Source organism: Schistocerca nitens, chromosome 5, assembly GCF_023898315.1.
Source record: "Schistocerca nitens isolate TAMUIC-IGC-003100 chromosome 5, iqSchNite1.1, whole genome shotgun sequence".
Classification (NCBI taxonomy): Eukaryota; Metazoa; Arthropoda; class Insecta; order Orthoptera; family Acrididae; genus Schistocerca; species Schistocerca nitens.
This window is the reverse complement of record NC_064618.1, coordinates 460,443,883-461,597,315: the sequence shown is the minus strand read 5'-3', so window position 1 is coordinate 461,597,315 and position 1,153,433 is coordinate 460,443,883. Positions and strand designations below refer to the sequence as shown.

Sequence of the window (1,153,433 nt, the reverse complement as noted above, 5' to 3'; positions counted from 1 at the left end):
AGAAAATGGAAGACTTCAACGACGCCTATCAACATTTCCTGGCGGATGCCCACTGTCAAGCGACAGTAAATCATAGTTCGATGATCTCTGGTAGCTAAGAGTGGCACAAAGAAGAGCCATTAAGTGTCATCCTTGCCCAGGAATATCAACCTGGTGTGTCAAATGAGGATACCACACGAATTTGATAACACAAACATGGAACCAAATCGAGATGTACGTGACACGGGCCACCAAGAGAAACTTCATGAGAGGGCAGAGACGGCGGGATTGTGCGCAACAGATGGACAAAAATCCCCACTGACAGCTGCGGCGACGAACCCCTCCCCACTCCCCCTTTATTGTGCCTCGGAACAGTGGAACTACTGAGTGTGCCAGTGAACAGTGATTATACGGTTCTTAGTCCAATGCATATACGTGTGTTCTTTCAGAGAAACTATGATTGTGTATTTTGCAGGATTTGGTGTTTTTTTATTAGACTGACTCCTGTATTTTGCAGGTGTTTTATTTATCGGTGTTTTTTTTAGATGTTGACTATTGTACTTTCAGAGCTGTTTTATTGATCAATGTTTGTTCTTGTGTGATGTATTAGATTTGTGGTATTTTGTTTCGTAAATTCATTCCTGTGGCATTGCTTCGTGTATCAGTCAGATAGCTATTCATTCTACTTGGACTGTGATCGATTAACCTTTGCATGGTGCATATTTATGGTGAGGAACCCCATAAGGGTAACAATCACATAATTAATTGTAGTTTCAGTATAATGACACAGTGATCATTGTTTGCTAACTAACTGAAATATAGTAGAGTGATTAAATTAGTGCCACAAAGTTATTTTAATTCTACAAATTATTAGTTTGATAAGATATAGAATTTTTTTGCGATAACCACTTTGTAAAACATGTTTCTTTTTTCTCTTATCATTTTTTTGCTTTTGCGGATTGTGCATTGTAATGTTCTGCTTTATAATACTGATGTTCTGTCATGTTTTTTTTTTTTTTTAATTGCTGTAGCACCTTTGCTATTTCCATAAATTTTACTTGTTAATCAACAGTCATAAATTTTCCTGTGATCAGTTGGCTCTTGCAATGAGCAAATACTGGTGAACTCCATAAGGGAAACAACCAGAAATTGTTTTCATATTAATGACACAGGAACCATTGTTTTTACTTGCTGACCGAATTAGGTCTACACTATCTTTTAAATAGGTGTCACAGAGTGTGTTGTTTTTCTCTTTGAAATTGGTAGATTCTGAAGACGAGTTGAAATTATTGTGTTTTAGCAAGTAGCTGGTGACCTTTTGCCTTTTCTTTACATTTTTGGTTTAAGTTCGGTGTGAGAAGCCAGCTTGGGAATGTCCTACCATGGCCAGAAAATTCCCTGCACAGTCTTTTCCCGGAGCGTTGGGGTTATGAAAGGTCTCTGTTGGATTCCTTTCATGTTAATCTCTTAAATCTGTTGTCATTAACGGCATAAATTCCTCCTCTAAATTTACTGTGGTGTTTCTGACTACCTGGCAAGAGACTGAGCAGTGAAACGTGTTACTTTTACACATAAACAAGAACGATCTGTCACACTACTACACTTTAAAACACAGTTTATATGTAATTCATGTCACACAGGCTCATACAGAACCTACATCCGCTTTCTTTTATATACTGTATATGATAATATACTGTCATCCCCCTTCCCTTCTGTGTGAGACGATGAATGAGCAAATGTATTTCTAGTTGCATGCTTGATGGTACCAGACAAGCCTGTCTGCTAGAGAACAGTAGGACCAACGTCGGAAAAGGTACCTACGCTCTCTAGAAGCAAAGAGGTTTCTATTCTTAGTATGGTCCTGTCCGTCCCTTGTCATGTTGGTATAGGGAGCTGCCTCTCTGGTCACTTCCGTTTGTATTTGTGAGGCACCCTCAGGAAGGGACCACGTCAGTCTGTCCGCGGCGAGCGTCTGAAGTGGTAAGTTCTCCGGCTAAGCGCGTGTTTGCTAAGTCCGTGGGACAATGGATTTCTTAAGTTCAGCCTAACTGAAAATTTAATCACCTTTATTTCAGGTTTAGCTCTAAAATATCTAATGTTGTCTTAAATTGCAACGCAGTGTGATTCGAGTGTACAGTTCAGAATATCTCCCAGTAGTTGCTTTGTTACTACTTTGTGAGTAAAGTGGAACCACGTGTTGATCAGTAACTCTAACTAAGATCATCAATTTTAAATGCGAATGTGCGTGAGATTACAACGTCTCGTCTTGACAATATTTTTCAATATAGCAACTTTTCTTTATGTTCAACCCACGTGGGGTGTACTTTGTGAGACCAGTACCACGTGCTTATACAATTGTTTGACCCATCAGGTTAATAGTAAGACGTTAGTAACCAGTTCGAGGTTTTTCTTTTGTAAATTGCTTTTCGATCTAATTTATTTTAATTATCAAAATTATTGTGGAGTTTGTAACATTATGTGATTGCCTTATCATTTTAAATCATTAATTAATCGAGCAGTCGCTCGGCAACAGCTACAGTTAGCAAATAATGTTGCGAGAATGTAAAAGGTGAACGACCTGTGACGTAACTTGTTTATTGTCGAAGCGCCGTCAGAGATGCGGTGAGTTATTGACTTTGAAAACCGCGGCGCGAAAAACGGACAGAAGAAGAACACTTTCACACATTTTTTTTTTTTTTTTTTTTTGAGGTACGAGATATTCTCGATGAACAGTTACTCATTCTTCTGTTGTCTCCTGTAACTTGTGTCGGACGCGCATGTCTTGCCGCCGTATTATTATTGTTAAAAATAATATTGTTCTAGTGTAAAGTAAATGTGTAATACTAAAAGTGCCTAGCAGTAGATTTATTGTGCGACGTGTATGTGAAAACGTCAAAGGAATTGTTTTCATTACGAGAAGTGCCAGTCAAAACGGCATCCATGTTAAATCCTTCACTGCAGTGTAAGTTCGTCTATTAATTGCCATAAATTCAGAGTTAAATGGAACTGGTGTATGGACTATTCATTTACTATAGAATCTATGTCTCACTTCTTCATGAAATTATTTAATTTTCTATATGTTTCTGCCAAATAGAGAGTTCACAGTCACGAATTCTTTCGTCGAGTTTGGACGGAAGTTGCATGCGGCGAAATATTTTCCCCGCTCCATATTCTACTGGTAAATGCATGATAAACTACGGTCCCTTAGGAAATTCATGTTGAGCTATCCAAAATAATTATATTTTGAATAGGCATTTACTCTCCTCTGCAATGCAACTTCCGACTGATCAGACGATCCAACAAGAAACAGCCGCACACGGTCGGCGTTCGCAAATATGTTTCCACCGCTGATTATAGCTATATGTTACAGCACAAAAGTAAACATATTGTTATAATTAGCGACTACGAACGGGGACATTTATAACTGTATGTTACACATTACGTAAACATATCGTTATAAGTTACACTCTTTGTGTAAACCAAGTTGACCACGTGAAGCATGTGGTGTAATCATCAAAGTAGCCCTCAGCTATTCTTTTCGGGAAGATTTCACAGAGAGTTAGTATGAATTTAGTATACCAGTGTGTGGTAATTACATGACGGACAGGATTGCGCTACGAACGTAACTTCTTTGAGTGAAAATTGAATCGGTTGGTAGTGGTTAATTTCCTCTTGCATATGTTTCAACGTTCTTCGTGTGTTATTTTATGAATGCAGTGTTGTATGCAGTCTCCCAATCTTGGCTCCATATTTGATGTGTTCTGTAAGATTACAAACTCACATTTTCACAATCCTAAATGATGCACCACTTTAGTTATGAATCAAGTTTAATATGGTGAAATTTCAATGATCAATGTTAAAATAAATTTCCAAATATAAACTGATTTATTTCTTTTTATTTAAATTATCTTATATATATATATATATATATATATATATATATATATATATATATATATATATCACTGGTTGTCGTATGACTTTTAAAAGATTATAATTGTTAGTCTGGTTGGCAATTTGGTAAGGTAGACTGGATACCTGGTGAAACAGTTACTCAGTAATGCAAGGTTAACTTCCTCAGACAGCTCACAGCTTTTAACCCGCTTTTATTGTGTATCAGCACCGCTTTCAGAAGAAATTAAAGCAACAACATTACAATATCATCAATCTTTTTCTTTTGTTTTGCCTTCTTCTGCTAGATTCTTTGCTTTTGTCGTTTTTATATTAATAATAATAATAATTATTATTATTATTATTATTATTATTAGGAGGCCATCCTTCTACCAACTTTTTTTACTTTATGTTTGTGATGCCAAATCCTCATTTTTCTTACTTTTTGTGAGTGCTCGGCTACTTTTTCTTTTTTGTATCTTTTTATTTTTTTTCCGGTTTCTTAATTTTTTTTCTGTAAGCTGGATGCCTAAATTACCTTAGCTAACATAAATGAGAATAAATATTTCTTCTTAATATTAATTAAAGGTAATGAATCTTCCTCTTGCTAATGGAAAGACAAGTATATTAAAATAAACTGAAACGTGAAGTCTCTCATCTTCATAAGGAAAACATAAAACCTTGCATCCCCTTGAAAAACTTTTTTTAGAACTTAAAACTTCTCCGCATATGGCATAAGATGGTTAAAAAAAATAAAATACATAAAATTTGATGTCTAATTTCTTCATGAGGATGTAGTCCGGTGCGTCTTGCCACGGACTTGATTTCTTTTCTGTAGTGTCTCGTGAAAGGATCGAAGACATTCCGGTTCCAGTTATCTGTAGTCGTGCAAGGCTGACATCTCTGAATTCCGTACCAATCTTAATCTGTTATTGTTCTCTGTACAATTTTATTCCATGATTCTATTTAGGAAGCATGCGTAATTTTTTTGTAGTCTTTTGTCCGCATGAGATGATGGTGCTGAGTCGTTAGATACACCCAGTAATCTTCTTTGCTTTTATTTTCTGCCTTCAAGATACAGTGCACTGTGTGCCCTTTTAGCCAGCTAACAGCATTTCTTTTTGTATCAGGGTATGGCACTGCGTCTGGAGTCAGGAAATTTGCGGCGGTGAAAGCGGTTGGAGATGTTCTGTTAACGGTCGCTAATTTCTGCTTAACTATATGCCATATGTCTCTTACTCTTTCACACACGAATCGGTGTTCTTCAGTGTCAAGAAGGTTGCATGACGCGCACAAGGGCGAATTTGTGAGATGTATAGCATGCAATTTGGAATTAGTTGATATTTTCCTGTTGACTGCATTATACCAAATTGCTTTCACCTTAGAGGGTAAGTTCCGATCGTGGATATTTTTCCAAATTGCAGACCAATCGTTGTTGGGGTATTTTCTTTCAATAATATTTCCTTCCTTAGCTTCCATCAAATATGTATAGATGTCCTTTACTCTCTTCAACTACTGTTCTGAGAGCCTCGAGGAGATATAACTGTACTCAACGAGAAAAGTTTTCAGGTGACAAAGACCAGCTGTTATATGCTTCACATCTATTGGCGGCTGCATGCTTGCTGGAGCAATTTCATTCAGCAAGTGGGCCGTTAAGCTGTCGGGCATCTGTTTCCATTGCTTGCACATTCGACACACATATAACGCTCGTGACCTGTAACTGACATCAACAAGGTTTAAACCTCAGTTCCTTGTTGGGAGTGTTAGTGTATTGAACTTCACTTTGAAAAAGTTGCCTTGGCATACAAAGCTTCCTATCGCGGATACAATTCTTCTGGCTGTTTCTAATGGCATCGGAAAAGCTTGGACAACATAGTTAAGTTTGGATGTTATATACACATTTACTAGTTTGATTTTCTGTATCTCGTCCAGTAGCCTCATACTGTTTCCTTGTACAGATGCTCGTATGCTTGCAAGTAGTTTTTTATAATTGACGGCAATAGTGTGTTGGATGTTGCTCCTAAATTCAATACTCAAACATTTCAATGTGGATACTTCCGTCAATTGTCCCCGATTGTGCATGGATATTCCTCTGCCCAGGTTCATCATGCCTAACTTCCTTTTATTTAGTTTGGCGCCAGAAGCAAGTTCATATTTGTGTACAATATGAAGAGCTTTCGCCGCTTCATCTTCATTTATAACCAGGACGACCACATCATCTGCGTAGGCGTTGCACACTGTTTTCTTGCCGTTTATACACAATCCTTGCAGGTGATGCGTGAGTGTCGCGAGGAGAGGTTCTATTGCTATTGCGAAAAGGGCCATTGACATTGGGCGACCTCGACGTACGGATCCGGTCAATTCAATCTCTCTACATTATTCGTGCTACACTGTTTTTCAGAATTTGTTAAATAATCCTCACGAATCGTGGTGGGAATCCCATTACTTCCATGATACCAAGGAGATACTTATGATCTACTCCGTCAAACGCCTTCTCGAAGTCTAATGACACTAAAGCACATTTTATTCGGCATTCATTTGCGGTTGATATTATATCCCTATATTCGCATATATTCTGATAGATGTTTCTGTCTTTGCCTACACATGTTTGGTACGTGCCAGTTACAGAGTTAATAACCATTTTTATTCTTCTTGCTAATACGCGGGCCATAATTTTGTAATCACTGTTGAGTAATGTTACTGGGCGAAGGTTTTCAATTGCTTTGCTAAGTGAGTTTTTAGGAATTAGAACTACGATCCCTTCAGGAAATTCTTTGGGAGCGGCAACAGTGCCACTCATGATTTCGTTGTACATACATAGCAACTTGCTTTTCATTTGTGGCCAGAACACTTGGTAGAATTCCACGGGGATACCATCAGGTCCTGGAGACTTATTTTTAGGACTCTGTGCTATTGCGTCTTTCAATTCGTCCTCTTCTATCTCGGCCATGCGATTTTCTACTTGCTCTGTACTAATTCGTCCTCATACGTTTCTAACAGGATCACGCCGCGCCTCGTCGACGGTAGGTTTGGTGGACATCATATCTGAGATATATTTATGAACAGCGTTTCGAATTTCATGCTGTTTTGTGTGCCTGGTCCCATCAGGTAACTTAACTTCTGTCAGTATTTTTCTGTTTCCTCTCTTATTCTCACGCATTACATGGTACATAGCCGTTTCTTCCCCTTCTACAATGTTGTGTAGTCTCGCTCTGACTTTAAAACCTTCTGACTGTCGCCGCTTCAGAGCTAAAAGTTTTGCTTTAACTTTATGAATCCGGTGAAAGTTCTCCATTAATCGTGTGTCCAAGGTGTACAGGTCTCTAAGGCAGCTAAAATAAAATTGTCGTCTTTTTAATCCAGAAACTTTTCTGTCGTGAGTAATCAAATCAAATGGCTCTGAGCACTATGGGACTCAACTGCTGTGGTCATAAGTCCCGTAGAACTTAGAAATACGTAAACGTAACTAACCTAAGGACAGCACACAACACCCAGCCATCACGAGGCAGAGAAAATCCCTGACCCCGCCGGGAATCGAACCCGGGAACCCGGGCGTGGGAAGCGAGAACGCTACCGCACGACCACGAGATGCGGGCGACGTCGTGAGTAATCGATCAGCATTCTTCTTATTTTAGGCTTCGCACATTGTAACCACCAAGCTATGGCAGAACTGTATAGCGGGAATCGTTTCTCGCATTCTTGCCACACATTAGTAAATGCTACGCGACATTCCTCATCTTGGAGATGTGTAATGTTGAGTTTCCATATGCCCCTCGCTCGGTAAGTCTCTTGTTTTTCCAAATTTACTGTGGTGATGTACGCGGCATGGTCAGAAAACATAGTGGGCCAGACCTCAGACTGGAGTACATGGTTCTTAAGGTTGGACGAGACGTAAATTCTGTATAGCCTGCTTGCTGAGTGACTGGTAAAATATGTGAAACCGGCATGTGCGCTATGGGTATGTTCCCAGGTATCGGTTAACTGCATTTGGTGGACTATTCTTTCCAGTTCTATGGACTTGTTGAAATTCGGTGTCTGGTCTTTCGGGCTAAGTACAGAATTAAAATCGCCGGCTAGGATTATATAATCTTGATGTGTACCGAAGAGATGAACGATTTCACTTTTTAAAAAATCCGCTCTAGCACGCCTGTTATTGTTGCCTGACGGTGCATATACGTTGATGATGTGGGCATTGTTAAGTCACTGCAACCCCTCTGCTGTTTTCAAGTTTTGCTACTTGTGTGACACGGATGCCTTCTTTCGTGAGAATTGCGGTTCCCAGCTCTGCACCGATACCGGGGTTTATTATGGCGTTGTATCCACGTATCTTTTCTAATTTAATATCTGTTACTTCCTGCAGCTGCGTATAGAAAGTCTTGCAGATGTTGTAAATGCAGGGAGGAGCGTATCTTATTAATGTTCAACGTAGCGATTTTGTAGGCTTGTGCTGCGTTCATATTGTCCTACTCATTACCGAAGTCAATATTCGTCATACGAAGTGCTGTCAGAGGAAAATCCTTTTTCGCATGTATGTTCCGGCAATGATGTATCCATCGTGTTCTCTTGGGGCAGGAGTCTGTTCCGTTCCTCCAGTTTCATTCAGTTCTTCATCTTGATTCATTTCATCCGATTCATCAGCCCAGGTTTTGTGTTGATTAGCTTTCGATGTCTCTTTTTCTGCATTTCTAGTATCAGGGAAAACCTTGTCTGCATCGAACCTCTCGTGTGACGAATGGTCCGTTTACATCGGGCATGGTGTATTTGATTTGGCTCGCAAGGGGTCAGGTGCCTGCATACTCAGAACCGGATCACTATGTTGTTCTTCGTGCAGTTTGTTGCTAATCTGCTTTGTTTTTTCTCGCAAAGGCGGTGCCAGTTGTTCAGCGCCCTTATGAGCTAGTCTCCTCTTTTTATGTTTCCTTGGAGGACTGACTCTTGGGGAGGTTTCATCGTTTTCCATTACCTCTTGGGTTTCTTGCGCCCGGTCCTGTTCGCTGGCAAGTGATTGGTTGGTTTCCTTGTGGTTTTCTGGAGACTGCTCATTCTGAAGGACTATAACCGGTTCAGGAGTTTGTTCTATTTGAACAGAGATATTTGGTTCTTTTTCTTGACTCTTTGGCAGTGTTGTCACCATCGAGTCGCTAACTTCCATTATCACTTCATTGTCGCCAGCTGCATCATTCTGAGTAGCGTCCCGAGTAGCGTCAGGAGCGTCACGCGTGTGGAGCTGTCCAGCGGCTGCCGCTACATGAGTTAAAGGCAATGTTGACATGGCTGGGGCTCTCACTGCTTCGCCCGCAGGTAGCTGGGCCACTCGGCGTTGTATACACTGCGAGCGGACATGGCCTGTACCGCCGCAAGACGCGCAGGTTCTTGGCTGAACATCAAATATAACTATAGCCCGATAACCACAAACATTTATATACGAGGGTATGTGCTTGTGTAAATCAACTCGCAGTTGCCTGATACCATTCAAGACGGGGAACTTGTGAGCAGGAGACTACTTTTCTGCAAAATTGCTAATTAATCTCCCATAAGGAGCTATCACGCAATTGATCTGCTCAGCGGTGATTTCAAATGGAAGCTCAAAGATACGGACAGTCCTTAATCCAAAGCCAGCATGCGTAACACGAACTTGACTAACATTGCCATCGTGATGTTAGAACTCAAATGTTCCGCCACTAGATTCAACAATTTTGTCACACAATTCCGTGTTTTTAAGCTTGACATACGCGATGCTACTCACAATTGAAAGGTGAATACCTATAATATCCTCAAACGAAATTTTCACAACTTCCTCTAACTAGGTCTCAATTTCGAACGAATTCGGTCTCTGCCCTTTCTGGTCAAAAACAAATTTCAATGTGTCTCTTCTATTAGGCTGATCCATCTCTCCTTCTAATATGAATCCATCAAGAGTCTCAAATAACGCAGCTAACCACTGCAACAGGCGCTTGACTTACCTAGCGGAGCGCAGCAGACCGCAGCGCACAGCACACGCCGGAGGTCAGCACACCACGGCCGCCAAAAGCCGACTAATCCAACAGACCACCAAATGATCTTCTCTCAGCCTCATTTTTCTATCATAATACCGTTGCGGCACACTCGATGAGAATTCTGACACACAGGCTCCCTGTGGTGGTTTGCAGCAAGCCGGCCGAAGTGGCCGCGCGGTTCTGGCGCTGGAGTCTGGAACCGCGAGACCGCTACGGTCGCAGGTTCGAATCCTGCCTCGGGCATGGATGTGTGTGATGTCCTTAGGTTAGTTAGTTTTAACTAGTTCTAAGTTCTAGGGGACTAATGACCTCAGCAGTTGAGTCCCATAGTGCTCAGAGCCATTTGAACCATTTTTTGCAGCATGTTCAGTACATTCATTTACTTGGTTGACCGAATCGCCATGAACTAGCTGCCTCGGCGACCCAGTGCATACATTCGACTCTATTTTGTCATCACCGAAATAAAATCACGTAACTGCCACCTACACAGAACTGCCAACAGTGTAGGATGCAGAAATTTAAGTAGGAAGAGTTCCTTTCCATTTGTTGAAAAACTTCGTGCAGTGCAATAGAAAAGCTGTAACTGTCTGTCTCTCAGAAGTCTAGATCCGGCCATATGCATTATCTCACAGCACTGTGGAATGCAGAATTCTGGAGGAACTGTTCTTGACTTCTGGAGACGCTGTAGCTGCCTGACAGCTACTGGCGTAACGGGAAGCGTCGCGCACTGTAGATAAGATGTCCCGAGTTCAATTACATTCGCTGCTACATTTTTAAAACGCAATTCTGCTGTCTTCTGAAGTTATGAATTTAATGGAACTTTGAACATAATTCCCTTCACTTCTCAACCCAAAATATCCGCATGTGGAAAAAGGGCTAACTTCTGCAACATTTTGTTCTTTTCAGGCTTAATAGTCGGCCAGGCAGCAGATGCATCTCGAACCTTTTGTATTATATATGGGGCGAGCGCATAGTGCCAAAATGGTCAGAAAAGTATTTTCTACATTATCTGTCGTCTGGTAGTGGCATTTTATTCTTCTTCAAACCTTGTTTGACTGCTTTCACTCAGAGCAAGTTTTCTACATGCATGTAATCAATAAATTGATGTCCGTTGTCAGACTGTTATATATAACATCAGAGAATTCACATATATTGTTGATAATTAATTTATCTCTCATGTTTAGTTCTGTTTTAACAACACTAAAAGAAGCCTTACGAAAATTGTGCACTTTATTATAAGAAATGAAATAAAACTACCCACGATAACCTTACGACGAAAGTCTTTTTTAATAAAACTGAGTATCTGTACACAAGCGTGCTTCTATCGGCACGAATTAGTAAAATACCACTCACTTAGATTTCGATTGGGTCTGTTTTTATTTGGTATGCTGTGTCATACTCAACAGGTATGCAAATGTGGCATTTCGTAAATAAAGTTATGTATTCCTAGAAATCCAAAATTTGCTTGTCAGCAGCGGAAAAAAGCGTTACCTGTTGTGCAGCATTGTAAGTTTTTAACCATTGCACTATGAGCTGAAAGTATTTTCTTGCGATTTCCTTATCGATGTTTGATCTGACTTCATATAGCTCTTTCACAGAAGGGATAAAAAAAGTCACAGTCAATTAGACTGGAACTGCGAACCATAACAGACGCTATTTCACAGGTCAGCACGTCCCCACAGACCTAGCGAAGAGGTATGTCTCGTGCCTTCCTCTTACAAGGCCAATAGTGACTAGAACTCGTAAAAGCGCTATTTAAAGGACGATATTAGTTGCGATTTCCACGTGCAACGGCTTTCCTGGGCTGAAAACCGTAAATTTACAATCTTTCGTTACACCTCAAGCGATATTAACTCAGATTATTCAATGGAAATGACAGGAAAAATCAAGTGAACTTTGAGGCTTAATTCCGTGCACACCAGGAAGTAACTCGTCGATCACAGGGTTGCCAAACATACCTTGCCTTGTTGCCAAATCTCAGTTACAGTACCAGCAGGAAGAAGACGAACTGATGTGATCCTACAGCGGACTGGGAAGTGACCATAGCTGGCGTCTCAAAGAGACGGGCGCTACGGCCTGGAATACGCAATGCATCTGATTCGCATTTCTGTAACTAGGTTTAGGGACTGGAGCGTAGTTACTAATAATACTCAGAACTGACTGCAAACTATGCATCATAAATCAGTAACTCTGTTGTTTTTATATTTCTTTCGTAACTGTACTCAAAACTAAGAAACTCATTCTCGGACGTTTTCGTGCCTCGCTGATATTCGAGCACATCAAACAAATAAAAATAAAAAAAGAAAGTGTGTGTGCGTGTGTGTGTGTGTGTGTGTGTGAGAGAGAGAGAGAGAGAGAGAGAGAGAGAGAGAGAGAGATTCAAGTGGCAACATATACAACGCGGTTCTAGTTACTCAAGCTTCATCATTGTAGTGGCTCCACACAACCTTCACTTTTCTGAACTGCGGGACATGTGCGGTTATTCCTTTTACATACCCCGCTTATTTTTCAGCAACTAAATCTGTAAAATATTTAAAGTAACCGACACAGTAATAACCAATATGCAGCATGTTCAAGGATTTCCATAGACAGAGGATAGTCTGTCCCAAGAAAATTTCGTAATATACCCAGAAACTAATTTTATTTTCTAATTAAACACCTCGGAGTTAGCAAATAAAGCCATTCACATTATTTGCAACGAAAATATCTTTGATCAGAGTAACCAGTTAACACGTATTCGCTAAAAGGAGGACGTTCATGAAAAACATATACTATTTAAAAGATGCAGTAAATTCGCAATTTTGAAGATACGGGAATGAAATTTAATTCCAAGCTTTACATGAAATTAACGCATTTACTGTTACGTTCCTTGGATTGTATTCAGGGTGTTACAAAAAAGTACGGCCAAACATTCAGGAAACATTCCTCACACACAAAGAAAGAAAATATGTTATGTGGGCATGTGTCCGGAAACGCTCACTTTCCATGTAGGAGCTCATTTTATTACTTCTCTTCAAATCACATTAATCATGGAATGGAAACACACAGCAACAGAACGTACCAGCGTGACTTCAAACACTTTGTTACAGGAAATGTTCAAAATGTCCTCCGTTAGCGAAGATACATGCATCCACCCTCCGTCGCATGGAATCCCTGATGCGCTGTTGCTGCCCTGGAGAATGGCGTATTGTATCACAACCGTCCACAATACGAGCACGAAGGGTTTCTACATTTGGTACCGGGGTTGCGTAGACAAGAGCTTTCAAATACCCCCATAAATGAAAGTCAAGAGGGTTGAGGTCAGGAAAGCGTGGAGGCCATGGAATTGGTCCGCCTCTACCAATCCATCGGTCACCGAATCTGTTGTTGAGAAGCGTACGAACACTTCGACTGAAATTTGCAGGAGCTCCATCGTGCATGAACCACATGTTGTGTCGTACTTGTAAAGGCACATGTTCTAGCAGCACAGGTAGAGTATCCCGTATGAAATCATGATAACGTGCTCCATTGAGCGTAGGTGGAAGAACATGGGGCCCAATCAAGACATCACCAACAATGCCTGCCCAAAGGTTCACAGGCCGGCCGCGGTGGTCTCGCGGTTCTAGGCGCGCAGTCCGGAACCGTTCGACTGCTACGGTCGCAGGTTCGAATCCTGCCTCGGGCATGGATGTGTGTGATGTCCTTAGGTTAGTTAGGTTTAAGTAGTTCTAAGTTCTAGGGGACTGATGACCACAGCAGTTGAGTCCCATAGTGCTCAGAACCATTTGAAAGGTTCACAGAAAATCTGTGTTGATGACGTAATTGTACAATTGCGTGCGGATTCTCGTCAGCCCACACATGTTATTTGTGAAAATTTACAATTTGATCACGTTGCAATGAAGCCTCATCCGTAAAGAGAACATTTGCACTGAAATGAGGATTGACACATTGTTGGATGAACCATTCGTAGAAGTGTACCCGTGGAGGCCAATCAGCTGCTGATAGTGCCTGCACACGCTGTACATCGTACGGAAACATCTGGTTCTCCCGTAGCACTCTCCATACAGTGACGTGGTCAACGTTACCTTGTACAGCAGCAACTTCACTGACGCTGACATTAGGGTTATCGTCAACTGCACGAAGAATTGCCTCGTCCATTGCAGGTGTCCTCGTCGTTCTAGGTCTTCCCCAGTCGCGAGTCATAAGTTGGAATGCTCCGTGCTCCCTAAGACGCCGATCAATTGCTTCGAACGTCTTCCTGTCGGGACACCTTCGTTCTGGAACTCTGTCTCGATACAAACGTACCGCGCCACGGCTATTGCCCCGTGCTAATCCATACGTCAAATGGGCATCTGCCAACTCCGCATTTGTAGACATTGCACTGATTGCAAAACCACGTTCGTGATGATCACTAACCTGTTGATGCTACGTACTGATATGCATGATGCTAGTACTGTAGAGCAATGAGCCGCATGTCAACACAAGCACCGAAGTCAACATTACCTTCCTTCAATTGGGCCAACTGACGGTGAATCGAGGAAGTACAGTACATACTGACGAAACTAAAATGAGCTCTAACATGGAAATTAAGCGTTTCCGGACACATGTCCACATAATATCTTTTCTTTATTTGTGTGTGAGGAATGTTTCCTGAAAGTTTGGCAGTACCTTTTTGTAACACCCTGTATATTTAACTTTTTATGAAACTAAAAAATTTTGTTTTCAAAAAATAATATCTGTACTTTTTCCTTAGAAACTTTTTAAGAGATTTCTACAAACTTTTGTCTGTTTAATTTCTTTGCATTTAATAAACTTCTCTCTTCACGTTTTTTGAAAATATCGACAAGGAAAATTTTAGTATTCTGAAGTATAGTTCTGTAATTATAACATAAACTTTGTCTAAAATTCCAAGCTCTTTGCCCAAATCTCAGCTTACCTCAGAATTTCCACATTTACCCTTGAGACAACGTTTATTGGGTTTATAGAAATGAGTGCATTAAATTTCATAATTCTAGCCTTCCTAGATACTAAGAAAAAGATAAATAAACTTTTAAAAGCATCATTCTCAGAAAATACAATTTAAATTCAACCTGACATAAAATTTCCTTTTGTCACCTTCTCAGAAGGCCCGGGTCCTCTTTCTCTACAAAGCTTCTCTCCGGTTTCTTGTTTGCTGCCTTCTTTCCTTTACCAGATATTCAACTGACGTTTCAGGTGCAGAGAGACGCTGTAAATCTATTTTTCTCGAGGTGTCTTGAATGGAATTTCCTATAATAAAGCCCATTCTCTCTAAAACCTTCATCCTTCCTATGTTTCCACTATTAAATACAAGGACTACATCATAAGTTGCCAATCTGCCAACAGTAGCAAATGAAAATGTGATTTTATGGCATAGTTTCCATATGAGTGAAGTTAGTGGCTCATTTGGATTCTGGTTTTCGCCTGGAACATTTTTTTTTTTTTTTTAGTTCAAAATCGGCCAGAAACCTGTAGTGGTCTAGACAACATCCAGGATACAATTTAGAAGCCTCTCCTTGTGAGTGTAGGGTTTGTTATCGCCCTGAGCCTGCCAGCTAATGTGTGGCACTGATGGTGAATGGAATGTTAATCTGATGACACCATGAGGAGATATAGAGCCATACTGCACTTTTCATGTCACTTACGCAGGATGGTTTCTATATTATAGCCTTGCCATAATACACATGAAGAGTGTCTATCATCTTCTTTGTGAGTCAGTTGTGTCCACCAGTGCCCTTTTCACCTTCCACTTTTTTGCCCTTCATATCACTGACAAGTATTCTCAGTCTAGAGCCCATTCTCTTCTGGATGCGTCCAGTGCAGCCTTCTAGACGTATCCCGTGCAAGTTCGCTTGAAGTAATCCACGGAATCGTTGTTCACATAGCTAGTGTTGAAGTGTTGCTTGAAAAAGTGGGTATGGCAGGAAAGTTTCGGCACACATTTGATTATTTTTCATGCATTTCTGATGCGATTTCATCATTGAAACTTTGGGAACAAATTGTCCATGAGTTGTACTAATAAATCAAAAATAAACTGAAAGCTGACATTTTCGCTCAATTTCATATACATCCCTCTTAAAACAGTTCTGTTAATACGTTTTCCCGTCGCTTGGTAGATTAATATCATATTGATAAATGATGAAACACAAACCGACAATATCTATAGCATTTGTTTTTCCCACAACGTAATTTTGTGTTCATATGGCCTCCATCGGAAACTCATAATATTCGATCTCAAAGAAGACAACATGTGATGAAATACTTTGGAAAACAGATTATAAATGCCTATGGAGTGACTACTCACTCACATGCGCGTAACAGAAGTTTGGTCGCCAACATATATCGACTTCAAAATCACGTAACACTGTTGCAGCATAATGTTTTTTTTTGCCTCATACATCCTTTGTTTCAATAAATTATTCTGCGACCGATTTGCGAAACCGCATCCTAGTACGCCAAAGTGAACATGTCTTGAAAACCATTTGGAATTTGACAAGCAACAAATTGTCGACTTACCACATGTTTTAGGGATGAAATACTTCCGTTTTTACTGTATGGAACCATATGTTGAATCTTAGTTCACCCTTAAGGAAACAAAAATATTAATTGCACGTAACCATTCATCACGTTGTAGAAACTTTACGACCGTTTATCTTTTGCATATTTGTTTATTAGAAAAAATATATCAACAATGGTGCTGAATTGTTGCTGCTACAGATTCAAATATAAATTCGTCAAAGGAGGAAAATTACTTTCTGTGGGTAAGTACCACTAAGGTCTAATTGTAGTTAGTATATTAGTAACAGGCGCATATGTGTTGATTTATGTCGATACACACGTCTAAAGAAGGATAAAATTGGTGGTAGGGTTAGTTTATGGCTCAAAATGTAAACAACAGTGAACAGAAACATCTCGTCACCATTCCGGTTTGTTGTTGTCTACATGTGCAGTACGCTGCGTTCACTCCGTAGATATAGCTACGAAGATATTACAATCGAAACATCTATCGGAAAAGTCGCAGAATAAAAGATGCTTTTCACAATGCATCCATAAGAACAGCAGCAAATGTTATGACTAGTTACTGCATTCAGTATTTTCTTCTACATACAACACACAAATAAGATTCTAGATTACATAACTGCAATAAATATAGTGAAGTGCATAACTGCGAAATTACCTAAATTAGAAACATCATATCTCGTTTATGTATATGAAGAATACACTTGACCAGAGAAGAGACACATATGTATTTCAACAACAAACTAATTATAAGCTTAGTTTACTGCGAAACGCAAAACTGAAGCAAACGAGAATAGAGAAGAATAAGTAGCATGGGATGGTCAGTACAGGAATTTTGAGACAGTGATTGAAGAAATCCAATGAAATTTGTATGAGGGGAGGTTTATGTTTGATCATACCTTTACTTTGCAAATTTTACTACCCAATAATACCTTCCCCAAAGATACTGATTAGAATTCTATTGTTTTTAACGTCATGCTTTGCTGATAATGGCATTAAACGTCGAAACTGGTTAACATAAAGACTGTTGAAGACGACGATGATGATGATGATGATGATGATGATATGGTGCCGAGGGCGCATGACAGTGAAGTCTTTAGCGCTTGTACTAAAATGTAATGAAACGAGTTTGGCTAAAGGTCGCAAAAGTATTACGACTGAACACAAAAGATGGTTGTATCTCCCGCAACTTTTTCCTGATCAAGAAATGTACGATGCATATGTATCATTGCCTTACAGTAGATATTATCACTGCATATAACCATATCTCTGTATAAGGTTCTCTCACTATCTTTACTTTGGGAAAGCTTTCTGTATCCTTGGTAGGTACAATGTCAGTTGGTAACACTAAACAATTCAGCAGATTTCTCGATATTGCTGTGGACCACAATACGAGACGTCAGCAGACTTCTACCCTGGTTCCAGATTTGAATAGAACACGTAGGGCGTGACATTCTGGTGTGGATTTCCGTTGGAATCGGTAACAGATAACAGTGTGCCGTCAGCATCATATGATCGCAAGATTGGTAATCACCATTAATCAGATTAAACCATGTAATTTTTTAAGAGAGTTCGAATAATTTTACACTTAAGTCGAAATAAATTCGGGCAGTTCCTGTTTTGATTATCTGATCGCAAGTGAAACATAGAACTATCGAATTTGATTGTAATTTACGATTTTCAAAGTCACACAACTTCATGGAGTTTACAATTTCATTCTGTTGGTGTCTGAAACACGCTGTTTTTGGCCATGTGTTGTTTCAAAGTAATAATTTTTTATTTAAAGTCTTCGCCCATAGTCAGTTGCGACTTTCGTAACTCTTCATATTCATCGTATTTCCTGTGATCCTGCTCTAATGAGATGTGTAAACATCATGAGGTACCCGCAGTGTTGGACCTGCAGCAATCTTCCATGGAGGCCGATGTAATGCAAAGAGCGTTGTCTGCTCCGATAACCATTTCACTTGTATGTTTGATATCTTGTGTAGTTGCGGTCTTCAGTCCGAAGCCTGGTTTGATGCTCCTCTCCACGATGGTCTATCCTGTACAAGCCCCTCCATCTCTGCATAACTACTGCAACCTAGATCCATTTGAACCTGCTTTCTGTATTTACCTCTCGGTCTCTCTCTACAAATCCCCCCCCCCCCCCAACACATCTTCCTTCTGTCACCAAACTGGTGATTCCTTCTTCCCTCAGGATGTGTCGTATCAACTGATTTCTTCTAGTCATCTTGTACTATAAATTATTTTCCTTCCTCTGTTCGATTCGGTACCTCGGCATTAGTTACATAATCTTCCCATCTAATTTTCAGCACTCTTAGGTAGCGTCACATTCCAAAAGTTCTGTTCCCTTCTTCTCACTTCCGTACGAGGCTACACTCCAAACAAATACCTTCAGAAAAGACATGCTAACACTCGAATTTATATTAGATGTTAACAAATTCTCCTTTTTTAGAAATTCATTTCTTGCTGATTTCAGTCCCTTTCACGTGCCTCAATTTGTATAACTGCAGTATTATTTTTGCAAAAGTTGTAATTAGGCCTTCGCCCCCGCATTTTATTCCAGCTGCCTTCTGAATTTCAGTGACTGAATTCCAACCAACATTGTCAAAAACTTTCTCGAAATCTACGAAGTCTATAAACATTTTCGAGGCCGAATCTCAGCAGAGATTTTATAATATACATAAATATGCGATGAAAATTAATGAAACAGTTCGGAGATGAGAGTTGAATAGGTAAAAATCAGTACAATAACAGGCAGTAATAACTGAACACAGCAAGCCGTCGTACAGTTAGAGCAGCTTGAGATCAGTGTAGACTGAATCCAAAACATTCCAATTTGCAGCCAGTACAGAAACGACAGTACGGGCCAGTTACGAAGGTTACTAACACGTCTCATGTCACAGAAATACGAATGTTTTTAACACATACAAACTATAAACTGTCTACCTGAGTTGCTGAGGTTACCAGAAGAAAAAAAAGAAAACGTGTATAACGAAAAGAATAAAAAGTGTGTCTAGTAGTAAGTGAAGTGTGCGAACTGTTCATGATCATAGCAAAAAAATTGTAAGAGAAAAAGAAAAACATATTTTTAGGGTGACCACTCAAGATGCATTAGAATCAAGCGAAACGCGTCTGGTCTTAGTAGTACTTTTATTACAGTTGCAAAAGACGACAATTAACCAATACTACTTGTACATGTGCAACTGCGGAAAAGATAGGCCAAAAAACAAAGACGGCAACATGTATAATAAATAAATAAGCGTCGGAAGCAAGGGCGCCCATTCAGCAGTTTGTTTGGGTCGGGGGAGGGAGAGGGAGGGTAGATCTGGGCTTATTCAGCATTTTTAATATTTTGGAAGATGAATGGCACCTTGTAAGTAGCCATAAGGAAGTTCCAGTTCCGATTCTGTTAAAATCCTACGTAACATCGACTTTTAAATCATTTTATTGAAAGAAAAGCACCTAACTGACTTTCCATGAGCGCTGGCGGGGCCGCCCGTCCCCCCCCCCCCTCCTCGACCCCTTCCTTCCTTGCCCTTGGAATGGACGCCCTTCATCGGAAAGTAGCTCGGAGAGCATAGGCTAAAACGAATTTCGATTGATATCAACTTCATCTCTGTGGAAGCCCGAGAAATGTTATCCTTGGACTATCGCTTGCTTCTGGCACGACGTCTTACTTCGGGCATCGGATTTATGCTAGGCTAAGCGGACATTAGCCGGTCAACAGCTGACTGCGGAAACGAGCCAGGCAGGAACGGCGCACGACAGCGGCGGTATCGAGCAGCTAGTGGCCGGACAGTCGCCTGTTCGTTCCGGGAACTTGCCCGTTTCTTTGCGGGGAGGCCGAGAGCTGTAAACCGGAGAAAAGGCTTAACTTACACAATTACATGGAGGCGTTTACGGGGCGTTATTTAGACGCCGGTCCTCGGGGAGACCCGTGCAGGGTGGACGCGGCCGGAATGCTAGCCGGCGCATTATTAAGGCGATGCCGTTAAATATCCGGGTACCTTCCGCGGCGCGCGGACTTTACGAGTATCACAAATTACGCCTTGTGTGAAACGGGATATAAACTTGTTCCGAGATCTTAACAAGCCCTGTACCGCCTGTTCGTGGAATATTAACTAGGGAACGGCCGCGGGCACCGAAGCTACAATCGAAATTAACGAACGTCGTTTATCTATCCGGCACCAGTCGAGCTTTGACAGTTCGATTGGGACGCCGGAGAATCGTACGTACGCCGTTCGCCGGTTTATTGAAAATAACGATCGTTATGAGGCGCGCCAGGCTATTGGAGGACAAAGCCGCCAGAGCGGGCGGCTGAAAGCGAAACGGCTAACAAACTGGTTCAGCGAAGCGTCTGCTTATTTAGTGGGCCGTATTTTATTTGTGGGAGGTGCCGCAATCGAGCCGCGGAGGCAACTACGCGGATGACTTTGTCCAAAAATTTCCGCCCACTACGCCAAGGTGGATTGGTTGCGAGTCGCCGCCGTGGACCACGCCTCGCCACGGGTAGACTACACGGCCACTGACGTAGCGAGGGGCTCAAATCACTCCTTCATAAGCAGGAGGCAAAGAGGCCGTTCCTGAGCAAGAGATGTCTACCAGTAGCAAGTGCAGCCCCTAATTTGATCAAGCATTGGAGCAAGAACTGGGTTCAAAATGGTTCAAATGACTCTGAGCACTATGGGACTTAACTGCGGAGGTCATCAGTCCCCTAGGACTACTTAAACCTAACTAACCTAAGGACATCACACACATTCATGCCCGAGGCGGGATTCGAACCTGCGACCGTAGCGGTCGCGCGGTTCGAGAATGAAGCGCCTAGAACCGCTCGGCCACACTGGCCGGCAGAAATGTATCAAGTAGCACGGAATTCACTTGCTGTTGATCGTTCTCAGCCATCGTGATGCAATTATTTGGCGAGATTCTGGCTTGCGTGACGTAGCTTGGCATAATCGACCCATCGACGACAATGCACAGTGCTAAAAAAGCCGCGCACGAAAATGCGATTTTTGATGGACTTATATCTTGGGTGCTAGACATGACGGAGATAAGGGGTCAAGTGTTTTGGATAGCCCTTGGCCTAATAACCACCAGTATACATATCGGAAGATTGGACATGTTGTAGTTATCCTATAGTATAGGGTCAAAATTTAAACATTACACACTTCATTTAGTTCAAGCAAATTGATCACACACGTTGGTTCTTTTGAATTAGGTGTGGTCTAGGGCGAACCTTAGGCAGATTGCATAATCACCACTTTTTCATTGGCTGTTCCTGAGAAAACCCCGAAAAACCTTGAGTTTTGGATACGAAATGTACCAATTGTCGGGATGGCCATTTCTATAATTTATATTCGTAGCAGATCATAGAAATTTTTACCACACATTCTTAAGATGATATCCGCAGGAAAACTCGAAAATTTGTTTTTCACCATTATCCGTTACCGAGATCCAGAAATTCAAAATTACAGTACCTATGCAGAAAACAGCCAAAATCGGTTTGCACTGTGTGCCGCAATTATGTAGATAACCAACCATAGAAAATGACTCAAATTTTAACTGTACATTCTTTAGACATTCATCTAGAAAATCTATCTTCCCGTCTTCGAAAATCTTGATCCATTATCAAGAGACACCCGAAAAACCATGATTTTGGGATACCAAAAGTAAAAGTAGTGGGGATGGTCATATCTATAATTTCTGTTCAAGGCAAATCGTCGAAATTTTTATCATACGCTCCTAAGACAATTTCCTCGGGGAATCTAGAAACTTTTTTTGATATCATTATCCATTGGCGAAATCCAGCGGTTTAAATTTATCGTACTTACGCACGTAAAATATGAATGTAATATCTGGTCTGGGGCGTAAATGTAGTTTTAACTGGCGAGCTGAAAACATGGCAAGGGTTCTGAGGTTACCAAAGTGTATTTTCAGTCATCATTTTTCACCAATTAAACTTTATGACGCGCTGTCTCTACATAACGAGAACTCCACACCTAAGTAAACATACCCTAAGAGGAACTGCAGTGATACAAAAGGGGCTAAACAGGGTCTTAACATGCCTGAAAAGATCAAAAATTTTGTAAAACTGGAAAGACTGCAAATTCAGTAAAATATCTCTTCTAAGAATTTTACTCTTTTAAGATGAATTGTGATCGATGAGCGATGTATTCAGAAAATATTTGAAGCACACGATCTTGTGTTAACCTTATATTATGCGTACTAATTTGTTATTTATATGTGTCAAAGCATATAAATGTTCGAAGTACAGGGTGACACAAGGGAGACGGACGGTTTTGAACTCCGCAGTACTGAGGGCGCGGTGGTGGGAGGTGGTCGTGGTGGGGATAGTTCTGATCCACACAAGACGCCATTTCATTTGCTCAGTCACTATGGAGCAGTGGGACTTGCAACGTCGAATGTTTGTCTATGACAGTTTCGTGAAAAGTGGTGAGTCTATTATTGCTACACAGCAATTGCTTCGTATGCGGTTTAATGTCGGTCGACATGGAGCTGTTCCGAGCCGTAAAACAATCCTCAGGTGGGTGGAAAACTTCAGATCAACTGGAAACATACTGGTTAAGAAGCATCCTGGCCCGAGACGCAGAGGAACGACACCAGAAAATGTTGAAAGGGTAAGGCAAGCGGCAGTCAGAAGCCCAGGACAGTGAGCTAGATGTCATGTTGGTGAGTTACGAATCAATCTTGAATCGGTTAGACGAATTTTGCATGTTGTTGTTGTTGTGGTCTTCAGTCCTGAGACTGGTTTGATGCAGCTCTCCATGCTACTCTATCCTGTGCAAGCTTCTTCATCTCCCAGTACCTACTGCAACCTACATCCTTCTGAATCTGCTTAGTGTATTCATCTCTTGGTCTCCCTCTACGATTTTTACCCTCCACGCTGCCCTTCAATACTAAATTGGTGATCCCCTGATGCCTCAGAACATGTCCTACCAACCGGTCCCGTCTTCTGGTCAAGTTGTGCCACAAACTTCTCTTCTCCCCAATCCTATTCAGTACTTCCTCATTAGTTATGTGATCTACCCATCTAATCTTCAGCATTCTTCTGTAGCACCACATTTCGAAAGCTTCTATTCTCTTCTTGTCCAAACTATTTATCGTCCATGTTTCACTTCCATACATGGCTACACTCCATACAAATACTTTCAGAAATGACTTCCTGTCACTTAAATCTATACTCGATGTTAACAAATTTCTCTTCTTCAGAAACGCTTTCCTTGCCATTGCCAGTCTACATTTTATATCCTCTCTACTTCGACCATCATCAGTTATTTTGCTCCCCAAATAGCAAAACTCCTTTACTACTTTAAGCGCCTCATTTCCTAATCTAATTCCCTCAGCATCACCCGACTTAATTCGACTACATTCCATTATCCTCGTTTTGCTTTTGTTGATGTTCATCTTATATCCTCCTTTCAAGACACTGTCCATTCCATTCAACTGCTCTTCCAAGTCCTTTGCTGTCTCTGACAGAATTACAATGTCATCGGCGAACCTCAAAGTTTTTATTTGTTCTCCATGGATTTTAATACCTACTCCAAATGTTTCTTTTGTTTCCTTTACTGCTTGCTCAATATACAGATTGAATAACATCGGGGAGAGGCTACAACCCTGTCTTACTCCCTTCCCAACCACTGCTTCCCTTTCATGTCCCTCGACTCTTATAACTGCCATCTGGTTTCTGTACAAATTGTAAATAGCCTTTCGCTCCCTGTATTTTACCCCTACCGCCTTTAGAATTTGAAAGAGAGTATTCCAGTCAACATTGTCAAAAGCTTTCTCTAAGTCTACAAATGCTAGAAACGTAGGTTTGCCTTTCCTTAATCTTTCTTCTACGATAAGTCGTAAGGTCAGTATTGCCTCACGTGTTCCAGTGTTTCTACGGAATCCATACTGATCTTCCCGGAGGTTGGCTTCTATTAGTTTTTCCATTCGTCTGTAAAGAATTGTGTTAGTATTTTGCAGCTGTGACTTATTAAACTGATAGTTCGGTAATTTTCACATCTGTCAACACCTGCTTTCTTTGGGATTGGAATTATTATATTCTTCTTGAAGTCTGAGGGTATTTCGCCTGTTTCATACATCTTGCTCACCAGATGGTAGAGTTTTGTCAGGACTGGCTCTCCCAAGGCCGTCAGTAGTTCCAATGGAATGTTGTCTATTCCCGGGGCCTTGTTTCGACTCAGGTCTCTCAGTGCTCTGTCAAACTTCACACAGTATCTTATCTCCCATTTAATCTTCATCTACATCCTCTTCCATTTCCACAATATTGTCCTCAAGTACATCGCCCTTGTATAGACCCTCTGTATACTCCTTCCACCTTTCTGGTTTCCCTTCCTTGTTTAGAACTGGGTTTCCATCTGAGCTCTTGAGATTCATACAAGTCGTTCTCTTATCTCCAAAGGTCTCTTTAATTTTCCTGTAGGCAGTATCTATCTTACCCCTAGTGAGATAAGCCTCTACATCCTTACATTTGTCCTCTAGCCATCCCTGCTTAGCCATTTTGCACTTCCTGTCGATCTCATTTTTGAGACGTTTGTATTCCTTTTTGCCTGCTTCATTTACTGCATTTTTATATTTTCTCCTTTCATCAATTAAATTCAATATTTCTTCTGTTACCCAAGGATTTCTATTAGCCCTCGTCTTTTTACCTACTTGATCGTCTGGTGCTTTCACTACTTCATCCCTCAGAGCTACCCACTCTTCTTCTACTGTATTTCTTTCCCCCATTCCTGTCAATTGTTCCCTTATGCTCTCTCTGAAACTCTCTACAACCTCTCGTTCTTTCAGTTTATCCAGGTCCCACCTCATTAAATTCCCACCTTTTTGCAGTTTCTTCAGTTTTAATCTACAGGTCATAACCAATAGATTGTGGTCAGAGTCCACATCTGCCCCTGGAAATGTCTTACAATTTAAAACCTGGTTCCTAAATCTCTGTCTTACCATTATATAATCTATCTGATACCTTTTAGTATCTCCAGGGTTCTTCCATGTATACAACCTTCTTTCATGATTCTTAAACCAAGTGTTAGCTATGATTAAGTTATGCTCGGTGCAAAATTCTACCAGGCGGCTTCCTCTTTCATTTCTTAGCCCCAATCCATATTCACCTACTATGTTTCCTTCTCTCCCTTTTCCTACACTCGAATTCCAGTCACCCATGACTATTAAATTTTCGTCTCCCTTCACTATCTGAATAATTTCTTTTATTTCATCATACATTTCTTCAATTTCTTCATCTGCAGAGCTAGTTGGCATATAAACTTGTACTACTGTAGTAGGTGTGGGCATAAAGAATTAAAATTCCATCCCTACAAAATGCTCTTTTCCCAACAACTTAAGGAAACTGATTTTGCTGTACGAGAAGACTTCACTTACGGAATGCAAGTGATTTTGGGATTGAATAAAAATGAAATTTTATTGATGAGTGATGAAGCTCATTTTCATTTAAACGGGACCGTGAATAAGCAAAACCTACGTTACTGGGCTCCAGAGCATCCACACCTTATCCACCAGCGTCCTCTACACTCAGAAAAAGTAGCAGTCTGGTGCGCTTTTGGCTCTGTTGAAATTATCGGACCTTACTTTTTTGACGAGAACAGGGTCACAGTTACTGTTAATTCGATTCGTTACATTCGTATGCTTCAAACATTCTTGAAACCAGAACTAAGAAGACGACGAATCCCTTTAAAACGCGTTTGGTTCCAACATTATGGGGCAACATCGCACACCGCAAACACTTCAATGACAGTTCTTAGACGCATGTTTCCTGGCCGGATTATCTCACGTTTGCAATGTTCCTTGGCCTCCCAGGTCTCCCGACTTTTCAGTATGTGACTTTTTCTGTGGGGGTACCTTAAGAACTGTGCGTATAACCACAAACCACGAAATTTGGACGAGTTGAAGAATGCAATCATTCAAGAAATTGCTGCCATCCCTGCAGAGATTTTAGTCCGTGTGATGGAGGATTTTGAGAAGAGACTTGAATCCTGCATTCGAAATGATGGACATCACCTTGACGGCTAAAATGTCAAATAATGAGCTTTGATTTTGTGTAAATAAACATGCACTAATTTTAAAGTTGGCTGAGTATTATTTCATTAAAAACCGTCCGTGTCTCGTGTGTCACCCTGATAAACTGCCAAAAGTTTACTGACCTACAGAGTTCGTTTTATATAAGCAGCACAACCGGCTGTGGCAAGTAAAAGAAGGGAACCAGTGAAAAAATACTCCTGTCGGAGCACGAAAAAGGTGGGTATGTTCCTCTTTAAAAGCTCTGACAGAAAAGTGAGAAACCAGTTGTCTCAACCCTCATTCCGTCTTCCTCCCAAAAATTTTGGTATGCAAACGTATTCGCGCTTTTTTGTGCTGAAAGAGAGTAGCAGAGAGACAGTGACGATGGAGAAAAGAGGAAACAATGTCAATGGGACAGAAAGAGAAAGGAGACAGGGATGATGGGAGAGAGAAAGAGGCAGGGAACGAGAAAGAGAGGTGAAATGATAATGAAATCAAGACCCTAAGCTGTCGACAGGCGTTGATATACATCAACGGGGACAGTTGAAAATGTGTGCCCCGACCAGGACTCGAACCTGGGATCTCCTGCTTACATGGCAGGCGCTTTATCCATCTGAGCCACAGAAGGCACATAGTGCGACTGCAGGGATTTATCCCTTGCACGCTCCCTTTGAGACCCACATTCCCAACTTAATGTCCACAGACTACATTCGTAGTGCCCCTGCCCATTACACTCATTACACACGGCAGACAATCTTACTGAGTCCTGTAAGAGTTCGGGCAATGCGTGTGCATCCACACAGGAGAAGAAGGTCAATGGCCGGTTAGCATTAACTATATGAAGATGGTATCTGTTCTTTTGGACATGCTCAAAAACAGACATTATGTCTGCAGGGATACCGCAATCACTTTTTATGCAGTGTTACTTATAATCCATCTTGATTGCAAAATATTTATTCATATGACCGGTTTCGGTTCCTCTAGAACCATCTTCAGATCTCCATTTTCGGTTACAGGAGTAACCCGTCCACCCTCAGCAACCCTCACATGCTGTGTCACATTCATATAGATGCTACCTACCACCTTCATATAGAAAGAGAGGTGGATGACGAAAATAGCTGTGGGAGATAAAGAGAGTGAAGATACTGATGGTCAGTGAAAGAGTGGCAATAAAAGAGAAAGGAAGGTGGATGGAGATAGAAGCAATGGGACCAAACGAGAGAGGAAACAGTTGAAATGAAAAAAGGAGAGCAGGGAAACAGTTGAAATGAAAAAAGGAGAGCAGCGGAGGCCATACATGGGCTTGGGTGATCTGGACTCTCCCAGAGCGGCGAACTTTAACACGTAGTTCAAAGGAGTGCGCATTTTGGACCGAAATCCTAAGGATGTAAGTTTAGGGTAAAACATAATTTGCAGAGGTGTGATGGAGACAATGGCAACAACAAAGAAAGACTTAAGGAGACAGTGTGAGACTGGAGACAGTGGTACTGGGATATACAGGGTGATTCAAAAAGAATACCACAACTTTAAAAATGTGTATTTAATGAAAGAAACATAATATAACCTTCTGTTATACATCATTACAAAGAGTATTTAAAAAGGTTTTTTTTTACTCAAAAACAAGTTCAGAGATGTTCAATATGGCCCCCTCCAGACACACAAGCAATATCAACCTGATACTCCAACTCGTTCCACACTCTCTGTAGCATATCAGGCGTAACAGTTTGGATAGCTGCTGTTATTTCTCGTTTCAAATCACCAATGGTGGCTGGGAGAGGTGGCCGAAACACCATATCCTTAACATACCCCCATAAGAAAAAATCGCAGGGGGTAAGATCAGGGCTTCTTGGAGGCCAGTGATGAAGTGCTCTGTCACGGGCTGCCTGGCGGCCGATCCATCGCCTCGGGTAGTTGACGTTCAGGTTTCATAACCAACCTTCTTCGTAGTACTCTCCATACAGTTGATTGTGGAATTTGCAGCTCTCTGCTAGCTCTGCGAGTCGATTTTCCTGGGCTGCGAACAAATGCTTGCTGGATGCGTGCTACATTTTCATCACTCGTTCTCGGCTGTCCAGAACTTTTCCCTTTGCACAAACACCCATTCTCTGTAAACTGTTTATACCAACGTTTAATACACCACCTATCAGGAGGTTTAACACCATATTTCGTTCGAAATGCACGCTGAACAACTGTCGCCGATTCACTTCTTCCGTACTCAATAACACAAAAAGCTTTCTGTTGAGCGGTCGCCATCTTAGCATCAACTGACGCTGACGCCTAGTCAGCAGCGCCTCAAGCGAACAAATGTACAACTAAATGAAACTTTATAGCTCCCTTAATTCGCCGACAGATAGTGCTTAGTTCTGCCTTTTGTCATTGCAGAGTTTTAAATTCCTAAAGTTGTATTCTTTTTTAATCACCCTGTATTGCAAATCAATAGGAGAAAAAGGAGACAGTGGGAGAGAAAAATATATACACAGTGACAGTGAGAAGGAGATACTGAGCATGAAGGCTTAATTAACTACAAAAAGATACTGTTTTTCGGTGAGATGATCAATTTTCGGGACTTGGTATAGAATCCATCCGAATACGAGGACCGATGAATTCCTCACACCCTTGTCTTGTAATCAGTATTAACATTTTCTAACGCAAATTAAATTCTTGTTGACGGTGTTAGGACAGCAACGAGCCACAAATTTACTTTCAGTTCCTTTATTCAAAGGATACCGTTACCGGTTTCGAATTGTTGTGATTCATCCTCAGACGGTTTACACGCTTTCTTTATGACATATGGTGTGTTTTTACAGATCATTTGTCCTAAAATATAAATAATACATAATTATAAACACGCCAAACACATGTTTTGATAAATACAAAGAGCTTACAAACATGTGAGTATCACAGATGCAACGGTATATCGTAACATTTGACGATGATGTCCTATGTTTGGAAAGGATCATATATTCATTTACACAACTGTAATGCCTTTTACATTAGTACAGAGACATTGAATTTTTTACTTGATATAGCTAAATTAATTATAAAGTTTTTTATATATATTTAGAACTGTATAGGTAAAATAGTACATTATTTAATTACATTTAGCATCATGAGAATTATAGTGACATATAAATTTGCTACTTGATCTGCAGATAGGTGTACTAATATTATTTGCTTTGGAGGCTGGAAAGAAATTTTTGGAAATTTTTCAGGAAAGGGGTGTTAGCTAACTCTGTTTGTTCGTTAAGGATATAGTCTGCGGTGCTGTTTTTGTGTGTGTGTGTTTCTAATTCTTCTAATATATTCATAGTGGCTCCTTTTTCTGCTAGATGCAAAATTTTTAAGCTGTCCTCAATGTTTCCCACTGAATGGTTTTCTTCAGCAATATGGACTGCAAATGCTGATTTGTTCAAGTTACCAAGTCTTAGAGCATCAATATGTTCTTTGTATCTAATTTCAAAACTTCTGCCTGTCTGTCCAATGTAGAATTTTGGGCATGTATCACATTTGAGTTTGTATATTCCTGATTTACGGTAGGGACTCTTGGAGGTATTTACATCATGGATTACTTTTTGTTGTAATTTATTATTTGTGGAAAAGCTGATTGTGATACTTTTCTTCTTTTTAAATAAGTTTGCTATTTGGTATGAAAGTGGGCCTATGTATGGGAGAGTAGCATATTTAGGTTTGGCTTCAGTGGCACACTGATTTGGCTTGAAGTGACTGCTGTGAAGTGGATCTGTGGTTTTTGTCTGCATTTTTTTGTGGAGTTTTCCTATTATTGTGGGTTTATATCCATTATTATGAGCAACTGTTTTAATTATATTGATTTCATTTTGTTGGCCTGTGTCACTCATTGGTACTTTTATAATTCGGTGTAGCATCATTCTGAAATAAGCCAATTTTTGTTGGCGGGGGTGGCAAGATGAGTTGCTAATACTGACATCTGTGGTGGTAGGTTTTCTGTGAATACTAAATTGATGTTTATTGTTACTATTGCAAATTTTCAGGTCAAGAAAGTTAATGCTTTCATTAGTTTCATATTCAACTGTGAATTTAATATTTTTGTGCATTTTGCTTAGATCTGCTGCTAATGTATCTATTTCATTGCTTGTACCTTCAAAAAGCAGGATTGTATCATCAACATATCTTCTGTAGTATATTATTTTGTTTGAGATGTGCTGGTTGGCAGAGAAAAATTTTTGTCCTATGTGGTTGATGTAAATGTCAGACAATATCCCAGCTAAGCTACTTCCCATTGCCAAACCATAGTGTTGTTGGTACAGTTTGTTGATGAAGCTTTAGATTACATTATATTCTCTAGAATCAAGTGAGATAGCGTTGTGGAATCATTTCATGGGTCGAACTCTTTGTACAGAAGAGGAAAATTACGAAGGTCATATTTCAGGATATACATCTGCAAGTAAACTGAGGGGATACATATCTGCATGTAAACTGAAGTTTACAACGGTTGGCTGGAAAATTGTAGAGGAAGCCTGAGATTGGACTACAACGAACAAATAACTCAAGACATTGGGTGTGAGTGCTACTCTGAGGTGAACAGGTCGGCACAGGAGGGGAATTCGTGGTGGGTCGCCTCGAAATTGTCAGAAGACTGTTGATCTAAGAAATGAAGTAGAATGTCAAACACTAAGGAACACACCAGCCACATTACATCATGGTGACCCAGAGGATCCCAAAACAGGAATTGTGGTTGTAAGATATGTCGAGGAACTATTACAGAAAATGTTCAGATGTGTGTGAATTATTAAGGGACCAAACTGTTGAGGTCATCGGTCCATAGACTTACAGCTAGCTTATGCTAAGAAGAACACACTCACAAGTGCCCGAGGGACGACTCGAACCTCCGGTGGGAGGGGCTGCGCAATTCGTGACAGGGTGCCTCTAACCGCGAGGCCACTCCACGTGGACGAACTGATACAGGATTTGATCACAATTTAGTAATGATTAAGAGTAAACTAAATAATACGAAATAAGAAACATTTCCCTTGGAAACATTTTGCTCTCCTCATCAAACTAATACTGCATTCAGTAGAAAGGCTTTTAGTAGCTTTGGCTTTTTGTGTACAGCTTCATACACCATGGTGAGAAGAGGTGTACTACAGACTAGTGGGGTAGTTGTCGTCATAAGAAAGCAGGACAGGAGCAGAAAAGATTAGTGAACGAGTTCACACAGTAAACAGAAGATTTACTTAACTTGTATTTCTCCAAGTGCACAAAGGCCCATTACAGATTTGTCAGCAACAAAAAGTCGAGATCATACAATAGCAGCAGGGATGAGGATGTCTGAAGAAAGAAGCCGTGAAAGAGGCGTTGGATCCGTGATTAGGTGGCGTCTGCTTAGCATCACATAGCGAAGAGGCTCCAAGTGCAAGTGGGCTGTGGGGCTGCCGCCGGCTGTCCTGTATTGTGGTAGCAGAGAGCGGTGGTAGTCTAGAACCATTGGATGCAAGGCTCAGTGGGCTTGCTCCATTGGGTCCAACGGATCATGCACGATTGCTGTTGGCGTCCAATGGAAACTTGCATTACCACTGCCAACTCTGAGACTCGTGGAGTGGTGTCGATATGTGATACCATAGGTTTGAATTTCATTTACTGTGCACTGTCCAAAGTTTAAGGACGCCCTGCATAAAAAGGATAACTCGGATTTGACCGTCTCGTCAGTCTTCCGACTGTTTTGAAGCGCTCCGTCACTATTTCCTCACCTGCGCCAATCTCATGATCTCAGAAAGTAGTATTTACAACCAATGTCGTCGAGTATTTGATGTATGTACATTCTTGTCTATGTCTTTCTCTGCTTTTTCTACCCATGGAGGCTACCTGTAGTACCATGGAAGCTATTCCCTGATAGTGTAGTGCTATGTGAGACAGTTTGTTGACAATCGACAGCCATATTCAATTAAAAATGAAATCATAACCTGCGATTATGGTTAGGCATCAGCCGTATAGAATATCTCCAAACAAATGAAAACTTGTGCTGGATCAGGACTCAAACCCAGATTTCTTGTTTGTCGCGAGCAGTGCCTTGATCACTTCATTTACTTGAGTGCAAGTACAAGAGGGTGAAGACACCAGGACAAATGGAGATTTGGGTCGCTCCTGGAGGCGTGCTCAGGTAGCCAAAGTGGTTAACGGGACCACTCATGACAAGTGGGAAATCTAGGTTCGTGTCCCAGTCCAACAAAAATTTTCATTCATGAACTGTATTCGTATTTGTGAATATGGATACCCATTAACTGTGTGATGTGACGACGACAGTGAAAATTTGTGTCGGATGGGGACGTGAGCCCAGATTTCCTGCTTATTCCGAGCGGTCGTCTTACCATTAAGCTTTCTGAGCAATACACCCAGTCAGACACAAGCTTTCATATGTTGTCAACCACGTCTCCCCCATACGGCAGTACACATAACAAATGAACGAGGTTGAGGATATATGGAAGTTTAAGCCGATCTTTGAGTCATGCTCGGATAGCCTAATGGTATCGTGACTGCTCGCGGGAAGAGAGAAGTCAAGGTTCGAAGCCTAGTCGGACACAAATTTTGGTTGCTGTAATTCCATTAAATAGGTGATAGTTGCCCCTATTAGCAAATGTGAATACATTTCATATATTTCGTAACGACGGTAGCCGCCACAAGACATTGTACTTCTGAACAACGCCGGCACAACAGTATCGTACAAATTTTCATTTAACAAGTTCGTTTGCGTCGCCAGCCTCTGCAGCAAGCACAGAAATACTTGTCGTGTATATAAAACGGCCTTTTCTTACTGCAACTTAATTTCTTTTTCCCAGACGCATGTCGCCTTTTTCTTGCTCTACGGCGTCTTCAGTGGGATCTATAATGATACAGTTTTGTTATTTTTGGATTATCAAAATGTTCACGTCACGATTTTTTATGTAAATAACTAATTACTTAAAGTTTGCAGTAATTTGCGTTTCCTTTCATCTGGTCTGGAGGTCGCACTACCACACAAGTGTCGGCTGTGCACCTTCAAGGAGGGAAGAAGTGAGGTCCAGTGCGCGGGGCCTTGTCGTCAGCTCCGAGTATCGCAGGTGCTGAGACGCAAATACGCATGAAATTACGCCGACGGCTTTGCTGTAGTAGCAGCTCATCGGCGATTGAGACTTTGCGTCGGCCGCAATAAGTAATCCGTAGTTGAGACACGTTAGGGTCCTATTTAAGCGAGGCGATGACAGAAAGTACGGGTCATTAGCCCCGTGTAAGATTTCGTAATCCTTGCATGAATCTTCTGCAAGTTAATGTAGTTGTTAAAAACAGTTGCTACATTCCATTAGGAACAGATGATGGCCACTTAACCACCTACCTAGTTCTACATGAATTTTATCCGTAGAGTGGTTTTCGTTGAATCTACTTCTTTTCTTTCCTGGCCTTATTCAGTATCTTCATGGTTGGCATCTTATTCCCGATTTGGCAATGTTAGTGGTACAGAGTGGCGGGGTGCCCTTCCTGTCACATGCTCACCTCCACCCCTCCCTCCTCCCCCTCACACATCACATATAAAAAATGTTCTACATCAAAAAGTTCTGCACTACCTTGGTTCCGAGAGTTCCGGAATCTATGTATAATATTGGAATACAGATCAACATAAACATCATTTCCGCCCTTTTTATTGTTAATGAAAACCACACATTGCTTGTTGTACGGCCATACAGCGAGACCTTCAGAAGTGGTGGTCCAGATTGTTGTACACACCAGCACCTCTAATACCGAGTAGCACGTCCTCTTGCACTGATGCATGCCCATATTCGTCATCCCATATTATACGCAAGTTCATCACGGCACTGTTGGTCCAGATTGTCCCACTCCTCAACGGAGATTCGGCATGGATCTCTCAGAGTGGTTGGTGGGTCGCGTCGTCCATAAACAGCCCTTTCCAATCTTTCCCAGGTATGCTCGACAGGGTTCATGTCTGGAGAACATGCTGGCCACTCTAGTCGAGCGATGTCATTATGCTGAAGGTGTGCCTGATGGGGGCGCGTATTGTCGTCTCTGAAGACGAATGTTCCCGGCGGGGTCAGGGATTTTCTCTGCCTCGTGATGACTGGGTGTTGTGTGATGTCCTTAGGTTAGTTAGGTTTAAGTAGTTCTAAGTTCTAGGGGACTGATGACCATAGATGTTAAGTCCCATAGTGCTCAGAGCCATTTGAACCATTTTTGAAGACGAATGCCTCGCCAATATGCTGCCGATATGGTTGCACTATCTGTCGGAGGATGGCATTCATGTATCGTACAGCCATTACGGCGCTTTCAATTACCACCAGCAGCGTACGTCGGCCACACATAATCCCAATGCCACCCAAAACAGCAGGGAACCTCCACCTTGGGGCACTCGCTGGACAATGTATCTAAGGCAGGCTGTTCCAACCGAGCTCCAGGGAGCCGGAGCGCTCCGGAGCGCTCACTGCGGTAGCTCGGAGCCCGCGTGGAAGGGGAAAGCGAACTCACTGCCCCCTGGCCGCATGTAGCCGCAGCTGACGCAATAATCCGTGTTCAATGACAGCTATGACTAGCCGCGGGAGCCCTGTGCCTCTATTGAGAGGGATGGTCGTCCGCAGTGTCTTGTATGTCATAATGTATTTAATTATGCGAAGAGGTACAATATACAACGGCATTATGCACGTCTTCACGCAGCGCACTACGATCAGGTAGAAGGCGTTGCACGCAGAGAACTGGTAGCCAGGTTGAAGAACGACATACTAGGAGACGTAAGTTTAAAAACGGTTTCGTAAGACGGAGGGTATCAAAACATGCAACATAGTTCGTGTTCTGTAATGCGTTTATAATTTTCAGGTGCATGAGAGCGGAGAAAACACTACTGAATTAGCAATTAGAGCAAGCTACAGGGTCGCTCACATCATTGCGACGAGTGGCAAGCCTTTTTCGGTGGGACCACTCGTAAAATCGTGCATGGTAGCGGTTGCAGAATGTTTATTTCCAAGGGAGGTGCAGGCAATTGAAGGGGTTTGCCTGTCGAAGCAAACATGTTTCTTCCAATCCTGGACATGGCAGCGGATTTAGAGACACAGCTTAGGAAAAAGGCGGAGTGCTTTGTTGCATTTTCGCTAGCGCTTGACGAAAGCACCGTCATATCGGACTGTGCTCAGTTTGCAGTCTTTGTGCGTGGTGTCGACATGGAGCTGCAAGTAACTGAAGAACTCTTGGATGTGGTATCACTCGATTACACCGCAACAGGACGTGACATTTTTGAAGCTGTTTGTGAATCAGTGGACAATATGAATTTTCCGTGGGATATGCTCCATTCTGTAGCGACAGACGGTGCACCACAAAAGATCGGACGTCACCAAGGTTTTGCTTCTCGTTTGAAAAATAAACTCAGGGACGAATTCGGGAAAGACATTTTGACTCTTCATTGTTTTATTCACCAAGAGGCACTGTGTGCTGAAACAGTAGAGCTAGGTGGCGTAATGAAAGATGTCGTGAAGTGTGTGAATTTTGTGCGGCGTCATGTTATGAATCATCGCCAATTCAAAGGATTCCTGAAAGATATGGAAGCGGAGTATGGGGATATACCTTACCACAGTACAGTTCGTTGGCTGAGTCGGAGAAAGTTCTTAATGTTTTCTTCGCCATTCGTGAGGAAATATCCCTTTTTCTCGAAATGAAAGGGGAAGAAATGCGTTGTCTGAAAGATATAAAATGGATATCAGACCTGGCGTTCCTAGCAGACATAACTATGCATCTGAATAATTTAAATCTGTCATTGCACGGCAAAGGGCACCTAATAGTTGACATTCACGACCAGATCAAAGCGTTCATCGAAAAGTTACGTTAATTTGAGAGGCAGATGAGTAATGGACATTTAACGTTCTTCAATCGCCTTGCTTCTTTAACACTACCTGAACGTACTACTTTCGGCGATTACCAAGCTCATCACGTCGTTTGTAACACGATTTCGAGACCTCACTAGTTTGGAAATGGAACTTAAGGTGTTCAGCGCTGCTTTTTCAGTTTCCCCGATGGCTTGTCATCGTCACTTCAATTGGAATGGTTCAAATGGCTCTGAGCACTATGGGACTCAACTGCTGAGGTCATTAGTCCCCTAGAACTTAGAACTAGTTAAACCTAACTAACCTAAGGACAACACAAACATCCATGCCCGAGGCAGGATTCGAACCTGCGACCGTAGCGGTCTTGCGGTTCCAGACTGCAGCGCCTTTAACCGCACGGCCACTTCGGCCGGCACTTCAATTGGAGATTATTGATTTGCAAAATTCTACTTTGTTGAAAGAGAGGTACTACAACACGTTGGATTTGTCACAATGGTACCGTTCATTAGAGCAAGAAACATTTTCCAAGCTTCACAACAATGCCACTCAGATCATGTACATGCTTGGATCTACGTACTGTTGTGAGAAGCTTTACTCAGCAATGAAAAGAGTAAAAAGCAAGGAACGATCGTTTCTTCAGGGTGCAAGAATGAAGGTCATCCTCCGCATTAACGCTGCGAACACTTTGACACCTGATATTACCGATCTTGTAATGAAAAGAAAATGTCAAGCTACAGAGGCCCAATAAATTTAGTATGCAATTTCTTGTAAAACAGTCGTTTCTTATTTATTTCCTGAACATCTTATTTCCTGGTGAAGCATGTCACCACGTCATAGCAGCTAAGAGTATGAGGTTGTCGATCTTGTACGACACAGCTGGCACCTCTAAACGCTTGCCTTGCCGCCTGCCTCAGCCAGCCGTGCCACGTGCGACGCGGCTCCCTGGAGCAGGGAACGCTCCGCGGCTCACAACGGAGCCGACGAGCTGGAACAGCCTGATCTAAGGCGTTCAACCTGACAGGGTTGCCTCCAAACACGACTCCGACGATTGCCTGGTTGAAGGCATATGCGACACTCATCGATGAAGAGAACGTGATACCAATCCTGAGCGGTCCATTCGCCATGTTGTTGGGCTCATCTGTGCCGCTCTGCATAGTGTGGTGCTTGCAAAGATGGATCACGCCATGGACGTCGGGAGTGAAGTTGCGCATCATGCAACCTATTGCGCACAGTTTTAGTCGTAACACGATGTCCTGTGGCTGCACGAAAAGCATTATTCAACATGATGGCGTTGCTGTCAAGGTTCCTCCTAGCTATAATTCGTAGGTAGCAGTCATCCACTGCAGTAGTAACCCTTGGGCGACCTCAGCGAGACATGTCATCGTCGGTTTCTGTGTCTCTGTATCTCCTCCATGTCCGAACAATATCGCTTGGTTCACTCGGAGATGCCTGGATACTTCCCTTGTTGAGAGTCCTTCCTGGCACAAAGTAACAATCAGGACGCGATCGAACCGCGGTATTGACCGTCTAGGCATGGTCGAACTACAGACAACACGAGCGTGGACCTCCTTCCTGGTGGAATGACTGGACCCCCTCCATCTAATAGGCGCTTTTCATGCATGATTGTTTAGATCTTTGGTCGGATTTAGCGACATCTCTGAACAGTCAAAGGAACTGTGTCTCTGATACAATATCCACAGTCAACGTCTATCTTCAGGAGTTTTGGAAAACTGCTTGATGCAAAACTTTTTTTTATGTGTGTATAATGCAACCTCATACAGTAAAGTCGAAGATATTATTTGGAGGTGAAGTCAGCATAAAGCCTACCATCTATTTAATTAAACTAATTTATCTTAGAAATTGCTGAAGAATCCATCTACCTAGAAACAAAATTTACATAAAACTGAGGCGTCATAAGAAAATTATAAATGTGTGTGAAGATTAATGAGATTGACAACAGTCCGAGAGATCTGGCAATGCTGTGTTGTTCCACTTGTGTAAACGGGTGTGTTCTTCCCTTCCAGATGCTCAGTCCGAGGTTCAGCTCTATACAGCCATCACGTGATTTTTGAGAGTGCCATCAACGAAGTTCTGTTTTTCTTGTGTGTTACGAAAATGGAACAACGGAATTTAGAGCAACATTATACCATCACGTTTTGTGTTAAGCTTGGGGAATCCGCGAGCGTGATCTTTGGAAAGTTGAAACAGGCTTATGAGGAACGTTCCTGTTTAAGAGCCGGCCGGGGTGGCCGAGCGGTTCTAGGCGCTATAGTCTGGAGCCGCGCGACCGCTACGGTCGCAGGTTCGAAACCTGCCGCGGGCATGGATGTGTGTGATGTCCTTAGGTTAGTTAGGTTTAAGTAGTTCTAAGTTCTAGGGGACTGATGACCTCAGAAGTTAAGACCCATAGTGCTCAGAGCCATTTGAACCATTTTTTGAACCTCAGAAGTTAAGTCCCATAATGCTCAGAGCCATTTGAACCATTTAAGAGCAGAAGTTCTTGGCTGACATAAATAATTTTCGCAAGGTTGAGAACATGTTGAAGATCAACAACTCTCAGGGAGACCTTTAACTTCAAAAACAGATGCAAACGTCGAACGTGTACGTGCCCTTGTGAGATGAGACCGACCTTTAACAGTAAGGAAGACTGCTGACCCTTTGAACTTAAATACTTTTACCATAAATCAAATTTTGACCGCATATTTGCAAATGCGAAAAGTTTGTGTGAAAATGGTGCCGAAAAACCTCACTACTGAACAGAAGAACAATCGAAGAAACGGGTGTGTTGCTCTTCTTGAGGGGACTGCCAACGACCACGAATGATTCAGTCGTTTGGCAACAGGTGATGAACCCTGGAGGTTTTAGTACGATGCTGAGACAAATCGGGAAAGTGAAAAGTGACGTACTGAGTCACCTCCTCGAGCGAAAAAAGCTCGAATGAGCGAATCAAAGATCAAAACAATGACGATTTTCTTTTCTGACAATAGGAGTATACAATGAGGTCCTTGAAAGGCTGAGGAAAAGAGTGAATCGAGTGAAACCGGACACTCCAGTCAAGTGCATGCTGCATCATGACAACGCCCCATGTCACACAGTCACTTTCATCACGGAATTTTTTACTTCAAAAGATATTTCTGTTGTTCTACAGTCACAATATTCACCTGATTTGAGTTCTTGTGACTGTTCAGTTCCTGAAATTCAAAATGTGTTAAAATAATGTCATTTTTGGACTCTGGAGAACGTTCAAAAGAATGTGTTAAAGGCCGTAACAGCTGAAGCCTCCCATGCAATGAAGACTGGAAGGACTCCGCCTTTGTATAGCTGCCAAAAGGGACAACTTTGAAACAGGCTATATTGTTGTTTGAAAAAAATTAAAATTTTGGTAGATAAAAAATCACTCTCATTACTTTTCTCACACACCTGGTATACACATAAAGGTCTCATTTCCAACAACATACATTGGCACGAAGAAAGACGATAGTTAATCTTTTTCTTGAGAGAGTGGTAATGCACGTGTGAGAGGGAAAAGAACATAACCGTATGAGATTTGGTGCCATAGAAGAACGATCGTAGGTCAAGTGGTCCAACGGTCCAACCGAAACTGAAAGAGACACTTGAACTGTGGAACTCCGTGACGTGAGACCTCAGTTACCATCAACTTGAGACGTGGTTCCTATTACAAACTATTCAGGGAAAAGTGAATTAGAACTTTGGAATAAACCTGCCTCGTAAAGGAAAAGTTATCCTGGAGGTAGAGGCACGGGATGCGAGAGTCAATTCTCGTAAAAGTTTGAAGATCGCACTAATAAAGTGCTTACCTTATTTGAACACTGTTCTCCCCCAAAACTAACCAAGATTGGAGCAAAGTCTACAAAGAATCCATGGAATACTCAAGGAATAGAGGTAGCTTGTAAAACAAAAAGAAAACTGTATCTGTCAATCCGAAACAGTTCTGATGTTGATGCTACAGCACATTACAAGAAATATTGAATAGTATTAAAGGCTGTAATACAGACATCAAAGCAAATATATTACAAGGAACAGATAGTCATATCAGATAACAAAATAAAGACAATATGGGATATAGTGAAGGAGGAGACCGGTAGAACCAGACATGAAGAGGGGCAAATAGCATTAAGAGTAAATGATACATTGGTGACAGATGTGTATAGTGTTGCAGAACTTCTTAACAAACATTTTATACCTGGTACTAAAAAGATGGGGTTGTCAGGTTCTGTAGATTCTGTCATGGGAGACCTCAGACCAGACATTTCAAGTAACTTCCATAATATGAAGTTGACCCTCACTATCCCAGCAGAAGTAATGTCCATCATAAAATCTTTAAAATCGAAAACGTCTAGTGGTTATGATGAGATATCAACAAAGTTAATTAAGGAAAGTGATTCTGAGTTAAGTAACATATTAAGCTATCTGTGTAACCAGTCCTTTATCAGTGGAATACTTCCTGAATGGTAGAAATATGCTGAAGTTAAGCCACTGTTTAAGAAGTAGATAAAGAAATAGCGTCAAATTGCCACCAGTTTCACTTTTGCCAGCATTCTCAAAAAGTTTAGAAAAGGTAATGTAAAATCGGTTTTATAACCATCTTATCACAAATAACATACTGTCAAAGTCACAGTTCGGATTTCTAAAGGGTTCTGATAATGAGAAGGCTATCTACATTTACAGTGAAAATGTACTTAATTCATTAGACAAAAAATTGCAGGCAGCTGGTATATTTTGTGATCTGTCAAAGGAATTTGACTGTATCAATCACAATATCCTTTTCAATAAATCACAATATTATGATGTAACAGAAAATGGTGCATAATGGTTTAAATCTTAAATCTTATATCTTATATCAGGCATCATACAACTGGGAACTAATTACATGTGGAGTCCCACAAGGTCCCATCTTATGGCCTTTACTTTTTCTTGTATATATCAATGACCTTTCACCAGTAACATTACCAGACGCCAAGTTTGTTTTGTTTGCCGATGATACAAACATTGCAATAAATAGCAAATCAGGTGTAGTCTTAGAAAGGTCGGCTAGTAAAATATTTGTGGACATTAATCACTGGTTCCTAGCCAATTCTTGGTCACAAAACTTTGAAAAAACACACTTCATACAGTTAAGAACTTGTAAGGGGTGTCCAACGAGTATATGCATAACATATGATGACATGCAGGTAGAAGTGGACAGTGTTAAATTCTTGGGATTACAGCTTGATAATAAATTCAACTGGGAGGAACACACCACAGAACTACTGAAGCGTCTAAACAAATTTCTGTTTGTAATGCGATTTCTGTCAGTCATAGGGGATATAAAAATGAAAAAGCTGGCACATTATACTTACCTTCACTCCATAACGTCACATTGGATTATTTTTTGAGGTAATTCATCAAGCCAAGGTAAAGTCTTCTGGGCACAAAAAAAGCGATAAGAGTTACATGTGGTGTGAATTCAAGAACATACTGCAGAGGCCTGTTTAGGGAACTAGGGATAGTGGGATACTAACTACTGCTTCCCAACATATTTATTCCTTCATGAAATTCGTCGTTAAAAATATATCACTTTTCCAAACCAACAGTTCAGTTCATGGATTTAATACTAGAAATAAGAATAATCTTCACAAGGATTTAAAGTCACTTACTTCTGTAAAAAAAACCTGTGCATTATTCAGGAACACACATTTTCAGTAACTTGCCAGCAGCCATAAAAAGCCAGCAATGAAATTCAGTTTAAGAGAAGCCTAAAGGATTTATAGGTAGCCACCTTCTTCTACTCCATTGATGAATTTCTCAATAGAACCTACTGATTTCGTGTGTGTGTGTGTGTGTGTGTGTGTGTGTGTGTGTAAATATAAAATATATATAGTGTGTGTGTGTGTGTGTGTGTGTGTGTCTGTGTGTAAAGTACACTCTAACTTCTGCACCATTTCAGTGCAGTAATGTGTTCATTGTAAAGAAGTATTGTGGTAGCTTATAAATATGAAAACTTTTTTTAAATTTTAAATTCAGTGCATTAATGTGATCTTAGTAAATGAGTGTTGTAAAATGATCATTTCATATAGTGCTCATAAAAACAAAATGGCGATCATTCCACTTGGGACCTGTGAAAGGTACATTAGCTTATTTGTTTTAGTTGAAAATATTTGCCTTGTATTATTGTTTTTCTGGCATGTTCTACATGCTGGAGAACGTTCTCATTAAGGATCAATTGGATCAATGTAAGTAAATCTAATCTAATCTAATCATGGATGGTTCCTTACGAGATAATCTTTGGTCTGTGGGCTGCATGAAGAAGTCGTTTGCAATTAACGCCTACGTAGTTCACTTACAGTTGCATTAATAGTCCACAATTTTACCATTCAATCTTTTCTTAACAGTTATGTTACTGTCACTCACTGCATATTTTAACAACTTAGATTCTGACTCAAAGCTTTCGTCCCTCAGCAACAGTCACAATTTCTAACCACAGAGTCTGCAGAAGAACAGCATTTCTACCATTGTAAATCTGCATTTATTCGACTGCATCTCTAGCGTCTGGTTTATTTGTGCTAGATGTCTGTTATTACAGTTTTGTTGCTGTTTGCATTTCTCTCAACATACAGAAGAAAAAAGGAATTAATAGAAAATACATACATTTTTGTGACCTGTTTGCAAATCACCTATAGTCCGATGGACGTAGAAAAATACGTGTTTACCTTATATTCAGCTTGTAAAATACGCTCCTTGGATTCCTGCCGCGTTAGGATCGTAAAAATATCGGGCAGAGCTGTAAATAGCCTCAGCAGTAAAACGATCGTAAACCAGAACTTAAATACAAAGAAAAATAGGAAGCTTAGCTTTTAACTTCCTACCGATGTCGAGATGATTACAGCCGAAATGCAAACTATATATGGAATAGCACGAAGTAGGAAATCGACCACGACATTGTTTAGAGGATCACCGTCTTAGGGTGTTACTACACACGTTCGAGGATGTGACTCGATGACTGTCATTTGAAATGCTTAACTATTCACCAGTGCATGCGCACTGCTGTAGTTTCCTCAAGTTAGTATTGTAAACACGTAAACTGGCGGAATCGGTCGTAAAAGTTTGAATTCATTAATCACAGCAAATCGATTTCAGTCGCTGTGCAACCATCTTCAGCGCAAATATTAAAGTCTTGAAGAGTCATATATTTGATTGGTGCGTAAGTTCGTACCTTTTTTTCCCATAAGTTTAATAAACACAAGAGCTACATATAACAAAGATTTTAGTCATCGGTAATACACTCCTGGAAATTGAAATAAGAACACCGTGAATTCATTGTCCCAGGAAGGGGAAACTTTATTGACACATTCCTGGGGTCAGATACATCACATGATCACACTGACAGAACCACAGGCACATAGACACAGGCAACAGAGCATGCACAATGTCGGCACTAGTACAGTGTATATCCACCTTTCGCAGCAATGCAGGCTGCTATTCTCCCATGGAGACGATCGTAGAGATGCTGGATGTAGTCCTGTGGAACGGCTTGCCATGCCATTTCCACCTGGCGCCTCAGTTGGACCAGCGTTCGTGCTGGACGTGCAGACCGCGTGAGACGACGCTTCATCCAGTCCCAAACATACTCAATGGGGGACAGATCCGGAGATCTTGCTGGCCAGGGTAGTTGACTTACACCTTCTAGAGCACGTTGGGTGGCACGGGATACATGCGGACGTGCATTGTCCTGTTGGAACAGCAAGTTCCCTTGCCGGTCTAGGAATGGTAGAACGATGGGTTCGATGACGGTTTGGATGTACCGTGCACTATTCAGTGTCCCCTCGACGATCACCAGTGGTGTACGGCCAGTGTAGGAGATCGCTCCCCACACCATGATGCCGGGTGTTGGCCCTGTGTGCCTCGGTCGTATGCAGTCCTGATTGTGGCGCTCACCTGCACGACGCCAAACACGCATACGACCATCATTGGCACCAAGGCAGAAGCGACTCTCATCGCTGAAGACGACACGTCTCCATTCGTCCCTCCATTCACGCATGTCGCGACACCACTGGAGGCGGGCTGCACGATGTTGGGACGTGAGCGGAAGACGGCCTAACGGTGTGCGGGACCGTAGCCCAGCTTCATGGAGACGGTTGCGAATGGTCCTCGCCGATACCCCAGGAGCAACAGTGTCCCTAATTTGCTGGGAAGTGGCGGTGCGGTCCCCTACGGCACTGCGTAGGATCCTACGGTCTTGGCGTGCATCCGTGCGTCGCTGCGGTCCGGTCCCAGGTCGACGGGCACGTGCACCTTCCGCCGACAACTGGCGACAACATCGATGTACTGTGGAGACCTCACGCCCCACGTGTTGAGCAATTCGGCGGTACGTCCACCCGGCCTCCCGCATGCCCACTATACGCCCTCGCTCAAAGTCCGTCAACTGCACATACGGTTCACGTCCACGCTGTCGCGGCATGCTACCAGTGTTAAAGACTGCGATGGAGCTCCGTATGCCACGGCAAACTGGCTGACACTGACGGCGGCGGTGCACAAATGCTGCGCAGCTAGCGCCATTCGACGGCCAACACCGCGGTTCCTGGTGTGTCCGCTGTGCCGTGCGTGTGATCATTGCTTGTACAGCCCTCTCGCAGTATCCGGAGCAAGTATGGTGGGTCTGACACACCGGTGTCAATGTGTTCTTTTTTCCATTTCCAGGAGTGTATATTCTCCTTCACTATTTAAAAAAATGTGCCAGCGCTGGGGTAACTTTTCGATCCCGTGACTGTAAAAACAAGTGGTTTTGAGACGAAGAACTCGTCGAGCCATGCTCGGAGATCTTTTTCATCCGGAAAGGATGTTCCCTGAAAGTTGTTCTACAGAGAGCGGAAAAGGTGTAAATCTGAGGGCGCAAGATCAGGTGAATAAGGTGGGTGCAGATTGACTTCCCAACCCAGCTCCTGTACAGTGCATTTTGTCAGTCTAGCAGAATGCGGACCGGCGTTATGGTGCAGTAGCATCACTTCACGTAGTCTTCCTGGTCGTTGTTCATGGATTGCGACTGTAAGACGTCTCAGTAGTTGACAATAAATGTTAGCAGTGATGGTTGCACCTCGGGGAAGCAACTCCTAGTTGCTTTTCCACAAGACGTATAAGATCATCTTTTGTGGATGGACGCACGCTTTTGTGCGGGCAGTTGCTGCTTTTTTTGGGCTCAAACATTCCTCCCTTTTCCTTATATTAGCATAAAGACACAATTTCTCGTCACTAGTAAGGATACAGGATTGCTACTGTCGGTGTTCATGAGCCAACTGATGACGAGCAAGCAGAGATTCACATATTGCCACCCAGTGAGTTGTGTGGTTTTGGCTTAGAGCATGCGATATCCATACATCCGATGTTTTTATCTTCCCCACTGCATGCAAATGTCGCACGATGGTAAAATAATTACAGTTCATCACATATGCCAGTTCTCGAGTACGATGATGTGGATCATTGTGGATTAATGCGTTTAAACGATCTTCCTCAAACCACCAAAGTCTTCCTGAACGTGAAGAGTCACGGACGTCAAAATGATCCCCTTTAAAACGAGAAAACGATTTTCTTGGCTTGCTCTGTCCAATGGCGTTATACCCATGTTGTTGTTGTTGTGGTCTTCAGTCCTGAGACTGGTTTGATGCAGTTCTCCACGCTACCCTATCCTGTGCAAGCTTCTTCATCTCCCAGTATTTACTGCAACCTACATCCTTATGAATCTGCTTAGTGTATTCATCTCTTGATCTCCCTCTACGATTTTTACCCTCCACGCTGCCCTCCAATGCTAAATTTGTGATCCCTTGATACCTCACAATATGTCCTACCAACTGGTCCCCTCTTCTTGTCAAGTTGTGCCACAGACTCCTCCTCAATTCTATTCAATACTTCCTCATTAGTTATGTGATCTACCCATCTAATCTTCAGCATTCTTCTGTAGCACCACATTTCGAAAGCTTATATTCTCTTCTTGTCCAAACTATTTATCGTCCATGTTTCACTTTCACACGTGGCTACACTCCATACAAATGCTTTCAGAAATGACTTCGTGACACTTAAATCTATACTCGACGTTAACAAATTTCTCTTCCTCAGAAACTCTATCCTTGCCATCGCCAGTCTACATTTTATATCTTCTCTACTTCGACCATCATCAGTTATTTTGCTCCCCAAATAGCAAAACTCCTTTACTACTTTAAGTGCCTCATTTCCTAATCTAATTCCCTCAGCATCACCCGACTTAATTCGGCTACATTCCATTATCCTCATTTTGCTTTTGTTGGTGTTCATCTTATATCCTCCTTTCAAGACACTGTCCATTCCGTTCAACTGCGCTTTCAAGTCGTTTTCTGTCTCTGACAGAATTACAATGTCATCGGCGAACCTCAAAGTTTTTATTTGTTCTCCATGGATTTTAATACCTACTCCGAATTTTTCTTTTGTTTCCTTTACTGCTAGCTCAATATACAGATTGAATAACATTGGGGAGAGGCTACAACCTGTCTCACTCCCTTCCCAACCACTGCTTCCCTTTCATGTCCCTCGACTCCTATAACTGCCATTTGGTTTCTATACAAATTGTAAATAGCCTTTCACTCCCTGTATTTTACCCCTGCCACCTTCAGAATTTGAAAGAGAGTATTCCAGTCAACATTGTCAAAAGCTTTCTCTAAGTCTACTAATGCTAGAAACGTAGGTTTGCTTTTCCTTAATCTAGCTTCTAAGATAAGTCGTAGGGTCAGTATTGCCTCACGTGTTCCGATATTTCTACGGGATTCAAACTGATCTTCCCCGAGGTCGGCTTCTACTAGTTTTTCCATTCGTCTGTAAAAAATTCGCGTTAGTATTTTGCAGCCGTGACTTATTAAACTGGTAGTTCGGTAATTTTCACACCTGTCAACACCTGCTTTCTTTGGGATTGGAATTATTATATTCTTCTTGAAGTCTGAGGATATTTCGCCTGTCTCATACGTCTTGCTCACCAGATGGTAGAGTTTTGTCAGGACTGGCTCTCCCAAGGCCGTCAGTAGTTCTAATGGAATATTGTCTACTCCCGGGGCCTTGTTTCGACTCAGGTCTTTCAGTGCTCTGTCAAACTCTTCACGCAGTGTCATATCTCCCATTTCATCTTCATCTACATCCTCTTCCATTTCCATAATATTGTCCTCAAGTACATCGCCCTTGTATAGACCCTCTATATACTCCTTCCACCTTTCTGGTTTCCCTTCTTTGCTTAGAACTGGGTTTCCACCTGAGCTCTTGATATTCATACAAGTGGTTCTTTTTTCTCCAAAGGTCTCTTTAATTTTCCTGTAGGCAGTATCTATCTTACCCCTAGTGAGATAAGCCTCTACATCCTTACATTTGTCCTCTAGCCATCCCTGCTTAGCCGTTTTCCACTTCCTGTCGATCTCATTTCTGATACGTTTGCATTCCTTTTTGCCTGCTTCATTTACTGCATTTTTATATTTTCTTCTTTCATCAATTAAATTCAATATTTCTTCTGTTACCCAAGGATTTCTACTAACCCTCGCCTTTTTACCTACTTGATCCTCTGCGGCCTTCACTACTTCATCCCTCAGAGCTACCCATTCTTCTTCTACTGTATTTCTTTCCCCCATTCCTGTCAATTGTTCCCTTATGCTCTCCCTGAAACTCTGTACAATCTCCGGTTTAGTCAGTTTATCCAGGTCCCATCTCCTTAAATTCCCACCTTTTTGCAGTTTCTTCAGTTTTAATCTACAGTTCATAACCAATAGATTGTCGTCAGAGTCCACATCTGCACCTGGAAACGTCTTACTATTTAAAACCTGGTTCCTAAATCTCTGTCTTACCATTATATAATCTATCTGATACCTTCTAGTATCTCCAGGATTCTTCCATGTATACAACCTTCTTTTATGATTCTTGAACCAAGTGTTAGGTATGATTAAGTTATGCTCTGTGCAAAATTCTACCTAACGGCTTCCTCTTTCATTTCTTACCCCCAATCCATCCACGGCGCAAATGTTTGTGGTTGCCTCCGCCGCTGTCTGCCCTCTACTGAACTCAAACAGAAGAATATGTCGGAAATGTTCCGATTTCACCACTTGTCACTCCATTTTCTAGCTTCCACAGGGCCATTCACTATCTCCAAATGACAAAACGACAATATGTAAACTCAAACAGCAACAGTGAACTACAGCTAAAATATGACAATCGATAAATAAACCTATAGCAACCAGCATACCAACATGCAGAACAAAAACTCTACGAAACTATGCACCAACCTAACAATAAAAGAACATGTTACAACTTCGGTATGGCATCAATACAGAAGAACATAGCAGCGAACGAACAAAATTTGTTCGTTAGCTGTAATGTTCTTCTTCAATGAAACCATGCTGAAGCTGTAATATGTGCTTTTATTACATGAGTCTTCAAGACTTTAACATTTACACAGTCACACAGTGACTGAAATCGATTTGCTACAATAAATGATTTCAAACCTCTTGCGACCGATGCCTCCAGTTTTCTTGTTTGCAGTATTAATATTGCGATCGTTGAGCACATGGTTCCCAATGGAAGCCATCCTCAAGAATTTCTCAAGTTATTTAACAAAGGCAAGGAAAACAGAGATCAGAAATAGGCGAATGGTGACTGGAACCCAGATCCTCTTGAATACTAGCTGAGAGTCTCCACCACTGTGCCACCTAATCAGTGGAATTTATAGGTGCTATGACAGCAAGAACACCTGAGGATTGCATGATTGAATCACGAAAGCGTATTGCAATGTATGTCACCGAAAACGATTTGTACTTATGACTTAAAAAATACAAGAACTAACAAATTATTCTAGCGTTTCTATTTGCTATGCTACCGACAGGCAAGTAGGGAATTTTATTGTTTTAGCAGCTTGGAATGAGACTCATACTCTAAGAAAACCAACCAGACACCATTGAAATTATTCTTTTCTGTTAGCGAAATGAAAAGCATTGCCAAAATTATTCATTATTGCTGCAACACGTTCCATAGATTGTCCGAGTGATAACATCTTACCACACTGACTGTGACACACTGATGAACCAAAAGCTATGGAGAGCAATACAGCAGTGACTGAGCGCGGTATGGATTCAGCAACTGTGTTATATGTATCTGAAGGTATGTGGCACTAGATGTCTAGTCTCAGGTCACGCAATTGCGACCGCTGTTTGGGCCCGACAGGGCTCCAGATGCCATCCGTCGCTTCAGACAGGCCGAATTTGTGGCAAAGATATCAACACGAGTTCACTATTATCCCTCTAGAACCACTGCAGCTTGATTCTGGTCTTGTGACACGGACATTTATCCTGACGGAAGACGCCATCATCGTCGGGGAGGACTTAAGCATTGAGGGATGCCAGGGTCCTCGGTAACGTTCGCGTAATCAACAGCTGTCAGAGTACCTACTGTTATGAACAGAAGAAACAGGAATCGTCCAGCCACAACTGTTGGTTCTTTGATTGCTGTGGGAGATGGTTCATTATTAACTACAACAGATGATATGTTACTCAACTTTATTATACGAGGTTTGGAACTTTAATAGTGGTAACTATTTATTTACAGCTCGTGCAAAACAGATACGTGTTTCAAAGTTCTACTGATCTTCAGAGTAGTCACCAGCATTGTATATAACCAACTGCCAGTGATGTGGAAGTCGTAGGATACTCTCAGCAGTGCCAGTTGTGTTGACAGTTCGAGCGACGCGGTCTATTGCCCGACGAATTTGTAGCAGTTCTGAAGCGAATGTCGCGAAGTGTTTCCTTCTGTTTAGAAATCGAGTTGAACTTACGAGGGCTTAAGTCACGGGAGTGCAGTAGGTGGTATAGCACTTAGCAACCGCATCATTCAAACAAATCAGTAACAGCTTGCACTGTACGAGCTTGAGCACTGTCCTGCAAAATGATGGTCAGGTCCTGCAGAAAGCGTCATCACTTCTGCCTCTAAGCTGGTCGTAGGCTGTGTTCCAAAAATGAACAAATTAGAGACAGAAGTGATTACACATTCTGCAGGACCTGACCATCATTTTGCAGGACAATGCTCAAGCACGTACAGTGCAAGCTGTTACTGATTTGTTTCACTGCTAAGTGCTATACCACCTACTGCACTCCCGTGACTTAAGCTCTCTTAAGTTCAACTCGATTTCTAAACTGAAGGAAACACTTCACGGCATTCGCTTCAGAACTGCTCCAAATTCGTCGGGCAATAGACTGCGCCGCTCGAACTGTCAACACAACTGGCACTGCTAAGAGTATCCTACGACTTCCACATCACTGGCAGCTGGTTATATACAATGCTCTTGACTACTTTGAAGATCAGTAAAACTTTGAAACACGTATCTGTTTTGTACGAGCTGTAAATAAATAGTTGCCACAATTAAGCTCAGCCTCATTGGATGACCACAACATCCGGGTTTCCATCCACAGTTTATTCCTTAAGTCACCCTCTATAACGTCTCTATTGTATTTTCGACATACATCTCTGTTGTACGTTATGTAGCTTGAAAAACACGTTTTCTTTTACATGTGGCCATTACGTATGATGAGTTGAATAGTTCTGACATGTTGAAGAAAGGAAGTTTACATTATTCGGAGACTAAACAGTAGTGAGATTTTTGTAATTTTTGTATCTTTTTTACACATATAGTACGTGAATTTCAGATTGTAAATGAAAGAAATCGGTAATCTGGGAAGGAAACGTTTCCCAGACGGAATTCACTCCGTGGATGTTCCTCTTAATTGGACCGCGTACACACATAGTAGTTTCATCATTCATTTGACCGGCAGTTTCATTTCCTTTTAGGAGGGCTCTGTTTTCTTCAATGTCTGATCGGCCACAAAATAAAAACCAAAGTGAAAATCCGAAGAAGTTTGCTTGGATGTATGCCCGTCGATCGCATTTCTCGGTTCTGAGAGCACAGTGAGCACGTAAACATTCGTAGAACAATAGAGTCTCACGCCGAGTGTGAACCGTCTTTCGGTTTCTTCATGCTGAGGATTTCCGCCTGATGTCCATGCACCACACATAACATAACTGTCACGAGTGATAGTAAAGTGTGGTAGTGTGCAGAAACATTGAAGCAAGACGTACAGACGTTCATGATGCAGGTGATCACGGAAAGAAGCGAGTGGATCAGTGATTCGAAAAAATTGTCTACGGAAGGCAATTCAGAACAGTCGGAGAGGTGTGTTGTCGGCAGGCGTGGTCCTTCATGATAGTGCTCGGCAGCACGCTGCGGCTGCAACCTTGGCGCGCCAGAAGCGTTTCCGATGGAAAGTATTTGATCACCAACCACACAGCCCAGACTTGGTTCCCTCTGGCTTTCATGCATTTGCTCACATGAAACACAATGAGGACAGCAGCATGGAACGGTCAACGAACAGAATGACGAGGGTGTGGGCAAGTAGGTACCACACTATGATAAATGTCATAGTTGCTGCGGCGATTATGTAGAGCAGTAGCTGGAAGTTATAGCTAAATGTTGCAGTTAAAACATTCTCGATTTTCATTGCCGTTTCCATTTTTCTACCGATCGGACCTTGAGGGAAAAAAGGCCCTTGTAATTAAAGTGTTATAATGTACAAGATCTAAATACCTCGGTACAGATGTTTTTCCAAGCGATGTGGCGCAGTGGTTAGCACACTAGACTCGCATTCGGGAGGACGACGATTTAAACATAAGTCCAGCCATCCTGATTTAGGTTTTCTGTGATTTCCCTAATTCGCTCCAGGCAAATGCCGGGATGGTCCCTCGGAAAGGACACGGCCTACTTATTTCTCCATCCATGCAAAATCCGATGGGACCGATGATCTCGCTGTTTGGTCCCTTGCCCCAAATCAACCAACCAATCATTTTGTTTTACTTTGAATTTGACATTCTTGTAATGATTATCGTTTTTTGTACATTTTAGTCTTTCTGTTTCCACGGTAACACAGTTCAAAGAACATATTATATACAGGATTTACAAGCAAATAGTCCTCGATTTGTGAGGGTCCCCGCGACCAATTTTGATCCACTGAATCATACTAAAAATTGGCGTTCAGTGTCGTTCAAAATTGTACGAGCGATTAATTCTTTCTTAAACAATTCTGAAATAGCGTTTAGTTGCTTCCATAAGAATGATGTGAAAAGCCACCATAATAACAGACGTTTTCTCAGCTGGAAGTGGCAGTTCTGGAGAATACTCAGTGAGGTAAGGCCAGTTGTTACCAGAATGACGGGAGCAACAGTTTCATGTGATTCCATTCAGATAAATACTATGGTGGCAAAACTGCTATGTCATGATCAACTGAAGCAACTGTATTTGTTTTGTGCTGAATAATAATAAACAAACGTTACAGAAAGGTATTTTTTTTTTTCAAACACTACACCCCGTTAGTTGAAAGGTTTCGAGACTGGATCAACAACAAAGGCGAGACAGAAAAATTAAGATGGCAATTTTATTGCTTCAAGTGTTCTACATAGTCTCCTCTGCACAGAACTTTCATACAAGCATGTGAACCTATCAGAAAAATCCTTCTTTGGGATCTGAACGTCACATTAGTTTGAATATCGGTTATGTCGTCACGGTGGTGTCCCTTCAGTTGAATTTCCGCACTTCGTTATTTTGTGGTAGGTTCGTATTGATATCACCAAGTCTCGTTATCCTTGATGACTTTTTCCAGAATATAACTGTCCACGTTTTGCATTTCTGGCAACTTGCGCGGGCGTCCATATGTCGTTGTTTTTGTTCGGAAGTCAAGGTTTCGGGACAAACGGTGCGCGCACTTTCCTCCAAAACATTCTCGAGGAAGTCTTGAACGATTGATTTAGAGATGTTTCTCCATTGCGATTTGTGGCACAACAGCGATGAGACTGCTCCTACACACAACCACTACTTAACACTGCCAGCTCATAACTGACTGAACGAAGACGCGTTCGTTCTTTACAGGTGTCAGTTCAAACAGACACCGTAGTTATGCGCTGACGTCGCCTATATACGAGACATAAAGTCTTTTCGGGTGGACAGTTTATGAAGCCATGAGCCTGCAGCCTTCGAAAATCGAAGACCACCACAGAAGTATATCCATGCATTTTGGCTTTGAGAATCTAAAGGGAGTTAACCTTTTTCAACGAAACTAAAAAGTAGAGGCAGAACTATATCTGCATTAACATTCATTGTCTGTGAACCATAGTAATGTGCTTGGCACGGGATACTTCCCTTAGTGCCACGTATTACAACTTGTTCCTGTTCCCTTCGCATAGGGAGTAAGGGAAGAACGACTGCTTAAATTATTCTAAACTTGTCTTTGTAGTCCCTACGACGTAACACAAACGCCACCGGTTCCTGAAACTTTGCAAGTAGGCGTCCGAGTAGTAGTTGACTTTCAAACTCAAAGCGAATGCCACGGTTTTCAGCTATCCGTGACTAAAAAATATCTGTGACCATTCGTGTATTCCCCTGTTAGTACCGTTTGGTATGGATCACATATGCTTGACTATCATTCTAGGAAACAGTTGTGGCGTTCGTTGTGTTATTCAGTGGTTTGGTATTTAACTAATTTGTAAATGAAAATGATAATCTTATTTCATTACATTGAGTAATTACTAAATAATTTTTTTCCTCCCGGCTAAAGACTTGGTGAAGTTGCTAAAGAAATACAAGTTAACGTTGTGTTAAAGTATTGTCTGTAAGCTGTGTAAATGTCACTAAATCACAATTCATACAACAGATTCTATACAACTATTGATCATGATGGAAACAGTTATCTTCAGCAAAATGATCATTAAAACCACCGAATATCAGCCTGGCACAACACTGACGTATGTTACCTGAAATAATATTCTTCGCAACTCGTGCGTAATTAGCAAAGCAAAGCTTGTTATATAGATCGTGCTATGAGCACTGTTTTTAATGAACCAATCTGATTCGAATTATTTTCATTAAAATGAGTTCGGGACCACCGGTGCACATTTATTTTTACACAGTTTTATTACTTTCGGCATATATATCTGCAGAGTTGCGTAATTTGAATTTGCCTCTGAGATAATTGTTAACATGGCGGTAGACAATTGATAGAGACTTTCTATTGTTAGAGTAAATTTTCTTTTTAATAGGATAAGTATTTGAAATGGTTATTAAACTTTAATTTCATATTGTGCGCTATTTAGACTAATTTTCATCAAGCAAACCTTTGATTTTTTCCTAAGGAAAACACAGATAAAAGCGCGACACAAATCGCTATCATCAATGGCTGCGCTCCTTGTAGCGGAAAGAAATAATTAACACAGATAATGCTCATTGAGAGAGGAATTAAAGTTACAAATAATTATTCACTCATATTTATAATAATAATGAACTCTATTCTCAAGTAATAATTAACAAATAATTACAATTTCTTAACAGACCTCAGTTTGATATGCGTCTTGCGTCCGCACCCTACAAAAGCCAACCAACAAAAGGTAAAAACAAAGGAAGATAAACGCAGATCATAAAAGGAATTTACAATTAACATTGTCTTTGTATGATACACATCGATATGTTCAATTACATCATAAAATATTATATAAATAATTAACATTTATCATCGTTTTATATCACTGTTTTTTTTCATATGTTGAATAGATAATGTTTGTAACTGTTAGAGGCATAATTTCCTCTCGTCGCACTGTAGCTAAAATTTATCTCGTGGATGTTACATTGCCCCTTGGGCTGAGAAAAAAAACTAGTTTATCTATTGTATATTCTCGTTATCAGTCCACGTAGATTTGCTACTCTCAAGATACAAATGTTTAGTTTCAATGTTGGTTTAGACATGATAAAATTATAGTTGAATCGAGTACTTTAAATGACTTCGGTGACTGTATTATCTCGGAAGTTGCTGCGCATAATTCCCGGATTAACGTCGCCACCCCCCCCCCCCCCCATTTGGGTTCACTGGACTCGGAAACCCGGGAATAAAACCGTCCAGGGGGCTTCAAGAAAATACAGCCACCTATTTTTAACAGTCAGGCTTGACATGAATGTAATAAAATAAGCTGGAAAATGCAAATTTATGACTCTGTTGTAAGCATCTGAGATAATGAATGTTTTTTCATGTTGGTATATCATAACAATTTGCCGCTGACGTCGTGAGACCGCCCCCGTGTCGAGCCGTTGGAACGCATACAGGTAGTGGCTGCTGCTGGACCGCCCCCGGCCGAGTCGGTGGGGCGTCGGCTGGCGTCGGCTACATCGTGGTTTGGATCTGTTGCTGGCTAGAAGTGGCACTGCAGCAGGTCTTGCTTCTCCCTTCCCACGTCCTTCAGTTTAAGACTGGTACATGAATTGTCAAAATATAAGCATCAGTGACAAGGTAATTACTATCCTCATCCTGTGGAAAAGTTTATTAGTGTCCCTTTCACTCACATTCACATGGATGGAATTAGACTGTTTTTGGAGTATGTTCTGTATTTTGACACTGTTCAACACAATGTAGTGATTCACATGTAAGTTTAGCACAATATGCACATTTTGAACACTGCACCGTTAATCATACAAGTGTCCGTAGTCTGCTTAGTTTACTTAAGCGGAATGTAAATATTTTCGCGACGCGCTGCGTAGCCAACGTTGCATTATTGTTTTGCCACGCGGCTGGCTGTACAGTCTGTCACATTAAATTTGGCACGCGAAGACACTTCGTATCAAACTACTAAACGTCACCAGTTCAAGTTAATTATTAATACAGTCAACAGTACTCAACGTTCATAGCGTTGGTGCTAACTTTGACACTCCAAGAGCGTGATCACAGTTTTCATCACTGTTGATCATTATTCACAATATAAATCACAGTTCTTCACGCGTCCACTAGTTCCTGCGAAACACGTTTCACTGTTCTGATTGCTGTCAGTAGATTTCCACAGTACTTAACAGACAATCTATATGCAACTTTTCAAGTAATGAGGTCTGGTACACTTGCATGTAAGTTCATATTACCATGACAAAATTTAAAATTTTACACTGTCACATAAACATGAGACAATATAAAACTTTCAGAATCTGCTACATTATCTTGACAATGAGATCATTACTGAATCGTCCCTATAACAGTACATTTCCATCTTTATTACAGACACATATATTTATATATTTATATTTTTTTATTCGGATTGTTTCTTACCATGTTTTTGGGACAGATGTCCATGTTCGGTTTATCTAACCGAAATGTTGCTCATAAGAGCATTTGAAATGACTTTGTAATGAAACGCCCCACGTTGGGCATCAGTGTGGCGTTGTCTGTGTTATTCAGTGGTTTGGTATTTAACTAATTCGTAAACGAAAATGATAATCTTCTTTCATTACATTTAGTAATTGCTAAATAATTTTTTTTCTCCCAGCTAAAGATTTGGTCAAGTTGCTAAAGAAATCCAAGTTAACGTTGTGTTAAAGTGTTGTCTGTAAGCTGTGTGTCACTAAATCACAGTTCATACAACAGATTCTATACAACTATTGATTATAATGGAAACAGTAATCTTCAGCAAAATGATCATTACAACCACCGAATATCAGCTTGGCACAACACTGACATATGTTACCTGAGACAATATTCTTCGCAACTCGTGCGTAATTAATTTCGGCTCCATATATCAGAAAGAAAAGCTTGTTATATGGATCGTGCTATGAGCACTGTTTTTAATGAACCAATCTGATTCGAATTATTTTCATTAAAATGAGTTCGGGACCACCGGTGCACATTTATTTTTACACAATTTTATTACCTTCGGCATATATGTCTGCATAGTTGCGTAATTTGAATTTGCCAATGAGATAATTGTTAAGATGGCGGTAGACAATTGATAGATACTTTCTGTTTTTAGAGTAAATTTTCTTTTTAATAGGATAAGTATTTGAAATGCTTACTATACTTTACTTTCATATTGTGCGCTATTTAGACTAATTTTCATCAAGCAAACCTTTGATTTTTTCCTAAGGAAAACACAGATAAAAACGCGACACAAATCGCTATCATCAATGGCTGCGTTCCTTGCAGCGGCAAGAAATAATTAACAAAAATGGTTCAAATGGCTCTGAGCACTATGGGACTCAACTGCTGTGGTCATAAGTCCCCTAGAACTTAGAACTACTTAAACCTAACTAACCTAAGGACATCACACACATCCATGCCCGAGGCAGGATTCGAACCCGCGACCGTAGCGGTCGCGCGGTTCCGGACTGTAGCGCCAGAACCGCTTGGCCACTCCGGCCGGCAATAATTAACACAGATAATGCTTATTGTGAGAGGAATTTAAGTTACAAATAATTATTCACTCATATTTATAATAATAATGAACTCTATTCTCAAGTAATAACTAACAAATAATTACAATTTCTTAACACAGCTCAGTTTGATATGCGTCTTGCGTCCGCAACCTACAAAAGCCATTAAACAAAAGGTAAAAACAAAGGAAGATAAACGCAGATCATAAAAGGAATTTACAATTAACATTGTCTTTGTATGATACACGTCGATATGTCAATTACATCAATAAATATTATATAAATAATTAACATTTATCATCGTTTTATATCACTGTTTTTTTTCATATGTCGAATCGATAATGCTTATAACTGTTAGAGGCATAATATCCTGTCGTCGAACTGTAGCTAAAATTTATCTATTGGATGTTACATCGTGCTGAGAACAACTACAGTTGCGCACTGCTGAAACAAATAAAGAAAAAAAATTCTACTTTCCATTCTAAATTCTTATTGGTGGCTGTGCATTATTGGTTCGCAAAAAGAAAAAATAATGACAAGTTTGTCCGGGTCTTCCCAACACTGGCTGGCAAACTAACTAACTGCACATTCCAAATAGACTAAGATACAACAACAATGACCATTTTCAATCGCCTTCGGCCACCTTCATTTAGTGTGATAGTGCAATATTTGGTGGCAATAGTGTTGATGTCAATATTGTTACAACGTTTTTAAATATGGCACTTTTGCGGTATGACCGGATAATATTGTTGATGTTGCAGGCTGTTGCGTGTAGTTGCCGACATATTGCGGAAAGGTTTCCGTTATTGTCCACCGAGGGTGGAGAATATTTCATATAGAAGGGCAATATCTATCTCTGTCCTTGTCTGTAAATGATACCCTCTTGCCCACACCTTTTTTTCCTCCTTATCTCGCCGACAGTACTGCAGTCATGTATCAGAGCGAAAATAATATTGTTTCGCTTTTGCAAGAAAGTTTATAGTTGTTCGTTGTTGTGAGTTTGCGGCGTGCAGCAGTGGAGAAGTGGACAAACGAGAGAGCTATGAATTTTATGAAGGCGATTCAAGTACGATTAGAGCAATGGGACGACAAAATTAATATACACAAAGATCGCAGTCTGAAAAAACAAGTGAAAAGTTTCTGTCAATGATCTGGGAATCACGCTTGATGAACCATACAAAAAAACTGTGAAGTCTTCGAACTTCTGCCAAATGCGAGACAAAAATGTTGCATACGAAGAGTGGTATCACAGATGGCTCTTCATCCCCATCGTTTGTATTTGATGTCATGAATTTCATACTTTCTCGAGAAGAACCAGGAGTAGGAATTAATGGTGTAAATAGTGGTGTGTTGTGGTGAACAAATATAAAATAAAAATGAAAATGGAAACTTATTTCAGACTTTCCTTAATGAAATCTTTAAGTCTGTCTACCAAAGAATTACTTCTGGTGCCATGAAGATTACTGATGAATAATGAACTTTGAAGAGATACAACAGCTAAGAACCTCGGAGAGATAGCTAATCGTGTTGTAATATGTATACACTGTCTCATATTTGTATCGGTTTTAGCAGTTTTCCCACAAATGGCTTTTACGGAAGATTCGAGATTGTGTTTGTATCTGGCACCAGATCATCACTTTAATTTGTTGAAGAGTTCCGCTTCTTTTAAAGACGAACGCTTCCACAAAGCCCGATCTCTCCTGTTTTTCCTGACTTGTTTCTGTTGTGCCTGTTGGTGTAACGTGGTGAATGAACACTCTAGAACACATCAAACACTATAGAACGCTTAAAACATAAATGTATTTACTTACAATATATTCGATATGGTGCACACATAACTTTGCATCCTGTGGTCTCTCTACAGGCTCTCTCTTCCTTTAGTCCTAGGTTTCCAATACTCGCTAGCAGTCGCAGCAGCACTGGCGTCGAGCTTGGTTCATAAAGTTCATTCAGGTTTTGTGCTACGTTCGTAAAATCTCACTGCACTATCGTCCGTACATTCGGCGTGATCGGAGAGTAGTCCGATAATAATCTGTAGACAATCTGAGATAATCTGAGTGGACGAGGATTTTTGTACATGATATCATTATACAGGGCGGGGAAAATAAAAGTGGCCCAGAGAACAGACAACAGTGTACAAAGAAACACAGCAGGGGAAAGACAGTAGTAACCTTACTATAGAAGATGTTGAAAGTGACCACCATTCATCTTTTGGCGCTTTTGGGCCCTGGGCAGCAAGCAGCTGAAGGCAGATCGAAGTTGGACTGCAGAAATTGCTGCACTCTCATCCGAAATGTTCCTCTGCAGTTCTTGAAGAGTATGAGGGTTGTTGCTACAAACCTTAGACTTGAGGGCTCCACACACAAGGTAATCGCACAGTGACAGATCTGGTGACCTTGCTTGCCAGCTAGGACCGCGAACAGACTGACCTCTGCTGGCAGCTGTGTCAGTCGTGACGGTTGTGTAAATGTTGTCCATGGAAGCAGTGTGGATCACGCGGCGAGCGTGCACGTGGTGTGCATGTCACGGGGTGTGGTATACTTTCACGTCCAATCGTATCCACTCGTCCGGTCCACTTTTATTTGTCCCATCCTGTAGTAACTATGGTTACATAAGGTAATAAATTAGTTAAGAGGGCTAGGAGAGTGTTTCCCTCAGAAAGAGCAAATAAGCAGTTGTTAGCACCTCACTACGAGCGTGAACTTGAAAAGGGGCTGTCCTGCTTGTCATGATGATTTTCGGGAATTTCTGGCCATGGACGTGAATGACGTCGTGACGTTGATAAATGTAATCAATCTCTGTGACATGGATATGCTCTTCGCAAAACTATGTTTAAGACCAGTAGCAGTCTGTGTTGTAGCAGTGTGTGTTGGACAGCCTGACTGTGCACTTCGTTTGAGCAGGACGGCGGCTGGCGTGCCGTGTAGCGGCGGCAGCATTATTTTTAAAAGAATTTTGTTATAATATGTTTTGAGGAGAGAAGCTGATGAATTATATTAATTTAAGAATGATAAAAACCAACTTTTAAGGTAATCCAGTATTTTTATATTCGTAACTATATTTTCTTATTGTTATAATATTGCGTATGGTTGAAGTTTGCTGTAGAAATATTATAATGCAACATATGGTCTTGTCTTATAGTTGAAACAAGTGTCAAAGAAGGTAATTGTGCACAGGAAGATTATTAAGAAATATTTTGCTAATTTGACTAGGTGTGAGCACTTTATGAAAAGATGTTTCGCTGTCATGGCGTAATGAAGCATAGTTAAACCTACAGTCCTTGTTCCCGTTTGTCAGTCGTTGAGATTACTTCTCGATATTCACTTTTGCTTTCATGATTCTGTTTGCACACTCGCATTGCTCATGGCGAGTTGTGTAGTGAGAAGCATTTTTGAAAGTTGTTAAGATACTTTATGAAAATTAGTAAGATACCGTCTTGCATTGCACATTGGAAGTACGGCAAATGGAGTTTGATTTACTGTTACAATTTGCAAAGCATACGAGCGTTCCGTGTACACAGGTATGCCAATAAATTTAATTACCATCAAAGTTCATGTCCATTGTAAGGCACGGTGATTGTCAGTGTGTAATTAAGAAAATAATATCATTCCAGTTCAGAGGCGTAATACCCGCAGAAGATTTCAGTAAAGAGCTATCTTCTGAATTTTCAGGTAGTTTTACCAGAAAGTCAGATGCGTTATTTTTTATGTTCTTTTGCTGTGTAATTACAGTAACAATTCTCATACAGTGATTGTTTGCAAGACATAAGATAAAGATAAGAAGTCTTCAGAGAAAACATTTTAATCTGAATCATTTTGTTTTGCAGTCAAATGGCGTACGTAAATTTCATTAAAAACGCATTACTTTCTCGCGAGCGAATTGTTTGAAGCACCGGTTTGTCGGAATTTCGCATCGTGTGGGGTGAGCTCAATATATTTTCATTCAATATTAAATTCTCACAGAGTTCACTTAAATATGTTAAGAACTACCAACCTAGAAAAATGTGCCCCTCGATACACCAGTTACCACAAATCGAGTAAAAAACATAACAGTAATAAGAACTCATGCAAGTTAGTGCTGAAAAATGATAAAACCTAACAAAATCTCATAATGAATGGCTCTACTTGTATAAACAGTGAAAACGCCATCCAAGACAAAGCACTTAACTTCAGTCTAAGAACATGTTTGGTACAGCACAAGAAAAACAGAAGACATTACTGTCAACATCAACACATCACGTACAGTGACGCGCTACGCTTCCGAAAAAAATAGCTAAACTTTCCCCAGATCACCTATGGCCTACCAATCACAGACGCCTGGCAAGTTTACACTCCTTCGAATGCCACTAGTTTGCAACGTTTCTCTGAAACATTTAAGGCCTAAAGTTCTGGGTACGTCAGGATTTAAAATCTATTTACGTCGCTGAATACGTCAACTGTAAAAACCTTGTATACTGCGAACATTCACATGTGGGCAAACTTAAGACAACTGATAAACTAGAACCGACAAAAATCGGCACAGTTTGCAGCTACATTTCTTACATGATAATGAAGATGTAAAGAGTTACCCTAACATGGTGTGCTGTATACTGCAGTGTATGAGGTGGCAGGTCGATGCTGCGTAAGGAAGAAAAACAAAGAATTAAACGCCCTCTGACGATGACGAAGGCCGGCCGCGGTGGCCGTGAGGTTCTAGTCGCTTCAGTCCGGAACCGCGGGACTGCTACGGTCGCAGGTTCTAATCCGGCCTCGGATTAGATGTCCTTAGGTTCGTTAGGTTTAAGTAGTTCTAAGCTCTAGGGGACTGATGACCTAAGATGTTAAGTCCCATAGTGCTCAGAGCCATTTGAGCCATTTTTGAACGATGACGAAATATTACGCAAATTAGATTGGATTTTACGAATTAAAGTACTTTAACTCAAAATGTACTCACAAATTTCATACTCATTTCAGTAGACACTTACCAGTTAGGAGACGAACAAAGGCATAAAGATAGTAGGCAACGAAAACCCCGTAGCTCCATTTTGTTAAATTTTACAGGAGAAGCAAAACCGATTTCTTAAAAAAATATATAAAGTGATACAAATAATGTTGCTACACGTGTCACTAATTAGTAGAAATATTGTTATTGACAGATTAGAGAAATCCATGCACTTTCAAATATTTCTCTGATAATGAAGTTACTGGTTACTGGACTCGCTAAATTTTCACAGACAGATGGAATTACGAGGATTTTATGGCCTACCATCGACAATACTATTACTTTTTAATTGATGGTATGACAATTTCCAAAGGAAGAGAACCCAAAAATTTACGCGAAGTTCCTCTCAGAGTAACAAATTTCTAGGGGGGGAGACTGCTAGCAACCGATAAAAACGGAACCCTTATAGAATCATTTTGTTGTCCGTTTGGCAAGAAGCAAGGTTTCACAGTACAAGCAAAGGAAAAAATCCAAAAAATTCTTAATTTGTAGTTATATCGCATAAAATATAATTCCTGGGATCAGTGTCTTGCCAGTATCGATATAGATAACAGGCAAGAATCGTAGAGAGTGTTGATTTCCGGATGGAAAAATTATCTGTGAACAGGGTGACAATTATTGAATTATATGAAATAAAATCGTCATAACCTCTGAACGATTTGCGTTAGGACGGTGGGACTGCACGGTCGGCCGTAGGGCGTGATTGGAATTAGTATGCGCATGTATGGTTTGGTTTAGCGACGAAGCTCACCTTCATTTGGATGAGTTCGTCAATAAGCAAAATTGGCGCATCTGGGCGACTGAGAATCCACATTTGGCTGTCGAGAAATCTCTTCACCCTCAAAGGGTGACTGTGCGTTGGGCAACGTCCAGATGCGGAATAATCGGTGCGATATTCCTTGATGGGACGATGACTACCGAACGGAACTTGAAGATTTTGGAAGATGCTCTGATCCCCATTATCCAAAGTGATCCTGGTTTCGACAAGATGTGGTTCATGCAAGAGGGAGCTTGACCCCATAGAAGCAGGAGAGTGTTTGATGTCCTGGAGGAGCACTTTGGGGACCGCGTTCTAACTGTGGGGTACCCAGAGGCTACTGATATGGGCCTCAATTGACTGCCATATTCTCTGTATCTGAACAAATATGACTCCTTTTTGTGGGACTATATAAAAGACCCCCCCCCCCCCCCATGAACCATGGACCTTGCCGTTGGTGGGGAGGCTTGCGTGCCTCAGCGATACAGATAGCCGTACCGCAGGTACAACCACAACGGAGGGGTATCTGTTGAGAGGCCAGACAAACGTGTGGTTCCTGAAGAGGGGCAGCAGCCTTTTCAGTAGTTGCAAGGGCAACAGTCTGGATGATTGACTGATCTGGCCTTGTAACAATAACCAAAAGGGCCTTGCAGTGCTGGTACTGCGAACGGCTGAAAGCAAGGGGAAACTACGGCCGTAAGTTTTCCCGAGGGCATGCAACTTTACTGTATGATTAAATGATGATGGCGTCCTCTTGGGTAAAATATTCCGGAGGTAAAATAGTCCCCCATTCGGATCGCCGGGCGGGGACTACTCAAGAGGATGTCGTTATCAGGAGAAAGAAAACTGGCGTTCTACGGATCGGAGCGTGGAATGTCAGCTCCCTTAATCGGGCAGGTAGGTTAGAAAATTTGAAAAGGGAAATGGATAGGTTAAAGTTAGATATAGTGGGAATTAGTGAAGTTCGGTGGCAGGAGGAACAAGACTTCTGGTCAGCTGACTACAGGGTTATAAACACAAAGTCAAATAGGGGTAATCCAGGAGTAGGTTTAATAATGAATAGGAAAATAGGAATGAGGGTGAGCTACTACAAACAGCACAGTGAACGCATTATTGTGGCCAAGATAGATACGAAGCCCACACCTACTACAGTAGTACAAGTTTATATGCCAACTAGCTCTGCAGATGACGAAGAAATTACTCAAGAGGATGTCGTTATCAGGAGAAAGAAAACTGGCGTTCTACGGATCGGAGCGTGGAATGTCAGCTCCCTTAATCGGGCAGGTAGGTTAGAAAATTTGAAAAGGGAAATGGATAGGTTAAAGTTAAATATAGTGGGAATTAGTGAAGTTCGGTGGCAGGAGGAACAAGACTTCTGGTCAGCTGACTACAGGGTTTATAAACACAAAGTCAAATAGGGGTAATCCAGGAGTAGGTTTAATAATGAATAGGAAAATAGGAATGAGGGTGAGCTACTACAAACAGCACAGTGAACGCATTATTGTGGCCAAGATAGATACGAAGCCCACACCTACTACAGTAGTACAAGTTTATATGCCAACTAGCTCTGCAGATGACGAAGAAATTGAAGAAATGTATGATGAAATAAAAGAAATTATTGAGATAGTGAAGGGAGACGAAAATTTAATAGTCATGGGTGACTGGAATTCGAGTGTAGGAAAAGGGAGAGAAGGAAACGTAGTAGGTGAGTATGGATTCGGGCTAAGAAATGAAAGAGGAAGCCGCCTGGTAGAATTTTGCACAGAGCACAACTTAATCATAGCTAACACTTGGTTTAAGAATCATAAAAGAAGGTTGTATACATAGAAGAACCCTGGAGATACTAAAAGGTATCAGATAGATTATATAATGGTAAGACAGAGATTTAGGAACCAGGTTTTAAATTGTAAGACATTTCCAGGGGCAGATGTGGACTCTGACCACAATCTATTGGTTATGACCTGTAGATTAAAACTGAAGAAACTGCAAAAAGGTGGGAATTTAAGGAGATGGGACCTGGATAAACTGAAAGAACCAGAGGTTGTACAGAGTTTCAGGGAGAGCATAAGGGAACAATTGACAGGAATGGGGGAAAGAAATACAGTAGAAGATGAATGGGTAGCTTTGAGGGATGAAGTAGTGAAGGCAGCAGAGGATCAAATAGGTAAAAAGACGAGGGCTAGTAGAAATCCTTGGGTAACAGAAGAAATATTGAATTTAATTGATGAAAGGAGAAAATATAAAAATGCAGTAAATGAAGCAGGCAAAAAGGAATACAAACGTCTCAAAAATGAGATCGACAGGAAGTGCAAAATGGCTAAGCAGGGATGGCTAGAGGACAAATGTAAGGATGTAGAGGCTTATCTTACTAGGGGTAAGATAGATACTGCCTACAGGAAAATTAAAGAGACCTTTGGAGATAAGAGAACCACTTGTATGAACATCAAGAGCTCAGATGGAAACCCAGTTCTAAGCAAAGAAGGGAAAGCAGAAAGGTGGAAGGAGTATATAGGGGGTCTATACAAGGGCGATGTACATGAGGACAATATTATGGAAATGGAAGAGGATGTAGATGAAGATGAAATGGGAGATACGATACTGCGTGAAGAGTTTGACAGAGCACTGAAAGACCTGAATCGAAACAAGGCCCCCGGAGTAGACAACATTCCATTGGAACTACTGGCGGCCTTGGGAGAGCCAGTCCTGACAAAACTCTACCATCTGGTGAGCAAGATGTATGAAACAGGCGAAATACCCTCAGACTTCAAGAAGAATATAATAATTCCAATCCAAAAGAAAGCAGGTGTTGACAGATATGAAAATTACCGAACTATCAGTTTAATAAGCCACGGCTGCAAAATACTAACGCGAATTCTTTACAGACGAAAGGAAAAACTAGTAGAAGCCGACCTCGGGGAAGATCAGTTTGGATTCCGTAGAAATACTGGAACACGTGAGGCAATACTGACCTTACGACTTATCTTAGAAGAAAGATTAAGGAAAGGCAAACCTACGTTTCTAGCATTTGTAGACTTAGAGAAAGCTTTTGACAATGTTAACTGGAATACTCTCTTTCAAATTCTAAAGGTGGCAGGGGTAAAATACAGGGAGCGAAAGGCTATTTATAATTTGTACAGAAACCAGATGGCAGTTATAAGAGTCGAGGGACATGAAAGGGAAGCAGTGGTTGGGAAGGGAGTAAGACAGGATTGTAGCTTCTCCCCGATGTTATTCAATCTGTATATTGAGCAAGCAGTAAAGGAAACAAAAGAAAAATTCGGAGTAGGTATTAAAATCCATGGAGAAGAAATAAAAACTTTGAGGTTTGCCGTTGACGTAATTCTGTCAGAGACAGCAAAGGACTTGGAAGAGCAGTTGAACGGAATGGATGGTGTCTTGAAGGGAGGATATAAGATGAACATCAACAAAACCAAAACGAGGATAATGGAATGTAGTCCAATTAAGTCGGGTGATGTTGAGGGTATTAGATTAGGAAATGAGACACTTAAAGTAGTAAAGGAGTTTTGCTATTTGGGGAGCAAAATAACTGATGATGGTCGAAGTAGAGAGGATATAAAATGTAGACTAGCAATGGCAAGGAAAGCGTTTCTGAAGAAGAGAAATTTGTTAACATCGAGTATAGATTTAAGTGTCAGGAAGTCATTTCTGAAAGTATTTGTATGGAGTGTAGCGATGTATGGAAGTGAAACATGGACGGTAAATAGTTTGGACAAGAAGAGAATAGAAGCTTTCGAAATGTGGTGTTTCAGAAGAATGCTGAAGATTAGATGGGTAGATCACATAACTAATGAGGAGGTACTGAATAGGATTGGGGAGAAGAGGAGTTTGTGGCACAACTTGACCAGAAGAAGGGATCGGTTGGTAGGACATGTTCTGAGGCATCAAGGGATCACCAATTTAGTATTGTAGGGCAGCATGGAGGGTAAAAACCATAGGGGGAGACCAAGAGATGAATACACTAAGCAGATTCAGAAGGATGTAGGTTGCAGTAGGTACTGGGAGATGAAGAAGCTTGCACAGGATAGAGTAGCATGGAGAGCTGCATCAAACCAGTCTCAGGACTGAAGACCACAACAACAACAACAACATATAAAAGACAAAGTGTACAGCAATAACCCCAAAACCATTGCTGGGCTGAAGACAGCCACTGAGGAGGTCATCGACAGCATCAATATTCCGACACTTCAGTGGGTCATGCAGAATTTCACTATTCGTCTGCGGTACCTCATCGCCAATGATTGCAAGCATATTGAATATGTCATAACCTAAGTACGAATATCTGTAGTGACGTTTACAATGTTGAATAATGTGTGTGCACGCCATAGTTTGTAACTAATTTTCGTTTCTTTTTTTCATTCAGTTCTATAATTGTCACCCTGTATATAATGAAGTTTGAACGGAACACTCGGTGCGGAAGTGCTACTCGCGATTATCGGGATTATTATTTTATTTTATTTTTCAAGTCTCTACTCTTCTTGTTGGATGCACTCTATCACGATTTCCTCTCTCGTGCTATTCTCCTCTTCTCAGTCTAGCACTTGCACGCAACGTCCTCGACCTTTCGTTGGCTGTATTCCAGTGTTCGTTTTCCTCTACATTTGCCCTCTACAGACCTGTATAATACCAGGGAAGCTGTTCCGTGTCGTCTTAATACACATTCTACCACTCAGTCCCTTCATATAACCAGTGTTTGCTATATACTCCTTTACTCGATGCCTTCCTGCGAAGAGTCCGTTCATTTCATATCTCATCAGTTATTTATTTTTCAGTATCCTTCCGAAATATGACATTTCATTTGCCCACATGGTAATGTAGGATCCATTGCTCAATAGTTGGAACATAGTTCTTATAGGATCACTTCGTTGCCAACTGTGTGTACGTCTGTTAAAAATTATTTTTCTCAGGCACATGTAGATTGAAATTTATGTTGAATATTTAAGACTACGGTCTCTTGGCTGTGTAATATCTTTAAGCTTTTATGTCAACGCAGTCAAAAGAAACGGCCATTTAGCTCACCTATTTTGATACTAGCAGACTTATTCATCAAAACCTATAGATCAACTATCTATATTATACGTAATTAAGTTTGTACGGAACTATCAAAGCGCGGGGTCTCACTCGCAGTTGTCCTATTTTTTATCCGTAGTCAGTCAATAGGTCCCATACAGTGCTGCATTGCAGATGTATAGTGTTAAATATTTCTTCTTCTAATTAAGGCCTCTTTGATATTAGTAGGTCTCTTTCGGCTAGGAATGGCATCTTCGTCTGTCCTAGTGTTCTTTTTATATCCTCCTTACTTTGTCCATTATGCGCTATTTTTCTTCCAAGATAGGAGAATCTCTTGACTTATATGCACAATCCCCAATATCGATAATATTTTTGTGGCTAATCGCATTCCAGCTGTTCTTTAGTATTTCCGTCTTTCTTTGGTTTACTACCAACCCGTATTCTGTGCACAGTAAATTTGTAACGGACCATTTTGATAAATTAATTTTAAAAAATATTTGGTCGAGACAGAAGTGTTACACACATAGTAGTTAAGTACAAGGTAATGTCTCAGCAGTAATAATATTAGTGTATATACCGTTAGTCCAAAAAGTTCCGAGACTGATTTTATTCCTGGCGTACAAGCGACGTCAGCTCAGCAACTACGGTGGCAGATTGAACTAACAACTGTAAACAACATATGTGTATTCGATTAGTCATTTGCGAGGAGGCAATGTATTCGATTAGTCATTTGCGAGGAGGCAATGTTGAATAATGGATATGTGACCGTGGTGTGTCAATGTTGTTGTGTCACAAATCGCAGTGGAGCAACGAATTGATCATCTTTAAATCAAATGTTCAAGACGTTCTCCAGAATGTTTTAAAGAAGGAAAAAGTATGTGCCAAGTTTGTCCCGCAGACCTTGACATCCGAACAAAAACCAACGAAGCGTGGACGCCTGCCGCGAGTTCGCTGAAATGAAAAACAAGGACAGTTCTTTTCCGGAAAAACTCATCACGGCTGACGAAACTTGTTATCGGCACAAACCACCACAAAATGACAAGGTGCAGGATGGGTTTCCAGTGAATCGCCAAAGCCTAAGACGATGCGAATGTGATGCACAAATTGAACAACACTCGAAAGAAAGATTTTTCTGACAGTTTCACATGATGCTATGAACGTTCTGTGCATTGTAAGCAAGAAGCGGGAGACCATGTAGAAAAGCCAAAGCATTAATGTCATCATCTCAACATAATTCTACTTTTTTATTAAACACCCTCGTAACTTTTTGGACTTTTTTGAGGTATATATTATTGTCTGTTAATGGATTTTCGTGTTAAAATAGAGCACGCCGGGAATGCGCGGCACATCGGCCGATCACTAAAGCATCACTAAAGCTTGGTTCATAAAGTTCATTCAGGTTTTGTGCTACGTTCGTAAAATCTCACTGCACTATCGTCCGTACATTCGGCGTGATCGGAGAGTAGTCCGATAATAATCTGTAGACAATCTGAGATAATCTGAGTGGACGCATAGTTCTATAGAATAATGAAGAGTGCTCAGAATACTCCACCGTAGGTCACGCTGAAACTACCCACCGGCGACGGCTGTACAGCGAGTTCCACGAGGAATGGCCAATATTCAGTGACATGACAGGGACGGTCATTCGAAGTAAAGAAGCCTAGCAGTATGCGCATTAAAAGTCCATGTTTACTGAGTATTTTTTCTTGTTTTGGTACATTCTAGACATCTAAAAACATGGAAAGCAAAAAGCTTGCACTAAAAGAGATGTGTTTCGCAGTATCGAAGATGAACAAGTGCTCGTAGTTCGTAGGGTATGCGCAGTTGAGTGCATTGCTTCGAATGATCTTTCTTGTCATATCCCGGAACATTGACCTTTCTTCCTGGGACGCCCTGTGCATTGTAATTATAACGTCAGCGAAACGTGCTTCCAGTTTATCCCAGTTTTAAATTATAATTGGGTAGCGTGCTACATCCTTTTAAAAATTTCTGATCGTGGAGATCAGAAAGCACTTCTCTACCGTCTAAGACTAACCAGATTTTTGCTGAGCTGAGATTTTATTACAGTCATAGGGGTCACTCTGTTCCATTTTTCCCATTTTTGTAAATAGTGAACACAAAATATATTGCACATCACAACAGACGTTGTAACGTTTTACACTGATAGTGCCTGACTGCATCAGATACTGAAAATGTACCCCAATTATGCCCTTTTAGAGTAAAATTTCAATTTCAGTACTGGTAAAAGCCAGGTTAACTTTAGAGTAGTCTTAAGAAACGTAGTATTTGTCCTATATCTAATGCTCTCGTAAGTTAAGACCATGTCAAAAGCAAATCAGTTGTTAATATGAAGCAAAAACAAAAAGTGTTAATTCAGTATTGCAGATTTATTTTGAAATATAAATTTATTTGTTTGTTACAACCTGGAATTGTTCAACTTAAATCACTGTTATCAGAAGCCACCGCAATTAAAGGCTAATCACAAGCCTAAGAGCTTCTAGGAAAGTGGAAAGGCTATTGAAATACGAACTATAAATCACAGAGGTAATGAAACTGTTACTTTCAGTACAAAATAATGCAAGTAGGTGGAACACCTGCCATTTCAAACGAAAGCAGTTAGTGGTAAAAAGATACCCTGCTGATAGAAAGTTACACTGATACACTACAATGTTTGTATATTAGTGGTAACATAGATAGGAATCCTAGACGTTAGAGTTATTTATTTACTTCTAATAGGAGATTTAATTGAGAACAATAGGCGGATGCTGGAACTGGAAATATCCTCCAGCACATTCGCACCTAGGATTCTCTCTGCTCCACGCCCAGTCTACTGAGATATTTGGCTGGTAAGAACAAAGTTCGATAACGGCCCGCTCTGTTCTCGTGAGTTGAAAATAAGTGGAAACATAGTTGACGAAAGTCTTATTTTATTTTTGTTAAACGACGCGAGTGTTTAGTAATTTTCAACTTGGAAGACAAATGCTCTGTGGAAAATCTTGGTGCAAAAAAATGGTTCAAATGGCTCTGAGCACTATGGGACTCAACTGCTGAGGTTATTAGTCCCCTAGAACTTAGAACTAGTTAAACCTAACTAACCTAAGGACATCACAAACATCCATGCCCGAGGCAGGATTCGAACCTGCGACCGTAGCGGTCTTGCGGTTCCAGACTGCAGCGCCTTTAACCGCACGGCCACTTCGGCCGGCATCTTGGTGCACCATGATTGGAAGTAATAAATGATTGTTCATTTTTTCGAAGAGAAACATAACTGCTTTATGCAGCCAGTGGCTTATTCTCAAGTTATAGAGTGAAAATAGCACAGTTTATGATTTTATGTATCAGTATGTGTTTTAATAAGCCAGTTTCTCGCAGTCTTTAAACAGTATTAAATACAGGAAGAATGTCACATAGATTGCGAGGTGATTCTACATGTTAAAAAAAAAATTGAAGAAATTCTAAGGCCATGTGTTCGATTTTCGATCGTTACGGAACTGGAACGGGTTGAAGATTACACACAGCCATGAATGAATATGAACACAAGTGTGAATATTACTTATCGGAATGCTGTGTAGTCGCTGTGGTGGACAGAATAATGGTGGGGCAGATAAGTGATGCATCCTACGAAAGATGTTCAAAAAGCCTCCACCTATCTCAGTGCTCTTGTCAACGGGTTTGAGGGTGTGTTGTGTTGTACATCGAACATCATCTCGGCGGGCTTCAATGCGGGCAACAGTGTAGATGATGCGAGTGACAAATTCTTCACGTGCATCCACTTTCGTAGCGTACTCATCCCCCTTTAACCAGCCCCATAAACAGAAGTCTAATGGAGTTAGGTCGAGTATCTTGCAGGCCAGTTAATGGGTCCGCACGGCCAACCCACAGTTGAGCAAATACGTTATTTAGATACTGAGATACAGTAAATGTGCGTATGCTGCAGCTGCCATGCGATCTGGCAGGAACACAGCCCCTATCACCAGGTCACCAATTGCACCACACCAGACTTTCACGGAGAACTTAATTTGGAATCTTGTTTCCATAGTTTCATGTGGGCTCTCCGTCATACATGTATAATAATTGTAGGTGTCATTGTGACGTCACAGTACTGGCATCTGTTGGAGATATCCCACATCCCTTTTAGGATGAATCAGTCATCTTCTCAACCATTATTCTCTCCACCACAGCGGCTACACAGCATTTCGGCCAGTAATATTCACACTTGTTTTCATGCTCATCCATGGATGTGTGTGGTCTTCAACCCACTCCAATTCCATAGAAACCGAAAATCGGATGCGTGTTCATAGAAATTTTTTGCTTCCTTGTCACATGTACACTCACCTCACAAATTATCTGACGTTCCTCTTGAATCACCCTATATTAAGCAGAAGATATGACTTCTGTATCGCTTGATACTGTGAATTTATGCACGAGTATTGCCTTAGAACAAACAGTGGATATTGTTTCTGAAAATCTTAGAGGACAGGACACTACGTCTGAAACTGAAATCATAGAATTCATAGATTTGTTTTTATCTTGTTTGAAGTACAAATCTCCACACTCGATAAAACAATATATGTACAAAACTGTGATCTAAGCACGGGAAGCGCTATGTCAAGGCTTTCAGCAGGTATTTTAATTAATCATTTAGAAATGAAGTCCACTAATACCCCAGTTTAGCTAAGAGGATAATATATTATTAAAGATATGTACACTACTGGGCATTAAACTTGCTACACTGTGAAGATGACGTGCTACAGGCGCGAAATTTAACCGACAGGAAGAAGATGCTGTGATATGCAAAAGATTAGCTTTTCAGTGCATTCACACAAGGTTGGCGCCGGTGGCGACACCTACAACATGCTGACATGAGGAAAGTTTCCAACCGATTTCTCATACACAAACAGCAGTTGACCGGCGTTGCCTGGTGAAACGTTGTTGTGATGCCTCGTGTAAGGAGGAGAAATGTGTACCATCACGTTTCCGACTTTGATAAAGGTCGGATTGTAGCCTATCGCGATTGCGGTTTATCGTATCGCGACATTGCTACTCGCGTTGATCGATCCAATGACTGTTAGCACAATATGGAATCGGTGGGTTCAGGAGGGTAATACGGAACGCCGTGCTGGATCCCAATGGCCTCGTATCACTAGCAGTAGAGATGACAAGCATCTTATCCGCATGGCTGTAACGGATCGTGCAGCCACGCCTCGGTCCCTGAGTCAACAGATGGGGACGTTTGCAGGACAACAACCATCTGCACGAACAGTTCGACAAAGTTTGCAGCAGCATGGACTATCAGCTCGAAGACCATGGCTGCGGTTACCCTTGACGCTGCATCACAAACAGGAGCGCCTGCGATGGTGTACTCAACGACGAACCTGGGTGCACGAATGGCAAAACGTCATTTTTTCGGATGAATCCAAGTTATGTTTACAGCATCATGATGGTCGCATTCGTGTTTGGCGACATCGCGGTGAACGCACTTTGGAAGCGTGTATTCGTCATCGCCATACTGGCGTATCACCCGGCATGATGGTATGGGGAGCCATTGGTTACACGTCTCGGTCACCTCTTGTTCGCATTGACGACACATTGAACAGTGGACGTTACATTTGAAATGTGTTACGACCCGTGGCTCTACCCTTCATTCGATCCCTGCGAAACACTACATTTCAGCAGGATAATGCACGAGTGCATGTTGCAGGTTCTGTACGGGCCTTTCTGGATACAGAAAATGTTCGACTGCTGCCCTGGCCAGCACATTCTCTAGATCTCTCACCAATTGAAAACGTCTGGTCAATGGTGGCTGAGCAACTGGCTCGTCACAATACGCCAGTCACTACTCTCGATGAACTGTGGTATCGTGGTGAAGCAGCATTGACAGCTGTACCTGTACACGCCATCCAGGCTCTGTTTGACTCAATGCTCAGGCGTATCAAGGCCGTTATTACGGCCAGAGGTGGCTGTTTTGGGTACTGATTTCTCAGGATCTATGCACACAAATTGGGTGAAAATGTAATCACATGTCAGTTCTAGTGAAATATATTTGTCCGATGAATACCCGTTTATCCTCTGCATTTCTTCTTGGTGTAGCAATTTTAATGGCCAGTAGTGTAGATAATACACTATAGCTTCTCAAGGACAATAGGTCCGATTTCGATGAAACTGTGAAGAAATTTAACTGTTTCATAAAAAAATTGTCTTCGCATCAGAAATTGGCACAATGGGCCCTATCAATTTTCTCGATTAAACTGCAAAGTACAATAGTGGGAGTCATGCAATTGGAAACTTCAGGAAAGCAACATAAATTGGTGTTATTCCGGACTTCAATTCTAATCACCGTAAGTCATGTAAAAAAGTCTTCTTCCCTTTCGTCTTTAACAGAAATTTTAAACTACCTTTGTCGAACTTTGACTATAGTTCGGAACTTAAAATAATACAGTGTATTGCTGGAAAAAAAAATGACTATCACAATCAATATGTTATGAACAACTACAATACAAAAGCTAAGAAATACGAATAAAAAAATAGGAATCCCGAAATAAATGGAGGGCAGTCTAAGAAATAGGCTACATGCTACGTTGCAGTATTATCGGATTACTGAATCGAGAATAGATTCAGTTTTTAAGGAACAGAATATAGAGGTTCCCCTCGCAAGAGAAAGTAGCTGGCCCGTCTTTTAGTCAATAACGTCCACAAAATAGACTATCTGCGGGAATCAGGAGTTTATAAGTTGTCGTGTAATGAATGTAATGCTGTAAGACAAACGGGAAGGAAGCTAGAGGTGAGGTATCGTGAGGACATGGCATTAGATAGAAAAGATGTACTGGATACATGTAATTTATCGATACGTCTGATTGCCACAGGGCACGTTCCCTCTGTTTCAAATTTGTGGCTTAAGCTGTTGCATAGAGATGCAAAGGGCAGATATCTCTGTGTCCTCGAAGAGATGGAGATACTCTGCAGTAAAAAATCGGCCAACAGTGTTCTGCTCAGTGAGCATACCATGGCGAAGAGTGCCCATTTTTTGGGAGTTCTTAGTGGGTTGGTTGGCTCCACATGTTTAAAAATGAGACTTCATCAGGCTCCTAGGAAGACGTTAACACACCTTTGAATGACCCCTTACATGGTTTCACTACAGCTGCTCAACTTATGAGACTGTTTTATACACAGTTTTTTCCAAAAATTCCTTTTGGTAACTTGCTCCTCATTGTATTCATTATGATTCTTAACATCAAACTATCTTGCCATATTTTTCATAATGTACATCTGTTAATTTAAAAAGTTGCTATCATCAAAAACACACCGTGTCAATACGTCTAGTGGTCATCATCTGTAAGTGAATATTTTTAAAACAGTTTGTCAGTCATATAAATATTTGTGTATTGAAAGAATAAAAAGTCTTGCATCCTTCATTTTCTGCGCTATAGTATAAATAGTTTATAAAATGACATTGTGGACATTTATTTGGGTTTGACATGCTAGGGGACAAAGGTGTATGACTTTGTTCTGGCTTTCATTTCCAGGTGGATAAGACATTTTAATAAGAAATATATGTATTTTAAATGCCTGTTAGAGTTTTATTTATGATATCATGGTTTCATTAACATGCATTTCTAGGAAAGTCAGTTTTATTGGTACATAAGCAATTCTAAATTGCTTTAATTCCATTCAACAACCTCGTTGGCGCTAGTAGCGTGCATATTTTCTTGCACTATGTCATTGTAGCAATATATAGGATTTTTCGAAAAGAATGGGCTGAGTTTGGACGGTAATAATTACAAAACATGGAACGTGCCGGCAAGGAAAAATGTGTTGTTTGAATGGGCATGGCCTACAGTTTTAGAAAATCGCCGTTATATGTCTGTCACTGATTCTTCTCAGTTTGCAGTCAGTGAAAAGTAAGATGGCGTTCCCGCAACAGAAGGCGTTTCGTGTGCTGCAGTGTGTGAAGAAGCAACATTTCATGTTAGCGGCAAAGTAAACCGGCATAACGTGCCCACATCGTGACTCCAGAACTCTCATGACATTACTGAGCACAAAAGGGACTCACCTAAAGCGAACGGCTTTTGTGCCATTTCTCGTAGAAAAGTGTACTGTCTCTCCTTTTTTGAGGAAAACACAATTAATGGAATCGGCTGTCTTCAAATGCTGCTGAACTGGCTTTTTCACAACTTCAGGAGCACTCCGGTGACTTCATTTTTCAGCAGGATGGAGCTCCACCACACGGGCACAACCGCGAGCGTCATTTTCTCAGTGACATTCTGCCTCGACGCTGGATCGGGAACACGGGTCCCCGAGGTACTGCTTCTCATCCTCGGTCTCCAAGATCGTCCGACATGAGCCCATTTGAGTTTTTCTTGTGGGTATATGTAAAGGAAAGGGTGTTCATTTACCCCGTCAAATAGACGTGAAGATAAGAATGACAGCCGCCATAACTTCTATAATGGCAGATACACTGCGTACAGTTTATGACGAATTTAGCTATCGTCTAGATGTTGTCCATGCTGCTGCTGGTAGACATTTAGAGTATTTGTAATAATATAGATAAAACTTTAAGATTTTGTTACTATTTTGCAAATTTAACCCACGTTTGAAGTATGTTTTGAAATCGGGTCATTCTTTTTGAAACATTCTGTATTTCTAACTCTATAATTCTGTATTCTATTTTATATAGAACTCTGTACAACAGGACTTGGTATGTATTATACCTTGTAAAGCTCAATGTATCTATTTTAAAATGACACATATGTTTCTGCATTGATTATTTACGTTTGACTTCGTGTGTTTTTATTTTAACGCTGAAGATGATCTCTCTGTGACTGAAGTCGATACGCAATAACAAAAAAAGGTTTCAAATTTATACGACCAATGATGTCGTCTCCCTTGTTTACAATTAAATATTTATAATCAGGCAGTGCATCTTTCTCTTTGGTTTGTTACCATATCTTAAAAAATTTTTTGAAGATTGCACATGGCTCACATTATTGTTTCATGTAAAGTCTATTATATATAAATGTGTTACTGGCTTCAGCCGGCCGGGGTGGCGATCTTCGAGGATGAAGCTGAAACAGTCGATCAATGTTGTCTTCTCAATAGTGATATCTTGTGTTCACCCACCAGCGGATCAGACTGATTCATCTTCAATGTATCTTCACCGATATCGGTGGGTTACACGAGGTGGAAGATGTGTGTCATTGAAGATCATACTCGTCGCGAATCAGTAGCAGTCTTCTTTCTATACGATCTAAGTAGATCATGGTATATTCCAGCGAAGCATCGCGTTAAAATGCACACAGGAACGTTGCATCTCCTTTGGAACCATAGAAATAAAAGCTGACACTGTCGGAGAGTGAGTCTAATTCCATCTTGGTTTATTTGGACCGCGACGTCTTCTGTTGCATCACAATGGATGGTCTTCCGCACTATTCGCAGAAGACGTTCCCACACGTAACAGTATCACGTGGAATTCAAGAGTTTCCACCATAACTATTCATTATCATACAATTAGTGTGCTCGCCACACATTTCCACCGCAGAGACAAGCGAATAAATAATTATCTTCATCATTTCAGAAATACTTCTCACAGTCCTCTTTGTCCCGGTAGCTAATAGTTATTCCTCCATCAAAATCGTGTAAATTTCTTTGCTCTTCTGTATCAGCAGTTATCGAAAATTGCATATACATCCTGCCCGTCCGCTTATTTACTTACATGGCCAGAGAAAACCGCGTAACATAAACGTCGAGGCATGTGATGAGACGTGATCACAATAACGTGATTGAACGACTATTGCACATTTTGCATAGCACGAAGGGAGTTTCAACTTTCAACGCCAACAGGAAACTGACTCATACTACAATTGTTTGTAATTCCCATACTTTTAAGAAAAGATGAGGCACTGTGATATGTTTGTAAGAACTACAACATCATGAAGGATGCTTGCGACTAAAGTGACTTTTATACTACAATACTATGTATGACAATAAACGATTAGCACAATCGAACTGCGCCAGTAAACACCGGATGCTTTAAAGAATGGAGCTCTCATGTATAAAAAAAGCTTCAAACGTCTGATTACAAATGAATTAATGTGTTAAATTTTGTTTTAAGCAAAGTTTGTCAGAAGTCCCTAGGTGCTCTCGTTAAGAAACACTGTGTGAATATAAACTGGATAATTTGCCCTCCATTTTAATCAAAAGCTAGTTTATCACACGTCACAATGTTTATGACTTCGTATCTCCTGAACTGAGTTGTAGAATCATGTAATTTTGTAGATATACTTATTGGTATATATGGGTCCTATCTGCAAACTGTGGTGCGAATAGAGTTAGTAGTAAAGAATGAATAAACTACAGCGTCATGCCTGATGATACCGGTCTACTGCATGAACAGCGGAGATTTAGTAAGCGATAATTGTTTTCCTCGCGTTATTTTGTGTGTGAAATCAAGGAGAAAAAACTTCTAAAAGCTGTGACCTTATGTGTAAAGATTGTCGGAAGTTGCCAAGTGCTTTCATTCTCAAATACAGGACGACTAAATTGAGGGTATTTGCGCGTTGTTAGTTATACTGCCTCGAGATGATCACACAATTTCAAACTGTAATACTTGTCTTCTTGTGTAAGACATTTCACCTATGATCATACCTCGTAATGAGCAGATAGTGACAGCATTTTAAATTTTTGAATTCGCTCAATAATTATGCGAAATATCGAAAATTTAATTTTTGTTTTCCCTGGAAGCCATTGGACAGGCAACCTGCAAATGGTGTTGGGTACAGTGCCGTGGGTTATGGGATAGTCGTTCACGAATATAACTAGACGTAATCTCTGACTGAGATTTCTGTATTATGTGCAGCCACACGTGCTGCAATTCTAGACTCCCGACATCATGAAATGAAATCAAAGAGGACCTGCGTATCCTCTTTGAGCATCTCACTTTACATAGTTTATTTTGGAAGTCTAAGCGCGACAGCAACGAAAAAAATTTCCAACGAGTCATATCATGGACAGATTCAAAAGATAACATGTCAGGCGAATATGCTGGGCGAGGAAGCGGTGGTGCCCAACCATCTTTGAAGAGGGCTTATACGATACTTGCATACTGTGTACCTACGTAAATTTGGAATGTGGAATTGCCTAAAGAAGAGGCAGTACCTCGGGCTCTAAGGCCACTCAGACTTAGTACCTGTTGCCAGAAGATCCTCCACGTGGAGCATCCAACCATGTTTGTTGTGTGAAATGGAATCTCAAGCCATCACATTTGGCATGTGTCCACAATGCAGGCTCCCATACTGCGGTCCCTGCGGTAGTGCCTACACCTGCAGCATGTGATCTTTGTTGTGTACAACTTCGTACAGAATGGTTAGGACAGCTGGTCTACAGAGAGGTCCAGCAGCTGTCGTTGTAAGGCAGCTGGACAGGAGCAGAAATGATTAGCAAACACCTAAATACAGCAAACAGGAGTTTTATTTAACCTTTAGCTTTCTCCAGGTGTTATGAAGAAACTTTACAAAAGAACAAAGAGCTACAAAGTTCACTTATTACAAGAAACAACTGAAAAGCGTCGTGCAGTGTGAGGCTTCCGCTACTAATGCGTGAGTGAACTGTCAGAGGCTGACAATGACCGAAGAATGTCGAAGATTGCGACTGAGACTGGGCTGCATAGCTGTCGCCAGCCATCCTATATCGCGGCGGCAGAGGGCGTTCATCGTCGGAGCTCTCGAATACGTGGCTCAGCGGGCGCGCATTATTGGATCCGCCAGCTCCCCGCGCGACCACTGTCGGCGTCTGTCGAAAACGCACATTTTCATTCCCAACTGTGAGACGTTGGCGATGGTGGTATCGATCTATGAGACCACGACCATCAATGTTATAGACGATAATGGCTTGGTTTTGCTACTTTGTTACTAGAACAGTGTTCTGTGAATACTACAGTTTTCAGTTTGTTGGAAAAATGGGCCACTCTACCACCCCAAGAAATAGGGGGAGGGGGAGAGGAGCTGTCTGGAACCAGGAGTCAGAGACAGGGAAAGTCGACAGAGGAGGTTCTCCAGACACCACTGCCGGACCAGATGGGGTGCACATGTAAATGTATGTTGGGCCAGCTACAGACACACAGATATTTGCAGAATGAAAGCCCTTACCAAAGACGGGTGATACAAGTATACATCAACAGGACACATAGTCTACAAATACCACAAAGACTGAAAATAAATCTCTATAAGAAGGGATGTTTTAAGAGAGAAACAGTCTTGGCGAGACTGTGCATCTTACAGTCTAAGAACAGAGAGTGTGATACAACGGCTACGAAAGTTACTGTTCAATAATTTTGTGGGAAAATGAAGAACCAGAGCTGGATAATAAGATGTATGGATATGACTACGGAAAACTTCGTAGAACAGTAGCGGAGAGATATTCCTATTGTGAGACTTTGACTCTGCCCTTCTTGAGAGGTAGTTCACTGTTAGATCTAACGTAACGCACTTGAACTGTGGCTCATAGTCTGATTAAGACTCTGATTAGATCACAGTGACAGTGAGTGGGAGTCACTGCGGCTAACTCCATAGGCCCACTACAGCCCACCCTGTAAGCTCGCAGCATCTGCCACCTTCAGGCAGCGCGGCCACACGAATATTCCTTCTCGCAATTCCTACACCCACGCATCCGACGTCAGTAATAGATTGCCTGATTATGACGAACCACTCCCGTCATAGTCTGGCTGCCAATTTTCTGTTTGTCACATCATCACAATAACTAAACTCCGTCCGAACAGACCTCCGAAGATCCAACGCTACCGACCGATCCATATAGCATTTAAAAGGAAATTAAAAGAATTTCTTAATGGCAACTCCTTCTATTCATTAGATGAATTTTTGAATGTAGTAGCCGGCCGTGGTGGCCAAGCGGTTCTAGGCGCTTCAGACTGGAACCGCGCGACCGCTGCGGTCGCAGGTTCGAATCCTGCCTCGGGCATGGATGTGTGTGATGTCCTTAGGTTAGTTAGGATTAAGTAGTCTAAGTTCTAGGGGACTGATGACCTCAGCAGTTAAGTCCCATAATGTTCAGAGCCATTTGAACCAATTTGAATGTAGTAAGTGGGTAATTTCCCCAACCCCCACAACAAAAATTAAAAATATTAAGTGTCATGTAATATTTTGTGTAATGTAATATCTTGCATAGACACCTTTTATTAACCTCACACGTTCCACATCACTACGAAGTGTCGCATTCATGATCTATGCAACAAGTACTAATCTAATCTCATCTGATCACCGTGTCATCTTCAGCTGATAGGCGTCACTCGATGTGAATGTGGAGGAAGTGGTCAGCACACGGGTGTCCCCGCCGCTGCTACTTCTCAATCAAGTAACTCTCCTATTGGCATCACAAGGGCTTAGAGCACCCCTCACGCTCGGCACACCCGAACGGTTACCCACCCAAGTGCTAGGCAAGCCCCACAGCGCTTAACTTCGGTGACGTGACGGGAATTGGGGTTATAACAACGGCACAGCCATTAGTTCACAGTAACTAAAACCTGTCAAATGTGGCTGTGAAGTACTTTCATTAATGAAATATACGAATGATTGTTTCATTATTTTAACCACAGTGATGTTTTATCATCCTGTTTGCTAAAGGCTACCTGAAAAATCTAGCAGATGTGAATTTTAAAATTTTCCCGGCGAATTGACTGTTCAAACAAATTCCGGGCTTGCAGCCGGTCGTCGTTCAATACTTCGCACGATTTTTCAACTAGGCACCCGCCAGTCATTTTCAGGTGAGACGTCGCAAACTGACGAAAACGTCCTCCGTTCCGCAATATATAGCGTACTGTAAGTATTCTGCGCATGCGTCGAAAACTTGATAGTTGAACCACACTGCCCGCCGGCAGCGCCATCGCTGATGGAATAGCGGAACCCAGTCGCCCTCTGCGTTGCTGTTTGCCACGGCCGTCAACGCACTCTGTCGTCTTCGATTTTAGCAAATCGTGGAGATCATGGGATTCCATGCACTGTCCAACTGGTAGCCGCTGTCACGGCTTAACAGATTTTCCGCCAGTCGTATTTCTACGGATTCTTTAATAATGGAGTCCCAGAAAGACGTTGCTGTGGACAAAATCATTCTTTTCTCATACTCCATTGAATGTCCAGTAGAAATACAATGTTCAGCAATAGCTGACTCGCTTGGCTGTAAAAGGCGGGTGTAACGTTGATGTTCAGTGCAGCGTTCTTTCACAGTGCGTGTGGTTTGACCTATGTAAGCCGTACCACATCGGCACGGTATCTTGTAAATTCCGGCCTTTCGTAGTAACAGATTGTCCTTAACTGATCCCACATGGTCCGCAACCTTCGATGCTGGGCGGAAAACCACTTTTACCTGAAATTTTCGGAGGATTCTTGCTATTTTAAACGAAGTGTTGCCAACGAAAGGAAGAAAAGCTAAAGATTGTACCGGCATGTTCTCCTCTTTATTCACTTCCTGCTTCTTAGTTTTAACTGTTAGTGCCCTGTTAATCTGCCGAATGGAATACTCATTTTCGCTGAATACTGTCTTTAGATGGGCGAGTTCTTGAGGTAAGCTATCTAGATCTGAGACTGTATGAGCTCTATGAACAAGTGTTTTAAGCAAACTCATGGTTTGCGATGGGTGATGGCAACTCGATGCTTGCAGGTACAAATCAGTATGAGTGAGTTTCCGGTTAACGGAATGCCCTAGAGAACCATCATTCTTCCTTCGAACCAGGACATCCAAGAAAGGCAAACAACCATCTTTCTCTATTTCCATTGTGAACAGGATGTTGCTATGAATGGAGTTGAGGTGATGTAGAAACTCCATTAATTTATCTTCTCCATGAGGCCACACTATGAAAGTGTCATCCACATACCGCCAAAAAACTGTTGGCTTCAGGTCAGCTGATTCAAGCGCTCTCTCTTCAAAATCCTCCATAAAAAGGTTGGCCACCAAAGGAGACAGGGGGCTACCCATGAGTTTTCGACGCATGCGCAGAATAGTTACAGTACGCTATATATTGCGGAACGGAGGACGTTTTCGCCAGTCTGCGACGTCTCACCTGAAGATGACTGGCAGGTGCTCAGATGAAATATCGTGCGAAGTATTGAACGACGACCGGCTGCAAGCCCGAAATTTGTTTGAACAAATCTAGCAGATCTCCAAAACAGAACATACACTGCCGGGAAAAGAAAATCGCAGCACCAAGAAGGAGTTTTCCGACATAAATGAAAGTGCTAGGCGTGTTTCTACATCTAAAAGATGATGTATATTCGAATTACGTGCCACTCGACTAAGATTGGTGGTAATAGCGCCACTATGAGGATGCAAATCTGGTTGACTTTAAATACACGCTGCAACGGTCGTGAGCGCTAGTTACCTCTGAGATTTGACACAGTGAGTTGATGTTAGTCAAAAATGCCCCCTTTAAGATGAAAAAGGCGTCATTATCAACAACTCATTGAGGTTGAACGAGGTCGTGTAATAGGGCTACCAGAAGCTGGATGTTCCTTCCGCCAATGCACAAAGACTTAGCAGGAATGGAGGCAGTCTACACGACTGCGACAGTGGTGGTCATGAGAATGGACAGTAGCAAGAAGACCGAGCTCCGAACGGCCACGTGGCTCTATCGAAAGGGGAGGCTATCGTGTATGGCTCTGGCAAAAACACTGCATCTGCAGCAGCAATTTCACCGGTAATTAGCACCACAGTGACACAATGAACTGTTACAAATCGGTTACTTCAAGGACAGCTCCGAGCCACACGCAATTCAACGTGCGTTCCATTGACCCCAAACCGCAACAGCTTGCGACTTTAGTAGAGGCAAGCCGGAGCTCAGGGTGTTTTGTGACAAAAGTTGGTTCTGTCTCGGTGCCTATGATGGTCGTGTGTTGGCTTTCAAGGAGACCACTTGAGTGGGTTTAACCAACCTGTCTGCTTGCTAGACAAGCTGGACATACACTTGTAGTTACGGTCTGGGATGCGATTTCGTATGACAGCAGGAACGCTGTCGCAGTCATCCCACGTACCCTGACTGCAAATTCGTTTGTCAAACTGGTGATACGATCTGTTTTGCTGCCACTGATGAACAGCATTCCAGGAGGTATTTTCTAGCAGAATAATTCTCGCCCACATATCGCTATTGTAAATCAAAATGTTCTACAGGATGTCGACATACTGCTCTGGCCTGCTCAATCCCAGGTCTGTGTCCAACCGGTCACATATGGGACATCATCGGACGTCATTCACATACAGCCTCATCTGCCCCAGTATTGACCGACCAAGGGCACAAGCATGCGGCACCATACCATAAACTGACACCCGGCACCTGTACAACACAATCAATGCACGTTTTCATGCTTGCGTTCTACATTATGTCGGTTACACAGGTTATTAACGTACCACCATTTCACGTTGGCCGTGACTTATCTCGCGCTCACACTAACTTGTGATCTTAATCAGTTAAATGTGACACCTTGACAAACGTATTCCCGACATTTCATTACTCTACATTAATTATTTCTTTTTTGCAAATAAAATAATTGTAAGACGCTCTATTTACATTCCTGCGTCACTACGCTTAATCCATTTGTTTATTAAATTACCTACTAATGCCACACTGAAGTCCATTATCTTATAATTTATAAATTTAACCAACATTACTTAAACTTCACGAATGTGAACCCAATTAAATCCTTCAGTATGAGGACGTAATCATTTCTGGGCACCGGTATACGACACTCATTCATGTGTACTAACCGTCCGACTCCGTGTGTCGACGCAGTAAGGTCAACTATTGCTCTAGCACTCTCTCTAGCCTGCAGCCAAAACTGTGGAGAAAGATGTACGATCCTATAAAGCCGTGTGGACGAGATGGCGGCATTCCGGTGGTATCGTCACATTCCTTTTCACTGCAGCTCTTACGAGCCGGATGTTTTGCTGTGACAACCCATTTCCCATAGTTTCACAGTAGGATATCGCTTACTCGTGAGCTTATACTCCGACGTTGAACGTCAGCAACGCATACTGACACTTGGTTTTCATGGCTCTTCAATGAATGTATGTGAAGCAGAACTGACCTTTCACTTACGATCGGAGAGGGAGCTTCTGGACTTAGTTACATTTCATTTCTATGGGATATTAATCAATCATTGCTTATTCACTGTCCTTGTTTGCGCTATTCTTTGTGTGTGGTACATTTCTCACTAACGTTACAGTGTGACCGAGAAAGTTAACGAACAATATGACCAGGATCCGTAAACCACTGTCCCTTCTATGGTTACTTCATCGTTTCCAGCATGTCACCAGTCAAAAGACGCCCCCGATTGATCTGATACGACGACAGAACCAACAGAGCTTGCTCGTTGCCAAAAGCACATTTTAGGCACCGAAATTTTTCTCTAAACGCTTACTAAAGTTAATGAAGAGCTTTCAGAGCAGCTGCATCCGGAAACAATTTTCGAAACCGGATGGTATGACACCTCATATGGGTATAGACGCAGTCGAAAGTCAGGAATCATTCATATGAGTACTGATAGTAGATGGCATCTATTCGATAACTTAATCCTCATACAATGAAACAGATCTAATGAAGCGTTTTTATAAAACGATATCAGAGAATGGGACAGAGCAATGATTGTTTACTACACACACTCCCTCAATCATTCTCTCCCTTTTTCGTAGCGATTACTTCGTTTATTCAAAACTACTGCAATCAGCCTCTTTGTTGCACATAAAATGTATTTTACTACTGTATGAAACTACAAATTTCACTCTCAGCGCTTCCTTCAGTGTCATATTAAATCATTATTGATGCGTCAGCAAGAATCCCAAAAATCTGTTAAGTATATAAACAATTTCAGAACGCGCCTTTCCTTACCTATTTACTCTATTCCATCTACTTTACCCATCCATTCAATTTCCAGTACCTTTCTGTACGGCATATTTCATTTATTTTTGGACACTCCTTTTTTGACTAGCGCAGTATGCCCTTTACAGTTCACCACGTATCTGACCTCCAGTCCTACGACTATAAAATTTATTTCATCAGTTTTAGTCTAATAAAACGTAGATTTTTTTCTTGAATAAACATTTCTGCCCAAGATCGATCTGCTCCTAGAGCATTCTTTTCTTCGGATATTTCCAGTAGCCTCACTTCCCAAACGACGTAGTTTACTCACTTTCTCACCTCATCTTCACCAGTTTCGATGTTTAGCAAACTTTTGTTCCCTTTTTCGTTACTCTTAATCAGCTTTGTCCATGATTTGTCCATCTTTAATTCAGATTCTTTGCTCTGTAGCCTGTTCGTTCCAGGAACCAGTTTCCTGCGACTGGTCCCCTTACAAAGTAGTCTATGAACCTTAACATTGTCTCTACTTACCTTTTTCCGACTCTCAATTTTCTTTCACGATTTCTAGTCCTCCTCAGCAATAGAAGTTAAATACGTGGGCATGCTGAAAAGTAATGCCTCGGAAGTTTTTGCGTGAAAACTGTTATAACTTTTTAAATAAAACAAACGTTATTAACATTCTACATCTTTATTCTTCATGTTTTTATATTTACTTATCAACATAGGCACACTGGCAACGGACATTTTTCTCCCAACGAGAGACAACTGTGTTGATAACATCACTGTACAATACTTGGCTCTGTTGATGGAGCAGTATCCTCATCTCTGCTTGTACCTCTTCATCACAGTCAAACTGAAATCCGTGCAGATGTTCTTTCAAGTCCGAGAACAGATGAAACCCGCATGAACTTAATACGTCAATTAATGATGAGAACAGAATAAAAAATTCGGAAGCGTTACTTTTCGGCACGCACTCGTAAAAGAGCGACGGTTTACAAAAACACCATTTTTACGACGAATTATCTTCTATGAATTTAATTTTTATTATTCCCTTCTCTTTTTTGTCAGGAGTGATAGTCAGCCCCATACTTCTTGATGAGGTTAATGGTAACGTCAAAATTATCGCATTCGTGTGATAGGAAAAGTTCTATTGTATATGGTTTACCATTGCCCTCTCTCTAAACACATTCACCAGTGATTTTGTATTGTGTGAATGACTTTGTTGAATGAGTTAACAGTACAGAATGCTGTTTCTGTTGGTACGAATGAACACAGAATGACAGAAAGGTAGTAGATGTAACGATGCTGCTGACTGTTAAAACTGCAGCACCAGAAGGAATAGAAAATAAAGTAATTTTACTTATTGTGTGCATACATATTTGTTTCTGTGATTGGGGAACAACAAATAAAAGTAGGCGTGAGCAGACAACAGGTTTATTCCACAAAATCCGAAAACAGAATAATACGAGGTGTGTGAGAAAAGTAATGAGACTGACAAGATTGTGCGCGAACTGGCAACGCTGTGTTCTATTCGTGTAGACCGGTGTGTTCGTCCCTTCCAGATGCTCAGTCCGAGTTTCAGCTCCGAAGAGTGCCATGAGTGACGTTGTGTTTTTGTTGTGTGTTACGAAAATGCAACACTGGAATTTCGAGCTACATTATGCCATCATTTTTTGTGTTAAACTTGGGGAAACCGCGAGTGTGGCCTCCGTAGAGTTGAAACAGACCTATGGGGAACATTCGTTATCAAGAACACAAGTTTTCCACTGGCACAAATGATTTTTGAGAGGCTGAGAACAGGTTGAAAATGAACCTCGTTTAGGGAGACATTCAAATTCAAAAAACGACATAAACGCCGAATGTGTGCGTGCTCTTGTGACATAAGATCGTCTTTTAGCAACAAGGCTGATGGCTGACCTGTTAAACTTAAATACTTTCACCGAACATCAAATTTGGACCGAAGATTTGCACATGAGAAATGTTTGTGCCAAAATGGTGACAAGAAAAAGAAAATCACAACCGAACAGAACAATGGAAGTAACGTTTGCGTTGATCTTCTTGAGAGGACTGCCATTGGGCATTAATGGTTAAGTTGTGTGAATCCTGCATTTTTTTTAGTATGATCCTGAGACAAAAAATGGTTCAAATGGCTCTGAGCACTATGGGACTTAACATCTATGGTCATCAGTCCCCTAGAACTTAGAACTACTTAAACCTAACTAACCTAAGGACATCACACAACACCCAGCCATCACGAGGCAGAGAAAATCCCTGACCCCGCCGGGAATCGAACCCGGGAACCCGGGCGTGGGAAGCGAGAACGCTACCACACGACCACGAGATGCGGGCTATCCTGAGACAAATCAGCAAAGTGTAGACTAGCACCCTCGACCAAAAAAAGCTTGAATGAGCAAATCGATGATCAAAACAATGCTCATTTGCTTTTTTGACAGTAGGGGTATCATACATAAAGAATTTGTTCCTCTGGGACAAACTGTAAATCAAGTGCTTTATAAAGGTATCCTTGACAGGCCGACGAAAAGGCTGAATCGTATGAGACTGGACATTGCAAACAAGTGGATACTTCATCAAGACAACGCCCCATGTCACACGGTCACTTCCATCACGGACTTTTTGACTCAAAAGGCGTTTCTATTGTTCCATACCCTCCCTATTCACATTACCTGAGTCCTTGTGACATTTTTCTTTTCCCCAAATTGAAAAATGCAAAATGACATCATTCTGAGACTCTGGAGAACATACGAAAGAATACAACCGACATGTTAAAGGCCCTGTCAGTTGAGGCCTTTCAGCACTGCCAACAATACTGGGAACAACGACTCCGCCAGTGCACACTTGCCAAAGGGAACTATCCTGAAGGGGACAATGTCGTTGTTTGACAAAAATAAAAACATTTGTAGACAAAAAAATCATTCTAATTTACGTTCCTCGCACACCTCATACTGGGCTAGAGGAGCCACTGAAATGCCCATCTGCAGATTCCTTGAATGAAACCAAGGTTGCAATTTCAAGAAGCAGAATTCGTGAATAGTCCAGTTCCGGAGCGGGGGTGAAATCATGATGATGGTGAACCGCTTGGTGTGCTGTCGTGATATCGCGGCAGTGAAATGCGCTTTTAAAGCCCTGGGCGGCGTAGGAATATGCCCGTCGCCGATGAGTTTGTCGCGGCGTGGCACAGAGTGATATGTGTAATATCATTGTGCAGCTATGTAAAGTTCGTACGCCAGTTGGGGGTTACAGCTTTACCGTGGAAGCAGCTATGTGCACGGACCGAGCAGCATTATCCAACTTATTGGCGCTGTTCATGTGCTGAGAACGGATGGCCGTGGGCCGTATGCCATATGACCTGCAGCTGCATGGCGGCAGGCACCATGGTATATCCACTGATGACACCACATACTGTATAATAAGAAGAATTGCACGATTGAAGTCGAAGGTAGTTTGTGGAAGCACAGGGTGCGTAACAGTACACATGGTGGCCGTTGATGGTAGCAACAACTGCACTAACCTCAATGGGCATCGAGGTGAATCGAACTTCGGTGACAGAACTTGGGTAGGTCACTCCATGCCACTTTCACTCTATGCTCGAGTTAATCAATAGTACGCCTAGTGAGTAACTGCGTGACATACTCTCGCCAATCCATGACCAGATGTTTTCTATGGCTGAGGATGTACTGGCCAGTGCAACTGTCGAACACCCTCCTTATTGAGATGTCTAACCAGAAACGACGCAGGCAACATGCAGTCTGCCCGCATCTCGTGGTCGTGCGGTAGCGTTCTCGCTTCCCACGCCCGGGTTCCCGGGTTCGATTCCCGGCGGGGTCAGGGATTTTCTCTGCCTCGTGATGGCTGGGTGTTGTGTGCTGTCCTTAGGTTAGTTAGATTTAAGTAGTTCTAAGTTCTAGGGGACTGATGACCATAGATGTTAAGTCCCATAGTGCTCAGAGCCATTTTTTTTTTGAACATGCAGTCTTTCATTGTCTTATTGAAAGACGATGCCACACCCACCAGACTGAACGTGCCAGAAGTGTAATGCCTGTTTATGAAATTACATGCTTTGCGAGCTGGAGGTGATCGTGTTGTGTACCCAACAGCAAGAGGTTCCGCAGTCGTAACTATCTGATTAAAGGTATCCGAACACCTAATAATACTGGTCACTGATATGGGTGTCCCCAACTTTGCCTTTAAGATGGCACCAAGTCTGTTGAGGACAGTTTCAATGAGGCGTCTGAATGTCTGGGGAGGAAGGGCAGCCCATGCTTTCTCAAGAGCCAAAACCAGAGGAGATAGTGATATTAGACGCTGGGGTCTGAAGCGAAAACTCATTCCTAACCATCCTAGGGTTCAGGTCAGGACTCTGGGTAGGCCAGTCCGCTTCAGGAATGTTATCGTCCACAAACCACTGCCTCACAGATGGTGCTTTACGTAGGGTGTACTGTGATCCTGATAGAAACAGTCATCATCTCCGAATTGTTCCTCCACTTATAAAGCACACAATGCTGTAAAATTAGTTCATATGTGTTCATATGTGTCCACATTTAGCATGTTCTTAAGCACAACAAGGGGAACACACCCTACCCACGAAAAACAGCCCTAACCGTAACATCACCTCCTCCTTACTTCACATGATGGCGGGTAATAGTCTCCAGCTATTCGCTGAACTTAAACCCAAAACTTTACTTCGGATTGCCACTGGGTGTAATGTGATTCATTATCCCACATCACTCATTTCCATCCATCCACATACCAGTAGCGTCGCTCTTTATAACATGTGATGCGTCGACTAGCACTGATCACAGAAATGTGTTTCTTATGAGGAGTTGCTCGACCATTGTACTTCATTCTTTTTTAACTCTCAACGCACAACCATAGTACTAGCTGGACTGCTGGTAGTACTTTGGAACTTATCGGTGGTTCCTTCCGCCACAGACCAGGAACTCTTCTGAAAAAACGACGTGTTGCCAACTCCATGTCCAGCGTTGTCGTTAAGCACACTATTATCGTTTGCCTCCTATTGCTGCTGCGTCAAAGAAACCTGCAACAATAACCCCTCCACAGTCAGTCTCTGGTGCTCCACATGACATCACTATATTCTTTTGAATACTTACCTTACTACGAACGACCACATATCCTGACTCAAGCTACATCACGTGGCTGTACGATTTCCACAGCCGAGCGAACAATTTGTTTCGTCTCTCAGGCGCTAGCCTCAGGGAGCCGTCATGAACCTGCGTGGTGTAGAATATAGCCCTCCTGAATTTATCGAATCCATATTTGCATGACTGTTGTGGAACCCTAACAGTTCAAGGATAAATACTAAGGAATGATAAACTGTAGTCTTGGTAGGCCACGACCCTTCCGCTGTTAAATTCCTAGATTTCTCATAATTTTGCACATAATACAATTCATGCCAGTTTGACATCCCTTGTACATCGCCTTCATGGTGTTGCAGTTTTAATGGCCGGCATGGCACATCTCTTTCCTGGTGTTGCAACTTTAATGGTCAGCATGGCATATCACCTGTTCTTCTTGACCTGCATGCAAGTGCCACTGTTGTCATCTGATGTCATCAGCTGTGGGTTGGATCACCATCAACATGCTGACATGTCCACACCCTATGAGGCATTACTAGGTGGTATGTGATTGACCTAAAACCTTGGCAACATGCATGGTGATAAGGAACTGTACGCAACAACCACTCTTCCTATTGTTAGCCACTACTAAGGTGCAGTCTCAGCTGCAGGCTGTCTTACTGCTTGCAGATACTACACACACCAAAAAAAGTTTTGCATCACCCCATTTCCCAGAACTCCTGAAGATAGACGTTGACTCTGTATATTATATAACAGACACAGTCCCTTTCACTATTCAGAGATGTCACTAAACCCGCCCAAAGATGTAAACAATCATGCATGGAGCAGCGCCTATTAGACGGAGGGGGTCCGGCAGCCGATTATTTCCAGTCATTCCACCAGGAAGGAGATACACGGCTCGTGTTGCCTCCAGTTCAACCATGCCTAGACGGTCAATACCGCTGTTCGATCGCGTCCGCATTGTTACTTTGTGCCAGGAAGGGCTCTCAACAAGGGAAGTTTCCAGGCGTCTCGGAGTGGAAAACAGCGACGTTGTTCGGACATGGAGGAGATACAAAGAGACAGAAACTGTCGACATGCCTCGCTCAGGCCGCCCAAAAGCTACTACTGCAGTGGATGACCGCTACCTACGGATTATGGCTCGGAGGAACCCTGACAGTAACGCCACCATGTTTGCAGGCAACTCGGCCAGGCTGAACGCCTTAGACACCCTGTCCAGCGAGTGCAGCAAGGTGGAGGTTCCCTGCTATTTGGGGTGGTATTATGTGGGGCCGACGTACATCGCTGGTGGGCATGGAAGGCGCCGTAAAGGCCTTACGATACGTGAATGCCACCCTCCCACCGATAGTGCAACCGTATCGGCAGCATATTGGCGAGGTATTCGTCTTCATGGACGATAATTCCCGCCCCCGCCGTGAAGATCTTGCGAATGACGTCCTTCAGGATAACGGCATCGCTCGACTAGAGTGGCCAGCATTTTCTCCATATATGAACCCTATCAAACATGCCTAGGACAGATTGAAAAGGGCTGTTTATGGACGACGCGACCTACCAGCCACTCTGAGGGATCTACGCGGAATCGCCGTTGAGGAGTGGGACAATCTGGATCAACAGTGCCTTGATGAACTTGTGGATAGTATGCCACGACGAATACAGGCATGCATCAATGCAACAGGACGTTCTACTGGGTATTAGAGGTACTGCTGTGTACAGCAATCTGGACCACCACCTCTGAAGGTCTCGCTCTATGGTGGTACAACATGTAATGTGTGGTTTTCATGAGCAACAAATAGGGCGAAAATGGTGTTTATGTTGATCTCTATTCCAATTTTCTGAACTGGTTCCGGAACTCTCGGAACCGAGGTGATGAAAACCTTTTTTCTATGTGTGTATAATTTACCATCTTGCTAATTCTCATTGTAATATCTGTCAGTCTGTGCTATGTCGACGTCTTTTTAGTGGGGATCCTTGGCACCTGCTTTTCTGTGAGGCAAAGCTCTCTGGCTGTTTCTACAGACGTTCGGGTTGGTCCATACTAAACACCTTTCACAAGTGAAAGCGCTTCTGAACCTTCCAACCCTCCTGGCCTCTATCTCCATTAACCTCCTGTTCCCTCACACCTACCAAACAGTTTCCCCTGCCTCTGTCCTATCACACCCTCCCAATTCACACCTCCACATCAACTTCATCGTGCACTGCTCCTGAATGGGTTTGGCACCCTTGTCACTGCCTTGCCTGTACACATGCTGCCTCTCTCTGCCACCTGTCTCACCCACATGCCTAACCAGCAAACCAACTGCCTTCCTCTGAGGCACTTGGTATGGACCCCTCCCCCTACTGCTTACTGCCTACTGCTTCTCTCTATACACCTGCCACCTGACATAATCCTTTCCCCTCCCATTTCAACTGCACAACTTCATTCTCCTGGCAATATTTTGGGACCATATGTCTGTGTGTGTGTGTGTGTGTGTGTGTGTGTGTGTCTGTGTGTGTGCGTGCGTGCGTGCACGTGCATGTGTATGTGTTTTGTGTGTATATTCATTTTCTTATTTGTATTTGCCAGTCGACGGCTCAATGCTTTACTCCTAAAAATTAACATAAGACAATAAAGGCTACTATTCTGTCATGGTTTTTTGACTTGTGAGGACGGGATTGACCATATACGCCGTATAAGGTGGATCAGCGATTAATGGAACATGTCTGGCTAAGGTAAACAGATGAGCTGCTGTGCATTTTATTGTCTATTGTGATTTTTATAACGTAACAACCATCTGTGAGCGTTACAAGTACGGACATTTCCACAATGCTTTTTGATTCTAAATGTTTTATGGCAGGCAAAGCTTTGTATAAGTTGCTACATTTTATTCACTAACATGACCATCTGGCGTGAGGTTCCAGTCTACAATGAACACGTTTTTATTAACAATGTTGAACGCCTGGTGGTGATTGCAAAGTCTGTCAAAACGTGTTGCTGAAAATTAAAAAAAAAATACTTGTGCGATCTTGGCTTTAGACAGTTTTTTGCCAAAAAGTGCTGAGTAATGCTTTATACTTAAGCTTCCTCCGTTGATGTTTTAGTCTTGCAGGATGAACAGGACATTCAACCCCGCAGCTTGGCAAACTTCGCTCTCCGCCACTTTAGAAAGTGTGTATAAATTGCGTGCAACGTACAGCGGCCGAAAGCGTGCCAGAAAAAGCTGACAGGAAAACTAGTTTGAACCAGATGCATCAAAACCCAAAACGTTGGCGACATATTTTATCTGTCCGCGTTTGGTGCTATTTCTCAGGATATAGATCCCCACGTCTAGCCTTGAACCACGCATTAGAATTCAGAGCTGTTCAACTTGTGAATTTAATTTCCGTCCAACCTTTGTTGCTGTCTCTTACTTCTGTGATATGGCATTACTCCATACGGCAGCTTAGAATATTTTTTCAGAATATGGCGTAAGAGTTTAGATACTTTAGTTTTATGATATTGGAGTATCGGTATCTCGGTCCATCTTAAACATATAGGAACAGTTTAGATAATAGAGACTGAGGACTCTTGTCGAAGTCATCACTGCGGATTCCTGTTGACAGAAAAGAGCAGGAGAGGAGAGCGAAAAAGTAAATCAGACTTGCCGTTCCAATATGTCAACGTGCCTTTTTCCAAATACACACCTATAATTTTATGGCTGTGTCAGCTAACGTAGTGTGGATGCGACGATATTAACGCCTTTGCCTTTGTGACTTCAACGGCAACTGCCGTGTCTAGTATGTAAAATAGTGTAGGCTGAAACGGCTTTTTTTGTACGTAGCTTGTCACTTTCTTTGTCCTCGGTGACGCGGGTAACTGTGGCAAGCTTTGCTCCCACAACACGAGTGTTCTGATTCGGTAAACGCCTGTCAATAAGAGATGTATAGCACTGTTGAAGACACGACTCCAATTCCTGGGGAGCGGATTTCAGATTCCCGTCCGGTCATCCGAATTACAGTTCTTCGTCATTTTTCTGCATTAGGCGAATGTCAGGATGATTCTGTTCAACATGCCCTGACCGACATCCTTCCCCATCAAGATTCAACTAATCCTGTGCACCGTTTCTAATGATGTCGATGTCGACGGAACAATACTGGCCCTTTCTTTCATACTTCGGCTACGCGTTTATTTGCCCATTTAAATTTCACAAATTACTGCCACGTTGCCTACTGCGAACTTTCCCTTGAGGTAGTTTGTCATACTCACTTAGGTAAAATATATTTCACCTAAATACTTGATTTACAGGTACACAATGATCATATCCAATACCCTGGTTAAAACTCTGTTGAATATGTGACCACGTCTTGATGTAATAAAAAATCTTGCAGTTTGACCAGTACAGAAGATAGCCATTATATCCATTACAGTGATGCTGCAAAGGCAGGGCAATAAGATGTTTTATTATTGAACATTCTCCGACGCTCGGTGAATGCTCATTGTTTACAACAACAACTTTATACCAAATATATTGCTTGACCGTGACCCTTCTCACTGACAACATTTCAAAATCTTCTGTTCTTTTCTTGTGTGAAATTAATTGGTAAGAGATGGAACTGATCCCCTGTGGTACACAAAACAGGTCCGAACTCTGTTGCAGAGGCAACGGAAAAAGCACGCGAAGTTCAGAAGAACGCGAAATCCCGAAGATTGGCTAAAATTTACAGACGCGCGAAATTTGGCACGGACTTCAATGCGAGATGCCTTTAATAGGTTCCACAACGAAACATTGTCTCGAAATTTGGTAGAAAATCCGAAGAAATTCTGGTCGTATGTAAAGTACACAAGCGGCAAGACGCAGTCAATACCTTCGCTGCGCAGTGCCGATGGTACTGTTACCGACGATTGTGCCGCTAAAGCGGAGTTATTGAACGCAGTTTTCCGAAATTCCTTCACCAGGGAAGACGAATGGAATATTCCAGAATTTGAAACACGAACAGCTGCTAGCATGAGTTTCTTAGAAGTAGATACCTTAGGGGTTGCGAAGCAACTCAAATCGCTTGATACGGGCAAGTCTTCAGGTCCAGATTGTATACCGATTAGGTTCCTTTCAGATTACGCTGATACAATAGCTCCCTACTTAGCACTCATATACAACCGCTCGCTCACCGATAGATCTGTACGTACAGATTGGAAAATTGCGCAGGTCGCAGCAGTGTTTAAGAAGGGTAGTATGAGTGATCCATCTAACTACAGACCTATATCATTGACGTCGTTTTGCAGTAGGGTTTTGGAGCATATACTGTATTCAAACATTATGAATCACCTCTAGGGGAACGATCTATTGATACGTAATCAGCATGTTTTCAGAAAACATCGTTCTTGTGCAACGCAGCTAGCTCTTTATTCGCACGAAGTAATGGCCGCAATCGACAGGGGATCTCAAGTTGATTCCGTATTTCTAGATTTCCGGAAAGCTTTTGACACCGTTCCTCACAAGCGACTTCTAATCAAGCTGCGGGCCTATGGCGTATCGTCTCAGTTGTGCGACTGGATTCGTGATATCCTGTCAGGAAGGTCGCAGTTCGTAGTAATAGACGGAAAATCATCGAGTAAAACTGATCAGGTGTTCCCCAGGGAAGCGTCCTGGGACCTCTGCTGTTCCTGATCTATATAAATGACCTGGGTGACAATCTGAGCAGTTCTCTTAGGTTGTTCGCAGATGATGCTGTAATTTACCGTCTAGTAAGGTCATCCGAAGACAAGTATCAGTTGCAAAGCGATTTAGAAAAGATTGCTGTACGGTGTGGCAGGTGGCAGTTGACGCTAAATAACGAAAAGTGTGAGGTGATCCACAGGAGTTCCAAAAGAAATCCGGCCGGCCGCGGTGGTCTCGCGGTTCTAGGCGCGCAGTCCGGAACCGTGCGACTGCTACGGTCGCAGGTTCGAATCACACACAGCTCTTTTTGTATTATCACGTAGTAGGGGAGAGAGTTTGGCAGATACGATACGCGAATTGGGATGGAAGTCATTACAGCAAAGACGTTCTTCGTCGCGGCGAGATCTATTTACGAAATTTCAGTCACCAACTTTCTCTTCCGAATGCGAAAATATTTTGTTGAGCCCAACCTACATAGGTAGGAATGATCATCAAAATAAAATAAGAGAAATCAGAGCTCGAACAGAAAGGTTTAGGTGTTCGTTTTTCCCGCGCGCTGTTCGGGAGTGGAATGGTAGAGAGATAGTATGATTGTGGTTCGACGAACCCTCTGCCAAGCACTTAAATGTGAATTGCAGAGTAGTCATGTAGATGTAGATGTAGACGTAGACTATCGTCCACGTTTCACTTACATACTCGTACAAGGCTACAATCCAGACAAATACCTTCAGAAAAGAATTCCGAACATTTACGTTTATATAACATTATAAAAAATTCATCTTACTCAGGTGTGTTTCCTCGCTATTGACAGTCTGCATTTATGTCATCCCTGCTTCGGCCGTCATAAATTACACAGATCATAAAAAGTTTTTTCGTCACCCCGGTTCCCAGAACTCCTGAAGACAGACGTTGACTCTGGATATTGTATCACAGACACAGTAACTCTGACTGTTCAGGGATGTCAACGCCCAAAGATGTAAATATCGATGCGTGAGCAGAGCCTATTAGACGGAGGGGGTCCGACAGCCGATCAGTTTCAGTCATTCCATCAGGAAGGAGGTACACGGCACGTGTTGCCTGTAGTTCAACCATACCCAGACGTTCAATACCGCAGTTATGTCACGTCCTCATTGTTACTTGTTACTTGTTACTCAACAACGGAAGTGTCCAGGGGTCTGGGAGTGAACCAAAGCGAAGTTGTTCGGGCATGGAGGAGATACAGAGAGAGAGGAACTGTCGATGACATGCCTCGCTCAGGCCGCCCAAGGGCTACTGCTGCAGTGGATGGCCGCTACCTACGGATTATGGCTCGGAGGAACTCTGACAGCAACGCCACCATGTTGAGTAATGCTTTTCGTACAGTTGCAGGACGTCATGTTACGACTCAAACTGTGCGCAATAGGCCACATGATGCGCAACTTCACTCCCGACGTCAATGGCGAAGTCCATCTTTACAACCACGTCACCATGCAGCGCGATACAGATGGGCCCAACAACATGCTGAATGGACCGCTCAGAGTTGGCATCACGTTCTCTTCACTGATGAGTGTCGCATATGCCTTCAACCAGACAATCGTCGAAGACGTGTTTGTACGCAACGCGGTCAAGCTGCACGCCTTAGACACACTGTCCAGCGAGTGCAGCAAGGTGGAGCTTCCCTGCTGCTTTGGGGTGGCATTATGTGGGGCCGACGTACGTCGCTGGTGGGCATGGAAGGCGCCGTAACGGCCTTACGATACGTGAACGCCATCCTCCGACCGATAGTGCAACGATATCGGCAGCATATTGGCGAGGTATTCGTCTTCATGGATGACAATTCACGGCCCAACCGTGAAGATCTTGTGAATGACTTCCTTCAGGATAACGACATTGCTCGACTAGAGTGGCCAGCAATTTCTCCAGACATGAACCCTATCTAACATGAATGGGACAGATTGAAAAGGGCTGTTTATGGACGATGCGACCTACCAGCCACTCTGAGGGATCTAAGGGGAATCGCCGTTGAGGAGTGGGACAATCTCGACCAACAGTGCCTTGATGAACTTGTGGATAGTATGCCAAGACGAATACAGGCATGCATCAATGCAAGAGGGCGTGCTACGGGGTATTAGAGGTACCGCTGTTTACAGCAATCTGGACCACCACCACTGAAAGTCTCGCTGTGTGGTGGTACAACATGCAATGTGTGATTTTCATGAGCAATAAAAAGAGCGGAAATGATGTTTATGTTGATCTCTATTCACATTTTCTGTACAGGTTCCGGAACTCTCGGAACCGAGGTGATGCAAAACTTTTTTGATTTGTGGATTTTGCTGCCCAAATAGTAAGACTCATCTACTACTTTTAGCGTCTCATTTGCTAATGAAGTTACACTGCTGAATGATGACATCGCCTGCGGTGAAGACACTGAGCGTCAAAGGTTGCAGATGGTTCACAGCTGTCAGCGTATCTTCGATTACTACGACAGGTCCCATGCAAGAGCAGGAGAATGTCTCCCATAGCGTAATACTGCCCCCACCAGCCTGCGTTCGTGGCGCGCCGCACATTTCGAGCCACTGTTCATCTCGATGACAGTGGTTGTGAAGACGACCATCGACCTAGTGCAGCAAAAATGTGATTGACCCGTAAAGCCGACACGTTTCCATCGCCTACGATCGAATCCCGATGGTCCTGTGCCCATTGGCCCATTGAAATAGTAACTGGCGATGTGGTTGGGTCAACATGTGAACACACAGGGGTGGTCTGCAGCGGAGCTCCATGTTCAACAATGTACTATGAACGGTGTGCTCTGAAAACGTGCGAGTGCACCAGCATTGTGCTCTTTCAGCAGAGATGCCACAGAGCCTACTCTACAGAGCAGACCAGTCTAGAATCCCGTGTTCTGTGAATAACCGTGGACGTCCGACCATTAAGCGCCTAACAGTAGTTTCACTGTCGTCTTACCTCTTTCCGTACATGCTCACGACAGTAGCAAGTGAACATTCGACCAGCTTCACCGTTTTCGTAATACTCGTTAGCAGGCTCTGCGTAATAATAATCTGCCCTTTGTCAAAGTCGCTTATCTCAGTGGATTTCCATATTTGCAGCCCGTATCTGCGCTAAGGTGGTCCCCCACCTGTGTCTTCTTGTTTCCGCGTCACGTGCCCGCAACGCCACCAGGTGGCATCCAATCTCGCCGTGGTAGTGGTCATAATGTTTTGGCTTATCTGTGCATAACACGTGAAACAAATATCAAATTCATTGGAGCAGTGTGTCTACGGGTCAACATTCGGAGTGGAAAACAACCGAGGAGAACGTCCTCGCAACTGAAGTGGTAAGGGCGTACGTGATGTTACGAAGCCGAAGAGAGAGATGTAGTTTTCAAGCATACGTTGAGCGAATTAAACTTTGTTTGGTTCAGGATGAATAACTGCAGTAGCATCTGCATTCAGAGCCTTGTCGCTGGCGCTCTTCTGTCTTGTACAGGGCTCTCATATCTAAAAGTGGATCGGCCATTTAACGGGGACTAAAATAGATTGTATACAGTTTTCTAGCCAAGGGACGCGGTTCCGGCGAAATTCCCTCTCACTGAGTGTGCATTTGACAACACGAATCATCATCTCGAGCTTAGCTGTTCACCAAACCAGTGCTACCTATTGCCAACCTGATCAAAGTTCTAATCTAGGTACAACACAGTCTACAGAGAGAAGCTCCAAGTGAAATAGATTTAATATTCAAGGAAACGCAAAAAAAAAAATAATGCTTGTAAATGTTTTCTAGTATGTATATTGTAACTGTGTTGTAAATTTCATAAAGTCGAGATGAAGTACGCGCATGTGTGAGAGTTGTTGCGCTGCGCTACAGCCTCTCACCCCGCAGTCCAGAGAGGTTACAGCCTACCGTCGGAGGTGCGTGCTGAGGATGCTGCCGGCGGTCTTCACCAACAATATTTAATTTGTTCAAAGGAATAGTGGCGCTGTACAGTTGTCAAAATTAATGGTTCTAATCTGTTTTAACGCGATCATGACAGGCAGCATCGTTTCAACAAAACGAGAAGTTGGTTCAAGTCGTGAAGGGATAGTCTTGGTAAGGAGCTTCTGGATGCGTTACGTCATAATTGGAAGAGACTGCCGATGATCTATGTTGCTTCACTTATCCTTCTAAGGGTAATTTTGGAGACCATGGTTTCTCGTTTATGGCTAATAAAGTTAGGATTCACCTAACAATTCATATGGTGTAGGGAGATCTTTAGTAGCGAGTTAATGTTTGACGGACTTGTGTAATTATTTATTGGTACAGAAGTATGATTCTGGGCTGTATGCAACAAACGTTAATGATTTTGACTGTGAGCTGTTGATTAATGATAACGGACTGGAACCCTTATTCTTCCATGGAGTATTGCAAGTGGTATCTGGCAGTACACTCAGAGGTAATTGAATTATGGCTATTTTGTGGCAGTCTCTATGGATTGAGCTGTTGCTATTTAGAGGTTGTGTCTAGACGAATGTTTAGGCCTTCAGGAAAGTAATGACTCAAGTGCACTATATTTAAGGTGACAGACGATAGCATTTGATAGCGGAAAATTATTTTGTTACTACAGTTACAATTTGCCCGTGAGTTCGTGAAAACTTGTCCTGATATAGTTACGGAGGGGCCACGTCTCTTAAGGAACCATTATTGAAGGCATTTGTATAGCTTCTGATATAACAGTGCCGTGTGACCATTTCACTTAGGGATCTTCAGTGGGTCACGAATCGCCAACATCTGATGTGTTATGATTTTGTTCAGATTGATTAACTGTACGGACCAAGCAGCCGCTGGCACCTAGGTTTTTTGTTTGCTCTTTTTGTTGATGATTACTGACCATTAGTGTGAACTTAGAATTTTGCTAGCACTCGTAATCGTACGACGAACTGACTGTAATGGATACTGAAATTACAGGAAATATAATAAAGCAATGGTATTTAAAATAAAATTGGGTTCCCGAATCAGAATTGATAATAAAATGTCCCTCAATGACATTTTATTAAGCCAAGACTAAGGTCAATTAACAAAAAATAGTTTCAAAGGACACACAATACTGGTACACTCTAGGCAGTCGTAGCTGCGAAAAATTTAACGCAAAGAGTTTCTTTTTAAAGAGAATTAGAATCAAAAATACACATATTCTGATTGGATTATAAATATCTCAAACCTAATTGCATTTGCCAAAGATAAAAAGCAAAGGAAATCAGATTTATTTTCATAAAAGAAAAATAAAGGAAAGCCAGTGTCGATAGTCAAATATTTCGCTAACTTTGCTGATAGCTTAATCAGAGGAAGCCTGTGATATATTTTACAGAACAGAAGAGCTTAATTTTCTCTCGACGGAAATTTCATAAATAAAAGATTCACGTACGTAGATTTTGCTACTGGTATCGACTTGATATCGACCAGGAAAGTGTTTCACTTTTAATATCCATCTTATGTTAATTTTTAATGAATTAGTCTGAACAGAATTTCGATAATAATGCGGAACCAGTCCGCGATAAGCAGATGGCACTGAGCGCTAAGTTTTAAAAGCATTTAAAGAACTTATTACAGATAAAGAAACTCCATTAGGCCTGTGGAAGCATTGTTGGGCACATAATTTCTGTATTTAAAAAGATAGATAACTGTGATTTCTCCCGAATACTATTATCACTTTTTTTAAAAAGATTCACGAATATGTATAAGCGATCCATTAAGAACTAAGAAATCTTTGTAGGAGAATAATAAGTTAGACGCAATATTCACTCCACTCCATTGTTGGCAGTTTATGCAGCAACCGCTTTTCAGGGTTATATTGAAAATAAGAGTCACGGTTGGAACTAGGACTTATGTTTATTTTCAGTATAAGTCAGAAGCGCTAAAACTAAAATTTCTTTATTTTCCGCTGGGGAACCTATATTCAGGTGCGGTAGCAAACAAAGACCAGTTAAAGTACGGTAACGCTCACAGTTACGTCAAGTATCGACCACACAATGACAATCAAACTTACTGTATATGTTTACACAGTTTTACGGAAAACAAAATGTCAATAATACCTCTTTATAAAGTGGCACAATAGAAGAGCCTAATGTCTCAAATCTATCTCGGGAGTCAAGGATGCGGAGGGGAATCAGCTGTATTCTTTCCCAACTAACCTCCTTAAAATTCTCTTGAAGTGAGTGCTGGAAACCACAGCAAAACCTGAATCGAGATGAGCGGATAGAATCTGAAGCGTGTGCCTGCAGAATAAAGCACCTTTAAATATCTGCGTTGGCATTTGACGGCATAAACCTTCTGAAGGGGAAATTGTGTATATATGTTGCTGCACAACGTTTGTTGCAGCAAAAATTAGGCCACTACACACTTGCAGGTCTCACTCAAATTTTAGACCAGATCATGAGGATTTCTGTGCAGAAGTAATGGGGACTAGAGGTAAAACAGAAACGTAAGGCCTTTCACTTCCTGAATGGTAGCCTCATACTTTTTGTGTAAAGGTCGAAGGAATCTGTTGGAGAGTCAAGAAACACTTGTAATTAAATGTGCCAGTAGTGATACGTATTCTACGGAAGGGATTGCAGACTTCGTAAGACTGAAACTGATACAGGAACTACGGCCCGCTGATCCTACAAAGAGGAAGACTCATCGACAAAATTTCATACCCATTTTTGGACAGATAAGTGTTAGCCAGGCTGAATCATTAGATGTGATAGGCGCACTCCATTTATTATGAATAGTCAGTAGACACAATGATATGAGCGGTTTGAGGTTTCTCTTGATGTTTTTCTGTGTTTGCGATAGAAATAAAAATTTGACCCAGAGAAGCTGACACACAGGTGTCGAAATATGCCTAGGTAAACATAAAAATAAATTGTGTTTGCATAAGGCTGATTTTCAAAACAACCAATTACTTACTGCGCTAGTGGAACTAAGAATCTTGCAATTTTTATGTTTTTTAATTACATATTTCATTCTCAGGTCACACAAATGATACCATTACCGTTTTTAACTTCTTAACATGAGATGACACGTTTTAAAAAAAGAAAATTTAGTTATCTAGTATTTTACTCTCCCATTTTTATTTATTTCTAAACGAATCCTCTGGTGATGACATGCTAAGAAGTCGAAACCGGCAACGGTATCATTTGTGTGACTTCCGGACGAAATATATAATAGTAACAAAAACATGTCGTCGCAAAGTCCTTACAATTTTTCTTTTATACTCTACCCCTTATGAAACTTCAGTGTTTAACTTATTTGCCCTGTTCCTACACATTTATTTATTAGACAGAGCAGTGCTACAACCTAAGTACATTCCAAAACATCTAAAGAGGAAAAGTTACTTTTCATGGCTAAGTGACATAAAGGTCTAATTCTAGTTATCATACCACAAACAATCGCTTTGTGTGTTCAACATATGAGATGTAGTGTACTGTTTAATATCGCAGCACTAATTTACGTGGCAATATGGCCATATCTAATTACACTACAAGTTCGAGATAACTTCGATAGCTAGGAAATGTGCTTCCACTCAATCCGTTGAATATACACATTTTTTGAGCAATTTTCACCTGGTGATAAGATTTGTTTACGAGAGTCTGAGTCACTACCTCCGGATTATACAGATCTCGAAACCACTGTGCTTATTTTAATGTAATCACAGTTGCAAACTGTAGTACTAGTACTTAGGTCATGAAGCATGAGTATATCCGATGAATAGGCTGGTTGCCGAAAAATTAACGAGGATTGAATAATTACTACCAGAAAGGTAAAACACAAGAATTTCATCCCTAAAAATATTTCAGTGTGTGATAAAACGTTAATTTGCTGCATATTACAGCTCCGAATTCGAGGTTTTTTTCGGGACACTTTCGCTTTGACGTATTAGGAAGTTCTTACATAGCACTGATCCCAAAGTGCCATTCGAGCTGACAAGGGGAGGGTCTGACATATCGGTCCCCGGTTTTGATCAAGTTCTGCAAGGACGTTTTGTATCGAAAATAAAGACTTTGCTAGAAACTCCATAGCTTTTGAAAACAATCGAGGTCAAAGTCGAAGTCGGAAAATTGTATTTTCAGCACTATGCATCGAAAGATGTCTAAAGACAAACATTTTTTATTACTATAACATGGGGTCCACACTTAATAGCGTTCGAGTTATTAACGTTTTTTTTGTGTTGTCATGCTATAGCTTGGGTAACCATCATTCAAGGTCTCTGTCAGAGCGAGACGCTCGAGCTGTGAAGCCATTAGACTACCGAAGGCATTAGACTACCAAGCCGTGGTCCGTGTTCGATTCCTGGTGATGGCATTCTTTCATTCCATTTTTTTAGGGGTATCTGATAATCAGAATGATTTTCTTTGGCTTTTTTAAAAGTGAAACAATGCGGGACGGCAGCCAGCCACGTTCTACTGGAGTCAACACCTCATCCCTTAGTCGATGAGTTCTTCATAAGTCGCCCCTGCTGCCTAGACAACAACACGGTGGGGTATCTCGGCTCACGCCCCCTCGTCTCTCTAACTGCTGACTTTCCAACACCTCAGCTCACACATGCAAAAATCTACCATTACATGCACAGGAATCCAATTAGAATATAGAGAAGAAGATTAAAAGATGGCCTGACCTTTATACACATTGTTATTAACCTCATAACTCGAATTAAAAATAAGGTGGCCGGTCTAAACCTGACTTTAATCGAAGATTAATTGGACTTGCTTGTTAAAAATGAGAAGTGTCAGGTCGCAAACGGCTTGATGCTCCTCACGATGTAGCATAATGTAGTGAAACAGGAACTCGGCAATACAATCAAGTGCACTGCACACCATAAAACATAGCGCTGGCCACCCCTTCTTTTCCCATAGCAACACAGTTAGCCACGTCTGAGCTGTTACACTTATCGTACAGAACTGAAATGCTCTTGCAATTATCTCTTAAAAGCTTTAAGCCAAGTTCATCTCACATACCGAATGCAAGTTATTAAGGGGGAATGTAACGAAAAATGTAAACATTTATTTAAAAAATCATTACAGTCCTATTTATTAATGTGTAGCTCTAAAATTTAGTGTAAAGCAAAAGAGAGAAGGTTATAAGACCACTGAACTACAGTTATTAATTTATGGTACAAATTGTATCGTTAACAGAGTTTTTAATTTTGCACCTCCGAAATTAACTTTTTCTTCTATACACAATCATCTAAAAATCAGAATGTGGCTGCAGGATCTCGCATCTTTTAGTTCCAGGGACAGCAACACCTTGCAAACAGTTCCTGACAATTTCATAGCATTAGCGCATATACTTTTTGAGAAAACGCTTCTAATAACGTAAAAAATGTAAAACAGAGGTTCCAAGATTTTCTTCCCATACTTCTACACGTAATAAGCTTACCGCAATTTTAAAATCCTCCATACTGATACTCCTCATGGTCCAAGTTACTCTTCTCTCCTCTTCGAATCTGCCTGGCCTGTATTTGCAGGTAAGACACGGATCTGTTAGCTTTCTCGACCCTGCTCTAGTAGATGGTGTAAATTGCTTTTGTTGTAAACACACCAGGATCTAAACCAACTCTCTTCAGCACTTCAATTCTGCCGTTATTTCAGTTATCGTAACATAAAACTGCGTCATAGACACCTATTTTGAGTACTTCAACCCCACAGAATGTTCTTTTTGAGCATCTAATCCAAATTAAATTATTGAGGCTTTCATTTGCATTTTGTGTTTTTCCGTGAAGACACTTCCTCAACAAATCAGTGTTTGCAAGAAACCTAAATGTGAAATTAATTGCAGTAATAACAGGTTCTGGTAATGAGTGTTTATGTGAATACGTCTCATTTCTGTTGTTGAACTTACACCAATGGTCTTTCGGACATAGATTGAGCATTGGTGTTTGGTCAGTGGATAGTTTGTGAAAAAAAAAAAACTGTCCATACAGCACGCCTCATTACCTCTAAACTATGTGTGTTTTTCCTGATAGCTCTCCCATAAAATAACTGAAGAGAATCAATTTCTTTCAGGGCAAGCCTGGTTTTTCCTCCTAGTGGTTTTCCATCCACAAGTACTTCACCTTCCTTCTCTTTCAGCAAGCGACGAAGCCTATCATCAAACTCCTTTTGGTTGTGGCGAACAGATTCTAGCTTTCCTATAGTTGCATTGTACGGCTTTCTATCTGTTACAGCTCTGTACGAAGAGGAGTCCCCATCACCAAGGTATTTAGTATATCTAATACTATACTGGTCCTCAGATCCGGAGAACATCCTCACAACTGCAGCAGCCTCCATGCCCCAGTGGAGCCACTATAATTTTTACAGCATGCTACTGCATGTTTTCTTGCCACAATTTCTCACTGTCTTCATTGTTAGACATTTTCTTTATTACACACTCATGGCAGTATTTAGACATAATTTCTATATCTAAAACTTTACCTAAGCCAATACCAGTAACAGATGCAACTCCATACAGAGATGAGTGACCTCTTTTCATCCAGGTCCCATCTACAGACACGTACAAGTCAGTAACATTTGTAGGAGATTCACTGTCATTAAATCTATCCCAGGATCTATTTATTTCTGGTTTATTTCCACCAATTCCTCCACTGCATTCTTCATAGAAACTTTGGTAGTATTGCATACAGCATCAGACATTTCTTTATTTATTTTTTCAAACTTTGCACAATGTGGAGGCACGTTCAGAAAACCACACAATAAATTACTTCCTTCCCTGCCCTGCCCAAGGAATCTCAGAGTATATGCTACCTAAAATGGCTTTCATAGGTACCAGTGCCATTTTTGGAGGAAGAAAATCAAAATTCATAGCCACGCGAATTACAAATTAATTTAGATTCACAAGCTATTCCCACTCTTCTTTCTTCAACAACAATCATGCATTCCGTATTTTTTCAGCTAAGACATGAATATGAAAACTTGGTAACCTGGCAGAGAAGCTCTAAATCAATAAGTCTGAATTCAGTGGAATCCATATCAACATCATTCACGCTCCTGTATAATTCTCCTGTCTCACGTTTTGATGCTGATGCTGATAACTTCTGTTCTTCATTTCGAGCTACTTCCTCTATTTTGTTGGTAAGCCGATTTCCATGAAACCTCCGTTTCCTAAACACAGTTTTTCTACTACCCATTATGGATGAATCTTGACTTCCACGTAAAGGTTTCCGAATTAAACCTTACACCTACTAATATGTGTTAGTGTTGTCGAAACGTAAATAAACCACATGCAAGAAAGTTTTCAGGCAAAGACGTAGATGTTCAAATGGTTCAAATGGCTCTGAGCACTATGGGACTCAACTGCTGTGGTCATAAGTCCCCTAGAACTTTGAACTACTTAAACCTAACTAACCTAAGGACATCACACACATCCATGCCCGAGGCAGGATTCGAACCTGCGACCGTAGCGGTCGTGCGGTTCCAGACTGTAGCGCCTTTAACCGCTCGGCCACTTCGGCCGGCCCAAAGACGTAGATGTCAGCCAGGGATATAGATGTCAGTCAAAGATATTAAAAGAAAATAGCCTTTACACCAGTGATCTCTATACTAACTGGATGGCGAACTTCGGCTGTCACAGCGTACCGTCGTCTGTTAGCGCCGCCATATTGCAGTTAGGCAAGAAGCTGTATGTGATATTTTAGTTAGAAAGACGGCACTCGTTTTCGTTCGAAAGTATCTACATTCTTGACGACAATAAAACTAACTAGATTAACATTAAAGCAACGAACTACCAATTTCGTTTTACGCTCATGAACACTGAAGTCTACTGTAATATTGTAAATATAAAGTACCTAAAAGCGAAACAATATTTTTCCCAGGCCTAAGGAACAGTTTTATTCACATATGTAATGCACTTATCAGTGGCGACATCATCTTTGGCGTCGGCAAAAAACGTAATGAAGTTTATTTAAACGTGAATTTGGATATCCACAACAACATGCTACTTATTGTCAGGCACCATATGAAACAACCAAAATTACATGTGACACTGACACGAAAATTGTTCTCTTCTTTTACTGAACTAATTCACATGTACCAACGTGGAAACTGCGATGAAATCAGTTAGTTTAAAGTGCATATTTAACTGAGAACTAACGTATATAAACAGTTCAGGCAATCTGGGTAACATTGCACCACTTTTTTCCGTCTTTTTGAAAGTACTGCACACACAATCTACATCACTACAGACACAAAATTTCACCCGTATTGCTAAGGTGTGCTTGGCAATGAGGAAATGTGTACTAGAGACGCTCTCTTGGAGTAAAATTTCAGTTTTAATACTGGTACAAAATTACTCAGTCATTCTGGGTAACTTCAGTCTTAAAAACATAGTATTTTTCCCATATCTAATGTTCTGAATAAATTTACATCCCAACAAAAGGAAATCAGGTGTTAATAAGAAGTAAAAACAGTGTTGATTCAGTTTCCAGATTTACTTTGGAATATCAAGATATTTGTATCAACCTGGCAGTGTTCAACTTAAATCACTGTCAGAAGCTCACTTCACAGTCAAAGCAATTAAAGAAAAATCACAAGCCTAAGAGCTTTTAGGGAGGTGGAAAGACATTTGAATGAATCACAGAGGTAATAAAAATGTTAAATTTGATACATAATAATACAAGCAGGTGGAACACCAGCCATTTGAAACAAGAATAGCAATTGGTACAAAGATACTATGATTAGTTAAAAGTTACCTTGATTGAAATGTCCCTAGGAACACCTTCATATGTCTATTTACTTTTTTATCATTTTTAAACTGATGAATACTGTAAACATTAAGCATGAGCAAGGGTATTGAAATGAGAACACAAAAATACATTGAAACACGAAATTTATTTTTGTCATTTCCATACATTTTTAACCACTGCTGCAATGTTACAGGCACAACACTACACATTACTGAATAAAATAACCTTACTGAGTTTTTGACTTACACTAGTTGTATTGTGGCCTATTTTCTCAAGTGAAAACCTATTCCCCATATGTTTTCAGCCGCACCTGAATGTACCTGGATGCAATCTTACGTACAAGCTGTGTCTCATGCAAATCTTCAATTCTGCATTCATTATGGAAGTCATGGTCAAGTTTAGGGAATGAAGAGTTCACAAATATTTTAAGAACACACATGACAAACTTACTAATTAAGTGCTTTTGCCTCATGTCTCCATTGACAACAAAAATTTGAAACAATTTTTCTGAGTGCTCCACCACAGAGTATACAGCATTACTTGTTTCAATACCCTGCAACATACCCTGCAATGCAGTACAAAATATTCAGCTTATATGTGGAAAACAGAGTACCCTCTTCAATAAGTGAGCACCATTTTTCTACTTCATCTACAAACATACAAGAATCATCTACAAGAGGACACTTTTGTGATCGGAAATCATGCAGTCCTACAGGTACCACTGAACACATGTTAAAATTTGTACAGTTTCCCCCAACAGTGCTAACATTAGTGCCTAAAAGCAACTTGCGCATAGCACACTTCAACTGATATGAATTTGGGTTGTTATTCCAACACCCTCTAGATCTCACACATGAGAAGAAGAGTTCAATATGATCTTGGGAAAACTTATATGTCAATAAATATTGCACAGGAGAATTTTCCCTAGTCATTATTTCCAGTGCAATGGCTTTAATCGAATGCATGTTCAAAATTATGCCAAAGGCAAAAGTATTTCTAGGGTGCTGCAGGAGGGAAACACCATTTACTTTTAAGCTTCTTATATAAGATTTTGTCTGATGAAAAATATCAAGCCAATATGCCTGATTACTGAGTTTCAGGCTGGCTTTATATCCTGAAGCTAGAGGAGTTCTGGAGTTAAAGACATCAAAAATTCTATCTATTAACCTCAAAAATTCCACTGTTGCCTCACTACCATGAAATCTGCGATTTCCAGCTCTTCTCAAAAAAGCTATAGTATCTGCAACACTAGAACTGAGTGTTTGAACTGCTAAGCTGACATTCATCTTTTTATTAACATAATTAATATGTTGTCCTGACAACTTGTTAGCAAATGTCATGCCTTCCTCAATTTGCAACTCATTTAGTTCTTTTAAGTACTGCCACTTAATGTGGCCATTTGTAGACTCTATAACACCTACTTCTGCTAATGCATTTCGAGCAGGTTACACTAAATGACACATATCCAAAACGCAGTAAACATTGTGGTTTGAAACTGGGTGAAGGAACTGAGAAGAAAAAACTTTTTGATGAAAATTAATACTGCATCCCAATGAACGAAGAGTACTTATATTTGTCCTTGTGCCATTACAAGTGACTGCCCAAATTCTGATGCCTGAATTGCTTAGCCTCTCCAGAGCAGAGATTATAAACTTTGCCTGCACACTACCATCAAAGCCATTCACTAAAAAATACGCTACAGAACACTTAAATTTACCTTTTATGGACACAAGCATAAAAACTAATGCCTCTGAAGCTTCTTTCACTTCTCTTGATTGTTCAACTTCTCCTCCAAAATCTACAAAACCTTTTAGTTTCCTGGTCCCACACTACCTGTTTTCTAATTGCCATACTGTCTATTATGAGGCTAGAATCTTTAAATTCAGTCCTCCCTTGATGGTTAAATTCAAAGTACCTGAACACATCACTTAAAAAGCCAGGATCACAATTCACAGTCCCTGCTCAACGAGAAATCAGTCATTTGTGAGGCAGAGGCATTAATGTCTGTAAATATTCGTACGCCTTAGGAGAGTAAAAATACACTGTCATTGCAAACATTTTAATGTCTGTTTTGTACCTGTTTCCCTTGGATGACACACTATTATTCAACAAATTGCACACTAATTCCACCTGAGTCCCTGTTTGTTGATTCAGGAATTCGTGCAGCTTCTCTGTTAGATGACCCTTCTCTTTCAGAGCACTTATGATGTCTTTCATTGAATAGTTTTTTTTCTCTCTTCTCCTAATTTTTTCCTGCAGGCTCTTGATTTTTCTTCTCAGTGTCTCCACAACATCTGGTAAAAAACTGCAAGTGTCAGTGGTTTTGTCAATCATTTCTATTTGTGTTTGAGATCCGCATACCTTAGATGTTTCACAACTCTGAGAAAACTGAAACAAGAATAGAATACAAGTAGTACAATCATGAAACAAAGTTTGGCAAGTACTTATGAGAAAACATGTTTGTTTGAAAACAGAAACAATGTTTATGTGAAGTGACTAACCTGTTCAATAAAATCATGAGTTTCTACAGTAGGCTGTTCAGTTGTTATTCTAATCTGTCGCCTTGGTTGCTTTTCCTTGGGAATTAAATGCGTCGGAAACGCAAACTGTGATGGCACTGCATCAGGCTTGAGATGCCTTCTCGAAGTACCAGGCCTTACTAAATAATCTTCTTCCAAGAAGTGATCTCCACACACGAAACTAGCCCTTGTAGGCGTGATACCTTTGCGCTTAGTGGCAATGACCCACTGTTTCAGCAAATCGCCTTTTTGCAGAGGAAACCTGTCCAAAACAGAAGACATTGTATCATGCAAGGCAACGACCAAGATATTTACGAGATTGTTGTCATTTCTTGACATTTATTTATTACCTGTGGAAAGTTAAATTACTTTCCTTGTTCCACCGGTTCGTGCAGTTGTATGCAGAGCACGAAATAACCATTTTACACTGACAACATACACTTCGTTAACACCAAGAGAAACTTTTTGTCTAATTAAAAGATGGCGGACGATATAAACAAACACTCCTGAGACAGCACGGATAAGCGTTATGGTCAAAGACAGAAGATGTACATCCAGTTAGTATGGAGATCACTGCTTTACACTGACAAAAATTCCGCTAAAGCAAGCAGTTTCCCAAACGTCGGAAAATGTGGGATTGACCGCCAGTGCAGAGTTAATCCGTTTAACAATTTAAAGGCATTTCTAAAGTTGGTATCACCATAAAATTCTCACACAACATAGATTAAACTGAGTAGATCAAGAAAATAATATTTTTGAAAAATCGAGTCTTTGTACCAAACTCCATTACATCCCCCCATAAGACTCCTAAGAAAAGCGTACTCAAGATACGTACTCAAAATACTCGATATTTTTGACAGGGAACCGTCCATACTATTGGTGTAATTACATTCAAAATCCACAGGGCACTTAAGCGCCGACTTCATGCCACGCAATAATTATGTGTCTTTTTCAGTCGATGTAAGATGGCGACAAGAATTCCGTTCTGCACATCTGAATGCTCACTCCGTAGACATTCCTACTCTATGGTGACACATGACGTCTCTTGTAGAATCTATTGCTTGAGTTCGGTGAAGATCTCCGCGATGTTCTGGTGCTTATTAAGCGAGCCCCTGACGAAATGTGCTGCTCATCTTTTGATCGTCTTCACATTCTTTATTAATTATTCAGATTAGCGCCCTATACTGACGAGCAGCACTCAAGGACAGATCGAATGGGGGCTTTGTAAGTTATATACTTCGTCTGAGATGCTTCCAACGAATCTCTTCTGTTAATGACACTAGTAAGTGTCCAACGCTGACGATCAGTGTTGAATGATACGCCAAATCACGGTTTTGTAAGATACTTCTTTTGTGTGTAAACTACATATCCTTAGTATTCTTCCAATGGATTACAGTATGGAATCTGCTTTTCCTGGAAAAACTTTTGTGTGGTGGTTGCACATGAAATCGCCCCAGATGCTATTTCAGAATCGCTCGACGAAAGGACTGGCAACACGAATAAATCACACCAATACACGAGAAAGGACACAGGATTAATCTGCTGGATTGCAGTTCCACATCATTGATACCAATTTACAGTAGGGTTTAGGAATATCCGTAACTGTGTGCGAACATTATGAAATACCTCGTAGAAAACGACCTATTGTCAGCACGGATACATACAATACAGAAAATATTGTTCTTGTGAAATCCAACTGACTCTTTATTCATACGAGGTAATGCGGCTGTCGACAGGGGATCTCAAATTGATTCCATATTTCTAGATTTCTAGAAGGCTTTTGAAACTGTTCCTTACAAGAGACCTCTAATCGAATTGCGTGCCTATGGAGTATCATCTCTGCTGCGAGACTGAATTCCTGATTTCCTATCAGAAAGGTCACAGATCGTAGTAACAGACGAAAAGCCATCGAGTGAAACAGAAGTGAAATTGACATCCCAAACGAAGTGTTACAGACCCTATGCTATTCCTAACCCATATTAACGATTTAGATTGTTTGCAGATGGTGCTGTCACTTATTCTCTAGTAAAGACTTCAAATGATAAAAGTCAACAGCAAAATTACTAAGACAAGCTATCTGTGTGGGGAGCGAAGTGAAAATTGACTCTACACAATAAAAAGCGTGAAGTCCTCCACCTGAGTGTTAAAATTACTCCGTTAAATTTTGATTACGTGACGTATAGCATAAATTTAAATGTTGTCGATTCAATTAGACACCTAGGAATTACAAATACAAACAACTTAAACTGAAACCATCACTTAGAAAATGTTCTGGGGAACGCAATTCAAAGAAAACGTTTTATTGACAGAACACTTAGAAGACGCAATAGATTTACTAGAGAGATTGCCTAACAATGCTTGTCCCTCACTTTCTGGAGTTTTGATGCGTGGTATGGGATCCATAACAGATAGAACTTACGGAGGGCATCGAAAGATTTCAGACAAGAGCAGTTCTTTTTATGTTATCACATAACAGAGAGAGAATGTCACAGATACGAAATTTTAGTCACCACCTTTCTCCTCCAAACGCGAAAACAGTTTGTTAAGTCTCATCTACGTAGGAGGAAATGGCCATTGTCGTAAAATAAGAAAAATCAGTTCTCGCACGGAAAGTGCTGTTCAAGTGTGGAACGATCGAGAAACTGTCTGAAAGTGATTCGATGCACCCTCTGCTAAGCAAGTAAGTATGAATCGCAAAGTAATCATGTAGATATAGATGTAGATGTGATGTTACTGTATCCTGTAACTGACCGAAAATCATAGAATAGATCAATAGTCTCTCCACACTCCTGTTTACTCGTAGAGTTTTAAATTTATTTATACTGAGGTCCAACAGCGTGTCCCTACAGTGAGCTTCGATTCTCAACAGGTCCTTCTGCATTTCGCAATAGGCTTCTTGTGTTGTGACTTACCTGTACAACAGCATCATGCACTAACAGAATAGACTTCACCACCAGCACGGTGTCGGTGCCCTGATATTCCAGTGGGGTTACCTCAGACGGTTGCGCACCGACAAGAACGAATTCCTGAATTCTTTTGTTAGAGAGATTTTACTGATTCTCTGTTACTTTCGCCGAAGAGTGTCTCTAGTGCCCGTAGTGTAGATGAACCGTTTGCTATTCAGCAAGAACGGGAGTGGAAATTTTATAGAGGTAAAAGAAAAACCTAGTTTCGATATCAACAGAAGAAAAATCAGTAAACTTAGCACTAATTATCTCAGACCTTTCTTTGGGATAACAGATAACCCTGAATATTTGTACAGGACTGGCGTCTGAAATCTCCTTAAAAATATTTAATGACAAGCAGAAAAAAATTCCAACTACTTTCCATTCTGATTCACTTCTTAAATTTCAAATGATTGCCCTCTAAATAGTGAAACTTTCAACACGAGTTGCAGGACACCACACATGAAGAAAGGAGAAAATACACACGTTTTCGTCTACGTAATTTGATGGGCAAAGGGAAAAACGGCAGCTTTGCAGGTAGGAAAGTCTCGTGTTCTAACACCCTCTCTTTCTCATACTCATTAAGAGAAATTAATTAGCCTCGTTAGCACCATGTCGCAACCATGTACTACAGGTTACTGCAGGAGCTTGTGGAAGCACTTGTCAACTCACATGTTTTCTTTGGAAAACTCCACGCATCGCCACCTCCATTCTTACTATATATAGTAAACATACAGCAACTCGTTTACGCTGACGCACGCGAGGACAGCAGCTACCTGCTGAAATGTACGATCGTAAATTTGAATACTGTCTGCGTACTTCATTGCTATGATATATATGCTCTGCACAGAAGTAATTGCAGTACACTTTTCCACCGGGTGTCCATGACATTTCAAGGACGTTTCTTCTCCAGATGTCTTGCTGTGCATCCTCTCGTTATCAACACACGAAAATTATATTCCGAAATACGCACAGTGGCGTCAAATTTTTAAGATCGTCCTCTAGCTGTGAAGCCTACCAATCCCTAACTCATAACATACGTCACTTTATATGCATTAGGAAACTATATATATAAAAGACGGCCGACTGTTTGTCTGTAACTTTATAGCACCACTTTTGAAACGGAGCAATTTTTGAACTGCCCACGTGCGTCGTTGATAAAGCTAAATCCTACCTTGAACGGATAGTTTAGAAGCCCACTAGTGACACAAAGTAAACTGGCCTCCTTACGGACGTTCGTTCAAAAGCGGTGTAACAACGAACTGGTTCTGTCAACAGTAATTATCAAAGCACAAAGGACAAAAAACGCAAATAGAGAGACTGCCGGTTTAGTAAAGTAGATCAGGAGACGGTGATGTCATCTCTCAAGGAAGAACAGGAGCATATAGAAAAACTATTGTTCAAGCTTAGGCAAATAGTTGACCAAGCATTGAATAGGTGTATAATTCGTATAACAATTTATGATGAAAGACCCTTCCATGGTATTCTGTAAATTTAAAGAAACTGTTAAAGAAACAGTGACTAATTCACAATAGGTGAAAACAGTGCATAGAGCTACAGATAGAGGCAATGCGAGGAACCTTTAACGACTACCGGAGCTAAATCTTATCAGAAGGCCTCTCACAAAAACCAAAGAAATCTGGTCCTATGTACATACTGTCCATGGCAGCTACGTTAGTATTCTAACGGGCAAGAGAGAAACAGAATTTGAAATCGAGTGTAGGAAAGCATAAAGAGAAGTGCTGATGTTAATTTTCAAATGTTCCCTTATCCAGAGTACTACACCGCAGTAAAGATGAGTTTCGCATATGTATACATTAGCATCACTGTTGCTGAGAAACAGGTGAAATCGCTATCATATTGTATACACATGCCTCGAACAAAAAAATTTTGCAGAGAAGTTGCAATAAAGTACAGGTCATATCCGTATACAACAAGGGCAACAGAGATGATTCACCCAACTATCGTGAAATATTATGACACCCATCTTTTGTAGAGGCTTAGAACGTATTGAGGTATCTCAAGCAGAATGACTCTCTGTGCAAACCAGTCAGCATGGATTTGCAAAAGAACGTTTATACAAGGATGATGCCAATCAGATGCGTTATTTGTTGGCTTCTGAATAGCACTTGACACAGCAAGACATTACTGATTTTCGCGCCGGCCGGAGTGGCCGAGCGGTTCTAGGCGCTACAGAATGGAACTGCGCGACCGCTACGGTCGCAGGTTCGAACCCTGCCTCGGGCATGGATGTGTGTGGTGTCCTTAGGTTAGTTAGCTTTAAGTAGTTCTAAGTTCTGGTGGACTGATGACCTCAGAAGTTAAGTCCCATAGTGCTTAGTGCCATTTGAACCATTTTTACTGCTTTTTAACGAAAGCATGATCGTTTGGGGTATGAAATTTAATTTGTTATTGAACTTTATAGTGCTTAATTAGGTAAGGTACTATCGAAGGTGAAACATCAACGTCTTACTTCCACCTAGCTGACATCTATAATCCGGTGTCTACCTCACGATGTGTGGTAGAGGGTGGTACGGGCCACACTGTCATTTCCTCCCTTTCCTGTTTCATTCGTGATTAGTACGTGGGAACAACGATTGTATGAACCTGAATTTTTCTCTAGGATGTCCATAATAAAAGTTCCAGTTTCAAAACGCTGTAGAGAGAGAAGCACTGCTCGGAATGACGTCAAATTTGAACAGAGCAGTATTGATGCAGGAGGAAACTTCTTGTAAAGAAATAAGTACATAAATAAAAAATTTAACGAAAAATTTTCCATTATCGTAATATGTGTCCACCGTTTTCTGCCAGACATTGAATTCGAGAAACATCATATTCCAGAACAGATTAGAGTGTTTCGTGGGTCACGTTCAGAATGCGTTGCCTGATTTGTGCCTTCAATTTAGCTACTTTCGTAACTGGAGGACTGAACAAAATATCTTTCAAATAGCTCCACAGCCTGAAGTCACACTGATTAAATCAGGTGATCTGAATGTCCTGGCTGTAGGGAAATGACGGATGATAATTCGAGCATTTTCGAAATTCCTCTGCAACAGCAGCATCGCTGGCTGTGCGATGTGCGGAGGAGCACCATCTTGCATAAAGATGATCCTACTCACACCACCAAGCCATTGAAGGTTTGGAACGATGTTGGTGCTGAAAAGACTCCCATAGCGTTTATCAGTGACGGTACAGGAACCAGGACCCGTAGGAGTCATCTCGTCGAAAAAATACGGCCTTACGATAAACCATACCATCAAGCCGCACCACACAGTCATCTTTGAAGAATGAAGAGCTACCAGCTGCAGTCCCGCGTATTGACATGTCATGGCCATTCATTGTAAACTTCCAAGATAGCAAGAAATTCCATAGCGAACGTTTGTCTTGTGAGCAGGTCAGCAGGGACCAGCTCATGAAGATCGGTGATTTTGTATGGAGAGCAACGCACAATGTTTCGTAGGATTTTACGCACTAAGCTTGCAGGCATGTCAATGTTCCAGCAATTCCCAATGCACTGTTTGTTTGCACAACACCGCTCGACCGCTCCTGCAATCCTGTGGCCACATCTTTGACAAATGTCAGATCAACTACTTTGCTCTCTCTGCCACACTACACAGCAAGACAAAATTTCGAATTTTGTAATCATTTTCTCCAGACCCTCAGCAGACAGCGAACCGGTGCCTCTTTTCACACCCTTCAGTATCCAGAACTTCTGCAGACCTACTGGCGCACAGTATTGTAAAACAGTTTACAAGGTGGCAGTATTTTTCACCTTACAATGATTCAGTTTCCACCCTTTGCCACGTGATTAATCTGAAATAAGGAAATATTTGATAGGTTCTGTATCTGTATGAGGACGTGTGAATGTGACTGGCATCTTCAGCTAAAGTTTTCCACTAATTCTTAATGTTTATTGCATGATGGATGACTGGTTTTTGTTGCCAAATACTGCAAGCTCAGTGGAATAAGGGACATAAACGGGACATAGGTCTCATGATGTTTGTGTTTGTTTGTGTGTGTGTGTGTGTGTGTGTGTGTGTGTGTGGTCGCGCGGATAGCCCTCGTCAGCGCCGTGTGGCGAGTAGTGTGAGGACGAGGAAGCACAACATTCAAAGGCGTTTTCTCAGCCCTGCTTACCACGGGAAGTCCCACAGCGACACGCGGACACCTCAGCGTCCTTTCATGTCAGAGCGGTCGGCGTCCTCACAGATTGGATCGCGAGAGTGTGCATACGATGTGAACCTGAGCTAGGTCGGCGCCTTGCAGTCGTATCTGGAAATCTTGTTGAACCATACAGAGGAAGTTTGGAATCTCCTAAGCAACACAGCAGCCGTTAACTCTGTGTTCACGTATGCCAAGTTGCTTCCCGCGAATTTTTCACTGAGTGATTTCCGACTGGTAGATTTTTGTTTAGATACCAAAGTTGTAATAAATTCTAGAAGTTTCGACGCCAGAAACCAAACTAAAGTCTGTCGTTGGTCGGTGGGCGGAAGAATGAGCAGAAAGGGAGAATGTACAGGTAATTATATGATTATGATTCCCTCTCCCCCCTACTTAGCAGGGAGGAAATCAGAGGTTTGTTGGAGAGCCAGCAGTTTCAGAAAGGGTCAATCGTCTGGACGCCCATGAGGAATGGACGTCTTTTGTGTCAGCTCTTCTTGACGATTGACGGACTCGTTGTGCTTTGTTCTCAGGCGAACTTGTATTTTAGCGAACAGTTAGGCCACTGTACTTCAATCGTCTGGACGCCCATGAGGAATGGACGTCTTTTGTGTCAGCTCTTCTTGACGATTGACGGACTCGTTGTGCTTTGTTCTCAGGCGAACTTGTATTTTAGCGAACAGTTAGGCCACTGTACTTGTAAATTAGACCATTCTGAAGTTCGCCTCTCTGGCTGCGAGATTTCGTTTATTACGCAGCATACAGTGATATTGAGAGTACTTCTCTTACACTCTCACGGTGAGACGTTTTTCAGATGTTTACTTATTTACACGTTTAGTTCCGTGGGATCAAATTCAGGAAAAAAATCTCCAACGTCATGGAACGTGTCTGTACATGAAATTTGAACTAAGAACTAATAAAATAAAATATTTATGAACCCAAAAAAGTCAATCCATAAGTTTAAGTAAACGAAATTATCAATATAGCAACCGAATAGAAGGAATGACCCATGAGGAAACTCTTCAGTTTCGAATTGAAAGCGCGTGGATTACTGATAAGATTTTTGAAGTGGTAGCTTATTGAAAATGGATGCAGAAATATACTGCACACCTTCGTGCATATGAGTTATGGAAGCGCGATACAAATGCAGATTGGATTTCTGCCGAGTAGTAACTCAGTGAAAGCTGCTAATTCTTGGGGATAAGCTGATATTGTTAATAAGAAACGACAGTGAAGAATATATGTATTGAGAGGGAAATTTCAAAATACCCGGACTAATGAACAGGGGCCGACAAGCGGTTTGCGAACTTACACCACTTATTGCCCGAACTGCCCGTTTCTGAGCCAAAATTTCCGTTTAGAATGGGAAGAGCTACCCCAAAATACAATACTATAAGACATAAGCGAATGAAAATAAGTAAAGTAAACTAATTTTCGTGTCGAACGATCACATACTTCAGATATCGTTCGAATAGTAAAAATGTCAGCATTAAGTCTTTGAACAAGATCCTGAACATGGCTTTCCACGACAGTGGAACACCTAGAAATTTGAACTGTTCAGTTTCACTAATCGTATGCCAATTCGGTGAAATTAAAACGTCGGGTTTTGTTGAATTGTGTGTTAGAAACTTTAAAAACCGGGTCTTACTGTGATTTAGCGTTACTTTAATTTCTACAAGTCATGAACTTATGACATGAACTGCACTATTTGAAACAGATCCAGTGTTGCACACAACATCCTTTAGTGCCAAGCTAGTGTCATCAGCAAGCAGAAGTATTTTAGAATTGCCCGTAATACTAGAGGGCATATCATTTATATAAATAAAGAACAGGAGTGGCCCCAACATTGATCCCTGGGGCATCCCATCCCCCCCCCCCCCCCCCGTTTGACCGCACCCCACTCAGACCCCACATCATGCCATTCTCAACGTTGTGAATAATGACCTTTAGCTGCCTGTTGTTAATGTAAGAGGTGAACCAATTGTGAGCTATCCTGTAATGGTCCAACTTCTGGGGCAATATTTTATGATCAACACAATTAAACGCCTTAGTTAAATCAAAAAATATGCCTAGAGTTCGATACCTTTTGTTTAATCCGTCCAGTACCTCACAGGGAAAAGAGAATATATCATTTTGCATTTTCAGTTGTTAAACGACTTCTAAAGCCGAACTGTACATTTGATAGCAAATTATGTGGCATAAAATGATCAATTATCCTTGCATACGCAGCCTTTTCAGTAACTTTAGCAAGCACAGATGGCACAGAAATAGGTCTAAAATTGTCTACATTATCCCCTTCTCCTTTTTTATAAAGCAACTTTACTACTGAGTACTTTAATCGTTCAGGAAATTGACCATTCTTAAAGGAAAAATTACAAATATGGCTAAGTACAGGGCTAACATGTGCAGCACATGTTTACATTCTACTAGGCACTCCATCATATCCATGAGAGTCCTGTCTTCAGTGATTTAATTATTGACTCAACCTCCCCTCAGTACCACGGAGGAGTATTTCAGACATCAGTCTCGGAAAGGCATTTTCCAAGAGAGTTATTTGATTCCTTGTAGAAACTAAGTTTTTATTTAATTCACCAGCAATACTCAGTAAACGATTGTAAAATACTGTACATGTATGTGACTTATCAGTAACAGATGTATCTTACTACGAACCGACTTCATATTGTCGACCTTGTGCTGCTGACCAGACACTTCCTTTACAACTGACCATATGGTTTTAATTTTATCCTGTGAATTAACAATTCTGTTTGCGTACCACATACTCTTTGCCTTCTTAATAATATTTTAAGCACCTTACGATAATGAAACTTCCTGGCAGATTAAAACTGTGTGCCCGACCGAGACTCGAACTCGGGACCTTTGCCTTTCGCGGGCAAGTGCTCTAGCAACTGAGCTACCGAAGCACGACTCACGCCCGGTACTCACAGCTTTACTTCTGCCAGTACCTCGTCTCCTACCTTCCAAACTTTACAGAAGCTCTCCTGCGAACCTTGCAGAACTAGCACTCCTGAAAGAAAGGATATTGCGGAGACATGGCTTAGCCACAGCCTTGCCCGCGAAAGGCAAAGGTCCCGAGTTCGAGTCTCGGTCGGACACACAGTTTTAATCTGCCAGGAAGTTTCATATCAGCGCACACTCCGCTGCAGAGTGAAAATCTCATTCTGGAAACCTTACGATAATGCTTGTAATAGGCTACTGCAGCTTGACTGTGACTACTTCTAACGTTTAGATATAATTCCCACTTCGTCTTATATGATACCCTTATCCCACTAGTCAGCCACCCAGGCTGCCTTTTACTGTTATTACTCCGTTTAGAACATTCTAATGGAAAGTATTTCTCAAAGAGTATGAGAAATGTGTTAAGGAAAGCATTATATTTGTCATCTATGTTATCGGCACTATAAACATCCTGCCACTCTTGTTCCTTAACGAGGTTTAAAAAACTCTCCATTGCCGTTGGATTAGCTTTCCTACACAGTTTGTAAATATATGTGATATTTGTTTGAATACAAAAGGCTTTTAGTGTTAAAACTTGTGCATCGTGGTCTGAAAGGCCATTCACCGTTTTACTAACAGAACGCTCGTCTAGTAATGAAGAACGAATAAAAATATTGTCTATGGCTGTGTTACTATTTTCCTACACCCTAGTTGGATAAAACAGTCTGCATCAGATCATAAGAGTTTAAGAGGTTTTCCAGCATCTTTTTTCTTGCACAATCATATACAAAATTAATATTGAAGTCGCCACATATGACTAATTTCTGGTACTTCCTATAAAGTGAACCAAGAAACCTCTCTGCCTCGAGAAAAAATGCTCCGAAGTTAGAGTTACGGGACCTATAAACAACAACAATTAGAAGTTTAGTTTCAGTAAATTCAACTGCCCCTGTACAACATTCAAATATCTGTTCAGGGCAGTACCGTGATACGCCTTTGGACTAAAATGGAACACTGTTTTTTTACGTACATAGCCACTCTCCTACATCGCAAGGAGCTCCCTGAAAAACAGCCAGCTAATCTGTCTCCTGGTAAAAGAAGCCTCTGAATTGTCAAATTATTTAAGTGGTGCTCCTATATACCAATAATGTCAGGGTCAACATCTATAAGCAGTTCACTAACTTTATTTGGAATACCTCTGATATTTTGATGAAATATGCCACTTCCTTCTCTACTTGGATACCTGACCTCCTCTGAAAGTGACTCCTTAGTTAGAGGGACTTCCTTTAACCAGGTTTACCTATCAGCTGACTTCAATCTAAAAAAGTGCAGCTCTAACACCAACTACTACGGGAATTTCTCCATGAGGGCTCCTACCACCATCCACTAAACTGTCACTTATAAGCTTTGCCAGCCTCCAGTTCCCATACCTATTGAGATGCAGACCATGCCTGGTGAAGCCCGATCTATTGATAGACTGAACTGGCATCACTGCAATGTGACCCATGCCCTCTGCCATCAGCGCCTTCTCCAGCTCCAAGTTAACACGACTAACAGCCGCATTGAGATGAGGCCGATCATGACGCTGGAACAGTCGCACGAAAACGCATTAGTGCCACCAGTTTTAGTATCTATCTTTACCATGTCACCACCTACATCATATTCCCCACCCCTATCAAGACTATTCCCTGCTCCACCCACAATCACTACCTGATCCTCTTTCGTAAATTTCCTACGTAACTCCCCTACGCTGTCAGTCACCTGATCCGAACTCTGCACTAGGCTTCACAATGCTGGTGACCTGGTACTCACTCCCCAACACTTCCTGCAGCTGTTGACCCACACCTCTACCGTGCGAACTACCTAGCACCAGCACCTTCTTCTCTCTGTTAGGCTTTGCAACTGGCTTAGGCCTCATAACTGTTCAGGACTGTTGCATGTTTCCTACACCTACAGCTACAAGAGGCTCCTCTCCACTCAACTCTGACAGTTGGTTCTGGCTGGGAGTTCACGTCTCTCGTCTACTGTGTGCAGAGAAGCTACGAGATACTATTTCGATTTAGTACTTTGAGTGCCACAGTCTGCTACCCAACGTCTCTTATTTTAGCATTCATAATATCCGTGTCGACGGCGCAGATTTCTTCGAGAATCGTCACTCCGTTTCGCAACCATGCTGTATTCACCGTGATGTTACGATTCGCTCCGGCATTGTAGGGCTGTAAAAGTAAACTGAGTGACCACTACTACCATATTTTTTATCTCAATTGACGTTTCACGCCAATTGTTTGCGAGTAGCCTCTTATAGAGTCTCGTATTGAGGCGATGTTGTCATTTCACGCTTTGTTTCACAGATCCCGTATCAAAAACAGGGCAAAACTAGTAATAGTTTAGGATGACTGTTATTTTGTTTTATATGTCCGTTGGACGATGATGAAACAATGTCATCTTCCTGTAAATAGGTTCTGAATTAAAATAAATTTGTATAATGCCAAATCGCACTTAGTCTTTCAGTAGAGATTAGTTTCTTGTGATCATTGCTTTTTATTGTTTTGTGTTGTTATTTTTACTACTAATATTCAGATGCAATAGTTAATTTGGACGGTTTTGGGGACGAGAACGTAGCCTGAATACCCTAGAAAATAACTGAACAATCCATGGGCTATGCTCTAGTTGTAGGATATTCATTGTGATGTAACTGTTTGTTGTTACCAGTTACGTACTGTTACTAATCACTACCTCCAGGGGATATCTGTAAGTGACAGGGCCACTCACTACGTTGTATAAATTAAATCCATTGTGTAATTTTACACACTTGTAGGTACCCTCGGTTTTTTTGCCTCCACACTCAGAGAGTTAAGAGGTGTAAAACCACAAACACACACACACTCAAACGCACACACAACCCACAAACCAGGAGGGATGTTAGAAACTTTACCAGCAGCGCCCGATCCTCGATGGAGACAGTCGTACTGAGCGTCTCGGTCGCAAGCTAAGGAACAGCATCCTGTCACGTGTCTGTTGGTGTAAATGTTATGACGACTACAGTTCCGTCTATTGGTCAAATTGTCGTTAATTGTTTTTGTTCAATAACATTGTCCCTTGCATCAATTGTAAGACGTCAGGCAAATCCAACACCTTCCATGAAAACCCTGACATGATAGCAAATCTGGCAATATGTCACATAGCTCCGAATAAGTCCTCACATTAAATTAACCAAAGTAATACGATCAACGAGTGAGCAAATGGAATACCACAGACTAACACAAGAACGCCTAAATGCATGTCATACCTTCCCACCGTGAAACAGATGCAGTTCCGAGGGGAGAAACGAGAACAGATGCCGAGAGCAGAGCCGTGTTGGCTAGAAGGCCCTACGATGAGAGCGGGACAGTGGGACACCCACATCGCTGGCCGACCGCTAGGAGGTCCACCCTCCAGCCCATGTTAAAAGATAGAGCCCTCCAGAAGAACAGTATAGATCTTACGATAATACTAAAAGGCCCACACCAGGTGCAAGTTTTAGCGTGAGACTATACGCATCTCTGTTACGTAGCAAACATTAAAAACATTGCCCCACCACGAAAAGTATGACGTTTCTCATTGGATAGACAGAATTTTTATAGGCGGAGCTTAAGGTTAACATTGAGACGCTGACTGGTCAGTTGAAAACAGAGCCAGATACCTTTCTCTTAAACCAACTTCGGTAAACAGTAGTAAGGATAAGTTCGAGAGAGTTACTACCGAGACGGCGAGGTGGGTGGAGCTGTGCCGCCCGCCGCCCCTGACGCTGCCTAACCACCGACAAGGTAATGAACGCACGCGATGCTGCATAAGAGCGCATAAGGCTTCACTCAGAACTTCAGAAGTCTCATCTGTTACATCCCCTTTTTACGTAACACTAGTGTCGATCGTCAATTAAACTTCATGGTATTCACATTTGCTACTTGAAGTTAAAATCTGAAACACAATGATTTTTCTGTTATATAATTATTGAGAAGCCACATCAGCCACTGTAATTTACAACATGTTAAATAAGTAATTAAAGATAATTGAGGGTGACTGTAGACCATTTTTGATGGTTTTCTCCTTTATGAAACTTAATTTAAACCTAGTTTATAGATGTGATATGACATAGGTCATTCTTTGATCCATTAGAGAACTTGGAAACCCATTCAGGGAATATTCGTTCACATTTTTCTTGAACGCAGTTGGTTTTTATCATCCTGTATTAAAATATTTCCTTTTGTCAACAGTACAATTTATAAACAATGTTTTGTGAGTAGAATAAAAATTCCAATGGTAAACTTAACTGCTTTTTCGAAGGTATTTTACCAGCTAACTAAAAATAGGAAAGCCTTGAACCCCTTCCACTAAATTTAGTTAGTATTAAGATACTTTTACAGGGAGTGCAGTGGAGCTGACGCTGAAATCATTAAGTATTTGATTATATCATCGCTAGTCTCACTGAACTCTTCTGAACTCTAAATGTCATGTGTAGTCTGGCGTCTCCTTACCAGCAACAGGTCCCAGGTTCAAACTAGTCAATTCCCTAAAAAACACGCTCAGAGCGACGTTGCGCGAAAGTGGTAGGGAGACACGACTTAGAACAAACAGACACCACGCAGAATGTTAGACAAAACATTCTGTTTAATTTGACGTCCTTCTGAGCACTGGTTCTCTTTATACAGCGTTTTGAAGCTGGAACATTAATTATTAACATCTTGTATTTCTTGTAATCATTGTTAGTATTTCGCGAGTTATACGACATGTGATAAGACATAATACACTTACGAGGCAAAATGTTAAGGGCCATCACACTGAGTGAAGCGTTCAGCTGCAAGATTTGTATGCAGCGCATATCACAATTTTGAGGGCAGCGTTTTTTTAAGCTCCGATCGGTCACAAAATTAAAATCACAGTGAAAATAGGGTGGAGCTTTGCGCAGATGTGTTGCGCAGTGTCTCTAGTATGCCGGTCTATCGCGCCACGACACACTTTTCACTTCTGAGTGTACACTGAGCACTTAAAGATGCCTACAACAATAGTGCCTCCCGTGAAGTGTAAAGTGTCTTTTGAGGTGTTTCGCCCGATTTCATAAATCCCAAATAACGTCAATGTCAGGCGTTTCCTCCTTCATGACAATTGTCAGCCGCACAATGCAGGTGCAAGAAGGCCCTTCTGCAGCGTTTGCGAGGGGAAGTGTTTGATCATTAACAATATAGCTCAGACTTGTTTCGCTCTGATTTTCAGCTGCTGGCTATGAGGACAGTATTTTGCCATACACAACGAACTGCAGACCAGCGTACAGAAGTGTCGGAACTCATCGGTGGCTGCCTTCCATGACCAGGGAAACGGAAAGTCGGTAACACGCTACGAATAGCAAGTCGCTTGGGTGGGAAAATATTCTCGAGCCGGCTGTGATCACTGCGAACCGCGAGAAGGAGTCCTACCTAGTGACATTGCGGGAATGTGAAGAGGTAAGGAAAGTATTTGAAGGTGCTGAGACGACTGGGGAAAGATTCTAGCGACTAAACTGCCCACGAATAGGCAAACCGCTCACAAAAGTCATCTGAAAGGAGAGGTTGTCCAGGCAAGGCTTCTGAGAAAGAGCGTCTCGGAAACGGTGAATATGGTCGTCTCTTCGCGTGCTACACTCGTGAACCAATGGAGAAGTGTCGTCTGATCGCATGGATCACATTCTTTGTTGAGCCAGATCGATGTTCGTCTCCGGATACGCCCTCATCCATAGGAACAGCTGCACGAAACATAAAGCCTGCCAGAGACGCAAGCCACAGGGTGCAGTATTATGCTATGGAGGACATTCACATGGAATTCCACGGGATCTGTGCTAATAAACGGCATTGAAATAAAAGGTGAAATATTATATTACGCTTTGTTAATGTACCGCGCATTAGAATTAAAGGATCACTTTTTCGAAACTCCGTAATTCCCTCACATTGTGAAGCGTAAGTTTAAAATTAGGCTAAAAGATGCGTACAACATTCCTCTCTAAAGGTGCAAAAGCGTGGCGCATTGCGACGTCGCGCTCGCGCTCGATGGCGTTTCTAACAGCAAGGTGTCAACACATACGTATAAAAGGCCACAGCCCAACTATTCGCGTTACCTATAAATTCGGTTAGTGATGTTACATTGGCACCAAATTTCACCACAATTCTGCCCGTCGGAACCCTGGAGGAGTCACGTGATGGAAAGGTCGTCTCAGCCCCTCCCCCCCCCCCCCCCGCCATTTCATTCCTTTTTTTGACACCTCTGCGATGGAGGTCAGAACCGCGACTCCCAGCGTTGAAATCACGCTGTTTTCTTATGAGTGGACGAGGAAAACATTGAAGACTCTCAGATTCGGCTTGAAAAGGCTTGAGTGAGTGGCACAAAAGGCGCCGATCTAACGACCCCTTTCTCTAGGGCGTAGATTCCCACATACTTCGCGGTCGAAAACGACAGTTCTCAGTACGGTGAGCAGCAGGAACACGTTGTTGATATAATTTGACACTGCTAACACCCTCGGACTTTCCTACTTAAACGTGAAGTGATCCCTTTTTGCTGTCGTGTGCACGCTGGAACCACTAGGGACCGTTTAAAACCATTCGAAGAAATTTGAACGTGATCCGTGTCAGTAAAGAGTAATATTTTGAGGAATCAGCCTCAGTTGCACAAATTTTCTAGTCTTTACCAGGTTTCGGCTAAATTAATCTATCCTTCTTCAGAAGCTTAAAATTACTATAACATGACAGAATAAGGCAAAGTCAACATTAAAATTAAAACCTATAGTACCGTGGAACCATGCCGAATAAAATTACTTCGCTGAAGTCCAGCCCCGGCATCTGTTCACCACGCGGTCGGTTGGCAGCGGCAACTAACGTTGGCACTGACCGTTGCAAGCAGAAAATTTGCCCAACTGAGGCTGATTCCTCAAAATATTAGTCAATCACAGTTGCTGACGGGGCTGCAGTGTGCTAAAATTCCTGCAGTAAAGGGTTTTTATGCATTTTCGTCCCTCCTATTTCACGTCCTCTTGCGGCGCGATCATATGTTGCGGGCAGGGCTACGTGAGGGAGGGGGGAGGGGGGGGGGGGGGGTGAGGGCGATGCGACATTGACACATGATTGAATATAACGGCAAATGATCCCTGTGAGACCCCCCCCCCCTCCCTCCAGTTCGGCAAAACCCTCGGTGGCACCTGCCCACGTATATTGACAATTTTAAAAATGATCGTGTACAGAAACAACCTGCAAAGTAGTCCGAGGCGTCTGTACCTAGGCAACACGTTGTCACTCCTGAAAATCTAGTTGCTTGCCTGCAGGTACCTCGAAACATGTTGTTTCTGCACGTGATCATTTTAACATTCTCAATAAGTATGAGCAGGTGTCACCGAGAGTTTTGCTGAACTGGGGAAGGGGGGAGGACTTAGAGGCGCCTTTTTTCCTTCTATTGACGCGTGTGTGTCAATGTCACATGAATCCCCCACCCGTGATCATGCCACAGGAGGACGCGAATTAGGAGGCATGAAAAACATAAGTAGCCTTTCCTGCCAACGATCACTTTCAAATTTCGTCGCATGGTTTTGAACGGTCCCTAGTGGTTCCAGTCTGTACACGACAGCAAAAATTACGATCACACTGCGCTCTAAAGGGGTCAGATGACTGTTAATGGGGATGTAGCCTCAGAATGTCCTTAGGGAAGGGTTGAAACGTCCGTGGGTGTCAGCACTGCGAATCAGTTCCCAAGAGAAAGTGGTCGTTATATCGATGCCCTTTATGCCACCCCCTGAACGATTCTGTCGATTCTGAGCGGCGGCGTGTCTGGAATGTTTTCCTCGGCCACTCATAAAGAAACCGCATGATTTCAGCGCTGGGCGTCGCAGTTCTAAGCTTCATTGCAGAGACGTGAAAATAAAGGGTGAAATGGTGTGGGGTAAGGGGGGAGGGTGGGATAGGAGGGGCTGAAACGACCACCCCATAGCGTGTCACGTCCACGGCGGCTTTGGACAGAATTATGGTGACGTTCGAAGCCAATGTGGCATCATTAACCCACCTTACACGTCATACGATCTTCTGAGCTGCAGCCTTTTCGCATTTGTCGACACCTTGCTGTCCGAAGCATTGTCGAGCCCGAGCGTGACGTCGCAGTGCGCCACGCTTTTGCAGTACTACAGAGAAAGATTGTAGGTGCATCTGAGCCGAAATTCAAACTTAGGCGTCGTCATTGGAGACAGTTACGGGGTTTGGAACTTTAATCCCTTAATTCTTTTATTTCCATTAAATCCTAATTTTTTGCCACAAAACTATCCTGAAGTAACAACTGATACCAGAAAAGGATTAATTTGCTGCATGGCCTTAGAAAGAATAGGCTCTACAGCTCCGGTTTCACTTTAGTACTAAAGAATACATTCATTTAGTGTTTCCATAATGAACTATAAAAATGGCTTTAAGGCATAACAAATAGACGCAAAAGATGTTTAAGTTACATATATCAGTCTGTGTAGCCACAGTCAAAACTAAGAAGCTGCATTAATGCAATTACTTTTTAGATGTAACATTTATTATGACTTTTTTTTCATATGTGTTTTTGAATATTATCTGAGAAATAAGCTATGATTTCTGTAAGATGTTGGCCTCACGGATAACTAGGCGATCTCTGCTTCACCCTCTGCTTAGCACAACGACTCGACGGCAGTGATGGAGAGGCGTATGACCAGCGCACTACGCCCCAGCCGTTAATTTTGATTTTGGAAACTAGAGCTGCCACTTTTCTTCAAAATGCTCTGTAGTTATCCTGACCAGATTGAAGTTCGCATAGCAATATCATTTCAAGTCATGTACACCGAAATGGATACACTATATCTCATACTAGAAAGCGGCAAGTATCTCATACTTCTTACAAATGTAAGAAGCAGCACAATATTATTGCCATCTCTGTGGCAAGTAATGGCCAATACTATACTGCGTTCATCATAAGAATAAACCGGCTGTAAACATTTCTCTATGTATTCTTCTGTGTTTGCTGGAATCTCATTGCATTTCGTTTCTCGTGGAGCGAAAAAAAAAAGCTGTCTCGAGTTTTGTCGTGTACGATAATAAGGAAACGTTTCATGCTGTGCGTTACGCGCACGTCGGCTCACAGATAATACGGGACAACAGCTTTACCGGCGCATTCACTTCGACAGCACTGGCCAGCCAGCTGGTCCAAGCAACTTGCGTTGATGTGAACAGCTGGATTTAAGACGCACAAAGAGACGAGCAGAGAAAGGTTATAACTTCGATTGTCATTTACTTTTTAAGCAGAAAGAAATACACCGAAGCCCAAAAGAAACTGGTATAGGCAAGCGTATTCAAATACAGATATATGTAAACAGGTAGAATACGGCGCTGCGGTCGGCAACGCTTATATAAGACAACAAGTGGGTGGCTCATTTGTTAGATCGGTTACTGCTGCTACAATAGCAGGTTATCAAGATTTAAGTGAGTTTGAACGTGGTGATACAGTCGGCGCACGAGCGATGGGACACAGCATCTTCGAGGTAGCGATGAAGTTGGGATTTTCCCATACGACCATTTCACGAGTGTACTGTGAGTATACGGAATCTGGTAAAACATCAGATCTCCGACATCGCTGTGGCTGGCAAAAGGACCTGCAAGAACGGAACCAACGATGACTGAAGAGAATCGTTCAAATGGTTCAAATGGCTCTGAGCACTATGGGACTTAACTGCTGTGGTCATCAATCCCCTAGAACTTAGAACTACTTAAACCTAACTAACCTAAGGACATCACACACATCCGTGCCCGAGGCAGGATTCGAACCTGCTGCCGTAGCGGTCACGCGGTTCCAGACTGTAGCGCCTAGAACCGCACGGCCACTCCGGCCGGATAAAGAGAAACGTTCGACGTGACAGAAGTGCAACCCTTCCGTAAATTTCCGCAGATTTCAGTGCTGGGCCGTCAACAAGTGTCAGCGCGCGAACCATTCAACGAAACATCATCGATATGGGCTTTCGAAGCCGAAGACCCACTCGTGTATCCTTGATGACTACACAACACAAATCTTTACGACTCATCAGGGCGCCTCAGCACGACATTGGACTCATGATCACTGAAAACAAGTTGCCTGATCTGACGAGTCTCGTTTCACATTGTATCGAGCGGATGGACGTTTACTGGTATAGAGCAAACGTAATGAATCCACCGGCCCTGCATGTCGCATGGAACTGCTGAAGCTGATGGCGGCTCTGTAATGATGTGGGGCATGTGCACTTGCAGTGATATGAGACCCCTGATACTTCTTGGTACGACTCTGTTAGTTGACACGAGCGTAAGCATCCTGTCTGATCACGTGTATATATTCATGTCCATTGTGCATTCCGATGGACGTGGACAATTCCAGCAGGACAATGTGACACCCCACAAATCCAGAATGGCTACATAGAGGCTACAGGAACACTCCTCTGTGTCTGTGCATTGTGTGTGTATTAAACCGGGGACCTAGAAACGACGGAGAGACTTCGTCCCGCTACAGCCCTCGTACATGGAGACCGTGTTTGCTCAGCAATCGCCGACATTGTGTAACCGAGGAGCAATAAGGGGAACCAGCCCGCATTCCGCGAGGCAGAACACTGTTCTGAGTTTAAACACTTCCGCTGCCCACCAAGCTCCTCTGTCACGAATATTATTGAGCGTGTTTGTGATGCCTTGCAGCGTGCTGTTCAGAAGAGATCTCCATATATGGACAGTCTTGCAGGATTCATGGTGTCAGGTCCCTCCAGCACTAGTTCAGGCATTAGTCGAGTCGATGCCACGTCGTATTGCGGCACTTCTGAGTGCTCGCGGGGTCCCTACACGACATTAGACAGGCGTACCAGTTACTTTGCCTTTTCAGTGTAATGTATGGAAAACTCCGGCAATACTCTTCTTAAGGGACCAGACACAAGACATAATACGCTCTCGTTCTTAGCTAACATATTGGTTCAAATGGCTCTGAGCACTATGGGACTCAACATCTGTGGTCATAACTCCCCTAGAACTTAGAACTACTTAAACCTATCTAACCTAAGGACATCACACACATCCATGTGCGAGGCAGGATTCGAACCTGCGACCGTAGCAGTCGCGCGATTCCTGACTGAGCTAACATATTACTGCCATTAAAAGCAACCTACGAGTGCTATGTGTGACGCAAAAGTATATTGCAGGAATTTCGCTGAATAGTTAAATACTGGAGTCACTGAAGGTATTACTTGTAGTCACTCGTCTGGTGACCTCTTAAAACTGCCATATCCGAATCCGAGCAGTACATTTCAATACTGGAACTGTCATAGCCAACAACATAATGCACGACGTCATCCAAGCGCCACATTTTCTCCTCTCCTTTTGAAACTTACTGTTCTGTGTCCCGCCAGCGTTCGGTAGTGACGTATGACAAAGATTCGTGCATTAGTTGCAGTACATCCGGCAGCTTAAATATCATGTTATTTCTCGCTGTGAATCCGTTTACTTCGCTCCAGATCAGTTCTGTTGGGTTCAGACACTATTGGTACGGTCGTAACCTAACGACAATGTCGCCAGAGACTTCATCGAAAATGCAATGGTCGACAATATACACTGAGGTGATATACGTCATGGTATAGCTTCTAATATCGCATCGGACCTACTTTTTCGCGACATTGGGAGCAACTCGACGTGGCTTTTACTCAACAAGTTGTTGGAAGTTGCTCCAGAAATAATGAGCCATGCTACCTCTATAGTCGTCCGTAATTGCGAAAGTACTGCCGATACAGGATTTTGTGCACGAACTGGCCTGTCGTTTAAGTCCCATAAATATTCGATGGAATTCATGTCGGGAGATCTGGGTGGCCAAATCACTGGCTCAAATTGTCCAGGATGTTCTTCAAACCAGTCGTGATCAACTGTGGTCCGGTGACATGGTGCATTGTCATCCGTAAAATTCCCATCGTTGTTTGGAAACATAATGTCCTTGAATGGCTACAAATAATCACGAAGTAGTTCAGCTCAACAAGAGGACCCAGTCAATTCCATGTAAACACAGCCCAATTCATTCAGGAGCCACCACCAGAATTCACAGAGCCTCGTCGACAACTTGGATCGATGCCTTCGTAGGGTCCTATGCCACACTGGAACCCTACCATCAGTTCCTACCGACTGAAATCGGGACTGATCTGACTAAGCCACGGTTTTCCAGTCGTCTAGCGTCCAACCGATACGGTCACGAGCCCAGGAAAGACGCTGCAGACGAAGCCCTGCTGTTAGCAATGGCACTGCCGTCGGTCGTCTTCTGCCATAACCCATTAATGCCAAATTTCACCACATTTTCCTATCTGATACGCTTTTCGTGCGTCCCATATTGATTTCTGCGGTTATTTCACGCAGTACTGCTTGTCTTTTAGCACTGACAACTCTACGCAAACACTGCTGCTCTCGGCCGTTAAGTGAAGGCCATCGGACTCTGCGTTGTCCTTGGTGAGAGGTAACACCTGAAATTTGGTATTATCGGCAGACTCTTCACACTGTGGATCTCGGAATACTGAATTCCCGACGTTTTCTGAGATGGAATGTCCCATGCGTCTAGTTCCAGCTACCATTCCACGTTCGAAGTCTCTTACCCCGTTCCCGTCGTGCGGCCATAATCACGTTATAAACCTGCTTACATGAGTCACCAGAGTACAAATAACAGCTCCGCCAATGCACAGCCCTTTTATACCTTGTGTACGCGATACTACCGCCATCTGTACATGTGCAGGTCGCTATCCCACGACTTTCGTCACCTCAGTGTAAGTTTCAGCCTGTTGCAGCAATTCAGAGTTAACTGCGGTACGATAGGCACTGGCTCCCCTTTCTACCAGCTAGTTTCCCATGTCTTACTGTTTCCAAGGCTTGCGCCCTACATACAACTTTGAGGCTATGATACGATACTTTGCCCACTACAGTAATGCTGCAGGCCTCCAATAAGGGCAGAAAATCTCTAAACCATTTTAAAAAATGAACACTTTACTATTCTCTTCTTCCTGATAATCTAATTTTCTTAGTTTGAAAAATTAAATCACCACCTTCTACAAAACCACAGTTTCTACCTGTTGTAAAGTAACTGACTGTTTACCTGTCCCTTTCAGTTTTTCTACCCACTGTGACAGACCTGTAACAAAAGCAGTAACTGTTGAGTCAGTCATAGTTTTTGTGTGACATATCCCGCATTAACCCAGGTGTGATTAAGGTAATAAATACTACGTTTCCCGTGCTTACATTTGCGAATCAGACGAAGATAACGCCACTTCCATAGAGAAGTTACATCTCTGTCTTTTATTTTACTATTTCGTTTCCTATTTTCAAACTGGAAACAAATGTCTGTCATTAGTTAGTAATATGTTGTCCTTTTAAAGGTGCGAAAGTCATCATCGTCATTTACACCTACATCAACATTATTACTCTGCTATTCACAACTTAGTGCCGGTCAGAAGGTTCAGCAAACCGCCTTCAAGCTGTTTCTCTATCGTTCCACACTCGAACAGCGCGCAGAAAAAGACGAATACTTAAATATTTCCATGCTAGCCATTTACCATTTTAAGTAGCTTATTTACTGTTGGTGCCTCGTTTCTGCAGAAAAATGTGTGTACCTTTGACCGCACAGCATTTTTCACAAAATGTGCCGGTATTCTGTTTTTCTTTCCACACATTCAACACGGTCGACACAGAAATATTAGTAAATTCAGATGTCATTTAAGCGATCTGCCGTAACGCTAGCAATGGATATTGTTGTATAAACTTGTGAAAAACATTAAGAACAACCAGTTTCTCGCCACTTCATAAAAGTGTTCCACTCGCTTGCACGTGTTTCACTACTGATCAGGAAGGGGAGTCAGCCATTTTCACTGTACGTATTAACAGCAGGACGATCTGTTCACAGCTGGCGATACAAACTGCCACTTACACGATTTTTGAAATAAAAACTACGTAGCTGAAGTACGATTAAGAAAAATGTTGGTGGCCGTTAATGCATTATAACATTGAGAAATGCGTTCGCAAATTGCGAATACGATTGTACAACAGCTATACAACTGACTACTAACACATGGAAATTTGTTTCGGGCCTGGACTCGAAACCATTTTTCCCGTTTTAAGCGAGCGGTCGCCGTAATTGCCTCGCCCACTTTTTATTTTTTGTATATATATATATATATATATATATATATATATATATATATATATATATTAGGGTCCACTGTTTCACGCCTTCAGGACCAACCCAAACTTCATACGTCCTAGTGTCTACGTCCCATAGCGCTCGCATACAAATCCTACGATTCCCGCACAGGGGGAGACATTTAATAGCTCGTCAGATTTCCCTGCTTGGGCATGTAGTAGGGCAGTGTCTGTATTTTAAAGTGTCTATATTGTTCGTGTTGCAATGTTCGCTATGTTGTTGTTGTTGTGGTCTTCAGTCCTGAGACTGGTTTGATGCAGCTCTCCATGCTACTCTATCCTGTGCAAGCTTCTTCATCTCCCAGTACCTACTGCTACCTACATCCTTCTGAATCTGCTTAGTGTATTGATCTCTTGGTCTCCCTCTACGATTTTTAACCTCCACGCTGCCCTCCAATGCTAAATTTGTGATCCCTTGATGCCTCAAACCATGTCCTACCAACCGATCCCTTCTTCTAGTCAAGTTGTGCCACAAACTTCTCTTCTCCGCAATCCTATTCAATACCTCCTCATTAGTTACGTGATCTACCCACCTTATCTTCAGCATTCTTCTGTAGCACCACATTTCGAAAGCTTCCATTCTCTTCTTGTCCAAACTGGTTATCGTCCATGTTTCACATCCATACATGGCTACACTCCATACAAATACTTTCAGAAACGACTTCCTGACACTTAAATCTATACTCGATGTTAACAAATTTCTCTTCGTCAGAAACGATTTCCTTGCCATTGCCAGTCTACATTTTATATCCTCTCTACTTCAACCATCATCAGTTATTTTGCTCCCTAAATAGCAAAACTCCTTTACTACTTTAAGTGTCTCATTTCCTAATCTAATCCCCTCAGCATCACCCGATTTAATTTGACTACATTCCATTATCCTCGTTTTGATTTTGTTCAAAAATGGCTCTGAGCACTATGGGACTCAACATCTTAGGTCATAAGTCACCTAGAACTTAGAACTACTTAAACCTAACCAACCTAAGGACATCACACACATCCATGCCCGAGGCAGGATTCGAACCTGCGACCGTAGCAGTCCCGCAGTTCCGGACTGCAGCGCCAGAACCGCTAGACCACCGCGGCCGGCTGCTTTTGTTGATGTTCATCTTATATCCTCCTTTCAAGACACTGTCCATTCCGTTCAACTGCTCTTCCAAGTCTTTTGCTGTCTCTGACAGAATTACAATGTCATCGGTGAACCTAAAAGTTTTTACTTTTTCTCCATGAATTTTAATACCTACTCCGAATTTTTCTTTTGTTTCCTTTACTGCTTGCTCAATATACAGATTGAATAACATCGGAGAGAGGCTACAACCCTGTCTCACTCCTTTCCAAACCACTGCTTCCCTTTCATGCCCCTCGACTCTTATAACTGCCATCTGGTTTCTGTACAAATTGTAAATAGCCTTTCGCTCCCTGTATTTTACCCCTGCCACCTTCAGAATTTGAAAGATAGTATTCCAGTTAACGTTGTCAAAAGCTTTGTCTAAGTCTAAAAATGCTAGAAACGTAGGTTTGCCTTTTCTTAATCTTTCTTCTAAGATAAGTCGTAAGGTTAGTATTGCCTCACGTGTTCCAACATTTCTACGGAATCCAAACTGATCTTCCCCGAGGTCCGCCTCTACCAGTCCCACCATTCGTCTGTAAAGAATTAGCGTTAGTATTTCGCAGCTGTGACTTACCAAACTGATAGTTCGGTAATTCTCACATCTGTCAACACCTGCCCTCCCCGGGATTGGAATTATTATATTCTTCTTGAAGTCTGTGGGTATTTCGCCTGTCTCATACATCTTGCTCACCAGATGGTAGAGTTTTGTCATGACTGGCTCTCCCAAGGCCATCAGTAGTTCTAATGGAATGTTGTCTACTCCCGGGGCCTTGTTTCGACTCAGGTCTTTCAGTGCTCTGTCAAACTCTTCACGCAGTATCTTATCTCCCATTTCTTCTTCATTTACATCCCCTTCCATTTCCATAATATGTTCGCTATAGACACTGTAAAATACAGGCACTGGTACTACATTATAATATCTGTACTACGACTAATGACCTATCAGCGCGTTTGTGTTTGTTTATATCAGATTTATTCTTATGATCAACGACGTATCTGCATTAAGAACACTCATATGAACAGAAGCTTCGAACTGGTGGTGGTATAACGTCGAACAGCGAAGTAGATAAGTAAAAATGTCTTGCGACTGGAGCAGATATACTAAAATTTCATCTGCTAGTAAGTAAAAAAATCCGAGGCGGGACCAGGGACCTAATCTGGGCCGTCATTGTGGTAGTCAAAGACGATAGTAGCCCAGCCAGGGAGAGGCACTTTCGCGCTTGTGCTAGTTAAGGAAATCATAATCTGTGTAATGTGTTTTTGGAAAGACCAGGATACCAGTTTTGGTATCAACGCAGATTTAACACCTGGGCTTAGATGTGGAAAGAAGTCGATGGATTGCAGCACTCACCAGAGTCAGTTACTGGACAAGATCAACTGAACTACATGCAGGCTCCACCTGCATAAGCCAAACGAGAAGGTGCAAAGCTTAATCATAATAAACTCGCACTCGGACGGAATGGTCTTCGAAATCCCATTAACTTATTCAGGTAGGGAAAAACTACGGTTTCAACACTTGAGGTGCTGATGAAAATAAGGAAGTGAGGTATGTACACTCCTGGAAATTGAAATAAAAACACCGTGAATTCATTGTCCCAGGAAGGGGAAACTTTATTGACACATTCCTGGGGTCAGATACATCACATGATCACACTGACAGAACCACAGGCACATAGACACAGGCAACAGAGCATGCACAATGTCGGCACTAGTACAGTGTATATCCACCTTTCGCAGCAATGCAGGCTGCTATACTCCCATGGAGACGATCGTAGAGATGCTGGATGTAGTCCTGTGGAACGGCTTGCCATGCCATTTCCACCTGGCGCCTCAGTTGGACCAGCGTTCGTGCTGGACGTGCAGACCGCGTGAGACGACGCTTCATCCAGTCCCAAACATGCTCAATGGGGGACAGATCCGGAGATCTTGCTGGCCAGGGTAGTTGACTTACACCTTCTAGAGCACGTTGGGTGGCACGGGATACATGCGGACGTGCATTGTCCTGTTGGAACAGCAAGTTCCCTTGCCGGTCTAGGAATGGTAGAACGATGGGTTCGATGACGGTTTGGATGTACCGTGCACTATTCAGTGTCCCCTCGACGATCACCAGTGGTGTACGGCCAGTGTAGGAGATCGCTCCCCACACCATGATGCCGGGTGTTGGCCCTGTGTGCCTCGGTCGTATGCAGTCCTGATTGTGGCGCTCACCTGCACGGCGCCAAACACGCATACGACCATCATTGGCACCAAGGCAGAAGCGACTCTCATCGCTGAAGACGACACGTCTCCATTCGTCCCTCCATTCACGCCTGTCGCGACACCACTGGAGGCGGGCTGCACGATGTTGGGGCGTGAGCGGAAGACGGCCTAACGGTGTGCGGGACCGTAGCCCAGCTTCATAGAGACGGTTGCGAATGGTCCTCGCCGATACCCCAGGAGCAACAGTGTCCCTAATTTGCTGGGAAGTGGCGGTGCGGTCCCCTACGGCACTGCGTAGGATCCTACGGTCTTGGCGTGCATCCGTGCGTCGCTGCGGTCCGGTCCCAGGTCGACGGGCACGTGCACCTTCCGCCGACCACTGGCGACAACATCGATGTACTGTGGAGACCTCACGCCCCACGTGTTGAGCAATTCGGCGGTACGTCCACCCGGCCTCCCGCATGCCCACTATACGCCCTCGCTCAAAGTCCGCCAACTGCACATACAGTTCACGTCCACGCTGTCGCGGCATGCTACCAGTGTTAAAGACTGCGATGGAGCTCCGTATGCCACGGCAAACTGGCTGACACTGACGGCGGCGGTGCACAAATGCTGCGCAGCTAGCGCCATTCGACGGCCAACACAGCGGTTCCTGGTGTGTCCGCTGTGCCGTGCGTGTGATCATTGCTTGTACAGCCCTCTCGCAGTGTCCGGAGCAAGTATGGTGGGTCTGACACACCGGGGTCAATGTGTTCTTTTTTCCATTTCCAGGAGTGTATGTTCTGCTTTGCAGCTGGATAGAAGCGCCAGTCTGATCTTAATACACTACTGGCCATTAAAATTGCTACACCGCGAAGATGACGTGCTACAGACGCGAAATTTAACCAACAGGAAGAAGGTGCTGTGATATGCAAATGATTAACTTCACACAAGGTTGGCGCCGGTGGCGACTCCTACAACGTGCTGACATGAGGAAAGTTTCCAACCGATTTCTTATACACAAACAGCAGTTGACCGGTGTTGCCTGGTGTAACGTTGTTGTGATGCCTCGTGTAAGGAGGAGAAATGCGTACCATCACGTTTCCGACTTTGATAAAGGTCGGATTGTAGCCTATCGCGATTGCGGTTTATCGTATCGCGACATTGCTGCACGCTTTGGTCGAGACCCAATGACTGTTAGCAGAATATGGAATCGGTGGGTTCAGGAGGGTAATATGAAATGCCGTGCTGAATCCCAACGGCCTCGTATCACTAGCAGTCGAGATGACAGGCATCTTATCCGCATGTCTGTAACGGATCGTGCAGCCACGTCTAAATCCCTGAGTCAACAGATGGCGACGTTTGCAAGACAACAATCATCTGCACGAACAGTTTGACGACATTTGCAGCAGCATGGACTATCAGCTCGGAGTCCATGGCTGCGGTTACCCTTGACGCTGCATCACAGACATGAGCGCTTGCGTGGTATACTCAAAGACGAACCTGGGTTCACGAATGGCAAAACGTCATTTTTTCGGATGAATCCAGGTTCTGTTTACACCATCATGATGGTCGCATCCGTGTTTGGCGACATCGCGGTTAACACACATTGGAAGCGTGTATTCGTCATCGCCATACTGGTGTATCACCCTGCGTGATGGTATGATGTGCCATTTGTTACACGTCTCGGTCACCTCTTGTTCGCATAGGCGGCACTTTGAACAGTGGACGGTACATTTCAAATGTGTTACGACCCGTGGCTCTACCCTTCATTCGATCCCTGCGAAACCCTACATTTCAGCAGGATAATGCACGACCGCTTGTTGCAGATCCTGTACGGGCCTTTCTGGATACAGAAAATGTTCGACTGCTGCCCTGGCCAACACATTCTCCAGATCTCTCACCAACTGAAAACGTCTGGTCAATGGTGGCCGATCAACTGGCTCGTTACAATACGCCAGTCACTACTCTTGATGAACTGTGGTACCGTGTTGAAGCTGCATGGGCAGCTGTACCTGTACACGCTATCCAAGCTCTGTTTGACCCATTGCCCAGGCGTATCAAGGCCGTTATTACAGCCAGAGGTGGTTGTTCTGGGTACTGATTTCTCAGGATCTATGCACCCAAATTGCGTGAAAATGTAATCACATGTCAGTTCTAGTATAATATATTTGTCCAATGAATATCCGTTTATCGTATGCATTTCTTCTTGGTGTACCAATTTTAATCGCCAGTAGTGTATATTGTCCAACAGTATTACTGAAGGTGCCGTGCGGGTAATATGGGCTAATCTTCCACGGACTCACGACAACGTTTTGTTTTCATCGGCGTACTCGAAACGTGTTCTAGAGTGTCCTTTAGAGCACACTTACACCCCTTGTGTCCGAGGGCGCTGAAGGCCAATGATGTTTAAGGCATTCAACACCCCATATATTGTCTTCCAAACAACCACAATATTGACTGCTAATGGCAGCAAATGGCGGAACTGGAGGTATCCAGTTGTAAGCACAGCATGAAGCTAAGTAGCGTAGTTGAACTGCTTAGTCGACGAGTAACTCACAATAGTGCTACACTACTGGTGGTGTTGATACAAAGCAGAGCAATGGAAACAGTAAATAAAGCAAACAATTCCCGAAATTGACATTTCGTCAGAAAGGAACCCAGGAATTTCGCACAGTGAGAACAAGTGGTGGATGAAATATTAGAGTTTCTGGAAGATGAATCAGTGGAATGTGCGGTGTCGTATGCTCGACTGTGCGGATAATGTATATGAGGAGTACAATGATGACGATGTGTGCTTAATGAGTGAAAGTGATAATGAAAGAGGTGTCGAGCCATGTAATTCATCATACTTGTCGCACAGGGAGACGCAAATCCCGTCTCCAGTGAAACGTAGTAAACGACATTCGTTGTCCAAGGAGCGCCAGCTGGAGTGGCCGAGCGGTTCTAGGCGCTTCAGTCTGGAACCGCGTGACCGCTACGGTCGCAGTTTCGAATCCTGCCTCGGGCATGGATGTGTGTGATGTCCTTAGGTTAGTTAGGTTCAAGTAGTTAAAAGTTCTAGGGGACTGATGACCTCATATGTTAAGTCCCATAGTGCTCAGAGCCTTTTGTCCAAGGAGCGGGTACCCAGCATAATTACGTACATGGAAAGCCATCTGCAGCGTACTAAAAACGCAATAATGAATACATTTCCAATAAGTCCGCAGCCATATGACCGAGTAGCGTATAAGAAAAGTAAAGGATATTCAAGGGAGGAAAAGCACTTTTTGAAAAAACTGTTCTTTGCGCTTGTCAAGGATACTCGATACAATTTATGGGATGTGCATGACAGTGAATTACTACATTATGCACACCAAATTGTGAGAAATACAGATTATAGTGATTTCAAGAGAAGCAATAGTTGTTTGCATAACTTCAAACAGTGCTACAGAAGTGGAAGACGTAGTACAACGAAATTTCAAAGTGTCGCCTTGACGACGCACAGCAAACTGCGGAATCGGTCCGAAAATTTATAGATGAGACAAACTTATCCCATCGTTCAGTAAGAAATTTGTTTTCAACTCCTGCCACTGGGATTTGAAAAGGAAATGCATTTCTAAGGAACTCTGGAAATTACAGGTACCAAGAGAGCTGTATCAAGGTCAGCTAACATCAATGTCTTAACGCTTTCGTATATAATTATGCCGAGCATTAATCTGGTTGATAAATTGGCTGGAAAATTACTTATTGTGCTGCGAGAAGTTGGAGGTGCTCTGCCCCCTACTATTCTTTGTCGTGTGCGTGAACTTGCGAGGTCATTAGGGAATATTTACGTCACAGTAAGCAAGAGTGGGGAAATCGGAGTAAGAGAACTACAAGTGTGGTATGAGCACCGCTTCTGACCAACAGCTGGTCAAGATATGTTCCTTTTGCTTGATTCCTGGTCTGTGTATAAAAAAGCATACTTCCTTAGAACAAACAATCCCTCCTGAAAAGTGTGTGACTCTGCAGTTTATACCGCCTAGAAGCACTGGACAAATGCACTCTGTGGATGTTTTTTTTTCCGTGCTTATAAAACATATTATCGCACGATCTGCACCCACGCCTTAAACGATAGCCAGTGTCACGATAAGAACAACGACAGAATGTTTCGCATTCGGTTGCATGCAACACATTCCATCAGTTATCATCACCGCGTCTCACCAATATGATCTTACGTGAAAAGTGTATACCTAGCTGAGCGCCCTGCAGGAGTTCGCCTACGATCTTGATGGTGCGAACTTTTGTGATAACTTGGGCGCTTCATTATTCATTCGGCGTTCATGGTTCAAGTTAATAGTTTATTTTTAACATTTCTTGACTGTCAACGGTGTCCATTTTGCGAAATGTAGTACATACATCCTATAGAAGGCTGATCTCCACGCCTCCCAGCCAATTTCAGTCGCGCTCTTGATGCACATGGTGTGTCATTAGTAGCTAAAATTTACTCCTGTCACAACTGTTAACTAAACACTTTCAAATGAATCTTACTAGAGATTGACTTGCGACTTCGCACTCAACGGGTTCCTTCTTAGTGCGATATGGGTCCGGTGCGTTTCCGACTAGAAATAGTTTCTCTCGAGCTATAGAGGCGGCCTGTGAACGCCGGTACGAGTCTATTAAAATAGCCTGGCTGTTTTTCTGCTTCATCTTTCTCCAGTCAGTTCTTGTGCTCTGTCTCTAAAGACCTCGTCGTTGACTGACCACTAAACCATCAACCTTTTTTTTTTTTTCGTTCGTTCCATTCTCGTAAAATGCAAGTCTTGCTTTATCTATCACACTGCAGACTGCGAGAGTAATGCACTTAAATTTTCCCGCTTTTGTTTTCCTGGTACTGTATGGGACGTCTGTAAGCGATGCCGCCACGGCGTTTGACTGGAGGAAGTGACCCGTGGCCCGCTGACCGGGCGGCCATTCTCCAGTGTTGTCCCCAATTGAGAACAAGTGCCCGCTGCAGCCTGCCCTGGCATTCCGTCACGTATCTCCATCCTGTGTCAGGCAGACGAAATAAACACTTGACTCACGTTGTTAATCAATACGTAACAGCATTCTAGAACCAATATTTCATTTATACAGGGTGGTCCATTGATAGTGACCGGGCCAAATATCTCACGAAATAAGCATCAAACGAAAAAACTACAGAAACTCGTCTAGCTTGAAGGGGGAAACCAGATGACGCTATGGTTGGCCCGCTAGATGGCACTGCCATAGGTCAAACGGATATCAACTGCGTTTTTTATAATAGGAACCCCCAGTTTTTGTTACATATTCGTGTAGTACGTAAAGAAATATGAATGTTTTAGTTGGACCACTTTTTTCACTTTGTGATAGATGGAGCTGTAATAGTCACAAACGTATAAGTACGTCGTATCACGTAACATTCCACCAGTGCGGACGGTATTTGCTTCATGATACATTACCCGTGTTAAAATGGAACGTTTACCAATTGCGGAAAAGGTCGATATCGTGTTGATGTATCGCCATTGTGATCAAAATGCCCAACGGGCGTGTGCTATGTATGCTGCTCGGTATCCTGGACTACATCATGCAAGTGTCCGGACCGTTCGCCGGATAGTTACGTTATTTAAGTAAACAGGAAGTTTTCCGGCACATGTGAAACGTCGACCACGACCTGCAACAAATGATGATGCCCAATTAGGTGTTTTAGCTGCCGTCGCGGCTAATCCGCACATCAGTAGCAGACAAATTGCGCGAGAATCGGGAATCTCAAAAACGTCGGTGTTGAGAATGCTACATCAACATCGATTGCACCCGTACCATATTTCTGTGCACCAGGAATTGCATGGTGACGACTCTGAACGTCTTGTACACTTCTGCTACTGGGCACAAGAAAAATTACGGGACGATGACAGATTTTTTGCACGCGTTATATTTAGCGACGAAGCGTCATTCACCAATAGCGGTAACGTAAACCGGCATAATATGCGCTATTGGGCAACGAAATATCCACGATGGCTGCGACAAGTGGAACATCAGCGACCTTGGCGGGTTAATGTATGGTGCGGCATTATGGGAGAAAGGATAATTTGCCCCCATTTTATCGATGGCAATGTAAATGGTGGAATGTATGCTGATATCCTACGTAATGTTCTACCGATGTTACTACAAGATGTTTCACTGCATGACAGAATGGCGACGTACTTTCAACATGATGGATGTCCGGCACGTAGCTCGCATGCGGTTGAAGCGGTATTAAATAGCATATTTCATGACAGGTGGATTGGTCGTCGAAGCACCATACCATGGCCCGCACGTTCACCGGATCTGACGTCCCCGGATTTCTTTCTGTGGGGAAAGTTGCAGGATATTTGCTATCATGATCCACCGACAACGCCTGACCATACGTCAGCGCATTGTCAATGCATGTGCGAACTTTACGGAAGGCGAACTACCCGCTGTCAAGAGGAATCTCGTTACACGTATTGCCAAATGCATTGAGGTTGACGGACATCATTTTGAGGATTTATTGCATTTATGTGGTATTTACAGGTAATCACGCTGTAAAAGCATGTGTTCTCAGAAATGATAAGTTCACAAAGGTACATGTATCACATTGTAACGACCGAAATAAAATGTTCAAACGTACGTACGTCCGGTATTTTAATTTAAAAAACCTACCTGTTACCAACTGTTCGTCTAAAATTGTGAGCCATATCTTTGTGACTATTACAGCGCAATCTATCACAAAGCGAAAAAAGTGGTGCAACTAAAACATTCATATTTCTTTACGTACTACTCGAATATGTAATAAAAAATGGGGGTTCCTATTTAAAAAAACGCAGTTGATATCCGTTTGACCTATGGCAGCGCCATCTAGCGGGCCAACCATAGCGCCATGTGGTTTCCGCCTTCAAGATGGACGAGTTTCGTTCTTTGTAGTTTTCTCATTTGACGCTTATTTTGTGAGTTATTTGGCCCGGTCGCGATCAATGGACCACCCTGTATGGATGCTACCTACGTGAAATTCCCTACATGTCTTTGCACCAGTAAGCAGTGATTATTTTCTGGAACGATACTAACGATGGAGTATGCGACAGTAGGCTAGCGTGTGCCGATGCTGATTACGTGTAGTGTACAGAGGAGGCTGGCGAAGTACAGGAGGAGCATAGACAGCTGTGCGCAGGGCGCAGTGTTTGGCGCCGAGGCACGCAGACGCGGAGCCAGCCAGCCAGCTGTGCGGTGAACGACCGCGAAAGCAACGGAAATCCATGCCGCGCTTCCTCACAGGCGAGCTGTCTGGCCACCACCCACACACGCGTATCCATGGACCAGGGTGTGAGGCTCGATTTTGGAACCGATATTCATGATTTTTTTTCAATAAAGTAACAAACAAATTGCAAAATTAACTTTAGATCTTCATTGGACACCTTTGACCCTTTCGCTGCTGTAGACGTGTATATACGTCCTGCTTCGCCGTTCCCCTGCTGGTGTGGACGAGTATATTCTGTAAGTAGGCTGTTTAGGTTTTTTTATTGATAACGCCACCTCAGTATGAAAATCACCGGCTGTGCCGTGTGCAGTCTGTGGCTGCTTTGCATTGTTGTAATACTCAACCATTGTAGTGTTAGGCAGCTGGCTGTGAACAGCGCGTAGCGCTGGGCAGTTGGAGGTGAGCCGCCAGCAGTGGTGGATGTGGGGAGAGAGATGGCGGAGTTTTGTAATTTGTCATGATATCAAGGTAAATACATTGTTTGTTCTCTATTAATATCTTTCATTTGCTAACTATCCCTATCAGTAGTTAGTGCCTTCCATAGTTTGAATCTTTTATTTAGCTGGCAGTAGTGGCGCTTGCTGTATTGCAGTAGTGGGAGTAACCAAGATTTTTGTGAGGTAAGTGATTTCTGAAAAGTACAGGTTAATGTTAGTCAGGGCCATTCTCTTGTAGAGAATTTTGAAAGTCAGATTGCGTTGCGTTAACAAAATATTGTGTGTGGAAAGTCAGATTGCGTTGCGCTATAAATATTGTGTGTCAGGTTAAGCACAGTCGTGTAAAATTTTCAAAAGGGGACGTTTCAATTCTCGCCGCTTATATTTTCCAGTACTGCTACGGACGTCTGAATACGTTCTGAGCTGCCGACGTCTTAACCGTTGCGGACGAATTACGACCCTATTTCTGTGAATAAAAGAGTTTCGAGCATTTGTCATACAACATACGTGTCTAATTACGGGCTATCATTTGCAGAAAACCTCGTTTCTCTATGACCACACTATTCGCGGTGTCCAAGGACGAGAATGGGAGCGCCACGCGTGACTGTCCTTCGGGTATAAACCCCAATACCGCGAGAACGAAATGTGATATCCTTCTGCTCTCAATTTCAAATTAAATTTCGGTACTTCTCCACATTTCATTCACTTCAATGTATGAGCGAAAATGAATCATAAGCAAATTATACGCAATGCCTTTTTACCTCTGCAAACTCTTTAAAATTTCGAGCACTGTTTTACTTAATTTGATGCGGCACAGTAGCTATAGCACATAACGAAAAGAAAATCAAGCGTAGACTCTAAGAAGTGTGAAAATCAAATCTTTTCACCTGATAGTTTTCTTAAAAACGGATGATAAGTATTTCAGCTTATCCAGATGTTAGTTTTAAGTTTTTGATGTAACGAGTGGACCTGAACTCTCCATTACATAAAAAAATATATCGAGCTTACGTCGGTGATGTCAAATCATACCACACTCAAGGCCTGATTTCATTTATATAGCCAGGAGAGGTATAGATGGCTTAACTACGCTTGAAGATGGAATTCAAGCTAAAATTTTGAAAGCATAGCGCAAATGCAATTGCAGGGTTAGGCTCGTGATTGTTAGTCCGAGTTTGCAATAATCTCATGTTTATTTGTTAGTTAAAGAAGCCTCCTTATTCTCCAAATGGTTCAAATGGTTCAAATGGCTCTGAGCACTATGGGACTCAACTGCTGAGGTCATTAGTCCCCTAGAACTTAGAACTAGTTAAACCTAACTAACCTAAGGACATCACAAACATCCATGCCCGAGGCAGGATTCGAACCTGCGACCGTAGCGGTCCTGCGGTTCCAGACTGCAGCGCCTTTAACCGCACGGCCACTTCGGCCGGCTATTCTCCAAATAATAATTATTGTTCTCCACATCTAAATATTATTCTGTGGTTACTAAATGTTAGTGTAACTTTGAAATTGAAACAATTTGTTAAACTTGCACTCAGCCATTGTTGACACATATGTCATTCTCATTGTGATTATTAATAATTGTTCATGATGATTTTGAAGTTTTAAATAGATTTAATTTATGAAACCCCTTCTCAAAAGTTATTTAGTAGTTAATAGGACCCAAGCTAACCCCTTTTAATTAAATTCATTCTTATTAACAATAAGTGCCGGCCGAAGTGGCCGATCTGTTCTAGGCACTTCAGTCGGGAACCGCGCAACCGCTACGGTCGCAGGTTCGAATCCTGCCTCGGGAATGGATGTGTCTGATGTCCTTAGGTTAGTTAGGTTTAAGTAGTTCTAAGTACTAGGGGACTGATGACCTCAGATGTTAAGTCCCATAGTGCTCAGAGCCATTTGAACCATTTTTTTTAATAATAAGCTTTAGCCGCTGCTGGTGCATGCTGTTGCGAATTGCTTTAAGCCACATGGGAAAAGGCATTCGTCTAAAGAAGTGAGTGCGAAACTTTCTGTATCACTTGTATATTCTTGTTCAGACACGCAGTCAGATAGCTTATACAGATGTTAAAGTTTTTCATGTAACGATCTGTTGAGGGCTTAAATGACAATGAAACTGACACTCATACAACACGCACACAGTGTTATGCACGTTGGATTCCATTTACTGATAGCTCAGGTTGATTATCGAGTACAGTTTCGCTGACGAACAGAGGCAATATTCTATGTAGCTACGTTACAGATATTTGTTGCATAAGCGTTACAATATATTTCATAAATTATAGCATGCGCCAACTTGAAACTTGTTGCTTTGAGGAAACAAGCATTTAAACTATCAACTTGTGTTTTTTAATACTGAATCTGAACGGAGCTTTAATCGTCAATGCAAGCATCGTACAGTGGACCTTCTTTTCGCCTGTGTCGAAACTCTTTCGTTTTGACGAAATTATAAAGAGTAAATGCCTCCCGCTTACCAATCGAAGCGTTTTTTGCACAACTTGGGTTATGTTTCGAATCTCTTCTATTCGTGTAAATACGGTTGTTATTTTCAAGCATTCACGTTTTATTTTCAATAAAAAACAAGCGAAATCACAAGTTAAGCAGCCGCGAGATGAGCATGTGCTTCCGGACTGTTTACCATAAACGAATCATGTTACGAAAAGAAATCTTGCTGAGAATAGTATTTTAGTTGGCACTAATGCCCTATGTGACACCACTGGAAACTAACGGGATCACTATTCTATCGGTTACCATTATAGTATTACATCGGTTGCATTCGAGCGCCCGGGTGCGAGAGACTCCCATGTTATAGATCACTGTTTAACGTATTTTAACATTTATGGTACGCTTTATATGAATGAATCTAACTAAACTAACAGGATCACTATTCTCTCGGTTGCCATTGTACGAGGGTTGTCCAGAAAGTAAGTTCTGATCGGTCGCAAAATGGAAACCACAGTAAAAACCAGAAACGTTTTATTTGCAACAGTTAAGTACACCTTCCACCTACTTCTCTACATAGTTGCCGCTCCAACTTCGAGTTTTGTCGTAGTGTTGTATCAACTTTCCAATATCCTCGTCATAGAAAGCAGCCGCCTGTGCTTTCGGCCAGTTACCTGCACTGGTCTTTAGCTCGTTGGCTGTGGAAAATTTTTGTCTTCATGGCCAGCGGTTCTTGTGAGCAGAGATGAGAATCAGGGGGAGCCAATGACAGACTGTATTGTGGGTGATCGAACACTTCTAATCGGAAACGCTGCAGGAGCGTCTTCATTGCCCCTGCAGTGTGCGGCCGAGAATTGGCATGAAGAAGGAACTGCTCGACAGTTGTGTTATGTGGGCTGCATGACACAGGCGAAACCTCTAAACAGGCCCTAATACTTGGGGGAAGACGCTATTCCCTGCGCATCTTTACATGCTCACTGTTCACTCAAAACTGAAATGAGCGACGCGACACGGTCGAGGGGCGTACTAGAGACACGGCTCAACACATCTGTGCAAAGCTTTACCGGATTTTCCCAGTGGTTTCCATTTCACGACCGATCGGAAGTTACTTTCTGGAAAACACTCGTTATATTACTCCCGTGTCATAGAGCGCTGTTTAACGTATTTTGATATTTATGACACGCTATATACGAATGAATCTTCAAAATAGACTGAGTAACATTTTAACTCAATAAAAATTAGGCTAAAAATTTTTGAAAATTGCGTCATAACTGATTATATGGTCTGTTCCCTGAAGAACTGTCACAGGTGACAAACTGTATGAATCCAAAGCACCTTACTTTAGATTGGGAATGGCGTTTGTATTGTTAACAACATCGACTGGTACGAGGGGTACATGTCAAACCCTGTGGCTAATACAATGAGACTGCTCCAGAAAGAATGTTCACATGCAACGGTAGAGACTTGATAAATAAACTGAGAGCCAGTGTGCGATTTGCAGGGGGGGATGGGGGGGATTTCCCCCCCTCTGCATCAGACCTTCCCCTCCTCTGGTTTTCGTTTATGCGTCCCAACCTGGGATGTTTATTTCCCACACAGTGGAGTAAAACTTTACATATAATTTAAATTTGTGGAGCCGAACACTGAAAGTTTTTAATAAGTCTCACTATTAATATGTTTCAGTTTTCTATCATCAGAAAAAGTACAGCATTTCACAAATGTGCCTCCACTTTTTGAATTCCCCTCGTATACCTGTATGTAGATGATTTTGTAAATAAGCTTTACCTAAAAATGGTTCAAATGGCTCTGAGCACTATGGGACTCAACTGCTGTGGTCATAAGTCCCCCAGAACTTAGAACTACTTAAACCTAACTAACCTAAGGACAGCACACAACACCCAGCCATCACGAGGCAGAGAAAATCCCTGACCCCGCCGGGAATCGAACCCGGAAACCCGGGCGTGGGAAGCGAGAACGCTACCGCACGACCACGAGATGCGGGCGAAGCTTTACCTAAAATGTACTTTTAAAAATATAACAAGGAATGGCTTTTCTGATAATGCATACGCGTGAATAGTGAGTTTCGGCATTAACATCTATTTATAAATAGCTGTTTAACCATGCGTAACGCCACGGTCCAAGCTAGTAACATACATAATTCTAATAACCCCCTAAGACACCCCCCCCCCCCCCCCCCACTGGTAAAAGCACAAATCGCACCCTGCTAAGAGCCACATTAACGACACATTTTGGCGCAGATTTGAATATCTTCCAAAAGGTGCAGACAGTTACGGTATCTGTAGAGAGCAAGCTACACTACGTCATCTAAATTATCTGGACTCCAATACGTAATGCGGAACTGACCACTGGATATCACGAGAGATATATCCCCCAGAATAAAAGGAGGTGGGGAGTGTTGTGTTGCTAGCGGAAAAACAGAAACTGCAGAATGGAGCGGCCAGTGAAGGTCAGTGATTTCGAAAGTGAACTAGTCACTGCATGTCACCTGAGTAACAAGTACACCAGGGACATTTAAAACATTCTAAATGTGCCTAAGCTGACTGTTGGTGAAGTGCATGTCAAGTGGAAACGAGAAGGTACAACCACAGCTATCAGGACCATGCAGTCCTCATATACTGATGGACCACCGAACGTGGTGGACAGTGGTTCTAAAAAATAGCATGAAATCAGCGGGAGGAATGACTAGTCAGTTCAGAAATGCTACCGGCAGACCAGCTAGCACAAAGACTGCACAGCAAGTTAAAAAGGTACATAGGTCGAGCTGCCCCTCGTAAGTCACACATTTCTACAGGCAGTGCTAAGTGACGCCTGAGGTGGTGTAAAGAGCGGTGGTACTGGACGGTGGATGACTGCGAACGAGTGACTGGGAATGATGGATCACGGTATTCTTTGTGGAAATCCGATGTAAGGGTCTGGGTACGGCAAATGCACGGACAATATGACCTGTCACCGTGTGTACTGCCAACAGTGCATTACAGAAGAGGTAGTGCTACGGTAAGAGGGGGTTTTCCGTGGTTGGGATATGATCCCTTTGTTAAGCTTAAGAAAAAACTAAATTGGGAAGGATATGAACATATTTTACAACATCATGTACTTCGTACAACTGAGGATCAGTTCTGAGGTGGTGAGTGTTTGTACGAGCATGATAATGCACTCGACATAAAGCTCCATCTTTGAGACAGTGGTTTGTGGAAAATAACGTTCCTGAAATGGGCTGGCCTGCCAAGGGTGCCGACCTGAACCCAGTGGAACATATTTGGGATAATTTAGCACATCGATTCCGCTCCAGACCTTAGAGTCCACAATCACTATTTTCTCTGCTTTCCGCTCATGAGGAAGAACGGGCTGCCATTACTCAATTGAAATTCAGACATCTCGCTGAAAGCGTCCCCAGCAGAGTTCAAGCCGTCATAAAGGTGAACGGTGGACATATTCCTTATTAACGTCCACGAACTGCTGTCCTGATACTTTTGATCGGGGAGTACCCTTAACGTATCTGTAGAGAGAAAGCTACAGGGGATAAGCAAAATAATGTGAACAGTGATAGTAATGGAATGGTTGTGTTTGACGATCAACAACGAAGGTGAGGCACATGTCGCGCTGGACTGTGCGTGTTCAGTATGGACTATGCATCAGTGCAGGTTCTTTACAAGTAGTGCACACTTCGTATTTGCATTCAGAGGCCGAGGTCGACGTGCAGTGAAAGACCAACAGAGTTCCAAAGAGGACAGATTGTGAGGGCCCAATTAGCTGGAGCAATAGTAACCAAGACAGCCAACTTATTGAATGTAAGAACAGTCATGACAGCCTACACAAAACATGGAAAGACATCACCGTGTAAAGGTAACAGTGGGCACAAATCAAAACTAAATGAAAGAGGTCGTTGTACGCTAGCACGAATTTTGTCAAAATAACACAAGACTACGGCGGCTAAAGTGACTGCAGAGTTCAACAGCCATCTTCAAGACCGCGTATCTATCGGCACTGTCCGCCGAGAACTCCATAAAGCGAATATTCATGGGCGAGCTGCTACACCGAAACCATTATTGACGACAACCAGCGCAAAGAAGAGTAAAACATGGTGTCAGAAGCATAAATCATGGACGGCTGATCAGTGGAAACACGTCATATGGTCCGACAAGTCAACGTTTTCGTTATTTCCAACATCGGGCTGGGGTTACGTCTGGAAGACGCCTACAATCCAGACTGCTTGATTCCAGTGGTTAAGCAAAGAAGTGGGAGTGTGATGATGTGGGCAGCCATATCATGGTATTCTGCTGGTCCCATCATTATTCTCAAAGGCCATGTTATAGTCATCGATTATGTGAACATTTTAGGTAATCATGTGCACCCCATGATTCAAATGTTGTTTCCCAACAATGACGCCATATTTCAGGACGATAATGCACCCAATCACACAGCCAGGAAGTACAATCGTGATATGAGGGGAAAGCAACTGAACTGCACCATCTTTTGTGGCCAACACAGTCCCCGGACTTCAGCATTATCGACGCATTGTGGGCCGTATTGGAGTGCAGACTCCGGAGCTGATTTCAGCCTCCCTCGTCACTACGGGAGTTAGAAATGGTTCTGATCGAAGAGTGGCATAATATCCCCAAGGATATACAATCATTATATACGAGTATTCCAAGGAGAATAGCAGCTGTTTTACGGGCAAATGGGGGTCCCATGTAAGAACAGGTGTTCACATTATTTTGCCTATCCCCTGTATGCTAGCTCGCGCAGATTCTCTCAGTCTCGGACCATCTCACAGAAAGTATCCAGCGAACTCTACACTGGTTTCTGATGAGAGACAACATATTCAAAGTAAAGTTTGGCATTCTTACGGTGCCAAAAGGCGGTTTCAATCTCACAAACGCGTTCCAGCGTTAGAAAACTCTTCCGCTTAGCCCATAACTCCAGCTTTGTCGCAGACGTAACGGCTGGACGAAGCCCAGACGATATGGTGCCCTCTGGAAATCTAATTTCAATTTACCACCAAAGCAGGTTGTGCTACTTCGAGTACAACTCAGCATACACAAAGTCAACATCTCCCTGAAACCGTTAACCAGCTCTAAACTATACGAATTTTTGACTGAATCCAATAAGAGAAATCGTTTGGAAGAGAAGAAGAATATAACTGTGATAGACGTCCACAATCTAGATCTATCATAATTTGTAAAAGCAGAGTGCTACCTTATCGTAAATGACAAAATTTCGACAGCCAAGAAACTGAACAAAATTCATCTGTGCCCGACCACAGCACGCAAGAGCTATGAGTACGTGGGTGCCCTGATTCACAGAATCTCCTGCGAAAATGCTGTCATAATATCTGCATTTCTACGTCGCAAACTAGTAATTATAGGCCTAATAAATCTAAATAATAAGGCTTTAAAGGAACCTGTTCATCCCGAGAAGCCCCGATATCTATGCGCTGAAATCAGTGCGGCAACATGGATTTTAGGATACACACGGAGCTACATTACATGGAACCGCTACGCCAACTTCGACAGGTGTTATTACGTCACTGAAAAAAGTATCATAAAATTAGAACATGGGAACAACAAACATACAGTAACATATTACAAATTATGAGTAGACTGTATCGTATAACGTTGAAACTATATTGAACAAAGGAACTAAGAACACAATAACAACCGCATAGACGTGGACAGCGCATTAACACCGTTCACATTATAGCCGACACGCTCCGTAAACATCTGATGGTAATGGTTTCACAGTCTCGAGTCACACAAGATGAAACGTCCCCTTAGAAAATTATACAAGACTATGCTTATACTGACACACAATATTTTGTTAGCGCAACGCAATCTGACTTTCAATAATCCCTACAAAAGAATGGCCCTGACTAACATTAAACTATACCTTTCACAAATCACTTACCTCACAAAAATCTTCGCTACTCAAGCTACTGCAATACAGCGAGCGCCACTACTGCCAGCTAAATAAAAGATTCAAACTACTGAAGGCACTAACTACTGATAGGCATAGTTAGCAAATGAAAGATTTTGATAGAGAACAAACAATGTATTTACCTTAATAGTGTTGAAAAATCATAATATACATAGCAGTTCATGATATCCAGTATTACAAATTTCAAAACTCCGCCATCTCTCTCCCCACATCCACCACTGCTGGCGGCTCACCTCCAACTGCGCAACGCTACGCGCTGTTCACATCCAGCTGCCGCTGCCCAACACTAAAATGGCAGACAACAATGCAAACTAGCCACAGACTGCACACAGCACAGCCAGTGATTTTCATACAGAGCGCTACGTAACGTTGCCAACAAGAAAACATAAACAGCCTACTTACAAAGATGTCGCGAACTTAATATGCGACGGATTCGTTCACAACGTCTACTGCCTGTCTCCACTTGCAAACTCTGATGTAGTGGCTCAGCTGTGCCAAATCAATTATCACGAAGGAGTTGGTCCAGTGTGAGAAAGAATCGACTATGTGGCACCATGACGCCATGACGCCATGAATTATTACTACAACTTGCTACAGGAACTCGACAATCAACCTCCATCATCTGAAATGCACAGGCAACGACAAGGCATTAAAGCCAAGCTCCTTTCGTTGACACGCAGTAAGCCACAGGGTATGGCGGCGACGTCAAACAAACAGGATATCGCGCCCAACTAACCACCATCTATGCACCACACCACATACGAGCATCGTCGTCACCGTCAACAGCTTATCGCCGCCCTTCTCAGCAATATGATAGCCGTGTCAGTACACGGGCGATTATTGTCTCCGCTGTTGCTGGCTACTGTCGACAATTTACGTCAGAACCGTGGACGATGCGACGTCTGAGGATGCTTTCCGACACGTCACACGTACTCTCAACACAACAGAGGCAACATCCTCGGAGGCGGCAATTACTACGGAGGAGGTGGCAGTCGCTATCGCCAAAGGCACGACGAATAAAGCACCAGGCCCTGACGGCCGTCTGGTCGAATTCCCCCTGGCGTTTAGTGACTTGATGATTCAGTAGTGGATCGAAATGTTCCTGGACCTGCTCACACCCAACATGCCCGTGCCAACGGCCTTTGGGGCCGGCCGACATTTTAATTAACAGTCCCGAGATCTGGAGATCACGAACTTTCGCCTGCTTTCTCTTCTCATTGGGGACTATGAGATCCATGCGCACCTGTTGGTGGCACGCATGGACACGGTATTGCTCTGAAACCTTTCACCGAAGCAGACTTCATATGGTCGTGGTGCCAACCTACAAACTGGCACAGGCGAATGTCTGTATCTTGTCGCGCTCGCCACGTCCTGCCGCCTTCGTGTGGCTCTGGTATCAATCGACTTCGACAATGCCTTTGACAAGGTCCGACATCACATCCTTCCATTAGTTGTAATGCATATGGATTTCCCTCCACCATTTGTCGACCTCTGAGGTGTCTGCTTACCAGTGCCAAGTATTCAAGGCAGTGGACGTTATGCGGGAACGATTCAAATTTGGAGTTCTGTCATACAGGGCTGTCCCTTGTCCACTGTGCTGTTGTCGATCTCCCTTGAACCTCTTCTCAGAGGCCTCCTACCTCGCCTTACGGGACTCATCCCACATGGCCATATCTCCTGTTCTTCCGTTTCCAGGCCTATGCGGACGACCTCCTGCTCAGATTTTACAGCATTGTGTAATGCGTACAGAAGGGGAACAGGCCGGAAACGATGATTGTTTGTATTAGCATGACAGTGCACCCTGTCATAGAGTAGCATCAGTGCGGCAGCGGTCTGTGGACAGTAGCATTCATGGAACACCTTTTGTTTGAGTTGTAACATCGATTTCGCTCAAGACCCAGTGTCGAACATTACTGCCTTCTCTGGTTTCCGCTTTTGTGAAAGAATAGGCTGTCATTCCACCAAAGACACTCAGACACCACATTGAAAGTGTTCTGAGTGGAGTTCATGCCGTCACAAAGCGGATGGGAGTGGGGGGGGGGGGGGGGCTGGACACTTCCCACATTAATGTCCTCTACTGCGTGTCCGGATACTTTTGATTTGATAGTGTTTGTATCACATTTTGTGATGTTGTTTTTTGTATATTTTTCAGTCTGTTACGCACCTAAGACACACGGAAATCTCTTAGAAAGCCTGATCGAAAGATCATTTCAACAAAAATACGATAACTAGCGTTCTGTCAGAAGTGAGAGATTTTTTGGACTACTGCTGTTTTCTCTAAATTGATATGGTGAGACCGTCTCTGTGTGAAAATGCAGGTTAACTGTTACAAAATAGTGAAAAATGGAGCCAGCGACTGTGAGTAAAGCTGTTTACTAAAACCAAGCAAAGAGCTTATCGGATTTCAATCGACGTGTTCATTGTCAAACGGATATTCACGTTTACGTTTACATTTAGCATAGGCCAACTTCGTTTTTGTTACAAGAGCTACCTCTAAACTAAAACGTGAACAGCTCTCTGAGGATGAGCCTGTCGATTCGAACCCGGTAACGACGCTGTTTGCTCTTTAATAAACAGCATTACTCATAGCATCTGGTTACAGTTTTCATTTTTTTAAGATGGATGAACAAGTATTGATCAGTCTTTTGGAAGAATTAATCCGTGTTATGCAGATTCATGAACACCGGTAAAAATGCGCTCATTTGAAGTGCAAAATAAAGAAAATTGCATTTGAATCACCTATCGTTACATTTTGAATCGTTGTACACAGCTCCGTCTCTCTAGACGCTGCCTTATCCATAGTTAGTTTACAGTCAAAAGTTTTCAGTTAACCAAATTGATTAACTTTATCTTGCTGCGACTTTCTTGGGAAACTTGGAAATGAAAGCTCTCTATCACACAGTGTATTTTGCAGGGTAGTATCTTTGCTGTTAATGTCTACATCTACATCTACATGGTTACTCCGCAATTTACACTTAAGTGCCTGGCAGAGGGTTCATCGAACCATTTTCATACTACTTCTCTACCATTCCACTCTCGAATGGCGCGTGGGATGAAGGAACACCTCAGTCTTTCAGTTCGAGCTCCGATTTCTCGTATTTTATTATGATGGTCATTTATCCCTAGGTAGTTGGGTGTCAACAAAATATTTTTGCATTCGGAAGAGAAAGTTGGTAATTGAAATTTCGTAAATAGATCTCGCCGTAAAGAAAACCGCCTTTGTTTCAGTGACTGCCACCTCAACTCGCGTATCATATCAATGACACTCTCACCCCTATTGCGCGATAACACGAAACGAGCTACCCTCCTTTACACTTTTTCGATGTGCAGGATGTTTTACACGCTCTCGATTTCGCGTTTTCTTATTTACAATAAACGTAGTATTTCCAGGAGTGCAAAGAGATGGGTGCCCAAGGTATTACGAGAAACATGACTAAAAGTGTCGATGGAACAGCGCAGACGCGAGCACCCGCGTGGTTTGCGTCAATTTGTTGTCTTCCGTCTTTGGTTGGGCTCAGTATAACTAGTTCAATTCTTTGGCTGCTTTTTAGATCCAACAGTCTTCTCAAGCGGTTGTTAGCTTCATTAAACGCTTACTCTAAGTCGTCTGTTACTTCTCCCCATATTACATGGTCTAATGGCCTATTCAGTCAAAGCCTCTGGATTCAGATTCGGTGTCCTTCACCAGAGTGTGGAGGTCAAAGACAGCGACGGCGGCCCAGCAGGCGCTACGCCCATCCTCCTGATCTCGTGTTCCCCTTGAAGTTGGCAAGCCCGAGCTGCCAGCTGGCGGACATTCATCTGAATTGTGTGCTGCCTACTGTAATGCACTCCCCACAGCTCCCCGCCTCCAAAAATACTGCTGCTAGCGCCGCAGCACAACGACCCCCTCGAAGCACTTTCTCTCGATGCTGTAGTGGCATGCACATCAGAAGGCGGGCGATAGAGCCACGTGCGCATTGTACGGCCCGATGCACATGACCAAGTAACGGCCACACGTACTTGCAGCGAGATCGCGGCGTCCGAAATCGTTTCAGTGCACACCCGGCGGCATCTCAGCGATGATCGCGTTGCGGAACAAGGTTAGAAGGAAACCAATATTTACACCACTGGCCATTAAAATTGCTATACCACGCAGATGACGTGCTACAGACGCGAAATTTAACCGACAGGAAGAAGATGCTGTGATATGCAAATGAATAGCTTTTTCAGAGCATTCACACAAGGTTGGCGCCGGTGGCAACATCTACAAAGTGCTGACATGAGGAAAGTTCCCAACCGATTTCTCATACACAAACAGCAGTTGACCGGCGTTGCTTGGTGAAACGTTGCTGTGATGCCTCGTGTAAGGAGAAGAAGTGCGTACCATCACGTTTCCGACTCTGGTAAAGGTCGGATTGTAGCCTATCGCGATTCCGGTTTATCGTATCGCAACATTGCTGCTCGCGTTGGTCGAGATCCAGTGACTGTTAGCAGAATATGGAATCTGTGGGTTCAGGAGGGTAATACGGAACGCCGTGCCGGATCCCAACGGCCTCGTATCACTAGCAGTTGAGATGACAGTCATCTTATCCGCATGGCTGTAACGGATCGTGCAGCCACGTCTCGATCCGTGAGTCAACAGATGGGGACGTTTGCAAGACAACAACCATCTGCAGGAACAGTTCGACGACGTTTGCAGCAGCATGGACTATCAGCTCGGAGACCATGGCTGCGGTTACCCTTGAAGCTGCATCACAGACGGGAGTGCCTACGATGGTGTACTCAGCGGCGAACCTGGGTTCACGAATGACAAAACGTCATTTTTTCGGATGAATCCAGGTTCTGTTTACAGCAGCATAATGGTCGCATCCGTGTTTGGCGACATCGCGGTTAACACACATTGGAAGCGTGTATTCGTCATCGCCATACTGGCGTATCACCCTGCGTGTTGGTATGGGGTGCCATTGGTTACACGTCTCGGTCACCTCTTGTTTGCATTGATGGCACTTTCAACAGTGGACGTTACATTTCAGATGTGTTACGACCCGTGGCTCCACCCTTCATTCGATCCCTGCGAAACCCTACATTTCAGCAGGATAATGCACGACCGCATGTTGCAGGTCCTGCACGGGCCTTTCTGGATACAGAAAATGTTCGACTGCTGCCCTGGCCAGCACATTCTCTCACCAACTGCATACGTCTGGTCAGTGGTGGCCGAGCAACTGGCTCGTCACAATACGCCAGTCACTACTCCTGATGAACTGTGGCACCGTGTTGAAGCTGCATGGGCAGCTGTACCTGTACTCGCCATCCAAGCTCTGTTTGACTCAATGCCCAGGCGTATCTAGGCCGTTATTATGGCCAGAGGTGGTTGTTCTGGGTACTGATTTCTCTGGATCTATGCATCCAAATTGCGTCAAAATGTAATCACATTTCAGTTCTAGTATAGTATATTTGTCCAATGAGTACCCGTTTATCATCTGCATTTCTTCTTGGTGTAGCAATTTTAATGGCCAGTAGTGTACGTAGGTTGAAGAAAGCACGCACTGTTTGCTCATTTCGTTTATGAATACATTAAGAAACGCAACAGATGTTAAATTCACGGCTGCCAAAAGAAGCGTTTATAGATTTAAGACAAGATGAAAGTAAGTTCTGTATTTTCAAATGAATGTAAAATAGTTTCATGAATTAAGAGTAATAACAGCTGTCACGTCAACACCTACTCGAGACATCTGGTTGGTGGCTGCACCGTAACTGAAAATTGATCTGAATTATCAATGCAGAACCGAGCTCATGACACTCTGTAAAATATTAAGGAAAGCTTGCAGAGCTGTGTGGAAAATCTTGCACAAATAGTGCATACTGAAATTCACAGAAGAAAGGTGACTGAAATATGCCAGGGGCTTTGAAAAGCATGCTATGTGATCTGGACAATGGAATTCCACCAACCCAAGGAGTTACTTTCAGTTGCAATCAAGACATTAATAAAAGTGGGAAAGATAACGTTAATCAGAACACTGGGAGGAGTTGTGATCTAAATATCAATAGATTTATTCATTCTTAACATCACAAGACAACAAAAAATGCTAAAGAAAATCACACAAACATATTTATTCGAAAAACATATTTATTTCACTAATACGCGGTCTATGGTGGACAAAGTGATCAGCTGGGGATCGACACACGACACTAATCAGAACACTAATCGCTTTATCTGACTTCATACATGTGAATCTGTGGTATGGTCCAAAAACTACGCTACTGTCAAGCGTCTATACTCTACTATTCCATAAAGAAAAATATGGTTCCAAAGAACAGGGTGCTGAGAAGCATATATTGGAGCCCTGAGCCGTAGCAGCGAATACTTTACCCTCCTGCTGGTCAGGGCGGCTCACCACGACGCGTTCGGCGACAGCAGTCATTGATCGCAGCAATCTACTATTATGGGTACGCGCCCAAAAAAATGCAAGTACGCAGTGTCGTTTTCGGCTAATTCGGAATGCAAGTACTTCCCTATGAGCCTCTGAAAGCCAGGTGGATTCCACTGTGCAGGTGGACCCGTTTGCGGTCTGCCAAATCAATTTGACTCTGTGCCACGGCTATGCGTGACGGAATATGTCAAATTTTAGACAGCCGGCTCAAAACAAATAAGTACACCCACTCATCACTCGTTGTGTGCATGATGCTAGAAGCAGTACCTCTCATGGTTTAGATGGTGACTGGCACAGGCTCTAAGTGGCACACTAGCAAAGGACACAAGTCTCACCATTTAGGTGTAGACCTGCAGTTCTTTACCAGCAAAGCGCCAGTACAAGAGTGCTCTTCTCTTTCTCTCAGCTTTCCTCGTCAGCTCGGTAGCATAGCACATTTACATCTTAGACCACTCCCACATTAGCACAAGCCAATCACGAGCTGGAGCATGGCATTCGAAGCTGAGAGAGCGCCCCTTGCTCTGCATACACAGATTTCACCAACCAGAGACTTTAAAGTTAATTGGGAGAAAAGGAAAAAATATTCAGCTATGCAGCCTCTTTCCCACGCATTCACTCCGTGTCTTTTGCTGAAAACATGACCTGGATGAAACCACAGCCCTCCATATAAAGATCGTTATCTCCCCTGTTGCGTCCATTTCGAACTGTCCAAAGAACGACCATAAACTCACTAAAAGCCTCGTGCCTTCACAAATACACTCCTGGAAATTGAAATAAGAACACCGTGAATTCATTGTCCCAGGAAGGGGAAACTTTATTGACACATTCCTGGGGTCAGATACATCACATGATCACACTGACAGAACCACAGGCACATAGACACAGGCAACAGAGCATGCACAACGTCGGCACTAGTACAGTGTATATCCACCTTTCGCAGCAATGCAGGCTGCTATTCTCCCATGGAGACGATCGTAGAGATGCTGGATGTAGTCCTGTGGAACGGCTTGCCATGCCATTTCCACCTGGCGCCTCAGTTGGACCAGCGTTCGTCCTGGACGTGCAGACCGCGTGAGACGACGCTTCATCCAGTCCCAAACATGCTCAATGGGGGACAGATCCGGAGATCTTGCTGGCCAGGGTAGTTGACTTACACCTTCTAGAGCACGTTGGGTGGCACGGGATACATGCGGACGTGCATTGTCCTGTTGGAACAGCAAGTTCCCTTGCCGGTCTAGGAATGGTAGAACGATGGGTTCGATGACGGTTTGGATGTACCGTGCACTATTCAGTGTCCCCTCGACGATCACCAGTGGTGTACGGCCAGTGTAGGAGATCGCTCCCCACACCATGATGCCGGGTGTTGGCCCTGTGTGCCTCGGTCGTATGCAGTCCTGATTGTGGCGCTCACCTGCACGGCGCCAAACACGCATACGACCATCATTGGCACCAAGGCAGAAGCGACTCTCATCGCTGAAGACGACACGTCTCCATTCGTCCCTCCATTCACGCCTGTCGCGACACCACTGGAGGCGGGCTGCACGATGTTGGGGCGTGAGCGGAAGACGGCCTAACGGTGTGCGGGACCGTAGCCCAGCTTCATGGAGACGGTTGCGAATGGTCCTCGCCGATACCCCAGGAGCAACAGTGTCCCTAATTTGCTGGGAAGTGGCGGTGCGGTCCCCTATGGCACTGCGTAGGATCCTACGGTCTTGGCGTGCATCCGTGCGTCGCTGCGGTCCGGTCCCAGGTCGACGGGCACGTGCACCTTCCGCCGACCACTGGCGACAACATCGATGTACTGTGGAGACCTCACGCCCCACGTGTTGAGCAATTCGGCGGTACGTCCACCCGGCCTCCCGCATGCCCACTATACGCCCTCGCTCAAAGTCCGTCAACTGCACATACGGTTCACGTCCACGCTGTCGCGGCATGCTACCAGTGTTAAAGACTGCGATGGAGCTCCGTATACCACGGCAAACTGGCTGACGCTGACGGCGGCGGTGCACAAATGCTGCGCAGCTAGCGCCATTCGACGGCCAACACCGCGGTTCCTGGTGTGTCCGCTGTGCCGTGCGTGTGATCATTGCTTGTACAGCCCTCTCGCAGTGTCCGGAGCAAGTATGGTGGGTCTGACACACCGGTGTCAATGTGTTCTTTTTTCCATTTCCAGGAGTGTATGTTTTGTAACAGAGTCTGGACGTCTGGGCACCACTGACCCATCCCACGGAAATTCGCAGAAACACACAGTCGTGTCATAGGCTTCCTGCATAACAAGACCCCATCCTCTGCTTTATTGCCAGTCTTCAATGCTCTGACCATTGCAGCAGCGACTCCTCGGCACTAGTCAGCCTGCAGGGGCGCGGCCGCCGACCGAACGGCGCCACCCAACATATCTGCACAATGAGACGACAGAACTCGGCAGTCCGCAAATGTTTTCACCCAGGTTCCACAGAAAAAACGGTCCCCTCTACCGTCAGCCGCCATACGCTTTTAGTGCAGTCGTTTGAATTGGTACCCTCTTCCTGTGAACGCAGGTAAAGCTTACCGCTATTCCTTCACTAGAGCACACAAGCAAGAGCGTTAACTACAACCAACAACTTCATCATGTGAATGAAGTTAGATCGTATCCAGTTATAGCAACCAAGTAATAAAGATCAGCTTCCCAAATAACGTTACACAGAAACACCGTATGAGAAGTGAGAGTGCCCTGCAATCTCTCAAGTTTGTTTACCAGTAGAGGAACTGTTCTCGCAGTTATTTTATAAACAGAGCCGGAAAAGTACCATGTCAATACAAATGTATCTAAATGTAGTCAGTAACAATCGTAGTGAACACTGAATCTATTTATTCCCGAACATGAAAGATTATTCAATTCGTATCACTATCAAAATGTTTGAAACTATGTATTTTGTGGCTGCAATGCAATAAAGCACTGATCACATTGAACCGACTGAGGTAATAGAATTTCTTTAAACTCTCAATGTCAACTGAAGATTTCTTCTTTCAGATGAAAGGGCTCTCATCAGGGAACAGAGTATTTTATGCTTAGCGATATTTCAGGTTTTAAATTGCCACATTAGAGCAAAAACTCCGCCACTAGAACGCAACCACAGAATAGTTTAACAGTGATGTTGACATATATCACTTCTCTCTCTCTATTTGCTTTTCCTGCAAAACTTGACACACACTTGAAACCATGCGACTCTCTTCTTAATCCTATTATGGTACTCCTTACGAGATGTGACCCATATTTCAGGGTATTTTTGACCCCTTCAACGGACAATTCCACTTCCAAAACGGCTGCATTGATGACAGGTCAATGGCAGCTGTTTCTGCGAAAGTGTTTGTGCTGCCGTATTCACCTACAACGTCAGCTGCTTTGCGGCGATCACGGCTCCGTTGTTTCACATGCACTGTTGGAACGAACGAGAAAATGACGCTGTGAACTTGCTGTAATACACGGACCGGCGAGAAAAACGGAACCCTCAATAAATGATGTGTAATTATTGTGTAATTATCTATTTAATCAAAGTGAAGCACTTCAACCAATTATTTTAAATGGAGTACATTATTGGCGCTGCTTTGCCAACAAACAACGAAGTGTTGATTGCTTATTGTACTAGGCTCAATTGTTGTTTCCCGCGCAACGTGGAAAACACATCACTGAATGTGAATCAATAATATTTTTCCCTTCTTGTAGCCTTATTATTGTATCCTGAATTGTTCTCCTTTCAATTATACGTCTTTGTAGCATCTTCCTGTGATTGTCGTAATCAGGTTTCTGGAGTAAACATGCAGTTAAGCCCTGAGCAACCTGCAAATGCTGCTTTGGTGGAAGATGGCCATCCTTACGTTGCAAAAGTGTTGAGGACTACACTGTCAACGATTTCTGGAGCTGTAGAAAGACACAGAGACTCTGGAGGCTTTGCGAGGAGATCAGGTAAAGGCCCGAGAAGAGCAACATCAGAGAGAGATGACAACTTCTTACAACTTCAAGTTCTCCGCAACCATCATACCAGCCCTACTGAAGCACGAAATCGATTCGGCCAGGTTAGAGGTGTTAATGTTAGTGAGAGAACTGTTTGAAGAAGATAGGAAGAAGCCAAACTTCAGTTCAGAAGACCTGCTACATGTCCGGAACTCACGAGAGAGCATTGCACACAGCTCGACAACGTTTCGCAAGGGAACATCTTGGCTGGACAGTATAACAATGGAATCAAGTGTTGTCCACCAATGATTTGGCCTCCGATCACCTGACAGACTTCCGCCCCAATAGCTAAGTGGCCAGCTTGACGGATTGTCGTCCTATGGGCCCGGATTCGATTCCCGGCTGGGTCGAGGATTTTCTCCGCTCAGGGACTGAGTGTTGTTGTCTTCATCATTTCATCCCCACCCGGCGCGCAGGTCGCCCAATGTGGCGCCGAATGTAATAAGACCCGCACCAAGGCGGACTTGCCCTGTAAGGGGCCTCCCGGCCAATGAAGCCAAACGCTCATTTCCATTTTAAATGACGGACGAGAGAGGGTCTGAAGAAGGCCAGGAGAAAGATATTCCCCTTGCACACTCTCATCCAGGTCGCCTTTTCAGGGTGGTTCTGTGATGGTGCGGACAGGAATCAATACAGCTGCAAGGACGGATCTGCTCTTCGTGGAGTATGGTAGCCTTACCGCACATTGGTATGTGGAGGAAAACCTTCTGGAGCATGTTGTTCCATTTATTGGTGATGATTTTACATTAATGCACGACAATGCACGTCCACATGTTGCGAGAGTTGTGCAAGAGTTCTTCGACAAGCAGGGATTCATGCTATAGGTTGACCTGCTCGAAGCCCTGATTTGAATCCTATTGAGCACGTTTGGAACTGTCTGGGGAGAAGAGCCTGTCAGCACTAATGAGAGACCCTACAGGAACTACGGAACGCCCTCCTGGAAGAATGGGATATGAGTCATCAACAGGACATTACCACATTGATCAGAAATATGCCTGAAAGTTTGAATGCAGTCATTGGTGCGAGAAGTGGCAATACACTCTTTTGAAGATTTGAACAGAGGTTTCCTCAATCGTCTCCGAGGTCTGTGAAGTAAATCTTGAAGTGTATAATATCAAAACAGACATGCATTACCTTTATGAGCTTACTCAAAATTTCCTTGAAGTGTGCGTGTCTGGCTTAATTTGTTAACTTTGTTCATAATCGTCTTTCTTTTTTCATTGTTGGTCTCTGAGATGGGACCGTACCACAATATGGCATCATAAGATAGTGGAATAGTGTCATAAAAATGTAACAAAGTTAAAGCAAATTTCAGTTTTTGTAAGAAATTGAAGTGTTGCATTTTTCTGCCGGTCAATGTAAATTGTTCGTGTGCATCGATCATAACACTTGCAGCGGCAAACAGCGTCATTCTGCCGTGTCTGTCTGTAGATTGCGCTTCCGATGAACATATAATATTTCAAGTTGATTCTCGAGTTAGAATATGGTGAAATACACTCCTGGAAATGGAAAAAAGAACACATTGACACCGGTGTGTCAGACCCACCATACTTGCTCCGGACACTGCGAGAGGGCTGTACAAGCAATGATCACACGCACGGCACAGCGGACACACCAGGAACCGCGGTGTTGGCCGGCGAATGGCGCTAGCTGCGCAGCATTTGTGCACCGCCGCCGTCAGTGTCAGCCAGTTTGCCGTGGCATACGGAGCTCCATCGCAGTCTTTAACACTGGTAGCATGCCGCGACAGCGTGGACGTGAACCGTATGTGCAGTTGACGGACTTTGAGCGAGGGCGTATAGTGGGCATGCGGGAGGCCGGGTGGACGTACCGCCGAATTGCTCAACACGTGGGGCGTGAGGTCTCCACAGTACATCGATGTTGTCGCCAGTGGTCGGCGGAAGGTGCACGTGCCCGTCGACCTGGGACCGGACCGCAGCGACGCACGGATGCACGCCAAGACCGTAGGATCCTACGCAGTGCCGTAGGGGACCGCACCGCCACTTCCCAGCAAATTAGGGACACTGTTGCTCCTGGGGTATCGGCGAGGACCATTCGCAACCGTCTCCATGAAGCTGGGCTACGGTCCCGCACACCGTTAGGCCGTCTTCCGCTCACGCCCCAACATCGTGCAGCCCGCCTCCAGTGGTGTCGCGACAGGCGTGAATGGAGGGACGAATGGAGACGTGTCGTCTTCAGCGATGAGAGTCGCTTCTGCCTTGGTGCCAATGATGGTCGTATGCGTGTTTGGCGCCGTGCAGGTGAGCGCCACAATCAGGACTGCATACGACCGAGGCACACAGGGCCAACACCCGGCATCATGGTGTGGGGAGCGATCTCCTACACTGGCCGTACACCACTGGTGATCGTCGAGGGGACACTGAATAGTGCACGGTACATCCAAACCGTCATCGAACCCATCGTTCTACCATTCCTAGACCGGCAAGGGAACTTGCTGTTCCAACAGGACAATGCACGTCCGCATGTACCCCCGTGCCACCCAACGTGCTCTAGAAGGTGTAAGTCAACTACCCTGGCCAGCAAGATCTCCGGATCTGTCCCCCATTGAGCATGTTTGGGACTGGATGAAGCGTCGTCTCACGTGGTCTGCACGTCCAGCACGAACGCTGGTCCAACTGAGGCGCCAGGTGGAAATGGCATGGCAAGCCGTTCCACAGGACTACATCCAGCATCTCTACGATCGTCTCCATGGGAGAATAGCAGCCTGCATTGCTGCGAAAGGTGGATATACACTGTACTAGTGCCGACATTGTGCATGCTCTGTTGCCTGTGTCTATGTGCCTGTGGTTCTGTCAGTGTGATCATGTGATGTATCTGACCCCAGGAATGTGTCAATAAAGTTTCCCCTTCCTGGGACAATGAATTCACGGTGTTCTTATTTCAATTTTCAGGAGTGTATTTAGCACCTGCAGCGTCTATTATGGATGACGTAAAGTATATACATAAAATATTACGTTGACAACCGACAGCCATGTTCGTCCGAGCATAAAGAACTTTTCGTACAAATGAGACGCAGAAACAAGGCCCTATATGACGCTTATCCCGGTGTTAGCAGTTACCGTTGTACACATCCGCTGGAGCGTGTGGCCTGGGACACGGGCAGGTGCAGGGAGCTGCACACTGGCGACGCCCCAAAGTATTCCCCCTCTCTTTCTGTGTAGAACGCATCGCACAGCCATCTGTGTAGGCGTGCATCACTACATCTGTTGTGCGCCTCGAATGACTGGGTACACAGACGGACACAGGAAACGCTGAAGCACTGTGCGTCATGCGCTACACAGGCCAAGAAGAATCTCGAGCAGTTTATCGGAAGAGGAAGCCGGACGATCTTTTGGTGATCACTTCTTAGGCCCAACGTTGGCAACTGGTTACGTAATGCACTTTGTTACTCGCTCTCTGTTAATTTAGTTACGTGGTGGTGGATTTATTACATTATCCAGCATAAGACAGTAATTTGTGTTAATTAAAGTTACCAATTACAGACAGTGAATCATTTGCAAAGAAGAAAAATAAATGGATTAGGCATACCAGCTTAATGAATCAAATTAATGAAATCATAATTGCATAAAACCATGTATTTTTTGGACCATTGTTCGTAGTTATCCTTTAGAAAGTTACCTTACATATACATGGTGTTTCCGCTAAGCTGCTAATCTCAAATATTTCCTGAATCGTTTAAGATATAGCAATTCTGTTTTCACCCAAATGAATTTTGAAAGAGTCCTCAAACGATGACACATTCTCTCTTTTCATAGCTATATTAATTACAGAGATACTGTTATCAAAATTTCTTTTTCAGAGGGAATTACGGTAATTTCTGTCGCCATTACAGTAGTTCTAAAAAAGACGAATTCAATGGCACGTCAGTCTTTAAAATCTGATTAGTAGTTTCTAATCTTCCAACAGAAAAATACGTAGTATAATATTCACGTTTAGTGTAACCTCCCAACATAAAAATCTCGTTTAAGTTCCCAATAGAGAAATTTCTTTCCAATAATAAAATTTCAAGTTTTAATGTGACCTTCCATTAAAGACTGACTGCATATCGAGATTAATAAGTTTTGACGTCAGCGGCGGTGCGTCGTGGCCCTCTGAAATCATCCTGAATAAACTGAAAAATTCTTACGTCACAATGATGTCACCAGATAACGCTATCTAAATATCTGCTCCTATAAGAAATTTTTCGCACAGCCCAGAGCAATGCTGACCACTAGATTTTCATTTGTAGGGAAACAACTCATTTTCTTTTGCTTAATCAACATGAGTATGCACAGGAAAAATTCGTAAAATCTTTAAACTCAGATAAATGAGTGGTAAAAGTTTTCTTCAGAACAAAAGTTATTATTGAAACATTTCTGCAAGGAATAACATGGGACCTTAACATTACAATTGTGGTTAAATCAGTTGTGGCAATTAACATATGTGCACGGCAACAAAGAACAATAAGTCAACCGCTGGACTGCCCTGTCCGAACTCCATAACCCAAGTGCTCTGTGCGAACTACAAAACACGACTGCTCTCTGCGAGCTACTAAACTCGACTTACTGCCAACATCGGTCTGACCTGCGATTCTATTGTAGCATAGATATTCCATGTCGCAGGCAGCGCTTGAGCAATCCTGCGAAATTACATCTGCTCAAGTGCACTAGCTAAGTAATGAAGCCCTAATGAACCCCTTATAAATTTCGAAGTAATTACAAAATTTAGAACTTGAGATTTATTCGTTTTCAACAAGAAACTAATTGATGTCTTATGAGGAAGTTCGTGTTGTTATACAGAACTGTCGTGTCCGGTTTATCTGGCTCTCCAGCTTGACACAGCCAAGAGAGAGTACTTAGAAAAAGCGGAATACTGAAGGAAACCTTAATGTAAAACATGCTAATTACACTTGGCTGCATAGAGTTATGATTCACTGGTTAACGCAGTAACAGTTCTGCTCTTCTTTCTTCCAGGGCCTTGAAAGAAAAGTGCACGTGAAAGATTGTATGAATTTGTAAAACAGGGAATTAAGGTATAAAGCTCGTTGAATAATAACTCCGAGTCATGAGTTTAACATTAAAATACACACTTTCACCGCTAAATTACAACAACAGTAGCAACAAAAAAGAAATCACAAAAGAATATTGTCATAAACACTCGCTTAAAATTCCATTTACGTCGTTAATTGTTCTAAATGTCCGTCGTCTACTGAAAGTCACGTTTGCAGTCGCTGGTGCATGACTTTCGGACAAATTGAAGAGTTTCCTTCGATATCACTGCACATACTTGGACAGTACAATGTTGTTTTTATATTGTAGTGTTTTTGTCAGACAGGCGTTTAGTCGCTACGAGATAACTGAGTACATTATAGTGCGTTTCATAAATTCATGATTGTGTCGGTTTGATATTGTTGTTAAAAAAAAACTTCGTGCACGTTAGTTTTCATTCACATCGTGTCTTCTGCTACCTAAAACTGACGTTTAGCTAATGCCTGTGTCGCGTTTACATTCTCGTGTTTTACGTCCTCATGTCGCCTAGAAGATAGCTGCGTAACTCATCGAAAAGTAAATTTTCACAAAATGTTACTTTATTGCCGTTAAAGTGAGACTTAGTGTTTTTTAGTTTATGGCGAAAGTGTCACCACGTGTGACAGTTGTGCTTGTTGCCGTACATTGGTATGGGAGAAAATTGTGAGGACTGTGGGGATGGTATTTCACTGGGCTGACTGCAGCGGGTAAGCGAGTGGAGTATCAGCTAAGGCTCTCCCATGGAGTTGTAAATTATGTGATTGAGAAAAGAGAATCATGGAACAGGGAAAAAAGATTTGTCCCATTCAGGCAGAATTAGACAGGCAGTGGGAGAAGAGGAAAAAGTGATAAATAATAATCTAAAGGAGGAAACGTCAGAAATTGCATTTCTGATTCCGGTTAACAATCAGTTGGCTTGTTACCTGAAGTAGGAGAACACCCTCAACCAGTTATTTAGCAAAGCAGTGCGCAGCAGACCCGTAGGAACAACTGCAAGGCTAATTCGGTAAAAAAGCCAAGTAGAACGTAAAGAGGCCTGCAGATGGGTAACAGTCACAGGAGAGGTATAGGCCAGGTCTACAGGAGAAGCTAGGTATACAGTCCCAGATCACAAGCATCGTGGAACCAATTGCCAAGCTTAGACAGGTTACAGAGGACATGGGGGCTTTGCGTAGAGATTATGATGGAGAAGCTCAGCACTTTTAGTAGGAGGTGCAGAAAACAGCCTGGCTAGCAAATTAGGGTATAGTATTAAAGACGACCAAAAGGAAATAAGTGCAGCAACAGAACACACTCGTGTGGCGGTTGTGGAGGTTTTGCAGCGACAGTGGCCGAGCGGTTCTAGGCGCTTCAGTCTGGAACAGCGGGACCGCTACGGTCGCAGGTTCGAATCCTGTTTCGGGCATGGATGTGTGTGATGTCCTTAGGATAGTTAGGTTTAAGTAGTTCTAAGTTCTAGGGGACTGATGACCTCATATGTTAAGTCTCATAGTGCTCAGAGCCATTTGATTTTTTTTGCAGCGACATGGCCAGCGTTGGGTTAACGTAGCTGTCAGCCGTGTAAGCGGAGAGCTGCTGGGCTGCTTTCGATTGAAGCAAAGTCTCATATCTGTGCTGTTTGTTGCTGCAATGGGGAGATGGGGATGCACAAATCACAGCCTGCAGCTGAATAGGAGGGGTAAGGGCAGATTAGCTGAGCATCCTGCAGAAAACCCCTCTGATCTGCGTGATTACTGCAACCAGAGGGAAACATTTCTTGGGCTAGAGTCAGGTTACAGACAGGCTGTCTTGAAAGAAATTAGAACAGAAAGGGGCCATAACGCTGCATATGCAATAGTTTCCGTCGGGACATTATGGTGTTGACTGATGAACTTCTAGTGTGTCTAGAAGAGTGAAAAATTATGAAGTGCTCAGTGCCTCTGTGAACATCATGTAACCATAGGGATGGGGAAGTCAATTATCAGGGATTATAGATTAGCATCATATTCATAGGGAGTTAACACGGAGAAAGGAGGAGTTGTAACATACCTAAGAGTTGGACACAATTTCAGAAAAATAGAAACAAACAGTTTCTTTATAACTCAGAACCTAGAGGTACGTGCTTGTGAGGTGTTGCTGCAGATACTTCTCTGGTTATTGTAACAGTCAGGAAACTGTCAGCTACTCATGAGAAATCTAAATGCTTGATTCAGCAACCTTTCGAACAAGAAGAAACAGCGGGTAGTTTGTGGAGATTTCAGTGTAGATTTCTTATGAGATACAGGCGGGAAAAATGAACTGGAATCGTTATTTTGCTATTTAAGTCTAATTCCAGTAGTTCATATTCCAAATTATATAGAGCGAGATAGCAGAACGCGGAGTGATAACATATTTATATATCGTGATCAGCGTGAAACAATTAATGTGTACCCAGTTGTTAATGGACTTCTGATCATGATGTACAATTAAAGGAAATAAATCAAGTTTGTACAAGACAAGGGGGCGTCTAATGAGAACAGGATACATTGTCTTAAGAGTAGGTTAAAAGAGGTGATATGGGATAAGACATATACAGAAAGAAATGCTAATGAAATTTCTTGGATAGTAGAGCACTGGCCAGCGAAAGGCAAAGGTCTCGAGTTCGAGTCTCGGTCCGGCACATAGTTTTAATCTGTCAGGAAGTTATATATCAGCTCACACTCCGCTGCAGATTGAAAATCTCATTCAAGATATGCTAATGTCAAGTTCAATTTACTCCACAGTAGTTTGTGTCAATATTTGAAAATATCTTAGTATCTTAGTATACATGTCTCTCTTCCTCTTACATGTGATTTTAATTTCATTGTTATCCGTGGCTTATTTGTTTTTTTAATTGTTTTTTCGCATAATTTTTTAAATTATGCGAAAAACCAATTAAAAAAAAACAAATAAGCCACGGATAACAATGAAATTAAAATCACATGTAAGAGGAAGAGAGATATGTATATAAAGGCCAGAGTAAGCCTAGATCCAACATTACTTGCAGTAAGTCAATAAAATACCCAGAAGAATGCACATCCTAACATAAATAAATAATGCAAATAATGATATAATAACTATATAGATGTAGTTAAGCGGGACACAATACAGTCAGTCAGAGTATGCAACATCATTACAAATTAAAAGAATATGTTTTTATTGGTAATTCAAAAATTGCAAGTACATCTATCAATCACTGTTCAGTTGAAGAGGGAAGAGGACATATCAAGAGCGTCATCAACAAAAATTTAAGCAGCTAGAAGCAGGATCAACATATATCACTGAAATTAACAGAAATATAAGAATTTAAGAAAAAGAAGCTTATATGGTGTTGATGGAATTTCAATCTTAGGAAGCAATGTAATACATCACTGGCAAAGGGAATTCTTTCAGACAGATTAAAAAAGCACTTTATAAGAAATGTGACAAGAAAGAGTTAAATAATTATTGTCCAATTCCTTAGTGACACATTTTGACAAAAGAACGAAACCATAAATTAGACAAGAGCAGTAGCAGATTTAAGTAAAAACAATTTACGTAGCGTATCACAATTTGGATTCCAGGAGGGTTGCTTGACTACAGAGGCTATTTATACGTTCAACCACCAAATATTACAAGTGCTAAATAATAAAATATCGCCAGTTTGTATCTTTTTTGTTATCTTTCAAAGGTGTTTTATTGTATAGATCATGTTACAGAAAAACTTTAGTTTTATTGAATTAATGACTTTACACACAACTTATTTGAAACATACTTGATGAACATAGTGCAAAAATTTAAGCTGAATTATTCAAACAAAATTGGAAAAGTAGGATATTTTAGTGACTGGGGAGAAATCACAAAGGGAGTACCACAGGGTTGAATTTTGGGTCCACTACTGTTCCTTACATATGTGAATGACCTTCCACTTGCATTCAACAAGCAGAATTGATACTTTTTGCAGACGATACTAGGTTATAATAAACCCTATTAGAGACAAAGCAACAGAAGAGATTGTTAATGATATTTTTCAAAGAATTATTGTTTCTCAGGAAATGGACCCTTTCTTCATTTTGAGAATACATACTACATTCAGTCCCGTACAACAAATAAACTTGTACCAACAACTGATGTAGTACATAAACTGAAGTCAGTAACTAGGGCAGAAGGCTCCAGATTTTTGGGTGTAAATATTGATGACAATTTGAAGTGGAAGAAGCTTGCTACTGAACTTCTCAACAATGAAGTTCAGCTACTTTTGTTCCTCATATCATTGCTAGTCTCGAAGAAATTGAATTGATCCGCTGACACGTTTTACAAATTCCCACTCAATGGTGTCTTGTGAAATAATTTTCTGGGGTAACTCATCACTTGCGAAAAACCGTGCAGTAAGAATTTATGTGGTGATCATCTGCAGTCGTCATGTAGGTGTCTCTCAAAGGTGTTCGGTATTTTAACTGCATCACCACAAACATCCACGATAATTCAGTTGCCCCTACCAATTTCGTTTGATGAAACCCGCATTATTACAACTGGTCTACAAAGACCACACACGATAGTTTCTCTCTCGCTGGTTGCAGTCTACTGGTCCTACAGAAAAAATAGTCAGGACCTTTTTTGTAGGAAATTTAACGTAGTTAAATTTTGTACTGGGACACGTTTACGCTAAAGAGCATGGTTTTCATTATATTCAAGAAAACCATACAAAACTGAACTTCAAAAGTACCCCCACTCCCAGACTCAGCCACCACCCGTCAGGATTTCTAGCACGATGTTCCCGGCACTCCCTCCTTCCACTGTACAAAAATATGCGACTGCTCGAATTTATTTCCCACTTTTGACGTTTTTTTTGGTCTTCACTGAGTAGTCTTACGCCACCGGCTTAGTCGAAGACACAAATTGTAAAATCGACGTTTGTGTAAATTTCACCTAATAATTTCGTAAATTTTAACATTGTAAAAATAAACAATTACATCGTTGTATTAGTCAGACTTTCCGACTATGAAACTACTGCGTTGTAAGGATCAAGTCTGGATCGAATTGTCAGCGTAACTAGTTTTATTGCAACGTTTACAAAAGTCGAGTTTCTTGCATTACTCACACGGGCACGTTTAAATTAATAACGTTAACGAAATAGCTTACCATGCTGGTTCCGTAGCAGTCCAAACAATGGAGAATAATAAAGATCGAATATTGGGAATAGTTCGTCCAGTCGGAAATTTTTATATAGTGGAAGGAGGGAGTGCCGCGAGCAACATACTAAAAATCCTGACTGGTGAGGAATGGTGTGTGGAGGAGGTGCGTTTGAAGGTCACTTTATGTACACTTTTCATGAATATCTCGAAAACCGTCGCCTTCAGCGTAAACGTATCCCAGCACTAAATTTAACTACATTAAATTTCCTATGAAGAGGAGCTGTTCATTTTTCTGCAGGACAAATACTTGGCATGTAGCAAGCGTGATATTGTGAAAATCTTACATTTGGTTTTTGAAGGCAGACATAGAATTGCTGGGTGCATAAACGACATTGGTAGGAACAGATGAGTCACCCAGAATATGCGATTTGTTTACGGCTAATTCCATTTCCTCGCTTCTCGACTTCTTTGGTTTATTGTCTTTCCAGTCCCTCTCTCGCAGATTTCTAGTTTAGTAATCCCGCCTATAGCAGGTAATTATAGCAGAAGCGGCTCAGAATTGTTGGAAGTCAGTAACAGGAGATCCTCCACGTGCAGCCGCAAGAGGGGTGAGCAGAGGGTCACGTGGGCGGTGCTGCTAACCTGTACCTAGTCCCGGCCAGCAGGCAGACTCCGCACTTGCACCGCGCTGCACGGCTGACTGTGTATGGGCGCTCCGAAAGACCCGTTACTTAAGCAGCATAGCTCGCGCCTATACCGCCGTGGTTTTACATTGAGAAGCCAAAGAAACTAGTACACCTGCCTAATGTCGTGTAGGGACTCCGCGAGCACGCAGAAGTCCCGCAAAACGACGCGGAATGGACTCGAATAATGTCTGAAGTAGTGTTGGAGAGAACTAACACCATGAATCCTGCAGGGCTGTCCATACATCCGTAAGAGAACGAAGGGGTGGAGATCTCTTCTGAACAGCACGTTGCAAGGTATCCCAGATATGCTCAATAATGTAAATGTCTGGGGAGTTTGGTGGCCAGCGGAAGTGTTCAAACTCAGAAGAGTGTTTCTGGAGTCACTCTGTAGCAATTCTGGGCGTGTGGGGTGTCGCATTGTCCAGCTGGAATTGCCCGAGTCTGTCGGAATGCACAATGGTTATGAATGGATGCAGGTAATCAGACAGGATGCTTACGGACGTGTCACCTGTGACAGTCGTATCTACACATACAAGAGGTCCGATATCACTCCAATTGCACACGCCCCACATCATTACAGAGCCTCCACCAGCTTGAAGAATCCTCTGCTAACATGAAGTGTCCATGGACTCATGAGGTTGTCTCCATACACGGACACGTCCATCCGCTCGATACGATTTGAAACGAGACTCGTCGGATCATGCAACATGTTTTCAGTCATCAACAGTCCAATGACGGTGTTGACGGGCCCACGCGAGACGTAAAGCTTTGCGTCGTGCAGTCACGAAGGATACACGAGTGCGCCTTCAGCTCCGAAATCCAATATCGATGATGTTTCGTTGAATGGTTCGCACACTGACACTTGTTAAGCATTGAAATCCGAAGCAATTTGCGGAAGGGTTGCACTTCTGTCATGTTGAACGATTCTTTTCAGTCGTCGTTGTTCCCGTTCTTGTAGGATCTTTTCTCGGCAATGCCGGAGATTTCTTGTTTTACCAGTTTCCTGATATTGACGGTACATTCTTCACATGGTCGTACGGAAAAATCCGCACTTCATCGCAACCTTGGTGATGCTGTGTCCCATCGCTCGTGCACCTACTAAACACCACGTTCAAACTCACTTAAATCTTGACAGCCTGCCACTGTAGCAGCAGTAACCTATCTAACAACTGCGCCAGACACTTGTTGTATTATACAGGCGTTGCCGACCGTAGCGCCGTATTCTGCCTGTTTACATATCTCTGTATTTGAATACGCATGATAATCCCAGTTTCTTTGGCGCTTCAGTGTAAGTTGATGAGTGAATGTACCCTGGTTTATTGGACTCGCCAGCGTTTCTTACCTCATCGTTGTGGCTCAATAACTGTTCTGGGCTCTCTAACTCGGTTCTTCCAGCAACGTTGGACTATCACAGTGGCGCTCTGGTGCTTGAGTGTCACGGAGCGTTACCTCATTCTGCTCTGTTGCGGCGTACTGCAGTGTTTGCTCTTTTAGCTCCCTCGTTCGGAGGATGTGTGACAACGCTAGGCGAATGCCTTGTCATGTGCTACGTTGGCGGTCTATCGTGTTGACATAGCGATTGACGCACCGGTTCTGAATTCAACTGCTTGGCTCTGAGCTCGCCGAGTAAAAACTAGCCGGCCGCTGTGGTCGAGCGTTTCTGGGCGCTTCAGTCCAGAACTGCGCGGCTGTTACGATCCCAGGTTCGAATCCTGCCTCGCATATGGATGTGTGTGTTGTCCTTAGGTTAGTTATGTTTAAGTAGTTCTAAGTCTAGGGGACTGATAACCTGAGATGTTAAGTCCCATTAGTGCTTAGAGCCATTTTGAGCAAAAACTTCAAAAAATTTAGGCGTGCACAGCGAATTCATTCCGGGGTGCAATAGCATTTGCTGGCTACGTTAGTGCTCTAGGTTCTCCATTGACCCTTTTACTTTGAATTGTCAATTAGGCGGTGAAATATCTGTCAAGAGAAGAAGTCTTCTGTCTTTACGGCCCAGAGATACAAGATTATCAGGTGAGTGCCGCTGGCTGTGTGATTGGGAAATGGTGATAGGCGGTGATTTCCCAGTTTTACCCATATCATTCATCAATTGCAGACCTGTTGCTACAATATCTCTCCAAATATTCTGTTCCGGGGTATCACACAATCATCATATGTTCTTAATAAAATTCATAGTTACCGCAGAAAATTTTAATGTACAAAGTGTTTCGCTACAGTCACTCTCCACAAAATTCAGATGTTTCCTACACACACGGGTGACGAATTTATTATGTTTTTCCAGGATTAGTCGATAAAATCATCCAGAGAGTGACTTAAAATCTTTAAAAGTTCCCACTCATTCCAAGGAAGCATCCATTCTCTATTGACATTACATGCTCTGAGGATCTTTACACATAATCGTATGAGACAGAAATTCGTGAGAGTGCTCATCAATGCCCACGTGATACTCAAGATTCCGAATTACAAAAACAATATACATCTCGAAACGGCAGAAATGCATATAATATTTGAGCTGCATGACTATGTGACTACATAATTCATGGTAATAATACAGCCTCAATATCGGCCATGTACTCTTGCAAACGAACAATTTAAGAAATTACTGTCATTCACATGATACAACTATCCATAAATCACATTTATAGTTAAGGTTATGAATGTCTCTGTTCGTCACATCGCAGACAAGTACAGAGATTTCGATACGATCTGTCTTCTCTTCTGGTTTATCAGTGAATACTTTCCCTCAAATCGCATCTCGATCTTATCGCTCTTGTCTGATGAGCATGGCAGAACAACGCGCTTCCGTCAGAACAAAATCCTTTCTGTCTCACACCATCGTTCAGCCACTTTCTCGAAGTCCTTCTCAGTAGCAGGAACCCGACTGTGGAATAATATTATATTAAAGAATTGAATAACATCTCCAGCTCCAGAAAACAGTGAATGACGTATCTACTAAAGCAACAATAAGCATAACCATTGTTCCTGTACGCACATGTTACTCTTGTACATCCCTGTTTTCAACCTCATCTTCCTCACTTATCAGTATTCTTAGCCGATGCAGTCTCCTTAACTTTCCCTTTCGCCAGAACTCGCTGTATCAGAAAACATCTGATTTGTACACCTATAAATTATTGTTATGTCTGCCACCATGATTATTCTTGGTTTTTATTATTGCTGTTATAGTTAGTGGCATTAGCGGCGATAGCACAGGTACTGCCAGTACTAACTTTATTAGTTCATAGTCAGTGTAATTTACTCATCACTGTCTCTTCAGACAGTCAAATCACTTTAAAACGTAATGTTAAAATTATTATTGCATGGGTAACTGAGATGTAAAAATGTGCACTGTATGTGCGAAACCTTAGTACGATGTAAGAGATGACCAGACCTGGTTAAATAAATAAAGATAAATATCATTTTCTGAATTCATTTTTAAAATAATTATGCACTGCGAAGATAACATGTTGCCGGCCGTTGAGGCCGAGCGGTTCTAGGCGCTTGAGTCTGGAACCGCGCGATCGCTACGGTCGTAGGTTCGAATCCTGTGTCGGGCATGGATGTGTGTGATGTCCTTAGGTTAGTTAGGTTTAAGTAGTTCTAAGTCTATGAGACTGATGGCCTGACATGTTAAGTCCCATAGTGCTCAGAGCCACTTGAACCATTTGATAACCATGTTCAGGGCCACGTGGGCTCAGAAGAAGCGCCACCAAGAAACTAAACTCTAATCATTAGTCGGTTGGTTGGTATGTGGGGTTGAAGGGTCCAGACTGCAAAGGTCATCGGTCCGACTCTAATCAATATTTATGAATCAGTTAGTAAGAATTAGTAAAATTATTGAACTAGGAGGAGGATGCTAACCGAAAACAGAGAACAAGGATTCAATTCTACTCCATCACGCAAGCGCTGTAAGTGAAGTCCCGATATCGCCAAAATCACCGCTGCGAGGAGACGCCGTCGACACGCTACCACAAGGCGCAGGCCCCAATAGAAGGCGCTGGCCTTTATTCAACTTCCGCTCGTTGCCAGCCTAAGCTTTCTCAAGTCACTCCACTGTATTCATCGTGGTCACATACGAGGAGCGTTCAAAAAGTAATGCATCACCTTTCTTTTCTCGGACAATATCGGTTGACAAAAATGCGTAATTTGTTGTTGGTCATTGAGGAACAATTCCGCTTTGGCCTCTCTAGTTTCTTAAGTTCTGATAGATGGCAGCGCTATATGTAACTTTCAAAATGGCGTTTGTAACGGAGATGCGTTCCAGGCAGACAGCCGTCATTGTTTTTATTTTGGTGGAAAATCAGAGAATCGCAGAGATTCATAGGCGCTTGAAGAACGTCTACGGAGATCTGGCAGTGATCAAAAGCATGGTGAGTCGTTGGGCGAGGTGTCCGTCATTGTTGAAAGAAAGTCGCCCAGGCCTGTCTAATTCCCCGCGTACCGGCCGGTCGCGCATGTCTGTGTCTTCTGCAATGTTAAAATGTGCGGACAGTCTCATTCGAGAAGATCTACATCTACATACATGCTCCGCAATCCACCATACGGCGCGTGGCGGGGAGTACCTCGTACCACAACTAGCATCTTCTCTCCCTGTTCCACTCCCAAACAGAACGAGGGAAAAATGACTGCCTATATGCCTCTGTACGAGCCCTAATCTATCTTATCTTATCTTTGTGGTCTTTCCGCGAAATTTAAGTTGGCAGCAGTAAAATTGTACTGCAGTCAGCCTCAAATGCTGGTTCTCTAAATTTCCTCAGTAGCGATTCACGAAAAGAACGCCTCCTTTCCTCAGAGAATGCTTGAAGCATTTCCGTAACACTCGCGTGATGATCAAACCTACTAGTAACAAATCTAGCAGCCCGCCTCTGAATTGCTTCTATGTCCTCCCTCAATCCGACCTGAGGGGATCGCAAACGCTCGAGCAGAACTCAAGAATAGCTCGTATTAGTGTTATATAAGCGGTCTCCTTTACAGATGAACCACATCTTCCCAAGATTCTACCAATGAACCGAAGACGACTATCCGGCTTCCCCACAACTGCCATTACATGCTTGTCCCACTTCATATCGCTCTGCAATGTTACGCCAAAGTATTTAATCGGCGTGACTGAGTCAAGCGCTACACTACTAATGGAGTATTCAAACATTGCAGGATTCTTTTTCCTATTCGTCTGCATTAATTTACATTTATCTATATTTAGAGTTAGCTGCCATTCTTTACACAAATTACAAATCTTGTCCAAGTCATCTTGTATCCTCCTACAGTCACTCAACGACGACACCTTCCCGTGCACCACATCATCATCAGCAAAGAGCCGCACATTGCTATCCACCCTATCCAAAAGATCATTTATGTAGATAGAAAACAACAGCGGACCTACCACACTTCCCTGGGGCACTCCAGATGATACCCTCACCTCCGATGAACACTCACCATCGAGGAAAACGTACCGGGTTCTATTACTTAAGAAGTCTTCGAGCCACTCACATACTTGGGAACCAATCCCATATGCTCGTACCTTAGTTACGAGTCTGCAGTGGGGCACCGAGTCAAACACTTCCCGGAAGTCAAGGAATATGGCATCCGTCTGATACTCTTCATCCATGGTTTGCAAGATATCACGTGAAAAAAGAGCGAGTTGCGTTTCGCAGGAGCGATGCTTTCTAAAGCCGTGCTGATGCATGGACAGCAACTTCTCTCTCTCAAGGAAATTCATTATATTCGAACTGAGAATATGTTGGAGAATCCTGCAACAACCCGATGTTAAGGATATTGGTCTGTAATCGACGGATCACAATCAACCACCTCGATGCACAGCTGGACGTCTCTGTTGGTAGTGCTCACACACTCGTCCACCATTTGAGGTGTTCAAAGGAGCGTACCCGCTGGGTTACTCGCTCCTTAACAGAAGATCATAAAGAATGAGGGATCCACTCTGCGGGAAGCAGTACATGGAGATGAGGAGGTTATTGATGGGGCGAGATATCCATTCCGACGTCACCAGTAGAGTGGTACAATGAGGGCATAAAGGCCTTCCCAGTAAGGTGGGGCAAGGCTGTCGTATTGATTAGGTTGAAAAATGGCGTTTTGTAACCAAAGGAGTGGGAGATAATATGGTGTATTTGAATCCTGAATAAAACGAATCTGCTTTCAGAAAAAAATGTGTTGTTACTGAACGTCCCTCGTAGAATCCTAACTCGACCTTCCCTTGTTTAGGAATGTCCTCGCACACGATAGAATCACATTATCTCTCATAAAGTCCGGCCCCGGTAGCTGAGTGGTCAGCGTGACGGAATGTCAATCCTAAGGTCCCGGGTTCGATTCCCGGCTGGGTCGGAGATTTTCTCCGCTCAGGGACTGGGTGTTGTGTTGTCCTACTCATTATCATTTCATCCCCATCGACGCGCGGGTCGCCTAAGTGGCGTCAACTCGAAAGACCTGCACCAGGTGAACGGTCTACCCGACGGGAGGCCCTAGCCACACGACATTTCATTTCATCTCTCATAAAGACGACTGACAGTATGTGCGAGAGAAGTTAAAGCTCTTTACATGAAATGGAACCTCTTTCTGTTTATGACACCAATTTAGCACTGAAGTTGGTTCGAAAATTATGAAATACACGAGAATGATAACGCCAACTACGAAAATAACTTGATATTACGGTGCAGTTAAGTCAGTCTTTCACTACAGGTGCCTTTCAACAAATCGCCTTAACATTAAAAACGTGATGGATAATTTTTCTTACTTACACAAGAATTATGAAAATCAGGTTCTTGTAATTACGTATCTATCAATCATGTTCTTCACGCTCCATTTACGAATGGCAGGAGGAAATGAGAAAAATTACAATTTAGAGTCCCTTTGATGGTTACATTAATAGAGACATTACCGTGAAATGAATGAGAAGAAAATTTAGTAACGCGATAGGCTGAAAAGTACCCTGTACCATGTCCCTGATGATAGTTTTGTGATAGTTAATGCGGGGCTGCAGAAGCTACATGAAACCTAATATCCGCAACGGGAAAGTTGCAATGCAGATGATCTATCGATGAAAGAAATTTTTATTTGTACATATAATGACAAGACTGTATCTCTTTCATCGGTTGTATGAAGGCTCCAAGACACTTTGAATACAAAGCAGATGATCAGCAATTCGTGGACATTTTAATGGTTATTGTTTCTAGGAAACCAGTTACTGCCCGTCCCAACTCTTTTAACGAATTGAAGTCCCATGCTAGAAACAGTGAGAGAAAGCTTATAAAAGTTTGTAAATTATGTTTAAGGTATTTTTGGAAGTCGCTAAGTGCTGGATGATTATAATGTGGGTAAAGTTGCACTCTCTTTTGAGAAAAGCTAGTGTCTCACGCATGTCAATATTTATGAAGTCATATCTGCTGAATTACGTGTCGTATTATGACATAATTTTTCAAGTACATTCAATGGTATATGTGAGTACTGTCTGCAAAATATGCTGCGAATACCGTAATACTTTTCGACTTTTCCGTTTGGAGAATGTAGCCCGCAGAAGGCAGAGATCCGGCTTCTAACATTAATCAGCCGTGAATTTCGTCTGGCGTTGTTGGAACTCGCCCTGAAATCGAGTGCAGAGAATTGAAAAGATGAACCGCTCAATAACGCTAAGGATCTGAGCGCCAACAACTCGTAATTTTCTGTTTCTTCCCTTCCTTTTTGCGTGGATTTGAAGTATCGCCCTGTGCAGTCAGGTCGATTACAAGCAAGATCATGCGAAAAACGACAGATGCCTAATTAAGACACAGCCCCTTCTGGCTGCCTTTGTAACGACGTGAGACGGGCAGAATAAATGACTCAGTGTGATCTATATTCACATCTGATCTAACTGCTAATATCAGATATCCGTAACACGCCGCAAGCAATAGGGAGAAGAAAAAACGTGAAATAGGCGTTCGTCATCATGCAAAGCATGAATATATCTCGGTGAAATCTCCACAGGTAATAGGGTGGCAGAAGTAATCTGTAGCTACACCGCAGAGCGAGGCATGCGGTTAGCGTGTTTATGCGATGACGAAGCAGCTTGGGTTTCGTTTTGCGCTAGGGACATATATTACCCAGTAGCTTTAGCGCTTATAACGAGTCGACGCAGATTGACTTTACACACGTATTAAGTCGATCGTAAAAATTGTGACGTATTACGATAAATGAACAGATATGGTGAATTTGCTACCAGTAAAAGAGAAAAGATGTAGGTAACACTGTTGTACTGATGTTGCGGTTCGTGGTAGGAAAACTGTAAAGAAAATCTACATCTACATCTATACTCTGGAAACCATTCTGAAGTGCAGAGAGTACTTCGCATTGACCAGTTATTAGGGCTCCTTTTCGTCACATTCGAGTTTGGAACGCGGGAAGAATTATTGTTCAAACGCCCCTATGTGCGCCGTAATTAGTCTAATCTTGTGTTCGCGATCCCTGTGTGAGCAATATGTGACGATAATGATATCGTTATGCACGACAGCAGAGTCTCTGACATCGGTACGAATATACAGTTCACAGAATTACCAAACTTCAACTACAATAAAAAATAATAAAACGCAGCAAAACATGTGTTGTCATACAAACAAACAAACAAACACACACACACACACACACACACACACACACACACACACACAGAGAGAGAGAGAGAGAGAGAGAGAGAGAGAGAGAGAGAGAGAGATGCGAAAATTATGTATTGTCTCAGGTCTAAATGTAGAGTAAAAAAGAAAAAAGTGGTGGAAATAATTGAAATAGCGTAGCAGAATGCTGTGGCTAGCGGATCACCAGAATAAAAAGGAGACGGCCGGTGCGGCCGAGCGGTTCTAGGCGCTTCAGTCTAGCACGGCGCGACCGCTACGGTCGCAGGTTCGAAACCTGCCTTGGGCATGGATGTTTGTGATGCCCTTAGGTTAGCTAGGTTAAAGTAGTTCTAAGTTCTAGGGGACTGATGACCTCACATGTTAAGTTCCATAGTGCTCAGAACCATTTGAACCATATTTTAATAAAAAGGATGAGCCAGTCACTCTGCAACTAACTAAAATTTCCAGGCTAAAAGCTTAGGATGAACGTTAGACACTTCACAAGTCTTTAAAACCTTCACCATGTTCATCTCATCATCAGCTAGAACAGCGGGCAGATCCCAACCGAAATCTGCTTCTGCCCGGTTACCGCAACGTAAAATGCACTCAGTTAAAATGTGGCGTAAAATGATCCTCATGCTTCAAGCATCATATACAACTTGGTCCTCTCGCTGGAGTAGGAAGCCGTGCATGAGGGGACAGCCGCCCATTTCGGAAGCGGGTCAGAGCGAATGTATCTCGCCAGAGTGACCAACAGAAGGAACGCCACAGGCAGATGGTCACTGCCAGCCACTCCTCCTCTCATAAATTCGTGGGTCATTGACTCACCAGGGAAACGACAATGTACAGGGGAATGGCACAGCGTGTCATTTAATGATCCCTGTAGACCTCTTTGGCAGATTGGTGTGCCCGTTGATTTCCTCAGTGTCCTGGTACAAGGAGAATGACAGCTGCTTCCACTTCTGTTGAAGGAAGTACAGTTTTTCATGTGTGAACTGGACCATTTGCTGGGTACATTTGCTGCAACGATTGTAGTTCACTGAGGGAATCGGAACAGATGAGAAACTGTTAGCCCTGAAGACGCATTATCTTCTCCAGTGCCTTCAGGATCGCATGGAGCTCTGCTGAAAATACAATACAGTTATGGGGAAGACGAACCATGAAGACACGTTCGGGGAATACTACTAAACAGCCAAGGGAGTCCCTTTGTTTGGAACCATCATTGTACACAACTCCAAAACCGTGATATCTATCTAAAATATTGAGAAACAGAAACTGAAAGCTAAAATCTGGAGTGCACTATTTCTTATAATGCTTCAAGTCTAAAATAATTCTGGACTCCTATAGGAGCCAAAGTGGGAATCTGATCCAACCTTGATGTAAAATGTTATAATCAGCCATACTCATCTCTAAAAGAGGATCCTCTGCACGAAGCCCTTAGGGTTTCGTCGCTCAGTGTTGATTATGAAAAAGCCTTTCCATAGGTGGCTGAGCAACAGCACGCAATGCGGATGTGTATGGCGTCGGCAGTGTTTTATGGGCCTGTCGCGTCATGAGGAGTTGTCGTTGATGTGCAGCAGCGGCTCACTAGCCTCAGTGCAAACGCTTAATCTGAGACTGGCTTGAAGGGCTTCAGTATCCTGCCGAATTCCTTCATGGCATGTTCACAGTTTTAAATAAGAAGGTCTGCACTCATAAAAGGTACACCAAAATCAAGCCGAGATCGTACGAAGGCCCTGGAAAACTAAAGCAGACACGTTCGGCCTGCCCCCTCGAATTATGACTAAGGCATTTTAATATATTACATTCTTGGAGTGGCCGTCTTTTCAGGTACATCAGGTGTGGCAACCATGTAAGTTCAGAGACAAATGTGAGACCTATAAACTTAGCGTACCTTTAAAATGAAGAACAGTGTCCCTCATCTCCAAATCAGGAAACATTAAAACAATGTGGACAGTTAAAAAGAATGCACACAGACTTCATGGTTGAAAATTTTAACTCCTCCTCTCCGCCCATTCATCCAACTATCCAAGAGTCAGTTGCAATTGATGAGTCGTTTTTGGAAGACTTGAGGATGAACGAAAGACAGAGATGTCGTCAACAAACAAAAAACGCTGCACATGACATTTAACTATGTAAGTAGGCTGATTAGGTTCTTATATTGGTAACGCCACCGCCACGTAGCGCTCTGTATGAAAATCACTGGCTGTGCTGTGTGCAGTCTGTGGCTGGGTGGCATTGTTGGCATTTGCTATTGTAGTTTTGGGCAGCTGGCTGTTAACAGCGCATAGCTTTGCGCAGTTGGAGGTGAGCCGCCAGCAGAGGTGAATGTGGGGAGAGAGGTGACGTAGATTTGAGAGCAGACGATCTGGACGTGCATCCATCAGAAAGAGTAAATTTGTAATATTGGATATCATGGACTGATATACACTCCTGGAAATGGAAAAAGGAACACATTGACACCGGTGTGTCAGACCCAACATACTTGCTCCGGACACTGCGAGAGGGCTGTACAAGCAATGATCAAACGCACGGCACAGCGGACACACCAGGAACCGCGGTGTTGGCCGTCGAATGGCGCTAGCTGCGCAGCATTTGTGCACCGCCGCCGTCAGTGTCAGCCAGTTTGTCGTGGCATACGGACTCCATCGCAGTCTTTAACACTGGTAGCATGCCGCGACAGCGTGGACGTGAACCGTATGTGCAGTTGACGGACTTTGAGCGAGGGCGTATAGTGGGCTTGCGGGAGGCCGGGTGGACGTACCGCCGAATTGCTCAACACGTGGGGCGTGAGGTCTCCACAGTACATCGATGTTGTCGCCAGTGGTCGGCGGAAGGTGCACATGCCCGTCGACCTGGGACCGGACCGCAGCGACGCACGGATGCACGCCAAGACCGTAGGATCCTACGCAGTGCCGTAGGGGACCGCACCGCCACTTCCCAGCAAATTAGGGACACTGTTGCTCCTGGGGTATCGGCGAGGACCATTCGCAACCGTCTCCATGAAGCTGGGCTACGGTCCCGCACACCGTTAGGCCGTCTTCCGCTCACGCCCCAACATCGTGCAGCCCGCCTCCAGTGGTGTCGCGACAGGCGTGAATGGAGGGACGAATGGAGACGTGTCGTCTTCAGCGATGATAGTCGCTTCTGCCTTGGTGCCAATGATGGTCGTATGCGTGTTTGGCGCCGTGCAGGTGAGCACCACAATCAGGACTGCATACGACCGAGGCACACAGGGCCAACACCCGGCATCATGGTGTGGGGAGCGATCTCCTACACTGGCCGTACACCACTGGTGATCGTCGAGGGGACACTGAATAGTGCACGGTACATCCAAACCGTCATCGAACCCATCGTTCTACCATTCCTAGACCGGCAAGGGAACTTGCTGTTCCAACAGGACAATGCACGTCCGCATGTATCCCGTGCCACCCAACGTGCTCTAGAAGGTGTAAGTCAACTACCCTGGCCAGCAAGATCTCCGGATCTGTCCCCCATTGAGCATGTTTGGGACTGGATGAAGCGTCGTCTCACGCGGTCTGCACGTCCAGCACGAACGCCGGTCCAACTGAGGCGCCAGGTGGAAATGGCATGGCAAGCCGTTCCACAGGACTACATCCAGCATCTCTACGATCGTCTCCATGGGAGAATAGCTGCCTGCATTGCTGCGAAAGGTGGATATACACTGTACTAGTGCCGACATTGTGCATGCTCTGTTGCCTGTGTCTATGTGCCTGTGGTTCTGTCAGTGTGATCATGTGATGTATCTGACCCCAGGAATGTGTCAATAAAGTTTCCCCTTCCTGGGACAATGAATTCACGGTGTTCTTATTTCAATTTCCAGGAGTGTATATATTATGACTTTTGAACACTATTAAGGTAAGTACATTGTTTGTTCTCTATCAAAATCTTTCTTTTGCTAACTATGCCTATCAGTAGTTAGTGACTTCAATAGTTTGAATCTTTTACTTAGCTGGCAGTAGTGGCGCTCGCTGTATTGCAGTAGTTCGAGTAACGAAGATTTTTGTGAGGTAAGTGATTTGTGAAACGTATAGGTTAATTTGGTCAGGGCCATTCTCTTGTAGGGATTATTGAAAGTCAGATTGCGTTGTGCTAAAAAATATTGTGTGTCAGTTTAAGCACAGTCATGTATAATTTTTCTAAGGGGACGTACATTTATTTTTAAAGATTTTTGAATTACAATGATACAAAGGTTTTCCATGATACATTTCATTCCATTGCTGTAATCTGTAACACCTGAGGTTATAATTACATTAATCCTCAGGGTGGTATACCATTACTTTGTGTACCATGTGTTTGGCAAGCACAAGGAGCCCTAGCTAATATGGTATTTGCTTATACAACTTTACACATAAGTACCATATTTCTCTAACACTGAATTACACAGCTATCTGATTATTTAACAGAGAAACAATCATTTTTTTTACTATGTCAGTGACACATGTTTACACAATTACACAGTTGGATAATTTCACACTTATGAAATGGTATTTTGTCTGTACTTTGTGAACTCTTCATATTTTTCGGAAACATTGTGATACTATGAGAGCTTTGAATGATGTATTTGGTATGGGATTATTATTTTTAAAGTACGTTTGACGTAGATGACACTACTGAAATGAGCAGAGAATTTTTCTTAGGTTCTGAAATTATTGGAAGAAGCTACGACGAATTTGAGATTTGACTGAGGTGTTATGATATTATTATTACGACGACAATGTGTATTATGCTGTTGAGGTATGTTTATGATCAATAAGCTGATGCTATATGAGGAATTTGATTATGCTACGTATTTATTATGATGAAATATTGAAGAAGTGTCGACGAATATGTATATGTGTAATAAAGTAAGGAATAAGGAATAGTGGTTAGGGACTCTGATTAATGAAAAGGATGTTGGAAACCGAGAATCGCACTTCAAGAGTTATGAAATGTGTATAAATGCGTGAATGTATCACAATGCCGCCGAAAATTTTTTGGACACTGTCATATTTATAGAGTTTTGTTTCTACAGATTTGTAACGCAAATATTTCGACTTGTGAAATTTTATTTGTATCAAGATGTCACTGTAGCGGAAACTGATGTTGTAAATATTTCGGTAAGGAAGGTAGGTCACCTTGACGTAATGCACTGTAAGCACCCAGCTGCGTGACAGTCGCCTGGAAAAAAAGCCATTAGTGTGTGCCTTTCAGAGGCACAGGTGGAGAAAAAAAGAGGCAATTATCCTCGCTATTGACATTTCTTTGTAGAAAGCATCGCAAACAGGACACACTCAAACTTGAAAACATATGATTACACTGTGGAGCTCTTAATTTATGATATTTACTAAAATGTCCAATGAAATAATGAGAAACATTTTACATCTATTGTCTTTCTAGTTGAGAGATTGCTCATTTTGTTTAATACCTAGTTTCTAGCTGCACTGCAGCATTGGTTAAAATAAAATTTAATAGATGTACTAATATAGTTATTTTATGCCTACAGATCAAGTAAATAATAATTTTATGATCTACTTCCAAAAAAAAAAAAAAAAAACGAGGGAGCACAAAGAGAAATTTCCCTTCACAGGAATTGCATAAATAATTTTTTTTACGATTTGGTAACTTGTCTGCTAGGGTAAGTTCTCGTGATGCATCACTCTAGTATTAAGATGTGACATAGGTATTAAACATGGCCATTTTTACTGTAATATTTTTTCTGCTTGAGCTTTGTCATGTTTAGGTATAAGTTATTGCTTTTGCTGCAGCTGCTTGCCAGGCATAGTGCTATTAAATTTCAGTTTGTATTACTCTGTTAAGCCAGTTTTACTACTGATTTATTTTTCTTTTTGCTGCACATTGGCTCATATTAGTGATAATGTTGCATTTGCTTTGCTAATTTATATATATTGCTGCTTGCTTTGCCAATTTGCATTTTTTTGTCATTGCTGTTTGCATTAATTATTTTGTACTGCTGCATTGCCTCATCCCTTAGTTTAGCATCTGAGCTCAGTAGATTTAAGCTAGCTTAAGAGGGGGTAGACTATATAAGAGAGTGAGTTGTGAAGAATTGCAAGAAATGCATCGACAAATTATTAAAAAAGGTAAAATTAGAGGAAACATCTATGAAATGACGTTTTGGGTTGGACTGCAGTACCAAATGTCACACTGAAAAAAAAACCCTGACCTGTCCTTTCTGTCATTCCACTATGTGTCTGTGTATTTGTGTTCTTCCTGTCTTTATGTGTTTATCTGATAAGACTTATGTTGTAGAATTTTTCCAATACTCAGCTACATTCACTATGATGAGGAATACTGTTATCCTCAAATATAACTTGCATTTATAATATGTTATTTACATTGTAAAGATGTTTAGACATTATGTATTCTCTTTTGTTTTAATGCTCATGTGTGAAGTTGATGTTTCAAAAGTTATTCTGATCTTTTATGTATGTACTTATGTCATAATTCCTATAACACTGATGTATATGTTTATTTCTATTCTTTTGTAAAGCCTGTGTTACTACAAATATTATCCGTACTGTTATGTTCTTTAATGATGTGTTTTGTACCTTTGTAATTGTATTCTCATGTCGTTAATTTAAAACTGTAATTGACACCAGTTCATCAAATTAAGTAACTTGTAAGCATTCATTTCAGTGCACACATTTCTGTTGGCCATAATATATGCACAGTATGTGAGAAGTTGGGACTGTTAGTGCTTACACGTGTGTTAATAATTCAGCAAGGGACTGGTTAACAGCATTGCTGGTTCTAAGGACAATTCCAAAAACTTTGTGAGTGCACAAGTGGTGGTTATGGACTTGCTATATTGTCTGCAAGACTCTTCGATGGTGATTGGACACCTGCACAGTCGCAACAGATGGCTGCTGGTCGTCTCTACAAGGACTGAAGTGGGTCTGCACCTTTGATGATCCACCAATACCATTATGTCTAGAAGGACTGCAGTGGATCTGCACCTCTGGTGGCCCACCAATAGCGTAATCTCTAACAAGACTACAGTGGTCTGCTCTGTGATGACCTACCTACCAATATTCTTCAAAACTTCGACTGACTCTGCTGTGGGTTTGCTCTGTTGTGGCCCATAACCTGTCAGCATGTCAAGAGTCAGCACAGTCTTTCCATTGGAAGGACAACACTACTACTTCAAGACTGTATGGAATCCACTACTTCCGTAAGCATTTTCTTTTGCTGCTCAGACTTTGAGAAAAAAAAAACACTGCAATTTTACTGTGATGAATGATCAGGACTGTCTTTATCGACTGTGAGAAAATTTTAGCTTTTGACCAACATTGTATCAATAAGTGTGTGCATTTGATATCTTTGTTATTCTAATTATGAAAAATTTTATCAAATCATTATTGGCCACTGCCCAAAACGATTTGTAAAATTTTTTGTGGGGAGCATGGGGGCTGTGTATGTAGGCTTATATTGGTAATACCACCGCCACGTAGCGCTCTGTATGAAAATCACTGGCTGCACTGTGTGCAGTCTGTGGCTAGGTGGTATTGTTGGAATTCGCTATTGTAGTGTTGGGCAGCTGGCTGTTAACAGCGGGTAGCGTTGCGCAGTTGGAGGTGAGCCGCCAGCAGTGGTGGATGTGGGGAGAGAGATGGCGGAATTTTGAGAGCGGACGATCTGGACGTGTGTCCATCAGAAAGAGTAAATTTGTAATATTGGATATTATGCACTGATATATATATATATATATATATATATATATATATATATATATAATGACTTTTGAACACTATATATATATATATATATATATATATATATATATATAATGACTTTTGAACACTATTAAGGTAAGTACATTGTTTGTTCTCTATCAAAATCTTTCTTTTGCTAACTATGCCTATCAGTAGTTAGTGACTTCAATAGTTTGAATCTTTTATTTAGCTGGCAGTAGTGACACTCGCTGTATTGCAGTAGTTCGAGTAACGAAGATTTTTGTGAGGTAAGTGATTTGTGAAACGTATAGGTTAATTTAGTCGGGGCCATTCTCTTGCAGGGATTATTGAAAGTCAGATTGCGTTGCGCTAAAAAATATTGTGTGTCAGTTTAAGCACAGTCATGTATAATTTTTCTAAGGGGACGTTTCAACTACTAAAGTGATGCTATCAATAGAGCAAAAACCACAATTAAAACGCTACCTTCAGAGACGCCGTTCTCCGGCTAACAGCGATCAGAGAGGAATCACGGACACGAATTTAAAATAGCGTGGTGAGACAAAGGATCATATAAAGATGGGGCGACATCCTTGAAAACCCTATTCATGAAGCTGCCAGAGGATGATGTGTCTCCTGGTAGTAACATAGGCCTTCCACATGTCAAAAAAATTAAGATTATGCCAATGCAGGGACGTCTGTTGTAAAACCACTTCCAGGAGGGCCAGGTTCTTCCCACGCCGTTAATGAGGGAATACTACGATAACTGCTTGGGTATGTGCGATCCTTCCTGGGTGGATTTAAAATTGCCTCCCGAATCGGGAAAGTGACCTGATCCACAAATGACGTTAAAAATGGCTCCTTTGCTCCGACCTGTGAAGTGCTGTAACATGCTACAATGGATACTAACGTGACCAGGTCACGTGTCACGAGCTGTGGACAGAACAGAATCCAGTTCCCACATGGAAGTGGCGCACTTATTCCTACTGCCCCTCTCAGAAACCACTCTGTAACGTCGAAAAACTGAATCCCGACTGTCAGTGGCGGTAACTGTAACAAAAAAAAAAAAAAAGAACAGCCATAGTCTGGGCAATATCTCACGGTTTGATTTGCAGACTTTCCACCTGTTACCATAATTGTTTCGTCTACGTTGCAGAAGTTTCGCTGGAAAGTCCTTCACATCCTCCATACAGTCCCAATCACTCCCCACGCAATTTCTATATTTTTGAATCCCTGAAGAAAGATATCTGTGGAAATCGATTTTCTGCGGACAAAGAGATGCACAACTGGGTACAATCATAGTTCTGTAGACAACCGCAAACATTTTTCCATGAAGCCAATGACTGTCTTGCCTCCCAGTGGGATAAATGTACTAACAGTTATGGCGATTACTTGTCGAATAGTAACCAGTTTATGTACCTTTATTCCATCCGCTTTATTTTCATTTGGCTACTCCTCTTGTTCATGCTTCTTCAAAAAAACCGAGCTGTAATAATAATAAATCGTCATAGATATCCCACAGGTATGCTAGATATCACCACCCTATTAAATAGTGCTACGTACATATCTACAACAAGTTTCCTAAACCTTTTAATGGATAGACCTTTTCATTAAATGTCTCAACATTTTACACTGGATTATGTCCACTGTAACATGAGAGAGGTTTGTGAAAAATCCTTTAGGGTGAGCCAATATGACACTTCACATATCCTTCAATATGGAGACCTTCAGGCTTCCATTATATTGGACCACCACATTTCATTGTGATGTCATCTTGGACGGTATATTCGGCAATAAATTATAGCGCTAAGTATCGCAGGATAACCTAACTAGGTCATAAATTATAGCGATAGGGATTCTAAATAAACACCCTTATCTGTCCGTCAACCAATAGGATAACAGCTTCCCCTAACTGGGAAATAAATTTATCCTAATTGGGTAATAAAATGTTCAAATGTGTGTAAATATTATGGGACTTAACTGCTAAGGTCATCAGTCCCTAAGCTTACACACTACTTAACCTAAATTATTCTAAAGACAAACACGCACACCCATGCCCGAGGGAGGACTCGAACCTCCACCGGGACCAGCCGCACAGTCCACGACTGCAGCACCTCTGACCGCTCGGCTAATCCCGCACGGCAATTGGGTAATAAATTACAGTGATAAGTCAGTCAGAACCCATTATGGACAAAGTAAGAGTACAGTGACAATGATAATACAGTGGGTAATAAATTATAGCCACAGGGATCCTAAATGAGTGTAGGTTCGACTTATTTGACAATGAGAGTTCTTCAGATGTGTGAGTACATGAAACACACTTGGTGGTTTGTGCCGTAACTGACATTTACTCTGTTAGTATTCTGTTAGATTTCTTACTTTTCCCATGTAATAGCTAAAATAAACTGCATATGTATATTTTTTTGTTTAATTTCACTGACTTTATAATGACCAGTAAGATCGAAACCTGGCGTATGAAATAAAAGAGTTTTGTGTATACAGCCTACAGCGATAGTGCAGAATTTCTTTCCTTAAAAACATGTGATGCTCATGCTAGACTTTTTATCACCTGAAATATTCATTCTGCATAACTGGTCCCCTATCTCAGTACAGCCAGCTTATGATCCACTCCCGTTTACATACTTTTGACCCTTAACATTTTGGACACCTAGTGCATTTCTGTGGATAATTGTGGAATTGAGGAAAGGGAAAGGTGAAAGTAGTTTCTTAATTGTTGTCTACATTTATCGATTATCAGCAGGAGGGCTTCTGTGCTTCATGTTTACATTGCACGTGACAATATCGGGTCCCCTTATGCCGTGGAGCATTGTGAGACTATCTGGAAATTAATCCAAGCCACTGTCAGCCAGTTTGATGATCAGCATCTGTATGTCACCACGCGTCCTTTTCGTGAAGAGAAATACTGCAAGTCTTCCAGCATCACGGTTCAGACTGGCTACCTTCGGTTCTCACTTGTCCGGCAACCGTCTAAACGGCGCCGTGTAAAAGGCGTGCCGCCCCGGCGGTTTCACTTTTATCCAACTGTTGTGAACGGAACGACATGCTGGCTCCATCCATTTTCTTCCTTCAAAGTCTCTCAGCACAGTCGCGGTGGAATGTAACGTGAAGAAATGTTACCGTAGATTTTACACTACTGGCCAGATGATAAATGGGCATTCATTGGACAAATATACTATACTAGAACTGACATGTGGTTACGTTTTCATGCAATTTGGGTGCATAGATCCTGAGAAATCAGTACCCAGAACAACCACCTCTGGCCGTAATAATGGCCTTCATACCCCTGGGCATTGACTCAAAAAGAGCTTGGATGGCGTGTACAGGTACAGCTGCCCATGCAGATACCACAGTTCATCAAGAGTAGTGACTGGTGTATTGTGACGAGCCGGTTGCTCTGCCACCATTGATCAGACGTTTTCATTGGTGAGGGATCTGAAGAATGTGCTGGCCAGGGCAGCAATCGAACATTTTCTGTATCCAGAAAGGCCCGTACAGGACCTGCAACATGCGGTCATGCATTATCCTGCTGAAATGTAGGATTTCGCAGGGATCGAATGAAGGGTAGAGCCACGGGTCGTAACACATCTGAAATGTAGCGTCCACTGTTCAAAGTGCCATCAATGCGAACAAGAGGTGACCGAGATGTGTAAACAATGGCACCCCATACCATCAGGTGATATGCCAGTGTGACGATGACGAATACACGCTTCCAATGTGCGTTCACCGCGAAGTCGGCAAACACGGATGCGACCATCATGATGCTGTAAACAGAACCTGGATTCATCGGAAAAAATGACGTTTTGCCATTCGTGCACCGAGGTTCATTGTTGAGAACACCATCGCAGGTGCTCCTGTCTGTGATGCAGCGTCAAGGGTAACCACAGCCATTGTCTCCGAGCTGATAGTCCAAGCTGCTACAAACGTCGTCGAACTGTTCGTGCAGATGGTTGTTGTCTTGCAAACGTCCAACGCGAGCAGCAATGTCGCGATACGATAAACCGCAATCGCGATAGGCTACAATCCGACGTTTATCAAAGTCGGAAACGTGATGGTACGCATTTCTCCTCCTTACACGAGGCATCACAACAACGTTTCACCAGGCAACGCCGGTCAACTGCTGTTTGTGTATGAGAAATCGGTTGGAAACTTTCCTCATGTCAGCACGTTGTAGGTGTCGCCACCGGTGCCAACCTTATGTTAATGCTCTGAAAAACTAATCATTTGCATATCACAGCATCTTCATCCTGTCGGTTAAATTTCGCATCTGTAGCACGTCATCTTCGTGGTGTAGCAATTTTAATGGCCAGTATTGTAGTTTTCGTCGTTTAAAAAAACGAAGGAGAAAGAGATGCTGTAGATTCATCTAATTAATTTCAGAAGGGACTAACGTGGGCGTTTCAGGTCCTATTTCAAGAGCTCCGTATAGTATCTTTGCAGTTCGTCCAAGACGTCGAATGAGTGTATCAACATTCGATGAATTACATGGTTGACTGAAGGATTCGTTACAGAGCAAGAATACGATCTTCAGGAAATTAATTCATACTGTACAAATGTTGACTGTCGCCATCAGGTAATCAAATAAAAATGCTATTTCACCATACTGCATGTCTCAGTAATTTGTTCTGGGCACATCATAAGCCATTGGGTAACTAACTAAGGCAGGAACAGAGAAATAAAGAAACAAATTACTCGAAAGTTTCAAAAGCAGTTTGTTCATTTATTTACATTTAATATTGAGCAACATTTTTTAACTTGGAACCTGGTTTTTTGCATGTATTGTAAAAGGCTGTGTCGTTTTGTTTAACCCTACGCGGTGCAGCGGCGGCTGTTAAACGGAAAATCCACTATCAGTAACTGGACTTTAACGAGTGCAAGTAGCTGGAGAGGTATGTGGAATTGCAGAAAATACTGTGGCAAAATAATGATAGACTGCTTTTTCACTCCAGCTGGGTATGTAAGACGGCAGTTCTCTAAAATATAATTTTTCGTAATATGATTATTACTTTATTTAACTTAAACATATTTTGAACATGATTCAATAAGTCCTCTTGAGAAACTTACTGCCAATACTGCTTCTTTTCCTTGTCGTTCATGTTTTGAACTGTTCCACTCAATTTCTTGAATACTTTGATCCACGAATTTCTATATGAGTCCTGTCTTAACAACTTTCCAGAGTTATGTCCCACAAAACTGACCGTTGCTTCACTAAAGTAATTAATCGATTAATGTCTCCTTCCCAAGCCACGTGTAGACTTACAAGGAGAAGTTACGAAAACAAAAAGGAAGGTAAATAAGAACAGAACGAAATCTTTCCATACCATGGCTGTGTACATGGTTCCATATAGACGCCAGCGTGATCTGAAGCAGAAAGGGTGTCTATGTTCAGTCCTCCTGTGGGGGAGGATTGACATTGTCATATAGCAAAGCATCCCTGTAAGCCCCCATTGAGATCGGAAACACTCCAAGTTCAGAATGAATTTTCACTCTGCAGCGGAGAGTGCGCTGATATGAAACTTCCAATCAGATTAAAACTGTGTGCTGAACCTCGACTTCGGTGAAGTTTGGAAGGTAAGAGATGAGATATTGGCGGAAGTATAGCCTTGAAGACGGGCCATAAGTCGTGCTCAGGTAGCTCAGTTGATTTGGCACACAGGTTTTAATCTGCCAGTGAGTTTCAACCCCATTGTTAACCTTTGTTGAGTACATTTAAAAACGTCCCTGTACAAAGACAACCCTTGACCATTTCCTAGGCACTTGCAGGCAGGCGACCCCTTCAACACCCTTCAAATGAACGCTACATGGCTGCTGTAGTACCTCTGTGCAGACTTGCAGGCATGCGGAATCTGAGGAGAGTCTCTCGGTTGCCCCTGTCTGCAGACCCCTAGGAATTGGCCAAGAGTTGTCTCTGTAGAGGTGCAATTTTAAGTTCTCAATAAAGGTGGACAAATGGCATTGAGGGTGTTGACGAACTGGGTGGGACTGATTCCAGTTATTTTCATGGATGTGTCCATGTTGCACGCCTCCCTCCCCTGCATGCCCCCCCCCCCCCCCCCCCACTCCTGTGATCGTGCCAGAGGAGGGCTGAATAAGCATAAACACCGTGTAGTGGCAACTTCTGCCACCGAATGTAACAGCATGACCTAATGTAGTGGGAAGAGGTAGAAGGCACCGTATTAAGACTCTTCCGAGCTTTCCAAGTGATTTTTTCCAACTACAGTGCCCCTGCTCCTCTCGATCTGCAATGCTGACGACACCACTTCGCTGTCTGCGAAACGGCTTGGCGCAGAATGGCTGCCTCAGCGACCCGTGCACGCGCTGCTGTGTGGCGACCTTGTACGGCAGCGGAGTTGCGTCGTCGTCAGGACCCCGGCAGTTGACTCGGCGGTCTGCATCCCTGCCGACTCAGCGCCACTCCGTGTGAGCCACACACAGGCAGTCAGCTGTGTTTCTCGCCAACATAGCTAAGATCGCAGCGACAACAAGCACTCGCGATCCGGAGTCTGAATCTGCGGCCCTCGCCTCGGGATGCCTCCAGCGTGTGTTGGAAGCTAGGACGACTGCCTGTGGTAGTGAGTCATAGAGTGGCCTGCCACTGGCTCGCTAAGGACCCCACGTTGGCCTCAGAGGGTCGAACCAGTGACCTGCCATGGACAGGAACGCTGGCGCCCCATCTGCTGCTGCGCATAGCTGGTGGTGTGACACACACCGCCATCCAGGAGAGCTGCCACACTTCAATCAATCTCGTTAGAAACCCACAGCTACACTCCTGGAAATTGAAATAAGAACACCGTGAATTCATTGTCCCAGGAAGGGGAAACTTTATTGACACATTCCTGGGGTCAGATACATCACATGATCACACTGACAGAACCACAGGCACATAGACACAGGCAACAGAGCATGCACAATGTCGGCACTAGTACAGTGTATATCCACCTTTCGCAGCAATGCAGGCAGCTATTCTCCCATGGAGACGATCGTAGAGATGCTGGATGTAGTCCTGTGGAACGGCTTGCCATGCCATTTCCACCTGGCGCCTCAGTTGGACCAGCGTTCGTGCTGGACGTGCAGACCGCGTGAGACGACGCTTCATCCAGTCCCAAACATGCTCAATGGGGGACAGATCCGGAGATCTTGCTGGCCAGGGTAGTTGACTTACACCTTCTAGAGCACGTTGGGTGGCACGGGATACATGCGGACGTGCATTGTCCTGTTGGAACAGCAAGTTCCCTTGCCGGTCTAGGAATGGTAGAACGATGGGTTCGATGACGGTTTGGATGTACCGTGCACTATTCAGTGTCCCCTCGACGATCACCAGTGGTGTACGGCCAGTGTAGGAGATCGCTCCCCACACCATGATGCCGGGTGTTGGCCCTGTGTGCCTCGGTCGTATGCAGTCCTGATTGTGGTGCTCACCTGCACGGCGCCAAACACGCATACGACCATCATTGGCACCAAGGCAGAAGCGACTATCATCGCTGAAGACGACACGTCTCCATTCGTCCCTCCATTCACGCCTGTCGCGACACCACTGGAGGCGGGCTGCACGATGTTGGGGCGTGAGCGGAAGACGGCCTAACGGTGTGCGGGACCGTAGCCCAGCTTCATGGAGACGGTTGCGAATGGTCCTCGCCGATACCCCAGGAGCAACAGTGTCCCTAATTTGCTGGGAAGTGGCGGTGCGGTCCCCTACGGCACTGCGTAGGATCCTACGGTCTTGGCGTGCATCCGTGCGTCGCTGCGGTCCGGTCCCAGGTCGACGGGCACGTGCACCTTCCGCCGATCACTGGCGACAACATCGATGTACTGTGGAGACCTCACGCCCCACGTGTTGAGCAATTCGGCGGTACGTCCACCCGGCCTCCCGCAAGCCCACTATACGCCCTCGCTCAAAGTCCGTCAACTGCACATACGGTTCACGTCCACGCTGTCGCGGCATGCTACCAGTGTTAAAGACTGCGATGGAGCTCCGTATGCCACGGCAAACTGGCTGACACTGACGGCGGCGGTGCGCAAATGCTGCGCAGCTAGCGCCATTCGACGGCCAACACCGCGGTTCCTGGTGTGTCCGCTGTGCCGTGCGTGTGATCACTGCTTGTACAGCCCTCTCGCAGTGTCCGGAGCAAGTATGGTGGGTCTGACACACCGGTGTCAATGTGTTCTTTTTTCCATTTCCAGGAGTGTATTTATACACAGCTGCGCACCTCTGTTTTGCCATACGCGCCGCTTCACATCACGTACTCAAAACATGGTAGGTTGGCCAGTGGGCCCCTTCTGCCTGTGATTTGCGACATGCAAAACCGCTATGTATACTCGTTCAGCAATCCGACGGTCCTGTGGCCTTTATTCTACTTCGCAACTGTTGGTAAGCATAACTCGTTGCAATCCGACCCGCACCTGGCTGTAACTTGTGCTCAGAATATTGCACAAACCTAACTTTCCCTATCCTAGATGGTGGTGCTGCTTCACACCCGTTGCTGCTTCAGATCACATTCAAATTTCGTCGAATGGTTTTGGATGTTCCGCCCTATACACTGGAGCAAAAACTGTGGCAGTACTATAATCCAAAGGAGTTCTCATGGATACAGCCCCGTAATGCTCATAGAGAAGGGATTAATGTCCTGGGGCGTTGACAGTGACAAAGCATGTCAAGAACATGGTTCTATCACACATCGCACTGCAAACTGGTCGTTTCCGAAATGTGTGTGAACGAACGCCCGAAGGGAAACAGTGGTTTCAAATGGTTCAAATGGCTCTGAGCACTATGGGACATAACATCTGAGGTCATCAGTCCCCTAGAGCTTAGAACTACTTAAACCTAACTAACCTAAGGACATCACACACACCCATGCCCGAGGCAGGATTCGAACCTGCGACCGTAGTTGACGCGCGGTTCCAGACTGTAGCGTTTAGAACCGCTCGGCCACATCGGCCGGCAAAACAGTGGTTTCATTGACGCCCTTTAAGCTACGTCCTGAGGTCTTTTCATGTCATTTCTGAGGAGCGGTGTGTCTGAAATGTTTTCCTCAGCCACCCGTAAAAACACCGCGTGATATTAACATTGGGTGTCGCAGTTCTGACCTCTATGCAGAGACGTCGGGAGAAGGGGTGGGATATGATTTGTAATGGAGGTGTGATAACCTTCTTATCGAGTGACACGTCCGCGCTGGCATTGAGTAGATTAGTGGCGAAAATTTGGTGCCAATGTGATCTCATTAACGCACCTTATAACTCACACAATTTCTGAGTTCTGGCTCTTTTCTTCGCACGCGTCGACACCTCTGTGTTTGAAGCGCCACCAATCCCGATGGCGACATCGCAGAGTGTCTCCCTGCGCACCAATACAGAGCAACGTTGTAGGCACCTTTGAACCAAATTTCAAAGTTCTGCGTCGTAATGGGGGAGAATGACGGCGTATCAAAAAAAGTGACCCTTTAATTGTATTGTGCAGCGTCGATGCAGACGATACACCGCCTCTTTCAGAGGTAAACAAGCTAATTCGTTGAGTGGCTGTAGCAGATGGCACTGGAGACAAGGGAGCAACGGTCCAGTGGAGGGGGAGGTGGGGAAATGCGTGACGCACTCTGTCAACGGAGGGCGGACGCTGGAAATTAGCGCCACGGCCGACAGTGGCACCAAGTGGCGACGGCCGGAATCCGCAGCAGGCTCACCTCACCTCGCATCTTCTGCCGCCCGCTGCACCGTAGTAGGTAAGCACTGAGCCTCGTTTACTACACAGCGAATGGAATCGGACGTAAGCGGACTAGCATAATTCGTCATTTTACACTGCCGTACGCTTGTACCCGTGAACAACGGATTCCACTCGGTACAACACCTGCCATAGCCCTAGCGCAAGACTTTCAATGGGAGTTATTTACGTGGTCATCGCGCTGCTTTTGATGAAGCATGCAAAGTGTCTTTGAAAAAGAAGAATATGTTCGTGGGCGTGAATCGCCTGGAGACAGTGCACTTAATACTGAAATGCAGCCTCCGTCTTCCTTAGCATTAACTGTGCTCCAAAACTTAGCGCATATGTCAGTTGATACATTTCATTCGCTTCATATTATAACTGAGGACGATATTTAAAAACAAAACACTAACTGCTGACGAGCAACATTACACTCTCACAAGGGAACCTCCCCATCGCACCCCCCTCCCGATTTAGTTGTAAGTTGGCACAGTGGATAGGCCTTGAAAAACTGGACACAGATCAATTGAGAAAACAGGAAGAAGTTGTGTGGAACTAAGAAAAAATAAGCAAAATATACAAACTGAGTAGTCCATGAGCAACATAGGCAACATCAAGGAGAGTATGAGCTCAGGAGCGCCGTGGTCCCGTGGTCAGCGTGAGCAGCTGCGGAACGAGAGGTCTTTGGTTCAAGTCTTCCCTCGAGTGAAATGTTTACTTTCTTTATTTTTGCAAAGTTATGATCTGTCCGTTCGTTCATTGACGTCTCTGTTCACTGTAATAAGTTTAGTGTCTGTGTTTTGCGACCGCACCGCAAAATCGTGCGATTAGTAGATGAAAGGACGTGCCTCTCCAATGGGAACCGAAAACATTTGAATAAATCTCACGTATTTAATGCACTCTCGTCCAAAGTAGCGAACAGTCAACTGCCAGCCAGGGAACCTCTTTAACAGGAATACTCTCTCTTCCGTGCGCTGTAGTCGACTGACGTCGTGTGTTTCGATGTTTGTTTAGGTGTAGCGTCCCCATACTACGGCGCAGTTATCTCGCATCGGACGGACGGACGGACAGATAATAATTGTCTGAAAATAAAAAATTAAACTTTTCAGTCGAGGGAAGACTCGAACCAAGAACCTCTCGTTCCGCAACTGCTCACGCTAACCACGGGACCACGGCGCTCCTGAGCTCACAATATCCTTGATGTTGCGCATGGACTAACAGTTTGTATATTTTGCTTATTTTTTTCTTAGCTCCACACAACTTCTTCCTGTTTTCTCAATTGATCTGTGTTCAGTTTTTCAAGGCCTATCCACTGTGCCAACTCATAACTAAATCGGAGGGGGGTGCGATGGGGAGGTTCCCTTGTCAGTATTAGCAACTGGAGACACTTTAAGTCTCCTTTAATTTACGTCTATGGTCGCAAACATTTTGTTAACGGATTACCGGTTTCCGCCTATAATGACCATCATCAGATCTGTTTTTATAAAAACAAAGTCCTAATGTACTGCAGCCATAGTGGCATCGTCAAATTTTAAATGCAAAATCAGCACCAGCATCGTCAAATATATATAAATAACATCATATTCACGAGTCATGTTGTCAGTAGCACTACGCCATTATGGCTGCAGTACATTAGGACTTTGTTTTTATAAAACAGGTCTGATGATGGTCATTATAGACCGAAACCGGTAATCTGCTAACAAAAAGTTTGTGACCATTGACGTAAATTAAAGGAAACTTATTGTATATACGGGTCACTGTTTCATTCGCGACAGTGTCGCAGCTTGGGAGACACTTGTTTTAATAACTGTACCTCTGCTGTATCTCAGATAATACCTGATGTCTGGAGAAACGTATCTCTAGAACTACGATGATTTATTAAAGTGTATATAAAGAGGATAATTTCAATAAAATATTACTAATGAAACGTGGCATATGCACACAGCGGATCACAAAGACCACTTGATAAAATGTGATTAATACTTTGTTACAGGGCAGGTAGAGTGATAGCACGAAGACAGGTTTTGTTTCTTCACTTATTACATCAAAAACCTCTAGAATAACAATGATATACCAGTCATGTAATTACACGTACCATAAATGTAAACAACGAAAATGAGCAAGAGTTTTGCATATTTTTAATTTTAATCAGAGTAATGGATTCATATTCCAACTTACTTACTTTCAAGGAAATTTACTGCGCTGTTCACTTTTAATAAATAGAAACACAAAGCTTGTGCTAATTCACACCGTTCTCGCCTGATGGAAGCATCTAACGAATTTACCATCTTTCTCTCGCCCTCGTTTAAACTTTTCAGTGCTTCAGCAATTTTTATCCAAATATATTCCGTTTTATTTGGCATTTGTGTTGTCGATTTATTGGACCACACAGGCATCTATGATACTTACAGTCTTCTATCGCCAACATCACATTCTCTCCAGATCTCTCTACTGGTCATCCACATAATGTCAACAACAAAAGTAGTTCCCACGCAGAAGAGCAGACGAATTCTTTCTCTGCTGCCAGCGTAGAAGCGGAGAGGACGGGAACATCCTTTGATCTCAGACTGAAAGACCAGCAAGTAGCGGAACACCAGCCAATGCGAACAGAACACGATCGAATGCTTTTCGCTGGCCTGCTATTTACACCAGAGACTTTTCGTTCGCTGACGCGTGCTCGCTCGCGTTCACTCCGGTGCAAACCGGGCTTTACAACATCAGGCACTGCTGTCGTATTGTCCTCTTGCTGCTATCGCCGGAATTTCACCCAACACGTCACCCAACTGACACTGTACACTCCCGTTTGTCTACAACACGAATCCGAAGCCCGGCGACAAAATTATCGTGGTTGCTCGGGGATCTTTTCTGAGTATTTCTGATTATATGCCTGTCGTCTCCAATGGTTCGTTACAGAGTAATTTCATTTCGTTTGAATTCTCACCCCGTTTACATTCGTGTCTGTGTTGCTCTGAGAATTACTGCGCGAGAGTGCAAATGTCGACGATATGCGCTGGACACTTTGTTTGGAAACAAACTTGTTGCATTCGCTCACGGTACTTGTTGTTGACAGCAATTTCGCCCTCAAGCTTACATTCAGTGTTGCCTGATTCTGTCGGGTTTGTTTCTCCGACAGTGTTTCCTGTACGTCAACAGTGATACACAGCAGTCAGTATAGGTTGGCTCTGAGCACTATGGGACTTAACATCTATGGTCATCAGTCCCCTAGAACTTAGAACTACTTAAACCTAAGTAACCTAAGGACATCACACAACACCCAGTCATCACGAGGCAGAGAAAATCCCTGACCCCGCCGGGAATCAGTATAGGTTAACTGATGAAAGAGTCGATATGCACATTTGTTTGTTCACTGAATGCCATGGAAGACCAGTACAATTTGACGTTATGTTGAGCTGTTCCCGCAACGATGGCAACCACGCCACAGTACCTTTGTATCTGTCTGAGGATTGTCGCAATACTCTGTCTTGTGTGCTGTACGTTTTGGTCATTGCTTACTACAGGCTTTTTTAATGCTGCAAAGTTCTTCTCATAGATGCCAAGGTAATTGCGGTAACAAACCAAATAAATCACAATTCCATTATTACTCTGTACTGAGCCACATGAAAAAATATTAAGAAAATATCCCAGGTCTACCTCCGAAATCTTATAGTCTAAGTTCTAGTCCATCCCGGATGACAGTAATATCTGCTATCGCTGTCACTGGGATGATCTGCAGGAATCTGTCATATCCAGCGATATATGTTTGTGAAAACGACGAGCAACTATAATTTGAAACATTCGTAGTGAGAAAATCTCAATCTCCTTCTACAGTAGTGACAAATGTGTAAGAACATGGAGTCTGGAGTCTGAAGTTGGTCGCGGGTTTAGTTTCCGTCTTGCTATGCCTGTGCCGGCCTGTGTGGCCGTGCGGTTCTAGGCGCTTCAGTCTGGAACCGCGCGACCGCTACGGTCGCAGGTTCGAATCCTGCCTCGGGCATGGATGTGTGTGATGTCCTTAGGTTAGTTAGGTTTATTTATTTATTTATTTATTTATTTATTTATTTAACCTGGCAAGATTAGGGCCATCAGGCCCTCTCTTACATCTAACCAGGCATTCTACTTATTTTACATTCATATGTTTCAGTAGGCATGTTAAACTACATCTAGTACAAAAAGTGAAATAAACAATTTGAAAGGTACACCTGGAAAAATACATACATATAGAGTTTATATTCTTAGATCACAAGTACTGTTATAATTAGACATTATTGAACAGACAGATTTGAGATAGGAGTGCTGGCAGCAGGGAGTATGAGGGAGACTCATGGTGAAGGGAGGAGAAGAATAGAGAGACATGATGAAACATAATTAAGGAAATATAAAGGAAAAGAATATTGCGTGGCTAATAGAGATAGATGAAGAGGAAGGCATCTCAGGAGCAACATAGGAGACGCTAGCTTTGCTATTTGACAGATGAGGGGATTGTCCTTGTACATTAATTTTGTGGAGAACTTTATGAGGATGATAGTAGGAAATGCTTCAACTTCTTCTTAAAAGCAGCAGGAGATTGAATTTTGCGCAAGGTAAGGGGCAGTTTGTTCCAGAGGCGGACAGCGGCAACTGAGAAGGAGTTTGTAAAAGTTTTTGTTTTGTGAGTGGGCACAGTTAGGATACCAAATAAGAGTGACCTCGTGTTTCGATTATGATGACATGACAGGTTTTTAATCTCTGAAGCAAGGTACTGGGGTGTTTGCGCCTCGAGGAGTCGGTGGAGTAGACATAGGTTTACGTAGTTCTAAGTTCTAAGGGACTTATGACCTCAGCAGTTGAGTCCCATAGTGCTCAGAGCCATTTGAACCATTTTTGAACGTGCACGATTTTCTTTCCGTTCTTGCTCTAAGGGTGATAGGCGGGCTGCTAGCTTGTTGATTTACAGAATATCGGTACTTAAATATGCAGTTCTTAAACGGGTGGTATGTTTACGATGTGCATACGAAATTTTTATTGGCACGTGTGTCGATACATTTCCAGTGTCTTACCCATATATCTGTATATATTACCGATATATCGACCGACGTCGGTATATATTCTTAAATATCGATACATCTGATTTCATATATTTTTAAAAATAACAGTAGTCTTAGTGGGAATGCGAATCATCAGGGGAGTGTGCTGAGATAGTCCGTGCATTTGCGATACAATCTGTGTCCAAGAAGTCGGCGTTCGGCCGTGGTCGCGTGTGGACCGGCTCCGCGCGCCGGACAGCGCCCCGCAGTTGTTTACTTCCGCGTCGCGGTATTTCGTGTTTTGTGGCGTCCATTAGCACTGCACCTCATGGCGGACTGTTACGGCCGAGCTACACTTAAAGTAACATTCCAAGCCGAACGTGCACGACCACGCGCTTATGAAACTGAACAATTCATTCGCGAAGAGCTACGTCTGGACCCCCAAGAAGTGATAGGTTTTCATTTCTCTTATCACTGGCAGTATCGTTTATATTAAGATGACGACGGGCGAAGCATGTGCTGAGGTAGTTCTACAACACGCACACGGACTCAAGTTCAAGCATTCTGACGGGCATTTTGGGGAGGTAACGGTAGATCTCGCTGTTTTCGGTCTTAGAACAATTCGGGTCTTTGAGCTCCCCTTCGAAGTGCCGCAAGACGTAGTCGTCGAATCTTTCCGACCCTACGGCAATGTTGTGGGGCACATTGCAGAAAAATGGCAGACGTTCACGGCATACCACGTGTTGAATGGTGTCCGCCCAATCAAAATCGAACTCTGCAAACATGTACCATCCTATCTGCTGATAGGTGGCGTGCGAGCCATTGTTATGTGTGATGGTCAGCCGCGGACGTGTGCCGGTTGTGTTCAAGGGGGCCATGTTCGGTCAGATTGTCTCCGCCGACGTTTGCTCCAGGTCTCGACTGGTGACACAGCGCCCAAAGCGACGGTCACTTCTTTACCAGATAGCTACGCCACAGCCGTACGCAGCCCCGATGCGTCACTTCAGGAAGCGCCTGTTCTCCCCCCGGCACTCCGCACTGGAAATGACGGTGCTGCCACGGCCTTACAGGCACCGTCCCCTCCGACGGCTACTACACCACCAACTCTCCAAAGTTCGATGACCAGCCCGTCTCCTGCCATGGACATCGATACGAGTGCGGTGCCTACCTCTGCTTTTCTTCAGACGGGCGCGACCACGGACATTGAACGTCCACATTCTGATACAGAACAGCACCTCAGAAAGCAACGGTCCCCCGAAAACGGAAGAAGAGAAGTCAAACGCCATACGACGACACACTTCTTCAGATGGCATCACAGGCAGTGGTGCGGATACAAGACACTGGTCTCCCTTGAAGCGCCCTGCCAATGGGAGTGGCCACTCCTGTTATCCCATCTGAGGAACGATCCCACGCGACAACGATGGATTCCATGGAGGGAGAGTCCCTGGACCCCGCTACTGCAGCGTCACCACAACTCGCCCTAGGTGGGTATGACAGTAGCTTGCCACCTGTTCCAGTCTCCTGGGCTGATGATGTCGACGATGGAGCAGATCGTAATAGTGGCCCTCCCACCAGGCATTGCGCCTTTGAGGTGCCTGACCCACCTTCCACCAAGTGATTGCAGTTACAGTGACTGCATCGGATTTTACACGCTGGCCGGACATCTCTGCCGGAACATCTGTGCCAATAGTGGAAGCCTGCCCACAACACTACCACATCGCGACGATGAATCTGGCAACAATTCGGGCTTCCCACAAACTGGCAATGTTCTCAGAGGCAATTTATGCTGCTGATGTCGACATTGCCCTCCTCCAAGAAGTGATCGTCGCTGTTTTCTACACCTGTAGACATCTCCCATGCTTCTGACAGCAGTAGTGGAATCGTCATTCTGCCCCGTTCTGGACTCCCTGCTGAAGATACAGTGTACCTTCCTAATGCCAGAGGCAAGGCTCTCACGCTGTTCGGCGTCCGCATCCTCAATGTATATGTGCCGTCTGGCTCCAGTCGACGTCGTGAACGACACACCTTCTTTGCTGACGAGGTAACGCCGCTTTTTGACGGTCCCCTGGATTAAATGGTCCTCGGTGGCGATTTCAGCTCCACACAAGGGCCTGCTGACCAACTTCCACATCATTCCCCGTGTGCGGCCCTCTCTGCCATCATCGAAAGATGCTGACTCATGGACAAAGGTTCATGGCATCCATACAGGTTTCACATACTATATGGCGCATTCGTCCAGTCGCCTCGACTGTATATACCTCACACGTTCCCTTGCTGCCAACAGTCGACATGCCGAAGTACGGCCTCTGGCTTTCTCTGACCAAGACGCCTACATCTGCGATGTCGTCCTCGCCCGCCAACAGGTGTAGCACAGCCGCGACGAGTGGAAATTAAACGTTTCCCACCTAACTGTCGTTGACAGCCGACGGATCGTTGAGGATGTGTGGGCCCTCTGTCGTCACGTCGCCCTACATACACATCCACTTTATCATGGTGGCTATCCTGCGCGAAACCAGCTCTACGCAAGGTATTGATGGGATATGGCAAAGACCTCAAAGCTTGGCAAGCGAGCACCATGGACTTTTATTATGCAGTGTTTCATGACTGAACTTCGATGGCATTCTCTCCTGTCTGTCAGAAGATAGTGCATCTGCTAAAGCACAGATCACTTCACTTATGTGACGACACTTGGAAGGGGCCCTTGTCAGATCCTAAACCCGTGACCATATGCCTCACGAAACGCCATCGATGTACCACCTCCTCACAGAACGCCGACGTCGTCGACGAGCTCTCATCCACGACCTCACAGATGCGGAAGGACGACGATACACTATGCAATGCGCCATTGGTCACGCTTTCTATTCTCATTTCCGCCGGCTGCACGCTGCCGTCCCACATCCCCTGACCTTAATTGAGGAGCTAGCAGCAATGACTGTCAACACCGTGCCAGAGGACATGGCTCAAGAACTTCAGGAACCAGTGACCTCCGATGAAGTCCTAGATGCTATCAAGGTGGGAGCTGCCAACAAGTCCCCTGGATCTGACGGCCTCCCTTTCGAATTTTACAAGTGTTTCAGTTATATTTTGGTACCTACTTCGACGTCCATCTGTCGTGAACTGATGTCACCCACGACAACGATCCCAGCCACCTTCCTTAATGGGGTCATCATCCTGGTTCCTAAGCCACATGGGCGATCACGGATCTGTGATTGCCGGCCCATCAGTCTACTCAACAGTGACTTGAAAATTTTAGCTGTTTATTGGCCTCATGACTCAAGAAGGCAGCAAGATACGTCACGTCCCTTGATCAGACTTCGATGGGCAGTGACAACAACATCCATACGGCCCTTTGCCGTTACAGGGACATGAACGCGCTCGCACAGTCGTAACATCTACTTGGTGCATTAGCATCGCTTGACTTCAGTCAGGCTTTCGACCGTGTCGAGCATACATTTCTGAAATCGGTCCTCCAACACGTGGGTTTTCCGGCTCGTATAGTAACAGTGGTAGTGCGGCTCTTGAGCGGGGCAACTTTAAGGATACTCTGTAATGGTCGCCTCACTGCGCCTCTAGCGATCGAGCGCTCTGTCCGACAGGGTTGCCCACTTTCCATGATACTGTATGCTTTGGCATTAGATCCCCTACTCCAGGGGCTTCGCCAACGCCTGGTGGGCCTGACATTGCATGGGCACCGCTTCTGTTGAACAGCCTATGCTGACGATCTAGTTCTCTACCTCCACAATGAAGACGATGTTCGTGCGGCTCTGACCTAAGTGGTGAGATATGAGGAGGCATCGGGCAGTTCTCTTAACATTTCCAAATCGAACGTTCCGCTCATTGGTGAGGGTCTACCTGAGCGATATGTCGCTCCTCTAAGTGTGGCCACCAGCGTCCCCTGTTTGGGCATTGATTTTATGAATGACCTCCGTCGTTCAGCAGCAACCAACAGTAGATATCTCCTCCAAACGATCAGGGCTGGCCTTGTGGACCACCGGCATATATCCCTCGACATTGTACAGCAGGCACAGCACGTAAATGTTTACCACGCCTCATGCATCCCCCATGTGGCACAAATGTTCCTGGTTCTGATTACCGTCGCGCGTAGTATGTTGATGGCGATGGGATCCTTGTCTGTTATTTAAAGTTCAGTATTCCTCCCTTGACCGTCCGCGGGAGCGTGGATGAGTTGGCTTATACCATGTGCCAGACAGAATCACGGCACTTTTCGTTAGGTCCCAACTGAAAGTCTGACGTCGCTGCCCGACAAGCCTGACCGGGCTGCTTTTGCATGAATACGCGGTAGTCTCCATGGCAGCCCCAGTCATGTTATCAGACATTCCACACCCCCCCCCCCCTTTTATCACTTTCGGCACTTCTTTCTTGAATTAAGTTACATCTGCACTCCTTACCCCTTTCACGTATACTCCAGACAACGGCTGTACATGACACATTACAGATATGTCGAACCCCCAACCCCATCGAACACAAGTTTCCCCAGATCATATGGCGTCGTCTGTGGACAGCGTGGCCGTGCGGTTCTAGGCACTACAGTCTGGAGCCGAGCGACCGCTACGGTCGCAGGTTCGAATCCTGCCTCGGGCATGGATGTGTGTGATGTCCTTAGGTTAGTTAGGTTTAATTAGTTCTAAGTTCTAGGCGACTGATGACCTCAGAAGTTAAATCGCATAGTGCTCAGAGCCATTTTGTGGACAGCGGTGCATGCTGGTTATCTCGACACCAGCGTTCAGCCCACCTGGTATATCACCGACAGTGGCTAACAGGTCAACCAGTCTCGTTTGCACCGCATCCGCCTCGCTGACACACCCTTGTGTGTTCACTGTGGTGTGGAGGACACATACGTTCATCGATTCTCATGTGGTGCGTCGTCTGACGTCTGGAGGCTCGCGCAGAGTATCTTGGCTTTCCTCATCCGACAGACACCTGCTCAGATCACTTTCCTGACGCTTTTATTACCGGACGTGATTAATTAGCCCGCAACAAAAACTAACGCCGTGAATTGGATACGCGGTCATTCAGTCCGCTACCATTTTGGCCCCGATGAGAAATCGGGACTAGGTTACTGGACGTACCTTAACGATCGACACTGTGCACTTGTTCGCAACCCCAGATACAAGCAGTTCTTTTCCAATTTTCTACGGAGCGCCTTTCATGACCCGCCTTCCAGCTGGAACATCGAAGCCATGAGATGTTGATGCTTTTTTTGCTGACTTGATGTTCTGAACGTACTACGAACGGAATCTCCATTAAAATTTCGAGAAGACACGTTTGGATGTTCCGCCAGTCGGAAGGCGGTAGCGACTCCAGGAATTCTGGTACATAGACTAAAATAATGAAAAAATTGATAAATAAAAAGAGTACAGAAAGATAAAAATATAATAAAACTCAAACATAAATAAAAGAAAATAAAAATATATGTAAAAAACAAAAAAGAAAAATGCAATAAAAAAACTAAAAAACAAAAGCCCGTACACACCTACTTTCATTTTCATTGCTACTCTCTATGTTCTTGCCCTTTCTTTACACCTTTGTAGTGATACGTTTGTTGTTTTGGGATAGGCGTAGATAGGTGCCAACGCCTGAAGAGGCTCATTTTATTTTTTGTTAGGGCGCAATTGGCGGTGGCAAGTAGAGATGTTTTTTAGTTTTCCTTTCCTGTTCAGGGCCTAAAAAAAATAAAAAAAATAAAAGAAGAAGAAACAAAAAAAGTTGGCACAGTGGTTAACGTACCTGCCTACTAAGCTCGGGACCCCAGGTTCGAATCCCGGTCCCGCAGATAAAAAAAGAAAGAAAAGCGGCGCAGTGGATAACGCTGCTGCCTAGCATGTAGGGGATCCAGGGTTCGAGACCCGGTGCAGCACACGTTTTCACTCGTCGCTGCCGATTCTGCATTAAGTGGCGATGCAGCTGATATCGTCAGTACCTTCCCTTTCTCCTCCCTCCACCTTTAAAATACACTATATGTATAAATGATTAGGCCGGCCGCGGTGGTCTCGCGGTTCTAGGCGCGCAGTCCGGAACCGTGCGACTGCTACGGTCGCAGGTTCGAATCCTGCCTCGGGCATGGATGTGTGTGATGTCCTTAGGTTAGTTAGGTTTAAGTAGTTCTAAGTTCTAGGGGACTAATGACCACAGCAGTTGAGTCCCATAGTGCTCAGAGACATTTGAACCATTTTTTTATAAATGATTAGTGGCATCATTAGTGAAAGCATTTTTTAGCCTTGCTCTTAAAAGCTACTTTTTTTTTTAAAACAGGCTGTGAGTTTTTAAGGGGACCTCTCTTTCAGTGCACATTACCCTTGATCTACAGTGCGGAGGAAGTTGTGGTTTTTTACCAACAATGAATGAATTAACTCAAGCTGTAAAAGGAAATTTATTGAAATATCTGTTATAGTTTAAGAATTACAGTATTTTGCCTAATAGATGTTTTTATAATACACGTTTCCATTCTGGTAACATTTTCTACTCCTTCGTCAATCTAATAGCATTCAAATTGTGACAGTCTGCTGTCAACATTCATAGGAACACATTATGCCTCTCGTTTTGTAGTTTGGAGGATATCTGAGGAAATAGAAAAACCCTTATTATACCACATTACTATTTTGTCTGAAAATACCGCTAAAATTATATACAGAATGACAAACATAGATAATTTCAGCGATGTATTAGGCATAATACAAAGATACTATCTCATTCTTCACTTGAAAGAACTTTGGTGAACATGGATTAAACCATTGTGAATTTATATGCACCTAATTTTCTGAAAATGCAGTTTCGAGAAAATGAGAAAAGAATGTTCACAGTGTTTTTGACCCACCGTATGCCTCTTTCACGACATTCCAGCAGCATAATATTGCTGGCCAGCTGCTTCTTTATCCTCTGTAAACTTCTTCAGGACCCTTTCCCTTACTCTGGACTCTTTATTGGTGGATTCCACAGCCCTTTCAGCTTCAACTAGTCGCTGACGATCAATATCAGTCAGAGCAGCTATCATATTATTTCCTGGCTGGATGCCTAATTTGTCCATTACTTTTGTCCTGCTGATTACACCACCATAGAAACGGATGGCAGCATCCATCACACCCATTTCGAGTACTGTCCATCCAACAAACACTGCTTTTGGTACTCGTTGCCACACGCAGCTGTTGAAACTCTCATTAGGGTTTTGTGTACGGCCATGTAGACATTTGCCAAGTAATTTTGTATCTGCAAGGTCCCTGTATATTGGCTTTATTGTTTCCATGACTGTGGCAGGCAAGAAATGATTATTGTGATTTTCCTTGCCTGTCGCCTGAGCGTGGCTGGTTTGCAGACATGTGTTCAAGAGCGATTAAGACCAAATCAACAACTGAAAAGTAGACAAAAAATACATTTTTTGAAACGGGATAAAATTGTCTTTCAGATGGTGACAAAAAGGTTTTTCGAAAATTTCAATCATTTCATGCCCAGGTCCCCTAAAATAGAAATTTATCCATGGAATAGAAGGAGTTGTCCAGGAAAAATGATTTTAGGTTAGACTTAAAGCTTGCTTTGCCACCTGTCAGCCATTTGCTACATATGGTACTCTTTCCAGAACCACCGACAGCTATAATAATGGGTAATAAAGATCATTTTTTCCTGTAATGGTGGAGGTATAAACATCACTATTCTTCTGAAACTGTTATGTATTATTTATGACGAATTTCACTAGCGCATATGCGTTTTGTGATGGTGCAGTTAAAATGCCTACTCCTTGATGAGATACCTACACGACGACCAGGAATCAACAACACATATTATTCTTACAGTTCTCTTTTCTGCAATCAGTACTTTGCAGTATCCAATTATAAACCCAGCTCTACAGTTCAGAAAAGTACACTTTGACGTGAAGTCTCTTCAATTTCTGTCATTAAGCCGCAGTCCCGAGTGAAAATTGCGCATGACCGAAAATATTAGAAAAAGGGAAATTTACTTCTTTTCAGAACTGAAGTTCGACACATTCGCTAAGGAAATGACAGTTGTTTTTTGGACTTTATTCTCAAAATGTTGAAATGTTACAGTGGTAAGCATACAAAATGCGACAGCAAGCGCAGTTGGTCACAGAGTGCGTTTATTAACTAAACTGGTAAGTCTAAAACAACATGTGTAAGGCTTGCTAGGCGGCACAGTACCCACAGCCGCTGCAGCAAGAACATGGACCCGATTAGCGCCCCCACATGGTCACTACGTCCTACGTTCTACAAGATTATGACTGCGTTAATAAGACCGCAGTAATATGTGTTTAACACTGCAAATAACACCCGCGTCAGCAGCCGTGGTCGCCAACGCAAGCCTGTGCCGAGGCCTTCGACTCGGAGGTAAGCCGGTTCGAATCCTGGTGGTGGATGAAACTTTCTCTGTCAGGATTTGGCCGTTAAGCACGGCGGCCCCTTTTGTTGTTATATGCCGGCAGCGGGTTTCACCCTCTCCCTTTTTTCATCATCATTCTAATACGAACATGCCACTACACTAAACACACACATACCACATTAGAGTCGCCAACATTTAATACACACACTTACGTACACAGCTCTCATACTTCGCGACGGAAAGGTGGCTGCGGGCGTGGAGTATAGGTAAAACCTTTCCTATTAGGCAGCTGAACCTGCCCTTCGGTGTCTCCCAGCCGTTAATGCCGTACGACTTTACTGTAAACGACTCAGTGCACCTACTCACAGCAGTATGAGCCAGCACTGCAAACAGAACATTCATTAGCAATGGGAATGAAGACAGGTAACAGTTCATTAACGTCCAGGTCATTAACGACGGAGCTCTGGCTCAAATGGAAAAGGATGCAAAAGGAAATCAACAGCGGCCTATTGAAAGAAAATACCCTTCATTAACCCGCAACGTGTTACGGAACACACAGGAAACCTAAACCAGTAGAAATGTAGTCCCTGGTATTGTATATCAGATACGGCGAGGACCCTGTCACGAAATACATACAACTTTCATAGGAACATCATTAGTCACTTACATCTGTTGCATTTTTGTGTCTTCCTTTTGGTGTGCTATACTTTTAACGCGTTCTGTTTCAATTTTACTGGCGCACCATGTTGGCCGTACGATAAAGATCGGATTCAGCATGTCGGCGTAGTGTGATGAGAATCTCTTGCGTTACTTTATCTGCAGAGGATCCCTTTCGTAACAAGGCTGAAAGTGGCATTCGACTCCCAGGCTGCCAGTTCCAAACTGGTCTTGCACTGTCCTCTATTCTCAGACAGTGATAGTTGTGTTAACCTTTCGCCTACATTTAGTTGTGCATTCTGCAAACCAGTGTTAAGCGCGTGACAGATGGTGCTTCACATTGTACCTCTAACTCGGTCTTTTTCCAGTTCCTTTCGCGTAAAGAGCGCGAGAAGAATTGCTGCATAACTCGCGCGGTAAGCAATTAAAACTCAATTCATTCATCAATATGACCACCGCCATCGACAGAGACTGCTTTTACAAAGTCTGCCTGTCGCAGTTTCGTACCCTATACACAGCCAACAAGGCTCCGGATTTTTCATACTCTGTAAGGCCACACTACTTGTTACCTTGTTGGTTCACCTGCAGCCCACCCGTTGCTTCTTATTAATATTGCCGGTCGGAGTGGCCGAGCGGTTCTAGGCGCTACAGTCTGGAACCGTGCGACCGCTACGGTCGCAGGTTCGAATCCTGCCTCGGGTATGGATGTGTGTGATGTCCTTAGGTTGGTCAGGTTTAAGTAGTTCTAAGTTCTAGGGGACTGATGACCTCAGCAGTTAAGTCCCATAGTGCTCAGAGCCATTTGAACCATTTATTAATATTTCTGTTTGTTAAACTAGAGCCTTCAGCAAAACGTGTACTCAAAAAGAATGAAGAGGAGATTTCAGTATTCTTATAAGTAGTTGATACTGACTATAAAGGTTCAGTTTACTTTAACACATAAATCGACATAACAAGTAGTCTCGAAACCAATATTACACCTAAAATACAAGTTTGTTCTTAAATTTCGCTAATTATGGTAGGCGAAGGTCCTTGTTTCTACAGATTTTGTATTCTTCACATTTTATTTTTAAAGTATCTCTGTTATTCAAAAAATATGGTATTTTTCATTACTCAGGAAAGTCGTTTTCTCAACGACATAAAACACATATGTAGGCCTATCATCTTTTCCTTTCTTTCCCGTTTTAATTTTTTATACTTCTTAGCGTTGTTCGTTCCGCCGTATAGTTCTTTTAAGGGAGTCCGCTCTTATTATCTCCAGCTATTGGCCTGCCCTCTGTTGGTTAATGTTGCGTTCACAGAGCACTCCTTCTTCGTCTAGTAATATCTTCCCAGACAGACTTTGTAACGGTATGCTAAAAATGCAAAACATCTTGAGTTGTGGTCTTCGTACACACATTCTTCACCATTCTTCGTTCATTCCCAGATAAAAATAAGAAGAATGGTAAATTTCACGTAGTACACATTTAAAACAAAAAAAGACGTTACCATGAATGAATTACCCGCACCTTCGTCGTCTAGTGATATCTTCTCAGATAGACTCTGTAACGATATACTAAAAACACAAAAAATCTTCAGTTGTTGTTTTCGTACACACATTCTTCACTCATTCCCAGATAAAAATAAAAATGATGATAAATTTCACGTAATACGTTCTAAGAGAAAAAAAAATACGCTACCACGAAGGAATTATCCGAGTGTGATGGAAATCGGTAGAAGTGATGTACACGTGCAGAGAAACAAATGATTAAAATTTCAGAAAAAATTGACGATTCATTGAAGAGAAAGAGCTTCACAAATTGAGCAAGTGAATAACACGTTGGCCTGCCTCTGGCCCTCATGAAAGCAGTCATTCGACTTGGCGATGATTGACAGAGTTGTTGGATGTCCTCCTGAGTGATATCGCGCCACATTCTCTCCAATTCTTGTGCTGGATAGTCAAAGTCCCGAGAGGGTTGTAGGGCCCTTCCCATAATGCTTGAAACGTCCTCAATTGGGGAGGGATCCGCCGACCTTACAGGGCAAGGTACGGTTTGGCAAGCAGGAAGACAAGCAGCAGGAACTCTCGCCGTGTGCGGGCGAGCGATATCTTGCTGAAATGTAAGCCCAGGGTGGGTGGCTTGCCATGAAGGGCAGCAAAGCCGGACGTAGACCTCCGCCGACGTACCGCTGTGCTGTAAGAATGCCGCGGATGACAACCAAAGGCGTACTGCTGTAAAACGAAATGGCACCCAAGACCATCACTCCTGGTTGCTGAGCTTCATGGCGGGCAGCAGTCAGGTACCTGGTGGTATCCCACCCCCAGTTCGCGGAGTCTCCAGACACGTCTTCGGCCTGGAATCTCATCGACTGGAACAGATGAGTCGCGCTTCTAAGTGAGCCTCGATGACCAGCAAAGACCTGCTCGGAGACTCCCCAGACTGTGTCGAGATAGCAACCTCACTGTCGCCTGCCATACTGCGCGACAAGTGGGGTGCCATTTCATTTTACAGCAGTATTCTTTTGGTTGTCGTCCGCGGTAGTCTTAAAGCACAGCGGTATGTCGGCGATATTCTCTGGCTCGTTTTCAGGTTAGCCGGAATAGCTTCCTGGACTCGGGTAGGAGCGCCGGCCCCGGATCGGATCCGCCTGGCGGATTAACGACGAGGGCCGGTGTGTCGGCCAGCCTGGATGTGGTTTTTAGGCGGTTTTCCACATCCCCCTAGGTGAATACCGTGCTGGTCCCCACGTCCCGCCTCACTTACACTGCTCAGAGACATCTGAACACTATCACACTATTCCATGGATTACACTAGTCGCAGACAGTTGGGGTACACTTATTCCTTCCCAGGGGGTATCGGGTGGCGGCAGGAAGGGCATCTGGCCACCCCTTCAACTAACATTGCCACGTCTGATTAACCATGCTGACCCTGCGTATCCGCGGGAAAAACGGGACAAGCGAAAGAAGAAAGAAAAAGAATTCTCTGGCTCGTTTTGTTGTCCTTGATGGCAAGCCATCCTGGGCTTACATTTCAGCAAGATAATGTCCGCTCACAGACGGCAAGAGTTTCTGCTGCTTGTCTTCGTGCTTACCAAACCCTACCTTGCCCTGTAAGGTCGGCGGATCTCTCATCATTCAGAACGTTTGGAGCATTATGGGAAGGGCCCTCCATTCTTCTCGGGATTTTCACGATCTAACGTGCGAAATGCACAGAATTTGGCAAGATATCCCTCAGGAGGACACTGAATTACTCTGACAATCAATACCAAGCCGAATAACTGTTTGCATAAGAGCCGGAGATGGACCAATGCTCTACTGACTTCCTCAATTTGTGAAGCTCTTTCTCTTCAATAAATCATCCAATTTTTCTGAGATAGTGAAACTTCAACTTTGAAAATTAAGAATGACAGTCTTGTAAAAACTCTTACGTTATCTGATTTTCAAGCAGCTGAGCAAAACTGAACGTACTCAGACTTTACTTATTCTGATCATCACTAAACTGACACACAATATTTCTAGCGCAACGCAATTTGACTTTCAATAAGTCCTACAAAAGAATGGCCCTGGCTAACAATAACCTATACCTTTCATGAATCATTTAATTCTCAAAAATCTTCGTTACTCGAACTACTGCAATACAGCGAGCGCCAATACTGCCAGCTAGATAAAAGATTTTAACTACTGAAGGCACCAACTACTGATAGGCATAGTTAGCAAATGAAAGATTTTGATAGAGAACAAACAATTTATTTACGTTAATAGTGTTCAAAAGTTATATATATATATATATATATATATATATATATATATATATATATATATATATATTCGTGACATCCAGTCTTACAAATTTCCTTTTTCTGACGGACACACGTCCAGATCGTCCGCTCATAGTAACCTCTCAAAACTCTTGCATCTCTCTTCCCACATCCACCAGTGCTGGCGGCTCACCTCCAACTGCCCAACGCTGCGGGCTGTTCACATTCAACTGCCCAACACTACACTAGCGAATAATCCAACATTGAGTCCAACCAGCCACAGACTGCACACAGCGCAGTCAGCGATCTTCATACAGAGCGCTACGTGGCGTTACCAACATAAAAACCTAAACAGCCTACTTACAATAGTAATCATTTGTTTCTCTGTACATGTGTATCTCACTCACCTATTTCCGTCCCATTTGGGTAATTCCTTCGTTGTACGTCGTCGTCTCCTCTCTCTCTCTCTCTCTCTCTCTCTCTCTCTCTCTTTTTTTTTTTTTTTTTTTTTTTTGTCTTAGGTTGTATTTACTGATGTCAGGGGAAAGTATGATCTGACAGACTGTCTAATTTTGTATTCGCGATCCCTATGGGAGCGATATGTAGGGGAATGTAGCACATTCCTAGTTTCCTCAATTGAAGTTAGTTTTTTAAACATTCTAAGTAAGTACCCTCTGGATAGTTGGTCTGTATTCTCTAGGATCTGGAAGTTCAGTTTCTTCAGCATCTCCTTCACGCTCTCCCATGGGTCGAACAAACCTGTCACCAACGATTTGTCCATCTTCGTATATATTCATTATCTCATGTTAGTCCTGTTTGGTATGGATCCAACACACTTGAGCCGTGTTCTAGGATGGGACGCACCAGTGTTTTGCTAGCAATATCCTTTGTAGTTTGACTGCGTTTTCTTAGTATCCTACCAATGAGCTCAAGTTTACCGCCCGCTTCAGTTAAAGCAGAGCGTATAAAAATCGTTCCATTTAATATCCCTATAAATAGTTTCACAAAGCTATTGGTATGAGTTGAATGAACCCAGTTCTGACTCACTGATATTGTAGTTATGGAATATGACATTTTTCTCATTTTGTGTGTTTAGTGCACAATTTTGTATTTCTGAACATTTAACGGAAAATTTATACGTTACACGTTTAAAATGAGTCCGTGCTGTCTTTTGTCTTTTTCAGATAAATTGCATTTGACGTAAGTTAGGGTCATCCGTGGTCATAGCTCGAATAATGTCTTGTTATATAAAATATGCTATCGACGTGGTTATCTTTTGCGTTAATAGTGACCAAATAAACATATTAGTAGATAAAATGACGCAAAGTCATAAAGTTGCTAAACTGTAACACTAGTCAACAAAACAGAAACTTTCTTTCAGTTACAAGAACAATATACAGATACACTGTTTTCGCATGATAATTCGCCCCTGAATCCAAATCTAAATTGACAGTTTCTCTATCGTTCTCAGTTCGCATATAATAATGATTATTGTAAATGCTTAATTCAGTCTTTATCACACGGTGTGATTTCGCTAAATCGAGGCAAAGTGCAGGAATCTGTTCCTGAGAGGATAAGGCGTAAAAATGTCATATGGACACAGGGCCTGAGATACACACACTTGAAGGTAGAGGTAAAACGTATTTGACAGTGTAGGGTTCATTGATTGGAAGCACACACGAGAACATACCAGGCAAGTGTTTGGCCTCCACATTCAAGAGGGCATTATTGTCGTCCTATGACGCGGCGTCCTTACACATCAGTACTAGGGGGCCCGACGTCTTTTTGCAGTCATTATGCCGCTTAGCCTTCTCCTAGCTAACAGAGCGACATTCGTCCTCAAGCATATTTGGAATGGTATTTCTCGAAAATTAATGCGTTGCAGTTCCCCTTTATCGAGAATATTCTAACGACTCTAGCAGGCCCAAAGCGAACACTGAAGCATGACCTTTGGCTTATATTTTGCCGTAAACATAAGCGTGTCAGATAACGATCAGTTTGGCTTTAGGAAAGATAAAGGCATAAGAGAGGCAGTTCTAACGTTGCGGTTGATTAATCGCTCCATTTTCGCATTACGACAACGACTACACTGCTTTCCGCACCCCCCTCCCAAAAAAAAAAAAAAAAAAAGATATTGCTAGTGCTGCTACTTGCCGTCTGTGAGTGCTTACTGCACGTTGGCGTCGAACATAGGTGGTGGTCACAATAATGTGACTGGACTGTGTAAAATCTATCTACGTTCGTGGAAATGAAACAAACTATATTATTTGGCAATTTATGTTACGATTCTCAGCATCACAGTATTAATATTTTCACACGTTTCATTGCTGCTAAATTTAAAACCAAAGGAAGAACTAATGTAAACCATATGTAATACAGACTGTTTTGCTGGGATGAAATTTTCTTTGTGTTCAAGCGTATCCACTTCTCACATAACACCCTCGCGCTTGTATTTCATGGACGATATATGTACAAAATATGCATCAAACCACTCGTCAAAATCTTGACCATAATTTAATATTAGTCTCCTGAAATTAGTTGTATTTTTGTTTTTTGATGTAAAATGTATTAATTGTATACAGCGTGTAAATATTGCGCAAACGTAAACATTAGGCTACGACGCAGGTCAATCTGTTCCCGCAAACTTTATTTGGCATTCACATTCGTTGACAGCGTCAACTCACAATCAGATTATCACCTTTCAACCTAATCTAGATCTCGGGCTGCACAACACATCGGTCTGTCACTGGAACGTTGATTTCATGGTTATCACTCTCTACCCTCTTAGGTAACAACTGACGAATAACACACACATCAAAAAAAAGTTCTGCATCTCTTTGGTTCCGAGAGTTCCGGACCCTGTACAGAAAATTGGAATATAGATCAACATAAACATTATTTCCGCCCTCCGCTTTTTTTATTTATTTTTTTTTTTTGTTTTTCTCGTGAAAACCATGCATTGAATGTTGTACCCCTTCAGAGGTGGTGGTCCAGATTGCTGTACACACCGGTACCTCTATTACCGAGTAGCACGTCCTCTTGCATTGATGCATGCCTGTTTTCGTCGTGACATATTATCCACAAGTTCATCAAGGCACTGTTGGTCCAGATTGTCCCGCTGCTCAACAGCGATTCGGTACAGATCCCTCAGAGTGGCTGGTGGGTCACGTCGTCCATAAACAGCCTTTTTTAATCTATCTCAGGCATGTTCGATTGATTCATGTCTGGAGAACATGCTGGCCACTCTAGTCGAGCAATGTCGTTATACTGAAGAAAGTCATTCACAAGATGTGCACGATGCGGGCGCGAATTGTCGTCCATGAAGACGAATGCCTCGCCAGTATCCTGCCGATGTGGTTGCACTGTCGATCACAGGATGGCATTCACGTATCTTACAGCCGTTACGGCGGCTTCCATGATCACCAGCGGCGTACGTCGGCCCCACATAATGCCACCCCAAAACAGCAGGGAACCTCCACCTTGCTGCACTCGCTGGACAGTGTGTCTAAGGCGTTCAGCCTGACCGGGTTGCCTCCAAACACGTCTCCGATTGTGTGGTTGAAGGCATATGCGACACTCATCGGTGAAGAGAACGTCATGCCAATCCTGAGCGGTCCATTCGGCATGTTGTTGGGCCCATCTGTACCGCGCTGCATGGTGTCGTGGTTGCAAAGATGGACCTCGCCATGGACGTCGGGAGTGAAGTTGCACATCATGTGTAGCCTACTGTGCACAGTTTGAGTCGTAACACGACGTCATGTGGCTGCACGAAAAGCATTATTCAACATGGTGGCGTTGCTGTCAGGGTTCCTCCGACGCATAATCCATAGGTAGCGGTCATCCACTGCAGTACTAACCCTTGGGCGGCCTGAGCGAGGCATGTCATCGACAGTTCCTGTTTCTGTGTATCTCTCCCATGTCCGAACAACATCGCTTTGGCTCACTCCGAGATGCCTGGACACTTCCCTTGTTGAGAGCCCTTCCTGGCACGAAGTAACAATGCGGACGCGCTCGAACAGCGGTATTGACCGTCTAGGGATGGCTGAACTACAGGCAACACGAGCCGTGTACCTCGTTCCTCGTGGAATGACTGGAACTGATATGCTGTCGGACCCCCTCCGTCTAATAGGCGCTGCTCATGCATGGTTGTTTACATCTTTGGGCGGGTTTAGTGACGCCTCTGAATAGTCAAAGGGACTGTGTCTGTTATACAATGTCCACAGTCAACGTCTATCTTCAGGAGTTCTAGGAACCGGGTTGATGCAAAACTTCTTTTTGATGTGCGTATTTGCAAATATTAACACTATGATATTAAGTAACTTTCTGTCAGTTGGGCTGCTGAAAACGCTAACCTTCAGGTCTTGACAAGTACATGCCCTAACAGGCAAGAATATACCACCTCCGTTTCCTGATACAGTTCACCTGGCCAGATATGCCATTTAGCAGCTATACCAGGTGGTTATAATTAAAGTACAGTTACTCACAGAGATTCACTGGGGGCTGTAATTATCGTAGGATAGGGAGACTTGGTAGATATGTTAATGCGGTAGTGTGGAAAAAAAAATTACTACCAATTTTCATCACCAGGTAAAAATAATGTTATGTACACTGTTTCTATCACAGTATGACAGCCACACTGTCATTTGAGAAGCCACAACATGAGTGAACAGCAGGGTTATCAAGAAGAGAGAGCTTGCACTGTTAGTGAAACCGTTTTATGTTAACGGCAGCTATTACAGTGCTGTATTGAGAGAGTATCGCCGACTGAAAAGTCTGAGGAGTCACAAAATGTCATTAAATGGATTAAAGAAGAGGATAATGAAATTCGAAAACGCGGGTGAGCTTGGTGTGGCACCTGGAAGAAGAAGGCGCCCTATGCCGGTGGAAGCTATCGACGAGGTGGCTGTTGCTGTAACTGACCCTGTAGCACACGTCCAGGTAGTACTAGTGCTCCCGCGGCGTCACGAGATTTGTCCGTTCTTTGGCCAGCAGTACAGAAAGTCTTGCGGTCAGTTTTACACTAGTACTCGTACAAGATCCAGGTGGTGCAACAACAGAAAACTCATGATCTGCAGCAATATTCTGAATTTGCTCTTCGGTCTCTGTTACAGATCAAAGTCGATGACATGTGGCCTGACAAAATTCTATGGAGTGACATGGCCACATTTTAACGCTGCAGGACGCAATGAATACACAGAACTACCGAATTTGGGGTACTGTTAAACCATGTGTTGTGTACTCGCCATTTGTGATTGTGTGGTGTGTATTCACAAGCACTTTTACTCTCGGTCCGTTCTTCTTTAAAGAGAGTAAACCCAGAAGGGCTGCCATGCATGTTGTGAGGTCTACGAGGTGCGACAATAAAGTAATGAGACTGATTTTCTTTGCAAGATGTGGCAACCCTGCAGGGTTGCGTAGGCACAATAATTTGACCTTGGTCTATAAGCTGCTTCTAGTCCATGCGGCACATCGATGCAACTGCTCAGTCGTGAGTTGTGCTGTAATAAGTTAACACATGTTTGCGTCTCTCGTCACGGAAGTGGAACCGCATAATATTGCACAACGATATGCCATTTCTTTTTGCGTTAAATTGGGTGAAAACGCGACAACTTACGGTAAGCTTCAGAGGCTTTTGGTTCAAATGGCTCTGAGCACTATGGGACTTAACTTCTGAGGTCATCAGTCCACTAGAACCTAGAATTACTTAAACCTAACTAACCTTAGGACAGCACACACACCCATGCCTGAGGCAGTATTCGAACCTGCGACCGTAGCGGTCGCGCGGTTCCAGACTGTAGCGCCTAGAACCGCTCGGCCACACCGGCCGGCTAAGGCTTTTGGAGAAGAGGTTATGTCCAGAGCTCAAGTTTTTCGTTGGCATAAAATGTTTAGTGAATGCAGAATGAATGTTGAAGATGAAGACCGCAGTGGACGACCATCAACCCTACGGATGGATGTCAGCTCGGCCAGGGTGCGTGAACTCGTGCAATCTGCCTCCTGGACGAACAGTTAACCAATATTACGACAAAGAAATTTTAGAAAGACTTCGTAAAAAAGTTCTTCATGTCCGTGCCAACATTGCTCATAACTGGATTTTGCGCCACGATAATGCGCCATCCCATACTGCTCTATCAGTACAGCAATTTTTAACCTCAAAACAAATTTCAGTACTACCACAGCCACCTTATTCACCAGATGTCGCTCCGTGCGACTTTTTTCTATTTCCAAGAGTCAAAACGGCCGTCAAGGGACACCATTTTCAAACAACACAAGATGTCCAAAAAGTTGTGACGAGGGTCTTGGGGGATATTTCAGAAGATGAGATCCAGAAGTGTTACCATCAATGGCAGAAGCGCTGGAAAAAGTGTGTGCAATCAGAAGGGAACTACTTTGAAGGAGACAACACAAAACTTGACTAAAACAATAAGTACTATTTTTTTCGCATCAGTCTCATTACTTTACTGTCGCACCTCCTACACGTTATCGAGATATTCTTGTACAGCATGTGATTCCTGCTTTGGCAGAGCGCAACTGAGTAGAAATCACCGTTTTCATGTCGCTCGCCCAGTGAAAGATCTGCTTAATGCAACCTTTCACGAACGTGTTTTCTCCAGAGGTTTTCCAATTGGATGGCCTGGAAGATCACCTGACGTGATTCCACGTGACTTTTGACTCTGGATATATCTACAAGAACGCGTTTACCAGGCACTCGTTCAGTGCCTGCCTCATCTTGAAGGCCAGTATACAGGAACACGTTGCTCAGAGTCCACTGGAACTGCTGCGAGCAGCAGCAGCTGACCACGTCGTTTAATGCATGTAACCAGTACTCATATTGAAGAAATTCTGTTAGCGGCAGTTAATAATAAAATCAACGTTATGCCTTGCTTATTTGTTTGACCTTTTCTGCCCATGTCCCGTTTCTAAACCACTGCATATGGCAACATACCTATACGCCTTTCCTGCAAATGTGCACCTGGTGGCCATAATTGGAAATATTTTCTCCAGCGTAAATCGGTTCCGCATTAGCATATTAGAATACCTACCAAGTTTCGTTGCCATGCGATGATTACAGCCCACACCGCATGAGCACGAGTGGCAGCAATTTATTTATTAGGTTGGTTCGTAAGTTCTTAGCGTTTAATTTTTATTTTTTAATTTTTTTACATGTTGGTATTATGGTTGCTATGGTTTTATATATCGATTGTCGTTTTTTATTTGTATTTCATTGTTACTAGTTGAATTTACATATTTTCATTATATCATTTGGAGATAGCGAGTGGAGCTGTGAACGCTAGATAATGGAGTGGCAAGTGAAGAAATCGTAGCATTTACGACATATTCTTCTGTTCGAACTCAACAGAGGGGTGGTAGCAGCAGAGGCAGCCGAGAACATTTGCACTGTGCATGGGGATAATGACATTGGACAGCTCAACAGATCACGGCAAGAAAATGGTTTTCTCGCTTTAAGAAGGATCAATTTGACATTAAGGACCCTCCACATTCAGGAAGACGGTCGGCGTTTGATGAAGATCTCTGTACTCGAGAGCTGCCAAGTGTGATCATTGCACGATACCATTTGCTTGCAATGGGGAAGGTTCAAAAATCAAGGTGTGGGTACCGCACGCTCCAAGCCAAAATCGTAAAAGTCAGCGGGTGGCCATATGCGTTTCTTTGTTTCCTCGTCGTCAATTGGCTCGTGAATAACACCAACCATTCCTATCGTCTGTCATTACTGGTGACGAGAAATGGTGTCTTTACGCTAGCAAAAGGACAATGAAGAAGCAGGAACTCCACGTACAAAGACTTGCACGCATCCACAAAAGGTAATGTTATGCATCTGGTGGGACAGCGACGGTGTGGTGTACTATGAATTTCTTCCCCAGGGTGTAACCATCACTGCCAACAGTTATTGTCAACAATCGACGAGTCTTACAGACACACTCCAAGATGAACGACCAGGAAGGCTACGTGAAGTGATGCTACTGCACCATAACGCCAGTCCGCATTCTGCTAGACTGACAAATTACACTGTACAGGAGTTGGGTTGGGAAATCATTCCGCACCCAACTTATCCACCTGATCTCGCGCCCTAAGGTTTTCACCTTTTCCATTCTCCATCAAACAAGCTAAAAGGAACCTCTTTCCGGATGAAAATGCGTTCCGAACGTGGCTCGACGAGTTCTTCGCCTCAAAACTACGCATTTTTACAGTCGCGGAATCGAGAAGTTACCTCAGTGTCGCCAGACTGTTGTAAATAGTGAAGGAGAATAAATTATTGATGACTAAAGTCTCTGTTATGTGTATCTGTTGTGTTTATTAAACTTATGGGAGAACGCTACGAACTTATGCAAATGGTTCAAATGGCTCTGAGCACAATGGGATTTAACTTCTAAGGTCATCAGTCCCCTAGAACTTAGAACTAATTAAACCTAACTAACCTAAGGACATCACACACATCTATGCCCGAGGCAGGATTCGAACCTGCGACCGTAGCGGTCGCGCGGTTCCAGACTGAAGCGCCTATAACCGCTCGGCCACCCCGGCCGGCGAACTTATGCACCAACGCAATACAAGCACATGGTACTTGCCAGTGTCCGTTAGTTGTTACTTGCGACTAATCACAGTGTAACGGCTACGGTGGTAAATTACACCAGGAACATTTTAACGTTGCTAGAGTGCGGAGGGATACAAGATGCGAATTCGTAAAACATGTTTCAAATCTGTGACAAATCACACGTAAAAATCCCAGTTACTGAAAGAAACATTAATAGAGTTCACTACTATGGGAAAGTACATTGTAGCCCAACTCTAGCTCTGTCTCTCGCCAGTTTTCAGCAGACCACGGGCAGGCTACGGTCAGCTCGGAAGCCGAGCCTGGCGGCGGCGGTTGGTCGGGTCAGCGCCTCGCCGCGCCCCGGCTCGCCGCGGTGTCAGGTGTCGGCCAAATAGCAGCCGGCCGGCCCTGACACGCGCTGGGAGATAGCCATCTAGCGACAGCTGCGTGCCGGCGCCGTGATCGCGCGGCACCGATTGAGCGATAAAGGCCCCGCTCGGCGGCGCTCAGTAGTAGTTTGCCGGCCGCCGGGCTACCATCAGCGATCGCCGGCGTCAGCACCGCCGGTAACGTTCTCCGGCTGAAAGGCGGGAACCCGGCATTAGGCGAGGCTGCCGACAGCCCGAGCAGCTGGGCCGCAGAGACTCCTCCAGCAGCGCAGCGAACGCTTCTTTCCCGCAGTCGTAGGATGTCAACGCGTAACAGCAAACGCATTAAATTTTGAATCTGCGACTGCATGAGAAGTAGTCTATGGGGCCCAAAGCAGAGCCTTGCGGGACACAAGCTTCGATGGCATCGCTGACAAGAACTAAACGATATTATTTACTTATACAGGGTGAAAAGTATTTAAAGCGACAAACTCTGGGAGATTGTAGGGGACATCAAAACAAACATTTTTCCCTAATACCATTTTTTCCTATGAGGAGTATTTAAACCGGTAGTGGAAGATTTCTCTCTTAGCAAACTAATTAAACCAACAAACACTTTTCCATTTTTTTATGACCAAGAGGCAACACATTAACACAACGCAATTTCAATACAGTAGATTTTCAAAAATGCCTCCATTGACACGTAAACAAAGGTTACACCGTCGGATCATGTTCTGTCTGACACGGGCAAAAACCCCAGGAGTATCCTGAAATGTTCCTGCTGCTGCTACTATCCGGGCAAGCAGATCCTCTTCTGATGCAACAGGAGTTGCCAATCCTCGTTTCTGGGAACCGTCGGTCCAGGAATCGACGACTGAAATGTGCCGGCGTCCCGTTATGTTGGAACCACATCCGTTGTCTTATAGGGAGCGGGACGTTTTCCAGCAATTCTAGAAATGCTCTGGCGAGAAAATTGTAATAGTGTCTGCCATTTAATGGTCTAGGTAGCAGATATGGCCCAGTTAAACAGTCCCCAAGAACACCGACCCACACGTTAACGAAGAACCGCACTTGATGAGCACTAGTAACTGTGCCATTTGGGTTATCCTCACTCCAAACATGCGAATTGTGCATGTGGAAGACTCCATCACGCCCGAACTTTGCTTCATCGGTAAACAACACAGAGGATGGAAATGTAGGATGCATTTGCCACTGTTCCAGGTACCACTGGGAAAACTGTGCTCTGGGTAGATAACCAACTGGTTCCAGGTTGTGGACACACTGTAAGTGAAATGGACGTAACAACTGCTGTCGAAGGACTGTTCTTACATTCGTCTGATTCGTCCCCGTGTTACGTGCAATCACACGAGTGCTGATTGAAGGACCCCGCTCCACATGCTGTAAGACAGCTTCCTCAAATCGCAGCGTTCTTACCGTGCGACGGCGTCGCTGTCCAGGTAATCTGCTTAATGACCCGGTCTCACGCAGACGTTGGTACACAGCAGCAAAGGTTGTATGATCCATTAGGATATTGCTGTTGATAAACCCGCTGTGCAGCTCGACCGTTGTGGTGCGCTACGTAGTACGCACCAACCACATCAGTGTACTCACTCCAGGTGTATCGCTCCATTAGTAAACAGAGACAATGCACTATGTCACTGGTGGACAGCAGTTGCCTACTACTGAAGAGCGCAATACGGCCTCCACAGGTTTAAATAATCGTCATAGGAAAAAATGACATTAGGGAAAAATATTTGTTTTGATGTCCCCTACAACCTCCCAGAGCTTGTCGTTTTAAATACTTTTCACCCTGTATATTTGGTGTCTGGTTCAAATGGCTCTGAGCACTGTAGAACTTAACATCTGAGGTCATCAGTCCGCTAGACTTAGAACTACTTAAACCTAACTAACCTAAGGACATCACACACATCCAAGCCCGAGGCAGGATTCGAACCTGCGACCGTAGCAGCAGCGCGGTTACGGACTGAAGCGCCTGGAACCGCTCGGCCACCACGGCCGGCTATTTCGTGTCTAATGATCCCTTCAGCACACGCACATTAAGCACGAACAATTACGGGTATCGACGAAATGCCTTGAGTAATGAGGCTAATGAACAGGAGCACTACATCAGAAATGTGTGGTACAAGGCGAAAATTTGGGTCTGACGGGAGGCGTGGTAGGGTAGTCTGTGCGTTTACGGCGACTACGGTGTCCGGATGGCGTAGTAGTCAGCGCATCTAGCAGCAGGAGACCAAAGTTCGAAGCCTGATCCGGCACAAATTTTCAACTCGCCCCACTGATCTAATTCACTGCCCACTGGCAGCTAGTGTCTTTAATTCCTTTGTATCTGAAATATTATTTAGAAAAAAAGCACTCCGTCGTCAGGCCGCGAGTGGCCTACCGGGACCATCCGACCGCCGTGTCATCCTTAGCGGAGGATGCGGAGAGGAGGGGCGTGGGGTCAGCACACCGCTCTCCCGGTCGTTATGATGGTATTCTTGACCGAAGCCGCTACTATTCGGTCGAGTAGCTCCTCAATTGGCATCACGAGGCTGAGTGCACCCCGAAAAATGGCAACAGCGCATGGCGGTCTGGACGGTCACCCATCCAAGTGCCGACCACGCCCGACAGCGCTTAACTTCGGTGATCCCACGGGAACCGGTGTATCCACTGCGGCAAGGCCGTTGCTTCTTAAATATTATTTACTTAAAATAATCCTCAGAGATCATCATATCAGAATCAATGACACAGTCCTTTCCTGGAAAAACAGCATGCAGACATTGGCATGAAATTCGCCAAGAGCCTGACATTTAAAAATTGCGTCATTGACGTTTTCAATAAAGGATCCGGCGTCGTTTTTAGACTTCATCGCGTGGAAGAAGGAAAATGGGCAAACTTCTAATCAAAAATGAGAATTTTCAAAATGATCCTCCCCAGAAATTACATATGGTTGTGAGATGTGGTCCGTGGCCTGTGGCACTAACATCACTAACGCTCAGCGAATCCAGAACTTCCCTGGATGCTAGCCAGTACCAACCAAACAGAGAGCTATCCACAAACTTAACGTTGACAAAATCCCTCAGGTCATTCAGACAGCGCCGGCCGTTGTGACCGAGCGGTTCTAGGCACTTCAGTCCGGAACCGCGCTGCTGCTACGGTCGCAGGTCCGAATCCTGCCTCGGACATGGATGTGTGTGATGTCCTTAGGTTAGTTAGGTTTAAGTAGTTCTAAGTCTAGGGGACTGATGACCTCAGATGTTAAGTCCCATAGTGCTTAGAGCCATATGAACCATTATTCAGACAAAGCCAAAGAACTTTTCAACATAATACTGTTATCGCCCTGTACCCTCATCCGAAACATAGAAATCAATCCACCTGACCCCAGAACAAACCCTCCCAAAATGAAGACAACTAGAATCTTTCATAGTCCATAAATCACGCATGCAACTACTGATCAAGTAGCACTCATGATCCTATCAACGTCATTTTCGTAACCCTAGTTATTAGATAGAAAGTATGGAGCTATGTACATGTGATCCTTCGAGACAAACCGGTCTCCCAGGCCCATCAAACAAGCGGTACGGTACGGTTCTGTGACTCTCAACGCCAGCAGCTACATTTTAAATTTCAAGCAAGTCATCGACTTTACTCGGTGTACACGTGTGCAAACAGACATTCAAGTACACTAGCTTTTCTTGACTAGGACCTACCGTCCTGAAATTAAATTTAAAAAAGACTTCAGTCCCTCGCTTCTGGCCAAGGTTTTAGTGAGATTTCCCTCGGTTGCAAGGCAGATGTTGAAAGTGGAATCCCCTCTCAGGTATTTCCAATATTCGGATTCCTTCGGCCCCACTACCAACTCACCTCATATTTTTCTGAAAAGTTCCTGGTACTCCTATGGGTCGTTACTTGAGCAGCTACTCTACCTTTTGGAGTATGCAATGAAAAGTGCTAAACACTAGAAACAAAACCTTCTTCAGAATCACACATTGAGACAGACACACACACACACACACACACACACACACACACAGAGAGAGAGAGAGAGAGAGAGATACATATATACAGCAAACACACAATACACGTATGTACATACTGTGGCGATAAAAATCACGAAAATCCGCAGTAGAATGTGACATCAGTCCGTATCCAGTGCAAATGCGAATTGCGGCATTCTTCTCCTCTGTGTTACCACAGATTGCATGTAACTAAATGTCTTCATGTGTACTGGAGTAGCAGGTCGTGTGAGGGACGTATTTGGGTTTTGTCACACAGAGCAAAACAAAGAATTTCTTAAAATGTTTTCACGCCTTGTGTTTTCAAATGATGTTATCAGAAGCAGCACACAATCGCAGCCATTGATTCGAGACCGGGATGCGCCTGCTGCCGTCAGCACTTTGTTAGTCACAGGACTTGGTGCCACAGCCTTACCAATCGGAACGAAGTCTTTCGCGACGGCACTTACATATGAAACTTTCTCGATTTTCTTGTCACGTCAATTCTGGATAAAATCTCAAGCTTTCGACGATATCCTCCATCGTCATCGTCAGGAGCAACTGACTGTCTTCACTGCTGCTGTGGTAGCCTTTTACAGCCCGTGGACGGCTTCTGATTGGTCGGCTTGTGATTGGGCGGCGATTACGTACTGCTGTCGCAGACGGTGTCAATGTGTGCACCGGTGGCGCCACCGCTTCCGTTTGAACGTAAACCTTGGAAGGAACGTCTCTGCTGCTTCTCTGCATCAAGCGTCCGTTTGCATGCACAGCTCAGATGGTATCCGCTATCGCGGTTAAAATTCTTTTGGCTCATTGTTATTTCAACAGCCTCCTTAATAACAGAATCCCAGTACGTGGAGGCATGGGGCAGAATTTTTGTTTCATCGAGCAATATTTTATGTTTGCTCATGAGGCTGTGCTCCGCAATTGCCGATTTCTACAGTTCTCTATTTTTAATATGGCGTTGGTGTTCTGCACAGCGGTCGGAAACGGTACGAATTATCTGACCTATATAATTGCCTCCACACTCACAGGGGATATTATAAACTCCAGGGACCCTGAGGCCGAGATTGTCCTTAATCGGGCGCATCATCTCCTTAATTTTTTTAGGAGGACGAAAAGTCGGTCTTATACCCCGTCTACGCAGGACTCTTCCTATTTTGCTGGAAACAGCGTCACAAAAAGGAAGAACTGCAATCGGTGTTTCATCCTGTGAGTGTGCAGCATTTTCACGTTTCCCTTTTTGGAGAACGTTGTACCATAGCCATTCTTTCGGAACACGTACTTCAGATGGTTAAACTCGGACCTTAAGTGGTCCTCGTCAGAAACAGTTTTTGCTCTATATATCAGCGTGTTCAAAACGGTTCTCTTCTGAGACTCTGAGACAGTCAGTTGCTCCTGACGATGACGAAGGAGGATATCGTCGAAAGCTTGAGATTTTATCCCGAATTGATGCGGCAAGAAAACCGAGAAAGTTTCATATAGCATTACCAATCTGCCGTCCGCGCCTGAGTTCCCTTACTGGGACTTAGTAACAGAGTGCTATCAGCCGTCCTAATCCTGTCAGGGAGCATCGGATCAACCTGGTCTAATCCCACTCACAGCTGTCTTCACACGCAGCCGCGGTGGTCATATGCGGAGGCAAGAGGCCATCGCAGGCGCTGCTGCCGACGGAGCAATAGCGCGCCACCGACGTCGTGACCACGACCTGCAGAGGCCACCGACTGTCCACGGGCATGGTGTCAGCATTGCTGGGGTACCTACACATAATCCAATCACCAGGGTGGAAGCCACCGCCAGCAGTCAGCGCCGGCTCAGAGCAGCTGAGTGAGGCGTGTTTTGGTTAACCGTGCCATGACAAAACGTGTACCGAGACTGAACAAAAGCATTCTTTATTGTCAGCACTGTTTCCATTGGGCCGTCCAGCCCATCACCACTACCAATCACCCACCTGGATGCAACTGCACTCTTCAGAGTGGTGTCAGAGGATCCGCCCTCGGCACAGCCAACACTGGAGAGCGTGGCATCCCCACACCAATGTATCTGAGCCACACCCTGTGACATCGTCATCTGGGGTGAGTGAGACTATTTTGTTCATCTGTGGTGACAATCCTGCCGTCGAGGATCAAGGGGCGTGATAACAGTATGGTTACTTTTGTAAAACCAGGGTCACCAGTTGTCTTATCACCTTTTAAGGAGACTTCTAGAGATGAGTCGTACGTACTTGTGTGTTGTACACAGTCCAAGCTGCTTGGGCATTCTGCCTCTTTTATCAAGTCTGAAGCAGTTTTTTTTACTTTATTAGTAATCGTTTGAAGCTCATAGCTAGACAGGTGGTTCATGATTCGGGAAAAGAAGAAGGTAGTTGATGGATTATTAGTTCTGTGTTGTATTGGATTATTAATTCGTGAAAATGAGTAACGGTGTTACAGTGGTAAAATAAGACACAAGGTGGCACCAGTGAAGAGGAGGTACAGTTATTGGTGAAGAAGGTAGCTCAACTACGGGCACACAAAGTGGTTTCAGATAATATACTATCGGAGAAAAGTGAGTAACTAGAGGTAGTAAAGTCACAGGATCTAGGGGTGGATCTGGCTGTGACTAACGTTGTTCCCCTTTTCTGGTAGGTTGTCTGGGGATTTGTTAGCGTTTGTGGATGATCTCAGGTAATCGGCAGACACCCAGAGTTGGTCACATAAGCGATTATTACAGACAGAAGGGATACGTTTAATGGAAGAAGCCAAATCGTTTGCGCAGTGCACAGAGCTGCTGCACAATGCAGAGATTATTTGATGAACTCAGGCAAGGATTATAACAAAGGTACTGCACAGTTTTCCGTTAATAGTCGAGTATGGTTTCCAAAAGGAATAACGAAGCAGCTGAAGATTTCACCGATAGGATTAGGAAACTGACTGTACATAATTATGAGGTAGTGCTACAAGATGCTGAGCAGTGTATACATGATCCTTTGCTGAGATGTTTAGCACCAGAGATGTCTAAGAGGGTGTGCACTGGGTTGTCTAAAGATCTCCGAGCAGCGGTTAGATTAGCATTAGAGTATGAAGAAACTGAAGTGTCGACAGATATGAGGGATCAGAGAAGTGTGTTCACGTCGAATATGAAATATTTTAATTGTGAACGCGCAGGGCGTGTGCAGAGGCAATGCTACCTGCCACAGAGGGGTAATAAGGATGACTTACACGTCCGATGATTTAATTAAAATAGTATCAACGGCAGTGATATAGAGGTAATAGGAGAGGTCTCAGCGTAAGAAGTACCCATTAAACTTAAGAGCCGTCGAAATGACTTCCCAATAAAGATAAATGCAGTAAAAACGAATACGAAGCCGATTGTGCCTTAGTGAGTGTTGCAGATGATAGGGAATATAATAAAACACAGGAGTGCATGTGTCAGTGCCCTCAAGAGAGTTAGTAGGTAGGAGGGGAGTTGGAACCCATACGTTACAAGTAGTGGACAGTGACGTTCGACCATTGGTATTTGCAAATATTGCACGACCATTTACGCAATTGCTGAAGAAGAGTGTCAAGTTTTTGTATGGTCAGAAGAATGTCAGGGACTGTCTGTCGAATTAAATAAGGTGTTAACAGTGAATTCAGTGTTGGTCTTTCCAGACTTTCAGAAGTAGTTAATATTGTCTTGTGATGCACAGAACCACGCCTTGTGTGTGTTTTGAACCAAGAGATCGGCAGCCAAAAAAATTCTGTTGCCTTTGCATCAAGACATTTGAATAGGGTGGCGTAGAATTATTCTATAAGAGAGAGAAATCCTTTTTTTTTCGTGTACAGAGTAACATACATCTAGCATTACCTACGCAGAAGGAAGTTCAAGGTAGTGATGGACCATGTTGCTTCCAAGTAGTTACAAGGTCTGAGGGAACCATCTAGTAGAATGATGAGATGGACATTAAAACTCAGTGAATCTGAGTAGGAAATAATCCACAAACCAGGGAAGGAGCTTGGCAATATGGACGAGTTAAGAAATAAAATAGAAGTAGCACAACCACTGGATCAGGATCTTGTGGAATGGCAAACAACACAAAACGTTGACAAGGAGTGTAAAAAGTATAGCAGACAACAGCAGTTTAGCATGTATGAGGAATTGTTGTGTTGAGAAACGAAATTAGGACCATTGGTGGTTGTGCCAGCAGAGTTGAAGCAAGAAGTACCTCGTGAAATGCATGATCACATCTTATCAGGCTATGGAGGATGCAGGGTGACGACTTGGAGAGTCGAGGAGAAGTATTGGTAGAAGGGAAGAGCGACAGAAGGCTGTCAGTATGTCAGAAATTACGTGGAATATGCACAGTGAGTAGATTTGAATCAGGAACAGATACTATTGCAGACATTGCGAGAAGCTATGGAACTGTTTATTTTGATTGTGTTGGTAGACTGGACGTGTTACGATCATTCAAACGAAGACCAGCACGTAATCGTTTTGCGCTGACCGTAATAGACCATTTTCCTCGTTTCTCGAGATGGTGCAGATGCTGGACCAGCTGGCAGTCACAGTCGCCCAAGCGTTAGTTAACAGGGGAACTGAACTTTGAGGTGCCGAAGACAGTAATTATGCATCAGTGCATAGACTTCATACAGATCTGATGAAAGAGCTGTATTTTTTATTAAAAGTGAAAAAGTTAAGAACAACTCCACTTCATCTGGAAGCTAACGAAGGACACAAAGAGTTCATCAGATAATTTGGAAGATGCTTAGTTAATATGTGAATGCACACCATTCAAATTGAAACACGCATTTATCCTTCACAGTACGTGCGTACAACTCCAAACTGCGCACTAGCACAGGGTCACCACTTATGATGTATGCGTAGAAGATGCCATTACCATTCGACATGATTAGGACAGAAACGAATCAGGAATGGAGAGTTCGTCACATAATTTGCAAGAACGGTAAGTCAAGTGTGGAGAAAGGTCCAGCAGGCAAATACTAAGGCATTGGATAAGCAAGAAGGAGCAGTAAAGAGAGTGGAAATGTTATCCCTTTATAACTTATGCCAATAGGTCCATGCATGCCAAAGGGAAAAAATAAGAAGTTGGCAACGGAATATCAGGGCCTGCACTAAGTAGTGAAACTACAACACCAGTAAATGTAAAGATGCAGCTGCTGGCAAGGTCAACAACTGCGTGTGCTAGCCGTCTCTGACCATTAAAGGATGCATCTAAAGCAATTCCATGGGGGGAGGGATGGGAATGAAAGTGAGGGAAGAGGCAAAGAAGAAGAAGCAGAAGCATGAGCAACAAATCGAAGGTAACTTCACACTCAGTACTCATAGAGGGTGAAGTGGCAGGTGATATGTATAGTGTTTTGTGGTTTTTGGATATTTTTTCTTTTGTGTATAGCGTAGGTCATTAACGTTCTTTTACATAAGTTTGTATGTCTGTGTTAGGGTAGGATTTATTATTAATATGTTAGGACGTGCTGCTTGGAGACAGCAGGCGTCTGAGGAGGGGGGCGGGGGGGGGGGATAGATGATAATAGTCCCTGGCTTCATCAGATTGCCGTATGATGAAGGGATGACCGGAAACGATCAGGATGTGGGGAATATGTTGGTTATGCAGATGATGGAAAGAAAAGACAGAGAGAATGGTGTGTAGATGGCGTCAAAATGCAGGTTCCATGGAATTTAAGCAAGGCACATAAATCAAGTAGAATTGTGGAGTCTGAGCTAAACAAATGAGTTCGGACTGAGACGCGAAAGCGTACAGTCGGTCTTTAGGCAGCTAGGAAGTGAAACGACTTAGGAAATTTCGCGTTGTGTGGTATAGCGGGACTAGTCTATGAGCGGTGAACTCTAACTTTTCGCGTACATAACTTGTACTTCGCGAGATCGAACCTTGTCAAATGAATATGCGCTCGATTGTAACAGTAACTCTAAATACGACCACTCTCGCTCTTAGTTTGCTCACTGAATAAACATTATTCTAACCAAATCGCCACTGTGTGGCCTACATCATTTATGGGTCGTTAATCTAGTTCTCGATATTATTATTACTGTTATTATATGTTATGTTAACTTTGTATTTCTCAAACTTGCCATCAGCCAGACAATTTAACCAAAGGGTCACAAGTGTCTAATTTAGGATGTGTATTGCTACACGTGCGGTTCAACCCCTAGACGAGTTTGAGCCAAGACATTTCTACGAAGAGAAACCGCATGTTAGCCCGAATATCTTTGGGACGTTAGCTCGCACACTCAGCAGTCTACACACACCGCCGTGGTGACCATGTGCAGATGCGAGGAGCCATCCCAGATTCCGACGCCGATGGAGCGCTTACGCACCTCTGACGTCATTACTGTGGCCTACAATGCCCACCGACTGTCCACGGGCCTGTTGTCAGCATTGCTGGGTGCCTACACAGCAATCTCTCACCAGGGTGGAAACCGCCGCTCCTGTCAGTGCCAGCGACGGTCGAAAAATGGTTCAAATGGTTCTGAGCACTATGGGACTTAACTTCTGAGGTCATCAGTCCCCTAGAACATAGAACTACTTAATCCTAACTAACCTAAGGACATCACACACATCCATGCCCGAGGCAGGATTCGAACCTGCGACCGTAGCGGTCGCGCGGTTCCAGACTGTAGCGCCTAGAACCGCTTGGCCACTCCGGCCAGCCAGCGACGGTCGACTGAGGTCTGTTTGCTTCACAGAGCCACGACGAAGCAGGTACCAAGACTGAATGAAAGTCTTCCTTACTGTCAGCAGTGTTTCCGCTGGTCCCTCTGGCTCATTACCACCACCATCCCCCCCTCCTCACCCCAGCCCCCCTACCCCCACCCCCCACCCCCAGTGCAACTACACTCTTCATTGACCCAGTCAATGCAAGCCGGAAATATTTAGCTCCAATATTGGCGACTTACAGCTTACTGAAAACTTCCTAAGTTGCACGAAATGAGCAGTTGTTCTTTCAAAGACAGCTTGGACAGAAAGTCTGTCCTCTCCTAATACCGAATATAGTCAGGATGACCTAGGACAATGAAAACTGCCGAGTTCGAAGTCTGCTGTCAAAATGACCCAGTATAAATGAAACCTACTGAGTTCAGAATTTCACAACCGAATGATCAAGTTTCCGCTTTCTGTGGCTCCTCACTTGAGCTTGGAGCAGTGTGTCCGAGCCTCCCCCATGACCAATTGGTGGGCAGAACAATAATATTTACGCTCCCACCGGCGTGTATAGCAAAGAAGAGCGAACCAAACTCATCCCCCCACCTCGGACAAAAAGTGTACCTTCAAACCATCCCTCCGGCTCGACTTACCGGTACCAGATTTACTCTCTCACAAGAACTTAGCCAAATACCAAACATGTATTACTGAGTGCTTATCTGAACTGACTAGTCTGGAGATGCTATTAGCCCTGAAATCTCTGCTGCCTGCTTTCCTCCCTTTCCGGCTTGACCCATAAAGAGCATTATTTGGCATCCACTTATCCAGCCTCCATAACTGAAAGCTAAAGTCAATGTCCTACCGCTGGCCCTCTGCGTTGTCTGTGCGTTATGTCTAAGGAGAAGACGGCATGTCAGTCTAGCAGAGGACACAGCAAAGCTACACGTCCTGTTATCTACGACATACTCTTGGCTGCACATGCCGTTTCTGTTGTCTAGCAAAACACAGGCGAGTGAACAGAACTTTGGCCAGAAGGCTACTTCGCAGAACAGCAACTGCAACATTGTAATCCTAAGTGAAACATAAAGTTGTGGAATGAAATTAACTGGAGACCCATTACACCTGAACATTGTAGCCACTCATTTTGACAGACAGAGCAAAGCTGACATTAAATCAGAAATGAAAAACCGTGAACTCTAATTTAGTTTATAGAAATCTGGAATTAAAATGTGAGGAAGGGGCCCAAACCGGGCCAACGCCTCACACTTTGAAAGATTCATGGATAAAATAGGATTTGATAGGAAATTCATGAAAATTATCTTTGTATGTGTATAAAGATCGTGCATCCCAATCAAGATTAATGATAATCTTTCAGAACAGGTGCAGTTGCAGAGGGCTCTGCACCAGGGCTATCCTTTATCTGCTTATCCCTATGCAAATGCAATGTAAACACACCTCTCAGAATTATGGACTGCTTTGACCGAATACTGCATGTAATGGGCGAATATTTCAGTATGCCCAAATAGAGATGTCATCTTTCTACCTTTAAATGATGAGCAAAATTAAATTAGTGCCACTGACATAGTAAACGAATATTAAAGATGCAACTTGTCGACCATTAATCTGGATGATGAATTGGCTGGAAAGTTACTTATTGTGCTGCGAGAAGTTGGAGGTGGTTCAAATGGTTCAAATGGCTCTGAGCACTTTGGGACTTAACATCTGAGGTCATCAGTCCCCTAGAACTTAGAACTACTTAAACCTAACTATCCTAAAGACATCACACACATCCATGCCCGAGGCAGGATTCGAACCTGCGACCGTAGCGGTCGCGCGGTTCCAGACTGAAGCGCCTAGAACCGCTCGGCCACAGCGGCCGGCCAACTTCCCCAGAAATGTTTTCTGTGCACTGCCAGACCCAGCGCCTGCGCCTCATATGTCAAATTCCCTGTACACAGAATGACAGAGTGTCCACATGAAACGTCTCTGATTTTCAAATGCAAATAGGCTATACGACATAGATACTTCATACATACATCATGTAAAGTGCCTCAAAAAGTTTTGTACCACAAATTAATTTACTTTTACGTGGCCTCCTTCCATAATCTGTAAAATGTCTAGATAATACTGTATCTCAGTCCATATGCACACAAGCAAGTCTGGGGCGATGGGGGCTATTGCTTTTCTATAGATCGCCAAGCTGACTCACAGGCGAGGTATACACAATGTCTTTCATATAACCCACAGGAACAAATCCAGAGGGGTTATATCCTGACGTGCTGGCCACTTGGCTGATCCATGCTAGCTATTGTTGTGCAATCTTTCAGTCCAGAAAGTCACGAATAAGGACCAGTGCAGTGGTGCACCATCCTGTTGGAAGGCCGCATTTGATTCTGTAGTTTAAAACAATGGAAAGAATAGTGTAACTTCAGTCTGTCGATTCACTTTGTAGGAGGAGGAAAGGTGTCCAGACGAAATATTATAAAAAGAAAAAAAAAACAGAATTTATGTGACTACATTCCTGAAAGTTGATGAATCAATTAATATGCCTCTAAAACATAAAGATGCACTTCAGGTTCCTATTACTGTTTGTCTGATAAAGCAAAATGGTCCAACTATGCTGTCTTTGTTCAGCACCCACCACATATTCACCTTCTCGCTGTGCCTGGGGGTTTTCTGAACCCTAATGCGAATGTTGTCCCGATTAACCTTCCAACCTGTGTGGAAGGGTGCTTCGTCAGAGAAAGTGAGATTTTCTAGATAGTTTTGGTTTGGCCACATCTGGTCTAGCATCTCAGTAGCAAATTCGTGGCGAAACTGTAACTCGTTTCGCTTCTTTCACAATTTGAACTTTGTAGGAGTGCAGGCGAAGTAGTTTATGCAGCAACTTGCCAGCTGTTGAGTGGGGGATATTTATCCCTCGTCATGCTGGAGAACTGCCTTTGACACGATTCTTTGGAATGTCTCTCTAATCTTCTGTGCCATTACATCAGATGTAAATGTTCTGGTTGAACTTCACTATGTACGTTTCCAGTGATTAGGAACTTAAGATACCAAAGTTAATCGTCTTAACGTCTGGTGGCTGTTTTTTTAACTCTCGTTGACTATTTCTTTGGACTGCAATGGGGTGATTTCGCTCCCATATATCACACCACACACTGGGTTCTGTCTTGAGGTGTAGTCATTTCTGGTAATTATGTATCACCTGAAACAAAAGAAAAAGAACCGTTTAATGCAATCTCCACAAAAATTTTTGAGGTGTTTTATGCGGTGCCGCAAACCGCAAGTAACTTTATGTTTTAACTTTTCTTAAGCTGCATTTGGAAAACTACGAGGTTTCGTCTGAGCACATTGTATTTTCCTTAGCTCTGAATGAGAGTTTTTAATGCATAATCATACCACATCCGTCTATTGCAATGACTTGCTAGACCCAATAATGTGAACAATGTCTTACCTATACATAAAATTTTTGCTGATATAAATACGTCATAAAAACCACAGCTAAACACATTGAAGTTTCTCAACAAGTGCCAAAGAGTGTAGCACTCGTACGTCGCACGAGGCTAAGAGGATGAAATTTAGCAGGAGAATGGTTGCAGACAAAGAAATATTTTCTATACAGTAACGTATTTGGTACTTCTGTGAGACGTGCTTGGACTGCACCAGCAGTCGTGCACTGCCTGCGAAAAGACACGTAGTTGGGTTCGAGCTATTGTCTCGCATAGTTTGAAAAGAGCATAACAATGCCATTGCAGTAATAACACTGATAACGTAGCAGGAGGCAACCGCAGAGCCGTCTCCGCAAACAGAAGATACACTTAATTTAGAGACAGGATACAATAGGTCGTTTACGTTGTCACAGTCGTTTTACGTACTGAAACATATCTGGCAACGTCGCTAACATAACTTGACGGTAGAGAGAATCGTTCTGTACCGGAGACGAAAGAAAAAGAGATATAGAACACGGAAACACTGCAAATGGAAGCCGTTAATGACGCATTTACAAGATGCACATTTCGCGCGGCCTCTATTCAGTCCTCAACGCTCCAGTAATAATCTTACTCTCTGTAACGGACTCATGCATTCGCGGTAACGCGCAAGCAAATCAGCGTGATATTGAAGGCACTGCAAACCGGGTCTCAGGACATCTGTAGTTTCTGCTCCCGTAAAGGAAATGCGATTCTCGTTCAATCTCTCCACGCAGATGACCTCCTGTAGCTGCAGAGTCGGAGGTGTAGTTACACCGCACATTAATTTTTTTGCGCAACGTTTCTAAGTTTCATATAGTCACTCATACTGCGTTAGGAGAGATGGACATGTAATATAATGCCTTTAATAGTTATTATTATAACACAAAAGACCTCTTCGAAGAGGTAATAAACGGTGATAAATCAGAGCAACAGACACTAAGAGGCGACGATGCCGTTTTGATGCGAAACTGGGACTCAAATCAAATAACAGATATAGAATGGTATAATTTGAATATGACGTCGGAAATGACAGAGGTCACACTAAGTTGCTAGGAACACAATTATGATAGAAATGAAAAGCTGACGGAGATGGGTTGGGCATGTAGCCAGGTGAATTGTTGGTATATGGGTCAAGGAAGCTATTTACTGGACTCTAGGAGCCAACAAAACACTGAAGTAATGACTTAATGGCAGGTCGGTGGATCAGAAAATTTGCACTAGCAACGGAGGTGCCTTTAGGAGAAGGCTGTAATGGATGGAAAAATCTAGATGATGATGTTTGGATTGTGGGGCGCTCAACTGCGAGGTTATCAGCGCCCGTACAAATTCTCAACCTTTTCTCACTCCAATCTTGCCACGTCCATGAATGATGATGACATGATGAGAACAACACAAACACCCAGTCATCTTGATGCAGGTGAAAATCCCAGACCCCGCCGGGAATCGAACCGGGGACCCCATGCTCAGGAAGCGTGAAAGCTACCGCGAGACCCCGAGCTGCGGACGAAAAATCTAGAGTAAGCTTTATCCAGCTGCATATGTCAAATAGCTGATGAGGATGGTGAAGATGGATAGAAGAGGTACAAATTAGGAATTTAATTTATGTTTAAGTCGTAGTTAACAAAGGAAAAAAGTTAAAGTGATAAAATTTCAAATTTCTACATACTGGCCAACATGTTTCACCAGTAGGTGGCAGATCAAGTGCAACACTTACGTGGGCAACGTAAAAAGTTTTCAGCTTGAAACTGAGATCTAAATCTACGTCTACATATACTGGATTTCCTTCTTAAGAGTCATGAGGCCCAGTGTTCACGGAAAGCGTCGGTTTGTTTCCCGATGCATACAAAGTGATTTTTAAAGAGAAATTTTACGTGTCCATTTTGTAGAGTGGTGATAAATTAGTCTAGCTCGATATTCGTTTCATCGATATCCATTAACAGGTACAGTAAAACACGAAGGATAACCAATAATCCAGCAGCGATAGCACCGCCCTGGCCCGCGCTCTCTGCTACCACCATACAGCAGTGATGCTCAGTCGCTGTTGGAGTACTCGATTTTTCTTCGCATTTCACTGTCCCTGTTAATATAGATCGATAAAACAAATATTGCACTAGACTAATTTGGCACCGCTCCATCGCATGACTTTAAAAGTCATTATGTTTGTAATGGGAAACAAATTGACACTTTCTGTAGACAATCGGTGTTGCATGATAGATGTGATGAGCAGTATTATTTTGGGCTAAGTCCAGCTACACAATGCTAAAAATGCAATTGCAAACATCCCTAAGCTGTCTTATGGTGTGTGATGGAGCATGGCACCACTATCTCCTCCCTCCTTCCCAGGTCCATTCCAATGTGGTGTGAAACATCCATATGAGTTCTAGAATGAAATTTTCACTCTACAGCGGAGTGTGCGCTGATATGAAACTTCCTGGCAGATTAAAACTGTGTGCCGGACCGAGACTCGAACTCGGGACCTTTGCCTTTCGCGGGCAAGTGATCTACCAACTGAGTCGTGCTTGGGTAGCTCTGTTGGTAGAGCACATCCCCCAGGCTGCGGCTAAGCCATGTCTCCGCAATATCCTTTCTTTCAGGAGTGCTAGTTCTGCAAGGTTCGCAGGAGAGCTTCTGTAAAGTTTGGAAGGTAGAAGACGAGGTACTGGCAGAAGTAAAGCTGTGAGGACGGGGCGTGAGTCGTGCTTCGGTAGCTCAGTTGGTAGAGCACTTGCCCGTGAAAGGCAAATGTCCGGAGTTCGAGTATCGGTCCGGCACACAGTTTTAATCTGCCAGGAAGTTTCATATGAGTTCTAGTTTATCTGATTTTCACTGATCTTCGACTGGGCATGTAAAATTCTTCTTTAAATATCACTTTGCTCGTAACGGGAAACAGACTGATGCTTTCTGTCGACAATGGGCATATGAGTACTGATTACTCATATTTTTACCCCGTTCTCATGTCTCGCAGCATGTAAGGGAGGAAGTAATATGTTCCTCCACTCTTCTGGCAACGTTCGCTGTCACAATTTCAACAGTAAATCTCTTCGTTATGCACAACTCCTGCATGGACCCAGCTAGCATTGAAGTTTGTTGAACACTTACTTAACACTCACGTGCTAACTAAATGATTCTGTGACAATGTGCTCAGCTTTTCGTTGGATCTTCCTAATCTCTTCTACAGGGCAGGCAAAATAAAACTGGCTCAGAAAACATTACCAGTAATACTGACGCAGACTTGACCCTTGTTCATGAGTATCCCATAAGGTGCTGGCAATGATTGCCACTGACATCAACGCTGCGCTTTGCTCGATTTATCGAACTGCAACACACACGTAGCAGGTCTAAGAGGGATAGTAGCAGCAGCGTTTTCAGTGTTCTGTTGTAGCTCTTGTAGTATGTGGAAATTATTTGAGTATACGTGACCCTTCAATTTGCCCTGTAGATAGAAACCACAGGGAAGAGATCAGGCGATCGAGATGTCCAGAAGATTCCACTGCCCCTGCTGGTGGTCGTTTCAACGAAAACTTCATACACCCGTGACAAGGTTGTCAAGGCGGTGTGAGCAGTTGCTCTGTATTGCTGAAAATATCCATACAGTCGTTCATTTTCTGCCAGCTGATCCACAAACGAATTAAAAAGTTTTTGAACATACCAATTAGCATCAAAAGCTCTATACAATTTGAAACCATATTCGTCCCACCCGGCAACATGTTTCCAGGCATCAACAGTCCAATGTCGGTGTTGACTGGCCCATGCGAGGCGTAACGCTTTGTGTCGTGCAGTCGTCAAGGGTACACGAGTGTGCCTTTCGCTCCGAAATCCAATGTCAATGACGTTTCGTTGAATGGTTCGCACGCTGACAATTGTCGATGGCCTAGCATTGAAATCTGCAGCAATTTGTGGAAAGGCTGCAATTCTGTTACGTTGAATGATTCTCTTCAGTCGTCCTTGGTTCCGTTCTTCCAGGATCTTTTTGCGGCCGCAGCGATGTCGGAGGTTTGATGTTTTATCGGATTCCTGATATTCATGGTACACTCGTGAAATGGTCGCACTGGAAAATCCGCACATCACTGCTACCTCGGAGATATTATGTCCCATCGCTCGTGCGCCGACTATAACACCACGTTCAAACTCACTTAAATTTTGATAACCTGCCATTGTAGCATTAGTAGCCGATCTAACAACCGCGCCAGACGCTTGTTGTCTTGCATAGGCGTTGCCGTCCGCAACGTCGTATTCTGTCTGTTTACACATCACTGTATTTGAATACGCTTGCCTATACCAGTTTCTTTGGCGCTTCATTGCATATAACATTTGTATATACTGAGAGGTGTTTTGTTACAATTTGAGATGCGATATGGAGCAATATGTAACAACTTTACTGTGACATAAGGTATTTTTCCACTAACTTCACCGAGCGAGGTGGCGCAGTGGTTAGACACTGGACTCGCATTTGGGAGGACGACGGTTCAATCCCGCGTACGACCATCCTGATTTAGGTTTTCCGTGATTTCGCTAAATCGCTCCAGGCAAATGCCGGGATGAAAGGGCACGGCCGACTTCCTTCCCCATCCTTCCCTACTCCGACGAGACCGATGACCTCGCTGTCTGGTCTCCTTCCCCAAATAACCCAACCCAACCCACAAACTTTTAAGTCTGTCTCTCATTATCAGACATTGCTACATGTTAATTATTAAGTTTCATTTCATATAAAGATGTGCTAAGTCTCTTAAGCAAAGCAACAATTGGACTGTAAAATATTTCTGACACTTTAAATGTATGAACTTTTAAGATTCTATCTCGAACAGCTGAACTATTAAGTCTCCTGACATATATGTATGATGGACTAAAAATATATCTCAACTTGCAAAAATATTATTTATTACATATTCTGATACAACTTTTATTCATTGTTTATAGACATGTTGTACTTTATGAGCTGTGCAAAATAAATCATTACACAGATAGTTAAAACACTGTCATTCTTTTTCCTGCATCGATCATATTCACCACTTACAATATTTTCAAAATATTTTGAACGTGGCTGCGCTTCAGCAACGGTTAGAGATAATTAAATGAATCTGAAGCAACCAGCCACACCACCTTTAGTTGCAACTCGCTGGCTGCTTTTGATTCATTTACTTTCCGAAATAACTGTTTTTCTATGCTTTAAGTTCAGAACGTATTTCACAGAAACCAGCTGGAGCACTAATAGACATAGGAATGCTATCGGTATGTTTCACTGACACGGAATTTCTGTTTACAGAATTAATACTTACAGACTTGGACGTAGCAGACGTACACACGCCCTTACACATATCTGACTCCTCATCCTCAATGATAACTTTATGTTCTAATATATACTTAACAATAACATTGAAGAGCGGCTTAACATACCTTCGCCATTGACTGAGTCTCTCCCTGCACCATACAACCGACGCAGATTTGTTGGGTTCTGAGATATTAAATTCGTCCTAACACCCACAGATGTGTCGGTGATGGATACTGTCGCTGCCGAATATATCGATATCTCGATAAAGTGGAATGCACTCAGTTATCATGCAATCTTCGAAGTATTTCACCTTGCTGCATAGATGTTCCCACTCCATATCACTGAACTGCACATATCACTTATGCACTCAACATAAGTGACTAGTGATGGACTAACGAACATGAGTGTCAACAGACTATGTTGTTTTATGACATATGGATCTGTGTGCTCGCAATATGTAACAGCGTCAGGAATGTATTTAATGGTAATGACAACGACTTCTAAATCCCCCACCTCCTCCTGTTCCTCCAACATCTCCGCATCCTTTACATTGTTTGCAGGCTTGATCCCCCCCAACCCTCTGGTTTCCTTCTTCCTCTCCACCCCCCGCCCGTTACCGCGCCTCTATCGCTGTATCCCTCCCTCTCTCCACCTCCACACCCTCCATCTCCTTCATCAGGGCAATTTCCAACGCCTCCCCCTCCCGGATGACGAACTTCGCCATGACATCTACCTTTCCTTCCAACTATAACCTGGCCTTGTCCCCCCCCCCCCTCCCCAGGGCCCTCTTTTCCTCTTTCCTCCTTCTCCCAGAGCGGATTTTCCTCCGTCCCCCCCTCCCCTGAGACCCTGCACCCCACACTTGCCTCTCTCCTTCCCACATCCCTCCCTACCTGGCCCTCTTCCACGCGCCCCCCCGCTCACCTCCCACATCTCTTCCCCTCCCTCCCTTCGTCAGGTCTCTCTCATCTCCTTGCGCCTGGCAGATCCTCTGTATTGATCATCATCAGTGTGCCACATCAGTGTTGTGTTTAGTGCTGTTTCTCGTGTGCGTCAAGAGGTGTGATTTTAATTGTGTCCTGCCTTGAGGTTCGCCATCAGTGTTACGTTATGTGCTATGCCATCCGTCGCTACCTTTATGTTCCAGTCATACTGTGCCTTGTGCTCTTTTAACCGTCGCAGTGTGTGGCTTTTTGTGTGTGCTACTTTTAAACAGTTTTTTTATCTCCGTTTTACAGTCACCCCGTTTTTGTCTATTGCCTTCCATGATGTTCCCCCTTTTTTATATCTATGTTCACCTTATTCTCTCCTCTGCTGTTTTTAAATGTCTTCTATTGTTTTGTTCTATGTCTTTCGGCTGAAGAGCAGCGCCTATGCTGCTGCCAGCCTGCCCCGATGGGGAATTGAAATACAATAAAGGAAAAAAAAAACTTATAAATGTGTCAGCTCATTTTAAGTTGACATGGCTCAAAGCCACAAAAATCTGCTCTTGATAATGGCCTGAGGCCGAAATTGCAATCGTGAAATAAAGCAAGAGCTACAGTCACTGGCGTAAATATGATGTCTTTTATAAAGTTCTACATGACTGTGACTCACAGGTATAAAAAGTTAATAGCGATCGTATCATACTTCCCTAGGGCACTGCTGACAATACCCTTGACTCTAATGAACACTCGCCGTCGTGAATAACACAATGAGTTCTACTGCTTAAGAAGGCTTCGAGCCACTCACTTACCTGGGAACCTACTCCATATACTCGTACCTTTGTTAACAGTCTGCAGTGGGGCACTGTGTCAAATGCTTTCCGGAAATCTAGAAATACAGAATATGCCTGTTACCCTTCACCCATAGATTGCAGTACATCATGTGAGAAAAGGACAAGCTGAGTTTCACACTTGCGATGCTTTCTAAAGCTGTGCTGCTTCGTGAGCATAAGCTTCTCGGATCTCAAAATGGCATGCACTTAGACATTAAGTCATTAACTGTGTGACATTTTGGTGGTACATTTTGCAGCTTCATATGACCACATGAACGTCGGTCGTGAAGATGCAACCAGAGTTAGATGTCATAGACAAACTCAGGTTTTTTTTTCAACCGGATGTGTAATTTCGTTGTGTCGGACGCTTCATAACGCTTTGCTGTTTCTCAATCCTGGGCATATATATTTCAACAAGAAACGTATGAGGCGTTCCAAGTCATTGGAGATTTGTTTCAAAGAGATGTTGAACAGTTACGCACGACTATAGATAACTGATTTCAGTAAGTCGTAGGATTTTGAAGCAGATTTTATGTTGACGTGTTATGACTTAGAACTGGGGAATCTGCTCTGGAAGAGTGACCATAGATTCCGCAAAGAATGATCGTGTAAACCCGGGTCCTTCTGTTCGTCCACGCAATCCAGAGGTAGTAGATACCGGCTTTTTCTTTCGTGTGGTATTCTGTAGTTTCCGGAAGACGTTTTATGAGATTCCTCTCTGTCACCTTATAAAATATAATTGTACTGAATGTGACAGAATTTAAAAGTTCCTAGCAAGCAGAACACACCATGTCGTTCTTAACGGAGAAATCTTCAGACGTAAAAGTGGCTCCAGGTCTACAAACATTACTACCCATAGTATTTATAAATAATCTAATGTGTAACGTCTGATGGATCATGAGGCTGTTCGTATATGATAACGACTATATAGGAAACTGTAGTGAAATGCAAGGAGACCATTACGTACAGGGGATCGACGCTTGGTGTAGAAATTGGCAGTTGAGCCTCAACTACATCAGATGTAACGCACTGTGCGTAAATAAGCGGAGAGACCCATTATTGTTTGATTACACGATTGCCGAATAATCACTAGAAATAGTCACGTCCGTTAAATATCTGGAAAACTGCCAAATATTACGGCCCTAGGTCAACTGAATGACACTTAAGACGGTCAATAAGTGAGTTTTTGGCAACCAAAACATGAGACTAATTTGGCGTACTTGTCGATTTCATTAACTTAGAAGCTTCTATTTTACATAACGACAAGTCCGGATACCTTACTACGTGACACACATTTTCACTCGTTACCAATAACCATTCCCGAGAGAAATCCGAGCAATGTGATGTTCTGGCGTTACGACAGTACGAAAACAAATGACAAAAATGGAAAGTTTTCTTAAGATTTTATTACATATTAATACTTTCCGCGTTTTTTCGTATAACTTTGCTGCTAGTCGTTGTCTAGTGCCAAATATTACGGTCCTAGGTCAACTTCATGGCACTTAAAACGGTCAATAATTGAGTTTTCGCTAGCCAAAACATGATTCGTAATATAGCGTAGTTGCCGATTTAATTAACTTAGAAGCTTCAATTTTGTACAGAAAGTAGAGTCCGGAACCCTTAGTACATGCCATGAATTTCCATCAGATAAATGAAACCGTTTCCGAGAGAAAGGCGAGCAATATCATATTCTGGCATTACGCCAGTACGATAACAAATGAGAAAGACGGTAGGTTTTCTTCACATTTTATTACAAATTATTTCTTTAGCGTTTTCTTGTATAACGTTGCTGCTACACCTCGTCTCGTGCCAAATATTAAGGTGTAGTACATCCACGAAATAGCTTACAAAACCCCTTTTCGACCGACAACTGTGTATCGCTCCTCTGATCCCTACGAAGTGGGGCTGATATAATACATACAGAAGATCACCGAGCGAAGTGGCGCAGTATTTGGCACACTGGACTCGCATTCGGGAGGACGACGGTTCAAACCCGCGTCCGGTCTTCCATCCCTAGGTTTCCCGTGCTTTCTCTAAATCGCTTAAGGCAAATTGTGGATGATTCTTTCGAAAGGACACGGCCGTTTTCCTTCTCCACACACCCCCCATCCGAGCTTGTGCTCCGTCTCTAATTACCTCGTTGGCGACGGGGCGTTAAACACTAATCTGCTCCCTCCTCCCTATAGAAAAGACTGCTAGAAGCACAGTGCGTTTCGTCACACGTTTGTTTAGGAAGAGCGAAAGCGTCACGAAAATGCTCATCCAGCTGCAATGGTAGGCACTGCAAGAGATGCTTTCTGAATCACGGCGGGGTTTACTGTTAAAATTCAGAGGACTTGTGTTTCTTCCTCCTACATACAGTATACCTCCTGGGAAAGCCATGAAGGTAAAATTAGGTAAACTCGAGCGTAGCATACGTGACTTGTACCCGTAATGGGAAGTCAGAGTATAAAACGTGATAGACGCCTCCACATATGGTAAGGTGTCATGCAAAACGTACGAGGGGCGTTCAGCACGTAATGCAACACTTTTTCTGGCAGCAGGCTGGTTTTATTCAGGACTTCAATACACCATATTATTCCCCAGGCATTTGGCTACAAAACTCTTCTTTTGAACATAATCTCCGTTCAGTGCGGTGTCCTTAGACCACCTTATTGGGAGGGCCTGTATGCCTGTCTGGTACCACTCTACTGGTCGACGTCAGAGCCAACATCTTGTTGCATCAATAACCTCCCCATAATCCACGAACTGCTTCCTGCGGAGTGCATCCTTGATTGGGCCAGACAGATGGAAGTCGGGATGTGCGAGATCCGGGCTGAGGGGACGACGAGGAAGAACAGTCCAATGAAGTTTTGTAAGCTCCTCTGGGGTGCGCAGTCTTGCTTGAGGCCCTGCGTTGTCGTGATCCTTCCATCACCTCAAATGAGAGTGTCTGCACGTTCCGACATAGCAGGAGAGACAGCTGTGTGCGGCGGTTCGGCATGCAGGAGATCGGAAAAGTTTACGTGACGTTGTTGCAATGAAGACTGAAGGCCCGCCCAACGATTCGCCATTTACTGCCAGATATCCGTAGACATTCTGCAAGTGCCAATAAATATCTGCAATGCTCTATTTTTCCATCAAAAGCAACTCAGTGACAGCTCTCTGCCCCTAACGCACCTCCATTAAAGATTCCGTTTTGAAGGTTACATATATCTACATCTACATCTACATTTATACTCCACAAGCCACCCAACGGTGTGTGGCGGAGGGCACTTTACGTGCCACTGTCATTACCTCCCTTTTATGTTCCAGTCGCGTATGGTTCGCGGGAAGAACGACTGTCTGAAAGCCTCCGTGCGCGCTCGAATCTCTAATTTTACATTCGTGATCTCCTCGGGAGGTATAAGTAGGGGAAGCAATATATCCGATACCTCATCCAGAAACGTACCCTCTTGAAACCTGGCGAGCAAGCTACACCGCGATGCAGAGCGCCTCTCTTGCAGAGTCTGTCACTTGAGTTTGCTAAACATCTCCGTAACGCTATCACGGTTACCAAATAACCCTGTGACGAAACGCGCCGCTCTTCTTTGGATCTTCTCTATCTCCTCCGTCAACCCGATCTGGTACGGATCCCACACTGATGAGCAATACTCAAGTATAGGTCGAACGAGCGCCGCCACTCATCAGAACTTCATGAAACTATAGGGGGCTCAAGCTGGAGTATTCCATGATGTTCCACAAACAAAATTCACAGTTTTTCAACTGAAACTGGCAGTGAAAAAAAAGTGTGGCATTACTTATTGAACGTCTCTCGAATATGAGAGACCATTTTCAATTCAGGCTATATTTCGGACTTGGTTTTGTAATTAATCTGCCTCCCAAAACTTAGCACGGAACTTACGATAGTGGTACCGGAAAGACCTTTCACCGTACACACATGTGGCTTATGGAGTAGAGCTGGAAATGTACGTGAACAAAATCTCTCGATGCACAACAATCAAATGATTTATACGGGGCCGAGAAATAGTAACGAACCATTAGCGTTGTCAATCTGGACACCGCCGTACACCTGTGCATGATGTATGGCAATAGGCGAAGGAAACAAGTAGTCTCTTTCCGCGCTATTATATGTAGCTCTGTCTTCAACAGCTGCGCCCGATAACTTATGTAGAGACTGGCAGCGAGCACGGCGCGTCTAGCGCGGTCCTCTTTCTTATCCTGCAGCAGCTGATCGCCATAGAGAGCGGCCTACGAAACAGAAAAATGTTCCCAAATATTTCAGATCCAAACAGGAAGAGTTATAGAGCACTTTAGAATAAACTAACGCATTTGTATGTGTGCGTTTGTGCGTGTGTGTGTGTGTGTGTGTGTGTGTGTGTGTGTGTGTGTGTGTGTGTGTGTGTGTGTATTTTTGATTGCTTGAAGTTTTGTGCATGAAAGCAGCTGAACTACCTGCCTGATTAATCATCACAGCCCACGACGATTACATTTTCCAGTTCCAGATTCCACATCTACGAGGGGCTTTCGATAAGCAATGCAATACATTTTTCTCTCGGCCAATTTCATTTGAGAATGCGAAATTCATTGTGGACCATCGCGGAATATATTTGTTCCGATAGGTGGCGGCACTATACGTAGCCTTCAAAATAAAGTCTGCAACGGAGGTGCGTCCCAAGCAAAGAGCTCTCATTGAGTTTCTCTATGCGGAAAACTAGTGCATGGCAGATATTCATAGGCGCTTGTAGTATGTTAGGAGAGTTGTAGGAAACAACATGCGGTAACACAATAACGTGCTCTTTTCAAGCGCCGACAAGACAGAGCCAAAATAAATTCCAGCTATAGGCCGCGGCTCTGTCCTCTCCCATCTCCTCTACCTCCTGTACACGGCAGATATGCCCCATCGCCCCCCCCCCCCACCCCCTCCTGTAAACCTCCTGCAGTATGCCGATGACACCGCCTTTCTTACCCTCGATCCTACCCTTCAACAGTCCCAACGCCTTCTCCAGAATCACCTTGAACTTTTTGCCGCATGTTGTAACCAGTGGCTCCTGAAAATCAACCCTTCCAAGACCCAGGCAATTATCATAGGTCGTACCACTCGCTCCTTCTGGCTCCTTGATTTCTCCCTTACCATCTGCGCCCGTCCTGTCCGCCTCTCCCCCACCCTCACCTACCTTGGCCTCACCATTGACCGTCACCTCACCTGGATCCCTCATCTCCACTCTATCCAATCCAAAGCCCACAACTGCCTCCGACTCTTCAAACTCCTCTCTGGCCAGTCATGGGGGTTGAACCCCTCTACCATCTTCCAAACCTACAAATCCTTAATCCATCCCATCCTCTGCTATGCCAGTCCCGTCTCGATATCCACATCCCCCCCCCCCCCTAAGTCCTTCCAGATCCTCAAGCACCATGCATTCTGCCTCACCTTCTGTATACACCTCGTGTCCCCCATGTGGATCCTCTATGACCTGATTCCTTTCCCTCATCTGCTCCTATTCCTCGAACATATCCACGTCCTCTACACCTCCCGCCGCCTTGATCCCTCTCATCCCCTGGTTGCTCCACTCCTCTCCAACCCCTGCCCGATGCTGTGCCTTCACCGTTGTGTTCCCCCTACCCTCCATCTCTACACCCTTCACCTCCTTTCCCAAGGTGGCTTCCGTAGACTCCCCCTCCCAGATGATGCCCTCTCTCCCTCAATTTATCCCTCCTATCATCTCTGCTCCTCATCTGCCCCTCCCTTCCTCTGTCCTTTTGCCAGGCTCCCTCTCTACCCCCTTCCATTCTGTTTTTTCCCGCCTACCCTATCTCTGCCTCCCTTCTCTCCCCCAAAGTCCTTTTGCTCTCCCCTTCCCTGCCTTTCCCACTCCTTCTCGCATCTGCCCAGTCCCCCTTTTTTCTATGCCCCCTCCCTCCATCGGCTCCCCCTTTTTTTCCTTTCCTCTCCTCCCTCCCTTTTTCCCCTTCATCGGTCCAGCCGCCCCCCCCCCCCCCCTGCTATCTGCCACCATGCCGCCTCTATAGTGCTGGTATAAGTGAGTGTTCAGTGTTGTGCATCCCCTGTCAGTGTTGCGAACAGCCACCATACTGTCACTAGTTGTGTTTTTATCTCATGCAAACAGAAACCAGAATGTCGCCGTGTTTTTTAATTGTGCATTTCTCCTTCCTATGAGTCTTCATCCGCATCGTCAACGCCGTGTTTTTGTAGTTTACGTTCCACCACTTTCCGCCATTTTACTGTTTTTAACGAAGTCATAGTTATATCGCCTTTTTATATATTGTTTGTTCTCTCACCATTGTTTGTTTAGCTTTTCTCTCGGCTGTAGAGCAGCATATTAAGCTGCTGTCAGCCCGCCCCTCCCCGGTGGGGGGAATCGAAAATCAATAAAGGAAAAAAAATCAGCTATAAGCTTCTGCGCATGAAATTGCGGGAATTTCATTGGTCAGACTGGTCTGACGTAGTAGTTTCGGAAAATTATTGAGAATGGGCAATGGACACTTTTCATTGCATATCTCCACGTGAGAGGCTAGGATCGGCTCTTGAAGAAGGGGCGAATGTTACAAAGGAAGAAAGGAGGGTGTAAGGTGGCTCTTTGTCTGCTGCTAGTGAGGGAATCATTTCGAATTCCGCTCGTAGAATTCGGTGTAACAAGTAGTGATTTCACTTTACAACTCCAAGTGGAGCACCGAGCAAGGTGGCGCAGTGGTTAGCACACTGGACTCGCATTAGGGAAGACGACTGTTCAATCCCACGTAAGGCCATCCTGATTTACGTTTTCCGTGATTTCCCTAAATCGCTTCAGGCAAATGACGGGATGGTTCCTTTGAAAGGGCACGGCCGACTCTCTTCCCTAATCCGATGAGTTGGATGACCTCGCAGTTTGGTCTCCTCCCCCTCCCCGTCCCCCTCCCCAAATCAACCCGAACCCAACTGGAACATGCTGTAAGGTTTGAGTCAGCTAGCTTTCCAGGATCCACAGGCACCGTCCAACCCAGGGGCTACCGACAGCAGCACTGGCGCACTACACGACGACGCTGTTAAAAGAAACATTGCAAGATTCTTCAATCAGCTCCGGCATGTACAGGTCGCAACGTACTCAGTAAACGTTAGGGTGTTAATGAGTAGGAAGAAGACGTCCTTTTGGCACGCATAATTTTACGAAATCAAATTCTGGCAGTCACTGTCGTCAGATCACGGAGACGGATCAATGGGTTAATAAAGCAGTAACCTATCTATTGGTTTCTTGTTTTGAATCTCCGTCAACCTTAGTTAATTGTAAATGTTTCATATTTTTGTGATAATTTGTCAGTGAATATGACGTTATTGAACATACTCGTTTTATACTTCAGCGCAACTACTGCACTCGTTCTGTATGAGGGTTTGTGATAAACAGTAGAGCTTATTATAATTTTGACTTTCATTACAAAGGTATCTCACTGGTCACAAAATTAAATTACAGTGTCACTGTTCCACCACCCTTTTGAGGCCTGTAGAACCAGAATTTAGCATTGATAAAATATCCTTGCGTAACAAGGAATGATAGTTTAGAGTCTTCATTGGGCATCTATATACTGACACAGGTTAATTATCTGAGGGTGTGGGAGGTGGGATCGAACATTTTTGGTGTACCCGTGCCGGGATCATGACGGTGATTCCATGCTTCGCGATGTAGTCAGGAATAAAAACCTGCACTTTTAATTCTCAGGAATATTTTTAAAACATTTTGCCTAACGCTATGCTCATACAGCAAAGGGAGAAGTAAAACTTTTGACTAATAAAATTATATTCGTTTATAATCGCATTTCTAGAGACATACATCCGTGGGCGAATTAAATAATCCATGTATGTGACAGCTTAGGTTTCTCTGGTTTGTATGGATTTTGCTCCACATTCCATCGATCTATCAGCGTTGGTACAGCGTCGAAATTATTTTGCATGAATTTAATAATATTTAATGCACCTGTAGGTGAAATGTTTTGAATACGTGTTTGAATGAGGATTAGGAGTCAGACGAGAGCAGCTAAGGAGTTGGTTAAATGAACGGAAGCTTCGAATATGGAGCGTGATCAAGATAGCAAATTATCAGATACGGGGAAGGAGCTGATAATGTTTCCCGATGAACGGACAATTCAGAGTCCATCTGTGCTTGAAACTGAATAGACAGAGACTTTCGAGTCAGTGGGGCTGATCGGAAATGACAGGGACAAGGAGAAAGAGAACGCCAAGATCGCTTCACGTCACGAGGGCGCGGTTAAAAGGATCAGAGATTACTGGGTGGAAGGGAACAGCAGGGCAGTTTCAGCACTACCGACGCATTCTCATTTGAGTTCAGGAGCGTCAACTCCCAGCAGAAGAGACGAACAAAGTAACTCAGAACTTGCTTTGTTGCAATTTTTGCAAAAAAATGGAACAAAAGAATGAGGCAGCGAGGAAGGAAACGTTACTTTAAATAATGGTAATTTGTGAAGAGATAAAGGAAAAATGGGATATTTTCAGCGAAAATTTGAAAGATGTAAAAGTATTAGCGACGGAAGCAAAGGGTGATTCTACAGAAGCCAAGAAGGTAGCGCAATAAGCTAACCAATTGGCAGAACACGTACAGAAAGCACAGGATGGAATAAATACGCAATTACAACAACTTCCAGCCGTGGGAACGAAATTGGACAGAGGAAGCAGGAGGCCGACACTCATGGTAGAAATCGGAAGAAGGCTAGACAGTATTGATGCTGATTTTGTCACGAAATTAGATGAAGCCACGCCCTTGTTACAATCGAGCAAGGAGAAATTATTCTCACACAATATACGGGACAGACGAAAGGTTCTTAGAAAATCGAATATAGCTTCAACCAGGGAAATTGAGGAAAATCAGTCATTGGTCCAGTCGAGCACAGCAGAGGAAAGAATAATTAGTAACGAGAATGGTTTTAGTGAGCTGATCACACCACGTTCACGTCTGGAGACGGGTGACAACTCACGAAATAATTGTACACCACTCACGAGGACGCAAGCAGTGATCGTGAACGAGTTTGTCGCAAGGGCAAGTATAAATAATGGGCCATCAACATTCGGGGGACCTGTAGCAGCATACATGGAAATACATACAGCTGACAGGAAGTACGCTTGGGAGGAAGAAGCATTTGATTTTAAGCACTTTATTTCTGTACGGAAATTCCATACTTGTATGGACAACGCCAAATCTGTTCATCCCACAGTGTGGATATATCAGTTCAGTTTATCATTACCATCGTTATGGCCATTGCAACAAAGGCTTGACTTCTTGTGTGCACATTTAGGAATAGATCCAGCAGTCGGAATGAGAGAGATCGCACAAACATGCAGGTCATATCAGGAGTTTAATGATGCTTTCCTTGCGGTATATTGGTCGAAGGGAACTTAAGAAGCGCATCAAGCAAGAAATTGCGATACACACAGACTCAGAATCATCAGAAGAGAGGAATCCGTAGAAGTTCTTTGGCAATCTTTTACGCAATAATCAGTACTTGGACACGCCATATAGCGCTAGCTAAATCATATGATTTTTCTATGTGAAATTATCTATCAGATACCAGAAAGTATTGGCCGGTAGGTGTGACGGAGACATAAAACCATTTAAAAACGTATTATGGGCGCTGGAGTTTATTTTCAACGTGGATCAGATATAGGAAAGAAGGAAAGAAGAAGGGAAGCAGAGAACAACGCGAAATAATCTAAAAATTTTCGTGGACTGCCGCTATGGGAGAACAACAGAAGAAACAACAGGAACAGACCGCCAGACATACCTGTAGGTGGGCAGTTCCAGACTTTCCCATTAATCAGAGGCGCAGAAAACTATTTCCAACCGAACAATCGCCCACAATTTATAGCAGCTTGGCCACAACCTAACGAAAGAGTGCAGCAAGCAGAAACCGTGGAGATTAGGCCACTACATGCTCTCGACAGAGGCCACGCAGGAAATCAAAATCAACAATGACAAATGTCAGAAGCTGTATCGCTCATTAGAACACCTGCAGAACAACTCAGAGTAGGCCAAGCCGACATTGTAGATTTTGTAAGTATGTCAAAGGGGGGAGGGGGGAGAGGGGCAGCAGCAAAGGGGAGATGAAAATTATGGGGGGGATGCCCAATATGGGTCGACGGCAGTAATGAAAAGGAAAGAGTTGTGGATAATGATGGGGATCAGAAACAAACGTTTATACGTTAAGCCACGCGTTAGAGAGAGACGAAAATGAGGGAGAAGAGGACGGTGAAGACCGGGAGTCGGTTCCTGACGATGAACAAGACATAGACGAAGAATCGTATTTAGGATTTTGGAAAGAAAATTTTGAGTACGATGAAAGGAGTTTGGAAACACAGGCTGGACCAAAGGTATTGGAAAACCTATGTCAGAGTAGAAAAGATGGGAACAAAGTGAACTACCATGAAAGAGATGAACCCACAAAAATATCAAGCGAGCATTGGGTGAGAAAGGAAGTGTTAAACAGTGTAAACTTACTCAGGAACGAAGACATGCCGGAGGACTTGTTGGAAGAAAATGGAGTGTGGTGCGGTCAGGAGCTACACTCAATGGTAAAAGTAAGAGTGGGTGAAGGTAGAACTGAAGCGAGTTTTTGATAGAGGCAGTGTAATATCTGCGATTTCTGATATTTCCTTTGAAAGATGTGAGAAGTGCCGCAGGCCGGAGCTGTCTTTAAAAAGGATATGCATAAAGGGGGCGATTGTAGGCAAACACACGGAAGTAAATAGGCAGGCTAGAATAGAATTTACATATCGGGGACATGAACTACAGTGTAACTTCATCATTGTGCATAAGCTTGCCACAAAATTGATATTCGGCATAGATTTCATGAGGGAAAATAAGGCAAATTAGATAGGGGACGAGGCGTAATTAAGCTTCAAAGAAAGAAAGAAGTGCTAATACGTTTTGACGAAAAAGCTATTAGGGCACAGGTCCCACCGAGTTGTCCAAGATTGCTCCTTGAACCAGAAACGAAGGTACACTATTGGCCATTAAAATTGCTACACATCGAAGATGACGTGCTACAGACGCGAAATTTAACCGACAAGAAGAAGATGCTGTGATATGCAAATGATTAGCTTTTCAGAGCATTCACACAAGATTGGCGCCGGTGGCGACACCTACAACTTGCTGAAATGAGGAAAGTTTCCAACCGATTTCTCGTACACAAACAGCAGTTGACCGGCGCTGCCTGGTGAAATGTTGTGATGCCTCGTGTAAGGAGGAGAAATGCGTACCATCACGTTTCCGACTTTGATAAAGGTCGGATTGTAGCCTATCGCGGTTTATCGTATCGCAACATTGCTGCTCGCGTTGGTCGAGATCCAGTGACTGTTAGCACAATATGGAATCGGTGGGTTCAGGAGGGTAATACGGAACGCAGTGCTGGATCCCAACGGCCTCGTATCACTAGCAGTCGAGATGACAGGCATCTTATCCGCATGGCTGTAACGGATCATACAGCCACGTCTCGATCCCTGAGTGAACAGATGGGGACTTTTGTAAGACAACAACCATCTGCACGAACAGTTCGACGACGTTTGCAGCAGCATGGACTATCAGCTAGGAGACCATGGCTGCGGTTACCCTTGACGCTGCATCACAGACAGGAGCGCCTGCGATGGTGTACTCAACGACGAACCTGGGTTCACGAATGGCAAAACGTCATTTTTTCCGATGAATCCAGGTTCTGTTTACAGCATCATGAAGGTCGCACCCGCGTTTGGCGACATCGCGGTGAACGCACATTGGAAGCGTGTATTCGTCATCGCCATACTGGGGTATAACCCGGCGTGATGGTATGGGTTGCCAGTGGTTACACGTCTCGGTCACCTCTTGTTCACATTGACGGCCCTTTGAACAGTGGACATTACATTTCAGATGTGTTACGACCCGTGGTTCTACTCTTCATTCGATCCCTGCGAAACCCAACATTTCAGCAGGATAATGCACGACCGCATGTTGCAGGTCCTGTACGGGCCTTTCTGGATACAGAAAATGTTCGACTGCTGCCCTGGCCATCACATTCTCCAGATCTCTCACCAATTGAAAACGTCTGGTCAATGGTGGCCGAGCAACTGGCTCGCCACAATACGGCAGTCACTACTCTTGATGAACTGTGGTATCGTGTTGAAGCAGCATGGGCAGCTGTACCTGTACACGCCATCCAAGCTCTGTTTGAGTGAATGGCCTGGGGTATCAAGGCCGTTATTACGGCCAGAGGTGGTTGTTCTGGGTACTGATTTCTCAGAATCTATGCACCCAAATTGCGTGAAAATATAATCACATGTCAGTTCTAGTATAATATATTTGTCCAATGAATATCCGTTTATCATCTGCATTTCTTCTTGGTGTAGCAATTTTAATGGCCAGTAGTGTAGACTCGAACGAAGAATTTTGTCGGAACCAGCTGCGGCGATTCCGACAAGAGGAGACACAGATGACAGTGAGATATACCAGAAGATTAAGGAAATAGTGTAGGCAGAGCATGATGACGAGGATCTGCAAAAGTAAGAATTATATGGTATTTTACAGGGTAATCCGGAGATATTCGTGCCACGACAGGTGCTATAAGAAATCTCCAACACAAATTCTCAGTCAGCGACCGTCAGACGTTTTGCGCAACACCATATGCAATACCGCTTGTACACTGAGATGCGAATACGATGTGGACATTTTCCGACATAAGTGCTAAGCATATCCCTCAGGTATTTTGCAATTGAGCACTAATGTTGCTGACAATCGGGCGTAGCGGCACTGCATTGGATTTTGTCGGGCGTGTTATCAACTTCAGACTTCGTGATTCGGACATCCTTGTGAGTTTCGATGTTGTCTCTCTCTTCGTGAGGGTAACTTTGGAGGAATCCTTGGAACTTATTGGTCAGAAATTTGGCACAGAGATGATCATCCTTTTTAGGCATGTCCATACTTTCTCCTAAACGGTGGATACTACGAGCTAATGGAAGGAATGGCCATGGGGAGTCACTTTCACCAGTCGTCACCAACTTGTTCATGGAGCATTTCGATGAGGAAGCCCTGGGTTCGGCGCAGGGGAAACCTTCCTGTTTCTTCCGCTATGTTGACGACACCTTTGTCATATGGCCACATGGCAGAGACAAGCTGAATGGTTTCCTCATACATCCCAATTTATAACCCTACCACTACTATTGTAATTTAGTATGCTTCTAGCTAAATAACAGAAAACCCTATCTTTATGTTGCCACGTATTACTAAATTTAGTTTAGTTTTCAAATAAAATACACTTCCTGTTAATAGGAAGAGCTTATCAACAGAGTTACCCTTTTTACAAGATTTGAACGAGTGTTGTGTCTGATGGATAAGTAAATCAGACTATTCAATACTTTTCCTAAGATCTTACCCAGTGGTTAGATAGAAACGCAGTATGAATAATATTACATTGAAGCTAGGAAACTCAGTTCCAAGTTCATTTATTGGTTTCAAACATGTACTAATGGTCGCCAACCTATCCAGGCAATGAAATAGGGAAGTATTGGAAAAGCAGAAGTATGAATTTTGCGACTTTTTTGCTACTGTTTAATTTGGTTCTTCAAATAAATATTACTCCACTTAAACAATGTTGCACTACACCCTTACATATTACGTTTTTAAAAGAGAAAATCCAAGTAGATAACTTCAAGGAAGCTAAAAAAGTTTGGCCATGAAAGGCTTTAGAAAAGCACTTGCCATAATCAACAAACTTAAATTCTAAAATACTTAGATACTAAAGCACACACTTTTTATACTGAACATTTCACTTCGAGAAAACCTCTTCCTTACTGGAATCTATGTGCAGAAGCCATTACTCTTTGAACTAACTCTGTATTTTCATTTAATAGATTTTAGTAACTTTGCTTCACTCTGACTGAATTTTACGTAAGCAAACTTTTACTGTAACACTGTGCAATAATTAAGAAAACTTTCTCATTATTTATAGAAAAATAATTTAAATGGTGTCTCTTTATATTAACTTGGCACTTCATAAGTCTGTAAAACAGGATACTCGGATTAATCAAACACCAGGAAGGAATCCCATATAGGTGTATGATTAGGATGAAATAACAGGGCCAACCAGTTGATTATTAAAACACAGGTTAAATTAATGGTTCACGCTGTACAAAAGTAAAATACAAATAAATCTTATCTGGTGTCTGTAGGAATGAGAGTGGCGAACAATTATAGTGGCTACACTTCCACAGTACGGCCTGAAGTATTTTGCTGTTTGGGCTCAATTTCTCTTCTTGGCGTCGTTAAATTTTACATATAGTATCCCAACAACTCGCAACTATGCCGTAAGCCGTTTGTAGTCTTTATCCGAGGCATTTTTGTGCAAATTTGCAGGCAAAGCTTCTCCTGTTCCACAAGCGTGTTGGCTCAATCACTGCTCCCTACAGACTGTGTGACTACTTTCCGCGCTTGCCATAGGTAGCGCGCCAGTTCGCCATTGCCACCTTTTCCACTCCCCAGAGACACTTTCGTTTCAAACAAAAGCACACTGGCTTTTACACAACACCTATTTCTTACATTGTTCCCAAGCGTGACCATTTCTTACAACTGTCAAATTTACATCAACATGAACAGTTTATACACACAAATATTTTTAAATACAAAATGTCATCATAAGATTATTTAACGCAATAAACAATTTAGATAGTGTTTTACATACATTACTCACATACAAGACAAAGAATTTCAACTTCCAGTATAGTACGCTTTACTTTACATATACAGAAAATATAGTACCAATGTGCGAATATTTTAAAGCAAATTATTACAAAAATTTAGATGAACCATAAACAAATAGTGTTATATATGCTCCTGTTTCAATTATGTGTCCCTTCAGGTAAGCATGATTGAAATACCCAAAAATAATAGGTTACATTGGTTCATTTACATTAATACAACATTACTTACATGCAAACAGCGCAGAGGAACGGCGTTCTCAAAACATTGGTTCACAGGGCCCGTACTTTCTCTGTCAGTGAGAGCGTTAACTAAGAATTTGAAATCTGAGGTCGGTTTTCCGGAAAAGCAGCTACACAGAGAAGCAAATTCGGAGAGCTCAGCATCCCACACAGACTGCACAATCGAAGGAAATAGAAGAGGAACGTCAGCAGGATGGCAACATAGCATATATTCCGTTTTGTGGCGCTTTATCGGAAAAGATAGGTCGAATTCTTCAAAAACATCAAGTGAAGACTGTCTTCCGCCCACCAATTACGGCACAGGCACAGCTTGGTAACGTCAAGGACGATCTAGGACTACGGAAATCCGGTCTCTACCTGATCCCCCGTGTACGTGGCATGGCTCACATAGGTCAAACGGTGCGTACTATTGAAGATTGTTGCCAACAACATCAGTGGCATACCAGACTGCAGCAGCCCAACAAGTCGGCTGTTGCTGAACATTGCCTCTCGGAATTACACAGAATGAATAACGACCACACCAAGATTCTGTCACAAACGTTCAAATACTGGGACTGTGTCATTAAAGAATCTATCGAGATTCGATTACGGGAACCGCTGATCAAGCGAGATAGCGATTATATCCTTAATGAGGCCTCAGGACCCACTTTGAATCTGATTGAAAGGAAAAATAAGACATCCCATCACGAACTGACTTCGAGAACAGGCGAAGACACTAAGAAGACGCCGCCGGCACGCGCCATTTGGCGCGGACCGCTAACAGCACGGATGCTGGACATTCCGCGCTTGGGGCCACGTGGGGTAGCCGCGCAGTCTAAGGCGTCTGGCCAGGGTTCGCGAGGCTCCCCCCATCGGGGCTTCGAGTCCTCCCTCAGTCATTGTCAATGCATGTGTGAACATTACGGAAGGCGAACTACTCGTTGTTGAGAGGAATGTCGTTACACGTATTGCCAAATGCATTGAGCATTTTGAGCATTTATTGCATTAATGTGGTATTTACAGCTATCACGTTGTAACAGCATGCCTTCTCAGAAATGATAAGTTCACAAAGGTACATGTATCACATTGGAACAACCGAAATAAAATGTTCAAACGTACCTACGTTCTGTATTTTAATTTAAAAAATCTACCTGTTACCAACTGTTCGTCTAAAATTTTGAGCCATATGTTTGTGACTATTACAGCACCATCTATCACAAAGCGAAAAAAGTGGTCCAACTAAAACATTCATGTTTCTTTACGTACTACACGAATATGTAATAAAAAATGGGGGTTCCTGTTTAAAAAAATGCAGTTGATATCCGTTTGACCTACGGCAGCGCCATCTAGCGGGCCAACCATAGCGCCATCTGGTTTCCCCCCTCAAGGTAGACGAGTTTCGTTCTATGTAGTTTTTTTTTTCTTTTCATGCTTATCTCTTGAGATATTTGTCCCGGTCACTATCAATGGACCACCCTGTACACTGCATCAGTGATCAACATAACTGGTTTACGCAGACTACCTGTCACTGTGACGTCAGCTCTCCAGCCATCAACTGAGTTACAGGTAGTCTGTGTAAACCAGTTATGTTGGCGATTGATGTAGCGTATATATGGATCGTGATAACCTCTTCAGCATCCCCATCCGGCCTGGATCTCCGCCCCCCCCCTACCTTTTATAAATCCCTCCAAATCCTTGAACGCCATGCTCTCCGCCTCGCCTATCGCATCCGTTTTCCCTCCCCCACGCGGATCCTGCATGATCTCATCCCCTTCCCCCACCTCCTCCTTTTCCTTGAAAGGATACGGATCCTGTACACCTCCCACAAACTGGATCCTCATCCGCTTGTCTCACCCATCCTCTCCCACCCCCGCCCACTGCCGCGCCTGTATTCCCACGTCCCACCCGGTCTCCATCTCTCCACCCTCCTTACACTCTCCCAAGGTGGCTTCTGCCAGCTCCCCCTCCCCGATGATGTTCTCCTCCCCTCCATCTACCCCTCCTATCAACTTTGATCCTCCCCCCCCCACTTCCTGTGTCCTTTCCTTTAGACACCCTCCCTCCCTTCTCTCTCCTTTTCCCCTCATCCCTCTTCCTCCATCCCTCTTCCCCGGGGCTTCCCCTCCCCTTTCCTCCTTTCCTCCTATCTCCTCTGCCCATGGCATCTCTGCTCTCCCCTCTCCCTCTCCCACCCCCCCTCCTCCTTTCTTGGCAGGTCCCCGGACTCGCACACGCTACGTGTACTTTCGCGCGCCGGAGATCATCGCCATCAGTGTCGCGTGTGTGCCGTCGTGTTTAGTGTTCAGTGTTCACCCTCGCACTTCATCGTTCACCTGTGCTATCGCCATCTTCAGTGTTTGTGCGTCGTATCAACAGTTTGCCGTGTGGTTTATCGTCGAGTGCGAACGGCTCCGTGTTTGTCCTTATGTGTCTACTGTTTTATTGCCCGCCGTTCTGTAACTTATGTGTATTCTTCCTGTTTTTTCTCATTGTGTATTCTATGGCTGAAGAGCAGCGTAGAATGCTGCTGACAGCCTGCCTGTTGTACAGGTTTTAAAATAACAATAAAGTAAAAAAAAAAACTCTTCAGCATCATCTGACGCCTGAAGATGGCGCACTGAAGCGCCGAAACTGGTAGCTACACGATAAATATGATCATAAGGACGGCTATAGGCGTTTCATTCTCTTACAATAGTGAACGGCCGTGGTCCTCAAAACCTCCAGTCAAAAGGTGGATATACAAAAAGTTTTAGTACTCACCAAACGGTAAGAGTTAATGAGTAGGGGGAAGACGCACTTCTAGCATGCATAATTTACCGACATCAAATTTCGGCGACCTCTGTCGACAGAATGTACTAACCTACCTATCGGTTTCTTGTCTTGAATCTCCGCCAACCTTAGTTACTAGTACCTGCTTCGTGTCCTGATAATCTGTCAGTGAGTAGGATGTTGTTACACATCTTCGTCTTATACTTCAGTGTAACTTCTGCACTCGTTTTGTGTGAAGCTTTATAATAAACAATAGAAGTTACCATAACTTTGACTTTCATTAAATAGCTATCTCATCTGGTCACAAAATTACAGCGTCCCTATTCCACCATCCTTTTGAAGTCTGTAGGGCCATAATTTAGCGTGAATAAAACATCCTTTCGTAAATAAATAATAGTTTAGAGACTTCATTGGGCATCTACATACCGATGCAGGTTAATTACCTAAAGATGTGGCCGGTAAGATAGTATGAATCTCACAATGCGAACCAAGAAGGTAAATAATTGTTAACTTCACGATCTCTGTGAACCATTCACAAACCCACATGTAAATGTGCTACTCCAGCACACAGCCAAACTGCTCCTTACCATATCGTCGTGACACAAACACCGGATGTGCCGTCAGTCTCACCAGACAAGACTTCAGGCTAAACTCAACAATAAACCATACTATTGTGTTTCTCCAAAGCCGGCCGAAGTGGCCGTGCGGTTAAAGGCGCTGCAGTCTGGAACCGCAAGACCGCTACGGTCGCAGGTTCGAATCCTGCCTCGGGCATGGATGTTTGTGATGTCCTTAGGTTAGTTAGGTTTAACTAGTTCTAAGTTCTAGGGGACTAATGACCTCAGCAGTTGAGTCCCATAGTGCTCAGAGCCATTTGAACCATTTTTTGTTTCTCCAAACACTCCACCCATCGTTCGTTGCGAGGCGCTCCGGGACTTGATTGGCTCGCTAAAACGGGTGTAATAGATTTCTTCCTAAACAACTTCCGCACTTTTCCGAAACAAACATTATTGGTAGCATTCGATAATCAGGTACAGAAATGTAATAAAGGAGGATTAATCTAGTAGTGAAAGTTGGAAATGTGACACAGAACTTTCAGATTTCTCCTTTTTGCTGTTCCATTCATAACTATCATTATGCATCCGTATGACTCGATTTTTTTCTGTTTTTAGGGTTCCGTTCCTCAATCGATAAAAACGAAACTCTCATATGATCACTTTGTTGACCGTCTGTCTATCCAAGTGTTAGAAATCCCTATTCTCAGGAATGGGTAGACGTATGAAGTTAAAATTCATGTCATACATTAACTTCTATGTTCTCTTGACGGTGTAAATAATTGAAGCATGTCACTCACTGAAATAAAAAGATACCGCCATCCATGTCACATATTTTGATACTCGCAAACCCACTCATCCAAACCTATAGGGTACTTCCCGCTGCCCTAGAATCATGAAATTTGCTATGAACCAAGGTTTCACAGCGCAACTAAAGGAAAAATCTGAAATTTGTTAATCTGTAAATATATCACGCGAAAAAAGTATATTTTTTTGTATTTTGTTGTCCGACTCTCTATCTGTCCGTCTCATGAATGGTTGGACTTATATCTTGCCTGTATCGATATCGACAACAGGCAAATCTTGTCTAGATGCTCGATTCCTAGGACGGATAAACCATCTATGTACACATGATTAAGTTTGTACGGAACCCTCGGTGCGAGAGTTCTACTCGCACTTATCCGGATTTTTTATTTTTTTTTTTCTGTCGCTGTCTTTGCATGAGATGTGTCTGAGGAGAAGTTTCATATTATCTGGCTCTGCTTGGAAATACGTTTTTGTAATTTTAACTTAAAACTCTTCCTAATAAACAACACATCTTTTGTAACGTCTGCCAGTAGAGTCTGAGACATCCATATTTTTGAATATCCGTGTTTTTCGATTATCCGTTACGTGTTGGGTCCGCATTAACGCAGATAATAGTGAGCTTGCTGTATTTTCTAGGGATGACTCTGGCTATTGAGGTTGTACTGTTCTGCCGTAACTAGGGTAAAGATGTCCAGTATTTGGTGGACGATGAAGTACCATCACACCCAAAAACCGACAATTACTCATGGGCAAATCTGTACAACACCAGAAAGATAAATCGCTTGGAACTGTTACACCTGTGTAAAATAACACGCACTGTCACAGAGTCATACGTAATAGTTACTTTTACAAAGAAAGATACATTTGAGGTCCATCAATGTTGTCTCGTCACGTTTATTGTGCTTAAATAGTGTATTAGTTTTCAAATGTAGAGAGAGTATGATTACTGAGCAGCTGATCTCTGTGGGAAGTCAGAAGGAGGAGCTGACACGGCAACGAGCAATGTACCGTGTACCGCGTGGCGTCATACTGTGTGCTTTTGTCATGGAACCGGCAAACACATTACAGTAATGGCGTCAAGGCTGATTACGCTGTCTCTACGCCCCGCATCAGTTACGAGCCATTGCTCACAACGGCCACACCCATCGTATTTCTGACGAATAGGTCAGAGCCACACAGTCAGAAATAAATCCAGAATACACGCCAAGGCAACGTGGAAATTTTCCAAGTGCAAGATAGTGAATTTTTACGTCAAAATCACACTTATTTTCGGTGCTGTCTCATTTTAAATCAATATAACTTCTCTAATATATTTCCACTGACAATGGGAGGCCACGACACTCGGATCACGGATTCAAACTTCTTACACTTTTAGTAGCCCATCAGAACAACATAATTAGGCTTACTACTTAAGTGATTTCGAAAAAAATCGCAAGAGAAGTTTTATGCGTTAGTGATGTACAGGTGCGTTGCGTGCCTGAGTACAAGGTGCCGTCGGTAATGTGGTAAACGTTCTTGCTCCGTAGTCGATGGATCTTTGGCTCAAATCCCGCGCATCTTTTTCTTTTAACTGATATTTTTTCAACACTAATAGTATTATTTCGTACATACTACATTTGAAACGTAATATGATGAAGAGACACATGTGTTTGCACGAACTTTTACTGAATTTCCAATGGTATTTCGCTGTTCACTAATTTTTATTATTATAACGAACATTATGCTAATTTTTTCTATAGGCAAGTTAAAAAGTTTATCAAGTGCCTTCACAACTTCATCACATTTTACTGACGACCAACGACAAATTGCTTATGTTGAAGATGATATTAAAATACATTTGCCAGCCGCTGTGGCCGAGCGGTTCTATACACTTCAGTCTGGAACCACGCGACCGCTACTGTCGCAGGTTCGAATCCTGCCTCGGGCATGGATGTGTGTGATGTCCTTAGGTTAGTTCGGTTTAAGTAGTTCTAAGTTCTAGTGGACTGATGACCTCAGATGTTAAATCCCATAGTGCTCAGAGCCATTTGAACCATTAAAATACATTCAATGGTACATCGCTAATTTTCGGCGCCGATATTTACAAAAATATTGCGTTACGTATGGTCTGCACCAAAAATTGTCGGAAGAAAGGGAAATTTTGTCAACGAGCTTTATTTTTCCTTAATAACTCTGAACATCCTTGTGCATACGGTATAACTGTATTTATTCGGTGTAGTAGATGCCGCTTTGATTTATGTTTTCCGTGTCTGTATGAAAAATATTATCCTGCAGTTTATAATGTCTAAACCACTTCCGACGATTGATTGTAAATTGCTCTCATATTCTGGCATATTGTAACTCATTGTATTATTGAATTAAGTTTTTTACGTGTTTATTTGTCGATGTTCGATTTGGGCTTTCCAAGCCTGTCGCTCGTCCTGGAAACCTGTGTCTGCAGATCGAAGCGTCCAGATGCAGAGTTCGCGTTAACTTCTTGATTGCAGGTGTAAGGAATTTCGGAAATCACGATAGGTATACATTTGCAAGAAAGCATTATGCGTTTAGTCGTTTACTTATCAATGGTTAAAAATATAATATTTGTTGTCATAGTAAGAATTTGCAAACAGCCAAATAACATGGGTACTTCAACAAAAGTTCGTGCAAATACACGTGTCTTTCCGTTACGATACCTTTCAAATGTATAATATGACTATCGCCGAAAAAAATTTCAATTAAAAAAATTGATACCCAAGATGACCACTCTTAACTGTGTGGTTGCATTAACTACAACATTGTTTCATTAGAGCACTGTGATCGACTTTATATATAAGATCTTTGTAACAACTATTTGTACTCCCATAATTATAGAACAAATACAAGCTATTTTAAGGAAATTACATAAAGTCATATTCACTCCAATGATGAACGACAATTAAGTATAATTTAGAACAAAGACAATCATAGTTTAATCAACAAATTCCTCTAAAATAATTAGTCTTCCTAGCGTAAGTACGTTAAGATCATCGACCTCATAAATAAGAGATTCGCAACAAGTGCTCAAAAGTAACATGCTTCTAAAATAGGGACAAAATATTTCTAATTTACTTTGTGACAACTACCTGCAGCCACAGGACATCTTGGGATATGACTTGTTCCTATATTATATTCATTAGTGATACTAATGGATCCAATGAACAATGCTTCCGTTTTAGATACATGAAAACGGCCTAAGGCCGAAATTGTACAATCGTACATCAAATCAAGAGAACAGCGGCTGAAAGCATCACGAAATCATTCAAAAAGTTCATCGCACAGTCCCTATCGCAACGAAGATTATATAAATCAGTACTATAGGTCCGCTGCTGGTAGCTGAGTGGTCAGCGCGACGGAATGTCATGCCCAACGGCCCGGGTTCGATTCCCGGCTGGTTCGGAGATTTTCTCCGCTAAGGGACTGGGTATTGTGTTGTCCTTATGATCATCATTTCATCCCCATCGACACGTAAGTTGCCGAAGTGGCGTCAACTCGAAAGATTTGCACCAGGCGAACTGTCTATCCGACGGGAGGCCTTAGTCACATGGCATTTCCATTTTGGTACCATAAGCAAATTATATCTCTTCATCTTCAATGTTGTTGATATGTCAGTCTTCAGTCGCTAGTAGACTACTAATAATTTTTCTTATTGGTGACACAATATTTAAGTACTTCCTTCTATGCCTTATCTGTGGATGCAAATGTAATATTGTAAAGAGAAAATTATATTTCCTACGCCAGGAAAGTGGGAAATGCGAGTTTCGCTGTGTTGCCTCTCAGATTGACATCAGAAAAGCAGCAACTTCTTGAGACGACATATTTTCCACCTTCACGTTTTCTTTTTTTCTTCTCTTCTAAAGAAAGCGGCCTGGGAACTGGCGACCGACTCTGTTCCATGATGCTGGACAGGTCGCTAAGGGCTGTACCAGGAAGCGGCACAGAAAACGTGACTACCCTGTTTCGACACTGTTCTGTTAAGATTCGCAACAGCTTTGACAGCGTGACAGCGCCAAAATCGCCAGCGCGCCAAGGCAATGGCATCGTTTCCCGTCAACAGCACGACGAACCTAAGTTGTGCGGGAATCGCTGAAGCCACAGCATTTCTCATGCGCTTGGCAGTGCTAAATGTTCAGTTCAGTACAATCTCATACAATAATGTCTATAAATGCATTACAATTATGTAATAAATAAAAAATCTGTAGCCTCAAATTCTAGGAGGATGTAAGTTTTCCCTTCTCCGTCATACCTTTCAGACGCCTATGTGTCGCATGTTTACCGAGAAGAATGAAACAAAACAACGTGCTCCCTTTTCGTAGGCAATTGCAAGGTCTGTGTCGTCTCAGACAACACGCAACCGTCTCCAAGCAGTAATTTTGGCCTCCAGCATCCCATTACTATCAAGAATTCAAACCCTCCAGCAATGTGTTGCGCTATGAAAATGGGCAAGAGAACAATTGGAATGTAACCATGAACGATATTGTCGGTATTTCTTTATCAACAATATCTGCGTACGCATCTACACTCCTCAGCCCACTTGACGGTGTGTGGCGCAGGGTATTTCTCGTACCGCTATCTGATCCCCCTTCCCTGTTACATACACGAATGGCGCGTGGGATGAATGAATTTCGGTAGACGTCCGTATTAGCTCTTATTTCTCGAATTTTCTCGTTGTTGCCATTTCGCCCGAAGTATGTGGGAGGAAGCAAACATCCTGTTAGACTCTTTCGGGAACGTGAACTCTCGGAATTTCGATAACAAATCTTTCCGTGACGCATAACGCTTGTGTTGTAGCACTTCCCATTGGAGTTCGCTGAGCATTTCAGTTACGCTCTCGCGGCAGCTAAACTATCCCATGACGAAACCCACCGCTCTTCATTGGTTCCCCTTTAAGTCTCCTATTAATCCAACGTGGTAAGGGTTACAGACTTATGAGAAATAGTAATCGGCTGAACAAGCGTTTTTCAAGACTAATTCGTGGATGAATTACATTTCCTTAAGATTCTTCCAATGAAACTCAGCTTGGCATCTGCTTTTCTACAACTTGTCTTATGTGGTCATTCCACTTAAGGTCGATGCGGCCGGTCACGAATTCCTCTCCTGTGACACGAATTCCACTCCTGTGGTTCAAATGGCTCTGAGCACTATGGGACTTAACATCTGAGGTCATCAGTCCCCTAGAACTTAGAACTACTTAAACCTAACCAACCTAAGGACATCACATACATCCATGCCCGAGGTAGGATTCAACCTGCGACCGTAGCAGTCGCTCGGTTCCAGATTGAAGCGCCTAGAACCGCTCGGGCACAGCGGCCGGCTCCTCTCCTGTGCCAGCCTTTTCATCGCAGAGTAACAACTGCAACCTACGTCCTCAATTATTTGCTGGATATATTCCAATCTCTGTCTTCCTCTACTGCTTTTACACTCTACTGTTCCCTCTGTTATCATGGAAGTTCTTGTCTGGTGTCTTAATAAATGTCCTGCCATCCTATCCCTTCTTTTTCTTTGTTTTCCACATATTCCTTCCGTCGCCGACTCTGCGGAGAACCTCCTCGTTCCTTACGTTATCGATCCACCTAATTTTCAACATTCTTCCGTAGCACATCTACATCTACATGATTACTCTGCAATTCACATTTAAGTGCTTGGCAGAGGGTTCATCGAACCACAATCATACTATCTCCCTACCATTCCACTCCCGAACAGCGCGCGGGAAAAACGAACACCTAAACCTTTCTGTTCGAGCTCCGATTTCTCTTATTTTATTTTGATGATCATTCCTACCTATGTAGGTTGGGCTCAACAAAATATTTTCGCATTCGGAAGAGAAAGTTGGTGACTGAAATTTCGTAAATAGATCTTGCCGCAACATCCCAACTCGCGTATCATATCTACCACACTCTCTCCCCTATTACGTGATAATACAAAACGACCTGCCCTTTTTTGCACCCTTTCGATGTCCTCCGTCAATCCAACCTGGTAAGGATCCCACACCGCGCAGCAATATTCTAACAGAGGACGAACGAGTGTAGCGTAAGCTGTATCTTTAGTGGACTTGTTGCATCTTCTAAGTGTCCTGCCAATGAAACGCAACCTTTGGCTCGCCTTCCCCACAATATTATCTATGTGGTCTTTCCAACTGAAGTTGTTCGTAATTTTTACACCCAGGTACTTAGTTGAATTGACAGCCTTGAGAATTGTACTATTTATCGAGTAATCGAATTCCATCGGATTTCTTTTGGAACTCATGTGGATCACCTCACACTTTTCGTTATTTAGCGTCAACTGCCACCTGCCACACTATACAGCAATCTTCTCTAAATCGCTTTGCAACTGATACTGGTCTTCGGATGACCTTACTAGACGGTAAATTACAGCATCATCTGCGAACAACCTAAGAGAACTGCTCAGATTGTCACCCAGGTCATTTATATAGATCAGGAACAGCAGAGGTCCCAGGACGCTTCCCTGGGGAGCACCTGTTATCACTTCAGTTTTACTCGATGATTTGCCGTCTATTTCTACGAACTGCGGCCTTCCTGACAGGATGTATTGATTCCCTTGTGTTACGGTTTTCTCACCGTCTATGTTTCACTGGCATAAAATGCTGTGTTCCAAACGTACATACTCAGAAATTTCTTCCTCAAATTACGGCCTATGTTTGATACTAGCAAACTTGCCTTGGCCAGAAATGGTCATTTTGCCAGTGCTAGTTTGCCTTTTATGTCCTCCTTACTCCGTCTATGGTGGTTATTTTGCTGCCTAAGTAACAGAACTCCTTAACTTCGTTTACTCCGTGATCACCAGTACCGATGTCAAGTTTCTCACCATTGTCATTCCTGATACTTCTCATTACTTTGGTCTTTCGTCTATTTGCTCTCAGTCCATATTCTGCTCTCATTAGACTGTTCATTCCATTCAACACATGCTGTAATTCTTGTTTACTTTCAGTAAGAATAGCAATGTCATCAGCTAATCTTATCATTGGCTTCCTTTCACCCTGAATTTTAATTCCACTTTTGAACCTTTTTTTTATTTCCATCATTGCTTTTTCGATGTACAGATTGAACAGTAGGGGTGAGATACTACACCCTTGCCTTACACCGATCGAGGTGGCGCAGTGGTTAGCACACTGGACTCGCATTCGGGAGGACGACGGTTCAATCCCGTCTCCGGCCATCCTGATTTAGGTTTTCCGTGATTTCACTAAATCGCTTCAGGCAAATGCCGGAATGGTTCCTTTGAAAGGGCACGGCCGATTTCCTTCCCCATCCTTCCCTCACCCGAGCTTGCGCTCCGTCTCTAATGACCTCGTTGTCGACGGGATGTTAAACACTAACCACCACCTTGCCTTACACCTGTCTTAAACCGAGCACTTCGTTCCTAATCTTCCAGTCTTAGTGTTCCCTGTTGGTTCTTGTACATATTGTATATTACACGTCTTTTCCTATGGCTTAACCCCATTTTTCTCAGAATCTCGAACATCTTGCATCATTTTACGTTATCGAACGCGTTTTCCAATTCGACAAATCCAATGAGCATGTCTTATTTGTTCAGTCTTGTTGCAGTTATCAACTGCAACGTCAGAATTGCCTCTCTGGGCCGTTACCTTTCCTAAAGCCAAACTGATTGTCATCTAACACTCTAAGTTCTCTTTTCCATTCTCCTGCATCTTATTCTTGTCAGCAACTTGGATCCATGAGCTTTTACGACGATTGTGCGATAGTTCTTTCTCCTGTCGGCTCTTGCTGTCTTAGGAATCGTCTGAATGGATGTTCTTCCGAAGGCCTGATGGTATGTTTCCCGTCTCATATATTGTACACACCAAAGTGAGTAGTGGTTTTGTTGCCGCATCCCTCAACCTTTCTAGAAATTCCGTTGGAATGTTATCTATCCCCTCTGCCTTACATGACGTTAAGCCGTCCAAAGCTCTTTTAAATCCTGATTCCCAATATTGGATCTCCTTGTCGACTCTTGCTTCTTCTTCTATCACGTCAGCAGACAAGTCTTCCCCCTTGCAGAGTCCTTTAACGTACTCTTTCCACTTATCCGCTCTCTCCTATGAACTTAACAGTTGAATTTCCATTGCACTCTTAATGTTAATGCATTTGCTTTAAATTTCACGGAAGGTTGTTTTGACTTTTCTATATGCCTTGTCAGTCCTTCCGACAATAATTTCTTTTGCGATTTCTTCACATTTTTCACGCAGACATTTTATCTTACCTTTCCTGTATTTCCTGTTTGTTTCGTTCCTAACTGACTTTTATTTCTGTTTTCCAGAATTTCCCTGAACGTTTTTGTACTTCCTTCTTTCATCGATCAACTGAAGTATTTCTTCCGTTATCCATGGTTTCTACGCAGTTACCTTCGTTGCACGTAGGGTTTTCTTTCCAATTTCTGTGACTACCCTTTTTAGAGACGTCCAGTCCTCTTCAGCTGAACTGCCTACTCAGCTATTTATTATCGAAGCATCTATAGCCCCAGAGAACTTCAAGCGCGTTTCTTCATTTCTTAATGGTTCCGTATCCCACTTCGTTCCATATCGATTTTTCTTGACCAGTCTCTTAAACTTCAGCCTACTCTTCATCATGACTAAATTGTGTTCTGAGTCTATGCCTTACAATCCTATATCTGATTTTGGAATCTCTGCCTGACCGTCATGCAATCTAACAGGATAGTCACTCCTAGATATTGTAAGGTAGTAGCTGTTTCCAGCAATATTTTACGAATAGTATAACTGTACATTAGTAGTCTATCTCTTCTCATATGAATGCGCAATATGTTATATTTATCTATGTTCAGGATCAACTGCCATCATTCATCAATCTTCTACAGGTCTTCCTGCAATTCTCTACAGTCTTCTGACGTCACTACCTTCTTACAGACAACCGCATCTCTGCGAATAAAATCATAGATTTCCGACGTCATCCACAAGATCATTTATATACATTGTAGCCTGTAAGGATCCTATCGCACTTCCTTGGGGTAAATCTGAAATTATCTTTACATCTGTCGATTTTGTGCTGTTTAGGGGTGACCTGTTGAATTTTGTCTGCAACGAAGTCTTGAGCACAGTGCCAAATCTGGTACAATTCTCTGTACGCCAATATTTTTTTCAGTAAACGACAGTTGGGAATGTATCAAATACCTTCATGAAGTCAAAGAACGCGACATCAACCTGAGCGACGATGTCTACGGCGCTGAGCAAGATCGGAATATACAGTCGGTTGTCTGACCTTTTGTGCGTTGAATTCTCGACTGATGCAGATAGTTTGCACTAACGACTGCTGAACTCCGCTAGACTCACACATATACTTTCAACAGCGCAGATAGCCGCAACTTATCAAAGTCCTAAATTATTGCAAAATGACGCATATTGGTCTCTGGGCCTTATTGTTACGGACGGTTACTTTGTTTAAAATAGAGCGCCGGCCGTGGTGGCCAAGCGGTTAAAGGCGCTACAGTCTGGAACCGCGCGACCGCTACGGTCGCAGGTTCGAATCCTGCCTCGGGCATGGATGTGTGTGATGTCCTTAGGTTAGTTAGGTTTAAGTAGTTCTAAGTTCTAGGGGACTGATGACCTTAGAAGTTAAGTCCCATAGTGCTCAGAGCCACTTTAAAATAGAGCAACAGTAATATACCAAATTTTGCATCGTTTACATAAATGAACTGAGAGTTGAGCGTATTTGGTAACGACTTCCACTCCTATTTGTTTTCCGTCTCTCTAGCGAGAGAGCCGGGTCCAATATAAACAGAGCGTCGTCTTGCATTTCACTGTCAACAAGAATAGCCACCGTGAAACCAAAAACTCAGGGGAAACTGCGTGACAGCAGTATCAGGCGCCACGTGATATCCTTCAGAGCGAAAAGCCTGCTGTGACGTATGCCACTTGTGATTTTTCTTGGAACTGTCTCATGCGACCAGTTGGCTGCTGCTTTAAAGTTCGGAACTCTGCTGAAATACATTATTCTAGTTTTTCAGATAGCATCGACTGTTTTTGATCACTACTTCTTACCGTTCTCCTTGGCCTTTATTCAAAGACTCAAACTGCAACGCCAGTCTGACTTTTCCTTCATAAACCACTTAAGTTAATATGGAGTCATCTTCGCAACAGTTATGTAGCCTCGGCAAACGGGTAGTTCCAGCAGGGAAGAAAACGGGGGGTAGCTGTGGATCCCTTCTGATTAACTAGTTTAATTTGGATGTGAAGTAGAGACAAAAGCGCAACAAAAGAAACAGGAACCCATCACACAGCGCTGGGTGATGAATGTCCAACAAAAACGAGAAAAAATTTGCACTGTTTCGGAGGAAGCGTAATGTGGCCGCTAATGTTCTTGTACGCAAACGGTTTCTCCTACACAGGATGTACCACCGAACGAGGTGGTACAGTGATTAGCACACTGGACTTGTATTCTGGAGGACGACGGTTCAAACCCGCGTCCGGCCATCCTGATTTAGGTCTTCCGTGATTTCCCTAAATAGCTTCAGGTAAATGCCGGCATGGTTCCTTTGAAAGGCCATCCTTTCCTAATCCGATGGGACCGATGACCTCACTGTTTGGTCCCCTCTCCCACATTAACCAACCAACCAGGGCGCCCCAGGAGAAATGGTCAATACTCAGGGATGTGACCGGAACGATCATTCGCAGCATAAAAGTCTAATAAACATGTGCTGTAAAATGCATACCTTTAGAGCTATGAGCACTCGGTCATACAATGTAGGCTTTCACGGCCGGGATTGTTTTCACTTACAACTTCCGGGCAGATAGGCCGTGGTCGAAGAATAAAACTCTCCCCTGACGTTTCGTCTCCGACTGCGGGAGACATCCTCGGAGGTACAGCGGCGAACTGCGAAGAGAACTCGAGGAAGCGCTGATTATATAGGCAGTACAGAGGGCGCCACTGTCGGAATAAAATTAAGCGATACGAGCGTCATATCAAAAACCTCGCATTATTATGCACGCATGTATAGAGAGGCTATCGAGATTGATAAACACCGCAATAATTTTAACAGGTAAGACAAAGGTGTTAAACTGGATAAAATTTAGGTGTCAGCGCTGCACCGCAACCGTGACGATCGATTACTTTCAATCGTGAATGTTGGCATTAGCAGAGACAATCTCATATCCTACGCCACGTGATCGACAGTGGCGCCATCTGTACTGCCTATAAAATCAGCGCTTCCTCGAGTTCTCGTCGCAGTTCGCCGCTGTACCTCCGAGGAGGTCTCCCGCAGTCGGAGACGAAACGTCAGGGGAGAGTTTTATACTTCGACCACGGCCTGTCAGCCCGGAAGTTTTAAATATGAGCACTTGTTCAGTAGAAGAGATGTGTTTTCCAGCAGCGAAGGTGAACAAGTGCTAATACGTCTTAAGGCACGCATCTGAGAGCCCATGTTTACTGGGCACTTGTTTTCTTGTTTAGGTCGATACTTCCTGCTCCCAAAATAAGGATAGCAAAGAGCTTGCAGTAGGAGAGATTTGTTTCACAGTATCGAAGATGAGCAAGTGCTCATAGATGTTAAGGCATGCATTTCAGAGCCCATGTTTACTAGATGTTTGTACTTCGAATGATCGTTTCTGTCATATCCCTGAATACTGACCACTCCTCTTGGGATACCCTGTATAGTCTAATGCTTTCTGTGATTACTTGCTAAGGTGCTGCGGTCCACGGGGAACTGTTGTTGCTATCGTAGGTCTCAGCTACGTCACCCCTGTTGGAAAAAAGTGCCGCACTGAATAGTGACTGTAAGTACTGACACACAAATTCCGTCGTCGCATCTTGATAATTTTTTTCCGGGAAGATAGAGCTTTACGGCTACCCCTCGTAACATCAAATAAGAGCACTTGAAGGAATGAGCGGGCCGCGGTGGTCTAGCGGTTCTAGGCGCTCAGTCCGGAACCGCGCGACTGCTACGGTCGCAGGTTCGAATCCTGCCTCGGGCATGCATGTGTGTGATGTCCTTAGGTTAGTTAGGTTTAAGTAGTTCTAAGTTCTAGGGGACTGATGACCACAGATGTTAAGTCCCCTAGTGCTCAGAGCCATTTTTGAAGGAATGAGGATAGCAAAGTACCTGCGGCCTCTGAGACGGGATCTTGCGCCCGCTGCCGAAACACTTTGCTAAGCTCCGAGCAGAAACAGGGTACGGTCCAGGGCGGATCTATTGATTATTACCATTACGATATCTCGCGCTGCCCGTTGCCGACGCGGCTTGTTTTGTACTTTTCCGCCCCTGGGCCGTAAATTAACATTTTACGGGCCACCATCTGCTTGCGATGGCTGGTAATGAGCACCGTCCGGACGCGTAATTCCCCGCGGGCCGTCCGCGTACGCGCCTCTGTTGGCAGCCAGCTACTTAGGTTTCGGAAAATCCTCCCCGCCGCCTGCCAGTAATAAATGTTATTGAAGATACTTAAAACGGGCCATTCGTCAATCACGTCGCTTTTTCCGCTCCTAACTCTGGCGAGTAACTCCGAGGCGTCAAGTGGGACGGTGATAGCGCGCGGGACGGGGTGTGCAATTACGCGCCATTACCAGAGATGCGCCGTGACATTAGGCGCCCGGCGCCGCCCGCCGCAACACGTGACACCCGCGCGTAAATCGCGCCGCGCTATGCCCGTTTAGGCGTCGCTTCTCTGCTACCGCGCGCACGCCTCGCGAGCGCATCATCCCGTGAAACCGTTTTCGTGCGAGGTGGGTGCTTAAACTGGCACGGCTCCACTCTGCATCTGCGGCGGACCCTCCATAATTCGTTAAATGCTGTGGCAAATGAACGAAATTCTTCAGTCTTGAAGTTTTTATCAGCTGTGGCTGACGCAGGGCGCATCCCTGTGAATGCTTCGGCTGTCCTGTTGTAGCAAATAAGCCAAGAGATCGCCAAACGCAATGATTATTCGCGTAGTTTATCTGACAGACCACGCCAGAAGTATTGCAGTTTACACTGTACTGTAGCTGCTCTATTTAGTAACTCCACTACTGAAGCGACCGGACAAAAAATTGGGCACCCGAGTCCGCTCGTACAGATGAATCGTTAAGCCTTTACCAATGGCGCAGCAATCAGTCATGTGCTCAACCGCACACGCTCTGCCTCTGCGTGAGCACGAGGCAAAAGTGATTAGTGAGACAGTTATGTTTCAAGCGACCATTGTACGGAAACATGGGTAAATGTGCGGATGTGACAGAGTGCCAAAAAGGGCCAACCATGTCAGACTACCCACTGCGGGTTCGGTGGTTAAACAGGCCCGAGGTATTCCTATCGTTAAGAGGCGACTAAAAGGCATCTCCAACCTTTTGTCTTACTGAGTTATGGTCCCCTTTCTGAGTTTAACCCCTATCCTCCCAAATTTTTCCGAAGACGGGCCATTTGGGGAAGGACGACTTACGCGTTGCACTATATATTCCTCAAGCATTACAATCTTCACCACCTACATCATGGCCCTACAACTCCACCTGTATTCCAGCGATTTGGGTGTGGACACCTTAAGGGGCATAATCTCCATCGGTTGTCTGCTGTTCTCTTTTGCTCCATGACAGTAGCCACATCGTGGTAGGGCCATCATGTACTCTCTTGGTCATAGCCCCCTGACAATATAGGAATAGCATTGCTGATGCCTAAGCTGCAAACTCCCCATGTATGCCAAGGAGCAGATGTCCATTTTCTTGGAGCATCAGAACTCCTGACAGCGGCATCGGCGAGATGGCCTTTGCTGTGTCTGGGTGGAGCCAGTGGGAGAGCTCCTGATCAGAGTGGGCGGCATCAGGGCAGGTGACCCACAATGAAGCGGGCAAAGTCATCTCTTGCTGGGGATCGAATGGTCACAGCAGTCTCTAAGAAAAGGAAGATTGACTAAAATGCTGCAATGTATGACCCCAAGTCATTCCCTTTCCTAACTACACCATGGGAGGAACATAGGGCTACAGACAGAAGAGAGCCATATTCACCTCCTTGTAGTGTGCAGCAGAACCATGTGGACTCCTTTCTGGATACCAAGCCACTTTGTTTCGTCGAACACCTTTTGGGGAAGTGTCTGTGCTGTCCAAAATGCACAATGGTTCAGTCCTGATTCAGGTGGCGTCCCCAGCCAGTCCCAGGCGTTACTTGCATGTGACAAGCTGGCTGACATTCTCGTTACAGCCATGCTCCGTAAAAGCCTCAAAATGTCCAGGGCATTATGTTTCATTGCGACCTCCTGTTGCAGTCCAACAACAAGCTACGCGCCAATTTACAAAATATGGGCATTCACTTCATCCGGCGCGTCTATAGGAGACCTAAAGACAACAGGGTTGCTACTGGTGACTTCATCTTGGTCTCTGAAGGTGATTCGTTACCTGAGAAGGCAAAGGTGATGGTCTACCAATGTGATGTCAAATTCTACATCCTTCCCTTAGTACAGTACTTTAAATCCTGGAAATTGCAGCACATATTTTCCCAGTGCCATTCCAGTGCCACATGTCGACACTGCAGACGTCCACTGCAACCGAATGCTCCATGTGCACCTCCTCCCACCTGTGTCAGCTGTGGAGAACACCACTCCCCCTGCTTGACAGACTACACAGTACTCCAAATGGAGACGAAAATTATGTAATATAAGACCCTGCTCGATAGGAGGACTTATAGACAGGCTAAAACGAAATATGGAAGGTTGTACCCCATTCGACTGCTATCATCATACGCTGCCGCCACGACGACGTCACCCTCCTTAGTGACGACAGTCTCCTCATCTAAACCTTCTAAGTGGTCCCCTGGGGCTGTCCATCTCCATGCCCCCTCCTGGTGGTTGGGAGCACATCTTCTGTTGTTCCCATAGCTTACCCTTTGGGAGCACCAACCTCCCAAATGCTGGGGATGCAGGTTCCCTCCCCCAGCCAGAGAAGCAACAACCTCCTCTGGCTCCTCTTCCATGGAAAGGATCCCTTGGGACTCTGCCTTCCAAGTTCTCCACAAGTGTAAAAGTGGATACCAGCCAGTGGCTGAAGGAGCCACCAACTGCTGGTCTAAAGGCTTCACGGTCTTCATCTGTACCTCAAGCTGCTTCCAAGAACGAATCCCAGCAAGCTCCTAAAGAGCAGTGAGATGGCAAACAGTCCAAGAAGAAGACTGTTAAGAAACAGGTGACTCTGGTGGCCACCACACCACCTCTCCCTAACAGTTCCGCATCTGAGGACGAGGTGGAGATTCTAGTGTTCCCCAAGGACCTGGATCTCGCTGACGCTTCAGACGCAACATTCCTGGCTACCAACACTCAAGCGATGGTGGGAGGTGACCCCGAAGTGTAAAATGCCTCCTTAGTCCCTTCATGCCTTCCCAGACGACTGACAGCATCATCTTCCTTTGGAACTTCGGCGGTTTTTTCTCCCACCTCGTGGAGTTATGACTACTTTTAAGCGTTACGCCTGCTTTTCGCGTTGCCCTTCAGGAAGGTTTCCCACGATGCAGACCCCTGCCCTTTGTGGCTATCAGGGGTACTACAAAAACTGAACTGACTGTGACAGACTGTCAGGTGGAGACTGTATCTATGTCCTTACCTCTGTCTGCAGCGATTCTGTGCTTCTTCAAACACCTGTAGAAGCTGTGGCTGTCAGGGTGAGGACAATGCAGGAAATTACCATCTGTAACATCGACCTCCCTCCACATGGTGAAGTGCCGCACTGTGTACTGGCTGCACTAATTTCCTAACTCCCTCCAGCTTTTCTATTTCTGGGTGATTTTAATACCCATAATTCTTTGTGGGGTGTAACCAAGATTACTGCCCATGGTAAAGATTTGAGGACCTGATAATTCAAATCGACCTTTGACTCCTAAATACAGGTGCTTCCACCCATTTCAGTGCGACACGTGGCACATACTCAGCCATTGATCTCTCAGTTTGCAGTTCTGGCCTTCTCCTGTCTATTCACTGGAGTGCTCAAGACGACTTGTGTGGTAGTGACCACTTTCCACTCTTCTTGTGCCTACCCCAGCATCAAAAAAAAAAAAAAAAATGGCTCTGAGCACTATGGGACTCAACTGCTGAGGTTATTAGTCCCCTAGAACTTAGAACTAGTTAAACCTAACTAACCTAAGGACATCACACACATCCACGCCCGAGGCAGGATTCGAACCTGCGACCGGAGCGGTCTCGCGGTTCCAGACTGCAGCGCCAGAACCGCGCGGCCACTTCAGCCAGCCTACCCCAGCATCACTCACCTGGTCACTTGCCCGGATGGGCACTTACCGATGCTGACTGGGACACTTTCATCTCCGCTATCACAGTTGCATCTCCATTGCATGGCAACATCGATGAGGTGATCCTCATCCTCACTACTACCATTGTTGCCACAGCTGAATCGGTAGTCCCTTGTTCCTCAGGTTGTCCCCAGTGGAAGACAGTGCCATGGTCATCATTATAAATCGCTGTGGCCATTAGAGGCCATAGTCCTCCAACGTCATAAGTGCCACCCATCCCTGGAGAACCTCATTGCCTTCAAATGGCTCTCTGCCCAGGTCCACCTACTCATCTAACTAAGGAAGCAGGAGTGTTGGGAATGGTACGTCTCCACCATTGGAACATGAACCTCCCTTTCCCGGTTTTGGACCCAGCTCTGACACCTTTACAGCTATCAGAACCCTGCAGGTGTACCTGGAATTTACACGCATGGAGCTGTATCTGCCGATCCAGACACTATCACTGAGCATTTTGCCAAGCACTATGCTCGCACCTCAGTATCTGAAAATTACCCCCCCCCCTTTTGTCTCCTCAAACAGCAGGTGGAACGACAACATCTATCTTTTGCTCCACACCACCCTGAGTCATATAATGCTCCCTTCAGTAAGTGGGAATTTCTCAATGCCTTTGCTGGCTGTCTTGACAAATCCCCTGCCCCAGACTGCATCCATTCCGAAATGATTAAACATCTGTCAGCGGATTACCAGCGCCATCTCCCTGCCGTCTTCAACCGCATCTATAGCGATGGCAAAATCCAATCGCAATAGTGGGAAAGTTTAATCGTTCCAGTGCTAATGCCTGGTAAGAACCTGCTGGGTGCAGATAGCTATCGTCCTATCAGCCGCATCAACTCTCTGTGCAAGCTACTCGAATGTATGGTGAGCTGGCAGTTGTCTTGGCTCCTTGTGTCTTGGGGCCTTCTGACTCCATCCCAGGGCAATTTTCACCAAGGGCGCTCCACCACCGAAAGCTTAGTCTATCTGGAGTCTGCCATTTGATTGGCCTTTTCCCGGCGACAACACATTATTGCCGTCTTTTTTGACCTGACAAAGGCCTACAATGCCAGTTGGCGACACCACATCCTCACTACTCCACATGAGTGTGATCTTCAGGGCCCTCTCCCGATTTATATACAGAACTTCTTGTCGCTCCGTGGTTTCAGGGTTTGAGTTAGTGCTTCCCACAGTTCACCCCATATGCAAAAGAATAGGATTCTGCAGGGCTCTGTACTCAGTGGCCCACTCTTTTTAATTGCCATTAATGGTCTCACACTAGTAATGGATTCCTCAGTATCTCCCCTCCTATATGCTGACGATTTTCGTATTTCCAACTGTTCCTCTTCTATTGGTGTGGATGAACATCGACTGCATGGAGCCATACGAAAGGCACAGTCGTGGGACGTCACTCACAGCTTTCAGTTTTCGACCACCAAGACTTGTGTCATGCACTTCTGTCGTCGTCATCCCATCCAGAACTTTACCTCGATGGCTAACTACTTAATGCAGTGGAGACTTACCGCTTTTTGGCACTGATCGTCGATGCTCATTTAACTTTGCTTCCCCATCTTCGTCAGCTTAAAGAAAAGTGCTGATGGCATCTTAATATTATTCGATGCCTGAGCCACACCGACTGTGGTGCTGATCGCCCTACACTGCTGCAGCTGTATAAAGCCTTCATGCAGTCCTTTCTGGACTATGGGAGCCTGGTGTATGGCTCAGCATCAGCCTACGCATTGCCACTGCTTGACCCTATCCACCACTGTGGAATTCGACTTGTGATGGGAGCTTTCCAAATGAGCCCAGTGAACAGCCTCCTTACGGAAGCTGACGTTCCGCCACTGTGGCCCATGCAGCAACTACTGCTTACGAATTATACCCCCCCCCCCCCCGCCACATTTATAGCTCGCCTCATCATCCAAATTACCATCTCCTTTTCCTTAACACAGCGATCCACCTTCCGCAACAGCGGCCCAGAAAGGGGATTCCAATTGCTGCCCATGTCCGGTTGCTTCTTACTGAACTCGACACATACCCTCTACCACCTTTCCTGTGGGTTTACTTAAGTACACCTCTATGGTCCACGCTTTGGCCACAGCTTCGTCTGGACCTATTGCAAAGCCCAAAAACCTCAGTTCCACCTAATGTCCCCCCACCACTGTTCTCGGCGAGAATAGTCTACACCAATGGATCAATGGTCGACAGTCTTGTTGGCTTCACTTAGCTCACGTTGGACATCCTGAACAGTGCTCCTTGCCAGATGGCTGCAGTGATTTCACTGCAGATTTGGTAGCCATCTATCGCACTCTTGAGCATATCCACTCCTGTTCTGGTGAGTCCTTCCTCATCTGCAGTGACTCCTTAAGCAGTCTTCAAGCTTTCGACCAGTGCTTCCCTCGCCATCCTTTCTTTGGTAGTGACTATCCAGGAGTCTCTTCATGCCCTCGGAAATAGTGGACATTCAGTGACCTTAATTTGGACCCCAGGACATGTCAGGATCTCAGGTAATGAACTTTCTGACCGCCTGGCCAAACAGGCTACTGATAAACGAATTCTGGAGATCGGCGTGCTGGAGACTGGTCTCAGATCTGTCCTCTGGCATAAAGTATTCGCGACCTGGGATACTGAATGGCCCACCCCAGTATATCAAATAAACTATGTGTTATCAAGGAGACAACAAATGTGTGGTGGTCATCAATGTGAGCCACTTGCAAGGGACTCTGTTGTCCTTCGCCAGCTCCACATCAGCCATACTTGGCTGACACATGGTCACCTCCTCTAGCATGAGGACCTGCTTCGGTGTTACTTTGGCTCCCACATGACTGTCGTCCAGATCTTGTTGGACTGCCAGATTTTAGCCGCTCTGCGTCGGACTTTTAATCTTTTCACCATACTGATATGGTGTTGGGAGACAATCCCTCAATGGCTGATGTTGTTTTACGTTTTATTCGTGAGGGAGGTTTTTATCACACAATCGAAGGGTGGGTGTCTGGCCTTCTCTCCCAGGCCCCCACCCTCCCTCCATTTTAACTCTTCCTCACTCCTTCTTTGTGTTTGTTTGCCTTGGTGTTCTTCTTGTTCCTACGTGTGTTCATTTCGCCTTGTCTCTTAGGTTGGAGATTTTAGCGAGTTGCAGAGTGGTTGGCTCATCCTTTCTTATTCTTGTAATCAGTTAGCCCAGGCCATGTACTCTTTTATTTTAATATCTTCCACTACTTTTTCCTTTTAGTGTCCATAGGCTTTTACTTTCACCAACTCCTTTTGGGACTGTTTTTAGTTCGTGACCTGTTTGAATCAGGAAAAAGGGACTAATGACCCCGTAGTTTGGTCCGTTTACTCCCCAAAACAATCAACCAACCAACGTTTTTGACTGTGACCGTGGCAACATGTGTGAAATTGCTAGATATTTTGGTGTTTCTTGGCGGACTGTTCAGCGTACGTGCAACAAGTGGTGTAACACACAAGGCCACAAAATAGGACGTCAGACCTATGGCTGTTGGTGTAATATCGATACATCGATATTTCTTCCAAAAAATGTCTATGGGTGTATGCGACTCATTTTCACCCATATATCGATATACCGATAGCGAAATAGCAATGTCGAGTGACGATATTTTTGTTTATGTTATATTTTTTTCGCTATTTTCGGTGAATATTTAAACTGTTCTTTTGAAATTGTGGTAGAACATAATTTTACTTGGTGTGAAGAAACCTAACTACTTTTACGCTTTCATCAAGACCATTCTTGCTCTTTCTTGTGAAGCAAGTGTAGGTGGTACAAAGAAGAAGTCCGATTGCACTGGGGAATGGCGGTGTGAATGGAATATAGCAACGTCCTATATCAAGTATGCTTCTAACAAAATGTTGAAGTCAGTACACTAGTTCGTGTGTCCATGTATCGTGCAGTTAACATTGAAAAATTAAAATGTCCTGAGCGCTGATGCTCAATGCAAATCAGTCCTCGACAAACGAAGATTAAATATTAATCCTAATTGTTTGCTGCATTATGAAGTAAAGGTAAGTCCCAACTGTGGCTAACACGAACAATTGCAAGTCGCTACTGAACTACCAGGGGCAAATAAATTCAAGTCCCGACAGTCTGATACGCCACAGATACACTCGAGTGTAGTTAGCTTGTCAAAAACTTGACCAGCATCCACAGCTGTAAATATGACAAGTTCTCAGAAACACACTCGAGATATCAACCAAGCCCACGAAACCACAGCATAACGGGAATTAAGGGAACATTCCGTCAACAAACTCTGGATGTTCAAATAGTACGGTAACTCCTAGTAAGGTGGTGCTGATGGAGAGAGGTGAGTCGTGGTATTCATCATTTATAAAAATGGAGGCCCCTTAACACGGATATGTACGACAGTCTGCAGTCGCCCTGTAGCAGACACAGGCGTAAGGGTCTTGCTTCTCAGTCCCTCCACATACCTTTTCAACCCACTGATATGCTACAGTAGCAGCGGAGGTGATGTTTTCCTCGATCTCTACTATTTTCTTTGCGGCGAAGGGGGAAGTTGCGGCAGCAGCAGAGTTCACACGAAGTATTTTGCTGGTTCTCTCAGGCAGACATCGACAGCCATATCTAGTGTGGTGTAGTCGTCATACAGAAGCGACGAGTCATGGCCTGACACTTTCGTGCCTTTTATCTTCGGTTTGACACTTTTCGCAACATATTTGGTTTTACTAGAATATGACGGACTAATATAAGTTTCAGAAACGGTTCTACGGTTCTTTTATGTGTCTGTCTGACGTATCGAACTAATTCGCCTTTATTGTTATTCTGTAAGGTTAGGTTGTACGTACTACTGAGTAAGTTTATTGACTGTCGTTGCTAAATAATGGCAATGGATGGTGGTTATAAAGCCTTGTTGGCTTCTCACCCCTAGGAACTTGCTGGATTTTTCTCTCCACCGAATAGGTACATTACTACTCCATGCAGGCCATTTACCAGTGCAGTTAACACAGTATGCAGGAGGTGAACACGGCATTCCTACTTTACGGTCAGCCCGTTCACACTTAGTCCTGTTTGCTTACTGCTTCCGTACTACCTCGGTATGAGCCAACGCTTAAAACACCTCGACGGATCTCGTTTCTCCGACCGCATCTTCAGGCGTATCAAATCTGCTGCTATACCGGGTGTCTCTCCTAAGAGTCAGCAGGTACATTTTCTCTGGTATTTCCGTAGGTATCTGCAGTTTCGTTTTTGCATTGTGTAGCTTTCATGGTGGGCCCAGTATCAACAGAAAGTGTTGGTTTGTTTCCCATTACAAACTAAATGATTTTTAAATTGGAATTTTACGTGCCTAGTCGATTGAGCACTCCCAATTTCGTGTAGTTCGATATTTGTTTTATCTGTATGTATTAACAGAGACAGAAAAAAAGAGGATGAACAGAAATCCAGCAGCGACTGACTAGCGCTGCTTGCTTGGCGGTAGCAGACAGTGCGGGCCAGGGCGGTGCTGTCGCTGCCAGAGCGCTGGTTATTCCTCCAGTTTTCTGGATTTCCGGAAGGCTTTTGACACTGTACCACACAAGCGGCCTGTAATGAAATTGAGTGCTTATGGAATATCGTCTCAGTTATGTGACTGGATTTGTGATTTCCTGTCAGAGAGGTCACAATTCGTAGTAACTGACGGAAAGTCATCGAGTAAAACACAAGTGATTTCAGGCGTTCCCCAAGGTTGTGTTATAGGACCTTTGCTGTTCCTTACCTGTATAAACGATTTGGGAAACAATCTGAGTAGCCGTCTTAGATTGTTTGCAGATGACGCTGCCGTTTATCGACTAATAAAGTCATCTGAAGATCAAAACAAATTGCAAATCGATTTGTAAAAGATACCTGAATGGTGCGAAAATTGGCAGTTGACCCTAAATAACAAAAAGCGTGAGGTCATCCACATGAGTGCTAAAAGGAATCCGTTAAACTTCGGTTACACAATAAATCAGTCAAATCCAAAGCCCGTAAGTTCAACCAAATACCTAGGAATTATAACTACGAACAACATAAATTGGAAGGAAACACATAGAAAATGTGAGGAAGGCTAACCAAAGACTGCGTTTTATTGGCAGGACACTTAGAAAATGTAACAGATGTACTAAGGATACTGCCTATACTACTCTTGTCCGTCCTCTTTTAGAATACTGCTGCGCGGTGTGGGGTCCTTACCAGACAGGACTGGCGGAGTACATCGAAAAAGTTCAAAGAAAGGCAGCACATTATCGCGAAATATGGGAGAGAGTGTCACAGATATGATATAGGATTTGGGCTGGACATCATTAAATAAAGGCGTTTTTCGTTGCGACGGAACCTTCTCACGAAATTCCAATCACCAACTTTCTCCTCCGAATGCGAAAATATTTGTTGACACCGACCTACTTAGGGAGAAACGATCACGACGATAAAATAGGGGAAATCAGAGCTCGTACGCAAAGATATAGGTGTTCATTCTTCCCGCGTGCTATACGAGATTGGAATAATAGAGGATTGTGAAGGTGGTTCGATGAACCGTCTGCCAGGCACATAAATGTGGCTTGCAGAGTATCCATGTAGATGTAGATGCAGATGTTGTTTTACTATCACATTTAACACATATAGCTAAAGCAAGTATTGCAAGAAACCAGTGGTATCCACAAGGGGGTAATTACCCCATTAAGGGTGAAATGCAATTTTCTGGGGGGGGGGGGTAAAAACTAAATGTCCATTATTTTTCAGTCAGTTATTTTCAAAAGATCACTATTATTATCACAATTTTGTTAGAATCTAATACTGCTTATATTAGTCATCAATAATTACTTTTTCTCAATTAGTAGCATTAATGTGGTGGATGTCTCAGGTTCCTACTATAGTCCACCCACTACTCTGATATCTTGTGCTTTGTCCCGTACATCGCTGAAGATGAAAGTGAGACATGAACGTAACAAATGTTAAATATCTCAAGAAAATATCTTTCCCAAGTTTTAGATAGTACCTATAGTAGAGCCGGCCGAAGTGGCCGTGCGGTTAAAGGCGCTGCAGTCTGGAACCGCAAGACCGCTACGGTCGCAGGTTCGAATCCTGCCTCGGGCATGGATGTTTGTGATGTCCTTAGGTTAGTTAGGTTTAACTAGTTCTAAGTTCTAGGGGACTAATGACCTCAGCAGTTGAGTCCCATAGTGCTCAGAGCCATTTGAACCATTTGAACCTATAGTAGTCCAGAAATTACTTCAATACTGGCTTCGAAACAGATAAATGAATCAATTGTCTGCACGACAGAGCAGTAACTACGTAAGGGTTACTTTAGTGCTGTACACATTATTATTATTATTATTATTATTATTATTATTATTAGAGTGGATAGACACAAAACATTAACAGCTTGAAGTCGTCCAGTTTCTACCAGTTCAGAAGTAATCAAGTGATTTACAAATAGTCATTATAGTGCACACATTTGAACTTGTTTCATTTAAAATGGGATTGCAGTGTGAAGGTCAAGCAAGAGCCGCAATGGAGAGGAGTAACGCAGGGGAATACGTTTTGTGACAAGTGTCTACTCTCACTGTGGAGGTAGCACTTGCGATGCACCACGAGTTCCTTCATGGTTCATTTTAAAACACACATACACAAACAAACTAACTAATAAATATCATTCATCTTTCGTAATTTTAAAAATAGAAGTGTTCCAATGAAAGCCTTTCACTCTACAGTTTAGTCAGGTGCTAAAGTTGGTGATAACATGGGGGGACGTTGGAGGGGGGATACTAGTTAATGTCTGATTGTACTCAGTGGTAATAGTCTAAGCAAGGTTGGAAACCACTGCACTAGACTAATCTACTGCCACTATATTGAATGGGCACGTAAAATTCCGCTTTAAAAATCATTTTTTGGTAACGGGGAACAAACCGAAGCCTTCCGCCGACACTAGGCGTCGCATGAGAGATTTAATGAGCACTTCATGTTTCGGCTAACTCCAGCTACACGATGCAAAAAAGAAATTGCAAATATCTTCCGAAACACCGGAGAAAATGCACCTGACGACTGTTAGGAGAGACGCCTTGTATATTCACGAGTGCTGGTGTTTTGAAGCTTAACAGAAACGCTGTTGCCTTCTTAAGATCGCCGTTTACTTTCTTAATATGAAACACTTACTCTCAATCTTACATCAGATCATTTGTATTAAGATGCATGATATTGTTGTGCGTTACAATGCGTATTTGAGCGAGTTCTGCAAACTGAAGCCGAATCGAATAATCTCCAAGACTACAATAAGTACAGTGGTATGGCGTTGTTGGTTGGGAGCAAACGAGTGGTAGGTTCAACCTCCTAGTCGAAAAGGGTTTTCTTCCGCTAAGCACAATGGCCCCTTTCGTTGCCTACATGTGAAAGCTGTATGTGTCGAGTGTAGGTGAGCGTAATGGATACATGTACAGTGAGGTGTTATGTTTTTCTTTGTGATTACGAGGGAAGGGAGAATGTGAAACTCAATTCCGGCACATAGCCTACTCCTTTCAGATAGCACCAAGGAGGCCGTCGACCCTAAGGTACCCGTCCACTGGACGTATCTCTATTAACAGTGTCACGTGCCTTCACTTCATGAGAGATAGCGGAGAGATTTGGAATTTAATCCAGGATATTGACTCAAAGACTGGTGATTAGGAACTTTACGCCATTACAGCTCCTCCCGTTGCTGCTCAAATACTGCCATTGGCAGTGTCATCCATCACCAGGATTCGAACCGGCTCACCCCTGTATGGAAGGCTACCGCGCAAGTGACTGTTAGCGACCTCGACTACGCAGCGGGTAGAAATTAAAAGTGTTGGTGCCCCACAGGAGGTAGCAGTTTCTGTCGGTAGTTTCTCAGTCGCGTGCCTTTTCATGGATTTCAGCGTCACTGTAATGCCACCCACAGTTTTCTGTGTATAGAAATATCGTAAACTTTCAAAAGTATTTTCTTCTCATTTCCTAACAGAAAATGTTCTTTCTGATAAGCGACTTATAAGGGGCGATCGAAATGTTGCAGTTTGAGGTCGTCGCTACAACGTATATGCAACCTGCCGTGACTCCGGTGGTAGTGTATAAACACCAACAACGGGGTTGGTGTAGCACTCGTGTCCTACAGTCGCGCGCCCAACAAAAGCGGAAACGTGAACTATGGCGATTGCGAGCTAACAGCCCAAAGATGTTCTGGCTCACATTCTTCGTCGAAACGTCTTGGCCCAAACTCGTCTAGGGGCTGAACCGCACATGTCGCATTACAGACCCTAAACTAGACACTTGTGACCCTTTGGTTAAATTGTGTGCCTGATCGCAAGTTTGCGAAATACTAAGTTAACATAATATATAATAACAGTAATAATAATATCGGGAACTAAATTAACGACCCATAAATGACGTAGGCCACACAGTTGCGATTTGGTTAGAATAATGTTTATTCAGAAAGCAAACTAATAGCGAAAGTGGTCGTATTTAGAGTTACTGTCACACTGGATCGCATATCCATTTGACACAGTTCCATCATTCACAATCTCATCGCGAAATACAAGTTATGTACGCGAAAATTGAGAGTTCACACCAGGCGCGCAGCTGCTCACCGCTCAGAGACTAAGTTCCGCGAAAATTTTCTAAGTCGTTTCACATCCTAGCTGCCTAAAGAGCGACTGTCCGCTTTTCGCGTCTCAATCCGAACTGTACCCTTCGGTGTCTCCAGCTGAATTGTCCCTTTGCCCGTCCCAGGCCGCGTTTCCCGCACGCCGAATATCCTCGCTCAACTGACTAGGGCAGTTCCCTTTCCTGAAGCCGGCCACCTGATTGGCTACAGCTTATTCTACAATATTTTACATTTTAACGTATTTAAATAATCAAAGCTTGACCACTTTCACGTTCTAAATAAAGTAACAATAATACCCTTTGTTAAATTCTTTTACATAAAACCAATACAATTTCCTCCTTAACTTTGAATCTAACGACCAGTAGCCTTGCACCAATATGATTTCTGATAAATAAATAAAGAACAAAAGTAACTATTACACACTAAACTTTACAACAAATATTCTATTACGTAATGATTCAATAAGGTGTCATGCTGTCATCGTTCAGTGTGTTTTGTGTGGAGGAAATGATGATCTAATGCTTAACTGAAAATACTGATAGTTTAAATGTACTATATCTTTAAACAAACAAAGTTACAGAGTTGATATTTACAACGTTTGTCATTTTAATAATGCGCTGCTATATGAAATGTCGATCGTTCAGATCTTTGCATCCAGGTCTTTGTTACTAAACTTGTTAATTTCACTTTAACAGTAAATCCTAAACTATTATACATATGATCAGTATTCAAGTTTTATTGGGATCACCATGAAAATTTATGGAGGATGGTAGATTAAAATTACTGTGGATTCATTCCCCACATCAATACAAATGGTTCAAATGGCTCTGAGCACTATGGGACTCAACTGCTGTGGTCATAAGTCCCCTAGAACTTAGAACTACTTAAACCTAACTAACCTAAGGACATCACACACATCCATGCCCGAGGCAGGATTCGAACCTGCGACCGTAGCAGTCGTGCGGTTCCAGACTGTAGCGCCTTTAACCGCTCGGCCACCCACATCAATACAGAATTAAAATAGTTTCCATAAATGTTTCCTTTTATGGCCGGTCTTAGGTCCGCCATATTTTACACTGCTACGTCTCCTTGGCCACAAATGGCTTCTACTGGGTTTTCTATGACGTAGGTTCTCGTCTGTCTCACTCGCACACTGCAGTGCTTACGCCTCAATAGACAATAGACGGCTGTTAGTTTCCCCATTTCGTGGTAAATCTGTGCCCTTTGTGGCAGGTCCTGGACGAGAGTGTGTGTTTCACAATTCCTGAAGGCTGAGTCTTTCGGCCATATATTTAAATGAGAGCACAATGCTCGTTAACTCACACTACGTTATAATCACATACGTCCCAACAGGACCAACGTGCTGTTATTCTTTTCTTAGCTTCCGATAGACAGACAGCGGTAAACATCGATTGGATGTGTATAGGGCAGCATGTCTGTCGAAAATTACCGTTTGCATAATGGAGCGCGAAGTGGTGCTGCTGCTCCATGACAGCGACGCCCCCATATCGCAAATTTCGGGACACAGGTGTTACGCCGTTTTAAGTGGGAGACGCTCGAGCACCCGACCTATACTCCTGATCTCTCCCCATGCATTTATCACACCTTCTGTCCCTCAAAAAACGCCTTGAAGGGTCGACGATTCCTGTCGGACGAGCATGTGCAGCAGGCAGTTAACGGACTTCTCCAATCAGCAGGACACGGTGTTTCACTAAACGAGTATTTTCAGTCTAGTGCGTCAGTGGGATGATTGCCTCAGTGCTCCCGGCGATTTTGCCTGATTGGCATAACGATATTGGACTGTACGGATATCGAGCGGAAACATTTTGATCACCCCTTTATATTACTATTGTTCTCTGCCTCCTACTGCTATTGCCTAACGACGCTCCTAAACCGTCGGAAGCGTTTTTATGGGCAGTAATGTTCACCATTTCGTTCCCACGAGGACTCAGCCAGACCCGCTTACGTGAGCAAGCCTTGCACAACCACGTGCTGCGGGTGAGCCAGAGGTGGCCGCTAACAGCTGTTTCACCTCCACACTGCTCCACCCCATCGGCATGTAATACACCTTGAGAGTGAGGCTTCGTTTTTATTTTTTAATAGAACTTTCAACCTTCGTAGTAGTCAGGAGGATTAATCCAAGATCCCGCACTCCGTGACTCACAACGTTCCATAGTCACGCCTCACGGCTAAAGCCATCCTCACAAAGGACTTAAAATCGAATATGGACGTGTAACTGGACGAAATCTGCGCCGTCACAACATGGAATTTCACGATGGGGAGCTTTCCCAAGAGTAAATGGCGTCAGGCCTTTTCAATGTAAAGATGACCGCGACCGGTGAGATCCAAGATCGTTTTCTACGTCACAAACAGAACTTTGGAGACGAGATACTGGATTACGTCGTTTACCGTTGACGCCATATTGTGTGGTTACGGTATTATAACTTGTGCTACACTGTTTAAAAAACCAGCGCACTCGGAGTCTCTCGTAAACGCATCAGTTTTGGTACGAATTGTTATACTAAAACGACGATAAACGACATGTCATTGGTTAAAGGTATTTATTATTTGCTGTTTCTCGTATTATAACTTACATACATCTACATCCACATGATTACTCCGCAATTCACAATTAAGTGCCTGGCAGATGGTCCATCGAACCACCTAAGATTAGATTAGATTAATTATTCATTCCATAGACCCACAAAAGAGGGAATCCTCCTGGGTGTGGAATATGTCAGATAAACACATTACAAAAATGTAATAAGAAAAGCTTGAGTTTCATTAATTTTAATGATCCTCAATCAATAAACAGTAAAATTATGCACATGAATTAAAATTAAACTTCCAATATTTACAGGTTTAATACTTACATCTGCTTTCATTAAATCCATCATTCACACAGTAGCTAGTTACTTGGCTATTACAACCAAGTATTGTCAAAAATGGAAGTAAATTAATCATTTCAATGATCCTCAGTTAAGAACAGTCAAATTATGTACAAGATTTAAATTTAAACTTCCACTATTTACAGATTTAAGACTTACATCTGCTTTCCATACAACTATCATGCACACATTAGGTAGTTACTTGGCTGTTACAACGAAGTATTGTCAAAAATTAAAGTATAATAAATTTTCGTTAAAATGTTGTACTGCACTTGAGAAAGTCGTGGATGGAATTGAAGGAGTTGGCCACCAAAAATTCTTTTAAATTATGTTTAAATTGTGCCTTGTCTGAAACTAAACTCTTAATGGTTCCTGGTAACTTACTGAAAATATGCGTTGCTGAATACTGGACTCCATACTGGGCAAGAGTAAGTGATTTTAAATCTTTATGTATATTGTTCTTATTACTAGTATTGATACTCTGTACTAAGCAGTTAGTTGGAAAAAGAGATTTATTATTTACAACAAACTTCATTAAGGAATAAATATACTGAGATGCTGTTTCTCTACCATTCCACCCTCGAAGTGCACGTTGGAGAAACGAACATTTTCCGTGCGAGCTCTGTTTTCTCTTATTTTATTTTGATGATCATTTCTCCCTATGTAGGTGGACGCAAACAAAATATTTTCACCCTCTGAGGAGAAAGTTGTTAATTAAAATTTCATGAGAAGGTCCGCAGCGAAAAACGCGTCTCCTTTAATGACTACCCCACCAACTCGTGTATTATATCCGTGGCACACTCTCCCATATTTCGCGAAAATGAAAAACGAGGTGCCCTTCTTTGAACTTTTTCGATGTCCTTCGTCAATCCTATCCGATGCGAACCCCACCCGCACAGCAATACTCGAGATGATGGCGGACAAGTGTAGTGTAAGCAGTCTCTTTAGTAGAACTGTTACATTTTCTAAGTGTTCTGCCAAGAAATCGCAATCTTTGTTTTGCTTTCCCGGCAACGTTATATGTGTGATCGTTCCAGTATAAGTTATTCTTAACTGTAATCCCTAAGTATTTGGTTAAGTTTATAGCCTTTAGATTTGTGTGTTTTACTGTGTAACTGAAATTTAGCGAATTCTTTTTAGTGCTCATGTGGATGACTTCACTATTTTCATGATTCAGAGTCAATTTCCTCTTTATACGCCATACAGATACCTTATCTAAATCATTTTGCATTTCTTTTTGATCATCTGCTGACTTTACAATCTAAGAGGGCGGCTCAGATCGTCTCACAAATCGTTTATGTACATCAGGACTAACAGGGGCTGTAGCACTTCCTTGGGGAACGCCGGATATTACTTCTGTTTTACTCGATGTTTTCCCATCAGTTATTACTAACTGTGAGCTTTCTGACAGCAAAGCACTAATCCAGTCACACAACTGAGACAATACTCCATAGGCACGCAATTTAATTAAAAGTCGCTTGTGAGGAACGATTTAAAAAGCCTTCTGGAAATGTAAAAATATGGAATTAATCTAACGTCCCTTGTCAATAGCACTCATTACTTCGTGAGAATTAAGAGCTACTTGTGTTTTTCAGGAACGATGTTTTCTGAATCCGTGTTTGCTTCGTGTCAATAAATCGTTTTTTTTCCAGAATGAGATTTTCACTCTGCAGCGGAGTGTGCGCTGGTATGAAACTTCCTGGCAGATTAAAACTGTGTGCCCGACCGAGACTCGAACTCGGGACCTTTGCCTTTCGCGGGCAAGTGCTCTACCAACTGAGCTACCGAAGCACGACTCACGCCCGCGGCTCACAGCTTTACTTCTGCCAGTATCTCGTCTCCTACCTTCCAAACTTTACAGAAGCTCTTCTGCGAACCTTGCAGAACTAGCACTCCTGAAAGAAAGGATATTGCGGAGACATGGCTTAGCCACAACCTGGGGGATGTTTCCAGAATGAGATTTTCACTCTGCAGCGGAGTGTGTTTCATATCAGCGCACACTCCGCTGCAGAGTGAAAATCTCATTCTGGAAACATCCCCCAGGCTGTGGCTAAGCCGTATCCTTTCTTTCAGGAGTGCTAGTCCTGCAAGGTTCGCAGAAGAGCTTCTGTAAAGTTTGGAAGGTAGGAGACGAGATACTGGCAGAAGTAAAGCTGTGAGCCCCGGGCGTGAGTCGTGCTTCGGTAGCTCATAGTCTGCTTTCGGCTGCGGTGGGGCGAGGACGTCCGCTGCGCCCCGCCGTGCGCGACCGTGAGCGCTTGCTTGTGTTTGGTTACCTTCTCGCGGCGCGAGTTGTATTTGTTCCAAGTTCAGTGCGATTATGGCACACACATGGCGCCACGATACGATCAAAGTTACTTTCCAACCAGATCACGCGCGTCCTCGAGCCTATGAAATAGAACAGTTCATTCGCGACGATCTACGTTTAGATCCGGCGACTGTCGTCGGAATACATTTTTCTATAACGGCGAGCGTGGTTTATGTTAAAATGACCAGTGCAGAGGTCTGCGCGACAGTGGTTTCTAAATACTCGAACTCTCTCCGATTCAAACATTCTGACGGGCATATCGGTGCAGTGACGGTGGATCATGCAGGCATGGGCCTAAGGACTGTAAGAGTTTTTGAGCTCCCTTTCGAGGTCCCAGAGGAAGTTGTCAAGGACGCCTTCCGACCATATGGCAATGTTATCAGCCACGTTGCAGAAAAGTGGCAAACTTTCTCGACGTATAAGGTCTACAACGGTGTGCGCCAAATTAAACTTGAGCTCAAGAAACATGTGCCGTCCTATTTGAACATCGGTGGCTGTCGTGCAATCATCATGTACGACGGTCAACCGCGTACCTGTTCCGGATGTGGGCAGGAAGGCAATGTTCGATCGAGCTGCTTACAACGTAGAATTACGCAGATACCAGTGGGAGACTCCGTTTCCCCGACGGGGACGACAATCCTGCCCCTCACGTACGCTCAGACGACGATGCGCACCATAGTTGAGGACGAAACGGGCGATCAGACACATCCATCGACGCCAGAAGTACCAAGGGAGGAAGAGGAAGGACCCTCGGTGCCAACCCATCTGTCGCCCCCTCCACAGCAACAACAGCAGCAACAGTCCCACGGACTCCAGACGCAACATAATATTCAGAACGCGATGGACGTGGACGCGAACATTGTCCCGACCGCGGCTTTCCTAGCGGAAGGTGATACGACGCTGGATTGCCTCCCACATTCGGATACGGATGTCCACGTTCGAAAGCAACGTTCGCCCCGACGACGCAAGCGACGTCGGCGGACCCCTTCTGACGATTGCCTCCTACACACGGCCGGTCAAGAAGGTGACATCTCATCAGACAGCATGGATGCTGCGCCTGCTGAGGATCTAAGTGGTGTAGACGGTTCACTTGCCCATACTACGAGTGCCCAGTTACTTCTTGCACCACAAACGCGGCAGGTCGCGTCGATGGATGGCGCTCCGTCTACCTCTACCAAAGACGACGTACGTGAGAGAGATTTAGGTGCCGATCAGCTACACAGCATCGTGTTGCACCCACTGTGGTCGGACGATGTTGAGGAACTTCCTGAAGAGGGCACAGGTGACAGGGGAGGGGGCGGCATTGGGGATGCCACTCCTAGCGTGAAAGACTCATAATTTGTAACGGGTTTGGTGGGTCCGGCATTTCTTGTGGTTAGCTTTTATTGCCATGGCGTCTACCCTAGGTGAAGAGGCTAGGCAGCACACCTTTCGCCTTGCCACAATCAATATCAACGCGATAAGGGCACCACACAAACTGACAATGCTCCAACGCATGCTTGATGCGGCGGACATCGACGTGGCCCTCTTACAGGAAGTATGTGTCGCTAGTTTCCCTGACTTCTACGGATATACCGCCCACATCTCCCACGCCTCTTCTACCGATTGTGGTGTGGCTGTTCTGCTACGGCACGGTTTGGCGGCTACGGACGTACTGTTCTTACCGAGTGCAAGAGCCATGGCAGTAACTGTCAACGGTGTACGACTCATCAATGTATATGCCCCTTCAGGATCAGGGAGACGGAGAGATCGGGCCCGCTTTTTTTCGGAAGATATTACGCGTCTATTTATGGGCCACATAGACGATATGGTGATCGGAGGAGATTTTAACTGTACATTATCTCCATCTGATCAGCAGCCACATCACGTCCCGTGTGCGGAATTGGAAATGCTAGTGCGTGACCTCCACCTGATTGACACGTGGCGCGACATCCTTGGCCCAGCTCCTGGTTACACCCATTATACAAGCCATTCATCAAGTCGGTTGGACAGGATTTACGTCACAAGCACCCTTTCGACGGCGACGAGAGGAGCAGAGCTCTGGCCCACTGCATTCACCGACCACACAGCCTATATTTGCACCATTGCCCTCCAACCTGCACGTGTGTGGCGCAGTAGGCCCCCCTGGAAACTGAACGTCGCCCATCTGGACGAGCCAGCATGTAAAGGTACTGTCGAAGAGTCGTGGAGCGCGTCCTTACGGCGTCGTGGTCGTTACCGATCGGCCCTCAGTTGGTGGATTGAATGTGCGAAGCCTGCTCTTAGACGCACCTTCATGGCTTACGGCCGGGAAGCAGCGGCATGGAGGAGAAGCACGGAAAACTTTTATTACACCGTCCTACGGGAATGTCATGCTATGGAGCCCTCACCTGACAGGCAGATCACAGTCAATCGCGCGAAAGCGCAGCTCGTCTCCTTAGCACGCCATCACTTACAAGGCGCTGTTATACGGTCGCGTGCTCCAGACATGATACAATCAGAAAGGCCATCTATGCACCACGTGCTCATAGAACGCAGGAGGCGCCGTAGGGCACTGGTAACCGACATGATAACCGACGACGGTCGACATGTGGTAGAACAAGCAGATATAGCAGAAGCCTTCTATGGGCATTACGCTCAACTTTATTCAGCAGTGCTCCCTGATATGGCGACGGTAGACACCGTTTCAGCACATGTCCACGGTACAGTTCCACCATACATGGTACAGACTTTACTGGGAGAAGTGACAGAAGAGGAAGTGCTCGACGCCATTGGTAAAGGTGCTCCCCATAAATCACCAGGAATCGATGGGTTACCATTAGAGTTCTATCGAGCCTTTAAACAACTGTTGCTACCGTGTTTGATTGAAATTTGCCAGGAATTGATGTCCCCGGGTATAACATTGCCTGCACCATTCTTAGAAGGTATGATTGTCCCCATCCATAAGCCGAAGGGACGGAATCATGTCCGCGACTTTCGTCCCTTAACGTTATTGAACAGCGACTTCAAGATCTTTTCGAGGCTGCTATCGGAACGTATTCGCGGCACACTATTGCACGTCTTGTCCGGCGATCAGACGTCATTGGGGGGACCCAACAACATCAGAACTGCGTTATGTCGTTACAGAGATCTCATCTCCCTTGCACGGGTGAGACGTTTGCCGGCAGCCCTCGCGTCTATCGACTTTAGCCAGGCTTTTGACCGTGTGGGCCACACTTTCCTCACGGCCGTTCTACGGCGCATGGACTACCCCGACCCCTTTATCACAGTGTTGACACGCCTACTACATGGTGCAACTTCTCGAGTTCTTGTCAATGGAAGACTGACGGCACCCATGCCGATCCGCCGATCAGTACGACAGGGATGTCCATTATCAACATTGTTATTTGCATTGGCCTTAGAACCCTTGTTGTGTGGTCTCCGAGACAGGCTCACTGGGATACAGTTCGGCGGCTCCATCTATCGCTGCACCGCATATGCGGATGATTTGGTGATCGTCATACGAGGAGCTGACGATATGGCCGCGGCTTTGGACTGGATTGAAACCTACGGTACAGCTTCTGGTAGCCAAATCAACGTTGACAAGTCCGTCGCCTTGAGCATCGGGATTGGGCTACCGCAGGAACACATTGCCCCCTTACGATTCAGTGATACTGTACGCTGCTTGGGCTTAGATTTCATGAACGACATGCGATGCGCGACGACGCTCAATTATCGACGCCTTCTTAACCAAATTAGGGCCGGAATTGCAACTCAGCGCTTGCGATCCCTCAACATCGTTCAGCGGGCGTATTATGCCAATGTATACCTTGCGTCCCGCATACCGCATGTCGCCCAAACGCTACCCATTCCGAAGCCCTTGGCTCGTAGCATTATGGCAGCGCTGGGATACTTCGTCACCGCTGGTATGTTACTGAAGATCAGATACGTATCTCTTACCCTCCCCAAGGAAAAAGGTGGTCTCGGCCTAGTTAACGTCCATGATAGGGCCATTGCCCTCTATGTTAGCTCACATTTATGTCTGCTGCGCCGTTGTCCTACGAGCCTCACGAGTCTGCTTCTGACGGCGCTACGCCCTGCTTCACTAAGAGCGCCGGTGCCACTACAGGACATCCCAGCGCCCCTCTTTTATATAGGACGTTTCTATTTAGAACAAAGTTATTGCAGTGTCGCGCTCACGACACCACAAATGGCCACAACTCGACGCCTATATCATGACATGCTGCAACGCCGCCCCCTAAATGTGGTCGAACTAAAATATCCTGACGTACGGTGGTGCGTGGTGTGGAAGACTGTACACGATGCCATGCTTGATTCCGATGTTGTTTCTCAATGGTACGTCGTCGTTAATGGGAAGCTCGTGACGCAAGAACGTCTCTACAATATTCACATGGCAGAATCTCCCAATTGTGTGGGTTGTAATACAGTAGATTCTGACGAGCACCGCCTCAGCTGTGGAGAGGCACCTAGTGCGGCAGATGCTGGCTTATCTCTTGCGAGTTAGGCCGGAGCATATATCTGCACGCACGTTATTGTTTCCGAATGAGACATTTTACCCCAAGACTCGAACCAACTCTGTCACCTGGATACGTGGACATGCAGTCCATTACCTCTGTCGTGACGGACACAAGGATTTCCTTGACTTCTGGCTCTATTTGCAAGAAAGCCATCATGCTATTTCCGGGCATACCAGATATCGACAGTGCTTCGCAAACTACCTATGGAGTGCCTTTCACAGGCCGCCGTGTAGCTGGAATGTTCCAGGCAGTGGCAGATGAGGTCAGAACGAACTGCAAACGACCATATATTGAACAATTTTATCAGTGGGCGCAGTCGCTGGGAAGCCTCACTACGACGTGGTAGCTTTCTTTTCATGCTATTTATGTTTCATATCTTCGATGGCGTCTTCATTCTGTTTTAGTTTTCCAGGCTTAGTTAACTGTGACTGTTCGCACATTGATATAAAAAAAAAAAAAATATTAAGACGTGGGCAGGAGACCTGCGTTCGAATCCAAATAAATACACAAGAACAAAAAAAGAACAAAATGAACAACAAATAAAATTTAATAAAGTATTATACCCTTTCCTTTCTCCTTTTATTTTATTTTTTTATACAAAGTTCAGAGGCATATTTAATTTTTGTTCGTTGGCGAAACCTGAAGTGGCGGCGACCGGCCGTCCTAGTTAGCTTTAGGATGAAAGTGGCGGTGGCACTAGCTTTGTTTTTGTTTAAAAAAAAAAACAAAAAAATAAAAAAAGAAAAAATAAATAAAAAAAACAAAAAAAAGTTGGTAGAGCACTTGCCCGCGAAAGGCAAAGGTCCCGAGTTCGAGTCTCGGTCGGGCACACAGTTTTAATCTGCCAGAAGTTTCAAATCGTTTTTTTTTTTTCGAGGTGATTCGTAATGTTCGAGTACAGTATATGCTGCAAAATCCTACTGCAAATCAACGTTACTGATATGACTCTGTAATTCAACGAATTACTCCTACTTCCTTTCTTGGGTATGGTGTGATTTGTGCAACTTTCCAGTCTTTGGGTACGGATCTTTCTACGAGCGAGCAGCTGTATATGATTGCTAAACATGGAGCTATTGTAACAGCATACTCTGTGAGTAACCTGTCTGGTACACAATCTGGACCAGGAGCCTTACCTTTATTAAGTGTTTTAAGCTGCTTCGCTACGTGGAGGATATCAACTTCTAAGATACTCATGATGGCAGTTGTTGTTGACTCGAATTCAGTAATATTTGCTTCGTCTTCTTTCGTGAAGGAATTTCGGATAATCGTGTATAGTAACTTTGCTTTAGCGGCACTGTGATCAATAACAACACCATTGTTATTGTGCAGTGAATATACTGATAGCGTCTTGCCACTGATGTATTTTTACATATGAACAGAATCTCTCTGAGTTTTCTGCCAGATTTCGAAACAGTGTTTCTTTGTGGAAACTATTAAAAGAATCTCTCTCTGAAATACGCGCTAAATTTCGAGCTTCTATAAAACTTCGCCAATCTTGGTGATTTTGCGTTCTTTAATTTGGCATGCTTTTTTGTTGCTTCTGCAATAGTGTCCTGTCCTGTTTTGTGTACAATGGGGGATCAGTACCATCTGATACTAACTTATTAGGTCTATATCTCTCCACTTCTGGAGATACTATTTCTTTGAATGCGAACCACTCTGATATACACTTACATAGTCAGATTGGAAGGAGTGGAGTTGCCTCTTAGGAAGATGTCAAGCGAATTTTTGTCTCTTCCTTTGCGTTTATTTTTGGTGGGTCTGGATGTTGTGATGCTCCCTATCCGATCAGGATTATTTTCCATAAGAGGTAAAATATGTTTTCGCAATCATTTACACTTCGAGTAGGTTTCGAAACTAGTTGTTCAAAATAATTTTCTGAGAAGGCATTCAGAACTATTTCGGACGACGTTTTATGCCCACCACCGACTTTAAACAGATATTTTCGCCAGAATATCGAGGGTAGATTGAGGTCACCGCCAGCTACAATTGAATGAATGAGATACCTATTTGAAATGACACTCGAGTTTTCTTTGAACTGTGCAGCAAATGTATCATCTGAATTTGGGTGGTCGGTAAAAGGAACCAGTTGTTAATCTACTCCGTGTGTCAAGTATATACTCTACCCAAACTAACCCACAGGATATCGGTTGACTCTTACACAGAAGATTACAGCAACCAGCCACTTTTTACAATGTTATTTACTTATTCATCTTCAAACGGCTAGTTCACGTTCATAATGGCGCGGTTTCTTCATCTGTACCACCACCCCTAGAAAATTTCGTCAAGTGAGAAAAAGAAAGGCGAAATCTAATGTAAAACTGAACTAGCCGTCTGAAGATGAACCTGACAGTTCTAAACAACGGCGCTGTTTAAATAAATAAGTAGCATTGTAAAAAGTGGATGCTTGCTGTAATCTTCTGTGTGAGAGTCAACCTCTTTTTTTTACACAGCCACGGGCTCAAAATATCAGTTTTTGACAAAATAGCATTAACTCACAGGAACTGTCTGCTTCAATTTCACAAGAAGGTGAACTTCTTGTGACAGGAATGTACACTCCACCACGAGCGGTATTTAATCTACCATTTCTCAACACAGTTAGACCCATTGTAAGAATTTCGGCTAAACTTATTTCCGGCTTTAGCCAGCTTTGTTTATCTATAACGATTTGAAATTCAACGCTTTCTGTTAGCGCTTAAAGCTCTGGTTCTTTTTCAGCACATTTACGACAGTTTACAGCTACAATATCTATTGTTCCTATGTCTATTGTCTTCCTGTGTTTGCCGGCCGCGGTGGCCGAGCGGTTCTAGGCGCTCAGTCCGGAACCGCGCGACTGCTACGGTCGCAGGTTCGAATCCTGCCTCGGGCATGGATGTGTGTGATGTCCTTGGGTTAGTTAGGTTTAAGTAGTTCTAAGTTCTAGGGGACTGATGACCATAGAAGTTAAGTCCCATTGTGCTCAGAGCCATTTGAACCATCTTCCTGTGTTTGTCCTGCATCCTTTGAAACTGAAGCCTTTCCTGGACTTTTCTGGGACTGTCTAAACTGAAAAACCTCCCAGTACCTCCCCACCAGCCTCCAGTACCACGTGGCTACTTCCTGTATGTAGTGGACCACTGCCCTATTTAGCAGAACCTGCAAATCCGCCACTCTATGGCGGTAGTCAAGGAATCTGCAACGTACACGCTCGCAGAACCAAAGGACCGCAGTCGGTTTTGCCGACGATGCTACAGACATTGAGCTCCGCCTTCATCTCACAAGCAAGACCAGCAGTCTTTACTACTTCAGCTAGCCACCCAAAACCAGAAAGAATCTCTTCTGACCCAAAGCGACACACATCTTTACTATCAACATGTGCCACAACCCGTAGCTGGCTGCACCCTATACTCTTCAACGAATCCAGAAATACCTGTTCCACATCTGGAGGTATACAAACAGACTCCACACCGGATTCCTTGGAAAATATGGCGTTTTAGTGCACAGGTGCACTGAAGATTTAAAATAAGCATCGTATCGCTCCCATCCTCCTCCCCTCCCCCTCCACTCCTGTGATGTAATCCAAGATGGGGGTGTGGGGAAAAATAGTGGGAAATTCACTCAGTCTGCGCCGAGCTGCTGGCGTGGGAGGACCTCGCAATGGTAGGCTAATACAGTATGCATAAGGAATTGTTAAACAATTTGTTCAAGAGTATTGTTTATTCATTTCTGAAATCATAGTACACCTCAAAATTTACAGTGGCGTTTAAACAATTTAGCCAATATCAAACAATTGTGGTACTTTTTTTTACTAGGATAGTGAAAGGCATCACATAATTACACTCTCACAGATTGCACTGAATCTTATCTGGTGATTGCATCTCACCATCCACCAGAGTCACACCTGCAGGACGGAGCTATGCGCCAGGGTAGCAGTACTGGCCAGGGTCAGACGTGTGGCAGAAGCAGGATGATGACAAGCACTCGCTGTCACATGGGAAATAACTTAGTCTTCTTCCTCCTCTTTGTGGCACATGGATACCCATTGTCGTTGAATATGAACTGCTTCAGGAGATATTAAATCTGATTCCAATCAATGTGTGGAATATTGTCACAAACATATCTTGAAGATGTCACAAAACTCTGCAAATGCTGCTGCTTCAGAAGGTATGGCACAGGAAATGACAATTAAACAATTCGTTTCACAAAATGAATATGTACAACAAAACTATTACTCGAAACACACTTGCATGGACAGCACTGTGAGAGCTGTAGTTGGAGGTGCTACCAATTCCAGACTCTAGAATTACATGAACATTTACTATCTAAGCTATACCAATGAGAAATGATTCGTCAATCGCGAATTAATTTACCAGTCAGCTGCAATATCAGATTTTACACGCCAAAACGACGATAATAGGAAATCAAATTAAATATCTCTGTAACTCTAAATAGGACGCCCCCAGTATTAGAGGTTTCACTGCTTGTTTGAAATCAATGCCAGTGAGACAAAAATTTCTGAGTACTACAGTTGCTATGGTGTTCATCACTTTTTTGAAACACTGAGTGGGCGTAGTTTATATTTGCTGCTGGAGTCCGTGATTTTAAGACTTATTTTTTATTTTCCTAGCTTCTCGATGCACATTGGTATCTAAGCACAGATGGTAAAATCAGAACAAATTCATATCTAAAAGTTCATGACATATTTTGAAACCCACAGGACATTGTGAAAAAAAAAGACAAACCCGTTTCGAAGCACTGTCCTACAGTTGAACAAAATGGATGGAATTTTTGGTGAATTTTCGACGTCCTTCAACTGCTGGTCTGGAGATGCTCTAAAGCCACAGTGGTAGGAAAGGAACAGCACCCCACCTCTCCGAACCAGAGGAGGCTGGTCTATTTGGACTTGTCTCTGAACACTTAAACAAATAAGACATCATGTAACACTCAGACATCACGGGACTCTCCATACATACCTTGGCCCTGTCTTGTTCAAACCAGTCTGCAGAGGCTCCTGTGTCCCACACATAGGATATTCTCTCATTTTTAGACATCATGGAACTTCCCATGAATGGAGCATTCTGACTGGATCTTAATGAATTTATCCACCAAATTGCTGCTGCCGGTATGGGAGCACTCTCCACCATTTTCCACAGACGGGCAATTTACTAGAATTTCAGCCGCAAACTATTTTCTACAGACCGAAAAACATAGAGTCATATTGACCTGACAGTTAAACCCTGTAAAAGTGATCTACAGATCATGAAATATAGGCACTGTCGCCAAAGACACTTCAATTACACTGCTCTTCTGTTGTCGTGGAAAGCTTGAATTTTTCGAAGTGAGTCGATCTCGAACCAAGCTATGTCATCACAAACGATTGTACCATCATACCAAATCGATGTAGTAAACACAGTTCGTATCCCACACCATACAAAATCATCACTTCTGCATCCCACATACAGCTGTCGACCATCAGACACTCGTGCATATACTGTGAAGATGGACAGATTCCAAAAAACGTAAGGACATGCAACGCATGTAGTCGCAGCACTAGGTATTTCCTGTGAGGTCGGTCGGTCCTCCACCATAACCAATAGTCAGGAGGCAACTGCCCCCACACACATGCTGGCCTGATGCGCGATCAGAGCGCCCTCTGTGGACAGCAGTTACTCTCCAGTCTGGTGTACAAGGGCTGGTGAGATTCTCCCTGCACAAAGGAGTCCACTAATGATAATGTTTCCTATCTGGCCTGCTTGCTGCCATCGTTTCTGCAACGAGTTGTGATCATCTCCAGACTCTGTGGTTACAAGACATTTCACTTTCTGAGAACTGTCGATCAGAAATGCAACTGATCTCAAAATGAATGTCACCTGCAATATCAGATTTTACACGCCAAGAAATGAGGTATTTATGATACTTTTATGCTGAAATCATCGAGCAGAATATGAAAATTTTGCAATATCATGTATTTTCACATGGTTTGCCAGAATAACATACCATTTACGCGATAGTTCTCGATACCAAACACATAGCAGTATGCTACCTACCACTGGCATAGTATAATTCCGAAGATAAAGAGTGGAAATTACACATCTAGAAACCAAAAAACTTAAGCAAGGTCACTATTTGGAACGCACAGCAAAACCACTACATGTCAAAAGTATCAGGTTTGTGGAAATCTTTACGTGAAAATTCGAAAATAGAGGAAACTGGTAGTTTCACTCTTTATTTTTTAGCAGCTACCGTTGTCAATGACACAACAGGTTCTAAATCATCCTTGCACTGTACAAAGTCAACTAAGGCTTTCATACTTATAGTCCTACATGTTTGACATGTCTAGAGAACCAGCAAACGTCTCTTCCACCTGTTTTTCACCATCTAGATGCACAGAACACACATCACTATCGATGTTCTCTCAGTCAAATAAAGACAAGGAAAATGTAAAACGGCAGTAAAAGTAGTCAACTGGTCAATTTACATGGGCGAGGCTTATTGTCCAATGCAAACACTCACCCATATTGAATCTTCTCAAATTTCTACGGAGAATACTTGCAACACACGCGATCACGCAATGCATCATTAGATTGAAGTCATATGAAATGTACAAAATCCTATGACCAATGTGCTGGTTTTTCAGATCAGTAGTGTTACACTTTCTGGTAAATATGCTGTCCTCGATTTGAAACCAAGTCACTCCATTCAACCATGTACTTGCGTTTGATCCCATGGACATGTCTTTTAATGATTACAGCCACTAGTGAATCATATTTGTAGCAGTCACATATCTAAATGAGTCACCTTTATCAAACCTATCTACTAAGAACCCCATACAGCAAAACTACATTGTGGGTTTCAATAGTCTTTCTCCACATTGTAAGTGTTCCTCAGTCCCTGCTCTGACCTCACTGCAGCGTTGTCCATGTGATCATCCCAATTTAAGTCAGAACTGAAGTCAGAGAGTTCTGTATCTACCACTTTCTGCAACTGTGGAGAAACTTCGTGAGCTGAGTTCATGCGATAGGACCATGTTTTGACCAGTCAGTGGAAATGGGAAAATGTCATAGCTCCGCCAACTGAGTACACTGTGTAAGGGCAGTGCCAAACGAAGCTTTCTCCCAGAACACAAGGTAGTAGAAAAGACAGTAAGAGTAGTTACATGGGTGTTTGTTGTCGGGAAAATTAGGAACACTCCACATCATACAGAAACTGGAAGAAACATGAAGTGTTTGGTACTGCAGTGTTGTGCATTTCCAAACTACACACAGATACTGCAGTCCAAATGGAATCTGCATCCCGCAAGGTGCATTCATGTCTGTCACCCAGACATTCTTTTTATCATCGTTACTATGTACCATCTTAAAGAGAAAAACGATGCACCATTATAAAGCCACTAATGTCACTCGGTAAAGAAGTCAATAAGATTTTACATCTCTCTCTTCCGATGTATCGGGAAACTAATACCGTCTACATGTTGACACTGACCAGATGTGGTGATCCCATTAAATAAACATCTATTGCTCCATGAGAACAGGTGGCCAGTGTTCTGAGACCTTGTATTGACCAGTGTAAAGTTGTTAGCCCTACATATTACACTGACTGTCAGTCACAAGAGAAAGTCCCTGTGTTGTTGTTTGATACATTGATTTTCTACTGTAACACGCCCCAACAGTATATGGCTACAGCTGTGTCCACAGCCATAAATTTCGTTTCTCCATCACAACTTCTAGGCGTGTGTCAGGTGCTAAACTGACGTTAAGTGTAAGCTCTGCTGCTGCTCCCACAAGACACAGGATGACTGGAATAAAAGACAGAGGCAGTGTTTCTTATTGACAAAAATGTGAAGACATTACATCATATTGAAACTGGAAGAGTTAGTGCCATTGTGGAGCGTTTCCAAACAGCTTTCCGAAAATGATGATCTGTACATTTAATCTCATCTTTCTCAGTGACACGTTAGCAGATGTCTCAGTGTTGTGTTTCAATCGATTCCTCATATTGCAGTTGTGTACATGATTACTGTATTGATGCTGGCCAACTTTGGAAGGTGTTGCTCCCACCAAGACTCTCCATCTCAACGCATAGCAGCAGTGTTTGACATGTGAAATACACGCCATGCTGCTCTAACTCTGGGAACAAAACACAGTCTCTTCCACAAACATCATCTGTCAAGCTAATGTATACACAGGCATTGCCATACCTCATAATCACCTGCCACTAACTTAGAATTGCCATAGCTATGAAACTGAAGACTTATGTCCAAGATGTGGCAGGGGAATGGAGTACAACACATAAATCATAGTTCATCTAGGGGAGGGTGCTGAAACAGGTTTTCCATCAATGAACATGTTTCATCACACATGAGTTGGAGACCCTCTGCTGACTGTGGTGTGGAGAGGTTTGCTGTTAAAGATGACAGATAGACAGTGCAGTAAGTCACACACAGAACACGCAACTGTATATGAGTCGAACGCAGGCTATACCACACAACTGATGCAACCTGAGAGAACAACGGAAAGAAAGGGTTAAATGCGCCATAACTGACCTGCAGCAACATCTCCCTCTCTCTAGAACACATCGTCAGTCTACCATTAAATCATACCTCGTTACAACGCCATCTCAATTGATCACTCCATGCCCTTTCTATCGTCCTTTAATGCAGATCCAAGCCAACTTAGAGGCAGATGGTTCTCTTTTCCAGGAGAGCATCAAAGAGAGCAGTCAACTTGCATGTATCACTATTACCTCAATAGACATACAGTAGCTTGTTGTTACGCTTGTAAATAAAACATTTTTGATTTTCACTGTGGTTTCCATTTGGCGACCGATCAGACCTTCAAAAAAGTAATCCCGTATCTGAAACCTATAGTCTGGTTAAAGTTGCCTGATGGTTGACACTTCACGAGCTGGAGCTGGTTTTTTCTAGTCAGAGCGCCAGCGTCACGCCCGAACAGTTCGCCGTTGCTGAAGTTGCCACAGCGACTGGTCAGTTCACTTCCTGTCCCTTGTCTGGCATTGATGTGTTTGAATCTCGAATTGTGTGTCTGGCACTTTTATTTCGTATTTCATCACAAATGATAACCACACCAGAAACGACACAAACACACACACACAACGATGCTAACGAAATTCAATCATTTCATACACAGCACTAATTAAACGCTACTCGACACTTCCCGCACAAGACGCGATTCAGCGTTACATATGCAGTTAGCATCATTACCGAGATCAGCTAACATTAGATAAGCTTCACATTAAATTGCGTTAAGCCGAATATTTGAAGACTGCAATTCATCGTTGTGACTTGGTGACCACAGGCATAAATATATCAACTTAGTTGTTGTGGCGTGGCGCAATGGATAGCGTATGAACCTGCTGAGTTAAGGGTCGAGGGTTCGAGATTCGTTAAAAGCTACTATTTCCTTTATTTCTAAATCTAATTAAAAGAATTTGATTATGGTTTTTATTCAATAAAATGGTTTAAATGGTTTTTTTATTCCTAACTCTTTGCCACACCATTTTCATCATCGTAGTGACTTTTTTATTTGCTCTTCTTTTTCCTCCTATCATTGTGTTTTCGTTTACAATGTGCCTGTGCCGCCTATAATCCGTAACCAAATGCGAACGAGGGCTCATACTCTCACATGTGGTTAATTAGTTCAAGGTGAATGGTCTCTCATCAAATTCCAGTAAGACCAGCTTTATTAAGTTCTGTACAAAAACAGAAAAAGAGAGAGAGATAAGTGTGACATGTGGTAATCAGTCAATAAAAAGAATGGAAACAACAAAATTGCTTGGAGTACAGATTGACAGGAAAATCAACTGGTCTTCGCAAGATCTCTGTAACAGGCTTAGCTCTGCTACGTATGCTTTACGAGTTGTCACTACATGTGTTGAACCTAACACTGCAAAAGTGGCATACTGTGGCAATTTTCACTCGCTCATTGAATACGGCATTATTTTTTGGGGCAACCAGCCACTAACAAGGAAAGCGTTCATTGCTCAGAAGCGAGCTTTAAGAGTTATATGTGGATTGCCCCCAAGAATCTCATGTAGACATAGCTTTCTGAAATTTAAAATATACACAGCTACATGCCAATATATTTTTTCTCTCATGTGGTTTGTCTGTAAAAATATAGATATATTTTAACCAAACAATAATTATCATGCGCACAACACACATAGGAAAAACGACATACATAGCGAGCCCAGAAATTTGAGCTTGGCGCAAAATTTTGTCCATTAGACTGTAACAAAACTCTTCAATGCTCTTCCTCCTGAAATAAAGACAGAGATTCATAACAAGAGTAAATTTAAGAAAGAACTAAAAACATATTTGCTAGAAAAAGCTTTTTATAGTGTAGATGAATTTTTAAGTAAATAAATTGTAAAATTTTAATAATGCCAGTAAGAATGTTATTTAACTTGAGTTCTGTATCAGTCTGTGCTCTGTGTCTGTTTTTTCCGTAGTTATTTAATGATTCTAAGAAAATATGTAGCCTTTTCTGTATTGCTGCTCAAAGAATTTAATGTATAAATTTTTATATAATCATGTACTCAAATGTCTGTATATGCTATAAGATTATCATATTGAATTTGTAAAAAACTGACACGTTCCACGTCCTTGTAAACCTAACACAGTTGGACCTGTGGAACACGAAATAAAATCAATCAATCAATCAAACAAACAAACAAACTTCTCGTCGGTTGATAACTGAGCAGCTCGTGTAGCCAGTGTGATGATACTTTCAGGTAACCGGTGATAACGAGAAATTACCGTTTGCTTTTAGCGTTGAAACTCAAATTTCTCTCTTTTGAGTTTAATCGCCGTGAACAAAGCGATTGTGCTTTTAGTTCTGCCGCAGGTTGTTGTCGGCCCTGTTCTCGGATACATAGCGTATCACGAGGCTGTGGGTAGCTTAGGACATGAGTCTAAACTCAGGACTATGGAACGTGTCTCCTGCCGTAGTTCAGTCATTGGTCACTTAGATCAGTTGCCGACAGAGCAAATCGCATTTTCGACGTACCTCGCGGTGGCCACTTCCAACAACGCTCCATCTTAATTCATTAACAGCATTTGTGAAGTGAGCCGCTGTATTAGTGTGAGCGTTCGGCAGTCGATGTTGCAACAAGTAATTTTAGTAGGACTATAGTACGAAATGGATCTGCATCTTGAGAGTGCCTAATACTCTGATATCATTCTCAAGAATATACTATGCTGTATACAGAGAATACAGTATTACAAGGCCATCTTGCAGTTACATCGCCGCGCGGGATTAACCGAGCGGTCTAGGGCGCTGCAGTCATAGACTGTGCGGCTGGTCCCGACGGAGGTTCGAGTCCTCCCTCGGGCATGGGTGTGTGTGTGTTTGTCCTTAGGATAACTTAGGTTAAGTAGTGTGTAAGCTTAGGGACCGATGACCTTAGCAGTTAAGTTGTTGGTTGTTTTTTGGGGAAGGAGACCAGACAGCGTGGTCATCGGTCTCATCGGATTAGGGAAGGATGGGGAAGGAAGTCGGCCGTGCCCTTTCGGAGGAACCATCCCGGCATTTGCCTGGAGTGATTTAGGGAAATCACGGAAAACCTAAATCAGGATGGCCGGACGCGGGATTGAACCGTCGTCCTCCCTAATGCGAGTCCAGTGTCTAACCACTGCGCTACCTCGCTCGGTAGCAGTTAAGTCCCATAAGATTTCACACACATTTGAATTTTTTTTTCAGTTACATCCTTACGTGCCTGAAGCTGTACTGACGTACTGAGAACTTCTGCAACTGAAAACTCAGAACTATCACACTTCAGAATACAAATAACCCTTCCGGCAAAGATCTGAGCTGTATTTGAATGATACAACACTGCTGATGTCACGCTTTTCCCCTATCTCCCATCACTAACTTTTTTTATCTGATTTATTTTAAGTTAAGAGACAGTTTTCAGAATGCGACGGACTGTATTGTATTTTGACACTTTCTGGCAGATTAAAAGTCCGTGCTGGACCGAGGCTGTTTTCGCTCAATGCCCTTGACTACTCAGCTCTGCAGGCACGACTTACGACTCACAGGTTCAATACTAAAAGTGCTTCCAAATTTGACAAAATATCTCCTGTGCACATTGCAGGCCTATCACTTTGGAAGAAAGCTGTTTGGCTGAGTCGTAAGAGTCGTGCTAGAATGGCTCAGTCATCATGAACATTTCTCCGAAAGGGAACGTTACGATTCAGAGTGCTGAGTCGCTACGCAACATTAATCTGCCATAAAGTTTCAAGGCTGTAGATAATCGTTTTATTTTAATTATCAGTTAAAAATTCTAATCGTTACGGTTTTTTTTGTGTATTAATGTGCGAGGAATGAGGTAGAAATGACAGACGCGGGTAAGGATGACAACGATATAGTTGTCACTATATTCATTACTCAATTTCGGAAGACATGAAGGTCTGTGTACAAATATGTCAGTTTCAAGTAAGGATGACGAATCATGTGTAGAAATTACTATTTTCTACATTTCTGTCACCGTCGCTCATGTGACTTTTCTACCGCACTATTGATTACAACCTTTGTGGAGCTTTAGGTAAATCGTGTCAAATAACAGTGCTTTCAGTTTCATTAAAATTTTACTTTGGCACATTAACCATGTTAAAACTGCAAAATATGAAATAGAAGGCTGTGATATGTGAAGCTGCGACCAAAAAGATGACACGAATGATGATTACCGTCCGAGGCTTTTGAGGACGGAGTGGTCGAAGCTGTTCGCTCTTTTCTCGATGACTCCCTTGAACTGATACTCCGCACTCTAGCTAAGTAATTTAAGTAAATGGACTGACTCTTCTACTGATAAGTGGGTCTGAAACGCAGTAATGCAATTACAGCACCTGTTTTCAAACTATACGAGGGATTTCAGCAGTTCTTAGGCCGCTATTACAATATCGTACTTCTTTGTCAAAGTTGATATTTCGAATATTTATGTCAAAGAAATTTGACAGTGTAATAGAGAACTTTCTCAAATCTCGTCTTTTGTCAAAGAAATATGATCAAATTTAGAACCTAGCCGTAGATTTGATCATAAAAGTCGTTCATCTTCTGTTCAATGAAATGTGAAATGTAACCGCTTGGCGCGCTGGCATCGCTACAGCTATTTGACGTATCTGCAGTGTGTTTGTAAATATGGCTTCAAAGTTGGTGTGTCTCTCTGATTCCTTTTTTAACAACCTTGCTTCGACTGCGGGGGGGGGGGGGGGGGGAGAGCAAGGGGCTCATTGTATGCTATTAATCGTGTGCTGATGGGCAGGGGAATATGCTGTAGGCGACTGTATATCCACAATCACAGGTACAGCCATCCACCTCTACATGTGCAAACGTACAGGCACCTTTTCAGCAAGCCGGAATAGAGGAGGTGGTCACACTCTAAAGTAAAATAAAATTTTCTTCGCTCTCCATTCACCTTTGTCTATTTTTGAACTCTGGATGCCCCAAGTTAAAAAGGTTTTCATCTGTTTCGTGCTTTTAAATTAATTTTGTAGTTGTTGAAGCACTAATTCTATTAATCAAATTATCCAAAAATAAAAGTAGTTTTTGTTGCCCATATAGTGTACTAAATATATATTTACGTTCAGATAGTCCCCCTTTAGTGCTTTATAAATGGCTTCACACGTTTCTGGAATTATTTTGGTTATGTGCACTACGGTATTCGAGTGCTGTATTATAAACTATAGTAGCTCTCTCCCGTATCAAGAAATCGAATTGTCACAGTAAGCCTGTTTTCTGCACATATAGCGTTTCTCAAGTGAGTATTCTGTTCTGTAAAATGAGAAGCCACTTTCCTGAGCAAATACTGAAATGCCCTCTCATCCACGCTTTTATTATCTCGACGCGTCAAAGACATATGATAGTGTAATACCGGCCTTAAATCGAACGTCTGACGAAAATGGTACTGTTTCAGTTTGAAAGAGCATTGTTTCTTGACATTATAGCGTGCGCGTGGCGGTTCCCCCATCACTGGATTTCAAACTATGCTGCGAACGGTGAGTTAAGAGCATTGTTGCCAATTTAGTGCTTTTCCCAATAAATCCGCTGGTTTTGAGTACCTCTCTGGAATGTAAATTTTGCATCTGGTGGCTAGTGGCAATTATCGTGGACTTTAAAAATATTTGGGTGGTTTTACGGTAAAATTATTTTTAGAAATTACTTAGTCCTGTCAACATGCAGCTACTGAATCTGCTAACGTCTAGTAGCCCTTAAATTTATATCACCTAAACATTCATAATACACGGTATTCTGTCTTCGTTCCTATATTCTTACGCTCCCGTATTATTAAGCTCTCTAGTATCATAAATCTGCAACTGCATAAATACTGCATACATGTAGTGCCGGTGCTAATGTGTTGTTTGTTACGTCCATGGATTTGTTTTAGCGCAAAAAATGGTTCAAATTGCTCTGAGCACTATGGGACTTAACATCGTAAGTCATCAGCCCCCTAGAACTTAGAACTACCTAAACCTAACTAACCTAAGGACATCACACACATCCATGCCCGAGGCAGGATTCGAACCTGCGACCGTAGCGGTCGCGCAGTTCTACACTGTAGCGCCTAGAACCGCTCCGCCACCCCGGCCGGCTGATGTGAACAGACCTGTATAATAAGTCTTAGCCATTGAATATTACATTATATCAGATAGTCTTATGGTTTTAACCAGTCGATAAGGACATTTCCATAAAAACTGCCGATTTCCATATTTATAATATAAACCAATAATGCAGCTTTAATGTTTTGTACTTGACACTATTGACACACAATCTGACTGTTATAATAGTTCTGTACATTAGCTTATAACATTTCAAAAACTACTCTCTGAAGTAGAAAAAGCACACACCAAAAATTGATAGTAAAATTTTAAATAATATCCTTAAAGTAACTACAATACATCACTCTCAACACAGTCTTCTTTATTCATATTAACCAATGCCCATTCTTTCAAATATGATGTTTAACATATTACCGAACTTTTTCTTGTGATCCGAATACCTTCTAATTTTGTGGAATTCACACAGCATGTGTATCTTGAACTCTATGGTACTGTCGGATCATAATTTGTTAAGGACGTAATTAACAAAATTTCCCAGCAACTAGTACACTGCGTTATTTTTTGCCACTGGAAAATAGCGTGCTACAGGCCTGTGTATCAATGACAGTGATATACGTATACTCAGGGGATGTCCTTGTAATCAGAGCTATTTTCTCTCGGATCCACTTCCAACTATTCATGTGACCGCTGCAAGTATATCTACGAATTATTGTGTTAACTAGATGGCATTGTTGACATAAATTTGTGTCACAGAGTCCGACTGCTTACAGTCTTTCATTGGTGCTAACTATGTTTTTAACTGTCTTGTACCATGACGTTATTATATTAGACGTAAGCACATTAGAACTAATGTTTCTCTAAATCTCTGTCCGCTCAATGTTTGGAAACTGTCATTCTATTTTGTTCCTTCCTTCGCTTCTCTTTCTTTCCCGCATTATGGCCTGCCTGAATTCTACACTTACATAACTGAACCCAACATAGAAAACCCTCACATGCTGTAAACGACTGTTGATATTCTGCACGTCAATCGGGGGAAGCAGGCTTCGAGGTTTAATGATCTCTAAAAGTTGGCTGGTTATGCTTTCTCGCGAGTCTCTTATTAAATTAACTTGCCTTTTGATAAAAAGTGCAGGGGCTTTATCCGTTATATCAGTTAATCCTAGTCCACCATTTTTAGGATCTAAAGTGGCGACTTTAGCAGGTACTCTGAACACTTCTCCACAAAAAGTTTGTGATTTTGAACATTATTCTCCTCGCTATCGTTCTTGGTACTGGAAACAGCTGGGCAGTATCATAAGCTTTAGCGAGGATGCCTGAGTTGATATACTTTGTTCTTTGAACTTGGTTCATATATGACTGAAATTCTCTATAATGGCTCCTTGCACTTTATCTACTGCAACTTTCCAAGTTAAAGCCGTCATTTTCATGGGGCATGCTGTCAGGGTGATCCCAAGCGTTTTATGTTGTTGAACTAATTTTGCCCACTCGACGTTGATATTATCAAAACCTCTGAGATTTAACATCTTACTTTTTTTCGTTTGCATTCGCTCCAGATGCTGTACAGTACGAATCAGTCACTGTTGTTAGCGTGGTTACCTCGTCATTATTCCTTATAATGACCCCTATATCGTCGGCATAGGCTCATAACTGTTTTATTTCCTGATAATGCTAAGCCTTTAAATCTAGCATGGACATGTCGGAGGAAAGGTTCCAGTGAAATGGCGTAGAGCGACATGAACAGAGGACTTCCTTGAGCAACACCTCGTTGTATTTGTATCGGCCTGGATTGTTGACAATTCACCGCTCTTTTAGCATTTATTCCAGTTGCTATGTTCTTTATCAAATTTATGACCCTATCGTTGAAACCTATTTTCTTCAACGTCTGTAGATGATATTCATGATTTACTGCATCGAACGCTTTGTAAAAATCTAAAAAAAAAAAAAAAATCACATTTTACGTTTGTTACAGAAGCTATTGCAATTATATCCCGGAATTCTGCTGGATTTTGAAAAATGGTTCTGCCTTGCGTGCAGTTCTGATGTTGACTAATAATTTTATCTGTAAGGCATGAAATTTTCTTGTTTACTATTCCAGCTATTAATTTATAATCAGAATTCAGCAGTGAAATTGGACGAAAAGCATTTAAATATTTGTTTCCATTATTTTTTGGCACCAGAACAATTTTACTCTCCTTAAATTCAGCCGGAATCATTTTACCCTGAATAATCTCATTTACAATGTCCGTGATTTTTGCATCAACTGTTGGCCAGTAACGGATGTAAAGCTCTGCTGGCGGACCATCCGGTCCTGGGGATTTTTTTGGTGGTGAGGCACACGGAGTCTCATACACGTCCTCTTCACTGACAACCTCGAGAAAATTTTCATTGTCATCTTCTGTAAGCTGTGGTGCTAGGAATTCGTCCAAGGAAGCATCACTACTTTGATTTACAGAATATAGCTCGCAATATTAGCGATAAATCTCGTCCATTATATCCTGCTGGGTTCTGAGAATCGTACCGTGATTTGTTCGAATTTCATCAATAAAAGTCCTTCTCCCGTTTTTCGTATGCTTCACTAAACGATACAGGGAAGCAGTTTCATCTTCTGACACCGAATTTGCCTTCAGTTTTATCTTCAACCCTTCCATTTGACTTCTCTTGATATTAAGTAACTTGGATTTGACTTTTTTGATGTCTGTTATCCGAAGTGAAGAACCTGCTGAGACCTGATCATACAGATCTTTCAAAATGGAATAGTAATAGTCTATAGTGCAATTCATTTCTCTTGCGCTCTGAGCACTGTATTGAAGAAGAACCTTCCTCAGCTTTGGCTTCGCCATTTTAACCCATCAGTCGATAGCAGTGGCATATCTACTACGAGCAGGCAGGCATATTGCCCATGCTTCTTTAATCAGGTCTTCTAAATCATAATTTACTGACAAGGAAGTGTTCAAATTCCACTGATTCTTGAATCGGCGAACTGGCTGTGTTGTTAGATTTATGCAAAATAAGATACTTGAATGGTCGGAAAAGTACGTAGGAATGGTTTCAGTTTTTGCCACGTTAAGTTTCAAGATTTTTAGAAATATATAATCTATAAATCCTGCTTCGAGATGTTGCCGTGACATAAGTGAACTCAACAACGGAGGGGTATTTGATTTCCCATATATCCTTTAATTCTAAACCAGTAACTAGTTGTTTTAGTTCACTTGAGAAATTAAAATCAGATAACTGATATTTTCGATTTAAAACACAATTAAAATCACCTCCAAGTAATATCTGTCTTGTAGTTTTCCGTAACAAGTATATCAGGTCATGTTTGAAGAAACGTGCTCTGTCAGCTCGTTGAGAACTTCCTGAAGGGACATACAAATTGATGATAGTCGCTTCATAGATATTTAGTCCTATTTCCCTTCCGGATTCCAGTCGCTTCACCTCGCTTACTTTAGTCCCTTCCCTCACCAAAACAGCTATTCCAACACTTGTTTTGGGAGACACATTTATGTAACTGACATAACCGGGAATTACTAAATCTGACATTAAAACTTCTTGTAACAGGGCAATAACAGTCGCGGATTCGTACAAAAAATCCTAAAGTGCCGATAATTTCAAACCGGACGTAATTTTATTTATGTTTATAGTGGTGACAGAATAAGATTGCGTCATTACGCAGTCACTATGTAGTTGTTTGATCAACTAATTTAGTTTTCTGTGGTTCAGGGTTCAGTAAAGCTATAACAGTTTTCTCGGAAGGCTGAACTTGGAATAACACTTTAATCAGTTTATTACTTACTGTCCCGTTTTTTCTTTTTTTCTACTTACGTTTTCTCTTATACCCCAAGCAGACAGATTTCCTTGAAAACTTTCGTATTTTTCCTCCAGTGATTCGTGTAGGACCGTTTCGTACCGAACATTCTTTGGGCTTGGGTCGCCCTTTCCGGATTTTCCCTTCCCTTGGTTACGAGCTACATTCACAAGTGGTTGCGTTTGTGTTTTACTTTGCGGCTCATCTGGAGCAGCAGCAGACGCTTTCGCAATTTTTGTTGCCGGCGCCTGCCCTGAGGAGTTGACCGTGATTTCATTTTGGCCACCACTTCCTCGTTCTTTATTAATATCACTTACTTCCTGATCGAGGGAAACAAATGGAGTCGGCAGTTGTGCAACCTCTCCCAGAATTTTTGTACTAACAGATAGCTGTTGATCTTTGCAATCAGCTACTGCACCTGTTGTTTCTTGCAAATTAATTCTGACTACACCCCCTTCATTTTCTGGTACCGTATGTGTATTATCTTTCTGTTCATCAGTTTCCATTCGCCTTTTGCCTTCCGGTTCCTCTGCCTCCTCAACGCACTGTTTTCTTGCAAACTGAGGGAGCTGAACAGAACAGTTCGTCCTCTAAACAACTATCAGTTGTCTCCAGAGGTTGCATTTTCGGTTGCATTTCAGTTTCACGTGTAGTGGTAACAGGGTTTCCCTTTGTTGTTAACGGGGGAAATTGACTGTTATCGTGAAGAGACATCAGCTTGGCCCGCTGCGTTGACATCCTCAACCAACTGACCCGGGCTATTCTTTCGTAACAGATCATTTAAGGTGAGCCTCTGACGCTGTAACAAATTACTTTTAAGAACAACCGTTCGCCGCGGTATTCCTGTCTGAAGTGGCCGGTTTCGTTACATATATGACATGTAGCTTCCTGACCTGTATAAACAATTTGTGCCTTATACCCACAAACAGTTATCTGGGACGGAATATTTGTCTTAACGTTCATCTCTGCACAGCGGACTCCGTTGAAACACTGCAGTCTAAAGAGAGGCGACCATATTTCATTTGCAATTGATTTAACGTCCCCGTAGTTTGAAAGAGTTTCCTTAATCTTATCATTTTCAATTTCAATGGGAAGATTCAAGACACGAACAGTTTTATAATGTATGTCAGCTCTATAGATGGAAACATTACTTCTATGTCCATTTCTATGTACAAAATCTACTTCATAATCCCACTTCCGTAACGCTTTATCAACAGTCGCAACACTGAATAACCTGACAAAAACACGGTATCTTTCCTCATCCAGTTTCCAGCTATGGACGGTTTCAGAATTGAGACGACCAATTACCTGTGTAATCCAGTCATCTGTTTCCAGGGATGTAGGCTGAACAGGACGGGATTCCTTGTCAAAAGCAAATACCACGGTACTCTTCCTGAGGTTTGTAGCCATGGTTAATTCAGTGACAACCGAAATTCCAATTAGCAGCAGCACGACCAGAAGGAGCGATCAGATCACAAAGGATATGAACGAGCCGGCTGCTGTGGCCGAGCGGTTCTAGGCGCTTCAGTCTGCAACCGCGCGGCCGCTATGGTCGCAGGTTCGAATCCTGCCTCGGGTATGGGTGTGTGTGATGTCCTTAGGTTAGTTAGGTTTAAGTAGTTCTAAGTTCTAGGGGACTGATGACCTCAGCTGTTATGTCTCATAGTGCTCAGAGCCATTTGAACCAATATGAACGGAGATTAACGGACGGACAGCACTCGGCGAAACACAAGTACAACGATGTAAACACGGAAATGCAGCACAGCGTCCACTCGCTAGCGCGGTTGAAACGGAACTGCGGTACCTCTATCATTGAATCTAGCCCAAAAAAATATTTTTCTATTCCTTTCTTCGGGCCCTTTTTCTATTCCTTTCTTCGGGCCCATCTTACATCAGATCCAACGCCTTCATCGTAATAAATACAATTGTAACCTTGCCTTTTCTACCAATAATAATTTGAAAAAACTTCATTCATAATTTAAAATCGACTCGTTCCCCTTTAGAAAGTTATGGCGTCTATAAAATTTTCTGCGACTCCTGCTCTTCTTACTACATAGGACAAACAGGATGTGCCTTTACAACCAGATATGAAGAACATCTTTTAAGAAAAAATGGCACTAGCATCCAAAATTCGTCCTTTGCTCCCACCTGGTTACAGGTCACGCGCCTAAAGCTATTAACGATATCAACATTTTGCACACCGAGAAGAAAAGGCGTAGATTAGATACTCTTGAAGAATTAGAAATTTTTAAACATCTTTCTCGAAATGATAGTCTCATTCTCAATAAGCAGCTGCAGTTACGTAATAAATATTTCTTCAAACCTCTACTTGATACTTAATTTCGTTTTTCCTCGTCCAGTTACCGAAATGTTTTTTCCATCTAAGTCAACTCATAATTTTTGTTTATTAAACGGTTTATTGGCTGTATTTCATGTTATATCGTTTTCTACAAGCTTTGTCAATCCACCCTTTTTGTATTTGCTATAATGATGTTTTCATTTTTTTTAAACTGTTCTGATGTAAACAAAAATGTTACTTTATCTGCCGCTGTTAAACAAAATGTTGCCATTCAACATCGTGTACTGAATACCGTTCATCATAATATTCTCCTGTCTTTATCTGAATGTTAAGTAGTCAGGTTGTTCTTGCGGCTACCAGATGGCACTTTCGGTGCAATGTTCACTTGCCCGCAGCTGTTAACGCGGGCGCCTCAGTCTGATCCTACCTGTAGCTCGACATATGCGCGCAGCCGGTAGTGGCTTATTTTCCACGCATTCTGCATTAAAATTGTAACTAAAGTTTTTTCATTTAATATTTGTTTTATACGTGACGTGTAAGTACTGCCTCTTTTTGCATTGTTAATCAGTTATCAGTCTTCAAACTGTATTTCTATGCTTTTACATAAGCAAAAAGTTACGACGTCTGCTGTTGTCAAATAATACTTTGCCTGTTAGTTTATGTACTAAGTACTTTTCATTTTAACATTCAGCTGTCTATATTTTAAATGTTAAGTAGTCTATTTATATTTACGGCTACTAGATGACATTCTTGGTCTAATATTCACCTGCCCTCACTTGCTAACGCGGGCGCCTCAGTCTGTTGCTACCTGTGACTTTATAGGTATGAGCAGCCCACAGTGGTTCGCCTTTCATGTATTCTCTTTAAAATTTTTGGGACTAAAGCCTTTTTGGCTTGATATTTATTTTATACGTGACATGTAAATACCCTCTCTTTCTTGTACTGTTAATCGGTACTTACTTTTACATAAATTTTGTTTTGCTATAATTTTGTACTTATGTTATAGGCCACTTTAAATTTTTAATTTCTGATGAAGGCACTCATAGGAGTGTTGAAACCTGGTCAAAAAGACTAAAAATTGTGACCGAGGGCTTCTTTAAGTCAACTTTGCCGTAGTACTTTGTTAGCGCGTTATGGCGATGTATTAAGCTGCAATGACACAAAAAACACAAGACAGTCGCAACGCCACTTTCTAGCTTAAGACAAACAAAAATACCTTTCAAAACCGTAAAAGGATCTTTAGAAGCGAATCAAGCTGAGGATTTCCTTGCCTTATTTGTTTCCAACCACTTGCTATCATGTCATGTGCTCACTTAAATTCAAATCAAATCTTCAAATCTGTGCGAATTTCTAAGGGACCAAACTAATGAGGTCACCGGTCCCTAGACTGACACACTACTTAAACTGACTTAAACTAACTTATGCTAAGAACAACAAGTACACTACTGGCCATTACAATTGCTACACATCGAAGATGACGTGCTACAGCCGCGAAATTTAACCGACAGGAACAAGATGCTGTCATATGCAAATGATTAGCTTTTCAGACCATTCGCACAAGGTTGGCGCCGGCGGCGACACCTGCAACGTGCTGACATGAGGAAAGTTTCCAACCGATTTCTCATACACAAACAGTAGTTGACCGGCGTTGCCTGGTTAAACGTTGTTGTGATGCCTCGTGTAAGGAGGAGAAATGTGTACCATCACGTTTCCGACTTTGATAAAGGTCGGACTGTAGCCTATCGCGGTTGCGGTTTATCGTATCGCGACATTGCTTCTCGCGTTGGTCAGATCCAATGACTGTTAGCAGAATATGGAATCGGTGGATTCAGGAGGGTAATACGGAACGCCGTGCTGGATCCCAACGGCCTCGCATCATTAGCAGTCGACATGACAAGCATCTTATCCGCATGGCTGTAACGGATCGTGCAGTCACGTCTCGATCCCTGAGTCAACAGATGGGGACGTTTGCAAGACAACAACCATCTGCACGAACAATTCGACGACGTTTGCAGCAGCATGGACTATCAGCTCGGAGAACATGGCTGCGGTTACCCTTGACGCTGCATCACAGACAGGAGCTCCTGTGATGGTGTACTCAACGGCGAACCTGGGTGCACGAATGGCAAAACGTCATTTTTTCGGATTAATCCAGGTTCTGTTTACAGCATCATGATGGTCGCATTCGTGTCTGGCGACATCGCTGTGAACGCACATTAGAAGCGTGTATTCGTCATCGCCATACTGGCGTATCAGCCGGCGTGATAGTATGGGGTGCCACTGGTAGCACGTGTCGGTCACCTCTTGTTCGCATTGACGGTACTTTGAACAGTGGACGTTGCATTTCAGATGTGTTACGACCCGTGGCTCCACCCTTCATTCGATCCCTGCGAAACCCTACATTTCAGCAGGATGATGCACGACCGCATGTTGCAGGTCCTGCACGGGCCTTTCTGGATACAGAAAATGTTCGACTGCTGCGCTGGCCAGCACATTCTCCAGATCTGTCATCAATTGAAAACGTCTGGTCAATGGTGGCCGAGCAACTGGCTCATCAAAATACGCCAGTCACTACTCTTGATGAACTGTGGTATCGTGTTGAAGCTGCATGGGCAGCTGTACCTGTACACGCCATCCAAGCTTGTTTGACTCAATGCCCAGGCGTATCAACGCCGTTATTACGGCCAGACGTGGTTGTTCTGGGTACTGATTTCTCAGGATCTATGCACCCAAATTACGTGAAAATGTAATCACATGTCAGTTCTAGTATCATACCTTTGTCCAATGAATACCCGTTTATCATCTGCATTTCTTCTTGGTGTAGCAGTTTTAATGGCCAGTAGTGTACACGCATGCCCGACGGAGGATTGGAATCTCCGGCGGGAGGGGCCGCACAATCCGTGACATGGCGCCTCAAACCGCAGGGCCACTCCGCGCGGCGTCACTGAAGTAATTCGTGCAAGAGTAAATTCACAGACAGCCACGTTGCCAGAAAACTTCACACATAGAACAAAGTGTAATGCAGTTATCAAACATGTGGCAAGGCCCTATTTTATTGGAAATTTGCGGCATGACATCGGTGACGGCATGTATAGCATTCTAGTTGATGGGTCAACAGACATCGCATCCAGATACATACTACGTAAGCCAACGTACGGTGCGTAGCGGAGGGTACCATCTGCCTCTACTTGTCATTTCCGCTCCTGTTCCACTCGCAAACAGAGCGAGGGAAAAATGACTAACTATAAGCCTCCGTATGAGTCCTAATTTCTCGTATCTTATCTTCGTGGTCCTTCGCGCAATGTATGTTGGCGGCAGTAGAATCGTTCTGCAGTCAGCTTCAAATGCCACTTCTCTAAATTTCCTCAACAGCGTTTCGCTAAAAGGACGTCGTCTTCCCTCCTAGGATCCGTATTTGAGTTCACGAAGTATCTCCGTAATATCAGCGCGCTAATCAAATCTACCGGTAACCAATCTAGCAGCCCGATTCGATGTCTTCCTTTAATCCCATCTAGTACGGGTCCGAAAAACACGAGCAGTAATCGAGAATAGGTCGCATTAGCGTCCTACATGGCGTCTCCTTTACAGATGAAGCACACTTTCTCAGATTTCTCTCACTAAAATGAAGGCAATCATTCGACTTCCTTACCACAATCCTCACAAGCTCGTTCCATTTCATATCGCTTTGTGACGTGACAGGTCAAGCAGGACACTGGTAATGCTGTATCCGAACATTACGTGTCTGTTTTTCCTACTCATTCGCATTAACTGACATTTTTGTACATTTAGAGCCAACTGCCATTCATACACCTATTACAAATTTTGTCTAAGTCGTCTTGTATCCTCCTACAGTCACTCAACTACGGCACATTCCGTTGCACAACAGCATTGTTAACAAGGAACCGCAGATTGCTGCCCACCCTGTCCGCTAGGTCATTTATGTATGGAGAATAAATAGTGGTCCTATCACAGTTCGCTAGTACACTTATCTTGTCTCTGATGAACGCTCACCGTCGAGTACAACATACTGGGTTCTGTCACTTAATAAGCCTTCGAGCCGTTCACATAGCTGGGAACCTATACAATTACGCTCGTACCTTCATTAACAATCTGCAGTAGGCCACTGTTCCAAATGCTTTCCAGTAACCTAGAAAGATGGACTCTGCTTGTTTCCGTGCATCCATAGTTCGCAGTATATCATTTGGGAAAAGAGCAAGCTGAGTTTCGCACGAACGATGCTTCCTTAAACCATGCTGATTCGTGGACATAAACTTCCCAGTCTCAAGAAAACTTATCAAATCCCAACTGCGAATATTTTTAGGAATAACTAATATATTACAGTGCTGCCACAAATACGATAATTTCAACATTTCCGAAACTAGCCGATCTCGAGCTCTGCAATGCACTGTCTACTGCGGCACCAACTAAAGAGACGCTTCAAGAATTCAAATTAGATCCAAGCAAGTTGCAGGGAGTAGGCACAGACAGTGCGATTATAACGATAGGTGTTAACAATTGTGTCCACCAAATCTTGAAAGAAGACATTCCGCATTTGGTACATGTGCATTCCATTAAGTTCAAATTGTTGTTTCTGCAGCGAATGAAACGCTGCCAAGAAATGCTGACTTCTTACCGGGGAAACATATAAATGGTTTTTTCATTCTTAACTCGTAACAGTTGTATCGTGATGTTTATCGGACAATCAATGAAGAAGCAGAACCCTTCAAAATTCGACGGGCATGTGACGCGATGGTTCTCCATAGAGCCTGTGGTAACAAGAATTACAGATCGGTGATTATAGCTTAGGACGCACTTTGAAATAACGCGGATCAAATGCTTTATGCAATGTTTCCTCATGAATGCAGTTTGTCGTATTTATTATTTTTAAAGCCTATTCTTTCAGATATGCATATGGTTAATAAACATTTTGAATCCAACACAGGGGATTTGTGCAAGCTCTTAAATGACCTCGTTGCGCTAATAGAGTCATAACGAAAAAAGTTGTTGTCACCACACATCCTGTGCAAAAAGTTAAATTTAGATTTTGAAAAGCACTTAGATCTCAAACCATATCTAGGGTATGAAGTCGAAAAAATATTGATGAACTGAGAAAATCTGAACTACACCCAGAACAAAAACAAATATTACGTCAGAAATGCACCCAGTTTGTCTGGCAATTAATAATTCAGTTGTTGCAAAGACCTCCTGAAAACATTGAAGTTTTGAGGAAAATTTCACTTCTTTCAGTGTCCGAAGCTCTTCGGATCGTTAAAGAGCCACTGATTCCTTTCCGCGAATCATGTAATATTGATCTTGGCATACTTTTTAGGTTAGAAGGCCTCGGGAAAGTACGGGGTGGGCTGCAATCTCAAAGGGTGCATGGCAAATGCAGGACGTGCTTGGATCAAGGAACAATCGGAATTGTTGTTGTAAATTGTTGTAGTTGTGCTGGGAAAGTCCCTGAGCTTCAAGCGCTAATAGAAAGCACAGAAACTGAAATCGTTATGGGTACAGAAAGCAGGCTAAAGCCTGAAATAAGGTCTGCAGAAATTTTTACGAAGTCTCAGACGGTGTTCAGGAGAGACAGATTAGGCAGAATTGGTGGTGGAGTGTTTGTGTCTGTCAGTAGTAGTTTATCTTGTAGTGAAGTCGAAGTAGATACTCCGTGCGAATTGGTATGGGTGGAGGTTATACTTAACAGCCGAACTAAGTTAATTATTGGCTCTTTCTACCGACCCCCAGACTCCGATGATATAGTTGCTGAATAGTTCAGAGAAAATTTGAGTCTCGTAACAAATAAATACCCCACTCATACGGTTATAGTTGGTAGGGACTTCAACCTTCCCTCGATATGTTGGCAAAAATACTTGTTCAAAACCGGTGGTAGGCAGAAAACATCTTCCGAGATTGTCCTAAATGCTTTCTCCGAAAATTATTTCGAGCAGTTAGTCTACGAACCCACGCGAATTGTGAATGGTTGCGGGAGCGCACTTGACCTCTTAGCCACAAACAATCCAGGGCTGATAGAGAGCATCATGACTGATACAGGGATTAGTGATCACAAGGTCGTTGTAGCTAGGCTCAATACCGTTTCTTCCAAATCCACCAGAAACAAACGCAAAATAATTTTATTTAAAAAAGCGGATAAAGTGTTACTAGAAGCCTTCCTAAGAGACAATCTCCATTCCTTCCGAACTGACTATGCAAATGTAGACGAGATGTGGTTCAAATTCAAAGATATAGTAGCAACAGCAATTGAGAGATTCATACCTCATAAACTGGTAATATATGGAACTGATCCCCCGTGGTACACAAAACAGGTCCTAACGCTGTTGCAGAGGCAACGGAGAAAGCATGCGAAGTTCAGAAGAACGCGAAATCCCGAAGATGAGCTAAAATTTACAGACGCGCGAAATTTGGCACGGACTTCAATGCGAGATCCCTTTAATAGGTTCCACAACGAAACATTGTCTCGAAATTTTGTAGAAAATCCGAAGAAATTCTGGTCGTATGTAAAGTACACAAGTGGCAAGACGCAGTCAATACCTTCGCTGCGCAGTGCCGATGGTACTGTTACCGACGACTGTGCCGCTAAAGCGGAGTTATTGAACGCAGTTTTCCGAAATTCCTTCACCAGGGAAGACGAATGGAATATTCCAGAATTTGAAACACGAACAGCTGCTAGCATGAGTTTCTTAGAAGTAGATACCTTAGGGGTTGCGAAGCAACTCAAATCGCTTGATACGGGCAAGTCTTCAGGTCCAGATTGTATACCGATTAGGTTCCTTTCAGATTACGCTGATACAATAGCTCCCTACTTAGCAATCATACACAACCGCTCGCTCACCGATAGATCTGTACCTACAAATTGGAAAATTGCGCAGGTTGCACCAGTGTTTAAGAAGGGTAGTAGGAGTAATCCATCGAACTACAGACCTATATCATTGACATCGGTTTGCAGTAGGGTTTTGGAGCATATACTGTATTCAAACATTATGAATCACCTCGAAGGGAACGATCTATTGATACGTAATCAGCATGGTTTCAGAAAACATCGTTCTTGTGCAACGCAGCTAGCTCTTTATTCGCACGAAGTAATGGCCGCTATCGACAGGGGATCTCAAGTTGATTCCGTATTTCTAGGTTTTTGAAAAGCTTTTGACACCGTTCCTCACAAGCGACTTCTAATCAAGCAGCGGACCTATGGGGTATCGTCTCAGTTGTGTGACTGGATTCGTGATTTCCTGTCGGGAAGGTCGCAGTTCGTAGTAATAGACGGCAAATCATCGAGTAAAACTGAAGTGATATCAGGTGTTCCCCAGGGAAGCGTCCTGGGACCTCTGCTGTTCCCGATCTATATAAATGACCTGGGTGACAATCTGAGCAGTTCTCTTAGGTTGTTCGCAGATGACGCTGTAATTTACCGTCTAGTAAGGTCATCCGAAGGCCAGTATCAGTTGCAAAGCGATTTAGAAAAGATTGCTGTATGGAGTGGCAAGTGGCAGTTGACGCTAAATAACGAAAAGTGTGAGGTGATCCACATGAGTTCCAAAAGAAATCCGTTGGAATTCGATTACTCGATAAATAGTACAATTTTCAAGGCTGTCAATTCAACTAAGTACCTGTGTGTAAAAATTACGAACAACTTCAGTTGGAAAGACCACATAGATAATATTGTGGGGAAGGCGAGCCAAAGGTTGCGTTTCATTGGCAGGACACTTAGAAGATGCAACAAGTCCACTAAAGAGACAGCTTACACTACACTCGTTCGTCCTCTGTTAGAATATTGCTGCGCGGTGTGGGATCCTTACCAGGTGGGATTGACGGAGGACATCAAAAGGGTGCAAAACAGGACAGCTCGTTTTGTATTATCACGTAATAGGGGAGAGAGTGTGGCAGATATGATACGCGAATTGGGATGGAAGTCATTAAAGCAAAGACGTTTTTCGTCGCGGCGAGATCTATTTACGAAATTTCAGTCACCAACTTTCTCTTCCGAATGCGAAAATATTTTGTTGAGCCCAACCTACATGGGTAGGAATGATCATCAAAATAAAATAAGAGAAATCAGAGCTCGAACAGAAAGGTTCAGGTGTTCGTTTTTCCCGCGCGCTGTTCGGGAGTGGAATGGTAGAGAGATAGTATGATTGTGGTTCGATGAACCCTCTGCCAAGCACTTAAATGTGAATTGCAGAGTAGTCATGTAGATGTAGATGTAGACTAACAAAAACTGTTTTCAGTGGGAAACTGTACCTCTTGTGAGACGGTTCGAAACCATAGGCACTACTGATTTCCGATGTGAAGCGCTTAAATATAGTTATGACACGCATTTCACCAAACGCTTGCTTTTCTCGACTAATGTTACCATGCTCGACTGAGGAACTGGAAACACTTAAAAAACTAGATGAACATTATTCAAACTAAAGCGAGAAGTAGGATGAAATTCGAAACGATAAATTCGCTTTTGTCTATTCGAGCAGAAATGAGGGAAGAAGCAATGTTGGCACAATATTACGTACCAACAGGCCACAATATTATCAACTGCCAACAGAAGTGTTGGAGCAGATGGGAACAGTTACGGCATATAAAGCATCAGAATGTACTTCATCGACTACTACGTCTGCCTCTGGTGCTGAACCTTCCGTCGGGGAATACGTTGACGGTGCCGAGGCGTTCATTTTCTCTTAGGTAAGTTCGCCGCGACACATTTCATAATACTGTTCTAGCTACACATACATTGTATAGCAAGGTAGATCTGTCGCACCGCGATTTTCGTGCAATGGTTTACTGCGACTACAAAAAGAAGATAACTGCAGAAGAATGCCTCTCTTCTCTGGTACGTGTTTTTGATGAGTCTGCCGCTTCAAAGGCCACCATTGGGGATCGGTTACGCGAATTTTCAGAGGATCGAGAGTCCCCTCAATATGATCCCCGTGCCGGTCGCCCAATAACGGCAGTTTCCCAAGAAAACATTTATGCTATGAGGAAAATGATCGAAGATTATCCTCATCTCACATACTGTGACACTGAAGGGACCTTAAATATTGGGTTGACAGTAGCGCAGACTGTCGTTCACGATCATTTAGGTCTAACTAAAAGATGTGACCGTTGCGTGTCAGTTTTCCTGACAGTAGCCCAAAACACAAAGGAATGGATTGGTGTCGCTTTATGCTTGAAAAACTTGACCAAGGGTGGCCCAAAGGCACAGTGGCTGTACCATCACGACCCTGGGACTAACAGGCAATCTTGAGTACAGTGCTTTCCAGGTAAGTAAACAGCCACGAAAGTTCCAAGATGTACGAACTCTGGATAGAAGATGGTGGCCACATTCTTCATTAGGATAGATCATTTCAACTTTGTGACCCTTGAAGCACGTCGAACAATCAATGCTGAGTGGTAGGTGACCGAATGCCGAAAGCCGTCGCCATGTGGAGATTACAATGTCCAAAATCGACGAGTGGACACCTTCTTCCGCATGTCAACAATTCCTCAGCATACAGCGGCTGCCAGAACAATGGCCTTCTTGGAGAAGGAGAAAATGCAAGTGTTACCGCACCGGCGCACCCACACTATTAAGCCGGCCTAGCTCCGTGTAACTTCTCCCTGTTCCCAAAGACAAAGGAAAATAATGCGTAGGTAGTGTTTTTCGTCCGATGATGAGGCTATCGCAGCATAAAACAGCACTCTTAAGTGACTTCCCTAAAAATACTTGGATGAGACATTTCTAAAGTGGTTTCAAAGGATGGAAGAATGTATAAGTGCTCATGGAGAGTATTTTGAAAAATTATAACAGTTGTATATGAAAATTTTTTCTGAATTTCTGCTGAAAACTTAACTCTTGTAAAGTATCCAAGGTTAATGAGGGATACAACAAAACTCAGGTGGGAAACAGAATCTTTCGGTTCGTTACCATTGGTTCGTCGCAACTGGTGGACGGTGTAAATCATTAAATGGACATGATGCGTACTGTATTAATAACTTGAAAAACTAGCACGCCTCTAAGAAGATTCTGGAAGCTCTGGGCAACTCGCTCTAACTTCACAATACAGGTCGAATCCACATGTACAAATTAACTCTCTCAGGCTCCAGTCGAGCCGCATGCCCGATCTGTTTACGACTAGTTGACCAACCGGGATTGCCTGGGTATTTATTTTCCGAATTTTCTATTAGAAACGGAAACGAAAAATGAACTGTGTTTGTAGTATAGCATTGAACAAAATTCATTTCTGTGAGTTCCTGAAAAAAACCTTTAAATTATGGAACGGTCGTACAAAGAAACATGCATGATTTATCAATGTATAGGTAGATCTGCTTCGCGTATCTACAACGCAATTTTGTAGAAGTCGCTATAGCAACGCCTATACAAAGCTCTACGGACGGCTGTTCTTTCCGCCTACAGCCGTTTACCGCTTCGCAGTTCAAAGCTGTCAAAAGCAGTGCCAGGTGTCAGGGATTTCCTTACGTTGACTCAACTATAGGAGTGTCTTACAAGGGAAACACCCATCCGATTTAGTCGTGAGACGGCCCAGTGGATAGCTCGTCAAAAACTGAGCACAGATCAAGCATGAAAACAGGAAGAAGGTGTACTGAACTGTGAAAAAAGAAAGAAGGAACAGAAACAGTGAACGATCCAAGAACAAGAGGTTCATCATCGAGCATGGTTGCGTAGCCACGGCGTCATGGTTATGCGTTCACGGTCTTTTCTCCCTCTGTAGTTTTGGCAGTTGTCATAATATACATTGGTTGTAGAATATGTCAGTTGGGAACAATATATTACCGTCGCAAGTAAATGTGACGAATAGTGAGAGCAGGCGAAATGCCGCATCGACCTTTCACAGAAATGAAAGCAACAGATAGGCGGTTATGAACCATGTTACAACAAAGTAAAGAAGTCAAATCATCCAAAACGGAAAAAAAGAGTCATAACATGTGGCATTCATGTAGAACAAAAAAGAGATACGTACATCTGGAGGTCCCTTTCTTACAACTCGCTGTTGCAGATGGACGTTACACCGCGACACAGACACTAATCTGAATACAGCGAACAGGCACGTCAATAACCGGGCGGAGAATTCACAACTTTCTATAAATAAAATAAAATAAAATAAAATAAACCTAGTAACATGAATGACATTTGAACATGGGTCTTCCCCTTCGCAGACACACACCGTATCCACAGGACCACGACACCGCGGGAACAGACGTCTGCTTGATGCTGCATATGGTAAGCTTGAACCGTACTCGGTTTCTATTTTACTTCTTTTTCACAGTTCAGTACACATTCTTCCCATCTTCATACTTGATCTGTGTACAGTTTTTGGCAGTCTATGCACTGGGCCAACTTACGACTAGATCTGAGGGGGGTGCGCTGGGAAATTTCCCTTGTTAGTAGTGAAGAATGGATGTCTGCTTGATGCTGCATATGGTAAGCTTGAACCGTACTCGGTTTCTATTTTACTTCTTTTTCACAGTTCAGTACACATTCTTCCCATCTTCATACTTGATCTGTGTACAGTTTTTGGCAGTCTATGCACTGGGCCAACTTACGACTAGATCTGAGGGGGGTGCGCTGGGGAATTTCCCTTGTTAGTAGTGAAGAATGGATGTCTTAAGGGGGATAGGACGTCAAACGGACCGACTTGGAGCAGGAGAGGCACCACAGGACATTTTAATTTCCACTGTCTATACTTTTACAAAAAAATTCATAAAACTTTGTCAGCATGACCAGGAAGGATTCAGAATTCACACTCATAGCAGTGGAAGCTCGAAAACATAACGAAATAATTTTTTTTACATGTGAAATTTCATCATTTTTTTCACTTACTAATGGCAGTATTTGTTGCTATGCGTACGCTTTTCTTCATAAGTAAGAGAGATTCTTCGATGAATTGCGCACAGCATACAAACCATACTTAAAGGTGTATGAAACTCTAGAATTTTCGAAATCTATTAAAAACTGTGGTAAAAATTGAGGTAATTAACTATAAAATTTGTGTTTTTCCTAAACATGAAGTTTAAAATATAACAGTTCATTCGTTTTTTCATTAATTAAATAAATTCTAGAGTTTCATACACCTGTGAGTATGGTATGTATGATGTGCAAAATTCATCGAAGAATCTCTCTAACTTATGAAGAAAAGTGTACCTATAGCAACAAATGCAGCCATTAGTAAGTGAAAACGTGATGAAATTTCACATGTAAAAAAAAATTATTTTGTTACGTTTTCGTACTTCCACTGCAATGAGTGTGAATCCTGAATCCTTCCTGGTGATGCTGAAAAAGTTTTATGAATTTATTTGTAAAAGTATAGACACTGGAATTTAAAATGTCCTGTGATGCCTCTCCTGCTCCAAGTCGGCCCGTTTGACGTCCTACCCCCCTTAAAACATCACGTAGGCAAGAAGTCATATCTCTTGAACTATATGTGGTACCATGATATAATTTTTAGGCACATTTAGCGGAATATGTAAGTACTGTCTGAGTAATTTATTGCGAAAAGAGTGCGTAGCATAGAAGTAATAATTTTAAATGTCATGCATGATTCGACAGGTTTGATTCATCTCGCTGTTTATGACATATTTTCTGATCAATGAACAGAAACGCGCGCGCGCGCGCACACACACACACACACACACACACACGAACGCGCCCGCATGTACACTGTTATGACAAAAGTCATGGGATACCTCCTAATATCGTGTTGGACCTCCTCTTGGCTGGCGTAGTTCAGCAATTCGACGTGGCACGGACTCAACAAGTCTTTGGAAGTTCCTTGCAGAAAGACTGAGTCGTGCCGCCCTGTAACCGTCTTTAATTGCGAAATTGTTCTCGGGGCAGGATTTTGTGCACGAACTGATCTCTCGAGTGTGTCCGATAGACGTTCTATGAGATTCACGTCGGACGATTTAGGCAGCCAAACCATTCGCTCGAACTCTCCAGAATGTTCTTCAAACCAATCGCGAACAACTGTGCCCCGGTGACTTGGCGCATTGTCATCTGTAAAAATACTATCTTTTGGGGTCACGAAGTCCATGAACGGCAGAAAAAGGTCTCCAAATAGCAGAACATAAGCATTTCTAGTCAACGATTGTTTCACTTGGACCAGAGGACCCACTGCATTTCATATAAACACAGCCCACACCATTACAGAGCCACCAATGGTGCGTTGTTGACAATCTGGGTCCATGGCTTCGTGGGGGTCTGCGCCACACTCGAACCCTACCATCTGCCCTTACCATCTGAAATGGGACTCATCCGACCACGCAACGGTTTTCCAGTTGTCTAGAGTCCAACTGTCAACCTCACGAGCCCAGGAGAGGCGCTGCAGGCGATGTGCTGCTAGCAAAGGCACTCGCGTCGGTCGTCTCCTGCCGTAGCCCACTAGCGCCAAATTTCTCCGCACTGTCCTAACGGATACATTCGTCGTACGTCCCACACTGATTTCTGCGGTTATTTCGGGCAGTGGTGCTTGTCTGTTCGTATTGTAAACCCTCGTCGTCAGTTTTGTAAAGGCCTCGTCTCTACTGCTGTGGAGGTCGAGTTACCACTTTTTGTTACGTTAGGCCGAGTCTGACAGTTCGTGAAACGACTTCTGGCGCAATAAATTGCTAAGACGACTTTTCCCTGCCACTATTACACAGTATGCGCCAGGGTCAGGTAACAGGATAGAAGAACGAAGGTTCTACAACACTTAAAAAAAATTAGTAACGAAGTCCCACAAACGAGTTAAAAAGTGTTTACTTATCTTTGTGACTTTTTGACTAACGAAGTCTGCAGTACTGCATGTAATGTAACACAAAGAGGCCGTCAAGGGCTAAGTGCAAACAATCGTTGGTAAGCTTCACAGTACATAGCAAATGCAATTTACAACAACTGTCTATTCGCTTCTAAACGACGTTCCCTGTCTAAGTCAGTCCTGGACGATGATCTGTAACCAAGTAGGAGAGTGCTGCTCTTCTATCTTCCGAGTAGGTTTCTGTCCGTTGTCTTCCGGTCATTGGCGGATTGTACACGGCCGGCGATCGGCCGGGGTGAAACCGATAGCTTCATCCTCAGCGCCGCCCGTGGCGCTGGTGAACTCGCGCAAGTGGCTAGTCTCTATGGCTCTGGCACCAGCTCGCTTCTTTGCACCTGTAGTGCTGTTGCCCTGACTATGTTAAAAAATGGTTCAGATGGCTCTGAGCACTATGGGACTTAACATCTGAAGTCATCAGTCCCCTAGACCGCAGTTCTAGACTGAAGCGCCGAGAACCGCTCTGTCGCACCGGCCGGCCCTGGCTGTGTCTTGTTCGGACGACACAGCAGATAGCACTGACACCTCCACGTAAACGGTGCTGCTCTCGGTCGTTAAGTGAAGACAATCGGCACTGCGTTGTCCGCGATGAGAAGCAATTCCTGAAATTTGGTATTCTTGTCGCAGTTTGACACTATGGATCTCGGAGTACTGAATTCCCTAACGACTTCCGAAATTGAATGTACAAGCGTCTAGCTCCAACTACCATTCCGCTTTCAAAGCCTGTTAAATCCCGTCATGTGGCCATGACCACGTCGGAAATCTCCCCATATAAATTACCTTCACGTCGGAAATCTCCTCACATAAATTACCTGAGTACAAGTGACAGCTTCACCAATGCACTGCCCTTTTATACCTTGTGTACGCGCTACTATCGCAATATGCTTTATGTGTGCATATCGCCACCCCATAACTCTTGTCACCTCAATCTATACATGCTTACATACATTTTTATAATATGTATGGATTTCACATATTCGTCAGATTACAACTGATTGTTAATGCTTAGTTACAGATAAAAACAGTTTATTTATTCTACCAAGAAGGGATATTTGCCCACGTTTCTTGTTGCGTGACTCTCTCTTCTCAGTGTAGGTTTTTGCGAGAGGCTGGCTAAAATTCCGTTGCTTCTTAAATCACTGGACCGGTGTGCTTGCCGCCGTCTAGTCGGTCTTCCCCGGGCTAGGACGTGCTTCGCCTCGAGCAAGCAGCAGTGTAATGAACTGCCACGCAGCCTTTTATCGGGCGGCAATCTTATCGAGATGTTAGCAGTAATGAACACATAATTTGGCCACAGTCGTCGTCAACCAGTCGTGAGTTTTTTACCGTTAAATATCTTTTTATACAAGCCGGCAGCATAAAACGCTGCCGCTTGTCTCTTTCCCTGTCTGTCCGCTTGTCTCTTCCCCTGTCTATACCGGTGCATTATATCGTTCGTCAATCTGTTCTTCACAGCACTCTGTCTCGCTGTGATAGGGTCGGAGGAATATGGAATATCTTATACAAACGACGGCAAATCGGATCACCAACTGTTAGTTTGTCTGAGAAGATAAGAAGATATTGTAAGAAAAATCCTAAGAAATTTTATATCGCAAACAGTCAGAAAACAGACGATTCATAAGCCTCGCGAAATATTGCTCAAGAAATTCCAAGCAACAAAGTAGAGGGCGGCAACTATCAACATCATCTACATACCGCTCACGTAGAGAGTACATTGCAGAAGTGCATATGAAGAGGTTGGCGGAGGAAAATGCTAATCCTCCATTTAGTAAAGATTAGTGTGGTCACTTTCTCAGTTTTGTATTCGAATACACTGCTTGTTGGTAACAAACAATTCTACATGCACCGCTAGAATGTACGGTCTTCTACATACGTTGCATTGTCTTACTGTGTTTATGTTCTTGTCTGTGAATCTAACGACATGTACACTGAAGAGACAAAGAAACTGCTACACCTGCCTAATATCGTTTAGGGCCCCCGCGAGCACTCAGAAATGCCGCAATACAACGTGGCATGCATTCGACTAATGTCTGAAGTAGTGCTGGAGGGAACTGACACCATGAATCTTGCAATCCGTAAGAATACGAGAGAGTGAAGGTCTCTTCTGAACAGCATGCTGCAAGACAGCCCATATACACTCACTAATGTTCATGTCTGGGGAGTTTGGTGGCCGGCGGCAGTGTTTAAACTCAGAAGAGTGTTCCTGGGGCCACTCTGTAACAATTCTGGACGTGTGAGGTGTCGCACTGTTGTGCTGGAATTGCCGTCGGGATGCGCAATGGACATGAATGGGTGCAGACAGGATGCTCACGTATGCGTCACTTGTCAGAGTCGTATGTAGACGTATTAGGGGTACCAATCACTGCAACTGCACACGCCCCGCAGAATTACAGAGCCTCCGCCAGCTTTAAAAGTCCCCTGCTGACATGCAGTGTCCATGGATTCATGAGGTTGTCTCCATACCTGTACTCGTCCATCCGCACGATACAAATGAAGCGAGACTCGTCCGACCCGGCAATATGTTTCCAGTCATCAGCATGCTCACTAATGTTCATGTCTGGAGAGTTTGGTGACCAGCGGCAGTGTTGACGGGCCAAGGTGAGGTGTAAAGCTTTGCGTCGTGCAGTCATCAAGGGAACATGAGGGTGTCTTCGGCTCCGAAAGCCCATATCGATGATGTTTCGTTGAATGGTTCGGTCGCTGACACTTGTTGATGGCCCAGCACTGAAATCTGCAGCAGTTTGCGGAAGGGTTGCATTTCTGTCATGTTGAACGATTGTCTTCAGTCGTCGTTAGTCCCGTTCTTGCAGGATCTTTTTCCGGCCGTAACGATGTCGGAGATTTGTTGTTTTACCGGATTCCTCACATTCACAGTACACTTGCGAAATGGGCGTACGGGAAAATGCCTGCCCATTTCATCGCTACCATGGAGACGCTTTGTCTCATCGCTCGTATGCCGACTATAACACCACCTTCAAACATAAAATCTTGATAAACTGCCATTGTAGCAGAGTAAACGATATAACATGTGCGCGAGACACTTGTGTTATAAAGGAATTACCGACCGCGGCGTCTTATTCTGCCTGTTTACATATCTCCGTATTTCAATACGCAAGGCTGTACCAGTTCCTTTGGTGCTTCAGTGTATAACATGCTATATCGTAAAACACTCTCTTGTGGATTAGCACTTTCTTCCTCCAACCCCTCGACTAAGTTCCATTTCTAAGTGAAATGAGAAGAATCCGTAAAATATTGCTACACGTTAAAAACAGCAACCACCTCTGCTTCGATATAACGACACAAAACATACGAAAAAGAAATTATCTAGACCACAGTCTCTTCGAGCTGTTAAAGGATGTTCTACGCAAGTTAAGATATACGTGATTAAATAGGCGAGCACTGAAAGCAATAGAGCGATCACCTTACCAGTAGGTCACAGAGCAAAACCGCTCTGAAAGCTTACCTTGTCAGGCCAGAAAGTAGAGTGGATTAATAAAGAAAAAGTTCAGATGGTGTTTTTAATTATTCAAGCTTTCCGATCCAGTCCCCCTCACCCACACGCACATACACACACAGACACGCACGCACGCACGCTTCAACACAACGCACAGAAGGTTAATATAACCATCTGAAGCTGCCAGAAAAGCCCTTTTTTTGAGACTTTGTGCGACTCACATGTCACATCTACAGCTATACCGCGCAAGCCACCTTACGGTGTGTGGTGGAGGGTACCTTGTGTGCCAGTGCCAACTCCCCTTAACGTGTTACATCGCGTATGGTTCACGGGAAGAATGATTGCTGGTAAGCGTCCGTGTGGGTTCGAATCACTGTAATTTTATCTTCATGGTCCTTTCGCGAGATATACACTACTGGCCATTAAAATTAATACACCACGAAGATGACGTCCTACAGACGCGAAATTTAACCGACAGGAAGAAGATGCTGTCATATGGAAATGATTCGCTTTTCAGACCATTCACAGAAGGTTGGCACCGGTGGCGACTCCTACAACGTGCTGACATGAGGAGGAAAGTTTCCAACCGATTGCTCATACACAAACAGCAGTTGACCGGCGTTGCCTGGTGAAACGTTGTTGTGATGCCTCGTGTAAGGAGGAGAAATGCTTACCATCACGTTTCCGACTTTGATAAAAGTCGGATTGTAGCCTATCGTGATTGCGGTTTATCGTATCGCGACATTGCTGCTCGTGTTGGTCGAGATCCAGTAACTGTTAGCAGAATATGGAATCGGTGGGTTCAGGAGGGTAATACGGAACGCCGTGCTGGATCCCAACGGCCTCGTATCATTAGCAGTCGAGATGACAGGCATCTTATCCGCATGGCTGTAACGGATCGTGCAGCCACGTCTCGATCCCTGAGTCAACAGATGGGGACGTTTGCAAGACAACAACCATCTGCACGAACAGTTCGACAACGTTTGCAGCAGCATGGACTATCAGCTCGGAAACCATGGCTGCGGTTACCCTTGACGCTGCATCACAGACAAGAGCGCCTGCGATGGTGTACTCAGCAACGTACCTGGGTGCACGAATGGCAAAACGTCATTTTTTCGAATTAATCCAGGTTCTGTTTACAGCATCATGATGGTCGCATCCGTGGTTGCCGACTTCGCGGTGAACGTGCATTGGAAGCGTGTATTCGTCATCGCCATACTGGCGTATCACCCGGCGTGATGGTATGGGGTGCCATTGGTTACACGTCTCAGTCACCTCTTGTTCGCATTGACGGCCCTTTGAACAGTGGACATTACATTTCAGATGTGTTACGACTCGTGGCTCTACCCTTCATTCGATCCCTGCTGAACCCTACATTTCAGCAGGATAATGCACGACCGCATGTTGCAGGTGCTGTACGGGCCTTTCTGGATACAGAAAATGTTCGACTGCTGTCCTGTCCAGCATATTCTCCAGATCTCTCACCAAGTGAAAACGTCTGGTCAATGGTGGCCGAGCAACTGGCTCGTCACATTACGCTAGTCACTACTCTTGATGAAATGTGGTATCGTGTTGAAGCTGCATGGGCAGCTGTACCTGTACACACCATCCAAGCTCTGTTTGACTCAATGCCCAGGCGTATCAAGGCCGTTATTACGCCCAGAGGTGGTTGTTCTGGGTATTGATTTCTCAGGATCTATGCACCCAAATTGCGTGAAAATGTAATCACATGTCAGTTCTAGTATAATATATTTGTCCAATGAATACCCGTTTATCATCTGCATTTCTTCTTGGTGTAGCAATTTTAATGGCCAGTAGTTTACGTAGAAGGAAACAATACATTGTGTGACCCTTCCAGCAATGTACTCTGTCGGTTCTTTAACAGTAGACTAAAACATGACGCAGAAAGCCTCTCTTGCAGCGTCTGCCACTTGAGTTGATCATCTCCGTGGCGCTTTCGCACTTTCTAAATTAACCTCAAAGGAAACGTGCTGCTCTTCTTTGGATCTTTCTGTTTCCTCTATCAGTCCTATTTCTTACGGACCCCATACTGATCGCACTTTCTAAATTAACCACAAAAGAAACGTGCTGCTGTTCTTTGGATCTTTTCTGTTTCCCCTAGCCGGCCGGTGTGGCCGGGCCGTTTTAGGCGCTACATTCTGGAACCGCACGACCGCTACGGTCGCAGGTTCGAATCCTGCCTGGAGCATGGATGTGTGTGATGTCCTTAGGTTAGTTAGGTTTAAGTAGTTCTAAGTTCTAGGGGACTGATGACCTCTGCACTTAAAGTCCCATAGTGCTCAGAGCCATTTGAACCATTTGTTTCCCCTATCAGTCCTACCTGTTACTGATCCCATACTGACAAGTAATATTCAGGTCTTTGTCGAATTAGTGTTTTGTAAGCCACTGCCTTTGTTAGGAGACTACATTCCCCAAGGATATTCCAACGAATCTCAATAATCTCAATCTGGCATCTGCCTTACTCGCGATTTATTTTACGTTGTCGTCTCACCTTCTTATCGGCTCTGTACATATAGTGCTAGATATTTTGTGGAAGGAACTGTTTCCAGCGATTGTTCTGCAACTCTGATGTATACAATAAATGACGTTTCTGTCCATGTATTCGCAATAAGTTACTCGTTCATTTGTCTTCGTTGAGAGTCAGCTGCCGCCACTCCCTGCACCAGGCGTCAATCCTCCACAGGTCTTGTGCATTTCGTTACAGTTTTCTGGCGTCGTGCATTCCCTGTATACAACAGCAACACCCGCGAGAAACCTCATGGAACTACCGACGTTATCTGCTAATTCACTAATACATGTTGTGAAACTTAAAGGTCGTATAGCACTCCCCTGGGGCACGCCCGAAGTTATTTTTAAGTCTGAAGATTTCTCTCCTTTCAGAATGACGTGCTGTGTTCTGTTTGCTAGAAACTCTTCAGTCCAGTCACACAGTTGGTCTGATATTCCATACTCTCGTAATTTTGTTCATTAGGCGGCCGTGCGGAATGGTATCGAATGACTTTCGGAAGTCAAGGAGCACAGTATCTACATGTGCGCCTGTGTCTAATGCTTTCTGTGTCTCGTGGAGGAATCGAGCGACCGTTATTTATGGAGTCGATGTTGGTTCCTACATATGAGATTTTCGGCTTGCTGGAATGTAATAATACGCGAGCATAAAACGTGACCCAAAAGTCTACGATAGACCGACGTCAGAGGTATAGGTCTATAGTTTTGTGCGTCTGTTCGACGTCCATTCTTGAAAACGAGAATGACATGTGCTTTTTTCCTATCATCAGGAAGAGACCTCCTGTACACTGCTGCCAGAAAGGGGCAGGTTCTTTTGCATAGGTTATATCGCCAGGATGTTGACTTTTTATACGTGTTTCTGCACGTGACGTTTTGTCTTTGGTTCGTTTTAAAAGCACCAATCACGTCAGCAGTGATAGCTTTTTTCCAGAAAAGAATTGTCCATGTTTTGCGTTTCAACCAAGTCGCCGCAGGCGTCCACGCGTCGTTGTTCTTGTTCGTGACTCAGGGTCTGCGTATCAAATTTTTCCACAAACTTTTTTCTTCTTCAAAACATTCTGCAGAATGTCTTGAACAGCTGACTTAGAGATACTGCTCCATTGCGATTTGCGTCACAACAACGTTGACACACTACGGCTGCACGTCCAGTACTTGACGCTGCCTGCTCGCAACTGACTGGTCGAATACACATCTTTTGTTTACAGCTGTTAGTTCAAGCTGCCACCGTAGTTTACCCGCAGACGTCGCTTGTACGTCCGGAATAAAAACAGTCGCGAAATGTTTTGCACTTAGAGTGCAAAGATCTTGACCTATAGACTGGAGAGGCCCAGGAAGACCAAAGTAATTATGGCCAACGACACAGGCTGTGCCCTCTGATCTTTGAATGAAGAAATGAAATATGATGGAGATGGAGTAGCTGCCACGCATTTTATAGTGCTTCACGGGCTACACACATGGGTGTATCTGGAGCACACTACAGTTTGTAGTTGGATTGGATTATTGCACGTGATGAATTGTTGCCATTCTGGTAAAACTTTACAGTATTACGAAGATAGTGTCCTATTACTTGTGACATTCGAAGACCTCTGTTGTGAAACATATTGGGCTGCGCGATCTCGAGCCTGATTGTGCTGATGAAGCCTTCTTGAGTGAGTCTCATTAAATTATTTAATTTACATGGGAACACCCGCAGCCCAATAATTCGTCTTCTGACAGTAGTGTACCACTGCTGAGCCGGACAAAATTCGCTACAAAGTACAACTGTGGGCATCTTCCATGTTTCTACACTAACACTGTTATCGCAAACCGCACTGTAGGTGTCTATCGGTAGAATTACTCCACTCCCCCTCTACGACATCACAGACCCAGATTGTACTACAAAGCTTCAGCTTGGAGGTAAATGAAATGTAGCGACCTCAGTCACGGAAGAGCTTCCAGGGAATTTAATTCCTATCCCAAATGTCTAATTACACAAAGCGGCACAAAGAAACTGGTATAGGCATGGGTATTCAAATACAGAGAAACGTGAACGAGCAGAATACGGCGCTGCTGTCGGCAATACCTATATAACACAACAAGTGTCTGGAGCAGTTGTTACATCGGTTAATGCCGCTACAATGGCAGGTTATCAAGATTTAAGTGAGTTTGAACGTGGTGTTATAGTCGGCGCGCGAGCGATTGGACACAGCATCTCCGAGATAGCGATAAAGTGGGGATTCTCCTGTACGACCATTTCACGAGTGTACCGTGAATATCAAGAATGCGGTAAAACATCAGATCTCCGACATCGCAGTGACCGGAAAATAATCCTGCAAGAGCGGGTCCAGCGACGACCGAAGAGAATCGTGCAACGTGACAGAAGTGCAATCCTTTTGCAAATTGCTGCAGATTTCAATGCCAGCCATCAACAAGTGTCAGCGTGCGAACTATTGAACGAAACATCATCAATATGGGCTTTCGGAGCCTAGTGGTACGGAAAGTACCATCCGCCACACACCATTAGGTGGCTTGCGGAGTATGATGTAAATGTAGATGTAGATGATGACTGCATGACACAAAGATTTACATCTCGCCTGGGCTCGTCAACACCGACATTCGACTGTTGATGATTGGAAACATATTACCTGGTCGGACGAGTCTCGTTACCAATTGTATCGAGCGGATGGACGCGTAGGGGTATGGAGACAACATCATGAATCCAGGGACCCTGAATGTCAGCAAACGACTGTTAAAGCTGGTGGAGACCCTGTAATGGTGTGTGACGTGTGCAGTTGGAGTGCTATGGGAATCCTGATACGTCAAGAGACGACTCTGACAGGTCACTTGTACGTAAGCATCCTGTCCGATCACTTGGATCCATTCTAGTCCATTGTACATTCCGACGAATTTGGACAGTTCCAACAGGACAATGCAACACCCCATACGTCTAGAATTACTACAGAGTGGCTCCGGGAACACTCTTCTGTGTTTAAACACTTCCGCTGGCTACCAAACGACCCAGACATGAACATTATTGAGCATATGTGGGATGCCTTGCATCGTGCTATTCAGAAGAGATCTCCATTCCGCCGCACTCTTACGGATTTATGGGCTGCCCTGCAGGATTCATGGTGTCAATTCCCTACAGAACTACTTCAGATATTAGTCGACCCCATGCCACGTCTTGTTGCGGCACTTCAGCGTGCTCGCGAGGGCCCTACACGATATTAGGCAGGTGTACCAGTTTCTTTGACTCTTCAATATATTTATTAAAATATGCTGTCTGATCAGAAGCAAGCGGTGATCCCCACGTAATATGCATTTTACCACTAGATGACACCAGGGACGGACCCGCCAGACTATAAGGAGCCGAGAAGTACTGTGTTGTCAGTAGAGAAGCAGCAACACAGAATGGGCCGGACGGAAGACTTCAGTCAACCCTAACATGGACTAGTCATGAGATGCCACCTGCGTAACAGATACATCAGGGACACTTCAACACTTCTAAAGCTGCCAAGTCGACTGTTGGTAATGTGGTTGTGAACTGGAAACACGAAGGATGACCGCAGCTAAACCATAACCAGGCATGCTCCACGTACTGATGGACAGGGGCCATCGAGCAGAGCGGAGGTGGTTGTAAAAATCGCAACAAATCAGCGTACGGAATCATTCGTGAGTTTCGAAGCGCTACCCGCAGTTCAGCTAGCACAATGACTGTTCGCAGGCAGTTATAAAGGATAGGGTACAACGGTCGTGCAGCTCCTTCGAAACGAAGCTTGAAGTGGTCTAAAGAGCAACGGCACTGGACAAAGGATGACTGGAAACGAGTAATCTGGAGTGATCAATCATACTGTACCCTATGGCAATCCGATGGAAAGGTTCCGGTTTGGCGGATGGCTGTATAACGTTATCTGCCATCACGTATAATGCCAACAGTGAAGTAGGTAGTGCTGTTACGGTGCGAGGGTATTTTTTGTGGTCATAGTGTGGTCACCCTAGTTTTCTTAATGACAGCTAAATGCAAAAGAATATGAACACATTTTCCAGCATCGTGTACTCCGTACAGCAGAGCATCAGTTTGGTGACTATGACTGATTGTATCGACATGCCAGAGCACCCTGTCATAATGCTACATCTGTGAGGCAATGTTTTGTGGAGAACAATATCCCCGAAACGCACTAGCCTGCTCAGAGGGCCGACCTGAAACTAATGGAATACCTTTGGGATGAGTCATAACGGGCTCAGATTCCTCCATATACATCCAGACTCCTTACGATCAGATGGTGTACAATTAAAAGCAACATATTTTTGCCAGCAAGTTACAATTGCATTTCATATGTTGGACAAAGAGCTGTTGTTGTTGTGGTCTTCAGTCCAGAGACTGGTTTGATGCAGCTCTCTATGCTACTCTATCCTGTGCAAGCTTCTTCATCTCCCAGTACCTATTGCAACCTACATCCTTCTGAATCTGTTTAGTGTATTCATCTCTTGGTCTCCCTCTACTATTTTTACCCCCCACGCTGTCCTCCAATACTAAGTTGGTGATCCCTTGATGCCTCAGAGCATCTCCTACCAACTGATCCCTTCTTCTAGTCAAGCTCTGCCACAAATTTCTCTTCTCTCCAATTCTATTCAATACCTCCTCATTAGTTATGTGATCTACCCATCTAATCTTCAGCATTCTTCTGTTGCACCACGTTTCGAAAGCTTCTATTCTCTTCTTGTCCAAACTATTTATCGTCCACGTTTCACTTTCATACATGGCTACACTCCATACAAATACTTTCAGAAACGACTTCCTGACACTTAAATCTATACTCGATGTTAACAAATTTCTCTTCTTCAGAAACGCTTTCCTTGCCATTGCCAGTCTACATTTTATATCCTCTCTACTTCGATCATCATCAGTTATTTTGCTCCCCAAATAGCAAAACTCCTTTACTACTTTCAGTGTCTCATTTCTTAATCTAATTCCCGCAGCATCACCCGATTTGATTCGACTACATTCCATTATCCTCGTTTTGCTTTTGTTGATGTTCATCTTATATCCTTCTTTCAAGACACTGTCCATTCCGTTCACCTGCTCTTCCATGTCCTTTGCTGTCTCTGACAGAATTACAATGTCATCGGCGAACCACAAAGTTTTTATTTCTTCTCCATGGATTTTAATTCCTATTCCGAATTTTTCTTTTGTTTCCTTTACTGATTGCTCAATATACAGATTGAAAACATCGGGGATAGGCTATAAGCCTGTCTCACTCTCTTCCCAACCACTGTTTCCCTTTCATGCCCCTCGACTCTTATAACTGCCATCTGGTTTCTGTACAAATTGTAAATAGCCTTTCGCTCCCTGTATTTTACCCCTTGCACCTTCAGAATTTGAAAGAGAGTATTCCAATCAACATTGTCAAAAGCTTTGTCTAAGTCTACAAATGCCAGAAACGTAAGTTTGCCTTTCCTTAATCTATTTTCTGAGATAAGTCGTAGGGTCAGTATTGCCTAACATGTTCCAACATTTCTACGGAATCCAAACTGATCTTCCCCGAGCTCGGCTTCTATCAGTTTTTCCATTCGTCTGTAAAGAATTCGTGTTAGTATTTTGCAGCCGTGGCTTATTAAACTGATAGTTCGGTAATTTTCACATCTGTCAACACCTGCTTTCTTTGGGATTTGAATTATTATATTCTTCTTGAAGTCTGAGAGTATTTCGCCTGTCTCATACATCTTGTTCACTAGGTGGTAGAGTTTTGTTAGGCCTGGCTCTCCCAAGGCTGTCAGTAGTTCTAATGGAATGTTGTCTTGCTTCTCATATGTTGGACAAGGAGCTATAAAGAGTTTAAAATTGATTTTTTCCATGACCTTCCCACCTCTTCTGTAGAACCTTATCAGAAAGAACAGGCCACAATAAGTCAGTGAAATACCTTCAACGGAGGAAGCTACAAGGGGCGCCATTGAATGAAGATTTCTAGGAGTAATTGATTTGGTTCTGGGAGGGAATATGGGACCAAAAATTTGTAGGTAAATCGCTCAAATTACCGACAGCGTCACATGAGTCATTATCCCCATGTGACGAGAATGACACAAGAGAAGATGACATTGCGGAAACTGATGACTATGATCAAAAATTACTAGAACGCAGTTTTTAAATGATTCGAAAATACCTCCATAGTCACTGTTGAAGCAAGGCATGCATCTAAATCCTCTGTTTGTTATTGCCTCAAGTGCCTTCAGCATCTCTAGCATACAAAGCAACGTAATTTATCCAACATAAATTCACTAGCGAAAAACAATTAATTTGACTGCGAAATATTCGTGTAAATAAAGTTGTCTTCACAAAACAAATTTCAGTCAGTTAAGTTCATACTGGACACGACTACTCTTAACATGAGAGATCACAATACCGCCGCCACTGGAAAACATAATGAAGTGTTTCAGATGACAAACGAGAGTATTTCTTCATAGATAAGTGTACTCAGAAATGTGAATAATTACCCGCAAATTCGAGATTCTCGACCCATTACTTGCTATATACAATTAGCAGAACATGTCATATGTCAATGAAAAAGCTTTTGATTGATCAGCTAGCTCCACAAATCTGGTACATGACAATATTATTACTTCTAAAGTGGCATACATGTGTAAACGTAAGCCCCACTGCTTTACAAAAATATCTTACACACACACACACACACACACACACAATGATATAGGTGATATGATACGAAGACCTATAAAAAAAAGCATTATGTCTGTATGGAAGCGACCCATTACCATAACTGCACTACGTGAAGTACCAGACAGGAAGAAGCCTGAGTTTAACACTGCAGCTTTTCGTGCGTACTGATCAGCTAAGAGTTTCCAGAGTTACGAGAGAGGAACCTGAAGTGCATACAAGCGCTTTCTGCTGGACGATCCGTGAACTTCCAGCACGCACCTGCTCGTTCCGTCCGCTGACCGCAGCTGAGGCAAAAGGAGAAGGGATTTCGTCCGTACTTCGCTGGGTTCACACACGTAACAAAAATGTCGCCTCAGCTAGTGGCATACTGCAGTTGCAGTGTAGCTGCATGAATAAACGCCCACTTTTTAATGGTGTAAACTGAGAGACGCAACTTTTGTCGGGCCACAAAAAGCTCAACTTGCTTGTACTTTGTTGCGCCACATTCCTCCCATCACTGCTCACTGGTGGCATTATTTCAAAACACGAGACTTCTGTCACATTTATCGTGGAGTAATTGCTGCTGTTATCTATTCGATTTAAGTGTGTTTTCATTTTATTACTGAAAAAAGTGAAAACTGTGCTTGGCAGGTACACTTTCGCAGCTTTTGGAACGACAAGTACAGCAATTTACGTTTTATTTTCTGTAGTAATGAGTATGTGTGTGGTGGGAGAGACAGCATTTGGAAACCAGTGGCGTATACCACAATCTTAAAAGATTTTTGGATAAATAAATAAGTAAACATAATATACATAATCAAAAAAGCGAGTCGTATAAACTTTGTGGTCTGTGAGACTAGGCATTGTATAAATTACGGATTATATGCAGGAAAGAGCTCCCAAGTGTGATGTGACAGCTGTCATATTAAAAATTAGCTATTGAAATTTCTATATAACGAATAAACAGGATTCTAAAATCTTGGAAGAGTTCCGTGTCTGCAGATGATATTTACATGGCAGCTGTTGGTTAGTTTGCCATTGTAGACAGCATTTTCGTCTCCGAGTGTCATTTCTTTTTATAAATGTGTTTGTGCCCCCTGATTTATCCCTGTGCGAAATCTATTTTCGGATCCAACACTTGGGTTCCGCCTTCCTTGTATTTAACTCCTGTCATTGCTCTAACGCCATGATCTACACAATAACATTCATACACATAAGATTTCAATTGACGCCATACTGAAAGCTGTGTATCTACGTATAACTGGTGGCGTCCTGAATGATCAGTAACTAACGATGCCACTACAGAAAGCCACAAGCTTTGGCGCCACATAGTTCCGTGTGCGAACCCGGCTTTATGCTGTACGCACTTCTGGCACTGCTCCGTTTTTTTTTTCTCGATTTCTTTAAACTGCTCAGTGCAAGGTAAAGAGGATACTAGACGCAATTTTATAGAAGCTATAAATTTTTCATTATGGTTACACTGCCTTTATAGACTGTTAAATACACAGTTTTTAAGGAAGTGTGTCAGTCGAAAGCATAGATGATATCACGTATAACATCATGCAATCATTAGCTGAAAGGTGAAGGGAACGTATCTAACACGAACGTTCTATTTCAGTGTTTCCAGTACGAACCTCAATCTTAAGATCTCCATCATCATTTGTATCGATTAATATTTTTTATTATACGATAAGTTCTGTCCTGTTAATGATTTTGGGGGCCACGCAGTGGGGTTATCTTTTAGAGGGCGCCTGTTGCTTATGTGAAAACCTCCCCCAGTTTTATGTGCCACCATTACAAAGATTGTGATCATGCTAAGTCGTATGCACAGATATAGGTATAAAAAATACTGTGACGACGTGTGACAGAAAACATTAGTCAGCGACATAGCTCAGTGAGTTGCCAAGTTCATATAAACAATTTGTACGACTGCAATGTTGTAAAACCTGGAGCGTCTGATGCTCATCCATAGCAAACTACCGTTACCTTTTTTTCATAGGTTTGCAGTTCAGCTCTTGTGGACAAGAAGCTCCTTTTTTTATATTGAATCATCTCACGGCGACTATTGCAGTATAAACAGACACGTTGTTATTACAGATTCGTGGAGAGTAGTGTGGAGATACCACAGCGTTTGTGGAGAGAAACTGGTCTCACTGAAATGCCGGTAGTTGGTCAGTTAACTCCATGTTCCGTTGATTATTTGGTCGTTTTGTATCGAAAATATGTGGAAAGAGTCGGTTTCCAAGTGAAGCTGAGTTCGTTCGATGTATTTTGTTATGCTTACTTACGCACACTCCAAACACAGCAAAGAAACTCTAGAATTGGTCGCTCTAGTTACTTGTATACGGTTCCTTTTCAGATCCACCGCTTTCTCCCGGAACCATTCCAACAAATCTGTCTTCCATTCGCCTCCCCCAATAATGATTTTACGTGATCGTCCCACTTCATATCAAATGGCTCTGAGCACTATGGGACTTAACATCTGTGGTCATCAGTCCCCTAGAACTTAGAACTACTTAAATCTAACTAACCTAAGGACATCACACACATCCATGCCCGAGGCAGGACTCGAACCTGCGACCGTAGCGCTACGGTCGCAGGTTCGAATCCTGCCTCGGGCATGGATGTTTGTGATGTCTTTAGGTTAGTTAGGTTTAACTAATTCTAAGTTCTAGGGGACTAATGACCTCAGCAGTTGAGTCCCATAGTGCTCAGAGCCATTTGAACCATTTTGCGACCGTAGCGGTCTCGCGGTTCCAGACTGTAGCGCCTAGAACCGCTTGGCCATCCCGGCCGGCACTTCATATCATATCTTAGTATTATCTATAAATATTTATATGATGTGTGTCGTGTCTTTCACCTGTCGACATGTAAAGAGTACGGTGCGTGGCAGGAGTACCTTGTACCACTACCAGTCATTTCCCTTCCTGTTACACTTGCAAATAGAGCGAGGGAAAAACGATTGACAATAGGCCTCCGAATGAGCCCTAATTTCTCTTATATTATCGTTGGGGCCCTTCCTCAAAACCTAAGTTGGCGGCAGTAGAACCGTTCTGCATTCAGCTTCAAATGCTGATTCTCTAAAATTTTCTCTATAGTATTCCTCGAAAAGAATGTCGTCTCCTCATTTTAGTTCGCCTGTGAATTGCTTTGACGTCTTCCTTTAATTCTACTTGGTGGGGATACCAAACACTCGAGCAGTACTCATGAATAAGTCGAATTAGTGTTCTATACGCCGTCCCCTTTACAGATGAGCTACCTTTTTTCTAAAACTCTCTCAACAAACTGAAGTCGACCATTCTCTTCCCCTGCTGCCGTCCTTACATGCTCGTTCCATATCATAAAGCTTTGCAACGTTACGAACAGATATTTAAACATCGTCACTGTATCAATTAGGACACTACTAACTCTGAATCCGAACCTTACGGGTTTGTTTTTCCTACTCATCCACATTAAGATACATTCTTCTACATTTAGAACCAGCTGCCATTCGTCAACCAACTATACATTTTGTCCGTCATCTTGTATAGTCCTATAGTCACTCAGTGACGGCGCTTTCCATTCCCATACACCACAGCACCATCAGAAAATAGGCGCAGTTTGCTTTCTGCAATTCCTTACGATCGTCCAAGGCAGATTCTTTGCCACAGGCAACAGCATTATTAGTGAACAGTCTAATGACATACATATTGAGACCATTAGAGCTTTTTATGAAAGAATCTTGGAGCACACCTGATTGTACTTTCGTCCCTCTAGAACATTCCCCCTCCATAACGACGTATGGGGTTGTACTAGTGAAACATTCTTGGTTCTTGGCTCTGAGTGCTATGGGACTTAACTTCTATGGTCATCAGTCCCCTAGAACTTAGAACTACTTAAACCTAACCAACCTAAGGACATCACACACATCCATACCCGAGTCAGGATTCAAACCTGCGACCATAGCGGTTGCGCGGTTCCAGACTGTAGCGCCTAGAACCGCTCGGCAACCCCGGCCGGCAGTGAAACATTCATCGAGCCAAATCACACAGTGGCGAAAATAATCCAAACGATCCTATATTTTTTAGTACACGACGATGTGGCGTCCCACGAAACACTTGATAAGCGGTATTTGTTTGCGCTCAATTTATCCGCACACCGTCAAAAAGAAATAGCTCACAGCTACCCAAACAACGGATAAAACGTGTCATATCACTTTTAGACGGACACCCGGTATACAATGTATTTAAAAAATACTGTCACATACTCCTACATAAGCTAGTATTTATCAAAAGTAGATGAAAAGTTCCTGTAACGATGTCCAGATGAATACGGCTCGCGCTCGTATAACGTCTGTACATTGTCGATGTTTCGGGAATACACCAATGCTTTAAATGTTCCCTTAGACGGAAATCCAACGAATTCAAGTACAGTAAACGGGGAGCACATGTTCCTCGACCAGTCCGTCGCTCATGAAACGTTGCGGTGAGTTATTGTCACGCAGTCCGTAGAAAATGGGATGATGCCTAGTCGTGCATAAACCACAGTAGATGTCTGTCAGGAAGGCTAACGTACTACAGCAGCGCTCTTAACTTGTGCAGTCCCGGCGAAGGTTCGAGTCCTCCCTCGGGCATGGGTGTGTGTGCTTGTCCTTAGGATAATTTAGGTTAAGTAGTGTGTAAGCTTAGGGACTGATGACCTTAGCAGTTAAATCCCATAAGATTTCACACACATTTGAACATAACTTGTGCAGAAATGGGTTAACCACAGCACCTGTCCATTGACCATGTGGAGAGGTTACAGGAGCATATGACCAAAACACGTGACGCAGTCCGAACAGGGCCGAAAGGGAGTGTGATTCACTGCGAACAAAGGCTGAAGAAAGTGTCAGGAAGAGTGGTAACAACATGCCACACTTCCTTTAGTGTGTACTTCTACGTAACAGACAGATAGGAATGAGTGGGCAAATTGACCATCTCAATGGGTACTCGTTTGCAGACATATCGTTAGCAGGACTTTTCTTCTAGTTTTGATACATAACATCTCCGGTAGGAACATGTAACACTTCCTTTTAAAACACGCTCTTTATTGTGGAGATGAAGTTAGAATGCCTGATGCCTTGAATAGACGGCTAGAAGATGAGGATAAACACAGTTGTGGAAAAGGAAACGTTCCTGAACTTAGCTCCTCGAGCATCTGAATGTATCTTTACTTCTGTTCGCGTACGGCACACGTTTAGCAAACAAAGAATTTGACTGGCGTCATTTCAAACGGACAGTTTTAATCTGCCAGGAAGTTTCACAACAGCGCACACTCCGCTGCAGAGTGAAAATCTCATTCTGGAATGCGCAGACCGTTTAGAAAATTCGTAATTATTTTATTTATGGGCAATTTCCTTAGTTGCAGGCAACTCAACACTAAAACATTAAGCACATTTATACTATTATTATTATTATTATTATTATTATCAGTATTATTATTGTGGTTGCAGCAGACAACTGCAGAGGGCTATACAGCGATTGTTAGAAGGTATAGCCTCTACAAAAGGAAGCAGATCAACGAACAGTTTCAAATCAAATGGCTCTGAGCACTATGGGACTTAACATCTGATGTCATCAATCGCCTAGAAATAGAACTTCTTAAACCTAACTAACCTAAGGACATCACACATATCCATGCCCGAGGCAGGATTCGAACCTGCGACCGTAGCAGTCGCGCGGTTCCGGACTGACGCACCTAGAACCGCTCGGCCACCACGGTCGGCAACGAACAGTTTATCAAGCGTCATCATAGAAAAAAGAAATACACACCCGGACAGCCGAGCACGTTAGCCGGCACGGTACCTCAGCGTGTTCGGTCAGAGGGTTGGCTGCCATCGTAATAATATAAAAAATAAAAAAAAATAAAAAAAACTGTGTGAATGGATCAACGATGAACTTGAACGGATGTCACATGGACGTCCGCTCTGAACAAAGGCAACGAACATAAACGGACAAAATGAAATCAATAAAAAAAGTGCGTTGAATAGCACGACTCCCGGATCGAACCCACCCTGTAGATTAACTACAAGGGCCGGATGTGCCAGCCAGTCGGATGTGGTTTGTAGGCGGTTTCCCACATCCGACTAGGTGAGTAGTGGGTTGCTATGCACGTTCCGCTATAGATAGACGCAACGCAAAACTTTAGAAAACGTGTTCACGTGGGGTACACAGATTTCTTCCCGGGTGGTGGCGTCAGGCAGGTCACCCGGCCACCCTCTTTATTATCATTACCACATCCGAATCAACACGGCGACGACTGGGAGATACAGGAATAAGCCAGGAAGAAGATGAAGATCAAAGAAAACAGAAATAAAGAGTCGTATGACATTGTAGATCCTTGTTCAGCCGCCTGATCTGAAATGGTTTCGTTCCTCTAAGTGTAATGTCAACTTTCACAGGCACTACAGTTATGAGAGTTGTGTGTCTAGTGTAGGTGACTGTAATGCATGTGCATATGGCGTAGTAGGGATGGGCAAAATTCATCGATATATCAAAATATCGATGTTGTCCATAATGAAATCGATATATTTCACAGATACCTAAGTTATCGTCATACAGCTTAGTCGAAATTAAATACTGAGTGTCGGAAGTGACTGTTTCAGCTAGTACCAATCTAATTCCACCAGTAAATTTCTTACAATGGGGTTAATTTAATTTCATATTCAGTACTACAAACGAGCACCAGATTTGAACGTGAATGAATCTGTACTGCTTATTCACGAAACTTTTTGACTTCCGTGTGTCATTTCTACCATTGTAAATCATTGGAGTGACGTGCAAAATGAACAAGTCTGGTGATAACATTGTATGACAATGGTGAAAACTGCTACTTCTTGCTTCCAACTATGAGGCAGAAGTACGCTTCCTTACCCCCTGAGTGCCTGGATCAAGAAAAGATAGACGCACTGTAAAAGTAATGTAGACTCCACACAACTGTTACACACGTTACTGCACTATTGTTTAATAGAAAATGGACTCGTATCCCCTGAAATGCTTATGTTAAGTAGAATATTTCACTCCCGAAGTGTTTCACTCCCGAAACTTCCGCCGAATAGGGTTGGACCAAAAACATGGACATGTGAAAATATCGATACCAATAACTGTGTCTTAATAATGTCGATATCTTTTCTATAAATATCGATCCAATAATATCGATATCTTCAGTAAGTTGCACGTTCCTATAGTGGTGCGTCATGTCTTTGTTGTACGATGATGAGATGATGTTTGCTTTATGGGACGCTCAACTGCACGGTCATCAGTGCCCGTACAAAGTCCCAATTTTTTCACAGTCCAGTTTCTTTCACAGTCGAATCTCGCCACTGTCACGAATGATGAGGATGATGATGATATGATGAGGACAACACAAACAACCAGTCCCCGGGCAGAGCAAAATCCCAAACTCGGCCGGGAATCGAACCCAGCACCCTGTGATTCAGAGGGAGCAACGCTATCAACTAGACCACGAGCTGTGACAGTCGTATTATATTATGACAGAAGGAAGAGTGTAAAACCTGGCGCCAGTATCTCAAATAATAACAAAGGGTGATGAGAAACCTCATGCCGAACCTCTCTCCCTTCCTCCCCCCCCCCCCCCCCCCTTGCTCGCCAAATACTCGAGGTGACAACATGTCCACCACCAGTATTCGAGCCGGCTACCTCAAATCAGAGCACCACCGCACAGCCGTGCGTCAGCGACCTTGGCAAATTAGAATTTCTTTTTACTACTATCGTACGATCGGCGTATTTCGTTGCTATACAAATTACGCTGTCTTTGAATGACTCTGGACTTGCGTACATGAATCCGGTGGTCAGTATAAATACAATGAAGTGACAGAAGTCATGAGATACCTGCTAACATCACGTCGGACCTCTTTTTATCTGGCTTTGTGCTGCAACTCGACGTGGCATGGAATCAACAAGTCCTTGGAAGTCGCCTGGGTAAATATTGAGTCATGCTGCCTCTGCAGCCGTCCATAATTGCGAAAGTGTTGAAAGTGTAGGATTTTGTGCACGAACAAACCCCTCGATTATGTCCCACAAATGTTCGATGAAATTCATGTCAGGCGATCTGGGTGGTCAAATCACTCACTCGAATTGTGCAGAAGGTTCTTCAAACCAATCGCGGACAGTTGTGGCCCGGTGACATGTCGCATTGTCATCCGTGAAAATTCCATCGTTGTTTGGGAGCATGAAGTCCGTGAATGACTGTAAATGGCCTCCAAGTAGCCGAACATAACCATTTCCAGTCAATGATCGGTTCAGTTGCATCAGAGGACCCAGTCCACTCCACATAAATTCATTCCATGTAAATACAGCCCACATCTTTATGGGGCCATCACCAGCTTGCACAGTTCCTGTTGACACCTTGGGTCCACTGCTTCGTGGGTCTGCACCGCAATGAAATCGAAACTCATCTGATCAGGCCTCGGGGAAGAACGTCGGTCGTCTGCTACCATAACCCACTAACGCAAATTCCGCCGAACTGTCCTAACGGATTCGTTCCTCCTACATCCCGCACTGATTTCTGCGGTTATTTCACGTAGTGTTGCTTGTCTGTTAGCACTGACACTTCTACGCAAACACCACTGCTCTCGGTCATTAAGTGTGTTGTCCCTAGTGACAGGTAATGCCGGAAATTTGGTATTCTTGGCATACTCTTGACACTATGGATCTCGGAAGACTGAATTCACTAATGATTTCTGAAGTGAAATGTCCCATGCGTCTAGCTCCATCTACCATTCCGCGTTCAGAGCTTGTTAATTCCCGCCGTGCGGCCATAATTACGGCTCTGAGCACTATACGACTTAGCTTCTGAGGTCAACAGTCGCCTAGAACTTAGAACTAATTAAACCTAACTAACCTGAGGACACCACACACATCCATGCCCGAGGCAGGATTCGAACCTGCGACCGCAGAGATCGCTCGGTTCCAGACTGTAGCGCCAAGAACCGCACGGCCACTCCGGCCGGCGCCATAATTACGTCCGAAGGTTTTCACATGAGTCACCTGAGTACAAATGATAGCTCAGCCAATGCACTACACTTTTATACATTGTGTACGCGGTACTACCGCCATCTGTACATGTGCAGATCGCTATCCCATGAACTTTATCACCACAGTGTATTCCATCATTAATCAAGTGTACGATTGCCAGTTACTCTTGTCTGTTCTAAATCTCAGACAAAATGTTTCTACCTGCTATAAACGCTTCACCTGCCGATACACAATTAAGAAATTCACTAATTTATGTTTCAATTTCAACTACGTCACACATCATAATACGAGAGTTATTCTGAAAGTAAGGTACGATCAGTGGCGAAATGGGAACCACAGTGAAAATCCGATGAAGTTTTGCACAGGTATGTTGGGTAGTGTCTCTAGCATGCACATCGAACGCTTTACGTCGTTCTTTTTAGTTCTGAGAACACAGGAAGCACATAAAGATACCTGGAACAATAGTGTCTCCCGCCAAGTACGAGGGCCTGGTGAGAAATTTCGCCTGAAGCTATGCAGCCAACATTACATAACTGCCATGCGTTTTCTTCTTCAAGACAACAGCCGCATTCTGCAGGGGCAATGAAGATGCTTCAATTGGAAATGCTTGATTACCCACAATGCAGCCCATAAATGTCTCCCTTTGAGTTTCATCTCTGCTCACATGAACCGCTGGCTATGAAGACAACATTTTGGCACAGACAACGAGTTGTAGGCCAGCGTAGAGAATTGGCGGATAGCACTGGCAGCTGCCTTCTATAACGAGGGTATTGGAAAGTTGGTACAACGCTACGACAAACTTCTAAGTCGGATCGGCGATTATGGAGGTAAGTAGCTGGAAGTTGTAGCTAACTGTTGCAAATAAAACAGTTTTGATTTTCACTGTGGTTTCCATTTCGCGACCTGTTGTTTCTTACTTTCCGAATAGCCCTCGTATTATGTGAGGGTGACAACTTTTGACGGAGTGAGGTGGCGCACTCATTAAGAGAGCGAGAAAACAGCGGTTCAAATCTCCTCCTGCTATCGACTTAGGTTTCCGATGGTTTCCCTAAATCGGTTAAGGCAAGGATCAGTTTCTTTAAAACGAACACGGCCGATTTCTCTTTCCCATCCTTCCCCAATCCAGGCTTCTGTTTCATTTCTAATAACCTCGACGTCCGCGGGACGTTAAACCCTAATTTTCCTTTCTTTGCTTTGCTGGAGAGAGATCACTTCTAGGATTTTGCTGCGAACACTTCAGCAGTCACTGAACGAGGTGGCGCAGTGTTTAGCACTCTGGACTCGCATTCGGGAGGCCGACGGTTCGAATACCCTTCCGGCCACCCGGAATTAGGTTTCCCGCATTTTCCCTAAGCCACATAAAAGAAAATGCCATTTTGCTTCCTTCGAAAAGTTTGCGCTTCGTCTCTAATGACCTCGTTGTCAAGTGGTCGGAAACTCATATCTTCCTTCCTTATTTGAAATTAATTATAAGAGTCTGGATCGCGAGACACGTTTATTAAAAGGCGACTGTTTGCGATCAGCATACGGTCATCTTCAGACCTGCGATCATACTGCTGGACAATGGCTGTGCATGGAACAGAAACGGCTGAGTGACGATAGTGAGCAGTTGACTGTCATCATTCAGCGGTTCCTGCTCCCTGCACAACCATTGTCCATCAGAATGGTTGTAGGTCTGAAAATGATCATGTGATGATCGAAACCGATCGCCTTTTAATAAACATCCCTTGCGATCTAGACTGTTACAATTGGTTTTAGATATTATATTGTGCTCACTGATTTCTCCGGTAATGTTTTCAAAAATAATTCCTTTCTTCTTGTTGCCTTTGGCATTCAAAATACGATATTTAAAAAAATTTATTTTTGCACATTTAATATTCGAACGGTGTTAATTATTGGGTCCTGAAATTGTAGGTTTTCTCTGTGTATATGAGAATTTCGCTTAATTAAGACTTTTTCATACGAGTGAGCAGTGTAACTCTGAAAGATTGCCTACTGCAGCACAGTTAGAGCACTGTACATCCAATCTCGTCACAAAACCCACGAAGCCTCTGGTTTAGACCATCGACTCAGCCCCAGATCACAAGACCGCACTCAGTTCTTAGCAAGAGGCTACAGACTGCCAGCTGTGCTAGACCCCACGAGTGTCGGTGCACTCTGTATTCACCACTTCCACCAGTCACGGGAAAGAACAGAAATTGGTCTCTAAACCCAGACGCTGGCCCCGACAACGACGAGCTGTAGGTGACTGCAACCCGTGCTTTCAGTTGTTCTCCGGAGGCCACCTGCCACTTGATCGATGACTCCTCCGCGACATACGTGGAATGCACGTCAGACTATTTCCCTCTCTGCTCGATATTTCGGTAAGCGCGGCCATCTACTTAAGTCTACAAGTGTACTCCACAAGCCACATTATTGAGTGTAGCAGAGGGTACTTTGTGTCTTCACGTCACTTTTCTGTTCCAGTGGCAAATTTTTCGCGGGAAGAATGATTGTTGATGAGCCTTCGCGTGAGCTCGAATCTCTCTAATTTTAGGTTTATGGTCTTTTCTCGAAATATACGTCGGAGGAAGCAATGTATAGCTTGGCTTTTCTAGGTATGTATGCTCACAGAATTGTAAGACCGTCTGCAGGTGTGAGTGAAATGGAACGCAACGGTCAGGTGATCTAAATTGGGAAGTGGTTGCCGTCTAGTTGGCAACGTAGTTCCACACACTCCGCAAATCTACACTACTGGCCATTAAAATTGCTACACCACGAAGATGACGTGCTACAGACGCGAAATTTAACCGACACGAAGAAGATGCTGTGATATGCAAATGATTATCTTTTCAGAGCATTCACACAAGGTTGGCACCGGTGGCGACACCTACAACGTGCTGACATGAGGAAAGTTTCCAACCGATTTCTCATACACAAACACCAGTTGACCGGCGTTGCCTGGTGAAACGTTGTTGTGATGCCTCCTGTAAGAAGGAGAAATACTTACCATCACGTTTCCGACTTTGATAAAGGTCGGATTGTAGCCTATTGCGATTGCGGTTTATCGTATCGCGACATTGCCGCCCGCGTTGGTCGAGATCCAATGAATGTTAGCAGAATATGGAATCGGTGGGTTCAGGAGGGTAATACGGAACGCCGTGCTGGATACCAACGGCCTCGTATCACTATCAGTCGAGATGACAGGCATCTTATTCGCATGGCTGTAACGAATCGTGCAGCCACGTCTCGATCCTTGAGTCAACAGATGGGGACGTTTGCAAGACAACAACCATCTGCACGAACAGTTCGACGACGTTTGCAGCAGAATGGACTATCAGCTCGCAGACCATGGCTGCGGTTACCCTTGACGCTGCATCACAGACAGGAGCGCCTGCGATGGTGTACTCAACGACGAACCTGGGAGCACGAATGGCAAAACGTCATTTTTTCGGATGAATCCCAGTTCTGTTCACAGTATCATGATGGTCGCATCCGTGTTTGGTGACATCGCTGTGAACGCACATTGGAAGTGTGTATTCGCCATCGCCATACTGGCGTATCACCCGGCGTGATGGTATGGGGTGCCATTGGTTACACGTCTCGGTCACCTCTTGTTCCCACTGACGGCACTTTGAACAGTAGACGTTACATTTCAGATGTGTTACGACCCGTGGCTCTACCCTTCATTCGATCCCTGCGAAATCCTACATTGCAGCAGGATAATGCACGACTGCATGTTACAGGTCCTGTACGGGCCTTTCTGGATACAGAAAATGTTCGACTGTTGCCCTGGCCAGCACATACTCCAGATCTCTCACCAACTGAAAACGTCTTGTCAATGGTGGCCGAGCAACTGGCTCGTCACAATACGCCAATCACTACTCTTGATGACCTGTGCTATTGTGTTGAAGCTGCATGGCAGCTGTACCTGTACACGCCATCCAAGCTCTGTTTGCTCAATGTCCAGGTGTATCAAGGCCGTTATTACGGCCAGAGGTGGTTGTTCTGGGTACTGATTTCTCTGGATCTATGCACCCAAATTGCGTAAAATGTAATCACATGTCAGTTCTAGTATAATATATTTGTCCAATGAATACCCGTTTATCATCTGCATTTCTTCTTGGTGTAGCAATTGTAATGGCCAGTAGTGTGAAAGTGGGGAACGCCAGTAATCGCCAGCGAGCGTGGAATATCTTGTCGTGATATTCACCATATAGTTTATAGACTCGAGCTTAGACGAAGATATGGCTCTTCCCTATTATCATTACACATGAAAGAAAAAATAAGAAAATCCTGGATTCATTCGTACAAGAAAAGAAAAACTAACTGAAGGCTGTATATTGCATCCAAGTAGGTACGACAAAGGGAATTCGAAATTCATAGCTTGCTACAGAACGATTAACAGTGATACAGTGTCTTAGTGCAACTGATTTGTTTTACCAAAACACAGCGCTATTCTTATTTTCATATCCTGAGATATATATACATGTAAATGTGGTGATGGTGGTTTGAGCTCGTTAAATTATTATTATGTGAACACCACTGTGTTTACACGTCCCGGGGATTTGTGGCTATTCTGTTGTTTTTCCGTCGTTTTCACTATTTGTGTCAATTTGACTATGTACCGGGTGCTTGTAATTTAACTTTTCCTATTTAACACGCTATAACATGGAAACTAATTACCGTACGAGCACCAAACTTGGTAGTATTAATGCCAAGGACATGGGGAAGAGAAATAGTACAGAATCAGTTCAATTTAAACACTTTTAATGTGAAACTACGGTACATCATACCATTACATACCGGTGCCATTACTGCTACAAAAGGGGATCAATATGGTGCCCATCAGTGTCCAGAAGAGCCTGGAAGCGCAGGATTGCATTCTGCACAGCAGAACGAAGCATGTCCGTAGGTATGCTGGCTACCTCTCTTGATATGCTGCGCTTCGGATAAGCACATGTGTGAATGTTCTCCTGGTAAAGCCTGTCCTTCAGGTAGCCCCGCAATCAGTAATCACTGGGAGTGAAATCAGGTGATCGTGCTGGCTAAGCATTTGGAAACGATCAGCCGATAATTCGATTGCCGGCCGGAGAGGCTGAGCGGTTCTAGGCGCTTCAGTCAGGAACCGCGCGACCGCTACGGTCGCAGGCTCGAATCCTGCCTCGGGCATGGATATGTGTGATGTCCTTAGGTTAGTTAGGTTTAAGTAGTTCTAAGTTCTAGGGGACTGATGACCAAAGAAGTTAAGTCCCATAGTGCTCAGAGCCATTTTAACCATTTTGATTTAATTCGATCGTTTCTAATTGTTTTTCGGAGAAGCAGGTGCACTTCACGAGCGATGTGCCCCATCTTGCATGCAAATTGTAAAGTTCAACACGTCTCTCTCCTGTAGGGCGGATATGACACGCTAGCATGACATGTCGTAGTAACGCTGGCCAGTCACATTGCATGTCTTTGGTCCTTGAGCGCCAGCCTGTTCACAAAAGAATGGGACAATGGTGAACGTAGCCGTGAAGCCACACAATACGGTGACATGTTCACCATACAGAGGAACTTCATGCACAGTGACTGGAGGTGAAGATCCCCACACTCGACAATTCTGTATGTCCACCTCACCAGTCACAGAGAAAAAAGCTTCGTCTGTCCATAGGATGGTCCCTCGTCAATTTCAATCCTTGCGAAAAAGTGGAGAGCGAAGTCAACACGTCACTGTGCGTCCTGTTGTACAAGCTGCTGTACGATGTGGATCTTGTACGAATACAATTTGAGAATGGTTCAAAGCACCTTCCGTATAGTGGACCATGGGATGTTCAATTTTCGTGACACTGCACGCGCACTGCCTGACGATCGGGAATTGCGCATAGCGTTGTCTGCCACAGCAACAGCGATTTCATCATTCACCTATGGTGCAATTGGTCGTCGGCCTCTTTCCCGAGCGACGCCCAGCTCTCCAGTCGATTCGAACTACTTCATCATGCTCCGCCCAGCAGGTGGAGAAAGAGGACCCTTCAGTAATCCTTTCAACCGGCGATATTCCCGAAGTGCAGCTGCAGCATTACTGTTGTTTTGATAACAGAGCTTCACCAATAATGCCCTGCCCCTTTTGTCCAAGCTCATGCTGGCACATCAACAAGTGCACTGCGACTGGTTAGGTATGTGAGACTATGAATCACGATGACTGATCAGGAGCACTTGGTGGCCATGTTTGGAAGTGGACGGTGGCGGTGGCGTTGTGACACATGGAAATCATGCACCCAAGTTTGGTACTCGTAAGGTAATTAGTTTCCGCATTACCACATGTTAAATAAGGAAAATTTAATTATCGTAGTTCTACAGAACGACGCAACCTGCTAGTCGCATAAAAGAACATTCCCATTCCGATACACATTTCTTTTTTGTACATTCGTTTCCATTTATGTTTTTGTAATTTTCATTTAAACTATATGTGTACAGTATGCAACGTACATGTCATATGAAGTGATCTCTCAGGTTTTCTCGGCGGAACATCCGTAATCACACCATTAATGTCATAAGAAACTCTTTTCCCACTTCGCACCACGCTTTCTGTGTCAAATTCGTCCTGCAGTAGCCTGGGAACTTGTAATTGTATAACACGGAATGTCTTTCCACTTCCCGTACAGTGGTTAGCACACTGGACTCGCATTCGGGAGGACGACGGTTCAATCCCGTCTCCGGCCATCCTGATTTAGGTTTTCCGTGATTTCCCTAAATCGTTTCAGGCAAATGCCGGGATGGTTCCTTTGAAAGAGCACGGCCGATTTCCTTCCCAATCCTTCCCTAACCCAAGCCCGCGCTCCGTCTCTAATGACCTCGTTGTCGACGGGACGTTAAACACTAACCACCACCACCACCACCACCACCACTTCCCGTACAAAACTGATGTTCATACCCTGTTCGTTCATCTTCAAACAAAACGAACACAGAGCTGTGTAGGATATGACGCAACACAGATCGCTTGGCAATGCGGACGCCGAGTCCCTGGTAACTGGCTGGTAACGCGTTGCAAGCAATTTACTAGCGAGTTACTCGGCAGTGCGCCAGTTGCGGTGTCCTGTTTAACTGCGCAGGAAGTGATTGGCAAGCGACCGGTTACGAACTCGCGTCAGAAACGGGTTTCATTTGAGTCGCCCCGTGTTCGGACGGCGTAACAGTAAACCACACCGCCACGCAGAGCGCCTCTGTTTCACCGTCTGCCGCTGCTTTTGACTGAGCATCTCCGTGACGCTTTCGCGCTTCCTAAAGCCGTCCCCACAAAGAGCGACTTAAATGAATCCATTTGGTGACGTGAGTTGGTAATCATACGCTGTGTAGTGAATTGGCTCAGCAGACTACGCGACGGCACATTGATTCACCAGTTAATCGTTCGCAACGCATTACAAACCAGTTACCAGCGGGGAGAGAATAAACATACCATTCTGTACAACCACAAGCTCCGAAGCTACTACAGGAGAGAACTGCCAAAGAAAGAGTGGTCTGAAATGGGAAAAGTAGTCCATATAATCGGTACGTAGTGTTCTGTACATCTATTGTTTAAAATGCAATCACCGGTTGTGTCTATGGGAGCAAATGTTCACAAAAATGGAAATCACACCAGAAGTGTTACACTCAAGCGCCAAAGAAACCGGTATAGGCATGCATATTCAAATACGGAGATATGTAAACAGCCAGAATACGGCGCTGCGGTCGTGAACGGCTATATAACACAACAAGTGTCTGGCGCAATTGTTACATCGGTTACTGTTGCTACAGTAGTGGGTTATCAAGATTTAAGTGGGTTTGAATGTGGTGTTATAGTCGGCGCACGAGCGATGGGACACAGCATGTTCGAGGTAGCGATGAAGGGGGGATTTTCCCGCACGACCATTTCACGAGTGTGCCGTGGATATCAGGAATACGGTAAAACATCAAATCTCCGACATCGCTGTGGCCGGAAAAAGACGCTTCAAGAACGGGACAACGCCAACTGAAGAGAATCGTTGAACATGACAAAATGGTTCAAATGGCTCTGAGCACTATGGGACTTAACATCTGTGGTCATCAGTCCCCTAGAACTTAGAACTACTTAAACCTGACTAACCTAAGGACATCACACACATCCATGCCCGAGGCAGGATTCGAACCTGCGACCGTAGCGGTCACGCGGTTCCAGACTGAAGCGCCTAGAACCGCACGGCCACACCGGCCGGCTGAACATGACAGAAGTGCAATCCTTTGACAAATTCCTGCAGATTTCAATGCTGGGCCATCAGTAAGTGTCAGTGTGCGAACTATTCAACGAAAGATCATCGATATGGGCTTTCGGAGCCGAAGGCCCACTCGTGTACCCATGATGACTGCACGACGCAAAGCTTCACGCCTCGCCTGGCCCCGTCATCAACGACATTGGACTGTTGATGACTGGATCCTTGTTGCCTAGTCGGACGAGTCTCATTTCAAACTGTATCGAGCGGATGGACGTGTACGGGTCCATGAATCCATGGACCCTGCATGTCATCAGGGGACTGTTCAAGCTGGTGGAGGCTCTGTAATTGTTAGCGGCGTGTGCAGTTGGAGTGGTATGGGAACCCTGATACGTCTACAGATGACACTTGCATAAGCATCCTGTCTGATCACCTCCATTCATTCATGTCCATCGTGCATTCCGACGGACTTGGCCAATTCCAGCAGGACAATGCGATACCCCAAACGTCCACAACTGCTACAGAGAGGCTCCAGGAACACTCTTCTGAGTTTAAACACTTCCGCTGGCTACCAAATTTCCCAGACATTAACATTACTGAGCATATCTGGGATGCCTTGCAATGTGCTGTTCAGAAGAGATCTCCATGCCCTCGTTCTCTTACGGATTTATGGACGGCCTTGCAGGATTCGTGGTGTCAGTGCCCTCCAGCACTACTTCAGACAGTAGTCGAGTGGATGCCACGTCGTGTTGCGGCACTTCTGCGTGCTTGCGGGGGCCCTACACGACATTAGGCAGGCGTACCAGTTTCTTTGGCTCTTCAGTGCATTCTGTGTAAACAGCACAGCTTCTGTTGTTCTGTAATATTATTGTATTGTCGTGTGCAAAAGGCAATGAGAATGATGGGAAAACAACAGAAGAGCCACTGATACGTGAAAACACAATGGTGTTCGCATGTAAATGTTTTAAGGAAAACAAACTACCATCACTACATTTCCACGTGTATAAATCTAATGACGACCGAGTTAGAATTGACAGCGTATTAAACTGAAGCATTTATTTGCTTTTCATTCACATAGTTCAACTGTAGTGAACATGAAATGAATATTCAAATGCAGTAGCTCCATTGCCACGAGTAAGACGCACATGGGGTTACAAAGTAATTCGCTAAATAATTTTTTAGTACATTTGCTGGCGAATTATGATAAATTCTAATTTTGAGACTTTTGTAATACTGCAGCATCATTAGCGGTCTCATCGTGTTGTCAATTTTGTGCAATAACAATTGAGCACCACATATTCCTGTGAACGAATATCTGTACTCGACAAGCCGAGCGTAACAAAAGGCTGCTCGGTAGTCACAACCAACACTGCCTCTGCACCGCGGTCACACACGGCAGCTGCACTTTCTCGTTTCAGTGTTACGCCGTGGGCGCAACTTCGTTGCCAGCCAGTCGGAAATCAGTTGCTGCTTTGGATCGCTTTCCAGTTGCGTTTCTCTGCAGCCGCTTCGTGTGCGGACGGCCTAAATGGACCTTTAAACAAACGCACTGCTCTTTATTGGATCTTGTCTACTTTATCTAATAATCCTATCCGGTACGGATCCCAGACTGACAGGGCAGTATTCAAACACTGATCGAAGGAGCGAAAGGTACCTCCTTTGTGCTTAGAATCCTGATCTCTCCCCGGTCACACAACAGAGAGACAGATCTCATACTACTTACTCACTCACTGGTAATTAATATTCACTGTTGAGAACCTCTCACGTGGGCCATCTTCGGCTATGTGACGGCGCAAGTGTTTACGGTCTGTTGTCTTTCGTCTTTCCGCATATTCCCCGCACATTGGGGTTTTAAATTTCCTGGCACAGGTCTCTCATGTTGCATCTGTGCCTTGAAAATGACGGAATGTGCACCTGTCGAAACAGCAGTGGCTGTCGAAGACAATTGAACATTTTATACGCCAGGAGAAACTCAAGTTTCTCAAGATCTCCAATGTTAGCTCTGGCGGCAGGAGTTGTTTCTCGATAACCTTTAAATGGTAGAATGGATAAGTTCCCCTGCTAACAACCATTCTTCCCCATAAAGTGACGGTATAAGCTTGTCGTAAACCTTTGAGAAATGAAAAGTGTACACTAGCCGCGTAGCCCCATTCGCGATTGGACAGACGGTGCGTTCGAATGAACTGCACTGAAATTTTAATTACTTTCACAGCAGTTCCCAGTGCCTCAAGCAAGTGCCGTAAATGTAGTGTTTTCCTGTCTTCAAAAGAGTGCTGACAAAGAAGTTTCAGATAAAATAACACAAACTATCTAGGTTTGTGCAAAAAAAATCGGAGCGGTTTAAGTATCGTGCCAGGCTTCCCCCACCCCAACTTCAGTTCCACAACTCAGTTAAAAACAGTACACACACAAGAATTCGAAACATCGTTCAGACTATACAGATATACACTTGATCGAATCAAAAATATCAGTACACTCATATGTAATGCAATACTGATAACTAGATGCCACCAAAGACGGACCTGCCAGTATAAAACGAACCCTGGAATGCTTTGTTGTCAGTAGAGAAGCAACAACAGTAGAACGGATTGGAAAGGGAAGCCGAGCGGCCTGAGGCGCTACAGTCATGGACTGTGCGGCTGGTCCCGGCGGAGGTTCGAGTCCTCCCTCGGGCATGGGTGTGTGTGTGTGTTTGTGCTTAGGATAATTTAGGTTAAGTAGTGTGTAAGCTTAGGGACTGATGACCTTAGCAGTTAAGTCCCATAAGATTTCACATACATTTTTTTGGAAAGGGGAACTCAGAGATTTCGAACGTGGAGTGATCATTCGTTAGGTGGAACCTGAATAACAGACCCAACAGGGACATTTCAACCGTTGTAAAGCAGCCCAAATAGTGTGTTGTTGTTTGACTGTGATGCGGAAATACAAAGGAACAACCACAGATAAACCAAGATCAGGAAGACTTGAGGCATTGAGGAGGCTGGTTGTAAAAATTCACATGAAATCAGTGGAAGAAGTCATTCGTGAGTTTCATAGTGCTATCAGCAGTCCAGCTTGTAAAATATTTTTGCTTAGCGAGCTAAAAAGAATGGTTAGCAATGGCCGAAAAGCTCCTCATAAGGCACACATTTCTGTAGTCAGTACTAAAAGACGCTTCATGTGATGTAAAGAGCAACGTACTGGGCAGTAAATGATTGGAAACAAGTGATTTGGAGAGATGGATCACACTATACCCAACTGAAATTTCATGGAAGTGTTAGGTTTGTCAAATATTTGGAGACCATTATGTACCGTCATGTATAGTGTCAACAGTGAAGTGCGGAGAAGGTGATGTAACGGTATGGAGATGTTTTCTTCGTTACAGTGCGGTCCCCTTATTGTGCTTAAGCAACTAATAAATGTGGAAGGATATGAACACTTAGCAGCACTGTGTACTGCATACAGCATGATTGTTCGCATCAGCGTGCCAATGTACCCGGCCATAAAGCAACATCTATGGGACAATGGTTTGTTCAAAAATGGTTCAAATGGCTCTGAGCACTATGGGACTTAACATCTATGGTCATCAGTCCCCTAGAACTTAGAACTACTTAAACCTAACTAACCTAAGGAAGGCACACAACACCCAGCCATCACGAGGCAGAGAAAATCCCTGACCCCGCCGGGAATCGAACCCGGGCGTGGGAAGCGAGAACGCTAGCGCACGACCACAACGGTTTGTGGACAATAACATTCCTGAAATGGACTGGCCCGCCAAGTTTCCCTAACTGAACCCAGTGGAATGTCTTTGGGATGACTTCGCTCTAGACCGCAGCGACGAACACCACTACCTTCTCTGGTTTCTGCTTTCTGGGAAGAACGGGCTGCCATTCCTGTCATTCAGACACCTCATTAAATGAGTCATGTTCTCCATGAATTAGCCGCACCCAAACCCTTACATCGGATTTCCACAGAGAATAGCGTGATTCATCCCTCCCAGTCACTCGTTCCCAGTCATCCACCGTCCAGTGGCACCGCTCTTGTAAGTAGGTTTTTATGTTGGTAATGCCACGTAGTGCTCTGTGTGAAAATTGCTGTCTGTGCTGTGTGCAGTTTGTGGCAGGTTTGCTTTGTTGGAATATTTGCTATTGTAGTGTTGGGCAGTTGGATGTGAACAGCGTGTAGCGTTGTGCAGTTGGAGGTGAGCCGCCAGCAGTGGTGGATGTGGGAAGAGAGATGGCAGAATTTCGAGAGAGGACGATCTGGACGTGTGTCCATCAGAAAGAGTAAATTAGTAATATTGTATATCATGAACTGATATATATATATATATATATATATATATATATATATATATATGATGACTTTTGAATATTATTAAGGTAAATATATTGTTTGTTCTCTATCAAAATCTTTCATTTGCTAACTGTGCCTATCAGTAGTTAGTGCCTTCAGTAGTTTGAATCTTTTATTTAGCTGGCAGTATTGGCGCTCGCTGTATTGCAGTAGTTCGAGTAACGAAGATTTCTGTGAGGTAAGTGATCTGTGAAAGGTATAGGTTATTATTAGTCAGGGCCATTCTTTTGTAGGGATTATTGAAAGTCAGATTGTGTTGCGCTAAAAATATTGTGTGTCAGTTTAGTGTTGATCAGAATAAGTAAAGAGAGAAATGTCTGAGTACGTTCAGTTCTGCTCAGCTGTTTGAAAATCAATTAATTTTTCTAAGGGGACGTTACAAGTTCAATCCACCATAAAGGCGAATGGTTGACACACCCCATATTTATGTCCACTAATATGTGTCCCGATACATTTGATCGGATTGTGTACTTCGATTAGAGACGTGGATGGAGCATACCGCAGTAGCTCTGAGTGTTGCAGGAGTGTTCCTGAAAATGTTCTCAATGAGCTAGCCGCCAGGATGGTCTCAAATTATTTTACACTGACGGGAAACAAACCGCAGCACCAAGAGGGAGCTGTGCGACATAACCGAAATATGGTAGGTTTATTTCTACATGTGAAAGATGACGTCTATTTAAATATCGCGCCAGTTCCATATGAGCGGCGCTAGTAGAGCCACTTTCCTCTAAACACACGCTGTACCGGTCGTGAGCGTTAGTTAGACTGGGCATGGTGAGCTGGTGTTAGTCAAGAGTGCCTTTAAGGCACAAAGAGGCCATTATCAAGACCACACTGAGTTTGAACGAGGTCGTGTAATAGGGTTACGTTAAGCTGGATGTTGCTTCTGCGATATTGCAGAAAGACGTGGCAGTAATGTAGCCACTGTGCATGATTGCTGGTGAAGGTGGTGACGAGAATGTACGGTTGCAAGAATCCGGCATCCGGACGGTCATGTGGCACTATCGAAAGACCATCGTGTTCGGCTTAGTCGGCCGCGGTGGTCGAGTGGTTCTAGGCGCTTCAGCCCGGAACCACGCGGCTGCTACGGTCGCAGGTTCGAATCCTGCCTCGGGCATGGATGTGTGTGATGTCCTTAGGTTAGTTCGGTTTAAGTAGTTCTAAGTTCTAGGGCACTGATGACCTCAGATGTTGAGTCGCATAGTGCTCAGAGCCATTCGTTCGGCTTATGGCTCTGGCGCATCGTACTTCAGCTGGAGCAGCAGTTTGAGCGACAGTTGGCATCACAGAAACACAACATATTGTTACGAATCGGTTATTTCAAGGACAGCTTCGAGCCAGAAGCCCTGCAGTATGCACTCTACTGATCCCATTCGTGACTTCAGTGGTGCCAAGTGGGAGCTCACTGGAGGGCAGGGTGGAGATCTGTTGTGTTTTCTGATGAAAGCTGGTTCTACCTCGGTGCCTGTGATGGCCGTGTGCTGGTTAGGAGGAGGCCGCTAGCGGGCCTGCAGCCAACTAGTATGCGTTCTAGACACACTGAACCTACACCTGAACTTATGATCTGCGGTTTAATTTCGTACAACAGCAGGAGCACTCTCGTGCTTATTCCACGCGCCCTGACAAATTTGTACGTCTGTCTAGTGATTCGACCTGTTATGCTATACCCGGGAGTAGACAACATTCCATTAGAACTACTGATAGCCTTGGGAGAGCCAGCCCTGACAAAACTCTACCATCTGGTGAGCAAGATGTATGAGACAGGCGAAATACGCTTAGACTTCAAGAAGAATATAATAATTCCAATCCCAAAGAAAGCAGTTGTTGACAGATGTGAAAATTACCGAACTATCAGTTTAATGAGCCACGGTTGCAAAATACTAACACGAATTCCTTACAGACGAATGGAAAAACTAGTAGAAGCCGACATCGGGGAAGATCAGTTTGGATTCCGTAGAAATATTGGGACACCTGAGGCAATACTGACCCTACGACTTATCTTAGAGAACAGATTAAGGAAAGGCAAGCCTACGTTTCTAGCATTTGTAGACTTAGAGAAAGCTTTTGACAATGTTGACTGGAATACTCTCTTTCAAATTCTGAAGGGGTAAAATACAGGGAGCGAAAGGCTATTTACAATTTGTACAGAAACCAGATGACAGTTATAACAGTCGAGGGGCATGAAAGGGAAGCAGTGGTTGCGAAGAGAGTGAGACAGGGTTGTAGCCTATCCCCGACGTTATTCAATCTGCATATTGAGCAAGCAGTAAAGGAAACAAAAGAAAAATTCGGAGTAGGAATTAAAATCCATGGAGAAGAAATAAAAACTTTGGGGTTCGCCGATGATATTGTAATTCTGTCACAGACAGCGATGGACCTGGAAGAGCAGCTGAACGGAATGGACAGTGTCCTGAAAGGAGGATATAAGATGAACATCAACAAAAGCAAAACGAGGATAATGGAATGTAGTCGAATTAAGTCGGGTGATGTTGAGGGTATTAGATTAGGAAATGAGACACTTAAAGTAGTAAATCAGTTTTGCTATTTGGGGAGTAAAATATCTGATGATTGTCGAAGTAGAGAGGATATAAAATGTGGACTGACAATGGCAAGGAATGTGTTTCTGAAGAAGAGAAATTTGTTAACATCGAGTACAGATTTAAGTGTCAGGAAGTCGTTTCTGAAAGTATTTGTATGGAGTGTAGCCATGTATGGAAGTGAAACGTGGACGATAAATAGTTTAGACAAGAAGAGAATAGAAGCTTTAGAAATGTGGCGCTACAGAAGAATGCTGAAGATTAGATGGGTAATCACATAACTAGTGAGGAGGTATTGAATAGAATTGGGGAGAATAGAAATTTGAGGCACAACTTGACTAGGAGAAGGAATCTGATGGTAGAACATGTTCTGAGGCACCAAGGGACCACCAATTTAGTACCGGAGGGCAGCGTGGAGGGTAAAAATCGTGGAGGGAGACCAAGAGATTAATACACTAAACAGATTCAGAAGGATGTAGGTTGCAGTAGGTACTGGGAGATGAAGAAGCTTGCACAGGATAGAGTAGCATGGAGAGCTGCATCAAACTAGTCTCAGGACTGAAGACCACAACAACAACAACAACATGCTGTCACTCATGAACAGCATTCCAGGGAGTGTTGTAACCCTCCGTGCTCTACGCAGTGTTGACACGTTCCCTTGGCCTGCTCGATCACCAGATCTGTCTCCAACCGAGCACATATGGGACATCATAGGACGATAACCTCAGCGTACTCCACTACCAGCATTAACCGCCCCTATACTGACCGACCGAGAGCAACAGGCTTATGACTCCATTGCACACAAGTGACATCTGGCTCTTGTATAACACAATGCACTCATGTCTACATACTTGCACTCAACATTCAGGCAGTTGCACTGGTTATTAATGTACCAGCTATTCACATGCAATGGCGTATCTCGTGCTTACATTCAGCTGTGATTTTGCAATGTTTATCACTTAAATATGTTAACTAGACAATTACTCTACATTAATTCTTATTTGGTGTTGTGATTTTTTTTCTATCAGTGCAATTATGTCCTATAACATATAACGTAACAACAAGTATTTTCTTTACCATATGATATCTTGCAAGCACGTTATCTTGCTATTGATAGCACAGGGAGATACTGTCATTCATAGACGGCTCCTTACTTTTCCCTGCGCGTCGCATACTGTGGGTTGCGTCACACGCGTTCCTGACACTGCAGTCTGGGAACGCCGCGAACGCCAGATCACTGGCCGTGTGTTGCCGCGTCATGGCCTCAGTGCCATCGTACGCGTCGAGCTGCGGGGAATTCTGGGACGATGGAGTGCAGCCGCGGCAGATCAACGGCTGTCTAAATCTGTTCGCGACGTGGCTTAAATTTAGTTTTACCGCTTCCCCACTCTCAACACAGAAAGACGCCGCTGAAGTCGAGAATCACAGCCTCGCAACGTAGTGCCGAGGCCAGCACGTATTCTGCTCCGAGCATTTCATCATCTCCTTCGATTGAAAATCCTGACTAGCAGGTTTCACTAGCTCATAGAATGAACCTTGACCTTTTGTTCCCCCACAGAAGGAAGAGCAGAAAAACATAACACGGAGCGCTGTACGGAACTGTATTGGTCCAGTATAGCACAGATAGCGCTTTGGTATGTCAAATAAATTGGTCAGACTGATAGAGGTATGCCTAAATGACACAAAGCTTAATGTTAAGATAGGCAATAAAATGACAGAAAACTTCCAAGCTGTAACAGGATTACGCCAAGGAGATGAGCTATCACCTGTCCATTTCAACCTGGCACTTGAGAAGGTAACGCGGGATTTCAACAAAGAAAACTTTCATGGCATTCAAACTGGCAATTAACACATTACATATCTGACCTATGCAGTCGACATTGCACTATTAGCATGCACACAAGAAGATCTGAAAAGAAGTCTCCAGATCTTGGAGTTATTGGCAGCTAGGGTCGGTCTACTAATTAGCTCTGAAAAGACTGAATATATGACCATAGGAAGAAAGATCCAAAACTCTCAAGATTTAATTGTGAACCACACCAGGTATAAACATGTTAAAGAGCTCAAACATCTTGGATCAATTTTTAAAGAAGTAACATCAACTGAAGCAGAGATAAAAGCACGACTGCAGGCGGGAAACAGATGCTATCACTCTCTACACCCTATATTAAAATGTAGAAGTGTCTCTCAACAACTAAAGCTACGGTTGTATAAGACATTAATAATGCCACTAGTACTTTATGGTTCTCAAACCTGGAGCACTCAAAAACAAGGCCTTAACCGACTGCTTACATTTGAAAGGGAGGTCCTCAGGAAAATATTTGGACCAGTCCGAGATCAGACTGCTGGAGAATGCAAAAGACGTCATAACACAGAATTAGAAGAGCTGTACAAGGAGCCTAACATCTTGGGAGTGATGAGAAGCAAAAGACTACGATGGGCTGGACATGTAGTTAGAATGGAGGCAACAATGTGGCCCTAAATTGCAATGGACTGGATCTCGCCGGTCAGCAGATCAGTGGGAAGACCTAGAAAGAGGTGGATCGATTGAGTGAGAGAAGTCTTGCTGCAGCTGGGAGTCACGGAAAACTGGAGGCAGATAGCACAAGACAGAGACAGATGGACAGCTCTAACTGCGGTGGCGCGCGGTCCGCTGGATCTGATCGCGTGAATGAATGAATGAATGAATCAATGCTTCAAATGGCTCTGAGCACTATGGGACTTAACATCTGAGGTCATCAGTCCCATAGACTTAGAACTACTTAAACCTAACTAACCTAAGGACATCACACACATCCACATGCCCGATGCAGGATTCGAACCTGCGACCGTAGCAGCAGCGCGGTTCCGGACTGAAGCGTCCAGAACCGCTCGGCCACAGTGGCCGGCATGAATCGATGAATAGCGCAGCATGCTGTTATGATTTTCTGCACGTACTGGTGGATATACTTGTTCCAGGGGCCGGCGAAGTGAATCATTGTGATTGTCATGTTAAATTAGGTTGGTACATACGTTCGTAGCGTTGTTACATAAGTTTAATAAACACAACAGATACACATAACAGAGACTTTAGTTACCAATAATATGTTCTCCTAACGGTGGGGTAAGTTTTCGATTCCGTGACTGTAGAATTCACGTAGTTTTGAGGCGAAGGACTGATCGAGCCATTTTCGGGGCGCATTCTCCTCCGGGAAGGAGGTCTCTTGAAGATTGTTCGAAGAAAAGCGGAAAGGTTGAAAATCTGAGGGTGCAAGGTCAGGTGAATAAGGTGGGTACGGAATGACTTCTCAACACACCTCCTGTATAGTGTTTTTTGGTCAGTGTAGCAGAATGCAGGCTTTATCGTGGAATAGCATCACTTCACATAGTCTTTCTGGAAGTTGTTCTTGGACTGCGTCTGCTAGATCTCACAATTCTTGACATAAAATGTCAGCGGTGACGATTACGCCTCAAGGAAGCAGTTCGTAGCACATCACACCGTCGCTGTTCCACCAGATGCGTAACATTATCTTTTGTGGATGCTCGCAGGTCTTTGTACGGGGAGTTGCTGCTTTGCTTGGGCTCATTCATTCCTTTCTTTTCATTACTCAGCGTAAAGACACCGTTTCTCTTCAGCAGTACCGATGCAGGATGGGAATGGTCGGTGTTGTTCACGAGTCAATTGATGACGAACAAGCAGAGATGCACAAATGGCCACTCGCTCATTTTTTCTGATTTTGGATTAGAGCATTCGGTAGTCATACACCCGATTTTCCCATTGCATTCAAATGTCGCACGATGGTGGGATGATCGAGTTCATCTCATCTGCCAGTTCTCGAGTAGGCTGGCGTGGATCGTTGTGGATTGGTGTGTCTAGACGATCTTCATCAAAACCCGAAGATCTTCCTGAACTTGGAGAGACACTAATGTCAAAACGATCCTTCTTCAAACGAGAAAATCATTTTCTTGCCGTGACATTATGCCCATATACTTTGCTGGTGTCACCCCTCTATTGAACTCATGAAGAAGAATATGTCGGAAATCTTCCGATTTCTCCACTTGACACTCCGTTTTCTAGCGTCCATAGTTCCACTCACAATTTTCAAATGACAAAATGAAAACATGTAAACACAAACAGCAACAATGAACTACAAATAAAATGTGGCAATCGTTAAATAAAACCGTAGCAACCGGAATACCAACATACAAAACAAAAACGCTACGAACTTACACACCAACCGAATAGAATGTGTCTTTTAGCTTTTTTTTCTGTGTTTAAGCATTTTCGAGTCGTGAAACCGGCAGATTTTGTCACTCGAAGATGTTTATTTGGAACGAAACCGACAGTGGCGTAATAGGCGTTCATGTACTGACAGCTGTGGTAGCCTACAATTAATGCTGTGAGAGTGTGTCATTTTAAGCAGTGCTTCACTGTGCGTGTTTCTGCTGGTAAGTAAGTTTTCCTACCTCATATTTATGCGTCCAGTACAAATCTACATTATTATCATGTGTTCATACTTTCCTTCGAAGTGAAACTCAGCTGAAAAGTAGGTCGTGTAGAAAAATATTTATGTTATTTAACCGCTAACTAGATTGGTGGTGCACAGGCCTAGTTGCTGGTTGCCTACCTAACAGCCACCAGGTGCAACCAAAATTTGATTTTCAATATTTCATATAGTAACTGCCCGAATTTGAAAATTTAAAATGCTATCATAATCTACTCATTGAGAGGTATAATCTTATGTCAACCAGTTCTTGCCTGAACTATCAAAAACACATAAATTTTCCAGCTTTTGATGGATCACGACTGAAAATTATAACAAAACAAGTCAACTTTTTTTAGACTTGATTTTTTTTCACGAGTTTATGTGGGTGGTACTTTTGAGTAACGTCTGGCCCTCTCAGTACAGACCGAGCGAGGTGGCGCAGTGGTTAGCACACTGCACTCGCATCCGGGAGGACGACGGTTCAATCCCGCGTCCGGCCATCCTGATTTAGGTTTTCCGTGATTTCCCTAAATCGCTCCAGGCAAATGCCGGGATGGTTCCTTTGAAAGGGCACGGCCGACTTCCTTCCCCTTCCTTCTCTAATCCGATGAGACCGATGACCTCGCTGTCTGGTCTCCTCCCCGAAAAACAACCAACCAACATCTCAGTACAGCACTTTTTCTAAGAAATGAATCAAAACGTTTTAGACTGATCTTATAGCCCAGATCAACGAACGTTAGCAAGTTAGCTACAGAGTTACCAAATAGAAGCCAGCAAAAGTTTTTTTTATTTTCATTGTTGCAATAAAGATTTTGAGTTTGGTCTATACTGAACCTTTCTTTTGCTGCACTCCTCACATCTTTCCCTGTTTGCTGCAGAAGTGACAAACTTAACAACTTTATTCGCTAATCTTACATCCTTTGGGACTTATGTCTTTCTTTTGTTGAATATATTAGTTTCTGTTAGAGGTTGCCTTGCAGTTCTGGAACTAATACACTACCGAGGGAGGTGGCGCAGTGGTTAGCACACTGGATACGGATTCAGAAGGACGACAATTGAAACCCGCGTTCGACCATCCTGATTTATGCTTTCCGTGATTTTCGTAAATCGCTTCAGGAAAATGCCGCGACGGCTCCTTTGCAAGAGCACGGCCGATTTCCTTCTCCATCCTACGCTAATCCGCGCTTGTGTTCCGTCTCTAATGACGTCATTGTCGACGGGGTGTAGAACAATAATCTCCTCCACTGATACGCTTTGCACTAGCCTGACCCATCAGTCCCCGAACAACATTTCTTCTTAACTCCAAAAGTGGAATATTTCCACACAGCCCACAGTGTTCACAGGCATATACAATTCCTTTTCTTGCTTCCAGCTCATTAGTAGATCTAAATCTGTCGTCATGGTTCACACCTCTCTTAGGCCTATAATAATTGTAGTCCTTTACTACAGAAGGGAACCGAAAGTTGATTTTTCTGACATCCTTCTGCTTTCATGGTAATTGGAAGTCAAACACAAAATTTCACGTCTTTCCACTAAAATACCCCCTTTTCAGAGGATGAAATGAGATGAAATGGTCGTACGGTGTTACTGGCCGGGAGACCCCCCTCTGTAGTTCTTTGGCTGCCTAGTGCAATCCACGAGCTGATAAAATCTCAGACTCGGCCGGGAATCGAACCCAGCCCCCCTGTCGCGCCGACCACTGTTTTCCTTTTTTGCACCGTTTTTTTATTTATCAGGAATCGAACCTGTGTCCTCCACACTGCAGTCATCCGAGCTATCCACTTTCTTTCGGACGCCTTACCATTTTTGTTTTTAATTTTTTCCATAAAAATCTCTAATTGTTTAAAAGAAAGATGAAGTTCTTCATGAAATAAAAAACAATTCTTGAAAACGTAAATAAGTATATTTTTTTCAGTATCATTTCTTTTTAAGTATTACACTACTGGCCATTAAAACTGCTACACCACGAAGATGACGTGCTACAGACGCGAAATTTAACCGACAGGAAGAAGATGCTGTGATATGCAAACAATTACCTTTTCGGAGCATTCACACAAGGTTCGCGCCGGTGGCGGCACCAACAACGTGCTGTCATGAGGAAAGTTTCCAACCGATTTCTCATACACAAACAGCAGTTGACCGGCGTTGCCTGGTAAAACGTTGTTGTGATGCCTCATGTAAGGAGGAGTTCAAATGGCTCTGAGCACTATGGGACTCAACTGCTGTGGTCATAAGTCCCCTAGAACTTAGAACTACTTAAACCTAACTAACCTAAAGACAGCACACAACAACCAGCCATCACGAAGCAGAGAAAATCCCTGACCCCGCCGGGAATCGAACCCGGGAACCCGGGCGTGGGAAGCGAGAACGCTACCGCACGACCACGAGATGCGGGCCTGTGTAAGGAGGAGAAATGCGTACCATCACGTTTCCGACTTTGGTAAAGGTAGAATTGTAGCCTATCGCGATCGCGGTTTATCGTATCATGACATTGCTGCTCGCGTTGGTCGAGATCCAATGACTATTAGCAGAATATGGAATCGGTTGGTTCAGGACGGTAATACGGAACGCCGTGCTGGATCCCAACGGCCTCGTATCACTAGCAGTCGAGATGACAGGCATCTTTTCCGCATGGCTGTAACGGATCGTGCAGCCACGTCTCGATCCCTGAGTTAACAGATGGGGACGTTTGCCAGGCAACAACCATCTGCACGAACAGTTCGACGACGTTTGCAGCAGCATGGACTATCAGCTCGGAGACCATGGCTGCGGTTACCCTTGACGCTGCATCACAGACAGGAGCGCCTGCGATGGTGTACTCAAAGACGAACCTGGGTGCGCGAATGGCAAAACGTCATTTTTTCGGAGGAATCCAGATTCTGCTTACAGCATCATGATGGTAGCATCCGTGTTTGGCGACATCGCGGTGAACGCACATTGGAAGCGTGTATTCGTCATCGCCATAATGGTGTATCACCCGGCGTGATGGTATGGGGTGCCATTGGTTACACGTCTCGCTCGCCTCTTGTTAGCATTGACGGCACTCTGAACAGTGGACGTTACATTTCAGATGTGTTAGAACCCGTGGCTCTACCCTTCATTCGATCCCTGCGAAACACTACATTTCAGCAGATTAATGCACGACCGCTTGTTGCAGGCCCTGTACTGGACTTTCTAGATACAGAAAATGTTCGACTCTTGCCCTGGCCAGCACATTCTCCAGATCTCTCACCAACTGAAAACGTCTGGTCAATGAGGGCCGAGCAACTGGCTCGTCACAATACGCCAGTCACTACTCTTGATGAACTGTGGTATCGTGTTGAAGCTGCAAGGGCAGCTGTAGCTGTACACGCCATACAAGCTCTGTTTGACTCAATGCCCAGGCGTATCAAGACCGTTATTACGGCCAGAGGTGGTTGTTCTGGGTACTGATTTCTCAGGATCTATGCACCCAAATTGCGTGAAAATGTAATCACATGTCAGTTCTACTATAATATATCTGTCCAATGAATACCCGTTTATCATGTGCCTTTCTTCTTGGCGTAGCAATTTTAATGGCCAGTAGTGTACAACTTACAAATCCAGTCTGTTACAAGGAGGGATTGGTTACAGAATACATACTCCTTAATAATATATACCCTGTAATCTAACTGAAACTGAAACGTTACTGTAAATGTTGCTTGGCATATTGGTATGAAGAAATCCCATAACTTTTTCTCAGGAGGTTTCAGTTGCGAGTATTCTAGTCGCATGCATACGTTAGACGTACCCAAATAACAACCAAGGGGTGTCCCACGAAACGCGCCCGGGAGATGTTCGCGGGTCACGCGACGCGTATGCCGCCTGTTGCCGCTGCGTCTGCCAGTTATTGTTTGCGTACTTCTCGGACACCAATACTTTACACGTGCCCCCTATATTACGCGACTGAGTTAACTGGTGTTTTATTTTGAGTTTTTTGTCAAGTTTAATCACTTCAAATGTTGTTGCTAGACGTCAGCACTGCAACTGCCTCAAGTCCGGGTCTTTCCCTGCCCATATGTCGCTGGCCCCGCTCCTCGGACAGAAACGCCGTGTGCGTGTCTTCTATACAGTGCGACTGAATATTCGGGTGTTTTGTTTCGAGTTTCCTGTCGAATTTCCACTCGGTATGATATACACGAAGGATCAACGAGTGTTCCTTATGCTGAACTATGCAAAAACAGAATCGTAGGTCGACTTGAATTCATACGAAAATTTCCCGGTGTGCATGTTCCCAATGATTCCACGATACGCAGATTAGTGACGAAATTTCAAGAGACTGGATCTGTGTTACACAAACGAAGGCCTAGAGAACCTAGTGTTTTAACCGAAAATAAGTAGGACGAGATAGGGAAGGCCTTTGAAAGAAGTCCGACGAAGTCCCTGCGCCGTTTGGCACTTCAGACTGGTGTGTCGAGAGCATCTGGTCACAAAGCTGAGCACAAACTGAAATTGACACTATACAAAATAACGGTACTGCATCAGCTGAGGAACTCAGATACTGTTGTTGTAAATGGCTGTTACAGTCTGTGTACGATGGGGAAGTTGATCCTGAACGCTTTTTTTTTCTGATGAAGCATGGCTGCATTTGTCCAGGTACGTAAATTCCCAGAACAATAGACGTTGGAGCTCCTAAAATCCCCATGAATTACATCAAAAACCTCTGCATGATGTGAAAACAAAAGCATGGTGTGCAAGTAGTGTAAGAAGTATTATTGGACCATTTTTTTCCACGAAACAATACGATCTGACAGCCATGTGAACAATATACCGCATCCAAGAACTAACACCTAACGAAAAGATGTACGGTTATTTCATACAGGACAATGCAAGACCTCACGTCGCCAATGCTTCTACACTGAAGCGCCAAAGAAACTGGTATATGCGTGCGTGTTCATATACAGAGGCAGAACACAGCGCTGGGGTCGGTAACCCCTATATAAGACAAGTGTCTGACGCAGTTGTTCGATCGGTTACTGTTGCTCCAGTGGTAGGTTATCAACATTTAAGTGAATCTGAAAGTGGTGTTATAATCGGCGCATTAGTGGGGATTTTCCCGTGAGACCATTTTACGAGTGTACAGTGAATCCGCTGAAACATCAAATCTCCGACATCGCTGGGGCTGTAAAAAGATCGCCGCGCGGGATTAGCCGAGCGGTCTTGGGCGCTGCAGTCATGCATGAACTGTGCGGCTGATCCCGGCGGAGGTTCCAGTCCTCCCTCGGGCATGGGTGTGTGTATTTGTCCTTAGGATAATTTAGGTTAAGTAGTGTGTAAGCTTAGGAACTGATGACCTTAGCAGTCAAGTCCCGTAAGATTTCACACACATTTGAACTTTTTTTTGCAAAAAGATCCTGCAAGAATGGGACCTAAGACGAATGAAGAGAACTGTTCAACGTGACAGGCGTGCAACCCTTCCGCAAACTGCTGGCGATTTCAATGCTGAGCCAACAAGTGTCAGCGTGCGAACCATTCAACGAAATATCATCAAAATGGGCTTTCGTAGTCGAAGGCCCACTCTTGTACTCTTGATGACTGCACGACACAAAACTTTACACCTCGCCTGGGCCCGTCAACACCGACATTCCACTGTTGATGACTGGAAACATGTTGCCGGGGCGGACGAGTCTTGTTTCAAATCGTACGGAGCGGATGTGCGTGCACTGGTATGGAGACAACATCATGAATCCTTGGACCTTGCATGTCAGCAGGGGACTTTTCAAGCTGGTGGAGGCTCTGTAATGTAGTGAGTCGTGTGCAGTTGGTGTGATTTGAGACCCCTGATAGGTCTAGATACGACTCTGACAGGTGACACGTACGTAAGCATCGACGAACTTGAGCAATTCCAGCAGGACAATGCGACACCTCACACGTCCAGAATTGCTACAGAGTGCTCCAGGAATACTCTTCTGCGTTTAAACACTTCCGCTGGCCACCAAACTCCCTAGACATGAACATTATTGTGTATAGCTGGGATGCCTTGCAACGCGCTGTTCAGAAGAAATCTCCACCGCCTCGTACTCGTACGGATTGATGGACAGCCCTGCAGGATTCGTGGCGTCAGTTCAAATGGTTCAAATGGCTCTGAGGACTGTGGGACTTAACATCTACAGGCTGTTACAAAAAGGTACGGCCAAACTTTCAGGAAACATTCCTCACACACAAATAAAGAAAAGATGTTATGTGGACATGTGTCCGGAAACGCTTAATTTCCATGTTAGAGCTTATTTTAGTTTCGTCCACCTACGCTCAATGGAGCGCGTTATCATGATTTCATACGAGATACTCTACCTGTGCTGCTAGAACATGTGCCTTTACAAGTACGACACAACATGTGGTTCATGCACGATGGAGTTCCTGCACATTTCAGTGGAAGTGTTCGTACGCTTCTCAACAACAGATTCGGTGACCGATGCATTGGTAGAGGCGGACCAATTCCATGGCCTCCACGCTCTCCTGACGTCAACCCTCTTGACTTTCATTTATGGGGGCATTTGAAAGCTCTTGTCTGCGCAACCCCGGTACCAAATGTAGAGACTCTTCGTGCTCGTATTGTGGACGGCTGTGATACAATACGCCATTCTCCAGGGCTGCATCAGCGCATCAGGGATTCCATGCGACGGAGGGTGGATGCATGTATCCTCGCTAACGGAGGACATTTCGAACATTTCCTGTAACAAAGTATTTGAAGTCACGCTGGTACGTTCTGTTGCTGTGTGTTTCCATTCCATGATTAATGTGATTTGAAGAGAAGTAATAAAATGAGCTCTAACATGGAAAATAAGCGTTTCCGGACACATGTCCACATAACATATTTTCTTTCTTTGTGTGTGAGGAATGTTTCCTGAAAGTTTGGCCGTACCTTTTTGTAACACCCTGTATAGTCATCAGTCCCCTAGAACTTAGAACTACTTAAACCTAACTACCCTAAGGACATCACACAACATCCAGTCATCACGAGGCAGAGAAAATCCCTGACCCCGCCGGGAATCGAACCCGGGAACCCGGGCGTGGGAAGCGAGAACGCTACCGCACGACCACGAGCTGCGGACTTCGTGAGACACCCTGTACATCGACTATCATTTAAATTTTTCGTTTTTGTGTATTCCCAATTGCTGTAATCGATAGCATTTTGCTTCACCATGAGATTGCAATGAAACAAGACATGATTTTACATCAAATGGAATTCTGCGTGTTTGCCCGCGGCAATAAAGAAGTTGGAAGCATCAGGTAACTGGTGGAATCTCCTACTGTTATTGAAGACCTTGAAAAATCTTTGCAGTCACCGTATGGGGAAGTGGATGAGGCAGCAAAAGATAAGATGAACGAAGTTATCGGATCAAATACTGATTTTTGAGTTTATGAAAAAATTTGGAGGAATCGGGGCTGTGTACTGTTTTAGATGAAAATATAAATAAATGTATTATTGAATTCTGATACCGTATATTTGTATTGTTTTCCTGCCATATTATGCATGTTTAATGATATCATACTGCATGAAGGCATGCATGTTTTACTATTTGACAGCACTTGAAAATCCGTGCTCTAGTTATAAGTAATTGAATTTGAAATGGTTTGCATTTAGTGATGCGTTCAATGAAGATACTCTTTGCACACAATAATGAAAGCTAAGAATGGTAGCAATCGGAAACAAAGCGAATATCAGTCCAGAGTCATGAACAGTCTTCTGACTTCTGTGGAAACAGCTACTCCCGTCAGGCACTGGTTCGAGAGTGAACTATTAATACTTGTTATGTCACAGTAGGAGGTACACAATGGCCTAAGAGGTCATGTGCAAGTGATACTGTTGCAAATTACTTATAATTAAAATGAAACACAACATTACAAGGCGCTGCAGTCTGGAACCGCAAGACCGCTACGGTCGCAGGTTCGAATCCTGCCTCGGGCATGGATGTTTGTGATGTCCTTAGGTTAGTTAGGTTTAACTAGTTCTAAGTTCTAGGGGACTAATGACCTCAGCAGTTGAGTCCCATAGTGCTCAGAGCCATTTGAGCCACAACATTACACAACGACGAATATAGTGTCAGGCCCATGGCGAACTGTATCATTTGATCCCCAAAGTTGCTAGCTAGCAAAATCAACATGTTCTAGCGAACTGCCCCGATTCAGTTCTAGACAGACGAGAAGGCAAAGGAATGTGGGTGCACTCTACTGGGACGGAGGATACGAACTGCACTGGCACAGAGACGGTAAGGCTTATTCCTTTAATTTAATTATACGTAAGCAAAAACAAAAATTTCAAATCGCAATACATTCCGCTTCAGTGAGACTCTGATTTAAAAGGCAAATTAGTTTCCACACAAAAATACATCTTAATTATTGAAATTCATCTATAACCGTTAGAAATTCTTATAAAATGTATTATTTATTATGATATTTGGATGGAAAACTTGTGTTCAAGACATCACAGCCACACACTCGACTTGTCGAATAATATCTATATAGCGAATACAGAGATCACTTGGCAGACAAACTTCGTACGAGGATGTATAAATGGCGCAATTCCGCTTTCCCTGTAATTACAACATTTATAAAAGTCATGCTTTTTCAACGCAAATTGTCTCAGACAAGCTCTGATAAAAAAATCTGTTTGACATATGCAAAGTCAAATTACTCTGAATATAATTGCTTTGGTGCCACCGATCATCGGAAATCAGTTGGCTTACCTTCTGACTGCCTTCGTTGCTCCGCGCTCTTACTGCATTTCACGGTTTTCTTCAGATTTTGCTGACTGGGGACGGATACGTTCATCATGCTCGCCAGTTGTTTCGTCTCAAACTGTTGCTCAGCAACGGCGTAGGCCGCTGCAGAGAACTCTGTATTGTTGACAACTGCGTCACGTCACGGTACTGCTATTTACTCTAAGAGGATATAGGGGATATACGGAAAATAATAACCACACAGTCAAAGAAACTACTCAGTGATAACAGCAGGGGCGTAACTAATTTTGGACGACCGAGGCAATGCCATTGAGGATGAGGTGCCTTTGGAAATAAGCGAGACAAAATTGAAACGGAAAAGAAACGTGAAAAAATTTGCAAAATCAATCAGTCAGAGAAATCCTTCGCCATGTTAAAACAATGAAAGATTAAAATCATTCCGCCGGACTTTGTGTCCGAGCGGTTCTAGGCGCTTCAGTCTGGAACTGCGCAACCGCTACGGTCGCAGGTTCGAATCCTGCCTCGGGCATGGATGTGTGTGATGTCCTTAGGTTAGTTGGTTTAAGTAGTTCTAAGTTCTAGAGGACTGATGACCTCAGATGTTAAGTCCGACAGTGGTTCAATTGGCTCTGAGCACTATGGGACTCAACATCTTAGGTCATAAGTCCCCTAGAACTTAGAACTACTTAAACCTAACTAATCTAAGGACATCACACACACCCATGCCCGAGGCAGGATTCGAACCTGCGACCGTAGCAGTCCCGCGGTTCCGGACTGCAGCGCCAGAACCGCTAGACCACCGCGGCCGGCAGTCCGATAGTGCTCAGAGTCATTTGAACCATTAAAATCATTCCGATGTCAAGATACGCTAATCATTTATCTCCTTTATCCAGGTCAAAGATCGAGCTGGATTAGGATACGTACCTCTGTCAGCTGAATATATAGAACTAAGGGTACTAGATGAGTGCAACTATTTCGGACAAACCTATGACGGAGCATCTGTCATGGGTGGTGTAGACAATGGAGTCCAAAAAAGGATAACGTCACAGTTTAAGTTTACTCCTGGCCGCTGTAGAGACTAAGCAGTTAATCAAGAAACAGCGCCGTAATCGAAGTAAATAAGAAATTATACAATTTTTTTTGCTCACAGCGAGGTTTTAAAATTTTGTTCCGCGACTATTTCCAAGATAACACAAAGATGCTAAATTCAACGCATTGCGCTGGCAGGTAATAAATCATCTATACGCTTAAAGAGAGATTCATTGTCATTGTTCTGGCTCTGACTAACACGATTCGTAATCTTAAGAAATGTAATCAAAGAAGTGTAGCAATAGCTGTTACAAAAACATAATCTTATCCTTTTCAGATTCAATATAACGCATCTGACAAAGTTAATACACCACCCATGGCATTGTAGTGTGAGAGTATGAACGTTGTAGCTGTACATGACTTCTTTGAAACGGCACTGTCAGAGATGAAGACGGAAGATTAGAACTTAACTCTCCGTCGACAACGGGGTCATCGGGGAGACAGAGTGCAAACTCGGATAGGGGAAGGATTGGTACGGAAATCGACCGTATGCTTTTAAAAGAAACCATCCCGGCATTTGCCTCAAGCAGTCTGGGGGAAATCACAAAAATCCTTAATCAGGATGGACGCACATGTATGTGAATCGCTGTCTTCCCGGATGCGAGTCCCGTGTCTGACCAATGCGACGTATTGCTCGGTTGCTCTCAGAAAGTAGTTACTAGCATCAAAGGGTCATACGAAAAACTACTTGGCGAAATTTTCAACGTTTGTGAAAGATGGGCCAATGTGGGTTGTAACTTGCCTAAGAAACAAATTAAATCAATGGAGAAGCATTTCGACGAGCTTTGCGAGGAGAGAGGTTGACAGATCCCCTAACTGGACTTACAATATTACTTTTTTTATCCAACGTTTGTAAATACCAGGTTTTAAGGAAAGGTGTATGTTGTAGACGTTTATGTAGCAATACAACCGTCTTTGATATCTACTCTCTGTGACGACGATCTTAAAAAAAAAAAAAAAGCACGTAAGTTTGCCAGGGGCAATTTCTCAATTTGTGAACAAAACTGTCAAGATTGTTTAATATATTATTTTATTCATTGCGTCGACTGCCTCCGTATCCGAACGGTTCCTGGTAAACGACACCAGTGAAATAGAAAACGCACGAACTAGCATCACGCACGAACCGTAACAGAAATAATGAATATTTGTCGTGGATTAGAAGCTCTCACCCAAAGGCAAATAAAGGAGATTATCAAAATGAAAAACTTGGGATAGAATTCATGCGTAATATACGGCACACATTTGCTGTAAATCACAGAAAAATACTCGCCAGTATACGAGCCAATATACGTCAACACAGTCTAAGGTTTCTTGACGGAATATGAGGTGTGCTTTTGATCAACATTTGCATATCGTTAGAAATAAATTATGTGGCACAAGTCCTGCCAGTGCCGAAAGACGAGGCCAAAAGAATTTTATCTGCTCTCGGTCACTTCGTCAACCGCGAACGGATCTTGAAAGTGAAATATGAAGCGCTGACATTAATTACAGACTGTGGGGGTTAAAACCTAGCACATATGTACAATAAAGTGCAAGCGCTGTACAGCTGTAAAACGTACAAACAGTAGAAGAAATCACTTAGTAACAAGACGGCATCAATATTAAATCAAAGAGCGCAATGCACCATCGACACCCCGAGCAGACGTCCACCGCATACCGAATTAATTATACCATCTGAAACATTTCCTCAAGGAATATAGTCATATTAAAATGATAAATCCTAAAAAAATATAACCAAAGTGAAAGAGGTGTACAAGAATTTGATGCAAAGTTAAAATGGGAATGCCATAGAAAAAAAGTATAACAAAGACTTTAACTGGCACAAAATCTGAAAGAATATTCACGACCCGCTATTACCTACTAATGTAAGGGCAAAGTAGTACTACGCTATCAACAGAAAATACCCAACAAACTCAAGATTACTCTGTATTCATCCCAGATTCTCCACAGTGTGCCAGCTGCAATTTCACTGACACCGAAGAATATCAGTTCGTTTATGACTGCACACAACATATAGTTGTCCACGAACAAAACATTAGCAAGTATCCAACGGACATTGTCCAACACGATAACACGGATGAGCCTTCTACATCCAAGTACCTTAACCGAAAATGAAGAAAAATGCCGTCAACTGGTAAATGGGTCATATGATATTTTACGTATTTTCAAAAAGGGACGGGTGTGAAGAAGATTTCTGGTTGTACACGACAGCGCGACGGCAGAAACTACAACAAATTAACAATTATTATGAGAAATATACACTCTTCCTCAAGTGAACTGTAATGTGAGTTCCACAAAAGCTCTAATAAGAAATTACTCAGTACACAATTTGCTGCAGATACCCGTACTGAAGACTGAAATGTCAATGTGTTGTAGAGTATACAGTTATTTGTAACTTGAGTTTGTTTTTTGTTATGTGATGTGATTATGTGAAACTGTTAAATGTAAAATAAAACTTTGAAAAAAAGAAAATCGTTAGAGTCGCTGCAAGTACGGAAGAACCCGGTTGCGATTCCCAGCACGTCCTCGGATTTTTTCTCCGGTATGGAGGTCTTGAACGAATCCACTCAGCCCTGGTGAGGCCAAATGAGGAACTGCTTGAATAAAGAAGCAGCGGCATCATCAGTATTCCTCTACTGGCAATAACGGCTGGAGGCATTGGCGACATGCTGATCATATCACAGATCGCTCCTCGTACTGCCTTGCAGACAGCACTCCGGCCAGCTGGTGTTTGGTGTTTCATTTATTAAGTCGTTTCGGCTACTACCAGCATGAGATCAAAACGTAGAATTTCTTAAACACCTTTCAGTGTCAGTCGATAAATCCTGTGCCTAAGCGGGGCGCCAAGTGTCGACTTTTCTCATGACATTTCTCTTCCGTTGTCAGCATAGCTAATATCGATTATACCGATAACGATTACTTACAGTAGAAATGTAAAAAAAAAGTTTGATGTACAAGACTTAGCAGGGCTGATGCCCAGCTACCCTGACGTAATTCACAGTCGTTCTAATGTATCTCCCAAAAGCTACGGCTGATGCAGTAACTCAGCCCTCTTTTTCCAACTTAAAAACATTTTTATAAAGTAATTAGATTCTACAGTGGATGAGGAGTGGCTATCCGTTTTGCTAGTACTATCAACAACGAAGGATGACGCAAATGATTACAGGCTTGTTTAACTGGTGAGAGAGTGTAACAGAAATGTTGAAAAAAGGTAACTCGCAAAACCCGAAACAAGACGCTGTACGTCCCTCTATAACGTGCTGGGAAAACACTAAGACCCATGTTTCAGTGCAGAAACCAAGAATGTTCAGCCCCCTACGTATCGGTCCCGTACAAACTGTACATACGAAATTAGGCTCGCACGGGGGCGTAGAAGCAGCCATTCTTCACACACTCCATCCACGAATGGAACACGGTTAGACTCCGGTTTATGGTTCAATAAAACGAATGCTGTGCCACGGAGTTTAGAGTGATACAAACTGAGATGAACCTGCAGATGTATTACTTTACTAGCTAAGTACAAGGCACTACCCGGGTATGTATTTATTCCAGTCCTCTATTAGTCCATCTCCTGCTTTCTGCTCTCCCTGTCTATCTCCTCCATTCCACCACTCCCTGTCCACCTCCTCCTGCCACTCTTTCCGTCCATCTCCTACCTCCTCTTACCCTTCTCGCTATATACTCTTCCCCCTTCTCTCTATCCATCTATTCGACCCCCCACTATCCATCTGCTCCTTCCCCCTCCGTCCAACTCCTCCTCTTTCCTTCTCTATCCATGTCCTCCTCTCTGCTCTCTCTGTCCATCCCCTCTCCCCGTCTCTCTGTCCATTTCCTCCTTTCCCCCCCTCCCTCCTCCCCATCCTTCTGTGACCATCTGCGCCTACTCTCTACATTTACATGGATACTCTGCAAATCACATTTAAGTGCCTGGCAGAGAGTTCATCGAACCACCTTTACAATTCTCTATTATTCCAATCTCGTACAGCGCGGCCGGTCGTTGTGACCGAGCGGTTTTAGGCGCTTCAATCCGGAACCACGCTGCTGCTACGATCGCAGATTCGAATCCTACCTCGGACATGGATGTGTGTGATGCCCTTAGGTTAGTTAGGTTCAAAATGGTTCAAATGGCTCTGAGCACTATGGGACTTAACATCTTAGGTCATCAGTCCCCTAGAACTTAGAACTAGTTAAACCTAACTAACCTAAGGACATCACACACATCCATGGCCGAGGCAGGATTTGAACCTGCGCGCCTAGAACCGCGAGACCACCGCGGACGGCGGTTAGTTAGGTTTAAGTAGTTCTAAGTCTAGGGGACTGATGACAGATGTAGTGCTTAGAGCCATTTGCACCATTCGCACAGCGCGGAAAGAACGAACACCTATGTCATTCCGTATGAGCTCTAATTTCCTTTATTTTATCGTGGTGATCGTTTCTCCCTATATAGGTCGGTGTCAATAAAATATTTTCGCATTTGGAGGAGAAAGTTGGTGATTGGAATTTCGCAAGAAGATTCCGTCGCAGGTTCGTATCCTGCCTCGGGCGTGGATGTGTGTGATGTCCTTAGGTTAGTTAGGTTTAAGTAGTTCTAAGTTCTAGGGGACTGATGACCACAGATGTTAAGTCCCATAGTGCTCAGAGCCATTTGACCCATTTTGAACCAAGATTCCGTCGCAACGAAAAACGCCTCTGCTTTAATAATGTCTAGCCCAAGTCTTGTATCATTTCAATGACACTCTCTCCCATATTTCGCGATTATACAAAACGTGCTGCCCTTCTTTGAACTTTTTCAGTGTACTCCGTCAGTCCTATCTGATAAGGATCCCACAGCGCGCAGCAGTATCCTAAAAGAGGACGGACAAGAGTAGTATAGGCAGTCTCCTCAGTAGATCTGTTACATTTTCTAAGTGTCCCGCCAATAAAACGCAGTCTTTGGATAGCCTTCCCCGCAACATTCTCTATGTGTTCCTTCCAATTTAAGTTGTTTGTAATTGTAATTCCTAAGTATTTAGTTGAATTCACGGCCTTTAGATTTGACTGATTTAACGTGTAACCATAGTTTTACGAATTCCGTCTGTCCATCGTTTCTTGTTCCCTCTTCTGTGTCCCTCCCCCCCCCCCTCCCCCCCTGCATTAGGAGACTGGTGGTTCTTACTTCCATAGTATTTATTCCCAGATCGTAACTAGTACGTGTACCAAATTTGGTTGTAATCATTCCAGGGGTTCAGGAAGAGGTTTCTAACCGTGGCTCTGCTAGCGTACACACATGTCAAATGTATTTCACGTATATTTAATGCAGCCAGCGGCCCTGCCGCAGTGGTAAGACCGGTTCCCGTCAGACCACGGAAGTCAAGCGCTGTCGGGCTAGGCCAACACTTGGATGGGTGAACATCCGGTCTGCCGAGCGGTGTTGGCAAGCGGGGTGTACTCAGCCCGTTGAGGCAAACTGAGGAGCTACTTGATTGAGAAGTAGCGACTCCGGTCACACAAGCAAGTTAAAATACGACCAGGAGAGCAGTGTGCTGACCACATGTACCTCCGTATCCGCATCCAGTTTACGCCAATGGGCTCAGGATGACACGGCCGCCGATCTGTATCGTTGGGCCTTCATAGCCTCTTCGGCAGGAGCTTAGTATTTATATTTAATATATTTCAGACATACTAGTACACACATTTACCTGAATCTCTAACGAATTCCTGCAGTTTAACTTTCATGCAGCTCAATGTTTAGACGTCTTTTCTTGTATCGTTCAATGATATGTATTTTTGTAGGTACATTCAGCGGCATATGTAGATACTGTCTGAGAAATGTATTGCGAATAGAGTTAGTAACAAATAAGTAATCAATTTAAACGTAATACATGATGCGACAATTTTTGACACATCTCAGCGTTTATGAAGTCATCTCTCCTAAACAATTCGTAGTACTGTGATGTAATTTAGCTGGTACATTCAGTGATATACGTGAATACTGTCCGCAAAATGGGTCGCGAATAAAGTTAGTAGTAAACAAGTATAAATTAAAACGTCATGCTTTATGCGGCAGTTTAATTGCAGGAGCACTGAAATTGTAGTAAGCGACAAACTTTTTTCCTTCCCTTATTTCGAGGACTTGTCAGGGAGAAAAAGTTTCGAAAAGGTTTGAAATTATGTGTCAAGTTTGTTGCAAGTCTTTAAGTGCTCTCATTCTCAAATATGGATGAATACAGTGTGGATATTCGAGCGTCGTGACCTACACTGTTTTTCATCCCCATCCCTTTGGTAGGTAGATGGTCATCACTCTCTCTGCGATTTTCTCCAGACCGTAAGTGATATGTGTGCTAAGTTTGCCTGACATCGGTCCAGTGGTTTAAGAGGAAATGTGCAACAGACATACATACGTACATACATACATACATACATACATATTGTATGCTGGTACATCCATTTTTGTAATATAAAAAAGTACAAAATAATCATTTTCTAATATAAGAGACTAGGCCTAATTTCCACATATAAGAACGAGAAAAAGCTCATTTAAGTAATTTTTGTTTTATGAGCGTTGGGCCGTGGTTTCAGGCATTTTTTTGTGTCTGTTTCGTCCCGTAATGCTGGAAACGACATCAGAGGCTATAAAGAATTCATACTTAGATAAGCTCAGCAAGCCGAACTATTTCGGAGCTTGTAGTGAGGGCTAGTTGGCGCCGTCTGCTTTATTCAGCACTAAGGTCCATAAATTGTCTAATTTCAATGCTTCAAAAGCACAAAAACGATTTTAACAGAAAATAATCTTTTAAAAGTACAAAAAAATGACTCTTACACAAAAGAAGAAGTTGTGTGTCATAGTGCTACGTAAAGGAAACATTGCCAACTCTTCCTCGCCATAAGAAAGAATATAAGCTCCATAACATAGGTCGGCACGATTCTGCGATATTCGGCAGCGATCTGATGACGTCAGCATCAGCCCACTGCACGGATACGTATAAACATTCCGGCTTATTGAGCTTATTTAAGTTTGAAACACTATAAAGACTTAGGTCTGTATTGCTTCTGGTGATGTCTTCAGCACTAGGGGCGAAACGTTAGGCACAGAAATGAACCTTGGACCCCGGCCTCACGCTCATCAAACAATACTCACCAAGGACGCAAAAACCGGCCGTGAAAGCCTGCATTGCAATATCATTTCAGTAAGACAAGAATTTTACACTACTGAACACATACACTTCATCAGCAGTTTAAGTTTTTGCAAGGATATTCAAACTTATGTTCCACTCTGAAATTATATTTATTTTTGTTTTGGCTCCCAGTACACTATTACATATTATTCCACTTTTTGTGACGTTATTCATGCTTGTAATTAATTAATTTTCGATATTTTGTTATTCTAAACGTAAAAAGAGTGCCTTACTGTTCCAGTACTGATTCTCATAAGAAACAGTTTGGCTTTGTATTTAATTAAAACGTACCTTTGGTAGAGTGGTGGTAGAGTGCAGCATTTGTTATGTGCAATTGTGAAGGGACGAATAGCTGTTTCATGAACGGGTAGATCAGGAAAAAAATGTTAAGGTTGGTTGGTTGGTTTTGGGGAAGGAGACCAGACAGCGTGGTCATCGGTCTCATCGGATTAGGGAAGGATGGGGAAGGAAGTCGGCCGTGCCCTTTCAGAGGAACCATCCCGGCATTTGCCTGGAGTGATTTAGGGAAATCACGGAAAACCTAAATCAGGATGGCCGGACGCGGGATTGAACCGTCGTCCTCCCGAATGCGAGTCCAGTGTCTAACCACTGCAAAGATTGTTAAGATTGTATTTCGGTTCATCGACCTATTTTAAATAAAGTAGTCTGTTTTACGAAGTTTTATTTCTCTTTTTGACTGAAGTGGGAGGAGTGAGGCCGGGAAATAATATAATGTATTGGGCGTGACTTTTCTGCACAAACTAAGTTGAGACTCGATGGGGTGGATATTGGAAGCTACCGCAAATGCAAAATGCATTTAGGGCCGATTCCCTTAGCCACTGCACCGAGAATCAACTTTGTTTGCGTGGACGGTACGTGAAGAGGCAGAGAGAGGGGAGTGGGGGAGGGGGTGTGGATGACGCCATGACTTCACTTATGGCCATGGCTGCATACTTCATATTATATCAACGACGTTTCGTATACATGGGTGTATACGGTAAAACTGCGGAATACCTCGTATGTGCAGCTACTCAGTTTTTCTTTTCCAGACTGTAGAGAGCGCGCGCATCAGCCCACAAGTACGGACGTCGCTTGGCTTATTGATCTGTATAAACAGTTGATGCGCGTTGCCGGCCATGGCGCATGGTCAACAGGACGCGTCGCTACGTACCACGTGTTATTCCCCGTGTGTTGTGTTACATCGGGACACAGATCGCGTCTCGCAGAGGCCGAGGACCTCTGTCACCGACATGGCTTGAATAGGAAGAGTGAGAATGGATGTGTAGTGACGAAGACTGCAGGATAGAAAGCAGAAAAGGCAGAAAGTTTTCGGTAAGAAGAAATTCTGACTAATATGGTGCAGTATTCTATGGTAAACAATTCAGAGGGGAGCTGGTCGCTTGCTGCAGACCCGTCGGTCAGATCCAAATCTGACTTAAAGTGTTCCTCAGGCGGCAACTTGCAAAGTTGGCGATGTGAACTGTATTTCGCGGCTGCTTTCAATGTGAACATGGCTGTTCCTCGACCAGCACGTAGTGCTTGGTCTGTATGTGAAGTCACCAATGCTGGCGTTCACAGTTAACCAAGGCTTCAGGCGTCTGCTATGGGAATGCCTGTCGTGCAAACGCAGACGGGTGCCTCTTAAATGAAACGTCCGCACAAACTTTTTACCACACCCTTCAAATTATTTTTCTTTATTACTATTTTTTTATCACGTCTCTATTTTCCAGAAAGTGTGAGCAATGTTTGAGAAACCTACAGGGCCAATGTTGCACAAGAACCACTTTATTTTTACTCACGTTCTGTCCATAGCCACTGATTTGTTTTATAAAGAAATGGGGTGATTTATCAAATAACTGAATGGTCTTCTGCTATAGTGCATTTTTCGCAGTAATTAAAAGTAGAAACTGTTCACATGTTTTCGAATTCGAACGCTCGTTTTATACGCGATATTTGAGTTACTTTGTACGTATTACTACGGCTTCGCTACTGAATTTTCTTTGTCACCATTCGTAAAACGTTGAGAATTAAAATAAATATTGTTTTGTTTATAAAATAATTATTATTTGGCGTCCATAAGCACATGTTGATAAATTCAGGGAGACTGGAAAAACTTGTTTCGTAACGAATAGAAACAGACTATTTCGTACTGCTGTTTAAAATCTGTGTAATTTTTTTAGCAAAAAGGTACGTGTTTCGCTTTGTAGTGTGATTGACAAAACACTTTGCGATATCCAGTCCCGTTAAACAGGACACACAGATACTAGCCTCACTGTGCGAGAAAATGGAAAAATTAGGTACACACGTTGATGCACGACAACGCTTAAAATGCTGTATACTTCTCTATAGGCATACTGTTACGCATTTATAAACAGAGTACAACAGCATTCGACGCTTTCAAAAATCTGACAGGAAATCGACGGGCGTAGTCATCCAGTAGCATTAGCAAGCACATACAGAGCGTCATGTAAGTGACGGGTTCGCGGTTACTTAAACCTTTCTCATTAACTGAACCATTTGTTGCGTTCGCTAACAATGCACAGTGGAAGTATTAACTCGGGAAATATTCCTGTTAAAAATTTAAATTTGGAATAAGAAACTGAGTAACGCCTCAAGGCAGCAGGATCGCTACTTTGGTTACGCGGTGTACTTCTTATATATCACATGAATATTTTACCCGACAATAACGTGGTTGTAGACAGAATTACGTGTAGTTGCACGTGACAGCCCAAGCCTTATTAGGGTTACAGACAGAGATATAGGAGCGGAAGTGTGTGTGTGTGTGTGTGTGTGTGTGTGTGTGTGTGTGTGTGTGTGTGTGTGTGTTTTTTTTCCAACCTTTTTAGAATAAAAAAGTTCCAGACTGGATCCTCAGGAAAGGCTACTGTCACACCTATGACTGACTGAAGAAATTTGTAAGTTCGAGGCATGGTATGAGAGCATGGTACTTTTACTTAAGAAACCTGTGTGACTTTTAGGTTCGTGTCGACGCCTGGGTCACTCTCATGGACAGTGTGCGAGAAAAGTGGTTGTTTCTGTAAATTGAAAGATAAAGGTAGATGTCACAGCTGTCATAGACGCTTCATTCATTCATTCTTTGCGTTCTGTAGAGTACATCATGAGAACATTGAGTGGTGTGTAATGAGTATCGTTAGACGTTAAGAGTAGTTGTCAGGTACTAAATCTGGGTGTTGTGCCAGCAGCTATGAAATACAGTTGTTCAGCAGACGAACTAAATCTCATCCTTCCAGAGCACTAAAGTTTCTTAACCACTTCCCCGTGTTAACAAAGCTACGGACAATAATAAAGTATCAGCTGCAACAGCGTGTTTGCTGTTTTCCACTTACGTCCTAACAAGGAAAAGATACAGAGAAGGACGAACAAATCGTACATATGGCCGAGTAATGTATAAAACGTTTTTAACCTATATTGCTAAACCACTCATAAAATTTGCGATTGGTGCTGGTACCAATTCGCGGTTACTGCCAATCTGGTGTTGTCAGTATAGCGTGTAAAACAGGATATTGTGTACTTATTTTATATGTGATATACCACTGGAGAACTTGTAATTAACTATTGCATAAACTATAAATTGACTTTCTTTGAACAAAATATGGAGTAATAAAATTTATGATGGTTTAGTAACAATGCAACGGTTCCCTCCCTCCCCCCCCCCCAAATCTCTCTCTCTCTCTCTCTCTCTCTCTCTCTCTCTCTCTCTCTCTCTCTCTCTCTCTCTCTCTCTCTCTCTCTCTTGTGTTCTAGAGAGAAAATATTTTGGCACAGAATTATGCATAATGTGGTTTGCTTTCGTATTAAAACGGGGCTTTGTCACTCAATTACACATACAATCATATCGATTCATATACCGTAAAAACAGTAACGTGGAGCACTATTCAGAAGCCGTGAGGTCTAAGGCACTGCAGTCATGAACTGTGCGGCTGATCCCGACGGAGGTTAGAGTCCTCCCTCGGGCATCGGTGTGTGTATTTGTCGTTAGGATAATTTAGGTTAAGTAGTGTGTATGCTCAGGGACTGATGACCCTAGCAGTTAAGTCCCATAAGATTTCACACACATTTTTGAACTATTCAGAAAGTTGGCATAGAAACAAGGGACATCGCATGAATGGTATGACAGAATCAAATAGATTTGCAGTAATAGTTGTTGCCTTTGACCCAAGGTGGATGATGGACTACCTGTAGCAATAAAAATTGCAAATAAGAGTACAAATAACAAGATGGCAGCGTATGGTGTGAGACAGAGGATACAATTGCAAGCAAATTCAAGATACAGAGGATGCACTCATACACAAATTCAAAGTGTGTGGCAGCGTTAGTCATTGTGCCTCTCCTATCTCGATGTAAGCATTTCATTTTGGCGCCATTTCAACGGCTTACCCGTGAAATGCGTAGATAATTGCTCGATCAGCTTCTCATTTGACACATCGAGTGTACGCTGTTCCACACTTTCCCATCGCAGAAAAGTCAGAGGTGGTCACCTAGGATAGTAGAGAAGCCTATGTGCAAATGCGTAGAAACATGCAAAAATGTTTAATCAGTTCAGAACAAAGAAAAAACGAAGTAAAGCAGCACTATAGGTTGATCCACGAACGATAGCGGTTCGCGCATGTCGAGGCACGGGCGACGATTGCATTGTTGACGATTCCAAGCAACAGTTGCGGTAGGCGCATACGTGTGCTTTCCACTTGAAGAAAGCGTACATCCTGCAAATTATGATTTTTCCCTTGCTAATGCGGAATGTAACACGTTTGACCACCATCAGCGATGACAACTCGTAACGAACGGAATAAAAATTCATTAAACAACTCGCCGCAATCACGTTTAATGCTCTCGTTAGCTACGGCATTCAGAGCAGAGCGCTCAGAACGCTACTGAATGCTCATTGGCTGTCGGAAGATGCGTGACGTAGGTGCTCAGAACAAGCCTAAACTCGACCGCCATCGTTCGTGAGTCAAACTATAGTGGTATGTCCTTATAGGAACAAAACGAATATTGTGTGCTGCAGTAAGACTTATTACTCCAGATGCGTTTAGAGTTTTACATAAAAAGCATCTTCAGTGGATGGAATTTCACTCTGCAACGGAGTGTGCGCTGATACGAAACTTCCCGGCAGATTAAAACGGCGTGCAGGACCGAGACTAAAACTCGGAACCTTTCTTTCGCGGGCCTCTAGTTTGGAAGTTAGGAGATGAGGTACTGGCGGAAGTTGTGAGGATGGGTCGTGAATCATGCTTAGGTAGCCCGGTAGAGCACTTGTCCGCGACAGACAAACGTCGCAACTTTGTCTCGGTCCAGTACACAGTTTTAATCTGCCATGTAGTTTCACCCTCAGTGGATGTTTATTTTCGATATTCTGACAACCTTAGAGTTTCCCCTTAAAGTGGACAGATACTGCAGTTACACTTATTGTGTGAGCATTTCCGGCACGTTTGTGATGAAGACTGTCTGTACAGCATAACTTGGAAAATCTTAACTAATGACCTATCGACCAGTTCACACATTTGCCACGGGAACAGTTAATATTTTAAATTCAGGCCTAGAAACACCTAGTGCGTCAACAGACCCAAAAGTACTACAGAGCTGGTCTTCAATTGTTGTAAAATTTAGCTATCTCTTGAGACGGAAATACTATTGACTACACCGTAAAACTCTAATTGACGTCCGCACCTCTGGTGACTTGCGTTGCTACCTCTGGATCACGGGGTCCCTGGTTCAATTCCCGGCCGGGTTGGGGATTTTCTCTGCCCGGCGACTGGGTGTTTGTGTTGTCTGAAGAATTTCATCACCATCTTCAACATTCGTGATAGTGGCTAGATTGGAATGTGAACAAAAAATTGGACTGTGGAAACTTGGGACTTTGTATGGGCGCTGATGACCGCGCAGTTGAGGGCCCCACAAACCAATCACCGCCACCACCACTCTTATTGACGTCTAAGTACGATATATTGTGCGGATTCATTTAAATTCGAGCTAGAACCATTATTTTCCCTTAAGAGGGTTAAGAAAGCCTAAAGCCGATTCGAATGTTTGAGAGATGTAGAGTGCCACTGCTATACTGAGACCTGGTACTATCATCTGCTAGCCGTCTACTGATACTTAAAAGAGAAAAGTGGGTAGCCCTTCAAAAACCGAACACAGATAAAGCATGAAAACAGGAAGGAGGTGCACTGAAATGTGAAAAAAGCAGCAAAATAGGACCAGTGAACAGCTCAAGATGTGCAACATAAAGCGAATGGTAAGAATCACGGCGTTGTAGATGTGTGGCCACGATGTTGGAATCCAAAGGGTGGTCAGAGTTCAAATTTCCATCGTGCCCCATCTATTTTTTTCCCCACAAAATTATGAACTTTCCATCCAGTCATTGACGTGTCTGTTTTCTTTCTGTGGTCTCGGTAATTGTCATTTTATACGTTGGGTATGGAATATCAGCCATGTGGTAAAAATAGATTACCGCGGCATGTAAATGTGATGAATAGTGAGAGCTGGCGAGATGCCGCATAAACCTCACAGAAATGAAAACAACAAGTAAATGGGTGTGGACTGTGTTACAACAAAGGAATTAGTGTGTCAAAACTTCCAATACGGAACGCGAAAGTCGTAACATGTGGTACTTCGGTAGAATAAATATGAGGTACGTACTACGTACGCCTGGAGGTCCCTTAAACCTCAGCTCCAAACGGACATTACACCACGACACAGGCACAAATTTGAATACAGCGAACAGGCAGGCCAATGACCGGAGGACAGTTCGTAATTTTGTGAAAGAAAAAAAATGAGGCGCCATTCCGTCTTCACAGTTAAACACCATGACCACATAACTACGACGCCACGGATGCTCAAATCCGCTCCATGTTGCACGTCTTGGGTTTGCACCGTTCATTGTTTTGATTTCGCTTCTTTTTTCACAGTTCAGTAAACCTTCTTGTTTCACGTTTGATTTGCCTTCAGTTTTAGACTGGCTGTCCGCTGGTCCATGTTGCCACTAAATCGGAGGGGGATGCAATGGTGAGTTTCTATTGTTAGTGGTGAGCAAGTAGGTGCCGAATGCGTGGTGTCAGCCTGGAAGCTACGCAATACTGGACGATTAGCCACTATCATCGCGAACCAAAATAACTTAAGAGGAAACCCAGTGCACAGTGCGCTCTTCCACGCAAACCGACGAACTGAAGGAAGTTCCTGTTTCAGCCACACCATAGTTTTGCTGTGCGACTGAGAGTTGGAGTAACTTACGGAAGTAAGTGAAGTGAAGGGAGTAGATAGTTTATAGAGTAAGTTTTGGTGTTACTGTACTAAAAATGCTGCGCTGTCACGCGCTAAACGTCTGGCGACAATAAATTGAACAGTCGGTGAATGCCCACTTAGCCACAAATACTTTCGAAATGTTGTATTTTAGTGCCGTAACCGTTTTCAGGCTACCATGCCTATCCTCAGATGGCTAATATTTTTCGTTACACAGGTGTTTTGATCAGCAGAATGCCGTCTGGTCCATACTGTACAAGAATATTTGAGTATTTAGTACTACCTTATAAGTTGTTTCAATAACAAAAATAAGCTAAAGTGCTTGCATTTTTATATATGATACGAAATAGTTGTTCACTTACATACCTTCCAGTAGATGGCGATTTATTTTATTGTGGTCCATCTGCTACTCTATCTCGATGTGTATGTTCTTGAATTCCACATAGCACACACATTGTAAATAAATTACTGTGGAACACTTCACTTCATAATATTCTTAAAATGAATGTTAAGCATCACAGATGTGCTACACACTTAATGTTTTTGTTTACAGTGCAAAGATTATCATTAAGCAAAGACTGAGCGATATAATTTATTATATACTGATAAAAAATGTAAACAGAGCAAAGGTGATGTAAGGGATGTGCAAAATGCAACATGTTAATGACAGAAATGTTTGCACTCTGAGAGTAATCTTATTATAAAGCCAGTAGGATAAATTGTTTTAGGAGGATTTTTTCTTCTTTACTGTTGGTGCAAATTATAGACGAAATACTTCAAAGCAAGCAGATTGCATATTATAAAGTAGACATAAATGTACACATATTTATGTATATAGATATTTGATTAACATTACAATTCAAACTTAGTAGCAGGAAATACAAAAATTAAAAAGTCGGAGGGTAGGTTGAGAGCACCACATTTGTTCACTATGGAAGTTTAGTGTTTGTATAATTGTATACTGTTATCTTGAACCGCAGTGATATGACTATTATGGGTGCAGTTTGTCTTTGATGTCTGTGAACAGACCAAGGAAATTTAGGAAATGTTTATTGGCTAGCTCCAGCTGCTCATTTAGAATGTACTGAGGGCATATATATGACTGTTCCTTGGACTAACAATCGGATGTCATGGGCACTGAGATTTATGTATCTTTGGCTTATATCTTAGTTTAGGAGGCACAGGACTCATGAATATGCTATGTTAACATCAGCATCTGATAAAATGTAGTTGGAAGTTTTAATTAAATTTCCTAAGCTGAGTTTGATATTAAAGTGTAGGGTCAGTCTTCAGTTTTATGTTATTTGGAAGAAAGAATTGTAATGTTTTGTTGATGTAATATTCTTCACACATAACTATGGCAGTATTAATTTTATCTGCTTAACAAGAATGACTGTATCTGCAAGCTTTTTTATTAATGTTAGTGAGTATTTTTAACTGGTTTTTTTTTCAGAACTGTGTGTTGGTTGTAGATTTCTTGCAGTAATTTGTTTGGATTTTGAAATTGTAGTATTTTGTTCACTTAGGCTTAGTTTGGCAATTTCAGATGCAATTTTTGTGCTAACAACTAGTTCTTTGATGCTTTTGTCATTAAGTTTCGGTACAGTGTCATGTGTAAGCCCTTCATTTAGTAAACAGTTGAGCTTCTTCAAATCAAATGCTGGTGGAGTTTATTAATCTAACAAAAAATTCAAATTGTAAGGTGTTAGGGGTGTCAGTAGTATGTGGTAATTTTGAAATAAGTAACTGAATTTTCTTTTTATGTCTCATGGAGGTAATCAACTGTTTTTGGTTACTGTCTACTTATGTTATCTAAGATGTGCATGAAGTCTGTAGAATGCATCTGAGTAGGGTGAATTCAGGATATATTTGCTTGTTTTAGTACCTCTCTTTCATTATGGAGGGATTTGATTTCAGTTTTAACACTTAAATTTGGCAATCTCTACAGATTGACTTTGGTTCTTAATGTTTACCTTAATACAGTTAGATAAAAGCTAGACAAATATCTTTAAACTTTATAGTTTCTCCTATTTTTATAATCTTCTCTTTGCCGTTTTTAAATGTATAAACAGTTCAGAATGTCAGGCTTGGCAGTTTGAATGTTTTATCCATGTAGGCTCTTGTGAACTCCGTGGCTATTAATGATAGTTGGTGAATGACCCAACCAGCCACAGATACTTTCTAAATGTTTTATTTCAGTGTTGTAACCGGTTTCAGGCTACCATCTTCAGATGATTAATATTTTTCGTTACACAGATGTTTTGATCAGCATCATGTCATCGGCACTAGAATATTTGATTATTTAGTGCCACTTTATAAGTTGTTTCAGTAATAAAAATACCCTAAAGTGCTTGCATATTATTTTATATACGATGCAAATAGTTGTTCAATTACATACGTTCCAGTAGATGGCGATTTGTTTTGTTGTGGTCCATGCAGTGCATAACACATGTGTGACGCTCAACCCACAATTTAGGAATATTATGAAGTGTGCCACAGTAATTTATTTACAATGTGTGTGCTGTGTGGAATTCAAGAACATGCACATCGCGCTAGAAAACCACATGGATCACAACAAAGCAAATTCCCATCTGCTGGGACGTATGTAAGTGAACACAACTATTTTGCATCATATTGCATCAATATAAAAAATGCAAGCACTTTAGCGTATTTTTGTTACTGAAACAACTTATGAAGTGGCACTAAATACTCAAATATTCTTGTGCAGCGTGAAGTACGAGATGCTGTTGATCAAAACATCTGTGTCACGAAAAATATTATCCATATGAAGACTGGCGTAGTAGCCCGGAATCGATTATGGCACCAAAATAAAACAGTTAAAGTGTTTTTGGCTAGTTGGATCATTCGCCATCCATCATTAACAGTCGCAGAAATCACAAGATCCAACAAGGATAAAATAACAGTAAATTAAACGATGATTCGTACTTGTATTCGCCAACAGTATACGCACACCGTAAGGTTGAAAGCATGTATTCGTAGATTGAGTATGAATCCGTTTATCGTCTAAATAAAGAATGATCTTTTGAATTTAGGTGTTTCTTTTTCATAGAAACTCAAACGAGTATGCCTTCTTTGCAACTTTGTTTTGTCGTTCATAAATGATCACTCGTTTACAGCGGCACCCCTCAAAACCGTATCCGCTCAATAAATATTTTTTCAAGTTTCCTTACTAATCTCGAAGCCCTGTCATGCTGCATAAATACGGTTTAAATTTTTGCAGAGTCAGTATGTCCCTGCATTCCTCACAGTATTGCAGAATCTGCTGAAAATCGTTAACGGAGTACTTACTGTTGGTTCTTTGCTTCTTTCTTGGAGGAGGTAAACTTTTTCCGACTTCGCGTCCCATCTTGCGTAATGTCCACACGACTGACAGCCATCTTACACATCCTGGAGCTCCGTTGCGTCACCTTCTCCGTCGGTTCTTTCGCTCTTTTCTGCATGCCAGTAAACTGTGAGGAAAGTCTTCTGAACTGAACGCGACTTAGTCACACTATCCTATTAGTTCCCTCTACAGAAATATTACAGCTTACTTTGTCCATTAATACCGCCTAGTCTGGTGATAGTGAAGAGTGATGATACGCCTGTTTCCAATCTTTATTTGAGTTAAGCACTGATACTGGGACAAGAATACATTGCAAAAAGGATCAACGAGGAGCTAGGATGTAGTGCTCGTGAATTTTTCAAAAGCTAGCATTGCACCTCCAGGTAATGTACCTGATATCTGCGAGTGGATGTATACGACGCGTCACACAAAAGAAACCAAGTAATTTTTTGGTGGGAAGAACTTTTGTAGTACCACGTTTTGCTGCAAGGAGCGCATAGAGCGAGCATTCCAGAGTCAGTAACTCGAGTGCCGTCGCTGAATAAGGTCTAGATTAGTTTCTACAGAGTTTATAGCGAAAATTATTTCGTATGATTATCATTTTTGCAATGGCTGATTTTCGTGAACAGCGTGTGGCGGTGAAATTGTGCTTTTTGCTCGGAGAACGTGGAACAAACTTTTGAAATGTTGTAAATGGTGTACAAGGAGGTCCGTGCTATTGGGAAAACTCAAGTGTTTTGAGTGGTTTTACTGTTTCAAAAATGATGAAAGGTCTATAGATGACAAACCCCGTTCTGCTCGTCCTTCCACGACCCGAACGCTTGAAAATGTTGAAAACGTTCTTGCAATCAACGAAGCTCGACGACGGACGATTGAAGAAATTGTGGAGCTGTCGGGAGTGACTTGAAATTCAGTGCAGCGAACTGTGACGGACGATTTGGGAATGAACAGGGTGGCTGCCAGATTCGTGACCTGACTGCTGAACAGAAACAAGGCCACGTGGAAGCATGCTACGCTCTAAAAGAAGAGTCCCGAAACGGTCGAAACGCTTACAAAAAAAATCAAAGATGACGAGACTTGATGCTGTGCTTATGATCCTGAATCAAAGCAACGATCAAGGCAGTGGAAGACTTAAAAGTTCGCCTCGCCCCAAGAGTGCGTGTCAGGTGAAGTCATATATAAAGACAATGCTTAATTGTTTTTTTTTCTGATGTGAGAAGAGTCATCCATTCAGCGTTTGTTCCGCAGGGTCAGCCAGTTCACGAGGCTTTCCGTTTGGAAGTTTTGAAAAGAGTGAGCGACAGAGTGCGGCGGAATCACTGTTTTCTAGAATGAGAACACACACGAAAAAAAAGCGTTTTCTGTTGCTGAGGTGAAGAAAAAAACGGAGGTGTTGCCAAGTATAACAAAAGATGAATTTAAATAATGTTTTGAAAAACCGAATGAAAGATTAGACAAGTGAATTAGTGCAAGTGGAGAGTACTTTGAAAGGTATTGAAGGTTTATGCTTAAAATGGGAATAAATAAATTTAAAAAAATTAGTTCGGTTTCTTTTGGGTACTCTCCTTGCATGTTTGGTCAGCAAATGGATTGTGTTACTCCTCTATATCCTTAGAGGTTTGATGGGTTCGGTCAGCTCTGAGCTCTGGTACTTACTAGTAGTAGTAGAGCAGCAGCAGCATCTAAACTTATTTTAACACAATTCATTTTTAGCATCTGTCAATATGGGCGATATCCGGGCGGAAAACTTAAAAGAAATAACTCTATAGCAGGTGGATCGCTTAGAAATTCGCTAGTGTATTTGATGCAGCAACATGAACTTAATGTTTTAATGCAAATCATTCATCTTAAAAGTTGAACAGAAATGGGTTCCGTATCATAACAAATCACTACACTGATTTCGTCGACGCTGCGATCATGCCTACGCACGCAACTCTCTCTCTCTCTCTCTCTCTCTCTCTCTCTCTCTCTCTCTCTCTCTCTCCTACGACCATATTCAGATTTGGATTTTCCGTGGTTTTCCTAAGCTATTTAAAGCAAAATGTCGGTATGGTTCTTTATGCCCCCCCCCCCCCCTCTGATCGATTCGTCATCGACGCGAATTTAAACACTAATCTTCCTTACTAAACACAAGCAAACAAAGTAGCGTCTCTCACTTTTCACCGCTTCTTAATTAGTGACATCAAAGAAGGAAACAACGGAAAGCAGAAATTTTCTCGTATGTGTTGCCTGAAAGATAATTAGAAATGTTACTACACCATCAGTTGACAGATGCACTTCGAAATTAGTTATGCGGCAAGCAGCTCTCACTATCTTGAACTGCGAGTAATGTTCTAGAGAAAGAAACTTGTAAGGTACCCCGTATTTGCAGACAAGAGCGCATTTTACTTTATTTCCAGTTTTTGTCTTTCACATACTTCAATTGACATGTATCAACGCTGCAGTATGTAGTAAGGAGCGAGTGGTAGGTTCCCACGGAGCCATTGGGGGAGGGACCGATGCAGAAATAGCTCCTGACGTCAGCAAAGAGATAAGCAGGGAAATAACTTTTATTCTGGCGCAAATCAAATGACTGTCATTAATAAAAATTTGCTACCAAAAGTTACCTTTTGCCACTCAGATTAGGAGTAGTCTACAGGTCGTAAATACTATATGTCAGCCCGCATCTCGTGGTCGTGCGGTAGCGTTCTCGCTTCCCACTCCCGGGTTCCCGGGTTCGATTCCCGGCGGGGTCAGGGATTTTCTCTGCCTCGTGATGGCTGGGTGTTGTGTGATGTCCTTAGGTTAGTTAGGTTTAAGTAGTTCTAAGTTCTAGGGGGCTGATGACCATAGATTTAAAGTCCCATAGCGCTCAGAGCCATACTATATGTCAGTAATTTTACAATACCAGGAGATGTTGAAATGAATGAATAATTTGGTGTAACCGAAGATGTTCGCTCTTATACGAACTATACCGATTGTAAATCCAATACAGATTGTGCACCATAATCGGCAGTTGTCGGTAGGATGTCTTTCGATCTCGTCATTTGGTAGACCATGCTCTCGACCGTTAATAGTTTACGTACAATCAGTGTGAACAAGTTCATTTTACGATGTTTCTTAAATAAACGCATCATAATGGCATCCCGTGTAAAAATTATTTGGACCAAAAAAAACTTCTTCCCGCTTCGTTACGTAAAACATAAACAGTAGTATTGCACTTTCAGAATCCGAAGGCGCTGCTACGACCCAGCAAGCACACATAAAACTACGAGAGCATCTCCACACAGCGCGTAAAAACAATTCCCGCGGCGGCCCACTAAGTCAGTTCAAGGACGGACTAGCTTAATTATTGCAAAACTGGGGTGGGAAAGAGTGGCCAGTTATATTGTACGCCCCTTATACTGTACCACCGTCTACAGACTCACCCGCTAAACTGAGACATTCCTGGAGGTTTAGTACGAGTGGAGGGTTCTTGCAAACTGCAGTCCCTGATGGAAAGCATGTTAAGTTTCACACGGAGTGAGGTGTATACCTGTATCCATTTCACTGTTTTTATTTATCATTTGTCTCCTGCAGCAGTCCCTTATGACTGGTAAGTAACCTACGTTCGCTTCGTTTATGCTGAGAATAAAAAGATTATGTATGTAAAATTATTTGCCAGGATAAAGTGGCATTCTCCAAAATGATTTAGCGTGAAAAGGGACAGCTTCTGTGCACAAATAAAGTGCTTTGGGAGGCATAGAGTACGAAACACGGCGACTTCAGCTCTCATTCTACACAATAACAATATTGCAATTAGTACTGCAACAACGGGAGTTGATTTGGTTGGTTGGTTGATTGGTTGGTTTGGTCTTCCAGGACTTATGGAAAGCGTTACACCGAACCACACTTTTGACTCAAAACAATGTAAAAGTGTCGTTTTATGTAAATGTGTAGTTTGACAAATTCTCCACGTATAGAATGCCGTATACTGTCATCGGCTACGTGGGTACGTGCATGAAGGCGGAAGTGATGATCAATAACTGTACGGAAATCCAAAATGACTTAACCGAAATTTAGGCACATCTTAGACGCCGTAATGAGTGGCATTGCGCCCCCACTGTCTGAAAAATATATTGCTCTAAAAATAAAATCGAATTTTTCGACTACAGCATTAGAAGCAAAACACTATCCCGGCCATTACAAGTCTGGGGATAACATTTCGAAAGGACATGAAATGGAACGAACACCTAAATTCAGTTTTAGGGCTGGCCGGTGTGGCCGAGCGGTTCTATTCTCTTCAGTCCGGAACCGCGCTGTTGCTACGGTCCAAGGTTCGAATCCTGCCTCGGGCATGGATGTGTGTGATGTCCTTAGGTTAGTTAGGTTTAAGTAGTTCTAAGTCTAGGCGACTGATGACCTCAGATGTTAAGTCCCATAGTGCTCAGAGCCATTTGAACCATTTGACAAGCTAGCAGCCTGCCTTTCCCCTTAGAGCAAGAATTGAAATAAAAACACATAATCTGAAAATTTGTAAGTTAATTGTGGCACTTTGTGCAGATGGAAAGCTTGTATTACAATACTTTTTCGGTTGACTGCTGTGTTGTTAATTAACAACTGTGTACATAGTGTATTGTTATGGTATATTTCATTCCAGTTAACGACTAAGATTTATCTTTTTTAGTTCGTCATCTGATACATGTCGAAATAGACCTTTTTTCATGCTGATGCATGAAAATTGCGAGGTGAAGCTAAGCGTTGCAGTTTCTGTTAGTAGCGCCTATTATGTCGTCATTGCCTCTCAAACGTCTCCACCCGCGGCAAAGACTAATCTCGTCATTTAGATTTTCAGCGACTGATTTTGAAGAATGCCAATATCAAGAAATAGCGAACTAGCTACTTTAAAATTATTTCAACGTATTCGGTGTGCTATTTCTTGACATCGGGAGTCTTGTTACATCATTCACACCGCTACCCGCGCTGCACATATACTTGCTTCACAGAGTCAGGGAGAGACTGGACGTGATGAAAGCCCAAAAGGTAGTAAGACACCTTAACACAACGAAAGTAAAATTGTTCTTCTACAATATCTAAAGAAAAATTTCAAACATTTACCTAAAATTGCGAAAAAACTATAATATAAAAGAAAAATATCACTCGATACTGACATTTTGATATCGACATACCGATATATCGGGGAAGAAAATCTAACCGATATACAGCTATATCGATATTATCTGGGTGTATAGATATATCGATAATTTATCAGAAGCCCTGCTTGCTATCAGTTGAGTATCGAGGGTCCGAGGACATTGCCCGGGGTTGGGCAAGAGGTCCCCCCCCCTCCACCCCCGCCTCACCCCCACCTAGTGGCAAGGCGAATAGAAAAGCCGATACTTCCGTCACGAGCTTACTCTATAGCAGAGGTTCCCAAACTTTTGTTTGTCGCGCCCCCCTTCTGCCGAAAAGAAAACTTCCGTGCCCCCCCCCCCTCTAAAAAAAATAGAGATTTTTATTAATTATCAAGAAACTATTGAAAAATTTGTGATGGTGACGTCATGTAGCATAGTGCTGTTAATTTATCGAGTCGTAGTTATTACGTCATCAATCTAGTCTAGTGATTATAAACCACTCCTAAAGCAAAGAAAGTCCTTGGTAAACAAGGAAAAATAGTTGTGACCTTTGCAGATTAGTGGATGCGGGCCATTATCTTAAGTTGAGTATAGCTTATTACTTTCACTCATTATCAAAAATAGTCACTCAGTCACTGTGTCAACGAACATCACTGATTTGTACGCCTATAGCGCTCCCCATTGTCATTGCGCATAGGTTGGCATTTATGTCAACGACGACAGCTACCGAACGGCGACAAAGGCCCAGAACCATACAAAAAATAAATTAGTTTTACGAAATAATTTTGCAGACTACACAGGACTTCAAAAAATATGAATAAAACAACTTCCTTACCTTGATTACATTCCCTTGCTGCACACCATTTCTTCACCAGTATACGATTTTAGGACTACTCTTCGCTTGCCATATCTAGGATAAACTTTCGCTGTGTCTTCATCCAGAAGAAATACTATTATTAGTTGAAATAACATACCACACGTAACATTAGAATCCACAAGGATCACATGTAGTATTTATATTTAAATCAGATTCACTATGTTTATTTTATATTGTTTCTTCAAAATAGTTTTTTGCAATTTTACAGTATTACCTACATGTAATGATAGTTAGGAGGAAAATAACAAGTTCTCTTATAATGTGACGTATTTATTATAAAAATATTATTTCCACACACATATGGCAAGAAACAAACAAACAAATAAATTTGTGTGAAGGATGAGCTTGCATATTTCTTACAAGATTTTGAATTCTTGGCTGAATAGTAGAAACTGCGCAACGTAAATCATTGGCAATACTGAGTTTGCTTCTAAGCTTATTTTTTATCGCCACTACCGCTGAAAATGCTCTTTCGCACAAATAAATAAATACAGTTTCAGTGTTTGTTCTGCTGTGCTGGGATACACCGTGAGATATTTCACCCAAAATAAAGGCTTATCCATCTTCTCAAAGTCATACTTCACTACAGAATCATTTTTAATTTCTAAGACTTCCTCTTGTAGTCTGTCTGGCAACACATACAAGTCAACGTGAAATGGATCCTTCGCTAACCTATAATAAATTTTATCATCACAACTGTTACGGAAGTATCGTTCGAATTCATCGATGAGGTGCTGCAAATGGTTCGATATTTTACTCTTAGTATCAGTATCCTTAAAATCGTTTTGAAATCGGGCTTCTTCCAGGATTCCAAACAACCTGGGAAAGCAGGAATAATTGCAGGCTAAAATCTTAAGTTTCCATAGTTGCAACTTATCAGTAAATGCTTTGATGGCATCCCGATGAAAAATTATGTTTGAGTCTCCACCTTGTAATTTCAAATTCAATTTGTTTAATGATTCGAAAATATCTGACAGATAAGCCAATGCAACATGAACACCGGGCTTTCTAAATTCCATATAAATTCAGTTTGTTTGTTATTTTCCAAAAACTGCATCACTTGTCTCGAAGTTCAAATAATCTTCCTAGCATATTTCCTTTTGAGAGCCAGCGTACTTCTGTATGAAATAAGTGTTTTATATTCTGCTCTCAAGTCTTCACAAAGAGCCGTAAATAACCTGGAATTTAACGCACTCTTTTTAATATGATTCACGATTTTGATGCACAGTTTCAAGACATCATTAAGTTCGTTTGGAAGTGTCGTAGCTGCCAATGCTTGACGGTGTATTACACAGTGGACCGCAGTAACACTAGGGTTTTTTTCTCTGACCATCTGCACGAATCCTGAGCGACATCGAAGCATTGATGGGGCGCCGTCTGTGCATACGCCTATCAGTTTCTGCCATAATAACTCATTTTTACAAAAGAATTCAGAGACGGCTGCCATTATGTGAATTGCTTTTGAAGTTGACTTTAACTCTGGAGAAAACAGCAACTCTTCTTTAATTGCTTCATTTTCTATATAGCGAACGAAAGCTAGCAGTTGGCAACAATTCGCAACATCGGTACTCTCGTCTAATTGTATTGCGAAAAACTGCGATTGTTTGACGGCCGTAACTAATTGATTTTGTATGTCTTCGGCCATATCATCAATCCGACGTTTCACAGTATTGTCAGAAAGCGGTATTTGTGAAAGTTTTTGTTTACTTTCTGACCCAAGAACAATATCAGCAGCTTTCAACAAACAGGGTTTGACTAGTGTCTCTCCGATCATGACTTTCCTTGGTCCTTGAAATAAGTAGCAATAACTCATACGCGGCTTCCAGTACCTTTTCTGATGTCTGAGCGAAGGATCCAACAGTGTACAACTTCATTCGTTTCAAATTATCACATTTTGCAGCAAAAATTTCTTCAGTTTCTCTTTGAATGCACCATGCTTTGCCCACAAATGGCGTTCCAGACGAGGTGGTCTCATGGAATCGTTGCTCAATACCTCACAGCAAATAACACATTGCGACTGGTCAACACCATTTTTTTGTATAGAAGCAAAAACCGTATTTGATATAATCATCATTATATTTACGTTTTTTCACGACACTCATGGTGAAGTAAAAAGAAAACAAGAAGTTAACAGTATAATTTCGCACCAACACTGATTTTACTGAGGCACAGCTGTGAAAGATTCAATGCAATTTCAGCAAAATCCAATACATCAGATGTGTCAACAACTGCAAGCACCCAACTGAAATAAAGGAAAGCTACTGTCGTCTGTCGACACCTCAGATGACTGCCTGTGAGGAGTGGGGCGAAGAACGGGAAAGCCCAGCCGTAGCGCAGGTAGTCAGTGCATTGTCTGTCTGCGACCTGTTGGCTCTTGCTGGTTAGAAACTGGATTTTCCCAGATTAGGGCGGAAACAGACCACAGGCACCCTAAGAATTTGCTACCTGTTCTGTGGTGCTGTTCTGAGCAGTGCAGCCTGGGGTTTTATGCGAAAATCGTTTCCGTGCCCCCTATCTTTCGTTACTTATAAATGTAAGTTTTGAGATAACATCAATGAATTGGTTGTCAAATTTCACAGTAGTTAAGTAAGGTCATGGATACACCTCATACATCGCTGGAAACTGTGCACAGTGCCAAGCAGTTATCTCTGTACTGGTGCTAAAAGAAGCCATTGTCGCAGTAAAGAACGTACACTAATTTCAAACAAAATTATGCCGTATTTCAAAAAGGCAGAAGAAAAATAACTGTTTTGTCAGATAAGTAATCCGAATGAAAGAGCTGTAGTAAATAAAAAAAAATAGCCCCACTAATGGACTTCATTGTCTACCTAGCTGGGTTATGTTTCATTGTTGGCAGTCACGACAATGTTTCCAGAACGGCATGAAGTACCCTGCTCAGAGCGAACACCTGTACTACGTAGTTTCGCATTCACGTCGTGCACATTTTTCTGGTGACAAAGGGCGTAACCCTGGCGTCCAAATTACGAACCCTCCAGTTCATTTGAAACGTATACAGTCTATTAAAGTCACTGTAACCGCATCAAATGGGGATCCGCAGGTTGACAGGGTAATAAAACGGCATTTTTGCAGTTACGCAGTATAAGTGATTATTACACTGATGAACATAGCCTACTACGTCTCAAAGTTATAACATGATTACGTTCAGTTCATGTGTACAAATGTACGGAATAGTTAATACCTGACTTTTCTGTTTTCCAATTGTCAGAAGTAAGTTGTTTACAAACCTGATATATTAGAATTAACGCATATCGCCTTCGTAATTTTGAGAATTTCTGTGTGTGACACCCCCCTGCAGGTTCGGGGGTTAGAATAGGCCCGCGGTATTCCTGCCTGTCGTAAGAGGCGACTAAAAGGAGTCTCAAATGTTTCGGCCTTATGTGATGGTCCCCTCTCGGGTTTGACCTCCATCTTTCTAAATTGTTCCGAAGAGCGAGCCAATTGGGGTAGGGCGCCTTACATGGTGCGCTTTATCTGTCGTGCATTGAGACCTTTAGCCGGCTTTCTCGTCGTTGCAATGGTGTCCAGCTCATTTTCTATCTCTTGGGCGAGGATACGTCCATGGGTGCGATTTCCACGCTGCACTGTGCAGTGTTGCTTTTCGCTGCGACGATGACCTCATACATTTTTGCATCTAAGATCCAGCACGGTAGCCAATCCGTTGTGGTGGGGCCGCCATGTACCCTGTTGGTTGTAGCCCCCTGACAACAGAGGGATCGCTCTACTGATGCCTGCGCCGTTTACTCCCCATGTATGCCAAGGAGTAGATGCCCATCTTCCTGGGGCATCGGGACTCCCGGCAATGGCCATCCTGCAAGGTGGCCCTTGATGTGGCTGGGTGCCGCCCATGGGGAGGGCCCTTGGTCGGAGTAGGTGGCATCAGGGTGGATGACACGCAATGAAGCGTGGCACATCATCTCTTGCTGGTGGCCAGCCACCAGCAGTCGCTAAGCGTTCGAGGGCTCATTTTAAATGTAACGTTTATGACCCCAAATTGTTCCCATCCCTGGCCACACAATGTGAGGAACGAAAGGCAATGAATGACAGTGACACGTATTCGCCCCGGTATCTCGTCTGTACCAGAGCTGATGGGGAATCCTTTGTCTCCGTGAAGCCTCAGTTCTTTGTAGGGCATTTAGAGGACAAGTTTGGGGAGGTGGAGGGCTTGTCCAAAATGCACTCTGGGTCAGTTTTGATAAAAACGGCATCCTCCGCCCAGTCACGCAGGTTACTTGCTTGTGACAAGTTGGGGGATGTTAACGTTACCATCACACCACATAAGAGTTTAAATATGGTCCAGGGTATTATTTTCAATAGGGACCTACTTTTGCAGTCTGATGACTAGCTGCGCGCCAACTTAGAGCATAGAGGTGTTCATTTTGTCTGGCACGTTCATCGGGGTCCAAGGGACAGTCAGGTTGCTACCGGTGCCTTCATCTTGGCCTTCGAGGGTGATACATTACTGGAGAAGGTCAAGGTGATGGTCTACCGTTGTGACGTCAAGCCCTATATCCCTCCCCCGATGCGGTGCTTTAAGTGCTGGAAGTTCAGCCATATGTCTTCCCGCTGCACTTCCAGCCTCACATGTCGAGATTGCAGACGCCCATCTCATCCCGATACTCCGTGTGCTCCGCCTCCCATCTGTGTCAACTGTGGAGAGCCTCATTCATCTTGCTCGCCAGACTGCAGGATCTTACAGAAAGAACGCAAAATCATGGAATATAAGACCCTGGACCAACTGACTTACACTGAGGCTAAGCAGAAATTTGAACGGCTACATCCCGTGTGCATGATGGCATCTTATGCCTCAACTGTCACTCCTGCTCCAGCTCCTTTAGCTGCACCACAAACAGTCAGCTCTCAGAGTCAGAGGACCTCACCTGCCCCCTTGACGATGGGGGGCCCCTTCTCTCGCTGTTGCTCCCACACCATCTACCTCGGGAGCAGCACCCACTAAACCACCAGGGACACCAGTCCCCACTTCTAAGCTGGAGAAGCATAAGTCTTCTTCAGCTTCTCTCGCTCGGAAGGGATCCCTTGGGTCACTCCCTTCCCAGGTTCCTACCAGCGGCACAGGAGACACCAACCAGTGGCTGAAGAAGCCACAGGTCGCTGGTCGTCGAGCTTCGCGATCATCTTCGGTCCCGGAGACTGACTCCAATAAGCCCTCTCAACAACAACCAAAGGAACAGCAAGAGAAAAAGACATTGAAGACCCGTAAGACCAAGGCACCTGCGGTGGCACCTACTCCACCGCTACCTACAAGCTCTGTGTCTGAGGATGCGGTGGAGATTCTTGCGTCCGCTGAGGACCTCGAGCTCGCCGGTCCCTCAGACGCAATGGATAGCACTTGCACAGGTGCTCCATCGGAGGCAACAGGTGACCCAGAGGCGTAATCTGCCTTCCCAGTCCCGTCACGCCTTTCTCAGCCATGGACAATTCCATCCTCCAGTGGAACTGCAGCGGTTTCTTCCACCATCTAGCTGAGCTCCGACAACTTATCAGCCTTCACCCTTTCTTCTGCATTGCTCTTCAGGAAACTTGGTTTCTATCAATGCGAACCCCCACCCTCCGTGGCTATCGGGGTTGTTATAAGAACCGGGCAGCTTATGAAAGGGCAACTCTCTTCACAGCGAGTTTATCCCTCTACAAACAGCTTTAGAGGCTGTCGCTGTTCGGGTGTGGACGCCACAGGCTGTTACCGTCTGCAGTCTTTACCTTCCACCGGATGGTGATGTCTCGCAGCATGTCCTGGCAGCATGTCCTGGCTGCGCTGATAGCCCAATTGCCGCCACCTTTCTTGCTATTGGGCGACTTCAACGCCCATAACCCTCTGTGGAGTGGGTCAGTGGCAACAGGTCGAGGCGCCACCGTTGAGCATTTATTGTCGCAGCTCGATCTCTCGATTTTAAATGATGGTGCCTTCACACATTTCAGTGTGGCGCATGGCACCTACTCCGCCATTGACCTTTCAATCTGTATCCCTAGCCTCTTACCGTCTGTCCAATGGAGTGTGCATGACGACCTGTGTGGTAGTGACCACTTTCCGATCTTTCTGTCACTACCACAGCGACACTCTTCTGGGCGCCCTAGCAGATGGGCTATGAATAAGGCTGACTGGGACTTGTTCTCCTCCACTGCCGCTATTGAGCCTCTCTCTAATGATGACATTGATGCGGTGGTTCAATCGGTCACACCGGCATCGTTACTGCCGCCGAATCTGCCATTCCCCGTTCCTCTGGGTCCCCTCGGCGGCGGACTGTGCCTTGGTGGTCGCCTGAGATCGCTGCAGCGATTACAGATCGCCGGCGGGCGCTACAGCGTCACAAGCGACATCCCTGCATTGAACACCTCATCACCTTCAAACGGCTGCGTGCGCGGGCCCGCCACCTTATCCGCCAAAGCAAGCAGGAGTGCTGGTAGCGGTATGTGTCCACCATTGGCCTCCATGTCTCTCCATCGCAGGTCTGGGCCAAGATCCGACGCCTCTATGGTTATCGGACCCCTGTCAGCGTCCCTGCGCTCTCACTGAGTGGAGCAATTTGTACAGAATCAGACGAAATTGCCAACACCTTGGCAGAGCATTTTGCTCTTAGTTCCGCTTCTTCCAATTACCCACTGGCCTTCCGCTCCGTTAAAGAGCGGATGGAACGTCGGAGCCTTTCGTTTCGCACCCACCACCCAGAATCTTACAATGCTCCATTCAGTGAGTGGGAATTTCGCAGTGCCCTAGCCGCTTGCCCTGATACCGCTCCTGGGCCAGATGCCATCCACTGTCAGATGCTGAAACACCTTTCAGTGGACTGCCAGCGGCGCCTCCTCGATCTTTACAACCGTCTTTGGGTCGAGGGGGAGTTTCCGTCGCAATGGCTGGAAAGCATTGTCATCCCCGTTTTGAAACCTGGAAAGAGCCCTCTGGAGGTGGACAGCTACCGTACCATTAGCCTCACTAACGTTCTTTGCAATTTGCTTGAACGGATGGTGAGCCGGCGCTTGAATTGGGTACTGGAGTCTCGGGGCCTTCTGGCTCCGTCTCAGGGTGGGTTCCGTAAAGGCCGTTCCGCCACCGACAATCTGGTGTGCCTGGAGTCGGCCATCCGTACTGCCTTTGCCCGCCGTCAGCACCTGGTCGCTGTCTTTTTCGACATGCGGAAGGCGTACGATACGACATGGCGTCATCACATCCTTTCTATGCTTCATGGATGGGGTCTTCGGGGTCCTCTGCCGCTTTTTATCCGCAATTTTCTGTCGTATCGTACCTTCCGCATGCAAGTCGCGGCCTCATATAGTTCCTCCCACGTCCAGGAGAACGGTGTGCCACAGGGTTCTGTTTTGTCTGCCTGTTTTTAATAGCCATTAACGGGCTCGCTGCGGCCGTGGGCAATTCTGTCTCCGCTTCCCTGTATGCTGACGACTTCTGCCTTTACTATAGCTCTATTGGCATTGCAGCTGCTGAACGTCAGCTACAGGGCGCAATCCGCAAGGCGCAGTCTTGGGCTGTAGCGCGTGGTTTTCAGTTTTCGGCTGCCAAGACCCGCGTTATGCATTTCTGCCGGCGCCGAACGGTCCATCCTGCAGCGCGGCTTTATCTTGACGGCGAACTTCTTGCTGTGGTGGAGACCCACAGGCTTTTGGGTGTACTTTTTGATGCCCGGTTGACTTGGCTGCCTCATATTCGGCAGCTTAAACAGGCGTGTTGGCGGCATCTCAATGCTCTGCGATGCTTGAGCCACACCAGCTGGGGCGCCGACCGATCTACCTTGTTACGGCTCTACCAGGCGTTAATCCAGTCCCGTCTGGATTATGGGAGCCTGGCTTATGGCTCCGCTTCCCCATCTGCGTTGCGGGTACTGGACCCAATACTACACAGCGGGATACGACTTGCCACTGGTGCCTTCCGCACCAGCCCTGTGGACAGCGTACTAGTGGAGGCAGGTGTCCCTCCCCTGCGGTTACGGCGCCAACGTTTGCTGGCCGCTTATGCTGCCCATGTTTTTAGCTTGCCCGGGCATCCAAACTATCGTCTCCTGTTCCCGCAATCGGTCGTCCATCTGCCGGAACGTCGGCCCCGGTCTGGTTGTACGATCGCGGTCTGCGTCAAAGAGCTTCTCTCCGGGCTTAGGGTTTTCACTGTTCCACCTCCTTTCCGGGCTACTTTGCGTACTCCCCCGTGGTGTGTTCCTCGCCCTTGCCTTCGGCTCGACTTGGCACTGGCCCCGAAGGACTCCGTCCCTCCAGAGGCCTTCCGCCGCCGCTTTTATTCCATCCTGGCCACGTATCAGGGCTCTGGCATTGTTTACACTGACGGTTCGATGGTTACTGGTCGTGTCGGGTATGCGCTAACTCTAGGGGACCATTCCGAACAACGTTCCTTGCAGGATGGCTGCAGCGTTTACACTGCTGAGCTGGTTGCCATCTTTCGTGCCCTCAGGTGAGTCCTTCGTTATCTTTAGCGATTCCCTGAGCTGTTTACGAGCTTTCGACCAGTGTTTCCCTCGTTCTCGTCTGGTGATGGCTATCCATGAGTCCCTGCATACTCTTGCCCGTTGCGGCCGCTCTGTGGTCTTTGTGTGGACCCCCGGTCATGTCTGTATCCCGGGCAATGAACATGTTGACCGCCTGGCGAAAGAGGCCACCAGGCAACCATCTCTGGATGCTGGCCTCCCAGAGACTGATTTGCGAGCGGTCCCTCCGCCGAAGAGTTTTTGCGCTTTGGGACGCTGAATGGCGCGATCGGATCGCGCCCAATAAACTCCGTGCCATTAAGGAGACGACGACTGTATGGCGGTCATCCATGCGAGCCAACTGCAGGGACTCAGTCGTCCTTTGTCGGCTCCGCATTGGCCACTCCCGGCTGACACACAGTTACTTACTGCGTCGGGAGGACCCTCCTCTGTGTCGCTGCGGGACGGCTTTGACAGTGGCCCACATTTTGTTGGCCTGCCCCCTTTTAGCTGTGGTCAGGCGGACATTTGCGCTGCCTGATACGCTCCCTGCCCTTTTAACTGATGACCCTGCTATGACTGGCTTAGTTTTACGTTTTATACGGGCAGGGGTTTTTTATCATTTAATATGAGTGTTTATGTTTTATTTTATTGTTTTGTGTTGATTCTAGCCTTTGGCCTACGGTTTTAAACTGAGTTTTTAATGTGTTCTCGGTGGTTGGCTTTCCCTTTTTTTATTCTATGGTCGGCCGACCACTGCCACACTCCGTGTGATTTTAATTTGTTATGTCTGTTCTTTGAGTTTTTCTTGTCCTGTGTTTGTTGTCTCTATTATCCGTTTTTTACTCTGTGTAGTAGTTTTTAAGTTTTGGAACAAGGGACCGATGACCGTTGCAGTCTGGTCCCTTTAATCCCACAAACCAACCAATCTGTGTGTGACATTCTAAACGTGACATTCTAAACGTGATCTTCAAAAGCTGTATGTTCTAGGATAGGCTATTGAGATTGGATTGTGGGAAGTGGGACGCCAAACGATTGCATTTAGCACCATAATCTATCATTAATACCTGCACATTCATTTTTATTATCGATATAAAAAAGAAATACTAGGTTTATACCGCTAACTCCACCCGCGCCCCCCTTGCAGCATCATCACGTCCCCTCCCCCGCCACCCCCCCCCCACCCCCAGTTTGGGAACCCATGCTCTATAGGCTTTGTCTTTACCTCTCAAAATAATTTGAATACACGATGCTTTTCACAGAAACAATTAATAAGATTTTCCTAAGGTTTGTGATTGCTTGGGTGCCAATTTCTATCGTGCACCTTCAGAAAAATAATTTACCGCGAGACAGTGGAGGATACGTTTTTTGGCAGTTTATACTATGATTCTTCTGTTTCCACGCCGTGACTGGTTCGAAGACATTTTGGCTGATAAACTGTAGCGCACACTAGCGGCCTCTATGTTTTCTCAAACTATTATTCTTTCCCATTGTCGATCACTTGCAGTAGTTTTCTGCTAAAAGTTGCAGTTATTTTTGTAATTATATTTTTTCTCCCCTTTTTTAAAATTACAGTAAAAGTCTTCACTGTGTTTGTGTTTATTAAAATGAAGGCAAATTCTTAAAATAGTATTTTGACAGATGGATTCCAGATGTGCAAAATAGACACGTCTGATAAGTTTACAATGTCATTAAAATGTGTAAAAAAGAACTAAAATGTGCACTGCGTGTTCTACTGTGAAGTTCTTTATTAAATGTGTTTCTTTTTTTTCTGTAACCCATCATACACTACTGGCCATTAAAATTGCTACGCCACGATGATGACGTGCTACGGACGGGAAATTTAACCGACTGGAAGATGATGCTGTGATAAGCAACTCATTAGCTTTTCAGAGCATTGACATATGAGGAAAGTTACCAAACGTATTCTCATACACAAACAGCAGTTGACCGGCATTGCCTGGTGAAACGTTGTTGTGATGCCTCGTGTGAGGAGGAGAAATGCGTACCATCACGTTTCCGACTTTGATAAAAGTCGGATTGTAGATTATCGCGATTGCGGTTTATCGTAACGTGACATTGCTGCTCGCGTTGGTCAAGCTCCAATGACTGTTAGCAGAATATGGAATCGGTGGGTTCAGGACGGTAATACAACGCCGTGCTGGATCCCAACGGCCTCGTACCACTAGCAGTCGAGACGACAGGCATTTTACCCGCATTGCTGTAACGGATCGTGCAGCCACCTCTCGATTCCTGAGTCAACACATGTGGACGTTTGCAAGACAACAACCATCTGCACGAACGGTTCGACGACGTTTGCAGCAGCATGGACTATCAGCTCGGAGACCATGGCTGCGGTTACCCTTGACGCTGTATCACAGACAGGAGCGCTTGCTATGGTGTACTCATCGACGAACCTGGGTGCGCGAATGGCAAAACGTCATTTTTTCGGATGAATCCAGGTTCTGTTTACAGCATCATGATGGTCGCATTCGTGTTTGGCGACGTAGAGGTGAACGCACATTGGAAGCGTGTATTCGTCATCGCCATACTGGCGTATCACCCGGCGTGATGGTATGGGGTGCCATTGGTTACACGTCTCGGTCACCTTTTGTTCGCATTGACGGCACTTTCAACAGTGGACATTGCAGACATTTTCAGAGTGAAAATCTCATTCTGGAAACATCCCCCAGGCTGTGGCTAAGCCATGTCTCCGCAGTATCCTTTCTTTCAGGAGTGCTAGTTCTGCAAGGTTCGCAGGAGAGCTTCTGTACGTTTGGAAGGTGGGAGACGAGATACTGGCAGAAGTAAAGCTGTGAGGACCGGGCGTGAGTCGTGCTTCGGTAGCTCAGATGGTAGAGCACTTGCCCGCGAAAGGCAAAGGTCCCGAGTTCGAGTCTCGTTCGGGCACACAGTTTTAATCTGCCAGGAAGTTTCATATCAGCGCACACTCCACTGCAGAGTGAAAATCTCATTCTGGAAAATAATTGACAGTTCAGTGGTGAACTTCTGCAGACTCACATAATTAGTATGGAGGGCGAATAAAATACTTCGATTTAGCAGGAGAGGTCTGGGGAAGTGCACCTTAAGGGAATCTCACTAAAGCAGCGAGTGCGACTGGTTTTAGAATACTACTTCTGCCATTGGAGTCGGTAGGAAAGAAGCATAACAGCAGCCATTAAAATAATCAGAGATGCACTATTGCGTGTCAGTACACTCATCAAAAAAGGTTAAGAGCGTATCAGAGCACTCAACTGGGAATATTTGGATGAGGTAAGACTTCCTTCTGACTTTGTCATGTGATTTAAAGTATCAGTGTACGAGGTAGCGTACGCAACACTCCTGCTTCTGTCGTATATGTCGAACAGCACACGTGAGAATCCTCAGCACAAGAACACGAAAATTCATGTGTTTATACGGGGTGTTCAAAAAGTCTCTCCGCAGTGCCGTATGATTGTTCGCCTGCCTGGGTTACTTCACTTCAAGTGGACTCTCACGACATTCGACTGTTTCGTTTCTCAGCCAGCATCAGTAGTATCGTTGGTGCGTGTCGTTACGTATTGACGTGAACGTTTTAGTTCCTTTGTTTCGTTTTTGTCGCTGTTAAAATGCTAACCATTGAAGAACGTGTTTTTAGTCGAACAAGTGTTCAAAGCTGGCAGTAATTACACAGTTTCAGTTCGTCAAACATTTAATTCAGTTTTCCCGGAGACAACACTCCCACATCGCGGTACTGTGCGAGATTTGATTAACAAATTTCGAAGTACGGGTTCAGTGACAGATGCACCGAGAAGTGGTCGTCCTAGCGTTTTGTCTGGGGATAAACTACTCGATATTTCCGATAAAATGTCCACGAGTCCGAACAAGTTAGTAAGAAAACTCGCCCAAGAAATCGATGTTAGTGTCGGAACGGTCCACACAGCTCTAAGGAAAAATTAGAATTTTTCCCATACAAAGTGACAGTCGTGCAAGAACTGAAAAATACTGATCATGGCAAGAGACTGCATTATTGTCAATGGTTAAAAATTTCGTTCAACAAAATGGAAGGAATATTCTTAATGACGAGGAGTGGTTTCATTTATCCGTGTACGTGAACTCTCAAAATTCTCGTATGTGGAGTACTGCAAATCCATTGTGTATTCATGAAGAACCACTTCATTCTGTGAAAATAGTGAAAATAGGAGTTTGGATTGCAGTTTCTAGACGTCGGATTGTGGGTCCAATATTTGTCAACGAAACAATAAACGCACAACGATACTGCAGTGATATTCTGTACCCATTCATAGGAGAACTTGTGCTAAGTGAAATACTGAACTGTTATTTTCAACAAGATGGTGCAACCGCCCATGCAGCTCGCCCTACAGTGTCACTGCTTGCTGATGTTTTTGGTGATCGCATAATTTCACAGGGACTTTGGCCTCCACGATCGCCTGAATTAACACCACCTGACGTTTTCTTCTGGGGTGCAGCGAAAGCAACTGTCTATAAAAACTGTCCACAATCCATCGATGAATTGAAAACTGCAATATCCACTTTCACTGCTTCTGTTACAGAAGAAATGTTACAGCTTGTGTTTGGAAACATGATTAGACGAATTGAATTGTATATTCAACAACAGGGGGGACTCTTTCAACATTTAATGTGAAAATTTGTAAATAAAAATGAATATTGAATAAATTAATAACTTGTATTTCACTGAGTTTCATTTCGGTATCTTCACCGCGGCATACGGCACTGCGGAGAGACTTTTTGAACACCCCGAATTATTTGTTAGTTGACTCTTTTTGAGTGGTAAGCGGCAATCCGTAATAATTACTTGAGATACGTGCACTTCTTAGGCCAGATCGCTTGTTCACAACCTTCATTGTCGACTACCAGTTTCGATAAGCATGGTTACCATCTTCAGATCTCTATAAAAGGCTGGTACATGTCTCCTATAGCAGCTGTACAAGTACTCTTCCTGTAACATTGCTCGGTGTATGAGAGACGAGATGAACGATGTTTCGGCTAGTAAGGTTAAAATCGCAACGTACAGAGTAACTCGCCAAATGTTCGTGTCTCGTAGCAAACACCAGTTTGTGCTTCACTGCAGTCTAGCGGTACCCTGGCTGTAATATACACAGTAGCGTGTGCTAGGGAACACGAGGATTTGGCAAATTACTCTGTATCTTGCGAATTTTAATCTTGACTTGCAGATACATCGTTCGTGTCTCTCACATACCTTGCAATGTTTAAGAAGAGTAATTTTGCAGCTAAGCTGGTATAGGAGACATGAAATAACCTTTTACCGAGATGTGAAAATGGTAACCATGCTTCGAAGCCGGTAATCGACAATTAAGGTTGTTTACAAACGATCTTGGCTAAGAAGCTCGACTTCTCTAAGTATATGTTACTTGTACTGATACGTAACTAAATACAGAGGATTTTCGATAAGTCTCACTTTTTTACGTAACTGACATATATTTATAACAATGTAATTAGCTAATAGCTTCGTAACTAGAGTTGAAATGGAACGGAAATCTGAGAATAGTGCGCGTACAGAGGCCCAGTCAGTTATTTTCTCTCTCGCTCCAACGACAATCCACAAGATAGCTCATGTTGGTGCGAAGTACCCTCCTCCATACGGTGTGCAGAGGTTCGCGGAGCGTAAATGCAGATGTACGTATGAAAAGGCAGCAACTAAAAATGTCATGAAGCGCATTGTACCGTTTACTATGGTGTCGAGCGAGTAACTAACTACGTACACGTATCCGAGCATTTACCAGTAGATCACACGAAGAATGTAATGGGAACTCGGTATCGTCGTGCGGAAGTTGCACAAGCGCGTGCAGTTTTGCGGTATGCGATCCGACGTCGCGTCATGCCGCTTCCTGGAGTTCCACTTTTTACCGGCGCGTGGCGCACGTGACGAGAGACCAGCGCAGCGCCCAGCGCGCATGCAGGGTGGGCAGGGAAGGGTGGCTTACGTGCACGTGGTCACAGCGGCACCTCGGCGCCGGCTGACGCAACGAGGGCGCAACGGCCGGAGGCGTGGCCCCGCCGCGTCTATTTTCCCCGAACTGTCAGCGCGCGAGTCGGCGTCGCGTGTCGCCGCTCAGCTGTTTCAGCTCTGCGCGCACCGCGCTAGTCAGCTGCGCTACCCACCGCCGCTTCGCGCGTGCCGGCGTCCCGTTGTAGAGGAGCAGCAGAGGCGCGAGCTGCTGGCTTGACTCACGCCGTACGCTCAAGGGCACCTTGGAAACTCGCGCCCGCGCCTATTCGCGACGGGATAAAGGCGGCTCGGGAGGAAGTTTGGCGAGTTTTCTTTCCGACACTGAGGTACGTGAGTCTCGGGGACCATGAGTGGTACGTAAGCTACCAAACGACACTTTAACCCCTTCACTGACGGCTATATGTAGCTGCTAACTCAGCAGTTTAAATTTAATACTGGCAAGTGGCACGCCCATTTATGTGTCAACGCACTTCAATTTATCGCGTTTAAAATACCTAACAACTTCCTTCATAAATATATATCGTACTGTTTCTACCTTTCTTAAGCAATTCGTCTATCTACTCTAGCGTGTTCTTTTTTTATTTTTTGTATTTGTAATGGCTATTCTGTTTTTCTTATTAAAAGTCGGTGACTATTTTTGGGCTTGTTGAAATTTATGGCGCCACACTGCGCACAGGCTATTGTTAAAATTTAAATACATGCAGGTCGTCCCTGTCCGTAAATTGCCCTCTAATTGGAGATTGGATTGATCTGTCCAGCGAAGTAAAAATGTGAAGGTGAGAGCTTACTTCGGCCTGCTCTTTATACATTTTAATTTGATTTTTAAATTTTTGCTAGAGTTCGCGTTCCTGCAACTCATTTTTGGAAGGGGGGGGGGGCGGCGGGCGGGGGAAAAAGTATCGCCCTTCGTCATGTCGAAAAAAGGGGAGAAAGCTACGTTAGCATTATCCCCCGGCGGTTATTGAAACTGAAATGGATGTGATAACCGTAGGCAGATTTGAACCCTAACTTTTCTTCTTGAGTCTCAAGCGTTCGGTTGTTAAACCCACAGATCGATCCGTCTCGCCTTCCAGGTCAGAAAGTCAGTCACGATTCAAGTGAGGTTATGAGCCAAAGGATCGACTGGTGGGAAAAGCTCGTCACTATTTCGGAAGCGATATTAAAGCAGCAGTATTAAGAACTGACTGCTTAATATAGTTTCTCCATTCTTAGTGTATTGACTGACGCTTTTTCCCTGCGAATGCCGTCTTCGCTGTCAATATCGTTATTATACTGCAGCTGTTGGCTACGCAGGGGTTGTTATTCTCTAAATAATTCTCGAGGAATTTAAGAAAAAAATATAATTTTGTTGCTAGCGTGGTGTATTAAGTTAAATAAAAGAAGATCGAGACGATATAAAATGTTTGCATCTGTTGTGCGCCAGTGGCTTCTTACCGCAAAATGCATGCATACCGCTGCGTTTGGACGTTCTTGTCGAGTTCAGATTGGTGTGCTGCGTCTATATAAAGTGTAATGTTGTATTTCCTTTCATTTTTCCTCTCAGCGAAAAGCTTTTCGCTAGAATACTGTCATCGTTATTAGTTTTTCACTGTGCGTATGGTTATTTATCCGGCCGGCCGGGGTGACCGAGCGGTTCTAGGCGCTTCAGTCTGGAACCGCGCGACCGCTACGGTTGCAGGTTCGAATCCTGCCTCGGGAATGGATGTGTGTGATGTCCTTAGGTTAGTTAGGTTTAATTAGTTCGAAGTCTAGGGGACTGACGACCTCAGATGTTAACTCCCATTGTGCTCAGAGCCGTTTGAACCATTTTTTGTTATTTATTCGCTCTGCCTGAAATGGAATTATGTTTTTACGATTCGAGTGTAATTATCCATGTCGAAACTAAATATAGCGAGTGTCTGTGTGCAGATGTTAGACGCATAACATACTGGTGTATAAGGGAACAAAAGGGTCCCACTACAACTAAATTCAATAGCTTATCTTACTTTTTTAAAACTAAAATTAGAGGCTTCATAGAGACGTCGTAGCAAGCAGATATATGTAGTATCTCCTTCGGCAAAGATTTCATGTTCTCATAACTCCAGTTACCGATGGCTTATTAAGGTCTGATTTCTTGATACCTCGTTCTGTACTGTTGATGAGACATGGAATAGCAGTCAATTACAAATATATAAACCACGATGATGAGTGTAACAGTTGAATAAATCTCACGTTTCATATTTACCCAGCGAGGTTACGCTCCGGTTATAGGGCACTCGACTCGCTTCCGGGAGGCATACGTACAAATTCCTTCCCATTCATCAAGATTGTTTCATCGATTTCCCTGTATAGTTTAGAACGCATACTGGGGTGGTTCCTTCGAGGAGGACGCGGTCGTATTAATTCCACAACCTTGTTCAAATAGAGCTAGTGTTCGTCTTTAATGACCTCGTGCTTGCAGGATGTTGAATCCTTAAGTTCCTTTACATTAATGACCGTAAAATTTGTCGCGAATATGATCTGTGAAACGCATAAATTCTCTTTCGGCACTGCAATGGTATCTTAATGTAGAACGTGGATATTAGATACTGTGCGCTGGATATGTCTTCAGTAATACAAGCATTTGGCATGTACTACTGACCTCAGTTCCTTCAAAAAATGGTTCAAATGGCTCTAACCACTATGGGACCTAACATATGAGGTCATCAGTCACCTAGACTTAGAACTACTTAAACCTAACTAACCTAAGGACATCACACACATCCATGCCAAAGGCAGGATTCGAACCTGCTACCGTAGCAGCAGTGCGGTTCCGGAATGAAGCGCCTAGAACCGCTTGGCCACAACGGCCGGCTCAGTTCCTTCCTTCGATCGGAATCGTAAGCAAGTGACCAGTGGTTAACATGACCATATCTGTTACGATCTGGCACTCTCCAAAACCCGAGAGAGTATTATTCTGTTGTTTAGAGCGAGGTGTTTCGTAGACCACGATACAAGGCGGGCTGCGTATTGTTCCGCGTTATCACGCACATCCGCCGCCGGGCGATAATTGCACAGAGCTACTAGTAGGCGGATGAAATTAAAATAAAACTCCGGGGCACACGGACGCTGCGGTACTAGAAAGTTCGGCTACTGAGTTGGCCCAGCACAAGAGTAGCTAACAATTTTAACTTCTGCTGTATTTTCTGGAAATCTTCTGCGCTCTGATAGGACGAGTAATATCGATAAGAAAACTGTATTCACTTGTCACATTACACCTGCTATCATATCTGAGGACTGTCGCTAAGATTTACGAGGTACGATTTATCTGGATATACCGTTCCCTTCCTGTGAAGAGGCCACTCACCGTGTTTAGAACGAAGGCACGTTCCCGCTACAGAGGGGACACGCCGCTTGCGCGAACCGGCTGGTGCGTGACGTCACTCCAGCGGCCGGATCTTCGCGCTGCGATTCGCTGAGCCGTGCCAGCCCCGCCGGTGCCCTGGCTGTCGTGCCAGTTTCCCGCCTATCAGCTGTTACCTCGACAGTCGGCTCAGTAGCCGTGCGCGACCGTTCCTGGCAGGTTGTGGGTTGTCCTGTCTTCTGCTCTGAATCCTCTGCTCTCGGTAAGTGTCGCACCGGCGGACTTCGCTTACTAATTCTGCCCTGTGCTGGGTGCTGCGATTGCGTCCGCTATACGGGACCGGCGTCCTCTAGAGCTGTCGTGAACAGCTGAAAGTGACGGCCTTCCACTGCGGCCGATCCGCCTTAACCTACCCCACGTTCACTAGTAGAGAACGCTGATCGTTGTAGGTGCGTACTTCCATAGTGCATTTGTAACCATTAGCTCGAGGAGGTTGTGTGACCCCTTGGACATGAACATTGGCCTTCTATATGGGGCAACAAACTCCTGGAAATTAGACCTGCCAATGGCTTAGAGACTTCCTTTCGCCCCTCTCGTCGCCAGGAGATACTCAGCAGCTCGGCTACGTACTGGCACTGTCGTTTCAGGAACAGTCATTTATGTGGAGACTCCACACCACTCTATGCCTACTGCAACCAAACACTAACAGTGCGCGATTTTCTGACCCAATGCTGATTTTGTAACCGTTTACGTTTTATTGTATGTTTTCCATCTGAATTGTCAGCTAGTTTAGCAGACATAGCACGAGCTGTAGATCACGTTTTACTTTTTATTCGTCTTAATAGTATGGCGCCGGCCGTTATGACCGACTGGTTCTAGGCGCTTCAGTCCGGAACTGTGCGACCGCTACGGTCGCACGTTCGAATCCTACCTCGGGCATGGATGCGTGTGATGTCCTTAGGTTAGTTAGGTTTAAGTAGTTGTAAGTCCTAGGGGACTGATGACCTCAGATGTTAAGTCCCACAGTGCTCAGAGCCATTTGAACCAATAATATGGCGAAGGAAATTTAATTTTCAGCCATTTGAGCATCATCCTCAAAGGGGAAGTGATAGTTTTTCGCCATCCTTCTACTCCCGTCGGTTAGGCTCTTGAGTATTATCGACTCAAACTTCGTCCGGTAATTGACTCTAAAGTTATGATAAGGCGCTCATGGCCATTAGCTGTTTAGTGACCCAAAGCAGCTACAACCACCTCGAGAAGGTTGTCGCAACTAGTTTAGTCTTAAACCCGAGTCAGTGCGAACACTCCAGATTATGCAACAGACCTCTGTGACCGCATAATAACTAGAGGGCGACATCAGCATTATTAAGCACGTAATATTGCCTACTGTATACGGGTACACAACGATCTTCACTCTTGTAAATAGGGAAAACGAACAATAGCAAGAAACGTGGCTGCTTTTACTGTTCCCTTGTGTCGTTTGTGGTATTCAAAAAATACGTAGTCCACTGGACAGCCGAGCCTGTTGTACAAAAAGACAAAAGCGGTGCATTTTGCTGGGCGTCATGAGTCATTAACCTAGTGGCAAGTGTGCGTAGGAGCTCGTTTCGGGCTGCGCTAGCTGTAAGCGACGTAGTGCGTCCGCGCACTGCGACGATTATCTGACCCACTTTCACGCAGGATACGCACCGGAGGGTGAAGCAAGCCGGCGGTAGGCAGGTGGCTGAAAGTGGATCGATGGCTGCGTGCACACAGAGGGCGATTCGAGGTCATTCCAAGGACGTGCAAAAAGGAGCCAGCTGCTTGCCGTGTGTGGTCTCCGGATCTGAAAATACCTCAGCTGTGCGCTGGCGGCTCTTGATATCGCACAGAATAGATACCGGAGCGACGGAGAGAGACGCAAGTGAAGCTCGCGCTGTAGAGGCCACGAAGTGTGATGGTTCTTTGTGTCACAGGATGAAATGCTGCGCGTAGGGGCGTAGGTGGTGTGTAGGGGTAGATAGAGGCGAAAGTGAAACTGTGGTTCTTGAGGCTATTGAAATTATGCGGTTTCTTGTAGAGCGTCCTCAAAACTGTAAACTCCTTAAAACCACGATTATTTTTCTGTTACCTGTGTAGTACGCTGGAGAAACTACTACTATTCAGAAAATCGAAGAAGTGTGTGGTAAATATGTTACTAGATCAGTATGTAACAGCATATTGCGCCATTTTGATAGAAGTAAGTTAATTTATATATTTTGAACCAAGAAAATTGAAAAAACTGTGGATCATTGAAGTTTCTTCTTGTATGGTAACAAAAAATAAAAACTTCACTACTGTTGAGAGTCTGGGAGTAGACTATGAAGCTACAAAATTTTAATTAATTTTTTACTGCTTAAATGAACGTTATATTCTTGTTAGGGCACAGTTTGGTGGGTATTCTGTTCATTTTTTTCTTACTTAGTTATTTACTAAATTGCCTCGCGGGATTAGCCGAGCGGTCTTAGGCGCTGCAGTCATAGACTGTGCGGCTGGTCCCGGCGGAGGTTCGCGTCATCCCTGGGGCATGGGTGTGTGTGTTTGTCCTTAGGCTAATTTAGGTTTAGTGTGTAAGCTTAGGGACTGATGACCTTAGCAGTTAAGTCCCATAAGATTTCAAACACACTTTACTAAATTCTTGTCTTGAATAGACAAACCTTCTGAAAAGCTTCACTCATGTAAATTATACATGACAATATTAAAGTAAATTTTTTCAAGTCTTTTAGAAGATACTTAGCTACTGTTACCGATGAATGCCACTAATAAATGAAAAATTCAGTTTAATCCTCTCACTTGCCCTATCGAGATACTCCCTACAAACGCTATAACCGACGCATTTCTGCAGGGTGTCAAAGATTTCCTATTCCAAGACCTGCGTCGGAACGAAACTCCTTACAGATAGTAAGAAGTATTCAGTGTTCGAGCACGGGATGTTTCGTTGTTAGGCTGCTTCTTCGACGCAGACAGCTTAATTTCAACAGTTACCACTTCATGAATTGTAGGTTTTGATAGCATACTTCCATTACGAATCGTACAAACATTTTGTCGTCAATCGTTTGCTAAACAAGCAGCTGCCTCTTACCAATTAATCGAAGAGTGGACCATGTCTTACATTCCACCTGCCGTAAAGGGTTCACTTCGTTGTGTAAGCCCTCCTATTATTACTCAGGGTGCTTCTAGGATATGCCCAATTCTGTGGCCCATTAATGAAATAATCAAGGCTAGCTTATTCATATTTCATGAAGTCCATAACTTTATATCAGTGCACAGTGCTGAATGCGTGTCATTGGTCAGTCCGTGCATTCTTTTTTCTTATCTTACCTAACAATTTTTGCGATAACCGTAAGTCTTGCCACTCTTCGCTGAGATTTCGTCAAACTATTCTTAAAGGTTTCGTACAGTTGTCGTAAAATTGCTGTCGTTGAATATTTCTCAATAATTTTGTTACAATACATTAAAATAGGGGAAATAATTCTGCTTGCCACGAATGCGGAGAAGATGCGGCCAACCAAACTGTGACGTTTTTCAAAGTTTTCGAGCGTCGGAGATATATTTCTTCTGACACCAGTGAGGGTAAGCTCCCAAGATATGACATATAGAATACAACACCCGAAGGAAAAATGGAAATATCGCATGGAAATGCACGCGTAAATGGGTGTTAGTGCAACAGGTGGCGGTTAGCGGTGCACATGGCTCACCTGGCTGAAGGAAGGCTAATAGCAGTGAGTCACTCAGTGTTCACGTGAAAACTTGCTGCTTCGCACCTGAACGTGGGTGACAGTGCATCGCGCGTCATATAATCTACACATAATTCCCAGTATTATCAAGGGAGTACCCAGAGACGGGACAGGGGAGGGCAACTACTACCCTCCGCTGTCCCCCCCCCCCCCGCCCCCTCCTCCCAAGCATAATCACAAACCGAACTCTCACCATGTCAGCTTCAATACGGATCTTGAATAGTAGCACATGTAGCTGGAGTCATTTGACGTGAAACATAGACCAGTTATTCCCAGCATAACTAATAAAGTTGCACTGCTTCCCACCTCCATCCCCCCCGCAACTTAAATCCTGGGTATTGTATTTTAGTCGGGCAATGAAAGTCTGGTTTCGCTCAGAAATGCACTTTACGGCGCCGATCACGTGCTGGACAAATCCCATTGTCTAACGTCTTTGCCTTAGGGAGTTGCACTTCTGATATGCTATTTCAGGATTTTGCGGTAACGTACTGATTGCCCTCAAAACTTTTCCAGCTACAAATTTCTTTAGATGTGGGAATAAATGGAAGTTAGTTGCTTCCAAATCTTGTGAACAGCGTGGATAATTATTTATAATGAAAATTCTCCAGATTTCCTACTGGCAAAGCTCCGTCGTGGGACGGTGCATTGCACTGATGTTCTGTTGCTTTCCTCCTTTTCCAGCTGTCCTCAAGTATTTTCATCATATTGTCCCGTAAAACTTGCGTAATAGCCGTTGATTTTTTTATTCTTTGGAAGCTGATCAGGGGCATTCCTTTCGCAGTCCAGGAAACACTGCCCTTTACCTCGAAGCCAGGTGAAATACTTCGCCTTTTTGCGCAAGACCACCAACTTATTCCACCCACTGCTTGGGTCGTGGCTTTGTTTCTGCCCTGAAGTGCCCATATACACCGTATCTACATAACAATAAGGGCTACATCAAATGCAGCACCTGTCTTGCACAAGCTCTTCTCATAATTATTTCTTCGTGCAGAAAGTTCAATGCCTTTTATTCCCCTCAAGTGCCGATGGCGTCAGTATTTTGTATGCTTTTTAATAACCGATTGTCCAATACAATGCTGCGCATTTCTGTGACTACGGTTTTGAGACATCCACCACTGACATGTTAAAGAGACGCAACACTGCTTTTGAATTCAGTATCCTATTTATTAATGGTAGAAAATGAGGGACTACGCACCTTACAAAACATCAGCTTTTGATGAACTGCCATTGACGATAAGTCGTCCAAAACAAGAATTTTTCAGTGTGGTAGTCAAGTTACTTCACTTCAACAAATCACAAACAACACTATTACTTGGATAAGCCGAGTAAAAAATTATTTCGCAGGTCTTGTTTATAGTTAAATGTACAGATACAAAAGTAAATATATGTATATAATCAGTGTCATCACGGGCTGGGTTTTCTGGCTTGTCTGCTTATTAATAGTTTGCTGGATGGTGTTTAATGCAGATAATGTTAGTGTTTTGGAAAAATAGAACACTGCAGTACTTCCCGGGACTTCAGGGAGTATCTGTTAACGGTCAAGGGGCTAGGGAGAGGAGGGTGGTGGGTGCCTTGAACTAAGGTCATGAATCTCCATGATCTACTGTTAGGAACCACAGGTACAAGGACACGTAAGTGCGTCGTAGTGGGGTACCCTCCCATTGTAACGAAAACGAGGTTTTCACTGTCCCAACTGTTGGCACATGTAGTCGGAAGAAGAATATTTCTTGTGTCCACCCTCAAACCCGTTCGTGGAATTTTCTAAGCAGGTTTCCGCGAGATATTAGCCGCCGTTCTCGACCGGCAGTTCGTATCAATCTACATCTCGGTTTCTCAATCACTCAGATCTATCAATATTCGCACTGCCCTTCATCCACATTTTTACTTACTTACTCCACAAGCCAGTGAAGTATGAAGTATGGAAGTACTTTGTACTAATATAGGTTTTCCGTCCCATTCTGTTCGCGTGGCGAGCGAGGCAACATGACTGTATATGCGTCTCCGTACGCGCCCTAATCTCTCTTATCTTCTCACAATTCACACGCGAGATAAAAGATGAAGACCTGTCACACACGCTTCCTCAAACACTGGTTCTCTGTTTTGACCCAACAGGTTTTCACAAGAGCAGCGTCAACTTCCTTCCTCTTTTTCATATGATCTCCGCAAGCATTTTTGTTTGACTTATGGTGTGGACCATACTCACCTGTAAAAAACCTAGTAAGGTGTCTCAGAATTCATTAAATGTCTGTCATGGGTTTTACAATGACTACAAACGCTTGGCCAGTACCCTGCAGTTGGCCAGACAACCGTCTTGGTTATTTCTTTTTTTCAAAAGCACTGCTTCGTCCCAGAATCCTACCAATAAATGTGCCTTCCATTCGCCTTCCCTACTGTAGGTTTTACCAGTTCGTCATACTTCTCATCGCTTTAGCACTGCCCTGAATATTTAAACGATGAGGCGGTTCTAGAACTACACCACTAATATTGGAATAACGTTTGGTGTGTGTGTGTGTGTGTGTGTGTGTGTGTGTGTGTGTGTGTGTGTGTTTTTGTTTGTTTCTTTGCGCGTGTGTCTGCCATGTGTGTTTGCCAAGTGTGTTTCACCCGAGTGGTTTTCCCTTCACCCGTGCGATTCTTTAAGAGAAGCTTGAATCCTGCAGAATCATCATCGCTATGCATAAATTGGTCTGTAATTCTGTGCAACTATTCGTTTTACCCTTTTCGTAGACAGGGGTGACCGTCAACTCTTGCCCAGCCATGCGGGACTGTTCAGCGTGCGAGATAAAGAAGAGTTCAGAAAGGGGCCGATTCCATGGCGCATTCAGTGTATACACGCTAAGAAAAAGACAAAGACGCACCTCGAAATAACTATCCGAATGGGACGGAAATTGGTAGATGTGATGTACATGTACAGACAGAAAAAAAGATTACAGTTTCAGAAAAGCTGGAAAACTGAGCAATTCATTAACGTCTTGGTCCACGTGGCCGTCATGCAATCAGTTATTCTGCTTGGCATTGATTGAGTTGTTGGATGCCCTCCTGCTGGGTATCGTGCCAAATTCTGTCCAATTGGCGCGTTAGATCGTCAGTATCCCGAGATGGTTGGAAGACCCCTCCCATAATGCTCCACACTTCCTCAGTTGGGAAGAGATCCGGTGACCTTGCTGGCTAAGGTAGTATTTGGCAAGCATCAAGACAACGGACTAACTTACACGAGGTAGGAGCAGCACTGGAAGTCCGAGAATGTAGCTGAGCCATTTAGTAGTTCGGACTGGTGTCTGTAGTGTCTCTTCAGAACAATATATGAGCTCAAACTGAAGCTATACCTAGTGACAGTAGTACGTTGACTGATTCACTTCAGACATTGTCTCTCGATGTCACTCCTGCAAAGGCTATGGCAGTAAGCGCTTGACTGGAAACGTTGATTCTGAAACGATCTTTTCTTTCTCATGGAAAAAATGGAAATGAGCGTTTGGCGTCATTGGCCGGGAGGCCCCTTGCGGGGCAGGTCCGGCCGCGCAGGTGCAGGTCTTATTACATTCGACGCCACATTGGGCGACCTGCCCGCCGGATGGGGATGAAATGATGATGAAGACAACACAGCATCCACTCCCTGAGGGGAGAAAATCTTCGACCCAGCCGGGAATCGAACCCAGGCCCGTAGGAGGGCAATCAGTCACGCTGACCACTTTTTTTTTCTTCATTGTTGATCGTTGTGGTTGGTCGTTGCGGACGTCATATGACATCCGTTCAAGTTCGTTTGTTGATCCTTCTACTCTTTTTTTAATTACAGAGAGCAACCGGCTCTCTGACCGAACACGCTGAGCTACCGTGCCGGCAGAACAATCAGTGTTGCAGTTCTGAAATTCCTCTGAAGTTATATCAAGAGCTTGTGCATGGCTTGAAACAAGTGTATGGTGTGCAGTTAATGGAACATGTTTGGGTTTCTTCGCGTAAAAGGAGAACCTGATGTCGAATAAGTTTGTCTGCAAACGCGGATACTGCAGGAGCTGCAAAACTAATTGATGAGAAAATATATTATCTTTCATCAGAGAACTAACAACGAAGGAAAGCATCTACGATTACTTCATTCAGGACAATGCAATGGAAAAGCACACATCGTCGGTGCGTCTGTAAAAGTATTACGATGTGTTTTTGAAGATAGTTAAAATTTTCTCGGACTTACTTGCAAACCCTTTGCTAACTCGTCTTAATGATTCCAAAGGTTCTCTACACTGCGCAGCTGACCGGAGCGTCGTGCGGTGAACGCACCCTGCATATCGGCCCGTGTCTCCCTTTATTTTCAACGCCGGAGACAGTGCTTACGTCATCAGTGAAATAACCTGTTACTGCAGATGATGTATGGGCATATGGTGACCATACCGTAATTTGTGGCACTGTTTACCACTATGTGCAGAGGTACAGAAATTCAGGTACTGCACCCACATGTGAAAGGGGTGAAGTTTACCAAAATATCTTCTTTATTTGTGATAAGGTTCGCCCATGTAAAAGGCGGGAAAGCTGAAAAGTGGAAGGGATACTTAGATGGGCTTTGGAAACGAACTTGAAAACAGTACCATAGAAAGGAGTAGATGAAGAAATGGGAGATTCGATAGTGCAAGAAAATGTTGACATCGCACTGAAAGATCTAAATCGAAGAGACATTCGCTCAGTTATTGAAATCCTAGGGAGAGCTGGCATTGCTATATCGCTGTAGCGCAACCCAATACCAATTGCAGGTTGCTTATCTGACAGCTTCCAGAGGCAACAAAAACTTGATTTTCAATATTTCCCGTAATTGTTGACCGTATTTAAAAGCTTAAATGCGGTCATAATCTACTCATTAAGAGGTATAATCTTGTGTTAAATGTTTAACTCAATAAGACTGGTATTATAGTTAGAAACTGTTTATCTTGAGACAGTATAACTGACGGCCCGCAAACATCCGGAATAGGGACATTTAAAAATGAGAGAACTTTCCAACTTCCGAAAATTTTAAAAATTTACGAAAGATTTTTTCGCTGACATCACCCCCTCCCAAATAAAATAAGTGGCGAAAGGGAAAAGTTCATCGCTTACTACATTTTTGCTGTTTGTGCAAAAAGACTTCATCATCAGTCATTAAGTTTTAATTTATTACTTCTTTACTATTAACTCTTTTCGCAACAGACTTTGCAGGCAGTATGTACATACATCATTCAATGTTGCTGCACAATTATATCGTTGTACGAGACACAGTTTAGGAGGTACGGCAAGGTAAACATTTAAACGGGTGAAAAACGAACTTTTGCTTAAAATCGAACCCAAATTATCGAACTGTATTCACCAGTGCTTCATTATGAGAGCATTTAGACACTTACAGCAAACTTTAACCATGATTTCAAACCATTCCTAAACTTTTTTCTCACTTGCATGTTGAAAAAGAAATACTTAACACATTAGCTCATTTGTAAAATAGACGTTTGAAGCTGTTTCACACATGCAGGCTAGATTCCTTAAGAATCAGGGGTTTTACCGGTGACAAAACTGTTCCGCGTCGTGTGGAAGATATGAGATCGGAGTAATACCCTCAGACATCAGGAAGTATGTGATAATTCAAATTCAAAATATAATAAGTGCTGATAGGTTCTACAAGTCATGAATGCAAAATATTTACTCAGATTATTTAGAGAAGAATGGAAAAACTGGTAGAAACCAACCTCGGGGAAAATCAGTTTGGGTTCCGGAGTAACGTTGCAACGCGTAAGGTAATACTGACCCTACGGATTATCTTAAAAGATGGGTTGTTGTTTTTGTTGCTGCTGCTGCTGTTGCTTTTGTTGTTGTTGTTGTTGTGGCGGCCTTTAGTCCGAAGACTGGTTTGATGCCGCTTTTGGTGCTACTCTCTTCTGTGCAAGCCTCTTTATCTCCGAATACTGAGTGCAATTTCCACCCTTCTGAATCTGGTTACTGTATTCATCTCTTTGTCTTCCTCTATGAGTTTTACCCCCCATACTTCCCTCTATTACTAAATTGGTGACCCCTTGATGTCTCAGAAAGTGTCCTACCAAGCTGTCCCTTCTTCTACTCAGGTTGTCCCATAGATTTTTTTCCCCAGTTCTATTCAGTACCTCCTCCTTAGTTTCGTAATCTACGCATTTAATCTTCAGCATTTTTCTGTAGCACCTCATTTCAATATCTTCTATTCTCTTCTTGTCTAAAATGCTTATCGTTCACTTCAATACATGGCTACACTCCATACAAGTACTTTCAGAAAAGTTTTCCTAACACTCAAATCTATATTCGATGTTAAGAAATACTCTTCTTCAGAAACTCTTTTCTTGCCATTGCCAGTGTCATTTTGTATCCTCTCTACTTAGACCATGATCAGTTATTTTACTGCCCAAATAGCAAAACTCATCTACTGCTTTAAGTGCGTCGTTTCCTGATCTAATTCCCTCAGCATCATCTGATTTCATTGGACTACATTCCAATATCCTTGTTTCGCTTTTGTTGATGTTCATTTTACATTCTCCTTTCAAGACATTGTCCATTCGTTAAACTGCTCTTCCAAGTCCTTTGCTGTCTCTGAGAGCATTAAATTGTAATCGGCATACCTCAGAGTTTTTATTTCTTCTCCCTGTACTTTCAAGATTTCCTTTACGGCTTGCTCAAGGTACAGATTGAATAACATCGGGGATAGGCTACAACCCTGTCTCACTCCCTTCTCATCCACTGTTTCCCTTTCATGTATCTCGACTCTTGTAACTGCCGTTTGGTTTCTGTAAAAGTTGTAAACAGCCCTTCACTCTCTGTATTTCACCCCGATTTCAAAGAGAGTACATTAGTCAACATTCTTAAAAGCTTGCTCTAAGTCTACAAATGCTAGAAACGTAGGCTTGCCTTTGCTTAACCTATCGTCTAAGATACGTCATAGGCTCAGTAGTGCCTCGCGTCTTCCTACATTTCTTCGAAAGCCAAAATGAGCTCCCCCGGAGGTTCGAGTCCTCCCTCGGGCGTGTGTGTGTGTGGGCGTGTGTGTGTGTGTGTGTGTGTGTGTGTGTGTGTGTGTGTGTGTGTGTGTGTGTGTGTGTGGTGTGTGTTTGTCCTTAGGATAATTTAGGTTAAGTAGCGTGTAAGCTTAGGGACTGATGACCTTAGCAGTTAAGTCCCATAAGATTTCACACACATTTTTGAACTTCCGCGAGGTCAGCTTCTATTAAACTAATAGTTTAATAATTTTCACACCTGTCAGAAGATGGATTAAACAAAGAAAAATCTACGTTTACAGAATTCATCGTCTTAGAAAAAGCATTTGATATTGTTGACTGGAATGCACTCTTTGAAATTCCGAACTTACTAGGGATAAAGTACAAGGAGCGTAATATTGTGTACTGCTTGAACTTGTACACAAACCAGGTTGTGTCGCAGAACATGAAAGGGAAGCAGTAGTTCAGAAGCCAACAAGACTGGGTAGTAATCTATCCCCGATACAGGACCGGTTAAAGCCCAAGCGACACAAGCCACTGCTCGAGGCGTCAAACTGGGAGGAGCGCCCTAGTGCAAGATCTGTATACAGTGCGTATCACAATTAGCAGCGAAAACTGTATAAAGGGGAAAAAGGAGAGGGGGAGTCAAATAAATAGCTTTACTTGGAAAATGTTCTCGAATCAGACCTGCACCGATGTTATTCAATCTGCACACTGAGCGAGCAGTTATACACGAACGGAATATCTGCACAAAAGATTAAACTTCAAGAAGAAGAAATAAAACTCTGAGTGCGCTGATGATATTGTAATTATTTCAGACAATATAGGACTCTGAAGAGCAATCGAACGAAAGGAATAGTGTCTTGAAAAGAGGTTATAAAATGAGCGTCAACAATGGTAATGGAATGTAGTCAGATTAAATCAGACAATGCTGAGGGAATTCCATTAGGAAATGATACACTAAAAGTAGTAGATAAATTTTTCAATTTGGGCAGCAAAATAACTGATGGTGGCCAAAATAGAGATGAAACAAGGACTGGCTACACCAAGGAAGGTATTTATGAAAAAAGAGGAATTTGTTAACATAGAATTATAATTTAAGAGTTATGAAGTCTTTTCTGTAACTATTTGTCTGGAGTGTAGCCTTGTACAGAAGTGATATGTGGGCATATGCTGGTCAGACAAGAACAGAATAGAAATTTTCGAAATGTGGTGCTATAGAAGAATGCCAAAGATTGGAAGGGTAGATCCGGTAATGAATGAAGAGGTACTGAACCAAATCTGGGAGAAGAGAAATTTAAGGCACAACTTGACTAAAGGAGAGAATTAATTCATGTGACACATTCTGAGGCGTCAAGAAATACTCAATTTGGAATTTGAGGGATGTGTGGGCGGAGGGAAGGAGGGAGGGGGGGGGGGTAATAATGTAGAGGGAACCCAAGAAATGTAGACAGTAAGCAGGTTGGATGAAGATTGCAATATGAGGATGGTCTGAGAAGACTGGTAAATTTCCATGAAAGAATAGAACATTTTTGTTACCCCTTCATGGTTGGTAAGCTTGATTTTTCCAAAGATCTTATAAAGAATTTTAACAATGTACACCCTACAGTCCATTGTTGACGGCCGTCTGAATTGGGAAGTGCCTCGGCTGCGATTGAAAATGGAGGAAAACAGAGTTTTGTTCTGTTATTAAAACGTTTTCATTTGGCGGGCTGAACTGCCGCACAGATCGAAACATAATTGGATGAAGTTCACACGGACTCTGCACCATCATTGAAGAACATTTACTTTTGGATTAATGAATATAAACGTGGTCAGACAAGAAACGAAGACGAAGCGAGCTGCCGGAACCGCGCGACTGCTACGGTCGCAGGTTCGAATCCTGCCTCGGGCATGGATGTATGTGATGTCCTTAGGTTAGTTAGGTTTACCTAGTTCTAAGTTCTAGGGGACTAATGACCTCAGAAGTTGAGTCCCATAGTGCTCAGAGCCATTTGAAGCGAGCTGCGGCCGTCCAATTGGGATCACCACAAAGGAAACCATTGACAAAATCAGTGATATGGTAATACAAGACCGGCGAGTAAAAATTCGTAGAACTTCTAACACTGTAGGCATCTCAAGTGAGCGAGTGCATAATATCACACATGCGGAATTGGCTATAAAGAACCTGTGTGCAAGGTGGATGCCACAGTTGCACAGTCTCCCAAAAGCACACCGAGCAGATCATTCCTACACAATGTCTGGCGATATTTAATCGCAATCCGCAAGACTTTTTGAGCCGATTTGTGACTGTTGATGAAACATAGGTTGATCGTTACACACCAGAGTCAGAACAGTGGACAAAGGCTGGTGAAAGTGTACAGAAGAATGCAAAGTCCATTTTGTCAGCTGATAAAGTGACGGCCACTGTCTTCTTGGGTTTCCCAAGGAGTAATCCTCGTATATTACGTGGAAAAAGGTAGAACCATAACAGGACCCTATTATGCTTCATTGTTGGATCGTTTGAAACTTGCGTTGGCTGAAAAAAGATAAATATTTGTACGCAAAAAGGCGCTCTTCCCACAGGATAATGCACCGTCGTACTCATCGGCGATAACGATGGCGAAGGCGCATGAACTGGGCTGTGAATTGGTTCCCCATTCACCTCATTCACCAGAATTAGCCCCAAGTGCGTTCTTCCCGTTTCCTAACTTGAAACTTTTTCTTGCTCTGAAGGAATTTTCATCCAGTGAGGAAGTGACAGCTGCAGCCACCAAATATTTTGCAGAAACTGACAGAACTTTTTACCGATGGGATGAAAAAGCTGGAGAATTCCTCAAAGGAGGCTGTCGAGAAGTAAGGGGAGTTTTTTACGATACAAACATTTATCTTTTTACCAGACTTTCGTAGCTACAGAGATGAAGAGGTTTGCACAGGATAGACTAGGGTGGAGACCTGCCTCAAACCAGTCTTCGGATTGATTTGAAGACCACACCACCACTTATCCTGGAGACTGCTGTACGTCACATGAATCGCGACAAAGCTACCTTGTTAAAGATTGTATTGAAAATTAATAACTAATACTCTGAAAAAGGAACAGTATATGAATCTAGGTAGCGCACAATACATGCAGTTCTGTACTGCCCACACTATTATAAATAACGCATGAGGAAAAAATCTGAAAATGAACCATAATATTTTAAATTCATAACTGATTGTATTTATAATATCCTAACCTGAAGGTAACTTGCTATAGATCATATAACCCTCTGAAGTCTGAAACTTTTTGCATTCTTATCGTAGCAGCCTTTGGAGATGAAAATGTGAAAAATTTGACTTATCGTTTCTTTTAGTATTCGCTAATACAGGGCATCGTATTCTGAAGCAACTCTCGATGGGGAATTTTGCAGAGGCGCGTATTAAGGATAATTATAATAAGTGGTACCCACTTGCTATGGGTTTATTTACCGATTGTCATTTTTTTATTTGTAATTCAATGTTGATAACATACGAAGATAGCGAGTGGAGCTGTAGACCCTGGAAAATGGAGTGCCAAGTGGAGAAATCGGAAAATTTCCGATATATTCTTCTGTTTTGACTTAGAGGGATGACAGCAGCGAAAGCAGCCAGAAACATTTGCGTCGTGTACGGGGATAATGCTATTGGACAGAGCACGACAAGAAAATGGATTTCTCGTTTTAAGCGTTCTTATATTAGTGACTCAACGTTCAGGACGACCTTCGAGGTTTGATGAAAATCGTGTAAACGCATTAATCACAATGATGCACGTCAGTGTACTCGAGAACTGGCAAATGTGATGAACTGTGATCATTCCATCATCGTACGGCATTTTCTGCAATGAGGAAGGTTCAAAAATCGGGTGTATGGATACCGCATGCTCTAAGCCAAAATCATGTGCTCATCATCAATTGGCTCGTGAACAACACCGACCATTCCTATACCGTATCGTTGCTGGTGACAAGAAAAGGCGTCTTTATGCTAGCATAAGGAAAAGGAAAGAAATGAATGGTCTCGGGCCAAACAAAGCAGCAACGTCCGGTATAAAGACCTGTAACACTCCGTCTTCAGGCCACAAGCGGCCCACCGGGAGAATCCGACCGCCGTGTCATCATCAGTTGAGGTGCCTGTGCGCAAGCACAAAAGATAATGTTATGCATCTGGTGGAACATCAGTGGTGTGGTGCACTACGAATTGCTTCCCCAAGGTGTAACCATGACTGCTGACATCTATTGCCAACAACTGAGACCTCTTGCAGACGCACTCTAAGAACGGCCAGGAATACTGCGTGTAGTGATGGTTCTCCACGATATCGCATGCCCCCTTTCTGCCACACTGACAGAAAACCCTATACAGGAATTGGGTGGGGAAATCACTCCATCACCACCTTATTCAAATTATCTTGCGCTCTCAGATTTTCACTTCTTCTGCTCTCTATCGAAGAACCTTGAAGGAGCTTTCCTTCCCGTATGAAAATGCCCTCCGAACATGGCTCGACGAGTTGTTACCTCAAAACAAAGTGCTTTCGCGGAATCGAAAACGTGCACCAGTGTTGGCAGACTTATAAATAGTGAGTTAGAATATATTATTGATGACTAACGTCTGTTGAGTGTATCTGTTGTGTTTATTAAACTTATGGAAAAACGCTACGAACTTATACACCAACCTAATGTATTTTCAAAATATTAAAGTAAGCAGTGTCGTTAGAGAATCCTCCGATGACCATTCTAAACTGACACGTACAATGATTACCTTCGCATGGGTCTACTAAAATTCTGTTTCGACAACTTGAAAAATTGAATCTGAGGTACGGTGTGCAGAAAAGCGAATTGAAAACATAAACAGTGCCCACAAATGCCGTGTGTCAGGTTCATAAAGTGTTGTCAACATCTGAATGGAGAATATTGTCAAACCGTCAATACTTGATCTCTCACGTTCATTATGCATTGACAATACAAAGAGTATTTGGGGGTCATCAGTACTATTCGTCAATATTTCTAGTACTGATAATACGTCAATACGCGCCATCAGACGGTCAGTATATTGACGTTTTGAGAATACTAACGAACGTGTGAGCGCCCCTTGATAATAATGCTCTTTCGTCTTGTTTTGACCTCATTTTCCGCACAACTACTGTCCTAACAAAATACCTTCTTGGGCTGTGCAATATGCGAGAGACTGTCACGGATATTGTCACTACTGCCCCTGTCCGCAGGCAGGACAATATGTTTCCGAAGTTTTTAGTGTTTTCAATATTATTACGCAACATGTCAATCTCAGTGTCATTGCACATCCGGGAAATTTGTCAGTGATGTTGACGGTCAAGGGGCCGCTTTTCTACGCCTCTTTGTGCGCCTGATCTTGATTTTTCTCTTCGCGGTCATTACTGAAGTGACTAGTTGGGTGCTACATATGTACCTACATCTCTTACTTAACGCTGTTTCTTGAAAGCTTTGTAAACAGGGTTTCGCAGGATAATTGAGATTATTATAAAGTGGTTGACAGTTCAGATTTACGTCACTTCCGCGATACTCTCTCGTGGGTCAGATTCACGTTTATGCAATAAAGAAGGTGCGTTGTACACACGTGTGTGAGTGATTTATTGCAGACCAGTCGTCGCATATTTACTTTGTTAGTTTATATACCTATACAAATAACGACAGTATAAAGCCACCATCTGAGATCTGGTCCTGGCTGGTCTGTGTACTTCCCCTACTCACAAAAGCGTGGTGGTGTTCCTTGCTGGCATTGTCCCGTTGGCGGCTGTTGTCCACGGTCAGGGCTGCCCAAAATAGTCCGCGGTCAGGGATATCCAAAATAGTTTGCGGTCAAAGATGTCCAAAATACTCGTGCGTCCCAGTTCTGTTAGCACCGCAGCTGTCAAAAATAAAGGCCATTGATTATGTCAACAAAATCACTGTAGTTATTCGTAATAGTCTCCCCCTGAATCAAAACACAACTGAAGTCATTTTAAAAGTGTTTTGAAACAGTCACTGTAGTCCTTTTTTGGAATTTCATTAAAACCTGCAGTACATTTTTCTTGGATGTCATTAACTGTGGCATAACGGTGTCCTCTCATTGCCAACTTCAATTTGGGGAACAACCAGAAGTCGGTTGGGGCCAAATTTGGCGAATACGGTGAGTGATCCAGAACTGTGATATATTTGCTGGTCACATACTCGTGCACAGTCTTCACCTTGTGGGCTGGAGTGCCGTCATGTAGAAGATACGAGGAACCAGCCTCTCGGTATCGGGGTCGAATTCGACGAATTCTAGGGCACAGACGCTGGAGGGCGCAAAAAAAGTTGATGGTATCTCTCTGCCTGGCTAGTTTGCGTACTTAGCTGAGAGGCAACGCGTTTGCCTGCCATGCATCGGGCGCGGGTTCGAATTCGGACCAGGTTAGAGATTTTCCCCGCTCATGGACTGGGTGTTGTGTTGTCATCATTTGTCATCGCCACGGAAGCGCAAGTCGCCTAATGTGGCGTCACCTGAAATAAGACATGCAGCCAGCCGCAGAACTTCCCCGGTTGGGGCCTCCCGGCCATTACTGCCACACTGTCATTTCATTTTACTGCTCCACTGCCATTTCCGACGAGTGTCGGACACCTACTTGCATTCACGTTCAGGACACCTGGCGCAGCTTTGACTTACTACACAGCTATTTTTGAAACTTCAAGGGTCGTAACGCAGCAACTCGCCATGAGATAGAACTGCAGTTTGTAATTTCACACAAGCAGTCCTAATGGACCTGAGAGACACTATGTACATTTTCGCTCGCACTCTCACACTTATACATTCGGTGATGTTTCAGCAACACTTTTACTTGTATGATGCATTAAAATGCTGGGTCTTCTTCGGATGTAGTTAGAAGCAGCCTGTGTTGAAACTCTTAGTGAGAAGAAAGGTGACAAGAAGTCTCTTGTCATGAATATAACATTGACAGCGGAAACAAATTTGTCAGTAAAAAAAAAAAGAAAAAAATGTAGAAAAGAGGCGTTAATTTTACTTTTATTTCATGCATTCTCCTTAGAAGGAAAGGATTGGTTTAAGTTTACGACTTACCACCAACTCTGGATGTTAATGATAGTCCAAATGCCCGACAGCCCGAAATGTAAAAAAAGTTGAGTTTGCAGAAAAATACGCCAAAATGAAACATCCGAGACTGCTTGTTGAAGACCAAATACCATTTTCAGACACATTTTCCAGTGAGAGATCTCAAAAATTCAGATCGTATTTTATTATTATTATTATTGTCATCGTCAGTCACTGTTATTATAACAGTAAAAATGGTAAATACGTTCACTATGGTAGATTTCGTATTTTATCACTAGTCAGACGATTCCTGATCTTCTAGAACTGCCCAATGTATCAGTTAATGATTTTTGCAAATGCCAGTGAAGCAGCATTTTGTAACTGGCAGATGGATATTTTATCAATACCAGTGGTTTTCAAATGTCCACTAATACACTGACGAGCCAAAACGTTGACCATAGCCCACCGCAACGTTGGATGCCACCTAGTTGCATTGCAGGCACGTGGCACGGTAAAAAATGTAAGCAGAGCAGACACGGGCGGGGGATCACCCTAGCGAAGACATGGGCTGCAAATGGGGAAATTCATTGAGGTAAGAGACTTTGACGAAGGGCAGATTATTATTATGCAGCGCCTGTGAACGAGTATCTCGAAAATGGTGAAGCTAGTCGAATGTTAACGTGCTACTGTCGTGAACATCTACCAAAAGGAGGACAGAGAAGCAACTATTAGGCACTCAATAGTTGGACGTCCAAAGCTCTTCACAGCACGTGGGGTTCAGAGGCTTGTCTGATCTGCATTGTAGGTGACCCATGACATCTCTGCCGAAAGAGCACAATGCTGGTGCACTCAAGTGTTTCGGGGCACACCGTTCATCGCACATTGTTGAACATGGAGTTCTACAGCAGACCACCTCTGTGTGTTCACATCTTGACCCAACAACATAGTCAGTTACAAATGTGGTGGTCGTAGAATCATTAGGATTCAACTTTTGGTAAGTGGAAACTTGTCAGCTCCTCAGGTGAATTACAGTTTTGCCGCACTACATCATTTGTCACCTCCACAAGTGCCATCATCGAGGTGAATGGTGGCTCGAAATGTGCTGTGCGGCATGGACGCAGACTGATGGGAGCAGTATTGTGCTGTGGGAGACAGTCTCCTGTGCTTGCATGAGCCTGTGGTAGTAACCGAGTACATGTTGACAGCTGCTAACCACCTGCATACCTCCATGTTTGGTGTCTACACTGACGGCAATGTCCTCTTTAAGTAGTATAATTGTCTGTGTCTTGGAGCCAGAACTGAGCTACAGTGATTTGAGGAGCATTATAACGAACTTGTGTTGATGTCTCAGTGTCCATCACAGTGTATGCAAATCAGTGGCCTGTTATTTACGTGAATTACATGACCTGTGTGTAGACATCTAATGCCACATACCTCCACAAAAATAAGATCCATGACATGCAGAACTAGAGATGTATTTCATCCCAAAGATGGATAAACAATCTGTTACGCAGGTGGTCATAATGTTTTGCCTCATCAGTGTATCTTTTGACACTGCTCCTAGTGTGACAAGATCCCAAGGGACGACAACTTTCATTGGTTTGCGCCAGTGCCGCTGTAGTTTGATTTTCAAACCCTCGTATCTGACAAGTTCTTCATGTAGTTTTTTGTGAGTTTTGCTATCTCATGGGATGACAGTCTGTGATGCATATTCCCCCCCCCCCCCCACAATTGAGATGTGTAGTGTATCATGGTCCAGCATTGAGCGGTCTGAAATCCCACAGTAATTTGACATGTTTACTTTTTTTTGACGACTTTTTCTGGTTCTTAATCCCACCAGTTCCTTGCCACCAGCAGACGGTAATTTTGGAATAAGTTTCGGTGGTTCATTTGTACATCATTATCTCAGTTGTTCTTCAGCTAAGCAGAGTCTTACTAACCTATCCATCTGTGACAGAACTATTGTTGCTGTGACTTATAATACTCTTCTGTTTGTAGGAAATTCGTCCTAAACAGTATCACTAAATGGTGTAAGTTAGGGGACCTGACAATTTTTCACATGTCTCCCTATTCTGTTCACCATCATTTAAGAATATTTGCATGGGAACTCCACATACCTGTTGTTCTTTCTGGGATACTCTTGGATGGAACAGACAAAACACTATTTTTGGTCATGTCCTTGCATTTTCAGCAGTATTTAGTTTTCCAGTAAGAAGTATATAATTTTTGTAATCTTCCCATTTAGTCAATTGAGTATCACATTTAGCCCTCACAAGTGGACAGACTTGCGGTAAAAAGTCTTCAAAGTTTTCAACTGATCTTTTGGAAGTCCTTGGTTAATGAAGTAATCACTCTCCTCTCTCAATCCTCCTGCCTAAAAAGAAGAGGAAAAAATTGTGCACATTCCCCCCTCCCCCCCCCCACACACATGTAGTAGTGAGTTGTTTGGTAGTAGAGAAAATTCTGGGAGTTATTCTTCTTATTTTACTGTCACAATCCAAGTATGTAATGTTTCATTTGTTCCTTCTCTAAGGATAATAATACACAGAGACAAACACATTTGATATAATGTACAGTCATTTCAGTCAGTTTATTTATAAACTAATTTTTTCACAGGAATGGCTGAAATTGCAAGTGCTCTGTTGAGCGAAGTGGCGGAGCCACAGGGAACATCCGGCAACAAGGTCACAGTTGTGGGGGTTGGTCAGGTTGGAATGGCCTGTGCCTTCAGTATACTGACTCAGGTAATCCAAACATTAGCAGAAATGACTTGAGACTTCATAATTGAATTCTGCGAAGTTTTGGTGTTTCATTTGGCGTAATTTTGTCTTCATTTTCAGCATGTTGCAAGTGAAATAGCACTGGTTGATGTTGTTGCTGACAAACTGAAAGGTGAAATGATGGATTTGCAGCACGGTCTTACTTTCATGAAGACAGGAAAGATTGTGGCTGGCACAGGTATTTTTTAATATTTTAAAGTGTAGTTTGATAGTTCTGTAGCTTTCAGTTTCTGACATTGTGTGCTGTGTATGGCATAAGGAAATTACTTAAATGAAGTTTACCACTTTAATTGAATCAACTGTGGGTTGTCGATGAAACAGTGTTACTCAACTAACCAAACACTGTTCTTTGCCTCGTTTAACAAATTTTATTATGGTTGCTGCACAACCCAGGTTACAAGCCCATTTTCAAGTACGTTACTGATTCCAAATATGATAAGGCAAAGATAAAGATCTCAATTTCTTAATTTATTGATCCTTGGCTTAATATGAAATTTCTTCAATGACCATTTTTTAAAAAAAATTATGTATGGAATTAGGCAATTCAGCAATTACACTAATACGACTAAACATACCTAGAGATAAAGTTATGCATCACCCTAGAAGTTTCCTTATACACATGGATTGAGCCCAAAGTTTTACTTTTAACTAGAAGTTGTGATGTCCTGTAAAAGAGGTGAATAATTGAATTGGGTTTGCTCATTTAATAATAGGTGTGGGGATATACACATGTTTTTTTAATTTTTAGACTGTCTCTTTGCCAAGTTTTGCCACCTTTTCTTCTAAGTGTGAGACTTCTACATCTATTACATATTTGTGGTTTTTGTTAAGGCAATGTTCTGTAAAGGTTGAATCAAGCTTCTTCAGTCATCAGCTTCTATGACGTTCTTTAAACCTGATGCATGTTGACCTCCATCTGTCCCATGTAGCAAGAATGACACTCCCAGCATATGATCTTATAAACATCACTTTTGTGAGGTCAGTTTGTTTGTCTTTTGCATTGAACAAGAAACTACCTATTGTCTGAGGGACGTAAATGAGCACAGAGAGAATCTTTGCCTTGAAAATATTACTTATGCTTTTTGACATTTTCCCTATGAAAGATAATCTGCACCATTTCTTTATTTGTCTGTGTTTTTCATTGGGGACAGTAGGGACCTGGTTTGCTTTTTCCTCTTATTAATTAGAATTTTGTCAATGACGTTGGGGCCAAATTCATTATTTGTGGCTATTGTTTTTATTGTATAAAGTTGCTGATCAGTCTTCTTGGGACATGGGAATAGAAAGGAGACTGAGGATCATGTGGTGGAATGCTGCATGTTCATATGCTGTTGGATGTTGGGAGGAAACAGGGATGAATGTGTCAGTGAATGAATCTTTTTGACAAATTTTAAATTTATGTTGCTGTACTCTATGTGTAAACTAATGTCCACGAAATTTATGCTGGGTCTCTCTAACTCAATGCTGACCTTTATATTAGTGACTCACTGTTTCATATTTTCCACAAATCTTTGGAGCTGTCTATTGGAATCTTTCCACATACAAAAAATATCATAATCATATCTGTACCATTACACCAAATTTTTTGCCAATGGTTCCCTGTTAAGAAAATCAGTCTCCCACTTGAATGAGATTTTCACTCTGCAGTAGTGTGTGCACTGATATGAAACTTCCTGACAGATTAAAACTGTGTGCCGGACTGGTACTGGCAGAATTGAAGCTGTGAGGGCGGATCGTGAGTCGTGCTTGGGTAGCTCAGTTGGTAGAGCACTTGCCCGCGAAAGGCAAAGGTCCTGAGTTCGAGTCTCGGTCCGGCACACAGTTTTAATCTGTCAGAAGTTACAGTCTCCCACTTGTCCATAAACATTTCAGCTAGAAGGTGGATAAAGGTGACCCCATTGCCAGACCATCCACTTGCTTATAATAGCTCTGTTGAAAACAGAAATAAATTTCATTTAAACAACATTCCACTGTACTAAGAATGCTCAGCTGTTCTTCTGGATTAATGTTGTGTGAATACAATGATTATGACACAATATCTACACAGCTTTCACAGGAATACTTGTTAACCAGCTTTGGACATCAAAAGAGACTAATTTTGCATCTGTTGGGACCTTGACATCTGTTAACTTGGTAATTAAATTGAAACTGTTCTTATTGATTTATTTCCCTTTGAAGTTCAGTTTCTTCTTCAAGAAGGTGTTGATCCTCTGGCAATCTTGTGTACTAGAACTTGTATTGCAGATACAAGGTCCAGTACAGAAGATTGACATGGGAGATCAACACCTTCTTGAAGAACAAATTGAGCTTCAAAGGGAAATAAATCATTAAGAACAGTTCAGGTTTAGCCAACAGGTCAACAGATGTTAAGGTTCCAACAAATGCAAAATTAGTCTCTTTTGATATGCATAGCTTGTTCACAAGTATTCCAGTGAAAGACTGTGTAGATATTGTATCACAATCATTGTATTCACCAACATTATTCCAGAAGAAGAGCTGAGCATTCTTAGTACAGTGGAATGTTGTTTCAATCAAAATTATTTCTGTTTTCAACAGAGCTATTATAAGCAAGCAGATGGTCTGGCAAAGGGCTCACCTCTATCCTCTTCACTAGCAGGAATGTCCATGGACAAGTGGGAGACTGATTTTTGTAATAGAGCCATTGGCAAAACATGTGATATATATTGGTACAGGTATGGTGATGATATTCCTTGTTTGTGGAAAGGTTCCGATAGACAATTCCACATATTTGTGGATAATATGAAACAGTGGCACACTAATATAAAGGTCAGCATGGAGTTAGGGTGACACAGTGCAAATTTCCTGGACATTAGCTTACAGATAGAAGACAGAAACCATAAATTTAAAATTTATCAAAAGATTCATTCACTGGCACATTCATTCCGACTTTGTCCCAACATCCTGCAGTGTATAAGCATGCAGTATTCCACCCCATGTTCCAATGTTTCCTTTCTGTCCCCATGTCCCAGAAAGACTCACTAGGTACATTATACGAAAGAAAAAAAAAAATAGCCATAAATAATGAATTTGACCCGAACACCATTGACAAAATTCCAGGTAAAGAGAGGAAGAAGCAAAGCAAGTCTCTATTGTCCCCAAGAACAACCCAGACAAATGGTGCAGATTACTTCAGATAGGAAAAATGTCAAAAAGAATAAGTAACATTTTCAAGGCACAGTGCTTCTCCATTCTTGTCTATGTCCCTCAGACAATAGGTAGTTTCTTGTTCAATACATAAGATAAACAACCAGCCATTACAACAAATGAGGTTCATAAGATCACATGCCAGGAAGATCAACATAGAAGCTGGAGACTGAGAAAGCCTGATTCAGCCTTTTCAGAACATTGCCTTAACAAAAACAACAAATACATAATAGATGTAGAAGTCTTACATATAGAGGCAAAGGCGGCAAACTGTAGCCAGTTAGAAATTGTAGAAATTAAAAAAATCAGATGTTTGTCTCCACACCTATTATTAAATGCACAAACCCAATTCAATTATTCACCTCTTTTAGATGATATCACAACTCCAGATACAAGTAAAACTTTGGACCTCAATCTCTGAGCCGACAAAAAGTTCAAAGCTGATGCATAACTTTATTATTAGGTATGTTTAATCATGTTAGTGTAATTGCTGAGTTGTGTAATACCATATGTAATTGGTCAAAAAAAATGGTCATTGAGTATTTTTACATTAAGCCAAGGATCAATACATTAAGAAGTTGAGGTGTTTATCTTTACCTTATCATTATCTTTATCTTTGCTTTACCATCTTTGGAATCAATACCATGCTTGAAATTGGGCTTGTAACATGAAATCTAAGTTGTGCAATAACCATAATAAAAAATTGGTTAAACAAGGCAAAACTACGTTTGTTTAGTAAAAAATGATCATCTTAATAAGCATACAATGCCATTCTCTCACTTCTCAATCAATATATCTTTAAAAACAAAGATGATGTGACTTACCATATGAAAGTGCTGGCAGGTCGGTAGAAACACAAACAGACACATACATACACACAAAATTCTAGCTTTCGCAACGTTTCCCCCTAAGGTAAGTCTTTCCGCTCATGGGATTGGAATGACTCCTTACCCTCTCCCTTAAAACCCACATCCTTTCATCTTTCCCTCTCCTTCCCTCTTTCCTGACGAAGCAACCACTGGTTGCGAAAGCTAGAATTTTGTGTGTATGTATGTGTCTGTTTGTTTTTCTATCGACCTGCCAGCGCTTTCGTATGGTAAGTCACATCATCTTTGTTTTTATATACACACTCACTCTTCTTGAAAATACAATTTAGTTTCTTACTATGTAGATATAATGTAAGTGGTAGGATGATCAAATTAGCCATTTCCTGATTATTGTTATGTTTACACTTTTGTGTCTTTGTAGATTATGCTGTAACAGCAGGGTCAAGATTGTGCATTGTTACTGCTGGGGCTCGACAGAAGGAAGGAGAATCACGGTTGGACTTGGTTCAACGTAACACAGATATTTTCAAAGGAATCATTCCAAACTTGGTGAAGCACAGTCCAAATACCATTTTGCTTGTTGTTAGTAATCCAGGTTAGTTACCATGGACAAATTAATACTTGAGTGTCCTGTTTTTATCCTAGGTGATTTTCATTTTGTAGTTGACCCATTTTCTACAGTTATCATATACTACTTAACACTGGTAATGTGTTATGATGTAGAAGTGCCAGAAGATAAAGTTCATAGCCAGCATGGATTGAGTGTCACATATTAATTTTGTTTCCCAAACTGAGCTGTTGAACCTCATTTCACAGCACTATCTGCCAGACTCTGGCATATTTTGTTGGTTCTTTTGCCTGGAAAGTGACTGTGTCAGTAATCTTCTCTAGCATTTCACATTAGTATTTATTGAACAAGAAATGTGTTTCCTTCACAAAGACTTCAGACCTATAAATATAGCTAAAAGTAGCATTTCATTGTGTAATTCAATTTAAATTATTTTGCAGTTGATATCCTAACATATGTTGCTTGGAAACTGAGTGGCCTTCCAAAGAATCGTGTGATTGGATCTGGCACCAATTTGGATTCATCTCGTTTCCGATTCTTGATGTCACAGAGATTAAATGTTGCTCCTGCCAGCTGTCATGGGTGGATAATTGGAGAGCATGGTGACACCAGTGGTACGTGCACTTGTCTGCATTATATACATTTGTACATATCAAACAGTTAAAATTTATTCTGGTATTAATAATGTTTGTATGTAATTAACTGTTCAAACAATTTTGGCACAGAGCAGTTTATAAAATCAAATTTTAATATACAGCTACTAACGAGTAGGTTTATTTTAAGCTCAGTTATGGAAATTACAAGTCACAGTATATGAAGGGCTTTATTGATAAACATAATATTGTCTCAGAATATAAATGTTAGGCTCCCCAGATTGAAAGGTCTGATATTAGGTTACAGGTAGAATTAGTGATTACCTGTTCACCATTATTCCATTGTTCACTTGTCTTTCACTTGCTGCTGTATGACACAACATTGGTACTTTAATTTTTCTTCATTCTAGAGATGTCTCCCACTATATCTCTTTTAAGGCACCTGCATGTTAACAGTCAAATGTTAAATATCACTTAATTGAAAAGTGTAGTTGGAGGAACAGGGAGAATTTCGCCAAAATAAAGTATGGAAAAGACTGATGACCATGGAAGAAGTTAAGTCGGACAAAAGGATTGTAGACTTAAGAAGTAAATTCCTAAAATTTCATCATTATTTACAAAGAATATAGTAGTAGTTTAGTCAGATAAAATTATCATGAAGTGTAGTGTTCATAAGGTGGGTTACCTTCATCTAAACAAACTGAAGAATGAGTGAAAGGACATTCTTTGCCTTCACAGGGAAGTAGTAGTATTGGGTCAAAGACAGTATAGTAAATAATGGAAAAAGCAGAAATTAAAGCAATTTAAAATTGAAATGTAGAAATATAATCACAAACCACACCTTAAAGTAATCTTTATGAAGTGAATTGTTATGAGAATATGTAAAGGTACCTTTTCACAAAAGAATTGCATTAATATTGAAATACAATTCCATCTTATTAATGATAGCTTTATATCAGTGAGGTTATATTAATCATATTTTGATGTGTCTCCTGTACACCAGTCAAATGATTAGCATATGTGTGTTATTAGATAAATAAATCGCAGATAACACGTGTGTTTTGGGCATGACAAGAAATTCCTGAGGGGGATATTCAGAAGCTATTTATTTCTGTGCTAAAACAAATACAACAATGTATTCATGTCCTGAGTGTTACATCTTGTACTTATTTAGATAATGGACATCAGTCCTGAATGGAAAGAAAGTTTTCTCATTTAATACCTGTTACATGTATATTATTTCAAGGAATGGATGTTGTAGTCACAGACTGATGTTCAGTGTATCCTGAATCTAGCTCGGAAGATGACAGTTTGGTTGTGAATTGATCAAGTTAGTGAATGTTATGTCTACATCTGCATCTATTCCTTGCCAACCACTGTGAATGGATGGCAGAGGGTAATTCTCATTGTACCATTTATTAGATCATCTTTTCATTCTATTCAAGAGTAGAGTGCATGAAGAATGATTGCTTGGATGTATCTGTATGCAGTGTAATTAGTGTGGTCTTGTCACTGTGGTATCTACAGCAGTGAAGCATAGAAGGTTTTAATATATGCCTTGATTCTTCTTTTCATACACTGGTTCCTGAAACTTTGTATGTAGGCATTCACGTGATTGTTGGTGTCAAGAATCTGCAAATTCAGGTTTTTCAGTGTCTCCTTGACACCATCCCATGGCTCAAATGAAACTGTGGCCATTCATGCTGTTCTTCTATGTATACATTAAACATTTCCTGTTTGCTTATTTGGTATGTACCCCATGCACTTCATCACAACTCTAAGATGTCTCACACAAATGTAAACTGGCTGTCTCTTCCCAGTATCCTCCCAATAACTGGAAATCTGCCACCTTATTTACTTCCATTGCCTTAGAGAGTAGATGAGACATAACACTTATTCATTGATGTGTTCATTGATGTGCAGATACTATCATGAAGGAAAAACTTTGATATGTTTAATCAATAAAAGTGGGCTTTAAGAGGGCGTTTTAACTGTCAGAAATTCTCTCTGTAAGTTATATTGGCAGTTAACTACCACAGATCTGCTGCATTCCAATTGTGCTTACATAGGCTGCACAAAACATAATACAAGCAGGTACTACATCTGAAATTGTTGCTGCGAAGTATGTTATACTGGGTAACACCTTCAGTAACACTAGTATGACTTTGTTAATGACTGCTGTTAGAACAAAGTCTTGTTCACAGTAAAATTATTAGTAGTAGGCCTACTGCTGTTTAGTCATTGCCAGTTTTGGAATACATACAATTTTTATTTGCAACTGTTCATAGCTTCTAAGAGACCTTTGTATCAGGAGACAGAACCTCATTGTCAACTGTACACAAGGAAATGTCTTCTTGTCTTGAGAATCAGTGGACCAGTTTTGTGAAACTCTACATTATTGACAACAAACACCCTTAATGAGTAAACATTCTAGGGACTGAGTGTAAGCATTAAGAGCTTTCAAGATACATCTGAAAGTTGCATATGTAACTGTGGTATATAGTACTCTCTTTGCTTCTACCATATAAATACTTCATATATGTTTAGTGTGTTGCCTTGCAAGCTCATTCCATGAGATAACTTATTGGGAAAGTATCCATGATTAGCTCTAGCACCCTTCTCTTTAAGTCACCGCAAGACACCTGCTTCTCTGAAATAAAGGGGGAGGTAGCAAAATGTGTTTTTCAGTTAGTTTTCTCTGCATGACTGCTTCTAGATTGTTATCCAGAAATAGAGTAAGGAATTTTACATGAAAATGTTTCAGTTAGTGTGTGACCATTCGTATCAGCAGGTCATATTTATTCATCTGAATTTACAGAATGTGAGCCTCTTTGCTATTAGGGTGTTGAGAGGGGACAGGGAGAGGAAAGAGGATTTGTAAATCACTGCTTTTTATTAGTTTTGGATAAGGCCACTGTCCAAAAGTGTAGCAAAGTAACTTAATGACTTCCATTATTTCTATTACTGCTGAAAATTGTCAATCATTGTATTATTTTAATAACAACTTGTAAATGGTGGTTGTACTTTTCAATTAATATAAGCTATTGTAATTTTGCTGGAGGGAGGAAATGATCCATAGATGATGCCAGGTGTAGTGTCTACACTGCCTGACAAAAGAAAAAAGGCCACCATAGTGCATTAGTGTTTTTTGTGTTTAGGGTTGCCACCAGGCCTGGAAGGGATGTGAACCGCATCACATGTTGAGTGATAACTGTAAAGGACACAGAAATGCCACACACTCGTATGAGATGGTGTTATCACTGCATGACAGATTTTGCTAGGAGCCTCATTATGGTTCTCTATTTGGGCTGCTAGTTTAATCCTGCAGTAGCCAGATTTGTGGGTCATTCAAATATGACAGTGGTCTGACATTGGACTGCATGGGAACATGAGGTCAGATATACTTGATGTCGAGGTTCCTTGTTGACCATGTCTGCCCACCGTGAGGGCGTTTGGAATATTGTGCACCAAGAACATAGTAATCCCCTTCATATCTGTGTCTGAAATTTAACAACCGTAATTGACTTGCTGCAGCATCGTTTCATTCTGTACTAAGAGCAGTCGTACTGGGAATTATCGTCCCATGTGTAGGCCATTGTTAACACCACAACACAAACAGCTGTGTTTTGAGTGGTTCTGAGACTGAGAAGCATGAACTGCTGATAAACAGCATAACATTGTCTTCAGCTATTAACTGTGCTTCTGCACTGCCCTGGATGACTGTTGTTGATGATAGTAACCTGGAAAGAGGTACCATTCTTAAATTGTTTTGGAGAGCCACATAGTGTTATTCCTGGCATCACAATGTGAAGAGCCACTGCGTGTGACTTCAGGTCTTTGCTGGTAGAGATTGAGGGAATTCTGCCTCACACGCAACAGTACCATGGTGCTATTATCCAATAGGACAATGTTCTTCCACAACTGGCATGTTTGTCTGTAAATGCCTGCATGATGTTGCACAACTCCTAAGGCCAGAGGGATCACAAGTTCTGTCCCTGAAAGAATTTATGTGGGACTAGCTTGAATGTCAACCCTTTCCCAGTTCCAATAACCAGGACCAGTTCCAACTGTTGTAGAACAGCTCGCCTCAGGAGATTTGTCATGTACTGTATGATAGTGTCAACAGTAAGACTTCCACAGATTCTCAGATTGATTTGCATGATCCTGTTAAACTGTCTGATGAAATATAAAGTTGTCAATATTGAATGAAATTCATTGAGGATTGAGACCATATTACATAACTTACAGAATAACAATTTCTCAGCTTTAGTCACTTTTTTTGGTTCAATTTTTATTGTCACAAAGGATATCAGCAGCATGCTGCCATCATTTCATGTTTGTTGTCAGTTAGAAATATATGTATAAGTAACATTTAGGCTCCTCATAAAGGCAGCATACTGCTGAAACACATGCAGCAGTAAATGTGGGACAGAAAGCGAATGGAGATGAGAAATTACTATTTTATAAATTCTGGATTAAATCCAAGACTACCGGCCAGAGTGGCCAAGTGGTTCTAGGTGCTACAGGCTGGAACTGCGCGACCACTATGGTTGCAGGTTCGAATCCTGTCTCGGGCATGGATGTATGTGATGTCCTTAGGTTAGTTCGATTTAAGTAGTTCTAAGTTCTAGGGGACTGATGACCTCAGCAGTTAAGTCCCATAGTGCTCAGAGCCATTCTTGAAACCCAGGACCACACAATAATCTTATATTATGTGTGATAAAACTGAAAATATTTACAGCTGCTTATTAGCTAAGTGACATGAGATTCAGAGCTGTCATAATACCATGTTCTCTCTCTCTCTCTCTCTCTCTCTCTCTCTCTCTCTCTCTCTCTCTCTCTCTCCCCCTCCCTTACTTGCAATACTTGGGAAATTACTGTAGATGTGCTTAACACTAACTAAACTCCTTATCATTTTTTAGTGCCTGTCTGGTCCGGTGTAAATGTGGCAGGTGTAAGGTTGCGAGATTTAAATCCAAATGTGGGGACTGTAGCTGATAAAGAAAACTGGGAACAACTTCACCAACAAGTAGTTCAGAGGTAAGTCTGCTGTGAAATCTGGTCCTGTGCAGTACCTATAACTTATTGACAGTTTCACTGCAGAGAACTTGTATTATTACAAAACACTGTAGTTAAAAGCTCTGTGTTGCTGCCTTTTGCAAAAAACATAAATAATGAAGCTGTAGTGATTATTGGGATTACTAGCTTACAAAATTGTGCATTCAATGGTCATTAATGTTTGTAATATGTTCTTTAACTGTTTTTACTGCAATTTAGCAGAGAGAGGTTTATTGGGATTACATTGGCGGAGTTGCAAAAAGACATGCTGCCTAAGTGTTGGTAAATAGGTTTTCTGTATATACCTGAGACTGGCTGTTTTGAGTTTCATATGAAGTTCTCTTTCCAATACTCAGAAATATTTTGTGTGCTCATTAACAACTGTTAACAATGTGTTTCTGCACTGAAATTGATAGCATTAGTGTTGTTGACGCAGTCTATCGAAGCATATTTTACAGTAAGAAAACACACACAATGTTAGATTTTAATGAACAGAGGGCAGGTGAAAAAAACTATATTTTGGAGGGACATTGTTAATACTTCCTACATCTACATCTACAGCTATGCTGCAAGTCACTGTGAAGTGCATGGCAGAGGGTGTGTCCCACTGTACCACTTATTAATGCTTTTTCCTGTTTCATTCACATATTGAGCATGGTAAGAATGATGTTTTAAATGCCTCTGTGCATTCTGTTGTTAATCTAATTTTGTCCTCACAATCCATATGAGTGATAAATAGGGATTGTAGCACATTCCAAGAGTCATCATATAAAACCAGTTCTTGAAATTTCATAACTAGGCTTTCTCAGGATAGTTGAAGGCTTTCTTAAAAAGTCTAAAATTTCAGTTTCTTGAGCATCTTTGTGACTCTTTCCCATGGATCAAACAAACCTGCGACCATTTGTGCTGCCATTATCTATTACTTTCAATAACCCCCGTCAGTCCTATTTGGTAACTGTCCCAAAACTAAAGTAACATTCTGGGATGGGTTGCATGAGTGATTTGTAGGCAGTCTCCTTTGCAGACTGATTGCATTTTCCCAGTATTCTACCAATAAACTGAAGTCTACCACCTGTTTTACTCATGACTGAGTCTACATGCTCATTCCTTTTCACTCCCTACGATGCTTTACATCCAGGTAAGTAAGAGGGCGCTGATTCCAGCTGTGCCTTACTAATACTACAGTCATATGATACTATGTTTCTGTTCTGATTTTTGAAGTGCTCAGTTTTACGTTTCTGAATATTTACAGCAAGTTACCAATCTTTGCACCCCCTTTGATGTCTTGTCAAGATTTGTCTGAATGTTTACACAGCTTCTTTCAGACAGTACTTCATTGCAAATGACTAAATCATCTACAAAAAGTCTGAGATTACTATTGATATCATCTGCATGACATTAATATAAAACATGAACAGCAATGGCCCCAACACACCTGAAGTTACTTCTACATCTGCTGATTGATCTCCTTCCATGATAAGTGGCTGCATCTTCCTGATCAAAAAAATCTCAAACCAATCACAAATTTATCTTGATACTCCGTATGACAGTAATTTTGATAATAAGTGTAAATGTAGCACTAACTCAAATGCTTTTTGGAAATCAGGAAATATTGCATCTATCCAACTGCCTTGATCCATAGCTTTCACTATGCCATGTGAGAAAATAGTAGAATTGGGTTTCACGTGATGGATGTTTTCAGAATCCATACTTGTTGGCATTGAGGAGGTCATTCTGTTAGAGATTCCTTGTTATATTTGAGCTCAGGATATGTTCTAAGCATCTACAATAAATTGATATCAAGGATATTGGATGTAGTTTTGTGGATCATGTATACCACCCTTCTTGTTAAACGGGTGTGACCTGTGCTTTCTTCCAACTACTGGACATGATTTTTTGTTCAACAGATCTGTGTCAGATAATAGTTAAAAGAAGGGCTAACTTGGCTGCAAATTCAACATAGGGGCTGCTGAGGATTCCTTTAGGTCTAGAGCTTTGTTCAGTTTTAACAATTTTGTCTGTTTCTCAATGCACTGACACTAATAACTATTTCACTCATCTTTTCAGTGGTATGAGAATTAAATTGTGGCAGTCTCCTGGGCTTTCCTTTCTAAAGGAACTTTTGAAAATGGAGTTAAGCATTTCTGCTTCTGCTTTGCAACCCTCAGTTTCAGGTCCTGTCTCATCTGCAAGTGACTGGACACCAACTTTGCTGCCACAAACAACATTTACAAATGACCAGAATTTCTTTCAGTTTTTCACACCTATAACACAGTTGTCTCTGTGTCTTTAGAAGTTTTTTACAGTTACTGTTCACCATGAGGGTCCCTCTCATTGTGAACTGTTCTTCAGGGTACATACATAACCAGTGCAAGGGAATCTGTTCACCTAAATTTGAGCCAAAGCTAGACTACATGCTCCTGCCCTGTGTTGAAAGTTTTAAGTTTGTCATTGAGATATGACACTAATGCTTTTTTTATATGGTTTACTGATCATATGTACCATTCTGTTTTCAAGGGCATATTATACTTATGTAACCAGTTACACTGCTGTGAATATTTTATTTGTTTGAACTATAAGCCTATTGGAGCTATACAGCCATCACCAGATTATTTTTTCAAGTCCTGACTACCATGCAGTATCATTGTTTCCGTTGCTGTCTATTTTTTACTGATTATATTTTATGTTAATGTAGCAATAATAATTAGTTTTCTAGTATGTTCTGACTTTTCTTTTAGTAGTGGTCAGAAATTGCCCAGAAATAAATCTTAGTCTGTAGTTGACATTTAATGACAGATTATAAGCGATTTTATTATCTCTGTTGCTGTCTTAGTGTACTGGTCATATTTTTTACCATTATTCTAGTATTAACCAGTTGTTACATTGTTACAGTTCATTAGAAAAGGTCAGAAATAAACTTAATTTCCAGTAGAAATTGCATGACAGCAACTATGTCAGATTAGATGTACACACAATATTGCTGATCATCTGATGTAATTGCTGTCACAAACTTTCTGCTGGAAAGTATGTTTATTTCTGATCATTACTAATAATTATCAGAACACAACACTCAACTGATTACTAACAGAACAACAATGAAAAATATAATCAGTAAACAAATAGACAGCAACAGGCAACAGAACAACGATATTGCCTGGAAGTCAGGACTTGAAAACATCACATAATGATGGCTGTATAGCTGAAATAGGTCTATAGTTCAAGTAAAACTAATATTCTTAACTGTCTATACAAATATTATGTCCTTGAAAGGTATTTATTACACAGTAGGCCCAGAAAATTACAAATCTGTGTATTTCTTTCAGTTGCCCTTTGTATTTCATTTATCACTGGTGCCACAACTATCTCATGGTCATTGATACCAGTTTCAATGTTGACACTCTCAAAGACATCATGTCTATTTGTTGCCATTATATCTCAAATATTTCCATCATGAGCAGGGTTTTGAACAATCTGTTTTAGGTAGTTTTCAGAGAAGACATTTAGTACTGTTGCACAGGATGTTTTTCAAGTTCACCACTCACAAAACTCTAATTTTTCCAATTAATTGATGGGTGATTAAAGCCTCCTCCAATGATTACAATATGATAGGTGAACATAAGTACAAGCAAACTCAGATTTTCTCTAAAGTTTTCAGTTACATCAGGTTGTCAATCTGGTAGTCAAAAGAAGGATTCGATTAAGTTATTATACCCACCTCTGATATTGAGTCTTGGCCAAAAATCTTGCATGCCGCTTCAGTTTCTCTCTCTCTCTCTCTCTCTCTCTCTCTCTCTCTCTCTCTCTCTCTCTCTGTGGATCTGAGTAACATGTCATTATATATATATATATATATATATATATATATATATATATATATATATATATATATATATATATATACCTCACACAAAATTCAAGCTTTCGCAACAAACAGTTGCTTCATCAGGAAAGAGGGAAGGAGAGGGAAAGATGAAAGGATGCGAGTTTTAAGGGAGAGGGTAAGGAGTCATTCCAATCCCGGGAGCGGAAAGACTTACCTTAGGGGGAAAAAAGGACAGGTATACACTCGCGCGCGCGCCCCCCCCCCCCCCCCCCACACACACACACACACACACACACACACACATATCTGTACATACACACTGCTTGTGTCTGTGTATGTACGGATGGATATGTGTGTGCGTGCGCGAGTGTATACCTGTCCTTTTTTCCCCCTAAGGTAAGTCTTTCCGCTCCCGGGATTGGAATGACTCCTTACCCTCTCCCTTAAAACTCACATCCTTTCGTCTTTCCCTCTCCTTCCCTCTTTCCTGATGAAGCAACCGTTTGTTGCAAAAGCTTGAATTTTGTGTGAGGTTTGTGTTTGTTTGTGTGTCTATCGATCTGCCAGCGCATTTGTTTGGTAAGTCTCATCACCTTTATTCTTTCCACGTGGAATGTTTCCCTCTCTTATATTCATATATATATATCACCTCTACAGAGTTTGTCTTACTGTTCAAACTGTGTGTGATCACTAATGTACTGAAGGACACACTCCGACAAAAAAAGTACCATGAAGGAAGTATCTGAATGAGACAGAAATTGGTAGATGTGATGTAGTTGTACAGATAAACAGATATTACTGTTTCAGAAACATTTGATAATTTTTACAAGAGAATGAGCAAGTCAGTAATGTGTTGGACTACTTCTGACACTTATGAGCAGCTTGGTAGTAGTGATTGATGGAGTTCTTGGTTGTCTTCCTGAGGGATATCATCCACATTCTGTCCAATTGGCATGTAGGATCATCAAAATCCTGAGATGGTTGGAGGGCCCTGCCTATAATGCTCCAAACATTCTCTATGGGAGAGAGATTCAGTTACCTCACTGGCTAGGATAGGGTTTGATGAGCACAAAGACAAGCAGCAGAAACTCTTGTCATGTGCAGTTGGGCTTTATCTTGCTGAAATGTAAGCCCAGATGATTTGCCATGAACAACAACAAAATGCAGGGTGCAATACTGTCAGCATATGTCTGTGTTGCATGGGTGGCATAGGTGACAAACAAAGTGGTCCTGCTGTGAAATGAAATGAAGTGGCACTCCAGACCATCACTCTTGGATGTCAGAATATACAGCAGGTGACAGTCAGGCTGGTATCTCACTGCAGTCCAGGGAATATCTGGACATGTCTTCACTGGTTATGGGGGCTCAGTTTGAAACAGGACTTGTAAGTGAAGACAATTCTACTTCAGTCAACAAGATTACAAGCCATAGGCACCTCTGGAGATGACCCAGATAGCTGTGGGGTACCAATCTGACCGCTGCCTGCCATGCATGCATACTGAGAGCCGGGAATGGTGGTCTGAGGCGCCATTTCTTTTATAGCAGGATGTGTTTGGTTGTCAACAATGGCACTTCTACAGCACAGCAGTACACCAGTAATATTCTACACCCCATTTTGTTGCCCTTCATGGTAAGCCATCCTGGGGTTACATATTGGCAAGAAAATTCCTGCCTGTACATGGCTAGAGTTTTTATTGGTTGTATTATTGCTTGCCATACCCTACCTTGGCCAGTAAGGTCACCAGATCTCTCTTAAATCAACAATGTTCAGAGCATTATGGACAGAACCTTCCAACCAATGCAGGATTTTGAAGATATAATGTGCCAATTAGACAGAATCTGGCACAATACCCTCAGGAGGACATCCAACAACTCTTATCAGTCAATGCCAAACCAAATAACCATTTGCATAAGAACCAGAGGTGGAGCAACTTGTTATTGACTTACTCAATTTGTGAAGCTTACTCTCTTGAATAACTCACCAATTTTTTTAAATTTTAAACATTCATTTATACATGTACATCACATCTACTGATTTCCATTCCATTTGGATCATTCCTTCATGCTTTTTCCATGAATGTGTATGAGTATATGGATTGGAATCTTAGTTGCAAATGATTAACATGTGTAATCAGTCGTTAACTATGATAGTTATAATTCTAAAAAATGCAGTGGTATTCTTGTTAATGTTAAAACTGTTGTTTCTAATTATTATATTCCGTTGATAGGATTTTGGTTTCTTTCTCTTTAAATGCAATTGCTTAATCTTATATAGCAATAATGCCCAGGGCTGCTACATGTGATTAATAATAGTTTTTCTCCTTTCCAGTGCATATGAGGTCATAAAACTAAAGGGTTATACATCATGGGCTATTGGGCTGAGTGTTGCAGCTTTAGCACAAAGCATTTTGCGCAATGCCCATGTTGTTCATGCTGTGTCAACACTGGTTAATGTGAGTAAAATCTGATTAACTGTTTGTTTATACCACCATTTTTGCTTTAAAATTATATTCTCATGTTATAATGTATTTTCATGACTATGCACACAAAACACATCACTTATAAAATGTTATTAATTTATTTTACAGTTCTAACTTTTTTAGGGTAATTTGGTTCAGGGCTTTTTTTTTTTTTTTTATAGGTACCATATCCATTTCTCATTTTCCCAGGGTATACTCTTTTTGCCCTAACTACTGGTTTTGTGGACCAAACAAAATAAAGTTGACTATGCATCATGTATGCAGATGGTATTCGTATCACTTGCAAATACGTAAAGCGTAACATTGGCTTTCTTTTTACGATCTGTGAAATGTTTGTCATAAACGATACACTCAAGAACAAGAAATACATAAAAGTGTCTTACTAGAATTTCATCATCTGTCCTCTGCAAACCTTGTGACATGTATGGTAGAGGGTACTTCCCCCACAGTACCATGTATTTAGTTTCTTCTTGTTTCATTTGCATATGGTGCTTAGAAAGAATGAGTGTTTAAATGCCTTTCACACACTGTAATTAGTCTTTGTCTTTGTGACCCCTACTGTGACACTAAATAGGGAGCTATAGTAGAGTCCTAGATTCTTCGTTGAAGACTTGTTCTTCAAACTTTGTGAAGTACATTTTCACAGGATAGCAGACCACTTGGAGTCATTGCTGGTTTAGATTTTTCGGCATTTCTGTGATGCTATCCCATTAGTGAAACAAACCTGTGACCATTTAAGCAGCTGTTCTACACATATGTTTAATATCCCCAGTTGTTTGCATTTTCTATCGGTCTCATACATTTGTCCAGTGTTATTGGATGAAAAAGTGTTCTGTAAACAGTTTCTATAACTGGCATTTACCCGGTATCCTATCAATTCCCACTGCTTATACTCACAATTTGTTACACTCAGGTATTAATATGAACTGAATGATTCCAATTGTGACTCATTGATATTGTATGTATAGGATGCCACGCTTTGCATTTTCGAAGTGCCAAATTTTACATTTCTGATCATTTAAAGTAAGCTACCAGTCTCTGCGCCACTTCAAAATCTAATCAAGATTTTGCTAAATTTTTGTATAACCTTTTATCAAATAGTAATTCATTAGAGATATGGACAGGAAAATCTCATAAAAATGATGCAAAATTAGCACTTCTTAGTGAAACAATGCAAAATGGATGATGTCTTATGAGCTATTACAAAATTTGTAATTTTGCCATATAAGAATTGAAACTTCTTTATTTAAACGTCTGCATCTGTACTTAGATTGCTGAATGACTGAGAAGATGAAACTTCTACATTATTTGATTCTGAAACAGCTGAGTAAAACTGAATGTACTGAGCCTACTTTCTCTCTACTTTTTCTTATCATGTTAACACTGACCCACAATATACTAGCACAACAGAATCTGACTGCTCAAAAAAATAACAACCTGACTTCAAATAATTAAGGGGCTCTGGAACGCCCTATACTTGCAATTTTAAAATAACGCTTATAAATTACATCTTTCCTCACAAAGTATTTGAGGTAGGAAGTTGAACTTTTTACAGATTATTTATTGGAATATGGGCTACAACTTAACACAGGGATTTTACAAAATTTTAGTTCAGTTATTAAAGATGATTTTTTTCAATTGTAATGAAAATTCACAACATTTTTTTGCAATTTTTTATTTATATATTCAAAAATATACAGTTTTTTGGAAAAAGGCTGTGTTAAATTATGCAGAAGGTACTGTGTAACATTTGCTAGAAGTTTGAAACAAATATGTTTGGAAGATCCTTAGAAAACATGTAATTAGTATGAGAAAATAAAAGTTTTGGGAATCGAGCGACAAAGATTGGATTAACTTTTTAGTGCATTCCAGGTCCATAGGATGGATTATCTTCATCCTCTGCAAACTGCTCCTCCAGCTTCCTCTTGTTCCTCCTCCTGTTTACTCTTGCTTGTATTTCTAGACTCTTTACAGCCCTGTCTGCAGCCCGAAGGCGTTTCTTGTCTAAAGCAAGCATCGCTCGTACCATGTTAGAACCTATCTTCATTCCCATATTTCTAAATACCTTGCACCTTACAATGTTGCCATCATTGAAAGTCGCAACAGCATCATACACACCAAAGTGAAGTGTTTCTATTCCAACAAATACAGTCTTGGGGATTCTCGACCATATAACACTATTTACACTTTCATTGGGGTTTTGAGTTTTTCCGTGAATACACTTTTTCAACAGTTCAGGTGCTGCTAAGTCTCTGAAAATAGGTTTTATCACCTCCGTTATTGCATGAGGCAGACTATGCTTATGAGTGTACACTTCACCAGTTAGCAAGTATTTTCTTTCCCACTTTGACTGCTATGGGCAGGTGTACTTGAGAGGTTAGGTTCACTCACTTGGTTATAGTCTTTATTGTTTACAGTAATAACACATACCTTTGGCTTTCCAACATTTCTCCTTTTCTTAAAAGCCTTCAGAGGATTTCTAATAACTTTACTTTTACTCATTATTATACTTCAACAAAACAGAGACTCAAGAAACAGAATTAATTACGAATATTTTAGAGATAACGACAGAGTAAATAAACATGAAACAATCGACAGTCACACCAGCGATATATATTGAACCATCACAGGTTAGCCACAACACATACTTTATCTCACATCACTAAAATGTACCTGATGAACACGGACGTTAATAATAACACCATTTGACAGCAGTTTAACAGCGCCACAGTGGGTCACGCCCATATAGAACACATTTCAAAAAAAAATTAAAAATAGTTGTAGTCTTCAGAATTGAATAAATTATATATCTATTAAAAGGTAATAGTCTGCAGATTCAGGAAACGCAAAAAAGTAAAAATTGAACTTTTCATGATTTTGAGCCTTTCTGGAGCCCCTTAATACAAAAGAATGGCCCTGAATAAGAAGCAATCCTGATGATAACCTACACACTTCATTAAGCACTTGCCTCACAAAGATCTTCATTGTGCGAACTACTGCAATACAATGAGTGTTACTGCCATCTAAATAAAAGATACTAACTACTAAAGCCACTAACTACTAATAGGCATGTGGTTAACAAAGGAAAGATTTTGTTGCAAACAAAATAATGTATTTTTTACTTTAATAATGTGACATCCAGTTCAAACACAAGTATAAATCGTCATTGACATCCAGTGCAAAGATATATATAATCATGAATAATTTTCAATCTCCGGGTTGGATACTTCCAGATCATTAGCCTATGCTAACACTTCAGACCTCTACCTTCTATCAATGCTAACTTCTCACATTTAACATCCATCACTGCTGGCTGTTCACCTCCACTGCCCAACAGTACTTCCATCACTGCTGGTGACTAACTTCCAACTGCCCAACACTACTGGTAATCTTCCAACAATGAGTCCAACCAGCCACAGAGTCTCTTACAAAGAAAGCGCAGTCAGAGATCCAATGCAAAGCACTACACAGCGCTGCCAACACAGAAGCAGCCCACTTACATAATGTTATAAATGAGGACACCAGGTTACTAATACTCATAACTGACATTTTTTGAATGTTAAAACTGGAGTTTGACTTTTTATATCCGCAAAGCTGAGGTTCATGTATAATCTTAAAGTGACAGTCCCATGCAACTTCGACATGACAAAGAAAATAGGACCAAAATAAAAAAAAAATACATAACTGGGGAAAATACACCAGATTTGGCAAAAGAATAAGACTGAATTTGGCAAAAAATGCCAAAGATGGCAAAAAATACACACCAAATTTTACAAGATGATACCAGTTAATTTGACAAGAAAACACTGAACCAGGCAAAACTAACACCAGTTTGGACAAAAAATAACATCAAATTTGGTCACAAAATAAAGTGACTTTTTCATGTCCCTAATTGTAGATATCATCGTCATTGTCATCATCATCATCTCCAGAAAGTCCAAGATTAATATTATATGCTAGGTCATTCATATATAACAAGCAGTTCAATGGAAACTGAACACATTCACAACAGGTCCATGGAATTGTTCCATTCAAAAGTAATCTTCAAGTGTGAAGATATTTATCCCACTGGGAGATGAGATGATTAATTCCCATTCCATAGAATGCGATTGGCCACTGATGAATCCACAACTGCGTCCACTCTTGTACTTTCTCAGCTGACTGAAACTAACATCCATGCCTTTGTTCAGATCACCAAGATCTGAAAATCACACAGTGAAAGATGTGGGCTTATGGATGTTTTAGTATTTCCCAACCAAATCGCTAAAGCATAGCCTTCCTCTGTTTGGCAGTGTGGGGACAGGCATTATCATGCAACAGTATGCCTAGTTCACAGAGCGCGGAACCACAATCAACACACAGCACTATGAAGGTACTTTGCAAAAACCACGACATATCAAAAAGTCAAAACGCCCAGGAATGCTGTCTGACAGAATTATCGTGTTGCATGATAACATCCTCCCCCACACTCACACTGCCAATTGGATGAAGGCTACATTTAAGTTATTTGGTTGGAAAACACTGCAATGTCCTCCTTAGAGCCCACATCTTTTACTGTGTGGTTTTCACACCCTTGCAACCTGAAGACAGTCACAGGGATGTTGGTTCCAGACGGACAAGGAAGTGCAAGTGTGGGTGCAGCTGAGGACACATCAGTGGCCAGCTGTGTCCTACGAAACAGGAACTGACTGCTTTATCTCTCACTGGGATAAATATCTTAACATATGTGGTGATTGCTTTGAATGGAACCATTGCATGGTCCAATTGTGGAAGTTGTTCAGTTTTCATTTGACTGCTCCTTATTTATTAATGGTCTGTCATGTAATATAGACCTCCAACTTTTTAGAGATAATGTAGTTATCTATAATTAGGGACATGAAAAAGTGGTAAGTTGTTTTATTTTATAGCCAAATTGTGTTATTTTCCTCAAAACAGATGTTATTTTTGCCCGTTTAAAAAGAATTCATTGGCTCTCTCTCTCTCTCTCTCTCTCTCTCTCTCTCTCTCTCTCTCTCTCTCTCTCTCCACACACACACACACACACACACACACACACACACACTGTATTGATTTGCTTCTCTTTTAACACAGATTTTATTAATATAAGAAAACTTTTACAGGGTTATCATGGTATTTCCAAGGATGTATTTCTCTCTCTGCCATGTGTGTTGGGAGAGAATGGAGTTACACACATAGTGAAACAGCCACTCACTGCAGAAGAAACTGCCATGCTAAATAAATCTGCTGATTTAATGTTTGAAGTACAAACTGGTCTAAAATGGTAATTTTTGTGTTATACTTTTTTTAATTTATGCAACAGGATATAAGCTGATTCAATATTACAAGTGATTGAAGTATTATCATCAGACTGTCAAGATAATGATCTGAAAATCATATATAAACAGATTGATAAAAATACTCATAAATATTTATGCCAAAGTTGATAACTGCTGAGATGTAATGATAAAATACCAAAGTATTTATTGCGTGATCTGTCAGTGTCAACAGTTTGAGTTACATAATTTACATTGAGAAGATGGTAACTACCTGAACAAAAATTACTAAAGCTTCTTTCCTTGCCATGTCATTTGAAAAAAAAAAAATTATTTCTAAATTTTTATTTTTCTAATTGTATGTCATGTATAGTTTTATACAGAGACTTTTGAAATTGTCATGTTGAATAGTAACTGTCATGTGCACCTGTTTCATCATTCAACCCTTAAACAGTGTTGAATTTTAAATTTATGTAAATACATGTAAGAATAGTCCATTTATGCCATGTATGTTTGTTTGTGTACTTTAGTTTGTTTTTAATAATGTGCTACTAATGTGTGTGCAAGTGGAAATCTGCTCATGCAGACAAGTTCCTAACACAGTATTGTGAAATTTACTGTATTTTTGTTCTGCTGTGAAGCTGTCACTTAGGCTTTTGTCTTAGCCACTCACATTTAGTTTTCATGTAACTAGACACAAATCCTATCAGAACAACAATTATTTGTGTACTTCTTTTTAATTTAAAATAATGTTTCATAATTTTGTACCATGACATTTAATTAAGCCATATCTGAGAGAGCATTGCGGCAAATTTGTCTGCTGTTGTCTCAAGTTTACAGTATTTATTAAAAAGAATGTTACAAAGAGTATTTATTGTAAAAAAAAAAATGTCCGAGCATGTTGCCCACACTGTAAGTAAATGGAGAATTATAATTTAAGATTAAATAAAGAATACTGGAAAATACCTTGTCCAGCAAATGTAATTGTCTTCAATAATTTATTGGACTGATGTTCTTCACTACAAATAAAACAATTTCTTTAACCTTTAAAATATGTGAATGGAATTTTGAAGTGAAGATATGATGTTAATGTCATTAAAAAAGTAACATCACTGGAAGTAGAAAACACTGACTGAAATCTTACTTCTGGGCACTGCATCACTAAACACACATTTTGGTGCTTGTGTGGAATTGAGTTACTAAGTCTATGTTCTTCACTACACTCATGGTTAATACCTAGGCCCAATCCGCATCAGCCAGCAGTTCAACACACTAGTGAAAATGGTTGGGGTTGTTCCTTCTCATCTGAGGGAAATGTTGGACTAATTTATCTTCAAAATCTTACACAGTGTGAAACACTCATATTTTGTGAAAAACAATTAATGTTTATATGCAGAAGATGCAAGATACGTAAATGTGTACTGGGATTTGTGCTAGTTACTAATTTATTTGTGCTGGTTACTAATTTATTTGTGCTGGTTAGTGGTATTTTCTGCTGGTTAGTTGTACATACCTGCTGGTTAGTTGTACATACCTGCTGGCTAGTGGTATGTTTGTGCTGGTTAGTGGTGTGTTTGTGCTGGTTAGTGGTGTGTTTGTGCTGGTTAGTGGTGTGTTTGTGCTGGTTAGTGGTGTGTTTGTGCTGGTTAGTGGTGTGTTTGTGCTGGTTAGCGGTGTGTTTGTGCTGGTTAGCGGTGTGTTTGTGCTGGTTAGCAGTGTGTTTGTGCTGGTTAGCGGTGTGTTTGTGCTGGTTAGCGGTGTGTTTGTGCTGGTTAGCGGTGTGTTTGTGCTGGTTAGAAGGTTATGTTTGTGCTGGTTAGAAGGTTATGTTTGTGCTGGTTAGAAGGTTATGTTTGTGCTTGTTAGAAGGTTATGTTTGTGCTGGTTAGCGGTTAGTTTGTGCTGGTTAGCAGTTAGTTTGTGCTGGTTAGCGGTTAGTTTGTGCTGGTTAGCGGTTAGTTTGTGCTGGTTAGAAGGTTATGTTTGCTAATTAACAAAATGAATACTTAACATTAAAATTTTGTTACACCAGGAGCTGAATTAGACATCTCTGATAAAGGTTACCAGTTATCTCCCCCCCCCCCCCCTGTCCACCCCTCTCCACAGTTCCCCCCTCCTCCCCTCTCCACAGCTCTGCCCCCCCCCCTCCCCACACACAGTGATAATCTTTAATTAATGTTGCCATTTACTTAGTCTGCAGTGGATCAGGTAACAGGACTTCTACTCTGATTCAATGTAGAGTCCCTGTGTGTCACGTTTTTAATGTTAGTAGGATTTGTGTTAGTAGTCTTTTTTGTGTGGTGGCAACTGTCACTGCCTCTAGAATAGCAAAGTGTCATCAATTTTATCAGTGTAATTAATTGTTTATTATCATAGTTGACAAATGAAGCAAAAATAGTAGATAAAACATAACCACTTCTAGCATGGGATGGTGAGTATTTAGGTTTGCTGACTGTTAGACATTATCTTGTGTGTACCTACAGTTAACTGATAGGAGCCCATAACATTTAGACTCCAAACAAACAGCGTTCTTCTTTCACTCATTCCATAACAAATTAGAATGTATTAAAGGATTGAAAATGGTGGGTATTCGTAATATGATCTCTTAATTTTGCTTACATATTTGTTGGTCCATTGTCTATAATTCAATGCGCACACATCATATAAAGCACTGAAAAAGCAATCTACATATATTCAGTTGGTGGTCTAGAACACGTTACACAATGCTCTGTATTGAGAGAAGTTTTTGCACTGAATACATCTTACACAAGGGATATTAGTTCAGTATTACAGTCTGAGTTGCAGTGAGTGGGATTGGAGAGTCTTAAACATTTCAGTTGGTTACAAGTAGTTGCTTTTCTCCATACCAAAAGCAGCATATTCGAAATGTTTCTAGTATTTGTCAGTTCTATAAACATTATGTTCTATGAGATGTATACAGATGCCTACTGTGAACAAATTTATGGAAATTAGCGAGCATTAACTGGATTTGAGTGTTAGCCTTACTCACTTCAAGAGCTTTTGCAATTCAAGGCAGCACTGAATAAGCAATTGTAAAGACAAATCCTTGTTAGTCACTACTTCAAAGGTTCTGCATCATTCTTTGGCATAATGTTACAATATTGGAATCACATTCTGGAAGAACTGGATTGGAATACTTGTCTAGTCTAGGTTCATCTCAGTTTTGTTTGGAGGAAAGGCAGCCATGGTTGATTCCTTCCCAAACCTCTCCAAATCCAAGTATATGACCCACTTCTAACTCCTAAATAATGAAGTATTATCAAAGAGTAACTTTGTATTTTGTCTTTGGTTTGGATGTTGGTGAATGGTGGAGTTTCAAATGTCTCACTACCTAATTTTTGAAGTCTGAGAAAGAATGCTTGATGTATGTAAATTTACTGTTATTCTTCTGTAGATGCAAATATTTGGTTGACCTCTCATTTGATGTGTGGTGTTTCCAGACAGCATACTGAAGGTAGGTGAAGCAGAGATGCTGCCATTAAGGTGTTGATGCCATGTCAATATAAATGACGAGTCTTTAAAACTATTCATTCTTCTTAATAACATAAAAATGTAAAATAAGCCTGTATATGTAAATGAGACACCAGAAGGTTTCAGGTAGATTATGCAGGGTGTACCTGGGGAATAGTCAATATTTGGAGATACAGCAGGAACATTCCTATTATGAATGGTTTCTAAGACACAGGAGTGAAGGTCAGTGTCATTAATTTAGATACATACAGGCTGCAGGATGCCTGGAGTTGAAACGGCTGCTACGTAATGTTGTGTCTTACTGTAAACAGTACATTACTTTGTGGGGCCAATTCTCCTCCATGCACGTTATCAGAAAGTCAAGTGACAAATGTCATTGTTAGTGATCAATTCACTGTTGACACAGAATATCTTTTAGCGAGATGCCTTTCCTGTTTTTGGCTTCGTTATGGTTAATGAAGTGCATTTAGTGTCTCTGTTCCTTTCCACAGTTTGGACTCCTTGCTGCAGTCATACAGCCCACTGTTTGAGTACTTTGGGGCAGGCAGAATATTTCCAGGCACATGTTTCCCTTAAGCCATTGGCACTTCCTAAATATTATCACCTGCACCCCCCCCCCCCTCTCATGCTATTCCCTTCATCATGCACAACAAGGTAAAGGCCTAATTGCAGCACTGGCAGAATCAAGGGTCATTTCTCTTACCTATTCAATCAAGTCAGTGGGCCACTCCTTTGGTGGTGGTTCAAACACCCAATGGTGCCATACACCTTCAAACCGATTTTTAAACAGACAGCCAATACAAAATGTGTCATGGATTCATATCCTATTATTTGGATGGCAGAGTTGTTGGTGAAGTCATCAGGGAACCAGTATTAATCACACATAAACCTACAAAATGCCCACCAGCAGTTACAGTTGGATACAGTCTCTTGGACTGTCTTGGTTCTTCACACTCACTTAAGTTTTACCAGTTTTATCATTCCCCTTTTGGAATCTTGTCAGCACTGGGAATTCAACAACAGTATTGGTGCAGTTGGTTCTGAAATTCTCTGTTGCATCAACTACCTTGAAGACCTCTGTGTAACGGGCCCTACAAGAGAGGAACATTTACAAAATGTTGAGCTGGTTTTCCAATGCCTTCTGGTGAGTTGCCTTCACTGCAGGCTGGAAAAGTCCAGTTTCTTCTGCCCAAAGGTGCATTTATGGGACACGGGCTTAGCAAAGATAGCCTCATCCTGACAGATGACCACATCAAAGCTGTAATCAGCCTGCCAGCATCTAAGAAACTTAAGGAGCTCCAGGCTTGCTTTTTTTGGTATTTCATATTATGCTTAATCCTTGAGCCACATACATCTGATCCTCTTAACTGACTTCACCAGAAGGGTGTTACATTTGTTTGCCAATGGGCTTTTAAGTCTCTTGAGCAGTGTTTGTGCTCTGTTCTCTGTCTGCCTTTTACGCTGGGTAAACCTTTCACCCTGTCCTGTTCCCAGTATAGCATTGATGGAATTCTGTCCCACCAGAACGTGGATGGTACAAAACAGCTTGCTGCTTGTGCATTGAGGATGCATTTTGCTGTGTGAGTGAAAAAGGAGGAGCAAGCTATTAATTTCATGGTTAAAAAGTTTCATGTTTTCTTGTACTGGTGAAATTCCTCCAAATAACTGATCACAAGCCGCTGGTTTCCTTAATTGTACCTTGTTCCAAGCTGCCCAATAGGACTGCTCAAAGATTTCAGGGGTAGGCTCTCCTTCTCAATAACTATTGCTATGACCTTCGTTACCACTCCACCATTCAGCATGCCAATGCTGATGGGCTATTGTAGCTACCAGAGGCCCAAGTTGGAGTTTGATTGGCAGCAGACTCTCGCTTCTGCTTTAGATAATGGCTTGCAACAAGCCTTGTTGGCTTTTCCATTGCCAGCGTGAACAGTCATGACTGCCACAGCTGCTGACCCACTCTTCTGGAAAATCATTTCAGCAGTTCAGATGTGTTAGCTGGAGTGCAGCTCTTAGGTTGTGAATCCAGTATGGTGTAAGTTTTTTTTCTCCTATGAAATTGACTCAACCTTGTTCTGGTGGTACTTGGGCTTGTCATGGAGGAGCAATGCTACTGAATGGTTGCCCCCTAGCATTGTGCCCTTCCACACTTCAGTTGCTGCATGCATCGCACTAGGGTATAGCTTGGTGCTATTTAACGTCTGCTGGCCGTTAGTCAATTGTGACATCAAATGTTGGCATGGGCTTGCAAGGCCTGTGCACAGAACCAGGCTGCACCACCTGCAAGATTTCTCCATGGCTACTTCCAGAGCACTCGTGGGACAGCATGTACATAGATTTCATGGGTCTGTTCCTTGGCAGCATGTGTTAGTGATCAACACATTGTTCCAAATCTCCATTTGTAGCCAAGCTGTCCTCTGTGTCATTAACAGCCACTGTTCATCCATTGTTTTTGACATTGAGGGTCCTCCAGGATCCTTGTTTCCGATAACAGTAGGCAGTTGCGTGTTACTGGAGTCTGCATTCACAATGGTTTTCAGTATTGGACTACTGTCCCATTTCACCTGACTTCTAACTTGGAGATGGAGAGGTTTTTACATATGTTCAAGAATCAAATAAAGGAGTCAGTGTCTGTCTCTTCCTGCATTCCTGCAACAATACATTGTCAAGCTTTCTAGCTACAATCCTGGGTTGGGTGACTCCAGTCAACAGATGCAGTCTGGCAGAACGTTTGCATGGGCACCAGCTGTGGGGTGTCCGGGATTTGTGGTGCCCTGAGTCGCATGCTGTGGACCACCATGGCCTGCCTCTATTTCCTCCCAGAGCTGGTCCTTTGGTGGTCAGTATGCTTCTGGGTCCTCTGGTAGCCTCTCCAGTTCTGCACTGGAGGCTATGGCCCAAGCCTGGCTATTTTCAGACCTATATGGCCTTTCCAGAGGGGAGGGATTTCATATCCCTGCCAGCAGATATCACGATGGAGGCACATGAGCTAGCATGGATAGTGCAGCAGAACAGTGCAGAAACCTGTTGCAGAGGGTGCACAAACATGTAGTATGGGCATATCTGCTGACAGAGTTGTTGTCTCTGAGGTTTCAGATTTCATGCTTCCTGTAGATTGACATACATGGTGAGTTTTCATTTCCTCTCATAGGATTCTGTTTCCCAGTTGTTATTGAGACACTGTCAGACTATGAAGTACCCAAACCAACAGTGCAATGTAGTGCAGTGGGCCTGTGCTGAAACTAAAGGGGGACAGGGCAGCCAGTCACTGCACAAGATGCAATAATGGTTAAACTAAATGATGATGTTGTGACTCATAATTCACAAGTTACTAGTACTTTTAACAATGACTTTCTAAACGTAGCGGGAGAAACAGGATTAAGTGGTTCAGCTGAAGAAGCAAGAAAATATATTGAAAATGTCATTCCACACAACTTTAAGCAGCTAAAAGTAGCACCTTCACTGGAGTTAATAGAAATCTAAAAATTCTGAGAAACAGTGCTGCAGATGGAATTCCAAGAGTTCTTCAAACTTAATATGCAGGGTTTTGAGTGATTTATGTAATGTATCACTGACACAGAGGAATTTTTCTGGATAGATTAAAATATGCCATTGTTAAAGCTCGTCATAGGAAAGATGACAAGAAAGACTTAATTATTTATCATTCATCCAATTTTCCTTACTGACTTCTTTTTCCAAAATATTGGGGGAAGTAATGTGATAGAGTATTTGAGGTGTTCAATAATTAATGCAACACATTTTTTTCTAAAAGCAGGTTGATTTTTATTCAGGATTCCATTACAATGAATTATTCACCACTCTTTTGGCTAATCTCTGATAAAAGCAGTGGCCTTATGCCACCTTTCAGAGGCCCTGTGTGCCCATAAGGTACCACTCTTCTGGTCTGTATTGGAGCCAATGCCTTGCTGCATCAATAACACCTCCAAAATCCACATACTGCTGCCTGTGGAGTGCGTGGTTCATTGGGCCAAACAGATAGATGTAAGTTGGAAGGTGCAAGATCCGGGCAGTAGGTTGGATGAGGAAGAACAATCCAATGAAGTTCTGTGAGCTCCTGTCATGTGGACAGACTGGATTGAGGCCTTGTCTTGTCGTGGAGAGGGCTAAGTTTGTTTGCATTTTTGTGGTGATGAACACACTAAACTATGGAATTGATGGTTGCACCATGACACAGTGTATCAGCCAGAATAACCCTTCCACAGTCCCAGAAAACTATTGCCATGACTTCACCAGCTGAGAGTGTGGCTTTGATCTTTTTCTTCAGAGGAGAGGTGGTGTGGCACCACTCAATGGATCGCTGCCTTGTTTCCAGTTGGAAGAGATGAACCCATGTTTCGTTGCCTGTAGTGATGCTCTCAGGTGTCATGACCAACCTTATTCAAGTTCTTCAGTCAGGAGAGTTAATCTGGAGTTGGAATGGCTGCTTATGATGAGTGCAGGATCACATATTGGAGTGATTCCTGTAGATTCTCTCAGTAGGTGGTATTATGCTAGACCAGGCCTTCACCACAACAGGAAAATGGAGGATAAACTGGCTGAGCTAATAATAGAAAATTTTAGGAGGGTGGCACTATCCTGAGTCATGAAATACCATTGGCTACATGGTTCAGAAAAGCACCTTTTGTAGTAGGGTAGGGAAGACAGAAAGAAGGTAATTGCAAGAGAGGTTAAGATCAAACAAAACCTTGAGGCTGAGAAAGAAACTAAACATGATTCTGGCATATTGCATCAGCACAAACAGCTGTTGGTTAAAAATTTTCAGCAATTGGCAGAAATCTTATTTCACTCCAGTTTTAGTTCACTCATTTGGGAATGTCAGCTGTCTTTAGTGCATCAAAATATCTAAGGACTAAAAAGCAAAATTAATGAATGAATTATCTGCATTGATGAATTGATCAAACCCAGCTGACATAACCTACCTACCTGAACATCATGTGGCCACTGATGTAGATGTATTGTTACAGGATTTAGGTTAGCATCTCACTTCTATAGAGCAGAAATAGAGAAAGGGAGAGTTGCCACATTCATCAGGAATTGACATAAATTTAAGAACATAAACATTTATAAATTTTAAGTAGAGCAGCATATGGAAGCATGTACAATAAAAGCAGAAATTGATAACTAATGCTTTTTAATAAACATTTACACAAAAATAAATTAACAAATGATGGAGCTGATCCCCTATGATACACACAACAGATCAGAACACTGTTGCAGAAAAAAAAGCATGCCAAATTTAAACAAATGCAAAACCCTGAAGATTGGTGACCTTTTACAGAAGCTCTAAATTTAATGCAGACTTCGATGCAAGATGATTGAAGCCTGGCAGAAAATCCATAGAGATTCTGGTTGTATGTAAAGTATGCTAGTAGCAACACACAATCAATTACTTCTCTGAGCAATAGCAATGGAAACAACTGTCAATGACAGTGCTGCTAAAACGGAATTACTGAACACAACCTTCCAAAATTTCTTCACCAAAGAAGGTGTAGTAAATACTCCAGAATTCAAATCAAGAACAGCTGTAAATGTGAATAACTTAGAAGTTGATATCGGAGTAGTGAAACAACTTGCATCACTTAATAAAAACAGTCTTCCAATCCAGACTGAATACCAATAAGGCTCCTTTAAAAGTATGCTGATGCAATAGTGCCATACTTAACAATCATATACAACCATTCGCTCAATGAAAAATCTGTACCCAAAGACTGGAAAGTTGCACAGATCACATCAATATTCAAGGATGGCAATATGAGTAATGCACTAAACTGCAGGCCCCTATCATTAACACTAACACGCAGCAGACTTTTGGAACATATATTGTATTTCAACAATATGAATTAACTCAAACAGAATGGTCTGTTGACACAGAGTCAACATGGATTTACAAAACATCATTCTTGTGAAACACAACTAACTCTTTACTCACACGAAGTGTTGAACATTGATCCTGTATTTTTGAATTTCCAGAAGGCTTTTGACACCATACTTCACAAGTGGCTTGTAATCAGATTGCGTGCTTATGGAATATCATCTCATATGTGTGACTAGATTCATGATTTCCTGTCAGAGGCCACAATTCATAGTAACTTATGGAAAGTCATAGAGTGAAACAGAAGTGATTTCTGGTGCCTGCCAAGGTAGTGTTACAGGCCCTCTGTTGTTCCTTATCCATACAAATGTTTAGGCAACAATCTGAGCAGCCATCCTAGGTTGTTTGCAGGTGAAGCTGTCATTTATCATCTAATAAAACCATCAGAAGGTCAAAAACAATAGCAAAATGATTTAGATAAGATACCTGTATGGTGCAAAAATTGGCAATTGGCCCTAAATAATGAAAAGTGTGAGGTCATCCGCACGAGTGCTAAAAGGAATCCATTAAACTTCAATTACACAACACATCAATTTAAAGGCCATAAATTCAACTGAACACCTAGGAATTGCAGTTAAAAACAACTTAAAGTGTAAATAACAAGTAGAAAATCTTGTGAGGAAGGTGAACCAAAGACTGTTTTTTATTGGCAGAACACTTAGAAAATGCAGCAGATCTGTTAAAGAGACTGCCTACACTACTCTTGTCCATCCTCTTTTTGAGTACTGCCGCATAGTGTGGGATCCTTAGCAGATATGACTAACAGAGTACATTGAGAAAGTTCAAAGAAGGGCAGCCATTTTGTATTATTGAGAAATGGGAGAGAGAGTCAAGGACATGCTACAGGATTTGAGGTGGACATTGTTAAAACAAAGGTATTTTCTGTTGTGGCAGGATCTTCTCACGAAACTCCAATCACCAACTTTCTCCTCCAACTGTGAAAATATCTTGTTGACGCCACCCTACTTAGGGAGAAGCGAACATCATAATAAAATAAGGGAAATCAGAGCTTGCATGGAAAGATTTAGGTTTTCGTTTTTTCCATGTGCTCTTCGAGAGTGGAATATCAGAATTATTCTGAAAGTGGTTCAACGAACACTCTGCTAGGCACTTCAGTGTAATTTGCAGAGCAGCCACATAGATACAGAAATAGATAGTATGTGAATATCTATCACCTGTAGGTAATTTTAATCTGGTTGTATATCACCATGAAAAAATATAAATAAAAAGAAATAGTGGTTGTTGGTGATTTTCATAAACACTCTCACAGGCAGTAATCTGTTAGCAACACTATCATTTGGCTTAATTCCTAACTTAAACTTTGAAACTAAGGTAGCTGATGCTCAACAACAACCACTGATAACATCTTTACAGAAAAGCATAATGGAAAAAAATTATATCATAAAGTCAATGGTAAATGGCTTCTCCGACCACGACATGTAGTTTCTTTTTTAAAAGACTGGGTGTAATGTCTATTAACTCTGAATTAGAGGCTGGTCAGTAAGCCAAAAATGGATTATTTTAGCACACTCTTCAAATACATGAACTGGGATGATAGATACAAAACTAATGGCATGAATTAAAACTACAACACTTTTGTTAACAAAGTATTTATCTTATTTGAACACTGTTTTCCCTGAAAATTAACATTGACTTGACCAAAGTCTACAAAGAAACCACGGATTACTCAAGGAATAAACATACCATGTGAAACAAAAAGAAAACTTGTTTATCAGTCAGAAACACTCTGATGTTGAAGCTATAGTGTATTACAAGACATAATGCAAAATATTAAAGATAGTAATGTGGGCATCAAAGAAAACACATTACAAGAAAAAGACAGTCACATAAGATAACAAAATAAAGACAATGTGGCATATAGTGAAGGGGGAGACTGGTAGAAACAGACATGAAGAGGGACAAATAGCATCAAGAGTAAATTATGCATTGGTATCAGATGTCTGCAGTGTTGCAAAACTTTTTAACAAAAATTTCTTAACTGTTCGTGAAAAGATGGGGTTGTCAGGTTCAACAGGTGCGGCTGTGGAGTACCTCAGACATCCAGTACATACAGCTTATACAGCTTCACTAACATGAATATGACCCTCCCTAAACAAGCAGAAGTAATGTCCATCATAAAATCTTTAAAATCAAATACCTCTATTGGTTATGTTAAAATATCATTGAAGTTAAAGAGTGTCCTTCCAAGTTTTAGTAAAATATTAAGCTATCTGGGTAACCTGTCATTTATCAGTGGAACATTTTCTGAATGGCTGAAATATGCTGAAGTTAAGCCTTTGTCTATGAAATGAGATAAAGAAATACCATCAAATTTACATCCAGTATCAATTTTTCCAGCATTCTCAAAAATTTTAGAAAAGGTAGTATACAGTCAGCTTCTTAACCATCTGACAACAAATAAAATACATTTTCCAAATATCACTTGGGATTTCTAAAGTGTTATGGTACTGAGAAGGTGAAAATGTACTTTATTCGCCAGGAAATAAATTACAGGCTACTGGTATATTTTGTGACCTGTCAAATGCATTTGACTGTGTAAATCACAATATCCTTTTAAGTAAATTACAATATTGTGGTATAACAGGGAATGCTGCAAAAATGATTCAATTCCTATGTCTCTGACAGGAAACAAAGGGTGTCATAAGGAAAGCTATCAGCCTTTATCCAACTAGGAACCAATAACATGTGGTGTCCCCCAAGGCTCCATCTTAGGCACAAGAATTGGTACCTAGGATATCCACAACTGGGAGGCATGATAATTACTTTAGAGTCATCCACTTCAGTTGTGCTAATATTTATTGATACCATGACCAGTTTTGAGATTTTAAAGTCCCACCTTCAGGTGTATGAAATTATAGAAATCTGTAATACATAACATGTGGTTGGGCCAGTCAGTGAAAGAGTTCCAGTCATTGCATGTGGGTGGAAAATGTCCACTGTTGGGCAGCCGTGTGGTAGGAACATCAATCACTACTGTATGGAGAGCCATGCCGGAGGTCTGGAAGCACTTCCAGACCTCCAGTGTGGCCCTCTACACAGTAGTGCTTAATGTTTCCATTTTCCACCTACATGCGATGGTTGGAACTCCTGCACTGACTGGCCTCACCGCAAGTTATGTTTTACCAAAACTGAAATTTCATACACCTGAAGATGGGATTTTAAAATCTCAAAACCAGTCATAGTATAAATAAATATTAGTACAACTGAAGTGTATCTCTCTAAATTAATTATAATACCACCTTAACACTCTTTCTTGTGTTTATCAGTGACCTTTTATAAGTAACATTACCAGATGCCAAGTTTGTTTTGTTTTTGCAGATGATACAAACAGCGCCATAAATAGAAAGTCAACTGTAGCCTTAGAAAGGTCAGCCAGTGAAATTTTCATGAGCATTAATGAATGGTTCCTGGCCAATTCTCTGTCACTAAACCTTGAAAAAATATAGTATATGCAATTCAGAACTTGTAAGGTGTTTCCTACCAGTATATGCCTAAAATATGATGATAGACAGACAGAAACCATGGACAGTTTTAAATTCTACAGAGTGCAGCTTGATAATAAATTCAACTGGGAGGAGCGTACCACAGATCTGCTGAAGCACCTAAACAAATCTCTATTTGCAATGTGAATGTTGTCAGACATAGGGGATGTAAAAGTGAAAAAGTTGATATACCATGTGTACATTCAATACTGTTGAATGGGATCATTTTCTGAGATAACACATCAAGCCAAGCTAAAGTTTTCTGGGTGCAAAAAGTTTAATAATAATTATTGTGGTGTGAACTTGAGAATGTAGAATTTAGTTTATTCATCTCATAACGTACAGTTACAAATCAAAGGTTTTTGTACTGGAGACATGTCAAATTACTTTAAAAAATATTATAATAATTAACATATTTCAGCAGGCATTTCTGCAGTTTTACACATGAAAAATTTAACAAGAACATACAAATATATAACACTTATGGTCATTTTGCAGCTTGCAATAAAATTTATACAATATATTAACAATTTATTAGGTGTTTGAGCATAAAGTTTTAAATTATGAGAGGGAAGTTTGAAATTGTCTGTGTGACAAGTACTGTAATTGTGATTGAAATGAAAATTGTCAAGTGAGTTTTGATTTTTGTAGATGAAAATAAAATTTTTGTAGGTGTACAGAGAAGGAATGGTTAGTATTTTTAATTCTTTAAATAATGCATGACATGATGTTCTTTTTTGGACTAAACACATGTTTCTTATGACTCTCTTTTGAAGTGTAAGTAATCTTGGGCTGTTCGTAGTGTTCCCCAGAAAATTATTCCGTATTGAATTAAAGTCTCAAAGTAGCTGTGGTAGACTATCTTCCTGGTGTCCATAAGGGTGGAACCAGATAAGACATTCATCACATAAGCTAGGCTGTTTAGTTTGTTTGCTAAGAAGTATACATGTGCCTTCCAATTGAAATTTGTGTCAAGATTTAGACCTAGAAATTTTATATAACTTGCTTCAGTCATTTCCTGATCGCCGTGCACTATTTTTATGGGCAATGCTGATGATGTTTTAGCACTGAACTGCACTAATAGCGTTTTTGTGACATTCTGCAGAGGCCCGTTTAGGGAAGTAGGGATATTCACTACTGCTTCACGATGTATTTATTCCCTAATGGAATTTGTTGTTAAAAGTACATCTGTTTCTCTAACCAGTAGCTCAATTCATAGAATCAATACTAGAAGTAAGAAGAGACTTCAGATACTTTGGTTCAAAAAGGTGTCCATTATTCAGAAACACACATTTTCAGTAACTTGCAGGTAGCCACAAAAAGTTTAAATGCCAGTATGTGTGCACTTGTGTGAAATTCATTGCAGTAATTCAATCACTGTAAAAAAAGTTTTTATTTACATCCATGATGATAATTCCACTTGGGATATGTGGGGTATGTACATTATGTGGGGTATGTACATTAATATATTTGTTTTTCATTGTAAGTCGTATTGTTCTTCTGACATTTTCTACATCCTGGAGGATCTCCTCACTATGGATCAATTGGTACAAAAAGTACATCTAATCTAATATAATGATGTTCAACAAAAAAGTGTCACAATTGGCCTTGTAACAGGCAAGCAATTCTGCATGGTTGGTCCTTCATTTCTCTTTGTGGTGAGTAACCCAGGGGGCACGCACCTTAGAGTACCCCAACTGGTGGACGAGTGTGTCAGTACTACCAACAGAGACATCCAGGTGTGCAGCAAGGTGTTTAATTGTGATCCGCTCAACACCTTGACTGAGTGTGTCTGCACATTCAAACATTGCAGGACCCAGGCATATGGGAGATTGGACAGGTTTGTGTGACCTTGTTTATCATAGACACCTCTCCCAACAACTCACCATGCTTTTGTTCACTGCCAGCTCTCCATAGACTTCTGCAAGCACCTACAAATATCTGTAATGCTCTGGTTTTGCACCAAAAGAAACTCAATGACAGCTCTCTGATTGGAATGCACCTCCATTACAGATGCTATTTTGAAGGCTACATATAGTGCACCAACTATCAGAACTTCAAGAACCTATAGGGGGTGACGTGGGAATATTCTCTGATGCCCCACAACAAATTCCACATTTTTTCAACCAAAACTGGCTAAGAAAAAAATTGTTTGCAATATTCACTGAAAACCCCTCATCAAACCTAAGTAGAAAAAATTAACTTAATATATCACAGTTTGGGTTCAAGAAGGATTGAGAACGCTATTTATAAATTCACTCATCAAATAGTACATGCCTTAAACAATAAAATATAACCAGTTCATATTTTTTGTGGTCTTTCCAAGGCACTTGAGTAGATCATGTTACATTCTTATAAACACTAGAGTTTTGTGGAACTGATGGCTTTACAAATAGCTGCTTTGAATTATACTTAACAAACAGAATGCAAATAGTTGTGCTGAATAACTCAAACAGTGTTGGAAGGGTAGAAGATTTTAGTGATTAGTTAGGAAATGCATAGGAAGTCACACAGGGTTCAACTTTGCATCCACTCTGATTCCTTACATATGTGAATGATCTTCCACTCAACATTCAACAATCTGAATTGGTACTTTTTGCAGACAATACTAGTGGTGATATAATAAATCCCATTAGAGAGAAAACAACAGAAAAGATTGTAAATGATGTTTTCCAAAGAATTAATAAGTGGTTCTCACGAAATGGACTCTCCTTAGATTTTGGAGAAACACATGCTGTTCAGTTCTGTACAACTAATAGTCTTATCAACAATTGATGTATCACATGAGGAGGAGTCAGTAAATAGGGTAGAATACACCAGATTTTGGGGCAAACATGTTGATGAAACCCTGAATTTGAAGAAGCCTGTTACTGAGCTTCTCAAACAGTTAAGTTCAGTTTCTTTTGCTGTTCATGTAACTGCTAATCTTGGAAACAAACAAATTAACCTCCAGACATATTTCGCATGTTTCCACTCATAATGCCTTATGGAATAATTTTCTAGAGTAACTCTCCACTGAGAAAGAAAATATTGATTGCACAAAAGCAACCAGTAAGAATACGATACCTCTCCAAGGAGCCAGGCATATTAACTGCTCCATCACAGTACATATATTTGCTGATGAAATTCACCATAAACAATCCATCACAATTTGAGAAAATGGTGAGGTCCATACTTAAAACACTAGGGGGAAAATTGACCTTTATTAGTCATTATTAAAGTTGTCATTCATTCAGAAAGTTCAATGTGCAGCAGTAAAAATCTTTGATCATATGCCCAATAACATAAAATTTCTGACAGGTAGGAAAACGAATTTTAAATCTAACCTAAAATCATTTCCCCTGGACAACTTCTTCTCTTCCATGGATGCATTTTTGTTTAAAAAAGGGTAGCCAGTTAAAAAAGAGTTCTATAGTAGTATGAGTCAGATTTAAAAAAGTGTTCATTTATGTTAACCTAACCATGTATATGATACGTATCCGTAAACATATCATTTCGATAAAAGAATAGCTCAAATAACCTGTAGAACAATTAACTAACTAACACCAGGACTAGATACAGATTTTGATCATAAGATATTGATTATTACAAGAAGGTAGCAAATTAAGGAGATGGGACCTGGATAAGATGTAAGAAGCAAAGGTGGTTGAGAATTTTGAAGGAACCATGAGGCAACTATTAACTGACAGAGACAAAAGGAACAAAATAGTGGATGAATGAGTATGCCTTAGAGATGGAATAGTTGTCATTACCGAAACAAATATGCGAAAAGACGAGTACCAGTAGAAACCATTGGGTGAGATATTGGAATTAACTGAGGACAGGAAAAAAAAATATAAATACACCACCTGTGAAGCAAATAAAAAAACGTGAAATTGGTAGACGGTACAAAATAGCAAGTCTGAAGTTTGTGAAGAGTTGCAGTACATATATTTTGATGACTGGTTTCAAACCACCTTTTTCATATTCAAGCCAGATGCCCTGAAAGTACCTGATATTAACGACAACCTTCTAAAATTGGCAATACATACATCACACAGTGATGTTAGATAAAGGTCATAGTATACATATGCTCACTACACAAGTGACATTTATTTACTGTCATTATGCAATGTACATACTGCCAATTTTAGATGGTTGCCATTAAGATCAGGCCTCAGTAGGCCTGGCTTGAGAATGAACCAGTTGGTTCAAAACTATGAGGGTTGAATGAAAATAAATGCCTCCACCTACGTTAATTGGGTTTGGATGGGAAAATTTTAAGAAACCAAATGCAGAAATAATCCTTAGAATGTGATCTTTAATTACCAATATTCACTTTTCCACATAATTACCAGCCAATTAGATACATTTCTGCCAACTATGAACAAGTTTTCTGAAGCTGTCACAGAAGAAGTCCACACTGTGTTTCCACAACTATTTTCACAGTTCTCTCAACATCTTCATCAGAAGCATAATGATGTCCCCGCAGATTGTCCTTCATTATCGGGAACAGATGGAAGTCAGACAGTGCTAAATCTGGACTGAATGGAGCATGCCATACGGTTGTGAGATTCAGGCTCTGAAGTTCACTGTGGTAGCACGTGAAACATTGTCATGCTGCAGGAAAACAAACCCACACATTCTTGTGAAACGTCAATTGTGCTTGCAGTTTCTCTCTGAGTGACACAATGATCATCCTGAATCAATCTGTCAACATTTTGCTTCTGAAACTCAGTGATTGCTGTCATAGGATGTCCAATTCTTTGTTTGTCAAGTAGGTCAAATGTCCCCGCCTCAACATCTTTAAACTTACTCACCCAACGATGCATAGTACCCGCATCAACACCATAAACTGCTTTCATTACTTGATGAATCTCTTTTAAGGTGACGACACCTTCTGCTGTCAAGAACTCAATGACTGAACATTGCTTAAATCGCATTGACTGATCGTCTGTGCAGGGTTCCATACTTTACACTGTAACAACACAACCATTCAATGATAAGGTTTCCCGCCAACTGGAACTGTCGAGGAGAGGCTACAGAACAAGCCAGTACCTGCCACATACAAATGCTGCCAGCTGTTGAAGAGCTACAAAGGAGGAGGCATTACTTTTCAGTCAATCCTTGTAGTTGCCAAGACATCTGTACCGCAACTGTGGCAGATTTGTAATAAACTCATCATGAAGTAATAGGGTTAGTGGTTCTACATCAGCAAAATGTTGAAACTGCATAAAGTATAAATTTCTAGAGGAGAAGGGCAAAGCTGTAAAAATATGCAAGAGTCAGAAAAATAGATGTTGCCTGTAGGAAAATTAAAGAAATCTTTGAGGAAAAAAAGAGAAAAATCTGTATGAATATTAAGAGCTCAGATGGCAAGCCAATAGGCCCAAAGGTGGAAGGAATATATACTGATATATACTGAGGTGACAAAAGTCATGGGATACCTCCTACTATAGTGTTGGACCTCCTTTTGCCCAGCATAGTGCAGCAACTCGACGTGGCAAGAACTCAACAAGTAACTGGAAGTCCCCTGCAGAAATGTTGAGCCATTCTGCTTCTACAGCCGTCCATAACTGTGAAACTGTAGCCAGTGCAGGATTCTGTGCACAAAATGATCTCTCAGTTACATCCCATAAATATATGGTGGAACTTATGCAAATCATTTGTTTGAATTGTCCAGAATGTTCTTCAAACCAATCATGAACAGTTGCGACCCAATGACATGGTGCATAATCATCCATAAAAATCCATTGTTATTTGGGAACATGGAATCTAGAAATGGCTGAACATCAACACTTCCAGTCAATGATACATGTGAACAAAGAGCACACCATTATGGAGCCACCACCAGCTTGCACAGTGCCTTGTTGACAATTTGGATCTGTGGCTTCGTTGGGTCTATGACACACTTGAACCCTACCATTAGCTCTTACCAGCTGAAATCAGGTCTCATCTGACCAGGCTATTGTTTTCCATTCATCAAGGATCTAACCAATATGGTCACAAGCCCAGGAGAGCAGCTGCAGGTGATGTAGAGCTGTTATCAAAGCCACTCTCATCTGTTGCCTGCTGCAATAGCCCATTAACACCAGATTTCATTGCACTGTGCTAACAGATATGTTCTTCATATGTTCCACATTGATTTCAGCAGTTATTTCACAGTGTTGCTTGTCTGTTAGCACCGACTACTCTATGCAAACATCGCTGCCCTCGGTCATTAATTGAAGACCATCAGCCACTGTGTTGTCTGTGGTGAGAGGTAATGGCTGAAATTTGTTATTCTTGCTACACTGTTGATACTGTGGATCTCTCAAATATTGAATTTCTAGCAATTTCTGAAAGTTAATGTCCCATGTGTCTAGCTCCAACTACCATTTCACATTTAAAGTCTGTTAATTCTCATCTTGTAGCCATAATCAAGTCAGAAACCTTTTTACACGAATCATCTGAGTAAAAATGACAGCTTTACCAATGCACTGCCCTTTTATACCTTATGTACATGAGACTACTGTCAGCTGTATATGTACATATTGCTAACCCATGAATTTTGTCACTTCAGTATGTAAGAGGTCTTTACAAGAAAAATGGACTTGACAATAAATTATGGAAAGGGAAGAGGCAATAGATGTAGATAAGACGGGAGATAAGATACTGCAGGAATAATTTGCCTGAGCATCAAAAGATGTAAGTCAAAACAAGATACCTGGTGTGTACAACATTCCTTATTATTATTATGGGGCTTTTTTGGAGTAAATATTATGACAAAACAATTAAAACATGTAAAAGAGATAAGAAATACTCTTAGACTTTGAGAACAGTATAATAATCCCGGTTTCAAAGAGAACAGTATAATAATCCCAGTTTCAAAGAGAACAGTATACTAATAATCCCAAGTCCAAAGATAATGATGTATAAAATACTGACACACACACAGAAGTATGGAAAGAGTGGTAGAAGCTACAAGGCAGTGCTGACCATATGAGGGTTTTCCGTACAGTATGATCTCCAACAATCTCCGCTCAGAAATGAGTGAGCTAGCTTAGACCTGACAATAGCACCATGTTCCTTGCTTCCCATACCACTATTCTTGTGAATCCCCACCTCTCTCTGATGCTCATTCTTGGCACAGCAGCTATTAATCATAGAAAGGAAAATCAATGTTCCCACCAATTGTGAATTGCATTCTGTGATTAGATTTCTATGGTTTAAGGGGTCAGTCCCTATCAAAATCCATCACCAGTTCACAAATGCGAATGTAGAAAAGTGTATGGACATAAAAAAATGTGTGTAAGTGGTGTAGGGAGTTCGCAGATGGCTGTGCAAATGTGCACGATGAGGCCGGCTGTGGGCATCCATCAGTTTCGGACAAGACGATGATGAATCGAAGTAGTTTTCCTTCCAGATCAGCATGTGATTGTGCGAGAGATTGCTGAACTGACAGGGCTCTAAGACTACCATGAACAAGATTCTGATGGACATTTTGACGCATCACAAGGTTTATGCCAGGTGGGAGTTGCAGATGCCTGTACCTGTTCCATTATTCTCATGGTATGGATGCATTTAGGTCCTTTATCAATATACCTGGATCATCGGCAAACATTATAGTTCATGACGAGTCCTCTAGTGTCTCAAATTAATCTTTTATGTGGATGAAGAACAGATTTGGGCTAAGCAATGAACTTTGTTGACAACTTATTTAATGTTTTCTACTCTAAATTTAATTTCTTTTCCTGTCATATCATTTGCTAATGATGTCCTTAGTTTTCTGTTGTCGAGCTTAAGCTGGATTACTGCAAGGGAGAGGCCCTTTATGTATTTTAGTTCCCCTTGTAGAATTTTATGGTCTTCACAATCAAAGGCATTAGTAAGATCACAGAAAATGCCAACAGGGTAATCAACACGGTAAGGTATTGCAAGACACTAAAAAAGCTATACTATGCTATACAGAAAAAAAGGAGGGATCAGTCGACAAAGGGAGTTCATTTGCACCTTGACAACACCCACTCTCACATTGCCAGCACCATGAAAGATATCATTGCCAAATTCAGGTGGGCAATCATCGACCATCCTCCATACAGCCCAGATTTTTTGTTCCCCACTTGAAACAACATTTGGGGGAGAATGAAATTCTCAAGCAACAAAAAGCTAAAGGCAGCTGTCCATCCCCTCCTGCACAAGTTGATGGGAGAGTGGATGACATAGATATGAAAATCTTCCGGAGAATTTCCAAAAATGTTTCAATTGTGATGAGGACTGACTTGAAAAATAGCTAAAAGTCCAAGGTTTCAGCATCTGTAATTGGCTTTGCAGTAAAATCATGTTTACTATGAAAAAGCATTGGAGACCTTAATTTACGGACAACCCTGAAATGACTTACCTTAGAAGGTTGGCTGAAGAATGGCAAACCTACTTCTATAGCCTTTTTAGATTTAGCCAAAGCTTTTGATAATGTTGACTAGAGTACAGTCTTTGAAATTCTGATGGTAATGGGGATAAAATGAGGGAGAGAGAGGTTATGTACAACTTTCACTGAAACTGGGCTGCAGTTGCAATTATCGAAGGAAAAGCAAACAGAATTTTGTATATCAATGACAATGTTATTGTGTTAGAGCTGGCAAGGCTTACTGGTTATTAATTTTTTAATGGTGCATTAACGCATGACATAACAAAGTTTTGTCTCAGTCATTACATCACATTCTGTGTGCAGTGCTGTTTTTTCAAATTTATGGCAAAACATTAAATGAAGTGATAGTCTACCAGTAGCATTGGTTCTGAAGTGGAAATGAAGTAATGTACTCTAGCTTAAATGCCATCTTTTGGCTTAAAAAAAGTGACAATGTGGGGAGAGTCTGTTAGTAGCTCTGTAACTGAAATGGCTCAGAATCTGACCACTCATTGTTAGAGGTGGGGAATGTCATGGGAGAGAATCAACCATTGTCTTCTTTTCATGAGATGAAACTGACACAAACCCAGACTACACAAGGATTCCAATCCAGTCCTTTCAGAATATGATTCTAGTATTTTAACACTATGCCAAAGGATAATTCAGAATCTGTGAAATTGTGACTAACAAGGATTTTTTTTTACACTTGCTCATTCACCACTCACTTGAGTTACAAAAGCTCTTGAAGTGACTAAGGCTAACATTCAAATCCAGTTAATGTTCTATAATTTCTATAAATTTGTACACAGTAAGCATCTGTATATATTTCTTAGAACATAATATTATTAAAGTGACAATTTCTGGAAATGTTACCACTATGGTGCTTTTGTGGTGTGGAGAAAACAAGCTACTCGTTACCGACTGAAATGCGTAACACTATCCCATCCTCCTCAATACAACTGACACAATGTAATACTAAATTAATATCCCTTGCACATGATATATTTGATGCAAAACAATAAACAATTGTGAATCTCAAAATGTGAACGGGAGTTAAATGCACTGCAGCCACATCAGCCCATGGCTGCTGTAGCAGTCAAGCACACTCAGCCCACTGCAGTCGCAGTGTTAACCTCTCACAACAGCACATTTCACTACATAAAACTCTCATTGCTGTAAATCCATATTATCTGCTGCAGGTGAAACACTAAATTAATATTTTATTTATTATCCACTAATATTGTTGTTCATTCTGTTATGGAAAGAGAAGTAATGGCAAAAAGAAATTTTCACCGTAGGATCCAGTTTAGATTTGGCCATGGAGACTGAACAAAGATTCCAAAATCTGAGAAAGAATTGGCTTCAAACTATTAGAAAATGTTTTCATTGACAAAAAATTTAGAATGTGGTTAAAAATAGTCCACAAGACCAATTCCTCTCTTTTGCTTTCCTGAATTTTGTTTGTTTCTTTGAAGTTTCAGTTGGTAACTTTTAGTTGGGAAAATGTTTTCTAATTGAATAATTGCTCCTATCTTGATCGTGCTAGATCAAATGTAAGATTCTAAACTAAGGTAGCACTTCATTGTGTTCTTCCATGATTCATAAATGGTATTTATCTTGCCTCTGTTGATGTGCAGTTCTATATAGATTTTCAAGTAATGTTTAACCCTTTGACTTCTGCTGACAAATTTAAGAGCAGCCTTTGAGGTTTTCTTCATTGCTACTGATGAGTCAATTTGGGCCTACTTGCTGACACTTGGGTACTAATGATGAAAATAAATGCACAACCACTCAACTACCTGAATGCAATTATGAGTTTAAGTGTACAGCAGAATTTCTGACTCATATCTCAGTAGCTTTTCATAGTTTTCCCCAAGAAGTTGTGTTCAGGTATTTTGTTCATTGAAATGTCTTTGGTTTGAGTTCTATTGTTCATCAGGATTGTCAAAGAAGAAAATAACAGCGTGTTGTGATTACACTCAGGAAGAGATTATAGAAAGACTCTCTCAAGGAGTGACAGTGAGAATGAATTGTTTGCTGTCAATGTATATGACAACTCCTCTACAGGTTCTAAAAACAACAGCCCTAAGCCATCTATGTTAGTACATGTAACATTACAGTGTTATATTTCAACAAGAAATGTAATTGATAGCTCTTGTGAATCTGATACTGACTTTTGGAATGGGTTATCAAAATCAGATCAGAAACTGCTGAAGGAAAAACCATCTTCACATTTTTTGCAGATTTGCAACAACCATAAATTTGCAGAGAAGCTTCTAAGTTAAAACCTAATTTTTACACCTACAACAATGTTCATCTCTGCTGCGACAGATAGTGACGGGAGGGGCCATCACTGGAAGCACTCCAGAAATATTTAAGACATTGCAATGCAAGCAATTTGGGTAATCCCATCCTAGGCAAATGTTGGATACTAAGTGTCATTAAATGCATAGGTGATAATGATGCAGTGCTCAGCTGGGCACATACTAAGCACATCTCCAGCAACCAAAAGGTTAATAATAAGCTATAATAACTTCAAGTCTGTTAATCAATTTTTGTATTTTCCTGGAAGGTCAGGGGGATGGCCATGTCTTTATTTACCTTCAGTAACTACCTTCATATTCGCTATAGGTGGTTTATGAGAAACTCATATCAGGAGGTTTGTGCTGGCGTATGGAAACTGGTCTCTTGAAATGTGAAACCACTGCTTCAGCTTCCTCAATATTTAAGGAAATACATGTTTATGAACAACACAAAAGGAACTGTAAGCCATTTGTCATCAACAGTGAAAATCCATCCACACAGTAAATGATATTTTACAAGCTATTGTGATGCAAATGGAACTGGAGAACAGTAGCACTATTCTGAGAAAAGGTTGTTAAGTCATCTTGAAATAATTTTTAATAATCTTGGTAGTTAGAACTTCCAGTAAAATCTTAATGAATATGCTTTACCACAGTTCTTGGTAAATATTCATCCGAGCACTGTAAAATGGTGGGACATTAAGTAATAATGGAAAAAAAACTAAGTATTTTTTCAGGGGGAAATGAAGGCCAACAACAATTCTTAAATGTCTCACTATTTGCTTTTCAAAAACCTAACACTTCCCCCTCCCTGCTGGCCATTAAAATTGAAGCATATGAAAATGGCATGCAACAAACATCAAACTGGCATGAAATGTACTTACATGCTTTGATAAGCAAGTGATAAGCATTTCAGTGTAACTATAGAAAGCAGATAGGAGTAATGCTACCTACACTGTGTAATTAAGGAATGAGTATGCACCAGATTTCTCGTTCAGCAGTTGGATTTGAATGTTTGTTATCATGAGAAGATCATGTTATACCTTGAATAAGAAGGAAATGTGTCTACCAGCACATGTTGGAATTTGACAGGGGCAGAATAGTGGCCTCTAGAGACTGCATTTTATTAGTCTGCTACTGTTCCTGTCAGTCAGGATCCCATGACAGTCGTGTAAAGATGGAGTTAATGGTTTCAAGAGGGCCATACTCAATGTCAACCAGGACCACAGAGCCATGCCACATAGGTTTCATCAGGAAATTGGCTTGTTTGCAGCATGATATGTATCCACATGGGCAGTGCTGACAGCTAGAGAGACCAGCAACCATTGTTGCAGCTTCCTTTGACATGGCATCAGAGAGAGGCATGACAGCTGTGGGTACACCCAACAGCAGCAATGGACACATCTTTTTGGATAAGTCCTGATTCTGTATATAGCACACAATGGAAATACCTGTGTGTGGAAGTCCTGAGGAGAAAATGACAATAGACTGCATTTGACATTGCCAAATGGGACCAGCACGTAATGTGATGGTATAGCATGTCATTAGGTGCACAACACAATTATCTCTACTGGCCGGAGTGGCCGAGCGGTTTCTTGATGCTACAGTCTGGAACCGCGCGACCGCCACACTCGCAGGTTCGAATCCTGCCTCTGGCATGGATGTGTGTGATGTCCTTAGATTAGTTAGGTTTAAGTAGTTCTAAGTTCTAGGGGACTGATGACCTCAGAAGTTAAGTCCTATAGTGCTCAGAGCAATTTTTGAACCACAATTAACTCTGGTTTGCATAGTGAGTAAATTGGGCAGCAGACTTTATATTAAGTGGCTTTAAGCCATTGGCTGAGATCTCTCTTTCAGATCCCTATGGGATAATATTTACATGAGAAAATTCAAGATCATATGAAAGCTACCTCAATACAGAGGATGTTCATTTGTGCCTTACTCAACATGTTCTTCAGGTCACACATCTATTGAAAATATTTAGGCATGGGTTGCAGAGAGAAAGGTATGCTACCAATCACCATTACTGTGACTGGTCATCTCTGGCATCAATCTGAAGTTGCATCGAGTAAGGTATCTACATCTGTTATACAAGGTTAATTCTACTTGATATCCAGTTGGATTACAGAAATTGTTGCTGCCAGATGTGGCATATCTATGTAGGGGGCCAATTTTCTTTGCACTTGTATATTTCAAAGCACATACAGATGTTATTACATACTTTTATTAATATACTGTATGTCCACAATAATTTAGTTAAATACTATCCTTCATGGTGTTGTAGTTTTCAATGGTCAGCAGAGTACTTATTTGTACCAGATCACTGAAGAAATTATAACAACACAAAGAAAACTGAATACAAAGCAGGTTTCTTTGTCAATTTGATATAAAAAATAAATTATTTGTAAACCACAAGCAAAAGTAAACTAACTGTAGTTAGTTGTCTCTGTTTCTGAATGTCCATTTATAAATACATAAAAGCACCCTTTGAAAGAAGTGTACTAACATAAGATCTGGTTGTATGGTACAGGAAACATGTGGAGGACTGCATTTCTCATCTGCCTGTTGATCCTAACTCATGTTTCTGGAAGAAATAGTTTCTTGAAATTAATGAGTTGCCTTTATATTGTTTTTCAAAAATAGTTTTTTCGGAATTTACAGAATGATTAGTATACCTGCAAGTATATCTCATAGTTTTTTGAGAAAAGCATCACACATTTATATATTTTCGTTGTTTTAGGAGGTTGACACCTGAAATAATTAGGACAAAGTATTTCAAATATAGGTGCCCATAAGAAATATCTCAAAAAATTTTATGTTATTCTTTTTATCAAATATATATTTTATTTACTGTTTCAGCACATAATGAAGAGCATTTGTTAGTTTGAATTTTGTAGTTTTTATTCACTTTTTGAATTAAAGGAATCTACAGTTCCAATAAGTGCTATGGCTACATACTATTGCTTGATATATTTCATTTTCATTATGTATAAGAAGTTTAAATCATATGTAGGTCATAGAATATGTCTAACACTGGAGACACTTACAAAACTATAGGAACATAAGGAAAAAGTTATTTGATGTCTTTGGATGATGCTTTACAAAAGACACACGACACACTTTGATATATTAACTCTATTCATAAAAAAATAAATTACACACAACATATTGTGTACAAAAAATGCACAATATTTATCTATGAACTTGCTCATGTTATCACACACAATAGAAAGTGACAGTCTCTGCACACATTACTTCAGTGAACAGAAAATATTTCTGACATTTGCAGTTCAGGCCACTGCATATAGTGTTTCAGACAGTAATAGGTGTTTTCAATTGTGTTGCTGTCTGTTTGTACCAGAATTTATCTCTGCTTTCAATTCTCTTGCAGCTGATGAATTTTATGGTGAATTTGTCCTGTATCAGCTGTCTGGACAGTGGTATACCTGTTCAAAGGTGATGAAGAATCCATTGAAGTTGTTCTCATCATCAGAATGAAAATGGAACCTTTGGCTTGTTGCACCTGGCTGATACACAGCTAACCCTGAAACAACACAATTATTTCAGTTTTCTAAGTTTCTTTTGCTTTGCATTAGACCCCTTAGAGGAACTGCAAATGTAAATTTGAAGGGTTGCATTATAAGCCCCATGGTATCTGAAATAATTTCAGTATTGTAAGACATGTAGTGGACTATATTTGTGTTTGCTCATGATTATGTAGGTTTTTTATTTATTTTTTCAAATTGTGATGTAGTGTAGTTTAAGGTAAAAGTTGATTTAGTAACAGTGATAAACATAAAAAATATCAGTATAACTTTTGAAATTAAATTAATTTAAAGAATCCACAGTCAATGTAGACCATAATGCTCTAAAATCTTCTTGCTATAAATGCTATTAAGAAACCTGAAGAGAAAAAAATATCTTCTTGTAGAGTATTTAAAACTTTTCTCACTTCAATAAAATACTGTAGAACATAAATAGCTTTGTTTGTTTGTTTCTATCTTATATTTGACTATGTGTTTGACTTTACCACTTGTGAAATTCTATACAAAGGGTACTGTCAACAAACAATACCAAAATGTTCCTTTAGACAGTGAGCAGAGTCTTCAGATCTCAGAAAACTGAACCAGGATGCAGGAGGGAGTTGGAGCAGTATATGCAGAACAGTAAGAAATGTAAATGTAATACAGAACCAAAAAATTTCACTGTTTAGGAACTATCAACAGCTAAACTTGGCTGCAGACAGAGAAATTAAAATAACACTTAATCAGATGAAAAATACAAATACTATTAGTATAAAAGATTAATTTCACAAATATTATCACTTTTCATTAGGAACTTACAAAATATGCAAATAAAACCTGGGCAAAATTCTGAAAAAATATGCAGCAGTCTGGCACTGCATTATTTTGGAAACAAGCTTTTTGAAAGACTGTTTCTTCCTTTTCCAAGTCTCTGATAGGGCTATAAAAAAAAAAAAAAAAAAAAAAAAAAAAAAAAAAAAAAAAACTGAATATCCGAAAGGATCTATGGACAGGGTAATTGGGACATGTCATAATGGAGTGTGAGCTTATGTATCAACTCTGAAAAAACGCTACTGACTGACTGTCAACCAAGTCACCGCAGTACAGTACAGTTTCCTTCTTATTTAAGGTTAAATGTCATCCCAAACACTTTTTCATCTCTTTTAAAAATCACTTGGTACCAAGTCCAGAAAATAAATAGTGTGGTCCATCATATCCCATTTGAACTGCTGAAATGGTAGTTGGGTTGACATTGCAGCATACAGTTGGCATTGTTGTGTAGATAGCAGAGTTACACCTAGTGACAGCATGGCTCTTCATTTTGAATGGTTCTTGGAACCTTTACAGTGTTTTCCCTTCTTTTTTTTTCTAGAGCTTTTGTTCTGCATTACCACAGGGTAGGCATTGTTAGTTATGGATTTGACATGGTTAATTTAAGCGGTGACCTGATGCCCTTCCTGTCATCACCTCAGTAGTCCCAGGGCGAAATGTGAGTAGCCCAACTGTCTGCATGAACTGCCATACATGTGAAAGTGAGTGAAAGTTTTCTGAATGTTTGAAAATCATGTAAGATGCAGGAATTGGGTGTCAGCTCAGTATTCATGTCGCAGGATGTAGGAAACCACCTAAAAGTCACATCCATGCTGGCTGGCACTCTGGCACTTGTTGTTAATCTACCAGGCAGATTCAATCTGCAATTAGCACAAAACCACATCCTGGAAGCAACACTTAAATGCATACAGCTAAGCAGGTGGGTAATTTCTGGCAGTACTGAGCTTCAGTGATAGTTCTCTCCAGCACTACAAAGTTCCATGGCCGCCTCATGAAGAACTACAAAGAACCTTTCTGGCATGGGGCGGAAAACTGCTGTCAATCATTTTTGCAGAGGGGATAGGAAAACAGACAGACTAAAAACTAAACTGAACTCCTCCAGAACAGGATCCTTATAGGGCTTCATTTGAAGGATGTGGGCCGTATCTCTGATCTTTCGTCGTCTTGTATCCGGGTCAAAATCTTCAACTTCATAAGTAACATCAGACAACTGTCTTACAAGCTTATAAGGTCCAAAGTAGCGCCTGAGGAGCTTCTCAGAGAGACCAATCTTCCGAACAGGAGTGAATAACCAGACGATGTCACCAGGCTGGTAGACAACAGGGCGGTGGCTCGCGTCATACCTTCAGTGATCGTTTCCTTGAGCCTGCAGTGTGCAGATTCTTGCTAACTGCCGAGCTTCCTCAGCTCTGGTTAACACCTGGTCACTGTTGTCGTCATCCACATCATCAGGATGTAATGGAAACACAGTGTTCATCATCATCGTCATCGCCTCATGCCCATGCACCAGGAAAAATGGTGTAAATACTGCAGTGTCTTGTTTGGTCATCACCAAACAAGACACCGCAGGATTTACACCATTTTTCCTGGTGCATGGGCATGAGGCGATGATGATGATGATGAACACTGTGTTTCCATTACATCCTGATGATGTGGATGATGACCACATTGACCAGGTGTTAACCAGAGCTGAGGAAGCTCGGCAGTTAGCAAACGTCACAAAAGGTAGCACCTCATCCCAGATGCTCCGCTCAACATTGATGAACATTGATAGCATGTTGGCCAAGATCTTATTAAGGCATTCAGTAAGCCCGTTAGTTTGCGGATGGTAGGCACTCATCATGTGATGAGTAATGTTGCACTGACGGTTTATCTCTGTCACAAGATTTGACTGTAAATTTTCCCTTGATCCGTAATTAATGACCTTGGGGCACTGTGTTTTAATACAATGTCTTCTATGATGAATTAGGCTACCTTGAATGCTTCAGCTGCTTTCACAGCTTTTGTAATGGCATAGCATGTCAGATAATCAGTGCAAATAATAATCCATCTATTGCTACTCGCAGACGTTGGAAAACATCCGAGGAGGTCACTCCCAACATGCTGGAAAGGTATTTTGGCTGGTGGAGTTGGTATGAGTCGGCCAGGTGGTTTCTGAGGAACTTCCTTTCTCCTCTGGCACTCTCGGCAGTGTGACACATAGTGACGGACACTCCTAAATAAACCTGGCCAGAAAAATCTCTTGCGGATCCTCTTGTATGTCTTAATAAATCCTAAATGCCTGGCCTCAGGTGTGTCATGGAATTTCTGTAGAACATGCATGTGTTTAGTAATCACTGGTAGCCATCTCTTTCCAAACAGATCAAAAATTTTCTTGCAAAGTAATCCATTAACCACCTTATATTGTCCTTTCACATCCTCTGGCCGATTTAAGGCAAGCATAATTTGAGATATCTTGGCGTCCTCCTTTTGCTCAGCGGAGAGATCCTGGAGTGTAGTGAGACAGTCACTATCTTCATCAAAGTCTTGATGGTCTAGTACGGGGTGTCTTGAGACACAGTCAGCATTTGGTGTTTTCTTCCGCTTTTGTACACTATGGTAATGTCATACTCTTGGAGACATAGTCGTTCTGTTGGATCCTTAAGACCTGTCAACCAACAAAGTGAATGATGGTCTGTAACAGCTGTGAATGGCCTTCCATAGAGATACTGTCAAAATTTGCACATGGCCCAGATCACAGCAAGACATTCTCTTTCTGTAGTTGAGTAGTTTCTCTTGGCTTTTCTAAGTGTCTTAGGAGCGTAGGCTATAACCTTCTCTTATCCATCCGAAATCTGCACCACAACAGAACCAATTCCATACCCACTAGTATCTGTTTGTAGTTCTATAGGTGATCTCTCATCATACAGACCAAGTACAGGGTCAGTCATCAGACCTTCTCGCAGCACATTGAAAAAATATTGTTGAGCACCACCCTAGATAAATTTCGCATCAGCTTTTAACAAATCTTGGAGTGGCCTGACTTTGATACAAAAGTCTTTGATAAATTGATGGTAATAAGAACACAATCTGAGGAAGCTTCTCACATCTCTAATACTTTTAGGAATGGGAAATTCTGTTTCTTTCTTGGATTAAGTTTCAGTCCAGCTTGTTGGAGACACTTAAGAACCGCCCTCAGTCATTTTATGTGTTCATCAAATGTCTCTGAGAACACTTTAATGTCATCTAATTAACAAAGACACATCGTCCACTTCAGGTGACTTAGAAGATTATCCATCATCCATTCAAAAGTTGCTGGTGCATTACACAAACCAAACGGCATTACCTTAAACTCATACAGGTCCTCAGGGGTGATGAATGCAGTTTTCTCATGATCAGCCTCATCTACTTCGATTTGCCAGTATCCTGAGTACATGTCTATGGCTGAGAAAAACTAGTGTATCGCCAATTCGTGGAAGAGGGTAAACATCCTTTTTAATTATCTTATTAAGGGGACACAGTCGCTAACAGGCTCAAAAAAATCGAATTTTTTTTTTTTAGTCTTAATCTATGCTCCAATTATTTGGCTACAAAATGCCGTTTGTTTCATACAAATCTGATTATTAAATTCGGAGTTATTAATTTGTTCGTGAAGCATGGTAACTAGTGCCATGTCCATTTTTGCTGTGTCTTGCGCAGTAGTCAGCATTGACTATAGTACAACAATCATTTATGTTCCACGGATATAAATACTCTTTATTTGGGTTGCAAGAGAGAATTGTTATTCTGATGTTTGCCAGCCTGTCTGCATTGTCGACTATCGTTTCTTCATCCTAGTTGTTTATGTTTTGGTGATACAAATGTAATGATTTTGTGAAACATTATAACACAATGGGTAGAATAAGGAAGTTTGGATATAAGCCTAAGTTTTGTGGAAATAAATATGTAAAAATAAACCACGAAACTGCTAGTTTTGAACAGAGGGCAGAAAATAATATTGAAAGTGAAGTCAGTGCGAGCGTCAGTGCTTCAAACAAGAAGCTTCTAGGTGCTGCTGGTTTTCCAAGTGCCTCTCAAATGCGTGACAATGCAATATGTGGTGTGAACAGTGTTTCTGTTGTTACTGACACAAACATTCAGATCTTCATGAGGTTATTACGTGAACTTATCGAAAAACACACAAATTGTAAAAACTGTGGTGGAAACGTTACTTTGCATGAAGATGTGGCGAAAACCAAGTGAATTGTTTGTAATTTAGTTTTGACATGTTTGGAATGTAGCTGTACTGCCAATACAATGTCATCCCATGTAACAAGAAGCAGATTGTATGAAAACAATATAAGATTAGTGTATGCACTTATATCTATTGGAAAAGGGCGAAGTGCAGGTGCTGTTCTTTGTGCAGTGATGAACATTCCTCCACCTCCAAGAAAGTTTGATGTTTACAACAAGACTATTGGTGCAGTTGTAGCTGAGGTAAGTGAATCTACAATGTTGAAAGCAGCCAAAGAAGCAGTTCAGTTGAATGATACAAAATCTGACTCAAGGCAAATTTCTGCTGGTTTTGATGGCAGTTGGCAGAAACGTGGGCATACATCCCTAAATGGCACTGTGTCAGCAACCTCTTTTGATACTGGGAAGGTTCTGGGTATTGAAATTATTACTAAGTTCTGTGACATCTGTAGCAAAAGTCCCACAACACAACATATGTGCAAAAAGGACTATGATGGTTCAAGTGGAGGCATGGAAGTGGCTGGTGTTGCTAACATTTTCAAAAGGTCTGTGCAGTCAAGAGGTATCCTCTATACAGACTATCTTGGGGACGGGGACAGTAAGGCTTATCAGAAGTGGTAATGACAAACCTTATGGGCATAGAGTCAAAATTAATAAACTGGAATGTATAGGACATGTACAGAAAAGAATGGGATCACGACTTCTAAAGATATGTAAGGAAAAAAAGTTAGGTGGTAAAGGGGACCTGACAAAGGCTGAAATAGACAGGATCCAGACTTATTATGGTATGGCCATTAGAAATAACTGCAACAATGTAGAAGCAATGAGGAGAGCCATCTGGGTTATATTCTTTCATAAAATTTCAACAGATGAGGAACCACAACATAACCTTTGCCCACAGGGACCTGACAGCTGATGCAAATTCAACAACCCAGTTACATCTTCCAGCTATAAGCACAAACATTCAATTCCAGAAAAAATCCTGCTAGCTGTGAAACCCATTTTCAAAGACCTTAGCGAACAAGAGCTCTTGAAAATGTGTCTCCATGGAAAAACTCAAAACCCAAAGGAAAGTTTGAATTCTGTCATTTGGACAAGGCTACCAAAAACTGTTTTCGTTACAAAAGAAACACTAAAATTTGGTGTTCATGATGCAGTGATGTGCTTCAATGCTGGTGTGTCAAAGAAGACTGATGTATTAAGACTCTTGGGAACAAAGGATGGTATCAATACTGAAAGGGGACTGAAAAAGATTGACATGGACCGTATCCGTTATGCTGATATTTCTGCAGGAAATGCTACTAAGGAGGCCAGGATAGCCAGAAGATCAAAGAAAAGAAGATAAAGATCAAGAAGCTGAGCCACAGTATAGCCCTGGAATATTTTAAAAGTGTGTCTGTATGACATTGTACATTACTTTCTTGCATGTAAAACTTTAATACCATTTTTCTCAAAACTACATTTTTTGACCTTCCGGTACACTTTTCTCAAAAACTATGAGTGCTACAGACATCAGACTTACAGTATCTCTTGTTAATACAACAATGATTAATTAGATAAAAAAAAGACCAGTAGTGATAAAAAGAACAGATTTACAAGCTCCAAGGTGTTTAGAAAAGTTTTAATTTTTTGTCTTATAGAACAAAAAAATGATTACTCATGAAATATATAAAATACATTAACCATTTTTTATGTGATTTGAGAATGATGTTTCAGCTGTACACTGTAAAAGTTTCAGGTCTTTATCTCCATTAGTTACTTCAGAAAGTGTACCTGACGTGTGCTCGGTTTAGCATTGATTCCTTATGGGAGTTCCCTAGCGACTGTGTCCCCTTAAGCTTCCTGTAATCAACACAAAAGCACCAACTGCCATCCTTCTCCCTGACGAGAACCACTGGTGATGACCATGGGCTCTGCAAAGGCTGAGTGATGTCATTCATCATCATTTTCTCTACCTTAACGCGAATTATTCGACATTCTGTTGCTGACACATGGTATACTCTCTGGCTTATTGACTGATGGTCTCCAGTGCTAATCCAGTGCTTCACTGTGAATTTGTCTATTTTGCTCTTCACCTGTGGATTGAAGCATTCGGAGAACTCTCGAAGAATGGCAAGTAGCTTCTTCTGTTGTTCCTTAGTGATATCTGGTGATAGTCGAGCTATAAGATCTTGTCTCATAGTGGTAGTGCCAATTTTGTACACAGACTCGGCATGGGAGGTTTCAATGATGCTCAGCTGTTCTGCAATTAACGTCTCAGCATTTGCTATGCACATGCGTCTTGGAAGATCTGCAGTTCTCGGCAATGGTTAACTATCCACAATTCACCAAATCCGTTCTTAAACAAGATGACATTGGCTGGAATGACCAAGTTATTCTTCAGCGGTATGCTTCTCTTACATTCCACTACAAGATCCATGGGTTGATGCCTGGCATGACAGGTGACAGTTACCTTTCTAGTGCTGACTGCAGGAATGATCACTTCATCCAGCACACATAGTCTCCACACACTCGGATGCGCATCTTCCTGTCCGCAGTATCTCATCTCGTCTAGCATAACCTCCGAGCGACCACAATCTATAATTGCCTGAGAAACTATCAAAACGTCCCATCCGAGAGTGACGTCATGACTACACTCTTGTAAGATGATGAATTCTAAAGGCTTTGAATGGCCACTTATACCCACACAAATGACACATCTTCCTGTAGGTTTCACATATTTCCTATTAGCCACCTTCAGCAGAGATGTTTTGTTGTCGATGAATATGGTTTTCTGCATCTGGCAATGGTACTTCTCTGAAATGACTGAATATGATGCTCCAGAGTCCACAAGAGCTTGAGGATATTGACGTAATTTCCTACCATTATCGTAGTGATCGACGGCAGAGGATTTTTCTCTTCAGCGGCCTCACCTCCAAGGAAGGTCACACCCTTTAGTTTTCCAGGTTTCGGTGGCTAGGTGATCGGCTGGAGCTTCTAAACGGCAGTGGAGACCTTCAGCGGTGTGTTGGGGAGCATCCTCTCCAGCGGCTAGCTTGCGGTGATGGTGACCTACGTCATCATGCACCCTCATCTTCTTGTTTATCTTCATTGTTCTGGAGTTGGCATCGGCTAAGATCGATCTGCTGTCTTGTGGTACAGGTGTCTTCAAATATACACCACCTTTCTCGAAAATAGTGCACCACATGTCCCAGTCGTCCACAGTGAAAACATACTGGTTGGTTATCCTGGGTCCTCTAGATGTCAGTCTTCCTTGTATCCAAACAGGTTCCTCATGTGGCATTGTAGGAACGTAACTTCATGTAGGTCTTGACTTTTTCACCGTTTTAAAGGAAAATGAAGGACGAGAGATTGGGTTCAGTGTCTGTTCCACTTCCTCCCTTATGACCTCTTGAAGCATATCGGTTTTTTGGTCACCATGCAATCCAAGTGCCATCTGAACTTCCTCTCTCACTATCTGATGAAGAGCACTTGTGAAATCAGTTTCTTCCTCCATCACAGACATCGATGCAATGTTTCGAAGCTGTTCAAACTTGTTGCGTGTAATTCTGTTTTGATGCATTGTCTCGATATAATGTGTAGTATCACAAGTGCCAATACCCAGCACCTCCACCAGAATAACGTCACATAGAAGAAGGTGTAAGTAGATGAATGACAAACACTAACTTCACTTAACAAAGGTTTATTCAGCACTTGCACATACAAGAGCATGGAGCAAACTGCCTCCGGTCAGAACACATATGGTATATATACAGCTACAGAATATTCCAGTACAATGAGTCTTGCCACTTGTGGATACTTTTAGAATGTACTTGAACCAAATATAGAAATTAAAGTTTTTCAGATCAGGTGAGTTTTGACTTCACGACCCTCCATGCAACCGTCTAGTCTCATAACTACTACACTACAGCGACTGTGCTAGTAGCACAGTCGCTGTAGTGTAGTAGTTATGAGACTAGACGGTTGCATGGAGGGTCGTGAAGTCAAAACTCACATCAGCTTCTTCTGCGACAATATTTGTTAATTTCAACCTTTAAACAAATAAGTAGGCCTAACACTTGTAGTAGAAGAAACTGTTAAAAAGAAGGAATTTTTCTATATATTCAATTAATTGAACGAGTTATGTTTTAATTATAATTTCTGTAAATTAAACATCGAACAATGTGTAGTTTCAGTATCTGTTATTGTGAGGATATATAAAGAGCAGATTTTTGGTCCCAAGACACTCAGACCATGGCCGATTTTCAGGCGAGAAACCTGTATTGGTTAGAGCAACAGCAATGCATTAACTTAACTGTGACATAAGTGTAACACAAATAGGCCATGTGTTATAATGACAGTGTCTGTTCAATAGTGTGACACGTACCATATTATTCTGTAAGAACTGTGTGGTTAGGTTTTACTGCTCACAGATGTTCAACAGTAAATTATTATAGCAGTATGCTGACATTTTCCTGCAAACTATTAATGAGGCTTTTCAAAAGTTAACCAATAGTGAACTGGCGATATTAACTGTCTAATATTAGGTAAAGAACTGTGAAACACAGCTGTGCAACTGTTGGCTACATTATTTACAGTAGTCAGTTTTGAACTTCTACCCTCCCCCCCCCCCCCTTACAGTAGTCAGTTTTGAACTACTTCTCCCCCCCCCCCCCCCCCCCATTTTTCAGCCAGCATAACAACACATTACATTGACACCAAGACTATCAATAAAGAAATAAAGCAGGTGAACGTCACAAATAGAAGAGCAAAACAGTCCAGCAATGAGTCCTTGGGCAGTAGTTAGTTTCAGATGTGCTATGACAGGCAAGCTGAAGATGGAAGTGCAAACTCTGAAGTTCCTGCTGGAAAAACCAGAACTTTGGGTCACAATACTTGAAAAGGCATTCACGCAAAACAAAATAACTGATGAATAGATGAGGTTTGCGGCGGCTGTAAATGTATTAGATCCCATAGCTAACCCTACAGCCATAGACAGAATGCTTCAGCACACATCAGAATGGCAATATACATTTTGAAATAAGTAATTGATCGACAGAATGTCTAAACCACTTGAACAATGCATACAACAGGTGGGCCACAGGACCCCATCTGAATATTGGCGACACCTACAGGGCATTGTCGGAGAAGGAGACTTACCTGGCATGACACTGTGGTACATTTGGATGGCACAGATGCCCAGTGCAATCAAGGTGGCAGTAGTTACCTGCACAAAAGACAATGTCCACACATTGATAATGACAGCAAAGTTCACGTGACAATGGACAGTATAAAGCATGTATGACACTGGCTGTGGAATGTTGTGTGCAACAAGAGACCACAACTGTATGGAAGAGCCGTCATGGGAATTTGGCCAGATGGCTGCATGAACTTACAGATGATGCATTACAGCAGCACAAAAGAAAGATAACAATGGGAATAACAGTGGCAGCCAGTGGAGAAGATGTGTTAGTACAACTGGTGGTTTGGCAAAAAGGCAAGAAGATGTACAAGACCATGTAAATATCCAAATGGTTATGATGGTGGGCAGTAGGTGTGGCAGGCCATGAGAACCAACAGAAATGCCTGCAGCAGGGAGGTGAACACAACGAGGGACCTAGGATGATGAGTAATTTATGAAAGTGATCCGCTCATTCATAGAGGTTACATGTTAAAAGATGTGGGATCGTGTCATTACTGTTTGACTGACTCAGAGTCAGACGTCAGTGCACTCCATTAAGGATTATCAAACTACCACCACAACCTCACAGGTGCACCTGATGGTGGCAAATGCAACACCAATAATGACTTATGACACCTACAAAATGGAGGTGGATTTAGGATTTAGACAGAGTTGCCACTGGAACTTTGTGCTAGCAGAGGTGTAAAAGGCCAATAAGGTGCCAACTTCCTGTGTAATATGAGAATTGAGACAAATACCAGTGCTGCACAGATTACAAGAGATAATGAAGTCGTCATAGGTATAATTGGAAGAGACATACATCACACCACAGGCTGCATGCACAAAGAGATGGCAAGGGGCAAAAATGGCGCTTCAGCCAGCAGTGTCACTTAACACAGTGCACAACATTAGAACACCTGATCAGCCAGTATCAAAATGACCAAGAAGGTTAGCCCCAGATCGCTTTATAGCTGCAAAAGCTGAATTCAAGGGTTTGTTAAAAGCAGGTGTGCTACATAGTTATGATAACCCATTGGCGTCGCTGTTATGTTTAGTAAAAAAGGAGGATGGCACATGGAGACCTTGTGGTAACTATTGGAAGTTAAAAATGCACACATGTCCAGACAATTACCTGGTACCCAACCTCAGGGATGTTACTAATGTCCTTGCAGGATCTTTAGCATGATTGGTTGTCAGAAGGCATACCATAAAATATGAGTTTCGGAGGCAGATATGCCAAAGGTGGCAGTCTCAACACCTTTCCGGTTGTCTGAGTATGTCAAAATGCCTTTCGGCCTTAAAAACACAGCACAGATGTCACAGAGGTTTGTGGAAGAGGTACTGTGACATTCAAAGTGTTGTTTTGTGTACCTAGATGATATATTGATGTACTCAGAGACAAAATAGTTGCATGAAGAACACCGCCGGTCCATTTTCAAAAGAATTAAGCAATATGGAATAGTTATCAACAGGGAGAAATGCACCTTTCAACAGCAGGAGGTGACATTTTTGGGTCACACGGTGTTAGCAAATGGAATATGCCAGCTGACCGATAAAATAGCCATGATCAAAGAAATACCTGGACCACTCGATTACCAAGAACTTAGAAGATTTTTGGGGGCAGTAAATTTCTACTGTCGACACCTGCCATGGGCAGCTGAGATTCAGGCATCATTGACAGTGGCACTGGTGGGAGAAAACGTGGCTGGCAAGCGGCTCCTGAAGTAGACTCCAGACATACAAAACACATTTCACCAAGTGAAAGTAGATCTGAAGAAAGCAGTTATCGTGGCACACCCAGTACTGCATGCACCGTTGGCTATAGAAGGCGATGCAAGTCAACAGGCAATAGAAGCAGCCCCCCATCAATTGCAGAAAACCACTGGCAGCCTCTGATTTTCTTTTCACACAAACTCACAGCAGTGAAGGTCAAAGGAAGTGTTTATGGCAGAGAACTCATAGTAAGATATGAATCTGTAAGATATTTTCATCCCTACATTGACACCAGAGCATTCAATGTTAATGCAGACTACAAACCTATTACATAAGCATTCATCAAATCTAATAACAACTGCTCTCCATGACAAGCCTGACAACTAGAGTTCATTGGCCAGTTCATGACAGATTTGCATCATACTAAGGGAGCGGAAAACATTGTGGCAGATTTCTGGTCAAGGGTCAATACCATCTCCCAGATAACCGATTATGAACATTCGGAATGAAGGTTAGCATTTGGTGTGACAAGTCATGAGACAAACCTCAACCCCTTGTTCCTGAAGAGCTGCGGAAGACAACCTTCAGTAGCATTCATGGGCTGGCGCACCCCATTATGAACAGCACAGTGAAACTGCCAACAGACTATTTTATGTGGCCAAGCATTAAGAAAGATTGCTGTAGGTGGACAAAAACGTGCATGGTATGCCAAAAATGCAACATCGGATGACATGTGAACACACCCATAGAAGAGTTTCTACCATATACGGGGCAGTTCACACATGTTCACCTAGACATCGTAGGTCTGCTGCCCCCCTCATAGGGATACTATTATTTGTTTACTGCTGTAGACTGGTTCATGTGATGGGTGAAAGCAGTGCCATTGGCTGAAATAATGGTGAGAGTTTAATGGCGAGAGTTTTTGGCGACTTGGATTGCTCGTTTCAGTTGCACTCTACATGTGACCACAATCAAGGCCACAAATTTCAATTGGCCTTATTTTTAGAGCTGGAAAAGTCATGTGGATTCCAGCACCACCACATGACAGCCTACCTCCCTCAAAGTAATGGCATTATCAAGTGTTGGCACAGGACCTTGAAGGCTGCGTTGTTGCGCCACGCTGAAAGATGGACCTCAGCCTTATCAGTGGTTTTGTTCAGACTACAGACAACTTGCGAACCAGATTTAGGAGTTTCCACCCACAACAGAGTTGGTTATATGGGAAAGCCCTATCCCTGCCAGCAGAAGTTTTTGCTGCACCATTGGAAACAATGGTGAGAGACATGCCCTATGTTCTGCAGGAAGTGCGAGAACACATTTCCAACTACATCCGGCATTGGGTTCCTGGCACAGAGAGGGCACCCAGTTTGTACACACAGACCTGGGGTACTGCTCCCATGTGTGGTTATGGGCTGATGCAATATGACCACCCTTACAACCATCTTACTCTGTGCCATACAGTTATTAGCAAGAAGGTAGAGTTTTATGGAAAGTAGGAAACTGTCTCCATATATTGAGTAAGCCTGTCCACAAGCTGTTGCCTGAAGGAGAGCCAGGACAACAATGACAGAGATGGCCCCTGTACCACAGGAGGAAGAGACAATGCGGGTAGAGAGCCCACTACCCTCAACAACTCTGGCAGCCTTGGAGAAGGAGCCGCAGATGCTTCTGAGACATTCTAAAACTGGCAGACACATAGGGGGAGGGGGCTGTGTGGGAATCACAAGACATCATAAGATTGAGCGCACAGTGTACATTGTTGTTTAACTTTGCTCCTTGTATGGAATTGGTCCAGTCTTTTTTGAATAATGTTATAGCCTTCCTGAAACAGTATTTGTCAATATTAATTACAAGGATACTGTGAAGCAGTACTGAAAGATGTTGTTAAAATGGTGGACGAAATTTCAAACAATTTAGATCAAAAGATTGATGACTGTGTCACACAGGCGGTAGCTTGCTTAGAGCGGGCCAGAGCAGTCATCGACCCCCGCACCATTCAACAATACATGAATGAGATTAATTTTGCTACTGAAATATTACTTAAAGAAATTATTAAGTAATTTTCCAGAACCAAGCCATGACAGCGACAGAATTAATCAGTTGAAAGGTACTTGACAGTTTAGTCCATAGTTTACGATTATAGTGGTCTAGGTAAGCAGAAAGCTCACTTACTTGCAGTATGTACACAGCAAGGCTGTGAACATACTGCTAGATGATACTAGACAACACACTACCTGCTATTATATCATTCCCCCTCTAAATTTTTTCAGGAGGAAGTCTTTGATGGTCAGAGTCAGTAATTTCAGTGATTTATGGAGATAAAATAATGACTGGTTCAAATATCTCGTATGACTAATAATATTGAATCTCATTCAATACAATAACTTAAACAAAGTCAGGCAGCTGAAAAAGTGTTGTGATCTGAAGCAAAGTGCAGTTTTTGTGACAACTAGCCTTTAGTGCTTAAAAGGTTGTGATTTAAATATCCCAGGGAAACATTACAACTGGCACTGGTTATCTTAGCAAGATGTTGTAATGTGCAAAACAAGCTGAAAACTAAAACCTTAACTCTGGTTAAGATTCTAAGGTAGAGTTTGTGTCTAATTCTCTGCTGTTCTGTTCTGGGATGACGTTAATGATGTAACTGTGGGATTTAGACACATTTAAACAGCAGTTTCATGATATCATGTCCAGAGGAGCAAACAGAACTGTCAATTGATGGATATAGAGGGTAGAGAGCATAAGAACTATTGCAAACACCTCATGCAATTAGGAAAAACATATTTGCTTAAGAAACAAAGAAATATACTGTTGCAAAGAATAAAATAGGATTTCTGTTGTTGAAAAAGAGAAGGCTAGTGTTCATTTTCATGTAATTCAGCTGGTACTACTACAGGTCATTTTATTACATAGGTTTGAGATTAGCTCACTGTAATAGATGACACATATAACATACCTAAGTTTGAATGATTTTTCAAAGGATATGAACATTGTTAATATTATTTTTCGTGGTAACTTACATGTAAAGTTGAGTGATCCACAGAGGAAGCCGCATCCTGGAGTCTGCAAGAAGTCTGAACACGCACCTCCAAATGGTGTTGACACAGATGGTTCCAACTCAAAAGACGTTGATCTCATTCTCACACCACATATAAAAGGGTTAGGTCTGTAAACAAAATAAATACAAAAAATATGTCTAAACATAAAAAGCATCAGCTGCAGCACACATACAGCACGTGCGCATGTACAACCACACACAAAAACACTGTTCTTCCTAAAAATTATCAAAAACTTTATACATTATCTTAAAGTGACTATCTAATGAGACAAATTACTTCATCTGTAAATGTCATAACACACAACACTTTCCGCTGCATTTCAGAGAGCACAGATTCTTTGTCACTTGAAACTTATGTTCTCCCTACTGACACTGAATGTTTTCTCCCTTCTCAAATATTATCCACACATGTAGAATTATGTAATGAATGACTAAGCTCCCAGTCTATTTGCGGCCAGCCTCAAATGCACCATTGGGCTAGCCATGTATAATGTCATCCAAACATGTTCACTTTTCCATCTTACTTCTGTTTAGTGTGCCATCCTGCTTCATTGTGAATCACGTATGCATAACATGTAGTCAGAAGCAGGATGCCAGAGGCTTTTGGCCACATGGACCATGCAAGTCACATGTTTCCATGCTGTACACCACAGTTTAGCCCACACAGTTTTACCTTGATGTCATAGTTTTTGGGAATCTTTAAGGATACTGTACTTTATAGATATATATTCACTAGTGTTACTCCATAAGCCTACTGTCTGAGTCATACACGCTACTCTCTAATACCTGTTTTTGTTCCATAAGTAACAGAACAAGTACCAACAACTGACAGAAAATGAAGGAAGAAGTTAGATACGAGTTTAAGAGCCACAGCCGTTAGAGGAGCACAATGCAAGAGTGAGGAAGGATGGGAGAGGAAATTGGGAGTGCCATTTCAAAAGTAACAACCTGGCATTTGCCTTGAGCAATTTAAGGAAATCATGGAAAACCTTGATCTAGATGGCCTGAAAGAGTTTTGAATTGCCATCCTCCCAAAAATGATTTCAGTGTCTTACCACTATGCCACCTTACTCAGTGGCAACAATTGCATTAAGTCAGTGACAGCAAGCCGTTTCACAATTAATTATTATTGATACAATTCTACATGCTTTCTGTCTCAACTGAAGAATGCATTTTAGCACGTTTTACAGCTGTATTTGTAGATGGCAACACACTGATCTACCTGTAAAAAGTGGCTGCTGCAACTATAATTTTATTTTTGTGTTTTCTTATCTTCATTTTTTTCTTTGGTATTTATGTGGATTTTATCTGTTTACACTACTGATATTGGTTATCATAACTGGATGATGCAATGCAGAAAGTAAACTGACAGTTAAAATCAAACAATGAGTAGGAGTTTAAGGTATGGCTTATGTGCCCAGTACACTGTTGTGTGCTGAAATATCATCAGTAAGCAGACAGCGGTATTTACAGCTTCGCAGAAGGATTAGCATGCAGCACCCAGTTCCAATCATGAACCATAGAAATAAAGAAAAACATCACTTAAGTTAGTGGCATTTCCTACCTTCAGCAGCTATCCTGGGTTCAGATTCATGGCTGTATGTTCTCCAGGACATGTGAGCAGCACACAGAAGACTCAGGTTTGAATTCAAACCCTACTAGAGGTTTTTTTTCTTTTTCTTTTAAAAAAGGTTGAGAATGGCTTGTGGATATATCTGACAAGCTACATGAAGAGAAGCAGCAAGTACAGTCTTGAAAACTGACATTAATAGGAGAGCAGTGCACTGACCACAATCATGTTTAATGTAGGCCTGACACTATTTTTGGTTATCCATCCAAAATCTGGCAGTAAAACAGCATTATAAAGTTCAGTTTTTAGTATATTGGATATTGAACCTTGAGCTGTATGATTGGTCTACATTCTAATGAGTTAATATTAAAAGAGCAATCCTAATACCCCTGAGGTTGCTTCTGCACTCTCACTTATTCTTCCTGAAAGTGCAACAAGCTACAATGAAGAACTGGACTTAGGAGCAACTGAAATAAGGATGGTAGATACAAAAATTTAAAAATGCATTTGAGTCTTGAGCTATATGAATTACTGAGAAATCTTTTATGTGAATAAAGACAAGGAAAACTGAATGGTATATATAAAGGTGGCAAAGGAAAGAAAGGTCACTCCAAATCTTATCTCATAAGGGGTCCTGGGTACATGGAATGCATGGAAGGTAATAATGGATTAATAGTCCTGATTTGACTATCAACTTATTTCCAATGTGGCTGACAATTAAAAGAGCTTAACTAGAAATAATGAAATAGGAAAGAGGTAGACAAAGATGAGGACTTAATTCAAAGGAAATAAAGAGGAAATGATATTAGATGATATGCCCAAATTACAGCTTTATTGGTGATGAGGCCATTAAGTGCAGACTGAACAAGGACAGAGAAATAACTTGGGCATGATCTTGTTTAAGAACCCCTTCCAGTTTGTGCCTGATGATTTGGTGCTATCACAGGAAACCATCATTTGATGGTTGAGTGGAAATTTAGGTCCCATCCCTCTTGAATATGAGTCCAGTGTCTTAATTTCTGTGCTCCCTTAGTTACTATGAGTAGGAAAGAGGTACAATCTGCAAATGCATACAAAAAGAAAGGCCATCTTCTGAAGAAGATAGTTTTATAACTATTGAAACCTAGGTAAAGATTACTTTATCTTTCGCAACTGGTTGGCTGTTTTTTATTCTTATGACAAAAAGAAAGAGAATATGAAAAGGATGAATGGAAGAAATTATGAAGGGATGATGAGGGATGAGTGGTGAAAAAGCTGTAAGATGTGGGCTAAAGCAAAATAATTAAGGAAACAATGATAAAAAGACAGAAAAAGTAAGGTGGTGCAGAATTCAAGGACGAACGGCATAAAAGAGTGGTTGTAGAACTGAAGACTAAGAGTTTGGTTTAATTTAAGACTATATGGATGACAAGAGCGCATTATGAGCAGTCAAAGTAGGTTCACATCTGCAGTGTTTGGAATATTACCTTTGAGATCCAGTTGAGCTACATGGTAAAACAAGTGCTTAAATATTTGTTGTTGTTTTGGTCTTCAGTCTGATGACTGGTTTGATATACTTCTTCATCATCTTTGGAAATAATTGGCATATAAACTTGTACTACTGTGGTGGGTGTTGACTTTTTGTGTATCTTGGCTGTGATAATGAGTTCCTTGTGCTGTCCATTATAGTTAACTGACATTTCTACTTTCTTAATAGTTATTAGGCCTCCTCCTGCATCAGCCAGATTTGTTTTTGTGTTCATAATGCTGTACTTCACTAGCCAGAAATCCTGTTCTTCCTGCCACTGCTCTCACTAATTCTCGCTGTATCTAACTACAAACTATCCATTTCCATTTTTAAGTTCACTAACCTACCTACCAAATTATGAGCTCTACAATATCACACTACAACCAGCAGAATGACTGTTTTGTTGTTCCCCATGACAACATCCTTCTGAGTAGTTCTCAGCCACATATCTGAATGGTGAACTATTTTCCCTTCAAAGTATTTTATCCAAGACAATTTCATCATCATTAGACAATACGGTAGGGCTACACACCCTTGGAAGAAGTAACAGCTGTAGTTTCCCCTTGCTTTTAATTGTTCACAGAACTGTTATATCAAGGCCCTGATGGCTAATTTTATAAGGCCATATGAGTCAGTCACCCAGACTGTTGCCTCTGCAGCTACTAAAAAGGCTGCTGTATATCTTCCAGAGCCACAGGTCAGTCTGGCCTGTGCACAGATAATCCTGCATTGTTGTATGCCAACTTCATATTCACCCTGGAGAGTAGGAAAGAAGAATGGGGTGAAGAGAAGTATGGTGGGTCAAATCTACTGATACTGGACATTGGCTTTGATGTGTACCATAATGAATATGCGAAGTGTGACTTCAAACTTGTGCAACAATGATAGAAAAGAACATCCCCAATATTTATTTTACTCTTACTCTGAAATGGAAACTGTTACACTGTGAACATCTTGATGTGATGCAAGGAAACAGATACTCCAGTATTTCCATGAGAGCTTATTTTTAGTTCAGAAGAGAGGCATTCCTACAGTTGAAGAATGGTGTGAGTATGTGATGGCTGTTGGTTGTGTCTCACATAACTGGAAGTTTTCAGGTACAGACTGCAACAAAGCATGCCCAGAGGAAATGCATATGCAGCTAATTGCCATCTTCTGGACTTTGAGTAAGGTAGGACCATTGGCATGAGGACGTGGGAGCATGACAGACTGTTGCCTGTAGTCCGACGATTGCAGAAAGAATGGCATTAAATGGACTCCAGCCATAAGTGTGGCAGGAAAAGTAGAAATGGGTCCTTCCAGAAGTCATACAAACTCCATCCAGACAGGCCTTGAAGACCCAATGAAACTGACTAAGCATCATGTCGTGCCCAGTCCATAGGCATGACTGGATGTGGATATGGAGGGGCATGTGATCAGTACACTGTTGTCCCATCCATTGACAGTTTTTGTGAGCACAACTGCTATTTCTCTATCGTGTAGGTCCTTAGTCAGAATCCACATTGGCTGTGTACACCCTACTTCCCAACAATGCTCAGCAGATGCAGACCATCACCCATCCAAGTGTTAGCCATACCTGACAGCACTTAACTTTGGTGAGCTGATGGGAACCGACCAAAAGACTTATTCCATAAGAATGTTGAGGGATTGTGTAACTGGTTTGATGACTAGATAGATGACAACACCTGAAATCCATGCAGAAGTTACAGATATAGTGTCACCACAAACCAATGGGAACAGATTACTGGTAGCTGAGTGGAAATTTCAAGTTAGCAGGCATAATTTACTGCTGACACTACACCACAGACAGCAGAGACCTGCATGTTGTAGAGTCGTAATCATCTGTGATACTGAGAGGCATTCAGTGGTGTTCATCAATGGGTTGTTTTTGTTGGTCAGCTCAATGCCAAAGTGTCTGAAAATGATGTGGTGAAAGATGACATAAAACAGTGAGTGTTGAGCTTGTTCTGGGGGGGGGGGGATTTTGAGTATGACGGTAGGACTGATTTGACACCTATGTAAGGGAGGCTGCATCTTTGCCAGTATTTGGCCAGAGTGTTAAACTGTGATATCATATTCTTCGTGACCAGGATACCAAGTGGCATATCTCAGCAGGATAATGTAAAACCTCTGCTTCCTCCCCAGTGTGGTTCACACAACAAACACATAGAGGGAACTGTCACCAAGGCAGTAATTATAGGTGGAGACTGCAGATTCTAAAAAAACCCCAAAAAATTTTGGTTTTACGTAAAATGTATGAACACTACAAATAATTCAGTACCTTCTCTTGCTGACAGTATGGGTAATGTTACTGACAATGATAAACAGGAGGCTGAAATTCTAAATCTAGCCTTCCAAAACTCGTTTATGATAGAGGACTGCAGCACCATATCCCCTTTCAATTACTGAACAAACGAAAGGATGGCTGACATAGTGTTTAGTGTATCTGGGATTGTAAAACAGTTAAGATCCTTAGACACCAGGAAGGCATCTGGCCCAGACGGTATCCCCATAACATTTTATGTTGACTATGCTACAAATATAGCACCATTCTTATCCATCATCTATCAGAGATCATTGGAACAGCGGAAAGTTCCACAGCACTGGAAGAAGGCCCAGGTCATAGAAATCTACAAAAAGGGGAGAAAATTAGATGCACATACTTACTGGCCAATTTCACTGACATCGATTTGTTGCAGAATCATGGAACATATTTTGTATTCGGACATAATGACCTTTCTAGACTCTGAGAAGCTCATCTACAGAAACCAGCACTGTTTTAGGAAACAGCACTCATGCGAAACACAGCTGGCCCTCTTTGTGCATGATATACAACAGGCTCTAGATACCGGTTCCCAGGTTGATGCCATATTTCTCGACTTTTCAAAGGCATTCGACTCAGTTCCACACCATCACTTGCTACAAAAAGTGTGTGCTTACGGTATATCTGATGACATATGCGGTTGGATAGAAAGTTTTCTAACAGACAGGAAGCAGTACGTCGTCCTGAATGGGGTGTCTTCAACAGAAACAAGTGTAACTTCAGGTGTGCCCCAGGGCAGTGTAATAGGTCCTTTGCTCTTTACAATTTACATAAACAATCTGGTTGATGGTATTGACAGTGGCCTTAGACTGTTTGCCAATGATGCTGTAGTCTACAGGAAAGTAGTATCACATGAAAGTTGTGAACAAATCAATGAGGATTTGCAGAAAATAAACGCGTGGTGTAATGACTGACAGTTATCTCTCAATATTAGTAAGTGTAACCTACTGTGTATAACAAGACAAAAATCCCCATTAACGTACGAGTACAAAATAAATGCCCAGTCTTTGAAAGTGGTAACGTCCGTCAAGTATCTGGGTGTGACTATTCAAAGTGATCTCAAATGGAATGATCAGATTACACAAGTAACGGGTGAGGCAAACTCTAGATTGTGGTTTATTGGTAGAATTCTGAAGCGATGCAGTCCTTCAACAAAGGAAATAGTTTACAATATGTTAATTCGTCCAATCTTGGAGTATTGTTTGTCTGTGTAGGACCCTTACCAGTTGGTTATGATTCAAGAGATTGAGAAGGTCCAAAGAAGAGCAGTAAGATTCATGACTGGTACATTTAGCCATCGTGAGAGCATTAAAAATCTCATAGAAAGTTTGAAGAGGGACACTCTTGCTGACAGACGGCGTGCTAAACAGAAGGGGCTGCTCACCAAATTCCGAAATCCGATCTTCACCGAGGATGTAGAGTATATATTATTACCACCAACTTTCAAATCATGCAATGATCACCATCCAAAGATAAGGGAAATAAGAACTTGTACTGAGGCGTTCAGACAGTCGTTTTTCCCTCGCGCGATCCGTGAGTGGAACAGTGGGGGAAATATGACTCTGCCACACACCGCCCAGTGGCTAGCAGAGTATATATGTAGATGTAGAATAAATTCAAAAAATAATGACAGTGCCTGCTCTTTACATCATCATCATCTTGGGCAGTTTCCAGCCTCTGGCTGGGTCTGTTTGGAACATAAGCCTCTCCATCTTCTTCTGCCTTGAAACCATCTCTTTGTCTTCACCTTGGTCCAGTCTTCTCCTTTCTTCTGGACACATTCCTTTCAGCCATCTGTCATCTGTCTCTTGGTCTTTCTCTTGGTCTCTTTCCTTCCACTTTGATCTCGTGTATCCTCCTGGGTATCCTCTTCTCATCCATTCACTTAACATGCCCATACCATCTCAGCCTTGATTTCTTTATCTCCTCCTGTAATGGTTCCACCTTCATTAACTCTCTGATCCTCTCACTCCTTAACCTGTCTATCTTTGTCACTCCAATACTGTTCCTCAAGAATTTCATCTCACTAGCTTGTAGTTTGCTTTTCTCTCTTCCTTTCATAACCCAGGATGCATATGTCAGGTTTGGGACATAGTGTGACCAGTATATAAAATTTTTACTGATTTGGGGTACATCCTTGCTCCATATCAGGCTTCTGACACTCTTCTGAAATGCCTCTGCTTTGCTCCCCCACTTGTTTATTTCTCTGTCATTTTTCCCATCTTCCTGTATCAGGATACCTAGGTTCTTGAAACTCTCCATTCTCCTCAATCGTTCCTCACCAATTGTTATTCCAGTTGTTTCTCTCTTCTTCGTTCTTGTTGTGATAATCATCTCACTCTTACTTAAACTAAATTTCATCCCATATTTTTGTACTGTTCATTCCATATGTCCAACTGCTTTTGTATTTCCTCCTCCTTATTCCCCGAAATCATCAGATCATCTGCAAACACCATAGCTATCATCTTTCCTTCACCAATTACTTGTGCTATTGTACTCATTATGTCATCCATCACTACAATGAAGAGTAATGGTGCACTTCCCTGCCTCAAGCCATTCTTCTATTCAATTCAAGCTGAATCTCTCTTCTCCCACTTTCACACAGCTCACACTTCCATGGTACATTTCTCTTATCCCCCAAATAATTTGTTTCGCTACTCCTCTGTTCTGCAGGGCTTTCCACCCTTTGCTTCTACGTACACTATTATATGCTTTTTTAATGTCCAGGAAGTTCATTAGTAGATCTATTCCATATTCATAATGCTGTCCTGCAGTTGTCTTACAGCAACAATTAGATCCACTGTGGACCTTCCTGTTCTGAAGCCATGGTGCTCTTCTCTCATCCCTCCTAATTTTTCCCAAATTCGTGCTTCCAAAATTTTCTAAAAAATCTTTGCTCAATGACTCATCAGTGTTATCCCCTGATAGTTCTTGCACTTTTCCTATTTCCCTTCTTAAGGATTGGGGCAATTATTTCCTTCTTCCAGTCCTCTGGGATCATCTTCTGTGTAGACACAGTTTTCATTACTCGATATAGCCATTGTATCCCCACCTCTCCTGCTGCTCTCACCATCTCTACACCTCTTGCAACAAAGCTTTGGTTCACCGGGATGTGTGTTGGTCAGGCATAAATGGGGGCATTATAAGGCTTCACTCATGATGCCCAAAATTTCAGAGATCGCTTGTCCATGTACTTCACAGGCCTGCTTATAGAGACCACCTGGGTCTGACCCTGGCATACTCTGGTGAGCTGCCAAAGAAACAGTATTATTTAAGTGATTGCAAAAGAGTGCTCGGCCTATTCTATAAGCTGTAGTACTGTTGTCCATTCAGTGTGTTCAGTGCAATCATTTACTTCATTATATTTTACATTGGCTCTATAAACTACTATGTCCCATAAATCATGTTTGCTCTTGCTATAACATACTGCTTACTGCCATTTTTATGACTCTAATTTTAACACTAACAAATTTTATGCACTCTGATTCTTGAACCATTATTTGACCAATATATTAAACAAAAAAAATAAAAGAAGGACCCTACCAATCTGAGTTGACTTCTATTAGCTCCAGCCATATAACAATGAAAACTGCTCTATGCCTCAATTTAATCCAACTGAGTGAAGCAGCACACTGGACTTGCATTTGGCAGGATGATAGTTCAAATCCAAGTTTTGGTTTTGTGTGATTTTGTCAATTTTCTTCTCAATTCTTTTTTAATCAAAGCGTGTGCTCCTTCTTTAATGACTGCACTGTCAATGGGATGTTAAACTCGAAATTTCCATTTTTTTTCTATTTAGTAAAGTAAACAGTTAAATTTCACCCCGCATTGCTTTCTTCCTCTATAAGAAAATTGTTAATCCACTGAGGTAGCTATGCATTAATGTGTGAAGACCATCAGCTCTTGGAAGCAAGGGCTATCTTGATGCTACTGTAGGTGGTCCAAGTCGGTTTTACTGGTCAGTGTCACTGTGATTTCCAGGCAGTTAGCCACACTTCTCTAGGCTGCTGACCTGGATAAGTGTTTCAACCTCAGTTATCCCATACATAAATACAAAGAACACAGAATAAAGTCTGCTATAGAACAGTAGTGTGAAGATTGATTTCAAAAGTCAAACTCACTTGTGGATATAGTCATTCTGTTTATGTGTAAGATGCACAGAATATAAACAGCACTGGACTGCAGTGGTCCTGCACCCCTGGCAGAACTGCAAAGCTACACCCTTCTCCCAGAAAAATTACCTTTCTACAATTTTTTCGAACAGTTTCATCAAATTTTATACTCTCGTAAGAAGGTTTATTAAAAGTTAATCATTATTGAAAAACTGTACTTGAATAAACTATATTGATGAAAAACGTGACAAACAACAAATTGTAAGAATGTCCCAGGAAGAACAGCCAGTATTCTGTGATATAACAGAAACAATCATTCTAAGCAAAAAAGTCCAGTAAACAAGAGCTCTAAAATGCATACCTTAAGAGCTACGATCACTTCTTTATCTTCAATACTGTGAAACAAATCTCTTCTACTGCAAGCTCTTTGCTTTACATATTTTGGGAGCAGATAGTATAGATAAAACAAGAAAAAATGCCTAGTAAACATGGAGTATAAAATGCATACCTTAAGAGCTATAACCACTTGTTCAGTAGAAGAGATGTGTTTCACAGTACTAAAGATGAACAAATGCTCATACCTCTTAAGGTATGCATCATGGTGGTATGCATCTTAGAGCTCATGTTTAAGACTTTTTTTGCTTTGAATGTTCGATTCTGTCATATAACTGAATCCTGGCCATTCCTCCTGGGACATCCTGTATGTATTATTGTAATAAGTAAATTACAGATTGCATACACTTTTAAAAAACTGAAACTAAAGGAAATTAGGAATCTTATTGCAGCTGCTTTTAGTGTGATGTACAATAGGAATAGATTTCATTTGTTTATCATAAATCATTAATGAGAAATAAAAGAAAATGAGCTATAATTAATTTGGAACAAAGAAAACTTGTTTAACAGGTCGATTGTTTGCTGTAGATAACATTGCAAAATTCGAGCCTGATTCCACTCATAATGGACCTTAAGTATTTTCTATCATCTTTAATTTGCTGAAACTTCTTTCCCAAGATGAAAAAAAAGGTATAGTTGTCTGTAGGAAGAATGATTAAAATATATTATTAATCAGCTTACAGCCTGTTCTTAAATCCTGTTTTATTTACACAGCAGGTAGTACCAACCTGAACTTGAAAAGCAAATGTGCTTGATAGAGGGGCAAGATGAGAGGGGAACCAGAGGCACCCCTCCTCGACATGCAAACATCTGGAGAGATCTTGTGCACTTAGATGGATGCCATGAGTAAGAGTGGTGTGGAACAGTTCTCGATGAACACCTGGTAGAGACTAAGGTCACTATGTTCCTTCACAAAACGCAGAAAGTAGTGGGTATAGTACCCTTTACCCTCCTTCTGTTGGTCAGTTGCAAATTAATTTGATGGCAGTGGTGCAGGGAGAGTTGATCAGAGGCAATGCAAGAAGATCTTTCAATTTCCAACTTTATACTATGAATGCGAGTATACTCTGTGATCCCATCCACATAGGGAAAGTTGGCCAATCATAATAGTAAATTATGCACTATGATCGAAGTGCTAGAACTATGTAGATAACCTAACCGCATCGGTATAGGATGCTGTCTGGTATACTTTGGTATATATGTCTGAGAATTAATCCTGAATGGATGTACTGCACAGTCATCTATCTACAGTCGCAAACTAGTATGTGGTACTCGCAAAGTAGTGGAGGGGTGGTTTAGCGATGATACAGAAACTGTGAAGCATGCTGCTGTGTCACTGACAGGTGTTGAAATTACGGAAAAACTGGTAAAATTGCTAAAACTGATCGCTCTGTCAACTGTGATGCTTATTACAGTACATTGCTCCATATCGATTGTGTCTTTTCCCTCCTATCTCTCCACTGGTATGCTGTTGACTACTTCATAATGAGTGACTGACACCACCTGTTTGAGATGGAGAGAGTCTTGGTGGGAGCAACACCTTCTAGGTATGGCCAGCACCGAAACAGTGATCATGTACATGGCTGCAATATGAGGAATCAATACTCTTGGCCTCTTTGAAATAGAACCCTGAGACATCTGCTGCCATGTCACTGTGGACGACGAGATTGAATGTAGAATCATCATCTTTGGACAGCTGTCTGGAAAAGCTCCACAATACCTCAAACTCTTCCAGTTTCCATACGTTACAATTTCTTCCACTTTTTTGTCAATAAGAAACACCGTGTGTGTTTTGTGAGCAGCGTAGTTTACATCATGAAATGGCCTATCAATGGATTGAAACGTATTAATGCCGGTTTAACTTGGTGTATGTGTGTGTGGGGAGGGGGGGGGGGGCAATCTCTTACTCATCGAAATTAGGTTGATTCAAATGCTGTATATCGAAGACTGGAAGATTCGCGATAATATGGCGGCTAAGCGATATTCTGACGAAAGGGGAGTTGAGAGGTAGGTTCTGTGCCGCTTGTTTTGTGGGCAAACATATTAGAGCCTCTCACATAGGTCTCGCGAGATGACTATACTGTTAAAATTAGGGGCTAATACAAAAGTTTTCTATAGAGAGACAATCAGCAGCAGAAGTTCCATCTCTTGTTTTCTCGATAAATAAAAGACAATATTCTTCCATGAGTGTTGTGTGCCTATAGATGTATGGGCTGGGATCTTAATAGGCCTCACACATCAAAAAAAGTTTTGCATCAACCCGGTTCCCAGAACTCCTGAAGACAGACGTTGACTGTGGATACTGTATTACAGACACAGTCCCTTCGACTGTTCAGAGATGTCACTAAACCTGCCCAAAGATGTAAACAACCATGCACGAGCAGCGCCTATTAGACGGAGGGGTCCGACAGCCAATCAGTTCCAGTCATTCCACCAGGAAGGATGTACACGGCTCGTGTTGTCTGTAGTTCAACCATGCCTGGACGGTCAATACCACCGTTCGATTGCGTCTGCACTGTTACTTTGAGCCAGGAAGGGCTCTCAACAAGGGAAGTGTCCAGGCGTCTCGGAGTGAACCAAAGCGATGTTGTTCGGACATGGAGGAGATACAAAGAGACAGGAACTGTCGATGACATGCCTCGCTCAGGCTGCCTGAGGGCTACGACTGCAGTGGATGACCGCTACCTACGGATTATGGCTTGGAGGAAACCTGATAGCAACGCCACCAAGTTGAATAATGCTTTTCGTGCAGCCACAGGACGTCGTGTTACAACTCAAACTGTGCGCAATAGGCTGCATGATGCGCAACTTCACTCCTGACGTCCATGGCGAGGTCCATCTTTGCAACCATAACACCATGCAGCGTGGTACAGATGGGCCCAACAACATGCCAAATGGACCGCTCAGGATTGGCATCACGTCGGCCGGAGTGGCCGTGCGGTTCTAGGCGCTACAGTCTGGAACCGCGGGACCGCTACGGTCGCAGGTTCGAATCCTGCCTCGGGCATGGATGTGTGTGATGTCCTTAGGTTAGTTAGGTTTAAGTAGTTCTAAGTTCTAGGGGACTGATGACCTCAGAAGTTGAGTCCCATAATGCTCAGAGCCATTTGAACCATTTTTGATTGGCATCACGTTCTCTTCACCGGTGGATGTCACATATGCCTTCAACCAGACGATCGTCGGAGACGTGTTTGGAGGCAACCTAGTCAGGCTGAAAGCCTCATACACACTGTCCAGCGAGAGCAGCACGGTGGAGGCTCCCTGCTGTTTTGGGGTGGCATTATGTGAGGTCAACGTACGCCGCTGGTGGTCGTGGAAGGCGCCTAATGGCTGTACGACGCGTTAATGCCATCCTCCGACCGATAGTGCAACCGTATCGTCAGCATAATGGCGAGGCATTAATCTTCATGGGCGTCAATTCGCGCCCCCATCGTGCACATCTTCTGAATGACTTCCTTCAGGATAACGACATCGCTCGACTAGAGTGGCCAGCATGTTCTCCAGACATGAATCCTATCGGCATGCCTGGGATAGATTGAAAAGGGCCATTAATGGACGATATGACCCACCAACCACTCTGAGGGATCTACACCGAATCGCTGTTGAGGAGTGGGACAATCTCGACCACCACCTCTGAAGGTCTCGCTGTATGGTGGTACAACGTGCAATGTGCGGTTTTCACGAGCAATAAAAGGGGCGGAAATAATGTTTATGTTGACCTCTATCACAATTTTCTGTACAGATTCCGGAACTCTCGGAATGGAGGTGATGTAAATTTTTTTTTTATGTGTGTAGGTAGACTACGTTTACATTTATTTCTATAGGCTTGCTTCGCAAACCATCGTGATATGTGTGGCGGAGGGTACCCGTACCGATACCAGTCATTGCCTTTCCTATTCCACTCGCAAACAGAGCGAGGGAAAACGACTACCTATATACCTCCTATGAGTGCTAATTTCTCATATCTTATCTTTGTGGTATTTATGCGGAATGCTCGTTGGTGGCAGTAGAATCATTCTGGGGTCAGCTTCAAATGTCAGTTTCCAATTGTGTTCCTAAAAAAGAACGTCGTCTTCCCTCCAAGGATTCCCATTTGAGTTCTCGAATCATCTGCACCCTAATTTGGCGGGAGCCTACAGGAACGCTTCTATAGAGCTGTATTCTGAGGGAAGCCTAGGTCTGCAGACTCGTACACGTTTGGGATGTGGCGGTCAGTAGACAGGTATTTTGTTATTTCTCACTGTGTCAGCCTTTCCGCGATATTTCGAAAACACGTCTCAGAACGTTTTGGTTTGCAGGAGAGATGAGGCGAAGCAAATTGTTCAACATCCTGGTATTTACCACAGTGATACTTACGCACCCAGTCCTTCTGAGAAAGATAGGACAACTTTTGCGAGTCTGGAATCATTAACAGCGGTCCGACACAGCAACCGGTGGGTTGTCGGCTGGGAGCAGTGCAGCCTTGGCGTGTGAGCAACCCGTTGGCGGCAGTGGCAGCTGTTCATATGCAGAGGCATCGCGGGGGTGGAGAAGAGAGTGAAACATCCTACTGCTCCCACAGCAGGATGACACAGTATGACAAGACAACCGAGAGACCGAACGCAATTACCATGGGATGTCTTCTGCTGTTTGACGACGGTTACCACTCATTTTGGTATCGGAAGAAGTGACTACCTAGTCTGTGGGAAACCTCCGAAGACGTCACGGAAGAGTCTGAGATAATTACCTGGTGAGTGTAATCCGACTGCAGGAAAAAAATTACTCATCATGCAAAGGGACTCTAATTATCAATTTAATTACCTAGGCTATCAATTTGATATGAATGACAAGCCATCGGGTGGGTAGAAGAGATGCAGAGAGTATCATGGGTATAATTTGAGAATTGGAAGGGTAATCAGGCGTTTTTTCATTGCAGAAAGATCTTTTAACGAAATTTCAATCTCCCATCTACACAGGGAGAGATAGCCGTCGTAATAAAACCAGCTATATTACCGGATTTATACACTGATACGTAGTATAAACCTGATATTTGCCACTTGTCTGTGGTGCTACCTTGAGAGGTTTCGTATATGACGAGACATTTGTTTACTTTAAGAGATATTGAAAGTGAGGAGCCACTCCGTGACGGAGGTAGGGCATGATCTTAGCACTCTGTCATGAGACAAAAATGTGTTTAATATTCTAGTCCTGTGATGCAGGATGTGGCAGATAAGAACAGATTTTTCTACCTGATGAGAGAATACTTAGTGGAAACATAGCCTACACCATAGATTGTACAAATTTTTCGATAAGTAACGATAATTTATCGATGTGAAGATGCGTGTATGGTCCAATTTCTTCTGTGTTCGAAAATAACTCGTATAAAAGGGAGGAATATACACTGAAGAGCCAAATAAATTGGTACATCTGCCCAATATCGTGTAGTGTCCCCGCGAGCAAGCAGAAGTGCCGCAACACGACGTGGCATGGACTCGACTAACGTCTAAAGTTGTGCTGGAGGGAACTGACACCATAAATCCTACAGGGTAGTCCATAAATTCGTAAGAGTACGAGGGGGTGGAGATCTCTTTTGAACACCACGTTGCAAGGCATCCCAGATATGCCTGGGAAGTTTGGAGACCAGCGGAAGTGTTTTAATTCAGAAGTGTGTTCCTGCAGCCAATCTGTATCAATTCTTGACGTATGGGGTGTCGCATTGTCCTGCTGTAATTGTCCAAGTCGGTTGGAATGCACAATGGACATGACTGGATGCAGGTGATCAGACAGGATGCTTACGTACGTGTCACCTGTCAGAGTCGTATCTAGATTGATCACGAGTCCCTTATCACTCCAATTGCACACGCCCCACACCGTTACAGAGCCTCCCCGAGCTTGAATAGTCTCCTGCTGACATGCAGGGTTCATGGATTCATGAGGTTGTCTCCATACCCGTACACGTCCATCCACTAGATACAATTTGAAACGAGACTCGTCCAGGCAACATGTTTCCAACGCCGCTGTTGACGGGCCCAGGCGGGGTGTAAGGCTTTGTGTCGTACATCATCAAGTGTACACGAATGGGCCTTCGGCTCCGAAAGGCCATATCGATGATGTTTCATTGAATAGTTCGCACGGTGACACTTGTTGATGGTCCAACATTGACAGCTGCAGCAGTTGCGGGATAGTTGCACTTCTGTCATGTTGTACGATTCTCTTCAATCGTCGTTGGTCCCGTTCTTGCAGGAGTCTTTTCCGGTCGCAGCAGTGTCCAAGATTTGATGTTTTACCGGATTCCTGATATTCACGATGCACCCGTGAAATTGTCTTACGGGAAAACCCCCACTTCATCGCTACCTCGGCGATGCTGTATCCCATCGCTCGTGAGCCGACTATAACACCACGTTGAAACTCACTTCAATCTTGATAACATGCCATTGTAGCAGACACTTGTCTTATTTAGGCTTTGTCGATCGTAGCGCCCTATTCTGCTTGTCTACGTATATCTGTATTTGAATACGCTTGTGTACACCAGTTTCTTTGGCGCTTCAGTGTAGATTTCGCGTGAGAAATTCGAGGTATATTGGCAAAACGACAACACCCCTGTTTCTGACTTCTTAAAAGTGTCGTTAACGATGGAACTGCAATTAGTCCGCACTGTGTCGCGGCCAGGGGCGGGAGTGGTCACAAGGGTGTTGGGCGCGACAGAAGTCAAGGCTTACGGCCGTCGCGGCTCAAGGCTGTACCGGCAGGCTGGCTTTTCAGGTATACATACGATACACTCGGTAGATGGGGCTGGACTATACTGTAGGTGACTGATCATTTTTCTTTTTCGTCTTGATACGCTGTGCTCATGTCAGATAATGAGTACTATATTCATAAACAATATCATACGAAATGTTTCCCATGTTTCTGTTGGCTAGGAAGTGACTTGTGACTCGTAAATAGGTATATGTGTGTTTCATTCCCAAATGATGTAGCTATATGAGTCCTGTGTATAGGGGTAGGGTGTTACAGGCGCAGTTGTTCAGTAAGGTCTTCGAGTCTATCCTTTCCTGGCGTATTCATCACCACCTTAATCAGCACCAACTCCTTCCTCCCCTTACCCAGTGTGGCTTCCGGCCCTCCTCCTCAGCCGACGACCAGCTCCTTAACCTTCCCAATCTTTTTTCCTTACAACTTAACTCCCTTTGCTCCACAATCTTTGTTTCTCTCAAATTCCAGAACACCTATGACCGTGTCTGGCATCCCAGGCTCCTCTTTAAACTCAAGACCTACGCTCTTCCCGTCAATTTCGTCTGTCTCGGTGCTTCCTTCCTCTCCTGTCGTCCCTCCTATGTCACTATCTACAATACCAACTCCCATACTTTTTATCCCACCACTGGTGTTCCTCAAGGTTCTGTCCTTTCCCCTCTCCTCTATCTCCTGTATACTGCAGACATGACCAAACCTCCACCACCTGTTCATCTCCTCCAATTTGCTGATGACAGCACCTTCCTGACCCTTTACTTTACCCTTCAATGGTCCCAACTTACCCTTCAAACCCACTTTGACCAGTTCACCACCTGGTGCAACCATAGGCTCCTTCGCATCAACCCTTCCAAGACACAGGCAATCATCATAAGTTGTATCACCCATTCCTTCCAGCTCCACGATTTTTACCTCACCATTTATGTCGCCCTATTTACCTCACTTCTATTCTGTCTTCACCCTCAACCGTCACCTCACCTGGAGTCCCCACCTCCTTACAATTCAACACAAAGCCCACAATAGGCTCCGCCACCTGAAATTCCTGTCTGGCCAGACATGGGGACTGCACCCTACCACCATCCTTCACACCTACAGGTCCTTGATCCATCCCATCCTTTGTTAAGCCAGCATTGCCTGGATTTCTGTCCTGACGAGACTCTATGAATCCCCCCAAATCCTTGAACACCACACACTCTACCTCACCTTCCGTATCCCCCACATGGATCCTCTCCAACCTCTTCCCTTCCTACATCTTATCCTTACCCTTAAACACATCCGCACCCTGTACATCACCTGCAGAGTCGATCCCCCCCCATCCCCTGGTGCCTTCTGTCTTCTCTACTGCCAGCCTGTTGCCGTGTCTTTACTATGGTGTCCCGCCCTCCACCTCCTCTCCCAATGCAACTTCCAGCTCCTATCTTTCCAGGAAGATGAGCTTCACCCTGATATCTACTTCTCTCACCAACTCTAACCCCACCTTCCCCCCTCCTCTGGGCCCCCTCCCCCTCTTCTTCTGTTTCCCTAAGTGTTTTTCCCCCTCCTCCACCCCCTTCCTTTCCAGTGCACCCCTTCTGCGTCTCTGCGCTCCCTCCAGACTTGCCTTCCCATATCCTGCCCCTTGGTGCTCCCCCTGATCCCCCTTGCTTTTCCTCCCACGCTCTCCAGCCCCCCTCCTCCTCTGCCACCTGCTGTCCCCTCTTTAACCTCCTCTCAGGCCTCCCCTCGCTTGGAATGTCCCACCCACCAGGTTTTACTCTCTGTCTCGGGCAGTGGCTTGTAAGTGTCGTCATTCTGAGTGTTTTAATTCTGCAGTTAACTTTTAACTTGTGTGTGTGACTTTTGTGTTTTTTACATGCTATGCACATCGCCCACTGTGTTTTTTAACTTAATGTGTACTTTTTTTAACTGTCCATGTACGTGTGTATTTTAACCCCCAATGTCTCCCCTTACAATGATTTTATGTCCGCCTTGATCGTCTTTTATGTGTCTTGTTTTTCTATTTTTATTAAATGTATCGCTCGGCTGAAGAGCGACGGATTGTACTGCTGCCAGCTCTCCCCTTCCCATATGGGGCAGAGGAATGAAATAACAATAAAGCGGAAAAAACCAGGCGCAGTGGGACTGTGGGTCGCTGTCCTAATAATTTCACTCGTAGATCGGCAGGAGGCTACTCCCCTGTACTTCAGTGATAGCTTGCTGTCCCATTATTATTATTTCCCACATAGGGCTACAGGCTAGACTTCCTAGAACAACTATCTAGCGATAGACTAATAGCGAAAATATCCACTTCACATCCAGCAGTTACTGACGAAACTGGCGGAGCTTCTGTCTAGCGCTCAATCAATGGAAACTCAAACTGTTTAAATAAACAATATTCCAGACTGGATACAAAACGAAGACTTATGTCTGTCCTATCCATCAGCCAGCAAAGACTGAGTCTTTTCCCGTCAATTTCCAGATGGGGGAGGGGAGGGCTGTGAGACGGAGGGAAGTGGGGGAGAGCCAACAGCGCCCTCTGGTGTTGTTGTTGTTGTTGTTGTGAACTAGGTCACTTGGTCTCCGAACCTCAAAGCGAACACACAAAATCTGATATTCCCGCCAAATGATGATGATGATGATGATGGAGAGGGTTTTAAGGGCGCACGACGGCAAGGTCTTCAGCGCCCGCTCTGTAACAGATTGAGACGGGTGTCAAGAAAAGACTCAGAACAATAAGATTAAACAGAAAGTAAGACGCAGGAAACAAGCTTGGAAAACTATGTGCCTACCCACACCGAAGCGTGGGACGAAGCATGCCGCCAGCAGTATAACATGGACAACTCAGGAAGAAAGTGGTAGAGGGAGCTAAAGCAATATAGCAGATGGTAGTGGCTGGCTGACCGCAAGGAGAAGGGGAGGAGCCAGCCACTCTGCAATACACTAAAACCTCCAGCCTAAAAGTTTAGGCCAGAGTCCAGACACATCACAAAACTTTAAAACCCTAGACACACACGTCTCATCGTTAGCTAAAACACAGGGCAGATACCCATCAACTTGTGCTTCTGCCCTTGCATCACGGTATAAAATGCAGTCTGTTAAAATGTGCCGGACAGAGATGTGCACACCACAAGCATCACAAATCGGGGGATCCTCCCAAAATTACAATTGTCTGGCATTTCCAGGGTGGGGTGGGGAGGGGAGGGATCCATGTGCTGATGTCATCATCAGGGGGTGTGGGTAATTAATTGATTAATTAATCTTCATAATTAATGTGATATCAATTTGATATCGAAAGTGTCCCACTACTACTTTCGTGCGATACAAATGTACAGTGGATCAGAACATGAGAGATAGGAGAACTTACGTAATATCTCGGTTGATTCTTGTAGTATCTGCATCCTTACTCTGAAAATCTCGGTGATGTGCAGAGGGTACTTTTTATTGTACCAGTTATTCTGGTTTTTTACCCTTCAATTCCCATATTGAGCGCAGGAAGACATAATTGTTTAAAAGTCTGTATATGTACTGTAATTAGTCTGGTATTGTCTTTGTGATCCCGCAGGAGCAATACATAGTGGATAGTAGTACAGTCGTAGACTGACCACTTAACTTTGTAAGTAGGTTTTCACGACATAGTTTGCGTCTATGTTCAAGCATTTCGCAGTTCAGTTCTTTCAGCATTGCTGCAACATTCTTCCATCGATGAAACAAACTTGTGGCCATTCATATTGCTCTTCTTTGGACACGCTCAGTATCCCCTAAGAGTGCTAAATACATTAAAATACGGGACGATTGGCACCGCAGCTTCAAGCGTTGACTTGCACAGACTGTCTCAGAAATGGGGTCCCTGACAACACATGGCCCGTAGCATGTCCTATACAGGTTGATTTTGCAACATAGGATCAATCTGCTGGATACGATCGCTCAGAGGGTAAGGAGCGAAAAAGTCACGTGAATATACGATCGGAAATGCATTCCAAAAGGAGGTGCACCCACTTGAAGGTGGAGATAAAAGATCTTTGACAGAGGAGATTACAACCACTGAAAGCACAAAGCACGCAAGTGGGAATGTTCTGTCTGTCCACTACTAGCTTTTTAGCCCACACGGAAGAGGGCAGTGGGCTGGAGTATCATCACGTAGTGGCCAAATTATCCTTAGTACCACTAAAGGCACGTCTTCCATCAGGGGAGGCGGGGTCACCAACAGGAATGTCAGATGTCTCGCCTGTGAGGCGTTGTAGAAGGATGTCTGATCCCACGAGGCGATCACCAATAATCGCCGCCCACACATCGAGGCTGAACCTGCGCTGATGGTTCACTGCCACCATACCATGGGGACTCTCGGTAGCCCACAGGTGGATGTTGTGAAGGTTGACGATACACTCAGGTAGCCTTATCTGTGATTAGGATGGATAATCGGAATTCCAGCATCGTGATGGCCTGTGCGACGAGACAGCGACAAAACCGTAGCTGCTGAGGCAGCTCCATCAGAAAGAAGGAGGGAAGTTATTTATTAATCTTTGAAATATTGGGAAAATAATTATGGGGGACGCAGAAGTTCCCTCCTCTGAGAGAGCATCACCCTCCCCCATCCCTTCATTCAATTTTTTTTTTTTGCGTTTTTTTCAATTTTTACGAAAAACGATTCATTTTTCGAAGACACGTATTATAACATCTAGCGGAATACTGCTCAAAGCAAGTCATATGCGTGTTTTAAAAAGATAACCTGTTTTCAAGAGATTATATCTAGAAGATTAAAGATCCATTAACCTGAGAGTTTGGAATAATGCACATTTTAACTAGTTATGAGTACTTGAAGAAGTAGTAAATCACGGACCACAGATGTCTCTGACCATTGCTGCATTTATGCGCATGAAAAGTGCTGCAGTTTCGTGTGCAACGACCTGATTGGCTAACTTTAATGCAAAATAATTCGCAAACGCCGCAACGTATCGAATTTTTTTCTTACAAGCAAGCTTTCCAGACTGTTTCTAACTACCTTTTAAATATAGCACATAAATGTTGATACTAAAATACGAAGGTAGGTAGAGAGAGAGAGAGAGAGAGAGAGAGAGAGAGAGAGAGAGAGAGAGAGAGATTCCTTTTAAAACTGACATTTATTGAATCAGAACAATTCTGTCACGTAACTTTTTACTCAGTATTATCCACCTTAATACTTATATTGGAATGTAAATAATTTGCCATGAGAAATAAGAATTATTGAAAAATTAATCAACAATTACTGTCTTTGTAATACACATACAATCATCATATGTGCATTACTTACACATCTAAAATACTACAATATCTGTTGAACATTCAAGCTGTTGTACATAATTATTTGCAGAAAATCATCCTCCAGATCTTCTGTCAAATCACAGCGATTCAAGTTAGTGCAGCTTTGTCCTCGACAGCTTTTATACATTGTTGTGCAGAGGAAGTCAGACTTCACACACTTACATTTTCTTCCTCAAATTTGAGCGCAGACGCACGAAATCAGTAGTAATATCTTATCTGGAGTTCGTGATCGTTTCATGTGAACTGAAGGGAAGGATGAGTTTGATTACCTTCAACCTGAGTTTCTAGGCTCTATGCTGTTTTCCAATCATAGTTGGACCTGAAGATATATTCGGTGGGAGTGGAATCATGCTGCGTCAATAGTGAGAGGGAAAAGAGAGAGTATGACAGCATTGTTTGCCTGGCCACAAGTACCTTAAAACATTGAAATCTGATATCAGTGAAGGTGTCATCGCCAGGACACTTTACTATTTTTGTGTGGAGAGAGAGGATAAATTTTTCTCCTGCTTTTGCAAATTGCCTCAGGAGACGAAGTTGGATCACTGAATATTTGTGGAATATTTGAAATGTTGTTAAGATGCAGGGATCAGTTGAATAGCTGGGAAGTCTGCAACTGCCCTTTACCAAACACGGCTGAAGTGCCGTCGGAGCCACTTACTGCATGAAGAAACACAATTGATTCCTTGCAGTCGTGGATGAGTGAGGAGCTAGGCGGATCTTCAGAACTGTAACACCTCTTTCTGATACTGTCTTTATCTTTCTTCATTATAATTGTTTCTTTGTCGTCTCGAGGAAAAGCTGTAAGTAGCAGGTTCTAGAATTATTCTTCTCTCAGTGCGCAGAAAAGAAAAGTGAATGGAAAAAACACTTGATAACACAACAAACTGAACTGCCTCGCACGGCTTAAATATGTTCACGACACAAACTATATTAAACTGGACACCTGTACGGGAAAACGGCAGCAACAGTGGTAGAGGAACGGTGAGTGAATAGGAAGTGGAACTACTGCTTTAATTGTTGGGCACCTAAACCTGCTTTCACGACCGAAAGCAGTAGCGTTTGACTAGAGGTATCAGTGATAACAGAAATGCAACATTGCATAGAATAATCGCTTAAAACAATGTGGGACTACGAAGGATGAATCCGTTATACAGTGCGACGCAGTTGGGCTGCAACAGCAGACGACCGGCGCGAGTGCCTTTGCTAACAGCATCGTCTGCAGTAGCTTGCTTACCTGGGCTGGGCTGGGTAAGAGCTGATGGTGGGGTTCGAATGTGGCGCAGAACCCCACGAAACCATGGACCTAAGTTGTCAACGAGGCACTGTGCAAACTGGTGGCGGCACCAAAATGGTGTTTGCATGGAATGGATTGGGTCCTCTGCTCCAACTGAAGGGATCATTGACTGCGAGTGGTTATGTTTGGCTACTTGGAGACCATTTGCAACTATTCGTGCACTTAATATTCCAAAAAAACGATGGAATTTTTGTGGATGACAATGCGCCATGTCACCAGGCCACGATTGTTCGCGACTGGTTTGAAGAACATTCTGGAGAATTAGGGCGAGTCATTTGGCCATCCATCGAACATTTATGGGACATAATCGAGAAGTCAGTTCCTGCACAAAATCGGCACTGGCCACACTTTTTCAATTATGGACGCCTATAGAGGCAGCAGTGCTCAGTATTTCTGCACGGGTCTTCCCAGTGACTTGTTGAGTCCATGTCACGTCGAGTTATTGCACTACGCAGGCCAAAAGGATGTCCGACACGATATTAGGAGGTATCCCACGACTTTTGTCACTTCAATGTATACGCTGTTTAAAATGGATAATTTGTCAGTTAGCGGGGCAGATATAGGTGTCATGAAAGAGTTTTTAGAGAGGAATTTTCTGTTTGTTACATTACTATTGTTTATTGTGAATATTTAAACTACAAACATACGATAATGAAGTTTACTTCAGTATCATTCGTTTATTTTACATTACCTTGATATACTTCCTCATGCAGCTACATATAATTTTGGACAATAGTTGTGGAGATAGAAGAGCACTGAATTTTAGATCCTCGTAACTTTTCCAGTGGCTGGACACTACAATGTAGCAAACATCTTCTCTTCGCGGCGTACAGCTTCTCACATGACTATATTCCCTTTCGTTATCAGTGGTTTCATGATGTTCAGCAGCTCCAAAAATCATGTCTCATCCATTAATAGATAATTACGAAAAACATCGACTTCCAGCTCCTTAAGTAATAGAGCATGGGTGAATTTTTTTGTTCACATGAACCGCTTCTTCGCCACGGTTTTTTGTCGGCGTTTCTGGGCCTTGTTACGTTTAAAACAGCCAAGGCGAATCTCAATTCTTGTTTATGCGTAAAAAAGCAGCACTTCGACGAACATAACCGCAATTAATTTACTATAAATTATTCGTAACCAGCGATTGGAACAGTGCGGCGCTCAATCGCCGAATGCAGGTGATCGGGATGTGTGTAGGGTGCCATGGAATTGGTTGACTGGTCGGATGATAAACAGTAAAGTTCGTAGGTCCCTTAAGCGATATAGATGGTGGGAACTGTAGTGGAGAACTTTTCACACGGCGTCTGGCTTACCCACGTTGGTGGGCCAGCTTCCTCGTCCAGGGCCACTGTTCAACGATCTTTTTTTCCGTCTTTATTTGGGTGGACATCCCTTGGAATAAATTTTCACTCAATGTCTATACGACCATTTTTGCTCTCCTTTTATCCTCTTACGGGTCGTTTCCTGCAGCTTGCCCCCATTTAGGAGAATCGACCAGTACAGATAAACCGTGTGCGGGTGGTTGTTGATAAATGAAAGGGGAGAATGGATTTAAATTAATATATAATGTAATTTATTCCTTAATTCCATAAAATCTTACATCAAAGAATTCAAACGTGCCTGGAATAAGGATGGAGGCACCTGATACGCAATCTTACCTTAAATTAGAATTAATGGTTCCCGATATGTGGCATAACCGTGAAAGATTAAAGATTCTTGAAGTGCAATCTGACTTTAAAGTGAATCAAACACCCAAAAACGCTACCTGGGTGTAAAGTTATGGGCACCTGTGATTGATAGTGAAAACAGTGTGAAGCAACTCACTGAATAAAATGCGCAACTCAGAGATAAATCTGATTAACAAACTGTAGTTGAAAGCAAGTCATTAGGAAATGCAAGTTTGAATCTGTATTCTAAACCGGAATAAGTGAACCTTACGGGGCATTGGTCGTTCAGTAAAATCCGCTACACCATAACTCCTGATGGTTTGGTCTCACCATATTACCTGTTGAGATGACGAAGCATGAATGGATGTAAGTTGTGAAGTTTTACACTGCCTGGTGTGAACTTATAATCTCGCGAAGGCTGCACTGGATCACGGCGGTAGACAGCTACGGCAGGTGTCGTGGAGCAGCGCTTCTCGGACGAGCAACAACAGTTTTATCCGACATCAGGAACAAGAGTGTCCTTTCTGAAGTTACGAGATTTTCCTTTTCCGTTCGGTTTGTGGGAGCGAGCTGTCTCTCAAGTTAGATGGGGTGGACTTAAGCGTATCAGAATGGTTGTTACCTTCATAAACATCCCCTTCCTATACTTTTGTCTATTGTGGTTAAACAGGAGGCGGAAATGTCTTATTGACACGTACTTTGCTGCCTTCAGCCAGTGGTGGGTCTCTGTTCTAAAGGTAGTTTATTGTTATTAATGAATGGGAAGTTTGCATCTCTTAAGTGGAAAAAATTTCGGTTTCCTCTCCACGTCGTTTAAAGTGAAAAATCCTTTGTTTTGGGAGCAACCTGCTTTCTCGAGAGGCGTCAGAAGTGTACGTCGGACAGTCTTCTGGCTTGGGCATTTCCTTACAGTAAACTGGGGAAGCGAGCTTTACTTCGCATCAGAGTGGATCCGCTAATCTTTACGAGCGCGCATTGTATCCGAAGGCGCTGGGGTGATCCAGTCTGCCTCACGCTTCTGACTTGGCCAAGAGAATGTAAGCGTCCACGGCCGTACAGCCGAGCCGGGGTTCCCGAAATGAATGCACGGGCTACTACTAACTAGAACTTCAAGTGAAATAAAGGAACCATAATACTCTGTGCTGTAACTGGCTTCCTGTCAAATGTGATTGCAATATCATTTATCTCAATTTCGTATACTGTAAACTGAAGGTGGAGGGGGCAGGAAGGAAAGGAAAGAGAAGGCACCCATGATGTCAGCTCCATCAGGACTGGATGCAGAGTCAGTGGCACCAAGTGAAAATGTATACCGTACTGGGATTTGAACGTCGGATCTTCTGTTTACTAAGTAGTTGCATTAACCACTGTGCCACCCAGACACAGTGTTTATCGCAATTTTGAGGACTATCTAGGTACCCCCCCCCCCTCAACTGATCCACATTCCCACCTATCCACAGACCACATCTATGTCCTCCGTGTTCGATTACTGCAGGAGATCGAACGTGACCGTGCATTCACACTGCTGGTGGTGGATTCATAGCCTACTGAGGTGACTCAATTATATAGAGTGAATCGAAGAAGATTTTACAACTTTAGAACGATACAGAAATTTATTGATATAAATTACAGAATCGGCAGATGTGATATTTTGTAGCACACAACCACAAGTTTCACATAAAAGTGTCAAGTGTCATTTTGGTTCGATGTGACCATTTTTGATGTGGTTAATATCCCACCAGTAATCAATTTCTTTCCATACTTACTGCAGCAAATCAGGCGTAACTTGTGCAACGGCAGCCTAGATTCGATTTTTCAGGTCGGCTAAACTGTTTGGTAGGGGAGGAACATACATACACTCTTTAATTAAATCTCAGTGAAAGAAATCCAGTTGTGTCAGTTCTGGGCAGCGAGGTGGCCATGTGATTGGCCCTTCACCTGGAAAGCGATTATCGAGGAAACCTCGAACTTCCACGAAGTAAAGATATGGTGTACCGTCCTGCTGGTAGTAAACCATGCCATTCAGTTATTTCGTTGTTCTGGAATTAAAAATTTTTGAAGCATATCCAGATAGACAATGCCAGTGACAAGTTTTCTCCATGCAGGAAAAAGGGCCATACACGTTCAGTTTGCCATGGGTACAAAGCACATTAACTTTGGGGTTGTGACAAATATGTTCCAGGGCTGCATGTGGATTTTCGCTGCTCCATATTCTGCAGTTGTGGGATATCACCATGCCACGGATATGAAATGTTGACTCATCCTTAGAGATTACTGTGGTCAGGAATGTCTTGCCACCCTCCATTTGATGGGACATTTCCCCAAAGAATTACTCACGAACAACCTTATCTGTATCAACGATGTGCTGTGATATTGTGAACTGTCTGGTTCCAAGTGTAGCCGTCTTCGCAGTACTCGGCAAACAGTCTTTTGTGAAATTCCGGTCTAGCGAGACGCACCTCGCGTTCATTTTTGTGGACTAAAATGCGGAGAAAGCTGTCCCTAACCTGTTCAGACATAATCATCAACACGCAGGCGACCTGGTGACTTATCATGTGGCAGTGAACAACCTGTCTCAACAAAGTTCTTGTGCCAATAAATTGTAGAAACGCTTGGAGGTTATTTAGTGTGTTTGTTGCTAAATTTACTCCGAATACTTGTTGCAGAGTAGGTATCATGAAACCAAAACACACAGCGAGCACACTTCGCACAAGTGAAAGTAGGCATTTTAATTGCGCACTACGCTGGCGCTCCTCGTGGCGGTGTGGGGTTACTGATGCACTACGTGAATCAAACCTGATATTGTTTGCTACAAAAGGACACTTCTACCGATTCTGTAAGTTACCTCAATAAATGTCTATATCATTCTTAAGTCATAAAATCCTTTTTCACTCGTCCTGTGAGTATAATTTCGTATAAGTTCATAGTGCTGGGGCAGAATAACACTCTGTCTTTGATGTAATCTGAGGGGTGTAGGAAAATTTCCGCTAACAGTCACAGTAAAAGGTTATTTATTTCTCACACGACCGGTTTCGGGCTTGCGCCAATCCTCAGGTGCTTATATATTCATGTACATGTTTATATTGCTGGAGATCACTCTATAAATACAAAAAATTATTTGCTGGTGACCAAACAGATACAAGTGAGACAATTGTAAGTGACAAGGCAGTATTTGTCGAAAATATATCTGTACTTACATAAAGATGAAGCATCATTATTATAGTTACGTTGTGGTGACAGTTTTTCCACTTAGGTGCACACTTATTATCATTTTCACGTCCATCTTTCAGTTTTATAAAGTTTAGTTGCATATTTCACTATTATGATGTGCACTAGTGAAATACACTGTGTTTATGTACAAACATGTGGTCTGTGGTCAAAGATCTTAGATGTAGCAGGTGTAAAGATGTTGCTCATACAGAAACATGTAGGTAATGGTCAAAGAACTTAGCCACAGGAAGTGCAAGGGTGTTGCACATATAGAAACTTATAAAAAGCTATAATAGACTGCAAAGTTTTTTGATACACATCATGCAATTTTGAATATTCAAAAACAAAAACTAATTATCCTCTGATATGATAACAAAGTAATATTCCATGGAAATTCGATGTAGTTCAAGTGTCATTATCGTAATTTGTAATAGTCATATTGTAAACACAAGCTGTAATTGTCATTGTATAATTTGTAATAGCTTTCAAAATACTAAAATGTAGACTTTCACGGCCGGAAATGTCATGCCCATTGTAATTATCCAGGCTGCTATGCCGTGGTCGGTTCGTGAATTCTTTGTCAAATCCCAACGTTTCGTCCCCGTGTGCGGGAGATATCTTCAAGGGCGTCTGTAGCTCGATGGAAGGTCCAACACACCCACCTTCCATCGAGCTACAGGATTTTATTTAAATGGTCATTTTAGAATATAAAGTTGCCACCCTTCCACCGTAAGAGTTCTTTTAAAAACAAGTTGCACTTTCGGTGGCAAATAATTTTTAATGTGAGTGTTTTGTACCATCTCCATCCGTCTTATGGGGTTCATAGTTTATGTGTTTGTGTGAGTTGTTAAAATTTTTAGTTTAAAGTAATCTGGTGTGTTGCAGATTTGCACCAGCGTAGTCTTTCAGCGGTTGTTGTGAGCGGTCGTGGCTACGGCCGTGTTGAAAGGGAGCGGCAAGGTTCTCAGCCCGAAAGCTCATACTAAATAATAAAAAAAAATATTTCTGCCTCTGAATATATTGTAACTTGATATTTACAGGGTGCTTTCTGATTGTAATTTTAAATCTGTTTAGAAAAAGGGGCTTTTAGGAATAAAATTTCCATTTATTGAAAAAAAAAACTTTTTTAATTTGTTTCATCAGATAACCACTGGCAACTAGTTCCATGCTCACATAGTGTGACTAAATGTGTTAATGTTCTTGATGAATCGCTAGTAAATAAAGTAAATTCTTAAGAAAAGGTTTTGAAAATAAAATTTAACGGTTCATCCAGCAATATAAACATGTACATAAATGTATAAACACCTGAGGATGGGCACAATCCCGAAACCGGTCGTGTAAGTAATAAATAACCTTTTATTGTGACTGTTAGCGGAAATTTTTCTAAACCCTATAAAGGAACAGTCATGGCGTTCAACAGCATCCACTATGGATAAAATTCATCTAATCTGATGGATTTTTAGGTGGAATAATCAAATAGTTCAAATGGCTCTGAGCACTATGGGACTTAACTTCTGAGGTCATCAGTCCCCTAGAACTTAGAACTACTTAAACCTAACTAACCTAAGGACATCAGACACATCCACGCCAAGGGCAGGATTCGAACCTGCGACCATAGCAGACGCGCGGTTACAGACTGAAGCGCCTACAACCGCTCGGCCACCACGGCCGGCTGGAATAATCGCGACTGCATAGTTGCCACAAGTGAGGGATGAAAGCAGACGAGTGACGTGGCTCACCTGACGAACTCGTAGACGCAGTCCTGCCCCGGCGGGTAGGGCTGCGGGTAGCCGGGCGTGTGGATGGCGCCGCGGCGGTTCCTCACTCTGGCGTAGCACGGCCGGTTGGGGCCGGGCCCCGGCAGCGCGCCCACCGCCGGCTCCTGGAAGAGCCCTCGGCAGCTGCGCAGCAGGCGGTAGCGCAGCCGGAAGCGCAGCACCGCCCCTGCCACGGGCCGCGGCCGCCGCGAGCCGCCGCTGCTGTGGAACTGGAAGCGCAGCGCGCGAGACCCCGGCTGGAACAGGAACTGGTCTGCCCGCGCGCGCGCCAGCAAACCGGACACCGCCACTGTAGCTGCCAGCGAGAACGGGTTAACTCTACACGGCGGCTAAAGAAGAGAACCTGAGGATTAGGAGCTAATCATCACAAAAGAATATTTAGTTTCTATTCGTCCACAAATTTGTTGTTGTTGTGATCTTCAGTCCCTTGTTTGATCAGCTCCCTCCCTATCTTACACATCCACCGAGATGAGAGACGACCAGGAAACACGTCAATGCGCGTAACCACAGCGCTGCCGTCGAGGTACGAGCAAGGCAAGGGGCGCTCACTCTGTGTGACCGCTTCCGTTGTCCGCCCCGATAGCTGAATGGATCTGCCGGCACGGTAGCTCAGCGTGTTCGGTCAGAGGGTTAGCAGACCTCTGTAATAAAAAAACTGAGATAATCGATCAACAACGAACTTAAACGGATGTCTTACGACGTCCGCCCCGAGCAGATGCAACAAACAAAAGCGAACAAAATGAGATTAAAAAAAAAAATGGTCAGCGTGACGGACTGCCGTCCAAACGGGCGCGGGTTCGATTCCCGGCTGGGTCGGGGATTTTCTCCGCTCAGGGACTAGGTCTTGTGTTGTCTTCATCATCATTTCATCCCCATCCGGCGCGCAGGTCGCCCAATGTGGCGTCGAATGTAATAACACATGCACCAACGCAGACAGATCTGCCTCGTAATGGGCCTCCCGGCCAATGACGCCAAACGCTCATTTCCATTTCCATTACCGCTTCCGTCGCGAGTATAAGTCGTTAGCGCGTGATCTTCACTGAAGAGCCAAACAAACTGGTACACCTGCCTTTAATATCGAGAAAGGCCCCCGCGAGTGCTCAGAAGTGTCGCAACACGACGTGGCATGGACTCGACTAATGTCTGAAGTAGTGCTGGAGGGAACTGACACCATAAATCCTGCAAGGCTCTCCATAAATCCGTAAGAGTACGAGGGGGTGGAGATCTCTTCTGAACAGCACTTTGCAAGGCATCCCAGATATGCTCAATAATGTTCATGCCTGGGGAGTTTGGTAGCCAGTGGAAGTGTTTTTAACTCAGAAGAGTGTTCCTAGAACCACTCTGTAGCAGTTCTGGGCGTGTGGGATGTCCCACTGCCCTCTGGAATTGTCCAAGTCTGTCAGAATGCACAATGGACATGAATGGATGCAGACAGTCACCTGTCTGAGTCGTATCTAGACGTACCAGTGGTCCCACGTCCGCCCCTCTAAGCTGAGGATGGAGATTTCCTCCGCTCAGGGACTGGGTGTTGTGTTGTTCTCATCATCATTTCATCCCCATCTCCGACGCGCAAGTCGCCCAATGTGGCGTCGAATGCAGTAAGTACTTGCCCTCGGCGGCCGAACTTTCCCGAATGGGGGACTCCCGGCCCACAGTGCTGTACGCTCATATATATAGATCCCACATCACTCCAACTGCATACGCCCCACACCGTTACAGAGACTCCACCAGCTCGGTCTCCTGCTGATATGCAGGGTCTACGGATTCATGAGGTTGTCTCCACACCCCTACACGTCCCTCTGCTCGATACAATTTGAAACGAGAGTTGTCCGACTAGGAAGATGTCTCCAGTCAACAGTCCAATGTCGGTGTTGACGGGCCCAGGCGATGCGTAAAGCTTCGTGTCGTACAGTTATCAAGGGTACACGAGTGGGCCTTCTGCTCCGAAAGCCCATATCGGTGATGTTTCGTTGAATGGTTCACACGCTGACACTTGTTGATGTCCCAGCACTGAAATGTGCAACAATTTGCGAAAGGGTTGCAGTTCTATCAAGCTGAACGATTCTCTACAGTCGTCATTGGTCCCATTCTTGCAGGATCTTTTTCCGCCCGCAGCAGTGTCGTAGATCTGATGATTTAACAGAGTGCTCATATTCACGGTACACTCGTGAAATGGCCGTACGGGAAAATTCCCTCTTCCTCGCTACCTCGGATATGCTGTGTCCCATCGCTCGTGCGCCGACTGTAACACCACGTTCAAACTCACTTAAATATTGATAACCTGCCATAGTAGCAGCACTAACCGATCTAACGACTGCGCCAGGCGTTGCCTACTGCAGCGCCTCGTTCTGCCTGTTTACATATCTCTGTATTTGAATACGCATGCATATACAAGTTTCTTTGGCGCTTCAGTTGAGAATCTGACTGTAAAGTTCAGTTCGTTTGAAAGACCAGTTTTTTGATTATTTGTGTAAGCATCAGTATTTGTAATCATATTCAGCATTCGTTATTTCTTTGTCCATCCACAACAGCTATTCTTTTTGGCCCATTAGAATCAGGTACGAGTAAACTCATTATGCCTTGCTCCACTGATACAGTGAGCGAGGTCCTAATTTCATTAAGTTCTGCAGAGAAACACATAGTTCTTCAAGTGTATAAAACAGTGCTATTGTATCCAGAACAATCAGCGGCTGATATTGTTTTGAAAACTACGGCACCTACAGGTGTTGGTCGTTCTTCGAAGTAACGTATACTAAGTGAATGCAACACCACGTATGTTTGTCCTTAGGATAATTTAGGTTAAGTAGTGTGTAAGCTTAGGGACTGATGACCTTAGCAGTTAAGTCCCATAAGATTTCACACGCTTTTTTTGCAACGCCACACAGTCTTTGAAGCTTCCTCAGAGAGAAAAATCACGTCAGAAGCTTTCAGAAGGTGTTGACGACTTCGATAGAAACGCGATACCAAGGAAAGTACATGATCTTATGTTTTCGTAACGAACTGTCAACAATTGACAAAGTGCTTACCTCTGTGAACAAAAGATAATTTTATAAATTATTAAAATAAATGAATTTTAAATACGTTCGGTTTGGACGCGACAGCATACTAATAGACAAGGACTTTATGGAAGCGGCGTTATCTACGAAGCATTAAATTGTTGAGAGATGAAGGAAGACCAATTTACTATTTGCACGAGACATGACTGAACGCAGGACATACCCGAAGTAATTCCTGGGTAGATAACGCCATAAAATCCTTTAAACAAGCGTACGTATCTGTCCGGATTATCCGCCGGAAACAAGGACCAACCGAGTAAAGAAAAACGCCTGATTATCATGGACATTGGCAGGAAAGCAAGTTTCGAAAAAGGCTGTTTATGGATTTTCTAATCCAAGAAGAGTGCAGATTATAACGGGCAAATGTGCGCCGATAAGTTCGAGAAACGGTTTCAAGACGTTCTTCCTCGCCTTCAAGGAAACGCAGTTATTTATCTTGATAATGCGCCGTACCATTCTCGTTGAAAAGAAGTCCCTAATACGACTTTCAATAAGCAAGATATAACAGATTGTCTAAAATCTAAAAGTATCGCATTTGAAGATGGTATGTTGAAAAAGGAAATACTACAAATCGGTAAGAGAAAAAAAGAGTAGCACACAAAGAATACGAAGTAGATGATGTGCAGGGAAACCTGTTCTTTCAATCCTCCGTACCACTATGAATTAAATGCAAGAATTAAGAGCTATTTTGCAGCAAGAAACAGAACATGCAAAATGTCGCAAGTTAAAGAACTATTAGCACAAGCATCAAGAACAGTGACTGCAGAGGAATGGAACAAATGTGTCCCCCACGTGGTGGACAAAGCTGAAACTCAAATGAGGAAATTAGAGTGCATTACAGAGGAGAGAGAAAGGTGTTTTGTTATAAACCAGAATGAAAATAAGTTCGGCAGAACGTACATAATTTTATCGTTCCTTTAATATTACTGTAAATGGTATTATTTATAAAATCGCCTATGTTTGAATCTGCTATGGTCGGTTTACTAAGCTTTGTAGCGCAACTTCATAACACAGAAACATACTTGAGTGAAGTCTTGGGTATTACGTCGAGATAATAAAATTATGCAGAAAAATTTGTTATGACGGCTGCAAGTGGAGGACGTGAAGTCTTATATAAATTACGAATGGATGAAGGTGCATTTGAATATTTGCTCAGTAAAGTGGATTCTCATATTACAAAACAGAATACACACTTGAGAAATGTTCAGGCTCACCGTGGCACTGCAGTTTCTTGATACGGAGAGAGCTATGCTAGTTTACAATATAACACTCGAGTACCGTAGTGCACATTAAGCAAAATAATTCCAGAGCGTGTGAAGCGATTTATTAACTTCGGATTGTTGCAGATGTCACTGCGCTCGTGTGTGGTCTGACATTATCATCCGCATGTGGGCGAAATATTCGAATGCGAAACTCGATTCCAATACGTTGTTTCTCATGCAGCAACATAATTACATTGCACACCGGCATGTTACACGCTACAATTCGAAGCCCTCTAGCTCCAGGCTGCAAATATGTAGGCATGAGTAATAAAGATGTAGAATGCTTATAAAGTTTGTTTTATATAAAAAGCTATGAGAGTTTTCACCTGAGAAATTCGAAGGAATTACTTTTCAGCATTGTTTGTTGTTGTGGTCTTCAGTCCTGAGACTGGTTTGCTGCAGCTCTCCATGCTACTCTATCCTGTGCAACCTTCTTCATCTCCCAGTACCTACTGCAACCTACATCCTTCTGAATCTGCTTAGTGTATTCATCTCTTGGTCTCCCTCTACGATTTTTACCCTCCACGCTGCCCTCCAATGCTAAATTTGTGATCCTTTGATGCCTCAAAACATGTCCTACCAACCGATCCCTTCTTCTAGTTAAGTTGTGCCACAAACTTCTCTTCTCCCCAATCCTATTCAATACCTCCTCATTAGTTACGTGATCTACCCACCTTATCTTCAGCATTCTTCTGTAGCACCACATTTCGAAAGCTTCTATTCTCTTCTTGTCCAAACTGGTTATCGTCCATGTTTCACTTCCATACTTTCACTTTTCAGCATACCCTCGCACAAACTGAATAGCTTTGGGGATAGGTTACAAAATTGTTTCACTCCGTTTTCAACTAGTGCTTCAATTTCATTTCCTTCTACTCTTAAAACTGTAATGTAGTTTCTGTACAAGCTGTATACAATCTTTCACTCCCTGTGTTTTATCCCTGATACCTTCAGAATTCGAAAGAGTGTACTCCAGTCAGCATTGTCAAAAGCTTTCTCTAAGTTTACAAATGCTTTAAGCGTAGGTTTCCCTTTCGTTAACCTGTCTTCTATAATAAGTTATATGGTCAATATTGCCTCACGGGGCCGGCCGGAGTGGCCGAGCGGTTCTAGGCGCTACAGTTTGGAACCGCGTGACCGCTACGGTCGCAGGTTCGAATCCTGCCTCGGGCATGGACGTGTATGATGTCCTTAGGTTAGTTAGGTTTAAGTAGTTCTAAGTTCTAGGGGACTGATGACCTCAGAAGTTAAGTCCCATAGTGCTCCGAGCCATTTGAACCATTTGCCTCATGGGTTCATACATTTCTCCGGAACCCAAATTGAGTTTCCCCCTGGTTGGCTTCTACCAGTTCTTCCGTTATTTTGTACATAATTCGATCAGTGTTTTGCAATCATGACTTATTAAACAGATCGTTCAGTAATATTCAAACCTGACAGCACTTGCCTTCTATGGAATTGTAATTATTACATTTTTCTTGATATCTGAGGGTATTTCCCCTGTTTCATATATCTTGCATACCAAGTGGAATAGCTTTGTCGTGGCTAGCTTTCCCTAGGACTTCAATAATTTTGAGTGAATATCTTCTCCCGAGGCTTCGTTTCCACTTAGATTTTTCAGCACTCAGTCAAATTCTTCTAGTACTCTCATGTCTCTGATGTCATCTTCCTTATCCCTTTCTACAATATTGTCTTCATGTTCATTTCTTTTGTGTATATTCCATCCACCTTTCAGCTACGTCCTCACATCTCCGTAGCGCCTGAAGAAGTTTCTACCAAAGTTGGCACACGAATCACTTACTGCCTAGAAAAGTTATTGACAGTAGGACACCCTTATTGGTTATGGTGGGAGTGAAAAATGCTGACATAAAAGCATATCTCAGAAACGTGTGGAGCCATTTTAGCCAAATTTGGTATATAAAAGACATGTTCAGAAAGTAATTTTATAATTTTTTTAGAAAAAGTGAATATGAAAAAAAATGATTCACAGGGTATTGTTGACACACTTGTTGATTATTTTTCCCCATATGCGCCATCTCGTTCAGTGCATGCGGTAAGCAGTGTCACAAGCTTATTCTGCGCTCTTCGATAAACTCCCCAGCTGGCTCCTTCTCCCACTTCAGAACCTCTCTCTGCACCTCGGGTGAAAATTTAATTCCTCTAATGCGTGCCTTCAGGGAGGTGAAAAGATGATAAACTAAAGGCGCCAAGTCTGGGGCATAAGGAGGAAGGGAGGAGGTTCAAAACATCTCAGCCAAGTTAAGTTCAGGAGCGCCTTGGTGGCCAATGCTGCGTGTGTGTGTGTGTGTGTGTGTGTGTGATGACAAGCAAAAGGCATACTCCTCTCGTCAGCATTCCCCCTACTTTTGTTTTGAAAGCTCCTTTGTTTATTAGGAGTCTCATTATATCGCTGGCACTGATGGTCTCCCACAGAGGCAGAAATTCAACCAGAATGATGCCTTGGTTCCAAACCATTGAGACCATGATTTTTTTGCTCGAAATTGAGAGTTAGAATTTTTTGGCAGATGGGGAATTGACGTGGGGCTACTGTGACGAATGTCCTTTTGTCTTAGGCGTGTAATGAGCCGCCCACGTTTCATCTTCAGTTACAATGGAGCTCTGAAAATCCTCATTTCGAATTCAAGTCTCTTAAGGAACCCGCGGGCGCTACTGACAAGACCTTTCTTGTGCTGCTCTGTCATCTTGCGCGGAATTTTCGGTATCACTGTGTTTCTGTAAGTGTGTCATATAAGAGAGTTCTGGCGAATAGTGAAAACATCGCAGAAATTTAATCTAAAGTCAGTCGGCGATCTTTACGAACAGCTTTCTCGATTTTTTCACCAACTCATCCGTCGGAACGGAACGTCTTCCATTCCTCGGTTCGTGATGGATGTTTGTGCTGCCTACACCACATACGCACACTCGATCTGTTCATAACATCTTCGTCGTAAAGTTTTCATTCGTGAACAAATTTCGGTAGGTGTTACTCCTTCCGCGAGTGTAAATCAGATAAGAGAACGTGGCTCGCACTTCGCGGGATTTCTTACGGCCATTTTTCGCGCAACTTGACACTACAACGAGAGTTCACGTACTACGGTGTTACTGCAATGCTTGCTCTGGTAAAGGGATTCTCCTCTATTACTTTACGTTACCAACCCTCAAAAAAACAACAAAAAAAAAAACTACAGCCCGTGATGGTCATAGAACAATTAATTTCTGAATTTACCTCGTACATGACTCATTACTTGTATAAAGCTGCTGTGGGAGTAAGATAACTCTATTACCTCTTAGGGTTGGGGTAGGAATGAGGAGGTGTGACACGTAGATGTGTCTAAAAACGATTTTCTGGTAATTTTTTCCTGTACTTGGTTGACTTTTAGTACTTGAAAAGTATGTAGCGCAATCTGTCTCCTATTTCTGGTTAAAGGCGTCAGCCAGGTAACGAAAACGAGGTGTGCAGCTAGCCAGTCTCACTAGCGCTTGCGACACACCCAGAATTGCAGTACTCGTTTCGAAACAAACAGTAAACCTTGAAACGTCCCCTTAGAAAAATTAACGAATTACTGTGCTGATAAACCTCTTACATTATTTGATTTTCAAACAGCTGAGCAGAACTGAACGTACTCAGACATTTCGCTCTTCACCTATTCTGATCAACACTAAACTGACACACAATGTTTTTAGCGCAACGCAATCTGACTTTCAAAAATCCCTACAAAAGAATGGCCCTGACTAACAATAACCCCTACCTTTCATGAATCACTTACCTCACAAAAATCTTCGTTACTTAAACTACTGCAATACAGCGAGCGCCACTACTGTCAGCTAAATAAAAGATTCTAACTACTGAAGGCACTAACTACTGATAGGCATAGTTAGCAAATGAAAGATTTTGATAGAGAAGAAACAATGTATTTACCTTAATAGCGTTCAAAGGTCATAATATATATAGCAGTTCATGACATCCAGTCTTACAAATTTACTGTCTCTGTCCAGATCATCCGCTCTCAAAACTCCGCCATCTCTCTCCCCACATCCACCACTGCTGGCGGCTCACCTCCAACTGCGCAACGCTACGCGCTGTTAACAGCCAACTGTCCAACACTACAATAACAAATTCCAACAATGCCACCCAGCCACAGACTGCACACAGCACAGCCAGTGATTTTCATACAGAGCGCTACGTGGCGATGGCGTTACCAATATAAGAACCTAAACAGACTACTTACAACCTCCATTCCTGATTCTTTAAAGAATCGAACTACCACGTATAACAACAGCTTCAAACATGTGATTACTTTACGAATGAGGTAAAATATCTGAGGTTACGTATGTAACGGAGAAAAAGTTTAGAGGGCGTTAAAGCTGTGTGTACAGTTTGTTAGAAATCACTAACTGTTCTCATTCTCAAACACTCGATGAATATATTCAGGATAATTTGCAAACCGTTAGTTATGATGCCTCAATACATATACATAGCTTATAACTGCAATACTTGTCTTGCTGTGTTAAACTTTTAGCCTAAGTTTATGCATCTTATTGACTAGATTACGACGCCATTTTAAATTGGAAATTTGGTCGATGATTACATTAAATATTGGAAGACAAATTTTTGTTGCCCCTGGAAGCAGTTAGATATGTCCTGCAAATGGGACAGTGCACCGAGCTATATATTTAGTAACACAAATGCTCAAGACAAAATGGCTGCTACAATCATGCAACGCTGCACATGGTATTATTATTGCTACATCCAGTGGCGGATCTGCATACAGGCCCACGAGGCACGGGCCTAGGGGCGGCACCTTAAGGGGGCGGCATATTTGCTCTGTACTCATTTTAACCTTTTACGTTTTAAAATAACTGCGCTTACAAACGGCATAAATTTTTAATATCGTTAAACAGCTTGCTAGTTTAAATAAGCCTTAAGAACGAAATTCGACAATACAAGCTTGTAAATATACACTACTGGCCATTAAAATTGCTACACCACGAAGATGACGTGCTACAGACGCGAAATTTAACCGACAGGAAGAAGATGCTGTGATATGAAAATGATTAGCTTTTCAGAGCATTCACACAAGGTTGGCCCGGTGGCGACACCTACAACGAGCTGACATGAAGCAAGTTTCCAACCGATTTCTCATACACAAACAGCAGTTGACCGGCGTTGCCTGGTGAAACGTTGTTGTGATGCCTCGTGTAAGAAGGAGTAATGCGTACCATCACGTTTCCGATTCTGATAAAGGTCGGATTGTAGCCTACCACGATTGCGGTTTATCGTATCGCGACATTGCTGCTCGCGTTGGCTCTGAGCACTATGGGACTCAACTGCTGAGGTCATTAGTCCCCTAGAACTTAGAACTAGTTAAACCTAACTAACCTAAGGACATCACAAACATCCATGCCCGAGGCAGGATTCGAACCTGCGACCGTAGCGGTCTTGCGGTTCCAGACTGCAGCGCCTTTAACCGCACGGCCACTTCGGCCGGCTGCTCGCGTTGGTCGAGATCCAATGACTGTTAGCAGAATATGGAATCGGTGGGTTCAGGAGGGTAATACGGAACGCCGCGCTGGATCCCAACGGCCTCGTATCACTAGAAGTCGAGATGACAGGCATCTTACCCGCATGGCTGTAACGGATCGTGCAGCCACGTCTCGATCCCTTAGTCAACAGATGGGGACGTTTGCAAGACAATAACCATCTGCACGAACAGTTCGACGACGTTTGCAGCAGCATGGACTATCAGCTCGGAGACCATGGCTGCGGTTACGCTTGACGCTGCATCACAGACAGGAGCGCCTGTGATGTTGTACTCTACGACGAACCTGGGTGCACGAATGGCAAAACGTCATTTTTTCGGATGAATCCAGGTTCTTTTTACAGCATCATGATGGTCGCATCCGTGTTTGGCGACATCGCGGTGAACGCACATTGGAAGCGTGTATTCGTCATGGCCATACTGACGTATCAACCGGCCTGATGGTATGGGGTGCCATTGGTTACACGTCCCGGTCACCTCTTGTTCGCATTGACGGCACTTTGAACAGTGGACGTTACATTTCAGATGTGTGACGACCCGTGGCTTTACCCTTCATTTGATCCCTGCGAAACCCTACGTTTCAGCAGGCTAATGCACGACCGCATGTTGCACGTCCTGTACGGGTCTTTCTGGATACAGAAAATGTTCGACTGCTGCCCTGGCCATTACATTCTCCAGATCTATCGCCAACTGAAAACGTCTGGTCAATGGTGGCCGAGCAACTGGCTCGCCACAATACGCCAGTCACTACTCTTGATGGACTGTGGTATCGTGTTGAAGCTGCATGGGCAGCTGCACCTGTACACGCCATCCAAGCTCTGTTTGCCTCAATGCGCAGGGGTATCAAGGCCGTTATTACGGCCAGAGGTGGTTGTTCTGGGTACTGATTTCTCAGGATCTATGCACCCAAATTGCGTGAAAATGTAATCACATGTCAGTTCTAGTATAATATATTTGTCCAATGAATACCCGTTTATCATCTGCATTTCTTCTTGGTGTAGCAATTTTAATGGCCAGTAGTGTACATAGTTTACTTGGTGACTGAATGGAAATTTAGCATTTCGTTTCTGCCTGGTATCATTTTCACGATTGTTCAAAATATTTTGAAGTAAGCTGTCAGGACGGCAATCTACAATACAATGTTTGAAACATTATTCCGAGAATGTTGTCGGCTTCTACTTAACCCTACCATATTTTCCCCGTGAAAATACCGGGATCCGTGAAAAGATGTGATAAACTAATCAGCAGTTTCTTAAATACTGTAACATGTGTGGCCCTCAGTATGTAAAACCTGACTCCACTTTCATTTCTTGTAGAAATTATGGGGAAGTATCATGTCAGCCTTCCATTACTGTAATTAACGTGAAAGCTCTTTGATCTTCAACATCTCAGCTTTGATTTAATGACATCCTTTAACAAAACATGTTTATACTGGGAATGTTTTACTTTTTTAAACACATGTTTATACGAAAAGAACATAAGCAGGATTTCTAATAATGTGTGAAATACACTTCACAACAGGTTAAAAACTATTTATTTACTTACTTACTTTTTTGGCGAGAAAAGAAAACAGCTTTCCTTTGTCTCATTTATTGTGCTACAGCCTGCACGATATCAAAGTCCCCACTCTGTTCAATCGAATAGTGCGTGGCACTGCAAACTTTATATTAAGCTTCTTAACTAAGCTTTTTTTTCTTCGAGGAACGGTTATTTTTATTTTATATTGGATTGGTTCAAATGGCTCTGAGCACTATGGGACTTAACCTCTGAGGTCATCAGTCGCCTAGAACTTAGAACTAATTAAACCTAACTAACCTAAGGACATCACACACATCCATGCCCGAAGCAGGAATCGAACCTGCGACTGTAGCGGTCGCTCGGCTCCAGACTGTAGCGCCTAGAACCGCACGGCCACTCCGTCCGGCTTTTATATGGGAACAAAGATGCATATGCATGTAGACATAACAGCAGTGTTCACACAAATGACAACACACCGCATCATCTGTCAACAAGACTACTTAAACTTCGTAGTCTGTCTTCTCTGCCAGCAGAAACCTCTAAAATGTTATGAGTGGGATGAGTCGATCCAACATACCTCACTGCAAGGAATTGCAAATATTATTTGCTTTTTAAATTAGAAAGGCAGTGTAAAGAATATTCAGAACATATTTGCGTCCCAGCTAAAATTCCGGTGACACTGGAAACAGAAGCCAAAAAGGGGACTGTTCCGTTTTCTTTACGAGACGAATTCCAGCCGGCAGGTGCGCTTCTGTTCGCTGACAACAGAGAAACAGGCGACAATGAAATTAAATTATTCTGTATTGTCGTTCTTTCGTTACGTCGAGTAATCCGAGTTGGTCAGTTCATCGCTCCGTGTTTAATGGAAAAATCTTTGTGCTCGTGTGCCGTGTTTAAAGTGAAAAGCTTTGTGCTCACGTGCGGTGTAGTACGATTGGATCTGGATACAGTCTTTCTTTCTTTCCTTTTAAAATTTTTTTTCTTTTGTTTTGACTGATGGTTGACAATTTTGTAAGTGCCTTAACAAGAATAACAGTGAAAAAAAGCAAACGTGTAAAATTTAAGTTTTGCGGCATTTCGTAAATAATCGAAGGAAAGGCGAGAACGACACGCCAATATTCTAAAAACGCTTAGCAGAGCAGAAAAATTTTTCGTAAAAAATGTTGCTGGTTCGAATTCGAGTTAAAGTAGTATAGATGATATTTCTGGCACTGCAGCTGTTGTAAAAGAAGTAAATACAGACGAAACAAAAGTTATAAATGAAGAAAGGCAAATTGTTCCTGACTTCGAATTTAACGAAAAACTAAGTGTCGAGTCAGACATTACAAAAAGAAATAACCTCGTTAGTGATGATCTTGCAGAATGGTGTGTCAATGAATCAACAATTGACATTCTCTTACAACGTGGCATTAATCTAAATTGTAATGGTGATTTTTCTAATTCAAGAAGATCAACAGGCGATAAAACCAGATATTTGAACAAAAACGTATTTTACCGTAAACCCTTAAATGGTGAATAAACTTTGCGTGATTTTCTAGTATACTCCTGTAGTAACGGAGCTGTTTTTTGTGCACCATGTTAATTGTTCGGAGGTAAGGCTGCGATTGCAACTAATGGTATTGCAGATTGGAAAAATATTTCTAATATTTTATCTCATCTTGAGAATTCACTTGAACACAAAAATTCTGAGTTATCACTCTTAAAAACGTAAAAGTCACTTGGAATAATAGATAACTATTTCGAGTCATATGCTGAGACAGAAAAAATGTACTGGCGCAGTGTGTTGAAAACGGTGTTTGAGGTAGTGAAGAAGCTAACAAGTCGTGGACTTCCCCTAAGTGGACACGTTGAAAGGTTCCATTCATTATATAATGGTCAATCTGTGATGTCCTTGAACTTATATCCGAGTTTAATTCTTTTCTCGCAAAGCACATTGAACGATATGGAAATACAGGGCATGGACATACAAGTTATCTTAGTTCAACAATCTGTGATGAAATAATAGAGCTTCTTTCTGAACGAACAAAAAGCATTATAAATAAAATAAAACAGGCAAAATATTTCTCTATAACAGGAGATTCTACTGCAGACATTTCACATATTGATCAGTTATCTTTCATGTTAAGATATGTGAACGAGAATGGTGAACCTGTTGAACGTTTCCTTCTGTTTATAACAAACCCGGGAGCCAAGTCCGAAAACTCAGCTGAGGCTGCACTAAAAGTCCTGCCTACAAATTCCATTGATATTACAGACTGTAGAGGCCAGTCAGTTGACCTGACGATATTGCTGAACGTGCCATAAAGTTCCAAGAGTCATATGACACAGAGTTAGAGCATTCCTTCCCTAGTTAACTGTACAGTTCGCGGAACTTTTGAGATTAGTGATATACCAGTCGAAATGAGTAAATTTTTACGAAAAGAGAGGCTACAGTCCGTGTTTCCGAATGTTGACATTGCTCTTAGAATATTTCTATGTAAGGAACTTACAAATTGTTCAGCAGAACATTCGTTTCCGGATCTTAAAAGACTGACCGCACCTACGTTCTACGTTGTCTGTGGAGAGATTGAACGCCTTGTCCATTCTTCACATCGAAGCCAACCTCCTAACTGATAACCGTCTGAACTATGAAGATATGATCAACGAGCTTTCTGCCATCAAAGCCAGACGCAAACTATGCTAACTGAGTTTGTATATTTATTCATATTAGTTTTAAAAATTTAAGATTATAATGTGATTTTTATTATAACTCAGAGCACATTCATTGGATTTACAAACTACGTATTACCTGTTTATTTTACAATTGCCGATGGCAGAAGGCGGAACTAAACCTCGTTTACGTACAGACGTAACCGAAGGAGCCCGACAATACTAAACAATACCCGAATGACGCAGGCCGCTCAGCTCTGTGTATCAGTCATACTGATACTGTACTATATTACAACTGATTCATATTCTTGGCGTCTGCTGAAATGTATAGTTATCGCGGAAATATATTTTATCGGAGAGTACGCTCAGTTCAAAAAGTGTTAATAAATAACGTAGTTCAGTTATGTCGATAAACACGTAAAGGCTTTGCTAAAACCGTTAGGAAGAGCTATGGTGAGAGCAGTAGCTGCAGTACAAAACTGTTCAGCCCTTACATGGATTAAAGGTATTGTGTACACTTATTATGCAGCGGATAGCTACACAGACCCTAATGCTTTACTTGTTAACTATTAGATTATAGAACAAATTTAATTTTTCCACATTAGTCTGTAGAATTATGTGATGGGAAATCCAGTTCTGTGTTTGTTCGTCTGTATTTAGTTATTAGTTCGTGCACCGAAATCTCTACTTCATTTTCATTTCTTACGCATACCTATAGCACGTGTTAATACCGCAGAGTTTTTTTTTTTTTTTATCTGCTACACATTCGAATTAATAGATCGTAAAACGACAGTTTAATTTTAATTTTGAAGACATCTCTGTAAAAGTACGTATTAATTTCTAATGTAAGACACGTTCGCTTTAATTTTTAGATCGTAACACAACTTTTTTATTTTCATTTTTAACGGTTTCGTGTAGAGGAACATATTAAAAGTGAATGTATAACAAAAATCCGTTGTCTCCTACACGCTCTGCTGAATTTGTAGACCATAAAAGAAAAGTTATTTTCCTTTAGTTCGTTTCTGTTGTCTTTCGACAGAAGAATATGTTAACACAACGCAGTTTTAAGTTCGTTTTATCCGCTGCCGAACACCAGGTACAGTTCAGGAACCAGATTACATTTTGATTGACCGCGACTAGACCGCTGACGCGTCCTTCAGAACAACGAATAGCAGAGTACGGGAACAGATCACAGCGCTCCCATCCAAAACGGCAATTGTGAAGTTATTGAGTAAAAGTTATTATTCAAACCATGTTTTTTTGGCTGGGGGGCGCATATAAAATGGTGTGCCTAGGGGGGCAAAATTTTTAAATCCGCCACTGGCAACATCCGTAAGGCTGCTGATAGGCGCACACAAAACACTTGCGACCGTGAGTCTTTCAACATGTTCCTTTCTGAACTACGTAGCCAAGCTATCAAGAAAATTTATACAAACGGTAAGAGCAACAGGCGTCTTTAAACGACAAACTGTTTTTGGATGAATCCATTTTGTCGTCAGACGATGGACACGTTTGTCTATTGCAGTTTTAGCAAAATCGTGCTTGCTTATCTCCATGTGAAACACACTCTCTCATTAAATGCGGTCATATTAATGTAACTTGTAAGAGTTACAGCAGAGAGAACTGATGTCGACATCTACATCGACGACAGGCAGACCAGGGTAGAACATTCTCGTATTTGATTTGGTAGGTTTGGAGACGTGTCATGGTACAAGAGCTAAATTTTATATGAGATACAGAAAACTTATTATTCTTATTTGTATAATTAAAATATTTACGGAAGTGACTCACTTTGAAGCTGATGACCTAAAATTGTATCCTTATACGATTAATATATATATTTATATCCATATCGATAACGTTGGGTTGAAACTGTAAATCGAAACATACAAATAGGATAACATCAGAACAGTTCAGCAGATTTTGTTGCATTTCAACAATAAGAACTAGTCAAAAAGCGACTCTGGGCAATATTTATCAAAAACGATACGGCAGAAAACAAATATTAAAAATAATACTCGCTCACTTTCATTGTCTACTTTATTACTGATTACAAAAGATGACGTCAATTCATGTTAATACATTTTTCTGCTTAATTTTCATATCTACGTTCTTCTCTTGACATTAACAAGCATATATGAAGTTTAACAAGCATGTGTTGGAAGCTGATTTTATGTTGGTTTCTTAACGCGTAACCCAGGCGCAGTATACGCCAGGGTGAATGTAAGGAACTTCCGAATACCACACTCAGTATTACTAACAGACCAGTGTGCCACAAAGCAGTGCGTAAATTGTGACGGAGTATATTTTGTAACAAGATAGACTACATCTTCCCTGTTTAATGCATTATAGTGCAGCCGTATGAGTGGGGTGCAGAATTAATAATTCTATACATTCACATTGAATGGTTTTGCCACGTTGTTCAGTTTGAGAAATGGGAAGTACTAGAGGTGACTCCGTTTACAGCTTGAATAAAGTTTTGTGCTGTTTTTTCTGGAGTAGTAATAACTGCATAATGCTCTACTTTAGGCTTAAGAAAGCTAGGGACACGTTCTTTCGGCATCATTGCGAGAAAAAGATTGTTAGGCCTGTAGTTGATTGGGTATGTCCTTTCAGAATTAGTAGGGCTACGATGATAATGAATGGCATATATTTTTGGGTACGACGGACTTGGTCTTTAAATACATATAAATGCATATTATGAAAAAACTGTTTGAATTATTGTAATCTTTTAAGCATATTTATTCTCATATGGCCATTTCTCTTTGATAGAGCATATTTCACTAAGTAAATGTTCATAGTAGTTATATTTTCCCTCTTTCGAGAAGTGAGTACTTTACTCATGGAGTTTCTTTCTTACATACTACATTTCTCAGAAATTCGCATCTCATTTTGTTTCCTAGAAAATGACAAACATCTACCTTCCTCCACTATTTAGTCTGAATTCGCAATATGGACTTCATCCTTGCGCAACAGTTAGTTTGCGTAGCCAATTGTTACTCTATGATCAGGTAGTTGCTTAAGCCTTTCTGGACCCAGCACTGCAGGCAAGTGTCTCACTGTATTACTCAGTCTTGCTGAAGCCGGAAATGTGTTCAGTGCAGTTAAGAAAAAAATCCCTAAACTGAAGCTAAGTATTTAAGTAAAATTGCAGCAGTTCATGTCTCAATACGGTGAGAAAGTATTTTCGACTGAAGGTAAATTACTATACTGTAAGTGAGAGTAGTTACGGAGAAATCATTCAACGTTCGGCAGCATGTGGCAAGAGAAGCACATAAACGTAGAGTATAGCAGTTTCGAAATGGAAAAAAAAACTACAGAAAATTCTCCTAGTGGAATCCCGCCAATCTTATTCACCATCCTGTGATGAAATTTATACAGCTTTTCTTTGTTCTGACATTCCCCAAGTCTGGGGTGCTCAACCATTTTAGATTTGAGGTATATTGACTTAAAAGTTCATATAGATTTAAGCACAAAACAACACTACAACCAAAATTAACCATTCTAATTAAGCAAAATATGTAAAAGCTAATTTTCTCTCCAGTAAAAGTTGTAGGCCCACTATTTTCAAGACATTACACATGTGGAAATAATTAAAATATACACCACCATAAATGTTGAAAAATATTTAGTGAGATACTTGGCTTTGCATGTCATTGGCAAGTTTATGATAATCTGGTGAATAATTTGTTAGACCTTACATTACACAGTCTGAAAGATGAGAATTAGTCAAGTTAATTTCTGCACTTAGATTTCACTATGTTCATGGTTGAAAACGCTGCCTTACATAGATAAGAGGATCCAAAAAAACGATAAAACATACGATGCCAGTTCTACATTGTTAGGGTATGTTTTTACTCTCACTAATTTCCAAAATTTATCTCCTTGCATTCTGAGTTTGACGAAATTTTGTTTTGAAATCAAATTATTTCCTCTTCAACTTCAGTCGTACTACAAGAGAAAAGAGTACTCCTTTTACCCGAAATATATTCCACATCTGGTTTTTGGAAAGGTTGAGTTATGGAAGTTGGAACAGATTCCATTCCCCTGAAACTGAAAAATCAGTTTTCAAACTCTCTCTTCAGTGCTGTCATGTTGGCCACATCCTTCTTTGTAGATACTTAATCCAATGATGTTTTTTGGTCCGACAGTTCTGAATGCGTTTCAGGAAAATATTGTACATTTAATTTCTGTAACTGTCGTAACCAATAGTCAAGTTTTTGCACGAAATATTTTATAGAAAACTTAACACTTGTGACTGTTCAGTTTTTCCCTTGAAGTTCTTTGCTTAACTCGTTTAGTTTAATTGTCATATCATTTACTAACGCCAGATCCAATAACCACCTCAAACCATACAGTCATCTTCCTCCCTTCCAGACACAAAAAGTTTTATCGCTGGTAGAAATTATCTGAAACTGTTTACAATCATAACCCAGCCATCGAACTTCAGTGTGCACTAGCAAGTCTCCTTACCGGTTATCCAATTATTATAGCACCCTAAACTTCCTTTTGTGCTGTGATTATGAGCGAATCAAATTCATAATCTTTGTGACAATACTCGTAACATGTACCAGTTTCAAAATATGTCCACAGAGCACTTGCTGATGCCCGATACAATGATACTTAAAGAAAGGCGGGAAAGCTTCGTCGTTTGCATACAAGGTAACAAATCTATTGTGTGTGCTTACAATGCACGGTGCTCCATCAGTAGGGGCCAAGTAATAGATGCAAGTTTCTGAACTGGCAAATCATATTCAGAAATGAAGCGTTGAATGCATTGTGAAAATATTATCCTCGTTTCGTGTCTTTCAAGCAAGTCTTCTTTTACACTGAAATCCGCGATTGGCAATATTACAAAATCATAATTAAGTGTGAATCGACGCCATCTACTGATTGGTGTAACTGCAATGAGAAACACAATCAGAACTGCAAATCTGTTATCAGTTGACCTTTTATATTTTCTGTCATTAATTCAACTTTCTTGTGTTTTTTTTCCTTGATAGAGACATGTATCTGATGGGATATTGTCTCTGACTTGTTTTTTAATGTGGAAAACAAGTGCTCATTAGCTACCTTATAGCGCTCCCTAACAACTGTGCCACTGTCAAATGTTTCTGCATGATTCATCTGTACTTCTGATACATAAGATGATGTTATGTTTGATGAAAGAATTTTTTGTACAGGCTTTACAAAAAGCGACTGCTGTGATTGTTATTCAATTTTAAGATTAGAAAGATTCTTCCTCGTCAGCTCACTGCCAACAGCTGCTTCCGATTCGGAGTCTTAGTGAACTGGAGTTCAATATTTCCCTTTTTAGATATGGCTAAAAGTAGCATTGCATATCAAACATGTAAACCTATCTTTATGCGTTGTAACAAAAAACTGTTCTTGCGACTGACCATGGAAGTGTTCCTTTGTTTAGCTGCTTTCAGTGTTCACAAACGTATTACTAATTGAGAACTATAACTTGACACGTGGACTCCCTCGTTCCGATTGAGGGCACTCGGCAGCGGTCGGGAGACTTCGCGCCGTAGTGGTTTTGCGATGTGGTTTGCCAGTTGTGCAGCATAATATTCGTCGGTGTTGATTGCATTGTCTGTGGGCCGAGGTGTCGCTGTGGTGTGTGTGTTGTTGCGTTATTTTTATCGCAATTATTTCGAAAACGAGTGATGAGGCGGTTATTTGACATGTCAAATACAAAGATCGATCTCAGTTTCAGTAATGCAAAGTATTTCACTGCTCATCACATTGTTGTTTCATGGAAGTTTGAAAACAAAGGTATGTGTTACCTTCTGGAGGTGGCCGGCCAGTGTGGCCGTGCGGTTCTAGGCGCTTCAGTCTGGAACCGCTTGACCGCTACGGTCGCAGGTTCGAATCCTGCCTCGGGCATGGATGTGTGTGATGTCCTTAGGTTAGTTAGGTTTAAGTAGTTCTAAGTTCTAGGGGACTGATGACCGCAGATGTTAAGTCCCATAGTGCTCAGAGCCATTTGAACCTTCTGAAGGTGGAGCTTGTAATCCGCACCTCATCTCGCAGCAAACCCTGAACTTGCTGCCCGCTTACCGTATCCCCCGCAAACAATGTGCCCTGTACAGTTCGCGAGTAACCCCATCACGCAGGAGGTAAGACTGCTGTTTGGCGCGAGCGTTGAAGGCGGTGAAATACAGATGGAGAAGGGAGGGGCGGAGACAGTGTTTTCAGCTTTACTGCCTACGAATAACGTGCGAGACAATGGTTATCGACAAACAGATTTCGGACAAGAGTGTTGCAAGATCGACTTGTCAAGCTGTGACGATCGACCTGTCGACCGTGATCGACGGGCTGAGCACCCCAGAACCAACGAAAAGTTCGAGAACTCTTAGAAAAATACACAGGCGAATCTCTTCCTGACTATTCTACATTAAGAAAGGGTGCCGTGGGCCGAAGCTACGAAAAAAACTATGCAACAAATCAGGCAAAGGATTACAAATTAAAAAGATATGGGTATAAATTTTATATTTATATCTACTGCCATAACTGGTTTGGAGGAATCTGATTTGCCATTAGTGAAGCAGAGAGAAGAACTTAAATAAATTGTGAACAAAATAGAAGCTGTTTGTGGTAAAGTAGGAAAAGAAGTGTCGAAGAAAATGCAAAAGGTTTTAGGGGAAAAAAAAGACTCATAAGTGCGAGTAGCACCCCTGCTCTGAGGGTTCCGCACAAACTTAGGTACTGGTAGTTCAATTAAAGGTTTCGATGAATGAGTTTTTGGGTATCAAAATATGTGACGTAAATGGTGATATCTATTAACGGCATTGAATTAACGCTTAAATTTTTTACACCACCAAGGGACCGTAGACCTTAGTATGTAACATAAATTTCGACGTGATACCTGTACTCGTTCCTGAAAAAGAGGGATCTTAACAATCGGACAGACAGACGGACAACAAACTGATCCTATAAGGCTTCCGTTTTTGCCGATTGAGATACCCTAAAAAACGATGGATGTTATACACCATCTCCCATTTAAATGATTTTGTTGGCCGTAAAAGTTCTCTCTCAATCATTTAGATTTCTATTCAAATGATATGGTCCAATTTATGCTCCTCTTGGGTCAGCTGAAGTAGAAAGAAGTTTTTCGACATACAAGGCATTGTTAGCTGACCACAGAAAATCTTTTTTATTTGAAAATTTTCTCAAGGTATTCGTTGCATAATGCAACTCTGAGCTCATTCATTGAAGTAAAACTGAAAAAGAAAACATGCCCCCATCACAGGTTAATTACATTCTGATAATGTTAATAAAACGTATACTACAACATCCAATTCCATAGTTTAGCTTGCTTCTCATTTGCATTTTATTCTTAAATAAATTACTACTAATTTATTTTACAACAGAAAATTTACCTCACTTTAATATTGTTACGTCATATTTTTTAAGATACTTTGGGTATTTTAACATTTTTCTGATTATAACAGAATGGTTTTTGGTACCTATTCTGGTACCGCGCGCCGCGTGTTTTGAATCCGCGCCAGACGGCATGGACCTCGATTACCAATAGAGGTCTCTGCACCGTCACGCCGTAAGCTGTGGCGGCGCGCGCCTCCTGGCCCACGTATAATGTGAGGGCGCCACGGTGGAACACGTGGTCCCAGCGGCCAATAGCGGCGTCTCCGATCATGTATTTAAGCGCCTGCCTCTCGTTCAGCTAGCCCCCAAATTCCATAAGTCCCTCCAGATCCTTGAGCGTCATTCACTCCGCCTCGCCTTCCGTATACGCCTCCCATCCCCCACGCGGATCCTCTATGATCTCATTCCTTTCCCCCATCTGCTCCTATTCCTTGAACATATCCGCATGCTCTACACCTCCTGCCGCCTTGAACCTCCTCACCCCCTGGTTGCTCCTCTCCTCTCTGCCCCCTGCAACGTCTTCACTGTTGTGTCCCCCCTACCCTCCATCTCTACACCCTACATCTCCTTTCCCAAGGTGGCTTCCATCAACTCCCCCTCCCGGATGATGCCCTCTCTCCCTCCATTTATCCCTCCTATCAACTCTGATCCTCATTCCCCCTCCTTTCCTCTGTCCTTTTCCTGGGCTCCCTCTCCCCCCCCCTTCCATCCTCTTTCTTCCCCACCTCCCCTCTCTTTGCCACCTTCTCTCCCCCGAGTCCTTTTGAATTTCCCTCCTCTGTCTCCTCTCATTCCCTCTCGCGTCTGCCCTTCTCCCCCTTTATTAGTCCTCTCCCTCCTTGGTTCCCCCTCCCCTTTTTCGTTTTTTTCCTTCCTCCCTCCTTGTTCTTCCCCCTCCTCCAGGTCCCCCCACCCCATCTGTCTTTGGCTCGGGAGTGTCATCTTTGTGCCGCCACTTTCGTGCAGTGTTTTACAGTGAGTGTTCCGTGTTGTGTTTTTTGGGAAGTGTTGCGAACGGCCATCATACTGTCGCTGGGTGTGCTTTTTATCTCCTGCGAACAGAAACAAGACTGTCGCCGTGTTTTTTAATTGTGTGTGTACTATGTTACTTGTCTGATTCCTGTGTCTTTTATTAATATTGCCAATCCCTTTTGCTTTCTGTTTTAACTTTCCGCATTTTTCCGCCATTTTACACTTTACGTCACCGTTTTATCGCTTGTTTTTCTTATTTCTTTTCTTCTTCCGTTTTTAAAATAAAAGTCTGTAGGCTGTAGAGCAGTGTACTAAGCTGCTGCCAGCCCGCCCCCTTCGGGGGGAATTGAAAATCAATAAAGGAAAAAAAAAGTTCAGCTAGTTGAGCTAGTCAGTCTGATCTTTGCGTGCGTCTATCGACATTTCGCCTACAGACAGCGTGTTTACGTTACTTTGTTCCGTGTACGAGGGGACGTGGTTGATTCGTGAGGTTTTCTTGTGACTCCGTTGCTTCTTGCGTGTTGTTGTTCGTAAGGTCTCGCTCGGTTGTCCTTCGTTGTTCGTGTCCATCCTTTCTCGTTTGTGTTGTTGTTCGCGGGCCGCTCCGTGGGTCCCGCCGCGCTTCTTTCACGGCAACCCCACGACCGGAACGGTGGCGGTTACAACACCTATGACGGTGATTTTTAAGTTATAAAAATCCTAGCCCTAATAATTAGCCTACCTACTTTCATGCAATAAATATGAAACTGACATTTTTCTGTATTAATCAAAGTGAAGCAGTGTTGATAGCCGAGGTCGCTCGTCCCGGAGGTAAGCCTTTGTGATGGAATATGTTCACTGCCAGTATTTGCCCGACAGGGGGTGGAAAGGTGCTAGCGCGAAGTTCCTAATCAGCAGTCCCGGCGCCAGTGCCCTGGATTAAATTCGAAAGTTTTGCGCAGTGTCTCGTGACGTGCGAGCATGTCACAGTACTGATGTTGATCCGTCTTTCAGATGGGGACGTTAAGCTCGGCGGCCCTTCTGATGCTATTTGAGAACAGTAGGCTATGTGCCGGCATCGGGACTCACCTCCTCTCTTCCCATTATATATTGAGGTGACAAAAGTCGTGGGTCAGCGATATGCACACATACAGATGTTGGCAGTATCGCGTACACAAGGTATAAGAGGGTGGTGCACTTGCGGAGCTGTCGTTTGCACTTACGTGATTCGTGTGAATAGGTTACCGACGTAATGGTGGGCGCACGACGGTACTTAACGCACTTTGAACGCGGAATGGTAGTTGGAGCTAGGCGCATTGGACATTCCATTTCGGAAATTGTTAGGGAATTCAGTACTCCGAGATTCACAGTGTCAATAGTGAGCCGAGAATACAAAATCTGAGGCATTACCCCTCATCACTGACAACGTAGTGGCTGACGGTCTTCACTAAACGGCCGAGAGCAGCGGCGTTTGCGTGGGGTTGTTAGTGCTAACAAACAATCAACGGCGTGAAATAATCGCAGATATCAATGGGGGACGTACGATTAACGTGTCCGTTAGGGCGGTGCGGCGAAATTTAGCTTCAATGGGCTGTAGCAGCAGACGACCGAGGAGAGTGCGTTTGCTAACAGCACGACACATCTACAATGCCTCTCCTGGGCTCGTGACCATATCGATAGGAGCCTAGACGACTGGAGAACCGTGGCCTGGACAGATGAGTCCAGATTGCAATTGGTAAGCGCTGGTGGTAGGGTTCGAGTGTGGTGCAGAAACCACAAAGCCATGGACACAGGTTGGCAAGAAGGCACTGTGCAAGCTGGTGGTGGCTCCATAACTGTGTGGGCTTTGTTTGTGTGGAATGGGCTGCATCCTCTGTTCCAACTGAACTGATCACTGAAACAATATTATGGAAAGGAATGTTGCTACTCACAATATAGTGGAGTTTCTGAGTTGCAGATAGGCATGACAAAAAGACTGTCACAATATAAGCTTTTAGCCAACAAGGTCTTTGTCGAAAATAGACGATAGACACACACACACACACACACACACACACACACACACAAATGCAACTCATACATACATGACTGAAGCCATACTGAGAGCAGCAGCAGTGCATGATAGGAGTGGCACCTGGGTGGGGGAAGAAGTAGGCTAGGGCGAGGAGGGGGAGGGATAGCAGGGTAGGAGGGTAGGAGTGGGGGGCAATGGAGTGCTGCTGGGGTGCACAGACGGATGGGGTGAAGAGGGGTGAAGAGGGGGTAGGGCAGGTAGGTGCAGTCGGGAGGTTAGACGGTGGGCAGTGGAAAGGGGGAGGTGGGTAGCACAAAAGGAGATAAGTAAAAAGACTGGGTGCATTGGTGGAATGAGGGCTATGTAGTGCTGGAATGGGAACAGACAAGGGGCTGGATAGGTGAGAAGAATGACTAACAAAGGTTGAGGCCAGGGGGGTTACAGGAACATAGGATATATTGCAGGGAGAGTTCCCACATGTGCAATTCAGAAAAGCTGGTGTTGGTGCGGAGGATCCATATGGCAGAGGTTATGAAGCAGTCTTTGAAATGAAGGATGTCGTGATGGGCAGTGTGCTCAGCAACAGAGAGGACCACTTGTTTCTTGGCCACAGTTTGTTGGTGGCCATTCATGCAGACAGGTAGCTTGTTGGTTGTCATACCCACATTGAATGCAGCGTAGTGGTTGCAGCTTAGCTTGAGATTACATGACTGGTTGCACAGGTAGCTCCGCCTTTGATGGGACAGTTGATGTTTATGACCAGACTGGAGTAGGCATTTGTGGGAGGATGTGTGGGACAGGTCTTGCATCTAGGCCTATTACAAGGATATGAGCAATGAGGTAAGGGGTTGGGAGCAGGGGTTGTATGGGGATGGACGAGTATATTGTGCAGGTTTGGGGTATGGCGGAATACTGCTGTGGGAGGAGTGGGAAAGATAGTGGGCAGGACATTCCTCATTTCAGGGTACAATGGTAAGTAGCCGAAACCCTGGCAGAGAATGTAATTCACTTGCTCCACTCCTGGGAGGTACTGACTTACGAGGGGAATGCTCCTCTGTCGCCAGACAGTGAGACTTTGGGGAGTTGTGGGAGACTGGAAAGATAAGGCATGAGAGACTTGTTTTTGCACAAGGTTGGGAGGATAGTTATGGTCTGTGAAGGCCTCAGGAAGACTCTCACTTTATTTCGAGAAGGATTGCCTGTCACTGCAGATGTGATGACCACAGATGGCTAGACTGTATGGAAGGGACTTCTTGGTATGGAATGGGTAATAGCTGTCCAAGTGGAGTCTTTGCATGTGGTTAGTAGGTTTGATGTGGACATAGGTACTGATGTAACCGTCTTGAAGGTGGTGGCCAACATCTAGGATGGTGGTTTGTTGGGTTGAGTTGGACCAGGTGAAGCAAATGGAGGAGAAGCTGTTGAGGTTGTGGAGGAATGTGGATAGGGTTTCCTCACTGTTGATCCAGACTGCAAAGATATTATCAATGAATCTGAACCATGGGGGAGTTTAGAACTCTGGGTGTTTAGGAAGGATTCCTCTAGATGACCCATGAATAGGTTATCATAGGGTGGTGCCATGCCATCCTATTCCATGCCCTTCCCTGTTCCCATTTCAACACTACACAACCGTCATTCCATCAACACACACAGTCTTTTTACTTCTCTCCTTTTCCACTACCCTGTCCCCCCACCTCTCCCCTGCCCTCTGTCTAACCTTCCGACTAGAGATGGGCAAACTCGTTCATCCTTGGGAACTAGTTCACTGCTGATCGTTCTTTTTTGGGAACCGTTCATTTTTCCTCGTTCACCGTTCATTTGTGCTTGGTATATGGTTCTTATGAAAAACTGAAAACTAGTAGTGTAGGTGACTGAAGGTTGGGGGTACGAGGGGGCACTTGCCTCCCCCCTGGAGCATAGTTTTTATTCAGTACAGAATTCTTATACACTTTTAGAAGTAGTTTCTGTGATTCTGCAGAACCTCTCGTTTAGCCAACCGCAGCCTTGTGTGGCTGATCGCAGGGAAATAATGTAGGGTGGCGCACGGAAAATCGGCCCCGCGTACAGACTGCTCGCCAATTACGGACAATGTGTTGCCCGTTACGAGCAGATACAACAAACAGACAAACATGTAATAATTAGGCAGTGAAGAAATAACAAGCTAATGCAAGCAACAATTGCGAAACAATCGATGACGATGTGTAGAGAGCTGGAGAAGAGAACATGAAAATCTCATGCGACGCCCATGGGCTATAGCTCATGTAGTCTTGTAAACCTGTTGGTGGCTGTTTCCCAACTTAATAGACCACAAGTGTCTTGTATAAAATTCTTCGTTTCGACTTCCACTACATAGCTATGCTACGTTGTAAACAATAATCGTTTACACACTATATATGCTTCACATTGTCTCTGAGTTCGTAGGCGGAGACTTTATGGAAGCATAAAATAAAAATGTGGTTTTCTCATGCTTGCGTCACACGGTTAGTAAAATTTAGGTTTTTATGTTGCATTATTAAAGTTAATGCGGCAATAATAATAATAATAATAATAATAAAGTTCGCAGTAATAAAGTTTTTGGTCTGAAAGCTCCTGAACAAATGTTTTTGAGATAATAAGTAAATACGATTTTATGGCAATCTATGTCTTTTCAAATGGAGAGGCACTACTTTTCCTACTGAGCCAAAATGACCCACAACCCATTTTTTTTTTTTCAAAGAAACCACACTAGCAGGTAGTGCAAATTGGAAACAACCAAACTTAAAAATAATTAGAGCCTTCCTAAATGTAATGCTTTGTATATGAAAGATACACGAAAATCGTTTTTTATGAATTTTCTTACACTAAAAATTAAGCAAATTATTGAAAGTTAGCTGCTAAATCAAGTCGATGAAACAAAAAAAAAAAATATGAATAAAAAAAATTGCCTTGTTATAAGTATGTCTTCTGCTGTTCATCGATATAATGAAGTGAGCTGATATGCCCTTTTGTTACCTGAAAAGACGTACCTATCACATACAACGTAATTTTTATGTAATTTACGTAACTATAAAATACTTTTTGGTTACCGGTCGTGGACGCTGAATAGCCAGAACCAAGTGCAAGAACAGTTTGGAACACATGTAAAATAGGCGAGCGCAGTGAACGAAACGGACAACTGCATACTGAACTAACTAGGAGCAGTCGGCAGTGGAACCTGAGGCAGGTGGTCAATCGAAGAACGACGAGTGCGGCCGAGGGAGACCGAGACTGAGACGAGCACGCGACCGAGGCTGGAACGAGAACTGCCGAAGTGACCGCCGCGACCGAAGAGAACTAGTGAACTATGAGCCGATCGTTCCTCGTTCCCGGGAACTATAAGTAGACCACCGCGACCGAAGGGAACTATGAACCGACCGTTCCTCGTTCCCGGGAACTATAAGTAGACCGCCGCGACCGAAGTGAACTATGAACCGATCGTTCATTGGAATTCGTTCCTCGGTCCTTTCGTTCATCTTGGTGAACCGTTCCTTTGCACCCGTTCGTTCACGAACTACCCATCTCTACTTCTGACTGAACCAAGCTGCCCTACCCTCATTCTACCTCATTCGTGTGCACTCCCCAGCAGCACTTCACTGTCTCTCATCCCTACTCTGCTATCCCTCCCTCTCCCCGCCCTAGCCTCCTCCTTACCTCCCCCTCCCTCCCCCCCCCCCCCCCCAGTTACCACTCCCATTATGCACTGCCACTGTTGCTCGCAATGTGGCTTCAAATGCCAGAGGCTGCAGTCTTGCGTGTGTGTGAGTTGCATTTGTGTGTGTGTGTGTCGTCTATTTTCGACAAAGACCTTGTTGGCCGAAAGCTTATATTGTGACAGTCTTTATGTTGAGTCTATCTGCAACCCAGCATCTCCACTATATGGTGAGTAGCAACATTCCTTTTCATAATATTGTTACACTCCATCCTTGATTTTCCATTTTTTGAATTGATCATTGACTGGAGATAGTTATATTCAGGTAATTGGAGATCATTTGCAGCCATTTATGGACTTCATGTTTCGAAACAACATTGGAAGTTTTGTGGATGACAATGTGCAGCGTCAATGGGCCACAATTGCTTGTGATTGGCTTGAAGCACATTCTGGACAATTTGAATGAATGATTTGGCCGACCTGATCGCCTGACGTAATTCCTATCGAACGTTTTGGGACATTATCTCTTGCCAAAACACTTTCTCAATTATGGACGGCTATAGAGCCAGCATGGCACAGTATTTCTGCAGTGGACTTCCAACGACGTGTTGAGTCCATGCCACATCGAGTTGATGCACTACGCCATTTAGAAGGAGGTCAACACGATATTGTGAGGTATTCCATGACTTTCGCCACCTCAGCGTACATAACACCACAAACCTAAGACTACAGAGTACAAGCACTCATCGCTGTCATGCACACGAGACAGATACACAGTTGACACTTCGTAACAGGTCGGAGGAAGGCAACGAACGCTAAACCACTTACACTAGAGCATTGGCGAGAAAGATGGCGCAGGATTCCTGAATCTACTTCCCAACCCTCATTTCTTGAGTATGCGACTGCTTTGACTTGACTCAAAGTAACAAACCTTATCTTGCATTTACACATTGAGGAAAGAAAAACAGGAATACAAAGAAGTATTGCACCAGTGGCATTCTAAGTAGTGTGAGGTATTTCTATTATATGGTGATGCTTGCCGTTCTGAGGAGTAATCTGACTACTAGAAGAGCGTGTAGCCTGAAAACGCAGCTGTCCCTGCGCAATAAAGAAAACTACAGCGTGCAACGAACCACCGCACAAGACAGCGAGCTGCCTGATGCTGAATGGACTGAGTGAGGCTGGCTGAATACCTGGCGTGGTTCCTAGCGGTTAACCCTACAGTAATTTAGAACATAATTTAAACTTGCACAACGTAACACATGAGATGATGTGCCACACAGCAAAGCGTAAATTTTGGAGTATATGTCATAATCTACTGTACTAAGGCAGAAACTCGAAATAAGTAGTTAAACAACAAACAATCGAATTAAATTGAAACTGCAGTATACTACCGCACCCAAGTTCGCATGCATCTGCGTCGTTCGTCTGTAAAGGTTGTCTAACCTACTGAGACTTCACATATGTTGTTGTGGTCTTCAGTCTGAAGACTGGTTTGCCCTTCTATCGTCAAGTTGTGCTGCAAATTTCTTGTCTCCCAACTACATTCAGTACCTCCTCATTAGTTACTTGATCTACCCATGTAATCTTAAACATTCTTCCATAGCGTCACATTTCGAAAGCTTCTATTCTCTTTTTGTCTAAAATGTTTATCGTCCATGTTTCATTGACATACACGGCTATGAATTCTTCTGAAAGACCTCCTAACGCTTAAATATGTATTCGATGTTACAAATTTATCTTGTTCAGAAACGCTTTTCTTGCCATTGCCAGTCTACATTTTATATCCTCCCTGCTTCGACCATGATCAGTTATTTTGCTGCATAATAGTAAAACTCATGTACGATTTTATGTCTCGTTTCCTAATCTAATTTCCTTATCATTACCTAATTTAATTCGACTACATTTCATTGTCATTGTTTTGCTTTTGTTGATGTTCATCTTATATCCTCCTTTCAAGACACACATAGTACTGTATGTTTTCTAGTACCACCGAGTGTGTACACTTGATGTGGCAAAACATAGAAGCACTGCCCACCGCGATAATGAGTGCTGCCTAGCTACCTTACGGGAACATAATCTGAAAAAAAAGTATAAAAGCGGAGCACAGACGAACGGAAACATTCTAGCGACGTACGGACCGCGAAAGGTGAAATCATCTGACGTAATCGACTTTGACAAAGGGCAGATTGATGCGCCTGGGAACGAGAGACTAAGAAACAACTAACCTGGTCCGCTGTTCGCGTGCCCCTGCCATGAGCATCTATGGAATGTGATTGAAAGATGGTGGAACCTCGAGCAGATGACAAGGTCTTGGGCGTCCACGCCTCATCACGAAACGATTAGGACAGATGCTCGCCCGCTCTGTAAAACAGGATAATCAGTGATCTGTGACAGATCTGACGATGCAATTTTCGTTTCGGAGTGCACAGTCCAGCGCACCTTGTTAATCCAACGACAACGTTAATTACGATTGTAGTGGGTGGGCGGGATCACCGAACTGGATCGTAGACCAATTCAAACGTGTCGTCTGCTGAGGTGTATCACGTTTCTTGTTACATCAGGTTGTTCGTCATCTCCATCAGCCAGGTGAATGCTTGCTCGAAACATGCACAGCGCCACAGACGCAGGCCGGGGGGCTCATTCTCCTGGGCCTTCTTGGCAGCTGTGGTAATATTGCGGACGCATTCATCCATTCATGCTTGATGTTTTCTCCCTGCAATGGGATATTCCAGCAGGATAACTGTCCGTGTCACTAGTCCAGAATAGTATGACAGTAGTTTGTGTAGCATGATAGGGATGGAAAAGTCGATCTATTAAAACCGATGCCGGTATTTTAGTTCTGAACAACCGATATTTTTCGGTATTTATTTGGTCTCGGTTACAACGTGTGTTTATTTTTACTAATAACTGAGTAAAAAAACTAAATATCTATTAGCGATAGCAGCAGTGCCAAAATTTTTCGTTTTTGAATAAATCTTTTTTAAAAAGGAGAAATTTTTTCGTAAAATTTGCAGTGGTTTGGAATATTGCGTTGTCATAGCAAATGGGAAAGGCGAGCTGTGCTATTTTAATAATGCCGACACAAACGAGCAACAGACACGTGGCATAAGAAGTAATTTAGCATTCTGAGATTATAATGTCCCTCTTGCCGTGTATCGTGTTTTAAATACGCACGTATGTGCAGTGTGAAGGGTGCCCCCACCTGGTTACTACGGTAGTTTCTCGTCGGCAGACATCCATTTTATTACGGAATGGCACCAACCCTATTCGGGAAGTATTTGTAGGAAGTGACGTAGGAATGAGTACAATACTTCGTTTGCCTTAAAAGATTAAAGATTTGTCTGCTATTTCTGCGGAATAATACAAGAGGAATGAAATTATGGCAACAGTAACGTATTAAAAAGTTAACAAATCATTAACAGTATACAATAAAAATAGGTAGTAGCTGTTCTGCTGCCCGTGTCTACATAATATTCCTTTATCTTCTTGTATCCCTTGAAAACGGACAAATTAAAATGAAAAACAGGAGTTCCTCAACTTTACATTCGTAATATCCATATAGTAGTACGATCCACGATTACAACATGATTTCTGAGCAGGGTTTCAAATAATTAAAATCAGTAGGAGAATTCTGGTGATCGTTCGTAGTATTCAAACGTTTACCACTTTTCGAGGAAAGCAGCGAATGGTGGGCGGACTAAGTTTTCTTTTATTTGCCTAGTTATTTTAATATTTTGAGTCCATGTATTTTAAAACTGAGAAAGTCAGAATTTTTCAGTTTTTGCTAGTTTTCTATATTTATCGCCGGAAATAATGGGAACAAAAACCGAAAATCGGTTATTTCTGAAACCATTTATATTGAGCAGTGTTAACAGGTAGGTTAAACTGACGTGAAACAACCGGCCGGAGTGCCCGAGCGGTTCTAGGCGCTACAGTCTGGAACCGCGCGACCGCTGCGGTCGCAGGTTCCAATCCTGCCTCGGGCATGGATGTGTGTGATGCCCTTAGGTTAGTTAGGTTTAAATAATTCTAAGTTCTATGGGACTGATGACCACAGCAGTTTAGTCTCATAGTGCTCAGAGCCATTTGAACCATTTTTTTGACGTGAAAAAAACCGATATAACCGAAAACCGGTTGCTTCAGCGATAACTGCAATTTCTAGAGTATGACAGTGAACTTACGTAGATGTCGTAGCCTGAAATTTCCTTGATTCTAATCTGGTGGATGTACCTGGGATGCTGTCTGACGCCAGTTCCGCGTCCGCAAACTCCCAGCCCGTAATTTATGGAAACTGCATGATCTGTACATAGACACATGGTGCCACATACCTCCTGAACCCTAGCAAGGACTTGCAGCTGTAATCCATGCCACGCAGAATCACTGCTGTGTTAGGTTCAAAAGGTGGACCATCTCAAGCCGGCCGTTGTGGCCGCGTGGTTCTAGGCGCTTCAGTCCGGAACCACGCGGCTGCTACGGTCGCAGGTTCGAATCCTGCCTCGCTCATGGATGTGTGTGATGTCCTTACGTTAGTCACGTTTATGTAGTTCTAAGTCTAGGGGATTGATGACCTCAGCTGTTAAGTCCCATAGTGCTTAGAGCTATTTGAACCATTTGGACCATCTCACTAATAAGCAGGTGGACAGTTCTGGCTTGTCAGTGTGCTTTGGCTGGTTGCGGCCATTAGTCTGTAGGCTGGACTTTCGCTGCTCAGCTGCCTGCTGATCGACGAGGATTCTCAGGAGGCCACTGCATTCGTTGGCAGCGCAGCAGGCGGCGCAACCTTTAGCAGAGCGACCAGTGAGGCAAGGTTACGGCAGCCAAGTATTTGGAACCACAAGGACTCGGAATTCCATTGCGCTCAGGGAAGCAATCGCACAAGCGGCTGTGGTCGATGCAGGAGTGCAAAATCTGTTCAGCTAAGTCCTCCCTCAAGTGTTACAGGCCCACAAGTTACGCCATTATTTCCGTCGCGAAAGTGGCAATCCTTTTCCTTTTTCATTTCTTTCCCTCCACCTGTCTGAGTGATCAAATGTCGTTCTAGAATCGAGTCTCGGTCCTGTGATTTGGTCCTTCGTGGGTGACGTTCTGGCATTATGGCGATCCAAGTACATGCAGCAGACGGATTCTCAAACCAGTCAGTCGTAGGATATAAGTTTAGGTTCGAGTCTCAACCCACTGAACAGTTTCGGTCTGTTAGATGAATCCAAATTCGAAAACAATCTGTGGATGTGCGGGAGCTTTAATCAGTTGCTTCATTTTTTCTCCGATGTACTATCTGTCCACCACTATGGTTTGATTGTTCCGAGTCTATAGCATTTTGTTTTGTCTCCACAAACCATTAATACGCAAAATTTCCCATGACAGGTACTACAGATTACATGAACAAGCCAATATGTTTATGTGTTTACCACTTTTACTCCTTACTGTTCGGTTATTTGCAAGTCATTTGATGAAAAAGCAGACACCTGAATGGTTAGTTGTAATGTTAAATGGGCGGGCTAATATGAAAGATTATAACAGACTGAATGTTAACTTATAGTGGAGAACCACTCAGCCGAATTTATAAAAACAGTGGGGTAATTACAAATACAGTAGGGGTAATTACAAATACAGTACAGGTATTTTTCTGGGTGTGGGGTGTCGGGCAAGAGGCAAATGTCACAGTTGCAGGTCCCATTTAGATGAGTATGTGTGGAAGAAAAGCTTGCCAGTAAAAAAAAAAAAAATGGTTCAAATGGCTCTGAGCACTATGGGACTTAACTTCTGAGGTCATCAGTCCCCTAGAACTTACAACTAGTTAAACCTAACTAACCTAAGGACATCACACACATCCATGCCAGAGGCAGGATTCGAACCTGCGACCGTAACGGTCGCGCGGTTCCAGACTGCAGCGCCTAGAACCGCTCGGCCACTCCGGCCGGCGCTTGCCAGAAAATTGTAGGGAAAAATATGCATTAAAAAAAAAGGAAATCTAAGGGTATTTATTTATTGTGAAAATCGCGATAGTGTTGTGGCTAATATTGCGGTTTTCATTTCAGGTGTCATTTTTGGAGCTAATTGATGAAGTATGGTAAATGAAAAAAATGGTTCAAATGGCTCTGAGCACTATGGGACTCAACTGCTGAGGTCATTAGTCCCCTAGAACTTAGAACTAGTTAAACCTAACTAACCTAAGGACATCACAAACATCCATGCCCGAGGCAGGATTCGAACCTGCGACCGTAGCGGTCTTGCGGTTCCAGACTGCAGCGCCTTTAACCGCACGGCCACTTCGGCCGGCTCATGGTAAATGAGATTCATGGGATAGTGTCATGACAGAATTAATGGTTTCGTTGCTTTATTTATTTCTTTATTTATTTACTTTAAAGAAGGGGACCCCGAGAAGGAAAATATTGGTTCTTATTGTATGGGTATATTATTACAATGTTTATATTGTTTATTGATTTTATTAACTCATGTTTTTATGTTGCACTGTTTATTTTCAGATTTATGTATCGTTTGGTAGTGTTGGGGATTTCTTGTCCAAATATTTTCATGGTTAGTCTTGACTTGAACTCATAGCATGTGCCTTTATTTGGAAATGTTTAGCTGCTATTGGTCAGTACCATCAAATATTCTATAACAATAACTCTAATTTACACAGCAATGTTTGTCTGCGATAATTTTAAGCTCTCCTGCTTTTGGAAAGTGAACTAACTCTGATCGTTTACCTTGACTCCTCTTTTCCACCTTAATGAACTTAATGATGTGATTTATGTGAAACATTGTAACATTCACATTCCTGCTAAACTTTGATACCACAGTTTCCACTTGTGCTTGTTGCTAAAATTTAATTTGCGATAGTAGCTTTGGTTTCTTCAGATAAAAGTGTATTTCGAAAACTGCTGACGTCATTAGTCCCATAGAACTTAGAACTAGTTAAACCTAACTAACCTAAGGACACCACAAACATCCACGCCCGAGGCAGGATTCGAACCTGCGACCGTAGTGGTCTTGCGGTTCCAGACTGCAGCGCCTTTAACCGCACGGCCACTTCGGCCGGCGAAGCTATTTCAATTACACTTCTAAACGCGATAACTCACCTAGACGGGTAGTTTCCTCCCTCCGTGATTTCCCTTTATCGCTCCGGGCATATGCCGGGATGGGTCCTTTCCAAAGGCCACAGTCGATTTTCTTCCCCATCCTTGAGAACATTCCGGGTTTGTGTTCCGTCTCTAACGCCCTCGATGTCGACGGGACTTTAAACTCCAATCCTCCATCCTCCCTCTGTGTGATACGCTTTTAGGATTGACGACACCGTCTTTGAAGTCATTTTTACGGTTCCGTGCTCCAGTCTGTAAAAACGGAACCCCTATAGGAGCGTTCTGTTGACCCCTGTGTCTACCTGTTCGACTGTTATGAATACTTTCTCCCAGGAACGAGTAGACATGTGAAGTTCAAATGTATGTCACATGCCGAGGTCTATGCTCCCTGGGGTCATCAAGCCAATCAACGCAAGTCAGTGGTCTTCCTCATTAGTCATCCTTTACAGACCTTCAGGACGTATTCGACAGCGTGCGCGGCGTAAAAATTTTAAGCTTCTAAGCCAATGCAACGAAAAGATATGGCCATTAATGTCTCGTGTTTTGATACTCGAAAACTCGCTCATCAAAACCAGTAGGATGCTTCCCGTTGACCTAGAACCTGGCAAGAAGCAAGTTTTCATAGTGAAAGTAAAGGAAAAAATCCGATAATTGTTAATAGGTAAGTATATAACAAGAAAAAATATTTTTTGTCATTTTTTATCCGTTTTCTGTATGTCTGTCCGTCGGTAAGACTATTTCTCTCTGGCTCAGGGTGACGCATCACGTTCAAATTTGTATCACGTACTGAGTTTAAAAATGGTTCAAATGGCTCTGAGCACTATGGGACTTAACATCTATGGTCATCAGTCCCCTAGAACTTAGAACTACTTAAACCTAACTAACCTAAGGACAGCACACAACACCCAGTCATCACGAGGCAAAGAAAATCCCTGACCCCGCCGGGAATCGAACCCGGGAACCCGGGCGTGGGAAGCGAGAACGCTACCGCACGACCACGAGATGCGGACAACGTACTGAGTTCTATGGTCCCTAGGCGATATAAGAACTTTAAGCTTCTAACCCAATGCAGTTAAAAGATACTACCCTTAATATCACATATTTTGATACTAGAAAAATCACTTCCCGTTGACCTAGACTCGTGACATTTAGCATGAAAGCAACGTTTCACAGTACAAGTAAAGGGAAATAAGCGAAATCGTTAATTTCTAATTATGTCACTCGAAAAGAAATATTTCTTTTGTCATTTGTTACCTGACTTCAGATTTGATATTAACGCACTCTCGAAAGTCTTGGAATCTCTGGGGGCTGATATCTTACCATTGTCAATGTCGATAACAGACAAAAATCGTTAAAATCTTCGATTTCAGGAATGGATAAACTGTCCCGTGATTAAGTTTGTACGGAATCCTCAGTGCACGGGTTCTGCTCGCACCTGGCCAGCTTTCTTAAAACTGATTTATGTACTCCAGTACGCTGTGCGTTGTCGAGTAAACAAGGCAGCGAGACAAAGAGTTGAATTACGAAACAATTATCGATGCAGTTCGAGTCACCGATTGTTAGATCGCCGCTTATTTCGAATGACAGAGTGTTTTCGGGCAATCTGTCGTGACAAACGGTTCGATTTATCGATTGTACCAAAACACAGTGAATTCTTAGATTTTTCGAAGTTTCTACAAGGGACCGGTTGACTGGGTGCAACATATCGATAAATTCGATTTTTCTAGAACCGTGCTGGCAAGAGTCGATTGCACTGTACCGGGTGGTTAAAAAGTCAGTATAAATTTGAAAACTGAATAAATCACGGAATAATGTAGATAGAGAGGTACAAATTGACACACATGCTTGGAAGGACATGGGGTTTTATTAGAACCAAAAAAATACAAAAGTTCAAAAAATGTCCGACAGATGGCGCTTCATCTGATCAGAACAACAATAATTAGCATAACAAAGTAAGACAAAGCAAAGATGATGTTCTTTACAGGAAGTGCTCAGTACGTCCACCATCATTCCTCAACAATAGCTGTTGTCGAGGAATAATGTTGTGAACAGCACTGCAAAGCACGTCCGGAGTTAAGGTGAGGCATTGGCGTCGGATGTTGTCTTTCAGCATCCCTAGAGATGTTGGTCGATCACGATACACTTGCGACTTCAGGTAACCCCAAAGCTAATAATCGCACGGACTGAGGTCTGGGGGACCTGGGAGGCCAAGCATGACGAAAGTGGCGGCTGAGCACACGATCATCACCAAACGTCGCGCGCAAGAGATCTTTCACGCGTCTAGTAATATGGGGTGGGGCGCCATCCTGCATAAACATCGTACGTTCCAGCAGGTGTTTATCAGCAAGGCTGGGGATGATGCGATTCTGCAACATATCGGCGCACCTCTCACCCGTCACGGTAGCAGTTACAAAACCAGAATCACGCATTTCCTCGAAGAAAAGAGGCCCGATAACGGTAGATGTGGTAAATCCAACCCATACCGTGACTTTCTCGTCGTGCAATGGAGTTTCCACGACAGTTGTAGGATTTTCGGTAGCCCAAATTCTGCAGTTGAGGGCGTTGACAGACCCTCGGAGCGTGAAATGAGCTTCGTCGGTCCACAACACGTTACTCAACCAATCGTCATCTTTCGCCATCTTTTGAAACGACCACACCGCAAATGTCCTCCGCTTCACTAAATCGCCAGGTAACAGCTCATGATGCCGATGGATTTTGTACGGATAGCATCGGAGGGTACGGCAAGTGCCAACCAAACAGTAGTGTATGGAATGCCGGTGCGACGTGCGACTTCCCCGTGCATAGACGAACCCGCTACAGTCTCCATTTCTTCCTGAACTGTCTCACCAGCATTACGCCTTGTGCTCGGTCGGCCAGTACGGGGTCTATCGTCTAAACAACCCGTGGCTTCGAACTTCGAAATCATTCTCGCCACAGTTGCATTTGTCAATGGACCTTTACCCGTTCGAATCCCCTTCCTATGGCGATAGGATCGTAACGCTGAACTAGCACATTCCCCATTCTGATAATACAGCTTCACTAAAAGCGCCTTTTCAGGTAACGTCAACATGCTGCGACTGCTGGCGCATCTGATTCTCTCTCTCATTACAGCTCCTTTTATACACGATTATCATGTGCAGTCACTGACGTTTTTCTGTCCATCGCCATCTGTCGGACATTTTGTGAACTTTTTTTTTTTTTGTTCTAATAAAACCCCATGTCATTCCAAGTATGTGCATCAATTTTTACCTCTCTATCTACATTATTCCGTGGTTTATTAAGTTTTCAAATTTATACTGACTTTTTGATCACCCGGTATATTGCTTGTGTAGGGCGTCATCACTGTTAGATCCGGTCCTGGCGGGATTACCCGGCATACCGGGAATACACGCCCTTGGTTAAATGTGGCGGCTGTGAATGGGACTCCTTTAAGATTCCGGAGTGCGGATTCCAGTCCGGTACCAGTCCCGCTGACAAATGGTTCAAATGGCTCTGAGTACTATGGGACTCAACTGCTGAGGTCATAAGTCCCCTAGAACTTAGAACTACTTAAACCTAACTAACCTAAGGACAACACAAACATCCATGCCCAAGGCAGGATTCGAACCTGCGACCGTAGCGGTCGCGCGGTTCCAGACTGTAGCGCCAGAACCGCTCGGCCACCAGCGGCCGGCTTCCCGCTGACATTCGCAACAGCAACGCAGAGCAGAGTCGGACGTAGATGCCCCCCGGGATAGTGATGCCGCCGCTCCCAGGAAACCCGGCATTGTCTCGGTCATGCATCTGCGCGCGCGCAGCCGCCGGGCGACGTTTTGTTTTTGTTCCGCGTCCTCCTTCTCGTTTTCTCATCTCGTGTCTGTGTTTCAGTCGCGCACACGAGCCGCTAATAAGGCCGCGCGGGGCACGTAAATTCCCGTAATCAGTCGCTACCTGCGTAATGCGAGGCAGAAATTGGCTTTGCGTCTCGTTCTCGACGGGGTCATCAATTAACAGAAGCTATCTGACTAAACGGTGCTCGAGGGGTATACTAGCACGCCAATTGCACCATATTAAACCTCTTCATGCAATTCCAGGAAAAAATACTCACTGCTGTAGATCCAAGCGACAGTAGGCCGATCAGCATATTACGTGCAGCGTCTAAAGGCTTTCCCTACATCATTCATGAACAGCTGACGGATTGCCTTAAGGGAAAGTTCCTCCTTGAAAATTAAAAAAAATATATATATTTTTCGCTTAAAATGTTCTCTGTTTTGTTTGTTTTACTGTAGCTTTCTTCGCAAGATCGCTAGAAACTACGTTATCCAGTTACAGGGCGATTTATGAAAAAGTGTCTCCTAAAATCATCCACAGCGAGGAAAAAAATAGTCGACATAGATGCCAGTATGGCAGCATGTAATTTCAAAGGGATATTATGACAGTGCTCGAACGTGAGATCGGACCATCCTGTTATACAGCTTCTGCACTAAAGCGGACGAAAAGTGTATCGAGCGAGCAGAGCAGCTAATGACAGATACTGCCAAAAAGGCCCACAGGACCTCGATGTCCACGACGAAAACGGAGGAATACGCCCTTTTCAATTGAGAGGTATTGCTGTATGCTCTAGGCATCGCTGACTAGTGACATGTTTAAGTGAACTACAAAAAATTTAACCCAAATCTTCGCGTTTTTCTCGAAACAGCATGTTTCGAACAGGCGGGGAGCATAACATTGGAACTTTAAAATACGATTTTGATCGGAATTTGATACCAGCATTCTAAACTGAATTCTTTGTCAGCATACATAGCCGTTTTACGATAGCTTCAAAAGTCTATATTTGGTGCGCTCTTTTGTCTCGATTTTTTAGGCGAAAAAAATGCCATTTCTTTCAAAGGTCACCATTTGATAAAATTTGATACTTTTCAATTATTCTTTGTATACTGATAGCAAATATGTTGAAAATAATGTATACAAAATTATTTTATTACAGGTCCAATAGGAGAGATTTGGGAACTCCCACCGATGACCAGAATTCCGGCTGCAAGGTGTCCTTCCAGCTTGTGCAGCGGTTATAGCGAGCGTCCTATGTGGACACAAAACTCTTATAGACAAACGTGTAATGAATAGAACCATATCATCAGATTTAGGATTACTGTTTACTTAACTTGAAAAAAATCATGAGACATCACCTATTTTTCACGCGTTCAAAGATGGATACCCCCTTAAGACTTGTGACATTCACGATAAACAACAATCACACTTCCGAAAACACTACACCACATATGAAATACTATTACAGTCTGATATAGATTTCTTGTTTTTACATTTCTTTGCCTTTGTTTCTTTAAATTCGTTTCACGCTGGAGGCAGCTGCTGTAGTACAGGTTTCGGGTTAGTCTTGTACATGTTATGCAGTTGACAATTTGTGGAGCTGCTATTTGTTTTTCTCTACTGTTACGCATTTAAAATGTTTCTATACAGGTTATCACGGTTATAAGTGCAGATAATTTTACTTGTGGTACTTTCATATGTACACACATCAGTGTATTGCTTGTTTTCTTTCTTTTTTTTCCCTCTGCGTCGAACATTCTTCCCACAAATACGTCAAATTATTTACTACGTGGTGTTTTCTGTAGATTCGTAACTGCACCAATAACAAGGCCACCTCTGTCAGTATAGATTAACCATTTTGCGTCCACGCATCCATACTTCAGCACCTGACCTACTGCCCAGGAGAAAACGAATATTCATGGCCCGCTCTTGCTACATGTACTTGGAGATTCTAGCCAACCTAAAAACATATGACTTGTAGTTGGTATAATTTGTAGTCTGCATATGACGTAAATGCTGATGTAATGTTGTTCAGTACACCGTCCTCGCATACCAATATAAATATTTGCAATTATATTCGTCACATCTTGCATCTATAAAGCTGTATATAAATGTGGAACTGTGGTTTCACGTAAACGTGTAAAACATTGCAATTTGTGAGATGTTCTGCAAGAGAAGTCGAGTTTTAACACTGTATTGAAATGTCGAATGACGAAACAGTTAACAAAGAAGCCTGGAGTGCAAGTAAGAGACTGATTATTGTATCGTGTGCTAGTCCAGGAGTTCTGCGTTCGAGGCCTCAATTTTCAAACTTTTTGTTTTTGTGTAACACGTACGATTTCGATACACACCGTGAACGATGAAATTAAAAACTAAAAATATTACATAATTTATATCGAGGTCCAATACGTAGAAAATTAAACTTGAGAATACAATGTGCAGTTTGCGAAGATACATGGTCGCGGAGTGAACGGTATTCGATGTGTACGACGGACTACAAATTTGAACTACAGATATAATGTAGTATTTTCACATTGTGGATTGTCGTCTCGGAAAGTAAACTGCGAAAGTTCGATGTCTGGAAAATGCAATAGTTTGCCGAGTGGACGGTTTCCACCGTCTAGGGGAAGCACCCATGGTCTAGGGGTAGCGTCCTTCATTCATAATCAAAACGTCTTCGGTCCCGGGTTCCAATCCTACTGCTGCTTAAATTTAGATTAATAATCAGCACTGACGGCCGAAGACTTCCGGCATAAGAAGTCAGCCTCATTCTGCCAACGGCCTTGTCAAAGAGGGCGGAGGAGCGGACAGAGGTTCAGGGCACTCTCTTTTCCTAGGGGTGGGAAATTGCCCCTCAAGGCGGAAGAATCAGCACTGATCAACGGCATGAGGATGCAGAAGGCAATGGAACCACTGCATTAAAGACACGTAACGTGTATCCACAGGATATGTAGCCTGTAATTGAAGAAGTGTCATGATGATCTCTCCATTGGCAAAAGATTCCGCAATAGTCCCCCATTCGGATCTCCGGGAGGGGACTGCCAACGGGGAGGTTACCATGAGAAAAAGATTGAATAATCGACGGAAGGATAACGTTCTACGAGTTGGGCCGTGGAATGTCAGAAGTTTGAACGTGGTAGGGGAACTAGAAAATCTGAAAAGGGAAATGCAAAGGATCAATCTAGATATAGTAGGGGTCAGTGAAGTGAAAAGAAAACAAGGATTTCTGGTCAGATGAGTATATCAATAGCAGCAGAAAATGGTGTAACAGGAGTAGGATTCGTTATGAATAGGCAGGTAGGGCAGAGGGTGTGTTACTGTGAACAGTTCAGTGATAGGGTTGTTCTTATCAGAATCGACAGCAGACCAACACCGACAACGATAGCTCAGGAATACATGCCGACATCGCAAGCTGAAGATGAACAGATAGAGAAAGTGTACGACGATACTGAAAGGGTAATACAGTATGTAACGGGATATTCAAATCTAAAAGTCATGGGAGACTGGAGTGCAGTTGTAGGGGAAGGGGTAGAAGAAAAGGTTACAGGAGAATATGGGCTTGGGACAAGGAATGAGAGAGGAGAGAGACTAATTGAGCTCTGTAACAAGTTTTAGCTCGTAATAGCGAATACTCTGTTCAAGAATCACAAGAGGAGGAGGTATACTTGGAAAATATCGGGGGCCGGCCGAAGTGGCCGTGCGGTTAAAGGCGCTGCAGTCTGGAACCGCAAGACCGCTACGGTCGCAGGTTCGAATCCTGCCTCGGGCATGGATGTTTGTGATGTCCTTAGGTTAGTTAGGTTTAACTAGTTCTAAGTTCTAGGGGACTAATGACCTCAGCAGTTGAGTCCCATAGTGCTCAGAGCCATTTGAACCATTTTTGAAAATATCGGGTGATACGGGAAGATTTCCGTTAGATTGCATCATGGTCGGTCAGAGATTCCGAAATCAGATGCTGGATAGTAAGGCGTACCCAGGAGCAGACATAGATTCAGATCACAATATAGTAGTGATGAAGAGTAGGCTGACGTTTAAGATATTAGTCATGAAGAATCAATACGCAGAGACGTGGGATACGGAAGTACTAAAGAATGACGACGTAGGGTTGAAGTTATCTAAGGCTATAGATACAGCAATAAGGAATAGCTCAATAGGCAGTACAGTTGAAGAGGAATGTACATCTCTAAAAAGGGCCATCACAGAAGTTGGGAAGGAAAACGTAGGTACAAAGAAGGTAACTGCGAAGAAACCATTGTTAACAGAAGAAATACTTCAATTGAGCGATGAAAGGAGGAAGTACGAAAATGTTCCTGGAGACTCAGGAATACAGAAATACAAGTCGCTGAGGAATGAAACAAATAGGGAGTTCAGGGAAGCTAAGACGAAATGGCCACAGGAAAAATGTGAAGACATCGAAAAAGAAATGATTGTCGGAAGGACAGGCTCAGCATACAGGAAAGTCAAAACAACCTTCGGTGACTTGAAAAGCAAGAGTGATAACATTAAGAGTTCAACGGGACTTCCACTGTTAAATGCAGAGGAGAGAGTGGATAGGTAGAAAGAATACATTGAAAGCCTCTATGAGGGGGAAGATTTGTCTGATGTGATAAAAGAAGAAACAAAAGTCGATTTAGAAGAGATAAGGGATCCAGTATTAGAATTAGAATTTAAAAGAGCTTTGGAGGACTTAAGACCTAATAAGGCAGAAGGGATAGATAACATTCCATCAGAATTTCTAAAATCTTTGGGGAAAGCGGCAATAAAAAGACCATTCACGTTGGTGTGTAGAATGTATGAGTATGGTGGCAACATACCATCGGACTTTCGGAATAGCGTCATCCACACATTCCGAAGACGGAAAGAGCCGACATGTGCGAGAATTACCGCATAGTCAGCTTAACAGCTCATGCGTCCAAGTTGCTTACGAGAATAATATACAGAAGAATGCGCTAGATGACGATCAGTTTGTCTTTAGGATAGGTAAAGGCACTAGAGAGGCAATTCTAATGTTGCTGTTAATAATGGAAGCAAGACTAAAGAAAAATCAAGACATGTTCATAGGATTTGTCGACCTGGAAAAAGCGCTCTACAATGTAAAATGGTGCAAGATGTTCGAAATTCTGAGAAAAGCAGGGGTAAGCTATAGGGAGAGACGGGTCATATACAATATGTACAACAGGCAAGAAGGAATAATAAGAGTGGACGACCAAGAACGAAGTGCTCGTATTAAAAAGAGTGTGAGACAAGGATGTAGCCTTTCACCTCTACTGTTCAATCTGTGCATCAAGGAAGCGATGATGGAAATAAAAGAAAGGCTCAGGGGTTAAATTAAAATTCAAGGTGAAAAGATATCAATGATACGATTCGCTGATGACATTGCTATCCTGAGTGAAAGTGAAGAAGAATTACTTGATCTGCTGAACAGAATGAACAGTCTAATGAGTACACAGTATGGAATGAGAGTAAATCGAAGAAATAGGAAGGTAATGAGACGTAGTAGAAATGAGAACAGCGAGAAACTTGACATCAGGATTGTTGGTCACGAAGTACAGTAGATGAAGTTAAGGAATTCTGCTACCTAGGCAGTATAATAACCAATGACGGACGCAGCAAGAAGGACATCAAAAGCAGACTAACAATGACAAGAGAAGTCTACTAGTATCAAATATCGGACTTAATTTGAGGAAGAAATTTGTGAGAATGTCCGTCTGGAGTACATCATTGTATGGTAGTGAAACATGGACTGTGGGAAAACAGGAACAGAAGAGAATCGAAGCATTCGACATGTGGTGCTACAGACGAATGTTGAAAATTAGGTGGTCTGATAATATAAGGAATGAGGAGGTTCTGAGCAGAATCGGAGAGGAAAGAAATATGTGGAAAACACTGATAAGTAGAAGAGACAGGATGATAGGAGATCTGTTAAGACAAGACGAAATGACTTCAATGGTACTAGAGGGAGCTGTAGAGGGCAAAACCTGTACAGGAAGACAGAGATTGGAATACATCCAGCAAATAATTGAGGATGTAGGTTGCAAGTGCTACTCTGAGATGAAGAGGTTAGCACAGGAGAGGAATTCGTGGCGGGCCGCATCAAACCAGTCAGAAAACTGATGACCAAAGAAGGAAAAAAAAGGGGGGGCAAGCTGTGAACGTACAGACCAGGATGGTTGTACTATAAATTATTGTGTTGTAAACTAATAAGGTGGTGGTTATCCGTCGGGACAGAGAAGAAAGACAGTTATACCACGTTGAATGCTTTGTATGTACAGTGCTAGCTGTGATATGGTGGTAAAACATCAATTTCTTGCCACCACTTACATATTCACGGAATAATAATCGAAACACTCTAATGTCGGGACTGTGAAGCAATGTGTTAGACTTGGTGAGGCATGTTGTGGGCTGTAATATAGCGTGATTCCGTGACGATGTTCGAAACATTCGGGGATGATGAAGAATAGTAAATGCATCAATTTTAGGTAAGGGACTCTGTGAAAGTTACAAGCAAAAACCATTCTGTTACCTCTGACAGTGGAGCACAGGCACCTGTGTTGTTGTTGAGATTGCAGTGTAGGCAGTCCCAAAGAGCACTTAGGTGTAGAGATTGCGATAGCAAGTTTTCCAATGCGTGTGGCGTACTGTGTACTGACAGAGCAGTTCCGGTGTACAGTATCTGTACTGTAGCAGACCACAGCCTGTGCTTACTAGTTGAAGTACTAACATCGATCAGCGCTAACCAAACTGATTTGTACCAGGTGACAGAACTTTTAGACGTGATTTTCGTGTGTGGGCAAGCAAATGGAAGCAGCAGAGAAGGGGAAAGGTTGTACAGGACCAAATATCACCATACAAGACACCGAATTCAAACTATCTTTCCCAGACTGTTCCAACGATTAAGTGAAATAGGACAGTTGGTATCTCAGTGCAACGACCGAGGGTGACGACGAACTACACGGACTTCCGACTTACAGGGCCTACATCCTCAATTATTTGCTGGATGTATTCCAATCTCTGTCTTCCTGTACAGGTTTTGCCCTCTACAGCTCCCTCTAGTACCATTGAAGTCATTTCGTCTTGTCTTAACAGATCTCCAATAATCCTGTCTCTTCTCCTTATCAGTGTTTTCCACATATTTCTTTCCTCTCCGATTCTGCGCAGAACCTTCTCGGCTTTTGGCAAGATCAATGTGTAGTATCTTTGGCCCTTAAAAGGGCCGTTTATTGAGACCTGCTTTCAATGATTATACAATGTACAATCACCCACAATGCGACAATCTTCCAAAGAAGAAGGACCACTAGCCTTCACCCATAAGTGAACGCTAGAATCAGAATTTATCTTCATACGTCTACGACAAGACAAAGACAAACTCCCGTGAGGTAAAAGGTAGGAACCCTCACTAGCAATAATAATCTCAGAAACAGGAATAGTACGATAAGCTAGGATTTCCCTAGTTTCAAAGGATTCCAAACCTCCTCTTCCTGCATTGTTACAAGCAACGAAAGCTACAGTTATCCATCCGTTTCCCAAACTGGAAGAAGAAGAAACTTTCATTAAGGAAAAATTCAACCTCGCACCACAAAATAAAGCAGGTCCATTAATAAGAACAAATTGAGTAGTTTTACCTACTCCTATGGGTGGTGGCTGTCCATTGTTGGGGCTGGTGGGCGGGTCTTTTGCATTGTTGTACTTTTTTCCATTGTTGTGGACTTAGAAATTTTCTCCGTCTATTATTTTACTTGTCTGTTTGTTGCTGGAAAACTCACTTCCGGTTGCGCAATTGCGCTGATAAGCACTTCCTGCACAGCGTTAGCAGTCATTTCTTAAAATAGATATTATGTAATCCTCGCGTGGATGAGGAGCCCGCAATCAGCACTCGATCAGCTGCACGATAAATAAATGTTTCACATAGTACTGCGTGGCAAGTAATCGGAAAATGCATCCAAACCCATACGATCCACAGAAGATGCGTTCTTTGACTCCTGCTGACTTAGGACCTCATGTTGACCTCAGCCAATGGTTTTCGCGGCGCTTTGCAGTCGATCCCCACTTTTCCGCGTATGTAATTTCACAGGTGAAGCCTATCTAACCAGAGACGGAATGATAAATTATCTTAACAGTCATGTTTGGGCCGATGAAAATCCCTACGCTTCATTGTGAAGAGCCATAAACAAAGATTGCGTCAGCGTGTTGGGCAGGCGTAATCAATGATTACGCTACGTACTAAGCCTGTTTCTTCAACCGAGAGAGGTGGTGCAGTGGTTAGACACTGGACTCGCATTCGGAAGGACGACGGTTCAATCCCGCGTCCGGCCATCCTAATTTAGGTTTTCCGTGATTTCCCTAAAATCGCTCCAGGCAAATGCCGGGATTGTTCCTTTCAAAGGGCACGGCCGACTTCCTTCCCCGTCCTTCCCTAATCCGATGAGACCGATGACCTCGCTGTCTGGTCTCCTTCCCCAAAACAACCAACCAACCAACCAAGCCTGTTTCTTCCTCTCCGTTTATCGGGGAATTTCGGTCTCCTTGGCATCAAGTTACTTGGTCCGTTAATAGTCCATCAACAGGGAAAATTATCTGAGAATACTGGGGACAATTCAGCGATAATTCTGTACGTCAAGAACAGCTTTCGAAAGTTGACGCCCTTAGTTGGAGCGCTGCACGAGGCTAAGGTGGAGCAGGAATAGATTTTCGATTACGTCTTCCAACTCGTTCGTTCTCCGGACGAGTGTCCCTTCCCTCAAAGTGATGATGTTCTCTTCTCCATCATGCCTGAGGGTTTGTAACAGTATCACGGTATCATCCTCTAACTAAGTGCTTCTCGTCACTGATAAGAAACTACAGCATTTTGGACTGTGTCGAAAAATGATTGACAAGCCTTGTGACATCATGTGTTTGCTTTCAGCGGAAGGTTCGATCTACATCGCTGACTCCAGATACTTCAGCTAACGAAGAGGCTGTAAATACCGCACTTTCCTTCTGCATCTACAAACGAGTGGACAGCGGTAGGTCTTTTAAGTGATTACACATCGGTCTTTACATAACAGATAGACAAATGTCAGAAACATAATTTGCACTGAAACTATTTTACAACTTCTCTCTGTTACTACTCTTTCACGTAACTGAAACCCCGATCATTTTTAAACAACGCTTACAATGATTTCAAAAATTTAAAATTAAATTAATTTCTTTTGTTAAATGACTTTCCATAGAATGTATTATATTTTACGAATACTTTATCTTTCGACATTTCTTTCATTCTTCTAGCAATTACGTGCGCCACGTATTTATTTGCCGTGAGAAATTTTTTTCAGCTCTTGTTTCTTCGATCTTTTGCTTCATATACATGTGTAATTGCAGTGCTTGTGAGGGTTACCTTCTCTTTTGCATGTTTATCCAAACAGTACGTCGTATTTTGCACTATTTAGTGCAATTTGCTAGTAAAATACACACATCGTATCGCGATCACCGCTAAGGCAGTTGGCCACAGCCAGCCAGAAAAGAGTACATGTGGTTCAATTGGTGAAGTATTTAAGACTGCGGGGAAACTTTGAATCAGATAGCTGTATGTTGCATGGCATTTGTTCACGTATCAGCATTTGTCATTCTACAATTTACCAGTGTAGGGCCCCGCTTTCTCGTTTGGTGAATATTAGTAAGCGGTTCAGTATGGGTGAATGTAAAATTTAGTTAATTCTGAGAACAATTACAATTTTACACATTTCACTAGAAATTTTTCAAGTTTCTTCCACTTTTAATGTGTTGTTTGGACGCCTTCTGCTACAGTTTAAGACATCAGTTTTTTATTACAATTTTTTTTGTATGAGCACAGTAGTTCCTGTAAGAAGTAATATTAGGGAGATTCCGTTAAACACAGCAGCTGCATTGATCGAAGTGGCTGACGACAACAAGCATGCCATCGACAGACCCGAAGAGACTATTCTAACGCTACCTTCAACTACAATAAAAAAGTAATAATGGTGCAGTTCTTAATCAAGGATTCCGTATCGTTTAAAAGTACTATAATACTGTACTGCTTGGGGTGTTCAATAAGTAATGCAAGAAATTTTTTTCTCAGCCAGTTTCGGTTGAAAATATGGGAAACTTATTGTGGGCCATCGTGGAATATTCCCGCTTCAGCTCCTGTCGTTTCATGAAGATCGATATTTGGTGGCGCTATAAACAGCCTTCAAACTGGCGTTTGTAACGGAGGTGCGATCCAAACAGAGAGTTTCTTTTGGCGGAAAACCAGAGCATTGCAGACATTCTTAGGCGCTTTCAATATGTCTACGGACAACAGGCAGTGAACACAAGCACGGTGAGTCGTTGGTCGAGGCGTCTGTCATCATAGAACAAGGTCGCGCAGACCTGCCCGGTCTCTCGCGTGCCAGCAGGCTGCACACACCTGTGACTCTGCAATGTTGGAAACTGCGGACACTCTCATTGGAGATGATCAACGAATCATGCTCTAACACTCCGCTATACAACTGGCCGTCTCTATTGGCAGTGCAGACACACTCGTCCACCATCTGGGGTCCTCAGAGGTGTGTGCCCGCTGGGTTCAAAAAATGGTTCAAATGGCTCTGAGCACTATGGGACTTAACATCTGATGTCATCAGTCCTATAGACTTGGAATTACTTAAACCTAACTAACCTAAGGACATCACATACATCAATGCCAGAGGCAGGAGTCGAGACTTCGACCGTAGCAGTAGCGCGGTTCCGGACTTAAGCGCCTAGAGCCGCTGGGTTCCTAGCTGCCTAACAAAAAGACCATAAACAGCAACGAAGGAACATCTGCACAAAGTTGCTTGCGCACTATGAAACTGATCGTGACAACTTGTTGTAGAAAGTTGTGACAGGCGACGAAACATGGGTTCATCACTTCGAACTAGAAACAAGTCCGCGCCGATAGCTGAGAGGTCAGCATGACGGATTGCCGTCCTACGGGCCCGGGTTCGATTCCCGGCTGGGTCGGGGATTTTCTCCGCTCAGAGACTGGGTGTTGTGTTGTCTTCATCATCATTTCATCCCCATCCGGCGCGCAGATCGCCCAGTGTGACGTCGAATGTAATAAGACCTGCACCAAGGCGGTCGGACCTGCCCCGTAAGTGGCCTCCCGGCCAATGACGCCAAACGCTCATTTCCATTTACCAGAAACAAAACGGCAATCATGGAGTGGTGCCACACTCCGAAGAAAAAGTTCAGAGCCGCACTCTCAGCCGTTATAGTCATGGTTACGTGATTCTTAAGGGGTTATTTTGTTCGATGTCCTCCCTCACGCTGCAACGATCAACTCTGAAGTGCATTGTGTACGCTCAGGAAATTGAAGAAATGACCTCAACGTGGTCGTCGCCACAAAAATGCCAACGAACTTCTCCTTGTCCATGATAACGCAAGGCTTCACACAAGCCTGCCCACCCGAGAGGAGCTCGCAAAACTTCATTAGACTGTTCTTCTTCATCCATTCAACAGCCCTGATCTCGCACCTTCCGACTTCCATCTGTTTGCTAGAAAGGATGCGCTCCGCGAGAAGCTGTACGTGGATAACGGGGAGGTTACTGATGCAGCAGGACGCTGGCTCCGGCGTCGACCAGTGGAGCGCTGCCCTGCGGGCACACAGTCTCTCCTAGTAAGGTGGCGCAAGGACGTCAAATTGAACGGAGATTATGTTGAAAAATACGGTTTTGTAGCCAAAAAAGTGGGGGACAATATAATGTACGAGGGTAATCCCAAAAGTAAGGTCTCCTATTTTTTGTAAGTACATAGACCTGTTTATTTCTAGAATGGTTTACAGCTTGAACATTTAGCTATTTTTCGACATAATCACCATTTCTGTCGATGCATTTCTGTAGTCGCTGTGGCAGTTTTTGTATGCCCATGTCATACCAGCTCGCCGCCATGCTGTTCAGAAAGTTATGAACCTCTTCTTTCACCTCGTCGTCGGAGCTGAATCGCTGGGACCACAATTAACGTTGAAAGGTACTGTGAGACTGAAAAAAAACTCAAACGGACAATTCAGAACCGGAGAAGAGGAATGCTGAGCAAGGGCGTACACATTTCCATGACAACGCTCGCCCACACATCGCTCGGTAAACCGTTGCTCTCCTGCAACAGTTTCAGTGGAACATAATCACCCACCCACTCTATAGTGCTGACTCGGTACACTGTTCCCTAGGTTAAAGGAACATTTGGCCGGAAGCGAATCAGCTCCGACGACGAGGTGAAAGAAGAGGTTCATAACTTTCTGAACAGCATGGCGGCGAGCTGGTATGACATGGGCATACAAAACTGCCACAGCGTCTTCAAAAATGCATCGACAGAAATGGTGATTATGTCGAAAAATAGCTAAATGCTCAAGCTGTAAACTGATGTAAACCATGGTAGAAATAAACAGGTATATGTACCTACAAAAAAACAGGAGACCTTACTTTTGGGATTACCCTCGTATTGGAATCCTCAAGAAAGGCAACTTGGTTCCAGAAAAATCGCCTCTCGTACATGGAACCGTGCTGTAAGTAAGAAAACAATATTACGGTTGTTGTTCTGCTAACTTACATTCTCCATAGACCAGTAGCATTTTTACCTTCTCTTCGTTGGTGTTCATTCCACTCACACAAACTTTCAACTAAAGACGTTGTCTGAATGTCTGGTGTGCACTTTCCTTCAATTTCACTGGTTTACTTTACTGTCAACTCCAGCATAGGGACGAGTTACTAAAAAATAATGCATTGGTTACGTGATAGGTTTCTGAACAGATCTTGAGATGAAATGGATAACCAAATAAAAGGTATACAAAGTGTTGTTTAAAAAACACGTACTGCTGCCCGTATCCTCGTAAGGCACGAAGTTAGAAGAATGGCAACCATGTTGTTTAATATCCCCCTGGTAGCTAAACAACATTTACATTTGCTTGACAATTTTTTAAATTTGTTTCTGGTCCAAAAGTTTGGGATGGCTAAGCTAAATGGGATTGTGAGAAGTACTGACATGAAGTGTATGTTAGAGCTGTTTTCAGTTTAGCTACTTCATGTTTGTAGTGGATTTCATGGCGTATTCTAGATTGTATCAGTTGGACAACGGTTTTATTCAAATAATTGGGGTGCAGATTACTTAATTTAATTTCTATCAATTCGTGTCCGTTACAAAAGTCTCCGGGATTCGCAGTTTAGCAACTTCAAGTAAAAGAGTTTTTCAGCCGAAGTCCGGAACATTACCTTCATAATACGCGTTCGAAATTTTGCGTGAAAGAAATCCAAGTGTTACTGGGGCGGTGCACGTCGACTTGGTGCTAAACATAGACACTGGTTTGAATAGCTTGCTATCCCAGTATGCCTTTTTTTTTGTTTTTTGTTTTGTCATCAGTCTACTGACTGGTTTGATGCGGCCCGCCACGAATTCCTTTCCTGTGCTAACCTCTTCATCTCAGAGTAGCACTTGCAACCTACGTCCTCAATTATTAGCTTGACGTATTCCAATCTCTGTCTTCCTCTACAGTTTTTGCCCTCTACAGCTCCCTATAGTACCATGGAAGTCATTTCCTCATGTCTTAGAAGATGTCCTATCATCCTGTCCCTTCTCCTTATCAGTGTTTTCCACATATTCATTTCCTCTCCGATTCTGCGTAGAACCTCCTCATTCCTTACCTTATCAGTCCACCTAATTTTCAACATTCGTCTATAGCACCACATCTCAAATGCTTCGATTCTCTTCTGTTCCTGTTTTCCCACAGTCCATGTTTCACTACCATAAAATGCTGTACTCCAGACGTACATCCTCAGAAATTTCTTCCTCAAATTAAGGCCGGTATTTGATATTAGTAGACTTCTCTTGGCCAGAAATGACTTTTTTGCCATAGCGAGTCTGCTTTTGATATCCTCCTTGCTCCGTCCGTCATTGGTTATTTTACAGCCGAGGTAGCAGAATTCCTTAACTTCATTGACTTCGTGACCATCAATCCTGATGTTAAGTTTCTCGCTGTTCTCATTTCTACTACTTCTCATTACCTTCGTCTTTCTCCGATTTACTCTCAAACCATACTGTGTACTCATTAGACTGTTCATTCCCTTCAGCAGATCATTAAATTCTTCTTCACTTTCACTCAGGATAGCAAATGTCATCAGCGAATCGTATCATTGATATCCTTTCAACTTGTATTTTAATTCCACTCCTGAACCTTTCTTTTATTTCCATCATTGCTTCCTCGATGTACAGATTGAAGAGTATGGGCAAAAGGCTACAGCCTTGTCTTACACCCTTCTTAATACGAGCACTTCGTTCTTGATTTTCCACTCTTATTATTCCCTCTTGGTTGTTGTACATATTGTATATGACCCGTCTCTCCCTATAGCTTACCCCTACTTTTTTCAGAATCTCGAACAGCTTGCACCATTTTAGATTGTCGAACGCTTTCTCCAAGTCGACAAATCCTATGAAAGTGTCTTGATTTTTCTTTAGCCTTGCTTCCATTATTAGCCGTAACGTCAGAATTGCCTCTCTCGTCCCTTTACTTTTCCTAAAGCCAAACTGATCATCACCTAGCGCATTCTCAATTTTCTTTTCCATTCTTCTGTATATTATTCTTGTAAGCAGCTTCGATGCATGAGCTGTTAAGCTGATTGTGCGATAATTCTCGCACTTGTCAGCTCTTGCCGTCTTCGGAATTGTGTGGATGATGCTTTTCCGAAAGTCAGATGGTATGTCGCCAGACTCATGTATTCTACAACCAACGTGAATAGTCGTTTTGTTGCCACTTCCCCCAATGATTTTAGAAATTCTGATGGAATGTTATCTATCCCTTCTGCCTTATTTGGCCGTAAGTCCTCCAAAGCTCTTTTAAATTCCGATTCTAATACTGGATCGCCTATCTCTTCTAAATCGTCTCCTGTTTCTTCTTCTATCACATCAGACAAATCTTCACCCTCATAGAGGCTTTCAATGTATTCTTTCCACCTATCTGCTCTCTCCTCTGCATTTAACAGTGGAATTCCCGTTGCACTCTTAATGTTACCACCGTCGCTTTTAATGTCACCAAAGGTTGTTTTGACTTTCCTGTATGCTGAGTCTGTCCTTCCGACAATCATTTCTTTTTCGATGTCTTCACATTTTTCCTGCAGCCATTTCGTCTTAGCTTCCCTGCACTTCCTATCTATTTCATTCCTCAGCGACTTGTATTTCTGTATTCCTGATTTTCCTGGAACATGTTTGTACTTCTTCCTTTCATCAATCAACTGAAGTATTTCTTCTGTTACCCATGGTTCCGTTTCTTCGCAGCTACCTTCTTTGTACCTATGTTTTCCTTCCCAACTTCTGTGATGGCCCTTTTTAGAGATGTCCATTCCTCTTCAACTGTACTGCCTACTGCGCTATTCCTTATTGCTGTATCTATAGCGTTAGAGAACTTCAAACGTATCTCTTCATTCCTTAGTACTTCCGTATCCCACTCCTTTGCGTATTGATTCTTCCTGACTAATGTCTTGAACTTCAGCCTACCCTTCATCACCACTATATTGTATCTGAATCTATGTCTGCTCCTGGGTATGCCTTGCAATTCAGTATTTGATTTCGGAATCTCTGTCTGACCATGATGTAATCTAATTGAAATCTTCCCGTATCTCCCGGCCTTCTCCAAGTATTTCTCCTCCTCTTGTGATTCTTGAACAGGGTATTCGCTATTACTAGCTGAAACTTGTTACAGAACTCAATTAGTCTTTCTCCTCTTTCATTCCTCGTCCCAAGCCCATATTCTCCTGTAACCTTTTCTTCTACTGCTTCCCCTACAACTGCATTCCAGTCGCCCATGACTATTACATTTTCGTCCCCCTTTACATACTGCATTACCCTTTCAATATCCTCATACACTTTCTCTATCTGTTCATCTTCAGTTTGCGTCGTCGGCATGTATACCTGAACTATCGTTGTCGGTATTGGTCTGCTGTCGATTCTGATTAGAACAACCCGGTCACTGAACTGTTCACAGTAACACACCCTCTGCCCTACCTTCCTATTCATAACGAATCCTACACCTGTTATACCACTTTCTGCTGCTGTTGATATTACCCGATACTCATTTGACCAGAAATCCTTGTCTTCCTTCCAATTCACTTCACTGACCCCTACTGTATCTAGATTGAGCCTTTGCATTTCCCTTTTCAGATTTTCTAGTTTCCCTACCACGTTCAAGCTTCTGACATTCCACGCCCCGACTCGTAGAACGTTATCCTTTCGTTGATTATTCAATCTTTTTCTCATGGTAACCTCCCCCTTGGCAGTCCCCTCCCGTAGATCCGAATGGGGGACTATTCCGGAATCTTATGCCAATGGAGAGATCATCATGACACTTCTTCAATTACAGGCCACATGTCCTGTGGATACACGTTTCGTGTCTTTAATGCAGTGGTTTCCATTGCCTTCTGCATCCTCATGTCGTTGGTCATTGCTGATTCTTCCGCCTTTAGGGGCAATTTCCCACCCCTAGGACAAGAGAGTGCCCTGAACCTCTATCCGCTCCTCCACCCTCTTTGACAAGGCCGTTGGCAGAATGAGGCTGACTTCTTATGCCGGAAGTCTTCGGCCGCCAATGCTGATTATTTATCAAAATTTAGGCAGTGGCGGGGATCGAACGCGGGACCGAAGACGTTTTGATTATGAATCAAAGACGCTACCCCTGGACCACGGGTCTACCGGTTCCCAGGATGCCTACACCTTCCTAAGAGATGTAAATCACTGTACGGAGCTTTTTATTATGAAGACTCGAGTTTAAACTTTAATTAGTAAAATAAGTCATACCAATGTTTTTTGTTTTATTCAGCTTTAGGCTATATTGAGCAATTTGGTTTTAAAGTTCAATACATATTTTTTATTATAGATTGTGGTAAGGATTGTCCTGTTTACGCTCTCTTCGCTGCGAACTGCTCACTTCGGAACTATATAGCTTGAAATGTATTTGTCCTATGTTAATGAAATTTTGGTTGGTTGTAGGCAGATATATACTGACAGTGGAAATTTCAAGTTAGAGTGTTTTTCAACCAGCCCAAAAAATTCTTACGATTTTTCGAAAATAATTTTTCCTCAGCGCAGGATAAACATATGACAGTGATCGTGGGTTTGTTTTGAAGGTCTCTTTCGTAATTGTAAGAAGCTACAACCACAGTGTCCGTACACTGTGATATGGATTTTATAAAGAGTGATATTTAAGACTGGTTCTGTGCGTGATGTACCGTGGGAACAACAGCGGGTGCTACGTTGCCAGTCACAGGCAAACCATTTTACGACGGCGAGGTTCGCGGCGATGACGCGTCCATTTTCACGGTCGTCCACGCTGTTAATCGCGACGTCCAGCACGCAAAGAAGCAGTCGTAAATACACTACTGGCCATTAAACTTGCTACACCCCAGAAGAAATGCAGATGATAAACGGGCATTCATTGGACAAATATATTATACTAGAACTCACATGTGATTACATTTTCACGCAATTTGGGTGCACAGATCCTGAGAAATCAGTACCCAGAACAACCGCCTCTGGCCGTAATAACCGCCTTGATACACTTGGACATTGAGTCAAACAAAGCTTGGAGTGTACAGGTACAGCTGCCCATACAGCTTCAACACGATACCACAGTTCAAGAGTAGTGACTGGCGTATTGTGACGAGCCAGTTGCTCGGCCACCATTGACTAGACGTTTTCAGTTGATGAGAGATCTGGAGAATGTGCTGGCCAGGGCAGCAGTCGAACATTTTCTGTATCCAGAAAGGCCCGTATAGTACCTGCAACATGCGATCGTGCATTATCCTGCTGAAATGTAGGGTTTCTCAGGGATAGAATGAAGAGTAGGGCCAGGGTCGTAACACATGTAATGGTAAACAGTGGACATATGTAATGTCCACTGTTCAAAGTGCCGTCAATGCGAACAAGGGGTGACCGAGAGGTGTAACCAATGGTACCCCATACCATCACGCCGGGTGATACGCCAGTATGGCGATGACGAATACACGCTTCCATTGTGCGTTCACCGCGATATCGCCAAACACGGATGCGACCATCATGATGCTGTAAACAGAATCTGGATTCATCCGAAAAAATGACGTTTTGCGCACCCAGGTTCGTATTTGAGTACACCATCGCAGGCGCTCCTGTCTGTGATGCAGCGTCAAGGGTATCCGCAGCCATGGTCTCCGAGCTGATAGTCCATGCTGCTGCAAACGTCGTCGAACTGTTCGTGCAGATGGTTGTTCTCTTGCAAACGTCCCCATCTGTTGACTCAGGGATCGAGACGTGGCTGCACGATCCGTTACAGCCGCGCGCATAACATGCCTGTCATCTCGACTGCTAGTAATACGAGGCCGTTGGGATCCAGCACGGCGTTCCGTATTACCCTCCTGAACCCACCTATTCCATATTCTGCTAACAGTCATTGGATCTCGACCAACGCGAGCAGCAATGTCGCGATACGATAAACCGCAATCGCGATAGACTACAATCCGACCTTTATCAAAGTCGGAAACGAGATGGTACGCATTTCTTCTCCTTACACGAGGCATCACAACAACGTTTCACCAGGCAACACCGGTTAACTGCTGTTTGTGTATGAGAAATCGGTTGGAAACTTTCCTCATGTCAGCACGTTGTAGGTGTCGACACCGGCACCATCCTTGTGTGAATGCTCTGAAAAGCTAATCATTTGCATATCACAGCATCTTCTTCCTGTCGGTTAAATTTCGCGTCTGTAGCACGTCATCTTCGTGATGTAGCAATTTTAATGGCCAGTAGTGTATATAAATATAACTCTTTCTAAAATCCGAAGCACACTGTACCGTCACCGTGGTTGTAGCGTCTTACAATCACAAAAGAAGAAACCCACTCTCTCTGTTACGTGTTTATACTGGACTGAGAAAAATTTACTGTAGGGGACTCATAAGGACTTTTTTATGGGCGATTGGAAAATTCTGTAACTTTAGATTTTCACTAGTAACACACAGGGTGAACATTAATAATACCGACAAACTGCAGGGACAAATTCCTGACTGGAAATGGAGGAAAGGAGGTCCTATGAACAATGTGTCCGAAAATGTATCACTGCTACTGTAGATGGCGCTGACGAATGAAAGTTCCTTTCACCAAGTGCAGTGTGTTGAGTGCTGCAGGTTGTGTGATTGATGCAGCGTACTTTAAGCAGCAGAATGGTCCGGTATTTATGCCGGGAACATGCCGACACGTTGTTAGAGTACAGCCAAGCAGACGGAAACGGTCGAGAGTCAGCATGGCTGTACCAAAACAAGTACCCCCGCAGACACCAACCACATCACACATCATTTCAAGCCATCTTTGGACTTTTCGTGATAATAGGTCCTTTCAGACAAACGAACGTACAGGGAGGCGGCGGACTGTGTACACTGGGTTTGGAGGACGGGATTCTACAGCATATTGAGAAAAACGCTAGTAAAAGCTCTAGGAAAGTGGCCCGCCAAAATGGTGTAAGCCAAAGTACGATTATGTGTATCCAGCACGATAGCCTCTACTAGCTGTGTCACCTGCAACGAGTGCAACGATTATCAGCGGCGGATTTACCTCGACAGGAAGGATTTTGTCGATGGTTTTTGCAACAGACCATCACAGTCGTGGGATATCTGTCATCAGTCCTCTTTACCGACGAAGCAAACTTTACCTTAACTGGAATCATCAGTCTGCATAATCGTCATCTGTGGGCTACAGATACGTTACGTGGTCTGAGGAACTTCATTCGTTAGCGTCATCTACCCCGGCAACGATGCACATGTTCATAGGATCTTTTTTCCTCCATTTCCTACCAGGAATCCGTCCCTGCAGTTTGTTGGTTTTATTAACGTTTAGTTGCCTATAAACCATTAAAATTCCGTTGATATCGGACGAATACATTTCAAACTATATAGTGAGCAGTTCATGCCAAAGGCCTTGCCGCAGTGGTAACACCGGTTCCTGTCAGATCACCGAAGTTAAGAGCTGTCGGGCTGAGCTAGCACTTGGATGGGTGACCAACCGGTCTGCCGAGCGCTGTTGGCAAACGGGGTGCACTCAGTCCTTGTGATGCAAATTGAGGTGCTACTTGATTGAGAAGCAGCGGTTCCGATCTCGTTAACTGACGTACGGCCGGGAGAGCGGTGTGCTGACCACATGCCCCTCCATGTCCGCAGCAAGTGACGCCAATGGACTAAGGATGACATGGCGGCCTGTCGGTACCGGTTCCGGTCTCGTTAACTGACATACGGCCGGGAGAGCGGTGTGCTGACCACATGCCCCTTCATGTCCGCAGCAAGTGACGCCAGTGGACTAAGGATGACATGGCGGCCTGTCGGTACCGGTTCCGGTCTCGTTAACTGACATACGGCCGGGAGAGCGGTGTGCTGACCACATGCCCCTCCATGTCCGCAGCAAGTGACGCCAATGGACTAAGGATGACATGGCAGCCTGTCGGTACCGTTGAGCCTTCACAGTCTGTTCAGGAGGTTTTTTTTAGTTTTTTAGTGAGCAGTTCATAGCTAACACGCCGAAAACCGGACAACCCTAATTACAATCTACACTAAATAATATATATTGAACTTTATAACCAAATTGCTCCTTGTATCTTAAGGCGAAATAAAACAGGAAAAATACTGGTACATCTCTTTTTGCGTTAGGACTATTGGTTTGCTTGTAATTAAAACTTGCACTCGGCTTTCCATGATAAAAGATCCAATACTAAGTCCTTTTGGTTCACTGTCTGGTGACTGACAATATTGATACAGACGACAGTGCGCCATCCTGCAGCTGCTAGAAGAGTTTGCAAATTATACGTAAAATCGTTAGCTGATTTTGACCTCTTCGTGGGGAAGAGATGCCATTGTGGTGAGTGTGTTGGAGAGGTGAAGTGGTCTACTTACAGGTGGAGCCAGTGAGGTTCCCGCAGTAGCGCGAGCCGCCCTCGGGCACGCAGGACTCCATGGCCAGCCAGTCGGTCTGGCAGAAGGCGCCATCCGAAGGCTGCTTGCCCACCACCAGCTGCTCCGCTGCAACAAGGCGCACCGCAGATTCTATTAGATTATATGTACTTCTCGTTCCAATTGATCCATAGTGAGGAGATCCTCTTGGACGTGGGATATGTTAGAAAACAAAAATACGCAATAAATATGTACAAAATAAGAACAGATATGCTAATATATCTTCTAAAGATACCAAATAAAACTGCTGTTGTGGATGTGGAATCGGTCAAAAAAATCTTAAGCATATTTATATTTAAAAGGATATAAAACTTGTCATCAAATACTAAATGTTCAAAACTCTGAGGTGCATATGCTAATTATTAAGGTACTGTAGCCACGCATCATCAAATAAAAAAAATATACAAAACATTTTACAGCACTTATTTACAATGATCGCATTACTGCACAAAATTTGTGCATAAGTCAGATTGTACACGATATTCACATTATGTGATATTATTAATAACATACACGCATCACTCGGTTCTGCTAAGAAATTCATTGATGGAGTTGAAGTAACTGGCCATCAACAAATCCTTTAGACTATTCTCAAACTGAGCTTTATTATTAGTTAAACTTTTTATGGTTGCTGGCACGTTGTTTAAAACGTCTATTGCCGAATAGTGGACAAATTTCTGAACCAAAGTAAGTGACTGTAAATCTTTGTCAAAGGTATTCTTATTTCTCGTGTTGATTCAATGAACTCAGCTGTTGGCTGGAAAAAAAAGATATATTTTTAATGGTAAATTTCATTAAGCAATAAATATATTAGGAAGCAGTAGTCAATCTCTTCATTTCATTAAACAGCCCTCTTCAGGACGTTCCTATGTTCACGCCACATATAATTCGTATTGGACCTTTTTGGAATAACTTTGGCTTGCTTGATAAATTACCCCAGGAAATAATCCCGTATGACACTGTGGAATGAAAGTAAGCATACTACGCTAGCTTTTTTATCTTCATACCACCAATGTCTGACAACACTGGCATAGCAAATAGAGATTTGTTTACGCGCTTCATCAGTTCTGTAGTATGCTTCTCCCTGTTAAATTCATTATAAAGCTGTAATCCCAAGAATGTAACACTGTCAACTTCTTATATCTGCTGGTCGTCATTTTTCAGGCATATACTGGCAGGAAAGCTTTCATAAGTTATGAACTGCATATAATATATTTTTTAGAGGTTTAGTGGCAGAGAACTGGTTATGGACCATTTATTAATGTCAATGAAAATTTTATTAGCCTATCTTTCTAAGGCTATACTTGATTTACTATTTATTACATTGTTGTATCATCTGCAAACAAAACAAGCTTGGCATCTGATAATGTTACTGTTGAAAGGTCATTGATGTAGACAAGAAAAACTAAGGGCCCTAAAATACACTCCTGGAAATTGAAATAAGAACACCGTGAATTCATTGTCCCAGGAAGGGGAAACTTTATTGACACATTCCTGGGGTCAGATACATCACATGATCACACTGACAGAACCACAGGCACATAGACACAGGCAACAGAGCATGCACAATGTCGGCACTAGTACAGTGTATATCCACCTTTCGCAGCAATGCAGGCTGCTATTCTCCCATGGAGACGATCGTAGAGATGCTGGATGTAGTCCTGTGGAACGGCTTGCCATGCCATTTCCACCTGGCGCCTCAGTTGGACCAGCGTTCGTGCTGGACGTGCAGACCGCGTGAGACGACGCTTCATCCAGTCCCAAACATGCTCAATGGCGGACAGATCCGGAGATCTTGCTGGCCAGGGTAGTTGACTTACACCATCTAGAGCACGTTGGGTGGCACGGGATACATGCGGACGTGCATTGTCCTGTTGGAACAGCAAGTTCCCTTGCCGGTGTAGGAATGGTAGAACGATGGGTTCGATGACGGTTTGGATGTACCGTGCACTATTCAGTGTCCCCTCGACGATCACCAGTGGTGTACGGCCAGTGTAGGAGATCGCTCCCCACACCATGATGCCGGGTGTTGGCCCTGTGTGCCTCGGTCGTATGCAGTCCTGATTGTGGCGCTCACCTGCACGGCGCCAAACACGCATACGACCATCATTGGCACCAAGGCAGAAGCGACTCTCATCGCTGAAGACGACACGTCTCCATTCGTCCCTCCATTCACGCCTGTCGCGACACCACTGGAGGCGGGCTGCACGATGTTGGGGCGTGAGCGGAAGACGGCCTAACGGTGTGCGGGACCGTAGCCCAGCTTCATGGAGACGGTTGCGAATGGTCCTCGCCGATACCCCAGGAGCAACAGTGTCCCTAATTTGCTGGGAAGTGGCGGTGCGGTCCCCTACGGCACTGCGTAGGATCCTACGGTCTTGGCGTGCATCCGTGCGTCGCTGCGGTCCGGTCCCAGGTCGACGGGCGCGTGCACCTTCCGCCGACCACTGGCGACAACATCGATGTACTGTGGAGACCTCACGCCCCACGTGTTGAGCAATTCGGCGGTACGTCCACCCGGCCTCCCCCATGCCCACTATACGCCCTCGCTCAAAGTCCGTCAACTGCACATACGGTTCACGTCCATGCTGTCGCGGCATGCTACCAGTGTTAAAGACTGCGATGGAGCTCCGTATGCCACGGCAAACTGGCTGACACTGACGGCGGTGGTGCACAAATGCTGCGCAGCTAGCGCCATTCGACGGCCAACACCGCGGTTCCTGGTGTGTCCGCTGTGCCGTGCGTGTGATCATTGCTTGTACAGCCCTCTCGCAGTGTCCGGAGCAAGTATGGTAGGTCTGAAACACCGGTGTCAATGTGTTCTTTTTTCCATTTCCAGGAGTGTAGAACCTTGGGGGACACCAGATATTATTGGCTCCCAGTTGGATGATACCTGATAGCTTAATACACGTCTGTTTACTACTGGCACTCTGTTTTCTGTCAGAGATATAGGACTCGAACAATTTTGCAGCATTTTCTGTTACACCATAATATTCTAATTTACTTGAAAGGCTATTGTGATTTACACAGTCAAATGCCTTTGACAGATCACAAACTATATCATTAACCTGTAATTTATTGTAAACATACATCTAAGTACACGTGCAGATTAGCACCTCTGACACCTACTGAGTAACAACTCACATTGTGATGACTCTGCAGAAAATACACAAATGAGTAGTGTAAAGTTTTGTGTCGGATATTGCTTTCTGATTATGTTCTTGGTCTCCCTCCGAGTCAGAGAAATCGAGATGGCAGCTGTAATCACTATCGAGTGCACTAACACAGCGAGACTTGAGATTCCGACATAAACACCACTCTCATCGCGTCTCATATAGCTAGACTACTGATCAGAAGTATCCGGATACCCCTATGGATAGTGGAATTCACCGCTAGATGTCACGAGAGGCAGGGAACGTTGTATTGTCAGTAGAGAAGCAGTAACAGCAGAATGGAGCAGTCAGGATAAATCGGTGAGTTTGTGTGCGGACAAGTCGCTGGATGTCACCTGAGTAACAAATCATCAGGGACATTTCAATCCCTCAAAAGCTGTTGTCCGAGCCAACTCTTGGTCATGCGACTGTGAATTGGAAATGCGAAGGAATAGCCACAGCTAAACCAAGACCAGGCTGACCTCATGTGTTGATAGACTGGCGCCGTCCAGCACTGCAAAGGGTGATTGCAAAAAAATAGCATGAAATTAGCGGAAGGAATAACTCGTTAGTCCCAAAGTGCTACCAGTAGTCCAACGAGCACGTAGGGAGTTGAAAAAAATGGCATGCAATGGTCGAGGAGCTCATCACAAGTTACACATTTTTCTAGTCGACGCTACGCAACACTTGAGGTTATGTAAGGAGCGACGCCACTGGACAGTGGATGACTGGAAACGAATGTTTTGGAGTGATGAATCACACGGTACCCTGTGTATGACTTCGGTGAATGCCTAGAGAACTTTACCTGCCATCATATATGTAGTGCCAACAGTGAAGTACAGACGAGGTGACGTTACGGTATGGGAAATTTTCTCGCGCTTGGAGTATGGTCCCCTTATTGTGCTTAAGAAAATGCTGAATGTTGAAGGATGTGAAGACATTTTACAGTACTATGTACTGCTTACAGTAGAGGAACAGTTTGGAGACGATGTTTAGTTGTATCATCATGATAATTCGCCCTAGCCTAACGCACCGCCTGTGAGGTTATGGTTTGTAGACCATAAAGTTTCTTAAATGGACTAGCCTGTCAAGAACCCGACCTGAACGTAATGGAATAACTGTGGGACGAGTTAGAAGTCGACTTCACTCCAAAGCCCAGCGTACAACGTCACCACATTTTCTGGTTTCGGCTGTTAGGGAGAAATGGGCTGCCATTCACCCACAGACATTGAGCACCTCTCTGACAGTGTTAGCAGCAGAAGTCAGAATGTAGTAAACATAAAAAACATATTAAACCTCCGGCAGGCGCACCCACTGTTGTCACACGAGCACCTGCGCGTTGTAAAATTTACAAATGGTCATTTGTCAGCAAAAACAAACTTGTCCTAAACAAACTATTATATTTATTGGAGAAAGCAGTTCTTATTCACTTTCTTCAACACTTATAACAAAAGGTTTGGCTCTTTTAGCTCTTTAAATAACAACTTAGCCAGTTTTTCTGCCATGTGTTCACTTTCACAACACCTTTCACAGACAATATGTTTTTGAGAATTAATTCCGGCAGTGTTGAGAAAAACGAAAAAGTAGGCAATGGTCATCTCGTTGTAATTCTTGAAATGGAGTATCAGGCATACATTTCAGCTGCAACGTCAACTCCACGTTTTGTCATGTTGTACTCAATTATGATTTCAGGTTTGTGTGTTTCTTCATCCACTGTCGCCATGTCATGCACAGCAGACAAAAGTATGATAGCACAGTTTTTACAGGGAACATATGAAACTAAGGTCTTATCCTACTGAAATCCAAACATCGCACTTCCAATTTCTTTTGTTTTGTTTGGGAGAATTTCTGGAAGAATTTCACGTCTGTTCTTCATCATTGTACCAATATTCTACTGCAAATATTCAGACAGGAGGTACCTTGTGTACCCGTTGTCAGCTGTAAGATTCCTGTTAGAATTTTCTATAGGCGCCACATATCTTTTCGCCATGTCCTCAGGAGCATTAGATACCCGATATCGTCCTTTGATTGCATGCCACAATAAACCTCCAGATTAGTGCAAAAAATGTTTTTGCCTCACATAGAACAAACATTGTTCTCCCAAATTTATCTGGTTTGCTCGGTATGTACTGAATCCATCAGCCCGCATCTCGTGGTCGTGCGGTAGCGTTCTCGCTTCCCACGCCCGGGTTCCCGGGTTCGATTCCCGGCGGGGTCAGGGATTTTCTCTGCCTCGTGATGGCTGGGTGTTGTGTGTTTGTCCTTAGGTTAGTTAGGTTTAAGTAGTTCTAAGTTCTAGGGGACTGATGACCATAGATGTTAAGTCCCATAGTGCTCAGAGCCATTTGAACCATTTTGAATCCATCTGCAGGGGTGAAGCATGTCATCTATCTTGGTGAATTCACGAGGCTCTAAGAACATTGACAGTTAGCAGCAAAAGGATTCAATACTGTACAAATGCAACGAACTTATCAGTTTTCCTCCTATCATTCGTCGTTTCCATATCAACAAACCGCTTACAGCTTAGGAAAAATGAAAACCTATTGTAACTCATTGCAGACATAAGCAGTAGCATTCCTGTTCCATCTGCTGCCCAGAGTTCCAGTACATTAGCATCATGGCGTTTTATTCTTCATCTTCAAAAAAAAAAAATAGTTCACGATTTCATCAATAAAGCCAAGTTCAATTACTTTCATAAAACCACTAACTTCATCAGTTATACTCATCACCTTTCTCTTCGAATCTGGTGGAATTTGCACAATGTTTTTTTCTCTTGGCTTTGATGTTTTAGCACACTTGCTTTTACACTAACGTGAAACTTTGTCTTTTCAATAAAGAGCCCTCGTACTTGTGCTGTCTCTTCGGGATCATCACCATCCTCACCTTCAAGTTCAGATTCACTGCCATGGTTCTATTCTGTGTTTTCATCTGTACTTTACTTTCTTGCAAGTCTGAAAAGTCTGGATAGACTTTATCATCACCTTCTTCAAAAAAAGGTTCAAATGGCTCTGAGCACTGTGGGACTCAACTGCTGTGGTCATAAGTCCCCTAGAACTTAGAACTACTTAAACCTAACTAACCTAAGGACAGCATACAACACCCAGCCATCACGAGGCAGAGAAAATCCCTGACTCCGCCGGGAATCGAACCCGGGAACCCGGGCGTGGGAAGCGAGAACGCTACCGCACGACCACGAGATGCGGGCATCACCTTCTTCGAGCAGTTTGCGAATTTCTTCGTCTCATACATCCTTGGATTGGAACAAAACATCAAAGAAATGAGATGAATAAATACGTTCAGATGTCGGTGTAACCAAAGTAACTTTTAATGTGCATCTATAAAAACTAAAAAGAAAAACAACGAGCAAGTATAGCTAACTTTTTAGTACACTTTCCTCTGGACATTGACTGCTGGAACTAGGCTGGCAACTGTCATACCAGCAGGTGCGCGTTTTAATTTTTGCAACATTCGATACGTTGTTGCTTACAATTCAGAAAGTAAACTGAGAAAGCTAACAGAATGAACTGCAGCCACTTTAACATTGTCGAGAAAATATCAGCAATGGAATATATGGCAGCAATGGCTCAAGGTTAAGGCATCGATTAGGCATAAAAACTGCTGCAGTTGTACTTTTTACAACAGTGCGCCCGCTCGAGGGTTAATGTCCACAAATAGGTTTCCAGATACTTTTGATCAGATAGAGTATAAGTTTTCATACAGACAATACCTTAAATGAGCAATTAAAATGAGAATACACAAACGTAACAAGAAACTGAAATAGCAACTCAGGAAAATACGAACACCAATTTACAAAACAGGCGTATGAGCCATCCACTCTGATAACAATCTGAAATTTTCTATCTAACAATTTAACTAGAACATTTGTTCTACACAGAATATTAAAACACTCCTCACATTCGTCTCATCAACACATACAGTAGAGGGCCGAACGATCGATATATTGACTGCTGTCCTCCATGACAATATATAGGAAACTAAACTCTAACGGAAACTTTCTGATCGCCCCTTGTATACGAAGGTTGCCCAGAAAGTAATTCACCGCATTTTTTCTTCAACAGTTCTTTACTGAAAATAATGAGCATTACACACACGAAAGAATGGTGTTTTATCTACACAGGCTACCTTTCCACGTAATCTCCATCCCGTTCTATGGCCTTCTTCCAGCCGAAACAAGGACGTGTATGCCCTGTCGGTACCAATCCTTGTCCTGGTGGCGGAGCCAGTGCTTCACTGTGTGAATCACTTCCTCATCGTCCTCAAAATGTCTTCCACGAATGGCATCCTGCCTGCGTCTGTCCTGGTGAATGACAACATTAGCTCGCTGCAACATGTCAGATGCGACAGCCGTGGATGGTCTCCCCGACCGCTGCAAATCGTGGAGCTCCGCCTAACCGCCTTCTGATCATATCACCCTCCGTGCCCAGCGACTATCTGTACTTCTGTCGACAGCAGGTGCTCCATAGGCCTTGCACAAGCGTTTGTGAATATTTCACACAATTTCTTTCTCTGCCGTGAGAAATTCAATGACGGCACGTTTCTTGTAACGTACATCACCTACAGACGCCATTTTGAAACTGTACTGCAGCTACGCTATCTGTCGGAAGTGATGGAAACTTGGCGCGTGCACTCAGTAGGCTTCAAATAATACATACGTACGTTTTGCATTCGTAGCATTGTTTTCGGCTGAGAAAAAAATGCGATGGGCAATCGTCATATGCTAACTCGCTATAAGTAAATTTCTTGTAACAAATAAGTAGGAAGAAACGTGCGCATCATAGGATCTGAAGTGATTTGTTATAGAGCTAATTGCCCAGAAAGGTGCTGGTTGGAAACGTGTTACTTAACGACAAACTATAAACAGATTGCGACGAATCATAATTGGCATCCTGGATTTGTAATCCTGGGCTTGAAGCAAATGTACATATCTTAAGAAGAAACATGAAAAGGCCATAAAAAAATTTTGCCTTCATGTTAAGCATCTGTCGCCAGGATATCAGTTCCCATGACATACATTACATTAGAGTGTGCTGCCTAGCTCCCAGGAAACCATCTATTTGTCAGCTCTCTAAAAACGTGGCATCTGCGTTAAAGGTGAGGAGCAGCGCTCACTATGAAAGCGACAGTATTTTATTGCTTTTTGCGTGCTGCTTTGTAAGCTTGCTTTGAGTCCAGGTTTACAAATTTCTGTACAGTTTCAAGTTATGAATGTAATGCATGGAGTTTAGTAAACTCAGTAACACTGTGTTGCATTGTAATGAGGCTGTGAACGTTTGCTTGTATGCCAATATCGTTATTTCGTCGCGGACGGCGGACGGTTTCCAGGTAATCGTTGAGTAGCACAGTTCGAATCATCATCTTTAGGGGCATCTAGCGCTCTTAAAAATCACTTTGGACTCCTAGGTTCTGCACATGTTTTCCTATGTATGTGTCACAAGGAATCTGCTCATGGTGAGTTAGCACATAATAATGAAATATCTTGCATATTGACTAGAGTACAGCAATCAGTTTGTCAGTTGATCGGCCCTCTTAATGTATATGACGATGAGACGAATGTGGTCTGTGGTTTAATATTCTGTGTAGAGTATAATTGTCTAACTAAACTGTCTGTCTTCCAGAAAGTTTCAGCATTTTCTCACTGTGATTGCCTCTTCCATAAGTGCTATAATTGACCACTTACTGTTTCAACTCTTTGTTCCATTTGTGTATTTGTATTTTAGATGTACATTTTAAGGTAATGCATATACGAGCACCTGAATGTTTTGCAGGCTTGATAACGCTTTCCTGTACAGGTTTGAATGAGGCTAGGAGGGAGGAAGTGGGATTTTACTCACAGTTAATGCATCGATTTAAAATATTTCGACGATTTTTTTTTTCTCAAAATATTTGTCAGGACAATAATAATCACGCTGCTGTACGCGTTAAACTAAGAATCTACTGTATATTTCGCCAGATAAGACGATAGTTAAAGCATAAAAAAAGACCCCCAAAATCGGGATCGTCTTAAACGACAGATATAAAACATAGATTGAAAATGATATAAATTAAAACCATTGTGAAATAAAATAAATCACTCACCAATGCATTTAAAACGCTGCAAAATCCACACATTCACATCTAAGGAAAGCAGCTCCTCAAGTACATCGACACTTTCATTGTTGAGATGTTCGTCATCTGGGTCCCATTCTGCAACTTGTGAATCGATTTCCGCTTCGTCATCAGTATGTCATAATAAATCATTCTCAGTGTCAGCCATTGCATCTGAAATCCCAAAATTCTTGGACGATTTGATCACTATTTCCACTTTCACTTTTCCCCAGGATTTGATCACGAAATCACACAAAACATCAAGCGATGCAGCCCGCATAGCGCCACTTTTCGTATCCGACTTTTCACCACTCATCATCCAATTGTTCCATTGTTCACGCATGAGGTCTTTGAATGGTTGACTCATAGGAACGTCTAAATGTTGTAGCATAGAAGTCAAACCACCCGTGTAACAGCCATCGTAATATCGCTTCGTGCTATGTGATTTTTTGGAACTTTCAGTTACGTGACAGAAACATATACAATATCAACTAACTTGGTTGATTTCGTAGAGCAGCTGGTCGCCTCTGCCACACATTTTCCATCCACAGGTTCGCACCATTCTCGTCCATTCGTTCTTTTCGTGAAAATGTACAAAAATACCTAGTGGAAGTTTTATTTTAGGAATGGTTTTCCCCTTGAAAATGACCATGAGTTCTAACTTTCTTCTGTCTACCATGCTTTAATGTTCAAATGGCTCTGAGCACTATGGGACTTAACATCTGTAGTTGTCAGTACCCTAGAACTTAGAACTACTTAAACCTAACTAACCTAAGGACATCACACACATCCATGCCCGAGGCAGGATTCGAACCTGCGACCGTAGCGGTCACGCGGTTCCAGACTGAAGCACCTAGAACCGCATGGCCACACCGGCCGGTATGCTTTAATACTTCTGTAAACCTGGTCTTTTCATGGCCTACAATTCTGACTTAAACAGCTATTACGCCTTTTGTTTCCACAGTTCTGTTATTTATCATATCGAAATTCTTCGGTGTTTCATCTATATTTCCAGTATCAGAGAGTGGAAAGTTGTATTTTTGCCTCATACGAATAACATGCTTATGAAAATTCGTAATTTTGTGATCAAGATCCTTCGGTAATTTCACCGCAATTTTTATATTCTGCCGTATTACCAGATTTTTTTCTGTTCACACAGCGAATGCACCAACCTGCCGTTGCTTTAAATTCTTTGCCGTGCTCTGAATTGACTCGTGCCCACTTCAGTGCGTAAGCCCCTAATCTTATTTCTTCTAAAAACATAGCAATTCTGCCATTCTGCAACGCTATTTTCTAAATATGGCCAGCAAGCTAGTTCTCTCCTCATAGAGCACTTTTTCATTGGAATTTTTAAATAACTTTAACTTGAAGTTAAAATCTTATGGGTTATTAGGCCGCGTCCTATTTCTACTAAAATGATCGACGTTTCGACTCCTCTGCTGGGATCTTCCTCAGGATCTTCTGGTGCCACTACTGCTAGTGTTCTAGCAGTAGTGGACACCAGAAGATCCTGAGGAAGATCACATCAGAGGAGTCGAAACGTCGATCATTTTAGCAGAAATATGACGCGGCCTAATAACCCAGAAGATTTTAACTGCTGTGACAACGGCCACGAAAACCTGCAGACTTATATAAAGCATCTTGATTCTTTCACTAATCTCTTACCATCTCTGTTTGTCGAAAGCCTGCAGACTTACACAAAGCATCTTCAATCTTTCACTAATCTCTTATCATCTTCTCTGTTTGTCGAAAGCCCTTGCTACAGCACAGTTCTTCCATACTTCAGGCTATTTTATGATCTTCAACTTGAATCTTGCTTCGTATTTCCTTTTTGCTGTCTGCATCATTAGGCTCACTCTTTACAAGTTTTACGCCCATTACACTTACAATACAAACTATCTGAACACACAACACAATCTACTACAAAAATACTTATTAGCTGTACATAAGAGTTCGTTATTCGGCACACGTCCTTCTACAGACAAAACCGTAACAGTGCTAAAGGAGAATTTTGCCTTATGTCGTTTGCAATCAATCCAGTTGTCTAATAGTTAGTACAGAGCGGGTTTGTCCGCAAAACTGAACAGCCAATACGACGCTCATATAATGCTCAATATCATTACTCGAATCAGTGCGTGTATTATTATCCAGATGATCACTGTCCTAAACTAAAAACTTACAGGTTGTTGGCAGCTGGGGATCGTTTTTAGGACGTGCTGAAAGTTATTTCCTTTGACTCGATCGTTTGCAAGTTCATATGCACTAAAATGTTTACCTGTGTTTTTTTTTACTCAAAACTGAATGTACTATCTTCTGTTCTAAAAAGGTTGAACTGAAATTTCTATTGCGAAAAGCGTGACTCAGTGCACACACTTACATAAAGAGAAAAATAACTGGTGTTCACTGTGTAGGAAATTAAATCAAAACTGTTGCTCAAAAACCACTACCAAAATCAAACTGTGCGCTACTCAAAAAATTGAAACACCGAAATTACATAGCAACAGTATAAAACACACACTGTTCGCTGGCCCATTAAAAATCTGAATTACAAAGAAAATGCTTAGAATTAGCGCACTGGAAAAGTGAGATTAGAAACGAAAGAACCAACAAAATATGAAAAGAATTTCACCTGAAAAATTGCGGCATAATCAGCTGCAACAGCACAACATGACGAAATCGCGCCAGCTAAAATATACTAAAGTAAAACTAAACTACTGGGAGAAAGATTGGAACGATTTTCTCATATAAAACAACTTCTTATTTGAAATAAAATACTAATCCGTTTAGTATAATGACAATGCTGTTTTTGTAAACTATTACTTCACAAGATCGTAAAACTCCCAGAAAATCAAAAACTTTACTTTCTTTACAAAAATCTTTTACGATTATGCAGATTGAAATGAGTCAAACTGAAGTGACCTAAACTGAAGATGGAACGTGGACTGTTCTGTTGCAAGAATCGCTAACATTATCAGTACGCGCCAGCAAAAATTATTGACTTAAAACATATCCATAATGCAAACCCGTGCTCTCTGTTCCAGAAACGCTGCGTCTGTAAGTCCTTTTATCAGATTAATAACCCCTAACAATTTTCTTCAACAGAATTCTCCTCCAATATGCACTACGCTAAAAAGTTCCTCTAGCTTACTTACTCCATGTCCTACAGTCGACTATTCTCCGCTTTAGAACTGAGCCACCAAAGATGCACAAGTTCAGAGATAGTACTGTTACTGCAGTAAGTCGACTATTCCAGAGATGTCACACGCAACTGCTTCGCTCTTGTAGCATGAAGTTTCCACTCATTCTGAACCTATCCGCAAATAAATGTCCAATCCTACCATATATGTCCACCTCTCAGAGCATACAGAGAACTATATATCTTCGACGAAAATTTTTCCACGCCTTATCTGGAGGTCATCTTATCCATCGAAATGTACGGGCCGGAGTGGCCGTGCGGTTCTAGGCGCTTCAGTTTGGTACCGCGTGACCGCTACGGTCGCAGGTTCGAATCCTGCCTCGGGCATGGATGTGTGTGATGTCCTTAGGTTAGTTAGGTTTAAGTAGTTCTAAGTTCTAGGGGACTGATGACCCCAGATGTTAAGTCCCATAGTGCTCAGAGCCATTTGAACCATTTGAAATGTACGGTAATCAGTCAACGAGTCAACTTGTTGATCGCGACAAGGATGAAGGTCTTCATGTTCATCGGCGTGTCAGTACTCATTGCACACGCTGGTGGGGAAGTGACAAATATAACAGTTACCATATGCAAGTCTGCTGGTTTTATGCTTCACACTTTTTCTGTATTTGGCCATCTTTCAGACTTAATCCCATGTTTTCGATTATTTGTGATTAATGTGAATGGAGGAGGACAAAGACTTGAATGAAGCAAGGTGGTTCGAATGGTTATAGGTTGCAGTCGTTTTTCAGAGATAAAGAGGCTTGTACGGAATAGACTAGCATGGAGAGCTACGTCAAACATGTCGGACTGAAGACAACAAACAAAAAGAACAACAACATTATGAATGAAATTAACTGCACTGAAATGGCCTAATGGGTCGACAGGGATAAAATCAATGAAGATACAGTGACGTGAAATTTTATCAGCAGAAGCTGTTCACAAATACTGAACCTGCAGTTTAATGAATTTATTGACAGCTGAAAATCTGTAACAGGTAGGGATTCGAAACCGTATTTCCTGCTCAGGGTATGCGGGAATAGCATCACTGGGGGAACGAGATATCAGTGACAGTGAAGGCTTGAGACAAGCCTGGGGGCGCGGTGCCCAGATAGCCTAATTGTGTTCATACGGCTGCTTGAGATAAGCAGGAAAAACCTGTCAGAGCCCGGATCCGGTACGCATTTTCGATATCAGAACATACTCATTTGTAATTAACTACAAATCGTAAAATGGAGGACGTTTCTTCAAGGATTGCAGGATATTTTCACCCTTTTCTGTTATTTTCTTGTGAGTCAACAGGCAAATATCACATTGCAAATCTCAAGGTTCCTGATTCGATCACTGGCTACTCCCATGTCACTGCTGCTGCTCATTATGGGTTTAAGGAGGCTAAATACCTAAGGTTACAGCCTCGTTCATCCTCCAGGTCGGAATTTTTTTTAACATATATAAACTTTTTTTACAAATCTAACAATTAAATTGTTGTTGTGCAAAGGAATTAGTGATATTTTAAAAGAAAAATTCTTTTTTACCTTTTTATGCTCGTTTGAGACAGTTTTTATTTTTCGTTTCGCTTTCCAGACAGTTTTTGGCGACTGTCTTTGTTTGTTAGGCCTGAAATTAGTTCTTCGCATGAGCTTATAATGTTTATGGCATTGAAAGAAATATCTTGCTGAAAACATATGTAAGTAGGCTGTTAATGTTTTTATGTTGGTGACGCCACGTAGCGCTGTGTATGAAAATCACTGGCTGTGCTGTGTGAAGTCTGTGGCTGGTTTGCGTTGTTGGAGCTTGTTATTGTAGTGTTGGGCAGTTGGCCGTTAACAGCGCGTAGCGTTGCGCAGTTGGAGGTGAGCCGCCAGCCGTGGAGGATGTGGGGAGAGAGATGGCGGAGTTTTGAGAGCGGATGATGTGGACATGTGTCCATCAGAGACAGTAAATTTGTAAGACTGGATGTCATGAACTGCAATACAGCGAGCGCCAATACTGCCTGCTAAATAAAAGATTCTAACTACTGAAGGCACTAACAACTGATAGGCATAGTTAGCAAATGAAAGATTTCGATAGAGAACAAACAATGTATATATATATATATATATATATATATATATATATATATATATATATAGGCCTATATTATGACTTTTGAACACTATTAAGGTAAATACATTGTTTGTTCTCTATCGAAATCTTTCATTTGCTAACTATGCCTATCAGTTGTTAGTGCCTTCAGTAGTTAGAATCTTTTATTTAGCAGGCAGTATTGGCGCTCGCTGTATTGCAGTAGTTCGAGTAACGAAGATTTTTGTGAGATAAGTGATTCATGAAAGGTATAGGTTATTGTTAGTCAGGGCCATTCTTTTGTAGAGATTATTGAAAGTCAGATTGCGTTGCGCTAAAAATATTGTGTGTCAATTTAGTGTTGATCCGAATAAGTAAAGAGAGAAATGTCTGAGTACGTTCAGTTCTGGTCAGCTGTTTGAAGATCAAATAATGTAAGAGGTTTATCAACACAGTAATTCATAAATTTTTCAAAGGGGACGTTTCACATACTGTTAGCAAACAAAAGTCGTAAAGATACTGATTTCTAGTCACATACGAGTGTTATGGGCAGAGCGAGAATTATTGTGGCACGCATTGTGGATCAGACATGTCTACAGAAAATATTTGTTCAGATGAAAACTGATTTTTTAAACATCCTTTTTTATGTTGTTTTCAGCATTATTTATTTGAGACATGCTATACGGTTTTAGTTGATTTTAAAAGGTCGCATATCCGTCACCCATGAACAGCAAAGCAATACGCATACTGAGTTATATTTCGGAGGTGCGAAATCCGACTTTGTATGTGATTAAGATAAGGTGAAGGCAAAATATCCCTAGTTGGAAAGCATTTCATAAATCTAGTGTACGATGCAGAGGTGACAATGATATTATATCTATTGGCACATTACATTTAGACAGAAATAGGAGAAGAATGGTGGTTTTCACTTAGATAAACGAGTAATCGTATAGTACATTTGTACATAGGAACACTGTTTATATATAAAGTTATAAGAAGAAAACACAAATTAAATATACTGATAACCTGTAATGATAAGCACTGTTGTTGTCACACATTTGTTAGGCCGAAATTATTTCTTGACATGTGCTTATAATCAGTGTACCCCACCTGTCTGTGTCTAGAGTAAATTCGATCTCCAAGTGTAAGAGGGTTTTCTAAATGTTTGTGTAGCATGGGTACAATCCCAGTAATCAGCTAGTGGAATGTGTAAAACCGCCTAAAAACCACATCCAGACTCGTCGGCACGCTGCTCAGCATAATTGATCCGCCAGTGGACTTGAACCGGAGCCGACGTCTTTCTGTGTGCAAGCAGCGGGCATTTTAACGCGTACGCCCATCCGGACGTGTACTTGTCAGTTTGTCTTTCACCGAGCTAGGTAGGGCAATGGTAAGGCTTTGGACTTGCGCTCTAGAGGAAGGTAGTTTCAGTCTCTGTTTCGCCATTCCGATTTTCATTTCCCTTGATTGCTGCGATGGCTCGTTTCAAACTCCACTTCCGAGATCATTTCTTCCAGTGTCAAACAACTTGTTACACCGTTATTTGGATCACACGTTAAACTAGAGGTACACTTCTAACTGGCCTTCTAAGCCCATACCCAGATCAAATGAATATCATCTCCAATAGAAGAATGGATAAAGTTTAAAGAAACGCTGTGCTGATTAAATCATCGTTTGGCTTGATGACTACTGTGGTTTCCTAACACAGCATTTGAAGTTGAAAGGAGTGGGGGTTTAGATGCACACCAGCCACCCGTTTAAGGATTTCATGATTTCCCGAAAACCATTTCGGGGAAATTCTGGGTTGGTTACTTTGATAATGGCAGAACGATACCTTCCTAAGTTATTTTCCAAAGGAACTTCATGACACTGGGGGCGACCAGATTTTTAACTAAACTCCTCCTCTTCCTTCTCCAGCAGGACAATGGCTAATGGTTAAAAAACCATCGTTTGGACTGTTGGCTGTTGCTGTTTACTCACACAGGATTTGAAGTTGGAAGGAATGGGGTTCAGAATAGGGCAACTGATGAAATGTCGATATATCGATAATACTTTTCAATAAATATCGATATTAATGGGCGAAATATTTTTCACTGGTATATCGATACCAAAATGGCAATACCGAGTGCCGATATTTTTATTTTATATTATATTTTTTTTCGCAGTTCTCAAAATATTTGAAGTTGTGCTTTTGAAACTGTAGTAGAACATAATTAAATTAAAAAACAATTTTTAACGGAACTAGAGTGCTGTTTCTTCACACTGGCAATCTTCAAAAACAGTAGCTGAAACTGATTAACAGAAATCTAAATGACAAGATTGGTCTTTACGGTGGGCTGAGACTTGTGACGGAAAATGCTGATGTAGTCGGCGCTTTGCGCTACCAACGCAAACTGCAACGTTTAGCTTCACCACGCAATTTCGACACTACACCTGTTAACGTCGCTGACGTTTGCAAAAATGAAAAAACAGGGAAACCGATATGTGGTGTTCCTGACAAATCCGATATGTGAGGAAACCGAAAGACGGACCCGTTGGACACGTTTTATTGTGCCACTTATCTGCAATTACCATTGTTAGCAAAGTGGTTATCGCCAAGCGTGAACGTGCGTTGTTTCCTTTCAATTCATGTTCTAAGGGGACACGCAGGCTGCTAGCTTGTTGATGTACAGAATATCTAATAATAAATCAATACTTAAATATACAGCTCTAAAACCAGCAATATTTTACCATGTGCAAGCGATACTTTTCTGAGCCAGTATGTCGATATTTCTTCCACGTGTCGAGAGCAGATAGTGACATTTTTGCAAATATCGATGTACCAGTTTCCCGATATTTTTAAAGATACACTACTGGCGATTAAAATTGCTACACCACGAAGATGACGTCCTACCGACGCAAATTTTAACCGACACTAAGAAGATGCTGTGATATGCAAATGGTTAGATTTTCAGAGCATTCACACAAGGTCGGCGCTGGTGGCGACACCTACAACGTGCTGACATGGGGAAAGTTTCCAATCGATTTCTCATACCAAACAGCAGTTAACCGGCGTTGCCTGGTTGCCTGGTGAAACGTTGTTGTAATGCCTCGTGCAAGGAGGAGAAATGCGTACCATCACGTTTTAGACTTTGATAAAGGTCGTATTGTAGCCCATCGCGGTTGCGGTTTATCGTATCGCGACATTGCTGCTCGCGTTGGTCGAGATCCAATGACTGTTAGCAGAATATGGAATCGGTGGGTTCAGGAGGGTAATACGGAACGCCGTGCTGGATCCCAACGGCCTCGTATCACTAGCAGTCGAGATGACAGGCATCTTATCCGCATGGCTGTAACGGATCGTGCAGCCACGTCTCGATCCCTGAGTCAACAGATGGGACGTTTGCAAGACAACAACCACCTGCACGAACAGTTCGACGACGTTTGCAGCAGCATGGACTATCAGCTCGGAGACCATGGCTGCGGTTACCCTTGACGCTGCATAACAGGAGCGCCTGCGATGGTGTACTCAACGACGAACCTGGGTGCACGAATGGCGAAATGTTTTTTTTTTCGGATGAATCCAGGTTCTGTTGGCGACATCGCGGTGAACGCACATTGGAAGCGTGATTTCGTCATCGCCATACTGACGTTTCACCCGGTGTGATGGTATGGGGTGCCATTGGTAACACGTCTCGGTCACCTCTTGTTCGCATTGACGGCACTTTGAACAGTGGACGTTACATTTCAGATGTCTTACGACCCGTGGCTCTACCCTTCATTCGATCCCTGCGAAACCCTACATTTCAGCAGGATAATCTGGATACAAGAACTTTTCGACTGCTGCCCTGGCCAGCATATTCTACAGATCTCTCACCAATTGAAAAGTCTGGTCAATGGTGGCCGAGCAATTGGCTCCTCACAATACGCCAGTCACTACTCTTGTTGAAATGTGGTATCGTGTTGAAGCTGCATGGGCAGCTGCACCTGTACACGCCATCCAAGCTCTGTTTGAGTCAATGCCCAGGCGTATCAAGGTCGTTATTACGGGCAGAGGTGGTTCTTCTGGGTACTGATTTCTCAGGATCTATGCACCCAAATTGCGTGAAAATGTAATCACATGTCAGTTCTAGCATAATATATTTGTCCAATAAATACCCGTTTATCATCTGCATTTCTTCTTGGTGTAGCAGTTTTAATGGCCAGTAGTGTAGTAACAGTCCTAGTTCAGACGCGCTTCAGCCATCCTGTTAAAGGATCTCGTGGTCTCCCGAAAATCATTTCACTGAAATTCAGGGATGGCTGCTTTGCTAATGGCAGAACAATCCCAGTTCTTTTCGAAACGAACTTAATGATCTCTGACACGACCAAAAAATAAGCTCTAACCTTCTCATCTTCCTATTTACTCATGAAATAAAGGGTAGGTAATTGACATTATTTCTAGGAAACATTTGTTAACTGAAGTGGTTCCCAGCACGGCTACGCTTTTGAGTTTCACGGTTGTTCGAGACACTTGTATAGCTTTGCTCGTCTTTACCATACTTCACTTTAGTAATGTAGATAAACGTTTCGGCGTCACTGGGACATTTCATACCATGATTTAATGTGCAAGAATTGTGATGCCGTGATTGACATTTGGGTACATTAGAGCCGAATTTTTTATCTAGTAAACGGTATCTGTTTAGTTCGACTTACCAACAACACAGTGGGTAAACAAATCTTTCTTTGTAACCGTTAGACGAATTCCCAGTGTTGACTGGGTATGGATACATCACTGTCCACTGTCTAGTATAAGATACAGATGAAAGAATATGCTGAAGAAAACTCTGAAAATTATAAGAATGTTGCTAAGTGTGCTTCGTCGCGGTGATATGAATTGTTTTAAGGTTATATGCCCCGTCGACATCAATGCTTCGTCATATGGATAGGGATCGAAAAATGTATTGTCCGTAATACTGTTGAACTGACTATAGTAGAATACGCAGCAGCAGAAACTTCCGGAGTAGAAAGGCAGCAAAAGCTTCTTTATCTTGTTCCTTCAGAATGCGCATTCTGCTTCATTCTCTTTCTCAAGGGTAATTAACATACGGTGTGAAGCTGAAGTAATTTGAGATACGATTAGTTACGTAATTATTTTCAAGTTAAGTGAATCATTCGCACGATGTGTGCTATAAGTGCGTGGTACATGTCAGCCTACAAACTAGCTATACATAACTGGTTAGCAGAGATAGTATGTCTACATGCATGCTAATTATAGGTTTGTAAATCATACAACTTATTGCACTTTAGTTACCAAGGAAAATCAACGTATTACTTTTCTAAATTATGTATTCTTCTCTCACTTAAATTAACAATGAGAAAAATATTGAACTGCTCAACAATAGATTCACTTAATACTGTTAGGTCTTAACAGCGCTAAGTGTTTTGTACTTATTCTGCAAACGTGCGCAGCCTGTTGCGGTACGGCTTGATGTTTTGAGCAAGTCGTGCAAAACAGTCATTCAAAGCTAAAGATTAGTTTATAAGTGAAATCTCGTTTGTGATCTGGATAAGATAGAGCATGAATAGTTTCCATTCTGTTCACAGCTTTTTACGACATTTTAGGTCCCTGGGTCACTGCATGGTACACTGCTTTCTAAGTCAGTCCAAGTTCCTTGAAAAATATGTTTTTAGACACAACTGTTGCTTTCAAATCGTATTTAGTCCTTCATTAAAAAGTCATTAGAAAAAGTGTGGGTCGTGACATTGTTACTGAAATGTTTCAGTCCTCAAAGAGGTATCTACAGATAAATGTCGATGAACTTTGCATCGTTCTCACTGATAACGTCTGAGAAATAAACACTATCTTTCCTAGGATAATTTACCCATGACTTATGTCTTCAGGTATCAAGCATAAAAAAACATGAAAAGTATATTGACATTCTGCTTTTGTTTGTTTGCAATAAAATGCGATAGTTATTTGAACAGGTCAGCAACGCGTTCTTTTTTTTTTTTTTTCAGGAGAGAACAACTTCATAATTCTACGAAAGAAAAATCTTATTTCAAGTAAAACGCAGTGTTTCATAATATCTTATGAAATTCAAATACCTCCATTCAGACTTAATCCAACAGGATTGTTAAAAACCATGCAGTAACAGTTCTAAGCAACGCGTATAGGAATGGAGTCGCGTAGGTCATATGTCACGGAGACCGGTTGTCTCAGGATGCAGTTTATGCACATAATATTGTCATATGTGTCAGCTAGTACTGTCGTATCCAAAGACGTGACATGTGAGACCTTTGTGTTTGTGGGTCTGAAAGAAGCCCAAGCGAAAGCGGTCTAGCTCGTTGTCTTCTGGGTTGCTTGCCTTTGCACTTTCGACATTGTGTTTTACGTCGTAAACTGCAGCTAACTGTTTTCTTTCACGACTCCTGTCTCAGTCTTGCTGTCCCAGATATGTGACGTAGTGGTTTAGGAGTTTGAAACGCATTCGGTAGGAAAAACGTTTAAATTTCTGTCTGAACCTTCTGGTCTTAGCTTTTCATCCCGTGATATAATTCTGTTGAATTATCCGCGCCTTTCCTCAGTCTTAAGGCCTAATGCAATATTTCCACTTACATCTAATAGATGCCTTCAGATGTGCAGAACAACGACAGTCTAACATATAGTGGCAACCACTGGCGGCTCCTGAGTATGCACCCTGGGTGTTCACAGATTTTTAGATTCAGATAAGTATGAGAGCGTGAAATTAATAACATCTGCTGCATAACAGTTACGCTATATTTATACAACTACAGACATTGCCAACAACAATAATAATAATAACAATCATAATAATAATAGTAATCATAATAAAAATATGTAAAAATTGTGTGAAAATGATACAAAGAGCAGGAGAAAGATACTTTCTCGACAATCCTTAGGGGGACTATAGAAAGAATCCTAAGAAGAAAGGAGCTGATTATCATGGGCGATATGAGTGGAGGCGTAGGAATTAGAGAATTATATACGATAGTGGAGAAACATGGAGAGACAAAATTAATAATAAATAAATAATGACAATGGAGAACGATTGATTGAAATTTGTGAACACCAACACATTTTTTAAACACAAGGATATTCATAAACATATTTCGCAACAGAGTATAATAGATTTTATTATCATCAGACAGATAAGTAGTTTCAACGCAGCAGATGTTAGATCTTATAAAGGAGCTCAGTGTGGATCAGACCAATATCTAGTAAAAATGAATAGTTTGTGGCCATGGAAGAAGGAAAGAATGATACAAAACTGAAAGCTCAAAATCTACACTTTAATAATGACAAGTTACAAAATGAAAGTATACGAGCATTCTTTGCTGCCAGACTGGAAAGGACATTGGCATAATCATTTGAAGGAAGTACAGAGATAATATATGACTACATAAAAACCAGTGTTGTAAATATGGACGGGCTGGGCTTAAGGGGAACGGCCACAGCCGTACAGCAGATGGTGATCGGAGGAAGTAGAGGTGGCAATCAAAGAAAAGAGCAACGCATTCAACCAGTAGCTGAATGATAAATCGGCAACAACAAGAAAAATCTGAAGTGAGAAAAAGGTAAGGATTACAAAGAATGAGATATGGGAAAGGAAATGCGCCAGTGTCAAAAGCAAACTAGGAATTGGGGGAGCGAAAGGTATGTGGTCAGTATTAAAAGGGCTTCGACAAGCGACGAAAGCCAAAACCAATCTTCAACTTATGACACCAAAGGAATCGGAAGAATGTTTCCGGAAATTATTAACTGAGGATGGAGAAGAATATCTGAAGGAAGGGACAGTGGAGGGAAAGGAACAGGAAGGGAATGAGATCCAAATTTTAGAAAGCGAGGTGAGTAAGGTGTTAAGAACAGGGAAGAATGGCAAATCACCTCGACGAGGCAGTATCAGTACGGAGCTCCTGAAATATGATGGTGAGAACATTGTGAAACCAATAACACGGTTATTCCGTAAAACTCGAATTATTGAGGAATTTTTGTTATAAAACATTAAGAGTATTTTTGGGAAAAATAATTAAAAATAAGTTGGAAATAAATTTTAAAATGCAGGAAGAACAAATGTGGTTTCATAGCTGGTAGATCATGCGTAGACCATATTTTCACTTTACGACAGATCTTAGAGAAACTTAGGAAAAAATCAAAAATATTGAAATAGTTTTCATAGATTTAGAAAAAGCATACGATACTGTTCCGAGAAAACTACTTTGGAAAGCATTACATATGGAGAACACAAAGGATACATTAATCAAAACAATACAAGAAACATATAAAGATAACATACTTGTATGTCAAGTGAAAATTGCTAATACACTTCCACAGAAATTTAGAACAAGCAAGAGCCTGTTACAACAACACAATGTCACCAGCATTATTTAAAATCAACATAGGCATAAGTCTTAAGTAAATGCAATGGGATGGGGCTAGAAATTAAAGATGGAGTTTCTTTACATCACTACTATTTGCTGATGATCAAGCAGTTATAGCACAAGGCGGGCAGGATGCAACTTATATATGTAATCAGTTAGCAATGGAATACAGAAACTAGAGATTAAAGATTAATTATCAGAATATCACACTAATGATCCGGATGACTTATACATGAGAAGAAAGAGAATTAAGAAGGTCAGTACCTTCTGTTATTTGAGATCCATATTATAGATGGGGGTAAAATCAGAGGTAGAAATAAATAAAAGAATTAGCAATGGAAGGGAGGTCTTTGGGACGCTCAGCTTAATCTTAAGTGGCAGAAATGTAATAACCGAACCAAAAGTATCATATATAAATCGATACTGGAGAGCATGTTTATGTATAGAGTGGAGACATGGGCTACTACTATGAAAAACGGAAAAAACAGCAAGCAGAAGAAATGGACTTACGGAGAAGGTCAGCAAGACTTTCTAGAAAAGAGACGATAAGAAACGATGAAACAATAAAGAGAATTGAAGTAAGAGAAAGACTACATGACGTGATCAAAAGAAGGAAGCTACAATGGTACGGGCATGTAAGAAGACTAGAGGAAGCCAGAATACCGAAAATGATCCTGGAATGGGAACCGGAAGGAAAGAAGAGAAGAGGACTCCCCATGACCACCTGGTTCCAAAATGAACCATTAACGACGAGAAGAACTGGCGCAGAGTAAGAAGATATACAAGATCGCAACTCCTGTAGAGACATCCTGAGGAGATCAATTAAGATCTTATGTAACAGATGTAATAATTTCCGGTCATTTGTTATGTTGGACGAAAACCTCTGTATAGAGGAAAATCAAAGGTAATATTCAGCATCAAAGTGCATTTTTGCACATGGTATTGTGCGATGTAGTGTGAACGTACTTCTACTGTACTGAATGCTACTGCATTTGGTAAATGCTAGTAGATCCTATGATGGAAGCATAAGAGTGTGTTCTATTTGATTTTAAATTTTTGTTGCAGTGGGAGGATGATTGTTGTGCATTGATTTTTGCTAAAATGTATTGTTTGTAGTAGGTGCTAATGACGTGTGAGCACATTTGTGTAACTACTGTTGCATTTTTATCATTTCCAAGGGAGGATGCTTTAGAGTTTAGACGCTAAGCCTACAAACCATAATCAGTTGCAAGAAGCATCACCACTCACAGCACAGAGACAAACTCATTTCCTGACAATATGTAATAAAGTAGTACCAATTCTGTAAAAAGCTGCTGACATGGAGTTCTCCATTAAATGCGAGAAACTATGAAAAAATTTGGCAGTCTAAAATAAAGTACAAGAAGGACAATGGACTGGTACTTATAACACATTTATTGAGATGTTCACACACTGTGACAAAACCAGCCTCTGGTTTATATGAAGCAAAAACAAATATGGAATTATTAAATTCTTTACTTCACCTGGTATTACGAAAGCATGCAAAAATAAAGTAGCTTAAAGCAACATAGTCACAATCAAATTCAAGGAGTGCATTACACACAAGAGGTCGTAATGAGGAACACAATGGACCTGACGGGATAGCAATTCGATTCTACACAGAGTACGCGAAAGAACTTGTCCCCCTTCTAACAGCCGTGTACCGCAAGTATCTAGAGGAACGGAAGGTTCCAAATGATTGGAAAAGAGCACAGGTAATTTCAGTTTTCAAGAAGGGTCGTCAAGCAGATGCGCAAAACTATAGGCCTATATCTCTGACATCGATCTGTTGTAGAATTTTAGAACATGTATTTTGCTCGCGTATCATGTCATTTCTGGAAACCCAGAATCTACTCTGTAGGAATCAACATGGATTCCGGAAACAGCGATCGTGTGAAAATATTAGATACAGGCTCCCAGGTAGATGCCATTTTCCTTGACGTCCGGAAGGCGTTCGATACAGTTCCGCATTGTCGTCTGATAAACAAAAGAACACAGCATGTTGTTCTCAATGGAGAGACGTCTACAGACGTTAAAGTAACCTCTGGCGTGCCACAGGGGAGTGTTATGGGACCATTGCTTTTCACAAATGACCTAGAAGATAGTGTCGGAAGTACCATGCGGCTTTTCGCGGATGATGCTGTAGTATACAGAGAAGTTGCAGCATTAGAAAATTGCAGCGAAATGCAGGAAGATCTGCAGCGGATAGGCACTTGGAACAGGGAGTGGCAATTGACCCTTAACATAGACAAATGTAATGTATTGCGGATACATAGAAAGAAGGATCCTTTATTGTATAATTATATGATAGCGGAACAAATACGGTAGCAGTTACTTCTGTAAAATATCTGGGAGTATGCGTACGGAACGATTTGAATTGGAATGATCATATAAAATTAATTGTTGGTAAGGCGAGTGCCAGGTTAAGATTCTTTGGGAGAGTCCTTTGAAAATGTAATCCGCCAACAATGGAGGTGGCTTCCAAAACAGTCGTTCGACCTATACTTGAGTATTGCTCATCAGTGTGGGACCCGTACCAGGTCGGGTTGACGGAGGAGATAGAGAAGATCCAAAGAAGAGCGACGCGTTTCGTCACAGGGTTATTTGGTAAGCGTGATAGCGTTACGGGGATGTTTAGCAAACTCAAGTGGCAGACTCTGCAAGAGAGGCGTTCTGCATCGCGGTGTAGCTTGCTGTCCAGGTTTGGAGAGAGTGCGTTTCTGGATGAGGTATCGAATATATTGCTTCCCCCTACTTATACCTCCCGAGGAGATCACGAATATAAAATTAGAGAGATTCGAGCGCATACGGAGGCTTTCTGGCAGTCGTTCTTCCCGCGAACCATACGCGACTGGAACGGGAAACGGAGGTATGACAGTAGCACGTAAAGTGCCCTGCGACACACACCTTTGGGTGGCTTGCGGAGTATAAATGTAGATGTAGATGTAGAAAGTAGTTTCTGAGTCATGCAAGGTCAGATGATACTGAGGTTTCAACAAATGCAAAGGCTCAACTGTTTACACTTGCTAATGATCATACAGTCAAAAACTGCAATACTGGGTTAGATAAATAAATAATTTTACAGTCAAAAGGCGACTACGACAACATTTAAAAAATTTCGCATGGATGTCCCAGCTACGAGAAGTTAATCTCAGTTTTTGAGCGAGATTTCACCAATACATTACTTTGCAAAGTCACAGAAAATTCTTCGATCTTGAGGCGCACGCTTCATACTTCATGGGCAGGACTTTTAATCTAGAAGTAAATGGAAAATATTTCCATTTAAATTGCGTATTTGGAATTGAGAGTACGGATTTTCGCACTTACGTAACGTGGGAACAATTATTCAGTTCCTATGTTATAAATTTCAACCACCAAAGATTTGAGCAAGCATAGCACTCTTTGTTTGAGGTCTTCATCGTTGGTGAACTATTTTCCACCCAAAAATTCCTTTACTTTTGGGAATAATAGAAACCATTTGGTGCACAGCAGGACTGTAAGGAATATCTCCAAAAATTTCCCAATTAAGTTGTTGAATTTCCTACTGTGTTTGTGCAGACGAATGAGGCCGTATATTGTCATGAATTAAAATTACCGTTACTGACAACATTCCACGTCTTTGTTTCGAATGGCACACCAGAGCTGTTGAGTTTCACAATAGGCGTCTGAACTGATAGTTTCTCTTCTTGGCATGAACTCCACGTGGATCAAGCCTTTTCGGTCCCAAAAAACTGTTGCTGTACTTTCTCGTATTCAAAGGTCATTGCCTGGCTACATCGAGCGCTGCTGTCGTTCTGTTTCCGTATTGTAACATGGGCCTTGCACTTCTGATACCTTGGTATTCTGTGGCAATGGGGGAGACCCGGAAGAGCCAACAAGAAGCAAGAAGGCGGTGCGGGAACGCGAACAGTTATCGTATGCCGGTCATACAGTACTGGCTCAACACCCCCGCCCCCTTCCCCCGCCTCTCTCTCTCTCTCTCTCTCTACTGCTGATTGTTTACCAAGCACGGCGCACTGCTGCGAGCTACGTCGGTGACTTCCGATAATGTTCCACAATCCGCATGGAAGTAACGGCTACAGTTAGGTGGAGCGGCAAATGGTTCACGAAGACATAGCCGCTAGCAGAGGCCGACGTGAACCTTGTTGCAAAAAATTTTGGGTTACACCACAGTGTAACACATACAGACACGACACTAATGCTCATTTTTACACTGCGACAGCAGCGCTCCAGCGGCCATTAAGCTACACTTTTGTATACGATATCGGAAGAGCGCGAGTAGTATAGTTTATATTCATTTGTAACATAGTTTTTACAGTGAGGAGCGTAAGGCGTACCATAAAAATTGGCAGTAACTAAACAATGAGAAAACATTTGTCTATTTGTCTTAGTTTAGTTTCCCAAGGACCGACGCAGGTACAAACAACACTTTACAGGACTGTTTATTCACAATTCTCTTGTTACCTAGGGATATTTAGTGAAGAATTTAATTTTATTTTGAGAACAAAGAAATGGCTACTAAACAGCAGAAGAATGGATCTTTTGCAGAAACAAGTCGTATATTTAAAATGTGAAGCTTTCTTCACTACACTTCCAATTAAATCAGCGAATATGGAACGTAGGAAACTCGTATGAAATGCAATGCCTGTTTCATTTAACGTACCACGTAAGCCATCACAGCTGTAGTGCAAGGGAAAACCAACGAAGATATTAGAATAATTTTGTGTCTGTGGACGGCAAATCTCTGTAAAAGCGAATGAAGATGGTTTCGTAATAATAAGTTGGTGCTGATGTAAGACAATAGAGTCTTTCGGCCATTAAATAAAGTGACTGAAGTTATTTGTCTCTTTCCATATCGATGTTTTTACTTGCGTTTATTTTATAGGCTTTATGGTATAAATTTTTTATTTGGTTGTTTCTCTTTTAGAAATAGAAAGAGAATATTTTTCTTGTTTACAAATAGAAAAAATCGTAAGCGAGAATTATGTCGTATGCGCAGTGACAGAACAGCTTTTGTGGGGAATAGCTTACATGAATTAGTACCACTTTTTTTTTAGGACAGCCTATATAAGCAAATAAGTTAGTTCATTCGAAGTAAGAGGTCAAAATACGTCGATCTTCATAACTAGTTTTACTTGAAAGACTTTTTCCACTACTATTAATTAATTAAAACACCTATAAGGATATATCAACAACTATCATAAAACTTGGCCTAGACAGTGATCTAATTTCGGTTTAGTAATCCTCTGAGCAAACGTAATCGTTCGATGACATCACAATAACATTGTGTCTCATATTTTTTGGTATTTTTATATCGATTTTTTATTTGTATTTTAGCCCTTTCTTAGATTGGATCAGTTAATGTATTATAAACACTATTTACATTTAAACAGACAGCAATTTTTGAAGGACTCCGAATGTTATTAGGATGCACAGAATCATCCATGTAATTGGACATTAGCAGTACTTAAAATTATGTGAAACTTAATTTGATACGTAAGACACCTCGTATTTCTGACGTAGGTCTTATCTGACGGCAAGGGAATGACGTCACAGTCCACCAGAATAAGAGAAACAACCTCAACTGAAATGATCACTGGTTGTGGTCACGGTCTTGGAACAACATCGACATGTCTAGTAAGTAGGCGCTGTGATAACCATGTGTATATTTTCAAGATGATGTTGGTGTGAAGGTGGCAGCTAGACAGTTCAGTGCATCTCTCTTGTTTATCCATGGAAGCCGAATAATCAAACATAGCGCAAAGTTTCTGTCTGCTATTTATAAGGTTAAAAAACTTCCTAAACAAAAAACTGTAAGCATGGATCTGCAGCCCTGGATAACCAACGACCACAAGATAATTATATCTACAGGGGTTGTAGATTTTGGTTTCTACATTATTAGGGAGGCTCGAATCAATTCCATTTCAAATGAACCCAAGTAGATCTTGATAGCTTCCTTAAAACAGGGTCATGGTCGATTTTCTCCTTCATTCTTATTTAAATTAACTCTGACCATATGTGACTCGAAAAACTTCATGTAATTCGCTTCAAGATTGCTGAACGTTACGGTATTATCAGTGTTTCATGCGGGTGAACAAGTTTCAACAATTTTTCAGAGATGAGTGTACGTCATTTTTTCCAGACATAATGTGTTGTAGCCTGGATAAGCGTTGTCTGTCTAATTAACTTCAACATGTTTAGTGTTTTCCTGAATGTATGGAGCCACTCTGATTTAGGTTTTCCGTGATTTCCCGAAATCGCTCCAGGCAAATGCCCGGATGGTTCCTTTGAAAAGGCACGGTCGATTTCCTTCGAAGTCCTTCCCTAACCTGATGGGACCGATGATCTCACTGTTTGGTCCCCTCCCCCAGAATAAACTAACCAACCAATCTGAATACATGAAACATGGACGCTCCCGAGCTTCAGTTGCCGTAAAGGGCAGTTAAATGAAAACGAAAAAAGTAAGTAAACTGTTTATTATTTTAAAAGTAATCGCCACAGCTGTTAATACGTTTGTATACCACTGTGAGACAAGACAGTCAATGCCTTCATGTAAAAATGTTTGCGGCTGCCTACGAACCGAACATTGTACCCACGCGTGCATCTCTTTGCCCGAAGCAAATCGACAACCACGAATGTCTTTCTTCTGGACTCCATAAATATGAAAGCCACACGGGAAGAGATCGGGAATCTATGGAGGATGTGTAAGGGCTTCCCAGAGAAACTTGTGCAACGTAGTAGAAACAATCTTGCAAATATGTTGCCAAGGTTCTTTCGAGTACGCTGCAGAAGGTTCTCTAGGAACTCTTTACACACCTCCGACACGTTGCCAAGGTTGGTTCGAATATGTTGCAGAAGTTTCGCTGGGAAGCCCTTAAGCATCCTCCATACAGGCTCGATCGCTCCCCATATGATTTCCTTAATTTTTGAGCCCTTAAGAAAGACATTCGTGACCGTCGATTTGCTTCAGACGAATAGCTGCACACCTGGGTACAATGTTGGGTTCGTAGGCAGCCGCAAACGTTTTTCCATGAAGGCACTGACTGTCTTGTCTCACAGTGGTATAAATGTATTAATAGTTACGGAGATTACTTCTGGAATAATAAACGGTTTATTTACTGTTTTGCACTTGTCACATTTTAATTGACTTCCTCTTACACAGTGTAAGTAGTATGTACCACTGTGCAATACAATAATTATTTGTAACAAGGTTCATACGTTTCCTTGCTGAATGCGCCACCTCTCATCGTTTAGTGGAGCACTGTCGAGGCCTACGAAGTACATGTTCTGGTAGTCTGAGCTCTTTTTATATAGATAGCTCTTTACATAGATTTTTGCTTAAACAAAAACACGGTGATAGCTATGGAGTCACTGGTTCTCGTTTTGCAACTCAGCATATACCTACGCCAGCTTCAGTGTAATAGTATTTGGCTTTTTTTTATCACGAGCTGTAGAGGGGAACTGATTATAATGCACGTGAAGTAACGTCTGTTAATATATTGTCACCTAAATCTTTCACCTTCTTGGTACTTTCAGACAGCTGTATCTCAGAGTCACTAATAAAAGAGTATATGTTGATGTAAGACTTATCAAGAAAGCTTTCAATTAAAGAAATTTTTCAATTAAAGAAAATTCTTGTTTTGTTACCATTAAAAGTTTTTCTTATCGGAAGGGCATACTTCTACTCATTGTGAAGAAGGGGAGTGATGGTTGCAGGCGTGAAAAACCGATACATTTTATACGTGACTGTAAAAGAAAAGTACTAAAAAGTTTGTTTTATTGTTTGAACAACTTGTTAACCGTTGTTTATCGGAACAATGAAGGTTACAGACACAATGGCGCACACGACGAAAACATCGTGCATTTACAAGCTGCTGTTTATAAACACAATGGATCACCATTTTTTTGTTTTTCTATCTTTCTTAATAGCATTGTGAGGAATAAGACTCAGTCGTGTATTAACTTGTAGCTATCAATGTAAGGCCGTTTTACTGCAGCGCACTAGCATCACAACCATATACTTACTGGATTAATGAAAGTACTAGTCACCAAGGTCATAAGTAATTTTTACAACAAATAAAGCTACGGCTTGAATGTCCTGGGGTGTTGTTAATACAACTATCTGATAACGTTTTAGGCGACCGATCACGTGATGTTGCTGGAGGAAGTTTTTGAATGCAATGAATAATAATCATAATAAATAATAACAGTGTGGTTATGAAGTGTTAATTATAGAATATACTCCTCAGCAGGACGTTCCAGGAAGGTATAACGAAACTACGCAAATAGGACGTGAACTGTTCCTTACCAGTTCTCTACTCGTAATTCCCTTTTGTCAGGCAGTTTACTTCAGTGCATTGTTTCTTTCTACACAGTTTTTTTGGAGATACTTGATATTCTTTTAATTTTTCATTACAAATTCTGTATGTTTTTCTTCTAATACACAGTAGAAGAGGGTCGGAGATAAGCTATCACCTTGTCTTATACATGTATTTAGTTTTAGGTGCTTAAAAATTTCGCCCAAGAGCTTTGCATTTATTTGTATTATAACAAGAGAAGGTAGATGATGACAGGTTTGGATATTACTGATCTATCCGTTTAATAAGTCATGCTTGCAAAATATTGACACGAATTATTTACAGACGAATAGAAAGACTCGAAAAAGTAGACTTGAGGAAAACCCGTTTTGATGCCGGAGAAATGTAGAAACACGCAATATAATACTGAACGTAGGTTGAAGAAAGGCAAACTTACTTTTTTAGCATTTATAGATTTGGACAAGTTTTCGACAAGGTTGAGTGGAGTACACTGTACAAAATTCTGTAGGTAACACAATAAAATAAAAGGCGCGACAGATTTCTACAACTTGTTCAGAAGCCAGATTACAGTTATGAAAGTCGAAGGACGTGAAAGGGAAGCAGTGGCTGGTAAGGGAGTGAGACAGGTTTGTGGCCTATCACCGATGTTATTTTCTCTGTATATTAAGCAAGAAGTAAAGATAAGCATGGAGAAATTCGGAGAGGGAATTAAAATTCGCCGGTCACTGTGGCCGAGCGGTTCTAGGCGCTTCAGTCCGGAACCGCACTGCTGCTACGATCGCAGGTTCGAATCCTGCCTCGGGCATGGATGTGTGTGATGATGTCCTTATGTTAGTTAGGTTTAAGTAGTTCTAAGTCTAGGGGACTGATCACCTCAGGTGTTAAGTCCCATAGTGCTTAGAGCCATTTGAACCATTTATGAATTAAAATTCAGGGAGAAAAATTAAAAAGCTTTGAGGTTTGTCGATGACAATTTAATTCTCTCAGAGACAGAAAAGGACTTGGAAGAGCAGCAGAATGGAACGGATTCTGTCTTGAAAAGAGGTCATAAGATGAATATCTATAAAGGCAAAACAAAATAATGGAATGCAGTCGAATTAAATGCGTCGATTCTGAGGAAATTAGATCAGAAACTAGGCGCTAAAAGTAGTATATGGGGTTTGCTATTTCTGCAGCAAAATAACAGATGATCGCCGTAGTAGAAAGAATATAAAATGCGTGCTGTCTATAGCAAGGAAAGCATTTCTGAATAAGAGAAATTTGTTAACATCGAATATAAATTAAAGTGTAGGGAAGCCTTTTCAGACGATGTTCACCTGGAACTTAGCCTTGTGCGGAGGTGAAAAGTGGACAGTAAGCTGTTCAGAGAAGTCGGGAATAGAAGAAATGGTTCAAATGGCTCTGAGCACTATGGGACTCAACTGCTGTGGTCATCAGTCCCCTAGAACTTAGAACTACTTAAATCTAACTAATCTAAGGACATCACACACATCCATGCCCGAGGCAGGATTCGAACCTGCGACCGTAGCAGTCGCACGGTTCCTGACTGCGCGCCTACAACCGCGAGACCACCGCGGCCGGCGGGGAATAGAAGATTTTGAAATACGGTGATACAGAAGAATGGGAAAGATCAGATGGGTATATGGACTACTAACGAGAAGGCACTGAATCCAGTCGTGGAAGAAAGAAATTTATGCCACAACTTGATTAAAAGAAGGGTTCACTTATGAGCCATATATGGAAGCATCAAGGAATAGTAAGTTTGATAGAGGAGGAACATGTTGGGAGTAAAAATTGTAGAGGGATATCACGACATGAATACAGTAAGAAAGTTAAAACGGATGTAGGTTGCAGAGGTTATTGGGAGGTGGAAGGGTCCGTGCACGATAGAAGAGCATGGAGAGTTGCATCAAAATAATGTTCAGACTGAAGACCACAAATAGACCTGAGATTAATTTTCGGTTATTTTAGTCATTCTTCACAATTACAGCCTTTTAGGTGGGAAGCTAATGTAGGCCTTACAACTCATATTTATGTGGATAATAATAACTGAATATATTAAGTATTTATTCCTGGTAATTACAAGGGGAACTCCCCATCGCACCCTCCTTATATTTGGTGGTAAGAGGGTCCAGTGGACAGCCCGTCAAAAATTGAACACAAATCAAGCAAGAAAATAGGAAGAACTCTGGAAAAAGAAGCAAAGTAGAAACAGTGAACGGTCCAAGGACAAGAAGTGCAATAGCAACGGCGTTGTGGGTAAGTGGTTGTTGCACTGCCAAGCGGGCGAGCCGTGTTCAAAACAAATCGTGCCAATTTTTTTTTTTCTTTTTTCGCTGTTCGCTGTACAAATTTGTGTCGTAGTGTAATGGAAATTCGTGTTAAAGTCTTACGGGACCAAACTGCTGAGGTCATCGGTCCCTAAGCTTGCACACTGCTTAATCTAACTTCAACTAACTTACGCTAAGGACAACACACACACACCCATGCCCGAGGGAGGACTCGAACCTCCGACGGGGGAGCCGCGCGAACCGTGACAAGGCGCCCTGGACCGCTCGGCTACCCCGCGCGGCGTGGTGTAATGTCCTTTTCTAACAGTGAGGTGTAAGGTAGGGACCTATAATGACAGTTGATTCTGCAGAACTACTCTGTTAGCAGACGAAAGGAAGTGGCTATCGAATAGGAACCTCAAACGTTTGATTACAAGGGGACAAGTCAACTGAACCCTCCCTCCACCGGCAAACACGTCTGGTGCGTCATACACGGTATTAGTGACAGTATGTCGGTCAGACGACAGAAATCTCTTACAGACGCACCTAATTTGTACGCCTGGTGAGCGAGTGAGATATGCCTCCTTGACCGACTTAGGTTTTTTACGAATGTGATCACTCCCAAGAAAATGATTAAAACATAATAGTTTGTCGCATAATGTGTAACAAATGAACGGAACAGTTTCACAATCATACAGTTTCTCTGTGCCCTGTCAAAAGATATGTTTTTAACGTTTTTGAAGCTGCATTCCGTTTTGGAAGTTTTGACCCCTGAATTCCTTTGTTGTAACGTAGTTAACACTCGTTTATTTGTTCTCATTTCTGTGAGACGTCTATGTGGTATCTCGCCTGCTCTTACTATTCATCACATTTACTTGTGACGGTAACGTATTCTTACCACGTGATTATTACCACGTGCCTCATATTCTATAATGTATAGAATGACAACTGCCGAGACTACAGAAAGAGCACAAACATTTCAGTGACCGGACGGACAGTTCATAATGTTACGAAAATGATAAAATAAAATATAATAAGAATAAATGGCACCAGGGAGATTTGAACATGGATCTCCACCTGCGCAGTCCATCACGTGACCAGGTAACTACGACGCGGCTGTTCAAATCCTCTCGTTATTGCTCTTGCTAAGGCTGGACCGTTCGGTGTTTGTATTTTGATTTTTTTCACAGTTCAGTACACCTCCTTCCTGTTTTCAATCTTGATCTGCGTTCAGATCTTACGGGCTGTCCACTGGGGCATCTTACCACTAAATCTGAGTGGGGGGCGATGGGGACTTTCCATTAAAATTAGGATAAAGCTCCTTAATCAGTTACTCAATATTAATACTACTGTTGGTATTAAGATTCTGCTCTGTTTATGTTCATTCGTTGTGGTGCATCTAAACCGGAGATGGTTGTTTACGCTACTGGATCTGGATCTGCTCTTATACCACGCCGGTCAGTAGCCATTTTATGGTGAGTTCCTTGGGCGTAGAGCATTGCGTCAGAAGGTTTCCACTGAACAAGCGATTTCACGACTCACTGTAACGTCTTAGAATCCACATTTCCGTGATGATTTACAACAACACAATGAAAGTCGTAAAGACTGACGTTTTCAGGGAAGAGGAAAGTGATCTTACGTAAAGAGCGATCTTACATAACGTATTAAAGTATTTTATGCAATGATGTGGAATAGTATCCAAAAGGCTTCTAATATTCATGACACTGACAGTGGAAACCTACATAGTTATGTCGATCTTACTGTTACGTAGCCATTTTGCTCTTAAACCGTCCACTAACATGTTTCAGTGGATGGTAGCAAATTCCCTGACCAAGTAGTCATTCAGTTACACCGCTCAGTAATTGCAGACATGGATCAGCATCGCCAGTGGCTGTTTTCTGCCAGTGGCTGTCTCATTGTTTGCCTTCCCTTGCCTTTGTGAAACAGTGGAGGGTTCTGAAAGTTTAGACTGAGGCCTGATAGCGAAAGATAAGGACTTACGAGAACAAGGCAGAGTTGTAAACCTGTTCCGTCCCGCCCCCCATCCTCCCGCGTGGCAGGTAGTACCTGATTCTTTGTATCTGAAAGACACAGCATTCTGGAAGGAGGGTCCTTATAGCCAGATAAAAATCTTCTGCATAGGTGTTCTTTCATTTGGCCCGCTGTGGGAAGTAAGATTGAGTCCGCAGCCGTGCCAGCTACGGCTTGTTAAAAATTTTCAGAATACAGAGTTCCTACTGGCTTTAGCTTCTCCTTCTCCAGTTTCAGCGCGCTTTTGACTTGATAGCTATGAGCCGAGATTGCTATTCGTCACTTTAAGAATCCTGTCATGGAGTGGGACAGGTCTCCTGGCTCCGCTTTCCTGCTTCTGATCGATTGTTTTAAGGATAATGAGGCGAAAAGAGTAGAAGATGGTATGAATCATTGTCAGTTGCGCGTTTTTCATTCGTCGGAACTCACAATCTCTGTATTCAATGTGCAGTGAGCTCCCGCTGTGGCCGAAAGACAGCAAAGTTATAGATCGCTCACATAGAAACACTTCATCATAGGACAATGAAGAGTACATTTCACTTTATGTTTCTTCAAAATAAAGACTCCATGCTAGGATTTTGTAGAATGTAGGAGAGAGACATGGTAAGAGATGATTGATGAGACAAGCCTTGCTGCCAACTAGAAGGCATTAAGTACAAACAGAGGGTTGAAATCGTATTCTCCAGTCGCTGCTGATGCCATTCCTTTACTCACGCTCCGCGCCATGGTCGCCGTCGCATCGGGCTGTGGTGTTCGGATGCGAAGTTAATTTGCTCCCTGCAGGAGACGAATACGTTTATTTCATTGATTGGCGACTCCATGGAGTGTCCTGTGCACCACGACCAGATAATGGATATACTTAGAAGGAGAGACAGCACTGGTCGTATTTTTTTTTTTTTTGTTTTATTAACCGCAAAATCGATTTTCGGTCATTTAGTGACCATCGTGGTCGTGCGGTAGCGTTCTCGCTTCCCACGCCCGGGTCCCCGGGTTCGATTCCCGGCGGGGTCAGGGATTTTCTCTGCCTCGTGATGGCTGGGTGTTGTGTACTGTCCTTAGGTTAGTTAGGTTTAAGTAGTTCTAAGTTCTAGGGGACTTATGACCACAGCAGTTGAGTCCCATAGTGCTCAGAGCCATTTGAACCATTTTTTGAGTGACCATCCTCAGTGCTAGAAGTTAAAAATTTTCACATAACGATCAGAGAGTATAAAACAGAAAATCACAACTACATCTGAACATGAACATAACAGTTGGTAGGAACATACCTGTAATATATAATTTAATTGGTAGGCACTGGTGTCAACAAGCTTAGAGCGATCACATAAACTGAGAACTGAGGCCGCTGTTTACATGCACCTGTTCAGCAGACCTCGGTGTGACAGGGCTTGGAACGCCCTCTATGTGACATGTGTCACGTGAAGACTTAATATTACTGGTTTTGCGAGATATTAACACTAAATAACTCTTGTGCATTTGTGAATCATGTAGTCATTCAAATTTAAAATGTACGTAAAACACATAGCAGACGAAGGGGGAAGGAAACATCTAAAATACATTGGCGTATTGTTTTTAAAGAACAGACTTATAAAACATAAAACAGATCGATAATAAGTTGTCAGAGTGCAGGACAGGCAAAAGAGAAAAATACAATAAAAAAGAATAATATATGAATAACATGAAATGTGGTATAACACAGGTTTTTTAAAAAACATAATACCCACCATCTGGCGTGGGAAGTTAGAAGTACAACGTTCGTGATATACGTAAGACGTTACGTTAAGACTAAGGAGTCAAATATATAAAAAACAGGAATAGTACGAAACTGCCATTACGTAATAATTAAAATGCCGTGAAACAAAAAAAATACGACCAATGCTGTCTCTCCTTCTACGTTTATTTCAAGTCACACACCCAGCATGTTGCTTTCAATGTGAATTTTGGCGATCATGTGGTGTTCACTTGTTTCTTTCCTTATACTTTCTCCACTTAATAACAACTTATGCTGTCAACAGTCATGCTTGCAGATTATTAATAACGTATTTGTGTTTCATCCTCCCTACCCACCGGTGCCACGGTTATGTTTTACAGTTATAATCCATTATCTGTTCGTCAATGGTTCTTTTTAGTGTAGCAGTGGGTAATTATAATTTTTATAGACAATGTTTCATGGTTAACTGCACTACAACTATAAATATTCATTTAAATAAGACGTTTCCATTGCGTAACAATATATTTGTTTTGAAAGAAAATAAAACCTATCAGATGTAGTGTTCTGGTGGTGGAAAGATTTGCCGCTGGAATATCTTCCAACGTTGCCCAGGGCACGCCCGATCGTTTGGTTTTTCATGACATTAACTGAACAATCTGCAGGGAGACTCTTTCCGTGTAACAGTTGGGGCGCACAACCAGATGTTCCTCGCACATCTGCACTGTCCTCCGCTGCCGAATATGCAGCACCCGTGTGGAAGAACAACCATGCCAAACAAGTGGACATTGTCTTAATGAAAGAGGACGCATTGGCACTGGCTGCTTGCAGGCAACTCCTGTTAGTAAAATATATCATTTCATGGGCTTAGTACTTCCACATATCAGATGAAGAACAGCAGCAGAAAAGGAGACAGATCCAAGACACCCCTTGTTCGGATGTGAATACCACCACCCAAGATTAAGATCAAGAAAGAGTTTCTTCTGTTCAACAGAACCACTGTTAACGTCACCTGCAAATCGTCGAATACAGCCTTGGCGTAACTCACCATCAGAGAGATACTGGAACAACGCTAAAGAGGAGCTTGCTAAATAACGTCACCTCCCATATAAAACATGGAAGGTCCTCAACAGGCTGAGAACTGGTGTATCTCGATTCATGGTCAATTTGCAGAAATGGGGTTTCTCTCCAGGAGATGAACTGTGCGAATGTGGCGAACAGCAAAATCATCAACACCTGTTCAACTGTAGATACGTCCCAGCCCCATGCCCGATGGCCGATCTGGTTATCGCCAATGATACAGCAGTTCAAACGGCGGAATTTTGCATGTCATATGGAATTTAAACATGTACTTCTATTGTTTGTAAAATGATGTGATATGGAATTTAATCATGTATTTGTATTGTTTGTAAATTGCTGTCTGTCGGCTGTATATGTATGTTATGTTCTGGACACGAGTAAATAAATAAATCCTTGTTTTAAACTAATATGCATGATCATTTGAGCTGGTCTGATGGTCATCAGAGTTTGGTGTTTTCATCATAGGAGTGCACTCTAAACACAACTGACACCCTACATTACGTAATTTGTATATAAAAATTAAGATGTAAGATTGTAACCTTTATATATGTACGCAGCCTAGGCAGTTATAAGAGTTTTAAAGGAAAGATTTTTTATCCATTTTAACTTGATTTAAAGTCCTGAAAAACCATTTCATTCGGTGGTCACCGACCTCAATTGCCATCTCTCCATTTGCAGAGTATACTGCTAGTCAAGTTGCTGACGCGTGGTTGAACACCTTATGAAATCTTCTTTGGTTTTCCTTGGCTTTGGGATCGAGCATCCTTAAAACGTGAGGATCATTACCCACTGCATCTTTGTATAGCGCACAGTCCCACAACATGTGCTGTGGAGTATCCACACTGTCGCAGCCAGAGCTATCATTCATCTGTCTTTTGATTTTTTACAGATACGTAGAAAACGGGCCATGACCAGTCAGGTAATGTGTCAATCCGTTCGACGGGTGAAGAAATCTCGTTTTAGTCTCCCCTTGATATTATGGAGAAAGTAGTATGTTCTCCTGCGTGTCCATGTAGTGTCCCATTCATTTTGCCACAGCTATAATATGCGATCTTGCATTAACTTTTGTAGCATATCGTAATATTATAATCTGATTCGCCATGTTTGCAGTCTTTGTCAGCGTCTGTAGAATATTTCAGAGGCAGTATTACCCGGATAATTCAGATTGCGGTCGTCTTGTAGCTCTACTCAGTGGTTCATTTAAATTATAAGAAGCAATTATAGAAAATCATTTTAACCCGTTAGGGTAGCCGAAAGCGCTAACGCGCTGCTTCCTGGACTCGGGTAGGAGCGCCGGCCCCGGATCGAAACCACCCGGCGGATTAACAACGAGGGCCGGTGTGCCGGCCAGCCTGGATGTGGTTTTTAGGCGGTTGTCCACATCCCGCTAGGTGAATACTGGACTGGTCCCCATGTTCCAGCCGGCCGAAGTGGCCGTGCGGTTAAAGGCGCTGCAGTCTGGAACCGCAAGACCGCTACGGTCGCAGGTTCGAATCCTGCCTCGGGCATGGATGTTTGTGATGTCCTTAGGTTAGTTAGGTTTAACTAGTTCTAAGTTCTAGGGGACTAATGACCTCGGCAGTTGAGTCCCATAGTGCTCAGAGCCAGCCCCATGTTCCGCCTCAGTTACACGGCTCGCAGACATCTGAACACTTTCGCACTATTCCATGGATTACACTCGCCGCAGACAGTTGGGGTACACCAATTCCGTCCTGGTGGGTACGGGGTGGCTGCAGGAAGGGCATCTGGCCGTCCCTTAAACATTAACATACCAAATCCGATTAACGATGGCTGACCCTGCGGGACAAGGCTCAAGCGATAGATAGAATTATAGAAAATCATTTTGTTCTTGTTCCTTAATCGATACAGTCAAAAGATGAGGTACTGGTATTGTTCTATGATAGTGAAAGTGCCGGTTATTTGAACTCAGAATACTTTGCTATTAATTATCGGAGATAGTTTCACTAAACAGTTATAGCTGAGATTTTAAGTGTAACTCGAGAGTTCGAAGTATGTATGTAAAAGGTAAATGTTAATATTTGTAATGTATAATATATTCGTATTTCTCTCTGGAGAGGCTATTGAGACACCATTCTGCAATTTCATGACCTTTTGCAAAGAATGGAGTGTATAATAGACTCCAGTCAAAATTATTTTCTATCCCTTTATTTACATTTCTGTGACATTTGCGCGTAATTTATATTGGCGACAAGTTTGGAACTTCACTTTCAAACCAGATATGCTCTAACCGTGTTTATCAAAGCTAAATTTCACTGACATACATGGGTAACGTCTAAACAACACACAGTCATACATCTGGAGTGATTTACTCCATATCTGTTGTACGACTATATATTGTGTGGGTGTTGCCGAAGTATCTCAGAGGAATTTTGCTCTAATAAGCACTTTTACCAGGCGTGGTTTGAAAATGAACGGCAATGTTCGAAACTAGTTACCAGTATAGATTGCACGCCAACTGTGACAGATATCTAATTAAAGAATTGTCAAATCTAACTTGCTGTTTCTCGTCCCGCAAAATATTGGAACTGTACAAAATTATTTGTAATCGCACGAAGCTGCCAGGTAGACAAGCAGACGTAGCATTGTTTATTTGTGCTTGCAAATACATGCCGCACTTTTCGTACTTGCTTCAGTTCCAAGTATCCTTCGTACTTTCATTTGATTGCTTTTCTTTAAAAAAATAAACGGATCCCTTTTTCTGATTTTCGAGTCCAGTGGGCACATTCCGAGTGTTACTAAAAATGCCGGTTGGCCCACTTAGCCAAAAGTAATTATATGTATGTGAACCAGGGACCTAGAAACGACGGAGAGGCTCCGTCCCCGCCACAGCCGCAGTGGTCCACAACCCCACGACCACTACCGCAGTCCATTTCACCCCTCCGTCGCCCCACACCGAACCCAGGGTTATTGTGCGGTTCGGCCCCCGGTGGACCGCCCCCAGAGAACGTCTGACACCAGACTATTGTAGCCCCTATGTTTGCGTGGTAGATATAAATATCTATAAAATATATATAAATGACCTAGTAGATAGTGTCGGAAGTTCCATGCGGCTTTTCGCGGATGATGCTGTAGTATACAGAGAAGTTGCAGCACTAGAAAATTGTAGCGAAATGCAGGAAGATCTGCAGCGGATAGGCACTTGGTGCAGGGAGTGGCAACTGACCCTTAACATAGACAAATGTAATGTATTGCGAATGCATAGAAAGAAGGATCCTTTATTGTATGATTATATGATAGCGGACCAGACACTGGTAGCAGTTACTTCTGTAAAATATCTGGGAGTATGCGTGTGGAACAATTTGAAGTGGAATGATCATATAAAATTAATTGTTGGTAAGGCGGGTACCAGGTTGACATTCGTTGGGAGAGTCCTTAGAAAATGTAGTCCATCAACAAAGGAGGTGGCTTACAAAACAGTCGTTCGACCTATACTTGAGTATTGCTCATCAGTGTGGGATCCGTACCAGATCGGGTTGACGGAGGAGATAGAGAAGATCCAAAGAAGAGCGGCGCGTTTCGTCACAGGGTTATTTGGTAACCGTGATGGCGTTACGGAGATGTTTAGCAAACTCAAGTGGCAGACTCTGCAAGAGAGGCGCTCTGCATCGCGGTGTAGCTTGCTGTCCAGGTTTGGAGAGGGTGCGTTTCTGGATGAGGTATCGAATACATTGCTTCCCCCTACTTATACCTCCCGAGGAGATCACGAATGTAAAATTAGAGAGATTCGAGCGAGCACGGAGGCTTTCCGGCAGTCGTTCTTCCCGCGAACCATACGCTACTGGAACAGGAAAGGGAGGTAATTACAGTGGCACGTAAATTGCCCTCCGCCACACACCGTTGGGTGGCTTGCGGAGTATAAATGTAGATGTAGATGTAGAGTAATGGTGGTGTACGGTACTTGGAGAACTTGTTTGCGCACATAGTGTAACTGAGGCGGAATAAGGGGAACCAGCCCGCATTCGCCGAGGCAGATGGAAAACCGCCTAAAAACCATCCACAGACTGGCCGGTTCACCGGACCTCGACACAAATCCACCGGGCGGATTGGTGTCGGGGACCAGCAACACCGACTTAAACGAAGGCATCGGCGCTTGTTCGTGACGTCACGTCAGCTAGGCACGGCGAACGCCAGGTCTGTTGCAGGCACACTCATAATGGTGGTGTCTCCCTCTCTGACACAGGAAAATGTGAAACTATTGACGGTAGTTGACCAACACACATTGTTCTGAGAGATTTTTGCAATCAATTAATTGTGCATTTCATTACACTTCTTCCCGGCGGGGTCAGGGATTTTCTCTGCCTCGTGATGACTGGGTGTTGTGTGATGTCCTTAGGTTAGTTAGGTTTAAGTAGTTCTAAGTTCTAGGGGACTGATGACCATAGCTGTTAAGTCCCATAGTGCTCAGAGCCATTTACACTTCTTAACAAATAGTGTACTCCTGAACTTAAATTTCCACCTGTTTTAAGGATTGACATACAAAAGAACTTCATGGTCCAGCAGCAACAGAATTCGTGCTTCTTTACCTTATTTGTAAATCTGAGGAAGTTACGTTTGTTCAAAAATGGCTCTGAGCACTATGGGACTCAACATCTTAGGTCATAAGTCCCCTAGAACTTAGAACTACTTAAACCTAACTAACCTAAGGACATCACACACACCCATGCCCGAGGCAGGATTCGAACCTGCGACCGTAGCAGCCTCGCGGTTCCGGACTGCAGCGCCAGAACCGCACGGCCACCGCGGCCGGCTAGTTACGTTTGTACTGGGTTGCTTTTACAAGAAACTGTGAACATATTGGTGCTCTTCTTTAGGTATCTTGGTTGACTATGGGGTGAGGAGCACTGAATGTTAATGAAATATCTTGCGATTGTACACGTTGGGGGATGGGGTGGGGGACAGAAGAAGAGGCAAAAGAGAGATACTTGTTTTATCAAATAAAATTTTTTTATCTTATGAAGTTTCTCCTATCAGTTGCAGGAGGGGAATATTTATATTTCCTAATGTGCATGTTTAAAAAAGTGTAAGCTCAACAGCATTTTCGATGTATGATGCTATTTTGTTTCCTGCTTAGAATTCCTTTCGTTGAAAACGACTGTAATCTAATGACTGGCAACAGTTGGATATTTACACATGTAAATTAGTTCACATTTCCAGTGACGATGTCAAACGAAAATAAATAAATAGAAGAAACGAGTTGATTGTAAGGGGGTTGGAGTAAGTTTCGATAGCAAAATGGATCAAGTAAATATAGTTACTTGAATGTAAAATTTGCGAAGGTTGCAATGGGGCAAAGCATCTTCTCATATTGATCTACGTTTGTTTCGACAGTGTTCAGTAACACAGAACTATGATCTTCAATTGTAACTTTACGATAGTAAGAAAATCTTTCATCAAAATAAAACTGCAGAATCCAAAACAATACCAAACATGTTGTCCAAAACGAAGAGATTTATAGTGATAAGCACGCCCAGGCGTTTCTGCCTGCAACAGACGTGGCGTTCGCCGTGCCTAGCTGACGTGACGTCACCAACAAACGCCGAGGCCTTCCTTTGAGTCTGTGTTGGGACCAGGCGCTCCTTCCCGCCCGGAAAGCGGTGCGTTAGACCGCACGGCCAACCGGGCGGGCTAGTCAAAAGTAATACGTAAATAACTGTACGGCTGTGGTGGCCGCAGTGTGCTGAGCACATGGCACGCGCTGGCGTGGTCGGTAAACAAGTAGATTTCTCCCGGTGAGTTGTTGACGGCCGCTAGTGGCGCCGTGCGGGGCTGTGGCTCTCTGCCGCGCCGCGCCGTGTTGTGTTGTGTTGTGACGTGATGTGTCGCAAGGCGCAGCCCCCGGCAGGAATCGGCCGCGTGGCCGCCACAGCCGCGGCCTGAGTCACGGCGGCCGCCTGTGAGCGCCGCGCGCTGAACTGGTTCGCTCCGCGCAGGCAGTGAAAGTGCTCGCGCCGCGCCGCCGCTGACGCAGGTCACGATTCCCGGCGGGCCGCCCTCGGAGCGCCGGGCCGCGCCGCCTCGACGCACGGACAGCCCGCCCGCCAGCCGGCGCCGACGCCCGCGACCTTTTAGACGCGACGCAGTCTTTGTGCGACAGTCGCTCCGTGTCTCCGTCTCTCGTCGTTGTTGTTATGGTCTTCAGTCCTGAGACTGGTTTGATGCAGCTCTCCATGCTACTCTATCCTGTGCAAGCCTCTTCATCTCCCAGTACCTACTACAACCTACATCCTTCTGAATCTGCTTAGTGTACTCATCTCTTGGTCTCCCTCTACGATTTTTACCCTCCACGCTACCCTCCAATACTAAATTCTTCTAGTCAAATTGTGCCACAAACTCCTCTTCTCACCAATTCTATCCAATACCTCCTCATTAGTTATGTGATCTACCCATCTAATCTTCAGCATTCTTGTGTAGCACCACATTTCGAAAGCTTCTATTCTCTTTTTGTCCAAACTATTTATCGTCCACGTTTCACTTCCATACATGGCTACACTCCATACAAATACTTTCAGAAACGACTTCCTGACACTTAAATCTATACTCGATGTTAACAAATTTCTCTTCTTCAGAAACGCTTTTTCTTGCCATTGCCAGTCTACGTTTTATATCCTCTCTACTTCGACCATCATCAGTTATTTTGCTCCCCAAATAGCAAGACTCCTTTACTACTTTAAGTGTCTCATTCCCTAATCTATTTCCCTCAGCATCACCCGAGTTAACTCGACTACATTCCATTATCCTCGTTTTGCTTTTGTTTATATTAGAAGGCCTTAATTTTATGAGATAACCTGGCACCTGCGAGAAACGAAGGTACGATTTTCCGCAGGTGCGAGTCTCAGGTGGGTGGGGGTTGGTTTGGCGGTCATGACCCTCTCCCGAGAGAACATTTAATTAAATGCTTTCATAAATGCTGTCTCAAAAACATTCCGCAACCCAAGGTTTGAATCTGCATTTACAGGAATACTCCGCAAACGGTGGGTGGCGGAGGGTACTTTTTGTACCAGTGTCACTCCCCTCTTTCTCTGTTCCAGTCGTCCAGTCGCTTATGGTTTGCCTGGACTCGAATCTCTCTAATTTTATCTTGATTGTCTTTTCACGAGATATACGGTGGAGGAATTACTATATTGGCTGATACTTCTAGGAAAGTATGCTCTAGGAACTTTTAACAGTAAACCTCACCTCGATGAAGAACGCCTGTTATGCAGTTTCTGTCACTAGAATTGGCTGAGCATCTCCGTGACGCTTTCGCGTTTATTAAGTGAACCTGTAACGAAATGCGCCCCTCTTCTTTGGATCCTCTCTATTTCCTCTATCAGCCCTATCTGATACCGATCCCAAGCTCACGAGCAGTATTGAAGTTTTCGTCTAACGACACTTCTGCAAGCTACTTCCTTTGTTGATGGACAGAAATCATGGAGTAGCGATATGCATATATAGGTATGGCGAAAGTATCCCGTACACAAGATATAAACGGAGAGTGCACTGCGGTGCTGTCATTTATATTCAGGCGATCCGTATGGGAAGGTTTCGGACGTGATTATAGCCGCACGCCGGCCGGGGTGGCCGAGCGGTTCTAGGCGCTACAGTTTGGAACCGCGCGACCGCTACGGTCGCAGGTTCGAATCCTGCCTCGGGCATGGATGTGTGTGCTGTCCTTAGGTTGGTTAGGTTTAAGTAGTTCTAAGTTCGAGGAGCCTGGCCACTCTAAGTAGGTTTGTATTTTACTGGCACACCTGTGACGCTGCAGTTAGTAGTCATGTCTAGGTTAGAAGTAGGTAAAACAAAACTGCCCATTGTTGTTGTAGGAATCTAACCATACTTTAGTAACTTAAACTGTAGTTCACTAACATAATTGTAATATTAAGCTGCAATAACTTAGTTTTATGTAACAACTAATGGCCCACTAATCATGTTAGGAGGTGGGCCAAATATGTATGATTAGTATTGTTGTGTCAATAAAGAATTTTTTTTTCAAAAAAAAGGATAGTTCTAGGGGACTGATGACCTCAGCAGTTAAGTTCCATAGTGCTCAGAGCCATTTTTTATAGCCGCACGGCGGGAATGAAAAGACTTTGAACACGCAATGGTAGTTGCAGCTAGACGAATGGGGTAGTCCATGTCGGAAAACGTTAGCGAATTCAATATTGCCACACCCACAACGTCAAGAGTGTGCCGAGAATAACAAATTTCAGGCATTACCTCTCACCACGGACAACGCAGTGGCCGGCGACAATCGCTTACGACAGGGAGCAGCGGCGTTTCCCTAGAGTTGTCAGTGCTAATAGACAGGAAACTGTGCTTGAAATAACCGCGGAAATCAATGTGGGGCGTACGACGAACGTCTCCGTTAGGACAGAGCGCCGAAATACGGTGTTAATGGGCTATGGCAGCAGACGAGCGACGCGAGAGCCTTTGCTAACAGCACGACGTCGGCTGCAAGGGCTCTCCTGTGTTCGTGACCATACCGGTTGCACCCTAGACCACTGGAAGACCGTGGCCTGGTCAGATGAGCGACGAATTCTGCTGGTAAGAGCTGATGGTAGTGTTCGAGTATGGAGTAGACCCTCCGAAGCCAAGGCTATGCCCTACACTCTAATATCTTATCTGGAAATCTCTGTCTGACCATCATGTAATAGAGCTGGAATCTTTCTTCTTAGGTACTTGAAAAGTTGAAATTTTTTTTATTTTAAATAGTGTTACGTGTGAAAAACAGTATCGGACAAATGTCTTCCAAACCTCTCATAGCGAACTCTTGCTCTATTTATGAAACTTTTAATTACATTTCACACATTTTAGGATCGATTTCCTCAATGACGAGCTGCTTTTGTTACAGCAACACGTTGGTGTGACAAGTGCTGGGTTCACTGTGGAGAAACTACGCCAGCCGCGATGGCCGAGCGGTTCTAGGCACTTCCGTCCGGAACCGATCGACTGCTACGGTCGCAGGTTCCAATCCTGCCTCGGGCATGGATGTGTGTCATGTCCGTAGGTTAGCTAGGTTTAAGTAGTTCTAAGTTCTAGGGGACTGATGACCTCAGATGTTAAGTCCCATAGTGCTCAGAGCCATTTGAACCATTATTGTGGAGAAACTACTATTCAGGTAGAAACTGAACAAGTGTTTTATTACTAATAACGTAAATTCATTTTTCTCCACAAAAATATTTTGTCAACTGAAGTCTCTGTCGTACTTCACACTTCCGATAGGTTATGTCAGAGTTCAACTCTTCTCCTAGAAAGGCTAACTCACTATTATATGATACAGTCAAAGTATTAAAGACTATACAGTGAGACGGCTGGCTACACACAATCACAGGAAGGAACCCAGATACTAAAGTCCAAAAAAAAAAAAAAAATTTTAAATGTGTGTGAAATCTTATGGAACTTAGCTGCTAAGGTCATCAGTCCCTAAGCTTACACACTACTTAACCTAAATTATCCTAAAGACAAACACACACACCCATGCCCGAGGGAGGACTCGAACCTCCGCCGGGACCAGCCGCACAGTCCATGACTGCAGCGCCCCAGACCGCTCGGCTAATCGCGCGCGGTTACCAAAGTCCGGGAGGCCCGAGAGTCGAGAGGCCAAGTCTCCACTAGCCAGGATGAACACTGGTAGCGGCTCCATGTAGCTCCAGAGGGCGGCAATCCTGAATTGGCTAGCTGGCTGCTTGCCAGATAAGAGTCAGGAGACAGTTTAAGTACAGGCGGGCGGATGAATTGTTCGTGAACTGTTTGTAGCCACGTGATGTGCTGGAGGCAAACAGGTCTGCGCTCACTTAACCTCCTAGGATCAATGCTACTTCCGGCTGTCGGCGAGGCGGGCGGACCGTGGCACAGCACTGGCGCCCGGAGTTGTTTCCCATAATTCTTCTCCGACCGATCAGGCCTCGGAAGATCTACATCTACATCTACATGGATACTCTGCAAATCACATTTAAGTGCCTGGCAGAGCGTTCATCGAACCACCTTCTCAATTCTCTATTATTCCAATCTCGCATAGCTCGCGGAAAGAATGAACACCTATATCTTTCCGTACGAGCTCTGATTTCCCTTATTTTATCGTGGTGATCGTTCCTGCCTATGTAGTTCGGTGTCAACAAAATATTTTCGCATTCGGAGGAGAAAGTTGGTGATTGGAATTTCGTGAGAAGATTCCGTCGCAACGAAAAACGCCTTCCTTTTAATGATGTCCATCCCAAATCCTGTATCATTTCTGTGACACTCTCTCCCATATTTCGCGATAATACAAAACGTGCTGCCTTTTTTTGAACTTTCTCGATGTACTCCGTCAGTCCTATCTGGTAAGGATCCCACACCGCGCAGCAGTATTCTAAAAGAGGACGGACAAGCGTAGTGTAGGCAGTATCCTTAGTAGGTCTGTTACATTTTCTAAGTGTCCTGCCAATAAAACGCAGTCCTTGGTTAGCCTTCCCCACAACATTTTCTATGTGTTCCTTCCAATTTAAGTTGTTCGTAATTGTAATACCTAGGTATTTAGTTGAATTTACGGCTTTTAGATTACACTGATTTATCGTGTAACCGAAGTTTAACGAGTTCCTTTTAGCACTCATCTGGATGACCTCACACTTTTCGTTATTTAGGGTCAACTGCCACTTTTCGCACCATTCAGATATTTTTTCTAAATCGTTTTGCAGTTTGTTTTTATCTTCTGATGACTTCATTAGTCTATAAACGACAGCGTCATCTGCTGCTCAGATTGTCTCCCAAATGGTTTATATAGATAAGGAACAGCAAAGGGGCTATAAGACTTCCTTGGGGAACGCCAGAAATCACTTATGTTTTACTCGATGACTTTCCGTCAATTACTACGAACTGTGACCTCTCTGACAGGAAATCACAAATCCACTCACATAACTGAGACGATATTCCGTAAGCACGCAATTTCATTACGAGCCGCTTGTGTGGTACAGTGTCAAAAGCCTTCCGGAAATCCAGAAATACGGAATCGTCCGACGCTATCGATCGGCGTGTCATCCTCAGCCTATAGGCGTCAATGGGTGCGGATGTGGAAAGGCATGTGGTCAGCACACCGCACTGCCAGCCGTTGTCAGTTTACGTGACCGGAGCCGCTACTTTCGTCAAGTAGATCCTCAGTCTGTCTCACGAGGACTGACTGCACCCCGCCTGCCGACAGCGCTCGGCAGACCAGGACGGTCACCCATCCAGGTGCTAGCCATGCCCGACAGCTCTTAACTTCGATGATCTGACGGACACTGTGTTGCCACTGCGGAGGGGGCGTTGGCCAAATGCTTATCCAGTCATCAACAATAGTGCTCGTGGAATTTACAGCAGAATTTACTGTTGCGTTGTCTTGTTAAAAATATTCACAGGTATTTACCTTCTCCGTTACATCACTAACAAAGGAATGAGTTTTATTTGTTATTTTGGTATGTGGTGTCGTCAGTCTGGAACCGCGCGACTGCTACGGTCGCAGGTTCGAATCCTGCCTCGGGCATGGATATGTGTGATGTCCTTAGGTTAGTTAGGTTTAAGTAGTTCTAAGTTCTAGGGGACTGATGACCACAGATGTTAAGTCCCATAGTGCTCACAGTCATTTGAACCATTTTGGTGCAGTCAGTGTGACGACATCATTGCCTCTGCTCTCTTAAGAAGACTGGCCAAACCGAGGCGAATGACAGACTGGAGCAGTCGAAGAGAGCTGTCTTGAAATCAAAAGCTAACAGAGACTCGAGGAAAGATTTATGCAGCTGTAAATTTGGAAGACTTCACGGTTTGGGCAAATCGTTTCAGGCGATCACTGTTGCTGGTTCCTAATTATAGGCGATGACAGTCACTTTCCTGCTCGTAATTTGAAAGTAATGTCTTATGAAATCATATTTGTTGCCAACATTATTATTTAAAAACATACTGACCAACAATGAGCGCATTCCAGCTTGAATTACTCTTCCTTATATGTCGTTTACTACATTTTAAGTATTGTCAAATTTTCTAGCCATCCCTTTTTTTTCTTAGATTGGTACTGTTTCAGATTCCATACAACTCCTAATTCTACAGGGTGATTTTTTCCACTGTGAACAAACTCTAGGCATCGATCGATGAGAAGATATGGAACATAAAAGGTCTAATGAATTTATGTCCGGAAATGCACAATTTCCACGCTAGAGACCACATGTGTGTACGCGCCGTATTATGTTCTGTCTCACAAGCTTACATCGGCCACGCTGCATCCGAATAGCTTCAAAAAAATAGCTCTGAGCACTATGGGACTTAACATCTTAGGTCATCAGTCTTCTAGAACTTAAAACTACTTAAACCTAACTAACCTAAGCACACCACACACATCCATGCCCGAGGCAGGATTCGAACCTGCGACCGTATCAGTCACGCGGTTCCGGACTGAAGCGCCTAGAACCGCAGGCCACCACGGCCGGCAATAGCTTCAAAGGCAGCATGGATACGCTGCTCCAGTGTCTCCATATCTGGAACGGGCTCTGCATACATGATACCTTTGAGATGGCCCCATAACCGGAAATTGCACGTGTTGAGATGCGGTGAACGAGCAGGCCATGCAAGTGGATCACTTTGTCCAATCCATCGACCAGGGAAGACACGATTTAGATGCGTCCGGACGTTAACGGCGCGGTCCGCTGTAGCACCATCATGTAGCAGCCACATAACCTTTCGAATAATCAATGGCACTTCTTCCAGCAGGGAGGCAAAGTCACCCGCAAGAAACTCCGATAGTTCCGGCCTGTTAGGCGATGTGTAAGTAAGGCAGGTCCCAAAATACGGTCGCCAATTATCGTGGCCCACACATTCCGGCGTCACCGATGATGATTCGCTGTCACATACCATGAGGGCTCTGCATACTATCCCAAAGATGAGTATAATGAATGCTGAAGATATCACTCCATGTACAGGTGGCCTTATCTGTGAATAGAATCGATGACACAAACCCCGGAATCGTGGTTGCCTGGTGAAGAAACCAGTGACAAAACAGCTCCCGATGTGGAAAGTGTGTCGCTAGTAAGCCCTGCACACACTGTGAGTGATAAGGGTAGTAAAATTGCCATAGAGAATGTTTCACACGGTCGTCTGGCTTACCCTGTACTGGCGGTCCAACTGCCTGATACTGACTCGGCGGACGCCTTCCACAGTGTGAATCTCATTTTTCTCCAAAAGTCTGGTGTCCGAAAATTTCGGGCACGACCTTCATGATTTCCTGCTTTTTGAAACGACACTGCTTCTGTTAAACGGTGAAACACTGTTGCAAACATTGAATGCTGTGATTGTTGTCGTCAGGGATAGGTTTCCTGATACAACCTTGCTGCCCGCCGCCTCTTGCCATTTGCCTTTCCATAAGTAAACACTCTGTCGGCAAATTCTCGGTTCGAATACGGAACCATTGCGTACGGCTCTGTATCACATCCACTGCAAGATGAGTCAGCAAGAGAAGTAAATCGGACACAACATTACCAATTCCTATGGCAGGAGAGGACGCTAGGGCGTGAAGTATGAGGAACAGTACCACCCCTAGGAGCCACCCCTAGGTGGCTGCATGGTACAGCGCGTATCAGACCGCGGTCTCCGTAATAAAGTATGATTGGATAAATAGTCAGCCGGTCGGGGTGGCCAAGCGGTTCTAGGCGCTACAGTCTGGAACCGCGCGACCGCTGCGGTCGCAGGTTCGAATCCTGCCTCGGGCATGGATGTGTGTGATGTCCTTAGGTTAGTTAGGTTTAAGTAGTTCTAAGTTCTAGGGGACTGATGACCTTAGAAGTTAAGTCCCATAGTGCTCAGAGCCATTTGAACCATTTGATAAATAGTGTCTAGCGTGGATACCATGCATTTCCGGACATAAGATCATTAGACTTTTTTTCTTCCGTATCCTCTCATCGATCAATCCCTAGAGTTTGTACACGGTGGAAAAAATCACTCTGTACTATTGATATAATGACTTCCAGACTTTTTTTATGCCCGTCTTCGGAGGTACTATTGATTTCACTTCAGCGAAGTACTGGAATATTTATTTGGCTGACTTATCCTAAGTCTGCAAAGGTATTTCGAAATTTTCCTCATTATTTTTCAGCTCCATCGTATTTTCTTCTTTTTTGAAAAACGATCCTTCCTTCTGGTGCCTGTTAAATCTCCAGCTTATAATTCAATGTTACATAACCACATCCATATAAACGTTCTGATCTAACTACGGTAGTGCAGTAGATAAGTTTTGCATTTATTCAAATGGTTCAAATAGCTCTAAACATTATGGGACTTAACGTCTGAGGTCAACAGTCCCCTAGACTTAGAACTACTTAAACCTAACTAACTTAAGGACATCACACACATCCATGCCCGAGGCAGGATTCGAACCTGCGACCGTAGCAGCAGCGCGGTTCCGGAATGAAGCGCCTAGAACCGCTCGGCCACAGTGGTCGGTTTGCATTTATTAGTAGAGGCTGTCCCAGGAGGAGTGGTCAATATTCAGGGATATTTCAGAGACGCTCATTTGAAGCAAAGAACTTCAAATGAACATATGGGCCATTTCGAATTCTTTATGAGATATAACACATTTAATGTACATGTTGATGGCTGTAATCACTTTAGAAGAGCGACTGACGGGACAGAATTACTTGCATTTCTTGGAACATTCTTTTGTTGAACACCATGAAGATATTTCTTTGACAGTGCGGACTGCAATGTACTTTCATCATGGCGGAGCCTCTCAACATTTTACCAGACATGTGATGGCACATCTCAGCCGCAGTTACCCTAATGACCGGGTTGGTCGAAGTAGTAGAATTAACTGGGCACCAAGATCGACAGACCTTACGATATTAGATTTTTGTTTATGGGGATGGATGATGTCTGAGGCGTAAAAGCGGAAGGTGAAGACGCGAGATAAATTGCTTGGTCTCGTCGTTGACGCTGCCGTGAACAAGCACTCCGGCAGACAACACACGTTCTCCCAAGAATGTACAGCTGCGTTGAAGTTGACGGTAGTATTGTGTATCAGATCATTTATTGTGAACTATAGAACACTTGTAATGTGACGTGTACGTTAATGCTTAAGGGTGAATGCGTTAAAAATACATAGTTTTTTCAATTGATACTTTGTGGAAGGCATGTTGTAATGTTTATTAGCTGTTGTACATGTGTAAACTTCTCAATGTACTGAATAGTACAGAAGATAAATAACAATGTACATTAAATGTGTTCTGTTTCGGAAACCATTCAGAATAGGGCATATGTCCATATAAGGTTTTTTGCTTCAAAAAAAAAAATGATCGTTCCTGTCATATCATTGAATACTGACCATTCCTCCTGGGACACACGGTATAAATTTTTGGTTACAGATATTTTTAATCAAACATATGCTCCATCCATTTCACTGATTCATTCTATTGCAGCTAAACTCTCCAATTTCTTGTCCTTCTTAATTAAGTCAAGACATTTTAAACTACCTTCTTTTCTATTTTTCCTGTTTCATGAAATATGTACTTTGGTGTATGTTTATATTTCTTGTGAATTTGATTTAGATTTCTCAGGTGAACTTCTGTGTAGAACCGTTTACTATTCGCGAGGCGCTTTAGTTTTGCGTGTTAGCATTTCCGGCTGCTATGGGTTTCTCAATCGATTGTCATTTTTTATTTCTAGTTCACTGCTGCTTTTTGAGTTTATATATTGTTACTTTGTCATTTTCAGCTAAAGAGTGAAGTTGTGGAGCCTAGAAAAGGGAGTACGAAGTGGAGAAATTGCAACATTTCCGACATATTCTTCTGTTTTGAGTTCAATAGAGGGCTGATAGCAGCGGAGGCAACAACAAACACTTGCGCCGTGTGCGGAGATAATAATAGGTCTACCCTTCGACAGAGCACGACAAGAAAATGGTTTTGTCTCTTTAAGGAAGATAATTTTGACATCGGTGACTCTCCACATCCAGGAAGACCTTCGGGGTTTGATGAACATCGTGTAAACGCATTAATCCACAACGATCCATGTCAGCGTAGTCGAGAACTGCAGTCATTCCACCTTCATGTGGTATTTGCATGCAGTGGGGAAGGTTAAAAAATCTGATATCTGAGTACTGTATGCTCTAAGCCAAAATCACAAAAATCAGCGGGTGACCATATGTGAATCTCTGCTTCGTCCTCATCAATTGACTCACTATAACACCGACCTTTCCTTTACTATATTATTACTGGTGACAGGAAATGGTACCTATATGCAAACGTAAGGAAAAGGAAGGAATGGTTGGACCCAAACAAAGCAACAGCTCCTCGTACAAAGACACCTACGCGCATCCACAATGTTATGCATCTGGTGGAACAGCGGCCATGTCGTGTACTAGGAATTGCTTCCCCGAGGTGTAACCACCACTACTGACATTTATTGTCAACAACTGAGGCGTTCAAATGACTCTGAGCACTATGGGACTTAACAAGAATGGTTCAAATGGCTCTGAGCACTATGGAACTCAGCTTCTGAGGTCATCAGTCCCCTAGAACTGACAATTATTTAAGCCTAACTAACCTAAGGACATCACACACATCCATGCCCTAGGCAGGAGTCGAACCTGCGACCGTAGTGGTCGCGCGGTTCCAAACTGTGGCGCCTAGAACCTCTCGGCCACTAACTTAACATCTGAGGTCATCAGTCCCCTAGACTTAGAACTACTTAAACCTAACTAACCTAAGGACATCACGCACATACATGCCCGACGCAGGATTCGAACCTGCGACCGTAGCAGCAGCGCGGTTCCGGACTGAAGCGCCTAGAACCGCTCGGCCACAGCGGCCGGCTATCAACTGAGGCGTAGTCTAGCAACAACGACCAGAAAGACAGTATGAAGTGATGGTAATCCACGAAACGCCGGCTCGCCCGCATTTGCTACACTGACGAAAAACAGTATGCAGGATTTGAGTTCGTAAGTCATTCCGCGCCCATCTCATTCACCTGATCTTGCGCCTTCAGAGTTTCACATTTTCCGCTCCCGACCGAGCAACCTTCCAGGAAGCTCCTTTTCGGATGAAAATGCGCTCCCAACACGGATCGACAAGTTCTTCGCCTCAGAACCACGTGATTTCTACAGTCGTGGCTTCGCATAGTTACCCGAGCGTTGGCAAATTGTTGTAAATAGTGGAAGAGAATATGTGACTGACTCTCTCTTCTGTGTATCTGTCGTCTTTATTAAACTTATAGACAAACGCTATGAACTTATGCGCCAACGCAATATCGCGAACCCTTTTGTTCCAAGCTACGCCTGTAACATGTAAGAGGTGTCACCAATGCCGCCCGCCTCGTACAGCTGCAGACTTGGCCGCGGTGACGCGTTTTACTTGGGTAGCGCGGTTGCAGCCGAGGCGGCGAGGGTGACGACCGCTGGAATGCGCCGTGACGAACTCGTCAGCTCCGGGGCCGCTCTCGACAGGCGCCCCATATACTGTGTGTAGTCGCGCCAGCATCTCGCCAGTCTGCGGTCGGTTGTGGACACTAGCACGTCTCTTACGCGTAGGTGTCTAGTATACAAACAGTAAACCCCGACTCTTTAAAGAATCGAACTCCGGTGTGTGAAACGGCTACAAACATCCATTACTTTACAAATGAGTTAAGCATGTACATCTACATCCACGTGATTACTCTGCTGTTCACAATAAAGTGCCTGGCAGATGGTTCGTTCCACTATCGAACGGCACGCGGGAAAAACGAGCACTTAATTTTTTCCGTGCGAGCCCTGATTTCTCTTATTTTATCGTGATGATCATTTCTCCCTATGTAGGTGGGTGCCAGCAGAATGTTTTCCGCACTCGGAAGAAGAAATTGGTGATTGAAATTTCATGAGAAGATCCCGTCGTAACGAAAAACGCTTTTGTTTTAATGACTGCCACTCCAATTCACGTATCATGTCTGTGACACTATCTCCGCTATTTCGCGAAAATACAAAATGAGTTGCCCTTCTTTGTACTTTTTCGACGTCATCCGTCGTCCCACCTGATGCGGATCCCACACCGCACAGCAATACTCCAGAACAGGGCGCACAAGTGTGGTGTAAGCAGTCTCTTTAGTAGGGACGCACCTTCCAAGTGTTCTGCCAATGAATCTCAGTGTTTGGTTTGCTCTACCCACAATATTATCTATATGATCGTTTTAGTTTAGGTTATTTGTAATTGTAATCCCTAAATTTACGAAATTTTTGAAATTATGCTTTAAGTTTGTTGGAAGTCTCTAAGAGCTCTCTTTATGGATTACCGCACGAATATTATCTGGTTGATCTGGACTCCATTTTAAACAAAAGTTTTTCACGCATTTTAAAGTTTATGACATCATATGTCCTGAACTGTGTGTCGTACAATGATATAATTTCACAGTTACATTCAGTGCTTGTCTGGGTAATGTCTGCACACTGTGTTGCGAATAGAGTTAGCAGCAAAGAAGTCATAAATTAAAACGACATGCCTGATAATGAAGTTTCACTGCGCGCCATGTTAAGCAAAAACTAGTTTTTGATGCATCTAAACGTATAAGATCTCACTTTCCTGAAATATGTGCCGTGCAATGATATAATTTTGCAGTTACATTCAGTGGTATACGTGGATACTGTCTGCAAAATATGTTGCGAATAGAGTTAGTACTAAAGAAGTAATGAAGAAGAACGTAAAGCCTGATGCTGAAGTTGAGTGCATTAACAGGAAGTAATACATCAAATGTATGCGCAACTGCGAATGTGGACCACAATCAGCTGTAGAATGGAATGACGATAATGAAAATTTGTGCCGGATGTGGTCTCGAATCCAGATTCCCCGCTTATCGTGAGCCGTTGCCTTACCATTTTTTTTTCCTTGCGTTTCGTTCGTTGTTGATCGTTGTGTTTCGTCGTTGCGGACGTCACAAGTCATCCGTTAAAGTTCGTTTGTTGATCCTTCCACTCAGTTTTTTGTATTACAGAGGCCAGCCATCTCTCTGACTGAACACGCTGAGCTACCGTGCCGACTACCATTTGGCTATCCGTGGACGACTCACAGCCACACCCAAACCTCCATATGTCGTCAACCATACGTCTACAACCTCTCGTCGTACATCGATTATGTATATTCCCGCACTTTCACTTGAAAGTTACTTGCCCGGTGTCGGCGGATAAATACGATATTGCAGTGCCTGTGTTATTCTGAATTACGATGCAAAGTTCCTTTCGACATGCATGCACGTCCAAACGAACAGGTACTGCGTCGACTACAACTGTTATTAAATACATTAAATGTCTTCGCAGCTGCAAATATGAACAACCTTCACCTGTAGAATGGAATGACGACAATGAAAATTGGTGCTAAACAAGCAAGAAATCCGGTTTCGAGTACCAGTCCTGCACAAGTGTTCATTCTCGTCATTACAGCTGATGGTTGTCCGTATTTGCAATTGCGAACAACGTTAATGTATTTCATAGCGACAGCGAGAAAAAAATTGGCAATAGTTTGAAATTATGTGCAAACTTTGCTGGAAGTTGCTAATTGCTCATATTTTCGATTACTGGCTGAATAAATTGCATGAATTTGCGAGCTGTCAGTTGCTCTGTCTCAAGACTAACACATAGTTTCTAACTGTAGTACTTGTGTTGTTGTGTTAAACTTTTAGCATTGCATGATGCCACTCACTAAGTAGGTTAAAACATTTTAAATTTTTAAATTCGGCCAGTAAATACGCGAAATATTGAAAATCGAATTTTTGTTGCCTCTATGCTGTCTGGTACCGTCTTCCGGGTTAGCTTTCAAGTGATGTAGATGAATCTGGTCCCTAGTGAGCCCCACGTGGTACTAGAATCCGTCATGTCCTTCGAGATCTCCACTCTGGGAGGTTATAGCGACGCGTACGGCAAAGGGTAGTTGGTGCGTCAGAACATCTCATCAACTTCTATTCCACTCGTAGGTGGAAGCAGGCAGTATGACTGCCAGTACCCCTCAGTATAAGTACGAATTTCTTTAATTACCATGACAGTCACTACGAGAGAAGTTTGTTGGGGGAAATAAACTACTGGCCATTAAAATTGCTACACCAAGAAGAAATGCAGATGATATACGGGTATTCATTGGACAAATATATTTTACTAGAACTGACATATGATTACATTTTCACGCAATTTGGGTACATAGTTCCTGAGAAATCAGTACCCAGAACAACCACCTCCGGCCGTAATAACGCCCTTGATACGCCTGGGCATTGAGTCAAACAGAGCTTGGATGTCGTGTACAGGTACAGCTGCCCATGCAGCTTCAACACGATACAACAGTTCATCAAGAGTAGTGACTGGCCTATTGTGACGAGCCAGTTGCTCAGACACCATTGACCAGACGTTTTCAGTTGGTGAGAGATCTGGAGAATGTGCTGTCCAGGGCAGCAGTCGAACATTTTCTGTATCTAGAAAGGCCCGTACAGGACCTGCAACATGCGGTCGTGCATTATCCTGCTGAAATGTAGGGTTTCGCTGGGATCGAATAAAGGGTGGAGCCACGGGTCGTAACACATCTGAAATGTAAGGTCCACCGTTCAAAGAACCGTCAATGCGAACAAGAGGTGACCGAGACGTGTAACCAATGGCTCCCCATACCATCACGCCGGGTTATACGCTAGCATGGCGATGACGAATACACGCTTCCAATGTGCGTTCACCACGATGTCGCCAAACACGGATGCGACCATCATGATGCTGTAAAAAGAACCTGGATTCATCCGAAAAAATGACGTTTTGCCACTCTTGCACCAAAGTTCGTCATTGAGTACACCATCGCAGGCGCTCCTCTCTGTGATGCAGCGTCAAGGGTAACTGCAGCCATGGTCTCCGAGCTGATAGTCCATGCTGCTGCAAACGTCGTCGAACTGTTCGTCCAGATGGTTGTTGTCTTGCAAACGTCCCCCTCTGTTGACTCAGGGATCGAGACATGGCTGCACAATCCGTTACAGCCACGCGGATAAGATGCCTGTCATCTCGACTGCTAGTGATACGAGGCCGTTGGGATCCAGCACGGCGTTCCGTATTACCCTCCTGAACCCACCGATTCCGTACTCTGCTAACAGTCATTGGATCTCGACCAAGGCGAGCAGCAATGTCGCGATACGATAAACCGCAATCGCGGTAGGCTACAATACGACCTTTATCAAAGTCTTAAACGTGATGGTACGCATTTCTCCTCCTTACACGAGGCATCGCAACAAAGTTTCACCAGGCAACGGCGATCAACTGCTTTTTGTGTATGAGAAATCGGTTGGAAACTTTCCTCGTGTCAGCACGTTGTAGGTGTCGCCACTGGCGCCAACCTTGCGTGAATGTTGTTAAAATCTAATCATTTGCATATCACAGCATCTTCTTCCTGTCGGTTTAATATCGCGTCTGTAGCACGTCATCTTCGTGGTGTATCAATTTTAATGGCCAGTAGTATAGTATGCTTTTTGACACGCTGTGTAATGTGGGCTCTTGGACTTCTGAGAGTGAATCTCTGCGTGTTGCACACGATTTTCTTGTATTATGTTCCACTAGTTTTTCTAAACCATTTCTGTGATGCTCCTGTTCTAAGAAAACTTGTAACGAATCAATCCAGATATTCTGTAACCTGTACGTGTTCCGTTAATCATACGTGCCGCAGACTTGCGAACATTAGGCTTACTAAAGACTCAATCAGCACCCATCGTCGTGGACGACACTCTCTTTCTTAGCGTCCTTCTACCGAATCTGATTAAGGCGGTCGCTCAATCACATTTTTGTAGGTGTTCCTGCTCCTATCGCTCCGAAGGGGTACCCTTTGATATCTGACGGTGACAATTCTTTGATAATGGTCTGGTCTAATAATATCGGACGTTTTCATCTATTTGTACGAATTAAATTACTTTTCGTTCAGATTTTTTACTGCCGTTAACCACATCTGGTGGAGCAATTGTAATTTGTGCCGGATCGGGACTCCAACCCAAATTTCCCGCTTTACGCGAGCGTTCCCCTTAACTGCCTCGGCCATCCCAGCAGGCTTCCCTTCCGACACCAATTCCCAGGCTGTTGCTCACTGCTGACGTAGTGACACGTACCCATTAACTCCTTACTCGCAATTCCTGATTCCCATAATAGATCGGGCAAGGTGTACAATACTGGAAGAAAGGATCGTTGGTCGGGTCGTCATCTTATCGATATGTATAGCGGAAGCGTGCTCGCATGGCGGAGGTGGTTAAGGCGACCGCTCGCGTAAAGCGGGAAATCCTGGTTCGATTCCTGGTCTGGCACAAATTTTCGCCTGTTACCATTGATACATTTCAATGACCAAATGCAGCTAACGTCATAAAAAGTTTGAACGATGCTTAAACCAAAACATTATGACCACTGCCCTTTGCGACGTTGGATGTGGCGGGCACACGACGTGATAACAAAAGTATGGAAGCGGAGCAGACATGATGATATGGGACGCAAATGGGTAAATCCATTGACATAAGCCACCTTGACAAAGGGCAGATTATTATTACGCAGATCCTGAGAACGAGTATCTTGTGAACGACGAAGCTGGTCTGATGTACACGTGCTACTGTCGTGAGCACATATGGAAAGAGTTGGAAGGTCGGAAACTACCATTACACACTTAATGAATGGACGTCCACGACTGTTCACAGAATGGATCAGAGGTATGATAGATGGTGATCTGTCGCATATCTACCAAAAGAGCACAATGCTGGCGCACGCACAAGTGCTTTGGAGCACACTGTTCATCGAACGTTGTTGAACATGGAGCTCCATAGCAGACTACACCTACGTGTTCACATGTTGACCCAACGACATTTTCAATTATGACTGTAGTCGGAACGGGACCACTGGGATTCGACCGTCGATGAATTCCGAACAACATTTTTGCTACACTAGGTCGTCGGTCGTCTCCACGAACGCCGTCATCGAGGTGAACGTCGTCTAGAAACGTGCAGCGCGCCACGAACGCAGGCTGTTGCCAGCAACATTATGCTGTGGGAGACATTCTCTTGCTCCTGCATGGAATCTGTAATAGTAATCGAAGACACGCTGACAGCTGTGAATCACCTGCATCCCTTCAAGTTTGATGTCTTCCCGGACGGCCATGTCATCTTTCAGCAGCATAATTGTCCGTGTCTAGGAGCCAGAACCTTGCTACAGTGGTTTGATGAGCGTCATAGAGAACGCACGTTGATGTCTCGGCGACCAAATTCCCCTGATGTAAATCCTATGGGACCCATCTTGGTCGCAATCAGGCGCTCGAGCGCCGTCACCACGTACGCAAACCAACGGCCCCTTATTTACACGAATTACATGATCTGTCCATAGACATCTAATCCCACATGCCTCCACAAACCTACCAGCATACCGTCAGATCCATGATACGCAGAATCAGTAATGTATTTCGTTCAGAAGACGGACAAACAAGCTATTAAGTTATATATTATTTTTATATGAAGATAGTACCTGTTCTTTCGGACATGTCCGAAAGAACAAAAAAATGGTTCAAATGGCTCTGAGCACTATGGGACTCAACTGCTGAGGTCATAAGTCCCCTAGAACTTAGAACTACTTAAACCTAACTAACCTAAGGACAACACACACATCCATGCCCGAGGCAGGATTCGAACCTGCGACCGTAGCGGTCGCGCGGTTCCGGACTGTAGCGCCAGAACCGCTCGGCCACCATCCGAAAGAACAGATACCATATATATCTTGTTAAAGGTCACCACAACCAACTTCAACTTGAAGTAATCATGATGGAACAAATGGAAAGAAATCCGCTACCCCAGGCCCCAGTCAACGGACTGGACTTTCCTGGTCATCGGATTCTGGGGGACCAGGAACATCATGAGGAGAAGAGTCGGAGCTTCTCAAAACCTCTTCGCAAGCACTACCTTGGCACTCTCAATGCAAACACTCTGTTCAAACTTGGAAAACTAAAACAACTGACAGACATGCTAGATAAATTTCACATCAAAATTCTTGCCATTCAAGAGACGCGCTTCGTAGATGAAAACCATTTCGACACAGAACATTACAGGATTTACAAAGGTAAACCTGCGGTCAGAAGAGGAACACCATTATTGTTTGGTACAGGGTTTGCAGTACACAAATCAGTCATGGATAACATCATAGACTTCAATTCAATATCAGAACGTATCTCGACACTGTCCTTCAAATCAGGTAATAAAGCATACACAATTATCAACGCACATGCACCTACAAATGACCATAACAGAAAGAAGCCACAAGAAATTGAAGACTTCTGGGAAGACATGGAGGAAGTAACTAACAACGTACCAGAAAGACATGTGAAAATTTTAATGGGTGATTTCAATGCGCAGCTTGGTAAGGAGAGAAAATTCAGAGAAATAACAGGCCCATACTCAGCACATATTCGCACGAACAGAAATGGGGAACACCTCATAAAATATTGTCAAAACTTTAACCTCAAAATCATGTCAACACAATTTCAAAAACCAAGACGAAAACTTACAACATGGAAAGCACCCAACACAGTGTGGGGAGAATTTCAGATTGATCATGTGGCCATATCCAAGAAAAATTCGCGGGAAATTCTAAATGTCAGAACACGTAAAGGAGTCTTCGAGTCTGATCATTATTTGCTACAAGTTAAGATTAGGCCAATCCCAAGACTGAAACAGACAGCGCAAAACAAAATAGTCAAACCTGATCTGGAATACTTGAAGATAAACAGGGATAAAATCGTTGAAGAAATTAATAGGCATTCAATAGACACATGGACAGATCTGGCGAAGGCAGTTCAGAAGACTATGTGCTGGGGACAACCACCTAGAAAACGCAAACATAGGTGGTGAAACGCAAATTGTGATGAAGCCATTGAGAGAAGAAAGCAAGCATGGGACAAGTTCAGTAGCTACAGAAATTCGGAAACATGGAAAGAATTTCACGAAGTTCAGAAACTAGCATCGAAGGAAATCAGAAGGGAAAAACGAGCATATGACAATAACAGACTAAAAGAAATTGAGGAAGATTTCAAAAGAAATAACACAAGAAATTTTTACAGAACTTTCAAAGAAAATATTAAGGGCTATCAACCCCCTAGCCTCTGCTTCCGAAGAACAGATGGATCCCTGGAAACAAACACAAAAGAAAACTGTAAAATTCTCAAACATTACTTTGATAAACTTCTTAATTGCAAAAAACCTACAGGAAAATTAACATTCCAAAAGACCACATCTAATGCCGATTCTGATCCACCCACAATAGAAGAGATAGAGGAAATCATAAAACAAATGAAAAATAACAGAGCTGCCGGAGAAGATGGTATTATCGCCGAGATCTGGAAACTCCAAGATGAAAACATCACCAAAACAATCCATAAGATTATCTCCGAAATTTGGATCACAGAGAAAGTGCCAGAGGAATGGAAATGTGCATTGATCCATCCATTACATAAAAAGGGTGATAAGTCAGATCCAAACAATTACAGAGGCATTTCGCTAGTACCAGTTACATACAAAATTTTCTCTAAGGTGCTATTAAACAGACTAGAACCACAAGCAGATCTGCAAATTGGGGAATACCAGGCGGGCTTCAGAAAAGGGAGATCATGCATCGAACAGATCTGGAACTTGAGAACACTTTTGAAAGTCAGACAGGCAAGAAACACTGTAGTTACCTTTGTGGACTTTAAAAAAGCATATGATTCCATAGACAGACAGACACTCTTTGACGTACTTGAAGAATATGGTATCGACAGAAAAACCAGGACACTTATACAACAGACGCTTACAGACACTACCTCCAAGATTAAGTTCATGGGAGAAATTTCGGAACCCTTCCACATACACACAGGTGTCCGACAAGGAGGCGGGCTCTCACCAATCCTGTTCAACATGGTGTTAGACAAAATTATCAAGCAGTGGGAGGAACAAGTTAAAGGAATACAGCTGGGAAGAACACGTGAAACCAAAACAATCATAAAATGTCTGGCATTTGCAGATGATATAGCCATACTCAGCAATAATACACAGGAGGCAAAGGAAGCACTGGAATGCTTGCATGAAATAGCTGCCAAAACAGGTCTGCAGGTATCTTACGAGAAGACACAATATATGGAACGACAGACCAACAATGTACACACCATGCATACTGTATATGGATCCGTAGAAAGAGTCGAAAAATTTAAGTATTTAGGGGAGTACATACAAATGGGAGGATCAAACAAGGCGGCTAACATGGAACGAACGAAGAAACTCCAGGAGGCATACAAACTCACATGGTCACATTATAATAAGAAAAGCATATCGAGGCAGGCCAAACTTAGGCACTACAAAACAGTTGTATTACCAGAAGCATTGTACGCGTCAGAAACAACCACAATTGGAGCATCAGGCATCATAGACACAGAAAAAATAGAACGCAAAATTCTCAGAAAAATATTTGGACCAATTCACAGAGATGGCATATGGATGAAGCGACCTACCAAAGAGCTGTACCAGCACACTGACAGACTAACAGACGCGACCAGAAAACGCAGATTAACTTTCTATGGGCACATACAGAGAATGGACAACAACCGACTTACAAAGAAAATTTTTGATGTAGTAAACAGCTCAAGCAAGAAAACAAATTGGTATCATGAAATAGACGAAGACTTAAGGCAGATAGGGATCAACAGGCAAATGATAGGAGACAGGAAATACTTCAGAAACAAAGTTAGGAGTGCAAAATTTATTGTAAAGGAGAGAAAGAAGACAGGAACATTATGGACAGAGCAAAGGAAACAGGAGCACAGCCAAAGGATGAAGAGATTTTGGGAAGAGAAGAGGAAGAGAGGAAAGAAGTGAAAATTGTGTCATCATGTGATTTTCGAGTTCAAACACTGTCCATAAGGGCAACAATGAAATGAATGAATGAATGAAATATAGGCTCACCGGCCATTTGACCATTTTCTTCTGTGCGGATGCACAAACAGTGCCCGAACGGGAATCGGCAAAACGCCGCGAGTAAAGAGTATAATGGGCAGGGGCACTGTGAATATAGTGCGGGATAATAAGTTGGGAATGTCGGTCTCACGGGAGGCGTGCCAGAGATAAGTCCCTGCAGTCGCGCTATCCTCTGTGTCCTCGGTGGCTCAGATGGATAGAGCGTCTGCCATGTAAGCAGGAGATCCCGGGCTCGAGTCCCGGTCGGGGCACACATTTCCAACTGTCCCCGTTGACTTATGTCAACGCCTGTGTGCAGCTAGAGGTATTGCAGTATATTATTTTTGCTGGTGGGGGACTCGGCAAGCCATCCTCGCTCAAAGTGCTGATATGAAGGTCTTTCTGCATTATCTGACTAGCGTTTTCTATTAATGTGACCTCCATGTATCAAACTTTGATGTACGCGAACGGAGCTTTCGACGTTATCTAGGTCATTTACATATTTCGTGAACAGAAATGCCTCTGTGTCACTTGCCCGAAACTGAGCCAGCTCTCTTTCTGGGCTTGCCGGTGGTTCCTTAAGGCGAATTACTTTTTCGCTTTCACAGACTTAACGTAGTCCCTAAGGGGAACGAAATTCTGTAATTATGTTATACAGCCTCGAGTGAGTGTATCTCTTGGGCGAATCAGTTGGCTAGTTAGTTCGTACCGGATTAGAAACATCCGATGATGACTGACTAGGAGGTAAATAGTGGTCATTACACCATTTGTGAGACCAGAGACTGAGAAATACAATAAAAATATCGTTTTCACTTTCGTTTGATACGAAATCGTCACTTCAACGGCGTGCCTAGTTTTCCGTAACTATTTTTACGACGTGGCAGTGTGTGAGTGTATCAAGACTTCCCGAAAGTGAGGTCACATAGTGCGAACTTATGTACCGCCTTCTACCCCCTTCTGGGTCTCGCTAGTGATAAAAGCGATCTGCGTTTCACGTAATCGGTGTTCATGAACTGCATTTGTTTCTTTGATTCTTACAGAGAAATTATTTGACCTTCAAGAAAGTCACTGTTCCTAAGGATACAACAGTTATTTAATCTTACTGATATTTTGCAGTAAGAGGCAATTTGCATCCCATTGAACACACGCAGCATAAGTAGCAATGTATTTGTGGGTGAAGGGACAGTTCGAGCTTGCTTCCGATAATGTGGGACAACAGCACTTGTCATTATCAGTAATGCTCGGACTTCATTTGTTAACGCACCTTAAGCAAATCAGTTACATCACGCAGATACACTAGATTTGAAATGAATGCTATCCGTCGAAATCAGTCATTCTGAACGTTAGATCTACTATTATGCAGCTCTATCACAGCTATTTTCTACATAATTCGTAACAAAAGTCGTGAATATATCTCTCAAACATAGGATAAATGACAGAAATTATAACTCCCTACAGATTTTTTCATTTATTGAGATGCTATTAGTCTATCTCAGTTCTAGGTTATGAAATCAGGTCCCTACGACGCCTGCTAGAACCACAAAATATCTGACGTACCTGGTTCCGTACAATTCCCTGCACATCTGATTTTTGAAGAACGTAGACAAGCGGTAATTGGAATGTGCCAGAGCTGGAGTGAAGGGAAAACGCACGAGGAGTTCCAAGTCATCGGAAAGAAAATCTGCCGAGTTCATTTCAGTGGTGCAGTCCCACTATTTGTCTTAATTTTATTTGGGAAGAATACAGAAAACTTCAAGCTGGATGGCCGGATAGGAATACGGTTCCCCTTCTCCCAAACGCGAATTCGCTGCCTCATATGCTGCGCCACCACACAATTTGGTTCCCAGTCAGCGATTCAGAAACACAAAGAACGCTTTGCTACATTTCAACCAAGCCAAAGTCCATTGAATAACTATAAGCTCTCTATGACTGGAAATTGTAAAATTGTTATCATCTCTAAACCCTACACGGACAAAACTAATCGTTGATTACAGAATTGTAGATAAATCTACTGTAAGGAGACCTCCCCATAACACGAATCCAATCACTGGACACCGTTGTCGCAACGGTCCGTTTTTGCGAACCATTTCTTGATGACGTCTGTTGCTCAATTTGGTAACAAATTATTCACTGTCCATCGTCAGAAGTCACAGAAGGTAGGTATTACATTCTTCAGTTTTTATCATGCTAGTCAAGTGTGTTTCAGTCCAAATCCATGGTTCAGACTAGTCCAGGTTATGAAGTACTGTTAAGTGCGAGTAAAACGAGCGTTTGTTTGCATAATTTCAAACATAACTGCCCATGAGAACACACACAAATTTTTCGATAATTCTGCCGGACGAAAAGTAACAATGCTGATAAAAGTAAACCGTTCTGAGTAAAAGGTATGAATCATTTCCAATATACTCGTATCTTTAGGACCTGCACCCTATACTGTCGATGAGTGATATGACATGAAGTCTGCAATACTGACCAATAGTACTCACAAAATCTCGGTTGTTACAAATGAGAAAATCCTGATAGGAACGGGATCACAATATGAAGTGTTTTCAGTTCATTACCAGGTGATGAATATTATTCTCTGAAACGCGTTGTGACTAATAGAAGCACCAAAAGGAATGATAACTTCAGCATTTTACTATTGGGTACAAAACAGCTTAACACAAAGTCACGAAATTTTTAAACACATCGTAAGTTATTGTACAGATAAAATGCATCTGATACAGATGGTCTTCCACAAGATTTTGTTACAGTAACCTAAATTTGAAAAAAAGTCGGGCATAAATTTTGAAAATATCAAAAATAAGTACAAATAAATACATACGCATATCCTGTATATAAATATAAGTACACAAGATATTTGTAACTAAAGCTGAAAAGCAGCATTTGGCAAACTGAAACACTGAATATGTGGTGCTGATTGCTGCAATGGTGTTTCGAGTCCTAGAAACGAATGTAGCTTTTAATTTCTTCTTCCTTTTCCCCAAGTGATTCACTCTCACTCACAAAGGAACCATCACATCCATTAATCACAGATTTTGATAAGTCTTAGGTATGTCGTAGAGGTATCTGTTCTGAGTACGGTACCTGGCTAGTGGCTTTTCTAGCAAGGGCCCTGCGCACATGCTTTATATTTAACGTTGGCACGTTTCGAACGAGCGGTCACAGTGCTGTTGCTTCCGGGCTACCACGCTGCCGGTAATGGTTCAGACTCTAACCATAATTCTTTTTTTTAATTTAATCGTATATAATATGATTAAATAGTATATGTCATGCAAAATTATTCAAAAACATCCATTTTCGTCGTGGTGATTTCATTAATAAATCAATCTTACAACACACGTTCTTTAAATGTGTGGCTCGTAGTTAAATTTCTATATATTTATATTTGGACAGCGAAAGAATTCTCAACGATGGACGAAGTATTAGCAGCTGCGGAAGGACTCCAAATACAGACGACAGTACCCATCCCTAATTTCCACCCAGCTGCCAGTGCCAACCGATATACAATAGCTATATCCGTCTATTAAAATGGAGCGAAAATCGCTTTAAACAAGATTATTCATTCCTTCACAGTCACAGTATACTGTAACTGTCTCAGAAAAGATATTCCATTATGTTTTTTGTGTTTGCAAAAAATGGTTCAGATGGCTCTGAGCACTATGGGACTTAGAACTACTTAAACCTAACTAACCTAAGGACATCACACATCCATGCCCGAGGCAGGACTCGAACCTGCGACCGTAGCAGTCGCGCGGTTCCGGACTGAAGCGCCTAGAGCTGCTCGGCCACCACGGCCGGCAATGTCCCATGTTTGTAATTCCAACCATCATTCCGCGTTTAAAGTCTGCTAATTGCAGTCGAGTGGCCATAATTACGTCTGATAGCTTTTCACACGAATCAGTTGAGCTCAAATGACAGCTCCACCAATGCACTGCGCTTTTATACCTTGTGTACGCGATACTACTGCCATCACCGAATGTCCATGTCTCTATCCCGTGACTTTTGTCACCTCATTGTACGTATCTACATCTACATCTACATACATACTCCGCAATCCACCTAACGGTGCGTGGCGGAGGGTGACTCGTACCACAACTAGCACCTTCTCTCCCTGTTCCACTCCCAAACAGAACGAGGGAAAAATGACTGCCTATATGCCTCTGTACGAGCCCTAATCGCTCTTATTTTATCTTTGTGGTCTTTCCGCGAACTATAAGTTGGCGGCAGTAAAATTGTACTGCAGTCAGCCTCAAATGCTGGTTCTCTAAATTTCCTCAGTAGCGATTCACGAAAAGAACGCCTCCTTTCGTCCAGAGACTCCCACCCGAGTTTCTGAAACATTTCCGTAACACTCGCGTGATGATCAAACCTACCAGTAACAAATCTAGCAGCCCGCCTCTGAATTGCTTCTATGTCCTCCCTCAATCCGACCTGATAGGGATCCCAAACGCTCGAGCAGTACTCAAGAATAGGTCGTATTAGTGTTTTATAAGCGGTATCCTTTACAGATTTACCACATCTTCCCAAAATTCTACCAATGAACCGAAGACGACTATCCGCCTTCCCCACAACTGCCATTACATGCTTGTCCCACTTCATATCGCTCTGCAATGTTACGTCCAAATATTTAATCGACGTGACTGTGTCAAGCACTACACTACTGATGTAGTATTAAAACATTACGGGATTCTTTTTTCTATTCATCTGCATTAATTTACATTTATATATATTTAGAGTTAGCTGCCATTCTTTACACCAATCACAAATCCCGTCCAAGTCATCTTGTATCCTCATACAGTCACTCAACGACGACACCTTCCCGTACACCACAGCATCAGCAGCAAACAGCCGCACATTGCTATCCACTCTATCCAAAAGATCATTTATGTAGATAGAAAACAACAGCGGACCTACCACACTTCCCTGGGGCACACCAGATGATACCCTCACCTCCGATGAATCCGATGAACACTCACCATCGAGGAAAACGTACTGGGTTCTATTACTTAAGAAATCTTTGAGCCACCCACATATTTGGGAACCAATCCCATATGCTTGTACCTTAGTCAAGTAATATGGCATCCGTCTGATACCCTTCATCCATGGTTCGCAAAATATCATGTGAAAAAAGGGCGAGTTGCGTTTCGCAGGAACGATGCTTTCTAAAGCCGTGCTGATGCATGGACAGCAACTTCTCTGTCTCAAGGAAATTAATTATATTCGAACTGAGAATATGTTCGAGAATCCTGCAAAACCGATGTTAAGGATATTGGTCTGTAATTTTGAGGATCCGTCCTTCTACCCTTCTTATATACAGGCGTCACCTGCGCTTTTTTCCACTCGCTCGGGACTTTACGTTGGGCAAGAGATTCGCGAAAAATGCAAGCTAAGTAAGGAGTCAATGCAGTAGAGTACTATCTGTAAAACCGAATTGGAATCCCACCAGGACCTGGGGATTTATTTATTTTCAACCCATTCAGCTGCTTCACAACCCCAGGGATGTCTATCACTATGTCCTCCATACGGGAATCTGTACGAGACTCAAACGGCAGTATGTTTGTACGATCCTCCTGCGTGAAACATTTCTGAAATGCTAAATTTAAAATTTCAGCTTTCGTTTTGCTGTCTTCCGTTGCCAGGCCAGACTGATCAGTGAGTGACTGGATGGAAGCCTTCGACCCGCTTACCGATTTTTCGTAAGACCATAATTTGCTTGGGTTTTCAGCAAGCTCTTTTGCTAAGGTATGACGGTGGTAGTGGTTGTATTCTTCGCGCATCGCTCTTTTTACAGCAGCACGAATCTCTACTAACGTAGATGTAGATTTACAAACAGTGACACTCCACTGGCGAGTATTTAACATACTTTTGTGACTGAAGATGTTAGACAGCATTAACAAGCAAGATGAAGATGGCAACCAGCTGTGGGACTTACCATACAGCTTGACCCCGCAGTAGGAGGTGGAGGGCCTGGCGATGTCGTAGCAACAATCGAGGCCCGGAGGGTAGTCTGCCGGGTAGTTGGGCGAGTCCAGGAAGCCTTCTGGAGTCTCCAGCCGCGCGTAACAGCCCGTCCGCGTCTGCGTCACGCTGGCTGCCGACACTGTGCACACCAAACACGCGCATCGTTAATGCAACGAGCCGCAGAAACAATACTCTGTTAGATTAAGCGACTCTACGAGTACATCCAGTCGAGACGGAGGTGACTACTGAGGGCTTTCTTAAAAGAAAAAGAAAAAACAGTGCCAAAGTACAGCTCTTAACGGTGGTACGGTCTCATAGGGTGACTATGATATACCAGACCAGTCATATTCCTCGTAAATGGTTAGCACAGCACCTTGAAGACAAAACCAAGTGAGTCCATAACCGGAGCATGTGTGGAATAGTTCATCAGCATTAAGAGCCTAAGACGCCAGAGAAGTGCCACACAGGTGTATTCAGCAATATCTTCTCTTTGTGTGCCCTCGAGGTGTGTTGTAGGACTGTCACTATTCATAATAAACATTTACGGAAAAAAATCGCAACATCGAAAAGTGGAAGTGCGTCATAAACGAAATTTGGTACGCATGTTGCTACATCTGAAAGATTTCGTGCCACTCGCTCAAGGCCAGCGCTAGTAGCGCCGCTATCACAATGCAAATCCTGTTTGCTTTAAATACACGCTGTAGCGGTTAGCGTTAGTTACCTTTTAGATTGGACGTGGTGAGCTGATGTTAGTCAAGGATGCCTTCTAGACGACAAAGACAAAGACGCCATTATCAGCACTTCACTGAGTTTGAACAAAGTCTTGTAATAGGGCTACGAAAAGACGGATGTTCCTTCTGCGAGATTACAGAAAGACTTGTCAAGAATATAACCACTGTACATGACTAGTGGCGACGGTGGTCGCCAAGGACGTACGGCAGGAAGAAGACGGTGGTCCAGACGGCCACGTGGCACTACCGAGAGGGAAGACCATCGTGTTCGGCTTGTGGTTCCGGTACATCGAACTGCATGTGCAGCAGCAATCTGAGCTGCAGTTGGCATCACTGTTACACAACGATCTGTTACTAATCTGTTTCTTCAAGGACAGCACCGATACAGACGCCCTGCAGCGTGCGTTCCACTGACACCAAACCACCGCCATTTGCAACTTCTGTGCTGTCACGCGAGAGCTAATTGGATGGCCGAGTGGACGTCTGTTGTATTTTCTGGTGAAAGCCGTTTGTGTCTCCGTGCCTGTGACGGCCGTGTGTACGTCAGGAGAAGGCCAGTTGAGGACCTGCAACCAACCTATCTTCGTGCTAGACACACTGGACGTACACCTTTAGTTTTGGTTTGGGATGTCATTTCGTACGACAGCTGGAGCACTCTCATGGTTATTCGCCACCCTGATTGCAAATTTGTTCGTCAATCTGGTGATTCGACCTGTTGTGCTGCCATTCATTAACAGCGTACCACGGAGTGTTTCCCAAGGGGGCCAAGGCTCGCCAAATACCGCTGTTGTAACCGAACATGCTCTACAGCGTGTAGACATATTGCCTTAGTCTGCTTGGTTACCAAATCTGTCTCTAGTCCAATATATACGGAATACCATCGGACAACACAAACGTCATCCAAAACTAGCATTAACCAACCTTGTATTGAAATTCTTCCAATCCGTATGTGGCATACAGCAAACCAGTGCTTAACAGTATTGGTTAAAAACAGTCTTGGTTGCAATTTTAGTTTTTTATTTTTCAACGACGCGTTTCGCCTTATTTAGGCATCTTCAGGTTATCTCTTCTCGATGGACGCGAGAGGCACCAAGATCTGCATAACGCGTTCCCGTTCGCTCCTGTGAACGGGAACGCGTTATGCAGATCTTGGTGCCTCTCGCGTCCATCGAGAAGAGATAACCTGAAGATGCCTAAATAAGGCGAAACGCGTCGTTGAAAAATAAAAAACTAAAATTGCAACCAAGACTGTTTTTAACCAATACATCCTTGTATTGACTAACCAAGTGCAACAGGCATGGATTTTCGTTCCACAAACTGATATCCGGCACTTGTACAGCACAAAGCATGCACATTTGTATGCTTGCATTCAGCATTATGGTGTTTATACCGGTTATTAATGTACCAGAATTTCACGTTTGCAATGGCTTATCTCCCGCTTATCTTAACCTGCGATGGTGCGATCTTAAACACTTAAGTATGTTGTCTAGACAAATGTATTCCAGAAATTTCACTACTCTACACTAAATATTTTTTGGTGTTGCTACTTTTTCCCGTCGGTGTGTATGCAAATTACCTAGTGAATAAATTCGAAATATTCATGCAAGTTTTCGCGAATGATGTTTTTGCACGGCTAGAAAACTGTAGCAAATTGAAATATCTACAGAGCTGTGATATTTGATTGCAGGGGTTCGCATTTCACCCTCATGTTAATCGAAGGTACGATGCCGGCTGTGGACTACGTCAAGTTTACTGCGGACGACTCGTGTCGCTTCGTGCTTCACGTCTTCCGCGACGGATGTGGCACCTTCCAGCTGGACAACCGACCGTGTCACGTCAAACTCGAACTGCAGTGCTTTTAGGAGCATGCTAACGAACTCACACTAAACGTGTTTGCCAACAAATTCGGCTAATCTGCACCCAATGGGATACATCACGGACGTTATCGGGCACCAGATCCACGTCACAGTCTACCGGCCCTTAACTGACGGGAACTGTGTGGCGTGGGCGTAGACAGCTGGTACCACATACTTCCAAAAACCTATTAAAAACTTACAGAATGCTTGCCATGCGCAATCTCCACTGCGTTGCGTTTCTAATATGAACCAATACGCTATTAAGTAGGCGGTCGTAGTGTTCTGGCTCATCATTGAAGAACTCTACTAGTCATGGTTACCTCAATTTCTGAGAGTCTGAAATCCGATACTGAATGTCCCAAAACCTCTTAGAGGTTGGTCATAGTCTAGCGTCGCACCAGTCTATAAAAACAGAAATCGATACAGAAAGAACTTGGATAATTACAGAGGAATTACCTTACCGAACACTGCCAGCAAAATGTTCACAACCATAATCAAAGTTAAACTTCAGTGCTTTTATGAAAACATTTTGAGGGAAGAAGAAAATGGTTTGAGAAAGAAGTTTTCATGCTGTGATTGTTAATTTATAATTAAACTCTCGCTGGAGAAATACAGAGAATTTGACTTGGAAACATATGTTGCCTTTCAGGACTATGAGAAGTGATCTTGGGAAGTAACCTGACACGAGCAGCAGAAATAAACTAGTACAAGATCGTATCCAAAAAATAACTTCATAAATATTTACATATTTGCAATATACACATGAAAACACTAACGATAGTAAGAAATGAAGACAAATTATGAATGTGGAAACAGTAACATCATAGGGGGTAGACGAGAATGAGGACTGTCTTCCCCTAGCATGTACAGGGCGCTCAGAAACTGTCTGAAAAGCTTGTAAGGGTGGTGCTGAGTCGGTTGTGCTGAGAAAGAACTTTTAAGAAAAAAACATACGTCTCGCCGTTTCTGAGTTACTTAGCACTGAGGTTAGCCAATCAGGCCGTTGCTCGCTGCCAGAGACGATGTCAGCAAAGGTGTGCTTCGTTTGGTTTCGTAAAACCGAGCAAGAGAGCGAACAAAAGTTGGACATGGGACTGTAGTAGGGATCGGACCCGAGCCTAAAGCTGAGCAGTTTCGTGCGCCAGCGTCTACGCCGTGTGAAGAACTGACGCTAATTGTCTCTGGCGGGCAGCTCGAATCTGGGCGCGCAAGGCCCTGAATGGCCAACTGCAATACTTATTAACTCGGAAACGGCGCAACGTATCGAATTTTTTTCCTTAACAATTATTTCTCAGCACAGCCTACACTGCAACACCCGCACAAGGTTTTCAGACTCTTTCTGACCACCCTGTACATGAATGCAATAATGCTACAATAAGGTGAACGCAACATACACTATGTGATCAAAAGTATCAGAACACATCCCCAAAACATACGTTTTTCGTATTAGATACATTGTGCTGCGACCTACTGCCAGTTACTCCATATCAGTGACCTCAGTAGTCATTAGACATCGTGTGAGAGTAGAATGGAGCGCTCCGCGGAACTCACGGACTTCGAAAGTGGTCAGGTGATTGGCCGTCACTTGTGTCATACATCTGTACGCGAGATTTCCACATTCCTAAACATCCCTAGGTCCACTGTTTCCGATGTGATAGTGAAGTGGAAACGTGAAGGGTCACGTACAGCACAAAAGCGTACAGACCGATCTCGTCTGTTGACTGACAGAGACCGCCGACAGTTGAAGAGAGTCGTAATGCGTAATAGGCAGACACCTATTCAGACCATCACACAGGAATTCCAAACTACATCAGGATCCACTGCAAGCAGTATGACAGTTGAATGCCTGATGAACATCATCTGCCAGCTTGTGTAGTGGCAACAGTAAAATTCGGAGGCGGTGGTGTTACGGTGTGGTCGCGTTTTTCATTGAGGGGGCTACCACCCCTTCTTGTTTTGCGTGGCACTATCACAGCACATGCCTACACTGATGTTTTAAGCACCTTCTTGCTTCCCACTGTTTAAGAGCAATTCGGGGATAGCGACTGCATCTTTCAACACGATCGAGCACCTGTTCATAATGCACGGCATGTGGCGGAGTGGTTACACAACAATAACATCCCTGTAATGAACTGGCCTTCACAGAATCCTGATCTGAATCCTGTAGAAAACCTTTAGGATGTTTTGGAACGCCGACTTCGTGCCAGGCGTCACCGACCGACATTGATACCTCTCCTCAGTGCAGCACTCCGCGAAGAATGGGCTGCCATTCCTCAAGAAACTTTCCAGCTCCTGACTGAACGTATGTTTGCGAGAGTGGAAGCTATCACCAAGGCTAATGGTGGGCCAACACCATACTGAATTCCAGCATTTTCAGCCTGGTGTCCGCATACTTTTGATCACATAGTGTGGCTACAGTCCTGTCAATCGAAATTTACATCTAGCAGCAGTGAATTTTGCAGGCGAGTTATCCATTAAGGAAAGTGCAAAAGAAGTTTCACAGAGCTCTATCCGTAACACTCATAATATTTGAGATAAATGCTCCCTGAAAATATCACCTGGCAAAACAGAAACAATCGTCTTCTGTGCCGAAAAACTCCACGCCGAACAAAATCGCTAAAGGGTGTTGCAGAATGACGGTTTTAAAAATTTGGGAGATGGTAAAGGATGAAACTCAGAGCATTTTGCAACAGGAACCTATAGCCGGAAACGTGAAATACTGTTTCTACAGCACTATGCACTTTCTACTCATTCGGTAGTCCACATAAAGCACTAGAAAATTTGGAAAACGTATATTGACGGTAGTATACAATAAAATAGCGCAAATAGAATCTATGGCTTCACTGCTGCAGAGTAAATGTTCATTATGACAACCATCAACTTCGTTACGTAACGGGCAACGACGAATCATAATTAGTCTGTTTCTTTCCAAGATCATGCGCTCCTCCTCTGATCGTATCAAACGCTGTAAATATACGCTTAGTAAGCTCAGGTTTTGTTCCTAGCAGTACACAACTTACTTTCTTTCTGAAAGATACAACCACCATTTAACGGTACAAAAGATTTTATTTCAAGATCTAGACTTCGGCCTTAGGCGATTATCAAGTGTTACAACATCAATAAAAAAAGCTGGACAGATTACTTAAGGAATTCCGTAATTGACAAGAGGTAGCAAACGAAATGAAAGACCTCATAATTCCAGACAACGGTGACCTTGTTTCATTCGATATATCAAATATGTGCACTAATATTCCCACAACAGAAACTACTGACCTAATACGGCAAAACTTGATCAAGCATAAAAAATTGACACTAGCTAAAATCACTGAAATAATAGAACTTCTAGAGTTAATAACAACTAACAACTACTATGCCTTTCAAGGTGAAATCTATATCCGAGAAGATGGACTAGCTATAGGCTGTTGATTAGTAGGAACTCTTGCGGTCATTTTTATAAGTAGCTTCGAACAAAAACCTTTTAAAGAATACAAACACATAACAAGCAGAATTTGGTATTATAAAAGATATGTAAATGACTTAGTTCTCATATTTGATGACACTGTAAATGAAGAAAACACACTTCAAACCATCTAAACAGCCTCCACCCTAAAATTCAGTTTACAAAAGAGACTGAAGAACAAAAACCAATAAACTTCCTTGAGTTGAAAATTACTGATAACTACAATAACAAATGTACCTTCAGCATCTACAGGAAATATACATTCACAGATTGCATAATTGATAATTATTCCAGTCATCCAGTGACTCACAAGAAAGTTTATTTTAGTTCTTTGGTACATCGGCTAGTGAACCTCCCTTTGCAGAACGATGAAGTTGAGAAAGATCTGCAGATGCTACAACACATTGAAGTCAGTTACCAAAATATTTGATAGGAAAGTTAGGACTATTAATGATCATAATATGACGGAAATCGCTTTACACAAAGAAGAAGACTAATAAAGAAGAGGTTCATTTCTGTCCCTTACACTGGTGCTGTCTCAGATAAAATTGCTAGAATATTTGACAAAGTTACTGTACAGATAAGTTGTCACACAAACAAGAACTTGGGTAACATCCTTAAACATGCCACACACAAAACTAATCCTATGAGTAGATCAAGCACACATAAAATTGTGTGTGACACTTGTGATAGTTGATACATTGGCCAGATGCGATGTGCCTTTAAAGATAGGTATAAGGAACATTTTAGGAGAACAGAAAGCAACACTTCAACATTTAGCAAGATCTCAGAGACACTAATCACCAAGTAAGAGAAATCAATCAGGATTTAAAAATTCTACACACAGTACCAAAAAGTAAGGAAATGGATACACTGGAAGAAATTGAAATATACAGTGAGGTAATAAGAGCCCCCTCAACTTACTGAAGGAGCAACTAGAACTAAACAATAAAAAAAATTAGGTAACTTCAGATAAATGTTGGTAGAAACTTAATTCATCATATTTATTCTAGATCATGCTTAATGCATTTGCTACATTTACTATAATTGTTAATGTCATACTATAAGAGGCTTATTGTCCCTCTGTATACTTGTGTAAATGGTGTAGCAGTATAAGTGTACATGTGGCTAACATTGTGAAAATTGTGTGCATTGACTTTCTCCTTTACACCTCTCTCCACCCCCACACATTTGTCTTCACCTACCTAATCAGATTACCGCTCCTTATGTCCCCTCCCACATCGTCAATACCCCACCACCCATTCACTTAAAAAATGTCAATCCTTCATTATACTTTATTATTTTTTTAATAACGGAGCAACTGGTATTATATTGTACATTACTGTACATTTTATGTATTTAATTGTCAGTACAGTTGCTACACTTGTTAACCCTCGTACAATTCAGGTTACTATTCCTTCTAAACAGTTGTGTAAACAATATTGCATTATATGTGTATGCATGGTGAACATTGTGAAGATGATGGCCGGCCGAAGTGGCCGTGCGGTTAAAGGCGCTGCAGTCTGGAACCGCAAGACCGCTACGGTCGCAGGTTCGAATCCTGCCTCGGGCATGGATGTTTGTGATGTCCTTAGGTTAGTTAGGTTTAACTAGTTCTAAGGTCTAGGGGACTAATGACCTCAGCAGTTGAGTCCCATAGTGCTCAGAGCCATTTTGAACCATTGTGAAGATGGTAAACATTAGTTTTCCTCCTTCCACTTCCCCACTTTTTAATCTTCACCTACTTATTCAGACTCTCTCTCCCACACCAGCCCACAAATTTCTTTTGGATGTTGTTCCCCTTCCACAATTAAATCTGGTCTGTTGTTCACAGTCCTTTTAATAATAGAATAACTAAAAAGTGAAGACTGTTCTTTATACTTTAATACAATTTAAAATAATGAAACAATTAGTGTTATGTACTACATTTTTATAATTACGATGAAGAACTGTGCTGTAGAGTTTAAGTTTTTAATATTTAGTACACTTACTACAGCTGTTAACCTTCATGCAGTGAGACTCTTAGTGCTCCTTTTAGACAACTGCGTAAATAAAATTGCAGTACAGGTGTGTGTATATATAGGCAACACTGTAAATATTGTGAACATTGGCTTTCACCCCTTCTCAACGCCTCTCCTCCAACTTCATCTACTTAATTTGACTACCCCATCTTTCCTCCCTCCACATCCCACATCCTTATCTATTTAATATCTTGATTCATTCCTGTTACCCCTAACGTGCACCATTTCCTGATTCATTATGCACTGGCCCCCCTCCCCACCAGTACCACCACTTTTTCCCCATTTTGTTTCATTGTACATTTGGCCTTCTATAGCAATTATGTAAAGGGTTTCATATTCCAACGATGTATGACCATTTAACCAATTATTTAAACATAGTTGTATTTCATAACAATGTATAACTCCTTATTTGATAATTCACCAAATATAAAATATTTCACTCTTGCAAGATTGTGCTTTTATGTACCTTTAATTACGATGTTGTAAGTCGCGTTTTTACATGCACGCTGGGAAGGTGGCTCTAACCGCTACATTATGTAAATAATGGCATCCTCTGCCCAGTTCAAAGATAATGTAATCAGTTTGTATAATAAAGAGTGCCACTAACTGTACCCATGACATACCACAGATCGCATGGTGCAAACTGGGATGCCTTTATGATGATCTTTGACTACCGTTTCACTTCTACTTATGCCAATGGCTGCTTAAGCACAGTGTAGCAAACAAAGTCTAAAACCTTTGATTTGGTCATCTATTTCATTCCACAACCATATCAAGTGAGTCATGTAATTACCAGTAAATTAGAATATTACAAAAATGTATTCACATTTACTTTTGGCAAAACTGGTTTCTATAACCAAAGATACATATTTTGACGATTACTTCGGTCCTACTCAAGTGTAATGATTTATAATACGTAAGTAAGAGAACAAATGATGTAGCCCAAGCATTGATTTGACTGTTTGCCCTGCTATTGTTCTCCTACTTTGTCTTGTACTTTTATTGTGCTTCAATATGTTGCAGTTGTAACAGCTGATAATGGCCTAAGGCCGAAATCTACATTATCAAATAAAACCTGTTGTACAGTCAAACGGCGGTTATATCTTTCAGAAAGTTTTATATGACTGTGGCTCCATACAAAAGTAAAATCATTAACATTTACTCTCTGGCTGTTGTTGTCTGTGAGGCATGCCTTGGCCCGACGATCAAAGTGAGCTGGAACACCATCGTTCAGAAACTACAAACTAGCGCACTGTTGCAAGGGAACGTCCTCCAGAACTTCCGGCAAGGCAACCAGAAACTTCAAATACCATGCATCATTCAAACGATCTGGTATGACGTGTGGTCCATTAGGTGATCTCCCACAATTCCGGCCTACATGTTCATTGAGAATCTCGCCAGGTAACTTCTCGAACAGGTATTGCGTGGATTTTCAACAGCCCAATGGTGGCTGTCGAAACTTCATTTCACGCTTCTGCCTGTAGCTTCCTCATATCAAAACGTTCCGAATTTCGTCCTCTACAATCTACCAAATTTTTAAAATGTCATCCTATAACATTCTGTGTAAAAGACAAGATTTTATATAGGGTGAAATAATTTAAATATTTTGGTTTTTAACTATTACTTGGGGCAGATTTAAATATCTCAGAGGAAACTGTGAGGTTAAGAAAACCGCGTGAATAACAGAAAAAAAAGCAGTGAAAGTAAATCAAGCACAAAAACGCGCTCGCATGCACCTGTTCAAAACCTTGGCAGTGTCTGTGCTTTGGTATAGTGACAAGTCACTGACCTACATGGAAATGATGAGAGCTGAGTGGCAGCTAATAAGTAAAGACAATGTTCCGAACAGGAGGCTACACAAAACGGGACAGAAAGGGAAATGAAGAGTATCTACAATATCTTGAACTCCAACGAATATTTATTTATTTGTTTAACCTGATCAGATTAGAGTTTTGAGGCCCTCTCTTACATCAGGCCGGTGTTAAACGCACAGAATATTTTTTTTACATCTTGAATCATACACTATTTACATCGTAGCTGGCTGATAACAATTTTAGTATGACAAATAGAAATAAAACAGTATTAAAAGAATTAAAAACGATTTGAATTTATGTAAAAGAAGGGAGGAAAGTTAGGATTTAACGTCTCGTCGACATCGAAGACATTAGAGACGGGAGCATACGCTCGAGATGTATTAAGGATGGGGAAGGAAGTCGCTCGTGTCCTTTCAAAGGAACCATTTCGGCATTTTCCTTAAGCCATGTAGGGGAATGACAGAAAACCTATATCCGGACTTCCGGGCGGGGATTTGAATTGTCGTCCTCCAATCAAGTACAGTGAGCTAACCATTGCGCTACCTCGCTCGGTGAATGTACGTAGAGATAATGTGAATAAATAGTGCTGATAAAGACTTAATACAGTTAATACTACCAGTACTATTGCTACAGCTTCTACTGTTGTCGCTGCAATAATAGCAATAATAATAATGATAATAATAACAACAGTGATAGTGGCAAATACAGAATGTACTTATGACTGTACAAAAGTTATTTCCGACAATAGCGAGTTCTGAGCGAAAAAATTTAGGTAGACTGCACCAGCTAAGAGCATTGGAAATTGAGGAACATCTGGTTGGGATGACGGATGTAATTGTGTAACACGTGTGTAAACGAGAAAAGGTATACATCGTCCTTGTTTCAGTAGTTATGCCGTGCGGGATAGCCGCGTGGTCTCAGGCGTCCTGTCACGGTGCGCGCGGCTCCCCCATTCAGAGGTTCGAGTCCTCCCTCGGGCATGGATGTGTGTGTCGTCCATAGCGTAAGTTAGTTGAAGTTAGATTAAATACTGTGTAAGATTAAGGACCGATGACCTCAGCAGTTTGATCCCATCCGACCTTGTATATATGTATGTATGTATTGAACTGGAGACCTAGAAACGACGGAGAGGCTCTGTCCCCGTCGTAGCCCTGAGTGGTACACAACCCCACAACAGCCTACAGCAGTCCACTCAGCCCACCGCCGCCCCACACCGAACCCAGGGTTATTGTGCGGTTCGGCCCCCAGTGGACCCCTTCGGGAACGTCTCATTCCATACGAGTGGAATCCCGATGTTTGCGTGGTAGAGTAATCGTGGTGTACGCGTACGTGGAGACAGTATTTGTGCAGCAATCGCCGACGTAGTGTAACTGAGGCGGAATGAGGGGAACCAGCCCGCATTCGCCGAGGCAGATGGGAAACCTCTTTAAAAACCATCCACAGACTGGCTGGCTCACCGGACCTCGACACTAATCCGCCGGGCGTATCCTGCCGGGGACCGGCACGCCTTCCCACTCGGGAGGCAGTGCGTTAGACTGTACGGCTAGACGGGCGGGCCCCAAAAGACCTTACCATAACTCTCCAATTTTTTTTCAGTAGTTGTGTCATTAACTATCTTATCAAGTTACCTTCCGTTAGCAATATGGGTGCGCTCAACGACAGTGATATGACTTTCAAATTATAGAGCTCAGCAATCAGTCGTCCTTTTATTTGAGGTTTTATTAGGCAAATCTACATTTCGGCTAGTGCCCAGCCATTATCAGTGCATTGATAATGGCTGAGCACTAGCTGAAATCTATATATGCCTAATAACACCTGAAAGAAAAGCACGACTGACAGTTGTGCTCTATCATTTGAAAGACATTAACTATTTCTTGAAGCTGAAGATGGTAGTCCAGTTCTGATATGATGAGGTAGGTCACTTCTGTGTCGGGCTCCTGCTACCGAAAAGGACTTAGAGAAAGCGGCTGAGCGATGGCATAAGAGAGAAATAATTTTGCTCTGCTGGAAACGAGTATTTCTGCCGTGTTGCTCAGGCAAGTGCGTTAAGGTTGAAGAGAGGTAGACGGACAGTGTACGGTGATAAGACTGTAGAGGAAACAGAGTGTGCAGAAATATCTACGCGAAATATCTGCAGTTATCTATACGTAGCCAGGATAGTTGTGCATAAGACGGTGAAATATGATCAAAGAGTTGAATGCCACAGATGTATCGAAAACAGGCGTTCATCACCTGTCCCAGGCGCCACGAGCTACCTTGGAAAAGCTTTTGCAGGATAACATCGCCGTAATTAACAGCCGGAAATACAAGTTTATTTTCAGATCAAAAGGGAAGGGTTTTGTATATTTTTGGAGGGCATGGAGAGGTGCTGATGCCTTCTTGGTCATTGCAGCTTTGTGCTCTGCTGAGTTTAGCTTTTCATCTGTTGTCACTCCTACACTCGCTTCTGAGGGTGAGAAGTTGAATTTGCCTCCCAGTGAAGAATTAAAGATGTTAGGGGTTTCCGATATTTCGGGTTTATAAGCACAGAATGACCAACGAGGACCGCTCCGTGTCCATTTTGATAATGCACACCGGTCAGTACTGAAATTCTCCAGAGTCGTATTCATGTTTGTTGATACTGCACTTGCATACAACTGGAGATCATTAATATACGCGTACTATTTACAGTAGGACAAAACTAATGACACATAAGTGACGAACAGTGAAAAGGTTATAGGACATAATGCAGAACCCTGGGGCAAGCCTTGTACTACGTGCCTTTTTGGGGCCAGGCGTGAAGCATTGCTGGTGAGACGTCTGATACGAACAAAACCGCTGCACTGCACTTGGAATACGAATGTTAGTGGTAAGAAAAATGATTACAACCTGTGAGCCTGACGCCCAACATAGCAATCCTAAAAGCAGTCTTAAACTACAGATCCACGATAATTAACAGTATCCTGTTTTCTTAGACCGACAGACAGTTGAACAAAGCGCTGTATTTGAGTTCGTAGTATAGGAAGTGCTGTGCGCTGCGGCGTACGTCTTGCACAGTGTCTCAGCGGAGAAGTAAACGATTGCCGAAGTCACGAAGCTTTCTGAAGTTAAACCGAGAAAGTTCCCTCAAACGGCGGTACGACAAGGCCGGCCTTGGGCGCTGCTCGCCCCGAGCTAAGAGTACGTGCCGAGGCGAAGCGGACGCTGTCGTAGATGGAGGCTTCGGCTATTGGGGTGAAGAGCAGGCGGGGTCACACGTAGGATGGTGGAGTGCTGTGTCAGTGGATGATCTTTAACCCTGGGAACTCCATCTGACAAAAGATTCCAGTACTACAATGTTTGCTGTTCTTTTGTAGTTACTGTAACAGCCATAATATTTGAGATGTGTTCTTGAAAGAGGTATCTGAAGCTGAAGAAGCCACATGCGCCACATCATTCATTTGCTTAATAAGAGAAAAATTAATTTTTTTTCTCTCTTCAGAAACGTACAAATCTACAGCCGATATACATTGAAGAGAGAGAGAGAGAGAGAGAGAGAGAGAAAAGAAAAACTGGAACACCTGCCTAATATCGTGTACGACCCTCGCGAGCTTGCAGAAGTGTCGCAAGACGATGTGGCGTGACTAATGTCTGAAATAGTGCTGGAGAGAACTGACACCATGAATCACTGACACCATGAATCCTGCAGGGCTGTCCATAAATCCGTAAGAATACGAGAGGGTGGAGATCTCTTCTGAACAGCACGTTGCAAGGCATCCCAGATATTGTCAATAATGTTCATGTTTGGGGAGTTTGGTGGCCAGCGGAAGTATTTAAACTCAGACGAGTGTTCCTGGAGCCACTCTCTAGCAATTCTGGACGTGAGGCGTGTCGCTGGAATTGCCCAAGTTCGTCGGAATGTACAATGGATATGAATGGATGCAGGTGATCAGACAAGATGTTTACGTACGTGTCACCTGTCAGAGTCGTATCTAGACGTATCAAGGGTCCCATATTCTGCAACTGCACACGCTCCACACCATTACAGAGCCTTCACCAACTTGAACAGTTCCCTGCTGACAAGCAGGGTTCATGGATTCATGAGGTTGTCTACATACCCGTATACTTCCATCCGGTCGATACAATCTGAAACTAGACTCGTCCAACAAGGTAACATTTTTCCAGTCATCAACAGTCCACTGTTGGTGCTGACTGGCCCAGGCGAGGCGTAAAGCTTTGAGTCGTGCAGTCGTCAAGGGTACAGCAGTGGGCCTTGGGCTCCGAAAGCCCATATCGATGATGTTTCGTTGAATGGTTCGCACGCTGACACTTGTTGATGGCCCAGCATTGAAATCTGCAGCCATTTGCGGCATAGTTGCACTTCTGTCACGTTGAACGATTCTCTTCAGTCGTCGTTGGTCTCGTTCTAAAATCTCCACTTCATCGCTACATTGGAGATACTGTCTCCCATCGCTCGTGCACCGACTATAACACCACGTTCAAACTCACTTAAATCTTGATAACCTGCCGTTGTTGCAGCAGTACCCGATCTAAGAACTGGGCCAGACACTTGTTATCTTACATAGGCGTTGCCGGCCGCAGCTCCGTATTCTGCCGGTTTACATATATCTGTATATGAATACGCATGGCTATACCAGTTTCTTTGGCGCTTCAGTGTATAAGAGATAGTCAAACGGAAACGAGTCAAATGGAAGATAGTAAGTAAACTGCTTGTTTTTTTTTAAACTAATCGCCAAAACTATTAATACATTTAATAGTTAGACAAGACAGTCAGTGTCTGCATGGAAAAATGTTTGTTGTTGCCTTTGGAACTATGATTGTACCCAGGAGTGCACCCCGTCGTCCGAAGTAAATCGACGGCCACGAATGTCTTCCTTCAGAGCTGCGTCAGATCTGCTGGAAAATAAATACTAAAGCCGATGCTGATCTACAAGAGTGCTCGTGATAAAGGTAAGCTGGAGGGTCGAACTCTTCGCGCGACAGTCTTCGGTTTCAATCCAGGTAGCGAGTACGTAAACAAAAAATTATTATTGGGCAGAGATCATGATTATATGGAGGATGTATAGGGGCTTCCCAGTGAAATTTCTGCAGCATAGTCGAAACAACAGGCACGCCAGATCTGTAAAAGTCATGATTCTTTCTTTCAGCGCAAGGGCCCGTTCCTCAGTGACTTCCTGGAACTCGGCGCAACAACTAACGCACAGCAGCATGTGGACACTATGTAAAAACTGAAGCGCGCCATCAAGTCCGAACGCCCAGGGATGTTGACGGGAGGCGCTACTCTGTTGCAGGATGATGGCCACCCACATACTGCCAAGGTTGTTTCGACTATACTGCAGAAATTTTGCTGGGAAGCCCTTGCACATCCTCCACACAGTTCCGAACTGCCTCCTCCCCCCCTCCCCCTTCCCCCCTCTCATTTCCATGTTTTGGACTTCTGAAGAAATACGAGTACATATGAGGTCGTCGATTTGCTCCGGGTTGGTACAATCACGATTCTGCAGGCAACCGCAAACATTTTTCGATGAAGGCATTGACCGTTTTGCCCACAGTGGGATAAATATGTTAAGAGTTAGGGTAACGTTGCCATCAGTGGTCCGGTTCCATGGATGCACCATCGCTATATTTTTGTTTGGTCGATAGCTGCTGCCTTCTAGCTTTGCTGAACCTACTTACCAATTGAGAAAGAAGCCACCATCTTAGTTTGGAAGTTACTGGTTACAGTGAAGACCGATGTAAATGCATGAAGAAAACTGCGTTATTTGATGTAACGACGCGGTGAAATTGGATTGTGTATGGTGATAACAACGATCACGCCATATCTACGTGGAGTATAACATTGGTAAGCGAGTCTTATCTACTTTTCGTGGGTAGATTTATATCTGTATTATTTACCGCAACTTCCTATCTAATGGCGAGCATACGGACGTTATGGTATTGACATCATTGAATCACTGTTAACACACATGAATGGGATACTTGCCCATTCATGGCAACAGCGTAAAGTAACTTAAGGAAATCATCTGTACAAACAGTATCAGGATTTATTTATATTAATGGCAAGAAATACGTGTACGAGGCCATTTCAGTTCCTCTGACTGGTATATAAATATAATTTAAAGTACAAATATTGCATTCGCAAAAAATTACAGCAGTTAAATATTTAACAAATGATTTTAAATTCTTGTAGTACGTTAAAATTATCCTAGCAAGTTTAAGTTACAAACAGTAGTAAGTTATATTTATTACTACAATATTGCTAGGACATGGACTTTTTAAATATACTGGAACGAAAACAAATTTTATTTCATACTTAACGGTCGCATACTTACGTTCAAATGCTGTTAAAGTTTGTCATATGTTTTTCAAGGTTTCTGAAACTCATTTTGTAAGTAACCATTGTTTTATGATTATTTAAACTGTATTTAAACTATTCTTTTGCAGTTTTCAAAATGCCGTGAGATGTTAAGTACGGAAAATGAAAGGAAGAGAATATGACGATACTGGGCGAAATGGTGTTCCCGGTTTGAATGCTGCTGCAAAGCAGTATAGTGTTCCCAAAGCAACTCTCAAACATCATCTGGATGGAAAAAATTGGTTTGCTGTGGAGGACAAAAAAATAATCGGCAGCGTGACTTGCCTTCTGAAGCGGAGCAAGAGATATATTAACATGTGATGTAATTAGAAGAGTTTATGTTTGGCATCGGGCCTAAGGAGTTACGAACGATAGCGTTCGAATGTGCCGAAAGATTCAACCGCGAGAAAAGATGACCTGTCAGAAATGGTACTAAAATTTTATGAAGAACTCTCTTTCAGACACCCAGAGGCATAAATACGTGGCTTATGCCATTGGTTTCGACAAAGAGAAATTGCAACTTTTTTGACATTCTCACGAAGAGAGTCGGCGAGAATATTTTGGAAGCATATACAGTTTTTAATGTCTATGAAACTGGGCTTTTCACCGTACAGAAAAAGACAAGGAAACTAACTGCTAAGAGGAGGACAGAACAAGCTGGATCCACTCAAGTGGAGAGCGTTGTGTTACAACGGCTGTTGTTTGCTGCGTCAGAGCTGCTGGAAAATAAACACTAAAGCCGATGCTGATCTACAACAGTGCTTGTGAAAGACAAGCTGAAGGATGGAACACTTCGTGTGACAGTCTTCGGTTTTAATCCCGATAGAGGGTACGTAAACAAAGAATTATTTATGAAATATCTGGAACATTTTTAAGGGTCTTCTTCTCCTTGATGGTCATACAGCTCAGGCAAAATATCCGGAAGGACTCCATGTAGCTCGGGAGAATGGTGATATTGCTTTCTCTTCCGGGCACACCATGCGAAGACTGCAGCCTTTAGATGTGTCTTTCTACAAACCTTTAAGCAGTTACTATGTAGACGAAATGGGAAAATGGCTACGAACACAACCTGGACTTGGAGTGGCCCAGTTCCAAGTTTCAGCACTTGATGGATCTTATGGGAGGGCAGCAACTATAGCTACAGCAGTTAATGGATTTGCTCGTTCTAGAGTCTCACCAGTCGAGAGAGATATCTTTAAGTACCATCACTTTTCTGTCTGTAATGCAGTTCACTCCGATCCATCCAATGAAGAGTTACCAGTAGTGAGAGAGACAACACCACTGCCCCCAACAGTGATGGAAGGTGCGTTAGGTTCAACATAGTGCTTAGAAACCTCAGCAAGACCACCAACAACCGCAAAGGGCGTCGGAAAAAATACCGCTGGGCCCAGTCGCTTGGCTGTTACTTTAGCAGACATTGCACCTAATCCCACAGCTACCACGTTACTGAAAGCCAGGGCAAGAAATGGAACACTAAATGTTTAATACTGACAAATTCTCCGTACAAGGACCAATTAGGACGTAGCGCTAAACCTCCCACTATCCTAAAGAGAAATCTGTCTGTAGCGAGTCACACGACACAACAGGTCGCACCAACACAAATGATCGACTTCGTGAACTATATCAGAATCGATCAGCGGAAAACATGATTCAGGGTATGGCATGTAGGAAGTGGGTGCATGAAAACTGCACTGGATTTATGAGGAATACTAAAATATACTTCTGTTTTAATTGCAGACAGACAGTCTTGCTGTGCTACGGAAGAGGATTTGAACTGTCTCATGGTTTCTCCATTGTTATAAGCAATGGCAATTATTTTATAAAGCAGTCTAAATTTCGCTGAATTTCTTGATGATGCCAGTATAGAATTGCACTGCACTTCAGCATTGGTCTAATTTAGTTTTTTTTAATGTTCAGAACCAACTTTCTTCATTCATATTAAAAATAATTTCCACTTACTCGTCCTTTCATTTTCTTAATTATACTGTGTGGCCATATTCAAATCCACCCAGCCGTTGTATACACGAAGTATTAAATCACGAAACTGCGAATATACATCTAATGGTCTATTCACGGAATTCACTTAATCCATTGTTGGAAAAGTGGTATCCATGAATGAATCTTTATGGAAAATAATTCTGCACTTTTTTCTGACGGTGTTAAAGGTATTTCAGGAGAAACGTTATACACTGCAAAGAATTACGTAAAGAATTCTGATAATCAGTTTCGCAATATTTGAAGCACTGGATTTTCTTCAATTCGAGAGAAAAATTAACTGGTCCATTAACTGGTGTTTACTTTTGGAATAATAAAAAGTTTACTTGTTGTTTTCCCATCTGTCTCGTTTTCGTTTGACTGCTCCTTATGGAAGTCAGTGAATTCGCATTTACAGTGGAAAATGTGTTTCCATACTACGCGTACCAGTTCCCCACCACCCCTCTCCTTCATGATAGCCAGCTCTTTGGCTACAGGAGATCTCCCTATACCGGCAAGAAAATACAGCTTATCTGTTGGAGTAGGGTTCGAGCAACTAGTAAACATGCCACAGGTTTCGTTTCAGCATGTATCTACATGTCTAGTTAAGATGGTCTCTACCAGTTTGAGGAAATACAGCGCCGAGTCATATTAATGTGATCACCAGACAAAAGCCTGAATAACCGTATTTTGCAGCGCGAGACGTACAGGAAAAGAGTCAATGAGGTTCTGAAAACTACCTACAGGGATGTGGAGTCCAACTGAAACCCGGACCGCGGCAGTATGGGTTGTGTTTCTCAGCTGAGACTCCATGCCGCGAACAGCCCGATCGAAGTAGTTCCACAGGTTCTCGATTGAATCTAAATCTTGGAGTTTGGTAGCCAGAGAAGTACGATTATCTCATCTTCCAACCACGCACATACACTGTGGCTGTGTGATACCTTATTGTCCTGGTGCCGACAACAAACTACATGTAGGGGTGGACATTCCCCACAAGGGTAGATACAGACTTATGTTGGTCCATTGTGACTCCAAGAATGACGAGATCACCCAGTGAAAGCGACGAAAACTTTCCCCAGACCACAACACTCCCTCCTGACTGCAGGGTGTCTGCTTTCAGACGATTCACACCGTACACGCCAACTACCCATCTGTCCGATGGGTCCGCAGCTCGTGGTCGTGTGGTAGCGTTCTCGCTTCCAGCGCTCGGGTTCCCGGGTTCGATTCCCGTCGGGGTCAGGGATTTTCTCTGCCTTGTGATGACTGGGTGTTGTGTGATGTCCTTAGGTTAGTTAGGTTTAAGAAGTTCTAAGTTCTAGGGGACTGATGACCATAGATGTTAAGTCCCATAGTGCTCAGAGCATAAAAAGTGGGGCATAAAAAGTGATTTATCTGAAAACGCCACCTGTCGCTACTCAGTGGACGGTCCAGTTGCGGTACAGGCGTGCAAATTCCAGCTTTCGCCGACGATGGACAGCAGTCAGCACTGGTGCATCACCGGGCGCTTGCTGCGGAGGGCCGAACGCAGAAACGTTCGTTGAACAACCGTTGAGAAGACAATGTTGCTAACTCCTTAGTTTACCTGGGCGCTCAGTTGCTCAACAGTTGCACGTCTATTCGCCCGTACACATTTCCGTAGTCTTTGTTCACCTCTGTCATCTATAGCCCGTGGTGGACCGTATTCGTCTCGGCGCTGGTTTTCGATAGCGCCATTTTGTCTTGTACGGTATACTTCAACCACGGTGGCACGCGAACAACTTACAGTCTTTGGCTTTTCGAAATGTTTCTACCACTGGCCTGAAAACCAATGATCATGCCCTTTTGGACGTCAGACAAATAGCTACGTTTCATCTTTACGACAGTGGCTGCACTACTGTCCGCGCCCGCGGCCCCTCCCTCCGGACACGCTCTATATTACACCACTGGCCATTAAAATTACTACACCAAGAATAATTGCAGATGATAAACAGGTATTCATTGGAAAAATATATTATACTGGAACTGACATGTGATTACATTTTCACGCAATTTGGGTGCATGGATCCTGAGAAATCAGTACCCAGAACAACCACCTCTGGCCGTAATAACGGCCTTGATACACCTGGGAATTGAGTCAAACAGAGCTTGGATGGCGTGTACAGGTACAGCTGGTCGTGCAGCTTCAACACGATGCCACAGTTCCTCAAGAGTAGTGACTGGCGTGTTGTGACGAGCCAGTTGCTCGGCCACCGTTGACCAGACGTTTTCAATTGATGAGAGATCTGGAGAACGTGCTGGCCAGGGCAGCAGTCGAACATTTTCTGTATCCAGAAAGGCCTGTACAGGACCGGCTACATGCGGCCGTGCATTATCCTGCTGAAATGTAGGGTTTAGCAGGGATCGAATGAAGGGTAGCGCCACGGGTCGTAACACATCTGAAATGTAACGTCCACTGTTCAAAGTGCCGTCAATGCGAACAAGAGGTGACCGAGACGTGCAACCAACGCACCCCATACCATCACGCCGGGTGATACGCCAGTATGGCGATGACGAATACACGCTTCCAATGTGCGTTCACCGCGATGTCGCCAAACACGGATGCGACCATCATGATGCTGTAAACAGAACCTGGATTCATCCGAAAAAATGACGTTTTGTCATTCGTGCACCCAGGTTCGTCGTTGAGTACACCATCACATCCGCTCCTGTCTGTGATGCAGCGTCAAGGGTAACCGCAGCCACGGTCTTGGAGATGTAGTCCATGCTGCTGCAAAAGTCGTCGAACTGTTCGTGCAGATGGCTGTTGTCTTGCAAACATCCTCATCTGTTGACTCAGGGATCGAGACGTGGCTGCACGATCCGTTACAGCCATGCGGATAAGGTGCCTGCCATCTCGACTGCTAGTGACACGAGGCCGTTGGGATCTAGCACGGCGTTCCGTATTACCCTCCTGAACACACCGATTCCATATTGTGCTAACAATCATTGGATCTCGACCAGCGCGAGCAGCAATTTCGCGGTGCGATAAATCGCAATCGCGATACGCTACAATCCGACCTTTATCAAAGTCGGAAACGTGATGGTACGCATTTCTCCTCCTTACACGAGGCATCACAACAACGTTTAACCAGGCAACGCCGATCAACTGTTGTTTGTGTATGAGAAATCGGTTGGAAACTTTCCTCATGTTAGCACGTTGTAGGAGTCGCCACCGGCGCCAACCTTGTGTGAATGTTCTGAAAAGCTAATCATTTGCATATCACAGCATCTTCTTCCGGTCGGTTAAATTTCGCATCTGCAGCTCGTCATCTTGGTGGTGTAGCAATTTTAAGGGCCAGTAGTGTATTTATATTACCCTCCACTGCTATTGCTGCCACCTGCCGCCTGTGAATGGTCGTTGCACGTTCACGTCGAACGTAAGCGCATGTGAGTCGACCTTACACATTCAACACGAGGAATAAGACAATCACATTGTGAGTGCGCGATTTTTCCGGGGAAGTGAGCCTTATAACGACCCTGTGGTTCTTGAAAGGACTCTCAAATGGTTCAAATGGCACTGAGCCCTATGGGACTTACCATCTGAGGTCATCAGCCCCCTAGAACTTAGAACTACTTAAACCTAACTAACCTAAGGACATCACACACATCCATGCCCGAGGCAGGATTCGAACCTGCAACCGTAGCGGTCTCGCGGTTCGAGACTGAAGCGCCTAGAACTGCTCGGCCACTTCGGCCGGCGAAAGGACTCTCTGTGGTAAACATTTCTCCCGAGTATTTTCCGATGTTACTGTGTAGTTGTCAACGAATGAAAATATTTGAGTTTGGAAGATTGCATCGTAATTGAGAATATACATCGACGAAGCAATTTGTTGTTCCCCCGGCGTTTTCAGAAATGCTAACACACACAAAACATGATCTGATTATTTTCTTATAACACACTTGACTTTTATATTAGTAAACAGCAGAATGAAGGCTCGCAAGATTCGTTTTATCATCGATGCAGTTGTATACAAGCTGAAGGCAAATGCGCATCATCAGACAATTATTCCGAAGACCAGAGAGGCCAGCGTTTGCTACAAAGGCTGGTAACAGACCTACAATATAAACATATTTGCGAAATAATACCGAGTCAGCCATTATCCCTGCGCACGACGCGTGAATACAGCAGGCAAAGGAAGAGGCTGGTGGGAGAAGGGGGAGAGGGTGGAACATGTGAAATTGGGAGTCGGTGCATTTTGTGTCACGCGTCGTACAGTTAATTGCAGAGTGCAGACGTAGATAGAGAGCGCCTTAAAAGTAGCTACAGGTTTCAAGGGATTTTGATTTGACTGAAGGGTACTTACTTCAGTTGTAAGAAGATTTGCGTTTCCTCAGCGAATGAGGAGTCGCTAGTGGCGGTAACATGGCAGCCGCAGCAAGATGAACGAAAATTGCTTGCAAGAATCGAAAGCCCTGACTGCCAGGGGATTGTCTTACTGATAGGCATTATGTCTGTTACGAAGAATGCTCCAAGTCTTTGAAGTTATAAGATGGACCATCATAAAAGTTTAGCACAGAAAGTAATCGCAAATAGGTACAGTGTTTTTCGCGAGTGGGTGAATGTCATCTCCCGCGAATGATGTAATAATAATCACATGCAAGTAAATGGAGAGTTACCAAACTGGAGTGAGTAAATACTGCGACGATGAAGGAAGATGGTAGAGTCTACCTTCATAGAGTTGTGGAGCGTGTCCTAACACTGGTGGGTCCGCTTCTTGCCTAACCGTGCTGCGTCATACCTCTTCTCGTGGTCCTACGAGCCTACATAGCTTCTGCATTAGCTCGTGGTTTCGTTAAATATCAAGCAACCGGCAGGCGGATAATTGCTGAAAGGCCTTCAGACAGCATAACAAATCTCACAAGTAACGGTGCACGGGAATGTACCTTCACATGCTAGCCGAAAACAGAAAGTAATCGTTTACGAATCGCAGTTACGGAACTAAGGTAGGCTACTGAGCCTGCAGCTTTTCAGCAGTTAAAAATATTCATCTTTTTTAGAGAAAAAGCTATCATACTTGCTAAGAGAGTGAAAACTATGATGTCCAGTTTCGTCTTATTTTCTTAACATATAATCGCCACGATACACGTCTTGAAAAGTATCACTTGACCGTCAGTTAACGCCATGTACACAAGTTTGGCAGATCGTTATTTATAATATGAGATATACTGATACCGTGTCCAAGTTTCGTAGATTTCTTTGTTAAAACTGTATACCATCTATATTCGAAAAATACTGAACAAAATACCTGCTACTGTCTTTTCAGTAAATGTTAGTTACTGAGTCACTAGAGATCAGTTTTCTACGTCTTTTACATTCAGAGACACCAGGGAACCAGAGAATAAGCCTTATCAAAGTAAAAAAGAAAGATACTGTTTTACTTTTGTTTCGCCGGAACTAACATACTGGCAGTCTGTTCAAAAGTGCACATAAATGTCCACCTGTTTGATCACAATCTGGTGCCGGGTGGTGCCGGGTAAAATACGTCGGTTGGAACTTAAATAGTGGCAATACTGCTGTGGAGATGCTATGCAATGCGATCTACTATTGTTGCTGATAGCTAGCACACACTGTTGACATACCTACTTCACCTCCAAGCAAAAGGACTCGCCCGTCCCACGTCACCCACGTCACCGGCGTGCGCACAATCGAGGGAAACACAATCACCTGTGAGCGAGCGGTCTAACGTAACGGTGTCACTATGTTTTCGAAACAGGAACAACGAAGTTTGATCAAGATTGAATGTGCCAGAGGTCGTACAGCACGACAGTGTCATCAAGGTCTTCAAGAGGCATGCGGGGAATCGGCATTGCCGTACAGAACAGGCACGTTGAATAAAAGCCTTCAACGAAGGTCGGCAAACTGTGGCAGACATGCATCGGCCAAGTCGTCCTAGCGTCTCGAAAGAAGAAGTGCATGCTGTTGCCGCGTTAATGGACAGTGATCGACGCTATACGATTCGTGAGCTCGCCCACGAAACCGGATTAGCGCATATGAATGTGCTTCGCGTCCTGAAGGAACGCCTGAGCATGCCAAAAATTGCATCGCGATGAGCTCCGCATGACTTGACGGAAATGCAGAAATGGATGCGTTACGACGCTGCTCAGACGCACTTGGAGCGCTATGAGCGTGAAGGAGGGGCTTTCTTACGCCGAATTGTAACACTGGATAAGACATGGGCCACATCGTACGAGCCAAAACTAAAACGCCAATCCAACGAATGGCGTCATTATGGGTCGCGGCGAAAGTCGAAAGTGCGTCAGAGCCCCAGTATGGTGAAAGTTATGGTGATTCTCGTGTAAGACTGTGATGGTGTTATCCTAACGCATTACGTTCCTCCACGGCAGACTGTCAATGCACAGTATTACTGTTCGTTTTTGGAGCATCACCTGCGGCCAGCTTCGCGAAAGAAGCGGTGACTCTTTCTGTGCGACCCACACATCAGTTTGCACGACAATGTGCGGGCGCATACAACGCAAGCTGTGGCTGCTCTGTACGGTCGATGGGACTGGTAAGCACTGTACCATCCACCATACTCTCCGGACTTAAGTCCTTGTGATTTTGATTTGATTCCGACGATGAAGGAACCACTTTGTGGCATTCGCTTTAGAACTGTTCCAGAGATTCGACAGGCATTATACCGCTCCATTCGCACCATCAACAGAACAGGCTCTGCTAACGGTACACTACGCCTTCCACATCGCTGGCAACGGGTTCTACACAACGCTGGTGACTGCTTTGAAGGATAGTAACAGGTGCAACTCTTTTGTATCGGTTGTGAATAAATAGTTGCCACTATTTAAGTTCCAGCGCTCGTACAATAACATGCCTCCCCATCCAGTGCATTGCAACTTGCTGGGATTGAATCATTGCCGCCATAGAGCGAGGTGGCGCAGTGGTTAGCACACTGGACTCGCATTCGAGAAGATGACGATTCAAACCCGCGTCCGACCATTTTGATTTAGATTTTCCGCGATTTCCCAAATTCGCTCCAGGCAAATACCGGAATGGTTCCTTTGAAACGGCACGGCCGATATCATTCCCTAATCCGATGTCACCGATGACGCCGCTGTTTGGTCCCTTCCCCCAAATCAACCATCTCGGAATTGCAATAATAGGCGCATTGTGCTTGGGACAGTCTGTCACAGGATACTACTCGCACCTTTGTGTGTTTGCTTGTGAGAATACACGCCTCCGTTGCCAGCAGAGAGTAGTATACTATGTACTGACGCGACTGCTTGTCCACCATTTACTGTGATATGTGTGTTTCATTTGGTCTCAGTTTGTTGTCATACACTCATTCAGTGATCAGCTTCCTGTCACACTTGCCAATAAAATGACCTTTTGCTTGAAGGTGTTGCATTTCTTTTCAGCAGTGTATTTCATGTACATATGTTTTTACAGAATTATCTTCACCGAGACGATCTTTAGAATTTTGATGACGAACATGTCAGAAATTGGGATAGGTATAAAGGTACGGTTTGGGACGCGTGCTCACACACACATTAACTTTTAGTAGGCGTTCAACAACGTTCAACGTGCGTGCCATGACCTAGCATGTCCTCATTAACGTGTGCAATTTCTGTCTGATGGTCGGACGTGATGGTGGTGTGCTTTTGTAACGTGACCGGAAGTTCCCCTGTACCTGGGTGTCAAATTTGATCTATCAATGATTCTACACACTGTTCTATATGTTGGGGGTATGGTTGTTTTCGTCACTAACTAACACGCAAAAAGAAAAGAAGCTTTAGGTGAGTGTGTGTGTGTGTGTGTGTGTGTGTGTGAACATTATGCCGAAATCTGCACCTTTCTACATATCCTCATTTCTGAAATATGTAGTAGTAGTAGCAGCCTTATTCATCAGTAGATCTTTTTTTACAAGAATATAGGACATGTCAAAGTATTTGTAAGTTAAGACCAATTTAAAATAAATGTATGCACATACATTTACAGGCTTCTAGTTAAAGACAATCATTAGATTTACTCCTGGTATACAATACTTTTTTTAAAAAAAACTTATTAAATAATGTACTGCCACACTGTTCACTCATATCTCACTATCGGTCGCTGCACACACTATACGCACATTGTTTCATAACACTTCACTCACTACACACACACACACACACACACACACACACACACACACACACACACTTGTGATCTCTGGGCCATTTTCTGTGCCGCAACTTCCCATTGGCAATCCTGAAAAACTGTGTCAGCATCCCTCTATAATGAGTGAGATGTTGAGCTCAGAAAGAGGAAGAGGTTTTAGTACTGTGCTATGCACAGCTTGGCGGTAAGTATTTATAGAAAACGAAAAAAGAAGGAAAAAGATGTAGTGTGAAGATGTTATGTCGCATGTTGGACGTTTTATAATCATTATTGTTATTTATTTGTACAGCTTTTTCTATTAAACCCCTTTTTATCTAAGTAACCCTTCAATGTATAAAATGTATTGCATAACAGGTACTTTTTAGCTGCCTTTTTAAATAAGTGTATTTTTGCAATTTCTTTAATCTCCTTTGGTAATTTGTTGTGCAGTTTTCTTAATTAGCAGAAAATGCAGTTTTGAGTTTTATGTTTATTTTTTCCTGGTAAATGCAAGTTGAGTTTAGCTCTTGTTCCATGGTCATGGACAAAGCTGTAATTACCAATGTTATTTTTGATGTGTACAACTGACTGGTAAATGTAATCACATGGAGCAGTTAAAATCCCCAGTGTTTTGAACAGATCTTTACATCTACATCTACATTCATACTCCGCAAGCCACCCAACGGTGTGTGGCGACTACTATTTTTGGTTATTATTCTTATGGCTATTTTCTGGAGTTTGAAAATTGTGTTCATATTTTGTGCATTTGTTCCCCAAAGGTAAGAATTGAGTGTACATATGAATAGTACGTAACTAAAAGACACTGCACGTTACACACTGATTATAGGATTCCAAGGGCATAACATACTGATACATTGTTTTGCAAGTACCTTTGTGTGCTTCCATCACTTCTACTGAAAATCAGTATTCATTCCTAGCAATTTTGCATTTGTTACACAGTCTATAGAGGTGTCATCTACATTTAATTTAACATTGCCATTTTTCCTCTTCAAACCGAAATTCATGGCATTAGTTTTCTTTATGTTCAGTGTCACTTCATTGCTTATTGACAAATCATAAACTTCCTTGAGAGTTTCGTTTGCTTTCTCTGCAAGGAATCCTCTTGTTTTCTCAGTGACTGTAATATCGCTGTCATCAGCGAAGAGAATTTTTTCACGATGAGTAACACTACTGTTAATGTCATTGATATACATGACGAATAGTATTGGTCCTAATATGCTACCTTGCAGAACCCCTATATTGATGTATTTTGGTTCTGGTAAGTGTTTAACTAAATGTTTAGATCTAGTTTAAGTATGTGGTATCTCTACCCTTTGTACCCTATCAGCTAGGTATGATCGAAACCACTCATTAGCTACCCCTCTTATTCCTTAGGCTTCTAATTTATTTAATAGAATCTTGTGGTAGACTGTATCAAAGGGCTTAGAAAGATCCAAAAATGTGCCTGTGACGTACTCATCTTTATCAAGAGCATCAAGTACAACTTTTGTGAATTCTACTATGGCTGACTGTATTTTTGCCACTTTGGAAACCAAACTGTGACTCGCTTAAAAGATTGTATTTATTTATGTAATTCATTAATCTGTCTTTCATAATAGCTTCTACTATTTTTGAGAATGGTGACGGCAGGGAAATGGACCAGTAATTTTCTGTCTCCTGCATTACCTTTCTTAAGCAAAGGTAAAACTCTTGCCTGTTTTAACTGCTCTGGAAATATCCCTGACGTGAAGGATTCATTTATTACATTTGTGAAGGGGCCTTGTAAAACAGCTATGCATTGTTTCAGTACATACATTGACATACTGACTTTTTTTTAGTTTTTGAACAGTTTTATTGACTTCATTCTCTGTGGTTGGAAGTAACATCATTGTATTTAGTGCAACATTATTTACAGGAGTTATATTTGTTTTGGGGAATTTTTGCTGTAACTTCTCTGCAATACTTGAAAAATGCTCATTTACATAGTTTTCTAAGCGTTGTGGATCATTTATTACCTTATCCCCCTCCCTTAGCAGTATGTTATTCTGCATCTGTTGCTTCTCCCCATTTCCTTTTTTATAACATCCCAGACTGCTTTACTTTTATTCTTTGCATTATATAATATTTTGTCATTAAATGACTTTTTTGCAGCAGTGAGCACCTTCCTATAGATCTTTTTGTATCTGTGACACAAAATTAGGAATTCTGGATCATTGCGACTCTTTTTCGTGGAACTGAGGAGGACTTCTTAATACCTGCTGTTATTCATGTGTTTTGTAAGATGTGATACAGACATGCATACTTTTGGAAATGCCTTTTCAAAGTTGAATTTAAATAATGTGGAGAATTTAGAGAAGTTCATGTTCACGTTCGTTACCTTATGCACTTCATCCCAGCTTTGTTTTGCAAGTTCTTTTGAAAAATCTTTTATTTTGATTTCTGATAGTGTCGTTTGTAGGCTTGTAGTTTAGGGAATGATTCGATGCCTGATTTTACTGTTGCTATTTGACAGAGATGGTCTGATAGTCGAGATCTTTTACAGCTACATCACATTTTTCCTTGTCCATATTTGCGGCCACATGGTAAGCCTTGTAGCACTCTTGACCAATAGCGACAGGCCAAAACTCTAAATGATATTTATGAGGGTGCTGCTGGAATCATTTCTGATATTAGTGTTGATGTTAATGTCCCCACACAGAATTATGTTGACCTTTGTACTTGAGACTTGATCTAGAAATTCTGTTAATTTATTGAAAAAAGTGTCAACAATACCACTGGGAGATCTTTACACACACGAAATGATTAATTTATTGGTGAAACCAAGCCCTGTTAATTCAATAGCTGATATGTCAGAGTGTTTGTCTTCAGTTACTGTACTGAGGTCATGTCTTGATTTCAATTGTGTTCCTTTTTTGATATAAATGCATCATCCTACACCCCTTAAAGCAGTTCTGCAGTAAGAGTTTGCCCTTTCATACAGTGATAATACTACATGTTAGATTTCTGTGTCTCTACACCATTGCTCAGTAACACAAACTACTGTGCAGTTCAATGATTGGAGCTCAACTTCTAATAGTTGTATTTTATTTTTTATTGATTGCATGTTTTGATGGAGGATTGTTAAGTCTGTGAAATGCCCAATGTTACCCTTTCCAATGGTTTGTTTTCCTTTGTGAAAACATCTAGTATGTGTGATATTTGATGTGTTAAAATCTGTCTTGTGAGTGATTGTTTCAGTATTTCTTAAACTGCTAGAGATAGTCTTTAGGCAGGGGAACCTGTTGTTTGGATTTATCCTAAAAACGGCCTACTTTTCCTAACTATGACAACAGGTATTTGACCATGTTGGCCCGAGACCCACCCCCTATACTTTCATGAATTAGCTGTACCAATCTTCCCTTCCCAGCCCTACTTAGGTGTTGGTCATGCCTAGTGAAACCTCATCTGTTGATAGTCCCGACGGGCACCAGAGAAACGTGAGCAAAGTTGCCTGTCCTCAGAGCCATCCCTAACTCTGCATTGATTCACTTCACAGCTCCATCAAGGTGCGGTCGATCATGACTCCGGAACGACTCAGCAAAGTGTACGTTGGTGCCATGAGTCAGGGAAGCTATCTTGTCCAGGTCACCACCTATGTCATATGCCCCAACCCGGTCCAAACTGTTTCCCGCCTCACACACTATCCTCTTTTGTAAAGTCGTTACAGAAAGACCCTAGGGCCTATATCACATGACTTAGCCCTGCATTTGGCTTGAAGATACTGGTGGCCTGGTATGCTGCCCCTAAACTTTCCTGTAACGGGGGGCCTACACCTCGCCCATGGCTACTGCCTAGCAGTAGTACTTTCTTCTTCCTAAGACTGTACATTCCTAGGCTTCTTTACCTCGGTTGAAGTGTGCTACATCTTTCCTACTCCTCGTTCTACCTGAGGCTCTTCTCCACTTAACTCTGGCAGTGGTAGATACCTGTTTTTGGTGTTGATGATAAAACTGGCAGATCGCGTTCTCTTTCTTCCTATCCTCCTATGGGCTGCCAGTTACCAACCACCCTCCTCCCTCCTATCTTCCTTGATCCTTATCAGTTCCTTCCTTGCTTCCTCCAACTGTGCCTGAAGGGCACGGATTTTCCTTTCCTGTCCCCCAATCAAAATGTTCCTACTGCATACTCCGCAGTTCCAGGAGAGAGCCTCTTCTGCTCTCACAAATTCTCCCCACTGCGTTTCCTCCAGTGAAAATATTTCCTACAACAAATCCCTCTACTCACTACCCTATATCACTCTCACATATCTCACTCATGGTCAGTTTCGAAAGAATAATTAAGTTTCAAGAATGTTTTAAATTTGTCAAGGACGCGAGATTTGCTGTGTGTAAACAAAAAACGACACAGAGGTCTTATGTGCGATTTTTTGGTACTGATTTAGAGATACAATGATTGAAAAATGAATTAGTAATTACTTTACATTTAGAGAATTTACGTTATGAAGCGTGTTTGGTCAGGTTTTTAAACGTTTAACGAGCCGAGCACTGAAAAACAAACGGCCACAATACGGCGATAGACATGAAAAGTTGATTTTGCTCGATTACATGGTTAAAGTCTAATATTTAATACATTATCTCATTTATTAAATAATCAGACGTTTGTAGTTGTTCTATATAAGGGAGTTTGATTCCTTGAAGATGCATGGCACGGCATTACACCCTCCGCCGGTCATCTTAAAGTAGTTTCAGGGTGTGTGCGCCTGGGACAACGGGTAAATCCGGGAAAACACGGGTATTTTTTCTTCCTGTCGAAGACGGATAATGCCCCGCAACAGACATAGGCCGATAAGAAAATATTTTAATCCGTAATGCGATGACAGTTCGTGACTTTAACATAGACTGGACAGTCACCATTGCTGATGGTTTTTATCAATTGAGGAGGGCTGAGAACTTTGCCTATCCACGCCAACTGTTACTCTGCGGCATTCCGTAACAACTCCATATACTATTATGACATAACGTTTACATAAACCAGAAGATGCAACTTAAAAGTTGCGAAACCGGTTGTGCGGGTCTCTAATCGACTTAAATACAGCTACAGTGGGCTATTGCACTTTTCATTTAGTTTTATAATTTATTAATTTTAACATCTGTATTTAAATACTTGTGGTACAGTGAACCGTCAGTTTATTACGTATAACTATTTTGGCTGTGGCTGCCACGGTTTTTAAAATTATCTTTCCACCCACGTGGAAAAAATTCTGGCCCCGAAGACGAGACATATATCTCATCTTTAGAATTTTACTGGCACATTTGTGTTTGATATACCTTAAAGGGTAACACACACAAAAGAGATATTTACACTGAAGCGCCAAAGAAACTGGTATAGGCATGCATATTCAAATACAGAGACACGTAAACAGCCGGAATACGGTGCTGCGGTCAGCAACGCCTACATAAGACAAGTGTCTGCCACAGTTGTTAGATTGGTTACTACTGCTGCTACAACAGCAGATTGTCAAGATTTAAGTGAGTTTGAACGTGGTGTTATAGTCGGCACACGATCAATGGGACACAGCATCTCCGAGGTTCCGATGAAGTGGGGATTTTCCGGTATGACCAGTTCACGAGTGTACCATGAACATCAGGAATCCGGCGAAGCATCAAATTTCCGACGTAGTTGCGGCGGGAAAAAAATCCTGCCAGAACGGGACCAATGACGACTGAAGAGAATCGTTCAACGTGACAGAAGTGCAACCCTTCCGCAAGTTGCAGCACATTTCAGTGCTGGGCCATCAAAAGATGTCAGCGTGTGAACCATTCAACGAAACACCGTCGATATGGGATTTCGGAGCCGAAGACCCACAGGTGTGTACCCTTTACGACTGCATGAAAAAAAGACTCACGCCTTGCGTGGGCCCGACAACACCGACACTGGACTGTTCATAACTGGAAACATATTGCCTGGTCGGACGAGTGTCGTTTCAAATTGTATCGAGCAGAGGGACGTGTACGGGTATGGAGACAACCTCATGAATCCATGGATTCTGCTTGTCAGCAGGAGACTGTTGAAGCTGGTGGAGGCTCTGTAATGGTGTGGGGCGTATTCAGTTGGAATGATGTTGGACCCCTGATACGTCTAGATACGACTCTGACAGGTGATCGTCTGCATTCATTCATGTCCATTGCGCATTCTGAGAGACGTGGACAATTCCAGCAGAACAATGCGATAACCCACACGTCTAGAATTGATACAGAGTGGCTCCAGGAACACTCTTCTGAGTTTAAACATTTCCGCTTACTACCAAAGTCGCCAGACATTAACATTATTTAGCATATCTTCGATGTCTCCACCCTCTCGTACTCTCACGGATTTATGGACAGCCCTACAGGATTCATGGCGTCAATCCTCCAGCACAACTTCAGACATTAGTAGAATCCATGCCACGTCGTGTTGCGGCACTTCTGCGTGCTCGCTGGAGCGGTACACGATACTAAGCAGGTGTACCCGTTTCTTTGCCTCTTCAGTGTAGAATTAGCTGACAAAAGCGAATCGCACTCTCGATTTTAGTGATTCGGAAAATAACTGTGTTTGGTGGAATTCGTATTTATACTTTCGTAATACTAAAATATGCAGCGTACATGTTTCTGCGCCAGCCGGTGTGGCCAAGCGGTTCTCGGCGCTTCAGTCTGGAACTACGCGACCGCTACGGACGCAGGTTCGAATCCTGCCTCGGGCATGGATGTGTGTGATGTCCTTAGGTTAGTTAGGTTTAAGTAGTTCTAAGTTCTTGGGGACTGATGACCTCAGCAGTTAAGTCCCATAGTGCTCAGAGCCAATTGAACCATTTGAACTATGTTTCTGCGTAACAAATATCTTTCCAAAACGAGACTTTTTTTGGGGGGAGTGGGGGGGGGGTTTCGCTTCATGAAGTGCCGAGAAGTTCTACACCGGTGTATAACACGTTTACCATTCAGAGGATACATTTTACAGTTTCGAGGGAAACATGGAGAAAGTGTATTTTCACCCGGGAAAATGTGTAACTTCTAACCGTGCAATCCGGGAAACATACGGGAATTTTTTTCTTTGTCCGCGTATACACCCTGTAGTTTGCGGGTTAGAGATGTAGATACAGATGTTCATTGGATAAGAGTAGCGAGGATTATATTGCTCGTTGTCGACGACACAGAGATAACGTCTGGTACGTTTGCTTTAATGCTCCCTGAGCTGGGCACACCTGGCTGTTTTACATGTGCTTGGTACACAAAAGCTGGGAGTATTCTTCGCAACATGGTCCTCATGTCGCCGAGTTCTCAGGACCTCTGCTTCCCACGTTCTACGAGATGACTGCTGGTCACGTTGGTTGGGCGCGTCGAATGCAAAGGGCGCTGCCGCACCAGAGCCTTCTTCCCATGTTGCTGGCTGTGTCAGAACGTGCCGTACGTGACAGTAATATTCTGGGAGCGCCTCTTTCGCCACGCTGGGGTGGTAGTTTCAGTGCTGGCGGTGAGAGTTACCGTCTCTGACAACTGCGTCTTTCGGCGTACTCGGCCAGCGTTAAGTGTCATATTGCGAGGCGTGGCGCTGCACAGCTTCTTGTGCTTTATGAAGCAATCAGACTGCAGAATGGTCTGCAGCAATTACCCTCTCCATCTTATAGGTTCCTTTCCAGCTTACCGCAACCTTCACAGTCAACGTCTCCTCACAAGAAAATTGCGCTATATACGATCCTTGAGATATCCGGTACATTCTCCTTTTTTGTCCCTGTATAACTGAGCTAATGATCCCTCTCTAATGACCGCTTCGTCGATGGGACCTTAAATGCCAATCTTCCTTCCTTTGTGTTAGTCAACATTCATTTATCCTTGTGAGCGTACGGAGATAGGAACCTCGTTATATACTTTGTACCTACACAAATTGACATTGAGGTGAATGTTATCTACATAACACACCTCCTATAATGAAGCGCCAAAGAAACTGCTATAGTCATGTGTATTCAAATACAGAGATATGTAAACAGCCAGAATACGGCGTTGCGGTCGGCAACGCCTGTATAAGACAAGTGCCTGCCACAGTTGTTAGATCGGGTACTGCTGCTACAATAGCAGATTATCAGTATTTAAGTGAGTCTCAACGTGGTGTTATAGTCGGCGCACGACCGATGGAAAACAGCATCTCCGAGGTAACGATGAAGGGGGGATTTTCCCGTACGACCCTTTCCCAAGTGCACCGTGAATATCAGGAATCCGGTAAAACAACAAATCTGCGACATCGCTGCGGCCGGAAAAAGATCCTGCAAGAACGGGACCCACGACGACTGAAGAGAATCGTTCAACGTGACAAAAGTGCAACCCTTCCACAAATTGCTGCAGATTTCAATGCTGGGCCATCAAAAAGTGTCAGCTTGCGAACCATTCACCGAAACGTCATCGATATGGGCTTTCAGAGTCGAAGGCCCACTCCTGTACACTTGATGACTGCACGACACTGAGCTCGTCGTGCAGTCATCCAACTGCACCAAGCGTGTGCAGTTGGAGTGATATGGGAACCCTGATACCTCTAGATACGACATTGACAGGTGACACGTACGTAAGCATTGTGTCTGATCACTTGTGTCCATTCATGTCCATTGTGAATTCCGACGGACTTGGGCAATTCCAAAAAGACAATGTGACACTCCACACGTCCAGAATTGCTACAGAGTGGCTCCAGGAACACTCTTCTGAGTTTAAACACTTCCGCTGCCCACCAAACTACACAGACCTGAACATTATTGGCTATATCTGGGATGCCTGACAACGGGCTGTTCAGAAGATCTCTCCTCCCCTCGTACACTTACGGATTTATGGACAGCCCTGCAGGATTCATGGTGCCAGTTCCCTTCAACACTACTTCAGACATTATTCGAATCCATGCCACGTTGTGTTGCAGCACTTCTGCTAGTTGACGTGTGTCCTATACGATATTAGGCAGATATCCCAGTTTCTTTGACTCTTCTGTGTAATTTGTACCACTATAAAATTCGTTCCTCTTGTACTATCGGACATACAGTAAATTCGACGTGGATAGCATGCTTCTTGGAGGCGTACTGTCAGCTATGAGTCCTGTGTATTAAGTAACAGTTTGAAGACAGCATTGATTTTGTTGTAGGTTTTACGTAGCCTTGCTTTTCAAACAGTCACTACTCTGTTTTCTTTGTGATTCGTTTGTAGAAATTTTACAAAGAGAAAATGGTGACGTTGCCTATAATGTACCGCTATAAGTTTCCGATATTTTACTGCTCCAATTTTAGAAACTTCTTCGTAAAGCGAGCGTTAAAACTGCGGATGGCATAATTATTTCAACTTGTTGTTTAGGACGGACATAATGCTTAGAAGAGATCAAACAGCTTTTCTAACGCGTTCTTTATCCCAAGTAATTAATTAAATAATTATTTTGTGTTACAGTACGGCCTCAGGAAGGCGTTATGGAAAGTGGAGTACAGATGAATAGCATTTAGATGCAACACTGTATCTGAATGGCGAGCATGGATTAAATGTATGTGTATGCACATAAAATGTGCCTAAGCCAACAGCTAAGAGGCATGTTGGAAGTAAAAACAAAATACAAACGGGGACGCAAAAAATTGTGGCCGCAGTTAAGTGTTTTCCAACGAATATGAAACGAACTGGAAGAGTATCTCGTTCCATTTGAAGAAAAAATGTTCAGGTTATGCATGTCGGACATAAGACAACTTGCTTTCCACATTACAGAACAAAACGGACTGCCCCATAGCTTCAGTCCAGAAGAAGCCATAGTAGGCAACAAGTCGGCTAACGGTGTCCATCCAGGAAATATCATCAAATCGTATGGTAATGAAAGCTGCAAACAAAATTTAAAGACCTATCCAAGGAGCATACGAGCTGACGAGTCGCCTATGCAGAAAAAAGTTAACAGTAGCGAAGGATGAGAAATCTAGAACTACAACTTCACTTGTGAAAATGAATTGTTTTGGAGTCTCTGTGGGTATCACGGGAGTACTGCGAGTTGTGTGAGGAAGATCGAATGGACAAAATGGCCAACGTATGAAATGCAACATGTGGATTCGAGGGGAATGTACAGGGGTGGGGAAGGGAGTCAAAAAGTTGTATTCTAATGCCTGAAAATAGTGATGTAAGATCTGAAATGTGGAACAGTTCCTTAAATTAGACTAGGACATTTCTTCAAGCTCGGGAGATAGTTTATAATGGTGGTACAATGTATACACCTGCAGGTACAGGTTAGGGAATTAGATTCCTAATATGTACCATTTGCAGATGCTTTGCAAATTAAGTGTAGTATCATACAGTGTAGGCTTTCACGGCTGGCATCTTGTTCATGTAAGACTTCCGGCCTGAAAGACCGTGGTCAATGCATAATACTGCTTCCTCACGTTTCGTCTCCAAATGCGGGAGACATTTTCCGAGGTAAAGCGGCTACTGCTAAGAAGGTTTGAGGGTCTCTCGCGTTTATGGCGCGCGTAGAACGCACCACCATACGTCACGCGATGCCGACTATGTGACTATATCTGGACGTCGTCATCATTCTCGATTAAAAATAGTCGATTGTCATTCTCTTGGCGCAAAGTCGATGTCTATATTTTATCTAACTTAAACCCTTATTCTCTTCTATTACAGATATTCCGGTATTTTTAAACATCTATTGTTCCTCTATACATGCGTGCTTGATAATGCGATAACCTTGCTAAAACGCTCATCTCACTTTCGTGGTTCCTGTCTCGAAGAATGTATTTTAATACGGATGATTTTTCGGTGTGTCCCAGACGACAGTTTCAGCTCGGCTATGCGGATGTTGACACTTCTTTTCGTGGTTCCAGTATACACTTGTCCTCAACTGCCCTAAATTTTATATACCGCAAGTGTTAGGGGCGCCATGCATCTTTTACTGTTCTTAAATTTTCATGAATCTTCTTGGTGGGTCTGAAGTTCGTTTCGTCCTCATACTTCGTCAAAACTAAAACTCTCCCTATGCGATCTATAAGTTTATTAATGAACGGGAGAAAAACTTAGCCAGAAGGCAGCTGTTGTTGGGCAGTACTTCTGGCTGTTTCTCCTCTTTGATGGAGTGTTCGATGAATTTCGTTACTAGCATATCCATTTTTCTTGAAGGTCGGCCTTAATTCATCCTGCAAATAAACCGGCCCAGAGATTTTGTTGGCTCTGTCCACCAATGTTTTAATGACTCCTCTTTTTTGTTTAGGATGGTGGTTTGATTTCTTGTGGAGGTATCGATCAACGTGTGTGTCCTTTCTGTATACCTAATGGCCCATTTACAAAGTGACCGAGAGAGGATTGATGAATGCTGCAGCTGAACCTGAACGGAAATAAATATACACTACTGGCCATTAAAATTGCTACACCAAGAAGAAATATAGATGATAAACGGGTATTCATTGGACCAATATATTATACTAGAACTGACATGTGATTACATTTTCACGCAATTTGGGTGCATGGATCCTGAGAAATCAATACCGAGAACAACCACCACTGGCCGTAATAACGGCCTTGATACACCTGGGCAGTGAATAAGACAGAGCTTGGATGGAGTGTACAGGTACAGCTGCCCATGCAGCTTCAACACGATACCGAAGTTCATCAAGAGTAGTGACTGGCGTATTGTGACGAACCAGTTGCTCGGCCACCATTGACCAGACATTTACAATTGGCGAGAGATCTGGAGAATGTGATGGCCAGATCAGCAGTCGAACATTTTCTGTATCCAGAAAGGCCCGTACAGGACCTGCAACATGCGGTCGTGCATTATCCTGCTGAAATGTAGGTTTTGAAAGGGATCGAATGAAGGGTAGAGCTACGGGTCGTAACACATCTGAAATGTCCACTATTCAAAGTGCCGTCAATGCGAACAAGAGGTGACCGAGACGTGTAACCAATGGCACCCCATACGATCACGCCGGGTGATACGCCAGTATGGCGATGACGAATACACTCTTCCAATGTGCGTTCACCGCGATGTCCCCAAACACGAATGCGACCATCATGATGCTGTAAACAGAACCTGGATTCATCCGAAAAAATGACGTTTTGCCATTCGTGCACCCAGGTTCGTCGTTGAGTACACCGTCGCAGGCGCTCCTGTCTGTAATGCAGCGTCAAGGGTAACCGCAGCGATGGCCTCCGAGCTTATAGTCCATGCTGCTGCAAACGTCGTCGAACTGTTCGTGCAGAAGGTTGTTGTCTTGGAAACGTCCCCATCTGTTGACTCAGGAATCCACGATCCGTTACAGCCATGCGGATAAGATGCCTGTCATCTCGACTGCTAGTGATACGGGGCCGTTGGGATCCAGCACGGCGTTCCGTATTACCCTCCTGATTCCATATTCTGCTAACAGTCATTGGACCTCGACCAACGCGAGCAGCAATGTTGCGATACGATAAACCGCAATCGCGATATTTCTTCTCCTTACACGAGGCATCACAACAACGTTTCACCAGGCAACGTCGGTCAACTGCTGTTTGTGTATGAGAAATCGGTTGGAAACTTTCCTCACGTCAGCACGTTGTAGGTGTCGCCACAGGCGCCAACCTTGTGTGAATGCTCTGAAAAGCTAATCATTTGCATATCACAGCATCTTCTTCCTGCCGGTTAAATTTCGCGTCTGTATCACGTCATCTTCGCGGTGTAGCAATTTTAATGGCCAGTAGTGTAAAATATTGCTCATACATAGGAAGAGAAAGTCGCTGCTGTACAACTGTACCATTGATGAGAAACTGCTGTAAACAATATTTCCGTAAAACACCTAGGAGCAGCTATGCGGAGCGACCCTAACTGGAATGACCACATAAAACAAATAGTAGGAAAAGTAGACGCCAGGCTGAGGCTTACATGAATAATCTTAAGGAAATGTAACTCATCCAAAAATGGCTCTGAGCACTATGGAACTTAACATCTGAGGCCATCAGTCCTCTAGAACGTAGAACTACTGAATCCTAACTAACCTAAGGACATCACATACAGCCATGCCCGAGGCAGGATTCGAACCTGCGACCGTAGCAGTCGCGCGGTTCCAGACTGAAGCTCCTAGAGCCGCTCGGCCACACCGGCCGGCAAACTCATCCACAGGGCGCTTGTTCCACTGATTCTTGTGTATAGTTCATCAATCTGGGACCCTTACCAGATAGGACCGATTGAACAGGTAGAAAAGATCCAACGAAGAGCGGTCCGCTCCTTCACGGGGTCGTTTAGTCGGCTCAGCAAAGTCCAAGGGTAGGCGTTACAAGAGACACTGTGAATTACGGAGACGTTAATTTCGAGAGATTACTTTTCGGGAAGAGTCGAACAACGTATTCCTTCCTTCCTATATACATCTGGTGAGAGGACCATAGTCAGAAAATTCGTGAAATTAGAGCTAATACAGAGGCTTAAGCCCCATTCGCTAGTCTAACAGGGAAGGTGGGATCAGTTAGTGGTACCATTAGTACCCTCCGCTTGCCTTAGGGCCAGAGGTGCCTCACTTTGTGAAGCTCATTGTCTTGAATAAATCATCCAATTTTCCTAAAATTGTAACCATTTGTTTGTCTGTACATGTACATCACGTCTACCGATTTCCGTCCCATTCGGATAATTTCTTTCTGGTGGGTCTCCTTTTTTTGTCTTAGGGTACATTACAGATTCTTGAAATCTACAATTATGGACAAAGGGATATAAGGCGAAAGGTTAGGGCCCATGTACCATCATGTGTCGTGTCCTGTTACTAAATTATTGATGTAAGTACGTCTGAAACAGTTAATTACAACACAGATTGAGTAAGATATCAGATCTCAATGATAGGGCCATAAAAAACAAGTAGGCCTTGGTTAATGAGAGTTTCAGCTAACCCAAATTATGAAATAACTCTTAAATTAATTAAAAGAGAACAGGTAGGCCTTCTTTAACAACAGCTTCAGTTAAGTAAGAGTACCAAATAGAAAAGTCAGGCCTCCGTTTATAATAGCACTCCGTCTTCAGGCCACAAGTGGCCCATCGGGACCATCCGACTGGCTTGTCATCCTGAGTTCAGGATGCAGATAGGAGGGGCATGTGGTCATCACACCGCTCTCCCGGTCGTTATAGTGGTTTCTGTTGACCGGAGCCGCTACTATTCGGTCGAGTAGCTCCTCAATTGGCATTACGAGGCTGAGTGCACCCAGAAAAATGGCATCAGCGCATGGCGGCTGGATGTTCACCCATCCAAGTGCCGGCCACGCCCTACAGTGCTTAACTTCGGTGATCTCACGGGAACCGGTGTATCCAATGCGGCAAGGCCGTTGCCTCGTTAATAATAGCTTCAATTAAATAAAATTACCAAATAGAAAACAGGCTGGCCTTCGATAATAACTACTTCAGTTAAATGAAATCACCAGACGGAAAACAGGCAGGCTTTCTTTAATAACAGCTTCAGTTAAATAAAATTACTAAATGCAAACAGGCAGGCCTTCAATAATAACAGTTAGGATCTCAATGTCCAAGTCTTGACTGAAGTTCACGAATAGAAGCTGAAGCTTGTTGGTTCCAAAGGAGAACCAGAATTCAGCACAGCGAAACGCTTCAACTCTCTACTGGCGTGCCACGTCCCAGAGATGGCTTGCCAACTACGCACGAAGACGGCACTCGAAGTCAGCCACGAATTCCAGTTGTCCCACAAATATGTCCAGCAAGCACTCGCTAGACCCTGTGCCTAAGACGCTTGCGCAAGTGGTCGTCTTACTCATTGGGCGGACCCCTCACACCGTCCTCCTTGCTCCGTTACCACTCCCCATCTCGCCACGCCACAACACGCCCCGTCTCCGTTAACATCCTCGAGCAAAGATCTCAGTAGACTCAAACCAGAGGGACATCACACGACAGATCGAACTACTGGCGCCAGAAATTCGAAAGGCGACGCCAGCAACCCCGCCACGGCTCACCTTTGACTACTCGAGTGAAGGCATATCTGTAAGCTTATATTTTGGAGACTGTGTGTACGCCCATCCACAGGCCTGCGTGGGTCGTGTGGTCAGTTTAAGCCCCATTTTACGGCGGAGAGAACATTCTGTTCTTGTCTTTTGGCTCATCTCATCTTCAGGCTCCACGTGCTGTATTCTGTACGAGGGTTGTCGCAGACTGCTCGTGACCGCTGGTTATATGAACTGAGGCTACTCTCTGATAGACGTTCTCAGGCTACGAACTACGAGAATTACGATGAGCTTGTGCTTTGCGTTTTGCAGTTTGGCATAGTACTCTGTCTGCAGTGTTTCAGGTCTTTAAATGTGCAGTCTCTTAGTGTTCAGAGTTAACTTCCGTTGTTCGAAGAGGTAGATTGCCCTCCATGTCCGTGGTGCTGTATCAGACTCACTCGTTCATCCCTGTGGTTGGGGTACAGGCTATGTCACGTTCTCGCTAGTTGAGATGTGCTCAGTATTTGCTCATTATCTACACTTTTTCTTTGCTAAATTTTTCGTACATTTTGACCCTGCGTACCACGTGGTCCATCAATGCACAAATGTAATCTTTTATCTGTTACTGCTTTTGAATTGAGTCTTATTCATCAGCAATATAACTTGTACATTAGAGGCCATCACCAATAGTCCGGCGCCGACACACTTCTCAAATCATAACACGGCGCCGCGAGCAGCCAACGCTCCACGTAGTGGTCACTGCGGGTCTACGATTTATTTCCCTCTCCAGTCACTTATGCAATCCATACTTAACTTCGAATGAACATATACTTTTGTACTGATTTTCAAGTTCGTATATATATATATATATATATATATATATATATATATATTCCTGGAAATTGAAATAAGAACACCGTGAATTCATTGTCCCAGGAAGGGGAAACTTTATTGACACATTCCTGGGGTCAGATACATCACATGATCACACTGACAGAACCACAGGCACATAGACACAGGCAACAGAGCATGCACAATGTCGGCACTAGTACAGTGTATATCCACCTTTCGCAGCAATGCAGGCTGCTATTCTCCCATGGAGACGATCGTAGAGATGCTGGATGTAGTCCTGTGGAACGGCTTGCCATGCCATTTCCACCTGGCGCCTCAGTTTGACCAGCGTTCGTGCTGGACGTGCAGACTGCGTGAGACGACGCTTCATCCAGTCCCAAACATGCTCAATGGGGGACAGATCCGGAGACCTTGCTGGCCAGGGTAGTTGACTTACACCTTCTAGAGCACGTTGGGTGGCACGGGATACATGCGGACGTGCATTGTCCTGTTGGAACAGCAAGTTCCCTTGCCGGTCTAGGAATGGTAGAACGATGGGTTCGATGACGGTTTGGATGTACCGTGCACTATTCAGTGTCCCGTCGACGATCACCAGTGGTGTACGGCCAGTGTAGGAGATCGCTCCCCACACCATGATGCCGGGTGTTGGCCCTGTGTGCCTCGGTCGTATGCAGTCCTGATTGTGGCGCTCACCTGCACGGCGCCAAACACGCATACGACCATCATTGGCACCAAGGCAGAAGCGACTCTCATCGCTGAAGACGACACGTCTCCATTCGTCCCTCCATTCACGCCTGTCGCGACACCACTGGAGGCGAGCTGCACGATGTTGGGGCGTGAGCGGAAGACGGCCTAACGGTGTGCGGGACCGTAGCCCAGCTTCATGGAGACGGTTGCGAATGGTCCTCGCCGATACCCCAGGAGCAACAGTGTCCCTAATTTGCTGGGAAGTGGCGGTGCGGTCCCCTACGGCACTGCGTAGGATCCTACGGTCTTGGCGTGCATCCGTGCGTCGCTGCGGTCCGGTCCCAGGTCGACGGGCACGTGCACCTTCCGCCGACCACTGGCGACAACATCGATGTACTGTGGAGACCTCACGCCCCACGTGTTGAGCAATTCGGCGGTACGTCCACCCGGCCTCCCGCATGCCCACTATACGCCCTCGCTCAAAGTCCGTCAACTGCACATACGGTTCACGTCCACGCTGTCGCGGCATGCCACCAGTGTTAAAGACTGCGATGGAGCTCCGTATGCCACGGCAAACTGGCTGACACTGACGGCGGCGGTGCACAAATGCTGCGCAGCTAGCGCCATTCGACGGCCAACACCGCGGTTCCTGGTGTGTCCGCTGTGCCGTGCATGTGATCATTGCTTGTACAGCCCTCTCGCAGTGTCCGGAGCAAGTATGGTGGGTCTGACACACCGGTGTCAATGTGTTCGTTTTTCCATTTCCAGGAATATATATATATATATATATATATATATATATATATATATATATATATATATATATATATATGGTGAGTCACCTAACGTTACCGCTGGATATATTTCGTAAAACACATCAAATACTGACGAACCGATTCCACAGACCGAACGTGAGGAGAGGGGCTAGTGTAATTGTTTAATACAAACCATACAAAAATTCACGGAAGTATGTTTTTTAACGCAAACCTACGTTTTTTTAAATGGAACCACGTTAGTTTTGTTAGCACATCTGAACATATAAACAAATACGTAATCAGTTCCGTTTGTTGCATTGTAAAATGTTAATTACATCCGGAGATATTGTAACCTAAAGTTGACGCTTGAAACCTCCGACGTTCAGTTGCGTGTTGTAACAAACACGGGCCACGGTCGGCGAGCAGCATCTGTAGGGACATGTTTAAGATGACGACCGTGTTTACGAGTGTGGCTGTTTCCGAAACGCATCGTGAGTTGCTGATCTAATTGTAGTTTGTATTTTGTTTATTTAACCTTGCACCCGTGAGCTGCACAGGTAAAAATATCTTGATGTTGCAGTCTCCACGCAATTTTTCTTTCATCTGCTGCCTCCCACAGAGTTAGCATCACTTTTGTTAACTTAATTTCGTAACTCAGTTATTCTTGCTCACTGATAATTTTTGATTAACCTATGTGAAATATGATAATAAATGAACTGCTGTCAAAGGCAAACCTGACCTATATTTCAGGATCCCAACGTGTCCTACAAGCTTCCTGGTTAGCCGACCCATTAAACAGTAAATATAAACTGGTATACTACCAAGTTGTGCTTTGCTCTATCAGCGTTGTCCTTTGAGTGCAGTGGCCGTATTAGATGATAGTTTATTGATTATTTCTTTTTGTAATAGCATCCAGCATGGCACTCCACTCGCCATCTCGAGGAATTTTAAAATTCTGTGATTTTAGACCCTAGTTTCTTAATCGTTATACGGAAATTACACCATATCTTATACAACTACACGCAATTACCTGATACTAATACATAAATGAGAGTATAATCGTTTTCTTGTTCCACTTTTAAAGACGAATTTTGCTTTTAACTGTTCACTCTGGTCTCTTCAACGTACTATACCACTCCATGTATTCTGCAGCTACGTCTGTACTCTGCGAACCACTGTGAAGTGCATGTTAGAGGGTACAGCCCACTAGTTATTAAAGCATTTTCTTGTTCCACTCCGGTATGGAGCGTGGGAAGAATGATAGTTTAAGCGCCTCAGTGCATGCTGGAATTAATCTAATCTCGTGCTCAAGATCACTATGGGAACGATACGTAGGAATTTCTGTCCATTGTCAGCATCGCTTCCTTTTTTTTTGTTATAACTGGTAATTAAAAGTCATGTTGGCACTGTAGATGACGATGCCTATCTCGAATAGCATCATCTGACTACCAGACGTAACTTTACAGTCAGACGAACCGATCACCATCAACAGTGTAACATGTCCTTATTCCATTAGACATACGACGTCCAAATAGTGACGATGAAATTTGTTACACCACCAAGTTTCGACCCGGCTGTCCCTGTGTCGAGCGCCACAGCACAAGTGTGTGCTAGCGATCTCGGCTGCAGATGTTGGTGCCAAAATGAAAGAACAACATGGATTAAAGAAATGTCGAGGCAGATCACAAGAAAACGGTCGGAATAGTGCAGCAGGCGAACGAACATTCCTTGCAAGGTGAACCACAGACCCTGTCATTTCTGCGCGATTCTTGTACAAGCGTGAAACAATACCCAACTCACCTTCACGGTCTTCGAAATGAATCCCGTTCCTGTAGATTGAGACATCGGAGGTTTACGGTATCATGATATACTGAGACAATCTGCAATAACCTCTAGGTTGCGCGCTTAACATTTCATTAGACTGGAGGTCGCCACAGGCGGGGCATTTCCGCTCGCCAAAGATAAACTCTGCCAGGGCAGAGGCCGTGATCTGTGCAGCGGGGTTTAGCATCGCGCTATAATATCTGTAATGCCCTACGATTTCTTTGGAGTGATTGCAATGGCGTCAAAGCCAAAATTAAATTGAGAGCACAAGTAAACATGTGAATCGGAGCTGGAGACATCTTTGGACAGCACAACTGGTAGTACACTGCCAATGTAAGGCAGTAGTCTAGCTTCGAGTCCCGGCGAAACACAGAGCTATAGAACTCCAACCGAACAGGCCTCGAAAGGTCGAATGGCACCGACCGACCGCCGTGTCATTCTGAGCCGAAAGGCGTCACTGGATGTGGATGTGGAGGGGCAAGGGGTCAGCACACTGCTCTCCCGACTGTTGTCAGTTTTTGTGACCGGAGCCGTTAATTTTCAATTGGCCTCACAAGGGCTGAGTGCACCCCACTTGCAAACGGCACTCGGCAGACGTCGACGGTGATCGATTCGAGTGGTATCCGAGACCGATAGCGCCTATTTTCGGTGATCTGACAGGAACCGATGTTACCTCTATGGCAAGGCCGTTGGCACAAAGTCAGAACTTTTCATAAAGTATCTAACAAAAAACATTTCACTTTATTTCAGTTCACTGTTGTCTTTGTGTGCCGCTGTGTGACTGCTGTGTACGGACGCAGGAGGAGCTGGCCACTGTTCGCGAACAGCTGAACGTGTTGATGGCCGCGGTCAGCCGTCTTCAGGCTGCTGCCTCGGAGTGTAGTGGCAGTGGGGAGTCTGGTGCGTCGCAAGGTACACCCCAGGTGTTACATGCTTCACCCACTGTCCCTGCTGTCGAGACATCTTCGCGGGTACCCCAAGAGGAGTGGCGGGTTCAGCGGCGTTCGCGGCGCACGAGGCAGAGGGTCAATGTGGAGGCTGGCCATGTGGCATCGCCCGCTCTGCCTGTGAGTGGACATGTGGCTGCTCCTTCAGCAAGGTCCAAGCAGGCACACGGGGGGAGGGGTTTATTAGTCATTGGGAGCTCCAACGTTAGGCGAGTGATGGAGCCCCTTAGGGAAATAGCGGAAAGGTCGGGGAAGAAGGCCAGTGTTCACTCTGTCTGCTTGCCGGGGGGTCTCATTTGAGATGTGGAGGAGGCCCTGCCGGCGGCGATAGAGAGCACTGGGTGCACCCGACTGCAAATTGTTGCTCATGTCGGCACCAATGACTCCTGCCGTCTGGGTTCAGAGGTCATCCTCAGTTCGTACAGGCGGTTGGCGGAATTGGTGAAGGCGGAAAGCCTCGCTCGCGGGGTGGAATCGGAGCTAACTATTTGTAGTATCGTTCCCAGAACTGATCGCGGTCCTCTGGTTTGGAGCCGAGTGGAAGGCTTAAACCAGAGGCTCAGACGATTCTGCGGAGATCTGGGGTGCAAATTTCTCGACCTCCGCTATCGGGTGGAGAAATGTAGGGTCCCCCTGGATAGATCAGGCGTGCACTACATGCCGGAAGCGGCTACAAGGGTAGCGGAGTACGTGTGGAGTGCCCATGGGGGTTTTTTGGGCTAGAGAATTCCCTCCCTAGGCCCGACAAGATGCCTCCTGAGACGCGGCAAGGTAGGAGTAGGCAAAATGCAACAGGGAATAACAATATTAATGTGCTAATAGTAAACTGCAGGAGCGTCTATAGAAAGGTCCCAGAACTGTTCTCATTAATAAACGGTCACAACGCCTATATAGTACTAGGGACAGAAAGTTGGCTGAAACCAGAAGTAAACAGTAATGAAATCCTAAACTCAGATTGGAATGTATACCGCAGAGACAGGCTGGACAGTGAAGGGGGAGGCGTGTTTATAGCGATAAGAAGTGCAATAGTATCGAAGGAAATTGACGGAGATCCGAAATGAGAAATGATTTGGGTGAAGGTCATGGTTAAAGCAGGCTCAGAAATGGTAATTGGATGTCTCTATAGGCCCCCTGGCTCAGCAGCTGTTGTGGCTGAGCACCTGAAGGATAATTTGGAAAATATTTCGAGTAGATTTCCCCACCATGTTATAGTTCTGGGTGGAGATTTTAATTTGCCGGACATACACTGGGAGGCTCAAACGTTCATAACGGGTGGCAGGGACAAAGAATCCAGTGAAATTTTTTTAAGTGCTTTATCTGAAAACTACCTTGAGCAGTTAAACAGAGAACCGATTCGTGGCGATAACATATTAGACCTTCTGGTGACAAACAGACCCGAACTATTTGAAACAGTTAACGCAGAACAGGGAATCAGCGATCATAAAGCGGTTACGGCATCGATGATTTCAGCCGTAAATAGAAATATTAAAAAGGTAGGAGGATTTTTCTGTTTAGCAAAAGTGACAAAAAGCAGATTACAGAGTACCTGACGGCTCAACACAAAAGTTTTGTCTCAAGTATAGATAGTGTTGAGGATCAGTGGACAAAGTTCAAAACCATCGCACAATATGCGTTAGATGAGTATGTGCCAAGCAAGATCGTAAGAGATGGAAAAGAGCCACCGTGGTACAACAACCGAGTTAGGAAACTGCTGCGGAAGCAAAGGGAACTTCACAGCAAACATAAACATAGCCTAAGCCTTGCAGACAAACAAAAATTACGCGAAGCGAAATGTAGTGTGAGGAGGGCTATGCGAGAGGCGTTCAATGACTTCGAAAGTAAAGTTCTATGTACTGACTTGGCAGAAAATCCTAAGAAATTTTGGTCTTATGTCAAAGCGGTAGGTGGATCAAAACAAAATGTCCAGACACTCTGTGACCAAAATGGTACTGAAACAGAGGATGCCAGACTAAAGGCCGAAATACTAAATGTCATTTTCCAAAGCTGTTTCACAGAGGAAGAGTGCACTGTAGTTCCTTCTCTAGATTGTCGCACAGATGACAAAATGGTAGATATCGAAATAGACGACAGAGGGATAGAGAAACAATTAAAATCACTCAAAAGAGGAAAGGCCGCTGGACCTGATGGGATACCAGTTCTATTTTACACAGAGTACGCGAAGGAACTTGCCCCCCTTCTTGCAGCGGTGTACCGTAGGTCTCTAGAAGAGCGTAGCGTTCCAAAGGATTGGAAAAGGGCACAGGTCATCCCAGTTTTCAAGAAGGGACGTCGAACAGATGTGCAGAACTATAGACCTACATCTCTAACGTCGATCAGTTGTAGAATTTTGGAACACGTATTATGTTCGAGTATAATGACTTTTCTGGAGACTAGAAATCTACTCTGTAGGAATCAGACGGTCGTGCGAAACCCAGCTCGCGCTATTCGTCCACGAGACTCAGAGGGCCATTGACACGGGTTCACAGGTAGATGCTGTGTTTCTTGACTTCCGCAAGGCGTTCGATACAGTTCCCCACAGTCGTTTAATGAACAAAGTAAGAGCATATGGACTATCAGACCAATTGTGTGATTGGATTGAGGAGTTCCTAGATAACAGAACGCAGCATGTCATTCTCAATGGAGAGAAGTCTTCCGAAGTAAGAGTGATTTCAGGTGTGCCGCAGGGTAGTGTCATAGGACCGTTGCTATTCACAATATACATAAATGACCTTGTGGATGACATCGGAAGTTCACTGAGGCTTTTTGCAGATTATGCTGTGGTGTATCGAGAGGTTGTAACAATGGAAAATTGTACTGAAATGCAGGAGGATCTGCAGCGAATTGACGCATGGTGCAGGGAATGGCAATTGAATCTCAATGTAGACAAGTGTAATGTGCTGCGAATACATAGAAAGATAGATCCCTTATCATTTAGCTACAAAATAACAGGTCAGCAACTGGAAGCAGTTAATTCCATAAATTATCTGGGAGTACGCATTAGGAGTGATTTAAAATGGAATGATCATATAAAGTTGATCGTCGGTAAAGCAGATGCCAGACTGAGATTCATTGGAAGAATCCTAAGGAAATGCAATCCGAAAACAAAGGAAGTAGGTTACAGTACGCTTGTTCGCCCACTGCTTGAATACTGCTCAGCAGTGTGGGATCCGTACCAGATAGGGTTGATAGAAGAGATAGAGAAGATCAAACGGAGAGCAGCGCGCTTCGTTACAGGATCATTTAGTAATCGCGAAAGCGTTACGGAGATGATAGATAAACTCCAGTGGAAGACTCTGCGGGAGAGACGCTCAGTAGGTCGGTACGGGCTTTTGTTAAAGTTTCGAGAACATACCTCCAGCGAAGAGTCAAGCAGTATATTGCTCCCTCCTGCGTATATCTCGCGAAGAGACCATGAGGATAAAATCAGGGAGATTAGAGCCCACACAGAAGCATACCGACAATCCTTCTTTCCACGAACGATACGAGACTGGAATAGAAGGGAGAACCGATAGAGGTACTCAGGGTACCCTCCGCCACACACCGTCAGGTGGCTTGCGGAGTATGGATGTAGATGTAGATGTAGAAATATTATACAGTATCAACACCTGCTCCCATAACCGACGTTTCTAACGCACATTTCTGGGGTGGCGTGTGTCCCAGATGCGGCTGGTTTGAACCCTTGTGGCGGAAGAAGGTTTCGCTATATAATAGGCAGATTTCCTCTTAGATGCATCAAATTTTATGCTTCTTCTGCACATGTGCGAAGTTTCGAACGATTCCGAGAGACAGCAGAGCTGTAGTCTACCAAGAAAATGGAGTCTACGCAAGACACTAGTAACAACAAACTTGATTTCTTAGTTGGAACCGTGGTGAACATACATGAACATTAGTGTGGAATTTATGGTAACGATGCAGTAGATAGGGGTTCTGTTGGGCCATGAGTAAAGAGACTTAATGTGTCAGGAGGTGCAGAAACTGATTTCCACCGTCGGCCCCATTTGGGACGTCCTGTCACAAAGTTGTGTAGACAGTTGCACCACAACTGGACAGTTGACTCTGCAGCTGTCGGTGAGCATTGGAAGTGCATGTGCAGTGACTGAGGCTCTTGGATATTCAAAGGTGTGCTCAAAATTGGTTCCACGACTTTTCACAACAGACTACAGGATTCAGAGAAAAGCCATTTAACCTGTTGGAGCAGCCTTAGACCAATGGAGAGGCCTTTCTGATCACTGATCGTTACGGGTGACGAAACGTAAAATTCGTTACTTTTATTCGGAAACGAAAAGTTAGTCTTTGGAATGATAGCCCTACAACCTGCATTCACCTCAAAGAAGAGATTGTAGGTGGTTACATCTCCTGGCCAAGTCATGATGACAGTTTTTTGGATAGTGATGGCGTCATCGTCATAAATGTGTTGCCAAAAGGATCAACTATTAATTAAAAGGCGTATGTGGTGACTCTGGACAAACTAAAGAACTGTTTTTTCAGAATCCCAAAGAAATCTTGCTGCAACACGACAATGCACGTTCACATACAAGTATCAGAGCCTGGGAACACGTTGGGTTGAACATCGTTACCTCATCCAACCTATAGCCCAGACCTAGACTTCCATCTGTTAAGGCTCCTTAAGGATTCTCTACGTGGGACATACTTTGAATATGAGAGCGTAATTCAGTTAGTGAAAATAAGGCTACAAACACAGGACAAGAGCTTTTTCCAAAAGGGAATACATACCCTTGCACAACGCTGGTGTAAGGCCATAGAATGTGATGGAGACTGTGGAAATAAACAGTACGGATAATACTGGTTGTGGATAACGCTGGAGTTGTCATGCTATGATGTACCATATGTGCTTGTCTGGAGAGAGATCTGGTGATCGACCAGGCCAAAGCAACGTGTCGATACTCTGTAGAGCGTGTTACGTTACAACAGCGGTATGTGGGCGAGCATTATCCTGTTGGAAAACACCCCTTTGAATGCTGTTCATGAATGGCAGCACGGAAGGTCGAATCACCACACTGCCGTACAATTTTGCACTCAGGATACGTGGGATAAATTGCTGTCATACGAAATCGCACCCCAGACCATTACTCAGGGTATAGTTCCAGTCTGTCTATTACACAGATGGGTTGGTTGCAGGACCTAACTGGACCATCACTGGCACCGAGACAGAACCAGATTTGATCAGAAAAGACAACAGACGTCCACTATGATCTCCAATGAGCTCTCGCATGACACGACTGAAGTCGCTCTGGCGGTGTTTTGGGGTCAGAGCAATGCGCGCTACAGGGCGTCTGGCTTGGAGTAACCGATTTGTAGCAGCTCGTTGTGTCACTGTGGTGCCAACTGCTGCACAAACTGCTGCTGCAGATGCAGTACGATCTGTCAGAGCCATATGCCGAAGATGATAGTCTTCCCTCTCCGTGGCTGGCCGATGTGGCCGAGCGGCACTAGGCGTTTCAGTCTGGAACCACGCGATCGCTACGGTCGCAGGTTCGAATCCTGCCTCGGGCATGGATGTGTGTGATGTCCTTAGGTTAGTTAGGTTTAAGTAGTTCTAAGTTCTAGGGGACTGATGACCTCAGATGTTAAGTCCCAGAGCCATTTGAACCATTTTTTTCCCTCTCCGTAGTGCCACATGGCAGGCCGGTCTTCTTGCGACCGTACATTTCTCGTGACCACCGCTGCCCACCCTTTCTGCAGAAGGAGCTTCCAGCTTCTGGTAGCTCTGTTACACGACCTTACTGAAACTCAGTGAGATGCTAATGAGGGCTTCTTTGTCGCCTTAAAGGCATTCTTTTTTTTAATATAAACTCATCACGTCCAATCTCAAATGTAACTAACTCTCAATGCCATTACTGCGTGTACATAATGAAAATCTGATTTGCATCATCATAGTGTCGCTACTAGCACCACTTTTATGCGACTGGTGCGAAATTGTAATATACTTCATCTTTCAGGTGTAGAAACATGTCTATCAACTTTCGTTTATGTCGCACAAGTCATTCTTGGTGTTGCAATTTTTTTCCATCAGTGTGTCTGAATCACAAGTTTCTCACTTCGCGAAAGGAATATTCCATTACGCACTAAGAACGACAAACATTTACAATAGGGCAGCTGAAGTACCCCATGGGCTTCTAGTCAACAGTGCCGTATGACTTATTTTATTGCATATTAATAAACTAGGTTTATAATAAATCTTGCCTGGTGCAGTGTTCTGATTCCATTTGCTGGAAAAGCATGTTTCTTAATGTTTTTTCTTTCCACATTATACCAGAAAATGGAAGCATGTTATCAACATTCTTATATATCGAAATTTAAGCAAATAAATTTAGAGATGTATTTCGTAAATCTAGTGAAATTATAAAACGTTGGCGGCGGCTGCGAACAAAAGTACTGCCCCATCACAAACGAACAGGATGTCGACGTGCTGTGTCAAATCTAACTTTATTTCCTTCCACCCATCCGAAAAACAGATGGCTTAAAGAGAACTTGAATGAATCGCGCGACCGTCCTTCTCTTATGTGCCTCAAAGTGACATGATGTTATACAGGTGACTAAAATCAACTGCCAAGTTTTGGGCCTCAAAATTAATTGGACACGTACAGAGTCTTTCTTCGTTTGGGTCATCTAAGGACCACGCACCAGTTTCAATGCTTCCTTCTTTGTTGTCCTTTCTTTTTCCTCCAGTATTCTTTCATCTTTTCACTAAGTATCCTTTTTCTCTCCTCGGACCATTTTGACCCTGTCTTTTTCTCCCTCTTGCCTTGGAATCCTTCCATTTTTAACACTTTCCTCTTGAAACTCTCTCTTTCTGTTGTATCTTTTTCACTTATGTTGTTTCTTTGCAAATCTTTCCTAACTTCTTGTATCCAGGCTATTGTTGACTTCTTGTCCCCAACATATTTAAAAATCCGTTTGATTAACCTGTTGCTGTTCATTCTGTATAAGTGTCCAAAGAATAGCAGTAGCCTCTTTCGTAGTGTTTCACTTATGTTTTCTATGTTGCGATAAACTTCTTCATTGATTCTTGATTTCCATACCTCTGTTTTGGTGGTCTAAGTATTTTTCGAATAATTTTTCTCTCTAGGACTTCAAATTTGTATAATTTGTAGTTCGGTACTAAACATTCCCTTGCATAAAGACCTTCTGGTTTTACTACTGTATCTTCAAATTTTTAGACAGACACCTTTTGTTGTAGACATTCTTCATTATTCCGTAAGCTCTCTCCATTTTATGTACTCTTTCTCCTATAGCGAATTTTTCTAAGCCATTTTCTTGGATAATTTCTCCCAAATATTTAAATTTATTTACCCTATTTATCTGGCCAATATCCCGGAACATTTTTATATTTATCACAATTTTTTTTTCTACAGATATTCTTAAACCTGCTTTGTTGGCTATTTCTTCTAAGAGATTGATTTGTATTCCAACACTGGTTAGGTGTTCAGAAAGAATGGCAAAATCATCCGCATATGCTAAACCGTGAATTTCAATACCTTTGTTTTTAGTTACCAGTCTGATTGGTGACAGCTTCTCTTATTTTAGTTTTTGTTTCCATTCTCTTACTATTTTCTCAAGTACGCAGTTAAAGTGGAGTGGGGACAGGCCATCACCTTGCTTTACACCTGGTTTTATGTTGAATGCCTTCGTTATTTCACCCTGAAATTTTACTTTTGATTTGGTGTCTGTGAGCGTTTCACGAATAAGGGTTGCTAATTTAGATTTAATGCCAAATTCTCCGACCACTTTATCTAGTGTTTCCCTATCAACTGAGTCAAATGACTTTTTAAAATCTATAAATGACACAACTATATCTTTGGAGTCTGTAAGTCTGCAACAGAGTCTTTATTGTAGATATGTTTTGGATTTGTGAGTAACTGCATTGTACTGACCTGGAAACGAAAATAATAGTAATAATAACTGTTCCAGAAAATGAATGTAAGGCTATTACCCTGCTTAAGGAACATAAGGACTGTTCTTCACAGAAGGTGCTGAAAACGACTACCGTTGGCGACCACGCAGTGCTGTCGAGGTTTGTCAAACTGTGAGACACATATTAGCACCTCTGTCTCAGGGATGGCAACAACAGCGCTTTTCAGTCTAGCATTGCGTCCACGGTGTGCTTTTGCTCCTTGTGGCTCAAGATATCAATACAGTCGTTCGTCTTCTGTCGGTTGATCCACAAATGAATTAAACAGGTTAGAGAAATACGGCTCAACTCTCCTTGCGTCTAAACCTATACAGGCTCCCAATATGAAGATCACCAAAACTTTTTTTTTAACAATTTATGTGAGAAATTGAAACTACAACAGCGGAACAAGCAGTTAAAATTCAAAAGGGACTTTCCCACGATGCCAAGGCATTAGCACCTTCGGGTTATAGCAAGTCAGAGCCCCACCCACTGTGGAACACATCTTTAACTTATTGCACATAATTAACGTAGCGTATACGAGAGTACAAGAATTCAATCGGGTAACTATGCTTTCTCGAGGTAGATCTATACTACTTAGCGACCATTAGTTCTGTTGAAGCGTAATTTATGGAGAGGCCGTGTATATCAATAATTAGCCACTATACACTGAGGTAACGAAAGTCATGGGACAGCGACGGCGGTACTGTCACGTAAACAAGGTATATGAAAGGGCGGTACATTGGTGGAGCTATCGTTTCTACTCAGTTGATTTATGCGAAAAGGTGTCCGACGTGAATATGGCCGCACGGCTAGAGAATGTGTTCAAATGTGTGTAAATTCCTAAGGGACCAAACTGCTGAGGTCATTGGTCCCTAGACTTACACACTACTTACACTAACGATGGACAACACACACACCCATGACCGAGGGAGGACTCGAACCTCCGGCGGGAGGGGCGCAAGATTAGTGACATGGCGCCTCTAACCACGCGGCCACTCCGCGCGGCACGGCGAGAATGAAGAGACTTTGAACGCGGAGTGGTAGTTGGAGCTAGACACAGGGGATATTCCATTCCGGAAGTCGATAGGGAATTACATATTCCGAGATCCAAAGTGTAAGAGTGTTCCGAGAATACTAAATTGCTAAATTCTCACCATGGACAACGCAATAGCCGACGGCCTTCGCTTAGCGACCGAGAGCAGCGGCGTTTGCGTAGAGTTTTCAGTGCTAACAGCCAAGCAACACGGCGTGAAATAGCCGCAAAGAGCAATGTGAGACTTAGGACGAACGTATCCGTTAGGTCAGTGTAGCGAAATCTGTCGTTAATGGGCTATGGCAGCAGACGACCGACCCGAGTTCCTTTGCTAATAGCACGACATCGCCTGCAGCACCTTTCCTGAGCTCGCGACCCTTAGACGAGCGGAATACCGTGGCCTGGTCAGCTGAATCCCGATTCGTGTTGGTAAGAGCTGATGGTAGGGTTCGAGTGTAGCGCAACCTCCACGAAGCCATGGACGCAACTTGTCAACAGTGTGCTGTGCAAGGTGGTAGTGGCTCTATGATAGTGCGGGTATGTTTACATAGAATGGACTAGGTCCTCTGGTCCAACTGAACCGAACATTGACTGCAAGTGGTTATGTCCGGCTCCTTGGAGATCCTTTGCAGTCATTCATGGACTTCATGTTCTCAAACAACGATGGAGTTTTTATGGATGACAGTGCGCCCTGTCACCGGGCCACAAGTGTTCACGATTGGTTTGAAGAACATTCTGGACAGAATGAGATTTTCACTCTGCAGCGGAGTGTGCGCTCACATGAAACTTCCTGGCAGATTAAAACTGTGTGCCAGACCGAGACTCGAACTCGGGACCTTTGCCTTTCGCGGGCAAGTGCTCTACCAACTGAGCTACCCAAGCACGACTCACGACCTGTCCTCACAGCTTTAATGCAGGAGAGCTTCTGTGAAGTTTGGAAGGTAGGAGACGAGGCACTGGCTGGAGGGCTTCTGTGAAGTTTGGAAGGTAGGAGACGAGGTACTGGCTGTGAGGACGGGTCGTGAGTCGTGCCTGGGTAGCTCAGTTGGTAGAGCACTTGCCCGCGAAAGGTAAAGGTCCCGAGTTCGAGTCTCGGTCCGGCACACACTGCCAGGAAGTTTCACATTCTGGACAGTTTGAGTGAATGATTTGACCGCCAAGATCTCAGAGAAGAATCCCATCGAACATTTATGGGACATAATCGAAAGGTCAGTTCCTGCACAATATCCTCCACAGGCAACACTTCCGCGTTTATGGACAGTTATAGAGGCAACGTGACTCGACAGTTCTACAGTGAACGTCCAACGATTAGTTGAGTTCATGCCACGTCGAGCTGCTGCATTATGCCGGACAAAAGATAGTTAGACACGATATTAGGACTCACCTAATGGCTTTTAGTCACCTCAGCGTATATTATAGATAGTTCAAAAAATTTTCTCTTTGCGACTGACGCACGTGTTTTGAAAGACGTGGCATGTAATGTAAATGATCTAGCTAACACGCAGTCGATAACATCTGAACGTGGCTTTCAGAGAACAGATTAGCATTTACTTGCAACAAAACGCAACGCATAGTTTCAACTTGGAACTGTCTTGAAAGCGAATTTCTGTGTTCCAAGTTGGTCAAGCAGTTTGTTTAGCTGACCACTTTAAATCCTCAAGACTGAGGGAAGATGAACAACTTTCTTGGATGCGCCATGTTCGAGATAGTGTGCAGAAACTGAATTCTGGCTTTCTTACTATAAAAATATTCTCCACTCTCTTTGCTAATGAAACGCAAAAGCTTGTTTACTTTCTCGTGCTTCCATCCGTCTCAAGTAATTTAAAATCCAGGAGCTTTCGGCCGAGTAGTCCTCGGCCATTGTCAAGTGTTCACCACTTGACATTATCAGATGGTGACACCTGAAAATAGGCGAGAAGTACTCGGCCGAAAGCTCGTGGTTTTTAAACAACTTGACGCGGCTGGAAGCTCGGGAGAATTTTATCAGCACGTATTGCGCGAAACCATGCATTGGCTTGTTTACTTTGCTTACTTTCAGTACAGTACTTACTGTGATACCATGTTCTGTGGCAACTCTGTGCACTTACTGACAATATTCTTAGCTCAGAAAATGGTGGTCGGACAAATTTGCAGCGTAATTTTTGAACTACTCGGAGATCGTTGTACAGGTGTCTCGAAAAACTAACTCAGCCGTCCTTGTACAATTACTCCATCGTGAGATTTGTTGCTGACAATATTTACTCAGTAAACATTCGTTCCTTGTGAACGTGGTCGTTCGCGCCGTCATACTGGAGCGGCATCAGGTGAGCCTACAGCGGAGCGTGTGTTTCAGATTCGGGTGAGAGTGAACTGGGTGAATCATAGACTCTACAGTGGACTATGGAACGTGGCGTCAACATGGGAGGACGTGCCTCATCCATACGGGGGTGACACACTGTACAGCTTCCTCTCAAGTGTTAACACATAGATGCTTCCATAATTTACTGAAATCTGTTGCGCCGTGAAAGTCCTAGCATGATCATCTGGCACAAGACCGTGCCTGCGTCGAGATACGGATATTTTCAGCATCGACTGATACCTTACACATGTGCATTCCGGAACGGTACCCCATCTTCTGCCCAGTGATGTAGCTGTACTCTTAACAGTAAATGCTCTGCCAAGCAGGCCGGGGGGCCGAGCGGTTCTAGGCGCTACAGTCTGGAACCGCGCGACCGCTACGGTCGCAGGTTCGAATCCTGCCTCGGGCATGGATGTGTGTGATGTCTTAAGGTTAGTTATGTTTACGTAGTTCTAAGTTCTAGGGGACTGATGACCTGCTATGTTAAGTCCCATAGTGCTCAGAGCCATTTGAACCATTTTTAGAATGCATTCAGACTAGACAACACGATACGATAAGCAGTTCCTGTGTTATTCTGAATTACGATGCAATGTACCTTTGTACACGCATGCATGACCAAAGGCGCATTGCATCGTAGTTCAGAATAACACAGGAACTGCGATACCGTATTTATTCGCCGGCAATGGGAAAACAATTTTCAAGTAAAATGTCTCAGCTGTACGAGAATTTATAAACGGATGTACGAGCGGAGGTTGTAGACACATGGTTGACTACATATAGCGGTTTGGGTCTGACCGTGAGTCGTACACGGATAGCCAAATAGCAGTCTGCCTCCCTGTCTCGTTAGAGCGCGCGGTGTTGTTGTGATTTATAGTCGTCTAAGTGCAGCTTACTTGCTTCGATGCACCATGACATTTTCACGACGAAAGTCGACATTGAAGTTCAATTTTACGACCGAGTTTGTGCGACCGAAAACACTGGCAATTAAACAGTTTTTACGAGATGACTGTCACATAGATTATCACAAACAACAGGGGCTCACCTCTCCATCGTAAGCAGTCGGATGACGGAGCTACTCCAAACCACGACCGTTCTTTAATGGATACATTCGGATGGACACATTGGGGCTGTGATATTAGAACATGCAGGTCAAGGTCAGAGAACGGTCTCTGTCTTCGAGTTGCTGTTTGACGTGCTTGCATACATAGTGATCGCAGCGTTGAGGCCCGATGGCACTGTGATAAGCGGTATGGCGGAAAAACAGGCGCACTTTACCATGTACCCAGTTCTTAATGGGATTCGGCAGTTGCTCATAGACCTTACTAAACACGTGACATCCTATGTGAACTAAGACGGGAGGCGTGGCATCGTAATTTATGACGTCCAGCCAAATACTTCTTCGGTATGTGGGCAAGAAGGACAGCTCAGATCAAGCTGTAGCAATGGGGCATCACACGACTGCCGACGGAGGGGGAGAGGACGTCGCCCAATCTAAGGCTAGGCGCAAATTGAGACGCGTATAGCGCGTGTGGTGCGACGCAGCGCAGCGCGCGTTTTTGTAACATCACAGGTTCAATTGGGACCGCGCAAATTGCGACGCGACTGGGACGCGACACGCGCCTGCGCCAGGTCGCGCGGCGTTGTGGTTGAGGCACAGTTTCTCGCGCCGCGCGTCGCGCTTGCCTCGCTAGCACCGTGGGAAATTTGAGGCGGGGAGCGCAAAAGTAGCCCGGCCATATGCTCACATCGGAACGGCGCATATCAGCATTGGTAGTATTGCCAATACGATAAATTTTGCCTTACTGTGTACTGAATTGTATTGCCTTTGTGTAGTGTTTCGTTTTTCGCCATTTAAACGCTCCAGCTTTCTTCGTTAGCATGATATACTTTTCTGTTATTTATATCTGCATAGTTTTGTTTTGTTTTTCTTCTGTCAAGAAAAATGTATACTTCAGTAACTGATGAGCCATTGGCCGCTGGAATTGCACCACATGCCTTCGTGATATTTTCATATCGCAAAAAGGGACAGAGGGTAGTGAATAAGGAAGCAAGGAATATTATAAAATCATGTGATTAAGAATCAAGGCAGGAAAGTAAAGCAAGGTTATATTCTCGCTGCCTAGTAAGCCAGCGTATGTGTACGATCTGTTACAAAAATTTAGAAAGGGATAATCTCTACAGGAGTGATTCCTTTGTGCTTGTGGTAAAAAGAGTCCAAGATCTGAAGTATAGAAGTTTCACTGTGATTACTCTGATATGGATGTAATAATGTAATACAACACACTGTACTACATGCATGTGAACAACATATTTCCACTGCAAGCTAGAAACAGTCGAAAAGCAGTCACAAATAACAATGTTTTGATTGGTTCGCCGTGATGAGAAAAAGCATTTTAATTGTTGCATGGACATTATCAGCATTAATAAACTAATTATACAGCAACAGGCTACACAAATGAAGAAAATGGTCGGTATTATTACGAAAGTAGGAATATCCTGAAAGAGTGTTATGATTAGATATATTTAATTTGTTGAAATGTGCTGCTGACAAAGGCAGATCTACTTTCATGACAATGTTTTTCGAATTCCATCTCACATGGCACACATGGCTAGCTTGTGAATTCCTGTCGCGCGCATTATCCTTCGCTGCTGACGATACACTGACCATTGTGTTGGGCGACAGATCAATTGTTTATTTTTCTCAATAACAACTATTTTATTCGCGATCACGCATTGTCAGTTTGGCAAGCCCTAGGTGAGTAAACAGTATCTGGCATGTACCTATCATTTCGCCTGAAGGAACGCTCGTCATTATTTTAATACTGCTCAGATCAAGAGAAGGAATAAAATCCTTTGGTAAGTTTCCATTCCAGTTGCTCAGTGATAAAAATACGATGGGTTACGGAGATTCCACCAAAATTCCAACAGAATTGCCAATCTGTTTTTGTGTGAGTTGTTAACCTTTTCTCATCCGAAGAAGCATCACCATTTATGAGTAAAGGCCACATTTCTCTTGGTGACTGGTTTAATTGTACTTCCTTTGTCACAATGTAATTTGCCAAACTCATCTCACAGCAGCTATTGAGACAGAATTCCGAAACGGAGGGCGTCATTAAACAAGTAATTGGCGGTCACAGAGCTCAATAGCTTACGAAAAACCTCATAGTGTCGGTTTGCAGTAACATAAAAGAAGAAATTTCATGTTTATTTTCATACTAGGAAGCTCTTGTTTCGCTAGCTGTCGATAACTTAAAAAATTACAGTTACTGGAGTGAAATAAATGAAAAAAGTATAAGTAGTGATATATCGCCATAGATAAGAAAGTTCCGTGTGTTTAATAATTGGCAAAACACTCTCCTCCTTGTGTGCAATCATTTGCCAAACTTTCGTTTCGATGTCTCGAGCGGTTTAGGAGATACGAGAGGTGTTGCGAGTATTTCATTCTCGCGGGCGTGAGATCGGAAGTGAGCGCGCTACATGGGATTCATTTTCTCGAGATCGGAGGCAGATAGAGATCTCCTCCCAAGTCTAAACAAAAATTCAGCATGTTAGCTAAATTTCATACGCAGCAACATATGGTGTAATACGCACCAAACGCAAAATCATAGCGACCCCTAATTTTCGTTGCAAACTTTTTGAGTTTTGCGTAGTGTCTTACTAAAATCTGTACATCACAATAAGAATGGTCATTAGCGAGGTGATGGGCACTTCGTCACGAAGCTGACATATAACGCTACAAGTAAGGCAAAAATCATATATTTTCAGAGAATAGTTTCTGTAAAATCGTTTGAGAAAGATAAGAGGTTGCGCGCGCTTCGGTTCAGTCAGCGCAGAGCGTCGCCAGTCAGCGCGTGCGAAGTATGGTGTGTGATGTCTTAAGGTTAGTTAGGTTTAAGTAGTTCTAAGTTCAAGGGGACTGATGACATCACCAGTTACGTCCCATAGTGCTCATAGCCATTTGAACCATTTGCTCTTCCAAGAGTTGTCTCTTTGGTAAATACCACTCTTCCTCCGGCGACCAATTAAGTTTAATATCGGAATTTGATGTAAGATGACTGAAATATCATTACCGTTTGCACGAAGTGTAGGGACTGAAGATTAACGTGGCCATCGTATTCAAACTTCGTTTGTATTCTTATCTGCACTTATGTTTATACATGTACTCTATGAACCAGTTCATTTTATTTAGTGGTGGTAACGTGGTGTGGTAGTTTCATTTTACTCTCTTCTTCTTCCATTCTTTTATGGTGCATGACAAGAATGCCTCTGAGTGCGTTGTAAATGGCCCAATCTCGCCTTTGCGGTGCCTCCGGCGGCGATATATATGAGATTATAGTATATTCATAGATTCCACACGTAATGCTGTTCCGTGAAACTTTCTAAGTAGGCTTTCGCGTGATAGATGGCGTCTGTTTTCAGGCGTCTGCCTTTCCAGGTATTGCAGCATCTCCGTGACGCTCTCCCATGGCTCAAAGAAATAGGTGACGTTTCGTGTTGCCCTTCTTTGTACTTGTTTCCCCACGCTCAAGCAATATCCTAGGATGGGTCCCACGAATGTATTATAATTATTCTCCTTTTGTCATGTCTAAAATTAAAAGACATAGGACTTCGCCAAATTGAAAACCATACGACACAGTCTAGTCACATTAATGTTACCACGGTCTATGTTCGGCATGAACGTGCAACAACCACTCATAGATGGCAGACAGCAACAATCGCAGTGACAGGTATATACCACACGTAGGTGGGAAGCGGATGATACTGCTGTCCTTGTCATAATGCGAAAACAGAGTGATTTATCTGACGTCCAAAGGGACGTGATCATTGGCTTTCGAGTCATCGTGAAAACATCTTCGAAATGACAAATTTTTAAACTATTCTCGTGCGCCGTGTATAGTAAAATGGTGCTATATGGCGCTGTCTAACACCTGTCCAGAGGCAACTGAGGTGCATCACAGGCAATAGATAAGAGGGATGAACGGCAGCTGCGGAGAGCAACTGACCACCCAGGTGACTCTCCAACAATCGTTCAGCGAACATTGCTGCGTATGGGTATTGGCATTAAGGGCCTGGTTCGTGCACCCATGCTGACAGCTGCTGATTGGTGACGCAGGCTGGAATTTACACGCCATTACAGCAACTGGACGTTCACTGAGTGACCACAGATGGCTTTTTCAGATGATCACGTTGATCTGTGGCCAGCTTTTATTAAACCTCGGTGGCTATTCTGTGTTTAGTCTCCCACAGTGATTGTGGCGATGCTGTTATCCTCTCTTTCTGTGGGTGCCAGCAGTGGTGTGTATCGATATCCACACCTCGGACTATCCTTGGCCTGGTGCTTATAGTTTCCAGCTGGGCTGTGTGCGGGCAGTTGGTCGGTTGGCGTGGAGCAGCAAGGAAATCTCCGCTGCGCGTAGTTTGGCCGGGCCTCCTGGCGGACTCTATGCAGTGTCAGAGTGTGTGGTGCTGTTCCCATTGCTACTAGGTTCGTGGCTCCCCGATCCTGGACATGAAAGTTGAGTTTTGACTTAATCTATCAGCAAGTCACGACTGTTCACATTGTGTCGTTTGGAGTTCGTTGTCGGCTGTTGGGATATTCCCGCAAGCAACAACGTGTGTTTTCAAGTTGGCGAATTTTAGCCACCCTCCGGTCGAGTTTAGCTGTACTTGGTTATTTGAATTGTAGTGCACCAGCGGTATCTTTTGCCTTGTGGCCATTAACGTTCCGGTTACCTGCCCTGGCTGTTGACGTAAATTAAGGCAGTGTATTTTTTTCATTGTGTTGTCGCTGTCCATCATGGTGTGTAGTTTGACAGCTCAATGTATAACTGGTTGTGGGCGCCAATACCTTCTACGTTGTTCCATTGAACTCCCTGTTGTGTGCCGGTGGGTCCGCTGACTGTCTGGCGGTTGGGTTGTCGTCGGGTCGATAATGGTTGGGCCGCCTGCCTGCTCACCTAAGCGAGCGTTTGTGTTTGATTTCCAGGCCGACCCTCGGAACTTCTGAGCGCCCTTGGGTGTACTGCCTTTTCTTGTTTCTTCCTGTTGTTTGTACTTGTATGGCATCTAGCCGATTTTTAGGTTAAGGCTGTTTTGCCCTTAAGGCGTCAGATGGTTTGGGCCTTCAGCCTAATTTAAGAAATGTTTTACGCAGAACCTTCGGCATTTTTAAAATTGGGCCTTCAGCTGATTTTGAATTTAAGTTGTTTGCTCTTAAAGTTCAGATTCTTTGGCCTTCAGCCTAATTAAGGAACTGTTTTAAGATAAGGGTTCGCCTTTTAAATTTCCGATTTTGGTTGAGCTTTAAGTTATTGGCTTTCAGCCGTTTTTAAATTAGTGGTCTTGCCCTTAATGCATTAGATTGTACGGCGAATTCAGCCACTACTTACGTTCCAAAACTAAAGCTGTGTTGTTTTTTTAAATTTTTCTTGGCTCTTCTAATGTTTGGTCAAATAAAAGGTTGTATGCTCGAGTGCAACTGACAGCCGCTTATTTTGGCCCCTTTCCACAACTTACACTACCTGTCCTGTCCTGCGGGTTTAGTAGGGCGACTCACACGTTTTATGCTCCATCGGAGACATGGCATGTATGGTGCGAAACTTCTGAAAGCAAACTCCCTCCAACAGACATCGGAAGGGTCCAGGCCAGAGGGCATTCCTTGAGTGATCTCGACGTTGTGGAAGGCATAGTGTATCAACACAAGTATGCAGCTATCTTGGGAACCATGTCCACCCCTACACTTAGTTTGTTTTTCCTCGGCACAATGGCATCTACCAACAGGAGAACGCAACGTGTCACACAGCTCGCAGTGTAGATGCGTGGTTCGAAGAGCACCAGGCTGAGTTTACCTTTCTCCCCTGGCCACCAAACTCCCCAGATTAAAAAGCTATCGACAATCTGTGGGGCCACCTCCATCGGGCTGTACGCACCAATGATCCTCGCCCGAGAAACCTAGCGCAGATGGCCACGGCACTGCGGTTGGTATGGCTCCACATTCCTGCCGGTATCATTGATTTTCTTCCTGCAGGTCTCTTGGCGGTCCGCACTGCAGGACTTGGTTATTCAGGCATTTGACAGGTGGTCACATTAATGTGACTGGACAGCGGCCGGCCGGAGTGGCCGTGCGGTTAAAGGCGCTGCAGTCTGGAACCGCAAGACCGCTACGGTCGCAGGTTCGAATCCTGCCTCGGGCATGGATGTTTGTGATGTCCTTAGGTTAGTTAGGTTTAACTAGTTCTAAGTTCTAGGGGACTAATGACCTTAGAAGTTGAGTCCCATAGTGCTCAGAGCCATTTGAACCATTTTTGAACTGGACAGCGTATATTGTTATTATAGAAATCTAACATATCTACATATCCACAAACAAGAAGGATCGTCGAGCAGATGCGCAAAACAATAGACCTATATCTATGGCATCGATCTGTTGTAGAATTTTAGAACATGTTTTTTGCTCGAGTATCATGTAGTTTTTGGAAACCCAGAATATACTCTGTAGGAATCAACATGGATTCCGGAAACAGCGATCGTGTGAGACCCAACTCGCTTTATTTCTTCATGAGACCCAGAAAATATTAGATACAGGCTCCCAGGTAGATGCTATTTTCCTTGACTTCCGGAAGACGTTCGATACAGTTCCGCACTGTCACCTGATAAACAAAGTAAGAGCCTACGGAATATCAGACCAGCTGTGTGGCTCGATTGAAGACTTTTTAGCAAACAGAACACAGCATGTTGTTCTCAACGGAGAGACGTCTGCAGACGTTAAAGTAACCTCTGGCGTGCCACAGGGGACTGTTATGGGACCATTGATTTTCACAATATATATATAAATGACCTAGTAGATGTGTCGGAAGTTCCATGCGGCTTTTCGCGGATGATGCTGTAGTATACAGAGAAGTTGCAGCATTAGAAAATTGTAGCGAAATACAGGAAGATCTGCAGCGGGTAGGCACTTGGTGCAGGGAGTAGCAACTGACCCTTAACATAGACAAATGTAATGTATTCCAAATACATAGAAAGAAGGATCCTTTATTGTATGGTTACATGATAGCGGAACAAACACTGGTAGCAGTTACTTCTGTAAAATATCTGGGAGTATGCGTGCGGAACGATTTGAAGTGGAATGATCATATAAAATTAATTGTTGGTAAGGCGGGTACCAGGTTGAGATTAATTGGGAGAGTTCTTAGAAAATGTAGTCCATCAACAAAGGAGGTGGCTTACAAAACACTCGTTCGACCTATACTTGAGTATTGCTCATCAGTGTGGAATCCGTACCAGATCGGGTTGACGGAAGAGATAGAGAAGATCCAAAGAAGAGCGGCGCGTTTCGTCACAGGGTTATTTGGTAACCGTGATAGCGTTACGGAGATGTTTAGCAAACTCAAGTGGCAGACTCTGCAAGAGAGGCGCTCTGCATCGCGGTGTAGCTTGCTCGCTAGGTTTCGAGAGGGTGCGTTTCTGGATGAGGTATCGAATATATTGCTTCCCCCTACTTATACCTCCCAAGGAGATCACGAATGTAAAATTAGAGAGATTCGAGCGCGCACGGAGGCTTTCAGACAGTCGTTCTTCCCGCGAACCATACGCGACTGGAACAGAAAAGGGAGGTAACGACAGTGGCACATAAAGTGCCCTCCGCCACACACCGTTGGGTGGCTTGCGGAGTATAAATGTAGATGTAGATGTAGATCTCATATAGTATGAAGGCAGGCTTCAGACAATAATATTTTAAAGTAACTCGATACAGATACGATGAAGGCTCGACCACTCTTATTACTCGACAATAAAACTGCCGTGCGCAGCGGTCGGTAGGGAGAGGTAACTTGATCGCGTATCTTGGTACAGCCACACTCTAGCTGAAGCCAGTGCTGGGTTGTTACTTCGTAGTGCGAGCAGGAAATCATAAAAAAAAAACAGTTTTATCCGATGAGCGCAATGGCATACTGATATTGAATGATTAATTTTAAAGACTAGAGAATAGTGACAGCGCCGATGAAGAGGGCGAAGGAAACCCAAATCTTACACGTAATTTTCAATTACGGTGCCTTTTCTCAGCGTCGGCATGTGTATTAACAGATATGGCATGGTTAATTTAAGGGGAGGCCGGATGCCCTTCCCGTTGCCACCTAGTTACAGTCCCCATCAGAATGCACAATGGACATGAATGAATGCTGGTGATCAGACAGGATGCTTACGTACGTGTCACAAGTCAGAGTCGTATATAGACGTATCAGGGATTCCATATCAATCCAACTCCACACGCTCCACTCTATTACAGAGCCTCCACCAGCTTGAACAGTCCCATACTGACATGCAGGGTCCATGGATTCATGAGATTGTCTCCATTAACGTACACGTCCATCCGCTCGATGTAATTTGAAACCAGACTCGTCAGACCAGACAACATTTTTCCAGTCATCAACCGTCCAATGTCGCTGTTGACGGGCCTAGGCGAGGCGTAAAGCTTCGTGTCGTGCAGTCATCAAGTGTACACGAATTGGCCTTTGGCTCCGAAAGCCCTTATCGATGAGGTTTCGTTGAATGGTTCGCACGCTGACACTTGTTGATGGTTCAGCATTGAAATATGCACCAATTTGAGGAAGAGTTGCACTTCGATCACGTTGAACGTATTCTCTTCAGTCCTCGTTGGTCCCGTTCTTGCAGGATCGTTTTCCGACCGCAGCGATGTCGGAGATTTGATGTTTTACCGGATTCCTGATATTCAAGGTAAACTTGTGAAATGGTCGAACGGGAAATCCCTGCTTCAACGGAACCTCGGAGATCCTGTGTCCCATCGCTTGTGCGCCGACTATAACACCACCAATTATTCAAAAACAGTATTAATCGCATTTATTATTATTATACCTCCAACCGGTTTCAACCCGACGTAGGAATCATCTTCTGGGCGTTTACACCATTGGCCGTCTGTCTACATAACGGCATGTAGACAGGAGTGACACCGCCAGCAGTCGACTAATGGTGTAAACGCCCAGAAGATGACCATTACGTCGGGTTGAAACCGGTTGGCGGTAGAATAATAATAAATGCGGTTAATCATACTAATCGCTGCTTCATCCCCACAACCATGTTGTCCAAAAATCTATAACACCACGTTCAAACTCACTTAAATTTTGATAACCTGCCGTAGTGGCAGCAGAAACCGATCTAACAACTGCGCCAGACACTTGTCTTATATAGGCGTTACCGACCGCAGCGCCGCATTATGATGTTTACATATCTCTGTATTTGAATAATACGCATGCCTATAGCAGTTTCTTCGGCGCTTCAGTGTAATAATCAACTCATTCTCCCACAAATATTGGTGCTTTTTATATTAAAAGTGTTTGTGTGTTAAGGTATTGGTTATTATACAGTTTGCGTGGAAGAAAATGTTAAAATGAAGTAAGTCGATGATGTAAATTTGCCATATGACTGACATAATACTGAGGGAAGTCAAATTTTCAAGTGTCGACCTCAGAGAAAAAAAAGGAAATGTACTAAAAATTACTACTCGATTGACAGTATCAGGCTACGTACGATTAAGCAAAAAAAAATCTGCGATTCCTTGAATAGCGTAAGAAGATTCCAGCTCTATGGAAACTTCACAGTTTTCATGATAAAGAACTTGCGTTCAACATTAACAAAGAAGATTTCGTAAAAATCATTGAACCTCGAGAACTCGGCTTTAGAGATAAACAAAGCTGCGACGACGGCATACTGCTTTAGATTTTAAGAAAAAAATAAAATATAGGAAGGGAAACGGCTGGAGTTTCTTAACAAAACTTCAGAGCTTGAAGCAAACAATAGTTGCGCATGAGGGAATTAGCCAAATTAAACAAAACTATGCGACAATACCTTCAAGGGAAGTCATAACGTCCAATGCAATTTTTTTAAGAAAAGTAATTCAAAACAACAGTAACTTTAGTAAAGTAAAACAAACTTTTACTAGCCGGACACCAAATTTCATAGGTTAAGATTGAACTGCAATTAACAACCGACATAAAATAATGCAAGCATTAGAAAATGTGTTTAGCTTCTTGTTGCTGAAGATTAGAATTAATAACACAGTTAACGAAGGAAATAATGTTTGCAGGATGTGTAAGGTCACCCACATATACAGCACGATTATTTATAGAATGAAAGTTCGACACAAGAAAGAGGACGGACAAGAAATAATAACCTGTAGACTTATCAGCCTGTTCTCGTAATGTACAAGTTATTCATCATCTGTATAGATGAAACATTAGATTTTGAACAGGGAAAGGAGCAAACTGGCTTTATAAACGAATATTGTATACAGAACTATTTGCAAGTCGTGGGCGAAACTATACAATGAAGCAACATATATGAATTACCATTTTACATGTAATCCAAAGATTTGGGAAATATTTTGACTCATTTTCAATAAAATCTGTGTTAAAACCGTATAGAAGCAACACATGAATACAAACTATGTTATTATTCGAAGAATACACACATCATTGCAACAGCTTCTTCAAGATAGTGGGGAGTCAACTAAAAGTGGAGACACTAAGAGATGCTGTTATCTTCAAAACTGTTATCAACAAATAGAGAAAGCCTGCATATCCATAAACTGGGAAAAAGAAAAACAAGTACCATCCTCGTTTAGCTAGTGCCGTTGTACTGTTTGATGTAACGCAGAGGTATTTCAACACCCAGTGGAAGAGCGTAATACAGCAAGTTTGAAGGAAGGTTTGAAAACTAATAACAATAATGAATTACCAACCCTTTGAAAAGAGAATTGTACGAATTAATAATGAATTAATAGAATCAGTTGATGTGTATTTGTATTTAGAAGGAAATGAAGACGACGTGTGCTTGGACAGGAAAAGTAAATTTGAGGCGCAAGTTTTTTTTTTTTAACACGCGCCACTAAATATTTTCAAAAATAAACTTAAATGCGTCTGAGACAGAAAGTCTGCAATCAGTTTATTTTACCACATCGGAGTAATAGCAGTGGAACAAGGACTTTTAATTAAAAAATCATTAAATAAATGCATTTTGGAAATTAGTAGGAGAAGCAAGAAATCAAACAAAAGGATTGCCTAACAGAGTAACGCAGAAGACCTAGTTGTGACTATAATGAAAATGAAATGACAGTGGGTGGGATTTGTAGCCAGATGAATGAATAGATGTGTTAACAACATTATTTGATTGATGCTAAGGCACTGGAAAAAGGGTATAAGTGATCTTGCTGAAGGTGGACAGATAAAACTGTAAAACCTACGAAAGCAGTACAGGGAGATGCGTACAGCCGAGAAAATCGGGAGACGTCTGTCCAGCAGTAGATGATGAGAGTGACGGTAGATTCATACACGATGAGCTCTTAATAAATGCTCTATATGTGGACCCAGAATGATAAGACACTGGACTCACATTCTGGACGACAGGTGTTCAAGTCTCCACCCGGCTATCAACATCTAGAACTACTTACGACAAAAGTACAGAACCATTCCCCAAATCTGACTTTCCTGACAAACTGACAATGTCAGACGAGAATTGTCGGAAATAGTTAGTTCCCGATGCTACGGTGTCTGCTGTGCTGGATATCGCCGGCTTTTCGATACGCTGCTGCAGTGCGTGGAGGTATTCATACGCTACGGCAAGTGGCCGAAATACAGCAGTCGCCGTTGGTGACCGCGGGTCACCGTGCCTTGCATTTGGAAGACCGATCGCCGTACACAGAACTATTGTGTCTGTCCATAGTGGTCCACGTGAGGCAGTAGGAGACTTCACTGTGGCGGAAGGAGAAAGCTGTGCAATTGTCGAGCAACACACTACGGTACTACTGCGATGTAGCTGTGAAGTCCTGTCTTAATGTAGAGATGGATATCCTGAATTGCTCTAACATTAGATTCATGTGAATTATTCGATTTACAGTTCGTGTTTACGGATTTTGGTATTCTTACGTACTTGACAATTTTGGGCACTATTATATGATTTTGTGTGTTGTTTGTAATTATATTTAATATTTGGCAAAGTTAATAATGTCTGTGAAAATACAAAAGTGTCGGGCACTTTATTGTTCTAAGCAGAGAAAAACAACGCTCGTATAAAAATAGTGGATATGGTAATCCGTAGATGATTACTGAATGTATATGGATGTTTGACAAAGCACAATATAAGAAAGACATTTTATAAAATAAATATAGTGTGTAACTCATATGAGAAAGACTGCAGTGCTTAAACTATAAAAAAATACAGTGTTAATAATTTTAGAGAAAATTTTTGGTAATTTACCGTAAGAAGACTTTTATAATACTTTTTTTACTATAAAATTAATTGTACAAATTTCCAAAGACGTAAAAAAGGTAAATAAAACGTGTGACTTGGGGGCCTCCCATCGGGTAGACCGTTCACCGGGTGCAAGTCTTTCGATTTGATGCGACTTCGGCCACTTGGGCGTCGATGGGGATGAAATGATGATGATTAGGACAACACAACACCCAGTCCCTGAGCGAAGAAAATCTCCGACCCAGTCGGGAATCGAACCCGGGACCTTAGGATTGACATTCTGTCGCGCTGACCACTTCTTTTATCTCAGTTTTTTCTTTATAGTTTGTTCCATTTGTTCGGGGCAGACGTCCTGTGACATTCGTTTAAGTTCCTCATTGTTCCATTCACTCAGTTTTTTTATTGCAGAAGGCAGCTAACCCTCTGACCGAAGACGCTGAGCTCCCGTGCCGGCTTTGCACTCAGCTATCGGGGACGGACAGGAAAAAAGCTATTGAATCTTGATAGAATGCCGCAGTGATCCCAAGGCTTACTATTATTTCAGTCCTTGGTTGAGTCTTAGTGTGTCTCAATTCAGCCAAACTGTTGTTTTTGGCGCTGTAACGTTTGGCTGGATGTTGTCGAACATAAAAGTGTCTGATTCACACTCTAAGAAACATATGGACCATTTATAATGATTTTTGCTTAAAAAATAATTCTATTTTTACAATAATGAGATGTTCATTTCCTACTATACATGGGGTATAAGTGACTTCTCGCAATTTCAACGAAACAAAACCATGAAGCAAAATTAGATGAAAATTGCATGATCTGACGATAGCAAGTATTAGGGACGAACATTTCACTACTTGCTTTCTTTAGTGGGTGAAACATGCTTTTTGGGGAAAATGGATGCTGAAATCGACGCAGAGGAAATAATTAATTTTGCACATATTCAACATAACGTTTGTGAGTCAAGGGCTTGTTCTTGACTAATGGAGAGATTTCATAATAAGCACGAAAAACAATGACAATGTAAAGTATTCGATAAAGAAGCTAAAGTGTTACCGCGTCACATAAAAAAACATAGCTTCTTAACGAATACTTAATTCAAATCCGAGCGACAGCAGCTGCGACCTGAGTAATCATGAGAAATGAAAAGAAAATTTCGTGAAAAATGCTCAAATTTCGTTAACACAAAAATATTTTTACAGCAGTGGAAGAGGACAACTGCATTTCTAGCTGCCGTTCAGCGGTAGCCATGACACGGAATACGGTACGGTGGAAATTACAGCGTGTCAAAGAAGCGCAAAGATGTCGAACAACATTTGATTGATGTCAGACGTGCCTTTGTTTCTTAACATGTCAATACACCGTACAGCTATCCCTGCAATCACTCGAGTGAAATTAGATCACGGCAGCTTCCCTTGTTATTTGTTTCGCTTTACAGCTCAGAAATCCGGGCCCTTGTGATTGCAATAATTTAGATGTTGGGGATATTAATCACCTGCAAAGTGGAAATGGAAAATGTTTTAAGCGCCATTTTTTTAAAGCGTTTTCAGTTGTGTCCACGGAACCCTACTGAATGCGCATAGACTTGTCGCAAGTGACAGATCACGAAGAAAATGTTTCAAACTTTGATTAAGAGAGGGCGCGTGATCTTTGTGCCAAGCAGTACTTCCCTCAGAAGTTCCAAATATCATTCCAATGCGTACAACTGACTTGTAATAAAAGAGCTTGCTGAATTATTGTTGTTAGTGCAGGAGTGTAAAATCTCCAACTGCAATATGATCATAGTGTCTCACATTAATCCTTCTGAAATAGCTATAAAAATTTCTTATTCCAAAACAGAAGAATGGAAAAAGTCAGTGTATCCAGAAAAGGAAAGACCATGGAAATCGTATGCCATGCTGTACTTCATCTGAAATGCCAGCCATGTTTATCAGCAGCAAAACAGGAAGAGCTACCGAGCTGATTATTTGCCATTTATGCCTCAACGGCAGTGGGAGCTGTACAGTAAACTTTGCAGGAGCTGATGTTAAGAATAGAGTTTTGTAAGAAACAGAAATTATACTGACAGATTTATTTATAAATTTAACTTTGTTATTCTCTTGTAAAAAAAGGTAAGAGAAACGGGAAAGTTTTTTTGTTGATTACAATTCTACTAGTTAAAATATTTCTGCTGTGTTTCTGTCCTTGTACAGTTGTACAAGGACAATAAAATACAAATACAAATAAAACGCAGTGCCTCTGTATTAATGGCAGTTGAAACAAAAACTTTCTTGTTGACGCTAAGAACCAGTCAGCTTTCTGTATGGCTAGAACGTTCTTGATAAATTATTTATTTTCTAGTTTATCTCATTATTTTTTACAGTGATGAAATGGAAAGCGCAATTCTGTGGTATCAGAATGCCTTCTCAATTTTTTGGATGCAAATAAGTTATGTACAAAAAGAGATACATTGCTTTCCGATTCTGTTGGCAAATGTGAGATCTGGCACTTGGAACGTTTTCCGCTTCCACTCTTCATTTAATATTCACTTGTGCCAAGTTCCAGCAACACGGAGGACTGAGAAACGTAAGCGTATCGTGACGGGTCTTTTGCTACAGAATGAAATTCCTGCTTTTTCCAGCGGTTGGCGAGCATCTCTGCCCGATTTTAGGTGATCCTGTATCTCCCCGTAGGGTTTATGGAATTCGTAGGGTTCCGTGTACTTGTGGGTAGGTGTAAGTGGATACCACAAAAAGAAAAGCAAAAAAAAAAAAAAAAAAAGACTAGAGGGCAATTGCAGAAGAGGGGATTGTGGACAGATCAGTTGTTGCGGAACATGCTTTGCAGCCAAGAGACCAATGCATTCATTTTTATAGGGCTCAAGTACTGGCAGCCGCAAGCGGGTACCATGAAAGGCTGTACAGAGAGGCCATAGGGATTGTAAAAACACACCAGGAATTTCATTAGGAACGAGGTGGGCGTGAAATTGAATGACATTTGGATTCCGGTGCTGGGGAAGATGTGTACCAGTCTTCCCCCATGGGGTGACTGCCGGCCGTAGTGGGCGAGCGGTTCTAGGCGCTTCAGTCTGGAACCGCGCGACCGCTACGGTCGCAGGTTCGAATCCTGCCTCGGGCATGGATGTGTGTGATGTCCTTAGGTTAGTTAGGTTTAAGTAGTTCTAAGTTCTAGGGGACTGATGACCTCAGATGTTAAGTCCCATAGTGATCAGAGGCATGGGGTGATTACAACAGCAGATGACGGCAGTGGACAACGGCCAATAGCGCCCGGATATTCAAAACATGTACAGCACGATACTTCGCGAAACCAAGCGGAAGCGGAATTCTGCTGCAGTCACTAGCGAGCCAGGTTGTGAGTCGGTCATTCAAAGAAGCTACGATCCTCTTTGAAAATGTTACCCGCAGATAGGGACGAAACGCTGGGTTTTAATGTGAAATCCATTCGACCACGGCATAGTAGCCCGGAGCATTTTATTAATTGTAAGTAACATAATTGTTTGAACTAACGTAATTATTCGAAACACAAAGAGTTGTAACTAGGAATTTGTTTGTAAAAATCTGTACGTATTTTTGGTTAAATTCTTCTGCCACAGTCTCTGTCTGTATCTTCAGGCTAATCTCATGACCTGCATTAGGGATTTTGATACCAATAGATAGAGTGATTCGCGAGGAAGATTTGTGTGTATAATTTATTATCACTACGTCAGAGAAGTTGTCGGGCCGTAGGTTCTTAGCGCTGGCAAGTGTGAAGGCGGGGAGGGACGTACTATACATACAGGGACCGAGCTGGTACAGTAAGAATGGAAGAGCAGGAGAGAAGTGCTCCGGTTGCAAGGATGCAGTATTTCTCCCAAGCCTTTCAACATGAGTAGGTAAGCCATGAAGCTTTCAACAGCAACGGTCAGATCTGGGATTAGTATTCAGGGTGAAAGGGCATCAACGATAAGATTCGCTGATGTCATTGGCGTTCTCTATGAACAAGGAAGACTTGACGGGCATGCTGAATGGAATAAACACACTACTGAACACTGAATATGTACTGAGAGCAAACCTAAGAAATACGAGTAATGAGGAGTAGCAAAAATGGGATAAAGGGATTGACGATGAACTAGACAGCGAAACTGAGGACATGTGGTACATGAACAGGAGGAATTCTGCTAACTTGGAAGCGCTGTTAACAAATGACGGACAAAGCAAGAAGGACACAAGAAAGATAGTAGCACAGACAAAGAGGGCATTACTCGCTGACGGATGCTTGCAAATATGAAACACAAGTCTGAGTTTGACAAAGGAAGTTTTGAGAAAGTACGTCTGGAGCACAGCATTGTATGAAACAGTATTATGGACTGGAGCAAAGACAGAAAAGAAGAGCACCAAAGCGTTTCAGATGATGTGCTCTAGAATGTGTCGACAATTAGGTAGACAGATAAGAAATGAGGACGAACTCCGCAGATCGGTAATGAAAGGAATATGCGTTAAACACTAATTGAAAGAAGGGATATGATTGTATGGCGTATCTCAAGAAGTCAAGCAATAATGTCTGTGGTACTAGGGGCGACACTAGAGGGAAAAACCAGTAGAGCAGGAACGAGATTGGAATTCCCCACAAATAATGTAAGACATAAGGAGTAGGTGATCTTCAACGATGAAGAGGTGTGTTAGGTTTCGCTTGTTTTTTTCTAAAGAAAAATTTAACTTACGTTACAGCACAGAACAGCTGTAACAAATATGTCTGAATAGGCCGCGTTCTGAATCGCAGTTTGAGGAGGTCTTGTTCCTCGGTTCCTACTTGAGCTAGGAACATTGGATAAAAACTTTTTGGTTTTGCCCGGTTTGGTAATTTGTACAGTCATTCCAACATCTGTCTTTCTGTCGCTATGTTATAGTACATAAAGCAAAGTTTTTTTTAAAGACGAACCGGAGCTGGCGCTCAAGAAAATTGTGCGAATCCAATGATTCCAATGATTCCTTTTGCAAAAAATTTTAATTGAGCTGAAATAATGCTCAGCTAATGGCACCATCTGTATGTGCACTGTTTGGATTTTACGTGCAAAAACGGTCACCCTTCAATAACTCCGGACTGGAGCACGACTGATGGTTCCAATTTGATCCACCGGTGTTTCGGTCTTAGGTGTAAGTCAAAACGATTTGAAAAAATCTTGCTTCGTTTGGATTTTACGTGCAAAAAACAATTTTTTCTGGGAGGTTTCTGAAGCGCGACATTTCTATACTTTAAACTTGTAAGAATCGGTTGAAACATTGGAAAAAGGTACACAAATGAATGTAGTCAGAGCGTGTCAAATAACCTTCACCCGTTGTCGAGATACGACGGTTTAAAGTCGAGCTAAATATAACACGTGAAATTCTTTCTTACGTTAATTGGATGTGCGGAAACGGTTGAAAGTAAGTCAAACAAATAAAAAATTAATTCTTAGGATAAAATTGAAACTCGCTCGATAAATCTAGCTTCATTCGGATTCTACGTGCAAAAAGCACGTTTTTTTGTGAATTTTCTTTTTTTTTTTTTTACATCTGCCACTTCTATGTTTCAAATTTGGGCGAATTGGTTCAAAGTTTGTAATAAGGTAGACAAATACATTAATAATCGTCCAGTTGTTTTGCGAAAGCGTTATCCGTTGCCACGATATAAGCAACATAGTTCGAAAGACAATAAAAAACCCATACCAGATCAGTATTTGCCCCAATCAACAAAAATCTACATCGATTTCCAAATTACGTCACTCTAATGTCAAAATTATGGCATCGTAAAAGATGAGAACCAGAACGATAAATGCTTCTGACATAGCACAAGAAAAAGGTCATTATGTCCAAGGTAGAGTTATGGATGTAAAAGAACGGAAATAGCTTTTTAACCTATCTGGCAGCTTCAAGGAATTGAAATCAAAAGATCTTGAATATTCGCGCTTTTTTACGCTTTAATGCTATTTCCCCAGCCAAGTGTGCTCTTTTATCTGCAGGGTACTGGCATGTTATACTGCTGCATCTTGTAATTTATAGGCTGAAGTCCCTGATCCTGTGCCCAAAAACCAGAAGATTCGCCAGCCTTAGTAAATAACATGCAATATCATATGGCTGAAGGGCGTACATGTAACAACTAAAACTCTTTTTCTGGGGCGTAAACTTTATGGAGTTGGGTTTGTTCCTCGGGGGACGCTAAAACAATTTTGATTTGTGAGTGGCGGGGGAGTGGGCTGATTTTTTCGCCTAGAGGTTTACTTCTCCCACAAATCTAACCCTGTTGCACGTATGGTGCTTCTGGAGAGTGGGATGCGTCTACAATAGGAAGAATTCGAGAGTGGGGGTGCATACATAATAGCAAGTATTCCCAAGTGTGGATGAACTTCGGCCGCTGTGGCCGAGCTGCTTTAGGCGCTTCCATCCGGAACCGCGCTGCTGCTACGGTCGCAGCTTCGAATCCTGCCTCGGTAATGGATGTTTGTGATGTCCTTAGGTAAGTTAGGTTTAAGTAGTTCTAAGTCTAGGGGACTGATGACCTCAGATGTTAAGTCCCATGGTGGTTAGAGCCACTTGAACCATTTTTTTTTGCGGATGTACGCATCCTAAACTTTAATGACACGTTGTGTGATGTTGCACGACATGAGGAATGTCATGTTGGATGACATGTGTCATGTTATACAACGTGACTTCATGTATCATGTTACGAGGCCTGTTCAGAAAGTAAGCTCCGATTGATTGCCAAATTGAAACCACAGTGAACATCAGAAATGTTTTACTTGTAACAATTAGCTACACCTTTCAGCTACTTCTCTACGTAGTCGCCGTTCTGACTTAGACTTTTGTCATAGCGTTGTACCAACTTTTCAATAGCCTCATCATAGAAGGCAGCCGCAGTGCTTTCCGCCAATTCTCCACGCTGGCCTACACCTCGTTGTCTGTGTCAAAATGTTGTCTTCAAAGACAGCGGTTCATGTGACCAGAGATGAAACTCAGGGGGAGACAGTTGCGGACTGTATTGTGGGTAATCTCACATTTCCATTTGAAAACGATGCAGGAGCATCTTCATTGCCCCTGCAGAATGCGGCTGAGAATTGTCTTGAAGAAGAAACAGCACGACAGTTATGTAATGTTAGCTGCATAGCTTCAGGCGTAATTTCTCACCAGGCCCTCGTACTTGGCGGCAGACACTATTTTCTAGACATCTTTACGCACTCACTGCGAGCTCAGAAATGAGAAGAGCGACGTGATGCTAACTGGGGTTATACTAGAGACACTACCCAACACATCTGTGCAAAGCTTTATCGGATTTTCATAGTCGTTTCCATTTCGCGACCGATCGGAGCTTACTTTCTGAACGCCCCTCGTATTTTATCTGACATAACGCATTACATTACATTAGATGGATACTAATCACTCCGTCGTCAGGCCACGAGTGGCCTACCGGGACCATCCGACCGCCGTGTCATCCTCAGCGGAGGATGCAGATAAGAGGGGCGTGGGGTCAGCACACCACTCTCCTGGTCGTTATGATGGTATTCTTGACCGAAGCCGCTACTATTCGGTCGAGTAGCTCCTCAATTGGCATCACGAGGCTCAGAGCACCCCGAAAAATGGCAACAGCGCATGGAGGCCCGAATGGTCACCCATACAAGTGCCGACCACGCCCGACAGCGCTTAACTTCGGTGATCTCACGGGAACCGGTGTACCCACTGCGGCAAGGCCGTTGCCACATTAGGTGGGTACTAACAAGTAAAAAAGGGCGAATAAAAAGGTGTTTTGATTTATATGATTTTGAAGCTGCCTAATAAGTCGAAAAGCTAGTTCTCTTTTTTTACAATAGTAACTCTGCCCAGAACATATTGGCCTTTTTGTGTTGTGATAAGAGCATGTTTTTATTCTTGTTATTTTTATGTTCAGAAATTAAGAATTTTTTTTAATTTAAATAATTTGCACATATATTTGTTTTTTTGAAAATATGTTTGTTTTTGCAATTGTTGATGGCTGAACAATGTAACTGTTGAAGGCTAAACAGTGTAATGTCAGTGGCCAAAATGTGTATCCACGCCTTCGACCATAAATATAATAGACTGGCCCTGACGTCATTTTCGTGGCTGTAACATCTCTGGGCTGAAGTCACGTGAATGTTGGCAAAACATGGTTGTTTCGTGTTGCGCTTATGGCTGTACTCAGCGTTTTTTCGAGGGAAATGGCATTACATTTCACGTGTGTTAGTGCAGATGCGTTTATTGAAATCTGCTGAAGTGACATTTATATGTTTTTTACACTTGAAATAGAGTATCACGTAAATTAAAGTGTTGAAGGTGATGCCTGTAAAGTCAGACTCATATTACATTTTGCAAAGTATCTGTGATAATTCGGTTACAGAAGTAAGTATAATTGTTTCTCGTTCCTACTCGTAGGTTCCCTAAGGATGAAAACGGAAGGCAGCTTTGTATACAGGCCCTGAAACGGAAAAACTTTAAGCCATCTGCACACATACGCGCCTTTACTCGAATCACTTAGCGGAGAAGTGCTTTTATAGGTTAGTTATTATTTACAATGTATATTTATAATTTTTATTTACAGCGTCTGTCATTTTTAAACCTAGGCTCCAAAATTATTTTCTGAAACTTCAAAGTCTCACCTTTGATCTAAAATATCATTTTTTTAAACTGATAGTTTAAACTTTTGTAAAAATAGTGGGAACTGAGTCTTAATGAAGTGCACCTAAAATTGATACTGTAAAATGGACCTGCTCCTAAATTCGACAATTTTGGCACCTATAGTTGACATAATTCCCATATCCCATTTTCTTTTATAAGTGACTAGAGCTCAAAACGCGCCGAATCCAATGTTTGCAGTTTTGACACGAGCCCACTCTTACTGTTTAAAAGAATTTTAACGACATTTTATTTTAATTGATAGTTTATAGTAATAACGTCTCGCTGCCCACCAGAGTGGCGTTCGATGTATTTGTTATAAATGGTACTGTGAACAAATCCAGGTCAAATGTAGTTCTGGCATAATTTTTCGCAAATAGAAAAGTAATTTTTGTTGGAAGTGTTTGGCAGTCAATTGTGAAATGTGGGGAAAATACGGTAGAAACATAGGATGGCAGACCGGTGATTTGAAATCCCGCCACGTTTTGGCAACAGTTACGTGGTCTATGTTGGAGCCACACCAGCCCTATAGCTTCTGCACAGCAAGGCCAGTCTACTAGTATCTATGGTCGAAGGTCCACGCAGAATACCACATAGAAAGGTAGTGCTAGACGTTAAGCGCCAGTTCGCCGCTGGAGCCTCCACCTCTGGGGAGTAAACACGGCGCCGCTGACAGTGTTTCCGGGAGACGAGTCTGTGGTGAGTCAGTGTGGTGCGGGGGAGGCGGGAGGCGACGGCGCCGCCGTGACTCACCGTTGAGGCGGTGCGGCAGCGGCAGGTCGAGCGCCGCCAAGTCGATCTGGAAGGCGGCGGCGGCCCCCGACGCGAGCGCAAGCGCCAGCAGCGCCGGCAGCAGCAGCGGCGGTAGACGCGGCCGGAGCGCGCGCGGCGGTCCCGTGGCGTCCATGAGCGCATCTGGCGGCGCACTAGCCGCTCCCCGCGAGCAGTACCAGCCAGCCGGCCGGCCGCGCCGCGGCACGCCGCAGCAACTGGGTCGGCCGCCCCGCCCGCGGCCGGCGCAGCCTTGGCCGCCACTCGCCGCCGCCGCCGCCGCCACAGCTTACGCAATTGCACGCACTCCTTCCTCGCTCGCTCCTTCCTTCCCATCTGCGCGGCCTCGGGATTCACTGGTGATGCGTACCGCCCCCCGTCTCCTTCCGCGCCGCTGTCGGCGTGTGAGCTCCAGTCACGCCGCGCGCTTCGCTGGTCGTAGCAGTGGTCATTCTACATCGTGGGTGGTAGTAGTCGCTACTCTACATTCAGCTAGGTTCGAACTGCAATGTGTTTATACTCCAAAGAGCAGCTTTAACCCAAATTTGGTACATTCAAGATGTCTCAAACCTTTTGGTCAAATCGAAAGAGGCGATATGGGTATAAATACGAGGGCTATCCACAAAGTACATTACGTTTTGGAATTAAAAATAAATAAAGTATTGGAAATTTTTTTTATATACAGATGAAAGCCACACTTAAATCCTAGTTTTCTAGATAGTTGCCGTTTTAATTAAGGCACTTGTTGTAGCGATGGACGAGCTTGGAAATTCCTTCGTCGTAAAATTCGGCCGCCTGCGCCTTCAACCACGTGGTTAATCAGTAACCCGGTAGAAATACGATTTTTGTGGATTTCCTGGAAAGAGGCACTACAATAAACTCTCAAAAGTATTGCCAAACTCTGCACAACCTCAGAAGAGCAATACAAAACAAGCGCAGGGGAAAGTTCGGCTCAAAGATCTTGCTGATTCACGACAACGCCCGGGTCCACACGGCAAATGCCACTCGTGAAGTTCTCGAATCTTTTAAGTGGGAGTTGTTTCCTCATCCGCCGTACAGTCCCGACCTGGTACCGAGCGACTTCCACTTATTCCCAGCAATGAAGAAGTGGTTGGCTATGCAGCGTTTTGATGACGACGCACAGCTTCAAGAAGAGGTAACCACGTGGTTGAAGGCGCAGGCGGCCGAATTTTACGACGAAGGAATTTCCAAGCTCGTCCATCGCAACGATAAGTGCCTTAATTTAAATGGCAACTATGTAGAAAAGTAGTATTTAAGTGTGGCTTTCATCTGTATATAATAAAAGAAATTTCCAAATCTTTATTTATTTTTAATTCCAAAACGTAATGTACTTTGTGGATAGCACTCGTAAATAAATGTCGTGTGACTAGGGCACCCCGTCGGGTAGACCGTTCGCAGGGTGCAATTGTTTCGATTTGACGCCACTTCGGCGACTTGTGCGTCAATGTGGATGAAATGATGATGATTAGGACAACACAACACCCAGTCCGTGAGCGGAGAAAATCTCCGACCCAGCTGGGAATCGAACCCGGGCTCTTAGGACTGATATTTTGTCGCGCTGACCACTCAGCTTCTAGGGGGTGGACGGCGATATAGGTCCATAAACGATTATACTGAGACAGGGAGCCAATGATCGGAAATGCATATTTATTATGAACATACAAAGCGCACACCGCATAACAACAAAATGAAACTTCCTGGCAGATTAAAACTGTGTGCCCGACCGAGACTCGAAATCGGGACTTTTGCCTTTCGCGGGCAAGTGCTCTACCATCTGAGCTACCGAAGCACGACTCACGCCCGGTCTCACAGCTTTACTTCTGCTAGTACCTCGTCTCCTACCTTCCAAACTTTACAGAAGCTCTCCTGCGAACCTTGCAGAACTTGGAAGGTAGGAGACGAGATACTGGCAGAAGAAAAGCTGTGAGACCGGGCGTGAGTCGTGCTTCGGTAGATCAGATGGTAGAGCACTTGCCCGCGAAAGGCAAAGGTCCCGAGTTCGAGTCTCGATCGGGTACACAGTTTTAATCTGCCAGGAAGTTTCATATCAGCGCACACTCCGCTGCAGAGTGAAAATCTCATTCTGGAAACATCCCCCAGGCTGTGGCTAAGCCATGTCTCCGCAGTATCCTTTCTTTCAGGAGTGCTAGTTCTGCAAGGTTCGCAGGAGAGCTTCTGTAAAGTTTGGAAGGTAGGAGACGAGATACTGGCAGAAGTAAAGCTGTGAGACCGGGCGTGAGTCGTGCTTCGGTAGCTCAGATGGTAGAGCACTTGCCCGCGAAAGGCAAAGGTCCCGAGTTCGAGTCTCGGTCGGGCATACAGTTTTAATCTGCCAGGAAGTTTCATATCAGCGCACACTCCATTGCAGAGTGAAAATCTCATTCTGGGAACAACAAAATGGTTCAAATCGCTCTGAGCAGTATGGGACTTAACATCTGAGGTCATCAGTCCCCTAGACTTAGAACTACTTAAACTTAATGAACCCAAGGACATTACACACATCCATGCCCGAGGCTGGATTCGAATCTGCGACCGTAGCGGTCGCGTTGTTCCAGACTGAAACGCCTATAACCGCTCGGCCACCAGCGGCCGCACCGCATAACAACAACGTAGTCCAAAGTAACTGTTCAAAGCGATGACGCCAGTCTCAATGCATGCATGGCAACGGTCCATGTACTTTCGCCACACTCTCTCAAAGACCCCTGGTGTATGTTGTACCAGAAGACAAGCAGCTTGCACCGTAGCAAGCGGGTCTTCATCATTTTCTATGGGGATTTCATACACCAACGTCTGCATGTAACTCCAGAGGGAAACGTCCAGAGATGTGAGCCGGCCGGTGTGGCCGAGCGGTTCTAAGCGATTCAGTCTGGAACCGCGCGACCGCTACGGTCGCAGGTTCGAATACTGCCTCAGGCATGGATGTGTGTGATGTCCTTAGGTTAGTTACCTTTAAGTAGTTCTATAGAACTGATGACCTCAGAAGTTAAGTTCCATAGTGCTCAGAGCCGTTTGAACCATTTTGAACCAGAGATGTGAGACCCAGCGATCACGCTCACCGTGGGACAAGACAATCCCTTCCAATCCAGTGATGTACGTACATGTTGTTCAGGTGCTCGCAGATATTAACATCATAGTGGGATGGTGCACTGTCGTATTGAAACCACATCCTTTCGCCAACATCAAGGTGTACAGTCTCCAAGAACTGTGGCAGCACATCTCACAGGAACACCAGGTAATTTGGACCAGTCATACAGGGAAAGAAGGAAGGTAGGAAGGAAGATTTGGATTAAAGTCCAGTCGACATTGAGGTCATTAGAGACGGAGCACAAGTTCGGATTCTGTCAAGGAGAGGGAACGAAATCGGCCGTGCCCTTCTGTATGAACCATCCCGGCAATTGCATGGAGGTATTTATGGAAATCAGGGAAAACCTAAATCTGGATGGTCGGACATGGGCTTGAACCTTCATCCTGCTGAATGTGAGTCCAGTTTGCTAACCACTGCGCCACCTCACTTGTTCAAACGTGGGGATAGCAAACAACGTCCTGTTAGATGATCGCAGACAATGCTCGCCTATACGTTGGTGCCCATCGATGTGGGCCGTATCGGGTTCAAATGGTTCAAATGGCTCTGAGCACTATGGGACTTAACATCTGTGGTCATCAGTCCCCTAGAACTTAGAACTACTTAAACCTAACTAACCTAAGGACATCACACACATCCATGCCCGAGGCAGGATTCGAACCTGCGACCGTAGCGGTCACGCGGTTCCAGACTGAAGCGCCTAAACCGCACGGCCACACCGGCCGGCCGCCGTGTCGGAATTGACCTCACTCCAGATATGGCTGTTGTGGCTGCTGAAAATACCATCACAGGTGAGTGACATCTCATCAGTGAACAACATAATCTGTAGGATGTTCCACACTCCAGCACTCCAGTAGATAATCCACTGACAGAAGTGAACGGAGGGTTCGAAATTCCTTGGTCTCAGTACTTGCACACATTCCTTGTGATAGGGGTCTACAATAGGAAGAATTCGAGGGTGTGATAGGGGTGTAATACCTGTTCCATTAGTACTCTCCACATTGTATTTTTCGAATTGTGCATTTCACAGGCAAGTTGACAGGTGCTTGTTACTGATGATGATGATGATGATGTTTGGTTTGTGGGGCACTCAGCTGTGCGGTCATCAGTGCCCATACAAAGTCCCAATTTTTTCACAGTCCAATTTTTTGCACAGTCGAATCTAGCCACTGTCACGAATGATGGTGATGAAACTATGAGGACAACATGAACACACAGTCCCTGGGCAGAGGAAATACCCAACTCGGCCGGGAATCGAACCCGGGACCCTGTGATCCAGAGGAAACAATGCTAGCCACTAGACCACGAGCTGCACACTCTACCTTGTTACTGGGTGGTTGGCCACACGATCCAACACCATCTCCACAAAATTTGGTGTTGGGACATGTCTTTGGCAAGAACCTTGGCTGTCTCTCTGTAGGTAGGTGTCCACAGAGATAAACTTCTTCCAATTAGCATGAGACCTGTTGAGACATACAGTTGTGCTGGTTTATGCGCATTGGATCCTGCAGCATTGTATATTAAATGCATGTCTCATAACTCTCGTGATGAGTAATGTTCCCTCTTTGACTTCATGTCATGCACTGTACACTGTAAAACACCTCAACATGGACACATCACATAGTGTCTGATGCAAAGGACAACAAACACCAGGGATAGTGGTGTGTCTGTGGCACAGGTTAATGCACTGATGCAATGCATGCTGCTGTGACATGACACACATGCTATTAGCTAAGTTGTGTACACTATGTCTGTTTTGTGGTAAGGGGGTACGCTGTGTATCACCCAGTGCCTGTTCCAGTTTACAACAGACACCCAGCACCTTTGTGAGAATGCAGCGTAACTCCATGCACTGCTGCGATGCGTGCATAGAGAGTGGCGGTCGTCGCTTTGAACAATAACTAGAAGGTAAGTTGTTGTTATGTGGTGTTGGCTGGCTCTGAGCACTATGGGACTTAACATCTATGGTCAACAGTCCCCTAGAACTTAGAACTACTTAAACCTAACTAACCTAAGGACAGCACACAACACCCAGTCATCACGAGGCAGAGAAAATCCCCGACCCCGCCGGGAATCGAACCCGGGAACCCGGGCGCGGGAAGCCAGAACGCTACGCACGACCACGAGCTGCGGACTGTTATGTGGTGTTCAAATGGCTCTGAGCACTATGGGACTTAAGATCTACGGTCATCAGTCCCCTAGAACTTAGAACTACTTAAACCTAACTAACCTAAGGACATCACACACATCCATGCCCGAGGCAGGATTCGAACCTGCGACCGCAGCAGTCGCACGGCTCCGGACTGAGCGCATAGAACCGCTAGACCACCGCGGCCGGCTATGTGGTGTATGCTGTGTATGTCCATAACACAATAAATATGCATTTCTGACCATTTGTTTCCTATCTCAATATAATCAGTTTTTGTGTATCGGAACCGAGTGGGCTGGTTTTAAGAATGAGTAATTTCCCCATGAAAGCCAGTGTTTTCCATCATCAGTGACAATGAAACTAGTAAAAGTCTACAAATACATCTAAATCCACACTCCGAAATGTACCTTATGGAATGTACCAGGTACTTATAATTAAAGTACAGCTACGTATGGAGGTCTAGTGTCGCCTGTAATTATGATATGACAGCGAAATTAGGTAGATATGCTAATGCACTAACCCAACATATAAGTTTAGCTGCTGATGGTTCAAATGGTTCAAATGGCTCTGAGCACTATGGGACTTAACATATATGGTCATCAGTCCCCTAGAACTTAGAACTACTTAAACCTAACTAACCTAAGGACATCACACAACACCCAGTCATCACGAGACAGAGAAAATCCCTGACCCCGCCGGGAATCGAACTCGGGAACCCGGGCGTGTCTGATGGTTCAACACGTGAGTTTCAAAGAGGTTCTGTCCGGTTTTACCAGGCAGAAGGCACTGGCGATCATCAATTGAAAAATAAAAATCAAATTTTATACTATTAAATCCATTCCGAAACGGCCCCCACTATACAGTACCAAGGCATCTTTCATAACGCGCATTACGAAGGGGATGTTGCTTTATGGCCATCCAAAAAAAGAAATCGTTAACTGTTTCTGAATTATGTTGGCAACATACTTTTTAAAGAGGTACTGACGTGTATGTAGGGTCCGGAACCTGAAAATACCTTTTAGCTCACCGGTATCAATATCAATGTACTTTCACTGTGATGTTCTAACGACTTCTTGTCCACCACAAAAAAATTAAAAAATGCCAGTTGACTTCATTCTTAAAGAGGTATTAATATGTAAGTAAAGCCCTGAACCTCGAAATATTGAATACGACAGTCATTGAGGAAAGTGAGATCTGCTATGGAGACATAAATTTTTGAATCAAGTTTAACTAAAATTTTTAAAACATATGTGGAATCTGGTAGAAGAATGCATTAAATATAATAAACATTATTTCAAAATTTTAAAATTTAACGTAGCTGACTAGGTTTCAATATTTTCATATTTTCAAGAGATGGGCATAGAGTAACTCGCCCCCTAGTATTGCGAGGCTAATCGTGAACCAATATTTATGCTGGAAGAACATTTGTTCCATTTTTTGCCACCAGGTGCAAACCTGCCACTGTACAGCGTCTCGTCGACTTCTCCGGTATTCATATTCAACAAATCGTGTAAGCGGCAGTTAATAATAAAATTGGCAACATGCCTTTCTCAGTTGTCTCACTTTTTCTATCAACGTCCCTTTCCTAGTACATTACACGTAACTGTACGTCTAGGTCTTGCATTCACAGCGCCAGATTACCACATCGTGGCCAAAACTGGAACTATTTTTTCTTCACTGTAAATCAGTTCAACATTAATGCATTAGAATACTTTCGAATCTTATTTAATAGTTCTCACTGTGATATCACTACCCCCACCGAGGAAGTGTTTGCACACTTGTCTTACGCCCATAACGTGGGACTCCCCCCTCTCATGTGGTACTTACCAGAGCAACCGATGGTACTACCGTCGCCTGACAATTGGCCATCTCTCCCCAATCACTCATATTCCCAACTGGTCCAATCTTTCAAAAATGGTTCAAATGGCTCTGAGCACTATGCGACTTAACTTCTGAGGTCATCAGTCGCCTAGAACTTAGAACTAATTAAACCTAACTAACCTAAGGACATCACACACATCCATGCCCGAGGCAGGATTCGAACCTGCGACCGTAGCGGTCACGCAGTTCCAGACTTGAGCGCCTAGAACCGCTCGGCCACCCCGGCCGGCGGTCCAATCTTTAACTGACCTGTTAAACAAAGAGTCAGGGCAGATTACGCTAGACCATGCCACGGCGCATAATACGGATTGGCACCACCAACAGTATCTCAGTCATATAGTTATTCCTAGTTCTGTATGTACCCCTTTAGTAATTATCCTAATTGATTTATCCCTATGGGTAGCCTTTAGAAAAGGACTTTTTGCACGACTTCGGTCGCCCTTACCTGCTGTCCCTGAACAGCAACCTTCTGGGGAATATCACGCTTAAGTCTTGTACTGAGAACAGGAATGTTTCTTGTTGCCCCATACTGTAGAAAAAAGCCATGGTCTGAGTGCCATGTGGATAAAGAATTACAATACCTCCAAAAAAAAGGGGGGAGGCGTGGCCCTCCTCTAGATGTAAGTGATACAGTGCCCTCCGTGTGCATGTGAAGTGATGCAGAATGTTAATCCCCTTCCCCTCCCCCCTTGTGATCTGTGCAGCGCTCCCACTTACACGCTCCGGCGGAAGTTGCAGTGCGTCACAGCGCACCACTGCTCACTGCGGCCAGAGACCTTCGCCGCTGCCAGCACCAACAGCTGATCGCCACGGCTTGCACCGCTATTCGCAGCACCTCACACCACCGCCGCACCATCTGCCGTCGTCCAAATTTTGTCACCCAAGATTTCATTACCATATTATTACATTTTTTCAATGCAAATTTAAAAGAAAAATCCAAAATGTATTGTTAAAATTATGTAAGGCCATCCTTCGCATGAGCCCCATAGTAACTGTCAGTTTGTCCCCCCCCCCCACCCCCCCAAACGCTTCACTGCTGCAGAGGGGAGAAGAGTGAACAGTGGGGGCCGTTCCTGAATGGATTAAATAGTATAAAATTTGATTTTTATTTTTCACTTGATGTTCGCCAGTGCCTTCTGCCTGGCGGCTACTTACAGCATATCAGTCACGTTGCGCAAAACCAGACAGAACCACTTTGAAACTCACGTGTGGAACCATTAGCAGCTAAAGTCACCTGTTGCTGAATAGGTAATGCTACCCAACTGCGCATCTACAACTTGGCTGTCCAATAGGGAGGGTTGGAGGCGGTCATGTGGGGGGGGCGGGGGGGGGGGGGGGAACCGCGGCCAGCTGCTGGCAGTGGACACGCTGACCGCTCTTTTCTGCTGGCAGCTTCCGACTCGACCACACGCTCTCCTCTCCTGCTCTCTTGGGCAGCAGCTCAGTCAGTTTCGGCGGCTTCTTTAGGCCTGTATGGCATTAAACAACCATGCACTTAAAATACGTTTGATTTTTCACCTCAACGGGTGCCCAACACTTTCCCATCCTCGCCAATCCTGACACATTAACATCTGGTATCGAAAGTGGGATCGCTCACCATTAGACCCGTCTTATTGACCTAACTGAAGATTAACATGCTGTACCCGATGAAGCTGCCACTAGTATTTCGCGCTTGACACACCAGATGCGGTGCGCAATAACAAGCGAACACGCATTCGTGTTTCGCCACGCAGCCTTCCGCTGTTTCGGCGTTCCTAACAGCTGCCGCAGCAACGCCAGTCCACTTGCGTGACCAAGCGCTTCGCTGTGCCACACAGCCAGCCGCCGCCGCTGCCGTTGCCAGGCAGTTCGATGGTACGCCACGCCATGGCTGGCCGTCTTCCACGCCACTCAGATGTAGCGCGGTGTCATGTTCTAGCCGAGCGCCGCCATCCAGGAAATGCGCGTGTTCCGGCCGACAAGCTGAGGCTTTGCTCACAGCCATCGACACTGCTGACATTATCTTTGCCGCTGTTTCCTGCCGCCGTCGTCCAACCAGATGCAGCCTCGACCACTCACCACCGCCGAAACTGCAGCTTTTGTAAGTCCATCATTCAAATTTCTCCTCGCCCATGCTTCCTAGCTGCCAGCTACGCCGTCATCTTTTCTTCCGTGCTCAAATTGTAAAGTTGTTGGAGAGAACTAGGAGTCCTAACATTGTAACGATGCCTCAAACCCATAGTATCAACACTGGCGAAAGGAACTCCCCACCTACGGAAAAACCAGACCTAGTAGCCACCGTTCAAGCAGAAATAGATAAGTTATTATTACGAAAAATAGAATTGACAGAAGAATGCCAAAAATTGGCTGAAACCCAGTTTGCCAATCCGCAGAAGTACACCCTGCTGCGCCGCTAAGGACGGCTGCAAGCACCTTAAGTAGCACAGCAGCCCAACCACCCACTGCAACTTTGGCTTACAGTTTCCCTGCAGTCAACTTCATCCCGACGTTTTCTGGGAAACGTAATGACCAAATACACTACTGGCCATTAAAATTGCTACACCAAGAAGTAATGCAGATGATAAACGGGTATCATTGGACAAATATATTATACTAGAACTGAATGTGATTATATTTTCACGCAATTTGGATGCATAGATCCTGAGAAATCAGTACCCAGAACAACCACCTCTGGCTGTAATAACGGCCTTGATACGCCTAGGCATTGAGTCAAACAGAGCTTGGATGGCGTGTACAGGTACAGCTGCCCATGCAGCTTCAACACGATACAAATAATTCCCGTCCTTTCTCGTTACTCTGTAATGACCTAGTCCTTGTCCATCTTTATTGTAGTGGACTGTTAAGGCAGCCAGTCCACAGTGAAGTAGCCGAAAGGGCACGCGTCAACTCAAGCCGTCTTGCGTTAAGTCTGGAACAGGATTCGTAATGAATGTGATAAAGAAAAGAACGTAGCTACTAGAACACTTAACTTTTATATCGTCCTTTGGTATACAGCATTCTTGATGATACAAGTGAGACTATCTTGAAATACATGCAATGGTACAAATGGCGCCTTGCTAGGTCGTAGCCATTAACTTAGCTGAAGGCTATTCTATCTGCTCGGCAAATGAGCGAAAGGCTTCGTCAGTGTAGTCGCTAGTAAAGTCGTCGTACAACTGGGGCGACTGCTAGTACGTCTCTCGAGACCTGCCTTGTGGTGGCGCTCGGTCTGCGATCCTGACAGTGGCGACACGCGGGTCCGACATGTACTAATGGACCGCGGCCGATTTAAGCTACCACCTAGCAAGTGTGGTGTCTGGCGGTGACACCACATTTATTTTTTTGTTACTGGAAATAACGTCAGAAAATGCGGTACGCATCTGTATTTCCTATACTTCGATCACATTAATCTCATGGAATGAGGGCGTGTGACACTCATGAACGTTATCCACACGTAGCATGGGAACATTGAGGTAGGTAGCTGTCTGTCTCCTGATACCTAGCTGCGACCTGTCTCCCACCCTTTAACTTCCCTACTCCTCGTCTACAGCTAGCGTTGCTACCTCTAGATCACGGCGTCCCGGGTTCGATTCCCGGCCGGTTTGGGGATTTTCTCTGCCGGGGGAGTGTTTGTGTTGTCCTCATCATTTCATCATCATCATCTTCTTCATTCGTGACAGTGGACTGTGAAAAAAAATGGGCTGTGAAAAAATTGGGACTTTGTACGTGCGCAGACGACCGTGCAGTTGAGCGCCCCACAAACCAGACGTCATCATCATCCCTACTTCTCCATAAGAACACAAAGACAATATTAGAATTAGAAGGCTCTCAGAGGCATCCATGTGACAGACACACTGAGACACGTAAAATGGGTTAAATGTTTTAGATCGAACTAACAGTAGATACGTTTGCTGAACAGAAGAAAAATTGAAGAGATGCAGGACTGACTTCAGAGCAATTGACTTGTAATCCTAGAGAAACTTGTTCGATAATGTAAATAAAATGAGATGTCTTGAACAAGGACACGTTACATTTATTTTTAAAAAAGTAAGTGCTAAAACTTTGTTATCTTCTCTGGACGCTGTGGCCGAGCAGTTCTAGGCGCTTCAGTCCGGAACCGCGCTGCTGCTACGGTCGCAGGTTCGAATCCAGCCTTGGGCATGGATGTGTGTGATGTCCTTAGGTTAGTTAGGTTTAAGTAGTTCTAACTCTAGGGGACTGATGACCTCAGACGTTAAGTCCCATAGTGCTTAGAGCCGTCTGAACCATTTTGTTATATCTTCCTTGTATCATAGTGCATTGAACTGTTCTTGTGAATCCCGAAACATTCGCATCCTTGAATATATACTCAGTAAACGTGTATATATTGTTCGCGAGAAGGTGATATGGGACCTTAATAGTCATTTAGAAATAAAGATATAGATCTTTCTTCTGACCACCTTTAGCCACAACTTTCTTGGGCTAGAGAGTGAATAGGGCAGGATAGATTTTATTTGCTCACTGCCTCCAAAATCCACATTGGTTAATATGCACTGATTTCTTAACTGAAAGGTAAGTGGAAGTACTAGAATGTATTGTTTCCCGCCAGTTTCTTCCAGAACTGTCCTGTAGCTAATATAAAATTAGAATATAAACAACCATTAGGTTGGAATAATTAATCAACACTCAGAAATGAAATGCATGTTACTATCAGTGATTTTTGGTCGTTAATTATCTTAATTTACACTTTTATTTGCATTTGCATCGTGTGTGTAAGTATTAAGCCATTTGGAAGCACACTGGGACGAGCTGACAGTACTCAGGTGAGCAGCGAAGCCCCGTAGCCAGAGAGGGGGATCACGTCTTTGTGAGTTCTCACAAGGGAACCTCCCCATCGCACCCCCCTCAGATTTAGTTATAAGTTGGCGCAGTGGATAGGCCTTGATAAACTGAACACAGATCAACTGAGAAAACAGGAAGAAGTTGTGTGGAACTGTGAAAAAATAAGCAAAATATACAAACTGAGTAGTCCATGGACCACATAGGCAACATCATGACAGTGTGAGCTCAGGAGCGGCGTGGTCCAGTGGTTAGCGTGAGCAGCTGCAGTACGAGAGGTCCTTGGTTCAAGTCTTCCCTCGAGTGAAAATTTTACTTTCTTTATTTTTGCATTGTTATTTTCTGTCTGTTCGTTCACTGACGTCTCTGTTCACTGTAATAAGTTTAGTGTCTTTGTTTTGCGACCGCATCGCAAAACCGTGCGATTAGTAGACGAAAGGACGTGCCTCTCCAATGGGAACCGAAAACATTTGATCGCAAGGTCATAGGTCAACCGATTCCTCCACAGGAAAACATGTCTGATATATTCTATACGACACTGGTGACGGCATGTGCGTCACATGACAGGAATATGTTGTCGACCCACCTAACTAGTACACTTGGCGAGTGGGTAAAAAGATTCTTGTGGATGTGATAATCACTCCCAAAAAAGTGATGAAAACATAAGAGTTTGTCACATAAACTGAAAATAAAAAATTAAAATTTTCACTCGATGGAAGATTTGAACCAAGGACCTTTCATTCCGCAGCTGCTCACGTTACCTCGAGACCCCAGCGCTCCTGCGTTCGTAATGTCCTAGATATTGCATATCTTCCCATGAACTACTCAGTTTGTATATTTTGCTTATTTTTTCACAGTTCCACAAAACTTCTTCCTGTTTTCTCAATTGATCTGTGTTCAGTTTTTCGAGGCCTATCCACTGTGCCAACTTATAACTAAATCTGAGGGGGGTGCGATGGGGAGGTTCCCTTGTCAGAAGGACGCACTGGACGGGCTGTAGGCTACTGCCACTCACGTGACCAGACATTCCTTTTGAATTACCACAAGACGCTGGACACCCCGCAGGCAACATAGGTACCATATCCCATGGCATAAGGCCTTCAGCAGCAATTGCTTTTACGAGTCCTAGGTTGAAAGAGGATAAATGTTGTCTTTAGTAAGGTCCAGGAAACGCATTACTGTGAATGATTTCTTAAAAGCTGTGATTCTTTTGGATACACAAGATGAGTGAGAGCCTGCTATTCGGGACCTCGTTGTAAGTGTTGGACATCGTCGAACATTGGATACGCCACAGAAGGAGATAGATGGAGAGCTGTGTTTCTTTTGGATGTACAAGATGAGTCAGAGCCTGTTGTTCCGGACCTATTTGTAAGTATAGGACGCCGCCGAACATTGGGTACGCCACAGAAGGAGACAGAGAGAGAGTGAGATGCAGTTTATCAAGACTAAATGGTACGAAGCGTGTTACTGGTTAACCACTAGGAGAAAAACTCAGGGAAGGGGACCAGCATCTTTTGAGAAATCTTTTTATTGATCAGTTCTCGGGAAATCTGTGGCCCAGACAATATGAGCAAATTAATGGATGCAAAATGCTGAAATACGAGTTTTCCTTTTTAAGAATCAGTCAGTACAAAGGTGTAAGGTTGAATTCGAAACCTTTACGTGGAAGTCAAGATTTATGCATAATGGGTGGTGGAAAAACTGATTTTAGGAAACAGAGGTTTCATGGAAATCGGTTTACCAACTAAAAAGAGGAAGCAGCCCGAAATGAAGAACACAAGCTGGAGTTGTGAGGATGTTCTCCAGATCTAAGGACCAGTATGATGTCAGATTTACTAAATACCTTGGTGATGGTGATTCCTCTTCGTTCAAAGCTGTAATAAATAAAAATCCGTGCAATACAACAATATAAAAGTTGGAATGTGTTGGCCACATCCAAAAGACGTTTGGTGGTAGGCTTCGTCGCTTGCTGAAAAAGAAGAAAGGGGAAGTACTTGAGGATGGAAAACCACTAGGAGGAAAAGGCAGGCTCACTCAGGTAAAACAAACGTAATTTAGAGGCAGTGAGGCATGCTCTGTGGGCAGTTTTTTTCCACAAACTATCCACTGACCGAACACCTATGCACAGTCTGTGTCCGAAAGATGATTGGTGTAAGTTCAACAACAGAAATGAGACGTATTGACATAAACACTCATTACCAGAACCTGCTATGAATGCAATTAAGCCCACATTCAGGTTTCTTTCAAACCCTGATTTATTGAGGAAGTGTCTTCATTGAAAGACACAAAATGCAAATGAAAGACTCAATAATTTAATTTGAATTATATGCTCAAAAAGGACATTCTGTAGACTTGAAGTACTCAGAATAGGTGTCTAGGATGCAGTTTTATGTTACAATAATGGAAATAATGGCAGAAGTGAAGTGCTGAAGAGAGTTGGTACAGATCCTGGTGTGTTTACAACAAAAGCATTTTACATCGTCGACGAGAGCAGGGTCGAGAAATCTAACAGATCGGTGTCTTACCTGCAAATACAGGCCAGGCAGATTCGAACAGGAGAGAAGAGTAACCTGGAGGATGAGGAGTATCAGTATGGAAGAAAGTTTATTACATGTAGAAGTATGAGAAGAAAATATTTGAATCTCATTTTCTCTGTTTTACATTTTTTACGTTATTAGAAGCCTTTTCTCAAAAGGATATGCGCTAGTGCTATGAAATTTTCAGAAACTGTTCGCAACGTGTTCCTGTCTCCCTGGAACTAAAAAATTGCATTCTGATTTGTAGATGATTATTTGCAGAAAAAATTAATATTGGATGTGCAAAATTAAAAATTTTGTTAATGATACCATTTGTACCATAAATTAATAACTCTAGTTCACGTGTCTTATAACCTTCTCAGGACACTACAATAAAATTTTCAAATTAATTGCATGATTAGAATTTGATTTAGGCTTTTTATAAAAAGGACAATAAAAAAATTAAAATTTCAAATTTCTGATAAAATATTAATCCTGCACATTTTATTATATTTTTCCGTTAGAACACAGCTCTTTTGCGTTACACATGTAAAATTTCACATTTGCACGTTAATTACTATGACTGTAATGATTTTTTAAATAAATGTTTACATTTTCCGTTATATCCCCCCTTAAAATGCGACGCATTCCCTTCTCTAGTTGTACCATATGTCTTTTATGCTAACATCACGACAATCAAAGTACAACTAAGCAGCTGCAATCGTTTTATTTTTATACACAATTTTCAGAATCTTATCCTAGACCTAGAGGAGGTATTGAATAGAATTGGGGAAAAGAGTTTGTGGCACAACTTGACTAGAAGAACGGATAGGTTGGTAGGACATGTTCTGAGGCATCAAGGGATCACCAATTTAGTATTAGAGGGCAGCGTGGAGGGTAAAAATCGTAGAGGGAGACAAAGAGATGAATACACTAAGCAGATTCAGAAGGATGTAGGTTGCAGTAGGTACTGGGAGACGAAGAAGCTTGCACAGGATAGAGTAACATGGAGAGCTGCAGCAAACCAGTCTCAGGACTGAAGACCAAAACAACAACATCCTAGACCTTTCAGTCAGATGTTCCAATGTTTTACTATAGAATCACCACTTTAACACATTAAACTGAATTAATTATGATTCTTGTTTCATTTCGCAGTCATTGAATTCCTAATTCATTATTTTGGAAGGTGTCTAATAAATTCATATCACACAACAACAGGACCAGTTAGAATACATTGCCAGCCGTGGTGGCCGAGCGGCTCTAGGCGCTACAGTCTGGAACCGCGCGACCGCTACAGTCGCAAGTTCGAATCCTGCTTCGGGCATGGATGTGTGTGATGTCCTTAGGTTAGTTAGGTTTACGTAGTTCTAAGTTCTAGGGGACTGATGACCTCAGACGTTAAGTCCCATAGTGCTCAGAGCCATTTGAACCATTTTTAGAATGCATTCAGACTAGACAACACGATACGATAAGCAGTTCCTGTGTTATTCTGAATTACGATGCAATGTACCTTTGTACACGCATGCATGACCAAAGGCGCATTGCATCGTAGTTCAGAATAATACAGGAACTGCGATACCGTATTTATTCGCCGGCAATGGGAAAACAATTTTCAAGTAAAATGTCTCAGCTGTACGAGAATTTATAAACGGATGTACGAGCGGAGGTTGTAGACACACGGTTGACTACATATAGCGGTTTGGGTCTGACCATGAGTCGTACACGGATAGCCAAATAGCAGTCTGCCTCCCTGTCTCGTTAGAGCGCGCGGTGTTGTTGTGATTTATAGTCGTCTAAGTGCAGCTTACTTGCTTCGATGCACCATGACATTTTCACGACGAAAGTCGACATTGAAGTTCAATTTTACGACCGAGTTTGTGCGACCGAAAACACTGGCAATTAAACAGTTTTTACGAGATGACTGTCACATCGATTATCACAAACAACAGGGGCTCACCTCTCCATCGTAAGCAGTCGGATGACGGAGCTACTCCAAACCACGACCGTTCTTCAATGGATACATTCGGATGGACACATTGGGGCTGTGATATTAGAACATGCAGGTCAAGGTCAGAGAACGGTCTCTGTCTTCGAGTTGCTGTTTGACGTGCTTGCATACATAGTGATCGCAGCGTTGAGGCCCGATGGCACTGTGATAAGCGGTATGGCGGAAAAACAGGCGCACTTTACCATGTACCCAGTTCTTAATGGGATTCGGCAGTTGCTCATAGACCTTACTAAACACGTGACATCCTATGTGAACTAAGACGGGAGGCGTAGCATTGTAATTATGACGTCCAGCCAAATACTTCTTCGGTATGTGGGCAAGAAGGACAGCTCAGATCAAGCTGTAGCAATGGGGCATCACACGACTGCCGACGGAGGAGGAGAGAACGTCGCCCAATCTAACGGTGCTCCAGTTGACGGAGGGGGGGGGGGGGGGGGGCACTAGAATGTTTCTTCTGATCACCGACTGTCGACAGAAGCGTCGCCTTAAGTCGGCACTGAGCAGCCTCCGATGAGGTGGCAGCGCACTACAGACGGACATTCTGCACTGCCAGAGCAACCCGTGGCACCGGTTTTGCAATACGAAGGGGAAACCGCCCTGCAGGTGAGGTTTGCCACCGCAGATATGCTGGTGACAACCGACACTTTTGTCCCTGATGGTAACGATCCCCGGCCTTATCGGATAACACTCATGTTCCAAAACAACGAGCTCCAAAGGGACAGAAGAAACGTCGACTGGCTTGATCCGATACCTGCTGGACGATGTCAAAGAAGACGAAGATCTCGTAGGTGACGACCATCACCAGCAGGACGATGTGGTCGTTAGTTCCCCTGATGGGATTCGATTAGCAGCGGATTCGAGGGAGGCCCTTCACAGTGCCATGCTTCTGGTTGATGGACAGCGGATGGATTCAGTATCTCACACTATCATAGATCTACTGCAGGGCGACGATGTCGAGAACGTGACGTCTGCTGCCGTCGCTACAGCGGTTGCAATTGCTTCACATTACTACAGTTAAATACCAGTGGACATAGGAGAGGACCCGTTGTTGATAGCAGGGCCTTCTTCAGGTCTCCCACCTCCACCTATCCCAACAGGCGCCACAAATACTACCTTCCCCTGCCAGGCCTGCCGGATTGGCACCATCAACCCCGATACCATCAGTTCTGAGGTAAAGGTGCAGATGTTTTGTGACTTGTTGCAGGCATCAGATCTTGTCGTCGCCCTCCTTCAGGTAGTGCGCATCGACCAGTTCCCCTCTGTTTATCGATAGGACGTTTATAAGGCACCATGAACGGATAGTGGCTGTGGTACTGCCATCATTGTGAAGGAAGGCATCACGAACGATGGTGTGATCTACCTTCCCTCATCACGAGGACTTGCTATCGTATATAAGGGCGTCAGCGTTGTGACCGTGTATGCCCCCTCCGGTACAGACAAGGCGAGAGACGTTCGAGAGTTTATGCGGAGGAGATCGCGCCCTTATTTGATGGGCACTACGATCATATCATCCTAGAGGACGACTTCGATTGTGTCCTGTCACCACAGGATCAAATACCACACTTTAGCACATGTAGGGAAGTGCAGCGCGTGGTGCAAGACCTTCGCCTCGTCGACACCTGGCGGAGTATCCATGGCAACACACAGGGGTACACATACGTAACCGGGTATTCAGCGAGTCGCCTTGACCGGGTCTTTGTCTCCTCAGCGGCCTACGGCAGCGCCTCTTGATGCTGAGATACGATCAGTAGTCTTTACGGATTATGATGCATACCTCTGCACCATCTACTTTCCAGGAACGAGGGTGTGGCAGAGCAGGAGCACATGGAAGATGAATGTAGCTCTCATCGAGGATCGAGAGTGTTGGCAGAGGATAGTGGAGACTTGGAGAAACTGTGAGAGGCGGCATTCGACGTTTCCTTCTACGACCCTGTGGTGACTCGATTGCCCAAATCATGGACTGCAGCTTGTGATGATGGACTGCAGTCGAGAGGCTATGTGTTGGCAACGGCAAACCACGGAATATATTTCTTTTATTTCGCGTCTATGGTCACAAACTTGTAGGTCCTCAGACTACCGGTGTCGGTCAGCAATGACCATCTTCATATCTGTTATTTATTAAAGAGATCTGGAGAAGGTCATTGCTGACCGAAACCGGTGCATAAATAACATGTTACATGAAGCATCCTATAAACACATTTTAATCTGATGTTACAAGACGTATAAATATCCAGTTAATTCTTATGCAATGTTAAATTTATGGTTTGAAACATCACTAAGCTAATCCTTTCATAAATCGTAAATTAAACCAAAAGGAATTGTAGTTATTACAAAAGTCTACTGTATGTTACCACTAATCATTCATTTCGGCTTTATCATTTCCATAACTTACAACCACAGTTAGATATTTATACAAACATGCTAAACACATCTTGCTTTCGCGTAATGGATGTGAGATAAAGGTAACGACGTTCCAAATTTTGAATAGCATGTTGTGTTTTCATATTTATTTAATGTATCTGATCGGAATTTCTGTCTCGCAGTTGGTAACTTGTAACCTGAAGTTTAAGTGCTTTTGTAATCCGCCAATACATTCTCGTACGACGTTTCTTATCACAGTGGCCGCGCCTCCATACCTGAGCTGCTATCACTAAGCACTTTCCGCCACTGCTCTGTGTTCTAGCCAGTGGTCAGCTGTCTGCAGCTCGCCGCTCAACTCTTCCTCCAAGTGCGTGTGTTGAGGGTTGCATTCAGTCTTGACTCCACTTGTATGAATGCCATTCGCGACCATGTCGAACAGCGGAATTGGGGAAGCCCTTGGACTGAGAGGATATTCGCCGAATGGACTGGCCTCCCCGTTCCCATCGAGCACGGGTAGGATGCCTTGAGGAGACGTACTGAAGGATGTGCATGTGCACCAACGACCATTCACGCTGGTGGAGGGATGGAGCGCCCCATTACAACAACTCGATACTACCCTTGTGACCAGCGTGGGGCCGGCCGGTGTGGCCGAGCGGTTCTAGGCGCTACAGTCTGGAACCGCGCGACCGCTACGGTCGCAGGTTCGAATCCTGCCTCGGGCATGGATGTGTGTGATGTCCTTAGGTTAGTTAGGTTTAAGAGTTCTAAGTTCTAGGGGACTGATGACCTCAGATGTTAAGTCCCGTAGTAGTTAGAGCCATTTGAACCATTTTGAACCAGCGTAGGAGCTCATTGCGGAGCATGCATTGCCGTCTGCGGTGATCACACACCCTATCAAGGACCATGTCCCGCCTTTTGTACTGTCCAGGGGACCATCATCAATCGTGGCGACTTCATTATACATATTGTCTTTGAATAAAAGTATCATTCTGTTCGTCTCATTGCGTGTGTCTTTCATTTGCCTTCTGTTGTATGCTGTAGCTGATCTTGCTATATATTGTCCAAGTTTCATCGAGCTATGTTACTTGCCAGTGAAACAATATGCAAAAGTTACTTTCGTCCTTATGTCTTGCATTTCATTGTATGGCCAGATGGAACAAAGTGACACTCACCGGCTGTTTTAGTCGGTACATTTAAACAGTAAACTTTGGAAGTGTATGACAAATAGCTGATTCAACATGACACAGAATTATACAGATATCAACAAGCTAAACGTTGCTGTAAATTACGCAGGCATCGTAAAACTTTTAGTGCTTGGGGTCCACGGTCACAATGAAGCTTTTTAAGGTCATTATGTACGGAGCTCAACAAATCCATCACTACAGAAATTCCGTCCAAGGTGGGGCATAAAACCAAAACTGCACGCTTCAAGTACAGAAGAGGGAGGAAGAAACGATTGGGGTCAACTGTCAAAACAATTTTTTTGAAATTCGTCCTACATGGAGATGAGGAAATCTATCAGTATAGAAATGGTGTCCAACTGGGGCATAAAACCAAAACTGTTCACTGCAGTTACAGTGGATGGAGGATGAAACAATTAAAAACGGCTGCGCAGATAATAAGTTATCCTATTATGTATCTGATGTGATTCATCGCCTGCTGATTGACTTCGGTCATTTGCAAACAAACATGCGGCCTGTGAGCCTCAGTCTTACACCGAGGACATTTGGCTTCAAAGCCAGGCGACCTCAGCGAGGTGGACAGTTAACGGTACGCGCCAGTTCCCGCAACCGGGGAAAGACAGACTTCTTCATCACTCAGCTGCTGGATGAACATTTGTGAAGTGTAAACGTACCAGTGTTCAGGGCACCAGACGGAGTGACGAACGTACAAATAATCTTCAGTACATGTTAAGTTCCCAAAGACGGACAGCGCAGTGGCCTTACTGTATCGATTCATAAAAACTGCAAATTACAGGTGGACGTGTTTGTTTTACTTTATGCGGTCTCCTGTCACTTTTCTCACACACAACTGTTTCCAACTCCATAATTTATTCGTTGTTGGTTTACCTACAACGAACTGACGTTCAGAAATAGTTAAAAACGGCTGTTCGGAGAGTAGCGCCGCTAAATAATGTTCCCCAAAGTGACACACTAGTAACCTCATCAACACAGATACATATAAAACTTACACTGAAGAGCCAGAGAAACTGGTACAGGCATGCGTATTCGAATACAGATATATGTAAACAGGCAGAATACATCGGTGCGATCAGTAACGAGTATATAAGACAACAAGTGTCTGGCGCACTTGTAGATCGGTTACTGCTGTTACAGTGGTAGATTATCAAATATTTAAGTAAGTTTCAACGAGGTATTATAGTCGGCGCACGAACGATGGGACACAGCATCTCCGAGTTATCTATGAAATGGGGATTCTGCCATGTGACCATTTCATAAGTGTACCGTGAATATCAGGACTGTGGTAAAACATGAACCCTATGATATCGCTGCTGCTGGAAAAAGAGCCTGCAAGAACGAGACCAACGACGACTGAAGAGAATCACGTGACAGAAGTGCAACCCTTCCGTAAATTGCTGCAGATTTTGTGGTGTCACCGCTAGACACCACACTTGCTAGGTGGTAACTTAAATCGGCCGCGGTCCTGTAGTACATGTCGGACCCGCGTGTCGCCACTGTGTAATCGCAATCCTAGCGCCACCACATGGCAGGTCACAATACACGGACTAGACCTCGTCCCAGTTGTACGGACGACATTGCTTGCGACCAGAAGTACGACGCCTTCCTCTCATTTGCCGAGAGACAGATAGAATAGCCTTCAGCTTAGTCCATAGCTACTACCTAGCAAGGCGCCATTTGTATCAGTGCTTATAGCTTACTACTATTCAAGAGATGTATTCCAACAAGAGAATAAAAGTTAAGTAACATCTACGTACTTTTCTTCTTATTCATTAATAAGTCTCATGTTCCAGAACTTCAAGCCCGTCTGCGTTAGTTTAGCGTGCACCTAGCTACCTCATTGTGTCTATGCTGAATGAGCTAGACACAACAGATTTCAATGCTATGCCATCGACAAGTGTCAGCGTGCGAACCATTCAACGAAACATCATCGATATGGGCTTTCGAACCCGAAGGTCCACTGGTATACCCTTGATGACTGCACGGCACAAAGCTTTACGCCTCAAAAAATGGTTCAAATGGCTCTGAGCACTATGGGACTTAACTTCTAAGGTCATCAGTCCCCTAAAACTTAGAACTAATTAAACCTAACTAACCTAAGGACATCACACACATCCATGCCGGAGGCAAGATTCGAACCTGCGACCGTAGCGGTCGCGCGGTCCCAGACTGTAGCGCCTTTAACCGCTTGGCCACCCCGGCCGGCCTTTACGCCTCGCCGGGGCCGTCAACACTGACACTGGTCTGTTGATGACTGGAAACATGTTGCCTGGTCGGACAAGTCTCGTTTGAAATTGTATCGAGTGGATGGACGTGTACGGGTATGGAGACAACCTCATTGTTTCATGGACCCTGCATGTGAGCAGTGGATTGTTCAAGCTGGTAGGGGTTCTGTAATGGTGTGGGGCGTGTGTAGTTGGAGTGATATGGGACCCCTGATAAGTCTAGATACGATTCTGACAGATAACACGTACGTAAGTATTCTGTCTCATCACCTGCATCCATTCATGTCCATTGTGCATACCGACGGACTAGAGCAATTCCAGCAGGACAATGCGACACCCCACACGTCTAGAATCGTTACAGAGTGGCTCCAGGAACACTCTTGTGAGTTTAAGCACTTCTGCCTTCCACCAAATTCTCCAGACATGAACATTACTGAGTATATCTTGCAATGTGCTGTTAAAACAGATCTCAACTCCCTCGTTATACGAATTTATGCATAGACCTGCAGGATTCATGGTGTCAGTTCCCTACACCACTACTTCATACATTAGTCGAGTCCATGCCACGTTGTGTTGCTGCACTTCTGCGTGCTCGCGGGGGACCTACAGTATATTAGGAAGATGCACCAGTTTATTTGGCTCTTCAGTGTAGCTTTTCAACATGGGGCTAGCAAATTGTTCTCCATCAATTACATCATCAGATGCATATGATCAGGTACAGTATACCAAAGATATGACAGAAGGCATTTGATAGTGGATCTACAGGGTGAGTCACCTAACGTTACCGCTGGATATATTTCGTAAACCACATCAAATACTGACGAACCGATTCCACAGACCGAACGTGAGGAGAGGGGCTAGTGTAATTGTTTAATACAAACCATAAAAAATGCACGGAAGTATGTTTTTTAACACAAACCTACGTTTTTTAAATAGAACCACGTTAGTTTTGTTAGCACATCTGAACATATAAACAAATACGTAATCTGTGCCGTTTGTTGCACTGTAAAATGTGAATTACATCCGGAGATATTGTAACCTAAAGTTGACGCTTGAAACCTCCGACGTTCAGTTGCGTGGAGGACGTGGAGGACGCATAAATTGGCCAGCCCGTTCTCCTGATCTTAAACCTCTGGACTTCATTCTTTGGGGTACGTTAAAGGAGAATGTGTACCGTGATGGCCGGCCGCTGTGGCCGAGCGGTTCTAGGCGCTTCAGTCCGGAACCGGGCTGCTGCTAGGGTCGCAGGTTCGAATCCTGCCTCGGGCATGGATGTGTGTGATGTCGTTAGGTTTAAGTAGTTCTAAGTCTAGGGGACTGATGACCTCAGATGTTAAGTTCCATAGTGCTTAGAGCCATTTTTTTGTACCGTGATGTGCCTACAACCCCAGAGGATATGAAACAACGTATTGTGGCAGGTTGCGGCGACATTACACCAGATGTACTGCGGCATGTACGACATTCATTACGCCAGAGATTGCAATTGTGTGTAGCAAATGATGGCCACCACATTGAACATCTATTGGCCTGACATGTCGGGACACACTCTATTCCACTCCGTAAGTGAAAACGGAAACCACGTGTGTACGTGTACCTCACCCCTCATGGTAATGTAAATGAGCGTCAGTGAAAAAAGACCAAAACAAAGGTGTTAGCATGTGGACGTAATGTGCTGTTCCAGTCTCTTCTGTACCTAAGGACCATCACCGTTCCCTTTGGATCCCTACGTAATTCGGTGCTCTCCGATACACACGATCGAACAGCGGAGGAGTGGTACTCAAGCGTCAACTTTGGGTTACAATATCTCCGGATGTAATTAACATTTTACAATGCAACAAACGGCACTGATTACGTATTTGTTTATATGTTCAGATGTGCTAACAAAACTAACGGGGTTCCATTTAAAAAACGTAGGTTTGTGTTAAAAAACATGTTTCCGTGCATTTTTGTATGGTTTGTATTAACCAATTACACTAGCCCCTCTCCTCACGTTCGGTCTGTGGAATCGATTCGTCAGTATCTGATGTTGTTTACGAAATACATCCAGCGGTAATGTTAGGTGACTCACCCCGTATGGCACTGGTTAAATTCTAACATTTGCGATAATCAAACTAGCTTTTTCGAAAACAGTTTTTATGTCAGATATACAAGTTTATGTGTCTCCGAACTCATTCCACTGTATCATCTCGCTGAAGAAATTAAAGCCATATTATGTGCCTGAAATGATCTCTACACCAGAAGTACTGTATATACACTATCTGATCAAAAGTGTACGGAGACCTCTATGTAATGTGGTATTAACCACCAGACGTCACGAGAGTCGGGCCAGTCAGGATGGATGGAATCAGGGAGTATTGTATTGCGAGGAGAAGCAGCAACAGGCGAATAGGTTGCTCAGGAGAGCTCAGTGACTTCGGACATGGACAAGTCATTGGATTCAAAATGGTTCAAATGGCTCTGAGCACTATGGGACTCAACATCTTAGGTCATAAGTCCCCTAGAACTTAGAACTACTTAAACCTAACTAACCTAAGGACATCACACACACCCATGCCCGAGGCAGGATTCGAACCTGCGACCGTAGCAGTCCCGCGGTTCCGGACTGCAAGTCATTGGATGTCAGCTGCGTAACAAATCCAGCAGGTACATTTCAACCCTACTGAAGCAGCCCAAGTCGACTGTTAGTGACATGGTTGTGAAGTGGAAACGCGAAGGAAGACCCAGATCTAAACCAGGACAAGGCAGACCTCATGTACTGACGGGCAGGAACCGCCTAGCAATGCGGTGGGCGGCTGTAAATAATCACAGGAAATAAGTGGAAGGAATCACTCATGAGCTCCGAAACGCTACCAGCAATCCATTTACCACAAAGACCATTCATAGGGAGTTAAAAAGTATGATCTATAATAGTCTAACAGCTCTTCATTTCTGTAGCCAATGTTAAGCTGCGCTTGAGGTGATGTGAAGAAAAGTATGAGGCACAGTGGTCGAATAGCTCTTCATTTCTGTAGCTAATGTTAAGCTGTGCTTGAGATGATGTGAAGAAAAGTATGAGGTACAGCGGTCGAACAGCTCTTCATTTCTGTAGCCAATGTTAAGCTGCACTTGAGGTGATGTGAAGAAAAGTATGAGGTACAGTGGTCGAACAGCTCTTCATTTCTGTAGCCAATGTTAAGCTGCACTTGAGATGATGTGAAGTAAAGTATGAGGTTCAGTGGTCGAACAGCTCTTCATTTCTGTAGCCAATGTTAAGCTGTGCTTGAGATGATGTGAAGAAAAGTATGAGGTACAGTGGGCGAACAGCTCTTCATTTCTGTAGCCAATGTTAAGCTGCACTTGAGATGATGTGAAGTAAAGTATGAGGTTCAGTGGTCGAACAGCTCTTCATTTCTGTAGCCAATGTTAAGCTGTGCTTGAGATGATGTGAAGAAAAGTATGAGGTATAGTGGTCGAACAGCTCTTCATTTCTGTAGCCAATGTTAAGCTGCACTTGAGGTGATGTGAAGAAAAGTATGAGGTACAGTGGTCGAACAGTTCTTCATTTCTGTAGCCAATGTTAAGCTGCACTTGAGATGATGTGAAGTAAAGTATGAGGTTCAGTGGTCGAACAGCTCTTCATTTCTGTAGCCAATGTTAAGCTGTGCTTGAGATGATGTGAAGAAAAGTATGAGGTACAGTGGGCGAACAGCTCTTCATTTCTGTAGCCAATGTTAAGCTGCACTTGAGATGATGTGAAGTAAAGTATGAGGTTCAGTGGTCGAACAGCTCTTCATTTCTGTAGCCAATGTTAAGCTGTGCTTGAGATGATGTGAAGAAAAGTATGAGGTACAGTGGGCGAACAGCTCTTCATTTCTGTAGCCAATGTTAAGCTGCACTTGAGATGATGTGAAGTAAAGTATGAGGTTCAGTGGTCGAACAGCTCTTCATTTCTGTAGCCAATGTTAAGCTGTGCTTGAGATGATGTGAAGAAAAGTATGAGGTACAGTGGGCGAACAGCTCTTCATTTCTGTAGCCAATGTTAAGCTGCACTTGAGGTGATGTGAAGAAAAGTATGAGATACAGTGGTCGAACAGCTCTTCATAAGCCTCACAATTCCATAGACAGTGCTAAGCGGCACTTGAGATGGTGTAAAGATCGACGACACTGGACAGTGGACGAGTAGAAACGAGTTATTTGGAATGATGTATCACTCTACCATGCTGCAATCTGAAAAGAGTTTCGTTTTGACACATGCCCAGAGAACGTTACTTGCTATCGTGTGTACTGCCAACAGTGAAGTACAGAGGAGATGGTGCTACGGTATAGGGCCGGTTTTCATGGATAGTTTGTGCTTCCCTTATTGAGCTTAAGAGGAAGCTAGATCTGGAACAGCACTTCTGAAATTGTCTCATTTCATTTACGTAAGTAACCGCACCTAAGTTTCAGGCTGAATACCGCATCTACGTTCGATGCTGAGATGCTATTACAGAATATGGAGAGCCTCGGCAATTCTGTTCTTGAGTAAGGGGGAATTTAATGTAAACTGTGGCTGCAGTGAGAATTTGGATCGAAGAGGGAGGTGTCTAGGGCAATACGCGCAGCTGAGTGAACCTCTGTGCCAAGGTGGCTTAAGACCCAGGTTCGATTCCATACCTTGGTACAAATTTTCACTCGCCGCCTCACTGTATATACAGGAAATTTCGAAAACGGCTAAGTCTGTAAACAGTTTACGTGTGACGGTGGTTAAAATATACGGTGCATGGCAAAATGGAGCATCCGAAACCAGTGCCGAGGAAACAGTGTTGCACCAAAGGCCATAGGTGACAGGAGTGAATGACGGCTGAGGAGACGTGTACTGGCGAAAAGTAACTGGCGCAGCTGATTGCCCAGATGAATGAGGGGGCTACCACGAGTGTCTCATCGACGACCGATCAACAGGCAGGAGGCGACTGGATCATGCTCCAATGCCGACTTCTGTTCATCAGCAATGGAGGCTGGAATTTCCATACCAATGGCGCAACTGGACTGCATTGAGAGCCGACAGGGGATCTTTCCAGACGAATCACCTTATATGCCCCAACGGATATTGGTGTGTAAGACATGAAATGTCTGAAAGCAAGCAAGGGGGGAGCATTATGGTCTCGGAAATGTTTTCGTCCCTTCCCTGGCTGATCTTGTCCTCTAGAAGGCACAATGGTTCCATACCAATCTGGATCATTTATCCTTCGGGACTATGTCACACATTCCGTTAGTTTTTCCTTGTCACGATGGCAACTACAAGCAGGACAAGGCAACGCGTGATGCAGTTCGTAGTGTACGTGCGGGGTTCTATGAGCGCCAGGATGAATTTACTTTGCTCCTCTGGCCACCAAACTCTCCGGATTCAAATCCAATGGAGAATTTGTGGGGCAGCCTCGATCGGCTGTTCGCGCCATGGATCTTCATGCGAGACACCTACCGCAGCAGGTCATGTCAATGGAGTTGGCATGCCCCCGTATCTCTGTTGATACCTTCTAGAACCTCACTGACTGTCTTCCTGCGCATCTCGCAGTGGTTCACAGTGCAAAAGGTGATTATTCCGGCTTTCCACACGTGGTCACATTAATATGAATGGGCACTGTAGAACTGCTACCACTCAGTCACTTTTCCCTGCAGCACTATCAGTTAGTCAATTGTACGGGCCTCATCAGTCGATTTCAAATCCTAGAGTAATTGCTGCTGTCAGTGAACACAGGTCCATCTCGACCGAGCGAATATTTCGAGGAAAATGATTGCAATGGTCATCTGAAGTCAGATATCTCGCAAAAGGCAATTGCACAGAGCGGCACGTAAAACGTTGATAGGACGAACAACACAGGAACGTGACGGTACCAGACTGAAGTTGTGTAGTGAGGACTGATGAGTCGAGACCTCGCTTCTTTTCAAGTGAAGCAAGGTGTCGAGTGCACTGATGGTCCAACGCTGCGTTTAGCCTTCAGTGTGTGGCGGCTGTAGATCATTTTTTCCCATCACGTTGGGGCCCTAGTCGTCCAGGGTATCGTAAACATGAACTGGGATGTTTATTTCCATATTATCAGTGAACCAGCTTAGCCACTTCTTCTACATTTTCATGACGAGTCTGATGGGGGCATTGCAGTCTTCAAAGATAAGAGTCGTGTTCGGAGTTCTGCGCGCATACGTTCCTAGTCTAGTCCGAGCTGAGTGGTCAGCACGACAGAATGTCAATCCTAAGGGCCCGGGTTCGATTCCCGGCTGGGTCGGAGATTTTTGTCCTAAACACCATCATTTCATCCCCATCGACGCACAAGCCGCCGAAGTGGCATAATATCGAAAGGCTTGCACCCGGTGAGCAGTATACTCCACGGGAGGCCCTAGTCACACGACATTTACATTAAAAAAAGAAATAAAATGGCCGGCAAGGTAGCTCAGCGTGTTCCGTCAGAGGGTTAGCTGCCCTCTGTAATAAAAAAAACTGAGTTAGTCGATCAACAACGAACTTAAACGGGTGTCTTACGACGTCCGTCCCGAGCAGATGCAACGAACGAAAGCGAACAAAGTGAGATTAAAAAAAAAAGAAAGGAAAGGTGGTATCGTGCTCACCTCTCATGCAAGCGGGCCCGGGTTCGATTACCGGTCGAGTTGGAGATTTTCTCCTTTCGTGGACTGGGTGTTGTGTTGTCCTCATCATCATTTCATCCTTTAATCACCGGCGCGCAAGTCGCCCAATGTGCCGTCGAATGATATTAGACTTGCAATTGGCGGACGAACTTCCCCGAATAGGGGCCTCCCGGCCAACGATGCCATACGCTCATTTCCATTTTTACCCCTGATTTTAATACCATAGAAAGTACGATGGACTATTTTTTAACTCTATATGAAACGTTCCAATGAAATTTGGTAGCTCTACTGGATCTAAATATCAATGAACGGTTTGAACTTGATACAACATACCTGAAGAGGCTTATCAACTCAGTTACTCCTTTAATTAATGTCATTATGAAGGCTAGTGGCGAAGTTACACGGCATTAAGGTGCCGTTTTCTGAGGATGACTAAATTTTTGCCTGGTGTTTTTGTTATACTGTGCAGGATGGTTTGAATTAACAGGACAAATGTAGCGATTTCTCTTATTTTCAGTAGTCAAGAGTATAAAGACGCTAAATTTCTTATTAATTAAACAAAAAATATTTAATAGCAAAAGCCACGGCCAATCAAATTAATTGGCCACTGGAACTGTTCTGCAATGTTATTTCCATACAAACTTCTAGTCTTTATTCGATTTAATGGCGCAGGAATCAAACTCAAATGTCAAACAGCTTTTGAAATTACTACACGTATTTATTTAGCTTTAGATCTGTGGCGCAAATTAAATTTGAGCTATATGCGATCTGTGCCATATCACTACATTTGTCCTCTTCTTCTGTATTTCGCCTTCGTTTAGTCCCAGACGTTACATTACTGTAGCTAAGTTCCCTGGGATCTATATTTTCTAGTCTTTCATTTACAGTAGCTAAAACCGTAACAAGGTGAACAAAAGGAAATATGGCATGCTGGTATTAATCCATAAAGCATCAAGAGCGATTGGTGGAGGACTACGGCAAATATATTGGTGATCCGCTATAACCCAGATTTTCGGGTGGCACGTCAGGATACTTTGTAGACCAGAGATGAAGAACAACCATCCACATTCCTCGCTACCAGGCCCCTCTGGAAAATTGGTGTACGTAGTAGCCAAACTGCAATCTTAACACTGTTCTGTGCACTTACGATTTTGGATTTATTCGGGCCATTGTCTTCGGATGATGCAAATTTCACAATTGGTAGTGCGCGTCGCTAGACATGGGAGCGATTGTAAGATAGTCAGCCGATGCTTGCCTCTGTCATGTAAGCGGAATGCAGGCCGCCGTTATCGTGATGCAATGCCTCTCTAGCCGGTCTGTCGAGTCGTTTTGTTTGATTCATGGCCTCGAGGTACAGCCAATAAATCTCAGTAGCGATGGTTGGATTCCTGGAGGGCGCCTTGCTGTACCCTAACCCTATTTTTCACCAACAAGAAATTCATATCTTCCAAGGATCAGTTTTACCTGTTTGATGAGCCCCGGCCTTTGTATTATGGTTCACCTACTCCTTCATCTAAGACTATAGCGGCAATTCTCGCCACTAAGAGTAATGTGGTACCAAACCGATCGACGTCGTTCGCTAGATTATTGAAGAAGTGCGAACAGACAAACACTTACGTGCTGAACACTATGTTTCTAAATTGCCCTCCACAAACCAGTAGGACTCGTTGTGGTGGTTGTAGAGCTTACGTCTCTGATAGCAATACTTGTTGGTGACATCTATCATTACCCAACTCTGATGTGTGAAATAGCGATACTCTAATTTATTTTGACTCTGGTTAGTAATGCACTTATAACCCTTAATGTTGCCAGCCATAGTGGCAATGGAATGAGATACGAACCACAAGTGAAAGTAAGGGCACCGAATGTCTAATGCGACACGCGAGTATGAGTGCAGTGGGCGCTATTACCAAATTTGGTGGCTTCAAATGTAATAATTGCCAGAGGCATCGTAAATTGCTGTCGCTCTATCAAATGTGGACACAGTGCAGTGGAACAGAGTGTTTCACATTTTTTTTCCCTTTGATTCAATGGTGCTGGTCATTCTATGGGTAAATCAATAACCTGTTCTTTGTTCGGTAATAGTGTTACCAAGTTTGAAAGTGAGTCTTAGGTGTTTCTGAGCAAAATATAAAATGATTTGTCTGCTTACTGTCTGTTTAAGTTTTGCGCCATTACGTCACTATAGCCCAAGTAAAATACGCTTAATTTTGATGATAGTGTTGTGTGCTATGGCAGCACAATCAGTTATCGAAAATAAATTTACAAGAACGATGGATTCAAAATTGAACTTTCATCACCTGACATATACTGTCTTTAAGGATTCTAAAGAATCATTAAACAAGTTTGCTGTATCTAGATAATAAAAAGTATTTCCAGATATATTACAGTGTTTCGCTGTTTTCTTTTTAGGTAATAAACAATTTTTTGGAAGAATGTTTCATAAGGTTAAACTGCCGTTTAATTCTGCATAAGATTTTTTGGAACCTTGTTGTTACATGTATGTCGTGCTGGAGTTGTGCGTAGTTGTCCTGCATACACCAAGTTGTTCGATTTTAAATATCTGCGAGCGCATTTCACTTACGCGCGCGCGCGCGCGCGTGTGTGTGTGTGTGTGTGTGTGTGTGTGTGTGTGTGTGTGTGTGTGTGTGTGTGTGTGTGTGTGTGTGTGCTGTATATAGTATTGCCAGGTTGCATTATGGTGTCTGTATACATACTAATATTCGCTTGTTTGTTATGTAGGTATGTGTGTGGTCAAGAGATGCCCTGGGACAAAAAAGGGCAAATGAGTGGAAGAAATCACTTTGTTTTAATACACATGTTTGTAGTGGCGAGAATGAATGGGTTATTAAGCTGATGGTCCCCTAAATAACTGTTTCTTGTGATTAATGTGACCAATGAGTCGTTACTTTTATTAATTTGGTCATTTACTTGCCAATTGCAAGGCCTGTTTGTATGTGAATATTTTGTTGTAATATTAGGACTTTCCTGTTGCTATTGTTCAGAGTAATAATTTTCCTATCCTCCTTTATGTTTGATGGTTCGTTTTTATACATTGTTCAATGCAGTTTTAATTTTTTTCTCGTCAACGTGACGTTCATTGATCTGCAAACTTAGCATTATAACTGTTATATACGGCTCCTTAGTATTTGTTAGGTCTTTCTATTAACGTGTGTAAATGATCTGTATGCTACATGTAATCCTTTTTTCCTCATTGTATTTGCTGCCTTGTGTGTGTGTGTGTGTGTGTGTGTGTATGAGTGTGCGTGTGTATGTGTTAATACGTACTCTTTTTATGTTTTTAGTTATGTCGTGATGTTCGTGTTCTGTGTGTTTATCTCTACTGTAGTATCTGCATTGGTTGTGGATTTATGTGGTGCAAGGGTTCTCTACTTGTTTTCATTTTTCCTTAGTTGTGTTTTGATTTTATTATTTGATATCTCTACTATAATGGTTATATTCATCGTTTTTGGCTGTATACTGTAATATTTTCAATTTCTTTTAACAGTTTTCTTTGTTGAGTGGGATTTTATTTTGTCTGTGTGTCATGTATGGCTCTGAGCACTATGGGACTCAACTGCTGAGGTCATTAGTCCCCTAGAACTTAGAACTAGTTAAACCTAACTAACCTAAGGACATCACAAACATCCATGCCCGAGGCAGGATTCGAACCTGCGACCGTAGCGGTCTTGCGGTTCCAGACTGCAGCGCCTTTAACCGCATGGCCACTTCGGCCGGCTGTGTGTCATGTATTGGAGAGCTGATAGTTTGTAGTTTTGTAGGTGATTTTATGTATCAGTTATAATCGTGTCTGTTGCTATTCGTTTTCTGTAAATGTCAAACTTGTGCTTGATGCTGTTTCTTTGTATTATCATTTTTATTAAATTTATCTGTTTTTGTGTTTATTTTTCCATTCTGAATTGAATAGTTGTACTTAAACTGTTTATGTCTGCATGAAGTTTATTTATTCCCTCTGTTGATTCATCTACCATACATATTATATGATCCACAAATTTATGCCAGTAAACAATTCTGTATCATTTCATTGTGATTATTATATCAAAGATAGCATTATCTATGTGGTGGATGGATAAGTTTGTCAATGTTCCTCACACTGGAGTTCTCACCGGGAGGTCATATTTTTGTACGTAATCAATTGGATCAATTGGAATGAAAGTAAATCTAATCTAATCTAATCTAATCTGATATCCGTTCCCACACTGGAAGTAATTTTGAAATGTGATTAAGGTCTTGGTTGTTTCTCTAATGTTATCTGTACATAGTTTATTAAATGCCGATTGCTTCTTTTCACTTAGTTTTAGCATGTTAGCGGTTGATTTTGAGGTGTACATGTTCTCTATGTCGAGGGAAATAAGTGGAGATATTTGTGTAAGTCTTTTATTTTTGTTGTAAGATCGTTTGCGTTTCTCACTCTTCTGTTGCTTCCTCATTTCATAGTATTTGTGATGATAGTATTGTCTGCGATGTGAACACCATTCGTTATTGCAAATAATGTTCAACGAACGATGGGTACAAAAATCAGGCTTTCATTACTCGGTCATTCTTCTATAAAAGTTTTCAGGATGGCGTTCTCAATCATCCACAGTTTTAGTTCTGATAAATATAGGTTTGTATCTCACTTTTATTTTTCCTATTTTAGACCTTTTTGAGGTTACGTTCCACTGGAAGTACATAACTCGAACTTTCATCAGAGTTTACCTTCATCTCCAAGTGTCCATTGTATGCAGTTTCTTCTCAAAGTAAGCTCGGGAACTGCTTAAGATTGCTTTCATTCAGTGACAGCATAAGTTACCGACAGTATTGAAGTCGATTGTCATTGAGAAGATGTGACGTTCGTCCTCGGTCCTCGTCGGTTGGGGCCTTTAACGACCATTGTTCTTGAGTCACGTTACATGACTGTGAGTGGCACTCCGTCGCTAGCAGACACGTGCAACAGTCTGTGTCGATACACCAACAATTAGAGCAACTTCCTTCACGGAACAGCTACATCACGCCGCTATGGTTCCTCGGCTATTTAAGGCTTGGCCGACGTAACAACTGCTGCAAATGTTTTCTGGCGTTGCACTGATGGTGTCGTTGAAACTGCACAACACAAGGTGTTCCAGGAGGAAGGTCAATATACAGAGATATGGAAATGAAGAACACACTTCATATTCACGATTACAATATAGTAACAGTCATCTGATTTAAGGGGAGAACATGAAGATGATCTGAGGGAGGGGGGACTACAATTAATTCCACCTTTTATATAAAATACAAAATTTCACTTACCTTATGGAACTTGTAATGAAAGTGACATGTTACGTTACATGAAGCTAGAACACAAAAGACATGCCACATATATACGTATCTTAGTAAAAAACACACTGTAGATTAGAGTCACACACTTGATGACATCCTCATACCATCCATGCACATCACTACGTTACAGGCAGAGTGTTAATGTAGAGACGGTAGATCCGCTTTAAAGTTATCTGTTTCGCCGTTGGACGGCGTAAGTAGTACATGCTAAATTATCACACGCTGTGACTACGACGGATCAATAGCGGTGCACCAGAAATAAATACCGGTTTTTCAAAGTGTCTGATAGAACAAATCGGAACGCCAACTAAGCTTACATTTAAAATTACCATGGGCATACGCTCTTTAGTCATATATATCTTTTGTTTATTGTACAGTGAAGAAATTACAGCAATAATCAAATTTTTAAAAAGTAATCTATATCTTTAATTAACAAACCAATGTGAAGTGAAGAGAGAACTCCACTAGTGCGAGTGTGGATGCTAAGCTGGCCAGACGTGGAGGGGTCTTGCAAAATATCAGCCATAAAAAGAGTTAGATATGCAAAAATCATGTGAGGCTGAACTTACTTCGAGAGTTATCTAATTCATATGCAAGTATTATTGGATGCGAGGTGTCTAATACAGAGTCAAATTGAAATGATAAGTGCTATATAAAGTAATGTAGACAGCTACAGGTAAGAGTGGGTTGTAACAGTGTGTATGTGAATAGATCATGACAGCACGTGAAGAATGTCTGTAATCAATGTGTGCATCATTGATTAAAGATACAGCTTGTTTTAAAAAAAATTGTTGATTGATTCTGTAATTTCCTCACTGTGCAATAAGCAAACAGTATGTATGACTATAGATTGCTTATGGAGCTAAGCTCATGGTAATTTTAAATGTATGGTTAGTTTGCATTCGGAATTATTGTAACAGACATTTTGAAAAATCCATCTTCATTTGTGGTGCTCCGCTAATTTTTTCTTCTAACTACAGTATGTGGTAATTTAGCATGTACTACTTAAGCCATCCAATGGCGAGACAGGTAACTATGTTAACAGTCCGCTTGTAGCTTAGTCATATGTGGTAAGCTTCAAAGATATGAATGATATGAATGCGTGGTGTTTGCTTAAATCGTATATTTCAGAAAGAACAGACACCACGCATTCATTTCACTGATTCGCCTACATAGGCAACAAATCCACCTTCTTCAATGAGGATGCATAAATAAATTCGACCTCAAGTGAGAATCTCAGAGCAGTGAGCATGGAGAAAATGAACAGGGACAGCGGATAGGTGGCGCTGAACAGGAGAGGGGTGGGGAGGGGGGGGGAGGTTGGTCGAGAGGCATGCCGAGATAGTCTGCTGCGCAGGTAGGATAAACACTGTTTCTGGTTGCCATAGCCGGTTAACTCACCTGCTTAGTAAGCAGAAGACCCTCGGTTCGAATCCCGATGCAGCATACATTTTCACTCGTTCCTGCTCAATCCGGGTAAAGTCTCAATGCAGCTGACGTCACTAGTCCCTTTGCTTTCTTCCCCCCTCCACCTTCAATTTACATATAAAACTTGAGAGATTCATTTTCGACGACGGTATGCATGGATGGTACGAGAATATTATCAAGTGTGTGTATTTTATCAGCTGTGTGTTTTTTTTTATCAAGATAGGAACGTTTGTGGAGTGTCTTTTGTACTTGACTTCATGTAATGTAATATGGCCCTTTTATTACAAGTTCCGCAAGGCAAGTGAAATTTCGTATTTTATATAACACGTGAAATTAATTGTAGGTCCTCCCCCCTAACCCCCTCAAGGTGATGGCAGTATAAGACTGCTGAAACTGGTCAACTTGGAACAATAAAAATTTCTATACTGCGAGTGCGACGTATGAAGTGTGTTCTTCATTTTCAGTCATACAGATCACACCACAGCACTACATGTGTACCTTACAAATTTTTAGGGGTACGATATAAATCATCATTCGAAGCAAAAAAGTATGGTAAATATGGGCTCTAAAAAGCATACCTTAAGAGTTATGAGTACTTGTCCATCTTCCTTACTGTGAAACACATCTCTTCTACTAAACAAGTGCTCTTAGCTCGTAAGGTACGCATTTCAGACCCAATGCTTACTAGACATAATTTTCTTGCTTTGGTACGTACTATCTCCTCCTAAAATATGGAAATCAAAGATCTTGCAATAGAAAAGATTTGTTTCAGAGTATCGAAGACGAAAAATTGCTCATAGTTTTTAAAGTAAGCATTTTAGAGTGAATGTTTATTAGACTTGTTTGCTTCGAAAGATCTTTCCTGTCATATCCCTGAATACTGACCAGTCCTCTTGGGATAGCCAATATTTTTACGAGACGGCTGCTCTTCATTTTCAGGTGCGACTGTGGCTAAATGTTGTGGTTCGCCAATTTATGCGCCCATTCGCTAGAAAACCTCCAGGAGGCGGGGTGTAACATAATCGTAGGGGACATTGACATCCAGAACCCCCTGCCAGGAAAACTTGCCCAGGCTCGGCATGTGCGGAGTTGAAAATCCTGAACGTAAGCTGCGGATGGCGGCGTATGGGCGCAGGCAAGTGATCGTGCATAGTACACTTAAAACCACAAGAGCTGATAGAAGAAAGGAGAACTCCAGCGTTATATTGGCGATGTGTCCTTCAAGATCGGAAGGCTCTGCAAGAAATAAAAGACAAAATATGTCCTCTGGCGCGAATGCAAACGATATTGGGTTCCGCAAATGACGACCAAAGTCTAAGGAGACCAGGAGAATACGTGACCCCGCGTCAGTGTGGAAAATCGTGCATGGCCAGACGTGTTGCACGGATAAAGAGAGCTGCATGAGCATTGTGCCGTGAAATTAAATTTTGCGGCACGTTTGTCTTCCCGCCTCCCAGCCAATCGCTATAGCGCTGCTGTGTTGTTCGTCGTAGCCGGAGGGCGCGAATCTTTCAGTTTGTGAACAGCAGTAGCGCCGCCCCGAGCTTCCCTGAGGCAGCGGGCACAGAGTGGTCAGTCAGCCGCTCGGAGAGGAAACGACACCGGGACCACTGTGGAAGTGGTTGATATCCCACGGCGCACCGCCTTAGCCCATCATCGGTGTGACGACCGAGGTTGTGTGGGGCATCGGTGGGCTGGTTAAGGACATGCTGGAAGCTGACGAGTTGCGAGGCGGCGCTGGGGGCGCGGTCGTGCACCGACCACACCTGTTTGTGTCAGCATGGCTGGAGAAGGACTCGCTACGGGACGCAGGCAGCAGCAAGGAGCAGAAGAGGACATCGTCTTGTATCAGTACCGGAAGCGCGCCGTCCAAATCTGTACTGTACCGGAGTGGCTGGCCAGGAGGTTGCCCGCAGATGTCCGAGGAAGGTGCTGCAGACGTAGCGAACGGAGGCAGTTGCTTGAAGGCCAACAACGAGAAAGAAATACTGCGACGTTCAGACCCGTGGAGACAGGCAGCTTTTTGGAAGAGTCGGAATGGTCTACGCACGGCGTGGCCAAGCTTGAAGAGAGGACTGCGTATTTGCCTTCTGTGCAGAAGCAGACGGCAGCCCACAGCAAGAGACAAGGCGTGGTGCAGACTTCAGCTACAACAGAATTTTGCAAAGCACCAAATGTTGTGCCTCTGTGGCCCACATCTACTAATGGGCAGCTAATATACAGGGTGTCCCAAAAAGAATGACCCGATTTTAAATAGAATTATTTAATAGGAAGACGGGTTTAATACCAACAAATTGTATACTAAATTACTCAGAAAAGACAGATGTTTATAAAAATCCATCATAAATTTTCAATATGCCCTCCATTGGCTGCACGGACGACATCTAGCCGATAGCCGAATTCGTCCCAAACTGAGCGTAAGGTGTCTTCTGCCACTGAAGCTACAGCAGCTGATATTCTGGTTTTTAGTTCATCAATTTCACGAGGTAAGGGAGGAACGTAAACACATTGTTTAACATATACCCACAGGAAGAAATCACACGGTGTTAAGTCAGGGGACCTAGGAGGCCAAGAGTGTAAAGCCTGGTCTCGCAGTCCTGTACGCCCTATCCAACGTTGAGGCACGTTGGCATTGAGGAAACTGCGCTCGTAGCGACATCTATTGGATTTTTCTGAAACTCTAGACCATGCTCATTACATCTAGCGCTGTTTCAGTTACATATTGGCATTTGTCTCAATATTATTAAAAGTTAAAATCGGGTCATTCTTTTTGGGACACCCTGTATATGGTGGCGCAGGGGAACGGGAAATTTTGAACGTTACAGTTGGCAGCACTGTAGCGCCGGCAGATGTTCGAAACTTTGCACAACTGATGTGAACGCATTGCCATTTAGTAATCATGGAGAATTGGACTGGTGCAGAACGTGCAGTAGCTGTGAGAGCGTTTTACAAAAATGGCGATAGTGCGACTGCCGCGCAGAGAACATTTCGACAGCATTACCAGCTTGGACGTCATGGACGTGTCCCATCTGCACATGCGATTACAACGTGGGTGCGTAATTTTGAAGAAACAGGATCTGCCTTGAAAAAGAAACCTCCAGGTGGCATTCCAACCGTACGTACCCCAGAGAACATTGCAGCTGCTAGAGCTGCAATCGAGAGAAGTCCTCGCCGCTCCGTTCGACAGCATGCATCTTCGCTAGGGATTAAGCGACGAAGCTTACAACGAATACTGCACGAATTAGACTTCCATCCCTATAAGTTGCAGATTGTGCAACACTTACATGAACGAGAACCAGCGTCACGTATGGAGTTTAGTAGCCAGATATTGGCTAATATCAACGAGGACGCGAATTTCCTTGGTAACTTATGGATATCAGACGAAGTCCATTTCCACCTGAACGGATTCGTGAACAAACAAAATTTTCGTTATTGGGCACAGGACAATCCTTGTGAGTTTCACCAGCGACCACTACATAGCGCCAAGGTCACAATATGGTGTGCTGTATCATGTCATGGTGTTATCGGCCCTTATTTTTTTGAACGTGAGGATGGCAGTGCAGTGACAGTAACATCCGCTCGATATGTTGAAATGCTTCAAACATTCTTTACACCGAGACTCTACGAGCTTAATCTTAACGTCGAAAACATGTGGTTTCAGCAGGACGGAGCCACGTCGCACTCTGCTCGACAATCGATGGCAGCAGTTCGTCAATTGTTTGGAAGTCGCATTATTTCACGTAACGGTGACATTGCATGGCCTGCGAGATCCCCTGATCTTAGTGTGTGCAACTTCTTCCTGTGGGGATATCTTAAAGGCAAGGTGTACCGTACACGTCCTGCAACAATCCATGAACTGAAGGAGAACATTGAAAAAGAAATCACTGCCATTCCCCAAGATTTGCTACATCGCGCATTCCAGAGTTTTCATAACAGGCTGTTAGAGTGTGAACGCCGAATGGGAGCACATCTTTCCGCTGTCATCTTTAAAAAGTAAAGAGACACTTTTGGACATTTTGATTGTAAAGACATACTGAATAATGGCATACTGAATACATTCACTTTCGTAAATAAATTACTAGTTTTATGAATTCATTCATGGAAATGACGTTATTTCGAAATTTCCCGTTTCCCTGCGCCACCCTGTACTTTGCCAGAGTAAGTTATAGTGCGGCAGGTGTCGAACGTGGTGAAGCCTGCTGGTGTGGTGGTTTCACACACAGGGAAGCCGTTGTGTAAAGTGAAATTTTATACTGCCTAGCAGGGTCTGGTACATAAGAGAATGATGTTTTATTGTACTGTGATTGTTCTGCTTGCGAAGGGAGTGTGATTCAACCATTGTATATTTGTAAAGCACTACGTTTTTCTATGTTGTGCTGTTATCCTCTTTCTGTATACTACGTAGCTCTGAGTAATTGAGTTATCCATTAGCATTGGTTGGGCGGTCGGTGAAGGTTGATGCTGGTAGGGTGTGTCTCTTTTCTATGGAAGCTGCTCTTTTCATATTTCATTTGGTTTCAGGCAGAATCCATTTCACCAGATACAATTGCTGCACATGATACAAACAGTGCATTGGTATAATTTCATTACAAAATGAAAAAGTAATTAAACAAGGTAAGGAGCCAACAAAGTACATTAGGGTAATTGCACCATTACAATAAAAGCCACGAGGTTTTATTTTAAAATCAAAATTTGTACAAACATAATGAAATATGAAAGTTATCCTCAGATTTTAAAGTTTCGTTTGCAAAGACCAATGAAAAGGCGAATACATTTCACAACGTATAGATTCATAGAGATAAGTGGTGTCCTAAGAGAAAAATAGTTCTCAATTTTTACAAGATTACACAATGTAATTGTTCTTGGATGATGCTACTTAACGCATTCTGTGAATATAAGTAAAATGTTCTCGTCAATGAGTCAGGAGCCACAGTTCAAAGAAGGAATGAATTCTAAAAAATATCTCGTTTTATTCGCTTTCGCATGACCTGCTCTTAGTTTTGTGACATTCACCTGCTTTGTTTCTTCGTTCATAGTCCTCGCTGTCGACGTACTGCATTGTTATACTGGCTGAAAAATAGGGGGTTGAAGTTCAACATTGACTACTGTAAATGATGTAGCCGACCGTTGCGTTTCACAGTTCTTTATTTTCACTGTTCATAGCCCCCCCCCCCTTTTAACACAGTTATATGGCTAGTTCACTATTGATAAATGATAAGCCTCATTAATAGCTTGTGGGCAAACATCAGCATACTGCTACAGTAGTTTGCTGTTGAACATCTATGAGCAGTACATAACTAACCACACTTTTCTCAAACATTTTGAACAGACACTGTCAGTATTTTAACACATGGCCTAATTTGTATTACACTAATTCCGTTATTGTTACTATAACTGACACAGGCTCCCCGTCTCAAAATCGGTCGTGGACTGAGTGTCTTGGGAGCAAAAATCGGGTCTTTTTATATCCTCACAATAATAAGCACTGAAACTACACGTTGTTTGATGTTTAATTTACAGAAATTAAATAAAACTTAAATCATTCAGTTAACTGAATACATCTAAAACTTCTTCCTCTTTAACAGTTCCTTCTATCACAAAGATTAGAACGAATTATTGTTTAAATAATGAAATTAACAGATATAGTTATACAAACAATACTTTTGACAAACTTGTTAATTATTTTGGCATTAATTAAGGGCTGGCTTTGCTAATATGCTCTTGAATGGAGCAAAATACTTTACGTATCCTAGCAGTTCTTCTTCCAAATTTTTATAATTAGTACAGAATTTATATTTGTTTACAAATCAACAATAGAATTTAAGTCATGAAACAATTACTGATTTCACCCTATAATGATGGGTACCAAAAGATATTAACTACGAATGGTCAAAATAAATTAGGAAATTGATGAGATACACAAAAACTAAGCACAAAATTAGACCTGGTGGTATATTCCTTAAGACTGAGAGCCAGCCTTTCTCTTTATGGAAATGCAGATTATACTCATGCATGTTAAACGTAATTAGGCAAAAATGAAAATAGAATGAATTTAAGGTGGCAGATGGCAACACAAGAGAGGAAATAGAGAGATCCTAACTTGCTTTGTCACAGTGTGTTAAAAGTAACCATTTTTTTCTCAGGAGCGCCAAACTGAAAAACGATGCATGCCTTGCAACCTGTTCCTGAGCAGCCAGATGCTCTTCTTAGTTGAGCCCTCTTGTAAGATACTATGGGCTGATGTTGCGATATTGTTTGCTGATTGGTGCCCAAAAGTAAAGTCATCTGGGCTGAGTAAGATTATTGTTTGGGAAAAATTGGATCTGTTTATCATAAGATTATTGCTATTTTGTTGTGCCCAATGTAATTACGAAGCATTCCTGGGCATAAAATTGTTTCTTTATGATTTTAAATGTGGATGAGATTTCTGTTGAAGTTGTTATGAGTTTCCAAGTTATAATACAGGTGCAAATCAAAGGTTGTTTGAAAATAAGACCAGGCTTACAGAACCCCAGCCCAGACCCCACTCCATCCAACTGCCATGCTACAACATATAGGCCGGCCGAAGTGGCCGTGCGGTTAAAGGCGCTGCAGTCTGGAACCGCAAGACCGCTACGGTCGCAGGTTCGAATCCTGCCTCGGGCATGGATGTTTGTGATGTCCTTAGGTTAGTTCGGTTTAACTAGTTCTAAGTTCTAGGGGACTAATGACCTCAGCAGTTGAGTCCCATAGTGCTCAGAGCCATTTGAACCATTTTTCTACAACATATAGTCACATCAGGTTTTGTCTGCCGGAACAATTTGCTTTCTTGATTCTGGAGACGGCGTGAGGTATGGAGAGACCAAAATAGTTTCGTACGTCTCTAGTAATGGGACTCAGTCATTAAAGGGAGATTGTATGTCCATTTTCATGAAAATTGACATTTTCTGTTTTGTATTCCATGATGTATTTTAGACCCCGCTGAGCGTGCGTTTTGTCGTATCATACTCTAAAATCAGACAATTTTAAGACAATTGAATAATATTTTTAAATTTGATATGTGATGGACAATTTTTAGCATCTCGTGTACACTTCCAGAATCAGCAATGTTCAACAGCATAAGTATGCACAAGGCAATGGAAACCACTGCATTGAAGACACGTAGTGTATATCCACAAGACATGTGGCCTGTGAAAAAGTGTCATGATGATCTCTCCATTGGCAAAAGATTCCAGACTGGTCACCTATTCGGATGTCCGGGAGGGGACTACCGAGGGGGAGGTGACCATGAGAAAAAGAATGAATAACCAATGAGAGGATAACGTTCTCCGAGTTGGGGCGTGGAATTTCAGAAGTTTGAACTTGCTAGAAAAGCTAGAAAATCTGAAAAAGGAAATGCTAAGGCTCAATCTAGATACAGTGGGCGTCGGTGGAGTGAAGTAGAAAGAAGAGAAGCATTTCTGCTCAGATGAGTATAGGGTAACATCAATAGCAGCAGAGAACGGCATAACTGTAGTAAGACTTAAGACCGTATAAGGTAGAAGGGACATCTAACATTCCAACGGAATTTCTTAAAGCATTGGGGGAGTGGCAGTAAAATGACTATTCTCGTTGGTGTGTTGCATATGAGTCTGGTGGATATATCATGTGACTTCCGAAAGAGCATCATCCGCAATTCAGAAGATTGCAAGAGCTGACAAATGCGAAAATTATTTCTTGGTCAGCTTAACAGCTGATGCATCCAAGTTGCTGACAATAATAATACTTAGAAGACTGGAAAATAAAATCGAAGATGTGTTAGATGACGGTCAATTTGGCTTTAGGAAAGGTAAAGGCACCAGAGAGACAGTTATGACGTTGCAGTTGATAATGATCGCAAGACTATAGAAAAATCAAGACTCGTTCATAGATTCTTCGACCTGGAAAAGGTGTTCGACAATGTGAAATGACGCAAGATGTTCGAACTTCTGAGAGTAACAGGGTAAGCTACAGGAAAAAACGGGTAATATACAATATGTACAAGAACCAAAAGGGAACAATAAGAGTGGAAGACCAAGAAAGAAGTGCTCGGATTAAAATGAGTGTAAGATAGTAATGTAGTCCTTCGCCCCTACTTTTAAATCTATACACCAAAGAAGCAATGATGGAAATAAAAGGAAGGTTCAAGATTGGAATTGAAATTCAAGGTGAAAGGATATCGATGATAAGATTCACTGATGACATTGGTATCCTCAGTGACGAAGCAGAAGAATTACAGGATTTGATGATTGGAAAAAACAGCCTAATGAGTACAGAATATAGACTGAGAGTATATCGAAGAAAGACGAGAGTAATGAGAATTAGCAGAAATGAGAAGAGCAGGGAACTTAACATCAGGATCGGTGATCACGAAGTAGATGAAGTTAAGGAATTCTGCTGCCTGGGCAGCAAAATAACCCGTGACGAAGGCAGCAAGGAGGACATAAAAAGCAGACTAGCAGTGGAAGAAGTGGCATTCCTGTCCAAGGGAAGTCTACTAATATCAAACATAGTCCTTAATTTGAGGAAGAAATTTGTGAGAATGTACGTTTGGAACATAGTACAGAAAAGAATCGAAGCGTTTGAGATGTGGTGCTACAGGAGAATGTTGAAAATTAGGGGGACTGGTAAGGTAAGGAATGAGGAGGTTCTCCGCAGAATCGGCGAGGAAAGGAATATGTGGAAAACACTGACAAGAAGAAGGGACTGGGTGATATGACATATTTTAGGACACCAGGGAATAACTTCCACGGTAACAGAGGGATCTGTAGAGGGTAAAAACTGTAGAGGAAGACAGAGATTGGAATACATCCAGCAAATAATTGAAAACGTAGGCTGCAGACGCTGCTCTGAGATGAAGAATTTGGGACAGGAGAGGAATTCGTGGCGGGCCGCATCGAACCTGTCTGAAGACTGATGATTCAAAAAAAATCACTTCCAGAAATGAACATTCATGTCTTGGGAACCATATGGTCTGGAAAGCTCTGAGCTGCTCTGTTTTGATGCTACTGTTCCTTTTCAAAAGTTGACATTATAAATAAAAAAATCAGTCTTTTGTTTGTATGGAAATAGTGTGATATAGTCCCATTCACAAACTATGGCGCTTCGTACGTGTCGAGACATTGGCGGGGATTACATTGTTGCTGGTTCCAAGTGACGCATACACGTGCTTTGCGCCTGATGAAGCGCGTATTGTGCAAGCTATGTTTCGTGTTTTGCTTATGTAGAATTCGTCGCTTACCACCGTGATTAGCGACGACGACTCACAACAAGTGGAATAAAATTTCAGAAAATACCTCGCTGCCATCGCGTTTAATACCAGCATTGGCTTCCGCATTCAAAGCAGAGCGCTCAGAACGCTACTGATTGCTCAGTGGTTGTGAGAGAACGAGTGACGTAGGTACGCAGAACAAGGCTAAACTCGACCGCCTTCGCTTTTGACTCCAACCACAGCCAGCAATTTCTGTATTGTACGTGCATATATTGCTCTTTTAACGTATATCAAATCACTAAGTGTAAAAATATGTGTAAGAAACGCAAATTCGCGGATAACGGATATATCAGATACAAATTTACGTCTGAAGTTGTAGGAAAATGTGCGCAAACAGCAAAGGAAGTGCAAATAACTAGAATAATGGATCCGAAGTGACCACGCTCCCAAGTACTTGGTGCAAGTAGAGGCAAGCAGAATTTTCAGGTAATCTTTAGCATTAATGGTGGCAATCAAACCTACATTCAAAAATATGGTATATCCACAGCTACTAAAGAAATGTTTGCGTAGGAAGACGCAAAACGTGAATGAATCCTTCAATAGCGTCAAGTGGTGCCATGTGCCTACAAATATTTTTATGGGCCTCATGAGTCTACAGTCAGCAGTGTCTCAGGCTGTAATAACTTTTTACGGAGGGAAATAGAAAAGACTGAAAGTTCTGAAGAAGGTAGGGGTGAAACTGAGGCCGAACACAACCAGACGTCTCTGAGAACTAGATGCCTTTTCCACTGACGATTTTGTACTAGTAGCTAGATAAAAACACCTTGTTTGTAAGTGTGGTTGCATGTGTAGGAATAAAATGATTATGTGTTCATTAATGTTAACACTAATAATGTGTTCATATTCTGTAATCTGACTCGTTCCAAATAATTTCTACAAAAAATCGTTCAAATGAGCTATGGAACGTGTAACTAACTAATTAACAAACAAACTGTAGGCCAATCACAGTTTGCTGCTCGGTCAATGAGAAAAGAAATTACAAAAGAAAAAAAAGAAGTGTTTGGTGACTGAGACACTGAAGAGGACAGTTCAATATCTTGGAACTACTTTTTTTGCTATAAATCAAACGTTATCTCAAAAAGTACTGAAGGTAGAAACATGAACTTTTCATAGTATGCCAAGAATGAGATTCAACACACATGGAACCAGAATAATAAAATTGTCTTTTGTTGTTTGATTTTTAAGCTCATTTATTTAAAAAATTCTGCCAGACAAATTAACAGTTTCAGAGAAGTAAGAAACACGCCTCATGATACAATTTTTGCAATACTTATAGTTCAGTATATCCACAAAAGTACATTGATTAATTATGGAACACTGGAACTTGGTATCTTAAAAACTAAGACAATGACCAGAAAGTCTGATAATTTAACATTGGCAACATAGGACATACAATCTTTCTTTAAAGAAGCGATTGAAATATGTATAACTAATGACCTAATCAACAGAGTCACAGGATTTCATGAGCATGAAAACTAGCAATGGCGCCACTAAAGCAATGTCAGCCACAGAAAAACGATATGAACGAGATCACGGCAGTCGAAGCCAGGACAGCTACGCTGGGAGCTAACACCTGGCCTGGACTCATACGCTAAGGTCCTCTGCTACGGCCTTTCCTGCACCGCGTGTGCGGACTCCCCACTCGTTTCTGCAACAGGGGGCTTTTCTAGTGAAGGGCGCATAAAACGGCTAGCCGCAACAGCTGACCACACTTCCAGGCTGGAGAATGCCCTAGTCGACGCATTGTGGCTGGCGTTCCACAGGGGTTCACTGGGTTCCACTGGGTCCACTCCCGTACGCATTATTCACCGCGGGCCTTCCTCGCGGAGACCTGGTGAAAACTGCACTGTACACAGATGACACAGCGATATACCCAAGAAGCAGACGTGTGCGGTACATGCAGCGCCGACAGCATGGCGCCTGTGACGTTCTCTGTGATTGGGCGACGAAATAGAGAACAGCCTTCAGCGCCATTACGACACAGTCACCAGCCACATGCAGGCGACCTCTACTGGCTGCCTTATCATCAGTGAGATCCCCAGATCACCATTCCAAGATGCAGTGCCTCTCGGCACCTTGGTCTGTAGGCGCCTCACTTGGCGCCAGCACGTCGAGGGGCTTCACCAAAAGACAATGGGTAGGCTCATACTGCTGCGCCCCATACTGTCATCGTGTCGGGGTAGCTGCATCAGTCGAGGGAATTTTTTTTTTTTTTTTTTTTTATCAGTCTACTGACTGGTTTGATGCGGCTCGCCACGAATTCCTTTCCTGTGCTAACCTCTTCATCTCAGAGTAGCACTTGCAACCTACGTCCTCAATTATTTGCTTGACGTATTCCAATCTCTGTCTTCCTCTACAGTTTTTGCCCTCTACAGCTCCCTCTAGTACCATGGAAGTCATTCCCTCATGTCTTAGCAGATGTCCTATCATCCTGTCCCTTCTCCTTATCAGTGTTTTCCACATATTCCTTTCCTCTCCGATTCTGCGTAGAACCTCCTCATTCCTTACCTTATCAGTCCACCTAATTTTCAACATTCGTCTATAGCACCACATCTCAAATGCTTAGATTCTCTTCTCTTCCGGTTTTCCCACAGTCCATGTTTCACTACCATACAATGCTGTACTCCAGACGTCCATCCTCAGAAATTTCTTCCTCAAATTAAGGCCGGTATTTGATATTAGTAGACTTCTCTTGGCCAAAAATGCCTTTTTTGCCATAGCGAGTCTGCTTTTGATGTCCTCCTTGCTCCGTCCGTCATTGGTTATTTTACTGCCTAGGTAGCAGAATTCCTTAACTTCATTGACTTCGTGACCATCAATCCTCATGTTAAGTTTGTCGCTGTTCTCATTTCTACTACTTCTCATTACCTTCGTCTTTCTCCGATTTACTCTCAAACCATACTGTGTACTCATTAGACCGTTCATTCCGTTCAGCAGATCATTTAATTCTTCTTCACTTTCACTCAGGATAGCAATGTCATCAGCGAATCGTATCATTGATATCCTTTCACCTTGTATTTTAATTCCACTCCTGAACCTTTCTTTTATTTCCATCATTGCTTCCTCGATGTACAGATTGAAGAGTAGGGGCGAAAGGCTACAGCCTTGTCTTACACCCTTCTTAATACGAGCACTTCGTTCTTGATCGTCCACTCTTATTATTCCCTCTTGGTTGTTGTACGTATTGTATATGACCCGTCTCTCCCTATAGCTTACCCCTACTTTTTTCAGAATCTCGAACAGCTTGCACCATTTTATATTGTCGAACGAATCCTATGAAAGTGTCTTGATTTTTCTTTAGCCTTGCTTCCATTATTAGCCGTAACGTCAGAATTGCCTCTCTCGTCCCTCTACTTTTCCTAAAGCCAAACTGATCGTCACCTACCGCATTCTCAATTTTCTTTTCCATTCTTCTGTATATTATTCTTGTAAGCAGCTTCGATGCATGAGCTGTTAAGCTGATTGTGCGATAATTCTCGCACTTGTCAGCTCTTGCCGTCTTCGGAATTGTGTGGATGATGCTTTTCCGAAAGTCAGATGGTATGTCGCCAGACTCATATATTCTACACACCAACGTGAATAGTCGTTTTGTTGCCACTTCCCCCATTGATTTTAGAAATTCTGATGGAATGTTATCTATCCCTTCTGCCTTATTTGACCGTAAATCCTACCGAGCGAGGTGGCACAGTGGTAGCACACTGGACTCGCATTCGGGAGGACGACGGTTCAATCCCGCGTCCGGTCATCCTGATTTAGATTTTCCGTGATTTCCCTAAATCGCTCCAGGCAAATGCTGGGATGGTTCCTTTGAAAGGGTACGGCCGACTTCCTTCCCTAATCCGATGAGACCGATGACCTCGCTGTTTGGTCTCTTCCCACAACCAACTACCACCACCAGCCACCACCGTAAGTCCTCCAAAGCTCTTTTAAATTCCGATTCTAATACTGGATCCCCTATCTCTTCTAAATCGACTCCTGTTTCTTCTTCTATCACATCAGACAAATCTTCACCCTCAGAGAGGTTTTCAGTGTATTCTTTCCACCTATCTGCTCTCTCCTCTGCATTTAACAGTGGAATTCCCGTTGCACTATTAATGTTACCACCTTTGCTTTTAATGTTACCAAAGGTTGTTTTGACTTTCCTGTATGCTGAGTCTGTCCTTCCGACAATCATATCTTTTTCGATGTCTTCACATTTTTCCTGCAGCCATTTCTTCTTAGCTTCCCTGCACTTCCTATTTATTTCATTCCTCAGCGACTTGTATTTCTGTATTCCTGATTTTCCCGGAACATGTTTGTACTTCCTCCTTTCATCAATCAACTGAAGTATTTCTTCTGTTACCCATGGTTTCTTCGCAGTTACCTTCTTTGTACCTATGTTTTCCTTCCCAACTTCTGTGATGGCCCTTTTTAGAAATGTCCATTCCTCTTCAACTGTACTGCCTACTGCGCTATTCCTTATTGCTGTATCTGTAGCATTAGAGAACTTCAAACGTATCTCGTCATTCCTTAGTACTTCCGTATCCCACTTCTTTGCGTATTGATTCTTCCTGACTAATGTCTTGAACTTCAGCCTACTCTTCATCACTACTATATTGTGATCTGAGTCTATATCTGCTCCTGGGTACGCCTTACAGTCCAGTATCTGATTTCGGAATCTCTGTCTGACCATCATGTAATCTAATTGAAATCTTCCCGTATCTCCCGGCCTTTTCCAAGTATACCTCCTCCTCTTGTGATTCTTGAACAGGGTATTCGCTATTACTAGCTGAAACTTGTTACAGAACTCAATTAGTCTTTCTCCTCTTTCATTCCTCGTCCCAAGCCCATATTCTCCTGTAACCTTTTCTTCTACTCCTTCCCCTACAACTGAATTCCAGTCGCCCATGACTATTAGATTTTCGTCCCCCTTTACATACTGCATTACACTTTCAATATCCTCATACACTTTCTCTATCTGTTCATCTTCAGCTTGCGACGTCGGCATGTATACCTGAACTATCGTTGTCGGTGTTGGTCTGCTGTCGATTCTGATTAGAACAACCCGGTCACTGAACTGTTCACAGTAACACACCCTCTGCCCTACCTTCCTATTCATAACGAATCCTACACCTGTTATACCATTTTCTGCTGCTGCTGATATTACCCGATACTCATCTGACCAGAAATCCTTGTCTTCCTTCCACTTCACTTCACTGACCCCTACTATATCTAGATTGAGCCTTTGCATTTCCCTTTTCAGATTTTCTAGTTTCCCTACCACGTTCAAGCTTCTGACATTCCACGCCCCGACTCGTAACGTTATCCTTTCGTTGATTATTCAATCTTTTTCTCATGGTAACCTCCCCCTTGGCAGTCCCCTCCCAGAGATCCGAATGGGGGACTATTCCGGAATCTTTTGCCAATGGAGAGATCATCATGACACTTCTTCAATTACAGGCCACATGTCCTGTGGATACACGTTTCGTGTCTTTAATTCAGTGGTTTCCATTGCCTTCTGCATCCTCATGTCGTTGATTATTGCTGATTCTTCCGCCTTTAGGGGCAATTTCCCACCCCTAGGACAAGAGAGTGCCCTGAACCTCTATCCGCTCCTCCACCCTCTTTGACAAGGCCGTTGGCAGAATGAGGCTGACTTCTTATGCCGGAAGTCTTCGGCCGCCAATGCTGATTATTTATCAAAATTTAGGCAGTGGCGGGGATCGAACCCGGGACCGAAGACGTTTTGATTACGAATCAAAGACGCTACCCCCCCCTTTTTTTTACTCGTTTTGTTCGATATAGTTCGTTGTGTTTGGTCGGGGCGGACGTCACAAGACATCCGTTCAAATTGATCGTTGGTTCCTTGACTCAGTTTTTTTATTACAGAGAGCACGCAGCCCTCTGACCGAACACGCTGAGCTACCGTGCCGGCGATTTTTTTTATGCATTTTTTTATCTCATTTTGTTCGTTTTCGTTCGTTGTATCTGCTCTCGGCGGACGTCGAAAGACACCCGTTTCAGTTCGTTGTTGATCCATTAACTCAGTTTTTTTATTACAGAGGGCAGCTTTCCCTCTGACCGAACACGCTGAGCTACCGTGCCGGCTGGACCACGGGATTTAGCAACCGCAAAACCTCACTGATTGGTGGGTGTTACTCTGCTGTGGGAACGTTTCAGAGAATCGGCCTAGAACATACTAGAAGAGCCAGGGGTACGGAAACAAGCTAACCAGTCCCCACCTTCCACCTGCCAACCCTGACAGTGAGAGCACTGGACACAATTCACCATACGGCCAGACTTGCTGCGGTCATAGAAATGTGTCCCATCAAATTAGATTACTCTTATTAAACGCAAAAGCAGAAAAAAACTAATAATATGAGGAAAACCGAATAGTAAGTGTAATTCATGCAATGTTGAGTTAGCAGGTAAACTCCCAGGGCTATGACTGCACCAACTAACAGACGCACAACGAGATGTCAGTGCAATATAAATGCTTCAGCTCTCAATGACATAACCTGGCCGATCTTGTATGTATGCTACAGTGAAGAGCCAAAGAAACTGGTACACCTGATTAATATCGTGTAGGGTCCTCAGAAGCACGCACAAATGCCGCAACACGACGTGGCATGGAATCCACTAATGTCTGAAGTAGTGTTGGAGGAAGCTGGCACCATGAATCGTGCAGGACTGTCCATAAATCCATAAGAGTACGAGGTGGTGGAGATCTCTTCTGAACAGCAGGTTGCAAGGCATCCCAAATATGCTCAATAGTGTTCATTTCAGGGGAGTTCGGTGGCCAGCGGGAGTGTTTAAACTCAGAAGAGTTTTCCTGGAGCCACTCTGTATCTAGTCGTATCAGGGGTCCCATATCACTCCAACTACACACGCTCCACACCACCACACCATTACAGAACCTCCACCAGATTGAACAGTCCCCCACTGACATGTAGCGTCAATGGATTCATGATGTTGTCTCCATACCCGTGTACGTCCATCTGTTCGATACAATTTGAAACGAGGGTCGTCCGACCAGGTAACATGTTTCCAGTCATCAACAGTCCACTCATGGTGTTGTCGGGCCCAGGCGAGGCAAAAAGTTTTCTGTAGTGCAATCATCAGGGGTACACGAATGGTTCGCATGCTGACACTTGTTGACGCCCAAGCACTGAAATCTGCAGCAGTTTGCGGAAGGGTTGCACTTCTGTCACGTTGAACGATTCTCTTCAGTCGTTGTTGGTCCCGTTCTTGCACTATCTTTTTCCGGCCGTAGCTATGTCGGAGATTTGATGGTTTATCTGATTCCTGATATTGACGGTACACTCGTGAAATGGTTGCACGGGAAGATAGCCACTTCATCGCTACCTCAGAGACTCTATGTCCCATCGCTCGTGCGCCTATTTTAACATCACATTCAGACTCTCTTAAATCTTGATGACCTGCCATTGTAGCAGTAGCAGTAACCGATATAACAACTGTGCCACACAGTTGTCTTATAAAGACGTTGCCGACCGCAGCTACGTATTCTGCCTGTTTACATGTATCTGTATTTGAATCCGAATCCGTATACCAGTTTCTTTGGGGCTTCAGTGGATAATAGTTACACACACTGAGTACGAAGTGTAATGGGTATAAGTTGGTTCAAATGGCTCTGAGCACTATGCGAGTTAACTTCTGACGTCATCAGTCGCCTAGAACGTAGAACTAATTAAACCTAACTAACCTAAAGGCATCACACACATTCATGCCCGAGGCAGGATTCGAACCTGCGACCGTAGCTTGGGTATGAGTGCAAATATTCTTATATGTGATATCTTAAAATGTACTCCCATCAGGTTGTTGCTTGTTTTCAATCTGCGTCGAACAGTCTTCCCAAAAGCACCTCAGAAACTTTATGACTCGATGTTTTCTATACGGCCATAACTACAAAATTAAGCGGACTACGCCTGTCGGCATAGACTAACTTGTTTGCTTCCCCGCGTCCACAAATCTACACCGGACCTGCTGTCTAGGGGAAAATAATCATTAAAGGCTTGTTCTTGTCTTATGTACATGGAGGTACTAACCAACCTAAAAACATACGACTTGTGATAGCTGTAATTATTAGTCTACAGATGACGTAAATACTGATGTAATGTTACTCAGTACACCGTCCTCAGTCACCAGTAGAAATATCTCCACTTATATCCATTATATCCTGTATAGCTAACCGCTTAGCGAAGGAGACTACTTCACACTCGTGATGAGACGAGTCAAGCGAAAGAAGCGGGAAGTGTGGCTGGTTTTCTAACTGAGCAACGCCATGACGAAAGGCGGGGGAGGCGAGTGAGCCGACTCACGAAGCACGTTGGGACAGCCGGTGCTTTGTTTTCCGATGCGCCGCTCGCCGCTTCGCCCTGGACTTTCTCCCGGCACGCCGCGGCGCGGCTCGCCGTGGCAGGCCAGAAGACACAGACGCGGGCAGCATGCCATTTCCCACGCCTTGCTTTGCCGGCCGCTCTTGCGACACGCAGCCCGCTACGCATCTCGCACCGCAGTGCAGTCACCTCAAGGCTGAACGCTCCAACTGCTGGGCGGAACTGGGCTACAGGGCGAGGCGGCGCTCCAGTTACGGCACCTTCCATCCAGTCTGATGTAGGTTTTCGTTTGTTTCATCAGCACTTCCACTTCAGCCATCTACAGAAGTGCGTCTACCCCTAGGTTAAAACAATACATCGTACAATGCCTGATAAAAACTATGAAGCACGTAAGAAGGGGAGCAGGAAACGAAATGAAAATTCACGGCTTCAGAGAGTATGTGATCTTATTTCAATGATGACAAAATCGAGTCAAATTTACAAAGAACTTGGCTGTATGGACCCACTTATCATTAACTCGTTGAACGCGTTCTGAACTGGATGCATGCACTGATTCGGCTAGGAAGGGAGTCATAAGGCCGTTGTACGCTCTCCTAAGGCAAGTTAGGCCACAACTGTTATAAGTGGTCGTTGATGTTCTGGATCCTGGCGACAGGACGGAGTTGACGTCCGAGGTGGTCCCACACATGTTCTCCTGCGGACGTCCGGAGCTCTTGCTGGCCACGGAAGTACCTCATCTTCAAACGTATACACTACTGGCCATTAAAATTGCTACACCAAGAATAAACGCAGATGATAAACGTATATTCATTGGACAAATATACACTCCTGGAAATGGAAAAAAGAACACATTGACACCGGTGTGTCAGACCCACCATACTTGCTCCGGACACTGCGAGAGGGCTGTACAAGCAATGATCACACGCACGGCACAGCGGACACACCAGGAACCGCGGTGTTGGCCGTCGAATGGCGCTAGCTGCGCACCATTTGTGCACCGCCGCCGTCAGTGTCAGCCAGTTTGCCGTGGCATACGGAGCTCCATCGCAGTCTTTAACACTGGTAGCATGCCGCGACAGCGTGGACGTGAACCGTATGTGCAGTTGACGGACTTTGAGCGAGGGCGTATAGTGGGCATGCGGGAGGCCGGGTGGACGTACCGCCGAATTGCTCAACACGTGGGGCGTGAGGTCTCCACAGTACATCGATGTTGTCGCCAGTGGTCGGCGGAAGGTGCACGTGCCCGTCGACCTGGGACCGGACCGCAGCGACGCACGGATGCACGCCAAGACCGTAGGATCCTACGCAGTGCCGTAGGGGACCGCACCGCCACTTCCCAGCAAATTAGGGACACTGTTGCTCCTGGGGTATCGGCGAGGACCATTCGCAACCGTCTCCATGAAGCTGGGCTACGGTCCCGCACACCGTTAGGCCGTCTTCCGCTCACGCCCCAACATCGTGCAGCCCGCCTCCAGTGGTGTCGCGACAGGCGTGAATGGAGGGACGAATGGAGACGTGTCGTCTTCAGCGATGAGAGTCGCTTCTGCCTTGGTGCCAATGATGGTCGTATGCGTGTTTGGCGCCGTGCAAGTGAGCGCCACAATCAGGACTGCATACGACCGAGGCATACAGGGCCAACACCCGGCATCATGGTGTGGGGAGCGATCTCCTACACTGGCCGTACACCACTGGTGATCGTCGAGGGGACACTGCATAGTGCACGGTACATCCAAACCGTCATCGAACCCATCGTTCTACCATTCCTAGACCGGCAAGGGAACTTGCTGTTCCAACAGGACAATGCACGTCCGCATGTATCCCGTGCCACCCAACGTGCTCTAGAAGGTGTACGTCAACTACCCTGGCCAGCAAGATCTCCGGATCTGTCCCCCATTGTGCATGTTTGGGACTGGATGAAGCGTCGTCTCACGCGGTCTGCACGTCCAGCACGAACGCTGGTCCAACTGAGGCGCCAGGTGGAAATGGCATGGCAAGCCGTTCCACAGGACTACATCCAGCATCTCTACGATCGTCTCCATGGGAGAATAGCAGCCTGCATTGCTGCGAAAGGTGGATAAAGGTGGATATACACTGTACTAGTGCCGACATTGTGCATGCTCTGTTGCCTGTGTCTATGTGCCTGTGGTTCTGTCAGTGTGATCATGTGATGTATCTGACCCCAGGAATGTGTCAATAAAGTTTCCCCTTCCTGGGACAATGAATTCACGGTGTTCTTATTTCAATTTCCAGGAGTGTATTATACTGGAACTGACATGTGATTACATTTTCACACAATTTGGGTGCATAGATCCTGAGAAATCAGTACCCAGAACAACCACCTCTGGCCGTAATAACGGCCTTCATACGCATGGGAATTGAGTCACACAGAGCTTGGATGGTGTGTACAGGTACAGCTGCCCATGCAGCTTCAACACGATACCACAGTTCACCAAGAGTAGTGACTGGCGTATTGTGACGAGCCAGTTGCTCGGCCACCATTGACCAGACGTTTTCAGTTGTTGAGAGATCTGGGGAATGTGCTGGCCAGGGCAGGAGTCGAACATTTTCTGTATAAAGAAAGGCCCGTACAGGACCTGCAACATGCGGTCGTGCATTATCCTGCTGAAATGTAGGCTTTCGCAGGGATCGAATGAAGGTTAGAGCCACGGGTCGTAACACATCTGAAATCTAACGTCCACTGTTCAAAGTACCGTCAATGCGAACAAGAGGTTTTAATATATTTTGTATTGGATCTAAAATTTAAAAACCTCTCTCACACCGGCCTGATTTAGCTTCACTGATCAGGATAGTAAAAACATGCGTATATTAAGGGAATTTTCATTGACAAAGCAGGCTTATCACATTCACACAGTTCAATACTGTTCTATCCTGATTAAATTAAGCTTAACTTAAATTCCATAAGGCAGTGAAGCAATTTCGAAGTCTCGGTGCGACGAAAATTGTCAGTCGATCTCCTCGAAACACTTGTAATAATTATTAACTTTCGGTGATCACATGGGGAAGACCGGAGATCTGCTGGTAAGACCGTGTTAGCCTATTTATTTGAAGTAACTGGATATCTTGAGCATACAAAACGGCAGGTTCGTCCAGTGTAAATCAGACGTTCCCCACTGATCCCGTGCAACACAGCGTAGTAAGCAGACACTGTCAATAATAATAATCCGTTAAATAATACGCGATCACACTTACTTTAGTTCATGTATTAAATTCCTTCTCATACAGAATATCATCAAGATGGCGACTAGCTCAACAATACATACATATCCATCCTTCTTTTACGACTAATCGGCAAGAAGACCTCTATTCTTTTCCCAAGAGAAAACATAGATAGCAGAGAAGCTATTTCATGGAGTAAATGGACGCTCCAAGGAATAATTGGGCATGAAACTACTTTGCCTTGATAATCGGTAAGATAAGAAGAGATATTTCGAGATATGTACTGAGTTATGTGATTTATAAAATTTCTGTAAATATCGCGGAGAGACCGCTGCAAAAGACATTACATCGCCCCTCGCAGCGAGCAAAGTTGATATGTATCCACTTTGCGAGCTAACTATTGGCTTAGCTAACTCGTTAGAATTTGTGGAACATACGTTCCTATAAATTTTAAGAAGTTAGTAATAATTTTTTGATTACACGAATTGAAAGAGATTTGGTATCTTCGTTACCTAGATACCTAGTTGTTGCTTTCACGTGTACGGGGGCATACCCGCATCCCATGTACACAACCAGGGAAGATTGACTTCTATAGTTGTTCATCAGGTCTATCTATTCAGGAACTGGCCTTCACAGGGAAACCCCGGAAAACCTGGAGGCTTAGACCGCAACTAGGTATCACAGATGATAGGAAAGGCAGAATAATTTAGAAATTTGAGAGTTATCTAGAATTCATAGGAAAGATAAAATCTGCCTCATAGCCAAAAAAAAAAAAAAACTTTACACATGCAATTTTTTTTTTTAATCTTCTGAAAAATTTTCTTCATCGATGTCTTGCTGATCTGCGGTGAAACTGATCGAGCAGGAACATGGGACACGGCACGGATGACAGGCGTCGCATTGGCGTACCGGACAGGAGACGTAACGGATTTGAGAGACCAGAAGGAACCTCAGGAACAGGTACTCAGGATTGTGGCATGAAACAATCGAAATTCGTCTAAGGAATGGTCAACTATTAAAGATTCCTGGAAGAGAATGGTTAGTCGAAATTTTCCAGATTCATTTTGAACTCAAATATGGACCTGATCCATCCAATCTTCCATCTGAGGAATGGGAAAATCCATTCGTCTTATACTTTCCACACTTAGGTGTCTTAATCGATACTGTAGTTGCACAATATCACAACTCCAGATCGGAAAACAATTTTGAAAACATGGATAATTTCATCCATCTTCTTGAGTAAGCAGAAAGTTTCTAATCCTGGTTTTAATTATTTATTTATTTATTTATTTTTCGTTGGCTTTTCCAGGTGGAAGTAGATCTGAAACTTTCCTAATTTGGTTTCAAGTACGAATGTGGATAGCATGTCAGAATGTTAAAAACTTTATTATTGGAGACAATTTCCAAAAAAAAATTGTATCTTACTCATACATGATTAAAATGAAATTTTGCTGAAAGAGAACGTTTGATTAAGTCTTGCTGCATGACCTCTCCAGCTGAAATTAATTTTTCTCTTTTATACTCCAAATGCCGCATTTTCTCATGAACATATATGAATGCAATATAACAATAAACAAATCCAACTGGAAAATGACACATTATTATAAATTCGATGAAGAACTTTCTTATTAACTCTAATTTTATAAACACACACTAAGCTGGTTAATTAAATTCTCTTGAATAGAATTTAGCTCGCGCAAAAAAAAAAAAAAAGAAAAAAAACCAGCGAGTCTTTATATCTGTGGACAGTGGCAATCGATTCTAATTTCCTAACGCGGTTCATTTGTTCTCCTGTGAACTGTCAGTTTACAAACACTAACTTCACACGCAAGCGCCGTATTCGACCATATAGTTTCAGTAAACTTATTCTCACTGGAGATTAACACTCCCTGAATGTATATTATTTCACACGCACAAGCTTCTTTGGTGATCATTGTGTAGACAGATAAACCGTAAGTATTCACAGCAGCAATAGGTACAGTTCCACTTACTTTTCTAAATATTCCTATACTATCACAGAAGCAATCGCTTACTGTTCATTGAACTATCACAGATGCTTGGCATGCTGTCATTTAACCTGTCACAGTAGCTGAGGCATACTGTCCTTCGCACTTCATTTTTAACACCCAAATACTTCATACAGACTTTTCATTTAACTTGAAACACTTTTCTTAAAAGTACCTCTTTAGGTCTACATGGGGAAATAATCCTTTTATTCTTCCAGAATCCGGATATGCTAATAAATACGCACCAGGATTCGGTATATCAACTATTATATATGGACCTGTATAAATTAGATTCCATTTTCTGATGGTCTTCTTCAACCTTGATGACTTGATGTGTCTTCTTAAAAGAATTTTTTGTCCGATATTGAAAGTCTGAATCCGTTTGATGTTTCTGTCATGGATTTCCTTTCGCTGTCTTGCTTTCTCCGTAATATTAATGAGAGCATTGCGAATTTTTTCTTCCCATGACATTTTGGTGTCCTCAAGTTTAGGCAAGTTATCTACCCAAAAGTTTCTTTCGTTATCTCTGAACATCAGTTCATTCGGGGTAAAGTTTGTAGAAATACGAGGTAAATTATTATAAATCTGCTCAAACTCGGTCAAATAGTTTATTCAGGTAGTTTGTTTATCATGACAGTACGTTCTCATGAATCTGTTTAGTTCTCGAAAAACCCGTTCAATTAAATTCCCTTGTGGATGATAGCAAGATGTAAATATCTGTTTTATTCCTAGTTGTGATACTAATTTTCTCCATAAATATCCAGTAAATATCTTCGCATTGTCGGAGATTATAGATTTTGGAATCCCTGCATGAGGAATGTAGTCATTTACAAACTTTACTGCGGCAGCTCTTGCAGTTGCTGATTTTATAGGATATAGTTTAACATATTTTGTAAACACATCACAGAATCCAATAATGTACTTAACACCACCTCTGGCTCTAGGAAGTGGTCCACAAATATCACATGATATAAGTGATCTTGGTGCTTCAGGTATTATTGAGTGAAGCGCAATTTTATTTCCCTTGTTGTCCGGCTTAGCCTTTTGACAGAGAATACATTTCTGGATGACTTTGTGCACTTTTCGCCTTATATTTGGGAAGTAACAATAATATCTAATCTTATTAGCACACTTTACAACACCAACATGACCCCAGGTCAAATGTGTAAACCAAATTAATCGTTCTTCATATTCTTCGGGTATGCAGACACACCACTTTGGATTCTCAGCCTTCCCAGATTTAAAAAATAAAATATTATTCACAAGCCGGTAGTATTCCAAATTGACCATAGGATTTTGTTGATTGAATTGTCGTATTATAGCATTCCATCGTCGATCCTTCTTCTGAAGCTGAGCCATTGTCTTACATAAATGAATATAATATAACTTGTAATTATTTTCTTGAAGAAGAAGCACTGGAAATTCTGCCTTATTATTTACGTCCAGTTCAGGTGTTATTCCTTCTGGAGATCTTGACAACGCGTCAGCTATAATATTTTCTTTTCCGGCTACATGAATAATTTGAAACTGATATTCTTGCAGCGCCAGCGTCCCCCTGGACAAGCGAGGATGCAGCAACTTACAAGTTTGTAAAAAGGCTAGTGCTTGGTGGTCACAATAAACGGCTATCCTTGAGCCATATACATAATAATTAAACCTTTTCAAAGACCAAATAACTGCTAAAGCTTCTAATTCCGTAGTGGTATATGCTCTTTCACAGGTGGATGAAACTCTGCTAGCAAACGCAATTGGACAAAAGGTTTTTACACCATCGATGTACCTAATTTGAAATAAACAAGATCCTAATCCGACATCTGATGAATCAGTGGCTAAACAGAATCCAACAATCATATCAGGGTGGTATAATAACGGAGCATTTATCAGTTGATCCTTAATTTCACAAAAAGCCTTTTCACAATCATTAGACCATTGCCATGGTACATCTTTCCTCAGGAGCCGGTTTAGTGCTTCAGAGTTCATTGCTTGAGTTTTAATAAATCGACGAAAAAATGAAGCCAAGCCTATAAAGCCTTTCAGTTGTCTTCTGTTTCTTGGAGTTGGAAAATTTTTTATCGCACTAATCTTCGCTTCTGTTGGAAGAATGCCTTTTGCATTAATCATATGTCCTAAGAATTTAATTCTCTGTAGAGAAAATTAGGATTTTTTTAAATTTGCCGTTATACCAGTTTGTTTGAACACAGCAAAAATCCTCCTAATAAGTTGTACATGTTCCTCCCAAGATTTAGAGGCAATTAATAGATCGTCCACAAAAATTGTTATTCGACTACGTAGTTCTGGTCCTAGGGCACAGTCCAACGCAGAAATAAAAACTCCAGAGCTGATATTGAGACCAAACGGAACGACCTTGAACTGATAGCTTCTCCCTCCATATATAAAATCGGTATATTTTCTTGAGCCCTTGTCTAACTGGACTTGCCAGAACGAACTTCTCAAATCAATACTGGTTAAATAGGATACATCTTGAAATTTCTGTATTAACTCATCGATGTTCTCCGGATGTGTGCGCACAGGTACTATAATTTTGTTAATTTCCCTTGCATCTAATACCAATCGAACTTTTCCTCCTGGCTTTGGTACAACAAGCAACGGAGAACAATATGGGCTGTTCGACGGTTCAATAATATTCCAGTTAACATTTTTTGTATCTCTTCCTGAACTGGTTGTTTTAATCGCCAGGGAATGGGATAGTGTGTGCGGCAAAATGTCTTATGGGGCTTAATCTGTAATGTAAAAACATATCCTCTAATAATTCCGGGCTTTTCATCAAAAACTGACTCATATTCTGTTAATATATTGAATAATTGTTCCCTCTGACTATCCGTTAGGCAATCTGACTCGGCAATCTTCTGTTCGACTGTTTGTCTGAAATCTTCTTCTTGAATTGACTTGATCGGTAGTCGGCACATATTATTATTTTCAGCACAAATCAACTTCACAGCAGCACCACGGAAATATCGCTCATACACTGCCTCCTTTCTCAGTAAGATCAGTGTAACAAATTGATCTTCGATTTTAAAATGCACCTTTCCTTCTACCAAGTCCAACTTGCAATTGCAGGCTTGCAAAGTTCCAATGCCAAGAATACAATCTACTAACAACTTTTCCACTACAAGGAATGTGCATTGTTTAGCTACATTTCCCAATTTTATCTCTATAAGCGTTTGTATCTTGACGTTCCTGGATTTTGCTCCCACTGCACCTATAACTCGGCAATTTTGTACTGGTAGGACAGGGATTTTCTTAATTTTACTAATTCTGCGAAACAAAGTTCCGGATACTACGTCTGTAGATGAAGCTGTGTCCAATACAACATTGGTTAAAATTCCTCCCACTTCTGTGATGATCTCAGACACAGGAACCTTTTTATCTTCGACTACACAGGCCTCTAAGTCTCTTGTCAATTCATCTGTCATTAATTCGCCTTCATTATATCTCAACATTGCCACGGAATTAATTTCGTTTAAAACAGGTTTGCCCCTTTTGTATTCCCCGGCCGACTTTACGGAGCATAAAGCGGCCCTCTTCAGTTTAAATGTCGATTATTATTTCCTCTTGAATCATCTACTACTTCTGTTATGACTGGTTGTTGTTGATGACTGGTTGTGTTATTTGCTTCAAATCGAGTATCAGAATTTCTGTACGCATTATTATTATTTGAAAACTGCTGGTTCTGATAATCTCTTGCATTTCCAAACATTGGGTTGTATCTGCGACCTGTTCGATTGTCTCTGAATCTGCCCCTCGCAGCACTGTTATTGAAATTTCCATTTCCGTTGCAATTGTTTCCGTTGAATCTCTGACTATTCCTAGTATAATAATTATTAAATCCGTTTCCATTCCGGTTTGCATTTGGCGCCTCAATCGCTCTCCTCTGCATAACCGGTTGTCTTGGCCGATGTTCATCTTCCTCGATCATATCTATAGTGTCAAGCGTAGTCATGAAAGAGTCAAGGTCATGCTCATTAATATACAGCATTCTATTGCTGATGCTGGCCGGAAGTCGAGATTTTAATATGCCAATCACGTCTTGTAGAGGCATAGGCTTATCCCAATACCGCGATTTGTTTATATATTTCTCAAAGTATTTCTTTAAAGACCCACGTGAAAAAGAAAAAGGTTCCGGGTATAATACCTCCTGCCTTAAACGTTCTTGTACTCCTTCGGACCAGTATTTGGATAAAAATGCTCGTTCAAAATCTTCATATGTGTCCCAAGTTGATATCATATCAGATGCCCATATAGCTCCTGACCCCTGAATATAACCGGTCACGACTCTAACCTTTTGCCACTCACTCCAAATTTTTGGCAATACTCCCCTAAAACTTCTTATAAACACTACGGGATGAACATTTTTTCTTGTCTGGGTTGTAGATCTGGAATTGACGTTGTTTCAGCATTTTCTCCTCAGTATTGCTTTTACAATTACAGGCATTATGACTACCCTCATAGTGTTGTGATTGATGTTGATTGCAAAAACGAACGTGTGCATTAATGTCCCTGTCTGTACTTGATCGGGTAAATGATGTAGCTTCATTGATGGATCTTGTCATGGGCTATCGCCTAGTTGTTCTTTGGCTTCTCGAAAACTTTTACTAAATAAATTTTCTTCAGAACTCTCGGTCATAGATTGCATAGCTGCTCTGACCGTATGTTCAATATTGTCTGAAGAAATGCTTTTCCTTTCTAAACTTAACTGCGAGAATTTTCCCGCGAGAATGTTTACCTTATGATCAACCTCGTCTTGTCTCTCCTTTATGTTATTTATGGATTTATCCAAATTTTGGATGTCTTTCGGGATCTTGTCTTGTGATTGTCTCAAATCCTGCATATCTGCTGACATCTCGTTTACTTGTTGCTTTAACTCATCTTGAACTTCAACTAATACCGGAATTACTGCGATAGAACATTGCATCTGTTCTTGTGCTTGAACTATCTGTGGGATTGACTCGACCTGCTCTTTAATAGTATCAAGCTTAGTAGCAAGATACTCAGTTAGCTCTAGGCTTAACTTCTTCGCATTTTCATTACACTGCTGAGTGACTTGCTCAATTTGAGCAGCTAATTTTAATTCTGTCTTTTCATTCTGAATTTTCAATTCTTCCGCAGTTTTATTTAATTTATCATCAAGTTTCTGGAAACTCTCTACTAATTTATTATTTAATTCCACTTTATTGGCTGCTAATTGTTCATTTATTTCCCTTTTAGTCTCTATTTGCGCTTTAGTTAAGTCTGTTACATTTTTGGCTAACAGTGTTAACTGCTGCATGATTACAGTCAATGGGTTTATTTCGTCCTGCTCAGATGACATCGAAACACTTAAGCTTTGTTGTGGGGCCTGACTAATGCTGCCGCTAGGCACTACTTCAGTTAAGCTAGCGTCTAATGTTTCACTATCCTCAGAAACAGCTGAGGGCTGTTGTGATTCGCTCTGCTGTTGCATTGCCATTTTATAAGCCGCCCTAGTAAGAACCATTAATACACCGAACAACAAACATATAAAGTCACTCGCATCTGAGTCAATAATGTCACTGACCTAAACTTTGCATAATACTCACTTCTAATAAACACTTCGTATCTAAAGCTCAACCCAATCAATCTGATTCAAACCGATAGACATTTAAATAGTTATTATAAATTTCTATCTACAAAAATTTAATTGTATATTGTCTGGCCTGAACGACGTTCTCGTAGGTTGTGGCGAAATTGTGACTTCTGGAACAGGCCTCGTCTTCTTTTGTCTCGTGCACATGCAACATAAAATTCACACAATATTTAAGTAATGCTCAAAAACAACGTCCTGTCACAGTGAAGCCAAATTTAATATTTCTAAAATTAAAAAACCTCTCTCACACCGGCCTGATTTAGCTTCACTGATCAGGATAGTAAAAACATGCGTATATTAAGGGAATTTTCATTGACAAAGCAGGCTTATCACATTCACACAGTTCAATACTGTTCTATCCTGATTAAATTAAGCTTAACTTAAATTCCATAAGGCAGTGAAGCAATTTCGAAGTCTCGGTGCGACGAAAATTGTCAGTCGATCTCCTCGAAACATTTGTAATAATTATTAACTTTCGGTGATCACATGGGGAAGACCGGAGATCTGCTGGTAAGACCGTGTTAGCCTATTTATTTGAAGTAACTGGATATCTTGAGCATACAAAACGGCAGGTTCGTCCAGTGTAAATCAGACGTTCCCCACTGATCCCGTGCAACACAGCGTAGTAAGCAGACACTGTCAATAATAATAATCCGTTAAATAATACGCGATCACACTTACTTTAGTTCATGTATTAAATTCCTTCTCATACAGAATATCATCAAGATGGCGACTAGCTCAACAATACATACATATCCATCCTTCTTTTACGACTAATCGGCAAGAAGACCTCTATTCTTTTCCCAAGAGAAAACATAGATAGCAGAGAAGCTATTTCATGGAGTAAATGGACGCTCCAAGGAATAATTGGGCTTGAAACTACTTTGCCTTGATAATCGGTAAGATAAGAAGAGATATTTCGAGATATGTACTGAGTTATATGATTTATAAGATTTCTGTAAATATCGCGGAGAGACCGCTGCAAGAGACATTACAAGGTGACCGAGACGTGTAACCAATGGCACCCCATACCTTCACGCCGGGTGATACGCCAGTATGGCGATGACGAATACACGCTTCCAATGTGCGTTCACCGCAATGTCGCCAAACATGGATGCGACCATCATGATGCTGTAAACAGAACCTGGATTCATCCGAAAAAATGACGTTTTGCGATTCGTGCACCCAGGTTCGTCGTTGAGTACACCATCGCAGGCGCTCCCGTCTGTGATCCAGCGTCAAGGGTAACCGCAGCCATGGTCTGCGAGCTGATAGTCCATGCTGCTGCAAACGTCGTCCTACTGTTCGTGCAGATGGTTGTTGTCTTGCAAACGTCCCCATCTGTTGAGTCAGGGATCGAGACGTGGCTGCACGATCCGTTACAGCCATGCGGATAAGATGCCTCGCAATCGCGATAGGCGACAATCCGACCTTTATTAGAGTCGGAAACGTGATGGTACGCATTTCTCATCCTTACACGAGGCATCACAACAACGTTTCTCCAGGCAACGCCGGTTAACTGCTGTTTGTATACGAGAAATCGGTTGGAAACTTTCCTCATGTCAGGACGTTGTAGGTGTCGCCACCGGCGCCAACCTTCTGTGAATGCTCTTAAAAGCTGATCATTTGCATATCACAGCATCTTCTTCCTGTCGGTTAAATTTCGTGTCTGTAGCACGTCATCTTCGTGGTGTAGCAATTTTAATGGCCAGTAGTGTAGTTCACAGACACTTGGCATGTTTGGACGAGCATTGTCCCGTTGAAAAATGGCGCCACAGTAGTATCGCATGCAGGACCGCAGAGAGCCAGGGCAGCACTCCTTCTTCAGGCCACAACTGGCCCACCGGGACCATCCGACCGCCGTGTCATCCGCAGCTGAAGTTTTGGAAAGGAGGGACCTGTGGTCAGCACATCGATCCCCCGGTCGTTATGATGGTTTTCTGTGACCGGCGCCGCTACTATTCAGTCGAGTAGCTCCTCAATTAGCATCACGAGGCTGAGTGCACCCCGAAAAACGGCAATAGCGCATGGCGGCCCAGATGATCACCCATCTAAGAGCCGGCCACACCCGACAGCGTTTAACTTCGGTGATCTGACGGGAAACGGTGTATTCACTGCTTCAAGGCCGTTGCCTGAGAGCCAGGACAGGGTCTGGGGGGAAAATGTGTGATTGGGCTCCATCTCCAGATAGAGAACCCCAATTTAATTGTCAAGGTCTGTCATGGCTTAAACATTAGTGCAGTTCTAGGAATATTGAACTTATATAAAAAAGTACTCATTGGGATGAAATGTTGAGTAAACATAATTCCTTACTAAACACTAAACATGTCTTCACGAATGCGACCTGTCTGTGCACGACAATGTACGATACTGATACGTTCGGAAAAGCCACTCGCTTTACTGGGATTTTTGAGGGGTCATACCTCGGGTTGTTTTGGTCACAGAGATAAGGGCTCAAGTGTTTTAGACAGCTCTCGGCCTAACGGCCATTTGTGTACCTATTGCAAGAACTTTCATACTGTAGCTATACCACAGTACAGGGTCAAAATTTAATCATCACGTACTTCCTGATGATTGAGCAAATTTGTTGGTTATTTTGCATTAGGTGTGGTCTAGGGTGGACCTTAGGCCGCTTATAAAAGCAACCTTTATTCATAGCCGATTCCTGAGAAATCCTGAAAAAAGACGTCTTCTGAGTACCAAATGTACCAGTTGTGGGAATGACCACTTCTAGAATCTATCTCGACGACAGATCATTTAAAACTTTACCATATGTTCTTAAGATGATATTCTCTCGGAACTCACAAAATTTTCTCGATATTATTATTCATTTCCAAGATCCAGACGTTCAAAGTTATCGGAATTATGCAGTATACACGTAATATCCCCGGACTGAGATATAAATGAAGTTTTAACTGACGTCTTGAGCACTTTGCAAGGGTTCTAGGGTCATTGCAAGGGCTCAGATGTCACGAATCTGTTTTAAATCAGCATTCTTTCACCAATAAAACTTTATGATGCATTGTCTCTGTATAATGACCACTTCATTTCACTTCTTGCTCAAAGTGGTGCTGCAGGAACAAGAAAGGGGCTAAAACGGATCTTCAAAAGGCTGTCAGAATTATATTAAACTGGAAAAACTGCAAATTCGGTAAAATATTTCTCATAATATTTTTATACCTTTATGATACATACAAATCACAAAGGAAGGCGTTTTCGAAAAAATGCGATTTATGACCAAAGTATCGAGAAAAAACGTGGAGCAAACGATATTGTGTTAACCTTATATTACGTATCCTAATTTATTTATTATATGTGCCAAAGTAAATATATGTAACGAAGTATATAAATAAACTTTACTGACCTATAGGATTCGTTTTATATAAGCTGTATACGCTGCCGTAGCAAGAAAAAGAAACGAACCACAGGAAAAATGAACCTGTCGGGGTACAAAAAGGAAATACGGGCCTCTTGAAAAGACTCTGACAAAAAAAGTGGGGAAGCAGCTGCCTCAACCTTCATTCCGCCTTCCGCACCAAAATTTTTGGCATGCGATCGTATTCGCGTCTTTTTGTGCTGAAAGAAAATGGCAGAGAGGCAGAGATATTGATGATCGGTGTGAGACAGTGGTAGTAAAAGGGAAAGGGAGATGCATGTATACAGAATCTGTGGGAGGAAAAGAGAGAGAAGGCAGTTGAAATGAAAAAGAGAGATGAGTGGACGCCATACATAGGCTTGTGAGGTTTATCCGCCTCCCTCCTCCCCCCGCCCCGCAATTTTCAGCTGCCGGAGGTATGATGGAGACAGTGGAAATGAAAGGGAGGGAAAAGAGAGAGCGGGGACAGTGGCAATGGGATAGTGGAACATGTTGTATCTCTATGGGAGAATAATGAGGCAGTTGGAGAGACACATAGTGGCAGTGAGAGGCAGATGCTGAGCCTGAAGCTTCGCTACAGAGACTGGGTAAAAAGATTTACGATGTTCTGTGTTAAAAGAGTGCGAACGTGTCCGCATTGCAAAACTTTTGGTGATGAAGGCGGAATGAAGAGCTGGTTACCCACTTTTCTATCAGAGTCCTTTCATGAGAAACGTATTCGACTTTTGTGCTCCGACAGGAGCATTGTTCCTCTTGTTTATCTTATCAAGCTACATGTTGCACGAGGTACTACCTGCGGATTTCGAGAAAGCAGGTGTTGACAGATGTGAAAATTACCGAGCTATCAGTTTAATAAGTCACGGTTGCAAAATACTAAAGTGAATTCTATATAGACGAATGGAAAAACTGGTAGAAGCCGACATCGGGGAAGATCAGTTTGGATTCCGTAGAAATATTGGAACACGTGAGGTAATACTGACCCTACGACTTATCTTAGAAGATAGATTAAGGAAAGGCAAACCTACGTTTCTAGCATTTGTAGACTTAGAGAAAGCTTTTGACAATGTTGACTGGAATACTCTCTTTCAAATTCTGAAGGTGGCAGGGGTAAAATACAGGGAGCGAAAGGCTATTTACAATTTGTACAGAAACCGGATGGCAGTTATAAGAGTCGAGGGACATGAAAGGGAAGCAGTGGTTGGGAAGGGAGTATATTGAGCAAGCAGTAAAGGAAACAAAAGAAAAATTCGGAATAGGTATTGAAATCCATGGAGAAGAAACAAAAACTTTGAGGTTCGCCGATGACATTGTAATTCTGTCAGAGACAGCTAAAGACTTGGAAGAGCAGTTGAACAGAATGGACTTTGTCTTGAAAGGAGGATATAAGATGAACATCAACAAAAGCAAAACGAGGATAATGGAATGTAGTCGAATTAAGTCGGGTAATGCTGAGGGAATTAGATTAGGAAATGAGACACTTAAAGTAGTAAAGGAGTTTTGCTATTTGGGAGCAAAATAACTGATGATGGTCGAAGTAGAGAGGATATAAAATGTAGACTGGCAATGGCAAGGAAAGCGTTTCTGAAGAAGAGAAATTTGTTAACATCGAGTATAGATTTCAGTACTAGGAAGTCGTCTCTGAAAGTATTTGTATGGAGTGTAGCCATGTATGGAAGTGAAACATGGACGATAAATAGTTTGGACAAGAAGAGAATAGAAGCTTTCGAAATGTGGTGCTACAGAAGATTGCTGAAGATTAGATGGGTAGATCACATAACTAATGAGGAGGTATTGGATTGGGGAGAAGAGGAGTTTGTGGCACAACTTGACTAGAAGAAGGGATCGGTTGGTAGGACATGTTCTGAGGCATAAAGGGATCACCAATTTAGTATTGGAGGGGAGCGTGGAGGATAAAAATCGTAGAGGGAGACCAAGGGATGATTACACTAAGCAGATTCAGAAGGATGTAGGGCAGTAGGTACTGGGAGATGAAGAAGCTTGCACAGGATAGAGTAGCATGGAGAGCTGCATCAAACCAGTCTCAGGACTGAAGACTACAACAACAACAGTTGTTCATGGTGCAATAGTTGGACCGGAGCGCGCGGTAGTATAATCACGGGTATCATCGAGCCACTGTTAACAATACTAATTTCGGTTCCATGTTGGATGCAATGTTATCTTGTATTACGGAAGACGTGAACATTCAAGAATATACACTCCTGGAAATGGAAAAAAGAACACATTGACACCGGTGTGTCAGACCCACCATACTTGCTCCGGACACTGCGAGAGGGCTGTACAAGCAATGATCACACGCACGGCACAGCGGACACACCAGGAACCGCGGTGTTGGCCGTCGAATGGCGCTAGCTGCGCACCATTTGTGCACCGCCGCCGTCAGTGTCAGCCAGTTTGCCGTGGCATACGGAGCTCCATCGCAGTCTTTAACACTGGTAGCATGCCGCGACAGCGTGGACGTGAACCGTATGTGCAGTTGACGGACTTTGAGCGAGGGCGTATAGTGGGCATGCGGGAGGCCGGGTGGACGTACCGCCGAATTGCTCAACACGTGGGGCGTGAGGTCTCCACAGTACATCGATGTTGTCGCCAGTGGTCGGCGGAAGGTGCACGTGCCCGTCGACCTGGGACCGGACCGCAGCGACGCACGGATGCACGCCAAGACCGTAGGATCCTACGCAGTGCCGTAGGGGACCGCACCGCCACTTCCCAGCAAATTAGGGACACTGTTGCTCCTGGGGTATCGGCGAGGATCATTCGCAACCGTCTCCATGAAGCTGGGCTACGGTCCCGCACACCGTTAGGCCGTCTTCCGCTCACGCCCCAACATCGTGCAGCCCGCCTCCAGTGGTGTCGTGACAGGCGTGAATGGAGGGACGAATGGAGACGTGTCGTCTTCAGCGATGAGAGTCGCTTCTGCCTTGGTGCCAATGATGGTCGTATGCGTGTTTGGCGCCGTGCAGGTGAGCGTCACAATCAGGACTGCATACGACCGAGGCACACAGGGCCAACACCCGGCATCATGGTGTGGGGAGCGATCTCCTACACTGGCCGTACACCACTGGTGATCGTCGAGGGGACACTGAATAGTGCACGGTACATCCAAACCGTCATCGAACCCATCGTTCTACCATTCCTAGACCGGCAAGGGAACTTGCTGTTCCAACAGGACAATGCACGTCCGCATGTATCCCGTGCCACCCAACGTGCTCTAGAAGGTGTAAGTCAACTACCCTGGCCAGCAAGATCTCCAGATCTGTCCGCCATTGAGCATGTTTGGGACTGGATGAAGCGTCGTCTCACGCGGTCTGCACGTCCAGCACGAACGCTGGTCCAACTGAGGCGCCAGGTGGAAATGGCATGGCAAGCCGTTCCACAGGACTACATCCAGCATCTCTACGATCGTCTCCATGGGAGAATAGCAGCCTGCATTGCTGCGAAAGGTGGATAAAGGTGGATATACACTGTACTAGTGCCGACATTGTGCATGCTCTGTTGCCTGTGTCTATGTGCCTGTGGTTCTGTCAGTGTGATCATGTGATGTATCTGACCCCAGGAATGTGTCAATAAAGTTTCCCCTTCCTGGGACAATGAATTCACGGTGTTCTTATTTCAATTTCCAGGAGTGTATATACACACTGTGGCATGCCGTCGCACTGCAATTAGAAAGCGGATGCACAGAGAAATAGCGCGAATTGTTCCGACGGAGAAAGGAAATTTATAGGCAGATGTATCAGATAAACTGTTCCTAATATTCTGATAATGTAGGGGACAAGAATATAAACGTTACTTATCTATAATAGGGTGTCTGCAAATTCTTCGTTTTGTATACAAAAGCCAGAGCTCTTTACTCCGAGTTTGGACGCTTTTGCTTCAGCGTTATTCGTACCAAAGAAACGATGAACTCCTGAAGATAGTTTGTTACTATCGGTCATAGAATATCTTCTGTGAATTTTGCTTACTGGTTTCTGGTATTAAAATACGTAACATTGTTTTTCTACGAGAGCGGGGAAAGGCAGGCTTGCTCATTACAGAACTGACACTAAAAGTTAAATTGACTGCCTCTAGTACGGAATTTTTTTGAGTAGTTTTCTGCATCCATATTTCTGATTTCCGCACACATTTTCAATCAGATTTAGAGTGGAATGTGGTAATTAAAAAATTAAATAACATTTATAAATATAATTGCAGTTTTCATTGCGTTTAATTGTAATAATTTAATAAAAAGAAAACAGTTTGTAGCACACCTGCCTGATGTGCCTTGCTAAGATCATGTTCTAAATTTCACACTCGTTTTGCAGTGAAGTCCTTCCAGCACCTTTATTACGATATACAGCTTCCTTCATACCATTACGAATTCTTAATGGTGCATTACTGGACATTGGTTTGTTAAAAATGTTGGATTTCATGCCCCCTGTTATTTCAAGAACCTAGTAGCAGCTAACCTGACACAATTTATATGATATACTAGTACAATCAAAATTACTTTGAACGGAGAAAAACAAAAAATTGTCGTAAACCATGTCTCCAGCTCGCCACTGCGGCTTTGAAAGTAACCACCAATCAGATGACTCATGAATGAGTGTACAAAGGTTAAATATATTGAGAAAGAATACCAGCGCCATGACGATTTTATGGAGTAGGAGACTGAAAGAATGGTAATAAACTAGTTTGAAAAATGATGACGAAGACCGTTAACAGGGGCCCAAGACCAACAGAGCTAGGGATCTGGATGATAGCTCAACCATAACCTACACGGCAAAGGAGAAAACTGATACTACTTGCAAACTTACAAGTTTGGCTTCAGATGCAACTCAATAATGAAATACTGCACTTTATTTTATTTTTTAAATTGATTTAATTTAGTTTCACTTTAAAACAAAAGGCTATGTACTGTACTTATTTGTTCTTTGACGAAATGTCTGTTGCCCATAACACTGCGGTATGGTCTTCTGCCCCACTTGTTCCTTGGCATGCCCACGTGGTTCGGTAAATAGATATCAGTGCACTCGCATGTAAACCGCCATGACTCGTGCGACGGGTAGCGTAACCTACTTGCATATAATACTGTCAATGGCACTTTAGGAGCCTTTCAGTAAATGTTTGAATCACAGCATCAAAGTCTAGCTGCCTTGCCATATTATATTCAGTTGCAAAGGCTCCCAAATCTGTGAGACACTATTGATGCACAGTTGATTTGCGACAGTTTTTAACAAGAGTCAGAGTGCTGACTGACTCTTCTGCTTCAGCTATAGTCATTGGAAGAGTGTAAAAGAGGTGCATGGCTACACATACATTCGGAAACAAGCTTAAAATGTTAATCTTGCCCATCTTATACAATAGTTCTAATGGTTCCAAATTAATGTATTCATAGTTTGAAGTATTAATAGTTTTCAAATATTTAATTTCTTCTCCTAAATCAGTTGTGACATCATAATGCTATTCACTGATAAAGAACTTGCATGCCTCAGCGATCTGATCGTCGGTCATCTTTGAGTACTTCCATAAAACCCAAATGTATCATTTAAAATCTTCTCAGTTTCATATCGGATTTTCATTTTGACACTAGATTGCCAATAATGACAAAAAATACATTTATCTTGAATAAATTTTCCGAATTCATATCTGTGACTTCATTCTTGATTTCAATTTCCTCTTCCTAGTGAGCACATCCGGAAATTTAGGACCGATATTAACTGCACTGGCAGCAATTTTAGGTTCAGGAAGAATGGTGTGACAATTTTCGCGAAGGTATTTTAAGTTATTTAATATGCTTTCAAGGTATCTTACCTCAATATCAACCGTAGTATTTCGAGATTGCAGTAATTTGCTTCTGCAGTCAGTTGGTACCAACACTTTATCTAAATTTGAATGATCTCATATAATCCAATAATCCAAATCATCCCCTACTACAGAACGTGTTTCAGCTGACAAATTTAAATTACTGAGGGTCTCAGCAGCAACGGCAGTCTTATCCTAATGAGATGCAATTAGTATTGCAATAACAACCTTTACACTCAAATGGGTATCAGACAGGGAATATAAAGAACTTCAAACACTGTCTCAGAATTTCCCATCGTTGTGGGCTGCTACTGTACAGGTTGTAAGGAAGTTGAACCACTCCGAAAAAAGTATCTGCCTCATAACAACTCTCAGCTGCATGAACTGCACGTAAGTCTATGACAAGCACACAGAGAAAATTTTGCAAGAGGATTTCACCGAAGAAAATGTGTCTGAGCTCCTGTATGAGACCCTTTAATGTTAGTTCCGTTATCACAATCTTGTCTGCGACATTCACTGGTAGGAATTGAGTGTTTCACAGGTACTGATCGAATTAAAGGTGCACTAGCAGCTCTGGTTTTCTCATCACAATCTACGAATTCCAAAAGCCGCTCTTTTGTTTCATAGTTAGCAGTTTCCTTCTCGAAGTTAATATAACCCAGGGTAAATGTTGTGTGTTTAGAATAATTTGAATTAATAGTTGTATCAACAATAATTGACTAATATCTCTCACTTTCTCTCGCTTCCAAGATGGCAACCTTTTCATGATTGGTACAACTAGAAATAAATTCACTTTGAGTATTACTTGACTCATAGTGCACTAGCAAACGCTTTCCAGCTTCTTATCGGTCTCTGACCTCACTAATGTGTTTTGCAAGAACTGTGTCTTAGTGCAGCAAGAGCTCTAATATTCGGAGGAAATTTCCATTACTTGGATCTCTAATTTTCTGAGCGGAACCTCTAAAGGCCAAGACTCTTTCACCAAGAAATAATGTCGCATCAAATAACATGAGAGTTCTCTTTTAGAGTTGGCTATTCTACGGACGAATGAAAGAAGAAAATTATCTCTTTACTTCCGAGTTTCAGCATTGCCAATGTACCTTCTTCATGTCATTTCATTTGTTCACTTCTATGATTCTTTCACGACACCGTTATAAAAATCTAAATATTTTATTTTATGCTTAGTATTGAATGTAAAATATTTTTTGTGTACTTGTTCTTCGTGTAAAATCACCTTGTGGTGGAATCAGAAGTGCCTTATCTTTGAATGTTGATGACAAATCTACCAAATTATAACGACGTTTTATACCTGTCACCGTGTGCACTTGTTGGGAAAATGTTTTGGTAGGATTTCCAATAACATTTAAATAAAGCGCATTTTCGACTCCATCACAAGCTAGTATTAGAGCATGATGTCTAAAAAAAAATATTGTGCATTCAAAATTAAATACGGAATATAATGGTATGCAACTGACACGTGTAACATGAAAGTGGAAAGGAAGAGCTAGATTGGTTACACTGGTGTTGGGATAATGATCTTTTATTTGCTATATAATACAAAATTTATTTTACAGTAGGAGTCTGATGGGTCTGATATTTGCCACCTTATTACCATGGGGGGATCCGAACCCTTAAGAGGATTGGGTCCCCTATGAGACTTGGGCATCGCAGATTTTGACCCCCCCCCCCCTGATGCCCCCCTTCCTCTGTTGGGCTGGGTCACATCAGAGGATACCCATGAAGACGCAGGATGCCTGTGACGTACCGTTGCTCTGTTAGAGTTCCCTCAGTTACTACCAGCCTTCACCTAAAGTAATACCCAGTGGCTCCCGACACCATAGCGGCAAGAGTAATACCGCTGTGCCTCTCCTATATATATATACACTCCTGGAAATTGAAATAAGAACACCGTGAATTCATTGTCCCAGGAAGGGGAAACTTTATTGACACATTCCTGGGGTCAGATACATCACATGATCACACTGACAGAACCACAGGCACATAGCCACAGGCAACAGAGCATGCACAATGTCGGCACTAGTACAGTGTATATCCACCTTTCGCAGCAATGCAGGCTGCTATTCTCCCATGGAGACGATCGTAGAGATGCTGGATGTAGTCCTGTGGAACGGCTTGCCATGCCATTTCCACCTGGCGCCTCAGTTGGACCAGCGTTCGTGCTGGACGTGCAGACCGCGTGAGACGACGCTTCATCCAGTCCCAAACATACTCAATGGGGGACAGATCCGGAGATCTTGCTGGCCAGGGTAGTTGACTTACACCTTCTAGAGCACGTTGGGTGGCACGGGATACACGCGGACGTGCATTGTCCTGTTGGAACAGCAAGTTCCCTTGCCGGTCTAGGAATGGTAGAACGATGGGTTCGATGACGGTTTGGATGTACCGTGCACTATTCAGTGTCCCCTCGACGATCACCAGTGGTGTACGGCCAGTGTAGGAGATCGCTCCCCACACCATGATGCCGGGTGTTGGCCCTGTGTGCCTCGGTCGTATGCAGTCCTGATTATGGCGCTCACCTGCACGGCGCCAAACACGCATACGACCATCATTGGCACCAAGGCAGAAGCGACTCTCATCGCTGAAGACGACACGTCTCCATTCGTCCCTCCATTCACGCCTGTCGCGACACCACTGGAGGCGGGCTGCACGATGTTGGGGCGTGAGCGGAAGACGGCCTAACGGTGTGCGGGACCGTAGCCCAGCTTCATGGAGACGGTTGCGAATGGTCCTCGCCGATACCCCAGGAGCAACAGTGTCCCTAATTTGCTGGGAAGTGGCGGTGCGGTCCCCTACGGCACTGCGTAGGATCCTACGGTCTTGGCGTGCATCCGTGCGTCGCTGCGGTCCGGTCCCAGGTCGACGGGCACGTGCACCTTCCGCCGACCACTGGCGACAACATCGATGTACTGCGGAGACCTCACGCCCCACGTGTTGAGCAATTCGGCGGTACGTCCACCCGGCCTCCCGCATGCCCACTATACGCCCTCGCTCAAAGTCCGCCAACTGCACATACGGTTCACGTCCACGCTGTCGCGGCATGCTACCAGTGTTAAAGACTGCGATGGAGCTCCGTGTGCCACGGCAAACTGGCTGACACTGACGGCGGCGGTGCACAAATGGTGCGCAGCTAGCGCCATTCGACGGCCAACACCGCGGTTCCTGGTGTGTCCGCTGTGCCGTGCGTGTGATCATTGCTTGTACAGCCCTCTCGCAGTGTCCGGAGCAAGAATGGTGGGTCTGACACACCGGTGTCAATGTGTTCTTTTTTCCATTTCCAGGAGTATATATATATACATTTCCAGGAGTATATATATATATATATATATATATATATATATATATATATATATATATATATATGAGTGAGTTGTCTTTCCAGCATCTCGCAGGTCTACCGCGCTTTCTTCTTTGATGTGGAGACCATTGCCATACCCGTTTTGGCCATCATGTGTCTGGCACACGCTGTAAGTGACCATACCATGGCAGGCGCTTCCTTTCTACGTAGTCTAGGATTGTACGTTTGACATTCATAACCTCTCTGATCCTATCATTTCTAATATGATCAAGCCTGGAATATCCACAACTCCGTCTCCAGAAATCCATTTCGACAGCCAGCAGGCAATCTTTCTGCCTCTGAGTTAGTTCCCACAACTCTGCACCATATGTTGTGATACTTTCAATAACTGTGTGGTAGATGGTATGTTTTGTTCTGCGCCTTATGTTTTTGTTCCAAAGAATACCATTTAGTTGTTTTATGGCTCGCTTGCCCTGGCTTACTTTATTGTTTACATCATCCATACTTCTACCATTGGACGACAGTGTCAATCCCAAGTACTTAAAACTATGACACCATTTAATAGTATCAGAACTGAGCTGTAAGTCGTTAACAGTCTTTTCTCCCACTTTCAGATATTCTGTTTTAGATACGTTTATGACAAGACCCCATTTTTCATATTCTTCTTTTAATTTGCGAAGCATGTAATTTGCATCTTCCTCATCTCCAGCTCCTAACACTTGGCCGTCAGCAAAAAATAGAGTGAACAAGATCTCGTCGTCTATAGGGACACCCATTCCTCCGCATTTCCGTTTCCATGATTTTAGTGCCTCCTCTAGGTAGATCTGAAAGAGTGTAGGGGCAAGTGTACATCCCTGGCGTAGTCCTTTTGTCACCTCAAACTCTTGAGATAGTTGATTTCTCACTTTAACCATTGCCGTACAACCTTGGTAGAGGAGTCTCACAGCTTTCACATAGCTCGGTGACACACCATTATCAATTAGAGTTGTCCATAGCTTGTTCTGTGGAACTGTTACATAAGCTTTCTGGACGTCTCGGCCTCTCCAAAAGATTGGAATATGCGATTTCTCCTCAGGTCGCCGTCACATTTGCCAATTATGGTCATCCGACGTAGTGCAGAATTGTAATTCATCGCCGAACACAATGCACTACCATTCATGAGCAGCCCATGATTCCCGATCAGTGCATCACTCCAGACGCAGTTGCCTGAGCTTTGGCGCTAACGGCTGGCTACAGATGGGACGGCGATATCATGGTCTGGCTGTAGTCAGATGCAAGATGACACAGACGGAGTCCATTAGTTGTTCTCGGATGGCTGGCGCATAAGTCAAGTGTTACGATGTGTCCGGTGCACGATCCTCGCATGGGGTGGTCAGATGTGATTACTGGAACTTTGACGACAAGTATGACTGACTTCACGTTCCCATGCAATCCCATACTGGACAATTGTCGAATCCGAATGTCCCACAAATCTGGATACTTGACGATTCGACAAGCTGGAGTCAAATGGAGATGCAAAATGAGGCACATTTCAGACCGAGTCAGATGCTGATAACTCTTGTCTCATATGTGTACGCGGCATCTCCCTGTCCTCCATAATGATCCCTCAGTATCTGACACTGTTCACGCCCCATACGTACTCTAACAGGCCTGGAAACAACACTAATTAATTCAGGTGGCCGTTCTACCTATGACAAAGAATTGCAACTGTAATCATTTACATACCCGCCGACGATATGTACCTGTACGATGTTTCATTGATATCCGGTCATGCGTTTTGTGTAATTGACCTTTGATTTGTCAGGTAGAGTACACTGAAACACTTACATATAAAGACTGCGTATCCAGCCGATCTGCACGTGCACCATCGTGCCTTACACAGAGATCTATTTGCCTCCATGTCTTTCTTCAGGTCTTTCGAAGCTTCCTCAAGACTTTCACGCAATTCTTCGCTAGTCCTTAACCAACACTGAGCCATATGGGACTTTATTATTCTCCATTGTGAATTTTCTGGTCTGGACTTCGTGGTGACTATTTCAGTGGAGCTAGAGACGTGTTTGGACCAAGCTCAGTCCAGCGACTTCGAAATTGTTCGCCATGGAACTCACGAACCTGAAGAGCAAAGTTAGCAGGATCTCCGTCCTTACGTAACTATACATGATGCGTGATTCCTTGTCATTCAGTTTATGTATTTGCCACGTTTGCCACATGTCCCAGTAGGAATTTGCAATCACGTACCTTTAGAAAAATACGGTTCGAACAGGTATCGTAATGACATCCTGACCCATATCACAACAAGAGTAGGATTCCTTTCCAACTCTTGTACATAATGAGGCTTTCTCTTCGAGCAGAAAACCACAGTGCTCCTGTGAGAACAGCGGTATAACGTATATCCCTCAGAAAATAACACTAGTGAGCATGGTATTGGGAAACTGAACCGAAAAAGCATGACATGCTGCTACTCGCTGCTCCATTTCGTACGTTCACAAACATCGGTCTACATCATTTAATTTTTAATTTGTTTGAAGCATACTCGATAGTGGTGCAGAAAGTTCAGCTGCTCTTTTGCTGATGTACGAGTATTTAATTGCAGACTGCTCAGTTGACTTAGCGACGGCGGCAAACGTTTCCTCGCGCGCTTTCTTACGTCCATTAAGAGGCCTGTCTTTTACACTGCCTGAAACCAAACAAAACACGTTTCTGCCAATCGCAAGGTGGGGCCTTGCCAAAGCGTCCCCTGTCATTGTTTGCTCTGCCTATGGACGTTCGTGCACCCACACACACGTCACTAATCGCTCCTCAGCAGTGTAACTGAGACCACTTAACGTCGGCCGTGGCTTCACTGAAACAATGCAGCGCTGAAGAGAACAATACGTTACTGCCAACAGTCTTTTCCATCCGCTTCAAAGCAGTAATAACAATTAAAGAATTATTTATTCCTTAAACTTCAAGAGGGGTCGGGGATTTCTACGTAGCTTTGTGGCCAGCGCGGCTGACTGCCATGCGGAGGACCTGGGTTCGATTCCCAGTGCTACCAACGATTCTTCCTTGGCAGGAGCAATGGAGCGGGGTGCACTCTGATTTCAGATGTCATTTGAGGAGCTTCTTAACTGAGTAGCCAGTGGCTTCAGATCACGAAAATTGACCACGATCTGGAAAGCAATGTGTTGACCCCACGCCCCTCAATACCTCATTCAGTGACACTATTGGCAGAGGAAGACACCGCGGTCGATCGATACCGATATACTTGCTAGGTCCTGTGGACCGAGTTTATGTTTTTGGGGACTGCTCGCACATCGTATAGAAGAACGGTATTCTCGGGAACTCTGTCTCTTTATCGCCGGCCATTGTGACCGAGTGGTTCTAGGAGCTTCAGTCTGGAACCACCCGACCGCTACTGTCGCAGGTTCGAATCCTGCCTTGGGCATAGATGTGTGTGATGTCCTTAGATTAGTTAGGTTTAAGTAATTCTAAGTCTAGGGGACTGATGATTTCAGATGTTAAGTCCCATAGTGCTCAGAGCCATTTGAACCATTTTTTTGTCTCTTTATCAAGGAATCTGAGAATGACACAGTCTTAATTAAAATGGGTTCTTTGTTTCATTAACACAAAAAGCTAGGCTTATGCAGCGATACTTATGAACTGACGCCGCCGCAGTACTTCGCGAGTTGTAAGTCCAGAATTAGCCGGACCTCTCTGGGAGCTTGAGCTCTACAGGTCAGATCATTGCCAGTGCCTGTATCGGCCAGGATATCTCAAATAATGTGACTCTCGGGAAAGTGCCGTCTCTTGGTATGAAAACAGCCGTACTGCAGTTTATTTGCGTTTGCTTCCTCAAAATTTTGGAAATATTTTGTTAAGGTCTTATGGGACCAAACTGCTGAGGTCATCGGTACCTAAGCTTACGCACTACTTAATCTAACTTAAACTAACTTACGCTAAGGGCAACAACCATACCCGTGCCCGAGTGTGGACTCGAACCTTCGACAGGGGGGTGCCTCGCGGACCGTGACAAGGCGCCCTTAGACCGCGCGCCTACCCCGCGCGGCTTGCTTCCTCATCTCGGTCTTCTCACTGCGATATTGTTTCAAGTCCTGGAATGTTCTTGCTATATCAGGAGGGGAGACAGTGCTGTCTGGCCTCCAACTGTCACTCATTGTCCATTTGTCAGTTTGTAGAAGCAGCTTTCCTAGCGATATGCGAATATTCGTGTCGCTACAATATTTGGTATCGATACTATCACCTAAAATTGTGTCGTCACCATGATAATATTGGAACAAAAGTATTGTTACCAACAGTATCGCAAGATACTGAGTGCTCATGTATTTTTTGAACTATTGTTGAACACAAACGCCGTGCGGGATTAGCCGAGCCGTCTCATGCGCTGCAGTCATGGACTGTGCGGCTGGTCCCGGCGGGGGTTCGAGTCCTCCCTCGGGCATGGGTGTGTGTGTTTGTCCTTAGGATTCTTTAGGTTAAGTAGTGTGGAAGCTTAGGAACTGATGACCTTAGCAGTTAAGTCCCATAAGATTTCACACACATCTGAACATGTTTTTGAACACAGAGCAACATATATAGAGTAAAAAGCGAAACACAATGATCAGCCATAACATTATATTGACCTACTCAACAGCGCGTAGGTCCACCTTCGGGACGCAGTACAGCAGGGATTCTACGTGGCATGGATTTGATAAGTCCTAAGTATCCGGAGATTTGTTGCACCATATGTCTACGTTTGCAAACCCCGTAAATTACAGACCGGTGGTTTGTGGGGTTGATGTGTTCCATCGAGTCAGGTGAATCTGGAGGCCAAGACATCAACGTGAGTTCCCTATCAGGCTCATATAAGCACTGTAGCTCGATTCTGACATTGTAGCACGGACAGTTACCCTCCTGGAAGACGTGGTCGCCGTCATGGAAGACTCAACGTGAAGGGATGCAAGTGGTCCGCAACAATTTTCATGTAATCCACAGCCGTCATAGTGTCGATTATTACCACCCCAGGTCCCATGGAAGCCCAGATGAATGCCTCCATAGCATAATACTGTTCCCACTGGCCTGAACCCAAGGTGTGACTCGTGTGTCGAGCAGTCTGTGGCCAAGATGATGGCATATTCGGACGCGACGATCGATCTGGTGTAACCGGGCGACACTTTTCGATTGATCCACGGTCCAATCTCGAAGATCCCGCGCCCATTGCAGTCGCAGTTGACGATGTCTTTGCGTCAGTTTGGGAACATGTAGACGCCGCCTGCTGCGGAGCCCTATATTCAAGAGTGAGCACTGAACGGTGTGTTCCGAAACACTTGTACATGCACCAGCATTGTACCCTTTCGTCACATCAGTTACTGATCGCCACCTGCCCAGCCTTACATGGCGATGAAGCCTCCGACATATACGTCCAGTGATGAGACATGGACATCCAGCAACCTTTGGCCTCCATCAACCACTTTCTATAGATGCACACAACAGTAGTGCAAGAACAGCCGATCACCTCCTCCGTTTCCGAGATGGTCGTTCCTAGGCGTCGGGCCACAAAAAAACTGCCCTATGTCAAAGTCACTTGTGTCAGTGGATTTCCCCATTTGTGGTCCGTATCGTCGCTAGAATGATTCCCCATTCGTCTCTGCAGCCTGTAAGGTTCACTCAACGTTCTTGTCTGGATATCGTGTGTGCCCTGAATTGACATCAGATATCCACGACGAAGTCCCGATGATACGAGATGGCTGTGTGCCCTTGTGAATGTTAATAAAGCTTATACTTAGATTTTGTAGCGTCTTCTCCTTAGAGTTGCGTTGCGTGTCCAAGCTTTCTTTGATTCTGCAAAACTATCCTTCAGGAGATTGTCTCTGTTGCTGATTGATTGGTTGATAGCTTTTACATTATCCGGTTTTTACATAACAACACAATATTGCGCAGAGCCAAATACACACACGTCTTATATCACGAACATTCACTTTAGAAGTACCTCTGGTTTCAGAAATGCCTGGGATGTTTGGAATAGTTCTAGGGTCAACTGGTTGTTTACAATATTAGTTTTGGGTACAAATTTTAAGAAGAGTTTACAATAGGCGTGGAATTTTATGTATGTATTGGCGTGTTTTACACAAAAATTGGATGTTATAGTGTTGGTGCTTTAATATGCACTCTTTTGTAAGTAGTTCAAAATGGTTCAAATGGCTCTGAGCACTATGGGACTCAACTGCTGAGGTCATTAGTCCCCTAGAACTTAGAACTAGTTAAACCTAACTAACCTAAGGACATCACAAACATCCATGCCCGAGGCAGGATTCGAACCTGCGACCGTAGCGGTCTTGCGGTTCCTGACTGCAGCGCCTTTAACCGCACGGCCACTTCGGCCGGCTTTGTAAGTAGTACATGTAGTTTGACTAGCGTATTGTACTTCGAGCAATCTTGTCAATACTAATATTTTGTTATATGAAGGGCTTATTTCAGTAGTGGTACAAGTCCATTTTTGTTCATTTTGAGATACAAACTCCTAAAGTTAAATAAGCGCAGAAAAATCTGCAGTTGAGAGACCATAAATATTCAAGCATATGGCTTCTTGCTAGAGATGAACCTTTCTTTCTGTTTGTTTGCATCATTAATTTCAGAAGCATTATAGACAGAAAATTGGAGGTAATAGACTTGTACCACTATTGAAATAAGCCCTTCATATGTTCCTCAAACTTGTGATACTTTCCGTGTTTTCTAATTAATTTGGCAGTAAAAAAATATACATGTCGTTTTGAATATGACGAAGGTGTGAACCAGTTGCGTACTTGTGTCGAATAAGTCTAACAAGTTTGAAGGAAAATGTGGGTTTTACTAGATTCTCCGTCAACTGAACTTTAAAATGGCATGTAAACTTCAGCAAAGGTTATTTGTTACTGATTTACGAATTTTCGTAAATTCTGTGTCACTTTAAATTAAATGTTAGGTCAGTAAGAACATGTCGTCATTTCAGATAGTACTGAGAACATTATTATTCAAGTTACGAACGCTGATCTTTGCTGATTAGTGAAAAAATGTCAAGGGAATTTACCATACTGATTCCACTTCTGACGAGATTAGCTGATTGATTACAGAGTTGAGTACTAAGTGCAGGGATCGATAAGAGTGTAGAAGCGTTTCAAGCCTGTGTACACTTCCCTTATTGCATCAAGAGTCCGCCCCTAGTAGCTGAGTGGTAAGCGCGACGGAATGTCACACCCAACGGCCCAGGTTCGATTCCTGGCTGGGTCGGAGATATTCTCCGCTCAGGGACTGGGTGTTGTGTTGTCCTTATCATCGTCATTTCATCCCCATCGACACGTAAGTTGCCGAAGTGGCGTCAACTCGAAAGACTTGCACCAGGCGAACGGTCTACCCGACGGGAGGCCCTAGCCACATGGTATATATATTGCATCAAGAGTCCGCACCGTCATCAGGCTTCATTGAGTGTCCCAGGGGCATTGATCATATTGTTTTATCCCATTCCTCTATCATTGGCGCAGTGGTTAGCCCACTGGACTCCAGAGTCATTATACTTGATGGTTTCTAGTAAAATTTTCGTGTTTTGGTTTGAGTCTTTCATATGCACACTGTGCCCAACTGGAATAGAAGGAAGCTCATTACCTTCGACCATAGATACTAGTAGACTGGCCTTGCTGTGCAGAAGCTATGGGGCTAGTGTGGCTCCAACATAAACCACGTGACTGTTGGCAAAACGTGGCGGGATTTCAAATCAGCGGTCTGCCATCCTATGTTTCTACCGTATTTTCCCCACATTTCTCAATTGACTGCCAAACACTTCCAACAAAAATTACTTTTCTATTTGCGAAAAATTATGCCAGAACTACATTTGACCTGGATTTGTTCACAGTACCATTTATAAAATCTAACAAATACATCGGACGCCACTCTGGTGGGCAGCGGGACGAAATTACTATAAACTATCAATTAAAGTAAAATGTCGTTAAAATTCTTTTAAATAGTAAGAGTGGGCTAGTATCAAGACTTTAAACATTGGATTCGACACGTTTTGAGCTCTAGTCACTTATAAAAGAAAATGGGATATGGGAATTATGTCAACTATAGGTGTCAAAATTGTTGACTTTAGGAGCAGGTCCATTTTAGAGTATAAATTTTAGGTGCACTTCAAAGGTTCAGTTCCCACTATTTTTACAAAAGTTTAAACTACCAGTTTAAGAAAAAAATATTTTAGATGAAAGGTGAGACTTTGAAGTTTCAGAAAATAATTTTGGAGCCTAGGTTTAAATAAGACAGACACTGTAAATAAAAATTATAAATATACATTGTAAATAATAACTAACCTATCAAAACATTTCTTCGCGAAGTACTTCGAGCAAAGGCGCGTATGTGCAAATGGCTTAAAGTTTTTCCGTTTCAGGGCCTGTATCCAAAGCTGCCATCGGTTTTCATCCTTAGGGAGCCTATAAGTAGGAACGAGAAACGATTATACTTACTTCTGTAACCGAATTATCACAGATACTTTCCAAAATGTAATATAAGTCTGACTGTACAGGCATCACGTTCAATACTTTAATTTACGTGATACTCTATTTCAATTGTAAAAAACATATAAAAGTCACTTCAGCAGATTTCAATAAACGCAACTGCACTATCATAGAAAAACACATGAAATGTAATGCCATTTCCCCCGACAAAACGCTGAGTTCAGCCATAAGCGTAACACGAAACAACCATGTTTTGCCAACATTCACGTGACTTCAGCCCAGAGATGTTGGAGCCATGAAAACGACGTCAGGGCCAGTCTATTATATTTATGGTCGAAGCTCATTACCAATATCTAAAAGCACTACTTTTAAGCTCAACTTTGACGAATCAATAAAGGGTCTCCACTCTTGTAATTAATTTTTAGAGACTTCATTAGACCATTTATGTCTACACACGCCACAAGACTGTCTTGCATGTTAAAAAAAGGAGTGAATTGTTGTTCTCTTCTGCGGCAGAATGAAACATTTACATTGTTTTCCAGAAAATTGCGCTGCTGCAAGCTTGATGCTAAAATCTCAGAATCAGCTTTAGAGAGCTCCAAACCTCTAATGAGATCACTTAATTCATTTTGAGACTGTTTTTGTGGATCATCAGTTGATATATTTGGAAGAAACTTTGGATCTCGTGATGTATATGGTTCAGGGCATTCAGAATCCCCATCAGAAGAAATGTCCTACTCTTTCGATGGTTCAGGTAGTGGCAATCTTTCCCCATGTAGAACTGGACGTATGGCAGATGGAATGTCAGGATAGATCACTGTCTACTTCTCCTTCTTTGATATTCCCTTCTTGATAGGAGGAACCACACAAAAGCAGCAGTCACTGACGTGGTTAGTTGGCTCACGCCAAATCAAGGGCACTGCAAAGGTCATTGGATGTCCTTTCCCATGCATCCAGTTCCTGAGGTTGCTGGCACCAGTGTTGCAGATCACATGTGGAGCCCCGGGTTTAACCTGATCACCTATTTTGCACCTAAAATAATAACTGTAAGCTTTTTAATCAATGGAGTTATTTGCTGTTTTTGTGAAGCAAATGTCGCTTCTCCACATACATAGCAAAATGTGTCACCACTGTTAACACAAACTCGTGGCATTTTTGTTCACTTCAATAGCAGTCAACTAGAACAACTGGTAGTTAATCTGGAAACAAATGTGCAAAAATTATTACATGCACTAATAAAGTCACTGAAGTTGAACAGGAGGGAGACAAAAAGATCGCTAAAATTGGTATCAAGATTTATATAACCAAAATATTGGAAAAAAGTAAGACCAGGGACAGTAATATAATCCAATGTTACTAGTTATTATGACTTCGACAAACCATTACAATATTTGATTTTAAACTTAACTAAACGTAACATAAAAATCCGTGTATAATTATCTCACTGTAATCAAACAGTGTAAAATGAAAACAAGAGCTAATTTTGAATTGTCTTTATGAAATTCGTGATCAGCACATTAGAATTGATAGGAATAGGGTATTTTCATTCGGTTTACATTTTTATTGTTGCAAAGTAATAATTAAACAAGTCGCCATCATCCGCATCGCCCACATTTTATCTCTATAGCCCAGGCCTTCTTTATACATAATGTCACAGAAGAAGCTGACAAGGGAACCTCCCCATCGCACCCCCCTCAGATTTAGTTATAAATTGACACAGTGGATAGGCCTTGAAAAACTGAACACAGATCAATCGAGAAAACAGGAAGAAGTTGTGTGGAACTATGAAAAAATAAGCAAATTATACAAACTGAGCAGTCCAAGTGTAAGATATGCAACATCAAGGACTGTGTAAGCTGAGGAGCGCCGTGGTCCCGTGGTTAGAGTGAGTAACTGCGGAACGAGAGGTCTTTGGTTCGAGTCTTCCCTCGAGTAAAAATTTTACTTACTTTATTTTCGCAAAGTTACGATCTGACCGTTCATTCATTGACGTCTCTGTTGACTGTAATAAGTTTAGTGTCTGTGTTTTGCGACCGCACCGCAAACCCGTGCGATTAGTAGACGAAAGGACGTGCCTCTCCAATAGGAACCGAAAACATTTGATCGCAAATTCATAGGTCAACCAATTCTGCCACAGGAAAACACGTCTGTAATATTCTATACGACACTGGTGACAGCATGTGCTTCACATTACAGGAATATGTTGTCGACCCACCTAACTTGCACACTTCGCGAATGGGTAAAAAGTTTCTTCTACTTTGCCCGATTTAGGTTTTCTTGTGGATGTGATAATCACTCCCAAAAAAGTGATGAAAACGTAAGAGTTTGTCACATAAACGGCAACAAATGAACGCAAGTTTCACAGTCGCACAGTTTTCCCTGTGCTCTGTCAAAACATACGTTTTTAACGTTTTCAAGTTTTTCCGTGTGTAGACCGTCAAATCCTGCATGTGTCCAAGCAAATCTGAACATGTCCTGGAATTTTGGAGAGCGAAGTTGATCATGTCTGAGTGCATGAACTTTGATAATTGTCTGAAAATAAAAAATTAAAACTTTTCACTCGAGGGAGGATTGAAGCAGGGACCTTCCGTTCCGCAGCTGCTCGCGGTAACCACGGGACCACGGTGCTCATCAGTGTACACCTCCCTTGATATGGCTTATCTTGGACACGGACTACTCAGTTTGTATATTTTGCTTATTTTTTTCATAGTTCCATACAACTTCTTCCTGTTTTCTCGATTGATCTGTGTTCAGTTTTTCATGGCCTATCCCTGTGCCAATTTATAACTAAATCTGGGGGGGGGGGGGGGTGTGCGATGGGGAGGTTCCCTTGTGAGTAGCACAGTCACCATGGTGTAGTGGTGATGATACTAGACTGTTGCATAGAGGGTTGTGAGTTCAAAACTCACCTCGAACTCGGTTCGAGTACATTCTAGAAGTATCCACAAATTTCAAGAATCATTGTACTGGAATGTTCTGTAACTGTATATACAACGTATGTGTTCTGGCCAGAGGCAGTTGACTCCGCGCTCTTGTATGTGCAAGTGCTGAATAAACCTTCGTTAAGCTAAGCTAGAGTTCGCCATTCATCTAATTACACCTTCTTCTACGGGACATTATTCTGGTGGAGACGCTGGGTATTGGAACTTGTGATAGCGCACATTATCGACGACACAGTGGGTCCCATCAGACCACGACAGAGCAGCTGTTTACGTGGCGAGAAACTCGAGTTCGAGCCATATTCAAGAGATCGCAATCTATCGGAGACAGAAGAAGAAGAGGACGTTACGAGGACAGCAACTGTGTACCACCACATCAGACATCCTTCCAGGTTCTCTGGTGACGATGGCCAAGATTCAAGTGAGTGGCTGAAGGTATATGAGCGTATAGTCAAATTTAACAAATGAGATGACACCGTATGTTTGGCTAACGTATTTTCCTGCTTGGAGGGCACTGCCAAGCAATGGTATGAGAACAACGAGGAGAAGTTCACAATCTGGGAAGTATTCCAGACGGAACTGCGCAAGTATTTCGGCGACACACAACGACAGAAGTGCAAGGCTGAAGATAAATTAAAGTGCAGGGCAAAGCGTCCAGGAGAAACTACAGCATCTTACATTCAAGATGTCTTGGAGCTGTGTAAAATATCGGATCCTAGAATGGAGGAGGAAGATAAGGTTGCACATCTCATGAAGGGTGTTGCTGAAGACATGTATCAAGCCCAACTCCTCAAGGAGGTTTCGACCGCAAACGACTTCATAAAATGGTGCCAGCGTATCGAGACAATGCATCAAAAAAGAATTACACGCAAGAAGTTTTAACGGCTTCCAAACGTCGTACCGATGTCTGTGATGGGGGAAGGAGCTGATTTCACTAGTGTTCTTCGTCAGGTAGAGAGACAGGAAGTTCAGAAGGCACTTGGATTGAATGGATAGCAAAAAACCGATATGCTTGAAGAGGTCATAAGGGAGCAAGTGGAACAGACATTGAACCCAATCTCTCGTCCTTCATTTCCCTTTAAAACCGTGAAAAAGTCGAGACCCGGGCGAAGTTACGTTCCTACAATGCCGCATGAGGAACCTGTTTGGGCACCAAGGAAGACTGACTTCTGGAGGACCCAGGATAACCAACCAGTATGTTTCCACTGCGGACAACCGGGACATGTGGTGCGCTATTGTCGAGAAAGCCGGCGGATATTTGATGACGCCCGCGCTAGAAAACAACAGACCGATCTTAGCCGACGCCAACTCCGGGACGACGAAGGAAGATGTGGGTGCAAGACGACGTAGGTCAACATCACCGCAAACTAGCCACTGGAGAGGACGCTCCTCAACACGCCGATCAAGGTCTCCATCGCCGTTTAGAAGCTCCAGCCAATCACCTAGCCGCCGCAACCTTCCTTGGAGGTGAGGCCGCCGAAGAGAAAAATCCTCCGCCGTCGATCACTACAAATATGAACGGATACTACGCCGAAATCCTCATCGATGGCCGACCAGCTTAAGCTCTTGTGGACTCTGGAGCATCATATTCAGCCATTTCGGAGGAGTACCGTCGCCAGTTCCAGAAAACCCTATTCGTCGACAACAAAACATCTGTGCTGACGGTGGCTAATGGGAAAATGTAAAACCTACAGGAAGATGTGTCATTCGTGTGGGTATAAGTGGCCATACACAGCCCCTAGAATTCATCGTGTTACAAGAGTGTAGTCATGACGTCATTTTCGGAATGGATTTTTTGAAAGCTTCTCAGGCAATTTTGGGGGCTCGAAGATTATGCTAGACGAGATGAGATACTGTGGACAGGAAGATGCGCATCCGAGTGTGTGGAGACTATATGTGCTGGATGAAGTGATCATTCCTGCAGTCAGCGTTAGAAAGGTAGCTGTCATGTGTCGTGCCATGCATCAACCCATGGGTCTTGTAGTGGAATGTAAGAGAAGCATACCACTGAAGAGTAACTTGGTCATCCCAGCCTCTGTCGTCTCGTTTAAGAACGGATTCGGTGAATTGTGGATAGTTAACTGTCGCCGAGAATCGCAGATTCTTCGAAGACGCATGTGCGTAGCAAACGCTGAGCCGTTAATTACCGAACAGCTGAGCGTCATGGAAACCTCCCATGCTGAGTCTGTCGCGAAACTGGCGCTACCACTACGAGACAATATCTTCTAGCTCGACTTTCACCAGATCTCACTAAGGAACAACAGAAGAAGGTACTTGGCATTCTGCAAGAGTTCTCTGAATGCTTCAATCCACAGGTGAAGAGCAGATTAAACAAATCGATAGTGAAACACCGGATTAGCACTGGAGACCATCAACCTATAAGCCAGAGAGCATACCGTGTGCCAGCAACGGAACGTCGAATAATTCACGAAGAGGTAGAGAAAATGATGAAGAATGACATCATCAGCCTTCGGAGAGCCCACGGACGTCACCAGTGATTCTCGTCAGGAAGAAGGATGGCAGTTGGAGCTTTTGTGTTGATTACAGGAAGCTTAATAAGATAACTAAAAAGGACGTTTACCCTCTTCCACGAATTGACGATACACTAGATTGTCTGAAGGGAGCTTAGTTTTTCTCAACCATGGACATGTACTCGGGATACTGGCGAATCGAAGTAGATGAGGCTGATCGTGATAAAACTGCATACATCACCCTTGAGGGCCTGTATGAGTTTAAGGTAATGCTGTTTGGTTTGTGTAACGCACCAACAACTTTTGAACTGATCATGGATAATCTTCTAAGTCACCTGAAGTGGATGATGTGTCTTTATTGTTTAGGTGACATTATAGTGTTCTCAGAGACATTTGATGAACACATAAAAAGAGTGAGGGCCGTTCTTAAGTGTCTCCAACAAGGCGGACTGAAACTTAATCCAAGAAAGTGTCTCTTTGGAGCAAAAGAAATCAAAATACTTGGACACCTTGTGTCAAACGAAGGTGTATCTCTATGGAAGGCCATTCACAGTTGTCACAGACCATCATTCACTTTGTTGGCTGACAGGTCTTAAAGATTCAACAGGACGACTCGTTGGGTGGGCACTATGTCTTGAAGAGTATGACATTACCATAGTGTACAAAAGTGGAAGAAAACACCGAGATGCCGACTGTCCCTCAAGAAATCCTGTGCAAGACCATCATGACTTTGATGAAGATAGTGACTGTCTCGCTGCACTCCAAGATCTATCTGCTGATCAGAAGAAGGACGCCAAGATATCTTAAATTATGCTTGCTTTAAATTGGTCAGAGGATGTGAAGGGGTAATTTGAGGTAGTTAATGGATTACTTCGCAAGAAAAACTTTAATCCGTTTGGAAAGAGATGACTACAAGTGATTCCTAAACACATGCTCTTAGACGTTCTACAGAAATTCCACGACACACGTGAAGCCGGTCATTTAGGATTTATTAAGACATACGATAGGATCCGCAAGATATTGTTTTGTCCAGGATTATTTAGGAGTGTCCGTCACTATGTGTCGCACTGCCGAGAGTGCCAGAGGAGAAAGGAAGTTCCTCAGAAACCACCTGGCCGACTCATACCAATTCCACCAGGCGAAACGCCTTTCCAGCGTATTGGGATTGACCTCCTCGGACGATTTCCAACGTCTGCTAGCGGCAGTAGATGGATTATTGTTTTCACTGATTATCTGACACGCTATACCATTACAAAAGCCGTGAAAACAGCCGAAGCTTTCGAGGTAGCCAAATTCATTATGGAAGACATTGTATTAAAACACGGTGCCCCAAGGTCGTTAATTACGGATCGCGAGAAAGTTTTTCAATCGAATCTTGTGACAGAGATAAACCGTTGGTGAAACATTACTCATCACATGACGAATGCCTACCATCCGCTAACTAACGGGCTTACTGAACGCCTTAATAAGAACTTGGCCGACATGCTATCAAGGTTCGCCAATGTTGATCAGAGCAACTGGGATGAGGTGCTACCTTTCGTGACGTTTGCCTACAACGCCGCCAAACAAGACACCACAGGATTTACGCTATTTTTATTCGTGTATGGGCGTGAGGCTACTACGACGATGTACACTGTGTTTCCGTTACATCCTGATGACGTGGACGACGACTACATCGGCCAGGTGTTAACCAGAGCCGAGGAAGCTTGGCAGTTGCTCGACTCCTCACGCTGCAGGCTCAAGAAAACGATCGCCGAAGGTATGACTCGAGCCAACGCCCTGTTGTCTACCAGCCAGGTGACCTCGTATGGATCTTCATTCCTGTTCGAAATGAAGCCCTGTGAGGATCCTTCAACCCAGGGTAAATTCGAAGCTCCAGCCACAGGCAGCAAGCGGAAAAGTGACTAAGAGCGTAGCGGCAAAGGAAGTTCGAAGAAGATCACCACCAGGGCGAACATCAGTCATCGGTAGTCGGAGTATGTAGGACCGATGACTCGTTTCCGGACTTGGACGACGTAACACCGAGACGCTGTTCTCTTAAGGAGGGAGCAATGTCGCAAAAGATGTTGAGTAGAACAGTCACCGTGATGTAGTGCTTATGATACTAGACTGTTGCAGGGAGGGTCGTGAGTTCAAAACTCACGTGAGCTGTGAAGTTTTAGTTTCTATATTCGGTTCTAGTGCATTCTAGAAGTATCCACAAATATCAAGAATCATTGTACAGTAATGTTCTGTAACTGTATATATACCGCATGTGTTCTGGCCGGAGGCGCTCTTGTATGTGCAAGTGCTGAATAAACTTTCGTTAAGTGAAGTTAGTGGTTGTCATTCATGCAGTTATACCTTCTACGGGACAATATCATCCCTATCCACTCTAACATCTGTATTGTACGTATTGTTATCTAATTCTCATCATCGTGTACTCATCACCGTCCCCCACAGTTTATGCCATCTACTTATTTACGTCACTCAGCCCACCGCATTGTCCATCATTTCGTCAACATTTGTGTATACATCTCATTATACTATTTTTAGAGGTTTCCTTCCGTTTGATGGCGAGTTATTGGTCTGCTCCCATTTGATCTTTGTACACTTTGGTTAGAAACTTTCTTTACCATATCCACTACGGGCTGCAGATTTCATTTTATTCTCTACTGAATACTACTGCAGCACTTGTCTTTCCCCTACGTTCTTGTAGCAACGTGTTGACTAATGAGCACTTTCCGGTTTTGTGTTTCATGCACTGGAAATATATAGACCATTTCAACTTCTCACCATATCAGTGTCTTTTACTTATTTTTCTTGAGCGGTTCCTACAACGCTCTTCTTTTGTTCTGTATATATTAAGTTCATATGTCCAAGTGTGTGTGAATTTCTAAGGGACAAAAATGCTGAGGTCATCGGTCCCTAGACATACAAACTACTTAAACTAACTTATACTAACAACAACACACACACCCATGCCCGAGGGAGGACTCGAATCTCCAGCGGAAGGGGCCACGCAATCCGTGCCATGGCGACCCTAGACCTCGCGGCCACTCCGGGCTGCAAATGTGAAGTTTTCACGATCTCCAGTCAATCTAATTGCATTTCAAAGCACTACTGTTCAGCTACATCATTCGTGTAGCCAGGGATATTTCAATTTTTATTGATGGTGTCCCGTTTCCAAATCTTGTACTGCCCGTTTCTCTATTCCTGTACGAGGGAAAGTGTGAAGTTTCGGGCTGATGGTAAAGGTAAAATAGAAAAAGAAAGCTTATTTTTTGACACAGTCCCCCTCTGGATCAATGGGAAAAGTTCAACATTTCTCCAGTAAGTGTGCTTCTGGAGACTTTGCAAAGTAAACATTTATTGTAATTCTTCAGGCTTTCCCGGCGAGATCTTGACGTGTGGAATAAACGGGTCTACTGTCGGATCTTTGTGTCGCTCCGACACAATATTTCGGCCACGTAACTCGTTGCCTTCTTCAGGTGCTACTTGACACTGCCCGATTATTCCACATGTAAACATTTATTGTTGCCGTAACCTCTTCAATAGACGCGAAACGAATACCAGTTACAGATTTCTTGAGGTACGGCCATACAGGAAGTAGGGTGGTAGCAAAATCTGATCGAAAAGATGTATATTCTAATAATTAGTTCTTCGATTTCCTCAGTTTTCCCATTGTTTGATTATTTTCGTGGACAGATGCATTTGTTCTAATGTTATATGATTTTTTCTTTTGAATTCCAAGCAAGCTCTAACGTATTTTTTATACTTTTAGTGTAGTATTCAATAGTTGTTATTTCTCGCTTTCCACAGTAATCAGTAAGATGAAGCTCACTCGCATTCCGAGAAAAATCTGTCCATATCTGAGGCAGATGAAAGAGACTTTGCCTATTCTGATGCTGGGTCACTTGCTTACACGCTGCGTTCTGACTGCCATTCTCTGGTGTGAAGTGATTGATCCCCTTCCCACACTCAGTATCGAATTTAGGTGAAATATCAAACGGATGACTCTAAAACTGTTCTAAGGGTTGTCGGATAATTGGTTGCCACATTTATTTTCGTAAGCATTCAAGAAACTCTGGATCCATATAGCACAAAGCTTTCTTATAGGAAATTCATCATGTAGGAATAGTGCACTCTTTCTTACGGCATTCCTGTGGTACCAGATATTCACCTATCGTCCATTATATTATGTACAATCTGAACATTTTAATCTGAGAATGTAGATTAGGGAGTGCTTCAGATTGATCAAAAAAATGGTTCAAATGGCTCTGAGCACTATGGGACTCAACTGCTGAGGTCATTAGTCCCCTAGAACTTAGAACTAGTTAAACCTAACTAACCTAAAGACATCACAAACATCCATGCCCGAGGCAGGACTCGAACCTGCGACCGTCGCGGTCTTGCGGTTCCAGACTGCAGCGCCTAGAACCGCACGGCCACTTCGGCCGGCTCAGGTTGATCATCTTATACAACATGACGAATACATTCAAATGGCGTATCATCACAACTAGTCTGCGGATGTAACTGTCATTTGAGATTTTTGATATCAGACTATAAGTCTGGCAGGTCCTCATACATGTGTTTCGTCTTCCTTCGATATAATTTTGTTATTTGTAAACAGCTTAATTTTTCGTGTAATCTGTAACCTCCTGCTCTCCATGTATCTTATTTATGAGAACGACAAGAAGAAGCTTGAAAATACTATCCTGTATGAATCACGAACTATTTATTTAACTGCCTATGACTCATATATTCGGTCATAATGATACATTACGTGTATCATAGTTCTCTGTTCACAATTAAGGGCTTCGTCTTCCTTCATCTCGTCCCCGATACATTATTCAGTTACATAATTTTTTTCAACAGTTACGTTACACGAGGTGCCATTTTCATGCTTTCATTCTTTAAGTACCTAACAGTTACGTTACACGAGGTGCCATTTTCATGCTTTCACTCTTTAAGTACCTCTTTCTGGAGATATTTAAAGCAGTTATTGCGAGACAAATGTGAGTAACGAATTGAATTAATGCGCTTTTCCTTTGTGGAGAGAGAAGACGTAAACAGAGCTTCTGAGACCGAGCTAGAATTGATAATAATACCTTAGAAAGAAAGAAAATGATTTTCAGACAACAACTCACCGCTCATTCTTAAGAAACTCGAAAGTATTCATGTAAGTGCAGACTTTCCTTTTTGATCGTCAAACTTTTGACTGCTATCTAGTATCACATTTTTCGTATCTAAATTCCTGCTGCAGTTCTCCTCCTAAATAATACATAAAGTTTTTTTCAATGTTATTACGTTGTAACGCATTTTTTTAACTGAAATAGGTATCTCTAGACATGACCCACTCACCTGTCATAGATTCTCGGAAAATTTTTACCAGCTTCTTTCTTGATCAGTTTCATTTTTTTCTTACGAACACGTCCTTGTTTTTTACTTGTTATGTCCTTCCATAAAATTACGTTACAAACTCACTGTGGCCTTCATGTTATCTTATTTATATATTAAATTGTACCCTTATGCATATTTTTTAAAAGAAAGAAACATTTCCACGATCCTCATGCCCTTCTCTGATACCAGCACTTTTTTAGTCTTCCATCCTATCCGCAATTTTGCTCCAGGACGTTGTATTCTTTTTCATTCTTCATTTATTATACTCTATTCTTCCTTCTATTGTCCCTCGTATATCAAACTAGACTAATCGTATTACATATCAAAATGTTTCTCAGAATCAACGAAGGGCGTTGACTTATTTCGAACTGCCCACTCCTTCCTCTTGTCATGAGTCCTTTATTTAGTTTAAAACACTCTCTTCATTCTTATGCCCGTATAGCTTCTGAATGATCATTTTTTCCGTTGATGGCAGTTGCGAGTGATCTCTTGAACCTCCCTGATTACACCATGCATATTTAATTACGTTATTATGTTATTAATTGTTTTATTGTGTTTTAAACTACATCACATATACCTTTACACAGAGTTGTGTTTTACATTCTGTGGTTTTCCAGATTTTAGTGAGCAGTCATAAAAATTGTAAGGTATTATTTGTGGAAAAAGGATTTGGAAAGAACCAGGGAAATATTATTTAAATGGTTAAATGATTTTTTAAGATTATTCTGGAATACATTATCGGACGAAATGTTCAATCTTTTCTGCATTGGCTACGGTGATTGTTCGGGAAGCCGAAACATCTCCCTTGTCCGCCATATTTGCGCCATATTTGCACCTGATGGCCAAAACTGGAACTAATCTCTTTTCCCAATGTAGGTAGGTTCCGCGTTAACGCATCAAAATATCTAACAAGTTTCGCCTCCACACGATAATTACAAGCCACACTGGACCTCTGTGAGTAGCTGAACTTTAATTACAACCACCCAACATGTTGCCTCGACCGATGCTGTCCAGAAGGGAGTGCCTCAGAAAGACACTGAGTCTCTCGCTGCTGGGTAGCCATCATCCGATCTACTACTAGTCGTCAATTGAGGGCGGGGACCTCAGCAGTACTTCGAGTCTCTCGCCCGCAGATGGCGTGATAGTACATCTAGGCAAGGTTGCTCCACACCGCAGCATGTACTGTCCTCTATTTCTACATTTTTCTTACAATATGATACTACTGCCTAATGAACACTTATTTTCGTGACGTTCCATGGCTCTGAGCACTATGGGACTTAACTTAGGTCATCAGTCCCCGAGAACTTAGAACTACTTAAACCTAACTAACCTAAGAACATCACACACATCCATGCACGAGGCAGGATTCGAACCTGCGACCGTAGCGGTCGCGCGGTTCCAGACTGTAGCGCCTAGAACCGCTCGGCCACTACGGCCGGCTCCAGCGACTATACCTTGAGTCCTTATTGTAATGTTTACCTGTCTTGCTTGTTCCGTTGTCGTCTAATCTGCTACCGCTGCTACTGTTGTCTGTCCCTCTAGTATTGTCTGCGGAGTCACACGTCGCCTGCTCTAGTTGCTGCCTGCTCTGTCGTCGCTCCAGGTGCTTTGCAGCACTCGAGATATTCTGTTTGCACAGTCGTTGAGATGTCTGGGGTGTGTATCCCGAGCACCAATCATAGTGTCTTCACTGACGGGACGCTGAAAGCCCTTGATAGCCACAGGAGTACACTTCTCGGTCTGCGCCTTACCACCATGGCATTATCTGAGGTGCAGAGTCGATTTGCCAACACGCTGGCAGCAAAACATATTGCTGACGCAAAGAGAGCACAGTGGTTTATTCTTATCATAAACATAGATGATGTGCAGTGCGCTTTGTTGATCCTGACAAGTTTATGCAGTAACTTGCATGCCCTTTCTGTGGCTGTTTTGGTATACTGGTTGAAGTTTAACTCAAAAAAATGTTCAAATGTGTGTGAAATCTTATGGGACGTAACTGCTAAGGTCATCAGTCCCTAAACTTACACAGTACTTAACCTAAATAATCTTAAGGACAAAGACACACACCCATGTCCGAGGGAGGACTCGAACCTCCGCCGGGACCAGCTGCACAGTCCATGACTGCAGCGCCTCGGACCAGTCGGCTAATCCCGCGCGGCGAAGTTTAATTTGCGGTCCAGATATATGCCCTAGTAACCATATTTTTTGTATGCTATTTCCATGTAATTTATCAAAGTTGCTCCTTAACTACTTCGAAACTTAAAATTAATTAGGATTCCTTTGTAAAGTCTTCGTATACAGTAGCGCAAGACAGCACAGTGGTGTTCCCATATCCAGTCCTACATTTCGTTGTGACAAGTTCAACAGAATCATTCGTCAGCGACGGGCCCACTTCCGAGAGCGCTGGAGCGGAAGGATGAATAGACAGGAAGCAGGCAGCCGTGACGCGCGGATTGGGCGCGGACAGCGCGTAGCGAATAGGCCAGCCGACGTCTCATCGCGGAGCAGCGTGGAATGCACTGGCCTTGCTAAACCACTTCATTCACAAGGAAGTACAGACCAACGTAAGAGTGGCACGAGTCGCTTGGGCGGCAACCGTCGCTGTGCATTTGTATTGCAGGACAACCGAGCGTGGCGGCACACGTCTTCAGGCACTGGATTTACATTTCTGAGAGTCGGGCACTATATCTCCACGAGTCCATCTAGATTTAGCTTTTCTGTAGTTTCCCTAAGTCGCTTTAGGGAAGTAACGGGATCATTCTTTTGTAATGCACACAGCCGATTAAGACACTCCAGTGCCTGTGGAGCGTACCCACTTCCACTGAGATCCAAAAGTCATGGGATACCCCCTAATTTCATGTCGGACCTCCTTTTGCCCTCTGTAGAGCATGAGCATGAGCTCGACGTGGAATGGACTCAACAAGTGATTGGAAGTCCCCTGCAGCAATACTGAGCCATGATGCCTCCCTAACAGTCCATAATTGTGAACGTGTTGCCGCTGCAGGATTTTGTGCACGAACTGACCTCTCGATTAGCCCCCTTAAATTCTCGACTGGATTCGTGTCGGGCGATCTGTGTGGCCAAATAATTCGCTCGATAGCGTCCAGAATATTCTTCAACCCAATCTCAAACAACTGTGGCCCAGTAACAAGGCACATTGTCATCCATAAAAATTCATCGTTGTTTCGGAATATGAAGTCCATGAATGGCTACAGATTGTCTCCAACTATCCAAATCCAATCCTTGTAAACCGAGCCCACACCCTTACGGAGCAACATCCAGCATGCACGATTTTTTGTTGACAACTTGGTTCCATGGCTTCGTGAGGTCTGCGCCACCCTCGAACCCTACCATTAGCTCTTACCAACTGAAATCAGGACTCGTCTGACCACGCCACGGTTTTCTAGTCATCTGCGGTCCAAACGACATCGTCACAAGGCCAGGAGATGCGCCGCAGGCTATGTTGTGCTGTTAGCAAAGGCACTCGCTTCGGTCGTCTCCTGCCATGGCCAATTAACGCCAAATTTCGGCACTTCGTCGTACGACTCACACTGATTTCTGCCGTTATTTGACGTATTGTTGCTTGTCTGTTAGCACTGACAACTGTAAGCAAACGCCGTTGGTCTCGGTCGTTAAGTGAAGGCCGTCGGCCACTGCGTTGTCTGTGGTGAGGGGTAATGCCTGAAATATGGTATTCTCGGCACGCTTTGGCACTGTGGATCCCGAAATACTGAATTCCCTAACGATATCCGAAATCAAATATCCCAAGCATCTAGCTCCAACTACCATTCCGCGTTCAAAGTCTGTTCATTCCCGTTGCGCGGCCATAATCACGTCTAGCACGTTTTCACGTGAATCAACTGAGTTCAAATGACAGCTCCGCCAATGCACTGCCCATTTGCACCTTGTGTACGCGATATAGACGCCAATTGTGTATGTGCATATCGCTGTTCTATGACATCTGTCATCTCAGTGTGTGGGAGCGAGGTTCAAATCCCTATTCGGCCGTCGGGATTAGGTTTCTCTCAGATTTCCTAAGTCTGCGAAGACATGTTCATTATAAATGGACATAGTCGATTTCCTCCTCTCTCTACGTACAATTCTAGATTCTGATACGTCACTACTGATCTTGATAAAGACGAGACGTAGTCGGCATTTTAGCGTTTGTTAGCATTTGTTTCGGGTCACTAAATTTCTCCTCGCAACTAAAGAAAGGTGCTGTGCTCAAGGTGGCTTGCGCCTTCTTCTTGACTCTGTTATCTCATCCAGACATACAGAAACCTACCTTTTTGATTTCAGATCCGAGCAGTGGTGTAGCTTAAAATTTATGACATACACTAAATACTACCAGAAGTCAAAGTCGTGTTAAGTAGCACTAAAAGAATGAAAAACTTTGGAATTACTGCACTGGAACCGGCCTAATTGTTAGAAGACCCCTGACAGATGCAGTGGGCTGGGCGCATCAGCTTCGCGCACCCGCCACAACGCAGGCCGGAGTGGCCGAGCGATTATAGGCGCTACAGTCTGGAACCGCGAGACTGCTAGTTCGAATCCTGCCTCGGGCATTGATGTGTGTGATGTCCTTAGGTTAGTTACGTTTAACTAGTTCTAAGTTCTAGGGGACTGATGACCTCAGAAGTTAAGTCCCATAGTGCTCAGAGCCATTTGAAGCATCTGAAACTGCCACAACGTCACGTAAAGCGACTTAGGAAACGTCTCTATGGCAACGCCTTATTATTGGCGCAGCTGTGTTGTTTTCGCCTGTAGACGTTTTCCCTTTGTACCTGAAAACTGGCAGCAGCACTGCTAGGTGTCAGGGAACTTCTCACGCCTACTCAACTACAGATATGGAAATGTAGTCCTTTGTACTCAAGTTTGGCGCACATACTACTAAGTATCTAAATTAATACTGGTAAATAACTTGCATTAGAAAAATTGCTTAGTACGTATTCTGCGATACATTCTTACGGTTTCAATTACTTGTTAAGTGCTACAGGTGGGTAACAGTCTCTTAATTATTTTCCTAATATAGGCAACAGTAACTCGATAATCTTACATATACTATAAATGCGAAAGCTTGTGTGTGTGTTTTCGGGATTAGTATGTTTGTTACTCCTTCACATTGGCCGGCCGCTGTGGCCGTGCTGTTCTAGGCGCTTCAGTCCGGAACCGCGAGACTACTACAGTCGCAGGTTCGAATCCTGCCTCGGGCATGGATGTGTGTGATGTCCTTAGGTTAGTTAGGTTTAACTAGTTCTAAGTTATAGGGGACTGCTGACCTCAGGTGTTAAGTCCCATAGTGCTCAGAGCCATTTGAACCATTTCTTTGAACCTTCACACTGAAACGAATGGATGGATTTTGATGATATTTGGAATGGAGATACAAAACTCATAGGCTACCTTGTAATATGACCACCTATGAAAGGGGTGATGGGAAAAAACAATAATACCCATATTTTATTCATCCAGTATTTGAGAATGAGAGTACTTTGTGACTTGCACCAAACTTTACGCATAATCTGCTTCTTCTTCTTCGCGGATGGATCACTTAGGACCACGCGTAATCAACATTTGTTGGCCTTCCTTTTCGCCCAGTATTCCTTCATAAAGAACGAATGGGCTAGCTTTCGTTGCGTAGACCATGTATGTTGGTTAGCTTTTCTCTCTTCTTCCACAAAACCCCGTGTGTTTGTGATTTTTGTGACTTCATTTCTATCATGTAGATTTGGAGACCCTAATTCCCTCAGGTCTTTTTCCGTCTGTTTGTACCAGTTCGGTCTTGTAGTTTTGTTCTTTAAAAATGTATGGATTTTGTACGTTAACCTGTTTGAGTCCATTCTTTCTAAGTGCCCCATGAATTGGATTCTTCTCATGCGCATTGTGTCTGTTATTTTGGAGATATTTTTATATGTTTCTGCATTGGGTTTTCGATAATGTACTCCATCTTTAGTTCTTGGTCCTAGGATTTTCCTCATTATCTTACGTTCTTTCAATTCTAATTCCTCTTTTAGTGTTCTGTGTTGAAGGTTTAGTGTCTCAGATGCGTAGAGAGCTTCGGGTCTAATTACTGTTGTGTAGTGTCGTATTTTGCAGTTCCACGAGAGACTCTTTTTGTTGTAAATGTTTTTTGTTAACTGAAGCGCCATCTCCATTTTCTGGACTCTTGATCTGACATTTCTTTTCATTACAATTTTCTGCAATCCATTCACCTAAATATTTAAATTCTTTTACTCGCAAGATGTAGTTATTACCAATTTTGAGATCAGAAGGTGCATCTTTGATGTCAGTCATAAATTTTGTTTTTTCAAATGAAATTTGTAATCCTATTTTAGCTGCCTGTTCTTGTAATAATTCTAGCTGTTTCTGTGCATCGGTAATGTCTTGTGCGATCAGTGCCATGTCATCAGCAAATGCTAAACAGTCTAATTCTACGCCCTTATGTCTTGGTCCCAGTCTGTGTGCTGGTGCACCTGATTTTCTCCATTCTCTAACAACTTTTTCAAGAGCACAATTGAAGAGCACTGGGGACAGTACATCCCCTTGTCGTACTCCTGTGTCTATTTCAAATTCTGTGCTCAATTCTGCCATAAATTTTACTTTGGATTTGGTCTCCGTGAGTGTTTCTTTTATGATGTTTGTTGTCTTTCGATCTAGTCCAAATTCTGCTAATACTTCAAAAAGGGATTCTCGGTCTATACTGTCATATGCTTTTTAAAGTCGACAAACGTGATGACATAACTTTTGTTTGAAGTGCTATGTAAATATTTCATTGAGTTTTTCAAGTTAAGGATTTGTTCTACGCATGATCGACCTTTTCTGGACCCACCTTGGTATTCGCCTAGTTTTGTGTCCAGCTGAGGTTCTGCGCGGTTTAGTAGGGCTTTAGACAGAATTTTGTATGTTATTGACAATAAAGAGATTCCACGATAGTTGTTGGGGTCTGTTTTACTTCCTTTTTTGTACAGAGGATGTATGATTGCAGTCTTCCAATCTGTGGTGATTTTTTCAGTTTTCCAGATTTCATGTATAATTTCTTTGAGTTTTGCAATAAGATTTTCTCCTGCATTTTTCCATAATTCTGCGGTGATTTGGTCTTCTCCTGATGCTTTGTTATTTTTCAGTGACTGAATTATCTCCTTAATCTCGTGTAAACTTGGTGGCTTTGAGTCTGGGTTTCGTTGTGTACGATGGAACTCAAATTTTTCTCCAGGCTTTTCACAATTCAGTAATTTAGAAAAGTATTTTGCAAGAATTTCACAGTTTTCGGTGTTGGTATGAGCAATTTCCCCGTGGTCATTTTTGAACTGGAGTGATGGAGGAGAGTACTTTGTTAATTTTTGTTTGAATACCCCGTAGAAATTACGGGAATTGTTTTTCTTGAAATCATTCTCTATGTCTTGCAATTTTTGTCTTCGTGTTGTTTACGGACTATTCGTATTGCTTTTGTAACTGTTTTCCTAGTATCTTTGAGATCTTCCAGGGTCTTTTGATTTTTGTTGCACAACCGATTTTGCCACGCCTGTTGTCTGAGATTTATCAGTTGGTCACACTCATCTGTCCACCATGGGTGTTTACGTGTTCTTGTTTGCGGTGCTACAGTCTCAGCTGCATTTAAAAGTCCTGCTTGCAGTTGTAGCCAATTTTGTGGTTTTAGATTTTGCGTTTCTTTTGTAAATTGTTCATTGCCATTTATCTTTTGTACATCATATTGACGGTGTGGAGATTTCTTAGTGAATTTTCTTTTTTATGGAATGACATCTAGGGAGAATTTTGTTGGGTAATGGTCGGAATCTAGGTCTAGTCCATTAAGGACTTTAAGTTTCATGATTTCTACTGTATTTACGCGGGAGATCATTACATGATCCAACTGATATTCACCTAGTAATGGATTAGGTGAGATCCAAGTTTTCGTTTTCGAGGCTCTTTTCTTGAAAAATGTTGATTTGAAAAATAGCTCATGGTTTTTGCAGATTTCAATGAGTCGCATGCCATTCCGGTTGGTCTGTGTATGCCCTGACCATTTACCTACCAAATATCGATATTTCTTTTCTTTACCGATGTGTGCATTGAAATCGCCCATAAGGATTTTGACATCGTTATTTGGGATTTTTTGGAGAATATTATCTAATTGGTTCCAGAATTCTTCTACTTCTGCTATTTTGTTTTTGTTAGTGATGTTAGTTGGTGCATGTCCGTTGATTAGGGTGTATATCTTATTAGCTGATTTTATTGTCATCGTGGAGAGCCGACCCGAGTTGCGACTGAATCAAGTATTGATGTATCTACTATAAATCCAGTTCCAAATTGTGGACAATTTGCCATGGCTCGTTTTCCAGGTTTTCCATTGGATATCCTGTATCCTTCCGAATCAAAAGGATTTTCATCTGTATATCGTGATTCCTGAAATGCAATAATTTTGATTTTACGTTCTCTGGATTTGTCCAGGATGTTTTTTAGTTTGTTACGCATAACATTAAACGTTTCCGAAACTTTTTCTCGCAGATAGCCACCACAAAATGAAGACAGGAAAACACGTTTATTTCTTATTACATATCGCTGTTCATGGTTTAAAACTGCTGCATGAAGTATGGAGTATTAATTTATTACTTCTTTTCTACGATTGTATTCGCGTTACATTTTGCAAACAGTACCACTGAATCTACCAGCAAAATTAGATCATTGTACAACATATTTCAGGACATATGACGTCATAAACCTTGAGCTGGGTGAAAATGAAACTGCACAGCGAAATTCGCTAGAGATACAGGTGAAATATGTGTACAAATACTTGTGAAGTGTGTTAAATAGCTGTGGCATGTATTTGACATTTGCATAAGTGGACAAATCCACGGCTAAAGGCTTATCCTAAGCCTCTGAAATGATTTCAACCACATTTGATACACATATTACTTATGATCTGCAACGAAATATTGTGGGGGTAAAAACTACCACTCTCCTATGGTGTGGGGGTTATTACCTGGAGAGGGAAGGAGGAAGGAGAAGATGGACAAACAAAGAAGGGGAAGGTGGAGATGAACACAGATAGGGGCTAGGAGGAGATGGAACGAAAGGGGAGAATGGATGGACGGAGAGAGGGGGAGGGGAAGATGGACAGAGAAAGGAAAGAGGAGGAGATGGACAGAGAGAGGAAGGAGTAGCAGATGAACAGCAAGAGGAGGGAGAAGATGATGAGGAAATGAACTAATAAAAGTGTGGAATAAATACATACCTGGATTTTTTTATAAATGTTTAACTGCGGATATCTCCGAAGGGTGGAGCTAGTATTCCAATAATGCGTTTGTAGAAGACACGGAAACCCAGCTCTTCAAAGGAACTGAATAATTGCAGATATGTGCGTGGTAGCATTGTCTTGGAATGCATAATCTCTCCTGTGAACAACATGTGCTTCATTGAATGATCAGCAAATATGGCTTCATAGACATTTCCACTTACATTTCTTTCCAGTCTGAGCGTAAGACCCCCTGAAAACTACTAAATGAAGCCCGAACAAGTTACAGAACTCCTCCATGTTTCAGAGCAGTAAACAGCGTACAGGTAGATGAGCAAACCACGTTACGTAATTTTATTGACTAGTATTCGAAGTCTCGTGAGTCTTTTACTACCGATCCCTCTTATTTGAGTCTGCCTATCAACAACAGTTTTCGCAAAATCATATCTGTCATGACTCATTTGTTTATGCAGTTTATGCCGCTACATTTCTGTTGAACCGTGTTCTCTAGATGTTTATTAGCTTTGGTAATAAATTTAGTGGCACCGATACTCCATTGCTCCACTTGTCTCTGATTAATAAATCCAATTCCATCTGACTAAATTTTGCCATTAATTGCGTATGTTGACATGGTAATGGCTAAGGTAGTCGTAAATAACTCTTGGAGATTTTCAGCTGTTGTCACAGATGCACTAACTGGACTTTAACTGACAATGTGCCAACATTCGTACATTACATGACTCGATCAACACATCACTGCAACTTTCGAAGACATACTAGCCTTTCAGAACTCTTCTAGAGATCTTATAGTACAATATGAAAACTTAAGACAGAGTAAGTGTGTCATAGATTACAAAGAAAAGGAACTATATAAATGAAAACTATACATACTATTTCGTCCAATGACCTTAAAATTAGTTAAAAGTGTCTTCTGGCGTAATTATACCGGATGATTTTTTTCCACCGTACACAAACTCTAGGGATTGATCGATGAGAGGATAGGGAATGAAAGCCGCCGCGGTGGTCTAGCGGTTATAGGCGCTCAGTCCGGAACCGCGGGACTGCTACGGTCGCAGGTTCGAATCCTGCCTCGGGCATGGATGTGTGTGATGTCCTTAGGTTGGTTAGGTTTAAGTAGTTCTAAGTTCTAGGGGACTGGTGACCTCAGAAGTTAAGTCCCATAGTGCTCAGAGCCATTTGAACCATTTTTTGACCCGCCGGAACAGGTAAGCCAGGCGACCGTGTGGAACATTCTCCTTGACAGTTGTTACTACCCCTACCACTAACAGCATGAGCATGGCTTACTAGCGGCAGACGTTCCACATCGGGAACAGTTTTGCCACTGGTTTCTTCACCAGGCAATCACGATTCCGGGATTTGTGTCATCCATCCTATTCACAGATGAGGCCACCATTACGCGGAGTGGTATCTTCAACTTTCATAATAGCCATCGAGGGGGTCCACTTGCTCGTTCACCGGATCTCAACCAGTGCGTTTTTTGGTTATGGGGCCATTTCAAAAGTATCGCGTATGCAGAGCCCTTTTGAGATGTGGAGACACTGGAGCAGCATATTCGTGCTGCCTTTGACACTGTTCGGATGCAGCCTGGCCGACGTGAACGTGCGAGACGGAACATGCTACGGCGCTTACACGCATTCGTTGAGGCACATGGAAACCATTTACAGCACATACTGTAACTGTGGTTGCATGGTACAGCGTGCATTAGACCGCAGTCTCTGTAACGATGTATGATTGAATAAATAGTCTCTAGCATGGAAACCATGCAGTTCCGGTCATACGTTCATTAGACCTGTTTTGTTCCGTATCCTCTCATCGATCAGTCCCAAGAGTTCGTACACGATGGAAAAAAACACCCTGTATAAATATTGTAACGATAATTTAACGTGGGGTCTACGATGACGAGAAAAACAGCAGAATGATCAGGCTTAATATTTTCCGCAATTTTAATAAAACTTATTTTGAATTAAAAATCTTCATGGAGGTTAAATAGATTCACGATGTTTTTCTCTGCCCATTCTGTCTCCATAATCCAAATAGTCTCATTTATTTTTATGTTATTTCTCTCTGATAGAGGCTCTTGGTAAGGAGGGTTAGAGTTCCGCTGCGCCGGCCGGTTCTAGGCGCTTCAGTCTGGAACCGCACGACCGCTACGGTCGCGGGTTCGAATCCTGCCTCGGGCATGGATGTGTGTGGTGTCCTTAGGTTAGTTAGGTTTAATTAGTTCTAAGTTCTAGGCGACTGATGACCTCAGAAGTTAAGTCGCATAGTGCTCAGAGCCATTAGTTTCGCTGCAGCTAGAGGTTATTATAGAAGGAGCTGCAACCGCGAGAGGACAAGTATGAAGCAAGAAATACCTCGTATCCTTGTCAATGAAACCATCGTGGCAGTCTCCTGTAGCTACTTACAAAAACTGCGGAAAATTATAGTTTGAATAGTCGAACGAATTTGAGAACAGCAGGTACTACGCCACCTCGCTCACGGCTAAGGTAATGTATTTAAAAGTTAGTGATACACACACACACACACACACACACACACTTACACACTAATAGTGCCTTCTGAATCGTCAGCACGGATCTCAGGAAAAATGTAGTTAGGACTTGCTTAAGAATTGCGCCAAACACTAATGAGCAGCATAATTAAGTTTTCTTTCTGACGACATTGCTGTCCGGGTTTTAGGCGACCAGATCGTCAGCAACACTCGCTTGTGGGAGAAGCCTTGTGAGGGCTGATGGTACTGATTGTCAGGTAGACGCCCGATATGCGCAGTTTCTAGGGCTGTGCTTTAATAACAATATGTTAGCAATATGTCTGTGTAAATGTCTTCATCTTAGTTTTTATATTGTAATAGTCTCGTACTATATTACTGAACAGAACGCAGAGAGATAGACACACGGACTGATAGACAGGCAAAAATTCTTAAAGTGTAGCGTTTCGTCCAGCAAAATGGTGTTTACCCTCTGGGGGGTAAAATCAAATTTTCTGAGGGGTGAAAACAAAAGGGTTCAGTTGTGTTTCGATCACGAAACTACATTATTTTTAAAAAGTCTTTACTACAGAGGTCAAAGTAAATGTTGCAAATTTCCGCAAAAATCTGAACGTTGTGATCCAGAAGCACATTATGATATCAATACACTGGTTTCTTTGTAATGTAATTCTATCGTAAACACTCCATGTTTCTACCGTGACGGGGCAGTATGTGCTGTCTGTGGCAACCGTGTCATCTGTAAACGTTGTAGTACACTTGTTGTGTATCATCACGAGAGTTTTCTTGCTTCCTGATGGTTCGGATAACAATAACGTACGATCCGAGGCACTATATAATCTCTCCAGTGTAGCAGCGAATGAGAAAGGGGGACGTCACGAATGTCGCTGAGTCAAGGTAATGTCTCTTCGAGGGGCGTTTGAAAAGTCCGTGCAGAGTCCAAGAGATGGCACCACCGGCCCGTATCGAGATCACTTTTAGTTAGTAGCATCTTTCGAAAGAACGCACACCAAGTTTCAGCCATATTTGTCTATTTCTTTGTGTTTGTCATTCGTGTGAATCAATGAAGTTTAGTGATTGTCAAAAAATGGACGGAAAAGAATTTCGTGTGGTGATTAAACATTACTTTCTGATAGGCAAAACGCTTCAGGAGACTAAAGAGAAGCTTGCTAAACATTACAGTGGCTCTGCACTTTCGATTAGAACAGTTTATAAGTGGTTTCAAAATTTTCGGAGTGGCCACATGGGCACAAATGATGCTGAAAGTTCTGGACGCCCTGTGAGGTTACGACTCCAGAAATCATTGATAAAATCCATGATATGGTGATGGATGGGAGAAGAGTTAATGTACGTGAGATTGCTGGTGCTGTGGGCATCTCGAATGAATGGGTACATAATGTTTTGCATAAACATTTGGACATGAGAACGCTATCCACAAGATGGGTTCCACGATTGCTCACGCTTGACCAAAAACGGAATCATGTGAACTGTTGCAAGGATGATTTGCAGCTGTTCAGGAAGAATCCGCAGGACTTTAAGCAACGTTTCGTCACTGTGGATGAAACATGGATACATTACTATACTCCTGAGACCAAACAACAATCTAAACAATGGGTTACCAAGGAAGAATCTGCACCAAAAAATGCGAAGACCATTCCTTCTGCTGGGAAGGTTATGGCGACTGTCTTTTGGGATTCGCAAGGGATAATCCTCATCGACTACCTGGAAAAGGGTAAAACTATTACAGGCGCATATTATTCATTGTTATTGTACCGTTTGAAAACCGAGCTGAAAAAAAAAAAACGCCGGTGATTTGACCGCAAAAAGTTCTTTTCCGTCACGACAATGCACCAGCACACACCTCAGCAGTTGTGGTCACAAAATTATTGGAAATAGGTTTCCAACTCGTTTCATATCCCCCCCTACTCTCCAGACTTGGCTCCCTCGGACTACTATTTGTTCCCCAATTTGAATAAATGGCTGGTGGGACAAAGATTTTATTCAAATGAGGAGATGATTGCAGCAACTATTAGCTATTTTGCAGATTTGGACATTTCCTATTATTAGGAAGGTATCAACAAATTAGAACAGTGTCGGACGAAGTGTATAAGTCTAAAAGGAGACTATGTCGAAAAATAAAAAAGGTTTGCCCGAAACTCTTAAGTAGTTTTAATTTTGCACAGACTTTTCAAACGCCCCTCGTAAAATCTGGTACAAGTTTCTAGCGACAGGATCAGTTTGCGATCGTGACATTAGTGGCCGCGGAAGGAAAATGGGCAGGTGTACAGTACCGACATCTGCGTATAACAGCAAGTAGACATTCTCAACACGGCGCGACACGTCTACGGCGGCAGTTCCAAGTAGCTATAGGAGTACATTTGTGTCAACACAACTGATACGAAACAGGCCCCACAAGCAGCGATTGCGTGCAAGAAGACCTCTCAAGGCTTCTCCTCTAAATCAGGTTCAGAGAGGGGCTCATGTGGGCACGAAATCACTCTTTGTGGAGCAGACACCAGTGGGGCACAACGCTCTTTCCTGGTAAGACCCGCATTACTGTCTACCCTGGCAATGCTGACATTTGTCGTATGTGGAGCGATGAGGAGAGTTTGCACCTAAACTGTAACACAGACCGCCACCCTTTTCAAGACGATTCTGTCATGTTTTGGGGTGGAATCATGTATGTCCGCAGGACACCCTGGGACGATGACAGGTGTGAAGCATCGGGTCTACATACATGCACGCATTGTGACTTCGTGTGGTGATAATATTGGAGTGGGATTCATCTGATGGACGACAATGCATGCCCTCATAGTCACAATCTCGGTAGTGGAGCATACAACTGTCGGATGGAATGGCCCCCATATTTTACAGATCTCAGCTCCATTGAAAATGCTTAGCCTATGCTAAAACGAACGGTTGGCAGTCGTCCTGTCCCACCAAAGACCACATAGAGGTAGCTGTGGAGGAATGAAGCAATATCACACAGGCTTATCTGGACAGTTTGATGAGGAGCTGCCTAACCGCATTCAGAAGTGACACCAGTTACGAGGAGAGCCAACTGCTTCATAAACAATGTGTTATGCAAGATGCTAGTGAGAAGAAACTGTAGTGGCTCCACTGGAATCTTTTGTAAGGTTTTGCTTTTTTATTTGCTTGTGTTTAAGTGGAAATGTGTTTATCTTTTTTATTTTCGTTTTCTTTTCGCTGTATATTACAGACTAATATCAGTTTTGTTAGCTATTATGTCCAATACAGACGATAAAGCGATATGCAACATATATTTTGACCACTGCATTATAACTACTTTGCAAGATTGTAGTACTAACACATAAGTTAACTGTAATCATTTTTTCCAAATACTAGCATTAACTTGTGACACAATACTTCGTAGTACGCATCTGTGACAGTAAATCTGTCAACCCAAAAAGTTTCGAAACTGTACTCATAAAAAGTAGAGTAAGTTAAGATGGCAGATTTCATAAATCAGCTGTTCTGCACAGTCTCTTCACAGTTATGTATAACGCACATAACGTTTATGTAACCATGTCAAACTGTCAGGAAAATTCTTTTTGGGATATTATTCAACTTGTTTGTTACATCGGTCTGAATGTCGGTTATGTCGCCAAAACGTTGACCCTTGTTGATAGTTTCTGCACTTTGTCATTTTGTGATAGGTTCGTTTTGATAGCGCCAAGTGTCGTCACCCATGATGGTTTTTTCCATTAAGGAATTGTCTGAGGTTTGCATTTCAGTCGAGTCACATCAGGCGTCCACGAGTCGTCGTGTTTGTTCGGAAATCAAGGTGTGCGGGCGAACTTAGCACACACTTTTCTCTTCCTCAGGACGTTCTGGAGAATATCTTGATCACTTGCTTTAAATAAATTGTTCCATTGCGACTTCTGTCACAACAACGTTGATACATTACGTCCGAATGTTCACTACTTAACATTGCGTGCTCACAAATGGCTGGTATAATACACGTCTCTGTTGTTCAGAGTTGTTAATTCAAGCTTCCATCGTAGTTTCTGCGCTGACGTCACTTGTACGACAGCAAGAAGTAAGTACTGAAACTTTTTGGATGGACAGGTGTATAACACGTAACTCATAAAAATGCCTCTTCCGAGTTGTGGCTGGTTCTCGCAGTGTATCATAAATTCCTTCATTATTCACTTTGCAGCAATAAACGAACAAACTGATACCAGTAAACAGTAATTGTGTAATGGCTGCCACACTGCTGTAGGGGTCTACACAGTATTATTATCGTTATTTTTGGCAGTGATCAGAAACAAAGCATTGGCAGCCTGAATATTTTAATTTCTGCCATTTCAGAAGAAATGAGTCCAGCAATCAATTGATTTGTAAATAGTCGCAGGTTCGAATCCTGCCTCGGGCATGGATGTGCGTGATGTCCTTAGGTTAGTTAGGTTTAAGTAGTTCTACGTTCTAGGGGACTGATGACCACAGATGTTAAGTCCCATAATGCTCAGAGCCATTTGAACCATTTACAAATAGTAAGCATTGTGCACTCATGTTACGTTAGTTTAATTTGAATGGCCATGTTGTTGGAAAGTGGAGTTGTGCAGAGAAAGCATCTTCTGTAACAAATGTCTGCCCTCATTGTGGATACTTAGCCTTATTTTCTGAGAAGGGGTTGTAGATGGCAGCCTCGATGCACTGACGATTGCTGCATCATTCTATTAAACAAGAATGTCAGAAATAACCAATTACATTTATCTCACTGACTCATTAGTTCGTGGTTTAATCCTTTAATAAAGACACCTACGAAAACTAAATTTCATTTACCTTTTGCCATTTGCCATTTTAAAAAATACGAATGTTCAAAGTTTGTTCTTGATAGATTAATACTGTATGTCTAGTAGTTTGTTTACAGATAAACAATGATTTTCTTCAGAAAAGCAACTGAGTTCGCATATTATCTTGTGTTCATAACCTCACTTTACCAGTGGGGCAGGTCTTGGAAGATACTAAAGCGACGTTAACATCGGATAAAAAACAATTAAATGAGATTTCTGTAACCTTTGCCGCCACGTTCACAGCTCAGGTCCAACAACGAAGCGGCCCTTATGGTTTCTTCAGGTTTTGTCGAAGAGGTCGGTCTTCCTGTAACCTATAGCAAATCAGTCACTGCTTAGAGAGTAACAGTTTGAGGGAGACTTACCATTAGTCTATGCTGACAGGGTAGCCGCCTTGTGACATCACACCAACTGACGTGGGGCCTGAGCTCTAATGAACCGGCTGAGCATCTCAACACTGTGGACACGCGCTGGATCTTCAACTGTGAGGAACCGAAAGTCCATCATATCTATCTATATACAGTAGTATCAGTTGTTCAATCTTTTCATTCCAGCAGGATTGTGACACGTTAACAATAATTGCCACTCTTCAGCGTACCATCCATTACAATCTGTGTCGATCATGCTGTGACATATACTGACAGGTGTACTTCTATTTACCAGTTTCTTTTTTTTATTTATTTGCAACATGTTTCATTATAATAATTGTATGCATTGTGTGTGTATCTCTCTCTCTCTCTCTCTCTCTCTCTCTCTCTCTCTCTCTCTCTCTCTCTCTCTGCGCGTGTTTTTGTTGTAGACGATAGTACGATAATGAGAGAAGGAAGTGTCTAAAACCCGGTTTCGACTCATACCCCACTCTTCGTGAGTGACACCAAGGGGGCCGCCAAGATATACGTCCCTATCCTGCGGACGGATCACCATCCACACTGTCACATGCCCTCACGTCTGCCAGCTGTAAGGAAGGTAACCATTGTATTTCTTATTAAGAATTTATCTGACACCCAATCAGCAACATTTTATGTTCAATTAAGTATTATAAACAAGACTGCACTTAAATAAAAAATACTCCTTGTGGATTTCTTCTGCCAGAGGGTAAATGTTCTTAGACCCAACAGAATTGATGCCTTTTGCAAACATCTGTTTAACACAAGTGTAATACCGCCATAAGTTCTTCACCGACATATTTTATTTTTTTTTTATTTTTTTTTTTTTTTTTTTTAGGGATGAACGTAGCTAAGTTGTGAAATGGAAATTGTGTCATCAGTATACGTTACTGTCTTAAAATGGCACAAGCTAGGCAGAGCAATAGTTTACGTCGATGTCGGAGATAATACATCATTGTCTTCCCCCCTCTGTGTCATATACTACACAGAACGTCTAACAAAGTCCTTGAAGTTAAAATTCAGTATTTCGTGAGAATAGAAACATCGGTATAATCAGGCTTGGTGGAAAACTTTAACCGTATATTTTGTCCTAAAATAGATTGTGGAGGACTGAAAAAAACTGAATAGCCGTAACAAACTTCCCAACTGAAACAGTTCTACCGTGAGTCGGCGCACACACACACACACACACACACACACACACACACACACAAACACCATTGACGGCAGGTATAGTTGTTGATTTGTTGCTGTCTGCAGTACGAAGACTGGCCTTATTCATAAGGGGCAGTCAAATGAAAACGAGACGAGTGCGAAAAAGGTAAGTAACTCTTTATTACTTTAAAAGTAATCACCGTTACCACTGTGAGAGAAGACGATCAGTGCCCCCGTGGGGAACTATTTGCGGTTTCCTGTGGAACCCTGATCATACCCAGGTGTACACCACTTCATCTGAAGCAGACCGATGGCCACGAATGTCTTTCTTCAGGGCTCCAACACTACGAAATTGCATCCTAAGAGATCAGGAAAGTATAGAGGATGTGTAAGGACTTCACAGCAAAACTTCTGCAGCGTAGTCGAAACATGGGGTGGCCCACTTGTTGCCGAGGTTGTTTAGATTACGCTGCTGAAGTTCTATTGGATTTCCATGTTCTACGGACGAAGACGTACACGATGGAGTACAATCACGGTTGTATAGGCAACAGCAAGCATTTTTCCATGAAGGCATTGACAGTCTTGTCTCACAATGGGATAAGTGTATTAACAGTTGTGGCGGTTACTTTTGAAGAAATGAATAGTTTAATTACTTTTTTCCATCTGTCTCGTTTGACTCTTCCATGTAGCTCTCCACCCTTGTCTATCCTGAGCCTGCCTCTTTTCTTTGAGCAACTAATGCAAGCTACATCCATTTGAACTACTTACTATGTTCATACCTAGGTCTCCCTCCTAACTTCCAACGATTACCAAACTGATGATTCCTTGATACCTAAGGAAGTCTCTTGTAAACTCATTCCTTATGTTAGTCAAATTGTGCTATAAATTTTTTTTGATACGATACCTCCTAATTGGTCATTCGATCTACCTATCTATTCTTCAGCATTCTTCTGTAACAATCATTTCAAAGACTTCTATTCTCTTTGTCTCGTTTCACTTCCGTACACTACAGACAAATATCATGAGGAAAGACTTCTAAAAATTTAAATTTGTAGTCCATATTGACAAATTCCTCTATTTCAGAAATACTGTCCTTGCTACTGCTAGTCTGCGTTTTATGTCCTCTGTACTTGGGGCATCATCAGTTATTTTGCTGCCCAAATAACAAAAGTAAACTAGTACTTTTAGTGTCTCATTTCATAATCTACTCTTCGCAGCATCTCCTGATTTATTTCGATTACGTATCACACCCTTGCTTTACTTTTGTTCATCTTCATCTTACAATCTATTTTAGAGACAACGCCCATTCTGTTTAACTACTCTCCCGCATCCATTACTGTCTCTGACAGAAGTACAATGTCACCAGAAAACCTAAAAGATTTTATTTCTTCTCCCTAAGTTTTAATTCGCTTTCAAAACCCGTCCTTGGTTTCCTTTACTGTTTGCTCTATTTACAAACTAAAAAATTGCGGAAACGCTACAAATTTGTCTTGCTGCTTTCTCAACTGCTGCTTCCCTTTCATGCCACTCGATTCATCTAACTGTCATCTGGTTTCTGTACAATTGTTAACACCCTTTGTCCCTGTTACTTCAAAATTTCAAAGAGTATAGTTCAATCAACACTATGATAAGCTTTCTCTTAATCTACAAACGCTATAAAAGTAGGTTTGACTTTCATCAGTCTATATTCTAAGATAGCTCACAGGTTCAATATTGCCTGGCGTGTTACTTCATTTGTCCTGAACCCAAACTGATTTCCCCTGAGATCGACTGCTACCCGCTTTCCATTCTTGTTGATCTCCTTAGCTGAAAGTCAGATTGACTTCATCCTGAGCAAAAACGCTTTAGGTGCTAGGACAGGCCAAAACATTTTTCTCACGCCGTCGTGTTCACAGAGCACTACGTTTTGGAGGACGTACTTGACGCATTATGTGTCCAGTACGCCAGTGGACAAGGAAAATTACACGGACGGAAAAAAAGTCCCATCACCAAGAAGGGGCAGTGCGACATAAACGGAAGTTGGCAGGCGTGTTTCCACATCTGAAAGAATATGTCTATTCACATGTCAAGCCATTCAGATAAGAGTGGCACTAGTAGCTCATTTGCTATAAATACACGCTGTAATGGTCGTAAATGTTAGTTACCTTTGAGACTGGACGTGGTGAGTTGATATTAGTGGTACTTCAGAGAGGAAAGATCATCGTGTTCGGCGTATGGCTCTTGTGCATCTGACCAGCAGTTGGCAGCGCAGTGCTACGAACTGTTACAAGTCGGTTACTTCAAGGGCAGCACCGAGCCAGACACCCTGTAGCGTGCATTCCACTGACTCCATACCACCATCATTTTCGACTTCAGTGGTGTCAAGCGAGAGCTCATTGGAGGACAGGGTGGAGGTCTGTTGTGTTTTCTGATGGGAGCTGATGATACTGTCTCGGTGCCAGTGATTTTCGTGTGTTGGTTAGGAAGCCAGATGAAGACCCTGCAGCCAACCTGTCTGCATGCACAATGGACCTATAGCATGGCGACGTGCTGGTGGCGCAGCGTACCTGTCTATCGCAGTTTGAAGGCCATTGATATTGACTTGGCTGGACAGTTCAATAAACAGCAATTGATTGGAGGCCCAAATGTTTTTCGTGGACTGCATATGAACTTCACATGTGATGTTCAGGCTGTGTTTGGAGGTAGCACGTGGCTGACACATGCAGTTGTATGGGGCAACCAAGCAGATTATGGTGGCCTTGAAGCCTTCCCTGATGCAAATATCTTGGCTTGGAAGACATGGAGTATAGCAGAGACTACAGTTATGGTCTGCGGGCGTATGACGACGGGAGCACTCTCGTAGTTATTGCAAGCGCACTGGGTGCAAATTTGTACGTCAGTCCGGTGGTTCGACATGTTGTGCTAACATTTATGAACAGCATTCCAGGGGGTGTTTTCCATCAGGATAATGCTCGCCTACATACTTCTATTGTAACTCAACATCTCTCTGTAGAGTATGGACATGTTGCTATGGCCTGCTTGACCACCAGATATGTCTCCAGTCGAGCATATATGGTACATGACTGGACTACTCCAGCGTCATCCACAACGGCTTTAACCGTCCCTGTACTGACCCACCAAGTGCAACAGGCGCGGAACACCATCCCACAAACTGCCACCTGTACAACAAGATACACACACTTCGGCATGTTTGCGTTCAACCTTCTGGCGGTGACACTGGTTATTAATGTATCAACATTGCACATTTGTAATGGCTTATGTCGCGCTTACGTTAACCTGTGATCTTGCAATGTTAATCACTTGAATATTTACCTAGACAAATGCATTCCAGAAGTTTCATTACTCTACGTTAATTATTTTTTGTTGTTGCAGTTTTTTGCGACAGTCTATTTTCGGTAGTGATATGATCTACACCCTCAACGGACACTTTTCATACGTGGCAGAAGCGGTTTCCTCTGCTTGAACAAGTTAGCCTGCTGTCGAGGCCTTGTGGAAAACCCTGTCGGCACGTTGCCTGTAATTAACGATTTTCAAGACACGCGCGACCCGTGCGTGTGTCGTCATTAAGCTGGGAGTGTACGGTAGCGCGGCGGGCCATCCGGATGTGAACGTGTGTTCGCCTTGCCGGCAGCTCAAACCGTATGTGGAGCGAAGGCCAGCGGGCACAACTCGTTACATAATTTCGCACGATGATAGAGGTCCGTATATGTAAATACACACAGGGTTACTATGCTTCAGACGACGTACGAATGTTTGCGCATTTGTGCAGACCACTGGGCAACCTGCTGTGAACACATAGCTGCAGAAATGTGGAAAATCCGGACTCAAGACTCTGTGGTGAGACTGAGGGAAAATGGTTTCATCTAGTCCAAAGGCACGAAGACGGAGTTTTTACATACTTCCCTAAACCATCCGTAACGGTTCCATCTTTATAGTGATTTAAACTACGAACAATTTAAATTGGAAAGAACACACAGAAAATGATGTGAGAAAGGTAAACCAAAGACTGTAGCGGCAGCCGCCGAGCCGAGAGCACGCGCAGCAGAGCAGCAGCAGCACTTGTCTGATAAACTGTAAATTAATTTAGTCTTTGTTTTTCGTTCACGTGCTTCTGCGAAGAAGTAAACTGTACGTCTGTATTTTACAAAGAAGAGCGGCGCGTTTTGTATTATCGCGAAATAGGAGACAGAGACTCACGGGCATGATATAGGATTTGAGGTGGGCACCATTAAAACAAAGGCATTTTTCGCTGCGGCAAGATCTTTTGACGGAATTTCATTCATCAACTTCCTCTTCCGAATGAAAAACCGAGCGAAGTGGCGCAGTGGTTAGCACACTGGACTCGCATTCGGGACGACGACGGTTCAATCCCGCGTCCGGCCATCCTGATTTAGGTTTTCCGTGATTTCTCTAAATCGCTCCAGGCAAATGCCGGGATGGTTCCTTTGAAAAGACACTGCCGACATCCGTCCCCATCCTTCCCTAATCTGATGAGACTAATGACCTCGCTGTCTGGTCTTCTCCCCCAAACAACCCAACCCCAACCGGAATGAGAAAATATTTTTTTGACACCGACCTACATAGGGAGAAACGATCAGCATAATAAAATAAGGAAAAGAAGAGCTCGCACGGAAAGGTATAGGTGCTCGTTTTTACCGCGCACTATTCCAGACTGCGAAGGTGGTTCGATGAACCCTCTGACAGGCTGTTAAGTGTGATTTGCAGAGTATCCGTGTAGATGCAGATGTAGATTCTCCGCTGATTCTACGACCATCTTCTTCTTTGCTCTAATACAGAGAAGGTATGACAATAAGAGACGAAGGATAACTTCATACTAGCATTTGGGATCCATCTTGTTATGTTCATGTATTACTATTACTCCTAAATTTCTTTTTTTGAAAAATAATTTTTGGCGAAATTGCTAGACTTGCCCGTTGCTCTCAATGAGCGAAATATGAAAGGAATTCAGTGCTCTGGTTGGGATGTACTCAAAAATGTTCAAATGTGTGTGAAATCTTATGGGACTTAACTGCTAAGGTCATCAGTCTCTAAGCTTACACACTACTTAACATAATTTATCCTAAGGACAAACACACACCCATGCCGAGGGAGGACTCGAACCTTCGCCGGGATTAGCCGCTCAGTCCATGACTGCAGCGCCCTAGACCGCTCGGCTAATTCCGCGCGGCTTGGCCTATACTATCTACGATTTTAAGATAACCACTATGTTTTCATTAACGGCCTCCACTAGCCTTCAATATACTTTGTATCAACACGTAAACTAGAGGCAGTTACACAACATAATTTTGTCCTTTTGTTTGTCGGTTTCTTAAGTAATTTATTCTGAAGTCTCATTACATAAGTCAATGTACTGTAAACATAACAAATAGTGCCACCTCGTAATGGTGTGGGCAACTGTTTGTGTAAATGCTTTTATTTTACCTGTACTAAGCTATAGTTTTACTTTTATTATTTTCATGAAACTATTTCTTAAAGGTTAAAAAATATTTTGCAAACAGAATAATCTGTAGTATAACATAAATATAATTTTTTGTTAATGTTTGAAAAAGAACTGCTCTGGGTAGACCAAAGATGCTATATTTTGTCGAACGTGTTGCAGTCTATTGTTCAAAATTGAGTGTCAATGCGCTATGAATATAGCTGCATGGACTTGTACCGTGCACAGGAAAAAATGTAGCTTTGTTTATGTATGGGGCGGCACGGAGACGGTGAGAGAGTGAGAGAGAGAGAGAGAGAGAGAAAGATACCAGTCGTTACTAAAATCATGACACTAACTTCAGTAGTGTATTTTCGTATATAGGTCAACTAATAAACTTTGTAAAGCGCAGCTTTCAAAATTTTTTCGACATTTTGACTTTCGTCAGTTAAAACTGAATTCAGCAAAGTTAATTTTTAATCGTTTTTGGAACACATAACAATAAAACATTTTCCGCAAATATTAGAGGAGTAACGAAAATATAGTTCTTCCATTCAAGTGGGTAAATAAATCTGTTTTAGTAATGCAGTTTAGCTTCATCAGTTAAAAGTGATTTCAGCAAAGTCATTTTTTAATCATTTTTTGAAACCCATTATAATAAAACATTTACCGCAAATATTAGAGGAGCAACGAAAACATAGTTATTCCCTTCAACTGGGTAAATAATCTGTTTCAGTAATGCAGTTTAGCAGTAGAGTTTGTTTTATTTCATCTAATGCATTAATTCCTCTTGATAATATTTCATATTTAAACGACATTACAGTCACGTCACAGAATCTTACTATCTGCATAGTATATATTAATACTCCAATAATTACAGTGTTATTTTTGTGCGTGATTAATAATGTAGTTTATATGTCCGCACGAATGCTTTCCCATTGTTAGGTCGAATTATAAATGCAGTGCTATAGGATACCTACGTCAAGCTCCCAGTTACCATAAGAATAGAATGCTTCTTCCTCTAACTTCTATTTCAAAATTGTGCTCACTGAAGTAGTGTATGCTTACAAAATTAGCATTCTAACAGGATGTTGGGTGGCTGATATGCCTTCGGTCATTATTCATAATTAGGAAGTGTAAGCAAAAAATCCTGATTCCTGCATTACATGTGGCGAGCGTAGTGGACATGACAATAGTTGATTCTGAACTGAACTTTGCATCTATACATCAATAAATTGGAATGGTTAGTGGGTGTTAGAATATTTGAACCAGTCGTGACGATGAAAAATGAAAGGACTGCGTGGAATTACTGGCCGGGAGACTCCGTCTAGCGCAGTTTCGCAACCTGGTGGAAGTCTTTTATTTAATGCCACTTCTCCAGCTTGCACATCGATGAAAATGACATGAAATGACTGGAAAATCACAAGCACACAGTCCTCAAGGAAAGAAAATCTCCGACCCACCTGGGAGTCGAACTCGGGGCCCTGGAATTCGCAACTAAGTGCCTGAAGGAGGGATCATCAAACCACCTTTGAGCTACTTCTCTACCGTTCCACTGTAGAACAGCGCACGGGAAATAGAATACTTAAATCTTTCCGTGCGAGCTCTGATTTCTCTTATTTTATTATGACGATCATTTCTCCTTATATAGGTGGTCATCAACTAAATATTTTCACGCTCTGAGGAGAAAGTTGGTGATTGAAATTTCATTAGAAGGTCCTGCATCAGCGGAAACCATCTTTGCTTTAATGACTGCCACTCCAAATCGTGTATCATATCCGTGACACTAGCTCACCTGTTCCGCGATAATACAAAACGAGCTTTTCTTCTTTGAACTTTTCCGATGTCCTCCGTGCGGACTCCACACGACACAGCAATACTCCAGAAGAATGCGCAGAAGCGTCGTGTAGGCAGTCTCTTTAGTAAACCTGCTACATTTTCTAAGTGTTCTGCCACTAAACCGCAGTCTTCTGTTTGATTTTCTCGCGAAATTATCTAAGTAATTGTTCCAATTTAAGTTATTCGTAATTGTAGTCCTTGACTATTTAATTGATCAGCTAAAGGATTCTTTTTAGTGTTCATGTGGACGACTTCACACTTTTCATAATTTATTCAATTGCCACTTTTTCTTCATGTACATATCTTGTCTAAATCGTTTGACAATTCATTTTGATCATCTGATGGCATTACATGACGATAAATGATAGCATCACTTGCATACAATCTAAAAGGACTGCCCAGATTGTCCGCTAAATCATTTATGTAGATCGGAAACAACAGAGGGCCTATAACGCTTCCTTGGGGAACTCCTCATATTACTTCTGTTTTATTCAATGACTTTCCGACAGTTATTACGAACTGGCTTTCATGAACATTCTGTGTTGTTTAAAGTGTTCTGCTTTCTCTTCACACCACCTAGCGGCCAGACATACTTGTCACAATGAAGGGGGATTCGTCGGAGAAGATCACTGCTGACCCCAACCAATATTCTGCCTGCTCCAACGAATTCTTTCTCGACCATGGCGTGGTTTAACTGGGATGCATTTATCAGGCTCCCGGGCATGCAAACCAGCCTGATGTAATAGCAGCGAAATGGGTCTAACAGACTCACATGTACCGATAGCGGCTGCGAGGTGTGCAGCGATCTGCCCAGGAGTTAGATGTCTCTTCCTTTTCGCCACTAGTGCTACGCATCGATTCTCTTGCGGTGTGGTGGTTCGTCTACTACCGCTGGCATGATTTCTATAGCATTCCCATCTTCATCGGCCTTTTTTAATCTCAAGATGACTCTATTTGACACATTACTACTGTAGTCACAGTAATGACAATCTGGCCGGCCTCGAGCCGTAAGTGTTTGTGGGTTAGGGGCGCTCAACAACGAGGTTATCATCGCCCATACGAAGTTCAGTTGAAGCATATGTGGTTAAAAAGCAGAAAATGCGGTAAAAGAACTAAAACACAAACTGAGATAAAATCGCATTCACTCTCTCCCAGTCTCACCAATGTTCACCGGCTCAGTGACACTAACTCACAACGTGGAAAACAACACCACAAATGGTGAGATGTGTGAAAACTCTCCGTTAAAACACAACGAAGACTAGAGGAAAACTAACAGAGATTCACAGCAATATGTGGGTGGCTGATCGCTTACCAAACACACGGGCGAATCAGCCATCCTGACAACACATTAAAAACGGCACCCTAATATTTCGGGGAACAAATCGGACAGTTCACAAAATTTTTAGAAGTCATACCACATTAGTTTGATTGTCAGGGAAAATAGACGGCAAATCTGTCGACAAATGAGCTGCCGCCTTTTGGTCCGAAAATAAAACACAGCCCAGTAAAACGTGGTGTACAGTGTAGGCCACAAGCAACACTCATTGCAGGGTGTTTTTGCCAGAGCAAGAAGACAGGCGTCATAGAACTGTGTCCTATGCGAATACGAGTGAGGAGGACTTCATCCCACCTGCGTGGTTAGGAGAGGTACGCCAAGTCCGCGTTGTGGACTTGAGACGCAGCTTACTATGTCACTTCCAGCCATTACTCTTCCAACTGACACATGCCTTTGTAGGTCGACAGTGAGGTGAGAGCATGCAGATGGATGTCACACTGAACTAATGAAGGATCACCAGACGCCTCCTTGGCTGTTATATCCGCCCTTTCGTTCGCCGCAATCCCCATGTGCCCAAGCACCCAGCAGAAGGATACCCCTTTCCCCAGCCTTTGTAGTCGGAGGAGAGCCTCTAGGATATTCTGGACCACTTAATCTGCTGGATACGGGAATCGAGAGGGAATTTAGCACTCGAAACAAGTCTCATCTGCTGCAGTGCCCGCAAGATCGTGTGTGATTCTGTGTTGAAGACAGTAAAGTCATGAGGCAATCGGAACTTTAAGACACGATCAGGGAAAACAACAGAGCAACCAGTGGAGTCCCCTTATTAGACCAACCCAAACAGCTACAGAGTAGTGGTGCTCAATTAAAATTTCATAAAAAGTGGATTAAAAACGTATGCAGGAATGCAATCTCTCCAGTACTGCATTACATCTAAAATCACTCTGGGCCTCTGCAGTAACCAGGAGTTGGGGTTGTACTCCACCACATGCTGCTCACGGACGCCAGGCGTCCTTCTTGCTTGTGGATGGCTAGAAGGAAGGCATTCCAGAGACGGATGATTAACAGTATTGTGTGCAGGTCAATTCGGAGCAGCGAGAAACGTGCATGCCTGACGCACTTCGAGGAGATGCCACCGTACCGTGAGTGGTGGTTCCCCAGTCTCACCACAGAGACTGGGTGTGGGGCTGGTTCCGTAAGCATTTGTGGACAGCCTAATCCTCCTATAGACGATAGCATCGATAACCTTCAGATAAAAGGACGTCGCTGATCCATATACTGCACACCTACAATCTAACCGCAATCACACGGAAACACTATAAAACTGGAGTAGACGCTCCCAATCCGCTCACCAAGACCTGTGTCTAAGACACTTTAAGATAGTCTGTGCCTTCTGGGTTCTAGCTTTCAAGTCTCTCAGATGTGGTAACCACGACAATTTGGAGTAAAAAATCAGGCGCAGAGACGTCACCGAGTATTTAAAATGTTGATTGGGCAAGTCAGCTAAATTAAAAAGACAACGAGAACGATTAAAATGCAGACGCACACATTTTGGCTGCAGAAAAGTAAAACCCGTCCTTGCAGCCCACTCCTCTAACTTCCGCACTGACGAACCGTGACACTGAAGGAAAAACAGAAAACTACAAAATCGTCCACAAATAAGGAACACCGTACAGGGCTCCTTACCTTAGACGTGATACTGTTTATTGTTATGGCGAAGAGGGTAACACTTAAAATACTGCCCTGGGGGACACGATTCTCCTGCTCAAAACGACCCGATAGCTTGTCATTAACGCAAGACCTAAAAGCTGCTTAGATAGGAAAGTTGTATGATGATAAGGAAGTGGCGACGGAAGCCTCACTGATAGAGTTACGCGAGAATACTGTATCTCGAAGTAGTGTTGTACACCTTACTTATCTCAAAGAATATACCGAGGTTGTTGTGTTTACTTAGGAAAGCCTGCTGAACAGTCGCCTCTAGCAGGGTCATGTTGTCGACAGCGGACCGAAATCTTCGGAATCTACACTGAGAGCGGCAAGACCAAACGACGGTTAACCTTTCACTCCAGGGTCTTTCCCATACAGCTCGTTAAGGCGACACTCCAGCAACTACTGGAACATGTTGGGAAACTGCCCTGTCTGTCATATCAAATCAAAACAGTCGAGGAAGATCTCCTGTGACACTGTAGGCAAGTGTCGAAGCATATTCTACCGGCTTTGGTCGTCATTGGGGAGTCTTAGACAGTACCGAATCCATCTCCAACATGGGGAAAGGGCAGTTGTAAAACTCAAAATTGTTGGATCTGAAGTCCAACTAGCCCCTCTCTATAGTCCCATGATAGCATCAGTATGCTGGATCCAGGCTATTATTAGCAGTAGTCGCAGCAAAATGCTCTGCCATCGTCTGAGTAAAGTCCCCAGGTGTTGCTTGGAAATACCCCCGTTTCAGCACTGCTGCTGTGGGCAAACGACTGTTTTTACCGGAAATCCTTCTGATGGGTTCCCACACTTTCATACAACAATTGGAACGGTTGATGGAGTCAATGAACGCTTGCCATGACCTTTTCTTAATCTACTGAACTATGCGTCGAGCCTAGGCTCTCGTGACTTAAAAGGCTGGGAAGTCGTCTGCTGTTGGACGGTATTTAAGCAGTTGAAGCGCCGCACACCTGTCCCGGATTGCTGAGCGGCACTCATCTATCCACCAAGGTACAAATTGCCTCCTGAGATGTTTTGGATGGATAAGTCAGTGGCATGACGGATCACCTGTGTGATGTGGTCTACCCATTCCTAGACGTTGTAGTGATGTTCAATTACAGCCAGCTAGCTGAACAGCGTTCAGTTAGCGCTGCTGACAATCCATTTCGGTCGATTCTGTTCAAGTAATGCTCCATCCTGTAGGTGGAATCAGAGCGGAACGTAATCACTGGAATGAAGGTCATCAGTTGCTTCCCGCGGAGTGGAGTCTGCAACAGCTGGAGAGCAAAAATAGAGGTCAGTGGCTGAGGATGTGCCAATAGCAGCCAAATAATGAGTAGGATCACCTATTTTGAGGATGCACAGCTGTTGAGACATCATGATATTCCCCAAGACTCGATACCTAGGGCAAGTATAGTTCTATCCCCACAATAAATTATGGGCACTGAAAACACCCAGTAGGACAAAAAGGCTGGGAAGTTTTTCTACTGTGCAGTTGAGAGCAACAGTGCCTGTCGCATCCTGCAGAGGTACCTACAGTGAGCAGATAGCGATCTTCTGACCTACATGAACTGCAACAACTACTGCTTTTAGGATAAGAGCCAAGGAGAGAGCAGTGGTGTGCTGCGTGTTATTGATCAACACAGCAACCCCTCCCTAAGCCCGTTCCCCAGCCAGGTCATCCTCGAGGTTAAGGGTACAGCCCCATGGTAAAGATGCATCAGACAATTTAAAATGCATTTCCACCAAACACAAGCACAAAGGGCTCTCCTGTGTTAGGAGTTTCAGCTCCTCAACTTGTGCTGTGAGCCCATTAATGTTACACTGCAGTGTGGGGGCCATTTATCATGGGGGTTGCACTCCCAACCTGTCCTTCCAACAGGGAGAAGAGCCCATAGTAGGTGCAGGACTGAGTCTGGAGGACTGCTACATGAGCCCTCTTGTTAGACTGGCTGTCGCTACCTACCGGCAGTCTACCCATTGCTCTGGAAGAGGGAGGAGGAAATTTCGGGCGGTGCATCTCCGACCTATGAGCAGCTAGGGAAATGAGGACTCACTCATACAGAGCACCGCTTACCTTAGTAGGCCTCATACAACTGAGGTGTGGCAGGTTCCCCACAGGTTGCCCACTAACGACTACACCACTTCCAAAGCCATACACCCCCATCAGCGCGCAGCACACCTTCAGACTGAGCGTCGTTTTATGGAGATTTCTAATATCCTCTCGATCCTGGCAGTAAAGCCATGATTCTTGTTCCCTGTGGGACAAAGCGTTCCTCCACTGTACCGCATGGAGGTCGCTGAAGCATGCCCATAACTTATGACATATGCACCTCAATATGACATATGACTGGTGGTGATTACCAGTCCCTTGCTCAGGAGCCTCTGAGGGCAGCTTCGAGCAATCATGCACGATCCTATTTCATGCAGACCTGTGCACTAATCGGTCCACCATTAACCTTTGTGAAACACTGTTCTGCATGAACCGTTGAGTACATACAGATTATTTGTGCACAGCATTGGTAGGGTGTTCCACAGCATTTGTCAGCTATTCTGTGGCAATTGGCAGTCGTTCCTTAGTAAGTGTCAGTTGTTCCTTAGCAGTTGTCAAGCAGTATGTGTATGGAAACAGTAACTCAAGAAGTTTTTTGTGCCATGTTTCTCAAATGTTCAACGTGTGAACTGTTAGTGACACAGAACACACCCAGTGTATAGTCCCATTCGGTCCACCCTTGTCCTAATGGGTCTGCATCAATTCAGTCACAGTTGCTATGAGACGTCCTTGAAAGTCAGCGATGTTATGGAGAACTGGAGATGTGAAAACAGCGACTTTGATATAATCCATCAGATAAGAATAAAACAGTATCAGATTTGGAAAATGTGGGGGCCATGCAAGCCACTGGAGACTTCCAGCTATTTCACAACCTATTCATCATCATAGTAACTTAGTATCTAAGCACACGTGAACATCGATGTGGAAGTCCACTGGCGTAGCATCCTGCTGAAAAATTTAATTAACATTGTTCTCTTGCAATTGCAGCATGACCTTATGCAAAATGCCGCCTCTGTTGGTCTGGCAGCCATGTTGCTGGAGACCATTGTAACAAAAAAGAAACTTCTTTAACTGCTGTTTTCAAGCAAACACCTTACCCCAGTACAAACAAGTTTAACAATTTTTTGAAAGTGTCTAGATAATTTTAATAACCCTATAGGAAAACTGAAAACCATTACCGTTAAAATTTCAGAAAGGGTAGAGATTTTAGAAAATTTTCTCCAAGTGAACACTTTTTTCATTTAGAGGGGCCTGTAAGAAATACAGGGATTGCTACTGAGATGCATGACCCAAGGAAATTCTTATAAAATAATTTTCGTGGATTTATGTAAGAAGCTGCTCCACTAGAATATCCTGAAGTTGAAAAAGGTCAGAATTGGAGAAAAGAGGCTCACAGGAGATGCTCAGGGCTGTTGTAGTATGCCACAATTTGGAAGAAGACTTAGAAAAAGTTTAGAAATGTATTGGTTGCAAGGTAGAGAGATGGAACTGTATAATGAATTTCTGGGTGCACCTCAGTACAGATCTAGAGATAAGGGGAGGATGAAAGTATATTGCGAGGATTTATATAGGAAACTGGGGCATATTATCATGCTGCTCCCTGAGCAACATTTGTTAATGACTAAGTAGAGAAAATTTCTATGAGATGTATGAAGGTAAATAAAAGTACAGTACTGTAATTTGGAAATCTTTTTGAGAAAATTTTGGACAGGGTGCAGATGGAATCGAGGTGAAGATAGAAGCTTTTGTGGTAATCCTGGGTGGCATAATCAAGAGAATCAAAAACCAAGAAAAAGATGTATGGATGAAAGGCGTAGATAAGTGGAGGAGATGAGAAAGAAGTGCAATGACCTGGAGGGGCACAAATACAAAATTCCATGGTAGGTGATGAGATAAAGACTGTCTCACAACAGTGAGAAGCCTAAATGGTACAGGCTGCGAGCTCAGCCACAGATCATAAATTAGCGACAGCAAAATTATTCAGATAAATAATAGACGTATGGGAAACGCTGAGAATAAAGGTAAAGATTGTATTTGGTGTAGTAATAATGAGAGTGGGCTGAGTAAAGAACATATAAGTTGCAGTTTGATGATGGTTCAGATTCAAAAAAGGGAAGATCAAGGCAGAAAAGTAAACAGCTTCTACACACATCAAAAAAAGTTTTGTATCAACCCCGGTTCGCACAACTCCTGAAGACAGACGTTGACTGTGGATTTTGCATCACAGAAACAGTCCCTTTGACTGTTCAGAGATGTTACTAAACCCGCCCAAAGATGTAAACAACCATACATGAGCAGCGCATATTAGATGGAGGGCGTCCGACAGCCGATCAGTTCTAGTCATTCCATCAGGAAGGAAGTACACAGCTCATGTTGTCTGTAGTTCAACCATGCCTAGACGGTCAATACCACGGTTCGATCGCGTCCGCATTGTTACTTTGTGCCAGGAAGGGCTCTCAACAAGGGATGTGCCCAGGCGTCTCGGAGAGAACCAAAGCGATGTTGTTTGGACGTGGAGGAGGTACAGCGAGACAGGAACTGTCGACGACGTGCCTCGCTCGGGTCACCCAACAGCTACTACTGCAGTGGTTGACCGCCACCTAATGATTATGGCTCGGAGGAACCCTGACAGTAACGCCACCATGTTGAATAATGCTTTTCATGCAGCCACAGGACGTCGTGTCGCGACTCAAACTGTGCGCAGTAGGCTGCATGATGCGTAACTTCACTCTCAACGTCCATGGCAAGGTCCATTTTTCCAACCACGACACCATGCAGCGCGGTACAAATGGGCCCAACAACATGCCGAATGGATCGCTCAGGATTGGCATCACGTTCTCTTCGCCGATAAGTGTCCCACATGCGTTCAACCAGACGATCGTCGGAGACGTGTCTGGCTGAACGCCTTAGACACATTGTCCAGCGAGTGCAGCAAGGTGGAGGTTCCCTGATTTTTTTTTGGGGGGGGGGGGGGGACGGAGGGGGGCATTAAGTGGGGCCGACGTTCGCTGCTGGTGGTCATGTAAGACGCCGTAACGCCTGTACGACCCTTGAATGCCATCCTCCGACCAATAGTGCAACCATATAGGCAGCATATTGGCGAGGCATTCGTCTTCACGGACGGCAATTCGCGCCCCCATTGTGCACAAGTTGTGAATGACCTCCTTCAGGATAACGACATCACTCGACTAGAGTGGCCAGCAGGTTCTTCAGACATGAACTCTATCGAACATGCATGGGATAGACTGAAAAGGGCTGTTTATGGACGACGTGACCCACCAAACACTCTGAGGGATCTACGCCGAATAGCCGTTGAGGAGTGGGACAATCTGGACCAACAGTGTCTTGATGAACTTGTGGACATTATGCCACAACGAATACAGGCATGGATCAATGCAAGAGGACGTGCTACTGGGTATTAGAGGTAACAGTGTGTACAGCAATCTGGACCACCACCCCTGAAGGTCTCGCTGTATGGTGGTGAAAATACAATGTGTGGTTTTCATAAGCAATAAAAAGGGCGTAAATGATGTTTATGTCGATCTCTATCCCAATTTTCTGTACAATTTCGGAACTGTCGGAACCGAGGTGAATGAAAACTTTTTTGTTGTGTTTATAATGTTGATAAAGATTACCAATTAAATTAAAGGTACCAGAGGTATTAGAATATTAGTAAAGGGAACAGATTGGTCTAAAGCTGTAGAAAAAGTAAGGAAAAAGGTGCAATGTGGTGCACTCTAGAGGAAATAAACGTTGACTGTGATGCCAATGTTTTTAGTACCATTGCAGGTATTGACTCTTACAAGATGACATACACTCCTGGAAATGGAAAAAAGAACACATTGACACCGGTGTGTCAGACCCACCATACTTGCTCCGGACACTGCGAGAGGGCTGTACAAGCAATGATCACACGCACGGCACAGCGGACACACCAGGAACCGCGGTGTTGGCCTTCGAATGGCGCTAGCTGCGCAGCATTTGTGCACCGCCGCCGTCAGTGTCAGCCAGTTTGCCGTGGCATACGGAGCTCCATCGCAGTCTTCAACACTGGTAGCATGCCGCGACAGCGTGGACGTGAACCGTATGTGCAGTTGACGGACTTTGAGCGAGGGCGTATAGTGGGCATGCGGGAGGCCGGGTGGACGTACCGCCGAATTGCTCAACACGTGGGGCGTGAGGTCTCCACAGTACATCGATGTTGTCGCCAGTGGTCGCCGGAAGGTGCACGTGCCCGTCGACCTGGGACCGGACCGCAGCGACGCATGGATGCACGCCAAGACCGTACGATCCTACGCAGTGCCGTAGGGGACCGCCCCGCCACTTACCAGCAAATTAGGGACACTGTTGCTCCTGGGGTATCGGCGAGGACCATTCGCAACCGTCTCCATGAAGCTGGGCTACGGTCCCGCACACCGTTAGGCCGTCTTCCGCTCACGCCCCAACATCGTGCAGCCCGCCTCCAGTGGTGTCGCGACAGGCGTGAATGGAGGGACGAATGGAGACGTGCCATCTTCAGCGATGAGAGTCGCTTCTGCCTTGGTGCCAATGATGGTCGTGTGCGTGTTTGGCGCCGTGCAGGTGAGCGCCACAATCAGGACTGCATACGACTGAGGCACACAGGGCCAACACCCGGCATCATGGTGTGGGGAGCGATCTCCTACACTGGTCGTACACCACTGGTGATCGTCGAGGGGACACTGAATAGTGCACGGTACATCCAAACCGTCATCGAACCCATCGTTCTACCATTCCTAGACCGGCAAGGGAACTTGCTGTTCCAACAGGACAATGCACGTCCGCATGTATCCCGCGCCACCCAACGTGCTCTAGAAGGTGTAAGTCAACTACCCTGGCCAGCAAGATCTCCGGATCTGTCCCCCATTGAGCATGTTTGGGACTGGATGAAGCGTCGTCTCACGCGGTCTGCACGTCCAGCACGAACGCTGGTCCAACTGAGGCGCCAGGTGGAAATGGCATGGCAAGCCGTTCCACAGGACTACATCCAGCATCTCTACGATCGTCTCCATGGGAGAATAGCAGCCTGCATTGCTGCGAAAGGTGGATATACACTGTACTAGTGCCGACATTGTGCATGCTCTGTTGCCTGTGTCTATGTGCCTGTGGTTCTGTCAGTGTGATCATGTGATGTATCTGACCCCAGGAATGTGTCAATAAAGTTTCCCCTTCCTGGGACAATGAATTCACGGTGTTCTTATTTCAATTTCCAGGAGTGTATAATGAGTGTGTGGAAGAGATGGATAAATTAAGGCATGGCTTCAAGGAATATTCAGTAGAACAGAAGCAAATAGCAAAAGAAAATTTGGAAGATGTGTAGGGGTAATAGTGAATAAAGTGAAGAAATAAAACAGAAAGTAGTTTGACGATAATGAATCAAATAGCATTGTGGGAGAATAGGAAGACGATGTTGAAGAGGAAGGTGGGGAGAACAATAAAGTAGGATGTTTTGTTGGCACTAGTGAAACGAACGAAGGACTGAATACAGCCAATAAAGAAAAGGTTCGAGCTAGTAATGATGATAAGCAGAACGAGATCAAAGTGTAATGGGTTAGGAAGAGAGCGGATCAGTTGGAGGCAAAAGATTATCAATGCATATAAGCTGTGAAGAAGAAGGTAGAGGGAGATGAAGCGAAACAGGTAGAGGATACAAATTAAGTTAAAAAAAGAATAATGGTTCAAATGGCTCTGAGCACTATGGGACTTAACATCTGAGGTCATCAGTCCCCTAGAACTTAGAACTACTTAAACCTAACAAACCTAATGACATCACACACATCCAACCCGAGGCAGGATTCGAACCTGTGACCGTCGCGGTCGCGCGGTTCCAGACTGAAGCGCCTAGAACCGCTCAGCCACATAAGTTTCAGAGAAGTATAAATACCACTGTGGAGACTGGTTACTTAATTACTTCTGACAGCAGGGGCAAACAAGTTTAACGACCAAGTAATGGAACAGTATAATCCAATAGGACGTATGAGGCTAAACATGAGGTTGTTGGGAACCTGTAATGATATTTATGCACCAGAAAGTAATGAAAACTTTACAGACTCAAATGTTGAAAAAAAGGTATTGTTCAAGGAGAAAACAGATGAAATTCAAGGATCAGTGAAAGTCAAAGGGCTGAGTTAATGTAACATATTGGTTAACAATGACACAGTTTTTCTCCTGATGAACCTAAAAAAATTTTTGAAAGTAAACTGTGTATAAAACAGAATACTCCTTTATTGTAAGACCTTACTCAATACTTTTGGCTAGAAGGAAAGATGTAGCGGAAGAGATAGCTCATGTGGAGGAATGGGGTACTAGTGAACGGAGCAACACTGAGTATAACAATCCTTTAGCAGTTGTAAGTAAGCAGAATGGTGGAGAATGTGTGGCAGTAGGTGCTAGGAAGTCGAATACTAAAGTGCAGACGGTATGTGTTAAACTTAAACCATAAGCAAATACCATCGGATGAAGCGTTACATAAATTTAACACATATTTGTTTCTAGGAAAACGTTATCATTATTGAGTTGTCTCTTCAGGGCTAAGCATTTTGGTGTCAGTTTTTGTCGAAACATGGTATTAAGTTCTCTTGAGTGAGCTGAACTCAGATATTACTGTGTATGAGTATGAAACTTTAGTGGAAAGCAATTTTCTATCAGTCATTGTAAAATTTTGCAACAAGTACTTCTCGAAATAGAATAATTATTGTGATAACTGAAGGAGTTGAAAAGAATCAAAAAAGTTACAGCTATTAAGGGATTTTCTGTTCCCAAAAGTAAAGATAAAACACCGAATGCATTCGTTGGAATTGAGACTCTGATGCAAAGTTTGTCTCAAGACAAGTGTCTTCTGTATTGAATGAACTGTTAAGTAAGAACAAGGCTTTTGTCTGAACAACAGAATTCAAGAAAGTTTTGATAATTTGAAATTTTGAGCGAGTACAGGATTGTAAACCATTCTGATCTGAACACTAGTGAAATAATCAAGAAACAGTAGGATCTCCAAGAAGAACATTAAATAAATATGAAAAGTATAGTATTTCATAAAAGAGGCAATTGCTGTAGTACAGGGTTTCAAAAGACTCCATAATTTCATTTGGAGGTGTAAGGCAATTATTTTTAATAAGGCATTGACACTATTATGAAAAGAATAGATTGCTACTCACCATATAGTGGAGGTGTTGAGTCGCAAACAGACACAACGAAAAGACTGCTAAACAAGTAAGTTTTTGGCCAAAAGGTCTTCTTCTGAATTAGACAAAATATACACACACATTCACACCGACACAGCTCACACACACATGACCTCTGTCTCTAGCTGCCGAAGCCAGACTGCAAGCAACAGAGTATGATGGGAGAACCAGTCCGGGTGGTGAGGGTAAGAAGAAGGGTACAGTGGGAGTGAAAAATATAGCAAGGTAGGGGTGGGGGCAGTAAAGTGCTGTCTGTGGAAGCATACATGGACAGACTGCAGGGAATGAGGTGAGGCAATGGTATGGCAGCTAGGTGCAATTGGGAAGCTAGACAGAGGGCAGGGGAGGGACGCAATAAAGGAGAGAAGTAAAAAGACTATGGGTGCACTGGTTGAATAGAATGGTGCGAAGTGCTGGAGTGGGAATGGCAGCGACTAACAAATTTTGAGGCCTGGAGGGTTACAGGAACATGGGATATATTGCAAGGAAGATTTGCACCTATGCAGTTCAGGAAAGCTGATGTTGGTAGGTAGGGTCCAGATGGCATACACTGTGAAGCAGTCATTGAAATAAAGACTGTTTGGCTGGGCAGCATACCCAGCAACTGAGTGGTCCAGCTGTGTCTCAGCTACAGTTTGTTGGTGGTCATTCATGCAGACACACCACTTGTTGGTTGTCATGTCCAGGCAGAATGGAGCATAGTGGTTGCATCTTAGTTTTTAGATCATATGATTGGTTTCACAGGTTTGATGGGATAGGTGATGCTTGTGACCAGACTGAAGTAGATGGTCGTGGGAGGATGTAAGGGACAGGCCTTGCATCTAGGGCTATTAAATGAAATGAGCCATGAGGCAAGGGATTGGGAGCAGTGTTTCTATAGGGATGGACAAGTATATTATGTACATTCAGTGGGTGGCGCAATACCATCGTGGGAGGGGTGGGAAGGATAGTTTGTAAGACATTACTCATTTCAGGGCAGGACAAGAGGTAAATAAAATGTGGTCTGGTATCCTCGTCTAGGCTACCTTTGGAAATAAAGGAAAATGTTGGGCATGTGATTATGGAAAAAATTAAATATTTGATATAAAAGGGAGTGTCTAAAAAGAAGAAATAAAGAGAATATGTAAAAATTTATGTATAGTACAAAATGATGATGAATGTTTAAAACTGATATACAGCAAATTGAGAAGAATTAAGAATGATAAATTACCTAAGTACTATTATGCATTCAAAGATATACTCTGTAGATATAAACAGGAAGATTCAGATGAATGGAAGATGTACTGGCCAGAGAAACATATACAGATGCTCATTGACAGTATACATTTAACTTATGGTACATTGTAGCTAATGAGTGTTTGGAAAAACGAAAGGAGGCTGTCATTTCCAAAAATACAGTTAGAAACTTGCAGAATGTGTAAAAACATGAGACAAGAGGAAAGAGGCAAACGTATCCAATTTGAACTATATGGGTCCAAAGCAGTCCATTTCACCTAATGAAGTGTTAGAGTTAATGCTATTGACTTCTTTAGCCCATTACAAAGAAACTTTGAAAGGTTTTGTTTATACTCTGGTTTCAGCAAACATTTTTCTAAATACCATAAATTTTACCCTTTAGGAAAAGCCACAGGTAAATAACAACAGATAAAATGTTTAAAATTTGTTTTCTGCAAGGAGGTAAATCTGAGGTTGTCTTGTCAGATAACAGGTCTCCATATGGCCGATGATGAAGCAGAACATTACATGAGAGAGTTGAGGAGATTTCATAGAATATATTGTAACGACATCATAGTTTCTGGGGAATTTATGTGATGAACTTTGAAAATCTAATGAAGTACTGGGTTCACTCCTGATGAAATTATGACTGGGGTATGAAGAAAGAACTTTACTGTAGAAGCTATTAATTTCCCACCCAAACAAGACATGAGCATTGCGAAGAAAACTGTTAGATGAATGTGTGGAAGAAACAAATCCCAGCTACTGTAAGTAGGCTATTTAGGTTTTTTGGTAACGCCACGTAGCGCTCTGTATGAAAATCATTGGCTGTGCTGTGTGCAGTCTGTGGCTGGTTTGCATTGTTGTTCGCTATTCTAGTGTTGGGCAGTTCGCTGTTAACAGCGCGTAGCGTTGCGCAGTTGGAGGTGAGCCGCCAGCAGTGGTGGATGTGGGGAGAGAGATGGCGGAGTTTTGAGAGCGGATGATCTGGACGTGTGTCCATTAGAAAGAGCAAATTTGTATTATTGGATATCATGAACTGATAAATATATATGATGTCCTTTGAACATTATTGAGGTAAATGCATTGTTTGCTCTCTATCAAAATCCTTCATTTGCTAACTATGCCTATCAGTAGTTAGTGCCTTCAGTAGTTAGAATATTTTATTTAGCTGGCAGTAGTGGCGTTCGCTGTATTGCAGTAGTTTGAGTAAACGAAGATTTTTGTGAGGTAAGTGATTTATGAAAAGTTTAGGTTATTGTTAGTCAGGGCCATTCTTTTGTAGGGATTTTTCGAAGTCAGATTGCGTTGCACTGAAAATATTGTGTATCAGTTTAGTGTTGATCAGAATAGGTAAAGAGCGAAATGTCTGAGTACGTTCAGTTCTGCTGAGCTGTTTGAAAATCAAATAATGTAAAAGGTTTATCAGCACAGTAATTCATTAGCTTTTCTAAGGGGAAGTTTCACTACTGAAAGAGATGTAATATTTAAACTGGAGATACTGAGATAAACATAGGAGACCTAGTATTGGTAAAGAAATTTAAACAGATAAAAACTGATATCTTCAAATTCTTCACATATATCATAGACCATTACAAGTAGCTGGCATGTCTATAATTCAAGTTTTTCAAAATCTACGAAAAAATTAATGTAAGGAAAATTGCGAATATAAAATTGTGCAAGTAGAGGGTTGACAGAGGTAACAGTTCTCAGGATAGTTCACATTCTTTCTGAATCATGTGCTTGACAAGCAGATGGCTCTGAACCATATAGTACTGTTTCCCGTTTCCATTTTTATGCACTGTATTTTTCTTCAACTGCCCTGTCTAACTGTAAAAAGTATCATTTACTGCCATTGCTATCTCTCTTGCAAATAAGTCTTCATGATGATGGAATGTATGTTTATTTGAGTAGATGAATTTTTTTAATGTGTTTCTTACTAGTGTGTAATGGAGGTTGTTAGTGTCTGGTTTTCAACAAGATGGAAATTAGTGCATAAAGTGTAGTATAGTTTGCGAATTTTTGTTCTTAAGAATATTATGACACTTGTGATTATTTTGGTCATGCATTTTAGAATATCTATTTTACTTACACACACAAATATTTACTTATTTTGTGTGTTAATGATTTATGGAGTCCGTTATTTACAAACAGTGCTAATGCCTTAGAAATGATATTGATGAACTAATTGATGATATTATGGATATTATGGTTTTGACTCTGATTCACTGAAGTGTGTGCTGGCACCCCTATTAAAGCATAACGTTTCAGTCTATGAAACAAACATATTTCAGTACACTAACACAAGCTGAATATATAATTTAAGTTGAATTTATACTATTCTTCTTAAGGACTGTCAAATACTGTATGTATACAAGAGCATGTGCATGATGTTCCAAACTGTTAGAAAATGTGGTTATTATTATACTTTACTTATGATTTTCATATCTGTACAGTGACTTGGAGTTATCATAATAACAGTTGTCATTTTGTGATTATTTTGTCCAAGTTTTTCCATTAAATAGATTGGTATCTACTTTGTCCACGTGCTTACTACCAAGATTATTAAAGGACTTGCTAGTTGGCAATAAGACACTATTTTCTGTTATAATGAGTCATAGCATTTACATATTAAAGTATTTATTATGTTCCTATATCTACATAATGGTGAAGCGTTTATATGCAAAATGTGCTTTTCCGTGTCAGAATATGTGATGACAGATCAGTAATATTAATCTTCTTTGCTTTGTGTGCAGCCATTCACCTAACTATGTATGTTCATATTTTACTGTAGCTGATTTGCTTTCTCTTGGTTGATACACATACCGAAAACGGTAGTGAGGAAAAAGTGTTAATACAGCTCTGTATCATTAATCTTTAAATTATATTAATTCTGTTGGAAGTCGCGTGAGGAAAATTTTTATCGTATTCGCTCCATCTACGATTTTTACCTCTTCCCTAAAATAAAATTGAAGCTCTAGGATCGGCGTTCTGACTGTAGAAGGGATTCAAGGGGAATCGCAACTACACTACTGGCCATTAAAATTGCTACATCAAGAAGAAATGCAGATGATAAACGGGTATTCATTGGACAAATATATTATACTAGAACTGACATGTGATTACATTTTCACGCAATTTGGGTACATAGATCCTGAGAAATCAGTACCCAGAACAACCACCTCTGGCCGTAATAACGGCCTTGATACGCTTGGGCATTGAGACACGCAGAACTTGGATGGCGTGTACAGATACAGCTACCCATGCAGCTTCAGCACGATACCACAGTTCATCAAGAGTAGGGACTGGCGTATTGTGACGAGTCAGTTGCTCAGCCACCATTGACCAGACATTTACAATTGGCGAGAGATCTGGAGAATGTGATGGCCAGATCAGCAGTCGAACATTTTCTGTATCCAGAAAGGCCCGTACAGGACCTGCAACATGCGGTTGTGCATTACCCTGCTGAAATGTAGGGTTTCACAGGGATCGAATGAAGGGTAGAGCCACGGGTCGTAACACATCTGAAATGTAACGTCCACTGTTCAAAGAGCCGTCAGTGCGAACAAGAGGTGACCGAGACGTGTAACCAGTGGCACCCCATACCATCACGCCGGGTGATACGCCAGTATGGCGATGACGAATACTCGTTTCCAATGTGCGTTCACCGCGATGTCGCCAAACACGGACGCGACCATCATGATCCTGTAAACACAACCTGGATTCATCCGAAAAAATTACGTTTTGCCATTCGTGCACCCAGGTTCGTCGGTGAGTACACCATCGCAGGCGCTCCTGTCTATGATGCAGCGTCAAGGGTAAGCGCAGCTATGGTCTCCGAGCTGACAGTTCATGCTGCTGCAAACGTCGTCGAACTGTCCGTGCAGATGGTTGTTGTCTTGCAAACGTTCCCATCTTTTGACTCAGGCTTCGAGACGTGGCTGCAAGGTCCGTTACAGCCATGCGGATAAGATGGCTGTCATCTCGACTGCTAATGATACGAGGCCGTTAGGATCCAGCACGGCGTTCCGTATTACCCTCCTGAACCCACCGATTCCATATTGGATCTCGACCAACGCGAGCAGCAATGTCGCGATACGATAAACCGCAATCGCGATAGGCTACAATCCGACCTTCATCAAAGTCGGAAACGTGATGGTACGCATTTCCCCCCCTTACACGAGGTATCACAACAACGTTACACCAGACAACGGCGGTCGACTGCTGTTTGTGTATGAGATATCGGTTGGAAACTTTCCTCATGTCAGCACGTTGTAGGTATCGCGACGGGCGCCAACCTTGTGTGAATGGTCTGAAAAGCTAATCATTTGCGTATCACAGCATCTTCCTCCTGTCGCTTAAATTTCGCGTCTGTAGCGCGTCACCTTCGTGGTGTAGCAATATTAATGGCCAGTAGTGTAATTTTGTGCACGATTTAGCGAACAGACTTCCAACACTGCTTGTAAAAGTGGGCAGATGTGTTGCACACAAGCGTGAGAGGACTACTTTAAGGGTGGCGGAAGAAACGAAGATGTAACATAAGTTTTCTGATTGTAGCGGGGATGTTGTCATATGCCTTTGGTAGCACTTTGTAGTGTGAGTTCTGGATACCGAATAAAATTCAAAATGAGCTACAGAAACACCAAAGTGTGTTTAGGTAAGCCTCGTACTGTCGCACAGCGAAGTATATTCCAGGTGGCTCGCAAAGTTTTTGCCACGGACAGAAGTAGCAGCTCGGCCAGCCTCGGCAGCTCGTCCTCGAGCCCCACCTCAGGTTTTCCTGCTCTGCATCCTGGAGGCGGCGAGTCGCTCTGAAGGAAAGGATGGCCGCCGCTCGCTGCCCGGTCGGCCCATCACCGGCCGGTTCCCAGCGGCTCCGCCAAATTAATTTCTTGCCGGCTACCGACACGAGGCGCAGCCGCCGTGACCGCGTGTTAATGACGCCGTGGGCGATCGCTCCACTGGCGATGGCCTCTGGACGGGCGCTGTAATCACAGACCTCCTTCCCCCCTCCCCCCCCCCCCCTCTCCACCATCACGTCTCGGGCGGAGAATTGATGGCAACGGCTCTGGGCGGATCCTGTCCAGACCTTGTATGACGTATGGCCTGCTAACAGCTGGGCGATGCCCCAGTTCCGCATTCTCATAGCCTCAGAGCCTTCCATTTTACAGCTGATGAATGTCCTCGTCCGTAATTGCGAATTCTTTTACTTTTCCTTATACAGGATGTCGCATGAGGAATGGTCAATATTCCGAGAAGTGACAGGAACAATTATTCGGACCAATAAGTCTAGTAAACATGGGTTCTAACATGCATACCTTAAGAACTATGAGCACTTCGATACTGTGAAACAAATTTCTTCTATTGCAAGCTGTTTGCTTTTCGTATTTTGAGTAGTAGGTGAGGTGGTAGTATGGACCAAAACAAGAAAAAAGTTCAGTACACAAGTGCTCTACGTGAAGAGCTATGAACACTTGTTCATCTGCGCTACTGTGAATCACATCTTTTCTACTGAACAAGTGCTCATGGATCTAAAGGTACGCATTTTAGAGTCCACGTTAGGTGCCGTTATATCGCTGAATATAGACCATTCCTCCTGGGATACCCTGTATATCCTACAAGGCCTCGTAAATCACTAATCATGAACAACAGTAATGCACTCTGGTGTCACAGTGGGTAGCAGCTCTAATCATTTACGAACACGCTGCTGATGTATACGCGCACGAAGTTTCACTGACATCCGACCAAGTCTTAGGGTAGCTTCACATTTTTTGCATGTTATGTACGAGTATTTGGGCTCTAGTAAACGTTAATTGTGTGTTCGTAAAGAGAACCGTTTCAGTTAATGCCCTTATTAACAGATCTTATTTGATTGTCCGTTCTGGCCGGCCGGAGTGGCCTGCGGTTCTAGGCGCTACAGTCTGGATCCGCGAGACCGCTACGGTCGCAAGTTCGAATCCTGCCTCGGGCATGGATGTGTGTGATGTCCTTCGGTTAAGTAGGTTTAAGTGGTTCTAAGTTCTAGGGAACTGATGACCTCAGAAGTTGAGTCCCACAGTGCTCAGAGCCATTTGAACCATTTGTCCGTTCTGGACGGGTAGAATGAGTGAAAAAAGGACCTACATAGTGATTTCGAGGCGAGCTTTAGAGTCCTGAAGCTTCCAGGTGGAAGGATATAATATGGAGAGTAAGAGATTGAGTAGTTTCAATGTCGCGGTAATCTCTGGGAAGAACGAGGTCACCCTGTGTCCTTAAATAGTATTATCTATTTCTTTTCATTCCCGCACTATGACTAGGAAACGGAAGCATTATAAATAATTTTGTGTGGCTCACTGGCCTAGCGCAAGTCTATCAATTCGACGCCACTTTGGCGACTTGCGGTTTCCTATTTCACCTCAGTTATCCCGCAAGAGAAAGCGTAGCTACAGTCTTATGCTGAGTCCGAACCAAGTGTCGCTCCTGGCGATTTCCCACATCTTGAAAAGTGAAGTCTGGACTAAAGAGAGATTGAAAATTTCCGTGGTATGAACGGGATTCGAACCAGCGGCCCCTCCGTTTCCAGTGACGCATTTTACCGCTAGACCACCAGGACAGAAGAAGTGCTTAGGCTATAAAAAAATCGTCCCCAATAAAAACAGATTTTCGAATATTGTAAAATATGGTGTAGAAAGGATTTTAAATCTAACAAAGCCTCAAAGTTGACAGTTAGGCCTCTACGCTTGAAGCAGGAGGAGAGATAGAAGCTGACGGTGGACAAACTGGTCAGGCCATTTTACGCACGTCGGTACGCTCCAGTGTCGCAGCCCCAGGGGCTTCAGTATAGGTGAGGCGTGAGTAGAACGCAGCTGGATCTCTCGCACTTCCTGACTTCACCGTCAGTGGGTGAGGAACTGGATTTGTGCTCGCGTCTATTACAGAGCATGCTTCCCATAGTGGTTTCAAAGCCGAGTGGTCAGGACAAAGAACATGTGAGTGCATCTGGCCAGTGCTACCAATTGTTATGTTTCTTTCTGATGAAACTTCTGCCTAATTCCGTGTAAAAGCAGCTAAGTGAAGGAGTACGCTGACGGAGGTGTAAGGACAGTACGAGCGTGAATACTCGTTTCAGTCACCCACGTATGAGTTATTCATAGCTCTCTGTAATGATCTCCGATTCGGTGCCATACTTACAAGGCTAAACAAGAATGTTTACAGAGTAAAGCTTCTATGAGACGTATCATCTTCGTTAGCTGCATTTAAGGAGTAGGAGTCGCGACCCCCATATCGATCTCCCGTCGGTGCTCGAAAAGGCAAGAAAAGTAAACGCACACCAGTGTCGATATTCAATACCAGTTACAGCTGCCCAATGGCTACTAAAATCAGAAAGCGAAATCTCACAAACGCGCTATTCAATATCAACTGTATTGTGCAGTTATAGCCTTTACAGGTCCTTAAGAAAGTGGCTGCAAGGAAAGAAAATTATTTAAAACTGGATTTACAGAGTAGCATTTCACCTCACTGCAACATTCATAGTCGATCAATTGTTTCTCAGGGATGTCCGCAAAATGTCCTATGAACCTATTTTTTGTCAAGTTGTGCCATACTTTTCTTTTCTTCTCAGGGTGATCAAGAACCTACTCATTATCTTGTAGTAGTGTCTCAGTTTCTGCTCTAATTCCGTCTGTATCCTTTGATTTATTTCGACTGCATTCCGTTATTCCTGTTTTACTTTTGCTTACGTTCATATAACAACCTTTTATCAAGACGCTATCCCCTCCATTCAACTGCTCTTCCAAGGCATTTGCCGTCTCCGACAGAATTACAATGCCACTGCAAACCTCCAAGTTTCTTCCCTAAACTTTAATTCCCTTTCCAATTTTCTCCTTGGTTTCCTTCACCGCTTGCTCAGTGTGCTGGTTGAATAACGCCGGGAATAGGCTACGACAGTATCTCACTCCATTCTCAATTACTGCTTCCTTTCTCTTCCGTGTCTTTCGATTCTTATACACTCTAAGACAAGAAAACGACGCATCACCAAGGAATTACCCAAATGAGGTGGAAATCAGTCAATGTGGTGTATATGTAGAGGCGAGCAACTGATTACAATTTCAGATACATTGGATAATTTATTCAAGAGAAAGAGCATCACAAATTGAGCAATTCAGTAACGTGTTGGTCCATTTCTGGCCCATATGCAAGCAGTTATTCGGCTTAGCACTGATTGACAGAGCTTCTTCATGTCCTCCTGAGTGATATCGGTCAAATTCTGTCCAATTGAAGCGTTAAATCGTCAAAATCCAGAGCTGGTTGGAGGACCTTGCCAATAATGCTGCAAACGTTCTCTAGAGACCTGACTGGACAATGTTGGGTTTGGTAAGCACGAAGACAATCAATAGATATTCTCGACATGTGCTAGCAGGGCATTATCTTGCAGAAATGTAAGCTCAGGGTGGCTTGCCATGAAGGACAACAATACAGAGCGTAGAATATCGTCAACGTACCGCTGTGCTGTAAGGGTGCTGTGGATGACAGCCAAAGAGGTCTTGCTATGAAACAAAATGTCACGCACAGACCATTACTCCAGCTTGTACGGCCATATTGCAGGCGACAGTCATTTTGGTATTACACCACTGTTCGGGGCGCCTCCAGAAATGTCTTCACTGGTCATCGGAGCTCTTTCCGAAAGGGGACTCTTTGCTGAAGACAATTTTACTCCAGTCAGTGAGATTTCAAGCCGAAGACGTGTGTGGAGTCACCCCAGACAGCGGTGGGATACCAACATCATTGTCCCCACTATACGACCCGACAACGAGGAGTGATGGTTTGAGGTGCCACTTATTTCATAGCTGGACCTCATTGGTTCTCATCTATGGCACGCTTACAGCACAGCGGTACGTCGACGATGTTCTACGCCCCGTTTTGTTGCCCTTCATAGCTAGCCATCCTGGACTTACATTTCAGCAATATACTGCTCATCCACACATGGCGATAGTTTCTGCTGATTGTCTTCGTGCTTGCCAAACCCTTCCTTGGCCAGCAATGTCGCCGGATCTTTTCCCAATCGAGAACGTTTGGAGAATTACAGGCAAGAGCCTTCCAGCAAGCTTAGAATTTTGACGATCTAACGCGGCAAAATTGGACAGAATTTGGCACGATATCCCTCAGAACGGCTTCCAACAACCCTATCACTCAATGCTAAGTCGAATAAGTTCTTGCATAAGGGCCGTAGATTAACCAATGCGTTTTGACGTGCTTAATTTGTGAAGCTCTGTCTCTTGAATAAATCATCCAATATTTCTGAAATTGTAATAATTTGTTTGTCTTTACATGTACTTCACAGTTACAAATTCCCGTCCCATAGGGATAATTTTTTCTATTTTTTCTTTTTTATTAGTGTTACTGTTTAACTACAGTGTGGTTTCTCTAAAAGTTATGCATAATCTTTCACTCCGCTAATTTCATCCCTGCTACCTTTTAAATTCAGAGTGTAATTCAGTCAACATTGCCAAAGTTTTCTCCAAATCTAGAAATACTGTAAAAGTAGGTATGCCGATCGTGAACTATTCTTCAAAGATAAGAAGTATGGATCTTCAATAAGCACGCTAAGACATGAATCTGGATGATTCACACTTGGGGCAGCAATACAGACAAATCAGTCAACGAGCATGAATTCCAAGTGACCCTACTTTATAATGGATTACTATGGTATGCATAAAGCACTCCGTCTTCAGGCGACGAGTGGCCTACCGGGACCATCCAACCGCCGTGTCATCATCAGGGGAGGATGCGGATAGGAGGGGCGTGGGGTCAGCACACCGCTCTCCCGGTCGTGGTGATGATATTCTTAACCGAAGCCGCTACTATTCGGTCGAGTAGCTCTTCAGTTGGCTTCACGAGGCTGAGTACACCCCGAAAAACGGCAACAGCGAATGGCGGCCCGGATGGCCACCCATCCAAGTACGGACCACGCCCGAAAGCGCTTAACTTCGGTGATCTCACGGGAACCGGTGTACCCACTGCGGCAAGGCCGTTGCCCATGGTATGCATAAGCACGTTCTTCCGATCCTTGAGTGATACCTCAATACATTGTAAATGTCAGTCGTGCTCAGAACAGTGTTCATTTTAGTTGTGGGTGCGTTGTATGAATTCGAACGTGGGCCAATTGTTGGTACTCGTATGTTGGGTGCTTCCGTAACCAAGGCAGCCGTAGTGTTTGATGTTTCAGCAGGCACCGTACCGAAGATTTATACCGCATGCAGGGAAAGCAAAAACGTTATCCGCTAAGCCACAACGCGGACGAAAGTTTATGTTGAGTGGTTGTGATGGATGGTCGCTGAAGAGGATTAGAACGAAAAATAAGAGGACGATTGCTGCAAAAGTCACAGGAGAACTGCAAGCTACACTAGTGAACCCTGTCAGCACGAAACCAAGGATCTCCCTAGGCACGGAACTGTAGCACCAGCTGGGAAACGTGGTGCCGAAACCATAAAACCTCGAATATCGAGCAATGGAAGGAAGTCATTTGGTCAGGTAATTCCTGTTTCTCGCTGTCTCCAATTTTACATACCAAGAGTGAAACGTGGTCGAGGTTTAGTGATGATCTGGGCAGCTATATCGTGGTATTCCACGGGCGTTACGGTGCGGTACTCACTACCGCAGACAGTACCGCACCAAAATCGATAAGCCGCGCTCGAAACACTCGTAGCGCAACAGCTGAGTGGGTTGGCAGTACAAACTATGGCGAGATCCGCCAGGGGCCCGCAGCTGCCAACCTATGGGCATCACGTGTGTGGATAGCGATTGGTCGAAGCCTCGGTAAACAGCGCAGCACTGAGCTACGGCGGACAGTTCTCTTTGGTGCACCGACTCGTATACTATATCCAGTTACAGCCGAATTGATCGTAGTGCTGTTTAGATACAGACATCATTATTATTATTATTAACATCAGGAACAGTACCATGTTGTGTGTGTGCCATTTTGTTGAATATGTTAATCAGTTAGAACTCAAACCTTTATTTATAATCGTAGTTCCTGATATCACTGAGTAAACAGAGAGCAAGAAACATTTTCTTTCAGTGAGTACAAGAGGAATGTGGACTTGCAGACTGGAAATTATGGTCAGTATGTTCTCCATCGCTTTCAGGCTGAAAACAAAAGCAGGTTTGAGGCTCTCGTAAAAGACCCTGAACATTCTTACATTTATTACTATTATCCATCCGCCGCCCCACATACCCCAATGAGAAATACGAAATTACTTCAGTACGTTACGAGTTATAATTTACTGTTCTTGTTAAATGAGGTACTTGGCGTATCGTCCTCGCGCTTAGATGCAACACTGCACTCTTCTCTACTGTCATATAAAAATTCTTTTTAACGACCCGGATAATCTAGTAAATCCAGACAAGACAGTACTGTTCGCTGCTCCATTTCTTCAATCAGATAGCAGAATATACCACTTTTGAGTGACACCAGACAGAAAATGTAGAGAAATTGAATCAGGTGACCTTGGTGGATAAGTGCTTGAGGTATCCACGATGGACTAAAATGGGGCGTTAGATGTCTTACATCAACTGAGAATGTACCTGTGCCACATCGTGGAAACACTACCTTCCCAGTTTGAGTTATGACTGCGACTGGAGCCCAATTGTATGGGGACTATTTGGAATATGTTACATTTCAAATACGGACTAACCTTGACAATATACGATACTGGAGTAAGTGGCGTTTCATTATTATACATTCGCAGTTGGACTCTTTTTTACTGGAACGTTTTTGCTTCTGTTACCGTGCTCTTTAGACAGTGTTAGTATATTAACTGGAACACATCTTTCATACTACTGAAGAGCCAAAGAAAGTGGTACACCTGCCTAATATCGTGTAGGGCACCCGCAACATGACGTGGCATGGACTCGCCTAATGTCTAAAGTGGTGCTGGAGGGAACTGACATCATGAATCCTGCAGTGCTTATCCATAACTCGTAAGACTACGAGGGGATGAAGATCTCTTCTGAACAGCAAGATGCAAGGCATCCCAGATATGCTCAGTAATGTTCATTTCTGGGGAGTTTGGTGGCCAGCGGAAATGTATAAACTCAGACGAGTGTTCCTGTAGCCACTCTGTAGCAATTCTGGATGTGTGGGGTGTCGCATTGTCCTGCTGGAATGGCCCAGGTCCGTCGGAATGCACTATGGACATGAATTGATGCAGGTGACCAGATAGGATCCTTACGTATATGTTACCTGTCACAATTGTATCTAGACGTATCAGGGGTCCCACATCACATCAACTGCATACGCCCCGCACCATTTCAAAACCTCCACCAGCTTGAACCGACCCGTGCTGACATACAGGTTCCATGGATTCATGAGGTTCTCTCCATACCCGTACACCTCATCCGCTCGATACAATATGAAACGAGACTCGTCCGACCAGGCAACATGTTTCGAGTCATCAACAGTCCAATGTCAATTTTGACGAGCCCAGGCGAGGCGTAAAGCTGGACAGTTGCAGTGTTCGCGAGACTTAGGCTCTGTAGGCATCGTAGGCCAGCTCTGGGATCTACGTCACGCAGAGGCACATGACAGGATTTTAATATTTTAGAGGACTTGTACTAATTTCAAATGTCTAACTGTGCTGGACATTTCATTTGAGTATTTTTCCCATTTAATAAATATCATTCTATTACTAATTCTTGGGAATCTTTCTGATTGAAGATAACCTAGTCCGTCCTGCTGCATTCCCAACTGGCCCCATGCTTACTCTGCAACGTCGCATCAGTGCCAAGATTACATGACCATTTTGGCTGATCAGTTCCATCCCATGGTACGATGGTTGTTCAGCATTGGTGCGGCTGCGTTCCAAGACTGTGAGGCCCCTGTCCACACAGCCTGTATCGTCCAGTACTTGTTTTGTGAGCACGAGGATGAACTACCGTATCTGCCCTGGCCACCACAGTAACCGGAACTCACTATTATTGAGCCTTGGTGGTCGACTTTGGAGAGAATGGCGTGTGATCGAGATCCGTAAAAACCACTGAAAGCTGTATTTATCCACTCCAAGACGACGGGAAGCTGTTTTGAATAGCAATAGTTTTCCTACACTATAGGAGGCATGTTAGTGTGTTGTGTTTTCGGAGTTTCCCCATTTTTGCCCACCCCTGTATGTTCGTAATGATGGGTTCTGCCTTTGTCGAAAACAGTCTGTTCAAATTGTTCAAATGGCTCTGAGCACTATGGGCCTTAACTTCTGATGTCATCAGTCCTCTAGAACTTAGAACTACTTAAACCTAACTAACCTAAGGACATCACACACATCCATGCCCGAGGCAGGACTCGAACCTGCGACCGTGGCGGTCCCGAGGTTCCAGACTGTAGCGCCTAGAACAGCTCGGCCACCCCGCCCGGCGAAAACAGTTTGTTCAAAAAAAAGTTCAAATGGCTCTGAGCACTATGGGACTCAACTGCTGAGGTCATTAGTCCCCTAGAACTTAAGACTAGTTAAACCTAACTAACCCAAGGACATCACACACAGCCATGCCCGAGGCAGGATTCGAACCTGCGACCGTAGCGGTCTCGCGGTTCCAGACTGTAGCGCCTTGAACCGCACGGCCACTTCGGCCGACGAAAACAGTCTGTAAGCACTCGTTTACATCCTTCACTATTTCGAGGAAATACGACATAAATAATGCATTTTGCTTCTGCGGCCCCTTTAATAGACAGCAGGATGTGATGTATCTCGCCGTGTTTTCTTTTCCGTATTTTCTTCCAGGAATTCAGCTGCGGTCAGAGAGAATCGTGCTGCGGTCGTCATCTGTCTATAGAAGCGGTCACCAGGTAACGGCTTGTTTGTTGTCCGTAAGTCCTATACGTCTTTTTGTTTTTGTTGTTGTTGCAGTTCCACTCTGAAATACGCCTGTCGGTTCGTGTTCATTGATACAGCGCTTTCAAGTCCCCGTCGTCCAAGATCAGTTATGATAGAGAGCTCTGACAGATTCTGGAAAGTGTTCCGACTTCACGTACATTCGTTTCTATAGACAAAACATTCGAAAGTCCTTCACGATTAAGTTATCGTGCACGAAACTAAATTCATTGCTATTATTAAGCACCTCGATTGTTTATGGAAAATAGCTACTTGTTATGAATATTTTATCTACTAGTCATTATTTACGTGTTGTAACAAATGATTACACAGATATTTACTAACTTTTTTTCTCTAAACTAGAGTAGTTTGTATTTTCTGCTTCTTCTTCCAGTATCACTATGTGAATCACAACTGATAATTGGATGGCCAGATACGTTGGTTGTGTTGAGTTCTTGACGAATGACTGTGTTTGTGCTCTTTTTAACTGTTTATGTGTAAGTTTTCTTTCCATGAGGTAGAGCGAGGAATACCATTTTAAAATTTCGAGATTATACGGAGTCTCTGCACATTTTAGTAACGTTTGAATGGAAAAATATTTCTCCATTTTCTTGAGGACTATCTGACTTACGGCCTGTTCAAGAGACAGATATAAGCTTGTTACTTCTTTTGTATACATGTATTACGTCCTATTACTTTCGTTCAGGTGGTATATTTAATAATTGTGTATAGTGTTTGAAATACAACGTTCATTTCGTCACTAATCAGCTATTTACTGTGCGTTTATGCTTTTTGTAAATGGAAGTTTTCATAAATGTAAGTAGGTGTCTATTTTTATTGATTTATTTGATATGTCATATTTTATATTGTGCTTAGCGTGTGATATTCCTAATTAATGTTCAAATGTGTTTCAATTCCTGAGGAACCAAACTACTGAGGTATCGGTCCCTAGACTTACACACTACTTAAACTAACTTATGCTAAGAACAACACTCACACCCACGCCCGAGGGAGGACTCGAACCTCCGGCGGGAGTGACCACACAATCAGTGACACGGTGCCTCTAACCGCGCTGCCACTCCGCGCGGCTATTTAAGGTTGAGTGATTTCTATAGTATTTAGATTCCCTAATCTGTTCCTCATAACGTGTGTCATAAGATCTGCCAGTCATCCTTAAGCAGATTTTGTCATAGTCCCTACAACTGAGGTGATCACTGGCGTCGTCAACAATAAATTATTGAGGGGATCACCAATAAATAGATAGGGTATAGAATGCAAGGGGGTGTGAACGGGAGATTCCATTGCAAAACGTTGGAAAAATTAGGACCTGAAAAATTTGTTTGGAGCATTCTGGATGCCTCAGACAATTTCAGTGACACTTGAAACTCATAAAGCGTGCCGATTTAAGACTGGATTAAAATGTATTTTGCGATTACCGAGTATAAAATAGTTATATAGCATAACCATTTTAATTTATTGAAGTGTCAGCATCATTATTTTGTATTTAATCCTAAACAACTATGGAAACTATTTAAATCGGAATAGTTTTTCTAACTAAATTCTGTTTCATTTTTATTGGAATCTTGGTGAGTACCCAATGTTGCCCAGATATGTATTTATTCCAATCTTCTATTAGTCCATCTGGTCCTTCCTCGTCCCTCTGTCCACCTCCTCCATCCCCTATCTCTATTCATCTGCTCCTGCCCCTCTCTTTGTCAGTCTCCTCTGTCCATCTTCTCCTCTCCCCTCTCTCAGTCAATCTCCTCCTCCCCCTCTCCTTTTCATCTCTACCTCTTTCCTTTCTGCATCCACTTTTTCCTCTCTCTGTCTATCTTTTCAGTCCTTTCTCTGTCCATTTCCTCCCCCCACAGCTCTCTGCCTGTCTCTTACCCCCCTGGCTCGGTCCATCTCCTCCTCTTACCTTTCTTTGTCCATCTTCTTCCCTCTCTCTGTCAATTTCCTCCTCCCCTATCTCTCCCCATCTCCTCCTATCTAAACCTGTCTCCTCATTCCCATTTGCTTTCTGTTCAGCTATTCGTCTTCCCTACTCTCTCCATGTTATCACACTCACCCCCGTAGGCGGATAATGTTTCTAGCCCCTACAGTATTTCTTTGCAGATTGTAAGCAGTACATGTACCAAATTTGATTCAAAGCGTTCCAGGGGTTTAGGATGAACTTTTTACAAATGACTTTGTCCAGATACGCACATATCAAATATATTTCATAGATACTGAAAAAATTTCACACGTATTTGTACACATAGTTCACCTGTATGTCTAGCCTACTTTGCCTAGCAATTTCATTTCCACCCAGCTCAATGTTTATGATGTCAGATCTTCTGAACTATGTCTCATATGATGATATATTTGGTTAGGTCCATTCAGCGGCAAATGTTGGTAATGTCTGCGATGTTTTGCGAATACAGTTACTAGTAAACAAGTAATAAATTAAAATGTCATGCATGTTGTGGCAGTTTGTCACGCATATCAGTATTTGACATCACATCTTCAAAATTGTGTGTCATATAATGATACATTTTTGTGTCTACATTCTTAGACTGATGTGGATACGGTCTGCCAAAAGTGTTGGGAATACAGTTAGTAGCAATGAAATAATAAATTTGAGCATCTTGCTTCATGACAGTTGGTAGCAATCAAGTAATAAATTTAAGGATCTCGCTTCATGTGGCAGTTTTACAGCATGAACAGCTAAAAGATAGTAAGCGATAAACTTTTTTCCTTTCATCATTTTGTGGAGGAAGTCAGCGAGACAAATTTCGTAAAGGTTCACAAGTACTGGTTCACTAAAGTATGAGTATTCTCGCATCGTGGGCTACACAACGTTTTCACCCCCACCCCTACCCCTTTGATAAGTGTGTGACTCTTACACCCACAGTGATTTTTTTCACCCCCACCCCTACCTCTTTGAAAAGTGTGTGACTCTTACACCCACAGTGATTTTTTTCAGATACTAAATGGTATGTATACGAAGTTTGATCCAAATCGGCCCAATAGTTTAGGAGCTGAGAAACATAAATACATACATATGTACTTATTTACAATTTGTATGATTTTATTGTTTAAAATAAGTAGCCTATTTCACATAAGATTTTATTTAGTATATTTTTCAAAAACTAAAAATACATTCAAAATACAAAAGTAAACTATGAGGACTAGGAATTAAGATGCAAGTAGTTAGAAATTCAGAAACGGTAATTAAATACGGTACCAAGAGCATAAGGTACAGTCTTAGGCAAAAAAAATTGATCGCCAGCCAGCCGCCACAGAGGCGAAGTCCGAGACGTTCACTTAAGGTGACCAATAAAATGGATCGTTCCTCATAATAGTAAGTCCGGTGGTATGCTCGGTCTGGCAACACTGTAGAATGCGGAAATGTCTGGAAGACAGTAAGTCCCTTCTTGGAGAAGATCCAAGGCTGGAACTGCTCATGGTCCAGTAGTAAACGTCGCGCAAAGTAGCCACGAAGTCGCGAGATCGAATCCATTCTATTCCTTTTTTTTTTTAATAGCAATTCGGTTGTCTGCGAAAGTAGTCATTCTGACGGAGCTAAAAAATAATTCCCTTCACCTTATAACCCACCTGTAATGCCAGAATTCTCCACAACAAGTCCGCTGTGCCGAGACCAGGTTCATGCTCGGTAGTTTCCTTGTCCTACAGCTGCCCCTGTCAGCGGGCTACCGCCGTCAGGCGTCGTAACACCAGGTGGACACGGCGCTACGACTGTGATAGCAAGGGTCATTTTCCAATTTGATGTTCTATTTTCTCGCAGTTACATATTGGATTTTACAGCCTAACATTTGCAACGTACTGTTTGCTCTGGGTTTAACAAAGGTCTGAAGGTACAAGGCAGCTCGGAACACCTGCACTGTGTCTGGAACGAGTACTTTTTGGCAAAACACGCCAGTAAAGAATTTTGCTGCTTCGAGAAACTTCGTTTGTGCTGTTACGACTCATTTTCTACATTCAGGAAGTCTCAATAACTGACTTGTGTGATGAACTGCGACCACTTAACCACAGTACGCCATATGCATTCAATAGACGAGTTCAAAAGTCAGGTGCAGGTGTACAGCAGGCTCTGACTGAAAGCAACAAAAATCAAAGGAAGGACTATTACTGCATTTTAGCTTGAACCTCATCATTTTGCTCTTTGAGAATTCATGTGCAGTTTGTTACTGGTATCTGCTTACGATGTCTTCATGTTATCTTCTTAAGACAACACTGATGGATGAGCTATAAGAGAAGACATCTCCTCAAGCAAAGAACAGTGTGAATGTAATATTTTGCAGCTGGAGGTTCAATAAGGATGTTGTGCACTACGAAACCATCCCCAGGGTCGTCTCTATCGCAGCTAAGACATGTAATTCAGAGTACCATGGTAACGTTACGACGAATCTCTGCTTTATTAAAACAGACACTGCTGTAACACGAGCATGCCTATAACAGCACGAATGAATAACATATTACTCATTCTGGACTTCGAAACGATTCAAAATGGCTCTGAGCACTATGGGACTTAATATTTGAGGTCATCAGTCGCCTAGAACTTAGAACTACTTAAACCTAACTAACCTAAGGACGTTACACACATCCATGCCTGAGGCAGGATTCGTACCTGTGACCGTAGCGGTCGCGCGGTTCCAGACTGAAGCGCCTAGAACTGCTCGGCCACACCGGCCGGCACTTCGAAACGGTCTGTGTTTATTTGCTGCCCTATGTCAAAATGAAACAGTATGAAAATTTGGCATTTCACAGCTATAATTTATTTATTGATTTCATACTTGAATGCCTATAGCTCTGTCACGAAATGGCCACATAATCTGGTCTTCAGTGAGAATGGAACCATGACCCAAAGCAGGCATTGCTGCAGAAGCAAAACTGTTATTTCATTGCCGATGCAGCGCTGCTGTGATTGTCTCTTCCTTATTGTCCCAGTGGTGGGTAGAACTAATAAACTGCAACGTAAAATACAAGATTAGTTGCAATTTCCGCGTGGAATGACCTTCCTGGATTCAAAAGTATAAAGTGATACACAATTGTAAAGAAAATAACTCATTTTACTCAATAAAACTGATAAGCAAACATCAACTGATCTTTTCAGCATATTTATATGACAGCCTGGGAGTAACTCGGCGGTCACATCACTACCAAACAGATGCTACGTTGTTGCCAAGTTTCAGTGATACTACGAGCAGGAAGATTTTGTTTCAGCAGACGACTGAAGACTGCCATCGATGTCAGCACCTCTTATTTCTGAACGACACGGCGAATGAGGGCCTGAATACCAAATGTATGTGTCAATGGATTTCATTCGCGTTTATGAACTGTAATTATTTCTGTTTTTTTCTGTCATAAGCACTTTGGAAACTGAAAAGTTAGTTCATCAAGCGCGATTCATATGTCTGGAACGTCTCAAGTTCTAATACTGCATACATTGTGAGAAAGTAACACGTCTTTTGATCGTTACAGACATTGAAAATGTTTCTCTTAAGAACTTTGTCATTGGTCTCCAAAACAGAAGAACACGCATGAAAGGACAGCTCAACTTTCATTGCACAACGTACGCATCCAAGGAGGGGCTTCGTAACGTTATAGTCCAAACCACGAACTAGCAGAAAAATGGGCTCAAAACACTGTGTAGAAATTCAGACCAGCGAACAGGCGCAATGTTAATTCGATTCGAGCTGGTGCTAACGTGAAAGAAGAAGCAGCTGGCATCAGTACAAGGAATACGGAACAAAAAATGCTTACAGTAATGTCTAGAATAATTTATCCTTAAGCAAAACTGTCGTTAAACCTAAAATACTTAGAAATGACTAGTATCTACTCGTAATGATTACAGTATAAGCACTGTTGATGTTTTGTCAGTAAAAGCGAAGAGCATCCATGTTGAAGAGATTTTCATCCTGCATTATGATTAAGACAGAGAAATACCGAGGTAACAATACGTTGACCATGCTGAGCATTGTGCTAATTTTCTGTGCAGTGTTTCACAGTCAGTGCACGGTGTTGTTAACTGAGTTCCTAATGATATCATTTATGAACGACGCCTCTATCCTGCCACAGTACTCAGTTGAGAGTTATCAGGGTGTAATGCGACGGCACAAGTGGGCAGACAGTTCTAGTACATGCGGAGACTATCTACACACTGCTGATTCATGACGATAAACTACCACTACGTCGGATTGTAGCTCAGACCTATTTTCTTCTCATGAAAGAGTTGTTTAGCAGTGGGTGAACAGCATCCACGCCCTGGTACCCAACAGAACACAGAACCGTAATACGCCAGTTAATCGCAGTGAAATGCCATATGATCGCGTCTTCCTGGCAGCGTCTTTCTTTCTTTCTTTCTTTCTTTTTGCTTCTTTTGCAGGATATTGTCACCTCACTTTGGAAGCGATAAACAATTGTTACAGTCTATGACACCATAATTCACACAGACTACCTCTCCACAAAACCACTACAACAGCAACCGTGTACGTTTCTTAAAATATGATACTGGATGCAGTTTCCTACCTAGCTTATCGGCTTCATGTTGTCAGGTTTTTTGAGTGGTTAGTCTGTTGTCTCCATTATTCCAGTCCCACCATTCAAAATGCAGTGGAAACGAGCGACATAAATGGGCTTTTGACTGGTAAACAATAATTCAGTGGTAACTGGCAAAGTGTGGTGAATTCCATCAGTCATCTCACGATTACGATCTCAAGTGTTTCATAGAATTTCTTTGGTATATTTTGTTGCGCTAGTTTTCAATTAATATAGAGGAAGAGGAGAAACAATTGGCTTCAAACATACTTTGGTAGCGCGATCTGAAAATAAAGTTACAGTTGCAGCAGTACACAGCTAGTGTGATTATTACGTCGAGAATGTGAACACTCTCTCATTGCATTGTTTCATTTAATACATGCTACCCATTTCAAGAGTGTTTTGCTCATCATTAGGTGTTTATGCATACTGAAGACTGTTGCTTAAAGACAAATTGTCTTAGCATAGAACTGTTTTGTTCAGTGTTCGCCGCTGGAGTGGCTATTGGAGTATTTGGTGCGAAGCGGAGAAATGGACCGCCAGCCTTGCCTTCTGTTGACGTGGAGCTGTGTCATGATTGAAATCACAGCCCGTTTCGGTTGCGGATCATGTTTCTTCAGTTGTTAAGGTGCGATATCGTGTGATACACATTTTATAAGTCAGTTATTCACTTACACTTTTGGCATCCCACGCTTCATCTGCATCCATGGCACACTGGATGAGTTGTTTAAGAATTTACACTACTGAACTGCCTAACTGACACTAATTTTGACGTAATTATAGCGAGAGACGTAATTTTTTGTTTTTTTTTTAAATTTAATCTTATGGCTAGCCCCCCCCCCCCCCCCCCCCCCCCCCCCGTCGGGCAGACCGTTCGTTGCGTGCAGGTCTTTCAATTTGACGCCACTTCGGCGACCTGCAGTCGATGAGGATGACAGAATGATGACGAGGACAGCACAACACCCAGTCCCTGGGCGGAGAAAATTCCCCAACCCCACCGGAAATTGAACCCGGGCCCAGAGGATTGACATCTGTCACGCTGAGCATTCAGCTACCGGGGGCGGACAATTTTCTGGTAAAATGACCACACAGTAGGCCAGGTTAAAACATTAATTTTCCAACGCTCTATTTCCTATTCTGCACGAATTATTCAGTCATCAAAATTCCAAACAAATATCTAGTGAAGTATGGTTATTCAGCTGCAGTCCCGACAGTCCGTCAACTATCACTGGGTTGCCAAACACTTTTCAGACTGCATTTTATATGTAATTGTTTACAGGCAAGACATGTAATGGGACTTTAAGGGTATCGTTTCGTTAGTCATTGTCTTTTGATCCCGCTAAAACATGTTAAATACTTGTGACTCGAAGTCAAACGTCTTTTGATTCACGTAACTAACGGGTAGCATATTTCGTGACAGTGGAAGCAATGCTGCAGCAAACTGATTACTTAACAAACTGTAACATGTACAATCTGTGTAATGACTGTCATTTGAGTTACGTAGCAGACAGTAATTTGCCGAAGCAGTTACTGCAGAATTAATGTATTTATCCTAAGAATTAGTTCTGTGTCTGCTTAGTGTTGATGAGATAGGTGCTTCGTATATTGGATTTAGTATACTGACTTGTGTTTCCCTTCAAACGTTAAGGGTTTTTGGTTCCATTCTCTGCTTGTTCTTGATGGAAACGTGATGCGGTATAATAGCGAAGGTCTTCGTCGTCATACAGCAGTGCGTGGCTTGTGGAGCAGGAAGATACAGGCAGAAACTCATAAGAGCTGCTGGTGATAAGATGGGAAGACAATATCACGCTATCTTTATTTAAGTAGCTAGATTAAGTGCACCAACATTAATATCATGCAAAGCCAGTGGACAGTGTGATGCCGCCTTGTTCTCTGAGCACCTGTACCACCCTGACTATGCAGTTTTCATTGTCATCCATTAGCGAGGATTACAATATATCTGCTGCTGATGGTTTGCCAAGATACATGAAAAGCGCATTATGGATGACAATTTATATGTTCAGCGTGCCTCGACTCTTGAGTTTGATCGTAATAAATTGCACGGTTTTGCATTTTCGGCCATTTCGTCCACAAAATTATTCGTATGAGAAATACCTGAGCGTAATTGTTGGAACACTCGGTTGCTTTGAGTTATACTCCATTTTGGGATGAAAATGTCTCGGAAAGCGACGTTAATTTGATTTTCAGTCCATGATCAGTCTGAATGCTCTCTGAATGATCTGACAAACGTGTTTCATCATACATGAATTCTGTAAAGTGTTATGGCAAAAGTGAGTTAGTTCTGAATGCATACATGAGAAGAGATGTTCAGTACAGTAAGTAAGTGGGATGGGGGGGGAAGGAATGGGGGTGGGGGGTTGAGACTCTCCAACATTAAGTGTCCTCATACCCTGATGAACAAGGTAACGTAAGGTTCACTCACAAGAAAAACTCTGAATGTTGGCATACCACTCTCTTACTTTAACTACACTGTTGGTCAGATTAATATTCATATTTTAGGTCATGATCGCCATGTTCTCCAGTACTACATTTGGTACATGTAGTTGATGCCATTTTTACATGAGGAAATTGTGGGTAGAATGTTCTTATAACTGCATGTGTATCCTGTAGAGAACTTGTAAACGAGGGGCCGTAGTGGAAGTGGTCATAAAATTACAACCATTCTCATGATAGAAATTGGAACTGTACGAACACGACGACTGGTGCACGTGTTTATAGGAGGCGAGACTGTAACTCTCCTGACGCCGAGATGTCGCCAGGTTCTTTTAGCAAGCGGAAGAAACCTATATTTCATTTGCCCAACTGAAGCACAAGTGAGTTAGCTTAACAGCCTTCTTTCAGAAATTGGAAATGGTCCGCCTGGAAGATCCTGATCTCTCTGTAAATGTGGGACTGTGGTCCCGTCTAGGAAGACGTTTTTTGTCGAAACATGGCCATGCTTACCCTGAGAACGACGCCTCCCTATTCTAAAATCTTCTTTTTTCAGACAAGAGAGACTTTGATCGCTGATTGGCTCTCCTCAGGATATGCAAAGCAGAGGGTTGCTCCCCCAGCGTGGGAACCCTGGTGCTCTGTCTGGATTGGCTATTAGGCCAGCAGAAAAGTCAGGAGGGGAGATTCAATGAGTGGAGGATAGTTTGATTGGTTTGGACAACGTGGAGGCGGTTTTTTCTGCTAATTCGGCTCCCGTACCGGGGCCCGGTGGAAACTGGCAGTGATTCTTTGCATTCTTCCTCCCCTGGTGGAGAACGTCAGGTTTTTCTCCGGTGGGTGAAACTTCTGGTCTGCAACTTATGGTGGACGAAGAGCCAATGGCAGTTTCCAGCTGTACCGGCAGTGAAACTGGATATCATCTCGGACATATTATGTGTCACGACGGTGAACTTATTCGTCCTGAGTCGGCTGTCTGACGTTTGACAATTCCAGCATGCGCCGTTGTGCCTGTGGTTGGCCGGACCAGCGAATGGGTGCACCTCACACTGAAATCTGCCGGGATTTCAGGGCTCTGATAGGGAAGCTTCTCGCGTTCTAATAATCAGAACGCCAGTCCGGGTAGTTCGAAAAGTTTCGTGGATGCGTCAGAACATTAAAGTAGTCGCCGCGCTCTGCTCCTCGCCCACAGCGTGCCATTTTCTGCTGCCGCCTGAATCAAAGTGAATGCGTAAAGTAGTACTGCTGAACCAGCGGAGGGTTGTTAAATGTTATTCATTGCTCCCTGTTCTCATTGAACCATAGTTTGTGGTGTACCCGGTCAAGGTTGATTCCATTTGAACAGAATTGGGCCTCACAGTGGATTCATGTAAACAAAGTCTGACTGCGTTGGTGCAAATGGCTCTGAGCACTTTGGGACTTAACATCTGAGGTCGTCAGTCCCATAGAGCTAGAGCTACTTACCTAACTAACCTAAGGACAGCACATACATCCATGCCCGATGTAGGATTCGAACTTGCGACCGTAGCGGTCGCACGGAGTGTGCGGGACACGGCTTGGATAAACATTAATTTTCTAACTTTCCGATGCCTTAAAACAGCCCACAGTGATATTTCATGCAATTTTTATTGTTTCTGGTCTTTTAATCACTCACTCACACCACAGACACACACACACACACACACACACACACACACACACACACACACACACAGCCACTGTGTCCATGTGTCCAGTGGTAGCAAAGACTTCTCAGTTTCGTGGCAGTGGATGAACTGTGTGAAGAGGGTTGGGAGATAATGGACTGATATGAAAAAGAGCTGCTACAATGTAACGCTTGACTGATTATGAGTACAGTGACTGCAGGGATTTTAGGAAAGAGTGTACTTATATTAGCCAACCCGTCCACCATCTTCGCGTAGGATTTCTCCAAGGCGTCTTGTAACCGATTCAGTTAATTGCCTTGACAGAGCTTTTTGATGGTTTATTTCCCATCAAGTGTTTTCTACATTCTCCCAAAGGATGCTTGGATTTCTTGACCCAACTGGCAATGACCTCACAACCTCCCCCCTTATGTTCTCAGTAGGGTTGAGGCCCGGTGAACGTGGAACGAACGGCATTAGTTTTATACTGTCTTGGCCGCGAAACCATTCCTCAACGGCTCTGCTTTGGTGGATGGGGCTGTTGTCCTGTAAAGAAATAGGTACCTAGATATTTCGTCTATTTGTATTTGAAGAACATTTTTGCAATTTACCCATTGTATTAATGTTTTATTATAGTGTCTAAGAATTCAGGTCTTTACCGTGTCCATTATATGATTGAGAATCGTAGCTCCGGCCGCTGTGACCGAGCGGTTCTAGGCGCTTCAGTCCGCAACCACGCTGCTGCTACGGTCGCAGGTTCGAATCCTGCCTCGGGCATAGATGTGTGTGATATCCTTAGGTTTAAGTAGTTCTAAGTCTAGGGGACTGATGACCTCAGATGTTAAGTCCCATAGTGCTGAGAGCAATTTGAACCATTTGAAAATCGTAGCCTGAAAGCCAGATTGAGAGAAAATGGCTGAACCATGTCAAATGATGCGGTATTGAATTGTTAACGAGACCATCGATCTTGTTAATCACGGATTTTGATGAGTCTTAGGTATGTCGTGGAGGAACCGGTCCTGAATACCTGGTCATCGGCGTGTCAAAAAAATGTTCAAATGCGTGTGAATTGCTAAGGGACCAAACTGCTAAGGTCATCGGTCCCTAGACTTACACACTACTTAAACTAACTTACCCTAAGAACAACACACACACACCCATGGCCGAGGGAGGACTCGAACCTCCGGCGGGAGGAGCCACGCAATCCGTGACGTGGCGCCCTAGACCGCGAGGCCACTGCACGCGGCTCGGCGTATCATCCAACGACTTCTAGTTGAAGTATTTTGCGTATCACCTATACCAGTAACGTGATCTCTGTGTTAATCAACTGAGAGAAAGGACAGCGGCTATAGTTCTAAGTTATTATGCGGACGGTACAGGTTCAAATCCTGCCCGGGTACTTTTTTCCAATTTACTTTTATATAATATCATCAAATAGTATTTGTCATGCAAAATTATTCAAAAACAATCATTTTAGACGTAGTAATTTCATTAATAAAACAATAATTAGAGCAAACTTTCTTCAAACGTGTAGTCCGCTTGTTACGGAATGGATTACAGGATCTTCTTACGCACTGTCGCTTTATGTAGTAGAACAGAATTACTGATGGTACTTGTCGCAGAGGCAATTGGAACACAAATTCGTCGAGTACCACGCACATTTAATGAAAGCTACTGCCTTCCAGGCACACGGATTTTTCTGAAGGGATACCGAGAAACCTTAGTTCATTTAAATTCCAAAAATTGTTATTAATGCCATCAACTTGGATGTGAACCACGAACATTTGAACATCAATGTGAAAGCAGACGTACTAAACTGATGTAGAATTGAAGGAAGTATTTTTATGGAACCTTCCCTCGAAACAATTTCTCTATTAGTCCTTAGCAAGTTGGTTACATTTTGAATTTTTTTTCGTGAAACTTTTAACCTGCCTGCAAAAATAAATATCACAGCTTTGGCTAAGTCGAGGGATAATTTTTACAGTGCAAAAGCCTGCTTTTCTTTCAACTACAAGGTTTTGATCGGAAAATGCCTGATCAGTCTGCACTCCCCATGAATCAAGCGAACGTTATCCAAATATTTCGAATCGTAAATACGTGCCACAAATAGAATAGACGTGTGAAGAACGTTTCCGGTATTGATTTTTTTAATAGTGAAATTACTACGGCAAAAACCTGAACCGTCCAGAAGATAACCGTGAACTATAGCCACTGCGTCACTCTCAGTACCTTGGAACAAAGCTCACATTACTGGTTCAGGAGGTACACAAAAAACTTGAGAATCGATTTCCTCGAAAATTAGCAGCCGCTGGATGAAAAGCCGTTAACCACGTACTCAGAACAGGTACATCTACAACATACGCAAGACTTATCAAAATTTCTGTTTACAGGTCTAATGTTCTCCTTGTGTGATATACAAGTCACTGGACAGTCTGAACTTCTGCGTTTGCAACAGAGCTGCCCAAATAAATCCCGTCGATAGCGTAACAGACAGCAACCACAGAAGGGAAGCTGAAGAATATGACTAGTGCTGGCATTTTAAAGACGGCCGGTGTGGCCCAGCGGTTGTTGGCGCTTCAGTCCGGAACCGCGCGACTGCTACGGTCGCAGGTTCGAATCCTGCCTCGGGCATGGGTGTGTGCGATGTCCTTAGGTTAGTTAGGATTAAGTAGTTCTAAGTTCTAGGGGACTTATGACCTAAGATGTTGAGTCCCATAGTGCTCAGAGCCATTTGAACCATTTTTTGAAAAACTCTCATACATTATGTTTATGTGATGCTAATAGTAGAATGGTACAAATATACACCATATGAGATTTTCGGACGACATAATAATAACAACAACAACAATAATAATAATAATAGAGGAATTATTAGAAAAAAAATAATGCTATACAAACTGTAGATGGTTGGAAAATGAATAACAATGAGAAGATCTACAAAAATATACAAAAACATTTCAGACGTAATGGCTAAGTAAGGATTAACCTTTTTGGATATAGCTACCGACTGAATGCGAAGAGACTAAAGAAACAAATATTCCTTTACTTCTGAAAGAATGAATCAACAATAGCATGGGTTAAGATGTAAGCAAAGAACTAGAAAGAAAGCCTGGGATAGACTGGGAACTTAAGGAATTAAACGGTTTTAAGAATGAAATGTTGTATTCAGAAAGCTTTCAAAGCAGAAGAAAAAATAATTTGGAAACAACACGAACAAAAGAAGGAAAAGACAACATGGGAGAAAGTGATGAGATACTTGAAAAAATAGGGAACAACAACAAAGAAAGAAGAGGAATTGACGTTGTTACGTGCTCCTAGTTGTTAAATACGATAATAATAATAATAATAACAAAAAGTAATAATAATAAATAAATATTTAAAAACTATGAAAACACTTTTTCGTTAATTGCTGTCCGTACCTGCAGAAAATAGACATCCCTCTAAGGATTTAGCATCTCAACGCTTGGCTTCATTATATTCTCCAGAATATTTAGGCAGGCATCTGCATTGAGAATACCCTCAGTTGCCATGGGGCCCTGCTTCCCGAGCCCCAAACGGCAACAGAATAGCGTCCACTTCCTTCTCTTTCCACGAGATACTTCCGACTAAACTGTTCTCCTTGAAGATGGTGCACCTAGTGATATCAAAACCGTTTGATGTTAATCAAACAGCTCACAAATTCAACGACAACATTTATTGAAGAAATTCAGCATCAGAAAAGTGTAACTATAAAAGAAGGAAAACAGATTTTACAAAGGGTATTGTGTTCTGCAGTAACGAAAAGCCAGTTTTACCTAAAACAATGGTATATATGATAATATACACAATCAATTTATTGATATCTCGCCTGAAATCGGGATTACTCACGGAAGAAATGATTTTCTCGTCAGAAAATGTGACTTTGTTCCAGTCAAAGGCAATGTATTCTTCCGCAAAAGCCATGCAGCCAATCTTCTGATAGATAGTCAACCGTTGCTCTGTAGCAGCTCTTCGGCGTAAAAGCCCATTATCTTTCAGCCTCCTCCTCACAGTTCTTGCACTGCCAGGAAACTCAGAAATCTGTCCTAGGTGCCGGGAACTGAATAACAGATTGGCGTGTCTGTTGTCGAGCAGACATCAGTCGTCTCTCACTGGAAAAACTGATTCGCCCACTCCCACTTTTACGCCCTGTACGGCCAGTGGCGACACATTCTCTCCACCAACGCCTCGCCGTCGCTTTCGGGGCGCTACATCTCTCATCCGCCTCGGACGGGCAGCAACTCTCGCATCGTCATTCCCATGAGTTGCCGTGATGACTGAAACCTGTGTGATGCAATGCATCCATTATATTGTGTGCATTTAGGGCGTTATCAGCGGCCTTATTTAAACAGAAGACCTTTTACTGCTGATAGCAGGGACACAAATGTATTTAATAAAAATTAAAGGTTTATCGGGTAATTAGTGAGAAGGGAAACAAGTTTCGGGAAATACTGAATAAATAATTCCGCGCTGACCGGTTGCAGCTGTAGCGGCGCATCGAAAGCTAAGTACTAATTAATTGTGTGTGTATAGTGATTTTATTTAGGAACTTTAGTAGTCTTCAACCGGTGTTCTTGGTGTTTTCCGGTGAAATAATTTCAGAAGAACCTTTTGGGAACTGTTTTCAGTTTCGTTACTGTGTCATTAGACGTTTGATTCTCTTTCTGCATTAGTCTTTTGTTATATTCTCATTTGTTGTTGATTAATACTGTTAATAATAGTAGTTAATTCCCTTGTAGAGTAAGTCTGTGATTATTGTAGTCAGGTATTTAACATCTTCTTATTGTAGTAGCGGAACTTAGATAAGTAGTTTTCTTGCTTCAATAAGTGTAAAATTTTACCATGAGTGAGAAGTGTGGGCTTTGCCGTAGGTTCGTGAGTAGTGGATTGCGGTGTGAGACTTGTTCGAAGTATTTTCACTGGGGGGAATGCAGTGGGGAAGCCAGTGGGCATTCCGGTGAGATCCTCTGCTGGAACTGCAGGTTATGTAGCAAGAGTAAGTTGATAGAGGAGCAGGAGCGTAAGATCTGTGCCCTTCAGGTGCAGTTGTAAAACGCACAGGAGGAGCTAGATAGGATGAGAAGGGAGAAGGGGGTTGGGGAATGGGAGCTGGCTGTTGGCAAGAGATCTGCTAGGAGAAGAAGATTTTCAGATAGCTTTACTATTGGTGTTTGCAATACATATGACCAACTGTCAGAGTTTAGTGGAGAGGAATCTCTAGTAGCTGTAGATGTAGGAAGTATGCAGCAGATCTCAGCAGTTACGGATGCTAGGACAGTTACAAAGTTGAAGAGGAAAAAGAAGGTTCTGCTGTTAGGTAGTTCTCATGGCAGAGGTGTAGGCCAGCAATTGCAGGAAGTGTTGGGGAGTGAGTACCAGGTCACCAGCATTGTGAAGCCTTATGCAGGATTGGCTCAGGTGACTGTTAACATAGGGGGGTTATGTAGGGATTTTACTAAAGAGGATCAGGTAGTGATTGTGGGTGGGGCTGGTAATAGTATTGATAGGGATGGGGAGTATGACATAGATGGTGACCTGGAAAAGATAGCCACTCAGACTGGCAACACGAATGTGCATTTCGTGGAACTGTTTCAGCGTCACGATCGGCCTCATCTTAATACAGCCGTCAGGCGTAATAACATGAGACTTGGGGGTGCGCTGATGACAGAAATCATGAGTCACATTTCAGTGGTGTCGGTGGAGTCTATCAGCAGGACGGGTTTCACTAGACATGGCCTGCACCTCAACAGGTATGGGAAGGGGAGGTTGGCAAAGCTTATAAAAATGGTTCAAATGATTCTGAGCACTATGGGACGTAACTGCAGTGGTCATCAGTCCCCTAGAACTTAGAACTACTTTAACCTAACTAACCTAAGGACATCACACACATCCATGCCCTAGGCAAGATTCGAACCTGCGACCGTAGCGGTCGCGCGGTTCCATACTGTAGCGCCTAGAACCGCTTGGCGCAAAGCTTATAGGTGACAGCATATGTGGGGGTGGTGGGATCACTCATGGGAAAATTTCTGCAGTGGTGGGTGTTAGGGCTGCACCTTTTTTAGATTGAAGTCAGCTGACAGGTATTCCTGCTTAAGGGAAGTCTCTCTAACAAAGGAACCACTTTTGACAAAGCTTAGGTATCCGAGTAATGAGGGAATTAGTATATTTCATCAAAATATACAAGGTATTAGAGATAAAGTTAGTGAACTACTTATAGATGTTGACTCTGAAATTATTGGTATATCTGAACACTTCTTAAATAAGTAGATAATTCAGAGGCTTCCTTTACCAGGATATAGGTTGGCTGGCAGCTTTTCTAGGAGCTCTTTACGGTGTGGTGGAGTAGCCATGTATGTGAAAAACGGCATCCCATTTGAGTCAATTGATGTTTCAAAGTACTGCAGAGAAACGGTGTTTGAATGTTGTGCAGGTGTGGTTATATTTAATGGAGCTAAACTTGTAACTGTTGTTATTTATAGATCCTCAGACTCCGACTTCTCAACATTTTTGCTAAAGCTTCTCCTTGGTTCACTTTATAGGAAATACAAAAAGTTAGTTATATGTGGTGACTTCAACATTAATTGTATAAGTGATTGTGCAAGGAAAAGGATGCTGGTAGACCTCTTTAATTCATATAATCTTATGCAAACCGTATTGTTTCCAACGAGAGTGCAAGGGAATAGTAGAACAACCATAGACAACATTTTTGTTCATTCCTCATTACTAGAAGGGCATTCTGTTAGCAAAAAGGTGAATGGCCTTTCAGATCATGATGCACAAATTTTAACTCTAAAAGATTTTTGTACTGCAACACATGTTAAATATAGTTATCAACGGTTTAGGAAAGCTGATCCAGTTGCTGTAGAGACCTTTGTAAAGCTTATCAAGGTACAAGAGTGGCAAGATGTTTATAGCGCTGATACAGTAGGTGATAAATATAATGCTTTTCTCAAGACTTTTCTCGTACTCTTTGAAAGTTTCTTTCCCTTAGAACGTTCAAAACAGGGTACTAGCACAAACAGGCAGCCTGGGTGGCTGACTAGAGGGATAAGTATATCTTGTAGAACAAAGAGGCAATTATATCAAAACGTTAGAAACAGGCAAATTCTAAATGCAGCATCCCATTACAAACAGTATTGTAAGGTGCTTAAAAATGTTATTAGGAAGGCAAAAAGTATGTGGTATGCAGATAGAATAGCTGAGTCTCAGGATAAAATTAAAACCATATGGTCAGTCGTAAAGAAAGTGGCTGGTCTGCAGAGACAGGTCGAGGATATAGAATCAGTGCATAGTGGGAATATCCGTGTTACTGATAAGTCGCGTATATGTACAGTATTTAATAATCACTTTCTGAATATAGCAGGTGAACTAAATAGAAACCTAGTCCCAACAGGGAATCACATAGCGCTCTTAGAAAAAAGTGTTCCGAGACTGTTACCTGAAGTGCTCCTCCATGATACTGACAAGAGGGAGATTGGGTTGATAATTAAATCACTAAAGACCGAGAACTCTCATGGATATGACGGGGTATCTAGCAGAATACTGAAGTATTGTTCTATGTATGTTAGCCCAGTACTTAGCCATATCTGTAACTTTTCCTTTAGGAGTGATCGGTTTCCTGGCCGATTAAAGTACTCGGCAGTGAAGCCAATTTATAAAAAGGGAGACAGGGATAATGTTGACAATTTTAGACCTATTTCTATGCCATCGGTGTTTGCTAAAGTTATCGAGAAGGTTACTGGAGCATTTAAATACACATAATTTGCTGTCAAATGTACAGTTTCGTTTTAGAAATGGTTTAACAACTGAAAATGCTATATTCTCTTTTCTCTGTGAGGTTTTTGATGAATTAAATAAAAGGTTGCGAACGCTAGGTGTTTTCTTTGATTTAACGAAGGCTTTTGACTGTGTTGGCCACAAAATATTACTGCAGAAGTTGGACCATTATGGAGCAATGGGAGTAGCTTACAATTGGTTCGCCTCTTACTTTAAGAACAGAAAGCAGAAGGTAATTTTCCGCAATATTGAGAGTGGTAATGATGTTCAGTCACAATGGGGCACTGTTAAGTGGGGCGTTCCCCAAGGGTCGATGCTGGGGCCACTGCTGTTTGTTATTTATATAAATGATATGCCTTCTAGTATTACAGGTGATTCAAAAATTTTTCTGTTTGCTGATGACACCAGCTTGGTAGTGAAGGATCTTGTGTGTAATATTGAAACAGTATCAAATAATGTAGTTCATGAAATAAGTTCGTAGCTTGTGGAAAATGATTTGATGCTAAATCACAGTAAGACTCGGTTTTTACGTGGAAAGCCCACGTCCAGGGTCTTGTTCAGAAACTAAATGCTGCTTTATTTACCATTAGAACAGTATCTGAAATAAGTGATAGTTCAACACGAAAAGAAGTCTACTTCGCATATTTTCATACACTTATGTCGTATGGTATTATTTTTTGGGGTAATTCTTCTGATTCAAAAAGGGTATTTTTGGCTCAAAAACGGGCTGTTCGAGCTATATGTGGTGTAAGTTCGAGAACCTCTTGTCGACCTCTGTTCAATAGTCTGGGAATTCTGACACTGCCCTCAGAGTATATATTTTCTTTAATGTCGTTTGTTGTTAGCAATATTAGCCTATTCCCAAGAGTTAGCAGCTTTCACTCAGTTAATACTAGGCAGAAATCAAATCTGCATATGGAATGCACTTCCTTGACTCTTGTGCAGAAAGGAGTGCAGTATTCTGCTGCATCCATTTTCAATAAGATACCACAAGAACTCAAAAATCTTAGCAGTAGCCAAAACTCTTTTAAGTCTAAACTGAAGAGTTTCCTCATGGCTCACTCCTTCTGTTCTGTCGAGGAGCTCCTGGAAGAGCTAAAAAATTAAGCAAATTCCAGTGTTACGTTGTTGATTTTCTTTATTTAAACTTAAGTCTTATCACCTGAATATTTTTTTTTAAATATTTCATTTTATCTGTTTCTACTATCGTGTTATAATTCCATGTATTGACTCGTTCCATGACCATGGAGACTTCTCCTTAATTTGGTCCCACGGAACAATAAATAAATAAATAAAAATAAATAAAATAAATAAATATCATTATATGGTAAAATTAATGAGACAATACAAATTACAGCAAACTTCAGTGTGAAGTATTTCGTTGCGAAGGCAAGCTATAAAATTAATATTTACCCAACCCGTGTCCTATACATTAAGTTAATTAAATTGGTGGGGAATGTATTACATCTGTAATATATTTAGCAAAGATAGTGCGCTCTGTATGTCATGATTCGCTATAATTGCAGACACAAACATTGTCCATTGTGTTTACGTAGACTGACTGTCGGACACTGCAGCACACGCCAAGATACAAACTGGAAGACATCGTCTTGGTTTTGAACCGCAGTGTGCCGATCTCATTATCTGCACGTTATTCGCGTAGCCCATGTTAAACTCTGTTCCGAAATCTGATGGAGCATGTGGAACGAGTATCATGTCGTTAGTCATCAGAACATTAACCACTGATTGACGCCTCCGTTCTTACCCAATAGGAAGAGAACTTACTCGCAAGATAAGATGAGATGACATCAAAATTTACACAACACACATAAAAGGAACTAAAGGGCTTTTCTGTACTCAATAACAGTACACAAGTAAATAGCTCTCCTGGGAACCGTGTAATTCATTTCCTTCTCACGGATCTAAGCAAAAGAATGGCTCTGAGCACTATGGGACTTAACTGCTGAGCTCACCAGTCTCCTAGAACTTAGAACTACTTAAACCTAACTAACCTAAGGACATCACACACATCCATGCCCGAGGCTTCGAACCTGCGACCGTAGCGGTCTCGCGGTTCCAGACTGTAGCGCCTAGAACCACTCGGCCTCCCCGGCCGGCCGCATCTAAGCGCTTGTTTCAGTATGAAGTGAGAAAATAAACATTTTAGGATGTTGAAACATAATATGATACCCGACTCTAATTGCAGTCCCGAACAGAAACATTATAAAACCTAAGAGTCTCTTTTTCTTTCATACGTAACTACAGCTCACAAATTCTTATTTATGGATCTGCAGACATCGAGTTTTTCATGCGAATGAACATTGTATTACTCTACTAATTCTGGTACGGGGACATGTAAGGATGGATAGTGACTACCCCCCTCCCCCTCTCCTCCTTACTGCAGTGAACATCTCTGCGCATATCTGCACAGCGTTCAGTAAGTCGACAGGACATGGACTGAAAATCGAATTAAAATCGATTTCCGAGACATATTAGTCCCAAAATGGAGTTTAACTCAAAGTAGTCGAGTGTTCTAGCAATTACGCTTAGATAATTCCCATACGAATAATATGATGGCCGAAAGGACCTGTTAATGTGAAACTGTCGGGAATTTATTAAGATGAAATGTAAGAATCGAGGCACACTGGAAATATAAATTCTCGTCTATAATGCGCTTTTCACGTTTCTTGGCAAAGCATCGCAGCAGTTGTAATGTAACCATCGCTAACAGATGAAACCGAAAACTGTATGTTCAGAATGGTAAGGTGCTCAGAGAACGAGATGGCGTCACGCTGTCCACTGGTTTCGTATGTCATTACTGTTGGCGCATTTAATCTGGCACTGACTACTTAACTAAAGATGGCATGGTGTTGTCTTCCCTTCTTATGGCCAGCAGCTTTCATGAGGCTCTGCCAGTATCATCCCGCTCCACAAGCAATGGACTGCAGTGTGACTACGATCACCTTTCCTACTACACCGCCTCACATTTCCATGAAGAACAAGCAGAGAATGGAACAAACACCCTTAGTGTCTGAAGGGAAACACCCGTCAGTTTGGTCAATTCAATATACGAAGCACCTATCTCATTAGTACTAAGCACACACAGAATTAATTCTTATGGTAAATAAATTAATTCTGCAGATAACTGCTTAGGAAAATGACCGTCTGTTACACAACTGAAATGACATTCATTAGACAGGTTCTACTTGTTACAGTTAGTTAAGTAATCAGTTTGCTGCAGTATTGCTTCCACTGTTATGAAATATACTTCTCATTAGCTATGTGAATCAACAGACGTTTCACTTCGAGTCACAAGTATTTGACATATTTTAGTCGCAACGCAAGACAGTGACTAAGGAAAGGATGCTGTGACAGTCCCATTACAAGTACTGTCTGGATACAGTTATATACAGGATGTAATGGTACTTGAATTATGTAACCATTACGGCACCTCACCTCAACCTCTCGATACCAGCAAGATTCTACTGCGTTTCTGTAAAATAATTAACATATTTCAGAGACATTCAGATTTGATTTCATTAATGTAGAGGTACTTTGATACATCGATATGTTTATATTGCAATGATATTATTCTTATGTGTAATCTTTCTTTTGTCACTATGATCATTGACGTACTTGTAACTCTGATTTATGGGCGCGTAAGCGGTTATTAGAGGAGTCAAGTCTTGGTCGTCATGTAGAAAAGACGCAAATTGTAGTCAGCTTATGAAATGTGAACTTTAACAGCGAGGAATATATTTTCAAATATGTTTTATATTGTGAAGTGATATTGCAACAAAAGTAATAAAAAAGAAGTGTAACTTAAATCGCAGAATAACACCTAGGCCTCTTTGCATTCCGAGCTTGGAATCATCACTACCTAGATTTTCGACGATTGTGCCGTAAGTTCACAACGAGACCAGCGTGGGGAACGCGAAAAGATGAGTGCCTAGTTTATTATTTCATGAAATGACTTTATTAACTGTGCTCTAATGACACCTGCCACATAATATAACTTTGTTGTTGCCCGAAAATGCAATATTTAGCAGCGTGAGCAACACTACAATCATAATTAATTTTTGACCTTTGTTGTGGTAGGGTTGTTAGAAGGACGAGTCACTAACTATTGCCACCTAGGATAATTCCGAAAGTATAATAGGAGCTGAAAAGTTTGTGGGACATAAGTTGCATGGGACAACGGGGGCCATAATATGACGTTGGTTTTTTGTTGTTAGGCGGGGTCGCGTTGGAGATATCAAGGTCAACTTTGTTTTTTTAAATGGAATGCTATAGTTTAGTACTTATTTTCTGATAGCGGCTATCGAGACAAATCCAGTGATCTGTAACAGTAAGCTGGCTGGGGTGACCGAGCGGTTCTAGGCGCTACAGTCTGGAGCCGCGCGACCGCTACGGTCGTAGGTTCGAATCCGTCCTCGGACATATATGTGTGTGATGTCCTTAGGTTAGTTAGGTTTAAGTAGCTCTAAGTTCTAGGGGACTGATGACCTTAGAAGTTAAGTCCCATAGTGCTCAGAGCCATTTGAACCATTTGTAACAGTAAGGTCTTTGAAGGTCAACGAAGGTCACAAAGGTAGCATGAACGTCCATTTACAGAAGGTATTCGAAGTGATGGTCATTGGTATCAATGCAGTGCTGCAATCTTCTTATCATAGATTGAGTGGTATTCCTTATCACATCGGCACTTACCGAAGCACAAGCTCTGACAATTATCTCCCGTATATCGTGTAAATAGTAAATATTCTCCGAATACGGCGTATCCGTCTAACGTGCCATTGACATGTAAACACGGTTTGGAAATACAATACTAATAGGAACCGTAAGACTAGTATCGTTGAATCAAGCGAATGTGAATGATGTATTCCTTCGAAGAACAAGTCGATATGCTTCTCATTTACAGAGAATGCCAACGAAATTCAGTGAGAGCTACAGACTTATACGCTGAAAGATGTCCTCAACGTACTCACCACACACTTCTTACATTGAAATATGTGTATGATAAACTGAGAACAACTGGATCTTTAACGCATCGGAAACATATCCGGCAAAGGAAAGTTACTAACGGGGAAACGGAAATTGGTATTCTTGCCACTGTGGTTCGAGATCCTTGGTGTTAGTTCGCGTCGAATCGCAAGGGAATCTGGCATGAGCCAGAGTAGTGTTGTTCATGTTCTGCATCGCCATAAATTTCATCCTTACCATATCAGTCTCCACCAAGAATTAACTGGTACGTATTGTATGCGTCGCACTGAATTCTGCCGATGGGCTCAACTTCAGATTCAGAGGGATGATACATTTATTAATTTGACTTTATTTACTGACGTGGCTATATTCACGGACCATGGTAATGTTAATTTGCATAACATGCATCATTGGGTAACTGAAAATCCATGTTGGCTGCGGCAAATTGCACACCAAAAACCGTGGTCGGCGAATGTATGGTGTGGGATTCTGGAGGATAGAATTACAGGCCTCTATTTCATGGAAGGAAATGTTAATAGTAGGAAGTACACCACATTTCTGCAAGAAACATTAGGTCTGTTATTGGAATAAATACCTTCAGAAACAAGAAACAGGATGTGGTATCAACAAGACGGGTGTCCGTTACATTTTTTGCTGGTGACTAGAAATGAGTTGTAGAGACAACTCCCAAATCGCTGGATTGACAAAACATCAGCAGTGGTTATACAGCAATCGTTATGAGTAGATACTTGTCACTCTTTCAGTACTTTATTCTGATTGACAGTTATGCTTAAGGATGACCTATTATAGACGTTAATGTCTGCATCTTTCTTTATTCCTTGTCCTGATGACAACTGCTTCTCGTTTCACGTCTGCAACAGCTCGAACAGAATTAACACTGCGCCTAATCGTTGATGTTAATTATTAGGCAGTTTTTTGAAGCTGCTTTTCAGATAGTTCTTTGTTTCGAACATAACGTTATTCGTAACTTACGAAGCCTCTCCTTGGACGTTGTGCACTGAAAGCTGAACAATACGGTACTGGAATTGAAGGGAGAACCGGTAGATGTACTCAAGGTACCCTCCGCCACGCACCGTCAGGTGGCTTGCGGAGTATGGATGTAGATGTAGATATGTATCATTCTGTTTTGGGCACGGTGCCAATGACAAAATTCTTATGAGAGACATTTTCAAAGTCAAAAGACGTGTTACTTTTTCATAATGTATGCAGTATAACCACTCGAGATGCTCCAAACATGTAGATCACGTTTGGTGAATTAGCTTTTCAGTTTTCAATCGACTTACTACAGAAAAATAGAAATATTGGTGACATTTACTGATTTATGATGTTTAATCTGCAGTCGGAGCATCTGAGCATTATTAGTAACTACGTTGCAATGTTGATTAATCGGGTTTCTGCCGGTTATTCGCGTCTTTCCTGCACGATATTTCAACTGCGTGACTCGCAGTCTTCTACAGATAGAGTCTATCAGTATCAGACAGCATCTGTAGAAGACTGCGAGTCATGCAGTTGAAATTTCGTACAGGAAAGACGCGAATAACCGGCAGAAACCCGATTAATCAACATGACAACGCCTCGCCGGGAAAGCTTGAAGAATTAAACTACGTTGTACTTCATAAACGGGAATAAAATCCATTGACATATGCTTTCGGTATTCAGTTCCTCATTTGGCGTGTCTTTCAGACACGTCCGTAAGTATAACCTAAATGACCCTACACGTGACCCCTGGGTGATACTAAACGGGCAACAGTGTCATAGGTGATATACAATATGCCCGTAAACATAACTAATAGCCGTACCTTTCAGGATCATCCAACTAGAGACGAGAAACACCTAGTTCGTATTATGCAGAAAAACACGGACTTTAAGGTTTAATCTTGTCTAATATCATACGTATATTGTACAAAATCATTTGCCTCATATCAACTGTATAACTGACACTTGGCAAGAACGTGGAATATGTTTGGCAATGGTGTGGCTGCCAAGTTACTTTCTGGATGACATATAAATATGCTGCTAATATTCATTTGATAATTCCTTGTCAGTTTGATTGAATAATCTGAGTTATTTTCTTTGAAGGTCCGATATGGGCGTATCGCTCTATACTTTTGAGTGCAGGGAGGTCATTTCACGTGGAAATTGCAACTAATCTCGTCTTTTACATTGGAGTTTATCAGTTCTAGCCACCACAGGAACAATAAGGAAGAGACAACCACAGCAGCGCTTCAGAGGCACCGAGGTAACACGTTTGCTTCTGAAGTGAGGGGTGATTTGGATCAAGATTACAGTCTCGATGAAGGACAGATATTTTAGCCTTTTCGTGACTGCACTGCAGGCAGTCAGATCCAAAATCAGTAAATAAAATGTAACTAAGTAGTACCAGATTTGCATACAGTTTCGGTTTGACATAGAAAATTAAACACAAACGGTTTCCATATCCAGAATGAGTAATATATTATTCACTCTTGCTCTCACAGGCAAGCTCGCTGAGTGACAGTTCTTAGTCTTTGGCAACAGACACCAGTTGCGATAGACACGACCCTGGGCAGGGTTTCGTAGTGCACTACATCCTTATTCAGCCACCAACTGCAAAGTGTTATGCTCACACTGCTCTTTGCTCGAGGAAATATCTTTTCTTATTGCTCACCCATCAGTTTCCTCTCAAGAAGATAAAATAAAGGCATCATAATTAGACACCAGTAACAATACTGCATAGGAATTCCCACTGGGCGAAATGATGATGTTCAAGCTAAAATGCAATAATAGTCATCCTTCTGATTGTTTTTTCTTTCAGTTAGAGCCTGTACCCGACTTCTGAACCTTGTCTATTGAATGCAGATGGCGTATTATGGTTCAATTGTCGCGGTTCATCACATATGTCAGTTACCGAGACTTCCTGAATCTAGAAAATGAGTCATGACAGAACGAACGACTTTTCTTGAAGCTGTAAAATCCTTTTCTGACGTGTTACGCTCAAAAGCATGCCTTCACACCTCTGTTGAACCCAGAGCAAACAATATGTTGCGAATTTTCGATTTTTTTCCACTTGCGACACTGGAACACCGTTCATATGTTTCGAGCACGCAAAATCCAGCATGTGACTGCAAGATAAAAGAACTTCAAATTAAAAAATGACAGTTGCTAAATATACTCGTAGTGCCGCGCTCACCTGGTCGTATGACGCCTGACGAAGTTGGCGAGTGGCGTGCTGCTGGTAGCGGGCTGCCGGGGACCGCTTTAGGGCGAAGAGACTCCTGAGTGTAAACCTCGTCTTGACACAGCCACGACCTGTATGGCGGAATCGTGGAGATTTCTGGTATTACATGTGTGTTATAAACAGAAAGGAATTATTTTTGAGCTCCATCAGACTAAGTTCGAAGACAACCGAGAAGTGATTAAAAAATGGAATTGAGTGGATTCAGTTTCGTGAGACATTTTGGCTTCATAAATATTTATTTTTATCTGTTACTACCCTTATGTTGTAATTTCATGTACTGACACGTTCCATTACCTGGAGATTTGCTCCTCAATTTGGTCCTACGGAACTTGACGTGTAAATAAATAGAATATAAATAAATAAACCACGAGCAGCTGGAGCCTTACAGTCTCTCGAGGACATGACAATATTTTCTCCATACACTTCTGCATTCTACATTGTTCGCCAGATTTTGTGTATCACCGGATTTAGAATTCTGAGGGGTGATCGACTTTATTGACCACCTTACGTGAGCGACTCGCAATAAGCCTCAATTTTTTGTCTAAGCCTTACATGAACTTCGTTTTTCGAAGAAGCCAAAAGATCTTTTGCGAGTTTCACGCTTTTTACGTTGTACTATAGATGAAAGAGTTCGGGTTCTGTTTTCGTAGATTAAACCTCGATTTCCGGGTATGGAGCTACCACTTCATATACTTTTTTCTCCAAAAACACTTTTTCCGAAGAAACCTGCTTCTTCATGTCAGACAGAGTAAGTAAACGATGTCTAAGCCCTCGTACAGCCATATCAGTGATTTAGATGGGAAAATTGCTGTTTATTACAAACCTTTTTATAGGGAAGAATCATGAAAATATATTATGTGTGGAACATAATAGGCAACATAAGATAGATCGTTTTAAAAAAACATTTAATAAATTCGTATCAATTTACTACGTTGTAGTGGTGAAGCTGAGTAAATTGGATACATTTTGTAATAAATATTTACTTACCATCATTCCTTTGCCTTTTAAAAAAAGACAGTATTGATGAATCGCCTTGAATGCTCTTCATAGCAATTCCCCTTGGCACTTGCACTGACTATATCTTCATTACATTTCCGCAAAAATAATTAGTACACTTGGAAAGACGACATCGGTTTTGATCCGATGATGGAACCTGGGCTGTAGTAGATGTACTGATAATGGTTTCAACGTCGTCCGCCAACAGATAGCGTAGCGGCATAGCTACAGAGCGCCATCTGCGTCTTTAATAGGGACTTCTCGCAGCCAGAAGGCAAATACCTGCCGGAAAAAGTGGGGGGAAAGGCCCAAAAATTACTTAACAGGATTGACGCACTACGCCACATCAATCATCAATTAGCAATAGTAGGCACAATCCTTCCCCAACGATGGCACAGACAAAGTGCCACAATCGATCCTGGCGGACACTGGAGTTTCACCTGCAAGACACTAAATAACATTTAAGTATGAAACACAGTAAAAGAAAAAAAAGGACAGCCACTATCCCTATAGGCGGAAGGACCGCTTTGTGTGCCTAACACCTGTAAATAAAGAGCAATAAATAAAGTCTGAAACCTCTCTCTTATCTAACACGCATGCAGCAAAATCGCGGACGGCGTTAAGGCTCCACCGCAGACTCACAAACGCGCCGTCACACACGCACGCACACACACACACACACACACACACACACACACACACAGTCTCTCTCTCTCTCTCTCTCTCTCTCACACACACACACACACAAACCGTAAGAAGGCTCAATGTGGTGCAAACGTGAGAAGCAAGCAGTCAACCACGGCAAGCAGATACACTCGTGCTTCCTACAGACGACTGAGCTAGTTAGAAAGCTGTGCCTTCCGAGTGGCAGGATGTTCCTTTCGGACAATTGCCTCACAGTTTGGACGTGCTGCGTCAGTTGTGCTATAATGCTCGTGTCATGATCGGTGAATATTCCCACACCCATAGACGAGGTTTTGGACGTCCACACAGCACAGGCACCCACCACGATCGTCGTACTGTAAGGGCAGCAGTGGCAGATCGTACAGCTACCATAGCACAATAAGAGGGCTTGTGAGCTCGGATGTATCAACACGAACTGTTGCCAACCGCTTGTTAGCAATGAGACTACGGGCACGCACGCCTCTAGTGCGTCTTCCACTCACACCGCAGTATCGACGGGGACAGCTCGACTCGTACCGTCAGAGGATCACTTTGAAGATGGAATAGTGTGCCGTGGTGTTCAGCGATGAAAGCATACTCTACATGCATGCAAGTGATTTTCGTTTGCACGTATGACATAGACCTAGTGAACACTTTCTCATGGAGTGCATACATCCAAGACACACTGGCCCCAATGCAGGCCTATGGTGTGGGGTGCGAGAAGCTGCAACTCTCGTTCACTTTTGGTGTGTCTGGATGGGACACGAGTGAGGGTTCTGTATATGCAGGATGTTGCCAGATTTGTTCGTTTCCTGTTCTTGCAACGGAAAGGTGATGTGTTGTTCCAACAGGATAATGCTCGCCCACACACTGCCCGTGAAACTCAGTGCACTCTGCAAGACGAGCAGCAGTTTCCTTGGCCAGCACGATCTCCAGGCTCGTCTCCAATCGACCGTATGTGGGATATGATGAGACGAGAAGTGACTTACGCGCCTCGTCAGCCAATAGCTCCTACAGAACTAACTGAACAGGTCGATCAGGTGCTGCATAACGTATCCCAGATCCGTGTTCACCATTTGTACCATCGACTGGATAGCAGAGTCAGCGAATGCATTGCCAACCATGGAGGCTACACTACTTATATGGGTGTTTCAGCACAGGTCGATACCTAGTACCTCAGAACAGCTTGTGTTATTGATTTGTAAATGTAAACATTTAATGTACTCCTTATGTGATGTTGCCTCAATAGACCTTGAGTAAATTGGAAACCTCCAATAGGGTGTACGAATTTTTTTCCGGCTGTGAATGATGCCAAAAGCATAACCTAAGTAACTGTAGCGTGGTGTTCTATTGTGAGACGTATGTGTCCTGGCCACCCCTCCAACAAACTTACAGTGAAACCAAGCAGATTCGTGTTCATCCTTCGTAGTCGTAACAAACAAAATTCATTGAAACTTGGGATAATGTCCTTTTAGTGAATAATATAAGTGAATCTGACTTAATGGCACTTTACTAAATTCTGCAAATCATTAATTCTTACTGCAAAAGAGCTTTTACTATGTGTAATTAGTTAAGCTCGGATATATTCGTTCAACGGTGTCATTTTTTGCCAATTGCGACTTAAAAAACTGAAAACGCTTTCCAAAAATTATTGGGGGCGTGGCTGGAGGGGGGTTGGAAGGGGGGGCTGAGGTCATGTCGCCACTGCCCTCCCTGGCTGTGATATTTTTTGAATCATCAGTCTTCTGACTGGTTTGATGCAGCCTGCCACCTACTCGTTTCCTGAGCTAATCTTTTCATCTCAGAATAGCACTTGCAACCTATGTACTCAGTTATATGCTGAATGTATTTAAATCCCTATCTTTTTATATAGTTTTTCACCTACATCTTTCTCTGGAACCATGGAAGTTGTCCCCGATGTCTTAAAAGATGTCCCCTCTTCTTGTCAATGTTTTCCATATATTCCATTTCTCACCGATTCTGTCAAGAAATTCCTCGTTACTTACCTAATCAGTCCACCTAATTTTCAACATTCTTCTGTTGCACAACATCTCCAACACTTCGATTTTCTTCTGTTCCGGTTATCCCCACAGCTCATGTTTCACTACTATAGAAGGCTATGCACCAAACATACATCTTCAGAAATTTCTTCCTCGAATTACGGTCTATGTTTGATGTTAGTAGACTTCTTTTGGCTAGGAATGCCTATTTTGTCAGTCCTCTTTCCTCCGTCCCTCTTAGGTTATTTTGCTGCCTAGGCGGTATGTTCCTTAACTTCATCTACTTTGTGATCAGTTCTGACGTTAAGTTTCTCGATGTTCTCATTTCTGCTACTTCTCATTGCTTTCGGCTTTGTTCGATTTACTCGCAGTCCACATTCTATATTCATTACAATATTCATTCTATTTAACGCAACATCTAATTTTTGTTCTATTTCGCTGAGGGTCATCAGCGAATCTTGTCACTGATATTCTGTCTATTATTTCCCCCATTTCTTGTTCGGTGTATAGAATGTGCAGAAGAAAGACTGCATCCCAGTCCTACGCTCTTTTTAATCCAAGAACTTTGCTCTTGTACTTGCAGTTTTATAGTTCCCTCTTGTTTGTTGTACATGTGGTCTTTCCCCTATAGCTTACCCTTATTTTTCTCAGAATTTCGCTCGTCTCGTACCATTCTACATTGTCGAACACTTTTTGTAGATCGTCATATATATGACGACCTAGTGTGTGTGCGTGTGCGTGTGTGTGTGTGTGTGTGTGTGTGTGTGTGTGTGTGTGTGTGTGTGTGTGTAAAAGAAGCTCACCGTCAATTTTCCGTCACTGAGAAGCTTAGATGAAAATCAATTAAAGCATACATCAAACTGACTTTCAGAACATGTAACAAAGCGTAACTTTGACTGTAGACATAATTTTCCGATGTAAATAAATATGTCGGTCGGAAATATGACCGACGCTGCGCTGTTTTTGTGCGCCATGCAAAGAAGAAGCGGCTGTACCACGCTTATAAACGGGGAACAACAGCAAGCAGAAGATAAAGTAAAATCATATAACCAGTCATATTTTGTAAATACAGAACTCGTGAGGTGAAGCAAACAAAATGGTTATCTTCCGCAGGGCAGCTGCCAGATTCAAGATGAAGTTGATTTTTTAACAATGTGCTGACTGAAAATTTAAGTACGTATTACGCCAACTGAATATGGACGAAATCCCGTAAACGCGTATTGGTGTAAAACATATGTAAAAAGGATTAAGTTGGCAGTTAATTTCTGATACATGAGTATTAGAAGTTTGAAATATTTTATTAAGGCATGCTGTCTAAATATGATATTTTATAATGCTTTGCAGCACATTTGTCAGAAGTAAAAATACTGTCGGTCATTCATAATGAGAAATTGATCACCAGGAAAGGATATGGATATTCTTACTCCAAAACAACTACTGGAGAACCCGAAGTATAATGTGTGTGCAAAGATAAGTTTCTCATTTGCTCTGGTATCATTGACTTCAGATAAAGTGTAATATTCTGAATTACGGTGATAATATCCGCCTGATTAGCAGGGTGGTAAGTGCTTGCCTCCCCTGCAAGCAGGCCCGTGTTCGATTCTCGGCCGGGTAGGAGATTCTCTCCGCTTGCAGACTGGGCGTTGTGTTATCATCGTTTCATCCTCATCACCGGCGAGCAAATAGCCCAATGTGGCGTCGAATAAAATAAGACTTGAATTTGGCCGCCGAAGTTCCCCGAATGGGGCCTTCCAGCCAACGATGCCATACGCTCGTTTCCATTTTTTATGGAGATATTAGTGTTATGCAACTATCGTAAATAGGCTCAAATCAAGAGTAGAGTAGTCCACAAAAACAAACTGTTCTCTAATACGGAGTATGAAGCGACGTCGTCCATCAGTGCATCGAACCAACCTGAATTTGGATGAATGATATTACTGATTAGTTTGTGAGGGGCATTTTTATCACCCTCAAAAACAGCAATGCGTCACTCCGGAATAGTCTTAACAGTCGTGAGAGAATCTGGTGTGACTGTAATGGATGCAATGTACTGTCCAAACGAATCTCAGCCATCTTCATGTCTAAGGTGCTCACCACTTAGTGCATTCGCGTGATGACTTAGCGTGTAGTATGCAACTTGCTAAGTGATATCCGTGGAAGTGAAAGTTATCGTCCTTGAGGGAAGACTTGTCGATTAATAAGCGTACCGCAGAACAAAATATCAATGATCTCTTCGCTGTACAGTCTGTTTCGGTTGAAGTGGAAGTCCGTGTTGTCACCATTGTTGATTCCTATGCACGGAATCAGTTCGTTCACACAATTCTGCGATGTTTTACTTGCATATGTGAGTAAGTTTTATGATGTTCTGCCCGCTACTTATTAAAATTGAGACAAAATAGCCGTATGACGGAGAAGAAAAGGAAACTTCATTCGCCGTGCAACCGTCTCCAACCCACGTTGTCCTACTTCTTACTTAGTTCTGTTTTTATGGCAATGATTTATGGCGTTGTTAATGCGAACGGCACCGTATTTACGATCGTTGTCCAGAAAGTAAGTTCCGATCGGTCGCGAAATGGAAACGACAGTGAAAACGAGAAACGTTTTATTTGGAACAGTTAGGTACACCTTCCACCTACTTCTCTAGATAGTCGCCCCCCAACTTCGAGTTTTGTCGTGGTGTTGTATCAACTTTCCAATATCCTCGTCATAGAAAGCAGCCGCCTGTGCTTTCGGCCAGTTATCTGCACTGGTCTGCAGCTCGTTGTCTGTGGAAATATTTTATTTTCATAGCCAGCGGTTCTTCTACATCTACATCTGCATGGATGCTCTGCAAATCGCAATTTAGTGCCTGGCAGAGGGTTCACCGAACCACCTTCACAATTCTCTATTATTCCAATTTTGCCTGGCGCGCGGAAAGAATGAACACCTATATCTTTCCGTACGAGCTCTGATTTCCTTTATTTTATCGTGGTGATCGTTCCTCCCTATGTAGGTGGGTGTCAACAAAACATTTTCGCATTCGGGTGAGAAAGTTGGTGACTGGAATTTCGTGAGAAGATTCCGTCGCAACGAAACACGCCTTTCTTTTAATTATTTCCAACCCAAATACTGTACCATTTTTGTGACACTCTCTTCCACATTTCGCAATAATACAAAACCTGCTGCCTTTCTTTGAACGTTTTCGCTGTACTCCGTCAGTCCTATCTAGTAAGGATCCCACACCGCGCAGCAGTATTCTAAAAGAGAACGGACAAGCATAGTGTAGGCAGTCTCCTTAGTAGGTATGTTACATTTTCTAAGTGTCTTGCCAATAAAACGCAGTCTTTGGTTAGCCTTCCCCACAACATTTTCTATGTGTTCGTAATTGTAATACCTAGGTATTTAGATGAATTTACGGCATTTATATTAGACTGATTTATCGTGTAACCGAAGTTTAACGACTTCCTCTTAGTACTCATATGGATGACCTCACACTTTTCGTTGTTTAGGGTCAACTGTCACTTTTCGCACCTTTCAGATATTATTTCTAAATCGTTATGCAGTTTGTTTTGATCTTCTGATGACTTTATTAGTCGATAAACGACAGCGTCATTGCAAACAAGCGAAGGCGGCTGCTCAGATTGTCTCCCAAATCGTTTATACAGGTAAGGAACAGCAAAGGGCCTATAACACAACCTGAGGGAACGCCAGAAATCACTTGTGTTTTACTCGATGACTTTCCGTCAGTTACTACGAACTTAAACCTCTCTGACAGGAAATCACAAATCCAGTCAAATAACTGAGACGATATTCCATAAGCACGCAATTTCACTACGAGCCGCTTGTGTGGTACCGTGTCAAAAGCCTTCCTGAAATCCAGAAATACGGAATCGATCTGAAATCCCTTGTCAATAGCACTCAACAATTCATGTGAATATAGGGCTAGTTGTGTTTCACAGGAACGATGTTTTCTAAATCACTGTTGACTGTGGGCCAATAGACCGTTTTCTTCGAGGTAATTCATAATGTTCGAACACAATATATGTTGTAAAATCCTGCTGCGTATCGACGTTAACGATATGGACCTGTAATTTAGTGGATTACTGCTACGACCTTTCTTGAACATCGGTGTAACCTGTGCAACTTTCCAGTCTTTGGGTACGGATCTTTCATCGAGCGAACGCTTGTATATGATTATTAAGTATAGAGCTAATGCATCAGCATACTCCGAAAGGAACCTAATGGGTATACAGTCTGGACCAGAAGACTTGCTTTTATTAATGATTTAAGTTTCTTCACTACTCCGAGGATATTTTCTTCTACGTTACTCATGTTGGCAGCTGTTCTCGATTCGAATTCTGGAATATTTGCTTCGTCTTCTTTTGTGAAGGCATTTCGGAACGCTGTGTTTAGTAACTTAGCTTTGGCAGCACTGTCTTCGATAGTATCTCCATTGCTATCGCGCAGAGAAGGCATTGATTGTTTCTTGCCGCTAACATACTTCACTTACGACCAGAATCTCTTTGGATTTTCTGCCAGGTTTCGAGAAAAAGTTTCGTTGTGGAAACTGTTATAGGCGTCTCGCATTGAAGTCCACGCTGAATTTCGAGCGTCTGTAAAAGATCGCCAATCTTGGGGATTTTGCGTCTGTTTAAATTTGGCATGTTTGTTTCGTTGTTTCTGCAACAGTGTTCTAACCCGTTTTGTGTACCAAGGAAGGTCAGCTACGTCGTTTGTTAATTTATTTGGTATAAATCTCTCAATTGCTGCCGATATTATTTCTTTGAATTTAAGCCACATCTGGTCTACACATATATTATTAATTTGGAATGAGTGGAGATTGTCTCTCAGGAAGGCGTCAAGTAATTTTTATCTGCTTTTTTGAATAGGTATATTATTTGCTTATTTTTCGAAGATTTGGGGATAACAGTATTCAATGTCGCTACGACAATCCTGTGTTCACTAATCCCTGAATCGGTTTTGATGCTCGCTATTAACTCAGGATTATTTGTTGCTAAGAGGTCAAGTGTGTTTTCACAACCGCTTACTATTCACGTGGGCTCATGAACTAACTGCTCGAAATAAGTTTCAGAGAATGCGTTTAGCACAATTTTGGATGATATTTTATGCGTACCTCCGGAACTGAACGTGTATTTTCGCCAACATATCGAGGGTAAGTTAAAGTCACCACCAACTATTATCGTATGAGTCGGGTATGTGTTTGAAATCAAACTCAAGTTTTTTTTTAACCTTTCAACAACTGTATCTTCTGAATTGGGAGGTAGGTAAAAGGATCCAATTATTATTTTATTCCGGTTGCCAACAATGATCTCTGCCCATTCTAACTCAAACGAAGTATCTACTTCAATTTCGTGACAAGTTAAACTACTTCTGACAGCAACAAACACGCCACCGCCAACCGTGTTTAGCCTAGCCTATCCTTTCGGAACGCCGGCCGGAGTGGCCGTGCTGTTCTAGGCGCTACATTCTGGAACCGAGCGACCGCTACGGTCGCAGGTTCGAATCCTGCCTCGGGCATGGATGTGTGTGATGTCCTTAGGTTGTTGTTGTTGTTGTGGTCTTCAGTCCTGAGACTGGTTTGATGCAGCTCTCCATGCTACTCTATCCTGTGCAAGCTTCTTCATCTCCCAGTACCTACTGCAACCTACATCCTTCTGAATCTGCTTAGTGTATTCATCTCTTGGTCTCCCTCTACGATTTTTACCCTCCACGCTGCCCTCCAACGCTAAATTTGTGATCCCTTGATGCCTCAAAACATGTCCTACCAACCGATCCCTTCTTCTAGTCAAGTTGTGCCACAAACTTCTCTTCTCCCCAATCCTATTCAATACCTCCTCATTAGTTACGTGATCTACCCATCTTATCTTCAGCATTCTTCTGTAGCACCACATTTCGAAAGCTTCTATTCTCTTCTTGTCCAAACTAGTTATCGTCCATGTCTCACTTCCATACATGGCTACACTCCATACAAATGCTTTCAGAAACGACTTCCTGACACCTAAATCTATACTCGATGTTAACAAATTTCTCTTCTTGAGAAACGCTTTCCTTGCCATTGCCAGTCTACATTTTATATCCTCTCTACTTCGACCATCATCGGTTATTTTACTCCCTAAATAGCAAAACTCCTTTACTACTTTAAGTGTCTCATTTCCTAATCTAATTCCCTCAGCATCACCCGACTTAATTCGACCACATTCCATTATCCTTGTTTTGCTTTTGTTGATGTTCATCTTATATCCTCCTTTCAAGACACTGTCCATTCCGTTCAACTGCTCTTCCAAGTCCTTTGCTGTCTCTGACAGAATTACAATGTCATCGGCGAACCTCAAAGTTTTTACTTCTTCTCCATGAATTTTAATACCTACTCCGAATTTTTCTTTTGTTTCCTTTACTGCTTGCTCAATATACAGATTGAATAACATCGGGGAGAGGCTACAACCCTGTCTCACTCCTTTCCCAACCACTGCTTCCCTTTCATGACCCTCGACTCTTATAACTGCCATCTGGTTTCTGTACAAATTGTAAATAGCCTTTCGCTCCCTGTATTTTACCCCTGCCACCTTCAGAATTTGAAAGAGAGTATTCCAGTCAACATTGTCAAAAGCTTTCTCTAAGTCTACAAATGCTAGAAATGTAGGTTTGCCTTTTCTTAATCTTTCTTCCAAGATAAGTCGTAAGGTCAGTATTGCCTCACGTGTTCCAACATTTCTACGGAATCCAAACTGATCTTCCCCGAGGTCGGCTTCTACCAGTTTTTCCATTCGTCTGTAAAGAATTCGCGTTAGTATTTTGCAGCTGTGACTTATTAAACTGATAGTTCGGTAATTTTCACATCTGTCAACACCTGCTTTCTTTGGGATTGGAATTATTATATTCTTCTTGAAGTCTGAGGGTATTTCGCCTGTCTCATGCATCGTGCTCACCAGATGGTAGAGTTTTGTCATGACTGGCTCTCCCGAGGCTATCAGTAGTTCTAATGGAATGTTGTCTACTCCCGGGGCCTTGTTTCGACTCAGGTCTTTCAGTGCTCTGTCAAACTCTTCACGCAGTATCTTATCTCCCATTTCGTCTTCATCTACATCTTCTTCCATTTCCATAATATTGTCCTCAAGTACATCGCCCTTGTATAAACCCTCTATATACTCCTTCCACCTTTCTACCTTCCCTTCTTTGCTTAGAACTGGGTTGCCATCTGAGCTCTTGATATTCATACAAGTGGTTCTCTTCTCTCCAAAGGTCTCTTTAATTTTCCTGTAGGCAGTATCTATCTTACCCCTAGTGAGACAAGCCTCTACATCCTTACATTTGTCCTCTAGCCATCCCTGCTTAGCCATTTTGCACTTCCTGTCGATCTCATTTTTGAGACGTTTGTATTCCTTTTTGCCTGCTTCATTTACTGCATTTTTATATTTTCTCCTTTCATCAATTAAATTCAATATTTCTTCTGTTACCCAAGGATTTCTATTAGCCCTCGTCTTTTTACCTACTTGATCCTCTGCAGCCTTCACTACCTCATCCCTCAGAGCTACCCATTCTTCTTCTACTGTATTTCTTTCCCCCATTCCTGTCAATTGTTCCCTTATGCTCTCCCTGAAACTCTCTACAACCTCTGGTTCTTTCAGTTTATCCAGGTCCCATCTCCTTAAATTCCCACCTTTTTGCAGTTTCTTCAGTTTCAATCTGCAGTTCATAACCAATAGATTGTGGTCAGAATCCACATCTGCCCCAGGAAATGTCTTACAATTTAAAACCTGGTTCTTAAATCTCTGTCTTACCATTATATAATCTATCTGAAACCTGTCAGTATCTCCAGGCTTCTTCCATGTATACAGCCTCCTTTCATGATTCTTGAACCAAGTGTTAGCTATGATTAAGCTATGCTCTGTGCAAAATTCTACAAGGCGGCTTCCTCTTTCATTCCTTCCCCCCAATCCATATTCACCTACTATGTTTCCTTCTCTCCCTTTTCCTACTGATGAATTCCAGTCACCCATGACTATTAAATTTTCGTCTCCCTTCACTACCTGAATAATTTCTTTTATCTCGTCATACATTTCATCAATTTCTTCATCATCTGCAGAGCTAGTTGGCATATAAACTTGTACTACTGTAGTAGGCATGGGCTTTGTGTCTATCTTGGCCACAATAATGCGTTCACTATGCTGTTTGTAGTAGCTAACCCGCACTCCTATTTTTTTATTCATTATTAAACCTACTCCTGCATTACCCCTATTTGATTTTGTATTTATAACCCTGTAATCACCAGACCAAAAGTCTTGTTCCTCCTGCCACCGAACTTCACTAATTCCCACTATATCTAACTTTAACCTATCCATTTCCCTTTTCAAATTTTCTAACCTACCTGCCCGATTAAGTGATCTGACATTCCACGCTCCGATCCGTAGAACGCCAGTTTTCTTTCTCCTGATAACGACGTCCTCTTGAGTAGTCCCCGCCCGGAGATCCGAATGGGGGACTATTTTACCTCCGGAATATTTTACCCAAGAGGACGCCATCATCATTTAATCATACAGTAGAGCTGCATGTCCTCGGGAAAAATTACGGCTGTAGTTTCCCCTTGCTTTCAGCCTTAGGTTAGTTAGGTTTAATTAGTTCTAAGTTCTAGGCGACTGATGACCTCAGAAGTTAAGTCGCATAGTGCTCAGAGCCTTTCGGAACACCGTTAGGTTCTTCGCCGGCTTTAGCCAGCTTTCAGTGCCTATAACGATTTGAGCACCAGTGCTTTCTATTAGCGCTTGGAGCTCTGGTACTTTCCCAACACAAATACGACAATTTACTACTGTTATACCAATGGTTCCTGTATCTACGTCATTCTAGTGTTCGGCCTGCACCCTTTGTGGCTGAAGCCCTTCTTGTGTTTTCCCGAGACTCTCTGACCTAAAAAAAACGCCCAGTCCACACCACACAGCCCCTGCTACCCGTGTAACAACCTCCTGCGCATAGTGGACACCTGATCTATTCAGCGGAACCTGAAACCCAACCACCCTTTGGCGCAAGTTGAGGAATCTGCAGCCTACACGGTCGCAGAACCGCATGAAGAAGGCACTGCTCGACAGTTGTGTTATGTGGGCTGCACGACACAGGCGAAATCTCTAACCAGTCTCTCATACTTGGCGGGAGACGCTATTCCCTGCGCATCTCTACGTGCTCACTGTTCACTCAGAACTGAAAAGAGCGACGCGACACGATCGACAGGCATACTAGAGGCACTGCCCAACACATCTGTGCTAAGCTACACCGGATTTTCCCAGTGGTTTGCATTTCGCGACCGATGGGAAATTACTTTCTGGACAACCCTCGTATAATGAAATAGATATCATTTTCACGAATACTGATGTGTCCAGACTGGTGTAACATTCTGAATCTAGTAACTGTTCTCACAGCTTTACCTCTACAGTGCACTTGTACTTCGAAAGTCACCGTAACGTTCATTGGCGAAGGGTGCTTCGTACACCACCATTACCATTCGCATTTAGTGTTTCATTCATAATGATGCGCAGCATGTTAGTCAGAAAGCCTTTTTAGAAGCTCGAATTTCTCTCATTTTGCTGTCATACACATTACTTGAGATTAGGCAAGATGACCTTTCGGTGTATAGGTAAAATGAGACCAACCGCCAGTTATGCTGAAAGAATTCAAAAAGTTTGTACTATTTTTTCCGCAAACCATTATTTATGGAGCTTTCGCTCCATTTCTCTAACTCACAAATGACAAGTAGGAGTAGCATCAAAATAGATAATCAACACGTAAAAGACAACACGAAGGTTTCTAAAAACTGCTTCGTTGATAACAAAATGTACGAAAATTCTTAGTAGTGAACCAAGAGAAAGAATTTCGTAGTTTGAGAAACATCACACTGCCTACCGGCTCTGCCGGCAGCGTTACTTGGCAAATGTCGTCAGACGAGCGTGGCATACTTTTCGTTACTCGTATCCGTTGCGTATTATCAACACAAGCCAGGAAATCTCCTTCCTGCTTCATGTTCTCGTATCTGCACGTTGCTATCTATTCCTGTCACAGGTGGCTGCAGAGCACTGCTCCTATAAACAAAAAGTTCGAAATAATTTTTTTCTTTACTGTCAGCCAACTAAAAAAAAATGGGAGAGAAAGTTTCGTTTTAAATTCACTTGCGCTTGCTGCAAGTACTACAGTACTGTACCACAAGTATCAGTAGTGTAAGTAAGAAAACGTTATTGAAGTTACTATTCTGCTACCTTAAATCCTCCACTCATGAACAACATTTTTACCTTCTCTTCACTCGCGTACATTCCGCCCATACAAATCTTCAACAGAAGACTGTGGCTGAATGACTAGTATGTATTTGCCTTGTGCTTCCATTTGTTTACTGACAACTCCATTAAGTGGAAAAGTCACATTATCCCGGTTACCTGCACTGTGTGCTTGTAACGGGAGTCAGAATCAGTTTGCTGTTATGTTTTTAGTAACATCATGTTTATATGAATGGTAAAACGTAATATGTTTTTGAACAGGTCTTCAGGAAAGAAAGTAAACTGCTGAATAGAAAATGCAGGGTGCTATTTAAAAAGTGAAGTCCTGGTGTTCATATCTTCGTAACGAATAAATTTGCAAAAAGGCAATCGTGCTGGCTTATGTCCCCGTCACAGCTAAACGAGTTTCGCTTCATACATTTTTTCATTTTGCTTCTGTACAAAACGTTATTTGGAAGGGGGGGGGGGAGTGTTCGAGATAGACGCCCTGTATAAAATCGAACTTACACTGATGAGCCAAAGCATTATGACCACTGCCCACGCAGTACGTAAAGAATGAAAGCGGAAGAGAGACGAATGGGCAGTTATTATGGTGAGGAGACGGGCGGCAAATGCGGAAATCCACTGATAAAAGCGGTTGTGACAAAGGGCACATTGTCGTGGAGCTGCGGCTAGAAACAAGAATCTCTGAAACGACTAAGTTGGTCTCCTGTTGGCGGACTACTGTCGTGAGCACCTATGGAAAGTGGCTGAAGGATGGCGAAATAACGAGTAGGCCGTCTCATCACAAAACATAGAGCTCGGAGGATTCCCCACTGTGTAATGCATGACAGATAGCGATCTGTCGCATATCTGACGGCACAGTATATTGCTGGTGTACGCCCGAGTGCTTCGCAGCACACCGTTCAAAAGCTATTGTCGAACACGGGGCTCCACATCACACAACCCCTTCGTGTTCCTGTGATGACCCAACAACATCGTCAGTTATGATTGCAGTGGGCTCAACCTCACTGAGTTCCCTCCATGAATCAATAGAAACGTGACGCCTGTCGAATGAGCCCGCATCTCGTGGTCGTGCGGTAGCGTTCTCGCTTCCCACGCCCGGGTTCCCGGGTTCGATTCCCGGCGGGGTCAGGGATTTTCTCTGCCTCGTGATGGCTGGGTGTTGTGTGATGTCCTTAGGTTTAAGTAGTTCTAAGTTCTAGGGGACTGATGACCATAGATGTTAAGTCCCATAGTGCTCAGAGCCATTTGAACCATTTTTTGTCGAATGAACCCCGTTTCTTGTTACACCATGTCGATGGTTGGGTCCTTATACACTATCGTCCAGGCGAATGGCTGCACGAAACATGCACCATGCCACAGATGCAGACCGTTGATGGCAGAATTATGCTGTGGGGTACACTGAGTTGGGCTTCCGTGGTATCTGCTATGGTAATCGAAGGCATCATGACAGTAGTAAACTACGTGAACATTAATCCGGACCACATGCATCGCTTCATGCTTGAAGTCTCCCCGTAGGCCGTTGACACCTTCCATCAGAATAACTGCCGTGTTGTAGGTCAGAATCGTCTTACAGTGCTTTGACGAGCAAATGTGCCTGATCTGTAACCACTGGAACACCTATTGGGCTCCAGCTGCGTGCCCATAAGCCACCATCCCGTAATTTGTGGGAATTGCTTAACCTGTGCGTAAACGTCTGGTGCTACATACTTCTGCAATCTTGTCAAGGACTTGTAGAATCCACGCTAAGCAGACTCTCTGTTGTACTTTGTTTAGAAGTTGGAACAACACGCTATTAAACATGTGGTCATAATGTTTTGGCTCATTGGTGTATGTCATCAGGTCCAGTGCTCTTTCTTCATTTGGACGGTTTCAGTAGACTTTCGACTCTAGGATTACATACTTATAGACCTGTGATTTCAGCATTCGTACGTCTACAACAAAGGGCTGCTAGTAATGGCTTACATTCGCCTCTGGGTTTGGTTGCTCGTAGACGATCTTGTCCAACTCTCAGATAACCCCTGCCGGCCGTTGTGGTCTAGCGGTTCTAGGCGCTTCAGTCCGGAACCGCGCTGCTGCTACGGTCGCAGATTCAAATCTTGCCTCAGGCATGGATGTGTGTGATCTCCTTAGGTTACTTAGGTTTAAGTAGTTCTACGTCTAGGGGACTGATGACCTCAGATGTTAAGTCCCATAGTGCTCAGAGCCATTTGAATCAGATTACCTCACTGATGAACATCAAACGACAGTACACTTGCCATTGTTATCCCGCGCTGTAACTGTCCATAGAAATGAAGGCAACAGATTCTGGTAAATAACTTTGGTTATACATCTGAACACATTAATAAGTATCGATGTGGTCAGCGACATCCATCACCAGTACCTTATGCAGCTGGGATATTTGAGCAGTGCACATTCTAATCAATCCCTTGCTTATACAGAGTGACTTTGCTGAGTCTGTAGGAAACCATCCCGAAAAGGACAAAGAGCAAAAAAGGTCACGTGGACGTAAGACCAGAAATACAGGGGCTATCCAGAACGTAAAAAAGTTTTGAAATAAAAAGTTAACAATAAGGGAAGCCAAATTTTATTATATACATTTTAAAGACACATCTCAAGCTCTATTTATACATAATCGCTGTTCTAATTGAAGACTTATCATACGGTGGCAGAAGTTTTTCTGTACCGTCTCTATAGAAATCTGCCGCCTGCTAATCCAACCAATGCACTATACCGGCATGCAGTTCAGTGTCAATATGAAAGCGTCGTATAGCGAGCCATGTGTTCATTGCTGAGAAGAGGTGGTAGTCGCTCGGCCCAAAATCCGAGCTGTTTGGCGGATGATCAAATATCTCCCATGCAAAACCCTGCAGGAGTTCTTGGATACGATTGGTCGTGTGTGGACTGGTCGTGAAAAAACAAAACTTTTGCGCTAATTTTCCCCGGCCCTTGTTTCGTATCACCCTTGCCTTAACTTTGTCATTGTTTGACAGTACCTCTCTGAGTTAAATGTTGTGTCACATTCAAGGAAATCAATGAGAATCCCTCCATAATAGTTCCAAAACACAGTATCTATGATCTTTCATGGTTACAGCGCTTGGAACCACGCCCTTGGCTTTTTGGGACAATTTGTGTGTCCCTGTTCAATCGACTGCCTTTTTGTTTCACAATCGACATGCTTCAGCCAAATCTCGCATCAGTTACGATACTACCGATAACTTTGTTACCATTATACTCCTTACCCTCGAGGGAGGTCAGTTCTGCAGCCAGGTTTTTTGTGGTCTTCGTTAGGATATTGTGAACCCTCCTAGCACAAATTGCCTGGTAACCAAGCTTCTCTGCCACAATTTCGATGCATCAAACTCTGTGACATTTGGTGAAAGGTTGCGAAAGTTCCGTAATTGTGAAACGACGATTTTCACGAGTTTTTTCATAAGCAGTTCGTCAGTTACAAGGCTAAGGCTACCACTGTGGTCCTCATCTTGAACATTGGTACGGCATTTTCTAAAATCAGTACACCGTTGCCTAAGTCGGCTTTCACTCATTATTCCTTTTCCGCACACATCACAAAGATAGCTATAAATTTCAGTTGGTTTGGAGGTTTTTGACAATAAAAGCCTAGACTCGAACTCGGGACTTTTGCCTTTCGCGGTCAAGTGCCCTCTTTTTTTTAAAGTCTCATTATATTCGTTCGCCGCTAGACACCCGTTTTTAAGTTCATCGTTGATCCACTTACTCAGTTTTTTTTTTTATTACAGAGGGCAGCTAACCCTCTGACCGAACACGCTGAGCTACCGTGCCGGTATCATCTGAGCTCCCCAAGCACGACTCACGCCCCGTCCTCACAGCTTTACTTCTGCCAGTGTCTCGTCTCCTACCTTCTAAACTTCACAGCAGCTCTCCTGCGAACCTTGAAGAACTAGCACTCCTGGAATCTTCCAGAAAGTTTCATGTCAGCTCACACTCCGCTGCAGAGTGAAAATGTCATTCTGGAATAAAAGTATAATCTCAGAACGCATCTCGCAAGTGATGGGATTTTCTACTGCAGCACACATTTCAAAACGCCACAGAAAGCAAAGTAGCAGAGACACAGACCATAATGATGCGTACTGATTGTAGGAACGTTATGGCACTAAGATGGGGACTGTAGTCCCGTCCATCGCCGCGACAGTCTTGCTGGATAGCCCTTGTATAATCCAACTGAGGTCCATCCACTTGAAGGTGGAGATAAAAAAAATCGGAAGTATAGGTTTCAGAAATTGAAAACGCACATCAGAGCATACCAGGCAAGTGAGGATGTTCTGTCGAAACTATTGTTTTAGATCTACAGCTCCACAGTCAAGTGGGTAGCGAGTTGGATTAACATCGCATAGTAGCCACAACTCTTCGCGCCACCAAAGGCACGTCTTCCAGTAGTGGAGGTCGTGTCACCTCAGGAAGTGCAGATACGCCTCGCCTATGAGGTGTTATGGAGGGTGACTGCCCCCACGAAGCTGTCGCCAATAATCCCCGCCCACACACTGATACTTAATCGAAGCTGGTGTTTCACTACCACCTTGTCCTGGGGATTCTCCATGACCCACAAAGTAGGTCATGGAGATGCTGGAACTTAGGAAAGTGTGGAGCGATTGATTGAACTTTGGCGCCAGTTGAAACAGAACGTATTTATTGTAAAGACAGAAATACAAAATTTCAGATCTAAGAAATATAATAAATACTGATACACTTATTCCAGAATAATAACTGGATGTGAACTCTGTATATAAAGTCAACGTTCACAGTTTTAAAGCAGTAAAAGATGGCAGTTACAATTCTGTATGTCCCACGTGTGTTATGGGCTGACACAGCCTAAGCAAATTTCTGCGACAGGTAGGTTTACATGAGCACACAATGTTCATGATGATTACAAGTAACATCCATGAAAACGATATGCGCTCGAATATACAACTCAGTCACACTCTATTCAGTTCTCCACGTGAGCCTATACTACTCAAATGAACTGATCCCTTATTTTTTCTAATCCCCAGCTGAGGCTCACCTTAGCACAATCCAATAAATTTACCTTCAGAACCAGAAAGCAGAAAAGAATGGATAGATTAGCAATCAACTAATGCAATTAGACATCGCCTAAGAGTCAAGTTTCTAACATCTCACTAGTTTCAACTTTTAAAGATGATCGGTGTCCAAATATATGTTACGTTAACGTGACACCGTTAAGATAGACAAAAACTTCGGTAATGCAGAAGTTTTAGAAGGATTAGATGTAGTTTATCAAGATGGTACGTACAGTGGTCGTCTTCTCGAATATCGTCGCTGATTGATTGGCCTGTTTAGCCAAATGTCACCGCATTACATTACATCGGTTACAAAATGACGTGACTTTTTGATACATGCCCAAACTAAATTACAGTACGTGAGCTGAAACAGACTAAAATTCAGCATATTATGAAGACCTCAGTGCATCAGCATTATTGGAGTTTGACACTTCTGGGAAACACAATTTTGCAACACCTCAGAGCACAATCTCCACAAAAGCTTCTACTTTACGCTTACTACACTAGCTATAAAATAATATTACTACGGAATTGCACCGGAGTATAGCCACTTTGACAGAACATCCACGAAACAATCTTCCGCCAAAAGCCTGTTGATATCATAGTCGCCTTAGCATACAAAAAGCCAGCCAGGGTCCCGAAGCCACGGCTTGGATAGGACGCGGATCACACACTGACGCGGTAGCCTAAACATCTCCGCCGACTCCGGTTCGAAACTGTCACTCTTCACTTCCTGCTTCGCGCTCGATAGATAAACACCTCGCTCGCCAGCGGTGCTTCATGACTCGCAGGAGGAAGAAGTGCCAACCTAAAGTGGCGTGCCAACCACGGCATAATTGCGAAGGTTAACCACACCGCCCCTCTGAAAGGTAGCCTCATCTATGAAGAGGGTGGATGATAGAACCTGCAACATCGTGGTGAGCTGTGCGACGAACCAGTGACAAAACCGTTGCCGTATAGGTAGTTCCATAGGTAATAATCCCTACACGCGGTGTAAGTGATATGGATAACAGCAGTTGTCATGGACAATGTTTCACACAGTCATCTGGCTACTCTACGTTGGTGGGCCACCTGCCTGGTGCTGATACCGTGATCATCTTTTATCTCCATTTTTAAGTGGAACACATTTCTCGCCGTATTTCCATATAACCTCTTTTGCTCCTCCTCCTCTTACAGACCGTTTCCTTCAGTTTGTCCTCATTTAGGAAAGGCAGTCTGTATTATGTTTCTAGGTGATTTTGCAAGTCGTTGTCTCAAAGTAATCAGCTTGCAGGTCGCATCAATAATCTGTCACAGATGGGCTGAGAGAACCTTCATAAACTCAGATACGGAAATTAATCTGTCATGCGGATTGTTTATAGAGAAAGATTTGGCCCTCGTAAATGAGTGGTGGGTGTTGGCTCTTACAGAATCATTAAAGTTTATTAATTAGATGGGGTTTACCATCTACTGAATTGAAAGTCTTGGCCCGAAATACCTTCAAATTCTTTCGCTTTTCGCGAGCACACACATGAAGAAAGGGAGAGTCTAGACATCAGTAAGACTAGCAAGGATACAAAACAAACAAAAACAATGATAACCATTGAACATAGGCACGATTTAACTGTGTCTTAGATCGGCCTAAAAAGGCCCACGAGGAATAGGTATAATGAAAGTGACTACCGTACCAACACTTCTTTCTCTAAAATTAATAGTAATAGTTGGACGCACACTGATAGGTATGATCGAGACAGGAAACAAGGTGTTGACCTCACATCCAAATGCCTGAACGCACATACTCATGGCTGAGTCCTCCACTTTGAGACCAGAAACTGAATCACTATGTGTAACCATGTTTAGTATGAAATGAATCGAAAACATCTAACGGTAATCTTTTCATGATAGCCCACACAACAACCTCCTAGTGGGGTAGGGATAATAATTTGGAGAGAGAAGGGGTGCATGAGTTGGGCAGAGAGAGGGGGAGACAAGGAGGAGCTGGACAAAAAGAGAGGGAGGAGCAGATGGACAAAGAGAGAGGGGAGGAGCAGATGGAGAAAGAGAGAGGAGGTGAACAAAGAGTGGAGATAGAAGAGGTGGACAGAGAGGGATGGGAGGAGGAGGTGGACGGAGCGAAGGGGAGGAAGAGGTGTACAGAGAGAGGGGGAAGGAGGAGATGAGCTAATAGAGAAGTAGAATAAATACATACCCGGCAACGTAAGGTGCTCGGCTAATATTTAGTATTTCTCTCCAACTGAATCAGCTCTCGAAAGAGATTCGCAATTCATCAACACACGTTTGGTATATCTGCTTGTCCCAAGACAAAACGCAATCCAGAAGGTAAAGTTCATTTACGATAATAAATTCCATGGTCACTCAAAAGAAGCCACAAATATTGCAGAATCTGCATAGTGTGAGTCTGGAATTTTACGTTGAAACTGATTCACCGGTAGTGTGTTAGGAAACGCAGGCTTCAGGGATAGTTCAAAGTGTCGTGAGTTGCTGAGATCATCAAGATAATTAATCCTACTAAACATTCAAAATGTCATCATGTTTAATTTCTTAAATTACTTAGAGCCACTGATGACTGTCGAGCCACCTAACCCTGTTGTAAACTGTGAACTTTCACGGCCGGAAACGTCACACGTATTAATACTTTCCAGGCTGTTATGCGCTGCTCTGACGAATTTATTATTGAAACGCATCGTTTCACCCCCAACCGCGAAGGATATCTTCAAGGGGGACTGTAGCTTTTTCGAATGTCCGATGTACTCCGTGGCTAGCTACTGACTAAAGCAAAATTCCGTTTCAGCATCCGCCCGCGCAAGCTTGACGACATGTTTTGGATACTCGAGCGCGATTGGTGGCTGTCAGCTGTTGCCATCACCTATTGCTATCACCCCACGGTGGAAGGCTGGTACGCATATTCTTTAGCACCAGATTCCATATACCACTTACTTTGATATCCTCCTCATTTCTACTAGACTTATTGGGGAGTTTAGCAGTCTCGCGGTGCTGAGAAAGATCTGCACCAATCTTCGACCGTGGTGTGGTAACGATAGCAGACGACAGCAGCTGCCAATTGCGCTTGAGTATTCAAAACATGTGCCATCATGCCTCTGCGCGAGAGGATGCAGAAACGGGATTTTGCTTGCATCGGACTTACGAAGAAGCTAAAACCCCGTTGAAGATGTTCTCCGTATTCGAGGACGAAACGTTGGGTTTCAAGAAGAAATTCAGCGGACTACGGCATATTAAGCCGGAATATTTTACACTATTGGCTATTAAAATTGCTACACCAAGAAGAAATGCAGATGATAAACGGATATTCGTTGGACAAATATATTATACTAGAACTGACATTTTCACGCAATTTAGGTACACAGATCCTGAGAAATCAGTTCCCAGAACAACCACCTCTGGCCGTAATAACGGCCTTGATACGCCTGGGCATTGACTCAGAGCTTGGATGGCGTGTACAGGTACAGCTGCCCATGCAGCTTCAACACGATACCGCAGTTCATCGAGAGTAGTGACTGGCGTATTGTGACGATCCAGTTGATCGGCCACCATTGACCAGACGTTTTCAATTGGTGAGAGATCTGGAGAATGTGCTGGCCAGGGCAGCAGTCCAACATTTTCTGTATCCAGAAAGGCCCGTACAGGACCTGCAACATGCGGTCGTGCATTATCCTGCTGAAATGTAGGGTTTCGCAGGGATCGAATGAAGGGTAGAGCCACGGGTCGTAACAGTATGAAATGTAACGTCCACTGTTCAAGGTGCCGTCAATGCGAACAAGAGGTGACCGAAACGTGTAACCAGTGGCACCCCATACCATCACGCCGGGACATTCGCCAGTATGGCGATGACGAATACACGCTTCCGATGTGCGTTCACCGCCAAACACGGATGCGCCCATCATGATGCAGTAAAGAGAACCTGGATTCATCTGAGAAAATGACGATTTGCCATTCGTGTACCCAGGTTCGTCGTTGAGTACACCATCGCAGGCGCTCCTGTCTGTGATGTAGCGTCAAGGGTAACCACAGCCATGGTCCCCGACCTGATAGTCCATACTGCTGCAGACATCGTCGAACTGTTCGTGCAGATACTTGTTGTCTTGCGAACGTCCCCATCTGTTGACTCAAGGATCGAGATGTGACATCACGATGCGTTACAGCCATGCCGATAAGATGCCTGTCATCTCGACTGCTAGTGTTACGAGACCGTTGGGATCCAGCACGGCGTTCCGTATTACCTTCCTGAACCCACTGATTCCATATTTTGTTAACAGTTATTGGATCTCGACCAACGCGAGGAACAGTGTCGCCATACGATAAACCCCAATCGCGATAGGCTACAATCCGACCTTTATCAAAGTCGGAAACGTGATGGTACGCATTTCTCCTCCTTACACGAGGCATCACAACAACGTTTCACCAGGCAACGCCGGTCAACTGCTGTTTGTGTATGAGAAATCGGTTGGAAACTTTCCTCATGTCAGCACGTTGTAGGTGTCGCCACCGCCGCCAAGCTTGTGTGAATGCTCTGAAAAGGTAATCATTTGCATGTCATAGCGTCTTCTTCCTGTCGGTTAAATTTCGCGTCTGTAGCACGTCATCTTCATGGTGTAGCAATTTTAGTGGCCAGTGATGTATTAAGTGCCACCTTATCCCTGCCATGAATTCCAGTTGTGTGTCCAGCTGCAGCGACAGAGAGAGAAGAAGGCAAGTATCGAGAGAATTACTGTAACCTGTCCAGCGCCAGCTCATGGTTAGCGGCTACTGGCATAACAGGCTTTTTGGTGGCATTTTTCTTGTTCAGGCGTAAAGACAAGCGCCGGCACGCCGGTCGGGAACGTTAGAGCAGAGAGGGCTGTGAAGAAGACGTCAGCCAGTTGCACGAGGACCGACTCCTCTGTAGGACGAAAACCCGACGGCAGCGCCCTCGGCACGAAGAGGACATCAGCGCCGTGCCGCCTGGCCGCGGTCCAGTTGAAGACTGGCCGTTCTAAGAGTTCTACAGCAGCGAGTTCAAGAATAGCGTCAAGTCTAGTCATTTCGCTTGTACTATGTAGCATTGTCTATACTGAATAGATTTCTTAGTTTGCCATCCGCTCTTTGCCTGCGACATATCTGTATTTTACAAAGTTAAGTATTGTAATCATTTTCTTTACATCATTAATAAGATTTGCTTGAATTGTTGTGTAACGATCCGAGAAAGCAGGTTTCCTAGGTAACCAATATTTGTCGAGTAGGCAGAATACAACCTTTTTTTTCTTTTTTTGTTTGCAGCGGCAGCTGTCAGAGGAGACCCTACCCCAAGGGGAAGGGGTGCATCGCAACCCGCACCGAAGACCGAGCGGGCGATCCCTTACTAAAACATCTAATGGACGTTTACAACTTTTATTTTAAACCTGTACAGCAGTCTGTTTCTACAAAACTAACATGATTGAAAAAAATCAAACAAAGAAAAAAGAAAAGACGAAAGATGTGTACAAATTTACAAAATAAACTGAACAGTGATCAAAACTCTGAAAATCATGAGAATGATGAAACAGAAAAACTCCATGAGACATGTCGATGTTTCTAATTTTCAAACAATTTAATTTCGAGCTCCGGACCTTTACCGATCGCGGGCAAATTAAAGCTGTGAGGACGGGGTGTGATTCGTGCTTGGGTAGCTCAGTCGGTAGAGCACTTGCCCGTGAAAGGCAAGGGTCCCGAGTTCGAGTCTCCGTCCGCACACAGTTTTAATCTGCCAGGAAGTTTCATATCAGCGCATACTCCGCTGTAGGGTGAAAATTTCATTCAATTTAATTTCAATATTTCAGAATTTATGAACAGCACTTATTATTTATCAAACATTGGCAGTCACAGTAGCATGCAGCGTGAGGTCCTCTTCTGAGTTAAAAATAACAGAAAACTGCCCCGGGTGATGTTGTCGCTGAGTACACAATGGAATCTTTGAGTAGTGGAATCAAAACAGCGTATGGAATTGTTGGTCGGGATGCCCCATCTGGGGAAGTTTAGCCGCCAAGTGCAAGTCTTATTTCCATCGACGCCGCATTGGCCGACCTGTCTGCCGGTGATGAGGATGAAATGATGATGAGGGCAACACAGCAACCAGTCCACGAGCGGAGACCCAAACCGGCCAGGAATCGAACCCGTGCCCGCTGCATTGGAGGCAAACACGTGATCACCCAGCTAAGCAGGCAGACCTTGTTAGTGTTAAACATGGTATCTATATTCAAACCAGTGATACTGTCAAGAATTTCTGTATGCTAAGACTCTGGAAGTAGATTTACTGCAGGTATTTTTCTGACCTTCAAAATTAAATTACTAATTGTTTGTTTGAGTGTCGTGTGTGTGACAATAAGTGAAGATTTTGCAAAATGTCCTTTTGTGTAAACCTGAAGCAAAGCTCAATTGTGGTATCACATATCGATACCACCCTACTGGCGTCTTTCAGTTGACAACGGAACTGAAGGTTTCTGTCAGACGCCGATAGCGGATCTGGCGGACCAAATGGTGCGTGCCCGCTGAGGCACGCCTCCAGCGGCTCCATACCACGACCGCTCTCTTCTGCCGAGATATAGGATGGCCAGCGGCAGGCACACAACACACTTACAGTTGGAACCTCTTCACTATTGCACTATCGTTCGAGCTTTGTACAGCGAGCATCTTCTTTGTTGACACTGACTGCTCGACTCTACTTCTATCTGCATTTTTTGTAAAGATCCTTCGCATGGATGGAGAAATACAAGCAAATCTTATATTTACTGTGACAACTTGTTTGTTAATCATTTCTGCTCCTGTCCAGCCTTCCTATGACGACAGTGGGCGTACCGCTCTGTAGCCCACCTCTTCGTACTGTCGTGTAAGAAGCCACGCGGGATTAGCCGAGCGGTTGCCGGCACGGTAGCTCAGCGTGTTCGGTCAGAGGGTTAGCTGCACTCTGTAATAAAAAAACTGTGTTAATCGATCAACAACGAACTTAAACGGACGTCTTACGACGTCCGCCCCGAGCACATACAACGAACGAAAGCGAACAAAATGAGATTAAAAAAAAAGCGGTCTGGGGTGCTGCAGTCATGGACTGTGCGGCTGGTCCCGGCGGAGGTTCGAGTCCTCCCTCGGGCATGGGTGCGTGTGTTTGTCCTTAGGATAATTTAGGTTAGTTAAGTAGTGTGTAAGCTTAGGGACTGATGACCTTAGCAGTTAAGTCCCATAAGATTTCACACACATTTTTTTGTTGTGTAAGAAGTACACAACAGATAACTCAATAATGTTTTGAATCCCAGGGCTCAATTAGCTAGTCAACCCGTCGTCAACACCAGTTAGCTAGTGGTCGTACCACGCCGATTGCAGGCTAATGCTGTCTCTGTCAGCTGTATTCGCGCAGCTTGCTAACCCCGAACGATTCGATTACTTTTACCAGGTATGAAACTGCACGGGCGCCGTAGCACAAGTTCTAGAACTCACATCACACAGGTCACGGCAAAACTAGCTACGATCACCATCTAGGGGCATGTAGGAACCGGCACTATGATCTAGGTAATCACTGTCTACGACTGTTCAAAACGATGCTCTAAAGGTCACTGCCAACAGCAGCTGCGATTAGCAGACGCATTCGGCAGACCAGTGAAAGGCGACCGTAATGGCAGAACAGGCGCGGTGAACTTTAGCCGCGGCTGCAACAGGGAAGGGAGGGAACACACGGTGCGAGAGCGTGACGGCCGAGGGGCGCGCGCGGCTGCCTGCCTGCCGCTGCTCCAGTTGGCGTCGGCCGGCCTTACACAACGCGGCGGCGGCGGCTGTCACTGGAGAAAGGGAAGGCCGCTGGAGCTGGAGCTGGAGCGGCCGCGCCCCGTGGCCCTCAGACGCGGACGCCGCCTCTTCCTCCCGCGTCCGCCCGCAGCCGCACCCAGCCGGCGCTTGCCAACGCGCCAGGCTGGCGCGCGGCCAGGCCGCTACCGTGCTGAACACACGCGCCGCTGTCGTAAACTTCTGCAGCAGTCATGAGCTTCGTCTGTTTACGAAACACGCCTCTGTAGCCGAGGTCGCTGGCGCACGCCTGCGCGGTGGCGCTCGGTTTGCAGGTACCAGGCTCGAATTCTGATGGGGGAAGAATTTCCCTCCGTTCGAACAGGCCTCGGAAGCCCCAGTGGTACCGACCGACCGACGAGTCATCGTCAGCCGATCTCCATCCACATCTACATGGCTACTCTGAAAATCACACTTCAGTGCCTGGCAGAGGGTTCATCGAACCAGCTTCACAATAATTCTCTGTTATTCCACTCTCTAACAGCGCGTGGGAAAACGAATACCTGTATCGCTCCGTACGAGCTCTGATTTCCCTTATCTTATTATGTCGTGTCGTGTCACTAGGGCCTCCCGTCGGGTAGACCGTTCGCTGGGTGCAAGTCTTTCGATTTGCTGCCACTTAGGTGACTTGCGCGTGGATGGGGATGTAATGATAATGATTAGGACGACACGACACCCATTCCCTGAAGGAGAAAATCTCCGACCCAACCGGGAATCGAACCTGGGCCCTTGGGATTGACATTCTGTCGCGCTGACCACTCAGCTACCGGGGACGGACATCTTATTATGATGATCGTTTCTTCCTACGTAGGTCGGCGTCAGCAAAATATTTTAACTTTCGGAGGAGAAAGTTTGTGATTAAAATTTCGTGAGAAGATCCCGCCGCAACGGCAAACGCCTTTCTTTTAATGATGTCCACGCCAAATCCTCTATCATGTCCTTGACACCCTCTCCCCTGTTTATTGACAACACAAAACGAGCTGCCCTTCTTTGAACTTTCTCTATGTACTTCGTTAATCCCACCTTGTAATGATCCCACACCGTGCAGCTGTGCTCCAAAAAACTGACAACCGTACTTTAGGCAGTCTCTCTAGTAGATCTGTTACATCGTCTAAGTGTTCTCCCAGTAAAATACAGTGTTTGGTTTGACTTGTGGTTCAAATGGCTCTGAGCACTATCAGACTTAACATCTGAGGTCATCAGTCCCCTAGAACTTCGAACTACTTAAACCTAACTAACCTGAGGACATCACATAAATCCATGCCCTAGCCAGGATTCGAACCTGCGACAGTAGTGGTCGCGCGGTTTGCCTTACATTTTCTATGTGTTCTTTCCAATGTAAGTTGATCGTAATTGTAATTCCTAGCTATTTAGTTGAATTTACGGCCTTCAGATTTCACTGATTTATCGTGTAACCGAAGTTAGGCGTCACTGCAGGCGGATATGGAGGGGTATGCTCCGATCTCCCCGCCGTTAGCAGTTTTCGTGACAGGAGCCGCTAATTCTCAGTGAATTAACTCCTCCATTGGCTTCACAAGAGCTGAGTGCAGCCCGCTTGCCAAAAACGATCGCCACACCCTGACGACCACCCATTCAAGTGCTAGCCGAACTTGACAGCACTAAAGTTCGACGACGGGAACTGGTGTTGCCATGGCAGAAAGGCGGGGAAGGGATGTGGTAACTTAAACTTGCTGATAGTCTGGATGAAATTCTAAACTTCTTCACAGAGTCTCATGGAGGGATAATAAGTGAGACTTTTGATGGTGATTCATTCATCGAATGGGCAACCCGCTTCATGCTATTACACCGGAATCGCCTATGTGCCTGCACCTTCTCCCTTCTCCCATCAGCATACATCACTCTACATGTGCAAATCATTTCCAACTCCTGAGATTTGGGGGAAAACTTCGTACTGTTCAGTCAAATAACCCAATAGGGTGAAAAGGATCCAAAGATTGTGTCTTTAATATCCAAACTGAGGTATCAAAGTCGTGGGACAGAACATATACAGTTGGCGGTAGTATCGCGTACACAAAGGATAAAAGGGCAATGCACTGGCGGAGCTGTATTTGCATCCATGTATCCGATGTGATTGTGGCCGCTCGACAGGAATTAACAGAATTTGAACGTGAACGTGCAACGTAATTGGAGCAAGTCGTTAGGGAATTCAATATGCCGCGGTCCACAGTGTCAAGTGTATGCCGACAAAGCCAAATTTCAGACATTACGTCTCACCACCTACAAGGCAGTGGCTGACGGCCTTCATTTAACGACCGAGAGCCGCTGCGTTTGCGTAGAGTTGTCAGTGCTAACAGACAAGCAACACTGCGTGAAATAACCACAGAAATCAATGTCGGACGTACGACGAACGCATCCGTTAGGACAGGGAGGCGAAATCTGGCGTTAATGGACTATGGCAGCAGACGACCGACGCGAGAGCCCTTGCTAAAAGGGCGACATCACCTGCAGTGCCTCTCCTGGACTCGTTACCATCTCGGTCTACATCTACATCTACATATCGTGCCACTCGCGGATCGCGAGAGGGAAAAAAAGATTGTCTAAACGCCTCAGTACGAGCTCTAATTTCCCTTATCTTTCAACGGTGATCATTGCGCGATTTGAAAATTGGTGGTAATGATATATGCTCTACATGCTCGGCGAAGATCGGATTTCGGAATTTAGTGAGCAACCCCTTCCGTCTAGCGAGTCGTCTATCTGCAAGTGTGTCCCACTTCAAACTTTCTATGATATGTGCAACACTCTCGCGATGGCTAAATGTAACAGTCACGAATCTTGCCGCTCTTCTTTGGACATTCTCAGTCTCCTGAATCATACCCGACTGGTAAGGGTCCCAAACAGACAAACAATACTCTAAGACTGGACGAACTAACGTATTGTAAGCAATTTCCTTTGTTGAAGGACTGCATCGCTTCAGGATTCTACCAATAAACCGCAATCTTGAGTTCGTCTTGCCCGTTACTTGTGTAATCTGATTGTTCCATCTGAGATCATTTCGAATAGTTACACCCAGATACCTGACGGATGTTACCACTTCCAAAGACTGGGCGTTTATTTGAACTCGTACATTAATGGGGATTTTCGCCTTGTTACACGCAGTAGGCTACACTTACTAATATTGAGAGATAACTGCCAGTCATTACAGCACGCATTTATTTTCTGCGAATCCTTATTGATTTGTTCACAACTTTCGTGTGATACTACTTTCCTGTAGCATCATCGGCAAACAGTCTAATGCCGCTGTCAGTACCATCAACCAGATCGTTTATGTAACTCGTAAAAATCAGCGGACCTATTACGCTGCCCTGAGGCACATCTGAAGTTATGCTTGTTTCTGTTGAAGTCACCCCGTTCAGGACGACATACTGCTCCCTGTCTGTTAGAAAACTTTCTATCCAACCGCATATGTCATTGGATAGACCGTAAGCGCACACTTTTTGGAGCAAGCGACAGTGCGGAACTGAGTCCAACGCCTTTCGAAAGTCGAGAAATATGGCATCAGCCTGGGAGCCGGTATCTAGAGCCTGTTGTATATCAGGCACAAAGAGGGCCAGCTGTGTCTCGCATGACCGCTGTTTTCTAAAACCGTGTTGGTTTCTGCAGATGAACTTCTCAGAGTCTAGAAAGGTCATTATGTCTGAACACAAAATATGTTCCATAATTCTACAACAAATTGATGTCACCTTTTTACACATTACTACTACCTGGGCCTTCTTCCAGTCCCGTGGAACTTTCCGCTCTTCCAATGATCTGTGATAGATGACGGATTAGAATGGTGCTATATCTGTAGCATAGTCAAGATATAATCTTATGGGAATACCGTCTGGGCCAGATGCCTTCCTGGCGTCTAAGGATCTTAACTGTTTTACAGTCCCAGATACACTAAACACTATGTCAGCCATCCTCTCATTTGTTCGATAAATGAAAGGGGGAATGGTGCTGCAGTCCTCTACTGTAAACGAGTTTTGGAAAGCTAGATTTAGAATTTCGGCTTTCTGTTTATCATCATCCGTTACATTACCCATACTGTCAGCAAGAGAAGGTACTGAATTAATTGTAGCGTTCATAGATTTTACGCACGACGAAATTTTTTTTTTTTTTTTTTTAGAATCTGCAGATAAAATATTGCTTTCAAATTCGTTAAAGGAACCTCTCATTGACATTTTGATAGCTGCTTTCATTTCGCATAATTTCTGTTTGTCAGCGGGGCAGTGGCTACGTTTAAAACGACCGTGCAAAATTCTATGCTTTCTCAGCAAATTTCTAATATGTTTGTTGTACCAAGGTGGATCCTTTCCCTTCCCTATATTTTTGCTAGGCATATACTTCTCTAGCACGTGGTGGACAATACCTTTAAATTCCGACCAAAGATGCTCAATATCATTGTGTCCCGCGGTGAATGCTTTGAGCTGACTATGAAGATATTCATTAATGACACTTATTTGCTTTCCCAAACAAGAAAATTCTACAATGTTTCTTAGGTTTCTTTCGCAATTTCCACTGACATAGAAGCCACAACGAAATTATGGTCGCTAATACCTCCTGCTAGATTGACTTCCTCAAAAAAATCAGGTCTGTTTGTCGCCAAGATATCTTAATATGTTACCGTCCCTAGTTTCTTTTTTAACCAATTGCTCAAGGTTGTATGTTGAGAGCGCTCATAGAATAACTTCGGGCGAGTCTCTCCTTCTGCCCCCGTGATAAGCGTGTAATTTTCCCAGTAAATAGATCAGATTAAAGTCTCCACGTATAACTAATGGATAATTTGGATATTTGTTTCCTATGTACTCAAGACTTTTCCTGATTCTTTCTGCGACGTTTTTTGCGGATGCTGGTGGTCTATAAAAACATCCTAATACAATGGTCAATCCTTGTCTGATTGACAGCTTTATACAGACTATTTCACAGTCCGACCCATTATCGATCTCAACTGCGTTTCAACAGCTTTTAACTGCAATGAACACACCACCTCCCATAGCATCAGTCCTATCCTTCCTAAACATTGTCCAATCCGAGTTCAAAATTTCACTGCTATTTATGTCTGGTTTCAACCAGCTTTCGGTATCTAATACCATATTGGCATTGCTACTGTTTATTTCGGAGAGTAACTCGGGGATCTTGCTATAGAAACTTCGACAATTTACTAACATGAGTTGTAGCATATTTAAAACCTTTGGAATGACCGGTTTAGGCGAACTAACAATTTTTACAGTTGGCACACCCACATCAGTGTCATGAACTGGTAATTTTTCACGCCAACGGTTTGTTTCCTGTGTGGGGGTGGGGTCTAATCTAAAAAACCCATGTGCACGCCACAAGTATTGTGCTACCCATGTAGCTGCTTCCTGTGCGTAGTTTTAAAAATGGTTTCAATGGTTCTGAGCACTATGGGACTTAACATCTGTCATCAGTCCCCTAGAACTTAGAACTACTTAAACCTAACTAACCTAAGGACATCACACACATTCATGCCCGAGGCAGGACTCTAACCTGCGACCGTAGCAGTCGCGCGGTTCCGGACTGAAGTGCCTAGAACCTCTCGGTCGGCCTGTAATGCATCCCTGATCTATCGAGGGGCGTCCTACAACCTTCCACGCCATAGCGTAGATCGAGGAATCTACAACCATTTTCGTCTCAGAGTCTATGTAGCCTCTGGTTTAGATTCTCCTCTCGACTCCAAACCAGAAGACTCCGATCCACCCTGGGTACGATGCTTCAGATCATCAGCTTGTCTTCCGCTCCTCGAGAGATGGAGGCCGCATTCGCCGATTTAGCCAGCCGTCGAAAGGACCCAAAGATTACCTCGGAACCCCGACGACAGGCATCGTTGGTGCCGACAAGTGCAACAATCTGCAGCTGGCTGCACCCCGCTCGCTCGATAGCCGTCAGAAGAGCCTCTTCCACATTCCGGACAAGTCCCCTCCGGAAGCACACCGTGTGAACGTAGGACTTATTCACCTCCCTAGCCACTATGTACCAGAGGGCCTCCATGACCCGCCTAACATTGGAGCTCCCAAAAACTAACAAACCCCTGCCCCCCCCCCCCCCCTCCCACCGACTTAGACGACTGGAATACCGAATCCGGTCAGATGAGTGCCGATTTCAGCTGGTAAGAGCTGATGGTAGAGTTCGAGAGTGGCGCAGACCAAGTTGTCAACAAGGAACTGTGAAAGCTAGTGGTGGAATGGACTGGGTCCTCTCGTCCAATTCAACCGATCATTGACTCGAAACTGTTACTTTCGGCTACTTGGAGACAATCTGCAGCTATTCATGGACTACATGATACCAAACAAGAATGGAAACTTCATGGATGACAATGCGCCATGTCACCGGGCCACAATTGTTCGCAGTTGATTTGAAGAATATTCTGGAATATTCGAGAGAATGATTTGCTCACCCACCAAATATTTATGTAACATAATTGAAAGGTCAGTTCGTGTACAAAAATCTGCGCCGGCAACACTTTCGCAATTATTGATGTCTGTGAGGCACCGTGGGCCAATATTTCTGCAGGGGACTTCCAACAACTATTTGAGTCCAAGCCAGGTCAAGTTGCTGCGCTACGCCGGGCACAAGAATGTCCGACACGATATTAGGAGGTATCCCATGAATTTTGACACCTCTATGTACACAGTAAAATTTCGTTACATGCATTAGTGTTTTCTTAATAAATGAATGGATAATGTTTTTTGCACTGCCCCTGTAATTACCTGTTTAATTACCATTTTAAATTTGAAGGAATTTCAGATCCATCGCGTTTGGAGTAAAAGCCTAGCAAAGATGAATTGATGAATTTCAATCTTTGGGACAGTTCCAGACGACAGCTGGAAGTACAATGACAGTTAGGCGGGAGTTAAAAAAACTCGGATTTCATTGTCGAGCGGCTGCTCATAAGCCACGCATCACGCCGGTAAATGCCAAACGACGCTTCGCTTGGTGTAAGGAGCGTAAACATTGGACGATTGAACAGTGGAAAAATGTTGAGTGGAGTGACGAATCAGTACGCAATGTGGGTATGGCGAATGCACGGTTAACGTCATCTGCCAGCGTGTGTGGTGCCAACACTAAAATTCGGAGGCGGTGGTGTTATGGTGTGGTCGTGTTTTTCATGGAGGGGCATGCACCCCTTGTTGTTTTGCGTGGAACTATCACAGCACAGTCCTACATTGATGTTTTAAGCACCTTCTTGCTTCCCACTGTTGAAGAGCAATTCGGGGATGACGATTACATCTTTCAACACGATCAAGCGTCTGTTCATAATGCACAGCTTGTGGCAGGGTAATGGGGTGGCCTGCACAGAGTCCTGACCTATAGAAGACCCTTGGGATGTTTTGGAACGCCTAGTTCGTGCCAGGCCTCACCGACCGACATCGATACCTCTCCTCAGTGCAGCACTCCGTGAAGAATGGGCTGCCATTCCCCAAGAATCCTTCCAGCACCTAATAGAACGTATGCCTGCGAAAGGGGCAGCTATCATCAAGGCCAAGGGTGGGCCAACACCATATTGAATTCCAGCATTACCGATGGAGGGCGCCACGAACTTATAAGTAATTTTGAGCCAGGTGTCCGGATACTTCTGATCACATAGTGTATTTACGGAAGTATGGACTATTAAAATCAAAGCTCGGGAAAATCAGTCTGTGTTCTGGTTACATACTGGAACACGCAAGGCAATACTGACTCTACGACTTATTTAAGAAGACAGGCTAAGGAAAGGCAAACATATGTTTATTTTTTTTTCTAGATTTGGAGAAAGCGTTTGAAAATATTGACTGGCAAACATTGTTTGAAATTCTGAAGATAGCTAGGGTAAAACACAGAGAGCGAATGACTATTTAAAACTTGTATGCAAACCAGACGACAATCAGAGGCGGAAAGGGATGAAAGAGAAGTAGTGTTTGAGAAGGGAGTGAGAAAGGTTCAAAATGGTTCAAATGGCTCTGAGCACTATGGGACTCAACATCTTAGGTCATAAGTCCCCTAGAACTTAGAACTACTTAAACCTAACTAACCTAAGGACATCACACACACCCATGCCCGAGGCAGGATTCGAACTTGCGACCGTAGCAGTCCCGCGGTTCCGGACTGCAGCGCCAGAACCGCTAGACCACCGCAGCCGGCGGAGTGAGAAAGGGTTGTAGCCTTTCCTTATTGTTATTCGATGTGTACATCCAGCAAGCAGTATAGCGAACCAAAGAAAAATTTGGATTAGGAATTGCAGTCCAGGGAGAGGAAATAAAATCTTAGAGGTTTGTCGATGACATTGATATTGTGTCAGAGACAGCGAAAGACTTGAAAATAATGTTGAATGTAATGTCCAGTGTCTTTAAAGGATGATATAAGATTAACATCAACAACAGCAAACAAAGATAATGGATTGTAGTCGAATTAAATCAGGCGATGCTGGGGTAAGAAAATTAGGAAATGAGACGCCAAAAGCAATACATGAGTTTTGCTATTCGGACAGTAAAATAACTGACGATGGCCGAAGTAGAGGATATAAAATGTAGACTCGCAACGACAAGAAAGCGGTTCTGAAGAACAGAGATTTGTTAGCAGCGAAAATAAATTGAAGGCCGGCCGAAGTGGCCGCGCGGTTCTGGCGCTGCAGTCTGGAACCGCGAGACCGCAACGGTCGCAGGTTCGAATCCTGCCTCGGGCATGGATGTGTGTGATGTCCTTAGGTTAGTTAGGTTTAACTAGTTCTAAGTTCTAGGGGACTAATGACCTCAGCAGTTGAGTCCCATAGTGCTCAGAGCCATTTGAACATTTTGAACCATAAATTGAAGTGTCAGAAGGTCTTTTTTGAAGGCATTTGTCTGGTATGTAGCCTTTTACGGAACTGAAATTTTCACAATTGTTAGCTCAGTCAAAGGAGAATAAAGCTTTAGAAATGTGGTGCTGCAGAAGAACGCTGAAGATAAGATGCGAAGATCGCGTAACTAATGAGGAGGTACTGAATAGAACTGAGAAAAGCAACCGCTGGGATAACTTGAGTAAAAGAAGGGAATGGTTGATAGGGCTCATTCTGAGATTTCAGGGAATAGTCAGTTTAGTACTGGACAGAAGTGTTCAGCGTAAATATTACACAGGGTGGCCAAAAGACGACTACAGTAAGCAGGTTCAAATGAATGTGGTTGGAGTTGTAATTTGGAGATGACGAGGCTTGCACAGGGCAGCGTAGCGTGGAGAGCTGCATCAAACCAGTCTTCGCAGTGAAGACCACAACAACAACGTCAGATGTGTTCTCTCTCTCTTTTCTCTCCCTCCGTCCCTTTGTCTGTCTGTCTGTCTGTCTGCCTGTCTGTCCCTCTCTCCCCCTCCCTCTCTCACTGGCGTCATTTGGAGGCAGGAGAAGATGGCAGCACTTCTAGAGTTTTGGTGTAGTAGGTGAGGGAGAGTGACCCTGAAGGGCGGTGAAGAAGAAGCAGCAAGCTGTGGATTCAATTACCCAAGCAGAGAGTGAATATGAAATTAGCTACTTGTAGGTCAAGCCGGCAGCTGTGGCGAGATGTTCTAGGCGCTTCACTCCGGAACCACACGGCTGCTACGGTCACAGGTTCGAATCCTGCCTCGGGCATGGATGTGTGTGATGTCCTTAGGTTAGTTAGGTTTAAGTAGTTCTAAGTCTAGGGGACTGATGACCACAGATGTTAAGTTCCATAGTTCTTAGAACCATCAGAACTGAAATTTAACCTGAGAGTGTGGTGTTTTGTCAGCAGCCACCACTGGAAAGTGATTGTGGCAACGTTTGAAAAGTGAATTTCCTTTCTGGTTGAGTTTTTTTAAATAAGACTGCTTTGGAATAGGCATTCGATGTAGAGGTTGGACTTTCCTAGGCCTGGTACGATCAAAAGAAATTATGTTTATATATGGTCTTACGTGTGTGTGTTGAAGTGACAGCTGAGTAATGTAATTTCAACCGCGATACCGACGTACTTCTACGTAGATATTCAATGACGTTGACGGTAACTGATGGCAAACACGGCATAAAGTCCCCTGTAGTTTTCAGATGAAGAATGTTTTAACAACAGCGGTTAGCAGTGGTTCAGTGATTCAATAGGATCTAAATGTGTATGTTGTTATTAATTCAATTCATTGGCAAAGCCACCATTGAATCACTTGGGCTCCATATGTGAAGCAAGGAAAAAGTCCAGTTCGAAGTCAGTAACGAATTTCGTCAAAAGTGCCACTCCATGAAGCTGATCCGAATGATTTCTCTTTTAAATGTCTAGATGAGTGTAGGAAGCTTTCCATATTGGCTAATTAGATGAATCGAATTTGCAGTTTATTTCGTTATATCCTTTAGTGGTAGTCATGTAAACCGTGTAATAATGGTGGCGTGGTACTTGCCTCTGGCGTACTGCTGGTGTGTTTTGCTGTCTGCGTTCCCTCCCGGCAGTGAGAGGGTCGCACACGGCTTGCGGCAGCGCGCACTGGCCCGGCCGCTCACGGAGATCGTCGGTTCACTAGAGCGCACGTTTGCCGACCTTTAGACATGCCACTTACCGGCTACGTTACGACACAGAGATTAGAGAGAATTAGAGAGCCTGCAGGCGCTTAACCTTGCCTGTGCGATCTTGTGCAACATCCCACATACTCGGCTCTTCAGTACAGACTAGCAGTGCCCATATGTGTTGACGGGACGCTCGCTTTTCGTTCCGCACAAAAGCGTTGTGGATTACTGTTATGTTATGATGAACTTTGTTGTTAGACGGACGTCTCGTGACAGGCATGTTGTCTGCGCAGGGTGTACAGTGTAGGAGAGGCGCAGGTTTTTGAAGTGATCATAGCACAGTAAAAGCGGTGGCTCGTACTTTTTTTTTCAAGTTACTATTCCTTGCAGTAGGGGCTGTGATTTTTTGATATTTTCTGTCAAAACCAGAAAGGCAAAACAGAGGCCACTACTTCCACCACATCAAGTGGATTTAGTGCTCATGTACTCACACTGAGCCGTGAACACTCCCCAGTTTATCAATGGGGAATAGTTGAACATGATTACTACTGTTATCGGTGCCATGCGTGCAATGGTCGTGCCAGGCGCGCAATATGGGATCTTTATACTATCGTTAGTGGCACGAGACCTGCACGACCTTATAGAAACCGTTATAGTTCCGCATTATTCTGTTACACTAGGGGTGAGTTCACGTAAGGAAAGAGAGAGAATGTAAGATTTACGGTCTCATTTATTAAACAGTTGAGAATCGGTCAATAATACAACCAAATGGGGGTGGGGGGAAGAAAGATTCGAGTTCAGCAGCCTGCCCTAACGTACGTTCATAGCACGCCATGATAGCAGGAGGAAAGGAATTTTAGTAACGATCGCCGCATTATCAAACAGAATTCCATTTAGTAAAAGAAGGGGTTGCAGGCGTGCAACGACCACCACCAGGAATTAGCCAAGACTAAGAAGATGCTGCTGTGCGTGAATCGCTCGGTAGCCTCCCGTACTAAAGCAATAAAACCCGCAAGACGCGAAACTATTCACAATGACCTATCAGGTTCATTCTGGGCCGCAGGGCGCGAATCTACAGTGCACGTCGGCGCTCATGCTTGCCGAACTTCATCTCCTGGAAGCGGCACCTCCGGCCTCAGGCACGGTCACACTAGAACTGCCAGCTACTGCCCCTTTGTCCACCATCCATCTGCGGAGGGCGGTTGGCGCCCGCCCGCGAAAAACGGGCGCATACCTGAACTGGCCAATCATAGGGCCGGAATATCACAGGGAGGCAACCTCGCGACGTTAAAATTGAGAAGAAATATCAGTTACAAGGTTGGTAAGGCAGGTTGGGGAACTGAGAACAGGAGAAACTTTGGCCACTACTGAACATTCAAACGCCACCACGTGCTACCCTGGCGGTCGGAAAAAGGATAGGAAACGGGGATCCATCATGGCTGCTAGGAAGACTGTTGCCCTCGCCCATAAATAAAGAAAATTCCTGGTGCCAAGCTCCTCTCACAGATCAGTGTGAGACAAGTTGTAAAAATCGTCAAATAAATCAGGCAACCCATAGAAATTACTAATATTACCTGAATTATTAGTTTACCGTATACCAGAATGCGTGGATTAGAAATATGAAATGCGAGCACTGAATGGTGAAGGAAGTGCACCTCTTTCAACGGTTTGTTTATAAGGTACACAATATATGAGCTTACAGGATGAAATACTGGCCACCATCTTTGAATAGCAAAAAATGGTTCAAATGGCTCTGAGCACTAAGGGACTTAACATCTGAGGTCATCAGTCCCCTAGAACTTACAACTACTTAAACCTAACTAACCTAAGGACATCACACACATCCATTCACCAGGCAGGATTCGAACCTGCGACCGTAGAGGTCGCGCGGTTCCAGACTGAAGCACCTAGAACCGATCGGCCACTGCGGCCGGCTTGGAGTAGCACTCTGAATGCTTTGAAGCAATATAGATAGCGTAGAACTGGTACCAAGCGATAAGGCGAGTCTCTGTCGATAACTAGAATGTCGCACTGAAGACATGTGTATGTGCCAGTCGGTTGTATGAGATCAGTGTAGTAACATGCAGAGGTGTTGGAAAGCTGGTATATTGTTTGGGCGTGCCCTTGTCACAGTGTGAATATAGCTGACCGAATTGCTGGTGTATCAACGTGGACTATAGCAGCTGTCTACTGGGAGTCGTGTAGTACTCGCAGCCATGTAACAGGGCATAAGAACACTGCTCGTAAATATACTGAGATGACTAAAGCCGTGGGATGGCGATATGCACACATACAGATGGCGGCAGTGGATCGTACATGCGGTATAAAAGGATAATGCATTGGCGGAGCTGTCATTGTGTTGTATTGTATGGAACTGGAGACCTAGAAACGACAGAGAGGCTTCGTCCCAGCCGTAGTCCTCAGTGGTACACAACCCCATAACAGGCTACAGCAGTCCACCCACCCTACTGCCGCCCCACACCGAACCCCGAACCGAGGGTGATTGTGCGTTTCGGCCCCCAGTGGACACCTCCCCCCCCCCTTCCCCGCGAACGTCCCACCCCAATGTTTGCGTGGTTGCATGGTAGAGTAATTATAGTATATTCGTACACGGAGAAAGTGCTTGCGCAGCAATCGCCGACATAGTGTGACTGAGGCGGAATAATGGGAACCAGCCCGCATTCGCCGAGGCAGATGAGAAACCGCCTTAAAAACCATCCACAGAGTGGCCGGTATGCCGGACCTCGACACCAATCCGCCGGCTCGAGTTATCAGTACTACCCAGGTGATTCACGTGAAAGGGCTTCCGGCGTGATTTATGGCCTCACGACGGAAATTAACAGACTCTGAACGTGGAATGGTACTTGAAGCCTGACGCAATGGACATTCAATTTCAGAAATCGTTAGGGCATTCGATATTCCGAGATCCACAGTGTCAAGAGTGTGCCGAGAGTACCGCATTTCAGGCACTACCTCTCATCACGGGAAATGCAGTGGCCGACGATCTTCACTTAAGCACCGAGAGCACCGGCTTTTGAGTGGACTTGTCAGTGCTAACAGACAAGCAAGACCGTGTGAAGTATCCGCGGAAATCAATGTCGGACATATGACGGACGTATCCGTTAGGATAGTGCGACGAATATGGAATTAACGATCTATGGCGGCAGATGCCCGTTGCGAGTGCTTTTGCCAACAGCACGACATCGCCTGCAGCGCTTTTCTCTGGGCTCGCGACCATATCGGTTAAACCCTAGACGACTGGAATACCGTGACCTTCTCAGATGAGGTCCGATTTCACTGAGTAAGAGCTGATGGTATAGTTCGAGGGTGGCTCAGACCCGATGAAGCTGCGGACCCAAGTTGTCGACAAGGCACTGTGCAAACTGGTGGTTGTTTCGTAATAGTGTTGGTTGTATGTAAATGGAATGGCCTAGGTCCTCTGGACATCCGCCATCTTGGAGAAACCATTTTCAGCCATTCGTGGACTTCATGTTGCCAAACAACAGTGGCATTTTTGTGGATGATAATGCGCCTTGTCATAGTTCGCGATTGGTTTGAAGAACATTCTGGACAATTCGAGCGAATAATTTGGCCACCCAGATCGCCTGACGTAAATCCCAGCGAATACTTGTGGGAGATAATCGAGAGGTCTCTTCGTACACAAAATCCTGCACCGGAAACACTTCCGCAATTATGGAAGACGTAGAAGCAGCATGGCTCATATTTCTGCAGCGGACTTCCAATGGCTTGTTGTGTCTTTCGCGCGACGAGATGCTGCACTAGGCTGGGCGAAAGGAGGTCCGGCACGGTGTTTGGCTGTATCCCATCACTTTTGTCACATCAGCGCACAGGGTGTTTCGCAATGCTTTTGTTGATTTTAATTTGAATAGCACGCAAACGAATCGCGAAACAATGTTGAACTTTTTACGCGAGGTACAGGATCTATTAAGGTTTACTTATGAAATACTACATGCGACAAACGACCACCATTAGCGGCTACACTTCACTTGATACGTTTCACACAGTTTTTGAACACGTCTTTTGTAACTGCTGGAGGAATTCTTGAACTGTCACCGTGAATTGGATATTTTAACTCTTGCAAGCTTCTCTGCCTATCGGAACACAGTGACACCTTCAGAACCACATAGTTAAAAGTCTGGCACGGTTAAATCAGACAAGCGAGGTGGCCATTCGACACTAGCGCGTTAGGAAATTATGCGGTCATTAAACGCTTCACGGAGAATTTGCAAGGTGTTGTTAGTTGTGTGGCATGTCGCACCGTCTTTCTGGAACCGAGTTTTCGTAACAAACGACGAGGACTTTTCTGTAAACTGCTACGCGCATGTCCGATGTTCTCGGGAGTTCGGGCGGTTTTTCGAGTGTCGGCTGATTTTCGACTCGATGTGCCGACAGTTGCGCTGAAGTTTCTTACCCAGTTCAATATTTGTTCCACGAGCAGGAATTGGGTATCGTGGCTGAATCTTGAAATGTTTATGAAAGGTACGTTGCACGCGCACGACAGATTGACCGTAGCCAAACTAGCTCTCCATCGCGAACGTACAATGTTGCTTCGACTAGTACAGCGTCGTTACTGACCTCTATAGGGGATGAAACTTGATCATCCTCACTAATAATACATGGCGCCAAAACATTCTGAATCATCCTGTATATCTCAACCGACACGGACGGGAGACAAATGTCACGTCTTGTCAACACAGTAATGAGAAAGTCATGAAGGATTCTACGAAAAATAAAAAAGAATCTTGTAAGTACGAATATTAACAAAAAGTCTTGTAACTTACACGGAGACATACAGCACCAGTTGTTTTCACCACTTCGACATTGCGAGTTGGATGCAAAATATGACGCAGTCACGCAACATCTGTAAGCAACCAGGCCCAAACGTAGTATACGGAGGCCATCAATCTACAAGCGGGGCGGAGAGTTTCAGCGAAGTTCGACCCTGACGTATATCAAAACCAGTGACTCGGCTGCTTACCATCCGACAGTGCAAACTCTCTTAGTGAAAAAGCTTGTGCTTATTTAAGACTTCACACAGAAAAGGACTTGTAAAACTTGCCTGTACATGAACCTAGACTGTGGTTAGAGCTTTCCCTCGTATATTTATCCGTATGTACCTGGTGGTTATAACTGAAGTGCAGCTACTCAGTGAAGTCCAGGGTGGGCTGCAGTTATCAGATGGCGGCGAATCTTGGTAGATATTCTAATGCTTTAACGAGGAACGGATGTACGCTGGAAAAAATTCCAATTTTGGCCACCAGGTGGAAATCTGGGGCTGTGGATGCAATAAAGACGTACAGAATTGTTTTTGTATGTAATGGCTTAGGAATGGGACGTGGGTAGAAAGGTCAAACAGGTTAGAAAAGTGTTATTTTTATTTTATTATTAACTGCCACTTACACAAATTGTTCGATATGAGCACCGGAGACGTCGACGAGATGCGGTTTAGCTCCAGATTTTCACCTCGTGGCCAAAATTGGAACTAATTTTTTTTTAACGTAAATCAGTTTCGCATTGACGCATTAGCACATGTACCAAGTTTCACTGACATATCATAGTTACAGTGCACACTGGACTTCCGTTAGTAGCTGCACTTTAATTATAATCACCCGGTACCTACGCCTGATTGTCTTTCCGCTTGTGACGTATAACTGAAGCTATGGGTTGGATTAGAGCTATAGCAACCTTCTCCTTTCATGATTCATGGTTTGAATACCACCTTTAGACGTTGCTGTGTGTACACTAGTTATAATAGAGCTATAAATCGGTTTGCCCTTCTGCTTAGGCAACTGCTTGGATCATTAGTAATAGCTTGAGGTTAGAAACCTCATTACTGTTTTACACGTACTTTACGGGGCCTCAAATTAAAGTTATAAACCAGTTTCTGTGCTCTTCGGCATGTTCATGTAAATGTATGAAGAAATGTTAAAGGCAGACCAAAAGGCAAGCAAGAGTCTCGTTTCGATATTATCATATCACCCTCCTTAGCTTGATATCCGAGTAATTTTGTACTGACTCTTGACTTCAGAGATATAAAAACCGCATCTTGTCTTCCGACGCCGCTTCAGCATCGCACTTAGTTTTTTTTTTTTTTTTTACTTTATTGTCATTTTAAAACCTATACAATAGGCAGGCTGGCAGCAGCACACTACGCTGCTCTTTAGCCAAAGAAGACATATGCAGAAAAAACAGGAGAAAAACAGAAAAGTCACACAATGGTGGGCGATAAAACAGGAGACACAGAGAGACAAACACGGAGCCGTTCACACTCGACGATAAACCACACTGCAAACTGTTGAGACGACGCACAAACACTGAAGAAGACGATGGCACTGGTGAACAACGGAGTGTGACGGTGAACACTGAACACTAAACACGACGGCACACACAAGACACTGATGGCGGCGATCTCCGGCGCGCGAAAGTCCACGTAGCGTGTGCGAGTCCGGGGACCTGCCAAGAGGGGAACGGGGGTGAGGTGGGGGAGAGGGGAGAAAAGGACGCCAATGGCGGAGGAGACGGGGGCAGGAGGGAGAGGGACAGGGGAGGGGAGGCCCGGGGGAGGAGGGGAGAGAAAAGGAGGGGGGAGGGAAAAAGGGAGAGAAGGGAGGGAGGGTGCCCTGAGGAGCATGCACAGGAGGAGGGTGGGAGGATCAAAGTTGGTAGGAGGGGTAGATGGAGGGGAGGAGGACATCATCAGGGAGGGGGAGCTGGCGGAAGCCACCTTGGGAGAGGGTAAGGAGGGTGGAGAGATGGAGACCGGGTGGGACATGGGAGTACAGGCGCGGCAGCGGGCGGGGGTGGGAGAGGATCGGGGAGACGAGCGGGTGAGGAGGATCGAGTTTACGGGAGGTGTAGAGGATGCGTATTCGTTCGAGGGAGAGGAGGAGGTGGGGGAAGGGGATAAGATCATACAGGATCCGCGTGGGGGAGGGGAGACGGATGCGATAGGCAAGGCGGAGAGCATGGCGTTCAAGGATTTGGAGGGATTTATAAAAGGAAGGGGGGGCGGAGATCCAGGCGGGATGGGCGTAACAGAGGATAGGGCGGATGAGGGACTTATAGGTGTGGAGGATGGATCGCACTTAGTTGCTCGCGTGAGCTAAAACCCTACGTCACCTCCAGTCTGATTGTGAGATTCAAAGTGAGTATGTTGCGACCCACTAGCGTTACAACAATACAATCGGTTTCAAACCGGAAAGTAATTTTTGCTGTCAGGAATACAAGTCCTATACAGAGTGGTCCATTGATAGTGACCTGGCCAAATATCTCACGAAATAAGCATCAAACGAAAAAACTACAAAGAACGAAACTCATCTAGCTTGAAGGGGGAAACCAGATGGCGCTATGGTTGGCCCACTAGATGGCGCTGCCATAGGTCAAACGGATATCAACTGCGTTTTTTAAAATAGGAACCCCCATCTTTTTATTATGTATTCGTGTAGTACGTAAAGAAATATGAATGTTTTAGTTGGACCACTTTTTTCGCTTTGTGATAGATGGTGTTGTAATAGTCACAAACATAGCTCACAATTTTAGACGAACAGCTGGTAACAGGTAGGTTTTTTTTAAAATTAAAATACAGAGCGTAGGTACGTTTGAACATTTTATTTCGGTTGTTACAATGTGATACATGTGCCTTTGTGAACTTATCATTTCTGAGAACGTATGTTGTTACAGCGTGATTACCTGTAAATACCACATTAATGCAATAAATGCTCAAAATCACGCCCGTCAACATCAACAAACTTCTGCCACACAACTATGTTCATGGCCGCCATCCCGATACTCCATGTGCTGGCTTACGCTTTGACATAGTCATTTGATGCCGCAGACAAACCGAGCACTACCTGGTAATTACATACGGGGTGTAACGGGTATAAGTACAGAAATTTTATATGTGGTACCATGACATGTACACCCATCAGTATGTTCGTTCTTCCCGCAAACTCTTCACAAATTTTATGACCTGATGTTTTCTACACAGAAGCGCCAAACGGCTGGTCCCGGCGGAGGTTCGAATCCTCCCTCGGGCATGGGTGTGTGTGTTTGTCCTTAGGATAATTTAGGTTAAGTAGTGTGTAAGCTTATGGACTGATGACCTTACCAGTTAAGTCCCATAAGATTTCACACACACTTGAACATTTGAAGCGCCAAAGAAATTGGTATAAACATGCATATTCAAATACAAAGATATGTAAACAGGCAGAATACGGCGCTGCGGTCGGCAACGCCTATATAAGATAACAAGTGTCTGGCGCAGTTGTCAGATCGGTTACTGCTGCTACAATGGCTACTTAAATCTTGATAAGATTTAAGTGAGTTTGAGCGTGGTGCTACACTTGGCTTACGAGCGATGGGACACAGCATCTCCGAGGCAGCGATGAAGTGGAGATTTTCCCGTACCACCATTTCACAGACGTACAGTGAATATCGGGAATCCGGTAAAACAACAAATCTGCGACATAGCTGCGGCTGGGAAAATATCCTGCAAGAACGGGACCAACAACGACTGAAGAGAATCGGTCAACGTGACAGAAGTACAACTTATCCGCAAATTGCTGCAGATTTCAATGCTGGGCCATCAAGAAGTGTCAGCGTGCGAACCATTCAACGAAACATCATCGATATGGGCTTTCCGTGCCCAACGCCCCTTAGCGCACCTTGATGACTGCACGACACAAACCTTCACGCCTCGCCCGGTCTCGTGAACACCAACATTGGACTGTTGATGACTGGAACCATGTTGCCTGGTCGGAAGAGTCTCGTTTCAAGTTGTATCTAGCGGATGGACGTGTACGGGTATGGAGACAACATCATGAATCCATGGATCCTACATGTCAGCAGGGTACTGTTCAAGATGGAGGAGGTTTTGTAGTGGTGTGGAGCGTCTGGAGTTAGAGTGATATGGGACCCCTGATACGTCTGGTTACGACTCGGACAGATGATATGTACGAAAGTATCCTGTCTGATCACTTGCATCCATTCACATCCATTGTGTATTCCGACGGGACTTGGACAATTGTAGCAGGACAATGCGACATCCCACACGTCCACAATTGCTACAGAGTGTCTCCAGGAATACTCTCCTGAGTTTAACCATTTCCGCTGGCCACCGAACTCCTAAGACGTGAACGTTATTGAGTGTATCTGGAATGCCTTGCAGCTTGCTGTTCAGAACATACCTTCAACCCCTCGTACTCTTACGGATATATGGACAGCCCTGCACTACTTCAAACATTAGTCGAATCCAAGACACGTCGTGTTGCGACATTTCTGCGTGTTCTGGAGGCCCTACACGATATTAGACAGGTGTACCACTTTCTTTGTCACTTCAGTGTATATGCTCGTAAGTGCACCGCAAAGCGGACTACGTCTGTTGCTATAGGCTACACGTTCTGCATCCACGCTTCAGTACCTAACCTGCTGCCTGTGGGAAAATAAACATTAATGGCTTGCTCTTGCCACACTTGCTTGGAGGGACTAATCAAAATAAAAACATACTGCTTTTAACAGCTATAATTAATAGTCTGCAACTGACGTAAATACTAATATAATGTTGTTCAGCACACCGTTCTCATTTACCATTAGAAATATTTGCTCTTATACCCATTGCAATCTGTATATTTAAGCACGCCAGTCATACTCACCCAGCGAATGTTTGACTCAGAGTAAAAATTACTAAAGCGTAGGAAATTCAACTCTGGGAGATTTTCATTACTGTAATTGTTATGTTATTGTTCGCCTTTTTTTAATCATTGTAATAGAAAGACATTCATAGTTGCGTTTTGCAAGTGATAATTATAGTCATGGTTGGAACAGAAGAAGGGGAATTGCACTACGATGGAAAAACGGCCCTAACATCCAGTATAGACACGCACCAGTGTCCACCTGCAGGAAGAAGTTTACAGACCAGTATTTAAAGCCAAGAACACCATTTTTTTCATTCCTACGATCTCCTGTACAGCCCCCTGTCCTTACTTGTATGATGCTACGATGTTTCCATGTTCATTTGTAATGAATCACTGCAGCCAGACTCTGTCCCAGCAGATGTGTGCACTAGAATGGAGCGGCTGGTAGAAGAAACATTCGGTTGCTTCCGTGTTACCGCTATCCAGAAGATCAGGTCGGTGTTATTGCCTATATTCTAGCCACGTTTGAAGGCCACAGAAACTAGTGTGTTGCGTTATGCATTCCATGTGCAGCACTACGTCGGTGTCTGAAAGTAGAGAACGACCACGAAGCCGTTAGTAGGGAGTGCCGTATTGTAGAAGTTATATTCTGCCAGTAAAATGCTGTCTTTGGCTCGCCCTCCCCACAACATATTGTACCTGATGGTCCCAATTTAACTGTCGGTAATTGCATCCAAAGTTATGTAGCTGTATCGATAACTTTTAAATTGGTGTTGTTTATCTCATCACTGAAATTTAACGGTAGTGTTTTAGTACTCGCTTGGAGGAGTCAATTCCCACTTTTCGCACCGAGCAGTTATCTTGACTACATCATTTTGAAAATCGTATTAATCTTCCTCTGACTTTACTAGACGATACACGATTGCATCATTTGCAAACAATGTGAGAGGATTACTCAGATTGTCTCCTAAATCGTGTATCTAGATGAAAAAGAGCACAGGGCCCTTAACACTTCTGTACCACTATAAGACATCCCGTCAATTGCTACGAACTATTCTGACTGGAAATCATGAATCTAGTCGCACAACTGAGGCGACTGTCCATATGCACGTACTTTATTTAAATATCGCTTATGCGGAACGGTGTCAGAAGTAAGTCTTCTGGAAATCTAGGTATATGGGATCAACAGAGATTCCCCGTCGATAGCACTCACTACTTTTTGTGAATAAATTACAAGAATGATATTTTCTGAATCCGTGCTGGCTATGTAACAACAGATCATTTTCTTCGAGGTATTTCGTACTGCTGGCGCTAACGTGCCTTCACAACATCGTGCAACTACTGTTAAGTTTGGCGGCTCTGCGGATTCGAAGGAAGTAAGATTAGGTTTATCCTCATGTCGACATCGACGTCATTAGAGATGGAACACGAGCGGGGATTGGGATAATGATGGGGAACGAAATCGGCAGTGCCCTTTCAAAGGAACCATCCCCACATTTGCCTGGAGCGAGTTAGCGAAATCAAGGAAAACTTAATCTGGATGGCTGAACGCTGGTTTGAACCGTAGTTGTGCGGAATGCGAGTCCAACGGGCTAACCTCTGCGTCACCTCGCTCGGTTGCGGTGTCGAGCTACCCTACAAAGCCTCGTCCCCCCTCCTCCCCCTCCCCCCTCCCCCCTCCCCCACCGTGAGATGCAAGCATCGGTCTATTGCTGCACAGAGGAGAAAACGTTACAAGATAAAGTCGACGGTTTGGTGTTGATTCACTTCGAGATTTAGAAAAGAAGAATGTGCATGGTGGCGAGTTCATTGTAGGCTGTTGGTCTATGGTTTGCAATCTGTTGAAAATTGTGCTTGGCTTCGCCGTCTTTCGGAGTAAATATGTAATAGAGTGTGCGGGTGTTCTTAGAGCAATCACATTACTGTTTTGGGTGGCAGCAAAGAAGTTAGGAACTGAGCGACAGGATTAAGAGGCAGACAGACAGGTAGTTTCACTTTCTTTACGACGTGCTAACAAACATTTTGAGTAACATAGGCTATATACTTATAGTACGTGTAATATATGTATGAATACTTAATGTATAATGGGGAAACCTACTTTGCGAAAATAATGAAAGGATCTTGACCGATTTACTTCAAAGTCCTACATGACATTCTAATATACATTCGGAGGACCAGAAGCTACGTAATTTGTTAGGCAATAACATACAGATTTTCTGTTGAAAGCGACTTCGAGAAAGAAAATGTGCTCTTAAAAGTGAGCAGTTTTATTTGCTTTCTCGTTGTCGGATTTAACTACCACGCCAACGTTTAAACCATTAGACAGATCGTTACTTCCATGTATATTGTTTCTCCGTATAAGTAATTTTAAACAAAAATTTTCTACACAACAACGTGTTGTTTTGTTTTCTTCCTCAGTCAGTTTCAATAGAAAACCTGTATATTATGAAAGTTGTATTTATGCTTTATTGGTTAAAGATGAGAATACTACTATGCAATCTTAATCGTCCGAATCTTTGTAATGCTACCCATGTCTAGATTAAAACTATGCGAAATAATGTTTCTGAAGCTACTATCCTCGCATATTCAGATGAAGAGGTCTCTCTGGTGCGCAGTATACGAATTTTCTCGACCGATTTACCTATTTACTTTAAACGAAGCAAGGTTTCGTTTCCATTACCAATAAAGAAGGCTCGAAGTCAGAGATTCACATACACTGGAACGGATTTATAATCAGATTGTTTTTATCAGGGTTAACTGTATGTCTTTCACTAGTTCTTACCACAAAGTATTCTAAAAGCTGCCCACCCGGTTGGCCGTGCGGTCTAACGCACGGCTTTCCGAGCGGGAAGGAGCTCCGGTCCCGGCACGAATCCGCCCGGCGCATTTGTGTCGAGGTCCGGTGAACCGGCCAGTCTGTGGATGTTTGTTAGGCGCTTTTCCATCTGCCTCGGCAAATGCGGGATGGTTCCCCTTATTCCGCCTCAGCTACACTATGTCGGCAATTGCTGCGCAAACAAGTTCTCCACGCGCGCGTACACCACCAATACTCTACCACGCAAACATAGGGGTTACACTCGTCTGGCGAGAGAAGTTCCCTGGGGGTCCACCGTGGGCCGAACCGCGCAATAACCCTGGGTTCGGTGTGGGGCGGCGGAGGGGTGAAGTGGACTGCAGTAGTCGTCGTGGGGTTGTGGACCACCACTGCATCTGCGGCGGGGACGGAGCCTCTCCGTCGTTTCTAGGTCCCCGGTTTACGTAACATAACATCCTAGAAGCTAAAACTATGCTCTATACTATCAAGACATAGGATATACACTCGTATTTTTAAACAGTACATAATAGTACAGATGTGCCTATTCCTGGCGCTCGGTGTTAACTACGATAGTATACTTGAAAAGCAATTAGAAAAGTTTTCCGCATGGTGAGTTGTACGCTGCCCTTTCGTGAACTGGTAGTTTTAGAAAACCAGTTCACATCACACAGTATCCAAAAACGGAAAATAATGTATATTCTGATCTTTTGTAATTTTATTGTGTACAAAAGGTTAGAAGATACATTAAAAAATAAAAATAAAGAAACGAAAACAGTAGGGTCATTTTTCATTCATCTGTTATGATTAGTTATAATTTCGGGTTCCATACCTTCAAAGTAGGCAAATCACACCGAGGAACCTAAATTTACACCCTGACAATTCCAGGGATACCTCAGGTGAAGGCATTATCCATTTCCCATATATATATTAGCAGGAGTGGAGAGTTACCGGCTTTGCTATTAAAATATAATTCAGAGTTGATTATCCTACGATTTTCGACGTGTAATATGGCTTTGCTAGTAAAATATACACTCCTGGAAATTGAAATAAGAACACCGTGAATTCGTTGTCCCAGGAAGGGGAAACTTTATTGACACATTCCTGGGGTCAGATACATCACATGATCACACTGACAGAACCACAGGCACATAGACACAGGCAACAGAGCATGCACAATGTCGGCACTAGTACAGTGTATATCCACCTTTCGCAGCAATGCAGGCTGCTATTCTCCCATGGAGACGATCGTACAGATGCTGGATGTAGTCCTGTGGAACGGCTTGCCATGCCATTTCCACCTGGCGCCTCAGTTGGACCAGCGTTCGTGCTGGACGTGCAGACCGCGTGAGACGACGCTTCATCCAGTCCCAAACATGCTCAATGGGGGACAGATCCGGAGATCTTGCTGGCCAGGGTAGTTGACTTACACCTTCTAGAGCACGTTGGGTGGCACGGGATACATGCGGACGTGCATTGTCCTGTTGGAACAGCAAGTTCCCTTGCCGGTCTAGGAATGGTAGAACGATGGGTTCGATGACGGTTTGGATGTACCGTGCACTATTCAGTGTCCCCTCGACGATCACCAGTGGTGTACGGCCAGTGTAGGAGATCGCTCCCCACACCATGATGCCGGGTGTTGGCCCTGTGTGCCTCGGTCGTATGCAGTCCTGATTGTGGCGCTCACCTGCACGGCGCCAAACACGCATACGACCATCGTTGGCACCAAGGCAGAAGCGACTCTCATCGCTGAAGACGACACGTCTCCATTCGTCCCTCCATTCACGCCTGTCGCGACACCACTGGAGGCGGGCTGCACGATGTTGGGGCGTGAGCGGAAGACGGCCTAACGGTGTGCGGGACCGTAGCCCAGCTTCATGGAGACGGTTGCGAATGGTCCTCGCCGATACCCCAGGAGCAACAGTGTCCCTAATTTGCTGGGAAGTGGCGGTGCGGTCCCCTACGGCACTGCGTAGGATCCCACGGTCTTGGCGTGCATCCGTGCGTCGCTGTGGTCCGGTCCCAGGTCGACGGGCACGTGCACCTTCCGCCGACCACTGGCGACAACATCGATGTACTGTGGAGACCTCACGCCCCACGTGTTGAGCAATTCGGCGGTACGTCCACCCGGCCTCCCGCATGCCCACTATACGCCCTCGCTCAAAGTGCGTCAACTGCACATACGGTTCACGTCCACGCTGTCGCGGCATGCTACCAGTGTTAAAGACTGCGATGGAGCTCCGTATGCCACGGCAAACTGGCTGACACTGACGGCGGCGGTGCACAAATGCTGCGCAGCTAGCGCCATTCGACGGCCAACACCGCGGTTCCTGGTGTGTCCGCTGTGCCGTGCGTGTGATCATTGCTTGTACAGCCCTCTCGCAGTGTCCGGAGCAAGTATGGTGGGTCTGACACACCGGTGTCAATGTGTTCTTTTTTCCATTTCCAGGAGTGTAGTTCAAAGTTGATTATTCTCAGTTTTCAACTTGTAATGAAGTAATATTGGTCTGCAAATTGCCTAAAAATGTATATCATGCATGTTAAAAATAAACGAAGATCGTAAAATACCTACACATTAGAATGGTGGCTTATTTCCAAGATACTTACCTGACTGGAGAGGTTCATCACATGACAGAAGTTTGAAATAGGTGAGCAAGCATGTTTTGGGTCCTTTTAACGTTCTTGTATGGATGGATAAGGTCGTTCCTAATGTCAATGAGCCACATATGTTTAAGTGACAATTCCATGAGTGAGTGCTAGTGTAACAATCACTGACTGAACTTTGCAGTCGTGAATTGGTAATTATATATATTTTCTTGAACGAAATTATTCAGCTTTAAGAATTTTATTCAGTTTTAGTGATTTGGGGACATTGCACAATGCCTTTGGCTTACATTCGTCACTGCCTGCGAACGCTCTGCTTGCTGTGCTAGGTCAATAATGGTGATCTTGTTGCTCGCTGCATTTAAATATCAGCCTGTATAAGGCCACGATTGGAAGTAACTTGTGTTTCATTTGAATAAATTGACGCGAACTTTAATCTTATGGTTATACCACATAACTATCCAGAGGGATGATTCCTTTCTCACCTATTTTATTTCTTAATTCATTCATTTACTCAATTTTTTGTAAAATTTTTACTCCCTTTTCGTTGAGTATGCAATTTGAATAATGGATGCTTCCTTAACGGCTTAAGGCAACAGTGCGCAACCGAATCCGTAACATGAAATTTGCAGACGAGACACATACAGTTTTAAGGTGGTGTAATGGCTCACTGGTGGTTAGATACAACAAACTGATCTCAACTGGCGATTGATTCCACAATTTCTGTCAACTACCAAAACTGACAGTGAAGTTGCGTCTGGGATTAAAATAGTTTTAACTCGTTCAGTTTCAAGAGTGAGGCAACGCCAATGGAAGACTACCACTTACGTATGCTAATCCAAATCATGTTAAAGAGAGGAGAGAAGAGGAGGATAAAGCTAGAAGAAAGGAAGAGGAAGAGAAGGAGAAATATCGAAATAAGAGAGGAGAAAGACGATTAGAGGAGTCATTCAAGGAGGGGAAGGACACAAAGAAGAGAAAAAAATAGAAGGACAAAGGAAAGACAGAATCAAAGAAGAAGAAAGGTTTGAGCGAGTAACACATGCAGTGAAAGACGAAATTATCACATTTCAAGTCCGGATATGCATTATTACCAAGAATATTAGTATGGAGCCAGTGAGTATCGAAAAAGCTAGATCATCCTCTGTTTCGTTAAAAGAAAGTGTACAGTATACGTCTCAGCTGACCGACACAGATAGAAAAACTAATCCATATTAGCATCAGATCGATCGAGGATGCCGCAGGAATCAAATTCATACTTCCCCTTGCGAAGATTCAAGTTGTCCGTTACACCAGATGCGCCTCTATCCCGAATCTACTACAAGAGCCTTTATGTGAATTACGAATGCAACGATACATGATGAGAAAGAAGAAGAAATCAGAGAAGAAAAACAATGATTGTGTAAGTAAAATAAGTGTGGTCGAAAATGGGCTTCAAAGATGGGACATTATATTACCTTTGCATTTCATTATTCGTATTCCATGGATCCTGTGACGAGTAGTCTCCAGTATGTAGAAGAAGATCACAGATGTTAACTCTTACTTAATTTAAATGGAATACATTTGAATGATCTAACATAACTAAAAATAACGGTAATTCTAGTTATGAAATAACTCGGAACACTAAATTTAAGTGTTACTGCGAAGATACTTATGACTGGAGTAAAAACAGTTGCCAGACAGAGAATTCCTTGATTCGATCTTAAACTCCATCACATTATCTACATGATATGTAACACTGTTTGGCAGGTTGTTAAATACATATGTGACGATGTATCTAAGTACTTTCAACGCTTTTTGTACTTATATTAACCTCTTGAAGTCTTTGTAGAGCTTGCTTTTGGTCACACCGTTATAGTCATACTTTTAATTATTTTTTAGAAAAGGGAAATATTGTTCATGCTAAAGAACATTCCAGTTATTAATATACTAAACATTTCCAAGAAGTGTCTGAAGAATGTTCTAGAATGAACACCACATATGATTCGTACAACTTGTGTTCTGAATATACTTTCCCTGTAAGTTGAGTTTCCCCAAAAAGTGATTCCATAACTTATTACTGAATGGAAAAATGAACAATAACTAGTTTCTTCTCTTTTAAATCACCTAAAACACTAATCATGTATACTGCAAAGTGCATAGTATTCTGGTGATAACGATGAGTCCATCGGTATGCACGTGTCTTGTTGACCTATGGTTGCCTTCGTTGTCATGTTTCGGAACAATTTGACTAATGACATCGCTAATGAGGATGATTTCCCTCTGGTCAATACACTATTATCAGTTGTCAACGCATGTAGACGTTGCCATTATCCATATTTATGAGACCTATATCTGCGAATAAAGCGGTGTGGTTTAGACAAAAATTCTTTCTGTGAATAGTGTACTTTTATCTTTCTTAAAGCCAATCTCATCGTCCTCTAACTCATCCTTAGTTTTGTTTTTCATTCTGCTGTATATTCTTCTCGTCAGCAACTCGAATATACGTCTTGTCAAGCCTAAAGATCGATAGTTCTCTCTTTTACCTGCTCTTGATATATTTAAGATTGAGCGAACGGTAGTATTCCAAAGTTCCAGTGGTGTGTCTCCATTCTCATAGATTCTACGTACTAAGTAGAACACTACTGCAGTGATCATGACATTACAACAAAGGACTAATTGCTGTGCACAAGTAGAAAGAACAATTGTAGTTTTATTAGGTCTAATGAACAGTTCCTTGGGATGTGACCCCGCACTACTTGATTCTGACGATGCACTGGCTGCTCAAAGAAATGTGTCGAAAACAGTTGAGATGAAATCCTGTGAGGCGAGAGCTCTAGGATCGTTGAGATGGGTAACAGAAAGGCAAGACCTTTAAGGCAGCTGAGACGAGTTCCAGCAAGGGGAGAGTTGAGGATGGTTGAGGTGAGGTCCAGTGAGACGAGAGCACAAGGATAGTTGAGATGAGTTCCAGTGAGGTGAAAGCTCGAGAATGGTTGAGGCGAGATCCAGTAACATGAGAGTTGAAGGGTGACTAAAGGCTGGTTTCAGCGAGGCAAGAGATAGAGGATGGTTGATAGGTTGATTCATGGGAGGGACTGAACAGCAAGGTCATCGGTCCCATCGGATTAGGGAAGAACCGTTCTGGCATTTGCCTGAAGAGATTTAGGGAAATCACAGCAAACCTAAATCAGGATGAATGAACTGTCAGCCTCTCGAATTTGAGTGCAGTGTGCTAGCCACTGCGCAACCTTACTCAGTCAGAGCTAGAGAAAAGTTGAGCCAAGTTCTGGCAAGCCGAGAGCTCAAGCATGGATGAGACGAATTAGAGCAAGACGAGAGCTTACAGATGGTTGAAGCGAGTTCTAGCATGAGCAAGTTGAGAAGAGCGTGACTGAGACGAGTTTCAGTGAATCGAGAGCTCGAGAAAGTTGATATGGGGATCAGTGAAGCGAGAGCTCTAGGACAGTTGAGATAAGGACTAGCAAGGCAAGAGCTCGAGGGTGGCTGAGAACAGTTCGACTGACGCGAGAGCTCAAGGATGACTGAGGTGACCTCTAGTAAGGCGAGAGCTTGAGAATGGCAGAGACAAGTTCCAGTGAGACGAGAGGTCAGAGATAATTGAAACAAGGTCCAGTGAGGCAGAAGCTCTAGGATGGTTGAAGCGAGTTCCAGAAAGGTGAGAACGCGAGGATGACTGTGACACATTCCAGCAAGGTGAAAGCTCGAAGGTGGCTGAGGCGAGTTCGAGTGTAGCATGGGCTCTAGGATGGCTGCGATGAGTCTTGGTGAGGCGAGAGTTCGAAGACAGTTGAAACGATGTCGGGTGAGGCGAAAGCTCGAGGATGGCTGAGACCAATTCCAGGGAGACAAGAGCTCCAGGACTGTTGATATGAGGTCTAGTGAGGTGAAAGCTTGAGGATAGCTGAGGTGAGATCCAGTGAGGAGAGAGCTTGAGGATGGTTAAGGCAAGTTCCTGTAATGTGAGACCCTGAGGACAGTTGAGATGAATTCCAGCAAAGTGAGAGCTCAAGGATGGCTGATATGACTTTCAGCAAGGTGAGACCTTGAAGACAATTGATGTCCAGTGAGGCTAGATGGTTAAGATGAGTTCCAGAAAGGTGAGACCTTGAGGACAGTTGAGATGAGGCGAGAGCTGAGGATAGTTGAGTCGAGTTCCAGCGAGGCGAGAGCTCGAGGATGGTGAAGGCGAGTTCCAGCAAGGTGAAAGCTTAAGGATGGTTGAGACAAGATCCAGCAAAGACAAAACTCGAGGACAGCTGAGACGAACTCCTGTGAGGTGAGAACTCATGGACGGCTGAGACGGGGCCCAGAAAGGCGTGGGCTCTTAGGGCAGCTCAGACGAATCCCAGTGAGGCAAGAGCTTGAGGATGGCTAAGACGAGTTTCAATGAGGCCAAAGCTCGAGCATGGTTGAGACAAGTTCCAACAAGGGGAGTTTATGGGAACTTCAGGATGGTTGAATGAGTTTGGCTCTGAGCACTATGGGACTTAACATCTGTGGTCATCAGTTCCCTAGAACTTAGAACTACTTAAACCTAGCTAACCTAAGGACATCACACACATCCATGCCCGAGGCAGGATTCGAACCTGCGACCGGAGCGGTCACGCGGTTCCAGATTGAAGCGCCTAGACCGCACGGCCACACCGGCCGGCTTGAATGAGTTTGAGTGAGGCGGTAGCTGAAGGACAGTTGAGAGGTGGTCCAGGTAGACGATAGCTCGATCGTGGACTTGGATTAGTGGGCTGCTATTAGCGGCTGGTGTAAACCTGGAGTGAGCATGTGAGGTGAGCAGGAACTTCAGTTGATGGGCTGATAGTTGGCGTAGACGTGACTGCAGTATGTTCACTCGCTCCATAGTGGTCGGGCGGCCACCTAAATTCTCACCTGACAGAAGGATACCGTCGGAGGCACGTTACTTGCGAAAGCTAGGTAGTGCCACGACGTTAGCGCCGTTTGTGGTGTTGCCTACTCCCCTGGTGGTAAGACTGGCGTCACACGGTACCTTGGCGGCCGCAGGATCTTCAGTTGTAAACGACTCAGCATTTTTGTGTAGTTGTTGGCTTGTCTTCGTTCGATCTCGAGAGGAATAGCTGTTATGGAGTGGAGCATCGACAACCCACAGTACACGACGGTTGGAATATTGTTGTGTTGCAGGTGATAGCCAGGGAACACAGAAACTACTGAAAGGGAATAATAAATCCCTACAGTATATTATCTATAGCTTCTGCCTTGTTAACCTCAGTTATCTGAAACCTCTATGAAACTCCAATACTGGATCTGTTATGTCATCCAAAAAAGTGAGAGGCATTTCGTTCTCTATCATGTCAACGGACACTAGAAGACCACAGGATATAAAATGCAGACTGGATATAACAAGAAAACAGTTTCTAAAAAAATTGCTAACACTGCATATAAATTTAAGAGTTAGAAATTTTTTCTGTTAATCAGCGTTGTGGGATAAAATCTTCTCAGGCATTGTTGAAAGGAAAATGCGAGTATTAGTTGAGAACCAATTGGATGAAAATCAATGTGGGTTTAGTCCTCTTAGAGGTTGTCAGGACCAGATCTTTAGCTTACGGCAAATAATAGAGAAATGTTATGAGTGGAACAGGGAATTGTATCTATGCTTTATTGATCTAAAAAAGGCATATGACCAGGTTCCTAGGAAAAAGTTAATGTCTGTTCTACGAGATTATGGAATAGGAGGCACACTTTTGCAAGCAATTAAAGGTCTTTACATGGATAGTCAGGCAGCAGTTAGAGTTGACGGTAAATTGAATTCATGGTTCAGAGTAGTTTCAGGGGTAAGACAAGGCTGCAACCTGTCTCCACTGTTGTTCATATTATTTATGGATCATATGTTGAAAACAATAGACTGGCTCGGTGAGATTAAGATATGTGAACACAAAATAAGCAGTCTCGCATATGCGGATGACTTAGTTGTGATGGCAGATTCGATTGAAAGTTTGCAAAGTAATATTTCAGAGCTACATCAGAAATGTAAGGACTATGGTATGAAGATTAGCATCTCCAAAACGAAAGTAATGTCAGTGGGAAAGAGATATAAACGGATTGAGTGCCAAATAAGAGGAACAAAGTTAGAACAGGTGGACGGTTTCAAGTACTTAGGATGCATATTCTCACAGGATGGTAACATAGTGAAAGAACTGGAGGCAAGGTGTAGCAAAGCTAATGCAGTGAGCGCTCAGCTACGATCTACTCTCTTCTGCAAGAAGGAAGTCAGTACCAAGATTAAGTTATCTGTGCACCGTTCAATCTTTCGACCAACTTTGTTGTATGGGAGCGAAAGCTGGGTGGATTCAGGTTACCTTATCAACAAAGTTGAGGTTACGGATATGAAAGTAGCTAGGATGATTGCAGGTACTAGTAGATGGGAACAATGGCAGGAGGGTGTCCACAACGAGGAAATCAAAGAAAAACTGCTAATGAACTGTATAGATGTAGCAGTCAGGGCGAACAGGCTTAGATGGTGGGGTCATGTTACACGCATGGGAGAAGCAAGGTTACACAGGAGACTCATGGGTTCAGCAGTAGAGGGTAGGAGGAGTCGGGGCAGACCAAGGAGAAGGTACCTGGATTCGGTTAAGAATGATTTTGAAGTAATAGGCTTAACATCAGAAGAGGCACCAATGTTAGCACTGAATAGGGGATCATGGAGGAATTTTATAAGGGGGACTATGCTCCAGACTGAACGCTGAAAGGCATAATCAGTCTTAAATGATGATGAAATTTTTTCTGAAGAAATTTGTGTAGGTTGTAAAGTTGCACGGAAGTGAAAAATGAACGATAAACAATCCAGACAAGAGTAGAATGTAAGCTTTTAAAATGTGGTTCTACAAAAGAATGCAGAAGATTAGATGAGTAGATCAGATAACTAATGAGGAGGTACTAAATCGAATTCGGGAAAAATGAAATGTAACGTACAACCAGTAGAGGGAGACCAAGGCCCGAACACAACTTGCTCAAATGAATGTATTAAATTACAATGAAATCCTGACCATTAGCTGCTTACAGGCGTTGATATATATCAACGGGGTCATTTGAAATGTATGCCCTGACGAGATCTCGAACCCAGGATCTTTTGCTTGCATAGCAGAGGCTCCATCCGACTGAGCCATCGAGGGCACATAGGATAGTGCGACTGCAGGGACCTATCTATGGCACGCTATCACGGTTGGGGCACACATTTTCAACTGTCCCTCTTGATATTTATCAACGCCGGCCGCGGTGGTCTAGCGGTTCTGGCACTGCAGTCCGGAACCGCGGGACTGCTATGGTCGCAGGTTCGAATCCTGCCTCGGGCATGGGTGTGTGTGATGTCCTTAGGTTAGTTAGGTTTAAGTAGTTCTAAGTTCCAGGGGACTTATGACCTAAGATGTTGAGTCCCATAGTGCTCAGAGCCATTTGAACCATATTTATCAACGTTTGTAAGCAGCAAATCGGCTGGATTTTGTTGTAATTTCATTCTTCGAGAGTTGCAAGATCACCAATGGTATCTGTTCTTTCGAACATGTCCGAAAGAACAGATACCATCTACATATAAATAAGGCTTACTAGCCAATGAGCTTCAGTGCGGATGCACTCACATTGCTCAAACTCTTGCGGGAATCGGTAGAGAGATTGCCACGAGTAATAATTATAGTGGTTACAGGCACTACAAACGTAGTGTGTGGATAGTAAGTTGGAAATATGGGTCTCGCGGGGAGTGTGTCAGAGATAAGTCCCTGTAGTCGCACTATCCTCTGTATCCTCAATGGCTCAGTCGGATAGAGAGTCTGCCATGTACGCAAGTGTTCCCGGGTTCGATCCCCGGTCGGGGCATGCATATTCAACTGTCCCCGTTGATATTTATCATAGCCTGCAAGCATCTAATGATCTGGATATCATTGCAATTTCATTCTTCGAGTGCTGCAAGATCACCATTTTCGTACCAACGAATATAGGTTGCAGCAGTTATCTGGAGGTGAAGTTGCTTGCAATGGGTAGGCCAGCGTGGAAAACTGCATCAAATCAATCTTCACACTGAATACCACCCTAACAACAACAACAACAACAACCAAACGTTATTTCTGCTGTGGGCAGGCCTTGGGCCTACCCAGTCATCAATCAACGTTACATCCGAGGGAAGTGATTACATAACTCATAGGGGTCAGCTCTCTTGTAGAGTTTAGACAGAAGCAACTCGCCCACGAACCACCCGGCCACCAGACAACACCCCAGACGCCGATGGAGGTCGCTGCCCCACGGAACTATTCTCCTCCGCTGGCCATGAGACAAAGTAGTGGCTTCCTGGACCGGGCCCTGAATTCTGTCGCATTCCATGAGTCAAACACACTTTGGAGCCGTTGCAACGACGACGCCGTTTTTAATGTCAATGATCAACTCGTTTACTTGTAAGATCTCTTTCTTCGTTTCTACCCCAGACTGATCTGTGTTTTATGACAGTGGAACTTTGAGACTGAACTGTCTTTCCGGAACTTTAAAGTATACTGTGTTTAAGCGTGCAAAACTTGAACTTCGGACTGTCCTGTTAGGATCTAAAATTTGAATAGTGTAGTGCTGTGTGTATTTACTAATCAGCGATATTTTGTAGTAGTGTTTGTTTTTGTTTACATTACATTACACTACATTCAGTCTTCAGACGATACTCATGTTCATTCGCTTTTCCTAGAAGTGACTGTTTTCGTTGTGGCCTTTGGCCACCCTAATGATATTACTCTCATTTCACTAGTTGAGATGATACTTCCTTTTCAGTTCTGTTCTGTTTCGCGGATGATGCTGTAGTATACAGAGAAGATGCAGCATTAGAAAATTGCAGCGAAATGCAGGAAGATATGCAGCGGATAGTCACTTGGGGCGCGGAGTGGCAACAACCCTTAACATAGACAAATGTAATGTATTGCGAATACATAGAAAGAAGGATCCTTTATTGTATGATTATATGATAGTAGAAAAAACATTGGTAGCAGTTACTTCTGTAAAATATCTGGGAGTATGCGTACGGAACGATTCGAAGTGGAATGATCATATAAAATTAACTGTTGGTAAGGCGGGTGCCAGGTTGAGATTCATTGGGAGAATCCTTAGAAAATGTAGTCCATCAACAAAGGAGGTGGCTTACAAAACACTCGTTCGACCTATACTTCAGTATTGCTCATCAGTGTGTGATCCGTACCAGGTCGGGTTGACAGAGGAGATAGACAAGATCCAAAGAAGAGCGGCGCGTTTCGTCACAGGGTTATTTGGTAAGCGTGATAGCGTTACGGAGATGTTTAGCAAACTCAAATAGTAGACTGCAACAGAGGCGCTCTGCATCGCGGTGTAGCTTGCTGTCCAGGTTTCGAAAGGATGCGTTTCTGTATGAGGTATCGAATATATTGCCTCCCCCTACTTATACCTCCCGAGGAGATCACGAATGTAAATTAGGGAGGCTTTCCGGTAGTCGTTCTTCCCGCAAACCATACGCGACTGGAACAGGACAGGGAGGTAATGACAGTGGCACGTAAAGTGCCCTCCGCTACACACCGTTGGGTGGCTTGCGGAGTGCTTGCGGAGTATAAATGTAGATGTACATGTTTATTCCTTAATTATGAAGTAACTGTCTTGTCAAGTGGTTAATTCTTACGTTTTACTAAAATACACGTCGGTGAATACACATTGTCTCTGGTTAAATAAACTTTGTTCTACCAGATCTATGTGAACAATTCTTGGCGACCAAACCAGACGGAAACGACATTTCCGGCCATTGATTGGTGGCATGTATGTAAGGGGATTCTACATCTACATCTACATTTATACTCCGCAAGCCACCCAACGGTGTGTGGCGGAGGGCACTTTACGTGCCACTGTCATTACCTCCCTTTCCTGTTCCAGTCGCGGATGGTTCGCGGGAAGAACGACTGTCTGAAAGCCTCCGTGTGCGCTCTAATCTCTCTAATTATACATTCGTGATCTCCTCGGGAGGTATAAGTAGGGGGAAGCAATATATTCGATACCTCATCCAGAAACGCACCCTCTCGAAACCTGGCGAGCAAGCTACACCGCGATGCAGAGCGCCTCTCTTGCAGAGTCTGCCACTTGAGTTTGTTAAACATCTCCGTAACGCTATCACGGTTACCAAATAACCCTGTGACGAAACGCGCCGCTCTTCTTTGGATCTTCTCTATCTCCTCCGTCAACCCGATCTGGTACGGATCCCACACTGATGATGTAGATACCAGTCAACTAACCTATTCTCCTGCATTATGAAGGCATTTGGCTGCCGTTTTCTTCATCCCACTCAGTAATAGTTCATTCCGTCTGGAGTCATTCTGAAGTCGGTAAATCGAGAGGACCCTGTCATGCGCCTTTGTGTCAGGATGAAGGCAGGATCTGTGGACTCAGGCTGCGGATTGTTACTGCCGTTCCCAGTTGCATTAGAAGCACGTAATCTTTATAGTGAAGGTGTGCATGGTTTCACAGTAGCAGCTTTACTGTAGTGGTCATTGATTGAGATTGTCAACTTTAGAAGTCCTGTATACGGTAAGTTAGCCCGAAAAGCTGTTTTCATTCGGTGACGTCTTCATTTTAAATCAGGGACCTATTAAGTAGCTGTAGAAGTTATTGGTAGAAGAAATGAGTCTCTGAGGCTATTGTACAGTGTATGGTGGAGCGTACTTCGCACCTGCATTATCGATTTGCTACCCTAGCCCATTCGTGTATTGAGCGACAGCAAAATAACTGGTTGTATGCCTCTGTTAGCTCCCTAATCTCCTATCTGTTTCTCATGATATCTACACTAGTAATACAGTGGCCATAAAGTTTTCTTCGAATACATGTTCTCTAAATTACCACAAAAGTTTTTCGTGAGAACTACATTGCTTTATCCCAAGGATTCTCATTTAAAGTCATCTAGCATATCTGTTACACTTTCGTATGCCCTCTACCGTCCTGTTATAACCCTAGCAGCACATCTCTGAGGCGTTCGCCGTCCACTGTCATGCCAAATTAATAAATACCCCAAACACTGGAACAGTACCTTATAATTGGTTGCACCAGGGTGTTGCATGTGATTTGCTTTACATATCTATTCATCTTGATCAGAGTCCCACCAATGAACCTAGGTCTTGCATTCGCCTCCATAATACTGATTTTGGGCGACAGAATCATTTCATAACGCTTTTTAGTAATTTCCTTAAATATTTACACTGCGTTGCGTCATCATGACGTTCACCATAAATCTTGTAATCGGATGCTTTCGATTCCTTTTTCTTTGTTACAGGCGTCATCTACAGGTATCTACATTTTCAGATCTTTCAGCTCTCATCCCGAGACTCTTTGTTTGCTAAAATGGAAATAACGTTGCTAGGTATCCGTCGAAGATAACAGATCGGTTGCGCTGTCTGTCCCTAGTCCAGGGATATGTTCTTAGAATGTACTTGAGAGCAATTGGATTGCTTCAGGACACAGTTCCGACCTTTTAACCCTGTCCCACCGGTCAAGGCAGGATAAGCGTGCCTTATCAGCAACTCTTACAACGTACCAGTGCAGAGTGTTGATCCGAGCCCTTTGCTTAACAGCTCTTGCGCCGACCAGGAGCGAGTGTACAATGGCACGGGAGCACTTTTGTGGGTTCATGCAGCGATCATAGGGGGGAAGAGGACTGTTACACGACAAATTGAAAATTTTAGAATCGCTTTACGAAAAGACATCTGATTGAACGTTCTCAAAACTAATCGCAGCGATTGGAGTGAATCCCGTAACTCCTTCACCAACAGTAGTAATGAAGATGCAGTAATGCTGAACTCCGTTTGCAGTGTTCCTTTCGAAAGGAAAATCCAGAAGTACTGAAGCAAAGTAATCCTTGTGCCACTGCAAAGATAAGTAAAATAGATATTAGAGTCAGTGGTGTTGACGAACAGCTGAAATCGTTGAAACTGAATAAACTTCCTGGGTCCGGCGGAATTCTTGTTAGATTCTACATCTAATTTACGTCTTAGTTAGCCCTTCTTTTAACGATAATACACCGCAGATCCGTCAAAAAAAGAAAGAAAATTGTGTCCAGGGGTTCGGAGAAAGCGAAAAGGCAAGAGAAGCACTCCACAAAAGTACTGTCCAATACCCTTGACATCCATTTGTAACATAATCTTAGGGTACACTGTAATGCCAAATGTAATGGGGCGTCTCGAGCAGCATGACGTCATCTACGTCGACAAATGCAGATTCTGGAATAATCGATCTTGCGAAACCCAACTGACGCTTTGTTCGCGTGACATCCTGAAAGCCATGAATCAAAGCAGTCAGGTAGATTCTATATTTCCTCAGTTCCAAAAGGCATTTAGCTCGCTATCATACAACGCTTACTGTCTACATTGCAGTTTTACGTGGAATATAGCTATATTTGTGACTGGATTGAGGATTTCTTCGTGGGAAGGCCGCAGCGTGTTATCCTGGATAGAGAGACGTCGACAGATACAGCAGTAATTTGAGATCTGCTCCAGGGAAGCGCATTGAAAACATTGCTGTTCATGTTGTATATTAGTGACCTTTAAAGACAATATTAGCAGTAACCTAAGATTACTGGCAAATGATGCAGTTACTTGTAATGAGATACTGTCTGAAAAAAGTTGTACAATATTGGGTTGCCTGCCTTCAGGCGCTAGAGCAGTCGAGAGGCACCACTCAGCTGAATGGGCGTCGAAGCTTCTGACAGGTACATTTCTAACATTCTCCACGAAAGTGTGTGGTTGGCACCGAGGGTATTGCCAAAGTGGAGGATTTTAGAGGAACCGTTTGCCATTTTATTCAGGCACATGTCAGTGTTGCACCCCTCCTTAGTCACGGCTCAGGAGAGAGCGAAACAGGAGGAATAAGAAAGCATAAGCACCCTTTGCTCCCTCGGATCATGTTCAGATTCCGTCGAATAATTTTCAACAGTCCCTAGTGGTTCCATCCGCTATAAGACAACAGAGAGCAAAAATTGAGGTCACAGTACACTTGGAGGGGGCCAGATCAGGTTTAATGGTATTGCAGGCCCACGATCTTCATCTATACACCGCAAGCCACCGTACTGTGCGTGGCGAGGGTTCCCTGTACCTCTACTAGTCATTTCCTTTCCCGTTACACTTGCAAACGGAGGGAGGGAAAAATGACTGTCTCCATGCCTCCGCAAGAGCCCTAATTTCTCGAATCTTACCTCCGTGGTCGTTACGCTCAATATATGTTGGCCGCAGGAGACTCGTTCGGTAGTCAGGTTCAGATGTGTTGTTCGAGCCTACCGCTAACAAATCTATCAGCCCGCCTCTGAATTGCTTCTATGTCTTCCTTCAGTCCGACCTGGTACGGATCCCACACACTCGATCAGTACTCAAGAACAGATCGCGCCCATGTCCTATTTTCGGTCCTCTTTACAAGTGAGCCACTCTTTCCTAAAATTCTCCCAATAAACCGAAGTCGAAAATTCGCCTTCCCTACCACAGTCCTCACATGCTCGTTCCATTTCATATCGCTTTGCATCGTTACGCCCAGATATTTAAACGACGAGACTGTGTCAAGCAGGAAACTACTAATGCTGTATCCGAGCATTACGGGTTTGTTCTTGCTGCTCATCCGCATTAACTTACATTTTTCCACATTTGGATCTAGCTGTCATTCATCACACCAACCGAAAATTTTGTCTCATTAGTCTTGTATCTTCGTACAATCACTCAGTTTCGACACCTCACCGTGCACCACAGCATCAACAGCAAACAAAGAATTGCTGTCCACCCTGTCCATCAAATCACGTATGTGATGAGAACAACAGCGGTCATATCACACTCCCCTGGAGCACTGCTGACGATACCCTTATCTCTGAAGAACACTCGCCGTCGAAGAAAGCATTCTGGGTTCTATTTCTTAAGAAGTCCTCAAGCCCCTCACATATCTGTGAACTTATTCCATATGCTCGTACATTCGTTAACAGCATGCAATGGGTACCGTGTCAAATGCTTTCCGGAAATTTAGAAATATGGAATCTACATTATGGGATAAAAGTATCCGGACACCTGGCTGAAAATGACTTACAAGTTCGTGGTGCCCTCCATCGGTAATGCTGGAATTCAATATGGTGTTGGCTCACCCTTGGCCTTGATGACAGCTTCCACTCTCGCAGCATACGTTCAATCAGGTGCTGGTAGGTTTCTTGGGGAATGGCAGCCCATTCTTCACCGAGTGCTGCACTGAGGAGAGATATCGATGTTGGTCGGTGAGGCCTGGTACGAAGTCGGAGTTCCGAAACATCCCAAAGATGTTCTATAGGATTCAGGTCAGGACTCTCTGTAGGCCAATTTATTGCATGGATGTTACTGTTGTGTAACCACTCCGTCACAGGCCGTACATTATGAACAGGTATTTCGGTCGTGTTGAAAGATGCAATCGCCATCCCCGAATTACTCTTCAACTGTGGGAAGCAAGAAGATGCTTAAAATATCAATGCTGTGATAGTGCCACACGAAACAACAAGGGGTGCAAGACCCCTCCACGAAAGCCACGACCATACCACAACACCACCGCCTCCGAATTTTAGTATTGGCACTACACACTCTGGCAGATGACGTTCACCGAGCATTCGCCGTACCCAAACCCTGCCATCGGATTGCCAGATTGTGTACCGTGATTCGTCACTCCACACTACGTTTTTCAACTGTTCACTCGTCCAATGTTTACGCTCCTTACACCAAGCGAGGCGTCGTTTGGCATTTACAGGCGTGATGTGTGGCTTATGATTAGCCGCTCGACCATGAAATTCAAGTTTTCTCACCTTCCGCCTAACTGTCACAGTGGATCCTGATGCAGTTCGGAATTGCTGTATGATGGTCTGCATAGATGTCTCCCTATTACACATTACGACCCTCTTCAATTGTCGGCGGACTCTGTATGTCAGGACCAGGTCGGCCTGTACGCTTTTGTGCTATACGTGTCCCTTCACGTTTCCACTTCGCTATCACATCGGTAACAGTGGAACTAGGGATGTTTAGGAGTGTGGAAATGTCGCGTACAGACATATGACGCAAGTGACACCCAATCACCTGACCACTGAATACTGAGGTCGCTGATTTAAAACACATAATATGAAAAACATATGTTTTTGGGAGTGTCTGGATACTTTTGATCACATAGTGTACCTCTTGCCCTTCATCCGTAGTTCGCAGAATATAATGTGAGAAAATGGCAAGCTGAATTTCGCACCACCGTTGCTGTCTAAACCATGCTGATTCGCGGACATAAGCTTTTCAATCTCAAAAAAGTTTATTTTATACGAACTCAGAATATGTTCAATGTTGTGTACCAATCCGAAGTTAGGGATAGTGGTATGTAATGTTACAGATCCATTCTTTTACCCTTCTTTTATATTGCAGTCACCTGCTGAGTGCTTAGAGAAGGGTTTAATCGTCCGGGGGAACTCAGCAGTGCCGATCTTTGTCAGGAACGTCTTCCTGTTGCTCATCGTACGCAGACTGTTGTTTTAGACCGTCAAATGTGTGGGAATCCACACCTCAAGTGTGAGTGTGTTTTCACTGAAGCCCTCTTATGGCCACCTGGTGAGGGCTTTTCGTGTCGATTCTGAAAAGTGGCGTGTCTGAAGTATTTTCCTCGGCCACCCATGAGGTAACGGCGTGGTTTGAACGCTGGCAGTCGCGATTCTAACGTCCATAGTAGCAGAGTCAAAAGAAGGGGTGAAATCTGGGTAAGAGGGGTGTAACTACCTTTCCGTCGTGTGATATGTCATAGAGAACATTGGTCAGAATTGCGATGAAATTTCGTCATTATTAACCCATCCTACATGTCACATGAACTTCTTAGCTGTGTCGACACCTTGCCGTTTGAATCGCCGCCGAACTGGAGGGTGACGTCGCAGGGCACCACGCTTTTGCACTGTTACAAAAGGAGTTTGTCGGCGCCTTTTAGACAAATTTCAAAATTATACGCATCAGTGGTAGACGGTTACGTTGTTTCGAAAAAGTGATACTCTCTTTTGAGCAGTGTGTATTGAATCGGATATTGATATGATTTCGTAGTGATGCATAGACTGGCAATTTGCTTTAATTGTTCAGAAATGCGAAATTTTCCACTTCATAAAAAAACCTAGTTTTCTGTCGGTACAATATCAACTAGTCACAACTGCAATCGGTGAACCCGTACAAACACCTCGATGTGACGTTTTATAAGCGTATGGAATGGAACTATTGCACATGCTGAGCGCATGTGAAGCAAGTGGCAGGCTGCATTTCATTGGTAGAATACCACGGAAATGCAATCACTCTACAAAGGAGACTGCAAACAGAAAACTAGCGCGTCCCTTTCTAGAAACTTGTGCAGGTGTGTGAGACCTACAACAAATATAACGAACCGGGGGTATTAACCATATAAAAATCAAGGCAGCACACGTGGTCACGTGTTTCTTTCGTCCATGGAAGAGTGCCAAGGAGATGCTGAAAGAACTGAACTGGCAAATGCTTGAAAACAGACCCAGACTATTCCGTGAGAGCCTATTAGAAAGTTTCAAGAACCAACTTTTAAGTGATGAATCTAGGAATGAACTACAACTCGCTACGTATCGCTCTTGTATGTATGTATGTATGTATGTATGTATGAGAAAATTGGACTAATTACAATGCGCGCAGAGACCTTTGGGTAGCCATTCACCTCGCGCTCCGTACGTCAGTGGGACGACAGTGAAATGCACCCTCTGCCACGCAATTCACTGCGGTTTCCAGAACATGGATGTAGATGTAGATTTTTGTCAGCTGGTGTTTGTGATCGCGCAGTGCTGAAATAAGATCGCGGGACGTAGATAGGCAGATGGCCGTTAGCACACAATCGGCCGCTCTTGGCGGGGCACCGATCTCCTGCTTGTGAGTCAGCGGTTCCCGCCGGACTTGTTAACTGTAACAGTGACGTCGTAAAACAGGATCCGGATACCGGAGCACTGTAACTCAAGGCCGGCATTCGAGCACCCAGTGATCTCAAAACGAAGGGCGTGGTGAGTCACGCCGACCTTCAGAGAAATCATCTCGAGTGGGCATGATTTATGTTTCCAACGTCAACACCGTGGTAAGGAGGTTATTTCGTATGAAACTGCAATAAATGCCACGAATATTGCGCGAGTAACATGATGGATGTTGATGGTTGAGTAACAATCTGAATGATATATCTGCATGTACGAGGGCGCGTTGGAAAGTAATTCCTCCGAATTTATGGAAAGTCCTAAAGTTTTTAAATAAAACATAAGTAACTGACATTCTACTTCTTTAATCTTCCTGTCCAGATATGTCTGGCGACAGACACATTTGTCTCAACGAGGGACCAGTTTGCTGATACCGTCACTGTAGAATGTTTGACTTTGTTGAAAGAGTCTTTAACTCAACTTTCCTTGCGCCGTTTTATCACTATCGAAGAGAAGACCTCGATGATACTCTAAGTTTTGTAAACAGATAAAAATCGGATAGGGCCAAGTCGGGACTGTAAGGAGTATAGTCGATGACAGCTAACCCAAGGGGTCGGACTGTTGCAGATGTCGCAGGACCCGTGTGTGTCAGGCCTCAAGGAAATGGTGCTAGATGTGTGGGCGAACTCATCGAATACGAAACTCCATTACAGCACGCTGTTTCTCAAGCACCAACATACGTTACACATCACAATTCGGGGCCCCCTAGTGGCAGTTGACTCAAAATATGCAGACATGAAGAATAAAGATGTGGAATGTTAATATTTTTTTATTTAAAAAGCTTTAAGAATTTTCACATAAAAAGTTTGGAGGCATTACTTCTTAGTACGTCTTCGTACATTTGCGTCCGTAATCAGCAAGCCAACTTAGCGTAAGTAGCCCCCTACCCCTAACGCCCACTTCGAACGCCGGAGAAAGGAAGGTCGGTAAACCAGAACTTCTCTAATTTTACAGTAAAGATAGTGGCGCAGGCTGTATATTGCAGGGAGCAAGTCGCAACTATACTCGTCTTGGAACTTCAGCTTTCAGAGTTTACCGCCTCATAAGAGTGGTGGCGCTGTAACTGAAGCTGGAAAACGAGCGCAAACGTTATCTATGGATTTAGGGGGCGTCACAACCGTATCTTATCATGATGATATCCAATGAAATACCATCTTTTGGGCATAAAGTAAGAGCACGTCAGTTTTAAGATAGTCGAACTTAGTCCGCGACGACGAAGAATGCAATCATTCGAAGCTTGTGAGCTATTTCCGCATTGTAAGGCACGCAGCGTAATAGTGGTCAGAGTACAACATTTTATTAAATAGTTAATTTCTAGTATCTGCTAAACTTTATTATCATTTCGTATTATAAGCTTATTTCGGCGTTACTGCCATTGTATAGTATAACCTGCAATCATTATATACAGTATAGTTGTCAGTTGGAAGGGAAATTTGTAAATTTGTGGTAAGAACTTATGGGACCAAACTGCTTAGGTCATCTGTCCCTAAGCTTACACACTACTTAATCTAACTTAAACTAAGTTATGGACAACACACACACACATGCCCGAGGGAGGACTCGAACCACGACGGGTCGAGCCGCGTCAATTGGAAGGGATTTTACGTAGAATACGTACAACGGTATACTTGCTTTAAGTTGTTAATAATGTATCTACATACGGCATCTTTGAATGATTCCTATTTTATTGCTGTCTTATATCATAACAAGTATTTATTTCCCATAAGATTTTACGTTTGGTTTTATTTTGACAAGATAAACCAAATTACAGCATACAACACAGATTACACGAACAACACAAACCACAGTATCTATGATACAGATAAAAGAATATAAACATACGGCACCTGGGGATCAAGTTATAAAGCAGTCAGATCTGACGAAAAATATGTAACTGTTCACGTTAAAACGCAGCAAGAAAATTATGACCACATAAAAATCCAGTATAAAATAAGTTATAAGTAAACACGTCGTATCAAGTGAACAAGCTAACAAAATGGAACCAACTGTAAAATGGCTCTGAGCACTATGGGACTCAACTGCTGAGGTCATTAGTCCCCTAGAACTTAGAACTAGTTAAACCTAACTAACCTAAGGACATCACAAACATCCATGCCCGAGGCAGGATTCGAACCTGCGACCGTAGCGGTCTTGCGGTTCCAGACTGCAGCGCCTTTAACCGCACGGCCACTTCGGCCGGCTGAACCAACTGTAAAAATCGTATGGAAAATACGTACTCTCTCACGGTATAAGACAGCAGGAAAACAGCCACAAGACACAATTGCAGTGTGTACATACGTTATGAATAACTTAACGTACATATAATTTTGTACATATTCTGTTTAAAATACCATCTGATTGACACCTATACCATGTATATTGACTGCAGGTAGTACTAGAAATGGGAATAGCTCAGAAATAGCGTATGGTATCAAAGAATAATAAAGTTCAAGCAGCTAACATAAATGAGTTAGCTTGTGACTTTATTCGAATTACAAGCGGCAAATTAGTCGAAAACTTTTTATCCGTATATGAGGTGTTTCATATTCTTTCAATGTGTAAGACGAATTGTGTTTTGCAAGCGCTAAGAGGTCATTGCAGATAAGATCCTATGTGTAGTAGGGGCACTGAATAAATAATACGACAGATTTTTTTAAAGTAGGTTGGTTTTATTCAGGACCACAATACATCAATTTACTCCCCACTCTTTTGGATACAAAACCCTATTTTTTAACATACTCTGCGTTCAATGCAACAGCCTTCCGCGTCTTTACTGGAGAACTTGTATGTCCGCGCGGTACGACTCCACATGTCGACGTCACAGCCAGCATCTTGCTGCATCAGCAACATCACCATCATCCACGTACTGCTTCCTGCGGAGTGCATCCCTCATTGGGGTAAAAAGGCCGAAGTCGCAAGGTGCGTGGTCCGGGCTGTACGATGGATGACAAACAATGCAGTGAAGTTTAGGGAGCTCCACACCGGTTCGCAGACACGAGCGAAGCCTTGCGTTGTCATGGAGTAGGAAAGTTCGCTTACATTTTTGTAGCGACGAACACGATGAAGTGGTTTCTTCGATTTCCTGGAGGCAGCCAATTGTGTGCGGCCGACCGGCACGTGGGACATCGGGCCGGTTTGTGCGACCTTGTTGCTAAGGTGACAGCCGCCCATGACTCACCGCGCTTTTGTTGACTGCCACATCTTCATAGACATTCAGCAAGCGTCGATCAATATCTTTGATGCTCCGGTTTTCCGCGAAAACAAATTCAATGATAGCTCTCTGCCTGGAAAGCACCTCGTTACAGACGCCACCTATCGGAGCTACATGAAACTATATGAGGCAAAGCGGGAATATTCCCCAACAAATTCTGCATTTCTTCGACCGAAACTGCCTGAGAAAAAAAAAAAAACGCGTTGGCTTACTTACTGAACGCCCTTCGTAGTGAGATGGAACTGGAGGGAGTCCAGCTAGCGTTCTTGATTTGGATGCGTGACGCTGGAGTCAGAGGCTGGGCGGCGTGCAGCTGGGATTCCCCTGGCTGGCAGCCAGGTGACGGGGAGCTGTCCGTTCCTCCTTGGTTCGCCGTGACGGGAGTGCCCGCCTGCCGCTCCGTTACCAACACGAGGTCTGCATTGCGCGCCGCGCGAAGTCGTGACGCGTCGGCTGCCGTAAAAGCGCTACCCGCAGCTGCTGTGCCGTACATAGTGCACTGCCAGCGATGCTAAAGTCACGTCGCTTAGTGTTTCATTAGGCCCTCCTTATATAGTGCGATATCTCTGAACTGAAACACCGTGCAGCATTAGAATCAATGTTATTATCTACTTGTATGAATATCAAAAGCTCAGATTGCAACCCAGTTCTAAACAAAGAAGGGAAAGCACAAAGGTGGAAGGAGTATATAGGAGGGTCTATACAAGGACGATGTACTTGAGCACAATATTATGGAAATGGAAAAGAATGTAGATGAAGATGAAATGGGAGATATGATACTGCGTGAAGAGTTTGACAGAGAGCCAGCCGCGGTGGTCTAGCGGTTCTAGGCGCTCAGTCAGGAACCGCGCGACTGCTACGGTCGCAGGTTCGAATCCTGCCTCGGGCATGGATGTGTGTGATGTCCTTAGGTTAGTTAGGTTTAAGTAGTTCTAAGTTCTAGAGGACTTATGACCACAGATGTTGAGTCCCATAGTGCTCAGAGCCATTTTTTGACAGAGCAGTGAAAGACTTAAGTCGAAACAAGGCCCCGTGTGTAGACAACATTCCGTTAGAACTACTGATAGCCTTGGGAGAGCCAGCCCTGACAAAACTCTACCATATGGTGACCAAGATGTATGAGACAGGTGAAATATCCTCAGACTTCAAGAAGAATATATTAATTCCAATCCCAAAGAAATCAGGTGTTGATAGATGTGAAAATTACCGAACTATCAGTTTAATAAGTCACGGCTGCAAAATACTAACACGAATTCTTTACAGACGAATGGAATAACTCGTAGAAGCGGACCTCGGTGAAGATCAGTTTGGATTCCGTAGAAATATTGGAACACGTGAGGCAATACTGACCCTACGACTTATCTTAGAAGACAGATTAAGCAAAGGCAAACCTACGTTTCTAGCATTTGTAGACTTAGAGAAAGCTTTTGACAACGTTGACTGGAATAGTCTCTTTCAAATTCTGAAGGTGGCAGGGGTAAACTACAAGGAGCGAAAGACTATTTACAATTTTTACAGAAACCTGATGGCAGTTATAAGAATCCAGGGGCATGAAAGGGAAGCAGTGGTTGGGAAGGGAGTAAGACAGGGCTGTAGCATATCCCCAATGTTACTCAGTCTGTATATTGACCAAACAGTAAAGGAAACAAAAGAAAAATTCGGAGTAGGAATTAACATGGTTCAAACTACTTAAACCTAACTAACCTGAGGACATCACACACATCCATGCCCGAGGCAGGATTCGAACCTGCGACCGTAGCGGTCGAGCGGTTCCAGACTGTAGCGCCTAGAACCGCTCGGCCACTCCGGCCAGCTAGGAATTAAAATCCATGGGGAAGAAATAAAAACTTTGAATTTCGCCGATGATATTGTAATTCTGACAGAGACAGCAAAGGAGCTGGAAGAGCAGTTGAACGGAATGGACAGTGTCTTGAAAGGAGGATATAAGATGAACATCAACAAAAGCAAAACGAGGATAATGGAATGTAGTCGAATTGAATCGGGTGATGCTGAGGGAATTAGATTAGGAAATGAGACACTTAAAGTAGTAAATGAGTTTTGCAAATAACTGATGACGGTCGAAATAGACAGGATATAAAATGTAGACTGGCAGTGGCAAGGAAAGAGTTTTTGAAGAAGAGAAGTTAGTTAACATCGAGTACAGATTTAAGTGTCAGGAAGCCGTTTCTGAAAGTATTTATATGGAGTGTAGCCATGTATGGAAGTGAAACGTGGACGTCAAATAGTTTAGACAAGAAGAGAATAGAAGCTTTCGAAATGTGGTGCTACAGAAGAATGTTGAAGATTAGATGGGTAGATCACATAACTAATGATGAGGTATTGAATAGAATTGGGGAGAAGAGAAATTTGTGGCACAACTTGACTAGAAGAAGGGATGGATTAGTAGGACATGTTCTGAGGCATCAAGGTATCACTAATTTAGTACTGGAGGGCAGCGTGGAGGATAAAAATCGTAGAGGGAGACCAGGAGATGAATACACGGAGCAGATTCAGAAGGATGTAGGTTGCAGTAGGTACTGAGAGATGAAGAAGCTGACACAGGATAGAGTAGCATGGAGAGCTGCATCAAACCAGTCTCTGGACTGAAGACACAACAACAACAACAACATTATCTTTGAGCTGTTTGCAGCATACGCTACCATTCATTAAAATTGCAATACCAGAAGGTTATGAAATAACGAAATTGTACTTATTGTCTGTACAGTGTAATAGAAAGGATGTATGTTTAAATCTGTATATGATTTGTGGGTATAAAGGGTGCGAAATTTAGTACGCAGGACTGCCACCTGTTACAACAATGGCTAAAATCTGGCAAGGCACTGAAATGCATCTCCTCGTTTACATATGTTGACGTCATAGTCATGCCGTACACATCCTATCAGTCCGAATCAAGTCGGTGAGGGGAAGTTTATAGGGTCCCCTTCTGAACTTGGATGTCTGATACGGATACGCCAATAGGAACATACGAACTTCCCCTCACCCATTTGATTCATATTGGCAGACCGTGTAGGGCATCACTAGGACTTCAACATACGTAAATAGCACGACGCAAATCTCAACCGTTTTCGAGAAAATCGACTTTGAACATTTTACGCTTGCTTGCATACTTCGCATTATCGCTAGCGCTCAAGAATTCCTCAGCCAAGCGTTTAACAGCTTAGTTTTTATAAGCGTGAGGTTTTGGATCAAATGTCGCTTCCGGTACTCTTCTTTTATTTCATTCCCACGTAATTCTAACAATAGGTATAGTGATACGTCGTGAAGCTGTGCGATGACCGAGAACCGCTTACGAATATAACCCAAGTTTGGTTTGCAATAGGCACATTGTGAAAACGATGCACGTGCTAAGATTTGGTGTTCATTGCCAGTGCTATATGTCGCAATAATTATTGTTTCCCATGTTTCTATGATCAGTATCACCCTGATTCCTACATTGCTCCATAGATTACACATTATAATTGCCACCCACGTGGCTAAAATAATAGAAACATTTTAACTGTACTGATCTGATTAGAAGTTATTGTGTGCCCATTTTTTAATATTCTCATTACGAGTTTTTTCTCCTTTTTTCAGGATAAAGATTATGAAAATTATGGACGAATCATTCAATAATGACAGTCTGCACAGGTATAATGAAATGAAATGTGTGGCTAGGGCCTCTCGTCGGGTAGACTGGTCGCCTGGTGCAAGTCTTTTTAGGTGACGTCACTTCGGCGACATGCGTGTCGATGGGGATGAAGACAACACAACACCCAGTCCCGGAGCGAAGAAAATCTCCGACTGAGCCGGGAATCGAACCCGAGTCCCTTCGCATGGAATTCTGTCACACTGACCACTCAGCTATCGAGACGGACACATGTATAGTGATTGCACGGCAAGAAAAAAAAAATACAGGCAGGGATATTCGATATATGGACCTCGCTCTCCTGAAACTAACAGCTTAACACGCTTGGCTGCGGAAGCCTCGAGTACTGGTCACCATAAAAAATACATAAATATGCAAAAAAATTTCAAACTCGATCTTTTCGAAAATAACTGCGTTTTGCATCTCCTCGTTTACATATGTTGACGTCATAGTCATGCCGTACACATCCTGTCAGTCCGAATCAAGTCGGTGAGGGCAAGTTTATAGGGTCCCCTTCTGAACTTGGATGTCTGATACGGATACGCCAATCCACAGCACTTCAGCTATATGCTAGAGACCATCCGTCGTGATGGTTGGCAAGTTCCAGTCTCTCGGCAACACAGGACCCTGTATTTTCAGTCAGTGATATATATGGAGAACTTGTCGTCCAGGGAAACGGCCGAACACGCTCTTATTCTAGGTAGCGTGCAGCAGCCTACCTTAAAACATTGGAAATGTAACGTTTACTGTCCAAATTACCCGCTGTCGGAACCAAATGTTATCGTGTTGTGTGCCCAAACGATCAGCATATTATCACGATAGGAACTGTTCCCTCACGTCGATGACGACTGCCGTGTGGCAACGGTCGTTCTCTACAGAGACTCCAGAAACGCATCCATCCATCATGGTATTGAACATAGAACCAGAACCCCAGTGCCAATGTGCTTGTTGGGCGTACCACTGTCGACCTGCTTCTCTCTGCTGACGCTTCGAGGGTAGCTGTAACAACTTTCGCTGTGCTAACAGTACTCCCACATCATCACACTACCCATGCTGCTATTTATCTTACTGCCAACAAGCTATGAAGGTGACAAGGGTGCAGAGAAATATGTTTTTAAGGTAAGTTGGTGCCTACAGGACATCTCCTGGTGGGGCCATGTTGGTAATAACGGGGCAAAACCCCCTTGACATCAAAATAAGAGAACACGCGGCTTGGTTCTGGGCGAAGAAGAGGGAGATTGGGAAAACAGGGAGTATTCTGGGTACTCGTGCTGGGATAAGGGTGCGATCAAGAGAAGAGGTGAAGAGCTGTGGCAGGAAACATGGGAAGCCGATGACACCGGCCGAAGTACTTTCCAGTTCCTACCATATGTAAAAGACAGATTAGGTCTGGGATAAATTAAGCCAACACGGGGATTGTTCCATTTTCTCACCGGTCATAGGCCCTATCCGACATACCTGTGTCGGCTTGGGACTGTGGTGCACTGGAGGCTACTCCCGAACATGTGGTTTACGAGTGCCTCCTTCACAATGATGTAGCAACTGCGCTAAGAGAGCAACTACCGAACCACGACACTTTTTCACTACTACGTCAAGAGGATACATTTAGAGTACTAAAAAACCTGGCTAACGAGGTGTCACGGAAAGTTCTTTCAGAATATGTGAGGGACAACCGTGAGTAACGACAAATAACAATATGTATCTCAGTACCCCAATCCCATACCGCCTGTGCGGGTCGACTGCCGTTACAGTTGAAATCCGCCACGTGCAGGTCTAGGCGGAGTACAACAACACCGAATCAAGCAAAGTACCGGAACTGACTTGTGTTAGATTTTTCTAGTAAGCAGGAACTAGATATAAGGAAGTAAACAATAGGAACCTGCAGCGAAATAGTCAGGATATCTTGGGCCTGCCCAGTGTCAGGGGCACACTCACCGGGATTATCTCGGAGGGCAGGGCCGTGCAAAGTAGGTTTATTTATTCCACTGGAACACCTGTGACGCTGCAGGCAATGCAGAGGTTTAGTTCTTAAGTATACCACTAAAGTATAATAACATCAATAATAAAGTACCTTGCCCATTCTAACTAACACTACTTGTAGCTCATTTGTAAGCTTTGTAAACTAGCTGCAAAAATCATTGTAACAATTAAAGGACCCACTAATTGTATAAGATGGTGGGTTGTATCTATAATGAAAGATTAAGATTAAAGAATTTTTTTTTTGTTTAAACGAGCCTTTTCACTCACTGAAGGGACTTGACGTGACTGCGCGGTCCTATACAGCCGAGCGTGCAGTGTGCTCATCCTCTCAGGCACTGGTCGCGTGGAGTCATTGACGTCCCGTATGCCGTTGAGTATGGTCCTCCTGAGCCCATCGAATTCATATTTGCATTACACCATGTGATCACGACCAACACTGGCAGCAGTATCGTGGAAGAATGAACTGCAGCCCCGATGGCTCAAGACCCGCCACTGTCCGGTATGTGCTGGTATACGTTTCCCATTCTTACATGAGGCATAACACGATATTATCACAGACAACCGATATCTTCAAAGGCGATTTCTGAATGTGAAACCAGGTGCGTGATACTTTCTTGTATGCTCAGCGCACGAGATGTGATCAAAAAGTAACGGGAAGTCTTAAATTACGCGAGCTTTACAAATCCGATTTTCAAAATTTCTTTTATCTTGTTGGTACACATGTCCTTATGTATGTTTCTATTTTCAATTGTTTTGAATCTTTAGTTTATTCTTGACAATCGGAAAGGCTACACGTGTTTTCGAATGCTCGGCGGCAACCTCTCTGAACGTGATTCGACTATTTTCCAGAACAATTTTCTTTATTATTTCCACGTTCTCGTCAATAATCGATGTGCTAAGACATTCAGGGCGACAGTCGTCTTCAACATCTTCTCGACCCTCTTTGAAACATGTATGCCACTTGTAAACTCTTTTCTTATTCATAGCACATTCTCCAAAAGCCACAATTAAAATTTCGAATGCGGTCTGCATATTATTCCATTTTCAAGCAAAATTTAATGCCGATTCTTCGTTCCATTTTTTTTTTTAGTGAAAATTCGCCGAGCATTCGAAAACACTTGTAGCCTTTCCGATGGTCAAGAATAAACTAAAGATTCAAAACAATTGAAAATAGAAACATACATAAGGACAGCGCTGCATATCCTTTGGCTCATGTCAACACACGACGAAGTTGAACAATTTCGGAACAAACTTGGCTGCTACTCGTTTGATGCCCAAACCACCAGAAAAATGTGTTGACACATTGCTCAGAAATTGCTGACTGCAGGCGACAACGATCCAGAACTTCTAAAGAAAGTTATAACAGGTGAAGAAACATGGATATACTGGTATGACATCGAAACCAAGGCCAAATCGTACCAATGGAAACTGCTTGAAGATCCAAGATCTCAAAAATTTCGTTAAGTTAGATCACACGTGAAGGTTCTTCTCGCTGTTTTCTTCGATTACAATGGGGTAATCCATCATGATACCTGCCTTATGGTCAAACGGTCAATAAGAAGTAGTATCTGGAAGTTATGCGCTGTTTGCGTGAAGCAGTCCTAAGGAAACGACCAGAATGGTGCCAAAACCTTTTGTAGAAATTGCATCAGGCAATGATTCCGCTCACACCTCAATGCTTGTTCGTGGTCTTCTGGCAAAAAACAAGGCTGTTATGTTGCTTCAGCTATCGAATTCGCCGGACATGGCCCCCTGCGACTTCTTTCTATTCTCGAGGCTGAAGAGAACCATGAAACGACATCATTTTGTCACCGTTGATGAGTTAAAACAGGGTCGCTGAATAAGCTGAACATCATGTCGAAAAGTGAGTTCCAGAAGTGCTTGCAAGATTGCAAAAAGCACTGGTACAGGTGTAGTAAATTTGACGGGGATTGCTTTGAAGGGGACGAAGTTGATGTTGGTGAATAAACAGATTCTTTAACAAAAACAAAAATGCCTGTTCCTTTTTAATCACGCCTTGTATATGGCATTACGTATTTTACATGGTTGCGCTGAAATGTTAAGTATTTGCTTAATAAAGCATATAGTACACTTCCTGCCAATTTTTCGACTGTTGCATTCCGCCTTCAAATTCGGGAAAAAGCACATCCTTGAACCGAACCCTAGCTGACTAAAGACACCGATTTAGGTTTTCGTGGTTTCCATGAATCACTCAGCGTAAATGCAGAAAAGGAAATGATCGATTATACTTATCATCCTTGTACACTCTGAGTTTCTGCTCTGTCTATAATGATCTAGTTTTCGATGCAACCAGTTACGGGCGGTTAATCTGTCTTATTTTGCTGGTGGGGATCTGCTGTAACCGAGATTCAAATCCTGAACCCGTATCACTCGCAGTCATTCGTTGGTAATCTTAACGGTACAAAGAACGTGTATGAAAAAAAACTTGCGTGGTGAACTAAGAACACACACTGATAAAAAAAACGATATGTTGTGCAAGCTTGTTCTCCGTCCTAGGTTGCCTCAACAGTGTATGTCCTACTTGTCTGATGACTCCAAGAGCTGCATACACTGTATCAAATTCTTGATGATTAGCATCCGCGCGGAGAAACTGCCTAATAACATGAATGTAGTCGCTTTAAGCTTTGTATGAGCCACGTGACCTTTGTATCTCAATAAACGCTTTATTTGATTTACTCAGATAACTGGTTTCGGTTTCACAACCGTCCTCAGCTCTACAACAGGTACATAAAAATAAAGCTCTCTCAGAATTTGTGAAAGATAACATGCACCTACCACAGCCAAAGGGAAAACAAGTAATCTTATTATCTTATAAAGTACCGACACACAGGGTGTATAATACACTCCTGGAAATTGAAATAAGAACACCGTGAATTCACTGTCCCAGGAAGGGGAAACTTTATTGACACATTCCTGGGGTCAGATACATCACATGATCACACTGACAGAACCACGGGCACATACACACAGGCAACAGATCATGCACAATGTCGGCACTAGTACAGTGTATATCCACCTTTCGCAGCAATGCAGGCTGCTATTCTCCCATGGAGACGATCGTAGAGATGCTGGATGTAGTCCTGTGGAACGGCTTGCCATGCCATTTCCACCTGGCGCCTCAGTTGGACCAGCGTTCGTGCTGGACGTGCAGACCGCGTGAGACGACGCTTCATCCAGTCCCAAACATGCTCAATGGGGGACAGATCCGGAGATCTTGCTGGCCAGGGTAGTTGACTTACACCTTCTAGAGCACGTTGGGTGGCACGGGATACATGCGGACGTGCATTGTCCTGTTGGAACAGCAAGTTCCCTTGCCGGTCTAGGAATGGTAGAACGATGGGTTCGATGACGGTTTGGATGTACCGTGCACTATTCAGTGTCCCCTCGACGATCACCAGTGGTGTACGGCCAGTGTAGGAGATCGCTCCCCACACCATGATGCCGAGTGTTGGCCCTGTGTGCCTCGGTCGTATGCAGTCCTGATTGTGGCGCTCACCTGCACGGCGCCAAACACGCATACGACCATCATTGGCACCAAGGCAGAAGCGACTCTCATCGCTGAAGACGACACGTCTCCATTCGTCCCTCCATTCACGCCTGTCGCGACACCACTGGAGGCGGGCTGCACGATGTTGGGGCGTGAGCGGAAGACGGCCTAACGGTGTGCGGGACCGTAGCCCAGCTTCATGGAGACGGTTGCGAATGGTCCTCGCCGATACCCCAGGAGCAACAGTGTCCCTAATTTGCTGGGAAGTGGCGGTGCGGTCCCCTACGGCACTGCGTAGGATCCTACGGTCTTGGCGTGCATCCGTGCGTCGCTGCGGTCCGGTCCCAGGTCGACGGGCACGTGCACCTTCCGCCGACCACTGGCGACAACATCGATGTACTGTGGAGACCTCACGCCCCACGTGTTGAGCAATTCGGCGGTACGTCCACCCGGCCTCCCGCATGCCCACTATACGCCCTCGCTCAAAGTCCGTCAACTGCACATACGGTTCACGTCCACGCTGTCGCGGCATGCTACCAGTGTTAAAGACTGCGATGGAGCTCCGTATGCCACGGCAAACTGGCTGACACTGACGGCGGCGGTGCACAAATGCTGCGCAGCTAGCGCCATTCGACGGCCAACACCGCGGTTCCTGGTGTGTCCGCTGTGCCGTGCGTGTGATCATTGCTTGTACAGCCCTCTCGCAGTGTCCGGAGCAAGTATGGTGGGTCTGACACACCGGTGTCAATGTGTTCTTTTTTCCATTTCCAGGAGTGTAGTTAACTGAACTGATTAACAATGTATGTGGTACTTAAATAATGGGTACCATTTACAAATCTTGGTATGTTGAAGGGAACGGTAAGAAATTTCGATAGACAAACAGACGGAAAAATAGCCACAGGACCAAGAAGGAAATGTGCGACATAAACGAAAGTTGGTAGGCGTGTTTCTACATCCGAAAGACGATGTCCAATCACATTTCGTTCCAGTCGCATAAGAGTGGTGCTATTAGCGCCACTATGAGGATTGAAATCAGATTTGCTTTCAGTACACGCAGTAACGGTCGTGAGCGTTAGTTACCTTTGAGACTGGACGTGGTGAGATGATGTTAATGAAGAATGCCTTTAAGGCAACAAAGACTCCATTGTGAACACCCCACTGAGTTTGAACAGGGAAGTGTAATAGGGCTACAAGGAACTGGACGTTCCCCCTGCGACACTGGAGAAAGACTTAGTAGGAATGTAGCCACTGTGCATGATTGCTGCTGCTGATGATTATCATGATGTTTTGGTTTGTGGGGCGCTCAACTGCGCAGATATCAGCGCCCATACAAACTCCCAACCTTTGCTCAGCCCAGTCTCGCCACTTGCATGAATGACGATGAAATGATGAGAACAACTCAAACACCCAGTCATCTCGAGGCAGGTGAAATCCCTGACCCTGCCGGGATACATCATTGCTGGCAGCGTTGGTTACATCTACATCTACATCTACATCTACATTTATATTCCGCAAGCGACCCAACGGTGTGTGGCGGAGGGCACTTTACGTGCCACTGTCATTACCTCCCTTTCCTGTTCCAGTCGCGTATGGTTCGCGGGAAGAACGACTGTCTGAAAGCCTCCGTGCGCGCTCTAATCTCTCTAATTTTACATTCGTGATCTCCTCGGGAGGTACAAGTAGGGGGAAGCAATATATTAGATACCTCATCCAGAAACGCACCCTCTCGAAACCTGGCGAGCAAGCTACACCGCGATGCAGAGCGCCTCTCTTGCAGAGTCTGCCACTTGTGTTTGTTAAACATCTCCGTAACGCTATCACAGTTACCAAATAACCCTGTGACGAAACGCGCCGCTCTTCTTTGACTCTTCTCTATCTCCTCCGTCAACCCGATCTGGTACGGATCCCACACTGATGAGCACTACTCAAGTATAGGTCGAACGAGTGTTTTGTAAGCCACGTCCTTTGTTGATGGACTACATTTTCTAAGGACTCTCCCAATTAATCTCAACCTGGTACCCGCCTTACCAACAATCAATTTTATATGATCATTCCACTTCAAATCGTTCCGCACGCATACTCCCAGGTATTTTACAGAAGTAACTGCTACCAGTGTTTGTTCCGCTAGCATATAATCATACAGTAAAGGATCCTACTTTCTATGTATTCGCAATACATTACATTTGTCTATGTTAGGGGTCAGTTGCCACTCCCTGCACCAAGTGCCTATCCGCTGCAGATCTTCCTGCTTTCGCTACAATTTTCTAATGCTGCAACTTCTCTGTATACTACAGCATCATCCGCGAAAAGCCGCATGGAACTTCCGACACTATCTACTAGGTCATTTATACATAGCATCTACCTGGGAGCCTGTATCTAATATTTTCTGGGTCTCATGAACAAATAAAGCAAGTTGGGTCTCACACGATCGCTGTTTCCGGAATCCATGTTGATTCCTACATAGTAGATTCTGGGTTTCCAAAAACGACATGATACTCGAGCAAAAAACATGTTCTAAAATTCTGCAACAGATCGACGTCAGAGATATAGGTCTATAGTTTTGCGCATCTGCTCGACGACCCTTCTTGAAGAGAACGTCCGGTCGCAAGAAGACGGGGCTCTGGGCGGCCACGTGGCACTACCAAGAGGGAAGACCACCGTGTTCGGCTAACGGCTTTCGGCGCATCGTACGACATCTGCAACAGCAATTCTAGCAGCAATTGGCACTACAGTGACTCAACCAACTGTTACATATCGGTTACTTTAAGGACAGCTCCGAGCCGGACGCCCTTTAGAGCGCCAATTGCAACTTCAGAGGTGTCAAACGAGAGCTCAATTGATGATGATGATGATGATGATGATGACGACTGGATTGTGGGACCCTCAAGTGCGCGATTATCAGCGCCCGTACAAATTCACAACCTTTTCTCAGTCCAGTCTCGCCACTTGCATGAATGATGATGAAATGATGAGGACAACGCAAACACCTAGTCATCTCGAGACAGGAATCAAACCCGGGTCCCCGTGCTCGGGAAGCGAGAACGCGACCGCGAGACCACAAGCTGCGGACAGAGCTCAATTGAGGGCAGGATGGAGATCTGTTGTGTTTTCTGATGAAAGCTGGTTCTGTCTCTATACCAGTGATGGCCGTGTGTTGATTAGAAAGAGGCTAATTGAGAACCTGTAATCAACCTGTCTGCTTACTAGATACACTGGACCTACACCTGGAGTAATGGTCTGGGGTGCGATGCAATATGACAGCAGGAGCATTCTCGACGTTATCCCACGTACCCTGACAGCAAATTTGTCCGTCGACTTGTTGATTCGACCTGTTGTGCTGTCATCCATGAACAACATTCCAGCGGTTGTTTTCCTACGGGATAACGCTCGCCCACACACCGCTGTTGTAACCAAACATGCTCTACTTAGTGACGACATGTTGCTTTGGCTTCCTCGTGCAACAGATCTATCTTCAATCGAATACACAAGGGACATCAGCGGACGGCACCTTTAGTGTCATCAACAACCAGCATTACCCGTCCTTGTATTGACCGACCAAGTGCAACAGGCGTGGAACTCCACAAACCGACATCCGGTACCTTTACTACACAATACACGTACGTTTGCATGCTTGCATTCGACATTCTAGTGGTTACTGGTTATTAATGTACCAGCATCTCACATTTACATTGGCTTATCTTCCGCTTACATTAACGTGTGATCTTGCAGTTTTACTCTACATTCATTAGTTTTTGGTGTTGCGTTTTTTTTTCGGTCTGTGTCTTCACATTCTTGCAGCTCTCGGTTGATGAGGCTGGGACAGATAGTCTGGCATGGCGTTGTGGTAGGAAGCATCTTCCCACATCCCTGAAGTAACTTAGGGAAACCGCGGAAAATGTAAATCAGGATGGCCGGGTGAGTTCAGAGCTTCCATCCAACCAAATACAAGGCCAGTCTGTTAACAGCACAGAAACCTAGTTCATTTTAATCATTGTGTAGAATACCGTTTTATTTATTCATTCTTTCAAAACAGTAATCTCAGAATGTAAAATACTAGTGCTACACTATTTATCAATTCTCAACAACTATCACTGCCCGTATTACACAACCTACAGACATTTTCAGCTATTATCAAGACCAGAAAGCTGTTGCTTTTCATTTTGTGTACTGCAGCTATCCATTTACACGCCTGAAATATTGATTCAGCATTCCCCCATAATGAGTGAGATATTGAATTCAGAAAGATGGTTAGATATTAGTTTTATCCACTGCAGAGCTATTGTGTAAGCTTTACCATAAAAAATAAAAAAGCATTGTAGAGAAAAAGGTGTCGTGGAATGAAAGATGTGTTTTTAATTCGTGTTACATTTTTTATCAAAGCCCTACTTTGTGTCATATTCCTTACTGTATGGAAAGTATAGCTGAAGCTACGTTTTATGTGCCTTTTAAAACGAATGTGTTGTAGTTATCTGTTTAAGCTACGTAGAAAATTTATTGTGCAAACTTATTATTTTGTGGAAAATACTGCTTTGAGTTTTATGTCCATTACTTTTTGGTACAAGTAAACCCTGCCTAGATATTTGTGCCGTTATTTGGCGCGATCATCACCAGTCGCGACCCGCCGACTTTGAGCGACTCACTGTGCCGTTCCTCCAGTTAGGCGGCGTTGGGAAGAGGGCGCTGACCGTTACTTGAGGAGTGGAGAGCGGTGTGCTGATGAGAAGAAGTGGGTGTTTCTGGCCGGACCAAGATTAACTCGGCGGTGGAAGTCTCTCTTGCCGTGGGGCGAACAACCAGCCATGGCGAAGTGGACGACAGGGCGTGCTATGAATCTGCAAGTGGACGAGGGTGCGGAGAGCACGTGAGCGATTCCTGGTCCGCAGAGTGTATTCAGCCCACAGCTTATGAATTCCTGCGGTGGTTGTACTGAGTGCATGACACTTCAGAGTTTGGACAAAAATATGGAGGCACCGCAAGAAGTGCATGCTCGAACATGAATGCAGAGGCTAGTCAAACCTGTAGACTGTGCCGTTGTATCTGACCACTTACGACACCTGTGCAATGTCCTAAATAGACTCCAAGTGTCCACTCGTGGTCAGAACAGTGTTCAGTGTAGTTGTGAGTGCGTTATGTCGGAGCTAAGTGAACTCGAATGTGGGCAAATTGTTGGTACTTATATGACGGAGGCTTCCATAGCCAAGGAAGCTGAATAATTTTTTGTTTAAAGAAGCACCGTATCTCACAAGGGGAAGACCTCAGACACGGCCAACCGATTCGGCTAAAATTTGGCAGGTCGCTTGTGTACAATCTGAAACGAAAGAGTAAGATATTTTGGGGCTCAACCCCCCCCCCCCCCCCCGCCCCCATTTTTGAGAAAATCGCCCCTAAAGGTTATGACGAGCAATCGACTCAAAATTGGCAGGATCGATAGATAATTGTAAATAGAGCATTTTTCATCTTTGGGTATAGAGACCACAAATGCATACTTATCCAGAAATCGAGGAAAGAAATTTTCACAACTGTCGCTTATGTACACACATGGTAAACTCCTGGGACCAGAGAACACGCGTTCGAACCTTGAGGAAACTTAGCAGATGTTATTCTTCTCGTTTGTATTTTTCCATATCTCAGTTGATACGGATAGGAAGGTTAATAAGGTAAGTAAATCAATTAGGAATGATAAAATGGTAGGCAAATAAATTTCTCAAACCTCTTGGGATGGCAAACAACTAAAATGTTAGTCCTGGTCTCTTTACAATGGCTCTTCCAGTCACTGTCATATGTCCTCACTTGTTTTCAAACAACTAGATGAATGGTACTTGTCATATAAACATTCGAAACAAATACACTCGCAGCACTAAGAACATCTAATGAATGCAATCTTTCAACAGCTACATTTTTCAATGAGTGGTTAAGCGATTGACCTCTTCTATAACTCAAGGACAAAATGTAACATTCATTTCTAATAAACACGGGAAAATCTTAGGCAATGCTTTTTTTTTACTACTGTAGTGGGAACTTCTGCCACTGAATGTATCAGAATGACCAAATGTAGTGGGAAGACGTAGAAGGCACCATATTAACACTCAGTAAGAACTTTCCAACTGATTTATTGTTTCCAATTACAGTGCCCTCATTCCTCTTGGTCTGGTCTGCATCACAGGGCCCCACAATGCTGAGGAAGCACCCCAGCAGCCCGTGCAACACAATGCTGTGTCATGCCGGCCCTGGGCAGCGGTGGAATTGCGACGGCATCAAGATGCGCCGAAGTTGGCTCAGCGGGCTGCACCCCTGCCAACTCAGCGCTGCTCGGTGTGAGCCGCAGGCGGCCAGCTGCTGCTTCTTCTCACCGGCGTGGCTGAGATTGTGGTGACAACAAACGACTGTGATCCAGCGTCCGAATCTGCGGCCCTCGCCTCGGGATGCCTCCATTAAAGGAGGGACAAGATACATTAAATACCAGATGATAAATAACTTGACATACAACCGATTTGTCGAATCTCGTCATCGTAACAAGAATCTAACACCAAGAATACTCCAGGAGTGGGCTGCAGGTGCAGTTCTTCAATAAACGACCATTAAGGTTTTTACGTTTGCCGTGTCGTTATCTTGGGCAAGGAGTTTCAAATAGGAATATAAAATTCGTCAATGGCACATCACTAAATGTGTCTCCACAAGGAGGTAGACAATATAGAAGTTATACAGGAAGTGGTGTCTCTCATTAGCAATCAAGCAGCGTCACTTATGACCGGTTTTAATCGTGGTTACGAGTGTCTGGTGAACATTTGACGCACGTTATCATATAAGGGAGAAAAACGAATCCTTATCGCAGAGGACAGGGAAAGTTATTTTGTGCTGTATTCTGAGCACAAGTTACAGCCAGGTGCGGGCCTGATTGCAGTGAGTTACACATACCAACAGCTGCGAAGTAGAATAGAGGCCACAGGGCCATCAAATTGCTGAAAGAGTATACGTAGCTGTTTTGTAAGTCACAAGCAGACTGGGCCCACTGGCCAACCTAGCGTCTTATGAGTACGTGACGTGAAGCACTGTTCTTGGCAAAACAGAAGTGCACAGCCGAATATAAATAGGTGCCGTTTTCTAACGAGATTCATTCAAGTGTGGCAGCTCACCTGGATGGTGGAGCACTTCACACCACTGGCTACACACAGCAGCAGACACGGCCCCAGCATTCCAGTCCACGGCGGGTCATTGGTTCGACCCCCTGAGGCCGATGTGGGGTCCATAGTCAGCCAGCCAGTGGTGGGCCACTACACAGCTCACTACCAGGGGCAGTCGTCCTGGCTTCCAACACATGCCTGAGGCATCCCGTGGCGACAGCCACAGATTCGGACACAGGATCACGGGCACTTGTCGTCGCTGTGATCTCAGCCACGTCCACGAGAAGAAGCAGCAGCTGGCCACCTGCAGCTATTGTAATGGTCTGTATATGATGTTACCAAGTATGATGATACTGAGGTGTAGGGAGTCAGGTTATTCTTTTACTTAAATGTTTTGTATTTGGATTATCTGGGAATGAAAGCAACACAATGGCAGAGTCAGGGACGCAAGGTGTGTCGGGACCAGAAGCGGTGCGGATTTTGATGGAAAAGATAGCACAATTGATGGCAGACAATACATAATTGAGAAGTGAATTAACATCTAGAAGTGAGCAGGAAACTGCATCGGATCAGTTATTGCTGCCTAGGATGTCACAGCAGGAGATTGATGCAGCTGCTGCGAGTTTGATTATTCTGTTTTCTGGCAAGGCATTTGAGGATGTCCGTTCGTTTGTGGAGGACTTGGAAATTTCAGCGGTGATGAATGGTTGATTTGATGAGCAGTTGTTACATATAGCCAAGATTAGATTAACGGGTGAAGCGAAAACTTACATAAGGTGTTCTGAGGCCTTAAGGAAGGTAGGACAGATTAAGCACTTGAAGGAGCGGCGTTTACAAAGGTACAAGAAACAGAATAGCGCTCGGTACTTTAGAGAGAGGTTAAGCACAATGACAAAGTGACAGGGGGACATGATGGAGGGAAATTAATGAGTATACTTAGGAGTTGGGTCAGAGCGATGAAGCGAATAGTGTTCTGTTGCAGGGGGCAGAAAAAAGGGCACTTGATGTATTTTTGAGAGGGTTACCAGCGCATATGTCACGGAAAGTGCGTGAAGGGACTCCAAAAGATTTGTACTCGGCCTTTCAGCTGGCAATTCAATGTGAGAAAATAGACGTGGCAACAGGGATACGCGAGAGGCAAACAGTGTTTACAGCGGGTATAAAATGTTATAAGTGTGGTCGTATGGGACATGTGCAGAGGAAATATACCCAGTCACCAAGGAATAGAGGAAGGGGTGGAAATCAGCAGCGTGGTGGATGGAGACGTGGAGATAGGAGAAGTAGACAAGTGTTAAACGCCAGAGGGGGCCCAAGACACACCTAAGGGAGCTCCTGTTTAATTTTAATGCTACGAATACGTATGCAGAGGTGGAATGCTCAGTGGTACGACCATAGAACCTAAAATGTTTGCCGGCCGCGGTGGTCTAGCGGTTCTGGCGCTGCAGTCCGGAACCGCGGGACTGCTACGGTCGCAGGTTCGAATCCTGCCTCGGGCATGGGTGTGTGTGATGTCCTTAGGTTAGTTAGGTTTAAGTAGTTCTAAGTTCTAGGGGACTTATGACCTAAGATGTTGAGTCCCATAGTGCTCAGAGCCATTTGAAACATTTGAACCTAAAATGTTTAAGAGTTTGTTGGACACAGGGGCGCAAGTGACAGTGGCTTCTAAGAATATAATGGTTCCAAGGAAGTTAGACCCACCACATTATAGGTTGCGTGGAGTGGGGGATAAGGAGGTGACACCTTTGGGGTCGGTGACAGTTGACTTTCGAATAGAGATAGTCCTATTTAATGCATGCATGGAGGTAGTACCATGTGTGAGCGAGGGCTACGACGTGATCCTAGGAGTAGATTTCTTGCATCAACAACATGCGAAAATTGACCTTGGACAACGAACTGTGGAACTTGGTGGAACGTTATTTCAGCTAGGGGAAACTGTTGTCAATGCACAGATGTCGCGAGGGGCGTTCAACGTAATGAACAAACGAATTGAACCGCGTACATTAGCAATAAGGCTTATTTCGCATGAGTGTGTGTCTAGTGTCACCGGGAAGTCGCTTTGGGTAAGTGTGGAGTCGAATCTGCCTATGGGTACAGTACGTGTTATTGAACCATTGTACGCGTACAGGAGGGGAACGACGGGGGAGTAGTTCCCGTGAACGTGGATAATTTTAGCACTGTGGACTCGAATTTGAGGAAAGGAGTTGTAGTAGCAAATTTCGATGTACCAGATGACGATCACTGGTGTTCTAGATATAGGCAAAGCGATCAACCACAAACTGCCGATAGAACTGCATTGCGTGACAAAATTAAGCATTTGAAAGGAGGAGAAAGATCATATGGAGGAATTATTGTGGGAATTTAAATATTTGTTTTTCCACAAGGGCCGTTACCAGCAACTACATTAGTTCAACATAGGATAACAACAAGGAATGAAGCACCTGTTTACCGTAAACCATATAGAATACCGAGGTATTCGCAGCCGATTGTGGAGGATTTCATTGATCAGGAGCTTGCGGATGGTATTATAGAGCATAGTAATAGTTTCTGTGGAGCGGGCATTGTGGTTGTGCCTAAAAGTCTACGGATGGAACTAAGAAACACAGGTTCAGTTGTGGCTTCCGATACCTCAATAATAAGACAGTAATGTACGCATACCCTATTCCAAACATGTCGGAGACTTTAGATCAATTAGGACAGTGCCAGTACTTCTCTACGATGGAATGGTTATCAGTTAGAGGTGGCTCCAGAGCATCGTCCAAAAACTGCTTCCTCTACACCTGGAAGTCATTGCCAGTACATTAGAATGCCATTCGGTTAGAAAAACGCTCCGTCAACGTTTCAGAGATTGCTAGACAGTGTCTTGAGGGCTTTGAAACCACGGCAGTGTCTGGTGTATTTGGATGGGATTATAGTGTTTTCTAGTAGTATGGAGCAACATAGACAGCGGTTAAGGGAAGTCTTTATGAGGTTAAGAGCAGCTCATTTGACGTTGAGCCTGGAGAAGTGTCATTTTGCATTAGAAGAAGAAAAATATTTGGGTCACATTATCAGTAAGGACGGAGTGTGAACAGATCCGAGGTTGGTACAGGCTGTAAGGTATTTTCGGGAACCGAAAACAGTTAAGGAGGAGCAGTCATTCATCGGAATTTGCGATCTGAAGTTCGTGAAGGGTTTTTCAGATTTAGCACAGCTGCTGACACGATTGTTACGGAAGGGTGTGAAATTTTAGTGGACAGAAGAGTGTCAGAAATCGTTTGACAAACTGAAAGAAGTGTTAAGATCAAATCCGGTTCTTGTGTTTCCAGATTTTGAAAAGGAGTTTATACTATCATGTGATGCATCGAATCAAGCATTAGGATGTGTTCTTAGTTAGGAAATTGATGGGAAAGAACATTCCGTAGCCTGTGCATCTATGCAGTTGAATGCAGCTGAGAGTAATTACTCAACAACTGAGAGGGAGATGTTTAGCGTAACATATGGAATCACATATTTTGAATGTTATTTACATGGGAGAAGATTTCGGGTAGTTACAGATCCTGCTGTATTGAAATGGCTGTTGGGGTTGAAGGATGAGTGCACTAGTCTCGCTAGATGGGCTGTAAGGATTAGCGAATTCGACTACGAGGTGGTGCACAAGCCTGGGAAGAAGCACGGTAATGCGGCTGCACTAAGTGGGAAGGTGGCAAAAGTAGAAGTCATAGGTTATGACCTAGCGGTATGGCAAGAATTATAGGACGCTGACAACGATTGAAAATTGTATTGGACACAGCCACAATTTAATATGTACGACGGTCTTCTGTCCAGGGAAACTAAGTTAGGGCCAAGGGTAGTAGTGCCAGCGAAGTTGAGGAATGAGGTTTTAAAGGAAGCACATAATCACGTGTAATCTGGTCATGGAGGGTGTAGAGTGACGAATAGGAGAGTGGTGGAGAGGTATTGGTGGAGAAGTAGGAAAGGAGATGTGGATCAGTATGTCAAGAATTGTATGCCATGTGCGCAGAGAGCAGATCTGAGTCGGAAACAGATACAGCTACAACTATTACTGGAAGCTACATGTCCATTTTCTTTGCTGGATATCGATGTCTTAGGACCTTTTAGGTGAACACTATCGGGGAACAGATTCATTCTGACAATAATAGACCATTTTTCGAGGTATGGGGAGATGGTGGCTATGCCAAATCAACAGGCAGCAATGGTCGCGCGAGCGTTAGTAAACAACTGGATTTTGAAGTTTGAAAAGACAATATTTACTGACCATGGGACCAACTTCATGTCGGATTTAATGAATGAACTGTGTAAATTGTTGAACGTAAAGAAGTTGAGGACGAGCACATTGCATCTACAGGCTCACGGAAGGACAGAACGGGTATACAGAACAACTGGGAAGATGCTGAATTTTTGTGTACACTCTCATCAGCATCAGTGGGACGAGTATTTGAGGCATATTGTAAGCGCATACAACGCAAAAGTCCATACAAATGCCGGTTTGTCTCCATATGAGGTAGTGTATGGGCAAAAAATGCCGTCACCATTTGATTTGGTGAGGCTACAGAAAGGAAGGACCAGTGAATCTGTACGTCAATTCGCAAGGCCAATTCGGGATGTTTGGAAATAGGTACAAAAGGCGAATACAAAGGCTTTGGAAAGGCAGGGAGATGCAGTGAAGTGGAAAGGAAGTCTACCGCAGTATAGGGTGTGGCAACGGGTAACACAGTCCAGCCCTTCATGCAAAAATGGAAGATGAAGTTCCTCACGACGTATCAAGGACCATACCAAGTTGTTGAAACCCCATCTCCTGTTAATGTTAAGCTTCAGCTGCCAACTATAACAACGATAGTACACGTTGGGCGGTTATGGCCATTTAAGGGTTGCCCAGATGTGATTCCAGGCTTGTCACAGGAAGGAAAGAGGAAGAACAAGTGTGAAGAGAGGTGCTAAGCACAGAGAAAACCAGGAAGACAGACTACAGCATGAAGTACTGTATGCCTTGCGATCCAGAAAGCAGTAGAGTATTTGTAGTTTTTGTTTTTGTGTCATGTATCATTGGGTTTGCATAGAGTAATTAGGCATTGTTTTTTCGTATATGTGTTTTCGAGTACTGTGAGCCTGCTGGGCAGCAGTCGTTTTGAAGATGGAGGAAGGATGATGGTGATCCCTGTCCTCAGGTCACTGAAAAGGGACGTGTAGCGTGTGATGTATCTGGCATGTTCTTGGAGGAGAAATCAATTGCAGATCTGGAGAAATAAAGGCATTAGAGTAAATTTTGCGGCAAAGCCGTATTAAATATGTATTGAACAATGTCAGAGTAGTACGATTTCCTGTTTAAATTTTTAGATATCGACAGTGCTGAGTCAGGAAAGTCGTGTTTATTGCACCACCTCATATAATGTAAATTTAAGGATGAAAGTAGTCACACATTCAGTGTTGAATTTGGATAAAAAATAGTGAATGTTGGAGGAAAATCTGTGAAGCTACAAATATGGGACACATGCTCAGACATGGACGGCTAGTCATGTCAGACCACTGACTACACACAGCACCAGATGGGGTGCCAGCATTCCAGTCCACAACAGGTCGTTGGCTCGACCCCAAAGCCGATGCGGGGTCCGTAGCCAGCCAGCCAGTGGCGGGGAACTCCATGGCTCGCTACTGCGGGCAGTCATCCTGGCTTCCAACACATGCCAGAGGCATCACGAGGCGAGGGCCACAGATTCAGATGCCGGATCACGGGCGCTTGTCGTCTCCGCGATCTCAGCCACACCGGCGAGAAGAAGCAGCAGCTGGCCGCCTGCGGCTCACACCAAGCGGCCCTGAGTCGGCAGGGAAGCACACCGCTGAGCCAACTGTCGGCGCATCCTGACGCCGCCGCAACTCCGCAGCTGTCCAAGGCTGGCACGACACAGCATTGTGTTGCGAGGGCCACTGGGGTGCTTCCTCAGCATTGTGGGGCCCTGTGATGCAGACCAAGAGGAACGACGGCACTGTAGTTGGAAACAATAAATCACTTGGAAAGTTCTCGCCAAGTTTTAATATGGTGCCTTCTAGCTCTTCCTACTACAGTGTCCTCTCGAAATTTATACCACAGTAGTTGATCGGTACAAGTTGCACACGCATGTGAGTTGCCAGTAGTGGAAGACTGACAATAATAGATGCCCCTTCTCATGTCCTCTGACATGGCAGTGGCCAGGCTACTTACCCTACTACCCCTAAGATAAGTGACCAACTTTACGTAGCTCATGACTGAATTCACCAATGTAAATAAAAATTAAGCTCATCTTAAAATTTTGTTCCTATGTGTATTTTTGTTTGTTTCTGAGCAGGTAGAGTATTCTCTTACTTAACTCTTAACATCATTCGAAGTTTTGGATTCGCTGTAAGTTTCTAGATGTGTATTGGAGAACTGTGGGACGAACGAATGCTTGATTTGAGCCTTGCAGTTGAAGAGGGTAATAATGTGCAATAGGCAGACATCTATCCAGACCATCACACAGGAATTCCAAACTGCATCAGGGTCCACTGCAATTACTATGGCAGCTAGGTGGGAGGTGAGAAAACTTGGAATTCATGGTCGAGCGCCTGCTCATAAGCCACATATCACACCGGTAAATGCCAAACGATGGCTCGCTTGGTGTGAGGAGCGTAAACATTGGACGATTGAACTGTGGAAAAACGTTTTGTGGAGTGACGAATTATGGTACACAATGTGGCGATCTGATGGCAAGGTGTGGGAATGGCGAATACCCGGTGAACGTCGTCTGCCAGAGTGTGTAGTACCAACAGTAAAATTCGGAGGCGATGGTGTTATTGTGTGGTCGTGTTTTTCATAGTGGGGGCTTGCACCCCTTGTTGTTTTGCGTGGCACTATAACAGCACAGGCCTACATTGCTGTTTTAAGCACATTCTTGCTTCCCATTGTTGAAGAGCAATTTGGGGATGGCGATTGCATCTTTCAACACGAACGAACATCTGTTCATAATGCACAGCCTGTGGCAGGGTGGTTAAACGACAATAACATCCCTCTAATGGACTGGCCTGCACAGAGTCCTGACCTGAATATTATAGAACACCTTTGGGATGTTTTGGAACGCCGACTTCGTGCCAGGCCTCACCGACCGACATCGATACCTCTCCTCAGTGCAGCACTCTGCGAAGAATGGGCTGCCATCCCCAAGAATCCTTCCAGCACCTGATTGAACGTATTCTGCGAGAGTGGAAGCCGTCATCAAGGCTAAGGGTGGACCCACACCATATTGAATTCCAGCATTACCGATGGAGGGCACCATGAACTTGTAAGTCATTTTCAGACAGGTGTCCGGATCCTTTTGATCACATAGCGTATAAAAATGGCTCTGAGCACTATGGGACTCAACTGCTGAGGTCATTAGTCCCCTAGAACTTAGAACTAGTGAAACCTAACCTAAGGACATCACAAACATCCATGCCCGAGGCAGGATTCGAACCTGCGACCGTAGCGGTCTTGCGGTTCCAGACTGCAGCGCCTTTAACCGCACGGCCACTTCGGCCGGCCACATAGCGTGTATCTGAACGTGAACACCAAAGGAATTTGCGATTATGCTCTCTCAAAACGGCGGTTATGTTTAATATATTTGGCACGAAGTATCCTTACAGCACGAATGTCAAATAGCCTCTGAACTATGTCATACTTTTTCGCTCTGATGCGTCTGTTTAGGAAAACCGTATGCTCCACAATTTTTTAAGGTGTGCTGCGTATTTTATTCGTAATAGCAGATGTTTAGGTATATATTCCAGCTGTGTCATTCACGATTTAAATTATGAAACATGACATCAATTACATATTTTTCTACGCTTAGCACGACGCGTTTCGAGACTTCAGTCTCATTGTCAAGTGCATACGTATTTTGTGTGATGAATGCATATGTGTTTTCTGTCTGTCTTTCAGTGTAGTTGTCTGTCGGGGGTTACACTGCACTCGATATAGATAAAACTTATGATTTTTATATGCTGATATTAGGAATAGTTTTTATCTGCCTGATAAAAGGAACAGTCTACAAAAAAAGTATTTCACACGTGAAGCTACATATGCTCTAAACAATACTACCACACTAGTCACTCAAATAAGAGAAATAAACTTTCTAGATGGCGCCCAGTTTGTATCATTAAACATCACTAACTTATATCCCAACACACCCGTTAAAGAAGACATTGCAGTAATAAAGAACCTTTTACTAAAACAGAAGTGTTCACAAGCTGAAATTATTAAATTTAAAGAGTTACTAGAACTAATCGTCTACTACAATTACTTTGCATCAGTGGTAATATTCATCAAGAATCAGACATAGGCTCAGCTATATATGGCACAATGCCAGAAATTTTCATGAATCAGCGAGAAAATAAAATATTGTTCAGCCAGAGACTCTCCTTAAAAAATATAGTGTACTACGAAAGATATGTAGATGATTCCTTAATTTTGTCAAATGCACACCAATAGCATTATAAATGTGTAATGGTGTACTCAAGGAAATAAATTTCACAGCTAAATTAAAAAAAAAAATAGCACTAATTTTCTCGATTTGTGCGTACAAAAATCGCAACAGGCACAGTTTCTGGGTATATAGAAAAAAAAGCAACTTCCAACAGCACAATTCCTGTCACAACCTCTCACCCAGTTGTACATAAGAAAGCTACTAACAAAACGATGGTACACAGAGCAACCAAAATTCCATTGAACAAGGAGTATAGGGAGAAGGAATTAGACATCTTTAAGCAAACGGCAGTGGATTATGACTTCTGCAGTTCGATGATAGATGAAAAGCAGAAACATACAGCAAAAAAGAAATAATGTCCAGGCCCTTTAGAAGGAACCAATAATGCAATCAAATTTATGGCCAGCGTACCTCATGTAGATAACATTTCTGAAAATAACAAGCCTACTTCGATCAGGTAAAATGAAAGTACCTTTCTCCACAAACAAAGAACTGTGACAGAAAATAGTGTACATCTTTAAAAATAAGCAAGATAAATTCTCGGACTCAGGAATACACAAAAGCATACGTAAAAGTTGCTCAAGTTACTACATAGGACACACTGTCAGGAATTTTCATACTACATACTCAGATCACATAACTGTTACACACATGACCAATTCACTAAATCGTCCGTAGCAACACACACAAAAAAACACTGGACGCCCATGCAACAACGTAGAAAGGGATCTTAAGATACACCACCACTTTCAAAAGTCGCGTACAGTGGATTTAATGGGGAGCTGGAAATTTCTGTACACCACAAAAATCAGGGGTGAAGGGGGGGGGGGGGACTGTCAGTTATAAATTAGATAGTGACTCAATTAATTTTCTCAGATATTTCTCTTGTATAAAATAAGTGTAGTAAATTCTATAAATACGTTCATTTCTTCATAGTCTCTACTCAACATCTGCAACAGAATAGAATACGAAGTGTAATCAGTCATTTAAAAGTCAGTAACGGTAAAATAAATTTATAATTTAAAACATTTTGTAAATAATGCAGTCCACAGAAAATATAGCTCCTCCGACCGTATCTACCATTCTTTGTGAAACAAAACAGTCGTAACACCTCTGTAACATGTTTTGATTACAAAGACAGTGCGAGAGTTGGTTTGCGTGTTTGTGGTATTCTATGTAATGAAGAAGTCACAGTACCTGTAAGTAGGCAGACTGATACAATATTTCTAACATTAGCATATAAAAACATACTAAAATTTACTTTGGCCGACTTCTTATTTCATTGTAACCGCAACAAGACAACTACAGTGCAAGAGAGACAGAAAGAAACATGAAACCGTCACACAAAATACTTATGAAAACAAAACACTTGACAACGTGAACAGTCTCGAAACGTGTCTTATTAAGCATGAGAAAATACGTAAATGGTGCAATGTTTCATTCTTTAAAGCACGCTACATTTCTTGAACCATTGTTTTACTCCTTTCTTAACATCTCTGGGAAAATCGTCCACAAAAGGTTTGCATCACACTGTTTGCACATGCAAATGAGAAAACTAAACACGCGGAGTTGGTAAACCTGTCTACCGGCACGCAAACGACAGTACAAACACGCCAATTACAGAGGCTTCTGCGTATATCTGCACCTGACAACGCTATGGGAGACCGCGATGGTCTCCATGTTGCTTCACCCGCCGAAGTTGCTGAATACGTATTACTCTCCTTATTACAGAGTTGTGTGGCTCAGTAGCTAGGCCTCTGGGCCCGTATTCACATCGTCAATGTGATTTAGAATGCAACACGGTCGTTTATGAAAGCAGTTATTTCTGTTTTTCGTGTGCTGCCTCTTGTCTTCCTTAGCTTGACTGTCTTATCCATTTACTTCAATCCAACGTTCCCTTGATTTTGCCCTCTCCTTCTTCCTTTACATTGCAGTATTATCACATTACTCGTCTACACGAAAACTCTGACGTTTTCATTGGCCTGAGTGTAGATAATTTGTTCGGTGAAGCCCTGTATCTAAGGCCGGTTTAAGTTCTTGGCAAGTACCAACATACCAGTCAACAGCATTGTCTTACAACTCCGAGACAAGCAAAATGTCGCGTTTGTAGCAGTAAGACGCTTAATATAACAAACCGATTACACTGCGTTGCAAAAGAACGTGAAGCAACCAGAAGACAAGGTCGGATGTCGATGTACCAGGCACATCCAGAAATAAGTTTCTCGGTGTTGTTTTCTTTGAAGTAGACGTATTTCGCTGGGAAAAATGCGCATGCGTAACAGATATGTGACGTGACAATCTAATGTCGGCAGGACTTATTACGGCTGGGTCCATTATCGCGCCAGCAGTGCCCCAAAAAGGCGTCTCTTATTTGTTCTACCGCCGCCTGCGAGGTTCGGTCAGTGATACGGTTCCTTAATGGTTCAAATGGCTCTGAGCACTATGGGACTTAACAGCTATGGTCATCAGTCCCCTAGAACTTAGAACTACTTAAACCTAACTAACCTAAGGACAGCACACAACACCCAGCCATCACGAGGCAGAGAAAATCCCTGACCCCGCCGGGAATCGAACCCGGGAACCCGGGCGTGGGAAGCGAGAACGCTACCGCACGACCACGAGATGCGGGCATTCCTTAATGCACAAAACATAGCGCCCATTGAAATTCATCGTCAGCTCTGTCATTTCTATTGGCAGAGCATCATGAGCAAACAGATGGTGCATCACTGTGTAGTCTTTTTTCCGAGAGTCGTTAAAGTGCCCATGATGGCGAGTGCATTCGGCGACCGCCCTCATCAATGAACACTTGGTTGAGATGGTGCGGCAGCGCATCCTGGGGAGCCGTCGCTTCACGATTACGGAGCTCAGCATCCATTTTCCGCAGGTATCGAGACCCTTGTTGCATGAAATTGTCACTAAGCATCTACTGTTCAAGAAACTATATGACTGGTACGTGCCAAGAAACCTGACACTCGAGTACAAAACGAAACGCTTTGGAGCAACACTGACATCTCTACAGTGGTATCATGACGCCGACGAGTTCCTAGACAGGATCCTCACAGGCAATGAGACGTGGATTTCCTACTTGGCCCCCGGTCAAGACGAAATTCAAACAGACTGTGTCGGTGCAGAAAGTGATGTGCATGGTGTTCTGGGACAGAGATGGCTTTGGAATACAAAAGTTGATCTCACGACATGACTAGTGTTTAAATTCTTTTGGCGACTGTTCCATAAATAGCTGAAACATTGCTATACCTGTGGTCAGTAAAGTTTTTAGTGTAACTATGTTGTCTGTTTTAAAAAGATAGGGAGACATGCTTTCTTGATGCTCCTCATAACTTCGTACACGTGCACACCATCGACGATTATATCAATGATAGGAGCTGCAGTTTCCTGTGACAGGTGGACCATCCACCAGAGTGCTTGGGTGGTGTTCATATTTTGCGTTATCAGACCTGGGATATTCTGTGTCTTCTGACACCATTGGTCGGAGACCAGCAGCCGGTCTACAGAATTTCCGTCCATCCCATACGTAGGCTACTGTTAATATCATGATAGAAACGTCTCCATTTAGAGTGATACTGTGATCGGAAGTCGTAGACTGCTGATGAAAGTCATCACAATGTGTTGAGCGGTGAATCACTGTTCTGCACTTCGCCACATGATCATACTCGACGAGTATAGTGGCGACCTAAACAGAGGTTCCTTGCTGCCAATAGTTTGGAGATGCAAAGCGGTATTAATTCTTGTGTCTTGGTGAGGGGAGCCATCGGGTATGGCTTTATGTGGCAGCTGGGAGTCACTGAGGAAAATCTGACGGCACAACGGTGCGCCATGGAATCCTGCGTCCTCACGTGTTTCTTCTGACGCGACAGTATCGTGGGGCCATTTTTCAACAGGTTAATGCCCGCTCTCAGGTGGCACGTGCTTATATGAACTATTTGCGTGGGGTTGAGATATTCCGGTGGCCAGCAAGATCCCCAGATCTATCCCAATGTAATATGTCCGGGACCGGCTGGGACGTCACAATTCCATCCAGTTGTCAGTTGTTGTTGTTGTGGTCTTCAGTCCTGAGACTGGTTTGATGCAGCTCTCCATGCTACTCTATCCTGTGCAAGCTTCTTCATCTCCCAGTACCTACTGCAACCTACATCCTTCTGAATCTGCTTAGTGTATTGATCTCTTGGTCTCCCTCTACGATTTTTACCCTCCACGCTGCCCTCCAATGCTAAATTTGTGATCCCTTGATGCCTCAAAACATGTCCTACCAACCGATCCCTTCTTCTAGTCAAGTTGTGCCACAAACTTCTCTTCTCCCCAATCCTATTCAATACCTCCTCATTAGTTACGTGATCTACCCACCTTATCTTCAGCATTCTTCTGTAGCACCACATTTCGAAAGCTTCTATTCTCTTCTTGTCCAAACTGGTTATCGTCCATGTTTCACTTCCATACATGGCTACACTCCATACAAATACTTTCAGAAACGACTTCCTGACACTTAAATCTATACTCGATGTTAACAAATTTGTCTTCTTCAGAAACGATTTCCTTGCCATTGCCAGTCTACATTTTATATCCTCTCTACTTCGAACATCATCAGTTATTTTACTCCCTAAATAGCAAAACTCCTTTACTACTTTAAGTGTCTCATTTCCTAATCTAATCCCCTCAGCATCACCCGATTTAATCTGACTACATTCCATTATCCTCGTTTTGCTTTTGTTGATGTTCATCTTATATCCTCCTTTCAAGACACTGTCCATTCCGTTCAACTGCTCTTCCAAGTCCTTTGCTGTCTCTGACAGAATTACAATGTCATCGGCGAACCTCAAAGTTTTTACTTCTTTTCCATGAATTTTAATACCTACTCCGAATTTTTCTTTTGTTTCCTTTACTGCTTGCTCAATATACAGATTGAATAACATCGGGGAGAGGCTACAACCCTGTCTCACTCCTTTCCCAACCACTGCTTCCCTTTCACGCCCCTCGACTCTTATAACTGCCATCTGGTTTCTGTACAAATTGTAAATAGCCTTTCGCTCCCTGTATTTTACCCCTGCCACCTTCAGAATTTGAAAGAGAGTATTCCAGTTAACGTTGTCAAAAGCTTTCTCTAAGTCTACAAATGCTAGAAACGTAGGTTTGCCTTTTCTTAATCTTTCTTCTAAGATAAGTCGTAAGGTTAGTATTGCCTCACGTGTTCCAACATTTCTACGGAATCCAAACTGATCTTCCCCGAGGTCCGCTTCTACCAGTTTTTCCATTCGTCTGTAAAGAATTCGCGTTAGTATTTTGCAGCTGTGACTTATTAAACTGATAGTTCGGTAATTTTCACATCTGTCAACACCTGCTTTCTTTGGTATTGGAATTATTATATTCTTCTTGAAGTCTGTGGGTATTTCGCCTGTCTCATACATCTTGCTCACCAGATGGTAGAGTTTTGTCATGACTGGCTCTCCCAAGGCCATCAGTAGTTCTAATGGAATGTTGTCTACTCCCGGGGCCTTGTTTCGACTCAGGTCTTTCAGTGCTCTGTCAAACTCTTCACGCAGTATCTTATCTCCCATTTCATCTTCATCTACATCCTCTTCCATTTCCATAATACTGTCCTCAAGTACATCGCCCTTGTATAAACCCTCTACATACTCCTTCCACCTTTCTGCCTTCCCTTCTTTGCTTAGAACTGGGTTGCCATCTGAGCTCTTGATATTCATACAAATGGTTCTCTTCTCTCCAAAGGTCTCTTTAATTTTCCTGTAGGCAGTATCTATCTTACCCCTAGTGAGACAAGCCTCTACATCCTTACATTTGTCCTCTAGCCATCCCTGCTTAGCCATTTTGCACTTCCTGTCGATCTCATTTTTGAGACGTTTGTATTCCCTTTTGCCTGCTTCATTTACTGCATTTTTATATTTTCTCCTTTCATCAATTAAATTCAATATTTCTTCTGTTACCCAAAGATTTCTATTAGCCCTCGTCTTTTTACCTACTTGATCCTCTGCTGCCTTCACTACTTCATCCCTCAGAGCTACCCATTCTTCTTCTACTGTATTTCTTTCCCCCATTCCTGTCAATTGTTCCCTTATGCTCTCCCTGAAACTCTCTACAACCTCTGGTTCTTTCAGTTTATCCAGGTCCCATCTCCTTAAATTCCCACCTTTTTGCAGTTTCTTCAGTTTCAATGTTTCAATCTGTAGTTCATAACCAATAGATTGTGGTCAGAATCCACATCTGCCCCTGGAAATGTCTTACAATTTAAAACCTGGTTCCTAAATCTCTGTCTTACCATTATATAATCTATCTGATACCTATTAGTATCTCCAGGATTCTTGCAGGTATACAACCTTCTTTTATGATTCTTGAACCAAGTGTTAGCTATGATTAAGTTATGCTCTGTGCAAAATTCTACAAGGCGGCTTCCTCTTTCATTTCTTCCCCCCTCTCCATATTCACCTACTATGTTTCCTTCTCTCCCTTTTCCTACTGACCAATTCCAGTCACCCATGACTATTAAATTTTCGTCTCCCTTCACTACCTGAATAATTTCTTTTATCTCGTCATACATTTCATCAATTTCTTCATCATCTGCAGAGCTAGTTGGCATATAAACTTGTACTACTGTAGTAGGCATGGGCTTTGTGTCTATCTTGGCCACAATAATGCGTTCACTATGCTATTTGTAGTAGCTAACCCGCACTCCTATTTTTTTATTCATTATTAAACCTACTCCTGCATTACCCCTATTTGATTTTGTATTTATAACCCTGTAATCACCTGACCAAAAGTCTTGTTCCTCCTGCCACCGAACTTCACTAATTCCCACTATATCTAACTTTAACCTATCCATTTCCCTTTTTAAATTTTCTAACCTACCTGCCCGATTAAGGGATCTGACATTCCACGCTCCGATCCGTAGAATGCCAGTTTTCTTTCTCCTGATAACGACGTCCTCTTGAGTAGTCCCCGCCCGGAGATCCGAATGGGGGACTATTTTACCTCCGGAATATTTTACCCAAGAGGACGCCATCATCATTTAATCATACAGTAAAGCTGCATGTCCTCGGGAAAAATTACGGCTGTAGTTTCCCCTTGCTTTCAGCCATTCGCAGTACCAGCACAGCAAGGCCGTTTTGGTTAATGTTACAAGGCCAGATCAGTCAATCATCCAGACTGTTGCCCCTGCAACTACTGAAAAGGCTGTTGCCCCTCTTCAGGAACCACATGTTTGTCTGGCCTCTCAACAGATACCCCTCCGTTGTGGTTGCACCTACGGTACGGCCATCTGTATCGCTGAGGCACGCAAGCCTCCCCACCAACGGCAAGGTCCATGGTTCATGGGGGAAGCAGTTGTCAGTATATCCAGAATATCAAGGACTATTTACAACAGTTGTGGGCCATCTTGCCTCAGGATACGATTCGTCAGTTTCACGACACTCTTCCCAAATATATGAGTGCATGCATCCAGGTCAGAGGGAGTGTGACCTAATACTGATGAGGGGGCTCATACTGCCAAGTTAATTTTATGTCAGAACTTCCAAATTTAGGTTTTACGGGATTTCCCTACATTGCTCCAGGCAAATGGCGTTTTAGTTTCTTTGAAAGGGCATGAGCTACTTCGTTCCCGATCCTTGAAACAATCCTAGCTTGTACTCGATCTCCCATACACGCATTTTCAATAAGGCGTTACCCTAAACTTCCTTCCCTCTTCTTGTTAAGAGAAGGCAAGTTAATTCTGTTTCGAAAAGCTAGTGGCACCAACTCCAATAGTTGCGTACATATCGTATACTCTTAAGTCTCTAGCCTAAATAATTTTATTATAAATAATACGTTTTAATTAAGAAAATGAAGTCCTATAGTGCTTAGAGCCATTTGAGCCATTTAATAAAAAATGTCCACAGGATTAAATTTTTTAGTAAATAGTACACTAAGAGGTGAAACTTAATAATTACAAAATGCAACAGTGGAACAACTTTATGTTCTTTATGTATTTCTGTCTCCTGAATTCGAAAATGATACTCAAAACATCGTATTACCCACAGTGTTGGCACCAATCGTACACCTTGGCATTATTGATATTACATACTGAAGTAGTACATATATGCAATACACGAATCATGCTGTAGTTTAAAACAACAACGTACTGAAATATGCACTTGCTGAACAGATACTTATAGACACTGTGGTACAAAATATGCACGAACCTTATTCATTCCGTGCTTTCTTTGTTGGCATGGCGTGCCCCCTGCTTTTCCTCTGATGGGGCACTTCCGTGTGCCCATGGCGAAGCACCCAGCAGTAGTCGCCCATCTCCGCGTATCTCAAGTACCCTGGTATAGACGTCCAATGTTCTTGATGCCTCAATGGGATCTTTCACTCTCTTCTTCATTTACAGTTTGGAAGGAAAAAGTCAAGGTGCGAATTAACAAAATGTAACTTCAAATTCATTGAGCATTCCAGCATTTTGAATTTCGTCACATGTTCTCAACTCTGTCGACATACTCAGGGCTATGACTGTTTCCTATGAAGTTTTGAACCACACAGTTCCAGGTAGTCCAACTTTTCGCTCCGTGTCATTCACTGAATGAAGGAAATCTTCGTCTAGCATCAGTTTACGAGTATTGGGACCACCGAACATGCCCTCTTTCATCTTAACATCTGACAGGTTGGTGAACTTGTAAAATAGATATTTCGAAAAATTGCCACTCTTCGATAATGCCTTGAGAAACTGCTTCTTTATGCCCAGTTTGATGTGCAGAGATGGTAAATTAGTATTCTGTCTCTTTCCGCTAGAGGGTCAGAGTTCATAGTTTTGTCCCCTGCAATCAGTACCAACATTTGTGGCAGCTTTTTTTGCTGCCAATGTTTGTCACGACCCCAACTATCCCATTCACGGATGAAACGAGAGAACTTGGTATATTTTGACTTGTCCTAGAAGCATACTTATCACTTCCCAGCCACCACAAACCATCCGGCTGTAATCCTCATGATGAATGGCAGCAAGAAGCACCTTCATCTTGTCAAATGTTTCGATCAGGAGCACAGAATCGCGAACACGTATTGAGAGATACATGCATGTAGTTCTGCTGCGGACTGGTAACATGTATGTTACCAGTCCGCAGCAGGACTACATTCAGGCTTCTTTTACGTGAGTCACTAAAGTCTCCATTCACCTGGCGATTACGGAATGTTGAACTGACCCATAAATCCTTGCACATCACTGCAGTTCAAAAACAAATCATTTTGAGCAAAACATTGTGTGAACATCAAGTCCCTTTTTCAATATAATGTTACGAGTGTACGAGCTGCTAACGAACGCCTTTCATGCAGTCATGACCCTAGACGTTTTGCTTTATCCTTTGTCAGTCCCACATCGTGGACTAAATCATTTAGATCCGCCTGAGTGAACAGAAGAGCGCCCTCATCTGTGCCTACTTCGAAGTCGGTATCATCCGTCTCGTGCAAAGTATCTCTGTCTTCACTGTGGTCCGTATCTAATGTCTGAGGAGACTGTGGTGTAGGTAGACCACGTGCAATAGAGCGAATCGCCGAGCTAATGTTGTTCGGATTATCAATAGTCTTCTTGTTGAACCCATTAACCTTGCAAGAGCAGAAGTAGCAGTTGTCAGTATGATTCAGTTGCTCCCAGCAGACCATAGGTATACCAAATAGCAATGACTTCTTATTTCCTGCCGCCCACCGTCGTAAATCTTCCACACACGCAAACCACACGACCCATGTTTCATTGCTGTCGCTTAGTTTCAATCGAAAATAGGCATGGCAGACTTTCATCATGAAATCAGTAATATTTCTTCAGTCCGTTTTTCACCAAAAGTTCACCACAAATACAACAAAGACAGTTAGGGGAATATACACAGTATCGGGTAGACACTGGACACTAACACTAATACGTACTTCCTCCCACAAACACAACACAGTGACGCTCATGCAGCGCCATTTTCGATGTGACAGATCGCTGTATGCCGCTAGGGGCGCGAATGCTGAACAGTTGAAAGTGATGCAACACTTGTGAGCTTCATTGGTGTTATCGTGAGCATTATCATTACTGCAAATGCATGCAATTAGTACAAAATCTGTGGGTAATACGATGTTTTGAGTACCATTTTATAATTCAGGATTTCGGAATACATAAAGGACGCCAACATTTTAGAAAAAAATATATTTGTAACCGTTGTAATTTGTTGCATTGTGTTACAGGCGGATGAAAAGATAAAGCGTCCACCATCACTAGAAAATAAATGTCCAGGTTATTGCTAAAATAGCAATTGTGCCATCTGAATAAATCGGTTACAGCATCGGTGATTTCAGCCGTAAATAGAAATATTAAAAAAGGTAGTACGATTTTTCTGTTTAGCAAAAGTGACAAAATCAGATTTTAGAGTACTTGACGACTCAACACAAAAGTTTTATCTCAAGTATAAATAGTGCTGAGGATCAGTGGACAAAGTTCAAAACCATCGTGCAATATGCATTAGCTGAGTATGTGCCAAGCAAGACCAAAAAATGGCTCTGAGCACTTTGGGCCTTAACTGCTGAGGTCATAAGTCCCCTAGAACTTAGAACTACTTAAACCTAACTAACCTAACGACAACACACACATCCATGCCCGAGGCAGGATTCGAACCTGCGACCGTAGCGGTCGCGCGGTTCCAGACTGTAGCGCCAGAACCGCTCGGCCACCAGCGGCCGGCCCAAGCAAGACCGTAAGAGATGGAAAAGAGCCACCGTAGTACAACATCCGAGTTAGAAAACTGCTGCGGAAGCAAAGTAAACTTCACAGCAAACATAAACATAGCCAAAACCTCGCAGACAAACAAAAATTAAACGAGTCGAAATGTAGTGTGAGGAGGGCCATGCGAGAGGCGTTCAACGAATTCGACAGTAATGTTCTATGTACTGACTTGGCAGGAAATCCTTAGAAATTTTGGTCTTAACTCAAATTTCTTACTTTGTTCATTAAACGACTGTGGGGAACTGTATCGAACGCCTTGCGGAAGTCAAGAAACGCGGCATCTACCTGGGAACCCGTGTCTATGGCCCTCTGAGTCTCGTGGACGAATAGCACGAGCTGGGTTTCACACAATCGTCTTTTTCGAAACCCATGCTGATTCCTACACAGTAGATTTCTAGTCTCCAGAAAAGTCATTATACTCGAACATAATACGTGTTCCAAATTGATCGACGTTAGCCGGCCGAAGTGGCTGCAGTCTGGAACCGCGAGACCGCTACGGTCGCAGGTTCGAATCCTGCCTCGGGCATGGATGTTTGTGATGTCCTTAGGTTAGTTAGGTTTAACTAGTTCTAAGTTCTAGGGGACTAATGACCTGAGAAGTTGAGTCCCCTAGTGCTCAGAGCCATTTGAACCATTTTTTTGATCGACGTTAGAGATACAGGTCTATAGCTCTGCACATCTCTTCGACGTCCCTTCTTGAAAACGGGGATGACCTGTGCCCTTTTCCAATCCTTCGGAACGCTACGCTCTTCTAGAGACCTAGGGTACACCGCTGCAAGAAGGGAGGGGGGGGAGGGGGGGGGGGGCAAGTTCCTTCGCGTATTCTGTATAAAATCGAACTGGTATCTCATCAGGTCCAGCGGCCTCTCCTCTTTTGAGTGATTTTAATTGTTTTCCTATCCCTCTGTCATCTATTTCGATATCTACCATTTTGTCATCTGTGCGACAATCTAGAGAAGGAACTACAGTGCAGTCTTCCTCTGTGAAACAGCTTTGGAAAAAGACATTTAGTATTTCAGCTTTTAGTCTGTCATCCTCTGTTTTAGTACCATTTTGGTCACAGAGTGTCTGGACATTTTGTTTTATACACCTACCGCTTTGACATAAGACCAAAATTTCTTAGGATCCAATGAATCGCCTGAAATTCGCTATTTCCTACCATTATTTTATAAAGTCGTTCCAGTTCAGGCCTTTCCGGAGAAACTCTCAGATATTTTAAGAATGTTGAAGTTTCCAGTGAAATTAAATGTACTCGTGGCGTTGTTGGCCGGGAGTCCCCTCTCTCATGTTTGTGCACGATGTGTTATATATACTTACCCCATCTTCCTATTCCATTCGCGGACGGGACACAGGAAGAACGATAGTCGGTAAGCTTCCGAATGAATCCGAATTTAATTTTAGCATCGTCCTCATTACACGGTGCATATGTTGGAGAAAGAAATATGTTACCAACCGAGTACCCTGCAGCCTCTCAGTGCAATGCAGAGCACGTACGTGACATACGAGGAATAGGATACAGAGTGGCCGGGAGAAAGCTGCTTCTTAGAAGCTACAGGAAATTCTAACGCAGCTCTGAGCGGCATCCTTCGAACTTTTCTCGGAGAGTGGTAGAGCGCTGACTGGTTCGTTTGCAAGAAAAATTTCCTGTCTTTCTTCTGCTGGAATAGCTGTGAGCAGACTGCTCGTGTACTATTCTCGGCTGTGTTAGCTGTTGCCGTAAACGAACGACGTGCTTGGATAAATGCTCTTACTAATTGTGGAGGTATTTCCTATAGTCAACTTTTTCACGCCAAAGGAAACAGCATTCTCCGCACTTAAAGATGTGTATTGCCGTTACTACGTGATTATATTGCTCCGGCGTAACTCTACACCCGTGACACTAGCGCTCTTAAGGTAACATCAGTAAAAGATGGCGAGGAGGAATGGAAAAGTTTAATTCGAAGACAAATTTGCAAATAAAAATAGGAAAGATAACTGAATAACGGAAAATCGAATAACTACCATATTGCTACTGACACTTCCTTTTAGTGTTACGTTTCGAATGTGACATTCCATAGATAAGTTCTATCTATTTTGACACTTTCTAATAGGCCGGTCTTCAGACTAGTGACTCCCAGTGTCACGTATCCCGAAGAAAAGTTGTGAATGAGTCGTCATTTACTTAAGCGATGGTAGGAGGGTGTTCACGGTGTTCCTAGCTTTTACGATGTCCCCACAGAAAAGATCAACGAACATCGACCTCAGGGAATCTTAGAGACAGTGCGATGTCCTCCAAACAGTCGGCGAAAGTATCCACTGTTTGTCGGCCTGTCTCATGCGGTATTACATCCTAAAGAAAAATGTTTTTACAGTCATAAAACATTTCGTCATGCAGAAACTACAGAATGAACGTGTGCAGTGTTAATAATCTGAGCTGCTGGTACTAAAGGTATTATTAATGTTAACTTCGAAAAAGTAAAGACCGATGTCACCATGACATGACACGGCGCACCGTGCTATAAACTCTCTTCACGTAGTCAAAGTGCAAATGGGACCTTTGTCGTCTACACTCTTTTAAAGTACCAGGCATCATTGTTGAACTTTCCCCATACACTTGTTTAAAAATCTTCATGCGACAGGAAGTCTCAACAACTACATATTTGAACAATTTGTGAATTTCGAGCGTGGAGCTGTAATTCGTGTCTGTACAATGGAGACGGAATGTCCCGAAGTGTGATACAAAAGGAGGATGTCGGTATAGAAGAACTCCCACGTTTACGGAATCTACTTTGTCATGGTGATTGACACGGTAGTTTCCTGAATTCGGGAACGCAACCATAGTCTGTATTTTATAATCTGAGGATGGCCAATGCTGAACGAAGTGGATCATTTCGTTATAAGTAAATTTGATTGTTCCTGATAATAAATTAATTTCAAGACATTCAGTTACTGTGGTCCCCTGCTAGATGGAATTGTCGTTCTTTCCAAAAGGAGAAAACCGTACCAAGATGTAATAGAAATGTAAACAAACACCGTCTTGGTCACAACTTTTTGTTACTGACCATCGGTTTCAATCTGCACTTCAGGTCATCTTCAGTTCTAAGTTGGAAAAGTGAAAAAGGCAACGACAATAAAGAATTACGGAAGTGTCAAATTATGATACTACCACCAAATATTTTACAAATAATAGCAAAATATTAGGAGCCCACACATGCCTGGCACCCCAAGGTGGAGTTCATCAAAAACCGTTTACAAATAACGTAAGATACCACGTATGTGGTGGGGAAAACATTTCGTGCAGTCTCTTGACGTGAGCCTAACTCATATGCTAGCATACTAAAGCAGCGTTAGAGAGATTTGTTCATCACAAAATAAAATAAATAATGAAAATTAAAAATTAAGAGACACTTTAATGAAATACAATCCGATATGTATGATGCATTACACAAAAAAAGATAAAATACAAAGGCAATAAACCACCTCACAGTGCACTATGTATGGTACACTGTTATTCTTGTTTCCATATTTTAGAAAACAGTTCAAGGTCAACAAACATATCTCATTTGCTTACCTTTAATCCGCCATCTATTAAAATACAACCATAGGGTTCACCAGCTCCTGGGCTGGAAACCCCTACCGTTTCATCAAGATGGACACCTAGGGACCTATATGGCACTGGCAATAGAGGAAGATTAAGTATTACTTCGTTTGTTTCTCAGAGTACATCTGGTCATTGTTTCTACCGCGGTGACTAATGGCTTCATAAGCCAGCGTGCAATCATCTGAATCCAGAGGTAGGCTCAGGGCTACCAAAGATCGCTACATCGGCCGCTAGCGCCGGCCGGTGAGTCAGGAGTGTGGTGAGTTGTCCACCAATTGGAGCTTCCGGTCGGCTGGGCTGCTACGGCTGAGGAATGGAGCGGCACGTGTGTGTTTGGCTCACGCGCTGTCTTGAGAGTACTCTATCCTTCTCAGGTCACTGCCCATGTTATCCCATCAGATGGATCACGATGTCATATGCTGCGATGTCACGTTGAATGCTAATACTGGCTCACCAGTTCGGTGGCGATCTGACCCGAATGGTGCTAAAGTTTCAGGGCCGTTGGTGCCCTGAATCGGAACAGTGTTGGTAGACTTGTGGACTGCTCATCAGCGGCGGCTTCGGTAATAGATAGTGGTTCATAGTCATCCATGGCTACAGTTAAGTGGTCATCACATCAGGCACCAAGAGTATGGCCGGCACTGAAAGAATCTCACACGAGATGCTACAACATAGTAATTAGAGAAGCGAGTGCAAACGATGTGAACACCATCGATCCTACTGATCGAGTTGCTCTGGGCTAGCAGAGTGGAGTATTTTTGCTTCACGATGTAATTTGTAGTGACTGAATCGATTTCACTCATTAGGAGTCGTCAAAGGTGTTTAGTTTTGCTGTATTGGCTTAATTTCTGTCAGCATCATAACAGCTTCGTCAAATCCCTGATAGGTATTGTTGCACCTTACCTTGTGAATATTACATAAAGTAACAAGGGTAACGGAGGCAGGTTGGTCCGCACTTGTCTTACACTTTTCTGCTGAGCTCTCTCGCAATCACACTTATAAGTGTTGCTGTACTCTTGGTGATCAACCAAGTGTGTCGAAATGTTTACACCCAGCGGCTGGTTCGTGCTGATAATTACGTGTGCTTGAGCAATGCCTAGTTGTAGGGTCTCTGAAGAAATTTCCCTTCCCTTTTCCTTACTATCTTGATGCATAACACAACTTTAAGAATTTGTCTTTAGAAATAAAAGTTACATCAAAGACTCTTTCTGTAAGTGAGAAAAGGATGAGAAGAAAAGGAATTTAGTAAAAGAAATAATTATGGCTTTTAGCGAAAAATTTTCTATAACTTTTCGAAGGTGTTAAATGATAGCACTCTGAGAAAACAGTGGCCGCTAGAGTGTGCCACCTCCCACTGCAGGTTGAGTGACGAGCGATGCGGTAGCGTGTTTATGCATATCACAGCCAGCTAGCGTTATAACCACATCTATGTACGCGGAACGAGGAAGAACAGGCATGACACATCTACTGAAGAACTTCGTCTTAAATATTCAAATAAGCGTTACAGGAAAGTTTATTCCGTTCGTTAAGCTTCTTGTCTGGTTCTTTTATTTTGGCAGCATAAATTTCAAGTTCTTCAAGCACGTCAAGATAACACCCACTTATTTGCTCTTCGAAAAATCTCATTAACAACACTGGAGGCTCTGCATAGAGTTCTTGGCGGTGGTAATACGGACGGATTCTTTCTACACTTCCCTCATAATAGTAATGTTAGTCAGTGCACATAATCACACCAGTTACCCAAATGAAGGACATTTTGGCTGTGATAACAAAGGTATATTTTTTATAGTCATTTGTATCTACATTTTGATGCGGACTGTAGTACATTACCGGCTGTAGCTCGTTGTTCTCCACAGCTTTTAAGGTGCATTAACGAAGGTAGCTTTAAATTCATATTGCCCATCATATACTCAAAGGGAAAAAAGCGTTGAATCCATGTCAAATGAATTGGTTAAATCAAATGAAACTATATGGTTACAGAGGCATTTTCAAGCCTCAAACATCTGCAATGTACATATGCCAACTGAAATGACGAATGAAAATTTGTAACAAGGCCGGGATTCGAACTGGGTCTCCTGATCACTATTCAAATACTCTAACCACTGTAAGAACATGGCACAGTAGCTTTGCACAATTGCACGGACTACCCTTGCAAGCCTCCCCATCAATCCAAATTCTCAGACTATACAGATCTGAGACTTGAAATGTGTCTGGAACCATACTTTCGTTTGATTAAAGCAACCATTCCTGTGTTTTAGGCAGGACCACCCGTTCTGTTCGATGCATAGGTCATATGCCAATGCAATTACAGAGCCTCTGCAATGCTGTTCGCTTTTATAGGGAATACCAAGACGGCTGAGGCATGAATGGGAATCTGAATTGAAGAAGGAGACGTGCTGAGGTAGTCTGTGCAGTTGTGCAGAGCCACTATGCCAGGGTGGCGTAGTGATTAGCGCATCTGCCTAGCGAGCAGGAGACCTGGATTCCAATACTGGCCTTTTCACAAATTATCATTTGCCGCTTCAGTCTGCATATATACCTCATAGAATTGGCTAAAGTTGTGTGAAAAGAATACAACACGAAAGTGAATGAGTCTAAAGCACGAGTTTATAAGAAGAAGCGAGATTCAGATCTTGAGTACATGTATGTGACAAGTCACTGCCGCAAACTACCTGATTTACTTATTTAGGAAATAAGATCGATAGAAATGGGCCAGGCAGAGAAGTAGTAAGGGGCAGAACTGACCAATCAAAAGGTACCTTTAATAAAGAGGAGCAAATATTAACCTCAGAAATTAACAGCCTACAAATTAATAAAAGGTTTCCGAAAGTATAGACTTTCTAATGAACAGTACCAGGACACCACGATGTAATGTGGATTTGAATACTAGATATCAGGAGAGGAGGACCGTCTGGTAATAAAAAGAGGTGGGAAGCATTGCTTTGTAAGTAAAGTTGCAGCAACAGGAGACTGGCTCAGTCAGAACGGGTCAGTGACTTCGAATGTGGACTAGTCATTAGTCGTCACCTGGCTAACAAATCTATCCCCGATATTTCATCCATTCTGAAGCTACTGTTAGTGATATGGTTGTGAACTGGAAACATGGAGGGACAACAACAGCTAAACAGGCAACAGGTAGATTTCATGTACTGACGGGCAGGGACCGTCGAGCATTGCTGAGGGTGGTTGTAAACGGTCGCGTGAAATCAACAAAAGGAATGACGCGTGACTTTTAAAGTGCTGCCAGCAGCGCAGCTGGCACAATGTCTGGGTGCAGGGACTTGTTGTTGTTGTTGTGGTCTTCAGTCCTGAGACTGGTTTGATGCAGGTCTCCATGCTACTCTATCCTGTGCAAGCTTCTTCATCTCCCAGTACCTACTGCAACCTAAATACTTCTGAAGCTGTTCAGTGTATTCATCTCTTGGTCTCCCTCTACGAGTTTTACCCTCCACGCTGCCCTCCAATACTAAATTGGTGTTCCCTCGATGTCTCAGACATGACCTACCAACCGATCCCTTCTTGTAGTCAAGTTGTGCCACAAGCTCCTCTTCTCCCCAATTCTATTCAATACCTCCTCATTAGTTATGTGATCTACCCATCTAATCTTCAGCATTCTCCTGTAGCACCACACTTCAAAAGCTTCTATTCTCTTCTTGTCTAAACTATTTATCGTCCACGTTTCACTTCCATACATGGCTACACTCCATACAAATACTTTCAGAAACAACTTCCTGACATTTAAATCTATACTCGATGTTAACAAATTTATCTTCTTCAGAAACGCTTTCCTTGCCATTGCCAGTCTACATTTTATATCCTCTCCACTCCGACCATTATCAGTTATTTTGCTCCCCAAATAGCAAAACTCTTTTACTACTTTAAGTGTCTCATTTCCTAATCTAATTCCCTCAGCATCACCCGACTTAATTCGACTACATTCCATTATCCTCGTTTTGCTTTTTTTTATGTTCATCTTATACCCTCCTTTCAAGACACTGTCCATTCCGTTCAACTGCTCTTCCAAGTCCTTTGCTGTCTCTGACAGAATTATAATGTCATCGGCGAACCTCAAAGTTTTTATTTCTTCTCCATGGATTTTAATACCTACTGGAGTAAAGTGGTCGAGCAGCTCCTCATAAACCACTATTTCTGTAGTCATTGCTATGCAGTGCTTTAGGAGATGTAAACAGCAACGCCGGTGGACAGTGGGTGACTGGAAGCGAGTGATTTAGAGAGAATGCAAGAAAGACGTATAAATATGTATCCATATGTAATGGATTAGGAATGGAATGTGGTCATAAAAGATCAAAAGAGTGAGAAACGCATAATGTTGATTTCATATGAGCACCGGAGACGTCGACGAGGTGCTGTACAGTGCCAAATATGCATCTGGTAGCCAGAATTAGAACTAAATTATTCCAGCGTAAATCGGTTCCAAAATAAAGCATTAGCATATCTGCCAAGTTTCCCTGCCATACGATAATTACAGCCTACACTAAACCGCCGTGAGTAGCAGCACTTTAATTATGATGTGCCTGACATTATCCCAAAAATAAATTTAAAATATCTCCAATCTTCCTGTCACGACCAAAGTTCTTTGGGAGGTTTCCCTGGGTTGTGAAGTAAATGGTGGAACTACAAATCCTCCCCCAATTTACACATTAGACACTCCCATGCAACGCTAACATCTTGCCTGGTATTTGGCTGTTAACAACTGCACTCTTTAATGCCTAGGATCTCGCAAAGCCCACTCTACCACGAGGGGTAGAGAATGAAAGTATTAAAAAGATATACTTTGAAAGGGCACATCATAGTTATGGTATATGACGTTTGTAATGTGCACTGTCTTATGTTCAAATGATTCAAATGGTTCTAAGCACTATGGGACTTAACATCTGTGGTCGTCAGTCCCGTAGACTTAGAACTACTTAAACCTAACTAACCTAAGGGAATCACACACAGCCATGTCCGAGGCAGGATTCGAACCTGCGACCGTAGCAGTCGCACGGTTCCGGGCTGAAGCGCCTAGAACCGCTCGGTCACAACGGCAGGCTGTCTTATGTTCCTGACGCCTCTGGTGCTATCTCTGACAAAGACAGTGATAGCTTTGATAACAGTAATCGTTTAAAGTGTTGCCACACTACAAGTGTGATACAGCCCTCGACGCTGCTCTATCCCATGCAAGCTGCTGCTCCTCTCCATGACTATTGCAACCTGCTTTCATTTGAAGCTGCTTGTTGAATTAAAACCTTGGTCTTCATTTATACGAGTAATTTTCACCCCCATTACCCACACTATTTCCCTCCATTATTAGACCGATGATTCCTCGACGCCTCAGGCTATATCCCAGAAAACGTTAGCAGTCCGGCAAAGCGGAATTTGGTGCTGTTTGTTAGTACATGTTGCCTACATCAGGGGCAAATTACATTCGGGGTCAAACCTATTTTTCTCTTTTCATTGACAAGCCCTTCACCTATTGTACTGGGAATACTCCATTCTTTTGAGTGACAGGTCCTTAACCTGTTGTACGGTTAACTGATTTTCCATGAAACCCCCACCCCTCCCCCTCTTCTCCCACCCCTCTGAGAACTCCCCTTGCCGATACAAGCACAATTTTTATATCAATTTGATAGATTAATTAATTATCATCAGCTAGGAGAAAAAACTTTTCTCATCTTTTACATCATTAATCACAGGATTAGACTATTAAACTCATTTTTGGCTTAAGACAAAGTGTTAAGATCCACCCCTATCACAGGAAGCCTCCTCACTTTCGAACTCGAAGTAACCAAATGCCTCGCCACATACGTAGGGTCTTCAGGTAACAGCAAAGAGAAGTTGTAAATATCAGATTTATAGATTGCATCACTTTATGAATTCGGTAATACATCTGATTTTATTATGATGGTCGCCTCTCCCTTCGTAGGTGAGAGATTGGTATATCCTCAAAAGATATCGCTGCAAGGAAAGAAACTTGCCACTGCAAGTATCACATCTGCTATACCTAGCAATCGCTTCCACCCGAGAGGCTGCACTGTATTGATAGCACATTGATAGGCTAAATAATTAAATTGAATGTGAGAGTCACTTTGCATAGCGAGTAATTTTTTTTTCTGTAGTCGGATTACACTCACCAGGTAGTTCAAATGGGAATCCCTGGAGGGAAGACGATGTTCTTTTCAAGGAACACTATTGAGAACCGACATTTGAAGCTGACACAGAAGGATTCTACAGATATTTCACGTAAGGACCGCGCTATTAAAAACACGATCACGACGTCTATGTTACCATCATCCTGCATGAAAAGCGGTATTGGTTCTACTTCGTTCTACATGCACGCACAAGAGTAGCTGACAGCGTTATGCTTTCTGGTAGAAATCTTGTCTGCGCTTTGGAATCAAGTCTATCCATTCAACCACATACTTGCGTTGGACGCTTTGGAGACGTCTTTTAATGATTCATCCACTGGTTAATCATATACATGCCATCCTCATATGTCGAAACGAGTCACCTTTTTCGAACCCATCTGCTACAGCGAAAACTATGGCGCCGTTTCTCGACAGTCCCTCTTCATCTAGTAACTGCTCCTCAGTCTCTGCCCTGCCCTCCCTCCAGTTCCAGCCACGTGATCGTCCCAATTTAAGTCGGAAATGAACAGAAGTTGGAGAGCGCTACGTCTAAGACCTTCTGCATCCCGTGGAGAAACCGGGTGAGCTGAGTTAATGCGACAGAATCTTGTTTCGACCACTGGGTGGAAATGGAAACATACTGTCGGAGCCCTACCATTCGTGTACAATCTGCAAGGCCAGTGTTAAATGAAGCTTGCTCCTGCAACAAGAAGTAGTAATAGAAAGAGATAGTACATCTACATCTACATCCGCATCCATACTCCGCAAGCCACCTGACGGTGTGTGGTGGAGGGTACCTTGAGTACCTCTATCGGTTCTCCCTTCTATTCCAGTCTCGTATTGGTGCAAATGGCTCTGAGCACTATGGGACTCAACTGCTGTGGTCATCAGTCTCCTAGAACTTAGAACTACTTAAACCTAACTAACCTAAGGACATCACACACATCCATGCCCGAGGCAGGATTCGAACCTGCGACCGTAGCAGTCGCACGTTTCCGGACTGCGCGCCTAGAACCGCGAGACCACCGCGGCCGGAAGTCTCGTATTGTTCGTGGAAAGAAGGATTGTCGGTATGCCTCTGTGTGGGCTCTAATCTCTCTGATTTTATCCTCATGGTCTCTTCGCGAGATATACGTAGGAGGGAGCAATATACTGCTTGACTCCTCGGTGAAGGTATGTTCTCGAAACTTCAACAAAAGCCCGTACCGAGCTACTGACCGTCTCTCCTGCAGAGTCTTCCACTAGAGTTTATCTATCATCTCCGTAACGCTTTCGCGATTACTAAATGATCCTGTAACGAAGCGCGCTGCTGTCCGTTGGATCTTCTCTATCTCTTCTATCAACCCTATCTGGTACGGATCCAACACTGCTGAGCAGTATTCAAGCAGTGGGCGAACAAGCGTACTGTAACCTACTTCCTTTGTTTTCGGATTGCATTTCCTTAAGATTCTTCCAATGAATGTCAGTCTGGCATCTGCTTTACCGACGATCAACTTTATATGATCATTCCATTTAAATCACTCCTGATGCGTACTCCCAGATAATTTATGGAATTAACTGCTTCCAGTTGCTGACCTGCTATATTGTAGCTAAATGATAAGGGATCTTTCTTTCTATGTATTCGCAGCACATTACACTTGTCTACATTGAGATTCAATTGCCATTCCCTGCACCATGCGTCAATTCGCTGCAGACCCTCCTGCATTTCAGTACAATTTTCCATTGTTACAACCTCTCGATACACCACAGCATCATCCGCAAAAAGCCTCAGTGAACTTCCGATGTCATCCACAAGGTCATTTATGTATATTGTGAATAGTAACGGTCCTACGACACTCCCCTGCGGCACACCTGAAATCACTCTTACTTCGGAAGAATTCTCTCCATTGAGAATGACATGCTGCGTTCTGTTATCTAGGAACTCCTCAATCCAATCACACAATTGGCCTGATAGTCCTTATGCTCTTACTTTGTTCATTAAACGACTGTGGGGAACTGTATCGAACGCCTTGCGGAAGTCAAGAAACACGGCATCTACCTGGAAACCCGTGTCTATGGCCCTCTGAGTCTCGTGGACGAACAGCAGGAGCTGGGTTTCACACGATCGTCTTTTTCGAAACCCATGCTGATTCCTACAGAGTAGATTTCTAGTCTCCAGAAAAGTCATTATACTCGAACATAATACGTGTCCCAAAATTCTACAACTGATAGACGTTAGAGATATAGGTCTATAGTTCTGCACATCTGTTCGACGTCCCTTCTTGAAAACGGGGATAATCTGTGCCCTTTTCCAATCCTTCGGAACGCTACGCTCTTCTAGAGACCTACGGTACACCGCTGCAAGAAAGGAGGGGTGGGGGGTGGGGGGGGGGGGGCAAGTTTCTTCGCGTACTCTGTGTAAAATCGAACTGGTATCCCATCAGGTCCAGCGGCCTTTTCTCTTTTGACCGATTTTATCTGTTTCTCTATCCCTCTGTCGTCTATTTCGATATCTACCATTTTATCATCTGTGCGACAATCTAGAGAAGGAACTACAGTGCAGTCTTCCTCTGTGAAACAGCTTTGGAAAAAGACATTTAGTATTTCGGCCTTTAGTCTGTCATCCTCTGTTTCAGTCCCATTTTGGTCACAGAGTGTCTGGACATTTTGTTTTGATCCACCTACCGCTTTGACATAAGACCAAAATTTCTTAGGATTTTCTGCCAAGTCAGTACATAGAACTTTACTTTCGAATTAATTGAACGCCTCTCGCATAGCCTTCCTCACACTACATTTCGCTTCGTGTAATTTTTGTTTGTGTGCAATGCTTTGGATATGTTTATATCTGCTGTGAAGTTCCCTTTTTTCCGCAGCAGTTTTCTAACTCGGTTGTTGTACCACGGTGGCTCTTTTCCATCTCTTACGATCTTGCTTGGCACATACTCATCTAATGCATATTGTACGATGGTTTTGAACTTTGTCTACTGATCCTCAACACTATCTGTACTTGAGACAAAACTTTTGTGTTGAGCCGTCAAGTACTCTGAAATCTGCTTTTTGTCACTTTTGCTAAACAGAAAAATCTTTCTACCTTTTTTAATATTTCTATTTACGGCTGAAATCATCGATGCAGTAACCGCTTTATGATCGCTGATTCCCTCAGCTACATTAACTGTTTCAAATAGTTCGGGTCTGTTTGTCACCAGAAGGTCTAATATGTTATCGCCACGAGTCGGATCTCTGGTTTAACTGCTCAAGATAGTTTTCAGATAAAGCATTTTAAAAAATTTCACTGGTTTCTTTGTCCCTGCCACCCGTTATGAACGTTTGAGTCTCCCAGTCTATATCCGGCAAATTAAAATCTCCACCCTGAACTATAACATGATGGGAAAATATTTTTTTTTTTTTTTTTTTTTTTTGTCATCAGTCTACTGACTCGACTGATGCGGCCCGCCACGAATTCCGAGTGCTAACTTCTTCATCTCAGAGTAGCACTTGCAACCTACGTCCTCAATTATTTGCTTGACGTATATTTTACTGCCTAGGTAGCAGAATTCCTTAACTTCATTGACTTCGTGACCATCAATCCTGATGTTAAGTTTCTCGCTGTTCTCATTTCTACTACTTCTCATTACCTTCGTCTTTCTCCGATTTACTCTCAAACCATACTGTGTACTCATTAGACTGTTCATTCCGTTCAGCAGATCATTTAATTCTTCTTCACTTTCGCTCAGGATAGCAATGTCATCAGCGAATCGTATCATTGATATCCTTTCACCTTGTATTTTAATTCCACTCCTGAACCTTTCTTTTATTTCCATCATTGCTTCCTCGATGTACAGATTGAAGAGTAGGGGCGAAAGGCTACAGCCTTGTCTTACACTCTTCTTAACACGAGCACTTCGTTCTTGATCGTCCACTCTTATTAATCTCTCTTGGTTGTTGTACATATTGTATATGACCCGTCTCTCCCTATAGCTTACCCCTACTTTTTCAGAATCTCGAACAGCTTGCACCGTTTTATATTGTGGAACGCTTTTTCCAGGTTGACAAATCCTATGAAAGTGTCTTGATTTTTCTTTAGCCTTGCTTCCATTATTAGCCGTAACGTCAGAATTGCCTCTCTCGTCCCTTTACTTTTCCTAAAGCCAAACTGATCGTCACCTAGCGCATTCTCAATTTTCTTTTCCATTCTTCTGTATATTATTCTTGTAAGCAGCTTCGATGCATGAGCTGTTACGCTAATTTGCGATAATTCTCGCACTTGTCAGCTCTTGCCGTCTTCGGAATTGTGTGGATGATGCTTTTCCGAAAGTCAGATGGTATGTCGCCAGACTCATATATTCTACACACCAACGTGAATAGTCGTTTTGTTGCCACTTCCCCCAATGATTTTAGAAATTCTGATGGAATGTTATCTATCCCTTCTGCCTTATTTGACCGTAAGTCCTCCAAAGCTCTTTTAAATTCCGATTCTAATACTGGATCCCCTATCTCTTCTAAATCGACTCCTGTGTCTTCTTCTATCACATCAGACAAATCTTCACCCTCATAGAGGCTTTCAATGTATTCTTTCCACCTATCTGCTCTCTCCTCTGCATTTAACAGTGGAATTCCCGTTGCACTCTTAATGTTACCACCGTTGCTTTTAATGTCACCAAAGGTTGTTTTGACTGTCCTGTATGCTGAGTCTGTCCTTCCGACAATCATATCTTTTTCGATGTCTTCACATTTTTCCTGAAGCCATTTCGTCTTCCCTGCACTTCCTATTTATTTCATTCCTCAGCGACTTGTATTTCTGTATTCCTGATTTTCCTCCTTTCATCAATCAACTGAAGTATTTCTTTTGTTACCCATGGTTTCTTCGCAGCTACCTTCTTTGTACCTATGTTTTCCTTCCCAACTTCTGTGATGGCCCTTTTCAGAGATGTCCATTCCTCTTCAACTGTACTGCCTACTGCGCTATTCCTTATTGCTGTATCTAGAGCGTTAGAGAACTTCAAACGTATCTCGTCATTCCTTAGTACTTCCGTATCCCACTTCTTTGCGTATTGATTCTTCCTGACTAATGTCCTGAACTTCAGCCTACCCTTCATGACTACTATATTGTGATCTGAGTCTATATCTGCTCCTGGGTACGCCTTACAATCCAGTATCTGATTTCGGAATCTCTGTCTGACCATGATGTAATCTAATTGAAATCTTCCCGTATCTCCCGGCCTTTTCCAAGTATACCTCCTCCTCTTGTGATTCTTGAACAGGGTATTCGCTATTACTAGCTGAAACTTGTTACAGAACTCAATTAGTCTTTCTCCTCTTTCATTTCTTGTCCCAAGCCCATATTCTCCTGTAGCCTTTTCTTCTACTCCTTCCGCTACAACTGCATTCCAGTCGCCCATGACTATTAGATTTTCGTCCCCCTTTACATACTGCATTACCCTTTCAATATCCTCATACACTTTCTCTATCTGTTCATCTTCAGCTTGCGACGTCGGCATGTATACCTGAAGTATCGTTGTCGGTGTTGGTCTGCTGTCGATTCTGATTAGAACAACCCGGTCACTGAACTGTGAAAGGTGGCTACACAGTCACAGCGCCAGAGATTGCGCCAAAGAGTATTATTCAGCCGCCTCCACTGGCAGTTCTTGTCGAGAAGTCGTCGTGGAGAGTGCATATTGAGAAGTGGGCAGTAGGAGTTCCGATGTAGCCGTGACTGGTTGTGAGCATGTTGTATGCAGTTGTTCTGATGGGCTAGACAGCCGATGCTGTTCGATTGCGGATGTTGTAATGATCAGAGTGTACTTTTCGTCAATATATATGAAGGTAATAATTTTTTTTTATTTTTATTTCAAATGTCTTAAACAATAATGCCTCTTGGTCACAGGTTCAGTCAATAAAGCATCTGGCTTGTGTTCATGTATTAGAGTGTAATTCTGGTTTCTATGTGCAAGTATAGTATTTCAGTTTTATTTAATTAATTCAGTGTAAATGGTATTTAAAATACCTTGTCTTATTGAGAAAGAACCGTGCCATATGTGTACGTTGAATCACACTTCCACACACAGAACAGTTACATTTGTGTTTTGTTGTTTCGTAGGTTTTATAGTTGCTGGGGACTTAATTAATTAATTGTGTTAACGGGAAGTTTTCTTTCATTTCTTGTTGTTATTCTATGCAGTCAGATTGCGTACTAATACCAGTCAGGGCCAACCGGTTACGAGACTGCGTAACCGTACAGTCAGCTACTAAAATTAAAATTATTTGCATTCTATATTTAATTAAGCCCCCATGCAACTGTTCACAGTAACACAACCTCTGCCCTACCTTCCTCTTCGTAATGAATCCTACACCTGTTATACCATTTTCTGCTGCTGTTGATATTACCCGATACTCATCTGACCAGAAATCCTTGTCTTCCTTCCACTTCACTTTTCAGATTTTCTAGTTTCCCTACCACGTTCAAGCTTCTGGCATTCCACGACCCGACTCGTAGAACGTTATCCTTTCGTTGATTATTCAATCTTTTTCTCATGGTAACCTCCCCCTTGGCAGTCCCCTCATGGAGACCCGAATGGGGGACTATTCCGGAATCTTTTGCCAATGGAGAGATCATCATGACACTTCTTCAATTACGGGCTACATGTCCTGTGGATACACGTTACGTGTCTTTAATGCAGTGGTTTCCATTGCCTTTTGCATCCTCATGTCGTTGATCATTGCTGATTCTTCCACCTTTAGGGGCAATTTCCCACCCCTAGGACAAGAGAGTGCCCTGAACCTCTATCCGCTCCTCCGCCCTCCACTCGAAATTTTCCAAATTAGCCACAACAGCTGCTGAGCCAGGGGGCCTATAGAGACATCCAATTACCATGTCTGAGCCTGCTTTAACCGTGACCTTCACCCAAATTATTTCACATTTCGGATCTCCGTCAATTTCCTTCGATACTATTGCACTTCTTATCGCTATAAACACGTCTTCCCCTTCACTGTCCAGCCTGTCTCTGCGGTATACATTCCAATCTGAGTTTAGAATTTCATTACTGTTTTCATCTGGTTTCAGCCAACTTTCTGTCCCTAGTACTATATGGGCATTGTGACCGTTTATTAATGAGAGCAGTTCTGGGACGTTTCTATAGACGCTTCTGCAGTTTACTATTAGCAGATTAATATTGTTGTTCCCTGTTGCAGTTTGCCTACTCCTACCTTGCCGCGTCTCAGGAGGCGTCTTGTCGGGCCTAGGGAGGGAATTCTCTAATCTAAAAAACCCACATGTGCACTCCACACGTACTCCGCTACCCTTGTAGCCTCTTCCTGCGTGTAGTGCACGCCTGACCTATTCAGGGGGACCCTACATCTCTTCACCCAATAGCGGAGGTCGAGAAATTTGCATCCCAGATCTCCGCAGAATCGTCTGAGCGTCTGGTTTAAGCCTTCCACTCGGCTCCAAACCAGAGGACCGCGATCGGTTCTAGGAACGATACTACAAATAGTTAGCTCAGATTCCACCCCGCGAGCGAGGCTTTCCGCCTTCACCAACTCCGCCAACCGCCTGTATGAACTGAGGATGACCTCTGAACCCAGACGGCAGGAGTCATTGGTGCCGACATGAGCAACAATTTGCAGTCGGGTGCACCAAGTGCTCTCTATCGCCGCCGGTAGGGCCTCCTCCACATCTCGGATGAGACCCCCCGGCAAGCAGACAGAGTGAACACTGGCCTTCTTCCCCGTCCTTTCCGCTATTTCCCTAAGGGGCTCCATCACCCGCCTAACGTTGGAGCTCCCAATCACTAATAAACCCCCCCCCCCCCCCCCCCCCGTGTGCCTGCTCGGTCCTTGCTGAAGGAGCGGCCACATATCCACTCACAGGCAGAGCGGGCGATGCCACACGTCCAGCCTCCACATTGACCCTCCGCTTCGTGCGCCGCGAACGCCGCTGAACCCGCCTCTCCCCTTGGGGAGAGGGTGGCCCAACCGCGCCCGGTACCCGCGAAGATGTCTCGACAGCAGGGACAGTGGGTGAAGCATGTAACACCTGGTGTGTACCATGCGACGCACCAAACTCCCCACTGCCACTACACTCCGAGGCAGCAGCCTAAAGACGACTGACCGCGGCCATCAACACGTCCAGCTGTTCGCGAACAGTGGCCAGGTCCTCCTGCGTCCGTACAAAGCAGTCACACATCCTATCCATCCTAAGAAACCAATTTATTGTAGAGAGTTAATCAACTTTTAACTAGAATGCTAATTCACTAAAGGCGGCTGATAGTTGACTAAACTGTGGTTACTAGACACTTCTTGTAGAAAACAATGAAAAAAGCACTACCTGTCTCTGGACTGTATTCAAAACAAACACTAGCAGTACTGGCACTGTGGCTGACTAAAGGGACTCTGACTGTGTTCAAAACAAACACGAAATCTATGGAACACTATTACTAGCAGTTGACAATTAAACCTTCCTAAAAGCAAAAACATATGGAAGAAGAAGTAACAAGTAAGAAAAATACAGTTAATACTTAAATTAACGTAGCTCGCTGCACAGCAGACGTGACACAGACAGCAGTTACAGTGGTTTTTCTTATCGGGAAAATTAGGACGACTCCATATCACGCAGGAACTAGAAGAAAAACGAGTATATTGTTACCGCCTTGTGGTACATCTCCAAACTACATACAGGTTCAAAACAAAATGGCTCTGAGCACTATGGGATTCAACATCTGAGATCATCAGTCCCCTAGAACTTAGAACTACTTAAACCTAACTAACCTGAGGACATCACACACATCCATGCTCGAGGCAGGATCCGAACCTGCGACCGTAGCAGTCGCGCGGTTCTGGACTGAAGAGCCTAGAACCGCTCGGCCATCGCGGCCGGCCTTCATACAGGTGCTTCAGACCAAAGGAGATGTGCTTCTCAGGGTCTGTTCATGTTTGTCACCCAAACGTTCTCTCCCTCTCTTCTCGTTATTTTGTTCCGTGTAACAGAGAGAAACTATGAACTATACAAACTCCGCTAACGTCACGCGGTAGAGAACTCGGTAAGATATTTCTGCGTCCCTTTCTTCCGATGTATTGAAAACAGGTACCATCTGTGCACCAGCGTTGATCATATGTCGTGATCCTATTAAATATAAAAGTATTGGTTCATTGTTGCAGGTGGCTCATGATCGAAGTCGCTTCCTCAGACCAGTATAAAGTTTTGTCACCTGTACTGTAGGAGGGCCATAATCCACAGACTATCAGTCGTGAGAGTGGGTCCTTGTGTTGTTTTTTGATACATTGTTTCTTTTTTTTTTTTTTTTTGCTGTAAATTATCCGAACAGTGTGTGACTACAGATACATACACCAACATCATTTTGATTTTTCTACCACGACGTCGAGGTCTGTGTAAGGTGCTAAACTGACATTATCATGTCTCGATCCATCAGCTCTCACGGAAAACTGGAGATTTCGCGATGTAAATTATGTTTTTTCTCGACTTTATGTCACTTTTGCCCATGCAATCTTTACATCACTTCTCGCTCCGTATTTTAGAATTGCTTGTAAATGTAGTACCGTTGCTAACACCGAGCGCAAATACACAATTTTTCTGGTCGATCGCATAGTGTAGCACTGTATCCGAATACGAAGTCACTTCCAACCACATATTCTATAGCAGCAGTGCGTTTTCTCTGTTATGTATGTCTGTGTCTGCATGTGTCGCGAAAATATCCAAAAAATACGGAAAATACATATAAATTGAGGTAAAATACGCCGAAATGCGGCGATATCGAGGGAGTACTTGCATCTTCTGCTTGTTGCAGGACAATTATTGCACATGGGAACAAGTAAGCGACAGCAACAGGAATGCGAGAAAAAGTTGACACTGAAGCACTACGAATCAGGCAAATGTCACATTTCTTCGTAGGCAGCTTTAAGACGCTTGGAATGGAATGTTTAATGTGGTTGACTACCAAATGTAGAATAATACATTTATATACGAGGCCTGTTCAGAAACTAAGCTCCGATTGATTGCCAAATTGAAACCACAGTGAACATCAGAAATGTTTTACTTGTAACAATTAGCTACACCTTTCAGCTACTTCTCTACGTAGTCGCCGTTCTGACTTAGACTTTTGTCATAGCGTTGTACCAACTTTTCAATAACCTCATCATAGAAGGCAGCCGCCAGTGCTTTCCGCCAATTCTCCACGCTGGCCTACACCTCGTTGTCCGTGTCAAAATGTTGTCTTCAAAGACAGCGGTTCATGTGACCAGAGATGAAACTCAGGGGGAGACAATTGCGGACTGTATTGTGGGTAATCTCACATTTCCATTTGAAAACGATGCAGGAGCATCTTCATTGCCCCTGCAGAATGCGGCTGAGAATTGTCTTGAAGAAGAAACAGCACGACAGTTATGTAATGTTAGCTGCATAGCTTCAGGCGAAATTTCTCACCAGGCCCTCGTACTTGGCGGCAGACACTATTTTCTAGACATCTTTACGCACTCACTGCGAGCTCAGAAACGAGAAGAGCGACGTGATGCTAACTGGGGTTATACTAGAGACACTACCCAACACATCTGTGCAAAGCTTTATCGGATTTTCATAGTCGTTTCCATTTCGCGACCGATCGGAGCTTACTTTCTGAACGCCCCTCGTATGTCCTATCACAAGCTCAGGTGTGACCCCATAGACAGCGGCAGCCATCTTATAGATTTTTATAAAGTGTCCTTAGCTAAAGAGCGTTGTATTACCAGCTGGGATGACTGCAACATACAACTACAGACTGGATCGTGTGTTTAAACCTGTGGAGGACTGTTTAGGCGTTTTAAATCCTAATGAACAGTACTTACAATGTGCTTCTCTACTCTCCGCCAATCACAATCTTGCTAACGCACAGTTGCTGTATGGCGACATTCTACAGCATGTCTGTTGAAGTAACAGTGATACATGCAATTTGGCTGCTGTCTTTGATGCTTTCCTGAAAAACAGAGCAATCTGATTTTAAACTGATGTGGATCTGCGTTAGAGAAAGATAGAAAGCAAATATAGTGATCACTTGAGAGGGGGAGAGAGAGATGTGATTGCAGACCATTTCTCACGCATTTCACCTTTTTTTCTTTGTTTTCATGGGGTGTATCAGTTGTGTAGTATAACCTGCGGTCGATTCGTAAACAACTGCGTGTCCTGTGTGTGCCTTAGAGCACTATCTATCTGCGGTCGTTAACAGCGAACCTCTCCAAATCATAGTCATCAGAGAACTTTCAACTCATGTGTGGTGAAACATATCCATCAATGGAAAACGTGTTTCTGTATCCTGCTCTTGATGATTGAAGATGTATGTGAAGTAATCCATTTCTCTACTACATCCTGGACGTGAACTGAGTCTTCAGTTTCAAATAGTCACGAAACGACTGTTACCATACATTTCATGTTCGTCCTATCCTAAGTGCATGCAAGTGGATCATCAGGGAGAGGGAAAGTCTTAGGATTTTTTAATATGTTGGTGTGTAAAATGGGCAAATATTATCGTAGAAAATCAAATAGCATACGGGTATGTCAGCAATATGACCATATACATATGGAAAACTGTGGAAAAAAATGGAAAATGACAAACTCAGTAAAATTAGTGGAAAACCTGATATAATCACGAAAAACTGGCATGAGATATGTAAAAACTGAGGGAAATACCATAAAACATATAATATAGTGAAAAGCTAGTAAAATTATGGTAATTGACTGAGAATACATAAAATTAGAGACAGATGCCATGAAAAGAGTACTGGGCAAAATCAATAAAATTGTGTGTTTTGGAGGGGCAGAGTAAATTGATGCTGCATATACACACACCTTAACATTTGGGACAGGAGGCATTCTAAAGACGAGACGTCAAGGCAAAATGGCAATATTATCCCGTTTATGAGCAATACAGCCTAACATTGGGCCATGACTTTTGTGTGCAGGAGGAAAGTTACCAGGGGTGGTGGTAAACTGTCTTAAGACTGTAACATCTCCTCCGGCTACTGATCGTAGTTTATTTCCTTCTAAGATGTCTGTTGCTTCATATGCATTTTCAGCTGTCGACTATCATTTTATAGGGCTGTGGTGAATATATCATAATTGCTGAATTATAATCGGACTTGAACGTCATAAACAGCAGGCGTCATACTACTCTGGAAACTTACGTAGCGTTTTCGTTACATAGAATCTATGTTTTCTTTGGTGTGTAAGGTAATAGTTTTATCACTTTACAGTTTTGCACCATAGTTTATTGTAGAGATACTTGTAGAGAGAATTTATATCATGCACTGGGAATGTATTTCTTGCATTGGAATATTAACAGCTTTGCGTTCCTCACAACTGGTTGGTCAGAAACGGCAACGTCCTAGCATTATAGCATGTTTTAAGTACAAAACTGTGTAACCTTAGAAACGTAAGTGTTTATGTTCCATTCTCTCTTACCAATACCATCTTGGTGATGACCTCAGACACTAGAACAATACTTCTGAACTGATAGTGCAGTTTATTTGCATAAAATGCTTCAAACTATGTCCGTCTGGAGCGCCATCATGCATAAACCACACGTTTCCTCTTCATAACTGTCTCTTATATGACCACAACACACTTATATCTGCTATACACTGACAAGAGGTGGTAACTTCCTCGACATGTGTGTATTTGGAGAGATCTTCTGCACTTGGACGGGTGCCATAAGATTGGTGTGGAAAAGTTATAGACTTGCCTCACTCTGTTCTTCATGAGAAGTGGAATGTAGCGCCCTACTTTTGCTCAGCTGCAAACTAAATCGGTGACAGTGTTGAAAGATCTCCCTGTGTTGTCTGTAACAACACAGGAACTGCAATCACCAATTTCATCCTAAGAATGCAAGAATGCTCTGTGACTCCCATCCATATAGGGAAAGATGGGCAACCATAATCGTAAATTACACACCATATCGAAGAGCTTGAAATATGCAGATTGATATAGGATGCTGTCTGATAGACTTTGGTATGTGTATGTTCGAGGATTAACAATGAATATGTGTACTGTACGTTCATGGGCTAGTATATGGTACTAGGAAAGTAGTAGAGGGGTGGCTTAGCAATGGTACAGAAACTGGAAAACATGTTGCTGCATAATTTGTCTGTGTTAAAATTATGGAAAAACTAGTAAAATTGCTGAAAGTGATTGCACTATCAAATGTTGTGCGTATTACAGTACGTGGATAGTGTCTTCCCCATTCCATCTGTCCACTGGTACTCTGTTGATTACCACATAATGTTTGACTGATATCACTTCTCTGAGATGGAGAAAGAATATTTGTGGGGGCTACACCCACAGGTGATGGCCTGCACTGAAAAAGTAATTGTGTACATGACTACAATATGAGGGATCAATCGAAATGGAAAACTTTGACATCTGCTGCCACATCACTGTGAAAGATGACTTTAAATGTAGAGGTCATAAATCATGCTTGAACAGCTGTTTGGAAACTACCCTCTCCTGTAGTTTCCATATGTCGCAAAGTCTTCTGCATTTTTTCTCAATAAGAAACACAGACTATGTCTTATTTCAATCAATCTGTGTACATTGTGGCAGCAGCAGCATAATTTACATCATGCAATGTCCTGTTTTCTGTAAGAGCTGATGGACTGAACATGTAAATAAATGTCAGTTTAGCACCTGACACAGACGTCAGTCGTGGTGGAAAAATCAAAATAATGGTGGTGATGTATATAGCTGTAGTCATACATTGCTTGGATGTGTTACAGCAGAAAAAAAAACAATGTATCCAACAACAACAACAACAGGGACCCTCTCTCGCAATTAATAGTCTGTGGGATATGGTCCTCCTACAGCAAATGTGACAAAACTTTACAATGGTCTGTGGAAGCGACTTTGATCACGACCCACACACTCCAGTGAACCAATGCCTGTATATTTAATATGTTCTGACGCCAGCAGCAAATATAAACTGAGCCCACTCAGGGTTGCCATCCATGATCAGAATAAAACAGCACCTCAGGTGTTAATAATGCGATCTATTTCCTGACAAATCCTTTAGATAAACTATATTCTATAAGCCACCTTGTGTCTTGTAAAATTTTTAATTAAGCAGAATTCCATACACTACAGTCAGTTTTCCAACAAATTCTTTACTCAATTAAATAAAGTAAGTTCCATACATGGTTTTGTATCCCATAAATTATTTGAATAAACAATTTTTCACACACTGTCTAAATTGTTTCACACGAAATTCTTGAAATAAATGAATAAATAAATTGGATTCCATACACAGTCTTGTACCCCAAAAATGGTTTCAATAAGCAATTTTATGCATATTGTCTAAGTTGTTTAAGTAATATTTCATACACTGCAATCAATTTCCCACCATTTGGTCTATCAACAAAGTCTTTTTCCCGCCAACTTCCAGGTGGGCGAGGGTAGAGGGAGGGTTGTGGGTTTCCTGGATGGAGAGGGGTTAATTAATTGATCTATTTAATTAATTAGTCCATGAAATTGATGTCAAAGGTGTTCTCGTATTGGCGAGGAGAGCTCCCATAGGAGTGGGGGACGAGGGAAGCGGTAGGGTTTTCTTGGAAAACCACTTAACTGAACAAGAGGTTAAGGATCTGTCAGTCAAAAGGATGGACTATCCCCAGGGGGTCATAATCCACTTAAGAGAGCAATAGGTTAAGGACCAGTCAATGAAAAGAGAACAATTGGTTTTCCTCTGAATGTGTACTTGCCACTGATGTAGGCAACCTGCAGTAACAAATTGCTCCAAAACCTGCTTTGCCTCACTGCTGACATTTCCCTCTTTTAGTAAAGTTCTACCGTAAACCTATGTTTTCGCCTCTTTGATGAACTACCTCCTAATCAGCTTTTCATTCAGTCCATCTATTATCCAGCACTCTTCTGTAGTACCACATTGGAAAAGCTATTTTCTACTTGCCTATACTGCTTCACGTTGGTAAAAGGCTACACTCCAGACAAATACCTCCACTTAACTTCATACTAGATGTTAACAAATGTCTTTTCAGGTGCTTTTCTTTATACTGAAAGTCTACATTTTATGTTGTGTGTGCCTCTGCCAACATCAGTTATTTTACTGCTTAATAGCTAAACTTTGAGGGTATCATTTCCTAATGTAAACCTCCCAGAATCTGTTGATTTAATTAGACCTAATTCCATTACCATTGTTTTATTTTTGTAGTTGTGCATCTTATCTTTGTGTAAGACACTATTCCATACAGCTACTCTTCCCAATCATTAACTGTCTTACAGAATTACAATGTCATCAGCAAACCTCAACATTTTTACTTTTTTCTCCTTGAACTTCATTTTCCCCTCTAAGCTTCTTGGTTTTCTGCTCTGCTTGTTCAATTTACAGATTCAGTAACATTGGGCATAGCAGTCTGCCTCCATCCCCTCTCTACGTTTGCTTTCCTACCATGTTCTTCCACACTGAAGACTGATTTCTGTACGAGTTGTACATAACCTTTCGCTTAGCGTATTTTATACCTGCTACCTTCAGAACTTCAAAGCGTGTATTTCAACGGACATTGTTGGAAAGTTTGTCTAGAGCTATAAATACTGTAAATGTTCCTAGAACAGCTGAGTGTGAGGAGGAAAACGATAATAACGTCATCTAAATTAATATTAATTCAATTACTGTTTGAAACCTTTCTTCTACCTACCATGGACCGCAGCTGAGCCTGAGTGCCAAAGCACTACGTCTGGCTTCACATTTCCTCCACCATCACACTACAGTGTGTGAATGCCAGGAAGGGGATAAAAGGAAAACTGTGGATGTGCCGCATCTAAATGGCAGTGCAGTCGCACTGCAGTCGACTCGGTTTTGTATTCCACATTTCTCAACAACATAGATCATTAGTATTTAAGTGTTTTTGGTGCGCTGATACAAACTGTCGACATACGAACAGATGCAGACAATAATACATGTTTTCGCAACTCATGCTGCCACGTAATCGTCATTTTATTTAGTTTCATAATCGAAAAAAGTCATTCACATAAATACATAGATCGAAATATGGAGGCACATGAATTCTACCTGAGGCTAGCAATGTAGATGCACTGGACAGTTTTAACGAAAAATGATGCATTATTGAAACTGAAATTACCTTACAGGTCTGTTATTTACATCTGCATATGCACATCGGCGCTTTCAAATGGTAAACAGTCTCGAAAACAATTAGAAAACAGATGTAAGATTGACAGTGTTCTCGAAACCCATATACACCCATCCTTGTAAATCTTTAAAGGCTGCAATGAATTCTTCAAACTTCGCGTTTTCTGTAACACCCCTGAGCTTAGGAAACTGGACTGTCTTTGTCAGTCCTTCTACAACGTGATTTTCTTTTTAAATGGTTCCCTGTCAAATCACAATCTTTTACTGTGGACACTGTGCAGTCAAGTACACTTAAAATGCGACACATGCAATTCATTCTGAATCTTAGAATTTTCGTTCCTGCTTCCTTTTTCCTTCATAAGTTCAACAACAAAGAGTTTTAAATCGAAAAATCATGGCAGGCCTGCCCCTTGACTTAACCAACACACTTTATAGTAATATATGAAGTCTCCTAACTGTTCATTCAGTTCCACTGAAACCTGTTGCAACTGGCAATGGAATAATGTGTGCGAACTCAGGAATTTTACTATTCGTACCACTAATTTCTTCAGTACTCCAGGCCTACAAATTTCGCACAAAGTGTTTTTTGATGTACAGGATAATGAATCTGTCTGTCAACAGTCTTAATTTTTTGCTTTTCAGTGCCAACTAAATCATTAAATTATTTCTCTATGGTATTTTAGCGTCATTTCATAGCATATAGGCAGTACCTGTCGCTTATGCTAACTGAGAACTCTCATCCGTCTGTTCTGTCATTCCCATTTATTTTAAAGGATTCCAATGATAGATGGTTCAAAATGGCTCTGAGCACTATGGGACTCAACTGCTGAGGTCATTAGTCCCCTAGAACTTAGAACTAGTTAAACCTAACTTACCTAAGGACATCACAAACATCCATGCCCGAGGCAAGGTCGAACCTGCGACCATAGCGGTCTTGCGGTTCCAGACTGCAGCGCCTTTAACCGCACGGCCACTTCGGCCGGCCAATGATAGATCGCTACACTGACTCTTTTTGTGCAAACAGCTACTGGATCTGTGAGTGTCCTTCATACCAGGAGCAAATGGCGGAGGTTTGACAGCGCTGACAGCACGAGAGATGTACCGACCGAAAAATGCCTCACCACAATGCTAAATGAAATGTCACGCTGTTCCAGGCACTTTCAAGAAGAGCCGAGCAAAGCCAAGTGATAGGCCAGGCCTGGGGCCCTATTCTCTATGTTTTCGCCATTTTGCTGATCGGTTCGGTACGCGAACGCACAGAACGGCCTTGTTTTCGAAGAAGAGACTCAACATTATTCCATAAGCATTTCGGAAGCGATGCCGAACGGTCTCAGCGAACCGAAACTCTGTAGTCAATTCTCCTCTGCGAACGAATCAAAAGCAATATGCCTCAGACCCGCACATGCGCACTGCAGCGCCACAGCGGCCCTAACTCTTAAGTGGCTAGCAGCCGACACAGGCATGCTATCCTTCAACGTACCGGAAACTGTGGTTAGAATACATAATACTGTTCACATTTTGCTGACCGAATGCCTCTATGAATGGATGATAACGATAGAATATTGACTGTGTTCTGGAAACTGTCATAAATGCTACATTATGTCATTTTATTCTCATTCACATTGACCTCTTGTTTTGGATTTTGCGTTTTAGAATGGAGTGCAGTACCACATTGTACAAACACATCTATAGTAACACCCAAAAAATTCGTAATTTTTTTCTGTTTTCCATCATTCCTCAGATACTTCAAAATTCATGGTGATATGTTCTGTCTATGCAACTAACTGAATACAGTTTGTTTATTGCCACATGCATTGCGCTTCTTTTATTCGTGAAAATTGCCATACACGTTTCACTTCTTTTATTCATAAAGATGCTTCGCAAATAAAAAAGCGAAACTCTTATGGCAATAAACCAACTGCCTTCAATTGGTTGCATAGATGGAACACATCTCCACGAACCTGATAAATTGTTTAAGAGAATGTCAAAGAAGAAGAAGGTGCATAGACTGTGGTGTAATTCGCTCCTAGAGATCCAAATGATATACGAGGGTATGTCAAATGAAAACTTTAAATATTTCTTTAAATATTATGTATTGTGCAGCAGTGATATGAAGCTGCATCACTTTTCAACATAAACTTCCCCACGCTCAATGCAAGTCCTCCAGCGGCTACAAAGAGCATAAATTCCTTTAGAAAAAAATTCTTTTGGTAGTCCGTGCAATCACTCATGCACCACGTGGCGTACCTCTTCATCAGAACGGAACTTCTTTCCTCCCATTGCGTCTTTGAGTGGTCCAAACATGGAAATCACTTGGGGCGAGGTCTGGTGAGTATGGTGGATGAGGAAGACACTCAAAATGCAGGTCTGTGATTGTTGCAACTGTTGTACGGGCAGTGTGGGGCTTTGCATTGTCATGTTGCAAAAGGACACATGCTGACAGCAATCCACGTCGCTTTGATTTGATTGCAGGCCGCAAATGATTTTTTAGGAGATCTATGTATGATGCACTGGTGACAGTGGTCTCTCTAGGCATGTAATGCTCCAAAATTATGTCTGTTTCGTCCCAAAAGAGAGTGAGCATAACCTTCCCTGCTGATGGTTCTGTTCGAAACTTCTTTGGTTTTGGTGATGAGGAATGGCGCCATTCCTTGCTCGCTCTCTTCATTTCCGGCTGGTGGAAGTGAACCTAGGTTTCGTCCCCAGTAACGATTCTTGCAAAGAAGCCATCACCTTCTCGTTCAAAGCGCCGAAGAAGTTCTTCACAAGCATCAACACGTCGTTCTCTCACTTCATGTGTCAGCTGCCGTGGCAACCATCTTGCAGACACTATGTGAAACTGGAGCACCTCATGCACAATGTGGTGTGCTGGCCCATGGCTAATCTGTAAACATGCTGCAATGTCATTCAGTGTCACTCGGCGGTTTTCCTTCACTAAAGCTTCAACTGCTGCAATGTTCTGTGGAGTCACAACCCGTTGTGCCTGACTTGGACGAGAAACATCTTCCAATGAAGTTACACCATTTGCGAACTTCCCACTCCATTCGTAGACTTGCTGCTGTGACAAACATGCATCACCGTACTGAACCTTCACTCGTCGATGATTTTCAATAGGTTTCACACCTTCACTACGCAAAAACCGAATAACAGAACGATGTTCTTCCCTGGTGCAAGTCGTAAGTGGGGCGGCCATCTTTATACTGATACAGTGATACTTCGACGGTATGTCTGCATCTGCACTATGCTGCCACCTACAGGCCATTATGCACGCTGTTTGTAGCACGCTTACCAACTTACAGGATAACGGCGCGAAATTTCTATTTGTTACAAATTTAAGGTTTTCATTTGACTCACCCTCGTAGTAGTCCATACCCCTATATGATACATCAACGATTTAGTTCATAAAAACAAAATTTTAAAGAACGCCTTTTCGAGAACGTGTGGAGAGTGCAGCTATAAAAGTTTGTTGTAGTTTATAACATGCATCTGATGAATGAAAATGTTTCATACATGGTGGTATAGTCTGAAAATATTGTGGCGGGAATCTTCCATCTCCATCTGCTGTTCTTAAGGATTCACTCGCAGATAAATACTTGTGACAAGCTAGAGTACAACGACGATTGCTGCTAGTTTCATTCACAGTAATTTAAGTTGTGGTCTTAGATTCCTGTCTGAGAACACTCTCTGAAATCGCTAGGTACTTAGAAAAAAAATGGTGAATTATTTGTGACAAAAAAAGTATAGACGTCTCTTTCAGCTGTTCCATGCACAGCAATTTCATCTTTCATTTCTTAAACATATGGAATTCACGAAACCGAAGATACTCGTTACCCGGAAAGTACTCTCTTACGAGTAAATAACAACGAATATTTCAGAAAAATGTTTAACCTTGACGATTAACGAAGTCTCAAATTGTGTTACAAACACGAAGGGGGGAAAAATATTTTCGTTGCCAGTAGTATGCGAATCTACAACCTTCGACACAGGAGTCTTCTACCTTTCAATCTTAGCTACTACAACTCACATGCTTTTAAGGCTATGTTCTACGTAATTCCACTTGAGAGAGACGCAGGCTGACTTCGTTGCCTGACGATGCGGGCGTAAGCCGTAAATGGATGCAATTTTGGAAGATTTCCTCTGTCAGGCTTCACAAAATTCCTTTGCATTGTTACTTAAAAGTTTTTAACGCGTTTCGATAATTAATAAGTAAACCATTAGCAGAAAAAAAGTACACAAAGTCACTAGTAATTTCAGCTAACACTCATGTGATGTACGTAAGCAGAGCCGATCTTTTGAAATTAAATTATTTTTTAAACTCTTAATTACATAAAAATAACATGTATTTTGTGAGAATATTGACCGAAACTGTTTTTTAAGTTATAATCATTCACAGTAACAACAATACAAAGGAAAATAGTCTATTATGAACTCACTCCCCACCCATACGAGTCCTGGTGATTCTTCAGTAACACTAAGTCCGAAGTTAAAACCGCTTGGTATGTTTAAAATAAATTATAGGTGTAAATGAACCAGACGAATGAGAGGGCCATACCGAAATCCAAAACCTCTCGGTGCAGTTGCCAAAAATCGGCAGTAGGAGTGATCGGTAACAGGTCTCAGAAGCTGCCGAATGGGAACTTCGGATAAAGAACCGAAAATGACGCCACTGCCGATGCTAGCCTACTGCACAGAATGGCATGAACGATACAGAATAGGGCCCCCGATCCATACACGCTGCATGCGTGAAGTTCAGCACACTGTGGCCAGCCCTGTTCTAACCTATGTTGTTTGGCTAGCACTGCCACGGTATTCCAGTATTTCTCCAGAACCTAAAGCGATCTTCCCACGAGGTCGGCTTGCACCAGTTTTTCATTCTTCTGCAAATAATGCATGTCAGTACTTTGCAACTGCCACTGATTACACTGTTAGTTTGTAATATTTGCACCTGTCAGCATCTGCCTCCTTTAAATTTTAAATTACACTACGTTTTTCTAGGTGCAAAGAGTGACGTTACTAGTTATTGTCACAGGTATTAAAAACAAGTTGAGCGGTTAAAAGGAAATGGATGTAAATGACAAAATCACGATTCTGAGAAAATGAGATACGAAGTGAGTATCAAGCTTAAAATTCTATGATCATTTGTTACAGTGTCTACAGTAATCATCATATGCAGTGCTAATGGCACTTACATCCCTTTGAATCTCATTAATACCAGATCTAGAAGTGACTCACACTGTAATAAAAATACTTTGTCCCACATTCGCGTATTACATTAATCCACAGACATAATTTTTATTGATTATACGCAGAGGGGGGTGATAAGGCATAATTTCCAAGTAAACTCTTAGCACATACACACACAAATATCCTCATTAGTTTTTATTACAACAAATGTCTATTCCGAGTCCACATAGCATCATCAAAAGGCACCACATCGTTGGCAGATTATGTTCTTGGTCCTCCACTTGCTGCCTATCTCCTATATGGTTTGGAAATAAAAGTTTTTTGGTTTGTGCTTAAGATTCGTGTGGAATGGGTGGTAAATTGAAGGCACAAATGTAAGTAATTGCTGCAGTCTCTGATACTCTTATTTCTCTTTTACAGCAGGTGGTAATACCCTGTTGTACATTCATCTGTGTTATTGCTGAACTTCGCCTTCCTATGTTCCACCGTCTTCTGTTAATGAAATAAAAACTCATGTCATCATTGACTGTAGTGTTATAAAACATTCTATACAGAATTTGCCCGAATCAGGACTTTATTGTCAACAGCCTTCAGTGAGGTGCGCTTTATGCCATACAGCCAAAACTTAACGATTTTTTTATTCTTTTTCTGATAGCTGCATTGACAGTAAAGGCAATGAGGGGCATTACAGGGCAGGGGAAGTTGCTGTATATACCTCAGCAAACCATTTTCACTGTCTGGCTGTTCAGTTTGTCTCCATTCATCTTAATGTGTTCACCGTCTTCCATTCTTCTATTTTAATGTTTTGAATGCAAAAACAGCCCCTAAGCTGACAGACACAGCAGAGTTGTCTGTTATTTAACACAGAATGTTGACACACTCTGTAATTATTCGTCGTACCAAACTGACTCCCAAATTTTGCAAAGATAACAAAAACTGACGGTTAAAATTTCTTTCATCATCATGATTTGGACGAAGTGCCCATGGAGCGTTACGGTTAGTGATCTCCGACACAGATGTGATAACAGCGTAAATGTTGTTTCTGAATTTGGTCTTACTCCTTGCATTTTAACAGCAACATAAACTTTGTAGTCTTTCTCTACAACAGTGTTTTATGGACTGTTAGTATTATGCACGTGCTTCGAGCACATTTTTCCATCGTATTCAAGGGTCTTTCATTCGTTCTTATAGAACCAACATGGTTCACGATTTTCATCAAAATTATTAGCTACAATGAGTGGAAACAGTAACAAGTCGTGTTTAGTACAGCATTTGTCCCAAAATATGTCAAATGCGATAACTATATAAGAATCAAACAGTAGGCTTCATATAGACTTCGTAGATGTCTAAAGTTTCATAAATGGACTGATGGAAATATAGTTTCAGATTTTCTATACTTGTTCTTTAGCACCGTCGCAGAAAACTACTGCAGGCCAATAAATCAGAAAAATATTTTTCATAGCACGCTTATAAATAACCGTTAGACATATCATAATCTGACAAACAAATAAGAAATTGCAATAAATGTATGAAAGTCATAAAAAGAAACACTAAGGTGTGGTATCAAGTGAGAAAAGAAATCAGACAATAAGGAAAAGTCGGACTATTATTCAATTTTTTTAACTGTGTGAACTGAGATAGTAGTATTACAACGAATTCACGGAAAAAAGTTCCTCTCCAATCTGCTTTCTGCGTTAATAATTCTGAACTAGTTGTTTTGAGAATATTGTGTCCGGTGTAGATTGCACTTGGTGAAGTAGTTCTATTTTCATATACCAGTGCAGCGTAGATTATTTTTGTGGATTGCTACACATAGAGCAACTGTAAAACGTATGATATCCAAAGTCATAAACAGCGAGGACTAGTAGAAAAGTTTATTAATTCTGCTTTTCAGTCTGATTTTTGTTAATTTCGATGGAAACGCGCCTGGCCGATTTCGAGAGAACATAGTTCATGAAATAACCGAGGAGCGCAGCACGTGCAATACGCAGACACACTGGCCGACAGATGGCAGATGCAGCGGCGTTTCCTTAGACTGCTATCCGTCGGACCCAAGAGACTAGACTTCTGTTACCGACGACAACAATCAGACCATACAAAAATAAATTGTATTTGTTGGTGGATCATTTATGAATGTTTCATTTACGGCTTAAAATACACAGCAAATTCATATCAATCTACAGTCGAAATCAGAGACGATGGGAGGAATTTGCAACAGAGCGTTTGTGCTTCCATTATTAAGCAATCAAAGTAATTTTTTAAAATAAGTATCGCAAACGTTGCTGAAGTTCGACATACAACTTACATACAAGAGGAAGTGCTTTTAGACGCTCAGTAAGATTATTTACGATACCTTACAATTCCACCCATTTCCTCACGGAAAGCTACCAGCGTACCTCTAAACAAGAGGCTTTCCTAATTACTTTGGGAAAATACTAGTAAAGATACTTCAGAAACAAGACTTAACATCCTGGCTTATTCCTGTGCATTTAGATTTTGCGCTCTTTCTGTAATGACATCGTTGTCGATGAACTATGAACCACAATCTTCCTTCTTTATTTCTTAACTTCACAGGATAGATATGCATCCAGTAGGAACAGTTCATGAAGGAAGAGATCCTCTGAATGAAACGCGTTTGGCTGTCATGAGAGAAATGCGTGAACCCTTCTGTGACTACCAAAGCAGAATTATGTCAAATGACCTTTCACAAAACAAAGATTCTGACGGTATGTAGAGGCTGTTAGTTGGTTCAAATGGCTCTGAGCACTATGGGACTTAACATCTGAGGTCATCAGTTCCCTAGAACTTAGAACTACTTAAACCTAACCAAGCTAAGGACATCACACATATCCATGCCCGAGGCAGTATTCGAACCTGCGACCGTAGCGGTCGCGCGGTTCTAGACTGAAGCGCCTAGAACCGCTCGGCCACACTGGCCGGCAGAGGCTGTTAGTGGTATCAAAATTAATGTCCAATAACTCGTGGGTGAGACAGGAACTCAAACTGATGTTAGCAAAACAAAAGCAGAAATCGTTAACTCCATTTTCAAATTTAATTCTACAAATGAAAACCACTGAGAATTGCCCCAGTTAAACGCTCCTACCACTGAAAAGATGAGGGAAATACATATATTAGTGTCAGTGGCGTTGAGAAAAATCTGAATTCGTTAAAACTGATCAAAGGCCAAGACCCGACGGAAGCTCTATCAGATTTTACACCGAATTTTCGGGTGAGTTAGCCGCTGTGTTCACTACAGTTTATAGTAGAGTCTTTGAACAAAAAACCGTGCCCAGTAGCTGGAAGAAAGCACATGACACATCTGTCTACAAGAAGAGTAACAGAAGTGCTCTCCAAAACTACAGACCCAACCGTCCAATATCCTTGACATCCACTTTTAGAATCTTAGAACATATTGTGAGCTCAAGCATCAGGTTTCTCTAACCAGCCACCATGGATGTCGATAACGCCATGGACAAGGCAGTCAGGCAGGAGCAGTATTTCTCGATTTCCAAAAAGCATTTGACTCGGTACCACACCTCCGATTGTTATCAAAAGAACTATTACGTAGGGTCTTAGGCGAAATCTGCGACTGGGCTGATGATTTCTTACTACGGAGAACGTAAGAATTTATACTGAATGAAGAATCATTTACTCTGAAGTGTGTTGGGTTCTTGCTGTTCGATTTGTGTGTTAATTACTTTGAGGACATTGTTAATAGCAACCTCAGGCATTGTGGAGGTGATGCAGTTACCTACAATCAAGTACAGTGTGCACGAAGCTGCTCAAATGTTCAGTCAGACCTTGATAAGATTTCACAATGCTGTAAATGGTGTCAACTTAGTTTAAAAGTTCAAAGAAGTAAAATTGTGCACTTCAGAAAACGAAAAAACGAAGTACCCTACGACTATGATATCAATGAGCCACATCTGGAATCGGTCAACTTATACAAAAATTTGCGTGTAACGATTGGAAGGGAAATGAAACAGAACTGTCACATAGGCTCAGCTGTGGATAAAGCAGGTAACATACTTCGGTTTATTGGTAGAATACGAGGGAAATGCAGTCAGTCTTCAGAGGATATTGCTTGCAAACCACTAATGCGACCCATCCTAGAATGAAGAGGTTGAAAAAAATCAGCCATCCAGTTGCAAAACAAAGATTTATGAGCCCTAGACCTAGGTTGCGATACATCTAAAAATATCTTCCTCAGAAGGAGTGGTTCCTAAAAATGTTTTAAACCGGTAACAAAAATTATTTTTAAAAACATAAAATATTAATAATAGGAAAATATTTGGGAGGTAAGGGTACTCACTTGCTACATCACATGATAAATTACATTAGCTGAAGCTGAGCAGCTCTTGGCATATATAAAATTGACATAAAAACCAGATACTTGACATGTCATGGCTTAAGACAGCAGTCAGATTACATTCAGCGTACGTCAGAATAAATGCGCACTGGTGAAGGCTCTTGTCAACATAAAATTATAACAGGAGTCAAAATATTTGCATGACTTAAGCGTACACCACGCAAGAGACAAAGGCGAACTGTTCGAATACACAGGCTCGAGCGACCAGAAAAAAATGGGCTGCAGAGGGTGCTAAATACATGCGCGTAAGAACTGCACCTTGCTTGTGTTAAATAACAGTATTTTACATTAAAGTGAGAATGAAATTTCCTCTACAAGGCTACTAAAATGCAGTGAATTTGCTGGTACACATTACGTATAAAATTTCTAATGCATTTGTTGACAGTAATACTGTACATCAATTAAGCGTGCAGAAGCTATAGTTCTATTTACAGAAGACCACTGTTACAAATGCATGGGGAAAGCAGAGCAAATGTTAGGTAGAACAACGTCACTGAAAATAAAACTTCCGCTTAACCCTACGAAGCTTGAGCGATAGGGGAAGTGGGAAAGCAGTGGGCGCTATATACATGCGCGTAAGCACTGCGTCTTGCTGGTGGTAAGTAACATAATTTTACATTAAAGCATTATGACAGTCTCTTATAGAAGGCCAAAAATAAATGAAATAATTTTAGAGGTATACATAAAATATAAAATTATCTAAAACATTTATGTAGCAGAGTGGTGCTGTACGCAGACCCGCCAGGGTAACCAAGCGCTAACGCGCTGCTCCCTGGACTGGGGTAGGATCGCCGGTCCCGGATCGAATCCGCACGGTGGATTAACGATGAGGGCCGGTGTCCCGGCCAGCCTGGATGTGGTTTTCGGCGGTTTTCCAGATCCCGCTAGGTGAATACCGGGCTGGTTCCCACTTCCACCTCAGTTAGCGCGTCGCAGACACTTGCAACACGTCCGCACTCTTTCACGATTTACACTAGATGCAGACAGTTGGGGTACACTGACTCCATCCTGAGGGATGCGGGGTGGCGGCAGGAAGGGCATCCGGCCATCCCTAACACTAACATTGCGAAATCCATTGTAACCACGCTGACCCTCTGATCGCTGCGGGACTATGGCGTAAGTGAAAGAAAGAAAGAAAGAAAGAAAGAAAGTGGGTTCAAATGGCTCTGAGCACTATGGGACTCAACTGCTGAGGTCATTAGTCCCCTAGAACTTAGAACTAGTTAAACCTAACTAACCTAAGGACATCACAAACATCCATGCCCGAGGCAGGATTCGAACCTGCGACCGTAGCGGACTTGCGGTTCCAGACTGCAGCGCCTTTAACCGCACGGCCACTTCGGCCGGCCAAAGAAAGTGGTACTGTACGTAGATTTAGTGTGCAGAAGATAACTTTGTTACAAAAATTACTCCCGTACGAAAAAGGATGGAGGAAAGAATAAAATGGATAAAATTACATCACAACATAAAAATGAGAACCTTCTCATTAACTGTACCAATACCACTTATGGAATATCAACTGTAGGAACATGTGTTGATAAGACCACGAAAAATGCAAACCAGTGATATGAAATGGCGGGAGCGCAATAGCAGAGAAGGAATATTTTGAGGAGAACGGCACATCCACTGGTGTTAGCGGAGATCGGTAAACACGTATTATATGACCGTAATCAGCGGTTTAAATCCATCAAGGAAGTGCTTACTCGCGAGTTTCAACTGATTCTTGAAAATATTACCGTCTTCTTTAGCAAGATGTTTATAATCTTCAGGTTCTTCTAACAAATCCAATTTGCAGCCTTTTATTTCCTTACGCAAAATTACTGTTTTTTCTAATTCTCTCTGAGAATGGCCTCAAATAAGTAAATGTTCAGCAAATGAAGAATTATGCACATGTCCCCTATTCTTACCTAACAGGTGCTCCTTATATCTGGCTTTAATACTTCTACCAGTCTGCCCTGTACAATGGCTAGGGCAATCTTTACCGACGATTTTACAGACGCCTGAAATTGTGAAAGGGCCTTGTTCAGTTTTTAATGTATGTACTAAATTTTTCTTGAAACTATTGTCCGTAGAGAAGGTAACTTTACAACCTAGAATGTTGCTCAAGTGTTGTGCGACCCGCACCAAATAGGGCTAGAATGTGATATGGAACGTGTACAGTAAAAGGCAGCACAAATAGTCACAGGTTTGTTTGACCTGTGGAAGTGTGTCATAGGGATGTTCAAAAAAACTAAACTGGCAGACCCTTCAAGACAGACGAGAACTATCTCGAGGAAGCCTGCTAACATAGTTTCAAGAACTGGCTTTGTATCATGACTCTAGGCATATGTTACAACCCGGTACACGTCGCTCCAGTAGGGATCGTGAGGACAAGATTAGATTAATTACAGCACTCATAGAGACATTTAAACAATCATTCTTCCCGCGCTCCGTATATGAATAGAACGGGAAAAGACCTAATAACGGGAACAGTGGGGTTTACCGTCTGCCATGCACTGCACAGTGGTTCGTAGAATATAGATTTAGACGAAGATTTCTGAAGCCCACAAATTTCATTTTTCTGGCCACTAAAGCCTTCAAAAGAACAAGTATGGTATGGCTGCCAATCTTTGTCTGTCTGTCCACAAAGGTCACAGGAAGCACAAAGAATATGTGAACAGCGGAAGAAAAGAACACTTTTTCTCGAGATGGGCACATGGCATGATTCACAGAAATAAAGGGTGAGCTCTGCATCTACATCTACACATGCATCCATACTCGGCAAATAGCTGTGAAATGCATGGCATGCATTAGCACCAATTGTTATGGATTCTTGTCGTTCCATGCTGTTTATATGCTTCTGTGCGGGCTCTAGTTAATCTAATCTTGTTCTTAAGATTCTTACGGAAGCGATACGTAGGGGGTTGTTGTGTAAAAAAAAATAAAGAAAATAGGTTCTTGAAACTTTGCAAGTAGGCTCCCTCGGGATAATTTTCTTCTGTCTTCAAGTTCAGTTTCTTCAGCATTCCTTGACAGACTACCAAGGATCAAACAAACCTGTGACCGTTAGTTCTCCCTTCTCTGTTTACATTCCGTACTCCCCATTAGTCTTACTTGGGACGAGTCCCACACACTTGAACAATACTCTACGATGTAGACTGATAACATTTCCCTCGTAGTCTACAAGTGAAAAGCAGCCAATGTGGTCGTTCCACTTCATGTGCCTACACAGTCTTACACCCCAAGTATTTGTGTGAGTTGACCTATTCCAATTTTGACGCGTTGATATTGCAGGACACTACGTTTTTTCGTTTTGTGAAGTGCACAATTTTTAACATTTAAAGCAAGTTGCCAAACCTTCCACCACTCTCAAATCTTATCAAGAATATTTGTGCAGCTTTGTTCAGACTGTACTTCGTTATAGTCAATTGCTCCTGCGAAATGTCTGAGGTTGCTATTAATGATATCTGCAAGATCATTAGTATAAACGTGATTAACAAGGGTCCCAACACACTTCCCCGGAGCATACACGAAGTTACTTCTAGATCTGTCGATGGCTCTCCATTCAAAATAACAGGCTGTGTCCTCGGTACCAAGAAGTCCTCAATCCAGTCAGTAATTTCTCTTGACACCTCTTTACAGACGAATGGAAAAATTGGTAGAAGCCGATAGAAGCCGACCTCGGGGAAGATCAGTTTGGATTCCGTAGAAATGTTGGAAGACGTGAGGCAATACTGACCCTACGACTTATCTTAGAAGAAAGATTAAGGAAAGGCAAACCTACGTTTCTAGCATTTGTAGACATAAAGAAAGCTTTTGACAATGTTGACTGGAATACTCTCAAATTCTGAAGGTGGCAGAGGTAAAATACAGGCAGCGAAAGGCTATTTACATTTTGTATGTACAGAAATCAGATGGCAGTTATAAGAGTCGAGGGGCATGAAAGGGAAGCAGTGGTTGGGAAGGGAGTGAGACAGGGTTGTAGCCTCTGCCCGATGCTATTCCATCTGTATATTGTGCAAGCAGTAAAGGAAACAGAAGAAAAGTTCAGAGTAGGTATTAAAATCCATGGAGAAGAAATAAAAACTTTGGGGTTCGCCGACGATATTGTAATTCTGTCAGAGACAGCAAAGGACCTGGAAGAGCAGTTGAACGGAATGGACAGTGTCTTGAAAGGAGGATATAAGACGAACACCAACAAAAGCAAAACGAGAATAATGGAATGTAGTCGAATTAAATCGGGTGATGCTGCGGAAATCAGATTAGGAAATGAGACGCTTAAAGTAGTAAATGAGTTTCGCTATTTGGGGAGCAAAATAACTGATGATGGTCGAAGTAGAGAGGATATAAAATGTAGACTGGCAATGGCAAGGAAAGCATTTCTGAAGAAGAGAAATTTACTAACATCGAGTATTGATTTAAGTGTCAGGAAGTCGTTTCTGAAATTATTTGTATGGAGTGTAGCCATGTATGGAAGTGAAACATGGACGATAAATAGTTTAGACAAGAAGAGAATAGAAGCTTTCGAAATGTGGTGCTACAGAAGAATGCTGAAGATTAGATGGGTAGATCACATAACTAATGAGGAGGTATTGAATAGAATTGGGGAGAAGAAGAGTTTGTGGCACAACTTGACTAAAAGAAGGGATCGGTTGGTAGGACATGTTCTGAGGCATCAAGGGATCACAAATTTAGCATTGGAGGGCAGCGTGGAGGGTAAAAATTGTAGATGGAGACCAAGAGATGAATACACTAAGCAGATTCAGCAGGATGTAGGCTGCAGTAGGTACTGGGAGATGAAGAACCTTGCACAGGATAGAGTAACATGGAGAGCTGCATCAAACCAGTCTCTGGACTGAAAACCACAACAACAACAACAACACGTCATATGATCGTACTTTTGATGGGTGTGGTACTGAGCCAATTGCTTTTCGAAAATCTAGATCTACTGCAACTACCTCACTGCCTTGATCCATGGCTTTTAGGGTGTCACGTGAGAAAAGTGAGAGTTGCGTTTCACATGATCGATGTTTTCGGAATCCAGGCAGATTGTCATGGGGTAGGTCGCTCTGTTCGAGATATCTCATTATGTTTGAGCTCAGACTATGTTCTAAGATTCTAAAACAAATGTATTTGCGGGATAATGGACGGAAAATTTGTGGATCGCTTTTGCTATCCTTCTTGTAGACAGGCGTGACCTGTGTTTTCTTCCAACTAATGGACACAATTTTTTTTGTCGAGGGATCTGCCATAGATTTTAGTTAACAGAGGGGCTAATGCAGCCGCGAAATGGGTATATGATCTGATAAGAATTATATAGGACCCTAGAGCTTTGTTCAATTACAATGATTTCAGCTGTTTCTCAACACTATTGACACTAATAACTATATCACTTATCTTTAAAGTGGTGCAAGTATCAAACTAATTTTTAGTTATAAAGGAACATTTGAAAACGAAGTTCAGCGTTTCTGATTTTGCTTTCCCATCCTAAATTACATACCCTGTCTCGTACATGATAGTCTGGATACTAGCTTTGTTACCACTAACGGCATTTTCCGAGATGTGAATCATGCATTCTCAAATGTATTGCGAATGTGATCCATTTTTCTACCTTCGTCGAAAATCGTAAGCCCATACTCGTATTTAACCGCTGAAACTCGAGTGAAGCGTAACTGATAACTTGGATCGTTCATTATAAGCAGCGAAACGCCATCCGGAGATAAGGAGACGAAGAACTCATGCACTATTGAGTTAGCATATTTAACGCCTCCGCTACATACCTGTACAGAATATTCTGATTGCACATAAAAGTACTGAAGATCAAACACACACTTAAATGCTGTTGTGATCCCCCGAGTAGAAATACATGGCACATATTTTCGAAGGTGGAATCATTCAGCCTACGCAGATCTTAAAAAGTCATACATGCACCCCGTATAATTACAATTACATAATGATTCACTTTTCTTAAGTAGAGCTTAAGTGCTCGTTATTATATTTTTAACTACATATTGTTGTAAATATTGTTCATTTGTTTCAAGAAGTCCTGTAAAAATACTGTTAAACTACTTCTGTAAACTACTTAAACCTAACTAACCTAAGGACATCACACACATCCATGCCCGAGGCAGGATTCGAACCTGCGACCGTAGCAGCAGCGCGGTTCCGGCCTGAAGGGCCTAGAACAGCTCGGTCACAACGGCCGGCGTTATTTTTGTACTTCATAAATTGTAATACCAAGACTTGTCCACTAACATTTAAAAGTTATCTACGGATGAATGAAATTAGTATTACTACTGCTACTACGGAACCACGAAAAGACAGTACTTGCATTGAAAGGTCTCTGTTGGATTCCTTTCATGTTAATTTCTTAAATCTGTTATCATTTACGGCATAAATTCCTCTTCTAAATTTACTGTGGCGTTTCTATCTGGGAGGAGACTGAGCAGTGGAACGCGTTACTTTTACACATAAACAAGAACGATCTGTCACACTACTACACTTTAAAACACAGTTTATATGTAATTCTTGTCACACAGCCTCATACGGAACCTACATCCGCTTTCTTTTATATACTGTATATGATACTGTCATCCCCCTTCCCTTCTGTGTGAGAGGACGAATGAGCAAATGTATTTCTAGTTGCATGCTGGATGGTAGCAGACAAGCCTGTCTGCTAGAGAACAGTAGGACCAACGTCGGAACAGGTAGCTACGCTTTCTAGAAGCAAAGAGGTTTCTATTCTTAGTATGGTCCTGTCCGTATCTTGTCATGTTGGTGTAGGGAGCTGCCTCTCTGGTCACTTCCGTTTGTATCCGTTAAGCACGCTCGGTAGGAGCGCAGGGCAGTCTGTCCGTGGCGAGTGTCTGAAGTGGTAAGATCTCCGGCTAAGCGCGTCTCTGCTAAGTTCGTAGGACAATGGATTTCTTAAGTTCAGCCTAAATGAAAATTTAATCACCTTTATTTCAGGTTTAGCTCTAAAATATCTAATGTTATCTTAAATTGCAACACAGTGTATTTCGAGTGTGAAGTTTAGAATATCTTCCAGTAGTTGCTTTGTCACTACTTTGTGAGTAAAGTGGAACCACGTGTTGATCAGTAACTCTAACTAAGATCATCAATCTTAAATGCGAATGTGCGTGAGATTATAGCGTCTCGTCTTGACAATAATTTTCAATATAGCAACTTTTCTTTATAGTCAACCCACGTGGGGTGTACTTTGTGAGACCAGTACCACGTGCTTATACAATTGTTTGACCCAGCAGGTTGATAGTAAGACGATAGTAACCAGTTCGAGGTTTTTATTTTGTAAATTGCGTTTCGATGTAATTTATTTTAATTATCAAAATTATTGTGGAGTTATACTCTTTGTATAAACCAAGTTGACCACGTGAAGCATGTGGTGTAAGCATCAAAGTAGCCCTCAGCTATTCTTTTCGCGAAGATTTCACAGAGAGTTAGTATGAATTTAGTATACCAGTGTGTGGTAATTTCATGACGCACAGGATTGCGCTACGAAAGTAACTTCTGTGGGTGAAAATTAAATCGGTTGGTTGTGGTTAATTTCCTCTTGCATATGTTTCAACGTTCTTCGTGTGTTATTTTATGAATGCAGTGTTGTATGTAGTCTCCCAATCTTGGCCCCCTATTTGATGTGTTCCGTAAGATCACAAACTCACATTTACACAATCCTAAATAAGGCACCAGTTTAGTTATGAATCAAGTTTGATATGCTGAAATTTTAACGGAACAATGACCAATGTTAAAATAAATGTCCAAATATAAACTGATTTATTTCTTTTTATCTAAATTATATATATATATATATATATATATATATATATATATATATATATATATATATATATATACCGGTTATCGTAAGATGAGTACTAAAAGATCATAATTAATGTTAGTCTGGTTGGAAATTTGGTAAGCTAGACTGGATACCTGGTGAAACAGTTGCGTAGTAATGCAAGCCTTCCTCAGATAGCTCACAGCTTTTAACCCGCTTTTATTGTCTATCAGCACTGCTTTCATAACAAATTAATGCAACAACATTACAGCATAACACCGTAAATTTGATTAGCAATTACGGTACAACAAATGAAAGAAATGAAATCATCAGTTAACGGTACCGCAATATAAGTACGCACTTCAAACCTTATTGCCCTTAGACTAACTCCGTAAATTAAAAGTTTCTCTGCATCAAGATCTTCAGTAGGTCATAACTTCCTTGGGTTTTATTTTTTGAATGCTTGTTCGGAATATTGCGATGCTGATCGTTCTGTGTTGCACAGTAAATACAATGATGTGCGAAACCATTACGATAACCCTTGGCAATAGCTTGTTGGTCCACCTTCGGAACGCAGTACAACAGCGATTCTGGATGACTCTTCGACAAGTCTTTGCTAATTTTTCCGAAGGATGAGGCACTAGGCGTCGACGCACAGGTCATGAAATTCCGTTAAACCACGTTCCGGTGGTTTGAGAGGGCGGATCTCCCTCCCGAATGCGTCCCAGATGTGTTCCATTGGCTTCAGATGGCACGAACCTTATGTCGAAGACGTTTATTTCAGATCCCTTTCATGTTGCTCAAACAACTGCACTTGGTTATGACCATGTGTCGCGGATAGTTATCCTGCTGGAATAGCAGTTCGTCCGCAGCTCGTGGTCTCGCGGTAGCGTTCTCGCTTCCCGAGCACGGGGTCCTGGGTTCGATTCCCGGTGGGGTCAGGGATTTTCTCTGCCTCGTGATGACTGGGTGTTGTGTGTTGTCCTTCGGTTAGTTAGGTTTAAGTAGTTCTAAGTTCTAGGGGACTCATGACCATAGCTGTTAAGTCCCATAGTGCTCAGAGCCATTTGAACCATTTTGAATAGCAGTTTCCAGCAGGATAACTATCCGTGACACATGGTCATAACCAAGTGCAGCTGTTTGAGGAAGCATTATGGGACGCAGGTGGTCCACAATAATATACATGTATCCACAGCTGACATGATGCCTTCGAATATTACCACGGATCCCATGGAAGCATAAAAATGTCGTCATCCCCAGCGTCTGTGACGTGATGTATGTTCCTAGCAGCCTTTCGCCTGGATGACAGCGTATCTGGACACCTGTTCAACCTGGTGTGATAAGAAACGCGATCAATCTGACCAGCCGACACATTTCCACTGACCCTCAATCCAACTCGATGGTCCCGCATCCACTGTCATCGCAACTGACGATGTAGTTGGGTCAAAATGACAAGATGTAGGGATCATCTGCTGTGGAGCCCCATGTTCAATAACGTGTCCTGAACAGTGTGCTCTGGCAGACTTATGTTGCACAAGCACTGTGCTCTGTTGACAGATTTGCCTCGGGTCGTCGACTGCCCTGCATCCTAAGGCCGGTTCCCACTACAGCGCGGCAGCGCGGCGTGCGGCAACGGCAGCGGCAAGCGTTTTCTGCTTTGACGCGGCGGCTCGCGCAATTGGCGTTCCCACCTGGAAGCGGCAGACGCTAGCGGTAGCCAATGACGGACAACCACTGAGGTACGGGGTGGGACCCACCGAAACGACCGGTGTGTTTGAATAACTATAACTTACACCTACGTGAAGTAAAGACGAAGTTGGGTGAAGACATTCCAATTTTTCATTTTCTGTACAATGTACTCTTTCACATATTTCATTATTCGTGTTTTCTCATTTCAGCATAAACAGATTTCATGACTACCGTTCGTGATTGTTCACTATCTCCTAACACATTGAAACAATGTACGATAAAAGAGATTATTCAGATAGTTAAGCGAGACAAAAATTTAAAATGTGATACGGTAGCGGGTACACGAAAACAGTAAGAACACAAAGGCTAGGTGGAAGGGATGAAAGTGGAAACCACCCGATAGAATTTCCCACAGAGCATAATGTAATCATCGCCAGCACCTTGCTTAAGAATCACAAAAGAATAATATATATTTTGAACAGAGTTTTCGAAACCAGATTTTGAATTGTAAGGCATTTCATGGTGCAGACGCAAACCTGACTTAAGACAGTCAATAGCAAGAAAAGCGTTCCGAAAAAGAAAATTTGTTCACATCGAATATAAATTCTAATGGTTGGATACCAGTTTACAAAGGTATTTGTGTGGAGTGCAGCCTTGTATGTAAGTGAAACGTGGACGATGAACACTTCTGTCAAGAAGACAATGGACGCTTTCAAAACGTGGTGATCAATAAGAATGCTGAAGATTAGATAGGAGGATCGTGTGACTAAAGAAGAGGTACGGAATTAAATACAGGAGGAAGAGGAAATTATGGCACAACTTTGACAACAATAGGGGTTACTTGACAGGACGTATTATGGGGCGTCAAAGAGTGAGGACAAAGGGGTTGGGTGATAGTATTCTGATAATAATCTGTTGAAATACTATTCTACTATTTTATCTATTAATGTAAGCAGTGAATTTACTCTTCCATGCACTCCTCCACAAAACATTTAAACCAAAACTGAAATCAGCTGAACACCAAATCTTCCAACCACTGTCTGACAACTACTGGATTCACTTTCAACTTTCTATAACTATCACTGGCTAGCAACATACACATACAGATATAAGGAACACATACAGATATAAGGAGAACAAAAATAAACAAACATTAGTTTTCAGCAATAATTCTGCAGGTTGGCAACATGTACATAAACAAACCAGACAGGAAGGGACATGAGGTGAACAAACTGTGGTTACGACCTCAAATCAGAGTTTTCGGTAAAACGTCTACTGCTGGTGACAAGAAAAAAAGAGCGAACATGAAAATGTGCTTATGTTCCATAATCAAAGTTTTAGTTCAACCTCCAACATGTGACCAGGTGAGGGGAAACGTATATGTACGCCAAAAACTCGATTCACTGTAAGTAATCAGTCATTCACGTAAAAAAAAAGATGTGAACTGTTTTATAATCTGCAAGTATCACACCGCCGGCTGCGGTGGTCTCGCGGTTCTAGGCGCTCAGTCTGGAACCGCGCGACTGCTACGGTCGCAGGTTCGAATCCTGCCTCGGGCATGGATGTGTGTGACGTCCTTAGGTTAGTTAGGTTTAAGTAGTTCTAAGTTCTAGGGGACTGATGACCACAGATGTTAAGTCCCATAGTGCTCAGAGCCATTTGAACCATTTTTGCAAGTATCACATATCAAAACAAAACTGAATCATTCTAGATTACACCGAAGATGCTTTAAATTAAAAGGCGAAATGCGTCTTGAATCAGTAAAGTACACTGGATAAAGAAAAAAAAGTTTGTTATTTACCAAAGGAAATAATCAATAGCTGTAGATATTTAGTAAATTACATCTTATGACATCCCAGCAAATTAGTTTCGGTTTAACTTCTCATTCCACATGCTATTAAATGCTGTTTAAAAAAATCCATCTATCCCTTCCGAAAAACTGTAGTTACTTTCATATCTCGGTAGATAAACAGATTTAGGATATTTATCATGCGACGAAATACGTGACTTTTCACAAGTTATCGTTTGCAAAAAAACAAGTTTCGATTTCTTGAACCGTTTGCGAAATTTGCGGTTGATACAACCACATGGTTTACGACGAGCGGGACGAAGTACCGGTCGCGTCGCGAGCAACCCGCGCGCAGTCACGGCACAGCCCGTCCGCCGACTTATCATTCAATATCTCGAGAACGGTGATAGTTATCCATCTGCTGTCAGCTTTAAAAACAATTTCGATATGTTGACTAAATTTCATACGCAATAATGTATTACCTAAAATGAACTGTACGCAAAGTCCTCGCAATGCGTTTTTACCTCTGCACACACATTAAAATTTCGCGTAAAGGTTTACGTAAATGCGATACAAGAAGTAACCACGACGAATAACGAAAAGAAATTCGGTCCTTTATCGAGAGAAGATATCGGGCTGTAACATGCCCAAGAATGAAATTTTTCTGCCGAATAGTTTTCTTGGAATCGGATGATAAGTATTTCATAGCTGCCGCCGCGTCCGCGCCAGCGGTCCGGCGAAAGTTCGTGTGGCCCGGGGTTCCGTACCTGACGTCACGCTCAGCGCGTTCTGTGATTGGCGGCGCGCACCTGGAGCGCGTCACGCGGCAGCGGAAGCGGTTCGACATGGGCAAACCGCGACGCAGAGCCCGCCGCGCGGTGCCGCTGACGCCGTTTCCATGGCAACCACGCCGCTGACGCGCGGTTTTGACGCGCGGCAGCCCTAGTGGGAACCGGCCTTTAGAGCGGACACGCTTCTGAACTCCACGATCTGTGGTGGGACGTGGAAGTCCGACACGTTGTCGCCTACTCGTGGTTTCACTGTCCTTCAATCACTTTCCATAGATACTCACTAATGCGGCAAGCGAGCAACGCATCAGCTTCGTCGTTCCGAGATTCTTGTACCGAGGTGCTGTTTCACAACAGTGTGCCCTTCTCGAAGTCACTTATCTCAGTGGATTTCCCCATTTGCGTCCCATCGCTAGAATGATTTCCCAATCGTCTCTGCTCCGCTTATACTTACTTCCCTTACCATGCTACATGTCGCAATGCTATGAGGCGGCTTTCAGTGTCTGAAAGGGATCCCATCACGAAGTTTTGGCTCATAATAATAGTTGTTCCATTTCTCTCCGACCCTGTTCGCTGTTTTCTGTGTATCAGGGATCTATGTAATTGGTTCCACTCAACTGAGAAACTGCTGTTGAGGGTATCAATTGCCTCGTAAATACAATTTCTTTCGTGCATATTACTTTATATCTGTACTTCAATTTAGCCGACCGCTGCGACGGAGCTGCTATAGGTGCTTCAGTGCGGAACCGCGTTGCTACTACGGTCGCAGGTTCGAATCCTTCCTCGGGCATGGATGTTTGTGATGTCCTTAGGTTAGTTAGGTTTAAGTAGTTCTAAGTCTAGGGAACTGATGTGAGATGTTACGTCCCTTGGTGCTTAGAGTCATTTGAACCATTCTGTACTTCACTTAGATGTTTCTTTTTGTTACATAACAGATGTTAGAATACTTTACTTAAAATGTACTTAAATCGCCTTTCTTTGGTAAACAGAGACACTAAAAGCTGGCACGTCTGTATACGTACCGGTATTTTTATCCTTAGGGTATACATTTTCGGAGTTAAGAAATTGCTGTAAATTTCTCCCCAGTCTCTCGTTCATATGTTTTCTGTGCATCAGGGATCTATGTAATTGATTTTATTCAACTGAGAAAGTGTTATTCAGGGTATAAATTGTCTCATAATTACAATTTCTTTCGTGCGTATTATGTTACATCTATATTTTACTTAGACGTTTCTCTCTGTTACAAAACAGAGGTTAGAAAATTTTGTTTAAAATATACTTCAATCGCCTTCCTTTGGTAAATAAACAGACTGGAAACTGACACCTGTGAAAAGGTACCGGTATTTTTATCCTTCATCCGGCCGAAATGGCCGTGCGGTTAAAGGCGCTGCAGTCTGGAACCGCAAGACCGCTACGGTCGCAGGTTCGAATCCTGCCTCGGGCATGGATGTTTGTGATGTCCTTAGGTTAGTTAGGTTTAACTAGTTCTAAGTTCTAGGGGACTAATGACCTCAGCAGTTTAGTCCCATAGTGCTCAGAGCCATTTGAACCATTTTTTTTATCCTTCGGAGTCTATAGAATCAATAACACATGTTTACAAATAAGTTTTCAACTTGATGATAAAGTATTTTAAAAAATTATCACTCACAAATATTAAATCTCCTTGTCTAAAACCTCAACTGCTCTCTACTGTGCCTCAAATAAGAATGTCCCAGCGCTGCACAACAGACTGGCGACCAAGCTCACCACAGATAAACTTAAACATAGAACCAAGGATCTTTTTCACGACTTCCTCTTTGTTCCAGTACAGTAAAGTTGAATTATTTACAACGGCAGAAAATATATGTAAACCTTACATTACGGCCAATCTAAACGCACGCTAATAGGTCAGTATCATGTACACCCCATTCGAAAGTGTAGCACTAATGCTCGATTATTTGTAATAAGAGTCCTTGAAAGACTGACGACGTAGCTCTCACGAATTCCTGTTTGGCAAGTCACAGAACTTGTCCGTACTCAAAGAAGGCTATGAGCCGTTGTGCCGAAGCCACCGCATATCTGGATCAGGAGCCATGAGATGCAGATGAGATAGTAAGACCCGTACAGAAGCGTATAAACATAAAAAGAGTAGGGCAGATAATCGAGAATGTTAATACGAAGTACCCCTCGACATATAGTGTAGAGTGGTTTTTGAAGTGCATATGCAGGTTTAGGTACATAAGTGCAGTCCATCAGACCTCCCGGATGAGTGTGTGCCTCTACCCACGCGTTGTAGAGCCTGCAGCCTGAACACATTCCGTGCTTGTGAGGTGGCAACATTACGTCTTTCGTAACTGGCGCCACTGCACTTGACCAAGAGCAAAAGGAGGAAATACAGTAGCTACGAAGCTTCTGGCGCAACACAGCTAGTTGCCTAACTTTATGCTTCATTCCTCTGTCTCTAGGACGGCCAGCCTACAAGGGAAATGGGACGTGTCATTTGATGCATTCCGTGTAGTAACGAACAGTTTTTGACAACCAGACTTACTGTCAATGTCTTTACCATATTGATCCTCTACCATTCTTTAATGACAGGCGTACGACATTGCTTAAGAGCTCTCAGTAACAGCTGGCATGAGATCAGATTCAACTGCAGTTAGAGATTTACACACCTGTGGTTGATGAAAGCTTGGAAGACGACGTGATCTTGGACACTGCCAAATCCTCGTGAAGCATCAGCCCTGTGATGAACAGCACAAAGAACTGCTAGGTTTATCGCATGCTAGATCGAGAAACTCAGACGATTAAACTACTGCAATAAAAATATTACGGTGTAGGAGAAGCTGGACAGTGTGTTTAGAGGAAATACAGCTGTTGACGCTCTTACGAAGGAAACAGCTCGCGAAGGGATAAATGATATGACCGGGTTTCACACGAAGCTCTCCTTCACTTTGTGTGGCTACAAGCTCGTGACGACTAAAATACCTACCAAATTACACTTTATAACCACATCACATTATGCTGTCGTCGGCCTGTATATCCAGCAAGGATCTTGGTACGAGTCCAGAGTGTTTCGAAATAACTTTTTTCGTCTGTTCCTTCTTATTAACTTTCTCTATTAGGCTATTTACTACCAGTTACACCCCCAAATCCCATCTTTTCCTTCATTCGTAACAATTTGTGTTGCTTTTGGTCTGAATTATCTCAAGTTCATCAACAGTCTTTTTGGATATAATCTGTGGCAGGTGTTCATTCCAACTTCTTTTGCTTTTTTTCTACAATATCTATCTGAGGTTCATTATTAATGTCCTCATTTCTGAAACATCTGTTTATAAGTTTTGACACATCATAAAAATTAATTTTTTTTCCTCGTTCAAAACGTCTTTATTATTTGACATTTCACATTATTTTCTTCCATACAGCAATGTCGATCGAGTAACCATCTCATAGAATTTTATTTGATTTGTTTTTCAATTTGAGTTTTTAGGTGGCTGATGATTGTTTCACGTACCAAGTTTATTTTTTTATGTCACTATATATATACTTACCACAGATATAATGCAAATCACAGCCAAGGCAATAAAAATATTTTACCCAGTCTAGTATCATGTTACAAACAACACTTTTAGTGTGGATAGGATTTTGGCTAAACAGCCGCTAATCTGTTTAGTTGATGTTTTGGTATTGTAGTTAGAACATATTTTTAAGCTCGTCTACTGTTCTTTGTAAATCATGTGTTTTTATAAACATATGTGTGAGGTTCAAAATGGTTCAAATAGCTCTAAGCACTATGGGACTTAACATCTGAGGTCATCAGTCCCCTAGACTTAGAACTACTTAAACCTAACTATATTACGGACATCACACACATCCATGCCCGAGTCAGGATTCGAACCTACGACCGTAGCAGCAGCGCGGTTCCGGACTAAAGCGCCTAGAAACGCTCGGCCACAGCGGCCTGCTACGCATGAGGTCAACAGAATGAGAAAGTGAATTCATCAATTACGAGTAATTCAGTTGATTCCCTGAGTTAATTATAAAATTCCAACATTTTAACGCTGTCCGTAGAAATACTAATGAGTAATGTGAGCAGTATTCTTGCCTCACTCCTTCATTTAGGCTGGTTCTGGATTTGTTGATTTTGTCCATTAACGCCTATCATTCGTAGTTGATGCATATTTTCAATTGGTAATGAAACGTGTAAGTGGTTTCCTCTGTATTTAATTACTTTCCACAGATTTTCTCTTGTAAGACTGTCAATTTCTTATAAGTATGCAAAAGTTGTTCCTATTTTCGTCAAATTCCCTTTATTTTTCAGTAAGTTAAACCAAAATGAGTCTCGAATCTGTTGTGGGAACTACCTTTTATCAAACAGATTTCTCATAAAAGCATTTGTTCTGCTATTGCTTTCAGTCTATTCTTAAAGACTGATTGTGAGGAAAGATTAGGGTTTTATGCCCCGTTGACGGCATGTCGGACTGGGAAACGAGAGGGAAGTAAATAGATCGTTTGCTCTTGAAAGGAACCATTAGGGCACTAGCCTTAAGCGAATTAGTAAAATGGCGGTAAACCTAAATCTAGATGACCAGACGGCGATATGAACCAGTGTCCTCCCGAATGCTAGCCCAATGCCTTAAAAACTCAAAATCATTTCGCTCGATTCTACTATTAAAAACTATAGTTTCAATGACATGGCTTCGCCTGTAACATAGCGACTTAAGAGAGCATCGTCAACGGTTTTAAATGATAGTGTCACTGTCCGGTGGGAATTTCGGAGACTATTAAAAATTACATAGTTCCGTTAATCCCTTCAAATGAACGCTGGAATGGTTCATGAAAGCTTATGCTTGCTACATTAGACTTCTTTCTCAGACCTTTCCCAACAGAGTTGACAGATGGTAGTTTAAATATCTTCAAGTGATGGAGCTTGGCACATAGAGTTTATCCTAAACCTACGCATACGGAACGATATCTCCGTGTGGGAAAGTGCCAAAACGCTGGGGTTCTTGGCTGTTCGTTTGATGAGCGTATTCTCTCACTGCCGCGACAGAACTTTGCATACGTGAAGTTTGCGTTTAAGCAGAATAAATATTGCGAGAAACAGAGCCGTTGAGTGTTGGAATGAGGACCATAGCCAGAGGTAAGTAAAGACGAATGTAGATCACGTACTTTTCTGCTTTTTGTTGGGAAACTTTCAAAGTTCAACGTCAAGAGTATTTTTTTCCTTCTTGTCAAAATTACACTATTTCTGGGCTCTGTTAAAGATGATATGGTGATAAGAAAGGCAGGTGGATACAAAATATCGTTTCACTGTCGGAAAACTTTTGTAGACCAGACAGGTCCGTGGAACATAGCCTTGACACTGGGTTACAGAAGCCGAAGAAATTCTAGGTAATGTACCATTGTTGTATGGTACGAGACATGAAAAGACAGATTTAGTCGCTGCTGCGTCCCGTTTTTGGGACTGTGGTCTTAAGGAAACAACTGAAGGTAGGTTGTAGAATAATAATGATCGTATTAATAGAGACAAGTAAGAAATGGTACCCTACATCACACTGCAACAAAACACAATACACTTTGCCTTATCCGCCAGAAGTTTTTGGTTTTTTAATTCATGTCGAAAGCATCAAATTAAAAATTTAAAGAAGTGAAAGCAGTTCAAGTTACAGAAACAGAACTATTCTGTACTACACACATGAGTTAGACTAGTGTAGTCCACAAGCAGGCGACGTGATTTGCATCAGCAGTTGCTGGGGGTCGTGAGATCCTAGAGAAACCGCTAGTCGGGTCAGTCAGTCAGGGCAAGAATGCCTGTGCTGGGTTGTCTCCACCTCGCCACTGGTAGATTCGGTAGATGGTATTGTGCATCCCTAGTTCAGGTTAACAAAAAAAACTTTTTCAGGTCGAAAAATGGCAGTTATCTGTATTAATGCTAGAGGTCTATACCGTCAGTCCAAAAAGTTTCGACGTAGAATTAATAAAAAATTGAGAGACGGTGGTTTTAATACCTCAGCCGTTCTACGTGGTTTTCGCTTGAGCCCAATGGACAGGACGTTCATACAACGATGTGAAATCGACAGAAAATTCCTTGTTTGGGATGTTATTCAACCCATACGTCTCATTTGTATCTTCCCCAGTCTTGAAGAAGGATCAGGGACTGATTCTGAACTTTGTAGTTTTGAGGTAGGTTCTTATTGATAAGACCATGTCTTGTCACCTGTAATGATTTTTTCCAGGAAAGAACTATATGCATTGCCTTTCAGTCAGTTCGAGACAGGCGTCCACGCGTTGTTGTTTTTGTTAGGACGCACTTTGCACACATTTTTCATTTCTTCAAAACATTCTGGAGAACGCCTTGAACACTTGACTTACAGATGTTACTGTATTGTGATTTGTGAGATGATAACGTTGGCACTCTACGGTTGCATGAGCGTTACTTAACACAATTGACTTGTCGAATGCTCATCTGTTGTTTACAATTGCTAGTTCAACCAATCACTGTAGTTACTACCCTGACGTCACTTATACGCAAGGAATAAAATGTCTCTCGCAACTTTTTGGACGGACGGTCTATCCACGTGCGAACAAGAACTGTTACAAGACCAACACCAGAATTACAACTGCGGTGTCCTCTTGTGATGAAGTCACGGTCGTTATTTAACGTGATCATTTACTTGAGCGTCTTCATGCTTACGTCCATTGCATGCCGAATCAATTGCGTCGATCTTCTCCACCTAGACGTATGTAACGCATATAAAATACACCACGTAATAAACTTACTGAATCTTGATAATGGATCATATAGTCTGCTGTAATGAATTGATATGTATTTTCTCCACACGAATGTACAACAATAACTATACCAAAATTGCTTCTAAACATTCATTACCCTCTCTTTATCGTCCAACACGTCTCTCTGTGAAGCCTCAGCTATGCTGACTGGACGTTACTAGATTTTATATCTTCTTAGGAATCCAACATTCTTCCGAGACTACAGCAATATGCCCCACGGCAGATGTGTCAATTTGGCGCATTCCTCTTGGTGGCCGTGACTCCGTTGACCACATAAGACACATTTCGTTCCTGGTAACGTAGCGTATACAAAAAAAATGTTCAAATGTGTGTGAAATCTTATGGGACTTAACTGCTAAGGTCATCAGTCCCTAAGCTTACACACTACTCAACCTAAATTATCCTAAGGACAAACACACTCACACACCCATGCCCGAGGGAGGACTCGAACCTCCACCGGGACTAGCCGCACAGCGTAGCGTATACATGAAACATAAAAACAGAATGTTTTCGACGGTAAAATTGTTTCCATATGTCAACATTTACAGGAAGGATCTCCTGCCACCTCTACCACTAACATTGCCAAATCGAGGTTTACATCCAGATCCCGTGAAGGTATGGCATAAGGCCAGGAAAAAGGCATAGACGCAGCAGTAGATATACACTCATATCACATTATAGTAATAATGAAGAATAAGCTGAAGTTTAAGAGAATCATCTGGAAGAATCACGGTGGGAAGAAATGGAACGACGAAGTAGCCAAGAATGATGAGATGCGTTTGAAGTTCTTTAATGCTGCAGGAACACGGTAGGCAGTTCAGTTGAAGAGGAATATACATACTCAAAAAGAACAAAGAGTGTCACAAAAGGTGGAGCAAAAAAGATATAAAACAAGGAAGCTAACCGTGAACAAAACGTACGTACCTAACAGAAAACACCAACTGATTGACGAAAGAAGCAAGCACAGTACGAAAATGTTCAGCAAAAGCAGGAATATAGCAATATACGTCTCTTAGGTATGACATAAGGAGGAAACGCAGGAAAGGTAATCCAAAACGGATGCTGGAAACATGTGAAGAAATTGAAAAAGAAACTGTCGATAGATGGAATGATTAAGCATATTTATAAGAGTCAAAATAATCTTCGATGAAGTTGAAACTAAAGACGTCAACATTGAGACTTCAAACCGAATTCCCCTGTTAAATGCAGGGAGGAACCATACGCAGTGGTATTCAGCTGCCCCTACCGATGAGTTTTATACAACCCACATGCCTTCAAAAACCGTGTGCAAATTTTCATATTCTATCGCTCGCTATGCTCTAAATATTGATCCTACGCACAAAATTAAAAAAAAAACTTTTTCTAGGAAATATAATGTAGTCAAATTTTGTACTGGGAGACGTTTCCGCTGGAGGCCATAGTTTCGAGTTATTCAAGGAAAAAGCGTTTGAAGATCACCTGTATATGTTTTTCTTAAATAATTCGGAACCTAAAGCCTCTAGCGAAAACTTATCCCACTACGAAATTTAAATACATTAAATTTTCTACAAAAATATCCTGTTTAATTTTTCTACAGTACTAATAGTTTACAGGTAACGAGTGACAGAATATGAATATCTTGCACGTTGTATTTGGAGGCATTTTGGGTTGCATAAAACCCATTGGTAGGAGTAGCTGAATCTCTCTGTAGACGCAAGGAAGGTTTTTACGAGGGGAAGGAACTGCTTCAAGACGTGATAGAAGAAGGGATAGGAGTCGACGTGGGAGACAGTAATGTAGTACACGGTAGGCTAAATAAACGTAGCGCAGAGAAGAGAGTTCCAGGGTACAAAGAAACACAGCAGAGGAAAGTAAATACAGTACTAACCTGACTGCAGTTGATGCTGACAGTGACGACCATTCATCTCTTGGCACTTTTGGCCCTGGTCAACAAGTTGTTGAAGGTGGATCAAAGTTTTTAGGAATTGATAGAATTGCTTTAGTCTCATCCGAAATGTTCTGCTGCAGTCCTTGAATGAGGGTTGTTGCGATACACCTTAGGCATGAGAGCTCCCCATACTAAGTAAGTTCTTGAAGACTATGAGGGTTGTTGCGATACACCTTAGGAGTGAGAACTCCCCATACTAAGTAATAGAACACTGACAGATCAGGTGATCCAGGTACCAGCTAGAGCCGCGACCAGTCTGACCTCTGCTAACAGTATTTTCAGGCGTGAAGACTGTGTAAATGTGCTCCAAGGTTCGGCCAGCTGTATGGGCAGTTGCTCCATCCTGTTGGAAGTAACTGTAGGTCTTTTCCTCTTCTGTTAATGCTGCCACAAATGGTTTCAAAATGTTGCCAATGTAACGCGTCGAAGTCAGCGTCTGATGAAAGAAAATGGGTCCAATAATGCGGCGTGCAGACACTTCACACCAAACCCCAACCTTGTGGTCATACAGTAGTATTTCTGGAAGTCATGCGGATTCTCCGCTGCCCAAAACCTGTGATTCTGAGAGTTGACATAACCACTCAGGTGGAACCAGGCTTTATCAGACATAAAGAACAGTTCCATGTGCAATGCATTCATTGTTATCCCAGCGAACAGCCACTCACAGAATAGGGGGCGCCGCGAAGCCTCTGCCGGTTTTAGTGCACGAACAGCAGACACTCCGAAGGGACGCATGTGCAGGTCTGCAGGTCCAGGCGGAGTATTCGCCCGCACGATCGACGTGATAGCAGGTCTCTTGCGACAGGTTTATTTGGTAGGGCTCTGAAACATATTCTGGTGAAACGCAACCACATTTTCTGGTGTTCCATCACGTTTTGGAATTTTTTGACTTTTTCAAAACATATCCTGTCTGACGCCGTTTTTGCACTAAGCGTTGCATGGCTTTCTTAGCTGGGACTTGACACCATTAAACTTCTCAGCAGACAACTGACTTCACAGATTCCACGACTTTGTTGTAACGCAGCTTTCCACAAGGAACACCCATTGCTCCACTGTGAACACCATCGTCCGCTTTGCACTGCTCCACTCCCACAGACACAGCCCGCACTAAGCTCTGAACCGGTCTGGATCATGTGGCGGTCGTACACGTGATGTGCGCGTCATGGTGGGTGGTTATACGCATACATTCACGTCCGGTCGTATCTTCTCGTCCGGGCCACTTTTATTTGTCCCACCCTGTGTTAGAGTGAGGGTCTGATGGAGCTTTGGAAGACTTGCTTCAAGTAAAGCGGAAGGGATAGATAACATTCCTTCGGAATCGCTAAAATTATTGAAGGAAGTGGTAACCAAGGATATTCAAGTGGGACTGTAAAATGTGTGACTAGGAGACATACGACCAGGCTTTCCTGAATCCCGAAGATAGCAAGAGCGGATAACTACAAAAAGTATTGCACAATGAGTTTAACAGCGTATGGATCCAAGTTACCTGATAATAATATACAGAAGAAAGAAAAAGAAAACTATGTGTGACATGATGATCAGTGTATCTTTAGGAACGATAAAATCACCAAGAAATGGTGCTGAAATTGCGCTTGTTAATGTAAGGAAGACTTAAGAAAGATCGGGACACTTTAATAGGATTTGTCGACGTAGTAAACCCGCTCGACCAAGTCAGAGGTGCATTATGTTTGAAATTATCAGTAAAATAGGTGTGTGCTAAAGGGAAACTAAATAGTATACAAAATGTACAAGAACCCAGAGGGCAAGATAAGAATGGAAGAACAAGAATGGTGTAAGAGAGCAAAGCAGACGTGCAATTCTTCGCTCCTACTGCTCAATCTATACATCGAAGAAGTAGTGATGGAAGTAAAAGAAAAGTTTGAGAGTGCAATTAAAATTCAGAGTGAAAGGATATGAAAAATAAGATTTGCGGATAATATTTCGACCTTCAGTGAAAGTGAAGAGGAATTACAGGACCTACTGAATGGAATGAACAGTCTAACGAGTACAGAATATAGACTGAGAGTAAATCAAAGAAAGCTGTAAGTAACGAGAAATATGAGATATCTGGTTAGTGATAAACTTAACACAGAAACCGAGCGTAGTGGTGCAGTGGGTAGAACACTAGACTCGCATTCGGGACGACCGCGGTTCAAAAACGCGATCGGCTATCCTGACTTAGGTTTCCCGTGACTTCCCTAAGTCACTTCAGGCAAATGCAGGGATGGTTCCTCTGAAAGGGCACGGCAGACTCCCTTCTCCATCCTTCCCTAATCCGATGGGACCGATGACCTCTCTGTCTGGACCTTCCCCAAAATCAACCAATCAACCGTAACATCAAAAGTGGTGATGACCAGACAGACGTAGTTCAGGAATTCCGCCACCTTGGAAACGAAAAAACACGTGAAGCGCACACCAAAGAGAAAATAAAAAATTAGAGTAGCACAGGCAAAGACAGCAGTCTTGGCCGAAATGTGTCTATTAATATCAAACGTTGGCCTGTCTTTGAAATTATTTTTTGGAAATATGGTAAGTTCCTATGGGACCAAACTGCTGAGGCCATCGGTCCCTAGGCTTACACACTACTTAATCTAACTTAAACTAAATTACGCTAAAGACAACACACACACAAACACCCATGGCGGCCACATCAAGTCAACCAGAAAACTGATGATAAAAGAAAGAAGTTATATATTGTAAGAGGTCCATGATTAAGGAGCTTGTTGCTAGCGCACTCGAGCAGATGTAATTTCGATGGATTGCTCACGCGCTGCCTGCGATATGTTGAGAGGCACCCACTTGCCTTACTCATACTGTGGCATCAAGCAGTCAGGCCTGCAAGATGAGTGGCTTGCCAAGCGAGTGGATTTTTCTTTAATTTATCGAGTAACATGAATTCTCGTATCTTACTATTTAGTTACAAATTATCCTCCTGTATGAATAACACGCAACGGAAACACGCATCTGACTATCAGTGATTTATAGAACTCTGTTTGTACACTATGCACTGGCAATACCACATTTACTTTTTTGTCTTTGATTTAACGGCTTTTATATAAATTCGGGACATTATGGCAACATACAATTTAATGAAAAAGGCCACCAATCTCTTTCTTTTCACTAGCTGATTTATTCCTAAACACACAAATTCTACAACCTACGACAATATCATATGAGAATTTCCGCCCAATGGGCATGGCTTTACATTAGTGAACCTCTATACTATGGTCTCGTAATCTATTTACCGCAACAGTGCACTTCCTGGATTGGATGGTGGATCTTTTATTATACCTCACACTTCGACTCTCACAATCATCCTCACGACACTTTCCTCCAGATCGAGCGATACAGAAGGAACAAGCATAACCCACAAATCTTTCGAAACTACCTTGCTACTCCCATACAAAACACACATACCCAAATTACATGACATACACAACACAACAATATGAAATACTACACAAAGAACTGTTACAACATCATCACTTTCCGCTTTCCCACATCAATCAATATTTATCCCAGTTTCACACGACACTGCCCCACTTTGTAATTCTACTTTCCTACTGTGAACTCTGGAGATAAACGCACGTCTTCCTGTGCAATGCAAGCCAAGTGGCGTTGCTGGAAAGACGGCCGACTCACCTTGATTCTCTCCCAGAGTTTAAATTTAGTGTCACACGGAATGATATTTCTTAAATACTTCAACTTATGATACACACGCTATTTCTTAAATATTTCAGCTTATCGTACACACGCTAGTTATTCAGCTTAAATTAAGGACACGGAGGTATCTCAACTTATAACTACACGTGGGGTCATTGTGACCGTTGGTTTACTACAATCCCCTTAAAATTACCTGCCTCACAATTAATTCTCCCCACAAAAGTTCCTGAGGAAGAGAAATTATTAATTCTAGCTACTCTTAAATATTCCACATCCATACCATGCCTCCACTCTTTCATTACGGAGCACAACAAAAAACAGGTCTTTACAGCAGAAGGTCCAGCGGCAGAGTGCCGAAACATGGCCGTATTCCGGTTCTCTCGCGCCTCTGTCGAAGTGGGAGAAGTACCTTGCTACCTTATTGGTCAGCCACATTTCAGACGCCCAAAGCTCTGGTAACTTCCATCTCTTTGGTCTCACCAAAGGTAGCCAAAGGATCGACTCAAAGATGATCATATATTCCCATTCACTATCTGTGGTTAGCAGACGACCATACATTCATTCATTTCACAGATCTCACCAAACTGGATGTAGGGATTTATTTTGAGGGAGTGCACATGTGATCAATTAAATAAATAAATTGTCATTCTTTCCCACACTGGTATCCGGCTTCGCTGTATTAATTGAAATTGAGTTACTTTTACACAAAAAATGTGTTGTTCTGACAAAAATATCGAAGTATTTCGTACCTATTTTCAATGTCGGGCGGTACTGTACCCTTTCACCACCGGCTACCCATGCAGAAAAAAATGGCACGGTACTATCCTTGCAATGCGAGGGTAGTTCCGAACATTTTTTTAAGAAAACTGTATTAGAACAAACATAGCAAGTCATCAAAATACCCAGGAGGAGACCTTAGCCCCTGGTGACCTCAAATAGACGACCAAATATTGCTACTTTACCAAATTATTGACAGTTGTTGCATTATTGTACTCTCCACAATCCGGAGTAACGTATACATACAAATTTATAACAAACCACATGACAAATAAAACCTCACATCATACAACTAAAAAATAATGGTGAGATAAAAATTGGCTTAGTTACTGGGATCTTCGTTATTTTTATGAGTAATCCAAACTTCACTAATTCTATGACAAAATAAAAAAATACTAATTGTACTCATGAAATTTTAAATAACTCACCGTCCAAACACAGAACAAGTAATCTGACATTCATAAATTGCGTTGTAAAAACCTTTACACAGCAAAGTCTAAATACAAAACAAAATCAACAAAAGAAAAACATTGCGTACACTAGTTACACGTAGAATGTCAGGCTCCATACCATTACTCTAAAATATACCTCAAACCTACAGAGAAATAAAACTGAGAAGAAAAACAATGAAATATACCACAAGTTACATACTGGTCACGTAATATAGTTCGTCTAAGACATCATGTCATACCTCATTAACTATCATCACCTAAGCAATTGCCACAACTACTCGACAGTGAGTTTAACCTTATCCTTATCCACCAGTACAAATACCTGCTGCTGAGCCAGTCAGTCCATCAACTTTGATCAATACATGCAGTAAATAGTTTAGCAATAAGTGCTTGAATCCACCAGTAGCTCTCTTATCTTACTCTACTGTTCATTTCTCTGTTGTCACACATATAGACGACAAGAACTTGCATTTCGACTAGCCTTCGTTACACTTTAATGTGAAATGTCACCACTATGATAATAAAAAAGTGGCTTCAGTCAAAACACTAACAAGATTATTACTATGCACGACATCAAAATGCATCAATTGATTCCGATATTTGTTGTGCAATGCAAACTCTTCTCCCCTGTGACAACCTTACTGATCAATGCTACAAGAGCCAGCCACTACGTTAGTATTACGCCACTGGCTAATACTTAAAGCATCATTGTACCAAATATTCTAATAAACATGTTACGTGAACTTGATAACCCAGAACAAACCAAAAAACAAACACTAACTATTCTAAACACAAATGATAATGAAATACAATTAAACTTGCTGTCCCTTCAGGAATGAAACATATAAAAAAAAAACATTTACACAATTACAAATACATTATTCCCTATCTTGCGAGTCACACGGAAACATTTCATTCTGTGATTTTCTTGAGGTCAAAAAGTTGCTGATAGTTTTCCTAGAACCACTGTCTCGGTGTCAAAGCTCTCCCATGGTTACCCGGACGAAAGTCTTTGAGTCACTCAAATCGGCATTTTGAACACGCACTGAACAGTAAACTGTATCTCTCATTAAACACAAATGTCATAGTCACTCTCAGAGTACCATCTACACGAATCTGTTCGTCCAAAAAATGGCCCTACAACTACTATTACCCACGGTTCTGTCCTTTCAGTTCATGGTGTAATTAAAAGTCGTAAGTTTCAACAAACAGCACTTATTCCCGCGCCAATTCAAGAAATGTCTCCTACTACAGACGCAAATGTCAATGTCCCACTCTAGTTCCTTGCCTTCATACAATAATTGTTCACCAAACGACAACTGTCCCCTAAGTATACCAAGTGTCCCACATGCAATTCACAAAGCACACTTAACAAGTCACTGCCAAAAGTTTATGGATCCCACCATTCAGTCGTCAAGACAAAACAAAACAATCGTCCTGTCTACTAAAGACAAAATCTTTTCCACCACTCACAACGTGGAATCACCAGTCCTTCACTTTCCACCTTATAGAAAGTCGCAGTCATCTTGTTTCACGGCTCCACAGTCCAGTACTAGTTAATAGTTGCTGGTAACAAATACTCGTCGGGCTCTGCTGCGCCTCGTCCATTCTGCAGTAGCGCCGCTGCGCGCGCCGTTGAGCAGAAGAAACCACCTGCTGTTGCCTCCGCGGGATACCTTCCCCAGTCGTAAGGGTGGCGGAACTCATGAATGGCCAGTGGTACGTGCGTGTCGCCCCAGGCCGTTGACCTGCTGTAGCGGGCGCGTGGAGTGTACCTCGTCCGACAGTGGAGTGGGGAGTGCCGCGGCTGTGCCGCCCGTTGCCATGGCAACGTCAGCTCGGCCCGCTAGCGGTATGGGCGTTACGACACCCAATCAGTCAGAGCCTTCCGTGCATCTCGCAACATTACAGACAAAAGGATATTCTTACATTATTTAAATACTCATTGATTACATGTATGATCTATTAGATACCTTGGTAATAAAAGAATCTTTGTTCTAAAAAACATAAAATTATACACCCTAGTTTTCTACACATACAACATCAACATTTATCTCTTTTCTATAGACAGCCCACACTCGTGCTATTCATTGTACCTGTCGTCCCTCATACAAAACATGAAAGTGTAAAAAAAAAAAAAAAAAAGGAATAATAAGCAATCTATACTGCTCATAATTACAATACCAAATAGTAGGCAACTCTAACATCCTATCACAGTGAAAATATTAGAAACTTTATTCTAAAACTACAATATACAATGAACTTTTGTGCTTGTGACAGACTGAAATTAATACCCCTTGAAAGTGTTCTAACAAAAAATAAGAATAATCTACACAGCTCACAATTACCTACCATATGTTATTAAATAGTAAACTACTTTAACATCCTAACACAACAAACATTTTAGAAACTGATGACTCTAAATCTACAACATACAATGCACCTTTGTGCTTGTGACAGACTGAAACCAGTATCTCTTTACATATTTTACCTTTTATTATATGTAACAACATTTCTAGGACATGTATGAACCATTCACATGATGTCAGATCCTGACCTGTCATCGAGGTTCATCCCAATCAAACAATACATAATAATGTTTTAGTTACAGATTGGTAGCATCCCCTTTACAGGAGTGTGCGCATTGATCACACTACTCTACGACTCTCACTCACCAGACATCACATTTTCCTTCTCATTCAACCCATTAATACACTAACAGAATAGGTCTAGAAGTCAGCTAACCTTAACACCACCACACTCACTACAACATACCATACCTTTGCTCCCTTATACTCAACCACATAACACATGAAGCTGCTTCGGAGATAGCTTTCCAGTCTCCGAATTCGTCCTTTCACTCTGGCACCTCTCTCCATCGGCTTACCTCCGCATTCGCTTTACCCATTAATCATTCTGCTAAACACCAACTTAGAATTGCGACATTTCATCTAAGAACAAAAAATACACAAATTAATCAACCTGCAAAAATAACTGTACACACTCTTGGAACCGTTTTGATTAGTTATACTGGTACCAGGCTTCAACAACAACAAAAAATATTATTTTTGCCAAATCGCAAATGTTGTGCTAAGAATTAGATCTACACTTATATTACATCTTCCGTCAGTATTCCATAACGTTCACCATCTGGGTCTCATACTCTCTTTACGTCCTTTCACATTGTGCAGTTGTCCTCATCTCTTCATTCGTATTTCGGCTCTCCGTCCGTCCATCACTCCATTTCCTGGTCTTCCTTCGCCATTGGCATCAATCTCTATTGCAGCATACTCAGGCCTCTCTGTAACATACATCTAAGACCTCTCCACATTATTCAATTCTACTCACCTTTATTTACCACTGTTTCATCACGTCGAATCTCTCTTTATTAATCACCTTGCTTCACGTCGCTTCTCCTCATATACCACCTTTATCCACTACTATTTATCACGTCGCTTCTCTATCTACCATCTTTATTCACTCATTAATCATCACGTCGTTTCTGCTTGATCCTTATTCATACGACAAAAAATACGTACATACACCACTCTGTCGACTCCTGTTCATGACTCATTCGACCAGTATATTCCGTCATACTTCCTGACATCCCGCCTGAAAATTCTTATGTTCGACTTGACCCTGCACAACGTTACACACCACAATTAAATACACTGACTATCTACCATAAATTGCCTACCTTAGATCTATCCTTAACTTTTCCATAATTTGATGTTAGAAATGTGATGAAGCCCACGAGATTGTTTTCCCTTGATCGTCTCAATCAGTACAGCATTTTCATGTACAATCCGCCTCACTCTGAATGGTCCACTATACACAGTAAAGAACTTGCTAGTTAGGAATCTGTGCTTCTTTGATAATCGATGAGTTTTAATTAGAACCTTGTCTCCTACTGCCAATTCGATCTTACGGATCTTTCCTTTCTGCTTCTCCTGCCTATTCTTAGCTGCTTTCTTAATACGCTCTATCGCAACCTTGACAATTTCTGTGTGCCTCTGCTTTCCTGATCGCGGAAAATCTACCAGCTCCCTGACTCGATCTGGTGGTGGTTCATTCTTTAGTACCGTAATTGGTGATAAACCAGTTGCTCCATGTGGTAGCTCATTGAGGATGTCCTGAAAATCTTTGAGAAAAATACTCCAACTTCTGTGTTGCCTATGGCAATAGATCTTACACAATTTTCCCAGTTCTTTTACTACTCTTTCACTGGGGTTACTTGCAGCATGGTATCGGGATATGAACACCGGTTTTATCCTTCTTCTCTTCAGTGTGGTTAGCCATTGTCTGGATCTATATTGCGGTCCATTGTCAGCTATGAACTTTTCTGCAGTTCCTACTTCTCGCAAAAAGTTTTTAACGATTGCTGCTGCTACTGTCCTTCCCGTCGCACGTTTCAATGCGGTAAAAGTCACATACTTTGACACCAATTCCACTGCTACTAAAACATATCTATATCCCTGCACTGACTTAGGTAGCGGGCCAAACAAATCTGTTGCTCCGAATTCCCTCAGTCTACCTGGCACTATCGGAAAAAGCGGTGCTTTGCATGAGATAGTTAACGATTTTGCCTTCTGGCACAATTTGCAACTACCAAGCACGTTCTTGATCCTCCTCTCCATACTAATGAAATAAACTGATTCCCTTAACTTCTTACAGCATTTCCTTGCCCCGTAATGCCCGTAACTTAGGTGCGTGTACCAGATCAACTTGTTGACTATTTCATTTGGTATACACAACACCCAGTCTTGTGTGTTCGGATTTCTACGGTAGAAAAGGACCCCATTCTGAATTGTATAAAAACGTGCTATATTGGCATCTGAGTTCGCTCTAACTCTGTCCTTCACCATTCTCCATGACGCGTCTTTATCCTGCTCTTTCGCGATATTTGTGAGTACCGCCCCTATGTATTTCTCGAACGGCACGCCCTGCATATACAATATATCATATCTGTTCTCGTTTACCTCCTCATCAAAGCATTGACCATGACCTACTGGGTTCCTTGACAACGCATCTGCCACTATATTCTGTGGCCCAGGAATGTACATGACCGAAAACTGAAACTCCTGTAAATAGAGTGCCCACCTAGCGAGTCGTCTATGGTTAAGTTTGGCCGACATCAGAAACTGTAGTGACTTGTGGTCAGTATTGATTTTAGTATGCCTTCCATACAAATAGTATCTAAACTTACTAAAACCCCATACTATTGCCAAAGCTTCAAGCTCAGTTACCGTGTAATTTCTCTCAGCTTTGCTAAGCACTCGGCTCGCAAATGCAATAGGTTGTTGTATTACTTCTCCTCCTTGCTCTTGCTCTTGGAACAATGTTACCCCAAGTCCACTACGGGAACTGTCCGTGGCCATACAAAACTCTTTCCCTAGGTCTGGATGCCCGAGAAGAGGTGCCGATAGCAGTGCCTTCTTTAACGCCTCATATTCTTCCTGCGCGACAGGGTCCCAGCTCCATACCGTTTTCTTTCCAGTCAGCTGACATAGTCTAGGTGTCGCTGCACCCCCAATCTTAATGAACCTCCTGTAAAAATTGATTAATCCTAAATAACCCCGTAGCTGACGTTTTGTTCTCGGCACCGGAAAATCTCTGATTGCTTCGAGTTTGTCTGGATTTGGTCTTATTCCCTCTGGCGTCACAATGTGACCTAGAAACTCGATTTCTTTTCGTCCAAATTCTGATTTTCCCAAATTCACGGTCACCCCATGTCTCTCCAGTGCACCGAGCAATATGCCTAACGTTCTATTGTGGTCTTCCCAGTTTCTTTCGGCTATCAGGACATCATCCACGTACTGTGTTACCTTATCTTTTATTTCATTAGGAATGACAGTATTTAGCGCTCTGATAAATGCCGCGGATGATACATTTAACCCAAATGGTAGTTTCCGGAATTGATATGATTTCCCGTAGCACAAGAAAGCAGTGTATTTTCTACACCCCCGATCTAACTCCACCTGCCAGAAACTCATTCTCAAATCGACTGAGCTGAGAACTCTGATCCCGTGGAACTTTTGTAGCAATTCGTCAAGTGTCAGCGGCCGATCTGTCTCTGGCTCAATTATCTTATTAATCCTTCTTGCGTCCAACACTAATCTAATTGACCCATCCTTTTTTTCAACACAAACTAAAGGGCTGTTGTACGGACTGGATGCTGGTTCGATAATCCCTTGTTGTAGCATGCTTTTGATCTCAGCTTCCACTCTTTCTTTGTACACAACAGGTATCGGGTACACTTGGGCCCTAAACTGTTTATGTGGCTTGACCTTGAATCTATACACAAAATTTCTTATTGTACCCGCAGCATGTTTAAATACCTTTCTATTCTCGTATAAAATTTTCTGCAATTCCCCGTAGACCGTGGTCCCTCGTAAATGCCAGATTTTCTCCCTGATCTCCTCCTCCAAACATTTATGAATTTCCTTCTTCTCTTGTTCGAACCCCGTATTCTGTGCCTGTCTACCGGACTTTACCGCCAGACATAATGCCAAGTGTGCGTTATCTTTACCATGTAAGCAATCGTCGAATCTTAACGTAATTTCCTCCGAGTCTCGTTTCAACTCCATCGAACCATTCCTCATGTTAATGACTGCTTTATATTGGTTCAAAAAATTAACGCCTAATATCCCTTCAACAGTTAGAGATGACACAATCATGAACACTGTACTAAACCTCTTCGCCTGGCACACAAAGTCTACCTGCGCTTGTAACTTCACCTCAATTCCCTTTCCTGTAATTGCCCCTCTCACCGTTGTCCTTTGCAATGGCAACGTTGGCCAAGGTTTTGTAAGACTACAACACTTAAACACATCTTCCCTCAAAACACTCATTACACTGCCTGTGTCGATGACACAAGGTACGATTATATTATTTATTTCTACGCTAATTATTGGGTGGACTTCACTCCTCACATCTCCTACCTCCTCTAACAGATTCTCCCTTAGTTTTCCGTAATCGATATACCTAATATTTACATCATTAATAGTCCTGGTTTGTACCCGTCTATCAAGTAGTCACCTTCTTGTCCCTCCGTCATTGTGACAATGATTGTCCTGTCGTGAACCCAATAACTGCCTATCCTCTCTTCGCCCATCATTTTCATTTTCCCTTCTTCTTCCATCTCTGTCCCATCTTCTATTTTCCCGGTTTGCTGGTCGATTTCCTCATGAATTCTGCCCCCTATCTCCTCGCCATCTTCCATTTCCGTCATTCCTCTGATTCCATGCCCTCCTGTCATTCTGATAGTTTCTACCGTTCCTATCCTCAACTCTGTCTGACCTATAAGTCATGTCGCCGTTCACAATGTTGCTCTCATTTCCCAGTTCCTGTAAGAAGTGCTGAAATGACGCAGAATCGTTCAAGCCTCTGCCTGCTATCACTATATCTCTGCGCAATCTCACTGGCAACTTCGTTATACAGATCCTAATGAGCTCCCCAGTTTCGTATGGCACATCCAAATACCTGTTTCGTCTCAGCATTTCCTGATAGCACGACACTGGATCTCTTATACCACCTTCGTTACAATTTGGCATCATCAATATGCTTTGCTTAACCTGGTCCTGCTTACTTTTCGACCAGAATTCATTTAAAAACTTGTCACAAAACATCTTGTAGCTACTACAGTCTTTAATAACCTCCTGCATTTTTGCTCTAGCCTCGTCCCTCAAATGGTTACACACAAACTTCATTTTGAGGAGCGGTCCCCACGATGAAGGTAATGAATCTTGAAATTGAGACAGCCACAGGCATGGATGTTGGTAATTATCAGGATCCGGAAAGCAAGTGTACGTTTGTACCGACACGAAGTGCCTCCTACATTCTTCTTCCACACCTATGTTTTCCGACCTTGGGCTATACCCAGTTGGGTTTGCCACCTGTTTTATCCGACACAACCGTTCTTCTAACTCTCTGAGTTCGTCTTCCTCTTTCTCCCTATTTTCGTTTTTTGAATTTATCTCACTCTCCCTCTGCAGTCCACCTGGTGGTGTTTCACCTTCGCTTCTGCACGCTAATTGCAACTGTGCTAGTTCTTCCCTATGTTTCCTATTTGTTTCTAATTGTGCCTCTTTAAACTGTAATAGTGATTGTATCTCCTCCTGGTCGGCATAAACCTCTCGCTGCGTACTGTCAGACCCTGTTTCGCCTCTCATACTGATCTTTTCTACATCTGCGCTAATCGTATTCATTCTGACCACTACCTCCGCAACTTCTTCCCTGTGTTTATTTAGCGCCACTTCCTGTCGGGTCACTTGAGCTTCCACGCTGTCTAATGCCCCTTGTTTATCTGCAAGTAAGTCCTCCACTATCTCTTTGATTCGTTCATCCGGCAACACGTCCCTACATTCTGTAATATCGCTCTCTATTGCACTTATTCGTACCTCCAGATTATTGGCTTTTTCTTTCACGGCATCACATACTTGCTTCACCGCACCCAGATTCTTCTCCCCCTCATCTAACCGATTATTAACTGCGGACAGACGCTCATCGATAACTGTGTGTAGCTTCTTCATTGCCTCTTTATTTCCCTTATCCATTGCCTCCAATTTTTCCTTATTTGCTTCCAATTTTTCCTTAGTTGCTTCAAATCGTTCCTTATTCTCCCTATCTCTCTCCTTATTATCTCTATTGATTGCTTCCAATCCTTTCTTATTCTCCCTACTCATCGCTTCCAATCTTTCTTATTCTCCCTACTCATCGCTTCCAATCTTTCCTTATTATCTCTATCCATCCTCTGTAAAAACTGCAGTAGCCCACTGTCATTTGCTACTGTCGACGCGCTCACCTCGTTCGCCTGAGAAACCGTAGCTTCGCTAAGGGTAGCTGCACTTTCACTGCACACCTGGCCTAGTCTCGGCTCGCCCGCGTCTTCGGGAAAAGCCCCCGATTGTGAACAAAGCCCGCCGCACAAAGGATCCCCTTGCAGCGGTCCACTGAACAATACAGCCTCTTCGGAGTGTCTGCCGTCCCCGCTCATTAACCCATGGTCAACAGCTACTTCCCGCTGCACTGCTACGTTCACGCCAGAATCGTTATTCTCCATGGTGACTACACTTTTAGACTGCGACCTAGTTACTATGGACATTACGCAAAAAAAATTATGAAACGATCTTCCAGCCTTATGCGATATAACAATTAATTACATAAAATAAAATAAAAGATCCTCACCAATCCAGAAAGAAATTGCAAACAAAAAAAATTTACTTCTTAGCGCTATCACAATATATTCCATCAAAAAATAAAAAAATTAACAGCAAATCCTAACAACAAAATATCCTAACAAAAATAATCCTGGCAGCAAAATTATCGTGGCAAAAAAAATGGAATCCTGGCAACAAATTAAATATCCTGGCAGCAAAAAATATCCTAACAAAAGGAATCCTGGCAGGGTCGAAATTATGAGAGGCACCCACTTGCCTTACTCATACTGTGGCATCAAGCAGTCAGGCCTGCAAGATGAGTGGCTTGCCAAGCGAGTGGATTTTTCTTTAATTTATCGAGTAACATGAATTCTCGTATCTTACTATTTAGTTACAAATTATCCTCCTGTATGAATAACACGCAACGGAAACACGCATCTGACTATCAGTGATTTATAGAACTCTGTTTGTACACTATGCACTGGCAATACCACATTTACTTTTTTGTCTTTGATTTAACGGCTTTTATATAAATTCGGGACATTATGGCAACATACAATTTAATGAAAAAGGCCACCAATCTCTTTCTTTTCACTAGCTGATTCATTCCTAAACACACAAATTCTACAACCTACGACAATATCATATGAGAATTTCCGCCCAATGGGCATGGCTTTACATTAGTGAACCTCTATACTATGGTCTCGTAATCTATTTACCGCAACAGTGCACTTCCTGGATTGGATGGTGGATCTTTTATTATACCTCACACTTCGACTCTCACAATCATCCTCACGACACTTTCCTCCAGATCGAGTGATACAGAAGGAACAAGCATAACCCACAAATCTTTCGAAACTACCTTGCTACTCCCATACAAAACACACATACCCAAATTACATGACATACACAACACAACAATATGAAATACTACACAAAGAACTGTTACAACATCATCACTTTCCGCTTTCCCACATCAATCAATATTTATCCCAGTTTCACACGACACTGCCCCACTTTGTAATTCTACTTTCCTACTGTGAACTCTGGAGATAAACGCACGTCTTCCTGTGCAATGCAAGCCAAGTGGCGTTGCTGGAAAGATGGCCGACTCACCTTGATTCTCTCCCAGAGTTTAAATTTAGTGTCACACGGAATGATATTTCTTAAATACTTCAACTTATGATACACACGCTATTTCTTAAATATTTCAGCTTATCGTACACACGCTAGTTATTCAGCTTAAATTAAGCTCACGGAGGTATCTCAACTTATAACTACACGTGGGGTCATTGTGACCGTTGGTTTACTACAATCCCCTTAAAATTACCTGCCTCACAATTAATTCTCCCCACAAAAGTTCCTGAGGAAGAGAAATTATTAATTCTAGCTACTCTTAAATATTCCACATCCATACCATGCCTCCACTCTTTCATTACGGAGCACAACAAAAAACAGGTCTTTACAGCAGAAGGTCCAGCGGCAGAGTGCCGAAACATGGCCGTATTCCGGTTCTCTCGTGCCTCTGTCGAAGTGGGAGAAGCACCTTGCTACCTTATTGGTCAGCCACATTTCAGACGCCCAAAGCTCTGGTAACTTCCATCTCTTTGGTCTCTCCAAAGGTAGCCAAAGGATCGACTCAAAGATGATCATATATTCCCATTCACTATCTGTGGTTAGCAGACGACCATACATTCATTCATTTCACAGATCTCACCAAACTGGATGTAGGGATTTATTTTGAGGGAGTGCACATGTGATCAATTAAATAAATAAATTGTCATTCTTTCCCACACTGGTATCCGGCTTCGCTGTATTAATTGAAATTGAGTTACTTTTACACAAAAAATGTGTTGTTCTGACAAAAATATCGAAGTATTTCGTACCTATTTTCAATGTCGGGCGGTACTGTACCCTTTCAATGTAAGCTACAAGAGAATCTCAGACCAGAGAGCAGTGTTGTATACAGTAACAGCAGTGTCAGTAGCAGTTGTAGCAGTAGTTGTTGGCAGTCGTGTGTATGAAGTTGGCTGGGCCGATCGTGGGGAGCGATGACGGTGCCTGAGCGATGTAGTATAAGGTAAAAGCAGCCTCGCGCTTATGTACTATTGTTATATCAAGTCCCATGTAAATGTTTTTGAAAATAAATCTCTTAATAATAATCTTCCTTATAAAAATTAACTTTTGACAATCATTCAACTCAATTTAAAATTTTTACTAATTTCTCCCATCCATGGTCATCCCGATTATTGTAAAGAAAAAGCAGTTGTTTCTTTTTATACATGACAAAGCTATCGGCCAGCATTGCACTGAGCTGTGCCAGAAAAATTTATTATAGGAGCAGATATATACGCGTAATCCGGCGATCTTATTGAGGTAAGAATTTGCAATTTATTCAGTATGATCTTTCAGGGGCATGACGCAGCACTGCTGATGTCCTAAATTTACCAGTTTAAATTCACAGTCAATTATTGAAAGGTTATAAGTGAGCCACAATTTTATTGAGAGATTAGTCACATTGTATTATTGGTAGGTTACGGAATTTATCTGTGGTAGGTTACGATAAATGTCAAAGTATAATTAATTATTTTTTTCTACTGACGAGGTTACGCTGAAATGTGAATCTGTTGGTAGGTTACGCAGAATGTGAATGTTATATATATTTTTTTTATCTGTTGGGAGGTTACACTTACTGTTGCTAGGTTACACTAAATGCCAATGCTATACATATTTTATCTGTTGGGAGCATACACTGAATGCGAATGCTACAATTATTTATTTTATTTTACTATTGGGAGGTTACAATATAGACTTTTTTCTTGAGTAGTGACGAGGCGCCTACCAAAAACTGCTTGTAGAACTGGCCTGTGACGCTGTTGGCTACTGTGGGGGCCACCTACACATCCTGCACGCCGATGCAGGTATGTCGAAAGCGTTTCACGGAATAGCCACAAGTACGACGCCGCCAGTCACCAAACGCTGACTGGTGATAAATTTTGCGAACGGACAGGCCTGTCAATTTTCCCAGTTTGCCTTCTAGCCATAAATATTTACATCCTCAAAAAAAAAAAAAAAAAAAAAAAAAAAGACCCCGAGATCACAAACAGAATGGCCAATTATTTATATTAATGGTAACTTAATGTGATAAACGTTTTAACTTGTTTAATATTACGAAAGTAATACATTTAATTTTACACTTTTCTGAGATGGATAGCAGTATAATATAGATTAGACACGGCCAAAGTCAAAAATAACAATTGATAGAAAAATTGTATTTGTATTCCATCTCTACAGCTGGCACGTCTTAACCTATTTATATATTGATTCACAATTGCTACACTCAAGTGAACATACTCGTATCTAATGAAGAGGTAATTAAATTAATGTTTCTTTCAAATATTGATGGTGATATCATGAATCACCATACAAGCTGCAGTCTCGTGCCGAGGAGGACTGCTTTTGCGAAGCTATCCTTACAAGTGCACCGAAGAGATCGCGACCGTAGTATGTTGGTGTGATCACTTAGGTTTTCTCGGTGTGATTAATTAATGGTGCGGTTTCGAGTGAACAGCAGGGTTATCAATTCCATTTTGTGCACAATATTTCGACCGATTGTCACAGGCGTTCCATTCACACTGCAGCTGTCTCATAATGCGCAATTGTTGGCTGGAGGAATCTTTCTGTGCGGCTGGTCCCGGCGAAGGTTCGAGTCCTCCCTCGGGCATGGGTGTGTGTGTTTGTCCTTATAATTTAGGTTAAGTAGTGTGTAAGCCTAGGGACTGATGGCCTTAGCAGTTAAGTCCCATAAGAGTTAAGACACATTTGAACATTTTTGAGGAATCTTTACACAGCCTGGTTCTAGTTCGGAGAACGAGTGCACATAAGAACCCAGCTGCACTACTTGAATAACGACTGGGTCAGTCGTGAAAATATTGTACATAAAATGGAATCAGTAACTCGACTGAACGCCAGAAGCACACCAATAGCAAGGATATTTTGCCAGCAGTCCAGAAAGGCACCTCATGAGTGGAAACTACTCAATAAAATAATGTTCGAAAGAGCGTATTAATCTCAAAGGGGACTATGTCATAGAAATAAGTCACTGTTGACCAAAACCAATGTTTTGTTTATGCCACGTTGAGAACTTTTCAGCATGTCCTCGTAGTTCGTTACCTGTCAATCTAAGTTTTATATTTCTTCGTTTTATAAATATTGAACCGAACTGGGTCAAAAGTTGCTTGGTAGTCTTCATAAACTCCCGTCTTTTTGAAATAATTCAAGAATGTGAGTTCCCAACGACGGGTCGTAAGTCCCAATTGATAATTCACTATTCTGCAGGGTGAGTGACTAGAAATAGTACATTTTCATTTGTTTATTTCGAGTTTTAGCGTGTATTTGCAATCAATATACACTGAGGTGACAGGAACCATGGGATACCTCCGAACACCGTGTCGGACCTCATTTCCCCAGAGTAGTGCAGAAACTGGCCATGGTGTGGACTCAACAAGCGGTTGGAAGTCCCATACAGAAATATTCAGCCATACTGCCTCTACAGCCGTCCGTGCAGCATTTTTCGAACGAACTGATCACTCGATTACGTACCATAAGTGTAGGATGGCATTTATGTCGGACGGTCTGTGTGGCCAAACCATTCGCTCGGACTGTCCAAACTGTTTTTCAAACCAGCCGCGAACAATTGTGGCCGGGACAGATGACGCATTGTCATCCATAAAAATTCCATCGTTGTTTGGGAACCAGAAGTGCATGAATGGCAGCAAATGGTCTCCAAGTGGCCGAACATAACGATTTCCAGTCAATGATTCGCTCAGCTGGACCTGAGGACACAGTATATTCCATGTAAACACAGTACATACCATTATGAAGCCACCACCAGCTTGCACAGTTCCTTGTTGATAGGTGCATGACCTCGTGGGGTCTGCGCCACATTCGAACCCTACCATCAGCCCTTACCAACTGAAACCGGGATTCATCTGACCAGCCCACGGTTTCCCAGTCGTCTAGGGTCGAACCGATGTGATGACGAGTAGTGCTGTTAGCAAAGGCACTCGCGTCGGTCGTCTGCCGCCACAGTCTCAAAATGGCTCTGAGCACAATGGGACTTAACATCTATGGTCATCAGTCCCGTAGAACTTAGATCTACTTAAACCTAACTAACCTAAGGACATCACACAACACCCAGCCATCACGAGGCAGAGAAAATCCCTGACCCCGCCGGGAATCGAACCCGGGAACCCGGGCGCCGCCACAGTCCATTAACCAAATTTCGCAGCACAGATCTGACGAATACGTTCGTTGTACGTCTCACATTATTTCCGCGGTTATTTCACAGTGATGCTCGTATGTTAAGCGAATGCCGCTGTTCTTGGTCTGTAAGTGAAGGCCGTCGGCCACCGCGGTTTTCGTGATGAGAGGTAATGCCTGTTATTTGGTATTCTCGGCACACTTTTGACACTGTGGATCGCGGGATACTGAATTCTCTAACGATTTCCAGAGTGGAATGTCCCATGCGTCTGTCTCGCGTTCAAAGTCTGTTGATTGCTGTCGTGCGGCCGTAATCAGCTCGGAAAGTTTATCACATGAATAAGCTGACTGCAAACGAGAGCTCCGCCAATGCACTGCCCTTTCATACCTTGTGTACGCAATACTACCACTGTCTGTATATGTGCATGCTGCTATGCCATGACTTTTGGTGACTCAGTGTAACTCACAGATAAGTGTTCTACAAACATTACCATTGCTAAAAAGCCAGACATGAGGTCATTTCTTAGAGAATGTATCACACAAACGGCTTTCATCATTTTCGAAGCATTTCTGAAGCCCCTCATTCCTTCTAAATCAATTGAGAAAAAATTCCCTCTGTCTGTTCACAGATTGCGGTTTCTACTCATTATTCTTGTGCACTCACTATAAAAAAAGCCTTTGCTCTTGAGATGATCCAACAGAAAAAATTGAGGGCTAAAAAATCAGATGACCTTGCCAGCCACGCTTTGTCTCCGACAAAGTCAGACGTTTTCCTTATTAACAAGTCTATTCAGATGAATCTTTGCCTCTTCAGACAGCACAAGATTTTTCTGAAATTCATTATCCTAGTGAATTTTGTCCAGTGATGTGCAAAAATTGCACTTACTCAGTTTATCTCCCAGCCATAACTGCTGTACCAGTTGCAGCTTATAAGGAAGAAACTTTAAATCCTGTTCCACAATCTTCCTCAAAGACCTGCGAGGGATTTGTAACGATTTGCAACAGAGATCGTTATGGGCTTCGTTGCAGAACTGCACGAACTCGTCAGTTATTTTCCGGCGTTCGAATCCTCATTTTGGGACCCTTTTGCATCAAATTGATTATGGTAGAACCCTCCTCACACCGTTTTTTTTATCCACCTGAATATTGTCTTTTTTGTCTCGAACACGAACCTGCACTGGTGAAGTTCAATACTACACTCATTGGCATACTACACTATGTGATCAAAAGCATCCGGACACCACCAAAGACATATGTTTTTCGCATTAGGTGCATTGTTCTGCCGCCATTCTACCAGGTACTCCATATCAGCGAGCTCAGTAGTCATTAGACACCGTGAAAGAGCAGAATGGGGCGCTCCGCGGAACTTCCGGACTTCGAACGGGATCAGGTGACTGGGTGTCACTTGTGTCATACGTCTGGACGCGAGATTTACACACTCCTAAACACCCCTAGGTCCACTGTTTCGGATGTGACAGTGAAGTGGAAACGTGAAGGGACACGTACAGCACGAAAGCATACAGGCCGACCTCGTCTGTTGACTTACAGTGACCGCCGACAGTTGAAGAGGGTCATAATGTGTAGTAGGCAGACGTCTATCCAGAACGTCACACAGGGATTCCAAACTGCATCAGGATCCACTGAAAGTACTATGACAGTTAGGCGGGAGGTGAGAAAACTTGGATTTAACAGTCGAGCGGCTGCTCATAAGCCACACATCACACCGGGAAATGGCAAACGACGCCTCACTTGGTGTAAGGAGAGTAAACATTGGACGATTGAACAGTGGAAAAACAGTGAGTGGAGTGACGAATCTCGGTATACAGTGTGGCGATCCGATGACCGAGTGTGGGTATGGCGAATGCCCAGTGAACGTCACCTGCCAGTGTGTGTAGTGCCAACAGTAAAACTCGGAGGTAGTGGTGTTACGGTGTGATCGTGTTTTTCATGGAGGGGACTTGCACCCCTTGTTGCTTTGCGTGGCACTATCACAGCACAGACCTACACTGATGTTTTAAGCACCTTCTTGCTTCCCACTGTTGAAGAACAATTCGTGGATGGCGTTTGCATCTTTCAACACGATCGAGTACCTGTTCATAATGCACGGACGATGGGGGAGTGGTTAAGCGACAAAAACATCCCTCTAATGGACTCGTCTGCACATCTGAATCCTATAGAACAGCTGGGGAATGTTTTGGAACGCCGACTTCGTGCCAGGCCTCACCGACCGACAGCAATACCTCTCTTCAGTGCAGCACTCCGTGAAGAATGGGCTGCCATTCCCCAAGAAACCTTCCAGCAGTTGACTGAACGTATGCCTGCGAGAGTGGAAGCTGTCATCAAGGCTAAGGGTGGGCCAACACCGATGGAGGGCGCCACGAACTTGTAAGTTATTTTCAGCCATGTGTCCGGATACTTTTGATCACATAGAGTATGTGGGTGGAAAATTGAAAACTTCACTATTTCCCGTGGACCACCCTATGCAGAGAGGTCATAAACAGTCTGGAAAGCTTGTAGGGGTGTTGAAAGGTTGGTTGTGCTGATAAGTAAGTGATAAGAAAATTTCCGAGTTAATTAGCGTTGAAGTTAGCCAGTCAGGCCGTTGCGTACGATAATTCAAGCGGCCCGCCAGGTACAATTAGTGCCAGCGTAGATAATAATGTATGAGACTGCTCAGCCTTTGGATCGAGTTGGTTTCTTAATACTGTCCCATGAAAAATTTGTGTATCGCTGTTTTGTTTGGTTTTAGGAAACCAAATTACGAACACGTTTTGCGACACAGTCTCTGACGGGCCACTTAAATTTACACTCGCAACGGCGAGACTGGCTAATTTCAGCGTTAATTAACTCGTAAACGGTGCAAGGTATCGAATTTTTTTCTTAACAGATATTTATCAGCACAATCTACCCTGCTACACCCTTACAAGCGTTTTAGGATGCTTTGGATCACCCTGTATGCTGCAAATCGGGAGCACTTACTTGTCTACTAGTGTGCCAGTTAATCCTTTGTAGGAATTTATTTTTGTATGATTCGTTTAGTACTGGTCAAATAATCACAAATGAATTTAAAATAATGTAATTTTCTATGATACCATAAGATAGCTCTTCTTTCGAAGGGGTGGACTTTGAGAAAACATATCATCGCTTACTCCAAAGTAGATACCCGTATTGCATAATACTACTAACGTTTTCAAGGCGAACAAAAACTCAGATTCTTAACGGTGGCACAAGCAGGCTAGCGGTACTGTTATAAAAGTAAAAGTACTAGTATTTCAACAAATAATCTTTCTAGTTTCGTATATACATCCATAACACTCTTATGAAGATAAGCATTTGTAGCTGAACATATGTTAAAACAGGTTTCTATTTATGTCTCTGTTTTTAAATATTCTTCTGTATCACTTTATATAGCCAAAAAGCTGGTATGGTGTATAATGGTTCAAATGGTTCAAATGGCTCTGAGCACTATGGGACTCAACTTCTGAGGTCATTAGTCCCCTAGAACTTAGAACTAGTTAAACCTAACTAACCTAAGGACATCACAAATATCCATGCCCGAGGCAGGATTCGAACCTGCGACCGTAGCGGTCTTGCGGTTCCAGACTGCCGCGCCTTTAACCGCACGGCCACTTCGGCCGGCGGTGTATAATATTATTAATATTTAACAACGGCATATGTTTGAAGCCGAGAAGAATTTTTAAGGAAATACATGTTATCTACGAAAATAATGACAAATGTGGTCAAGCAATTGTTTTAAGACAATAATACGACTAGTGAATTAACTATAAGGAAATTATTTCTACTGATTTCGTTATGTACTGATGGATCCTCTTAGGTTTAAGACTCGAATTGGTATCATTTATTGGTTTTAGGATTTATTTTACTTTTGTTAATTTAATTGTCTAAATAATGTGCGCCAGGGAGAGATTCTTTTGTATAATGTCTTTCTCTTCAGCGAAGTTCTAACCAAATGTTCCTGGGGTATGAGCAGTCCCGAATGATTGAGGTCTGCTAGGTGATATTTCGCTCTGAGTATTTGCTGCTAAACAGGAACCAGCTCCTAACAATGATGGCCGGAATCAGTTGCACCCGTTCCCATTTTAGGGACTGAGGAGGCGGAATGGGAAGACACTAGACGAGCACGATTCAAACCACGGCCACATAGACAAGAACAGGCTTCCCCTTCGCTTCTCTAAATAACTTCCAAAAAATTATTTCTGTAACAAGGCAGATTTCATCACCTATTCTCCCTGAAATTTGGCGTTGTTCTTTTGACCTCAGTCTGAACGATGTATTGAACTCTACACTTCTTGGCTTTGTTGTTTTAATTTAGTCTGAGGCTAAACTATGTCAGCGAAAAGATTTACATCAATGTGTTGGTCTGTGTTTGCATTAGCGTGAAGAATATCAGTGTTGATAACGTGTTGAGATTTCTGTCAGATGCGTAGAATGGCTGGACAACGTACATGTTGGCATAATTATTTGGTTGATGCTTAAGTTCGTAGCGTTTTTCCGTAAGTTTAATAAACACAACATATAAAGATAGCAGAGACTTCAGTAGTCAATAATAAATTCTCCTTCGCTATTTACAACAGTCTGCGAACGCTGGGGTAACTTATCGATTCTGCGAGTGTAGAAATCATGTTGTTTCGAGGTGAAGAACTCGTCGAGCCACTTCCGGAGAGCAGTTTCATCCGGAAAGAAAGTCCCTTGAAGGTCGTTCGATAGAGTGTGGGAAAGGTGAAAATCTGAGGATACAAGATCAAGTGAATAATGGAGTTTCTAAGGCTCAAATGGCTCTGAGCACTATGGGACTCAACATCTGAGGTCATCAGTCCCCTAGAACTTAGAACTACTTAAACCTAACTAACCGAAGGACATCACACACATCCATGCCCGAGGCACGATTCGAACCTGCGACCGTAGCGGTCGCGCGGTTCCAGACTGTAGCGCCTAGAACCGCTCGGCCACCCTGGCCGGCTAATGTAGTTTCTGAATAAATTCCCGATCCCAACGTTTTTTGACAGTCTATCAGAATAAGGACGGCTTTTATCGTGAAGCAGCGTCACTTCACACAGTCTTCCTGGTGGCTTTTCTTGGACTGCGTCTGTAAGACGTCTCCGTTGTTGAGACCAAGTGTCAACAGTGATGGTTACACCTTGGGGAAACAGTTCGTAGTACACAACACCGTGCTGCTCCACCAGATGCATGACATTACCTTTTGTGGATGCGCGCTGGTCTTGGAATGGGAAGCTGTTGCTTTGTTTGACCTCAACCATTCCTTTCTTTTCCTTAAAATAGCATAAAGGCACCATTTTCCGTCGCTACTAACGATGTAGGATAGGAAAAAAAAATGGTTCAAATGGCTCTGAGCACTATGGGACTCAACTGCTGAGGTCATTAGTCCCCTAGAACTTAGAACTAGTTAAACCTAACTAACCTAAGGACATCACAAACATCCATGCCCGAGGCAGGATTCGAACCTGCCACCGTAGCGGTCTTGCGGTTCCAGACTGCAGCGCCTTTAACCGCACGGCCACTTCGGCCGGCTAGGATAGGAATGTTGGGTGTTGACGACGAGCAAGCAAAGATACACGTATGGCAATCCTCAGATTTTTGCGATTTTGGCTTAGAGCATGCGGTGTCCACAAGCACCATTTTTGAAGCTTGCCACTGCAGCAAATGTCGCACAGCGGTGGAATGATCACAGTTCATCACATCTGCCAGTTCTCTAGTACACTGACGTTTATCGTTGTGGGTTAATGAGTTTAAACGATGAAACTTCCTAGCAGATTAAAACTGTGTGCCGGGCCGAGACTTGAACTCGGGACCTTTGCATTTCGCGGGCAAGTGCTCTACCAACTGAGCTACCCAAGCACGACTCACGCCCCGTCATCACAGCTTTACTTCTGACACTACCTCGTCTCCTACCTTCCAAATTTTACAGAAGCTCTCCGGCGAACCTTGCAGAACTAGCACTCCTGAAAGAAAGGATATTGCGGAGACATGGCTTAGCCACAGCCTGGGGGCTGTTTCCAGAATAAGATTTTCACTCTGCAGCGGAGTGTGCGCTGATATGAAACTTCCTGGCAGATTAAAACTGTGTATCGGACCGAGACTCGAACTCGGGACCTTTGCCTTTCGCTTGGGTAGCTCAGATGGTAGAGCACTTGCCCACGAAAGGCAAAGGTCCCGAGTTCGAGTCTCGGTCCGACACACAGTTTTAATCTGGCAGGAAGTTTCATATCAGCGCACACTCCGCTGCAGAGTGAAAATCACATTCTGGAGTTTAAACGATCTTAACCAAACCCTGAAGGCTTTCCTGAACGTGGAGAATCACTAATGACATAAGAATTCTCCTTAAAACAAGCATTTTCTTGCCTTGCTCTGACCAGTGGCGTTACCCCTACACATGACGCGTCTGCAGCTGTCACCCCTCTACTGAACTCATACAGAAGGATATATCGCAAATGTTTCGATTTCTCCACTTGGCACTCCAATTCCTAGCGCCCATTGCTCCACTCACTATCTCCAAATGTTAAAATGACAATGTGCGAACTCAGATAGCAAAAGTGAGCTACAAATAAAAACTGACAGTCGATAAATAGGCCCATAGCAGCCGGAATATCAACATGAAAAACAAAAACGCTACGAACTTATTCACAAATCTAGTACAAGAGTGTATGTCGAAAGTGGGTGTTCGTTTGACAATCTTTTTATACAGGGTGTCCGAAAAGACTTTCCCTGATTACATAAATTGATAACTCAGGCTAGAAGTAAGATACAAATATGAAGCTTGTGTCGAATTGTTTACAACTATCAAAGTTTGTTTTCTGTTTTAGGTTCGCAGTACGTAAGTAGTGGATGAGGTGCAGTGCCCACGAAGCCATGTTAACCAATCAGGAGAAGGCACAGTGTGTCCTGTGGTACCATGAGACACGATCACTAACCACAGTGCAGAGACACTTCCAGACAACATTTGGAAGGAATCCACCTGATGTCAAGAGCATTAAAGCCTGGTATGGGAGGTTCAAGAACACAGGATCTGTTGCTGACCTTCTGAGGTCTGGTCGACCATAAAACCACAGCAGACCGGGTGGAAGCTGTAAGGCAGTCTTTTCCGCGAAGTCCGAAGAAATCGGTGCGCAGGGCCTCACATGAATTACAGATGCCGAAAAGCCCTCTCCATGACATTTTACACAAACTTTTATTGTTTCGTGCATACAAAGCGCAAATCGTTCAGGCGTTGTTGCCCGATGACAGTACACGTCGATATGACTTTGCGGTCGAAATGCTATCACGTATTGAGGACGATGATGGTTATCTCAGACGAATTGCCTTTTCCGACGAAGTGTAACAACTGTAACGGCTTCTGATACCAAATGTAACAGTTGTGTTACTAAATGTGACACTTCTGTCACTAAATGTAACTGGGTTTTCTCTTTTGATGCTGTCAATTGTCAGGATGAGCATTCTAAAGCATTCTGTCAGGGTGAAAATATTAAATAAATTAACTTTTCTCACTTAACAACATGTGGGCAGGGTGGGTTCTTCCTTGGCTCGGGTATGAGGTCGAATGAAACATCATTTTTACATAAGATAACTTTTATTGAAGATTTGTACAACTGTATCTTACGGGATGTTCTGGTTCGGAGAGCGGCAGCGGTGTCGTTTGTGACGTCTTCTGCTGCGGCAGCGGCGGCGGCGGCGGCGGCGGCGGCGGCGTCTGATTACGCGTAGCGGTGTGTATCTCGTGTCGCTGTCTCGCCCAGCTGACGGGAGACGCTCAGCGCGAGGTGGCCGGTTTAATTATTGCGAGCGAAGTCGTGCGTCGGATGATACCTTGGGAGTGGCGTCCCAGTGTTTCTCTTCTCTATGCGGCCGCGTGTGTTGTGCGTCGACCAGCGGAGCGGCGCGGCGGGGGAAGGCCAGTGTCCCGGACTCGAACCACGGACTCCCGCTTGCCAGTCTTCGGCTGTCAGGTCTTCATCCCAGCTCACAGGTGACTGCTGATGTGAGGCCGTCTCCTTCCCGTCCTCACGAGTCACCCGGGTATGTAAAAATCAGACTTCAAATACCTTTTAACTTCTGTCTTCTGGCGCCGCGGCTTCTGGTTGCTATTCCATTACAGCGGCGGACTTGGTTCGTCTGTGCATGATGCAGACTCTTCTTACATGACGGTCTTCAGCACCGAAACTGACTGAAAACTACTGCTTCGCTTCTTCGTCTTCTTCGTCTCTCGTCTCCGTCTCCGTCTTCGACTCCGTCTTCGTCTGCATCTCTCTGGCCCACTGCGTCTTGCGTATTTATTCACTTCAGTTTACTCGAGGTGAACGACTTCACGGTCATTGCCTCGTCTGTCACGTTGAAAACCTTCTCGAATAATCTTCTTAACGTCGGTCATTGGCTCTTGGAATGTAGGCGAGGGCCTGTGATCACACGTAACGGCTGAGAAACACGTGAGCCGGTCGGGCGATGCCCTGGCGGCTGAATCGACAGCGCCCGCTTATGTGGAACTCGCTGACTCCACGGTCATTGTTTTTTCTGTTCTGCTGTTCGGCCCGCTGTTTGCGAGTATGTAACTCTCTTAACTAAACCAAGTTTTTCATTTATATTCTAATTTCTAGTTCACTTTGATTTCACTAATTTATTTACTTGAGTACCACTCAACATTCCTCCACCCTTCGGAGAAATTCGCCCTCGAATTTACCACTCAACATTCCTCCACTCTTCACACGACAAAAGCACAAACAATGAAAACTCTCGACTTAGAATATTACACACGCTTCACATTAAGTATGTGGAAAACACTTTATCACTTTACAAAAGCACTGTACGGTCATAAATCACATAGTTCACACATAAATGGTTGTAATAAGTGTAACAAATCTTTATGACAATGAATGAACAAAAATAGATTATTCACTTAGAAAGTAACATAGCAACACCTGTTTAATGTACCCTATACTAATGCAAGAATATCTATTCTACAGTATTGTTTATTTTAACATGAAACTGTTTAATAAAGAATGAAGTACAATAAACAAAATTAATACACTAGTGCTGAAAAGTAACCACTGAAGTACACCAGTTAAGAGTGTGGTATCCAATTAACAGGGATTTGATGAAGTGGTATATTATTATTTGGCTTCTTTTTTCGTCTTAGATAAAAGAAAACTGTACAAAGTAGAAACACCAACACAAAGGTTCCAGATATACCCGTTCCTAGCACTATAATTTTAGTTTTGTGTTCACCTTTTAATTTTAAAACATGTTGCATCATAACATTGGCATCAATTTTGCCTTGCTGTGAGTTTATGAACATATCTAATGACTTCAGAAGGGAACTGTCAAGGGAGTCATTGACGTAGGATAGGTTTTATGTAGGAAATGCTTGCATGGCGTTTTCTGAAAAAAGCAAACAACATGGTTATGAACCTACCAACCTAGTAAAAACAAAAACAAAGAAATGAAGGAATACATTGTTAACTACAAGATCTACATGTTTCTACGTTCAACTTTTCTTTCTTAAAAAATAAACCATTATCATTTATTAATTATTTACATATGTATACTACAGTCTACTAAGATTCAACTAGGACATTCGTACTCTTGGTCGAAGATTGTATGGTGCCATGTCTGTATGTTGTGCTGGCGTGGCCACTCTTTTTCCTTTTCGGGTACTTCCTCCACCCTTCGGAAAAGCAGACACTATTGTTGAAGGAATCACATCTGGAGCGCCCTTAAAAGGTTTTAAACGACTTGCATGGACAATGGTAGTTCGGGTGGGCAGTTGCAATTTAACGTTGACTGGTGACGTGATCTCAATAATTTGGTAAGGACCTCTGTAGTTTGTTACAAATTTCTTCGTTTTTCCTTTAGCAATGTAAGGAGTTGAAAGCATAACCCACTGACCGATTTTGTAATTTGGATATTTAGCTTGGGTATTACCTAATCTTTCCTGTCGTTCCAAAGCCTTTGTATTAGATTTTTGAACCTTTTTCCATACATCCTTCATCATTCGACTGAAATCTCTTACTGTTTCTCCGACTTTTCCGTTTTTATGCCTGATTACATCAAAAGGGGACGGCATTTTTCTCCCATAGACCACTTCATAAGGTGACATGCCAGTTGCTTCATGCGTTTTGGCGTTGTATACCGACACGATTATTGGTAAATACGTATCCCAATTAGAATGTTGTTCGTTAATATAATAACTAAGCATCTTGCCAATTGTCCGATGAACTCTTTCTGTGCGCCCGTTGCACTGAGGGTGTAACGGAGTTGTGCGTAATTTACGTATTTTTAGTAAGTGGCATAGCTGTTTCATTAGTTCAGACATAAAATTAGATCCCTGATCTGTGATAATAACTTCAGGTACGCCAAATTTAAGTATCCAGTTGTTAACTAAAGCTTGGGCAACTGTATTTGCTTGCTGATCTGGGAGACTCACCATAGCTAGATAGCGTGAAAAATGATCTATAATTGTAAGAACATACCTTTTACCAGCAGGTGTTTTATGAAATGGCCCGTAGAGATCGATTCCACAGATTTGATATGGACATGAAGCCTCGGGGAGCCTCTGTAAGGGTATTTTTGAACGAGAAAGTTCAGCTCGTTGTGCGCACGCAATGCAATTACGAACGTACTGCGCAACATCCTGCTTTCTGGTTTGCCACCAAAATCGCTCTGCTACACGTCTTTCGGTTGTCCGCTGTCCACCGTGTCCTGCAAGGATATGATCGTGGGCCTCTGCCATTATTTCTTGTCTAAGGTGTTGGGGAACAACAATTCGCGGTCCAAGTTTTGTTTTACGGCATAATACACCATCTTCAAAGCAAAATTGTTTTTGAGTTGCGTATTTTTTGCATTCTGTATCCTCATCTTGTGCCCTTCTCCAGTCCTCAGTATCTCGGCCTGTTGCTTCCAAAAGTGCTATTTTCCGACTTAGACAATCTGCATTCGTGTGTTTTTTGCCTGGTTTATGGATAACTTCGAAATCCATTTCGGAAAGACATAGGGCCCAACGCGTGAGACGACTAGATGGATCCTTTAATCCAAGCAACCATTTTAAAGCTGCGTGGTCTGTAATGACCTTGAATTTCCTACCATACAAGTAGCATTTAAAGTATTTGATACCATAAATAACACTTAACAATTCTTTCTCCGTTGTGGAATAATTTCTTTCTGCCGTTGTTAGTTGTCTCGAAGCGTAGGCTATGGGGTGTTCCGCGTCATTAATATTCTGACTCAAAACAACTCCTACTGAATGACCACTTGCGTCACAGGATAAAATAAATTCTTTATTATAATCTGGGTAGGCTAATACTGGACTGTGTGTTAACTTATCTTTAAGGGTTTGAAATGCTGATTCACAATCTTCAGACCAATGAAATTTTGCACCCTTTTTCAATAATTGGGTTAAGGGTCGGGCAATTTCAGCAAAATTTTGAACATATTTTCGGTAATACGATGCGAGACCAATGAAACTTTGTACCTCCTTAACGCGTTGTGGTGTTGGGAAGTCCTTAACTGCCGAAATTAATCGAGGATCTGTTTTAATTCCTTTTTCACTAATGACATGCCCTAGGTATGTAACCTCTGTCAATGCAAAACTACATTTTTCCATATTTAATGTTAATTTAGCTTTTCTAAGTCTCTGAAAAACATTACGCAGACGCACAGCATGTTCATTAATGTCTTTGGAGAATACAATAATATCGTCTAGATATACACAACATTGCTGAGTTTTGAGTCCTCGCAATACTCCATCGAGTAGTCTTTGAAAAGTTGCTGGTGCATTTTTCAAACCGAAAGGCATTCTTTTAAATTGCCAGTGGCCTCCAGGGGTAGAAAATGCTGTTTTATGCCTATCTTCAGGTGCAACTTCCAATTGATGATATCCGCTACGTAGATCGATTGTTGAAAAGTATTTACTGTTACCCAAACTGTCAATGATATCTGTAATGTTTGGAAGAGGATAAACATCTGAGATAGTTTGTTTGTTAAGGTGTCTGTAGTCACAACAAAACCTATATCGTTTCGTACCGTCGGGAGACTTCTTTGGAATAATTACGATATTTGAATTATAAGGCGAATCAGAATATTCTATAATTCCATCTTTTAGATGCTGTTCTATAAATTCATCCAGTACTGGCTGTAAGTGATGCGCAACTCTATAAGGCTTTCTATAAACTGGGGGGCTATTTCCTGTTGGGATCCTATGCTGTGTGATATCTGTTGCTGGCAGTGGACCTTCTGCATTAAATAAATCTTGAAACTCAACTAAAACTGCTTCTATCGTGTCTCTATCCTTTCCTTTCAAATGCTCAAACTTCTGGCGTAATGCGGTTTTATAGGCGTCTGGTTTCTGACCATCGTTAATATCTGACCAAATGAAATCTTCTTCTTCAAAAGTACTGACTGTAGCTACTAATATTCCCTTATGCAACTCTTTGTCCTCCACTCCGAAATTGTCAATATGTACCGGTACTTTTCTTTCTCCCTCAACGTCTTGAACCCGTACAACACTTCTACGTACAAAACAATGTGATACATCTAATTCCTCATTTTCCTCTAAAGGCTCTATTAGACACACTGTATCTGTAGGTACTTCGGAGTCAACGGTCATCCAGAAAAGTTTTCCTGAGCCAGATGGTATCTGATCCCGCGAATCAACCTTCAAGGACGTTGCACGCAGTATAGTTGATTTCGCCTTCCGGTTAGGGAAATCTTGCGGCAGAGGGCCCTTTGCAGCGGTGTCACCTAGCTGAAACACTATTCCGCTAAGTTCGACAGTTTGCTGTCTGAGGTCGATTTTAGCGTGATGTTTATTCAGGAAATCCAGTCCTAGGATCGCGTCGTACCCGTCAGTTACCTTTGTTACCACTTCTACATCTTCCTTAAATTGTACACCGTGAATATAGAAAATCAATGATGTACATCCTAATGACTTCACTGTACCTCCTCCTACTCCACTCAATCTATACCTTGGAGGGTCATATTTCTTTTCTCCAATACATTCATTACTTACTATTGATACGTTTGCGCCTGTATCCACTAGTATCCTTGCCTCCTTATCCTGTATGGTAGCAGATAACCAGCATTCCGCCTTCACATTCGCCTTAATGGCATGAAATTTTATTGGGAACGCCTGGCGGCGGCTCCGACATTCCCGTTGGAGTTTAACTGATTTCTATTTCCAAAAACTTTCTTAGACCTGCATTCCTTGAATGTGTGACCTATTCTTTGACAATTAGTGCATTGAGGTTGTCTGCAGTTTTTTGCTATATGGCCCTGTCGATCGCACCTAAAACATCGTACTCCTGCTGAAAATATATTTCGCTTCTCCTTGTATCTGGTGGCAATGTCTATTTCTTCAAAAGCTGTCGCTACAGATACAGCTTCTGCTAAATTTTTAGGAAACTCTGCCCTGACACGACGGGACGTTTCAGGAGGTAACCCACGTAAAAATGTATCCAGAGCTCTATTTTCTGCCTCTTGTAAAATAACTTTATTTGCTTCATCACTAGTTGTCAACTGATAGGTGTTAATATTAACTTTTCTAATCCTATCTACAAAGCTTTCTAACGACTCGTTTTGCCTCTGAGTGATAGTGTTTAACTGTTCCCTATAAAATCTACAGCTGTTCTGTTTTTGAAAACGTGTAAGCAATCCTTTCTTCAATTCCTCAAATGTTGGAGCATTCCTTAATTCTTCATGGTATAAGACGTGTGCTTTAGCCTCTCCTGTCAATCTTAACTTTGTCATTTGTAAGAGCTGTTCATCTGACCATGATCCTAATTTTGCAGCTGCTACTAAATCATCAAAAAAGGCTGTTATGTCTTCGCCAGGTTTACCTGAAAAGGGAGTTACTAAGGCTGCTGCTGAGGAATCTAGGGTGGGAGGGATTGAACTGGTTTGCCTAACCTCACTCAACTGCTTAAATAATGCATTATTATCATTTTTAAGCTGTGCTATCTGATTAACTAAGCTCTGAATAGCTTCCTCAGTAGAACCCGCTTGTGGTGCTGACTCTGACTTTGTACGATTTCGTGTCATCATTTTACAACTATTAGTTACACAATCTTACCACACTGAATAAAAAAGATGTTTAAATATTTTCGACAAACCCTTAAAATTATGAGAGAGAATACACATCTAAATAAAGAAAATATTACGACTGCTATGCAAACCTCTATCGTTTCACACATTAAACAATACTAACTGTGGACCTTTAGTGACTGTCATTCACACCTCATATTGAGCCAAGGGTTTTTTTTTCTGACACCAAATGTAACAACTGTAACGGCTTCTGATACCAAATGTAACAGTTGTGTTACTAAATGTGACACTTCTGTCACTAAATGTAACTGGGTTTTCTCTTTTGATGCTGTCAATTGTCAGGATGAGCATTCTAAAGCATTCTGTCAGGGTGAAAATATTAAATAAATTAACTTTTCTCACTTAACAACATGTGGGCAGGGTGGGTTCTTCCTTGGCTCGGGTATGAGGTCGAATGAAACATCATTTTTACATAAGATAACTTTTATTGAAGATTTGTACAACTGTATCTTACGGGATGTTCTGGTTCGGAGAGCGGCAGCGGTGTCGTTTGTGACGTCTTCTGCTGCGGCAGCGGCGGCGGCGGCGGCGGCGGCGTCTGATTACGCGTAGCGGTGTGTATCTCGTGTCGCTGTCTCGCCCAGCTGACGGGAGACGCTCAGCGCGAGGTGGCCGGTTTAATTATTGCGAGCGAAGTCGTGCGTCGGATGATACCTTGGGAGTGGCGTCCCAGTGTTTCTCTTCTCTATGCGGCCGCGTGTGTTGTGCGTCGACCAGCGGAGCGGCGCGGCGGGGGAAGGCCAGTGTCCCGGACTCGAACCACGGACTCCCGCTTGCCAGTCTTCGGCTGTCAGGTCTTCATCCCAGCTCACAGGTGACTGCTGATGTGAGGCCGTCTCCTTCCCGTCCTCACGAGTCACCCGGGTATGTAAAAATCAGACTTCAAATACCTTTTAACTTCTGTCTTCTGGCGCCGCGGCTTCTGGTTGCTATTCCATTACAGCGGCGGACTTGGTTCGTCTGTGCATGATGCAGACTCTTCTTACATGACGGTCTTCAGCACCGAAACTGACTGAAAACTACTGCTTCGCTTCTTCGTCTTCTTCGTCTCTCGTCTCCGTCTCCGTCTTCGACTCCGTCTTCGTCTGCATCTCTCTGGCCCACTGCGTCTTGCGTATTTATTCACTTCAGTTTACTCGAGGTGAACGACTTCACGGTCATTGCCTCGTCTGTCACGTTGAAAACCTTCTCGAATAATCTTCTTAACGTCGGTCATTGGCTCTTGGAATGTAGGCGAGGGCCTGTGATCACACGTAACGGCTGAGAAACACGTGAGCCGGTCGGGCGATGCCCTGGCGGCTGAATCGACAGCGCCCGCTTATGTGGAACTCGCTGACTCCACGGTCATTGTTTTTTCTGTTCTGCTGTTCGGCCCGCTGTTTGCGAGTATGTAACTCTCTTAACTAAACCAAGTTTTTCATTTATATTCTAATTTCTAGTTCACTTTGATTTCACTAATTTATTTACTTGAGTACCACTCAACAGAAGAGACCTTTTTTGTCAGTGGAGTAGTGAATCGCCATAATGTGCGCATTTGGGGTTCACAAACCCCTGGCGAGGAGTGCACCAGAGGCAGTCCAAAGGTGAATGTTTGGTGCGCGTTATTGCACGATCGAATTATCGGGCCATTCTTCTTCGCTGAGGCTTCCATCATATCTGCAGTGTATCTGGTCATGTTGCAACTGTATGCTGTTCCTCAGCTGCTTCAGTATCACCCCGATGTCTTGTTTCAGCAAGACGGTGCACCTCCTCATTAGGATTTGGACGTCCGTGCCTATCTCGATATTACCTTTTCTGGGCGATGCACTGGTTGTGATGGGCCAAGGGTTTGGCCTCCACGCTCTCCTGACATAACCCCATTAGACTTCTTTTTATGGGGTTATGTCAAGGACGAGGTCTACGGAACACGTGTACCAGATCTTGAAACCCTGCGGCAACGGATAACCACAGTCGTTGAATCGATCCCTCCAGTGATGTTGGCTAATGTGCGGACGGAAATTGAATATCGCCTAGATGTGCTACGTGCTAGCAAGGGTGCTCATGTGGAAGTTTACTGATGTGTGAAAAAAAAACTTTGATAGTTTGTAAACAATTAGACACCAGTTTCATATTTGTATCTTACTTCTAGCCTGAGTTATCAATTTATGTAATCAGGGAAAGACTTTTCGGACACCCTGTATTTTCCGCGTATCGAGGTCCCGCGACGTCCAGAAATAACAGCTTCTCTTGGGCTGGCTAGAGACGCAGCTTTCATTCCGCGAACGACACCGGCGGTGTGTGGGATTTACGTAACGGCGGCCCCCTTTATGCCGCAGCCAGCACCAGACACAGGCAGTGGGCGTTCCCGGGTTCTCGCTCGTGACGGCGGCGGCGCGCCTCGCAAAGCGACCCTGGACCTCGCACTGTGCCCTGGCCGCCCTGCACACCACCTCAGCAGGTCTTCCCCATTGGCACTTTCTACAGCTTCTCCAGTCTTGCGTCACGGTGTCCTCTTCGCTACACTGGCTGTTCCACTTTCGACGTGAGCGGTATACTGACAACAGTACCGGCCGAACCCTTCTGTACCTTACATTTATAGCTGGAAAAGTTCTCTGTATCTCACCGCGAACTTTTTCACAGAGAATGGTTGCTGCTGTAGACTGGTTGGTGACTTCTTAAAGAATGAGTGCTACAAATTTTTGTTCGCGAGATGTCGTGAATTGGATGTAGCGCTACTACTCATCCTGCCTTGAATCTGAGGTCGACTCGAAAAAAATGCCATTAAAGACTCGGGGGAAGATAGTTTCTGATACATGTAAGAAACGTTTCGTGGTATTCAATGTTTCTCTGCGCTTGTTCTGTGAGTAGCATTAGTTGATTCCTATTCTACTAAGGGAAATCTCCTGTTACCTTAAAAAAAATTGGCCAGATGCGAGTACGGCGTGACAGTTCATCCTGCCCAGGAATCTTGAATCTCGACTTTTTCGCCTGTTGTCGACACTGGAACTGGACGGATGTCAGCGCCCAGCAATTCCAATACTTTCGAGGACGTTTCAAATAACAAAAGAAATACACTTCTGGCCATTAAAATTGCTACTCCAAGAAGAAATGCAGATGATTAACGGGTATTCATTGGACAAATATATTATACTAGAACTGACATGTATTTACAGTTTCACGCAATTTGTGTGCATAGATCCTGAGAAATCAGTACCCAGAACAACCACCTCTGGGCATTGAGTCAAACAGAGCTTGGATGGCGTGTACAGGTACAGCTGCCCATGCAGCTTCAACACGATACCACAGTTCATCAAGGGTAGTGACTGGCGTATTGTGACGAGCCAGTTGCTCGGCCACCATTGACCAGACGTTTTCAGTTGGTGAGGGATCTGGAGAATGTGCTGGCCAGGGCAGCATTCGAACATCTTCTGTATCCAAAAAGGCCCGTACAGGACCTGCAACATGCGGTCGTGCATTATCCTCTTGAAATGTAGGGTTTCGCAGGGATCGAATGAAGGGTAGAGCCACGGGTCGTAACACATCTGAAATGTATTGTCCATTGTTGAGAGTGCCGTCAATGCGAACAAGACGTGACCGAGACGTGTAACCAATGGCACCCCATACCATCACGCCGGGTGATACGCCAGTAGGGCGATGACGAATACACGCTTCCAATGTGAGATCACCGCGATGTCGCCAAACACGGATGCGACCATCATGATGCTGTAAACAGAACCTGGATTCATCCGAAAAAATGACGTTTTGCCATTCGTGCACCCAGGTTCGTCGTTGAGTACACCAGGCCAGGCGCTCCTGTCTGTGATGCAGCGTCAAGGGTAATCGCAGCCATGTTCTCCGAGCCGATAGTCCATGCTGCTGCAAACGTCGTCGAACTGTTCGTTCAGACGATTCTTGTCTTGCAAACGTCCCCATCTGTTGACTCAGGGATCGAGACGTAGCTGTACGATCCGTTACAGCCATACGGATAAGATGCCTGTCATCTCGACTGCTAGTGATACGAGGCCGTTAGGATCCAGCACGGCGTTCCGTATTACCCTCCTGAAGCCGCCGATTCCATATTCTGCTAACAGTCATTGGATCTCGACCAACGTGAGCAGCAGTGTCGCGATACGATAAACCGAAATTGCGATAGGCTACAATCCGACCTTTATCAAAGTCGGAAACGTGATGGTACGGATTTCTCCTCCTTAAACGAGGCATCACAATAACGTTTCACCAGGCAACGCCGGTCAAATGCTGTTTGCGTATGAGAAATCGGTTGGAAACTTTCCTCATGTCAGCACGTTGTAGGTGTCGCCACTGGCGCCAATCTTGTGTGAATGCTATGAAAAGCTAATCATTTGCATATCACAGCATCTTCTTCCTGTCGGTTAAATTTCACGTCTGTAGCACGTCATCTACGTGGTGTAGCAATTTGAACGGCCAGTAGTGTACTTTTAAATGTAATGTAGTTGTAGATTAACAATGCTCTGATTGTTTTCCTTTATTTGAACTGTGAAGCATTGCTTCTTGCCAAATTTCAAGATTCTATGCCAAAGGAATGTACCCTGCAGGTTTTGACGAGTGTGTTTGCGAGTATCAAACTATGTGTCATTGATGGCCGAATCTTTTGACTGCATTGATATAGAAGCTTCATTTCTTCTAACACTAGGGGACCGTATACCTTAGTGCATGATATAAATTTCAACTTGATACGCTTACACATTCCTGAGGAAAATTGATCTTAATCGACGGACGGACAGACAGACAGTCGGACGTCAAATGACAAAAAAAATTTTCGTGTGATACAATAATGAACTAACAATTTTCAAATTTCTTTCCTTTACTTGGACTGTGAAACCTTGCTTCTTGACAATTTTCATGTTTCTGGGCCAACGGGAAGTACGCTAAGAGTTTTGATGAGTGACTTTGCGAGTATCGAAATATGTGACGTAAATGACTATGGTTTTTAACGGTCGAACAGACAGACGGACGAACAACAACGTGATCCGATAACAGTTTCGTTTTTAGAAATTGAAGGATGGAATCCTAAAAACAGCATTTTAGATTATTTTCTGTTTCCTCCTTCTAAAATAGTCCCTTAATTACCGCCTGTCAGCTACAGCTAAATTTGCTCAATATGAGTGTGACTAACTTTAATTTTCCTCGTCTATAATTTTTCCCTCCACTGCTCCAGTAAACACTAACAGATCCTTCTGGGAACACTTCCGCTTAATTCCGTCTTTTTCTAATACGTACAGTTGTTCTTCGTTTTCGATATTATCTTTCGACTTACAAATGACTACGATTTTTTTGTTACTTGTTGCATTCTATTAGTATCTGTCTGTGTAGTAATTTAGATCGTTAATTCGAAAAATTAACTACCCGTCCTACATTGTTAGATATAATTCAGTCTACATAGCCCGCATCTCGTGGTCGTGCAGTAGCGTTCTCGCTTCCCACACCCGGGTTCCCGGGTTCGATTCCCGGCGGGGTCAGGGATTTTCTCTGCCTCGTGAGGGCTGGGAGTTGTGTGCTGTCCTTAGGTTGGTTCGGTTTAAGTAGTTCTAAGTTCTAGGGGACTGATGACCATAGATGTTAAGTCCCATAGTGCTCAGAGCCATTTCAGTCTACATAATTGTAGTGCAGTCTAGCTATAAGGGGTTGTGGGGAAGAGACCAAACTGCGAGGTCATCGGTCTCATTGGATTTGGGGAGGACGGGGAAGGAAGTCGGCAGTGCCCTTGCAAAGGAACCATCCCGGCATTTGCCTGGAGCGATTTAGGGAAATCACGAAAAACCTAAATCAAGATGGCCAGACGCGGGATTGAACCGTCGTCCTTCCGAATGCGAGTCCAGTGTGCTAACCACTGCGCCACCTCGCTCGGTCGCTATAAGGTTTCATCGCTTTCACTAACATAGATTTTCACAGATTTACAAATGCAAATATCTACACATCGATGTCTTTTGTTATTAAGAAATCAACACAGGTGAAAGGTCCCCATGATTTAGCAGGATTTTCATATTTAGTGACTTGGTCAGCGAATTTAGAAACTGTCTACAACAGAAGTTCACCGAAGAAATTAGGATACCTCCTAGTATCGTGTCGGACATCCTTTTGCGTAGTGCAGCAACTCGACTTGACATGGACTCAACAAGTCGTTGTAAGTTCCCTTCAGAAATAGTCACCCACTCTCCTTCTATAGTCGCCTATAATTGCGAAAGTGTTTCCGGTGCAGAATTTTGTGCACAAACTGACCTCTCGATTAAGTCATATAAATGTTCTATGCGAGGATAAATAATTTTCTCGAATCAACCAGAATGGCGTAGTGTCGTCCATAACAGTTCCATCGTTGTTGGGGAACATTGAGTCCACGAATAGCTGAAAATGGTCTCCAAGTAGCCGAAAATAACCATTTCCAGTCAATGATTGGCTGAGTTGGCCCAGAGGACTCAGTCTATTCGACCACCAGCTTGCACAGTGCCTTGCTGGCTTCGTGGGGTCTGCTCACACACGAACCCTACCATCAGCTTACCACCTGAAATCGGGATTTATCTGACGGGACTACTGTTTGCCAGGGGTCTAAGGTCAGACCAATATCGATATGGTCACGTGCCCAGTAGAGGCGCTGCAGGCGAAGTTGTGCTGATAGTAAAGGCACTCGCGTCGGTCGTCTGCTGCCACAGCCCATTAAAACCAAATTTCGCCTCACTGTCCTAACGGATACGTTCGTCGTACATCCGACATTGATTTCTGTGGTTATTTCAAGCAGTGTTGCTTTCTGTTAGCAATGACAACGCTACACAAATGCAACGGCTCGCGGTCGTTTACTGAAGGCCGTCGGCCACTGCCTTGTCGGTGGTGAGACGTAATGTCTGAAATTTGGTTTTGTCGGCACACTCTTGTCACCGTGGATCTCGGACTATTGATTTCCCTAACGATTTCCGAAATGGAATGTCCCATGTATCTATCTCCAACTACCATTCCGCGTTCAAAGACTGTTCATCACGTCGGCGAACTTTTCACGTGAGTACAAATGACAGCTCCTTTTACACAGTGTGACGCGATACTACGTCCATTTGCACTTGTGCATTCGATATCCCTTGACTTTTATCATCTCTGTGTGTACGAGCGTTAGAAAGAGAAGTTAGAAGGACAGTTATTTGTACCTTTTAATACAGTACTGATCACGCAACCTGAAGGGTAACAAATTACGACAATTTATTTATTGTCAGCATACTCTACAATGGGAAGAATATGCGATTAACTTTGGAGGTACACGGGTTGCGAAATGTTCTGCACACAGTTGCACGTTCTGGCCGCGACACTGGCACTGACCTACTTAAGCATCGGTTCAAACTGAGCTTTGATGAGAAATACAGGTACGCCATTCCAAGCTGCTTTAACTGTGAGTTCATTAATCGCAGTGACTGGCGAGAGGTGGCGTGGCAGTCTCTGGACATAGCATGACCTGGAGAACGCACTTGCCAGGGCAAGAGCCGAACTCCCTCTGTATGGTGGCTGATCAAGATACCACGCCAACAAGAGGTACTGCGTTGTCCTGTTGAATGATATCGTCACGTAGACCTCGAACAAAGGGCACGTTCATCGGCCTCAGCTAGGCGGAAATGTGACGTCTGCTGTCGATGTTACTGGCTGTGCGGCCAGAGGTTATTATGTTGAATTAGCCGCGCCAAGCGGTGTTACCCGCGGTTAAACAGTTATGCACAAACAAATCTTAAGGCCAGATTCTCACGCATATGAGCAACAAATAGGCCAAGTTTGGAAATTCTTTATTGAGACAGTGAAAAGACATACAAAGGACTGTTTGAGGATTATGTCTTATCATATCTTCAGCTTTATATAAAATTTTCAATACAAAGAAATTAAAAATTGTGGGTTGATCAAGGGCCTCCGAGTCTGAAGTACGCAGGCTGCATGTAGTGTAGCCCCTCAGGAGTTATCTGAAATCAAAAATGGATAACATCAGTGCATACTACATTGAATGTGTGAAAGCTTACACCTAACCAAAATGAAACAACCTTGAATTTAACGATATGGTGCTAACTCGAACTTTCAGTTAGGTTTTTTGGGGACTTGTTTCTCTCTTCATAGATTTACAAAATACATTATACGTATAAGCTCCCAAGAAAAGTGTTTACTTTTCGCGGGTCAAGGTAGAAGTTAATAGGTTGAACTGTTTTTTATTTTATGCTGCACGCACTTTTGACAAATAATTTGTCGAGAAGAAGCTGTTTAAAATTTGAGGAAAACTTTTAAAAATTTGACAAAAAAGTGGTTTTGTTACATTTAGTCTACAACTCCGGGACCGTACATCAACCCTTCCTCTAACTCGAATTCTTGCTGGAGAGCGATTCCCTCGTTCTTCTTGGCGAGAAAAGCCGATCTGGCTGACCTGGATATGTTGTGTTTCGGCACGCCTATACACGTTGTTCGTCAGCTTTTTCGGCGAATACGTTTGCATGCATAGTGCAGTATAAATGATGTTGTGAACGTGCGTCACGGCACAAGTTTTCTACCTGGGCCGGCCGTCTCCGGCTGAGAGCGTCCCACGGTGGCCGTGACACTGCTTCACGTAATGGGCTGTAGAAACATTTGTACCTCACAGATTAAAAAACCTTTTTGTTCCAACATTCTAGACACACATACCTTTCAAAGAAAGCAATAAAAATTGAATTTTCGATCATCTTGAATGGGAACCTGGCCTTAATGTCGAAACTCACTGTCCACGCGTATGCGCTGTCACTAAACTTTTCTCTTGGAGATATTGAGCCGCGAGCCACTTTCGGCCGAGCAAACAGGGCGACACTGAAGAAAAATAAGTAAATGCGTACGTAAAAACCTCGCACCAAATTTTGCGAGAAGGGAGAAGTTGGAAGAATACTCATTCATTTATTTAAGGGAAAAGCTAATCTATACAGCTAAACTTGGTGCGTTTAATTCATAATTAACTTTCATGGATGACTTTTTAATCACGTTACCCATCCCACTGGAACAGTGATATTTTTTTCGGAATAAGAGGTAGCCTATGTGTCAATTCAAGAAATCTTCATTCCGAATTTTATCCAAATATGTCCAGCCGCTTCAGCGTGAAAGAGTACTAAACATGTTAAATCGACGAAGAAATAAAATAAACAATTTCTAGTTCGATGTATCCCAAATTTTATAATATTTGTACCGTGCAACAACGTTGTCTATCTTCCGGCCAGTGACTGTTACCAGCGGATACGCTCGCGTATTCTAATCAAATCTAGCCTTACTAAAAGCCTATCATGTTCTACATGTAAAGGCACAGCGTCTCTGTTGTACGGCATTTAGATTACACTGTAGTCGTGAGTCTTCAAGCACCTCAGAAGCTACAAGATGCATCTGATTCTCAGCGGTTCAAATGCAACAGGCTTTTATAGAAGTACGGACTGAAGGTTTCGAGGACTGTACAGGCATTGTATTCATTACGTTCAATAGTATTATGTAGGGTATATTAAACAATGGAAGTATTTTCACAAATTGGCTACGGTATTGTTCAATAGGCAAAGAGTGTAGTTATTGTTCCACATTTCGTTTTATATTATTCACATCAATAAATATATTGTACTAAACACTTTTAAGAATAACCTATGTGTTTATTCAGGGTATAAGCTAATACCATTCCAAATTCCTTCTAAATCCGTTCAGGCGTTTCAGCGTGAAGGAGCAACAAACATACTCATACATAAATTTTCGTATTTGTATATACTACCTGGCGAACCAGCGCTGCCAAGGTCTTCATTTTGACAATTTTATATTTGAAGAGTAAGCAAGAAATGAATTGTGCTTGTAGTGTAATGTTGAAAAATCCTCATTTTTATGTAATCGAGAAAAGGTGGCGCAGTGATTAGCACACTGGGCTCGTATTTGAGAGGACGACGTTTCAAACCCGCGTTAGGCCATCCAGCCTAAGACTTTCCCTGATTTCCCTAAATCGCTCCAGGTAAAAAAAAAAATAAAAAAAGTATGGCCAATTTCCTTCACCATCCGTGGCACAATACGTCTCTAGTGACCTCGATGTCGACGGCCGTTAAATCCAGTCATCCTTCCTTCTTTTCCTTTTCTGAGAAAACACCTTTAAAATTATGAAACAATTTACAAAGAAATACACATAATGCACAAATGTATAAGCACAGCTGCTTCGCGTGTCTATGGCAACGCCTTTTCATAGCTCTATGGACGGCTATTGTTTTCGGCTTCAGCCGTTTACCTTCGTGGCTGAAAGTTGTCAAAGGCACTGCCACGTGTCAGGGATTTCGTTAAGTTGACTTCGTTGTAGGTGTATCTTAGTAATAAATAATAAATGGATTAAAACTGCATCTATCAGGTGGCAGTTTGTCTCGCATCTCAGTGTTTATGACATCACATCTCTTGAATTATGTGTGATACCATGATATACTTGTATAGGTACATTTAGCCAGCGGCATATGTCTGTAAAATTTATTGCGTGAACCTCACATACACGTCATGTGCTAGTCTGTATACATTTTCGTCCTACTGCACGTGTAAATTATCATGCAGGTATAATTCGGAGTTCATGTACACTCTGACGTTAGTGAACTTGCAGTTATCAAAATCGGTGGATCGTTTGCTATATTCGCTCTTCTACTGGTCTGAAGTGAAAATATGACGAACATGGGCATTTCCTGCTGAGAGGGGGCTTTAATAGACGATGTTTGTCTGCTTGTAATCGGTACCACTGGGTATTTGAAAACCTCCCATGAATGGAAAGATAACGATAGAAATACACCAGCATTCAGAACTATTAAAAACTTAAAATGCTGCTCATCTGATGCAGTGATGAGTGACATTTTCCATATTATTTTATTGATGGTGATCTCATTCTCCTCTTGAGCTCCTTGAACGCATGAGTTGTTATCCGTTGCTCTCCATACCAGAAGAAGTTCTTGTTTAGCATTCAGAAAATTCGCCACATGTTGTCAAAGTATCCCATAAGCAATTTTAAATGGTATACAGGCAATAATCTCTTGTACTCTTCCACTGTTCTATCCACTGGCTCTACAATTGTAAGTAGGCTGTTTAGGTTGTTATGTTGGTAACGCCACGTAGCGCTCTGTATGAAAATCACTGACTGTGCTGTTTGAAGTCTGTGGGTGGTTGGCATTGTTGGAATATTCGCTATTGTAGGGTTGGGCAGTTGGATGTGAACAGCGCGTACCGTTGTGCAGTTGGAGGTGAGTCGCCAGCAATGGTGGATGAGGAGAGAGAGATGCCAGAGTTTTGAGAGGTCACTATAAGCGGACGATCTGGACGTGTGTCCGCCAGAAAAAGGAAATTTGTAAAGATGGATGTCATGAATTGATAGATATATATATATGTGATGACTTTTGAACATTATTAAGGTAAATACACTGTTTGTTCTCTATCAAAATCTTTCATTTGCTAACTATGCCTATCAGTTGTTAGCGCCTTCAGTAGTTAGAATCTTTTATTTAGATGGCAGTATTGGCGTTCGCTGTATTGTAGTAGTTCGAGTAACGAAGATTTTTGTGAGGTAAGTGATTCATGAAAGGTATAGATTATTGTTAGTCAGGGCCATTCTTTTGTGGGGATTATCGAAAGTCAGATTACGTTGCGCTAAAAATATTGCGTGTCAGTTTAGTGATGATCAGAATAAGTAAAGAGAGAAATGTCTAAGTACGTTCAGTTTTGCTCAGCTGTTTGAAAATCAAATAACGTAGAAGTTTACCAGCACAGTCATTTATAATTTTTCAAAGGAGACGTTTCACAATGAATCATCCAGCATTTTCTAAATAAATCACATCCGAGGGAGAACCAGAGGTATACATGTTAAGAGTTGATGTTATGCTTACACTGCATGTACGATCAGTCTCGATCCTATTAAGTTTATGTCGTATCTTAATTAACATGAAACGCTAAAGCATTAGGTGCAAAGTTCGATGCTACTGTAGCAGTACCATCCCTTTTCATAAATGATCCATCAAGACATATGAAACTCTTGTATGGACGGTTAAAGCGTCTTTGTGCTGGATGACAATCCCAATTTCATGATTATTGTTTAATGTGGTTGATGTATAAGGAAGGGGATAATTTCACCTGACGTCTTGGGTATCGGCAGAACCCTGGGTGCTTTAACCGGTCCCTTATGCTTCAGAGTACTTTTAGCTGCAGACATCATTGTCAGAAGATATTGTTTTTAAACTTGCTTGAAATTCACATCCAAAGCCAACTTAATTTTACCATGAATTGTTTTATCAACTACAAATGCTGTAACACCCTGTGCTATACAAATATCCTTTCTCGCACATATTGCCTTGGCTTTATCAGCTAAAATTCTATCTGCAGCATTACGTCCTGGAAGATTCTTATGTTTTGCGTATGCAATGTCGTGTTCCAAACACTCCTCCTTAAGCAGGTTAATCCCCTTATCACCATGAGCCAAACGTTTTTGAAGTTTTGTACACAGGTCCACAGTCAAAATACCCAGAAATGTGCAGTACGATGGGAAGTCTATCGAGAATGCCACACCTCTTGTAATGCGTCTCCTGTCACGCATGTTATGGTACTATGCCGATTGTGCTCTATGCACCCCATTATATAGCAAATCGTCAGCATCAATCTAGCTGTTTTGTGTTGCAGGAAAACCAGGTCATTTAACTAGTGCTCTATTCCCTCGATGTCTTATGACGAGCTCTGTGAGAAACACTTGTGGTTGTGAGCTCTTCCGCATTTCGTCAGTGCGAAAGCGTCTTGAAATTCCAGTGCCAGTGCTATCCTTTAAGATGTAAGTTCTCGGATTTGTTCTCTGAACTTTGGCACCTGTGAATATCTCATTCGACCAGTCTGGGAGGTATGACTTCTCAAACGATGTCTTGTATTTCGAAATACATACCAAATCATCCACTTTAAATTTCTGTGTACGTATGTCCAGCATTTTAATACGATAGTACACAGTATCAATGAGTCCATTATCACAAACATCGATTGTTCATATTTTTAGTGTGCTATGTTTGGTTCATTTGTACTGTGCATTTACTTCTGAGAGGATATCTGTCCATTTTTATGTGCTGTGAAGATTTAAATGTATCCAGATTTGATCTTTTATTGTTCTGTTCGGATGCTCCACGATACTTGCCTTCAGCTGGGTGAATACTGAATAGTGATGTATTCCATACCACAGCATCACGGTCGTGAAATATTTATTGTAAAGCTCTCCACTATGATCAGTTTGGAGGTTGTCCGGGTATTCATTCGTCCCTGTCTGCAACAAATGCTCAGACACCTCCATGACATTTCTACCTATTTTTGTTTTAACAGGTAATGTCCACACAAATTTGGAGTATGTATCAATAACCTTTAAAATATATCTGAATCCATTATTTTCATGAGAGTATATTACCTTATATCTACAAGATCAGCCTGCCATAAGTCATCCAAACCTTTAATCGTAACGTGCTTATGAGGGTATGTTTTGCGAGCTGCTTTGTGCAGTCCTCGAACTTCCGTCTCCATACTCATTCTATCATACCTCTGTTTCTAAACTCTGAAATTATTGAGACAACCTCATTCGAATGAGCGGTATTGCCCACAGCAGCTGATGCCATGAACATGGGGTCGTCATAGTATATATGCTGAAGGGGCTGACTGCTAACTCTTTTACGCTGAATGTCAGTACCACCATCACTGCTATACCCACTGTCTAATAATAATGGTTTTATAGCGTCTCTGTATTTCGCAGTGCATTTGTTTCCTGCTTTCCTGTCTGCTCCAGTCAATTGTAGTTCTTTACCATACATCTCCAGATCTTTGGGCGAAAATTTTACTGTTTTTGAGGGTTTTAGGAAAATGAGGTTTCTATTCTGTGTGATGTAGTCGTTGATGGCATGTGTGTGTGTGTGTGTGTGTGTGTGTGTGTGTGTGTGTGTGTGTGTGTGCGTGTTTGTGAGTTTGCTGCTTGTGAGTTATCTTGTATTCTGCAAATGTTGTGTTTTGTGTACGCTTTTATTTTTTTATTGAATCTGTGTACTACATGCCTGTCATACCCATTGTTCCTAGCTGTTTGCGTGATTGTATTCATTTATATTTCGTAGTTTCTCTTGTTGAGTGGAATCCTGTTTAATCTATATAACACATGCCTTAGTACTGCAAGGTTCTAGTTGTGGGGATGATTAGATGTGGAATGTATCATTGTGTCTGTGGCTGTTGGTTTTCTGAAGATGTTAAATGTGTATTTCCCATTTTCTTTTATTATTGTTATGTCAAGAAAATTTATTTGATTTTCTTTTTCTTTTTCAAGTATGAATTTTATGTTCTGATGTGCCTAGTTGATTTCAGAGTGGAATTCATCTTTTTTCTTCATTTATCTCATATGCCAGACAAACAAAGTCATCCACATATCAGTACCAATATACGATTTTAAATCTTAGTTCGTGGTTATCTTTTCAAATATTTGATTTTCTAGATGACAAAAGTATTTGCTAATGTTCTTGATATTGGGGGTCCCTTGGGCAGTCCATCACTTTGCAGATAATATCCATTCTCGAATTGCATGTAGTTTTGTTTAGTTTGTCAATCTGAGCATATTTGTTATTTCTGTGATTGCTTATGTAGTAAGGCTGATATGGGGTGTGAGATTTTGTTCTATGTTTTCTATTGTTTCTGTGATAGGAATGGCGGTGTAATTGTTTTCTACATCAAATGAAATCAGTGATACTGTGTGTGGTACCTGTCTGTTCTGGATGTGTTCTGTTAGGTCTTCTGTGTTTATCACTATGTTTGGCTATGTGCTATGTTGGGGCTTTCCAGAAGTTAATAAAGGCTCTGATTGACATTTCGTCTTTGTGTATATTTGATTGATTGTGGAGTATGGGTGCTTGCAGGTTTTTATGTTATGTAATATTTCTGTTTATCAGTGAGTGCATATTCAAATTGTTTTCAGTGTTCGTTTCAGGTTTGCCTGAAATCGTGTCGTTAGGTCTGATTTCAGTTTTTGTATGGTCTTGGCGCTATTGTAGTTCAAATGGTTCAAATGGCTCTGAGCACTATGGGACTCAACTGCTGTGGCCATAAGTCCCCTAGAACTGAGAACTACTTAAACCTAACTAACCTAAGGACAGCACACAACACCCAGCCATCACGAGGCAGAGAAAATCCCTGACCCCGCCGGGAATCGAACCCGGGAACCCGGGCGTGGGAAGCGAGAACGCTACCGCACGACCACGAGATGCGGGCGCTATTGTAGTCCTTGGTTTTTGTGATGTATTGCTGTTTATCCGTAAGTACTGTTACATTTCCCTTGGCTGCTCTTGATATTACAATGTTGTTGTGCATTAGCTTGTTGTCATCCGCGGTACCCTTACAGGACAGTGGTATGTCGACGACATTGTCCGCCCCCCCCCCCCCCCACACACACCCCCTTTGTTGTCTTTCATTGCGAGCCATGCTGGGCTTACATTTCACCAAGACAATGCCCACATGCAGACTGCGAAAGCTTCGACTGATTGTTTTCGAGCTTATCAGATTCTACCTTGGCTAGCAAGGTCGCCGAATCTCTCCCCAACTGAGACTGTTTGGAGCGTTATGGGCAGGGCCCACCAACCAGCTCGGGATTTTGACGATTTAACGCACCAATTGCACAGAATTTGGTACGAGATATCCCTCGGGACTTGCAACAACTTTGTCAGTCAGTGCCAAGCCGAATAACTGCATGCATAAGGGCTAGAGGTGGATCAAAGCGTTATTGACTTTCTCAATTTGTGAAGCTTCTTCTCTTGAATAAATCGCCCAATTTTTCTGAAACGGTAATCATTTGTTTGGCCGTCCATGTACGTCACACCTACTGATTGCCGTCCATTCGGATAATTCTTTCGTGGTGTCTCATTTTTTTGTCTGAGCTTGAACAATAGGTTTTTTCCCTTCATCACAGCTTGGCAAACAAGCGTACTTGAAGTTAGGGGATTTATTTGTGCTAGAATTAAAATGTTGCGGAAGTGAAATATTAGAGTAAACCTCACCGCACTGTGAAGTTCCAGGGGACCTGGCAGCACCTGGTAATGAGATGGACGAGCAGCGATGGCAGGCCACAAATCCCGACCGTTGGAAAGTCATACTACAGCGTTCCAAAATTACGGAAAAGAATGATGAAACTATTTTACGTTCAGTTTCTTGTTGGAATTGTATACTGGAGAGATTAAAACGTGAGGCCAAGGCTCTGATTGCATTAACGTTTAATTCTCATTGACTAGAAATACTTCAAGTTATCGAGGCACTCAAGAGTTGCAATACATGTAATTATTTACGGGCAGTACAATTTTCTTGAGTTACAGTAGTTGTGACTTTTTGGTTTTTAGTCTAGCACTTGTTGAATTAATACCATTCTGTAACACTGATCATTGATAGAAACTCTAGACCAAGAGCAGAGTGAAAAGTGTCTTAATTGTTCATCTCGTGCCAGCCCACATATTATATTCGTATTTTTTTTGTCTAATACTACTAGCCAGGTCCATTAACATAATGAATGGGTAACTGAGATGTTCTTTTCATAGTTCGTATTACCACTTGCAAAATTCATATGTAATTCCACATGTTGGCAAGGGTCAAGATAGGGACTGAATTAGCTATTCACTTGCTTTGTGAGAAGCTGTATTTTTCCGTTTATTCGGCACGGCAGCCTGGCAGAGAGAAATGGTGGAGGGGTTTAACCATTCGACTTCGCCATAGCCATAAACGTGAAGCCTTAAGTGGTCCTCAGGAATGGTGCAGCCTCTACCCCTGCACTTCCCCGACTCGGGGCTGGCCATGGTAAAGCGAGGAACGACTTGAAAGCGATCGTGCAAAGATCCGATGCTTGCATGAAGAGCTATCTGCTTGAAAGCGGCGGTTGGAATGTGCAAAGAGCGAGGCTTTTTGTTTATTTTGTGTGTGAACGAAGTCAGAAGCTAACCGTTCACACAGACGGTCGGCTTCTGCCTTTATCCCCACACAAAATAAACAAAAAGCCTCGCTCTTGCTGTCGAAATGTAGAAAATCCATTGAGGCGGGGGTCGCTGTCTTGACAAATCTTGGCTAAAGATTGAACGGCGCTTGGAGTTATTACCGTGGATGACGTTGAGATTTTCGAATACTTTAGAGAGAGAGAGAGACAGACGTTAGAATTTCTTTTTAGACACTCTGCTTTCTGCCTCCATGAACGACGGTCTCGCTGCCATCATCGTGGGTTGCACAGGTAGAGCCGGCGCGCACGAAGCCGAGTACTGAAAGTTCGTTTGGTGAGATTCGGCCAGCAATGCTTTTTCATAGAATAGTTCAGGTGGCGCGACATTTGTCAGCTTTACGGAGTTAGCCGTTTTGGTGACTGATGACTGCACTTACTTGTATGATTTGCGGGATGCACTTTGCGTCTGTGAAGGGTGTTTGTTCTTCTTAGTTCACTTATCACTTGCAGTTTCTGACATGCTCTTTGCTTGATCACTGGCAATATTCATTACGCGAACCTAAAATTAGTGCCAAGATCGGAGTTAGACGTAACTATTCTCTACATTTGCATTCATTGCTATCTTGTTGAAGATTTGCCCACCTAAATGCTCGTTAAGAGAAATAGCTAGCATATTTTGCATGCATACATTTTGATTTAATAGTTAGATACGTCCCTTAACTGAAATGTGCTGTCATTTGGTGGTTGATCTGTGTATTTCATACATGACTCTTAACGTTTAAAGGCGTGAAATTTAGAATTAATGAGACGTTATCGATTGACCGACTGTTTCATTACCTTTTAAAAGGAAATTCACATGATTGCATAGGGAGATTCACTTCGTTTTCCGATAAAGGGGACTTTAATTTTGCATCTAAACGGCATGCAAAACCACAACCACAACTACCACGCCTGACAAGTGTGATTTTGAATTTATTTAATTACGTTGTTTTGCGGTAGGGGAAGGCGGGGCAAGATGGGGAAGCTAACTTTAAACCCTTACAAAAGGGACAAAAATAGACAAATTGAAGTAGGTTTGATTATCATTTGTTTACGTAACCATTGAATTACAATAGCATGCAAAGAAACCTGCAAACTTGTTACATTTAGTTAGAAATATCTCGATTTGAAACATAAACTACCAATTCCCCTGTCTTGCCCCATATGCGGGGTAAGATGGGGAACTAGCATGAATTCATCTCTAAAGCTTAAATAAGGAATGGAATAACGAAATAATGTGACGATAAGGTTTCGAAACATGGTTCTGCGAATTGTAGAATCAGGTATTACGTTTCATTTATGCCTCTTACTTTCACATAGTACACAAGTGTGGACAGCCTCGTCATCATCACTTTCTGTCCCTGCACAAGTGTCGTGGGCACCCCGACGCTGAAAGACATATTTCTGTGGCACGTTCAACTATCGAGCAGCCCTGAAAGAACCCATATGACCTTCTATAACAGCATTTACAGCGCCTTCCATTGACTCCAATGACCAATCTTGCCTAGACGTTTGTCGCCGATACTTGCGAACTATCTGAAATAATACACGTGGAACGTACTATTGAGTCAGATCATTCCTGGTAATCTACACTCCTGGAAATGGAAAAAAGAACACATTGACACCGGTGTGTCAGACCCACCATACTTGCTCCGGACACTGCGAGAGGGCTGTACAAGCAATGATCACACGCACGGCACAGCGGACACACCAGGAACCGCGGTGTTGGCCGTCGAATGGCGCTAGCTGCGCAGCATTTGTGCACCGCCGCCGTCAGTGTCAGCCAGTTTGCCGTGGCATACGGAGCTCCATCGCAGTCTTTAACACTGGTAGCATGCCGCGACAGCGTGGACGTGAACCGTATGTGCAGTTGACGGACTTTGAGCGAGGGCGTATAGTGGGCATGCGGGAGGCCGGGTGGACGTACCGCCGAATTGCTCAACACGTGGGGCGTGAGGTCTCCACAGTACATCAATGTTGTCGCCAGTGGTCGGCGGAAGGTGCACGTGCCCGTCGACCTGGGACCGGACCGCAGCGACGCACGGATGCACGCCAAGACCGTAGGATCCTACGCAGTGCCGTAGGGGACCGCACCGCCACTTCCCAGCAAATTAGGGACACTGTTGCTCCTGGGGTATCGGCGAGGACCATTCGCAACCGTCTCCATTAAGCTGGGCTACGGTCCCGCACACCGTTAGGCCGTCTTCCGCTCACGCCCCAACATCGTGCAGCCCGCCTCCAGTGGTGTCACGACAGGCGTGAATCGAGGGACGAATGGAGACGTGTCGTCTTCAGCGATGAGAGTCGCTTCTGCCTTGGTGCCAATGATGGTCGTATGCGTGTTTGGCGCCGTGCAGGTGAGCGCCACAATCAGGACTGCATACGACCGAGGCACACAGGGCCAACACCCGGCATCATGGTGTGGGGAGCGATCTCCTACACTGGCCGTAAACCACTGGTGATCGTCGAGGGGACACTGAATAGTGCACGGTACATCCAAACCGTCATCGAACCCATCGTTCTACCATTCCTAGACCGGCAAGGGAACTTGCTGTTCCAACAGGACAATGCACGTCCGCATGTATCCCGTGCCACCCAACGTGCTCTAGAAGGTGTAAGTCAACTACCCTGGCCAGCAAGATCTCCGGATCTGTCCCCCATTAGCATGTTTGGGACTGGATGAAGCGTCGTCTCACGCGGTCTGCACGTCCGGCACGAACGCTGGTCCAACTGAGGCGCCAGGTGGAAATGGCATGGCAAGCCGTTCCACAGTACTACATCCAGCATCTCTACGATCGTCTCCATGGGAGAATAGCAGCCTGCATTGCTGCGAAAGGTGGATATACACTGTACTAGTGCCGACATTGTGCATGCTCTGTTGCCTGTGTCTATGTGCCTGTGGTTCTGTCAGTGTGATCATGTGATGTATCTGACCCCAGGAATGTGTCAATAAAGTTTCCCCTTCCTGGGACAATGAATTCACGGTGTTCTTATTTCAATTACCAGGAGTGTATATTATACAGTAAATCCCATATTTCCAATAGTCAGTCGTTAAAGCATAGCAAGAATACTGACTTTGCACGTTTTGTGTATTTTGATTCACCATATAGCCCTAAGGCATACTCTGTAATTAATTAGGAAACGTTGGAATAACGAATACCATTATATTTACAATTGTATTCAACGTATAATGTACGTGTTCAAAACCCGCAGCGAGGTAAACACATGAGACGGTAAGGACGTAATGGTTGGACAAACAGTATGGACAAGACGGGGAAGCTCCCCATCTTGCCCCACCCCGTCTTGCCCCTACCATTCTGTGAGGTTATATTACGCCTACATGAACACTATGTAGTGAACATTGACTACTGACACAGCAGTTTACTGATAAGACGTACTATTCAGTGCTATGTATACAGTCTGGACAGATGTTCACGAAACACATTTTTTAGGACCTCGAAAGGTGTAAAACATTGCAAATCAGTATAACAATTGTACGTACCTTGCAAAGCTACAGAAACCGCCACGAAACTAAGGTTCAGCAATGTCAACACACTGGGACCTGTGTATTGATGATGTAGACGTAGCTATCCACAGATGGCAGCACTCTAACTGTAGCTTATAGCCCTTCCCCGTCTTACCCCACCTCCCCGTCTTGCCCCGCCTTCCCCTACAATATTTATTTCGTGGAATTGCTAGAATTTCTGTGTGTGTTGAACTTAAATCAGTTGCGAGCTGTCACGATCTTTAATTGGAAGCTCCAAGCAGTTCGAAGGGAGCGTTTCCATCAGGAGCATAATACACTACTGGCCATTAAAACTGCTACACCACGAAGATGACGTGCGACAGACGCGAAATTTAACCGACAGGAAGAAGATGCTGTGATGTGCAAATGATTAGCTTCTCAGAGCATTCACAGAAGGTTGGCGCCGGTTGCAACACCTGCAACGTGCTGACATGAGGAAAGTTTCCAACCGATTTCTCATACACAAATAGCAGTTGACCGGCGTTGCCTGGTGAAACGTTGTTGTGATGCCTCGTGTAAGGAGGAGAAATGCGTACCATCACGTTTCCGACTTTGATAAAGGTCGGATTGTAGCCTATCGCGATTCCGGTTTGTCGTATCGCGACATTGCTGCTCGTGTTGGTCGAGATCCAATGACTGTTAGCAGATTATGGAATCGGTGGGTTCAGGAGGGTAATACGAGGAACGCCGTGCTGGATCCCAACGGCCTCGTATCACTAGCAGTCGAGATGACAGGCATCTTATCCGCATGGCTGTGTCGGGTCATGCAGCCACGTCCCGATCCCTGAGTCAACAGATTGGGACGTTTGCAAGACAACAACCACCTGCACGAACAGTTCGACGACGTTTGCAGCAGCATGGACTACCAGCTCGGAGAACATGGCTGCGATTACCCTTGACGCTGCATCACTGACAGGAGCGCCTGCGATGGTGTATTCGAATACGAACCTGGGTGCACGAATCGGAAAACGTCATTTTTTCGGATGAATCCAGGTTATGTTTACAGCATCATGGTTGTCGCCTCTGTGTTTGGCGACATCGCGGTGAACGCATATTGGAAGCGTGTATTCGTCTTCGCCATACTGGCGTATCACGCGGCGTGATGGTATGGGGTGCCATTGGTTTCACATATCAGGTCACCTCTTGTTCGCACTGACGGCACTTCGAACAGTGGACGTTACATTTCAGATGTGACTCGTGGCTCTATCCTTCATTCTGTCCCTGCGTAACCCTACATTACAGCAGGATAATGCACAAGCGCATGTTGCAGGTCCCGTACGGGCCTTTCTGGATACAGAAAATGTTCGACTGGTGACATTGCCAGCACCTTCGCCAGATCTCTCACGAATTGAAAACGTCTGGTCAATGTTGGCCGAGCAACTGGCTCGTCACAATACGCCAGTTACTACTCTTGATGAACTGTGGTATCGTGCTCAAGCTGCACGGGCAGCTGTACCTGCACACGCTCTGTTTGACTCAATGGCCAGGCGTATCAAGGCCGTTATTACGGCCAGAGGTGGTTGTTCTGGGTACTGATTTCTCAGGATCTATGAACCCAAACTGCATGAAAATGTAATCACATGTCAGTTGTAGTATAATATATTTGTCCAATGAATACCCGATTATCATTAGCATTTCTTCTTGGTGTAGCAATTTTAATGGCCATTAGTGTAAATATTAACTGTTGCGCGTTATCAGAGGATTTATTTTGGGCCCTTTCATTTGGCGCTGTACCTAGACGAGATTTTAGAATCTTTGCTCGTCCAGGTTCTGGAATGTGGGAGAGTGAACTGTCTTAACAGCCCCGGTCAAAACGTTCACCTCCAGACAGGCAAGCCGCCGCGCTGAGGCAATATCAACGAACGTCAGATGCTTGTAAGCTGTTGAACACGGGTGGTGACGGATCAGGATGGCTCCGCAATGCTTTCTGGTGGAGTCAGCTCCTAGACGCGCCGCAGCCGCAGCCGAGCGGAAGGGAATATTGCTTGCTACCAGGTAGGTGTGTCCGATCCTCGACTGTAGCAGTCCTCTGAGTGCGGTGGAGACGTAGAGCTCCTCCCTAGAATCGTCTCAGCTCTTGCAGCCGGTCGCGTTGCCCCTGCCTCTGTTCTATGGAAGCGGGAGGCCTACGTGCGCGCACAGCCGACGCCGGCATTCCTGAGAGACGCGAGCAAAGCCGGCCGCCGAGCCCGCGTCTTCACGCAACGGTACCGCGGCGATCCGCCGACTCGTCTGCCCGTGCACACGCATTCCGACAGTCTGCTTCCTCTCACACGCGCCCGCCCATAAGTGCTGAGCTCACTCCCGACTCCGTGCTCGTTAGTGAAGAGGCGTTTCCGCTTCACTGGGCTGGGAACTACTGTCACATTCGATAACAACGAATTCCATGGGCAGACAACGCTGTCGGTAGACTGGTATGCTCACTTCCTGTTACTCCACACTTCCCAATACTTGTGCTTTACGACCGTCAAAGCCCCATTCAGGCGGTCGACTTCCTTGTCTAAGCTGGCTGCTCGCGACAGCTGCGTCTACTGCAGCTCCTCTGGCGTTTCATTTCTGTACTGGATCTCGTCAGTTTTGAGTTGTCATTTTTCTTTACAAGTCAGCACCAAAATTGTCGGTTAATAATTTTCCTTTTATGTGGAGCCACACCCATATAAAACTTTTTGAAAGATATAGCCGCCATTTGATTGTATAACAGGTTTTATTCCGCAATCTACAA

At 43.0% G+C, this 1,153,433-nt stretch overlaps 2 protein-coding genes and 2 pseudogenes across 5 annotated transcripts; 1 reads left to right on the top strand and 3 right to left on the bottom strand.

The window, feature by feature from the left end:
• Window positions 1-202,934: 202,934 nt before the first annotated feature.
• On the top strand, window positions 202,935-501,576 carry LOC126259218 (L-lactate dehydrogenase). 4 transcript variants are annotated; one of them, XM_049955820.1, is made up of 9 exons: window positions 429,075-429,200; window positions 452,541-452,668; window positions 452,765-452,882; window positions 457,118-457,291; window positions 457,705-457,878; window positions 462,780-462,897; window positions 469,068-469,191; window positions 474,339-474,499; window positions 501,439-501,576. In XM_049955820.1, exons 1-9 carry the CDS (start codon window positions 429,194-429,196, stop codon window positions 501,440-501,442), a joined length of 1,008 nt encoding a protein of 335 aa, XP_049811777.1. In that variant the 5' UTR covers window positions 429,075-429,193; the 3' UTR covers window positions 501,443-501,576. The 4 variants fall into 4 exon arrangements, with proteins under 4 accessions (XP_049811780.1, XP_049811778.1, XP_049811777.1 ...); XM_049955823.1 differs by lacking the exons at window positions 429,075-429,200; window positions 501,439-501,576 and adding an exon at window positions 202,935-202,957 and having other exon boundaries at window positions 474,339-475,445; XM_049955821.1 differs by lacking the exon at window positions 501,439-501,576 and having other exon boundaries at window positions 429,023-429,173; window positions 474,339-475,445.
• LOC126261455 (5S ribosomal RNA) lies at window positions 232,173-232,290 on the bottom strand (annotated as a pseudogene).
• On the bottom strand, window positions 501,453-757,766 carry LOC126260529 (tolloid-like protein 1). Its single transcript, XM_049957862.1, has 6 exons — window positions 757,613-757,766; window positions 677,399-677,566; window positions 606,227-606,352; window positions 546,362-546,653; window positions 516,509-516,654; window positions 501,453-501,591 (listed from the first exon to the last, which is right to left on the bottom strand). The coding sequence occupies exons 1-6, from the start codon at window positions 757,764-757,766 to the stop codon at window positions 501,470-501,472; spliced, it is 1,008 nt and encodes a 335-aa protein (XP_049813819.1). The 3' UTR covers window positions 501,453-501,469.
• Window positions 755,810-755,927, bottom strand: LOC126261117 (5S ribosomal RNA; annotated as a pseudogene).
• Window positions 757,767-1,153,433: the final 395,667 nt, after the last annotated feature.

Excerpts from the sequence above, each read along its gene's own strand:
- LOC126260529 (XM_049957862.1), bottom strand. The coding sequence starts at position 757,766 with ATGGACGCCACGGGACCGCCGCGCGCGCTCCGGCCGCGTCTACCGCCG. Across the intron at positions 677,567-757,612 it reads GCTGCCGCACCGCCTCAACG|TGTCGGCAGCCAGCGTGACG; the intron begins GTGAGTCACGGC and ends TGGTGTGCACAG. Across the intron at positions 606,353-677,398 it reads CTGCGGGGTCAAGCTGTATG|CGGAGCAGCTGGTGGTGGGC; the intron begins GTAAGTCCCACA and ends GCCTTGTTGCAG.
- LOC126259218 (XM_049955820.1), top strand. Across the intron at positions 452,883-457,117 it reads AAAGATTGTGGCTGGCACAG|ATTATGCTGTAACAGCAGGG; the intron begins GTATTTTTTAAT and ends GTGTCTTTGTAG. Across the intron at positions 469,192-474,338 it reads CTGTGTCAACACTGGTTAAT|GGTTATCATGGTATTTCCAA; the intron begins GTGAGTAAAATC and ends AAACTTTTACAG.